At 40.4% G+C, this 1,121,460-nt stretch overlaps 2 protein-coding genes, 1 non-coding gene and 1 pseudogene across 7 annotated transcripts; 3 read left to right on the top strand and 1 right to left on the bottom strand.

Annotated features, from left to right (window-relative positions):
• The first annotated feature begins 57,913 nt into the window (after nucleotides 1-57,913).
• SLC6A5 (solute carrier family 6 member 5) lies at nucleotides 57,914-140,660 on the top strand. Its single transcript, XM_089523484.1, has 13 exons — nucleotides 57,914-58,019; nucleotides 58,858-59,031; nucleotides 66,798-66,942; nucleotides 69,290-69,422; nucleotides 70,662-70,796; nucleotides 72,802-72,905; nucleotides 92,013-92,137; nucleotides 101,597-101,709; nucleotides 103,185-103,316; nucleotides 105,902-106,001; nucleotides 134,063-134,163; nucleotides 137,972-138,139; nucleotides 140,505-140,660. Exons 1-13 carry the CDS (start codon nucleotides 57,914-57,916, stop codon nucleotides 140,658-140,660), a joined length of 1,692 nt encoding a protein of 563 aa, XP_089379610.1.
• A 19,736-nt stretch (nucleotides 140,661-160,396) lies between these two features.
• Nucleotides 160,397-791,110, top strand: NELL1 (neural EGFL like 1). 5 transcript variants are annotated; one of them, XM_089521359.1, is made up of 20 exons: nucleotides 160,397-160,676; nucleotides 171,941-172,069; nucleotides 239,587-239,737; nucleotides 294,886-295,056; nucleotides 323,212-323,308; nucleotides 337,599-337,671; nucleotides 340,654-340,736; nucleotides 353,909-354,043; nucleotides 355,422-355,524; nucleotides 372,189-372,262; nucleotides 375,822-375,921; nucleotides 393,238-393,366; nucleotides 492,814-492,939; nucleotides 575,272-575,394; nucleotides 669,070-669,165; nucleotides 736,566-736,640; nucleotides 762,030-762,223; nucleotides 783,678-783,854; nucleotides 785,306-785,530; nucleotides 790,746-791,110. In XM_089521359.1, exons 1-20 carry the CDS (start codon nucleotides 160,628-160,630, stop codon nucleotides 790,794-790,796), a joined length of 2,361 nt encoding a protein of 786 aa, XP_089377485.1. In that variant the 5' UTR covers nucleotides 160,397-160,627; the 3' UTR covers nucleotides 790,797-791,110. The 5 variants fall into 5 exon arrangements, with proteins under 5 accessions (XP_089377485.1, XP_089377487.1, XP_089377483.1 ...); XM_089521357.1 differs by having other exon boundaries at nucleotides 160,398-160,676; nucleotides 736,500-736,640; XM_089521358.1 differs by lacking the exon at nucleotides 160,397-160,676 and adding an exon at nucleotides 168,808-168,827 and having other exon boundaries at nucleotides 736,500-736,640.
• On the top strand, nucleotides 286,751-286,909 carry LOC149314543 (U1 spliceosomal RNA). Its single transcript, XR_016281194.1, has one exon. It is a non-coding gene; the product is annotated as a U1 spliceosomal RNA (small nuclear RNA).
• Nucleotides 791,111-810,241: 19,131 nt separating the features above from the next.
• LOC149314541 (U1 spliceosomal RNA) lies at nucleotides 810,242-810,391 on the bottom strand (annotated as a pseudogene).
• Nucleotides 810,392-1,121,460: the final 311,069 nt, after the last annotated feature.

The following is a 1,121,460-nucleotide window of genomic DNA, read 5'->3' as shown; positions in this document are numbered from 1 at the left end:
AAAATTGCAATTGTGAAAATTAATCGCATCACTGAATAGTTTACTAATGGCACAAAGCCACATGGGCAATTAAAGCTAAGAGGTTTGTCATTAGGTGGTGTAACTACAGTTTGTACAGAATGTTTTCATACTTAATGATTCCTTTTGACTACTTAACACTTTTTAAACACTTTTGAATTGGAGCTAGATTTTAAAATGCTGTTTATTTTTAATGACTTTAATATCTATTAAATGGTACATTTACTGTATATAGAGAGATGCTGGTATGCTTCCAGACATAGGCCTTCAATACTAAGTAAAGGTATTCCCCATTTACAAGGTTGTCAAGTAGTGTCATAGGAAGTGGTGCTCATCTCTGTTACTAAACCGAAGAGCCAGCGTTGTCAGAAACTATACTGTGATCATGTGGCCAGCATGATTGCACAGAATGCTGTTTACTTTCCCACCAAAGTGGTACCTATTTATCTATTTGCATTTGCATGTTTTCACACTGCTAGGTTGGCAGAAGCTGGGACTAGTGATGGGAGCTCACCCCATCACATGGCACCTGGGCCTCGAACTGCCAACCTCCTGATCTTGCAGTCAACAGAGTCAGCGTCTTAACCACTTGAGCTACCGTTTCCCTTCAGCAATAAAAAAATCTAAAAACATTGTGCAGCTCTGCCATTTCCTCTCTCCCATCTTAACAAATGTTATTTTCTACAAAAACATGATAGAGAAATATGCAAAAACTAATAATGATAGACTGATGTCTGGATGAGAACTTGGAAGGTTACTTTTAAAAGAAATTAGTTATTGTTATTATTTCAAGTTCCCACAAAAGAATTAGTTAATGCTATAGTTGCCAAAATTGTTACTTTTTAAAAAAAAAACCACCTGAATGATGCATGCTGTTGGCCTGTGAAACACCCACCTGCCCGTGTTGCCTCACCCACAACAGAGTATGAGACAGCAGCACGAAGGTACAACACAAGCCAACACTTGGAAGATAATATTCCTCCTCCATCATTTGAAGTCACACTCTATAATAATAACTAAAGATTGCTATCACGCTGCAAAATGAATGATGTTATTCCTCTTTATATTATAACTTTCCTTACTGGGCAAAAGAATTAACTGTAAATTCCCAGTAGCTTGAAACATATTGTGTGCAATTTCACAATTTTACAAACTGGAGCCATCACACATTCAGACAGCTTGTAGAGAGATGGAGATGTTTAAATGTTCCACTATATGGTTTGGTGCCAGTAAACACTGATCTTTTCTAGTTCTGAAAATGTTAACTTCCACTATCAATAATCATGAGTTTATAAAGTATTTTATTTGAAGAAACTTTGTATAATGACTTTCACTACTATAAAGATTTTAATTGTCAAACATGTAGTGTAAGCTTCAGAGACATTCTGGGAGTTTGCAGGACTTTTCTCCCACCGAAATAGTTGTGTATATGTGTTATAGTTGCACATACAAAGTATTTATAGTATCAGAACATGCTGAAACATGGTGTTCTCCAACTGAATGGTTCATCATTTCCAAGCATGTATAAAGCTACCCAATGCTATTTTTGAAACCAAGAAAAGCATGCAAAACCATTTTGTTAATATAACAACTACTTATTTTTCTCTGTTTTCTTGGGATTTGCCTGGAATATATCAAAAGACAGCTGGAAATCTCAAATGCTTACAGACTTTTGGAGGGATTTTTGCCTGCACCAATAAAAACTGTCACACTAATATACATTTTCCCCCTGCTTTCTTTTCCTCCATTTCAACTACAGATACTTGTATTTTTTTGGCTGTATAAACCACCATTTCTTCCCCTTCCCCCATTTTTTGTTTCTGTGTGCATCATGTTTTACTTATAGACTTGTTTTCCCTATTCCTTCTCTTTTAGGAAGAATGTTATTGACTCTGCCCTTTATAGATTTTTCAAATGTCAAATGTGTTGTCAAATGTGCAGTGAACTGGGAGAGTCTGTAGCTAAGTGACAGAACATGCTTTGCATCCATGAAATCCCAGATTCAATCCCTAGTGCCATGCTTGAACCACTGTCAGTGTAGACAGTACTGAGCTGAATTGAATGATCTGGCTCAATATAAGGCGACTTCTTATGAATCACAGAGTTGGAAAATACCACAAGGGCCATCCAGTCCAACCCCCTACCATGCAGGAACACCGAATCAAAGCATGTCTGACAGATGGCCATCCAGCTTCTATTTAAAAACCTCCAAAGAAGGAGACTCCACCACACTGAGAGAGTGTGTTCCACTGTTGAACAGCTGTTTCTTTCAGGAAATTCTTCCGAATGATGTGATATCTCTTTTCCTTAGTTTGAATCCACTGCTCCATATCCTATTCTCTGGAGCAGCAGAAAACAAGCTTGCTCCATTCTTAATATGACACCCCCTCAAATTCTTAAACAGGGCTATCGTATCACCTCTTAACCTTCTCTTCTTCAGTCTAAACACCCCCAGCTCTCCTCATAAGGCATGGTTTCTGCACCCATTTGGGGTACTATGGCCCTGTACACACCAGCCATTAAGGCCAGCTTGGGGGCAGAGTCTGGGCATAGGTTCCCCATGATGTACACCAGACTCCACCACCAGGGTGCCCTGACGCTGTGCGCCACTCTACACGACATGTGGCATGGTGCTTCTCCGGCACTTTCCATTTGGCAGCACCAAAGGAGCACCATATACCCACAGCAACTATGGTGCCCTTTCGAGGGCACAGTGGACCCCTTTTGCGCCCTCAAAACAGATTGGGGATGTGGTGTGAGGTTGCTGTGGCCCCAATACACCTAGGAAAGGGGTGGCATCCTGCCACCCTTTGGGGCTGTATGTACAACCCCAATGCTTTCAAAAAGTTTTGTCTGTTATGCTCTGGAAATACAGGCAGACAATTACAGAGGAGAAGCACGAGAATCGTAGAGTTGGAAGAGACCACAAGGGCCATCCAGTCCAGGCCCCTGCCATGCAGGAACTCTCAAAGCATCCCCGACAGATGGCCATCCAGCCTCTGTTTAAAGACTTCCAAGGAAGGAGACTCCACCTCTCTCCGAGGGTTGAGTGTCACACTAATTTTCTCTCTGAGAAAAATGTTGGAACTAATGTTCCACTCCTTGAGGGACCTATCTTTGTTTTCACTGAGTATAGGTTATTGTATGGGAAGCACTGAGACGTGGTCTCCATGTGTATAAAATCAAGATGTGATGCAAAATCAGCCTTTCTCCCCCCCCCCCCCCAGCAGAGACTTTTTAAACGGGGAAACATACTTTGCTAGATGGTTTTTGAATGTGTCTCCAACTGAGCTGCAAACTGGAGCCTGCTAGTCATCAGAGAAGGGAAAGAAAACCATTAATAAGATGGCTGCACTGGGCTTTTTATTTAGAAGTGAGCTGCCTGCTGCGACCTTAATAGATTTTCAGTTTCTCTCATACACCTTTTGGTTGCCCTTTTTTCTCTGTGCTTGGACATGGGTGTTTGGTTTAATGAGATGCAATACCAGTGATCCAAATGAGGAAAATGTTTAATCTTAAACTAGACAACATCCTAATGATTAAAGGAACTGCAGAGCACTATTGCAGAAAGTTTCATGTGATCTTTATGCTTGCCAACATTTAGTTATTAAGAAGCATTGTGCTAAGTCCTGTACTGTATTCCTATAAGTATTTTTTTTAAAAAAAATAACCTTATAGTCCATCTTTCAACAAATTGAAGATGGCTAACATGTTTCTCCTCCATCTGATCTTTTGGCATTGCCCAAGTGAAAACTGGAGACGACTCCTATGCATTTAATGGTTGTACAGGAAGGCAATAGCAAACCTTCTCTAAACAAACCTTGCAAAGAAAACCCCATGATAGGGTTGCCATAAATCAGAAACAACTTGAAGGCTCACAGCAACAACAACAAAAAGGAGCAATTTCAGCAGCTGTTGCTTGTCATGCAACCAATTCACAAGTAATACTTGCCACAATTCCTCTTCTACCCAACCATTGGAGGTAAAGGAACCATTTCCAGTTTTTATTGTGGCAGCCCTAACTTGTGAATTAGTTTGATCACAGTGATATGACTTTTACGACTTGGTCATGAAGAATCTGAAACTTTTAAGACATTTAAAAAATGCAGAACTACTAAAGCAACATTCAAATACCAGGGACAAGCCAGAGTGAGGCCACCAACTTGAATGGTAAGTGCTTGAGGTCAGCAATAACAGCCATTCCCTTGTACTGGAAGACAGAGCTCCGTGTACTACATAGCCTGACCTTGTTCCCTAAATTAGCCCACTTTCCCTCAGGTATGCTGGGAAACACTGTCCAGTTGTCGATGTTAAAGTAACTTCATCTCAACACCTGGACAAGAAATGAATGTACACCCATCAGATGAAGAATGGATTATCAAAGTCTTCAAAACGACTGAGATGGATAAACTTGCAACACTGATTAAAGAGAAACCTTTGGGTGTTGTTTTTTTTTAAGGTTGAGAATCGTTTTTGTTTGGGAAGATTGTAAGATTTGATTCGTAAAGCTATGTTATATTCTAGGTCAGAAGTAGTCATGAGTATTTTAAATAATGTAGGGAAGTTCATTATTTTTGAGCTTTGTATTCTTAGATTTGGAGGGTAGGAAGTCATTTAAACGGTTTTTTAATTTTTTGTGTTTTAGTATTCAGGTTTTTTGTGTGTATGGGATGGGGTTTGTGTAAGCATTTTAGTGTAGTGCATTTCAGTATTATATGTGTTTACTCTTTATAAGTTAATTAAAAATATTTTTTGTTTTTAAAGGAAAGAATAAGAAAGAAATGGAAGGTGTCACCATTTTGTCTTTTGCCTGAGGTGGACACTGTCCCAATATCTGGAACTGATTCTTCAAATTAAATATTTCAGTCCTATCTAAATGGTAGTGAGTGAAATGGAGAAGTAGGAAAAAAAGCTTAGTCGCTGTCTCTATGAAATCCTAGCAGAGACAAAGCACTACCTGAAGCTGATGTTTGGTCATGTGCCTATATGGCAAAGGATCATATTATCTGAAAAAGTAGTTGTTAGGTTAAGACCTAGATTTAGTGGCTTTATATGAGATAATATGTAAGTATTTGAGTTACTTTGAGTCCCAATTTTGGGGAAAAGCAGGATACAAATATAATGATTAGAAAAGCTGAATGATGAAATACTTGCCAAGTCAGACATGAATCAGAGTGGTTTGTTATGCAAACAAATGAGATACTCTGAAGTCTTTTTGCCTTTACATTTTCAACCATCTAAGATGGAAGCATTGGTCTCACATGAAATGAGCCCTGAAAACCATTAAGCTCTACTCCCATGGAATGATCATGCCATTGCTTTGGACTTTTCATTGCTGCTGTTGCAATGGGTAACCACAACAAAACACAATTCATCTAATGGGGCCAATACAAATTAAAGAGGAATAAAAGTTACTCAACAAGTTAATTTGATTTTCCACTTGGGTACAACAAACTCCCATGGAAATGTGTATAATGTAGTAAAAGTAAGTCCCAGAGAAATAAATGGGATTGGTGCACCCAGATAGCTGTTTTAACATATGCAAAAATGGCTCCCCACAGTTTTTAATGATAGAGCCACTGCTATTCCAACAATGACTTCTGTTTAAATACTTTGACAGCCTTTGTGTTGTCTTGTCTGTGGCTACCTAGATCTCAGATTTTCCTAGTACTGTATTCTGTACTAAGCCTTAAGACTTCAAATCTCGCAATGTAACATTGGCCTGTTACAGACAGCCAAAATAAAGCTGCTTCAGGTCTCTTCGGAGGTATGCTGTTTAAATGATGCATGCATCCTAAGAATCCAGAAACTGCACCAAAGCTGCACTCCAGTCCTTAGGAATGGAGTGTGGCTTTGGCGCGACCTCCGGACTCTTAGGACCCATGCATCATTTAAATAGCATACCTCCAAAGAGACCCGAAGCAGCTTTATTTTGGCAGTTTGTAACAGGCCATTATCTTGTCATTTCAAGCTGTCAAGCAGGAGAGAACAAAATGAAAGGGTTAATCTACTACAGAGGTAGGAAACATGAGTCCCTCCAGATGCTGATGGACTACTACTCTGATCAATTCTTACCATGGGATTTGCTTCCTAGTGCTAATGGGATTTGCAGCTCATCAATGTCTAGCGATGCATTATCCCCTGTCCCACTTGGTTGTTGATACCACCATAACAAAGATGATCAGAGGTCTGAAAGCCAGGCCTTATGAGGGAGCTGGGTATGTTTAGCCTCGAGAAGACTGAGAAGTGACATGGCAGCCTTCAGATGGAAAATGTAAATAGCTGAAGTGATGTAACGCAGAAGATAAGGCAAGCTTGTTTTCTGCTGCTCCAGTGACTGGAACAAGCCTCAATAGATTCAAATTACAAGTAAAGAGATTCCACCTAAACATGAAGAATTTATTTACTGTAAAAACTGACTGTAAAATACACTAACTTGGGTGCTGACTGGACTAAATGACCGTTGTACCCTACTCCAACTTCAAGGTTATGGTCCAAAACACACTGCAGAAATAATCCAGTTTGAGACTGTTTTAACTGTCCTGGCTCAGTGCTGGGGCATCCTGAGAATAGCAGTTTATTGTGGCACTAGAGCGCTCTGACAGAGAAGGCTAAATGTCTCATAATACTACAGTTCCCATAATTCCCTAGCACTGAGCCAGGGCAGTTAAGGAAGTCTCAAACTGGATTATTTATACAGTGTGTTTTGGACCACTGAAGCAGATATGGCAATGGAGAGTAACCATTGGCTTGGGGAGGCATGGAGGGTATCTTGCAGCTACTTAAGTTCAGCTTAACAATATTCAATTGTATCTGCCTCTGAGCTTCTAATAAAGCTCTTAATGAACTATGCAAAGTAGTGGTAATAAGCCATATAGATGAGGGGAGGATCTCTTAATAGAACTGACCTTTGTCACATCACTGGGGAGCTTTGACCCATTGTTCACTCGGCTGGAAAATTGAATTGGGGGAGGGCACAATTCTGTTACTGAGAAACACAGATTTCTGCACTGAAAACAGAAGCAGAAGGGAACAATTCTAGGGCATTCATAGCTCCTAATTTTTTCATTGTGGCTATGAAAACTTGGTTTCACTATCACCTTGTGAGATCAGCTTGTCTTAAAAAAAGAAATCAACATGATGTGCTCCTCAGTAGGAATCTAGAGAAGGTATCCTGGTGCCCTCAAGCTGCATTGAACAGCAGCTCCCACAAATCCCTTACCATATTGGCTGGGGCGTATGGAAGTTATAGTCCAAAACTTCTGAAGGGTTGCAGGTTGCCTATCGCCTGGTCTAGAGTGTTGGGCAAAAATGAAAAGACTTTGGGCACATGAATTGGAGAGTTCCTAGTAAAAGCTGTGGTTCTGAAAAGAATGTCTTGATATTTTTGTCTTTCAAATAACAACTGATGTCATGTCAGATAGAAAATGTGAGGCCCTCCAGATGCTGATTCCAAGCATTTCTCATCATGGGATTGGCTTCCTAGGGCTAATGGGACTTGCAGCCCAGATGCAACCTAATAGCTGTTATCACAGGTATCCCTATTTTCCTGTTACTACATTCCATTATTAATTTTATGTATGCCTCAGCACTGACTGGTGGCTAAGGATGCTAGGACTTGTAGTCCAACAATAGCTGCAGGGCCCTACAGTTCTCACTCCAGCCTTTCATTAATATGGTACAATATATTTTCCCATGGTAAGTACATACATAAGGGCTTTGTGTACAAAGCACTAGGAATGAAAGAGCATTGAACAGAGTACCATCCTCTGTTCTCTCTTGATTAAATACAGGTTGTCCTCATCACTTCTAAAAGCTCATAAGCTTCAAAATGGCTAACTTTTAATTTAGAATTTTACAAGGTAGGTGTCATGATTCAACCAGTTAAAATTAAATCCACCCAAGAAAACCTTAAAGGAACCCTTGTTCTCCTCCCCACCCTGTACACACTATTCTATGCTTTCCTGCCCTCTGAAGAACAGTCAGCGGTGTCATGATTCAGGAGACTGTCAGATTCATTTGCTCCTAACCACCTGAGTACTGCTCTTCTACACCAGTTTCCTGTATTTCTGTTGAAATTTCTACAGTGGTTCTGTGCATCTGGCATAACTCAGCATGGAGAGACTTGAAGGATTTCATTAGGACAATACTATATATACACTTAGAGTGGCAGAAGAAACTCAGCTTGGAGTCAGATAAATCAAGGCATTTAGATAGCAACTATGCTGCCTCAGCCATCAGATTTAGGGTTGCATGAAAGTAAAAGAAATAGAAATTGTTTTTTTTGTTTGGTTGGTTTTTTACTGAAGTATTTTTACCACTAGGCTTGTGTGGGGAGTTTATCAAACAAGGGAAATTGGAAGTATAATCCAATGGCAATCTGAACGCAATCATGGGGTTTCACGTTATTGCATGATAAATTACCACATGCAAATTCGGGCAATGGGAAGTCAGTCCGAATGCAATCATGGCGTTTCACATTATTGCATGATAAACCACCACACACAAATTCAGGCAATGGCAAGCTATTTTGGGGCAATGGGAAGCCAGTTCTAACACATTTCGCATTAATGTAAATTTGCTGAACTAGTGAATTCACATAAATGCATTCTGGCCCCACTTTCTTTTCATTCGAAATTAAGAGAAATTCCTCAGGTGTGATAAAGTCCTGAGTTAGGATATCATTTGCTGCTTGATTTCAGGCTGCAAAATGCCTCAATCTATTCACTCAGGCAACAAAGCTGGTATTTTTGTTTGTTTGGATTTGGACATATAAAGTTGCTTTATGCTGAATCAACCAATGATTTAGGCTTCTGGTCATAGCTAAATTATTTTTGGACTATAATTTCCAGAATCACCAAGGAATTCTTGAGAACTATAGTCTAAAGCTAACTTTTACATGTTCTGCGACACTGAGTGAGAGACCTTCAAGAGCCCTTAACAGCCCTACTTAGGTCTTGCAAGCCATGGGCTGTGGCTTCCTTAATTGAATCAATCCACGTATAGCACAGTCTCACACTTTTCCCACTACCTTCCACTTTACACAGCGTTATGTTTTCCATTGAGTCACAATGTCTCATGATATGACCCAAACACAACAGTCTCATTTTTGTCATCTTTACTTCTAGTCAGAATTCAGGCTTGATTTGCTCTGAAGCCTATTAATTTGTCACTTTAGCAGTCCATGAAATCTATAAAATTGTGGAAGTAACTGAAATAGAACTTCAGAAGTAACTGGAAAAAGTTCTATTTCCTAAACTGGTTTTCCTTTAAAATGGCAGTTTGGGCAATGTCAGCCAGGCCCAAATCCCTCCATATTAGTCCAAGGCAAAGTATCCATCTAGGTGACCAATCAAATTGCCTCCTTTTGTCCTGCTCAGTCTAAATCTGAGAAAGGTTTAGATGTTCCAGGATATCATTGAGGCTTACAGAAAACTAGAGGCAAGTTTCTGTTCTCAGAAGTCCCAAATCAAAACACAAGAATAGCATTCAGTAGCAATAACCAAGCAGCCCAGGTGCTGAACTGAAAAATGCCCCATATCCTCCAATTGTCATATCCTCTGTTGTCCCACTTTTTCAATTGCTTTTTAAAATGTCTCACTTTCTCTCTCCTCACTCCCCCCCACTTTTTCCTAAATTTAGGCCTGCAAACTAAGTTCAGTTGCAAAAGTAGTTTGCCCCTAATTAGCTCAGCTGAAGGGAAAGGAGGAGTGGCATCTTGCCCTTCCCTGTAGACTCAGACAAAAGCAAAATGCTGTGGCCTCTCCTAGCTTTATGTGTTCTTCCTCATTAATCACTTTTGGCATCTAGACCACACTCTGATGTTGCTTGGCTGCATGTATCCTGGGTTTTACCTGTAAAATGAGGAGGGCTATGCTGACCCAATCCTACTGATATGCCCATCGACTCACCACATTAAATGGAGGTATTTTTTTTACAAAGGCATGAAACAGGAAGACAACACTGTATAACAATATTATACAAACATGCTTAATTTAGCAATAAGAAGCTGCCATGAGTCTCACTTGTGAGGAAAAGATGGGATATAAATGAAATGATTGATTATTTGAAATCTGAACATCCTAATATAAACATGTGTATGCCTAGGCAAAGCATAAGCCTCTAAGCAAACAAGAAGGCTTGAAGCCAACACAGAGATATTACATCTTTGTCCAAAGCAAAGACTCAGATGGCCATCTAGCAATCAGGAAGGATTCCTGTAGCGTTAAACGTTCTAGTTATCTTGCTAGTTCTACCAATCTATTTGAAACTTTCACTAACAAGCAAAGCTCAGTTCCTAGAATCCCTAGGACTGACCAGGGAATCAAAAGTAATCTCATACTGGATTATTTCTGCAGTGTGTTTGGGACTCTAGTCCCAGCTTCATGCAACTCTCAGCTTCATTAGGACTGGAGGTGGGGCTTGGTAATAAGCCACCAATGTGTTTAATGAGCTTGGTGTGATAGCTTTCTTTATAATCCCCAGTTTTAGTCACACATGTATTTAATCCTGTTTGCTTTTTTCAATTGAGGGTTAAAACAAGGCACTGGATAACCAATCTGTAAAAGCTTTGCTATTAGCATCAATGATCTCTTAATCTATGTCACCATCATGACAATCTTGTGAACCATCCCATCTCTTGGGAATCTGGCAGTCTATTAAGCATTCTGTCAGCCTGACTTATCTGGATGGCCAAGCAGTAGAAGAATGGAATGAGAAAACTAAGATAAGAGGCCATAACTGGTGAGCTATTGTAAGTATAATGGAGGGGAAAGTCTGCTTTCCTTCATTTGGCTTCTGTAGCTCTATTTGCATCTCTGATATGGATAATCACTTAAAACATGTTTCCAGCTATTTGTTTGTTGCCGCTCTCTCCCTCCCCCTTTTAAGAAGGCAAAGCTCCCGTATCTGAGATTTTGGCTTGTGCTGAGATATGTGGTAATTAATTTAACCATGGGCTGGGTTCACAAGTTCAGATACTCCACTTGATATCCTTCATTGGAGAATATCTAAAATGAAGTCTACCATAAATAATGTAATAAACATACCAAGAATGTAGCTTTCCTGCTTTCAATTTATAGTTTTATTTCATGTGCATGCAGCTTTTCATCTTGAATGTTGGATTATTAAAGTACCTACAAAACAGTGACGGAAATTGCTTTAAACACATATAATTATTTCTTTATGTGGATGTCATGGTTCTCCGAAGGTTTTGCAATTTAATCCATGATTAGTTACAATTTGTGTTGATGTGTTCTTCCCTTTTTATTATGTCTTGATGTGTATTATAAATTTAATATTTCTTCTTAAGGGGGTGTTGTGTTTTGATTTGAAACATGAGGTTGGATCCTTCTTCCACTACTAAGAGGTTTTTGATCAAATTGGTTTTTTTGCTGGCTGAATGTGAAAGCAGGCAACCTTATAATAATCAAGGCTGGAATCATGTTGGTCCTATGTCAGTAAAATTGTGCCAGAGTAGACACTAATAGCAGGAGGGAAAAGGCCATGAGAGCAGTTTCATGAACAAAGCAAAGCTTTGGAGAAATAGGGTGCTCAGAGCCAACATATTTTGTTTGGCATCCTGTTATTGGCATACGGTAGACATAAGTTGGCCTGATGGATGTGTATGTCTGCTTTTGTTTACCGCAAAGGTTGCTATTCCTTCCCTCCCTCCTCAGTGATCAAAGCATCTCCCCAACCTACTGAGAGCCTCTGAAATCTCCCCCATGGCCATTCCATGCCTGATGAGAGCAGATGTAGAAGAAGCATCTAACTATGCCATCATAGGCAGATGTGAAGTGATTACATCATCAGCTGAGACCATGGCATACCTAAATGGAGGATGTAATCCTTTTGAATCTGTCTGTGGAGACATAGCCAGACAAATCAGCCATCCTGCTATCTCTCAGCAAATTATGACATGATCACGAGGAGTAGGCTTTGTTGTTTCTGTAGTAGGTCTGGCTCACAGTAGTATAGTTCCACCTGAACTATTCACCTGAACTATTCTGATTCTCTGAAGATGCCAGCCACAGATGCTGGTGAAATGTCAGAAAGAAACTCTGCTAGAACATGGCCACATAGCCCGAAAAACCCACAAAAAACTACTATGCTACATTTAGCTATCTTACACTTAGCTATTCAAGACTGCTGCCTTAGAGATGCATCTACACTTGTAGAAATAATGCATTTCAACACCATTTTCCATGGGTTCATCCTACAGAATCCTGGGATTTGTTATTTTGTAAGGCACTAACACTCTTTGGCAGAGAAGGCTAAAGACTTTGTAAAATTACAAATCGAAGGATTCCATAGGATGGAGCTACAGCAAAATTTCTAAAATGTAATTGCACTCCTAGTCTGCCTTTCCCTGGCTAGTGTTTCACACCCCTGAAAAAGAAAGTGCGATTCTCAGCAGAATGTACCAAAGAGATTCTGGCCCCAGGCTGCCATTCTATATCATTTTCCTTATTAAATTGGGTAAGGCATACTTATGAACATGCATGTATAGAAGTGGCCTGTAAATAACCGGATCCAAAAAGATACCTTACCTTACCTCAGTCCTTCTCCCTTTCTTCTTCTCCCAAACTGCAACTATCAAAATTTTCCCACTGTTCCCCTACTACCCCCATTCACAAAAAGAGGTCATTATAGAAGTTCCCAGTGTCATATCTCAAATGCTTTTTCCTGAACAAATGTGCTAGTTAATAGTGCTAGCACTAACAGACCCTACACTCAATGACATTAATTGTGTTGGTTGGAGGGCAGGAAAATGGTAGATTAAAAGGAAGATAGGGTATAGAGAAGGATTACTGTTATTCTTTGGCAATGCAAAGCTCCAAACCTCCCATTTTTTCAGTCTGACACGGTTGCAGAGTCAGAAAATACCATCAGTGGAGCTGAACAGAGCCAGTGTCAATTTAAATGGTGTAGTGACTTTCACGAAGAGTCCAAAAAAAAAATAAAAATAAAAATAAAAATGGACAGAGCCATACCAATAAACCATTTCCAGTAGTCTTTACATTTACCAGCTTTATTGTCCTTATTGTCCATTCAAGACCAGCTATCCCAAAATCTTTGCATTAAAACAGGCATTACTTTAAATAGCATATTTTACTGAGAAAATGTTTTTTTTCATCCTACTATGAGGGTTGAAGCTAAATGGAGAAGGAACAGGCAACCAAATGGGGGCAGATTATGCCATAATCTCTGTTTAATTTTTTTTTAAGCTCCATAGGTTTGTGATTCATTGGATCTGCTTCAGATTGACCTACAACTGTTCCAGTATTGAGTCTGTTCCTGGGGTTAAGCTAAGTGCTAACTACCTTCCAAATTTCTACATGGTGGCAATACTGTCGCAGTAAGATGAAGAAATAATGGCTCAGTTCATTTTCAGTTTGAAATCTCTCCTTATCTCATAGCTTTAACCAGTGAAGCAGCAAATAATATGTTTTCCTTTTGGAGAGTGCAGCATTTTCTGTTACAGCAGGAATGAAAAACACAATGTCATATTTCCCCCCCTTTACTTGAATAAGAGGCTAAGCCTGCCCTGTAAATCTGTTGCTTGGCATCTGTGGTTGAGTTTTCTATTGTCAATTTCATATTTGGGAAACATATTCAAGAATAGCCATGTACGGGGCTGGCGGAGGATCCAAAATCCACAAAAAAGCAATATCTTTGTTGGCCAAACAAAATTCATAACACACATGGAAGCATTCAAAGCTCCACTGGCTTCTTCATCTGGCAAAAGATGTTTTTAAAAAACCATACAGAGGAAGAAAAGAAAAGAAATGGTGTTGGAGTCACAGGCCTACATTTTGTGTTGGATGATTGATTGGTTGTTTTATTGATTGAATTTATATCCTGCTTTTCTCTCAAGATGGGACTCAAGTTGTTTCTGTTGTTGTTCAGTTGGTTTGGAGGTATTTCAATGCAGACGGAGGCCGTTCCCCTCTTGGCCATGTGGGGACTGAGACCCCAAGCACAGTTGGTAAGGACATGAAAGAGGGCCTTCTCTGTGGCTGCCTCTAGACTTTGAAACTCTTCCCAGGGAGGCCAGAATGGCTCCCTCCTTCCATCTGCAGTCTAAAGCCTTTTTATTCTGACAGATTTTTAAAACAGAAAGGTTTTAAAGAATGGGTGGGGGTGCTGTACTGTTTCAATAGTACTGTTTTTAATCTTTTCATGCTTTTTAATATTTTTATCTTTTTCATTGCATTTTATTCTTTTAATGTGTGGTGTGTTTTAATACTGTAACAGTTTAATACTATTTTCATGCTCACTTTTTGTATGTTTTTAATTGTATTGTTCTTTTTAGCTGAGAGCTGCTTTGAGTCCCAATTTTAGGGGAAAATCAGGAGATGATGATGATGATGATGATGATGATGATGATGATGCCTGCCTGGGGGCAGTAATGGGCTGGATGAGGAAAAACAAACTCAGATTGAATCCAGAGAAAACAGAGATACTCTTGATAGGCTCCCCTAGCCCGGGCAGGGAAATTTGTCATCCTGTCCTTGATGGGATTAAACTTCCCCTGAAGGATAAAGTACGTAGTTTGGGAGTACTCCTGGATGCATCCCTACATTTATCATCTCAAATAGATGCGATGGCCAGGAGTGCTTGGTATCAGCTTCGGCTGATTCACCAACTACGTCCCTGTCTGGACCGGAGGGACCTAGAAAAGGTAGTACATGCGCTGGTAACCTCTCGTTTGGATTTCTGCAATGCACTCTACATGGGGCTACCTTTGTATCAGGTTCGGAAACTGCAGCTGATTCAAAATGCTGCAGCCAGGTTAATTATGGGGACACCGAGGTCCGACCATATAACACCTATTTTAAAATCTTTACACTGGCTGCCTATACGTTTCCGGTCCCAATACAAAGTGTTGGTTATTACCTTTAAAGCCCTAAATGGCTTGGGCCCGGGTTACTTGAGGGAATGCCTCTCCCTACATAATCCTCCCCACACGCTCAGAACTACAGGAAAATGTTTACTCGACCACCCTAAGGTGAGATTGGTAACAACACAGCAACGGGCATTTTCAGCTGTAGCACCCTCCTTATGGAATGCCCTCCCTGAAGATATCCGCCACAGTGGAACGGTGGAAGCCTTCAAGAAGGCTTTAAAGACTTATCTCTTTCAGCAAGCCTACCCTCCCAATTCCATCTAAGATTCTACCTCCCCTATTGTTTCTGCAGTTTAGTTTTAATAGATTGCTATGTTTTTAACAGTTTTTTATTCGATGCTTTTACTGTCGTTTGAATTTAATTCTATTTTAATATGTATTTTATGATGTAGACTCTTTTTTACTGTTTTTACTGTTTAACGACATGTACACCTCTTTGATCGTTGGAAAAGCGGTTTGTAAATAAACATTTATGATGATGATGATGATGATGATTGGGATGAAGAGAGTTGCAATCCAACAGTCTGATGTATACACCATCATTCCTATTCTTAGCAAACCCCATAGTGTGCACCTTTATGTCTGTAGGCTCTGTTGAAGCCCTGATAAAAAGAAGGGTTCAATACCCAGACAATCAGTCTCAGTAGAGTATATTATGGGGATACGGTCTAGTGGACAAAGAAACTCCTTGGTGGTATGAAGAGGTACATGGCCAGAGGATAATAGCTGTTAGCAACATGACTGCCTGCCCAATGGTGCAGAAAATTTTTCCAGATGCTTATGCTTTTCTGCCACCTGGTCCCCAAAACAGCCAGGGCCCAATGGTTTAAGAGTTTCATCCAAAAGCCAAGTTCTCCTGGAGTATATCTAGACTACAAAGATATAGAACATTGTTGCCGCTTTAACTACCATGCCTGCATCCTTGGGAAGCCTGGTATGTAGTTTAATCAGTAGCGTACTTAGAACTGTCTCAAGTATTGTACTTGTGGGCTAGAGCTCCCTAGATGAGAATTCCAAGTACCTCACTAAACCACAAATCCCAGGATTCCCTATAACAGAGGCATGCCAGCTATATCTGTGGAGTCTTGGAACACTCCTAGTCTAGATCTTATATCTAAGATTCTTGTTATTTGTTAGAATTTAGGATGTCTATTTCGATTGTTCATGCAACTACTTCTTTAACAGATTAAAGCAAATGGTGACAAGAAAAGGAATCCTGTCTGATGAGAAGCATCAGAGAAGCCACCTGTGCAAGCAATTGATGTTTTAAAGATTTACCAGAATCTTAATTATCTGGGTATAATTTCAACTGGAATGAGGGAGAATTTTTATCACAGGGCTCTTACAAGGTAATGATTTCCCTGTCATGGTGACTGGGCTTTTTATTAACTCAAGTGACTCACAGAAACAAATTCTTTACGGTTACATAACAAGCTCACCAAGTCTAGTGGAAGTTTAATGGAGTTTCTTGACAAAGAAAGTTATTTTTCCCACAATCTGATTCACTTACATATCAAACAAATACAGAAATTTTCAAAATAGATGATTTGTCTTTTGGAGCTGGAATTAGTGAAGGAAGTGTAGCTTGTAAAATGTAAGGTGTTTAGGAACATTTTTCATATTCTGTGTCTGTGACTTCCCTAATGTAAAACTCAGACAGATAAGATCTCTGATTACACATTCCACCCCAAGCAACAGTGATCAGCACTTTCATCATCAAAGTGTGTGGAAAATAGCTATTGCATGGTATGAAATATAGCTAAAGATGGACAAAGGCCAATGAGATCTTCCCCTTACCTTGCTAATGTTCATATTGCAGAGGAAGGAATCCCTTGTAAGCTTCTGAGGAGCTGGAAGGAGGTATCTGAGATTGGATCACTCAATAAGACCTTCAATTGAGATTGTGTGACAGGTTTGCCATTAAGTCAGAAACAGCAGAAGTGAAGCCATCCAGATGATGTTGGCTGCAATCTCCAGCATCCCACACTCTTGGCTGTGCTGCTCAGGGCTGAGCTGTAGCCCAGCCTGAGAACCATAACTTGCTCACTTCATTCTGGAGTGCTAGAGCAGGCTTCTAAAGGTGGCTTATTAGAAGCATATTCGGTTATCACTCCCTGACTTCTCAGACTTACCATCTTTAGCTTCATTCCCTCTGTATCTGTAGATCAGGGGTAGGCAACCTTTTTGAGCCGGGGGCCGGGTTGCTGTCCCTCAGAAAACTGGGGGGCCGAAGCCAAAAAATAAATAATTAAATATTTTTTTTAAAAAAATTAAATGTATAAATAAACCAGGACAAATGTAGGACAAAATTTTCAAATGGAAAACACTTTTTTTAAAAAAATGGAGGACACGTGAAAAAATTTGCTGATATTTTTAAAAAATGTTAATATAAATGCATGTTTCTGAGGCTTCTATAGACAATTGCCCCCCAAAGGCCCTGGCGGCAATCGGTGGTAGGACCAGGCTGGGGCCAGTCCCAAGGCCTCGCTGGGCCGCATCTGGCCCACGGGCCGCAGGTTGCCTACCCCTGCTGTAGATAAATGGGAGGGGGGCTTAAAATGACTTTGGGGGGACATCTAACTCAGGGTCACAGTCCCCCTTCTTTCCTCATCTTGACTTGATCATTAATGGGCCTTCTTCTCTTTTCCTCTCTTCTCACCTCTCTTGTATGATTTGCTCCTTGTGTTTGACTTTGGTCAGGAATATCAAGGACAAGCAATATCATTCATGAATATGGAGTATGCTGCTAATCCTGGAAAAATAACAAATAATTAACAAATTCACTCTTACTGGTGTTTTTTTTACTGCTTGGGAGGTGAGGAGGAGGTGCTCAGTGGCCCAAGTAGCATAGTGTGTCAAATTAAAAGTGCTGATTATAACCTATAAATTCCAGACTATCTGACAGAATGCCACTCTCCCCCTGGGCCTCTAACACAGAGATTTGCAGGATTCGCTCTTCTTTCAGTCCTACCAGCTTCATAAGTACAGTTGATGGGAACTTCAGATCTGGCCTCAGAGGCAATCCCTAGAGTTTGGAACTCCCTCTCTAGGGAGGCTAAAATGCTGTTTTCCAGCAGCAGACAAGGACATCATCATCATCATCATCATCATCATCATCATCATCATGCACCTTTAAAACTGATGGGTTTTTAAGAACAGGCTGTAAGAAGGTGTTGTACTGAAAGTAATTGTTTAAAATGGCATCAATATGGTAAATGGCTAAATTCTATTTCATCATTATATTTTAATCTTGTGTTTTTAATCGTATTATAATCTTTTCCCCCTTTTTTAAAACTTTATTTTTCTCATACACATCACAAATCTTAAAACAAATGCTTCAACAAACAAGGATTATCTTCAATGTTTATCCTCCTATTCCAATAGCCATCCTTCTTCTAAACCCTTTATCTCTAAGAGTTCAAAGTCATATCCTGTTATAATCCTTATTCTTCCAATTCCTATTAACTTCGTAAAGTCGTCCCAATAGTTGGTCCTATAGAAACCGATAGCTTCTTGTCTTATTCTCCAACAATATTCAATATTCAGCTAAAATATAAGATCATCTAATAAACTCTCCCTTTATTTCCCTTAATGGAAAAGATCTTGGAGTCTAGAAATTTTATTGTCTTTTTCTATTATTGCTGCTTTCTTTATCCGTTGACCCATTTTTGGGTACATATTCCAATTACAGGGGACCACTCTTCTTCTGTTTGTTTAATATCTTTATTATTTAAAAGAGCTGTCAGCTGGTCCATGTTTCTCATTTCTGTTACCTTTAATAACCAGTTATCCAGGCTCGGAGTATCTTTTTCTTTCCATCTTTGTGCCAGTAGGAGTCTCGCTGCTGTAATCAGGTACAGCAAGATGTGCCAGTGTTTCCTTTCAATCTGTGGTGGTAGTTTATTTAACATATTTAAAAGATACATTTCTGGTCTCAGTTCAAATTTTATCTGGAATGTTTTTTCTATGAATCTGTGTATTTGTTTCCGGAATTTTTTTCAGCTTTGTACATTGCCACCAACTGTGAATCCATGTGCCTACTGCTGCTTGACATTTCCAGCAGTTTTTTGACCTTAAGTTATATATCTTTGCCAGTTTATTTGGAGTCAGGTGCCATCTCTGTTACATTTTAAAGTAGTTTTCTTTAAGTGTCTGTGACTGGGTAAACTTCTTTGTCCTAGTCCTCATGTAATTCCAGCTTTCGAGATCAATGGTCCTCCCACAATCGGTTGCCCACTTAATCATCGCTTCTGAAATTGGCTCTTCTTCTTGTTCCAAATTGAGAAGCGCTTTATAAATTTTTGCTACTTTTTTTTCTTCTCTCAAGGTTAGTATTTCTTCTAATTTAGTCTGTACTTTTCCAACTCCTTGTATTTTAGAGTCCATTTTTAATCTTTCTTTCAATTGTATATATAACAGCCAATGTATCTTAGGGTCAATTTGAGTAAGCTCCTCAATTGGTTTCATTTCATATTTACTTTGAACTGTTCTATATAGAATATCTTTGTATCTAAGCCAGATGTTTAGGGATTTCCATCTGCCTAGAAAAGCTTCATGGGGAGATATCCATAACGGAATTTTCCTGAAGAGTTTCCTCTTAATTTTTGACCAAATTCGCAGCAGGGATCTTTTAATTATATGGTGCTTAAACTCTTTATGGACCATCGCTTTGTCGTACCATAGGTACGCATGCCAACCAATCATATTATAATCTTTTTAATTTGTAGTTTGATTTGTAATTAGTCCCAAACTTGGGGGAAAGGTAAGATAACAATCATAACTGCAAGAGCAAGCTTGATTGGTGTGTTGAGTGCCTTGCAGAAAGATGTGTTGCTCTGCTTCAGGCAGCAAAATACCTTGGTCCAGTCCTAGGACTACAGAGACGGTTCTGCCCAGACTCAGTCAAAACAGTGCTTAATATCTTGAGCCTTTCATCCATTCTCCTGATAGGGTGCAGACTAGGTAAGGAGAACTTATGCAGCTGAGTGATACCACTTATATAATTTGTAGTACTCAGACACACCGCAGCTGGGTAGAACATCAATATAAGGAAGGACCTCTCCCACCCTCATATCTGGTGATCACGTGTTCAATAAATGAAGGCCCTCCCTCCTTGCCAACTGTCATCTTCTGGCCTGGAGGGAGTGAAAGGACAGGCCCAATGCTATCAGGCCCAGCCTAGATTAAGAAGAAGAGTCCATCTGCCTTGGTCCAGGCCACAGAGGGAGAGAAGAACTGCTGGACCTGGGCCCCTTCCCCACCACCATTCCCTTCTCCTTTTGTGTTGTGTCTTTTTACATTGTAAGCCTGAGGGCAGGGAACCGTCTAATTAAAATAAGAATTGTAAGCCGCTCTGAGAGCCATTAGGGCTGAAGGGCGGGATATAAATACCATAAATAAATAAACAAACATGCAAATACAGCAGTAGCTCTGCTAACACTTTACTGTGCCCAGGCTATGGTTTGGAATTGTGTGTGTGTATTAAGTTTAGCTCTTTAATTATGTTCCCATATACATCTGTTTTGATTATGAATGAATGAATGAATGAATGAATGAATGAATGAAATTTTATTTCTAGACCGCTATTCCTTGTAGATCACAGCGGTTTACAAAAACACCATCAAAACCAATACATAGCCCAACAATACAAAAACCCACCCATACAATTTAAAAACAATACAAGGGAGGGCTTGTCTTCTTCAGGCAGGCAGTTGGAGCCAGCCTGCCTCTCTCCCCCCAAGATGGTGGCTGAAGGGAGGGCTTGTCTTCTTCAGGCAGGCAGTTGGATAATATGGATTATGTATGTAGATAATGGATTGTAAACCACAATTGAACACGAACACAATGGCTGAGATCATGAATCCAGGAGACAAATAGGAATTAGACAATACTACTTCATTAGATCTTGGAAGCTAAGCAGGTTCAGCCTTGGTTAATACTTGGATAGGAGACTGCCAATGAATACCAGTTGCAGTAGGTTATATGTCAGAGGAAGGAAATGGTAAAACCACCTCTGAGTATTCATTTCCTAAGAAAATCCTTTGACATTTTATGGACGCACATACTTCATTAGTTAATTGCAACATTAAAAGCACAATGCACATCTGCACAGGCAATGGTCCTGTATCCGCCATTATGCTTCGACAACCTTGAATTGAATAGGCCTGTTCTTCCTTGGTCAAAAATGACCAACCAGGGAAATATACACATGCATAAAACAATGAACAGAATGCCAAACAATATGTATGTAAGCATGTACATACTGGCATTTTAATCCCATTTCTAAAGTTAGATGTAACATAAAATAGTTTTAAAATATATTTAGAGCATGTATAACATATACAGGAATAGCAAAGTGTTTGGAAGCTACTTTGATTGTCCAAGGACCAACACTTGGGAAACTGAGAGGTGTATTTCCAGAGCCAGCGTGGCATAGTGGTTTGAGTGTTGGACTAGGACTCTGGAAGACTAGGCTCTGAATCCCTGTTGAGGCATGGAAAACCCATTGGGTGATCTTGAGCAACGCACCCCAAATCTGGAGTCCTCCTCAGTTATTAACACATCTGCCAGTGGTCCTAAGGGTTACTCAGCCTCTTGCAAAGTTTAAATTAATTCCCCCAATATTTAAAGTGAAGCTGATGGTTGTTGGGGACACACACACCCCCCAGGCACTCCCACCTTTCTTTGAGTAACAGCGTTCTTTCCACATCAGTGTCCCAAGCCAAATTTTAAAGTAGCTAGATTGGGGCAGGATTCAACACCCAGGATAACTCTCCTAAAGTTCAGCTTGCCAGAGCAGATTCACAATCTTTGATGCCGCCCCTTCTGTAACTGAATTCATCTTTCTATCTGAAAGATATTCCCATAGGCTAGATTGCTAGCACTATTTTTTTCTTTCATAGAAAAGTCTTTGGTCATAATAATCCTTCCTTCCTTCCTTCCTTCCTTCCTTCCTTCCTTCCTTCCTTCCAAAAACAAATCATATCTCATTAATCCATTACATTTCTGAATAGGAGCACTGCACGAAAATCAGGTGCTTGTTTTATTTTCAAATTTGAAAAATATGGAATTCTACAGGATTGGTTGGTTGGATGGTTTTCTAAATGCAAAAGAAAAGACAAAGGGATGCCTTACCTCCAGCCAAGACCATTATATCTGCACATGCTTGATGGTTTTGTTCTGCAGTAAAAGGGCTGCTCAAACCTAAGAAACAGTCTTGCGTGACTGATTGCATCCATTTGATTTCCTCCAGACTACGCTGCCTTCCCTTTTTATAATCAAAACCGTAAAACAAGGCAGTCCTTTTAAAGATATCAGTGCCAGTGGAAGAATGGTTCTGCCTCTCCACTCATCTAGCATGCTATGACACAAAGAGATTTAATAATTTTTGTTTGTTTTAAAATATTCAGCTGAGAACTGTTTTGTGAGGATAAGATAGACAACACAAGTGATACTCTGTAAACCATCTCATCTATGAAACATTCTTTGTGGCTGGGATATGCAGTGTACCTTCCAATGGAGCAGTCCTTTGAGCTAACAGTCACAGTGGCAGCTGGTGGATTCAGTGTCAGTTGAGAGTGAAGAAGTCTCTTCCAACTCTATGATTCTATGATTCTAATCCATTTGGGATTTTAATCTAATCCTAGGGCTGAACCCAATCTCTATTTAGTTCACACTGAAACCTGAAGCAAATGGACCCCCTCACTGATGACAAAGCCATCAGCTGCCATTGGGAAGGTACCTTTACTGAGGGGTCCATCTACAATGCAGAATTAATGCAGTTTGATACTGCTTTAACTGCCATGGCTCCATCCTATAGAATCTGGGATTTATTATTTTGATATTAAGCCTTCTCTGTTAAAGAGCTCTGGTGCCACAACAATCTACAAACCCCAGGATTCCACAGAATGGAGCCATGGGAGTTGAAGCAGTGACAAACTGCATTAAATCTGCAGTGTGGCAGCAATCTGAAAACTCATGTTAGTGGTGTGGCATTCCTGCCCTTGGCATAGCGAGAAACAGGGCCAGCTCTAGGTATTTGGCCACCCTAGGCAAGAAATATTTTGGTATCCACTGTCACCCCTCAAAATTATTTTCACCCCTTGATTTCCACTATTTCATTTGTTAAAGCTAAACATTTTAAATGTAAAGGTTAACATACTGCCTTTAAAAGGGCCTGTTTGAGGACACTGATGAAAGGGTAAGATAAAATAACTTACCTTGCAGTCAACTGAAGCTGCCATTCTTGCTTTAAAAACAGAATACAACATTTGGGAATAGTAAAAAATCTGTTGCAATATTATTATGTTCAAATAATTTATTAAAACTGAGGACATAAAGAGATTGTAAACTATACAGATTTAAAAGACATTTTCATATGGGCTTCAATGGAAAACTATTTTTCATTTCCTAGTGTTCAAAGCAGTTCATTCTAATAGGGAAAATATTTGCAAACTTTAAAATCCATTGTGTTTTTCATAATATTAAATAAACGAGGGACTTTAACGAGAGTGGAGATCAAATTTTAATTTGTATTTTTAAAGGTTTGGTTTATTTAATACATCTTTCTGTTAAAGTCTACATGCAATGTACACACTTGAAATATCACTTTTGGATTGTATGTCCAATTGCAAATGCAAAGAACTCAGAATGTATTTACAACCTGTACAGATTTAAATGTATATAATGTTAGTTGAACTATCCTCTTTATTCTATTTTACTTTAAGAGAATTATATACTATCTTTTGTAATGTACAGTAGTATTTTTTCCAAGGTTGATTACAGAACATAATAAAACCAGTTAAAACACATGCTCTTTATTTTGTTGTGCTAATTCAACAGTTTTCTCACAGATGTAAACAATCTGAAGACATGTTTCCTTCATTTTCTTGTTGTTGCTGCTGTGTGCTTTCAGGTCATTTGCAAACAGCAACCCTAAGGCAAACCTGTTATGGGATTTTCTTGGCAAGGTTTGTTGAGAGGAGGTTTGCTGTTGCCTTCTCCTTCTACACTTATCCTATTTTTTGACTTAAAGGACTTAAAGAAGCAGCCACTTCTAGCAAAGATAGGGGTGTCATGAAAGGGCAGCAAATGATTCTTTATTTATTCATTTATTTTGCCATTATGTTTATTTGCAAACTCAGGAGAGGTGCTTATAGGTTTTTCAGTTCATATACCATTATAACTTGACTAACAGTGGGTACTATGCACCATAACTTGGATTGGTTGAAGGGAGGCTTGTCATTTTCTGTTTTGCCCAGGCAACAAAATGTCCTTGGCTAGCTCTGGGACCCCATTTCATCCAGATTACAGTATGCCAAACTCTTTGAGCAGGTGCACTAGCATAAAGTGCTAGAACAGCAGGCAAATCATCCAAGTCATGAAGGGGAGAAATTGTGGTCATGTGTGTGTGGCTCTCTCTGTGTGTATTAAGAGTAATTCCCGATATCTCAAGGCTATTGCTTAACTTCTTCCTACTCTTCCGTCCTGAAGAGGCTAAGGGTATCTTGTGTGGTTTCTCTTTCGACTTCCCAGCATTCACCCACTGGGAATTTGTTTATGGTTATCTCTTTTTCTGAATTTGTTTCTTTCTTAGCTTATCTTAGGAGGACTTGGAATGGGCCAGAGGGAACAACGAGGGGATGAACACCGAGGGAGGGGGGTATGTGAACTGATCCGGGACAAGATCAATTACTATTTTTCATCTTTGACAAAGTAATTAAGGCTGTAGTGACTTGTTAATTCAATCCGAATGGCTGCTACGGTGATAGATGCAGATTTACAATCAGTTCTGCTTCAGTGTAGGGATATGATTATCCCTTGCAAACAGGAGGCCAGAGAGCAAAGAATCACTCCAGGGGGACATGTTTCCTTTTTAAAAGAGACTGCAGGCGCTGCTACAAAAGAAGCTGGGGGTTGGGAGGAAGGGGATAGGTTAGAGGGAGGGAGTCATGAATGCCCCTTATTCTATCTCATTCACTTCACACTTACCCTGACAGTGGATTTAGAACTATATATGCAAACAGGGGAGTTTATCACACGGGAGGAATTTCTCTTAATTTCGAATGAAAAGAAAGTGGGGCCAGAACGTATTCATGTGAATTCGCTAGTTCAGTGAACTTACATGAATTCGAATTGCATTTGAACAGACTTCCCATTGCCCCAAAATAGCTTGCCATTCCCCAAAATTGCATGTGATCATCTTGCACACAATAATGTGAAACCCCATGATTGCGTTCGGACTGACTTCCCATTGCCTGAAATTGCATGTGGTAGTCTATCACGCAATAACGTGAAACCCCATGATTGCGCTTGGATTGCCATTGGATTATACTTCCAATTTCCCTTGTCTGATAAACTCCACTGACTATGATTGTGGGTCCCATTACAGAATTCCTGCAGCCAGGATGTGAGCTGTGTGTACAATACCCAAGGCTGGATCCAGCCATGTATGCAGTGCCAAACAGATGGCTGGCATGATGGCTTTGACAGGAATCATCACTGAATCCTTTCTATTCTCCTTTCCTCAGCTCATTAGTGTTGATGGCACTGAGCATATCTGCAGTACACCGTGGCAGTAATTTCATACTGTAGCCACATGGCTCTCTCCTATGAAATCCTTGCATTTCTAGCTTGGTGGTGAGGTATTTAAGATTCCCTGTTAGGGACCTCTAGCAATGTAGTTCAGGGGAGAGGACTAGAACTTTCCAGGAAACAATAATTCCACACATGTCACCACATTACAAATTCCAGAGCCCTTTGGAGCCATGGCAGATTGAATTGTATCAGCCTGCTATGAACTATGCCATGCAAATATGTTGTTGTTGTGTCTTCAAGTCATTAATGGCTTATGGCAACTCAAAGGCAACCCTATGACAGGGTTTTCTTGGCAGGTTTTGTTCAGAAGGGTTTTCCCTTGCCATCCTCTGGGGCTGAAAGAATGTGACTTGCCAAAGGTCACCCAGTGAGTTTCCATGGCTGAATGCAGATTCAAATCCTGATCTCCAGAGTTGTAGCCCAGTGCTCAAATGACTACAAAATGCCTGGCCTCAGTGCAGATATACAGTGGTCCCTCCACATTCACTGGAGTTAGGGGTGAAGGACCCCCATGAATGTGGAAAAACTGCAATTAAAAAAACACTATTCTTTTTTTCCTAAGAGAACACCTCTCTAGGAATCTCCAGGTCCTCCAGTGCAACTCTATGGTCAACCTCTGAATTGTCCTGGAGGACTTAGAGAATCCTATAGAGAACCTACTAATCAAAACTACAAATAATGAAATCCTCAAAAGTCAGAGCCACAGGTGTGTAGGGCCAACTGTACTCACTGTCTATTCATCAGATAGATACCATTCCTTACAGAATGAAATGGAAGCCTAAATCACAACCGAGCCCACAGTTATATGCCAAACCAGCAGGAATGGAATGAAGCCATTTTGCTATCTGAAGCAAAGGATGAGAAACTTCTCTATTTCAGGTATTGAAGTCCAGTACAAAACTGGACTGGCAGATAACTTTCTTTCAACACTAGCAACACAGTAGGGTCTCCCAACACATATGAAAGCAGCAGGGTAGTTTGGGGAAGTGTGATTCTGTTCTTCAAGAAAAGGGGGATGGCCAGGGCAGGGATGTAGCCAGAATTTTGGGAAGGGGGGGGGGGGTCCAGACTAAGTGCCACCATTATAATGGGGCTTGGGTGCGGCGGCGCGGCAGCACGCACCATTCATTTTATCTAACAGAAGGGGGGGGGGTCTGGACCCCAAGAACCCCCCCCCCCTCTTGGCTACGTCCCTGGCCAGGGGGCTCAGAAGAATGGCAGGGAATCTGTCACTGCTGCTGCACTTCACCCTCCACCCAAGTGCCAGCCTATTTTGCACTCTGCACATACATTGTGAACTTCAGTTTTCAAAAACAGGTGCCTTGTAGGGGGAAAAAATGAAAAGCAGAAAACTTGTAACTGCTGTTTGTTTTAAACTGCAGGAATAACTAATACCAAAAAAATTGATTAACTTTTGTAAATAGAAAAGTAAATGTTTCAGCACACAAATCACTTTGAATAGGCTTCTAAATGTGATGTTAAATTTTACATCTCTTAAAAGATTTCATTTTCAGATATATCACAACATAACTGTGTGTGCTCTTTCCCTTTGCAAATGTTGTTCCCCTCAAAGGATCAGTTCTGCATCCTCCTGAGGTCTGCACCCTAGGTGGCTGCCTAGTTGGCTAAAGATAGTATCAGCTCTGCTCCCACCTGAGGCAGTTGCCTCACTTCTGTCTCATAGTAGGATGGATTAAAATGTTTAAATATTAAAATGCTTAAAATATATTAAAACAATATAACAACACCCCATCACATGCATGAAAAAGTTTCTGCTTTAAAAGCCTGTCTAAACAAGTAGGTGTTAGCCTGCTGGCAGAAGGAAAACAAGGAAGGGGCCATTCTAGACTCCCTGGGCAGGGAGTTCCAGAGTCTAGGGGCAGCCATGGAAAAGGCTCTCTCTCATGTCCCCACCAACCATGTTTGTGATGGTGGTGGGATGGAGAGAAGAGCATCCCCTGAGGATCTAAGAACCCAGGCTGGCTCATATATGGAGATATAGTCTGCTGAATAGACAGGACCTTAGCCATATAGGGCTTTATGGGTCATCACCAGCACTTTGAATTGTGCCTGGAAACAGACTGGCAGCCAGAGGAGCTGTTTCAACAGAGGTGTGTGATCTCTATAACCTGCCCCTGTTAGCAGCTCTTTGAAACAGCTGAAGTTTCTGAACACTCTTTAAAGGCAGCCCCATGTAGAGCATATTCCAGTTGTCCAAATGTGATGTAAACAAGGCATGTACCACCAAGCCCAGATCCAGTGTCCCAAGGAATGGGCACAGTCGGCACACAAGTTTTAAATTCACCGCAGAGACTTGGGCCTCCAGGTTCAAAGCTGAATCCAGGAGTACCCCCAAACTGTGAACCTGCATCTTTATGGGGAGTGTGACCCCATCTAACACAGGCTGGATCCCTATTCCCTGATTTGGTTTCCAACTGACCAAGAGCACCTCTGTCTTATCTGGATTAAGTTTCAATTTGTTTGCCCTCATCCAGTCCATTACTGATGACAGACAATGGTTTAGGACCGACCAGAACAGCCTGATTATATTGGGGTAGAAAGGAGTAGTGGAGTTGAGTGTCATTGGCATATTGATGACACCACACCCCAAAAGTCCAGACAACTTCTCCCAGTGGCTTCATTGATATGTTAAACAGCATAGGGGACAGCACAGAACCCTGAGGAACCCGACATGCCAATGGCCAGGGAGTCAAGCAGGAGTCCTTTACCACCACCTTCTGGGTTCGCCCTTCCAGGAAGGAATGGAACCATTCCCCCCCATTCCCATTCTAGAGAGGCGATCCAGAAGGATCTGATGGTCAATGGTATTGAATGCTGCTGAGAGGTCCAGGAGAACCAACAAGGACACACTTCCCCTGTCCAGTTCCCTGAGTAGGTCATCCACCAAGGTGACCAAAGCTGTCTCTGTTCCATAGTCAGGCCTGAAAGCAAATTGAAATGGATTTAGATAATCCATTTCATCCAGATACCCCTGGACTTGGGAAGCCACCACACATTCTACAACCTTGTCCAAAAATGATAGGTTAGACACTGGCCAATATTCATTATTGTGGGATCCAGGGATGGCTTTTTTAACAGAAGCCTCACAACTGTCTCCTTTAAGAAAGCTAGAACTCTGCCTTGTTGTAGGGAGGCATTAACTACTTCCTTTGCCCACTCAGCCAGTCCCCCTCTGCCCTGTTTAATAAGCCAAGAAGGACAAGGATCCAAGACACATGTGGTGGCTTTTACCTCTCCAAGGATCCACCAGGCTGCACAAGTTGAAAAGTATTTATTACATTGGAAGACAGACTAAATCTTCCAGCTCTGTGCAGCTTATTTCTTCAGTGCTTTCCTTCCGCGATGGTTGCAGTTTTAGTAGCCTTTCCCTCTCTTGTCTCCAACAGGATTCCTCCTGCACACCAAGAGATTTCCAGTTGTAAGCTCTCAGTGGAATACACTCAGAAGAGCATGCAATAGACTTACTTGCAAACAACAGGAGGAAGCTGTATGCATGAGTGTCCCTTAGAGGATTATCCTATAGACAGGTGTACCATGAGATAACAGCTATATTGGCCTCTAGGTAGTTGAAATCTTACCCATTGGCAAATGTCCGTTTCTTCATGACCTGGAGTTAAGAATCTTCCCTTAGTTTACAACTAGTTTTACCAAAGGACAAGAGGTCCTTTCACACTACACCAGTGGTTCCCAACCTTCCTAATGCTGCGACCCTTTAATACAGTTCCTCATGTTGTGGCGACCCAAACCCATGAAATTATTTATGTTGCTACTTCATAATTAAATAGGTATTTTCAAGTTGTCTTAGGCGACCCCCTTGAAAGGATCATTTGACCTCAAAGGGGTCCCAACCCATAGGTTGGGAACCACTGCACTACACAGTTATAGCACTATCATTCAATTTTAATTGCCATGGTTTCATCCTATGAAATCCTGAGATTTTCAATTTAGAGAGAAGAACTGAGTATTCTCAGCCAGAGAGTCCAGTGCTTGAACAGAGCACAAACTCCACGATTCCATAAAATGCAGCCAAGGTAGTTAAAGTGGAATCATAATGCTGTAATTTTGTAGTGTGAAATGGACTGAATTCTCAAGGGACTGAATATTAGCAGACCAAAGTTTTATAATGCCCACCTCAAAAATGGTTCCCTACCAAGATCAGTGTAGTTTCTCCTTCCCCATTGGTTTTAGTAATTTGGGAGTTCAGTTGCTGACCTACAGATAATTGTAACTTAAGATGGTTTGATTCCCTATATTCCAAGGACAGACAGATTTAGTCATTTTAAAGTGTGTAATTCAAAACTTTTTCACCTATAGGAGACCTATCATAACACATTCAGGCTCAGGCTTAGATTAGATCTCCTTGTTATTTATATCCCATAAGCCAAATTTATCACACAGCTTGATGTTCAGCCATACACTTGAAGCAGGAAAAGGGAATATAAATGATTTCTGCTTTTCCTATGGTTTGGAAGGGAAAAAGAGTTTGTGAGAAAGACGAAGTGTCTGAAGAAGCAGTATAAACTTTATTTTAGGAAGAGTGACAGTTAAATTCCATGCAATTAAATCTCCTCATCCAGTGCTAATTCCATTACAGGCTGAATCACCCTTTTCCAGAATTTGAAATATTTCAACATCCAAAAATATTCGCTTGAGTGGCTGAAACAGTGACACCTTTGTTTTCTGATGGTTCAGTATCCACAAATTTTGTTTCATGCACAAACTTATTTTAAAATGTTGTGTATAAATTACCTTGACACTATGTGTACATAAAGGAATTTAATGTGTATATTTGGGTCCTGTCTCCATGATATTTATTTGCAAATATTTCAAAATTGAAAAAACTCCGAAATCCCAAACATTCTGGTTCCAAGCATTTCGGATAAGAGAGACTCAAGCTGCAATTGTCTTTTAAAAAGAAAGTGGTGGGGTGAGGAAGCAGGGAACGTGAACATGCATGCACTTACATCTAAAGTGAGCTGATAGGTACCATCTTAGTTGGGTGGTGAATCCACTCCAGATTTTAGCCTGAACTTTATGGAACTATCCAAGATGGTAGCTTTGATAGCTCCTTTAAAATTTGAACTAAAACCCAGTATGGATTCACCACCCTACTGAGATGGGAGCCACAGCTGACACTGCTTACATCCCAGTCTTACATCAGAGTCATATTGGTTTCTCATTCAGATCAGGTCAACACAGTTTCAGCAGCAAGACTGCAGCATAAAGATTCAAATTGTGGGCCCACATTCTGAGGGGATAAAGCAACAAACACTTGGAAATAAACACCCTAACCAGACATTCATTGTGATGCATGCTTTATTTGGATGAAGACATGGCTACTTCATATTGAAGAGCCTTGCTGGACCACACTAAAGCACCCTCCTTCTCTCATGCCAGCCAGCTTCACCCCTCCAATGCAGTATCATTGAGCAGCTGCTGTTTTTCTTACCAGTCCATAGGGAATTGCATGAAGGGAAGAGGGAATCTGCATGCACCAAGCTTGGCTCTGTGTGCTGCAAGGAGAATGCAGGCACAGGTTTCTTTCTTAGCACTCAACTACAGCTCCTTCAACTGCAGCTTCCCACTCCCTGCTTTCAGACTGTGAAGGAAGGAGGAAACAACAGCAATGCTAGGGAAGATCTGCCATAGGGATCCAAGCTACTCAAAGGGATTTTGTTCCCTGATTAAGAGTGAATGGCTTGATCAGGGAACCCTGTCCTACCCACTAATGCCAAAGTATCTAGTACCCAAATCCAGGACCTTGAAGGTAAAAACAAGACATACACCTCTTCCTTTCTGGTGGTAAAAACCCAAACCACCCCAATGTAAGAAATTATTGATATTTAACTATGCAAAGTGTGCAGCATGTCTCCTGGTGCATCTGAGCTATTGGTATAAAACAGGATACTCTGGTATAGTTAAAAAACAAGATTTACTTTATTGTTACAAAGACATCATCCAAAATAGGAAAGCAGATAGTGGAAAAAATAATACTTTGTATAAGAGTCCCTAAATGCTGACTCTGACGCATGAATGTAGAACAGCCTTCTCTAAGGCAAGGGCCTCATGGTTGCATCCTTCTCTGACATAGGGACAGGAAGGAGAACGAGTTGTAAAACACTGACTCTTAACCTAAAGGAGAGAAGGGGGAGGAGAGAGAAAGTGAACTCTTCAGGAATTACCCAGCAGAAAACATCGTAAGAATAGCAGGCTTAGACTCAAAGGAAAGAGTAAAAATAGTAAAAAGGAACATCAACCATCATAGATATGTGGATGACACCATATTACTAGCAGAAAACATCACAGACTTGGAACAATGACTAAAGAAGGCCAGAGAAGAAAATACAAAGACAGGCTTAATGTTGAACGTAAAGAAAACCAAAATAATGACCATGGAAGAAATACATAAATTCAGCCTAGGCAATGAAGAAATCAAAACAGTTAAAGAGATCACATACCTTGGATCAAACACTGATCAGAATGGAGATTGCAGCCAGGAAATAAGAAAATGACTAGGGATGGGAAGGATAGCAATAAAAGGATTTGAAAAGATCCTAAAGGGTAAAGATATACAACTGAGCACTGAAGTCAGAATAATCCAAGCCATACTATTCCCCATCATCCTGGGTGGATGTGAGAGCTGAAAGTGAGGGGGGGGGGGAAGAGAAGATCATGAACTGGATATTATATTTATGGATGAGGATGAGAGAAAGTTGTTAAGTAAAATTTATAATACCTTACTGAAAAGAACACTAGAGGAAGTGGAAATCAAAGACTCCACAATAAAGTGGGCACAAGAGTTGGGATATAATTTAGAATTGGAAAAATGGGGAAAAGCTAGATTAAAGACAAAAAAATTCTCTGTAGCACAAGCATTAAAAGAAAACTATTTTAAAGTAGTAAACAGATGGTATTTAACACCATTTTCAACAGATAGAATATATAAATTAAATGATAATAGATGTTGGAGATGTCAAAAAGAAATGGGTACATACCTACATATGTGGTGGCTGTGTGTGTGTGTGTGTGTGTGTGTGTGTGTGTGTGTGTGTGTGTATAAAGTCCTACTGGGAAAAGATCCATTTGGAAATTCAGCTAATGTTAAAAATTGTTTTTTATTTTCGACCAGAAATATATTTGTTAAACATGACTTCATTATTGGAAACAGAGGAAGAAAGGAAATTTTGGAAAATATTATTGTATTTAATATCGGCTGCCAGAATGATAATAGCAAAAAACTGGAAATTACCTTTTACTCCACATATAGAGACATGGCAAAATTAAATACTTGCAATGAAAGAACTTGATAGATTAACAGCATTAATAAGCAAACAAGATATGGTTAAATGGAAAAAGGATTGGGAAGCAGTAAAACTTTATTTAACAGCTGCTTAGTAACAGGAAGTATAAAAATGTTTCTTCCATGGGTACAAAAATATTATGATATATGATACTGTTACTATGTTGGAAGAATGTAAGATTTGTAAATAAAATACTCAAAAAATTAAAAAAAAAAAGAAAGTGAGAAGCGGGGGGAAGCATAGGAAAAATAAACAAATTTGAGATGTGGTGCTGGAGAAGATTGCTGAGGATATCATGGACATGGACAAGCAAATGGGTCCAAGAACAGATCAAACCCTAACTTCCCCTGGGAGCCAAGATGATGAAACGGAGGCTTTCATACTTTGGCCACATCATAAGAAAGCAAGACTCACTGGAAAACATTAATACTTGGAAAGGTGGAAGGTGATAGAAAGAGAGGAAGATCACACACCAGATGGTTAGATTCAATTAGGGAGGTCACTGGCATGACTCCATAGGACCTAAGCAGAGCAGAGGAGGATAGGGGGTCTTCGAGATGCCTCATCCACAGGGTTGTCATGAGTCTTCTTGGTTAACGACAACACCAAAGGAGCACAAAGAGAAAAATAAGACAGGCAATTAAGGAAGTCTAATACTTCCTTAAGAAAATTTCCTCTCTAGCCTTAATTGCCAAAAGCTAGCACTGGTGCATTCTTTACTTCCAAAGTCCAAAACCCAATTATTGCAAAAGAATTAATTAATTAATTCATTCATTCATTCATTCATCAATGTATGGCCTATCTTTCCCCCAGCAGCAGATTCAAGGTGACTCACAGCAAGTTAAATAAAACCAAAGGATAGAAAATACAACACACCCCACTAAAAGCTCTATCTGCCACAACAAGTAAAAATCAAGCCTCTTCCTAAATAAAATAAAATAAAATAAAATAAAGTTTCTGCCTGCTGATGGAAAAAGAGAAAGAAGGGGCTAATTAAACTTCCTGCGGTGGAAGGGAGTTCCACAGCCTGGGAGCAGTCCCCCAAAATATTTCCATCATGCTCTGTGACTGAGGATCTCAGGGAGGCCTCTATGCAGAGCAGATTGAATAGAATAATTTTAAAAGGCTAAATTCAAAAATGTAGCAGTCTTAGTCTGGAAAACTAGTCTGCAAAGGGATCTTGCAGTACCTTTGAGGCATAACTAAGGGCCTGAACAGACAGATCAAAATAAAGCTGCTTTGGGTCACTTTGGTGGTATGCTGTTTAAATAACACACGCATCTTAAGAGGCCAGAAGCCGCCAAAGCCTCTTCACACCTAAAACAAGATGGATTCAAAAGTTAATCACAAACAATTTGCTGGCCTAAGGCCATCATTTCTTTCTTCTGCCTAAGGCCAGGGCTGGCCCTGAAAGAGGCCCATAGATAGGTGGAACCTAGAGCAGTGGAGAGGATCTTTTACTGAAGATGTGGAGAGAATACAACCCTTTGTGGGTTTTTATTATTATTATTAACCTTTATTTATAAAGCGCTGTAAATTTACACAGCGCTGTACATACAATCTTTTTAATTAGACGGTTCCCTGCCCTCGGGCTTACAATCTAAAAAGACATGACACAAAAGGAGAAGGGAGTGGTGGAGGGAAAGGGTAAGAGGTCCAGCAGTTCCTCTCTACCTCCAAGGCCTGGACCAAGGCAGATGGACTGGAGGGAGGGCTTGGCTTCATAATGGATGGTTAAACTTAATCCAGGGAGGCAAGCGACAATTTTTCAGGCTATGTTGCCCTGTTCTAAAGGACTTTATTCCTGATGTTTCGCCAGCATCTGTGGCTAGCATCTTCAGAGAATGCTGGCATGAAGAGAGTTGTGTGTGTGTGTGTGTGTGTGTGTGTGACCCTGGGAAGGGAGGAGTGATTTTCATGGTAATCTGTATTGTTCTGAAAAGCCTGAAAAACCCACAAAAAAAACTAAGACTTTGCCATACCAGGCCCCAGCTGGCTCAAGTCAGTGCAGAGATAAAGCCCTGTAGTTAATTAAAAGAGGAAAGGAAGGAAAGGAAGCTTTGTGTTGTTGTTTCCAGAGGCCTCTGTTTCCTTCACTCCCATCCCAAGGCTGTGTCACAAAGCATGTGCAGAGTGCTCTTCCATCTTGCTGAGCAAAGGGCAAAGTGAGGAAGGAGAGGAGGGAAAAAGTGAGAGGGCTTGGATTCTTGGGGAAGGGAGAGGAGCCTGGAAACAAAGTGTGCATCCACTTCAGAAACAATCCAGGTTTTGGCACTGCTTTAAATGCGATGAAATCCTGGGATTTGTAGTTTGCGTTGGCACCAAAACTCTCTGTCAGAGAAGGCTACATGCCTCCCAAAACGGCAAATCCATAACAGTGAGCCAGATTTCCATAACAGTGATCCATGCAGTGAAAGCAGTGTCTGCAGTGCCAGGGTGACTGGACGTGACAACTGCAAAGGAGGGCAAAGCAAACTGTGCATTCATGACAAATGGAAGACTTGGCCAAATAAAAGCTAAAGACCCTCATAGAAATATAAATGCAGACTGCTTAGTCTTGCTCAGAATGGAGGACATTTTGGAATTCCTTCTGGAGAGAAGGCTGAAATGGAGGAAAGGAGGATGTCTGGTGGTCAGCCTGTGCAGTGCGGATCCAGCCAAAGGAGCTCCTTTGCCTCGCTTGCAGCTGTGTCTCAAGTGGCTTCTTCCTACAGGGCCTACGGTTTTGCTCCCTGAAGAAAAAACACATGTCTTGCGTGCAGAGGGGGGTGATCTGGGCTCCTAGCTAGATTGAGCTTGGTTTAAACCGCAGGATTGTGAATCACAGTCCCCCAATTCCTCCTCCCAATGCTCTGCTGCAGAGTAAGTGACCTCCTTGGCTAAGCAGGCCAAGCCAAGGGTGATCAGGGGTCCTCCTTTTCCAGGACATGCCCTCCATTTCCAGAAGAGATGCCAAAAATTTGGAGTGCCACTAAGAAGCATGCATTTATTTGTATAAGAGTGTTTCTTTTAGCTTCCATTTTGCAGTGCCCTCCATTTGGCGGTGCCTTGTGCTCCTTTGCAGCTAGGACACCTGGTCCCCCTGGGCCACCTCAGGCCTTCAAGTCCCCAGGCTGTTCTCCGCAATGGCTGGGCAGGACCTGAGTTCGAGACACCCGCCCCCCTGCAGCCTCCCACCCCTTTGTGCCCTCAAAAGGAATTTTTTGTTGAATAGCAAAGGGAGGGAATAGAGCAGGGAGCTTCGGGGCCAAGGTTGGGGAGAGTATCTTGAGGTTTTTTTAAAAAGCTATTTATAACCACCTTTCCATCAGGGGGAAATAAAAAAAGCCTCTGGCCAAGAAAACACTGCTGCTCCTTGATGCCTCCTTTAATCTCCGTGATGCATGAGGCCATCGCAGAAACTGTAAGAGAGAGGGAAAGAAGCTTCCTTCCTATGACGATTGGACTTTCCTTTGCGTAGAAAGGAATTAAGGGATGAATACTGTGCATCCAATGAAAGTTATAGTTTCCACTGAAATCCTGTTCAAAAGTGCAGTCCTGTACATCCCTCCAAAGCAGAGCCGCATCGAGTTTAATGGGGCTTATTCCCTGAAAAACCTGGGTATAGGATTTCAGGCAAATGGAGTGAAAATGAAAAGAGAGGAAATGCATCAGAAATAATCAGAAATAAATCATCACCATCACCACCATCACCACCACCACCATCATCATCATCATCATCATCATCATCTGTCCTGCTCCTCTATCGACATAGATTTCATAATGGCAGCAATTGTTCACTTTTCGTTTGAAACCCAGTCATAGATAGATAGGGGCTTTGCAAACGGAATACGTCCATTTATGGGACTTTGAGGATATTGATGAAAGAATATGACAGATGGAGAGCCCAGGAGTTTAATGGAAATTAATTGAAATCTTAAAAATTAATTAAAAATCTTAAAAATTCACCCACCCTAAAAACCAATATTCTTTTTTATAGCCGAAAGGAAGAAAGAGCAGATATCTTCTGGGCTGCGGGAGATTTTGTCTCTCTCCTGGTTCAGTTACTGCAGACTCCTACTCAGCTGGGATTTCTAATTTTGATATTCTTCTTTGCGTCTGACAAAAAAGTATTATATCATCTTTTTCCCCACTGGAGACAAACCTGTCTGGCTTTTGGTTTATTCCTATTGTTTTGATGATGATTACTCAAAAATATAATTTCCCTCTTTTGATTAAAAAGAAGTGAGTAGGTTGTTTCGCGTCTCAGTGTTTCTGAAAAGGAAGAGGATATTTGAAATGCCTGATGGGTTTGTTTTAAGGGAAGAGATTTCGACATCGGCCAGACAAAAAAGATAAACGAATATAAGCGTTTTCATGCCATCTCCGCGTCCCAGCAATGAGGCTCTGCTTCTCAGAATTAGTCCTAGAGATTGATGGCGTGTCGCTTTTAATTTACTTGCCGTATTTAATGGGATTTCTCTAACCTTGGTGGAGGCAGGGAAGGAAGGACTAGACGATACTAAGAGCAAAACTATCTCTCTGTCGCCATGGCCTTCTGTTCGGAGGTTAAATAGATCCTTGGTCATGATTCAGCAAAACATCTCCGAGGTTTTTAAATGCTATTGTCGTCAGACTTTGTATTCAAAACAACAGGATTTATTCCCAGAAAACTGCTCTTATGGGACTGCAGCCCAAGACCCTCCTATCAGAGCAATCCCAGTGTACCTCATTTCCCAGCTGTTGTGTATAGGAGTGCGTTGCTGGTTGCTTCCTTTACTTTTTAAAACGCAAGGAAACCTGTAACATTTACGCACAAGATAATGCTTTCCTTCATCTCCTTAAAATTACTTTGTCCAGGATTGTTGGACGTTACCTATGATTCCCTACAGTATCACTTTCTCTGTAGGCACACATTCAACACACACACACACACACACACAGAGTATCATAATATCATTTATTGTTGTTGTGTGCCTTCAAGACATTTCCGATTTAGGCATTGCCTAAGGCAAACCTGTCACAGGGTTTTCTTGAAAAGATGAGTCGGTTTGTACCATTGATTTCCTCTGAGGCTGAGAGAGAATGACTTACCCAAAGTCACCCAGTGGGTTTGCATGATCTAACGGGGATTTGGACCCTGGTCTCTAGAGTCCTAATCCAAGACCCAAACCACTGAGCCAAGAAGGCTGTCACTGTCATACTATATAAAGCTGCACATCTGAAGTTTTCATTTTTTTGAACACCCGAGAAATAAGTCCTACTCTTAATTAATTAATTTAAAAAAAAATAAATCTCCTAGATACCATTTCTCACTCAAGGTGATCCAACAAAATAAACAGAACTAGAATTTTTAAAACGCAATGTCCTGATAAAGAAAAGAAACCATGACACCCAAGTAGCCAGACCTATCTGAACCCAATAAAGACCTATCTGAATGAATGTAGAAGGATAACTGGAGGAGGTGAGTCTCGACTCTCTTTGGGAATGAGTTTTAGAGACTTTAGAAGCCACCAAGGACGCCCTCTTGCATCTCCCCCAAGCCCACCTCCAGTGTTAGGCAGAAGCTAGAGAAGGAAGGACTTCTCCAAAATATCATGATATGGGCAGAAGAAGAATGCAGTCTCCTTTCCAATATGTGTTTTGCTTAGAAATAGGTACAGTGGCAGATGTGCGTGCATTTCATGAATTCAGTATGATTGCCTCTCAAGTAAATATGCAGCGTAGGGTTCCAGTCCTGGATCGTCCATGAAACCCACCGGGCGACCTTGGGCAAGTCACACTCTCTCAGCCTCAGAGCAAGGCGATGGCAAACCTCCTCTTCGGAAATCTCTCGAAGAAAACTCCCGCGGTTGCCACAAGTCGGAAACGACTTGAATGCACACTGCAGAAGCAATATGCCTTAATCCCTTTTTACAAAAGGGCCTAAAGATCCAAAGCTCTCACTTGTAAAAAATGCCTCTGGTTTTAGTGCTCCCAGAGCATGGCTATGGACTTGCTGCCCAGAGGAAATGCTTTGGGCTCTCTCTGATGTCGAGAAGATTAATATTATATTGACTAACGATTGACGATAGCCAGGCAGACTTGAGACAGTGTGGTGTGTAGTTACACAAGGTCCCTGCCTTGAAACCTATGGAGGAGAGGGATTTATTAAACATAGAAACCTTCCAAATTATTGAACTCCTCTGCTCATCTACTGCGATAACAACCTGGATGAATCCAAATTTGCCAGAGCCTTCAAATTTGTGATCTGAAGAAGACCGTTGAACAATGTAAGAAACCTTTTCTACAGAGAGAAATCTGTACTCCATTTCTGTTGTTGTTGTTATTATTATTATTATTATTATTATTATTATTATTATTATTCGTGGGTAACAGTAGCCAACAGTACACTGACCACATATAGATATTGTTCCACTGAAGTTAATGCTCTGCGGTCCCACTTCTCTCCAAGGACAGGCGTGGTTCTTCCCCCCCACCCCACCCCCACATTGAAATCAGTGGAAATCTACTTTGATGCTGATGTCTCCCAGTCCATAAATAAACCCCCCTCCTATAGAAAGCGTGAGGATGGCATATCTGATCAAGCCTCACACTGTGTGGCGTTCATTTCGGAAAAAAGGACCTTTCCATGGTCTTTGGAGGCTGCAGCCTGTCCAGTCCAGAGACTCTGCAGAAGTTATGACTCCTTTCCTCCTCCATCATTGTGCTATAACCAAACCTTTTAGACTGCCCTCCTAAAGGAGATGGGATGCAAGAAAGGAGGGCTGCCGAGCAAAATCGTATAAAGAGCTGCCAATGAGCTTTGTATGCTCTCTCTTGATATCTCTGATAAAGGCACATTTTTTAAAACAGGTTCCCTCCCAATGGATTGAAGGATGAGGACACTTGGGGGGTCCTGATCCCAATGAGTGGGTTCTTTGGGACTCAGTCCCAATGGAGTCAAAGGGGTTTACTCCCGAGTAAGCCTACTTAGGAGGACTTGCTTTGGGCAAGGGAGGTGTCTTTCTCTTCTTACTCTTCCCACCCCAGGGCTCTCAAAATGTCTTCGGGGGGGGGGGGGAATAAATCACCAACATTTCTCTGCTTGATCCTTTTTCTAAATCAGGATGGGTAACGTCGTTCCTGTCAATCCTAAGTCGTTACTTGGCTGGGGGGAAAAAACAGCAGAGGGCTGTGGAGGGCGGTGTGGCTCCTCACTGCGGAGGATTTTTGCGTATAGAAGACACGGGTGTGGAGGGAGGGTTGTTCTTGATGAGAGTTGAGGGGATTGAGGGAGAAGGATGGGAGGGAGGGCTCCTCCTGACCGGGGTTTGGGTGCAATAGGACGTGTCCCTCTCATGTCCTCTCTCTCTCCCTCTTCCTCCCTCCCTCTATTTGTTCTTCTTTTTCTTCTTCCAGTCTCCAGGAAGAAAGTTCTGCTTTGCTTGGGCTGGGCTTAGAAGGAACATCACGAAGAGGACATCCCCCTCCCCCCCCATCTCTCTTTCCTCCCCCAAAATTAAAAAATCTTCCAGGGGCTCCTTAAGTCGCAGGCAGCCCCAGCCACTTCTAGAGTGACAGCGCTGCTGAGCTTTTTTCCTTCTTCTCATTATTATTGTCCCTTTAAAAAAAGAAAACCCACCCACCCCATCTTCTCCGACTCCGAGAGCAATGATTGATCCGATTCTTACGATCAAGGAAATGTCACCCGAAAGGCACCTTGCGAGGCACTGACGCAAAAGCCCCCATCGGCCATCCCCAGCCAGGGATAGAAAGCTTGGCTCTTGCCTGAGCCCAACCCAGTCTCCTGCTCCTCTTCTTTGCGGCTGGCTTTCTCCTCCCAAAAAAGAGCCTTCCTCCCCTCTTCTGCTGCTTCCATCCGATGCTCTTGGAGACATGGTAAGTGAGGGGCTTTGGGGTGTGTGTGTGAATGTACGGAAATGTGCCTCCCTCCCTCTATCCCTCCCTTTCTTTTGTTGGAGGTTTGGAAAAGGGTTCCTTTGCTCCTGATCCCCTTGGCCAGGTCCCATAAGGATATTAAAGACAAGGCACCCATTTGAGGTTGGAAGTGTCTTGTTGGTTGGAGGGAATTGGCTCAAGAGGGAAGAGAGCAAAGGAGGAGTTGTCCAAGGTCCTGAAAAGCCTTCTCTCTCTTCCTCCTGAATGGAAACAGGGACTTAGGCTGCATCCGCATTGCAGGAATGATCCGGTTGGAGGCCACTTTAACTGGAGCTCTGGTGCCACAACACACCGCAGTTCCCAGAATTCCACAGCCTTGAGCCATGGCAGTTAAAGTGGCCTCAAGCCGGATCATTCCTGACACTGTGGATGCAGCCTCGGGGGAGAGATTGAGTTGCGATGGGAGAGCAAGGGTCACTATCTGTTGTTAGTCTGAAGTTACACATTTACTGAGTTTGTGGAAGTTTGTGTCCCTGGCAGCGGGGAAAGCGGGGCGGGTTTGGCACTGCAAAGCCAACGTCCAGAAGAGACCCCTTCTTCTACTACTACTATTACTACCAATCCAAAAAACATCTAGGGGTGGCCGTGTTGGCCATAGAGCAAATCCAATAACATCCTGATCGAAGAAGCCAGTGTGACTTTGAAAGCTCGCCACATGTAATTGTGCGTTTTGGTTGGCCCCATAAAGGCGTCATTGTTCGGATGTTACTGGATTTACTACTACTAATGCTGGGATCTCAAGTCTCTTTCCCCCCGAAAAACGGGGCAAAAAACTGAGTTTTCTGCTCAGAAAAACTGCCTAGTGCTAGCGCTTGTCCTGCTAGGATCGCGAAAGCGTGGGAAAACCTGGAAGAAGGCCATCTCAGCCCCACATATAGACTTCCACACTGTAGAAACCATGCAGCTTGACCCCGCTTTAAGCGCTGTAGCTCCGCTCTGGGCCCCACAACAAACTCCAACTCCCAGAATTCCATAGCACTTGAGCCAGACAATAAGTTAAAGCGCTGCCAAACCGGGTTATTTCTCCACTGAGGATGCAGCCCTATTATTATTATTATTATTATTATTATTATTATTATTATTATTAATAACCTTTATTTATTAAGCGCTGTAAATTTACACAGCACTGTACATACAAACTTAAAGTTAGACGCTGCCAAACCGGGTTATTTCTCCACTGTGGATGAAGGCCTAGAGAAGACAAGCGGGACTTTGCTCGAAGGGATCGATTCTCGCTTCCTGTAGGCTTTAGTTACTGTAGTCCAAGCCATTGTGTGTTTGTGTCGGATCTTATTCCTGGGACCAGAAGAGCCCATGTTCTTGAGTGCCCTGGTACCTCCGCAGCCGCAGGAAAGGCAGCTTGGCTGGTCTTCCCCCGATCCCCCCCAGTGCCCCCCCAGTCCAAAGCCAGTGGGCATTGCTGAATGACAGGAAGGAAATGGGGCGTAAAATTAAAGATGCTGAATGCAACGGTGGCCGCCGGGGAAGGAGGGAGCCTCCTGCAGCCGTGAGGAGCAAGCCAAAGAAGGCTTGTGAACCGAGAGAAGGCTCGGATGGGAGATCTGCTGGAGGGCAGTTGATCCTTTCCAGTACAATTCTGGGGGGAAAGGAAAGGCTCTCTGGCTTAAAAGCCAACCATGGCTGGCGTCCTGTGGCTTAAACCTAGCTAGAGTTGACCCTTCCTATCAATTGCTGAATGGTAAGTCAGCCTGGGGTCAGTGGCTTCCACGTCGGACTAAGGCTGTGTGGCCACACTGCCGAAATAAAGCGGTTGGGCACCACTTGAACTGCCCTGAGGTTCTCCTACTGAATCTTTGGATTTGTACTTTGGTGAGGCACCGGACCTCACTGACAAACCAGGCTGAATGCCTCACCAAACTACAGATCCCTGGATTCCACTGGATGAAGCCATAGACAGTTCGTGTCAAAGTGATTTTAGGAGACCAGGGTTTGAATCCCGGGGCGGAAATGAAAACCCAGTGGGTGACCTTGGACAAGTCACACTCTCTCTGCTTCAGAGGATGGCCAAGAGCAAAGCTCCTCTGGACAATTCTGGCCAAGGAAACCCCAGGATAGCTTTGACTTAAAGCTCGCCATTAGCGGGAAAGGACTTGAAGGGACAGCACAAAATCAAAGCCTAAATAACCCAATTGCTTCTAGGGGCTTGAATTAAGTCTTCTTGTCGCTGTCGCTGCTGTGTGCCTTCCAGTGGTTTCCAATGCCTGGCGACCCTACTACCCTGGGCTTTTCTTGGCAAGGTTTGTTCAAAGGAGGTTTGCCATGGCCTTCCCCTGAGGCTGAGAGAAGGGAGTTTTGTGTGTCTTGTGTGGAAGGCAGTCTCCTGGCGTTGCATGCGGGCAGCCCTTCCTCCTCCTCCTCCTCCTCCTCCTCCTCCTCCTCCTTTCCTTTCCTTTCCTTTCCTTTCCTTTCCTTTCCTTTCCTTTCCTTTCCTTTCCTCCCTGCTAAGACTGGTGCTCTCCTCTTGCAGGACGTGGCCGCTGCCAAGGAGATGAGGGCCCACCTTGCCAACAGCCCAGAGGGCCTGATCCGACAGAGCCCCGAAAGCGACCCGCCGCCGCCTCCGAGGAGCCTCTCCTGCCAGGTGCCCTCGCAGATGGCCCTCGAGGCCGACCCTCCCTCCTGGCCGCCCGAGGACGCCCGCCCCAAGGAGCCCGAGCGGGCCAAGGTGGGCGTCTGCCAAGTGGCCCCCGTGGCCCCCTCCGTCCCCTCCGTCCCCGAGACCCAGCAGCCCTCCTCGCCTGGCAAGGGCGCCCCTCTGCAAAGCCCCGACGGCGGAGGAGGTGGAGGAGGAAGGAAAAGCGCCCTGGAGCAGAACAACGCCAAGCCCGGCTGGGTGAACATGAGCCAGAGCACCGTGGTCCTGGGCACCGATGGCATCACCTCTGTCCTCCCCGGCAGTGGCAGGCTCCCCGAGGTAAGACCCTCGCCCTTCTGGGCAAAGCAGCTTCGACAGCCCTGGCTCAAGGCGGGGCCCACAACAGACTCCAACTCCCAGAATTCCATAGCTGTGAGCCAGGGCAGTTAAAGCGGTGCCAAACCGGGTTATTCCTCCAGTGTGGATGCTGATCTGTCTACTGATTTGCTAGTCCACCAGGGGCATGGCTTTGAGTTGGGGGACGCAAGGGCCATGTAATCCAAGCTGGGCAGGATACATAGCTTTGTGCCTTTCCTCTCTCCTTCTCTGTCACTACCCCCCTCTCTCAAAGCCTCATATGAATAGAAGGGAAAAGCATAGACTCTTAAGGCCCACAAGGGTCACTCAGACCAAGCCCCTGCCCGGCAGGAAGACACAACTACAGCAGCATTAAGGAAGACCCTGAAGAACCTTGGGCCCCGCTGTACTTAATTTAGCATCTTTTTTTGGTTCAAAGACCAGGCTCACCTCCTCCCATCCTCAGGACAGTTCATGGAGGAGGAGGAGGAGCTGGAGGAGGAGGGGGGAGACTGGCCCAAGGTCACCCAGGGACCCGGTCCAGCGCTCTAACCACTGCGCCGCATTGTCCTGAAGGGCTCGCTGCAGCAAGGAAAGGGGAAGACATCTTCTGTGGGTCATAAAAGATGCTTAGCACAGGGACAAAGGACAAGAGTTCGGTCGGTGTTCTGTAATGGAAAGCGGAAAGTATGCCGAAATCCTTCTGGATGTTTTTTGGGTGCTTTCCCCTAGAATTAAACCCATTCAGGAGATCCAGAGTGGCATAATGGTTTGAGCATCGGACTAGGACTCTGATTCCCTGCTCAGCCATGAAACCCACTGGGGGACCTCGGGCAAGTCACACTCTCTCAGCCTCCGAGGAAGACAATGGCAAACCTCCTCTGAACAAATATTGCCAAGAAAACCCCTTGATAGAGTCTTAGCCTTAGGCGCGCCATAAGTCGGAAAGGACTTGAAGGCACACAACAACAACGAAAGTCCATTCAATACACCTAAACTTACTCCCGAGTTAAACGTCTTTGGTAGGCGAGGTACGAATATATAGATATAGGTGCAAAGATATAAACCTGGAGACTTTTCCGCCTGTGTGTATTATGCTACGGTTACTCATGAAAACCTGAAGATATATGGATGGGTAACACTAATGTAACACAACGACAGCACTCCCACTATATTATGTTTACCTACCAAAGCTTGTCTCTCTCTTCCTCTATCACCTATCTATATTCAGGCTTTGATAGATGACTGGGAGTACTGGAGTTGTGTTGTATTATGTAGTTGCGATCTTTCTTTCTTTCTTTCTTTCTTTCTTTCTTTCTTTCTTTCTCTTGGCTTTGATGGGTAACCATAACTGTTGCATTATGTAGTTGTAGTTCTGTTTTATATCTTCTGTCTGTCTATCATGTAACTGATTTAGTTGTGTTATATTATGTAGTTGTGTTTTGTTTTATATATGTGTGCGTGTGTGTATGTGACTCTCTCTCTGTATATATTCAGGCTTTGATAGGTTACCATAATACAATGGAGTACTGTATGTAGTTGTGTTATATTATATAGTTGTGTGTGTGTGTGTGTGTGTGTGTGTGTGTATACATCTCTCTCTCTCTCTCTCTCTCTCTCTATATATATATATATATATATATATATATGCACACATACATAGGCACATATTCAGGCTTTGATGAGTAACCATAATACAATGGGAGTTGTGTTTATATGTGTGTGTGTGTGTGACTCTCTCTCTCTCTCTCTCTACACACACACGCACACACACATTCAGGCTTTGATGGATAACCATCATAATAGGAGTGTGTAGCTGTGTTATATTACATAGTTGTGTCTTGTGTGTGTGTGTGTGTGTGTGTGTGTATTTCTTTCTTTCTTTCTTTCTTTCTTTCTTTCTTTCTTAACACACACATACATATTCAGGCTTTGCTGGGTACCCTCCTCTATCCCTCCCAGGCCCAGAAGTCTCTCCTCCAGCTAGGAAACAATAGAGAAGAGCAGAGCCGGGGAGCCTCCTGCCTCCTTTTTTCCTGGGGCGGGCGATGCTTAGTGCCACCGTGGAGGAGGAATGCCGCTTCTTCTTGCTCTTCCCTTGCCCTCCTTGGCCTGCCCTCTCTGCACCGCTTCTCAACCCCATTGCCCTGCCTGGATGCCGCCCACCCTGGGCCTCGGGCGGGAGGGAAAGGGGGGTCGGGAGAGCTTGGGAGGAAAGTCGGGGCTTTCAGCCTGGCTGGGAGCGCTGGGTTTGGGGATGGAGGGCGAGGGGAGCCTTGGGGAGCCCAAACCCAAGACAAGAGCCCCCCCCCCCGGGTCCGAGGCCATCAATCACTCGCTGGCAGGCAGCTCAAGCCTTCTTCGGGGCCAGTGAGGCGGAGGTGGGGAAGGGGCTCCCGCACCTGATCCCCCCCTAAGCTGACCCCAGGGACAGGACTCCGGCGCCCTCCGATGGCCTACAAGCCTATGGGGGGGGGGGCGATCCCCATCATCCCCAGGCCTTGGCCCTGATGGGAGGGAGGCTGGGGGGGCAGGTCGGCTGGGAAAGGAAGGCCTGCCCCCCTCCAAACGCAGGAGGGCATTTAAAGTCGGGATTTTAAAGGCGGGCTGTCTTTTGAAATGCGTGCGTCTAGTTTGTCCTGGGAAAAATGTCGCGCGTTTTAATGAATGGGTTTTAACTGGTTTACCATTGCTGGTTTGTTGTGGTTCCTCACCTCGGCCCATGGGAAGAGGCGGGTGAGTAATAATAATAATAATAATAATAATAATAATTTATTTATTTATTTCAAGGACTTATATCCCGCTTTTCTGCCACAATGGGATTCAAGACGGGTTACAATATTATTATTATTATTATTATTATTATTATTATTAAGTCGAAGGCTTTCAGGGCCGGCATCTATAGTTTCTTGTGGGTTTTGGGGTTGTGTGGCCATGTTCTAGAAGAGTTTCTTCCTGACTTTTCATCAGCATCTGTGGCTGGCATCTTCAGAACATCTTCTTTAAAGATGCCAGCCACAGCTGCTGGCGAAATGTCAGGAATAAACTCTTCTAGAACATGGCCACACAGCCCCAAAACCCACAAGAAACTACTACTACTACTACTACTACTACTATTATTATTGAATTCTAGCCTCCTTCCCCACAGAATTTGCCTTCTCCTCCCAAATGTCTAGCGCTGCAGAGGGGGCGGGGGGCATTTCGGCCCCTCTGATCGCCCCTTTCCGATTTATGGCGACCTTAAGGTTTTCACGGGTTTCCTTGGCAAGTTGTTTCAGAGAGAGGTTGCCATTGCCTTCCCCTGAGGCTGAGAGAGTATGACTTTCCTTTTGTTGCATTCTGTTCAAAAGGCTTTCAAAGCTTGGTCTTTTCTTTTTTAAAGGCTCGGCCAACATTTGCAGTTACTGCTATGCTAGAAACGTGGGGACTTTTAAGAGAAAATCGCATGGACCTCTTACTGGGGAGCAAGCAGTGTTTTGTCGCGGTTTGAGTGTCAGGCTAGGGCCCGGGTTCCAAGTCACACTCTCTCAGCCTCAGAGGAAAGTCGTGGCAAACCCCCTCTGAATAGATCTGGCCAGGATGGGTTCGCCATGATTTGGAGACAGCTGGAAGGCACACAACAGCAACAACGCTCTCGCTTTGCCCCCAGTTTATCTGGGTCCAAAGTATTTAGAGACACCAGCTTAGGAAAGACTTTGTGTCAAAGACAACACAAACAGCTTGCAGTTTAAGACAAAAGTTTACTAATGGCTTGAATCTACATATGCACAGAGGCTGCATCCTAACCTAGCTAGTGAATAAAAAACCCACCAGTGATAACCTTTATAAAGCTTGCAACAAGTATACTGTGCGTTTCGGTTGGCCAATAAAGGTGCCTCTGATGGATTTTTGTTTATATTTTGTTCAATGGCCAACACAGCTATAGTTACAAAATAGTTCAGGTAAAAGAAAGAAATCTTTCTCTCACCATATTTCCGAAGAAAGTTGAGAGAGGAGGAAGATGGGGGACCTGGAGCACAGGGTTTCTTTACCAATTTACAAAGGTATTTGTTATTGTTCCTGTGATCCAGTAAGGCCAAATGGGATGTTTTAAGGAGAGCGGAGAGCGGAGTTTGCATGCAGGAAAGTCCTATCTATCGGAGGAGGAGGAGGAGAGAGAATGCTTAAATTTCCCCACAATTCCTGTTACTGGTTTTAGTGGCTGCTATTCCTATTAGTTGTCCTTCAAACGGAAATGAGATACACTTCTCAGCCAAAATGGATTTTAACCGATTCAGTTCTCACGTGTGACAAAGTCCAGAGATTAAATACACCGAGGTTGTCTATTGCTCAGAGCCATCACAATTCAATACAGAGAAGAGAAGGGAAAAAAAAAAAAAGCAAACTCAAGGATACAAAACGAATAGGAAGGTACGAGATGATATACATTCTTTCTTCATGGCTCTTAGATTAAATATATAGCATTCCCCTCCACTTTTTAAAAGAAAGCTAACATTCATGTATGTAAATGAGGGTTATCTCGTACTTCGTGGCCGCTTTCAAGGATTTGAAGCGATTTCAAACTCAATAACAGTCTGAAAGAGAACCGATTCGAATCAGATAAGAGAAATAATCCAGATTAAATTAGATTAGGGATAGAGAGGTGCAGTTCTCACTGTACCGTTCATTGCTCCATCTATATGTGGACCATGTAAATTAAATGTCACTCTGCACATTCGTAGTTATAAGACACTAGACACCCTTTCCTTGATATAGCACTTATTTATTTCATTTGTATGCTGCCTTTCTCTCAGAAAGGACCTAAGGCGGCTCACAGATTAAAAAAGCATTTTTAAAAATTACAGTGAAATTAAAAACTGTCAAAGATCATCTAAAATACACACAAGTTAAAAGGCATAACTAAAGCACACATAGTCCAGGCATATATGTTCAGTGCCACTTGGAAGTGATCTCGGGCCTTTTCTCCATCGAGTTCAAGGCACATCCATGGCACTCTTACTTACCCTCGCCACAACCCCGTCAGGCAGGCCAGGCTGAGAGGAAAGGACTGGTCCCGTGGCTCAATGGAGATTTAGGAACACGGATTTCCCAAATCCCAGCCCAGCTTCGTAAAACCTGCTTCACGCAGACTTTCTGGCAGTTTGGATCAAATAACGCAAAGGTCGGTGTTGCTCACTTGGTCCTCACAAGGATATATTTGCCCACTGCAAACAACGGGAGCCCTATATTCCCACTGAGAAAAATAAAGGGCAATAGACCCTCTGTAAACTGCCTGACCAACAAAAGACTAGCCGGAAAGGTCTGGGGCTTGTGAATGCTTGTTTATCATTTCCTGGGTGGTTTCTGCGATTTCTCGATTTCATTGGACGTTGAAATCGTATTCTTGTGGTGAACACATGATGCGGTTTATGAGTTGAATAAGTTTTTGCATTCTTGCTAAATAAGCCTTGGCAAGTTTTCCCAGGGGGAAGTCATGAGATTGGCAAGAGTGCGTCTACACTGTAGAAATCATGCAGTTTGACTCCGCTTTAACGGCCATGGAGCCACCCGACAGACTCCTGGGATTAGTAGTTTGATAAGGCACCAGCCCACTTTGGCAGAGAAGGCTCAAGACCTTGCAAAACTACAAACCCCAGGATTCCCATAGGATGGGGCTACAGCAGGTAAAGTGGTGTCATACTGCGTTATTTCTACAGTGTAGATACAGCCTGCCTGGTAGAGTGGTGTTTGAGTGTTGGATTTTGACTCTGGCTCGGCCATGTAAACCCACTGGTTGACCTTGGGCAAGTCACACTCTCTCAGCCTCAGAGGATGGCAATAGCAACCCCCCTCTGAACAAATCTTGCTAAGAAAACTCCAGGATAGGGTCGCCTTAGGGGTCGCCATAAGTCGGAAACGGCTGGAAGGCCCACCACAAGGAGCTGGGCACTGTCATTTTTTTTACTTAATGAGGTGAACCTATCATAGGGTTTTTTGGCAAGTGCCTTCAACCTCGGAGGCTGAGAGAGTGTGACTTGCCCAAGGTCGCCCAGTGGGTTTGCAAGATCTCTGGAGATTTGAACCCTGGTCTCCAGACTGTCGTAGTCCAATGCTGTGTGGATCCACCTTGAGCAGTATTTGGGTTTCCTCTTGTTCAGTAGAGGTCTTTCCACACGTTTAGAGACTGAGGAGCTTGGAGGTGGAAGACCATCCCTGGGAAAGAGGAGGATGGCCATTGGGTTTGCATGGTGGTAGATCTGAGGCTGCTGTTTGCAACCACAGATTCCCAGGACAATATTCAAGCAAAAACCCATCAAACCGTAGAATTCAAAGATACCGCCATGTTAGTATGTAGAGAAATCTTGTAGCACCTTTGAGACTAACTGAAAGAAATCGGCAGCACGTAGACTTCAGTCTACTTCCTCAGATGCATCTGAGGAAGTAGACTGAAGCCTACGGAAGCTCATGCTACCAATCTCTTTCTTTCAGTTACCACCAAACAGTGATGCTTTTATTGACCAACCGAAATGCACAACATCCTTGTTGCAAGCTTTCGAAGCTCCACTGGCTTCTTCATCAGGCACGATGTTACAAACCAAAGAGGGGAAAAACTGGAAATGTTAGGAAGATGCCTGCATTCTGTTGTTTCTGTCCTTAGTTAAGATGGTATGGGGAGGGTAAATTTTGCAGGCAGGCTCCTCCTCCTCCTTCTGGCCCTGCGGCAATAGGGAGATTTTCAAAGTCCAGGAAATTTAAAGTTCATTCGCATCTCAACAAGGACTCTTCTCTTGCAATCCAATATGCCTTCATTCCAGTGAGGCCACAGGCCTCTTTGTAGGCAGAGGACAACGGATTCCTCGAGAAGTCTATCTCTGTCATTTTTTTAAAAAAACATCATGCAGGGGTAGCTGTGTTGGCCATTTAACAAATCGAAACCAAAATCCACCAGGGATACCTTTTATTGGCCAACCGAAATGCACAATGTTGCAAGCTTTCGGAGCTCCATGGGCTTCTTCATCAGGCAAGATGTCACAAACCAAACAGGAGGGGGGAAAAACCCACAATTGGAGATCCTTAGAGGTCTGGATGGCCATCTGTCGGGAATGCTTTGATTGTGAGTTCCTGCATGGCAGAATGGGGTTGGACTGGATGGCCCTCGTGGTCTCTTCCAGCTCTACGATTCCATGATTCTATGTTAGTCAGATGCCTGCATGTTGTTTCAGTCCTTAGTAAAAATGTTATGCTGGGGAGGATATCTTTTGCAGGCAGGCTCTTCTTCTTTCAATAGGGAGATTTTCAAAGTCCAGGCAATTTAAAGTCCATTTGCATCTCAAGGGGGACCCCTCTTTTGGAATTCAATATGTCTCCATCCCTGTCCTCTTCCCCTTCCCCTTTCCCTCTTGTCTCCCTGCAGCAAACGGAAGAGGAGGAAGGGGACGAAAACAAAGCCCGGGGCAACTGGTCTAGCAAGCTGGACTTCATCCTCTCCATGGTGGGTTATGCCGTAGGGCTGGGCAATGTCTGGAGATTCCCGTACCTGGCCTTTAAGAATGGGGGAGGTATGGCTTTTCCTCTCTTTTTCACATCCTCCTGCTGCTCCAGCGCTAGGCAGCCGATGCGAGGGAAGGTGGGGGGTTGTGGGTCCAGAACACACTGCAGCAAAGATCCAGTTTGAGACCGCTTTAAATGCCCTGGCTCGGTGCTAGGGACACCTGGGAATTGTAGTTTATTGTGGCCCCAGGGCCCTCTAACAGAGAAAGCTAAATGTCTCACAAAAATATAGTTCCCAGAATTCCATAGTAAAGAGCCCTGGCAGTTAAAGCAGTGTCAAAGCGGAATATTTCTGCAGTGTGGATGCAGCCTCTGTCCGAAGGCTATGTTTCAGTGGAAGGAACTACCCCTGAATATTCCTTGCCTGACAAAACCTTATGAAATTCATGGAGTCACCATAAATCGACAGATGAGATGAAGGCACAGACACAGACATCTATGCTAGAGAATAGAAACACAGATATCCTGGCATATGTCTATATGCTATAGAATTATAGCAGTCTTGTAAAATTATAGAAATTCACAAGACTGCTGTTGTTGTGGATTTCTTTTCCTTAGAGAGACCCAGGAGTCATGTTTGAAAAGGAAACATCGTTTATTTAGCTGCAGCATTGTTCCCAGAGGAAATTCATATTCCAAATATCTGGGACCACGAATTCAAAGTGAACCAAGTTTTTTTACAGCATTTTGAACAAAGGAAACTACCAATCACATTTTCATTGGTTACACTGAATTAAACATTTACACCCCTGTTATATTCATTGGATGTTCAAATATTACACCTGACACAGGTCTCTATCCCTCGTGGGTTACCCACCAATCAGTCTTTTATCTATATGCTTTGTTTCAGTGTCCCCAAACTGTATTTTGCAGTACTTCCTTTATTTGCGTTAACATCTTGAGTTAGGAGCCATTCCCAAATCGTTTACATTCCTAAAGAGAGAATTTGTCATGACCCGAATAACAACCTTAGCTCTCAATATGTTGCCAACTCCTGAGCATAGTAAAATTCCGATATAAATCTACCCACCACACTATAATTCTATAACATATGTACATTATAGAATTATATCGGCTTTAACGGCCACGGATCCTTTCCATGGCGTCCTGGGATCTGTAGTCTTGAGAGGTACTTAGAATTCTCTGCTAGAGATCCCTCCTCCAGTGGCTTGAACTACAATAATCAAGCCTTTCAGCAAAGAATCCTAACTCTCTCACAAAGGAGGAAAGGAACCACTTTAACTATCATGGCTCGTTTTAGGAGCTGGTGAGGTATTTAGGAGTCTCTGCTAGAGATCTGTAGTACAATTCCTTGAACTAGTGCTTTGGATTTTTTTTTACCAGCAGAGAATTATAACTACTACAGCAAACTTCAAATCCCAGCATCCCACAGCACTGGAGCCACATTAGTTAAGATTCGTACAAAACTGGCATAACTGTGCAGCAATAGATACACACCTTGATAAACAAGCCCTCCCTTCTGAATAAAGACAACGATTAAAATGGTTCTCACAATGAATTTATTCGCTTGTCTTTGGATATATCACCAGTGGACCAAAGAGCATGAAGATCTTAAGGATGTTTTGCTGATATGTATGGAACTCACTTTGTCCCCCAAATTTCCCTGGTTGGGTTGGGAGGTAGAAGGGTTAAAGGCTATGGTCTTGCATACTTGGAAGCAGACCTCAGTGGGGTGATCATTTCTGAGCAAATTTCCCATTGGAAACGAAATGATCAGGGAGCAAAAGAAATGTGGAAATCGTTTCAATGGAGAAATACAGGAGAGAGCAAATAGAATGAGGATATTGCTGACATCGACCCTTCCAATTCCACTTCCAATTCTACAGACTTCTAATACTCCTCGGAAGGCTTGAGGAATGGCGATCTAGAGACAGGGCTGCCAGATTGCAAACTGGAGAGGACACCTTTACCTCTGATGGTTGTGTAGAGGAGGAAATTTCTGCAAGTGTTGCTTGTCACTCATCCAGACATCAAGTGCTGAAATGTCCTCTTCTACAACCCCCACGAAAGGTCCAACAATCATCTCCAGTTTTTACTCGGCCAAAACTTGGTTGTTCCCTTTCCAGCTGCTGAGTTCTTCCCCTTCCTGCAGCTTGTCTCTTCTCATCTGTCTCTCCCAGGAGGGCCAGGCGTCCTCCTTTTCCAGGACACGCCCTCCATTCCAACCTTCTGTCCAGGAGGAAGTTCAAAACGTCCCCCATTTTGACCATAATTAAGAACCACGCATTTACTGTTTAGCTTTTATTGGGCGATACCTTATATTTTTCTGGAACGTCCTACATTTTGAAGTGCCTTGTCCTCCTTTGAGGTGAGGACATCTGGTCACCCTTGGTCTCTCCAAACCACTTTTTATTTCCCTTGTATTGATGGGGCAAGACAGTGGAAAAATCCAAATAAACACACACTGGGTGGGGTGCCTTTTTTTAAAGAGAGTGAGCATATATCTGGACACATTTGACCAATTATGGAATGGCAAGGCAACATTCCTGTAAATCCCAAAAGGTTTACTCTGGTTGGGACTAAAAATGCAAAAAGAGCATCCCAAGATCCGAGTATAGATACTGCTGACAAACTCATAACATACCATAGGGAAAAAAAAACCCCTCAAATTGGAAAAACGTGTCTGAGAATTTAAGGTTGCAATTGTGTGACCTTATCAGAAATGCAAAACGACAGATTATTTTTTCTTTTAAAAAATCGATATGTAAGAATCAGGCCCAAAATCAAGAGGAATTTCCTTTTAGATACGAAATAAAATCTTCTGTAAGTTACACAAAAAGATCAGAAAAAAAAATTGTGACGGAAGGAGCATTTGTCTGTTCTGATTCTAGAAGGAGGAGTCACCCTCGGCCTCATTTTGGTTCGTTGGAGATATTGTATCACTTCTATTATGTGAACCTCAATGTAATTATGTTCGGATAGTAGACAGAACTAAGCCCTGTGTTAGTGATCTCTTTTCTTGCTTTGGGTGAAACCTTGCGACGTTGTTGATCTAGAATGCAGCATACGGGAAATATTTTCCATCCTTAAAGGATTTGGCTTATGGGCAGCCATGCTGGTAACCAGAAAAAAAAGGATGGCTATTATACTTCATTTGCAGTCCGGGGAAGAGACTCTCCACAGGCTGTAATTCCAGCCACAGTTACCTGGGAGTAAGTACCATGCAATGCAGGGGACTTACTCCTGAGAAGAAGCTTAGGAGTTCACTTGATACTAAACCACAGCGTTTGCATTCGTCGTTAAAGGGGCACAGGCTACACCATTATTATTATTATTATCATTATCATTATTATTATTATTTCCCGTGGATGTTTTTGTGTGGGCCTTTTAGACCACTGCAGATGCTGTTGCTGACTTCGATGTGACGGAATGTATTCCCAATTCAGGATGCAAACGCATTGCAGGAATAAATTCAGTTCGACACCACTTTAACTGCCCTATGGCTCCATGCTATGGAATTCTGGGAGCTCTAATTTGTTGTGGCACCAGATCTCCCAGACAGAGAAGGATGTCTCAGAAAATGACAGTTCCCAGAATCCCATTGCTTTGAGCCATGGCAGCTAGAGTGGTGTCAAACTGGATTATTTCTGCAGTGCAGATACAGCCTTGGAACTTGGCTGCTGACCCAAAGCAGACGGGGTGGTATAGGAAAGGAGTGGACCAGCCTATGTGGCCTCCTGGACCAAACCAGGCCAGAAGATGCTGCTCCTCCCAGCTGAGATTTTGAGCTAGTTTTTCTTCTCACCTGAAGCCTTTGAGATGCAGTTGGAGGTGATAGTGATGATGATGCCCATGATGCTCGTGAGAAAAATGACTTCCAGGGCTAGCTTGCATTGGCCATGTAGCAAAGTACAATAAAAACCAAAATCCACCAAACAATGATACCTTTTTTGGCCAGCCAAAATGCACAAAACATAGGTTGCAAGCTTTCAAAGCCCCAGTGGTTTCTGCATCAGGCAGAAGTGTTAACAATCATGCAGGAGGGGGAAAACACTGATGTTAGTCATAGCCCTGCCTTTTGCCAAGATGTGGAGGTGGTTGTTCTAAGTTTAGCAGGTGTTCATGCAGCAGGCCCCTTCTCCTTCTGGCCAGGCAGGTACTGGGACATTCATAAGGTCCAGGAAATAAAATTTAAATTCTATTAGCAAGTGCCCACATGGCCAGAAGGACGAGGACCATCCTTTCAGCCCTGGTTAGTACTTAGATGGGAAACTGCCAGCCAATACCAGATGCTCTTTATCTTGTAAAGATGAAGGCAGCAGCATTAATGCAGTTTGATACTGCTTGGCTCAATGCTATGGAATGCTGGGATATGTAGTTTTGTGCGATAGCCTGAGCTCTGGGGCCACAACAAACTACAAATCCCAGGATTCCATAGGTTGGAGCCATGGCAGTTAACATGGTGTCAAACTGCATTAATTCTAGTGTGACAGATAAGTATTTTTAAGGTTTTAAACCCCAGTTTCCTCCCACCTCTGCCACAGCAGCCAAGAAATTCTGGTTCACTAAGCTCCAAAAGTGAGGACTGAAATAGGCGAAGGACACCAGATCCTGTCTGATCTTGGTAACTAAGCAGGGTCAGCTTTGGTTAGTACTTGGATGGGAGACTGCCAACAAATACAGGTGCTGTAGGCTATATTTCAGAGGAAGGAACTGGCCAAAGCACCTATGAACATTCCTTGCCTAGGAAAACCCTAATTGCAGGCAACTTGAAGGCACACCACCATACACCAAACATAGGTGCCTGACTTCACCAGAATGGAGTCTCTTGAAGGTTTATGAACAGTGTGTGCCTGGAATACAAATGTGCTCATGAGCCTGTTCACATAGCACTTTGTTTAGATAAAGGGAGCAAAAGGTAGGTCCTGGCACAGATGCTCAGAGCCAACTGGCCACAGACTCCCAAAGGGAGGCAGAGGGGCTCAAGCCTCCCTGTGACTGGGCTTTGGGCTGAAACTCTTGAAATGCTTTTGCAAAGTTGGACCATCAAGACTGCTCTGTACTTGAGCTTCTGCAGGAACCAAACACTAGATGATTACATACTAAGAAATATTATGATAGAAGTCGTGGTGGAGTCCTCCCAAGAGTAATAAAGGGTGTCTGCAATCTGTCCTTGGCTCTCATATTTGGGAGCAAGCTACATACAAAACCTGGAAGATATTTCCAAGTGCACATTGGGCCTGTAAGTGTCTTCATATTTAAGGATTTTTCCATGATAATGGATGGAAAAAAAAATTTGCCCTCCCCTTGAAAGTAGTTCAAGTAAGCAACATTAATAACAATATGCCCATGAAAAACAGTTCCAGAATCCCTGCCACTTGCTAACAGGCTGTCAAACCAGGCTTATATTCTTACAAAACCAGTGGCAGCAGTCGAACAACAAAAGACTAAGATAGTCACACAAACTCACTAATAAGGATCAAAAACTGTTTACAAACATTGTATGCCTAGGGCTGCCAGAGTGAAAACTGGAGATGGTTCTTGAATAATATTTTCTATGAGTAAGCTGACTTTCTCTTCAGCATGGCTGTACCTCACTTAGGCCTCATGGTCACTTTCTAATGTTATCTTTTTAGCCCCTTGATTTTAGTTCACTAGTTTTCAAGTTAGGTTGTATACCTAGGTTGCTCAGTTCAGGACAATCTTCTCTGAGTTCAGTGAGGCTGCTTCTCAAATTGGCTGCAGAAGTTTCACAGATTTGTAGTTTGTTTAATAACCCTTTTATATCTCTGAAAAGATTTCCCAACAGTATACCATAAAAACCATAAATATATTGATAAAATACATAAAGTCATACAAATATCCGTACACACACTCCTACAATGACTATCAGATCAATAAAACTAAATTGGAAAATCTGAGGAGGGTGCATGCCTGTGAAGCTTTTAGCAAGTATCAAACCCTCACAACTATTAATCCAGGCATTAGTTTCAGGAGCAAGGTGTAATCCTGAACCTTCTATAATTTATCTGCTAAATTCTACTGAAATAAGTGGGATTTCCTTTAGACTAATGGAATCCACTGGTTGATCCTGGGCAAATCACATCCTCTCAGCCTCGAAGGATGGCAATGACAACCCCCCCTTAATAAAACTTGCCAAGAAAATCCTGTGATAAAGTTTGCCTTAGGGTTGCCATAAGACAAAATGACTTGAAGGCACACAACAATAACAACAACAACAACAACAACAACAAATGTTTTTAAGACATCATGAAAAGTATTTGTGCTTGATTGCCAGAACTGGGAATTCTATGGGGAGTGACTAATTATCAAAGTTTTTTTTGGGAGATCTCTGTCAATAAAGCAGGTATGGGAATCATGCAACCCTCCAGGTGTTATTGGACTGCAACATCCAGCAGCCCTAGCAAGTATAGCCAATGGTGAGGAGTGCTGAGAGTTGCTGTCCAACAACATCTGGAAGGCCACATGGTTCTCACCTTTATAATCCTAAAGATTCTTCAAGATTGAAGACATGCTAGTTACAAAAGGATTGGTGAAGAGAACCAATATGGGTGTTGTACAAAAAAAATTGTGCTATATGAAATAGGAAGAGTAGTGAGGGTTGGACTATTTCTCCCACACTGTCTCTGAGCTTTATCTTCTCCTTTTCTATTAGGTGCATTTCTTATTCCCTATTTGACCATGTTGGCTTTGGCTGGAGTTCCTATCTTTTTCTTGGAAGTTTCTCTGGGGCAATTTGCTAGCCAGGGCCCCGTGTCTGTTTGGAAAGCCATCCCTGCCTTACAAGGTGAGCCTTGACCAAGGAACCTTATATGGTTTCTCTTCCATTTAAACAAGAGTGGTGAAATGGATCCTTGTTAAATGTGTGGCATTGTTCCTAGTAGGTGAGGCACTGCAGTCTTGCTTTGAACTTGAGATGACCTTGGGAAGACAGAAATAGTGGCAATGCAGCACTTTTTCTGCTTTAGTGACTTCTTACTGCATTTCCCAGCAGGAGAACATTTGATGGCTGTCTCACTTTGACTGTATCTCACATGTGTAATAAGGCAGCAATACTTGTCTTCAAAGCTAAATAACTCATGCACATTAGTTTCCCACTTCCCCTGCAGAGAATGCCTTGGGTACAGCCATTTTAGAGTTCGCTGTGTGTATGTCTAGGATAATGAAGGAGGATCCATGTCAAGATTTCAAGGCCTATTCTTGGGTAGATTAAAATCAAATGGCAAGGAAATCGGGTACTCTAAAAACATTCATTCTGCTTTCTAAAATCTGGCATATTAAGTAATAGCCCCAGATACAGGAATAAATATATGTCATCTCAAATGTGGGATGAAAATGATAATTCCTCTGTTTGTCCTAATGATAGTCTGCTATTGACTGAAATGCAAATATGTTTTCTGCAGCATGGTGGAGGTCACTATCTAATCATTACATCCTCTGATCTTAGTAGGGCTTACTTCTGACCTAGATTTCTTATAAAAGAAAAATCTGAACAAAGTAATCAGTAAACAAGAACAGATTTGTACATTAGTATTTCGGTGTTTTCTTTCAGATCACTGTCTGTTTATTTACTAACTTAAAGTCAAGTGGTGTCTAATTTTCCCTGTTTCTCTTTCCTCCCATAGGCTGTGGCATTGCTATGCTGATTATCTCGGTCCTAATAGCCATATATTATAATATTATATTGTGCTACACACTTTTCTACCTTTTTGCATCTCTTGTAAATGTGTTACCTTGGGCTTCCTGTGACAATCCATGGAACACTCCGGATTGTAGAGATAAAGACAAACTTTTATTAGGTAAGTTGGTCCATGACTTTCTTTTATAGGCTATTATATCTTGGTATTTGTATCTGTCAATAGGTTTACACTATGCTGCCAGTTTAATGTATTTTGTACTCCAGACAGGTCTCTCTTAAAATACAGAACAATAAACATTTCATAAATCTGTTGGTATAAATGTCAAGGTCTTCTTTTCATTATCGGGATTACAGCTTTAAAGGTTACGTTGATCAAATTAAAGATGATAATAGCAAAGTTGTACTGAAAGATGGCAATTCAAAAGGATATTGACAGGCTAGAATGTGTTCAGAAGAGGACAAATAATATGGTAAAAGGTTGGGAAGCAAAGCCTTATGAGGAATGGCATGGAAAACTAGCTATGTTTAGTTTGGGAAGAGAAGGTTGAGAGATGTAATGAGAACAATATTTAAATATCTTGAGGGATGCAATGTTGAAGATGAGGTGAGTTTATTTTCTGCTCTTTGAGAGACTAGAACACATACCAATGCAAGGAAAGAGATTCCTCCTAAATATTAGGATGAATGCTTTGACCATAACAGTTGTATGACAGTGGAGTATGGCTTGGAGGGTGATGTAATTTCCTTTGGAGGTTTTTAAACAGAGGTTGGATGAGTATCTTTTGAGAATACTTCAGTTGCATAGTACAGCATGACAGGGGATTGGACTAAATAGCCCTGACAGTCTCTTCCAACTCTATGAAAATGGCACTTCATTTCACAGGTCCATACTCAAGTTGCAAAATGGAGGTGGCATTTTGTACAAAGTTATCTGTAGTCAGGAGAGATTCTTACCATTTCTACCTATGGAAGATCTTTAAACATGTTTGTGCAGATAACATGTATAGTCTTTCTTGAACCTTGCAACTTGGTGATAAATCCCCACATTTGCCCCATGGTGGTTCATGACTCCTATCTCAATGAGAATCCACTTTGGGTTTTAGTTCAAACTAAAGCTATCCAAAGTTCTGAACCTATTTTGAGTATATGTTTCAATTCAGATGAAAACCCTGAGCAGATTCACCACTTGCAAGTCAGCTGCTACCAGTGTATCTGCATTCTGACAGTCCATGAAATACTAGCCTAGTTCTTCATAAAGGACGCTTCTCAGATTGCAGTACATTTTCAGATCTACTGAAGGATTTTTCAAAAAGTAGTTGTTCCCATTGCCAAATAACATCACTTTCTGGAGCAAGGTATAACACTGAACCAGCCCATGATGTTGAGCAATGCCATTTGGTTGGTCCAGTCATTCTTTTAGGAATGAAAATAAACAAAAGTAGGTCCTTATTATGAGAAGAAGGTGTGCTATAATGCAGACTGAGTGATTTTTCATGGGGTGAACGGCTATTATGCACACTTGAAGTCTCAGACGTATCATGGAGCTCATTACCATGCTGCTTAAATTGCAAGAAATTGAGAAATTTATGAATGATGCTCTGAAACATGTTAACTGAAAAATTAGACAGGCAAATACAGAATAAGATGAGGAACAGATGACAGAATTACCATCAATCCTGCAGTATACATTCCATGTCAAAGGGCAATGTTTACTTAGGTGTGAGTCTCATTGTGTTCAGTAGGGATTAATCTCTACTATGTGCTTAGGACTGTAGCTTGAATCACTACAACATACTGATTTGTAGCATATTTTATATTTAAGACAGGTATTTTAGAATTAAGATGGCTACTATAGTAATTCATCCCTGTGCCATTTAAAAAGTATGCATAGATGGGATTTTGGTAAGCAGACAGGCTATTCTCACACTTTCTGCACTGAAACATAATGAACTACAAGTTTTAAATTTCAGTTCTTCAAGAGATAATAGGAGTCCTATGGCATTTCCATCAGATAGTTATCCTAACTTCTGGTGTGCATTCAAGTTGTTTTCAGGCCTCTCAGAATGCACCTAGTAGACACGAGTCCACACTCCTCAGCATAAACCTCAATAGTTCAGCAGTTCTTGGAAGCACCTCACCCTAACCAAATGCATCTACCAATGCAATGCTCATAACACTCCTTTGGAACCAATAAAACTTTGTGATTTCTGGGCATCTTTGTGGCCTGGTATCAATGGGATGATTATAGGCTGAGTTTAGAGTTTTAGCCTCAATTTAGGGATGATCTGAAGAGGGCTAGATCCTGGCTCTCTTCAAGTGGTTGGACAACCCATTCACTTCCAGTGGAAAATTCATTTTGGATGCAGTGGCTTAGTGGTTAAGAAGGTTGGCAGCTCAAGGCCTGAGTGCTGCATGATGGGGTGAACTCCTGTCACTAGTCCCAGTTTCTGCCAACCTAGCAGTTTGAAAGCATGCAAATGCAAGTAGATAGATAGGTACCACTTCTCAGTGGGACGGTAACAGCATTTGGTGCAGTCATGCTGGCCATATGACCACCAGAGCAATCTTTGGACAATGCTGGTTCTTCAGCTTAGTAACAGAGATGATCACTGCCCCACAGTCAGTTATGACTAGACATTCATATCAAGGGACTATTTTTACCTTTACCTTTACCTAATATTGGAAAAGAATGGTTTCTGTACTGACTGTCAGCTGGAATTATAATTATTGCTACATATATGGTTCCACTGACATTTGTAGGATTTACCTGTGACTTCTTAAGATTATTTCTGCATTACACAGTAGAGAAAGAAGAGGTGGTGTAACACTGCAGCTTGGTCAATCCCTTACCATTGGCTATGCTGGTTAGAAAGATGTAGTTCAGCAACATTTGGAAGACTATATATGCTCTTTAGTCTGGATGCAGAAGTTGTTATTTGTTTGTGATGCTAACATCACTATTCTATTTGTGCATTTTAAGAGACAAATCTCATTAATCTCTGTGGTAGTGAGACCTATATCTTGGTAAAATGCTGAAGATTGCTATCATGTAGTGCAATGTATGTTTGCTAGGAAGTAAGTCCTAGTTCACTCAGCAAGATTAATCCCAGGTAAATGTATATTGGTTTCATAGAACCTTCAGATATGTTAAATATGCAGTGCGACAGGATGCATACATGACACACATCTCATACAACACTTCCAAAGTTCAAACTGTGCAAATTAAAAAGGTAGATGAGAAGTACAAGCTGTTGGAGCAAAAAGCCACAGATTTGGAAAGTTACCTTTTGACTACAACTCCAAGAAACTCCAGCGTAGTATGGTTTTCTGGATATAATCCAAAAAGCCACTTTTCCAGACTCTGGATCCCTCACCCAAGAAATTCCTTCTTAAATATTATACAGGAATCATAGCACTAGGATTTTTTTTTGTACTTTCCCCCAGCTCATGTTTAATCTGTCTGAATGTAATCTACTTTAGACAACAAAGTAGAATCACAAGGGGAATACTGCTAACAATGGCTTTTCTGTAGAGAATGATACTAGGCTAGGCTATGAAGTACTGGTCTACTTATGGTTTGTATCTCCAGTATCATGTTTTTGAATGCCCGCACATTAAGTCTGTATGTTAACATTTGCAGAATAAGAAACTGAATATTTACTTCACAGTGTCCTATGTTATGTTACACTTCTTCTACAAAAGCTAATGCTGATCTTTGTCAGATATTGGAAAAGGGATAGAATACACCAAAAGATGGCTGTTCTTCAGTTAGATGATTCCGCCTCATAGACAGTCTTGGAAGAATAACTAAGGGCTGACAGTATGTTTATACTATAAAGGTGACTCTACAGTCACTAGTACACTTAGCAATTCCTCAGCAAAATATGTGTAGTACTCTTCAAAAAATGTGCAAAACCAGAAGATAAAATAGTTGTAGCCCCTTATGTTTCTATCTGAACATTTTTAGAAGTAGGTAGGGAAAATGCCTTGTCCCTAGGGCAAACCAGAAATCAACAATTCCCATTATTTGATCAGATGTGACCCATAGAGATGTTTCTTGAATTTGGACAGAGCACATCCAGATTCGTCCATGCTTCTGGGTTTTCATATATCTCCTGGTACAAAATCTGATAAAGACATTGCCTTGCGTTTATGCTTGTGAGACCAGCTATTATTCAGTTTTTATAATCTGTTTTCAGATTTTCACCTGAATCCTAAACACGTTGATGGAGAAATACAATCTTGTCTTCCACTGAGTGCAGTGGTATTTCCATCCATTAATGCTTTGGACTGTAGCAATTTTTAATGCTTGGACTGCAGCTCTTTTAATGTTTTCATGCATACTTGAAGGCTAGAAAGAAACCGTGAACACATTTTTTAAAATACAAAAAAAGCACAAAAGACTTTTCCCTTTCCCTTAAGGATCCTCTCCTAAAGAATACTTTCACATATTACTAATTGTCCATGGAAATGTGATTTCATGCTGGTATCTCTCAGCTCAGTGTAGTCATTATTTCCTATCTATCATTCAAGGTTTGATGGATAGCACTGCATGTTTGTCCTCTGCTGCAAAGTGATTGCACCCTCTGCTGTTCTGAACTATGTAGTGCAGTGAAATGAACAGCTCTAGAAAGCTAAGCTGTAAAAAAAAAGCTTGCTGCAGTGCAGCAAAAGTGACCTTACATGTCATAGTGTGATCTCACTCATGCTACACTATGCTCAGGAAAGGGATAAGTCCAGTCCAGTCTGTAATACTGGACATGGTCTGTCCTAGTACAGAGTTTACAGCTGCTTATTTCTGGGAATGCACAGCTACTAATACAAGATCATTCAAGCTGCAATGCTACACTCCCTTATCGGGTTTTCATGAATTCAGTGGGGCTTACTTCTGTTCCTAGGACTGCACGTTTTGTAGATTTTTAAAAAAGAGATGGACAAGTTATGCGCTAATGGTTATGCACAATTTTGCCTTCCAAATACTTTCTTTTGAAGAGACTTGGATTATTTGTGTTGCTGGTATAATTATATTGTATGTTCCTGCCTTTGCATCAGTACAATATAGAACATGGGAATATAAGAAAAGTTTGGGCATTCCATACCTGTAATATTGATTTCTTTGTTTGGTGCCCCATTGTATAGAACAGATATCCACATTTCTACCTAATTTGGTCACACTCCTGAAATTGAATTTAGAGAGATGTTTTTTAAAAAGCAACAATTATTTCATAGGATATATTCCACTTGGAAAAAAACCTCCTCTTTTCTCACATTTACTAATGTTAAATCCTTGCAAAACCCAGTAGAATACAATACAGAATTAGTTACAGTTAAACAGGATTTTAGTGGGGTTTAAAAATATCTGATTCTTTAGTGAGTTGTGATAGCCCCTCTGAATGTAAGTACAATATCCTCCATAAGTGGGAAACATATTTATATGCAAGGCTTGGACAAAAAGACATATAGGCGGGGTACAGACCGCCGCTTTGCGGCGGTCTGCCGCCGCCGCCAGTAGGTCCGCGGGGGAGCTGGAGCCTTCAGACGGCCCGACTCCCGCGCGGACCGAAAAAGAAGCTCCAAAATGGAGCTTCTTTTACCGTCGCGTTTGCGACGTAGCGAGGCGCCAGGGGCGCGCTCGCTATGTCACAAGCGGCGCGACGCGTACGGACGCTCAGCGTCCGATATGCAAAGATGGCGGCGCCCATGTGGAAGGGGCGCCGCCATCTTGTACGTATAGGATACGTACTAGGGTTAGGGGGGTGTGGAAGCACCGCCCCTTCCTAACCCTAGTACGTATTCTATACGTACTAAATGGCGGTATGTATCCCGCCATAGTACCAGGTGTTAAAAGAACTACAGCTTTTTAAATATCCACTCCTCAAATCATATTTTGGAAAATCTAGCCATGTGCAGAAAATAGGAGAGCTGAAGAATAACTCTCTCTGCTGGCTGATTTGAGGTATAACATGTTCTTTTTAAAAGGTTTGCACTTATTTCCATGCAGAATGCTTGAGGTTTCTAACAGCTGGCACTAGTGGGATTGATAAAACAGAGGCCTATGTAAAGGACTGATTTCAGAACAATTAACTAGATTTTTCTTTTTCTTTGATTTTTTTTATAGCTAGTCACCTCTAATGACTTTTAAAATCAAATTTCAAAATGCTTTGGTTGAAAAGTCATTTGTACTGCGTCAGGATGACAGAGAAGATTCATTCATTCCAGCTTATAAATGACTTGTTGTTGTTGTTGTCAATTGCCATCAAGTTGACTTGGACTTCAGCATAAAATTTAAAAATGTTTAAAATTGCATAATTCTGAGATTTCCATTTCATTATCTTAGTTTAATATTTTTGGAATTGTGAAGAGCCCTATTTATCTGGTTTGGGAAAACAAAGGAAGAGTCTCAGGCTGTGTCTACACTGGAGAATTAATGCAGTTTGACCCAGCTTTAACTGTCATGGCTCACTGCTGTGGAGTTCTGGGACTTGCAGTTTTGTGAGATATTTAGCTTTCATATTTAGATGTCAGCAGTTCTAGATTTTGTTGGACAGTACTAGTCAGAAAAATTATTGGTGTTGAGTATTTGGAGCTGCTGTAGTCCTGAAACATATGAAGGACTGCATGATGCCTACCTACCCTGATGTAGTTGTTAGTCTCACATATAGGTAATCTGACTTGACTTGGAAGGTCATTTCACATATTTGTAAATCTGGAATAATAGTTAGAAAATAACCTACATCGTATTTTTTTTTTACTTTGAACACTTTCAAATAGAGAAGCAGGTTATAAAAGTACTAAAACATAGCTTGGGTCCATACTATTTGAAGGATCCTAACTCCCTATATGAGCCTGTATGAGCTTTACCTCAGCACATTTGTTGGTAACGTGAGAGAAATGGCTGCTGAGAAGTGGCTCCGGGATTTTTCCAGGGAAGAGTGACCAAAACTGTAAAAAGTCTGAAGCCATGCCCTGTGAGGGAAAGCTTAGCCTGGAGAAGATAAGGTCAAGAGGTGATATGACAGCCATGTCCCTGGCCCACTGTATTTATGTATTGTTGTGGTTTTATTATGGTTGCTATTTTCAGTGGCCAGAGGAACTAAATACGAAACTAGCTCATTAATGACAATATAAAATAATCAACCATGGAGCCATTGATTAACAGTCCACAGCTCATTTTGCTGTATAGATTGCACACCAAAATATTGAAACTAATGCTGTGAAATTGCTGACAGAGGCTTATACTATAGCAATGACTGCAGAACCTTTTGTGGAGTCATGACTCACAAGCCTGTCTTTCCTGTCTTTAAAATTAAAGCCACGCCAGCCTTTCGGAGTATAGATCCATTTGCATATGTGTTCAGATAGGCACTAGAAACTCGCTGTGGTCCTGCCACATTGTGCTTGTGATTTCTCCTTCATTTGAGCATCAGCTTTGTGACTACTCATCATCCATGGCTAGCAATGGATAGAGAGATAACCCTGGGCTTGTACATATGCAACAAATGCAGGATTAGAAGCAGCCCCACAACCCTATACGTATTTACTTAGGAGAAGCCCTATCAAAGAATAACTCAGGATAGGACTGGGTTTCATTTCATCTTAAATCCAAATATTTCAGTTTTGCTTATTTGTGATTCTTGGTGTGCCTATATTAATCTAGTAACATTCCAAGCACTGAATTAGATACACAGCAGTTTGAGACAAATTAGTCTCGTCAGTAAAAAAAGAAGTCTCCAATGTGATTAATGTTCAGAGCAAAGATCTATCTTTCTGTTCAACAAGATGCTGGTACTTAATTAATTTTTTAGATGCTGAAATAAAACCTACTTGAGATGCAAGATACTGTTTTTCTTTCTTGTTATTCTTCAAGAGTCTTCAGGTATGTATTAGCCAAAATAGTTGATTTTTTTGCTTTGTGTCTTTTGTCAGATTCCTGTATCATTGGTGATCGGCCCAAATTACAAATAAAGAACTCCACTTTCTGTATGAGTGCCTATCCAAACTTGACAATGGTAAATTACACCACCAGCCATGTCAACAAAACTTTTGTCAGTGGCAGTGAAGAGTACTTCAAGTAAGATTTTATTTAAAAAGACTTTTTGAACAGACAATTTAAAAATAAATCGAAGCATCAAAGTTACTGGTTAAATAATCAACCATTTTTACTAATATGTTTGAAGGTTTTTCAGTTACAAATTATGCTAACCATTTCACTAACCAATATTATGTTAACTGCTAAACGTAAACACCAATTTTCACTTATACATTCTCTTTTCAGATTCAGCATAGATCAAATTAATAAAGTACAATATACTGCTAATCAAAGGAAAGCCTGTAATTACATTTTCTATTAGTTCTTTCTCTTCATTGGTTTTGTGCATAGACTTCATTTAGATATGTTTCATAGGCTTGGACTTCAGTAATGAGTTGATTGCTGCTGATATGTAGGCAAATGCAATTTTATGGAATGTTGAAAGATACACCAGAAAAACAACACATAGGTCTGAGATTCAAGAAGCAAAGCCACTCGAGAGCATTTCTGAAGAGTGGGGTATAAGTACAATAAACAAATAAAATAAATATGACATCCAGTGGTTGGGATATGATCTTTGATATTGGGTACATGTGCCATCAAATCAAATTTAAGTCTTGGTTGTCTAAACCTGACACCATCTACTTCACAGGACTCTTGTAAGGACTGAAAGAACTCTTTGCCACAGAAGTGATACTATGGCCTGTTACAGACTGCCAAAATAAAGCTGCTTCGGGTCTCTTTGGAGGTATGCTATTTAAATGATGCATGGGTCCTAAGAGTCTGGAGGTCGCGCCAAAGCCACACTCCATTCCTAAGCACTGGAGTGCAGCTTTGGTACAGCTTCTGGATTCTTAGGACCCAGCATACCTCCAAAGAGACCCAGCATACCTCCAAAGAGACCCGAAGCAGCTTTATTTTGGCAGTCTGTAACAGGCCTGTGTTACTATAGCTTACCTGAGTTTTAGGGACTGGCTGCACTATATAGTTTTGGGGGAAAAATAAATATGGAGAAGGATAATGAAATATCCAGGTAGATTAATAAAAGTTACAACATGATTAAAAAACCCTAGGAAAATAAAAATGTTATTGCCTTGATGCTCATAGGATATTAGATTAGGACCTCTTTGAACATGGTATTTCACACCAGGGGTCCAATTTTTGACAAGGTGCTTTTACTTGTAGACATCTGTCATGCTTCAGTTGAAAGATGGACTTGGATGAATATCATAGGGTCTAAGTAGACATGTATGGGAAGAGGGGATCCTAAGTATTTACTTATTCATTTAATTTATATCCCACCCTTCTCCCAGCACAGGACTCAAGAGGGCTACAATAAATAAAAACAGCTACAAAAATAATATTAGTAAAAAAAAGTTTTAAATACACAGTTCAACAACAATTCTATTAAAACCCCAAAGTTAAAACAATTTGGAACACACTTTAAACATATTAAAAAGATATGGCAGATATGATATGACTAGTGTTACTCTCAAAGCATCTTGCAAATGTGTTACAATATGCTACTGAGGGTTCTACCATGTTTCCTACTTTCAGTAGACTCTGAATCCATAGGAAAAATTCTGTTGGGCAAAATTCTGTGAGGACACAATAGTGGTGGAACAAAATGTTTTGCCACTGTCAAACCTACACAGTGCATTCAATAACAAGCCCTTCTTTTTATTTATTCACCCCGGTCATGGGATATTCTCCAATTACATTCTTCTGGGCTGCCCTCAGGTTGCCCTCACTAAGGTGTGTGTATGTGTGTGTTTATAGACTCTGTGCCTTCAAATTGCCTGTTGACTTATTGTGACACCATCAATTTCATAGCATTTTCTAAGGTAAGGAATCCTCAGAGGCATTTTCCCCCCCCAGTAAATTCAATACAGCAGAAAAGGACAGAAATTATCCAGAGTTCTCTGGGCTCCCTCAGAGTTCATTAAATTTCAAGGGAACAATATTGTTATTAAGTCTAAATAGCAGCTGAAAATGATCTAGCCATGTCAGGGGAAGAGAAAGAAAACCCTTTACTTGTGGACCACTGTCTTCCTGCTGAGAAATAAAATTTAGCAAGGTTACACTCTTTATGCATGTGACACAGTTAGAATTTAAACCCAGATGTCTGAGATTGAAGTAATATCTGTTAACATTCCTATATTGACTGCCAGTGACAATGAATGTAATAAGTTAACTCCCACATATTTCTGGAAGCCATGAAAAATTTCTACTTGACCTCTACTGTGTTTTTTTTTTTAAATCATAATGCCATTGTAAAATATTGATGGTGTAGCGCTGACTGAAAACTACAGCTATATTTAACTTGATAGAAATTACTGTACTTTGGAATTTAGCCTGAAATGACCCATATTGATGATTTGACTATCAGGTACCATGTGTTGAAGATTTCTGCAGGAATTGAATATCCTGGCGAAATCAGGTGGCCTTTGGCACTGTCTCTCTTTCTGGCTTGGGTAATTGTTTATGCGTCCCTGGCTAAAGGAATAAAGACTTCAGGAAAAGTAAGTGAATATCTTCCTTTAAACTATACATACATTTTAAATGCTCACTTAGGACTTACACATTGTACCATATATTCAGTGCTTAATAGCTTATTGAGAAGTGTGGTAACAGCATGACTCTTGTCAGTTTGTATGGAGTTGAAGAAAAGTTGTTAAAGCCAATGTTTTCATTGATACACATATTTGTTAAGTTCTTAAGTGCTCATAGCTCATACATGAATTTTCTCATGGCATGCTTCCTACAATTCCTATGCCTTTAGTTTTAAGGATACATAACTGCATTACAATGATCACCATACAGGTACAAAGTGTATTTATGCCCCATACTTTAGTATGAACTGTGACTAAGTAATGTAGTCAAAATATGCATACCAATTACAGCAGTGTGATGTAGTAGATGACTGTTATCCTTGAGCACTGGAATATATCAAAGGTATTTTATATTCAGTGTTATCCATGCCAACACTGAAGTAGGTATACATCTGAGAAAGTAGGCTCAAGTTTATGAAATTTCATGCGACAAGCTTCTTTCTTTCAGTTAGTCTCAAAGGTGCTACAAGATTCCTTTGCATATTGATTTTCCAGACTAACATGGCTACGTCTTTGAATTTTACTTTGAAATATGTTAATTAAGGTGTACTTTCAAACAAATATATACAATACAGTATAAAGATCACAGTGGGGCTGTGCAGACCACCAGGAAAAGCCAGCATAGGGACAGAGTTGGGGTGTAGCATCATCACGACGCATGGCCGACCTCTGCCCCCCGGGCACTCTGATGCCATGTGCCACTCCACACAGCGCGCAGCATCATGATGTGCCTCCAATGCTGCTTTTTGCAGTTCCTTTTTGTGCCCTCAAAGGACCAGATTGGGGCTGCGGCGTGAGGTTGCTTTGGCCCTGATCCAGCTAGGAAAAAGGCAGCATCCCGCCGCCCCTTAGGGGCTGTCTGCACAGCCCCAGTCTTGGTAGTATTAATGCAAATGGTTGTCTGGTCTGTTAATCCTTTATCAAGATTATACTTTGTAGAGCTTTATCAAGATATAGTTGGTTAAGTATTACACTCATAAAGACCTCTGTAATTAATAATCCTATTATCTCTATAGGTGACTTTGTTTCCCATTGGCCAGTGTCACTGGCTCTATCTATGTAATGACCTGTTGTAGACAATGAGGCAGTAATAATACTTAGAAACTCTACTCCAGTGAGTAATGCTTTGTCTATATATGGTTTCTTTAGGTGGTGTATTTCACTGCTACATTCCCTTATGTTGTGCTTATCATCTTACTCATCAGAGGAGTAACCCTTCCAGGAGCCGGGGCTGGAATCTGGTACTTCATCACACCTAAGTGGGAGAAACTAACTGATGCTATGGTGGGCTTATAATTCCAGTTATAGCACTCTAATAGGGTGAATAATTCACACAGACTTATTATTTGCTGTACATTAGGAAAGCTAACAGAGATGTATGACCAATGCTATGTCAGCTTCATGCTGTCTTTTATGGCTAAATTGATTATGCATAATTGAATTAGATTTTTGTAAAATTCATTTTTTGCTTCCCTTTAGTACATTGCTTTAGTGGTTACATCGATTCTGCATGTAAGGAAGTGAAGCATGGCCATAAAGTTGCTGAATTGTTCTCAAGCTGGTTATGCACCATATTTATGCAGTATGGGAGGAAATTAAGGGTTCCATGCAGTCCGAGAGAAGGGTGTGAAGAAGTCACCTGGTCACTTAACAGTCTGTGATGTCTACATTACACTGGGTGGAATCCAAACTTATGTCTGTCTGCACTGCAGAAATAATGCAGTTTGACACCACATTAACTGCCATGGCTCAATGCTACAGAATTCTGGGATTTGTAGTTTTGTGAGTTATTTAGCATTCTTTGTTAGAGAGTTCTGGTGCCACAACAAACTATAAATCCCAGCGGTGTTAAACTGCATTCTTTCTGCATTTTATCAACATTTTATCTCTTGATGTTCCATTGTTGCTTTCTGCTGTTTTATCTCATCATGTTAAATTTATTTATCTTATCAATTTTTTAATGTTCCATTGTGCTTTTTACTGCATGATTTTTTGAATTATATTTTTGTATGACTTTATATGGAATTAGGGAACTTTTGTTAAATCTGAAAGAAAGGATGTAAATATCTAAACTAAGTAAACACTTCCATTTGGAAGGGAAATTAATTAAGCACAAGGGAAATGGTATTTAATTGTAACTGTACATTAGTGTTGCAGCTTTGAAAAGGAATGAATATAATTAATCATAGGGAATCTTTGATTTAAATAGTATTAATATGGGCAACCCATGTCCAGTGGATCCTTATGCAGACCAAGACCATCACTTAATTTTTTAAAAGACAAAATTATTCTATTAGCAATTAGTGAGAATGCCATTCAGTCTTGATTGTTCTTAGCAGCGAACATGATCATTGCAATTCATGCAGAGATATGTCCATGACTGAAATATAATTGCTAGTAATGCTGAGAGTGGGAATTTGGTAAGTCAATATGTATGTTCCATTGATTCAGTGAGTCTACCAGTTGGAACAAGGTATTGGTTTTGGCCATATATTTCTTAAACATCCCATCCCCTAATTACTAGGACCTGTTATAGGAGTAGGAATCTCGGGCCATCCAGATGTTTTGGATTTCAACTTCCAAAAGATCCACCAGCAGAGACACTGATAGGGGATTCTAATGCAGTGGGAGAATACTTTATGAATCCCTGGGCTAAAAGATCCCCATCCTTTTCCTATTGTTAGACAGTTTATGATAACCAGAGGCCATTCACACTATACAACTGTAGCATTATGATTCTGCTTTAACTGTCATGGCTACATCCTCTGGGTTTATAGTCTGGGGTTTATAGTCCAATGAAATATTAGAGATTTCTGGAAGAGAATGCCAAGTATCCCTCCATAAAACTCAAAGCCCAGGATTTCATAGGATCAAGCCAAGGCACTTAAAGTGGAATCTTGTTATTCTAATAGTGAAGAGTGAAAGGACTCCAGCTATTGATCAGCATGGGCAATTTATCAGTAACTAGATTATCCCAGCATGCTTACATCAGCTGCAGTTAATATTTGCAAAGCTGTAGTGTCAATACTGAAGAACTCCCCTGCTCAGATCAATAATTTCAAAAGCCTCATTTTAATATTCAGACATCACTTTCTGCTTCCAACTATTCCTGTAAATTCTGCTTCCCATAGCAACCTGCTTTGCCCAGATACCTATCAGATTCAGTTTTACATAGAGCATCTTGGATAATCCCATTGAGCCACATGCAAAACCATTAGTGATGTTATTCACTTTTGTAAAGACACTTGTTGAAATTGTCACTAATTATCTCCACTGGACATCTTTTTAGGTGTGGAAAGATGCCGCCACGCAAATCTTTTTCTCTTTGTCTGCTGCATGGGGTGGCCTGATTACTTTGTCTTCCTACAACAAATTTCACAACAACCTATACAGGTAAGCTGCAGTATGTTCAATAAAACCAATGGTTTTAACTGGTTGTTGATTTCAAAAACAAATAGAACTAATTTAGATCCTTATCAATTACTGGAGAGGGGCTGGTACATACTTGATTCTTTTCTATTCGTACTACCAGCGGTCCCAAATTATTTGAGATAATTGTCCTGATTTGTATGGTTTTGAAATGACAAACCAAATAGAACCAGTTTATGTATTCTGAGATATCACATAGGACAAAAAAATTAAAACCATGTGGAGGGAATTACAGACTACTAGCCTAGGGTGTCTAGATATCAGGACCTGGTTCCTCTTTTCCTATGTACAGACAAGGGGAAATATTCTCAGAGCTAGAAACCTTCTTTGAAAAATGTGTACGCATTGATTTCATTTGTTATATAAAGAGTTTTTGACTGAATGGCATAGTCGGAGTAACGAGTTTATGCATATGAATCAAACTTAATGACATCCCCAGGAGCTTCTCTTTGTAACACCAACCTTATAACATCATAAGATCATGGCTCCTGTGACATCACAAGTCCCCAAGTCTCAGGTTTTGTCTCTGAGATCTCAGCCTGGGAAAGTACTGAGTCTGGGATAGTCCTATACATTGGGGGTTCTTGTACCCAGAAAATAAGCTTTCTACAGAAAAGAAATACATGACCACCACAGAGTAAAAAAATACATGACCACCACATCCCATAGTAAAAAAATAGTACAACCCAGAAAAGCTTGTTCCATATGATATTTCTGAACCTCCTGGACTTGAAAGTTCTGGTTTTCCCCACTAAATATTTGTCTGTTCCCATGGCTATGAGAACTGTGGCATCGTTGGCCAGTATCATGCTGGAACTCAATCCTAAAACACATTTTCCTTCAAGTATAAAAACAGTCTATTGCTTATTGGCAAACCCCATTGGACTCATGGGGTTTGTGTGTCCTACTTCCTCTTGAATGTTTGCCCTAATTAAAAAGAGTCCAGGTTGAAGAGCAATCTAGGGAGTTGTCAAGAACCAGGGATAGCAACATGAAATACACTACATGTCTATTTCTCCTGGAGAAGGCCTTGAGATTCAGAAATAGGTCAGAATCCAGCTGTGGTGAGCACTCTGCATCAACAAGGGTAATCTGCCATTTCTATGCTGCTATTACTATCACTAGCAAGATGATTGTTCCTAATGGTGCATTAACACCAAGTTCAGATTAAGAAAGGCTCTCTAAAGTCTTAAAGCTGAAACTTTAAATTAAAGGTAATTGATAAATTGATAACTTCCTACAGAGCTGGGAAGGAGCCAAAATATTTGGCCTCTTTTCCCCTTCCCCTTCTTTATTTATAAACACAGACTCAATATCTATCTATCTATCTATCTATCATCTATCTATCTATCTATCTATCTATCTATCTATCTATTCTACTCTGCATGTTCCACCATTTGAAGAAACTTTAAAAACATTGAAGATATGGTAAAAATTAACAAATTCAACAGTAGTAAGAAATTATATGTACACAAGAAGGCTTGTACAACAGAAGGCTGTTACCAGGATCTGGTTGCCCCCTTCCCTGGCCTTTTTCTGCCAGCAGGTGAAGACCTTTTCATTCACTCAGGGGTTTGAGATTTAAATGATGTAGCAGTAGTACATGTGAAGTGGTGTGTTGTATTTTAAAATCTTATATTAGTCATTACATTTTAAATATGTTTTAACTGTTTTTAACCACATTTTTAAAAAAAATACTATTATTTAATTCTTTTTTAACTTTTGTAAAATAAGTTTTTGATTTAATCTTGTTTTCAATTACTGTACTGTAAACCACCTTGGATCCCATCCTGGTAGAATTGTGAGATGTAAATTCAATGAATGAATAAAGTAATATTTAGAAAGAATGAGATTTGGAACTACAGCGAAAATCAGTTTGAGTCTGAGTTGCTGCTGTTTCTCTTGCTGAAGAGCCATGCCTGTGCATACTTATAAAAATGCATTGACTCTTCAGCAATGGAGACTCCTGCTGTAAATGGCCATAGAACATATTACAATAGAGGAAGGAGAAGGGCTACTTAACTTCTAGTATTGTGAAGATAAAATGAGATCCAGAAACCTGTCTGCCCTTATAGTATTGTAGTACTGTGAAGAGGACAAAGTGGGATCTAGTGTAAACTTGCCAAAGGTTTTTAGAGAGAGATTGGGATACAAATATTACACATAAACAGTTTCCCTCCTGAATTATTAATTCAGCTAAGCTGTTCCTTTTAATGCTCCACATATTGTTGAAACTGCTTGAAACGAGCCTCCAAATTATGGAGAGCCCCTTTCAGACACATATATCAAGACAGACAAATTAAAATGAAAAATGATGTTCACATGCAGAGATGGCTCTTGTGGCATCTTGTGGCTTTGGTAGCCATTACCTGTAGAACATAATTCTATGCAAAGGTCTTTATTGGCCAAATGAGCTGGTCACGGAAGAAGCCAAACAGATATTGTCAAGGTCATTTGTATAACTTCAAAGATGTAGGATCCAAACAGGGAGAGCAACAGAAGTGATATACAATAAAGAAAGCAGGGCAGGTGTCTGGGGAGAGGTGAGGTAGACTGGCTTGTGCCATGAACCAAACACATTAAACCTAAAATATATGAAATATTTCAAGAGTGAGAGCACAAGAACAGGAAAGTATCAGATAAGAAAAATGGGCCATTCTTCCAAGAATGGCTAGTCCCAGCATTCATTAGTTCCTTTGGTATTTTGTCTGAACAAAAGGCAGGAGCAGGAGTTAGTACTGGAGTCAGTGCTGTTGATGGAGCTGAATGACCTTGGAACATATGTGGGGCAAATAAGGTAGGCTTCTGAAATAATTAGGACATTAGATCTCAGGGCAGTGGAAAGTATCTAAATGGCATCTTTTACTCATTTGCAGTTAGCATATGTACCTGCTATAGTTCCATGTAGGAACTATAGAAATCACGACACTATAAATACAAGGAGTTTCAACAAAGTGACCTAATGAAGCAGAAGGAAACCAAACTATTCACTGAGTTTTTCAAACCAGATGAGGTCTTGGCTTGAGGAGTGTGGGCTGTTTGTACTTGATGCTTCAGGCATCTTGCTTCCCAGTCTTACTGAGGTTGTTACAAGTCTGTCTCATGAAGCCAAACACTCATGAGCCTTGCTATGGAATCAGAGTAGTGCATCTCAAGGTAGCTGATGTGAGGGACTGACAGTTTTCTCTGCAATGTTCCAGTGACCTGGAATAGATTTGTGTTCTTTTGCTACAATTGTTTCTGTCCTGGAGGCTTGTCAGGACCAACAGTCATGACTCATGGACTGGGACCACTACATGGACTACCATTTTGAGTAGCAGCAGACTAGAAGACAGGGTATTTTTTCATTCATATGTTTGTCATGGGTGTCCGCAAAGCTGCTTTATACTGAGTAAGACCTTTGGACCTCTTAGCCCAGTACAGCTGATGCTGACTAGCAGTGGTTTTCAGGCTTTCATGAAGATTTTTTCCCTCCAGTCCTAAATGACAATAGCACTGAGAGCTAACTAGCTAGTTTGATGGCTAGATTTAATTATTTATATTTCACACTGTAATAACATCTTTGGGCAGTTTGCAATAAAATAACTTTATACACTTACAAAACAATCTATAGTTTTAAAACAATTAAAAAAACCTTCTAAAGGCTCATTAAACAACTTAAGAATTTAGGACAGGGGTCGGCAACCCTGGCCCGTGGGCTGGATCCGGCCCAGCAAGGCAGCAGGACCGGCCCCAGCCCGGTCCTGCCGCCGCTGCCATCATCAAGGCTGCCGCCGCCGCCGCTTAGGCTAATATGGGCAGCTGGCTGCCAACCCACCTCCTCCTCCTCCCAGCTCTGCCCTCCTCCTCCTGGGCAGCGCTGCCCTCCTCCTCCTCCTCCCCAGTGCTGCTGCTGCCGCCCGTGGCAGGGCTTTCCCGCCCACGCACGGGGCTAGGACGGAGGAGCTTGTCCCCTTTGGCCAGCCAGCCATTGGCCAGCTGGCCAAAGGGGACGGGCTCCTCTTTCCTTGCGTGCAGGCACACGCAGGCCCCACTTCCACATCCATGCACAGGGCTTCCCAAGGAGCCTTTGTGCAGAGGAGGAGGAGGAGGAGGAGGAGGAGGAGGAGTAGGATTAGGAGGAGGAAAGGTGAGTCATTTCAGGTCTGCCTCGGTTTTTTTTTAATTAATTTTTAAAAATGTAAAATACTTATTTTTGGTTTTTTATTTCATTAATTTTTATTATTGCTTTTTATTTTATTTCATTATTTTTATTATTGCTTTTTATTTTATTTCATTAATTGTATTATTAAATATATACACCCCTGCCTTCCCCCCTTTTTTCCATTATTTTTTATTATTAAATATATGCAAGTGCATTTTTTGTGTATTTATGGTGCTTTGAATGCTAACAATCTGCCTTTCTTGGACAGTTATAGTGATGATGATGATAGTGATAGCAGCAAGCCTCTGAGGCACAGCCAATGTAAATTGCTGTGATTTTTACAAACTCATGCGCAGTGAAGAAAAACCACAGTCCCTTGACCAAGTACACACTTCTGAGAAGTACAGTTGAACCCGAGGGCAAATCACTTCTTGTGAGACCACCTTGACATGTTCAAGATGCATAGCCATGTGAACCTTTCTGTCATCTGTCTAGGAATAATGCCCAAATGTCCTCCATTTTGATCATGCCTAAGAAACATGCATTTATATTAACATTTTTAAAAAAGCATCAAATTTTTTCGCATGTCCTCCATTTTAAAAAATGTGTCCTACATTTGAAAATGTTATCCTATATTATTTAATTATTTAATTATTTATTTTTTGGCTTTGACCCCCCAGTTGTCTGAGGGACAGCAACCCGGCCCCCGGCTCAGAAAGGTTGCCTACCCCTGATTTAGGAGATTATCACATTGTATTTAAAGTGTCTTATCCCGGACTGGATACAGTCATGTTTAATTTTAAAACAGGATGTTATTGCATGCAGCTGTGGCCAGATGAGCGCAACCCGTATGCAGCCCAGATCCCTTCTGCACTTATCATATGGCTTTTAAAAACTGGCAAGCTCCTGTTTTTGAAAAGCCCTGGATAAGAACGGTTGGGATCTGGGCTGCATACGAGTTGCATTTGCCTGGCTGCAGCTGTGTGTGACTAGGGACAAGTGAGCTAAAATGGACAGGAATGGGTCATTTTGACTCATAACTACACAGTGTTCTACTCAGAAAATGAAAAGAAACAAAGAAATGGGTGGCTTTCATAATCAGGAGAGATGTAGCAAAAGGAGTCAAGGGATACAACAGAAAATCAGACTAAATCATGACAATAAGAATTCCAGGAAAACTTATAAATAATACTATAATTCAAGTATATGCACCAACCACAAAGGAAGAAGAAGAAAAAAATGAGGGATGGCAGTCCAAGAAGAAATTGGTAATACACTGAATCAGGATTGCTTGATAGTAATAGGTGTCCTGGACTGCAGCCAGCACACACAAACATACTCCAATAAGGATGGTTCAACAAGGTAATTAGCTATGCAGCTGGAAATAGTCCACAAACCTTGCAGGGAGTGAGAGAAAGGGCAAACTGAAAGCCAAAGCTGAAGTCAGGATAACAGGGATCACGATAGTCAGTCCAGTCCAGGGTCAGGTCAGCCAGAGGGTAGCAATAGTTCAGTCCATTCCAAAGTCAAGAGTCAAGGTAACAAGGAGTGAAGATACAGGGTGCCAGTGCAGACAGCAATCACACCAAAGGATCATGCAATAAACTCTGGCATTGAGTTAGCATCTCACAGGTGGTTAAGTAGGAGATTCCCTCCTCGGTACCAGTTGAGGCTTGTTTGCCAATTGTCTCTCAGCAATCCTCCTGGACCTGCGTCTGCCAGCACTTTCAGCCCTGCGCTGCCTAAAGGAGGGAACCTCCAAGCCTGATTCCTCCCCAGAGTCACCACTAGGCTGCTGTACCACCAGAGGAATCCCACCAGCACTAGAACCTGGCTGAGCCTCCTCCTCTGGGGCTGGGAGATCAGGGTTGGCTTCTGGCAGAGCAGGATTAACACCTGGTGTAGCCTCAATTACCTCTTGCACTGGAGGAACCCCATCCTCCTCCTCATCCTTCGATACCTGCTCTTGGCTGGCCATGACAATAGGTGACTGGAATGCTAAAGCAGGAAGCAAAGGAGACTCAAAAACTGTAAGATGTTTTGAACTAGGAACAAGAAATGAAGCAAGAGAATGACTGTTAGAATTTTGTGAGGTCAGCAATCTATTTATTGCAAATACATTCTTCATAGAACCAGAGAGGATACTATACACATGGACATCACCAGATGGCCAATATATATATATAATAGACTACATAATTGGAAGCCAGAAGATGGAAGAGTTTCATTCTCGTGATCAAAACTAGACCAAGCACTGACTGTGGCACAGATCATGGGCTACTCATATAAAAAAATATATGCCATGAAGAAAGTCTCAACAGAATAAAATCACCAGGAATGGACAATATCCTAATTGAATTGTTTCAAGCCACATAAAGTGAATAAATTCCAGTGCTAACCAAAATATGTCAACAAATATGGAAAACAAAACAGTGGCCAACAGATTGGAAAAGATCACTATAGATCCCCATCCACAAAAAAAAAAAAAAAAAAAAAAAAAAAAAAAAAAAAAGAGTTACAAAAGGCTGCAGCAATTACAGGAGCATTAATTTCCCACTCAAGCAACATCGTGCTCAAAATTCTGCAGCATAGACTTCAATCATATATGGAGAGAGAATTGCCAGATGTCCAAGCAGGGTTCAACAAAAAAAGAGGAACTAGGGACCACGTTGCAAACATATCATAGATAATGGAGCAAGTGAATTCTGAAAGAAAATTAGCATGTGCTTTATAGACCATAGCAAGGCCTTTGATTGCATGGTTCACAAAAAGCTGTGGAATGCTCTTAAAGAAATGGGAGTGCCACTGCACCTGATAGTACTGATGAGGAATCTGTACTTGAGACAATGCTACTGTAAGAACAGAATACAAAGAAACAGAATGGGTCCCAACTGGCAATGGGGTCAGACAAGGCTGCATCCTTTCACCCTATCTGTTCAACTTGTGTGAAGAAAATAGCATATAAAGAGCAGGCTTGCACACAGAAGAAAGAGTCAAAACAGGAGGAAAGAATATCAACAACCTAAGATATGCAGATGGCACTATACTGCTAGCAGAAAACATCACAGACTTGGAACAATCACTAAAGAAAGTCAAAGAAGAAAGTGCAAAGGCAGGTCTAATGTTAAACTTAAAGAAAACAAAAATAATGACCACAGATTTAGATAAATTCAACCTAGATAATGACAGAATCAAAATAGTTAAAGATTTCTCATACCTTGGATCAAACATTGAGCAGAACAGAAACTGCAGTCAAGAAATCAAAAGAAGATTAGGAACGGGAAGGGAAGATATGAAAAAACCTGACAAAATCTAAGAGTGTAAAGATATGCAGCTGAACACTATATACAGCTGAAAGTTAGAATTTTTCAAGGCCTTGTATACCTTATTAGCACATATGGCTGTGAGAGCTGGGCAGTGAAGAAAGCAGATAGGAAGAAAATTAATTCATTTGAAGTGTGGTGTTGAGGAAGTGTGCTGAGGATACCATGGACAACTAAAAATAGAAATAAATGGGTCCTAGAACAGATCAAGAAAAAAACTCTAGCTGGAAGCCAAGATGACAAAACTGAGGCTGTCATTCTTCAGCCACATCATGAGAAGGCATGACTCATTGGAAAAGGCGGTGATGCTGGGGAAGGTGTAGGGAAGTAGGAGAGACCACTGGAATGAGCCTGGAGACCTGAGCAGGGAGGTAGAGGAGAGGGGGACTTGGAGATGTCTCATTCACAGGGTTGCCATGAGTTGAAATAGACTTGAAATCAGCAAATAAAAACAACTCCTCATGATTTGACCTTTCAAAGGTTACCAGTCAAGAACTGCATCAATGTCAGACTATATATATATATATATATATATATATATATATATGTGTGTGTGTGACTGGTTAGATGTGTGGATACTAAATATGGCTGTCCCAGTTGTATGTACTTCACCTCCAAATGGGGCTCCTTTTTTTAAAAGGAGCAATTCCTCTAATGCAGGGGCAGGGAAATTTTGACTCTTTGATAATCTGGCTTGCAGATACCATCAGTCCTATGCAGCATAGTCATTTATAAAGGTCTGTGATGGTCTAGTCCAAATATGTAGAGAGCAAAAGATTGAGGGATAACAAGGTTGAGCAAAACAGTACATTATATCTTGAGATTATCCCTCCCCCCAACATAATAAAGTATTATTGTGATTGTTAAGTCAAGCAGGCTCATATTTAGTCCAGAGAGAACACAGAAAGAGTGAGATGAAATCTTTTAAAAGTAATGTTTCAGGGGATTCGTTTGTCCTGACCACTGTAAGAAGCCATTTCCGCCCACCAAGTTGTTCATAGTCCTTTGATGCTATTCTGCTTTTACAGTCAAAATGGCCACAATATTAATATACACTGTATGCATGTTCAAGCAGCTATGGCAGGCCTCCTCTGTCTGATTTGTTTTTAGCCTAAGGGCCAGCCAGCTCAATCTGATATTTTTGCAGTCCTTCATAACACATGCCCCAGTTCTGTCATCTTTCACAGCGGATTTTAAAGATAAGAGTGATGATTTCTCTGAAAAAGTTTATCACTGCATTTAATAACTCTCTGGCTTGTTTCTACCCCTCCCCAAAGCATTTATGTTTATGGAGATATTTACTATTCTGGGTACTTTTCATTTTATTAGAAAGATACTACACTGAACCACTGCAATTAGTCTGGTCTTTACAAATTAATTATACGACAACTGAGATTTTGCAGATGGTTTCCTTAGCATTTGATAACATTTGATTTCCTTTTTGAGATCTCTCTCAGCTGGCATTTTTCTATTATGGAATTGTCAGTTATACTTTCTTTGCTGTTACTTCCCCAGGCTTTTATTTTATTATCCACTTAGCAATAAACACTTCACAGAGAATCATAGAGTTGGAAGGAATTCCAAAGCCCAGCTAGTACAACCCCCTGCCAGTGCAGGAGTTCATAGCTAAAGCATAATCCAAGAGATGGTAATCCATTCTCTGTTTTAAAAAACTCTAACAGAGAAAAATAACCATCTTTCAAGACAGTGGGTACCACCTTTGAACAGCTCTTACCATCAGGAAGTTTTCCTAATTGTCAGTTGGAATCTCCTAATATGAATCCAATGTTTGAGGTACTGCTCTCTGGAGAAAAAAAATGCTTGCTCCATCTTATTTTACACAAATTATAAATAATAGCCAAATAATAAATAAGCTAAAATTTCTGTCTTAATTTCCAAACATTAAATATAATGCTTAATGACATTCCTAGGGCTGTCCTAGGAAAACCTCAGGGCCTGGGACCTAAAGCGATAGTGAAAATGAGGGGGAGATCTCCCAGTATGGGAGCAAGTTTTCCCTGGTGGTCCTCTATACACCACTAGAAAACATTGCAGGCAGCTCTCTTCCAGTGGTGATGTTTCTGATGGCTGTAGACATCCAGAACAGTATATTGCGAGGTTAAACAGAGATAGCTCGACATCTGCTAGAGCCAAGTCCTCTTATGTTTCCTAGGAAGACTGGCAATCAGATTTGTCACTTATACCAGCCTAGAGATGTGCTGAGTATTTTTCTTTCATCGAAATCAATAGGAGGCAAAATAATTACAATGTGAAGTCGAAGACTCCATAGTTTTTTGTGGGTTTTTTGGGGGCTATGTGGCCATGTTCTAGAAGAACTCTTCTAGAACATGGCCACATAGCCTGAAAAACCCACAAAAAACTAAAAATAATTACAGTTTTTAAGCAGTAAGAAAAGGGAGTCAAGACTGCTCTGCTATTCATACCTTGGTTGGTGTGAGGGCTCTGGAAGTAATATACAATCTGCCACTTCACTGCCACCCCCCACAAATACACTGAGGAGTGTTCTGCCTATTATCTTCCTAAAAAACCCACAATGGAACAATCCATACAAAGTTCCCTGGGGTGCAGATAATTAATGCTGTACTTGGGAGTTGTTGAAGTCTCATTAGATTTGTTTTCTAATGACTGTTAACCTTTTTGGTGTGTTGCCACGATCAATAGTTCTTGGTTGCTCCTTGCATGCTGATTAAGCTATCGCCGAGAGTTTTCCTCTCTGCAGATGGGAGGTCTTTACCTTTACTGTTTTATAGCATAAGCAGTTTTCCTCATGACACTAACATTGCAGTCCTAAGCATATTAACTTAGTCCAGATGAGGTCAATGTTTTACTTAGAAGTATATCAGTTTAGAGCTGCACTTAAAAAATCACATTTTAGTTCCTGTTTTCACTGTTTTGGATATTCCCTCTTAATGAAAGACAGAGATCTAGACAAACAATGCATTTTAGGCAGAGAAGGCTATCCTACTTTATTTTATTTAGATCCTGCTTCTCTCTCATGTAGAACTCAGAGCAGTTGCTTTATTGCATAACAGTGACTACTTAAGCTTTATAGGTGAAAAGCAGTAGTAGTATATTTGAGATGATTTCAAATAAATAAATAAATAAATATTTTATTTGTATCCCACTTTTCTCTTGGCACAAGATCCAAGGTAGCTTACAATAACGTTAAAACAAGGTACAGCTAAAAAAAAAACAAAAAAACCCGATGATACAATTTAATTTTTTTTTAAATTGCATACATTTGAAACAGTCTAAAAGAATTCTGAAACACAGCAGACATCATATAAAATGGCTCTTCTGTGCATTCAGTCAGCAAATGCCTGTTTAAATTAAAAAGTCTTCACCCACCAGCAGAAAGAGAGCAGAGAGGGGGCCAGCCTAGCCTTCTGGGAAAGATAATTTGACAGCCTGGCAGCAGCCACAGAAAAAGTCCCCTCATGTGTCCTCATTAAACAGGGCTGTGACAATTCTGGGACTGACAGAAACCTCCCTCCTGAGAATCCTAAAACTAGGGGAGGCTTATATAGGAAGATTTGGTATTTAAGATAGTCTGGACCAAAGCTGTGTAGGCCTTCATGACCAACACTTTGTCAAGAAACAAATAGGTAATTAGTGAAGCTGTTGCAAGAAAGGCGTAATATGTTCCCTGTAATCAGCATTCAGCATTCTGGCTATTTCATTTCACATTTTTGAACAGTTTCCAAAGGCAGCCCTATGAAGAACATGTTGCTGTAGTCCAAATGACATTTTTTATCATGGCAACTGTCTCCAGATTGAACATCTGCAGGAACAGGCATAACCAATACAGTAGTTTTAACTGTGCAAATGCATTCATTGACACCATTGAAATCTAGGCATCCAGGTTCAGAAGTGAGTCTAAGAGTACACCCTAGCTATGAACCAGAGATTGGAGAGGGAGTGTAACTCCATCCAGCACAGGTTGGCTCCCTGACTGTCTTTTGACTCACCAAGAGCAACTCTCTTCTGTGGACTAAGCTTCAATTTGTTCTGTTATCCCATTTTAATTCATCTCTATAACAAACTTGTGAAGTAGATGGTGCTAAAATAAAGGTTTGTCTGAGATGTCTCCATTAACTTCAAATCCACACCTCCCTTTTCTAAGTGCACTATTTATAGTGGATGTCCTAAATTCAGAAAATAGTTGTCTGCAAGCACTGAAACAGAGAATTGTGTGAAATTAGACCACTCACTAGAGATACAGTCTGGAAATCTGGGTCTGTTGTGGCACCTTAGTCAACATGTACATCCAAGGACCAGCACAGGATGAGTGCAAGTAGTGATGTCTTCACATCTGTGTACATAATATGGAAAGGAACCTGTGCAAGTGAAGTACTTTATATGACTTGGCACAACACAAGGCCATATAGCCAAAACAGCTAGTTTATTTTTCATTTATTATGTTGCATGTGGAGCCATTTCTTTTCTCTTTTCTCTTGCAGAAAGAACAAGAATCTAGAATCTTGAACATTTGTATAAAATTATACAAAGGTTAGAAGGAAAACTCAGACTTTTAAGCCAATCTAGAATTCATAGGAAGAGAAACCCATAGCTGCATTTTGGTAGAGATGTGAAGGAAACAATGTGCCCTTCAGAACAGAGATACTTCCAGCATTTAGGATTAGTTGGTGTTTAGATAAACCTGATTTCAGGAGCATGTTCTTGGCTGAGTTCATGTGTCACCCCTAAAGCATAGGACCACTCTCCTAGATCAGGCTCCATATGGTTCTGATCATATATAGAGGATGGTGTAACACATGAGAGGAACAACTGTGATAATTTCTCCACATATTGACAGTATCCTATTAGTGACATACAAAGGCTTAAATCTACTTTATTCAAGTATATGCTTTTTTAAAAACAATTGTGGAAGTGGCTGTTCTCCTCTATCCTCTGCAATGTCCAAATGTGCTCTCTGCTGCCTGGACTGGGGCAGGGCTATTGCAGCACAATGGGGCAGTTCTGGTGGTAGTGACAGGAGAGTCATGGTAGAGTCCCTCATACTGAATTCTTACATTACGCTTAATTGCCTAGAATTGCAACCACTAATTGATTTTGTCCAGGTGCATTAGTGTATGAATTTGGCCATAGTTTATGAAATTGAGGTAGTTACAAAAGGTATTATTTTCTCTTTATCTTCTATCATGCTTGCATGTACACAACTTCAACTGCAGTGCATAGGGAAGTAACAAGATGAGCTACTTTTCCCTCATAATTTATCCCAGCACAGCAAAGACAACATTAATTTTATTTTAAACATTTTATCCTTCAGCACATTTCAGTAGAGGTTCACAAATCAACTTGAAATTCTAACAGTTTATGTTGTAGCACATACCTCAACTTAATATTCTGTGTGAGTGATAAACTTTCTTAGCAAGGGTCTTTTCATCTGAAGTTGATACAGAGCCAAAAAAAAAAAAGTTTCCTTGAGAATAAGATTAGAACACAGCAATCTGCTTCTGTAGTTAACATTATCAAGGCTCAGCAGGAAGGAAAAAAGTGATAATAGACTGTATTATCTTGCTTAAGGGGGCTCCCTTAGAGACTGCGATGAAACTGCAGGGTGCATTTCTTGGCAGGTTTCTCATCTGCTTTTCATCATTTCATATATAAATGTCATTGGAACAGAAACCTTTTGATATTCTATTGGAGAAAATATCTCCATTTACATTTTTGATTATTAATACTTGCATCTGTAGCAATAGCAAGTACATTTCTATACTGCTTATCAGTGCACTTAAGCACTCCCTAAGTGGTTTACAATGTGCAACTAATTGCCCCAACAAGCTGGATACTCATTTTAAGACCCTTGGAAGGATGACAGGTTGAGTTGACCCTGAGGCCCTGGCTAGTACTGAACACACAACCTTGTGGTTAATGAATGAGTGGCTGCAGTACAGGCATGTAACCACTGTGCCACCAGGGCTCTTTATCTGTACACATACAAGTCACACACACAGAGAGAGAGAGCTGCTGTTGCTGCTTATGCTCATTGTTCCCTTTTAGCAATGTTGGCACATTTTACCCATTGGAAAGGGCAGAAAAGTGAATATATATTTCAAGAGTTGTTCTGGAAAAGAGTTATCCTGAAAGGGATTTTAAGAGATACTTTGATGGTATTGACGATGCAGCATTGCTGCTTAAAGTGGCCTAGTCCTCATAGCAGCCTGGGGGGGGGGGTTGCAGAGGTCCCTCATTCAAAGTCTCCAGAGGCCTATTCACACTACAGAATTATACACTATATATACAATATAATATATATATATATATATATATATATATATATACACACATGGTTATTCTATTCTAACTACCACAGTTTTATTCTATGGAATCCTGGGATTTGCAGTTGTGTGTGTGGGAGGCATTTACCTCTAGTGTCTCACCAAACTATAAACCCCAGGATTTCATAGAATTGAACCAGGACAGTAAAACTGAAATAATAACAATATACAGTCCGTCCTCGCCTTACGCGGGGGATCCGTTCCAGATCCCTCCGCGTAAGGTGAATTCTGCCTATGCTCGAGCCCCATTGGAAACAATGGGGCTCGTGCGCGGCTGCGCGCACAGGGCGCAACAGGCACGTGCGCCCATTCAATTGAATGGGATGCGCCGCCCCTTTCCGCCCCGCGCGCGCCCCGTGGCTTGAGCGCGTATGCTCAAGGCCGCGTAAGGCGCGCCCGCGTATGGCGCAGGCACGCTGTAATTCTGTAGTGTGAATGAGCCTTGGGTACCTTTAGCAGCTTTCATTTTTTGATAGCTGCAGGCATCAATTGAAAGTACCCCCCCCCCCCTAAAGTATTAACACTGATCATGATGATTACTCACACAAAGTTGTTTCCTTGCTCTTCTGAGAGGCCAAAAGCCAGGTAGTAATGGGTGGTGAGAGAAGAAACAGTAGCATCACTATTGCTGTGGCTAGAATTGAGTGTGAAATGACTTTTTAGCAACCCCCTCCGTGAGAGGATCTTTTCAGGTGCCTGTCATTTTTGTTGCACCCAGGAGTAAAAATAAATGGTAGAAGTTTTTCTCTTTTTTTGCCCCCAAATGCCCTTGAGTGAGTATGGGGAGTATTTCCACTATGTTTTGGTATCCTTGGGCCATTTTATACTCAGGAGAAACCTTTTTGAAACAGGGTGCTGTCAGGGATGATGGGAGTTGTTGCTCTACACCTCAGGCTGTAACTTACCACCTTGTTAATGAAGCTGAGCTGACCAGCTTTGGTCAGTGGTTATTGCTTTCTCCCAAAGCAGCAGAGTTTTCTGAGAATAGGCTGAAGACCCTGACAATCTTCTCCAAGCCTTCTCACTCTTCTTCTTCAGATGTCTCTAAACACCATCAGGATTCTGCTGGTTCTTGTATCTTCACTCAAGACACCAACACAACTCAGTAGTTTTAGATAAAAGATCTACTTTATTCTACTATATACAGTTACTATCTCTATATGCCCAACAATCCACAATATCTCTACACTCTACCAATACTCCACAGCTACCCACAAGTTACATTAGCAAAACTGGCAATTATTATAGCAAATGTTTGTTACCACCCACTAGACAATTACCACCCAGTGAGTGTGTACATTCACAATGATTGGTTGACTTTTGTTCATCCCATACTCAAGTCCAACCCATGAACATCATCTGATCACCTTGTACATGTAACAAGTCTCAGGTGTTACCAATGTACATTCCTTAATTTTGTCCTTGGCTCCCAAGACTTCTAAATTATATCATCCTTTACACCTGTGTGATTTCTTAATTGTTCATGCTTAGTCATTCTGACTCTCACATACATATTTTATTTCTATAACTGCATGTCCCATGTTGCATTTCCTTGACAGGTGCGACTTCTGATCACTTTCTGTTGTTAAAAAGAAAGTCTCTGCTGGGCCTAAAATGGCCCAGAATGCTCCAATACCTGGTCAGGATACCCCATCAGTAGCATACCTAATATATTTCACATATGGTGTGGATCATTTTTATAACCATCTTGCTCTCTTGAACAGCCTTTTCCAGATCTGGTTGAGCTGCTGGCTGGGTAGAAGGAGACTCTCTTTACCACCTAGCCAGCAGAGTGGCTGGACCTGGAAGGCAGTCATACTAGTTGCTGCTGGTGGGGGTGGGCTGCTCCCTCTGCCTGCAGCCTTTGCTGGATCTGGCGGAGTTGCTGGCCAGGATGGAGAGAGAGGAGATTCACTTTCCCACCTGGCCAGCAGAGTTGCCAGACCCAGAAGGCAGCCCTTTTCCACCAGTACACCATGTGACCTCCCCCAGGTGCCACCCCATGCAGGTTGTATCTCCCACACACCCTAGTGATGACCCTGGACCCCATGCCTCATAGAGTTTGTTTCAGGGTATTTTGGGTCAATTCTTTAGGTTATTTTTTGCAGGAGCATTTTGATAGTGTGGCCCTTCAAGGTCTCCTGGGGGAACAATGCAGCCTGTTAGCTTTCCAGTTACCCACCCCTGACAGAGAAGTGCATTCACAGGCTGCTGAATAACCTGTCCCCCAATTTAACAGAATTAATCATTGCATAATATGAATTGGAATCATTTTCATACGAAGCATTAGAATATTGGCTCAATGCACTTTTTTTAGGTTAAAGGCAATATAAATATTTTTGCTAGGTGTCCATCTGTTAACTGTAATAATAAAAGAGGAAGAAAGAATATCCATGCCCTTGAAACCTAAATCTCTGAAACTTGTTTGCAAACTGGAGAAACTCGGAGGATTTGTATCACAGGTTTATTTTTGTTTTAAAAATTGATTAATTTTAATTAATTCATGTTTGTTTGTAGTTTGCTAAACCACATTGAATCACCTAGTAAGGTGACACAGAGGACTTTATCACATGCAGCTTTTATATCACCATTAAAGGTAGATAATAATGCCTTTGGTGACATCATATAACACTGGACCTTACTGCACAGGACCTCCGTGGTACAGCCTCAGAACAGAATGGAAGGGGCCAGGAACGAGTGGGGGATGCTTTTTACCGCACACAGAAGTCCCTCACTCGTTCCGTTCCTCTCTCTTCCGTTCCCAATCCGTTCCATAGGGGGCGATTTTTGAGAACTGTTCAGACAGTTCTCAAAAATCGCTCCCTCTGGAACAGAAGAGAGGGGAATGGAATGAGTGAGGGACTTCCTTGTGTGCGGTAAAATGCATCCCTCATTCTGTTCCCTTCCTTTCCATTTTGAGGCCGTCCCAGGAGCCCTGTGTGGTAAGGTTCAGAGTCTCCATCTCATTGTTGGCTTGCCCTACAAGTTCTGTGAGAGTGCACCTTGTCTTTGATGGGGGAAACCCATCAATAAGCTCCCAAATGTACTACTGTAGTACTATTCCTCAGGTGTGACAGGCAGTTCTGATATTGGGCAGCCATGTACCGGCAGTGTCTCCCTCCCCCTTCACTATTCCATGTCTACTTTGGTGGACAGAGGGGTGTAGCTGGCTTCTCCCTATCCCCACCCACCTGCCAAAGAAGGAATGACAGTCTTCTGCTCATGATGAGACACTCTCATTTTTTCTTTGGCAGGGGATGGGCTTATCTATGCCCATCCACCAGTGAAAGAAGAAATGGCAGTCTTTTCTTCATGAGAGACTCTCATGTTCTTTTGTGTGTGGAGGGGAGGAGCTGGCTTTTCCCTGCTCACCCACCCCTCTTCCAGCCAGAGACGAAATGGCAGTATCCTGCTCCTGAGGAGAGACTCAAATTTCTTTTTGGCAGAGCACATTCAGAGACCAGAGGGTGGCATTAAGGTGGCAGTGCAGAAATCAGATAGCATGACCATGGATCACCAAAGTAGCACTAAAGTATTAATGCAGAGAACATGTGATTTAAAAAATGATGTAAAACTGGTATGCTTCTGTTAAATTAGTGAGATTATGATGGGACAGAGGGAAGTGTGAAAAAGTCCTGAGTCATTAAAGCCACTAGAAGGAAAGTACCAGGTTTCAGAGCACCAGAGGATGTGGCTATTTAAACCTCTGGCCTTTCTCACTGTTTCCACAGCACAGGTTATATTTCAATGTAACCTAGCTGCCTACTGAACAGATGATATATGTGGGGAAACTGTACAGGCTGAATATGTGCCTCTCCTGCACAAAGCACATGAACTCCATGAAGAGTTAAAAAGAAAAGGGGTTACACATTCATAAAATACCCTAAATTCCTTGCATTATATGAAAAGATGAAAATAAACCCCATCCTTCTGTTTCCTATGTATAAAGCTTCTGAGTGGGAAAATAATGGTATGTGTCAATGGTGATCAGCATTTTTATGATTCACTACATGATTTCCATAAAGAACAAAAAATATGCATTTAGGGGACTAGAAGATGGCAACTCTGAGGGACAGTAACATTGCTGATGCCTGCTAAAGTGGGGAAGAGAGCTAGGAGAGGAAAAGATCGAATGATCATTTAAAGAGGGAGGAATAACTAGCAAGGAAGAAAAATAATGTTGGTAAGGAAGTGAAAGCAGAGAGAAAATGAAAAGGCATGGGGGTGTATGTGTTTCTAACCCAGGTGACGCTGGTTGTATCTGGGCCAGAGAGATAGTACTGGAGGGATAATTCAGATGAAGCAGAGTGCTTTCATTAAATACTGAAGTGCTGTGGAATTACCATCATACTGAGAAGGCACAAAGATGTAACACTTATATAGACAGATTTTTTTGTTCATCCTCTGACTGATTTCTTCAAGGATATTACTTCAGGAGCTTAGTGGTTACTTCAGAATAACTCATAGCTTGTTCTGATGTAATATTGTTCTTTGATACATCTTTCCTCGCTCTTAAAATATTGTAAATCAAAATTGTATGCACATGATACATTTCTTTCAGCTGTTATTTGTTTATTAGGTTTGTATCTCACCCTCCCTCCAGCACTTAGGAGGAGCTGTTTGTCCCTGAAGCAACCCTATGAATAATATGAGAAAGAGAGATTGAGAGATTGACTTAAACTGTGATTTCCATAGCTGACTAGCCTTTTTAACCTGGGATTGTCACATTCAGAAATAACACACTAGCCATTTGACAACTTTGTGCATATTTATAAACCAGTAGGTCTCTTTTCATCAGCTGGCATAAAGCCTTTCATCCTAAGGGCACGTATGAGACTGTAACTGCAATGCGCAATTAAGTATACCAAGGATATATATGGCAATAAACATAGAGTGTGCTAGAATCACAGCTATCATTTTCCACATGGTAAAAGTCTTAGATTATTATGCTGAAAGCATTTTTCATTTTATTGCTGCTATCTTTACAATACTATTTTACAGCTAACACCTCTGTAATAGAAGTTTTACCTAGATTATTTGTTATTTATATGTTGTGTGATAGTAACAGAGTTGGTTAAAATGCAGTTTATCAATCATCTATGAAAGGGCAGAGAGATATAGCTTATTTACTTAAAATAGCTATAGTTTCTTGTACTGTATCTAGTGTGCCTTGTCACTTCACCATCAATAAGTTTTCATTGATACATCTAGTATAAACAGTCATATCCAGTTTGCTTGTTCACACAACTAAAATGTCTATTATTTCCTCCTATTTCTTCAGGGACACCTTGATAGTAACTTGCACCAACAGTGCCACTAGTATATTTGCAGGCTTTGTCATTTTTTCAGTTATTGGATTCATGGCGAATGAGCTTAAAGTTGACATTGAAGATGTTGCAGACCAAGGTATGGCTGCTTGGTTTTTTTTAAAATGCAAATCTAGTTAATCAATTTTTACAAAATTGTATAATTGTATTTGTTTGATGTCTGTGCAAGTCAACTTGAGGATACATAGGTTGCAGCCAAAATGGTACCACTTCCAGGTACTAACAGATAAACTACCACCATACTTTCTTTAAAAACAAGACATCATATGGATTCAGATCATCCTCTAGTGTACTTATGAACATATGAAGTCAGGTTGAGGTTCTTCCTATGTTATCTTCTGCTTCCCAAGTCTAGTAATATTTAACATTATCCTGGTTATGGAGCTTGGCATGAATTGTATTGATAATAACACATAAGTCTGAAATCCTTACTTTCAGTGAGCCATGTCTCATGCTCCTACTTAAAGTAGCTGGAACTAAGCTGTTTGGGTAATACACTGTTCTGCCTGTATTATATTCTGAAGAAGCATTGGTAGCCATAGCTTTGTCATGAATTTGGATTAGTACAATAAATTCCTAGATAATCTGAATACTTTGTATTCAATATTGTATTCTTTGCCATTGCCTTTCTTTCTGCTTTATCCCAACCAGTGTAATATTTTAATCATAACCACCATGGGCAAAACATCTATCTTCTGGCTCACATTATTTTGTAAAGCACTGTGTATCTTGGCAGGGATATTTAGTGCAAGTACAAATGGCCCCGAAGGAGTGGCTTGACACCACCCCTTTGAATGCCAGACTGGGGCTGCAGCAACTGCACACTGCACCCCGATCTGGCTATTTGCTGGCTCAAAAAGAGACAGCAAAATGCCACTCCCTTTTGAGCCAGCAAAAGGGTGCCCTTTCAGCTACCACCACAGCTTTTCTGTGCTCTTGTGGTGTGCTACATATGAATGCTGCACTACCAGAGCACCAAAGAGCTGCCCACCATCTAGTCAGATGGGTGGGATGATGCTGGCTTGGGGGCATTGTCAGGGCATGTGTCTAAATGCCATGCCCCCACTCCACCCCCAAACCAGTGTATTATGCCTGTGTGGTTTGCCCCTTAGTTGTGATGTTGTCCTGACTTTGCCTGATGCCCAGGGAAGGTGACTACAGCAGATTGCACAACTTGCTAGTTGTTCAAAGTAATGTTAGAGAAAGCTGAGTTGTGTCAGGAAAAGCAGAGTATGCTTTCAATAGGAAAATTAGAACAGGGCTGTCATGATTATGGATTATACACTGCAGGAGATAATAATAATGATAATAATAATGGTTTATTTATATTTTCCCACCTCTCCCAAATGGATTGAGGTGGGATTACAACCAGTTAAAAAATACATCAGAATAAAATACATTTAAAATATATTTAAATACATCGATAAAATAGTACAGTTAATATAGAACTAGGTCCATCAAGTGGTAATGCAACAATTTGTCCAGTGATATAATGATGATATTACAACAGGCCAGGTGGATAAGCTCGCTGGAAGAGATCTGTCTTAAGTGCCCTCTTGAAAGTATCTAAGATGCTGCCTGGTTCTTAAGAAGTAGGCATGGTATCTTCAACTGTTGATGTCCTCAGGTCAGAAAAGTAAAGAGGTGGGAATCAAGCACTCTCCTAAAATGGATTGATCAGTGACCCATCTGAATCTGAGTTTTCTTGGAATGCTATAGAATTTCAGAATTAGTGGATAGAATGGGAATGATGTCTGCTACTTGTAGTAGTATGGAAAAGCTTAAAAATAAATTAGAGCTAACCTAAATCTTCCCAAATTAGACCTTGAATTCAAAAAAAGAAACAACATGGCTGGAATCTGCAGTATTATTGCTTGCACCCATTTAATGCTGTCTTTATGTGACTTCAAATTAACTCAGACAAATTAACTCAGACTATATAATGGTGATCCTATCATGGGGTAATCTTGGCAATATTTATTCAGAAGAGATTTCCCATTGCCTTACACTGAGGATGACAGAGTGTGATTTGCCCAAGGTTACCCAGTGGGTTTCCATGGCTGAATAAAGACTCAAACCCTGGTCTCCCAGAGTCCTAGACCCACACTCAGACCACAACATACTCACTCATCTGTTAAATGCCTCATATTTAAAGGATATTTCATTGTTTTTTTCATTTTATATTTGTAAAAAAGGAGAGGAAAAAAGTACAAAGGAAGACCTAATATACCATGATGCCAAAGAAAGCATTTCATCTTTTCAGAGCATTTTACTTTTGGGCTTTCACAAAGGGATTCAAAAGAATGGAATTCAGAAAATGTCATACTGGGAATTGTGCATTTCCAAGCCATCTCAGGACTGTGAGGTGCTTACTTTCAGATATCTGCTGTGGTCCTGAGTGTCTTATTTGATTGATGTTTGATCTTAGGTGTCATAAACAATAGGATCCTTCTATAACTGAACATTCAGTTGAAACACTGCTTGTTCAGTTTAAATTGGAATATCTGAGGACTGTGGGAGACTTGCAAATATCTTCGCTTCCCCTGAGCTTCTTGCCACACAATCCAAAACTGCAAGATATGAACAGCAGGTGCCATCTGAATGTAGTCCAATTGTTTGAGAGCCTGAAATCTGAATCTTGCAGCTGCCATTTGCTCTCAAAACTGCCATAACCCAGAAATTCAGAAGTAGAATAGTCGCTCACACATGGAATCATTGAACTACTAAATCTGTCCATCTCACATCATGACTCTATTTAGCTTAATCATAGAATCATAGAATCGTAGAGTTGGAAGAGACCACAAGGGCCATCCAGTCCAACCCCCTGCCATGCAGGAACTCTCAGTCAAAGCATCCTCGACAGATGGCCATTCAGCCTCTGTTTAAAAACCTCTAAGGAAGGAGACTCCACTGCACTCCGAGGGAGTGTGTTCCACTGTTGAACAGTCCTTACTGTCAGGAAGTTCCTCCTAATGTTGAGGTGGAATCTCTTTTCCTGAAACTTGCATCCATTGTTCCAGGTCATGTTCTCTGGAGCTATAGAAAACAAGCCTGCTCCCTCCTCAATATGACATCCCTTCAGATATTTAAACAGGGCTGTCATATCACCTCTTAACCTTCTTTTTTCCAGGCTAAACATCCCTAGCTCCCTAAGTCGTTCCTCATAGAGCATGGTTTCCAGACTCTTCACCATTTTAGTCACCCTCCTTTGGACACATTCCAGTTTCTCAATGTCCTTTTGAATAATAACATTTTCTATTCAGTAACTGAAAGAGATAAAGGAGATGAAGTCCCATGTGCTGTTGTTGGTCCATAGATTTTATTATCTGAAAAATCCCAATGTGTTTCAGCCTTGTCACAAATTGGCTTTCTTCAGGGGCTATTGTAAAATGAATAAAATTACCTTTACAGCGCGCCTGCGCCATACGCGGGCGTGCCATACGTGGCCTTGAGCATACATGCTCAAGCCGTGGGGCACACGCAAGGCGGAAGGGGCGGCACTTCCCATTCAATTGAATGGGCGCGCGCGCCCGTTGTGCCCCGTGCGCGCCCGCGCCGCCACGCACGAGCCCCATTGTTTCCAATGGGGCTCGAGCATAGGCAGAATTCGCCTTACGCGGAGGGATCCGGAACGGATCCCCCGCGTAAGGCAAGGACGGACTGTATTATGTTGTGGTCTTGGGACCCAGAAGAAGGCCCAGACCCTGAAGAATGCCAATTTGTGACAAGGCCAAATGTTGGGTTTTCTAAGATAATAATGGTTGTGGACCATCAACAGCCTGTGGGACTTCCTTTCCTTTATCTCTTCCACCATGAATATGTGCTTTCCATATTTTTGTTCTATTCGGTAACCGGACCAATTGTTCTTAAGTAGTATTTATATTTTTATTTTACTTAAAACCATTCTCTCTCCCCTTAGCTGCAATCACCTAGACTATTGGAATAGGTACATAATAATAATAATAATAATAATAATAATAATAATAATTTTTATTTGTATTTTCTCGCCTCTCCCTGTGGATCGAGGCCAGATTACATCAACAAATTAACACAGTACAGATATAAAATACAGTCAATAAAACACTGACATTATTATTAATTCAATAAAATAGCTAAAACATTTAGCACATCTAAAACATTTAGAAAACATACATCATAATCAGAAGTGAAGCATTTTATCTTAAAGATCTCCCATAAGAATATGTATCAAGTAAACTGAGGCCCATATGCTCAAGTGTACAGTAGCCTCAGCTTCTTTTATTTCTGCTGCTATGAGCCTTCAAGTTTTATCTGATTTATGACACCCTAAAGTGAATGTATAATGGGGTTTTATTGGCATGTTTCTTCAGAGGGTGTTTGCCATTGCCATCCTCTGAGGCTGGAAGAATGTGACTTGCCCCAGTGGGTTTACAAACCCTGATCTATAGTCACAGTTCAGTGCTCAGACCACACCATGCTGGCTCTCTTTCTGTTCCAACATCTGTGCACTTCTGTTATAACACACTATTGATGTTATTTAAACATGAAAGGCTTAGGCTTGGTAATACACCTTTAGCTTCTCATAAAACACCTTTGGAAAAACACACTGTCTGTGGTTGCAGAGGGAACTGCCTTTGGGGGCATGCTTTGTTTTCCATGACCAACGTGACCTCTGTTGGATGTTTCATAATCTGGGCAATGCAAGTCATGCATTTTCACAGAATGGAAGAATGGGATTAGACAAACACTTTAGACAAACACTTCATCTACTGGCTGCAGATTCTGGCAGTTTCATTTGGTGGAGATATATGGTCTAGTGTTCAACAAAGATACTAAAATTTTGTACAGTTATTGTATAGAAAGTATTTCAGTGTGCTTGTGTTATACATGGGCGCGCCTTATGCAGACTCCAGCATACACTGGAAGTGCGCACTGGACATGTCTGGAAGGGGTAATGGCACATGCACTGCATGCCGTCATGTGGATGAGCCCCATTATTTCCAATGGGGCTCAAGCATACATGGAATTCCACTTATGCGGGGTGTGTGTGTCCAGAATGGATCCCCTGCGTAAGGGAAGGGCAGACTGTATTACACTAAACGGTTTTACAGCATAAATTGGACTGTTTTTGTGTACAATCAGTTATTTCATTCCAAATCATGGAATCATAGAGTTGGAAGAGACCACAAGAGTCATCCAGTCCAATCCCTTCCCATGCAGGAACTCACAACCAAAGCATCCCCGACAGATGGCCATCCAGTCTCTGTTTAAAGACTTCTAAAGAAAAAGACTCTACCACACTCTGAGGGAGTGTGTTCCACTGTCAAACAGCTCTTACTGGATCTTCCTCTTAATGTTTAGGTTGGAATCTCTTTTTCCTGTAGCTTGTATCCATTGGTCCATGTTCTAGTCTCTGGAGCAGCGGAAAAGAAGCTTGCTCCATTCTCAATATGACATCCCTTCAAATACTTAAGCAGAGCTATCATATCACCTCTTAATCATCTTTTCTCCAGGCTAAACATACCCAGCCCTAAGTCTTTCCTCATCAGGCATGGTTTCCAGATTCTTCACCATTTTGCTGGCCCTCCTCTGGACAGGCTCCAACTTGTCAGCATCCTTTTTGAATTGTGGTGCCCAAAATTGGACACAGTATTCCAGGAGAGGCCTGACTAAAGTAAAATAGAGTGGCACTATTCCTTCCCTTGATTTAGACACAATACTTCTGTTGATGCAGCCTATAAAAATCTCATTTGCCTTTTTAGCTGCCAGACCTTTCATCATTTTGGTGGCCCTCCTTATAGAATGTTCATGTTTAACATTCAATATGATAGATATGGATACAGTCACAGAGACAAAGGCGGGTTATAGACCGCCCATTTGGGGCGGTCTGGACCCGTCCCTTTCCCAGGAGTATCGGGGCCTCAGCGGACAGAACAGCAGCCGCTGAGGCCCCGATCCGCCCCTTTCAGGCTGCGGGGAAGCAGCAAAACGCCGCTTCCCCACAGCCTGAAAAGGGGTGTCCCTGGGGCGTCAAGCCCCAAGGACACCCCGCGGCGGCGGGGAGAAGAGAAAGGGGCCGCTTGGCCCCTTTCTCTTTTAGTCTGCTGGGCGCAGTCGTCTGAAGGCTGCGCCCAGCGGACTAAACCAGGAAGGAGCTCCGCAACGGAGCTCCTTCCTGCTCCGTGTTCAGGACGCACTAAGCGCCCTGGCGCGGAGCAAGGACATCATGTCTGCACCGCCCTGTCTAGAGGCGGTGCGGCCGTGACGTCCTCACGGCGGCGGCCGTATGGAAGGGCCACCGCTGTTTAGTGCATGACGAGCACGCACTAGGGTTAGGGCGGTGCAGAAGCACCGCCCTTTTGTAACCCTAGTACGTGCTCGTCACGCACTAAAGTGCCGGTCTGTAACCGGCCATAGATAATTTTGCCCCTTTTCTCCATTTTGTTACATTTTAAATGTAATGTAAGCCACCTTATAGTTTAAATAATGATAATGATATCAATAAATCATGTATAGCCTGCATTTTCCCCAATAATGGGACACAAGGTAACTTACAAATGATCAAAGTCAGAACTGATTAAAAGCATATAAAAATATCAATAAATGCATGCATGCACACACGCACTTACAGACACACACAGTAATTAAAAAACTATTAATCTACAGTTATAACCATTTAAAATTCATATAAGTCAAATATAACAAATCAACAAAACAGCTCTGTTAAAAGCCCATCAGAATGAGTTCCTCAATGCCTGCCAGGGTAGGAAAAAATTTACTTGTCAGCAGAAGGAGAGCAAAAAGGGATCCATCACAGGTTCCTTAAGGAAGGAATTCCAAAGTCTGGGAGCAGCTATCAATAAAGGCCTCCTCTGAAAATCTTAGAGCTTATCACATTGGGATATATGGTTCTTCAATAGACTGGGCCCAAATCATATAAATGAAACAAATGACATTATATATTTATAACTAGCATGACTTTATAGCAATATGGCAAAATAAGAACCACACATTTAAAACAGAAGTATATTGGCATTTCCCTAAGGGCAAGAACTGAAGAAATAAATCAAAATTGGAAGGATAACATCAAAGACAGTGCTCAGAAAGACATTGCTGTGGCTTCATGGGTAAAGGGGAGGGGAGGAAAAAAATACTATGGGTTTCCTTTTTTTAAAGGAGTTAAGTGTTTCTCTCTAATGTGGCCATGAGACAAGGCTGCACAGCCAAAAGACTTCAGCAGTTTGCAGAAGAGAAGTACCACAAAATAGAAGTGGAAAGGACAAATGTGAGATAATGGTTTGTTTTTTTCACATTCTGTTAATGACAAGAGGATTCTGCTTTGTCTCCAAACATGTCAGTGGCCATATGATAACTGTTTCTGTTGCTCAAATGTTGAGTTACTCTGCAGATAGGAAGAGTGTCTGGTTTTACTCACATACGTAGTTATGAATCTAGTAATTGCTCAAATGTATGTCTTACTCTTGATGACCATAACTCTCACCTGCCCATGAGATTAATTTAGAGAATCCCAATCAAGTGAGATTTGCAATTTCATTTTCTGCAATTAATTTTTCCCAGAGGGTAAGATGAATTCTAGGAACTCATTATTTTGATTCCTTAATTTAATTTTCAAATGCAAAACACTAGTGCAAACAGCCTTCTTATCTATAGTAGTCAAGAAGAAATCTTTAATCAAAAGATGAAAGAGCATGCTCATGCATACATAAGGTCCCCTAAGCCTTTTTGCCCAGAAAAACCGCCAGTTAACAGCAGGTTTTAAAGAGAGCTGCTTGCATAACATCACACCAATAAAAATATTTTCCACTAGCAATCTTTTTTAGTGCTTGTCAAGGATATCCCAAACATTTTGCAAAGTACATATTAAAATTAGCTGTCTTGCTGATGAAATGGCTAGCACTGCTACATCATAGCCTAGCACAAAACAAATGGTGGTGGTAGAGAGAGATCTGCATGTAGCAAGTAAGATGTAAAGGGACAGAGAAGAAGAATTATAGATCAGAAAGAAATTGTCTTCTCTCTGAATGGACTTCGAAAGAGACAAGTGGATTGCTTGAGCAGAAGGCAGCTGAGCCTCTACTGAAATGATCTTGAAAAATTGGATTACCGTATTCCTATGTAATTTATTATCCTCAGGAGTTATTAATCAGAAATGTACTAAATGATCACACATAAAGAAATATTAAGACAATTATTGTCATTGAGTCTACCCTGGAATAGCAAAAACTGACTTGAAATCTAGCCCATGCACACCTATTCCAGAGTAAGCTTCTCTGAATACATGGAGGACACTTCTAAGCACACACTGTGCTTGTACATATTTAAGGATATTTGAAGGATAATGGATGGGGGAAATAATTGCAGACACTCTCCTCCTGTGAGTGTCTGCAAGCAGGCAAAATTAATAACAACCTCTCTGCCAATGTTGAGTCCCTCATCTTAAAAACAGTTTCAGGGACCAACTTTCTATGCCAATTTTGGGATAGGGTGGGCAAACTGTTGCCCTATGACTACATGCAGAATCCATGGTTGTTTTTGCAGCCCTTGAACCCCCCCCCCCTTTCTACACTGACTTGTTAGGTTACCCTTTTTCTGGCCAAAGAAAAAAAGATGAATGACTTCTCTTTGAAGCTTCCAAGGAGCCTTCCGCACTACACAATTATAAGGCAAAGGTTCCATCTCATGGAATCCTAGAAATGGCATTTTGGGGAAGGGTATTCAGAATTTTCAGCCATAGAGCCCCTCTAGTGCCTCATCAAACTTCAAATCCCAGGATTCCATAGGATGTTTTCATGGCATTTTAAAATGGAATCGTAGTGCTGTAATTGTGTGCTTGTGAATGGGTCGCAAGAGTGATAGTTCACCCATTAAATAGGTTGTAACTTCCTCCTGCAGTGTTTAGCATTAAAAAAACCCACAGTTTTTCACAATCAGAAATTGGCTTCTAGCACTTCCATGTTAGGGATATTTTGGGCAGTCTGTGTAGCCATTGTAGGATCGTGGGCCAGAAAACTGGCTCCTGAACTCACCACAGTTGCCCACCCTGGTTTAGAACCAATAGAATAGAATTACATAGGCATGATGCTAAGAAGCACTGCAGTATAGCAAGAACACCTCCAAAATATTCTTCTCACCCCTATACTTATCTATTTGCATTTTTAAATTCAATATATGTAGCAAAGTCTTTGTTCCTATAAGAATGGCCTTCATTATCCCTTTGCTGTTTTCCCCCCGAACTAGTTTTCCAAGAGTTATTACTGCAACATTTTGAGCATCATATATTCAGTGGCCATTTGATACAGAGATGAGCCTGGAAAGCAGGAAGTATGTTTCTATTTTTGTCATCCTTAAATCAAAGTGGATACAACTGTATTCTGTTTGACTAAGGAAGACAGAAGCTGGCACTTTCCCAAACTGCTACAGTGTTGACACTATGGATTCCCTTTTCTTATCTGTAGTTCTTTCTTAAGCTAATTTGTAATTATTTAGTATTATTACAGATCAACATAACAATATCTGTTTCTTGTGTTCTCACTTCCAGGTCCTGGAATTGCCTTTGTAGTATATCCTGAAGCTTTAACCCGACTTCCTCTTTCACCGTTTTGGGCTATAATCTTCTTTTTGATGCTCCTAACACTTGGCTTGGACACCATGGTAAATTCTTGTTTTTCATCTACTTCCCTGTAGTTCATTGGAGGACAGTATTCCTTGGATTAAAATTGTAATTCAACAGGTTGCAGGATAGAGTTCTGGATGGGCATTAATGGGAGGGATATGTACATAGGTTTGCTGGAGTCAACATTAATTTTGAGGTTAACACAGTACCAGAATTGGCCTTTGTACACTAATAGGTAGCAGCAGGGCCCATACAGAGTGAAATTACTAAATTCAAGTGAACTGCCTAGCTGACAGTGGGGAAAGAGCTAGAAGTTAATCAGTCAGACCTGTAGGGAAGGTGATTCATATACTGTGACCAGATGTATTCCTGAATTTTCAGTACAGGCTAGGGATAAAGCAATATGGAACTACAAAAATCCCCACCACCAGAAAGCAGTTGGACCAAACGTGCCAGTTTAAGAGAAGCTGGATTTGTTTATTTCATTTGTCTGCTGCTTTTCTCCCAGAATAGGATCCAGGGTGGCTCCCAGAAAGAGTAAATTAAAAATGAGTAGTTAGCCACCTGCTGATGAAGTGAATTACAGTCTTAGAAGCTGAAATCTCCAAGAACAGAGAGGATAGAGGAAAGTAAAGGAGAATCAGTTTTGTAGGGAGAATCAGGGAGTATTCAGTGAACAGTTGATGTTATTGGGATTAGGCTTCACAATTTACAGCAGATATTAAGATCCTGGCGCTTGGAGTCCTGTTGGGTTTTTTAAAAAAATGTAATACATAGATTAATGTTACCTGCAAATGATGTCATTGTTAGGTATGGAGAAAGGCATATTGTTAGGAAGCTGCCTTATACTGAGTTGGACCATGTGCCCCTTATTATCTACTTAAGGTGACTAAGTGGCTCCCCAGGGTTTCAAACACCATATCTTTTGTGTGCAAAGCAGTTTTCCACCACTGAGCTTTGGCCCTCTCCCTTTTTTTGCTTTTTTAGAGATGCTAGTTGGAAAGAAGTAGGGAAAGGAAAGGATATTCTCAGCCAAAAAGCCATGTATTTTTCTACACATATTAATTTCTCCACAACACTTTGGCTTACTATGGAGGAATGCTTCTTTTGTGATAAAGTCCTATGTGTAAAGCTGTTTCAGTCAAACTAATCAATAACTTTTCTTCTTTTCATCCCATTTTTTCACCTTTTAATGAAGTTAATGTACTGACCTATCTGATACTTTTCAAAATGATTTCCTTCTCTTATGTAGACTGGCAAGGTCTTATTCTTGATTGTCTTTTTCACACAAAAATGCATATGTTGAATGGTATGGGGTTACATCTTAAAGACAAGGATGGTTTTGTTAAAGGATGACCCTTTCTTAAGAGTGAACTAGATAATCTCCAAAGGGACTACATACTAAAGCCTCTGTTTTCTGGCTTTAACAAAAGTATTAGAAATGCCATTTCCAAATAAAATTGGTTTTGCTAGATGTATTCTTTATTTATTTGTTGTCTTTGATATTCCTCAGTTTGCCACTATTGAGACAATAGTGACATCAGTTTCAGATGAGTTTCCGAAGTACTTACGTACTCACAAGCCTCTGTTCACTTTTGGATGCTGTATTGCCTTTTTCATCATGGGCTTTCCTATGATCACTCAGGTAAAAGTATTTTCTTAACATAACAATATAATGGGCTATGTTTTCTTCCAATGGATATAGTAAATAGTTATAGCTCCATCAGACTATTCTCTTTTTAAAAAAAGTGTGTAATTTAAAGTGAAATTTCAAAGCAGATTTTCATAGCAATCTAACCTCCTCCTCTACGTACTGGTAGGGTTAGCATGGGGGCAGGGATGTGCTTCTGCAAGTATGAGAACTATGTCCCCCCTGAAGGCCTTAGGTACACTACATTACTGTACTGAGTGCCATGTGTTTGGTGTTTGTCAGTAATCCCTGAAATATGGCACTGGACATTGTCACATGGAGGAAATTGGAAGGTCAGTGCAGTGTGATTGCAGGTGCAATCATGGGGTTTCACATTTTTGCGCAAGAGGTTTTCACACACAATCAAAGGCAATGCTAAGTCAATTCAAACCCAGTCCAGGGTCAACCAAGAGATGTGTAAATTCAGGAAAATATAGAATTTACAAATCCTGCTCCACTCCAAAGTTGCGTTCAATACGAATTTGGCAGATATGGAACACATGTCTCCATCGCCCTTGGATTGCCTTCAAATCAGGCTAGAATTCCCAAGCTCCTTTGCTGGCTGCATTTTTCTCTACTATGTTCCCTGGCTGCTCCCTCTGGGAGCAAAGGGGCAGGAAAAGTGAAGACGATTATGCTGCCCAGAGGGGGGGAAATGATCTGGCCTCCCCCAAAAGTTAAAAGGCCGGCACCAAAGTCTGCCTTTCCTCCGTCTGTCCCTCCTGGAGGGGTGTGAGGGGCTTTTCTCTCAGCCTCGCAAAGTTCTTCTCAGAGTTCTGGAGCTGTTTTGGGGATGAAGCAGCCCTCCCCACAGAGACACACACACACTGCCTCCCTCCTCCTCTCAGCCCTCTCCGTCTCTTTCCCTTTGCAAACTCATCTTCTCCAACTGGAGGGAAGGGATTGGCTAGGGCTCTCTCTTTCTCTCTTACGACCCTGTCACTGGCTTTTCTTGGCAGGTTTATTCAGATGGGGTTTGCCATTGCCATTTTGTGAGGAGGCTGAGAGAGTGTGACTTGCACCAGGTCACCCAGTGGGATTCGATCCCTGCTTTCTAGAGTCTTAATCCAATGTTCAAAACAAGTACAAGGTTGCTTTGGACTGATTTTGACTTGATGAATTGCCTAAATAATGTGAAATAAGGGGTAATGAATGTACAAGTAATGTGAATTGCATAATAATGTGAAATAAAGGGTAACAAATGAACAAATAACGTGAATTGCCTAAATAACGTGAAATAAAGGGTAATGAATGAACAAATAATGTGAAACAAGGCAAAACCATGGGAACCAGAAGCAAGCCCCACTGGAAGTGTAAAAAGCTCACGATCCGATTCTGCCCTTACTGTGCATGTGCAGGGATGCTAATTTGAATTCTAGACTATGAAGGTTACATACTCATATAATTTCCTTTGCATATGCACTACTTTGGCTTTGGAATGTGTGCTGTGTTCTTATGTGGTGTGATAACCATCCACGTACTTACATTCATTTCCGAACTGGCCCTACTTTCCTTTCTTTTGAAGTTGAGAGACATTCCTCCCATGTGATAATGTCCATTCTACCAGTGGTGGCAGGATTGGCTGTGAAGCTCCTCATTCTTCTACTAGACCCAAAATTGGATCCCTCAGTTATGCCAGTTTGTGATTGGTTTACCTAATCCCCCTTGATTTCAAATCTTCAACCCATTCTTCTCACCCTCTCTGGACTTAGGCTAATTGACCACTTTTCTGCCACATACTTAATGCACAAGGATAGTGCACTAGTGAACTCCTCACTTATACATTAGATTTTTAAAAAATTTAGTTGAACTTGCACTGAATCAGTTATGAACTATTTTCTGAGCCCAATAAGAACTGCAGTGTGTTAAGTGTTAGGACTGTTGTAATAACTGAAACTAGGGTTTCATGTACACTTCTTGTATATCCTGACACCAACAAGAATTCCACCTGAATGAGAACAGCCTACTGATAACCAGAGCATATCGCTTCTGTTTCTCTGCATTATGGTTCAAATAAAAATGGAGAGGGATATTTTGGGGGATCAGTAAGTTAGACTGGCTGTGACAAATACACACACACACACACACACACACACACACACACACACACACACACTGGTGATGGGGGCTTTTTGGTTCCACCAGTTTTCACTTTAAAAAAAAATCTGCAAACATTGCTCAGACTTGGGGACATTTATAACAACTCTTTAGGTGACAGTTTCCTCAGTATAGGTCTAGTACTGGGTGGATTCAGCTATGAAACATGACTGTGAGGATCTAAAATGTTCATCCTGCTGTATGGGGACTATGAGCTCTCTCCGCAATGGGTGAAAGTGATATGCAACTGGAAATTGATGAAAAATTCTATAATTCCTGTTCATGGATTCCGAGTCCAGGGGTGGCAGCTATGGGGTCTGTGATGACAAATCAGCAGAAACCTGAATCTGCTTAGAACTGAAACTGTTAGCCTAGTTTCCTTGATAGACCAACTCCTAATAGCTCTGGGCATTTCTGTTAGTAATTCTATGTTTTAATTTTAGGGTGGAATGTACATGTTGCAGCTTGTTGATACCTATGCAGCATCTTACTCTCTGGTTATAATAGCCATTTTTGAACTTGTTGGCATTTCATACATTTATGGTAAGTAAAAGATATATTATGTGTCACACAAATTTTGCATGGTTACCATGTTATCAGTTTATATGAAAATGGGATAAGTAACCCATAAATGTTCCTCGTTTTAGAAACAAAAGGCATTATCACTGACACTGCAGAATAAGCTTAAAGAGCACAACCAATTATTTGGAATTCCACTCAAAAAGCTTAGCTCTGTGCATATCACCACAGCTGGGCTGGTTACATTAGTAAGTCATTTGCAATTGATAGCTGTGCATTATAATTAATGTGAATGTTGAATTAACAGCAATGGGAAATGTACATGTAATGGGGAAGAATATTAGCTAGCATAAATATGTGCACTCAGGCTTTCAAGAATCAAGGTTCAGGTTCTGAGAATGGCTTATATTTATTTGATTTTAAGAATGATTGCACAGTCAAATGCTTATAATTGCATAAATTTCATTTACAAACAATATGAAGTTGTGTGTAACACAGAGGATTGCATCCAATAGGTGGATGTTCAGGCAGGCCTTTTCTCCACAAATATTATTTATTACCAATTAATTACCTGCTGCTCTTACAGTTTTTCATGCATATGGAAGATATGGTAGGGGAAAAATGAGATCTTTTTCAACACCCAGCTTTTGAATCTTAGTAAACACAGGAATGTTCAGAATATAGCATTCTCATTTAAATGCAATACCATTCCTCTTCCACCCTCAAATTTGCTCAGGAGTATTTGAGTTGTTATAACACAAACATATGCCTCAGATGCATTGCAACTGAGGATTGTTCTATTATGCCCAACCATTATCAGAAAAAGTAGGGCTTCAGAGTTCCTGAGCAGGTTAAATCATGGGTACACTGGTGGGTCAGGTTAGCTAACAAAACCCCCACCAAAACAAAACAAAACAAAACAAAACAACACCTCAGTCTATTTAGCTTTCATCATCAAAGGAATTTCTGGAAATATACCACTTATTGAAACTGAAAACATTAGAACAAATACAGTTTTTAAATTCAAATCCAACTCCCCCTCCCCCAACTAGATTAGACCCATTCATAAATGGGAAGCTAATAAATAGTTATTAGATTTTATTGATTCAAAAGGCCTATTCCTGTATAGAGCAACATCTGAACGCAGACCTTAGACTTTTAAACTGAACTATCTTACTTGCCTACCCTCAGACTACTGGAGGTTTGTAGATGGTTTCTGAAATGTACATAATGTGGCTGAAGAGCAGGATATAAATAGTTCAGACAGATAGATAGATAGATAGATAGATAGATAGATAGATAGATAGATAGCAGAGTATTTACCATATCCATAAAAATAGGTAACTTTTGTCTCAAATTAGTATTTCCCCCAGACATGTTCAGTATTTGCCTTCTGACTATCAAGGAAAGTGGGTAATGGGTAAACATGATGTAGAGAATAGGAACTATGACACCTAAATTCCAAAATAGATCCTACTGCCACTTCTCCCATGGCTTCTCTTCATCAGCTCAAAAAACATTTTAAAATATTCTTGAACCATTCAATGCAATAACTATTCTTATTGCTTTTCAGACCCCTTATTTTGCACATCTAGATGTGTCCCCTCAATAAGATTTAAGTTGAATGGATGGAAATTAATTGGATATTCCATGTACCCACTTGAACACAGAGGGGAGAACATTTGGCTGTAATGCATGGTAAGGGCTGAGCGTCTGCACACTCCGAGCCCTTACTGTGCTGCCCGGCCACCATTATGGCATGCCCCTGTCCATACAGCATGCACCATAATGACGCATGCTGGGTGCAGCATCCAAACAGCACTGTGCAGAAGGGGCATCATGACACCATGCCACAGCACTTATGACGCTCTTTCCAGGACGCAAAAAGAAGCCCCTTTTCGGAGCTTCTTTTTGCTCCTTCCAGAGGCCGTGGCATGTGGTTGCCGTGGCCTCCATCTGGGGATCAGAGGGGTGGCATTGAGCCGCCCTTATGTACAGCCTCTTAGCATTATTTACAGGTACAGAGCCCCCATCATCTTTTAAACAGTTGTGTTGGACCAGCCAAAAACCCCCACAACATACTGCTTCTGAACTGAAAGATACTAATAGATGTTATATCTACTAGCCATGGACAGATCTTCTTTAATATAAGCCATTGTACTTTCCCTCCTTTTTTCAATGGCTCTTAACATGGATTCTATTATGATGAGATATTCACAGAGTTGGTTTTGTTGACAACTTCCAGATCATTTTGGTGGTTAGTCACTGCCAATTCAGTTAGAAGCTGTTCTCCCAGTGCGGAAAACTGTTCCTCAAATTTTACACTTAAATATGCCGAGGTATCATTTGCCATTTCCTTGTCTATTCACCTCACTTTGGGTAGAATCTTTTAGAACATTTCCTTAGTTATTTGGGTTTCAATAGACCTGAATAGTTTAGGATAGGTCATGACAGATTGTGCTCTGTGGGTACCTGGGATTCTCTCTTTTTCTAAGCCAGAATGCTTACATGCTTTTACATGGCCATGTTTAATGGGATTCTAGTCATCTAAGAAATAGCTGTTGAGTATACAAGTGTCAGAGTCGGGAGTTCTCAAAGCAAACTAGCAACTAAGCCAGAATACAGAAGGACACTATCTGAGGGTGTTTCAGTCAGTTTCAGATCAACCAGCCAGTCTGACTGGGTACTAAAGTTCCTTTCAGTAGCTGTATAGGTTCATGCCAGGTAGTGCTAACCACTATGGATCTGTAGCTGCAATACAGCTATAGAGTGCAGTCCCTGGCCATTCACAGTAGCTGTGCTCAGGAATAACAGAAGGCAAGGCATTTGGCCTATAGAACTATATTGCTATTATTGAACTTTAACTGTCATAATTCCCTCCTGTATCATTCTAAGATTGGCAGTGTAGTAAGGGGCATTTCCAATCCTCAGCCAGAGTCCCCCAGTACCTCACCAAACTACCAACATCAGAATTCCAGAGGATGGATCCATGCCAGTTAAAGTGCAATAATAGTGCTTTCATTGCATAGTATGAATGGTCCCCTGGACAGCAACTCTTTTCCTTGGCAAGGGCCTACAATGGCATAAAGAAGATGACAACTTTGACAGTCCAAGTGCCTCAAAAGGAAACAACACACAAGAGAGATCTCGGACTGTATCACTTATGGCACTCTCTACAGAACGGCTACAAGATTAACTCACCATTCTTTACAATTAACTACTCAAATTGGCTTAAAAAAAGAAAGAAAAAGTTTGAAAGCAAATGGATGCTCATAGCCTGTTTCCATGGAAACCAGCAAAAGGCATATGTGCTCTCATCCAAGAGAAAGATTTAGCACTAAATAAGCTGCTGACAGATCTGAGTCAGAAGTGGAGAATATCAATACCAAGACCATTGTCTGCAGATCTGTGATGAACTGGGTTCCCCCTCCGGCCTCTGTCTGTGCCTTTTAGCAACAGCAACTGCAATATCCCAAATCACTGCACCAGATGTTGTTTATGAAATGGGTGATTGTGTACTGCTGTATGTCCCAAGAAGGAAGCATTAAAGTGTCAGGCATCTCTCTTTACATCTTCTGGTTTGACTTACTGTAAATGAATTGAATGCTCACTGGATATATTGCAAAGCATTTCAACTTTAAGACCTGCTTATAAGATTTGTATTGCTCCTTTGTGCTATTTTATTGTAATAGAAATGCCTTATAGACCTAGCTGGAAGTGGAAAGAATTCTCATAAAACAGCTTCCTTACAAGCTGTAAGAAACTGGTGCTTAGAGAAAATGCAAAAAGGATTCTGTTCCTTCCTCCAGCAGAGCATTCTAGGCACTCTCTCTTTGCTAGCCATTTTCTCCTTGCTCTGCTATGGGACCACTGAGGATCAGTTATCTGGAGGTAAATCTGATCTGTTTACATGTTGAAGTGGAGGATAAGAAAGTAAAGTAGAAGAAAAGGAGTCAGGAACTCCTATTGCTTTGTCTCTTTTCTCCTTAGAAATAAATTTAAGAAAGATGTAGTAGAGAAAGGGATGGGGGATCAAATTATTTCTTAAAATTATGCACAGATAACCATAATCTGAAAGATACGGGTATGCCTTCTATTCTCAGACAAACAATTTTTGGTTAAGCCAACCTGATCTTACTACCAGTCAATCTTGTCCCCCACAAGAAAACAAGTATCCTTTGCTCTTTAGTAGACTTGACTTTCTCTTTTCAAACTCTTTATGCTGTCAGCCTTCTACCAGCTCTTTTCATCATGCATAAACTGTCTCCCTATGTACTTCTGTTACTGATTTTATGCATCTTTTCTGATACAGTTGTGCCTATGTATGAAAAGATAGCCTGCTAACTATCTTTCAGAGAGTCCTAACTTTAGTTTTACAAAAATGGGGCACATTTTGTGCTGCTTTGATTATACAGTATAAGTACTTAAATAGACATGTAGGTGGGTTACAAACCGCCGCTTTGCGGCAGTATCCCAGCACTGCTGTTTACTCTGCGAGGGAACCGCAGCAGCCAAACCGTGCGACTCCCTCGCGGAGCTTCTTCCTGCGGCGTGGTTATGATGCCGCGAGGTGCCAATGGTGCACTCGCGGCATCATAAGCGCCGCGCGATGTGCGGACGCACAGCGTCCGCTACGTCAATATGGCACCCCCCATGTGGAAGGGGCGCCGCCATATTGTACGTATTGACTACTTATTAGGGTTAGGGGGGTGCGGAAGCACCGCCCCTTCCTAACCCTAATACGTATTCAATACGTATTTTTTGGCGGTTTGTAACCCGCCATAGTTTGAACCATTTCAGGACAAATCATTCTGGGTTAATAGCATTGGCATCTCTGCTGAGATGTCATTATAGTTGTTGTTCAGCTGAATCACCTGCCCAGCTGTAGATTTGCAACATATTCCAACAGATTCCATATGTCAAGCCTTTTCTGGCTGTTGTCAGGGCTATTTGCTCCAGTGATATGAAGAGCTTGGAAACCTGTGATTGATTTGCCATTGTTTTGTGGCAAATGTTTCTGAATTCTTTAGCCTGTAATACATACCTGCCAACTATTCTGAACTGGCAGGACAGTCCCAATAAATCTTCTCTCCTCATACTTTTCAGCTACATTAAAAATGTCCCAGTTTTCTTCTTACTTACCACTATCCCGCTTTGTCCTCTTGTTGCTGTTGCTGTGTGCTTTCAAGTCATTTCCAACTAATGGGTACCTTAAGGTGAACCTATCATGGGATTTTCTTTGTCCTTAGTCCTCAGCTTATTTCAATTGCTGTAAATTGAGTTTAATGTGCAAAAGGAGAGGATGGGGCAAAATCTTGGCCTTCTAAGTAGGCTCAGATAAAAGCAAACTGCTACAGACTCACCTAGCTTGTGCCATCTTCTTCATTTATAACTCCTGTCATCTTGACTACATTCTGATGTTGCTCAGCCACATACATCCCAGTTTTCATTTGTGAAATGTTAAGAAGGTATAGTAACGATTTCAATTTATTAGTACTGGACTTGCTGCCCTAGCAGTTTAACATTTTCAGAATTAGTGCAATGTTTTGTTGTGCAACCACTTTGTGCAACTGCTTGCATGAACTTTTAACCAATCTAAAGAATCAAAGAGTTGGAAGGGATCACAAGGGTCCCATGCCTCCTACCCCCTCATGTAGGAATCCTGGGTTAAAGCATCTCTGGAAGGTGGCCAACCAACTTCTATTTTAAAAGGTTTAGTGAAGGAGGTCTTACAATCAGGAAGTTCTTCCTGGTGTTTAGTTGGAATTTCCTTTCTTGTTAGGAGTGAAATCCTGCATAATTAATTGGAGCGGTTTTCATTTCCCTAGCATTATGTTAGATTTAGGCACTACATCCCTATGCAACTTTGAACTACATTGACATCAGTTATTGACATCATAATCTTTTGAAAGATTTTGTTGATGTTAACTGCCCTCAAGGGCCTCAATTCATGGTGACCCTGCCAATGAGATATCTCCAAGCCACCCATTCTCCACTGCATTGCTTAGGTTCTGCAGGCTCAGGTCTGTGGCCTCTCTGATTGAGTCCAACCATTTGGCATGTGGTCTTCCTCTCATTCTGCTTCCCTCTATCTTTCCTAGTATTATTGTCTTTTCTAATGAGTCATGCCTTCTCATGATGTGGCCAAAAAATCAACAGCCTCAATTTTATCATTTTGACTTCCAGGAAGAGTTCAATTTTGGTCTGTTCTAGGACCCAGCACTCTTCTTCAGCAGCATATCTCAAATGAATGATATTCTTTCTGTTGGATTTCTTCATTGTCCAGCTCTCACATCTGTACATGGTAATGGGGAGTACAAGGGCTTGGATGATTCTAACTTTAGTGCTCAGTTGTATATCTTTACACTTTAGGATCTTGTCTTCTTGTTTCTTGGCTGTAATCTCCGTTTTGATCAATGTTTGATCTAAGATGCTGAAAGTCTTTAATTATTTCAGTCTTCTCACTTCCTAAGTTGAATTTATGTATATCCTTTATGGTCATTATTTTTATTTCTTTATGTTCAACAGTAAGTCTGCTGATGACATTATGGTGCCTTTGGTAGAAGAATAGATGATATACCCTGGTGTTAAAATTATAACAATAATTTTAATAACTGAAAATTAGAGAACCAGAATGGTATAGTAGTTTGAGCGTTGGATAAATCTCTGGAGACCAGGGATCAAATCCTTGCTCAGCCTTGGAAACCCACTGGGTGACTTTGAGCAAATTGCACACTCTCAGTCTCAGAGGAAAAAGTCAAAACCCCTTTGAATAAATTTTCCCAAGAAAATCCTGTGATAGGTTTGCCTTAGGATTGCCATAAGTCAGGAACAACTTGAAGTCCCACAACAACAATTGAATATTATTCCACTTGGGAACATAAGGAGATTTACATTCTGACAGAAAGTTTATCTAAGTCCAGCATCCTTTATCATACCGTTTCCAACAGATAGTTCTAAAGAACATCAGAAGGGTATGATGCAACCATTTTTGTTGTTTGTTCTTTCCAGTTTAGTGCACATGAATGAATATTGATTTTTAAAAGATATATTGCAAGTAAACTCTTTTTTAAAAAAAAATCCATAAAATTACAGAAAAGAACACAAAGGATTAAAAACAAATATTGCTTTTATGAGTTTTCCTTCATCACTTTAGAGGAACATTTCCTTCCTTTAATCTTTGAAAATATTACTAAAGATCCAGTAAAATTATGCTATTCTGTTTTTGGCCACTGAGTGGCAGGATGATAGCAAACTCTACCTCACTATTTGGAGAATTCAGAATAAAGGTTAACATGCTACCAGAATTGAATGATCATAGAATCATAGAATTATAGAATCATAGAATCATAGAGTTGGAAGAGACCGCAAGGGCCATCCAGTCCAACCCCCTGCCATGCAGGAAAATCAGTCTTTAAGATCAACACTGACTTTTAACCATACCTATCAATGATTATCATTGAGATGAATCTATTAATGTATTTATTTATAAGTTGCCTTCTGGCCCAAGGCAGCAATCAATCAATCAATCAATCAATCAATCAATTTTTTTGAAAAAAATGAAACAAACATAAAAAGCAATATGATAATATAACAAAAATAAAAAATTCAAGAATACATACAACAACATTAATACTTGCACTTTAAAATGTAATTTAGCCAATACAAAACCATTCCCAGATGTGCAGCATTAAAGCAGAAGTATGACCAAGAAAAAATGCCAGGTAAAAGACATTTGAAAACCTTTCGGTTATGAAAGTCTTTTTAAGCATTGCAACTCAAGGGATGAACTGAATATCCCTTGTAAAGAAGTTTTGGTAGGGAACAGTGCTAAAAGTCCCTGCTATTTTCATAAAGAACATCTATGCCTGTCTTTTTAAAATAATAATAATAATAATAATAATAATAAATTTTCCCCTAGTTCTGCTTAATATGTTTCAACTTCTAGTTAGCATTTTCTCCATCCTTCTAGGATTCATTGAAGTTATTGTACTTCAAGAACCATAAAGGCTAGGATATTTGTAAAGGGAAGTTGGCATAGCCTCAACTTTATTGACTGCAATACAAGCAGAGATGATAACTGTAGCCCTAAAATTTGTGGACTGTGGCAAGACATCAAGAATAAGCAACCTTTTGTTGTAACGTTATATTTGGGACATAATTCTGGATCTTGCGTTATTTCTCCTCTTCCTTTTACTGAGCAAGATCCCCAAGAAGCCCTTTTCTTTGCAGACCAACTTATTCTTTATGTCCACCTCTCTTACCTTTAAAACTCAGTGGCATTTAGCCATCAGAAGGAGACATATGAGGACAAATGCTCCCCAACTACCTTCGTTCTGTGATTTTTCTTTTTAACAGCTCTTGTCAGAACTCACAAATACTGGCTGCAAGTTTGTACTGTGGTCAGAAACAACCCAGAAGGAAGATTTTTTTTTGGTTTTGTTCTGTAAAGTGTAAAGTTGCATTCCCTTGTGAGGGAATTGAGTTTATTTTATTAGCAACCATATGCTGCATCCTTCATAGTTTTCTTGTCTTTCATCTGGCCTCAACTGGACAACAGCTGTGCAGCTGGTTGCCACAGTAACAGCATTTTTCTGAGGTCAAGATTTACAAGCACAAATGTGTGTAAAAATATTACATCAGACTGAGTCAAGAAAAATTCAATAGTAAATGTGGGTACATATAAATCTAAATCTAAATAATAGTACAAAATGTACAGACCACGATAACCAACAAAAGAAGTAACCAAGCAGCAAATTTCCAAGTCCAATGCTTTTTAAAAACACCTGAGCGTGGTTTGAAAGAGGGATAACTTATAGCAATAGCAATAGTAATAGCAACAGCAAGTACATTTCTATACCACTTATCAGTGCACTTAAGCTCTCTTTAAATAGTTTACAATGTGCAAGCCAGTTGCTCCCACCAAATTGGGTCCTCATTTTAGAACCTCAGAAGGATGCAAGCCTGAGTTGAGCCTGAGCCTTGGCTGGTATTGAACTCACAACCTTATGGCTTGTGAGTGAGTGGCTGCAGTACAGGCATTTAACCAATGTACCCATTTATTAATAAAACCTATTATTATTATTATTATTATTATTATTATTATTCCCTTTCACTGTCTCATCCAGTTAAATGGGTTATTATTGTTGTGTGCCTTCAAGTTGTTTCCGACTTATGGTGATCTTAAGGTGAACCACCTCTCACGGCGTTTCCTTGGCAGGTTTCTTCAGAGGGGGTTTGCCATTGCTATCTTCTGAGGCTGAGAGAGTGTTACCTGCCCTTGGTCAGTCAGTGGGTTTACATTGATGAGCTGGGATTTAGACCCTGGCCTCCAGAGTCATAGTCCCAATGCTCAACCATTACACCATGCTGGCTCTCTAATATTCAACTATTTGTGTTATTGTTATGTTTTTTTTTAACCTTTGGGGGTGTATCATCTATCTTTTTGCTAAAGGCATCACAATGTCATTAGCAGGGTTATGCATTTTATGAATATAAAGGAAACAAAAATAATGACCATAGAGGATCTACATAAATTCATCCTAATTAATAATGAAATTGTGTCTGTGTGTGTGGGAGGAGGGGCATACAAAAACCTGCAACACCTGTTTAGCCAAAGATGAAATTGAGAGGCGCTCACACATCATAACCAAAAACCATTCTTTCACATTCCTGTCAATTCTCTGGGGGGGGGGGATCTCTTTCCTGTCTCAAGCCAGGATGCCAGTCAGTCACAGTAATAGGTGATGCTCTTGCTGATGGCAGTAGTGGTAAATAAGAGTGACGGGGGTGGATAATGACTGTGCTCACCCTTCTATCGATTTCCATTCTAATAGGCTCTCTGTCAATGTCAGAAAGATTGTTTTCAGATGAATAAGGATTTCTGAGCTTCATGCTTCCTAACCATGACTTGGGCTGGCCATTCTTTTCCAACCATCCCCCAAACCCAGGTTTTCTCATTACAACAAAAGAAGCCATGTATCTCCAATGGACAACATTTTCCCTGTATAACTGGCGTCCTCCTTGAAACAAGTTGCCCTTCTTTTGGGCACTTCTCTATTTCAATATATAAATAATAAATTAATACAATAAGGAATATCTAATCTTCGTGTTCTGTAGTGTCCCTTTCTGAAAGTCTTCTGGACATGATAATTTCCCTTTACACTGCACCATATCACAAAGCCACCATTCTCTCTTTTTTTTCTTTAAAGGAGGAAGCAATTGTGGAAATTTGTCTATTGATTTATGTCAAAAGGTTACAGTTCAAAATAAAACATTTTTCCAAGACAACAGACAAATACGGTTTTAAAACACATTCATAGTAGTGTTTAAAATAATAAGACAAGGACTGCATCTACATTGCAGAAATAATGCAGTTTGATAACACCTTAATTTTAGAATGGTTTAGTGCTATGGAATTCTGGAATTGTAGTTTTGGGAAATATTTAGTTTTCTCTGTCAGAGAACTCTGGTACCACAACAAACTATAAATTCCAGAATTTCATAGCATTCAGCCATGGCAGTTAAAGTCGTGTCAAACTGCTTTATTTTTGCAGTGTGGATGCAGCTAAAGAGATCAATAGATAGGTAATTAATCTCAAGCATGTTGCCTCAAACAAATAGTAGTAGTAGGAGACTACTACTAAAGGGGGAATTGTATTAAATACCAGATTTAGTGAGATTAATTGCACTAGGAGTGTGGTGTGAAGGAAGGATTTTGTGTTTCACTTTTTTTCTTTTTTAAAAAGCACATCTCCACTTCATTGTTTCCCCAGTATTGATAAAACCCCTTCATGTGTGCACACATATACACACATATACAAGCACAAATGCCTTTTGGGAACACTTCTAAAGTCCCATATGGGAGAATTGGCTAAGGATGTTTTTGTATATGATATAAGGTTTTGCTCTTTGGATATGTGTTTTTTCCACCACCACCACCACCCCATTGCCCAGTTGAGCAGCATTTCATTTTATATTGGCTAACTTCTCTTTTCAGTAGTACATTAACAATATCTATCTAAAAACATTGTTCATGTTTCATTTTGATTTCTATGTAAAGTGCTGTGCAAATCCTACATTGATCTATAAATAAATAAATAAATAAATAAATAAATAAATAAAGTTGTTTCAGGAAGCACCACAGGTCTTGGAATATTCAACCCAGATGTTCATGTGCCCCCCCCCCCTTTAAAAATAGTTTCACAGACTGAATATCCTCCAATATTTCACATGTGAAAAATGGCAGATGTGGCCAAGCACCATCCAAGTGTGGTCAAGATGGCTTTTTTTTAAAACTGACAAATAACACACAAGCTAGGAGTGGCTGCAATAGCTTGCTTTTCCTGAATCTACTGGGAAGGGCAAGATTTGGCCTGTCCTCTTCCCTCTGCAGAGTTAACAGGGTAGAATTTACTTTTGCACTTTGAACTCACTTTGCAGTAACTGATGCAAGCAGAGCATAAAGTAGTAGTAGGAGAGAGAAACTGGGACACTTTAAAAGCAGCTGAAAAACTGGAAGGACAGAAGATTAAGCAGGACTCCGTCTGCCAAACAGGGATGGTTGAAGTGTATAATTTAGACAACCACTCATTTCAACACTTGACTAACACCTTGCTCTGTATACTTAAAAATAACAATTAACAAATTGTTTTTGTACTTGACAGGGACATTTATGAATAAACAGGTTTTTCTTCACTTCTTGTTACATGCTCTGCGCATTGAGCTTATTGAGAGTTTTAAATGAGAGGCATGTGTGCATGTGAGAGGGGGAAACACCAGTTTTTCCTTTCCAAAGATCATTTCATTAGTTCTGCATTATAATCCTTCCAAAGGCTGGCAAGCATTTTGTGTGGAACACACAAATATTCCTTTGCTAGCTCCCCTGATTAAGAATGAATGATTGCCAAGGCACTATTAAGGCTTCACATTGCCTGTCATAATCACCCTGCATAATCCTCATTTGCTTTATTCCGAAACGCAAAGCAATACACAAAGAATTTCTAAGCTCCTCTGAATATTGAAGAAACAGTGTTTCAGTTTTAAAATAAAATTGCTTTCATCCTTCCTCTTCCATCCTTGACAGAATAATCAAAAATTAGCCTTATTTTTTATGTTTCAGTGAGAGTACAAGATGTTTCTGCAAGAATAGTCACAGGAAAGGAAATATAAGATAGTGCTGTAGCTAATTTACTTTTCTATTTTATATTTTTATGATAGTTTAAATTATCGGCTGTTGAATACCAAGTATTTATAAAAGAGAGGCACTTACTTTTTCACAAATACTTTAGTTTTCCCTATACCTGCTATTACTCTTTAGACAACACTCATATCAAGAAATAATAATAATAATAATAATAATAATAATAATAATAATATTTATTTATATACCACTATTCCAACATTAGATCATAGCGGTTAACAACATTAATACAATAAAAAAGATAATCTCATAATTCATCACACATTGGTCCAAAGAAATTGTTAGTCCCATCTACAGTAGACACATTTGCCAATGGAACTTACATAAATGTAGATTTATGATATAGCCATTAGGTCAGTGGGCCTGCTTTAGTTGAGATATAATTTATTTGGATTTAGGCCATAATATATAATCCTATTTCCTTTTCCATCTACACAGCTAAATGTGGATTGCTTTCAGGGTCTATTATTGGTCTTTCTTTTCTGGTATCTCTGTACTCTTTCCATTAGAGGGAAAGAAAACAGCAATATACCTTCTAACTTTCCCAATTTGGCAAGAACAGTTACAATTAATCCTCACTTACAATTAATTCACCTGCTTTTAAAATGTCCAGTTTCTCTCTCCTCCCACTTTCCCACTTTGTCCTCATATTACTTCAATTGCTAAAAACTGAATTCAAAGTGCAAAAGTAGTTTATTAACTCAGCGAGGAGCAAAGAAGAAGAAGCAGTGAAATTTTGCCCTTTCCAGGAGACTCAGACAAAAGCAAACTGCTGCAGCTTCTGTTAACATGTGTGTTTTTCCTCATTAATAATTTTTCCATCTTGATCACACTTAGGTGTTGTTTGTCTGCACATGCCCTGGCTATCATCTGTGAAAATCTGGATGATATGTAGTAGTCATACTAGTCAAGAAGAGATGGGGCACAAGCAGTCAGAGGATACAATTCAAATTCACACTAAGGCGGGTTACAGAGCGCCTATTTGGGGCGGGCTGTACCCGCCCCTTCCCCCGATGTATCGGGGCCTCAGCTGCCAGAACGGCAGCTGATGAGGCCCCGATCCGCTGCTTTTCAGGCTGCAAGGAAGCGGCAAAACGCCGCTTCCCCGCAGCCTGAAAAGGGGTGTCCTTGGGGCTTCAAGCCCCAAGGGCACCCCGTGGCGGCGGGGAGGGGGAGAAAGGGGCCGCTTGGCCCCTTTCTCCCTTGCTTTGCTGGGCGCAGCCGTCTGAAGGCTGCGCCCAGCAAAGCAAAACGGCGCCGCAAACCAGGAAGGAGCTCCGAAACGGAGCTCCTTCCTGGTCCGCGGAAAGGGCGCACTAAGCACACTGGCACGGACTGACGACATCATGTCCGCACCGCCCCATATAGAGGCGGTGCAGTCGTGACGTCGTCATGGCGGCCCCCATGTGGAAGGGGGGCTGCCATTTTGTATGGACTCAGTCAGTACTAGGGTTAGGGGGGTGCAGAAGCACCGCACCTTCCTAACTCTAGTACGGACTGACTCCGTACTTTAATGGCGGTGTGTAACCTGCCTAAATCATCTCAGTAAGGCTACATGGAAAGCTTATGAATATTACCATAATTGAAGTATATGCACCAACTACAGATTCAAAACAGGAAGAAACTGATAAATTCTATGAAGGAGTACTGGAATAAATTGACAACACACCAGCACAGAGTGTGAAGCTGATCACTGGAGATGGGAACACAAAAGTTGGAAGCAAGGGAGAATCAAAAACAGTAGGCAGATTTGTATTGGGCAAAAGAAACAAAGCAGGCAAGTGTCTGATAGATTTTTGTGAAGCCAACAATCTATTCATTGCAAACACATTTTTCATACAACCAGAAAGAAGGTTATATACATGGACATCACCAGATGGCCAACACAAAAACTAAACCGACTATATAATTGGAATTAAAAGATGGCGAAGCTCCATAGTGGTGGCCAAGACTAGACCAGATGTCAACTGTGATACAGATAATGAATTACTCATATCAAAAATAAGAGTAAAACTCAAGAAGAAAAAACACTCATCATAACAAAATATGATTTAACCACCTCTCCACAGAATTTATTGACAATATAAGGAACACTTTTGCACTATTATGCATAATAGGCTGTGAATAGGAAGAGTGTTGGTTACTAAAGTTTAACAGTTTCTTTCATTTGACTTAACAAACATTCCCTTATAGTCTTAGTTCTCACAGAAATTTTATCTAGCCTCTGTATCTCTTAACCCTTCAGGTTATCTGTTACCCCAACAGCCACTCTAACTGAACTTCCTCAGTTTCCTAATATTTACTTCATCTGTTCTCCAGATGACCTTAATAATTTCCATCACCTCCTAGTGATATATTTATCCTGCAGGATATTAATGCATACACTTTAACTCAGGGGTAGGCAACCTTTTTGAGCCGGGGGCCGGGTTGCTGTCCCTCAGACAACTGGGGGGCCGAAGCCAAAAAATAATTAATTAAATATATATTTTTTAAAAAATTAAATGTATAAATAAAGCAGGACAAATGTAGGACAAAATTTTCAAATGGAAAACACTTTTTTTAAAAAAATGGAGGACACGTGAAAAAATTTGCTGATTAAGTAAAAAGGCTTTGAAGACACAGTGTCTATAACACCTATAGGGAAGCGTCTCAAATGGTGAAGATGATATCGGAAGATTGTTGAAGATAACATATATATAAGGATGTATCTAGATTAAGTTGTATCAGGATTCTTCTTTTATTGGACCGTAATGTATGAAACTTGTAAAATCTAATAAAAAAGAAAAAAAAAGAAAAAATTTGCTGATTTTTTAAAAAATGTTAATATAAATGCATGTTTCTGAGGCTTCTATAGACAATTGCCCCCCCAAAGGCCCTGGCGGCAATCGGTGGTAGGACCGCATCTGGCCCACGGGCCGCAGGTTGCCTACCCCTACTTTAACTCTATACTCCTCTAGTCTTTAACTTGGGTAACTAAACCTCTTCTAACTGCAAATCACAACAGTCTCCCTCAGGATACAATGACACACTCCTCTAACACACAGCTCTCTATTTATACCCACTCCTGGGAGCAGCCCCCACATTTTTAGCTTCACTCCCATTGGCTGCTTCCATAATTCTAAACTGCCTGTGTTCTCCACAGATGATATTCCAATTGAATTGCTGCAATCCACATGGACACAGTCAACTCTAGTGCAAACCAATATATGTCAACAGATATGGAAAACAAAACGGTGGCCAACAAATTGAAAATGACCAATATACATCCACATCCCCCCAAAAGGAGATACTAGAGACTGCAGCAACTATAGGACCATAGCACTGACCTCCCATGCAAGCAAAATTATGCTCAAAATTCTGCAACTTAGGCTCCAACCATACTTGAGGAGAGAAATCCCAGAGGTCCAAGCAGGGTTCAGGAAAGGAAGAGGAACTAAGGACAACATTGCAAACATACAGTGGCTAATGGAGTGCACCAACAAATTTCAAAAGAAAATCAGCATACGTTTTATAGACTGTAGCAAAGCCTTTGACTACACAGATCATGAAAGGCTATGAAATGCCCTTAAAGACATGGGAGTGCCAACACATCTGACAGGCCTGATGATGAATTTGTACTCGGGTTACTGTCAGAACACAACACTGAGAAACAGAATGGTTCCCAAATGGCACAGGGGTCAGACAAGGCTGCATCTTATCACCCTACCTATTCAACTTATATGCAGAACACACTATAAGAAAAGAAGTCTTGAAGACAGAAGAAGAAGGGGTGAAAATAGGAGGAAGGAATATCAACAATCTGAGATATGCCGATGATACCAAAATATTAGCAGAAAGCCTCACAGACCTTCAACAACTAATAAGGAAGATCAGAGAAGAAAGTGCAAAGTCAGGCTTACTGTTGAATATAAAGAAAATAATGACCGCAGAGAACATGCATGAATTCAAACTAGACAATGAGGAAATAGAAATAGTAAAAGAGTTCTTATATCTGGGATCAAACATTGATAGGAATGGGGACTGCAGCCAGGAAATCAGAAGAAGATTAAGAATGGGGAGGGTAGCTATTAAAGAACTAGAAAAGATCCTAAAATGCAAAGATATACAACTCAGCACAGATGTTAGAAACATACAAGCCATTGCATTCCCTATTACCATGTATGGATGTGAGAGCTGGACAGTTAAGAAAGAAGACAGGAAGAAAATCAATTCATTTGAGATGTGGTGATGGAGAAGAGTGCTGAGGATACAGTGGACAGCCAAAAAGACAAACAAAATGGGTCCTAGAGAAGATCACGATTACAATAATCCTATAACGTCTTGTTTTAGATCTCTCTTAGCTTCTTTTGGCCTTCAACCACATTCCAATTCTTCAACTCATTCTCTCAGTCACTGTCATCACCTAGTTCTTGCTGCAAAGTGTGTCATTTCTGACTACTTGGCATTTGACTTTCCACTATCTGATCATCATTTAATTTCTTTTATTCTTACTTATACTCCGCCTCCTCGTAATACTGTTCAATGCTATTTTCGTGATCTTCAGTCTGTTAATTTTAACCATCTCAGTCAGACCTTGGATTCATCTCTCTTCTCTTCTCTAAATCTTGGGGACTCTGATGACTCAGCAATGTCTTTATTTAACTCCACTCTTTCTTCAACTCTTGCCAACTTTGCCCCTCTCTCTGTATGCATGTCTTCCTCTATGACTAGGCCTCAGCCCTGGCTTACCCCCATTGTTAGGTTTCTCCACTCCTGCTCTTGAGCAGCCAAACGTCTTTGGAAAAAGTCCAGGGAGTGGGTTGATTTTATTCATTACAAATTTGTTCTTTCTTCCTATGTTTCTGCCTTTTTTAAAAAATGCTTTTAATGTTTTTAATGTTTTTTATACTATTATTGTTTAATTCTGTTTTAGTACTGGGTATGGGAGGGCGGTAGGTGTAGGGTTTGATTTTTAACTCTATTGTAATTGATGTATTTTATTGTTGTAACCCACCTGGATTCTTCATGATTGGGTGGGCTATAAATAAATCTTTATTATTATATTATTATTATTTTAACGTGCCCTGTCCATGGCAAAACAGAATTATTGCAAATCATTTATCTGTGCCAATGAGAGGCACCTGCAGCATTTGTTCTCCACCTTCAACACTTTGCTTAAACCTCCCTCTCCTCCTGTCTTTTCATCATTCTTTCCTGACGATTTTGCTATTTCATCTCAAAGATCACCACTATTAGCTTTGATATAGTCCCTCCCAATTCTTCTTCTACTCCCAGTCACTCTCACCTAAAAAATGTCTGTGTTTCCTCCTGTTTCTTTGGATGAACTTTGTACACTGCTGAACTCTTCCAAACCTGCAACTTGTTCTCTTGATCCAATTCCTACTCACCTTCTAATTTCCATAGCTCCCTCTTTTCTGCCCTCACTTCTCTATATCTTTAATCTTTCTCTCTCTATGGGTTCTTTCCCTTCAGTCTTTAAACATGCTTTAGTTTCTCCTATTCTGAAAAAAACCTTCTCTTGACCCCTCTTCTTTGTCTAGCTATCGTTTGGAACGGGTTGTTTATTCTCGCTGTCTTGAGTTTCTCGAAGCCAACTCCATTCTCGATCCCTTTCAGTCCAGTGTCTGCCCACGGCACTCTACATAGACAGCTCTCACTAAGATCTTGGATGATCTTTTACAGGCCAAGGCTAATGGCCTTTATTCTGTTCTCATTCTTCTTGATTTGTCTGCAGCCTTTGATACCATTGATCACGGTGGGTTCTCAGACTCTGTTCTTGACTGGTTTAGATCTTTTGCAGTGGTCATGGGTGGTCAGGCTTTATCTTCTGTTCTGTTATCTGTTGGAGTTCCCCAGGGCTCTGTTCTGGGTCCCCTTTTGTTTTCTCTCTACACCTTGTCCCTAGGAAAACTCATTAGTTCTTTTGGCTTTTCCTGTCATTTGTACACCGATGACACTCAGCTGTATTTTTCCACCCCTGAACTTTCTCTGGGTTTTGAACAGCAAGTTTCATCTTGTCTTACAGCTGTCTCTCAGTGGATGCAGCATTGACGCTTGAAGCTCAAGATGTCCAAAACGGAGCTTCTCGTTTTTCTACCTAAGTCTATTCTTTAATACTCCTTTTCTGTTTCTGCTGATGACATTTCTATTCGACCAGTCCAGCAAGCCCATAGTCCTGGTTTTATATTTGATTCTTCTCTGTCGTGTACCCCCCAGATCCAGACCACAGCTAAGGCATGTAGATTCTTTTTATACAATATTGCCAAAATACGACCATTTCTCTCTGCCTCTACTGCCAAGATTCTGGTCCATGCCCTAGTGGTATCACGACTTGATTTCTGTAACATCCTTCTGGCTGGGCTTCCTCTTTCTCACCTTTGTCCTTTCATTTCTGTCCAGCATTCAGCTGCATGCATTATTACATCCGCCCACCGCTCCGACCATATCTCTCCTTTGTTGTCATCCCTTCACTACCTCCTCCTCCCTTTTTGTATTCAGTATAATCTTCTGTTGTTGACTTTTAAAACCCTCCATGGGTTGGCCCCTCCTTATTTATCAGACCTTCTTTCTCCTCATCTTCCCACTCGTGCCCTCCATTCTTGTAGTCAAGGTTTGCTGTCCCAGCCAAAGATTTCCACCGCCCTGTTCCGGATTCACCCCCTTTCACTTGCTGTCCCTCATTCCTAGAATCTCTTTCCCCCACGAACACGGGTCATCACTTCTTTAACCAGTTTCAAAACTGAGTTGAAGACCATCCTGTTCAGAGAATCATTCCCAGGCATTGCGTGACTATTATTTGTTATTTGATGTTTTTAATTTGTTGCCTGCTTTACTTTATTGAACCCTTTCCTGTATTGTTATGTATTATTTATATGTATTATGCTATTATTTCTTAGATTGTACACCATGGGCAGGTTTACTTTATCTATTTTATTGTTTGTATGTACAGCGCTGTGTAAATCTGCAGTGCTATATAAAATAATAACAATAATAATAATAATAATAATAATAATAGCAGAAATCTCCCTGGAAGCCAAGATGGCAAAACCTATGCTGGCATTCTTCAGACATATCATGAGAAGACATGAATCATTGGGAAAAAATAACGCTACGAAAGGTGGAGGGAAGTAGAAAGAGAGGAGGCTGCATGCTCGATGGATGGACTCTATTAAAGAGATCACAAGTATGAGTTTGCAGGCTTTGGGCAGAGCAGTGGAGGACAAGAGGGTCTTGGAGATGTTTCATCAGCAGATTTGCCATGGATTGAGAGTGACATGAAGACAGTTAACAACAACAACAAATGTAGTATATTAACATGATATAAAATATCGTGTTAATAGAATATTAGCATGATATAAAATTTGTAGCACAAGTATTTTAAATAACAAGCCAAGCATATATTCCATTCTATCTGGGTCTTTCTTTGTCCAGTACTACTCAAAGTTGCAGTCCCTGGACTAGTGCTTGTCTGTGAGCTATTGGCTGCTGGTCTGTGACCAAGAAAGCAAGAAACATCTGCACTAGAATCTGGACTATTAGCGGGGAAACAGACTGCCAGTCCTCTACATCAAATAGCCTGAGAAGCACTGATCTGAGACTCTTTCATTCCACACAGTTATAGCATTATGCTACCACTTGCCATGGCTACATGCTGTGTAATCCTGGAGTTAACAATTTGGTAAGGCATTAGAGCTCTCTGGCTCAGACATCTACATGCCCCACTTTAAACTGAAAATCCAAGGATTCCATAGGATGGGCCCATGGTAGTTAAAGCAGAATCATTGTGTTTTCAACATGTAGTATGAAAAGCCCCAATCCAATCTCCTGCTTGATGCAGGAAATCTGGAGAGAGTTGTCCAAGAGGGAGCTGTCCAGAAGAGATCAAAAGAACAGTAAAAAGTAACAAAATGTTTAGATCCCCAAATGGTTCTAAGAAGTCCAGTTCTGGAAACAGAAATGAGGGGGCATACTTCTTTTTTTGAAGTTACTTTTGATGAATTTGTGGCAAAAAGCTGGGGATGATCTTTTTTTTCTGTCATGTCATGTGTTCTTTGTGTAAGCATTTAAGGGAATTTCCACAAGTAAGTCTGATCCTATATCTGCTTAATCTGAGGTAGTCACTATTGTGTGTTGGATTGTTCTGTCACTGTTCAATCCTGTGTATGTTTGCACTTAAGAAAATTCCACTATGTTTAATAGGATTTACTTTAAAATAAGATAAACATATGTAGCCTTGGTTTCTTTAACCTCATTTCAGAATATTAACATAATATTAATTTTATTGCACAAATATTTTAAGTAACAAGCCAAGCATATATTCCATTCTATCTGGGTCTTTAATTTAGAAGCATAGAAATTCAAGTACCATTTTCAGCACTTGTTGTGAAGATGCTGTCAAGTGGTAAATGGGCTACATTTTATAGCTATATTATTACAGTGTGTTTGGTTGTTATTTTTTAAAAAAGAATTATCAGGGAAGTGCTATGATTTTAAGCACACTGGTGGTGTAGTGGTAATTTGTAGCCACTAAATCTGATATAAGATAGGGAATGCCAGAGATCTAATCAATCAATGTTGGTTGACCCACCCTTTAGCTGTGCTTTGAGAATTGATCATCTCTTTTTAGAATAACTTCAACAGTTGTGGTGAGGGCACATTTCTTGTTGTTAACTGCCCTCCAGTTGACTTTGACTCATGATGACCCTGTGGATGAGACATCTCCAAGATCCTCTATCCTTCACTGCTCTGCTTAGGTCTTGTAGATTCAGGCCCATGACCTCCCTAATTGAGTCTAGCCATCAAGTGTGCGGTTTTCCTCTCTTTCAACTATTCTCAACCTTTTGTAGCATTACTGACTTTTCTAACAAAGGTTCAGGCCCATGGCCTCTCTGATTGAGTCTAACCAACTGGCATGTGATCTTCCTCTCTTTCTACTTCCCACTAATTTTCCTAGCATTATTGTATTTTCTAATGAGCCATGCCTAAGTACGACAGCCTCAGTTTCATCTTCTTGGATTTCAGGGAATGTTCAGGCTTGATCTATTCAAGGATCCATTTGTTTGTCTTTTTGGCTGTCCACAGTATCCTCAGCAGTCTTCTCCAGCACCACATCTCAAATGAGTTTATTTGCTTTTTATCCACCTTCTTCACTGTCCAGCTCTCACATCTGTACATGTGATAGGGAATACAATAGACTGGATGATTCTAGCTATAGTGCTCAATTGTATATCTTTATTCTTTAGGATCTTGTCTAGTTCTTTCATCCCTTCCTTTCCTATTACTAGTCTTTTTATTTCTTGACTGCAGTCTCTGTTCTGATCAGTATTTTATCCAAGGTGTCTTTAACTCTTTCAATTTCCTTATTGGCTAGGTTGAATTTATGTTGTTCGTCCATGGTCATTATTTTTGTTTTCTTTATGTTCAGCATTAAGCCTGTCTTTGTATTTTACTCCTTGAGCTTCCTTAGTAATTGTTCCAATTCTGATGTTTTCTGCCAGTAGTACGGTGTCATTCGTATATCTTAGATTGTTAATATTCCTTCCTTCTCGCTTCCCTCCACCTTCCTCTGTGTCTAAACCTGCTCTTCATATGATATTTTCTGCACACAAGTTGAACACGTAGGGTAATAATATGCAGCCATGGCTGACCCCTTTCTTCTGTTATCCCTCTGCTAATAAATTCTGTCAATCAGCAAGTAATGTTCAAACAGCAAAAATGTCCCTGGGAATATATTTGCTAGGAGCCCGTATTTTTTTAAATGCATTTTTATTCACCTGTACTAATTCTCATTGGAAGTACAAAGGGGCATTTAAAATATCTGCAGAAGCAGTTCGCTTTTTAAAAACCCATTGATAGGCAAAATTTTAATAACATAGTTGAGAAAACCTATTTGTTGTGCTTTCAAGTAGTTTCTGACTTGCAACAACCCTAAGGCAAATGCCTCATGGGAGGAGCCCTGGTGGCACAGTGGTTAAATGCCTGTACTGCAGCCACTCACTCAAAACCACAATGTTGCGAGTTCAAGACCAGCAAAAGGGCTCAAGCTCAACTCAGGCTTGCATCTTTTTGAGGTCGCTAAAATGAGTACCCAGATTGTTGGGGCAAATTAGCTTACAGTTGTAAATTGCTTAGATGGTATGAAGTGGTATATAAATGAAGCTTGTTTGTTTTGTTTATTTTTGTTTTTCTGAGGCTGAGAGTGTATAACTTCCCAAAGTTCACGCAGTGGGTTTCCATGGCTGAGCATAAATTTGAACCCTAGTCTCCAGAGTCATAGTCCAGCATTCAAACCACTACACCACACTGGCTCTGAGAGAACCTATAGATACTCGTTAAAAGTCGAGATAATAGACTGAAGATAGAAATGAGTACATGTCGATATAGCTTTTAAAAAGCTAGTATAAAAATTAGGTCTATTACTGTATCTTGTAAATCAGAATAGCAGAAATAAACACAATATCTCAGTTCCAATTTAAAATGCATTGATTCCTATTAATAAGCTGGCTGTTTAGATAATTAGTTCAAAGGAGATTTTGGACACTTGATTCAGTCTCAGGAGGAAAATTGAAGTGCTGATATAAATGCAACATGGCTAGATCAAGCCATTATGAGGGTGTACCTTTCAAAAAATGGGATACAGCAACTGTGCAAATTTACCCAGCAAATTCCCATCAGCATGCATATGCCTGTGTTACATTCCATTCCAGGGGGATTCAAACAAATTGAACTTCATTGTGCAAAAGCTATACTTAGAGATTGGCAGCAGCCTAATAGGGCTGCCACAGTTATTGCAAAACCAAACATGATTACCCAGGGACTTGCCACTTCCTTTCTTTTCCCAGAGTTCTGTTCAACTTCTCTTGAAATGTCAGTGACATATTGACAACAGTAAAGGCAAATGTTCTCAATTGACATAAAGGTAATGCAGATTAACATGCTTTCAATGCTCCCAGCACTCTAAGCTGCTTAAAAAACACACAGAATAACTCTAGCTACTCTGTCTTCTTACTGTCTGCTGAGAAAAGGCGATGGAGGCCATCCTACTCAGAGTTGTCCGTAGTGGGTTTTCAAGAAAAAAAAAGAAACAATGGTACAAAATGAGCATAGATTTAGTGCTGGCCCCTGGAACATTGCACAAAAATAATTCCATGTACCCTACATCTGATAGTAAGAGAAACACTGATGTAGAATGTATTTCAGAGGAAGGCAAAGGCCTTCTTGAGTATGCCTTGCTTAAGAAAACCCTATGTAATTAATGGGATTACTGTAAATCAACATGCAACTTGAAAGCGCGCGTGTGTGCGTGTGCGCACACACACACACACCACAAAGCTTATGGCAATATATTTGTTTCCCAACTTCCTTGCATATTATCCTCAAACCACTATAGCCCACAATGCTGCTTGACCCTAATCCACTCAAAAATGTCTTGCAAACCACATCTCATTGTTTCCTGCTCCTCTGAGCATGTGCCAGCCCATGTGCCTCTGAGTTTGTTTTGGTAGGAACATGCCTCCTTATTTCTGCAAAGACTAGACAAAGAGATCATCAAGTAAAACTGCAAAGCAGTTGAACTTTTACCTGCAACCCCAAAATCTACACTCAACTAATATTTCATCTTACCTGAGTGTAACTGTATTAGAAGTACTGTTGTGAGTTTCAGTGCAAAACTGCAGCAGCCTAACAACCCGCCCAACTCAGACCTCAGTCCATAAGCTCATTGACTTGGGCTAAAGGTCCCTGTTACTCCTGTCTCTGATGGGTCAATTGCCCCATAAGAAGCCATTGCTCAGCGCCATAAAACTTTCTTTCCTACTTTCTTTCGTTCTCCCTGCCTTGCTCAAAAGTGCAGAGGCGAAGCAATGGGAGTCAGGAAGGAAGGACTGGCCAATGAATTCTTGTAAAATAATTGGTCCATCTGGGAATGAGAGGGACAGGAAAGATGTGTGCCACATCCTTGTCTGCTGCAGTCTAGATTGGGTAGCTTCCTGAGATGTTACTTCATGAAGATGTTCCTGTACTTTAAAAAGGAAAGAATTCTATGTGCATCTGAGTCTTTTTTTGGGGCGGCGGGGGAGGATTTCTGATTTCTCCTGATTTCTGCAAAGACATGACAAAGCGATTGAACTGGGGGAAAACAAACCCAACCCAAAGACTGGTAATAATGAGCCACGCAGGAGTGGGATGGCTGAGCATAGCCTGTACATCACAACTGTCATGGTTTGGCAGGGACAGCCCCAGTTAATTCTCTATTACTCCAGTTTCTCAGCTGCTTTCAAATGTCCGCTTTCTCTCCTGTCCTCCCACTTTGTCCCTTCATCCTTGGCTTATTTCATTTGCTAAAAATGGACTTCAAAGTACAGAAGTTTATACTTAATTATACTCAGCAGGAGGGAGAGGAGAGGAGAGGGCAAAATTTGGGTTTTCACTGTAATCTCAGGCAAAAGCAAACTGTTACAGCCCTTCCTAGCTTGTGTATTCTTCCTCTTTAATTACTTTTGCCTTCTTTATGATACTTTGATGTTGTTTGCCACAAGTGTCCCAGGTTTGTCTGTGAAATGTTGGAGGTTAAGCAACCTGTGAAATTATACATAGTTATAATACATACATTCTGGAGGTTTTCTCCTTAAAATATTAGTTTTGTATGTTCTTCCTCATTAATAACTGTTGTCATCTTGTTGCTTGGCCACACTGTTTTGACCATACTATGATGTGGCTCAACCACACATGACCAAGTTTTATATCTGTGATTTTTTTTGAGGGTATGGTAACCTGAGCCATGCCTTACATTCCCAGTTTTAGTGGTGGCATGCCTTATGCTATACAGATTTTTGGTAATGAAATGGAGATCTCCCACTATCCTCTTGAGGTGTATTTACAAGGCAAACATGTATCAGTTTTATGTCAATTTAACCATTATATTTTCATTAAGGGGAGCATTTCAATTGTAGTTTGTCAAGAGATACTTTCTGCTTTGCTAGACATTGCTAAACCATTAAAAAAATTCACAAGAGTCTCAGAAGCCCTATCCAGCTTCTGTCGTCACAGTGTCTTTGCTCTCATAGCTTATAGTTGTTTACCTGGAAGTAATGTAAGTGTGCTTAGGATTGCAGCCTTGAAATCACTGTTATCCCTTCTCTTTTGTATAAGTAGATGTCTTACATGCTGAAGATCCAGTGCCTTAGATAAAAGCCCTTGGTGTGCATTGGGGTTTAGTTCCAGGACCCCTCTGGATATCAAAATCCGTGGATGTGCAAGTCCCATTAAATACAATGGATAGTTAAAAACTTTGTGGATTTTTTAAAAATAAAACACATTTTCAAGACATGGATGCTTGAATCCATGGTTAAAGCATCCCTAGGTACAGAGGGCTTAGGCAGCCATGATGTGGCTTTGGCCCAATCTGGGGGCATGCATCATCTGTACGCCACATTCCCGGATTGGCCTGAAGGTGGCACTTTTGGCCCATCTCAGGTTTCATCTCAGTTGGGTGGTGATTCAGCTTGGATTTGAGTCCAAACTTTACAGGAATATCCAATGTGCGGTACCTACTATGGAAATAGGGTTCAGTACCTTAGACAGCAACTTAGAGTAAAGCCTAGAGTAGAACCCTTGCTTAGATGACTTGATAGCTACCACCTGCTACTGCTGGCTGCATATTAAAATATTCCTTGCGGTATGATTATAGGAGCTGCCTTGGCTGCTTTTCAGAATTTTTTGACAAGATTTATTTGAAGGGAGATTTGCCATTGCTTTACTCTAAGCAGGAATTGGCCAAAGTCACTCAGTGGGTTTCCATGGCTGAATGGGGATGCAAAACTTCATCTCCTGGAGTCATAGTCCAACACTCAACCCACCATACTATGCTGGCTCTGTCTTCCACTTCATCTGGTTGTATAGCTTGAAAGGCTGAGGCTTGGTGTTTTGCTTTTACTTGGAGAGGACCTAAACATTTGAAATGCACACCAGAGCAGCAAATTCAGTGATTTGTGATCAATCACTGTCACCAGAAGAGAAGTTACACCTTCTGTTTTGTTTTGAGGTGGGATGTTTTTGTTCTTTAGGAGTGAATAATTAATGGCTATGACAGTGTTTCAGTGTTGTGTGAGTTGCTGTTAGAAAACATCTGTCACAGAGCAGAGGCAGTTTACTTAGTAGTAAACAAGTATAAAGTATGGCAATGAGAAGGTAAAAAACAAAACAAAAATCACACCATCCAGTATTTGTCTGGTGCTGTGCTAGTGAGTCTGAAAGTCTAAAAAAGGAAGTTGCACCTGATCCCTTTTTAGTCTCTTTTTATTAAGACAAAAGGTGCTGCTGTGTACCTAGAACTGGGGCAATAATGTGGCAGTCTTTTGTTTGATAGGCAATGGGATGAAATAATATTAGAACTGTGGACCTGACTTTATTACTGCCATCAAGGGAAATAATTTTCTTGCTATTGAAGACCACTACCAAAGATAGTTTTGTGGCTGGTTTTATATTTAGTGATTTTTGTTCATATTTAATTGTCTCTAACCTTACTTGCAGGCCTCTATTCTCCATCCTTTTAACAGAAAATTAAATATGTTGTTTCCAATATGAATTTAAAGCACCTTGTTGTCATCTCCTCTTTGACTTCAGGTAGCACTTACAGATAAGGTTTACCTTATAGGGAAAGGTGCTGTAGTGGAGTCAGCCTTACAGGTCCAAAGTACTGGGGTTTTGTGGTTCTTGGGTACAGTGATGTCAGCTAGATCCTGCTTCAGACTTCCTTGTTATTCTGATAAGTTGCTGTCCTCATAATAGATTGGATGAAAATGTTTTCCTCTAGTATAGCTGGAAGAAGCTATGGAAAATCTTGAGCTGGTGTGTGTTTTTATACGTATATAGAGAGAGGTCACCACAATTGCCTTTCTTGGTGGCATGACCATGGGGATTATGGTGGGTAGCTGCACTCAAGATCTACCTGCATACTTTTGGTGCTGGGTATAAATACACAAAATATTAAGACACAACACAGAAATTAGGTACCCTTTATTTTGCTTTTCATAGCATCTGTTTGACTGGATTGATGGGTGAATTATTAAACAGAAGCAGCCCATGATAAAATGAAAGCTTGTCTATTAACATTAATTTCATTGTGCATCTGATGAAGTGGGCTATATTCCATGAAAGCAAGAATTTCAGTTAGTCTCAAAGGTTCTACAAGATCTCTCTACATGCTGATTCTACTGACTAACACGGCTATATGTTTATATTTTATGAAAGTTCTTATTAAAATAGATTTGTAGGGCTACAAGGTGCCATGGGGCTCTTGGCTGTGTTTTCTGTAATGGGCAAACATGGCTACCTCTGGGGAAACTATTTATTTTAGTTTTAACACAGTCACTAACAGACTGATTTGAATAGAGCTATGTATTTTGGAAATATGGGCCAGATTTTTAAAGTTTGCTTTCAAGAGGGCATTTTATCAAACACTGCTGCAACCTCCATTCATTTTCATGAAGTTTCCACAGATCTTCAACACTGCAAAAATAAGTGTGGTTTATTTGGGGAGAAAATGAGGAGAATAAGTATCTGATGTGATAGAACAGCAGTTAGTAAAGTGTTCTTGCCGTAATCCTTTGTATTTCAATACCTTAAGAATACAAAAGCCAGAAATGTGGATAATATTTGCCTATGTACCATATCTTTTTTTATAAAGTAAATAATTTATTAGGATGGCTTTTCATATATAATGACCCACATTCTACCATATGGTTAGAAATGTCTCTTGAAGAGTTGGACTGACAAGTCAGAGTGTCTGTTCCCATAATTGGACACAAGGGAGATTACAATAGCTCTTTTGTAAGCTGCAGCCTGAGTTCTTTGCATTTTGGATTTACATTTGTTTATTTTGCAGGGTTGCAAAGATTTTGTGAAGACATAGAAATGATGATTGGATTCCAGCCAAGCATATTCTGGAGAGTCTGTTGGGCTTTTGTGACCCCAACAATTTTAACAGTAAGGACCAGAGGAGTTGGTGGGGCTGAAGGGGATAAATAACACTGGAAAATCTCTGCTTGCTAACTCTTCCGCCTCTCCACTATTTAAGCAGTAATGGCCTCAACATCTCTTTGATAAACGTGCTGTTTCCTAAAGGCAGCAATCATGAAACTCAAATACTATCTTTAAAAAGACACTTAAATACTATAATTTTATTTACCCAAGCTTCCAAGAGTTGGATGTGGCCCAGCATGATCTGTTTTCCTCTTGTGGATGTTATTTGTCCTTTTAATGATTTCTCTTAGCTTTTGTGATTCTATACTATATATACTATACTATATATATATGCATATATATATATATATATATCTGGATGTCACCTCCTAGAAGGTCAAACTTCTAGAAACTGTGGATTGTAGTCCAAAATATGTGGATATTTTAAAGGTGTTAACAATTTATACAATTCCTATCTGACAATTCCTTGGGGGTGGGGAGAGAAGGATAATCAGGTGCCATGAATTTTCCCCACAAAAGACCTACTTAAATTGCACAGCAGTGAAGTGTCATATATTTTTGTAGTTTCTATTTTTTTACAGTGGGATCCAGGTAAGAGAAATGTTAGTGGACTGCACTCACTCATGAATAAATTATTATATATTATTATACTGTGTGCAAGCATGAATCCAATAAATGCCACAGAGTGAAGGTATAGAGAATGCATATAGATGTTGTTGGACTACATCTTCCAAAACAAAAAAGTCTCATCATTGTCTGTGGTGCTTGCTAGGACACCAACACTGGGTGACACCAAATAATAGGGGTGGCACCCAGTCAGGCCCTCCTCCTGCTATGTTTGGGTGTACAGAGCTGCTGCTCACCCCTTCTTCTTTGCTATTTTGTCTCTCTCCCTGAGGAAGAAGCCAAAGCAGTGGAAGAGGAGGAGAGGATTTGCCTCCCTCCAGCTCCCTTCTCAGAAGGAGCCATGCAGAGGTGAAGGAGGGGAGAGCCTTTCCTTCTTGGCTTTCCCTCTGACCTGTTTCCTCATGAGGAGGAAGGCTTATGGAGGTGAAGTCGGGAGGGGTAAGAATAGGTGGGGAGTGATGGCCAAGTGAATGAATGAGCAAGACCACCATTCCCTGCCAGACTCTCTGCACCGGGTGACCCCAAGACCGAGGATGTCACTGCATACCTCTGCTCTAGGACATCTTCTTACCATAGTGTGGGAATTGCTTCATAGTGGGATCTTGCATATATTTGCCAACACATGAATGCCAGAACTACTTAGGTGAAGATTCGCCTCTATCCCAATGTCACCTGGACAGGAAGGAAGACAATGATCTGGATGTTTGGTTTGGCCCAAAAAACTGTGTTCCAGAATAGAGATGGTGCAACTTCTCCCTTGAGTCAGGTGGCTTCTGCACCTCTTGGATATTCTGCTGAACCTGGAAAAGACTCCCCCTCCTAGACTCTCACAGTCAACATGGCCACCCATTGGGGGAATTCTGGGAGATGTAGTGTACAAAAGTAACATTTCTGATGTGAGAGATTACCTTAGTTCTCTTGATTAGAGTTGGCCCAGAAGGGACAGCTATGGTATTAGCACACAAAACACAACAGTGTGGCATTGGGTGGAATAATCATGAAACAAACGTTGTCTAACTAATGTAAAGTGACAGCTTCTTCTAAACCTAATTTTATTTGGCAGTTTGGAAAGCATTAAATCTGAATGAACAGGTTTGGCAAGGCACTTATATACACAAAAGAGCCTCATGGTGGTTGATATGAAGAGGAGTATATTAAAATAAGCCATATGTTGTAAAACAGAGATGGCATGGAGCCCTTTTTAGTGTATAAGTAGAGCTGCCACCATGCTTAGAAGTGATCCCATATTTGATGTGCAATCTCTTGCCAAGTATTCATTTCTCCCTATAATGTTTGCTCTGTTAATCAATTTCACTTACTGAAGCTAAGCCATTGTGACAAATCGTTCTACTAAACATGGCTTTGCTTTTCTGTGCACAGCTAATGTATTCAATGGCAAAGCACAAGGCTCTCTTTACAAAAAGAACTTCAGAACAAATATAGAGCCATTTAGAAGCAGTTGCTTCCTAGTACCACTAGGTGTCACTCTGTATCAGGACCTTTAGTTCACCAGTGAAACCTGAGAGAAAAGGTGTGTGTGTTTTGGGAGGTACTGGTAGAGATAGGGAAGGAAAACCCATGAAATGTTTCTGTAGCAATCAATGCCAGCATGTAAACTGATTATCAGCATGACATATATGTTTTAATCATGTGGGTGGTAGTGTGGTGGTGTGTAGAATTGCCAAAACCAGCCAGAATTCTATATTCTCTTATGTGTTTTCCTTGTTTCATTGCCTACGTGCCTGGAAGAGTTAAAGACAGGAGGAATCCATTATATTTGGGTCTTTTAAAATAACCAGTTTCAAAATTCTGAAGGAAGAGCAGGAGAACCATATACACTTTGTATGAAATCTGGATTCCTGGGTATCCTGAGCTTCCTTCTCACTGTGATCTTGCCCCTTGTCTTTTCTAAACACCTGTTATTGGCACTCAAACTTTTAAGAAACACTTTCGTCCCCACCTTGTCAGCTGAATGGCTTACTGTCCAGCAGAGCAGCTTTTACCAACTATGTGCAACTACTAGAAATGATGAGATCTAGTTTTCCCCCTAATAGCTTTTCCTAGGTTTATAAAGGTACAATGCAGTTGGCCATTACATCTCTAAATAAAAGCCTGGGGCAAGATCCCAGCACCACACCATATGCATGTAATTGTTTTCCTGATCCAAACTTTGATTTTCTTAATGAAATAGGAATGGCCCATCTCTTATAAAAGCTGATTTTGTTAGAGGAGAAAAACAAGGCAAAATAGAAATAAAGCAGTTGGCTAATCTGAGGTTACTTAAACTAATGAAATGCTATTATTTTGCAGTTGTTTGTATCTTCCTACTAGACTCAAGGCAGCAATGAGAGGTCAAGACATTAAACAAAAAAGATGGGGGGGGGGGGGGCGCCAATGCTGAGCTCCTACACTTCTCTTCCTGCCATTTTTTCTCCAGCTTAAGTTTGCCATTCTATCCACAGTGGGATAGATGTGGGTAAATTTTAGGGTATAGAGCTGGACAATGTATAGAGATTTGGGTATAACAGACATTTTTCTCCCTGTTCATATTTGAAGATGCAGTGTTCTATACAAAACAGACAGAAAGCCAAAAAGCTTTCCACCTTCTTTTGCTGTCTTCATTAACATGAATATTTGATATATTATCATGCTTTAAGGTTATAGTTTAAATTGATCCATATCTCCTGAAATAAAACTAGCTACTTTCATATGTTCCTTTGTGGTAACGCAGCTATAAATCTTAGGCATGAAATTATTGTATGCGTAGGCAGTTCACAGATGTTACTGAATTATGCACTAGCAAAAGCAGAGGCATTGCTCTTTATACAGTAAGTGCAATAGAGTAACAAGATAATTACATTAAGCTATACTGCCAATAGAGTGCGTAATAAGGCTTTTTTACTGGAGGTACAAGTTTCTGGTTTCATTCCCGCTTGTAAATCTAACTTCATTTTGTTGATTGCTGGGGGACTATGCTTGATTTACAGTGGTATCACAGGGCCTCAGATTTGATGACTGTGACACATTTATTGTTGGGTATTGATGTGTACTTGATATGCATGCATATGTACATAAATTTTTATAAAAATAAAATTGAATGCCTACACTCACATTTTATCATAGATGAATAGTTGGTTTTGGAAGATGTTGACGGTTAAAATATGTGTTTGTTTCTTTCTATCAGTTCATCCTTTCCTTTAGCTTCTACCAATGGGAACCAATGACTTACGGCAACTACCACTATCCAGGATGGTCTATGGTACTAGGATGGTTGATGCTGGCTTGCTCTGTTATCTGGATACCCATTATGTTTGTTATAAAAATGCACATAGCTCCTGGAAATTTTATTGAGGTAAATGTTTTATTTCCCCCCACATTATTTTTTAGGGGATTTTTAGAAATGTGATTTTATTATAATTTTTTTATTAATATATCTTTATTTTACAAAGCTTGCGTTTTTACAAGATAAATTTTTACAACAATTTTTTTAAGGAAAAGGGTAGGGGTTTACATGTTTGGGGCATAAAGGGGGAGGGTTAAGGTAATACATGCTTTATTGAGCTGACCACTGGCCATGATGGGTAGGGAATTTTAAAGTTTGAGCCACAGTTAAAAGACAGCAGCACTCCTGCAACACTCCTTTTCTTAATCCATCTCTGCATCATCTTTCCCTCACTCTTCCCTGAGCTCTTTGTCTGTGTAAATGGGCATCCAGGGAAAGAACAGGATGGCTATTGCCAAAGGTCTGAACTCAGCACTTGCTGAGGGCTTTTGAAATTAGAATGAGAATAGCAGCTTGCCTCATCTACATGAAACGCTTAGAGAATACTTTCAGAATAGCTAAAAGCCAGACAATTTCTGGAGAGTACTTGACATGGAAGAGAATTTTAGGGAGCAATTTTTTTGTAGCTCTCTTCTTAAATATTTGAAATAATAATGTTTCAGTGCTTTGGAGTGGTGGTAATACAGCCACTGTCTTGAAATATGTACTCCAAAGGATCTGTGAAATGATGGAATCAAGCCATAGTAGAAGTATTTTTGAAATAATTTGTGTAAAATGTTTTAAAGATTCTAAATACTTCTATGCATCTATTAATAAATGCACTTATTCAGTAATCAATAACTATTTGTTAACAATGCATTCACACATAAATAACATAGTAATACATCCTCAGATGGATTGCCTCCAAAATATAACACTGAATATTAAAGTTAGGATCATTCAAACCATTGTATTCCCCATCACAATGTATGGATATGAGAGCTGGACAGTGAAGAAAGCAGATAAAAATAAAATCAACTCATTTGAAATGTGGTGCTGGAAAAGAGTGCTGAGGATACTGTGGATGGCCATAAAGACAAACAAATGGGTCCTAGAACTGATCAAGCCTGAGGTCTCCCTGGAAGCCAAGATAATCACATTGAGGCTATCATACTTTGGCCACATCATGAGAAGGCATGGACTCATTAGAAAATGCCAGCAGGTTAGACTCAGCCTACAAGATTTGAACAGAGCAGTAGAGGATTGAGGTTTTTGAAGTAATCTCATTTACAGGGTAGCCGTGAGTTGAGATCAAGGGCAGTTAACAACAACAATATTCTTAGTCCTTAGTTGGACAACAAAATTGGAAATAAGCATAATGAACAATCAACACCTCTATTAATAACTTGGAGACGATTATTTTTTAATCAAAATAAGAAAAGAGCAAATACACTTTAGAGATTTTAGAGGTCAGGCATTCACATGGTGATGGAAGGGAAACTGGAATGCTTAGTTTTATTTTGATTCTGCTGAAGTACCTAATTAATTGAATTAATATACATTCTGAAAATTATTACTTTTTCCTGGTTCTCTGCTTCTCTCTTCCTCAGTTACTTTGTTTCTGAACTTCTAATCTTAAGAAGACTGGTTTGGGAATGCATTGTATATGTTGCTTAGTCAAAGCCATGGCATCACTACTTCTTTTAAAGCACATCAGCCAAAGGAGTACCAAAAACACTATGCCTTGCTGAAGGGAATTAGTTTAACTTGCATTTATTCCATTTCATCACAGTGCTTCCTGATTAACCAGTTCATTATGGTTGATTGGGGAGGCAAAGGTTACAAGTTCATAATTAAACAGAAATTGAAATAACTGATATAGAGACATTTTAAAGCACCATAAATATGTTTTCTTTTTCTATATAAAATGAACCCATCAAATGATATCTTCAACAAAGAAGACTCAGTGGCAAGATGAACAAAATTTTCATTGTCTTGATGTACAGAATTAATTAAGCACCCACCTACCCACACTCTCAGTACAGATAGAAGTAAAATAATGTGTGGTATGATAATTAAACTCTTTGTTCATTCCTGGCAATGCTTTACTTTTTTGTCTTTTGTATACTGGAGAGATTTTTTTAATCCAATTATTTTGAGGTAGGAATAAACTATTCAGATGATTAGGCTAAATAACGGAGTTCATTTCCTTTGGTGTGAGAACTTGGTGAGGGGTGATTATGGCTGTGAGTTGCTTTTCTGTGTCTGAGGGACTGAAGGGAAAGAAAATAGTAATGATATAATTTAAATTTGTACCTTCTATCTTTGCTCATTTTACACCAAACACACAGTGATGAACAATGTAATTTGCTGCTGCTGTATAGAGTAATTTATACTAGTAAATTCAGTGAATCCTAATGTATTTTGATAACTGATCTTTTCTCCTTAAATGTAGAGGCTCAAGCTGGTCTGCTCTCCACAACCAGATTGGGGACCATTCTTGGCTAAACATCGTGGTGAACGTTACCAGAATATGATAGACCCACTGGGAACATCTTCTCTTGGACTTAAACTGCCACCAAAAGATATTGAATTGGAGACACCCTGCTAGTAAATCTCCCACTTGTGGCCCTTTGTACAACCCATTGCTTTGATCTTTCTTTCTTTCTTTCTTTCTTTCTTTCTTTCTTTCTTTTTCTCACAGTGCCTGAAAGTGGTTGCTTAGGAAGTATGATTTATTGTTGCATGCATGTAGTAAAGAACTTAATAGACCACTTTAAGTACTGGGGTTTGGTCTTTATATACAGTGGTGCCCAGGAAGGAGTACTTTCACTGTGAAACAGTGACAATCAGACAGTTGCACTTGGAAATTGTTTTTGTGGATGCTGTGATAATTCTGCTCTTGGGAACAATTAATTATCACAACTTGGTTTCATTTGGTGCAGCCAGATGGGTGGAATTCAAGTTTTCTGGCACCATTTGGCCAGTCCATGACCCATGGTTCAGGTTTTCTGATACACAAATGAGTTCGCAACAGTGAGTTCACAATGTGGGGCAGACAACTAGTCCAAAATTATATGTCCCTGCTTGCTTGCCTTCTTCTTCTTGTTGTTGTTGTTTTAAAATAGGTCTCTCACATCACAGAATCAGTCTAGCACAGATGTTTCTATCACCTGTGTTTTAGGACATGTAAAATGCAGGAGTTAAATGCTAGGTTCAAATCTACTGTGTTTAGTGGAGTGTGGAAAAAGCACACCCATTTATTTTCCTTCTCTGTGCTTATTGATTTAAAGGGCATTAAATTAGGGATATCTAATTTGTAAAACTATCTGATGACTAAAGCCAAGTGGGTGGGCTGCCATTTGAGTGAATCTATTTTGTATGTATTTGCTCCAAGTTACTACTACCATAGCATTTTAATGTAATGTCTGGTTGTAATTGGATACATAGACAGAATGGTCAGGCTAATAGCCTATATCCTACTAAATCTGGCTGAAAACCAGTTTTAGGCCAAAGTCTTTTTTGTCCCGAGATCCTTTTACTGAAAATGCTGAGATCTGAATCTGGAACATCATATATGGAAATATCTGCACTCTTGCACAGAGCTGTGGCTTGCTTATTTTGCACCTGAAGTTATAAATATCACATACATACAAAGTAGAAGTTGGGTATATGAAACATGATAAAACATTGTAAGATGCAGCTGAGAATAGCATGTAACATGTGAGACTAGATTCCTACCTCGGTAATGCCAGACACAAATGCAGAAGGGCTCCATGCAGAATTTGAACAGAGGCCTCCAGTTTTTATGCCATAGGAGCCAAACATGGCCCAACATGTCTTCCATTCAGTGGCTGCTAGTTCTATTGGCACTAGCAGAGCTACTTTTAATGCATGCAAGGAGGCAGCCTTTCAATACAGTGCACTAATATAATGTGAGACTTGGCATTGGTGCAGAGAGAGATTAATGAGCCTTTCAGGCTTTTTAAAGGTGTGTTGGGGGGGCAGGGGAAAATAATATTAGAGCAGGAGGATATTTACTGTGTGAGACAAAGCTGCATCTCTGCTCTGAAATCTGATGTAAAATAGTGCGAAGCTGAGGCAGATGGGCACCTCTGTCTTAATTAATTTCATGCAGTTCAGTTAATAATCTACTGGGGGTCCCTCCTTTTTCATTAAAATGCTTTTGTTCTTCTGAATGTATTTACTGATTTAATTTTAGTGGCAAACTGAAGCAGTGTAAGTTCTGCCTTTCAGTGTGTCCCAGGTATGGTTTCTTTGCTTTATTTACTTGTGTTTACAATCCCTCCTTCTCAAGAAGCCATTATATAATTTGTGCCTAATTTTATATTGTTACAGTGGTATCTATATATATAAATATATAATATACCCAAGCTTTCATATACAAAATAGTTGTTAGCATTTAACTGTGTAGTTCAGCAGTGTGGTTTGCCCATGTCATTTTCTTACCAAGTTCTTTATACCGCCTTTTGATGTATTCTCCTCTTTCAGCCTGCAGGGTGAGAAAAACAGTTAAACCCACAAGTTAATCTAAATAAATAAATATATTATTGTTATTATTATTATTATTATTATTATTATTATTTGCAATGCATAATTTCACATTGACAGATTCTTCCTCAAAACAGCAAGTTTGAGGTGTACAGACTTTGCTTTTATTCCCCTGTCCTCACCTCATGGTCATTACAAATTCATAGGCCACAAACCACCATCACAAGTTGAAGTAGTAGAGCGACAGTGAACAAACAAGTATTTAGCTTGTTAGCACACCACCCTTTTTAACAACTCTGTGTTGTGCTACTTCCTGCAGAGGGTAAACTCCATAGCATTTCACGCTATGTACAAGAATGAATCTTACAATACTTTTTCATAATTGAAGTAAGTGACAAATAAAGCTTGTAAGAATATGTTCCATAAACTCCATAGAAATAACCACCCGGTTTATTGTAAATGCACTGTACAATGAGGGAGAAAAATACATCTTCAATAATTGGCAAAACTGTAACCTTTAGTATCCTCTTGTATCCTATACATGCATATATGAGGTTTTAAAAATGTGATCAGTGTTCATGTAGTGTGTACTAGTGCTGTTTTATGTCCTATAAAATATCTTAGCAACCAATGTGTAGAGGTGGCGAGTTTAGAGTAGTTTTGCTTGTTTTTTCCCCCTCCCAGTGTTTGTAGTAGCCAGTCTAACTGTATTTCCTTTCAGGGAATTGTTCTTTATATCATATCCTTTCTTTCATCTTTCTCTTTGTCTTCCCATTACAGGGTCTCAGGTAAATCTTGAGTTTTAAAAACAATATCTCTGTTTTGTAGATTTGCTGTTTTCATCCTGCTAAGGAGAAAAGTTTTAAAAATGGAAACTTAAATGACTGAAACTAAATAGATGTTTTAAAATATTATATCTAAATATTCAAATTATATTTATATGAAATATACAAATTTAGGGGCACATTCCAGTCAAAACAAAAGCTGAGCACTTGCCACAGACAGATTTCAGTGGAAAAGTTTAAAAGTATGCTTAAATCACTTCCATTAAAATAACTGAGAGTTAAATGTGCTTGACTTTGGCTGGACTGTTGCCTGGAATCATTTTGCTGAACTTTCTCTTCTGCAAGGCAAAATAATATTGCCAGTTCTCTGCTGCTATTGGATGACTGTCAGCCCTTGGGCAGCTGTCAGGAAGCACAATCAAATAAATTGCCATCAATTGGAATGGAAAATAGATTTTAAAATGTTCTACCAGCCCCCACCCCGCCCCATTAAGCACAATTTGTTGGGATTGTTCCCTCAGATGTCCCAGCGAACTAAAGAGACATGTACAAAGTCACTTTAATTCCACTGGGCAGATGATGTTTCAGTATGTTGTGTGTGCCTTTGGGGGTCTGTATTGATCCTAATGTAGCTTGAAGAATTAAGAATGTGCACCTTTCATAAGTGTACCAGCCTTAATTTTGAGTGCTGGGAGCACTTTTGCCAGATGATTCAATAGGGAACTACTATTCTTGACTTGGTCTGGATTTTTTGTATTAGTTTGAGCTGTGTTTTAAAGATCCATTTCAGTTTCATAAATCTGACCTGAAAGCTAACGTATGCAAATATAAGTGGCTGGGAAATAATATGTATATGTACATACTGGACAGCAAAATAAATAATTACGTTTGGGGTTTTTGTTGTTAATGGCAACAAAAAGTAAACTTAAGCCAACTTAAATTGTGACTTAAGGCTAATAGTAGTAACCTGGTTATATCAAGATGATTTTATTTTAGCAATGTTTACTTTTCTTCTTCAATTCTGACTTTATTTTATTTTATAAGTCAGTCAAAATTAAGCTACTTTCTAAACACAAGATTATATTTCTTCAGTATTTTATGTACACTTATTTAAAAGTGGCTTTACTAAAACAGCATTCAAAGTAACTACAAATGAAAGCAAAACATTAAAAACATCACTAGATAAAAATATCAATTAATAACTAATTGTCATTTGTCTCCATGTTATGGGAGATTTTAGATTCCAGAAAGAGATTGTGTATTATCACATTCTCTTTCACATACTTTCATGAGAAGCTTGCCTTACCAAGCCTGCTCATGTGGGGTTAACCCCCCCCCCCAGACATATTTGTTTGAACTGAAACAAGCTGCTTACCTCAAAATATGGGAGTCAGAGGTTGGTCTGATTCATATGACCATCTAGACACATACTAGCTTTCCTAAAAAGCATTTGAGAGTTGGTTCTCTGACAGTCATGTATGGCTGTTACCACATGGAGTTCTCATAATCTGGTCAACACTGTCAGCCATTCAAAATAGGCAGAGGATGACAGACTCAGGTCTAAACCCGGTTTTTGTTGTGAGAGCTGAAGAGCACAAGCTCTTCACAAGGAGGGAGCTAATATGCACAAACTGTTTTCAAGAGTAACTGTGACACTGAAGGTCAGAGTCAGTGTCACTTAAATCGGCACCTAATATCCCAGAAACCTATATAGCAACTTCAAGTTGCACAACTGATCTAGAGAACTGCAAAGCATGTAATCTAGAGCAAGTATATGCTATGGGATACAGACATAAATTGACAGCACAGCACTGAGTCACTTAAGGAAGGAATAGTTCTTTAAAAATTCTTATTTTACAAATTGTAGTAATTTTCCATTGAATCTGATGGCAAAACTCCTCTTGACATGAAAGCTTCAGTTGAGGGTGCTCAAAGTGAACAGTCTAATTTCAGTTTCTGTCTAGTGCCTACAGTACAGAATCTATAAATTTTTTAAAATGTAAAATCAATCTTCACTGTTCTGATAGTTTCAGTGGAGGGCAAAACATTTGTTCGTGTTTAACTTAATCAGGCATAATATTTGACTCTAATCTACCCAACAAAAGTATAATAATCAAGCATTTCATAGCTGTTTGGATTATCTACTAGCAATTGCACATGTTTTCAGAGCACTTCCTGAACACCATCGAAGTATTTTAGTAGCTAATTTAAAAATAAAATATAAAATAAAAGCCATATTTACATAAAGGTAACATGTCTGTTTATACTATGTCCTTGAAAATAATAAGAGGGAAAGATTGAGAATCTAATGGTACATTGTCTCTGTGGCATATTTTGTCTCACGAATGAGGCTCTGTTTTGAATAAACCAGATGCACTGTTGTATAAATGTAAAATTATGTTCAATGCAAAATAATCTACCTTCAAATTCTTTAGGGTCATCTTTATGGAGGATCTGTGTTTCTGTTTCACACAGCAGCCCTTTGTTGCCAAAAGGAGGGTTTAACAAAATGAACTTTGATGAAAAAGCCTTAGAATGTCTGTAGGCTAATGTTTCATTTTGGTCAAGTTACTGTTTGAACTGGGTTCTGTTCCACTAATTGGACTGATGTGTCTCTGCACTGGACAATTATAATAATCAGCATCATCCTAATCCCTTCCTTTTTATTATAGTTTCTATTATGCCATAAAATGTTATTTAGCATTAATGAGCCTTTCCTCCATCCCCCCCACACTTATATATATGTGTGCAATTATATGCTTCATAGTGATCTCTTCCTAGAAATATTGCTTATTTCATGCATATGCTACTTTTTCTGTCCTATTATACTGCACCTTTTGCAAGTTCTGTATCTAAAATGAACAAAGATGAGAATGAAATGTCAATACTTTCAGTTGCAGGCTTGACAGGTGTTCCTTTGCTACAGGGAGAGGTTAATCCAACAAACGCTGCTTCTGCTGCTGTACAACCATTAAATGTGACTTAAATGGGATCTCACCACCACCACATAGGAAACTATGGGGGTGAGGTATCCTGGGTTGCTCCCAGGCAACAATCCAGGCAGAAGTCCTTAAATGTTGCCACTGGCCACAATGTGTTTTGTGTGATTCTTGTTTTCCTAGCCTGTAGCTAAATGTCTTGCATATAACACACTCTGCATACTGACCTGCTTGGAACTTAGCATTCTACTTTAGACTTAAAAGGAAGGAAAGCAAAAATACGATTAAAGTATAAATGGTTTCTGCCTTTGCATCATCATCATCAGGCAGCCAATAACCAAAGAAAGAGAGAGTGCGAGTGTGTATCTTAGATGGGCTGAATTTAAAATGTGAAAGCTGGGCTGGACTGTATTGCTTGCAATAGTATGATTTTGTCCGCCATGTTTTAAATACATCTTCAGGTAACCATTTGCCTTATAGGTGTATTTCATTGTTAGAAATAATTAGCGTTTGACTAGAATATATTGTTGTCTGTCATCTAGAATATATAGAGTACTTTGTGTCTTTTAGGCACTTTATTGCAGACCTATCATGGGATAGGTTAATACTTAATTACTTGCGTAATGTCATAAATACTTATAGGCATTCTATAGGGGTACTGCTGCCTATGGATAAAGATATGTACCCTAATCAGGACATTATATTTTCTCCATGTATAAGCTAATGGGAAAAAAAACCACATTATGTTTCAAAGGATGCATATCGTATATATAAATATATATGTATCTTATATAGCACCTATGATGATATATTATACATTATTCATTTAAGAAATCATTATTCTTGAGGCCCTACCTCAAATTTTGTATTTATGTGTACAAATGCAATTTATTGTATTATATATTTGGCTATTATATTCTGATGTTACAAATTAGAATTTATCTTCTACTGTATGGGTTCAGGGGAAAAAAACCTAAATAAACGTTGTGTGTTTAAAAGACATGAACTGTGACTGTGTCTGTTGGATAGTTTAAGAGAAAATAATATGTATTTCATAACAGCTACTATTCTGCTATAAACATCATTATTACTACTTGGCATTCAGCCTGATTTGTGAAAATACATTCATATGCTTGTTAGAAAACCTGATTGGCAACCAAAAAGGAAAAACAAAAGCTCCAGTGCTCTTAGGGGAATGAAATATCAGGCAGATGCAGAAGCAAATATCAATTAGATGGTTGGAGTCTTAACGATTAGCATGCTCTGCAACACACTGAATAATTAATTACTTATCAGAGAACTGATTGGATTTGTTTAAATCCTTTTATTGCATTAAATCAATCACATAGAATATTAAATAAAAACAGAGGAAAGGGAAAACATTTAGGGTGAAATATGATTCATGGAGGAAAAGTCAGAGAAAGGGTACAGTATCAAGCCTGACTCCTAACTTGGGTCACTGACTTGGATCAGTATAATTGAAACCATGGTTATGCTTGCATAACCATGGTTAGGATCATATACAGTTCACCCAGTCCAGGTGCCACAACAAGGCCAAAGCAAATAAATTCAAGCACCCATTTACTTTAATGGGAGACATTAAAGTATGTGCTAAATTAGTATCATACTTAAATCATATAACTTAAAAATGCTTAGTTTTGTCTGGTCCCTTTCCATGCTGCCTCCAGGTTTTCTAGACTGAACTGTAAAGTTGAGCTTTTCTCAACTAGTACAGTACCTGTGATGAAAAGGCATGTACCATTTCATAATAAACATATTATAATGGTATCAGTTACCTGAGCTAGCACTGATACATGCTGAAAAACAAATGCTTCTGACAACCCATCTTTGAGAACTAAAGCAGGGAAATGACACTTAATCATAAGACCACAGCATGACACAGAGACAAACAATATGAATAAGCAACCTAAAGAGGAAATTTGCATTATGTTATGGATGTGAAGATATAGGCCAGACTTCACATTATATGCAAGCTGCAATGTAGTGTTCTTGCTGTAAACACCCTTGAACCTTATAGCAGTGCTCCTGCAGGGGCTGCAGGATGGGGATCTGGGTGGAGTACAGATCTTTAAAAATGTAAGCCAACAACCTTTATTCTTAATGTAACATACAGTTATTAGGGTAGCAAACTATGTTTGGAAGCTTATGCAGAGGAAAAGCGTAGAACAGCCTCCTTAACCTGGTCTCCTCCAGATGTTGGGCTGTAACTTCAGGTGATTGAAGTTCTAGTCGAAGACATCTGGATAACACCACTTTTCAGATGGTTGGGTTGAAACATGTCTTTTGGTCCTAAGACAACAGTAAATTTTGGTTTCTGTAGAACCAAGGAACTGTAAGGGTCAGACTGAGTAATAATGTGTTTTATAGCAGTCTTCCTCATTTTACATAGTATATAAGGAAAGATTCAGTTGGAACAGACAACTTATTATTCATTGTCTTAATCCTATTGGCAGTCCCAGCTAGAGTATATCCATTGAATCAATGCATTTTATCTACATGTTGCTTCATCATTTGGCAATTGATTCACTAGGTTTACGGTAGTTGGAAATGCCAGTAGAACTAAGGCCATAATCTGTCTAATTTATAGGGTGTGAATAAATTCAGACTTGTATCTTTACACTACCAAGCCATGAGAAAGCAATTTGTTATACAGTAATCATGTAGGATCCCTGCACCTTTGAAATCTGACTCTATGCAATAGCATAGCCTCAAAAATCACTTGATTCCCTCCACAATACATACTGTTTCATACTCAAACATCATACCAATTTCATTTAAAAGAAACAAACAGAAAATCAAAACTAGCCATAAAAAGGTTCACCTCCGTATACATTATAAACTGTAATAATAGCACCTTCTACCCCAAATCAGCATGGCAAGTTTTATGTTGAGCAATAAGCTACACACAGAGTGACTTTAAAAAAAATCAATTCGATTGGTTTCATTATAGTTCAGCAAACTGTATCAGACTATCCCTTCTTTGAATATAATAACACCTACAGGTCGAGGCTGGGCAGAGATTCTTGCTGGAAGAAATGAGAGAGGCATTTTTTTTACCAGTTTCCTCATTATGGAAACTGCAAAGTTGCTTAAACTGAAAATAACAAAAGTTGAGATTGTTCAGGAAACCACAGTAAAGCAAAGTCTTGATAACTGTGTAGATTGTCTGGAAGAAGAAAACGAGAACATACTTGTCTGGACCAGCTAGAGTTCAAAATACAAACCTAAATTATGTGTTTGCTTCCTTCCTTCTTTTTTTAAACTCCTAATTTAAACTCTTCCAAAAAGTGCTGATTCTGCACAAAATTACAAATCCCACGATTCTGTAGGATGAACCCATAGCAGTTAAAGTGGTGTCAAACTGAATTATTTATACACTATTGTTTCACCCCATCTGCTGGTCTTTGATCATAATAAAGATTCTAATCTATACTTTTAGCCAAAAATATCTTTCAGTTAAAGATTTCAATGTCTGACTGAGAGAGAAAGCAAAAATGCTGGAAACATTAGCCATTCATACTTTTTTTAAAAAAAATGTAAGGAAATGTTGTCCAGAAGCAAATCTTTGCTTGGATTTTGTATTCATTAGTATGGATTATGAAACTGTATTGAATTAGGAGTGAAAGCCCAATGTCATAGATGTTTATTAATGAGACATATTATAACTAGGTATTGTGCCTCTTCAGCACTAAATTTGATAATGGGTGGTTTTTGGATATTAATTCCAAAATATTTTCATGTTTGGAAAGTGGTATGTTCTAGCTGTCCCCCAATTAACAAAAGAGGATTACAAAACAAACTGATTTCAGGGCAATAAATGTGTTTTATGCCTACTCTTCCCACCCCTTCCATATGAGCCATTCATAATGTCATTCTTAAACTACCAAACAATCTTCTGAGCCATTATTTCACTACAGTTTTTCCAATCCTGCTCTTTCCTCCACTCCATTCTGAGAGCTTATTTACTAGCACAAACAGCTTTCTCTGTCACCTGTTTTAATGAGACCCACTTTCTTATATGAATCATTTACAATGATAAAAGGAAGACAAATAGCAGGTAGGTGAGTGACAGAGAAAAATGAGTCTTTAAACTGTCTAGGACTTTTTTTTAGATCAGAAAAGGGGAGTTGAGAGGGATTAATGGATATTATTATATATGATTAATTTCCTTGTGATATTTTTATAGAGCATTAAGGTGTCCATGGCTAGAGGGATAGGGTTCTAAATATATCAACTAGCAAAAATATACAGCAAGTTGGGAGACAATGGCACATGCATGATTTCTGAAGTGTGTTTGCAGTCCAGGTTAAATTCTTTCATGGAAAGTAAAATAATAACACCTTTATTTTTGTTAGATGTAATAAGGACCAAGGAGAGACATACCACAATGATAATTTACAACATTTTGAAATCTTCATCTATAAAGAGCTCAAAGCAGCATGCTTGTATCTAGGTTCATGAGGATGTTTGCACTGAGAGATAGTGACTGATCCAAGGTCATCCAGTGAACATAATGTTCACGGGTCCAGATTAGACAATTATAGCACTATTATTTTACTTTGATTGCCATGGTTCCAGCCTGTGAAATCCTGAGGTTTGTAATCTGTTGAGCTACCTTTTCCTTTTTCTTGTTAATGTTTATTTATTTCCTGCTCCCCCCCCCCCCCCAAGGTTTGGTGCTTGAAGCAGTTTACCAATAAAAAATACAAAAATTAAAATGAGATTAAACAATAAAAAAGTAAAACCAGATTAAAACATACATCATTAAACACACACCAGCACAACAATTAGCAAGATCCAGCACATTATTTGGGTTGGATGTGCCTTCTTATATAGTCAGTTCTCAAATGCCTGTCTAAAAAGGGCAAAACAAAAACAAAAACAAAAACCCTCTGTTAATAGAAAGTGTGTGTGGGGGGTGCCAGTCTAACTTCTCTGGGAAATTCCAGCGCCTAGGAGCAGCCGCTGAAAAAGCATTCTCCTGTGTTCCCACCAGATGTACTTGTGGGACAGAGAGAAGGGCCTCCTCAGCAGATACCAAAGGACAGGCTGATTTGTCTTGTGTGCTTTCAAATCATTTCAGACTTAGGGCGAGCCTAAGGTGAACCTATCAAAGGGTTTTCTTGGCATGATTTATTCAGAGGTTTGCCTTTAGTTTACTTTCCTCTGAGGCTGAGAGAATGTGACTTGCCCAGGGCCCCCCAGTGGGTTTGCATGGGCAAGCAGGGATTCTTCAGAATGTCAGTCCAATGCTCAATCCACTACACCATGCTGGCTCTCTTAAGGGAAAATATGGTCCTTCCAGTAACCTGGATCAGAGCCATATAGGGCTTTATAGATCAAAATCATTGCACTCAGAAACAGAGCCAGTGAAGCTGTTACAACAAGGAAGTTGTGTTCCCTGCAGCCAGCCCCAGTTAGCAATCTGGCTGTAGCTTGTTGGACCAGTTGAAGTTTCTGAACACTTTCCAAAGGCAGTTCCATGTTGAGTGTACTAGAGTTCTCCAGCTAAGAATTCTAGATGCCCCTCCTTAAATTGCAAATCCTGGGAATCCATTGGACAGAACCATGCCAGGTAAAGTGGAATCATAGTGCTATATTTGTGTAGTGTGAATGGGCCGTAGGTCAGATCTTTTCAGTCTAAATCCAGCACTCTAATAGCTACACCACACAATATGTAAGGGCTGACATCTATCAAATTTCCACCCACAACCATTTTCAGGGTTTAAGGCAGGGTGGGATTGCTGCTCCCATTAGCCCTAACCACATCCAATAATGATGGGGAATTCTGGGAATGGGAGTTTAAGAAGATCTGGAGGCCCATCCCTGAGATAACTAGAGTGTGCACATAAGAATGAATACAAGGCCCATTTACTTGTAACAGTTGTGTGGAAAAAGAAATTCAGCAGATATTATTTGTGTATTGAATTGCCTCCTTCCTCACAACTGTTACAGGTAGAAGATCCATACAGTATAGAACCAATGCAGTTTGACATCATTTTTAAGTGCCGTAGTTTAATCCTATGGAATTCTGGGACCTGTAGTTTCACAAGATCTTTAGCCTTCTCTGCTGACGTGCTGGTGCCTCACCAAACTACAAATCCCAAGATTCTGTAAAATAGAGCCATGGCAGTTAAAGTGGTGCCAAAGTGCATTATTCCTAATGCAAATGTACCCTCAGTGATAAAAGACATGCTTTTCACACAGAAGATTACCAGTTCAATGTCTGCCATCTCCAGGAAGGGCTAGGGAAGTTTTTGTTTAAACTAAATCCTTGAGGGGTGCTCCCCATAGCATGCCCTAACATAACTACTCCCTCCCCCCATTTCCCCTTACAAAATGACAACCAGAAGGAAAACAAAGCATTCTGGGGGACTGGGAGTGGTCATGGTCTTAGCACTAGAAATAAGCTTTCTTTCCTTTTCCCTCCCTCCCTCCCTCCCTCCCTCCCTTCCTTATCTTTTGAAATTGTGTTCAGTTTTTTAAATGAAAACAAAGAGTAACATGAAAAAACTGGAACAATAGAACAAAAACATTGACAATGGTTATATAGGACATGAGTTATGTATTCATAGTCTTGAAATGCAAAGGGAGTCCCATTGTAATTATTTGTACTATTGGATTAATCCTTTCCAGATGGACCCATGGGTCAGTGGATATATGACTTCTTTTGTCATTACTTTAATTTACATAAGAAATAAATGGGAGCCATGTTACCTCAAAGGTATTATTATCTTTCTGTTCTTTTGCTCGTCTTCCTTTCTATGGTAGCTTTCTGATAGTACTAAATTCCAAACCTTTTTATACCATATGTTCTCTAAGCTGCAGGTGCTGCAGGATTCTTCCTGTTGCTGGCAATGACCTGTCTGGCCGCTGATAATAGAAAGGAAAGCAAATCTTTGGAGCTTATCGCTCACCTTTTAAAACCAGCTCTAGCCTCCTGGGCTGGATCTGGGACATGGGATGGAGGCGGGGATTATCGCTTACTAAATCACCACCGAACCGACAGCCGCCATTAGCCCAAGTCCCAGCTGCCCTCCACCAGCACTTTTTGGAAGTTGGAAAGCTTCCGATTTCTAAAAAGTGCTGATGGAGCACAGTTTGGACCCAGCTTGGGCCTGGGCTGATGGTGGTGATTTAGTCAGTAATAATTCCTGCCTCCATCCTGGGTCCCGGGTTCAGCCCAGGAGACGAGACGGTTTAAAAAAGTGAACAATAAGCTCCTTTATGTATTGTCTCCTTATTGGCACCCCTAAATAAATTTAGCAGTGCCAATCCTAGATCAAATAGGTGATGTAGCACTCCATCATCATCATCATCATCATCATCATCATCATCATCATCAAATAAAAGGTAGCTTTCTATCAGGCTAACAGCTAATGCTCACTGGCAGAGAAATGTTTCGCAAGCAAAAGTATAAGGGCCAACTCCTGGCATTGGGGGTGGAGGGGGAGAGTCATATCTGAAGTAGAACCATGTTTGATCAATATAGATAATACTGAGCTAGATGGACCAATGCAACAGTTTCTTCCCCGCTTCACACATTTGCACATTTTGTACATTCCCTTTATGAGTGTTCCTCAATCTGCAGGCACTAATGAATACACCTGACATCCCTCCACAATCCTAGCTGAACTGTTTGTCCTCTCAGATAATAGATTATAGGAGGAGCTGGCTTTATGAACTTGCCTGGTGACTCTTGGAAAGATGGAATTTAGAAAAGGTGAGTCTCTTCACAAATTTCATAGAACGATAGGTGTATCACTCTATTCTGACAGGCTTCCTGGGCTTCCTGACTAGCTGAAATATAATAGGTACAACTGTCACTGCCCTTCATAAACCTAAATCCTAACAAGGATGGAATCATAATATGTCTTCAGTTGTGGACAGGAACCAGGTAGGGATTTTTTCTTCTTCTTCGTGGTCTCTGCAAATCATACAAATGGGTTGTACTGCACCTGCACAGTGCTGCTCTGAAAAAATTCTTCACACTGTTCTTTGTACCCTTAACAACAGATAACAGAAATTAAAAAATGGTGAAGGTTGTCCTAGTGGGTGGGGATTTTTGAAAATTATCAGCCTGTTGTTTAAAAAATAGAGGAATGCCAGGGGTAAAAAGGAGCCTTACAGACAGATTTTGAGGAGTAGAGCTCAGAAAAATTCCTTTTGGGGGCTACAGCTCCCGTAGTCTCCTAGACAGTATGGTCACTTTTTACTCCAGTGGAACTTTCCTCCCAGTAAATGTGAGGGTCAAGGAAATGTACTGTCTAAATAGTAAGGCACTGTTCATACAATAACAATAATAATAAGCAAGCTTTGTCATTAATGCTTGGTAGTGTGTAAGAGCTAATATGTAGTTTAGAAGGAGGCCTTTTTGGGGAAGATGGAATGCAGAAGGGAGCAAGGGATGCCCAAGGTCCCAGACTCCTTGAGAGAACAAAAGAGCCTTAATAACAGACTGATAGGGAAAGTCTGGTTGTTGGAGTGCCAAACTCAGTGTTATCTCCTGCCTTCTGGAATGCTATATAGGACTTCTCCCCGCTTTATTAGTTGCTCAGTTTGGTAGAAACTGATTCCCCTGTGCCGGTGCATGCATTAAAAGTCATCTGAACTGTGGACCTAGTCTGGAGTCTTCTTACTAGTACCTGCGAACCGTAACATAAACATGCATAACTATGTTGAAGATCATTGAAGGAGTGCTATGTGGACATCCCTAATCCAAAAAAGGAACTTTCCCAGCCTGTGCCTAAGTGCCAGCAGCTTTGGTCCAGAAAGTTCTCAGGACACAGTGTTGACAGGGTAAACCATGAAAGGCCTCCTGTCAGCTCTTATCATCACTGTGAACACTATGGTGGGAAAAGCAACATCCACAGGGTTATTTTTTCCCCACACTACACCACTGTAACACTATGATTCCAGTTTAATATCCATGGCTGCATCTTATAAAACACTTGGGCTTGTAGTTTGTAGCGGCTAAAGGCACTCTCTGCCTGAGAATTTTAAATCCCCTTTTTAAAGCTTAAGATCTCAGAATTTTCTTGGGTGTTCCCATAGCAATTAAAGTGTAATCGTAGTCCAATAATTGTGAAAGAGACCACGGTAACATTCATTCTCACTTGTATGCATTATTATTATTATTATTATTATTATTATTATTATTATTATTACACTTATTTCTATCCTGACTCCCCCCCCCCAAAAAAAAAAAAATTGGGACTCAGAGTGGCTTACAACAATTAATAATACATAGTTCAAAATCTACAAGATACAAAGGCTAAAGCAAGATTAAACAATCAAAAAAATTAAAACCAGATTAAAACATGCAGCATCATACACACACAGAATAAAGGCACATAATAAGCTCTTCAACGAACCACAATGACAGTATGTCCAACTTGTTTTCTGATGCTCCTGCGGCCAGAATATGATGGCAGGCTTGCTTATATCCTCCCTGAGGCAGGTGGTGAAGCAAGGGAAGAACAAACACTCACAGGTCTTCAAGCAGCCCTAGTCCAACAGAAAAGCAAAAGGCCGGCCAGAATATGAATCAGTGGAGTTAAATTACAAGAAAAGTGACTCCACCTAAACGCTAGGAAGATTTTTTTTACTGTAAAGAGCTGTTCAATAGTGGAATAGACTGCCTTGGAGAGTGGTGGATTCTTTAAATGAATACAGGAAGGCCATCTCTCACGTAACTGTATATTCCTGCATGTTGGAGTAGATGGCTCTTGTGGTCCTTTTTAACTATAAGTTTCTATGATTCTGTACAATACTGTACTGGCCATATTATCACATTTTTGTTCAATAGGAAGCAATGCCACTATCCAAGAACACAAAACAAGTAAAGTTTTCTTTCTTACAGTCAAGGACCATCGCAACCTGGAGCACAGAACATTTGCAACACTCCTCACATACTCTTGAAGGCATAAAGGAATGTGTCTGCTGCCCATGCTAAGTATTTACTACTTAGTAAACCTTGTGGTCATTCATCCATTTAAGGCCAGAGTTTGGAAAGAAGCTGTTTGTTTCTGTCAGCAGCAGCTAATTGATAGGCATTGAGAGTAGTTGGGAGGTAAAGATCATTGATATGTCTCACACCACACATTTACTGCTCAAACACTATCTCTGTTAGTTCCCAGTGCTCAAAACAGGAACATATTGCCTACAAGTTTAATGAATCTGGCCCTAAGAGAGAATTTCAGGATTACCTGCTATTGCATTACATTAGTAGCATATGCAGGGAAGATCTTAGGATCTGAGGCCCCTCTCCAGGTTTTCTTGTACATTTGAAGTTAGATGTCTGTATCTAGTGAAATAAACTTTTATTTGGTCAGTTGAGGTGTCCTGACTGATAGCTCACCCTTCACTTTTGTATATATTTTAGTGCTAGCTGCTTTCTATCTGCCTGGACCGTTCTGACTTTGCTTTTTTACTTTTCTATTTAGCTGCTCCTTACATTTAAAGTACCCCACCTAGTTGCTTTAATTGTTAAGATAATAATTTTAATTAACATAAGCCCGCTGGAAATGTTTATCATTGAATGAAAGGATACAAATCTTTAAAATAAATTCTGCCCTTGAGAAGACAAGTTTTCCTGTGCTAGTTCTCCTAGGATTAGCTGGACATAATCTACAGAAAATGATAAATTTGACAAATTTCATCCAGAGCATGGTGCAGATACCACTTTGCCAAGTTTACTTCAGAGATCTTTAGGAGTTTTATCACACTGGTGCTGCTGAATTCACAAGTCGTCGTTAGGGAATATATAATGTGCAGCTTGTAAATTGGATTTTCATGTTCCATGATATCTTAGTTTCTTTCCTTTCTTCTCTTTTTGTAGCTCATTTCAGTCATTTGCCTCTGCATTGGAAGGAAACTGTCAGTTTTAGTTAGGGTTGCCAAGCCAATTATTCCAAGTCAACGTGTGTGACGTAGAATTTGAAATATATGCCAAGAAACTAATGCTTCTATCTAATTTGTAAATTTGAAAGGTTCCTCCAAATACAGCCGACTAGAAAAAGACCCAGAGGCACTTATTCTCATGTCCTGTGAACAACCAAAAGGAATTTGTGATCAGCCAGTGGCTATGGCATGCAATTAATAGATAGCTTAAGAACTAGCCTTACTTCATGGCTAATCAGTTTACAAGACTCCCCCAAACTATCTTTTAAGTACTCCAAATTACACACAAGTGCCTGATACAAGAATGGCAAACACTGTCACATCGTATAATAATAATAATAATAATAATAATAATTTTTCTTTCTCACCTCTCCCTGTGGATCATCGTAGGGAACAACAACAAATAATGCATCACATAACATCAGTTAAAAGAGCACATAAAACCAACATACAGTATATTACAATCTATCAATAAACCCATCAAAAACCATAATTTAAAAAAATCTGGAAAGATCTGCCAGAAAAGACTGATCTACAGAAGAAAAGCCGAGGAACATTATGCAGGAACTTCTTCATTCTGTAGCTCCTTTTCAGTGGTGCAATAATGACACCTCTATAACTGCACCCACAATGAGAATCCTCAGGTTCAGGCAGGTGTGTTGATCCAAATCAATAAATGTGTTCTGCCAGTTTTATTCTTTGGTAAAGGTAATGGGGTTTAACTGACCACTGAAGACCGATGAAGCCTTTTACATTAATTGCAATATTTTGTTACAGGAAATATCCCCTCTCCCTTAAGGGTTGTAGCTAACCTAATTTGTTTTGTGTGCCTTCAAGTCATTTTTCCAATTTATGGCAAATCTATGGTGAGGTTTTCTTGGCATGTTTCTTCAGAGGAGGTTTGCCATTGCCATCATCTGAGGCTGAGAGAGTGTGTCTTGCCCAAGGACACCCAAGAGGTTTCCATGGCCAAGCAGGGTTTTAAATCTGCTCTCCAGAGTAACACTCCAATGCTCAAAGCACTACATCACACCAGACAAATGGTGTTATTGTTGCTATCAAACAGCCCTGTGATCTCCAGGGTCCACTACCTCACTGCTGTTTGAGTTTGTGTGCATTGGGGAGGAGCAGTTGGTTTCACTGTGACATTTTTGCTTCCTAGGTTCATAAATATTGAGAGCACATAAGTGCAGTCTTATGCATGCATGCGTGCATGCTAACAGGCTGAATTTGTCAGACCTTATTGGAGTCCTGTTGACCTATTGATCAATTATCGATTATTGATTTTGACAGAATTTTACTTCTGTGCTCATGAATTATTATACTGTATTTACCATCCTCTGTACACTTTTCTAGAAAGCATTATCAAATCTCTCTTTACTGGCAGAGGCTTCCTTCCTATCTTTTACCCTCCCTGACTGCAACCGCTGCACCTCTGCACACCCAGTTCCCATTTTGCTAGAAAGGATTGTGGGAGTGCTAAGCTAATTATGGACTAATTCTAACTAAAACAGTTCAACCCCTTTTGTAGTCCCAGTGCAAATTCAGGCTTCGATCCAGTACATTTTGAACACACTTACTTGGAAGCCAGTCTCATGTCAGAGAGAGAGAGAGAGAGAGAATGTTGCTTAGTGGTCTGAGTGTTGGACTACAACTTGAGAGGCCAAGGACTGATGCCCAGATTACCCTTGAAAACCATTGGGTGACCTTGGGCAGGTCACACTCTCTCAGACTCAGGGGAAGGCAATGACAACAACAACCCCCCCCCCCAACAACTCTTGCCAAGAAAACCACAGGATTGGTTCATTTTAGGGGCATCATAAGTCAGAATGGACTTGAAGGCACCCAACAACACATGCCACCCAATGGAACTTCTTTCTCAATGAAGGTGCCTGTATGAGCAAGATGTTTGAAAGAGGGCTTAAAAGGGGCCTCTTTGAAGTTGTGTCTGTTGTGGGGGGGGGGGCACATGAGGATGGTCAGGTGGCAAAAGGGAGAAGGTTCATCTGCCTTTAGTAGTGTAGCAGAAGTCTGGGCAGGGAGAGTTAGCATCCCTGCTAAATCCCCGCTTTGTGAAAGCAAAGAAGCACTTTTCTCTCTTGGCATCAGTGCCTGCGGAAGCAGGGTTTTTAAACGGGGTCCGTGTTGGACAGCTCCAAGGCCCTGTTTCCCACATGGAAGAGGTTGCTCCTTCCGGGGAAAAGCCTCTTGTGGGGACTCCGGTGGAGGCAGGGCGGGCGGCCAAGGGCCCTCGGCAGCCCTGGAGACCTTGGCTCTTAGCTGCAGCCTCGCCTCAGATTCCCCAAAGGGCAGAGGGAAAGACCCAAGGAGCCGGGTGCACTCTAAAGACTAACATTACCATCATCATCATCATCATCATCATCATCATCATCATCATCATCATCATCATTTTCTTCTTCTTCATCATCATCATTTTCTTCTTCTTCTTCATCATCATCATTTTCTGCTTCTTCTTCTTCTTCATCACCATCATGGGGCAGTTTTCTGGCGGCGCTCGATGCAGGGAGCGTTCTCTTCCTCTTGCAAAGGTATGACAGAGAGCTAAAAATGGATGCTGCTGTTGTTGTTGTTGTTGTTGTGGTCCCTGGAGTCCTTTCCGACTTCTAGGGTGATCCTGAGGCGAACCTGTCAGGGGACTTTCTGGGCAAGGTTCTTCCGAGGGAGTTTGCCATTGAGAGACGAAAAGAAGCTATGTATTCACACAGGAGTCATCACCCGGTTTGGCCCCGCTTTCACTATTGTCTGGCTGAAGGCTATGGAATTCTGGGCTCCACAACAAACTCCAACCCCCAGAATTCCATAGCCGTGAGCCAAAAAGAGTTAAAGCAGCGCAAAAGCGGGTTATTTCTGCAGTGTGGGTGCAGCCTCTCAGACTCTTTATTGGGAGTAACTTGGTGAGAGGTGTGAAGAGCATCCTCCCTCTCCCTCCCTCTCCCTCTCCACGATGCTGCCCTTGCCTCCCTTTTGGGGGGAGGGAGGGGGCGGGGCTTCCTTCTGGTCCCTGAGGCTCCGAGAGGGGGAGGGGCGGGGGCCGGAGCCCAGGCAGGAGGAGCCCCGGGCGAAAGGCGGAGGGGAGGGGGCAGAGGGCGGGGCTGGCTCTGAGGGCGGGGTCTCCGGAGCCTCTCCCTCCTCCCTCCTCCCTCCTTCCCAGGGAAGAAGGGGCTGGCTGGCTCTGGGCATCCCCACCGAGCGCCTGGGCTCTTCCAGGGGAGCGGCGGCGGCGGCGGCGGCGGCGGGGCCTCTCTCTCTCTCTCTGTCTGGGTCTCTGTTCCTGTGTCTCTGGCCAAAGGCGCGCCCGAAGTCCAAGGCTCTGATGCGGAGGAGGAGAGGCGCGGAGGCAGGCGTCGAGCTCCGCGGGGAAGCCACCGCCGCCACTTCCAGCTCCTGCTCCCGCCCAGATGGAGCGCCTCCTCGGCCTCTGGCTCTCCCTGGCCGCCGCCAGCGCAGGTGAGGAGGCAGCCCAGGGCAGGAGGCCCCGGGGGCTTGGGAAAGCGGGCGGGGAAGAAGGCAGAGGGGCTCCGGGGAACGGGGTCGGGGGTCTTGAGTCCATCGCAGAGACAACAGGAGGAAGGCTGGGCGCTGTGCAAGATCCACCTTCCTTTCTTCCCTCTCCCTCCCTCCCTCCCTCCCTTCTTTTCTTCCTTCCTTCCTTCCCTCTTCCTTCTGTCTTTCTTTCTTTCCTTCCTTCCTTCCTTCCTTCCCTCTTCCTTCTGTCTTTCTTTCTTTCCTTCCTTCCTTCCTTCTCTCTCCCTCCCTCCCTCCCTCCCCTCTTCCTTTCTTCTTTCCCTCTCCCTCCCTTTGCTCGGTCTCTTTCTTCGGGGGATCGCTGGCATCGGGGCGAATGCCCGGCTTCCCTCCCGCAAGAGCGGAGAAAAGAGGCTGGTGGGCTGGGGGGGGGTTGCTGGTTCCCCCCTTCCTTCCTTCCTTCCTTCCTTCCTTCCTTCTTTCCTTCCTTGCTTGCTTCCTCTCTTCTCCTCACATGGAGACCTTGGAGGCAGTCGTGCGCCTGTGAATCTACTTCAGAGAAAATGGGGAAAAAAGAAAAGAAAGAAAGAGAGAGAGAGAGAGAGATTTGTTTTAGAAAAAAGAAAGGAGGAGAGCCCTTTGCTCCCGGACCAAGGGCTGCGGGTGGCAGGAGCTCAGCCCCGCGCGTCCTCTGCCTGCCTCGGCCTCTCTCTCTCTCTCTCTCGGAGGCTTCTAGGGCGGGACTCGGAAACTTTGCCTGGCCATGGCCCCAGGAGTGGCCCCTCTCTTAGGACCCAGGAAAGAGAGAGAGGCTGAGACAGTGCGGACCCATCCCCACTGCAGAAACGATCCGATTTGAGAGCCCTTTCACTGCCACGGCGCCGTGCTATGGAATTCTGGGAATGGTCGTTTGTTGTGGCACCAGAGCGAAGGAAGGAAGAAGCGAAGCTCTGGTGCCGCAGCAAACGACCATTCCCAGAATTCCATAGCACGGTGCCTTGGCCGTGAAAGGGCTCTCAAACCGGGTCGTTTCTGCAGTGCGGATGCAGCTATCCCTCGCCTGCTCCGCATGTGCCCCAGAGCTTCCTCCCCTCCCCTGGCAGCCTTTGTGACCATCTCCCCATCCTCCTTCCTCTGTTTTCCTGCCCGAAGGAAGGTGGCTTTCTTCCCGCCAGAGGGAGAGCCTTTCCTTGGAAAGAACCCCAGGGCAACTCAGCAAGAAGGAAGGAAGGAAGGCTGGCTGGCTGGGCGGGCGGGCGGGCGGGCGATGGAGGCTAGAGCCCTCTTCTTCCTCTGGATGGAAGCTCCTGGCACATGGGCGGCACTCCTTCCTCCCTTCCTTCCTCCCTTCCTTGTCTTCCCAGGCAGGGAGGGCCAGGCAGGGAGCGGGGCTTCAGTCGACTTAGCCAGGATCCCCAATAAAAAAGGAGGAGGAGGAGGAGGAGGGAAGAACTAGAGACAGAGGAAAAGCGCCACCAGAGAGATGAAATCCGCTGGAGAGCTTGACCTCCGATGCAGTGCCCCTTGCTCATCCAAACAGCCCTTTCCCCTAATCCCATCCCGTGTGTGAGGAGGACATCCGAGGAGGAGCTGCTTGGCTGGAGCAGCATTTGCTCTTGCCTTTCGCAAGCTTCCCTTGGATGCTTTCGCTATGATCTCGGCAGTCTGTTTCGTTCCCAGCCTTCTCAAGCCAAGTTCTCCTTCCCCTCCTTTTCATGACCTAGAAAGCCTCTTTGGATTTTATTTTATCCCCACATCCCCTTCTCTTCTCCCATTCCTCTAAACCAGGTAGGAAAAGTTTAGGGGATCCTACCAGGCATCTCCTCCCCCCACTTTTTTTTTTTTATAGAAGAGGGAAAGGATTTAAAGTAACCATCTTTGAGAAAAAGCCTTTCACTTGAGAGAAAGGAGAAAGGTCTCTGCGCACTCTTCTCCTCCAGAAGAGAAGAGCAGTAGGGACAGGGCTTTATTTCCCGCATGCCATTCACAAGGCAGTGGACCTTTCCTCTGGCACTTCCCAGTCATCCTCCAGAGGACTCTGAATTGCACCAAGTAATTGTATTATGGAGAGGGGTTTTTGTGTGTGTGTCTCTCTCTCTGTGTGTGAAGGGAGCTCTCTCTCTCTGTGATTTTAGCGGCTAATCTTGGAACCTAATATCAGAACACATTTTAAGCGAGAATTAAATGGAGCACACTATCTTTTTAGGACTGTGATGTTGAAAACCAGCATGGTTAGTTCATGTGAGCATCTCTCCTTATGTTTCCCCTTTGCTCAAGTATTTGCACCAAAAGGGTTTCAGATCCAGAGCGTACAATTCAGAAGAGCCCAAAAAATCGCTGTAAAAATGTTCAGGTTAAAAAAAACACACACAACCCAAACATTAGAGAAAATATATTTGGGAACAGTTTAGATTTTTGTTCACTTCTTTTGTTCTGTTCACACTACTTAAAGTTCTGTGAAGATACACTTAGATTATTTTGAGGGAAGTCAAGACCCACTTACATAGCTTTCCTTGGATATTATTTTCTTTAGTTAAATTTAACATTCCAATGCTCTTATCACCTCTCATTAGATGCTAAAACCGACAGTACTGGACCTACGCTACCTAGGAAGTTGTATCACATGTGGCACTTAGAGCAAAGGACAAGGATGATGTTTGTTCGAGGTGTCTGTCAAGAAAATACTTATGCTGGAGCTTGAGTGTCATTCCTCCCTATGCTCAAAGAGTTCAGTTAAGTTTAAGACTGAAGAGCAGAGGCTTTATAGCATTATATATCCTTGGGGTGGTTTCTGGATTGTTTGGTGCATGTTTGCTCAAGTGGTTAGATATCCAGCTTACATCTGGATTGCTGCAGTTGCTGAAAACTTGTTCTGAGCATGCACAGACCTTCTATGGAGTTTATCAGACAAGGGAAACTGGAAGTAAAATCCAATGGCAATCCAAACGCAATCATGGGGTTTCACGTTATTGCATGATAGACTAACACACACAATTTTGGGCAATGGCATACTATTTTCAGACAATGGGAAGCCAGTTTGAATGCAATTCGAATTCACATAAATTTGCTGAACTAGTGTATTCACATAAATGCGTTCTGGCCCCACTTTCTTTTCATTCGAAATTAAGAGAAATTCCTCAGGTGTGATAAAGTCCTAGGTGAACCTCATACCAGCCGTATTGATGGACTGAGGGGGCCAGTCAGACTACCTTTTGCACCGAATTGCAACCCAGTTTAAAAGTGGGAAGTTCCCAGTGGCACCAGGTTTTGCACACCCGGATTGGGATTTTGCACTCTTGATCTGGGGCAAATTCCCCTCAGAGCGGGTTTTCAGAAAGCGGGATATTCCCTGTTTCTTTTTGGAAAACCCAGTGCAAGTGAATGTGAAGAATAGAGGAAGTTTCTAAAACACTTTGCATTAAATATGTTATGTGAGTGATGAACAAGCTTGTGTGTAACACACACACATATAAAACCACTCTGGGCACAATTTGGCCTACATTAAATAGGTCATAAATCCCATTCATTTCAGTGGAAGAGATGAAAGTGTGAGTAACTCTCATTGTACTCACTGGCACTTGAACAAGCCCTTGAACGGACTGTACCTGTACTTGTTTGAATAGGTCGCCCATATAACTTGGTCACAGTTGGATCATGGGACTGTAGTGGCATAAGCTCATTACAAACTGCAATTAGATAGAATCTTCTCAATTGATAAAATTAATGAAAAATGTTGTCCTTTGAGGCAAGTCATTTTGGGAAATTCTTGTTGAACATCCTTACCTCTGAATTGTGGTCAGGTCAAGATCATAGTAATTCTTAATAGAAAAGTGTTGCATGAAATAGGTTAATTCTGTTAAGTGCCTTTTAAACTTGTACAGCCAGATTGGTTATTTTAAGAGATTTCCTTGTTATGAGTCACGATCCAGCTCAGCCCAGTCAAAAGATCATATTGCCTTTAACATTGATGAATCAAAATCTTTCTTCTTCTTCTTTCTCTCTGAAAAATTAAATTGGGGTGAGTGAAGAAATAACTGAAAGTCAGGATGTGGATTCTCAACTTGAGCTGGAATTAGAACAAGATATCAAATCCCATGGTTTGTACTATTATTAGAGGAAATCGTTTCCCATTTAATGGCTCTCTTTAATTTATAGGAGGAAAATGGATTGCTTCATCCATTCATTCTGCTTAAGACACAAATGCAAATGAAATAGCTGTCTGTGCTCTTCCTTAAAATCTCAGAAAGAGACTTTGAGACTGCAGGGAGGAGAGCAGACCTGATTATACAACAGAAGCTGCTTTTCTGCGTGTTGATTAATTGTTAATTTTTTTTTTGAAAAACACTTCAGTGTTTTGCATGTCTGTATGCAGTACCAAGACCCAGTACAAGAGAACAGAAAAGGGATGACAGGCAGAATATTAGTAGCCTGCTGAAATGCTGCGTCTGTTGCTAATCATAATTGGAGAAAGGCACAGATTGGTGATGGTAGCTCACTAGTTCTGATGTTGTTTGTAAGGAATAGTTTAAACATTAGAATTTCCACATTAGACTTCAAGGAGGGAAAATACACAATATGAATTGTCCTGTGGACGCTTTACTTACTCTGGTTAATATCAGTATAAATAATGTTACAAAGTAGATCTTACAAAGTACTGTGTACAGCTTACTTCTCCTCCCATTGTTTCCTGAGCCATCATTTAAGGCATTGTGGATGGAATTTTGCTTAACTGATTTGGGTGTTATGGACTGCGAGACCTTCAAAAATTACCCTAGTAAGTAGGAAGAGATTTTGGGTCTGAAAGTCCCACATGATTGGGGATATATTAAAGTGAACTGACCATGCTGCTAGATGATGATTGCATCAATACTGTGGAACTAGCACAGTGGACCCTTGTTATATACTGGGGTTTGGTTCCAAGATCCCCCGTGGATAACAAAATCCGTGTATGCTCAAATCCCATTAAATATAATGACATAGCAAAATGGTGTCCCTTATAAAAAATGGAAAATCAAGGTTTGATATTTGAAATTTATACTTTCTTTGAACATTTTCAAACCGTGTATGCTTGAATCCGTGTATAAAAAAAATCTGTGTATAAGAAGGGCCGACTGTATTGACATGGTGCTGATTCTGTGGGAAATGCCCAGTCTCGAACATTAAACATTATTCTCTTCCTCCTTGTGTGCCTTCAAATTGTTTCTGATTTATGATGAGAGTTCCTGCATGGCAGGGGTTTGGACTGGATGGCCCTTGTAGTCTCTTCCAACTCTATGATTGTATGAGCCTAAGATAAACCCATCACAGGGTTTTCTTGGCAAGATTTATTCAGAGAGGGTTTTGCTGTTGCGCTTCTCTGAGGCTGAGAGTGTGTGACTTGCCCAAGGTCGCCCAGTGGGCCTACATGGCCAAGTGGGGATTTGAACCCTGGTCTCCCAGAATCCTAGTCTAACACTCAAACCACTATGCTATGTTGGCTTTACTCACATACAGACAGGTAGCATACAATTCAGTATACATTAAAGGGATTCCCTAAACCCTATCTGGATCACAGGTGATCTCATGCAGATGCATCTAATATCTTTAAAGACTTTCAGTTCACAATGTAGCTGGTGAACTGATAAACACACACACATATAAAATTCAAAAATGAGGGTGAACCAGCTGATAATTTGTCAACCCACTGATTGTCAGGGTTGATTGGGCTGCTCTGGCTGGGTAGACAGGTGTAGCCTTCATTCACCACTCCATATGAGACGCTCCTGAAGTTGCATGCTCAGTGGAAGAGGATGGCCATTGGTCAAGGGAAACCTCCATAATCAGTCTCTCCTTCACCCTGAAAGTCTCCAGTTAGATAGTTTTTTGTGGGCTTTTCCGGCTATGTGGCCATAGAATCATAGAGCTGGAAGCGACCGCAAGGGCCATCCAGTCCAACCCCCTAACATGCAGGAAATCCAGATCAAAGCATCCCCGACAGATGGCCATCCAGCCTCCGTTTGAAGACCTTCAAGGAGGGAGACTCCACTACACTCCGAGGAAGTGTGTTCCACTGTCGAACAGCCCTTACTGTCAGGAAGTTCCTCCTAATGTTGAGGTGGAATCTCTTTTCCTGTAGCTTGCATCCATTGCTCCGGGTCCTGTATCGCCAGCATCTGCGGCTGGCATCTTCAGAAAAAGATGCCAGCTTTTTCTGAAGATGCCAGCCACAGATGCTGGTGAAACATCAGGAATAAACCCTTCTAGAACATGGCCACATAGCCCGAAAAGCCCACAAAAAAACAATGGGTGTCAGCCATGAAAGCCTTCATCTCCAGTTAGATCTTCCTTTTGTAACAAGATTGCACAAACACCTTCTGTCCTTGATCTGAGTTTCCCTTAACTTGCTTTATATATGTATTATTTAAAGCATTGTCATCACACCCATTGGCCATAAAGGTTCCTAAAACAGGCATAGAAGCATCAGCAGTAAATTCCTCAGTCTAAAGGCATCTCAAAGGAAAAAAGCAATAAGGAGGAGGGGAAAAGCAAGATTGGTCATGAACAGCTAAAAATGAGCTCTTCAAGCAGGTTTGGAAACAGTTTAGAAAGGTTGATTCAATGGCTTCCACTGGGTGACAGTTCAAGGAGGGATATAGGTACCTGAGGTCTCAGAAAGGGTGATTTTTAAAATATAAAAATAGCATTTTTATCTTCTCCATTTAGTTTCTTCAACTTCCTGTCTCTTTCTTTCCTGTGTCTTTTCCTCCACCTATTATTTCTTGACATCTTGTCTACTCCCTTGCTTTTAGTGGCTCTGTCTCTGAACTGTCCCTGAACTCCCCATCCTTCATCTTCTTGATAAGGATGGTTTCCTGTGATTGCTCACAGTTAAGGTTTTGCATGATGGTGAGATCTTGTCATGTATTGCTAAGGTAGGAGTTATGTAGCCATTCAGGTATTCTTAAATTAAAACCTGCAGCACTACTCACCTTTCTGTGGTGACCAGGGCTATCTGGAGAGGTGCAGTTTGCCTAGCCCAGATTTATTGTCAATAATGTAATGGCCATCACCCTGTAAGTGCATGTGGTACCTATGTAACCAGTAGTGCTTTAAATTGCCATGAGTTTGCTTAATGGAAATAGACACTTATTTTTACAGTTGCAACATTGTTTGAATGAAGGGGAGAGGGATACCTTGAATGTGAAAGAATCCTTGGCAGGAACCTGCTGCATCCTGGAAATTAGCAACATCTGTGCATTTGTTACATTGTAAACTAACTGAGACTAGCACAAATTGTTGGGTGCCATCATTGGCCTGGCCTGGGGGGGGGGGGGAAATGAAATCTCTAGGTTCATCTAATTCTATGGAACCTGACCGGTTCTCCCCTTTCCTGCCCCACAACATGTGTTCATTGTAGGGCTTAGTTATAGTAACTGATGACTGCAGTGAAATGTCCCAATACCTGATAATTATGTGTGAAGTTAGCAAGATGGCACTCATAGTAATGCAGCTAATCCTTCAAGAGTCTTTCACTGGGCTAATTCTACCATTAAGAAGAGCCAAACAGGCCAGCTCCTTTAGGCAGCAGATTTTGGATGCTTTTATAGTGTTGCAAATTGTTAGTCATTTTATTATTAAATGTGTATGGTCAAGAGAGGAAGAGCAAATTGGATTTTCCATAGTGCTTTGAACCAGCAATGATACAGTGAATGAATTAGATTAAAAGCCTTTCATGTTATCTTTTCCATAAGTTTTAGGATGAATTCAAATGCGAGGATTTTATCTGGGTAATGCAGAAAAGGGAAATTTCAACCAATATATGTGAGCAGGTGACATAAGGTTCTGCATTGATGGCATATGTTTGAAATTTCCAGAATGGATTCTTCCATTTCATTTTTCTTACTCAATATATGTTATGTCTTTATTCTTTTCGTGTGTGATTTGTTTTAATGTAGAATTAATACATTGCTTCACACATTTTTTCTCCTTACATGGAGATAAAGCTGCATGAAAAAATAAGTATAGGTACCCAATGTCCTCATAATGTGAAAACATACATCACACGTGTCTTTCATTTACAAGAGAAAGACTTGTGCAACCATCTGTTTTTCCTGATGCTGAAGTTGATTTCCTTTTTGTAAAAAAAAAAATCATGTGAGTTGGCCTTTATGAACAAACGTTTTGTTGAAATATTCTATAAACTTATATCACATGTAGAAATGCATTTCTTCTTATTGTTCTTATATGTCTTTAAGTAATTTCTGACTTACGGTAACCCTAAGGTGAACTTATCATGGGTTTTTCTTGGCAAGATTTGTTCAGAGGGGCTTTGCCTTTGCTGTTCTCTGAGGCTGAAAGAATTGCCCAAGGTCACCCAGTGGATTTCCATGGCTGAGCAGCGATTCAAATCCTGGTTTCCAGAATTGGAGTCCAGAGCTCAAACCATCTCACTACACAGGCTCTCCTTCTTGTACATATGGATATTTTACTAGGTAATTGAAATAAAATACATTCTGCAGCAGAGCCAGTTTTAGACAAGGTACCTTGTCTAAAGCTCACAATTCAAACAGGAGCAAAGCTTCAAATAGCAAAGGCAAATAATAGAGACCAGCAGTATACATGCTTCTCTTTGTTTCTAGCTAGATTTATCAGATAATGTATTCAAATCAGTTGGGATTTTACTGTATAGTTCATGGGTAGAATTTCCTCAGTGTATTGGATTGGATTGAAATTCTAATGAATTCACTAGAAAAAAATCAGGAGTAGTGTTGATATCCACAATACAGTATATTCTAGACTTATAGAAGTGTGAAATATTACATAGTTAGTGAGTTGATACTAATGTGTAGAGTCAGTTTCAACAATCTATTCTGGCATCTGTTGAATCTGTTGTAGTAATGCATGATATTTAATCATATCCAGAGAAATTTTTATGAGTTTGTCACTATCTCTTTTTCTAGCCATATGGAGAAAGAAGTAGATTTGAGGCTGACTTGTTCTTATTTTCACTGGTTTCTGTTGGGTTAATAAGAATCATCTATCTCTCCCTCCAAAAGATATTAGAATATATGCTGTAATTAATATTACAGAAAATCCTTTTTGATAAAGGTTGGAAAACATGGGTATCAAGATGTTGTTGGGACTGACTTGCATTCTGGCTAGAACTGATGGAAGCTGTAGAAGCAGAACATTACACAGAGAACCAAATGTTCCCCTGCCTTAGACGGAATAGTGTAGCTGAAAGGTACAGTCAGAAATTCTGTGGCTGCATACCACACTGAAGCTAAACTTTAGCACAACTATGAGATGCCGTGAATCCCAGTTTCCTATGCTCTTTCTCCTCCTCACTTAAGGCCAGGAGAAGGAGATTGAATGCTTCTGCTTGGAATAAGCAGGGACTACCATGTTGTTTGGACCACAACTGTGAATAATATTAACTATGGCTAGTTTAAACAAGCTATCTTCAGTAACCATGGTTTGATACTTCCCAAGTGTAGAAAATGTAAAGACTGCTTTTGCATGTTATCAACATACAATGATAAACTTATGCATCTTATACCTGACCACAAAAAGACTGCTTCATACCATTTTGATGTACTAGTATTTTCCCCCCTCTTTGGTGAAAGCTTTAATTAAAGGAGGTGAGGTATGATATTATTTGTACAAATGAAATTCAGAATACTTGAATAATCTAGTAAAGGAGATATGCAGTTAGCCTTACAGGAGCTATTGTAGTGTTTTTGTGGCTTGTAATGGTGTGTATAAGACTTCAGAATCTTTGGTAATAAAGTATTTTCTTAAGCACAGTCACTGTTCGTACATAGCATTCTCTGCTCAATCTGTATCTGTCTTATGTTGTTCATCTTCCAAGTTCTCAAATGTTTATTTAACTACACAGTTGGTTTATTATGCTATACTGTTGCATTAATGCTGGTGTTTTATTTCGTTCAGATTTTGTTCACATTGTTGTTGTGTGCCTACATTTCATTACTGACTTATGGCAACCCTATTTCAGGGTTTTATTGGCAAGATTTGTTTAGAAAGGGTTTGCCTTTGACATCCTCTGGGACTTAGAAAATATGACTTATCCAAGGTCACCTGGTGGGTTTCCATAGTTAAGCAGAGATTCAAATCTTGGTGTGACCTAAATTTCAGGGGGTCCCAATAGGGCACCCACAAATTGAATTCACTGGGGGAATTAGTTTAGCTCAGCTGGAAGCAGAGAGAAGTCTTCAGTAATGGAAAGGCAGGGTTTCAGCCTTTGTATAACAGGTCCAAGAACAACAACATTCAGAGTGAATTCACAGCAAAGGGGAAAAATCACCATTTACACAATCGCATTAACACATGCACACACACAAGAACTAATGGAATTAAAGGTAGTAGCTTGTAGCAAGGTTGAGGTAAGGCAAAACTTTACCAGTCCAGATGTGGAGCTCCAGTCAGGGAATGGAAGTAACAGTTGCTCAACAGTTCTGCCTAAAAGATGTGGGGAGGAGGGGAGCCAGATGGGGGGATGGTCAATATGAAATCTAGCAGTGCTCCTGCCTGATTCCAGATTGAACTAATATGTAAGTGCCAAGGTGGGCTTTTTATAGAGTCTTGAGGCAGTTGGGTAAATTTTCTAGGAATCCCAAAATCAATGGTTGGTGGTTTTAATTTCAGAGTTACAAAAGGATTTTTTTTTTTTTGCTTGATGGCAGTGACATTGATTTAATCAAGCAGTAATAAGATTAGGACAACCCCATGAAGTTTGGATAGGATCAGGTGATGGAAAGCACAGTGGGACTCACAGCAAGATTGGCTTGACAAACCTTTGTCTGTGACCTTCAAATGCACACAACAGGGGGTGGGAAACAGCAATATCCACAGCCATAAAGTTGCAGGGGTTCTTTCCACATGTCTTCAGGTCTGTGACCAATCAGAAGTTCACTTAAAGTTCATCTGACTTTTCCAGGTTTATGCTTATGGCCTCTGTAACTGCTATTATAATGAAAATGTACCCCCAAATAATGCAGGGTATGCAGAATGTGGTAATACTAGTCTCCAGAGTCATACTATACTATGCTCAAGCCACTATACTATAATGGCTCTATCTTACCAAATAGTATTTAAAAAATCTGGCAAGGTGGGGTTTAGCTTCACTTGATGCTTTGTTACTTGTGGAACAATTGCTGTCTGGATATATGATTGCACATAATTTGTAGGCATTGTACTTTATTTAAAAATTAAAATTGACTTTTTCTATCTCCTTTCTTTTAAATCAGTTGTAGGCTTTGGAATGGATCCTGGTTTACAAATTGATATTATCACAGAGCTGGATCTTGTCAACATGACAATTGGAGTTGCACAGGTGTCTGGACTGCATAATGCCAGCAAAGCATTTTTATTTCAAGGTAAGTCTAATATCTTTCTCTATGTATGGATTATTTATTTAGTTATTCAGGAAATTTATATCCCATCTTTGTCCTGGCACAGAATCTAAGGTGCCTTACAGTATAAATTAAAACCAAGTACTGCTAAATATCTAATAATAACAAGGTGTAAAAAAATAAAGCAGCAATTCTTTTAAAACATTATTTTAAAACCGTAAAGATAAAGATATAGCACATCTTGTGAAAAGATCCTTCTGCCTAAGCCAGTTAACTGCCAAACTCCTGCTTAAATAAAAAAAAGTCTTTGCTGCTGTGAAAAAGAGAGCAGAAAGGGGATGAACTGGTAGTGGGATTTCAGAACATAGAAACAGCCATTGGGAAGGTTCTCTCTCATATCTTCACCAAACATGCCTGTGATGATGGGACTAAAAAAAGCCCGTCCCTGATTATTTAAACGCTTGGGAAGATTAATCTAGGGAAATTTGATCATTCAGATAGTCTGAGCCCAAACTGTTTAACAGGAGTATATATGTGGATAGATATAATTTGGATTATTTCACCTATGCAAGTGAAGCATGCAGTGCATCATCTGCTAGGAAAGGGACATGAAACCCACCTTGATTTCTAGAGTATGTGACCTCACACAGCATCACTTGTTCAAAGATGCTTTATTTAATGCCCTAGTACTTGATCTCCCCCCTCCCCACCCGCTTACAGCACTGAAGTTCAGACTGTGCCTCAAGAAGCCTCATTACTGCATGGGCTCTCCACAGGCCTGTGTTTTCCTTTCTCAGATTCAGAGAAAGTCTTCTTCAGTGTCTCCTCCCTGGAGGCCCCGGAGTTCACTGTCAATTACACAGTCCTTCCCTCAAACAGAGATGCTGAAATCTTCCTCCTTACTAAGCCTAAAGAGGCCTGCGCTAATAGCCTGTTACCTTCTCAGGCTTCCACATTAGCTCAGGAATAATCAAAAATAGGAATGATCATTACTACCTGAATCAAGGCAGTGGAAAGGTGGAGGCAAGCATGACATCTTTGAATTTGCCTGGGATGTTCAAGGTTCTGTTGACAGTTGCTTGAAATTTGAGGAGGCTGCCTGGATCTTAGCCTAGCTGGCTATAGCAGCTGCGCAGTGGATAGTGACCTGTCCTGTTCCTTGAAAGGTTTAAGTATGGGGAGTGAGAGAGTTGTTGGACAAGCAGTGACCCTTCCTGGAATGTCTGTTTGCTTGTTCCCTTCTCATGTGCTCAGTGTCACAGGCAGTTCTTAGGGTGGGAGTAGGAATCATGTGGCCCTCCAGATGGTCACACAAGCTGATTTTGTCACAGAAACTGAGTTCCTCATAGTTCGTCATGTGTTTCAATAACACTGGTGCTAAATTGCACAGAATAAAGTATGCACATGCATTCATGCACAACTAAATAATTAGCATTGCATTGTGTGATTTTTTTAAAAAAATATTAGCCAGTTGGACATTATTATGTAAATTAATCTTTAACAGGAATAGATCAGATGGTTGAAAATCTTGTTGCTTTAAGAATCCTGTGATAATCAGAAATAGCTTTGTAGTGGACCTTTGAAGCTCTTATTTTTTTTCTTTCTTTCAACAGCAATGGTTACTTACATATAAACTTTCTGGGAATAAAAGGCAGTTGCATCTGCTAATGTTAGAGAGCTTTTATATTCTTTTCCTGTTTTGTAAACACAGATGGAAGAGTGGTTACTAGGAGCAGAACCCTTTTTCAGCACAGGGGATGAACTCCAGTTTGAGAAGGGACTCGAAGGGACACATTTTAGAGGTGTTTAAGCTTAAGGACACAGGGAAGGACCACAAGAAAATGGTTGGGGCCAGAGGGAGGCTTTACCAGTTTGGACATTTCTTATCAAACATAGGAAGTACAGCTCAATTCTGTGCATGTTTATTCAGAGGTAAATTCCAGGCATGCAAACATAGCTCAGTTATAAAGATGTCAACTTGTAATCAAGACACTGTTTCCAGGCATGCAAAACCCAACTTACCAGTAGTTTAATGCCTTAACTACCCTTTCAGGAGTGGGTCCAATGTAAAGACTTTCACTTCTGCAAAGCATAGCTCAGTTCCATGTAGCAGCTTCTTCAGGTTTTAAATAGCCTCTTATCTCCAATTACTGGTCACATAAAACACCAGAAGAAGCTTGCAGAAGAAGCTTGACAGGGAAATGGCCTGTGAGCCATAGTTTACATTGATGCTACACACAGCACAGCACAAAATTACTTCTGAACACTTTGTGTGAGTAGCCTACCAATTCTATACCATGCAAGCTTAATGAGTTGATAGCTACTGTATTTTGAAGCAGAGGCTGCTGTCACACTGCAGAATAAATGCAGTTTGACCCTGCTTCAACTGCCATGGCTCAGTGCCATGGAATTCAGGAAATTGTAGTTTGTTGTGGCACCAGAGCTCTCTGACAGAGGCAGCTAAATATCTACAAATCCCAGGATTCCCTAGCATTAAGCCATGGCAGTTTAAGTGGTGCCAAACTGTGTTAATTCTGCAGTGTAGATGTAGCCTCCGTTAGCCAAGGCCTGCTGGGTGACAGAATGCATGAGTGAAAAAATGCAAGCGATTATTTGCCTTCAGTTTTCCTTTTCAGCCAGTAATGTGTCTAAAATGGCTCAAATATTTGTTCCGGAAAATATCTCTATACAAATATCTCTGTTTACATAGGGAAATTTATATTTGTTTATGTGGATGTACAAGAAATATTCTGAAATCTCCTGAGTAATCTCATTCTCTGAATGCGAATAAGCTGGGAGAGAGAATGGAGGAAATGACTAATGTAATTTGATGTTGCTTTCCAAATGTCGGCAGTCAAAAGCAGAGTGTGATAAATAGTGTCACAGGGTTGGGGTTTCCCTAGTCATAAAGTTGTGTTTCTGGGGAGATGGGAGGGGGCATAATATTTTCTCTTATGTGCCTGAGTGTGTGAGATAGTATAGTCTCAAAATATTTAGCATTTATATACTGCCTTTTGAGCTTTTAGAACCTTTCACCTATACAAACCCAGTATTCTTTTCAACAGGGCTGGCCCAGGACTTTTAGATACTTGCCTGGGTGTAGGTCCTATTGAACTTGGTGAGACAGATTTCAGAGTAGACATTCATTGAAATGTAATCTCAGTTTTCAAATTGGGATCAAACTGTTTCTCAGCCAGGAAGTCTAAAATGGCCCTGGGCTGGTTATTCTTTTAAAAAGCATACTTGTCGTTGTGTAAAAAGGTCACTATAACTCTACATCAACTGACATAGAGTACTGTTATCCTGAACAATATAAAAGTACATAAAATAATTATAAATACTTTCTGGAGCCATGTGGGAGGTATTTTTTTCTTACTGTAGACATTTTGCTTAGAGTTCAGTGTTAAATTGGATAGCATATGCAAATCAAATGATGAATTTGAGCATGTATGGCATGCCCCCTCACCACATCCTTAACTATAACCTGCTGTTATTTGGGATTAGGCTTTCTGTTTAGCCATTCTTGAATACAGTAGGTTTAACTGTACCTATGCAGATAACAGTTGTGTAGACTGACGTGTGTCCTGGGGCCAATTTCCATTACAGAATTATAGTGCTATTATCCATTTTATCTGCCATGGTTGCCTCATAAGGGATCCTGAGGTTTGTAGTTTGGAGAGGCACTAGAGCACCATGACTGAGAATTCTAAATTCCCCTCCCTAAACTGCAAATTCCAGAATTCTATACAACTTTGGCAGTTAAAGTCAAATTAAAGCACTATACAGTGGTCCCTCCACATTTGCTCGGGTTATGGGTGAAGGCTCCCTGTGAATGTGGAAAAACCACAAATAAAAAAATACACTTCTTCTTGTCTAAGAAAACACTGTTCTAGGAATCTCCAAGTACTGCACTGCAACTCTGTGGTCAACATCTTCTAGAAGTTGATCACATAATCATGCTAGAGGACCTACAAATGCCTAGAAAATGTTTTTTCTAGGAACGTCTAGCTTCTCCAGCATAACTCTATGGTCAACTTCCAGTAGAACTGGAGGACTTAGAGATTCCTAGAGAGAACATATTAATCAAACACACAAGTAATCAGAGATCTGTCATATTATCACCTTAGACAGCAGGCCTTTCCTGAATAGACAACTGGCCATCAAAAATCTGAACCTCCTATACCCCTGACTCTCACCACAGCCACTGCTTTGATCTATTTGTTAATTTTGTTTGTCATTTTAAGGTATGTTTTAAATTATATAGGCCAAACAGCAAAGGAGGAGGAATAGCATTATATGTCAGGGACATTTAAACCAGTGAAGAGATCCAGGACATCAATCCTGGAAGCCAGGTGGAGAGCATCTGGATAAAAATTAAAGGGGAGGGAAACAACAGGGATGTTATTGTGGGACTCTACTACAGACCCCCAAGTCAGACGGAGGAATTGGATGATGTCTTTTTTAGAATAGATGATCACACACTCAGAAAAGAGAGATGTAGTAGTGATGGGTGACTTCAACTATCCTGATATTTGCTGGAAGTCAAACTCAGCAAAATCCTCAAGGTCTAGCAAATTCCTCACTTGCCTTGAAGACAATTTCATTGTTCAAAAGGTGGAAGAGGCAACAAGGGGGTCAGCTATTTTAGATCTGATCCTAACCAACAAGGATGACTTGGTTAATAGGGTGCAAGTGGTGGGATCATTAGGTGGAAGTGACCATGTTCTCCTGAAGTTTGTTATACAGTGGAAAGGAGAAGCCAGGCATAGTCAGACATGCATTCTAGACTTTAGGAAAGCTGATTTTAGTGAACTTAGAGAAATACTGGGGGTGATCCCATGGTCAGGAATACTAAAAAAGAAGGGAGTTCAAGATAGATGGGAGTTTCCTCAAAAGGGAGATACTGAAGGCACAATTCCAAACAGTTCCAATGAGGAAGAAAAATGCGAGATGTCTCAAGAAACCAGGATGGTTGAATAAGGAACTTTCAACTGAGCTAAGTTTTAAACGGAACATGTATAAGAAATGGAAAAATGGGGAAATCACCAAAGAGGAATTCAAACAAATAGGGACCATGTGTAGAGGTAAAGTCAGACAAGCTAAAGCACAGAATGAACTCAGGCTTGCTAGAGAGGTTAAGAACAATAAAAAGGGCTTTTTTGGATATGTCTGCAGCAAAAGGAAGAAGGAGGAAATGGTAGGGCCACTGCATGGAGAAGATGGCAAAATGCTAACAGAAGACAGAGAAAAGGCAGAATCACTCAACACCTTCTTTGCCTCAGTCTTCTCAGAAAAGGAAAAGGGTGGTCAACCTGAGGATAATGGAGCAGAAGACAGAACAGGGGAATTTCAGCATAGAATAAGTAAAGAGATAGTAGAGGAATACCTTGTTAATCCAAATGAATTTAAGTCTTCCGGACCAGATGAACTACATCCAAGGGTATTAAAAGAACTGGCAAATGTAATATTGGAGCCATTGGCAATCATATTTGAAAACTCCTGGAGAACAGGAGAAATCCCAGCAGACTGGAGGAGGGCAAACGTTGTCCCCATCTTCAAAAAGGGGAAAAAAGAGGATCCCAACAATTATCGTCCAGTTAGTCTGACATCAGTTCTAGGAAAGATTCTGGAGCAGATCATTAAACAGAGAGTCTGTGAACATCTAGAAGGCAATGCCATAATCACAAAAAGTCAACATGGGTTTCAGAGAAACAAGTCATGCCAGACAAACCTTATCTCTTTCTTTGATAAAATTACCAGCTTGGTAGATGAAGGGAATGCTGTGGATATAGTATATCTTGATTTCAGTAAGGCCTTTGACAAGGTTTCCCATGACATTCTTGCAAACAAGCTTGTAAAATGTGGGCTAGACAAAGGAACTGTTAAATGGATCTGTAATTGGTTGACCGGCCGAACCCAAAGGGTGCTCAACAATGGCTCCTTTTCATCCTGGAGAGAAGTGACCAGTGGGGTCCCACAGGGCTCTGTTCTGGGCCCAGTGCTATTTAACATCTTTATCAATGACTTTGATGACAGAACTGGGGAATACTTGTCAAATTTGCAGATGACACCAAATTAGGAGGAATAGCTAATACTCCAGAGGACAGGATCAAAATTCAAAATGACCTGAATAGATTAGAAAGCTGGACCAAAGCTAACAAAATGAATTTCAACACTGAGAAATGTAATGTACTTCACTTAGGATAGAAAAATGAAATGATCAGATATAGGATGGGTGACACTTGGCTGAATGAGACTACATGCGAAAGGGATCTGGAAGTCCAAGTAGACCACAAGTTGAACATGAGTCAACAGTGCAATGCGGCAGCTCACAAGGCCAATGCAATTTTAGGCTGCATCAGCAGAAGTATAGTGTCTAGATCAAGGGAAGTAATAGTGCCACACTCTTCTGCTTTGGTCAGGCCCCACCTGGAATACTGTATCCAGTTCTGGGCACCACAATTTAAAAAGGATGTTGAGAAACTAGAGCGTATCCAAAGGAGGGCGACTAAAATGGTGAAAGGTCTGGAAACCATGCCCTATGAGGAACGACATAGGAAGCTGGGAATGTTTAGCCTGGAGAAAGGCAAGTTAAGAGGTGGTATGATAGCCCTATTGAGGAGAGAGCTACACTTGTTTTCTGCTGCTCCAGAGACTAGGACCTGGAGCAATGGATGCAAGCTACGGGAAAAGAGATTTCACCTCAACATTAGGAGGAACTTCCTGACAGTAAGGGCTGTTCGACAGTGGAACAAACTCCCTCAGAGTGTAGTGGAGTCTCCTTCCTTGGAGGTCTTTAAACAGAGGCTGGATGGCCAGCTATTGGGGATGTTTTGATTTAGATTTCCTGCATGGAAGGGGGTTGACTGGATGGCCCTTGATTCTTTGATTTTATGATTCTAATGTGTAAGCCGCCCCAGTTGTGTTGCATAGAGAGGAGAGATATAAATACTTTTTTAATAATAATAATAATAATAATAATCACCAAATCTTCAAAAGTCAAAGCCACAAATGTGGAGGGCCAACTGTAATTCAGTAGTGTGAATAAGCTCAATTTCGGGGTTTCTGAGAATTTACAATATTCCTAGAAAAATTAGGGTTTGAATCTACTGAGACCACTATGATTGGTTCAGCCTTTCCCAGGCAGGTACTCCCAACTAGTATGGGCTTGCTGAGTTGAAACAATGGGAGTTGCAGTCAAATTGAAAAAGGTGCTCTAGGAAAATTTAGTTGTGTGAATTCATCTGGTGACTCATTTCCTCTGTGAAATGAAAACGTATTCATGGAATGAGATTCACATTTTATTCTGATTAAACGTAACTTAACCTTACTAGAAAGTAATTTCTGACTAAATGTCAAATTTTGTTCTATAACAACAGGAACATCAAAATGAGAAAGTATATAAAATATAATAAGTGTCATAATGCATGCTCAACCAGCAGCCATTGATTAATTTTTTAATAAATTAAGACTAACAAAAGAGAAGATGAACTGATATTGTCATGCCTTGGCACACTAGGACATGTATAGATGCTGCATAGACCATGAGTTAAATTAGAAAACTGTATACACTTCTGATGTGGAATTGTTGCTCTACAGCTGAAAAGAGAGATGCCCAAATGTTTATACATTGATTTCTCTTAACCTTTGGTATTTGACCAGGGTTGGTTAATGTTTATGTAAACACAAACTTACAGTTTTTAAAATTATCTTATATCTTGTTTTTCTCCAAATATGCCATTGCTTCAGTGTACGATCTCATGATGCTTCACATTGTTAATCAGCAGAAAGTTTTGCTGCAGGCAGCCTTTTCACAATTGATTTCTTGATTTGAAAATAGGACTTCCTTCCACCCACTTCCCATCCACCAGTCAATAACAAAAACAGAGAATCCATGGGAACTGAATTGCTAGAATCCGAACAGTCCTTTATGATTTTCTGCCATTTTTTAAGGACTAGTAGAGAAAAATATATGTGCCTAATTGCCTTGCAACTTTGCAATTCGATTTAGCTCTAGTACCATCATTTAGAAAGCTGTAATGTATGGGGAAAGCTCCTGAGAAGTTAGGAGAAGCATAAAAGTGATAGATATGGAGATAGGATAGCCAGATAGGATGGCAAAAGAGGACTGGCTTTCTGCACACTTAAAAGATGTTCAGCAGGGAATTTTAGCAGAGATTGCATGTCATGCAATTTCTTCTTTCTGATATTCTTTCTTCTGTACATTAAAGATACAGGAGCATCTTGCACCTTGCATCTGGTCAGTGAGGCCAATCTATGCAGAAAGGGTTAATAACAGCCATCCACTGTTCTTCTGCTGTCAATCCTCCTCACCAGAAATTGCTTTTCCTTGGCCAAACTGGATGGGGGGGAGGGCATATTGTGAATTTGTGTAGTAAAGTTGAACTCTGGGTGTGCACTGGATAGTAAGGGACAGAAATCTTCGTCTAATGTATCTCTAGGATGCTTGTTTTCTATCACAATTCCATTTACATTTTCCATGCACATGGTGACCCTTATAAGAATTTAAAGAATACTTGTAAATTTTCTCAATATCCAAAAGAAAATAGTGAATCCATACAGGGTGTGTGTGCTTCAGGATTTTAAAAGGACAACATGTGTTTTTTCCAAAATCAGTATGCTTGTGCAAATCAATCAATCAGTCAAATCATAGCCATTTTTAAACAAGGTACAAAATGTCAGATTTGTTTTGAAAAACACAGATACAAAATGTTGACTTCTTAAATCATTTTGGTTTCTGCACAAATAATTCTTTTACAAGGAAGTTCCAAAGTGCAGTCACTGATTTTTTTTTTAAGAGCAACCTTTAATCTTTTGCAGCAGAGAACACTTTGAAATTATTTGTTTTGGTGAGAAAAATTTATATAGACAAGCACCTTATAGTCACACTTTAAAAGGAAAGATGTGATTGTCCTTTCCATTTGCCACTGCCACGATACATGTATCTATTGTACTCTGATTTGTAAAGCAATTTAGACAGAATAAAATATTACATCATGGAATTAATACTTAAACAGGAGACTTCTACATAGGGCTTGTTGTATGCCTTCAAGTTGTTTCCCACTTATCATGTTCTTAAAGTTGAACCTCTCAGAGGGTTTTCTTGGTAAGATTTGGTGAGAAGGGATTTGCTATTGCCTTCCTCTGAGGCCGAGAGAGAGTTACCCATGGTCACCCAGTGGGTTTTCAAGGTGAAGTGGAGATTTGAAACCTGGTCTTCTGGAGTCCTAGTGTAATGTTCAAACCACTACATCATGCTGGCTCTCATAAGGCTTTTACTCTAGTACAGGATGTGGAGATAGCCAGTAATTTGGGTATCTTTAAAATAAGATTACATACATTCATAGAGGATAAGGGACTATCAATGTCTATTAGTCATGAGAGCTGTTTATTGTCTACAGGATCACTGGCAGCGTGACTCTGCATGCTATTCTAGGAAATAGTGAAGCTGACATTAAGAACATAAGAAGAGGAAGACATACTGGATTAGACTAAAAGCCTATCTGAAGTCTAGCAACGTAGTGGCAAATATGAGGCCAATTGTTAAACCCACAAACAGGGTATGGATATAAAAAACACTCATGCTTGGGGATGCAAGTGAAAACTGATTTTGAAAGAGAGGTTTTAATATAAATTGTGTGCTTCACAGCCTAAAGCGATGGAAGAAATGAGTTGTTTTAGTAGTGTGCAATCATATTGCAAACATACGCTGAATAATGGAACATACCAACAAATTTCAAAAGAAAATCAGCCTGCTGTTTATACACTACAGCAAATCCTTTGATTGTACAGATCACAAAAAGCTATGGATCACTCTTAAAGAAATGGGTGTGCCACAACATTTCATTATCCTGATGTACTCAGGATAAGAATATGGAGAAGGACAGAATATGGAGAAACTGAATGGTTTCCTCTGGCAAGGAGTTCAAGCAAGGCTACATTTTATCACCCTATTTATTTAACTTGTATGTCAAAAATATAAAATGTATAGCAGGATTAGATTTGGAGGAAGGAGGCATGGAAATTGGAGTAAGGAAATACTACTAGCAGAAAATAGTAAAGACTTTGAACAATTCTTGAAAAAAGTCAAGGAATAAAGTGCAAAGGTAGGTGTACAGTTTAACATTCCCATTTCTATGTTTGGCTGAGGAAGCTGAACAGTGAAGAAATCTGAAAAGAAGAAAATTAACTCATTTGAAATGTGGTGTAGGAGCTGAGTTCTGAGAATACTGTGGGCTGCTAAAAAGACCAATAAATGGGTCCTAGAACAAATCAGGTCTAAACTCTCCCTAGAAGCCAGGATGACTAAACTGAGGCTGTAGTACTTTGGCCATATCATACTAAGCAATAAATAAATAAAACTGTTATTTATATCCCGCCCTTTGTGAAAAAGTGTCGTACAACATTTAAAATCATACAAACATACCCCCCTAAAAAGAATTAAACAATCAGAGAAGACATGACTCACTAGAAAAAAAATCAATAATGCTTGGTAGGGTGGAAGGCAATAGGAAAAGAGGAAGATTGAATTCCTGATGGATATACTCAACAGAGGAAGCCACGAGCCTGAGCCTGCAAGACTGAGCAAGGCTATTGAGAATAGGGTAATTTGGAGGTCTCTCATTAATGGGGTTGACATACACCAATGTTGACTTAAAGACAGCTGAAAACAACAGCAGTATGGAATTAAGATAATCAAGGACAATTTTTCATCCACGTTAGGCTGGTTTCTTTAACAGGAGTGATTTTTATATTAGCTGTGTGGCTCTTTCTAACAATTTCTAAAGTCACATGTACTATGTCTTTTTCTCCAAGGCTGTTCCATAGTTTGCAAGTGCCTACACGTGAATATTGAGCAAGTAAAAGAGAATGTCCCTGTGTATAAATCAATTAATGGCTAAAGTACTATGGACTGAATTTGGGTTCTAGTCTTAACTGTGGTGTTACCTTGGGCATATTTTGCTTCATGTGTAACAGGAGGTGGCAGCACTCTATAGTATTTTTCCCAGTGGTAAAGTGAAGCTTGGTCAAAACTGCAATGTCAAAAACAAGGATTTGGCAGAAGCAGTTTCTGTTCTTTAGTGAACTGAGAGGGGGAAATGGTCTAAAGTAGGAGGTATCTGATGTATTCACTACACAGGCTTAATGACTTTGTTGAACTATATAAAACCACTTGCAATATTCATGGCTTTTTACTTTCCTACCATTTTAAGGTTTTTTTTTGGTCTTTTAGGTTATTTCTAACCAGCAGAATTTTGCCCCTGTGATTTTAGGAGATCCAGACATGCTATGAATGTCAACACATATGTACATATATAGGATGAGTCCCTTATCTGGAATTCCGAATTCTAAAATACTCCAAAAACTAAAACTTTTTTCATGGGTGTCAGAGATAGTGACACTTGTTTTCTGATGGTTCAACACACACCAACTTTGTTTCCTGCTCAAAATTATTAAAAATATTGTATAAAATAACCTTCAGGTTATTTGTATAAGATTATGTGACACATAAAGAAATTTTGTACTTAGACCTGGTTCCTGTCTCTAAGATATTTCATTATGTATGCCTATGCAAACACAGGTATTTCAAAATCCAGAAACAATCCAAAATCCGAGACACATCTGGTCCCAAACATTTTGAATAAGGAAAACTCAGCCTGTATATAGTATGCGTTTATATACTCAAGTATTCCATGAAGACTGTGACTCTGGTTGAAGTGATCCCACACATGCTGCAAGCCACACTCTGGACCTCATTTTCTGGGCTGGGCATAAGCATGGTGATCAAGGTGTGGAGGAAATTCCTATAGTTTTGTTGTTGTGCTAGATCACGACTGGATGAGGTTTAGACTTGCCTGAAATTGGAGCCTCTGTATTGTGGGGTAGGACAATTAAGATTGTCCACCTTAAGAGGTTGATGGATCTGTATGGTTTTCTCCATGTTGCTTAAGAAATTTCCTGTTTCCTTTAGTGATGATTCTGCTGAAGCTCTCGTTGACCTCTGGAATGGAAAATTTGGCCAAGACAGTTTGCGCTAAAGCATCTCCTCTCATGGAGTGGTGCGAGGGTCTCAACGGGACTTGAGGGCATTTTCGGGTGGTTCTGCTCAATCATATTTATCTATTTAATCAAGACAGCTCAGAAGATAAAAACACTTTAAAAATCGTTACAACAAACATGTAAAATCAATTAGAATAATCCAGTAATAACAGTATAAAATTAACATGAAAACATATCAAAGAAAAAAACACAACCAAAACACACACTCATATAAAAGCCAGCCTGTCAGGATTTTAAAAAACCTGCCTGAAGAAAAACATTCTACTTGCCAACAAAAGGACAGCAGGGAAGGAACCAGCCTAGCTCCTTGTGGAAGGGAGTTCCAGAGGGTGGGAGCAACCACCGAGAAGGTTCTCTCTCGTGTTCTAACCAAGTGAGCCTGTGGTGGTGGTGGGACCAAGGCAAAGACTTCTCCTGAAGATCTCAGGGTTCTACCAGGTTCATATGGGGAGATTTGTCTGGACATAAGCCATATAGGAGTTTATAGGTCATGACTGCACTTTGAATTGTGCCTGGAAATGAACCAGTAGCCAGTGAAGCTGTTTCAACAAGAGATTTATATGCTCCCTATAACTGGCCCTGGTCAGCATTCTAGCTGTTGAAGTTTCTGAACATTTTCCAAAGGCAGCCCCACAGAGAGTGCATTACAGTAGCCCAAATAGGATGTAATCAAGGCATATGTCACCATAGCCAGGTGATCCAGGTGATCAAAGGCAGATTAGGGAACAAAGATTCAACATAGGCTGGATGAGGTTACCTGATTCCCTAAATACTTTGGTTCAGAGGTTGGGTATGTTCCAAAATTCAACCCTGAGTCTGAATAATCAGTTTTGGCAGTGGTCATGAGTGAATTTGCAAAGTTAAAACTAGTGTGCCAGTGGCACCTGTTCCTGGAGAGGTCATATCTGGTGCCCCATGGTGACAGAGTTATACCCTCTTTGCATTACTGTAATGTACTCTGTTGGCCTGACTTTGGAAAGAGTTTTGAATATCCAGTGGGTCCAAGAAGGCTGTGGCCAGATTGCTTATTGGAGTTCATTATGGGTTTTTAGCTGGATTCTGTTTTAATTCATGTTGTAAACCACCGTGGGTCCTGCACTGGGAGAAAGGTGGGATATAAAACAAAGAAGATAGAAAGCAGAGGATCCAGTTTGTGCTGGTATTGTTGCTAATAGCATTTATTTAGTACTGTATTTAGGACATTTCAGATACATTATCACTGGAAACTTAACAACATCTCTGTAACCTAGGCCTGAAAAAGGCAGGCAACAAAACAAAACAAAACAACCCCCCATCTGTGTGGTTTGGGTGTGTGCATGATGATTAGATGATGCATGGCCCCAACCACATGGAAGCTGTGCTGGAGCTGCACCAGGGCTGCCTAAGGTGGTCCAAACCTGATTGCAAAAGGAGTTGATTTTGTCTGCTTCTTGCCATGGTCCATTTTGGACCACGGCAGCAGCCAGTATCTGGACTGTGGCATCTGGTTGCTGTGGTTCTTCAGCAACCAGGGTGTGAGCAGCCTCTGGCTACTCCTTTTGCCCTATCTGCTCAAGGTGCTAGACCAGGCCTGCTGAACGTATGGCCCCATTCACATGCGGCCCACCAAAGGATTTCAGATGGCCCACGAGGATGTGGAACAACTTCAAGGGTCCTCCTGAGCTTTCTCCTGAGGAGAAGGCCAGGTAGAGGAGTAGGAGGACAGGCAAATGCTTTCCCTGCAAGACTCCTCCACCGCCCTACTTTCTCCTAAAGAGAAGCCTGGGTAGTGGAGGGGGAGGATGAATGAACACTGCCCTGCTGCAAGGCTCCTCTGCTGCTCAGCTTTCTTCCAAGGAGAAGGATGGGTAGAAGAGGAAGATGGGCAAACACTTGCCCTACAAGGCTCATCCATTACTTGGTTCTCCCGAGGAGAGATCCAGGCAGAGGAAGAGAAAGACAGACAAGGCTCCTCCGATGCTTGGCTTTCTCCTGAGAAGAGGGCTGGACAGAGGAGGACAAAATATTAATTAATTCTAATTAATATAATGAATTATTATTAATTAATAAATATTTAATTGAAACCTATCTGCTGCCCTAAGAAGTTTAGCCCATTTTAATTTGTGCAGGCCTTCCCTAGACCATGATTATGCATATGGGGATCAGGGGCTTAGAGTCATCTTGCTGCCTAGTGAGTTCTAATAGGGTATCCATGTGTCATAATTAGAGAGAACAACCCTCTGTTTGAAGGTTTTAAAGACCCATTAAAAAGTAGACTGGGGTATTGAAGTTGCTCATCTGCATCTATAGTGAAATGGGGAAACACATTGTCTCCTGGTTATAGTTTTTCCCACTTTGCCAAATTACATTGTATTTATGTTAACATCAAGGCGAGTCTTTCTAAATTGGCATTTATAGGCAGGTTCACTGTAAATCCATATCCTTTCTTTTTGGCAATATACATGAATATACATGTCCTTTCCTTTCCTTTTTTTACATGGGTGAAATTAGGAGCATGGGTTTGTTGGTGTACAGCTCAGTTTCTTATGTTAGCTACTATGTATATTAATTTTTTGGTTCACTTGATTAAGTGAAAGTGATGATACCTGAACTGGCTTTCAGTGGACAGCCCTAACTGAGCAAGAGAATAAACTTACTTGTTCTCTATTACTCCTGCCTTTCCTTGCTCTTCCTTTAGCTGTGTGTGCTGTTTTTACATTTCAGCTGCATAATGTGTGCTGCATGTTTGGGATGTACTGGGCAATAGACAAGACATCCTTTACTTCAGTGGCAACTGAAAGCTGCCATGTCAGTGGGGACATGACTCCACTTGAGGTTTTTGTGTTGAACTGTACAACCTCAAATAGGGCCTCCTTTCAAGTTCAAGCTAAAACCCTAAGTGGATTCACACTCATTTACGTGGGAGCCATCAACCACCACTATTCTACTGAATTGTGAGACCCCAGTTTAATTCTCTGATCTTGATGTTAAACTTTCCTCTATGTCATTTTTTGGAGGTAGAAGAAGACATTGAGCAAAGCAGCCCAGCTTTTTCCTGTTTCCTCCAGTCCATGATGCTACCTGAAACAGGACAAGGTATCTGCATTTCAAATGTTCTGACAATGAAGAACAATGGCTCGTCTCATTTTAATAGGAGCCCTACATAGGGAATGCCATTACTCCATTTTCTCTTTAGAGGCAGTCTGTGATAATTAGACTTCATCAGCAGCCTATCCCATGCTATTTCATGCTTAGCCAGTGGTTCTCAAGAATCTGCCAACACTTCTAGGAAACATAGGCTGATCTATGCTAATAGGTTTTTACAAATAAGAGACAAACTTTGGACTAATACTGGAGAGTTCACATTTACATAGCCTGCCTTGGATGGACTTGGATGTGCATGTATTATATATATGTAGCAGAACTAAGACTCTACTGTCTGTCCCTGTAGCTTTTACCAAAATAATAAAGAGGGGCTATGGAAACATTATTTTGAGCTCCTTCTTAGGAAAATGAAAACAAAGCTTTGACACATCTACAAAAATACTATGTTTGAATTTTGGTATGTCAACTTTTTCTTTATAACAGGAAAACAATTGGCATGTTATGTTGAATATATGACTCTTCATTCTTTCAGTTACTGATTTTCACACTCTCACACACATAAACACACTTGAGATCTTTTTTCTCTTCAAATACTTTGTAGTACCTCACAATCTTTGGCCTTAATGCAATATTTTTTGTCCTTGTCTCTGACCAAGTTCTCATTGAGCTGTTCTATGTTTGATTTCACCCTCTTAAGACTTCAGATGGGAGACAATGTTTCTGAGTTCTCCCCCCATTCTTTCTCCCCCAAAGCCTAGCCTTTTCTGTGGCAGGATGGCTTTCTGCATATTGCCATTTTTGGTGGATAGATGGGCATGAAACAGCATTTTAATGTGAGCCCCCATCCAAAGTCATTTGGTTGGGAGACAATTCACTGTCTTGATAGTCTTCTTTCCCTTCAGGGTGTCCCTGTCTTGGCTGTGCCTCTGTGCACGTCTGAACGTGGCCAGAGAGACTTGTGCCACTGTGGGGTTGAAGAGCTTGTTTGATGGAGGGGGAAGAAGAAGAAGAAAAAGCCCCTCCATCCCAGTTTTCTCTCCCAACAATGGGAGGGAAGCCTTCGGGTTGAGATGCTGATGCATGTGTGTGATTGTGTGTCTGTGTGTAGAGGAATACACAAGGGCCAATCCCATTGCAGTGAGTCTCCTCCCTTGACTAGAAACTGCATTTCTCCCCCTTCAAGCAGGACATCCCCACACAAAGCTCCAAAAACACTAGAAATCTCTGCTTCTTAATCCTGCTCCAAAGGAAGGGTATTTTTTGCAATCCCCCCTGGACAGAAGGTGGACATGAAGGACACGTCCTGGAAAAGGAGGACGTGTCAGCACAAAAATGGGGAGAATCCTGTGAATAAAGTGCAAATAGCTTTTAAACTAATAATTTTCCCCTCGTGATAAATGTCCTATGACTCTGGAGTCCAGGGTTCAAATCCCCACTGGGGAGTATAAAAACCCACTCCGTGACCTTGGACAACTCACACTCTCTCAGCTTCAGAGGATAGCAGTAGCAAACACCCTTTGAAGTAACTTGTCAAGAAAACCTGTGATAGGTTTGCCATAAGTGAAAGATCACTTGGAGGCCCAGAACAATAGCAACATCAAGAGCAACAACAACAACAAAAACACACACACATACATTACACCTTACCTGATAAAACCTAGTGTTATTATCAGTTCAAAAGTGTCTGTGCAGCCTTTCCCCTGCATCATTCACCAATCATTATTCAAATTTTGAGTTGAAGCATATGGGGAAAAGAAGCCATTTGGAAGCAATCAAAATTTAGGAGAGTCAGTGCATCAGAAAGGATAATTGCATCTAAGTAAAAGAGTTCACCTCCTCCTTTGTCATTCTTCCCCCCCCCCCCTCAAAATTCTTATATATGCACTCAGCTCTGACTTTTACTAGCACATTTTTCCCCTTGGAGAGGTCTTTTGTCTCTGTGTTGAAAGGAGAAATTTCCTAATGTGTTTCATATCTACATTTTTGAAGATGTTTTTAACTGATCTGATTGCGTGTAGGGTTACCAAGTTACTCAGCCAACTAGGTTTTATTGGAGATCTAGGGCATGATGTCCAATGCCTATTTGCACCATCAGATGGAAAAAGATTGGAGCTGCTTATACAGGAGCTTGTTAGCAGCTGCTTTGATGACAATGAAGTAATTAGTATTAGCCACACTAATCATATGATCACATGTTCAGTAGAATGTGGGAATGCTGGGAAAGCATTTATTTCAATTTCAGCAAAGCATTTGATAAGGAACCCCATAGTATTTTGATTAATAAACTTATTAAATATGGAATAGATGAAAACCATGTCAGATAGATCTGTTTTTGGTGGAAGACCATGTTTAAAGAGTTTTCATCAATGGCTGCATTTCACACTGGAAGGAAGTCTTGAGTGGAGTAATGCAAGGATCTGTCCTGGGACCATTATCTTTCAACTTTTGTATTGAATGACTTAGATGATGGGGTAGAGGGAATCCATATCAAGTTTGCAGATGATGAAAAACTAGGAAGGTTAGCTAGCACATTGGTAGATAGGAACAGAATTCAAAAGGACCTTGATAAACTGGGAAATTGAGCAGAAATCAATAAAATGAAATTCAGAGACGAATGCAAAATTCAACATTTAGGCCATAAAAACAAAATGAACTGATTTAGGATGGGGAATACTTAGTTTGGCAGTACTACATGTGGAAAAGACCTTGGGATTAATGCTAATGAAAACCTGAACATGACACAGCAGAGATATGCTGCAGTAAAGAAAGCAAACACTACTTTATCCTGCATTAATACAAAGAGTTTCCAAGTAATAGTAACACTATATCTTGTGCTGGTCAGGCCTCATCTTGAGTACTGAGTTAAGTTCTGGGTAAGAAGGATATAGGCAAATTGAAGTGTGTTCTGAGAGGGTCAGAAAGGGTGTTACAAGGTATAGCAGTTTATGGAGATGGGCATGTCCAGCTTGGTGAAGACAAGACTGAAGATGTTGGACAGCTACCTTCTGGGGATGCTTCAACTGGAGATCCTGCATTAAGCAGTGGGTTAGAATTGATGAACCATGGAGCTCCATCCGACTCAATGGTTCTAATTCTTTCCTTACCCTACCTTCCCTCTGACAGTATCCCTTTCTTCCTTCTGGCATATTTTTATACCTTGGCTATTACCCTTTTGCTGAAATTGGAAAGAGAGGAATTAGTTTAAATATATGACACTGTTGTATTAATTTTGAAGAAGATACTTGAGAGCACCAATTCAAGGATAAGATGAATTGTCTGTTCAGTTCCAGGCAAATCGTGCATTGTACCAACAACATACACAACCACTTTATACATTTCTATTCTCTCCATTTATCTCCACAGCAACCCAGTACTGTTTGAGAGGTAATGACTGACTAAAGATCACCAAGTAAGCTTTCTGCTGGGGAAAATGTCAGCTGTGGTCTCCCTGTTCTAGATCCAGCACTCTAATACAAAATAATCACTATCTGTGATGAGTGCTTATTATATAAAGTTTACCAGACAGACAAGCAATCACACAATTAATTTGTGTAATTTGCATATTATGCAAAATAGGCTGCCTTGATCTGGAGAACTAAAATAAGCCAGCCCCTGGTGTTTTTGACTCCTAAACTGCTTGAGTAATTACAGACTTCTAGTGGTCTACATTTCCTTTTCCTTTTTGCTTTTTGGCCTGGTAAGGCCAAGGTTTTGCTATTTATTTTTGAACTAATGTAGGAACCTGCTGCTGGTGATGTTGGCCTCTGCAAGCAGCAGATGAATTCTGGAGTCCTTGTTAGCCTCATGACCAAATACTAACAACAGTCCAGTGGCACAGAAAGGTTTAATTTGAATTTAGCTTGGAAATTTCAGACATGAAGAGCTGGGAATGAGCTTTCCCTTTTAGCAACCTGCCTATTTCTTCTCATAGATATGGGACAGGGGAGATGGCCACTTCCTTTTTATTTATTTGTTTTAAAATTATTTATTGCTTCTCCACTGTATAACCCTTGTGGGTCCATCTTCCATCAGCCTTACCCTGGGAAGGTGGAATCAAGCCCAGTTATTCTCTCATAACCAGGCATAGTGGATTTGGATTGGATTGCTAGCTGGAACAGTCTGGATAGATTTAATTATTTATGGACCAGTTCTGCCATTGGCTATAGTATGTGAGGATGCAGGACCCCATCAGCATCCTTGTGTTTACCATCTCCTTACCACTTACCACCAATAAATACTGTATAAGACAGTTTATAATAGTAGCAGTAATGTGTGTCAGTGTTTAGCACCAAATAAAGTCTTGGTGTGGCCAATTCTAGAATAGGACACTGTCCTTTGGATCTCTGTTGTGGACTAGATATCTACAAGATTTTTATTCTGACCTTTGAGGCTATATTACTGTAAAGCAGGGCATTTTAGGAATGTTATTTAGTTAATTGGGCTAATAGAAATGTATAGAGTAAGTAGTGTTCGCATTTGATTGTTGATAGTTTTGCCTAGCATATTGTTTGTGTGGTTTTAGCTATTGTAAGGTTCTAGCTGTATTAAACCTGATGCTTTACTATTATATAATTGTTTCATAATATTTTATATAATAGATTTCAGAAATGTACTGTTTACATATCACAGCTTTCCCATCTCATGGTTCATGATCAGCCACTAAACTTTCTTTGTAGTCATTTAATGCTTCACATTTTATGACACATACAGTATATAGGTTCTTGCTTTTTTTCTTCTCTGTAACTCATTTTTTAATTCTGATGTTTCTTTGGATAATTTTTTTTGTTTTTCATATATTAGAAAGTATGACCTTTCAAATTTTTGCTCTTCCCGTAATCATCTTTAGTTTCACACATGTAATTGTCATAGGCTCTGTACAGACGGGCCCTTTGCGGCCTGCCCATGACGTGCTAGGGTTGCTTCAAGGCAGTGCGTGCACACCCCCTGCAACCCTAGCATGTGATGAGGGCATTGATGCTGCACAGCACCACCCACATGGGGTGCACAGCTATGATGTCGCAGCTCCGCAGCGTCCAAACAGCGCTGTGCAGCTGCGACGCCATCAGGACATCTTTGTAGGTTTGCAGTGGCACAACTGCGCAGCAAAAAGGAGTTGCTTTTTAATGCTCCTTTGTTGCTGCACAGCAGCGTTGCACAGTTTGGTTGCTGCGGCGATGCTGCGGAGCAAGGAGAGGTGCCTCCCTGGCACCTCTTTCGGGCAGTCTGTACCCCACCAAAGTGTGGGTAAGGTGTTGCCATTCATTGGAAATGCAGGCTTTACTGATACCTATACATAAGGTTTGTTTGTCAGCAGATTCCAGTGGAATGTGGTCTTACTGACCTTAATGTTTGTCTAAACATGACCTTCTTATCTAACTTTTACTGAAAGGCAGATCCACATGTTATACTGCCCTTTTGCAAAGAAATGGGTTACCAAGGTGGTTACTGAACCTGCTCTGTCCATTAAATCATAACTATTTGCAGCATTGATTACCCATGGTGGGCGGATATCTCATAGCAAAGCTGGGGAAGTAAATGTTACATAACACAATGGAACTTGCTTTTGAAATATTGAGCATCATTATGTTCACATTCCACTGTGACACAGTTTGCATCAGTACAGGCTTGATCTGAAGCAAATAATGTTTGCTGCCTAGACTAGTCCTTTCTTTGACCTCTCTGCTAATTTTCTCTCTTTACAGTGAGACAAGAAAAATATGTGGGTCACATTATTGATGTACACTGCAATACAGTATAAGATAGTTTATAATAATACTTAAACTCTTCCTGAAAGCTGGGGGACTTTTAGAATGTCATAAAAGTGGCAATACTATGCTTCCCTTTATATATGTATTGCAGCAGAGAATTCTGAGCTATAAGGCTTCTTAGCCTCTGAATATATTTTATTAACACAAACAGCAACAACACAGACAAGCCCCAAATAAAGGGTAGAAGCCAAGGACATGGCATCAAATGAAATCAAATTTTGCTTGCTTCTCTGAGTATTAGTGCTTCCACACAGTGGAGATTATTACATGGGGTAAGGAGGGATCACTCCCATCCTTACCCCATCCTGAAACTGTTCTTATTGTGTTTGTACTTATCCTGTCCTTCTCCCTTCACTGGCACCTGTTATTGTATTAACAGGAGTTTCCATTACAATATGCCCATCCTTTACACGGGGGATCCATTCTGCCCCCCCCCCCCGGCCTGCATAAAGGAAGAAACGTGTATGCTTGATCCTCATTAGCAGTAATGGGGCTCATGCCCATGGTGCAGTGCAAGGTGTGCACCATGGATGTGCACCCCATTACTTTTTCCTGCGCTGAGGCTTCTTCCGGCATGGGCTTCCAGCATATGCTGGGAGCCGCTTAAGGCAAGCGTATATAACGTGGATGCACTGTAATACAAAGTGATGGGGCCATGCCATTTCAGTGATGAGAGAAGGAAGGGATAAGTACAATATCATCTGAAAATCTTATTGCGATCATGCTATAAGAACAGCTTCAGGAAGGGATAATGACAAATGTCATCTGAAAATCTTTGTGTGGTCGCATCATAAGGATGGGATAAGGACAGGGGTGTCCTGTCCTTTACCCTGTGTGATAATCTCCAATGCTAATTTGCCAAAAACAAGGGCTGGGGGGAGCAGCACTTGCAGAAGATTAAACTGAAAATGAGAAACAAGAGTTTAGAAACTGCACTGTATTACAGCACGTGTCATGAATCCAATGCAAAATCTCCCTCCTGTTCTCTTCTCTTCTCTACAAGTGCTGATCCTGCAAAGCAGTGCTTTGATCACTTGCTGTTGTTCATCACTGTTAAAACTCTCCTTTTCTCTGCTTTTCCTGCTATCTACACATAATTCTAATGCCTAATATTTTCCACTCAGCCTTCAACACGAGTAGTACATATTCTGTCATTAACTCCTGATTGTCTGTAGGGCTGGTTGGATTTATTGTGTCAGAATACCCATTGATTCCTTTTTGTATTTTTCAACCAGCTCCTTTTTAAACTGTACCATCTGTTTAGCCTGAAGAAAGGCTGTATTTCATGAGTGGCCTGCCTAAATATATATCTCTGGAACATGTTGCCTTTACTTGGTCCACAAAAGGTGCATGTATGTTCTAGTTAGAGAAATGCAACATATAGTTGGTAGTAACTATGTGAATGAAACCAACAAAAGAGAAGAACCTTTATCTTTAAGTAAAAATCAAATTGCATAGAATTGCTGTGGACAATTACAATTTATATTCTCTGATTGGACACCTTTACTAAGCAATCCTGATTTTTGGCACTGGGTGTTAGTAAGAAAATGGCTTCTCCAAACAGTCACTTGAAGGGAAAAAATATTAATAGTTGGAATGCTGGCGCTCTTAATAAAAGCTAGAGATTTTTATAGATGAATCAACAAAGAATCATCCCCCTTAGGTTTAGTAAGTTCTGCAATATAAAACAACTAGCAGAAAGGAGCAGGACACTCCCTACAAGCCTACAGGGTTTTTCCCCTAGTGAAACTGATGGTGATATGTGATGTGTACAATACATACATTTTCTCCATAAAAGTGTTTTCTTTATGGACAGGAAAATCTTGCACGGTATGCTATTAGGCTGTGCATAAAAGCATTGTTCAATTGTTTCTTGATTAGATTGGTTGTTTAAACCTGAAAGTAGTGTGTCTTGGGAGAACTTTTACATTCATAATGCACTTTGGTTTTTGGTTAACTATATTGTCCGGTCAAGCATTCTAATCTGAAAATAGTGTTTTTTAATGTCCAAAACTACATACATTACAATTCAGTGTCAGATATATGTTCCATTCTGTTGCAAACTCAATGACACTCTTTGTTACAGTTTAGTTACATTTATATTGATATTTGACCTATTCACCCACTACTTAGATAAATGAAGCTACAGAGAGTACACATTCAGTTTTTCAAATAATGATTTTGTAGCTGGCCCATTTGACTCCACATTTTCTACCTATCACATACACTGCTTTGAAGCTGGCTCATTTGAACAATTTCAATGAGGAAAGTAGCTTCATGAATCCTTACCTAAATTGTAGCCAGTCATTTATGTCAGTAGTTTACAGTCTTTGATCCTCCAGATGTTTTTGAACATCAGCTTCCAGAATCTTTAGCCAGAATAGCCAATGGTTAGGGATTCTAAGAAATGCAAGTCCAAACTGACTGAGTTCAAAGGCTGAGAACCACCATCTTATATAACTAGTTACAGTAGTTAATATAGAGCCCTGGTTGGTGCATTGGTTAAATTTCTGTACTGCAGCCACTCACTCAAAACCATAAGGTTGTTAGTTTAATACCAGTGAAAAGGCTCAAGACTGACTCAGGTTTGCATCCTTCCAAGGTCGCTAAAATGAGTACCCAGCTTTTTTGGGGGTGGGTGGTGGGTGGTGGGTGGGAATTAGCTAACCACTTAGGCACTGTTAGTTCAATATGAAGTGGTATATAAATTAAGCTGTTTGTTTTTTGTTTGTTAAGATGTAGAACACAGAAGTTGTGTGACTGATTATGAGAAAATTCAATCCTCAGTCCTGAGAGGAAAGCAGGATATAATTCAGATAGACATAGTAAAATATCAGGATGAGATAAACATGGACCCCAAATGTGCCCGCAAACTTTTTTAAAAAATTGGGTAATTTTTTTTAAAATAAATAACTTTTAAAAAATATCCCCAAACTACCCAAAATGTGCCCCAAACCACAGCACTTCACCCCCCTATCCCTCCAGTGCCCCTCAAACTCCCCCAAATCACAAAACAAATCTTTAAAAAAGACAGCCAAAAAGTGGCCACATTGGTGGCTGGAAGTGATGTCAAATTAATTTAGGTATGTTAAAGTAATGCTGGTGTGGCACACTGGGCAAGCACAGGGTGGAAAGATGGCTCCCACTTTAAGCACAGTTGTCCATCCCTGCTGTATATAGACAGAATATGACAGGGAATTTTCTTTACTCCCATCACTTATCCTAATCATAAGTTTTGTACTGAATGAATCAAAGCTACTGGCACCAAAGTGGGGATACTTTTTATGATTTCTGTGCAGTGGATTCCCCTAAAATACGAGTATGATACAGCCATAGAAGCAACTAGTAGTTGTAGTACAACAGAAAGCTCCCCAGTTGAAGTACCAGCAAAAGTTAGAGAAGAACTGAGGTCTTACGCCTCCCTACTTTCATCCCACTCTTGAAGTTACCAGACACTTTCTGAAGAGTGTGAATCCTTGGCCTGAAAGCAAGTGCTTCTGTGATGTCCTACCTGATTCTTCTCCTCTACCTTGAGCAGGTATTTTACTTCTGAGATAACTTGTGAGGAGGAATCCACGAGGCCCTAATTTGGATACTGCAAGCTCCTATCTTCTAGCCTCTAGTAAAGTATCAGGAAGCAAGCCAGCTGAACTACAACCTTGGCCAGCACTTCATCTGCTAAGCTTAAGGCCAAAGCAGAGTAGTATACTTAAAATTGCTGTTCAAATTTGGACATAAAATTTAATTACATTTCTTTACATTATGAAATCCTCCAATACTATATATTTTAATGTTGATTTTGTTTCAAATAACAGAGCTAAGAATCTAGACTGTGATTCTTCCTGGTATGATCTTCTGCATAGCACTGGAAATACTCATCAAGCACCTACTGTTTTCCTTTTTAAACAAAGTAAACATGGCACATTTACCCTCCCCCCCCCCCCCCCCCGGTAAACTTATATTTGGTAGAAACTGATGTCTTGATTTCCAAAAGCTATTGTTATCTTTGGACCCTTGGTCTAAGTGTGATGTCAAAAGTAGTCCTGACTTCTTTTTTTGCTGGTCTCTTGAGAGTATAGGTTGGGTAGTGTCAATGTTTGCACACAGTCACTCTGATACTATGGACCAAAAGACACTGCAGAAATAATCCAGTTTGACATTGGTTTTAGTGCCCTGGTTCAGTGCTAGGGAATCCTGGGAACTGTAGTTTATTGTGGCACCAAAGCTTTCTGACAGGGAAGGCTAAATGTCAAAACTACAGTTTCCAGAAATCCCTAGCATTGAGCCAGGGCGGTCTCAAACTGAATTATTTCTGCAGTGTATATTGGACCTATGGGTTCTTGCTCTGGTCTGGAAACATCTGTTCTCTTATGTGCCTGTCCTTCCATGGTCTGGAAGGACCTGATATCACCTGTTTCTGGACTTAATCTACCATTGAGGACTGTCACCTTCCCCTCTTATATGTCCCCACAATCAAGTGATATGTAAGTAGAACCCCTCTTGCCCTCCCATTTTCCCTGTTCTTCAGCTCTCTTTTTCTCTCATGTTACATTCCTTTCCTTTTGGTATGATGCTCTGCAACACACATCATAACTGAAGAATCATAAGGTCATTTTGTTTCTTGTTTTTTAAAAAAGTTTTTTTCTCTTGTAATTCCTGGGGAGATGTTTTCCTATCTTAAACCAAAGCTCATACTGTAGTATCCTGTTTGTTGGAGAAACCTGCTTTGGTGCCTTCTTTGTCTTTAAATGTCATAAAAAACTCATCTTTTTTCTGGGATTTCAGTCGTCCTTTGAGGCATGTAGCCTTTTAAAAATTGATTGCTGTTTTATTCTGGCTTTTAATTATTATTATATTTATTTATATCCTGTCCTTCCCTAAAACTGGGACTCAGGGTGGCTCACAACTTTAAAAAACAGCACAATTAAAAGGATACAAAAATAGTACAATAAAACAGAATTAAATTATTACAATATTGAAACAAGTTAAATGTTTGAATAATAAAATACAATTAAAAAGATAAAAATGTTAAAAATACTTTAAAACAATACAACACCACCCTTTCCCGTGCTTTAAAAACTGTCTATTTTAAATGCCTGTCTAAACAGGTAGGTCTTAGCCTGCTAGTGGAAGGATAAGAAGAAAGGGGCCATTCTGGCATCCCTGGGCAGGGAGTTGCACAATTTAAGTCCCCAGTCTAAGATTTATATAAGATTTATAACCTATAAGATAACCAATTTTAGACTACTGGCTCTGTCCTCAACTGCTTTTATTGTATAATTTAGCAATACTGTATTGCTAATTTTTGTAAAGTGCTTTAAGGGAATGGCAAAATGGGGCACAAGCACTTTGCACACTTTTTTTTAAATGAACATCTGTTTTCTTGTATTAATGTATTATCTAAAGTTGAACGTGTGGGTGTTTTGTACAGATCAGGCTGCCCAAAGTAAACTGTGCATGTTTCAGTAATATATTACCGTATATACCTACCACCACCATTTATGTGATGCATCTTTTCTTTGCTGGTTTACAGGTGTGTGTGTGTGTGTGTGTGTGTGTGTGTGTGTGTGCGTGTGTGTAACAGTAATATACAAGCAGAGACAGAAACACATGCGAACAGAGGCAATGTGAATTATAGGGCTGTGATTCTATTGAGTGATTCTAATGATGCCATAAATCAAGAGAATGAAGTTTGAATTGCTGGAATCCCAAGATGGAATGGAAGCGCTGTTATTTAGTATGTGTTTGTTTATGTGTTTAAATAAGAATACATAAGTCTGCATTGCAAATAAATCCAATACATTGTCTTGAAAATGTTGTTTCTCTACTAGCTGTCAAAATGAGCTTTGGACTCCTTGTGCTTCCTTTGCTTTTTCTTGAATAGCTAGAAGTATAGTGAGGTATGAATTAGAATTTATGAGAGCATTCTTAGAAATATTTATGCCCTAATTTTGTTCGGCCTGTAAAGTGTCATGAATTACAATGCTAGATTAGTTTTAGAGAGATGTTATATTGTCACAGGTTTAATGTATCCATCACAGACATCAGACTTTTCTTGAGAGGTGTTGTGATGACTGCTTATCACAATGGTTTAATTGAGACTTTGATACTTTGGGTCACTGGAGAATAGCAGTCCTTCCATTATTTTCTGATTTTATTGTCTTGTTTTGGAGCTTAATTTGGCAGTTGGGGTCTTGCATCCAAAGCCACCCCCCCAATATGTAGCCGTACCAGGGCAGTTCTGAGGCCATGTTACCTGTTGTCTCTCCTAAGCCTTACATGCCTCAGCAACAGACTGCCCTGCCTGTCTTGAAAGTAGAAATGGTTGGTCTTGTTATCCAACACTCCTTAGGTGCTAGCTTGGTGCTGAAGTGGGAGAGAGATCAGTCACCTGTGCTCCAGTACATAGCATACTGGTTTGCTTGTTTTCTGATTCCTTAATGAGAAAATAAGAACAGTTATGTTGGGCCCATTGTCTGTCTCCTAGTAGTAATTTGCCCTGAGTACCGCTAGTGGTGGCTGATGGCTTCTCAGAGAAATGCTGAATCTACTTTAGGTTTTGAATACAAAGTTTAAAGGAACTGTCCAATGTGCTGAATCTATTTTCAATATAGTTTCATCACCTGGATAGTTCATTTAAAGCTAAACTAAGGCCCTATACAGACCGGCACTTTGTGCCGGCCTGTGGGTGCAGTTAGGGTGCAGTGTCTGCATGCTGGACACCCTAACCCTGCCCCCAGGGTGCCATTTTAGCATGCCCTGGTCCACATGGCGTGTGCCATCATGATGCCCCTCTGGTGCTGCATCCACATGATGCAGCACCGAAGGGGCATAATAGAGCCACACTGCCATGGCTATGGCGCTTCTTGGAGAGCACAAAAAGTAGCTGCTTTTTGTGGCTGCTTTTGGCACTCTCCAGAGGCCAGATTGGGGCCATGGCATGAAGTGGCAACAACAACAACAACAACAACAACAACAATTTATTTCTATCCCGCTTTTCCACGGTGATCAAAGCTGCGACCTGACCTGGCCAGTAAAGGGGCGGCTGCAGATTGCCCTTTGGGATGGTCTGCATAGCCCTAAGGCCTGCCAACTCCTTCAGGCCTGGCCTAAAGTAAGAAGAAGAGCCCTCCCTCTTTGCCATTTGACATCATCTGGCCTCAGAGGGAGAGAAAGGCTGGCCAGCTCCATCAGGCCTGGCTTAAAATAAGAAGAAGAGCCCTCACTCCAGTCCATCTGCCATGATCCAGGCTTCAGAGGGAGAGAAGAACTGCTGGACTTATTCCCCTTCCCACTGCCAATTCCTTCTCACTTTGTGCCATGGATTATTATTTTTTAGATTGAGGATAGGGAAATGTCTAATTAACTATCTGTAAGCCACTCTGAGAGCCTTTCTGGCTGAAGAATGGGGTATAAATACAATCAGTAAATAAATAAATAAATAAATAAATAAATAAATAAATAAAGAGGCACCCTGTGGGTGATATACATGCATGTAAGTGTGGTTTATTTGCACAGTCTCCTTGAACCCCATTTTGAGAAAAAGGCAGGATATAAATCTATTGAATAAATAAATCTCTTTTTGGATGGGGCGCAATTCAAAGATATAGCCGTGTTAGTCTGTAGAATCAGTATGTAGAGAGATCTTGTAGCACCTGTTGGACTAACTGAAAAAAAAAGTTGGTAGCATGAAATTTCATAGACTTCAGACTACTTTGTCAGATGCATTTAGTGGAGGGACTGTAGTTTATGGATGGATTCCAATACTGCAGTTTCTCTTTCCAGTCTACCTTTGTAGTTCTTTTGTTCAATGACTGCTGTTCTGAGCTGTGAGATGGAATGCCCAGGGAGACTGAAATGTCCTGCCACTGGTTTTTGTGTATTCCCATTCCTAATGTCTGATTTATGTCCATTTATCCTCTGGCGCAGAGACTGGCCTGTTTGCCCGATTTAGAATGCTGATGGGCATTGAGGACATAGTATGGCATAAATCACATTGGAGGATGAGCATGTGAAGATTTCCCTAATACTGTGGGTGATGCTATTAGGTCTTGTGATGACATTTTCTGGATAAATATGCAGGCAGAGTTGGCATCTTGGTTTGTGGCAAGGCTTGGTACCTGTGTCCCCCTCTTGTCATGTGTCTTCCTGTGGGTAAGTGCCTGTTTGAGATTTGGAGACTGTCTGCCACCAAGAGCCCTTGAAAGAGTGGCATTATTGTCCAGAATGAGAGGTCCCTGTTGGGAGCTGTATGTGACCACTAGTGGCGTTCTGTCATTTTCTCTCTTCAATCTGTTCTATAATATATCAGTCCTGGGTACAAGTCTTGCTTTGTTTATTTGTTTTGTTTTTAATTCATGTGGTGGGTACTGCAGTTTGAGGAATACTTGCTGTAATTCCTTGAGTTTGGCATCCCTGTGTTTTGCATCTGAGCAGATATGATAGTATCAGAGGTCTTGGTTGTAGATTGGATCTGGTGGTGTGTTCAGGGTGAAAACTGGAGGCATGTAAGTACGTGTGGCATTCCGTGGGTTTGTGACATAGTATGGTGCTTAGATGTCAATTTTGTAGTTGTACTGTGGTTAGGGTTGCCATAAATCAGGACCTCGAAACCGGGAAAAAATGTAGGACAAAATTATGAAATGTAGGACACTTTTTTTAAAATGGAGGCTCCATTTTAAAAAAAGTGTCCTACATTTCAAAATTAAATCGCTGGCGGCCCCACACGCTCCTTCCCAGCCTCTGCGGAGGCCTCGGTCTCCAGAGAGGCCGGGAAAGAGGGCGCGGGGCCTCTGGCGATCGCCAGGGCCTCCCCTCCTTCTTGGTCTCCGGAGAGGCTGGGAAAGAGGGCGTGGGGCCTCTGGCGATCGCCAGGGCCTCCCCTCCTTTTCGGTCTCCGGAGAAGCCGGGAAAAAGGGCGCGGGGCCTCTGGCGATCGCCAGGGCCTCCCCTCCTTCTCGGTCTCCGGAGAGGCCGGGAAAGAGGGCGCGGGGCCTCTGGCGATCGCCAAGGCCTCCCCTCCTTCTCGGTCTCCGGAGAGGCCGGGAAAGAGGGCAAGGAGCCTCTGGCGATCCCCAGGGCCTGCCCTCCTTCTCAGTCTCTGGAGAGGCTGGGAAAGAGGGCCCTGGGCCTCTCGTGATCGCCAGGGCCTGCCCTCCTTCTCGGTCTCCGGAGAGGCTGGGAAAGAGGGAGCGGGGCCTCTGGCGATCACCAGGGCCTCCCTTCCTTCTCGGTCTCCGGAGAGGCCGGGAAAGAGGGCGAGGAGCCGCTGGCGATTGCCAGGGCCTCCCCTCCTTCTCGGTCTCCAGAGGCCGGGAAAGAGGGTGCTGGGCCTCTGGCAATCGCCAGGGCCTGCCCTCCTTCTCGGTCTCCGGAGAGGCCGGGAAAGAGGGCGAGGAGCCGCTGGCGATCGCCAGGGCCTCCCCTCCTTCTCGGTTTCCGGAGAGGCCGGGAAAGAGGGCGAGGAGCTGCTGGCATTTGCCAGGGCCTGCCCTCCTTCTTGGTCTCCAGAGAGGCCGGGAAAGAGGGCGAGGAGCTGCTGGCGATCGCCAGGGCCTCCCCTCCTTCTCGGTCTCCGGAGAGGCCGGGAAAGAGGGCGAGGAGCCGCAGGGAGGCGGGGAGGGTGGTGCGGCCGTGCGCAGGAGGCACCGCCTCCCCCTTCGCCTCCTCCGCCCCAGGCCTTGCTGCCCTCCTCTTCCTCCGCGTGGCCAAGCGAGGTGGAGGAGGAGGAGGGCAGTGAGGCCCAGCGGGTTGCAGCGCAACCCCACTGCAACTGGGGTTGTCCCGGTTTTTGGCAGCACCCATGACGGGAGTGGGCAGGTGCCGCCAAAACCGGGAAAATCCCGGTTGCAGCCGGGTTATGGCAACCTTAACTGTGGTGTCCAGAAAGTGAACTTGTTCTGTAGATAGTTCCAGGCTGTGGCTGATGATGGGGTGGAAGTTGTTGAAACTAATGGAGCACAGAGAGCTATTCTCTAGCTCTTTATTCTCCATCCAAAATGTCCTCTTGGTAGTTGATAAGCTATGGCAGGGCTGCTGCCTAATGTTTGTGTTGGGTAATTAAGACAATGAAGAGTAGTTATTCTTGGCTCCCAGGATATACTTTATCTGTGAGCATTCCCTTATTTCATTCTCCCTCTGAGTTGAGACCAGCTGCTTCTTTACCTTGTGAATGTTTCCCCTCCTCTGTTGCCATCTTATCTGTAAGCGGCAGAAACAGGGAATTTGGCAAGTGCTGAGATGGGAGTAGGGAGGACACGAAATAGAGTGGGTGGATCTGTTATGTTTAGTCTGCTCAATGTAGGATCTTGACCAATACACCAAAGGAGATTCATTGCCACAGTAAGATGGGAACCACAAGCTGCTACTGAGCGCAGTAGCCTTTTTGGCTAAGATCAAGTGTAGTGTAGTACTGAGTGCAGCAGAGCATCAATATTTGCATTTTTTGTCTATTGTTAAAAACTACGGTGGCAGCTGTGCTTATGGATATAATATGGCTTTATCACTATTCTCTGCCATTCTGCATACTCCTTTTTTCTTGTTTTATAACACATTTATGTAGTGAGCTAGTATAAACTTCCAGGATACACCATGTTCCACAGTGATAATTGACCATATTGAGATAAGGTTCATTGCATGTTTGCCAGGTAAAGCCCTGATTATTTTTCTCTTTAAAACCCTTAGATTTCATTATTTATTTTATTATTACATTTTTATGCCACCTTTCTCCCAGAAAGGGACCCAAGGCAGCTCACACTTTAAAAATTTAGCAATAAAAAATTAAAAACAAAACAATCCAATTAAAACGGCATAAAAATAACGTAGAATACATATAGTACAAAAGTTAAAAACATTAGGCTCTTTTTTTGAAGGAAAAACAAAAAACACATACAGAGCGCAGTGTGTTGTTTGAGTGATACAATAAAGTATAAATTCAGCTTACCTAAATGCTATTAAGGCATCTCACCTTTTTTGCTTGAAAACTGGATCCATTAACTGCACAAAGAAACCTGAACAACCTTTGTCAGTTTGTGAACTTGTGTTGCTTAGAATAGCAATAGCAAGTACATTTCTATACCGTTTATCAATGCACTTAAGCACTCCTTAAGCAGTTTACAATACAGTATGTAAGCTAATTGCCCTCAACAAGCTGGGTACTGATTTTAGCAACCTCAGAAGGATGCCAGGCTGAGAAATTCTGGGATAAATTATCAGGCAATATGAGTGAAGTTATTAAATGTAACTTGTGGTTTGTTTTTACTACTAATAATAGTTACCTATTAGGTTTCCAAGTCTGAGCAGGGATTTGAACCCTGGTCTCCTGGAGTCTTAGTTCAACACTCAAACCACTATACTGTGATGATTTTTGAATTACAAAAGTTATCTCAGTAGTACCAAGATGTTACAATTTTATAATTTGTGTAATGCTCTGGGAATGCTGGCATAATAACTATACTGAACATCAGCCAATACTAAGTTGTATTTTCTTTCACAGTCTAGAAGATCCAACTAAAACATATCATTTGATTATTTCACAAACCTTGGCTCACTTTCTGTGGGAAGCAGTGTACCTAAAGTCAATTTTTCATTCACGTTCAGGGGCTGAAGCAAATAAAAGAGTATACTTACTTCGCTGCAGGCACATCCGGAGAGAGGAAATATGCAGTTTAGCACTAGTTAGTTCAATTAGATAATTTGATTTTTCAGTATCTACCAGTAGGTGGAAGGACACTGAATATAGGTATACTCTTACTGAGCCTGGAATGGTAATGAGAGAGATTTCACTATAATAATAATAATAATAATAATAATAATAATAATAATAATAATAAGATATAAAAATGAATAGAAATTTGCAAATCAATATAATAGGCTGGTGGCTGCTATGTGTGAAGTTTGTCTTTGTCCCTGGATACATTATGATATATAAAATATTATGGCCAGTATTCTACACTAGCTGTTTAGTTAGGTATACTTAACTAAGGGCCAAAACATATGACCCTGAAGGGGTGGCTTCAAGCCACCCCTGAGAAAGCTGGGTGGAGGCTGTGGCAAACGCACACCGCGACCTCAATCTCGCTGACTTCAGCCCCAAATACGAGCAAAAATCAGTCAATCAATCAATCCACTCCTATTTGGAGTGGAAAAAATCTCCCCCTCCCCCCTTTGCTGCTGGAGTCCACTTTTTTGCTAAACTCCCTGAGTTGCCCGGAAGCCAGCTGGTGTGGCTTCCGGGCGACTTGGGGGTGTAGTGTGTCTAAATGCCATGCCCCCAAGCTGGCTTTACTGGGTCATCTGTTTCGGCTCTAAGTAACCACTCCTGGCCTAAACCCCCTCAAACTTGACAGAAGGTAATTGATGCACTCTGATCATCCTCAGAATAGATTTCTTTCTCCTCATACAACTGATGTGCAGTAAATTAGGGAATTACCCATGTGAAGCATCCCTTGATTCCCACTTCTGCTTCTGTCTGAGCTGGATGGAGCTTCTTGAACCATCTAACAAACAAAGCTTTCACCACTTACTGAACTCACTGTCCTTTCCCTAGTAACTCAGTAGGAAGTTACTTTGGGGTTGCTTTTCATCTGACTCTGCAGAGACTTTACCTCCCCTCCTGCCCACAACCCTGGTGAGGGGGCAAGACTGAACAAAAGCATGTGAAAGAGAAGTGTTAGATACAGAGGTAGTTTGAAAGGAAAAGGCTCTATTCTAAGTAAGAAATCTCCATTGTAAAAGGATGTTTTTTACATGAAGGGCCACCTTTTCTTCAGGCAGATTTGAGAGTTAAAAGTAATAGACAGATTAGGTCATTTCAGCCAAGCCAAACAACAATAACAACACCCTGAAATGAGTATCTATTATGTTATCCTATTCTGCTTGTAGATCAGATGGTATTTGTAGTCCTTGATATTCATAGAAATAGCCATAATCCTGGAGGCTTTTTTCCAGCCTTGACCAGTTTCCCCAGGTGGGATGGGAGCCTCTGCCCTGTGTCCCTTTGTTAGAATCCCTTAGAGTCTGCTACATGGTCTTTTTTCAGGATATTTATGATCATGGCAATAGTACCAAAATTATGACTCACTAATGACCATGAATAGTTAATGGAACAGTTGCAGATGAGTAAAGTTTGGTGACTGTTCTGTATTCATGATTTAGAATCGTAGAGTTGGAAGAGACCACAAGGGCCATCCAGTCCAACCCCCAACCCCCTGCCATTTCTACTTAGTCATTATTGTGACATTGCTACCATGATTATAACTCACTCCTAGCCTATTTTATTGGCATCAGCTGCATGAGAGAAGGCGGTTCTGCTGGTGATTGGAGCACAGGTGAATTATATTTTCAGTTGGTTTGGTGAAGCAGTTGAGTCTCTTGTATTCCTGTTGAAACATAGGAGCTGGCAATGTGTTTTGGATGTTGAGAAACCCAGATTGAAATAGCCACTCAGTTTCAAGACTCAGTAGGTGGGTGGTTTTATACCAGTCTTTGTCTCTCAGCTAACTTATGGTAGTTGTGATAATGAAATAAAGGGAAGAGAAGAAGTATATATGCTGCTGTAAGCAACTTGGAGTAGGAGCAAGATAACAGCAGAATAAATAAAATAAACAAAACAATGACTATAAGTAGACTGTGAAAATAAACAATGAATATTGATTAACTGTGTTTGGGAAACAAAATTTCACTGTGATTGTTTAGTAATTTGTAACCTCTCTGGGATAAAATGCTATAATAAGAAAACAAAAATTAAATAATGGGTTAAATCAATGAGTGCTCTATATGGGAAACATGGAACCTTGGGTCTGGCCTCAAAAAGGGCTCAGTACATCATAAGAGTCTCAGGGGCTAAACAGCCTACTGCTGCCTCTTTCAGCACCAGATCGGAGCTGCGGCATGTAGTTATTGTGGCCCCGATCTGGCATTTCCGTGGTGCAAAAAGGACCTGCAAAAAGCAGCTCCTTCTGGTGTGCTTTTTGGTGCTGCATTATGCAGTGCCAAAAGAGATCTTTGATGCCACCCACTATGTGGTCAAACACACAGCATCAAGGCAGCATCAGGGCATGCGTCGTGTGGACACCACACCCCTACCCTGAGGCAGGTGTATAATGCCAATCTATATAACCTCTCAATCTTCTCTCTAGTCCAGATAGTGCATCTACACACATTGAATGCATGGAAGGAAAAGCAGGAGTACACATTTGATCTCCATGTGCTGAACTGGACATCTGTACAAGTCCTGCACAGGATCTCTGTAGGCAGCATTGGAGCTGTCACTTGCATGTATTTATTCTACATAGATATGTGGCCTGCACAAGTTTTCTTATTTAATTTTAAATGCATCCATAATCCCTTTGGGGGGGGGGGGGAAGCTCTGATGGTTTCTAAATTCATCAATCAAATTATCCAAATTTCTCATTTTGGGAATGATCAACTGATTCAGCAGAAGCATGTTACTGTACTGGAAGGGTGAGCAACTGCAGCAGCTCTGGGGAACAGTTTTTTATCCTTTGGATTGACAAGCCTCACAACAATGCCAGCCACTAAACATGCAAAATCCCTTTCAGTAATGTTCAAAAGTATGGTGGGTGGCAGGCAGGCTGAAACTTGTTTAAATGGTGAATTGCTGTTCCTGGAGTCTTCCAGAAAATGGGTGAGCTGTAGATTGTGAAGGGGTCAAGTGCCATGGAAAGAACCTTGTAGGCTACATTCAGCCCCAGGGACTGCACTTTGCTGTTCCTATTGTGGTATGCCCAAAAGCTCCTATTGTGGTATGTTCAATAGAATATAATAAAAACATCATGCAGGGTACATTTGAATTCCAGAAATCTAAGGCTGAAAGGCTCTATGAGTTCAGTCACTTGCCATGAAACAAAATTATGGCTCCCAACTCATTCTGTTTGGATCTACACTGGACCATAAGTGCTGTGTTGGTGGGATTTTGGGAGCTGTAATATAAGTACAATTTTCAAGCATTGAAGAAACAAAACATTCATGTTTATTTTAGCTTTCCAGTTCATATTTCAGATATGAACTGAAATATTCATATATTTCATATTTCATATGACAGTTCATATTTCAGATATGAATGAAGCATTTACTCAAGAACTAAAAACAAACATCTTGGCAATCTTTGTTCAGAATGTACCTGAACCAATGTTGTGGTTTACTCATAATCTCTTATGCCAAAATTTCTCTCCAAATATTTGTTGTTGGCATCTTGAGAATCTAGCTCTAAAGGAAATGTGTACATGGCAATTCCCTCTCTGCCTTCCTTGCACAAGAGAATGTGTTTTTTTTTGTCATATGCCTTCAAATTGTTTCAAACTTATGGTAACACTAAGGCAACCCTACCAGAAGGTTTTCTGGAGCTGATAGTATGGTATTTGCTCAGGGTCACCCAGTGGGTTTCCATGGCCAAGCAGGGAATCAAAACCTGGTGTCCAGAGTTGTAGTTCAACATTCAGACCATTATATCATGCTGGCTACTTAATCAAGGGAATGATTAGTTAGATAATCATAATAAAAGTGGCACTTCCTATATTTTTCTAATAAGAATGATTAACTTGCCTACTTTCTGTTATACAAGTTGCAGTTCAAGTGTCCAAGTATTTAGGGGGAAAGGTGGGGAAAAAGAGTTCATGATTTTGTAGAACCTTCTGGATTAATGAGGAAAGTGTTCTTTCTGAACTGAATGATCATGTTGCCTGTCATTCAGTATCACAAGATAAAAGATGAAATGAATAATAGATCTGCTTAGGATCAACTACTGAGTGATCCCTTTCTCTCCATAATTACATGTAGGAAGATACTGAAACCCTTTTTGCCTAGTCACATTGGAATAACTTTTCCTGGAAATGAAGCAAAATGCTTGTTAATAACTGCACTGTAGAACCCTCCCAAGTAATCTTGGACTCTTGCATGAGTGACAGCAGTACAGAAAGAAATGGTTTTAGAGCAGAACCACTGTCATTGCATCTAATGTTAAAACGATCCTGGATTACCTCAACTGAATGCTATCAAACTAAAATTATGATGGGGGTGATTATCACAACAGTAATAATCATAATAAATGTTCCTTGGGCTCCTATCAGAGTAGCATGAGAAAATCCATTACTGCCACTGAATATGTCTTTTGAGGAATTTAAAATGTGCAAATCTTTGGCAGTAATTTCTTTCTACACAAGCATTTCTTCACCGTGTACTTGCTTGTTCACACTAAGCTAGTCATTCTTAAAGGAAGCTGAGTCTTGAATATGTCACAGCTGACAGCATCCCCTTTAAATAATATGAACAAAAATAGTTAGATGCTGTTATTCAGTATTACAAGTAGAAGACATATATAATCAAGGCATAATGTCATAACCAAAGCCTGGCAATTTCCTGTGGTGAAAATAAAGTACTGGCTTGAACTTCTCAAAGAGAATAAAAATTAATGCTTCTTATGAGGCTTCAACCTGCTTCTTATCTGCTAGAAATTCAGATTAATTTGCCACCTGAAGCGCTATCTGTAGTACAGAAGGAAATGGCCTTTTCTGTTTTTCACTTCTGCTATGCACTTACTTCTTATGTTATATGAACTTGTGAGTTTGTATGGTAGTATGTGCTGTAAGATATAGTTCAGTGGGGTGTAGGAAAAGTTGGGTCTGGAATGTGAACATAGGAAGCAGCCTTATACAACATATCACATCATTGGTTTCTCTAGATCTCTCTGTACTGGCTAGTAGCAACTCTGCAGGGTTTCAAATAGATCTTCCCTACCTGTAGATACTGGTGATTGAACTCAGAACCTTCTGTACGCAAGATGTGTGGGCTGTCATAATGTATGTGCTTTGTCAAAGGCAATGTATTTCATATGTGACAAATTCCCCAGCACACTTGAACTCAGGGTTCCCAATCATCCAGCAAGAACTGATTTATTGATTGTGGATTGTGCATAAATACTGCAGGAAAGGTATGATAGGGGGTGCTTTTTCACAATCATCTCATGTTCATAATCTCATGTTCTGTATGCGGATGTGCTTGAGTGTGTACATGTGTCTATAATAATGCAATAAATAAAGTAAAATAGCTGGTGAAATGAATAGTAGTGCATCTTTCATCCTACAACAGATGAAACAGCCACAGTATTTCTAAATTTCTTACAGCTATATAAATGTGTTCACTTTTTTGCTTGGCCAGACTCTAAATCTGCAACATAGGACCAAACATAGTCATTAGTCAGTTTAATCTCTCAGTGTAACTTTTCAGGATACCTTATTTTCCCCCTTACCTTACACTGTCCCAGTGAAGCTTTATCCTCTACGCCGATCAGATGGTACTCAACCAAGCCATCTGTTCTGATTCCTTTTACAGTACTGAAACATTCAGCTGTGTCAGCCTTAATTTCCTGAGTGTCTTCTTTGACAAACCCTCAAAGACTGAATTATGATCATGCCATTTGTATAGTATATTATTTGGAATGTAGCTTGGATTGTTTGGATCTGTAGCCCTGTTCATGTGCTGTCTTCTTCTACACAAACAGAGGAAGCAAAGAAAACTGAAGACATGCACTCCAGCCCTCGGCACCCACTCTCTCCTTGTGGGGAAGGTGTAGACTGAAAGGGACCTACAGCCATGTTTGTCTGAATATAATTACAGACCTCCATTCAACTGGAAACCCTGTTAAGGCAGGCCTTGTGTTGGTGCAGACCCCTGTGTTTACTTGAATATGATTACAACTTCTAATACCTTTCTCACCAGTACGCAAAGGTCAAAGTAAAGGGAAGGGGCTTGAATACACATACCTGGCTTCTTATATTTAGGTAAAGAAACAAATGTCTGAGTATCACTAATGGATTCTAGAAATTTGGTACATGTTTATCTAGATTTCTGCTTGCTTGGTTTATACTTCCTATAAAGTTGACAGAAATGTTTTAGCAACAGGACCTGTTGAAGTCATGCTCTTGTATTTATTATTTGTTGATTTGAATGAAAGTGGTAGGATTCTAGATTGCTTTTTTTCCCCTAGCAAGTATGGATTATCCAATGAGACAGACTATATTATGGTCTTTTAACACAGTTTGGGAATGCATTTATTGAGAAGGAAATGAAATGTAAATATTTTTGTATGTGTTACCACTCAAGGGAAGACATTAAAAAATGATGGTAGGGCACATGTGGTGGTCTTATTTAAATGAGAGACTGTATTCAGAAACAAAGGCTTCTTTAAAGAAAGGGATCTGTTGACATACAGATCACGTTTATTGTTACGGATGAACCTACAACAGTGGAGACTATCAAACTTGTCATGTTTTATTCATGTGTTGGTGGTGGGCTTAGGTTAAATAAGAAAAATAACTCTCCAAATCATAATTATGGTGTTTATATTGAAACACTTAAAAACAAAAATGCTTGGGATTACCAGATATTTAAACAGAAATTGTAAATGGCCAAATTATTTTGATTTGATTTTTGTCTTTCAGTAAAACTCTCCACAAATGCAGTTATGAAACAGGAAAGAGAAACAACATGCATCTTTGTGTTTCCTAGTCAGTGCTTTCCAGATGTATCTGAGAAACTATCTTAAAATAAAAACAGTAATATATGATATTAAATGTTCAATAGAAGACATCATAAGGTGACCAAAAGCAATAATTTCATAGTTTTAAAGTACAGTATGATTCAATAATAAAATGAATTTGTCTATGACTTTATTTATTAATATTTGCAACTGTTATGGCTTATAATGTACTCCAATTTTTCAAGTGTAAAGACCATTGGCAAGAACAGTATTTATGCTATATGTTTTGCAGTAAATTCATGGCAAGGAAAGAAAATCCATACCCATTTCTGTGAATATAAGTATCTCACCCTGACATCCATTTTCCTTCTCCTTCTCATACTCATTGCAACCAGAAGCAGGTATCAGTGAAATGTAAGTAAAGTCAGTGAAATTAGGTCAGGCTATCCAATGTTTTTATTAATTTAGGATATGTCTATCCATTTAAGTCATTTCCCTCAATATATATCCAAACAAAATGCTGACACAATTTAGCCTGCTCTAAATACTCTAAAGGCACTTCTGATCTTGGAAGCTAAACAGAGACAGCCCTGGTTTGTACTTGGGTGGGAGACTGCCAACAAATAACAGGTGCTGTAGACTATATTCCAGAGGAAGGAACTGGTAAAACCACCTCTCTTTGCTTAAGGAAACTTTATGAAGGCATGTATATAACACAGAGAGAGTACATTTATCTTCTTACTACAGCTGTTTGTGGATTTATAATCTGAACTGACTTGCAGATTAGCTTTTTTCAAAGTAATGATGTTTATATAGTGATCCAGAGACCTAGCAATGATTTGATATAGCAGCTTGGGTGCTGCAAAATGTATCAGGTTAATAAAAACTGCTGCTAATGATCTTGCTGGATTCTTTGCAAAGAAATAATCACTTTGTATTTCTTTGAAATAAATTATCAAGGGGAAAAGCATAGCCTTTTTTGTTAGTGCCAAATAAGTGGGTCTCTGTGTCAGGTGCAACTTCAGCTATTGCATATGTCTGCAGGATTATCTTCCAGTATTTCAGTGATAGAAACTGGGACACGTAGCTCAGCCACATCAGTATGTGGTCAAAAGATGTTGCCAGGCAACAAGAGGTAAAATTAATGCTATAGAACATCTAGGAGAAGTTGTATCAGTTTGCTTTTGCCTACGTTTACAGGGGCAGGCACTGTGCCACAACTTTTGGGATCAGAAATGGGGATTTTTATATGACCTGTGGATAAGTCGAGGGTAAGACTTAAGGGGGCAGCTCCAGGACTGTCAGCATCTCTCTAGCTGGCCTCCCTTCTCAGGAGGAGGGAGGCCGGCTGGAGAGAAGGCTGAGCGCCCTTCCCTGCCTTCTCTCTTGCCGGCTTCCTTTCTCGGGAGGAGGGAGGCTGGCTGGAGAGGAGGCTGAGCGCCCTTCCCTGCCTTCTCTCTAGCTAGCTTCCCTTCTTGGTAGGATGGAGGCCGGCTGGAGAGAAAGCTGAGCACCCTTCCCTGCCTTCTCTCTAGCCAGCTTCCCTTCTCGGGAGGAGGGAGGCCAGCTGGAGAGAAGGCTGCAGGGCGAATGCGTGCCCTTCCCATCGTCGCCTCAGGTGGCCTTTCTCTTGTGGAGGGAGCCCGATTGGGGAGATGCTTGGTCGGAGGACCCCACTGACCCTTGTATACATCTACCCCAGGATTTTGGGGACCATTTGGGGGCAAAAATTTCTCGACTTATTGTCAAGTATATACGGTAAATCTAGGGTTACACCAGTAGCCATCTAACAGTACAGGTTGATTCCAAAATGTGTAGGACCAGAAGTGTTTTAGATTTTGGAATACCTGTATTTGCATATACAGTCGGTCCTTCACATTTGCAGACTTGGCATTTGCGAATTTGGTTATTTGCGATCGGAGGGGTAAGGGGAGCCTGCACGTGAGCCTCTCCCACCTCAATCTCGGATGCCTGGGACAGGTTGCCAGAGCTGTCCCAGGCATCGGAGGAGGAGGAGGCGGAGGCGGGCAGGGCTTCCCTTATTCATGAATTTTTCATATTCGTGTCTTGTTCTCCTAACCTAGTGAATGTGGATATACATAATGAGATATTGTGGAGATGGGACCCAAGTCTAAACACATAATTTATATATATATATATACCTTATACATATGTTGCAGAGAAAGCTTTCTTTCTTGTTTACTCAGCTATCTAACTTCTCAGGATGATGGGATATATAGTAGAATCTGCCTAGACCAGTGCTTCTCAATTATTTTCTGTCATGCCCCCCCCCCTAGGAAGAAGAAAACATTTCGCGCCCCCCGCACGACTGTAAATAGTATCATTTGTCTATAAAATTGTTACAAGTACACCTCTGCATAACACTGTATCCTGAGCCTTGTGCCCCCCTTTACCGAGCCTCGCGCCCCCCCCTGGGGGGCCCGCCCCACTATTTGAGAAGTACTGGCCTAGACTAATGTAGGAGGAGGCAACTACTTGTCTTCCCAGAGCTTGAGGCATTCCAGCACTTTATATCAGATTTTGTAAGTAAAGGTTTTGAGAGAACCAAGCCCTGCCACTGCATAGTTCAGCCTTGGAGGGTTTTATTTCCAAAAATGGATCCAATTTTGTTTTTGTCCCAGAAATCCTGAGGGTGTCAGTTAAAACTTGCATAGCAACTGCTAGAGATGAATCTGTGACTTGCAGCTGCTGTGCAGTTTGAGCAGCAAGGTAATTTTTTTGTTCATTTAGTCTCCATTGCTTTTCTTAACATCCAGTCTGATAAAGCATCCAGGAGAACTTGGAAGCTTACTCTTCACATGTTTTGTGACATACTGATTAGTCCTAATAATTCAGATCGTAAGATGATCAGAGGAAGGCTTTCTCTTGGTCCCACCACCATCACAGGCTTGTTTGGTGAGGACATGAGATAAACCTTTCTCAGTGGCTGCTCTCAAACTCTGAAAACTCCCTTCCATGGATGGTTAGGCTGGTCCTTTCTTGATTTCCTTTCACTGGCAGACAAAAGACTGTTTTACATGATGAAAATTGGAAGGTTATCTGAGGGTGAATCCGAGGGCAACCCTGTGATTTAGCTAATTTCACAAGATAATATCAAATGACGCCACAACCAATCAACATGGAATCACAAGTCATTCCGCGAATAGGTAAATGTGGTGAAACAGCAAACTTATAAAATCTTTTCCTCAGCAAATTTGCAGTCAATTTGAATTTGACTTGGTGTGAAATACTTATGTACATCAGCCTTGGATTCCCTTCATTACTCATGATCCTCTGGCTTCCTCTCCTCTGGGGGTCTCTTTCTGGCTCCTCTCCATCCCTCCCTCCATCCCAGCCACCTTCCTCTTCCTCCTCCTCCTCTTCTTCCTTGCTGAAGAGTGCTGAAGCGGGGCTATAGGAGGAGGAGGAAGGAAGTGGGGATGGAGAAGAGCCAGGAAGAGACCCCTGGAGTACCTTCCTGTCTTCTCTCCTCCCTCCTTCCCTCCATCCCCACCACCCTCCTCCTCCTCTTCCTTACCAACGCCATTGGGCCTGAAGAGGAAGAGACCTCCCCTCCCTCCTTCCAACTGTCATCTTCTGGCCTGAGAGGGAGTGAAAGGACAGGCCCAACGCCATCGGGCCTGAAGAGGAAGAGCCCTCTCCTCCCTCCTTTCAACTGTCATCTTCTGGCCTGGGAGGGAGTGAAAGGACAGGCCCAACGCCATCGGGCCTGAAGAGGAAGAGCCCTCTCCTCCCTCCTTTCAACTGTCATCTTCTGGCCTGGGAGGGAGTGAAAGGACAGGCCCAAAGCCATCGGGCCTGAAGAGGAAGAGCCCTCCCCTTCCTCCTTTCAACTGTCATCTTCTGGCCTGGGAGGGAGTGAAAGGACAGGCCTCGATTAAGAAAAAGAGCCCTCCCTCCAGTCCATCTGCCTTGGTCCAGGCCTCAGAGGGAGAGAAGAATGCTGGACCTGATCCCCTCCCCCCACCATTCCCTTCTCCTTTTGTGTCATGTCTTTTTAGATTGTAAGCCTGACGGCAGGGAACCGTCTATTTCCCTTCTGTTGTAAGCCGCCCGGATTCCCAGTGATTGGGAGGCATATAAATAAATCCTATTATTATTATTATTATTATTATTATTACCCAGCATCTAGTGCTGAAGCAGGGCCAGGGCAAGCTGGCAGGGGGAGGAGGCGAAGGAGAGGGACACGAGCCCCACTGCGCTGCTGCAAGTCACACTCTCTCAGCTGGAGGAAAGAGGAGGAGGAGGTGGTAGAAGAGGGTGCAGGAGCGCTCTTGCCAAGCTCCCCACCGGTGGATTGGGGAAGACAAGAGGAGAGGGAGAGCACCGCAGCCTTGGCAAGGTTTGTTCAGCAGCCCCAAGACAGCCATCCTTCCCTCCCTGGGACATGGGGGGGGGGGGGCTTGTGGAAATGACAGTTTGGAGCATGCACATAACAGCTATTTCCCAAGCTGGCAATGGGGATTTGTCCTGACTCATTTGATACCCAAATTCACATTGGAACCTAATGTGTACTGCTTGTACTGCTCTGTGTGTGATGAGCATTAGCAAATGGGCTTGCTTTTCTGGGATGCCAGCACTTTAACCACTTTCAGGATGGAAGCACATAGGTCCCTGTGTGAAAAAGTCCAAAGACATTGTTATTCAAGCTGCCTTTTAATACATATTCATGTCAGGGAGGCTTTTATTTTGGGATGTGTGCCTTAGGCCTGTTACAGACTGCCAGAATAAAGCTGCTTCGGGTCTCTTTGGAGATATGCTGTTTAAATGATGCATGCATCCTAAGAATCCGGAAGCTGCACCAAAGCTGCACTCCAGTGCTTAGGAATGGAGTGTGGCTTTGGCGCGACCTCCGGACTCGTAGGACCCATGCATCATTTAAACAGCATATCTCCAAAGAGACCCGAAGCAGCTTTATTTTGGCAGTCTGTAACAGGCCTAAGTTAGGTTTTTAAGGTTTGTATGTTTTTTGTAATTTTCTACTATTTTTAGCTAGATAAATTTTAATTGTTTTTTAAATTTTATTATATAATTTTTAATCAATTTTATTTGTGAGCTGCCTTGAGTTCCTTTTCTGGGAGAAAGGCAGCATATAAAACAAACAAACACAAAAATGGTCACGTAAATTGTGGCCCTGGGGCTTTGTGCAGTCTGCGCCCAAGCTATTCTTTTGGCAGTTGAACATGCCAGACTCCACTAGCAAACCTTTTCTTGTCCCAAAATGGAGAATTGACTCACCTGGAAATCTACTTCTGGTTGTGAAATATATATACTCTGTGTGTGTGTGTGCGCGCGCACGTGTGTGTGTAGAAAAGAAACCATGAACCACCCCACTTGCAACCTGGTTGCACTTTTTCCTCTTGCACTTTTTAAACAATAAAAATACCTGTTTTTCAAATCTGAAAGCAAACCTTTGGTCCACTTCTGGTTTTGACTGGGGGTTTCATTTGTTTCTGGTAGTGAAAAATAATTTCTGGCAGTTCCTGTGGCCCCTGGAGGATTCCGCAAGCAGAAAATTATCTCCTGGACCTGTCAGAGTTGCCCACTTCTGTAACAAAGATTTGCCTGGCAGAGTATGCTTCTCCTTACATAACAACACAACTTCCTTTCCTGTGATTTATGTTATGAAAGCAAATGGTAGAATGTACCCTTGCATGGTAAAAATGATTGTTTAATTGAGACGTGTAAATCTAGTTTTCAGTATTTCATGCAAATAGAATAAGCAATGCTCAACTTGTGAAAGGCCATTCAAAAACACATTCACTTTTCATTTTCAAAAAGGCTAAATTCCATGTGAATTAGTGTGCCTATTTAAAGTACATCTTTCATTATGAGCATATATTTGGGAAGTTTATAATTCAGTAGTAAGTCTGAGTATTTCCACTGTACAGGTGCTTTTTAAAAGGCATAAGCCATCAGTAATGCTCAAATTGCAACAGCTTTATCTTGGAGTTCCTCATAAATGTACTTATAAATGCAATATATTGAATCAGATTTTTTAGGGAGGATAATCTTGAAATCTTTAGTTTTATGGACTTGTAACTTTAGATTTATCTGAAAATGCCCTGCACAGAAGAAAATTCCTGTTAGGGAGTTTTGGCAAAAACTTCAATGTCTTGTTATTTAGTGTGACATTAATGTTTATCATAATCGAAATTAGATCTCTAAAATGGACTGTAGTTCTATGGAAAGGATAGTAAATCTGTAACAAGCCTTACAAACCATTTTCTCCTCCCAGTGCTTGCTGCCTATTATCATTGGCTTAGCTGACTTCTTTTCATTGCTTTGTGCTACTATGAAATGCTGTTGTTTAACCATTCTTGCAAAAAGTTGAAAACAAGGGCTGTAGCATTTAGAGAGTGTTCAAATTGCAACTCCTTGTGGGCAATAACAATAAAATGTGGGGAAAGACCTTGTAATCAGTGACTCCTGAACTAATTAGTTAACAAGGCATGTAATTTGATTACCTCACATGATTTAAGAGCAGATGATGTGCTTTTAGTGGTACTGTGACTCCTCAAGCATTTCAGTTAGCAAAGGAGTAAACATCTAATTTAAAAGATCAACAGATTGCTTTCCTTTGAGATCATCTTAATTTCACTGTTCAGTGTGCAAAGCCACTACCAAGGCCATAGCACTACATGAAGTCGCATTGTAACACATGTGAGAATCCCATACCAAATGCTATTTTAAAAAGGATTTTAATAAATAAAAATGCTTATTTAATACCATAAAAACCCCACACAATTCTATGGATGTAATATTAATTGTTCACAGTAATAATTTTAAAGTGGAGGCCAAAATCCTTTCAGTGAGTATTTTGCTGCAATAAGAGGGGTGTACCAATTTCCAATACTGAGTAAAGAAATATCCAGTAGCTTTGTATGTAATAAATTTAGTAAACCCTCATTCACTTTTGGAGCATCTGGGCCAGACGAAACCTTAGTGGAATTTGCTTGGAGGTAACTCACCATGGAGGCAACTGGACTTAAATAGAGTTGAATTACTTCTATTTTTGGAGCTGGAGGCTGCCTCTAATATCAGAGGCTGCAGCGATAGATAATGGGTAAAATCTCCAGCAGAGCAGTGTTATGCTCTGTCTTGTAGACCAGGCAGAGGCAACAGGCCAGGCGTTATGTATTTATATCAGACCTGACCAATCCAATGGCTTTGTCCCAGTGACTTTGGTATCTTAGTAGAAAGAAAAGAAAAGAAAAACACAATAGCAAGTACATTTCTATACTGCTTATCAGTAAATTAACTGTCCCTAAGCCCTGGATAGATTGTTAAACCAGTTACCAGTCTAAACCAAGAGGTTCCATTCCAGATGGTTCCTTGTCACCATTCTTTTTTGGTACAAAGGGTAAGGATATGGCCTCAGTAGAGCAAAAACACACATATATGATTTGGAGCAGATGGCCAATGTGCTATAATCAGTACAACAGAATTAAGTGGCACACATTGACTGAATCAGCAAGCAGCACACATAGGTACTTGCTGAGAGAAAAATAAAACTTTTTTTCTAAATTAAAAAGTCTAGACACATTCAAATGACAAAAATAGACCAAGTACTTTCAGATGCATACTGAAGCTGAAAATGTTGATCAAAGTGTCATGCTGTACTTAAACTCCTTGCCACAGGTTTGTCATTTGTTGTTATTGCAGTAAGATTAGTTTGCAGCTTACTTTTCTGATTTGCACAAGAGAGTAAGCTCAAACAAGCAATTCCATGTGACAAACAATATAAAGACAAATTTATATATTGTATGTGTGTTGCCTACCCTTAGCTATAAGAAATCTATTCTGTGATTTTAGGGGCTTGTCAGTTAGGCTATATAAATCCAGATGCTTGATCACAGTCATTAAACTTGATGTATTTTCTAATGGTCCTAAAACAAGGCCTGTAATAAAATTTTGGAACCAATCTGTGAGCTATTTCAGGGGCTTCCCAAGTGTTTGGTTTTTTTTTTGTTGTTGTTGTTTTTTTTGGTTCATGCACATTTTTGTCCAAACTTGATTTACACTTATGTTGACATACCAAATATTTTTGTGCAAGCTTAGAACTGATTGGCAACTTTAGCTATTTTCAGAAATTTGCTGCTTTTTAGTCCATTTTACAGGGAATATGGTATGAAAAGAAATTTAATGATTTTAGATGCTACCAGTCAAAATACTTTTTCATTCGAGTATCAAGTTAATCATGAACGTCAACTCAGCAAGTGCTGGATCAAGTTCCAAAAATAGTGGGAAAATTCATCTCCAGATATTTACTATTGAATATCAAACCTTAACATTATGTAAAAGTTAAATGTAAATATGACTCTGAGGACAGTGACTATTCAGTTGAAAATATTGAATAAAGTTTGTTTGGTTTTGCTTTGCTTTTTTTATTTATGAAGAGCATGGCTCTAATACTTTCTAAAGATATCTTTCTAATTCTTGGCAAAGCAGATTACTGTTAACAGACCAACTAGATAAACTTTAATTTGTGCCAATCATAATTTGCCTGAAAGCAAAACTGGATGCCAGGCCAGATAGCTAAAAATGGCTATGGACTGATTAAAATGAGGAACCAATGTAATGTAGTGGTTTGGGCACTGGACTATGACTCTAGATATCAGGGTTTGTTTTCCCACTTGGACATAAAAACCCATTGGGTGACCTAGGGTGGAGTCAGACATCCTCAGCCCCAGAACACTCTGTGACAGGGTCTCCTTAGGTTGGAAATTGCCATAAGTTGGAAATTACTTGAAGGCATACAAGAAGATGAAGAAGAAGAGAAGGAGTGTTCTGTGTCATAAACAACTCTTGCAATCTCTTAGGCTGCATCTGCACTACAGAAATAATCCAGTTTGACACCACTGTAATTGCCATGGCTCAATGCTATGGAATTTTGGGAATTGTAATTCGTTGTGACACTGAGCCCTGGCAATTAAAGTGGTGTCCAATGAGTTTATTTCTCCAGTGTGGATGTAGCCTTAGTCCCAGATTTGTCCCTCCTCCAGTATTTTGAGTGTGTGTGTGTGTGTGTGTGTGTGTGTGTATATATGCATGCCTGCATGCACACTTGTACATGGAAGTGTGCCTTCAAGTTGCCTGTCAGTTGATGGCGAGCCAATGATTTTCTTAGGCAAGGAATATTCAGAGGTAGTTTTGCCAGTTCCTTGTTCTAAATTATAGCCTACAGCAACTGTTATTCATTGGTGGCCACCCATCCAAGTACTAACAAGGGCTGATCCTGCTTAGTTTCCAATATTAGATGAAATCTGGTTCTTATGTACAGAATGCTTATTCTGAGTTGCATGATGAGTTAAAATGGTCCTATTTTCAATGAGAGGTTAGTTTTTCAAAAGATTACCAGTGATAAATTACCCTAGTTTGACAATTGGGATAAAATGTTTGAGGAAATTTTGTATGGTTTTGCAAGGTAAACATGTAAATTGCAGTATGCTTCTTGCTTGCTACTGTTGCAGCTCTGTCTTTGTTGCAGAGCAATGAGATCTTACCTTGGAAACATTAGCTGTTCATCCTGGTAATTGCTCTATCCTCTAATTTAATGAAAACCCATTAAACCGAAACAATAATTAAAATGAGACATCATCTCAGTAGGAGGTTTGCATATTAAAATCACAGAGCATTTCAGCACTGACAGATCTTATAGTTGAAATTCAGTGTTTGAAGTAACATATAAAAAGTGATTTATTACAAATAATCATAAATTGTAAAGCAGTGCTGTTCAACATGATGCCCCACATTTGTTATTGGATGAATCTTTGCAGAAATAGCAATGCCAAACCCATAAAGCATTTGAAGGATCTGTGGAGAGAGAAGACTGCCAGCATAGAGCTACTTCAGCAATACCTCATCAACATTAGTACAAAGTATGTCAGAGGCTGCACAGTGTAGTGGTTTGAGCATTAGACTACAACTTTGGAGACCAGCGTTCAGTTCCCTGCTTGGCCATGGAAACCCACTGGGTGACCTTGGGTGAGTCACACACTCTAAGCCCCAGAAACAACTTGAAGGTACACAACAACAAAAACACAGTATTTTCATTGCAGTTCTCATTTAAAATGTACACATGTATATTTGCAGATGATGATCTTTTGGAAATTCAGGGACTGATAAGAACCATGCTCCTGTGTATTCCAAAACAATTAGCACTAATTATGACCATAATTCCTGAAAATGCCAGATTAGGAGCACATGCTTTTGTTAACTTTTTTCAGGTTGCTATCAAAAGAGAGTTACATAAGGCTGACTGTGGTAAGTGTGAAACATCACCTATGTGCAAAACACATTGCAGAAATAATCCAGTTTGAGAGCACTTTAACTGCCCTGGCTCAGTGCTAGTTCTGGGATAGGTAGTTTTATGAGACATTTAGTCTTCTCTGTCAGAGAGCTCTAGTGCCATAATAAGCTACAATTCTCAGGATTCCCTAGTGCTGAGCCAGGACAGTTAAAGCGGTCTCAAAAAGGATTATTTCTGCAGTATGTTTTGGACCCCAGCCAGTACAACTCTTTTGTTATGGCCACTAGTCTGGTCATTTCTGGGTACACCCTATACAGCTTGGGTCTAAGGCAGTTGATAGATATATAAACCTGCTTGTACTTTGTGGTCTTCTGGGGAAGGCCCTTCTTTCTGACTCATTATTTCCTGTGGCATGTTTGTAGAGGACACAACAGAATTGTTTCTCAGACTTTCAGCCTGTGTAGTTCCCATCAAGTGAATTCTAAGATGCTCCTTCCCTGTTGTCCTTCTTATTCTTATTCACGAAATGCTAGGAAAGTTAAACTGGGTTGCTATGGGGAAATGCTGTGGGGGGTAGCTGTTCTTTCTTCTGTTGGTCCTTTCAGAATTGTGTCTTTAAATTTTTATGTTTTAATTGTATTTGATGTTATAATTTCTGGCTGCCTTGGGTACCATTGGAGAAAAGCAGGGTATAAATCCAGTAATTAAATTAGTGATAATAATGTATGTACACTTCAAATGAGACCTGTATCACAACTGTTTTGTAATTAGGAAACTATCAGTGCAGATATGGGGAGCCCTTATTCCCCAAGAGTCTTGACTCTTGACAAAGTCTCCTCCCCTTCTATAGGGGAGGAGATTTGGAGTTCAGTCAAGATCCATTAGAATCATGCACAGTTTTACCATAGCCTTCAGTGGGGATTGCACTACATCTTTTTCCCCATCCCCAACTCTTGACCTGTCTCTGAAGAAACTTAAATACAAAGAAGACCTGGGCATATTGCCAGAAAATTTAGGCAGAAAACAGTGAGGTGACAAACTCCACGTGCTCTGAGATGGTCAACTGTTTATTCAGTATTTTTTTATCCCAAATGTCCACTGCATTTCAGCCTTAATGAGAAAAGGCCTTCTTCAGGGGTTGGAAACAAAGCAGTTAGACCACCAATGAAGGCTATATTTCAAAGGAAGGAACTGGGAAAACCACCTCTGGCTATTCCTCACTTTTAAAAAGCCTTATGAAATTCATGGGGTCATCATACTTGAAGCATTCACACACCCTCTTATTTACATATCATTGAATCCATGAATGGTTTGAGATCATGGTATTTGATAAACAGTCTGCAGCCATAAGAACCTTGCCTGGTCATTAAAATCAGTGGCAGAGACCCTGATCTTGCACCCACCATTAAGGTTGATATATTATGGAACCCCCTCCCTACAAATTCTGTGTGGTTTCTTCTTATGAAGTGGATACTAAAGGCTTTTTGACCTCAAACTTTTCAGTGACCTTTGATAGTTTTTAGTTCATTAAGGGCTTCCAGATTTCCTACCTGCTTGGTGGTGGTGCTAAGGAAAGTTTGGGGCCTACAGCTGCCTCTTTCTTCGTCAGATTGGGGCCACGGCAACCCCATACCATGGTCCCAATTTGGCCTTTCTGCAGCATAAAAAGGAGCCGCAAAAAGCGGCTACTTTCTGTGCTGTGGAAAGGATGCAGTAGTTGCTGGTGCTGTGGTTTTTTGGTGCTCCTTTGACACTGCATCATCTGGACACAGTGCCAGAGAAGCACCATGATGCTGCCTGCTGTGTGGTGTGGTGTGCGGCATCACACCAGCATGAGGGTGGAGATGGGGCATGTGTCGTATGGGTGTCATGCCCCCACTCTGCCCTAGGCCGGTATTTCTGGCCAGTCTGTACACTTCCATTGTTGGCTTGCTGCTGTACATAGTTCTGTGGGTGACAAAATAGTGACTGAATTATAGTTAGGGGTGTCATGTATTCCATAGAAGATCTAAAATCTGAATTAAATCTAATTTGAAGATATTTTGATTGATTGATGCCTGTCATTGTGCAAAATGCCTGTCATTATAACTGTATGTGAGTGGAAAAGAAAGATGAATTAGATAGGAGTTCCTAAGGAATCTATGTCTGTAGCAGCCAGGATGCAGGAAGATCTTGCCCTTGCCACAAGAAGTGCAGGTCTTCATTATGTACCACAGTAGTTATTCTTTCTGTACATTCTCATTCTGAGTTTAATTTCTTGATGGGAAGTTGGTGCTCTGGTTTCAGTGGGGCTGCTAAAGCCTGACCACTTCAGGCTTTAGTCATGATCTCTAAAAGCTCAATACAAAGTGCTGAAACTATTTGGAGGCTGGAGTTCAGCACTTTGGATAGCTCTGCTAAAGCCTGGACTAAGTTCCAAAACACACTGCAGAAATAATCCAGTTTGAGACCACTTTAACTGCCCTGGCTCAATGCTAGGGAATTCTAGGAACTGGAGTTTTGTGAGACATTTAGCTTTCTCTGTGAGAGAGGTCTGGTGCCACAATAAACTTCCCTAGCACTGAGCCTGGGTGCTTAAAGTGGTCTCAAACTGGATTATTTCTGCGGTATGTTTTGGACCTAAAATGGTTCTTTTGGAGATCAGACTAAACACAGAGCCACTCACCTCTCCCGGGTGGTAGGAAAGTATAGAAGTGTATCAATACTATTTATAAACAAAAAGTCAGAAACCAGAGCTGAGCCAACCATACAGTGAATAATTAACACATCTGTGTACCTGTGCATATAGGTTATAATACAGACAGAAACATACTGTGAGTGAGTAATAAAGGAAAGGGAGAAGGGGATTGTGGAGCAGGCAACATAAAAGTTCAAGTATTCTCACCCCCCCCCCCCCATGGCTGAATGGTACAGTAAGCTTTCTATATGTTAGACATGGGCAAATGAGAGCCATCACCCTCTGCTTCTCCAGATGGGCCAAAGCATCATTTTTGGCACAACTAGAAATGGCATAACATTGCTTCTGATTTCATTTTCCAGCTGAAAAGGTTTTGTGGTATTTATGATCTTTTTTGAGGTAGTGGGAGGCAGGGGGATTCAGGCCACCATTTGTTTGTGGTAATTTGTCCACGTTGACATTTTTGGCTGAAAAATCCTCAAAAAAACAAATAAAACTCACATACTGTAATAGTGATCTGGACATGAGGGAGAATCACAAGCATGGACTCAATAACATCCCAGTTTTGCGGTGCACTTCTTTTGCAGGGTTGCTGTCCCTTCTTTTTCCTACTTCCACATGCATTCATTAATGCTGAATAAATCTAAAGTTAATTGTTTTCAAAGATTTTCTTAAGACATTTGCCCCCAGCCATTTTGCCTGTTGAACATTACATGCAGCTGGAAGAATCTATCTCTGTTTATCAGTGCATGCTTTACTTTCTACCTAAACGTGTGTGTGCTAGTATGTGTGTTAGAGAAAACTGCTTTTTTCTCATGGATTCTGAATTCCAGGTTCTGCTGGAATTCAGCCAAACACTAGCAAAATACCTCCATTAAAAGAAAAATAATTTTCTATATTTTTGGAAACTCACATGGAGGTAGCATTGTGTAAAGTTTCAGGGCAGCTATAATTGATCTATCATGCTGATGCAGACAGAAAATGGTAGCAAGATTATATTTTCAACTACAATTTGCCCCATGAATGTTTTTGCTGAGGTAACTATAAACCTCTGTTAAATTGTACTATTCAGAATAACCCCTTTTGATGTGGAGAATGAGACTCCACTACTTGTTCAAATGAATACACTAAGCTACTTAGTACTCACATGATTCTGATTTCAGGAGCATAGTGATTTCACTAAAATAATCTCTGGTGTTTCAGATTAAAGGGTAGAAAACAGCCACCTTAGTGGAGCTTCTTCTGAATGTCATTTTTATTTCTTTGTGTATTGTGCTGAGCTGGCATTATCATTCAGGTGAGAAAGTAATATTTTACTGAAGATGACTGGATAAAGTAATACTCCATATTACCTATGAAAGTGGGATTTTATTGCAAGGAGTCAACTGTTTTCAACAGATAACAGACACTGTTTCTTGCAGCATGCTACTGTTTTTATTTTTTTATTTTATTCTTGACACTTCTGAGGCTTATGGCACTTACAAAGTATGAAGTATTATTCAAGTGCTACTTCAGGCACACCAAGTGCTTTTAGTTTAGAATGACTAGCAACTTAACCAGAAATCCCAAGATTCTGTACATGTGCACATTCCCTTGTCATGTATTGGCCATGAACTGCTTTAACAAGTTAGACACATTTACTTAGGTATTTCTTCAAGCAAGCACCTTTCTCTTATAGCCTTTCCTGTCATTCTTGCAAACATGGAGCATTCAGAGACAGTGGCATCATAGAAGGGATGTGGCGGGTTCAGACCAAAATGGGTGACACCCCAGAGGACAGGTGACACTCAGTTGGGCCCTCCTCCCTTTTCTGTGCAGGAGGGATGAACATGTGCCATTCCCAGATGACACCTTTGCACTGGCTGACAGCCCAGATAGTGACGCTGCTGCTCAAAGGGCTGCTTACTCTGTCAATGGTAGCTGTATGATAGCTGTTGCTGCTGCCTGTGGTTGTTTCTCATGCCACTTTGGCAATTTTGACACCACATTGGAGGGTCCAAAACTGTAGTTAATTCTTATGTCTGCATTGTTTGCTTTTGGACCATAAGAAATAAGTATGTAAATAGGCAATTCAGAGGGGGACTGATGTATGAAAGCCCCTTCATTTTAATGCCTTAGAGACATAGCTATTCTGATGAGATAAACAAATCCCCATGTCATTAGATGCCTGAATTGCCTCTGCTCCACCAATAAGCCTGAGGGCAGGGAACCGTCCAATTAAAAAGATTGTATGTACAGCGCTGTGTAAATTTACAGCGCTCTATAAATAAAGGTTAATAATAATAATATTAGGTGGTCAAAATTAGATGCATGAATTAAATATCCATGAATTGAATATGCACCACCAACAATGGGACATGGATTAGCATAAGATCTACATATGCTAATTTATATTGATAATTGTTATGAATGAAACAAGAATAAAACCATTGAGATACAATGCAACACATCCCTTGCCAGGGATAACTAGCCTTTCTTTCTGCTTAGTCTGCTGTCTAAGCGCCAGCAATTAATGATCAGCTTCAAGCCTCTATCCTTTCTTCTGGTAGTTCATTATCTTTCAACTGGACCTTTGCAATTGGCAACCCTATAGAGAGAGGACTGTGTCTGTAAAGTAAGATAGATGGCCACCCTAATTGTGGTTTTAGCTTGCTTGAATCATTCAAGCTATTTGGTCAGCAGAACCTGTGGAGTTTGCAGTGATGCTGTGCAGTCTGGTGGTAATAAGGAGGTTGAGTAGATAGTCCTGACATTTTAGGGGAGAAAGGGAGACTAGATATCCTGCTAAACATTATACAGCATTGTATTTGTGCCTACTCATTGATTTTTTTAAAAAGTTGGAACAGTTCTGAGTGTGTAAACAGCAACAACTGTAAATTGTTTTAGGGAACCAAAGATTATTAGCTGTAGAGGGGGCCAAGCTTGCATTTTCAAAATGATTAACTAAATGGAAAGATTGCACAACCCTGTCAAACTTTAAAAAGGTTTTAATTTTCATTATTTGGGAAACAAAAGGCATGTGTTTAACGGTCTCTTGAAATAATTAGACTTTTAAAAAATCAACCTTGTTTGGATTGTATCTTAAATTAAAGTGCATTCAATAATATTGAGGGAATATTCCTGCAGTCCAGGAGCTCTTTTGCGTAGCTTATTTGTCTCTGTGTGTGTTTGTGTATTTTAAAAGTAGCTTTGATTTTCATTTTGCTCAGAATGAAAGTGATATAGTCCTTGTGCTCTAGTAAGTTAGAATTCTAATCCATTATATTGTAATATTATATTACTGTGCTTTATGTATAGAATTTAAAAATGTATATCGTATATACTCAACTACAAGTTGACCCCGTGTATAAGTCGTTGGCAGCTTTTGGGGCCAAAATCAGGGAATTTGACCAGTGGATAAATTGAGGGCAAAACCTAGGGGCATAAGGGGATTAATAAAAGAGACTCACTGGAGGAAGGTTGACCAGGCAGAGCCCTCCTCTGAAAGCTCTCCAACTACTGGGATCGAGGATCTGGTTTAAAGCAGCCCATCTTCTTTTTTTCTCTTTGGCGGTCCCCCTCCTCCCACCTTGGATGCCTCTTGGGATACATCCAAGGTGGGGAGAAGGCTCAGGGAGCCAGAGCTAAACCTCCTCTCTCCCCTCCAACATAGATACCTCTTGGGATACATCCAAGGTGGGGAGGAGGCTCAGTGAGCCAGAGTTAACCCTCCACTCTGCCCTTCACCTGGCTCCACTCTGGCTCCCTGGGCTTCCTCCTCACCATGGATGTATCCTGAGAGGCATCCAAGGTGGAGGGAAGAGTGGAGGGTTAGCTCTTGCTTCCTGAGCCTCCTCCCCACCTTGGATGTACCTCGAGTGGCATCCAAGGTGGGGGGAGGGGGCCGCCATGGAGAAAAAGAAGAAGGGGTTGCTTTAAACCAGATCCCAGTAATTGCCTCCGGTCTTAGTTTTTATGGAACCCCAGAGGCCAAATGGCCATCCCTGGGCTCTCAAATGGAAGCCCCGCCTGGGAGAAGGAGAAGCCTTGGTGACAGGAAAGGGCTCTCAGTAACATTTGGAGCAATTGGGGCCAGGCTTGCATGTGGAGCCTGGAAGGAGGGCTTTCAGGGGAGGACTCTGCCTGGCCAACCTTCCACCAGTGAGTCTCTTTTACTCCTATTTACTTAATATTTTATCATATTGCCCCATGTATAAGTCTGTCTAGGATTTTGGAGTCCATTTTAGGGTGTATATTTCTTGACTTATAGTTGAATATATAAGGTAGCCTAAAATGGCACAAACATGCATTGCCAAAATGTTGCTTTACTGAAAAGCTTTTCTGCACAAGTCCTGTTCAGAATTAATGGGATCATTGAAAAAGCACAGGAAATCATTCAGTGCTGAGGAGAATGCTCTGATAGGTCCAGAGCCCAGTCATCATACAGATTTGTAAAAGGGACCTTATTAACACCACAATCCCTTCATATGTATGTGTATATGCTTTTAAGCTACCTATTGATTTAGGGCAACCCTGTGAGTTTCATAAGGTTTCTTGGGAAAAGAATACTCAGGTTGTTTCACCAGTTCCTTCCTCTGAAATATAGCCAACAGCACCTGGTATTTTATGATGTCCAAGGACTAATTAGGGCTGACCCTGCTTATCTTCCAAGATCAGATGGGATCTAGTGCCTTCAGAGTATGTAAACATGAAAAAAAATGCTTTAATTCGGAAATTACTTATCCATATTCTACAAGTTTGAAAAATACCTGGCTTTTCTACACCCAGTCTGAGATTTCAAAACGTTTGCTAAGTGTTCTACAACTTTTTAGTTCTTAAATGAAAAGTTTATTTTATCAAGGGATGTGGTGGCTCAAGTGGCTAAGACACTGACTCTGTTGTTTGCAAGATCAGCAGGTTGGCAGTTCAAGGCCTGGGTGCTGTATGATGGAGTAAGCTTCTGCCAGTCTAGCAGTTCGAAAGCATTCAAATGCAAGTAGATAAATAGGTACCACTTTGGTGGGAAGGTAAACAGCGTTCTGTGCAATCATGCTGGCCACATGATCACAGAGTAGACTCTGACAACACTGGCTATTCGCCTTAGTACCTGAGATGAACACCGCCCCCTATGGTTGGAAACCACTTGACACAATTGTTGATGGGGAATACCTTTACCTTTTTTATCTTATCAGTTTTTTAAAAGTTATTCCAATGATATGACATTGCTGCCAACACTAGACCAATTAGGTCTGAAGCATTTTTTTTCTAGCAAAATCTTTTTTTTTTTTTTTTGTCTCTACCCACACCAATTTCCCTTGGAAGTTCTCATTCAGTAAACAGGATGGCTAGATGGCTTAACCATTCTTGCTTCACTGTAAAAAAGCCTACAGTTTTTGATGTGTGATAAAGTTCTGAATTTTTAAAAGCTTTCACAGTCAACTCCAAATTTTTATAGAGAGCTGCCTTTTCCCAGTTGTTGCCTTATCTGACTACAAATGATCTCCTTGACTCATTTCCATCAAGGTTTTGTATAGGTCACTCGAATGAAGCAGTCTGGACTCATATAGTAAATGATATTCTAGTGACTAAGAGTTAATATCAAACATCTGTGCTGACTGTTGAATCTTTTTGCAACCTTTGGATCATCAGATTTGCTGTAATTGGGAACAATGGGGAACACCTTTTCCTGGTTTACATCTTTTTTTGTTTGATTGTTCCTGCTCTTTTTCATTTTGGGCATCCAATGCCACAAGGACCAGTTTTGGATCCTCTTCTTTCTTCCTCTTGGATTTTTTTATTTCATATTTTGGTTTTCAATATCATATTTATGTGGATGTCACACAGATTTTTCAGTGTTTTAAATCAGTCAATGCCCATGATGGATTGTTTGTCAAGAATTTCTTTGTGGATGACCACCCACTGTCTTAAGTTGAATATGGAAAAAACAGAGATCTTGGTGCTTCAGCCTGCCCATTCAGTAGCTCCTCTTTCATTCACTCCACTGTGTTTTTAGGGCTGTTTTGGATGTCAGGAACTTCTAATTCCTGTTGGATGATCATTTGTCCTTGAGCTCCCTTATTGGGGTGACACACAGGCATGCAATTCATCTGTAGGATTTTGACCATCGAGACGGACCATTTGATTGTCATACTTGAATTATTTTAATAGTCTACTGCTGGGTTTGCCTTCTCACTATCTTCTTCAACTGGCCTTGATTCAGAACAGTACCATCTAAGTTTGTTTTAAATCACCCCAAATATTCACATGTTTCTTCCCCCTGTAGATCCCTTCACTGATTCAGACCAGGCTCCTTTTCAAACTTTTGGTTTTTGTATTAAGGGCTTTGGATTTGTCCCCTAGTACCTGGCAGTTCAGTTAGCATGGTATGATGTATCTAGGAATTTAAGGCAAAAAATTATTGTCTCTTACAACAACATGCGCAGCCTTGTCAAGGCTGAGAGCCTTTAAAAATTTGGCACCACATTTGTGGAATAGTCTTCCTTTGGACCACTGGCTGGAGGAGGATCTCACACTTTTTCATAAGGGGTTGAAGACCTTCCTCTTTGATTCACTGGATTAAGCTGCTTGCTAAGATATGCCTGAAGTTGCTTTGGTGGCTCATGGGATGTTGTGTTTTATTTATATTTATAGTGTTCTGTTTTATCGTCTGACTGCACATGTTTGATGTTTCACTCTTTGGTGAAAAGGGTTTTTATAAATAAACATTACTAACTGACAACCTGCAAACAAACAAAATAAGTAGGACTGTGTCCCATATCACTGAAATTTAGTTACAGTTGTTTCTTATATAACATATTTAATAATACCCCCCCCAAAGTAGACTTGAAGTTTTTTTTAAAAATGAATAAATAAAAATATTCAATTTTTCATAAGGAAAAGTCTCAGAAAGGTCTGTCAGCTAGTTGTGGAGCAGACATAAAGAAGCTTCTTTCAGTTCCACACATCCTAGTATTGTATATTTTAGGATGCAACAGAATGCAAATAAATGTTATTTGTTGCTTTGAATCTTTGCTCCAGTGCACAGATGTGTAGCATTTTGTCAAAACTCTGACTGTAAGTGAATTGGACACTTAGGGGCAAAACAGACTGACCCAAACGGCTTACCACCCCTGAGAGAGCCTTATTGGGTCTGTGGCAACTGCACATTGCAGTTCCAATCTGGCTTTTTGCCAGCCCCAAAAGAGGTGACAAAATGCCACTCCTTTTCAAGCTGGCAAAAAAGCTGGCTTTTCCTGTCCTGGCGCGGCTTTATGGTGCTCCTGTGGTGTGCATTGTGTAAATGACACACCGCCAGAGCGCCCTGAAGCTGGCTGCCATACGGGCAGCTAGGCAGTGTGAAGCCAGCTTCCAGCTGGCTTGGGGGCATGCATTGTGCATATGCCACGTTCCCAAGCTGGCTGGAAGCTGGCTTTTCATGGCGGTCTATACCGGCTCTTACTCTGGAGCTTGTACATTCTTTTTTTTAATTAATATTTTTAAGTTTTACAATACAAAATGTTACAGTTTCTTCATATCCAAATATGCTTTAACACTTTATTTTATACTAAAAACACCTCAGTGCACCCCTTCCCCGGAGCCATTCTCATCCATATAATCCAACCAAAATTTTAATTCATCTCATGAAGGTAATTTTCCATCTTCTTTTCTTAATACTTTTTCAATAATTTTCCCCCATATTTCATCAAAATCATTTCTTTTCCATAATCCTTTTTTCACTTTCAGTTTACATGTTAATTTATCATTAATTGCTATTCGCCAGACTTCTTTATACCAATCCTCCAGTTCCACATTTATTTTCATTTTCCGACTTCTCGCTATGATTAATCTCGCTGCTGTAAGTAAATTTGTTATAAGACTTCTTTCTTCTTTTTTCAATTTTACATCATTATATAGTGATAGCAATACTATACTTGGTTTTCTATCTATTATAACCATAATATTTTCCATTTCTAATACTACTAAATTCTACCAGAAAAGACAGAAGCATTTCCTCTCATTGTCTTATGATGCATTGCACAAGTACATTCTTTCTATTCTGGACAAGGGATTTAAGGTGAAGCAAGCCAACGTGATCCAGTAGCTCAGTATGTTGCTTAAAATTGCTTGGCAACTGCTTCCAATGGACTTCAGCAAATACTCTGTACAACAGATACAAGGAAATATAGTTATATAAACATCTATCATTAGTTATCCTCATAGCGATGGAGACTGAAGACTGGGCTGAATACCTGAGACCTGATAAAGGGATCCTTTTCTCCTGTCTGTATGGGGACCCTGTTTGGATTGTGTCCCTAAGAGTTATAATGGCTTGGAAGTAGCTGCAGCTGAAGTACCCAGAAGGTGATAGCTTTGAGAGCATGTAATTGGAAAACACTGCATAGAAGATCCTAAATTATGCAAGAATCCAGATCGCTTTTGCTTGGTGTGTCTGTGCACCAAGTGGTTGCCTATATAAATGGTGTTTTATTGCCCTTGTTCATTGGTTTGGGAAGTTTTGAAGTGTCTATTGCAAATCTTTTATTAGTTTTCCTTTTCAGAGTCTTTCGACAGATTGCTAGCAGGATTTGACATTGACTTATAGTTGAATCCTCAAGTCAGGTTAAAGAGATTCACCCTCCGCATTGTACACCAATCTTTCATTTTGCTAGTTGTTGTTGCACTCCACTCCTGCAATGGAATTACTTAGGCATGTTGTTATGTGCATTCAAGTTGTTTCCTACCTGTGGCAACCCTAAGGGAACCCTATTACAGGGTTGGCTTTTTTTTCCTTTTTTTGGCCAGATTTGTTTAGAGTGGGTTTGCCTTTGCCTTCCACTGAAGGTGAGAGAGTGTGACTTGCCCAAGGTCAGCCAGTGTGTTTATTTGGCTACAAGGGAATTCAAAGCCTGGTCTCCAGAGTAATAATCCAGTGCTCAAACATCTACACCATACTGGATCTTAGGTACCACTTAGGTATAGTTCCAAAATGTTCCAGCAAACCATGAATGGAAAATTTTCATAAACCTATGCTTTTTAAAATGGGGTTGCTGCGGACAATATTTTACAAAGCAAGGGTTGTGTTTTAACAAATAATTTGAGCATGAATGAGACCAATGTATTGATGAAATGAGTGTGAAAACTTCATAAGGCTTTGGCTCACAGTTTCTTGGACAATAAACACAAATTAGTTTCTCATCTGTCACCCAAGACCACACTTCTGTCAAAGCTGTGCTTCAGTTGAGGATGCAACTAACTTTTGAAGTAAGCAAACAAAATAGTTTTTTAAAGTTCAGTTTTTGAAGGGCTCATTTGTCTGAAACAATAACTGAATTTATAATAACATCGTTGTTTTCCCAATCCACAAATTTTGGGGAGGTGACATTGGTTGCTTTAGCAATGGTTGTTAGGATTGCCAGTGCTAGCTGAGGAGATATATCTCACAAAATGAGATGAAAATTCTACATGTTACATTACCTCTCTAAAGTCACTGATCCAATTTCACCTCTTTATTGTTTAAATGCAGATGTAGAAACAGGACCTTTAGAGGCTAGAGAGCACAACCCCCTTTATAGATTTTGTTTAGTTTATATCTCTTTTTTGGAATATCCTGAAAAGGAGAATCCTCTTCAAGGCTCTTTATTGTTCTCCTCCCCAGTCTTTGAATAGACTTGAGAACTACTCTTCCACTCCTTCCCTGGAATCACCTATGTTTTGTTCCCATAAACTGAGAAGGGAGGCAGCTCAGGAAGGAGAATCATCATTGCCACCTGTTCTCTGATAGCTGGTGCATGAGTATGTCAACTAACAGAACAATGGTGCTGGTGAAGCTACATCTGAAACTCACTTGCCTCCCCCTCCCTCTTTTGATATCATGTGAGGTACACAGTGATGTGGGAAACTCTTGACAGTATTCCTGTAGAGGATCCTTGCTGCCACAGGTTCTCTTTCTCCTCCTCCTCAAGATGTCTTTGAAAATATGGCAGGGGGTTGGACTGGATGGCCCTAGTGGTCTCTTCCAACTCTACGATTCTATGATTCTATGATTCTATGTGGTGAGAACACGTGATAGAGCCTTCCCAGTGGCTGCTCCCAAGTTATGGAACTCCCTTCTCCAGGAGAACTCATTGGCTTCCTCACTAACTTGTGTTTTTAAAATAGAATTTTAAAAATAATATTTAATTGTGTTTTAACTTGTGTACTATGAGGTTTCTTTTTTATTGTATTGTGCTTTAAAATGTTGTATGCTACCTTGGATGCCACAGAGGGAGAAAGGTGGGGTATAAATTAAGTAAATAAAATAATAAATAGATTTCTAAAATGTCTGGTAGTGGGGAGAAAATTGATTAAGTTTTTCAATCTTCTTTATGAAAATGAATAATTTAACATAGCACATATCTACTTTTTCAGCATACAGTTGTTTTTGTTTTGTAAAAAAAGAAAGAAGAAAATCCTTTAAAATAATTTATATAATTATGAACCACTAGGTCCTGAGGAGTTTCCAAAGACAACCCACACATGAAGGCCATTTCTGTCAACCTCTCAAGTTCATCCTTTCCTCTGTCTCTGCAGCTATGGGGCCAACATGACACTTTCATACAAAAATACTCATAATGTAATGTATTTTGTTTACCTGAAAATAGTACTATTTAAATGTTTTATCCCCCACTTGATGGAGTATGTGAATAAATTTTTTATGCAGTGTGCATATTTTCATTCACACCTTCATGTATATTTATATTTTAATATTTTACTTATTTGAGTGTTGGACTAAAACTCTGGAGACCAGGGTTCGATTCCCAGCTTGGTCATGAAACCCACTGGGTGACTTTGGGTAAGTCATATGCTCTCAGCCTTAGAGAAAGGCTATGGAAAACCTCCTCTAAAGAAATCTTGCCAATAAAACCCCATGATAAGTTTGGCTTAGCGTTGCCATAAGTTGGAAATGACTTGAAGGCACCCAACAACCACTCTTGATCAACTCTCACATCCCCCTGGGCATCATGCCCCACCATTTGAGAATCATTGTCTTAAAAGATCAACCCTTTCCCTTTAGTATGAAAAAAGCAACTTGAAAAACACACAACAGCCATTTTAAAAAGTATCATTTGAAATAAAAAGCATATTTTAGAAAACATAAATTAAATAATTTTATTTATTTATTTATTTATATTTTTTATGATTTATTTTTTATAGAAACTTCAAGAATAGTACAATGTTATAATACAAAAGTCTTATTACCCACATTTGCTACAGAAGAAAAAAATTGATATCTCTTGAAGTTAACTTATTATAATCTTTAGTTATGCACACAAACAGATCTCTTCAGTCTTGTTTCATTTTCACTTTATATGAGTATTCTGAATTACATGTCTTATAACTTACAATCATGACCTTCTAGAACTTGTCAGCTTTTTTTTCCCTGGATCTAGTGTTTATTCACACATTATATTCTTTCAGAGATGTCAAACCTAAGTTTACTTCTCGGTCTTGATCTTTTGGGCTGTAACGGTCCATTTATTTTTACAATAAGCTAGCAGACAGTCCCAGTCCTCTTCTATATTCTCCAAGGATTTCCCATTGGTTGCTTGTGTTAATTTATGCATGTCAATGACTTCTAAAATTTTTTAGAAGCCATGTATGTACATCTGGAATTACCTTTTCTTTCCATTTCTGCGCAAGAACTATTCTTGCCATGGACATCATATATAGTAACTGTCTCTATTTCTTACCTATATTTACATTAGCAGCTTTGTTCACCATGTTTAATAAATATATTTTTGGAAGCATTTGAAATTTAGTTCCCAGGGTTGTACTTGTTGCTTTGTGTATGCCTTTCCAGTAATTTCTTACATGGAGTCATTCCCACCATCAATGAAACCATGATCCTGTAGCTTTTCCGCACTTCCAAAAATTTTTTTTGTCCAGTTTGTATATTGTGTTTATTTTTACAGGAGTTAAGTACCAGCGTGTTTCCATCTTAATGAAATTTTCTTTTATATTTATATTTTTATTTATTTATTTTTGAAAAAGTAATGAAATTATCACAGATGAATGTGGAAATAGGTCAGAAGCCATTTTCAAAATGGCAGAAAACATTTCCTCCAATTTTTTAAAAAAACTTCTAATGCAAACAAATGAGTATGAAGCCAGGGTGTGGTTTAGGGAAAGCATACAATTGCAACACCTTTCTTTTTTGTTCTTGTTTTTTCTGCAATAGTTACCACCTCCACCACACCATAGCTGTAACAATACTATCTGTGGTATAATATGGATTAACTTTCACTGTTGTGAATTTCAGTATACCAATCTCTGTGCCTTACAAAGAAGTGGCATCCTGCCTATCAAGTTCTATGATTCCCTTCTCCTTGCTCCCATTCTCATGGCTTTGGCAAAATGTTTAAAAAAATCAACATCCTGTACTACTGATTTTTGGCTCTTAGTAGTACGATTAGTTTAATCTTTCTCTGAGATATAAGACTTTTCAGAAGCCTAGCTAAATTAAAGGTAGGTGGCACCTAACAAGAATCAAATGCCAGCCCCACCTGAGCTCCTTGAGGCAATTATAAAACCTGGCATTACACTTGATAGATCCTGGACTGCTCCAGGACTTGCAAGTACAGTTTCCAGTGTAGAATTTGTACTTCTTGGCTAGTGTAAACCATTTTAAGCAGAAGGAGGTGTAAAATTAGATTAGGTCTTGTTTCATAGTGCTTTTACTTATGACCAAAAAATATGTGAAGTTAAATGTGTCCTTGAACATAGTGTACATTTTATAAAAATCAAAGAATAGCTAGCAGTAATAATTATGAGGATTAAACCAAGTGGTTAGGGGAATTAACTCCTTCTTTTGCTGTGATCCTGATAAAAATAATTCCTTTGAAGAGTTGCCTTGAGAGGAATATTGCCAAATCTCCCATTTAATATCAGTCTAATTAGGCCAGGGATGACAATTATGTGGCCCTCTAGATGTTGCTGAACCATAATCCCCAATATTTATTACTATTGGATTTTAGACTCCTGGAAGATGCAGTTAAGCAGCATTTGGAAGGCTATACAACTCCTACCCTCATCTGGCCCTTACTCTACCTTTTAAACCATACTGTCTTACAACATTTGTATTAAACTTAGAGGCATGTCATATATCTAAGTAAAGTCTAGGGTATCTAAGATAAAATCTCTCATTATATGCTGCACATTCAATTATAGATCTAAGCTGAAAATGGAGCACTGTTATAAAAGCAAGTTCTTCCATTTACAAGCTAAAAAAAGATTGAAGCTATTGCTGCAAAGATGTGGTGGTGGGGATGTCACTTGGAATCTCTGGATCATGCTTGGAGATATGAGGGTCTTAGCCTAATTGTTTTGTCTTCTGCAAAATGGGTCTTGTAGCAGCAAATGTGTGGTCCAGCACTCTGTTTGAAACAGTGGACATCCAAATGTTTCTAGAAGCTTATAAGCAAAGAATAAAAGCAATAGGATTCTGCTTGCCCACAGTGAATAATATTAGTTTGCTTGCATTGCCTTCTGTCAATGTTTGATATCACCTTCATCATATAGAAAGAACATTTAAATTACTATTCTAGACTCTCATTTACAAATCAATAAGTGTTCTCCTGAAAAGTATTCCCCCTGTTTAATTCCTTGATAATATAATGCACGTGGATGTGCAGACTGATTGCAACATGTGACTCTGCTACTCATGGTTACCTGCTATGTGTGCAAATTATTGCCAGCTTTTGATTGCACACATTGTGTAATCTCTGGGTGGTTTACAAAGGAATTACTGATATGTATGGTAGGTCTTTCTTTGAAGAACTGAGGTTCGTGCAGTAAGTATAGAGAACAAAGCACTTGCTCTATTCTTTTGTTTTCTGATCCACAGGTCTGGGGAGAGAGAGAGAGAGACCTGTGAAACTGTAGCACATTCACTTTTTCGTACATCAGTGATTGTGGACCATGCTAAGGAAAGGGCTGTGCTCAGCTTGGAATCTAGTCTTGGCTGAAATATAAATATTTATATGATGGGATTTCCCTACCTTAACTCCAGCCTCCAGCCTCTGATTCTACTGTCATTCTTCAATTTATTCCTGAGCTCCCGAATAATCTGTGCAGCTTTTAAGGATACATAGGGCAGAATGGAAATAAAGGGATTGCACACAGAAGGAAAGGAATCCGATCTTGATTCTATTTACCAAATCTGTTCCATCACAGAAGGAATTAATTAGATGCTAGCCTTGAAATTCTGTTCTTAAAAACCTTCACAAAAAGAGAATGCACAGTAGTTGTTTTTTTTAAACTAGTAATGGAATACAGGGAGAGAACCTGACACAAATCCCCAAACTATGTGACAGACCTGGTGTTTTGAAAAGTAGCAGAACAGAAATGTAGGTTGAAAGGTGGGTGATTCATTCTCTTTAATGTAGTTGTCATCTGTTGATTTCATTTTTTTTTTCTTATCCTCCGTGGCAACGGCAGTCTAAGCTAACAAGACCTACAGGAAACATGACTTGGTGGAGATGGTGCCTCTTCCTTCTTCACCAGGGAGTGGTATGCATCTCTAAACAACAGGTTGTGATCTAATAAATATTTCATGGAAGCCGTGAGTTGTTTGTTGAACCGAGACGTCCCAGAAATGATGCTTGTTCCCATCACACACTGTGTGGCAGTATATTAAAATAAATAGATCTGAGAGGCAAAGGTATATAGAAAGAGGATGTGGCAATAATGTATCTCTGCCTGCACATAAAATAAAGGCTAAGGACATATTCTCCAGGCATATTAAGGAAGAATAATAATGGAGACAGTGGTAAAACTGAAATGTGAGTTTACCAAGTGATTCAGGAGCAGTCAGACCTTCTGAATTTGGGAGCCTATTATCTTCTTTCAGCTCATCTCATGAATCAGCAATGTAATCTGCTCACAGCTTGAATGCCTCAGCATCCCCTGTCAGAAATGCTGTCAGAAAATCAGTGAATGCCTGATTGTGAACTTGTCAATGTGACAGATAGGGCACACAGATAAAACTGATGTTTTTTGTGTTCACGTTGCATGAGAGAAGCAGTAGCACGTGGTGGGCAGTGAATAAAATATTTGCAAAAGACAAAAGTGAGAAATATTTTCTTAAAACGTTTTTACAGTGTGCTTCTTCCCCTCTTCTTCTTCCTCCCTATTACTTTTTTTTAGCTGTAGACAGAGAAATCCATGCTGCGCCCCACACAAGTGAGAAGCTAATCCAGCTATTTAGGAATAAAAGTGAGTTTACATTTCTGGCCACACTACAGCAGCGGGCATCAACTTCTGGTGTCATTCTCTCAATCCGAGAGTTGGAGCACAGGTAAGAGAAAACTGGTTCCTTGTGTAAATCATTACTGGTGCAAATTACATAATCATACACTGCATGCATAATGCTTTGTATCATAGGATTGAATTAAAGTTGTGCACTTAGGCTCTGAAGAAACAGATGCCTGAATACCATTGGTTAGTCCAATCTTGAATAGACCTATCAAATGAATTGCTGCATAGTGAGTCAACACATAGGTTATTCCCATTGGTTCAGTGAGTCTGTGCTAGCTGAAAACAGGATTCTGTCTCTGTTTCAATAGATTTTAGGGTTTTTGTTTTGTTTTTCTTTTATGTTGAGCAAAGAGGCAGGGATGCTATGCTTCAGAACTGACTCCACATAACCTGTGGTGCAACTCAGAAAAGACAGTGGCTGAACACATTTTTAAAACAGGTAGCATATATGACAGGAATAGTCTAGGGGAGTGTAGAAGTTCTTATCAGCAAAGATGGTACAATGGTACAAATTGGTTATGCTAACATTAAAAATCATCATGACAACTGTGTTAATAGCCATTTTTCTTTCAGATATATGGGGAAAATCCATCCGTAGTAAGTGTAGAGATGAACTGTGTAGAGAAGTGTAGAGAAGAAGTGTAGAGAAGAAGGAGCTATAGAGATTAGAAGACGAGTAGGAATTGGATCAAGAGAACAAGTTGTAGATTTGCAAGAGTTCAGAAGTGTAGAGATGAACTCTTTACTTGTTTTTCTTATCCTCCGTGGCAACGGCAGTCTAAGCTAACAAGACCTACAGGAAACATGAATTGGTGGAGATGGTGCCTCTTCATACAGAGACAGCCCTCACCAAGATCTCATACGATCTTTTACTGGCCAAGGCAAATGGCCTTTACTCTGTTGTCATCCTTCTTGATCTGTCTGCAGCCTTTGACACTATTGATCACTCTCTTCTAGTTAATATACTTTCTGACCTTGGGTTCTCAGACTCTGTTCTCGACTGGTTTCGATCTTATTTGTCTGGCAGATCTTTTGCAGTGGTCACAGGTGGTCAGACTTCTTCTCCTGTTCCCTTATCTGTTGGAGTTCCCCAAGGCTCTGTTCTGAGTCCCCTTCTGTTTTCTCTCTACACACAGTCCTTAGGTAAACTCATTAGCTCTTTTGGTTTTTCCTACCATCTGTATGCCGATGACACCCAGTTGTATCTTTCCACCCCTGACCTTTCTCCAAGGCTTGAACAGCAAGTTTCATCATGTCTCACAGCTGTCTCGCAGTGGATGCGCCATCGGCGTTTGAAGCTCAACATGTCCAAGATGGAGCTTCTTGTCTTTCCTCCTAAGCCCACCCTTCAACGCTCCTTTTCTGTCTCTGTGGACAACATTTCTATTCAACCAGTCCAGCAAGCCCGCAGTCTTTGTTGTATCTTTGACTCTTCTCTGTCGTGTATCCCTCAGATCCAGACCACAGCCAAGGCTTGTTGATTCTTTTTGTACAATATTGCTAAAATCCGACCATATCTCTCTGCCTCTACTGCCAAGATCCTGGTCCATGCCCTAGTGGTCTCATGACTTGATTACTGTAACGTCCTCCTGGCTGGGCTTCCTCTTTCTCACCTCCGTCCTTTAATCTCTGTCCAGCATTCAGCTGCACGCATTATCACCTCCACCCACCGCTCTGACCACATCTCTCCTGTGTTGGCATCCCTTCACTGGCTCCCCCTCCCTTTCCGTATTCTGTACAAGCTCCTGCTGTCGACGTTTAAAGCCCTCCATGGACTGGCCCCTCCTTACTTATCAGACCTTCTTTTTCCTCACCTTCCCACCAGGGCCCTCCGTTCTGGTAGTCAAGGTCTGCTGTCCCAGCCCAGGATTTCCTCTGCCCCATCTCGGATTCACCCCTTTTCACTTGCTGCCCCTCACTCCTGGAACCTTCTTCCCCCGCGAGCAAGGGCCATCACTTCTTTAACCAGCTTCAAAACAGAGTTGAAGACCATCCTGTTCAGAGAAGCGTTCCCAGGCATTGCATAATTGTCGCTTGCTATTTGATGTTCTTTTGATGCCTGTTTTATCGAACCATTTCCTGTATTGCTATGTACTTTATATGTATTAGCCTACTAGCCCCACCACCTTTCCCTTCTCCTTTTATGTCATGTCTTTTTAGATTGTAAGCCTGAGGGCAGGGAACCGTCTAATTAAAAAGATTGTATGTACAGCGCTGTGTAAATTTACAGCGCTTTATAAATAAAGGTTAATAATAATAATAATAATAATAATAATAATAATAATAAAGACTTTGATTAGTTTTGATTATCTTAGACAGGAGTCACATTTCTTGTGCATGACTACCATTATCATCATGATGCATTTGTGCCTTGTGGCTTAATTTACAAGCGTGGAAGTGTCCTCTACTTCCTGCTTTAAACTCATTTCAGAATAGAATAATAGAATCATAGAGTTAAAAGAGCCCACAAGGGCCATTCAATCCAACCCACTGCCATGCAGGAAACCCACTGATATGGAGGAATAGATTTCCATCCCATAGTGGCTTTGCTCTACTGGAACTGGCAGTCAACAAGTTTTCATGGAACACCTTCCCTATATTCCAGAAATTGTGCCATAGCCATATTGGCCCAAGAATCACTTTAGCTGAATTCGTGCAAAATGCTTGTGGAAATTTACATGAAAGGGGTTTAGTGAATGGAGATCTGTCCTTGTGATGACTGTGCACCTTTGCAAGTGTGAAATCAATTTGTGGTGTCAACAGTACAGATGTTTATGAACAGTAAAGCATTTGAAATGGATTTTTATGTATACAGTTCAAGGTGAAAGGGGAAAAAAGTGAACCACAATTTCCATAGGGCATAGTTTATGAAGAAGATAAGTCACATGCGATAGATTGCACTTGTGGTGGTTTCTTCATCACACATGCCTCTGTAAATTGTTTCTGTATCTGATCTTTGAAAGTGATACCAACTGATTTTTGGCAAGTAGTGACCTACCAGCGCAATCTGAGGACAAACCAACTCAGACGTTGCCAAATAATTCTCTAGCAGAGTAGAAGAGTTGTAAAAAACAAAAAATACCCAGCTATCAGTATTGGCAGTGCTCTGATCTCCTTTTCACAAACAGAATAAGACTCACAGATGTGGTGCTTCTTCCAAGAGACCTGGAAGCTTTATCTTTAGTTATCTTGTATACATAAAGCAAGTATATACACATAACACACTCCAGCTTTTCTCTCCATACCATCAGCTATGCCACACCTACGCCACAACATTACTCCACAACTAACCCACAGTTCACCTTTATAGATAGTTGGCTCATAATCATCAGCCAAATCACACAGCACGATGCAAACACACTACACCTTTGCCTCATGCCATATGCTCATGACTCAGCTATTCTGTGGATATCCCACAAAATGCCGGTGATCACATGTTGCCTGTCAATCAATTTTTTTTTTTATTTGCTAGGTTTACAGCAAACTTGTTAAACTCGATTTCTAATTTGTATTGAAAATGTTCAGATGTGTCAATGGTTAACTAAGGTTTAAAATGGTTCCTGTTGCAGGCTAGAAAGCCTAGGCCTGGAAGAACAAGTCTTCAAGGACATTTGCTGAGACATAATATAAACAAATGTATTATTGTTATGGTCTTGTGTAGTATGGTGACTTCATGAGAAAGAGGTGTGTCCACTTGGTGGGAAAGTTGATCTTGTGTGAGAACAAAGACTGATGTCACATTCGAGCTTCCAGCATGGACTCTGAAAGAGTATAGATGTACAGTAGCCTGCTGTGAAAGTGTAAATAGCAACAAAGTCAATAAACCCTCATTTGAGTGAAAATCTGTGTTGAAGTTACTTTGTTCCTGAGTAGCAGAGAAGACTGCATCTGTTCCAGTTGGTACCAGTTCAAACCACCGGCAGCACGAGACATCACCCATAACAAAGAGTTTTTTCTAACAAAACTCACTCTAGCACTGATGGCTACGCTCTTGAACTCCTGCTCCCAATTACATAATGCATCCTTTTCTGTTTCTTCTCAGCTGCCTCAAAATCCTGAAGCCCAGTATTTGATTAGCATGTGGCTGCTCTTCCATTTGGAAGAGGTTATTTTAATAATTTGAATACCATGAACCACTGTAGAGAGATCTATTGGATTTATGACAAGATGATATAATAAGGGTCTGGTTCTCTTTTGTTTATGCCTCCTCCCCCCCCCCCCAGCTCTGCTGTTCCTCTCTTTTCTGATATTGCTTTGTGTGCCATCTTTCATGCATTTGCATTGATTGCCTAGTACAAAACGCCAAATTACTTGTTGAGGGTCACTTGGTTGCTTGTTTTTGGTGGATTAGGATTTTAGTTTCTAAAAATTAATGATGATAATATCTTTAGGCTATTTTATTAAACTACAGAGGCTGAAAGTTACAACTGAAATGCAGTAAATTCAGTAACTGTGGTTTTAATAAATACACAGATCCCCTGAGAACAGGCAAATCTAATTTTTGCCTTTCTTGAGCAACCATGTGTGCCCTATTTAGTAGTGAGTGCAGCAATTTAGGTAAATGTACATTTCGAATTTTGACTTCAGTGGGATTTACCTTCCTAGTAAGTGTCATTATGAATACAGACGTAATAAGCACTTACTCCAGAGCCAAGTAATTGTGCAATGACATAATAATTTTTCTTGAACAAAAACAACAACAACAACCTGTTTAAAATGGTGAAAGTTGCATGCTTGGTTGTACAATCTTTGTAACTTGCATGTACAGAAATAAAGAACCAGAAACAAATGTCTGAGATAATAAGGAGGAAACTAGAATTTTTCAGAAAACAAATAGCATTGGGAAAAGGACCAAAGAAAAAGATAGTCAATTACCGACCCCCCCCCCCCCCCAAACACACACACTGGAGATTATCGCACTGGGTTCTGAGAACGTTCTCATCACGTGATGAGAACAGAACGCATTTGAGTATACCGCATGTATGTGTTCCAATCGGGTTCTCAGAACGTTTAAATGTGTTCCAGGAGGGTACAGATTGAATGTGTTCCCAGAGAGCTGAAACGTGATGAGAACGTTCCAACAGAAGTGTGTGCGGTATTCATATCCGTTCTCAAATCCGTTCTCTCATTCCCCCGTCTCCTGATTGGCTGAAAGAATGACAGGCAGGGAGGCAGGGAGACATGGAGGCAGGCAGGCGAGCGTCTGCAGTGAGGGAAGGTGTGTGTGTGTGTGTGAGAGAGAGAGAGAGAGAGGGAGAGGGGGGGGGAAGAAGGAGGGAGGGAAGGAAGGAAAAAGGGAGGAAAGGTGGGACAAGGAAGAGAAGAGGAAAGCAGGGAAAGAGAGAGAAAGAGAGAGAAAGAGAGAGGGGAAGAAGAGACCAGAGCAGAGAGCAAGAGGGAGAGGGTCTGGCTGCTTCTGCGGGGGCCTCTAGTGTCATGTCCAGTGGGGCTCCTGTGCTGTCACAATGCAGGAGGCAGGGATGCCCAGGACCTTCTCCTCCTTCCCTCCAGGAGGGAACTCACAAAAGCTCCTCTGTTTGGAGCACCACAGAAAAGCAAGCCAACAACTCCCAGAATTCCATAGCAAAGAGCCAGACAAGAGTTAAAGCGGGGAGGGAAGCTCACAACCTGAAGGCACACATTACATGCACACACACAGGAGGAAATGGGATGACAGCAGAGGACTCTTCTTTTCTAACCGGTTTAAAGAGCTGCAATGGCTGCAGGGGCTCTCCCCTTGGTCCAGTCCCCTCCGCTTGAAGGGACCTCCGTGGAGCTCCCTTAAAGCCCAGGCTGCCAAGGAGGGGACTCTGCCCTTGGCCCATCAAGTTACATAAGTTTTATCCTATTTTCTTCAAACATATGCCAGCATATGAAGCCCCAGCGTTTTATAGGGGCTTGCCTTCCTTCCCTCCCAAGAGAATCCTCGGACTCCCTTCGGAGGGAAGACAAGCTGGGGAGGGGGGCTGGCCTTCCTTCCCTCCCAAGGGAATCTTCGGAGGGAAGACTTCTCAGTGAGGCTGAGAAGCACTCTCCCGGCCAGAGTCCCTAGGCTTACTGAAATCCCCCACCTCCCTTCCCCATAGAAATCAATCCAAAAACTGAGTTTAAAAGGAGCAGAGGCAAGCCCTTTGGGTCTGCATCTGGGAGAGATTTTAAACTCCGTTTTTGGATTGATTTCTATGGGGAAAGAGGGCAGAGAGAGAGATGGCAGGACATCCCCATAGCCAAGCAAGCTCTGCCTCCCCAGATGAAGACCCATAGGGCTCACTGCTCTTTAAGCTCCGTTTTTGGATTGATTTCTATGGGGAAAGAGGGGAGAGGGAGAGATGGCAGGACATCCCCATAGCCAAGCAAGCTCTGCCTCCCCAGATGAAGACCCATAGGGCTCACTGCTCTTTAAGCTCCGTTTTTGGATTGATTTCTATGGGGAAAGAGGGGAGAGGGAAAGATGGCAGGACATCCCCATAGCCAAGCAAGCTCTGCCTCCTCAGATGAAGACCCATAGGGCTCTCTGCTCTTTAAGCTCCGTTTTTGGATTGATTTCTATGGGGAAAGAGGGGAGAGGGAGAGATGGCAGGACATCCCCATAGCCAAGCAACCTCTGCCTCCTCAGATGAAGACCCATAAGGGCTCTCTGCTCTTTATGCTCCGTTTTTGGATTGATTTCTATGGGGAAAGAGGGGAGAGGGAGAGACGGCAGGACATCCCCATAGCCAAGCAAGCTCTGCCTCCCCAGATGAAGACCCATAGGGCTCACTGCTCTTTAAGCTCCGTTTTTGGATTGATTTCTATGGGGAAAGAGGGCAGAGAGAGAGATGGCAGGACATCCCCATAGCCAAGTAACCTCTGCCTCCCCAGATGAAGACCCATAGGGCTCACTGCTCTTTAAGCTCCGTTTTTGGATTGATTTCTATGGGGAAAGAGGGGAGAGGGAGAGATGGCAGGACATCCCCATAGCCAAGCAACCTCTGCCTCCCCAGATGAAGACCCATAGGGCTCACTGCTCTTTAAGCTCCGTTTTTGGATTGATTTCTATGGGGAAAGAGGGGAGAGGGAGAGATGGCAGGACATCCCCATAGCCAAGCAACCTCTGCCTCCTCAGATGAAGACCCATAAGGGCTCTCTGCTCTTTAAGCTCCGTTTTTGGATTGATTTCTATGGGGAAAGAGGGGAGAGGGAGAGATGGCAGGACATCCCCATAGCCAAGCAACCTCTGCCTCCTCAGATGAAGACCCATAAGGGCTCTCTGCTCTTTTTTAACCTCCGTTTTTGGATTGAATCCTATGGGGAAGGGAGGTGAGGGATTTCAGTAAGCCAAGCCTCCCTTTTTCCTCTTTCCTGGGAGCAGCGCCTCTCCCAAGCCGTCCAACCTCTGAGTGGCGACGTCATCAGAACACAGCCCACAAAACGTAATACAGCAAACCGTTCTGAGAACGGTTTCAAGAAAAAGGAATCGCTGTGCGGTAAAATGCAGTTCTGATCACGTTCTGATCACGTTCTAGTTTACTAATGCAGTAATATCTGTTCCAGGAACGTTCTCATCACGTGATGATACGGAACGTTCTCAGAACGCAGTGCGATAATCTTCACTGTTGAAATTTTGCAAAAGAAGGAAAAACGTATATACAGATGGCTCTTCTTATACACGGATTTTTTTATACATGGATTCAAGGATCCCGGTTTGAAAATGTTCAAAGAAAGTATACATTTCAAATATCAAACCTTGATTTTCCATGTTTCATAAGGGACACCATTTTGCTATGTCATTATATTTAATGGGACTTGAGCATCCACAAATTTTGTTATCACGAGGGTTCTTGGAACCAAACCCCAGCAGATACCAAGGGTCCACTGTACATTAGATGATTTAGTCAGATATGTTGGACATATAATTGATCAGAATTTAGTGTTGGAGATCATTAACTCTTCCTTCACTGAGCTAGAGTTCCCTGGGCTCATGGAACAAGTGTTAAGGCAGTTTAAGCCATAGTATTGTACAATTGTCCATAGTGTTGTACAATTTGTTAGTGGTTTTTGATATATTTTTGCAGAGCTGCTTATGACATCAACAAGGATGGAAGAATTTTACTTTTCTTGTTGTTCTTTGGACAAAAGTAATGTTTACAGCTACATAAAACAAAGTTATCTTATTTTTATGGGTTAAACTTCAGATAATAGAAACCACTGTTTCCTGAGCATAGCATTTTTTTTTCCATGGGGCAGTGGGAGAATAGATTCTCATAATACTTGATTCTCTTAACAAGATGGAACTTGATTCACTTATCAAAAATAGGTTACCAATATCAAAAGTATACAAATAACTGATTGTATAAGATGCTGTAGAGGAAATATGTTATGGGGGGGGGGGGGGGGACTAAAAGATACAAAAATGTTCCATTAATTATAAGATTAAGGATGTTGTGAAGTTGAAGACTTTCACAGCTGGCATCCATAGTCTTTTGTGGGTTTTTTGGACTCTGAACTCATGTTCTAGAAGATTTTATTCCTGATGTTTCACCAGCAGCTGTGGCTGGCATCTGGAGGTTGCTTTTCCTCACCAGTTATCCTATTCTGTCTGCGACTCCTTTGGGTGGTTGTTTGTCTTCACAGACAGAATAGGGAAATTGGTGAGGAAACACAACCTCCAGACAATCTACAAACACACCAAGAAAATCCAGCAAATGCTGTGCTCAACGAAAGACAGGCAAGACCCTCTCACGGCTGCAGGAATTTACTGCATACCGTACAGCTGAAGACAAGTCTGCATAGGGACCACCAAACACAGTGTTCAAACACGAATCAAGAAACACAAGAGACCCTGCAGACTAGGTCAGCTAGAAAAACCAGTGGTAGCAGAACACATTGTAAACCATCCTGCACATAAAATGTTGTTTGAAGACACTGAAATTCTGCACCATGTCAACAACTATCAGGTCAGAATGCACAGGGAAGCCATCGAAACACCTGGACAATCTCAACATGAAAGAAGAAACTCTGAAAGTAAACAGAGTTTGGCTACCAGTCCTAAAAAACAACAAAATCAAGACCCAGCAAAATTAAAACCACCCAGGGTGAAGGGGATTTCCCAGAAGACAATGGATCATTAAGTAAATGGACACCCTCTGGGCTTTGCCATTCAACAACAGAACAATACACAGATTAACATGCAAATCACCTCCTCTCAACCAACAGTATATATATCCCACTCTCTTCCATGCTAGCATTCTCTGAAGATGCTAGCCACGGCTTCATAACCCACAAAAACAATAAGAATGTTATTATTTCATTATTATTATTATTATTATTAACCTTTATTTATAAAGCGCTGTAAATTTACACAGCGCTGTACATTTCATTTGTGAATTCTTAATGGAATGATGTTAAAAATTGACAGTCTGCATTCCACTGAGGTTTAAGAGATGCATTGTAGAGGTAGCTTACTGTCATTACCTATTAACCAACATATAAGCCAATGCTGCGATATTGTAAGGTGATTATGTGCTATATGAAGTTTGTATTATGTCAGTTCACATTACCAGAGGAAGGAATCCCAGAAGAGTTCAAAAATCAACTTCTGAGGTACTTTATTGCATATTTCTTTTGAATCCATTGGTTCTGTTTACAAACCAATCAGAAGTCAAGGTTTCAAAATATAACTTTTGATTGGTTAGAAGATTCTGGCAAAAGGGTATTAAAAGACAATCACAGAACAATAAGTTGGTTATTTGGTGTCAATAGGTCCAAAATCAATAGCTCAAGCCAGAATTAAAATGTGAAGCTGGAGTAGGGCCAATATCTTAATGGCAGAAAGTACAAGAAAGAAGAAAAGCAGAGCCAGGGTTTACTGGAATCACAGTTGTGAAATGAAATCACAAGTCAAAAAGACTCAAGTAACAGTACTACAGAAGAGCTGAAACCAGGTTGTCATCTGTTGGCATTTCTCAAGAAGCTCAGGGAATAGCAAACACAAGACTTTGGTGTTGTATCCTTACTAGTGCACCATCTTTAAAAACTTTATTGTGACAACTTAAGAGAAAATAAATCCAATTGTCTACTGACTTGGAAGAATGAAAAGAACTAATGCAAGGGAATAGATTTCTTTAATGTAGATACAATATTTTAAAGCAAATATAAAGCAAAATTTGGCTCAACATAATTTGTAAGCCACCTTGAATCCCAATCTTAGGAAAATGGTGAAGTATAAATAAAGTTTAATCTTCCCCATTCTCCCTCTGTGGATACAGAGAGCTGACTGTATATGAATTTTAGGTGTAAAAACCCATCTTTATATTAATTCAGACATGTTCCCACTGATTCTGTGATTTTATGATTTTCAAAAAGTGTAGGGAGATTATCACATGGAGGCTTACCATCACTAAAACGTGGCTAAATCATCCTTAAAGCACAAAAGTGTGATCGCCAGTGGCACTTGTTCCCCATCATTAAATGTTCAGGGAGGCATCCCTCTCCTCTGCTGTCACCAAAGCGGTCATGCAGCAGCCATTTCTCCAATAACAGGAACTTCCGTTATTGGAGAAATGGCTGCTGCATGAACATTTTGATAACAAGAGAGGAGCGGGACACCTCCCTGACCATTTAATCACGGGGGACAAGCACAACTGGCAATCACATCAACAGGCTTTAGGGACGATTTAGCCATGTTTGAGCGATGGTAAGCCTCCATGTGATAATCCTCTAGGTGTCAGCAGGGTCAGTCTAGTTAACTCCTAGCATAAACCAGTCTGACTTCAGTGTGGCTGCCAACTCCTTTAAGCTTTACGATAAACACATACGCAACTGAATATACCCCATTTGAGCATTGTTATCTTCAGTTCATGTAGTCAGCACCTCCATATCCAGGTTAAGACCCACACCACGACCAACACTGCCAACTGGATTGCTGATGGAGTTAAGGGTTATGACAGAGGTACAGGGAAGGGAAGGTTTTTCAGGACTTGGCAGCAGGAAGCAGGGAGGTGACTTTGGAACCCACGATTTTTGCAAGTGTGTAATTTCCAAGTACGGGTCCCAAATGTGGCAAGTTGTTTCAGGAGCATATACCTGCTGCTGGTGCAGGCTCAATGAGTTCAGCCTCTAATCTCAATAACTTCTCCCTGGACTAGGCCCCTCTCACAGGTCAATCTGGCTGTAGGACCCAAGGCCCACAGGTTCAGTGAGGCAGAATTGGCTTCTTCTGTAGGTGAAGGCCCACACTCACCCGCCCAGGCAAGAGAGCCATGTAGGACTGGGGTCTATTCTAGGGCCAAGGCTAGGCATTGGCATAGTACTCAGTTTGAGACACTGTGAGCAGCTGTGATGGTCTCAAGCATTGCTGAGGTGTCACTAGAGTGGTTCAGAGAGTGCAGGCAGCACAAGGTGACAACATTGCTCCCCGAACTTCTGCCCTTTGGTAGAAATGGTCTGTGGCATTTACTTGTGTCCCTTTAAAATGATGACGAGATGGTGTAAGTGGGGTGAGGCACAGGGGTTATCAACATGAGCCAAAGGCCTGTATTCCCCCCTAGATATGTGTTATTTTGTTTGGACAATGCAGGGTAAAACCCTGGGGACAGGATTGGGCTGGATCCTAGCAGACCAGACATGGGTCTGGTTGTTCAGGCCTGATCCCAAGGTAAAATGGCATTAACGTGGGTCAAATTGATCTCCATTTGCTGCAGAGTTTTGTGGAAACTCCATAGCAAACCCAATTAGATCAGAAGGTCCCATTCGCCATGTACCTCTGTCCGTTGCTACTGCTAATGAGTAGACCACCCCCCCCCCCCATCGCTGTGGCTGACATGAAAACAGAGTGACTTGCCATGTGGTTGGGGCACCATGTTTATGCATCAGATGCGGAGACAGTGGGCTACTCAGTATTGGCATCAATAGATAGAGCTAAGGGGTGCGTGGCCATGCCAAACCTGTGGCACACATATTGGTGGGCATGTAAACATATGCATGTCACTCACACCACTCCAGGGACCAATCTGGGTTAGCACCCAGGTCAGGAAATCATGGGCTGAGCCTGTGCTTTCCTGGCCCACCTGCTCAGCCCCTCAGTGGAGAGAGAAAGGGGGAGATCCCAGCTTTAAAAAAACAACAACCTCTTCCTCTATGTTAGCATGGCCACTGGCATGAGTGTTTTTAATTCCTTTTCTGTGTAATTGTTGGTTTTAGTGGAATGTTTTTATTGTATTTTGATATATGTTGTTAACCGCCCTGATGTATGAAGGGCGGTATATAAATAAACTTTTTATTTATTATTTATTTATAAAATAAATTTATAAATGTATAAATTTATTTTTTTAAAAAAATGATTAATTAAATTAATTTTTTTTACCATTTTCTTTCAAAAATCACATTCACCAAATTTTTACTTTAATGACATGAAACTATGTACACATAAATACATTTAGGCTGTGCATATATTGCCATTTAAAGGTATACAGTGTGCCCGCGTTATAGGCAGGCGGGCTATATGTGGCTTAATGGGCACACGCCTGTGGTGCACGCGTGCCGTCGCACCGCCGCATACACAAGCCCCATTCATTTCAATGGGGCTTGAGCATACGTGCAATTTGGTTTATGCAGGGGGGTCCAGAACAGATCCCCGCGTAAGCCAAGGGTGCACTGTAGTTTCAGTTTTGCTAGGTGTTTATGTCACAATAATTCCCATTCCATTCAGTGATGCACAGGAATTATAATTCATGTGTAACAAAAACATTATATATTACTAAGAATTCTGTATGGTGTGGTACGGGAGGAGGTCAAGGGGGTGGTGGTGACACCATGAGTTCCTGCACTGAGTGACACCAACCCTCATGATGCCACTATGCATTGCCAGCCAATATTCCTTCCTTGGGCTTGTACCTCTTTTTCAGGAGAGAAGGTGTGCAACCTTGTTCATTGCCTCTTTAGCAGCTAGCTCTCCTTGGTTTCACCTTGATTATAGAAAGAAGGGCTAGTGGCTTCTCCTGACTTGGTCCTGGTTACTGGTCCTCTCAGTCTTCTTCCTGGAAAGTTGTCTCAATCCTCTTGGGGAGACTCTTGGGGCTGCAACAGAAGTTTTTTAGTCTAGCGAAGAAACTCTTACAGCTTCCTCTGAGCTTTTATCTTTCCTTGGAATTTATCGCACACATTTTCCACTTGATCCATGGACTGAACGTGATTGGGCTGGAATGGAGAAAACAGGTTTTACTGCACACAAAATTGCTGCTGCCCTGCCATCTGACCACGATCCATCTCCAAGCAGTGCTCTGGCGGCTGATTTTGGTAAGACAGAAAGCTTCCATAGTACCAAAATCAGACACCAGAGCACTGCTTGGGAATGGATCATGGTCAGATGGCAGTGCAGCAGCAGTTTTGTGTACAGTAAAACCCGTTTTCCACTGTTCCAACCCGATCCCATCCAGTGCATGGATAGGCCTGGAAAATGCATGCAGTAAACTCCCATGTTGTCTTTACCTGAGGCCCTGAGGTGTTTCCAGGCAGTCAGCTGCTTGGCATCCCTCCTGTGGATATCTTCCTGTCTGAAGAGGCTGGAGCACCTGTAGTGATCTGTAATACCCTGCTACAGTTGAGTTGTGTTCCCCTCCATTCATGTGTTGGCTATATTTCAATGCATTTTAAATACTTTTACAGCTGTTAAAAGTATGAGAGCCTTTCTCTACTTTTAACTAGTTTTGAGGCAAGTCTACTCTGACCAGAATATTCCAGGCTGCTCCTGGAGTATTCTGGCTCCAGACCTGCCCCAAGTTCCCCCGTTCCCTCTAGAGTCTGGAATGATACCAGACAGCTGTCCACACATGTTTTACTGTGACACCTAGTACCACTATTGGTGTGAGTGGCTCTCTATGAGGTCAAAACAGGAGCTTAGCATTGATCATAAGGCTGGGAATCTCACTGTGATTTCAGAGAGAGTGACTTGCACCATTTGTGGTACTGGGCAGTACAGTGGGTGATATGTGTGAGCAGCTGCCCAGCATCACTCTGGAGTGAGTCAGATTTTCCATGAAAAATCAGAGCAAAGGGTATGTCTTTTTAATCTGGTTTAAGGGAAGAATGATCTGGATTTGATGCAGAACTGTCTTTGCATTGTGAAGACAGTCCACAGTGGAAGGACTATTGCAAGCATTTGGCCCTATAATGAAGCACAGTTGCTTCAAGCACAGTAAGCTCTTCATCATGAAGACAAAGCAGTGTGAGGGTGGGGGACCTCTTTATTTGGTCCATGTAGACATGCCCTTGGGCATCCCTAGCATCACTACTTGCTCATGTATTCATTTTTTATTTAATAGCCCACCTTTTTCTCAGCATGCGACTCAGGATTGCATTGTAAAGACTGCACTTTAAATCCGTACAAGTTTATTCATTATTCATGATCATGATAAATATTCTTCACCATTTCAACTGTTTTCATTGCTGCTGTACAATTATTTCACAAATTCATGACACAGATAACTGTGCTTCTCTTGAAATGTACTGTTTGCAAATAGATACTCTCTTCATGCTCTGAATCTTGAATGGTAGGTGAATTTTATTATTCTTTTTGTAAATTTTGGATGGAGGTACAAGAAATGCTTGCAGTGGAGCATAAATAAGGGCCATTCAGATCATACTGGTAGCCTGTTGCTTTGCAGGCAAACTAATCTGATACATGTTTATTGAGCCAAATATTAGACCCTGATATTCCAAAGGGTTTTTGGCTTAAAGTGCCACTTTTTTCTGAACTCAAATCATTATTATTGTGGTTCTGTTTTGATTGCCTATAGATTTTTGTAGCATATTGGAGTTGCTCCTCTTTCTTTCCTTTCTTCCTGTCTTTCTTCACAAAAAAGTCAAAATGAAAAGTACACTGCTTTAAAGGTGTAAAATGACCTTGTTAATCTTGATTTCTTCAGTAGCTGGATGTCAATTTAGGGAAGGAGAATTTAATTGACTTTCATTCAACCAGACATGTGTCTATTTTTTTTCCCAAACTGAGTGAAAAAGTGCCTTGATATCTGTCACTTCTGGGTTTCCTTTCCTTTTCTTTTTTTAAAAGCATTGGCCAGCACAGCAGAAAGCTAATGGATTTGTTGTATCATGTCAGCTAGATGGCACAGGATGAAATTCGGGACATCTTTGACTAATAGGAATTAACTAGTAGCTGTCTAGTAATCATATTCCCTCTTTTATGCACTTTGTTGCAACATTTATAACACTGTTCTGTATGTTTTTCCACCCCTCTGCAGTGGGCATTGGTGGTACAATGAGGGGTGAGGTGGAATGGTGGTGTTTGTGTGCAGAATTGCTTCTCTCCTGCTTCTGTTCATAGATGATTCTGTCAGTAGAAGAATCTCATTGAACTCATGACTTAGTTGGATATTGTTCATTGCTAGGAAAAAAAAAACTGCCTCCCATATTGAGGTGATTTTTGCATGTAGCTGTGTACTCCTTCCTCTTCACTTTAAACAACAGTTTTCATCCATGCTGAGTTGGGCAATGTCATTCAACATCTTTATTATTCAACATCTTTATCAATGACTTGGATGACAGAATTGGGGGCAATGACACAGCACCAGCAACAGGGAAACAGCAGCTGCTATATCATTATGCTATCTGTAGGCTTATGTGAGAGCCAGTATGATGTAATGGTTTGGGCATTAAACTACCCGTCTGGAGACCAGGGTTTCAAATTCCTACTTGACCATGGAAACCCATTGGGTGACACTCTCTCAGCTTCAGAGAAGGACAAAGGCAACCTCCCTCTTGAACAAATCTAGTCAAGCAATGTCAGGGATGATGGGAGTTGTTGCTCTTCACCTCAGGCTGTAACTCACCACCTTGTTAATGAAGCTGAGCTGACCAGCTTTGGTCAGTGATTATTGCTTTCTCCCAAAGCAGCAGAGTTTTCTGAGAATAGGCTGAAGACCCTGACAATCTTCTCCAAGCCTTCTCACTCTTCTTCTTCAGATGTCTCCAAACACCATCAGGATTCTGCTGGTTCTTGTATCTTCACTCAAGACACCAACACAACTCAGTAGTCTTAGATAAAAGATCTACTTTATTCTACTATATACAGTTACTATCTCTATATGCCCAACAATCCACAATATCTCTACACTCTACCAATACTCCACAGCTACCCACAAGTTACATTAGCAAAACTGGCAATTATTATAGCAAATGTTTGTTACCACCCACTAGACAATTACCACCCAGTGGGTGTGTACATTCACAATGATTGGTTGACTTTTGTTCATCCCATACTCAAGTCCAACCCATGAACATCATCTGATCACCTTGTACATGTAACAAGTCTCAGGTGTTACCAATGTACATTCCTTAATTTTGTCCTTGGCTCCCAAGACTTCTAAATTATATCATCCTTTACACCTGTGTGATTTCTTAATTGTTCATGCTTAGTCATTCTGACTCTCACATACATATTTTATTTCTATAACTGCATGTCCCATGTTGCATTTCCTTGACAAGCAAACCCATGATACATTCTCCTTAGGGTCATCATAAGTTGGAAATGACTCGAACACACACAACAAAAACAACAAAGCTTATGTAGCTGGCTCTTCCCAGCCTGGAAGAGAATGAGTACTTATTTGATCAAAGCTGCTAAAAATAACTTTAATCATTGTTAGATTGAATGTCTCAAGTTCCCTATCACTTTAAAAATATTTGCAGGCACATAGGTCCAATGCTTATTATAAATACATTGCCCAAAAATGCACCTTGTAGTATCATGTGTGACTGAGTGACTGACTAACTGACCATTCTTTTTGTTAGATATATTATCCAAGAATTTAGCGACTTGTAATCTCTCTGATTTTTAAGTGAATTGTTGCTCAGAGCAGTAGATGGCCTGACCACCCAGTAACAGTAGGCTCAAAAGAGACAGAAAGCCCAGTTATACATTATATTAAGTGGTTATTTTGCCACAAGGATTTGTAATTGGTTGACTGACTGAAGCCAAAGGGTGCTCCACAATGGCTCCTTTTCATCCTGGAGAGAAGTGACCAGTGGGGTCCCACAGGGTTCTGTCCTGAGCCCAGTGCTATTCAATATCTTTATCAGTGACTTGGATGACAGAATTGGGGGTATACTTATCAAATTTGCAGATGACACCAAACTAGAAGGAGTAGCTTATACTCCAGAGGAGAGGATCAAAAATCAAAATGACCTTAATAGATTAGAAAGCTGGGCCAAAGCTAACAAAATGAATTTCAACACGGAGAAATGTAAGATACTGCACTTAGGATGGAAAAATGAAATGAACAGATATAGGATGGGTGACACCTGGCAGAACGAGACTACGTGTGAAAGGGATCTGGGAGTCCCAGTAGACCACAACTTGAACATGAGTCAACAGTGCGATGCGGCAGCTAACAAGGCCAATGCAATTTTAAGCTGCATCAATAGAAGTATAGTGTCTAGATCAAGGGAAGTAATAGTGCCACTTTATTCTGCTCTGGTCAGGCCCCACCTGGAATACTGTGTCCAGTTCTGGGCACCACAATTTAAAAAGGATGAAACTGGAATGTGTCCAAAGGAGGGCAACTAAAATAGTGAAGGGTCTGGAAACCATGTCCTATGAGGACGACTTAGGGAGCTGGGGATGTTTAGCCTGGAGAAGAGAAGGTTAAGAGGTGATATGATAGCCCTGTTTAAATATTTGAAGGGATGTCATATTGAGGAGGGAGCAAGCTTGTTTTCTTCTGCTCCAGAGAACAGGACCCAGAGCAATGGATGCAAACTACAGGAAAAGAAATTCCACGTCAACATTAGGAGGAACTTCCTGACAGTAAGGGCTGTTTGATAGTGGAACATACTCCCTCGCAGTGTAGTGGAATCTCCCTCCTTGACGGTCTTCAAGCAGAGGCTGGATGGCCATCTGTCAGGGATGCTTTGATTTGGATTTCCTGCATGGCAGGGGGTTGTACTGGATGGCCCTTGTGGTCTCATCCAACTCTATTATTCTATGATTCTATGATTCTATTCTTTTTAGAAAGTTTAAATAGATGCCAATGGGTGGACTTGAGCAGGATTGCTACTTTAATGGATTTTTTTTTCTTGACAAATATCCATACTGTTTCTGTTTGTATTAGGGCAGGGGTAGGCAACCTGTGGCCTGCAGGCCGGATGCGGCCCAGCGAGGCCTTGGGACCGGCCCCAGCCCGGTCCTGCCGCCGATTGCTGCCGGGGCCTTTGGGGGGCAATTGTCTATAGAAGCCTCAGAAACATGCATTTATATTAACATTTTTTAAAAAATCAGCAATTTTTTTCGCGTGTCCTCCATTTTTTTAAAAAAAGTGTCTTCCATTTGAAAATTTTGTCCTACATTTGTCCTGGTTTATTTATATATTTAATTTTTTTTTTAAAAAAATATTTAATTATTTATTTTTTGGCTTCGCCCCCCCCCAGTTGTCTGAGGGATAGCAACCCGGCCCCCAGCTCAAAAAGATTGCCTACCCCTGTATTAGGGTATGATGGCAATTTCTCTATCAGTGGAAATGATACCTTCGGTGGTGTTTATGGGGAGTTTTACTGGGATGTATAGTTTGTTGTAAAGCAGAGTCACATAGCACCCCCACACAAAGGAGCTGTAAAGGTCCTTCAAGGTTATCTAGTGCTGGCTTATTGAAGAATTGATCTTGTCTAGTTGGGATGCAATAAGATCTAAGCCAGATATTTCTTGTGGGTAAATTCCATCTTAGAAATTATTTTATTGTAAATGTTCATCCAAAATTGGTTTGAATATTGTTTGGAAGTTTATTACACATTTTATTTTTGTCAGGAGTAAGTGGCAGTGGAAATTTTACTACATTATAAATTATATTTTGTTTGCTATTATATTTACATAAATGCTATTTTTTCTAAATCTTTGTGTATATTGTACATTATAAATTTATATAATTGTGCCTTCAGCTGAATTCAGATATATATTACTGAGCAAGAAGTATGTTTTGGCAAATTTGCATGACAGATTGCCCATAGTGTATTTTGTATAATTCCTTTCACACTTTGTGTAAGTGTGCATATGTAATTTTTTTAAAAAATGTGGGAAAGGTCTTCTTGTCCCTAGAGTAATAAGTTCTTCAGTGCTCCACACCTCTGGATATTTGTGATTGAATACTCCATGGTACATCAGTGCATTGGATATCTGTGACATAAGGCTACTGCCACTATCTGAATAGCCTTAAAACATTAATAAACCCAATGAAGTTGACAAAAGGGCATGAGTAGGCTTTCTGTATTTCTCTTCTGCAAGGTGAAGGTAAAGCTAGTCACTATTTGAAACTGCAGTGTCTGATTTTCCACTCCTAGAACCTTCCCTGGGTTGCATAGATCACTGCTTCAATATATATAAAAACCCTCTAAATGACCAAAAATAAAGTGGTCTGCAGAAGGTGAAAAATAAGTAATTTTTTAAAGAAAATGTTTAACAGGAGCAGGCAGGAATTACTGCAACCTATTCAGTAGGCAAATTGATGGTTCTAGGAGATTCTGGGGAAAGTGATGCATCTTGTCCCTTGTTTGGGTAAGACAAAAGGTAATCTATATAGTTGGAGAGGTTGAAAGCATCATGTGGCTCCCAGTTTGCAGTTTGCCAGACCCTGGTTGAAGCAGTTTATTATCTAGAGGCTGAACACTGTGAACATCCTCCAAAAGTGGTTCCATGCAGAGTGTGTTACAATAATCAAAATGGGATATAACCAAGGCATGAGTCACAGGCTGCATCTACACTGCAGAATTAATGCAGTTTGACACTGCTTTTACTGCTGTGGCTCAATGCTAAGGAATTCCAGGATTTGCAGTTTTTAAAGATATTTAGCCTTCTCTCTCAGAGGCCTCTGGTGACATAATAGACTACAAATCCCAGGATTCCATAGGATGGAGCCATGAAGGTTAAAGCAATGTCAAACTACATTAATTCTGCAGTGGTAGTAGCCAGTGTGGTAAGATTAAACATCCCAAGGATTGGATGCAGCTGGCCCACTAGTTTTAACTGTATCCTAGTTTATTGCTGAAACCTGGGTAACCTTTACAATTTGCATCATGGCATACTTATTTTGTTTTCCATCAAAATTGTATGGTCATGCAGATTTTGGCTGCAATTATCACTTCATGTAAAATCTCATCCATGCTACCTTCATGGACTAACATGATGGAGATAGATTACTGTGTTTTTGATCTGTGAGCACTGATTTATTTTCTGCCCTGCATAGCTCCAGTAATGTCTGATAGAAGAAGTATGTGAGATGATGTATATCCAGCATTTCCCACCTTCTACAAGTGGCAGCAAATGAATAGTAGCAACAGTGGATGCAACACTGCATGTAATTACTTTGTATTGGATTTTTAATGTGATTTTATAAGACATATGGTAGACCTAGCTATGGGAGAACAGTTTGTACTACACCTCTGCAAAACAAGAGGCTGTCTCTCTGAAACACTGTTTATACGGTTGGCTGCTGTCCTAGTCTTGCCACTGTGGTCACCACCAATTGACAGCATCATATACATATAATTCCTTGTAAGAACTAGCAGCAGGGCCCCCAAAAACACATCTGCCCTAGGTCTTATAAGACCAATAAAACTGCGTCACTCTCATGGAGATAAATTGTGGGTTTGAGGATCTGCAATTCTCTATATCTTTTATTAGGGCCTTTGTGTCAACAATCTAAAATGACCAGGACACTAGCATTCAAAGGGCCAGGTCACATACAGTAGACCCTTGGTATCCACCAAACTTTGTTTCCGCCCCCCCCCCCAAAAAAAAACCCCACAATTATATACAATGACATAATAAAATTATGTCTCTTATGTAAAATGGCAAAATCAAGCTTTGCTTTTTGAATTATTTTATTTTCAGGCTGCAGATGGTTGAACCATGGATGCAGAATCCATGGATATGGAGAGCCAGCTGTGTTATGCATGAGATTTAAGACCCTCTGGATGTTTTAATTTTAACTTGAGATCAGCTCCTTCACTCCCAGATTAACTGTAATAATTGTTTATGGGAAAGGACAGTTAACCAGGATCCAGTCCCATTTTGCTGAATTTTTTTTTTTTTTTTGCTCTGCTGTGAAAAAGTAAGATCTAGACCAGGGGTAGGCAACCTTTTTGAGCTGGGGGCCGGGTTGCTGTCCCTCAGACAATTGGGGGGCCGAAGCAGGGGGTGGAGCTTCCACCCTCTGGAGGTGGAGCCTCATGCCAGGGGTGGAGCTTCCACCCTCCAGGGGCGGAGCCACACACAAGGGGCGGGGCTTCCACCAAAGCCCTGGAGGAGGAGGAGGGGTGTGCTGACTGATATCATCATCATCATCATCATCATCATCATCATCATCATCATCATCACCACTATCATTGTTAAAGCAGACCTTTCAGCAATAAATGCATTGAAAATACACAGAAATGCACTTTGGAAAGTCACACTGTCTCACCTTCAGAAATAATAAAAATACTGAAATAAAATAAAAAAGCAATAATAAAAATAATGAAATGAAATAAAAAGCAGTAATAAAATACTGAAATAAAATAAAAAGCAATAATAAACATAATGAAATAAAATAAAAAGCAGGAATAAAATAGTGAAATAAAATAAAAAGCAATAATAAAATACTGAAATAAATTAAAAAGCAATCATAAAAATAATGAAATAAAAAAAGCAATAATAAATTACTGGATAAAATTAAAAAGCAATAATAAAATAATGAAATAAAATAAAAAAGCAGTAATAAAAATACTGAAATAAAATAAAAAAGCAATAATATAATACTGAAATAAAATAAAAAAGCAATAATAAAAATACTGAAATAAAATAAAAAGCAAGAATAAAATACTGAAATAAAATAAAAAAGAAATAAAAATACTGAAATAAAATAAAAAAGCAATAATAAAATACTGGATAAAATAAAAAAGCAGTAATAAAAATACTGAAATAAAATAAAAAAGCAATAATATAATACTGAAATAAAATAAAAAAGCAATAATATAAATACTGAAATAAAATAAAAAGCAAGAATAAAATACTGAAATAAAATAAAAAAAGAAATAAAAATACTGAAATAAAATAAAAAAGCAATAATAAAATACTGGATAAAATTAAAAAGCAATAATAAAATAATGAAATAAAATAAAAAAGCAGTAATAACAATACTGAAATAAAATAAAAAAGAAATAAAAATACTGAAATAAAATAAAAAAGCAATAATAAAATACTGGATAAAATTAAAAAGCAATACTAAAATAATGAAATAAAATAAAAAAGCAATAATAAAAATACTGAAATAAAATAAGAAGCAAGAATAAAATACTGAAATAAAATAAGAAGCAAGAATAAAATACTGAAATAAAATTAAAAAGCAATAATAAAATAATGAAATAAAATAAAAAAGAACTAATAAAAATACTGAAATAAAATAAGAAGCAAGAATAAAATACTGAAATAAAATTAAAAAGCAATAATAAAATAATGAAATAAAATAAAAAAGAACTAATAAAAATACTGAAATAAAATAAGAAGCAAGAATAAAATACTGAAATAAAATTAAAAAGCAATAATAAAATAATGAAATAAAATAAAAAAGAACTAATAAAAATACTGAAATAAAATAAGAAGCAAGAATAAAAATACTGAAATAAAAAAAACAAAAATAAGTATTGTATATTTTAAAAAATTAATAACCCCCCCCCCCCCCCAAGGCAGACCTGAAAAGTCTCACCTTTCCAATTCCTCCTCCTCCGCTTTCTCATCCTCCTCCTCTTGCTCCTTCCTGGTCTGAGCGGAGCCTAGGCCCCAGGCAGGTCAGGGGGGGAAAGCCAGCGAGGCTGCTGGCTTCTCTCTCGGCCTCAGTGGAGCCTAAGCCCCAGGCAGGCCGGGGGGGGGGGGGAAGCCAGCGGCCCCGCTGGCTTCTCCCTCGGCCTGAATGGAGCCAGGGCCCCATCCAGGCCGAGAGGGAAGCCAGGGGCGACGCCGGCTTCTCCCTCGGCCTGAGTGGAGCCTAAGCCCCAGGCAGGCCGGGGGGGGAAAGCCAGCGGCCCCGCTGGCTTCTCCCTCGGCCTGAACGGAGCCAGGGCCCCATCCAGGCCGAGAGGGAAGCCAGCGGCGACGCCTGCTTCTCCCTCGGCCTGAGTGGAGCCTAAGCCCCAGGCAGGCTGGGGGGGAAAGCCAGCGGCCCCGCTGGCTTCTCCCTCAGCCTGAACGGAGCCAGGGCCCCATCCAGGCCGAGAGGGAAGCCAGCGGCAGCGGGGAGGCGGGGAAGGTGGCGCGGCTGCGTGCAGGAGGCACCGCCTCCACCTTCGCCTCTTCCGCCCCAGACCTCGCTGCCCTCCTCTTCCTTCGCCTCCTCCGCACGGCCATGCGTGGTGGAGGAGGAGGATGGCAGCGAGGCACCAGCGGGCGCCCGGAGCGGCGCCCAAGCTGCGGCGGGGTGGCAATCGGCGGCGGCAATCAGCGGCAGGACCAGGCTGGGGCCAGTCCCGCTGTCTTGGCGGGCTGATTTCGGCGGCGATTTCGGCGGCAGGAAGGACTGGGGGCCGGCGGAAAGGCGCCCGCGGGCCGGAGGTTGCCGACCCCTGATCTAGACTGTGAAAATGATAACCTTCCTTCACTTCAATGCCTCTGATCTGGTTCAGTTTGGATCCCTGTCTGCTATTCAGATGTCATAATTAAAACATTCAGGGACCACACCAAAAGCCTTCTGCAGACACATTGTCCCCGAGTATTGTGGCTGTCTCATAGATGATGATGATGATTATATTTATTTGTATCTTGCTTTGCCTTCAAAATTGGGACTGAAAGCATCTTACAGTCTAAAAACACAGTGCAATTAAAAAACAGATGATAGAATAGATTTTAAATAAAACAGATAATGATATTGTGAAGTAGGTTTCTTTCTCTTGAAATAAGCTGGAAGAGTGCTAACAGTTAAATATAGGTGTGCATCTTCCACTGCCAAATTTAGAAGTGGCTGTTTGGTTCCCCCAAGATGTGATTGTGCATGTGTGCCATACGGCATTGCTTTCCCCCTGTTTCTACAGAGGAACAAATGACAAAATGTACTGAATCAGAGGCAGTGTGCATTAGCGTGCCAGATTCTACATGTTACAAGGTAATGTAATAAAAATGGAAATCTAATTAAGGAAGAAAAAAAATGTATCTTCACAAATTGCTTCTGACCGTAATGGGAAAGCTGAAGGATTGCAGGGACTAAGTAGAGTCCTTTGACGACTTTCTAAAATGTGTACATATGCAGATCAGATTTCAGATTGTACAGTATTCGAGAAATGGGAAAACAGCAAATGCACCCATTAACCTTTATGCTGTAGGCCAGAAGTCACAAGCTTCATTAATATTTATATGCTAAATTGCTTAAGCTATATAGTGTACACAGTAGCCTGGGGGGGATCAAAACACTGCATTGTTCTGAGAGCCTCTGTATCAGGTAGTGTACAACAGGGATAAGGTTACATACCTGCCTGCAGGAACAAAGCATAATGTTGTTTGTACCAGCATTTCTGGCTGCAGTTGTTTAATTTCATTTCACTTTCCCTAACCCCTGAGCGAATTTCAGATTCACCCACAAAGACTTCCTCCTTTTTAGTGTATGAGTGTGTGTGTTCCTAAAAATGCTCAGTCATTTAAATAACAATGACAGTGGTCTAATAATTATTAAAAATAATGGAAAAATAATGGAAATTTCTCCAATGATTCAAGAACACAATATTTGTACCAAATCTGTACCAAAATAAAATTAGCACTGTTGTTTATGCACATATATACAGCTCGTTCCTCCCTGGAACTTATATGACAGTGGCAACAAATTTGTACACAATCAATTTTTTTTAGATTATTTAGTAGTGAGTTAGCAGATGATCTAAGGATAAGATAAGGGAGCCGTGTTCCCTTATTATGGAGAATGTCCCTCTGTGGTAAAAAGAGTACCTCTATTTTTAAAAGCTCCAGATGTGTCAAATCTTCTGGAGGATATATGTCTGTCTGTGTTCATTCCTTGACCTTTAGGAAATGGATGGAAAAATTTCTGGGAGTTTGAACTGATTTCTTGAATGTTTTCTGATTCTGATTGCATGAACAAATTAAATCTTATGTTATGTGAAGTGACCTTGGGGGAAAAAGAAACAATAATTTCTAATCACTAATGTCAGGTTTTGTGCACTGAGAGATCATTTGAATAATAATAATAATAATAATAATAATGTATTTATACCCCGCTCTTCGGCCAAGACTATCAGAGCAGCTTACAATTTGTAAATCAGACATTTCCCTGCCCTCAGGCTTACAATCTAAAAAACCCATTAGAAATTACACAAGGCTACCTGTTGACTTCAGCAGACTTTAATCACTCCCTGTTCTCTACTTTGAAGTAATGAGAAGTATGTTGATAAAAACTTTTCCCTTTTTTCATAGCAACTATTGATATAAGTATTGTGAAAGAAGATCTACTGCCAAAGCAGAATCTTGAGTCTTCCCACTGAGAACAGATGTTTTATGTACGATCATTTGACAATTGTCTGCTTAGAGCATTAATGTGATGGCAGTAACCAGCTGTTGAAACTCAATGGCTGGACAGTATGAGGAAATGGAACAGAACAGATGACAGCTTAGGTACTTAAATGGAAGTCGGATGGCATAGGTATGTCAAGATTATCTAGGAGTTGAGTGTATAAGTTTCTTTTTCATGCTGTGCTTTTTCTATGAACATAAATGCCTCTGTACTGTTTTTTGTACTTTATACTGAAAATTATCTTTTTCAGATAAGTTATCTTGTATTCAATATATAGACTCAACAGGCCATAAAAACACTTCTTGCAGTACTTGATAATTTTGCACTGACCATTTTCTGGTGCCTATTGTAGCCAAAGGATAGAAAAAGAGGTCTCTGCCTAGAAGCAAACAATTTTTAAGAGGTAAAACTCTTTGGTAGATATAGTTCAGCTATTCCTTATTAGAACTGCCAGTGAGATTTATGAAGTTGGAATTGTTGCTGTTTGGAGGTGCCTTTTCTGTCTCTTCAAGGACTTTCACATAGTTCACAGTGCTGAAAGGATAGGGCTTTAGCTTCCACTTTTGTTTGTGCTTAGAAGATCAAGAGGTTAATCAGAAGCTGAAGCAAGCTGAAAGTGAAGGAAAGAATCCCTAGATAACTAGAGTCTATTGATTTCTTTCTGTTGTGTCATATAAAACAACATTCCTTACTTGTTGTCTGCAATATGAAGAGCTGGACGCTGTTGTGATTTTACAGCAGGGATATTATGGCCTGCAAGACTGAACAAGTTGGTATGGCATCAAGCACCTTAAGCCTCCCTCAGTCAGTATTTTAAAATCTCTTTCTTTGTGTCTATGAGCAGCTAGCAGTCAAATGAGGAATTCTTGTCCATCATGTAGGAATCCATTTAACAAAAAATATAACCAAAAGCAGGGGTGAGAGTTGTATGGCTTTTCAGATATTACTGAATTGCAGTTCCCATTATTCTTCATCTTTGGCTATGCCAGCTAGAACTAAAGTCCTGTGACATCTGAAGGGCTCTGCAGTTCCCCACCCAAAGACTTGCTAATATTCAATGCTTTTTAAACAGTTTTCACTTTGGAAACAAAGTTCCACATCATCTGTTCAGCATTCATCTTCACTCTGTCAATTATCATCAGTTATGTGCTGGGAGCACAGGTAGCCTATATGGACTATGAAGCATTAATGAAGTTCCTCTAATAGTGCACACAAATATAAGTGACTCTTGGGAGGAAGGGCAGGTCATAGCACTGCTTGGCAGTAATTAGCATATCAGAGTAAAAAAAAATAACAATAAGGCTCACTGAGCAGAATTTTAGAATAATAAATTATGTTTCCTTATGACATGCAAACTAAAATTTTAATGTGTACATGGACATCAGTATTCAGACATGGTCAATGCACAGCTAGTACTGAAACTTGACTTGCAGTATCCTGTTTGAAATATAGAGAAAATGGGGTAGGAAAGGAAAAAAAGTCTATGAGACTGAGTAGCATGGGAACAAAGCAGAGGAGGAGGAATAATTTTATTCCACATTGGGAATGGGAAGTTGCCAATGAAATGGATGGATAGACAGAAGAAGACCCAATTATGGTGTGGGAAGATCTGGGATAAAGAGATTTTGATTGATGCAGGTTGAGAGACAGAATAGAGTGCAAGTCAGATAAAAGGAGGAGTTTACCCTTAAGAAGAAAAATGAAAAAGAGGGATCTAAGGCCAGGATTCTGTTGGGACCTTGTACTCATTCAGTCCTCAGTCGAATGAACAGATGGAATCTTCTTAACTTCATGCAAGGAGGAATCCTCATGCCAAAATTAGGCATGCCTTGTTTCTTGAACTGCACCATCCACAATACCACTGCTGACAAGGTACTCTCAGGCACCATGCTGTGCCATTGCCTCATCCTCATCACACCTGGCAAACATGTTGGATTCCCTGAAATGGTAATAATGAGTGTGGAATCCCTTTCAGATCTAAGCTGTAAAATAAAAAAAAAAATGTAGAAAAGTCAAAGCTGGGCTGAGGGTGAGGGGAGTGACTGTTTCTGCAAGATACTGAATATGGAACCAACAGACTGCAGTTTGTCCATTCCTGTGCTGATTATATTCTTGAAATGACAGCAACACTGAGATCAGCAGTAACTAGTCCTGGATCTCATTCACTGGAACACATGAGCTTTGGAGTTAAAGGATTTCTGGGCATGTTGTAGGCACCAAGTACCCTTGGCAGTGGGCCCTTATCATTCAAGGAACTCCAGGGACTGAGGGGCTGTGCAGACTGGCATCTTTGGTCAGTCTGAGGGCAGAGTCAGGGCATGGCATCTACACAATGCATGCCCTGACTCAATCCCCAGGTTGGTGTCATGCCACGCACCGCACCACACAGTGCACAGCATCATGGTGCTCCTCTAGATGACACAGCGCCAAAGGAGCAACATAAAGCTGCAGCACCAATGACTTTGGTGCCCTTTCCAGGGTGCAAAAAGGAGCCACTTTTTGTGGCTCCTTTTTGTGCTGCGGAAAGGCCAGATTGGGGCCACAATGTACAGTTGCCGTGGCCCCAATCTGGTGAAGGTGGAGGCGGCTACAGGCTGCCCCTTCAGAGTCCCATAATTGCACTAAATTGATTGTAATTGTCTAAGGGCAGCATTCTTTCCTTCCTTCTTTTTTTTCTTTGTAGGAAGGGTGAGAGGAAAGAAGCAATGGCACTGCAACTACCTAGCATAAATCTCTGATTGTGATATGCAGTGTCTCTCCTCTTGAACTATGAACCACATCTGATTAAAGATAGAAAGAATATTAGAAAATATTAGAAAATGTTTAAAAATGGTCATAAAACAGCCTTTTAAAGTGTTGAGAAGCCCTGACAAGAAGAATCTTGAAGAAGAATCCTCTCAGTTTGGGACTTATTCCATGCTTATTCAATTTGTACATCCTTGTTTTACACAGAAAGCAATATTTTATGCATTCAGAAATATTAATTCATGTCCAAAAAATGTGGTTTTCTGCACAGAAACTTCTATAATTTGGGACATATTCTTCCTAAAATTCAAATATGGTTGATCTGAATAGAAAACAGCATTCCATGCAAAAATGCTGTTTTCTGTGCAAAAAAACAAAACAAAACAAAATAAAACCATTATGCAGAATAAGTCCCAAATTGCAAATAGCCTTCAAAAACTGTATGGTTTTTAAAGATTTTCTCACAGTGGGAAGAAAATTGCTGAAATTACTTATTGCTATATTCAAGAAGAGATTTAGGGGGTAGACAAATGGCCCCAAAGGAGTGGCTTGCTGTTGCCCCTTTGAGCACCAGATCAGGGCTGCAGCAACCGCATGCCACAGTCCTGATCCAGCAATTTGCTGGCTCCAAAGAAGCAGCAGAAAGACACTCCTTTTAGAGATGGCAAAAAAGCTGCCGGTGGTGACATTTTTACTGCATTTCTTTGGTGCAGCATATCTAAACACTGTGCCAAAGAAACACCGTGGATCTGCCTGCTGTCTGGTTGGCTTGGCGGCTTCCTTGTGGCTTGAGGGTGGAGTCGGGGTGTGTGGCATGTGGTCACACCCTGATTACCACCTTTTTGGTCAGTCTGTTTAGCCTCTTAGCAAAGAATTACATCCCTATATCATCATCATCATCATCATCATCATCATCATCATCATCATCTGACATGGTCCATCTTTGAAGCACAAACTATACTTTTCATTTAATGTTCAGTGCTGGCTCATTTGAAATTGTTTTTTTTTTAAGCCACAAAGTTACATAAAGCAGAAATGTACAAATTTAAAGACAGAGACGATTATCTTTGTCCACAGCCATCTTTGTTGGTCCAAAAGAGGAGAAGTGCCTAGTACAGCAAGGATTATTACTTTTAGGCAGAGTAATACTTAGTAAACCTATGTTAATAACTATGAATTAAACCATGGATGCTGATGTGAGGTAGAATGACTTTGTGTATTCATTGGTAGATTGTGTTTAGATTGGTAGTCTCAGTTGAATAGTTAATGCAGAGATAAGTGTATAGTACTATTTCCTCAAAAATGATTGCAACACACAATTGCTAAGTTTCCCAAAATGATGCTTACTGTGATTGCTAGGTAGAAATACCTTGTACATCCATACTGACAGAGTGAGTGACACTGGGTGGAATGGAGTAATCTGGGAGGGTTCTGTTGGACACAGATGTTGTTGCAGTCCTATTATCCTATTGTCTGTAGTTGATTGTTGTAATCCAATGCAAAGGCAACTGTTTTTCAAAAGAAAATAGATTGAATGTGCTGAAGCCTTTCTGCTACATATAGTGAAAACACGTAGGTACCTTGCATGCTAGATCTTGCATTTTAGTATTTACTGCAGTCTGTTATATAATCATTAAAGAACCACAAAAATACCAACTTTATTCAGGCAGTGCTTCTCTTTTGAGTGTTATTAAGTCATGCCCTACAACATCTCATTCCTTGTTTCAAGCAGAAAAGCTGCTGTATCAAAGGTGTATATTTAGCACAATACACTATAGAGTTGTGTGTGTGTGTGTGTGTGTGGGGGAGAGAGAGAGAGAGAGAGAGAGAGAGAGAATATGAATTGTACAAACCCCACTTGCAGTTTTTGAAAACAGTACGATTGATAAGAGAAAGGAAGGCACCACCATTCTGTATTAATATTCCTTTTCACCCTAAAATCCTGTAGTCAAGTCAAGAGTATTGATTATGGCCAATGGCCTTTGCATAAAACAACAATACATACAAAATGCATACAAAATTCAAACATCATATTTATATCAAAAATACAAAACTTTATAGATTTAAAATTTAAAATAATAGTTATACCCAGTGTAAGTTTTCAAATTTTGTCATCACCTTTACAACTTATGGCTAACTTTGTTATGTATTTCTTCCTCATTTTTTTTGGCTGCTAGTGCATGCAACGCTACTCTTCAAGTCATGTATTTGTCAGAGTCCACAAGGTGGGGGAAGACTACATCTTGTGGGCTCTGACTATAGCTAGATTCAATTAAGGGTGTCACAAAACGTTCTCTTGGTTCTCTATAAAGTGGGGAGAGCAATATGTAGTGGACAATCCATATATGCATATACGATCCTTTATTGGGATGCCTCTGTGCCTCCCATCTCTGTATGCTGTGTCTATCATATTCAGTGTTAGTTCCATGAAGGCTTGCCACAGTTGTACAAATGTTAAATTATTTAAATTGTTTTTATTAAACATAGTAGACCTGATTCAAGTTAAATTGACCCCAAATATGATTAGTGTAATCCTATATATGATATAAGCTGCATGTATGGCACTAGCTAAATGTTGGAGATCCAGGGTAATCCCTTCTATGGAAGATTGGAAAATAAGGATACATGATTTTTTTCATTATGGATAGTCTGACTATGTACTCAGCAGAGAAAACTACACAAAAATTTGAAAACAAATGGAAAAATGTTAAAAGATTATGGTATCAGATATGACATAGAAGTCACAAGGACAAATTAGACTAAAGGTGAAACAAGGAAGAATATAACCAATGTTGGTTCTTTGGAATATATGTGTATAAATATAGACATATAATATACTAAAATATATACGTGTGTGTGTGTGTGTGTGTGTGTGTGTGTGTAAAATTTTCTTTATTTTTGGTTAGGAATACATAGAATCATAGAATCATAGAATCATAGAATCGTAGAGTTGGAAGAGACCGCAAGGGCCATCCAGTCCAACCCCCTGCCATGCAGGAAATCCCAGTCAAAGCATCCCCGACAGATGGCCATCCAGCCTCTGTTTAAAGACCTCCAAGGAAGGAGACTCTATCACCCTCCAAGGGAGTTTGTTCCACTGTTGAACAGCCCTTACTGTCAGGAAGTTCCTCCTAATGTTCAGGTGGAATCTCTTTTCCTGTAGCTTGCATCCATTGTTCCGGGTCCTGTTCTCTGGAGCAGCAGAAAACATACATTATAGATTATAAATATGTATTAATGTACAATCTTATTTTTTTCTTTGTTTTTTCTCCTTTTTTCTCATTTGTATGGAGTTGCCTTTTTTCTTTTTTTCTTATTTAAAATTTTTATTGGTTTAAAAAAGAGACACGAAGGGTGCTCTGCCGCCGCTGCCGGTTGCTACGTCCGGGAACCGCAGCGGCCAAACTGCACGGTTACTGGGCGCAACAAGAAAGAAGCGCCGAAATGATGCTTCTTTCTGGGCCCCGGAAGTGGCGCTGTGAGGCGCTAGTCACGCACTCGTGGTGTCACTTCCGCTGTGCGACGTCCGGACGCTATGCATCCGCGACGTCAAAATGGCGGCCCCCGTGTGGACGGGCGCTGCCATTTTGTACAGACTCGGTCCGTATTAGGGTTGGGGGCCATCCGGAAGGGACACACCTTCTCAACCCTAACGCACCCCTTCCTAACCCTAGTATGCCCCTTTGGCGCGTCTGTAACGCGCCATTAATTAATATCAATATAGCATACAATATATAGTAGAAAGCATCTTCATTTACACGTTTTGATTTTTACATTTTATCTCAGCATCTGATGTACATTTTTCGATCCTATTTCTAGTCACTATTCTTGTTTTCAACATAAAAAAACCAGGGAATAAAAGTTACTTCCTTCGAATATCATTCGTCTTGTATGTTTGTTCTTGTTGTATTATATATTTTCTCCATACATATAATTTTTTAACTTAGTAACTTCAGTGTAACAATTGCTCTAATATTTTACTTTTCCCTCTTAATCTTCATCCAAACATAGATTTGCTTTTAAGTATAGATTCTTCGTTGTATTCAAACATAAATTATTTCCATCGTGTACCACAATATACCTTTACCCTCTCTCACTCTTTTTCCGTTTCTTCTTCCACTTTCCCAGTCAATAATAAGGCAAGTTGAGCTTGCCTACTACTATTGAACAGTCCGGCCAGAGAGAGGAGAAGGAGAGGAGCTGCTTGGCAGCCATTTTGAGACCGTGTGCTCGTTGCTGAAGGGGCGGAGCTTCTGTGAGTCACATCTGTGAGTCACAAGGGGGCGGAGCTAGCAGACTAGCTTTATATACCAACTTCATTTTCTTTAACTCAACAACTCTGCTCAAGTGGCATCAGGTTAGAATCAGATATTGAAACAGAACCTTCCCTTTAAGTGTAAGATAGCAGCTAGTACTTACCTTTAAAGAAGTATTCCCAATAGATTGACTGTTATATTTATTACTAAAGACTTTGCAGTATGGACAACGAGGGATCTGCCGCAGTCACCTGCAACTCTTGTGGGATGTTTCTCTTCTTGCCTACAGAAGTGGAGAACTTCACATGCACCAAGTGCAAGTTGGTAGCACTCTTGGAGGAGAAAGTGCAGCAGCTGGAGTCCAGAGTAGCTACACTTCAGCATATTAGGGAACAAGAGGATTTCCTGGACTCAATAGAACTAACCATCTTGGATGAGTACCACGCAGAGGAAGATGCTAGGGTGGAAGAGGTCACTTGCCAAACAGAGGAGGCAGACAGCTGGAGGAATGTCACAAAGAGAAGTAAGCCAAGAAGGAATTGTTCGGGGAGCTTGCAGCTAGAGAATCGATTCGAAGCTCTTTCCCTTATCAAGGAGGATGAAGAAGAGCAGCATGGACAGACTTCTGGGACAGAGCAGAGGAGCCTGAGAGTCCCACCTGAGGGAACAGTCGCTGCTAAGCCTCGGAGGAGGCGTGTGGTCGTAGTGGGGGACTCCTTGCTGAGGGGTACAGAAGCAGTGATTTGTAGGCCTGACAAGATGTCTCGAGAGGTGTGTTGTCTTCCAGGTGCAAAGATCCGTGATGTGACAGAGAGGCTGACAAGACTGGTCAAGCCTACTGGTCCACGTGGGAACTAATGATACTGCAAGACACAGCATTCAGAACATCAAAAGGGATTACGAGGCGCTTGGTAGGAAGCTGAAAGGAATGGATGTACAGGTTGTCATCTCGTCTCTTCTGCCAACAGTCTCAAGAACTTGATCAGGAGAGCTTTAAACTGAGTTCCGAGGGGAAGGGAGACAATATTATGGAAGGCGAAAGGGATGGCGAAAATAGTCAAACTGACATAGAGGAAACAAGGCAAACAGTGCAAGGACCCAGCAGTGGGAGGCAAAAAAACTTGCACAGGCAGCAAGTAAAAGGGAACCATGGTCTGCGATGTCTCTACACTAATGCACAGAGCATGGGAAATAAGCAAGATGAACTCGAACTCCTAGTACAACAAAGCAAATATGATATAATAGGCATCACTGAAACCTGGTGGGATGAGTCTCATGATTGGAATGTGGAAATAGAGGGGTATAACCTTATTAAGAGAAATAGGCCAAACAGGAAAGGAGGAGGAATAGCACTATATGTCAGAGATATTTACACCAGTGAAGAGATCCTGGACATCAATCATGGAAGCCAGGTGGAGAGCATCTGGATAAGAATCAAAGGGGAGGGAAACAACAAAGGTGTTACGGTGGGAGTCTACTACAGACCCCCAAGTCAGACTGAGGAATTGGATGATATCTTTCTAGAACAGATGACCACACAGTCAGAAAAGAGAGATGTAGTAGTGATGGGGGACTTCAACTATCCTGATATTTGCTGGAAGTCAAACTCAGCAAAATCCTCAAGGTCTAGCAAATTCCTCACTTGCCTGGAAGACAATTTCATGGTCCAAAAGGTGGAAGAGGCAACAAGGGGGTCAGCTATTTTAGATCTGATCCTAACCAACAAGGATGACTTGGTTAATGGGGTGCAAGTGGTGGGATCCTTAGGTGGAAGCGACCATGTTCTCCTGGAGTTTGTTATACAATGGAGAGGAGAAGCCAGGCAGAGTCAGACACGCATCCTAGACTTTAGGAGAGCGGATTTCAGTAAACTTAGAGAAGTACTGAGGGCGATTCCATGGTCAGAAATACTAAAAGATAAAGGAGTTCAGGACGGATGGGACTTTCTCAAAAGGGAGATACTGAAGGCACAATTTCAAACAGTTCCAGTGAGAAAGAAAAACGGGAGGTGTCTCAAGAAACCAGGATGGATGACTAAGGAACTTTCAACCGAGCTAAGTTTGAAACGGAACATGTATAAGAAATGGAAAAAGGGGGCAATCACGAAAAAGGAATTCAAAGAAATAGCAGGCATGTGTAGGGGTAAAGTCAGAAAAGCTAAAGCGCAGAATGAACTCAGGCTTGCTAGAGAGGTTAAGAACAATAAAAAGGGCTTTTTTGGATATGTCCGCAGCAAGAGGAAGAAGAAGGAAACGGTAGGGCCACTGCGTGGAGAAGATGGCAAAATGCTAACAGGAGATAGAGAAAAGGCAGAATTACTCAACACCTTCTTTGCCTCAGTCTTCTCAGAAAAGGCAAAGGGTGCTCAACCTGAGGATAATGGAGCAGAGGACAGAATAGGGGAATTTCAGCACAGAATAAGTAAAGAGATAGTAGAGGAACACCTTGTTAATCTAAATGAATTTAAGTCTCCGGGACCAGATGAACTCCATCCAAGGGTATTAAAAGAACTGGCAAAAGTAATATCGGAGCCATTGGCAATAATCTTTGAAAACTCCTGGAGAACAGGAGAGATCCCAGCCGACTGGAGGAGGGCAAACGTTGTCCGCATCTTCAAAAAGGGGAAAAAAGAGGATCCCAACAATTATCGTCCAGTTAGTCTGACATCAGTTCTAGGAAAGATTCTGGAGCAGATCATTAAACAGAGAGTCTGTGAACATCTAGAAGGCAATGCCATAATTACAAAAAGTCAACATGGGTTTCAGAGAAACAAGTCATGCCAGACAAATCTCATCTCTTTCTTTGACAAAATTACCAGCTTGGTAGATGAAGGGAATGCTGTGGCTATAGTATATCTTGATTTCAGTAAGGCCTTTGACAAGGTTTCCCATGACATTCTTGCAAACAAGCTTGTAAAATGTGGGCTAGACAAAGGAACTGTTAAATGGATCTGTAATTGGTTGACCGGCCGAACCCAAAGGGTGCTCAACAATGGCTCCTTTTCATCCTGGAGAGAAGTGACCAGTGGGGTCCCACAGGGCTCTGTCCTGGGCCCAGTGCTATTCAACATCTTTATCAATGACCTGGATGACAGAATTGGGAGCATACTTATCAAATTTGCAGATGACACCAAATTAGGGGGAATAGCTAATACCCTAGAGGACAGGATCAAGATTCAAAATGACCTGAATAGACTAGAAAGCTGGGCCAAAGCTAACAAAATGAAATTCAACACAGAGAAATGTAAGGTATTGCACTTAGGGCGGAAAAATAAAATGCACAGATATAGGATGGGTGACACCTGGCTGAATGAAACTATGTGTGAAAGGGATCTGGGAGTCCAAGTAGACCACAAGTTGAACATGAGTGAACAGTGTGATGCGGCGGCTAAAACAGCCAATGCTATTTTAGGCTGCATCAATAGAAGTATAGTGTCTAGATCAAGAGAAGTAATAGTGCCACTGTATTCTGCTTTGGTCAGGCCCCACCTAGAATATTGTGTCCAGTTCTGGGCGCCACAATTCATAAAGGACATTGAGAAACTGGAGCGTGTCCAAAGGAGGGCGACAAAAATGGTGAAGGGTCTGGAGACCATGCACTATGAGGAACGACTTAGGGAGCTGGGGATGTTTAGCCTGGAGAAAAGAAGGTTAAGAGGTGATATGATAGCCCTGTTTAAATATTTGCAAGGATGTCATATTGAGGAGGGAGCAAGCTTGTTTTCTGCTGCTCCAGAGAACAGGACCCGGTACAATGGATGCAAGCTACAGGAAAAGAGATTCTACCTGAACATTAGGAGGAACTTCCTGACAGTAAGGGCTGTTCGGCAGTGGAATGCACTTCCTCGGAAGGTGATAGAGTCTCCTTCCTTGGAGGTCTTTAAACAGAGGCTGGATGGCCATCTGTCAGGGATGCTTTGATTTGGATTTCCTGCATGGCAGGGGGTTGGACTGGATGGCCCTAGTGGTCTCTTCCAACTCTACGATTCTATGATTCTATGATTCTATAGCACTTTCTCCTTTGGGTGTTGCCTTGATTCTATTCTCTTTTTCAATATCACCCTGAATATTTTGATTAGGGGAGGGTAGCATAGCATGAGTATTAAATTTCCTATGGTACCTGGTATTGTTTCCGAAGCTTTTTATGTAAAGCTGATTATGTAAAGGAAGCAGCCCCTTTCAAAGTTTGATGCCTTATTTAACTTATAGAGTAACACCACCTCCAATTCCCCTTTCTGGGTTTTCATTATCTGGAGATAACTGTATCCTGATGGTTCTCTGACTGCTGCCAGATTTCTGACGTTCCCGGTATATCCATGTTTTCTCTTAAAACTAAACACTCTTCCATATGGGCTCACATTCTTCTAGAGTTGGCTTAGAATACAAGGTGTCACTTTCCAGGTGTTTCTGGAATGTTTTTCACTGTGATTCTTAAACCTCATTGACTAGATACTATGTTTTACCATATGGCTTCATCTGGCTATTGGAGAGATTTTCACCTCATCCCATAGGGAAGATCAAGCCTGAACCAGATGCTTTCTAGCTTCTCTCATAGTTGCATTTCACCTTTTTGATGTGTCAAGCTTGTGTGATCTTGGCTGATTTTTAATAGCATTTTAGTATTGTGTAATATAGTAAAGGTTTTTTTTAAAAAAATCTATACATCCAGCATAAGCAGTTTCTGACTTTGTCATGTATCACATGACAAGAGTTTTCAAAATTTTACAAGGGCCTTGTCTTCATGGGCCAAAAGATCCATCCCCTTATTGTTCTGGTGTCATCCAAACAGCCCAAATCCTGGTTCTGGTGTGGGCAGCCTGGATGCAGTCGGGCACATTCATCACCAGAACTGATGTACAACAATGTTATCACAGAGTAAAAAAAAATCTTACCGGTTGCTCTGAATCTTCTGAGAAGATATGAAGGTCACCATTTCTGTGCCATGACAGCTATTTGCATGGGCATCACACATGTGACTGTCACTAGGTGCCTCATTCTGAGGTCAGAAGTGACCCACAATAATGGCAGATGAGCTGAGCGGCTCAATGGGATGCCTGTGCAGACAGTTGCAGTGGCACAGAAATGGAGGATGAAGTAATAGAGGCAGGTTAGGGCAACTATGGGGCTGCCTCTGGAGTATCCAGGCTAGTGCAGACAAGGCTAGGGTTTCAAAAACCATTTGTGATTTCACAGTAGCATTAGGCTATGTAAAGATTTTATACATTTTACAGCATTTGTTCACATCTATAAACTATTTGTCATGACCCTCCTTGAGAGTTTGGCTTTTGAGGATCCACCCAGCAGCCCACCCCTCTGGAAGTTCAAACTTTGCAGATGAAGCTGAGTTACCACAGCCAGACTCTCCTCCAGCTCAGTCTGATCCACAGGAGGAGGAGGTAGGAGAAATAAGACCCCACGAAAAGGGAGGATGCCTAGAACAGACTCTGCACCTCCCCCACAGGTGAAGTGAGAGGCTATGTGCGTGCAGTAGAGAAATCCCATCCTGAAATACAGGCTGCAGGCAGGGTGGAGCTGAGTCAGTGTGCTTTATAAAGCATAGTGTTTTCCTCTACTGATTGTTGGAAACAATTGAATTTCTTTCTGATGCCTGTGTTTACAGCAAGACCTGATTTTATGATTTATGATCCTTGACTTTGGTTTCTCTGAACTGTGCATAGGATTTACAGCTTCTCACCTTTGCTGATTGACCTGGATTTTGTTTTGGCTTGTCCTTTGATTTCTCTTTTGGTTTTTGAACTCCTGGCACCCTGCCTGTTAATACAGGACACTATTGCTAAACTGTGCTCCTCTCTCTCTCTCTCTCTTGGTTCATTGTTGCCTCTTTAAGTAACTGTTTTTATGTAGCTGCATGTTGTTGAGCAGCCAAACTGGATTATCTTGACAGAAATGAATGAGATGCATTGGTGCCTCATTTTGTATAAATATGCTTTGAATGGGCGAGGACTTAAATAACAAATTACAGTAGGCAATTGTTATTTTCATGCTACAATACTTATATGTGATGTATAGAAGAGTTCTGCATGGCACTGAAGAAGCTGAAATTGATAGCAGGATGATGATTATATCTATCTACATAACATATAACCGTGTGCTTTAGATTTTGATTTATTCCAACAGTCCAGGCTGAATTTAACAGCTTTTCTTTTGCCTTTGTTCAGTTTAGCATATTAGAAGTTGAGTAGGAAACTGATCTAAACTGAATACATGTTTAGTAGGTTAATTACATAGAAGTAAAACATATATTGAAGAATTATCAGTCTTTCTTTGCCTCCTATTGCTAGAACTACATTACAGTGGTACCCCGGGATACGAATGCGCCGGGATACGAAATTTCCGGGTTACAAAAAAAATGTATTTAAAAAAACTGTTCCGCGTTACGAATGTTTTTTCGGGTTACGAAAAAACTTTTGGTGCTTTTCGGCGCTATTTCGCACCAAATCGCGGCTTTTCCCCATTAGCGCCTATGGGTTTTTCGGCTTACGAAGCCTTTCGGGTTACGAAAGCGGCGGCGGAACGAATTACTTTCGTAACCCGGGGTACCACTGTATAAGCTAACAAGGCCAATAATGTTACTTTGGAGCATTATTATGTTTTTGTAATGTATTGTTACAGCAATTATAATAATGATTACTGCCTGCTTCTAGCAGCTGGGCTCACATCTTCTGGTTGTTACTCTGAGCTGTAGTTGTTTCTTCCACTAGTCATTGTGACGACCACTTTAATTACCACTACTTAGTTTCCTTTAATGACAGCATCCTGGGCCTTTTTATCCCACTGCTGCCACCAAATTATGTCACGTCGCTTTACTTCTGATCACTGTTCTATTTTACTTGTGATCTTGCCACCGTGTGTAACTATCACTTTACTCTTAAAATCTGGTTGACATTCTACTAGCGTGGTAAATATTCAAGCTCCAGACGAGGCTTTCTTGAACAATAATAAAAACTTTATTTGAATAACAGTTTGACAATGTTTCAGTTGTTGGGATGTTTTATACACTTGCTACTTCCAGGTCTTATTTTTTGGTTCTACTTTTTATAGTTACAGTTATGATTTCTTATACTTATACCTGGTAGATACTTTAACTCCACAACAAAGCCAACTCTTTATGATACTATGTTTTCATACACTCTCTTATTGCCCTGTGTTTCACTTTTTTCTTTAAACACTTCTCTTCAGAGGACACTCCTTAGTTACCCCAGGACCCTCTCAGTCCTCCCTTGGATACTTTGTGTAACCTATTCCTAAACCAGCCACCAAGGCGCTATCTAGCCCTCAGGATACTTTATAACTCCCCCTTGGAGTCCTGCTCTTTACAGAGTCCCCCATGAACATTTTCTAAGAAGACTTCCACACCTGGCAGCATCGCTGCTAAAATGTCTGTCAAACATCCTTAAAATGTGGAGGAAGTGCACATGTGTGGAAGCCAGGCATGCTTCCTCAATTGTCAGGGAATCATCACTCCCTCTAGTGTGCCTGAATCATCGCAAGGGGAGCAGAGGAAGAGTGCCTGGAGGAAGAGCGCCTCGCTTCCAGACACGTGTGCTTCCTCCACCTTTTAAGGACATTTGATGGACGTTTTAGCAGCGATGAGCCAGGTGTGGAAATCTTCTAACACTAACTGTCCCCCACTGGACATGACAGAACCTTCTTGGTTTGACACCAAATTCCCAACTCCATTCTAGCCCTCAGGCTAAACCTATCCCTCATGATATCAAACCAGCAACTTCCTCACTTGGAGTGCTATATTGGAACCAAGTCCCTCACTCCTGAACTTGTTCCTTGATGCAGGGCTAAGTTGTTTCCTTCTCAACTTTAGCTCCCACAGTCCCTAACCTCTGGACTGTCAGTCAGACACTAAATGTCTGAAAACAAAACCCTATCTGGTTTCAGCCGTCACTAACGGAATTCTTTATCTCCACCCAGCCAATATTCTATTGGCTGCTGCCAGCTAACTTCTGATTGGCTATCACTAGCCTGGCCTGAATCTGCCTATTCGTCATAGTCATTAGTCAATCTTAATGTGGATGGACTTCATAATATTTTATTTCCCTCTTTTCTTGATTAGGCTTTTGGAAAGGTGACAAAAGAGAACTGTAGCAACATTTGGCAATGTTTTCAACTGATCTGTTAAGTTTCAACACCACTGTAGTGGTAGAAAGCATGGCTGTGATGGAGAGTTTCTGTTTAGTCTTACTGAAACTGTTCAGGAATGAGAAATTCCTTTTCAGCAAACCTTGAAGGCCTCAAGACCTAAGTTGTTTTCTTTTTTGTTTTTGTCCCTGTAGAAAACCTCAAAACCTTGTTTCTTCTCTTGCCTAAAATAACTATAAGAACATCAAAGAAGAAATGAAGGTTAGAGATAAAGGTTTTGCTTCCCTTTGTGCTTTATCAGTTTGGTGACTTCTGCTCCCCTTGCCTCATGCATGGTTGACAACTGAGACATAACAGGGCAAGGAATTATACAAGTCAAACCAGATAGGTGTGTTTCTAATGAACAAACCCCCAGTGACGTTAGCTTCAAAATGTGCTGCTTTGTCAAGTGTATGAAATATTTGAAACACTTTTAGAAGTGGTCAAATAACAAGGCGGTGGTGGTGGTGGGGACACATAATGATGTGTTAGCCCATCCCTGTCCAGAACTGCAAGAATCAAAAGAAGGTAGGAGTCTCATTGCTGCTTGGGTACAATCACCTCCATTCCATGCCCAACTAAATTGCCCCTGCAACACACTGGACATGGAATATCACCCCATGCAGTTGCTAAGGTCAGAAGGCTTAGTTTGCAGGATGGATGGTAGAGTAAATGCATACCCTCCAACTGTCCTGATTTGTCAGAAATAGCCTGATCAATCCTTTGTTATCCAACTTTTCAGCTGCTTTCAAAATAACCCAGTTTCCTGCTCCTCCCCATTTTCTGACTTCGTCCTCAGCTTATTTCAATTGTTGCAAACTGAGTTCAAAGAGCCTAAGTAGTTTGCATTCAATTAATGTAGCAGGAGAAGAGGACAGGAACAGTAGAATTTTGTCCTTCCTCGTAGGCTCAAAAAAAGCAAACTGCTGTATTCTCTCCTAGTTTGTGCCTTTTTCCTCATTAATAACTTTTGCCATTGTGACTACGTTCTAGTGTTTGTTTAGACATGTTTCACTTTTCATCTATGAAATGTTGTAGGGTACATAAATTATAGGCACAGCCATATCCTCTTCTCTGCTACCAAAGTACATAATGTGAAGCAGATGCATGAGTCTATCAGTGCAGGGTCATGAACTGTTTTCTACTACACCCTTGTCAGTATTTTACTAATGGCCATGCTGGCTGGTCTTTTGGGAGTACACTCTTATGCATGGTTATTCACAAGGAAGGCCCACAGTGTTCAGTGGGTCTTAGCTGCTGGTAAAGAGGCTAAAGAGTATAATCTGTAAGGAAAGAGTACAAAGGGCAGTAGCATCACGGGGGGATGGGGTGGGATGCGACAGTGCAGGTAAACTGGGTGACACCCCAGGAGTGTGTGTGTGACTCCTCAGTCAGCCTCCCCCCCATCCCCCATGCTCTGTCTCCTGCATACACTGCTATATTCCCCCCTGCACACTGCTTCATATCCCTGCGCGCACTTCACCCTCTGCACCCTCCATCTTGTATGCACCGTCCCATCCTTTTCTAGGGGACAGAGCAGCATGCACTCCTTCTCCTCAGGCTGCCCCCTATGTGTGCTGTTCCATGGCTGCCATGTGCGCCCCACACCAGTGTGCGCTCTGTCTCCTGTGCACCATTCCCTCCTTTTCCAGACCAGTGCACATGTGGTGGGATGGAGTGGCATGTGCCTCCCAGAAACCCTGTCCACCTGAAGCCCCTGGGAGTCTCGCCCCAGAAGTCCCGCCCCCCGCTATCCCTGCCTCTGGGGGACACCCAGTGCAGGAACGCCACTGACAAATGGTACAGTCTGCAGCCCATGTTAAAAATTGTCTTAAGACTGAAAACACAATATATTATGCAGAATGTAGGAGTCACCAGTATCTCTATACACCTGTATAAGGCAGAAGTGTGTTAAAAGAAATGGAGTATCAGGGTGTGGAGAGTTGGGAGCTTTCTGATTTGGAAAAAACAGCCTCTGAAGCACACCTGGGACCTGGGATGCAGCTGGGTTGCAATCGCCCGGTGGAATTGATGGCAAATTACATGTGATAATTCCCAGTAGCAACCCACATCTGACTGTATCCTGTTTGGGAGAAGTCAAGTTTTTTGTCAGTGTGATAAGGTCCTAAGAGGCCATTTTTAAATACCTGAATGAATGTCATGTAGAAGATAGAGCAAGCTTGGTTTCTGCTGTTCTGGAGACTCATAACATGAACCAATGGATTTAAATTACATGAACCAATGGATTTAAATTACAAGAAAGGAGTACTTCTAAACATTAGGACAAACCTCTTTAATGTAAAATTATTTAACAGTGAAATAGGTTGATCTTCCAGGAGTGCTGCAGTTCTTTATTCCTGCATAGCAAGGGATTAATCTATATGGCTCTTGCAGCCCCTTCCAACTATAAGATTCTGACTCTTTCGTTTCTGCTTGTGTTAGAAGTTACAAATGGTTGTTCCACACATCACAGTACATATTTCAGTTTTGCTTTACTTTTCCCACATGGTATTCTAGCAGGAATTGTAATACAGTAATTCTGTCTGGGAAAGACACACCTCCTTTTTATAGAAAGATGCTTAGATCTAATCAATATTATGGGCTTCCTATCGATCAGGGGAATAGCAGGTTTGCAATTGTGCAAGAACTTGTTAGGTACAATCATTTATCACTATCACCATCTATATTGGAGATCCTATAGTCTCCTTTTATTTCCAACAAATATCTGAGATCTGTAATTGCTCATTCTTCAAAGTGTGGTTCGTATTTGTTTTCGCTAACTACTAACCAAGTATGGAAAATGTGTGACCTTTAAGATGTTATTGAGCAACATGAGTAGCATAGCCACTTATGAGAGGTACTGGAGGTACAACAATATATTGAGGGCCACACAGTCCCCACCTTTGGAATCAACTTTTATTTTTCATTTTATTAAAAAAAACCCACTGTTTTGCTGTTAAATACCTTCAATTGAAACATGTGCATTTTTTATTAAGAAGTTAAATCCCACCATCTTCAAAAGAACTTAATTGGAATAAGTAGCCATGGTATTATAGTTTAATCTTCAAGGAAATGATCCTCTTCAGCACTTTTGAATTTCATTGTTAGCATAAATGCAGAGTATAAATAAAATAATAAATGAATTAATAGTATCTTTGCATATGTCTGAGCAAAGGACCAAACAGAAATCTTTAATATGGTATAAATGTGGCTTCTGTTTCAAGGTACCCCATTTTGTATATTTTGTATAGTTCATTCTCTTCCTATGTGGTATCTTAGAAAAACCCAGTTTATTATCTCTGCTTGTTCAGGAAATGTTATGGTTGTATGTCTGTCAATTCATTTCTGACTTATGACAGAGTTTTCTTGGCAATACTTGCTCAGTGGGCCTTGCTCAGAGGGTTGAGAGAGTGTAACTTGCTCAAGGTCACCCAGTGGGCATTCGTGGAGGAATAGGGATTTGAACACTGGTCTCCAAAGTCAGGATCCAGTGCTTAAACCACTAGACCATGATGCATTTATGGTAAAAATGAGATGTTCGGGTAATTTATTAACTTTAAAATGTCAAAGTTGAATTTTTTTACTCTCAATGATTTAAATTGCCTTTGTTTTGTTCTTTGATGACTTAAGTCCACCCCATTTTGTACTGAGTTTCTTGTAGACTGTACCATATTCCTCAAAGCAAAGATGGTATCAACTTATTTGCTTGTACCACCATTAAGAGTACTTACAAACTAGAAGTGAAGTATCAACAGGGCATACTCTTTATGAGTGAAACTTCATTAGGTACCCTTTAGTGTTCTTTTATTTGTAGCTTTTACTGTTTTGTTGTTATTTGCCTTTGAGTCAACTTGGCTGTATTCCCACCCTACATCAGTTTTCTTGGTAAGATTATTCAGAAGAGATTTGTCATTGCTTTTCCTTCAGGCTGGGAGGATTTGGCTTGCCCAAGGTCATGTAGTAGGTTTCCATGGCTGAGCAGGGATTTGAACCCTGGTCTTCTGGTGTCCTAGTCCAGCACTAAAACCACTATATCATTTTGGGGCTCAAAATTCACAATAGATTACAGTTTACACTTGCCTTGGTCTCTTTTGCCACACTGTTCATTGTTACTCTTCTTTGTATATAATATTCAGATAGGTAAATAGATAGACAGGTTAATGGATTATGAATATCCATATGTATTCATAAACAGTATATAATCCTCCCTTCCGATTCGCAGGGGATCAATTCCAGACCTGCCCCCCCCCCTGCAAATTGGAAAAATTGCTGATATTGGGGTCTCATTGATTTCTGTGGCCATGGGCATGCACCATTTTGTTCCCTCTCCGCTTACCGTCCAACAGTAATCAAGACCATGGATGCCAAGTCCACAAATGGGGGAATGGGATGACTGTATATGAATATGTGAGTGGGTGAAGTGGGTGGATATGTACAGAAATACAGTTGCCTGCTGTGAAGACTTCATATATGCAACACTCGCTTGCTCTCGAGGAGCAAACGGAGGGGATTAACATGGAGCGTGCCTAGGATTGCCATAATTTTTTTTGCACAAAACCGGGAAAATGTAGGACAAAGTCTAGGCCGAAATGTAGGACATTCAAGAAAAATGGAGGACATGACAAAATTAAAACCCAAAAATATTAGTAAAATTAATACACACACACACACACACACATTATATATTGTGCCTCACCTACAGCACTACTAGATCCTTAGGGCCTTCGCCTTGCATGGCTGCACCTCAGGCCGAGGGAGGCCTCCTGCCTCCTCGCCGGCTGTAGCTCAGGCCCAGGGAGGCCTCCTCGCTGGGGCACACGGCCTCCAGTCAGGGAGAGGCCTAGTCTTCCACTGCACCCACGCTGCATCTCCTGGGGCCTCGGCCAAGGCCCCGAGCATGGCACTGCTCCTCCAGTCCCGGGGAGACCTAGCTGGGTGCGCTAGTTGAGGCTGGAGGCAGCAGCGCTGCGCTCACGGCCTTGGCCTCAGTCCCAGTGTGGCTGGCTAGGCCTCTCTGGCCGGGACAGGAGAAGGCCGAGGCTCTGAGCAGAGTGCCACTTCCTCCCGTCTCACGGAGACCTAGCCAGCTGCACTGGTTGGGGCTGGAAGAGGTGGCGCTGCCCTCTGCCTCGGCCTCAGCCTCGGCCTCAGTCCCAGCATGGCTGGCTAGGTGGCACCGCCTCTTCCTGTCCTGGGGCAGGGAAGACCATCCTGGAGGGAGGAGGAGGAGCCGGGCCTGCAAGAGGTTTTCTGCCTTGTTCCAGCATATTTTCTCCAGTAGACTGGAGATTTACAAAATGTGGCCTGGAGTAAAGCAGAAATCTGGGACTGGAGGGTCAAAAATGCCCATCCGGGATGGGACTTTTTTGGACCCTCCAATCCAGGATTGTCCCACCCAAACTCGGGATATGGCAACCCTAGGTGTACCCCCAAGTTGCTCACGGGCAGCACCCCCATTCAAGCCTATGGGGCTTGAATATGTGTGAAAATGGAGGGCTGACTGTATACTTATTGCAGCTATTTTAGAAGCTAGAGTTAAAGTCCTTACGATGCTGCAGATGCTAAGCCCCATGGACTGCATTTCTCTTCCTCACACTCTCCTTGCAGAAAACCACACTGAGAGAAAAATGGGGAATCATCTCTCCAGATAGAATACTTATTAGTATAGTTGTTTGTCTCTGTTGCTGACTTAATTTAGACCACTTTCACATTTGAAAAAAATGCAGAGGTGGGTGTCTACTCCTAAACACTCAGTAGCTGACCACGTCTGGTGGTTCCAATCTCCCAGTGTTAACCTTGGTACAACCGCAAGTATGACAGATGCAGGATAGGGGCCACTTCATTGGTGATCCTCTCAAATTATACCCTATCCTGAATCAGAGTCAGAAGGGATCAAAAAGCCACTTAAGCCTCATTGTGTCACCCCCAAAAGAGAGCAGATGCACTACAGATGTACTTTATATGTATTATCCTACTAGAGAGGCAGGCTAGCTCCAACAGGCCTCCCTGGAAGAAGATTAACCATCCATTATGAAGCCAAGCCCTCCCTCCAGTCCATCTGCCTTGGTCCAGGCCTTGGAGATAGAGAGGAACTGCTGGACCTCATCCCCTTCCCCACCACCTTTCCCTTCTCCTTTTGTGTCATGTCTGTTTAGATTGTAAGCCTGAGGGCAGGGAACCATCTAATTAAAAAGACTGTATGTACAGCGCTGTGTAAATTTACAGCGCTTTATAAATAAAGGTTAATAATAATAATAATAATAATAATAATAATAATAATACAGATTTTTGCTTTGTTGCTTACAGAGATTCTGCTTCTGTTTCTTCTACAGGGCAATTACATCTCTACTGTACAGTTTTTGATGCTGCACTATTACATCATGGGTCAGGGAAGGATGGGGAAATAACTTTTTCCCAGGGTGAAGCTCATCCATTGCACTCCGGGTGTGCTGACCCCTGCAATTTCCCCAAATGTGGGAAACTCAACTGCATAATTTGTGGTTGTCAGTATTATTGTAGTCAGTATTATTATGTGGTAGTATTATTTTAGATCCATTATAATAATGGTAAAGGTCTTTATTCCTTCATTAGAAGTATGCAACATCTGCAAGGCCTGAAGCCAGTTTTCAGATCGGGCAAATACTCAAGGGCTGCATGCCCAAGGACTGGAGCTTAGCAGACTTCTTTGCATAGGAAAGAGAGAGAAAAAATGGCTTTTTTTTCCCTCAACACACACATACAAGTATTTTATACATTTTTGTATGTGATAAGAATGTTAATGTTTGACTTTTTAGTTATCACAACTGAGGATGAGTAATCTTCACAGCTTTCTTCATGCTGTGGAGAAAACACACATTTTTGCCCAGTTTTTATGCACCTACCCACAATTATTTTGTAAAATTATTCACTGCAAAAATACATGTGGGGATTTTTTTTATAGGAATTGTGAAGTTTTAGACAAAAAACACTGTTTTTGCAGGCAGCCATGTGTGCAAGATTTTTGTTTTCTATGTATAACCCCTCCATCTTTCATAATAAAAATCTTGCACTGATAACAGCAACCTATCCCCCCAAAAAAACCTCATGTGTTCTTTTTGTGCAAAATTTCAGTTGTGCAAGATTGCTGTTTGTATTCATAGATAGCTTAATATACAATCAATTTCAAAGGAGATTAATTTTATAATATATAATACTATTGAGTATCATATTTATTATCATATTATCCATTCCATTGACTACAGTCAGTGCCATTGACTATGAGATAATGTCTTTAGAAGTACAGTTAGAACTAAAGTTAGAATCATCCAAGCCATTATATTCCCCATCCCTATGTATGGATGTGAGAGATGGACAGTGAAAAAAGCAAATAAAAAAAAATCAACTCATTTGAGATGTGGTGCTGGAGAAGCGTGCTGAGGATACTGTGGACAGCCAAAAAGACAAACAAAATGGGTTCTTGAACAGTTCATGCCTGAAATACCCCTAGAAGTCAAGATGATCAAATTGAGGCTGTCATGCTTTGGCCACATGATGAGAAGGCATGACTCATTAGAAAAGACAATATTGCTGGGAAAAGCCGAGAGTAGTAGAAAGAGAGGAAGATTGCAGGCCAGATGGCTAGACTCAATTAAGGAGGTAACAGGCCTGAATCTACAAGAAATAAGCAGAGCAGGGGCGCTTGGGGAAGTCTTATCCATAGGGTCGCCATGAGTCAAGGTTGACTTGAGGGCAATTAACAAGAACAATAATGGATAAAGTGCTTTTGGTGATTTAACACTAAATTTTTGCCCTAGATTATGTGGTCTTGTTCTTTAACATCTGTGGGTCATTGGAGAAGGACTTAGGCCGACATGCAATGCCCTCATGGCCCTTGTGCTATCGTCTAACTCTATGGTTCTATGGTAACACTTCCATGATCACTTGGCCCACCCTTGTTCTAGAAGCTTGAATTGTGATCTGTTGCAGCTATAGCATACAAACAGGGTGTGACTCTCTGATGGTAGCAGGTTGATATTCAAAGTAGCATCTTTTTAGGTATATGAGGCTACAAAGAAAAATAAACAATATGTGGAACTTCAGCTTTATTAAAACTAGGAATGTTTTTCTCTGTGCCATGCAGCTCTGCTTATTTCATATTTTCCTTTCCACAAAATCATATCTTCTATACAGTTTATCTGAAGAAGAAGGAGAAAGAACCTAACAAGTGATTTCTTTTTGTGCCTTGACAAGGAAAGGCAATTATAAAACATTTAAGTTTCTAAATGGAGCTTCATTGACAGTACTCTTCTCACTACTTTCTTTGATGAGGTATGCTAGGAGCAGCTTGTAGCTTCTTAAGACTGACAGGGCTTCTCACTGAGCTGACAGCAAAAGTGAAATAAATGGCAATCATAAAATCATTCTTAGGTGCACATGTAGAACTCCCTTTAGCAAAGCTTCTTCCCCTTTTATTAAAAGCCTGATTTCTTCTTACCTGTTGGTTAAAAAAGAAAGAAAGAAAAGCTACATTCTGTATGCAGGTCAGTTTATTGATGCATGCATTTCAAATCCCTTCAAAGAACTGGTGTGTGTGTGTTTAAAAATATGTTTCAGGGTTATGCTCACCATTTCCTCAAAGACTGCTACAGGCTAAAATATTTTGTTTAAATATTAAATGGGTGGGATTTTACTTATTTATTTTTTGCTGTTTTGACAATGTTAGTGGCTATTTAAATTAAATAGAAGTGTGGCACATTCAGTGATCCAAACTCATTTTGAATCATGCATTTGTGCAAAAATTATTAGTTATTTATTGCATGAGCAAGCCTGTCAGAATTTTCTATTTCACAGCGCAGGCATTACTCTCTCTCTCTCTCTCTCTCCTATTGTTAACTGCTGTCAAGATAACCTCAGATTATTGCAACCCTGTGAATGAGAGATGTTCAAGTCACCCTGTCATCAACACCCTCCTCAGGTCTTGCAGACTTAGGGCCATGGTTTCACCAATTGAATCTATCCATGTGTATGTTGTATTCTTCTTTTCCTACTACCTTACTTAGCATTATTGTCTTTTCTAGTGAGTAATGTCTTCTCACAATATGTCCAAAATATGACAGTCTCAGTTTAGTAATCTTGGCATTAAGGGAGAGTTCAGACCTGATTTGTTCTAGGACCCATTTATTGGTCTTTTTAGAGGTGCATGGACTTTTACAACCATAAATAGTAATGGAAAACATGATGGCATGGACAGTCCTAGCTTTTGGGGGCATTCACACTTACTTTTTTGCATCGAGGAGATGTAGATCTCTGCAGTGATGTGATAATGAATTGATGTTCCCACTATGTTTACCACAATCGAATCTCTGCAAGGCATTTTAACCCAGTCTGGCATTCACACTGGCATGGTTTCGCATCAGCATAGTGGCACCTCATGGCCGGTGATTTGGATAAATTTGGTACTGCCTTCACATTATCAAAGATTAAGATTGCTCCAACCCCTAAAAAAAAAAAGGGGGAAAAAAAGGACATGGTTAAGTATTTGGTGGAAAAAGAACCAGGTTAGGCGTTTTTTTCATCCCCGCCCCCAAACCACACTTGTGAAAATAACCCAATTTCACACTGGGTTATTTCTGTAGTGTGAATGGGCCCTTAGTATTCAATGATATATCTTTACACTTCAGGATCCTATCTAATTCCTTCATAGCTTTTCATAAAGCTTTTATTTGATTATTATTATTATAGCTGCCCTTCCAAGTCCTAATCTTCTTCTAATTTCTTAACTGACATTTCCATTCTGATTATCAACTGAGCCAAACTATGGAAAATCTTTAACAAGTTCAATGTGTTTATTGTATACTTTAAAGTTAAGCAAATTAATTGTGGTTATTGTTCTTGTTTTCTTAATGTTCAGCTGTAAACCTACCTTTGCACTTTCTTCCTTGACTTTCTTCAGTATTAGTTATAGTCTTTGCTATTTTCTTCTTGTAGTATAGTGTAACATGCATATCTTAAGTTGTTGATGTTCCTTATTCCAGTTTTCATTCCTCCTTCCTCTAAGTCTACCGTATATATTCGTGTACAAGTCAACCTCATGTTTAAGTCGAGGGAAGGTTTCAGGGTCAAAATCATGGATTTTGATATGACCTGTGGATAACTTGAGGGTAAAACAAAGAGGTTTGTAATGAAGGATGGAAAGGGGGAAAATACCATTTCCATATCTCCTTCTCTACCTCTGGACTTTTCCTGACCACTTAGCACTGATTCCCAGGTGCTGGAGGAGAGGTTTTAGTATAGGATTGAAAAGGGAAGCAAGTGGTGTTAAATGAAGTGCTTCTCCCATGGGAAGGGGGGGGGGCTTGCAAATCAGACCATAGAGGGAAGCAAGTGGAGTTAAATGGGGAGTTCCTTCCATGCAAATCAGACTGGGAACATGTTACACACACACACACACACACACACACACACACACACACACACAGAGAGAGAAACACATGCCTCGAGGCACCAAGAGTAGAGCAGTACCAGTTATTGACACTTATATAAGTTGATCCAGGATTGTAAGGTCAATTTTAGGGCATAAATTTATCGACTTATAGTCGAGTACATATGGTAATTCTTTACTATTTGAAGAATTTCATCTGTCATCTACTGAGGCTCCTCTTTCTTTTTGGCTGCAGATAGTGTCTTTTTGTAGTCTTTCCTGAAATGCCCCTGGCTTCAGCCCAGTGTTTCCGTCAATTACACCCAATAGTACAATTTTTGTATATATATCTATAAATTCTATGGGGATGTTCTTGAGGTTGTATTTTTGCACAATGGCTGGGTTAGTATTCTTCTTTAGCTTTATTCTGCTTTTTGGTAATAGCAGTTCATAGTCTGTGCATGATCTGCTCTTGCTCCTGTTTTTGCAGAGAGACTGGTGTTTCTCCATTTTTTGCTTCCAGTTATGAAGCCTAATTTCTGTATTGGGCATCAGGTGATCTCCATGTATACAGCCTCTTTTTTAGTTGTTTGAAGAATGTGTTTGTGATGAACAAACTGTTGGCCTTGCAAAATCCAATCTGTTGATCTCCTGCTTAATTTCTTAATCCTACGCCAAATTTTCCTACAAGCTTTGATCCTGCTTTGTTTCCTACTTTTGCATATATATTGCCAAGCTTTCCATATATTGCTTTTCCCTGTCAAATATTTACTAACCTTTCTTAATACAGAAAGCAGGCGAGGATCATAAAGATATGAAAACACAAAAGCACCTCTCTTGAGAATTGCCAGTCTCACACTCCTCAATTTGATCCAATTTTTATTATTTTCACAAAATCACAGGATTATGGGTGACAATAATAGCATCATGTTCAACTCACTGCTGTTTTTGAATGAATCATATGTCAGTAGTTGCTGGGACAATTATCAGTACCAAGCAACCCGAGATTCCTGTCAGAGCCAATAAATGACAATTGCCCTGGTTTCTCCCTCCCCTTAATATTTTTTAATTGGATGAACACTCCTAAAATGCTAGATTGCAGTGGAAGCTGATGGTCTGATGTCAGTGGGATAATGAATCCAATCCATATTTTAGTCCAAAGTTTAAAAGGAGCATTCAAGGTGTGGATAGCTCCTTTAAAGTTCTAACTGATACCTAGAATGGATTGATAATCCCACTAAAGTTGGAGCCACCAGCCTTCATTGCTAGGAAGCATGGTGTGCTTTGGTTCCCATGGTGATATCATCTTGATGTTGTTTTGTTGTATTGTGGGAAATTTAAAAAACTAGCTACATAGAGAAATCCAGTGCAGCCTAAAGCATAGCTGTCATGTCAGCGCAACTGCTGGGGTCCAACAACCACTGTCAGCAACTCAAACGAGTCCTGGGGTTAAATCAGACCTTTGTAGCAGAGCTAGCAATTTTAGAAGCTGAAGCGTGGCTCCAAAGTCAATTGGGATAACAGCAACTGGATGTCTTCCAGGAACTGAAGCAATGCAGGAACCTCCGGGGACACTCAGCAAAGCGATGCAAGACTTCTTCTGATAAACCACCAGAGAAGCAAAGTCCCCGAAATGCTCTTTATTCACAGTGCTATAATACAAATACAGATCTCCAAAACTCCAAACCATACCAAACCAACTCCTACTACAAACCCACAAGCTATCACTTGCAACCCCTGGGTTTATATAGACTCCAGACCATGTGGTCTCCCAAACCCAGTGAGTTCCTGTGTGTAACCATGACAAATGTCCCCTGTGCAATCCAGCTAGGTGGTTTCATCATCCATGGCTACGTGCACCTAGACACTAAAGTGTCCTTGAGCCAATGAGCATCAGCTGTGCTAATCAACCTTGTCCTTCTGCTGAATGCTCATGGCCAAACACACACACATCAAGCATTTCCCTGGATGCTGTGTTTTAACCCTTCAAATCCCTGACATGTCAGGCCCTCCTTGCAGGGCTGGCTCTAGATATTTGGCCACCCTAGGCGAGAAATATTTTTGCGCCCCCCTCCCATAGCCACTCAAAGTGTAGGAAAAATGTAGGACATGATGTAGGATAAAATGTAGGGCAAATTGTAGGATGTTCAAATATGGAGGACATGACCAACTAAAAGCCAAAAACATTAATAAAAATATAAATTCATGTTTCTCAGTCATGCTAAAAATGGAAGACATTTTGACATTCTTCCTGGATAGAAGGTTGGGATGTAGCTTTGTGTCGTTTGTGTGTTGGACTAGGACTCTGGAGACCAGGATTCGATTCCCTTCCTATTGGGTGACCTCAAGCAAGTCACACTCTCACAGCCTCCTCAGAGGAAGGCCATGGCAAACCTCCTCTGAACAAATCTTGCCAAGCAAACCCCAGGATAGGTTTGCTTTAAGGTCTCCATAAGGTGGAAAATAACTTGAAGGTACACAACAACAAAGAATAACTGAGTACTGTACCTTGAAGTGCAGTGGATGGATGGTACAGTATGGTGTAGTGGCCTGAGTATGGTTCAAATCCCAGCTTGGCCAAGGAAACCCACTGGGTGACCTTGGGCAAGTCACACTCTCTCAGCCTCTCAGAGCTTCCCTTTCCTCCCTTTCTCCTTCTTTCTTGTTTCTCCTTCACCCTGCCTTTTTCTTTCTTCCCACCTTCCTTCCTTCCTTCCTTCCTTCCTTCCTTCCTTCCTTCCTTCCTTCCTTCCTTCCTCCCTCCCTCTCTCTTCCTCTTCCCTTCCTTTCCTTCCTCTTTCCCTTCATTCTCTAGTTCTCCCTGCCTTCTTCACCTTCCCCCTCCCTCCCTCCCTCCCTCCCTCCCTCCCTCCCTCTTGTCTTGGTCCAGGGCTGCCCACCCGATACTCTCCACATGCTCAGAGGCCCTCTTGATCACTCCTTCCATGGCTGAGGAGGAGGGTAAATCTCTTGGGGTGGGGAGGGGGGACCCCAAAGGAGGCCCCTGTGGCAATGCGTCAGGTGGGCAGCCCTGGACCAAGGCAGAAAGGAAGGGAAAAGAGGAGGAAGGGAGGAGAGGAGAGAGGAAAGGGCTGCCCACCCGCTGCATTGCCACAGGGGCCTCCTCTGTGGTCCACCCTCCCCTCCCCAAGAGACTTACCCTCCTCCTCAGCCATGGAAGGAGCGAGCAAGAGGAAAAAGGGAAGGGAAGGGAGACAGAAGAGAGAGAGAGAGGAGGGAAGTAAATAGAAAGGAAAGAGCTGCTGCTCCGCTCGCCTTGTCCTCCGCTCCGGGCACTTTCTCTCTCTCTCTGGCTTCCGAGCTCTCTTGCCACTGCCTCGCCAGCGCCCCCTACTGTTTGCCGCCCCTAGGTGACTGCGTAGCTGGCCTATATGGACGGGCCGGCCCTGCCTTTCTGGAGGGTACTTAATTCAACACTCTCTTAGATCTATTGTTCAGAAAAGTTACTTTTTGGAATACAGCTTCCCTGGCCTGTTACAGACAGGCCAAAATAAAGCTGCTTCGAGTCACTTTGGAGGTATGGTATTTCAATTATGCATGCATCCTAAGAGGCCAAAAGCCGCACCAAAGCCATGCACCAGTTCTAAGGACTGGAGTGCAGCTTTGGTGCGGCTTTTGGACTCTTAGGACGCATGCATCATTGAAATACCATATCTCCAAAGTGACTCGAAGCAGCTTTATTTTGGCCTGTCTGTAACAGGCCCCAGAATTATCCAGCAAGCATGGTCATTGGACTTACTAGCTGGGCATTTTGGAGCTTGTATCAAAGAAGTAACTTCTCCAAGCTTTGCTTAAATCTGCCAATTGGATTTCATTGTTTATTTATATATATCTTTATTGTATATAGAGGGAATTGTGAATTACTAACTCCTAGCCACAACTATAAGGGCAGTTCTAACTACCCATGGCAGTATTGGAGAGGCTCTTTGGAAGCAGCACTTTACATTTTTGGTTAATTTCTTCATGTAGATAATTTTGGAAATTATTTTGTTATTTCAATGTATGCAGTTTTTATTCAGTCTTGGAACGCATGATTTCACAATGTCCAGTTCACAAAGTGTAACTGATTTTCTTTGTTTTAAATGCAGTTATTTTGAACTGGAAAGCAGTGGCTTGAGAGATGAAATAAGATACCACTACAGATTTAATGGAAAGTCAAGAACGGAAGTATTTCCATATCGGCTAGCAGATGGACAGTGGCACAAAATTGCATTGTCACTTAGTGCATCCCATCTCCTGCTTCATGTTGACTGCAATAGGTAGGTATTTTGCTTATTTGTATAGGGTTTTGTGGGGAATAACTGCAATTGAACAGACTAACATCATTCTGAAGCAAAGTTTTACATGCTGCAGTCTGTACAGGGAAAGTGAGTGAAAAAGAAAACAATGTTAGAACAAAATGCTAAGCCTGTGATTATGAACAAAAGGCTGATTGCTGATTTGGGGGATGATGGAAATGTATTAAATATATCTCCAGGTCCTGTAGGTATGAGATGAAGTTGTGTTTCCGTTGATTACATTTAAGTGCTATGCATTGTGCTGTTTTGTTCTGGGAAATGCTTCTCTCAGCATGCTTGTCTCTAAAACCCAGAGGTGTAATTGTAGCTTCTAATTTTTTTAATCAGTACATTTTTAAAAATCTTGAAAAAATGTTTGAAAAAGAAACTAGCAGAATATGTGCTTTAATTGCTTACGATTTACACAACTGGTACTCTAAATCAGACTGCTTTGTACATGTATAAGAAGTTATGAGCAACTACTACACATCCACATTTTTGGAAAAAAGAAATAGTTGGGTACTTATGTGGTTTTTTAAACATTTATTTATAAATGTATAGGTTAAACACATGTCATGAGAATAGATAAGCAATCCTAAAAACAATATGGCCAATCATTCACAGTGACATGTAGTAGATTTCTCCAAATTATTTCCAGAAACCTTCTTAGCTTGCAAAAGTGTTTAATAGAATGTTTAATAATGGTCCAAAACACACTGCAGAAATAAACCATTTTGAAACTGCTTTAACTGCTCTGGCTCAGTGCTAGGGAATCCTGGTAATTGTAGTTTATTGCGGCACCACAGCTATCTGACAGAGAAAGGTAAATGCCTCACAAAACTGCAGGTCCCAGAATTCCCTACCATTGAGCCAGGAGAGTTAAAGAGGTCTTAAACTGGATTATTTCTGCAATGTGTTTTGGACCATTATTAAACATTCTATTAAACACTTTTGCAAGCTAAGAATGTTAGATATCACACCTACATCCTTCTAGACTCTCCAGATTAGACACTTTTTAACTCACCTGAAACCATTTTGGTCTATCAAAAAGAGGACATAAGTTTGAAGAAATTAGCTACTATTTTTGTTTTTGAAATATAAATCAGCATCTCCATTTATTTGAACTGACATAAAATGAATATAGTGCAAAATGATCTCCAGTATAAAAAACACAGTGATGTTTGGCAACTTTTATCTTTTGAAATCTGGCATTTTTCAGATGACTGGTTATCCAAAAGAACTACTTTAAGATGACTATACAGGACATTTATCATCCTTGATGCATAGATATAGTATGGTGTTAGCTGTACAAGTCCCAAAATTTATTTTATCCACATGGAGTAGTTATATCTCTGAGCTGAATCTTTTTGGAGGATGATGGAAAAAATAGTTGCTGAAATGTCAGATGTTCATATACTTATCTTTGTATATGTTTGTTAATTCTGCTGTTTGTTCATTGAACTATGTAAAAATAGGTCCCTTGATGTATATATGAATTGGCACTGGCTGCATCCAAAATAGTTATTGCAAAACAGTGGAGAAGAGTTTCTGTACCAAGGATAATGTAGTGGTTTATTACAAGGAAATTACAGCATTTGTTTATTTGAGTCACATATGAGCAGCTTATCAGTGATCACCAATCCAGAAAAACATAAGTGATGTCTGGAGTTTCAGCTACTCATTGCATAGCAAGAGAACTGCAGTGTACACAGTAGCAAGCATACCATATTTTAATGCAACATGACTATTTTTCTCTTTATAAAATTGGTATATTCATCTATAGGTTTATATTGATTTTTTCTCAGAGAATAATTAACAAAATAGTAAGTATGCACATGGAACTTCCTGCAACTTTCTTCTTTAGCAAAATTGATCTACAGGCAAATTTGTTTTAGCCATTAACCCCAGAGAAGGCTATGACACAAGTTATACTTTAAAACAGAATAGCAATAAACAGGTGCCTGTTAACGATCAGCAAATCAATTTTCACATTAACATTTCAGACTACAGTCCACTTAGGGCTAAACTTGACATGTTTGTCACATAGTGCCAATCTGCTTGCTTTTAAAAAATGTATAAATAGCTAATGTGTGGTAGTGGGGGCAAGTGTCTTGGTTGGGTAAATCGGAATGGCAACTTCAGCCATGGAAATTCTTAATAAATGTGAGGAAAGTCACAATTAGAACAGTGTCCTGTTCAATGAATGAAGAAAGCATGACTGAACTTGAACAGACCTTCCATATACTTGCAAAATTATTTCATCTCATTCTTGTCACCTAAAAAGCAAAAAATTTCTGTGCAATACTTTCATGGCCTTATTTAGAAGAAAATAAATGGTTAATGTATTATAGCTGCAAATTATTTATGTATATGCTAAATCAGTGTTCTTGAATATTGGGAAATTTAATTTAAGTTTATGAGATGTTGTAATAATTTTAATCTCCAGCTACACAACTTCCCTTTTGATTGATCATTAGACTGTATAAAGAGAGTGTACACTTCATTCTGCTTTTTAAATTGTATTCTATTGCTGCATCATTGTAACTGTACTATTTTCAATTTTAATTATTATTTTAATGGTATGTTTTAATTTTTTAATATTGTGAATAGTTTATTCTAGTTTAATGTTGTTTTTTATATGTTTTGGCTATACTGTACTTGTTTTAATTTGTAAGACATCTTGAGTCCCAGTTTTGGGGAAAAGGCATGGTGTAAATAGTAGTAGTAGTAGTAGTAGTACACTACTACTACTACTTTTATTTCAGGGATTTCAGTGCTTCCTCATAGACATTTTAAAGCATAAATTTATTGACATTCATCAATTCACCCTAATTTCTAACACCGAATATAGTATCTAAGACATCTACATTTCTGGAATGCAAAATTCTATATGGATGAATAAGCTCTGGGGAGTCCAGGGACATCCAGAATCAGAACACTCTGGGAGACACAGGGGCTGTACAGACCAGCTTGAAGCGTTGGTGTAGGAGTGTGGCACTTGGATCTGACACCACCTCCACACCAGCGTCACACTACCCCCCCCCCCCCCGACCACATGGCGAGTGGTGTCATGGCACTCCTTTGGCACAGCATTTCTATGATACATGCCAAAAGGAATGCCTAAAAGTGCCACCGTGGCAGCAAGGGCCTTGTCAGAGTGTGGGACCAGAATCCTGGACAATCAACCAGTCAGCTTGTTTAATGAAACAACAGAACTTTATTGAAGGTTCCAAGATCAGCCATTCCTCATCACCTGGCTTCTAACTGGCTTCTAACTGACCCCTCCCAGCCACAGCAATGCATAAACTCCCCTAAGCCAAAGTACTCCACCCCCAGCAAAAGCCCGCGCAGCAGGACCCCTCCTTCCTATCACTGGTTCCCATCCTCCATCCCTATCCCCTGAGCTGCTCTTCCCACAGAAACGAAACTACATTCCAAGTCTCTGCAAGCCAGCCTCTCAAGGACACTAGATAACTCACACCTGGTCCAGCCCAGCACTACATATCACCATCTCTACAAGCTATGCTAAGCGCAACCCATCCCCCAGCATCCACAGCTTGAATATATCTGGTAGAATACTTCAGGATTCTAACAGGCCTTTTTTGCTGGCTCTAGAAGGAGTGCTATTTTCTTTTAGAACTGGCAAAGCACCAGATTTGGGCAACGGTGTGCAGTTACTGCAGCCCTGATCTGGTGCTGAAAGAGACTGCACAGAGCCACTCCTTTGGACCAGTCTGTTTTGCCCTTCACTTGTTAAAATAAGTTTTGTTGTTACCCACCTCGGTCCAATGCAGGGAGAGGCAGGATACAAATAAATGATTATTATTATTATTATTATTATTATTATTATTATTATTGAAGAGTATTGCCTCCCCCCAGCTACTATTCTCCCATTTTTGCTGGGAAAATGAATTTTGTGTGTGTGTGTGTAAGTTGTTCTTTGTGCTGGAAGATTCTTTAGGGAACCTGCATGTGACCCTTGCTCCACATTAGTGGTGTGATTAGGGTTGGTGTCACCCAGAATGATAACTTATGGTGTCACCCCCCCCCCCCCACACAATGTACCTCCTCCCATACAACACCATATAGAATCCTTAATACAGTTTTTGTACTAATATTACACATAAATTGTAATATTACTCATAAATTGTACATCATCGAATGTAATAGCAATAACTGTGATATAAACAACTAGTAAAATCAAAATTATACCTTTAAATTACAGTATCATTGAGACACAGCCTGAATGTATTTACATGGTTTCATGTGGTTAAAGTGGCAAACTTTTTTTAATTCCTGAAGCCTCTCCTTTCTCCTCTCACTGAGCATTGTTCCATTCACACCATCTCTTCAGCTGAACTCTGGCATTTTAAAGGGCAAATTCCACAGCCCATTTCTGCCAAAAGGCAGGTGTTTGTGGAGAAGTGGTGTCATCTCCCCTTCCTAGGGTGTTCTCTGATGTGGTCAGAACCCCCTTGTGACACCCTTTGTCTGCATGGATCCCATCTATGTTCAAAAGTGGAATTTAATAATCATTTACATTGGTGATGATGATAGCATCTGAGCTGTTACTGGACGAAGACCCAGTTAATTGGTAGTTTCACCATTTCCCCAAGAATTACACATTACACAACATTTGTGGGTACTGCATGGGGCACATCCCATTCTCCCAGCAGGCTGCACCCCCTCCATCAGCCAACAAACAAACAAAAACTGGAAGTCATTTCTGTTTTCCAATTTCTGCTGTTTGGGCTAATTTTATGGGATTTGGAGAGAGATTCCCAGATCAAAGCTGGGTGATTTTCACATCTTAAAAAAGAAAAGAAAAAGAAAAAGAAAAACAAGGGGTGGATTTGAGTCCCCATTTATGCAGTTAAACAGAACTGAAAGGAAATTTTTGAATAACAAAGGCTTTTAGCCCTGGAAAATCAGTCACTCTACTCTCATATTTGGAGGTGTGCTAAGAACTCACATTGATCTCTATTATAATTTCAGAATCAATCAATCATTTGGTCAGTACACACAAAAGGATGAACTTCTTTATGCAGTGCATCATCTCTGATGCACAAGGTGAAGTTATGGCCACTAGTTTAGATGGCTTTTAAAAGGAAAGAGACAAATTTATGGAAGATAAGCTAGTCTAAATATCAGTCATAATGGTAATAACATCCAGATACAGGGGCAGGAAGATTCTGGATAGCCAACCACTTTTCTGTAAGATCCTGTCCATCCTGGCTGATTAGGAGTGCCAGGGGATGGCTGGACAATTTGTTGATGGATATTGTAAATGCTTCCTTGAAAGAGGTCTGTGTTCCAACCCAATTTAGTGCTCTTTTAACAACCAGAAGTATCCCATCCATCTGGTTTCAACATCAGGGAAGGGGATGTGCATGCCACTGAGTAGTTCTAAGAAGAAAGAGCCATCTCATCCTAGAGTTAATAGATAAGGCTTACCTTCTTGAGGTAGCAAGGCTGTATGTGTTAAGCACACAAGAGTGTGCTTATTTAAGGGAACTGGATTGTGAAACATCAGTTTGACATTGGCAGAGTGCTGTATTTTGTCCTTAGTCCTGTCCTAGTGTCTTAGAAGTTTTCTTCCAAGAAAATAAAAATCTTTCTTGCTAACATGTAGGAGAGGCTGACAAAAACACACTCCACCTGATGCTTTATCACATTCTTTTTCATGTCCAAAACATGAACTGGTTGGCGTTTTGTCCAGTGTCCTTAGATGACACTGGATCCTCCATGGATGGAAAGAAGCATGCTTACCTTGTGGCATCTCCACACTATTGTCTCATCTTTTGAATAGGAGTACTTTCATTCCTGATTTAATTTCCCTCTTTTCTTTGTGTTTTTTTCTGAATGCAGCTGTGGAAGCCTTCAAGGCAAATTCAGACAGATCCTGACATCTTGTAAACACTGCTTGAAAGGTTGTATGGGAAGCAGTGAAAAAAGATAATTAACTTGATCCCATTCTCCTTAGAGTCTTGACTATAATTAACTGAACTGTTCCTTTCCTAATGCTGATTGATAGCTCAGTTGTATTAGCCTCTTTGACATGCTGATGTCCAGTAGTGTTTTTTGGTGTCTTTGCTCTGTATGATAGAATAGCTTTCTGCAGTTTTCTCACTGATGGCATTTTTTAAATTCAAAACTTGTACATCCCAATAAGAAGGTCCAATAAAACAAGTTTAAATAACTTTTTCTATTTTGTGTTGAATTACCACCATATTATGCCTCCAGCTACAGATAACTGTGATTTGCTAAGAGGCTGCAGAACTTCAAGAGCCCTGGTGGCGCAGTGGTTAAATGCCTGTACTGCAGCCATTCACTCAAAACCACAAGGTTGCGAGTTCAAGACCAGAAAAAGGGCCCAAGCTCGACTCAGGCTTGCATCCTTCCGAGGTCGCTAAAACGAGTACCCAGACTGTTGGGGGCAAATTAGCTTACTTGCTAATTAGCTTACTTGCTGTTCACCGCTATTTGGAATAGCGGTATATATATAAAAAAAGTTTCCTACCAGATTAATAGTATAGAGTTCACACAGCACACACAGGTCTAATAGAAAAGAAATAGGAGCCCTTGGTATAAACCTATATTTTGCACTCCTTTATCTTCTTCTGCACAAATAATTTGAAGGCAATTCTGATTTTTCCCCAGGTAAATTCCATTTAAATTCTTGAGTGGCACTCTGGCTTCAGCCAGCAAATAATCAGTAAATAAAGCAAACTACAGTTGGCCCTCCATATTCACAGACTTGAGACTCAAGGTTTTGATTATTCACAAGGTCAAGGCCACTAATGTGGGCATTCCTCCTCCCTTTCCCTGCCTTCCTTTCCCTGCCTCTTCAGGGAGGTGAAGGCAGGAGGTGCCATGCCCCCCCCCCCAAGACGCTTGTCCTCCCCAATCCTCTTCTTGGGCTGCCCAGGGAAAGGATCAGGGAGGCAAAGCATCTTGGAGGGGCCAAGGCACCTCTTGCCTTCTCCTCCCCAGTCCTCTCCTTGGGTTTCCCAGGGAAAGGATCAGGGAGGCAAAGGGTCTTGGAGGGGCCAAGGCACCTCTTGCCTTCTTCTCCCCGTTCGTCTCTTTGGATTTCCCAGGGAAAGGATTGGGGAGGCAAAAAGTCATGGGAGTCAAAGCACCTCTTGCTTCTCCTTCCTGATCCTCTTCTTGGGCTGCCCAGGGAAAGGATTGGGGAGGAGAAGGTGTGGGGAGCCAGCTAAAGGGATAGGAGGGTGGGGAAAAGTGCCGATCCTCTTCCCCCACTCACCCTTCCCTTTAACTAGCTTATAAGATTGGGGTGGTGTTATTCACAATTTTTTCATATTCATGGAGGTCTCATTCCCTTAACCGCTGCGAATATGGAGGGAGGACTGTAAATTGGTGAGACAATGGGAAAGGTGAGAGAGTAGGCGAAACAATAGCCAATCTTCAGTCAGTTCCTAGAATATTTGCATAATGACATATTAGATAGCACACGTTGTTTTAGTTGATGGGCTAACAGGGAAGAGCAACCGTCTGATAAAATACTGCATTTTTTTTCATATTGAGAAAGTCTGTTGTCCCAGGAGCAACATTAACTTTCAGAAGAGATTCTAAGTTTAAATCTCATGTAACAAATTTGTCATAGATGTGCAGAGGTGTGCAGGTATTGTCTGAGAAGCTAATTGTTGGCAAGGCCAAAATAAAATTCAAATGTAAGCAGGCGAAAGTAGTGCTTAGTGGTGCAGTGGTTAAATGCCTGTACTACATCCACTCACCCATAAAACCACAAGGCTGTGAGTTCAATACCAGCCAGGGGCTCATGTTCAATTCGGCCTGGTATCCTTCTGCGGTTGCTAAAATGAGTACTCATCTTGTTGGGGGCAATTAGCTTACACATGGTAAACCACTTAGGGATTGCTTAAGTGCACTGATGAACAGTATAGAAATGTACTTGCTATTGCTGTTTTTGCACAGAAGAAAGTGGAGAGTGGCTGGAACAGTAGCTATAAGAGAAATGTTATGTATGTATATAAATAATCCATTCCCTAACAAATATTACCTTTCCTTTTCTATGTATAGCATGTGTCTTGTAACTCCATTACTTTTACAGTGAGAAAAAAATGTATACTAAATCTGGTTAAATGGCCATGCAAATTCTAGTGTTTTTTCTTTTTCTTTAGAGGAACTCTTTGAAATTTAATCTATAACAGTTCTTTCAGAAAATTATTTGAGGTAAAACCAGGTTTAGAGGGTGGTTGTAGAACTGCTAAGGCACATCCAATCTGGAGAAAGCACATCAGGTCAAAATCGATGAGTTTGGCAGTTCTGACCCATTATCTGAATTTAGAGATACAGAATTAAATTGACTTAGAAGTGAAAAATGAAAAGTTTTCAGATACCATGTAGCTTGCTCAGTAAATAATCCAGGAAGGCCTGAAGTAGTGGAGTTGGTGCACTAGATCAATCCAATTATGACCTTAGCAACACCATGCCATTTAAATGGTTCTTTTTTCTCCCTAGTATACAGATTTCACTATAACAACCTATTGTTGAAACATTTCTATTGAGAGGACAAATGGAAATTTTCTTGATTTTCTTTGTTCATCTTTTGATGGTACTTCAGTGAATTGCTTGACCTTGACAAAGAGTGTTGCAACAAACAGTACTGTGAAGAGCTGACAAAGTATCTGTGCCTTCCTAATTGTTTGTGGGTAGGAAACTGCACTTAGAAAATCTCCAAGATATCCCATTATGTATGTATATGCAAACACCAGTATTCCAAAATCCAAGTAAAATAAAATCCAAAATACAGAAACATTTCTGGTCCCAAACATCAGGGAGACACAGCCTTCAATTCATTATGCTTTAAATGGCAATGTTCTTTTTGAAAGACCATTTTTCACTTTGTGAGACTTAGGTCCAAAACGAAGTGCAGAAATAATCCAGTCTGAGAATACTTTAACTGCCCTGGTTTAGTGCTAGGGAATTCTAGGAGCGGTGAGACATTTAGCCTTCTCTATTAGGGAGTTTGGGTGCCACAGTAAACTACAGTTACCAAGATTCTCTAGCACTGAGCCAAGGCAGTAAAAGCGGTCTCAAACTGGATTATTTCTGCAGTGTGTTTGGGACCTTAAACCTCCTATCTATTTTTGTTGTTATTGCCTTCTGTTGGGATTAGATTATATCTTTATTAGCCCCCACTACATATGAAGATGTTCAGGTCATCAATGTATATTCTGCCAAGATACATTTCTACTTGAGGTATAGCAACAAAGCAGTTCCCTTTCCACGTCCTTCCACCTCAGTGCCCCAAGTTAAGGTCGCTAGTATCTAAGGCCAGTCAGATCATTTTGTTATTGGTCATACAAGATCCCAAAAGAAGATAGCCCTTTTCTGTCCTTCAGAAATGAGATAGACTCTGATGTTGTTTAGAATTATATGCAGCCTCTAAGGCAGCAGACTAAAGTCTGACAACTTTGAATTCTGTTATTGAAGACTTAAAAGTATTTCTGATTGTGCTGGAAATAGAAACTGGAATTTGGGCTATTATATGCCTTTCATGTGCAAAGTGCCATGGAATTCTGGTATATACATTACCTAAGCTTTCTATGTGCACTGCTGATTGAACTCACAAGAAGATGTAGCCATGGATATATTAGATCAGTTGTCTGTTGCTCTTTGGAAATACGAAAGCAGCTTGTGTGTTTGCAGAGATAAAATCAGTTTAAATATATAGATTCCAGAGCAGCAACAGACCCAGTGAAAGGGGACAACTTGCCATACAATCCTCTAGAGTCATCCCACCCCAGTGCTCAGTCTGAGCAACAAAGCTCCCTGATGTGAACCCAGCTTTTGCCATGCTACCTGTCTGCTTTACTTCTGTTCCCTGCAGGCCATTTCTTTGACTCACAGGAGCATGCCGTCTTGATATTGCTCTGGATTACATTTTAGTCATCACCCTTCTGTTTTCCATTGCTTTCTTGTGTGTCTCATCTTGCTTTATACAGCCAAGGCTTTGTAGTTAACCATTAAGCCAAAAAAAAAAAAAAAAAGTTGTTCTTTATTTATCTGTTAATCACAAAAGTAATGGTCTCATTAGGCCTGGACTCAAAGCTAGTACTGCTGATATAGGCTGATTATGTTGGTCAGGAGCAGGTGGGAGAACAGTGCAGAGATTTTAATTGCTCTTTAACCATAACTTTAAATTTTTAACCTATGTCTCTGTAAGTACATGCTGCCTTGAGTCCCTGCATTGGGGAAAATAGCATCTACATGAACTCTCTTTTTTTGATAAAATTACCAGCTTGATAGATGAAGGGAATCCCATAGATATAGTATATCTTGATTTCAGTAAGGCCTTTGACAAAGTTCCCCATGACATTCTTGCAAACAAGGTGATAAAATGTGGGCTAGACAAAGTAACTGTTACATGGGTTAGTAATTGGTTGACTGGTCGAACCCAAAGGGTGCTCCACAATGGCTCCTCTTCATCCTGTATCAATAAAAGTATAGTGTCTAGATCAAGGGAAGTAATAGTGCCACTATATTCTGTTTTGGTCAGGCCTCATCTGGAATACTGTGTCCAGTTCTGGGCACCACAATTCAAAAAGGACATTGAGAAACTGGGGAGTGTCCAAAGGAGGGCGGCTAAAATGGTGAAGGGTCTTGAAACCATGCCCTATGAGGAACATCTTTGGGAACTGGGGATATTTAGTCTGGAGAAGAGAAGGTTAAGAGGTGATATGATAGCCCTGTTTAAATACTTGAAGGGATGTCATATTGAGGAGGGAGCAAGCTTGTTTTCTGCTGCTCCAGAGAATAGGATATGGAGCAATGGATGCAAACTGCAAGAAAAGAGATTCCACCTCAACATTAGGAGGAACTTCCTGACAGTAAGGGCTGTTCAGCAGTGGAACACACTCCTTTGGAGAGTGGTGGAATCTCCCTCCTTGGAAGTCTTTAAACAGAGGCTTGATGGCCATCTGTCAGAGATGCTTTGATTGAGATTTCCTGCATGGCAGGGGGTTGGACTGGTTGGCCCTTATGGTCTCTTCCAACTCTATGATTCTATCATTCTAATAAAATAATAATGATGATAGTATTGATATTATCAACAGTAACAAAGTCTTGAGAAGTCCAGTTATTCACATCTTTTATGTTCTGGAAGGGAGACACAAGTTATACCAGTTATAGTTTTGCTTTCAGTTCCTCTCTCTATCTTGAAATTGTTTATCAAACTTGGCAAAGACATTTCTACTCATTCTGCATTTTTAAGATTGAACTTTTTCAACCAAGTTTAGAAAAGGGCATTCATTTGATTGTTTGGGTTTGAAGCTGAATATCTCCAAGGATGTCCTTAGGTAGCTTGATGCAACATTATAAAATGTTCAGTCTTCTCCTGTGGCACTTGGTATTTTAAAAGTATGGGGAACAGGGTTATTAATGGAACATTGCAAAAACATTAGTGAAGTTTTGCAAAGGAGCTTGTAATTTCTATATTATTACCAGTTCTCAAAGGCATAGGTTAATGTCAGATTTACATTGTTTTCTGTTCAATGGAGGCTTTGTTTGCTTCTTTGTTTGCAGAAACAATTTTTAGCAAAAGGTCCCAAAATATGAAAAATAAATTGCGGTAGGTGATTATTTTCTCCATGGAGTGTTTCAATATATTGATATATCTTTTCTTGTTTAAGACAAGAACTTTTGTTAATATTCTTTATATTGCTATTGTCAGGTTAAGTTTTGGAAAGGGCATCAGTGATGCAGATGGGAAGTCTTGATGGCATGTTATGTAAGATGTAATCCAGGCATGAGCTTCAGGTGGCTGTCAGTTTGTTTTACAATGGTTTATCATTTTCTGAATTGGAAGAATTCACATCTCAGTTCTTCCAGTTTCAAGTTATGGCATCGTACCTGATTCAGTCATTGCTTTTATTATTCTTAACCTTTATTTACACAGCTCGGGCTTACAATCTAAAAAGACATGACACAAAAGGAGAAGGGAGTGGTGGAGGGAAAGGGGATGAGGTCCAGCAGTTCATCTCTACCTCTGAGGCCTGGACCAAGGCAGATTGACTGGAGGGAGGGCTTGACTTCATAATGGATGGTTAATCTTCTTCCAGGGAAAATACATACTCTCAAGTAGGATAATACATATACAGTACATAGCAATACAGGAAATGGTTCGATAAACAGGCACCAAAAGAACCTCAAATAGTAAGCGACAATAGTAAGCTTTTCTCTATTCTTCTCCAACACTATAGCATTATACATGAATTCTAAAAATAAGGGATAGACATGTAATGAGGTGTGAGCACCAAACTCATGTGTTACATCTGTCCTTAAATGGGGAGGAAAGCTTTCTGAATCAGAGAAGCTCCTTGATTTGTGGAAGCGCTCCATGTGATTTTGTAGAAATAGCATTAAAATAACATGAAGACCCTTTACGAATGCAGGAAGCTCTCTGGTTCAGAACATTGCCTGCTACATGTAGAGGGGTGATGAAAGCAGAGATAGAGAGGTTGGTGTCTAGCTTGCTTCCTTTTCACATGGATTTATTTAACTAAATTTAAGACTAGCTGAATAATTTTGTAAATATTTAAATATTTATATCCCTCCTTTTATGTTGAGAGATCTCAGGCTGGAATATAGCTATTAAAAACAAGATAAAACAATTCAACATCATAAAATTGTAGCAGAAGACAGAAATTCAGAACTCCACTGAGCCACGCTATTGGTGCTGGACATCCAATGCTTTGGTAAAAGATCCATGTTTAAACTTGGTACTGTATAAGTCCAACATAGGTGCCAATTAAGCCTCCAAAGGATGGCAGTGTAGAACCACAGCACATATCACAGCAGACATGGCCTTTTCCTACATCACCAAATAACATATTGCTCCCAATGAGGAGACACTGAAGAGGGCCTTCTCAAAAGATATTCAGCATGCATGGAAAGTTACTGTATATCACAAAACAGGATCTATGTATGCTCTGTGAATTAGAATGTGGTGCATTCTAAATTTATGGGGGCCTTACTGTGCTGTTCTGCACCCCTTGAAGTTCTATTCTGCCTCCCCCAGTGCTATTCTGCACCACTGCATCCCATTGCCAACACTGACGAAAGATAAGTCATATAGGGTGAGTCAGCATGGCATAATGGTTTGAGCATTGGACTGGGACTCTGGAGACCAGGGTACAATTCCCAATTTTACCATGAAACCCACTGGGAGACCTTGGCCAAGTTGCATGCTATTAGCTTTAGGGAAAAGCAATGCCAAACCTCCTTTGAACAGATCTGATCAGATCCAACCATAAACCCCTCTAGGGGTTCTTGGAACCTTTTGGGTTCCATCAGCCTTCGAGGGTGGACCATTCTAATAGGCCCTCCACCCCCGGAGAGGACTTGGGTAGTTGCCTTAAGTTGCACCTCGACTAGGAAATGATCCGTCCATGACAGAGCAGAGGTACTGCAAACCTTTGCCCACGGATTCTCCCAATCCGTACTAAAGACGACATCGAGCGTATTACCTGCACAATGCGTCAGACCTGAGACTACTTGGGACAGGCCCATGGCCATCATGGAAGCCATGAACTCCTGAGCTGCACTGGTCAAATCTTGTGAGCCGGCCTAGAAAGGGACGTTGAGGTCCCCTGGACGTTGGATGCTGTTGGATTGTTGTATTTTACTAATGTTTGTATAGATGTACCATTTTGGGTTTTTATAGTGTATTGTATTGCATTGTATGTATTGATTTTAGTAGTCTGTAACCCCGCTTCGATCCTTTGGGAGAGGCGGGAAAACACAAATAAATTATTATTATTATTATTATTATTATTATTATTTAGTTCAGATAGGTAGCTTAGTTGTATTGTTACTGATAACAGGGTTGGAGTGATCAAGAAGGCAGTGTCCTTCTAACTGCAGATGGTCTTGGATGACAAACACTTCCTCAACCCATTTCAAACTGGCTTCAGAACAGGATATGGAGTTGAGACTGCAGTGGTTGCCTTAGTGGACAATCTTTGCCAGGGGAGTATATACCTGTTGGTGTTTCTAGACCTCTCAGCGGTGTTCAGTAGCATCGATTGTGGTATTCTTCTGTAACGCTTGAGGGAGTTAAGAATTGGAGGCACTGTGCTTTCTACCTCTCAGGCAGGATCCAGATGATGGTGCTTGGGGATAGCTCCCCCTCAAAAGAGGAGCTGTTATATAGTGCACCACAAGGTGCCATTCTGTCCACAATGCTATTGAACATTTACATGAAACTGCTGGAAGAAGTCATGCAGAGGTATGGAATGGGATTCTATCAGTATGCTGATAACACCAAAATATAATTCTCCATGCCTTTAGAAATAGCCTCAGCTAAGGATAGTATGTCTCTTCTGAATGAATACTTGGATGAGGTAATGGGTTGGATGAAGGTCCTCCACATTTGCAGAGGTTAGCAAAAAAAAAAGCATTCACATGAAAGGACAATGAAAAATAAATAGAACTTTACATATGCTTTACATATGGATAAAGGTTACATGATTTTAGCCATGTGCTAAATTTTTGAGATGCAAGAGATATAAGCTTATGCTAAGGTGGACTAGTTTCTATAGTTTTCAAGAAGTAGTCATGATAGTCTCTTGCAGCATGCAAAGGAGGAAATAAAACAGGAAAGAAGGAAGAGAAAAATGTGTCATAAGCCTACATGGATATAAATCCAATTCTTTAGATGCAGTGCAGAGTGATATTAAGGCTTCAGGTATAAAGCATCTTTATATAGTTGTTGGATAGAATGTAATAGGATGCAGAATGATGCAAATCATTTTTTTGCTGTAAATTTTGAAAGGCTACATACAGTAGTGATATAGATCTTTCAGATCCTTATAGTAGTCAACATTGATGTGTGAAAGCAATAAATCTGTTTGGAAAAAGTAAGTTTCACTGGGTTCACAATATTTTCTGAGAAGATTCCTTTTGTTATATGTCTAGTAGCGAGGACTATTGTATTAATATATGTACTGTGCCATGAAGCTATTGTCTTTGCTCAAACGTCTACTAATGGACTGGAATTTGTGAATATAAATCAGTCCAGCAGTTTCTAGTTTTCTGTTGTAATTTCCTTGCTCAAGGATTTCAACATCCCTTACTGTGTGTCCAGGAAGGTCAAAATGTTTTGCAACTGGTTTCGGGTATTGCCATTTCTAATGTCATATTTGTGTCCCTTTTAGGGTTGCCATATCCCCCTTCTTAAAATCCAGGCACATAACTGACGTATTATTAATATATTCTAATTATGCAAGCAACATCATTATTATTATTATTATTATTATTATTATGCAAATTCAGCACATTAATTGTTGCATTTTTTATTCTTCCACTATGTTTAACATTTGTACTGTTTTAAAAGTTAGAACTGGTCTGACAGAAAAAGTACAAACCAATGTTTAAAATGCTGGACTTGGAACAGACAGATCCAAGCCCTGAAGGAGAACCTATCATAAGGTTATCTTGGCAAGTTTCTCCAGAGAGGGATTGCAATTACCATCCTCTGCTAATCCTAGCAAATAAATTTTGCTTCTGAGTAGACCTATTTCGGATTGTGGTGTGTTTATTCATTTGTTCATTCGGGAGGCAGGGAGGGAGCGAGAGAAGCAGTATAAAAAGTCAGATCCTGCAGCATTTCCCCACATTCTTGTCTCTATCCTCTTCTTCTTTATGCTTACCATATATACTTGACTATAAGTCGACCTCATGTATAAGTTGAGGGCAAGTTTTGGGACCAAAATTATGGATTTTGATATGATCCATGGGTATGTTGAGGGTAAAACTTAGGGGCATCTAACAAAGGATGTAAAGGATGAAAAAAGGAAAAAATTCCAAAGAACTTAGAAAATTCCAGGAGGCGTAACTGTTTATGCTCATACTAAAGGCTGGATGGATGAGAAAATAGAGGGGGTTCAGTGCTTCCAGGGGCAATGACATTCTTGACTTTCACCAGGGGATGATTCCTGTTTTGATGAGCGTTAAAGTACAGTACCTACATTGATCCATTTCTAGATTAATATATGAGTACCATATTTTCCGGTGTATAAGGCGACGGGGTGTATAAGACGACCCCCCAACTATTTAAATAAAAATATAGAGTTTACCATATACTCGCCGTACAAGACCACCCGAGGCTTCGGAAGGCCGGCGCTGGGCGCACGCCCGCCACCCCATAGGGCCGGCCTCCAACACCTCAGAAGGCTGGCGCTGGGCGCGCTCGCGCTGCCCCTTCAAGCCGGCCTCCCTATGGGGCTGGCCTCCGGCCTCCGAGGCCTCGGAAGGCCGGCGCTGGGCGGGGTCGCGCCGGCCCATGGAGCTGGCCTCTGGCCTCCAAGGCCTCGGAAGGCCAGCACTGGGCGGGGTCGCGCCGGTCCATGGAACCGGCCTCTGGCCTCCTCCGAGGCTTTGGAGAGCTGATGTTGGGCCGGCCCATAAAGTTTCCCTCCGGCCTCCTTATACGGGGCGTATAAGATGACCCCCAACTTTTCAGAAGATTTAAAGGGGTTCAAAAGTCATCTTATATGCCGGAAAATATGGTATAGATACAGTAAGTATATATACAGCTGGCAAGAGCATTTTTAGACCCTCCAATCCATGATTGTCCAGGTTTCTTATCATAGATTTCTAAGGCACACATATTGATATGCTTGCATCTGTGTATGTGTGTACAGAAACATACTTTGAACCAATGATTTCTGTTACCACATGAAAAATATTTTGTTCTTTCAGATGTGATTAATTTGGATGTTTCTTTAAAAACTTTAAAATAAGTGAACATTTTAAAGCTTTTAAAGTCCCTGAGCCAAACAATAACTTTTTGATTAAATAGTTGATAGGCATTGTTATGCTCTGCAAATTCAATAAGCAAAGATTACTTTCAAGATCTGAAATGTTCATCTAAAGTGCCTTTCTTGTTATGTGATTAGGAACTCCTGCAGTATGTCAGGCATGGGGCATATGAAGATTTTTTTTGACTAGTTAGATGATTCTTTTGAGACAGAAGCTGAAAACCACATTAATAATTCAAGTAGAATAAAACTGATTTTTTAAAAAATACTGTCTGTAAACACCATTTTATATAAATCAGTCATGTTGTTATTAACATGCTTTTGTTTGGCAAGAAGATAAATGGGGTGATTGAAAGAAGCAGAACATTGACAGTAATCTTACATTGATTGTGGGAGTTGTTAGTCAGAACTGTTTTGTTTTATTTATTTAAAAAATAGTCCAACTTTTCTTTTGTATGAAACTGAAGAGGTCTGATCATACATATCATGCAGTGAGCCCTTGTTATCTGCTAAGGTTTGGTTGCAGGACACTCCCCACCTCCGTGGACACCAAAATCCATGGATGCACAAGTTCAATAATATACAATGGCATAGTAAAATGGTGGCCCTTATACAAAATGGCAATATCAAGGTTTGGTTTTTGAATTTTTTAAAAAAAATGTTTTCCTATTCCATTCTGTGAATGGAAGAATCTTTGGTTGCAAAATATGTTGATCCTGTCCAGTGTAATGCTCCAGATATCCCTTATTGCATTTATTAATTCAGATATTATTTGATACATTAAAACTATATGATGACCCACAGAGTACCAGACATAGGAGGTGTGAACTGTACATAGCTGGAGCCATGCACAACACGTGGGGGAGAAGCTTACAAGAAAAGCACAGCTGCGTGCACGCACATACACATGCGTGCATACACACACACACACACACACACACACACACACACACACCTTTCTCTCAATTTCTGACAGGAAACTGACAACCAAAGGATGGGTTCAGCCAGATCAAAGAAAACCAAAATCCACTTTTATCTTTTATGATTTCAGAATGACCTCAATAGAACATGAATATGAGTCAGCAATGTGATGCAGCAGCTATGAAAGCTAATGCCATTCTTGGCTGCATCAGTAGGAGTACAGTTGGCCCTCCATTTTCATGGGGGATCCGTTCCGGACCCCTCCCCCATGAAAATGGAGGATTGTGCTTATTCAAACTCCATAGGCTTGATTGGAGCGTGCCCTGTATGCATGGCAAGGGTGTGCGGAGCCTTGCAAATAGAGGAGGTCACCACTCCATCTATTTCAAGGGTGTAGATCTCTCTGATACATGCATTAGGTGGGGCAATTGCATAGTGTCTAGATTGAGGGAAGCAATATTACCATTGTATTCTGCTTTGGTCAGATGTCACATGGAATATTGTGCCCAGTTCTGGGCACCACAATTAAAGAAGGATGTTGCCAAGCTGGAGCATGTTCAGAGGAGTGTGACAAAAATAGTGAAAGGTCTGGAAACCATGCCCTATGAGAAGTGACTTAGGGAGCTGGGTATGTTTAGCTTGGAGAAGAAAAGGTTAAAGGGTGACTTGACAGCCCTGATTAAATAGTCGAAGGGATGTCATATCGAGGATAGAACAAGCATGTCATCTGCTGCTCCAGAGGATAGGAGCCAGAGCAATGCATTCAAGCTACAGGAAAAGAGATTCCACCTCAGAATTAGGAATAACATCCTGACAGTAAGAGCTGTTTGACAGTGGAACAGACTCTCTCAGAGAGTGGTGCTGTCTCCTTCTTTGGAGGTATTTTAACAGAGGCTGGATGGCCATCTGTTGGGAATGTTTTGATTCAGTATTCATACATGACAGGGGGTTGGTCTGGATGGTCCTTGCAGTCTCCTCCAAATCTATGATTGCTTTAATCAGTTAAATGCAAACTCAGAAATCTTGAAGGAATCAAATTGTTATTTCAGAGCTACAGTTTCAAGTTTTGAGAAAATACTATTTCTGTTGAAAATCAAGCTAATAAGAAGTAAGTACAGGACAGGGCAGCTTGGATGTCAAGGGAGGTTACTTTTATGTTGCTAAATGAAAGTGAAGTTTTATTAATTGTCTTTTATTACCTGTCTTTGTCCCTGGTTGCCACTTGGTCATGAAGGGGAGCGACCTCTGTTTGCTTTGATATCCCTCTGGACCATTTTAACTGACAAGAGAAATAATACCTGAGACAAAATGTAGGCCTGTGACTCTAACATTGTCATTATTCTTGTCCTATATGATTTTAAACATCTTTGCCTGATGAAGAAATCAGTGAAGCTTTGAAAGCTTGCATGATGTATTTTCTGCATTTTGGTTGGCCAATAAATGTGTCACTCTTGTGGATTTTAGGTTTTGTTGCATATCATATTTAACAATACAGTACTTGGAGTACAAGTTCCTTTTGTTTAATACAGGGGTAGGCAACCTTTTTGAGCCGGGGGCCGGGTTGCTGTCCCTCAGACAACTGGGGGGGGCGAAGCCAGGGGGGGTGGAGTTTCCACCCTCGGGGGGGGCGGGGCTACATGCTGGGGGTGGAGCTTCCACACTCCAGGGGCAGGGACACATGCGCCGCCCCCGGAGTGATAACAATAATAATAATAGTTCCAAGCATGGAAACTACTACAAAGCAATTCAAAAAAAAAAAAAAAAAAAAAAAAAAAGAAGAAAGCATGCACACTGTCTCAACCCAGAAAGGCACAAGGTGCTGAGAGGGGATTTTGCATACACACACACACACACACACACACACACAATGCCTGTCTCTCACACACACAACCTCCCCCTGTCTCTCACATACACCCTCCCTCACACAACTTGCTCTCTCACACACACAACCCACTTCTCTCTCTCTCACACACACACCAAACCCTGTCTAACACACACAACCACCCCCTCTCTCACATACACAACCCACTTCTCTCTCTCTGTGTGTCTCACACATACACACACACAAAACCCATCTCTCTCACACACACAACCTCCTTCTCTCTCACACAACCCACTCTCTCTCTCACACACAACCCACTTTTATCTCTCCCTCTCACACACAACTCACTTTTCTCTCACACAACACATCTCTCCCTCACATACAACCTTGCCTTCTCACACACCCTCTCACACAACCCACTCTCACACACACAACCCACTTCCCCCCTCTCTCTCTCTCACACACACATACACACAACTCGTTCTCTCTCACACACACACAAAACACACTTCTCTCTCTTACATACACACTGCTCTTACACATACATACACACAACTCCTCTCTCTCTCTCTGCCCCTCCTGCTGTAAAATGAGGGGAGGCCCCTCAGAGGCCAGGAAGGAGGCAGGGGACACCCGCGCTGGCATCCTCGCCGGCTCTTTCCCGGCTTCTGAGGGGCCTCCGAGCCCCTCAGAGGCCGGGAAGGAGGCGGAGGACGCCCGCGCTGGGGTCCTCGCCGGCTCTTTCCCGGCTTCTGAGGGGCCTCCGAGCCCCTCAGAGGCCGGGAAGGAGGCGGAGGACGCCCGCGCTGGCGTCCTGGCCGGCTCTTTCCCGGCTTCTGAGGGGCCTCCGAGCCCCTCAGAGGCCGGGAAGGAGGCGGAGGACGCCCGCGCTGGCGTCCTGGCCGGCTCTTTCCCGGCTTCTGAGGGGCCTCCGAGCCCCTCAGAGGCCGGGAAGGAGACGGAAGACGCCCACGCTGGCATCCTGGCCGGCTCTTTCCCGGCTTCTGAGGGGCCTCCAAGCCCCTCAGAGGCAGAGAAGGAGGCGGAAGACGCCCGCGCACGCGTCCTTGCAGGCTCCTTCCCGGCTTCTGAGGGGCCTGCGCGAGAGGCTCAAGGCCCCACGCGGCTGCCCTGTGGGGCCTTTGGCGGCAGCAATCGGCAGCAGGACCGAGCAGGAGCTGGTCCCAACGGCTCGGCGGGCCGCATGCGGCCCGCGGGTCGTACGTTGCCTACCCCTGGTTTAATACAATTGTCTCTATTAAATTCTGTTTTTTATTGGATTATTTGGCAAAATTATGTTCTTTAAATTTTGCTGCTGGGTCTTGTATCCTGTTTATAGCTTGCATCCGGTTCTTTCAATCTGTCTGTCTTTCTTTTTTTACATTTCACTGCAACTTATGCTAGATTCTATTTTTTAATGTTTATTTTAAATCTTTCAAATACATTGACAACAGTCAAAGCAGAAAGTCAAATACATGGGATAAATTAAGAATGGAAAACTAGAGGCTTATGTTTAAGGTGGTACACACTCCTATTTATTTTAGTTTCTTATGTCAGCTTCTTTTTAGCTTAGGAAAATGTTTAGAGCTAGTTTATATAATGTAATATTTTGCACACTTGGCCAGTCCTAAATCTCTAAATAATGCATTTATGTGCTGAAATACATGCAAAGCTATTTTGTAATGACAGAGCTGACAGGGCTACACTGGCCTCTCCCTAGCCTCAGGAAGAGGTCTTTCTTAGGCTTGTTGTCACCTCAAACTATTATGCTAGACATCCCAGTAACTGAATTTTAGATCAATTGCATGGACACAACATACTATCTTTAACTTAACTTTAGCTGCCTTCTACAAAGTATAATGGATGAATTGAGTGATCACAGATTGTCAGCAGTGACCACAGCATCTGAAAGGGTATGCTTCATTCACATGAGGGATAATAAATTTTCAATATCATCTGATGCATATGAATACATACATTTTACATAGAGTGGGGTCTCGCCATCCACGGATTTGCCATCCATGGATCTGAGCAAGTGTGTGTATGTGTCCATGCTAGTGGGTACATACACATTGCATTGTCATTGGGGACAATGGGATTTGAAGTTCTACTTTTTCCCCTTATCCCTATGGGGAATGGATCTCTTGAGGATGCAGAGGGCCGACTGTTATTTTTACATACATCATTTACTAGATCAGTACAGTCATCAAAATATTGTATATAAGAGTCACTAACTGGTTAATTTTGATTGCCAGTGTTCAGCTTTGTTCTGTTGGCCTTAAAGGGTTAACAATAGGATGATTAAGGAAAAATGCCACATTCATCACCTATGATATCTTAAATGCCATTTATGTGAAGAAAGGAACAAAAAACTTTTAAAAAATTCATATGAATGCTTCTTTGCAGGAAAAATGGGTAGATACTTGAAAGGTGATTAAATATCACTCAGAAAAATGAAGAGCCCTTTGCTGCTTTCCACCTAACCTACCTTACGAATGGGATTTTTCTCAAAGGATGCCAGGGAGACAGTGTAGTACTCATTCTCCATAAAGGTAAAAGTCTTTTGTTAGATTCCCAACAAAGGCTGAGAAAAACCATTTGGGCCTCTGCCCAATTTGTCTTCCTTATATTGTACTATTGAGCTGCAGCATAATACATGTCGATTTGTGTGCTTTTATATTGAAAAATTCATCCTTCTTATGTCATTGGAGCCAGATATTGTGCAGTCTCTTTAGAGCCTCACTTGGCCAAATAAATAAAAATCCAATACTCTTGTAAGTAGTGTTATGGAGAGCAGAATGTTCCTTTGTTTTAGCTTTGGGGCTTTTAGCTTTTAACAGAAGATGGAATTCCTCATGGAATATTGGCCAGTAGCTTGAAAATGTTCAACACCTTCTAGAAAGAATACTGACGTTATTAATAAAATTATATGCACCATTGAGCTACAAACAATTGCCTGAGTGTGTTATTCAGGAACTTACTTTTTCCATGAGTGTGCCAAAGGTCTTATTCAGACTCTTAAAGTAGTACTTTATTTGAATAATATTTAATCATGCTTTTGTTGCTGAAGAAATGAGGTGTCAGCAGTTGAAAATGTTGATGGAGATAATAAATACTTTTGCCATTTTTTGATCTCCAAAATATAGGGCCAGAGATTGGAAATGTGTTTTACTGCTCAAAAAAGTAAATTAGTTCAAGGGGAAATACTGCACGTTATTATGGAGCAAGGGGGAAAACATCACAGCAACAATGATTGCAGCTTTGAATGTATTTTTCTGTTGCAGTATTCTGAGGAATTACAGTTGATTATAATTGCAGTGTAGGTACAGTGGGCCCTTGTCATACACTGGGGGTTGTTCCAGGACCCCCCATGGATAACAAAATCCGTGGATGCTCAAGTCCCATTAATTACAATGGCATAGTAAAATGTGTCCTTATGTTGAATAGAAAAATCAAGGTTTGCTATTTGGAATTTATATTTATAAATATTTTCAAGCCGTGGATGCTTGAATCTGTGGATAAAAAATCCGCGGATAAGGAGGGCTGACTGTAATCAGTTACTCTACATAATTAAATGATATGCTCTTTTGATCTCAGTTAATGTGTCTAAACTATAGGCTTTAAATAAAAACTATTCCTTTAAATTTTCTCATTTCTTAGTACTTTTTAAAACAAAATAATCTATATTGTTATTTCTATTTTCCTTTCTAGTCAGAATCACTTTGGAAGCATATATTGTTTTTTGTGGCTTTTTGGGGCTATGTGGCCATGTTCTAGAAGAGTTTATCCTGATGTTTCGCCAGCATCTGTGGCTGGCATCTTCAGAGAATGCTGACCTAGAAGAGAGCTGGATACACACACACACACACACACACACACACACACACACACACACACACACACAGAGGTGTGACCCTGGGTCTGGAGGAATTCCATGTTAATCTGTGTATTGTTCTGTTGTTGGTGGCAGGGCCTCAGGGTGGGAGGATATGCAAAGAGGATTAGTGTAATAAAGCCCTCAGTTTTACTCTGTCCTATGTGAAGGGTGCCTGATCTTTCCTGAATCACTTACCATTGAGCTTCAGTTGATGATTCTTGTTTCTAGCTACTTCCTATTCACTCTGTTCTGCTGTGGAAGGGGGGCTTCTTGAGTTAGGATTATCACATCACCAATTAGTTAGGACTATGTAAAATGGATTAACCCCCCCCCCCACCACCACCACACATTCTGGTTTCACCTAAAAGAGAACACAGGATTTTTCACAGCTCCAGATCCTCATGACTGTGGCCTATTCTGCTCTCCCTACACACAGAAATAAAGAGATAATGAGAGAGAGAGAGAGAGAGAGAGAGATATTTTGGGGGGTGGGTGGAGAGAGAAGGAGAGAGAAGAAAAATCTCAATCTTATGTTTGTGAGCATGGCTTTTAGAGTTGGGGAACCATTCATCTTCCCCCCCCCCTCCCTGTGACTGATGCCCAGATCTTCACCCTGGCTTTTGCAACTGGATTAATAAATTAGTGAGAATGTGTGGTTCTGGATGGTGAGTACCCTTTTGAGAATTCTGGGATAGGTCATAGGGCATTATAGTTCCTTCCCTTCCCAATTCTTTTCACAAGTGAGACTAGCTTTCCTCTGCAAAAGCATGAACATATGTGCCTTTTCTCTTTGGATGGAAGAAAAAATCCTCCCCTTCAGTGGGTAGATCTGGAGGCAATCTATTTTTGCCATAAGAACACATGTTCTTCCTGTGATTCCTCTGTCTCTTCTCTAATATACACAAATCTGATTGCTCATCTCAGTGGCAATTTGAATAGATTTCCATCACCTGCCTCCAAATCATTTTATGCTGTATCTCATAAGCCACAATTTTACAATATCTCAGAAACAGAATTTAAAAAAACAAGTTATATATCATCTATGAGAAATAAAAGTCATAGGCCTGGTACATACCGCCAATAAGTGGCATACCAGGGCCGATACTAGGGTTAAGGACTGCATGGCAACTGCACTGTCCCTAACCCTAGTATGTACTGGTGCCGTTACAATGGTGTGCGTTGCTTATGTCAGGAGTGTGCCAGTGGCGCACTCATGACATCATTGGCGCTGCAGCAAGAACCCAGAAATACCAGTTTCTTTTTGCTCTGCAGGACGGCACACTGTTTGGGGGTTGTGCCATCCCTGTGGAGCAAAAACAGGTGGCCGCAGGCCCGCATTTCTCAGTGGTCTGTCCCGGGCCATAGCTAGTCATGGGTATGCAGGTCCCCTCAATTTGCTATGAAGGTTTCCCTAGTGGCTAAAATGAATGGGAATTTTTGAGTTATCCTGGACCTCAAACAAGTGAATGATTTGTGAGAAGAAAGACGTTTCAAATGAAGACACTAAAATCTATTTTTGAAGCTATTCAAGTGGGTGATTTCACTAGCTCTCTGGATTTGACATAGGCTAATTTCACATCCGCATTCACCCATTTCACAGTCTTCTCTGACCCCCACCAGATTTGCTTACAAGAAGTTTGTTACCAATGCAGATCACTTCTGTTTCATTTCTCAGCATCATCAAGAATGTTCACAAAGATGCTTTTAAACTAATTGTCCATTTGCAGATGCCCAAAGTGTACCTTAGGTCCAAAACACACTACAGAAATAATCTAGTTTGAGACCACTTTAACTGCCTGACTCAGTGCTAGGAAATCATGGGAATCGTAGTTTATTGTGGAACCAGAGCTCTCGCACAGGAAAGGCTAAATATCTCACAGAATTACAGTTCCCGAAATTCACTAGCATTGATCCAGGGCAGTTAAAACAGTCTCAAACTGGATTATTTCTGCAGTGTGTTTTGGACCTAATTTGGACAATCTGTTGGTCCACTCTAGCATGCTGCCTTGTGCTGTTGTGGATGTACAAAAGCCTTTGAACTGTTTCACATTTCATAGTTTGCCAACCAAGATAAGTCAACTCTCCCCAAACCAATGTCTCCATGTAGGTACCTGTGTAAATAAAAGACAGGGGATCTTGTTCCTTTCAGCAGACAAACTTCTCAAGTTGTAGTGCATGAGTGCATGGTTCAGACAGTCCTGTTAACTCACAAGGTGGACTTTATGTTTCTCGCAAAGCTGTTGGGATCAATAGTGACCTGTACATTATTCTTACTTTTTAATTATTCATATTATTCCTATCCTATTCTTCCCCAAGTTCTCAAAAATTGCCTCCTCTGGGAATGGAAGGGAACGGAACAAGTGAAGGACTTCCTCTGTGCAGTAAAATGCATCCTCCTTTTGTTCTGTTACCTTCCTGGCTCCTTTTGGACTGTTCTTGTCCCGTGACATAAGCCCTGTGTGGTAAGATCCATAGTATCGTAGAGTTGGAAGAGACCATGAGGAACATCCAGTGCAACACCCTGCCATGCAGGAACTTTCAATCAATGCACACCCGACAGATAGCCATCCAGCCTTTGTTTAAAGACCTCCAGGGAAGGAGATTCCACCACTCTCCGAGGGAGTGTGTTCCACTGTCAAACAGCCCTTACTGTCAGGAAGTTCCTCCTAATGTTGAGGTGGAATCTCTTTTCCCGTAGCTTGCATCCATTGTTCTGAGTCCTGTTCTCTGGAGCAGTAGAAAACAAGCTTGTTCCCTCCTCAATATGATATCCCTTCAAATATTAGCATTTGGCCATCTTCTGCATGCAGTGGCCCTACCATTTCCTTATTCTTCCTTTTGCTGCAGACATATCAAAATAGCCCCTTTTTATTGTTCTTAACCTCCCTAGCAAGCCTGAGTTCATTCTGTGCTTTAGCTTTTCTGACTTTACCTCTACATGTGCTTGTTTGCTATTTCTTTGAATTCCTTTTTTTAATTTCCTTTTTCCATTTCTTATATATGTTCCATTTAAAACTTAGCTCACTTGAATGTTCCTTAATTATCTATCCTGGTTTCTTGAGAAACCTCCCATTTTTCTTCCTCATTGGAAATGTCTGAAATTGTGCCTTCAGTATCTCCCTTTTGAGAAACTCCCATCCATCGTGAACTCCCTTCTTTTTTAGTATTCCTGACCATGGTATCACCCTCAGTACTTCTCTGTGTTTACTGAAATCTGCTCTCCTAAAGTCTAGAATGTGTGTTCCCTCTATGCCTTGTTCCACCTAGTGCTCAATGACTTCTTTCTTTCTTTTTCAATGAGCTTTAGAATTTGCTCTGTTTTTACCATTCTTTGCCTAAGCGCCTCAGACACTTCTGAAACATTTCAGGCATGGGTATCTGCTGGATATTTTCAGATGTGAAAACAGATGAAAAATATTCATTTAGCTTCTCTGTAATCCCCTAATCATCTTCTAGTGTTATGTTAATTTTGGTATCATCCAACACCCAAGTGCTTCCCTAGTTTGTCAGTATTGCTGTGTGCTTTCAAGTCATTTCTGACTTATAGGGCCTGAACAGACAGGCCCAAATAAAGCTGCTTCGGATCACTTTGGAGGTATGCTGTTTAAATGATGCATGTGTCCTAAGAGTCTGGAAGCCACACCAAAGCCTCGCTCCAGTCCTAAGGACTGGAGTGCAACTTTGGCACAACTTCTGACCGCTTAAGATGCATGTGTCATTTAAACAGCATACCTCCAAAGTGACCCAAAGCAGCTTTATTTTGGCCTGTCTGTTCAGGCCCACAGAAACCCTATCATGGGGTTTTCTTGGTAAGATTTGTTCAGAGGAGGTTTTCCATTGCCTTTCTTCCCCTAAGGCTGAGAGCATGACATGCCCAAGGTCACCCAATGGGTTTCATGGATGAGCGGAGATTCAAATCCTGGTGACCAAAGTTGTAGTTCAATACTGAAACCACTATGCCACATAGGCTCATTAGGTATTAATTATTTTTATTGTAATTCATCATGATATTAGTGATATAATAATCAGAATCCTATTTTAGAACCTTAACTGTCACAGGACAGTGGGTTGGATCTAGGCTTCTGAACTGGGAGAGGAATCCTGTTGGTTGAATGAATGTATGGTAGTAACAGTACTGTCTACTTTGCCCCATTTCCCCCCACAGGAGAGTTGTGACTTCTATTCTGCCCAATGTTAAAGAAATTGGATCATATGCTATTATTGCAGTCATTGTTTCTTGACTAAGAGTTACTTTTTCAAGAACCAGTTTTTACAATCACTATGAATGTTTTGTTATCACTCTTACAATCTAAATTTTATCTCAGGTGGACCAATATGTTATGAAATGTCTCTTTCCAAAAGCTCTTCTTATTGGTATCTAAGTGATCTGCAGTCCTCCTTGGTTTTTATTTAATTATTTATTGGATTTATATCCTGTTTTTCAAAGTGGGGTTGAAGGCAGAAATGGGATTCAAGGTGGTTGTCTGTGTAGTACTCTATTTTATCTATATCTGAAAGTTTGTTTTTTCTTGTTCTTGTTTTTCAGTTGCAAAGTTAGCAGGAAAAGGTATAAGTGATTATATTTAGCCTTAAGCTGAAGCTTCTATCTCTGTTTTTAATAAATGAATTTTGTATTTTAAATTTACAGAGATTCTAAGGTGAAATAAAATGACAGTTTTTTTTGGCTAACATGGCACTTTATTCCATAGGATTTATGAACGTGTTATAGACCCCCCAGAAACAAATTTGACTCCAGGAATCAATTTATGGCTAGGACAACGTAACCGGAAACATGGCTTCTTTAAGGTAATTATGCAAGATAGAAACAAATGAATAAAGAGAAATGTGGCAATGCATTCTTCTCCGAATACCAATTCATTTGTATTTATAACTGGTATTTCATAGTTAAAATTTTGTTTGAATCACATTTATGTATGAAATTTGCTGAACAAGAAGCTTAGTTTGTACTGATTCTGTGCAGTGTTTCCTACACAACATCATGAAGATCATTTATGAGCAGAATGATAAACATATATATTTAGGTCAGAACATGAAACCAATTGTCTATAGCATTTTATACCATTCTGCCCCAACATGGTACCTTTCAGATGCATTACAATCCCCACGGTTTATGACTGGGGATGATAAGAATTATACTTTATCACTTATGTAGGATGCCAGGGGGAAGAATATTGTTTAATCCACTCTATAGATAATGGTTTCTTACAGATACTCTAAAGCACATAGGCTATGAATCATTTGAAATTTACCGTCAACTCTCAAGTCAGACTTATGTTATTCAGTAATTCATTTCTATGAGATTTTGCAAGGACTGCTTACTGAAAGATGCTGGAGGTCTTTGGTTTGGCTTATGCATAGAAAATCCACCTCCGATCCCAATATGCTGCACACAAAGCAACCCCATGCCTGCAGCTGCATCAACATAAGCAAACATGACCACACAGTTTCATGGCAGTGATCCATGTGAGAGTTTTTTAAAATCTGCTACACTTCTGTGAACCACATTGTCTCATCCATGTATCCCCCACCCCTGAATGTGGCTCTAGCCACAGGGCTGCACTTTATGGGGATTTTAGCAGTATGAACTGGTTTGATCTCTGTAATCCAACCTAAGAATTAAGTTGCCCGTGATGCTGCAGTCCTGAAGGGAAGACATTCTGCTATTTTCAAAATTCATTTCAAGTCTGGTAAAAAGTCTGGCTCTTCTACAATCTTACCTACAAACGATTTTTAGAAGTTTCCACACAGTTAATTTCCATAATTTTTATAATTGTGAGATCCATCCAGAACGATGGAACTTCCATTTTAATATTGGTGATAAGGGAAGAGATTATCTTGAAGATAAAACCTCAGGTGTGCCTGGCTTAGTTTTTCATGTTGCAGTCAGTAGAGGGCAGAGGTTCTCATGTAAGTACTACTAGTCTCTTGATCTCCCTATGAGCTTGTTTTTACAAGGGAAACCCCCTCCCACAAGTTGGTACAGTCAGGATACATGATGTAGAGTATTTTCCTTGAATCTGGTGCAATCAGGACACATAACACATAATCCTCTCAGCAGCAAAATCAAAGTACAATGTCTTAAACTGAATTTTAAAAACTCACATTTTGCTTTGGAGTTTGCTGGAAACTCCAGTATTTCCTGTAGTCTGAGCAATGGATTCATGATGGATATGGGGGGTTGGGGAAGCAAGACAGATTGCTGCCTGGCATGCACCACCATTTTCCTCCATCAGCTCCCACTGCAGCTAATTTTCTTCCAAATCGATTGCTGGCAGGTTCCACTATTTACCAATGTCTAGTCCAAATCCCCTCCCAGAATGTCATATACAAAGATTTTCCCCACTTGTGAAGCTAGTGACTTACTCTGAGGCCTAAATGAGGCATTGGTACCTCACAAGCAGGAAAAACCTTTGTAAATGAAAAATAATATTATCTGCAAGGCACACCAGGAATTTGTCAGAGATCCAGTGCTTAGCCTTACCTGTTCAACCTGTATGCAGAAAATATCATACGAAGAGCAGGTTTGAACTCAGAAGAAGGAGAAGTGAAATTAGGAGGAATAAAATCAACAGTCTAAGACAGTGATGGGAAACTTATGGCACTCATGCCAGAGGTGGCACTCAGAGCCTTCTCTGTGGGCACATGTGCCATCGTCCCAGCACAGAGTTTGCCAGAGTTTGTTACTAGAAAGCCATAGAGACATGGCACTTTGCAATAAATAAGTGGATTTTGGGTTGCAGTTTGGGCACTCAGCCTCAAAAAGGTTCACCATCACTGATCTAAGATATACTGATCACACCTTATGACTAGCAGAACATATCATAGACTTGGAACAATTATTAAGGGAGAGCAAGGAAGAAAATGCATAGGCAGTTTTACTTGTGAACATAAAGAAAACAAAAGTAATGACCATGGGGAATCTACATAAATTGAAACTAGATAATTTAAATAGTCCTAGATTTCCCACACTTTGGAACAAACATTGAGAAGAATGGAGACTTCAGCCAAGAAATAAGAAGAAGATTAGAATGAGAAGAGCAGCCATGAAAGAACTAGACAAAATCCTAAAGTGTAAAGATACACAATTGAGCACTAGTTCAGTTCATCTTTATTACATACCAGCACAGGTAAAAGGGGAATATAAAATAAAAACAAGATAAAAACCAGGTAAAAACAGGTTTTAAAAGTATTTAAAATTTCCTTTTAAAACCCAGTGTGGCAAGGCAAGATTAATACTAACCTACTGTAGAGGTCATTGCCTGATGGATTTTAATTGCAGCTGCACAGAATCTGGCAACATTATATGTTATATCTGCAGACTGCAGGATGCTGTTTTTGATATGTTGCCAAAGCGCTGTAGGAGAAGAGTCTATAGGGTGGTCTTCAAGTTTTGTTTGCAGATTTGCCTGAAAGTTGTCTCTCATGGCAGTCTGCGGAAGAATCCTTAGGGTTCTCCCTCAAGAAAAACCAAGACTGGTTTGATGAAAACAACCAAGAGATCCAGTATATATAGACCCACTTTTTCCAGGTAAGCATTCTCTGAAGATGCCAGCCACAGATGCTGGCGAAACGTCAGGAAGAAAATCTTCTAGAACATGGCCACATAGTCCAAAAACCCCACAAAAAAGCATTTTAAGTTGTTTGGATGTGATGAGGCCAGATAATGTTGGGAGGCTAATTCAGAAGCTGTTAGTCTGTCACCATCTTCCCTCGCCTCCTCCAACTGAACACTACATTTAGAATCAGCCAAACCATTGTATTCTACATCATCATTTACGAATGTGAGAGCTTGACCATGAAGAAAGCTGACCGAAAGAAAATAAACTGATTTGAGATGTAGTGCTGTGGAAGAGCTCTGAGGATACCGTGGACAGCCAAAAGGACAAACAAATGGGACCTTGAACATTAATGTTGAACACTCCTCATTATGCCTGAACTTTCCCTGGAAGCCAAGATGGCAAAATTGAGGCTGTCATACTCATATATCATGAGAAGGCATGACTCACTAGAAAAGCGAGGAATGCTAGAGAAGGTAAAAGGCAGTAGGAAGAGGGCAATATCACATGACAGATGGATAGAATCAATCAGGGGTGTCATAGGTCTGAATTTACAGGAACTTAGTATAGGAGTGGAGGATAGGGGATCTTGCAGATGTCTCATCCACCGGGTTGCTATAAGTTAGGGTCAACTCAAGGACAGTTAACAGCAACTATGCTTAGCAGAGCTAGGAGATTATCACACCCGAGTTTACCATGGTTAAAACATTGTCAAAATGTTCCAGAAGCATGAAGGGGTGATAGCTGGTTGCAGTTCTGAAGCATCACTTCTCCTCTTTTGTCAGCAAAGCGTTCGCGGAGCAGACATTTCTTCATAATGCCAACTCAAGGGCAATTAACAACAACTATGCTTAGCAGAGCTAGTTTCTTAGCAGATATTATGGATAACTGAAGTCCCCCATAACATCTAGTTCTTACTACTTGGAGATTTCACCTCATCTTGGTTTGGTGGCCTGTAGTAAACTCCTATTACAGTGTTCTTTTTATTTCTTCACTTATTTTTACCCATATGCTTGCCCACTGGTCCACCCTGATCACTTGAGAGGATTTCTGTACAAGTGAATTTATCTTTGGCTGCATCTGCACTGCAGAAATAATTCACGTTGGCGGGATACAGACGGGCAAAAAGGGGTGTGTTCATGACGTCATGAAGGTATAGCCTTAAGACGGCCCTTACCTGAATGCCGCCATGAACACGCCGCCCGCACGCCCCAAGTGGGAAGAAGCGGCATTAAAAAGGTGCTGCTTTCCCCCGCTTCTTTTCTATATACTGCGCAACTGCGCAGCTCCGTCTATAAGCTGCTGCACCGGTACGCCAGAATTGTTACGCTGCTAATTTAAGTTGCCCATTTAAAAGCTCCGTGTCTGCTGCGTCGCATAATGAGTCGGGGTCCTGGAACATGCACAGTTTGCACCGAGGCTCTAATTAGAGCGTCAGATGCCATGCAGATGTGGAAGCTGCAGTACAGCTGCACTCTATTTTAATGCTCGTAACCCTAACCCTAACCCTAACCCTAACCCTAGAGCAACATGTACGCATGCGCTGCTAGAATTGGGGAAAGTTTGGAATTTAAAGTGAACCCCTACACACATTCCTGTGCCATTTTCACCTAACAATAAAAAACCCCTAAAACTTTAAATATTTACATATGTACAAGGGAGGTGATGGGGGATGGCAGGGGGACAGCGGTGGCAGCGGCGACAGCTGTGGCTGTGCATTGCAGATTCAGCAAGAGCGTGGGGACCAAAGGAGAGGAGGCATCCATGATGCTGGTGACACTACCAACGTGCAAGCGGACAAGGATGCCAACACCAGCTGATTTACCAGCTGGCAGGAGACCACCATTGTTCTTGGGCAGGGTGAGGGAAAAAGTTTAAAGGGGCCTGGGTGCTTTAAATGTGCACATAGGTTTTCTGCTGCCGGTGCTGAGAGCCGCAGCTGCGCAGCTGCGCATCCGCCAGCCAGCAAAAGAAAAAAAAAAGCCCTGTTTTTGGCCGCCCGTGCAGAAGCTGCCTCTCTCTTTGCAGCGTCCTCCGAGGTGGCGGTATGGAAACTGCGGGTCAGAAACGGCCCCAGGTGAGGCGTCTTCACTGCCCCCCATGTGGAAGCCCCATACACCTGAGCCATGCCCCCGGGGCGGGCGGTCTGGAGGCTCCGTATTCAGCAGAATACACCTCCAAGACGTCTTCCCCTGCCCGTCTGTACCCCGCCATTGACACTGCTTTATCTATCGTGGCTCAGTTCTATGGAATTCTGGGATTTGTATTTTCTCTGGACACTTAGCTTTCTCTGGTAACACATCAAACTATAAATCCCAGAATACCATAGCAATGAGCCATGCCAGTTAAAGTGATGTTAAACTGGATTATTTCTACAGTGCTGATGCAGTCTTTGATATATAACAATAAATATAATAAATAAAACTTTTATTTATATACCACCTTTCCTCCAGATCAAAGCAGTTTACATATCGAATTATAACATATTACAATAAAATACAATACAATATATCAAAATTTCATACAGATTAAAAACCTTAAAAGCAATATATCAACAGTCACACTATCAGTTTTGGTTAGGCACACTGGTCTTATCGGGGTGTAATATCTCTATATAGAGTTGGAAGGCTATGCTAATTGAAAAAGATGGGTTTTCAGTGCCTTTTTAAAGGCTTCCAATGTAGGGCTAAGTCTAATCCCTTCTGGGAGTGCATTCCAATAAGTTGGAGCTATTGCCGTATAGGCTCTCTGGTGAGTTGTTGACAATCTCACTCTGGGGTATTCGAGTAAGTGTTTCCCCGTTGTTCTGATATAATGCTAACCCCTCATTTTATTCCCCATGTACTCCCCCCCCCCCCAACAACATATTATATCTTTCAATTGTTATATTCCAGTCATGGCAGCCATCCCATAAAGTCTCTGTTATACCTATATAGTTGTATGTACCTTTCTGCTCTAATACTTCAAACTCTTATTGTTTGTTTACCAAACTCTGTGCATTGGTATATAGACATCTAAAGCATTGCTTGTTCTAATTTTTTATTCTATTACAAATTTTATTGTGACTTTCTTTCTCTCCCTCAGTTTTTTCTCTAAAATTTATATCCTTCTTTTTAGAGTTTTCTTTTGGATTGATGTTTACACTGTCACCGCAAACCCACAAAGGGCTTAGTTTAAATCTCTCTTAATCAAATTCACGATACTTTTTCTAAAGACATTCTTCCCTTCTGTAGCCAGTAGTTCTTCATCTAGAAAGGGAAGACCATGGTCCCAGAAGCCAAACCTCTCCTATCGACACCATCTGCATAGTCAGCCAAATACCTGCAGTATCTTTCTTTCCCTATGTGGTTCTCTATCTTTCACTGCTAGAGCTGGTGAAAATACTATCTGTACCTCTCAACACTTCACTTTCCTGCCCAGGACTTCATAGTCCAAGGTAATCTGCTCAAATGTATTCTTTGAATGTTGTTGATGCCCACATGAATCAAAAGAAAGGGGCATTGCTCTGTTTTGTTGATGAGCTTCAGCAACTTGTTAGTGACTTCCTGGATACAAATGGCAGGAAGACAGCACACTTCTTGATGCATCTTGTCTGACTAGCACACAGTTCCTTCAAAAATCCTTAGCAATGAATCCCCTAATACCAGCACCCTTCTTTTCTTCTTGCTACATTTGGTGTTTAGGTTGGCAGTGTTTCGTGCTGCTGGTTTCCTGTTTGTGCCTCTTCACCATTGTTATTTTCAGGAAGATATAGGTAGTATTTGCTTAATTGGAGCTGTTCCGAATCCCTTGTGCATAGTCTGCTTCTGATAGTGAATGTCCTCCAGGGTGTCCCCTCAGTTTTACAGTCCTCTTTGTTTCCATTGGCAGGTTCTTCTTGTTGGTTCTGTAGGATCAATTGTTCCCCACTAGTTTAAGTGAAGTAGAATAAAAACCTTCTTACCTGGTCTTTATTTCTTTATCTAACAACTGAGCTGTCACTGAGAAGTGAAATTGATGGCATTATTTTATTCTACAGATGTTGGATTTTTGAACCTCAGCTGCTTCTCATAATCTTGCAGATGGTAAACATATGTTTATGGTCCCATAGCACAAACATAGCAGTAGTAGTAGCCACACTGGTTTTGCCCATCTTTAATTCTTGCTTGATAAAGACAGGTAGAATCTAAGGACTGAGGGATATTATACATTTATAAATTAATATTTCTGCACATTAACACTTTGGAAACAGCAGGGTAGCTAATGATATGATAATAAGCTGACAGTTTTTGTTGATCATAATGAAAGTCGACAAGTGCCTTTCTTTGGTGTACGAATGCCTGAAAATTTTACTTAATGTCTCCAGGGCAGACACATATAATTGATTGCATTTTTGAGCCTCTTTGTAAGTTTCACAACTCTCACTTTTTGTTGTTAACCAGAGCAAAAGCTGACTATTTTGATAGTCTATAAACTTTGTATCCTTCTATTTGAATGCTCAGCAGGATCTCATTTTTTCCATTTACCGAAAATTTGTTTCAGTGTTTTAACTGAAAACCTTGTTTTCCTCAATGTAAACATAGATTACTGGGGAAGTAAAAGTGTTTATAAGAAGGAGTTGGTATTTTTCTTTTGTGTCCACAGAGAAGTCATGCTGGAAATTGTATCTTTAAAAGGTATGAATATTATTATAAATATTATACTAATAATAGTTATTTCAGATCTATTAGGAGTGTAATGGCATAATTCAGTAGCTTGTTCTCTGTGCATCCTATTATTTAGGTTTGAACAGGAAATTCTAAAAAGAGAAGCTAGTATGCACATTTGGTAATATAATCTACTTTTGCCCTTTTGCTATTAGTGGGAAAATTCCCATTGTTTCCCCTTTAATAGGTTGGTTACCTCTTCCTTGGAACTTGAAAAGTTTTGTTCTGTTTGGGAGAATTTCAGCTGTTGAGTTTGGAATTTGGTGTCATCATTGTTAATTGTGCTGGCATAGTGGTTTGAGTGTTGGACTACAACTCTGGAGACAGGATTCAATTCACACAGCAAAGCAGCAACAACTGAAATCAAGTAAGGTATCTTGTTCTCGGAGATAATGGAAGCAGAAGGGAGAGAGCAGCAGAAGACTCCTATCTCTGATATCACAGATTCTTGTAACTGCTTAGAATAAAACACAAACATATCCCCTCCTCCATGGAAAACATTCATGGCAGCTAGTTGCTATTTATTTATTTGTTTGTTTGTTTATAGTATTGATCTGCCTTGTCTAACATAGTGGCAATAAGGAAGTCAGTAGAAAAAAACATATTTGTATTTGTAGTTTGCCATTTCATTGCTTCTATCGGTAGCTTTGTGGTGTTGTGAGTCTTTGAGTTATGTCCAACAAATGGTGACCCTTAAGGTGATCCCATCACAAGGTTTTCTTGGCAAGATTTGTTCAGAGACAGTTTTCTCTGAGGCTGACAGAATGTGATTTGCCCAAAGTGACCCAGTGGGTTTCCATGGCCAAGAACTCTAGTGTACTTGTCTAAACTACAGTTCCTAGATACTTTGACATTCAGATACCTTGAGAAGAGGACTGTTGTTTTATTGTTGTGTGCCTTCAAATCATTTCCGAGTTATGGCAACCCTAAGGTGAACCTATCATGGGGTTTCTTGAGACTGAGAGTGTGTGACTTGTTCAGGATCACACAGTGGGTTTCCATAGCTGAGTGGGGATTTGAACTCCAGAGTTGTAGTCCAGCAATCAAATCACTACACCATGCTGGCTCTCCCCTATTGGCAAGCTATGATCCCCTACGAGAGTGGCAAATCATGCTTTTGTAATAAAGTACACAGGTGAGGAAAGCAGACATTGCTTCCTATGGGGAGGGCCAGACATCCCCCCCCCCACATTCATCAATGGCTTCTCTGATGTATTTATTCTCCCAGATTAACTAGGGTTCCCATATCTTAGGGTCTATTCCTGAGCCTCAGGACATGTACTCGAGTACATGTGCTTAGGGAGATAGGGAGGAACCTCAAAGCAAAACCCCTGCTTTTAAAAGTATGTATATATTCTCCTTTGTGAGATGATTTTTTTAAAAAAAAAATGAATAACATACTCTGAGCAACAGGTGCTGATGCTTAATATGTCATGCTTAATTACAAGGGCCATGCCATGGTTTTAGGTTTTACCCTAAACATCTGAGGACCTGGGATGTTAATAACCTGTCAACTCTAATATGAACAGTTGTATGGTTGTATCTATACAACTCTGTGCTAGATTCTGAAAATGCAAGCATTTTGTGGTGAAGAATTTCCATAAGGATTGATTCAGTGGCAGTTGTGGTTGGTGGTGATGATGATGATGGTGATGTGGTTGTGTAATATAACAAATCAGTTTGAACATAACTCATAATGTGTGGAGTGAGATCTTCAGCACAGGGCCCTGATGTAGCTTGACTTGTTTCACAAAATGCTTGCTCATAGTGTCAGTCAATGTATAGCTGGAGTTACTGCTGTAGCTGCTGCTGCTGCTGCTGCAATGATCTATTGAAGTCAGAGCGCAGACTGCAGCTTGACATTCTTTGTCACAAAAGGCTCATACTGTTTTTTGACTAGCCCTTCCTGAAGAGCTGCTTTTTATAGTTGCACGCCCACCATCTAAAACCTGGCATCTAAAGCCTGCATCTAAAACCTGGCAGGGAATGAAAATGAACTGTCTATTAAATAACTAATTAACCTGCATAACAAGAAAAGCACACAGTTAAAGTTATATAGTTCAAGGTATAGAAGCAGTGAGCAGTTAAATGACCTGCTGATGGCACACAGAGCTGGGCTAAGTGCTGCCATCACTCTTTTCCAGCTCAGAATACTAAACATATTCAAAATAGGGGATATAGGGGAATAACCAAAATTTTGAGGGAGTAGGGATTTTTTTTTGTACCAGTCACTGTTCTGTATACATTTAATGCTGGAATAGAGAATATGTATACAATATATAGACTATCTAAACATTTTTTTTCTTCAGCCTGTAAGTCAGCACAGCCAATGTACAAGAGTTTAATCTTAAATATAGGCTGCAGAAATTTTATTAAAGTGACATGATTTTGATTGCAGTGTATGCTCAGAGTCTTTTTTTAAATTCATGATTATTGTAGCTGAGAGTGTGTCATGTGCTGATGTGGATCCCTCTGAATATAACCAGTTGAATGTAGTCTTAATGCCTGTTGTAGTGCTGAGTGGAATGCATATCATCATGGATATCTGCATCATTGATGTGCACAGGTATACATTGCTAGACTCCTTGATTTTATTCATGCTTATTTAAAATATTTGAAAGCTTTCCTCAGGCAGCTCTCTCCTTCTCTCTCTCCCTCTGTGTGTGTGTGTGTGTGCATGTGGTTTTAACAGGTTGATTGATTGTTCACCAGGCATCCTTTTCAAAATCATATTAATGATTGTTTTGGAGGTTACCCTTACCCAACAACAGTGTAATCTCTCATATTTCAGATGGCTTCATTATTCCCACAGATGGAAAGGTTAATAGATGTTCTGTGAGATGCATAGTGATTTGGTTATCGACATTAATATTTTCAATTAATATTTTATCTTGAAATAATTAATAACAAGCAGGAAGTGGTACTTGCTGATTACCTTCTGCTGCTTGAGAAAACAAATGCATATGTTTGCTGCATTTGCAAAGCTTGAAGCACTAAGCCCTATATTTTATTGATGGCACAAGTTCAGTATTTTGAGTAAGATATGAGATCCTCCATCTGCTCTGTAGCAACTCTGTTGCACTCTAACGGCAACTAGCTGCTGTAATCTATGATCAAGCCATTTTTTTTATTGTCAAAAAGTAATCTTGATAATACACTTTGCTTTTCAATCACAGTTTGCCCATCCTATAACAATACATAAAATGCGCGCGCGTGTGTGTGTGTGTTATGTGAGGCACTTTCTGAACATGATTGTTCTAAATGCAACTACAAAACAAAACCAAACAAAACAGAATTCAGCTGGACTGTATGCAAGCATTTTCTGTTTATTTGGAAGCCCAAACACTTATCTGGTTGTCTTCTCCTGCTGACAAATGATGACGTTTAACCAGAACTTCTTCAGAGGAGAAGTCATTAGCCACGTTATGCAATTTTATATTTCCTTGCACAGAGGGCAATAGGGTAGTCAAATCTTTCTAGAGAGTCATGGTGTTATAATGGAGTCATTTGACAGAATTAGCTTCAGACCAGAAAGGTTGCAGAAAATGTGAGATTTGCTTTGTTGAAGGCTTGCAATTATTTTTCTTCCAAATTACCTGTAGAGTGTTTTTAAAAAAGCATGAACACAATCTACTACATAGTTCAGGGGCATCAGTTACATTGAAAATAGTACAGTGGCATTTAAAGCATTAATGGCCATGCTGTGGACTGAGCTTTGGAGACAGGGAAGATTTTTTTGAAGAGTGGGATAGAAATATTTAAAGCTTTCCATTAAAAAGAGAAAAAGACCCCCACGGCAGCTCAGTTATGATCTGAATTTATCCTCTGAAAGAAGCACATTGATATTATCTGTGCTTGTAAAATCTAACACTATTTTGTCAATTTTGTTACATAAGCAAAAATATACAGTGTTACTTCATGTGATCATTTTAAAAAGGGAGTTGATAAATGATGAGTGGAAACCTAATGAGCTGGCATTGCTCAGTGTTTCATAACAGTCATTCATTGTTACACATGAGCAACAGATCTGCATGATTTATGGAATAATGCACATTTTTTTAAACATATGGCGGCACTGGGAAACTTTCATATGGTAATCCTAAAGAAGGAGCCAAGAGGTGGAAATGAGGTTTTTAGCTACAACAAAGGTAAATCTTTTTTTTTAAATGGGACTGTATTTGGCATGTTATACCTAAACAGCATGTAAAAGTTCTCCAAATGCAACAACACAGAGACTTCTTGAGAAATCAGTATTTTCTGTTAAAGGGGGCAGGTGGGCTCAAGAAGACATAGATAATCTGGATCTCAAGGAGGTTTCTTTTTGTGTTGCAAATGGAGTTTAAATTTTATTTCCTGGATTTTATGTGTCTGCCTCTAGACAATGAGGAAATAGAAATAGTAAAAGATTTTTCATACCTGGGATCAAATATTGATCAGAGTGGGGACTGCACTCAAGAAACCATAAGAATACTAAGAATGGGGAGGGCAGCTATGAAAGAACTAGAAAATATCCTAAAATGTGAAGACATACAACTGAGTACCGACGTTAGAATCATACAAGCCACTGTATTCCCTGTTACCATGTATGGATGTGAGAGCTGGACTGTTAAGAAAGTGGATAGGAAGAGAATTAATTTATTTGAGATGTGGTGCTGGGGAAGAGTGCTGAGGTTAGCATGGACAGCCAAGAAGTCAAACAAATGGGTCATAGAGCAGATCAAACCAGAAATCTCTCGGGAAGCCAAGATGACTAGACTAAGGTTGCCGTACTTTGGCCAAATCATGAGAAGGCACAACTAACTGGAAAAAAGAAACAATAATGCTACAAAGTAGAAAGAGAGGAAGGCCATATGCAAGACCTGAGCAGAGCAGCGGAGCTTAGGGAGTCTTGGAGATGTCTCATCTACAGGGTTGTCATGGATAGAGATCGACTTGAGGGTGGATAACAACAAACATAATTGTTATCTTATGCTTATTTTAATTTGTTTGTTTGCTACAAGTTATTGCTTTGAACTGTAAATATGTATCAATATACATTACTTTTAACTGCTTTTCCTAGAAAATAAAATAAATAAAATAAAATTTTTATTTCTATCCCGCTTTTTGCCAGGCAATCAAAGCGGTGTACAACAGGTTGTACAATATACATCACTGGCAGGTTTTTACTGTTTATCCGTTTTTAATTGATTGTATGTATCGCACTGTGTAAATTTATAGTGCTTTATAAATAAAATTTAATGATAATAATAATAATAATAAGTCTATTTTAACATCAATGACTAGAACATATTGCCATTGCATTCCTCTCCCTCTTTGTAATATTTTATATATAACATCCATTCTTTCAAGAAACCATTTATAGATTTCCCTCTAATCAGATACATCAGTTTCTCCATCTCCACAATTTCAGTCATTTTGTTCCATCATTCATCAATTTTTGGAATTTTGGGACTCTTTCAGTATTTTAGATAGACTAACCTAGCTGCCAATACCATATACCAGAAATCTTTCCATGTTGTTTTTCCATTTTTGAATTTACATCAAAGTTTCCTAACCAAAAGAATTTCAGATGCTTTGACGATTTTAATTTCAATGTTTTCAGCATTTGTAATTTAATACAGCTCTCTATCTATCTATCTATCTATCTATCTATCTATCTATCTTGTTTACAGTTCCACCCTATGTGGGAAAATGACTCTAGTTCTTTATGACATTTCCAACACTTGTTATTGGCTCATTTATATGTTTTGGCCACTTTCTTTGGAGATGGGTGCTACTGGTACATCATTTAAAAAATATTTTTCTTTAAACATAATGTTGAGCATTTAAGACCCCTTTTCCACATGTTTTCACATTGTGTCATATCTATACCATCTTAACTGAGAACAATAACATCTTGACAAAATGTAGGCCTATTACTCCAATATCATCATGTTTTCTTCCTCTTGTATGATTTTTAACACCTTTGCCTGATGAAGAAGCCAGAGGAGCTTCGAAAGCTTGCATCATATATTTTGTGCATTTTGGTTGTCCGAATAAAAGTGTAGCTGTTTTGTGGATTTTGGATGTTGTTATACTTTGCTGTCTGGCCAACACGGCTACCCCTGGATAGTAGTCTTTGTTACAACATTCCATGTAGATCAGCCTGTGATCTTTTTATGTGCATGAAACACTTTAGGTGTAGGGAACACTGGAGCAGCCCAGGATTTATCAGGCATAAAATCAGGCAAATATTTAATGAGCAATTGGGGAATACATTCTAAAAGGCAATGATATCTGGTTTTTAAAAGCCATATAGTACATCATTGGCTGGAAATGTGTCACTATCACCATTACAGCAAGCACTGCAGCATAAATGTCAAATGTAGGTTTTAGTATGCTATAAGGAATGTGTTCCCTGGCATGCACAATAAAAAGTAACGAACAGCAAATGTCTTCTTATGGTGGCATGCTTCTGAAATATGTGAAACATGGAGGTTTGAATTTAGATTGAGGTGTGTGGAAATGTGTTGCTGAGCTGGTGGAGCTTCAGAAGCAGATCTCCTTTTTTGTATATGTTTTACTTGTTATTGTTTTGTACATGTTTAACTTGAAATTGCTAAGAGGTTACAATATTTCTATGTCTAGCAGACATTTTCTTCAGCATGGCTGTACTTTAGGTCCAAAATACACTGCAGAAATAATCCAGTTTGAGAGCTGTTTAACTATCTTGGCTCAGGGCTAGGGAATCCTAGTTGTATTTTTGTACCTGTTAGCAGATAAATTGTAAATTTAACATTTTGTACAATTTGAATTATATGACTGTATATTACCAGCATTTTTTCTATTACAAAGGGTATCCTTCAAGATGTGAAAATCATCTTTATGCCTAATGGATATATAAATCAGTGTCCCAATCTGAATCGCAGTAAGTAGTAAATTTTATATACCTATGTTTATATTTACAGTATTTACAGTAATTATGTATGTATTGCCTTAATTGTTCAAAGTTCTTTGCAGTTCCTATTTATCACTGTTGCATAAGTGTGCAATGTTTGCCTTTATTAGTCATATTTTGGGGGTCAAGATTTATGATTTTTCAACTCTTCCCTATAAATGCAAGCCAGGGGTTTTTAGATGTCTTAGGAGTAGTTCTTACAAGCCTGTTTTACTCCACTGTCAAATGCTAAAATTGTTATTGGTATTAATTTTATTTATCCTGACTTTTCCCATGAAAAAGGGGTTCGATTCATGTTCATACTTATTTTCAGTTTGAGCTGATCTTATAAGTCTATGACTGTTCTGTCCCTGTCCTCTCCCCCTTTTATTCTGAGCATAAAGAAACAATTCAAATTTGCATGTTAAGAATTCTGATTATGGGATTCTAATCAGATCTGCCAACAAACCAGTGAAAAGCTGGATAAACTGCACTCTCTCCCCCACCCTCCATCCTAACATACCCACACATGAATGGGACACCAAACTTTTTCCTCATCTGCTGTTTCTTTCCCCTTATAGCTGGAGTCTGTTTAAGCTTATGTCAAATAAAATGTGTGAATCTTTAATTATTTTTTTTTGTTCTTGCCATAACAGACTGGATACAGTTATGTTACATCAGAAGTTTTGGGGAAAAGAGAAAAGTAGGTGTGAAAGACTGCCTCTGCACTGCAGAAATAATGCAGTTTGACACCACGTTAACTGCATGGCTCCATGCTATGAAATCCTGGAATTTATAGTTTGTTGTGACACAGGAGCTCTCTTACAAAGAAGGCTAAATATCTGACAATGCTACAATCCCAGAATTCTATAGCATTGAGTCATAGCAGTTAAAGTGGTGTCAAACTGCATTATTTCTGCAGTGTAGTTGCAGCCAAAGAGATGAGTGTACTGAGTGTATAAATCAGTAGAATATCTGTCTGATAGATTAAAAACAATGATTGAAAATACTTCACTATTAATGGTCTCCTTGTTAATTCTGGTGTGTTCTATCAATCACACTGTTGTGTAGCAAACAACAACAGTTATTTAATAGAATACAGTATCTACTCAACTGTAAGTTGACCTCATGTATAAGTCCAGGACAGGTTTGGGGGCCAAAATTATGGATTTTGATATGACCCATGGATAAGTCAAGGGTAAAATTTATGCTCACCTTAAAGGATGGCTGGATAAGAGAGTAAGGGGGGAACAGTCAGTGCATTTAGAACAGATTACACTCTTGCCTTTTGCCAGTGGGTGGTTCCTTTTTTATATAAGTCAAGTATAGTGCTTACATTGGCCTGTGATTAAGTCAACTCAGGTTTTTTGGGGTCAGTTTTTTTCTTAAATTCATTTCTTACATTTTTTTAAAAAAAATGTTTTTACTTGGTGCCAGAAATGACAGCAGTGTTGACACCAACCAAATCTGCATGGGGTATTCCATAATGGGGTGCCACCATTGAGAAGGTCCTTTCCCATGCTCTACAATGTATTGCCTCTATCTGTGGGACATAGACATCAAGTCTTGGTCAGGCACATATAGGGACTACAATGACAAAATAAAATGTAAATACATCTTTGGAGCCATGGAAATCAAATTATATCACTTGAAGAACTTGTTTAACAATTTAAACATAAAAATGTGACACTTTGTTGTATTGTATTCTCTTCATCTTCTATAAATGTTTTTCACCCTTTGTATAAAAGTCTTCTGATTTGCATTGAACATTTGAATGCCTAAACAGATTTGTTAGTTTTTCCATGATCAAATAACTACAAAATGCAGTGGTCCATAGTATTTGAAATGATCTTGGTTAGGAGCAGTTTATCTATTTAAATAGTTCCTATTTAATATATAGCCTTGTTCTGAAACATTTGGATTTATGAATAAGTACATTTGGATTTATGAATGAAGTGCTGAGTAAGTGCTAGGAACCATCAATTCCTGATCTGTTGTGGTGAAAAAGATTCTTCCTATGGATGTGGGAGAATTCGGACTGTGCTTTCCTGAGGTTCCTTGCTTATACTGTGATTCCAGCCACGTCTCCTGCAAAAACCTCTATTTTCTACTTTCTTGGAAGAAAAAAGAACTAAAATTAAGGGTTATAAAATGTCACTCAATCTTTAAAAATTAATATTAAAATTATTTATATATGTATATAAGTATATATGTATCTTAAAAAAACCCTCCTAAATAAACCAAATAATTCAATCAAATAAATAAAACAATGAATAAAGGCCCTGTTCAAATTGGCCAATAAGGCTGACCTTATGGCAGAGTAGGGGCATTGCGTCCACATGATGCATACCCCAACTCTGCCCCCCAGGGCGCCATGCTGCTATGCACTGCTCCACACGGTGCATGGCATCATGGCTCTCCTCCAGCGCTGCATCCATACAGTGCTGTGCTGAAGAAGTGCTGTATAATCATGGCAACGCGGATATGACACCCTTTCCAGGGCACAAAAAGGAGCCGCTTTCTGCAGTTCCTTTTTGGGCCCTGGAAAGGCTGGATAGAGCCACAGCATGCAGTTGCCACGGCCCTGATCTGGCTGAAGAAGGGGCAGCTCCTTGCCATCCCTTTGGGGCTCTTTGTACAGCCCCAAAGTCTACAGTAAAAAGAGCCAAAGTCATGTGGGGAGACCTCTAGTCTTTTGAAATTCACCAGTCCTTTTGAGAACCAAACATGAATTCAGTCTCAGATGAATTCAGTCTCAGTGACTGTAGTGAAAAACCTCATAGGGAAGAATGAAGTTGACTGGTTTCTGTCAATGATAATTCACCATTATTTATAATATTCACATTTGTATTGTGTATATTTACCTTACACTAAAATGTGTAGGATCTTGACTTATAAGTTAGGCATGTGGTATTTTGTTTGTTATGATATGGTATTTATTTATACATTATTTCTCTTTCTTCCTTTATTGAGCCTGTCCAACCTGCAGTGACTTCTTAAGCCTGGTGCAAGGAATTATGGATTTGCAAGAACTTTTGGCTAAAATGACAGCAAAAGTAAGTACCTGAGCACTAGTCTCAACATTCAGTCCAAGTTATCATTTATTTCATGTATTTGAACTAATGCTGAGTTGAAAACTTTCTGTTATCATCTTAATAATATTAACTCATCAAAAATGAAGGGTTCCTCTTGGGGGATTTCTTAGTAATATTTTTTCAGGGAAAGTGTTTCCCTTAAGCATACAAGGTGGCCAAGGGTTTTGTGGAATATTTCTTTTTTACTTTAAAACAAGGTGGTAACATGTCACTTCCAAGCAACTCCAGCATGGGCATCATTAGAGAGGTGCGGGGGATATGGGTCGCACCAGGTGACACTGTAAGGGGGTTGACACCATTGCTTCCCAAATATTTGCCTTCTGGAAGAAACAAAATGTGGTGTTCACCTGCATGTGCTGCCTCTCAGCAGAAGAGTTGATGTGAGCGTGGAGAGGCTCAGTGGGAGGAGAAATGACAGGCCTCAGGTTTTTTTTTAAAATTAAATTATTTAAAACTTTTTTGCGACTGTATCCCATCAGGAATAAGTCACTTTAATTACAATGCGATAATCCAAGGTCACAACTGTTGCCATTACATTCAATGATATATGGGAATTATATTGTATGAGTAACATTAGTATGAAAAACATTACTAAGGTTTCTGTATGGTGTGGTATAGGAGGAGGTCAATGTGGGGAGTGAGATAATGTGTTACTGAACTGGGTGATGCCAGTCCTAGTGATGTCACTGCACTCCAGTAAATGCCCTTGGTGGCTTCTTGATGGTGACATTTCCTAGAGTAACCTGTGATGAAACAACGTTGTGCAGTACCACTCTGCTAGGAAAGTATTCACCAAAGTAAATCTGCTAGGATTGTATCCTTGGCACTGTTAATGGAAGGAAATTGCAGTTGTTCAGTACAAAGATGGGCAACTATTAAGGGTTGGAGGGGCTGCATAGAACTGAAAACTCTGCCACACCTGCACTCCATTCTCCAATTACAAAAGCATTTTGCATCCCGTACCACTACATCACCCAGGGACATAAGTTAGAATTACCCTATTCTCTCCACCAAATCATAGAATCATAGAATCATAGAGTTGGAAGAGACCACTAGGGCCATCCAGTCCAACCCCCTGCCATGCAGGAAATCCAATTCAAAGCATCCCTGACAGATGGCCATCCAGCCTCTGTTTAAAGACCTCCAAGGAAGGAGACTCTATCACCCTCCGAGGGAGTGCATTCCACTGTCGAACAGCCCTTACTGTCAGGAAGTTCCTCCTAATGTTCAGGTGGAATCTCTTTTCCTGTAGCTTGCATCCATTGTTCCGGGTCCTGTTCTCTGGAGCAGCAGAGAACAAGCTTGCTCCCTCTTCAATATGACATCCTTTCAAATATTTAAACAGGGCTATCATATCACCTCTTAACCTTCTTTTCTCCAGGCTAAACATCCCCAGCTCCCTAAGTCGTTCCTCATAGGGCATGGTTTCCAGACCCTTCACCATTTTAGTCGCCCTCCTTTGGACACGCTCCAGTTTCTCAATGTCCTTTCTGAATTGTGGTGCCCAGAACTGGACACAATATTCTAGGTGGGGCCTGACCAGAGCAGAATACAGTGGCACTATTACTTCTCTTGATCTAGACACTATACTTCTATTGATGCAGCCTAAAATAGCATTGGCCTTTTTAGCTGCCGCATCACACTGTTCACTCATGTTCAACTTGTGGTCTACTTGGACTCCTAGATCCCTTTCACACGTAGTTTCATTCAGCCAGGTGTCACCCATCCTATATCTGTGCATTTTATTTTTCCGCCCTAAGTGCAATACCTTACATTTCTCTGTGTTGAATTTCATTTTGTTAGCTTTGGCCCAGCTTTCTAGTCTATTCAGGTCATTTTGAATCTTGATCCTGTCCTCTGGGGTATTAGCTATTCCTCCTAATTTGGTGTCATCTGCAAATTTGATAAGTATGCTCCCAATTCTGTCATCCAGGTCATTGATAAAGATGTTGAATAGCACTGGGCCCAGGACAGAGCCCTGTGGGACCCCACTGGTCACTTCTCTCCAGGATGAAAAGGAGCCATTGTTGAGCACCCTTTGGCTTCGGCCGGTCAACCAATTACAGATCCACTTAACAGTTCCTTTGTCTAGCCCACATTTTACAAGCTTGTTTGCAAGAATGTCATGGGAAACCTTGTCAAAGGCCTTACTGAAATCAAGATATACTATATCCACAGCATTCCCTTCATCTACCAAGCTGGTAATTTTATCAAAGAAAGAGATTAGGTTTGTCTGGCATGACTTGTTTCTCTGAAACCCATGTTGAGTTTTTGTGATTATGGCATTGCCTTCTAGATGTTCACAGACTCTCTGTTTAATGATCTGCTCCAGAATCTTTCCTGGTATTGATGTCAGACTAACTGGACGATAATTGTTGGGATCCTCTTTTTTCCCCTTTTTGAAGATGGGGACAACGTTTGCCCTTCGCCAGTCTGCTGGGATCTCTCCTGTTCTCCAGGAGTTTTCAAAGATTATTGCCAATGGCTCCGATATTACATTTGTCAGTTCTTTTAATACCCTTGGATGGAGTTCATCTGGTCCCGGAGACTTAAATTCATTTAGATTAATAAGGTGTTCCTCTACTATCTCTTTACTTATTCTGTGCTGAAATTCCCCTATTCTGTCCTCTGCTCCATTATCTTCAGGTTGAGCACCCTTTGCCTTTTCTGAGAAGACTGAGGCAAAGAAGGTGTTGAGTAATTCTGCCTTTTCTCTGTCTTCTGTTAGCATTTTGCCATCTTCTCCACGCAGTGACCCTACCGTTTCCTTCTTCTTCCTTTTGCTGCGGACATATCCAAAAAAGCCCTTTTTATTGTTCTTAACCTCTCTAGCAAGCCTGAGTTCATTCTGCGCTTTAGCTTTTCTGACTTTACCCCTACACATGCCTGCTATTTCTTTGAATTCCTTTTTTGTGATTACCCCCTTTTTCCATTTCTTATACATGTTCCGTTTCAAACTTAGCTCAGTTGAAAGTTTCTTAGTCATCCATCCTGGTTTCTTGAGACACCTCCCGTTTTTCTTTCTCACTGGAACTGTTTGAAATTGTGCCTTCAGTATCTCTCTTTCGAGAAACTCCCATCCATCCTGAACTCCTTTATCTTTTAGTATTTCTGACCATGGAATCGCCCTCAATACTTCTCTAAGTTTACTGAAATTCGCTCTCCTAAAGTCTAGGATGTGTGTCTGACTATGCCTGGCTTCTCCTTTCCACTGTATTACAAACTCCAGGAGAACATGGTCACTTCCACCTAATGATCCCACCACTTGCACCCCATTAACCAAGTCATCCTTGTTGGTTAGGATCAGATCTAAAATAGCTGACCCCCTTGTTGCCTCTTCCAACTTTTGGACCATGAAATTGTCTTCCAGGCAGGTGAGGAATTTGCTAGACCTTGAGGATTTTGCTGAGTTTGACTTCCAGCAAATATCAGGGTAGTTGAAGTCGCCCATCACTACTACATCTCTCCTTTCTGAGTGTGTGGTCATCTGTTCTAGAAAGGCATCATCCAATTCCTCAGTCTGACTTGGGGGTCTGTAGTAGACTCCCACTGTAACATCCTTGTTGTTTCCCTCCCCTTTGATTCTTATCCAGATGCTCTCCACCTGGCTTTCCATGATTGATGTCCAGGATCTCTTCACTGGTGTAAATATCTCTGACATATAGTGCTATTCCTCCTCCTGTCTTGTTTGGCCTATTTCTCTTAAAAAGGTTATACCCCTCTATTTCCACATTCCAATCATGAGACTCATCCCACCAGGTTTCAGTGATGCCTATTATATCATATTTGCTTTGTTGTACTAGGAGTTCGAGTTCATCCTGCTTATTTCCCATGCTCTGTGCATTAGTGTAGAGACATCGCAGACCATGGTTCCCTTTTACTTGCTGCCTGTGCAAGTTTTTTTGCCTCCCAGTGTTGGGTCCTTGCACTGTTTGCCTTGTTTCCTCTGTGTCAGTTTGACTATTTTCGCCATCCCTTTCGCCTTCCTTAAATGTTTTAAGTCCCCCCTCCTTTTTTGCACAACAGAAGACCAGCTGGAAGTCACTTGGGGGGTGGTAATCCTAGGGCTGCAGTTAGCCCATATTTGGCTGTTTCCTCCCGTCATTTTGATAATCCTTCCATCTCCCAAAAATATAGGCACATTCACACTCCAACATTTGATAGATGAGTAACTAATGGGATGGGTCCCATGCCTGGGTTGGCACGAAAATTACATGTGATAAACACCTAGAACAAAAACAGATTCATGGACTCACAGCTGTGTGGAGGAGTGGAGAGCTGTAAAGAGGGCATTGCTGTGCTCCTGCCTTGCTGTGCTATTTGCTTTCACTTGTATTATTTAATCCCAACAATCCATGTGCTTTAGCAGTTAATTATAATATACAAGCACCTTATTAAAATGCTAGTTATTAAATAAAACATTCTGTGAGAAAACAACAAAAGCTGGATTGGATATATACAAAGCCCAAACGTATAAAGCCTGAAACACATTATCATTGTCAGCAGTACAGTATCATTACCGCCTTGATGTTCTGCAGACCAAATCTACCTTTTCAGCCACTTTCTCTTTTAAGTATTTGTAAGTAATTATTTTAATATTATCTTTTGATACAAAATCTTCATGAACCTGAGAACATGATATTGCCAAAGTTAAGCACTCTTTTTGATTTCCTTGGTACAGCTATTTAAATAAGAACTAAGAATAGTGGTGGTAGGTAATGCCTTCCATGTCAGTACACTGATGAAACTTCTCTGAACTTTAAAGGCTCTCCAGGCTTCTCAACCCTCTTTCCAAAGTAGCTTTGCACCTTGTATATTTCCTTTAAAGTTCAGATTAAAACCCAGAATGGATTCATCACCTCACTGACATTGGAGGCATCAGCTGCTACTGCTTGAGAATAAGCACTGTTGAGCACTGTGGGAGTTGTTACTGAGTAAGAATGCATATGGTTGATCCCTTCCGTTGAAAGCAATAAAAGTACATTAAAGGTACTCTTTCTTCTCTCTCTCTGTCTCTCTTTTGGAGGGTGGTAGCTTTTGGTTTTAAAGAAAAACTGTACTAGGTAGGGCTGCATCTGCATTGCAGAAATAATCCAGTTTGACACTGCTTTAACTAGCTTGGTTCAAAATTATGAAATGCTGGCATTGGCAGTTTTATGAGCTAATTAGCCTTTTCTATCAGAAAGCTCTGGTGCCACAAGAAACTACAAATCCCAGGATTCCATAGCATTTAGTCATGGCAGTTAAAGAGGTGGCAAATTGTATTATTTCTCCAGTGAAGATTCAGCCTAGGTGGCAATTTCTACATTTAACAAGATCTCTTTGCAGGAAGAAAAATGTTAAATTTCAGCTCATTCTACTGCAGGAAAGTGAGATAATTATTCTGAGACATGCTGGTGGTCTTAGTAGGTGCCAATTAAGTAGTGTATTGAGTGACTTGTCCTTGCTGCAGTTAATTATATTTTCTTGCTTTTTAAAATGTCTGGATAATACATGATTAACATTCTGAAGGTTATACGCATCCTTCAAAGTGGAGTACTCTTTACCTTCTTGTTTCTAATTCTCAGTGATGTTGTTTTGTTGTCCTTTACAATGCATAAATTGAGTGTTTTGTTGCATTAATGGCCAAGTGAGAGAACATGGTCACAGTGGATAGTTTAATTGTTAGAGAAAAGCAAATGGAATGTAAAATTACTCATACTATTTAGTGATTAAATAAACCCGGGAGGTAACCTTTAAATGTAAGCCTTTGCAAAACCCAGACACATTGAAATAGAAGCCTTCTTCTTTATTCTCAATTCTGTGAGTGAAATGAACTCATCATATTCTTAGAAGATTGTTCTTTAATTAGTAGTAAAAATGTTGCAGGCCTGAGACCTCACACCAAAAAGTGATTTTAGAGTTCAGTCATGGCACAAACAAATATTACAGGATTATCTTATTAGGTGGAGTACTTAATTCTTGAGACTCACAGTGGCATAGTGGTTTGATCATCAGGCTACGTCTCTGAAGACCAGGATTTAATTCCAGTTTGACTGTAAAACCTAGCAGGTGACCTTGAGCAAGTCACTCTCTCTCAGCCTCAGGGGAAGGTAATGACAAACTTCCTCAGAACAAATCTTGCCATGAAAACTCAATGATGGGTTTGCCATAGGTTCACCATAATTTAGAAATGACTTGAAGGCACACAGCACACACACACAGCACACACACTTAATTCTTATTTAATACAATGATCAAAAAAGGAGAAGTCAAACCAGTTAGCATTCACCAAGCTGTACACCTTTTATTGTTACTAAAATGTTGAATGTAGCTATAAAATGATGTGGGATGAGGACTTTCCCTGATTTTGATGATCCAGCAACTAAGGGGCGAAACAGACTGCCCTAAAGGAGCAGTTTCCCATCACTTCTTTGAGCACTGGATCAGGGCTGTGGCAACCGCACGCTACGGCTCTGATCTGGCTATTTGCCAGCTCTGAAAGAAGCAGCAGAAATTTGCTCCTTTATGAGCCGGCAAAAAGCTGGCTTTTCTGCCACTGTGGTTTTTTCTCATTTCTGCGGTGCAGCACGGTGTGTATAAAAACCACACCAAAGAAATGCCATGACGGCACCTGCCATGTGGTCAGTGGGGTGGCATAACACTGGCTTGGGGGCGGTGTTGGGGCATGAGGTGTGTGTACACCACACCCCCATGCCACCCTGAAGCTGGTGTATTGTGCTGGTCTGTTCTGACTCTAAGTTACTCGGTCCACTTATTAGGTGGAGTGCTTCTGACTTTTTTTTAGTGTAGTAGAGTTTTGTGCCTTTGACAGGCGTATTGGAAGTAGCAGGTGTCATCTGCCCCATGGATCCATCTACTTGATGGCTATGTCTCCATATGGTATATATTAGTCATATGTCATGGAGTTTGAACAGGTGTAGGAACCTGTCTAGAACAAAAAGTTTGACAACTCAACTCACTCCCCCCCCCCCACCAAAGAACATCAGAAATACTAATATCATAGACATATGTAATCCACATAGAGGTGTCTATGCGGAAGTTCCTGTCCTTTGCACCTTTTGAAGAGGTGCTCTTTAAGAACAAATATGACATGAAGGTAAAGATGGTAAGCAATCAGTAGCTGTAGCACATAGCCTTAGTACCTGGATGCACTATACATATTTGTGATTAAGTGACTAGAGGTGATCTTCTTTTCTTAGTCTCCATCTCTAGGGGACTTTTCACTCAGTTGAAAGGGTGGGAACCTCTCTTCTGCCATCGGTGGTAGACTGCAACTCTATCATCCCTGACCATTGTCTGTGGTGCCTACACCTGGTAAGAGGTGCTGCAGTCCAACAATAGCCAAAGAGCCACATAGCTGTGTGATCTGCCTCAGATTCTGAAAGGCAAAGGCATTTAGGAACATAATATCTGGCATTTACTAACATAAATTACCTGTATTTAAGTATGTGTGCTTAACATGATGGCTCCTGTATAAGATAACATACCTGACAGCTATTGACAATGCAAGGATTGTTTCAGTATGGAAGAAATTTTCAAATGTTGGAGAATAAGTGGAAGTAGCAGTATATGGAAAATGCAAGAGACTATTACAGCAGGTAAATTTTGTAGCATAGATCCCACCCCCTTATTTAGTAGTGTGATCTAATAGCATAGTCTAGTCAGAGGAACATCCCACTGTATTTGTACAGGTTTCTCCTGGCTACCTGTTTAAAGGACTGTAGCAGTAACGATTTATTCTACATAATTTCCCCCTGTAAGAGTATTGGATATCTATATTAAGCAGGACTAGTGTAGTATGGAGCCAGTGTGGCATAGTGATTTGAGTGTTGGACTATGACTCTTGAGACAAGGGTTAGAATCCCAGCTTGGCCATATCACTTCACTGAGTGACCTTGGGCCTCTCTCAGCTTCAGAGGAAGGCAGTGACAACCCCTCTGCCTCCTCGAGCAAGCTGTGCCAAGAAAACCCTATCACAACCTTAGGGTTGTGATAAACCAGAAATGACTTGAAGGCACACAGTAACAACAAAAGTTGACACAGAGTAATATTCAGGATGCTCTTGTTAGAGAAAAAATGTATATTTTTTGTATCAGGAAAAATGTCTGAAATAGGAAGGAGACAGACAAAAGAAGTTGACCTGCACTTGGTTACAAGAGACCCTAAAAGCTGGCTGTCATGTGTAACTTAACAACCATTATGGGGGTTGGAGCCCAACATATATTCCCTTTCCAGACAGCAGGTGAGAAGGAAGCAAAGGGCCTGAGTACATAGACCTAAGGGAAATACAGAAATGCGAAACAAGGGACAGGTGTTATCTAGACCCCTTTCTCTCACTAATTATTTTATAGAAGTGTTAATGTCTCTTTGCTTCCAACAACACAACTTAAAAATAAAATAAAAGAAAATATTTGCTTAAAAATAAAAGAAAATAATATATTTTAGAGTTCATGAAAGTTAACTTGATTTGAAATTAAAATTTTAATATAAAGCAAAAGTGCTGAAGTAACTCAAAATACAATTACAGTTAAATAAAAAGTATATAGTATTTCAGTATTGTGAGTATAAGAGCTTTTTTTGCGGGGGGTTCACTACTAAAAATGGGAAGAATTATTAGTTCACCAAGCAAGGACAGCATTTTGAATTTTAAAGTGTGAAAAACATTTTTGAAATTGAGTGGAATGGAAAAATGAAATGAACAGATATAGGATGGGTGACACCTAGCTGAACGAGACTATGTGTGATAGGGATCTGGGAGTCAAAGTAGACCACAAATTGAACATGGGTCAACAGTGCGATGCAGCAGCTAACAAGGCCAATGCGATTTTAGGCTGCATCAGTAGAAGTATAGGCCCCGTATAGACTGACAAAATAAAGCTGCTTTGGGTCACCTTGTAGATATGCTGTTTAAATGATGCATGTGTTCTAAGAGTCCAGAAACTGCGCCAAAGCTGTGCTCCAGTCCTTAGGACTAGAGTATGGCTTTGGCGTGGCTTCCAGACTCTTAGGATGCATTCAGCATTTAAATGACATACATCCAAAGTGACCCGAAGCAGATTTATTTTGGCTTGTCTGTATGGGGCCATAGTCTCTAGATCAAGGGAAGTAATAGTGCCACTCTTTTCTGCTTTGGTCAGGCCCCACCTGGAATATTGTGTCCAGTTCAGGGCACCACAATTTAAAGAGGATGTTGAGAAACTGGAGTGTGTCCAAAGGAGGGCGACTAAAATGGTGAAGGAACGACTTAGGGAGTTGGGTATGTTTAGCCTGGAGAAGAGACGGTTAAGAGGTGATAAGATAGCCCTTAAATACTTGAAGGGATGTCATATTAAGGAGGGAGCTAACTTGTTTTCTGCTGCTCCAGAGATTAGGACCCAGAGCAATGGATGCAAGCTACAGGAAAAGAGATTCCACCGCAACATTAGGAGGAACTTCCTGACAGTAAGGGCTGTTTGACAGTGGAACAAACTCCCTTGGAGTGTAGTGGAGGCTGGATGGCCATCTGTTGGGGATGCTTTGATTGAGATTTCCTGCATGGCAGGGGGTTGGACTGGATGGCCCTTGCGGTCTCTTTCAACTCTATGATTTTATGATTCTGTGATGATACTGGACCATGCATTGCTTTAATTAAATCATTTTTCCAACCCTGGAGTAGAAAAGAAGGCTAAAAAAAACCCCACACAGAATTTAAGAAGAACATCTTGCCCTTTGTCTTTCTGAATCTGGAGGTATTTGGCTAGATATGAGAGAAAATACAATAGTTTACTGATTCCTATAAAATACCCCGCACATGGGTGTTTTGTGAGAAGTAGCAGAAAAACTGTAAAATGCAAGTAGATACTAGTTCAATAAAGGATTGCACTTTTTAAGTCATCTGGTAAGTACTGAAAATTACTGCTGTAAATTTTCTATTTTCCATGTAAGGCATACATGATTTGGGAGCATGTGCTCTAACTTTTACTCATTCTGGAATACTACTTAGCTTCAAAATAATCCCTTTGGGTTCAAATACAGAAATGACACAGTATGATTCTTTGAAAAATGCTTTACCCTCTTGAGCACTATACATTTTTGGAAGAAATCCAAGGTGAACTGTGACTCACTCTAAAAAATTAGGTAGAGCCTGGAGCTTTCAGTGAAGTATGAGGTGGTGGTCTTATCAAATGTGCCATTATTTCAATGACAATATAATTTAAATGGGACACATTCACCACTTTGTAGAACTTAAAGTTTCTCAGTTGTGCTACCATGTACAGTTTTTAACATATAAGCCAAAGACATTACTCTTTTACAATCCATGATGGTTACAGAAGTGATTGTACCATTAGTTTTTTCTGATTCCATCTTTTATATTTACACATTCTACAGCTAAATTATTCTGCACATGTACTAACAAATATACATTTGAAAGAGTTACAAATACTTTCTATTAAATAGCTCAGAATCATACAGGATGGACCAAAGATGTGTAATCTGTGGCCATTCAGCTGTTATTGAATTGGAACTCTTGCCATTTCTAACTACTGACCATGCTTAGTAGGGCTGATGTTTTTTGCAGCCCAAAAGCATCTGGATAGCTACATCTCCCCACTGCTGGTACAGGGAATGAAGGCTGAGAATTTTTGGCTGCCTGAGACACCCCCCCCCCCCCCCCAGAGTTCATAGCTACCAGAGTGATGAACCAAAAACCTGTAGTTTGGTGGCATTTGTTTGAACCACTGCGCTTCATCACCTCAAATGTAATTTCCACCTGACTAAGGGCCCGTACAGACAGTCCAAAATAAAGCTGTTTTGCGTCAGTTTGGAGGTATGCTGTTTCAATGTTGCATGCGTCTTAAGAGGTCAGATGCTGAAAATATTAAAATGTATTAAAAACTAGACCAGATCAAGTCTGAACTCTCACTGGAAGCAAAAATGACAACACTGAGGTTGTCATACCTTGGTCAAATCATGAAAAGGAATGACACACTAGAAAAGATTACAATAATAGGGAAGGTAGAAGGCAGTAGAAATAGAGGAAGACCACATGTGAGATGGATAGACTCAATCAGGGAGGTCAGGGGCCTGAATTTGCAAGATCTAAGTAGAGCAGAGGGGGACAGGGAGCTTGGAGATATCACATTCAAAGGGCTGTTATGGGTCGGGGCTCATAACTTTAAAGCAGTAAACAACAAACAACAACAAATTAAAAACTATATACAGGAATTGCACAGCATTTAAAAGCTTAACCCTTGTCCATTTAAAACCCAGTAAACCCATGGGCATTGCTGAGGGAGAGTAGCTGAAAGTCCAACGAGCCTCCAGAGAGCCATTGGAAATATTCCTCCAGAGACATGTTATCTGTGCCTGCAGAATGATCAAGAATGCACAGAGTGACACAGGGAGGAGGGGAAGACTGAAAGCCAGGTGTTGCCTTGTGACATGACAAGGCTTAATGTGGAGTGGATGGGCAGATCAGACAGAATGCTTGCACCCTTAGGTGCATCTTGTAGGTCTTGTTGCTGACCAGGTCAAACAGCAAGCTGATTGATATAGCTGATCTAATATCCCCATACTGGTGGATGGTGGTGGTGGTGCTGATTATGATATAATAATAATAATAATAATAATAATAATAATAATGTTCTTTTAAAAACTTTAAAAGCAAACAAACAAATATAATAATAATAATAATGTTCTTTTAAAAACTTTAAAAGCAAACAAACAAATATAAAAATAAAGGGTGTGCTTTATCTTTGTATTATATTTTTATTCATTATAGCCTGTTTTAAATGTTTTAAGTATTTATTGTAATTATTTTAAAATATTTAAATCCTGTATTTAGCAGGGATTTTTTATTTAAAAATGTGTAGAACGTATTGTTTTCACAGTATTTTGTTTTAATTCAGATCTGTAAGTCGCTTTGGGAGAAAGACACAGCCACCATATGTGGAACTAAGGAAAAGAAAGTGGGACTTAAGTTTCATAAAAGGGTATTCATTTTGTATATCTGAAGTTTCAAGCTTGGTCTTTGGATTTTCAGAGCCTTATCACATGACATGCTAGAAAAAGGCAAACTTTTACAACCTTTTCCCTCAGGAAGGAGAACAGAAGTGCTACGACAGCTTGCAGAGAGGCACAGTGAAAGTGGCTTCTCTTTCCCTCCACTTCAGCTTTCTTTTGTCATGAAATAAAGCTCTCAGTTCTAAGAAGATCTCAAGAAGCAAAGATAAACATACCAAAGGGTGCATCTACATTGTAAAAATAATACCATTTGACACCTTTCTAAGTGCTGTTCTTCCATCCTATGGAATCCTGGGATTTGTAGCTTTGTAAGATACCAGTATGCTTTGGTAGAGAAGACTAAACTACAAATTGCAGGAAAAACTACAAATTCCAGGATTCCATAGGATGGAACTGCAACGTGTCAAATGGTGGCAAAAGACGTTATTTCTACAGTGTAGATGCAACCTAAGACTTTAAACAGCCAGTGGTCTTCAATGCGATTTAAGGTAGATGCATGTGTTTATATATTCAGAGAACTGAACTATAACTCTGATTGGAGATCCACAAACTGCAAGAAATCAGATAGAAATAGGTGAAAGACTTGATTTATCCTACATGTCACAGGTTCATGCTTTGGGATTGACTGTTGGATTTAGAATAGGAAATGTGGCCTTTGCTCTTTTCCAGTTCAGTCATTTCCTTAAAGTTTTTATGTTTTGCTTTTAAATAAATATGCAAACATGTTTAAAACAGTTAAGAAATAATTATATTTTTCCAGAAAATGTGTATTATTTTGTTTGCAAGTTTATTGATCAGATGATTGTCATGAGGCTTGTCTCTCTGTCCCCACCATGAAATAGTTTATGATTTCAGCTTGTCTTATTCAACTTGAAGACCCAATGACATGCATATGGAGTAGTGTATGTGTGGTGTAAATTAGTTGTGCTTCATTGCTGTTGGTTCATCTGAGCTGATGATAACATGAGCTTAAAATTCTGCTGTTTTAAAGTGAGTTCTGCTGATATGATAAAATACAAATCTGCTGAAAATCAGTTTACTACTTCTTTGTTTTGGTTTATATAAAGGTTTATATAAAGCTACGTGCATGAATTCCAGAAATTAAATCAAGAAACTTTCATTTATAGCTAAACTATGCAGAAATGAGGCTTAGTCAGTTGGAAAACTGTCACTGTGAGAAGACTTGTCAAGTAAATGGAGTGATCTATCGAGACAAAGACTCATGGGTAGAAGATGATTACTGCAGGAATTGCACATGCAAAGTAAGACGCTTCTAACTTATATCTGGGAGTAGGGTATCTCATTACAATTTTTCCACATAGGTTCTTGAATACATAACACTGGCTTTGAGAGCTACCTTATTAGCTCTTGGTTGTATGTTTAGAGTAGGATGAAGGAACACAAACACTATGCATCCATAATATTTTCTTTCTTGTATCTCAGATGGGCTTTTGTACAAGTGTTTTCTGTGTACAGTATATAATGGTATCATCCTAGGATGAGCGAAAGGAAGACATTACCTTAATTTATGCATAAGGTGCACCTTCCATGACAACAATGTGTATATCCAATTTATGGTATTTATCATTTTCAACATTGTGGGAACAAAAGCTGAATTAGTATGTAAATATATTTGGGCCGAAATTATATTGTAACTATCAGAAGAGAGGTTTTGTTTGCAGAAGTAAATAGATGTTTTGTTGTTGTTGTCAAAATGTAAAACCAGGTAGATTCCCCCCCCCCTCCCAGCATAAGAATGTAGTCACAGTACAGAAATGAAACAGTTTGACACTGTTTTGTCATGTCTCTATTCTGTGGAATCCTGGGATTTGTGGTTTGGTGAGGTATTCAGCCTGGTCTGTCAAAGAACTTTGGTGCCCTACCAAACTACAAAGTACACAAGATAGAGTAATGGCAGTTAAAGTGATTTCAGATTGCTTTATTTCTGCAATATGGGCCAGAAACTTATGGGCCAACAGTGCCGCATTCAGGCCAATCCAGGTGCATGACCATCAGATGTTGCACACTTCCAGATTGGGTCAAAGTCATGCTGTGGTCTCCAAAGGCGGCCCAAACCTAGCTACAAAAGCAGTGCAAAAAACACTCCTTGCTGATGGTCCATAGCAGACTACACAGATGGCTGACCTCAGGACCACCGCATCTGGTTGCCGCAGTTCTGTGCCACCCATGGTGCCCTCACTGGAGTGGTAAGAGGCTGCTTCAAGTTGCCCAATTCCTTGAGGCCATGGTTACACAACTTACTTTAGCAGCTTTTGTCAGGTGAACAACAGGAAGTTATTTATATCTCAAATGCAATAGTTGTATTATGTATTTATTATTTAGCTTGCAGATGTGGGCAGCAGCCCTGTTGGTTAGTCCTAATTAGAGTAGACCCATTCAATGAATGGTAACAACACAGAGATAAATCTCTTTGATTCAAATGTTCTGCTTTATGTAGGACTAGAAACATAATTCAGGTTGTGATACATCTCTGCTCATTTAAAAAATGGGCACATCATGGTTGGCAATGTTGCTATGGTTTATCAAGTGATTTCTCATATGTTAGACTATGCTTTTTCCTAAATATTAATTATGTTGAACATACATACGTCTGAATTTCATTTTTCTGTTGTTGCATAGAGTGGAGTAGTGGAATGCTGGCGAATGGCCTGCCCACCACTGAACTGTTCTCCTGATGGCCTTCCAGTCCATATAGCAGGACAGTGCTGCAAAGTATGCAAGTGTAAGTATTAGCATTGTGCCTCTTTTTCACCCCTCATTCTGCATATTTCTGTAATGGAGTCATAAAACTGGAAACAGATGCTTTTCATTTACATATTTACAGATCTTTTACATAACACTGAAAACATTGGAGAAAAGTGTGATTTTATAAAAGTTTTATCCAAAAAAGGAAAGAAAATAAAGCTATTTCAGAAAATTCCCCCGGGGGGGGGGGGGGAACCTGCTTCAAATTAATGCTGTATTAAATAGGATAGTTTATTTAATTCTTTTTTTTTTTAAAGTATTCTGAATTATATTTTTTTTAAGTAGTTTGTTTAATCTGTGTAGTGACTTGCACTGGTTTCTATGTCAGTGGAAAGTAGGATATTAAACACCTTTCAACATTTCACAGATGAAAAGTAGGACAAGTGTGGCCAAGGAACATCAGAGTGTGGTTAAGATAGCAAAGGTTATTAATGAAGAACAGTGCACCAGCTAGGAGAAACTGCAGCAGTTTGCTTTTTTCTGAAACTACTGGGAGGGACAAGATTTTGTCTCCTCTATCCCCCCCCCCTCGCAACTACAGCAACTGCAGTCATCTGGGAACAAAAGGGGAATGTGGAAAGAAGAGAGAGAAACTGGGACATTTTAAAAGCTGCTGAAAATGTGGAATGATAGATGATTGATCAGGATTGGTAAAACCAATTTGTGAGTGTGCTGTGTTATACTTCTGAAGCCATTGGTTCAAGTGTGTTGTCTTGCCTTTCTATACTCTATAGTTGGTGCTGTAGCTTGGTGACACACCTCTTCCTTTCATGTAACAGGTTTAGCCTCCATGTCATGGCTTTAGCACCCCGGGAAGACTGATCTATTGATAATTTTGTTGTGAGTCACCTAAAGTGCCATGAGGAGAGAAACAAGGCAAAAATCTTATAAACAAGTAAATAATGTTTCAAAAGACTATTTTGATTGATCTATTGGTTAGTCACCCAAGGCCTATTGTCTTATTCCCTGTTCATTTCCCATAATACTCAGTTGAAGTAATAGTGAACACATTCTGGGAAACTGAAATAGCCCACTTAAGATAAGGATACAGCTGTGAGCCCACCAACAGAAAGGGGATTTGCCCAAGGTTTTCTCAAACACAGAACTGACCTCGAGGAGGTCTTTAGTTCATGGTATCTCCAGTTAAAATATCTGAAGATCAATGTTGGAAAAGAAATCAACTTTCTGTTATTTTACACATGCTGTAGGAGATTATCGGTTGTGCTGAGAATGGGCTGAGCATGTTAGGAATTTTTTTGAAAATTTCCTAAGATCGGGTGTTATTGCATACCTCTGTGCTGAGACTGGAGGCGTTGCGTCCCAATTTTAGCGATCCAGACCCCAATCTGCCTTCTCCCATCCTTTGCAATGAACAGTTAACTCAAGTCTCATTAGGAGAAAAAAGCGGGACAGAAAACTTATAAACAAATAAATAATGCTTCTAAAGGCTGCTGTCAGTTTAAGTTGGCAACACTAGGTTAGAAGAACCAGTGGTTGATCTGTATAAGGTGACTAGCTATAGAATATGAAATGGAACTATACAGCCTGTAGCTGTACCCCTTTTTGCATACACAGCAGCTGAATTTCAATGATTTAATCCCACAGTAACACAGTTCACAGATAATTTACTGAAAGCATCCTAGTTCCATTGAAGAGTATGTAGTGGGCATCAGCTTTAGATTTCCTCCCTTTCCCCAGGCCACTCAGTTCAAATTTGATGAGATAAAAGTAAACAACATAACCCCATTTGTTCTATTAACTGTGAGTTAATAGTACCTGGTAGAATCGTAGAATCATAGAACTTTATCGCATTGGCCCTGGAATGGGCCTATAGTGTTCCAAAACGGAATGTTCTGGGAATGGGAGGCAGCGGGGAACACATTTTACTGCACAGCGAGAATGCTGCCACCGCTGAGTGTCCCCATCCTGTTCCAGATGTGTCCCAGAGGGGGTGATTTTTGGGAATGCTTGAGAAGCGTTCCAGGAAATCGCCCCCTGGGGAACACATCCGGAATGGGATGGGGATACTCGGTGGCGGTGTTCTCGCTGTGCGGTAAAATGCATTCCCCGTGCCTCCCATCCCCAGAAAGTTCCATTTTGGAACGCTACAGGCCCGTTCCAGGACCAGTGTGATAAAGTTCATAGAGCTGGAAGAGACACAAGCATCATCCAGTCCAATAACCTGCCATGCAGGAACACAGAATCAAAACACCCCTGGCAGATGGTCATCCAATCTCTGTTTGAAAACCTCCAAAGAAGGAGATTCCGCCACACTCCCAGGGAATGTCTTCCACTGTCAAACAGCTCTTACTGTCAGGAGGTTCCTCCTAATGTTTAGGTGTAGTTTGAATCCATTGCACCAGGTCCTATTCTCTGGAGCAGCAGAAAACAAGCTTGATCCATCCTCAGTATGACACCCCTTCAAAAATGTAAGGGCTATCATATTACCTCTTAACCATCTCTTCTCCAGACTAAACATCCCCAGCTCCCTAAGTTTCTCCTCATAGGGCATGGTTTCCAGACCTTTAATATCACCCTCTTCTGGATACGCTCCAGCTTGTCAACATTCTCTTTGAATTGTGGTATTCAGAATTGGATGTAGTATTCCAGTCAAGGCCTGACCAAAGCAGAATAGAGGGGCACTATTACTACCCTTGATCTAGGCCAATGATGGCAAACCTTTTCAGGTTCGTGTCCTGGCGGCGGAGCTTCTGCCCTCTAGGGAGGGGCTTTCCAGGCGGGGCTTCTAACCCGCACTTTCCTCGCCCCCTTTCCTGGTCACTGAAGGGGCAGTTATGGGTCACCAAAGGCCCCTGGGGGGCAGAGCCATGGGCACAAGCTCAGTCTTCCACTCCAGGGGCCTTTTGTGATCCACAACTGTTCCTGGGGGAACAGCTATGGGTGAGGAAGGGCCTGTGGGCAGGGGGGGGGGGGGCGGCAGCAGAGCCGGTATGCGGCTGTTTCTGCTCCCCACGGACCTTTCCCTGCCCCCAGCTGTCCCTCCGGAGCCAGCTGGAGGCCAGGAAAGGGCTCTGGGTACGAGCAAATGGCACGCCTCTCCCTCACCCTTTTCCTGGCCTCTTGAAGAGGCAGCTGAAGGCCGGGAGAGGGCTAGGAGGAGGAGCCAGTGGTGCATGCCTCTGGCTCCTTCTCCCCAGCTCCATTTTCTCACTTCTAGCTGTCTTGGAGAGACAGCTGGAGGCCAGAAAAAGGCAGGGAGGAGGAGGAATGGGCACACACATGCCTTTTCCTCCTTCTTCTGACCCGTGCCTGGCGAAATGGCATTGTGTGCCACCCATAGCACACGTGCCATAGGTTTGCCATCATGGATCTAGACACTACTATTATTGCAGCCTAGAATCACACTGGCTTTTTTATCTGCCACATGACACTGTGATGAAAGGCTGAAAGGAAGGAGGCTTTCTCACATTCCTTCAGAATTCAGCACCAAAAAGTCAAAGGGCATGCCTATTACACCATAGGAATACCACCTTCTTGTTATTTGTGGAAATGTAATAGCAACTATAACTTAAGTTGATAAGGCAGGAAATTTGTAATGGAAACCGGAAGAAAAAAGAATATGTAAACCTGTAGGATGCTTGTAGTCCTCTTAACCATGGTTAAGAGACCAGAAAATTTTAAACCTGCAGACAGCCACTGAAGCTAATTTTCAGACACCATTTCCTCATTGAGAGCTTTTGTTTTGTTTCATGTCATCTGATTAAAATCTGAATGATCAGACTTTGCCCTAGTGCTTTGATTGGCACAAAATATAAATTGTTGGTACAGTATGGACTTGGAATTTATTGGACTTGTAATGTCTTTTATTTAAGAGAAATAGGCCAATTGTAGTTGATTGAAAATGATTGCATATGCCAGTGCCTTGACAAAATGGCACACTTGGGATACTGTTCTTTTTGGGCATACAGTACCAATCACTGTAACTGCCCATACTGATAATACTGTAGGGATTGGTTTCTCTACAATTTGTACATTTAGTCATGGATAATATCATCAACTGTAGTTCTGTTTCTTTAGGGCTTATTGAGCAGCATGATTATATTATTTTTTTGTCCAGAGGTTAAAGTAGCAAACATTTCACACTTTAAAAATGTATGGAGATGTTTCTCCTCCCCCACCCCCTTTCTTATGTTTAGTTAATCCCTGAAATACAGAATGTGCTCTTGAGCTCAGAGCTGTCTTTAAGGCAAAGTCTGACTATTCACAAGGTTTTTTGTTCTTGTCTACATGCAGCCCTGGAATGCAATCATTTTTCTTTGGAGCTGGAATATACAGCTCTATCCCCCACCCTTCCTTGTCCTTCTTTAGGCCAGGTAGGCACCAAGGGCAAGCTTCCTTAAATGCCAACTTGAAAGAAAGGTGGGATAGAAATTTAATCAATCAATATAGTCAGCAAGTGAATCTGGCAAGCCAAACCGGAGGCAGGATCTAATTAATCATGGTTAGATCTGCACCACAAAAATAATCCAGTTTGACACCACTTAAAATGCTGTATCTCAATGGACGATATCACATGACTGAAATTAGAAGTATAATCCAGTGTTATCCTGAACGGAATCATGCGTATTCATGTTATTGCGCAAAAGGTTAGCACACGTGACCGCTGGCAGTCCGAACGCACTCCGAATGCAATCACGCATCAATCCACAGTTAAGTAAATTCAGTGAACTAGCGAAGTCTCAAACCCTGTTCCTAGGCAACTTTGACTCAGTGTGCTGCTGTTTGGTGTGATGTGCTTGTCTCCTTTACTCCTGGTTCACCCCCCCCCCAATCTGGAGGGGGGGTTCCCATGAAGCCACCCTGCAATTCTGCTTCAATTTTGCTTCCACTTGTCCTTCAGCATTGCTGAAGGGGGGGGGGGGGGGCTGCTGCCTGCTAATTAAGAGGGATGGACCGGGAGCTATTGGATAACCATTTTATTCATGTTTTAACGTGACAAGAGTGAATATATGCTCATTTTAATGTGAATAGAGCATGTTTTTTCAACCATTCTTCTCCCCCCCCAACCTCTTTTGTAAACTGTGGGGTCCCTTTGTTCCTCTCTCTCACTCGCCTAAATATGCTATGCTCCAGTGATCTGGAGTTTCACTGAGCATGCAGAAGAGTGCCAATTTGCAATTAAGAACCCATCGATGTGATGGCTTACTTTGCACAGAATCTGGGTTTGGGGAGGCCATTACAGCGAATTTAAGGTGTGATAAGTAATCACATAATTGCGTGAATTTTTGAATTGCCCGCACTTCTCTTTCAAAATTGAGAGCCTCCCGTCCCGTTGGATAAACTCCAATGCTTTGGAATTCTAGGGATTATAATTTGTTGTGGCATTGGAGCTCCAGTCAGTGTCTCACCATGGCACAAAGGGGTCTTGGGAGGGGCAGTTCGGAGGCAGACTCCAAAGCAGTTCACCAGCCACAGGGAGGTGTGACAAGGCAAAAGCTCAGTGGTTCTACTTGCAAGGTTATTGGTGAGTACTAACGTAAGACAGATTGTCACACTCAGACAGGATAGGGACAGGATCATTCTTCTATCCTTATCCCATTTGTGTGTGTGTGTGGGGGGGTGTCATGCAAAAGCCTTTCATATCATAGTGCTTATCCTGTCATTGAAGCAGCATTGAATTAATGTGAACTCTCATTAATGCAAAATGCCAGGGCAATGACACTTCAATGATGGGACAATGACAGAATCCGTGCAACGTCATTTGAAAGGCTTCCACATGATCACTGTCACTTGCACATTCCGGATGGGGCAATTTCCAGATAAGCTCAATGACATAAGGAACTCCTTCCCACGACTGCACAGGAAGGACGGGACAGGGATGGGACAGTGACATCCCATCCCCCATGTGATAATCTCCATTTTTTCAAGCACCCTTCCCTAGAATGAAATGTATAAAGCTAAGCTGTAGGTACTTCATTAAACATTGCCCACAGGAAACAAGTTCTGAAGTGTCATTCACTGCAGATTGTATGAGCTATGCTTTTACCTGCAAACTCTTTATTCCTTTAGTCTCATGGGAGTAGTGCAATCTTCTATATCCACTGGTCCAGGATAACATTGGTCCAGAAGACTTGGAAATGTCTTCATTGGAGGACTCTTCCCCTTATAGCAGCGGTTCTCAACCTGTGGGATGCAACCCCTTCAGGAGTCGAACAACCGTTTCACAGGGGTTGCCTAAGACTGCCTCCCCTGCTCCCCCTCCCTCCTTTCCATCCCCTCCCTCCCTCCCCTCCTTACCTCCAAGCATGGCCTTGGGGGCTTGGAGGGGGCCTTCCCTCAGCCTGGGAGAAGTGAGCCAGGGTGCGGGGCTGCCAGGGCCTGTAAACAAGATCCTATCTGTTATTGAAAGCTAAGCAGGGTTAGCTCTGGTTAGTACTTGCATGGGAGACCTCCAACAAATATTAGGTGCTGTAGGCTATATTTCAGAGGAAGGACCTAGAAAACAACCCGTGAATGTTCTAAGTTTTTAAAAAATTAAATTAAAAATCTTTAGGCAATTTTTTACACCCAGAAGTCACACAATCAGTCTATAAACCCGACTTTTCTTATTCTTCAAAGATTAAATTTCAAGATCTACAGTTAGGTTGTGAACAATTGAGCTGCAAAGTGATGGATTTCAAAGTAGATCTTTATAAGGTTGGGATGATATACTGCTGTGATATAAATTTCAGAACTTCCTAGGCAGTGTGGATCACTTTTATAGAAGTTAAGAAAATGTAACTGTTTGCTTCTGCCTATCTTCTACCCTACCAACAACTTGCAAAACAGAGCTGACTGTGATCCCATACAGGAAGTGTAAGTGATGTGACATCACTTCCAGGTCAGTGCTGTTACATGAATACCTGGTGCAAGAATACTCCAGCCAGTGGGCATATACCAGGGTTAAACTTTCCAGCTGTCATCCATGTAGTTGCCCACCACTGCTTTTTGATCTTGAGATGTTTATATGGTGGTCCCACAGTGCTGTTGTCTTGTAGAAATTGGGTATCTTTCTTTTGGAAATAAACAATTCTAAGACAGTGTCATATTGTGGTTAAAATGTGTGACTTAAACCTGTGAGGATCCTGCATTTGGTGTCACCTAATGCAGGGGGCAAGACTACTGGGAGGTGGGACATCCAGGTGGGACTTCCAGGGTCGGGGAAATGCTGCATGGGTGGCACAAATGGCTGTGTGGGCTGGGGAAATGCTGTGCGGGCTGCAGAAACGGCTGCCAGCCCAGGCTGGAGACCCCCCCCCCCCGGCATGGAGATCCCTCCAAGGCCCAGAGTGGCATCCATGTGGGCACAAGGAGCACCTGTGGAAGATCGGGGGCCAACAGGGTGTCAATGCCCTCTTCTGGAGTGTCACCCATGAGGTCCACACCCCTGCACCCTCCCAGTGTTGCCACTGATTTGAACTTGTGTAGATCCAAATCTCCAGTGAGCCATGCAGCTTACTGGGTGATCATGGGCTGGTCACTATTTGTCAGCTTGATCTACCTCACAGGGGAACAATTATGTATACTATAAAAAATATGCACTGAAGGGCAGTGTCATCACTGTGAGGTGTGTGTGGGGATACAGATTGCACCAGGTGACACCCTAAGGAGGATGACACCACTGCTCCTCAAACATCTGCTTTTGGGCAGAAATTGGCTGTGTCCCTTTAAAGTGCTGAAAAGATGGTGTGACTGGAATGAGGCTCAGTGTGTGTGTGTGTGTGTGTGTGTGAAAGGAAGAGCCCCAGTTTTTTTTAAACAACTTTCAAATTTCAAAACTAATTTTTAAAAAATTAACAATTTTTAAATAAAATGTAAAATCTTTTAAAATTTTGTTTAAAAACATTGCCTTTTACCAAATATTCACTTCAACCACATGGAACTATGTATATATAAACACATGGAGGCTGTGCATATGATACTGTAATTTAAAGATATAATATTAATTTTGGTAGTTGTTTATGTCACAACTATTACCATGACATTTAGTAATATGCAGGAGTTACGATTAATGAGTAATATTAGCACACAAACACACACACAAACACAAAAATACCAAGGATTCTGTATAGTGTGGTGTGGGAGAAGGCCAATGGGTGTGTGTGTGTGACGACCAGCCTTCCCTTCAGCCACCATCTTGAAGGGGAGAGAGGCAGGCTAGCTCCACCAGGCCTGCCTGAAAGAAGCAGAGCCCTCCCTCCGGTCCATCTGCCTTGGTCCAGGCCTCAGAGGGAGAGAAGAATGCTGGACCTGATCCCCTCCCCCCTCACCATTCCCTTCTCCTTTTGTGTCGTGTCTTTTAGATTGTAAGCCTGCGGGCAGGGAACTGTCTGGTTAAAAATAATAATAAATGTAAGCCGCCCTGATAGCCATTAGGGCTGAAGGGCGGGATATAAATACCTAAATAAAAATAAATAAATAAATAAACTAATATACTGTAAGTTTCCAAGACCAAATGAACTACATCCAAGAGTTTTAAAATGAATGAATGAATGAATCTTTATTTGTATACCGCTATTCCAATGATCACAGCGGTTTACAATCAGTTAAAAATATGACAACAACAAATCCAATAAAAGAAATCCCCCCACATTAAGCAATAAAATACAAACAATAAAAAATATCCATCATTCAATCACCTTTTAAAACCATTAAAAACAATAACCAATAACACCAAGGACATCCATTACATTACATTACTACAACATAAAAGGAGAAGAGTGGAATTAAGGGACATGGGGGGAAGCAAGGCGAAAAAAGTGAGTCTTTAGGTTTTTCCTAAAAGACTCCAGGGAGGGGGCTGAGCGGAGCTCGACAGGGAGAGAGTTCCAAGCCTGCGGGGCTGAAGCAGAAAAAGCCCTATGTGCAGACATCACATATCTCATGTCAGGGACTCTCAAAAGCTGTTTCCCACCCGACCGGAGAGTGCGGGGCGGATTGTATGGGGAGAGGCGGTCCCCCAAGTACCCTGGGCCCAAGCCATTTAGGGCTTTATAGGTCATAACCAACACCTTGTATTGCGCCTGGAAGCAAATTGGCAGCCAGTGTAGGTCCTCCAGTACCGGTGTTATATGACTGGCTCTGGAGGTACCCGTAACCAATCTAGCCGCCATGTTCTGAACCAATTGAAGCTTCCGAGTTTGGTACAAGGGTTGCCCCATGTAGAGCGCATTACAGAAATCGAGTCGAGAGGTTACCAGTGCGTGTACCACTGTTTCAAGGTCCCTCCGGCCCAGGTAGGGTCGCAGCTGGCGTATCAGCCGAAGCTGATAACAGGCGCCTCTGACTGTCGCATCCACCTGAGAAGTTAGGTGGAGCGACGAGTCCAGAAGCACCCCCAGACTGCGAACAGTGTTCTTTACAGGGAGCATGACCCCGTTCAGGACAGGTGGAAAAATTTCCATCCCTGGACTAGGGGAACCTATCACAAGTACTTCCGTTTTCTCTGGATTCAGGCTGAGTCTATTTTCCCTCATCCAGCCCATTACTGACTCCAAGCAGGCGTTGAGCGGAGAGATGCCATCCCTCGTCACTGCATCAGAGAAGACTATTTGGGTGTCATCAGCGTACTGATAACACCACGCCCCGTGTCTCCGGATGATCTCTCCCAGCAGCTTCATGTAAATGTTAAATAGCATAGGTGACAAAATCGCTCCCTGAGGGACCCCAGATGTGAGGGCCCTCTTGTCGGAGCGACAGTCCCCCAGCTCCACCATCTGGAATCTACCCGAGAGGTAGGAACGAAACCACTGCAAAGCAGTGCCCCCGATACCCAACTCCCCCAGGCGCTCCAGAAGGATACCATGGTCGATGGTATCGAAGGCCGCAGAGATGTCCAAGAGCACTAACAGGGACACGCTACCCCTGTCCATGCCCAGAGGGAGATCATCGACTAAGGCGACCATGGCAGTCTCAACCCCATAGCCCGCCCGGAAGCCAGTTTGAAATGAGTCCAGATAATCCGTATTCTCCAAGACCCTCTGTAGCTGGGAGGCAACCGCCCTCTCGATCACCTTCCCTAAAAATGGCAGCAGTGACACAGGCCGATAATTATTTCGAATTAGGGGATCAAGGGAGGGCTTCTTTAATAAAGGTTTTACAATGGCCGTCTTTAAATTAGATGGAAAAAGGCCCTCCCTGAATGATGAATTGACAATGCGACGCAACATTTCTGTTGACGCCGTTCCCCCTTGAACTGCCAGCCATGAAGGACAGGGATCGAGAGAGCAGGTCGTCTTCCTAACGCTGTCGAGGATCCTGTCCACATCCTCGGTACTAACAGACTCAAACTGATCCAGTATAACTGAGTCCACGGAAGCTCTGGACGCCTCTACTCTCGATTCTGAACCAATAACAGCGTCAAGATCAGCCCTTAGCCGAGAGATTTTATCCGCGAAGAAGTTGTTAAACTCGTCACAGCAGGCTTTAGATGGCTCCAATAGTGGGTTCAGGGGGGGAGCCAGTTGAGTAAGCTCTCTCACCACCCTGAACAGCTCTGCTGGACGCGACTCCGCGGACGCAATTCGTGCAGCATAGAACGAATTCTTAGCTGCACCAATTGCCACTCCGTAGGCCTTCAAAAGAGACTCTAGGAGTGTCTTGTCGGATAAGTGCTGGTGTTTCCGCCATTTACGCTCTAGTCGTTGCGCAGTCCGCTTCCTTGCCCTGAGATCTTCCGTATACCAGGGCTTTTTATTGGAAGCAGGCCGGAAAGGACACTTGGGAGCAATACTGTGTATAGCCCTGGAGAGGTCAATATCCCAGGTGTTGGTCAGGGCATCAACAGAATCGCCGTCAGTTCCAACCAGATAGCCCTCTAGGGCTTCCTGGAACCTTTTGGGTTCCATCAGCCTTCGAGGGTGGACCATTCTAATAGGTCCGCCACCCCCGGGGGGGATCTGGGTTGTCACCTTGATACTAGCCTCGACCAGAAAATGATCCGTCCATGACAGGGCAGAGATATTCGTTACCTCTGCCCACGGAGACTCCATGTCTGTACAGAAAACGACATCTAGTGTATTACCAGCAGAATGTGTGGGCCCTGAGACCAATTGGGACAGGCCCATGGCAGTCATGGTAGCCATGAACTCCCGAGCCGCACCAGTTGAAGCATGACTAGCCTCGAAGGGGATGTTGAGGTCCCCCAGGACAAGAAGCCTAGGGGACTCCAGGACAACCTCCGAGACCAGCTGTGTCAGCTCAGCCAGGGAATCTGTTAGCGCACGGGGTGGCCTGCAGACTAACAGAATCCCTAAACTGTCCCTAGCCTTCAGGGTCAGGTAAATACACTCAATGTAATTAGTCTGTCGAACATGGTTCCTGGACAAGGAAAATGTGTTTTTATAGATCAAGGCAACTCCCCCCCCCCGCCCACTTACCCTGATCTGGTCCTTAACCGAGTACCCGGCAGGGAGGGCCTGTGCCCACACCGCTTCACTCTCAGGCCCAAGCCAGGTCTCGGTAATGCAAGCCAGGTCACAGTTCTTATCTTCCACAAGATCATGTATTATGTGGGTCTTATTCCTAACCGACCTGGCATTGCACAGGAGCAGAGACAGGGTTTGTGGTACAGCTGGACTGACCCACAGGCCTCGTTGGCTAGGAGAGTGGATGGAAGGAGAGATGGATATTATGCATCGATCCCGCCTTCCCCTACGATATGTCTCCACCCTCCTACCGCTATATCTCCCCCTGCCCCACACTACTCCAATGGGAGCCCCCCTTAACACAGCCACACCTCCCATTTCATCACCATACCCAGTACACACCATGTCCACAATCTCCTAACAAAACAATATTACAGCACACTCTCTACTCCTAACAAAGGACACCTTCCCAGTGGCTTGGGGGCGTGGCAGCATCTCCTTCGGGGGCCTGGTGAGCCGGCTTTATGGAGGCCGCTCTCACCGGCCTCCCTCCTTCCCTCCAGAAACGCTGCAGCGGCGGCAGCAGGCAGCAGTCCCTTGGCCGCTCTTCCCCGGTGGCTTGGGGGCATGGCAGCGTCTCCTTCGGGGGCCCGGTGAGCCGGCTTTATGGAGGCCGCTCTCACCGGCCTCCCTCCCTCCAGAAACGCCAGAACTGGCAAATGCAACATTGGAGTCACTGGCAATAATTTTTGAGAACTCCTGGAGAATAGGAGAAGCCTTAGCAGACTGGAGGAGTTCAAACATTGTCCGCATCTTCAAAAAGTGGAAAAAAGAGGATCCCAACAATTATCGTCCAGTTAGTCTGACATCAATACCAGGAAAGATTCTGGAGCAGATCATTAAACAGAGAGTCTGTGAGCATCTAGAAGGCAATGTCATAATCACAAAAAGTCAACATGGATTTGAGAGAAAGAACTCATGCCAGACAAATCTGATCTCTCTTTTTTGATAAAATTACCAGCTTGATAGATGAAGGAAATGCCATAGATATAGTATGTCTTGATTTCAGTAAGGCCTTTGACAAGGTTCCCCATGATATTCTTGCAAACAAGCTGGTAAATGGGGGCTAGACAAAGTAACTGTTACCTGGATTTGTAATTGGTTGACTGGCCAAACCCAAAGGGTGCTCACTAATGGCTCCTTTTCATCCTGGAAAGAAGTGACCAGTGAGGTCCAAAGAGTTCTGTCTTGGGCCCAGTGCTATTCAGCATCTTTATCAATGACTTGGATGACAGAATTCTGGGCATACTTATCAAATTTGCAGATGACACCAAATTAGGCGGAGTAGCTAATACCCCTGAGGACAGGATTAAAATTCAAAATGACCTGAATAGACTAGAAAGCTGGGACAAAGCTAACAAAATGAAATTCAACACAGAGAAATGTAAGTTACTGCACTTAGGAGGGAAAAACGAAATGCATACATATAGAATGGGTGACACCTGGCTGAACGAGACCACATGTGAAAGGGATCTGGGAGTCCAAGTAGACCACAAATTGAACATGAGGCAACAGTGTGATGCAGCAGCTAACAAGGCCAATGCAATTTTAGGCTGCATCAATAGAAGTATAGTGTTTAGATCAAGGGAAATAATAGTGCCACTCTGGAATATTGTGTCCAGTTCTGGGCAGCACAATTCAAAAAGGATGTTGAAAAACAGGAGCATATCCAAAGGAGGGCGGCTAAAATGGTGAAAGGTCTGGAAATCATGCCCTATAAGGAACAACTTAGGGAGGTGGGTATGTTTAGCCTGGAGAAGAGAAGGTTAAGAGATGATATGATAGCCCTGTTTAAATACTTGAAGGGATGTCACATTGAGGTGGGAGCTAGCTTGTTTTTTGATGCTTCAGAGACTAGGACCCGGAGCAATGGATGCAAACTACAGGACAAAAAATTCCACTTCGACATTAGGAAGAACATCCTGACAGTAAGAGCTGTTTGACAGTGGAACACACTTCCTCAGAGTGTAGTGGAGTCTCCTTCCTTGGAGGTCTTTAAACAGAGGCTGGAAGGTCTTCTGTCACTGATGCTTTGATTGAGAGTTCCTCCATGTCAGGGGCTTGGACTGGATGGCCCTTGTGGTCTCGTCTGACTGTATGATTCTATGATTCTAGGTGATGTCACTGCTGAAGGAAAGATGGCATTCAAATGCAAGTAATAAATGGGGAAAAAAGAGAGATTCATTTGATGTCATATGGATAAAGGTGTCTTGGGTCCAGCTTACCTGAGGGAACTCCAAGAATCTCTTGCAATCTAAGAAAACCAGACTGGTAATGACTTCCCACAGGACGTTTTCTGTTGCCACTCCAAAAATCTGGAATGACCTGCCAGAGGAGATCCGCCATATAACATCTTTGGAGCCCTTTAAGAAGGCAATAAAAACGGATCTCTTCCGGCAGGCCTTCCCAAATTGACCTCTGCAGAATGTTCACTCTCCCATGGCATAGCTGTTCCCACCAGACTGTGATTGCGATTGATTTTATTGGGAGCATTTTATTTGGAATTGCTGTTTTAACTCTGTTTTAGGGTGGGAGGGAGTTTTAGGATGTTTTGCTATGTTTTTACTTGAGGGTTGTTGTGTAGCATTTTTATTGTTCTCTTGTTTGTTGTTACCCGCCTCGATCCAATACAGGGAGAGGCAGGATACAAAATAATAATAATAATAATAATAATAATAATAATAATAATAATGTGACAGATGGGTGGATGGAATTTCTCACACTTTTTTGTGGGGCAGGGCAAAGCTAAAGAGTAGAAACTATGATCAGGTTTGTTGCTCTACAATTGTCCTATATGCAGTGTTTATGCAAAAGATGCTAGCAGTGCATGATGAAGTACTAGTGACATTGGCTTCTTCCCTGTGGCAGAGTGTCTCTCAAGCTATCCATTCATTCTTCCAAATGCTAGACAATTTGTAATTCTAATAGATTGAAACAGAATCTACTGTATATAAAAGAGTGAGAAGCTAAATCTAAAATCTAAAAGGCAACCAATATATGCATTAGAAGAGTATACAAGACATCTAGAAGCCACATATTAAGAAGATTGTGTGGCAAACCCAATATATATAGCCATGGTACTTTAATATAGAAATCCCTGAATATGCTCTAAGGAAAAAAAAATCCTGAAAATACAGTATTACAGTATTTAAAAGCCTAATGATTTCTGCATAGCTTGACACTGCAGTAGAGGAAATGTGCTAAAATAGTTTGAAATATCATACTATGGAGCTCTTTTTCTTATTGTGCTTAAAAGAATGCACAGCTGTCAATAATACAGGTGTGTGAGGAGGCCAGAAATGAGGTTTGTTTCACATTGGGAAACAACATGTGGGAACAACATTTGGTTATTGAAAGCTTATAGTTTAGCTCTACAAATGACACATCTTGGGGGAATTATTCTTTCTGGCTTTAATAATATGTCAAATCACAAAGCATCTTGTTAGGATTGCATCTAGTGAAAGAGGAAAATCCATGACAGTTTTCCCCCTTGTTCAAGCCAAGCGTGTAACTAAGGAGTTGTAAGCATGTAACATTCAAGTTCATGTCACTTCTGGCAATGGAGTGGATATCTCAAGAACCAGTAACCTCAAGGATATTGAGAGTCTTTTTAAGAACTGAGGGTCAATCATTCTGAGCATGGACTTGTGCTGTGCTCACATTGCATTTATATATTTTTGCTCCAGGACCAATGCTAGCCCATCAAAACAGAGATCAGGCAGAAAAACCTCTTTCCTCTTCTTGTTTGGAACGAACTATAAATATGCTGACAAGAGCAGTGTCACCGCAGGCACAACATGATGAAGGAATATCTGTGGGTCACTAACTCTGTATAATGACTTTGGAAATAAATGCAGTCTTTTTGGAAGCCCTTGGGTGAAAGAAAGAATCAAGAGATATGAAATCAGAAGCAATGTGGTCTGGATGGTATAGGGAACTCAGAACTCTTGATGGCAGTTAAATAACGGAGTTCATAGAAATATAGCTAGAACGTTGCATGGAATTATGCCCTTCTTCAATGGCTTTACAACAGTTTTATTTATTTATTTATTTGATTTCTATCCCACCTTTCTCCCTGAAGGGACCCAAGACAACTCACAAATAAAATCTAAAAATATAATCCAATAAAACAATTAAAATATCATCTAAAAACAGTATAAAATTACAGACATGAAAACCCGACTGAAACCATGGTATCCACCCTATATAACAAGCACCTAAACTGAGGCCTTCAGAAATATCTCAATGAACTGGGAAATAAATATTCTATTAACTACATTTTAAAAACAGGTATTTCTGTGTTTGTGAAGATACCTGGCATAGTGCAAGTTGCTATTGTTTGGGCAAAAATATAGTAGGGTTTTGTAAAGGTAAGGACAGGTGTTCTTTTATGTAAAAATTAATAGCAAAATTAATGGAAATTAAGGAGTAAAATATGTGAGGTTTAGATTATTCATTTAATTCATTTAGTTGCCAAAAGGCAACAGTCAGAGGAAATAGATCCATAATAAGCCTTTGTAACAAATCCATAATTCAGGCTACAATTCACTTACCTAGGAATAAGCGTGACTGATATCAACTCCCTGGAGAGAATGAAGCAGTGACTCCAAAGCAGCCTATAGACTATTTTAAAACCAATTCTGACAATCCTCCCTGAAGAGGCCCCAGACTTTGAGATATAGCGACAAGCCTGAGATGGACATCTTGGGTGGGAATAACATAAAATTCCTAATGCTGCTAAACTGCAGCTCCTGGCATTGCTCATTATTGGTTCAGCTGGCTAGGGACGTTGGAGATAACATGACTCCTACCTCTGATCTACTTCTTCAGTACTTCTTGTAAGCTTTACAGACACACTTTAATATAAATGAGCTGTTGCTGATCTACAGAATGTCACTGCCATGAGTAATTCTGTTAATGAATTGAGTTCAATATCTGTTTTGCTTCTGCTATTATTTCAGATCACTAAGTAGGCTAATTTGTCAGGGTGAGTGCTGAAAGGCTTCAAGATAATAGTTTTTGTAATGAATTTACTATTATGGTCAGACTAAATGAGAGCAATTAACACTGACTGCTACTAAATGCAAAATGACTACACCATATTTACAATAATATATCTATATTTACTTAAGTGGTGTTGGTTTTACTGAACAGTATAATTTATATGCACTTACAACTAAATACATCTCTGTATATTTATTTTCAAAAATTCTAGCCAAATGCATCTATGGAGGAAAAGTCTTGGCAGAAGGTCAGAAGATTGTAACAAAGAGCTGTAGAGAATGTCGGGTAAGTTTTAGAACATTTTTTTAAATTAAAAAAACTTCTATGGCTGCAGTCTGTACATAATTACTTGGGCATAAAAACATCAGGACTTTTTTCCAAGTTGACATGATATGTTGCAAATATCTTAATTCTTTCATTACTGAAGGCATATAGAATTTTCATATGTGACAGTAAGTGGCATTTGTCATACTCACATAGGAATCTAGCTTTAGTGGAAGCAATATATATTGCCTAACTAGTACCACAATAGACCGTCTTTTAATTTGGTAAGTAATTTCACCTTCTTACCATCAGATGAGGCATGAGAAATACTTTTAACAAATGATATATTTTTAAGAGTAGAATCAGACATTTTAATATATTCTCAATCACTCATTCACAGAGTGACATTATGCAGAAATTCTACAAAAATGCTAAGGTGGGGTCTGGGAGGACATGCAAGTAAATAATGCCCTCCACATCCCTGCACACCTGTAAGCTTTTTACATCTTTGCATGTTCACTCTTTAGTTTGAAAATGTATCTGGCTAAATGCAGTTTCAGCTTCTATGTTTAGAGGTCTGGATAGAATAGGGTGCATGGCCATGCCCCAGCCCCACATTATCCTTCAGAATGTTCACATTGGGCTCTAGAGTCATACAGAACGTATGTGTGATTGTTTTTCAGATGATGAAGGGGAAATTTGCCTGTTGGAGTTATAGAAATATCATGTAGTTTTATGCCCATATCTGTTGTCAAAAACACACCATAATATTTGTAGTGACCTTTTCTTATCTACAGATATTTGCATGGTGTGTACATGTTTATTGGCCCTTTTACCTACCATGGTTTTGGCAGTCACATGATGACTTTGAGATGTGAATTTGATTAGTTCATAATTCCAGGCTACATTTGAAATCATAAGTCATCATTCTACCACATCTTGGATCATAATCAGATTGCTCTCGAGCAATTTTTTTTCATTACAGTTTCAGAACACCTGTGTCCGTGAAGATGTCATTAAGAGCATAGCAGTGTTTCTAAGTCTGGAACTGGGGTCAGATAAATTAAACTAATTTTTCCTGTCTTTGAGGAAATACCTCAAAGTACAGAGGCCTGGTGGTTCAGTGGTTAAATGCTGATACTGCAGCCACAACATTGTAAGTTTGATCCTAGAGGAAAGCTCCAAGATATACTCAGCCTTCCATCCTTTCGTAGGTCAGGAAAATGAGTAGCCAGCTTGTTGGAAACAATTGGCTTACATATTATAAATTGCTTAGGGAGTGGTAGTTCACTGATAAGCTGTATAGAAATGTACTAGCTATTGCTATTGCTACCTTTGTTTAATCTGTAACTGAGCCCATCATGGTGTTTCAACTTTCCAGGCCATGTTAAGTTCATAATTTACATGAGTAAAAAAATAGATCAATTTGTGTTTTTAGATAGGCCACCAGTTCCCAGTCTTTGTCTTCCACATGATTTGGACTTCAGTTCCCATAATTCCTGTATGTTCACCCAATTGGCTAGTGCTTCTGGGAGATGAAGCCTGAAACAAATGGAGGACCAAAGGTTGAGAATCACTGAGATAGGCCAATTTGCTACTATAAACTCAGTTAAAAAAACATCACAAAGGCATGCGGTGTGGTATGGGAGGAGGTTAATGGGAAGCTGATACCATGAGTTACCACACCAGGTGATGCCAAACTTAGTGATGCCACTATTATTAGTGCTATTATAAAACATTGTGTGAGCAAAACATGGAGGCAATGAGCTTTTAGACTGTGCACAAAAACTTATTATTCTGTGCCACATGGTTGGCATAAGATGCAATTTTGAATGTGCTCAGACAGCATATCATGTAAGGATCAGGCTGACCATCAAAACATTGATTGTATTGCATTACATCTTATGTTGATTGCACTGCATTATATCTAAGCATCTTATGCACTCTTTGTAGTCAGGAGTACTCTATAGTTCTTAAAATGTCTTATTCCCATGGGCCCTCAAATGAGAGTGGCTTAGCCCCCTAAGACTAAACTTAGGGGTGAGATTGAAACCCTATAAGCTGATCTGAAAAAATTGGACTACCAAGATGCCTGTTTAGTTGAACTTTCTCAGGAAGTATCATACAGAAGTTTACTAAGTGACCAAACGTTTAGAAATATTTAGATAACCATTGTTATTGAGCCCTCTCAGGAAATAACCAAGACTTCCTGAAATCTAGGCTGTACACATTTAATTGGGAGTAAGCTACACTGAATACATAGAGGGCATGTCTAAGTAAACATTCTGCTTGTAAGAAACTTGATATTTAATGAATGAATGATAGTTTTTTTAAAAAAATTATTTATAATGGATGGAAAAAGTAATTTGCTCTCTGTCTGCAACCACCATTAGTATGCTACGTTGATATGACTCTTGGCCACAGGGAAATCATTGCCCACTGTCCCTCTGCTGGTTTCCTTTCTCTTCCTCTAATACTCATTTCTGATAAAGATGCAATCCAAGTTGCCATATTATGATTTTACAACACATATGAGAACATTGTATCCAAAGCTTTGATGGTGGTGGTCATAAAGCAAAGCAGTATATGGAAATGGTTCTCTCTGGAATAGAAATTTTGTCATAATTGGAGCAGGTAGAAATGGTAACTCGGAAGACTTGGGATGGCCTGCTTTTTCCTTATGTTTTAAGATTTATTTATTTATTTATTTATTAAAATCCTGACATGTGATTTGACTACATCTGTATTCCAAAACCAAAAGAAACCTAGTCTTAAATTAGCAAGGTTTAAGCATATGTGACAGTCATTTGCATTGTAGAACACTGTGTATTGGTTCACCGTGGAATAGAGTCTGGGTGCATTCCTACAGCCTGTTGTTTTTCTGTATGCCTATTTTTACCTCTATAGGTTAAATCCCTCTTATCCAGAATACTACAATACTCCAAAATCCCAAAATGTCCACATGCGTGGCTGAGATAATGACACCTTTGCTTTCTGATGGCTCATCATACATAAATGTTGTTTCATGTAAAAAATTATTTAAAATATTATAAATAGAAATATGTTCAGTCTGTGAGTATATAGTATATACAAAATATAAATGACTTTCAAGTTTAGACTTGGATCCCATTTCTAAGATATCTCATTATGTATATGCAAATATTCCAATATCCATAGAAATCTGAAACCCAAAGAAATTCTGGTCCCAAGTGTTTTGGATAAAGGAAACCCAAAATGTAGTCTGTTTGTGATGTTTGGATCAAATAAAGTAATACACCACCACCATCATCACCATCAAGAAACAGAAGAGAAAAGAAAAGCAATGATTGGAAGACCTTGATTCTAGCACATGGTTCAACAAATTGCAGAAAGTACTATGTAAACAGTTTTGAATTTAAAATACTCTACATTTTATTTCAAATTGTAGAAGTAAAATTCTTTAAGTCAGTATTTGATGTCATGTATCTATCTTTCTGCCTGCAGTTGTCAGAAATTGTTGCTGTAAACTTGAAAACAATATGATTCCCCTGTCACTTTCAATTTCATCAGTGTCACACTCTAAAACATTATTTATTTCCAGAATGGGATATTAGTAAAAGTATCAGAGACTTGTCCTCTATTGAACTGCTCGGAAAAAGATTACATCCTCCCAGAGAATCAGTGCTGCAGTGTTTGTAAAGGTAAGTAGGAGAGTAGTAGTTTTTCTCACACATTAATGTGGCTAGATTTGGATCTATAAGATGTTGGTTTGGATTTTATGTCTAACTGGAATTTGTCACCTAGTTTATATTGTCACCTATCATCTGAGTCAAAACCAGATCCACTGTTACAGAGTTATCATTTGATTTAGGATAAGGAATGACATTAATATCTTGCAGTTTATTTTATTTATTGAAAGAGGTATGAATTTTCTTTAAAAATAACAACACAGAAATATGGATCCCCCACCTGAACTCTAGTGGTTTACTGATAGCAGCTTTAAATTAACATAAAACAATCATAGTGTAAATGTGGCATAAAACACAAACTATAAAGAAATCATTTTTAAATGAAGATGACCAAATTCTAGAGCAGTGAAGGCGAAGCTTTTAGAGACCAAGTGCCCAAACTCAGTGGAGTTCCTGCATTGGGTGTCACCTGGTGCTGGGGGCAGGACTTCCATTTTCCAGGGGCAGGACTTCTGGGAGTTGGACTTCTGGGGGAAAACCCAAGGCACACACTCTCAGCCTCGGGCTACTAATAGCAAAACCCCCTCTGATGAAACTTGCCAAGAAAACTCCATGATAGTTTCACCTTAGGGTCACCATAAGTTGGAAATGACTTGAAGGCACAACACACACTTCAGGCTCTCTCAGCTTCAAAGGAAGGCAAAGGCAAACCCCCTGAGGATACATGTCATGGGAAAGAAAACCCATGGGTCAACATAAGCCGTAAATGACTAGAAGGTATGCAACACATGCACGTGCACGATGGTTTAGGCACTGGACTAGAGAAACAAGTCATGCCAGACAAATCTGATCTCTTTTTTTGATAAAATTATCAGCTTGGTAGATGAAGGGAATGCTGTGGATATAGTATATCTTGATTTCAGTAAGGCCTTTGAAAATGTTCCCCATAACATTCTTGCAAACAAGCTGGTAAAATGTGGGCTAAACAAGGCAACTGTTACATGGATTTGTAATTGGTTGTCCAGCCAAACCCAAAGGTTCCATTTTATCTTGAAGAGAAGTGACCAGTGGGGTCCCACAGGGCTCTGTCCTGGGCCCAGTGCTATTCAACATTTTTATCAATGACTTAGATGACAGAATTAGGGTCATAGTTATCAAATTTGCAGATGACATCAAATTAGGAGTAGTAGCTACACCCCATAGGACAGGATCAAAATTCAAGATGACCAGAATAAATTGAGACCCCTCAAACCCCTGGGCCATCACCACCACCACCCTTGAGCAGGAGAGATGTTGGTAAGAGGGTGGTGACACCCAGCTCCACAGTGAAAAACCAGGGACTCCGTTCATGTCTGGCTTGGAGATTGGGGCCAGCCAGCCTTGGGCCGCTGCTCCCTTTCACCATTGTCCCAGCAAACCCCACTTGGCAGGTGCCGGGATCAATGGAGATCAGGACGGCTGGATGCCTCTTTCCCAGGACAGAAGTGTGATGCTGAGGATCATTTCTGTGATTATGTCCTCGTGCCCCCCACCTAAATTCACAGTGGCTCCTTACAAAGGGAGATGAGACTCACTTGGGCCAAGTGCTGGGGACCTGGGGCCACTGCTTGGCAGGATTTGAAAGCATGAATACAGGTGACACCTCCCAACATCCTTGGTGCCCATTGGTTGCCACTCAGCCTGTCTCCTCCTTCAATCTACATCATGACTGGGCAGTTTGAATCTGGCCATGCAGTCAAGCTCCTAAGAGATGGAGGGTAACGGTGGTGGCTACCAAGGCCTCCTCAGTCAGTTCCTCAAGCACCCCTAGAAGAAACGTCCTTCTCTTCCTCCACCTTTCCCACAGATTGCCCCGCTTGTGAACCTCCTGCCCCTTTTCCAGCTCCAGGTGATGGCAGTGCCCTGCACTCTCCTTCTGGTCTGGCCTCTCTCCCTTCAGCCAGTCACAGGGGAGCGAGCATTCTGGCTGACAAAGTCAATTGGTTCTGCTCCCTCCCAGGCTTGTCGCTGTTTTCCTCCTCTTCCTTGGCAGAGGAAAACAAAGGAAGAGAAGAAAACGGTTGCCGTTTTCTCCCACCCACCCCCATCCAAGTCCCCATCCAGCCTGGAAATCTGCCCCAGGGGGATGCCTGTCTACCTCCACTACAAGGGCTGAGCTTGGGAGGGGAAGTGATTCTGGATGATGGCAGACCTGTACAGACAGCAATTGTGGCAGCAGTGAAAGAATTCTCCAGGCGGGAAAAGGAGGAAGAAGGCTCAGCTGCCTCCAGCTCCCCAACCTGGGCCTCCCTTGCGCATGCCCTCCAAAATGGCTTGGCCTGCCAGAGTGGGCATGCAAGCCACAGGTTTACTACCACAGTTCTAGCTGAACCATATTTTAGCCAAATGCAGACTGGAACAAATAGCTATAAAGGGAATAAAATGTCTGGAAGGAAAGCTACAGACAGTAAGTGAAGCATAAAACTGTTTCAAAATTTTATAATTTGATTCTTAATTGGGAAATTGAAGAAGAAACAGTAAAAGATTATATGATTAAGTGGGCTAAAGATTTGAACCAAACAATTGAAATGAGACAATGGGAAAAAACCTGGAAAATTAGAATTAAATACACAAGTAGTGTAGAAATGAGAGAGAATTTATATAAATCTATATATAGGTGGTACCTTACACCATATAGAATCTCTAAAATGTTTAAAAATGTGAATGGAAATTGTTGGAAGTGTGGGGAGAAATTGGGAACATATTTGCATGTTTGGTGGAATTGTGAGGTGGCAAATAAATTCTGGAAAACTATACACAAATAAATGAAAAAGATGTTTCATATAAAAGAGTGTGTGAGCCCTAAAATGTATTTATTAAATATTGTTGAAGATGAAGATTTAGAGAAAAAAGGAGGTAAAGTGATATTCTTTGCAATAATAGCCACCAGAATGATCTATGCGAAAAATTGGTAAAAGAAAGAGGCCCCACTAATAGAAGATTGAAAACTTAAATTGTACGATATATTTGTTATGGAAAAACTATCATGTATTATGAAAAATCAATCTTTACAAAGGTTTTACAAAGAATGGGATCCGTGGCTTGAATATGTAAAATCAGAAGGAGTTAAGAGTCGCTGGATAGCTTTAACAAATTAGATAGCTGAGAGGATAATAGAAAATAAGAAGATAAGAAAAGAAAGAATAGGTGAAATATTAAGATAGTAACTCCGCTGGAAGAGTCAAGGTTTATATCGAAGTAATTTTTGGTGAATAAGATATATGATGTTTTTCAGGTTATTTGATTTCTTTTAGGATGAATTATAGATAGAATTGATAAGAAAGAAATTATTGGATGAGACACAGACATAATGACGTAAACTTGACACATGAAGGGAGGGTTAAAAGAGGACACTCTAGATAATAGTGAAAGATATTTAAAAGAGATAGTAATTAAGGTAAAATGCATTAACGCGTTCATAGCCACAGCTAGGAAGTAAGCTTTGTTTTTGTTTTTGTTTGTTTTGTTTTTTGTTTGTTTAGTTTTATTTTGTTTTGTTTTTTGTTTGTTTTTTATATGTTTGTATATGTCAATTGTAAATGTCTTTTTGTCTATGTATGTTTTTAATTTTGAGTTTTATACAATAAAATTTACTAAAAAAAGAAAAAAAAGAAAAAAAAGAAAGAAATCCATAGACACACCTTGACAATTTTAACAGGAAAGAAGAAACAAAGTTTGGCTACCAATCCTGAAAAACACCAAAATCAAGACCCAGAAAATGCAAATGAAAACCCACCCATGGTGAGGGGTGTTCCCCAGCAGGCAATGGATCTTTAATTAAATGGACACCCTAAGCCTTGCCATTCAACAACAGAACAATACACAGATTAACATGCAAATTACCTCCTCTCAACCAGCAGTATATATAAAACCCACTCTCTTCCGTGCCAGCATTCTGTGAAGATGCCAGCCACAGTTGCTGACGAAACTTCAGGAATAAACTTTGCTAGAACACGACCTCATAGCCCAAAAAACCTACAAAAAATATGGATGTTGGACGTTTCAACTTCGACTTTCTTTTCAGTGTGTTTCTACTGTCACCCAGTAGCTTTCTATTCCCAATTATCCCTTAAAAGCAGAGATGCTCTGTTCTCCTTCACAGTTAGGTAGGCACATAAACAATGGTGTATAATGATCATGAGCAAGCAAATTCACAGGTAATGATGGCTGCAGTTAAAGAATTCTTTTAGTTTAAAATGTAATCATCAAAACACTACTGAGTAGCGGAACAATTTCTTGATTGCAGCTTAATCATATTTTTTTTTTGTAATTTGTCATCCATAGTTAAATTAATGGCCATATTATGGATGATGATTATGTTACTGGGAGAGACAGATGTGATTGTTCATTTTCTTTTGCTGGGTGTCCAAATGTTCATAAAACCATTTTATAGGGCTGCTATTAGGTTTCTTGAACACATTGCCAGTGCTGGCATACAGAAGTTAATGAATAAGTTTTTTACATGAGGAAGAATGAGTAAACTGTATTTGTAAAGTATTCCTGAATAATACATTTTTTACTCATTGTATACTGAATTAAGTTGTCTGGTTAAAAATTCAATTTCACTAAGGTGAAATTCATGTGTTTACAGGGCAGTCTTATACAAATCTTAGTTAGAGGTATACTATATTCATTTCAGTAACACTCCCGATTAAGTAGATGTAGAATTATAACCTTACTTACTCACCTGCAATTCACTCCATTTAATTTCATGGAACTTTTACATAGGCATTCAAATAATTGTGTATGAATCTTGTGGGAAGGGAAGAGCACTGTAGTAGTGTCACGTTAAAAATGCAGTTCTGCTAACTATTACATTTACTACTTATGTAAAAGAAGTTTCTGATTTAATTTACTGACATCTTCAGGAGGCACTTCAATTAGCATATTTCTCATTTGTTCTTACGTAGCCCCAAGATGGACTTCAGACTTTTCGGAAAGAAATGTAAGGAGTTCTGTTTATTCAGATGTAAAATCAAACATTTTTCATGCATTGCAGTGGGACTTTGAATTATTTCTAGAATTTATTTTTATTAAGTCCCACCTAGATGTTGAGAAGTATGAAAGCACAGTTGGCCCTCCATTTTCATGGGGATCTGTGTCAGACACACCCCCCCTGCGAAAATGGAGGCTCGCGCTTATTCAAGCCCCATAGGTTGCCCCTCCATGCATATTCAGGAATGCAGATCTCAGATACGTGAGTTAGGGGGGGTGACTGTAATAGGTCTGGTGCATGAAAAATGAATATATATATATTAGTAAACAAGGACTTGATCTTTACAAAGGTTTTTCCTCCCTAACCATTTTGTACCTTGGAACAGTGCTTGAGCAGAAAATGATGTGTGTTGTATCACTTTTGAATTGTGTAAATACATAAATAGAGCATATTCCTCAGAAAATATATTGAATATAGGATCCACTTCTTAGCTCACATGTCCAATGGGCCCTATGCATCCGTGTTAAAATCTGCAGATGCTCAAGTCCCATTGGTGGTCAATGGCACTTTGCTACACCTGCTGCCTCCTCCCCTGTCTCTCCTCACCACCCACCCCACACAAAACCCATCAGAGTTGCTGCATCGTCCAGCCTGGCCCCATCCCCCATGAAGCAGAGCCCTATCAGCTCATTGCCAGCCACCTTCTCCATGATCAGGGAGGTAATGGCCCTGAGGGCCAGGAGGCCCCAGGCCACAAGGTGAAAGTAGTCACTCTGGGCCTCAATGGCCTCATGGCCCTACTTCCTTCCTTCCGGCCGCCAGGAACCAGGCCAGTGTCAGCACCGTCCTTTCTCTTCTTCCTCCTGGCGAAGGAGGTTCCAGCTGGGAGGAAGAGGAAGATGGAGGAAGGGGGGAGGGGAGGACAAAGAAAGAAGGCGATAGAGAAAGAGGAGGATGGAGGTACAGACGGGGAGGGTGAGGAGGCAGCCTCTTAACACCCATTGCAGTGCATGGTGAGGCCTGAAGGGCAGGAGGTGGAGCAGGGGAGCTTCAGCGGGGCCAGAGCCAAAATGGACCACAAGGTTATCCAACTGGGCCCCAGAGCACTCTCCCCCCAGGAATGCAATCCGGAGCATTGCCCTCAGACCTTCCTTCCATCCAGGTCTTCCTTCCAGCCAAGGGATGCCCAAGCCTCGTGGTTCCTGCCGCTCCCATCAGGCCTGGACAAGCCCCTCCAACTGCCCCAGTGGTCATGCACTCATCCAGGCCTGACGAGGGTGACAGGAACTGTGAGGCTTGGGCATCTTTAAGTTGGAAGGAAGACTTGGATGGAAGGAAGGTCCGAGCGCGGTGCTCCAGAGTGCCCATTCCTGGGGGTGCTCTGGGGCTCAGCTCGATGACCTTGCAGCCCGTTTCAGCTCCAGGCCCACTGAGACTCTACTGCTATGCTTCCTGCTCTCCAGGCCTCGCCATGCCCCCGACTGACAGAAGGAGAAAGAGTTGGAGAAAGAGGAAAGGAAGGCAAGGTAGGCTTCGGATGGCTGGGGAGGTAAAGTCCCATTGTTGCCATTGGTCACGCAGCCATGTGGCCACGCCACCATTGAGGTCAATGGGACTTCAGCATACGTGGGTTTTGCAATATGCTGGGGGATCCAGAACGTATCCCCCATGTATACTGAGGGCCCAGTGTACTTTAGCTGAAGGCCCCTTTCTGCCCCCTTTTCACTCACTGCCCCCTGCCCCCTCCTTTCCCTTCCTACTCCCAGGTCACTTCCTTTTCCCTCACTGATCACCTCTGGGGTAGGGCATAGTTCCCATTTTATAGATCACTGATCAATAGAAATGAATACCTTTTCTAAGACGTCCTGATTTTTGTAATCACTTGTATTTGTTTCAGAAAGAAAACTGTTGCATCTTTTAAAGTTAGCTTAAATCTTTTTCACAATACATGTCTACTTAGAAATAATTTCCTTTGAATTTGGTGATATTTCTTCCCAGATTAGCAAGTGTAGGATTGCATCCTGAATCTGCTGCTGTACTGAGTCCATGTCTATATTGGGAATATTTTATTGTTGCTTTTCATTTGTTTTGAGAGGTTTATTACCTTAATATTTGATTCAGCATAATAGTTGAGTCAGCATAATGGTTTCCTCAAATTCCTATATGTTTAGCAAAACAGTTTTGAACTTCACTCAGGTTGAAAAGTTGAAGAAGGTATCTCTTTTGAACACTTTAGTAGTAAATGTTGCATAGCATTACTTTTCGTGCTGTCTGATCTGTCTGACTGACAGTTACCCTCCCCCCCCAACCCAGTGTATCAGGGACCAAGACTATATTTGTGTCCATTGGGTATAATTGTTTCTTTGTGTCCTGGAAACTTTCCAGGGACCAGCAGTGGTTCATAGACCCTCACTGATTTGTTTCCTTCTGTCTGAGGAAGGGGTAGGCAATCTGTGGTGTTCCTGATAGGGCTGGACTACTAATTTCATTGGCTATCATCCTTGCCCATCCAGGTCTCAGGCTTATTTCACACAAAGAAGCTACCTACAGAAATTTTTCCATTAAAAAATATCCTGTTTGTTGCCAGGAATGGAATCATAACGAATGTTACATGCTAGCCAGAAGTATACCTAATATATTGTACTGTGATTATGATGCCAATGCTTGAAGTTGTAGTGATCAAGCAAACTACTGTGTCATGCTTTATGGAGGATGGGATCTCTAATGACAATATATCCAGTCTGGGTTTTACTCTGAACTGTAAAGGAGATATTGATAGTATGTAACACATTTTTGGGAGAGGATTTAGCAAGCTAGATAGCGCTTTTAAAGTGAAGACTAAAATATGACCTCCAGACATTACACCCACCAACTTCCACTGATAATGGGTCATTATCATTATCAGGTCATACATACAGGTAATACATACATTTCTTCTCTCATCTGAATATTTCAAATGTCAATGAAGTCATATGTTAATAGAATAATAATAATAATAATAATAATAATAGCCCACCTCTCCCTAAAGGATCAAAGGTGGGTAATAGTCAAACTGTGAAGTCGAAGGCTTTCATGGCCGGCATCCATAGTTTTTTGTGGCTTTTTCGGGCTATGTGGCCATGTTCTAGTTTATTCCTGATGTTTTGCCGGCATCTGTGGCTGGCATCTTACCAAGTACTATTATCTTTTCTAGCAAGCCATGTCTTCTTGTGCTATGGCCAAAGTATGGCAGTCTCAGTCTCAAGGAGAACTATTTGGAGGAACACATTTGGAAAGACATGGATGTAGCCAATTGCATTATTCTTCACCAAATTGAAATGGTCTTGTCTACCTATTCCCTGAAGCGTGGAATTTGATTACTGTTATAATTAGCTTAAAATGATAAATGGACTGTTGCGCAGTCAAATAACTTAAAGCAAAACTTAATCTAGTGGAAGCTGTTGTAATAAAGGCATAAGGATGCCCCAATCAAAGGAAAACCAAGTGTAGAAAAAATACACTACTAACCTTGATGAAATTAGCAAAGTATTCAGCTGTGATGAGTGAAGAAGAAATAGAGGTTACCCTGTCTGTCAAGAAATTTAGCATACATCCCACCCCCATGGAACACTGTAATTGTATTTCAGATGTTTTGAACTGTGTTGTAAAGTTATTTCACACATTTATGACCCTCTATCTGGGGGAAAATTGTTCTGGACATCTGTGCTGAATTGTTTGTTATTATAGTTCATGATCATTAGCCCTGCCATCAGTGATGGCCTGACATTAGATGTAAAGTAGTGATGTAAAGATTTTAAGCTATTCTACAGAAATCTTGCATTGTTATTTGCCTAAATTTATATTGAACAAATCGGTCTATTCAAAATTGAACATATTAAATTTTTCAGTCAATATGATGCAATATAGCTAAAGTAACAAGGGCAAAAAATGTAGAGGAGAGGAATCTGGCAGCCATTTAAGCCTAACTGATCTAAGGATGGAAGGAGGCAGAATAGAGTAAGTAAGAGGAGTATGAGTATTTCATCATCTTTTGCCAGGAGAGGAAGCCCCAAGAAGATCTACTCAGAAGAATCAATGAAGGGCAAGCACCTTTTTTCATCCAGCTACTAAGGCTGCTGCTATCAGGGCCTGGTTATGCTCTATCTGGAGAACTGTCAGGGAAAGATCCATCTGTCCTATCTCCTTGCAGACTCAGGCCCATCATTAGCATTACTCACCAGGTTGTGTCGGCTTGTTCTGTCTTCACCAGCTGGGGAATTTGGGAGCTGGCAGATAAAAACAGGAGTACAGGAGGGGCAGGCCCATCACTAGTGGCACAAAGAAAAGAACCTGTTCTGCTGTTGCTCTGTAGGAATAGAAACCACACCTGACGACAGATAAAAGCCTTGTATGAGAAACAACAGGTCATTGCTGTGGGTAGGGAAATGTGCTGCCAAGAAAGGGAGGTAGGTAATAGTACTCCCATCCATATTATATAGGTTAGAGGGAGATGTGGAAATGGGAGACAGCTGCACTATCTTGGGGGCAGAATTTACAATATGGTGTTAGGAGATTATTGCACCCAAAAATCCTGCTGGGATAGATGCAGGATTGAAATGTCAAAACCAGGTATTATTTATTTATTTATTATTGTATTTATTTGTATCCCACTCTTTTCCCAGGACTGGGACTCATTATGTGTTATTGCACATAGCCATGGCCTGGCAAGTGCAGTCCATATGCAGCTTGGTCTCCAGCCGCATTTATCGAGCTGTTTTCAAAAATGGGAGCTTGCCGTTCTTAAAAAGTGGCTGGATAAGTACAGCTGAAGTCCGGGCTGAATATGGGTTGCACTTGCTTGGCCATGGCTGCATGCAATAACACCCAGCTTTGATTTTTCAGCCCCGCATCAATCCCAGAAGGATTTCCAGGTGTGATAATCTCCCTAGTCACATCCCATCCCAAATAATCTGGATAGCCATGGTAGAAGCCCCACTGGGTTGAAAATGCTGCTGTTTCGTGCCAGTTTGGGGAATAGTAAGATAGATGACATCCAGGACTTGATCTTGGATGAACATGCTAACCTGGCCTGTATTACAGAAACCTGGTTGGAGAAGGCTGAGGGAGGGGGGTTAATCTCTCAGTTTTGCCCACCAGGATTCTCTGGAGGAGTGGACAGGTGGAGTAGCAGTGGTCTGTTGGGATAATATCCCCCTGAACTGGCACCCTGTCTCTTAATCTGCAGGTTTTGAGTGGGTTTATTTAAAGGTGGGTAGGCAGGACCGATTAGGGATTCTCTTGGTGTACCACTCACCCTGCTGCTCAACAGGCTTTCTTCCTGAGATTGCCATTGTCAGGAACAGATAATTTCTTGGTCATGTATGATCATATAATAGATAAAGCAAGTTTAGACTTGCTGGGACTTTGCAGGGATGGGGGTGCCATTAAGATGGTCTGCCCCAGGAGGCTTATGGATCCTGATGGTTCCATATTGATAAAACTCTGGAAGAAGCAGAAAGATATTAAGAATGACATAGTATATACTTACTGTACCTGATATTGTTTGATGTTGGGATGTTTGAATATATATCCAATTGAATGTTTTTTGCTCAATGTGCTAAGTGAGGAGGATATTTCTATTTATGTTTCAATGAAAAATTTTGAATGAATTTTTTTTTAAAAAATGATCTATTTTACTGTGAGATTTCATGTATATCAATCCACTTTTTCAGATGTCCTGACATAGTGATATTAAGCTATAGGTCTAATACTTACAGGGTTGCAGGAGTATGATAAACATAATAGGATAGAAAAAGAATGTAGGAAATTTTGGCCTGGAAATAAAGAAATTAAGCAGGAGGGTGACTGACTGAATTTTGCAAGGCCAACAGTTTGTTCATCAAAAACACATTCTTCAAACAGCCAAAGAACTGACTGTATGTGTGGACAGCACCTGATGGTCAGTATAGAAATCAAATAGACTACATCACTGAAAGCAGAAGATGGAGAAGCTCCATTTTCTCTGCAAAAACAAGACTAGGAGAAAATTGTGCAACAGAAAATGAACTTCTTACACACACACACACACACACACACACACTGAATAAAGCTAAAGAATGACACTAAATCAACCATTGTGCAAAAATTCAATTTGAAGAACATCCCCATAGAATTCAAAGATAATGTAAAAATTAATTTGCACCATTAAGCTTAATTGACCCAGAGCCAGAAGAACTCTGGGCTGAAGCCAGGGGCATTTTCAGTGAAGAATGCAAAAAGAAACTAACCACAGCCAAAAAGAAAGAGAGCCTCACTGGACTACAGATGAAATTCTTCAAGCAGTCAAGGGCAGACAAGAAGCAAAAGGTGTCAGAAATAGGGTCAGAATCATGATTGTAACTGATGAGTTACTTGTGTGCAAGGACTGTTTGACCATTTGTGAACAACAACAGAGAGAACTACTATAATAATCCATAAAATAGATGACAGTGAAATAGATGAAAACATAAAAGGAGGAATAAGAGACTTCTTCCACAGAATCAGAGAAATCCAAGGGAAATATAAACCTAAAGTAGAAATGCTATACAAGCAAGGGAGCACATTACATCACTAAATAAATAAATAAATGAAACAATACTGAAGAAGTATTTAAATGGGATGAAAGGATGACAGATTTGAACCTACAATTTTAGAACATGAAGTGGAAACTGCACTCAGGAGACCAGAGTTAAATCTATCACTAGGAACAAATGTTGCACCAACAGAACTGTTTCAAGCTAGGGAGACAGAATCTGAAATAGTTCTAACTAAAATCTATTGACAAATATGGAAACTAAAAGAGTGATCCACAGATTGGAAATGGTCAATATACATTCCAATCCCCAAGAAAGGGGACACAAAGTAACCACAGAACCATTGTATTAATTTCCCATGCAAAGTGATGCCCAGATTCTACAACAAAGGTTTTTACCACATGCAGAGTGAGAAATGCTAGATGTCCGGGAAAGGAAGATGCACTAGGCGTCATATTGTAAACATAGATTGGATAATGGTGCACACCAAAGAATTTAGGAAAAAAAGCAGCCTCTGCTTTATAGATTATACCAAAGCTTTTGATTGTGTAGATCATGAAAAACTATAGGTTGATTGTTTTGATAAATTACCTGTACTTAGGACAGGAGGCTAGTGTCATGAAATAGAATGGTCAGGCAAGGAGGTCAGGCAAGGCTACATTTTATCACCCTGTCTGTTTAAGCTGTATGCTGAATATACCATACATAAAGCAGGATTAGACTCAGAGGAAGGGGGCGTGAAAATTGGAGGAAGGAACATCAACAATTTAAAATATGGTGATGACAGCATACTACTAGCAGAAAAGAGCTGTTGGGATGATTACCGAAGAAAGTCAAGGAAGAAAGTGCAAAGGCAGGTTTACAGTTGAACATTAAGAAAACAAAATAATGACTACAGATGATTTACAAAACATTAAAGTAGATAGTAAAAACATTGAAATAGCTCAAGACTTTCCATACCTTGCAATGGTCATTAATCAGACTGCAGCAAGAAGTCAGAAGAAGGCTAGGACTTGGAAGGACCTGAGGGAACCAGAGATCCTCATGATATATCATTGAATACTAAAGCTAGAAGATCAAGCATGCTGTATCATCATCATCATCATCATCATCATCATCATCATCATCATCATCATCATCTTATATCCAACCTTTCTCCAAATACAATTTAAGAACAGTACAACACTATTAAAATATATAAATATAAAATTTTAAAAAACAATTACCCAATTTTAAGAGTTAATAAAGTTGTAAGTTAATATATAAATTGTTAAAAATGCAAACCATTAAAATTTATATAGCACAACATTAAAACCCCAGTCTTTATCAGCTTAAAAGGCCTGACTACACAAAAACGTCTTTACCTGACATTGGAAGGGCAGCAGGGATGAAGCCATCCTGGCCTCTCTAGGGAGGGAGTTCCAAAGCTTGGGAGCTGTCACTGAGAAAGCCCCCTCTCTTGTTCCCACCAAATGTGCCTGAGAGGGTGGTGGAATAGAGAAAAGGGCCTCTCCCAATGATCTTCATACTTTGGTGGGCTTGTACAGGTAGTGGTTTGAGTGTAAGGCTATGACTTAGAAGACCAGGGCTTGAATCCCACTTTAGTCATGTAAACCTACTGGGTGACCTCAAGCAAGTCACACACTCTCAGCCTCAAAAGATGGCAATTGCAAACTCCCTCTGAAGAAGCTTACCAAGAAAGCCCCATGATAGGTTCACTTTAGGGTTGCCATAAGTCAACCTTAAAGGCACACCACCACCACAACAACTGAAGTTAGGATTGTCTGTGTCATTGTATTTCTCATTTCTATGTATTATTGTGAAAGTTGGACAGCAAAGAAAGCTGATAGAGGAAAATCAACTCATTTGAAATGTGGGGCTGGAGAAGAATTTTATAGATACTGTTGACTGCTAAAAAGATAAATCAATGGATTCTAGAGCAAATCAAGCCTGAACTCTCCATAGAAGAAAGATGACTAAACTGAGACTGCCATACAATGGACATATCGTGAGAAAATATGACTCACTAGAAAATAATGCCTAAGTTAGAAGGCAGTAGGAAAAAAAGAGAAAGACAGTGTTCCATACCGCAGAGTCAATCAAGAAAGTCACAACTCTGACCCTGCTAGATCTGAGTAGAGTTGTTGGTCATTGGGTGATTTGTGGGAATCTCTCATTCATAGGGATGCCATAAGTTGAAGTTGACCTGACACAGTTAACAACACCATATGCCTAACAGCCTACCATCATACTTGTTTCACGAAATTAAAGCAGGTGGTAGGGAAAGAGTTTCCGACTTTACATAAAGGAGAAGGATGAAAGATATCCTTTCCATAAAGAAAAAGGATGAAAGATTTCCAAACACCCAAAATCATTTTAAAACTGTCTGTAATATCTGTCACAGATGGTTTTAAAATGATTTGGGGGTGTTATTTTCAAAATGACTTGCAGGTGACTAAAAGTGGAACACATGGCCCTGAATAACTTTTATTTCTTAGTGCATTTTGTTTTGATGCCGAGTCCCTTTCTTCTCCCTGTTATCTAAATAAGATTTTGATAAGCTATTGCCATTAATATGTTATTTGAGAAACCTGCATGCATCTATCAGTATTTCTTTTTGAGGTTTGCTTAGAGGAAATGGGAAGCAGATATGACAGCAAAAAAGCGGCTGTTGGCATATGATTGTAAGGTCAGTTAGTAACTTTGTAGGCTAAGTTCAGGCAAACAATTACCTCAGTTTACCAAACATGCATAGATTATTTGCTGCTCACATTTTAAAAAGGGATGAAGAAAGGAATAGAAGCATGGGCTTCCATTTTTGGAAGAGAAATAGTCTGTACAGTTTGAGAGAAATTTACAAAAGTAAAGGCTGTCTCAGATATTTTTGTGCCTGAGGTAGACCATTACATAACGAAAAGTAAATGCACTCTAAGGCTGTATCCACACTGCAGAACTAATCCAGTTTGATATCACTAACTGCCATGGCTCAGTGCTATGGAATTCTGGGAATTGTAATTTTGTGAGACATTCAGCCTCTTTCAGGAAGCTCTGTTGCCACAACAAACAATAGTGCTCAGAATTCCATAGCACTGAGCCATGGCAGTTAATGTGGTTTCAAACTGGATTATTTATTCAGTTTGGATGCAGCCAGAATTTTTCTGCCCAGGAAGAGCATTACATAAGGAAAAGTAAATGTAGTTGCAGATATTTTTCTGCCTCTGTTAGAATAATAAATGACCATCCCACCCCCATTCTGTCATTCTAATCAAGGTGTATCATACCCAAAGCCAATGACTGTGATATATAAGGTATAAAATCCCACACTTCTTCTCAGCCTGGCAGTTAAAACACAATAACAAAGTGAACAACCATTTGCTACACTTTCAAAACCCTCAAAAATCACTGGCTGAGACTTTACTCTACCTAATGGTAAGGGAAATTGCTTTTTCTGCCACAGAGGGTATGGATGCTGGAAACAGGAGATGGAAGTTGAAGAGTAGAAGATGGAAGCTGTTTTATTGCTCTGAATATATGTCACCAGATGTGGCTCAGAAATTGCCACTGAGACAGAAACCAACAGTTTGATTGTTGTCAGGGGACAATTCTTGAGAGACCTACATTGCTTACCTATTCATTTCAAATTAAGTCCACACACTTACCTTTGAGAAAGTGTTATTGAACTACATGAGACTGACTTTTCAGTAGATGTAGCATTACATTATAAAGGTTCTTAGTTAGGCTTTTCTTTTAAAGCTGTGAATGTTTTCAGGTTTGCTTACCTGAGGGAATGCCTCCTGTAAGCTTCTGATCCTCATAGATCTGTGAGGGAAGCCTATGTCAATCAATTTCTTTGGCTAGCAAGTACAAAGGAAAGAATAGCACCACAACATTGACCTTCTTTCCATGCAAGGCATGGTGTATTTTGCCTTTGGGCACAGTTAGGAAGAAAGCAAAAATTTACCTCCTTTGGCAAGTGGCAAGAGTGGCATAAATTTAGTTTTGAAACTACTGTCTGATTTTATGTCATATCTAGACTATATTCCAGTTTTTTAAATACAGTGGAGTCTTGGTATCCACTGAGGTTTTGTTCCAGGATTCCTGATGGATATCAAAATCTGTGGATGCTCAAGTCTCATTATATACAGTGAGGCAGTAAGTGTCCCTTATACAATCTAGACACAGATCCCAATCTGTGTATCCTCAAGTCACATTATATACAATAGTGTAGTAAGTATCCCTTATACAGTCGGCCCTTCTTATACACAGATTTTTTATACATGGATTCAAGCATTCACGGTTTGAAAATGTTCAAAAAAAGTATAAATTTCAAATATCAAACCTTGACTTTCCATTTTTTATAACGGACACCATTTTGCTATGTCATTATATTTAATGGGACTTGAGCATCCATGGATTTTGATATCCATGGGGGATCTTGGAACCAAACCCCAGCATATAACAAGGGTTCACTGTATAAAATGGCAACATCAAAGGGGTGGGTTTTGTTTTTTGGTTGTGTGTGTGATTGTGTCTGAAAGAGGGGGAGAAATACTTTCAAGCCATGGATAGTTGAATCTGTGGATACACAATCCATAGATATGGAGGACTAACTGTATGTTTATTGGAGTTCTTATGTGTGTTGGGTTGATTCTTGTGAATGGAAACCTCAAAACTGAATAAATAATAATTGTATGTTGGAATGAATAAATAATAATCATCTAAAGTGCTGTGGTATGTTATGACCCTGTTCTTTCAAAAGGTATAATTACTACTTGAGCAAACAGTAGAACTGAGAAAACATTGTATTAGTGGAAACAAAGGCCCTGTGCAGACGGGCCTTAAAGGCCTGGCTGGGGGCAGAGTTGGGGCATAGTGTCCATATGATGCATGCTCCAGCTCTGCCCTCAGGGTGGCATGATGCGCACCACACTGCATGGTTCGCGGTGTCATGCCACTCTTCTCATGCTGCATCTGCATGACGCAGTGCCAAAGGAATGCTGCAAAACCGTGGTGCTGCAGCTATCATGCCCTTTCATGGCACAAAAAGGAGCCACATTTTGCGGCTCCTTTTTATGCCCTGGAAAGGCCAAATCCATGTGGTTGCCACGGACCTAATCTGGCTGTAAAAGGGGCGACTGGAGGGTGCTCCTTTAGGGCTGTCTGCACAGCCCCATAGATAATATAGGACCATACATAAAAGAGCAGATGGGGTTTTAGTCTATTTTTAACTTGTGTATATTTTATGTGATTTTATATTATATTTTATATTGTATATATTTTATGTGATTTTATATACAGTGGAACCTCGGGATACGAAATACCCGGGTTACGAATTTTTCGGGACCCGAAAAAATCCAATTGGAAATAATTGTTCCGGGTTACGAACGTTTTTTCGGGTCCCGAAAAAACTTTTGGTGCTTTTTGCCGCGATTTTACACCAAATCGCGGCTTTTCCCCATTAGCGGCTATGGGGATTCGGCTTGCGAAAGCCGTTCGGGTTACGAAAGCGGCCGCGGAACGAATTATTTTCGTAACCCGAGGCTCCACTGTATAGATGTTTGAATTGTTTGAATTTTATAACAGTTTTAAAGATTTTACCTGTGAGCTGCCTTGGGTCCTTCTGGGGAGAAAGGCAGGATATAAATGAAATAAATAAATAATACTGTGTTAATGAGTTGGGTAAATAGCTCTTTCAGGAAAAAAATGTAGAAGTATAAAATGATATAACTACAAATTTAGGATTTCTTGGTCTGTACAGTTTCTTATTGATTTTATATCAATGCAATGTACTTCACATTTCAGGTCACAATTTTTGTGCACAAGGACACACATGTGGTGAAAATTCAGAGTGCAGAAATTGGAATACACGAGCAACTTGTGAATGCAAAAGTGGTTATGTCTCTGTCCAAGGAGATTCTGCCTATTGTGAAGGTAAATAATGTTTTCCACAATGTGACTGGACCATAATCTATTAACACAAATGAGAATATCTTCATTTGATTTTAGTTGTAGAAAGTTCAGATGACCTAGACAGATGGAAATTTCATTTGTGCAATTCCCAAGTGACTACCTTATTTCTTGGCATGATAAAATAAAATGTTATGCTTTTGGCTTTGATTGTGTATGTAATATAGATTTCAGTAATGCTGGTGCCTAGGCTGACAACAAGCATGATATGCTGGTATTTAATGATATTTGTGAACAGACACCAAAATGATAACTGTTGACAATTGTATCATTGATATTTATGACTGTAATTGACATCTCAGGAAATGTGAGGGTATACAAAAACTGGTGCTTTCTCAATAGCAACATGGTGGAAAACCTGTCTCAGGGGCTCATATGAATATTCACTGAAAAGCATTTCTGTGTTTATAATCCAACCCTGTTGGGTTTCATATTAATGGATTTAATCATCAATTTTAGCCTGATTGTCCAACTGGCTTTTTAAAAAAAGCTAGATACCTGTCATTCAGAAAGTGTGTGTGTGTGTGTGTGTGTGCGCGTGCGTGGTTGTATTAGGGCATGCATAGGTTTACTATGAATCACGTCCCCTAACTCTGAGATATAAAACTTGGTTTTATACTCAGTTTAACAATTTTATTTATTTTTAACTTCACTGTAATACTGCTAAGTACTTTAAATGGCTCTTTGGGTTGTGTTGTTGGTAAGAGGATGAAAAGCCCTCATATTCTTCCTAGTGAAGTTTTATCGTATGGATGTGTGTCTCTACCATGTTTTCCCGCTGCTTTTTCTATCTTTCTTTTTATTGAAAATGTATGTTGAGGAAAAGATGGAAATGCCTGTTGATTGTACTAAGAGCTTTCCTGGGTGACAGTATATTATGTTTACACAAGTTGAACACAGTTAGAATGACTTCATCATGTTTGTGACTTTGGTTTGGCTGAAGTGCCCAGGAAAGTAAAATTTTCCAGAGGGAATTTTTCTTTCATTGTGACTGGTAAAACAGAGAATTTCTGAATATCTTACCTTGCAAATTAAAAGCAACAATCAAGTTTCCTAAGTAGCTCTAAATGCTTTAGAGCTGTGACACATTCAAAAGCTTGCATTAATCACATAACTTGCCAAGTGTTTCTTGCTTTCCATTTTGGACAAAAAGAAGAATGAATAAAGAAGGGAGGAGACCTCAAAGAACAGTAGTTTTAAACCTTAACATGCTGTTCTTGGTGCACTGTTGAGGTCCAAGAACTACATTCTTTCTCGCTATTGATTGTTCCAGCCATTCTCTGGAAGTTCATGGGAAAGAAATATGAGTGAATGTTGTTTTCATAGCCCCTTGGGGAGTACACTGATACAAGCCATAGTAGTGCTGGAGTTTTTCGGTAGGTGAGGGACTTGCTCTCAAGTCCTCACATGGCCATGGTGTCTTGAGGGACAATATTGTGTGAAAGAACTGGCCCTCCTTACATGATGTGCAGAAAAACTATCCATTTCCAGACAAGGCAGTGCACAAAATGTGAATGTTATTAAGTTCTGGACCAGAGGGCTGGTACTTCCAGACACTCTGCTCTTACAGGGTGGCAAAATGGGGTGGAGCCCAAGAGAAAGGTTTATCCCCAAAAGGATATAAAGCCTTTGTTGACTTTTATATCTAGTAAAGCAGCTCATCTACTTGGAAGTATCCAGGATTCTTCAGCCTGATCTGTCTGACAGATTTGAGTATGGCTGACTCCTCCCTTCTGCTATGATAGTATCTTTCTCCATGGGGAGGGGCACGTGCTTGCTCTGTTCTTCTTGTTTAAATCTTGAGGTGGTGACCTTTTACATCCTTTATGAGGCACAAACAGGCTGTCTGATAACAGACCTGTCCATGTCTTATCAATGTGTATATGATAGGGAAATATGGGGTCTACTTTTTCTTCTGTTGCACTTGAAAAAAAGGTTTAAAAGGTCCCAGTTGAATATCTTATATGTGTTCTTTAGCACTATCTCTATAAAGCATGGTGCCTTCTAATGGTACACACATTATAATATGTGTTCTTATACGTGTTCTTTAGCACTTTCTCTATAAAGCATGGTGCCTTGTACACACATTAAGGTGATAAACTGACATAAAAGGAATTCATTTTGTCTTGCATAATTTTCTCTCTCTATTTATGGCACTAGTGGCTATTAGCACAGCAGCATGGGTATTTTACTTTTTTTAAAAAATGCTGCCTTCACAGTTAATCTTGAGCTCTGATTCCTCTATTGGCATCTGAGATGGAGAAGAAGCAACATACTTAACAAACTGTTAAAATATACAGCAGGGAAAGAAGACTAGAGTACAATTAGTAGAGAGACGTTTGTGGGTATTTGTTCTGCTTGGCTACTCTGAAGATATATTGTTTCCTTATACATATTATGAACTGAGTGGGTAATATTGTGCTAGTCTTGATGATCAGATTACTACAATCATAGAAGTTACAGTATTGCTGGCCTATTGCTTTCATCGACCCTTATGAGGGAATATTAGTCCTTCATATGATAGGACCCTGGCAGAGGAGAGTATATTAAGAAAGCTCTTTGTACTGCAGAGATTGTGAGCCTCAAATTGCTCTATAGATGCCCCTTACAAATCAATGGAAGATAATAAGGCTTTTTGGCAGCAAAAGTTCAGAATATCATCTATTCTATGTATTTCTTCTCTCCATCTACTCCCACTTTTTTAATTTAATGCAAGCATCTTCCCTTGAGCATGCAAAGTAAGGCTAGAGCAACATTTTGAAAACCTCTTTCCCTGGAGTTTCTTTAACCTGATGGCAACTTGTTTAATGTGTTTTTCCCACAGCAGCATTTTGGTTCAAAGTCAAATTGGCTGGAAAATATCATCTTGGATGGAAAGAGAGTGTTATAATTTTAACTATACAGATTAGCTGAAATTGTAACTAAATACTAAACCAGTGGGGGGGGGGGGGAGAAGAGACTTTTAAAAATATATTTTCTTCAGAAAATTATTTATTTAGTTGTGTGTGTGTGTGTGTGTGGGGGGGTGGAAATGGTCATAGGGATGATTCCGGTCAAATTACTAGGAAAATCCTATGGAGGCCAAATTGAATAGGATGCTATAGATCAATTGGATGTAAATTTGGTCTCTGTTCAGTGAAAATGGGCACTTTTCAATTTCTACAGCCATGAGATTTTAGTAGGATTCTGGTAGAGGTAAGCACCACTGCATGTGTATTAGATCCCTGCCTTTTCTAGAGTATTAAAAAAGCCAGAGGGAGGCTGGCTGAGTAAGTAGAGGGAGTGGTCAATGTCTTGATAAAACAATGCAGTGTTTCAACATACGGAAAGGAGGTAGTTATAAGACAATTGTTGAAAAAGCCCTCCCTGGATTCAACCATGTTGTGAAGTCAAAGGCTTTCACAGCTGGAATCCATACTATTTTGTGGGGTTTTCATGCTATATGGCTGTCTTCTGGAAGAGTTTATTCCTGACGTTTTGCCAGCCCAAAGGGATTTGTGAACCCCACTTCCTGGAAGGTGAAATAAATCACCTGGACTGCATGTTAATGGTTACTCCAGCTCAGACATCAGAAGGGTTGCTAGACTCAGAAAAAAACCCATAATAGTGAAGACAAACAACCACCCAAAGGGAAGGCATTTTTACCATACAGTGGGCCCTTGGTATACACGGGAGATCTGTTCTGGACCCCCCCACACACATACCAAAATCCGTGTGTGCTCAAGTCCCATTGTCCCCAATGATGGTGCGGGTGCACGCGCACCACCATTGGGGACAAAATCCCCTCTCCTCCCCTCCTCTTTCCCTCCATCCTTCCTTCCTCCCTCCCTCCCTCCCTCCCTGCTTACCTGCTCGTCACTGCCGCCGCCGCCTCAGCCTCTTCATCGCCACTGCTGCCGGAAAGGCCAGGTGGTGGTGTTGGAGGCCAAGAGGCCTCCAAGCCGGCCACCTGGCCCTTCTGTGGTGGGCTTGAGCACAGCCTCACAGCCTCACAGCCTCCTCCCCACCTCGACCTCCTTGCCACCGCCACCATCATGGAAAGGCCAGGTGGTGGTGTTAGAGGCCAAGATGCCTCTAGGCCACCACCCATCCCTTCTGTGGTGGCGGTGGTGCGGAAGCCATGACTGCGAGGAGGTCGGGAGGCCATGCTGGAGGCCAAGCCTAGTCCTCCTCACCACCACCGCCTCTGCCACTGCCACGGTAGAGCTGGGTGGTGGCCTGGAGGCCTCTTGGCCTCCAACGCCACCACCCGGCCTTTCCCGTGGCAGCTGCAATGAGAAGGCCTAGGTGGTGGCGGTGGTGATGAGGAGGTTCCGTGGTGGCAGCGGCAACCAAGAAGGTAAGCAGGGAGGGAAGGAAGGAGGGGAGGGAAAGAGGAGGGGAGGAGAGATGGGGAGGAGAGGGAATTTTGTCCCCAATGGCGGCGCACGGGCATGTGCGCTGTCATTGGGGACAATATGAGTTTGCCATCTGTGGATTTTCAAATCCGCACTTGGCAAATCCGTGTAAAAGAAGGTCCCACTGTACATGAAAGGGGTCACAGATAGAGTAGGGAAACTAATGAGGAAACATCATCTCCAGACAATCTACAAACTGACCAATAAAATCCAGCAAATGCTGCACTCAGTGAAGGACAGAGAGACCCTCTTATGGCCGCAGGAGTTTACCGCATAGCAGGCAGCTGCGAACAAGTCTGCATAGGGATGTCCAAACATGAATCAAGGAACCTGAGAGACACTGCAGATTGGGTCAGCCAGAAAAATCAGCAGTAGCAGAAAATGTTATAAACCATCCGAGGCATAAAATGCTATTTGAAAACTCTGAAATTCTGGACCATGCTAACAACTATCAGGTCAGAATGTACAGGGAAGCGATTGAAATCCACAAACACCTGGACAACTTCAACAGGAAAGAAGAAACCCTTAAAGTAAACTACCAGTCCTGAAAAACACTAAAGTTGAATGAACCTTTTCATGCAAATGAAAACCACTCAGGGTGAGGGGGATTTTTCAGCCGACAATGGATCATTAATTAAATGGACACCTTGAGGTCTTGCCATTCAGCAACAGAACAATACACAGATTAACATGTAAATCATTTCCTCTCAACACGCACACACACGCGCACACACACACTACTCATTCCCATGCCAGCCTTCTCTAAAGATGCCAGCCACAGATGTTGGAGAAACATCAGGTATAAACTCTTCCAGAACCTGGTCACATAGCCCAAAACCCCCACAAAAAACTATCAGACATGAAGTCGAAGGCTTTTATGGCCGGCATCCATAGTTTTTTGTGGGCTTTTCAGGCTATGTGGCCATGTTCTAGAAGAGTTACCTCCTGATGTTCGCTACAGATGCAGGCAAAACCTCAGGAAGAAACTCTTCTAGAACATGGCCACATAGCCTGAAAAACCCACAAAAAACTAACTATCAGACAGTTTCCAACATTCAAATTTTGGGCAAGGTACTAGAGTATGTGGTAGCTTCCCAGCTCTGGTGAGGGGAATTAGAGGAGATGGATTACCTAGACCAGGGGTAGGCAACCTACAGCCCGTGGGCCGAATCCGGTCCGGCGAGGCCTTGGGACCGGCCCCAGCCCGGTCCTGCTGGCGATTGGCGCTGGGGCCTTTGGCCTCTCTCGCAAGGGGGCAAGGGGGGGCAATTGTCTATAGAAGCCTCAGAAACATGCATTTATATTAACATTTTTTAAAAAATCAACAATTTTTTTCGCATGTCCTCCATTTTTATAAAAGTGTCCTCCATTCGAAAATTTTGTCCTACATTTGTCCTGGTTTATTTATTTAATTTTTTTTAAAAAATATTTAATTATTTATTTTTTGCCTTCGGCCCCCCCCCCCAGTTGTCTGAGGGACAGCAACCCGGCCCCCGGCTCAGAAAGGTTGCCTACCCCTGACCTAGACCCTTTGCAGCCTGGTTTTCAGACCTCACCATGGGAAAGAAATAACTTTGGTCACCTTGGTGGATGACTTAAGCTGGGAACTGGGTGTGGGAAAGTGTCCCTGTTGGTTCTGGTGGACATCTCTGTTTTCTGATGCTCTGGTGAATAGGGCTCAGAGTAATGGATTCCAACTACAGGAAAAGAGATTCCACCTCAACATTAGGAAGAACTTTCTGGCAGTAAGAGCTGTTCGACAGTGGAACGTGCTCCCTTGGTGTCCTGTGGTGGAGTCTGCTTCTTTGAAGGGTTTTAAATAGAGTCTGGATGGCCACCTGTCTGGAGTGCTGTGATTGTGAGTTCCTGCATGGCAGGGGGTTGGACTGGATGGCCTTTGTGGTATCTTCCAACTGTGATTCTATGATTCTCTGCAGCTTTCAATACCATTGACCAAGTTATCCTTCAGGACCACTTTGCTACATAGAACCTGTTGTTTTTAAAAAGAAATGTGAACAGGAGGCACGGTCTGAATCAGATTGCTATGTTCTCAGGCCAAGGCTTAGAAAATTACCTTTTTAAAAGTAAATAGTAATGCTTATAGTTCCTGGGAACTATAATTGGTTGTTCCTATACATAACAGTTTTTAGAAGTAACTCTTATTCAGGGGTAACTAGAATAGTTTTATTGAGTTATATTTTTAGAAGGGCATTGTAATGATATAAAACACCTTAATGTGTAAGGCAATGCCCCTTTAAATCTACAAGTAACTAAATCAATTACAGTTATGGTAGAAAGGCGACGTTATTTCTTGTTATTTTAATTATTCACACACACACACACACACACACACACACACACATCCTGACAAGTAACTTATTATTTGTAATTAGTTTCTTCCATGTTCTACCTCTGATGACTCCTTGTGCTATTTCACCACTATTTTCCAGTAAATGCACATGAATCATTATGTATCATTTTCTCATATGCATGGTTGTAGTGCATTCAGGAAGACTGTTCACTTTCACAGCAGACAGATGCAGGGAGGGAGGCAGAGAGCAGACTGAAATACATGGGGCATTGGGCATCACACATAAATTTTCTATTATCTCTCCTGCCATGCTATTGTTAAAAGTAGGATTAGATGCCATTTCACCAGGTGCTATAGGTCCTCATATAAATATGCTTAGAAATTTCCTTTCCACATGGAACAAAAAACATAGTACTCCCTTTATGACCATTTTTTTAGGGATTAATTTTATGACAATGTTATCTTAATAACTGCTGTATGTTGGCTTATATCATAGAATTTCACACAGGCATAATCAATGTCTTTGTAAACAAAAAATAAACATTTCTATAAGCGTTATAGAGGCAACTAAAGCCAGGGTATAAACCAAGGTGTGATAATTTCAGATTTCTATAAGTGTTATAGAGGCAACTAAAGCCAGGGTATAAATCAAGGTGTGATAATTTCAGATTTGTTCCACTTGCTTTAAAAGGATTGAAAAAGAAATTATATTTCTTATAGATTGTTTTTGAGATATGTGTTTTCATGGATTTTACAAGTTATCTGAGAGCAATGGCATCATGGTGCAGTAATAACCTACTATGTTCATTAAGTCTAAACTTGCACATTATGAATCTCCTTTCCCTTATAATTTTAACAAAGAGTATCTCTAAAAAGAGATACTTGGCCTCCTGGTTTCAAGATATTGTTAGTACTGAAACTGAGGGCTTGTCTACACCGGTGAAAAATGTTTCACTCACCCTGAAGCCAATGCTGGCAGTTGTTACAAAGTATGACTGCTTCTAGAAAGGATCTGTGTATTTTTGCCCTTATCCTGACTTTACGCCTATGATCTTGGGTTCATTGCACATATCAGATTTGGCCCAGTCCAGTTGTCCACATGCCAAAAGCCACACCATTCCCCTTTCTCTGCTCAGGAGCCACCACTACTGCTTCCTTTGGAACAGGAGCTCCATGTAATGGCTGGCTGGCATGCTGTTGCTTCTGCTAAATTCAGAATGGGATGCTCATAAGATTAATTGGGGGGGGGGGGGATAGAACAACCCCCTACTTGTTGATCCCATGGTGGGGTGTACCAGTCTGACCTCAGCAGAAACAACAGGAATGGGCAGTCTCTCACATGGAGGTGCTTGGATGGTGACACTGTACTGGCAGTGACAGTGAGCGCCACCAAGGGGGACTGGCCAGCAGGGCCAATGCGGTGTTGGCCCAGCTGGCCCATGTGCACAACGATATGGTGTCACACTAGATTTGGCCAAGTCCTCACCCTGAATGCACATTCAATAGAGTGTGGCTTTTACCTTTCCACTCAGCTCCTAACAGGCTCTACAGCACAGAGAAAGAACAGAACAAAGCAAACAACTATAATGTGTATCACCAAAGTCACTGTTTTCCAGGTGTAAGCACAGTTTTAAAGCCATGTGTAGTAATGTCCTTTCTCTTTTGCTGTAAAAGGAACACATTGTATGTTACATGCAGATGGATTTCCTTCTGTGTTTTTGTAAGCTTCCTTTAACTGAAATCAGCCCGGGAGACTATGCTAGGGAACACTTTTTACTTTGTTCCCAGGTGCTGTTTGTCTTGCAGGTAAAAATATGTATTATATTTCCCAGGCCAAATGTTGGCAATTGGTGGAAGGAAGGGAAGGGACTTTGCACCTGTATGGGAAATGGTTAGGCAGCAGAAATGATTGGGCAATAGGAAGGGGAGTATTTACGCCAGGGAAAATTATGGGGAAAGTGTTAGAGATCCCTTCTACAGTATCTTCATTTCAAGTAAACTGGCATATCTCTATAGCTGCATTACACTTTGCACTGATGATTTTCAGAGTTGCAATATCTAGTCATAGATCTGCTTATTGTGTAGTTTAATATTGCAAGCTTCTGATTTCTACAACTTTATGCATACAAACAAAGGTGGCAAATTTTTATTTCCCTTGAGTTCACAGTACAAGCTTTCTGAAATACGGCTTTTGATAGTTGCCTGTTCTCAGAACATGCATTTTGGTAGATTTCCCTTCTCAAGCTATGGAAAATGCATGCTATAATCTTTCCAGACACTGCTGTTTCTGTTTCATGAACAGTGGGCATCTGCTCTCCTTGACACAAGTTACTACTGCTGCTGTTGTTTTACAGATCTGTGTACAAATGGTGTGGTTGCCTCTGATACACACCCCTTCCTTCAAGGATCAAAGAGTTTCAGACTGCACCACAGGTACCTTTGAAAGTACCAGCAGTTCAGGTGGATTTTTGTTCTGTCCATTCCCTCTAATTATGTATTTCCCCTTTGCAGTAGCTGCTGGATGTTGCAGCCATGTCTTCTGAGCCAATTGATTTGAAACTACTGTCTATTTTGCTACATAGTTTGTTTGTCTTAATTCTCTCTTTTCACTTCTAAGGGACTCATTCCCTGTTTCTATTCAGCTGTCTGTTTCCATCTCAGTATGCACAATGAAACACCTGTAGTATTCAGACATGCTGATCATAAAGTAAACATGAACAAAGCTAGCCTTACATATGTAATTCTTCAGAATTGTGCAGAATTTTCCCACCAAAGGTGCAGAAATCAATACTGGGAGAGATCAGGGAGAAGAAGAAAGAAGTGGCTTAAAATACACCCCACTCTTCTACTTTTTCATTCATGTTATTTTGGCTGTTCTTCCTGGGACTGTAAATCAGGAAAATGTGTATGTATGTGATACTTTATCTGCAGATTACCATCACCTATGTATCATAGGAACAACATTCCAACTACGCATCCTGTGAGAATAATTCTTCCTTTTTAAAAAAAATTATCTTTCATTTTGTTCATTTGTAAATGTTTTTGAATATAATTTGCTACAGAAAGCCAAGGAAAGTATGGAGGCCTACTCCCTCCTCTTCTTAAGACTTTTAACCTTAATGGTTTAGAGCAGCATTTCCTAACCTGTGCTCTGAGGAGTTCTTATGGAACTGCATACACTTCCCAGGTGCTCCGCAGCTGCTTCAGGAAAATGAAAGAAGTAAAAATTAAATGAAATTAAAGAATAAGAAACAAAAAAGTAGCACTACTCCTAAACACTATTAACTTGTAAGACATAGGGTAGGCCTCTTAGGGGCTCTGCCATAGAAATCGGTTCTAAAAAGGGCTCTACCAGTCAAAAATGTTGGGAACTCCTGCTTTAGAGACTTTGGGCTAAAACTAATGGCTATAGCATTAGTCCTTCCTAGAATACACCCATTAAAATCAGTTGGGTTAGTTGTAATATATACACCTTGAATCTCATTTCTGGAGAAAGGTGGGATATAAACCTAATAAATAACTTCCATTCATTTCAGATGTATACTCAAAGGAGGGCTAATGTTGGATTTAGCCTTCATACACACTCCCTCCCAGTATCTAATTTCCTTTCAGTAGGCTTTTACAGTTTTGTAGTTATTGATGGAGTACTGAGTGCCTAGCTTAATATATCCAAGAATGTTGTTGTTTTTTGTTGTGTGCCTTCAAGTTGTTTTCAACTTATGGCGACCCTAAGGGGCTTTTCTGGGCAAGATTTGTTCAGAGGAGGTTTGCCATTGCTTCTTCCTGAGGCTGAAAGCATGTGACTTGCCCAAGATAACCCAGGGAATCAAATCCTGGTCTCCAGAGTCATAGTCCAACGTTCAAACCACTATGGCATGCTGTTCCTATGAATGTTAGCTCTGTAGTATTCATATTTTCATTCCCATTCCAGCTTTTCTCTGCCTTAATATAAAAGAAAGAAAAGAAGAAAATAAAAGTAGGTGTCAAAGAGACTTTTTTGTGTGATTGACCTTTAGTTCCTAATAAGGAGGCTGCTTTCTGGTTCGTATCTGAAGAGAGTGCTACTTGGCTGAAATGGCTTTTTGCTTCTTTTATCCACATTTGATAGAGAAGAAGACACAGGACTTAAATTGGTGGATTAATTTGAAACCACTTAGTTGTACTTGGTTTCTGGATGACTGGATCAGAGTCTTTGTCTTGAAAGGTCAATTAGTTATCCAATATTCTCTGTTGTTGTGGAAAAGGGAAAAACAACATTTACAGTTTATTTATTCCTTTTGTTTACTTTTCTTTAAATAAAGTGCTGGAGTATGGCTATAACAATGTATTCAATAGCTCATCACTTGATAAGAAGATCTTGGACAGAAATGTCTAATTATCATTTAGTAAAATACTTTAGCATTAAGTAATGCAAAATTAATGGTGTTCTGTACTATTTGTATTCTAAATAGTAATGTTCCATTCTGCTTAGTTGCACGTTTAATTGATAATATGTTTAATGATGTTCTTGGCTGGGAACTGATTGTAGAAAAAAAGCATGGCATTAACTGTGAACTCTTCACCTCTGGATTAATCTTTTCAACTGAAAAATGTTTTCCTCTGGTTGTAGGTCAAAATGAGCATGTTAAAAGATTCTTTAGCTTTCAGCCAGGTTTACAGCTCACAGTCAAATCTTACTTGTCTCTTTTTGTTGGCACTTGGTACAAATTGACAGGCAACTTATCAAAAGACCTGTGGAAGTCTTGTATGCGACATCACACTCCTTTTCACACCAATGATGTTGTCTAATCCTATCAGTTTTGAAATGGTCTTTAATATAAAATGGCATAATTATTTTATTATTTTCTTTACTCTCCATTTTCTTCCTCCTGCTCCTTTTTGTTCAAGGGACTGCTAGCTTTAAATTGTGTGAAATGATTGACTCATCCAGCCAAGTACAGTTCTCCCTCCATTTTCGCGGACTTGGGATATGCACCCCTTGATTATCTGTGAGGAGTGAACAGAGGAAGTTAAAATGGGGCACCCCCATGGGGGCATGCCTCTATTCAAGCCAATAGGGCTTGAATATGCGTGGCTTTCCATTTTCATGGTGGTGGTGGTGGTGGTGGGATCTGGAAAGGATCCCCCGTGAAAATCGAAGGAGGACTATATTATCTATTTTAACATTATCCAGATTCTTAAACAGAGAATTTACAAACCTGTTATCTGAGATACTTTGATCCTTTGATGGTGATACAAAGCAACTGATGTACCACTAAGCTACAAGCCTTCTTGTAGATGCTGTAGTCTAAAAGCATTAACCATCACATAAGCTCTGTTGGTGACCAGAGTATGTGGTTTTCCCCATACTAACAAATTCTAGCCACCATGGTTGGTCAGAAAGCACTAGCAATGCAATATCTCTAGGGCAGCAATGTCCAGACTCTCGTCCTCCAGGTGTTTTGGACTTCAGCTCCCAGAAGCCTCAGCCACCTTGGCCAATGGTCTGGTATGCTGGAAGCTGAAATCCAAAACACCTGGAAGACCAGAGTTTGGGTATCACTGCTCTAGGGAATACTTGGCTTAGCAGTAATACATGTGAAAAAAGATTTTGGGATCACTGTTAATCATAAATTGAACATGATGCAGCTGTGTGATTCTGCAGCAAAGAAGGCAAATGCTATTTTAGCCTGCAGTAATAGAAACATAGGGATTCGACAGACAGGTGGTGAAATGCCGCCCCTATTTGGCTCAGATCATTGCCGCAGTAACCAAACGGCACAGCAACGATCCACTCCCTCTCAGGAGCAAAAAGAAGCTGCTGAAAGCAGCTTCCTGGAAGGGGTGCAATTGACGCATTTGCACACTGTGACTGTGCCCCTTATGGCCAGTGCCGTTTGAGTTCCGTGCCATGCTCACATAATCATGGCACCCTCGTGCCAGTGGACTAGGACTTCTGGGCATGTAAATGCCCAGTCCCATCTAGCACTACTTCGCCATCAGGATAGCGCAAATCGCCTGTCTGTACTGACCCATAGTTTCCAAGTAATAAGGAAGTAATAGTCCCATTATATTTTGCACTAGTCAAGCTTCTTCTGGATTATTGCATTCACTTCTGGGTACTTTATTTTAACAAAGATATAGAGAAGCTGAAGTAGGTTCAGAAAAGGGCAACAAGGATGGTAAGAGATATGGAGAACAAAACATATGTTAAGACTGAGGGATCTGGGCCTGGTGAAAAGAAAATTGGGGAACAGAAATTGTACCCTTTAAATGTCTAAAGAGGTGTCACAAAGAGGAGAATACATATTTGTTCTGTATTGCCTCAGAGGATAAGACCAAGTCTAATGGTTTTACATGGAATTGCATTTTGGTTGAACATTGGAAGAAACTTCTTGACAGCAAGAGCAATTCATCAATGGAATCAGTTCTCTGGATGTCATGAAAAAGAGACTGACAGATACCTGTTGAGATTACTTCAGCTGGAAGTCCTTCACTAAACAGGGGGTTGGACTTGATCACCCATGAAGTCCCTTCCACCTCTATTCTGAGCTGTGTTGTGAAAATGGGAGACATTTTGCAGAATAGATTTTCCTGTTCCTCTTCACTGCAGTCACCTTGTGCACCTTAGAAAGCCTCTCTAGAGCACTGTGAGATGTATCTTTCCACCCTGCAGTTGGAGAGGAGAATTGCTGAAAATCAGGAAAAGGGAGTGTGGGCGGGGCCGGGGTCCCATAGTTGGCAATACCCTCTGGGGATCCATGGCAGCAGAGAACCGACCTTCCCAATAAGTCACCAGTCAGTCTAGAGGAACAGGCAACGAATGTTCAACTTTATTTCCAACAACTATGAAAGTCTCCACCTTCTAACGAGTTCCCCCTTTTACACCCCAGTTACTTCACTAGGGTGTGAGGCAGCTGTTAACCGCACAGCTCTCTCTCCCTCCACTGGGCTCTTCGTACGCTCACTCTCTTCCGGGTCCTCCGGAGCGGGCCGGGCGGTATGCTAGCCCGGCTGGTGGCTGTTCCTCCCCCCGGTCCTCGAGCTTGAGTTGCAGTCACCCCTGGGTTGCTCCAACTCCTCCACTCCCACCAAGTGGGTTCTAATCCCCCTACGGTACCCTCGCCACGCCCGGCGTCAGGGTTAAAAGGCTCACCCTTCTCTGTTCCCTGGTGTCTTGGGCTGACCGGCACGGACATGTGACAGGGTCCGGCCCTTATCCTCCCACTCCTTGTTGGAGAGTTAAGGTTGGCGCTCGGCGCCTCCGGCAGTGGGCCCCTGCTTCCCTCTCTCCGTCCCCTGATGCCTCCTCGAGCCCCTCTTCTGCATGCCCCACTCCTCCCCTCTTCTTTCTCCCTTGGCCCTATATCGGCTTCCTCCTGAGGCCCCTCCTCCAGCCGCCTTCCTGGCGCCAGCTGCAACTCTTTCCTCCCTGGGCTCAGCTGAGGCTCCATCCATCCTGCCTCTTCCCCTGGGTCCTTTCTTCCCCCTCTTTCCTCCTCCTCTGCCCATCCAACCCTCCCCTGCTCTCCCTCTTCACAGGGAGTTTTTATAGTTTGTCTAAGGGTTTGTTGCACAGACCAAAAAGTTCATGTTCCCTTAGCCTCATGTTGTCCTGTTTAGATGACAGAGGCCAAAATCCTGGGGCCAGGACTGGGCCTGATCCTGGAAGTGTGGAAATTCATATGGTGGATCCAGCCCATGCCAGGTTTTCGCATGACATGGATGCTGTTTTATTTTTGTTTTAAAGAGTTTTAAACTTTAAATTTTAATAATGTAATGTTTTTAATTGTTTTAATTGTTTAATTATTTTAAAAACTTGTATTTTGCATGTTTTATAGTGTTTTAACCTGGACTGTTTTATATTTGTTAGCTTCCTTGAGTTCCTGTACTGGGAGGAAGGTGGGATGTAAATAAACACCATAATCATCATCATCTTATATTCCAGGTCAATTTGGCCCCTGTTTTCTTGGAAACTCTGTGGTAAACCCTGGCTTTTTAAAACAGCTCCCTGCACTCCTTACCTTACAGTGCTGTCACTCCTACTATGAAGCCATGTTTGATGTGGTAACAAGATGCATGACCATGTGGGTATGATCCATGAGGATCGACACAGCAATGGAGGGCTTCACAGTAGGAATGATGGTGTGGCAAGGTAAGGAATGCACACTAGTAGTGGTTACCAGGGTGGTGTGGGGATGGGTGTGTAAACACCCACCTGTTCCCATGCCAACCCAGGGGCTTAGCCCATGCTATTCTGGCCTGTCTGTTCAGCCCCTTTGTTTCCTGACTTTGGTAATTTCTCGTGTGCTGTAGCTTTATAATATAACATTCTGTAGGTCCCCAATCCTTTGGAGAGCCTTCAGGTGCTACAGTAGGGCAGAAGGGGACATTTATTGCATAATCTTATCTTCTGCTTTTGTACATTTAGGCTTCACCTATACACTATAATGATTGAATGGTTGAATAACCACAGATCAGTACTGCTTGTGGCTACTTGACATGCCTCCTTCGCTGACAGTGAGTCTAGTATAAAGATAAATTTTAGATCGAATTTTAGTAGGTGCTTCTTTTCTAAAAACCATCTAGTGTGAACAATACTCAAAACATTTGAGAAATTATGAGTCAGAAAATTAGGAATGCTGTTTTAGTTGCTGCATGTATGTATCTCTTTCTATATCCTTTCCTATAATTAGACAGTGTATAAAGATTTACAAAAGTTAGAAATGTGAGGCTAAAATGTATGATACAAACTGGAAGATACTAAATATTAATAATATATTAATACTGTTGTTGAGATATATGTAAAACTACCAAAGAAAAATGATCCAACCAAGAAAATAGTTAATGCACACGACTTAATAAAATAAACATGAATTATAATATTTGTTAGGAAATTTATCAGTGTGATTATAACAAAATTATAAACCAGTTTATAGTGGTTACAGGAAGTGTTACAAAATGTATCCTATAAAAACTGAAGCAGAATATCAAGCAGTTCTATCTAAACATTAAGACACATGATAGGAATGTAAGATTAAATACTGAAAGGTACTAACAAAATGAGAAAGGAAGGAAGAATCAGACATGGCTGATTACTGATACATTCATATCATATTAAATGAGTTATAGAAATGAAATATGTAGATTATTTATGGTCCTCGTAAAATCTATATAATGAAGTCATTCATTGCAAAAAAATAAAAATAAAAAAGCTTTTTCCCTTCATGCCATTGAATGTACTTTGAACAATTCTTCTATGTGCCATAATTTGTTCAGGAGCATTGCCCTTCTACCAATACTTTCAGCAAGGATTTTTGCTATAGATAATAAATTTCAAAATAGTTTATACTGGTGGTGGGCAAAGTGCAGTCCATGGGCTTTATGTGACCCCTGGCGGCTTTGTTCCAGCCCATCAGTTAATGAAGGATAGTCCAATTGCTGTTCCTATAACTACTTCCAATTGCTAAAGTATTATTTTGGTTGAGTAAACTTACAGCTGTTAGCTTTTAGAATTGACTGACCCCTAAGATGGTTATTTTTACTAAAACTAAATGTGAATTCTTCCTACTTTCCAAGCCTCCATGGGTCCCATCCTGGAAGGAATAATAATAATAATATTTATTTATATTCCTCTTAGGTAGGGCTGCCATAATTGTCCACTTTTACCAGGGACAAAATGTAGGACAAATTCAAGACCAAACTGTAGGGCAACTGCAGGACAAAACTCAGCTCAAAATGTAGGACATTTAAGGTCCACCATTTTTCTTCAATGTCCTACATTTTGGGCTGAGTTTTGTCCTGCAGTTGTCCTACAGTTTGGTCTTGAATTTGTTCCACATTTTGTCCCTGGTAAAAGTGGACAATTATGGCAACCCTACTAGGGAATCTGAGCAGATTATGGCAGTAAAATATGGTACAATTAAAAGAGATAGATTAAAAATTCCAAAAAACCCCACCCTCCCCCATACATAAAAACATAATCAAGTCCTAAAAAGAGATTAAACTGAAAAAAGAGTTAAAAAATAATATGCAATACGCTAAAATGAGATAAAAATTTCAAGCAGAGTCCAGGTTGGGTACATAAAGATATGAGATGGAAGATGAAAGGGGGAAGGGGAGTGGGAAGGCAGGTTAGCAAGGGTGTTCTAGTCTGGAAAGGCCTGCCGGAAGGTGGGGCATAGATTTAGTCCATCCAATCATCTATATACCCACTAGACAAATATATAAATTCTAGTGATACAGTATAATCTTGTCAATTGATACCTTTTCCAAATATCTATTAAATATAAATTAGACTTACCTTTTCAGTCCATGGATATTGTTCTCTAAAAAAAATTATAGTTGCCTACAGACTTGTATAGGGCGCAAAGGAAACAGCATCGTTTTTAATCTACTGATTTTTTTCCTTCTGGGAGTATTTAGACTTATAAACATCTTACATCTGCAAAGACAAAAAAGTACTCTACAGATAATTAAGTAATTATAATTCAGTTTGCTGAATATAATCGGAACATTTTTGCAAGTCCCATCTAGTTTAAATCCATTGAATCTGTGCCATTTACATCAATATTGGCTCACCATTCAAAAATTGACTCAATGTGTTTATTCTGCTTGGGACTTGCAATGGATTTAGGCTGTGTGATATTATCCTAGTGAAATATCTACACTGTCCTTGAGACCATCACTATTGTCTAATTAACACTCCAGAAACAATTTTAAAAAGCTGTTAAGATGGATCTCTTCTGGCAGGTCTTTCCTGAATAGTTACCGGCCACCAATAAAGTTGAACCTGTTATATCTATGATTTTTGCCACAGCCACTGCCTATCCTGTTTACTTGTTGTTATTTTAAAGTATGCTTTTAAATTATGAATTGTTTAATTGCATTTTAGGGGTGGGGGTAGGATATTGGGGTCAGGGATTGTATGTTGTAACATGTAAGCCACCCCGGTTGTGCTACACAGAGAGGCGGGTATATTATTATTATTATTATTATTATTATTAATTCAGTTTGACACCCCTTTAACTGTGGAATCCAGAAATTTGTAGTTTGTTATGGCAGCAGAGCTCTCTCTGACTGCAAATGTTACACCAATATTTGTGGCAGCAGTTTGTGATTGTGGCAAACAAACACACACTAAGTACCATTTTGGAATGCTCCATTAAAGGCATATTATATTCAAAACATGGCTCAAAACAGACGGGCAAAAATTGCTGCCTTTGGGCCGATCCAGGGATGTGTCATGCAGATAATGCCAAACCTGGCTGCAAAAGGGGTGGAAAATAAATGCTTCTTGCTGGCCATCCATTCCTGACCATGGCAGTGGCTGGCCTTGGTGCCATCTGGTTGCTGCTGCCCCATGCCACTCAGAGCTTGATTAGGGCTGGAGCAGCTAGAGGTCACTCCAATCCACCAGTCTGTTTGACCCCAGAGTTAGCAATCAGGTAAATGTGCCCTACTTAGCACTGCTTAAATGTCAACTGATATTCTGTCTTCAGTAAAAAGGGTGCAAGTGAGTGTAAAACGGTCATATCATAGTACTGTATAAGGACAAAAAGTATTTGGAAGGTAAGGTATTAGAAGATGAAATAAAAAAAACATTTCATTTCCTTAACCAAAAAAATTTGAATGAAAATAAAGATTAAAATAAAGATTATGGGAGGAGTGAGCTCATATTAATAGTGAGCCAAAACATACTGCAAAAATTATCCAGTTTAAGACTGCTTTAATGGTCCTGGCCCAGTGCTAGGGAATCCTGGGATTTGTAGTTTATTGTGGCACCAGAGTTCTCTGACAGAGAAGGCTAAATATCTCACAAAACTACAGTTTTCAGAATTCCCTAGTATTGAGCCAGGACATTTAAAGCAGTTTCAAAAGACATTATTTCTGCAGTCTGTTTTGCCTCTCGTACTAATGGCAGATGCTCATGTTGCAGTATGATTTCTTTTAGTTCTTTTTGTTGTTGTTGTTTCATACCAGCAAATTAAATTATTTTGGAAGTCTCTTATAAGACTTTAATCCTTTTCTCACTCTTTTCAGAATAATTCTTTGCAGGATCATTTCATTCAGTGATATATTACAATATAGGAACATCAGTGTTAAAACTACATGATGGAGCAAATCTGAGTTTGTTTTTGTATTTAAAAGACTAGATCCCTATAAAACCAGCATACATTTTTAAAATGCATTCATAACCCTCAATTTTTTAGGCTTGTGTCATCAGCAAGTTGAGGAAAATGTTTTTAATTGTCATGAAAGAAAGAAAATTCAGACTCTACACAAATTTAAATTTAAACACACAGAAATGTTTATGCTACAGAGAATGTACAGATACAAATTTAATCCTTTGGATTTTAAAATATATTTTCTATCCTTAAATGAGATAGTTGCTTCAAATTTTCATTTGGAAAATCTGAAATAATATTGGTTTAAGGAGGGACATTTAAAATTATATGCCTTTTTCTCTTTCAGAATGCACAGCCAGTATACTTAGAGCCTAAAACATACTGTCTTAACTAGGAAGGAAGAAAATTGGTACAGAAGAGATACTGTATGTTCTAATTACTGAGGCAATAATACAATCAATGGGGAACTAAATCAAATACAGCTTAGAAAACTATTAAAATGTCTACTTACATTTCTGTTTAAAAAGTGGTTCAGTAATTACATTTCAATTGGAAATGTTGAAACAGACACCAGTGCAAAAATTGTTTCTGTTACCAAGCAGTTCAAAAATGAGAGCAAAATGGTCTGCTTTTAAAATTAAATTATGAGAGAGTTATGTGTATTCTCTTATAATTTAGGAAGAGCAAAGCCACAGATACTGGGATGGAAGCTCAGAAATCCATGGCCTAACCTTAAATAGGAACACTTCCAGGTGGACAGAGATAGCAAGGCTATACAAAAATCAGTTCTCTTGCTTGCCTAAACTTCTTTCTCCTTCCTTTTTTGATACAATAGTTTCATTGTTACCCAGGCAGTATTATAGTTCCAGCTTTAAAAATGAAAGTTGTGTGGCACTACTTAAAACTTTCTCTGCATCAGTGATGTATGACTGTACTCTTGGTCGGTCTCCCTTGTGGAGTCTTTTGAATCAATTTTTAATGATCGTCCTTCTGTTTGTCTGCTCTTTCTTTCTTTCTTTCTTTCTTAAAGTACTTAACAAGAGAAATTGATATTTCTGGCACCTAATTTACAATTTATTACATAGTAAACCACTCCAAGAGGTATCACCTCCAACACAATGGTTCTCGGGGCCCATTGGCCAAGCGAGAAGGCTTTGCTGGCCTCTCATTGGAGAGACAGTATATTTAAACAAAAATGGTGCACTATGCGCAGCTGTTGGACAGGGAGAGGGTGGGGTTAAGCCTATTTAAGGCTTGCCCACCCTTGACTCCCTGTCAGTTTGAAAGATCTGGCCCACCCTCCCACCTCGATGACAGTGTAAGATTCATTCTGGTTGCTTTGTGGCCGGGTAGGAATTTTTGCCCTTGTTTTCCCAAGGGTTTTTTGCCTAACCTACACTGTTGGATGGGGAATTGGACGATTGGCTTAAGGTGTGGCCATAAATAGGCCTCAGGCATAGGCGGGGGGAGATAGTGGGTTCGGTGAGCACCTCGGCACCCTCCTAAAGGGTGAAGGTGGGTCTCTGGAACGGAGGTTTACGTCTTCAGAGTAAACACGAAGAGAAAGAGACTTGCCTTGGGGCTGGCTTGAGATTCAAACCCTCACTTAAGTCTTGAGAGTTAAGTGGGGAAGTCTTGGGTTGGCCTTCCAGATGAGGGCCAGCCAGGGGCAACCCAAATTATGGATTGCCCTTGGGGCTCAGGTGTTTTCACCCTTTTTGGAAGCTGGGGATTTGGTCTTGGAGCAGACCATCCGCCAGCTGTTCCTACATAAGGTTCTCCCCCCGGGCTTGCAGTTCTCAAGAAATAAAGTTAAATAGGTTGAATTTTAATAAAGTTGCCCATTTTATAACCCAGTTCTCTGTGTCTGGTCTCTTTATTTAATGAGTTGGTCAGCAATGTGTTTTATGAAACTAGCATGGTATAATGGTTGGAGCATTGGACTACAACACTGGAGACCAGGATTTGATTCCTCACTCTGCCATGGAAACCCACTGGGTGACCTTGGGTGAGTCACACACTCTCAGCCCCCAAAACCCAGTGATAGGTTTACCTTAGGGTTGACATAAGTTAGAAATGATTTGAAGGCACACAACAACAACAATAATGACAACATCTGACATGTGGTGTCAGTGTCTCCTCCTCTCCCCCATCCTATTCACTATTTCCAATCACCCTGATTCTGATTCCCTTTATTTTTTTTCTTTTCTTTTAAAAAACACTATCTATCTATCTATCTATCTATCTATCTATCTATCTATCTCCCCACTTCCAAAAGGCATGCTGAGGCATGGAGCAGGCTAAGAGTATGTGTGGAAAAGAGCATGATGGCAGAAGCAGCTCCAGTTGTGCAATTGCTAAGATGTGTGATAATAGCTGCTTTTAAATTGACATGTTTCCATTTTTATTAACTAGGATGATTGCAACAAACCAGGATTTGTGTGGTAATGTCCAGAGTCAGTTTGAACAACAATTACAACGGGTGCTCAAAGCAATTTTACACAGATAAAAATAATTAAAACATCAGGTTCACACATAAAAATATTCAAAAATACACTGACATAGTTTCTTAAAATAGTTTAAAAACCACAGAAGGTTAAAACAGCTGTCACACTCATACAAAAGAGGCTATACAAAATAATAGCAGGAACAACAAGTTTTTATTGCTTGTTGTTTCTGCCTTGCAGAATACACAGATTGTTTGGCCCTCCACATCTTGTTGGATTGCAACTTCCAGTAGCCCTAGACAGTTTAGATGGTAGTTAGGAATGCTGGGAAATGTAGTTCAAGAAGGCCACACTTTGCTTGCTTCTAAAATAAAGTCGTTCAAATTAAGGTGAAGTTGAAAGCTTTCATGGCCAGCATCTATAAATTTTTTAGTTTTTCAGGCTATGAGGCCGTGTTCTGGAAGAGTTTATTCCTGACATTTTGCCAGCATCAGAGAATGCTGGCATGGAAGTCAGTGGGGTATATATATTGTGTGATCCTTGGTTGAGAGGAAGTGATTTACATGTTAATCTGTGGGTTGGTCTGTTGGACCATGGACCATGTCAACAACTATCAGGTCAGAATGCACAGGGAAGCCCTTGAAATCCACAAACACCTGAACAACTTCAACGGAAAAGAAGAAACCCTTGAAAGCAAACAGACTTTGTCCACCAGTCCTGAAAAAAACACCAAAATCAAGAGTCAGCGCATGCAAATGGAAACCATCTAGCGCCAGGGGTTTTCTCAGCATACAATGGATCAGTAATTAAATAGACACAAATCCTCCTCACATATCCTCCCATCCTGAGGCCTTGCCATTCAACAACAGGCCAGCACACAGATTAACATGTAAATCACTTTCTCTCAACCAAGGGTCACACAGTATATATACCCCATTTACTTCCATGCCAGCATTCTCTGAAGATGCCAGCCACAGATGCTGGCAAAACAGCAGGAATAAACTCTTCCAGAACACGGCACCATAACCTGAAAGACCCACAAATTTTTCTTCAAATTAAATTTAGCAAACAGTTAAAACAAACAACAAATAGACATTTAACAATTAATTAATCAAACACTGGTTTCAAACCCCAAAGTCCATTCAACAATGCCCCCTAGCTCAAAATAAATTGAGTTTAACTTCCTTTGGTGGAGAGTTCTGCAGTGAAGGTACTCTTACCACTATCCTGTCACAAGTGCACACCATCCTGGCCTCTTGCGGTGCCAGGACATGCAAGGGGATCTCAGCTGGAGAGCTCACATTTTGGGTAGGCTCATATGGGCACTTTCCCCACAATCTGTCTCTGGAAGGAATAACCTATTGGGCTGATAAGGTCAGGAAGATCTCATTGAAATAAACATTTTATAGCTGTGATCAGATGCCACCATTTCCCACACTGATATATGTGTGTGTGTGTGTGGGGGGGGGCATAGCACTGATATTTCTCCCAAAGAAAAAGAAGTGTTTGACCTAATGAGCCCAATAAATTCTTAATAGAAAAACAATCCCTTCATCATAAAATTAATTTTGTTAGACAAATCTAAATAGATTTACACTTGGCCCTCCACATTTGTGGCTTTGATGTTTGCAGATTTGATTATTTGCATATTTTTTATTAATATATTTTCTCTAGGAATCTCTAAGTCTTCCAGCACAATTCTGCTGGAGGTTTACCATAGAGTTCTGCTAGAGAACCTAGAAGTTCCTATAGAAAATATTTCCCTAGGCATTCATAGGTCCTTCAGTATGATTCTGTGATAAATGTCTGGCAGATATTAACCATAGAGTTGCACTGGAGGACATGGAGATTCCTAGAAAGGTGTTCTCCTAGATAAAAAGAATAGTGGGTTTTAATGGTTTTTCCACATTCATGGGGGTCCTTCACCCCTACCCCAGAGAATGTGGAAGGACCACTGTACAGATTTAAATAAATAAATGTAAATATGTATAAATAAATTTATCTAGCAAAAAGTTAGTTAACTGTGGTCAACTGAATTTCGATGAGATTGCAACCCTTGTGCAATTTGATTTTCTGAAGAAGATTATCACAATGTGTGGTGGTGCCCTAGCAGACTTTATAGTTCACATATTTTATTACAAGGAGCCTCTATTCTCCACATTATTAAGCATGTCACTTATAGTTTAGAAATCAAAATGATTGCCCCACAAGGTGTACTTAAATATCTGAAAGTGGACCTGAACATATATCTTTAAGACAACGTTTGTGTGCATACACATACACACATACAAATGTTTTGAAAAACAAAAGTTTGACAAATTAATGGCACTTCAAATCTGGTAAGTAAATTACACAATTTCCAAAGCTTATATGAAAATAACTTTTATGTCTGTACTTGCCTATAGATAGCTTTCTGTCACCAAAACCTGCCTATGCATTTACAAGAAATTATTTTACTTTGCATATTGCAACTGCCAAACCCTGAAACTGTTGAACTGGAAATATTTGTTGTCCCCAGGAGTTACTTCAGCTATGTTGGTGTAATATCATGCTGAGATTTATATGGAAATGAATGTTTGTTTCTAATAAGGTGACCATATGTTTAAGAGTTATGCTGTAGTTTAGGAGTTATACTGTAATAAAGTGTCACAAATAATTATTGTTCCAAACAAATTCAACCTTGCCGTCAGCTCTTGTGTTTAACAGCTCGCTTGTGAAGCAAATTGTAACCAATTTATATTTTTAAAATATTTAGAATTGCAATTAAAGGAGAATTGAACTGTGCAGTCATTGTCATTCATTCAGTAAATGTACCTGAGCTTTAGGATTTATGTGCTGCCAAGAGTATTTGCGTGTCCTGAAGATCCACTATTACTTTGTATGTGTTAATAATTAGTGTCTGGGAATTTATCCCTTGTTTGGCTCTAGGTGAATGAATATATTAATCTACTCACCATTAAATTCAAGTGAATCTTTGATGCTGACTTTAGTTTTTATCACCTAATTCTAATGCTACCTGTAGCAATGAATAAATGTTGAGAGGAGATTGTAATTCTTGTGCCAGCACTTCCAAAGTCATACATTGTGGTAAGCTTTGCACTTGGAGGCTGGAAGGGTAGACAGGGTTGTTTGATTAATAATTGAACCCTGTCCCATCTGTAACACATCTTTATGGAAAAAGTGCTTTCCCCCTGAAGTTTTAGTTCATGTATAAAATCAATGAAGGTAAAATCTCTTGTTTACAGCAAATACAGTTCAGTTCTGTGACACTTGAAAATGTATTATAGGATTATATATATGTATATGTGTGTATATATTTGTTGTTTTTGTGTGCATTAAAGTAATTTCCAACATGGTGACCTTAAGGCACAGAGTGTTCTTGGTAAGATTTGCTCAGAGAGGATTTGCCTTTGACTTTCTCTGAGGCTGAGAGAGTGTGATTGCCCATGGCCACCCAATGGGTTTCTATGGTCAAGTGGGAATTTGAAACCTGGTCTCCAGAGTTTCCAGTGCTCAGACCACTATACTTCTGCCTGTTCTGCCTGTACATTACAGAAGGATGTTGTCGCTGTTATTTGATGCCAAGTCAAGTTCAACTAATGAGACAGCTCCAAGAGTCCCAATCAGCAATTGCCCTACTTAGATATTACAAACTGAGGGCTGTGACATTCTTGATTGAATCAATCCAACTTTAGTGTGGTTTTCCTCTTTTCCTACTACCTTCTACTTTACTATGCATTATCATCTTTTCCAATGAGTCACATCATATCATGACATGTGCAAAGTAAGAGAGCCTTAGTTTTGTCATCTTGACTTCTAGTGAGAATTCAGAACCATTTTTTTCTTCTAGAGTCCATTCATCTATTTTTGTAGCTGCTCATGGTATCTGTAGAACTTTCCTCCAGAACCATATTTGTAATGAGTTGAATTTCTTTCTGTCAACTTTCTTCACTGTCCAGCTTTCAGAACCACAGAAGGTTGTGTAGAGTGGAATACATAGTTCCATGTTGCAAATAACCCTTTGTTGTCTTTATTGAGGGAAAAAAACCCCACATTATTTTCTCTTTGTATAGCATATGTAAAACATAGAGGTAAAATCTTACTCTGTTGATTATGCTGCAGTCTCGTTTATAGCTAGGCTACTTCAATTCCATTGAAGTCAGTAGGACATCAGCAGACACACTGTTCACAGAAGTGTAACCTGACTAAACTGGAAATAACTACAAATATAATTTATTATATTTTCAATATAAGATATCCATTGTGGGGGAAGGAAGTTGGGGAGATCAGAGGAGGCCATGGATAGGGGACAAGAGAGGAAGGGAAAAGCAGAGAAACATTTCTTTCTATTACTCTGCTCAAAGTACTGCAATATTTATTTCTTTGCTTTTATATTTTCACGATAACTAAAGAGATGTGCAAGTTTATACATTTTGCTGAAACAAGAATTCCATGTCTTGTATTCACAGAATCCTAGAGGTGGAAGACACCACAAGGGTCAACTCTCTCTCTAGTTGGCCAATCCTACCCTGAGCAGCCCTTTTTTTAGGAAGGCAGACTAGATCTTCATATATTTAGCTGCAGTTGGCTGCATTCCATCCTCTCTCCTTATTGTCTGTTGTTCTAGAAACATCTTCAACAATTAGTGTCACTTTCTATGGATAGTGCCATATGTCCCTCATGGAAGAGGAAAATAGAAGATGATTCATATGGTCATACAAAGTGCTACATTGCCTCAGTTGTTTATCTCAGTGCCACCTCCCAATTGCTTTTTGAAATCTTGGGCAGAAAGAAATAGAAAGTGTTATTGTTTTAACTGAAAGATATGGCACTACCTTTTACTGATTCAAACCACTGGGACTGTTATCCTCTGTGGAGTATATACATATCACACAATTATAGTTATTAAATACGACTTTAAATAATTTATTCCGTGAAAGGATGGGTCTTAAAATTGTTGTTGTTATACTTAGATGTTTCTGCTAGACGAAACGTTAATCCTTTGACTACCACATTAGAGAGCTGCTTTGAATCTCATCTTGGGAGAAAATGGGATATTGAATGAATGAATGAATGAATGAATGAATATTTCTAGCAAAGAATTCTGCTTCATCAAACTACAGATCACAGGATTCCATAGGAGTGAAGCCATGACAGTTAAAATGGTATCAGAGTGCTACAGGAATGTAGTGTTGATACACTTAGGCGGGTTACAGACCACCGAAAAGTGGTGGTCTGCTGCTGCCGCCGGTTGCAGTGTCCGGGAACCGCAGCAGCCAAACGGCGCGGTTCCCGGACGCTGCACAGAAGGAGCGCGAAAATTGCGCTCCTTCCTGCGACCCGGAAGAGACGCTGCAAGTGCCGAAGCGCGCACTCATGGCATCATTTCTGGGGTGCGACGTGCAGATGCAGCGCGTCCGCTACGTCAAGATGGCGGCGGCCGTGTGGAACGTAGTAGGGTTAGGGGCGTCTGGACTGAGTCTGTCCTAGGGTGCCCGGCTGTAACGGGCCTTACAGTCTATAACAGCTGTGTAAAGTTTCAGTGACAGAGCCTTCACTGCTTTGCTACCCAATATGTTTTTGCTGAAGATTACCAGAACTGAACCAGGATGTTTTAGCTTCAAATCATGTGTTCAGTCCTGATGTCTAGTCATTTTCCCTGCAGTTCCATTTGTTCCATTCATTAATTCTTATAATTTCAGTGTTTGCAGATGTGCCTGGAAATTTATATATATGCTTTCTTCAGGCATGGGACCAACACATGCTTATACGCCATTCAGCCAATCATTTTTAAATTACACACAAGACAGTGTGGGTGTCTTCCTTCTTTCATACATACCCTTTTATATTTGCAGGTGTAAATTCATATTTAAAGATTTTTTCCATTTTATATCTAGATTAATTTTTCAGTTGATGTGTTGCATTTCTTCACTGCTATTATTTTCATCCTATGGGAATTAAATAAATTTGATACAATTTATTATTCTCCACCTATCATGAAATTATGAATCGGCATGCAGGCTTGCCTGTGTTATTTCCAAACTCTTTCTGTGCATCACTAATGACCCACATTAAGTTGAGAGCTTCAGGCAGGTTTAAACTACGTTAGCCCTCACTTGGCTAATTTTGGAGGCATTTCCTGTTTTACTAATAGATAACTAGAACATTTTGCTTTTTTCATTTTCCTTTCATGCTGGGGCTATATAGGCAAATTGTTATGGTTTATAAATGAGACTGGGAAAGAGAGGGAAGAAGAGCAATCTGTTCTTCAAGAGTCTGATTCACTAAAAGTTGATGCAGTGACTGATGGCTTTTCTTCTGAGTTTCACCAGTTCTCACTTGTCTGAAATTCTTGTTTTGTTCTTTATTGTTAACTGGATTTTTGTCTTATATAGGTGTTCTTTATCACCACCACCATTTATTATTATTATTATTATTATTATTATTATTATTATTATGATCAGTGGTGTCATGGGGGGGTCTGCACTGGGTGACACCCCAGAGGAAGGGTCACACCTGGTTGGATCCTCCTCCCCCTTTGATGTAGGAGGGACAAACACTTGTCCTTTCTAGATTCTCTGTCATTGGGTTTCCTCCCCGGGGAAGAAGCCTGTTGATGGAGCAGGAGGAGGGGCAAACTAACACCTTTCCTAGGTGACACCCTATGCACCGGGTGACACCGTAGCTAGTGATGTCATTGCCATTGATGTACATGGTGCTTTACAAGTAAAAACAATGGTTCCTGCCAAAGGTATACAATCTAAAATAGATGTTTACACACAGAGAGAAAAGGAGTGAATAATACATATAAAACTATGCGATGCACGTGTAAAACAAATAACTCAGATACAGTATGAAAATAGAATATAATATTAAGCAAACTGGCAAATACATATAATCAAAATAAACAAGATTACAAATCAATATCACATTAAAATTCCAAGAGTAATTCTAATCCTCTCTGTATATAGAAGCAATCTTGCTTTCTTCCTGTTTAAAAAAGAAGTTTAGATGGATATTTGGGAAGGCTATAAACAAACAAAGATAGTATTTAAATCTGATTTCAGTAGAACTGAGCTCCCCCGGTGACACTGTGAGGGAAACAGTTCTTTCAATCCTATTTTGCAGCCATGTGAAACCTGATCAACATCTGTTGGAAGAGAAACAACAAATATTTACATTTCTTTGACTTAAATTTTGAGACTTGGCATTTTTTCATTGTTGTATTTAGATGGCATACTTTTGTCTAGCTTCTACTGACATTGGTTAAATGTTATACATTTTTCATGTACTATATAAGCAATATGCAGTTATGCAAAATCAGTCTAATTTAAAACCAGTGTTGTTCCCTTATTTCCTGACTGTATCTCCCCCTCCCCATTCAGTTTTCTTTTTCTGATTGTGAACAAGGGTTGACAGAAAGCTCTGCATGATTTTCAAACTTGCATTTAAGCATTTTCCAATTGTGCTGACATAATTTATCTATAAAATTGGTCAGTGGAACAAAACCAATATATATATGAGACAAAGTGCTATTGGTTTTGTTCCACTCTTTCATAGAGGAAAAAAAGATATATTTCCTTCATGAATGTAATAAAGAAGGCTGTAGTGTCTAATCCTAACAAACATCTGAAAGGTAAAATTCTTATTCCTCTGGTGGCATGGAAGTACTGCTGTTGATGATACTTAAAACTCAAATTGTCTTGGGATTATAATATATATCGGGTCATTTATTCTTGATATCTTGCATTTTTTGAAGCCAACTCCATTCTCGGTCCCTTTCAGTCCGGTTTTTACACCTAAGTCTACTCTTCAATACTCCTTTTTCTGTTTCTGTTGATGATATTTCTATTCGACCAGTCCAGGGAGCCCACAGTCTTGGTTTTATTTTTGACTCTTCTGTGTTGTGTATCCCCCAGATCCAGACCACAGCTAAGGCATATAGATTCTTTTTATACAATATTGCCAAAATCCGACCATTTCTCTCTGCCTCTACTGCCAAGATTCTGGTCCATGCCCTAGTGGTATCACGACTTGATTTCTGTAACATCCTTCTGGCTGGGCTTCCTCTTTCTCACCTCCGTCCTTTAATTTCTGTACAGCATTCAGCTGCAGGCATTATTACATCCGCCCATCACTCCGACCATATCTTTCCTTTATTTTCATCCCTTTAGTGGCTCCCCCTCCCCTTCCATATTCAGTATAAGCTCCTGTTGTTGACTTTTAAAGCCCTCCATGGGCTGGCCCCTCCTTATTTATCTAACCTTCTTTCTCCTCAACTTCCCACTCGTGCCCTCCATTCTAGTAGTCAAGTTCTGCCGCCTCAGTCCAGGATTTTTTCTGCCCCTTCCCGGATTTGTCCCCTCTCACTTGCTGCCCCTCCCTCCTAGAATCTCCTTCCCCCACGAACATAGGTCATCACTTCTTTAACCAGTTTCAAAACTGAGTTGAAGACCATCCTGTTCAGAGAAGCATTCCCAGGCATTGCATGACTGTTATTTGTTATTTGACATTTTTAAATTTGTTGTCTGCTTTACTTTATTGAACTCTTTCCTGTATTGTTATGTATTATTTATATGTATTATGCTATTATTTCTTAGATTGTATGCCATGGGCAGGTTTACTTTATCTATTTTATTGTTTGTATGTACAGCGCTGTGTAAATCTACAGTGCTATATAAATAAACCATAATAATAATAATAATAATAATAATAATGATGATGTAAAAAGCATGGCTGCCTGATAAACCCAGTTGACATATGGGATTTATTCCAAAATGTCCATACCTACATTTTAAATTCTGACCTTTCCCAATTACCGATATTTTAACTTGTCAAATTGTTTAGTATGTTTTTAATTTGTTTATTTTTATCTAAAGGTATTTGAACTGCTTAAATAGATTTTAATGGTACAATTTAATGAGATCTCATTATATGGGGTGGTATCGATATATTTAAATAGATCCTGTTTCCTACACTGGATCAAAACAGTGACTATGCTGCAATACATCATGCTTAGTAACTGAACACCTTTTTCCACCGTCCATACAAATGATAATAGAGAGCATACATTTCCTCCCAGTACTTGAAATTCCAGTTGTGGAAATTCTCTGTATTTTATCAGAGGTTGAGATGCATAGCCTCTGATAATATATAGAGAATTTCCACAAATGGAAGTTGGTAATCATTGCTGCCACTTTGGCAAAGTGAGCTCATTTTGGAGAAGAAATCACAAAGGTTGTCAGTACATCAAATGTTTTAGTATCCTAGGAGTCCCAGTCTTTACATTTGCCACACTCAAGTGTACTCAGAACTTTATCATGTGAGAAGCAGCTTTTTACACTGTCAGGCTTATTCTTACACCCAGATATGGTCAGCAAAAGTGAAATGTGTCAAATGAGAAGAAGACAGGAGAGTTTTCACCACTGGCACACTGCACAAAAGCAAGTACAGAAAAACCCTGAAAGGCTGTAGGATGATGGGGAGGAAAGCATCATCATCATCATCATCATCAGCAGCAGCAGCAACAACAACAACAAATAGCTGAGTAGTACATCTAATGGGTCACAAGAAGGAGCAACAATCAAAAGTAAAGTCCCAAGAGACAAAAGATAATGCTTAGGAGGCCAAGATGCAAGTAAGCACTGCCCAACAAGCAGCTGATCAGTAATCAGAATGAAGCTGTCCATCATCATCAGTAAAATTTACAGAAGAGGAAGCTGAGAATTATGCTGAAGCAGTGCACTGCAGGTTTCCTCTTCCTGCCCTTGCTCCCTCCCTCCCTTCCTATTCTGTCCATTATACTTTGAGCCACTTGCAGCCATTGCTTCTTCCCACCATAGATTGAAAAACTTTATCTAGATTACCACATTACACTCTTACAGTGCTGCCATTCCACTTTAACTGCTCTGGCTGCCTCCTGTTGCATTCTGGGATTTGCAGTTTAGGGAAAGGCATTTAGAATTCTCAGCCATTGAGCTCTTAGGCCTCACTGAAGTACAAACCTCAGAATGCAGCAGGTGGCAACCAGAGCAGTAAAAATGGAATAGCAACACTATAAGAGTGTGGTGCAGTAATGTGGTATGAGGATAAAAAGAAGAGGTGGTGAGGCGAGTGAGACGACATAATAAACAGAAACATTATTGCTCCATTTCATGAGGAAATTCCATAAAATTACACTAAATAATGTCTTAACTCCCCCCTCCAGTACTTTAAGGTTTAAAGCTTTTTTTTTTAAATCTTAATGGAAATAAATAGTATCAACATATTAGTTTCAATCGCTGAGTATATTTGGCTTAGCAATGGGTTATATATCTTACCAACACATTGATTGCAATCTCTGACTATGTCTGACTCACCTAGACAAAGCTATAGCGTGTGCACAAGCATAATGCATGTGGACTCTCCTTGCATTTAAAGATGAAGATTGTGATGAATCATTCCTAGAGGAAAGGCTAAAAATTTGACCTAAACAAAGCTTACCCATGAAAGACAATGAAAGACATGAAAGACAAAGAGGAAATAGCATTGCTCCTTTCCTTAGCCTTTACTCTTCTATGGTGTGGTACACCCAACAGGGAAAGAGAAATTTTAACTCTATTGATTTTTGTGAGTTTTTTAGGCTATGTGGCCATGTTCTAGAAGAGTTTATTCCTGATGTTTCACCAGCATCTGTGGCTGGCATCTTCAGATGCTGGTAAAATGTCAGGAATAAACTCTTCTAGAACATGGCCACATAGCCCACCCCACCCCCCACCCCCCACACACAAAAAAAAACTATGGATGCCAGCCATGAAAGCCTTCAATGATAGCTTTATTGTGGTTCAAATTAGCAAAAACCTTTAATCAATTTTTTTCAATAGGGCTCTGCATGATTAAATAATATTTTGCCATATGGGTCTATGCATGTGTCTTTGTAAATATGAAGATCCCGCTTGAAAATGTTGATACATTGTTGCTAATCTGAACAACAATGGATTGTTACCACTTGTTATTTGGTTTGGTACAATGAGCTACACAAGCTATACAAGCATCCATCTCCAAGCATCCATCTCCACGACACCATTAAGTTCCATTGTCCCCAACGGCAGTGTGGCTGCATGCATGCACCACCATGGCACAGTGGGGGCTGTCCCTAATAGTGGCGTGGCCATGTGCATGTGCCACCATCGGGGACAATGCAGGCTTGAGCATCCATGGGTTTTGGTATCCTTGGGTGGTGGAGGAGGATCCAGAACAGATTCCCATGGATACCAAGGGCCTACTGTACTTGATTAAAAATAATATAATCATATTCTAATTCTGTTTTGTCTCTGTCTTCTTCCTAGAGGAGAACTGTGCATGCTTTTGCATTAGTCCTTTTCAGAAGTGGACCTCAAAATTTAGGTTCAGTAAGGTTAAAATTACTAAAAAAGTAGTGTGTAATAAACTACATAAAATGAAGACTTTGATAGTAAGCACTCTCTTACTAAGGTGTAAACCACAATGAATACCCAGCATATTAATTCTGAGAACTTGCTTGAAGGATTGTGCTGTAAATATATATAGCTCCTCCCAACTGCAATACAGGAGTAATACATTTAAAACATATGTATCCTGTTCATATGTTTTCATTTCATTTAGATGGAAAGCCCATTTGATGTTGTGTTTGGTTTGGTAGCGATGGCAAGATATCCAAATAAAATATCAAAATGATTATGGTAGAAGAGCAGGGTTGGGGGTTAAACAAGTCATATTTGTAACAGTGGAAGCTGAAAGAGACTGATTATGTTTTCCCACATGAAACATAAAGCACTTCCTGCTGTAATGAATTTATGACATCAATGTAAAATTGATACTATCCAGAATGCTCATTTCCATTACAAATCCCTTTTCTAAATTAACAATCATTAGGCATTCACATAGATAATGAACAGAAGACTAAAAGCTAATTTATGCTTCATGTTCAAATGATTTAGAGGGATAATTCCTAAGCATCATAAACCCTCTGCAGATATTCATGTGCAGATGGGTCAATCTTAATCCCTAGGTGGAGGCATCTGTATTAATTACTCCTTAGTATAATTTGTTGTCTGTCTTGAAAGGGACTCTCCATATGTATGTATGTGCATATGTTCAAGTACCTATGGAGCCCCCTCAGTGTGCATCACTGTGTGTAAATGACCTCCTTCAGACTTATGCTGATTGTGCATCATTATCTCAAGGAAAGGGGTAAGACCACTCATGTATTAGAAAGCCATTCCTATGTTCACCGAAATGCCTGAAGATGTCTAGCTTTATTGGAATAACAGTAAAAAAAAGCCAGTGGTTCACTGCATTGGGCCTGATGGCATGAAACAGACATCATGACAGTGACAAGAACTAATGGAATGAAGTGAGCAAAGTCTGGGTTCCGGTGGGAAAAACAGAAATCTTGAAGGTAAGATGGTATATAAGAGCCCATATGTTAAAAGGTCTAAAGATAAAGTGATAAAGCAGTGCGGGAGAACCCATTTTTAAGACAATTTTTTTTCCAGACAAAATGAACATTTTCTTTCATTTTTCTACTTTATTCTTACTCTAGTTGCAAAGTTTAGAGCTTTGTGATTATATTCAGTAGTGTGATGAAGTGGTAGCCACAATCATCCTACTACTAGTTCCCTTCTCTTTTGTCTTAAATGAAATAATAATAATAATTTTAGAGTTACTGGCCATCAGTTGAGACTCACTGCCCAATAGCTATCAAGATTGTTCTTCCTTGGTGGTTGATGATCACTACATCAAAACTTTATCCATTGGTAAAGCAAAATCCTCACAGTGTTAATTGGTGCCAAGGACAACAAATAGATATTTTGAAATTATTTGTTATAGATTGGGAAATCGATGTGTCAATCAACACAATGCAGTATTTCCTCAAGTTGTCCTTTCTTTCATTATGGTATCAAAGTTTCAGCTCTTAGTCTACCACCTGTTTGCAAAGGACATTGTTACTCCAGAGTGCAATGCTAATTGCATTTCACCGCTTGAAAGGTCATTCCTTATGAAAAGCTAAGGTTCTGTGGCTGTTTAAATTGACAAGGTGATATACAGCATAAGGGAACAAGCAAGCACAAACTGAGCTACTGTGCATTCTTCTCTTCCTGGAAGCCCATGGCTTGTGAAGGTTACCTGTGGCAGACTTTTTAAAGAACAAAGGCCTGTTAAGTGAGGAAGAACATGAAGTCTGAGAATATATACTGATAAAGAACAGTAATTTCAGGCTAGTAAAACACAGGCATCCTTGTTTATCTGAAGGTGATATTCCTCTAGCTTATATGTCATTACATATACGTCAATTCACAAGTGCCTGGTGAGGAAATACTTAATTTTGTTTTTGTGTGCTTTCGAGTTGTGTCCAATTTCCAAGCCAGACCTATTATGGAATTTACTTGCAATTTTCTGAGTCATAGACCAATAGTCAAGTCACTACAAGCTGGCTTTCAACATCTGATTACAGTAAATGAATTTATACAGTAATTTCTTCAAGTATACACATACAGAGAGAGAGAGATTTTGTTGCAATCTGGAACTGAAGTGATTTAATTAGCATTTGCACTTGGTGTACACAAGATACACAACACTGTGAAGATGAAAAATATTTTTATTACGGCACAGAAGTTAAGTAAATGAAACGTATTCTGGCACTTGCTGGTTATTTAAGTATTCACTTTGTGTAGAATCCTAGAGGTTCCTTGTGGTGATGGAAGAAGCTTATCACAGAAGATGTAAATGAAGGTGAGCTTCACCTCCAGTGCTGCCACAAATAGTCATCCTCCTCCCCACCAGTCCTATGTGCCACTCAAAACTCTACTTTGGTTGGTTTCCCAGTCCTCCAGAGCAGATAGAGCGGACAACATCCTTGTTCCAACATTGTCAGAACCATTGCCAGAGTTCCTGAACCTTATTTTTCTGACAGGCTTTTGGTATTTGCAAAGATGTTAGTGTAGCCTTCTCCAGAGTCTGATAATTCTAGGCACATCTACATGGAAGGAAGAGCATTATACACCTACCTAGGTTTTTTTGTTTATCACTGTTTATAGACCATAGTCATGATAGACGAGGTGGACACCCATGTACTGGAGAGGATCAAATTTGGATGTGGTGTAGTAACTGAATCCTTGCTGATGCACTGTGCACTTGAGTTAAAAATGGGTTACCCAGGTTGCCATCATTTTCTTCTTCTATGTGAAGCTGCAGAATCAAGGGTTCTTGCTACCAAGCTGTTCAAGAGCTCTACTCATCAAGGAGAATCCAGTCACACTCAAAGGAGTGAGAAACATCATTTTATGTAGTCTGTTAGAGTGACTTCATCATATTTAAGACTGCTATAATTTATAATATATATAAATAATGGTATAGTTTATAATTGGAGCTATTAATTTCTGCTCCTGTGTTTGTGTCATTTAAGACCCTCGCTGAGATGACTAATGGTGTGTTTTTAGTGAGTAATTCTGTTTCTTAAATTTTTGTATCTTGACATCTTATTGTTTTATGCCACCTTCAGGGCCCTTGAGGCATATCAAATTTAAATAATATTTTGCTTTGGTTCTTTCCCTTACAAATATCTAATTTTCACTTCATTTACATCATCCTTGGTTTTGTTACCCTGAGGTTAAAAGGCTTTTTGATGTCTCATTAACTACCAGTGATGTTTCCATTTTTAACACACTGCACCTCTGATTCAATTAGCACAGTTCCAATGTATTTTCTTTGCAAGAGCATCATTTAATTAACAGTGATAGATACTTCCTATGACACATGTCCTGAAAGTACCAAAGATGGAATTTTCATAGTTGACATTAAATATTAATTTAATTAAATGCTATTAAATATTCAGTATATACCAAATATACTATATGCTATGATTCAGTATCTTTCTGTAGCATGTCTGAATTTGGAACTGCAAAGGATGTAAAGATCATAAGACATGACTGTAGCCATGCAGATAGAGAATGAGGGAACCACCCTCATTAATGAGCAGGAAGGAATGAGGGGAGAGGGAGACTGATGGAGAGTATTGCTACAAGGGAAGCTTCACACTAGTGATGAAAAAATGAAAGATCAGAGTAGGGGTCATTATTTCTTTTCCAGTTTGTTTTCAAATCTGACTTTAAGAAAACATTTGAACCATAATGTTTGCCCTTGCATCAAAAACTAGAATAATATGTTCATTAAGACCATATTTTAGGTTAAGTTTAATTAAATCAAGAACTATGTGAATGGCTATATTTAAATTATGAAATTAAATTATGATTTTTTGACAAACCTATTCATTCTTTAATGATTCTTGGAGGCATTTTCTTTGGACCTCAGCTTTGCTAATTTAAAGTAATCTGTGGTGATATGCTTGTTTGATATTCAAAAGTCTGTTTCCATTCAAAAAAATGTTGGTGTGTGTGTGTGTAGTTTTACATCTTTGCTGTGCAACATCATCCTTGGTTTGTTTCAAGCTTTTGATATCAATAAACCTCCTCCTCCTCTCCTCTTCCCCCCTCCTGTCTCTCTGTGATACAGGCAGACTGAGAAATATTTCCTCTCTGTTTTATCTTGTATTGTAATCAGCTAATGTTAGTTTGCATATTTTGGTTTTTCTCATTTAGATATGACTTTTCATATTTAAAATGAAGTCTGTTGCCCTTTATGGGTTCCTTAACTCTGCAAGCTGACTTTGCTGGCATCCTGTGAGACTTAAATTGTGTCTTTTATAATCATCCATAAACAGGCTTCTCAAGAATTATGGGAACTGTAATTTTGTGACATTTAGCCTTCTCTGACAGAGAGCTGGTTCTATAATAAACTACAGTTCCCAAATTTTCCTAGCACTGAGCCTGGGCAGTTAAAGCATAACTTTTTGGATAATTTTTTGCAGTGTGTTTTGCACCCTAGTTGATCTTCCTGAATTTGACGTTTCTTTCTCTCCCTCATTTATGAAAAGTTTTTTGTTTTGAAATTAAATTGATTACATTGGATTCTGGGCAACTTTCTCCTTGTACATATATTGCTTTTTACTCCATTATAGTAATGATTTCTAGGTAGTTCCAACTATGCTAAGACTAGATCCTGAGTACTCAGCATGATTAAATCACAGATTGCCTAGATAATGAGCTTCATGCCTGGCTTTTCTAATGTCCTGTCATTAAAGATTATCTCTGTTATGATCTAATCCTATATTTATGCAGTTAGTAAGGGAAAATTAAAATTAATACTCACTACATTTTCCCTGTTTAGCTATGTTTCCAATTTCTCTCTCTCATGTTCACTGTCTGAATTGTATGTATGTATATTCACTCAAACTAAAGAGGAAAACAAAACCAATCATCATTCCAAAATAAAATCTAAACAGTATCTCTACCGAATTCATAGAGAATGTAAGGAACAGATTTGCACAACTGGAACAACTGGAAGAGCTTAGGTCTGAAGCCAAGGACATAATAAAAGAGGAATGCAGACAAACACTTTAAGTAGGCAAAAAGAAAGAGAAGAAACCATGGATGACAGATAAAACATTACAAGCAATAAAGGAAAGAAGAGAAGCAAAACAAAAAGGAGATAGGAACAAGCTAAGAACCATGAACATAACAGTACAGTGGCTAGTGCATAAAGATAAAGAAAAGTACTACAGTGATCAGTGCAGAGAAACAGAAGACAAGACAACAACAAAAAGGGAAGAATGAGAGATCTATTCCACAAGATTAGGGAAATCAAAGGAAAATTCAAACCAAGGAAGGAATATCAACAATTTAAGATATGCAAACGAAACCATAATACTAGCAGAAAACCTCAAAGACCCGGAACAACTAATAAAAAAGGACAAGTACTTTGGACACATCATGAGAAGCCATGCATCATTGGAAAAAACAATAATGCTAGGAAAGGTAGAAGGAAGTCAAAAGAGAGGAAAGCCACATGTAGATGGATGGACTCTATTAAAGAGATCACGAGTATGATTTTGCAGGAGTTGGGCAGAGTAGTGGAGAACAAGGGGCCTTGGAGATATCTCATCAGCAGGATCACCATACGTCGAAATCAATTTGAGGGCAGTTAATAACAACAATTACTTTTAGAGCCCAATGTACCCACACACATTTATTTTGTTTAAATTTGGATTTCATCTCCAAGATACCTCATTATGTATATGGAAGTATTCCAAAATCTGAAAAAAATCTGAAATTCAAAACACTTCTGGTCGCAAACATTTCAGATAAGAGAGACCCAACCTGTATAGTGTGTGTGTGTGTGTGTACGTGTATTACTGCATATAAAGATTTTTTTTTTTTGCTTTACATTACTTCTGGTAATGATGTTGGTTTCATGTTTTAAGTTGTCTCAATCCAATGAAGTGTCAGGATAAAATTCGATACACTAAAACAGAGAATTCATGAAAGTATACAGCCTGTTTTAACTTACTTTCATTCTTGTAATCCTTCAGATACGTATTCAGTTGCCTTGAAGCTGAACCCTGGCAGTTCAGTAAGAATCACATGCTTGTTTACATGAATGGCACAAATAAGCAGATCTTGGGGCAATTTTTTTTTTGGGGGGGGGAGGGGAACTGGTAGACTACCATTTTCAGAATCCCTTACTTAATGGCCATGTGGGGTGGGTGATTTGGGGATTTGTCCAGAAAATTTCCACATTCTGTAAAAGATCTGAATGCACCATTATTTTATTTTATTTTATCTCCCCTCCTCAAATTTTTGTTGCTGAACCTACTTCAAATGTTAACTGCCTGAAGTAGTGTCAGCTATGGCACCACCTTAGATTTTAAGTGGCATTTGTTTTTACAGCACCATCCTGTAGTGTTTTGTCCATCAGAGCAGAGGTCTCAAATGATAATCTTCTCACTAAGATGGCAGAGTGTTGCTGTGAATGAGGTATTTATATGGAAGTATTTTAACAAAAGTTGAAAAAGCAGATCCTGTGAGAGAGTTAGGCATGCTGAGGAATGTAATATTTCGATTTCTTCTGAGACAGGAAGTTCATATGTTCCCGTTATCATTCAGTGAGTGCAGGATCCAGTGATGAAGTACATGTGCAAAAAATCCATAAAGGAGCAAACATTATAGCCAGTGCTTCTATATCACTGATGACATCTTATAGCAGTGCTGCCAGATCAGAAGCACCCCAGTCCCATAGACAGCCTCTGGTAATGTTATGGGGGCCAGCCCCTGGTGAGGTAATTAAGCAGTATACTTCATGCACATCACCCCCTCTGATTCAGAGCATGTTATTCAAACTACAAAATAACCCCTCATAAAAATCTGACATATGAGAAAATATTTCTTTGGTTGGAAATTAATGATTCCAAGGTCAGCACTGAGATAACCCAAACTTTCCAGCTTATGTTTGGAAGCACTGAATTTTGACAACACATAGGAACTGTAGTTCAAAAGATTTTCTAATCTCTTCTTTGAACATAAAAAATATCTCAGCTCTGTTTTTGAGATATTTGCAAGCACTATGGTTTACATGGGCATCATAGTCCAAGGTTTTCCAGGCTGTGCTTTCAACAGAAACAAAACAAACCCAAATTTTCCCAGTTCTGTTTTTAAGTCTTTTCAAACACTGCTTTTAACCATATACTACAGCTAGATTTAAAGTCTATGAAAGCTCATGCTGCCAACTCCTTTCTTTCCCTTAGTCTCAAAGATGCTACACAATGTCTCTACATATTGATCATTCGAGCAGAAAACCCCTAATTTTTCTCAACTCTATTAAACATTTTTTTGTAACCACTGATTTTAGGACACGAGAGCTACAGTCCTATGAATTCAATTGTTCCAAACAGAATGAACTTTTTTCAGATTGTATTTTAATGGGTTTACTCCCCTTTGACCAGTGCCTCTCACTGGTCTCATTTTCACTTTTGAAAAATTATATTGTGGAATCCTCACTTATTCCCAAAATGATAGCTATCATAATCATAATAATGCTATTAATAACAAAAAAATATTTGGTGTAGGAGAGATGGAGGTGTTGGTGTTGGACCAATAGGTAGTAGAATGTAAACAAGGATGATCCTGTCTAAACATCTGTATTCAGAAGTAAATCCTACTGAGTTTATTGGGACTTATAACTCCATAATGCTTAAAATCTAATATGCCCCAACCATGGTTTTGGGTAAGATTAGAAAGAGTTGCAAAGATGTAGAATGACAGAATGTAGAGAAGGGAAATAATGACTGTGAAAAGTGGACATAGAAGATATGGCTAAGTGAGACTGGAAGGGATTCTGGAAGTTATAAATAAATAATAAAAATAATAAAACTTTTATTTGTATCCCGCTTTTCTGTGACGAGACAATCAAAGTGGCTCACAACACAAGAAAATCCACCTTTACAAAATTATTTCCCAAATTCCCCCCCTTAAAACAGGATTAAACATGTTACAATTAAAATATCTATTAAAAACACAATAAAAAATATGACGAGGACAGAGCGATGGGCTAATACATGATGTGGGGGGCAGTCATTCTGTGGCCGGGCACTTTTATTCAGGAAAGGCCTGCCAGAAGAGATCTGTCTAAGTTGGCAATTTGACAGATCTTGTCTGGCAGGCCGTTCCATAGTTTGGGAGTGCAAACAAGTAACATTTCCAAACTCTGGTCAAAAATAACAAGATAAAAATTAACAGAAATATATGTAAGGACTAAACTACAAAATAACTGGGTGCACAACCACAGCTATGAATCCTGGGCTGCAGGATCATTTCTGTTGTTCCAGAGGGCAATACTAATAGGTGGAAATGAATATGAAGGGCAACAAATTTAGCTAAACATTAGGATTAATTTCTAAATGTAAAAAAAAAAAAAGTGAGGTTTCTTTTGATAGAGGTATTCAAGCAGAGCCTAGGCACCCATGTGTCAGGGATGTTGCATTTTGCATCCTGCACCAAGCAATAGGTTGGTGTAATGGTGTAGTGGTTTGAGAATTGGACTATGATTCTGCAGACCAGGGTTCGGATCCCTGCACAGCCATGGGAACCCACTAGGTGACCTTGAGTATGTAGATAGATCATGTAGCACCTTTGCTCCTTGATGATATATGACTCCCCCCTATATGTACAGCATTATTGAGCACATTTAGCTGGCCTGGATTTGATGTATGGTTTTAATCTATATTTTGAAATTTTTTATTGAAGTTTTATTTATGTATTGCAATTTTTATCCTGTATTTTGTATTTGATATTGCAATTTTTACCTGTATACCGCTATGATCAACACGGAATAGCGGTTTATAAATAAAACTTATTATTATTAAGTGAAAGAAAGAAGTTGGCACCATGAGCTTTTGTAGACTTAAGTCTACTTCCTCAGATGCATTTCATACACTTAAGTTTATGAAACCTCATTCTGCCAACTCCTTTCTTTCACTTAGACTCAAAGGTGCTACACAATGTCTCTACATATTGATTCTACAGACTAATGTGCAAAACAGTCCATCCCAAAGGTGTGGCTTAAAGCAAAAAGCCAGCTTTTCCAGCCCCACCATATCGTCCAGATGTTCTGGAGGCAGCTGGGTGGCTTCTGGGCAGCTTTGGGGGGGGGCGTGTGTCATCTGCACATCATGCCCCCAAGCCAGCTGGAAGTCAGCTTTTTAGGTCGATCTATTTCCAACCTAATACCGCTGTAGTTTTTTAATTTCTATCACTATAGATGACCATGATCAAGTCACATTCTCATGCTCAGAGGTAGTCAGAAGCAAAACTCCTCTGAACAAATTTGTCCAAGAAAACTCTGGGACAGGTTCGCCTTAGAGTCACCATGTCAGAAACAATTTGAAGTCACACAACAACAACAAAACCAACTCTCTAAGATTAGTAGGAGTACATTAGCAGAAAAAAAGGAAAATCACTGATTCTGACCACAAAAACTAAGCGAAGAAGGAAAGAAGATATAGAAAAAGATATTTGCTATACAAGTTAATCTGTGGGTAAACTAGACTGCCTTGAAAACTCTAGGCCTTTGGGTAATGACAGAAATAGCTGCAGGGCAATACTGTGCTAAGGCATGATCACTCAGAGGCTGTGCAGATCAGCATCTTTGTCTGGCCTGGGGGCGGACGACACACACTCTGACTCCGCCCCCAAATCAGCATGACTTGCACTGTACCACATGGTGTGCAGCATCATGGTACTCTTCTGGCACTGCATCTACATACAGAAAGGAGAAATTGGGCCAGAGGCATACGGTTGCTGTGGCCCCGGTTTGTTGCAGAAAGAGGCAGCTGCACAGCCCCTCAGTCTTTTCCTTTTGTAATGCTAGAGACCACATACAGTAGGTTCATTAATTTATTAGAGTACTCCATAACTTACATTCCGACCATCCCGATTTGGCAGGGACAGTCCTGATTAATCCTGTCATCTCAGTTTTTCAGCTGTTTTTAAAATGTTGAGTTTTTATCTCGCCTTCTTACTTTCTCCCTTTGTCCTCAACTTACTTAAGTTGAAACAGAGTTCAAAGTCCAAAGGTAATTGTCACTCATTTGACTCAGCAGGATGAGAGGAGGGAAAAATAGAAAAGGTGACAATGTCTTACCCTTCCCTGTAGACTCAGGCAAAAATAAACTCCTCCTGCCATTCTTTGTTTGTGTGTTCTCCCTCATTATTAACTGCCAGCTTGCCCATACTCTGATATTGCTTGGCCACATGTGTCCCAGTTTTTCAGTTGTGACACATTGGCAGGTATGTTGTAAAAGTGTACAAACATTAAGAATACAGAATGGTTCTGTCAAGATATCACTGTGATCCACAACAGCTTCACCATGCTTCTCATATGAATAACTTTTCTAGCAGCTCAATAGACGGTCCCTAAGGGGTGGTTCTGTGCTGCTTCTTTCCTTGTGGGATCAGGGCCATGGCAACCATACACTGCAGGCCCAATCTGGCCATTCTGTGGCACAAAAAAGTCACCAAAAAAAGCTGAAAATCAATTGAAGGGTCAGCAAGCAGGAGTACTATCTTCCTTTTCTTATCTAATAAATCTTGCGGTTCTACTATTGATGTTATCTAATTGCGTTTTGGCATTTCAAAGGCCACTCCCTATCAGTGATTGTGAGAAAATTTATATTTTTGTAAATGTTGTAATTAGTTTCACCAAAAAAGGGTGCACAGATGGGAGGTGCCTATGATTCCATTACTTGAATGCTTATTCTGGTTTATATGATGCCTTGAAATAGTGGTATTTTCCTTACTTTTTGAAGACATTTGTCCTTTTATGAAAAACATCCCCAAATGTCCTTACATTTGCCAATTTTTCTTCATATTTTCATTTTTATTACTTTGTCTGTTGCATTCATCTGTGTCGGTTTTGTTCCCTTAGGGTTTATCAGTTTGATGCCTTCATTGTATTTATTGCTGAAACAGGAGGTATAAGGCATGAATATGCATCAGAATCTGCAGGTATAAACATAAGGAGAATATTTGTCAGGGTAATCTCTTAATTCATGAGCAGACAAATGCTTGCACCTTAGACCTGTTGCTACGCCTCTTCTGCATTTAGCTCCATGAGAGAGGAAATGAAAAGTATTGGCTGGCTGTTTGTGCCTTGGGAAAGAGGACCCAATAGCAGATTGCAGTGCATCAGGTAGTTAGTGCTGCAGAACACCTCAGCTTTCCCTCAGCTCTTCAAAGCCACTAATCTTTCCACTCCTTCGTAAGGTTCAGCATGCACTTTGGGGCAGAACAGATGGGCATGAAGGGGCAGCCTGAAGCCACTCTACCTAAGACATCTTGGGACCACAGCAAGCACACACTGTAGCCCCAATCTACCCAGAATCTGGCCCAAATAGGAGCAGGAAAGATCCACTTCGATTTAGGCTGGGTTTAAGGCACCCCTTTGCAGCTGCAGGGTGGCATCTGGGTGTTGGCATCTAAATGCCACACCATCAAGATGTCTTGAAGCCACCACCATTTGATTGACAGGACAACTTCAAAACGTCTTGTGGTGTGTGGCATCTAAACACTACACCCCCAAGCTGCCGGGAAGCCAGCTTTTAGAGCTGGTCTGTGCCAGCCCTTTATCAGTTACCATATTTAGGACTAAATAAGGAATTTTGAGAGGGCTGGGTGACCTTGAGCAAGTCACACTCTCTCAGCCTCAGAGGACAGCAATGGCAAACCACCTCTGAAGAAATCTTGCCGAGAAAACCCCATGATATGGTCACCTTATGGCCTCCATAAATGACTTGAAGGCACACAACAACAACAAACTAGGATTTACTTGCTTTCCTCCTTTCTTCACTTATTTCATGTTTGAGAGGGAGTACACTTGACCTTTACAATCAGTACTTGGACTATTTAGACCAGGGGTAGGCAACCTTTTTGAGCTGGGGGCCGGGTTGCTGTCCCTCCGACAACTGGGGGGCCGAAGCCAAAAAATAAACAATTAAATAATTAAATAATTAATTAAATAAATAAGCCAGGACAAATATAGGACAAAATTTTCAAATGGTTGACACTTTTTTAAAAAAAGTGGAGGACACATGAAATTTTTTTTAAAAAATGTTAATATAAATGCATGTTTCTGAGGCTTCTATAGACAATTGCCCCTGCATGCGAGAGGCCAAAGGCCCCGGTGGCAATCAGTGGCAGGACCGGGCTGGGGCCGGTCCCAAGGCCTCGCCGGGCCACATCCGGCCCGCGGGCCGCAGGTTGCCTACCCCTGATTTAGACTGTTGTATAATTGGCATTGTATTTCTTACAGTATTTATACTTGGCTAATTGGCTAATTATCTCATGGTAGTCTGTAGTATGTTCCCCACGGAGAGATAATACAAATGCAGATTCCTCAGTGATAATCCTTGAGGCATCATGTTATGAAGTATTTGGTACTCAGCAGTGTCTTCATAGCTGTAGAGCAAGAGGGCTTCTGGAGGGGACACATCCTTGGAGCCTATCAACCTTGCTGTGGATCACCTGATACCCTCCCATTTTCCCATTTGAGAAATGAATGAGTTAAGATTGAGCTGTCACATTTGCACCTTGGAGATGAACTGTTTTTGCCACTAATTCTATGCACTAATTGGATGACCATTATTTGTGATTAACTTTGTTGGTTGCACATCATGTAACTTAAAGAAAGTTAAGCCTTTTTTGATATCCAGCTTTGGTGTCTTATCTTCCTTCCCTAGTTTTTTTTTTTTGTAAGGGGGGGCAGAAAGGGGGGAGATTCTAATGCTGAAATAATGCAAAGAGTGACTTAAATACAAAGACATCCTGCATGTTAAGTGTAGGTTGAGTTAATTTGTTGTAATTTTTACATAATTTAGTGTATCTGGAGACAGGTAGAAAATAGAAGAATACAGTTTGCCATATGCTGGATAAAATGAGTTTAGCGTAGCAGGTTACATTCCAGCTATAAATTTTAATCATGATTCACACATCTTTTTCTTTCTTTTTAATAATTCCACAATGTGGTATCTGTCAATGGTGAAATAATTGTACATTGCAGTTGTGACTAACCCTCAGTGCTTGGCACTAAGGTGATGACCCAGGTGAATTTTCACTGATGCTGCTACAGAATCAGTTGTAAGGTATTGTCAAGCGGTAATAGAACTAGACTATATAATGAATCCAAATATTTCTAAGACACTAGTGTCTCTGTGCTCCCCCCCCCCCCCCCGGTTCTACTAGCTGACATTCTTTTGCTGAAGAACATAAAGGGAGATAAAATTATCTTATGTTTGGTATTTTTAAAAATGAGCTTTTTTTTTTTTTTTAACAATGAGCTATGCTTCACTATAGAAGTGTTTTCAAAGCCATCAGACTGCCAGTTCTTTTCCCAATGTGCTAGGGACCAGTACCATTGGGGTGCCATATCATTGTCATATTCACATAGCTTCCTGAAAACTAACTACAGACTAGCAGCCACTGGCTCACAGTTGGTACTGGTCCAGGGACTATTGCTGTGTGTAGCATTGCACTACAAAGTAAGAATAGATCTAGTTACTATAGAGGAGCAGTATGTCAAACCAGCCATTGCAGTTCAATCTGTATTATGTGCCAAAAGCAAAAATTAGTGCAGTGTAGTAGTTTTGTAGATTAGTACTGAATTACTTATGTGATTGTGATGCTGCAGTGTATCTGCCTGCATTATCCCAAGCTTCTTTACTTACAGAGTGTTTTCCCGAGATGCTTTCAACATAGCGGATTTTGGAAATAAATGCAAAATTTAGTTATTTGGTTATTAATGGGTGTGAGTTTCTTTTGACCAGAACCTTTGAATCTTTGCCAGGTATGGTTAGGAGAGCTAGACCAGTTATAGAAACTAGAAATCTGAAACTTTGATACTGAGCCTCCTTATTGTTTTGACAGAGCCATTCTGTTTTCTTAATGCCTCCTTTGATGCATTGCATTATCTTTTCGGTGTTTTTGCAATTATGAAGTTGAGAAACTAGCATCTTGAAATCTTACAGTATTTGGAGATTGCTCTTGATGTAAGAAGGTAACTTCATTTTATTGTAGTATGGATATTCCAATATATGTTTGTTGAAGGACAGTAACTGTCAGTTAGTTTTGTATTTCACAGATTTTCAGAGCAGAGTTTGTATTATTAGTTCTCATTGTTTTATACCTCAAAACAAAAGAAAATGAAGTAAAAGAGAACCTTCTGAAATGTAACATGACACAGGATACAGATAAATGCTTCAGCTGACAATGGTAAACCATGTCCAGTATTCAGGGATATGTAGCATCCTGGCATACCATTAAGACCTTGGACATATGGAATTAAGGAAGGAAAAATGACTGAGAAATATAGAATTAACCTATTATTCCCTAATGTTATCTGCTAACAAGAAAAATGAAAGAAAAACATTATAGTTTGTCTTCAGACCTTGTTTCTCTTTTAAAGTGTTCCAATGGCTGCATTTGAGGCAAATGGTACTTCTTTCTGACTTGCCCTTCATAGAAAACCTTTAGAAATGGTTCCAGTCGATCAGCAATAATTTGGACAAAATCCACTGAAGTTACTGTGGGCAATGCATCCCCTTCCCTATTTGATTTGTGGTGGGAGACTTCATGACACATCAGCTTTTGAAGGTCAGCTATGCTATACTGTTGTGCAACTTACTTTCACCTGTTACCCTTTAGGTAACTTCATTTGTTTCTTTGTTTTGCAACCTCACTGGCTAAAGCACTGCTACTGTGAAAAGGTCAGGCAGCATTATGAAGAGCCTTCTATTTGTAATGGAATGTAAAGCACATTTTGCAAGCTTTATTTCACACAAGAATCAATTGAAAGCCCTTTGCTGACATTGAAGTTGTAGTTTTCCTGTTAATATTATATTTGTGTAAACCATGACACATTTTCCGCCAGTAAGGAAATCCTTGAGACCGTCAAGGAGAGTGTTTGAATTTACCATTCAGAGCAAACAGAATGTTGCTACATAATACTATGTATATACAATATCTCTGAATGAAGTTTCTGAAGAAAATGTGTAGCTTTGGATAGACACGATTTTGTAGGGGTTGGCTGGAGATTATTTTCCTGCTCTGTTGAACTTGGAGTGGTAAAGCACCAGCATATTTTTTATCACTGTCAGATGATGAGAGATTTTGTCAGATGGCTTATAGTTGCCATTAGCAATTACTGGGCATCCGTTAATTATCATGGGATAATGACTATGAAGTAAGAAATATCCTCTCATATTATCATTTCAAGTACACAGGAATTTGAGGTAAGGCAATCAGAATGGCTTTTACATTTAGCCACTTTGATTGTTTTATTACAGAAAAATGGGATAAAAATAAAAGTTTTATTTTATTATTATTTATTTAACACATTAAATTTATCAATCTAGAATGTATGTGTTGGCATATCTGCATGTACAGAATACTTATGAGCCAGTATAGTGTAGTGGTTTGAGTGTTGGACTACAACTCTTGACACCAGGGTTTGATTGCCAGCTCAGGCATGAAACCCACTGGGTGACTTTGGACAAATCACAAGCTCTCAACCTCAGAGGAAGGCAATGGCAAATCCCTTTTGAACAAATCTTGGAAGAAAAAACATGATAGGTTTGCCTCAAACAACTTAAAGGTACACAAGGACAACAACATATTCCTCATCTTTTTCTACCCATGAATAGGATGTCACTCATATGATTATGTTTAGTTTATTCCCCCCCACTTCACTCAAATCAATTCATTTAAGACGTGGTGCTGGAGGAGAGTGCTTAGGATACTGTGGACAGCCAAAAAGACAGATGAGTCTTGTAACAGATCAAAATGGATCTCTGGATCTCTGGATCTCATTAGAAGCAAAGATGATAAAACACATTGGCCATATAATGAGAAGGCATGGATCACTGGAAAAGACAATAATGCTCAGAAAGGTATAGGGCAGAAGAAGGAAAGGAAGACCACATGGCAGATGGATTGACTCAGTCAGGGGGAATATGGGCATGGGATTGCAGGAATTAAACAAGGAAGTGGAAGATAGGGGTTCTTGAAGGTATCTCATCCATATTGTTGAGGCTGACTTGGGGGCAGTTAACAACAACAAAGTGATAAATTATGAGGAATTTTTTTTCTACTCTTGGCAATGGACGTTCACAAGGGAGAATGATTTAATCCTGGTCATCTTTGGGAAAGTAAGATATATTCAAATGATATTTTATATTAGGATAGAAAGTGGCAAGTTTCTGGAGTCTGGAATCATCCCCCACTCCCAAGGCAATGAACAAGGGATTCATGGGGGGGGGGGGGAGGGATTACTTTGCCTTGTTGAACCACATCACACATTGTATGGGAGGAAGTATTGGTTGGCACTGTGCCTACCACACACAGAAGTAGCAGAATACTGCTCAGAAAAATAATTCCATGGTGTACAAATTATGTATAATACACTTCGTCTATTTGATGGAGTGTGCTATGTACAGAACGATTTATGCCATAATAAACTGGTTAGTCTCTAAGGTGCTGCAAACACTTTTTAGTTTTTCATAATAAAATTAATAATACCTATTTCGTGCTGCAGCTCCACTTATTAGGTTTGTTTCTTATAGGATTTAACTACACATTACATGAGCACAAGTGTAACCAATCCAGACTTTGGCAATAAAAAAAGAAAACAGTGAGAGAGGGGTTGTTAGAAGACATAGGTTGGAGCAGAGATGCAGTGGCGAAGATCTCTTAACCCTCCCTTACTGCCATTTTGCCACTCCATGTCCCTCCCACTAGTGGTGTAGTTTAATTTTAGATTGAATGGTTTGGGGGGACCTGTTTTCAATAGTAATGTGCAGATGGCCCCTCGGTATACACAGATTCTTTATTCATGGATTCAGTAATCCACATCTTGAAAATATTCCAAACAAATATGTATTGTGAAGTCGAAGGTTTTCACAGCCGGCATCCATAGTTTTTTGTGGGTTTTTCAGGCTGTGTGGCCATGTTCTAGAAGAGTTTATTCCGGCTGTTTCACCAGCATCTGTGACTGGCATATTCAGAGAATGCATATTCGGAGAAAGGTGTGATATAAATTAACAAGAACAACAACAATATAAACGAATATGAAAGGGTCTTTTCTGTGGCTATCTGAACACTTTGGACTTTTCTCTTTAAGGAGGCTAGAATTGCTCCTTCTTGCTCTTCTGTCAGCAAGTGAATACTCCCCCCCCCCCCCCCTTCAGACAGGCTTTTGGACCTGAAGGCTTTTAAGAAAAAGGTTGTAAAAGGGTGCTATTTGGTTTTAAATTGTATGGTTTTAACATTAAAAAATCTTTTAAAAGTGGCAGGAGGTTGGACTGGATGGCGCTTGTGGTCTCTTCCAACTCTATTATTCTATTATTCTATGATTCTGTGTTTAAAATAGCTTACTTTTAGCATGTTTTAATTAGTTATATTGTAATAATTTTAATTTATAAGAATCTTATAAATGGAATAGTGGAGCCAGCATGACATAGTGGTTGAGTGTTGGACTGTGATGACTCTGGAGACCAGGGTTCGATTTCCAACTCAGCAGTGAAACCTTGGGCAAGTCACATGCTCTCAACCTCAGGGGAATGCAATGGCAAACCTCCTTTGAACAAGTCATGCCAAGTAAACCCCATGATAGGTTCACCTTAGAGTCATCATAACTCAGGCTGCATCCACACTGCTATGGTGCCACAGCAAACTACAGTTCCCAGAATTCCATAGCACTGAGTCATGAAAGTTGTGTCAAACCAGACTATTTCTGCAGTGTGGATGGAACCTCAGAAACAACAACAAATGTGGTCTATAAATAAAGTTGTTCATCATCATTACCATCACCAGTAGCCAAGCATATCCCATTGCAACACAATGACAAGGCTTTTGTGTAGAAGAACCTCTGATTCTTGTTTCTCAAGTGCTTCTTATTTATCCATCTTCTGCAGTATGCAAAGGAACAGGTCTGGTTCAGAATCCATACCATTTTTGTTTTGATGGCATCTTTCCTTTCCACCTTTTTTCTTGGTCCTCATAAACTGGCAAGAACTAATACATACTAGATTTATTGGAGAAGGGCAATTTACAGTTCCACTGATAATAAAAATATTACAAAGAAATTTCCCTGCTGGGGAAATTCAATGTGTACATTTGTAATTATTTTTGAATAAACTATGCTCTTAAATTCAATGGTTCAAACATGATAATTTTATGAACATTCAAGTGATATATGATAATTTTAAGTACCTGCCGTAACAAAATTCCTTGATATTTGTACAGGTCACTAAAAATAAATATTTCACATCACATTTTTCAACAACAGGAAGGGCAAGGGATAAATTTTACAAAATTTTCACATTTCTACATAAGAGATAAATCTTTCATACTTACCCTGTTTCCTCCAAAAATCTTTCAGTCTGTATCCTTGATTTAACTGGACAGTGGAAGCAAAAGAATCCTACACAAGACCTGCACAATTTGTTCCCACCAGCCATGTAGCTGATCACATGTTCAATAAACCTTCAGCCTCTACAAACATTAATAAAAACAGCTCAGGATTATTAAATGTGGAATATAACCAAAACAAGAATAAAGGATTTTTAAAAATGAGATTTGTTCAAATTGGTATCTCACAAGTTGTGTCAGTAAAACTTAAGACATTCTCAATTCCTCAACATCTTCATTACCATTTCAGTCTTTGGTTAGCCTAACAGATACTATTTTGGCTTTCTGATATTCTACACCAGAGAGACATGAGGCTGGTATTTATTCAGGGTCTCATTATGCTTTGCTTCCCCAAATTTTTGTGAGATTCTGTTCCACTATATTTCTGTAAAATACAGTGTGACCATCACTATCCCTACTAGAATTCAGGAGTAAAGTTCATGATTTCAATAAAAAATGAATAAATGAACAAAGTTATTAGATTAGCGTGATGATAAAAAACAAATGATTCATATATATGAAAGGTTTGTTCTAGTTGCAAATGGGTGATCTGTTAAACCCTATCTGTGAAAGCAAGACATGTAGTGACTCTCTGAAAACAGATTGTATTCTTGGTTTTCTATTTACTTAATTTAGATGTATAGGTTGCCAACTTTAATCAGATTTGTAGCCCATGGAAGTTAGCATCACTTGGTGTATAAAAGCTGGTTGACTTCTTATTTGAAAAGTCTCACATTCTGCATAGATCTGTGAGTTTCCCTTCCTCCTTATTCAGAAATCAGAAGGAAAAAAAGAGAAAGCATTAAAGAACTGAAAATTTTAGTCTATTTTTATTTATAGCTTCCCTGTTCTCCAGCAAAGGACCCAGCTGAGTTGCATCTGAACCAGACTATTTATATGAAATATGGTTCCCCTGCATCTTCTGTATAAACAAACAGGTTGGAGGGATTGGCCCTCATATTATCAAACATACCTGCTTGGAAAGTTACAGTTATCTGACTTACGTCAGTCATGGTAAAATCTATATTACTGGGTTGTTGGTTTTTTTTAGCTATCCCCATTACCTTATCTGTATTGGTTGAATGATTTCTTATCCAAGCTGGTTTTTGTTTTGTTTTTGTTTTTGTTTTTGTTTTTTTTGTCATTTTGAAAAATAGATATGCATACTTTGGTAAGGTGTACAAAAGAAACCATTCCAACATTCTGTCATTTACTCAGTTCCTGTATTCTTATCCCTACCAGAATCTTTACTTATTTTGCCTTCACTGTAGAAGTGAACTGATGGAACCTGAAGGATTAAGATTACTGGTAATTCCGGGTTAGATGTTCTATTCACTTCTTATGATCGTATGCATTCTACTTTTAGTCTTCAGTTTATTAAAACATATATTTGACCTTTACAGCACTCTGGGAGCTCAAGGGAATAAGGATGACTTCACTATTACCTTAATGTTTAGCAGGATATTGTGGGAAAGGTACTAGGAATCATACAGTGTCACATAAGCAGCCTGCCATGCAGCTTCTTAGTCCATCACTTATCTGGATTTGTGCCTTGTACACATTGAGTCTCCCTTATCTGGAATTCTGAAATAGTCTGAAATCCAAAACCTTTTACTTTATGATGGTTCAGTGTACACACACTGTGTTTCATGCACAAAATCATTAAAACTATTGTGTATAAGATTATTTTCAGGCTATGTGTTTAAGATGTACACAAAACATAAATGAATTTCATGTTTAGAACTGGGTCTCATCTCCAAATTATCTCTTTATATATATGCAAATATTCTAAATTTAAAAAAAAAAACACTCTGAAATTCAAAACACTTCTGGCCCTAAGCATTTCTGATAAGGGAGACTCAACCTGTATTTTACTGAAAAGACTCCTTGCAGTCTTGTTGGTTAGATTATTCTACAAAGCACCAGAAGATATTGGATTCTAACACTGATCTCCTCCTCATTGGCTATATTGGTTAGAACCACGCACAGGGCAGTCCACAACCACATGACACTGAATTGCTCCTGTCACCTTTATCCCCAAAGACACCAATCATCTTGTTTCCATGGAGGGGAGGGACACCTGACTTTCAGATCTTAGATGTGTGACAGTTTGACAGGGCTCTGGTTGCTTGATGTTCTTGATCTCCTGATTAGCAAACAAATCATGTTTCTCACCTAACACCCATTCCATTTCAAGACAGGGCAGTATTGGCGAGCACCTCAAGAAACCCCCCCCCACACACCCGTTTACCACAAAGTGATACTGTTGTTGTTAACTGCCATTGAGTCATCCTCAATTCATGGTGACTCCATGGATGAGACATCTCCAACATCCCCTGTCCTCCACTGCTCTGCTTTAGGTCCTGCAGGCTCAGGCATGTGGCCTCTGATTGAATCCAACCATTTGGTATGTGGTCTTCTTCTTCTACTGTCTGCTATCTTCCCTGGCATTATTGTTTTTTCCAGTGATTCATGCCTTCTCATGATGTGGCCAAAGTATGACAACTTCAGTTTAGTCACCCTGGCTTTGAGGGAGAGCTTTGGCTTACTCTGTTCTTGAATCCACTTGTTTGTCTTCTTGGCTGTCTATGTTATTCTCAGCACTCTTCACCAACACCACAACTCAAATGAGTCAATTTTCTTTCTAACTGCTTTCTTTATTGTCAGCTGTCACATCCATACATGATGATGGAGAATACAATGGCTTGAATAATTCTCACTTTGGTGTTCAGTGTCTTCACTTTACTCTTTAGGATCCTGTCCAGTTCCTTCATAGCTGCCTTTCCCATTTCTATTCTGCTTCTAATTTCTTGGCTGCAGTCTCCGTTTTGATCAATATTTTATACACGATATGAGATTTACTTGATTATTTCCATTTCCTTCTTATCTACGTTTAATTATTGTAAATTATCTGTGACCATTATTTTTGTTTTCTTAATGTTCAGCATTAATTCTACCTTGGCACTGTTTTCCTTGACCTTTTTCAGAATTGTTCCAGATCTTTCCTGGTTTCTTCTAGTAGTAATGTATCATCTGCATATCTTAGGTTGTTAATGTTCCTTCCTCTGATTTACACTTCTCCTGCCTCTTAGTCTAAGCCTGCTCCATGTACAATATTTTCTGCATACATGTTGAACAGATAGGATGAGAGTATACAGCCTTTGCCTCTATATTCCTTCATTTTCTCCCCCCTCCTTTTTATATGTAAAAGTGAGAAATACTGGTTGTACTAGATGAGAGTATCATCATCAGTGTTTGTTCATTGCAAAATATAAACACACAGACCATAGCAATATGTACACCATTACATATTTGCAATTAAGCATAATGTTGGATCTGAGATACATGAATTATACCTTCAGGCTGTTGTTTTGCCTGTTGTAATTTTGTTGCAATGATTAAATGATCAGTGAAACAAAACAGAATTATCAAAACCCAACACATTTTAGCCTAATGCATTTTATGGTACATGGTTTATTTATGAGTATGTGAGGAGAAATGCAAATTAAAAGTTGAATAACTGTCTGCTTCCAAAAAGTAATGCATAAAGGTCTCAATCCAGTTTAAGAAGGTTGTGTTGACAACAGTTGGGGATGGTCCATATTGAGACTGGATGTTGTTCATCTTGCAATGAGGAGAGCTATGTGATATGGCCAGGGGATATGAGAAAAATATTCCAGATTTCACTAACCTGCATCAATACCAAGCCAGTTTACTGGTTGGACAGTCTTAAACTCAAGGTTGGTGGCATGACATTAGACCAATCATTGACACTCACTGTGACCAAACTGGATTTAGACCTTATGCTTTGGCAATTTGATTTCTAGGTCGGTGAATCATAGAGCCTGTACAGACAGGCCAAAATAAAGCTGCTTTGGGTCACTTTGGAGGTATCCTGTTTAAATGATACATATGTCCTAAGAGGCCAGAAGCCATGCCAAAGCCACACTCCAGTCCTAAGGACTGGAGCACTGCTTTAGCATGGCTTCTGGCCTCTTAAGATGCCAGAAGATGCCACTGTTGAACAGCCCTTTTGTGAACGAATCATAATTTGCCTTGGATAAATGTTAATTCTTTCCCAGTGAAGTCAAAGGCACTTCCATGCCTTCCATGCGGTAGATTATACATTATATAATTCGTTTTACACACACACATACACACAGAACTTTAAAAAAACCCCCACACAAATAGATAAAATAGCTGTTTCGGAACAGGGAGGTTTGCTTCTCTAAATGAACTGAATTATTTCCCCCTCCCTTTGTTGTTTGCTCTGTGTCTGGGATTACAGGTCTGCCATAGGAGACATTTATTTAAATGGTCTGGGCTTCAATCCAATTGTATCAATACTAGAGATGTGAAGAATACACACTTGTCTTTAATAAGAAAATGTGCCTCAACTAAATGGTGCACCCTATAAAGAAAATTGTAAACTAATAGGAGACTATTTTCTGAATATTGATGCTTTTTTTCAAGATCATTTACACAAAAAACCCACCTTTACTATATTATTTATTTATTTATGAAAAAAATGTTTCTCCCTGCTTTGTGAGTGTACTAGAGATTCTGAGCCTTTTAAAATGATATTTGAACTCTGGGGAATGAAAAAGAATTGGTTTGCACAGAATTGCCCTCCTTTCTGCCTTCTGCCAGAAAGTGAAAACCTTTCAATTTCAGCAAACTTCTGCAGCTTGTCTTCAGTGGGTTTTTAATGCTGTTCTCTCTCTTTGATGTTTATCTTCCATTTTTAATGGGCTTTGAAATGGTTTTAATTCTATAAATTATTTAATTGCATTTTAATATACATTTTATATATTTTAATGATGTTTTTGCAAATAATACATAAGACACTGTTTTAATCAATATTCATTCTAATACTTTGTCGCAGTATTGGGAAAACTGGGTGGATGTAAATGTAGAAAAATAACAACAACAACAGACAGACAGACAGACAGACAGACACAAACTAAGAGAAAAAGATGTATTGAAGTGAAATGAGAAGTGCAGTCATTGATTTTGCCCTAACTTTCCATTCTTGTAGTCCTTTCAGGACATCTGGATTTAGTTAATACCAGCATATCATCCAACACTACACAGATGAAAATGTGGGCATATGTGGCCAAGCAACATCAATGTTTTCAAGATGGAAAAAGTTAATGAGGATGAATACAGAATGGAGCATCTAGGAGGGGCTGTAGCAGTTTTCTCCAAAATGAGTTCAAAGAGTGAAATTAGTTTTCACCTAATTATTTCAATGGGAAAGCATTGAATTTTGCCCTCCCCAGTAGTCTCAAGCAAAAGCAAACTGCTACAGCCTTTCCTAGCATCCTGAGGGAAAAAGGTAAATGGTGTGGTGCGTGCGTGACACCTGGCTGTGGTGGAGGAAGGAGCTCCTTTTTGCAACACTTTTTGCAAAATTCCGAAACGGAGCTCCTTTTCACTGCGTGTATCGTTCCTGCGGTAACCAGTCAGCCATGGAAACAATGGCAAGGAGAAAGGAGCTCTGGCTCCTGGGCTGTCTGGGGGCATGAAGCCCCAAGGACACCCCTTTGCCGCGCCAAGGGTGGTCTGTACCGCACCATAGTCTTGGTAAACAGAATTAGATCATAGAATCATAGAATCATAGAAATCCATTGTTCCAGGTCCTATTCGCTGGACTAGCAGAAAACAAGCTTGCTCCCTCCTCAATATGACATCCATTTATTTAAACAGGGCTATCATATGACCTCTTAACCTTCTCTTCTCCAGGCTAAACATCCCCAGCTCCTTAAGGCATTCCTCATAGGGCATGGTTTCCAGACCCTTCACCATTTTAGTCACCCTCCTTTGGACATGCTCTAGTTTCTCAACATCCTTTTTGAATTGTGGTGCCCAGAACTGGAATAATAATCCAGGTGGGGCCTGACCAAATCAGAATATAGTGGCACTATTACTTCCCTTGATCTCTAGACACTATACTTTTATTGATGCAGCCTAAAATTGCATTGGCCTTTTTAGCTGCCTCATCACACTGTTGACTCATGTTTGACCTGTGGTCTACTTGGAATCCTAGATCCCTTTCACATGTAGTTCCTTAAGCCAGGTGTTCCCCATCCTATATCTGTGCATTACATTTTTCTGCCCTAAGTGCAGTACCTTACATTTTGCTGTGTTGGATATCATTTTGTTAGCTTTTGTTGGCCCAGCTTTGCAGTTTTTCTGGTCATTTTGAATTTTGATCCTGTCCTCTGGGGTGTTAGCTACTCCTCCTAATTTGGTGTCATCTGCAAATTTGATTCTGTCCCTAATTCTGTCATCCAATAAGATTATTCTTTGACTCCATAATTCTATATTTTCTATTGTGTACATCTTTAGGGATGGGAATGTGAAATGTTTTATGAAGATGTTGTATGAAAGTCTGACCAAAGTTCCACTATTTTCTCAAAAGCTTTCCCTCATTTGATGTATGTAGTTATATTTTATCACATGGAAACATAAACAACTACATGTATGAAACTAGTATTATAACTAAAGCACAAAGCACTGAAAAATGGGTTTTGCATGGAATGAGGTAGCACTAACTATAGGAGCTAGTGGTTCTTAAGAAGTGCTTTTCAAATGTATACTGTTCAAAATGTTTACATCTATCCTGTGCATTGTACAAAAAGCAGATAACTATTTGAAATATCTTAGGTGGGGTACAGACGGGCAGGGGAAGACGTCTTGGAGGTGTATTCTGCTGAATACGGAGCCTCCAGACCACCTGCCCCGGGGGCGTGGCTCAGGTGTATGGGGCTTCCACATGGGGGGCAGTGAAGACGCCTCACCTGGGGCCGTTTCTGACCCGCAGTTTCCATACCGCCACCTCGGAGGACGCTGCAAAGAGAGAGGCAGCTTCTGCACGGGTGGCCAAAAACGGGGCTTTTTTGTTCTTTTGCCGGCTGGCGGATGCGCAGCTGCGGCGCTCAGCACCGGCGGCAGAAAGCCTATGTGCACATTTAAAGCACCCAGGCCCCTTTAAACTTTTTCCCTCGCCCTGCCCAAGAACAATGGTGGTCTTCTCCTGCCAGCTGGTGATCAGCTGGTGTTGGCATCCTTGTCCGCTTGCACGTTGGTAGTGTCACCAGCATCATGGATGCCTCCTCTCCTTTGGTCCCCACGCTCTTGCTGAATCTGCAATGCACAGCCACAGCTGTCGCCGCAGCCACCGCTGTCCCCCTGCCATCCCCCATCACCTCCCTTGTACATATGTAAATATTTAAAGTTTTAGGGGTTTTTTATTGTTAGGTGAAAATGGCACAGGAATGTGTGTAGGGGTTCACTTTAAATTCCAAACTTTCCCCAATTCTAGCAGCGCATGCGTACATGTTGCTCTAGGGTTAGGGTTAGGGTTAGGGTTATGAGCATTAAAATAGAGTGCAGCTGTGCTGCAGCTTCCACATCTGCATGGCATCTGACGCTCTAATTAGAGCCTTGGTGCAAACTGCGCATGTTCCAGGACTCCGACTCATTATGCGACGCAGCAGACACGGAGCTTTTAAATGGGCAACTTAAATTAGCGGCGTAACAATTCTGGCGTACCGGTGCAGCAGCTTATAGACGGAGATGCACAGTTGCGCAGTATATAGAAAAGAAGCGGGGAAAAGCAGCACCTTTTTAATGCCGCTTCTTCCCACTTGGGGCGTGTGGGCGACGTGTTCATGGCGGCATTCAGGTAAGGGCCGTCTGAAGGCTATACCTTCATGAGGTCATGAACACACCCCTTTTTGCCCGTCTGTATCCCGCCTTATTTAACTCAGTGGGATTATTCACATGTTTAATGACTGTTATCAACTGAAGTAAAAGGTAAAAGTATTTCCTGTAGACAAGGTTCTCAAGATGTGTCTGACCATAGGGAATGGTGCTCATCTCCATTACTAAGCTGAAGAGCCAGTGTTGTCAGAGACTACTCTGTGATCTTGTGGCCAGCATGATTGCACAGAACGCTGTTCACCTTCCCACCAGAGTGGTACCTATTTATCTACTTGCATTTGCATGCTTTGAACTGCTAGGTTGGCAGAAGCTGGGACTAGTGATGGGAGCTCACCCCATCATGCAGCACCGAGGCTGCAAACTGCCAATTTGCCGATCTTGCAATCAACAGAGTCAGCATCTTAACCATTTGAGACACCACATCCCTATCCATCCTTCTATGTGGCCTGTGATTCCACAGGATGCAGTCATGGCAGTTAAATTAGAATGATAGCACTATGGTTGTACAGTGTGAATGGGTCCATAGGGTCATGTTGGATTTAGCCCTTTACACTGAAAATTAAAAGTTTAAATTAAACAGATAATCTCTGGTACACTAAAGACAAGTAAATGGCTACAAAGCAGGTTTGTGGGGTGCTCAAACCAGTTGATTCTAGACATAAGTGATTATTCATTAATTAATTTGTTTAAAGTATTTCTGTATTGCAATATTTAAATTACATTTGAGTTATATTTTTCATTTATTATAGCAATATCTTCTGTTTTGGAAGTGGTATTACATTTTCTCCTGCTATCAATAATAAAATGCTCTTCAAGGTATGCAAGTAAGCATCTTCTTCCTCTCCTCTTCATTTAAGTCATACAGTTGTACTGAAAAGTCCATGATTCTTATCCATCTTCAGATCAAATCCCTAGCCAGAGAAGGATTTAGTAGACAATGATATATATCAAAGTCCTATGAGCTGCATGGATGAATTTAATTTAAATGGCTTGTTCTGTACTTATCTTCGGTCTACCATTATTACACTAAATGCATTTGCTTCCTTCCTTTTTTATTAACAAAAAATTATTCTACAAATCGTATAGCACCAAATAGCACAGTATATGTTACCATTCTTAACAGCAAAGACTTGGAGATCACATATGCGGAAATCAAATATGTTTTCATTTGTGTGACCCCAGATGAAGACATGGTAAAAAACTAAAATATGAATATGCAATGTTTCTATTTTTAGATTGCTTCATATTACATATGAAATGTATTTGGTAGAGAGAATGGCCATATTTGCCATTCCTGTAGAATGTTGTTGTTGTTGTTGGGTGCCTTCATTTCTGACTTAGGTGATTCTAAGGCAAACCTCACCTTTCTGAGGTTTTCTGAGGCTGTGAGTGTATGACTTGTCCAAGGTGACCCATGGCTGAGTGGGTATTCAATTGATTATACTGAATATAAGAGTTGACTGTTTTCAGTACTGCAAAATCTGCTGCAAGCAAAAGAAAGTCTCACGAAGGAATATATTTAAAATCTAATTGGCCACTGAAGAATACACTTTCCCACACAAAACATTAAATGCAAACTGTAGGCTCGAATTGAACTGGGAAGATGTTAAATTCAAGATGTAGCACTGAGTCACTATGGTATAACGTGCTTTAACAAAGTTATCTAAGACTTATTATGATACCTTCAGTGAAAAAACCCTGCAGTACTGAGAAAGGTGGTAGTTCAGATCATTGAATATTAGCTTGTGGATTGAACTTCAAAATTGCTTTAGGTTTTTTGTTTAGGGTCAGGAGACATAGTGCTTTGGAGTAGCATGAGTAGGATAGCATCAAAAATCAAACTGTGGCTGTCCTTTTATGTCAGTAGAAAACTGTCACTGGAATCTCCCAAGTAATTCCTTAGTTTGCTAGCCTCCATAGTATTATGAAATGCTGTGTGTGTGTGTGTGCGCGTGCGCGCTGGTTGTTTACATCCTGTGATGCCTTTTGCTATCAAATTGAATCTAGGTTAAATCATTCAGTTTAAAATTGAAATGTGGAACATTTATTCAATTATCTGTTCGTTCAAGCTGTGCTAGCAGCATTTCACTGAATGAGGTTTGGGTCAGCTGAGGCACAGAAATGAAATGTGACTGAACTTTGCTTCCTCGATTAGCAACCTGAAATATCTTTCAATATTATTTTTCTTCAGCTTTCACTTTATCGCAATAGTAAATAAATATGGAATTTAAAATTCAGAGGGATTTTTTCATTACTGTATTTTCAGTTTGTCAGCCTAGTGTAAAAATAATAGAAATAACATCAATTAAAATTAGAAAACACCCTTATCAGATATGGGAGCTTTACCTCTATCTGGAACGAACTACAAGTAAGCAAAGATTCCTGGTGGAGCAACTGGGAGTTTTTTCTGCCATTCTGTGGTCTGGCATAACACCCCAGCCCATACTCGAATGTATCCCAGTCACTGAAGCAAAGGTGGAAATCAGGAGGGCAAAAATAACTGAACGCTGTATTTTACAGTTCCTCCAATTAGAGTGTCTTGCCAGTGAGAACTCTAGATCTAGGCCATTAAGGTGGCAAAAACAAATTAAAGTTCATTTGCACAATAATCTCTCTTCTTCAAAACTATACAGGTACAGGTCTAAATCCAATTACTAGCTTCAACTAAAGTAGCATTACATCAATGGTATTTACACAAGACTTGACCATTTTTCAGTAATTTAATCAATGGGTTTATTCTAGTAGGTCTAGCATTTGGACTTAGGGGCATATTTAAATGATTAATAGCAGCCTACCACATTCAGAACCTGCCATTTGCCTCAGATGTTGCTGTCAAATAACCACAGTACAACATATTGGAAGTAAGGCCACAACTTTATTTGCAAACAATTGGTAGGGTTGGCCCAAGCATAAGGTCAGGATCTGTGCAATCAAACCACCCGATGTAGTCTGATTATCCAAACCGGGCACCCACCCGGTGCTTGGAATGACCTAGGGGCTAAGGAACACAACTTGACCGCAAACCTTGTCTTGCGTTCACCAATTCACAAAGCCCCTAGTCACCGGGAGGCGCTCCTGCATTCTGGCCCCCGCAATGGCCAAACGCCTGCCCTATTTGCCCCCGGGTACCTATTGACTCCCAAACCAGAGCTCCATAGCCCTGGTACCACAACGTGCAGATCCTGGCCTATGCTGCCGCCAAGTTGTGACTAAAAACCACCTAACAACAGTGGTGGGTGGGCGGGAGAAGCACCAAGACTTGCTCCCTTCCACAGCTTGGTTCCGCTCTGCTCGAAGCCAAGCAACCGACTGAGGGAAAGGGCCAGCAACACGGCCTTATATAGGCCTAGGCCCCTCCCTCCCTGCGTGCTGTGCGGGGCCCCGCCTCCAAGGCCCAGCCCACCAATGGGCAGCCTTGGAGGACCGGAAGCCCCGCACCAACGAAACCATCTCCCAGAGCGCACCAATAGGGAGCCGGGCAAGCCCCAGAGCACTCTGGGGCTTCTAGTCCAGCCGCGTCTAGCGGCAAAACGGTCTGCCCGGCGAGGCGGGCAACCATTGCTTAATGTCACAGTCATATTTTAACAAGGTTGTTATAAATACAAAGGTAGGATGTGTGTTCCATATAAAGAGAGGAGCTGTTTGTAAGCAATATGTGGATATAGGCTAACATTAATTTGAATAACACTTACTTCACTACAAAACTTTTATTTTGGATTGGGACATTATGATTTCAGCATCTATTGATCTGCTGTTACTACTATCCATGAGAGCTCCTTCACACTTTATATGGCAATCATGTCTTGTACAGGTTCACTAATATCCCAGCTCTATTATGCACAGCAAACAGGTAAACAGTGAAGGACAGACACAGGTGACTGAACAATGGAAACATGGCAACTTTATCAGCCACAACCCCCAGTGGAAGTCCACTGATTGTGTAAGCATGGTGTGTTTGCCTTTCACATCATGAGGAGGAATGCAGATGACATGGACAGAATGTTATACTCCAGCCATACAGCAAGCTTGTTTTCTGCTGCTCCAAAGATAGGACATGGAGCAATGGATTCAAGCTACAGGAAAAGAGATTCCATCTAAACATTAGGAAGAACTTCCTGATGGCAAGAGCTGTTCGATATGCTGGGACATGCTGCTTTGAATAATGGTTGAGTCTCCTTTTTGGAGGTTTTTAAAAGAGAGGCTGGATGGCCATCTGACCTTTGATTGTGTATTCCTGTATGGCAGGAGATTGAACTGGATGGCCCTTGTGGTCTCTTCCAACTCTATGATTCTGTAACATAGCTATTATAACTCCAGATTACTTAAGTGTATTAACAGGTTTCTGTCATGGGAACACCAGAGTAATTGTGGCAAGCATGATTGCTCTTTAATATTTGAAGTGGCTCTTATTCTAAGCATTGGGTCTGATTATCTAAATGGGAAACTATGGACTTAAGGTGAGGACTTCCTTTTTCATGTATTTTTAGGCAGTACTCTCAGATTTTCAATGAAAGTTAAGTAACAGATTTACATTAACCTGAATTTACTTTACTAATCAGAGCAATAGTTTGTTGACTCCTGAGCAGGGAGAAAATGCTACAACTTCATTTTTTTAAAAAATTAATATTTCTGACAGCATTTCTTGAAAGAAAAATAACTCCATTTTAAAATTTGTTTCCCTCTCCTTTCTTCATAAAAGGTCAGGTATTTGAATGTGATATTTTATGTGAATGAAGAATTGTACATGAACAGTATTAAGACTAAACATGCCTTGAATGGACTTTTTAAAAAATACATCCTGCTTAAATATTATTTTCCTCCCCATGCTGGCATCTGAGTTATTGTGAACAAGTGCCTGATAGGAAACAAACCTTTTTTCCTTCTTAAAATGTTTGCTATCTTGGAAGCCAAGTCACCAGAGAAATAGGATTACAGTCTGCAAAAGAGGCGATATAGTGGTAGATTATACCTTTAGGTACAATGCTGAACAAGTGACAGAATGCTGGAAGAAGAATCCAAGAAGGTGCCCTTGCTTTAAAGTAGTTCTTTCAGAAAACATACCCTCCCTCCCTCTCTCTTTAGCCATCTTTTCTGGAGTGGTCAAAATTTCTGGATTGCTGGCATTAGCTAGAAACACCACTTCTAATCTGATTAATGGAGCCTTGCCAATGTCCAAGTTGTGTCAGTATAGGTGGAACTAAGTAGGAAGGTTAAGACAGGAGGCAAAAGGAGAAACTACACTACAGAATTAATGCAGTTTGACACCACTAACTACCATAGCTCAATGCGAGATAACCTGCTCTGTCAGAGAGCTCTGGTGCCACAACAAACTACAAATCCCAGGAATCAATACAGTGGAGCCATTACACTTAAAGTGGTGTAAAATGGCACTATTTCTGCAATGTGGCAGAAGCCCTAGTGATAGAGAAGGAAGCCACAGGATAAGGAGCATTTTCTAGGAAGTGACTCAGGTCCTTATCACACTCAGCTTTTTAACAGCAGTTACAGATGGAAAAAACAGATTTGGCAATGTTACTTGCATGCTGCCACCTCTGACCTGTGGCTGCAGCATCCTTGAAGCACAGTTATGGTGTTCTTTTTTATTGACAGGAAACTCATCCATGAGCTCTCAGTTGTGCTAGAGCTTTGAGGTTGAGACTGCCATGGTTGCCTTGGGGTTGAGACTGCCATGGTTGCCTTGACCGACGATCTGCGTCTGAGCATCGACAGGGGTAGTGTGACCCTGTTGGTGCTCCTAGACCTCTCAGCGGCTTTCGATACTATAGATCACGGCATCCTCTTGGACCGCCTGAGGGGGTTAGGTATCGGGGGCACTGCTTTGCAGTGGTTCCGGTCCTTCCTCTCGGGTCGGTCCCAGAGGGTGCTGCTCGGGGACTGTAGCTCCAGTAAGAGGAACCTCATTTGTGGGGTTCCTCAGGGGGCTATTCTGTCCCCGATGCTATTCAACATCTATATGAAGCCGCTGGGTGAGATAATACGGAGTTATGGTGCTGGGTGTTATCAGTACGCTGATGACACCCAAATATATTTCTCCATGTCTCGTTCGTCGGCCTCGAATTCCAATGGCATCTCTTCTCTCAATGAATGTCTTCAAGCGGTAATGGGCTGGATGAGGAAGAACAAATTGAAACTGAATCCAGATAAGACGGAGGTGCTCACGGTAGCGGCCCCGAAACCAAGAATTGGGTTGCAACCTCCAGTCCTGGATGGGGTCACACTCTCCTCCAGCGACTGTGTTCGCAGTCTGGGGGTGCTCCTTGACTCGTCGCTCCTGATGACAAATCAGGTAAATGCGACGGTCAGGAGCGCCTGCTATCAGCTTTGGCTGATACGCCAGCTGTGCCCTTTTCTGGAAGTAAGGGATCTCGAAACTGTTGTGCACGCACTGGTAACCTCACAGCTGGACTTCTGTAATGCACTCTACTTGGGGCTACCCTTGTGCTTGGTTCAGAAGCTTCAGCTGGTACAAAATATGGCAGCCAGGCTTGTTTCTGGTACATCTAGGAGGGACCACATTACTCATATCAACTGTCACTGCTGCATTTGTTGAGGGAGACACCAGCACCCAGCCACAGTGCCTGTTAAAGTATCTGCTATGGCACTGAGAGCTACACAGAAAGGGGGTAAAAACTGCCTCCTCCTTTTCTTCCTGGCTGTCTTGTTGGTTTTCTATAGGCAACTTATTGGCTACTGTGGGAAGTGGACTAAATAGGTCTTCTTTAGTTTTATCAGGTAGAGCTCTTATTTTGAGCAGCGACCTTCATTGGATTCAGTTACTGAATGAATGAAAGGAAAAGGAAATTATATCCTACAACATTTCAAAAGATGAAACCCAGGACAAGAGTGGCCAAACAGCATCAAATTATGATTAAGATGGCAAATTAATCTTAATTAATGAGGAGGGACACAGAAGTTAGGAGAGGTTGCAGCAATTTGATTTTTCCTGAGCCAGCTCAAAGGGCAAGATTTTGTCCCCTTCTCTGCACCCTGCTGAGGGGTCATTCCCACTATGAAAAGCTCCAAATCCTGATTCGAGCTTTATGCCCCTAGTTTCCACTGGAAATCGATCCTGATCCTCATTTCATCGATTCCAAGGGAAATAAGGCAGAGCAAATGCAAAAAGCCTTTGATTTTTTGGTAGCAGTTATTTTGAGGTTCTTTCGAGAAGAATAGGTTCTTCTGCGATTCCTAACAGTGGGAACGCCAGATCAGGATCAATTTTTTTCTGAGGGGAGGGACAAATGGCAGAGGGGTGACGTTTTGACAGATCCACCATTTCCTCCCCCTTTCAATGCTGCCTGTGTACTTGTGTTTTTTTAAAATTAAATTGATAGATTATGTGATTGTTTGATTTTGTAACTACTTGCAAGGCAAGGAGGGACAAATGGCAGAGGGGCGACATTGTGACAGAGCCACCATTCCCCTCCTTGCAGCACTGCCTTGTGTACCTGTGTTTTTTTTAAAATTAAATTGATAGAATATGTGATTAATAGAATATGTGATTGTTTGATTTTGTAACTACTTGCAAGGCAAGTAGTTGCAAAATCAATCAATTGAATATTCTATATTTAATTTTTTAAATAAAAAACATTGTCCTCCTCCTCTGTCCCCCCGGTGCCTTCCTTGGCTTTCTCGTTTGCCTCCCTGGTGCCTTCGTTCCTTCCCCTCTTGGCTTCCTTGCTTGCCTCGGCGGTGCCTTCCTTCCTTCCCTGCTTGGCTTCCCCCGCTTTGCTCCCCAGTGCCTGTTCTCTGTCCCTGGCCTTGGCTCTCTCCTCCCACTGGCTTGTGCTCCATCGCTGGCTTCTTCCATCCCTAGCTTGAAGCAGCACCTATGGGGATGAAAAAAAGAAAACCAATTAAAGTGGCAAAAAAGAGATCCTCTTTTATAGTGAGAATGAGGGATCTTTTGAAATCGGTTACAAACATGGAGTGGATCCAAATCACAACCTGTGTTATTCTGCCAGTGCGAATGAATCCTGAGTTAACTGAGCACAAAATACTCTTGAACTCAGTTTGCAGCAACTGAAATATGCTGAGGACGAAGAGGGAAAGTGGGAAGAGGAGAGAGCAGCTGAATAAGTGGGATGATAGAGAATAAACAGGACTGTCCCTGACAAATTAGGATAGTTGGGGGTATGAGAAATACAGAATCCAAGTCACTGTTGTTCCTTTTCCTTTTTGAATTTTTTTTTTAAAATCAGAGGCAGAATTCTAGTTCTTATCCTAGCAGGTAAAATGGCGCACTTGTGATGTCATTATGGGGGCGTGACGTGAGGATGCTAAGCGTCCATCACGTCAAAATGGCAGCACCCGTGTGTACAGGACACTACCATTTTGACGCCCTCGTCACGTGCTAGGGGTGAGGCAAATATGGGCAGTGCGCCCTCGGCCAACCCCTAGCACATGACAAGGGCGCATTATACGCCTGTCTGGACTGGGCCATTGTTATCTCCATTTCAGTTTATAATTAAAAATGACCTGTATTTATCGGTTAAGTTTACAGAAAATAATAATAATGCTGGAGGTATGTTTAAAGACAAAAAATGAAATAAAAACAGCAGTAAAAAAAGGATAATTGCTATGACTGCAGGGGAAAAAAAAGCATTTGGCATTGAATTGCTATGGGAAGAATGTAGTAATTTTAAAAGACTGAAAATATATTGGAACCACCTGAATCGTACTTATTCCTGAAGAAGGAATCAGATTGATGTGTTTTCCTTCTTTATTTCCCATATAAGTATTTGTATTTTTCATCTAGAAATACTTGGTGCATCATTTCTCCCAGCTATTTATATATTTCAATGGAATGTGCTATTTTATTACAATTTGTAGGGGTTTTTCTATTTTTATGTCACTGTTGGGCATTTGTGTATTTGTGTATTTGTGTATTTATAATTGCATAATCAATCATTTCCATGAATATTGCCTGCTAGATAGTATATTTGCATCTGATTGTTTTCTGGCTACTTTTTGGGTTTCATTTGTTTAGTTGTGCAGCACAGCTATCGTCCATGATATTAAGTGTTCATACAAACAAAATTAATAACAAAAACTGAATCAAGATGCAGGCATTCACAGACATGATTCTTAGAAATGGGTCTTCACCAAAGTCAGTAGTCATATGAGTATTCTTGAATTTGGAGTGCTCAGATGTTATTCTAAGCCTCAATAGGAAGAAGACCTAGTTTGAGCCACCTCATACAGAACCCTTTACAAAGACATGCTGGAGGTTGTAAGGAATCTGTATAAGATAAGTGGCATTTAGTGTCATGAAATGGTAGCAAATTTTTAGTTATTTCCAATATAATATTATGGCCACTGGGGGACACTAGCAGGGAACATAGGACTGAGATTTCTGCATCAAGGTTAGCTCCAGTCTTGGATTTGAAGAAATCCAGTCTCTGATACCCCTCCTTGCCCCTGGAAAAACATATGTGAACCTAATACAAACATCTAGTACAATGTCTGCTTGACCTCTGCTTCTTTTAACTTGGAAGTTTAAAGCTGAAATATATCATGTGATCATGTGCATGGTCTTCAGTTTTTCAATTCAGAATTGCCAATCAGTACAAACATTTTCACTGCTGACCTAGCAAGTTCTTGAAAATGACATGAAAATATCTCAAAATAAATTAAATAAACTAAACAATTCTGTAAAAGTACAATGCCATACCATGATTGTTCTTGTTTATATTTTAGTAATTCCAATTTAATTATGGTATCTTGGCAACAACTATCAGGTCAGAATGCACATTAAAATCCACAAACACTTAGAAAACTTCAACAAGAAAGAAAAATCCCTTAAAGCAATCCTTAAAGTAAACACAGGGCCAAAACAGATGGCTCCAATTGGGGCAGCTTGGAACTGCCCCATTTAGGCTGGGTCGGGGCTGCAAGAAACAGATGCATGATCTCAATCCAGCTTCCCCTTTGTCTCTAGAGCTGGCTTTTCACCGGCTCCAGGGCAAGTAGTATCTAAACACCATGCCCTTGAGTCGCCTGGTGTAGCTTCTGGATGACTCGGGGGCATGGCACATCTAAACACCATGACCCCAAGCTGGCTAGAAGCCGGCTTTACCAGGCTATCTGTTTCAGCCCATAGTTTGGCTACCAGTCCTGAAAAACACCAAAATCAAGACCCAGAAAGTGGAAATGAAAACCACTTTTCCAGCAGACAATGGATCACTAATTAAATAGACACCCCGAGACCTTGCCATTCAACAACAGATCAACACAGATTAATATGTAAATCACTTCCTCTCAACCAAGAGTCACACAGTATATATACCCCACTCACTTCCATGACACCATTTTCTGAAGATGCCAGCTACAGATGCTGGTGAATCATCAGAAATAAACTCTTACAGAACATGACCACACAGACCAAAAACCTCTTGGATCTTTATTCTGTGAAGTGTCGTAATCCCCAACTGTTCCTTCTTTCAGAAAATCATTATGGCAACTCTGCATGTATACCAGTATGAGTCAATTGACAACCTGCTTGATTGGTTCCTTTGCTCTTCAAAAGATAGTACTTGTAGACGTGCTTATCCTTGAGAAAGACTGACAGTTTGACACCTGCCTGGAATTGCTCAGGCTGATCCATGTTTTTGTTATTTTGTATTGTGTTTAGCTCAGAGAACCTTGCTTAGAATAAAGATAACATGGGCTTTCCTCTAGTGAAGGACCCATCAATTCAAGAGTATTTATTCTGTGCAATAGCATTTACATTTTGGAATACAGTTGACTATTCACATTTTCAGCTTTGACTTTGGCTGCTTTGATTATTCATGGATTTGATTAATATGTTCTCTCTAGAAATCTCTAGGTCCTCCCACATATAGTCAGCTTCTGCAAGAGGTTACACTGGAGAAATTACAGATTCCTAGAGAGAACTCTATGCATTTGTAAATCCTCCAGTATAGGAGATTATATCATTACTCTTTAATAGTGGGATAGAAGTGCGATGTTCAATCTAATGGTGTGATCCTGTTGCACAGCCTTGTAGCTGGGCAGTAGCTATCCTGTAGTCTACTATCATTTAGTTAAGTCTACTAAAGAGTTTATCACACAGGGAGAAATGGTACATTAAACAATAATTAACCCATGAAAATTGCACAGTTGACATTAAAATGTGCTTAAAATGACATTATCCCATGAAGAACCAGGTAATAACCAAGCAAGAAATGGCAAAAAGTCATTCAGGGAAAATTCCATGAATGAGTTATTGTTGTTTCTTGCCTGGTTATTCACAGGATAATGGCATTTGAATCACATTTTGTCTCAACTTCATATGAAAGATATTCATGCAATTGTGTGCAATTGTGGGTTAATCATGGGTTAGTCATGGGATAACAGTGCTTTGCACGCAACATCCTTTGAAAACCATTTATGCAATTGCAGGTTAATCACTGGTCAATCATCATTTATACTTCCAATTTTCCCCCGTGTGATAAACTCCCAAGAGTCCTTGACCTATGTTAATTTTCTTAGTGGAATACTCTGAGTACTTACCTCAGTTGGTCCTGCATTTAGTGCATTTTCTTTTATAGTAAAGATACCAACACTGTCTTGTATCCAGTAGATTATTAGCTAGAATTGTGAGACTTAGTGAAGATAGATCATTGCAGCTTGTCTCTTTTACACCTTATGAGTCTAGCCCTCCTAAACAATGCCAAGAGCAGAAAATAGGAGGATTGTACTGGGATGCCAAATGGTATCAATAATACTCAGTTAGAGCCTTACTTATTCCCAAGTAAGTGAACACACATCACTTTCAGCACTCCACTTAATGTAATTCAAAGTGCTGAACCTGTTCCTAAGTTTACACTTTATTTTATGCATTTGAACTCACTTTGACACCCACTAAATCTCAGGTCCAGTTTCTTTTCTACAAAACTGTTTATGTTCTATAAAATATAATTGTTGACTAACACAACCCACAATATGAATATTTGATGAAATATTTTTTTAGGATCACTATATATGTTGCACCTTACATGCACTGAAGTCTTAGAAGAATACTTTTGCAGGTGACATTTTCTACAAACTCTGAAATCACCACATATTGGGTCATATTTCCATCTGGTCTTTCAGAGCTGTCTTCTGCTAATGCCATTTATCCCATCTGACAGCACTGCAGTGTGTTGACATGACATGTTATTTTGTTCCCCCTAGGTCACATTAGCTGGTGCTAGTGCTTAAAAAAGCCACTGCTATTGGAAGTCATAGTACCTCAATTACAACAGGAATGCAATTGCAGTGCACCCGCGTCATACATGGGTGCGTCATATGTGGCTTCCAGCATATGCTGAAAGCTGCGCCGGAAATAAGCTTTGCGCACCCCGTAAAAAGTCATGGGGTTGGCTGATTGTGGCATGTGCGTGGCACCGCACAGCAAGCACAAGCCCCATTACTTCCAATGGGGCTCAAGCTTACACGTTTTTCTTTTACGCGGGGTGTGTGTGTGTCCAGAATGGATCCCCACGTAAGAGAAGGGCTGCTTGTACAACATGAAATTAATTGCTGAGATGCAGGGAGATTAATTTAAGTTTTTTATCATGCAAACTTCATACATTTGTCATTCATTGCACTAGGTATCTTAGCACTTTTAGCAATCAAAGAAATGGATTGGTTGACCTGAGATGCACTGTTTAAATTGTACTATTTAGACTAGATGGTACAATACGATTATATGATTTAATGATAATTAATTTTTTTTAAAAAATATATATTACCAGATGTTCTGCTTCAAATCTTCTTCTTCAATTACATTGGCTGGTGTGTACAAACAAATCTGAAATCTCAGCATTGCATAACAGGTTCTATATTTGTTGAAAGACTGATGGGATTCACACACAAATTTAGGTGCCTTTTTAGGACAAATGTGGTAACACCAAAGCTTAACTGTCAAGGGCACTTTATTGTTTAGAGGTAACAATCTGCTGTATTGAACACTTTCCTACATATTAAACATTGACTTGCAACAGCCTATTGTGAATCATATTTTATGCCTGAAGGAGTTTGAGGCTCTCCGTATGGAAAGGAATGGAAAGCATGAGCAGTTCATATGGACATTTTTTTAAAGTGATAGGTTATGCACCAGCATACACACATAACTGCTGAGTAGATTTATACTGAAAAGAACCATTTCTTTTCCCATCAGAATACAAAAACAAAAGGGCACAGAATAGTTGAATGGGTGTATGGATGCCTTCAGGAGTGTGAAAACAGAAGGGAAAATATTTGTTTCAAGATGGGATGAGGTGACTGTGCTTAAGGGAAATTGAGCACATAATAACGCTTCTTATTTGATTGCAAAAAAAGCAAAATATTTTTCTGCCAATAATTGTGCAAAAAAACTTTATTTCATGAGAAGTAAGGAATTTGTGCCTGAATGTTTTTCATGGAAGGAAACTCACGAACACTTAGATCTGAAAATTAATTCAGTAATGTGAACCATTAGAAACTATAAAAATAATTCACTACTATAAACACTAATAACTGAAAATGTTTCATTAGTTAGGATATCATAAGTTAATTGGTTATTTAAACTGTTATTTTGAAAACATATTGTGAAATTTATAAAGAATGGCATGGGAATTGTCATTATTGATCTTAAGAGCAATGCCATAATCACAGAAAGTCAACACGGGTTTCAAAGAAACAAGTCAAGCCAGAAAAATCTTATCTCTTTGTTTGATAATATTAGCAGCTTGATAGATAAAGGGAATGCTGTGGATATAGTATTTCTTGATTTCAGTAAGGCTTTTGACAAGGTTTCCCATGACATTCTTGCAAACAAGCTTGTAAAATGTGGGTTAGATAAGGTAACTGTTACATGGATTTGTAATTGGTTGACCGGCCGAAGCCAAAGGGTGCTCAACAATGGCTCCATTTCATCCTGGAGAGAAGTGACCAGTGGGATCCCACAGGGCTCTGTCCTGGGCCCAGTGCTATTCAACATCTTTATCAATGACTTGGATGACAGAATTCTGGGCATACTTATCAAATTTGCAGATGACACCAAATTAGGTGGAGTAGCTAATACCCCAGAGGACAGGATTAAAATTCAAAATGACCTGAATAGACTAGAAAGCTGGGCCAAAGCTAACAAAATGAATTTCAACATGGAGAAATGTAAGGTGCTGCACTTAGGGAGGAAAAATGAAATACACAAATATAGGATGGGGGACACCTGGCTGAATGAAACTACATGTGAAAGGGATCTAGGAGTCCAAGTACACCACAAGTTGAACATGAGTCAACAATGTGATGAGGCAGCTAAAAAGGCCAATGCTATTTTAGGCTGTCCAGTTCTGGACACCATAACCCAAAAAGGACATTGAGAAACTGGAGCATATCCAAAGGAGGGTGACTAAAATGCTGAAGGGTCTGGAAACCATGTCCTATGAGGAACGACTTAGGGAGCTGGGGATGTTTAGCCTGGAGAAGAGAAGGTTAAGAGGTGATATGATAGCCCTGTTTAAATATTTGAAGGGATGTCATATTGAGGAGGGAGCAAGCTTGTTTTCTGCTGCTCCAGAGAACAGGACCCGGAGCAATGGATGCAAGCTACAGGAAAAGAAATTCCACATCAACATTAGGAGGAACTTCCTGACAGTAAGAGCTGTTTGATAGTGGAACATACTCCCTCGCAGTGTAGTGGAATCTCCCTCCTTGAATGTCTTCAAGCAGAGGCTGGATGGCCATCTGTCGGGGATGCTTTGATTTGGATTTCCTGCATGGCAGGGTGTTGGACTGCATGGCCCTTGTGGTCTCTTCCAACTCTATGATTTTTTTTTTTTTTTTAGATATTTCCATTTTGGCACCTTCAAAATGTGATTTTGGTATTTTTATGTTTCTCTTTCTCTTTCTTTCATAGACTACAAAGTCCATAATATATTAGTGTTGTGTGGGAATGGTAGAAGTCCATCCTGTCTCATAACTGTCAGGGTGGGAAAGACTTTCCTAAAGTATGGGATCTCATCATACAATGTCTTTGGCAGTTGCCACTCTGCAAAACTAAAGCTGTTTGATACCACTTCAACTGCCATGACTCACTGCTATGGAACTTTGGGATCTGTAGTTATGTGAGATATTTAGCCTCTCCCAGAAAGCTCTGATGCCCCAGCAAACTATAAATCCTAGAACTCCATAGCGTTGTGTCATGGAGGTTAAAGTGCTGTCAAACTACTTTATTTTTACAGTGTGGCAGCAGCTATCGATTCAGTTTGCCATTGATCTGTATCTCTTCCTTCCTTCTACTCCCACTGACATGTATGTAGACTTTACTCAAATACCTTGTTTGTTAAGTGGTAATAAAGAACTAATAAGGATTTGTGTATTTTGGTTACAGGACACTGATCCATCATAAGTGCAGTACTTGGTGAATACTTACAAAGATCAGTCAGTGCATCAAGGCTTTGAGAGCCTCTGGTCATAAATAGAACATTTTTCTGGGCAAGTGAATGATTTCATCTTTTCTATTTCCCCACTTCCAGTAAGAAGTGTGGTTTGCAGCAGTCAGTGGTAGAACATATGTTTTCTATTTAGGAGTCAAGGGATTCAAATTGAATCTGTTGCATCTTCAGTTTAAATGATGTGATATATAAGAAGCCCATTATTCTCTCCATCCATATTTCCTTAACTGTGCAATTTAAAAAGAGTGGAAAGGAGAGAGGAGAAAGAGGCAGTTGTGTATATAAAAGTAGAGAGAGAATGAATGAATGTATCCAAGACCAAGAGAAAAGGGAATGATGTGGAGGTGGGAGAAGGATATTTTTCACTTGATATTCAGTTGTGTAGCATAGTATGAACAGCAATAAGAGTACAAAGGGATTTATTGCTGTTCATTTCAGTGGTGTATTTTGGATGCCCAGGGGTGGGGGTGGGTGGGCCACACTGGGTGACACCACAGAAAAGGGGTGATACCCTGTTGGGCTCTTCTTCCACTGCGGGTTGAGGAGGAGCAAGTTCATCCCTCAATGTTCTGTGCAGCAACAGCGGCCTCCTCTACACCCCTCCCAACCCAACTGCAGTGGTGTCGCTCTAATCCTGAAGAGAACAATGGCCTGGCAGTGAAGGAGAGGGCCATACACAGCCCTCCCAACCCTGCTACCATGGCATTGCTGTGCTCCTGAGGATAATGACAGTTTTGCAGTGAAGGAAAGAGCTGAGAAGAATGATGCCGCAGCAGCAGCAGAGAAGGTGTGGGTGCACCCTTTTGGCCAACATTCCTGGTAGCCCGGCCCCTCACGCTGGGTGACACCAGGGGCAGGGACAAACTCAATTTAGTCATCTTTTCATCTAAGGAAAGCTGAGGTCCTACATGCTCTTATAACCATCTTTTTAGCCATCTAGGATATCTGTGGAACTATTCTCCAGCACCACATCTCAAATGAGTTGATTTTCTTTCTATCAGTTTTCTTCACTGTCCTGCTCTCACACCCATATACAGTGATGGGAAATACAGTGGCATGCACAAACCTCACTTTAGTGTTCTGTTGCAAGTTTTTGCAGTTTGGAATCTTGTCTAGCTCTTTCATAGCTGTGCTTCCTAGTCCTCATCTTGTCCTGATTTCTTTATTTCAGTTTCCATTCTGGTCTATTATTGATACAAGATATGGAAAGTCTTTCTCTATTTCAGTGAATTTTGAAATTCTCAGAGAGAACCATATTCTGATCATACTCTTTGAGCGAAAAAAGTCGAGAGGTGATGATGGTGCATACCCAGGAAAAGTTCTGTCATGACCCCAGTAAATATACATATTTCACAAATGCTCCACAGACATTGCATTTGGGATCCACTTGAAACAGCAGAGTATTTGGGGTATGAGCATCTGTGACATTCCATTTTGAAATGAATTTTAGTTCAGCATGGATGCTTACTAGTAGATATGGTGTGTAAAATGTGCAACCTGTGTGCAGCATGCAAACCCAAGACTGTTTGTGTGGCCTTAAAGCCACCCCTCCCTCACTCTTAAAAATTCCAACTGCTTCCCCTAACGTCTAACAGTTTGGGGATATTTTTTTAACGATGGTTTTGTCCCCAAACTGGAAATGACTTCTAGTCATATCTGTTCTTGAAAGAATGATGATGATGATGATGATGATGATGATGATGATGATGATATTTAATTATATCTCGCCTCTCTGTGCAACACAACCGGAACAGCTTACACAACTGGGGTGGCTTATTCTGGACCACTAACAGCCAAGAGAGGCCAAACATGAGGGAAAATTCCCTCCATGCCACGTACAGCAGAGCAGAGTGGACATTTTGAGTAGTTCTTATAAAAATAAAATGAATTTGGGGTTTGAGGCACAAAGGCCCTAGGAAGTCTGGTGCTGGGCATCTGTAGCCCCTTGATTGATAAGCAGCATTGGAATCTGGAATGGTTTGTGGTTTGCCTTCTTGTACTGGGAAGTATATTACATAAACATATGCAGGTTTACAATGTCTTATAAAAAGTTATTTATTCATTTGAAAATCTATATCTCTAAAGTTGCTGCTAATATTGACTTTAAGATAATTTTCTCTAATTAGGTTATTATGGAATGTTTTTAACCTCATTCTGTACAGGCAAAAGATTTTTTTATGACCTGAGATCAGCAGGTGGTAGGAAATTACACATTATATAATTTTAATTATGAGGAATTTAAATCAGCTTTCCTTTGATTAAGAGATTATATGCCTTCATGTGAACTTCAGAGTGCTCCCAACAATCTGATTTTATTATCTATGCTTATGGGATTGAAAAAAGAAAAAGAAAATTAAATAAATTAAAAATGATATAGCTCTTTAGAATTAAGTGTATATACTGTTAGCTTTTGTTGTGTTTATGTTTGCAGTATTTTACTTTTAAAGGGATGGATTTGGGATGACTTTCATCAGGTGTCATTTTCCTAAATTATTTTTTAATGAGAAGTGGGGAGTAAATAACAGAAAGGGAAATGCAAATCTGAAAACTGAAACGTCATATAATGAAAGATATGCTGAGGAAGATTATCAAATTATTAAGCAAATGGAATGCTGATTTAGAAAGGATTTAAGTTAAAGATAAAAATACATAATATTTCAATTTATTTGAAAGCTATAAGCCTCCAGAGCAACCTTTGGCTAATCAAACAAAAAAGGTAGGGATATGCTGTGTCACATGGGTGAGACCTCAGCTACATATGTAGAGTATGTAGGCCTGGGCTGTTGTTCTTCACTCTTTGCATGATTTAGATGCCTACTAAAGTTGACATAGTTGAAATAGTTGAAGATTTTTCTTCTTTCTTACTGTACCGAACTATTATGTCACATTTTAACTGCTGTTGCATTATTGCTGATTACTGGCTAGTTTACTGTTTTATATTTGTCCCTTATTGTATGCTATTTAGCCATGTTGTGAGCCACATTGAACATGAAGATGAAACATTTTATTTTTTTCTTTAAAGGACAGCTTTATTTATTTACGTATTTATTTAATATCCTGCTTTTCTCCAAGGCAACCTACAACATGAATTAAAAGATAATAATAAAAAGCTGAGCCAGTGTGGTTTAGTAGTTTGAATGTTGGACTGAGAGTCTGTGAGACCTGGACTCAAATACCCGCTCAATCATGGAAATCCACTGGCTGGCCTTAGAATCATAGAGTTGGAAGAGACCACAAGGGCCAGCTTTACCCACCCACCTCCCAGTGACACACAGAAGTGACTCACAATTTGTTTTTGTTTTTTTAAATTGGCCACCCAGAAATAGCTTTCATTCTTCTCCCTGTGCAGGGACTGGCCTGGAAAACCTCTGGTAGCAGTTAAATAGTACTAGGCTGCTGGCTCCACACACACACACAGTGACTCACAGAAGTGTCACAGAAGTGACTCAATTTAAAAAAAAATGAAAAACTCACCCAGTCAAAATGGCTGCCCAGAAAGAGTTTCAAGTGGATCCCAAATGCATCCTCAGAGGATGGCAAAGGCAAACCCCTTCTGAAAAAATCTAGCCAAGAAAATCTTGATAGGTTTGCCTTAGGGTTGTCTTAAAGGCATACAAGACACACACACAATAAAAGTTTTTTTTTTAAAAAAAACACACAATTAAATGAACTACTATTAAAACATCAAAACTTTTAAACAATATAAAACCATTTAAAATGACAATAATAAAAGTTCAGTACGCCCATTGAGTGAAAGACCTTTCTGTGCAGCCACATAGGGGCGAAGCAGACTCTGTGAAAGGTCTATGCCAGGACTGTGCTGCTGCCATTGGCCACAGGGTTGCAGCTGCTGCCATGGTCCTGAACTAGGTGCCAAAAAGGAGCAGTATTTTACCTTTCCATTTTGGGTTGGTTCTTTTAAAAAAGCCATGCCCAGGGTGGCTTCTGGCTATGTTCGGGGCACACATCATCTGAATGCCTCACCACCAATGCGGCTTTTGGGGGCTGTCTGTTTAAGGCCATATTCTCCCATTCAAGTGCAAATAGAAAGGTCTTGACCTCTCAGTGAAAGGAGAAAGGGAGATGGCTATCCTAGAGCTTCATCACACTAGAAAACAAAGCCAAATCAGAGCCAGAGAGAGCAGCTTTCTTTGTGCCTTTCTGCATGATGTCATAGTGCTTCATTTCTCTTTCCCTGGAAGACTGTTGTCAAAGTGAGTCTTTTATCTAATGGATTTTTCTGGCTAAAACAACAACAACAAAAACTTGCTTTGACTACTGTTTCCTGCTGGAAGAGAACTGAAGCACTACAACATCATTCAGTAAGGCACAGAGAAAGCCACTACTTTCCGGTTCTCTTTCTGTTTAGAAGTAGAAAATGAGGAAAAGTGCATGCCTAATGGCTAGACTCAATCAGGTAGGTCAGTGGCCTGAACCTGCAGGATCTGAGCAGAGGAGTTGAGGACAGGGTGACTTGGAGGTATCTCATTCATGGCATCAACTTGAAGGCAGCTAATAATAACAACAACACATCTTATTCTGATATAATGTCATCTTGTAGAAAGTTTGGTCACAGTCACACTTAGATCTTCTCTTCTCCCCTTTTTCTCCCTGCAGCGTACATGGAATGGAATGTCAATACCTGCTTCCCATATATCCATCCATCCAAAAATTGGGTGTTATAGTTGAAAGTAGTAACTTTTCCAGCTGTTTTTTATTGTTTCTCTGTATTGGAGTTTTGGCAAGTCTATGAGTATAGCTAATATAAGTGTGCAAAAGAGACTGGAGATGGAATTGAAATTCATTGGGGGTCACTATTTGATGAAAAGTTACCTGTATCATTCAATATGTACCCCAAAATATAGTTCTGGTTCGATGTTCATTCTCCTCTCAGTTTTGAGATGCAGTTCATTAAATAAAAAAGATATAGAAAATGTATATATTAGAAAGGACTGTACACAAAAAGATGTATCTTAGCTAGTGTGTGTGTATGTGGGAACTATGCAAAATAGCATCATGTTAAGGAAAGCAAAGGCCCTAGTTGTGGGCAAAACCTGGGATATCAGTCAATCAAACAAACAAACTGAGAAGAACATATGATGCGTATGCAGTGTATTTTGTAGTATAAAATGCATTTATTAGGAAAAATGTCTGTGGTGATAGATACACTTTTGCATGCTGATTTCAAAAAGCAAATGTAATAAACTGATATGGAAACAGGCAAGAATAAGCTTAAGACTGATCAGCTGAGAGAAGCTGGCAGATTTGTCCATCCCTAGCTGTGATACCCTTATTCTGAAATGAGATTTTGTGCTACTCTTTGATTTGTAGACCTCATGGTACACTCTAAAGTATTGTCTGGAACATCTGTCATATTTCCATGGCCCTTTAGTATCCTGATTTAATTGTAATTGAAAATAGAAAAACAGAAGATATATATGATATTAGATGAGGCAGAATGAGAGAGGTTTTGTAAAGTCTCAAAAGAAAGAAAGATACACATTTATTGCCAGTTTCTGAGATACTTATTGTACCGTTCGATTCTAATTGTAAAGACTTTTCTTTCAAATTGATGTTGAGATATTGAAACTTTTTTTTATTGAACAGCTGGGACAATTATTGGTTTTCAGAGCTAGAATCAGATATTTTGGTCAGGATACATTGGCCAAATGCTGTAGTGCAGTTCCAAATACATAACCTATAGTTACACATTTCAAACTGCTACATATTCACTATCCCTATATAACCCTTAGTTTAGGGACTACCCAATTTCACTTACTGGTAAGCAAACTTTGAGATCAGTCAGTTTGTTTCCCATCAGATGAGAAGTGACTGCCTGATGTTACCACTCCCATCTCGTGCAAGAAAACTCCAGTGCTTGGGGGATTTTCAACAGGGGCCTTTTTTCTGCCTGTTCTGCTAGACATCGCCCATGGGAGGGGGTAGGAATATCAGTCTTCTCAGTCGACAGAGAAATGGACCCACGTTGATTCCAATGGCTGCTTACTGGTAAATAAGATTTGGGGAATCTGCTGGACTCCACTACATAGCTCTGGGCAATGGCATGGGACTGCCTTGAGGAGAGCATGGCATGTGATAAATATATTCAGCTTCCTTGAGATTACTGTTATGAATTAAAATAAAATGTAAAGGTATTCCCCGTTGACAAGGTTGTCAAGTTGTGTCCAACCATAGGGGGCGGTGCTCATCTCCATTTTTAAGCCAAAGAGCCAGCGTTGTCAGAGACTACTCTGCAATCATGTGGCCAGCATTATTATTATTATTATTATTATTATTATTATTATTATTATTGCACAGAATGCTGTTTACCTTCCCACTGGAGTGGTATCACATTAACCCCCTCAGGGTTCTGCTTTGGCTCTTATACTATTTAACATCTACATGAAAGCACTAGGAGAGGTCATCTATTATTATTATTATTATTATTATTATTATTATTTAGTTTTATTTATATAGCACTGTAAATTTACACAGCTTTGTACATACAATCTTTTTAAGAAAACTGTTCCCTGCCCTCAGGCTTATAATCTAAAAAGACATGACACAAAAAGAGAAAGAAATGGTGGTGAGGAAGGGGATCAGGCCCAGCAGTTCTTCTTCTTCCCTCTGAGGCCTGGACCAAGGTAGATGGACTGGAGGGAAGACTTTTCTTCTTCTTGAGGTTAGGCCCAATGGCACTGGGCCTGTCTTTTCTCTCCCTCCAGGCTGGATAGTGTCAAATGCCATGGAGGGGGAAGCTCTTCTGTTTGCGTGTAGGCCTGATGGCGCTGGGTCTGTCTAGAGCTCAGGATGTGGTGTCACTAATATACTGGTGACACTGAACCCTACCTCTACTTCTCATCTGATTCTAAGCAAACTCTCAATACTGAACCAATGTTTGTTGTCAGTAATGGACTGGATGGAGCAAACAAATTGAGCCTTAATCCAGGCAAGACAGAGGTGCTCCTGATCAGTTGAAAGGCAGATCATAGAATAGTAACTCTGCCTGTGCTAGCAGGGGTTATTTTGCACTCTCCCCCCGAAATCTCATGCTCCAGCTTAGTGTTCTCCAGAATTCAACTTTGAGGCTGGATGCCCAGGTTTCAGAAGGAGTGCATTTGTAGATAGGGTTGCCATAAGTCCAGACCTCCAAAACGGGATAAATGTAGGACAACATTTTAAAATGTAGGGCACACTTTTAAAAAATGGAGGACACGCGAAAAAAATTGATGATTTTTTAAAAAATGTTACTATAAATGCATGTTTCTTAGGCATGATCAAAATGGAGGACATTTTGGCATTATTCCTAGACAGATGGTAGAAATGTTCTTCCTTTTCTGGCCAACCCCCCCTCCCCTATTCCAAAACACACACAAAGCACATTTGGGCATTTGCAAACTGACTCCCCCGCTTGCCACCCATTGCCTCCGCTTCCTCACCGCTTGCCTCTGCTTGCCCCCCCCATGCCCCCGCTTCCTCACCGCTTGCCTCCGCTTGCCCCCCCATGCCCCCGCTTCCTCGCCGCTTGCCTCCGCTTGACGTCCCCTGCCCCCGGTTGCTTGCCGCTGCCCTCTGACCGCCGGCCCACAGGGAGTAAACAGAGGAGAGCTCCTCCTCTTTAAGATGGCCGGCCAGTGGGGGCAGAGAACTGGAACAGCCCCGCCCCCTGCCAGGAATCACATACTCCTGAAGCAGGGGGCGGGCTGTTCCCCTATTGGCCAACCCAGCCAGCCAGCCAGCCAACCAGAGGAGCTCCAGGCTCCCACCAAGCCCTGTGCGTGCCCACGCAGATGTCTTTGGGCTCGTGGGCTTGCAGCGAACGCCGCCGCGGTGGCCGCAAAAGGGGCCGCAGGGATGGAACAGCCACTTTGGTGCCAGTGGCAGCGGTGGTGGCAAGGATGAGCAGCTGCAAGTAAGAGTGGCTAAAGACGCCGCGGCGGCGGCGCCCTAACAAAACCCGGGGGGGCGCCGGGACAGACCCAAAACCGGACTGGGACCGTCCAGAACGGTCCAAAAGCGGGAATGTCCCACCCCCCCCCCCCCCCGGGACATGCCAACCCTATTTGTAGAGCTAAAATTAGTGTGACAGCTGCTTCTGTTCCTTGAGATGTCTGAATTGGCTTCAGTGACACATACCTGGATTACGTCCCATTTGGACTACTGTAACTGTGTGGTGGTGCCTTTGGAAACTATTTGTAATTTCAGTGGGTCCAAAATGCTGCTGCTAGAATGTTGACCAAGGCCAGTTATGGGCAGCATATAACTCCCTTATTAAAACACTTCTCTGGCTGTTAGTTCATTTTTGGACAGAATTCAAAGTGCTTGTCATGAAATACATAGCCATGTATGGGTTATGTACAGAGTATTTGAAAGCCTGTATCTCCATATATGAATCTGCCAGATCTTCTCTAAGAAAAGGAAGGCTTCCTTTTGGTACCACCACCATCCCTGGCTCACTTAGTGAGGGCATGGAAGAGGGCCTTCTCAATGGCTGTTCCTACTCTCTTGAACTCCCTTCAGTGAGTGGCTAGGCTGCCCCCTTCCTGCTTTTCTTTCAATGCCAAATACTTTTCAGTTTAAGCAGGCTTTTAATAGGTAAGCAGGAGAGCTTCTGACTACAATGTGTATTTTATTTTTATTGTTAATTTTTGTATGTTTTTAAAATTATTCTACAGTGGAGCCTTGCCTTACGTGGGTATCCATTCCACCACCACCAAGGAAAATACCGTGTAAGCTCAAGTCCCATTCAATAGAATGGGGCTTATGTTTGCGGCAGCGTGGTGCGTGTGCACCATGGGTGCGCATGCCATTCAATTGATGGCAGTGCGGCTTCCGCATAAACTGGAAGCCATGTGTGGCGTGCCCGCATATGGAGCGAATGCACTGTATATTGTTAATGTGGACTTTTTTAAAAAAAATATTGGGTTTTTAAAAATTGACTTTCTTTGGGAGTCCCTTGGGTCCTGCTCTGGGAGAAAGGTGACATATAAATAAACAAATAAATAAATAAATGGATGATTTGCACTTAATGTAGAATCACTATGAAATTAGAGCTATAATTTTATTTTGTATTAATATATGTTAGGGGAAAATTTCAGATATATATGCCACATAGTTCTAGCATATTTGAGCATTGGACTATGAATCTGGAGACTGAAGCCCAGGGTTTGAATCTCCATTTAGCCATAGAAACCCACTGAGTGACTTTGGGCAAGCCACAGTCTTGCATCCTCAAAGAAAAGTAAAGACAAAACCCCTATAAACAGATCTTGTAAAGAAAATAACTTAATAGGTTTGTCTTTGATTGGTATAATTTAAAAACAACTTGAAGGCACACAAAAACATGTAAGGAAATGTCCACAAACCCATGGTACTACAAGTTTTTTCTGTTTTCATATGGATTCTTCCTTAGGGAGTGATCATACCTGTCTTCTGTCAATAAATGCATTAATTACAATTTTCCTTTTAGATAAACCTTACTTGAGAATCTGAAAAGAAACTTCACTGAAAAGTAAAGTGTGTGTTAGAACTGAAGGATTATTCTGAACAAGACATACTGTCTTTTCTATTTCACATAGGCTTGGCAGCTTGTGTAAATATTCTAATTGTCACCTCAACCTGTATAATAAATATACATTATTTATGTGGACTGATAAGTATGTTTCCATTATCCAGAACTGTTTGAAGTCAAAGCCTCAAGACATGAGGTTTTAGTTCTGCTACATTTCTTTTTACAATTTAGTGCCACATTATACAGGTAATTCTGTTGATCCTCATGGAATACATTTCATGGAGTGAAACACTTGCATCATTATAATTGTTTATTTTAGTTCATTTCTGTCAGTCAAACCATTTTACATAGGAAAGTAGTACAAGAGTCAATGAGAAAATTACTACTCTTCCCCAAAGTTCTAATGAATGCAGACTGTTACTCCTCATATAATATCTGATACAGTGGTCTTAAAGAAAGGCATTCCCCCCCCCCTTTTTTTTTGGCTGTTGCGTACCAGAAGTTTTTGTCAAGGCAGTGGCATTACTAATGGGGTGCGGTGTGTGTATGTGTGCAGACTGCACTGGGTGGTACACCTGGCATGGCTGCTAGGTTATTGAGGAAGGACATCATGTCCCTTTCTGGCTTGTCCAGCAACCACGACAGTCCCTTCCATTTGGGCTTCAGCATGTCTGCAGCCATACTGGAGCCCAAATAGCAAATGGACCTCCAGGGGCTGTGGCTGCTGAGGGTGGGCAGTTCCTTCCATTTGGGATTCAGCACAGCTGCAGCCATGCTGGAGCCCAAACGAACCTCTGGGAGCTGAGGCAGTCTGCCCCCCCCCCCCACCCTCTTACACCAGGTAACACCAACTCTTGGTATACCACTGAACCAAGGGACATTAAACCATGCTAATATTAATGTCATTGCCATATAATATCAAATAATAAATACTAACAAGCTCAGTATTAAAAGCAAGTTCCACCTTTCCCCCCACTCCTTAACTGATCATATCATTTGTCCTCAATCCCTTCTGCTCATATGGGTTCTGTCTTCATATCATGAAGAGAGGGCTAGATTGACCAGTCTTCAGAAGGCATCCCAGAACTGTGGCATCTTGCTTGTCATGAGGGGAAAAGCCAAATCTTGTGTGCCCACTTGCTTCTCTTGGGTAGCAGCAGTGAGCACGGAAAGGCATTTGATGTTGATTCAAATGACTGAGTAAGTATGCATTAGTGGCAAAGTTATGTCCTCAAAGTGTCTGAGCCAAAGACCACTGAAAGCTTTTAAAGTCAAAGACAGAAAGCTGAACCCAGAAATTAATTAATGAGGATAGCATAGAATTAGAATAAAGTACTCTCCTCGCTTCACTCCAGTCCATTCTCTCGTAGTTACATAATACATCAACTGATGTTTCTTTGCTCGTTTCCAATGTTGCTGTTATTTTAGTCGTCCTATTTCTGTAGTCCAGCCTGGTTGCTACTGATGCATGCGTAGCCTCAATCAGTTCTGTTTCTCTTGAAAAAGAAGTGGGTAAAAGGTCCTTGTAGACTAGCTGTTAAACATATGAGTCATGTGAGCCAGAGTAAGAAGTAAGGTAGTAGAATTAGCTTCCAGGCAAATGTTTAAGTCTTGGGTTAATGACATTTCCCAGTTCTGCATTTTGCTATAACAGAAAATGAAGCAGTGTTCTTGGGAACAACACTAGGATTGCATGATAGTCAGAATGATTGTCATCATTATCAGTGAGCAACTAGTTGGGATACGCTTGACTGCATATCAAAACTATGTCTCTGTTGGCATCTATTTGCCATGGAATATGTTACTAAATTAATGCTAGCATGTGCCATACAAGGTCTTAATAGTAAGCATTTTGGCAGTCATGGGAGAGAGTTTGTTGGTGAGGAGAAAAGGTGACTGCCTTTTCTAGGCTAATTTTTCATGCTTTTACTTGTGCACTGCAGCATCAGACTGATAGTCTATCATTGACTGAAGAATCAACCACTGCTACACATGATTGACCATCCCCTGCCAAAATGTAAAATGTATAACAATTCTTTCTCAAGCTAGTATAAATAAAAGTCCCTGTATTTTTGTTGCAGATTGAATACATAATTCTAACACTGTTCTAACAACATTCTATCCCTTGTTGTCGGGACAACAAGGTATCTGAAAACACGGTAAACACATCTCATATGAATAGTGACTGGTTGGTGGCGTTGATATAAGACTTATTACATATCTAAATGCTAAGGCTTATTACCTTTAGAATTAGGTAACCATTCAAAACCCTGCAAACAATTACACACAAGGGGCTGTTTGCTCCTTTGACTTGGAGCAGCTCTAAAAGTAGACTTCTTCTTTTGTAGCAAACAAAATTATATTTCAATGACTGGAAAACACAATGAATTTGAGAGCGTGCAGTATCATATATAACTAGAGCATACATTGACAGTATTATTGAAGAGAAAAGTGTTTCTGGTTCAGTTTCATAGCCAAAAGCAAAGCAATTAAAATAAAAATTTCTTGCTGAGTGCTGAGAATGAGCAAGAGAAAGAGAAAAACATCTTTTATACTCATTGGTTGGATGGCTGGGTGTTTGTTTTTCCTCTTGAGTTGTATAATTCTTCCAGTTTAGCTCATTTCACGTTAGGCCTAAGGACTACATTATGACCTAAAAAGTAAAATGCCTCTTGTAGTATATGTTATTGTAAATCATTGTTGATTAGGCTTGGGATAGAATGTAGCTTCCTTTTTAAAGTCTGAGTGGTCAAGTACATTAATTTTGTATGATGAGTTGCTGTAATTTGTCATACCTCTTGTTCATATTCAGAACTATAGACACTACAAATTACCATGGTGATTCTTTCAGGACAGTAATACGTTAAGTGTAGCATACAAGTAAACAGAACTCAGGCTTCGTCTTCATAGAATTTTTGGAGGGGGAAGGGAGCCCTTAATATGCTACATAAAATTTGCTGAGGGCACAGGGATCCAGGATCAATTAAATGAGTAGCTAGCTACAATTTATCATTTGAAGATTGTATCAGTGTGGATCTGAAAGAGTAAGCTAGTTAATGATGTAGGGCATAGATAGGACAAAGTCAGGATACAAATATTGGACATAAAAAATAGAACAGGAGTGTAAAAATTCTTAAGATAAAAACAAGCACTTTAACATAATTGCTTTGAGTACTGAAATGGCAGGAACAAATAATTCATTTTGATCCATTACTAAAGAACAGAGATGTTGAAGTAGCATAGAAATGTGTATCACTGACAGAGTTAAGAAAAAAAGTTGAAGAAAAGAAGTTGAAATGATGATCAGGGACAGTGGTCTTTGGAATCCCACGGGCAATTTTGACTTAGGTTTGTTTCTATTTCTAGTACTCACCTCTAGTGTTTGTTTTGAATCATAGTTGGTGGAGGAACCCCTTCAACAGAGTAATATGCCCCAGATATTATGCAATAAATGATTAAAGCTTAATTATGCTACATATTTATGTTAGTTTGGCTATCTCCAAAAATAAAGCTGTATAACTCTGCAGGAAAGTACTCAAGATGGGATTTCCATAAATGTTTATGTTGTAGAATTTACACAAAGGGAACGTTACTTCGAAAAACATATACAGCAATTTCCCACAAGAATATCCATGAATGTTCTTGCTGTTCATCCATTTTGTCATGTGTATGCATTCTCTGAGCATGTATGTTTTGCCTCCTTTATGTTTATACATATGTTGTATAGTAAAAGAGAGAGGAGAGTTTTAAGCGACTGCAAAGTTTCTAGACAGAAGTAGAATGGAATGGTGTTAAAGAACTGATAACAGATTATACTTATAATAGTAATAGTAATAATAATAATAATAATAATAAAGAATCGAGGTGAGGCATTAAGGCATCCTCTATGAGCAGCTTTTAGCAGCCTTAAAAATAATTCCAGTGAATAGTTACAGTAGTTTACTGCAGTAAAAACAACAGTGTTTGAATGTGTATGGATGTATTTGTTTTTCTTTCAAAATATAACATTACTCTTTCTCCAAATGGTCCCTTATGTATATAATAAAGATTCATACTTACAGAGATCCATATGGACTGTAGATTTGTAATTAGTTAATTTAAATGTGTCCTAGGGCAAGACATTTACAAAGCAATTCTTCATTCTTCATTGGACACCTCCCACAAACCAAATAAACACTACCAATGCTGTTCTCCTTGTATCAGTAGCAGTTTCTCCAGAGGAGTCAGCAATTGTTAACTTAAGAATCTCCCTTAGTTTATTAATTAACAAGCTCATGCACCAGTGTAAATCCCAACTCAGTGACACTTTCACCAGTACAAGTACCATTCTTGTTGCCTTACCAAATTTGTGCTGCCAGAATTGGTACTTCTCCAAAATAGGCTTCTCCTGTTTTTCACCTGGATGCCTGATACACAGCTCAGTTGACAGTATTGAATTATTACATTTTACTCTATTTTACATTTTACATTGGCTCGGGAGGCAGTCTGTGGCAGTAATATCAATAGAATACGGCTGAACTCTCAAGACCTTATTGAGAGAAATAGTGCAGTCAGTAGCAAACGTGAAAAGGAGGAGGTTGTGGTAAAAATGAGAAAAGTATTTTAACAATAATGGTAGGGTGGTGTGTTTTGAAAGTGAATGCTTCATTGTATGTATATTGTCATTTAAATGCTTAATAAGCCTAATGTCGCTATTTTTCCTCCAGTTTTTCCAGCTTTGTTTTATCAGTTTTTCAACTGTATGTTGTTGCTTAACTGCACATCTTCTGTCTAATTTAAAAAAATTAAATTTAAAAAAACCCTGTTTTGGGGAAGTAATTTATTATGCTTGTAAGCTCACCTTTCTTTAAGAATCTTAAGAGAGTGTACATTCCTATTCCTTAAGGTAAATTAGGCTGAAAGGTGATGACATTGGCCTGTTACAGACTGCCAAAATAAAGCTGCTTCGGGTTTCTTTGGAGGTATGCTGTTTAAATGATGCATGCAGCCTAAGAATCCGGAAGCTGCACCAAAGCTGCACTCCAGTGCTTAGGAATGGAGTGTGGCTTTGGTGCGACCTCCGGACTCTTAGGACCCATGCATCATTTAAATAGCATACCTCCAAAGAGACCCGAAGCAGCTTTATTTTGGCAGTCTGTAACAGGCCATTGAAAGTTTTTTACAAGCCACCTGACTCATGTGGAGTTTGAATCTAGACAGTTTTGATCCATATCTGACATTCTATTGATTGCCCTTCACAAGTAATGCTAAGAAGACTCTTAATTTATCTCAAGGAGTTAATAGATTCTGGAAGCAAAGCAAAATATTAAGTAAGGCCAGGGGAACTAATGAGGATTTCATGATTACAAACCTCAGACAGATTCCTGTTATATTCCATTCAAAATAAATAGAGCTTTGAAAATCAGTATGCAAAGGGATCTTGTAGCACTTTAGATATGAACTGAAAGAAAGAAACGGGTAGCACGAGCTTTCATAGACTTGAGCCTATTTCCTCAGATGCATGGGGTGGAGTGGAGAGTCCAGAGACAGCCCTATATAAGCAATTGTGTGTGAGAATGTCAATTGTAATTCAAAACCTTGTGAGTATGGAGATGAGGTAACAGGTTAAGTTTTAAAGATGCTTGTTGGGAGACAAAGGCAAGAGGAAGGATGTTGCCTAAAGCCAAGGAGGGTAGACAACCATGTGAATTACTATTGGAATGTAGTGCAAAAGTCAGAGAGGAGATGTGGTTAACTGGTCAAGGGTACCCTCATGAGGACCAGGGGTTAGATCATGTTGGAAAGTGCGTAGTGTGCCAGGAAATCATTGGGGCTCTCCAGTTCGTTTGTTCAAGGACCAATGTTCTGAGGTCTGAGATGGCATGCCCAGGAAGACTGAAGTGTTTTTGTGTATTTCCATTCCTAATGTCTGATATATGTCAATTTATCCTCGGGCATGGGGACCAGCCTGTTTGACCAATGTAAAGTGCTGAAGGGAATTGCTGACATAGTATGGCACAAATCACATGCTACCAGCTTCTTTCTTTCAACTAGTCTCAAAGATGCTGCAAGATTGCCTTGCATGCTGATTTTCCAGATTAACACAGCTATGTTTTTGAAGAACATTGAAAAAAGTGTGTGCTGATTCATATCACACAGTAGAATTTGGCCATATGGTATCCAAACCAGCTTTGTCTGCTGACATTTATACTTGATGAATTGAGTTGTCTTTTAGAATACATGATCATTGACAGTATCATTATAATGATAGACATCCATACTTGGATATACATTCTGTTGTTTAGTTAGTCTTTTTCAGCTTTTCCTCAACCCCCCGCCCCCGGCCGATACTTGTGCAAGTGTGTACATTGAGCTGCCAGTGTATTTACTCCCCAAATGTAATCTCAATAGAATGGTACAAAAGAAAAAAATATGATAATTGTCTGTGGGTTATTCACATTAGTAATCTGACCTAATAGATTACCTCATCCTCTTTAGCTAATGTGGTATGTTTGAGCCCATGAGTGAAATGCTGCCTTTAGGCAAAACTTGCTCTCACAACATATTTATATTCCAATGGTTTTCATATTGTTTATGTACTCTGATCTCTAAAAAGCTTTATCATATGTGAATTCTAAATGTTGTTTTTAAAAATAATTTGTTTTTAACTGTCAAATGCCTTTTGAATATGTTATCAGGAATTCCCGTGAAAGCAAACATGGCAAATATTTAGAAATATTTATAAGGCTATAATTTTTTTCCATTAATGCATTTATCAGACTTCTACAGCTGTTCACTTAGGGTTAAGGGAAAAAATCTTCTCTCTTGAAAAAACAAAGTATATTTTAACTTGATATGGCATCATTCCAACAAATTTTAATTATTTGATTGTGTCTATCTACGTCTAATGCTAAGAGCACTTTTTATATATAAAAGGCATTGAATAAGCAAAGACCTGCAGCCAAAGATTTATGCCAAAAATAGAATATATGAAATTCAGTTTCCTAGTCCCATGTTTCCACAAAAGATTACAGTTGTTTCTTTTCAAAGTTTTTTCCCTAATCTTTCTGCCAATGGCATAAAGTCTGTCTTTCTCAAATGACTGCTGAGAGTTTATCTCTCCAATCCGCCTTACTCATCCTACCCTACATTGTCCTTCATGGCATTTTTGTGGTCTTTCCTTTAATCACTCTGCCCCTGGGCATCTGCTGAGCTCTTAAGCAACCTTGTTTCTTGGGGCTCTTTCCAGTTCTCCTTCCAATACCCTCTTCCTTCCTACCAATAATGTAATGGCTTGGATTCAGAATTGCTAAGAACATAAATTGATTTTCCATGAAGAGAAGGGCACACTGCAGAGCAATGTGGGAAAGCCATCAAAGATCTGTCTATTCTATACCACAAATATCTCACAGTTTTGTGTCACTTCTGGCAGAAAGAGCTCTTCTGTTCATGGAATAGCAAGTCTGGATCCAACCCATTATTTCTGAGCTTTGTATAAGGATTTTCCATTTAGCCTTCAGGGGATTATTAAACAAGAGATTATAACTGTCAGAAAGCAAGGTTTGTATGGAAAGAAATTTTCTCTTTTAGAATGTAGAAATCCCACTCTTCCTCCTTAATTTCAGCTGCAAGATGTTTTTTTTTAAATTGGAATCTGAATGTCCAATGTCATTTCCTAGATGGGATTTTAGTTATTTGCCTATAGGATTATTTCTCTTAGTGGGACACATAAAACGCCTGTATACAGATCTCCTTTCCATCACTAATGACCTTGCATACATTGCACAGACAGATCCCATCAGTCTTCAAAGGGTAATAAGTAAGGTTTTCAGGATGGTGTAAACTGTGGGACCTCTTATTTTCCAGCTGGCTCTAGGGCTGCACATTTTTCTTTACTGCTTTGCATCCTTCTGTGGGACACATGATGTCTTAAAGTGCATAGTTTAAGAATGAACTGTTTCTCCCCTGGTGAATTTATTGGTAGGCCTGCTTGAAGTAGCTGTCTCCTAAGTTTAAATTTACTCCTTGTCTACACTCTGTTTGTCAATCCAAGTGACATGTATTTAGATGCTAGCAAAACCAGGAGGTGCCCCCTAGTCGAAAATTCTGAAAATTGTAGCTTTCATAGAAATAAATTTATTTTTAGCCTTCAGATAAAAGCTTGATGAAAATATGTTTTGAAAGCCTATGCAGAATGATAGTAGTCCTTTCTGTAAAGAGGATTAAAATTATGCCAATGTACGTGGCAGCCAGAAAGCTGCAAACTTCAAGCAAAACTGAGGTCATCATCAAGCCATCTGTAAAAAGAAGCAGGAAATAACTAGAGTCAGGAACTGGGGAATACATAATTAAGGCAGATATATACCATTTATACTCAACTATAAATTGACCTCATGTATAAGTCAAGGGCAGGTTTTGGGGCCAAAATTATGGATTTGGGTTCAATTCCTCACTCAGCCAAGGAAACCCACTGCATGGTCTTGGGTGAGTCACACCCTCTTAGCCTCCGCCCCAGCCATGTTAGTGTTATTTTAGGGTCACCATAAGTCAGAAATGATTTGAAGACACATAACAACAACAACAACAACAACAACAACAACATAAATATTCACCAATAAGGTTATATTACACCTGCATTGTTCAATGCACATTTGTGCAATATGTTTGGTATTTTATTGCCAAGTGTTACCACATGTGGAACTCTACTTGTGCCACCTTCAGCTGGATGCATCCATTTCACACTGCCCACAAAATTTCCTTTTTATACAATATATGCCTTATGCCTATGCATGTCATTTATAGGATGTGGCTGTTGATTGTAGTGGCCATTTTAATTCAGCAATACTGGACAAGTTGAAAGAGGAAGTATTATCAGTAGTATTAGCTTGTTTCTGGTATGCTCTTGTCATTTTGTGATGCTGATACTAATGCCATAGCATTGTCTTTTCCTTCTTCTTTTCTAAACGTTGTTTTCATTTTATACGAAGGTCAGGTTTATCTGAGTGATAGCTATCAAGTGATAAGGTTATCACTTGATAAGCATTCTTTCACTGATGTACTGATAAGGTTCTCAGTGACAGCAGAGCCATGATAGCTATTTCATTTAGCAAGATACCCAGTGATAAACATGTTGTTGCTGTTTTAATTGACCCTACCATAGTTTAAATAATCTTATTTGGACTGTTGGTTTGCAGTTATTGTTGCAGTTAAGAACAAAATGTCAAGAGATTGAAAGTTGCCAACATGCATATTAATGAAGTGCCTTTGAACTCATCAGAAGAATGCATATGTGCATCATTTCAGACTAAACTATGCACTGTGATGCAGTGATTGTCGCTGAATAGCTTTAGCCCTAGTGACTTCTTGTCATTATGGTAAGCTAGTTTATGCAGATGGAAGTTAGTGATATGTGAAGGATCATTATGCTGTGTCAAGTTTAATTTTAAAGACCATAAGTACACCTTTTTATAAGAAAAGCAAACTACTTGAGAGTCCTAGGGAAAAACATAAATCATGCATTTTATCACCTCAATACACCACCAGAAGACAAGCTCTAATATTTCAAATACGACAAGCAATCTACACATATGAATCACAATTTGAGTCCCATTATGGCCAAACTGATGTGTACCACTCTGTGGTTTATGGATAGCACAGTAGCAAAGTTAAATAGATGATTTTTTTTTTTTTTTTGCCATGGGCATCTAATCTTGCACATTTTTACAAAGAAATGACATCAGAATCAGTAGTTCTTTTCCACTGACCTGAAAGTTTTCTTAGAAAAAATATTTACCGAAAAGAAAGCCTCATATCATTGCATTTAGAAAACGGCATGACAGTGCTGAAGAAGAGACGTATGTGAAGAACAGACACGGAAATTTCAGATGCAGGGTGTTGATTCATATGATTGTATTTCATATAGCTCAATTCTAGGCCAATCAACTCACTGAAAATTGTACTCAATTAAATGGAAATTACTTCATAGTACATATATGTGGGATTAAATCAAAATGGAAGCTTCTAGCCCCTTGCATACCATTTGCAGAAGTAAAACTCTGCAGATAATAAGAATAATTGCTTCTGTGGGGTGGAAACGTTACTAGTTCAAAAAAAGAAACCTAAGATGTTAGTGAAGTTTTATTATAAACCCAACTTGTTTAGATTAAAAAAAGAGACAACAATGTATGTGTGTTTGTGCATGTTGTTATGTGCCTTCAAGTCACTTCTTATGGTGACTTTCAGGTGATTCTGTTATGGGGTTTTCTTGATTGAATTTATTTAGAGAGAGTTTGCCCTTGACTTTCCCCTGAGGCTGAGAGAGTGTGACTTGCCCAAGGTCACCCAGTGGATTTCCATGATAAATAGGAATTTGAATCCTGGTTTTCCAGTGTCCTAATCCAACACTCAAACTGCTATACCATGCTGCTTCTCTCTCATATGAGTGCGTATGTGTGTAACATGGAGCACGGAACACAACATGTAGCAGATTATCTCTCCCCCTCCCCCTTCTCTCTCTCTCTCTCAAAATATTTTCCAAAACAGAGAGCCAGTGTGGCATAGTTGTTTGAGTGCTGGATTACAACTATTGAGACCCAGGTTCAATTCCTGCTCTGCCATGAAACCCACTGGGTGACCTTGGGCCAGTCACATGTTCTCAGCCTCAAGGAAAGGCAATGACAAACCTTCTCTAAATAAATCTTACCAAGAAAACTCTATGATAGGTTCACCATGAGTTGGAAATGGCTTGAAGGCACCCAACACACACACACACACGTTTTGGGGACCAAATACTTTAGCCTTGCAATAAAACTGTATTCAGTAGCTCAGGATATGGTCTTCTTTTTTTTTGGTAGTGTGATGCATTCTTTCTCATTTGTAATGTTTGGAACTTTATCAGCAGTTAACATCTGACTCTTACTTGCATTTCACTTCATTCTACCTTCATTACTTGGAGTAGAGGGGAGGATGACATTTATACTATGTCAACTACAACTAAGGTCCCAAAAAGTCTACCTACCTTTTGGGATACTTGTATGTTCTGACATTTTTAATTCTAGCCAGCCTCTGATACAACCTACATCTCCATCTGCCTCCTTTCTAGGTAGGAAAAAGCCTATAACCAAGAATTTTAAAGAAACTACTCTGATGAAAGTGTAATATGCAGTCTAATTAATTTCACAGGTATCATAAAATCATAGAATTAGAAGGGACCCATGGGCCCAATCCCCCCACCAGTGCAGAAATCCACTAGTAAAGTATCTCTGAGTGATAGACTTTCAATCTCTGTTTTAAAAAGAATGCTTGTGAAGGAGACTAGGAGAGTCCACTACCTTCTGTGAGTGTCTATTCCACTGTCAAACAGTTCTTCCCATCAGGAAGTTCTTAACATTTAGCTGGAATCTCCTTTCTGGTGATCTGAACCCATTGCATCAGATCTTATCCCCTATAGTAGCTCACTCAGTCTACCAAATGATAGCCTTTCAGATAATGAAAGATTTTAATATTTAATCATTCCTTCTAATATCCAAAGAACAAGGAATAGTTACCCTGGATTTAACCATTGTGAAAGTGGGACCATAAATGGCATAGATCATCCCTTGTGCAATGAGTTGTACGGTACAAAATACTGCAGGCTCACTCTCTTGTTCCAACTGGGAAAATTTATTTCTAAACAGGCCTACTGTTACTTCAGAGACAGCATCAGAGTCAGGATTTTATGTTTGCATTCAAACTGTTGGGTAGCTTAGGTTGAAAAACCAGACTATGTATAATACACTACTTCCAGAAACTTTTTAGAGCAGCATTTCCCCCCCTAATGCTACCAGAAACTAGAAATGGTTTTATTTTTTTATTACAGTAGAAGCAATTAAATCCTTCACTTTCAAGGTTTTTCAGTATGCTCAACCTTTTTCTTGGTATGGTTTGCATCTTTCAAATTTATTATGAGAGCATCAGAGGGGCATTTTTAGACAAATGTTTCACTTGTTTTGACATCTTTCGTTTCTTTCCCATTCCTTTCACACTTTAAAATTATTCTTTAAATTGAACACAGCCATTTCAAAGCAAGAAACTAAAGCTTGTATTTTTTCTAAATGAGGAAATGGAGTAGTGTAAGTGCAGATGCACTCAAAGGCATTCTGTGTGGCCCTAGAGCTGAACAATGTGATAGAAAAACATTTCCTTACCATTTGTCTTTCAAAACTATGATATATTTTGAACTCTTTTTTAAAAAAGGGCCCATCACTCAAAAACCACCAAGATAAGGAGATTTGATGGCTCATGGTATCTGTAATTCGATATTATATTTTGCCTCTAAGCTATTATTTCATATTCAGCCCAAGCTGCTCAGTGATCAAAACTCACTATCAGCTGACAGCAGCTTGGTGGTTAGTAAAAAGTGATTTTATTAGTAGCCTTTGCTTCTTCCTCACTGGATTGATGTTCCCAAAGTAGAAGTGTTCATAACAGCCAGTATACTTTTCACATTAAAATAAGTACAGGATTGCCTCAGTATTGAGGCAAAACTTCTCCCTCCCCCATTCCTACTGGTTCATAGAAGGGAACTTATTATGGAACTCAGGCCTGGTACAGACCACCCAAAAAGGGCGGTCTGCTGACACCTTGTTTTGCTCCACGAGGAAGCTGCAGCGGACAAACCGTGCAGCTTTCTCGCGGAGCAAAAGGAACCCGTAAAAAGCGGGTTCTTTTTGTGGCGCAATACTCGTGCCGCAGTGTGCCAATGGCACACTTGCGATATCAGTATCACGGCGCTACATGTGGATGCTAAGCGTCCATCACGTCAAAATGGTAGCACCCACAGGGCACCGCCATTTTGACGTATGGAATACGTGCTAGGGTTGCAGGACGTTTGTAAGCAACGCTCCGAGGCAACCCTAGAACGTCATCAAGATGTGCCACGAGGCCTGTCTGTACTGGGCCTCAGTTCTGCTGTTTTTATTTTACTTGTTTAGTCTGATGTGTGTCAAGGTTCTTTGAACAACTGTGTTCAGTTCAACTGAACAAGTAGTGAGGATGAATTTCAAAAAATTCACTCTTGGCTAATGAGGAAATATAAGATTGAGATAAGCAAAGATGTATGATGTGTACACAGTTTATGTACAAGGAAAGTTAAGCACAGCTGGACAATAAACTCATTTCTAAAGCAAAAGCCATCTGTACTACTAAAGATTGCCTTCAGATAAATTCTGAAGTAGGCGTTCTTAAACTTCATCACCTCCTGTCTAAATATGCCCCTAGTGTAACTAAACTAAAACAGAGACAGATGGTTCACCTGGCAAAGATTGTTTTTGTCACTGCCCTGGCGAGGGATGAACAGATCAAAAGAAAATTGAGGGAAGTGGTCCACTCACAATATGTTTTCAAACACCTGTGGGAAAGAAACCCAAAAAAGAAAAGGTAAAAATTTACTTGTCATTAAATCAATGGCCTACTGTCTTGCTAGAGTTTGCAAAACCGTTGATCATATGAAAACTTCAACCTACTTCAAATATTTAGTTTATTCCCCCTTACATGGCAAATTTTAAAGAGTTCACATTTGTGTGTTCACTCTATGACTCAAGTAGTGATATGCATGTGATGACAAGGCCTGTCCCACCATAATAATACATGTTTTAACCTGCTTTTAAATTTTTGATTGTTTGATCTTGTTTTAACTTTTGTATCTTGTGGATACAAAAACTTCTTTTTAAAAAAATTGTAAGCTGCTTTGAGTCCTAACTGTGGAAAAGGCAGGATAGAAATGATGATGGTGATGGCGATGATGGTACGTACAGCAGCAATCTTAGAAATTCATATTGATTTCCATATTTCCTCAAACCCAACTTTTGACTGAAAGCAATTGACACATTCAAAGATGGTGACGTAATGGGTCAGTTTTGAGGGGAACATCAATCAGCCTATTTGCCAATGATATTTTTGGTGAATTATTTGTTTCATCCTCTCAGAGACAGTTCATCATCATCATCAGTTATCATCACCATCGTAACTATTTTCTTCATCCTACCTTTTTTCCAGTTTAGCACTCAAGAAGATTGTCAACAGTTAAAAAGTAGCTTAATAATCGTAACATACAAAAGATGATGATGATGAAGTTGATGATGTTGATTGTGATGTATATGTTGAGTCCAAGGAGTCAGTTTCTTAAGAATGCAGGCTCCGAATGTTGCCAGTACACAGTTACCAATTAATTATGGTGATGTTGTTGAACATCTGATGTTTCTGTGTAGTTGTCTTTCCAAAACCACATTTCATAAACAAATCTGCACCTATGGTACTTGTTGTGTTGGAAGTATGAGTTGTAATAGTGTGCTAAATCAAAAGCTCAGTTTTCTAAATTTTCAATGGCAAGTTGATTATCTTCAGTAACTGGATCTTTGTTATGGTCAGCAGATTTAAGGTGAATGTGATGTACTTTTTAGCATTCTTCTGCTTCTTTATTATTAGAGTGGCATTTTAAAATTGTGGCATTTTATTTAGTGTGTTAACAGGCTAATTAGTTTAATTTGAATTTTAAAATGTATATTTGATTGTATTTTGAATGGGACCTTTTTAATTTTGTTGGATACTGTTTGGTGTAATACAAATCAAATAAATAAATACGAAAAAAAGGAATAGGAAGGTGAGGGTAAAAGATCATTATCATCACCACCACCACCATCATCATAATTTACTATCCATGTGCTCTTTTAGACTGACAATTGTAACTAGTCATATGGTATTTTCTATTTCTTATCTGGCTATGATATTTGGAATGCAACCCAAAGGCTGGACTATAAAAAAATATTTGGACTCAGCTCAAAACTATTTCATGTTTTATCTGACCAGGAATCTCCATATTGGTCTCATATTTTGCTCTAGGTGAAATTTCTTTGGCAAATCAAAATTAAAATATTATAAGTAAGCTATTTTCTTGTGCAAAATGAATCCTCACAGGGTTTTGTACAATCTGATGACTAACCACAAAAAATAGATATTTGCTTAATGGGAACTGAATGGAATGAATAGAGATAGATATTTGGTAGCCATTGTGAACTTGTATTGCCTTAAAATTGTTTCAATGCCCCAATTATCCTTGTTCAACCAGCATTTACAACCAGCTGCTGCGTAAGAACCCCAGCTGTTCATGTTTTGTATTTTTCACATAAATGTTTCCAAATTTGATAAGAGATCTAGGAAGCTAGGACAAAATGCACATGGCATTTCCTAATGAAGCCTTTTTCAAATGGTTAAAAGAATCTCCATACCCTCTGTATCAGGGTATGAGACTTTTAACCCTCCAGATATTTTAGACTTGAGCTTCCAGAATTTTATAGCCATGATAATTGATAAAGATTTGTAAGACCTCTGAAGAGTCAAAATCATTAAAGCTATTTTCTGCTTTAATCACTTTTTTATCTATTGGCTAGCTTTTCAAGTGTTGTCACAAGAAGTTTATTTTACCTAAATTATTTACAAAGTTGCTGATGAATGTGAATTTATGCAAAGGTAGCAGTAAGTTCATAATGTGCATATCTGTATGTAGAATTGCTCATATTGCAATATTGTGTTTGTGAAATAATATGCAGCTAACTGCAGTCTCACGGGGTGTTTTTCTCTCCTCAGATATTGATGAATGTGCGGCTAAGATGCATTATTGCCATGCCAACACAATTTGTGTTAACCTGCCTGGATCATATCGCTGTGACTGTGTCCCAGGATATATTCGTGTTGATGATTTCTCATGTACAGGTAAGGTCTTAATATAATAGTAATCACACCATGATTTCTTTTTAATCAGTTAATGGTAATCAGTTGGGAGAAACTTCATACTGTATGCCAGGTAAAAATTCTTTCTTGAAGAAAGATAAATCACCATTGAAAGTGGAAGAAAATGTTTATTTCATATTCATTTTTGGATCCCTAGATGTATTATGTAATCCATTCATGGTGAATACATGTTAGAGAAGTGTACTGTAAACTTCATAGGTTAATTATACATTATCAATAATACTAATTTCATGCACACAACAAGCATTTATACCAACATATTGTGACTCCCTAATATGGATTGTTCTACTCTGAATACAGAGTTACAGAGTTTCTTGGGACAATGAACATAATACTAGGAATGCTTCTATAATTTAGAAATCTAGGCCCCCCAAAAGAAGTGTAAGAAGCATATATTTGCTTATTTTCAATACAAATATAGTAATCTTCTGAAAAATACAAAATTTTCATTTCCATAAAGGTAAATACTGAAAGAAGTTGAAATGTGTTTGTGAAATCTGTCAACAGTAGGATTTCACAATCTGTTTTGTGTACACATATTTGTGTGGGAGGGGTAGAAAGAATATTCCGAAATGATTGAAAAACATGTTTTGGAGTGTTGGGTATGTCAGGGATGATGGGAGTTGTGCCTCTTCACCTCTGGCTCAAACTCACCACCTGGTTACGCACCGGCGCTGACCAGTTTTGGCCAGTGGTTAAAGCTTTGCTCTAAAGCAGCAGAGTTACAGAGAATAGGCTGAAGACCCTGACAAACTCTCCAAGCCTTCTCACTCTTGCTTCCACAGAAGTCTTCCCACTTCTTCAGGATCCAGCTGGCTCTTGTATCTTCACTCAAGACACCAGACAACTCAGTAGTCTTATATAAAAGATCTACTTTATTCTACTATATACAGCTCCAAAACTATCCAACACAACTCCAATACAACACTACTCCACTACTACCCACAACTACTACCCACAAAATACATTGTGATTCATAGCCATTATTATAGCCCTTGGAAAACACCACCCACTCTTGTCAGTTTCCACCCAGTGGGCGTGTACAACCATTTTCATTGATTCTCTTGGTTCATCCTACAATTAATGATTTCATCATTTCACCTTGTCCACTTAACAATTCTCAGGTGTGTTCAATTATCCACTTTGCATCTCTGTCCTTGGCATTTAGGACTTGCTAATTACATTACCTTTTACACCTGTGTGGCTCCTAATTGCTTTTGCTGAGTCATCCTGACTCTCACATACATGTTTTATTTCTTTCACTGTATATCCCATGTTGCTTTTTCCTTAACAGGGTAACCCTGTTGAGAAGAATTCTTGACTAATTACAATCATTGTTGTTTGGTACTTGTGCATAATATGTACCAATTTTGCACAGAAAACATCTTTTTCTGAGCAGTAAACAGTTTTTCACAAAAATATTTTCTTCATACAAAAAAGCTTTTCTAAAAAAAGGTATTTAATTTTCATATATTTAAAAACACACCACAAAAACTACAAAAATTGAGAAGAAAAAAGAAAGAAAAAATAGAGAGCAAAAAGAAAAATAGAGAAAAAGAAAAGAAGATACATTAATAATGGGGCATGCGGGGGGAAGAAAAGGATAAAATTGACCTTTTTTTATTCTGAGGACACCCAACTCTGTTGGACTGGGTGGCCCTTGTGGTCTCTTCCAACTCTATGATTCTATGATCCAAGGACTTTGTCCTAATTCTGAACCAATGTCTATTGTCATTACTGGACTGAATGAAGGCAAACAAATTGAAAGTTAATCCCGACAAGACAGAAGGGGTCCTGGTCATTCAAATGGCAGATCAGGAATAAGGACCCTGCCTATGCTGGGCAGAGTGACCCCCCCACCCTGAAATCTTAGGCTCAAAGCTTGGGTGTTCTCCTAGATTCAGCTCTGAGCCTGGGAGCTCAGATTTCAATGGTGGCCTGGAAAGCATTTGCACAATTAAAACTAGTGTGCAGATGCATCTGTTTCATGAGAGTCAGATTTGGCTATGCTAACATATGTCTTAATTATATGCCATGTGGATTATTGCAACATTTGGATTACTGCTGCCTTTGGAAACTGTACAGAAACTTTATCAGGTCCAAAATGCTGTGGCCAGAGTGCTGACCAGGGCCATTATAGGGAGCATATAGTTCACTTGTTAAAACAACTTCACTGGCCACCATTTCTGGTGACAATTCAAAGTGCTGGTTATGATCTGCCCTATATGAGTTAGGTTTAGACCTGCCAGGTTGTCTCTAAGATCTACAATGGAAGGCTTTCTCTCAGTCTCACCATAATAATAGATTCGCTTGGTTAGGACATGACAGAGAGCCTTCTCGGTGGCTGCTCCCTAGACATATGAAAGTTGAACTTCTTTAAAAAAAAATGTTTTCTGTACAGTGCTTTCAATTATTCATAATTTTACCATTTATACATTTATAGAACTCCTATTTTGAGCTTTATAAAAATGATTTAAACAGTTTAGAACATGTTTAAACCTTTTTTTGTGTGTGTATTTCTTTAATAGTGCAAAGCAGGGTCACACATTAAGAGTTACAATACCATACAGAAGAACAAACATACTTGGAACAAAAATCTTGTTCAATTTCAGCAGTCACATAAAAAGAAGTAATGTTAGAGAACTATGATGAAATGAAAACAGTTTGTTAATGGTACAGATAAAAACGTAGATATATCAGGATGGAGAGACAGTATGAGGTTTTTTTTTTTCATTAAACACAGGTTTTTCAATTCTAGAAAGAAAAAAAATTTTCATCAACTTTCACAATATCCCAAAGATCAGTGATGCATTTATTTTAATACCATCAACAAGACCTACTTTGCAGAAAGTTTTCAGATTTACCTCTCATTCCATTGTCTTTCCTGTCTTTAATGTTGTAATCTCTCAGGTCAGGATCTTCATAGTGTTCCCCCCTTACCAAGGAGAAGGGTACAGACCAGAATTTATCTCCAAACCTGTGCCTAATTGCCACTGCTAGAAGTCTCTCCATAGAGCTTCTGTGGAGGTGTCAACTTGCCATTTTCCACACTGACTTCCAGAAAAAACATCTGTTTCCTGAATAGAAAATATTGTTTTCTGTGCAAAACAACCACATGCAACTCTTTTTTTTTTTTGCAGAGTAAGGCCCCATTCACATTCACCTATTTGCCCTGGATGGAACTGGGTAGAATCGCCCCCCCCCCCCCCCCGAATCAGTCCGGAAGCAAGTGCCCACTATCATTTACCTTATTCGGGGTTATTTACCCCTGAATGCCCTTGCAGCTCTTTGTAGAGAGTTCACATTTGCGGTACTGGTTTAAAAGAAGGCTCCTTTGCTGTCAAATCAAATTCTCTTCCGCTTTTGTCAAAGGTGATGTTTCCTACAGCAATTGGCCAATAGAATGGGTGCTTTCCCCCCTCCTTTTTAAAAAAAAAACAGGCAGCAGAGTGCACATATTCTGTCAGATTTAAAAACCTCCAGGTGTGTGTGTGCGTGTGTGTGTGCTGTGTGTAGCAAAAGCATTCACTCTTGTATCAGTTTGCCAGATTGAAAGGGAAACATTTGTAACATTCCCATTGTAGCATTTGCATATTAAAATAATAATAATAATAATAATAATAATAATAATAATAAAGCCTCTTAAGGTGCCATTCCCGGAGAAAGAGGAAATGAAAGGAAAATGTAGCACAAGCATTCTAATTGTAGCATCCGCATATTACAAATAATAATAATAATAATAATAATAAAAAGCCTCTTGCAAAGTAAGGCTGCCGTTCCAGGAGCAAGAGGAAATGAAAGGGAAATGTAGCACAAGCATACACACACATTCAATCTATATGTTTCAGCCAAAAACCATTCACATACTCTGTCAAAAATAATAATAAAAAAAAAAAAAAGAGAGAGAGAGAAAGCTGCCTGCAAGAGCGGAGGCTTGTTCCATTCTCTGTCCTCCCTATGACCTACCCTGAACTTGACTCTTTCTCCAGCTCCTTCCTTCACCTCTCCTGCTCCCCTGTTACCCTGATTCTGCCCTTGGCACCCCTGGCTCCATCCTCCTTCTCCTCCTCCTGCTCCATCTCTCAATTCTGCCCTTGGCACCCCAGCTCCATCCTCCTCCTCCTGCTCCCCCGTTACCCCGATTCTGCCCTTGGCACCCCCGGTTCCATCCATCAATTCCCTTGGCACCCTTCCTCTGGCTCCTTCCTCCTCCTCCTCCTCCGTCACAATGAAGGGGAGGTATGTTCCGCCCTCTGCTCTCCCTCTGACCTAAATCCGTCCCCTGAACTTGACCCGATCATGATCAGGGACAAGTTCATATTCACCGAACCAGTTCACCCCCCCAAAAGATACAGCTTAAAGTCTGCTTTCAAAAGACCCACACCAAGGGGCATTTGCCACTCAACGGGTGTGGAAGCCTCGGATTTGATTGTGAAAGGATTGGGGCCAATATGAACTTCCCGTGGTTAATCCGGGTTCTGATCCGGGGTAAAAGGTATCTGAATGGCCCCTCAGTCTCAAAATGTGAATCAGCACTGGAAACCATGTGATTTTTGGAGACTTTCTTACATCAGTTGCTTATTTCAAGAAGGAAATTAGAAAATAATTGCATCACTAGTGTGGAAGCACCTCACTTTGTCATTTGGTGATATATGTATATGCAGTCTGAGCTCATTTCTTCTGTTTGATTCTAATTCAGAAGTTACTCCACAGTGGTTCCTATGTTTTAAAAAGGCTTCTCTTTATCTCTTGTTACATGCAGCCTCGGTCATCTGAAAGGTAGACTGGAGTGAGGCTAGAGGTTGGACTGAATTTAGTATATATAGCTGGTGATGTTCTACCCAAATCTGTAGCAGAAAAATCTGTTGTGCAATACTAGCTCCCTATGTGGAACTAAACTGGACTACTTTGGATGCAGAAAGTGCCTTTGGGCATTACATGGCTTATGGACTGCATTTCTCTAGCAAACAAATAAACACCCCCCCTAAAAAAACCCCAAAATAATAATGCACCTATATGCCACACCTTTGTCCCCATATATAATAAAAGTACTTTAAGCACTTTGTACTTTGAGTACTTTGTTTGAACCAACGTCAAACTTGGTTGTTCTTTTTGACGACTGAGAGTTAACATTCATTTATGTCTTAATAAAGAACAAATGCAATTGCTTTAAACATCAAAGTCAGTAAAACTTAAATAACTGTCAGCAACTATCAGTAATTAGTAGTCTTGGGGGGAAATGAATGTTTTCAGGTAAGATCTGCAGGTGGCTTTTTTGAAGATTAGGGAGGGAAAATAATATGTTTTTGTTTCTACTAGAATTTATGAGAAGTTCCATCTCATCACTAGTTGACTAGTTATGTTGTAGCACCTGTTTTAGAGAGATATTCTTCAAAATTTATTGGCAGAGAAACAGTGTTGGGCAGTGGGGGATTTTGATGCTGATTTTTTTTTCCATGCTGAATGTAAAATGCAGCCTGGAAAGAATAAATATTCCAGGTATTTTTTTTAAAAAAAAGGTGGGGTTGGTACATGGCTAAAACAACAACAGACCTGTTTTTGTGTGTTTACATGAGTGCATGTCCATGCATGGGTCGAGGCCATAGAGAAAGATTAAGATTCACAAGAAGGCTAAAAGCCCTGTTTTGTGATCTATTCAATATTAAGCTGCGAAAATATTAAGCTGCAAAAAATATTTTGTGCTTTACAGTAAGCAGAGATATAGGTACCCATGAGGAAAAATTGTATGGTGTTAAGGTCTTATTTTCACCCTTCTTAGGCCCTGTACAGATGGGCCAAAAAGCATGTACTCAGTATGTGCTAGGGTTGCCTGGGAGCGTCCTTTTCAGACGATCCCTAACCCTAGTACGTACTCAATATGTCAAAATGGCGGCGCCCTGTCTACATGGGCACCGCCATTTTGACATAATGGCCATGTCGCGTCCAAACAGCGCGGCGTGGCCATTACATGCTGGCACCGCTGAAGGGCACTTGTGGCCGTGTATCGCTGGTGTGGCCTTTACACGGCCGCACCAGCGATGCTGAAGAGAAAGGGGCCAAGTGGCCCCTTTCTCCCTTTCCCCGCAACTGTTGGGGTGTCTTTGGGGCATGAAGCCCCAAGACACCCCTTTCTAGGCAGCATGGAAGTGGCGTTTTGCCACTTCCACGAGGCCTGGAAAAGTGGCGGATCGGGGCCTCCAGGGCTGCCGCTGTGGCAGCTCAGGCCCCAATCCATCAGGGAAAGGGGCAGGTGCAGGCCACCCCAAAGGAGCAGTCTGTATCCCACCTTAGATTCTGCTTACGGTCACAATCACAATATGCCATGGTGTAGAGAAAGGTAGAGTCTATAAGAGCTAGGGAAAAGTTCTCCATATAAGCTATATGTTCCTCTATAATATAACATAATGCCTATACAGTGCTTCACATTTTATTTGATGTAGGACACAGGTAATTTCCCCTGCAATGTGCCAAAAACTGGCACTATATTTGTGTCATATTATTATTGTATTCACACTGTTTGGAACTCATCCCAGAGCAGCAACTCATACCTCATGGACCAGCACTGACCAACAAACCATTACTTCAGTAGCACTGGTCTAAAGTGACTGGCGACAGCTGTCCAGGATTTCAGAAAGGATTCTCTCTCTCTCTCTCTCTCTCTCTCTCTCTCTTTTGGAAAATGCCAGGGACTGGAACATTTAGCATGCAAATTCAGTATACTAGATACATGCCAATTTACATTCTATCTTCTTAATTTGCTCTGGAGTTCATGCGGTTGTATAAACCTGATGCTAGAAGATTTTCATATATTATTTTTATTCTGATACTACTAATAGTGCATACAGGTTGGTTTTGGTGTTTTTTTTTGGGGGGGGGGGAACTGTTTTGTTCTACTAATTTTCTATTGCTTCTCTTCTTCCAAGAAGACAATGGGTGGGTTCAAAGGTAATGGAAAACATGGTTAGCAATGCAAGAAAGAGCATTGTGCTCCTGCTTTCTTTTGTATATACTACTTTGCTTAATTATATTCTCTTTCTTACTATTTGTAATTTGTCAGAATGGATGAGCTTTGGTTTGTGCTTATCTTCCCATTTTGGCTTGAAATCCTTTGTTGGAAATCAAATATGAATAATTGTTTCCTGATAGGGCATAATGGCAACCACTGGTTCTTATGAAAGATAAAATAACTCAGGAGCTTGTGAGGAAGCATCTGAGCACAACACTCATTCACATAATAGTTGTCACAGGTCCATTCATAAAGATATTAGATAACAAAAGGCACAATACAGACTCCAGGAATATTTAACTTCCATCCCTTGTTAAAACATCCCAAATATTTCTATTCTCTCCTTTATAAGATGGTATGTCCCTTGACTCTTTTTCACAGCAAGCTTTGATGGGGGCATCCTTAAATATTATAGTGTATATTATTCTTTTTCATTCTACTATACTGGCATTTTAGTTTCCCTGTATATGCATGTCTTCAGTCCAAAAATCTTTTTTAGCTTCTGGTTGTTTTTTTAAAAATCTTGAATAATGACATTTGTCTTTAGAGATTAGTTTCATAGCTCATTACTCATGTATATTTCAAGTGAACTGCTTCTAATGTTCATTTCTCCATTGCATCTGTTACCTGAATTGGCTAGATGATCTTTTGTAGACAATAAAGAAGTCTCCAGATTCCCATATCTATAAAACAACAAGATTCATATGGAAAGAAGAACAAGTGTGGACTCACCTGGCACAATTTTAACAAATGATCTGTGAAAAAATACACAACGATTTGCTGAAGGTCTCAGTTGGGGCACCAAAGAAATACAAAAGCTTTATGTAACTGCAGTTTTCAGAGCAGATGCAACAGTGGACATTAAAAGCCTTTCATGCTTTTGTGAACTGGCTTTTTATAAGTCAAAAGGGGGTTAGTATGTTCATGCTATCATCACATAAAAAGGGATTGTGGTTTTCCCCCCCTAAGGTTAAAGTATGTACAACTTTTCATCTCGAATTGCAAAGTAACCTAGGATGCAAACAGATAGATTTATTATAAAGAGCTCATTATGGATCTGTAGTCACCCTTTTATGGTTGCAACATTCTTATATGTTTTGCCTTTTTCCAGGAGATGCCACCTCTGCAGTCTACTCATATGACAATTTCAAGCAATTCTTATTCATTTCTTTCCAGTTTGCTGTGCATAGTCCTAATTGTCTGGTACCACTAAACCACCCCAAACCACATTCTTTCACTACTTCCCCAGATGGCTGGGACATGCTGATTTGCTGGCTATTATATGATTATATAACAATCATAGAATCTTAGAGTTGGAAAAAGTTTCAAGGGCCATGTAGTCCAACCTCCTGAAAGAAGCCCACCTAAGTCAAAGAAGAAAAGTCCACCTGCTGCCCCAAGACAGTCTAATCTGTGTTCTTACATGTAGAGAGATCTTGTAGCACCTTTGAGATTAACTGAAAGAAGTTGGCAGCATAAGTGTTCTGCCAACTTCTTTCTTTCAGTTAGTCTCAAAGGTGCTTCAAGATCTCTCTTCATACTGATTCTACAAACTAACACGGCTATATCTTTGAATTCTACCACTGTTCTTACAGTGTTTAAGTGCAATCTCTTTTATTTTAATTTGAATCCTTTGCTTCGTATTCTAGTGTCTGGAGCAGCAGAAACAAACTAGCTACATGGTATCCCATTTAGATATTTAAAGACAGGTATCACTCTTCAGAAAACCATTCCTTGCAGAAAGAAAGCAATTTGATACTTCATGGGATTCCTAGCTTGTTGTGACACCATATTTCTCAGAGAAAGCTAAATATTTCATAAAACTCCAAATCCTAGAATTCCAAACTTTTGAGCCATAGCAGTTAAAATGGTGTCAAACTGCATTATTTCTGTAGTTCAGATGCAGCCCTTGTCTTTTGCCTGGAACAGTTTTTCCACTAAAAGCAATATTTTTGCCTTTTTTTGTGTGTGTGTGGTGATGGTGGGGCTATTTGCCATCATGTCAGCTTTGACTCATGACCACTTCATGAATGAAAGACCTCGAACAGTTGTGGTCATCCTGATGTTTTGAAAAACTCGGGGCTATAGCTTCTTTGATTCAATAATTCCACATTCTTCTTTTCCTACTGCCTTCCACTTTACTGAACATTATCATGTTTTCTAGTGAGAGTAATTAAACATTGCTTTTGCATGGTAAAGGTAAAGGTAATAGTAAAAGAAAAGGTAGGGGGCAGTGCTCATCTCTGTTACTAAGGCAAAGAGCCAGTGTTGTCTGAGGACTACTCTGGTGGTCATGTGGCCAGCATGACTGTACCAAACGCTGTTACCTTCCCACCAAAATGGAACCTATCTATCTACTTGTATTTGCATGTTTTCGAACTGCTAGGTTGGCAGAAGCTGGGACTAGTGACAGGAGCTCACCCCATCATGCAGCACTCGGGCCTTGAATTGTCAACCTTCTGATCTGATCTTCTGATTATTAGAATGGGTGTCTTAACCACTAAGCCACCACATCCTCTTGCATGGTATGGTAGCTGAATAAATGTTCACATGGGTTAACAGGGGTTTGTGGCTAAGAACCACTGGATATGGAGATGGATAATGCAGATATAAATATGTATTTTTGTGGTAGTGGGAAAACAGAGCTTACTTCATGGTGAATGCAAATGTAGGTACATTACTTTTTTTTAAATAACTCCCATATTTTAAAACAAGACTTGGGTCTCCAGATACTTCTGCTCCCCCTCCTCCAGGTTTGGCAATCCATGCAGCCAAGGCTCAGGAAATTAGTCCTCTGATCCTGCCAAAGTTCCCCTCTACAAACATGGATTGGTAGATCAGGGTTGGGAATAGTGTGCTGTTCTAGTCACATACAGCCCCTGGATCTGATCCAAAACACACTGAAGAAACAAATCCAGTTTGAAACTGCCTTAACTGCCCTGGTTGAATGGTAGAAAATTCTGAGAACTGTAGGTTTGTGAGACATTTACCTTCTCTTTCAGAGAGCTCTGATGCCACAATAAACTATAGTTCCCAGAAATCTCTAGCACTGGGCCAGAGCAGTTAAAGCAGTCTCAAACTGGATTAGTTCTGCAGTGTGTTTTAGACCCCTGAAGCCCTACATCATTCCACCGATGCTACAAACCCCTAAATTAAAAAAGGGTGATTTTTGGATATTTTTTTGCCCCCAAACAATACAGAACAGCCCCCCCAACCAGAGCCCCAGATGTCACCTACATGCTTCAGTAAACACTCCTCCTATCCTGCCTCCATTTTCTACTTAAAAGAACCTTCACCCTCTAGTGTAAGTATGCTGGTGTGGCGGGGCTGGCCTAGCAGACTCCATCTTGCAAGGAAACAGACTCCTCCCCTTATGTTCTCTCCCACATGCACAACAAACTTACTCAGGCAAGTGTGGTACAACTGTACCTTTAATAAGAAAATAGCTTCGTATCAAGTAGATGATAACTCAAAACATAAAGTCCAGTCTTCAAGTCAGACATTCCCACTTCCCATTATGACATGGCTTGTTTCTCAGAGCTTCTCATGTGGACTCCACCACTCATCCTCCAAATCCTCAAGGTCTCTGGTTGTCCATTCCCCAGAGCCCGCAAAAGCCCAGGCTCCCTCCTCTTGAGGGTTCTGTAGCCTCTCCTCCTCTTGGGGTCTCTGCTTTGGCCGTAGGGCCCTTCTTGGAAGAGGCACAGGGACTCTGTCCCTCTCTGGCCTCCTTAAACCCTGTTCTTTCCCTTCCCCGGCCGCTGCTGCCCGAACAGCTCTTCCGCATCCATCCTCCCTTCCTCGCACGCCTCAGCCCTTCTGCTTTTATAGTCCTTCCAGCTCCTCCTCCTTCCTCCACTGTCTCCACCTCTGGGTTAACTTCCTCCTTCCCCTCAACCTCCACCACCTGGCTGCCCTTAGCCCCTTCAGCTCTCTCCACCTGGGTGAGTACCTTACTACATAACCCCCCCCCCCTAAGAGAGATGACGGGCGTGAGGGCGTCCAGGTGGCCTGTCGAGAAAAGAAATCAGCATTAGAATGGAGAAGACCCTGTCGATGACAAATTGAGAACGCATATGGCTGTAAGGCCATGTACCAACGCGTAATTCGGGGATTCGTGTCCTTCATAGAAGCTATCCATGTCAAAGGTGTATGGTCTGTCACTAACTGAAAGGGTGCCCCCCACAAGTAATACCGGAGCGCTGTGATAGCCCACTTGATCGCTAGGGCTTCCCTTTCTATTGCTGCATACTTCTCCTCTGCCGGTTTCAACTTCTTACTTAAATATAAAACCGGATGTTCACCATCCTCCCACACTTGAGACAGAACTGCTCCTAGGCCCTTATCTGAAGCGTCCGTTTGTAGGACGAAGGGTTTAGAAAAATCGGGGGCCCTCAAAACTGGAAAACTGCACAAATGTGCCTTCAACCCCTCAAAGGCCTTCTGTTCGACTGCTCCCCACCTGAGCCGTCGAGGCTGACCCTTCCGAGTCAGATCTGTCAGCGGACTGGCAAGATGCGCAAAATGGGGAATGAACCTTCTGTAATAGCCCGCCAAACCTAGGAACTGTCGTACTTGCTTTTTTGTTTGCGGGATCCCCCAATCTTGCACTTTTACTATTTTATCATTTAAGGGCTTTATCTTCCCATGCCCTACTATATGGCCCAAGTACTTCACCTCCCGGCATGCAATTGCACATTTTTTTGGATTTGCGGTAAGGCCAGCTGCCCTCAATGCTTCCAGAACTAGAGACAAATGTCTTAAATGCTCCTCCCACGAGTCACTAAAAATAATAATATCATCAATATATGCTGCAGCACAAAAGGATAAATCCTTCAAAATTATGTCCATAAGGCGTTGAAAGGTGGCTGCTGCCCCATGCAGGCCGAAAGGCATTCGAGTAAATTGGAACAGTCCTTTGGGTGTGGCAAAAGCTGTCTTCTCCCTATCCTCTGGCCTTAACTTAATCTGCCAATACCCTTTTGTTAGATCTATGGAGGACAAGAACTGGGCCTGCCCCAGTCGGTCCAACAAGTTTAGTGCCCCTGGCATTGGATAGGCATCAAACTTCGAAATCTTATTTAACTGGCGGAAATCCACACAAAACCTTACTGATCCATCTGGTTTGGGGACCAGAACTGGCAAACTACGCCATGGACTAACGGAAGGTTCAATCACCCCCAGCTCCAACATTGCAGCTACCTCTTTGTTAATCACCTCCTGTAGTCTCCAAGGCCAGGGTCTAATGGGTAACCTGACTATAGCACCCGGCTCAGTTTGAATAGCATGTTCCCAAAGATCGGTACAACCTGGCTTTCCCTGAAAAACATCGCCGAAATTCTGCTGCAACTCTCTCACCTGTGATAGCTGCCCTTCATTTAAAGCTGATAAGACAGGTATATCCCCGGTCTCTTGGAAATCCTTGGCCTGTGGCCCTACTAACTCCTCATCTTCCTCCTCTAATTCTTCCTCCCCATCTCCGAAGAGGGCTTCTCGGACCCTCCATGCCTTTAGAAGATTAATATGGAAAATTTTCTTCTTAGGAGGGTCTCCCTCCATTCTGACCTCATAATCCACCGGTCCCACCCTTCTGATTACCTCATAGGGCCCTTGCCACTTTGCAAATAATTTTGCTTTTTGGGCTGGTAGAAGAACCAAGACTTGTTGCCCTATTTGCAACTCCCTTTCTTTTACTCGCCTATCAAAATCTCGTTTCTGATCGGCTTGTGCCTTGGCCAGATTTTCCCGGGCCACTTGTCCTATTTCCTTTAAATGCTGTCTCATCTGCAAGATAAACTGCAGCTCCGACTGCGAATTTTGAGGTTCCTCCTCCCACCCCTCCTTAACGATATCCAAGATCCCTCTAGGTTTCCGTCCAAAGACCAACTCAAAAGGGGAAAATCCCAATGATGATTGCGGCACCTCTCTAAAGGCGAACAAAAGGGGCTCCACTAGCTGCGGCCACTTCTTGGGATTCTTTTCTATGAATTTCTTTAACATACTCTTTAAAGTCCTATTAAATCTTTCCACCATGCCATTAGCTTGGGGATGATAAATTGAGGTCCTCAAGGGACGTACATCCAATATCTCCCACATTTTCTTTAGGGTCTGACTCATGAAGCTTGTTCCTTGATCCGTCAGGATTTCCCTGGGGAATCCCACTCGTGAAAAGATTTTCACCAACTCCTGAGCAATCCGTGAAGCCTGCATTGATCTCAAGGGGACTGCTTCTGGATAACGGGTCGCACAGTCTACCACTACTAACAAATACTTGAAACCTCCAACCGCTTGTTCTAGCGGTCCAACAATATCCATTGCTATCCGGGAAAAAGGCTCTTCTATAATAGGTAGAGGTATCAGCTTCCCACCTGGAGGTTCCTTCCCTTGGAACAATTGGCATTGGGGACATGAATTACAAAAAGCCTTTACTTCTGCAAACACCCCCGGCCAATAAAAACGTTGGATTACCCGCTGCGTAGTCTTTTCTGTCCCCAGGTGACCTGCCATGGGAATCTCATGGGCCAACCTCATCACCTCCCCTCTCAGGGCCAGCGGTACCACTAACTGTGCTTCTGGGTCTTCCGTGTCCTTTTTTGGAGGAACTCGATATAACAGGTCTCCTTTTAATTCGAACCGAGGCCCTTCCCCGCTGGCCTCCTCTTGCACCTGTCTAAAGGCTTCTTTTAAAGAGGGATCATCCTGCTGCCAGGCAACCACCTGGGCTCTTCTTACTCCCGCCAAATCGACAACCACAGGCCCTACAGCCTCCCCTTCCAAACTCTCTGCCTCCCTTAACAACTCACGCCAACCGGGCCAATCCCGCCCCAAAAGGGCTTCTCCTCTCAAGGAGGGTACAACTCCCACCTTCAACCTTTGTTTCTTCTCTCCTACTTCCACTTGGGCCCATACCGCCTTATAGGGCTTTATGTCCCCATGTATGCATCGTACATTTACCCATTGGGCCCCTGTGGCTTCGGGTACCTCTCGCACCAAGGTCTGGTTACACCCCGAGTCTACTAAAGCCTCCACCTTCCTTCCATTTATTCTCGCCTCCACCACCCGCGGTGGCGAGGGTTTTCCACTTACCTGGGTAGCTTTCCCCGCGTCCACCCAGGAACATTCTATACCGGGACAATGTCGACGAATATGGCCCTCCATCCCACATGCGTAACAGACCACCGAACGATGAGCCGTCACCTTAGGGTTCGCTTTCGTTGTCCTTTGGGGTTCGGCATGCTTCGTATCCGCGAGTGCCTCTTCCTCCAATCCACGATGCATCCCCGCTAGGGTTGGCTCAAGTCCTCTTCCCTGGCCAGGTAGAATCCGGCTTTCTCCTGGCGGCATAACCTCTGGACATGGTCGGGGCTGTACCAACTCACTCTCCTCCGCTGCGGTAAAGGCCTCCATTAAAGTTATCGCCATCTCCAAATCCTTGGGATGATGGCAACGCACCCACTTACGTGCTGGAAGTGGCAGAGCTCCCACGAATTGTTCCACTAGGACCAACTCGGCTACCTCTCCTGCTGACCTCTCTGTAGGTTTTAACCACCGCAAGCCACAGGCACGCACCTTCTGTCCCAAGGTCCTCGGGTGCAGGTCCGGCTTCCACTGTAGGTCTCTCAGTCTTAAGCGATATGTCTCCTCCGAGATGTTAAGTGTTTGTAAAATTGTCCCTTTTACTTTTTGGTAATCCTTTGCCTCCTCGAAGGACATTGTGTCTACGGCTTCTTGTGCCGGTCCGGTTAGGCACGGAGTCAAAATCAGGGCCCACTGTTCCTGTGGCCATTGGGCCGCGGCTGCCACTCTCTCAAACTTATTTAGAAATGCTTCTACATCATCTTGGGGCCCCATCTTCATGAGTCTCAGGGGATTTAACCTCTCCGTCCCCATCAACGCCCTCTCCTGTTCTTCTGGTGACCCCAGCCGCTGAGCTCGCCACAGACCGGCCAACTTCGTGACCAATTGTTCTTGGGCTTGCTGCTGGGCACTGCAGACCTGCTCTAAGAACCTGGCTTGTTGGGAGGACATATGTTGGAGGAGAATTTGCTGCTGTTCAGCAAGCCAACGGAATAACTGCTCCTGTTTAACCCTTGGCCCCGCCTTAGGGTCGCTGCCCGCATTCTCCACCAATGTGGGCGGGGCTGGCCTAGCAGACTCCATCTTGCAAGGAAACAGACTCCTCCCCTTATGTTCTCTCCCACATGCACAACAAACTTACTCAGGCAAGTGTGGTACAACTGTACCTTTAATAAGAAAATAGCTTCGTATCAAGTAGATGATAACTCAAAACATAAAGTCCAGTCTTCAAGTCAGACATTCCCACTTCCCATTATGACATGGCTTGTTTCTCAGAGCTTCTCATGTGGACTCCACCACTCATCCTCCAAATCCTCAAGGTCTCTGGTTGTCCATTCCCCAGAGCCCGCAAAAGCCCAGGCTCCCTCCTCTTGAGGGTTCTGTAGCCTCTCCTCCTCTTGGGGTCTCTGCTTTGGCCGTAGGGCCCTTCTTGGAAGAGGCACAGGGACTCTGTCCCTCTCTGGCCTCCTTAAACCCTGTTCTTTCCCTTCCCCGGCCACTGCTGCCCGAACAGCTCTTCCGCATCCTTCCTCGCACGCCTCAGCCCTTCTGCTTTTATAGTCCTTCCAGCTCCTCCTCCTTCCTCCACTGTCTCCACCTCTGGGTTAACTTCCTCCTTCCCCTCAACCTCCACCACCTGGCTGCCCTTAGCCCCTTCAGCTCTCTCCACCTGGGTGAGTACCTTACTACAGCTGGTAAGTTTTATATGATGCCAGTAGTTCAGTACCACCTCAGCCATGGCCGCAGTGCAAATGGATTATGACATTGTCTGGACAAAAAAGGATGGGCATTGTATAATAACAATTTTCCTTGGAAGCAGGAAGAAGTGTGTGTGTAAACCATGAATATTTATATATTTTATTGATATTTCAGACTACACACTCAGGGGCTTTTTGTTTTGTTCAATGAAAAATTCTGTAGAGATGCTTTGTGTTTTAACAGTATTACACTATCCATAATAAAGCAAACAGATAGGACTCTACATACATGGGACTTATGAGCATTTCTGATTTTTTTTTCTTGTTCATAACAGAGGCAATGTAATCCACAATCAATGCACACAGTTGAGAATTGTGTGCATGGTTGTAAAACAAAAGCATTGTTTCAAACATAGTTCCAAATTATGACTTGTTCTGTCATATTACTTAATATTTCTGAAAGTGATTCTTTCAGTGGACAAATTTTATATTTTTTCTAGAAAAAATTTCTTAGGCATTGTCTATGAAGATTTTCATACCAGCACTTAAGCGCTGGTAAATTGTTGCTGAAACATTGAGGAAATACACGTGTGTGAAAGTCTGGAGTGCTTCCTCAACATCAGGGAATTGTTGGTTCCCCTCCAGTGTCACTGAATCATTTGGGGAGAGGGAATTTCCTCTGAACAGAAACTCGGAGGAAATGCCCTCTCCCTGAACGATTCAGTGATGCTGGAGGGGAGCCAACAGTTCCCTAACATTGAGGAAGTGCATCAGGCTTTCACACACACATTCTTCCTCAATGTTTCAGCAACGATTTACCAGCGCTTTCCCCACAAGTAAGCACTGGTGTGATAACCTTCTATGCTAGATTATTTTCCTAAAGTACCATAATAGGTATTGTGTTTTATTCTACAAAACTCTAGATTCATCAAGAAACAGCCATTGGAATTCAAATAATATTTTAAGACAGTCTATGTTGTTATTAGGACCAATAGTTCATGCAGCTAATGGTGCCTAACAGTTATGTGTGCTACTCTTTTTGATCTGACATTCACCTCTTCAGAAAGATAACTATATACTTAGTATTCCATATCACTACCTATAAATAGGAAAAGGAAAAGAATACAGTAGGAAAATAGCATGTGGAAATTGTGATCTAAATCAAGATGCATTCCTTGATCTAGTCAGAGGCTTATGTACTTATATTGGCTTATAGAAAACTTCCACATGTATAATACCACCTGGATTCTAAATTAAGCATCTTTTATATCCTGATGAAGTACCATCAGATTAGTGTCATTTGGGACCTATCAAATTTTTGTTGAGGCAGTGAAGGAGGAAAGGTAGAAGACAAGGTTGTATTTATTACCACTTGAACCACCAATCAATGCTATTGCCTGTTTACCTGGTCTTTGTTTTGCATCAGTTGTCACAGATGGCCCACATGTAACTGCCTTGGGGAATATATGTTTTGGTAATTACAGTCGTCCCTTCCCTTACATGGAGGATCCGTTCTGGACCCCCCCTCCGCGTAAGAGGAAAATGCGGATGCTCAAGCCCCATTCAAATGGCGGGGCAGTGGTGTGCAGGGTGCACACCAAAGGAGCGCATGCCATTGTTTTCTTCCGGTGCGCAGCTCCCTTCCTTCGGTGCAGCTTCCAGCATATGCTGGAAGCTGTGTAAAACGTGCCTGTGTATGACGCAAGTGCACTGTACTTCATTAGGGGATGTTTACCTTCTGGAGATACTGTGATCCCTGATAGTGGTTTTTTTAATTTGCAGTCATGATTTTAGTCATATTGGGAATTGCAAATTAGATTGTTTCCAAGCTCTCTGGGTACAGCTGCCGCCACCCCCACTTTCTATCCTGAACTTAATCTTCTCTTGACTAATGGGCTCAAAAGATTGGCACCACCCATCTTCGCCCGGAGATGGTGCTATAGCAGCTGCATGCTGCAGCACCGATGTGCTGCCAAAAATAAGCTGCCTAGAGTGGCTTCTTTTTTGCAGCGCTGCAAATAGGAAAGGGCGCTGCCATGATGCCACTTCCTGCCAGCAGTGTCTGGATGCTGTGCAGCACTTACATAATCATGGCGGCACCCATGTGGATGAGAGGCAGCCATGATGGTGCTGCCACTGCATGCTAGGGTTTGGCAGTGTGCAGTTGCTGCGCACTCCCAGCCCTAATTTTGGCCTGAGGACGGTGCTTTCCACCCATCTGTATCGGGCCTAAATTTCTATATGTTGGGTAGCAAATTTACTATTCAAAACATTAAAGTAACCATATACGTATTAACACTTTTGTAGTCACCCCTGTTGTAGAAACCCACTGGGTGACCTTGGACAATGCTCACTCTGGGTGCATCCATGCCATAGAAATAATGCAGTTTGACAGCGCTTTAAGTCTTGTAGATCCATCCTATGGATGGGTCATCATAAGTCAGAAATAACATGAAGGCACACAAGTCACTCCTCATCATTAAGCAGCATAAACCATTGGCTTCCCTTACCAATCTGCAACTGAAGAAAAAAGCTTTCTGGTCAGGGTGCCCAGGTATGGTTAAGATGTGTGGTCCATTCACATAACACAATGATAGCACTATTATTTCATTTTAACTGCCATAGTTCAACCCTATGGAACTATGGGATTTGTAGTTTAGGGAGGAGTATTTAGAATTATTAGTCAGAATGATCTAGTGGCTTAAGTGATAATAAAACCCCAGAATTCAATTGGATGGACCCATGGTAGTTAAAATGGGGAATACTTGTGGTCCAACTGTATGGTGTGCATGGGCCCCATGTATTTTATGTATTTTACTTTTTTAAAAAAGGTTTTAACTATGTTGTATATCTTAGGCCCTCTACAAATGGGCCCGAAAGGGTGGGCTGGGGCTGCCTTTCATTGCTGCACAGCAGCGCCACAGCAAACAAATTGTGTGGTGATGCTGTGCACCAAAAAAGGAGTGCTAAAAAGTGGCTCCTTTTTGCACTGCTGCAAGCAGCCTGCGGTGGCATGAACACATAACTGCTGCACTGTTCCATTTGGTCACAGCGCAGCAGCGACATCATCACTATGCGCGCCATCTATACGACACTGTGCAGTGATGATGCCCTACTCACATGCTAGGTTTTTGGGGTGTGTGGGCGCTCCACCCTGAGGCAACCCTAGTACATGATGAGGGCATCATTTAGGGTCCGTTTGTACCAGGCCTTATTTATGTTTTAATATTATTTTAATTAATTTTCAACTTTTGTAATTAATGGTTTAGAGTTTTATCCTTTTCAAATTAATGTGTCAAACTGAATCTCATTTTGGGAGAAAGGTGAGAAATAAATTAAATATGTTAATAAATAAAACTTTCTTCTTTGAGCTGGAGCAGAATAAGCCAAGATGTCAAACCATATGTTGAAGTCAGTTTAATATTCTGACTTGCACCAAAACTAGTAACCTTGCTTTCCAATTAAACTTGACAACATTAACAGTTACCAAACAAAGATGAAAAGGAGTGGGGAAAGAAGCCAAGAGAACAGTCCAAGGTGACCAATCACTATGATATCCTGCCCATTGAGCAGAACACCATTTGCACAGCTAGACACACAGAATCATGTTTAATATGCAGCTATCCTGAACTTAATGGAAACAGACCAAGGTGAAATCATGTGTTTTCCTAGCAGGAATCATACATTGGGTTAACAGTGTTGAGGCAAGGGACATAACTAAGCCACCAGTGATAAAACTCAGGATGCCAGGAGAGCACAATGAGGACACTGTGTTACTATGTTATGTCTTAACCTATACAGCAGATAGGAAGCTCAACTGAATAATAGTGGCATAAATAGAATATGTTCCCCAAGTGGAACCTTTTAGCCGAGGGATTTAAAGCAGCTGGCATTATGTAACTTGACAAGTATCAACAGAGGGATAACCTATTTGGCATGGCCATTTGGTATTAGAATTGGCCAAATGCAGATGACTAGGGATGAAAACAGATGGACAGGAAAAAGTGGCTTGATCCTGGGTTATCTGAAAGCAGACCAAAACTCTGCTGTATGCAAGGCCTGCTCCCAAGGCGGACTGTACATCCATGGGCTGTCTGCACAATAAGTTGTCAAGCCGTGCCATTGGTTAGGTTTTTTTTGTTGCCTCCCCACCATGTATGTACACAATCACACAAATGCACTGCCAGTGACCCTCCCCGATTAACCCATTTTCCCACCTAGATGCCATTTCATTGATGCTCACCCATATGACCATCCAGATAGTTCACCCATATGACCATCCAGATAGTTGCACATAAGATGCAGCACCTGTACAGTGCATTGTGTCGTGACCTGCCCAGTGATATATTGGCAAAGCACAATCATGGAGGGTCCCCTATTTATAAATAATGATAATAATAATAAAATAAATAAAACTTTTTTTATATCGTTCTCTTCTGCAGCAAGACAATCAGAGCGGATCACACTAAAACGTCCACATACAACATAATACATAAAATTACAATATCCCCCCCCCCCTTAAAAAGAATTAAATATATTACAATTAAAAGAATTTTAAAATCAATTTATAATAAAGATAACATAGGCAGAGTGGTAGTAAATACATGGAGTGAGAGGGTAATCAATTTGTGGCCAAGGAATTTATTTGGGAAAGGCCTTCCAGAAGAGATCCATCTTGACAGCTGTCTGATTTGTACATGTTGCCATTATACCCTTGCATTATTGGCAATTGTGTGTTTACTTTTCTGTAGTCCCATACTGGCACCAGGCAGTTTATATGCAGGTGCGATGATGCACATTTTCTGCCTTGAGTCAGAGTATTCCAGCTTGTTTTTTTTGCTCTGGTTTTTAGCTCTGGAGCATGGCTTCCTTTTGCTTTCCACCTAGTTTCGCCTCATGCATAATCTAAACAGCCCACTCTCAAAGAGGTTAAAAGCCACTTTATTTGGCCAGTGTGGACTACCCCTAGGTCTTCTTTTCCCCTGGTCTCTTATTTTGTAGCAAATTGATAGTAACTAAAAATTTAGCAGTAACTCTACTGAGAAGTTTGGGGAAAGTATAATTAGTATCTCTTGCTGCTACTTTATATTCATTGGTGATTGGTAATAGAGTTGCTACACTTTATAATTTGCTCTCCCCTGTATGTTTTTAAATCATGAAAAATGTAGATAGAAGAGCATAAGATAATTAAGATGTACAGCTGTTCTACTTTAGCTGTCATGGCTCCATCCTGTGGACTCCTGTAGTTTGGTGAGGTATTCAGGCTGGTCTGTATGAAAATTTTGGGCCCTCATCAAATTACAAATCCCGGGATTTTGTAGCATAGGTCATGGAAATTAAAGTGGTGTGAAATTGATTCATTTCTGTAGTGAGCATACACCCATATTTAAGCATAACAAAAAATAGGGAAGTGAAGATATTGAACATTGGATATTTTTTTAAAAAAAAATTGAGGAAAAAAAATGAAATATTTGGTCAGTTAAGTTACATAGGGTGGAAGAAATACTTGGGCATAACGTTCCAGCTATTACAAACAATCTAAAGTTTCAAACAAAAGAAAGATGTATAGAAGCATTTTAAAAAAAGCCAAGAGGCTGAACTAATAAAGAAAATTTGGGAATAGTTAGAGCTGGTAAAATTGACTGTATAATGAAAAGCCTATAGCAAAATAAACCAAAATATGCAGAAGTAGGATTGGGTGATTGTATATATAGCAAGGAAACTAGAAAGCATTGCAAATGAATTTATCACTGTCTGATAAGAAGAACTAGTTGAAGACACAAATATTTACATTTAGTTTTCTGACATGTTGGAAATAGCTTCTGTTGAACAGTATAATAATATACCATAATGTAAAGCTTTCAGGAGAGTGGGGACAACAGATATGGAAGAGAGGAAACCATGTTGCCCAAATCTTTGACTAAATGATGTTGCTACAATCTGGAGGCCCTGTTGTTTGTCTTCTGCTTGTAGAGATCCTGTCTATGGAATCAAGAAAATCAAAGTATTAGCTATTCACTTACCCACACATCTACACACATACACAGAGTGCAAAAGAAAGACAGCGTCACCATAAGCGAGAGTATTAAACTTGTAAATATTCTGAATCCTGTTGCTTTTTGCCATTTACCTGTAAGTCAAAGCTAAAATAAATTAGGGAAGTCACTGATTATAGAAGGTTGATATTTAAAGTCTGAATTAAGACTTAAATTAAACAGATTAGCATAAAATGTCATAGGTGAATAGAAGTATTATTAGTTTAAATGCAATCTTTTCCCAATCAGTGAAGGAAAATCCAGTTTGTTGTAGCATGTTCTAGATTTAACATGAGACTTACTGGATTTAGCCAATACATTTTCTAGCTCAGTTTTGAGGGGGAGTTGGAACACTTCTATGAAGATGTTGCATATGGTGTATAGATGGTATTAAGGTTTACAGGCTTTCAACCTTTCTGTTTTACTAAAAGAGCCTATTGAAGCATTTTTAAAATGGAACTCTGTTTTTCCAATTAATATTGACTTCTTTAGAGCATGTAAATGTTACATTTTGTATTCCAGCATCCAGAATCCCACAGCCAATGCCATTCTAGCTGGGAAATTCTAGGAGTTGAAGTGTAAAAACCAAAGTTTTCCAAGCTCTGAATTTTGCTATGTGGGGCTGAAAATTTCATGGAAGATAGATTGACTGAGCAGTATTGATATTTTTTAAAATCTTCATAGACTTTTGAGTATTGATTACTGTACAGTTTAAATTACAGTACAGTACACGTCAATTACAACATCAATTACAACATCAATTAAAATGTGTTTCAGAAGGTCATATCGCATGTCAAAGGAAATGCATATTTCCTCTCAGTGCAATACTTTCCTTCCACAGCAGTAATTCCATCAAAACACTGCGTGAGAGCAATCAGATTTGCAAATAAAGCTCATACCTACCTGGCTAATGACCAGTTACAAAACAAAAGCAACCTAATTGCTAACATGTGGAGTGAAGCCAGCTCATGCTTTTTCCTTAAGGAAGGTCTGATAATATGTGAAATATATTTTGTAGCATAAATTTCTTTGGATTGTTGTGTTACTACTACTACTAAAAATAATAATATCACTATTACAGCATGAACACACATGAGTTTTCACTGAGATATTGTAGTGTTTGGCATGCAATTTCCTATGGACATATTGGCCACAAGGGCCAACAGAATGGAAATAGCCTTGGTGTCCCCAAAATGTTCTGGCATACATAGCAATAACACTAGAGGCACTTTCCCTTCTTGCATTTGCAACCTGACGAGTTCCTAAATGATGCACTTCCTCCAGGTACAATTTTTTAAGATAACCCAGAAAACCTCTTGAAAGGTTCAATTTAGGGCTGTTGTACGTAGGAAACAACTTGAGGATACACAACAACAACAGCAAATGTGTAATAGAACACAATTTGGTTGTGGTTTATGAAATAAAGATCAGCATGTGCATTTCTTACCACCATATATTTTTATGCTACAAAATATATTTCACATATTATCAGAAAGTAGGCCATCTCCCAGATACTCTGGACTAGAGATGGTATTTTAAAGACATAGCTCGAAAACACACTGCAGAAAATAGTCCTGTTTGAGACTGCTTTAACTGTCCTGGCTCAGTGCTAGGGAACTATGGGAATTGTAATGTATTGTGGCACCAGAGCTCTCTGAAAAAGAAGGGCTAAATGCATCACAAAACTACAGTTCCAGGAATTCCCCAGCACTGAGCCAGGGCAGTTAAAGTGGTCTCAAACTGGATTAGTTCTGCAGTGTGTTTTGGATGATACTTAGCAACAAAGGCATTGCAGCATGTACTGTGAGCTGGTTTTAATGAGATGTTATCCATAGTGTTGAATTCTTATGCTGTTCTTTGGTGATGCTTTTGTTTTAACACAGTAGTCTTTTACTTGGTTTGAAGTATGTGCACAATCCCAAAAGGATTTATCCCCTTCCACTGAAAAGCTGACCTAAAAATCTTTTAAGTAAATAAATAAAATGTATGGCACACTGCATTAACCTGAGGGTCAAATCTTTTTCTCATGAAAAGGTCAGAGATATCCAGTGTGTAGGCTTATAAAAATGCAAAGAAAAAAATCTATAGTCATTTCAGTCATCACCAGCAGCATGCTATAAATTAAAGAAATTGCAAACCTTTTTGAACTTGCCATGCCCCCCCCCCCCCAAAAAAAAAATGATCCAAGAAATGCTAGCCTGGTAAAGTTCAATATCATACATCCTGGAGAGTGCATGTAAGAGTTATTTCAAGAAATTACCCAGACCTGCACAATGCATCCAATGGGTGGTGGATTATGGAAATGCCAAAGGACCAGCTTTAGTTATATGAGAAAAAGTCAGTGATGATATGTCTTGATGCATCTCCTTTGGCACTTTCCACTTTGCACCTTCTTTTCTAAACCTGCAAATAATAAATTCCATTTTTTGATTGTAGTAGTTGTATTGGTGTCATAATGACATTGTGTCACAATCACATCAAAATCTGCTTCAAACTTCACATTCCTATAACTAGCAAAGCTGTTTTTGAAGTTGTGCTTGGAAACACATAAAAGCTATAATAGTGGTCCATGAAACCCAGTGTAAAATTTGACATGATCTTCACATGTGCTGGTAGTATCCAAGGCCCAGATTTCCAATGGAGCAGTGAAAACAATGTTATGCAACTCTTTTGCAGGCAAGGGGCACAATTTACAGGCTAGAGATCAAATCAACCAACAGGATGAAGATGGCACCCCTGCATAGACTACAGACAATTTAAAGGAGGTGTGTTTTGATGTTGTTTACAGCTCTGGGACCTTCTGTAGGCCACACAAACTATCCTCAATGGCCAACAAACAAATAATCGAACAACATGAAAGTCAGTAACTGTTTTTGAAAAATAGTTTTTTTTAAATAATGCAAAGGCGTCATCTGCACATCCACCCCACCCCTTGTTTTGCACTCTAGGTGCATCAGGGGCTGCAAAAACATGAAAGGTGTACTTTACTTGCCCCTAGTAAAAAGAAAAATCACATTAGCTTTTTATTTACTTCAATATATAGTTATAAAGTTTCTGTGTGACCTTGGGACAATGAACCGTTTCACCAAATGACTGGCTTTTGCTCATCATGAGCCATTTTCCCTTACAAAGTGCACTAGGCCAAGCAAATATATGACAACAGGTTGTTCAAGCTGGGCTGGATGTGTACTGATTCTAGTCAAGATTTAGAAAACAATAAGCCCAATACATACTGCTGGTTTGCAGCAGTCTGTACTGGGGCCAATTCTAGGATTCTGGAGTATGCAGCATCCGCACGCTCCGGAACCCTAGAATGTATGGATGGTGCCATCTTTACGTAGCACCGTCCATACGGGGCGCACGTGCATGACACAAGCATGACGCCGTGTCTGCACCTTCAGGCTCCATTGCACCAATGATGGCGTCCCTGCGTGCTAAGAAGAACCTAGTTTTCCAGGGTTCTTTTTGGTCCGAAGGGACACCGCGCGGTTTGACCAATGCGGCATCCCTCTGGAGGAAAACTAGGCACCTCCAACTCGCCTCTTTGAGGCAGTCTGGAGAGCCCCATAGTCTCCTATGCTGTTATGTCGGTACCTCTAACACCTTCCTGTCTATGCCAGATTTGTTTGTATTTATTGCTTTATTACTGGTGAGGATTGATCGGTTTGTAGTTTAAGTACATTTATTGTTCCAACTAAAGGCAGCTGGTAAAGTAAAATCTTTTTAAAACTCATCTGTGCTCTCTTTAAATCCAGAAATGATTTAACTAACAGGCGTGCTTGTTTGGGGCTCAACCAAGTAAACTGCTTTAGGCAAGAAATATAGAAGGAAAGGATATTGCTATGCTGTAGATATACTATTCCTAGTTTGGGGATGTCATACTCTTATCACTACTTGAGGAATGAGGCTAATCATGAAGGCTGAGAAGGAATTTTCTCAATAAGTATTATTATTGTTATAGATAATTGTACGTACGAATGTTTTTCCCTAGTTTAATCCACATCTACAAACTACTACTCAGAACAGCCACATGGCTGCTGCCCTCTCTGTCCTAGAAAATGTTCCACCAACCATTTTCCAGATGCAAACACTTGATTACTGTTTCTTTGCTTTAAGCTGTAGAGTAATGGTAACTCCTTTTGAACTACTCCAACACAGCACAAGTCTCTTTCTCTCTATCTTTCTGTCTATATAAATATATAAAGAAAGAGATTTGAAATGCCACAAACTCATCTGTCTGCATACAATGTTGCTCCCATGCCCCCAAAATCTTGCTCTTCAAGATGTGAAGTCCTCAGGAGCCTTTGATAAGAAACAAATGGCTGTTACCAGAGCAAAACATTGTCCGCTCTGTGTGAGTGTACAAATGTGATCTGAGTGTGGTGATGGATTTGGTGGATTCCAGACAAATTTCCTATTATTTATGTTACCTCCTCTAAAAGTTTCAGATAATATTTGATTCTGAACTGTGAATTTTTGCTGCAGGCTCTTGTGTCTGTTGTGTGGCAATCTTATTTTTCTTCCTTCACTACCGCAACAAGTAGCTGATTAGAATTGTTGTGTATGTTTTGTGGTTTATTGGTATCTGCCATGTGGTTGGGGAAACAAAAGATTTGATTAAAAAAACCTAAAACCACCAAAGATTCGATGTTCCATTGTGTCAAGTGTGCTGAGCACTTTGAAGGAAAAAATTGTTTACCTCTGTGCTGACAGGCACTAGTGGGTGTTAACTACAGTATCTGTACCATTTTGGGAGAAATTTGTTTCAGTTGCTCCTGCCCAAAGACATGAATCAACAATCTGTAGCTGTGAGGCCAACCACTTGCCTTTCCAAGCCAAACTCATCATGGCTAATTAAATCTTGTTGGGTCATGTGTTGGATCTATTCTGGTCATGTGAGTCCTGGGGATGGTTGAATACATTTTTGTAACAGATAATACTGCTAACTTGTCTTTTGCGTTACTGTGTAAATAATGCTGATTTCTGGGAAAACAAGTACTAGATCTCTTTCCATACCTCTTTTAGATTAAGGTGCCTGAAATGGGGTGGGAGGCAGGTCCAGGCAGGGGAGTACACCCTTGTTACACTTGTTAATCTCCTAGATATGAGAGCTAGTGGGGACAATTGGGGTCAACTGTAGAGGTGATGAGGAATTTTGATGTGTAACTGATGTTCAATCTTTTGTTTTATGTACTATAATTTTAAAGACGTATTTTCCCCTCTCTCTTTTTTACCCATTTTTGTATTTTGAATCTTTTATATAGTTTTTTATAATCAAGTTTTATAATTTTGTTTCATTTGTGGGTTTTGTACTTAAATTGTATGGCATTCACATGGTATTTGTACAGTATTTTATTCATATTTTAGATGTATTATATTTAGCTTTTTATAATTTCTATAGAATTTCTATGGAATTTTTATAGCTTGTTTTATCTGCTTTTGAGTTATTTTGATATGGCCTAAGGGCTAATAAATAAACATTGATTGATTAATCTCCTACTAGCATTTGATACTGTTGACCACAGTATATTACCAAACTTCTGCATAAAATAGAAGTAGGGGGCACTGATTTATGGTGGTTCTGCAAAATTACAGAATTGCAGGATCAGTTTAAGCAATATGTGATTATTTTTAGTCTTGTGGCATTTGGATCATGAAATGCCCCAAGGTTCAATACACCCTTCAATTTCACGGTGGTCCAGTTCCAGGTTCGTTTGTGAATGGAAAAAAAATACAGACAGTCATGCCCCGTATTATTCAATGAGTGGTGACAGGCATGCTTCCGTGTCTGTTTCCTGGGTCCAGATATGAAGCAATTTGCCTCTTCATTTAGGAATGCACCCCCTCCAAAGAAACAAGTACATAGCCTATAGGCACTCATAGAACAATCTCTGTAACTGGAGGTCTAAATGGCTACCATTACGAGAGCTCCTTGCAGAAAGTGTAGCTGGTACACTAGCTCTGACTATTCTTGGGAGTTTATCACACTAGTGAGATCCTGTGGAAAATGGGAGTTAAACGAGATTTCAAGTACATGTCAATTTAAACAAAACTTGCAGATTTGAGGAGTTTATCGCACTAGGGGACTGCCCAAGTGAAATAACGCAAAGTTAATCCAGACGCAAAGCCGAGAAAAATGGCAACCTTTTTACTTTCGAGTTGTTCCGAAAGTAAAAAGCTGCTGGTTTTCTCTGCTTTGCGTTCAGATTACCTTCACATTAACCGCGACGTCATGGGCATTTCTGGGTTTTCTTTGCTTTAAATCTCGTTTAACTCCCATTTTCCCGTGGGATCTCGCTAGTGTGATAAACTCCTTGGACAGGGAAAAAGTAGCCACAATAACCCATAGGTTATTAACCTCATGTGTCTTTTCACACTAGACACTGTAATTTCACTATAATTCCACTCTACCAGTGGCACTGTAATTCCACTCTACTGGCCGTTGTTGCATTCTATGGATCTTGAGATTTGCAGCACAGGGAGGATCATTTAGAAACCTCAGCCAGAAAACTTGAAGACTTCACCACACTCAAATATCATGATTCCACAATATGCACTTATGGCAGTTAAAATCTGAAAAGGGCTCTGGTTTCAATTATTCTAATATGCTCAAGATGGGCCTGCACTTATTTGTGATTAAGATGTTGCATCTAGTGCAAATTCAGTGGTGAAGTTATTGTGTGAGGCACCTAGCTGCTTCTGACTTTAGTAAAGAATAATGGCTGTCAGTTTGCTCCTGGGCCAAATTTAATAATAATAATAATAATAATAATAATAATAATAATAATAATGTTTATTTGTATCCCACTTATCCTTTTCAGATCAAAGCGGGTTACAGCAGCACGGCAGTGCACAAAACATCCCAAACAGCATACACATGTAAAAGACGCGAGCGGTACAACCAGATTAAAAACAGCTAAAAAACTACTGATTAAAACCATAACAATAGCTAGCGAAAGTGCAGGTGCATCAATACATCGGGGGGAGAGCAGATGTTACATTGTCTGGGGGAAAGCCTGTTTGAAGAGGAAGGTTTTTAACCTCTTCCTGAATATGTCGAGGGAGGTAGCCGAGCGGAGCTCATCGGGAAGAGAGTTCCAGAGCTGCGGGGCTGAGCTGGAAAATGCCCTTTGTGCAGACACAGAATGTTTCATATTTGGAACTCTTAACAGTTGCTTCCTGGCCGACCTGAGCGTGTGGGCTGGATTATATGGGGAGAGGTGGTCCTCCAAGTACCCTGGGCCCAAGCCATTTAGGGCTTTATAGGTGATAATCAACACCTTGTATTGCGCCCGGAAGCGAATGGGCAGCCAATGTAGATCTTGTAAAACAGGTGTTATATGGCTGGTCCTGGGGCATCCAGTGACCAGCCTGGCTGCCATGTTCTGCACCAGTTGAAGATTCCGGGTTTGGTACAAGGGTTGCCCCATGTAGAGCGCATTACAGAAATCCAACCGAGAGGTTACCAGAGCATGTACCACCGTTTCAAGGTCCCCTCGGCCCAGGTAGGGTCGCAGCTGGCGTATCAGCCAAAGCTGATAACAAGTGCTCCTGACTGTTGCATCCACCTGAGATGTAAGGTGGAGCGACGAGTCCAGGAACACCCCCAGGCTGCGAACAGAGTCCTTCAGGGGGAGCGTGACCCCGTTCAGGACAGGTGGACATATTTCCATCCCTGGGCCTGGGGAACCTATCACGAGTACTTCCGTTTTCTCTGGATTCAAACTGAGTCTGTTTTCCCTCATCCAGCCCATTACTGACTCCAGACAGGCATCTAGAGGAGAGATGCCATCCCTGGTCACTGCATCAGTTGGAGACACAGAGAAGCATATTTGGGTGTCATCAGCGTACTGATAACACCACGCCCCATGTCTCCAGATGATCTCTCCCAGCGGTTTCATGTAAATGTTAAATAGCATGGGGGACAGAATGGCTCCTTGAGGGACGCCAGATGTAAGTGCCCTGTTATCAGAGCACACGTCCCCCAGCTGCACCATCTGGAATCTACCCGAGAGGTAGGAACGGAACCACTGGAGCGCAGAGGCCCCGATACCCAACTTCCTCAGGCGTTCCAGAAGGATACCATGGTCAATGGTATCGAAAGCCACTGAGATGTCTAAGAGCACTAACATGCCCAGACGGAGATCATCGACCAAGGCGACCATGGCTGTCTCAACTCCATAGCCTGCCCGGAAGCCAGTTTGAAATGGGTCTAGAAAATCAGTATCATCCAAGATCGATTGAAGCTGAATGGCAACCGCCCTCTCGATCACCTTCCCCAGAAAAGGCAGCAGTGAGACAGGCCGATAATTATTATGAATCAGGGGGTCTAGGGAGGGCTTTTTTAGCAGCGGTTTTACAATGGCCAATTTCAAGCTCGATGGAAAACGCCCTTCCCTGAAAGATGAATTAATTATGCGACGTAACATATTAGTTACAGCCGTGCCCCCCTGAGCCGCTAGCCAAGAGGGACAGGGATTAAGAGAGCATGTCGTCTTCCTAACACTTCTAAGGATCTTGTCCACTTCCTCAGTACTCACAGACTCAAAATGATCCAGTACAATTGAGTCCATGGAAGCTCTGGAGACCTCTATTCTGGATCCTGAAGAAATACTGGCGTCAAGATCAGCCCTTATCCGAGAGGTTTTAACCGTGAAGAAGTTATTAAACTCGTCACAGCAGGCTTTGAATGCTTCCAGAATAGAGTTTAGGGAGGAGGGTAGCTGAGTAAGCTCCCTCACTACCCTGAACACCTCTGCCGGACGCGACTCCACGGACGCGATACGTGCAGCACAGAATGAATTCTTTGCTGCACTTATCGCCACTCCATAGGCCTTCAAAAGGGAGTATAGGAGTGCCTTGTCAGCTAAGTCCCAATGTCTTCGCCAGTCACGCTCTAGTCGTCGCAGAACCCGCTTCCTTTCCCTGAGATCTTCTGTGTACCAGGGCTGTTTTTTGGAAGCAGGCCTGAGAGGATGCTTGGCAGCGATACTGTGTATAGCCCTGGAGAGGTCAATGTCCCAGATGTTTGTCATGGCATCAACAGAATCGCCGTCAGTGCCAATCATATAGCCCTCTAGGGCCTCTTGGAACCTTTTGGGTTCCATCAGCCTTCGAGGATGGACCATTCTAATAGGTCCGCCACCCCCGGGAGGGATCTGGGTAGAAGCCTTGAATTTAGCCTCAACCAGGAAATGGTCCATCCATGACAAAGCGGAGATATTGGTTACCTCCGCCCACGGATTCTCCATGTCCGTACAAAAGACCACATCAAGTGTATTACCAGCAGAATGTGTAGGCCCTGAGACCAATTGGGATAGGCCCAAGGCAGTAATGGTAACCATGAACTCTCGAGCCGCACCAGATGGACCTTGGCTGGCCCTGAAGGGGATGTTGAGGTCCCCCAGGACAAGAAGCCTATGGGACTCCAACATCAGCTCTGAGACCAGCTGTGTCAGCTCGGCTAGGGAGTCTGTTAGCGCACGGGGTGGCCGGTAAACCAACAGAATCCCTAAACTATCTCTGGCCTTCAGGGTCAGGTAAATACACACGATATAGGTAGTTTGTCGGACATGGTTCCTGGCTAAGGAAAGGGTGTTCTTATGAATCAAGGCAACACCCCCCCCCCCCGCCCACCTAACCTGGTCTGGTCCTTAACTGAGTACCCGGCAGGAAGGGCCTGTGCCCACACAGCTTCACTTTCAGGCCCAAGCCAGGTCTCAGTAATGCAAGCCAGGTCACAGCTCTTATCATCTATTAGATCATAGATTATGTGGGTCTTGTTTTTTACGGACCTGGCATTGCACAGGAGCAGAGACAGGGTTTGTGGTACAAGCTTCCCACAGCTGTAAACTCTCCCCCCCCCCCCCCGTACAACACTGCAGCAGAGAATAGATACCACTCAATCATTCCTCTGCTGCGACCCAGCTAGCAAAGGTCCTCCCCTATCGCCCTCTATAAGGTTGTGCAAGTGTGCAGTTGCACTGTTGTGAAGATGGAAGTCCGTAGGCGGCTTCTCTAGGTCGGTGCGCAGATGCGCAGACTTACACCCGAACCTAGAGAGCCGCCCGGTCACAGCAACTGCAGCAGCAGCAGTCCTTCGGAGGGCACACAAACGGGGGTGGGACGAAGGAGGAGTCCAGCAGGCTGACTTTGAGCGTGTCCCTGCCACCGACACGCCCCTCTGTCCGCCTTCCCCCAGCTGTTACCGGGCTCTCGTCAGTCCTGGCTGAAGACGCTGTTGCAAAGATGGAAGTCCGTATTAAAGTTTTAATATTAATTTATAAGTCACTAAATAACTTGAAGTCAAGATACTGAGATAATTCCTTTTCTTATATAGGTCTGCTTGGCTGCTATCATAATAATTACTGTCATTGTTATCACCCTGGCTGGGTTCATCATCATGACCATTATCATTGTCGTCGCCATCATGACCATTATCATTGTTGTCGCCATCATCATCATCATCATCCCTAGTTGTGTGTCACATCTTATATCAGTAACGTTTCCTGTGGTGAGGAAGAGGATTCTTTCTGTCATGGCACCCACTCCTTGAATATCCTCTCTCGCAAGAATAAAGTATGTGTCAATTTTGCTATGTTGAATGCATATGTTGCTATGTGTATATTGAGCATCTTTTTTGTTTCATGTCAGCATTTGATAATTCATATCACCTGTCATTGATTTTTATCTTGTGGTCTCTGGTTATGTTTGTAGTTATTTTGATTTTAACAGTGATTTATATTACTGGTTTTACTCTTGTACATCACCTAGATATGTTGTATAGGACAAGTGGTGCAGAAATACTTACAAATAAATGTCCAGGTTGTCCAAAAAAGAAAATTGCAGTGCAAAGTTTGATAGAAAGTCATATCCATTCCTCAACAGCACTATGCAGAAAAGGTGATGGGTAATACTTCAGCCTGAATTGCTGATGCCACTTAGAATTGATAATACTGAGGTTGACAGACAGTCAAACCCGATCTGGTGAAGGGAAGATTCATATGCTAAAGTAACACTCCATAAAAAATATAGTCAAACGTAAGAAAGGAACTGAAACAAAGCCAAAGTGTGAGAAAGCTCCCGTTGCTTAGCAGGAGCTGTTGAATCAGTGATGGCATTTCCAGGTGGCTCATATTTTTAGAAGGTCCCCTTTTTGCTTAAAATATGATATGGAGCTTCATTAATTGTGACATAAGGCAGAGATGGGTATCATGTGGCCCTCCAGATGCTATTGGACTGCAGTTCCTAGCATTCTTCACTATCATCTATGTTGAGCATTGCTGCTGGACTTGCATTCATAGAATCACAGAATCATAGAGTCGCAAGAGTCCACAAGGGCTATCCAGTCCAACCCCCTGTCATACAAGAACTCACAATTAACAATACCTGCAGGGCTGCATGATTTATATCCCAAGCAAAAGAGTTTTAATGTTGATTCATAAAGAATTAGTTAGGATCAGCCTACTAGAATAATGAGTACATTGATGTACAGTTGGTCCTCTGTATCCATGGATTTTTCATCCATGGATTCAGCCATCTACAACTTGAAAATACTTTTAAAAATCCAAAAAACAAACCCCGGTTTTGCCATTTTATATAAGGGACACCTTTCCTATGGCATTGTCTATAATGGGCATCTGAGGATTTGAGTATCCCCCATAGCAGATACCAAGGACACACTGTACTTGTTGCCAAGCAGATGGGTGCTTTTAAAAATCTTTTTGAAATGTTACCGTATTTAGAAAATTATTTCATTACAAGGTTATCAGAACTTTGCAGACTGGATTATAGCTCAATGGCAGAGCACAATGACACACAATCATTCCCTGACATTTCTAGTTAAAAGGTCTTGTGGAAAAACTTCTGTCCAGGAACAGGATACTAGTTCTAGAATGTAAATTAGTGGTTCCCAACCTTTTCTATGCTCCACAAACCAAGAGCACATTTGATTAATTTTCACATCCCCTGCAAAAGTAATATCACATTTGAAGATGAAGAAGTCTAATTTTTTTTTAAAAAAAAAATTAACCACAAATTGAACCACATACAATACTGCGGATGAACAAATTGAACTTTGAAAATAAATAATAAGAGACAATTCTAAATTGAATTATTAGATTCTAAATTATTCAGAAAAAATGTAAACAGAAAAATCAATCCCAATTGTGAACATAAAATCCAATGACTTCTTTGCTCTTGCTTCTCATTCATGATTTTCTCAAAATGTGGAACTTCCTTGCTGATTGTGATTGACTCAAGGACACAAGCGACTCTTTGTCACATTCTCTGAAATTGCATCTCGTACCCCATGGAGGTATAGGCACCCCAGGTTGGGAACCCCTGATCTAGATGCTAGATTTGATGGTTAGAACAGCGTGAACTGGTGTAACATATCTCTGTATGAATAAAGATAAAGCAGTACTTTGTTTGTTTGTTGCTGTTGTTCTACAACTCCCAAAATGACCCTAGGAGTGAGGAATTTTAATTGTCCAAAAGAAGTATCATTCTTAAGCTCTGAAAAGAATTTGAATACTGATATGGGCACAGATAATTTATCAGGATGTTTGCTTGGTTCCTGTCTTTGTATAAGTGGGGTGCCATCAGTGAATTTGTGCCTAGGATTTTGTTTTTGATTTTTCATATATGTAAGTAGATATTAACAAGCCTGACTGGAATCAGAATAAAAAATTACCTCCCTTCTTAGTGAATAATGCACTGTACATGTTCCTACTTCTTCTTTACTGATCTGTTGAATTTCTCAAGAAAAGAAGAATAGACAAGGCCTGAATTTTAATGTACAAATCAAGCAGTGCCAAAAATAACCTTTACAAAAATCCTTTAACTCACGAAAAAGCTTAACAGAGTGTGCTACTTTCCTTTAGGCCCTCTATAGCACATTACACTTGAATCGGTATATTTCATCATAGATATTTGTCTTTTGCTTCCTCTGTTCAGAACTAAATCATCATTTTGATGTTCCACTTCTGATTGCAAACACATATTTCTAAAAAATTGGAAGATGCAAAGCATTATAAAAGGAGATAGAGTGGAATGCACTTTAAAGTTATAAATCTTTTATTGCCTAACCTACAAATATTTTTATTTAAACTTTCTCTCACACATACACAAGCATACAGACATACATTCAGTGAATAATGCCTAATCTGACTTCCTAATGAAATCACTTAATTTTGTTAAATAACCAAAATGCAAAAGACAAAGAGGATTTTAAGTACATTCACAGTGGTGTAGCTATTTATTAGAAATCTCATCATAATATAAAATTTCATTATTTATAGCACAAAGAAAATTTGTTGACTACCAAAATAACAAATGGCTTTTTTATTAGTTCTTCAAGGCCTCTGTGCTTTTATATACTCTAAGAATCCTAATGCTTCAACAGTTGGCTTCCTGAAAAAAATCACCAGATGCAGGTAGTTGTTTGGATAATATTTAATTTGTTTGTTTGTTTGTTTGCCAATATCCCGAGGCCCTTAGCCCACAAAAACCTATTAAAAAGTCAGATCATATTAAAACAATAAACAAACAGGCAACAATAAAATAAAGTACAAATTCCTGAGCACTGTATAATAATGCCAAACAGCACACCCATTAAAGAAAGAAAATAATGCAATTTTTAAAATAAAATGTGCACTTGAATCAGACTGCTTTCATTTGTCATTGCACTTCCTCAGCCACCCATGGCCCAGGGGAACCCCCAAAAGCCATTTCTTCTAACTGCTGTTATGAGAGATTAGAAAGGAGTGGTACAGTGGCACCTTGGTATCCACTAGGGTTTGGTTCTAGGAACCCCCATGGATGCCAAAATCCAAGGAAGCCCAAGTTCCATTATGTAAAATGGCATAGTTGGTGTCCCTTATTTTTAAAAATGGCAAAATCAAGGTTTGCCTTTTGGAATTTATACAGTTTTGGAATATTTTCAAGCTATGGATAGTTGAATCTGTGTATAAAGAATCCATTAATATGGAGGCTGACTGTGTTAATTACATTAGTTGCATCTGAAAAACAAAGAGAACCTAAACCAGAATTTAACGTCATTTTTAAGGCATTTCCCCCTAAGTAATATTTTTTTCCCTATGTTCTTGACTTTGACACTTCCTCTGCTGTTTTTACAAGAGCTTTTTACTCTGTGAGCTCTGGGACTGTGACTGACATAAAGTCTGAGAGGAACAGGCAGTAAGGGGAACAGGCAGGCATAGCTCCATTATGCTTACAACCAACAGTTGTGGAAAGGCCCTCCATCCATCCCAAATGCTATTGGCAGTCTCTGATGGACTTCACACCCTCTCCCTTGCCATCACCTTTTCCTTGTATGCCTTGTCTTTTTAGATTTAGATTGTAAACCTAAGGGCAGGGAACCAATTGTTCAGATTGTGTACATTGATGGTGCTAAATATGAATGAATGAATGAATGAATGAATGAATGAATGAATGACAGTTTTTGGCTCTACCACCTGTAAATATTATTATTCAACTGTTTCATTCTGACTTCCAATCAGTTGTATCAGTTTTTCCTTTTCTTCAGCTGTTCTTTGATTTATTCCCTAGCAATTTCTGATTTTTTTTTTTGTCTAGCCTTTGCTTTCGATCTGTGCTCCATCCTACTCTCCCCTAGCTCTTTCATTTTGCCTGTGATTGTCAGCTAATCCCCTTTCCTCCTTTCTTTTCCATTTTTCTACACACTGATCTTACACTACATGCTCACTTGCATTTTCAGGGATTTTTTCCTCCCCTTTCTGAGAAAAATAGTGTTTGAGGCTTGGACTTCTTCCTCCTCAGGGTAGCATTTTGCTGTGAGGAACAGTTTGAGATAGATGTTACCCTCATACTCTGCTTCTGAGCTTCTAATCGGCAATTGGTTGCACATGATAATAAACAGGATATTGGAAATTATAGGCTTTAAAGGGTTGATCTTATATTCTTATATTGAAATAATAATATTTTGTGTGAGCTGATTTTTATGCCTTCCACATCCCAAATTTAGATGAAAGTTTATACATTCTAAACTTCTAGCTCTAGTTTAGTATCTCTCTGTGTGTGTCCTCCATTATTAAGAATTTGAATCATTATTCCAAAAGAGTTGTCCATATTCCTAGTTATATTCGTTCTATTTTAGAAAATTACTACAATTTGTATATGTGTGTACTTCCCTCAATTATTAGCTATTTCATAAGAAAAGAATTGCAAGAACCATAGACTATGTAGCTGAACACATGGGCAGGATAAGATGGGCCAGCCCATTCCCATCCCCAGCATTTTCTTGCTCCTGCATGGTGATGGCCAATGTTGAATTGCCCACCTGCCATTGCCCCCTCACCCATCCTGGCCACTGCCATTTTTCACGAAAGCCCCCACCAGGACAGAAATGGGGTGCCTGGCCACCCCATGACTGGCTGTCATAGCAGAATTTCTGGGAAACTCTGCTACAAACAGCCATATAAATATATGGCTTTATTTATAAAGCGCTGTAAATTTACACACATACATACACATATATAAATGGGCTAAGGGCCAGTTCGGAGTCAGGGCAGATTTCCAAAACAGTGTTGAAGGTTAAGAGGTGATATGATAGCCCTGTTTAAATACTTGAAGGGATGTCATAGTGAGGAGGGAGCTAGCTTGTTTTCTGCTGCTCTAGAGACTAGAACCCGGAGCAGTGGATGCAAGCTACAGGAAAAGGGATTCCATCACAACATTAGGAGGAACTTCCTGACAGAAAGGGCTGTTCAACAGTGGAACAAACTCCCTTGGAGTGTAATGGAGTCTCCTTCCTTAGAGGTTTTTAAACAGAGGCCGGATGGACATCTGTTGGGTATGTTTTGATTTAGATTTCCTGCATGGCAGGGGGTTGGACTGGATGACCCTTGCGGAATCTTCCAACTCTATGATTCTATGATTCTATGTTCTGTCTAGCTGTTCCCAGCCTGGGACTGTTGGCCTGCATTGTCTAAACAGGATGATACCAGGTGGGGAATGGGAGGTGGTGCTTTTGCCTATGCATATGGCCCCCGTAGCTATTTGTGTGGCTGAATCAATGGCATTAAATTAATAAGTGAAATGAGGGAGTGAGAAATGAATAGAGAAATATAAGAGATGAAATAGCAGACAAGACAAAATAGTAGTAGAAATAAGTTTCCAAGGAAAGATGCTGGAACAAACTATGAAGAAAATATAGACAAGTGCACCCACTAGTTAGTAAGTCCATGGTTTTATCTATGATATTTAAGAGTTTATTTTTTAAGAGCCCACTTTTGTTTCTTACTGTAAATGGAAAATGTTCAAGTATAATGTCATCCCATAACATCAATTAAAGCAACAATGAAATCCTAGCAATTTAATGATAGCCTACCAATTAATTTATTTTAAAAGAAGCCTGATTCTTAAATTTTATGTATTTCCCACCCTTAAAAGTCAGCACAGAGTTATGTTTATAGGTTACCTCACCCAAATGTTAATGCTGTGGACTTGAACTAACCATAGAAAGGACTCTGTTCTGTTCTATACATTGTTATTTATTTATAGATGGGATTCTGAGGAAGACTTTCTTAAGAATGAGACTTTTGAGTTGATACTTATTGGTCTAAGTCATATTGTTACTACTAACGAAAGTAGGATTTCTTACCATTGGATATACACTCTTACCTCGGGATACGAATGCGCCGGGATACGAAATTTTCGGGTTACGAAAAAAAAAATAAATAAAAAATATTTCCGGGTTACGAAGGTTATTCCGGGTTACGAATAACCTTTTGGTGCTTTTCGGCGCTATTTCGCACCAAATCGCGGCTTCTCTCCATTAGCGCCTATGGCTTTCTCGGCTTACGAAGACTTCCGGGTTACGAAAATGGCGGCGGAACGGATTAATTTCGTAACCCGAGGTAAGAGTGTACCTATGTTTTGACTCACAATTCAACAATGGATTCAATAGGTCTACTCTAGTTCGAATTAACAGAGTAATTTCTGTGTGTTACTGAAATTATGACATATAATTTTAAGGAAATAAAATTTGGCTTGATATTACTAGTAATGTGAGTTGCATATACTCATTTCACTTTTTGGCTTATTTGATGCCTTGGCCTAAGATCTTCTAAATTATGCTTTATAGAATCATAGAATTGGAAGAGACCACAAGGGCCATCCAGTCCAACCCCCTGCCATGCAGGAAATCCAGATCAAAGCATCCCCGACAGATGGCCATCCAGCCTCTGTTTGAAGACCTCCAAGGAGGGAGACTCCACTACACTCCGAGGAAGTGTGTTCCACTGTCAAACAGCCCTTACTGTCAGGAAGTTCCTCCTAATGTTGAGGTGGAATCTCTTTTCCTGCAGCTTGCATCCATTGTTCCGGGTCTTGTTCTCTGGAGCAGCAGAAAACAAGCCCGCTCCCTCCTCAACATGATTTTATATTTTATTTGCTGCAATGAGATCTTCTATTATTCAAAAAAATGGCTTCTCCATGAACGGGAGAGAAGCGGGACACCTCAATGCCATTTTAGAAGAATGACAGACTATCACAGCTTTGCATTTCAAAAACATTTCAGAAACGGTTTGCCCATGGTAAGGGCTCCGTGTGATAAGGTCCTAAGGCCATTATTACACTTTCAGCACTTGTTTTTTTGTGAAAAGAAGACATCCATTAATTTGCTGATAAAATTATTTTGAGGCTAGTTTGAGTATGAAAATTGCAGTCTTACATACAGATTGTTAAATGACATTGAATTAAGTGGAATCTAAGCAACTGAACTATATACATGAATATATCTACCTTTATTTTGTTTTTTCAGAAACAAACAGAAACAGAAGCATCAATAATTGGTTTCTGCTCGTAGTATTGTGCCATTTGCATATCATAGGTTGTTAATCCTGCCTCCAATCTACACTCCTCCTGCCTTCGTCTAACCACATTACCACATTACACTCTTATAGTGCCTCTATTCCACTTTTACTGCTCTGGCTGCCTCCTGTTGCATTCTGGGATCTGTAGGTCAGTGAGGCCTGAGAGCCCTCTGGCTGAGAATTCTAAATGCAACTCCTTAAACTGCAAATACAGAATGTAACAGGAGGCAGCAAGAGTAGAATAGTGGTGCTATAAGAGTTTAGTGCAGTAATCTAGCAGAAGTCTGCTCTGTGTACAATATTTTCAACATACAGGTTGAATAAATAGATATTTATTAGCTTAGTTAGAGCCAGTGTGATGTAGTGCTTTGAGTGTTGTCTTATGGCCTATGTTGGAATCTCCTCTTGGTCATTGAAACCACTGGGTGACAGGTCACACAGTCTCAGCCTCAGAGGAAGGCAAAGGCAAACCCCTTCTGACCAAATCTTGCCAGGAATAAGTTCACCTCAGAGTTGCCATAAGTCAGAAACAACTGGAAGGCACACAACAACAACAACAACAACAACAACAACAACAACTAGCCTATTTTTTTCATAATTTATTTGATAGAGTCTGCGGCCTTCCAAGTTCCAAGACTTAAGTTAACTTTTGAACCAAAAGGTAGCATTTGCATTGAAGATACATCATTTCAGTTTATTTGAGAGATACGTTAAATTTGATATAGGCTTAACAAGCACAGCAAAGTATACAAACTAATGTTTCATGAAGGTTAAGTGCTTATTCCATGGCTTTGACATATCATTCTGCTTAGATAGCACTTGAAGGACTCTTGTAAAACAATTTTGAAAGCTCTACAATAAACCTTTGTAATTTTGCATGGTGTTTTAAAAAGTCAGAAAGGAACTCACATATTGCCTCAGAATATGTATATATTTGTATTCATATGTGTATATGTGTCTTCAGGTTGTCTGTCAAGTTATTACAACCCCATGTTTCATAGGATATTCTTAGACAAGGAATACTCAGAGGTGGTTTTGCCAGTTCATCTGAAATCTAGTCTACAGCACTGATATTCATTGGTGGTCTCCCCTGCAATTAATAACCAGGACTGATCCTGCTTGGCTTCCAAAATCAGACAGGATCTGGTGCCTTTATGGTATTTGAACAATTTATATACATACATACTATAAATTAAAATATATATCACATGCAATAATATGGTTGCCATATAGAGATAAAGGTGGTATCTAAATAAATAAACAGCACAGTTTTAGAATAAGAACTTCAGTGTGAAGAATAAGAACCTCAGTGTGGAGATACTTTGTACCCAAACCCAATGCCTAAAATAAAAATAGTATTTATAATAACCTGAGGAAGTGATTGAGTGGTAAGCATTATCTCAGCATGCATTTCCTCTTCATTGTCCTCTTTACTTAAAATGTCCTGCGGCTTCAGTGATTTAGACTTCTGTGAATGAGCTCTTTTGTCAATGGATTGTTGCCATGTCTCTACTTTCAATTTTGCTCCTTTAATTTACACTTAAATCTTTTCCAACTGGGAAGTTAGATGGTGTGATCTAAACCATTTATGTTGCATGTATTAATTAACTGGAAACTTACTGAAACCATTTCTTTAAAAAAAAACAGTCTTGGCAAGTGGAAGCTTGATGTTCTCTAATTTTAATTATATGATCCATTTGATACTCTCAGTATACCCTTTCCAAAATGTCATGTGGAATTTTGTATATAAATTTCATGCTTTATACTTTAGGGGCAGCATCTTTGTTACAGTGGTAAGCAGAATCAGTTTTATGGATGGGTGAGGATCTGATGAAATGAGAAAGAGGAATACAACAGAAACAAATCAGGGGAGAGTAGACAAGAGCTTCTGCCAGCTTAATACTGAATGTCCTGTTTAGGAGTGTACATATTAAAATGTGGGTCTTCTGTTTATGGGAAAAAGAGAGACTTTAAGGCCTAAATTGACTTGCTGGGGCCAGCTATAGTAGATATTTTGACTCAGTCACAGAGGCCCCATACAGACAGGCCAAAATAAAGCTGCTTCGGGCCACTTTGGAGGTACGCTGTTTAAATGATGCATGCGTCCTAAGAGTCTGGAAGCTGCGCCAAAGCTGTGCTCCAGTCCTTAGGACTGGATCATGGTTTTTGTGCAGCTTCCAGACACTTAGGATGCATACATCATTTAAACAGCGTACCTCCAAAGTGACCCGAAGCAGCTTTATTTTGGCCTGTCTGTATGAGGCCAGAGTACTTCAACACCTATGTAAATCCTATTTATTCAGTGGATTTTCTCTAATCAGGACTAGCAATAGGATTTTAGGCCTAAATGATTAATGTTTGTGTCTAGTATTTTTCAGTTCCTAACAAGCCATAGAGATGTGGTTTATGAGACGTGGAGTATGTGGTTTTAAATAATTATATTAGGGGGTTTGAAATACATTAAGAATTACAAAGAAGAAGGAAGGAAAAGAAAGACTGTATGGTTTTAATATTTTCCCCCAGCATATCAAAGTTGCTAAGATTTGACCCTGATTTTTTTAATTGACAATACGGTAAAACATCAGATGTAAAACATCTGATGTTACAAGGTGTTTAACAAAATCACAATGACCAGTATGTATCATTAAAAATGCCAAGCAAGCACCCCAGCTTGACAGGTACTAGAGGTAATAGAAGTTATGTGGCAGATGGAAGGGGAAAGAGGACTTTTGAATTATTATTTTTTTAACATTTGGAGAGATTTGCAACATTATCTGCTTGTTACTCATTCCCTTAGCCAGTGGTCACTCCCAGGAAAATTTGTTCTTGTACTTAGGGGAAAATTATTCAACTAGAATCAAATATCCATGTCTGGTAATATCTCCTATGGTCTGTAATACAACTGTTGAGCACAAATGTAACACTTTGAGCATAGACGTCTAATGCCATTTACTGTACTCATTTGAACATAAAAAGGGGCTATCATAATCAGTGGCCACACTTAGGATAACAAAGAACTTTGGTCAGGCATTACTTTGTGCCTTTAATAGTATAATATATCATTTTTCTGATATTATTCAAAAAGAGAGCAAATGCTGCTTGATTCTTTTATTTAAAGTACCTAGGTCACATATCTTATTAATCTATTTTTAAAAACCTAAACAATCATAATCTTTTGAAATCTTTTTACCCATGTGTTCAAAGGAAACAAATGAAACCATCAGAAGCAGGCTGTTAAGCAGATACATGAATATTGCAGTGATGTTGGAGCCATAATCATTTTTCTGATTTTCGTTCTGCTCAGCTGAGAAAATGGATAATTGCTGCTATCTGTGTAAATCCTTCTCATTGTGTGTGTTGATGTAATTTCAATACAACACAATGCCGCATTTCAAACATCCTTGGTTTTAATCACTTTACATGAAAGTGTGATCACTTTACAGATCATTTTTTAAAAAGAAACTCCATCTGAATTATAGTCAGAACAATAGGAAAGATTTAATTAGCTGAAAGGAGGTAGGTTTGATTATTAATTGGAATTTTTGAACCAACTGTGAGAGTATAATGCCAACACAAAGAGGCTGCATCTACAATGCAGAATTAATGCAGTTTCACAACAGTTTACCTTCCAAGGCTCACTGTTATAAAATTCTGGGATTTGTAGTTTTGTGTAATATTTAGCCCTCTCTGACAGAGGGCTCTGGTGCCCCAACAAACTACAATTCCCAGGATTCCTCACGATGGAACCATGACAGTTACAGTGGTGTCAAACTGCATTAATGTTGCAACTGTGGAAGCAGCCAGAGAGAGGGAGATTGCTTATGGTGATAATAAATTTGGGTGGGGAAAATCCAAGGGTTTGGACATCTAGTAGTCATACTCAAATGTAATGGAACAGTAGCATTTCTGGACTTTCTTCTAACTGTCCAAATTGAAAAAGAAGAAAAAAATTGATTAGCAGAACAAGAGCATTTAGATCAGGGGTAGGCAACCTGCGGCCCGCGGGCCGGATGCGGCCCGGTGAGGCCTTGGGACCGGCCCCAGCCCGGTCCTGCCGCGGATTGCCGCCGGGGCCTTTGGCCTCTCGCACGCAGGGGCAAGGGGGGCAATTGTCTATAGACGCCTCAGAAACATGCATTTATATTAGCATTTTTTAAAAAATCAGCAAATTTTTTTGCGTGTCCTCCACTTTTTTAAAAAAAGTGTCCACCATTTGAAAATGTTGTCCTACATTTGTCCCGGTTTATTTATTTATTTAATTTTTTGAATTATTTAATTATTTATTTTTTGGCTTCGGCCCCCCAATTGTCTGAGGGACAGCAACCTGGCCCCCGGCTCAAAAAGGTTGCCTACCCCTGATTTAGATCTTCAGATCGAGACATTCACACAATGGGTCTGCTCTGGCACAATGATACTTTATTGTGCTAGAGTCCAGCACCACCACACTTGGTCCCTTAGCCTTTCAGTCAGAGATGGGCAGTTTTGCTGAGCTAGGACCCAATGTTTACTGCCCCATGTCAATTCTGTTTTGGAGAGGTAATTTTTTTAAAGTGTTTGGGTTTTATTTTGGGGGGTCAATAAAGTGGGGTGTTTTTTTTAAAAAAGAATTGGATGGGTTTGGTGCAAAAACTCAACGGAAATATTTTAAGACTTATTTTGTGGTTGGAAGGCTCTCAGTGGGGCCTGGGGGTCAAGAAGAAGAAGAAGAAGAAGCCACCTGTATTGCCTTCACCACTTGTTTCCGAGGTCTACTACACCTGTGCTGGGCTCTGGGTCAAGATAGTAGAGTGGGACCATGCTATCCACTGAGATTTAGTTCCAGGACCCCACCCCCCATAGATACAAAACTCTATGAATGCTCAAGTCCCATTAAATACAGTAGTATCAAATAAAATGATGTCCCGTATATAAAATTGCAAAATCAAGATTTGCTTTTTTGCTTTTTTTTTTTTTTTTTTGGGGGGGGGGTATTTTCAAGCTGTGGATGGTGAATGTTACCCAGAAGATCAAGTAGAATTATTCCCCTTCCTTGTTGAATCCAACCCATTGTAATCAGCTGAATTCTTGAGTATTGTGTATAGTGGTAGCAGCAGCTCTCTAGTTTTTGGGAAAAACTTTTAAAACTCTACCGGAGGATTTCAGGATCTGAATCTTCTCCTTAGCCATGCTTCTTTGCTTATGTTCCAAGACTATTATTGTAGTGAACTGTGAATTTGAAGGTTCTTCCTCAGCAAACTCACTTGAGGAATTTGAAGAGAGCTCAATAGAATCCAAATAAAGCAAATTCAGGTTAAATTGAAACACAGGTATTTCATGTCTGATACAACCAAACTGTAAATGGTAATCTGTTATCTTCCTTTTTTGTTATTGTGAAAGGTGGACTGAGTTCTGTCTTTAAAAGGGAAAATGCCTGTGTTCCAGGAATGTGTTAGATTTACTTAAGAAGAGTGCACTCCTGGGCTCTCTTAACAGGTTGAGCATACATCATCTCATAGAATGATAGAATCATAGAGTTGGAAGAGACCACAAGGGCCATCCAGTCCAACCCCCTGCCATGCAGGAAATCCAAATCAAAGCATCCCCGACAGATGGCCATCCAGCCTCTGTTTGAAGACCTCCAGGGAAGGAGACTCCACTATACTCGGAGGGAGTGTGTTCCACTGTTGAACAGCCCTTACTGTCAGAATTTCTTCCTAATGTTGAGGTGGAATCTCTTTTCCTTCAGCTTGCATCCATTGTTCCGGGTGTTGTTCTCTGGAGCAGCAGAAAACAAGCTTGCTCCCTCCTCAATATGACTTCCTTTCAAATATTTAAACAGGGCTATCATATCACCTCTTAACCTTCTCTTCTCCAGGCTAAACATCCCCAGCTCCCTAAGTCGTTCCTCATAGGGCATGGTTTCCAGACCTTTCACCATTTTAGTTCCCCTCCTTTGGACACGCTCCAGTTTCTCAATGTCCTTTTTGAATTGTGGTGCCCAGAATTGGACACAGTATTCCAGGTGGGGCCTGACCAAAGCAGAATACAGTGGCACTATTACTTTTCTTGATCTAGACACTATACTTTTATTGATGCAGCCTAAAATTGCATTAGCCTTTTTAGTTGCAGCATCACACTGTTGACTCATGTTCAACTTATGGTCTACTTGGACTCCCAGATCCCTTTCACATGTAGTTTCATTCAGCCAGGTGTCCCCCATCCTATATCTGTGCATTTTATTTGTCTGCCCTAAGTGCAGTACCTTACATTTCTCCCTGTTGAATTTCATTTTGTTAGCTTTGGCCCAGCTTTCTAGTCTATTCAGGTTATTTTGAATTTTGATCCTGTCCTCTGGAGTATTAGCTATTCCTCCTAATTTGATGTCATTTGCAAATTTGATAAGTATGCTCCCAATCCTGTCATCCAGGTCATTGATAAAGATGTTGAATAACACTGGCCCCAGTACAGAGCCCTGTGGGACCCCACTGGTCACTTCTCTCCAGGATGAAAAGGAGCCATTGTTGAGCACCCTTTGGGTTCGGCCGGTCAACCAATTACAGATCCATTTAACAGTTACTTTGTCTAGCCCACCTTTTACAAGCTTGTTTGCAAGAATGTCATGGGAAACTTTGTCAAAGGCCTTACTGAAATCAAGATGCACTACATCCACAGCATTCCCTTCATCTACCAAGCTCATAATTTTATCAAAGAAAGAGATTAGATTTGTCTGGCATGACATGTTTCTCTGAAACCCATGTTGACCTTTTGTGATTATGGCATTGCCTTCTAGATGTTCACAGACCCTCTGTTTAATGATCTGCTCTAGAATCTTTCCTGGTATTGATGTCAGACTAACTGGATGATAATTGTTTGGATCCTCTTTTTTCCCCGTTTTGAAGATGGGGACAACGTTTGCCCTCCTCCAGTCTGCTGGGACTTCTCCTGTTTTCCAGGAGTTCTCAAAGATTATTGCCAATGGCTACGATATTACATTTGCCAGTTCTTTTAATACCCTTGGATGTAGTTCATCTGGTCCTGGAGACTTAAATTCATTTAGATTAACAAGGTATTCCTCTACTATCTCTTTACTTATTCTGTGCTGAAATTCCCCTATTCTGTCCTCTGCTCCATTATCCTCAGGTTGAGCACCTTTTTCCTTTTCTGAGAAGACTGAGGCAAAGAAGGTGTTGAATAATTCTGCCTTTTCTCTGTCTTCTGTTAGCATTTTGCCATCTTCTCCATGCAGTGGCCCTACCATTTCCTTCTTCTTCCTTTTGCTGCGGACATATCCAAAAAAGCCCTTTTTGTTGTTTTTAACCTCTCTAGCAAGCCTGAGCTCATTCTGCGCTTTAGCTTTTCTGACTTTACCCCTACACATGCCTGCTATTTCTTTGAATTCCTCTTTGGTGATTTCCCCCTTTTTCCATTTCTTATACATGTTCCATTTAAAAGTCAGCTCAGTTGAAAGTTCCTTAGTCATCCATCCTGGTTTCTTGAGACACCTCCCGTTTTTCTTTCTCACTGGAACTGTTTGAAATTGTGCTTTCAGTATCTCCCTTTTGAGAAACTCCCATCCATCCTGAACTCCCTTCTCTGTTAGTATTTCTGACCATGGGATCACCCTCAATACTTCTCTAAGTTTACTGAAATCCGCTCTCCTAAATTCTAGAATGCATGTCTGACTATGCCTGGCTTCTCCTTTCCATTGCATAACAAACTCCAGGAGAACATGGTCACTTCCACCTAATGATCCCACCACTTGCATCCCATTAACCAAGTCATCCTTGTCGGTTAGGATCAGATCTAAAATAGCTGACCCCCTTGTTGCCTCTTCCACCTTTTGGACCATGAAATTGTCTTCCAGGCAAGTGAGGAATTTGCTAGACCTTGAGGATTTTGCTGAATTTGACTTCCAGCAAATATCAGCATAGTTGAAGTCACCCATCACTACTACATCTCTCCTTTCTGAGTGTGTGGTCATCTGTTCTAGAAAGATATCATTCAATTCCTCAGTCTGACTTGGGGGTCTGTAGTAGACTCCCATCATAACATCCTTGTTGTTTCACTCCACTTTAATTTTTATCCAGATCCTCTCCACCTGGCTTCCAGGATTGATGTCCTGGATCTCTTCACTGGTGTAAATATCTCTGACACATAGTGCTATTCCTCTTCCTTTCCTGTTTGGCCTATTTCTCGTAAAAAGGTTATACCCCTCGATTTCCACATTCCAATTATGAGACTCATCCCACCAGGTTTCAGTGATGCCTATTATATCATATTTGTTTTGTTGTACTAGGAGTTCGAGTTCATCTTGCTTATTTCCCATGCTCTGTGCATTAGTGTAAAGACATTGCAGACCATGGTTCCCTTTTACTTGCTGCCTGTGCAAGTTTTTTTGCCTCCTACTGTTGGGTCCTTGCACTTTTTTTCTTGTTTCCTCTATGTCTGTTTGACTATTTTCTCCAGCCCTTTCACCTTCCTTAATATTGTCTCCCTTCCCCACGGAACTCAGTATAAAGCCCTCCTGATCAAGTTCTTGAGACTGTTGGCAAAAACATTTCTTCCAACTGGCATGAGATGCAACCCGTCTGTTGCAAGAAGTCCCTCCCCATGGAACCGCAGCCCATGATCGAAGAATCCAAATCATTCTTGGCAGCACCATCTGCAAAACCAGTTGATCACATCCACTATTTTCCTCTCCCTTCCTGGACCGTGCCCTTCAACTGGCAGAAGAGACGAGATGACAACCTGTGCATCCATTCCTTTCAGCTTCCTACCAAGCACCTCGTAATCCCTTTTGATATTCTGAAGGCTGTGTCTTGCAGTATAATTGGTTCCCACGTGGACCAAAAGGAAGGGGTATTGGTCAATAGGCTTGACCAGTCTTGTCAGCCTCTCTGTCACATCACGGATCTTTGCCCCGGGGAGACAACACACCTCTCGAGATATCTTGTCAGGCCTACAAATCACTGCTTCTGTACCCCTCAGCAAGGACTGTTCCCTTGGGTGGGACTCTCAGGCTCTCCTGCTCTGTCCCTGAAGTCTGTCCATGCTGCTCTTCTTTGTCCTCTTTGATAAGGGAAAGAGCTTCAAATCTATTCTCTAGCTGCAAGCTCCCCGAACAATCCCTTCTTGGCCTACTTCTCTGTGTGACATTCCTCCAGCTGTCTGCCTCCTGTGTATGTGAAGTGACCTCCTCGGCTCCAGCATCTTCCTCTGTATGGTATTCGTCCAGGATTGTTAGTTCTGTTGTGTCCAGGAAATCCTCCTGCTCCCTAATATGCTGAAGTGTAGCTACTCTGGACTCCAACTGCTGCACTTTCTCCTCCAAGAGGGCCAACAACTTGCACTTGAGGCATGTGAAGTTCTCCACTTCTGTAGGCAAGAAGACAAACATCCCACAAGTGTTGCAGGTGACTGCCATAGTTCCGTCAGTGTCCATACTGAAAAGTCTTAGGAAATTACTGGAACAAGACTGTGGGCTTCCTCCTGAAAAAAAAAAATCCTCCAGAAAACACCAAAGTTAAAGCCCCTGATGTTTCAACAATTTGTGGCATGGTGCTCAGTCAACTCCACCTGTGCTGTAGATCTCCTTGGATCAAAAAAAAAATTTTTTTTTTGCGTGCCATTAGGTGCATGGCTCTGGGAGGAGTGGTATAGAGCTAGTCTGCTAGCTCCGCCCCCTAGTGACTCACAGATGTGACTCACTGAAGCTCCACCCCCTCTGCAACAAGCACACTCTCCCTAGAGTTTTTTTAAAAAATTGAAACAGTCACCACTTAAAGCTAGGTGATCCTAAATATGTGATTTTGGTGGATTAAACTATTGTCTATAGTCTTCAGTGTTTTCCAGAAGAGTCTTAACAACCAGGCCCTGGGCTGCTTGTTACTAAGTGCTCCACAATACATCTTATGCCTCCCCTCCTATGACTACAGTGCTTGTTTATCCACCTTTTGTTTAAAAATGCCATAGTAAGGAGCTTGCACCATTTTTATTATAAGATTTGTAACCTAATAGTTTTAACTCATCTGAACTAGAACAAGAGTTGAACCATAGCTCTTTGCATCACAACCTGTTTCTCTCTGTTCAACAGCATTCCCAACAGGTACAGTTATTTAATAACTTGTCCTCATACTGTGGCCCAGAACAGATGGGCCTAATGTGCCGTGCTGGCACAGATACTAGGGTTAGGGACCACACATCAACAGCACAGTCCCTAACCATAGCATGGTGTGGTGGAGGAATAATGGTGGCATCCTGTCCATATGGGCGCCACCATTTTGACCTAAGCGACGCACAGTGTCCGCACTTCACTGCATGTCGCTTACATTGCAAGTGCACCAGTGGCACACTTGCAGTGTCACTCCAGCACCATGAAAAGAACCTGGAAACACTGGGTTCTTTTTACTCTGGAGGGACGATGTGCAGTTTGGGGGCTGTGCCTTCCCTCTAGAGTTAAAATGGGCAAATGCAGACTGCCATTTCTCCTTCCTTTTGTCATGGGTCATTGGTTAAACTGTGAATACTTTGTTCTTATGCATAATCAAAACTGCTGTTCAGTTCGGATTTCTTAGTTCAGTGAGAGTGCTTACATAGGACCTTCATGTTCTCCTGTATTCCTAAGCCTTCAGCCACTCACTGTTCCTTTCAGATCTAAACACATTGTAACATCATTTTGTGTATAATTCCAGAAGCTGTTATAACCTGACCTCTAATACAGAATACAGATTGCTCATTCACCTTTAGACAGTGGTCCCCAAACTGTGCCCTTTAAGAAGTTTTTGACTTCAGGTCCCAGAAACCTCAGCCATGTTGGCCAAAAGTCAGGGATTCTGGGAGCTGAAACCCAAAATCTCTTAAAGAGTGCAGTTTAGAGAGCACTCCTTGCTAAGGATTGTTACTTTCTGCTACCTTTAAAAACACAATTTCCTGAATTTTAAACCTACAGTAAAACAGTTAGATCATGTTGTCTTGGTTGCTGGAACAATGTTCTGTTCATATTATGGATGGAGAGCTAATGAAAATAAGATAATCAAACTAAAGATGACTTTCATAATAGCAATTAGCCCCTGGGGTGCTCACCCCATTCAAGTCTATGGGGCTTGAATATTGGCGAGTCTCTGTTTTCACAGAGGGGTCCGGAATGGATCCCCCACAAAAATGGAGAGCTGACTGTATAAAGCAAAATAATAATAATAATAATAATAATAATAATAATAATAATAATAATAATATGCATGTATTTTTTATAATCTTTGCAATTTGTCTTAAAAATCATCATCCATATTCCAATACTGGTCTGCTTCTCAGTCTTTAAAGACAACAGTGGTGTCTTTAAATTGTCATATCCAGTACGTTTTGGTAATTTCAGGCCAGTATCTAATGTTCTGCATTTGGGCAAGAGAACAGACTGGTTTGCAGCTATTAAGCTGCAGGCACATTTGGATGAAATGGGCTGTTATTATTTCAGCTCATATCAGTCCAATTTCAGAAATTTCTTTGGGATCCAAAATGCCAGGAATTTGTGTTAGAGAATAGCAGAGGTAGTGGAAACTGTTAATTCTTCTAGTTCTATCAATAACTGTTGTTACCATTTGTTGTGGAATCCATTTGCCCCTTGGCTGGTCAATACTGGAGTTGAGCCCTGATGGTGCAGTGGTTAAATGCCTGTACTGCAGCCACTCACTCAAAACCATAAGGTTGCGAGTTCAATACCAGCGAAAGGGCTCAAGCTTGACTCAAGCTTGCATCCTTCTGAGGTTGCTAAAATAAGTACCGAGCTTGTTGGGGGCAATTAGCTTACAGTTGTAAACCACTTAGACACTGTTAGTTCAGTATGAAGCAGTATATATAGTAAATGAAGCTGTTTGTTTTGGATACTACAATACAATAACTCTAACCTATCAAAAGGTTATTCCCAGTGACACTGTTAGAAATACCAGCCTCAGTCAGGTGTTCTTTGTACTTGGTTATCTACTCCCATGGTGACTTGTTCACTAGTATACTCTTTGGACTGGTTTGGAAGCACCCTTAATTTTTCTCTCTTTTGATCAGTACAAGATACATATTATTTTACTGACAAAAACATGTTACTTGTTTTGCTTGATTATTGCTTCTTTGTTTATGTTGATCATACTGGGTTTAACTTTCAGTTCTTGGATCCTGTTTAATATTGAGTGCTTCAGGATGGATGCAGACAAATGAATAATAGTCCACATGGCTGATACTTTCTTTCCCCATTCTTTCCATTCCTGTGTTTCTGTAACATTCACAGCTGAATTTGTGTGTTTCAGTGAGTTCTGCTTTAGAAGCTATGTAGGAAATTAAAAAATTGAGTCATTAATCTGTCCGTTGGATGTGAACTGCAGTCACTCACATGTACGGGTTGAATTTACATACAGTTCTACATTAATCCCTGATGTTACTTTATAGAAGATAATTTTAAGGGCATTGGCCTAGTTATACAGCCGGCATCAACATTTCCTTTTAATTTGGTTTATATATCAATACTTTCTGCAATCAAAGTAAAATTTATTTATTTATTTATTTAGACTTGGGCAATATTAATGGGTAGGACACTCAGTCTTTGACATAGGAATCTTTGGAATGCAATTCTGTACATATCTTTTGGGGTAAGCCCCAGTGGATTCAATGGGAGTCACACATAGAAACATAGAATCATAGAGATGGCAAGGGACATCCAGTCCAACCCCCTGCCATGCAGGAAATCCAGATCAAAGCATCCCCGACAGATGGCCATCCAGCCTCCATTTGAAGACCTCCAAGGAGGGAGACTCCACTACACTCCTAGGAAGTGTGTTCCACTGTTGAACAGCCCTTACTGTCAGGAAGTTCCTCCTAATGTTAATCCTTGGCTTAATTCAACAGTATTTATAGTAGGTCGGCATGACATGTGGCCCATGTCAGTGCCAAAGTCCCTCTTCCCTTGGTGATGCTTGTTGCCAGTATCACTGCTATTAATAGTGCATGTGAGTCTCAGGGTTAAAAAGGTGATACATATATAACTGCTGCATAGGATTATGATGTGAATGTAATAGCATTTAGTTTAACTTGTTAATGCAGCAGCAACATTCATGTTTAGAAAATTTTAAAGAAAAGATATTTTAAAGAATTTCAGTAAGGCCTTTGACAAAGATTCCTATGACATTCTTGCAAATAAGCTTGTAAAAAGTGGGCTAGACAAGGTAACTGTTACATGGATTTGTAATTGGTTGACTTGCCGAACCCAAAGGGTGCTCAACAATGGCTCCTTTTCATCCTGGAGAGAAGTGACCAGTGGGGTCCCTCAGGGCTCTGTCTTGGGCCCAGTGCTATTTAACGACTTGGATGACAGAATTGGGGCATGCTCATCAAATTTGCAGATGACACCAAATTAGGAGGAATAGCTAGAGGACAGGATCAAAATTCAAAACGACCTAAATAGACTAAAAAGCTGGGCCAAAGCTAATAAAATGAAATTCAACACAGAGAAATGTAAAGTACTGCACTCAGGGCGGAAATTGAAACGCACAGATATAGGATGGGGGACACCTGGATGAACGAAACTATGTGTGAAAGGGATCTAGGAGTCCAAGAAGACCACAAGTTGAACAGTCAACAGTGTGATGCGGCAGCTAAAAAGGCCAATGCAATTTTAGGCTGCATCAATAGAAGTATAGTGTCTAGATCAAGAGAAGTAATAGTGCCACTGTATTCTGCTTTGGTCAGGCCCCACCTGGAATATTGTGTCCAGTTCTGGACACCACAACTCAAAAGGGACATTGAGAAACTGGAGCATGTCCAAAGGAGGGCAAGTAAAATGGTGAAGGGTCTGGAAAGCATGTTCTATGAGGATCAACTTAGGGAGCTGGGGATGTTTAGCCTGGAGAAGAGAAGGTTAAGAGGTGATATGATAGCCCTGTTTAAATATTTGAAAGGAAGTCATATTGAGGAGGGAGCAAGCTTGTTTTCTGCTGCTCCAGAGAACAAGACCCGGAACAATGGATGCAAACTACAGGAAAAGAGATTCCACCTAAACATTAGGAAGAACTTCCTGACAGTAAGGGCTGTTAGACAGTGGAACAAACTCCCTCGGAGTGTAGTGGAATCTCCTCCTTTGGAGGTCATTAAGCAGAGGCTGGATGGCCATCTGTTGGGAATGCTTTGATTGAGATTTCCTGCATGGCAGGGGTTGGACTGGATGGCCCTTGTGGTCTCTTCCAACTCTAAGATTCTATGATTCGGCTTCCGGTTGGTCAGGCAAGCCGAAAGGACACACTTGCGGGAGGCTCCGCATTGTGTCCGCAAAACGCGGGTAAAGCTGCTTCAAATCTCCACCTGAAGCAGCAGAATATTCCACAAGGAGTGGTCTTCGGAGGGGGCTTCCATCCCTTTATTCTACCTTCAGATGATACAGTGCTGTTAGAAGGTAAAGGGTAAGCCAAACACAACTGCGTTTGGTGCTGCGGGTTTTTTCCGTGAAGGCTTGCCACCAATTTTATTTTTGTTATTGCTCAGAGAAGATTTACAACCCCGAACAGCGGGAGTTCCAATACCTCTGACACAATCAATTTTTCATTTAGAATGGCTTTTTGTAAAATTATATGGAAAAAGTAAGAAGCTAGTAAAAATACAACAAAGACTGAGACTCTTTTGTGCCTTTTGCATTGAGAAGTGAAGAATTCAAAAGAGCTGAAAGAACAACAAACCTTTCCTTGGCTAAAATCTTGTTTCTTGTATAGATTTCTTCAGATTTGTAAGAAAAATATAACCAGAATACTACCTTGGTAAAGAGAAACCACATAATTTAAACAGAGCTTCTCCGGTGTAGCGCGTCCTGCATCACTGAGCAGGCGCAACGTCCCTGCTTGCAGAAGCCTCACCTGGACAGGAAACCAAGGATTTCTGGGAATTGTAGTCTGTTGCCTACAAAACAAAGAAAGAAAAATCGCCACTCATATATATCCTTGACTTTTAAACCCAGAATTCTCCTTTGTAATATCTACCTAAGGAAAGTATTATCTTGGCCCTCTTTTTTATAAAAAAAAAAAGAGAGAGAGAGAGAGAAGCTATTTGCCTTTAAAGAAGCAACTGCAGCACTCCTGCCCTTGTTGGAATAGTACAATTTGTATCCTACAGCGCCTCATCCTGGTGAACTCAATAATATCCGTATAACAAACCAGGGTTTTTGTCTTTTTCTTTTCTTTTTGGACTTACAATCCTCATTTTCCCAGTTGAAAGATAAAATCAAATCAAATAATAATAATAAATACTCTTCATCTGCAAAAATCACTGGTACTGTGCTGTTGTGCCATTGTGCTATGGACATTAGGAAAAAAACACAACAACAACAAAATGCCAAAATGGCACAACAATTGGCACAACAAGCTCAAAGAAGAACTTCAGTGGACCAACAAGCACACCCAGAAAAATTACCACACATCTTAGCAAACAAATGGACAATCTAAACAGAGAGATGAAATCTTTTAAAGTTGAAATTAAAAAAGAACTACGGGAAGATATGAATGATAAAATAAATTGCACTGTTGAAAAAATTGCATCAGATCTCAACAACATGAAGGAAAAATAGTTAAATTGGAAGAAAAACAAGAAGATGTACAAGGAGAAGTTGAAGAAATTAAAGTGAGACAAAACTACTATGAAATCGATCACCTGATATGGGAAGCGAAACTGAGAGAAAAATGTATTAAAATCAAAGGATTACCAGAATTAGAAAGTGAGGACCTATTCACAAGAATAATACCAGATCTGGCAAAATTCCTAGGAATAGAAGAACAAATGTGCTTTAATGGAAACGGGCAGGATGTTCAGATTAAATACAAAATTTGCAAAACAAAAGAAAATTGATAGAGACATTGTCATATATTTCTTGAGGAAAGAACTAAGAGACAGAATCTTGCGTTTACACAATACAACCCCACTTAAGATTGACGGCCAGGAGGTACAACTTTTTAAGGACATCCCTGCTCAAATTTTGAAACGTCGTAAAGAATATAAATTCTTAACGGCAGAATTACGGCAAGATGATAGCTCATACAGATGGCTGATGCCGGAGGGTATTGTATTTTGGCATAAAAAGAAGAAAATTGAACTACGTTCTGTACAACAGGCTAAAAATTTTTGGGACAAATATATGAAGGATAAGAAAAGAACAAGCAAGCCTGAAAACAACAACTCATCTACAACAGCACAACTGCATAATCAAAATTCCCAAAAAAGCTTGCTTCCTTTCTCTAATTTTACCCCTGATCAGGGAAAGAAAAAACCTAAGGAGAAAGGTAATACAGTCACAAATCTGACATCTAACCATCAAACATCTGCTGCAATGTCAAACTCTACTGGACAAACTAATTTGAATATCGCACCAACACCTTCTATCAACATTACCTCTCAAGATGTAGGAGCAGTGGCAAGCGAAAATGATGTAAACGAAAACACAGATACAGATTCAGACTCGGATTTGGAAGATCACATCCTAGACAATGACGTGGACCAACAAATTTAAATTTCTCACCTGGAACGTAAAAGGTATCAACAGAACAATCAAATGTAAAAAAGTTTTTCTGTATCTCCAAAAGCAAAAGAGCGATGTTTATTGTATCCAGGAAACACATATATGCAAAAATGAATTGAAATTTCTTGAGAATAAGAAACTGGGTCATTGTTTTGCATCAGGTAACAACAAAAGAAAAAAGGGTGTAGCTTTATATCTTAAACATGATCTAGAAGGCAAAGAAGTATTAAATGATCCAAAAGGACATTATATTGGTGTATCAACAAAAATACAAAACCAAGACACTTTAATCTTAGGAGTGTATGCCCCGAACGAAAAAAGAGATATATTCTACTCCAAATTATTGGGTAAAATTAAAAATATTTGTTTTGATTACATTGTGGGACTAGGAGATTGGGATGGCGTAATAGATCCTTTAACAGATAGATATTCAGAAAAAAAGATCAAAAATAATCAAGGAAAGCTTCCTAAGGCATTCTTTGATTTGCTGGATTACTGCTCTATGTTAGATTGCTGGCGTATAAAATATAACAATGCCAAAAGCTACACTTTTTTTTCTTCGGTCCACCAATCTTGGGCAAGGCTAGACATGTTTTTTCTTTCGGTTGGCTTGAGCACCAGAATTGGTGAGATTGAGGTCCTCCCCATGGTTATGTCTGACCACAATCTGGTTACTATGTCTTTGTTTTTGGGTCAAAAGGAATGGTCTTGGAAACTAAATGTCTCATTACTAAAAAATGATAAAATAACATCAGGAGCCAGACAAATGTTGTTAATCTATTTTAAAGAAAATACAAATGGTTATAAAGATACAAACAACATTTGGGATGCCTCAAAAGCGATAACGAGGGGCTTTTTCATACAAAAAAGTGCAGAACAAAGGAAAAAATATCAAAGGAAAATTAAGGAATTACAAAACAACCTTACCCAACAAGAGGCTTTGTTATTAAAATCCCCACATAACAGATTAATTAGGCAAGAAATCCAAATGATCCAAAAGCAAATATCGATCCTATTAACAGAAGAAATTAATAATAAAATGAAAAGAGTCAGACAAATATATTTTGAGCACTCCGGCAAACCCGGTAAATTTTTAGCATACAAACTCAGGGGAAAAAAGAAAAAAAATACTATTATGGCCATTAAAAAAGAAAATAGATATATTAACAATCAAAAAGAAATTAAAAATGCATTTAGTAATTATTTCACATCTTTATTCAAAGAAAATTCTTCCTTAAAAACAAATCCCCAAAATTATTTGATAAATAGACCGATTCAAACTTTGACGAAAGATCAAAAAACATTTTTAGATCAAGATATCACTTCAACTGAGTTAACAGAAGCGATAACAGCAAGTAAAAATGGGAAAGCAACGGGTCCTGACGGTTTTCCGTCAGAATACTATAAGACCTTTAAAGACCAATTAGAAAACCATCTGTTAAAAGTAATTAATAATATATGGAGGAACGGTGTTCCTAGATCCTGGATTCAATCAGATACGATCCTAATCCCTAAACCAGATAAAGACCCATTAGACCTTGCAAATTACAGACCAATAGCACTTCTTAATGCTGATTACAAACTCTTCACCCACATATTAGCATCCAGATTGAAATCTATTCTCAAAGACATAATTAATGAAAACCAATGCGGGTTTTTACCAGATAGGAAAATAAAAGACAATATTAGACATATATTAAATTTAATAGAATTACATGATAGAATGATTGACAAAAAAACTGGCCTTGATCTTCTGTGATTTTCAAAAAGCCTTCGACAATGTGGATTGGGGATTTTTGAAAGAAGTAATAAAAGAAATGAATTTTGGTGTAAAATTCCAAGAATGGATTAACAAAATATATGAAAAACAAACCACAAAAATAATAGTTAATGGGGAAAAAACTACAGAAATTAATATCTCAAAAGGCACCAGACAAGGCTGCCCACTGTCCCCCCTACTGTTTATAATTGTACTGGAGATCCTTAACAACACAATTAGAGAAGATGATAAAATCTCAGGGGTCAAAATAAAAAAAACACAATACAAACTCAGAGCATATGCTGATGATCTAATGATCTCTCTGGCAAACCCAATTGAAGATCTATCACATTTAAATGTAATTTTAGACGAATTTGGCATGTTTTCCGGGCTGAAACTTAACAAAGACAAAACATCGATGTTAGTAATGAATATGTCAGAAAGGGAGAAAGAAGAACTACAATCGAAGGTTACCTATCAAATTAAAAACAAAATTAAATATCTAGGCATTGTAATCACATCTAACAATAGAGATCTTTTCCAAAATAATTACGAAAGTACCTGGAAAAGCATTAAAAAAGATATGGATAAATGGGATAAAATAGGCCTCACATGGATGAATAGAACGGCCACGATAAAAATGAATATTCTACCTGGTATTCTGTATCTGTTTCAAAACATCCCTATTCTAACTAATGAAAAACCCTTTAAAATCTGGCATAAGGACCTATCTAAATTCATCTGGGGAGGGAAAAAGGCAAGAGTTAGACTTAAGGAAATGCAGGATAGCGGAGAGAACGGAGGCCTGGCAATTCCCAATCTAAAACTCTATTTTTTCGCGTGCTGTTTAGAATGGCTACGAGACTGGTGTACACTTTATAATAAGCCCTTATTACAATTGGAAGTATACAACAACGTCTTCGGCTGGCACGCTTATCTTTTTTATGAGAAATTAAAAGCAAATCAGGACTTTAAAAACCATTGTATAAGAAAAGCCTTAATAACAACTTGGCAATAACTTAAGTCTAGACTATTCCCTAAAATCCCTCTCTGGGTTTCAGTTATTGAAGCATTCCATTTAAATTATGATTTCAGACCAAAAGGTTGGGCTAACTACCACCACCTTTTGACAATAGATAAATCAACAAACAATATAAGCTTGAAAACTCTGGAAACACTAACTAAAGAAGGGTTGAATATAGACTGGTTCACCTATAGACAAATAAAAGAAAGATTTTGTATAGATAAAACTAATCCGGGTTTGGACATTGGTAAAACTGAACTAGATGACATTCTTTTGTCGAATAAACCTAAAAAAATAGCTAAATTTTATAAACTATTACTGGCCCAAGAGATGGAAGAAGAACACATTAAAGTTGCGATGTCTAAATGGGCCCAGGATTTTCAACACACACTGCCTCTAGCCCAATGGGAGAAAAACTGGAGAACAAGAATTAAGTATACAACTAGCTATACCCTAAGAGAAAACTACTATAAGATGCAATTTCGTTGGTACCTGACCCCTACGAAATTGGCAAAAATTTACAAAGGTGCTGACTCAAATTGCTGGAAATGTAGAAAAGCGCCTGGCTCCTTGTTCCATCTTTGGTGGAATTGTGTTTATGCAAAAGAATTCTGGAAACAGATTCACCAATGGATTCAACTAATACTGGATCATAAATTTAAGCAAGAACCAGAAATCTACCTTTTGGGTATGATAATAGATGATAGTTTAGACAAAAAGTACGGGAGATTATTATTTCATTTAATAATAGCAGCTAGATTAATTTTTGCAGCAAACTGGAAAAATCAAGAGAAAATTGACTGTAATCAGTGGATATTAAAGGTATTAGACCTAATAGAAATGGATAAATTTACCTGTTTGGTGCATGGAGATTCATGGGAAAATTGTAGGAAAATTTGGAATCCTTTCCTTGAGTTCCTAGAAAAGAAGAAAAATATTAAATGTGACATAGACTAATGCGATTGAGAATTTTAACAATCATTTATCATCATAAAGGGTATTATCTATGCTCTTGATATGAATTCTATGTTTCTTTACTTTATACTAGAAGATCTATCAACTGTACAAGGAAACGGAAGAAATTTGGATTAAATTATACAATGTTATGCATATATATATATATATATATATATATAATTAAAAATAATAATTGGGATTTCATTTTTATTGCATTATCATATTATATATACCAGTAGATATGTTTCAGGGCAGAGTTTCAGTTTGTATAAATTTATATGTTAACCTGATGTAAAAGGAAAAGCTAATTCCTTTATTAATCAAAAAAGTAGTAGAAAAATTATCTTTAAATACCTGCAAACTAATAAGAATGAGTGTATTGGTAAACTCCAGGAAGTCAATTTTTATGTTAATTGTTGTTTGATTTTAAATTGTTGTCTAAGGAACAAGTGCACTGTTTGTTATTTACGGATATATGTATATCATTTGTACTGTATGTGTGTATTATGTGTAATTTACGGCTTGTATGGTATGTAGATTGTTTTTTTTAATTCAATAAAATTTATTATATCAAAAAAAAATAAGATTCTATGATTCTAAGAACTTAGCAAACATTTTAATATTTTGTTTGGAAAGTAATGTTCAAATTATTCCCTTTTCTGCAAGCCAACTGATCAGTAAATGAGATAAGGCAGCTTGATGATAACTTTGGCTTGGTTCAGATGGGCCTCCTGGCACGTCTTGATGACGTGCTAGGGTTGCCTCAGGGCGTTTCTTACAGACACCCCACAACCCTAGCACATCTTCCGTACGTCAAAATGGTGGCACCCTATACAGATGGGCATCACCATTTTGACGTGAAGGTCGCCTAGCGTCCACATGACATGGCACCATAATGACGTCACGAGTGCACCATTGGCGCACTGTGGCATCATTATAGTGCCACAAAAAGAACCCGCTTTTTGTGGGTTCTTTTTGCTCCGCAAGGAAGGTGCGCGGTTTGTCTGCTGCAGCTTCCTTGTGGAGCAAACCAGGGCACTGGCAGACCACCCTTTTTGGGCTGTCTGTACTGGGCCTTTGTGTCAAAAATGAGTCCTCCATATTTAAGCTGGGAAACTTTGCAACAGGCCAGTTTCTATCATGGAAGAAAGCAGTTACCTTGGTAAAAAGAAAAAAGAAACAAGCCAACCCTACACCACATTTTAAATAGTAATCAAACTCAGCTGCTACATCCTATGCAAAAACACAATTTTAAAACCTCCCAGATATTTTCCTACTCACTGCTTTATTCACCGTTTTCAGAAACAACAACTCATTGCAATTATATTAGAAACAGACATTTTGTGTTTACCTCTGTTATTTTAAAAGCCAATTGGTGAAGAACTCAATAGTCTTGGTGCAGAAGTAAAAGGATAAACCAATGTGTTAGATTAAGATGTCATGACATGCAAACTACAAATAGAACATGTATGTGGCATATTTTCCTGCCCAAGCAGTATGCACCAGCACATTTCCAATCACTGGAATTCAGGCTCATTGTAAAACCACAAACTTAGCCATTAGGCATTATAGAGTAGAAAACTGTGGGGATGGGCCTCATTTTCCCTCTCTCACAAGCTCAGCTGCACTGGTGTTACATCATGTATTTACTGTTTCCTGCCTTGGCTAGTTCATGGATGATTTTAAAGGATATGATGGGGTTGTGCAGGAAAAGTGACAAAGTACATTTTTTGGCATTTTAGGCATGGGGGGCCATAAATATCATCTGAAAATAACCCCCCCCCTAAAAAAATGAGATGGGGTCTGGGAACACTGGGAGTGTGTTAAAGGGCTTTGGTAGCACAACAGTGGGGTTCAGGGCTTCCTTCCTCCACTGTGTTTTATGTGAATTGTGTAATTGCTAGATTCATAGTTAGAGGACTAGTTTCTATTTATGCTGCTAGGTACTACATCATTTGGACTCCATGCCAGCTAATCAGTACTACAGTTCATAAAACCATTTCAAAATGTAATAAATACCTAAATATGTGACCTTTTAGGTTAAAAAACATGGTTGCATCATTTTAAGTCTAACAGGTAACTCATTTCTAAAGAATTTTTATTCTGAATGCATGAAAGAGTTGCAGGGAACTGGTAAACCATATTACTATCCAAGAAAAATAAAAATTTAAGCACAGGATTATGCAAGGTAGGGTAAAATAAACTGTCTTCTCAGCAAGGCACAGAGCTTAGGAGGGATAGAGGAAATAGCTTCATGCAGCAAAAAGAAAGACAACTGAAAACTAAAATATTGCTTTAGAAACTGATCAGACATTCAAGGAAGGACTTTTCTGGATAGCTAAGTGGGTCAATTGATGGCTTTTTGTGCAACTCCAAAATATCATTTCTTTCACAAAGCACTGCATGAATTTATTGCTCTAATCAGGATAATAAATATGGAAGATTTTAGAGTAGAAGAATGTTAATTATACAGAATGCTGCAAAGAAAACAGTGTGGCAGAAACCGGAAACAACAACTTGTAAAATAAAAATGCCAAGTTTCTCTTAGCAGCAACATTGCTAAATTCACACTAAATTTTCAAAAGAGCGCAACACACACTGCAAATATGTTAGCTGAAAGAAGGCTAATAATAAATAATAATAAACAAAAGCTTTATTTCTAGCCCGCCTTTCCAGAGATCAAGGCGGGTTACAATGGTGGATTTTGCAATCCAACAACATACAATTTACAATAAAAACATTGTCAGAAATTTACAATTACATTATATAAAACATTATATAAAACAACAACAACAATTCCAAGCTAGCAGCAATTGTAACAACGGTGAGGGGGAGAGGGATCACAACAGGGCTATATTGGGGGTATGCCTGTTTGAAAAGATACGTTTTCAGCCCTTTTTTAAATTGGGCTAGGGAGGGGGTCGAGCGGAGCTCGTTGGGGATCGAGTTCCAGAGCTTAGGGGCCGAGGTGGAAAAGGCCCTTTGTGTAGTGATGGCTCCTCTAGCATCTGGAACTCTTAGGAGACTTGAAGCAAAAAAAAAAAAAAATCTAAGAAAGGAACATCGGGGAAAGTAATAGAGTCAAGTAAAGGTAGGACTCCAAAAACAAAGGAATGAAATATATCAAAAACCTATAGTGTTTCCTAATGGACATGTGTGTGTAGATAGTGAACTGCCATGTTTTTCATAGTCTAAGATCTCAGATGGACAAATGAAAGTTCAAAGAGGATACAGGATTCTGCTTCAAGCACAGTTCTCCATAAGCAAGGTCTAGCACTTCAGTAGAGGATGCTCCTAAGATTTCTAGCCTTTGATAGATACTGTATGTGGATGATATCATAAACACAGAGACATTCATTATATAATAAAGGGTTTTTCTAGATCAGTACAAAGAAGCAAGAGCTCTTGCAACTTAACTCCTTGCTTATTGCTGGTTGGTGCTTATTGGTGCTGTGTTCACATTGACTTGCAGCCTCACAGGAAAAAGGAAGCTGTATGACATTGTAGATAATGTTGCCAAACACCATTCACTTTGTGGACATTGTAGGCATTGTTCTTTTTGCAGAAAACAGTATTTTCTTTGCAGAAAACTATGTTTCTATGCAAAACTATTTCCTGCATAGAAAAAGCAGTACAGCACATGGGGACCTATTCAGCACAGAATTTGTACATGGATGCTTTCTCTCACTATTGGGTCTAGACGTTTTGAGACCCAGGACTTTATTACACCATCACACTAGGTTGTTATTCTGCAAAAACTGTGTTCTTTTCAAAAGTACTATGTAGTTAGAACTATTCTCATCTTTATCACATCTTTGTAATCTTTTTCTGTGTGTGTGTGAGGGAGACTTCCTGATTCAGGAAAGACTCATCAATGGCAGATGAAAGAGATTAACCTGTCAGTGAGTAATCTTATCTGCTGAACTCAGGAACTCCTTTGTCCCTCATCACTGGCAAGCAAAGGGCAAGCAATACCTAAAGCCCACCCACTGACCACCCAATCTGTCCGGGATTAAAGAAGAATTGATTTATTGCACTGCAAATGCTAGCACCACAGAAGAGGGAAAGGAGGTAATTCTTTTATTGTTGTGAATGAAAATAAATGCCTGCCAAAAGGTACTGCATGATAAGGACCCAATAACAAATGCTATTACTGAGATGTCATTGTGGTTTATTGCCTCATGTGATAAAAGTCTCAGTATGGACATGGTTGTTGTTCTTGTTTTTAATAAGGACACTAATCCAAAATCCTTTTATGTAGACTGCAAGGGAATATCTCTGCTGCTAGTTGCCCCCTTTTCCCACTCTACAGTAACACCAAGGCTGGAGAACCCATGGGAATATTTGTCCCGATATATGCCAGAATTGAGGGGAGAACCCCTTGAGAGGGAATAAAATGTTGATGCTGGTGCCAGGAATTTTTTTTTTCTGAATATTTGGGTGTCTTTTTTCAAATTTATTTTTTAAAAACAGAGAACTGCAGCAACAAATACAACAGCCATCAACAACATTCATTTTGTCTAGAGGCCCCTCTCTTAGAAATATTGCTTGTGAGTTAAGGTAAACATTCAGACAGGGGAATGATGTGTAAGAACGTCATTGATAACTCCCCACAGTGGCATAAGGACAATTATGAAGGCAGCATCAAGGTTGTTGGTTGGTCAAAGAGGGGGCGGGTTTTGTTTTCATTTGATTTGGGATTCATTCAGCAAAGCAACAGACCAACAGCTCTGAGTGTAGATCATAGAGACAGGACTACTTTAATGTTGATTATGGAGTTAGAGACCTTAGGTTTTCTTATCACAAAGAGAGAATGGGTCTTAACTTTTATTTTTCTTTAAATGAAGCCTACATGTTCAGTTCCATCTCCACCCACTGACAAATCAGATAGTTAGTGATGTGAAGGACCCCTGCTTTGAACCATGAACAGTGGCTGCATATCACTTGTAGACCTTGCTGCACTTGGTAATGAATTGACTGACCTGTGATGAGACTGTTTCTATGAACCAATTCAATCTTACCAGGCATATTTTCTCATGATGTGTGCAAAATATGAAAGCCTCAGTTTTGTCATCTTGGTTTCAAGATGTTCAGATTTGATTTGCTCAGGGACCCATTTATTTGTCCTTTTGGCAGCCCATGGTGTATTCTTATCCAGCATCACATTTCAAATTAGTTGATTCTCATCGTATCAGATTTCACAATTATTTGGTATTTATTTCATGGTAGCTATATGTATAGCCTTTGGATATTAGTTTGTTTATCCTTTAGTACATGAAGGGCATACTGTATACTACCTCCTCTTGACTTTGCTCAGACCAAAATAGCATTTGACCTTGTCTGTAAAATTTCTGTAATTGCCCCTTCCCCCATATTTAAGAAATACTTCAGGGCACTTTGTCTATTTCAGCAGAACCTGAAGTATAAAATTGTGTGTATACCTCTTCTGTTTCAACTGTGTGTCCAATATAGATGGAAGAATAAATGTTTTATTCATTGTAGATCTTGTAACAGAAGGTTTGCTATCTGCTAAAATACCATTTAGAATGCAATTAAATATACCTCTACTTGTGGTGCAATTCCATATCGATAATGTACATGGAATTATGGGCAAAGGAAGAAACCCTGAATAGCAATGCTGAGGGAGTAAAGTATAGATATGAAGTAATTTTATCATCAGATAAAGCCAGGCAAATAAAGAGAGAGAAATTGTTTTATCAAAGTGGGGAAATAGTTGAACGCGTTACTAAATCCATAATAATAACTTTAAAAGTCTGACATCTGATAATAAACTTGGTTGGAACAAGAGTGTTGGCTGAAATATCTGATGAAAATAAAAGCAGCATATTTGTGCTACAGTGTGGTGTAGTTGTTTGAGCATTGTGTTATAAGTCTGGAGGCCAAGGTTTGAATCCTCACTCAGCGATAGAAACCCATAGGGTGACCTCGGGCAAGTCGCACTATCTCAGCCTCAGAGGGAGGCAAAGACAAATCCCCTCTGAACAAATTTTGCCAAGAAAACCCCATGATAAGTTCACCTTTGGTTTGCCATGAGTTGCAGGTACACAACAACTGTAGTTTTTATTTTTATTGGTCAGAAGATCAACAGTGGCCTCTGTGCATGTTTTGTACAGTTTTTGCACAAAACTCTGATGAAAAGAATAATTTAATTGCATGATCAAGAGGCAATCCACTTTTTGGTTTAAATTAAAGTAGAAAACAACTTGCCTCTTCAGCAAGAGCTACTGTTGTAGAAATAAGCATATAGACATCTGGGCATGACTACAGTTGTGTAGCTTGTTATAGTTTTGTTGAATCTCTGCTAAAAGATAATTAGAACAACCCAAAAGTCTTTCAGATGTACTCACTAATTTTCATTACAAGAAAGATGAGAAATGGTGATTAGAAACCTACTGTCCTAAAGGAGGAGGAACAGGAGGAAGGAAAGAAAGGGGGATGGCAAGGAAAGAACGCAGCTGCCCGACTGCACAGGTTGGCCGCTTTGCTTTAGGGAGCCGGTGCGGCTCCCTGGCCCCAACTTCCGGGTTGGGGCTGCCCTCCACCCTGATTGGTGGCGCTGGGCGGAAAGGCCCTCCCCTTCCACTCGCGCCGCTCTGGTAGAGGCGGAGGAAGTGTCTATGGTGAGGCTTTGGTCCTCCAGGGCAGCCCATTGGCTGGTCTGCCCTGGAGGAGGAGCCTCACCATTAGGTGAGGAGGCGGGGCCTTGGCCTATTTAAGGGCCATGCGGCCAGGCCCCGCAGCCATTTGCCACTTGGCTCTGCATTGAGCAGAGCAAAGCCTTTTCTTTGGGAGGCTGGCATAAGGATCGTGCCTGCTCCTCCCATCTGGGGCTTGCCCCCAGCTACAGCGGAGTGCAGGTGGTGGGTGTCTGCTCCCCCCTTCTCTTCCCCCATTTATGGCATCAGGGTCGCACCCGCCATTTTGTTTTCCCCCCTCAACCTCCGGTGAGTTTTCGGGGTTATTTTGCAGCTTTGCTGCTCCTGCCAGCCCTTCCCCCCACTCTTTCTGGGGGCTTGTAAGGGTCCCTATCCCTCACCCCACGTCCCCTTTGGCCTTCTTTTCAATTTCTGGACTCTTTTTGTGGGCTGTGAGGGATAGTGGTGAGAGCTCCTATGTTCTAGTCTCTGGAGGCTCTTTTCTTTTCCTTTGGGTTTGCCTTCCTTTTAGGTTGGCTCTTTTGCCTCCCACATTTTAGGCTGCTGTGGACATTTTTGTTTTGGTTCTGTTCACTGTTTTGGCATTAACATGCCACCCAAGCCTCCTAATCCTGCATCCTCCACTCGCCCTTCCACCAGGGGCCAGATGGGTGCTCCCAGAAAATCCTGGTCATCGTTATCCCCGGTCTCCAGGTCTCCCCCAGCTGCCAGTACATCTGTGGCAGGGATGAATACCTCTTCTGCAGCTTCTCTGGAGTCATCTGTGGTTCCACCTTCACTGCCAAGTGGCTTGTCCCCAGAAGCAGCTGCCAGCTTGTCATGCTCGATTGCAGACCTGATTCAACAGGCAGCTACATCCTCCCAAGCCTGTTCTTCTGTTGCGTCTGCTGCGCCATCTTCTCAACCTGTGAGGACTCCAGTTCTGAGCAGCTCCTCTAGCATCAGTTCCAGCTCTTCCTCCTCATTGTCTTCAGATGAAGATGACCCACTCGGTGGCATCTCTTTGTCGGAAAGGCATAAGAAGAGGAAGAAGAAGCATAAAGCCAAGAAGAGGTGCCAACGTGCTCGACTAGCTGGTGCTTCATAGGTTGCCGTTGCAGGTGGTGCAACATCTGAAGTTCCTTGCGGGAGGGATGGGTTTTGGGTGGAACATGCTTTGGTTCCTGGCCTGCCTAGGTGGGCCATAAAACGCCGGTCCTGGTGCCCTGGTCTCCAGGGTGTCTGGGTCGACCCTCAAGCGGCGGATTTCCCAGTTTGTGCCCCTGGTGAGAGGCCCCCTGGCTCTCACCTGCCCAAAAAAGTCAGAAAACTCATTCTTCGAGGCTGTTATGTCGACGTTTTCACCCTCCTGCAGCCGAAAGGTCAAGAGGCGGTGACGGTGACATCTACAAGAAAGGCCAAAAGGGAACCCATATTGGCTCCGGCTGAACACACCTTTGCCAATTGGCTCAAAGGCTTCACTGTGTACAAAGCAGTGGTGGCCATGGCATTTCCTGAGGGAGCTTGGCATCTAGATAGTCATTTGTTAAATGTTTTGCAAGCTAAGTCCTTTGCAGGTGACTTAGCTGCTATTGCATATGATGCTGCGTTCCGCCAGACCGCCTCTCAGAACTCTAGGGCATGATGGGACACTTTACATAATGAAATCTGGTTGTTAGAAGTTGGTACATTGGCCAAGCCAAAAGGTCCTACCAAAGGACCTGTAAAAAAGGAATTTCGCTGCTTTTCTTGCTGGGATTTTAATGCTGGCAGGTGCACGCGCCAGCAATGCAAATATGAACACTCTTGTAATATCTGTAAAGGTTCTCATCCTAAGTTTTCATGCTCACGTACTAACCTTTCTTCTCAGCCCTTTCGTTTAGGGTGCCCTGTCCAAGCAGCAACCGGCAGAAAAGATGGTTCTTCGTCCTCAGACGCCAGCGTGCCGGGGGGCCCAAATAGTGCTGAAGTTGTTTTACCTTCTTCTTTTCAGTTGGCTCCCACCCCTGTAAGGTCTGCTGCTCTTATTCCTCTCCTGGCTGCTTATCCTAACAGGGAGGCAGCTGCAGTATTTGCTGATGGTTTTTCCTTTGGTTTCCTCATTCCAGTTGCTTCCTTCCCGTCCCACTCTAACCCTCGCAACCTCAAGTCTGCCAGAGATCAGCCAGATATCCTACGAGTGAAAATCATTAAGGAAATTGAAGCAGGCAGAGTTGAGGGCCCCTCCCCTCCCCGCCTTTTGTTAACTTTCATGTCTCTCCTCTAGGTGTTGTTCCTAAGAAGGCGCCTGGTGAATACAGGATCATTCACCATTTATCTCACCCTCCTGGTTCTTCAGTTAATGATGCTATTCCCCCTGAATTGTGTTCCATTAAATATGCTTCCTTTGACCATGCCATTCGTTTGGTTAAGGCTTGTGATATAGGTGCCCTTATGGTAAAATGTGATATCCAATCTGCCTTTCGCTTGTTGCCAGTTCACCCTGAAGATTTCCCCCTCCTGGGTTTTAAGTTCTCTGACAACTGGTACTTTGATAAGGCCATGCACATGGGCTGCTCCATCAGCTGTTCAGCCTTTGAAATGTTTAGCACATTTCTAGAGTGGGAATTGAAGCGACGGGCTTCATCTCCTTTGGTCACCTTGACAATTTTCTTTTTGTTGGGCGTGCTCATACTGACGAATGTTCCAGGCTCCTTGCTATGTTTTCGGACCTCGCAAAGGAAATTGGTGTTCCTTTGGTCACAGACAAAACTGAAGGGCCCTCCACGTCCCTTACCTATCTAGGGATTAGATTGGATTCTGTGGCAGGTCTCTCCTGCCTCCCTGCTGATAAACCTGCGACCCTTAGGTCCCTACTCCAAGAGGCCCTGCTGGCTAAAAAAGCCACCCTTAAGCAGATTCAGTCCATCCTTGGGCATTTAAACTTTGCTTGCAAGGTCATTTCACCTGGTCGCGCCTCTGCGCTAGTATTGCTAGCTCCATGGCTGGTTCACGCCTCCCCCATCACCACATTCGTTATACCAGAGCTATGAAGGAAGATCTCAGTGTTTGGCTCCAATTCCTTCAGGATTTTAATGGTATTGCCATCTGGCAAAGGTCCTGGTCCCTCCAGGACCTTTTACAGGTTCATTCGGATGCTGCAGGGAGTGTGGGGTTTGGAATTTATTTTCAAGGACATTGGTGTGGCCTTCTGAGTGGTTGGGTTGTGACATAGTGAGAGATATGACCTTTTTGGAACTGTTTCCCTATTGTTGCTGCTGTTCACATATGGTGCCAAAGTTTCAGTAACAAAAAAAGTTTGTTTTTGGTGCGACAATCAAGTGGTTGTCTCTGTGGTCAATTGTCATTCTTCCAAGTCTGAAAGGGTTATGTCTTTAGTAAGAAAGCTTGTTCTTTGCTGCCTGCATAATAATATTACATTTACAGCTCGTTTTGTCCCAGGTATACAAAATAATGTTGCCGACACCCTTTCTCATTTTCAGAAAGACAGGTTTTGCCAGCTGGCACCCGAGGCAGATCCATTGCCGACCCCTTTCCCAGAATACCTTTGGGAGGTTGGCTGCCAGAAATAATGCAGGGAGTTCTGGCGTCTGTGACTCCTTCTACTTTCAAAGTTTACAAGCGTGCCATTACCAAACTGTGGGAATTTTTTCATTCTATGGGCAGGCAGCCTAGATGGCCTGTTGACTCTGACACTGTTATGCAGTTTCTTGTGTGGTTGAAGCATGCCAACAGCGCACCTAAGACTATGGCCATTCATTTAGCTGGCATTACCTTCTTCTCCAAAGCTGGTGGTTTTGCTGATCCATGTTCGTCCTTTCTTATTCGAAAGGCGATCGAAGGCTGGAAGCGTTTATATAGCAAGGCCAAAGATGCCAGACGGCCAATATGTTTCCAGCTGCTTTCTAATATCTGCTCCTTATTACCTTCAGTTTACTCCTCTAATTACGAATATGCTTTGTTTTTTGCTGCATTCATGGTGGCACTTTTTGGGGCTTTCAGATTAGGAGAACTGGTTGCTTCTTCCAAGGTTGATGTATCATTTCGGGTGATGAAAGTGAGTGATTTGTCCTTCTTTAAACATGCTGTTTCTTTGGTTGTCCGCAGGTCCAAGTGCGATCAACTTGGCCATGGTCAAACCATTGTAATTAGGAGGTTAAAAGGGTCTACTATTTGTGCTGTAAAGGCCCTTCAAAAATTTTGGTCTATCTGCTCTGGCTTTGATTCTTATCTGTTTGTTCACTTGGATGGGATGCCTCTCACTTGTTTTCAGTTTGTTTCAGTGTTACGCTTGGCTGTCAAGCGATTGGGTCTTCCTCCTGCTGATTTTGGAGGACATTCATTGAGGATTGGAGCGGCCGCCTTGGTGTCTCAAGTCGGCCTAGCTGCTGATTCCATCAAAAAACTGGCAGATGGAAATCTAAGGCCTATGCAGGTTATGTTCGTCTGCACTTGGACACTTGTGCTGGACATTGACAACCTGAGGCTGGGTTGGCGGTTGGTCATCCCAACGCCTGGTGGTCACCAGGCATGCTGCTTATCGATTAACCATGGGGTTATTCGATGCTTCAGATCCTGACCTTATGCTTTGTGCCAACCCTTCTGTTCTGGTTTGCTGGTGTTAATAAAAGTTGTGGTCTTTTCTTTCAACTTGATTTCTTGTGGTTTTTAGCACCGGCCTCACAGGCAAAAGGCCAGACAGACAGACAGACCCAAGATCCAAGTGCTCTCCATACAAAAAGTTTAAGAGGGGGTACTTTCATGTTTTGCAGAGACTCCAGACTGTTTTCAGAGGCCAAGGAAGTCATCCAAATGCTGTGGTAGCAATTTTGTGAATTTGGCAATTTCACAGACCCTTTCAATATATCTAAATTAAATAGAGCAAACAGAATGAGCAGATCAGAAAACAAGAGAAAAACCTGAGTAAGCAGCAGCTATGCTGCCCTTCAGTTGCACTTGGGTCTGTACTGAGAAGCAAAAAGTCAAAGTTGTGTCCCTTTGTGAGACAGTTGAAACAAAGCTTGAACAGGTAAAAGTGATAAGCCTTTCAGTTTCTCTTCCATACTGGCTGAGAGTCAATATGGCAGATGAGTAGGTACAGAACCAAAGCCTCTATAAAATTCTTATTGTTATCTTTCGTTATTCTTGTTCACTGGATGTGTAGGGTAGTCATACCTAGCATTTTTTCAACATGACACCAGTCAGAAGGTCATCATTTGATTTACAATAATGCCAATGTTGAGGTTGTCATCGTGTTGCACACCTCTTCTGAAGCGAGAAATGCAAATAACCACTGGGTGGGGGAAGAAGCTACAGTGAATGATACAGTAGGTATTGCAAAAATAGATGAAGACTTGGGATGAAGATTCAGCTAGAATACTGACCTTTACTGATCTTTAAAAAACAGTGCATCAGAACAAATCCAAAATTAAAGAGTAATTTATCCCCCCCCCCCCCTTCATAGTGAGGGTAAGAAGATGGCTACCATTCCATTGCTATTTCAAGCCAAGTCTGAGGAAGAGTCCTGTCAAAAATAGTGTAAGCTACTTGTGGTGGTGATGATGATGGTGGTGGTGATGATTCTTTTATTCATCTGGCATAACTTGAATAGGAAAACAAAAATTGTAAGATTTCTTTAAACCAAGCATTTTTAATACTTTATTTTTTAATCTGTGATTGATCTTATGGGTTTGCTCTGAACAAAAGCAAAGAAAAAAAGCATTTATTTTTGCAGGGGCAGAAATGGTAACAATAATTATCACTGCACTGAATAATATAATGGCATATTATGGAAATATAAAAGTAAACATGCTTTGCTATTGGCTTTTTTATCTTTCTTTTAAAATTAAATTTTAAATTGGAATACCTCCAGACCAAATCAAGGTACAGAGTCCCCTGGAGAGTGTTAGAAGGAACATTTTTGGGGAAAACATAGACTGTAGCAATTATCTAAATAATTGCATGCAGAGCTTTGCTATCTACAGTGTTGTTTATATTTTTGGTCAGGCAGCCTCTTGACACCTGACCTCCAAAGTGCTTCTATGCTCTCTTTGTAAGAAAGTTTCTAAGTAAGAGGAAATCAAGCCAACGTAATGCTTCTAAGGCCAGATTATTTAATGGTATGAGGTAAACATGTACAGTCATCCCTCCATATTAGATTAATGTGTCGTGAAAATAAAATAGTTTGGGCATTTGTGTCCATAGTCTGGAGGTCTAGTAAAAAGTATTTAAAAGTGCAATTAGAGAGGTGATTGCATGAGGGGAAGCACTTTTATTTTTTTCTTCTAAAACACCTGAACCTTGATGGTGCTGAGCAAGCACCAAGCAGGTTGCATGGAGGGAAGCTCTCCACTTGAAAATCCATAAACTATATTCACTATGCATGGTGATGTCATATGAATTTTGCAGACTTACAGAATGTAACTAGATGTCCAAAGTTAACAAAGATGAATTGAAACCTATTTTTCAACATGGTACTTCTTTTTGAATCAGTGGAGATGAACCTGTCCAGTGTGTAGCAATGAGAATGCCACACCTGGGGCTATATATGCATTTAAACAGATGTTGCTTTCAGCTCCGACAGCATCAGTAATCCCTTTTGATGGGCAGGAGTACTGACTCCAGGGACTCCCTTTCTTTGATGGGTAATCAGCTGTCAACAGTGACAGTACCAACAATCTGTTCAGCAAGGGATATCTTTGCACTCAGCAGTACTTGTGCTATTCTCTGCAGATCTCAAGATTGGGGCAGTGCATTTTGATACAGTATATTGGTTCATAAGTGTTACTCATTGCTGCCAAGCTTAGATAGTTAACATGTCCTTTCTGGACTGCAGGGTTTTTTTTTCTTTGTGTGTGTGTTACTCCTACTGTAGATTATGTTGGTTTGTATTATTAGTTTGAGGCTTTGTTACAGTTTCATGAGATGTATTGATTTTAAATAACTTTTAAAGGTTTTTTTGTCATTTTGCTACTGATGAAAATAGAGTTATACCTGAGTGTGCTATATGGATTATGTAGGGGAAGCTGACAGTACACCTTCAGGCAAATCTTCTGAAACATATATCACAAACTGAATAGAGTAGGTCTCTTCTGATGCAACAGCAACACTTGGCTATGTAAAATATTATGTATGCCTTTTCCCTCCCACTGGTGATAATTTTAGTGGTGCTGAAAGTTGATAAATACTGGTGTCAGTGTAAAATAGATTATTCGTATAAGACTTGCCAATGATTTAAGGCATCAGCAACATGGGTTTTTTGAATTTGTTGTCTCAATGCAGTTTTAAAATTTCATTGGCCTAATTTCAATGGCAAAAAATGGCTCTGTTTTATCACTGGAATAAATACAGTCTCTCTCTCTCTCTCTCTCTCTCTCTCTCTATATATATATATATATATATATATATATATATAATACATACTGCATTTTAAAATTATTCATTTGAGAGGAAGCTATGAAATTCTGTACAAAGAGTGATGTCTACTCACAAACAGTACATTAATGCTATCAGTGCTTGGAAGATATAGGCACCCCCCTCCCTCTGGCTACTTATTCTATGCAAAACTCACACTTGGTTTTACTCATATTTCTTTTGTAGCTATTTGGCTGAAAGAAAGTCAAATGTATTTTAGTTGTTGTGTCCCTTCAAGACATTTCCAGTGGTGACCCTAACTGTACTGCTAGTTATTTATGTCACAACAATTACCTTGATAAACACAAAAAGGTGTTTCCCTAAACCAAAAAGGTCAAACAGAAAAGTTTAGGGAAAAGTGAAAGTAGAACAAATTATAAAAAGGCTTTATTAACCAATGTAATGGCAAAATAATAATATAAGAAATAAGTTTTGCCAATAGGCATAAAATACTGGAAACTGGAAGTCCCAGGTGACATACAAATGTACAAATACAGATAAAACCAAGCGCGTTTCGACAATTGTCTTCCTCAGTGGAAAAAATATTATCTAGAAAGATAAAATTATAACCTCATTAGTATGTCAATAAAGAATGATAATGAAGAACATATTGAAAAATAATAGTTTACACATATACCTGTTATATCATCATTATTAGCTTGGAGTCATCCAGTATAAGTATGAGGAAAATTATATAATATATTATTATTTTGCCATTACATTAGTTAATAAAGCCTTTTAATAATTTGTTCTACTACAACAATTACGTTTACATTCAGTGATATATGGGAATTACGATTCATGAGTAACATTAGTACAAAAACCATTGCTAAGGATTCTGTATAGTGTGCTATGGGAGGAGGTCAATGGGGGGGGGGTGACACTATGAGTTATTGCACTGGGTGACACCAACCCCAGTGATGACACTGCTGGCAGCAGTGATAACTCTGAGCCATGTGTCTAAACCACCACCACCTTCCTGTATTCTGTAAACCAGTCTGCTGCCCTCAAGTATGATGGAAGACCAGTGCTGAACAAAGAACTATGTGCAATTGTGGTGGGCTTCTGTGCCTGGAATGTGCAGAGAAGGGAAAATCTTCTCCTTTGCTTCAAGAATAAAATAACTGGCTGACCCTGAATACCACTTTCCAATTAACAGTCTCAGGCACTTAGCAGAGGAAAGCATGTCATTGGTTCCCTTTCTTTAATATTTGATATATTAGTGATGGAAAGAATTTTTGAAAATATTAGAAATATGGTTGAAAAACATGTAGAGAGTTCCTGCTCTTCCCATCTACATGGTTTAGGAAAAATGCAGGAGCCCATGTTAGTCAATAAGTGGCAATATGGACATGCTCAAGTTGTGTGGCTGCATGCATGTGCCACTACTGATGAATTAATATGGGACAGGGCAATCTATAGATGGCTAGCATGGCACTATGGCAGGCCCACAGCACTTCAGGTGTTGAGAAATCTTCATATGAAGAATCTTAACTGCATGAAAGTCTATGTACTTATTTTCTGCACAGAGAATGTAGTAACTGGGATTTATTCTGTGTAAAATATGTCAATAGTTGATTATCATAGAACAACACCACTTTCTATGCATAAAAGCAGCACTTTCTGTGCATAAAAACAGCATTTTCATTTGTTGTTTTCTGTACAAAACAGCCAAGTATGACTTTTGCACAAAATATATCCTGAATTGTGAAACTGCATGGGTTTTGAAGACTTTCTTAGCGAGAAGAAAATTGCTGAAATTACTCATTGCTACATTCAAGAAGAAACTTAAAAGAATTACATCCCTAACTAGTAGCCCTTTTAAGAAAAATGAGAATGTCAGAGAGAGCTGAAGATCTCTTTCTCTCTCTCTCTCTCTCTCTCTCTCACACACACACACAATGTGTTTGCGCACTTCAGACAGCAGGAACTCTTTAAGTCCCTCTTCATGTCCCTCTTCATAAGATGATACAAGAGCCAGGTAGGAATGGGATGAAATTTGCTCCTTAAGATTTCATTAAAATGTTCATAAAAATAGCAAGTTTAATAACCTTGTACAGAGAGCTTGGCATTAAAGGTTTGAAAATAAATGTACTTGCTATCTCAAAAGCAGCCCTCTAAGTTTCCTTCTTGACTGAACCATAGTAATACACATTTGGAAAGCATCTGATTAGACATCTGCTCCTGTGCTTTAATGCAAGGCTGAAACCCTTACCTAAAGCATCCATGGCAGATGTATCTCCAGTCTCTCTTCAATAATCTCTGGTGATTAAGGTTGCATAATTTCCTACAGCCACTTGATGCTTGGTCCATCTGGTGCTGTTCCAAGGCTTGTTATTTCATATTGAGCCTGTTTGCGTACTGCTGATGCTCAGTTTAGTCGTGTCATGCATTTTCTCACAATGATGCAGGAGAAGGATCCCATTTTCTCCACTATAGGGGCTTGATGTACGTAGTTTTAAACCAGTTCTACTAAGTTTTCTTAGGCTTATTTTCCTGATGAAAGTCAGAGCAATGTGATGCTCTAGAGGAAGTCTTCACTTTTCTGAATAGCAAGTCAGTAATAACTATCTGTAGTGTGGAGATATGATTTTTCTACAGATGCATTAAAATAGTAGCAGTCTTCATTACAGAAACATTTAGAGTGTAACTTTTGATCAGTGCAGTAAGCTCTATTCACTTTTTGTAGTTTTTTAAAGCAGTAAAACTAAGTAATCAAAACTATGAATAGCAGGAGGAATGTGAAAAGCTGGGGAGATTCTCTCTGAATCTCAATTTGAAGATTTCCTCCAGTTGTAAATAAATTCTGTAATCCTTGAACTATGATGATTAAAGGCCAGCATGTTGTGCTAATAGTGTGCTCAGTTTGTACTGCTGAAATTCATGGTCAAACTACGTATTACTTTAAAGCTGAGCTTAGGAAGCTACTTTTCAGAAGAATGAATATGATGACATCATATTCAGACCATCTTTCTATTCAGGACATCATTCTATTCATCCTTCTGAAAAACAAGTTTCTAAAATTTCCTTCTAAGACATAGTGATTGGTGATTTTCTTTAAAAGTAAGTGCAATGACCTGAGTGTGAGAGGTGGAGATGTTAACTCTTTGCTCTCTTTTGTGCACCTGATTTGAATCAAACACCTACTTTGTTTTGCTTTTCCACAAAGGAAAAGAATGAATAATTATTGGTGTAGTGATCCATATCAGGAATTAAAAGGAAGGAAGACAAATGAACACACCCTTACCCTCTGTACTAGGAACTTTATCACATGAGCCCTGTTGTCATGTCAATGATGTCACTTAATAAAAATGGAAACACATTGGGGCTGCTTCTGCCACCACATTCTCCATGACTCCCACTTGACCCTGCCTCCCTGCCCTATGTCCTAACCAGCTTTCCTTGTTTTTTTATTATTATTTTTATTTTCACTTTTCCAGGCAATTCCAGAGTTTTGATAATGCAATTGAAAGCTTTTTAAAAAATAAATAAATAAATAAATAGAAAACAAGTAAATGCCTGCATGGGAATAGTGAGGAGGGGTGACGATAGGGGAAAAGAGAAGACACTGACACCACATGACTGACCCAGCAGTGATGTTTCGCATCTGAGGGTTAGCCTTACCATAAGTACTTATAATTTTGATCTCATTGATGAGTTTCCCTCATTGATGAAAAGGAATGCCCTAACCACGCTTCTGGGACTCAGCAGTTATGGGTCAGAGGCAGCTTCACGTTATAAGTATCATTCCTACTATAACCACAGTTTAAAAGCCTGTGAGTAATCTCCTTGGTGTCCCATGCTCACCTTTAAGTAAGGGGGACAAACTCACATAGCTGTTAGCTGTGTCTTTGTAGTTTTTAGCCTGTTAGTAACCAACATGTGATTCAACTTTTACTTCCTTTGTTCTCATATTCAAAGATAACAACTCTTCAGTTCAGATGCCAGAAACAAAAAAGTGGATATTTCTCAACCAGCTAGGATGAGAAAGGGGTGACTTGGAATGGAACAGGATGATGAACCTCCAGCTCATTCACACTCACCCTGTCTCAGTTTTATTCCCACCTTTGTTCTTGTTCTCTTCTTTTTGAACTGTATATAATGAATGCATTTACATGTTACAGTTATTTAAAACACTATTCAACCACCACAGGTTACTTCACACCTTCTGCCAGCAAAGGTAAACTAATCAACCAATAGACCTCACAACTCTACCAGTATAAATAAGGGGCCATATATACTCTAAAGTGATGTTCTTAGAGCAGCAATTGTAAATGAATTTCATTACTTTAGTGAGAAACATGTAACAGAGCTAAGATTCAAGTAAAATGTTATTAACAGAGTGAGGGCTTGTTACAAAGGAAGGCAGAATCAATGTCTGAGAGCTATCCCGCCTTTAGTTCACTCTGTTTCCCAGAATGGATTGGAGAACGCACCAAGCAATACCACAGAACCTTACCTTGCTCCTTTCCAATGCTAGGTTGGTCAAAAATAAAACCCATATCATCTATGACCTCCTCTTAGATGGGGATGCCAACCTGGCCTGCCTTACAGAGACCTGGCTAACACTATAACCTGGATGCAGGCCCTTCCAGCTAGGTACTCTGTCAGTGAGCTGGTAAGGGGAAGTGGGCAAGTGGCCAGAGTGGTTCTGGTTCATAAGAACAATCTCACCTTGACCAGGATACCTGTCCGGAAAACAAACCACTTCGAGTGTATGTACCTGAGCCTGAGGACTAAGGATAGTTTGGGGATTACTGTCCACCCCCTTGTCTAATGAGCTCCCTAACCAAGCTGACACAGCTGTCTCAGAGTTGCTGTTGGAGTCACCCAGACTGTTAGTCCTAGGCGACTTCAACATTCCACTCGAGACCAGTTTATCAAATCTTACTGGTGCAGCTTGGGAGTTCATGGAGTCCATGACAAACATGGGCTTAACCCAACTTGTTGTCAAGCCTACTCACTGTGCAGGTCATACTTCAATGTGGTCTTTAGTAAGAGCAGGAATATTCATGGGCAGAGGTAATCAAAACCACCACATTGTCATGGACGGATCATTTCCTGATCAAGGTTGAACTAAGAGCCACTGTCTGTCCTGTCGGGGGTGGAAGACCCATTAGAATGGTCTGCCCTCAAAGGCTAATGGAATCAACTAGAGTGTGTATGATAGCCCTGTTTAAATATTTGAAGGGATGTCATATTGAGGAGGGAGCAAGCTTGTTTTCTGCTGCTCCAGAGACTAGGACCCGGAGCAATGGATGCAAGCTGCAGGAAAAGAGATTCCACCTCAACATTAGGAGGAATTTCCTGACAGTAAGGGCTGTTCGAATGTGGAACACACTACCTCGGAGTGTAGTGGAGTCTCCCTCCTTGGAGGTCTTCAGACAGAGGCTGGATGGCCATCTGTCGGGGATGCTTTGATTTGGATTTTCTGCATGGCAGGGGTTGGACTGGATGGCCCTTGCGGTCTCTTCCAACTCTGTGATTCTATGATTCTATGTGTCTAGTGAAAAACTTGACTCTTATCTGAGAGAACTTGCCATAGGAAATTTCTTTGTTCCTATGGAGAGGCAGTACGTGCACCGAAGAAATCTTTCTCCTCTACATGTATTGCGTCTGCAGAGTCCTGTCCAGCAGAGCTGTTTAGGGTGATAAGGGAACTGTCACAGATTCCATCTGTGCAGAACCCATTACTTAATCTGACAACAGCCTGCTGTGATGGGTTTTAACAACTTTTTCGCAGATAAAATCTCTCATATAAGAGTCAACTTGGACGCCAGTGTTTCAGCAGAGTTGACTGATGAGGTGTTCAGCAACTCCGTAGATGAGATTACACTGGGTCAGTTTCAATCTGTGAGTACTGATGATGTGGACAAGCTTCTTGGTAGAGTGAAGAAGACAACTTGTCCTCTTGATCCTTGCACTTCATGGCTAGCCATCCGGGGGGGGGGGGGGGGGGGAGAAGCCTTGAGGATGTTCTTGAGAGACATCATCAGTGCATCCCTTGGGGAAGGTCATGTTTCATTATGTTTGAAGTAAGAGGCGGTTAGGCCATTTCTGAAAAGACCTTTGCTCAACCCTCTGGTCATGAATAGCTATAGGCCAGTTTCCTATCTACCTTTTTTGAGCAAAGTGATCGAGAGGGCTGTTGCCATTCAGTTCCAGGTTGTCTTGGAAGAAACCAATTATCTAGATCCATTTCAAACTGGCTTCAGGGCAGGATATGGAGTTGAGACTGCCATGGTTGCCTTAGTTCATGTCCTTCATCTGGGCATCGACGGGGGGGGGGGGGGGTGTGTGGTGGTGGTGGTAGGGTAGTGTGACCCTGTTGGTGCTGTTGGACAGCTTTTAACACAATCGATAATGACATCCTCTTGGAATGGGGGCATTGCATTGCAATTGTTCCGTTCCTTCCTCTCGGGCAGATTCCAGAGGGTGAGGCTCGGGGAAAGTTGCTCAGCAAAAAAAAGAGCTTAATTGTGGCATCCCTTAAGGCACCATCCTGTCCCTGATGCTATTGAATACAGTCGCCCCTCCATATTTGCGGCTTTGATATTTTCGGATTTGATTATTCACAGATTTCATTAATATGTTCTCTCTAGGACTGTCTAGGTCCTCCAGTGCAACTCTGTAGTCAACTTTAACTAAAAGTTGCACTGAAAGACCATTTGTAGCTACTCCAATGCCATTCTATGGTCAGTGTATGTTGGACATTGACCACAGAGTTGCACTGGAGGACCTAGAGATTCCTAGAGAGGTGTCCTCTCAGGTAAAAACAGTGTTTTTGTTATTTGCGGTTTTTCCATATTCATGGGGGTCTTGTTCCCCTAACCCTAGCGAATATGGAGGGACAACTGTATATATATGAAGCCACTGGGAGAGATCATCTGGAGACATGGGGCGACGTGTTATCAGTACACTGATACCCAGATATATTTCTCTATGTCTCAGTCTACAGCTTTGACTTCAGATGGTGTCTCTGCTCTCAATTAATGTCTTAAAGTGGTAATGGACTGGATGAGGAAAAACAGATTGAAACTGAATCCAAACAAAACAGAGGTACTTACGGTTGGGGCCCATAACCCAGGTATTGTAGTACAGCCTCTAGTCCTAGATGGGGTCACACTCTCCTCAAGGGACTGTGTTCACAGTCTGGGGGTCCTCCTAGACCCGTCACTCCAGATGACAAATTAGGTAAATGCGACAGTCAGGAGTGCCTGTTTTCAGCTTCGGCTGATATGCCAGCTGCACCCTTTCCTAGAAGAGAGGGAACTAAAAACTGGTAACTGCACATGCTGATAACCCCACAACTCAATTTCTGCAATGCACTCTGCTCTTTTGCTTAGTTTGGAAATTTCATTTAGTGCAGAACATGACAGCCAGGTTGGTTTCTCGCAAAGCAAGAAGCGATCACGTTAACACCTATATTAAAATCGCTCCACTGGCTGCCTATTAGTTTCTGGGCACAGTATAAGGTGTTGGTTATGTCTTTTAAAGCCCTAAATGGCTTGGGTCCAACCTATCTTCAGGAAAGCCTCCTTCAATATAATCCACCCTGCACACTCAGGTCCTCTGGGAGGAATTTATTGAAGCCTATGAAAACTAGACTGTCTGCAACCACCCAGAGGACCTTTCGGCAACTGCTCCCAGATTATGGAATGGCCTGCTGGAGGAGATCCATCACATTACTAGTTTAAACAGTTTTTAAAAAGCTGTTAAGATAGCTTGCTTCCAGCAGGCCTTTCCTGAATAGATAACCGGCCACCAAAATCACAACCCGTTACCCCTCTGAATCAGCTATAGCCATTGTTAGAACTATTTTTCTTGTTTATTTTAAAAATATGTTTTAAATTGTGAATTGTTTAATTGTTATTTTAGAGGGGGGCAGAATTCTGGTATATGGAATTGTACTGTTTTAACTAGTAAGCCTCCCCAGTTGTCCCGGACAGAGAAGCGGGATATTTATTTATTTATTTATTTATTTATTTACTTACTTTTCTGCAGAAAACTTTCAATGTTTATCACTAGGTAGTATTTCCTTGTAGTAATTCTCTGTGCTATTGAGTAGCATTCTTTCTCCATCTAAAATTCATGAGCTGATCTGCCATGAGTCAATACCTGAAATGGAAGGAGTGCATGTCAAGTTCTTCTGTCTAATGTCCCTTCTACTGGGTTCAGCCATTGTAACAATCCAGTCATTAGTTATAGCTGGTTTTTCAAATGTCAGAGCATCAGGCTGGAAATTTATTCCCCCCTCCTGCCTTTTCCTTTATTTTCTCTTTCATTGTTTTCTTGTAGAGCGTGATGAATGTGACAGTGGACAGCACAACTGTGATGAGAACGCAATCTGTACTAACACCGTCAGGGGACATAGTTGCACCTGCAAACCTGGATATGTTGGGAATGGGACCATCTGCCGAGGTAGGTCTGTTCCTCCAACATATTGATAAAAGGAGTAGACACTATTAATATTTCTTGACAGTTGCCTAAGTTTAGTAAGCATATGATTCTGGGCTCTATTAGGGTTAACCACTCTGATTTATCTCTGGCAGTTCTAGCAAGCAAAGACATTATGAGAATTGATTTATACATAATTTACTACTGTGAAAAGGTATTCATGGGCATCTAAAACACTTTTCAGTTTATTACTCATCAATATGGCTTTTTTGCATACTTTATTAACTTTTCATTGGTTTTCTACACTGTCATTTTGAGCATAATTACACAGTGAATCCCACTGTTATCTACTGTCTTAGGTGCATGCAGTTCTTAAGCTAGAATAACTGCCATCTAAACAAGATCCATGTGGCTTTTAAACTGCAGCTGTAATTTTCTTTTATAGTAGAGTAAGCTGCCAGGAGCCACTGAATATGAGGAGTGGCAGACAGAAATTATTTTTGTTTTTGATGCAGTTTGCTTTATGGTGCATTAATAAACTAGTTGTCTGCATTTCAGAGATATCATTGCTGTTGTAGGCTTTGAGTAGACCATAAAGTGTGTGTGTCATAATATCACTGGTATTTTATGGGGGGATTTTTTTTCTCAAAGAAAAAAAGGAGATGAAAGAGAAAATACATACCACTTTCTGATCTGGTAACTGCTGTTATTCAAGACGGGATTTTCTGTACTGCCCTCCTCCTCCCCCCTTTCATTAAACATGCTTCCAAAATCTCAAGCTACTGTCCTCTACTCTGCAATTGTTATTGGTATGGACCTCTGGGTAGTTACATGTAAGTCTCTGTTGTTAAATGCCCTTTAGGTTCTTGGCTATCTAAACAGTGTTATAATTTAGTTTTGATTTCCTATGAGCCTTTAGGACACAAGTTGCCAGTTAAGATTGTAGGCTGAAAGGTATACTTAGAATGTTGTAAAATGGCTTTAATTTTTTTTTAAATTAAATCCTCCTTGGGTAGGATTTTTATTGTGCTCATTTGTGCAAAATCTAGTTTTATTTCAAAACAAGTTCTCACACATAACTCTATTTTGTCTCAAAATCTAACCACATTCAATAGCTAGAAATGAAAGGAATGCAATTATTTAATTGCCATCATCAGTGGTTGCAAATTCGTGTGCCATAAATTTAAAATGATCTCTTGTATGTTTATTGAGCTCCAACCAAAATTGTCTTGTAAGCAAATGGAAATTAAGTTTGGATGGCAATTTTTGTCTATCGTAATCACTGAAGAACCATTCTTTTAGATGGGCTTAGCTATGACACAAGTCCCACTGAATACAGTGAAGTTTGTTTCATCTATCTTGAGCTGGAATGGAATCTACCGGAATCTAGCTAGAATAGTGAAATACTTTTGAAATACTTTGATAACATTTAGATTAAAAAAATAAAGATACCATTAAAGAAACATAGAAGCTACTGTAAATACATGAAAATAAATTGTCAAGTACTGCAGGATATCAAGTTCAGAAATCCAGGCTTCAGTAGTTAAAAAAAACCTATAGATTTAGTCCAGTTACATTCATTTTCAGGACTGATCAGCAAGCACTATCATTGTCTAATTAAACTGCCCACAATTTAAAAATCCTGACAGGTTTAATTCTTATTTGTTAATAAACAAATCCCCTCTTGTTCGTGTTACTGCCTTTCTATATTATTAAAACCTAGAATCATAGAATCATAGAACCGTAGAGTTGGAAGAGACCACAAAGGCCAACCCCTGCCATGCAGGAAATCCAAATCAAAGCATCCCCGACAGATGGACATCCAGCCTCTGCTTAAAGATTTCCAAAGAAGGAGACGCCACTACACTCCAAGGGAGTTTGTTCCACTGTCTAACAGCCCTTACTGTCAGGAAGTTCCTCCTAATGTTGAGGTGGAATCTCTTTTCCTGTAGCTTGGATCCATTGTTCCTGGTCCTGTTCTCTGGAGCAGCAGAAAACAAGCTTGCTCCCTCCTCTATGTGACACCCCTTCATATATTTAAATAGGGCTATCATAACACCTCTTAATCTTCTTTTCTCCAGGCTAAACATCCCCAGCTCCCTAAGTCATTCCTCATAGGGCATGGTTTCCAGACCCTTCACCATTTTAGTCACCCTCCTTTGGACATGCTCCAATTTCTCAACATCCTTTTTAAATTGTGGTGCCCAGAACTGGACACAATATTCCAGGTGGGGCCTGACCAAAGCAGAATACAGTGGCACTATTACTTCTCTTGATCTAGACACTATACCTGACTCTTTTTACAGGAACAACCTTAAACAAACTTGTCTCATGCTTCCTTCTGTTGCTATCTCAACATCTGTCTGAGATCACCATGTCTCTGAAATAGCCTTTTCTACCGTATATGCCATCACACCAACTTCCCAGCCTTTTGTGGCTGACAAAGTACATGCTTGCAAGACATTGCGGAACACTGGTAATTGTGCATTTAGGAGATTCCTTCTCATAATGCAAACTTACAGTTATTTCAACAGGGAGCTTTACTGAATACATGGGAATTAAAATATACACAGCAATTGCATTGGGAAATAGCTAATACCATGAAACAGTTTCATATTTATACAAATAGTCAGCGAATAAAGCACTTATGGGGAAACTGGCAATGTTCAGGGAAGGTAATTATATGTATATCAGAGCTGGCAATCATTAACTTCTGGGATTTCTTTGGATCAGTCAATGGTAACTGTGTGTCCCTGTAGTTCTTCTTGTACTACAAGTCTCATCATTCCTGTCGTAGTCTGCATTGCTGGGAGTTGCTGGCTAACAGCATCTGAAGAGCTGCATACTGTACTTCCTTCTCCTTTTTTTAAAATACAAAACAACAATAAAGAAAGACAATAACCCAGATAAGGCCCTGAAAATTATAGATAAAAGGTATATTCAGGGATCCTGAAAGACATCTCTCCATAAAAAAATTAGTTAAAATTGGGGGATGTCTAGAGACTAAATCTTGCTGGATGTATTCAATAAATGGGTGCCAAATCTTATGAAAGGTCAATCTAGAGTGTAGGCCTCTCACTCTGTCGTTATTATCTGCCATTTTCTCCATTAACCACAAGTCCCAGAGTCTAGTCCACCATCCTGCAATATTCAACTTTCCAGTTGTCCAGTTCTTGGCTATCTCAAGCCTGGCAACAGCCAGAAGCAAACTAATAAGTTCTTTATGCTGCAGGGCTTTATTTTCATTCATAAAAATGGAGAACAGGAGCAGATGTGGGGATAATTGTATACTTTGTTTAGTGATCTTGGAGATCATTTGTAAAATTTCTGTCCAGTACTCATGAACTAAGGGACAATCTAGCCACATATGTACAAAGGTTCCTCTACCTTCACAACCCCTCCAGCATTTCGGATTAGCATTGGTAGACATATGAACCAATTTGACTGGGGTGAGGTACCATTGATGGACCAGTTTGATAGTATTCTCTTTAATGGCAATGGACCTAGTTTTAAATGGTAAACGAGTCCATATATTTTCCAGGTCTTACTATCAATTGAAAGGGAAAGTTCTGCTTCCCATCCTGCCTTATGAAGCATTGAGTTCCCAAATGTTTCTTCTAGCAGACAATTATATATGTATGCTATTTGGCCTTTCCTTCTCCTAGTTTAAATTATCTTCCAGAATTTCTGGAGAGCATTGAGAATCTAGCTGAATCAGCTGAAATATCCCTTAAATTATTGAGACCCAGGATAGAGAGAAAGAGAGACTTTTAGTTGTCCATTTGGTTTGGCTTACAACTCCTATCAGCGTCACATAACATGGTCAAAGATAAATAATAGTTGGCATCAGAATACAAATTATCTCTAGACAATGAAAGGTTAAACATTTTTTTGAATAGTCCTCTGCATATTTTATAAGGCTTATTGTAGTTTAAGCATACATATAACTCCATCCTTCAAATCAATAGAACCTTAAAGTGTTTAGCTTTGTTTCGTTGTTCCCTAGGCATTAGTAATACCACTGTAATTAATTTTTTTAAAAGTTAAAGCTGAAAATAGAACTGTTTAGGAAAGTAAACTGTTACAAGGCATGAGGTTTCTCCAGTGTATATGTGTGTTTGTGGGAAGGGGGGAGCATGTATAATTTAACATAAATACTGTGCACAAAAGTATTTCAGTCTGTGTTTAAGAAAAAAACTGTGAACATGAACATATAAATCATCAGTAAAAAGAATGGTTTAAAATAAAGAGGAAATCTGGCAAGCAAGCAACAATGCTTGAAATACTCAACAGATATAAAAATAGCATGTAGTAGAACAAAAGTGTTCCTTATCACATAAAAAAAAAACAAATCACTTGGGGTGTATCCATATTGCAGATATAAAGCCTTTTGGCACTAGTTTAGTTGCCGTAACTCTTATCCTACAGAATCCTGGGATTTGTAGTTTGATGAGGCATCAGGCCTCTCTGACAGATCAGGCTGAATACCTAACCAAACTATAAATCCTAGGTTTCCACAGGATGACCCACGACAGTTAAAAAAGTGTCAAATGGCTTTATTTCTGAAATGTGTAAGAGCTGTAAGGCCAATGGGAAGCTCACTGTTTGTTATTTTGTGCATGGCAGGTGAAAGGTGCTGATACTTTATAGAAAATATATCCAGAGGTAGCTGTGTTGTACATACAGCAAAATACAGTAACAATAAAAATCCATAAAACAGTGATATCTTTATTAGGGCAACCAAAAATGCACATAATAAATCATGCAAGCTTTCAAAACTCCACTGGCTTCTTCATCAGGCAGAAGTGTTAAAAACTCACAGGAGGTGAAGAAAAATGCAGATGTTAGAATTATAGGCCTCCATTTTGTCAAGATATGTTTTTGTTGGTGTCAGTTAAGATGGTACAGAGGAATATATCCATACAGACAGAGGCCACTCTTCCTTTGGCCATGTGGGCTCTGCCAGACAAAGCCATAAAACCCAGGCAATACAATTTCAACTCCATTGACACTAGGGTGAAAAAAAAGCCAAAACTCCAACAACAACCCCAAACTTCCCTTGAAATACAGGACAGAAACAACCTGGATCTTAAAGGGAGTTACTTTTTCTGTTGCTAATAAAGTTGAAATTTTATTGCCTAGATTTTGTAATTCTATGCCTGCTGCTACACTGCAGAATTATGTATATACTCGATTATAAGTCAACCTCATGTATAAATCAAGGACAGGTTTTGAGGCCAAAATTATGGATTTTGATATGACCTGTGGATAAGTCGAAGGTAAAACATAGGGGCATGTGACAGAGGCTCTAAAGAATGAAGCAAAGGAAAATGATGCCAAAGAACTTACAAAATTCCAGCAGGCATAACTGGAAATAGGGGGTCAGTGCCTCTAGGACAGATTACATTCTTGCCTTTCCCCTTTTTAAAAAATGGTTCCTTAAAAAAAAAGATGGTTCCTTTTTTAAAATAAGAGTTAAAGTACAGTACTTACACTGAGTGTGAATAGATTGACAGGGTTTTTGGGTCAATTTTTTGACTAAAACTTTTAGACTTACACATGAGTATTTACAGTAATGCCATTTGACACCGCAGAATTAATGCAGTTCAACAGTCACTGTCATGGCTCCATCCTATGAAATCCTGGGATTTCTAGTTTGTTGTGGCACCCAAGCTTGCACACAGATAAGGCTAAATATGTCACAAAATACAAATCTCAGAATCCCAGTCTACCTCCCTCAACCTAAAGTAACCCCTTTCCATAGATGAGCAGGGATGTGAACTCTGGTCTTTCAGTGTCCTTCACCAATGATCAGGTAAATACACCACAATGGCTCTACACAATGGACATAGCCAGTTTTTATTATTGTTTTTGATTTTGTTTTGTTTTGTACACTGGAAGACCTGGTGATTGTAGGAAATGGCAGTTGCATGGAAAGCAGGCAAAAGGAAGCACATGACAGGATGCAAAATGTCACAAAAAGATATATATCTGCCTCCTTTTCACTTTTAGTTCATATCCACATTGTTTTGTACTATTTAGATTGTTACCATGACAACATTAGCATGACGGTTCTTGCCTTGTACTGTTGTATTTTAGATATTTTTAAGTAAGGAATAACAAAAAGGTCCTAAAAAACATTATCAACATGTTCTAAAAATTGTCATCTTTACTAGGGAAGCTGTTTGTTTAGCATCTAATTAATAACAGGGCAATTGAAATAAGACTTCTAGTATAATTCAGAAAAGGCTATGCCAACTGTATTACATTCAGCAAAAACACAGATAGTGCTAGAGAACTTGTTCTCTCTGTATCCTTTCTAAGACCAAGAGCAATGATCAGATTACCATCTTTTAGACTAAGAATCATTACTGAAGCACATGAAAGTGCTTCTGTATTATTGAATTAAGTCAGAAGGGACCTTTCAAATCTACCATAATTCTCCCACATTTGTGGGGCTTAGACCTAAGTAAAAAAACTGAGAAGTCATCCCTCCCCCACCCCCCAAACATGCATGCTACAGATTCCTGTAACCAGGACCAGCCTGTCACTTGCTTTCCCAGCTTCCCACCACAATGTTTCCAGATTTTAAACTCCTTTGTAACCTATGAGTCTCCTCGCACCACTCCTCTTCTTCTCAGTCTCCTGTCTCTCCAACAGCACTGGCCCATCATTTGTTTTCCAGTTTGCCAAAAGGAGACCTCAGCCAGAATTTAAACCACTTCCTAACCTTTTGACTACCTTGCCATCTTGCTACCGCTACACACACCTCATCCAGGTTTTGATTGATTTGGAGGAGGGAAAGCAAGTGATGGGCTGGTGCTGTTGGAAAGACAGAATTGAGAGGAGGAGGATTGGGAGGAATCAGAATGGGGTTGAGGTTGTTGATGGGCTAGGAGGGGTTTAGACTCTGAATGAGGCATTGCGCTGGCAAGGAATGTATGGGTGGTTTTGGCAGGAAAAGAGATGGAGAGGAGGAGGAGGAGGAGGAGGAGGAGGAGGAGGAGAATGTGATGAGGAGTTTGAGCTAGTTAAGCAGCAGCTAAAAAGTCACAAATAATCAAACCTGTAAAAGAGAAACCCATGAGTGTGGAGGGCCAACTGTAAATTTAAATGAAATCAATGTAAATGAATTATCAGTTTCACTGCAGAGGATATATTTAATTATCTAAAAAAATTTCTAAGGGAGAAGTCACAAGTGACAAGAAGGTCAAAGTAGAACAGAAATGGAATACCTGATTGACAGTCAGATGTTAGTCATAGGCCTGCATTTTCTGTTTCTGGTCTTAGTTCAGATAGTAGGGAGGGCTATCTGCAGGCTGGCTCCTCCCCCTTTGGCCATATGTTCACTGGTAGATTTTCAAAGTCAAAGAAATTTAATGTCTATTTGCAATTCAAAGATGTTTCCTTGGAATCCAACATGTCTCCTTCCTTTGTGAAGCCACAGGTTCCTATGTAGGTAGAGAACACTGAATTTCTTAAGAAGTCTTCATGTCTTGCATCAGGAAAACTTTAGATGATGTAGAGGTAAAGCATACCAATCAGTCCCAATATTAGAAAAAAATGCTTTACCTTTGTTGGAGGCAGAAGCTTCAGATGGCAAGGTCCCAGTACACTGGCTCTCTCTTTAGGATTCCCCTGTGACGGCTAAAATGTGGTCTCTTGAAATCCAAAAGACTTCTAGAGGTACTGGTTTTCATAATACTTTATAATAGTTTATAATGCTCTGTTACTATACTATAATATTCTCCCATATAATAATTTATAATACTCTGTTCACTAGAATACCTGAACTCTCCTTACTGTGTATGTATTTTCAAGCCACTTTTGAAAACAGTATTTTTCTCCCAAGGTGGCTTACAGTATAAATCAATATGACACAGTGGCACAGTGGTTAAATGCCTGTACTGCAGCCACTCACTCACAAACCATAAGGTTGCAAGTTCAATACCAGCCCAGGGGCTCAAGCTTGGCTCAAACTTGAATCATTCCAAGATCACTAAAATGAGTACCCAGATTGTTGGGGGCAATTAACTTACACTTTGTAAACCACTAGGGAGTGCTTAAGTGCGCTGGTAAGTAGCCTGGAAATGTACTTGCTATTGCTATTATTATTGCTATTGCTATTGCTATCTTAAATTGAAACTATTTTTAAACAAGACATTTAAGCTTTGTACAAAACTTCACAGTGCAAAGATGTAGCAGTGGCAAATGCAATGATAGGAAAAAGGAAAAAAATATGTACATTTTCAAAGCCTTCTTTAATGCAGGGCTCTCACATCACTCTCACAAGTAGCTCTGCTGACCAGAATTTGTTTATGAGATGGTAGCTTAGGAAAATATTTCTTCTCTAGCATGACCACTGCAAAGGAGGCCCAATAATAAGTTTTCCTCAGTGTTTGGCTCTTTTTAAAACAAACAAACAAACAAACAAAACAAATACCCCATCACTTATGGCCCAGTCATTGAATTGGTCATCTGTCCAACAAAACCAGTCATCACTTGTGCTCCTACAGCTATCAATTCCTCAGAGTGAACATTTTTTAAAAAGAAACAAACAAGCATATGTGTGAAAATACAAATTTATGCACATGTTTGCACAGAACTTTGCTTCCTAGTAATTCCTGCCCATTACCACGTCAATGTGAAATAAATATTAGAAAGTCTTGCATGCCATTTAGATATTAGATATGGATATCTTTCTCACATGTAGGTCAATATGCATCATTTTACTGTTTTACATACATGTCGTTTTAATTTTTCAGGGGTAAACCTACTAATGGATTAAATATAAGCCACATGATTTATACTGAATGGAGAGTAATGGATACATATGTGTTTAGGGTTTTTTTTTAAATGCATACTTGCTCATTACATAACATGACTTCATTTTAGCTCATAACAGAACTTGTTTAAATCTATGCAAGGTTGTAGTTAATAATTGTGCATAACATTTTAAAATGCACAAATTTGTGACATTAAAAACACCAAACTAAATCCAGTTACTACACTGAACTATAGTAGATTCATTAAACCAAGGAGACTTACCAAAATATTTATTTTATGATTCAGTAATTGATTCAGTGGCTTTATTATTGTATTTATTTGTATCCTGTTTTTCTTCACAAAATTGGGACTCACAATTTAAAAGGACAATGCAGTTGTGAATCTCAAAAACTATTTATAGTATTAAACAATTCAGCCTCAAGTTAAAACAATAAAATGCAATTTAAAAATTAAATGCTCTTAATAATTAAAAATACAGATGTGGAATGCTGGTATTCTTGTTACTCTTTTCATGTGACGAGATAAAAATCAGCACAGCATCTATAATCTCATTAGTCTAATTGACATCATCACAGAGGTCTATGCTAAATTAGTTTTAAACAAGCTGGATGGAGGTAAGCAATAATTATGAAGTAAAATGGATAGGTTTCAGGGCCAGCTTCTTGATTCAAATAATTTGTTTGTTCTTCATTAATTTATTCTTAAATATTCTAATCCAAAGAATGGACAATGGTTTGCACCCTTGGTAAAATCTGAAATGACATTTGATTCAACCATTTGGGTGGAGAAGGATTTATAAGAAATCTTTTTTTACTAATATTGAACGTGGAGTTTGCTACTTAATCAATACATCACACAGTATCATAATAATAAAAATGACAATGACCTGGACAGAAAAATCTGCAGAGAGCATTACAGGACCAGAGAGCATTACAGGACCAGAGTTGTTAAAAAGGGAAAATAAGGTGCAAGTTACCTAATGGGAATCTCCATTGCTGTCACTCCAGTGGTGGATCCAAAGAAATTGTCCATATTTCTTTTTTTTTTTTTTTATAAAGTTTATTGGTTAAAAGGCTCAAACACAAACATATACCTTCCAATACAATATATCACAATACATTCATACTGCTTTCTTCTTTCTTCTTTCGTTTTCCTTCTATCTTTCTTCCACTTCTCATTCATCCTACATGACTTCCTTCCTACCATCCCGTATCTATGTAGAATATTGACTATCCAATACAACTATTAATCTTTGTACAATAACCTGACAAATCATAATATATAATACATATCCGATTATTATCCTGTTAGATCCTCTTCATAGAGGTCGACATCCATCTAACACCTATTCCATAGATTTACCACTGCTATTTTCCCCCACAACTCTTCAAAATATGTTATAACCCTTTTCCATTCTATTAGTACGCTTTCATCATATTCATTTCTAATCATCTTCGTTAAGATATCCATTGACATACCATCATATAGCCTCAGTAACCAATCTTCCCTTGTTGGAATTTGCTTTTCTTTCCATTTCTGCACCAAACAAATTCTTGCTAGCGATATCATGTAAAATAAAACTTTCTCGTCCTCCTTCTTTATGTCCTTATTCATCAGACCCAAAAGGTAAAGATCGGGATTCAAGGTAAGATTCGTACTTAAAATAGAATTAATTGTATTATTAATCATTCTCCAAAATTCTTTTACTAGTTTGCAGCCCCACCAACAGTGGAAAAAAGTGCCTTTTTCTTTTTGGCATTTCCAACATAAATCTTTGTTTGTCTTATATATTTTGGCTATTTTGTATGGGGAAAGATACCAAAAATAAAACATTTTATAAAAATTTTCTCTTATGTTTTGGGCAACCGTCAATCTGTTTACATCTTTCCATAACTTTTCCCATTGTGACATTTGTATAGGATGTCCCAGGCATTTGGCCCATTTAATCATTTGATCTTTGACTTCTTCGTCTTTCAATTCTATTTCTAAGAGTGCCACATAGAATTTCCTGACCAGTTTTTCGTTCTCTTTTAGTAAGATCCTAGGTAGATCCGAATATTTGTCTTCTTGGTCCATTTCAAAACCATACATTTTACCGTCCATTTTAAATCTCTCCACTAACTGTCTATACATAAACCAGTTGATATCCCATCCTTCTTTATTTAGTTGTTCTCTAGATTTTAGCTTAATAACCTCCTCCTCCTTCATCCACACATCTTCATATTTAAACCATTTTGTATCCCCTCTCGTTTCTTTCCTATGGAATGCTTCTAAGGGAGAGATCCACCCACAAATCTTAGGGATGATGTATCTTTTATATTTATCCCAAACCCTGATCAGGGGCTTTCTCACGCGGTGATTTAAAAAAGATTTATTTTGTTTTGCTTTTCCATATGCCAAGTACGCATGCCACCCCAAATTATTTCCTTCATTTTCTAATTCTAAGAGCTTTCTGTTTTCCATTGTTGCCCAGTCTTTTAACCACATCAGACAGCATGCCTCGAAGTACAGCTTAAGATTCGGCAAATTTAAGCCCCCTCTCTCTTTGGTATCCTGCAAACTTTTTAGTTTTATTCTCGGTTTTCTTCCTCTCCAAATAAAATTAGTTATATCTTTATTCCAGGTAGTAAATATTTTATCTGTGGTTATTATAGGAATTGTCTGGAAAAGAAATAGAATCCTTGGTAATATATTCATTTTTATTGTAGAAATCCTTCCTGTAATTGAGAGACCTAATTTGTTCCAACCTATCAGATCCTCCTTAATTTTACTCCAAACTTTCTTATAGTTGTTTTCAAACAGATCTGTCGTCTTTTTTGTAATTTGAATACCCAAATATTTTACTTTTTTGACAATGCTAATCCCTGAGATATTATGTAATAGTAGTTCTTCCTCTTTCTTCAGGTTTTTTGTCAGCAAGTTAGATTTACTTTTATTAATGTTACAGCCTGATATACTGCCAAACAGTTCTATTTCCTCCAGAATACTATTAATGCTGTCCATTGGGTCATCTACAATTATCGCCACATCGTCCGCAAATGCTCTTATTTTGAAGTTGGATTTTCTAATTTTGATTCCTTGAATTTTTTCATTCCTTTTTATTCTTTTAATAAATAATTCTATAATGAGTAAAAACAAAATTGGGGACAAAGGGCATCCCTGGCATGTGCCTCTATTTATTGAAATAAAATCTGAATTAACACCATTAATTTTGATTTGGGCTTTCTGGGAATTATAAATCTTCTCCATCCAAGTTGAAAAATTTTTGCCAATATTAATTTCTTGCATCAATTTTTGCAGCGTTTTCCAATTAACTGAGTCAAAAGCTTTTTCAAAATCTATAAACAATAACCCTAATTTTTTATCGTTATGTATTTCGTAAAATTCTAATGTGTCCAAAATAATTCTAATATTGTCCCTTATATGTCTATTTGGCATAAAGCCTCTCTGATCTTCTCCAATTAGGTCTGGTAAACATTTTTTCAATCTTTTAGCCAAAATTGATGCAAAAATTTTATAATCATTATTTAATAATGATATCGGTCAATAATTTACTATGTCCAAAGGGTCCTTTCCTTCTTTGTGAATAACAACTATTTCTGCTTGTTTCCAAGAGCTAGGAATATCTCCAGTTAATGCCTCATTTATTACTTGTTGAAGAGGAGATGTTAGTTCTTCCATAAACGTTTTATAGAACATTGCTGTCAGTCCGTCATTACCTGGGGCTTTGTCAGTTTTTAGTTGGGAGATAGCCTCCCATACTTCCATTTTTGTAACGGATTGATTCAGTTGTTGTCTCATGTCCTCCGACAGGCTGTCTAGCTGCAATTCCTTAACGTATTTATCCCATAGCTCCTCGTCTACTTCTTTTTCTGAATACAGTTTCTCAAAGAAAAATTGAAATTCTTTTCTGATATCTTCTTGTTTGGTAATTATTGTGTCCTTTCTTTTGATTTTGTTTATAGCTTTTTTAGCTTTATCTTTTCTTAATTTATTTGCCAGCCATTTACCAGTTTTATTCGCATGCTCAAAGTATTTTTGTTTTGCCTGTTTTAATCTTTTCTCCAATTCAGATGTTGCTTCTATTTCTATCTGTTTTTGAATTAATTTATCTCATTTTGGATAGCTTTACTTTTTGGATTATGTTTTAATTGTTCTTCTTTATCTTTTAAGATATTGTTCAGAATTATTCTTCCTTGCTTCTTGTTTTTTTGCCATATTATATTCTGCTGCGTGAGAAAACCTCTAATCACGGCCTTCCCTGCATCCCAAACCGTAGCTAAATTTACTTCGCCATTTTGGTTTTCTTCAAAGAAAAATCTAATCACCTCCTTCCCTTTGCTAACTATCTTCTTATCTCTTAACAATTCCTCGTTCAAGTACCATCTCGATTTTTTATCTGATTCTTTAAATGAGATTTTAATTGGATTATGGTCGGATATAACCCTGTTTAGTGTTTCCATACCATCCACATCCCTTACCAACGAGTTTGATACAAGACATAAATCAATTCTCGAAAGGGAATCGTGCCTGGGTGAAAAGAAAGTAAAACAGCTCTCATTGTTGTGGAGGAACCTCCATACATCTACCAGTGTTAAATTTTTTACCAAATCAAAAAATTTCTGTGGTAGTTTCCCTTGATTGTTTTTTATCTTGTTGCTTGATCTCCTGTCCAATTTTGGCTCTATAACTCCATTAAAATCCCCAATCATAATGGTGTGTTCATAGTCATATTCTAAGATTTTTTCCTGCAATTTTTTATAGAAAAGACCTTTATTTTCTTGTGGACTGTAAATTCCTATTAATAAGATTTTCTTTTCTTTCCAGCATATTTCTACTCCTACATAGTAACCATCTTTATCATTAAATACTTCCTTTGAATCAATATGATTTTTAATGTACAGTACTACTCCTCTCTTACTTTTATCTAAAGAGGATACATATTCTTTCCCCATTTTTTGGTTTTGGAGTAGTCTAGTATCTTTGGTTTTTATGTGGGTTTCCTGCAAACAAATCACATCTGTGTAATTTCTTTCTAGGAACAGAAAAACTTTTTTTCTTTTCTGGGGGGAGTTCATTCCTTTGATATTCCACGATAAAATCTTCATGTTGTAATCTAAATAGAGAAGGCCTCACCAAAGACAATTTTTTTTTAAAAAAAAACAAACCCAAAAAGAATATCAAAAACAAAACAAAAAAATTACTTTATTAAAGATGGATTTTAAATCAATTCCATTAATAGGTTATTAGGTCAATAATTGATTTGGCTTTGTAAAATTTAACTTAAGTTCCGAACTAGTGTACAGTTGTTTCTACTTATTTATCCAGTTGCTTATTCTCCCCCTCCCTCTCCCTCTTTCTCCCTCCCATCTCTCACATCCAGTTCTTTCTTCAAGCCTTTTAAAAATAGTTTTGCCTTTTCAATGGAGTTCAATCTCACTTTCTTCTGTTTCCAAGTGACCGTCAGGCCTTCAATTTCCTCCCATCTGAACAGAATGTTATGCTTTTTTAACTCCTCCGTAAAAAAGCTGTATTCTTTCCGTTTCTTCAGCACTTTTCCGGGGATATCTTTCAAAATTCCGATTTCGGTATCCTCGATTATCAGTTTCGTGGTGTAACTACGATTTAAGATGATATCCCTGGTCTGTTTCCTGACAAAACAAGCCACTACGTCCCTTGGGAGGCCTTTCAATTTTGCTATTCGAGAGTTGATTCTATAAGCCCGGTCTATCTCCCATGGGAATTGTTCTTCAGGTTCGTCAATATATTTTGCCAGTATCGGACTTAAATAGACGTACAGATTTTCGTTTACATTTTCTGGAAGTCCTCTTAATTTTAGACAATTCTCTCTTTGTTTTATCATCATTCTCAGCATTAACTCTTGTTTGTCTTCGTGTTCCCTTTCTAGTGCTTCTACTTTAGCTTCTAGTTTATCAGTTGCCAGTTCTAAATTTTTCACCCTTCCATTCATCTCATTTAAGTCTAATTCAATTTTGTCCAAGCTTGTTGTTATATCTATTCTTGATGCCATGATCTCTTGGTTTGTCTCTTTTTGAAGTTTCCGCATTTCCTCCATTAAGAGTGCATTCTGATCCGTTCCTTTCGTAGACATTTCTATGGAAGGTCTTCTTACAGCACCCGTCCCCAATTGATTGGTCTGCTTCCTTGTTAACATCTTTGGGAAAGTTGGAGAGAACACAGGAAGACAGCACCAATTTATCAAGAATCTAATGATGTAAATTGGGTGTTCTAATCGTAACTCTAATCAATTAAATGCCTGCACAATGATAAACCCAATTCTATGCAGCACTCTTATCCAAAATTGGATTATTTTTTGGAACTCTAAGCCACCAAGCTAAATTACCAGCTTCAGCTTTTATTTAAGCAGATGGGCTTTAAAGAAGAAAATAATAATAATAATAATAATAATAATAATAATAATAATAATTGAGATCTTAAAGGGAGTTGGGGAGGTAGAGAGCCTCTTTAAACAGTCATCTTTCTCCCAATTATCCCAGAGAAAGATTAAAGCCAAAAACTTACTTAAAAGAAAAACTTTTAAATCACAAGTTGCCACTCTCTGTTACAGTAGTATCTCTTCAACCAAACAGTAGACTCTAAAAAGTAAATAACAAGAAACTGTATATTTTACTAATGTTACCTAATGGGTCTGATGCTTTAAAATATATATTAAGCTGTTTTACTTGTTTTCTAATGCTTCTTCCCCCCCCCCCTCCTTTTCTTTTGGCAAGTATTCTATGCTAAGTGTATATAAATATTTTAATCTACTTCCCTCCCCTTTCAAACTAATCACTAAATTATTGTTTTTAGCAATTTCCAACAATAAAAAATTAATTCCTAGTCAGGTAGGGCACCATTGCATATGAAGAGCAAACCAACGAAGACAAACTAAGTTTTTAGTCAATCAGAGCCCACTGTATGAATTCACTTTCTTTCTTCCCCACCTTCCCCACCAAATGAGGGGAAAGCCAACCTTGTAAATAGTGTTTTTTACTTACAAAATAACAATACTTACACTAATCTCAACAGTTGCCCACTTGTCTCAAAGTTTCTTTCCAATCCAACAATGTAACTTTCCTCTAGCAATACTCCTAATCTCTTGCTAAACCAGCTGCGTCCAATTTAGAGTAGCAATATTACTATTCCCTCCAAGTGAACTCAGCTGTGCAAGATTAACTGCAAATAGTTATGTTGTCAACTATAGACTGTTAACCCTCAAGACACCCTCCCAGCACTTAGATCAACCTTCTCAAGTTTCCACTTGACGCTGCTTTTTCCTTCTCAGCCAAGTTTCTTTTAACTCTTTACCAGGTTTTGTTGACTCCCCTCTCCTCTTCCTTCCCCTCTTCCCTCCCTCCTCCTCCCCCCTTTCCGCTTTCTCCGCGCTCTCCAAGTCCAAAGGCAAAGTTCCACAAGCAGAGCAAACTGAGGAGAACGACCCAAGGTCCAAATCTCCAAATTCAAACGTTCAAAGGTTGCAGTCAAGATCCAACCAAGTGTCCCAGTCACCCAAAATCAGCCTTAATATATTATTTAGTCTGCTAAAGTCACCTCCAAATAGTCCCAATGATGATAAGGACAAGCAGCCGATGTTTAGTTGTATCCGTGGGAAAGAGGAGAGTGAAAGTTTTTCTCTTTTGTGTCTCCCAGTCTGATATTGCTATGGTAATCCAGTCCTCACACAAACAAGTGAGGGGAAAGGGAGAAGCAAATAGAGCAAGCAAGGGGAGTCGGAGAGAGGGAGCGGAGAGAGATCAAAGGAAAAAACAAAACAAGATCAGCAAAAGAAAACCCAAAGGGGAAAGGGGGGGAAGAAGAAAACTCCCAGGAGAGAAAGGAAAAAGGTGAAAATATAAAACTATAAAGATGTAACTCCACAGAGGAAAGTGTAGGGGAAAACAATAAAAGGTAAATAAGATACGCTGAGTTGGGGGGAAATGCTCCAGATCCAGAAAGAGCCGCTCCTCATTTAGACTTTTTGGTGATCTGGAACCGTTGCTTTCTCGCCGCCATGTCAGCCCCTTACTCCAGTTCCTGACATGTCTCGCCTCTCTTCCGTGCTCCTTTGTATCTCTACTCCAGCCAAGGATCTGTTATGTGGAAGTTTCCTTTGGTAGGGTTTGAGAAAAATATACTGTCTTTTTCCTTCAGTTTAAAAAGTGGTGGCGTCGCGATCGCACCCAAGCCGCGGCTTGGGGCTGCGCGCTTGCGGCCGTGGTAGCTCTAGGTGCCTTAGACTCCCGCTTGCCCACATCAATATTCGCTGTTTTTTCCTTTAGGTACAGGAGTTAAGGCCCTTTTTTTGAGCCCCTCTGCCTCTCCCTTTGCCTGGGAGATACTTTTGAGTGAGTGGTACCTTACCCCACTCCTCCCGTCGCCGCAAATCGCGATCCCCTTCAGGAGCCCGTCCTGTAAGGATGATCAGGGCTCTGCCATACCACCGGAAGTCCATCAGAAATTGTCCATATTTCTTATGCAGAAAATATGCTTCCTTTATCACATACACACCATAGTCCTGAGACATCTGCTTTCAGCTTTGGGAAATTATCAAATAAATTCCATTAATCACAAATTCTTACAAGACCAAACTCACGTTACTTTTTCTTTTGTTTTTATACAGGAGGGGGACAGACAAAAAGTGTCAAGGATTTATTGTTGGATAGTGAAATAAGTATATCTTACTATTTCCTGGGGAATTTCTTTTCTGAAACAAACAGATGGCATGAACATTTTCCTACAGTTAGCCTGGAAGCAGAACAATGAATTAATGCCATTTTAATGTTATAGGGGTGAGATAATTCAATGGAAGATTTTCCTTTAAAAAAAAAAACACCCTTGTAATCAAATTGCATTCACAAATCTCCAATGGCAATGAAATTTGGGTACTCTAGTGATACTCAACTAGTGTCTTCCTTTACATACCAATATTTATAATTGGAACAGATTGTCCCTCTTGTGCCCTACTGGTAAGCTACTTCAGAGGGTTGGAAGAATTTGAGCATATTTGGGGGCTGGCATGAAGGGAGGTTTCCGTGTCATATTCTCAGACCATGAAGTTTATCGCACTTACCTTAGAACGGCCCCTGAGCATTCTTACAGGGGCCATTCCTGGAACGAGAGGCAGCGGGGAACACTGTATATCACACAGCGAGAACGCTGCCACCGCTGAGCATTCCCCTTCCGTTCTGGGAGCATTCCCCAGGGCCAATTTTTGGGAATGCTTTCTCAAGTGTTCTCAAAAATTGGCCCTCTAGAACAGAACAGAAGGCTCCCAGAACAGAAAGGGAATGCTCGGCGGCGCTGGCATTCTTTCTGTACGATATACAGCATTCCCTGCCACTTCCCATTCCAGGAAAGGCCCCTTTAAGAATGCTTAGGGGCCGTTCTAAGGTAAGTGTGATAAACTCCCATATGTCATCAATATTCCAAGCTACAATGAAAGATTCAACTGATTTCCCGAGGAAATGCAATCCTGTCTAGAACCTCCCAGAGAACACCATCCTAGCCACTGTGGATTTGGAATCCCTATACACCAACATCTCACAACAGGATGGACTACAAGCCATCAAAACTACAATTTTGAATGAAGCTACAGCACACCTAGCCACTGAACCCATTGAGTTCACTCATAACTACTTCATGTAGACATGTGTTCCAAGTGAATGGCAATGCTATGGACACCCATATGACACCACAGTATGCAGGCATATTCATGACTCACCTGGCAAAATGCTGTCTTAGACATGTACCCAGAAACTTCTCATCTACCTATGATTTCTTGATGACATTTTTTTTTAAATCTGCACGCATACTAGGGTTGCCTCGGGGTGTCCTTTCCAGACGCCCCGCAACCCTAGTATGTTGTAATGGCGGCACCCATTCTACATGGGCACCGCCATTACAACGTCACGGCCGCACCACCTCCAAATGGAGCAGCGTGGATGTGACGTCCTGGTGCCACAGAAGGACGCCTGTGGTGCCTTTTCCGCAGCTCCGGAAGGAGCTCCATTTTGAAGCTCCTTCCTGGGTTTGTGTTGCTGGTGCAGCCTTTACACGGCTGCATGTAAAATAAGTGGCCCCTTTCTCCCTTTCCCCGCCGCTGTTGAGGTGTCCTTGGGGATTGAAAACCCAAGGACACCCCTTTCCAGGCCTCAGGGAAGCAGCCTGGGAAAGCGGCGGATTGGAGCTTCAGGGCTGCCGCTGTGGCAGCTGAGGCCTCGATCCGTCAGGGAAAGGGGCAGGTGCAGGCCGCCCCAAAGGGGCGTTCTGTACACCGTCATAGATATTCTTTTCAGGCTTATTTATTGATGTCAGTTCCAAAATAAGCCTCATATTAAAAATCTATTGATTTCATGTTGTTTTATGTTGCCATTGCTTAATGTTGGCAAGGAATGATTATATTTCTCAACAGTAGAAATTTATAAGCAGCACTTATAAATTTCACCTACACTGCCCAAAGGATGTAATAACCTGCCCGCATTCCTAGTAGACACTGCAGATTTGTCCCTGACATTTATTCATAGTTTGGTACTTAAAATGAAAATTTTTTAAAAAAATGATTCTATTCTATGAACATAAAAAAGACAGAGGATATATTGTCAATATTTATGGCCTATGACAGAGCTCTTTCTTGTGATTAAACAAACACCTTACAAACTGAATAAAAATGCAAGGTTTCATTGCTGATAAAATTTTCTCAAGAATATGACTACATGTAATTTCAGGACATCTGTTATGTTGCTATAACTGCACCCAAATAGTATCACCCAAATATATTTCAGGGTTTTTCCCCCCACATAATTTTCGGGTGACATTTTAACCACCGTGAACACAAATAATAGTTAATGATGCCTCATTAGTCTTCACCTTTCACTTTTCTACATGTTATACTTTATTTAAAGACAGGAGAGAGAAAGAGAGAGAGAAAATGGTACTTCATTTAGATATATAAAAGAATATACTCCCTGGCATCACCTGACTGGTATCCTGAAAGTAACACACACACACACACACACACTCTTCCTGTATGCCTGTGGATGCCCTTTTTACAGGCACTATGAAGGTTGGTATATCTTCTTCCCCTCCTTCTGACTTCCTGAACAGTTTCTGAAGCCCCCACCTTCCAAAGCCATTCTATGCCTTATGGAAAGCACAGACAGGATTGGAGAATAATATGATTATGTCCCTATGTCCAGATTTGAAATGATTACAGCAGTATTGAGAGAACTTCAGAAGACCTCTGTTGCTGTAATAATTTTGCATCTGGCTATGGGACATAGCCAAATAGTTCATTGTTCCTACTTGCTTCCCACAAGGCATGAAATGGCAATATAAGATGGAGGGAGCTTCAACAGTTGAATGGTGCTCAACCTGACATAGGTCCACATGTGGAACTACTGTGCTATACTGAGCAAAACAAAATTGCAGCCCCTGTTTGTTTATATTCCCACTGTTATTGTGCATTCTGCAACTGAACTGTGTCATAAAACTCAGCTCCCTGCAGTTTTTTTGATTTGTCCCAAAGACTCCAGACCTATTCCCACCCCTGGGCAGACATAAACAGAGAGCACAGCCATTATTTATCTTCACTTAGTAGAGCCATTTAAGTGCTTTCTTTTATCCATGAATATAATTTGTGATGGCTGCATAAAGTTGAGGAAAAGTTCCTAATTTAAATGAAATTATGTGCACCTCATAAACCAAGTAGCATAGCAGTTAAAAAAAATTCTCACCAGTCATCTAAATATTTGTAGCCATAGTTCATTTTGAAACATTTGTTCTATTAGCTGACTGAAGTTCTGACTCATGATTTTATATGTTTCGTCAGCATATCTAATGAGCTTCAAAGCTGTAGAAGTTTCTTAAAACTGGAAAAGCATATTGGAGTGCAAAACAAAATAGGAAAGCCACCCATTATGTGTTATGCAGTTGCCCCTCCATTTGTGCAGAATTCATATCCGCAACCCTCGCTTATTCTCAAGGAGAAAATGGAGGGAAATAAATTGGGGGGGGGTGCCCAAGGTGCACACCCGCAGCTACTCACAGCCATGCACCCCTATTCAAGACTATGGGGCTTGAATATGTGCAAAATTCTGTTTTTGCAGGCTTGATGGTGGTCCAGAATGGGCATACATACACACACACAAAGACACACCACTTTCTGTTTGATTTATAAACTAAAAAACCTTGTAAATGTGAATATTCCTTATGGCTGCTGAAATCACTAATTTTTTACTTTTAATGATCAGGGTTAGAGGCTGTAAATGTTATGTAATCAGAGAAGTTATTGAAATCCTGCATTACCATCTCTTCATTATGAGTCCATAGTTTGCTAATCAGATATATTTAGTCATGTAGATGTTTCTCATTAAACTTTTAGTAATTATACATTTTGGCATGTCTGCCAGTGTTTTCAGTGAGAAATCTTTACAAATCAAAAGTAGCTACATTAGAGATGCCATTTATCTTCAGCTATGATGTGGTGGGATATTTTCTCTCTTTTGCTTTCTTTTTTCAGCTGTCATGTAGGGAGTCATGATACTATATGCCTCATTTAGTGAGGAACAAAGATGTGCTCTATCTAGTGGCCTGAGTACAGATCCAGACAAATCTTAAGAGGAAAGTGAACAACAATAAACCAAGGATTGTCTTCCAGGGGCTGCTCCATGTTTTCAGACACTGTATTCTATTTTTAATCTCATTTGCTTTTTGTACATGTAAAGCCTGGAGCCTGTGCACAAACTCCCTTTCAATCGCCTTGATAATAAGTATCGGTGACATTGATAATAATAGTATCAAACTAAAGGATCAGTTCAGATCACTCAATTATGTCAGTACTGTAAGAGTAATAACAGGACATATGAAGAAAAAGCATACTTTACATGAGCTCTATTGTTCAAATCACCTATTCAAGGAATAGAGTGCATGTCATCAATCTGGATTTCAAGGACTAAGATTTTACTATTGGTGTCATATACATAAAGGGCACCCAGTCCCAGAGATGTGAAAATAACAGAGGTTAAAGAACATTCACATAGCATTTGAAAGCCAAATTGACAGTGTTCTGCCCCAGGATCACACAAGCTGGCATGCATGGTGCCTCAAGGAGCAAGCTCTGCAAATCTGGAAAAAGCAAACAAGGAAGCTCAGAAAGAAAATGTTGAAATACAGAAGTAGGGGTTCAGGGGCACCACTCTGAGTCCCTATATGCTGCCTTGAGTCCCTGTGTTGGGAGAAAGGTGGGATATAAGAAAATAAAATAAAATAAAATAAAATAAAATAAATAAATAAATAAATAAATAAATAAAGGAAACAGAAGGGGATATATAACCAGAAAAAGAAAGATCATGTCCATAGAGATGTCAATTGTCTTCTCTGCAGCCATAGCATCAAAAACTTTATGGTTTTCCTTCCTTCTTAAATCAATCATTTCCCCAACTTTCACATACAATGCATGAAGTAGAGGGCGTAAGATTAGAATAATGCCAGATCTTCTGATGCTGACCAGAGCTGTAAATGTGATTTTAAAAAGGAACATATTAGGCTTTACTTGTTTTTTACAAGTTTTTCCCTCCTCCTCCCCCCCACACTTCCCTCCTTTGTCCTCATCTTACTTCAGTTGCTGCAAACTGAAGTACTCCAGGCTTATTTGCTCTTCTTCACTAATTATGTTAGTCATCTAGACCTCACTCTGATGTTGTTTGACAAAACATATCCTAGTTTTCATTTTCATCTATGAAATATTAGAGGATTGAATGGGGATGTGTACAGGCAACTACTACTACTATTACTTCTTTTTTTCTTCTTCTTCTTTTTCTTCTTCTTCTTCTCCTCTGTCTGTCTGTCTGTCTCTCTCTCTCACACACACTCACACTCACACACACGCACACACACACACACACACACACATTTGAAATTGATCACATTGTGGCTTTTATTCACATCCAAGAGAAGAAGCACCCTTAAGATTTCTCAGTTTTATCCAGTGATCTCAGGGATGTTGGCGTCATCCTTTTTACTTGTGTCCTTATTTAATATTCCAGAATAATGCATAAATATATCCTGAATAGGTCTGCCATCACAGATTCGTCAGGAGGTAACAATAAGGATACTGCAGTGTTCCCAGCCTTTCTTCTAGTGAGACTCTGACTTATAATAGTCCTTTGATTTTGATTTATTTTTTATTACCTGGTTTATATTCCACCTTTTAGGGCACTCTTGTCCCTTCAAGGTGGTTTACAAGCTGTCATAAAATGCAATAACAAGAAATAAAGTAATTGTCTATTAAAACCACATTTTATCTTCTGGACACTGTTCAGTACCAGCTAAAACATCAGTAGCAATTAATAAAGGCAGAAGCAGTTAATAAAAAGCAGTCTGAATTTTTAAAAATTGGTTTTCCAAAGGTTACCAGCATTTCCAGTCAATGTAAAGGAATGCTCTTGTAACAGAGATTTCTGTCATTTTTGTATTCCAGCATTTCCCCAGGACACTAGGGTGACTTTCGTGGGCATTATCAGTTTATCCTTGCAAGATCTTCCATGATATATTACACAAAGATGTGCGGTGGGGGCATCCAATGGCATTCAAACAACTTCTGTGTGTGTGTGTGTGTGTGTGTGTGTGTATTGTGGTGGTGGGGGGTTGGATTCAGATCTGCTCCATCTATGTCCAGCCCTTTGTCTGCCATATACCATGCAGATACTAATAATGCTTCATAAACAGCTGGAAGATCTCAGTTTTCCAGTGTCAATGCATACTTTGAATAACTAAAATACTGGAAAGGAATTCATTCTCTTTCTTCTAAACATTGAGTAGTCTAAAACTAAAGTTAAGTACAGGTTGAGTCTCCCTTATTTGAAATTCTGAAATCTGAACTACTCCAAAACCCATAACTTTTTTTGTAGGTGGCTGATGGTTTTGCTGATGGTTCCATGTACACAAAATTTGTTATGTGCACAAAATTATTACAAATATTGTATAAAATTACCATCAGATTATGTATGTAAGGTGTATATGAAACATAATTTTTTTTTTGTTTAAACTTGGCTCCCATCTCATTATGTATATACAGTGGGCCCTTAGTATCTCCTGGGGTTTGGTTCCAGGACCTCCGATGTATACCAAAATCCATAGATGCTCAAGTCCCATTAAATACAATATCATAGTAAAATGGTGACTCTTATATAAAATGACAAAATCAAGGTTTGCTTTTAGGATTTATTTATTTATTTTAAAAAAATTCAAGCCATGGATGATTGATACACAGGTTGAGAATCTCCCTTATCAGAAATGTGTGGGACCCGAATATCTGTATTGCTAGATTATGGGGTTTTTTTTCTGCAAGGAGAAGGTTTGTACCATCTCCCAGGAACATTATGAGTCCTGAGTCATAGAGAAGTCAAATTACAGTGCGCCTGCATCATACACAGGTGTGCCTTATATGACTTCCAGCATATGCTGGAAGCTGCACCAGAAGGAACAGCACCGCATGCTGGAAAAGGCAATGGTGTGTGTGCCTATGGTGCTCACGCCGTGGGCCGGCACAGGCATGAGCCCCATTCTCTTGAATGGGGCTTGAGCATTCACATTTTCCCCCTTAGATAGGGGGGTCTGGAACGTATCCCCTGTGTAGAGGAAGGGAAGACTATAATTGGATTGACATCCCCATTTCTGGCATCTCTTTACTGGCTACCCATTTTAGGATTCAGTACAAGCCTCTTCTCTTAATATTTAAAGCTTTACACAACCTAACTCCCCCTTATCTGTCAGTCCTTATTTTTGCGGGTTCTTTTTGCTGTGCGAGGAAGCCACATGGTTTGTTCGCTGCAGCTGCCTCGTGCAGCAAAACAAGGTGTGGGCAGATTGCCCTTTTTGGCAGTCACATACTGTGCATTTACAGTAGTTTAATTGAGAGGTAACTAAAGCATGAACCACTGTAGCCAGATCTGCCTTCCCCAAGAAAGGGGTACAGCTGGCACATGAGCAGGAGTGCCTCTACCCATGTGCCAGCCATCTCCTTTCTTGGTTTTCCAGGAGCAGTTGTGGGTCCAAGAGCACTCCAAGGCTACAAACCTGATCTTTCAGAGGAAGAGCATCCTCAGCTATGAACCTTGTCCTGGTTTGATTTTCTCTCTGGCCAGAAGCACTTCCATCTTGTCTAGATGAAACTTCCATCTATTCCCCAACATCAAGTCCTTTACAGCATCCAGACAATGATTCAGTACTACCACAGTCTCCTTGGCATCAGTTATAAAGGAGAATTAGAGCTCGGTATTATCAGCATATTGATGATACTTGTTCACATGCTGCTTATCCATTATGTTTAGAGAACCCATTGTCTTATAGATTGTTTATAAATGCAACCTGAATGCATTGTAGCCATCTGAAATCTGTATGCATGGCAGCTTTGTGCTTGTAGCCATTCTGCCATGTGCAGCCTTTACTACAAAGAACTGACATCCGTTAAAGATTCTTGAGATGATGGAGTTTGTTGAATTCACATTTCCTTACCAATAAATAAATAGATAAATAAAATTCTCTAAAACTGTCAATGGTAGGCCTAAATACCCTGAAGATGACTGATGTGGTCTCATCTTGGAAATTAAACAGAATCAGGACTGCAGGGAATATAAGGTATTGCAGTCTACATTTCAGAGGAAGGCAATGGCAAACCATGTCAAAGTTGACTTGATGGCAATTAACAATACAACAAAAGAAAGCCCTATGAAATTCATGGGGTCAAGAGAGGTCAACAGGTGACTTGAAGGCACATATATTTGCACATAAGACTAGCAATGGGAGACAGCATATTGTGCCTTGGAATTCTGTACCTGTGGAGTATAGTATGTCTGGATAAAGAAAATATATGTGCGGTAAATAATTTTTCATGTTAACTAACTCATTATCTTACACAAAAATGAAAGATGATACAGTAGCCATCTTTCCATTCCTGAAGGGATGCCCTGTGGAGAATAGAGAAAGCTCTGCTGGTCCTTAGACTGGAGCATAAACCAGTGGATTCAAAGGGCAAGAAAAGTTATTCTGTCTAAACATTAGGAAAACCACCTTGACTGTAAGAGCTATTCAAGAGTGAAATAGATTGCTTCATGGGGTGCTGGACTCTCTTTCTGTGTTGGTTTTTAAAGAGGGGTTGGATGTTCCATCTTATAAGACTGATTTAGTTGTGTATTCCTTCATGGCAGAGGATGGTACTAGGTGGATATTTTTTTTTTCCAGCTCTATCATTCTCTGTGATTCAAAAATGTGTGTGACTAAAATTATACATATTTGAAAAAGGTGTAGAAACAAAAGTAAGTGGGAGAATGTGTAAATTATTACATACTTCAGGAAAAACAATGCAAGAAGGGAGTTGTTTTTGAGAAACACGGACAAAATGATACAGACAGCTTTTCACATCCCCAGAACACTCTTCTTCTGGACAAGTTGTAGAATAGCCTAATCATAGAAAAATCTCATATCTCACCTCTGCTGTAAATTTTTCTCTTTCACATTGTATTCTAATCCTGCTGCTCTCACTTCTGCAATATACAGTAGTACAACAATAACAGGACACCTTAAAGGGCTTTGGTTATGTCTACTGTGATGGGTATGTGAAGCACTCTGGATATAAACATGCTAAGGGTGATGATGAGATGCATAACCCAGAGCCTTATGTTGCACATGGTGGAATCACATCTAACCAGCTGTCCTGGGTTGGGACAACTACATACAGCAGGTTCATGTGTGAATCAGTCCTAATGTGTTCCTGATTGAAGATTTGATCTCTGCTGATCATTGTCAACTGAGCCAGATATGTGTCTGTCTGTTTGACATACATTTTTTTCTTTCAAGCTAGGGAAAAAAAGACTGGAAATTTGCCTTGTCCACTTGCCTCTATAATTGCTATCCCAGTGACCTTTCCTCCCCTACCTAGTGTTCCTGCAGACTAGCCCTTGCCAAATATGAGTGTAATGTGTCAAACAAATTGAACAGGAAATTAATCTATAAATGAGCACTTCCCATGACATCCCTGAAATGTCAGCTTTGTACAGTGAAAATGAATCTTATTTTCCTTTGTGATAATTAATGTCTTTCTCACCACTAAAAGCTTTGGTGAATGTGAAATTTAAATATAAGTAGCTACATGGGTACTTTATATTTAAGGAAATATTTGATTTCCAATTAAGGATCAGGAATGAGATGCCTACAGGGGAACCTTTTGGTTACAGTTGCTGACTGGGTGATTATTAGCAATAGGAGATACTGAGAAGTTAATTATAGCTTATAATCTGGAACTGTATATTATGATTAATTGTGTCTGGAAAGCTGGTAGTTCACATTTTTTCTTTTAATTAAAACATTCACAATTAAAGGGGTAGAATTTTATAAATTTTAAAAGCATGAAAATGAGAAGCAAAAGAAGAAAATGCATTTCATCTATTGACTGTTTCTAAATTCAGAAACTATTTAATATATATTTTAATATTTTTAAAAATGTTTGTAATTAATTATTCTTTTACGTTATTTTATTGTAAGCCACCTGGAGATCTACGAATAAGGAGTGGGAACTAAATAAATAGTTCTGATGATAAAGAATATCTAACAGGGCAACTGAGAAGGAAAAAAAAAGGAAAAAAAAGAAGCAGAAAATCAGAAAATGAATTTGTGAACTGATTAGAAGTTGCAGCCTATATTATTCATGAAGAATAATATAGGTCCCACAGCAATCAGGGTGGGAGCTGCCTCTGGCTGCTCCTTTTGCCCCATCTGCTTGACTCACAAGTCTATAAAAGCTTATGCTACAACTTGTGTTTTAACATTGACATTGGGCAATAATTGCTTCTGATGAGTATACTTATGTCAATACATTGCTGTAACAAAATCTTAAGGCCAAGTTCTTCACATCACCAACTTTCCTGTGTCTGTGAGTTTCTGTTTTGCACTTATCACAATATGAATTTTGGAGACTGGGAAGAAGAAGCAGTGAAAGAGGCAAGTAGTTGTGGCACAAGATTTCAAGAAAACTATCAAAAGTTTGATCTTCCTTCATTTCCTTGGAGTGATTTTGTGAAGATCCCAAGCTTTCTCAGAATTGACTAAGAAAGGTCAAGAGGCTAAAATCACTTTGAGGATGGGGGGTGAGGGGGTGGAGAATGACCCATCATGGTAGAAACTTTTCAGTATAGCATTTTTCATTTACACCATATAAATCTGAAAAATATTAGCATGCACAGCAAAAACTGTTACATTTGCAATTTGTAATTCCTAGCATTGTGTAGATAGAAGTGAATTAATAAAGACGTTACTAAAATGCTTATACCAGCATGATTGGCTCTAGCACAGTTAATTATGTTCTGCCATGGTTTTTATACAGCTTAAGTCAAGGTTGAAGACCTGTCCTTTGTATTATCCATACATCAGCTTTCCTAGGATTCTACAGTATCATTAAATCTTTTCTCCTTGATTCATGTTTTCTGGATATCTTCTTTCATGTTTTATGTCATTCTCACTCTGTTCATCTTATCAGAAACTTAGACCGCTGATAAACAAAAATGTATTGAAGATGTTCATTATTTAACATTGTGAAAAAAGAACAAATGAACTGTTTAATTTTTACAAAAATACTAGAATACATTTGCATAATTGAGCTATTTTATTGATCCTGCTGGAATGCTAAAATTTGCAACTTAAATCCCTCTTCTCACTAGAATGAGTGATACATTACTTAGCGGATCTTATTTCAAAATAGGTATAAAGGAAAGAGATTATTCTGTACACCCTTGGCAAAAAACTATTAAGCCCACTTTAGGAGCCCCCATTTCTATGGGAAAACCACATGGACATGCTGGCAATGGCTTTCATCTTCTTCTACTCAAGTAGGAATGGAAAGAATATTCTGTTTTTTAAAGAAAAAACAACATGTATCTTGAGTGTCTAGAAACACTGAAAAGAAAAAAAACCCTGGACTACAAGAATGTTCAAAGTTCAGGATCTAATTTGACCAAAATTCAAATGTGGTTGTTTTCTGAAGAAAATATCATTTGGGGACAGAAAGTAATTTCAACAAAGAAATATATTCTACATAGAAAATGTGGTCAGCTGCACTGAAAATACTATTTTCTGTGCAAAATCACCACACAGAAACGTTTTGCAGGATAAGTTCCAAATTCTGAATAAGCTCTGAAAACTGTGATTTTCAAACATTTTTGCAGCAATGAAATTACTTCTTATTTCAAGAAGAAAATCAGTGAAGCATTACAAACAGTATCCAAGGCTACTGCTGCTGCTTTTTCTGCCTCTAATTCTATAATTGTCACTGCTGCCACCAGCTCCTGCTCCCACCTGCCCATTTGAAGACTTGATTTCAGTAAGGCCTTTGACAAGGTTCTCCATGACATTCTTACAAACAATGTAAAATGTGGGCTAGACAAGACAATTGTTACATGGATTTGTAATTGATTGTCCGGCCGAACCCCAAGGGTGCTCAACACTGGTTCCCTTTCATCCTGGAGAGAAGTAACCAGTGGGGTCCCACAGGGTTCTGTCCTGGGCCCAGTACTATTCAACATCTTTATCAATGAATTAGGTGACAGAATTAGGGGCATACGTATCAAATTTGCAGATGAAACCAAATTAGGAGGAGTAGCTAACACCCCAAAGGACAAGATCAAAATTCAAAAGACCTGAATAAACTGGAAAGCTGGGCTAAAGATAACAAAATGATTCTCAACACAGAAAAATGTAAGGTACTGCACTTAGAGCGGAAAAATGAAATGCATAGGTATAGGATGGGGGACACCTGGATTAAGGAGACTACATGTGAAAGGGATCTAGCAGTCCAAGTAGACCACAAGTTGAACATGAGTCAACAGTGCAATGAGGCAGCTAAAAAGGCCAATGCAATTTTAGGCTGCATTAGTAGAAATATAGTGTCTAGCTCAAGGGAAATAATAGTGTCACTCTATTCTGCTTCGGTCAGGCCCCAACTGGAATACTGTGTCCAGTTCTGGGCCCCACAATTCAAAAAAGAATGTTCAGAAACTGGAGCGTGTCCAAAGGAGTGCGACTAAAATGATGAAGGTTCCTTGAAACCATACCCTATGAGGAATGACTTAGGGAACTGGGGATGTTTAGCCTGGAGAAGAGAAGGTTAATAGGTGATATGATAGCCCTATTTAAAGATTTGAAGGGATGTCATATTGAGAAGGGAGCAAGCTTGTTTTCTGCTGCTCCAGAGAACAGGACACATAACAATGGATGCAAGCTACGGGAAAAGAGATTCCACCTCAACATTAGGAGAAACTTCCTACAGTACAGGCTGTTCAACAGTGGAATAGTGGTGAAGTCTCATTCTTTGGAGGTCTTTAAACAGATGGCCATCTGTCAGGGATGCATTGATTGAGAATGCCTGCATGGCAGGGGATTGAACTGGATGGTCCTTGTGGTCTCTTCCAACTCTACAATTCTATGATTCTATGATCAGTTGATTCTTAAATTAAAATCTGGTTAATCCCCTGGATATGATGGCTTCCTTGCAGAAATTTTAAAATTCCATCCCGAGCAATGAACAAAGGCATTGGCTAATTTATTTACTCTTGTAAATAACTCTGGCGAGATTCCAGCCAATTGGAAGGATTCTATCATAATTCCAATCTTTAAAAAGGGGGATAGACAGGACCCTGGAAATTATTGCCCAATAAGTCTTTTATAGGTAGTGGGCAAACTGTATGCCAGCTATTTGGATTTAAAATTAGAGTTGGATGAATGCCCAAGCTTTGATAGGTCCAGAACAAATGGGTTTTAAAAGACATATGTCCACTGTGAATCACACAACTGTGCTTTCATTCCTTGTAAATAAATATCTGTCACAACCTAAAGGTAAACTATGTGCAGCTTTTATTGATCTGTAGGCTGGTTTTGATTAAATTCACCGGCCTTTACTATGGGATAAGCTGGGTAGGCTTAATATAGATCCTCAATTATTGTTTCTTTTAAGCCAACTCCATACAAACAATCAATGTAGAGTGAAATTTCTGAAACAGGCCTATTAACAGACCCTATCTACTCTGGCTCCTCATCTGTTTAACCTATTTGTGGCTGATGTAGCTGCCTTTATGACCACAGTAGATTCACACCCACCTTCGATGGGAAATCATCTGCTTTTTGTACTCCAATATGCCGACGATACTTTATTACTCTCTCTATCTTAGGTGGGTATGGCAAAAGCCCTGAAAAGATTCTCTGAATATTGTGATAAATCTCACCTACTGGTAAACTTGGAGAAATCCAAAATACTGGTATTTTCTAAGAGATTTACACCGAGAACATGGAAGGTTGGTAATCAGACAATATAGCAGGTAAAATAGTATATTTACCTTGGTGTCCTTTTTCATTTTAACGGGCAGTGGAGTAAATAGAGATAAAGTAATACAAACATGGAAAAGATCGTTGGCTGTTACACAATCTTTTTATTATAAAAAGGGCAACCAGGACATCCTAGCGGCCTTAAAAATTTATAAAGCCAGATTGAGACTGCAATTACTTTATAGTATATTCACCTGGATTCCTGCCTTTAAGAAGGAGATTGAACATTTGCAGACACATTTTTTCAGGAGATTATTATCTGTATCCCCATGTGTACACCATCTGACTCTCTATGCGGAACTGGGATTGAATGCTCTTGAAACTGAAGCCTGATTGATGACTTCTAGGTTTTGGTTGAAGATACATTTCAGGCCTAATAGATCTGGTCTTTTATGGTTCCTACTATCTGATGTTTATTATGTCAGATGGGCTAAATTTTATGAAAGAAAAGTAATTTCTATGGGTTTAAATTTTGATTCCCTCCTTTTACTAACAGAAAAGGAGTATCTTAAATCTATCAGGGTCCGCCTTGCAGAGAAAGAATATCAATTGTCATCTCCAACACCTCCTAGAGTGTGTTCTCCAGAGATGCTCAGTATCCCCCCCTTGCAGGGTAGGATTCCGGATTATTTTCAAACCCTTACACTGCTGGTGTAGAGGAAGGCCTTTTTATTAGCAAGGCTGAATGTACACTCCTCAAATGTGACCAGGGACAGATATTTACAGACCCCATTTTTTAATCTTATATGTCACTGTGATCAAGCTCCGAATGTTCTCTATTATATTGTATTGCTTTTTCCATTGTATATTATTCCTAGGAGAAAATTGTTAAGGAGGTTATTGGAAAAGAATATCTGTCTGGATGGGTTGTCAGTGGAATACCTATTGGAAGATTGGAACCCACACATTACCAGGCTAATGGCCAATTTTCTGGTGGAGGCAACAAGATTATGGCTTAAATTTTATAATAACGATCCCAAAAGTTTTAATTGCAAATGTATGTTGTTGTATGCCTAATAAAGGTTGAATGAATGAATGAGTGTGATATCCTGTAAACTGAAAATTGATGTTGGCTTACCCTGCTAGTAACGAATTACATGCTGATAAGAAAAAATGTGGGAAACAAAAATGGTGGTGGGTATTGTGAAAAGAATCAAATTAGTTCTAGCTGTTTAAAAAGGAACAAATAGAAAGAGGGCAGAGATTAGGAGTCTTGTAAAAAATTGAATAGGCTACTATTGTTGATTGGGATTGTATGGAGAAGTGTATAACAAAAAGAAACAAGCACTGAGCAGGCAAAAGCTACAATGAAATGGAAGGCAAGGCGTATGGTGACAAAAGAAGTACATGTTGCAAGGAAGCAAATAGGCTTATCTGAGACTAGGGATGCAGACAATATTCAAAGATATTCCAAAAATAGTAAAAAAAGGGGAAAAAACCATGGTTAGAAAACCTTGACAAAGAGAATTCTACATTAATCAGAATCTTCACAATTTGGGACTTATTCTGCACAAATCTCACACATTTTTGTGTGTTCTGTTCCTTGTACAAAAAATGCTAATTTTCTTCACAAAACTCCCCCAATGCCAATTCTGCATAGCATAAATCCCCAGCTGTAGCATCTTTTGAGCAGAAAATAATAATTTTATGCACATAAAATGCAGTGTTCTGTGGAAAATAGGCATGTGTAAATTTTGCACAGAATAATTCCTGAACTGCAAATGTCTCTGAAAACTGTGCCACAATTTTTGAAGACTTTGCTCAGAGGGGGTTTGCCTTTGCCCCTCTCTGAGGCTGAGAGAGTGTGACCTGGCCAAGGTCACCTAGTCAGTTTCCACGGCCTAGCAAGGATTTGAATTCTGGTCTCTATACCATGCTGGCTCTCTGTGTATCCACCTCCCCCCCCCCAAAAAAAAAAACACCATTCTTTAGCATAGTTTTATAAGCCAGGATTAAAAGGCCAGAGAGCACACAACTCTCCAAATACTCTTAGACTTCATGTCTAAGAGTTCACCTGACTGTTGTCTCATCGGTACTGGTCCAACATCTGTATCATCCTACTCCTGGTTTTTGTCTGCTTTTGGTTATTTAGATCTCACCTCACTCATTGCTACAGCTGCAGGTGCAAGCAAATATACACTGAATGAGATCAGTTGATTACCTAGATGAGTAGTGGCAGCCATGACTAGCAATTTGATTCCAATCAATCTCATATTAAGCAGAGATCGTTCCCCACTTCTGGCACTTAGTAATCCTCAATTGGCAAAGGAGGGAGTTGAACTTGAAGCTTCCTGCTTTCAAGGCATATGTTCCACCATTGACCTCTCATGCCACAGTTACTCTGTTTATTATGACAAATAGCTTCACTGTATATGAATATTAAGTGCAATGCACACATTTTCATTCTCAAATGAAACAAATAATTCTTCAGGTTAAGACCATTTCGGGGGGGGGGGGGGGATAGACCAAGAATAGACAAAGACAAGCATTGTTTTCAAGATCTAATTAAGAGTTCCCTTCTTTCTAGAGGAGTATTTCTCAACAGTGTATTTTCCTAATGTGTTTCCTAATGTAGGAGGAACTAAGTCTATGTAAATCTTTAGCATCTTCAGAACAAATGCTTGTATTTTTAAAAAGTTGCAGTGAAACTTACAAAGAGTCTCTAACTGTTCTCATTACACAGGAATCAGTATCCTTTGCCGATTGCATTTCTTACTTAGAATCAGGCAATATGATACAGTTTTTACTCACATTGATGAAATTTGACACACTATCACTAACATCCTGGCAGTCGTTTATGCACATGTACTGTATATTCATTTTTGAATGGATGTAGTGGGCTATTTTGTTGCCCTTGTGCTCTGTCTCAAAACTTCCCTGGATACTCTCAATCCCCAGAGGGGCTGCTGCTTCTCCTTCTTACCAGAGGGTATAGAAAGGAAGCAGTTCAGATCAAGAAGATCTGGGTGCACTGAGCTCCTAAAACGGGAAAGCTGGATGTACTCAATTTGAGTGGAGAGAATGAGCTGATACCAGCTGAATTTCTATGGTCTGAATTGCCCCCACCCTGCCTCCCTTTCCCAGCAGAAAATAATAATAGCTGTTGAATGTGGCAGGGTGTGCAACTGTGTAAGTCTGGATCTATGTGTACATGTAGAATCTTCACCAATGTGTTCTTTTTCTTTCCTTTCCTTTTTTATTAATAGATCCTGAATATGGTTTGCTGTACAGTAGTCCCCCACTTATTTGATACGTTCAGGATCAAAGCACTGTCAAAAACCAGAAATTGCTCAAAAGCAGATCCCATTATTATATTACTATGTAAGCACAAATTTAAGTACAAATACCTGTACAGTGCTGTATTACAGACACACAATGCCACCATGAACAATTTATACAGTATAAAGTATTCAGACTGAACAAAAAGATAGTGTGTTTTTTTAAAAAGAAAAAGAAAAGAAAAAAGCAGTGCATGGTTTCAAAAGCATCACAAAATATAATCTTTTTGTCCACTTTGTGTACTGTATACAGTTTGCTTACAGATATTCATACTTTTATTTGTTCTTAAACTGGTCCCAAAAAGTGCACGACACATAGAAAAAATGGGTGCTGGTATTAATTTAATATCGCTGAAAGAGCAGATTGTCAAAACATGATACATTTGAAAAGTGGGGAACATATGTGATCTCTCAAAAATTTGGGTAAAACAGAGAAGTGTATATATATATATATATATATATATATATATATATATGAGAGAAGTGGTGATATATATAACACCAATAAAATATGTATCTCTGTGTGTGTGTGTGTGTGTATTGTACCCAAAATAGTTTAAATGGTATTTCTCATGTTCTTTTAAAACATTCCTGGAAAATGCTTGAAGTATAAAACAAGATGTGATATTACAGCTGATTAGCACTTCTATAATATTGTGAAGGTGTGCGCACATTCTTTTCAGTTATACATCTGAAATTTGCCAACTGCTAAAAGAAAAAACAGGAAGGAAAAGTTTGCCATATTGTTCAGTGAAAACGCAGGAAAGGGAAAGGTGAAGAGAGAGAGCGAGAGAGAGAGAAGTGAACTTAATATAGACACACAGACATCACTATAAGAGAGATGTTGCTATAGTTACAAGATTCATACCTCATCAAATTACTGTCAATGTCTTCCTTTGTGAACCACATAGAGAACTTTAAAAGAGATTTAAACACAGAGCAATCAAAGTGCAATAAACTACAGACATATCTCAGTTAACAAAGGCGCAGTACAGACCGCCCAAAAAGGCCAGCCTGCCGGCGCCTGTTTTTTCGCCAGAGGGAAGCCTCAGCTGCCAAACCGCGAGACTTCACACAGGCAGAAAAAGAACCTGCAAAAAGAGGCTGGAGAAACAGAGACTTTTGGTGTCAGGTCACAGCAATGTGTTTGCAGTAAACAGTGCATAGTAGGATTCTGTTCTAATTGGTTCTGCTGTAGCTGTGTGTGCCAGCCTATGACTGGCAAGACCAGTAGCAGCTGCCTCCAAAATCCCTTCATGATCAAGTCTATATAACCAACCAGCTACCTCAAGAGTTACCCATGGCATGTCCAAGAAGGATAGTTTCGGTAGGTTGGCCACCCAAATAGAAATCATAGCAAGGTTGAAGGCCGGTGAAAGAAAATGTATGCATTCTTGGATGCATTTTGGAAGATGACTTTGAACTTGGTTTTTAGAAGGTTCAAAATGTTTTCATTTAGTTATACAAAGCTTATCTGACCTGGATATTTCATTTCATATGATCATATTGTTAGGTTTGGATAAAAATTTTGCTAAAACATGTTGTACTGCTCTTTTTATTAAGGTTTTAGGAGGTTATCTCTATTCTTTCCATGTTATTTCTACCTCTGTTACATTTTTATTATAAAATAATGTCCAAGAACACTGTTAACTGAGGTATATCTATATTTTCATTTTAAGTATTGCACTGATATTAGGGAAACTAATGGGTTACAGGTTTTCAGCTTTGAACTGAAACAGTTGTTTCCTTTACTGTGTTATTTCCCAAGAAGTGAAGCCCAGAACAGTGGGACACTCATAAGATACTATTTTTACGTTGCCTCCATCACCTGCTCTACTATTTGTCATCCCCATCACTTGCACTTAGGAGGCAAGTTAGCAGGAAAGAGTGAAGATGTGTCTCTTATAGTTAAAGGGCTGCCGACACACAGTGAATCCATTATGAAGCTTGATACACTTTTAGCTTCCTCGAGGAAAGGAACAATAGTCAAAAGTCCAGAGCCATTTTAAAAACAGCAGTAGCCTTCCTGAAAAAAGCTCCCTCCTTCTGATCATATTACAAAAACGAACTGTGTATTTCACCATAGGATGATCATCATAGGCCACAGAATATTTCAGATGCAGTTCCTTAATCCGTGGAGCATTTTGTTTGTTGAGGTTTTCTCCTTTAAAGAAAACTTAAATGAGGGCCAGTGACTAAATATAACCCTTAACTTGTTTTATCTTCACACAGTGAAGATCTCTGTCTGTCTGTCTTCTATCTATCTATCTATCTATCTATCTATCTATCTATCTATCTATCTATCTATTATAAATGTAGTACAATTAATTAAATGGTGCACTTACTGAATATTAATTATTCAATTACTCAGATTAATTATTTGATTACCTAAATAAAACCGTAAGAGAAAAGGTACAAATATATTCTTCCAAATGGGAGAGGTATGCATTTGAGAAGAATAAGTCAGTTTTGTTTTCTTCAGTGTGAGCTATTATTAGATGATGGCCTTTTTAAAAAGTATCTCTCTGGTAGAATGTGTGCCTTTTTGTGAGTGGCTTTTGTGCATTTATGTTAATAAAGAGTATTAGAAAATAAAAGAATTGTTATCTTGCAGTAGAAGCAGTACCAATAAGTGTTTTTTTTTTCCTTGCAGTAAAAGTAATGCCACTAAGTGGGGGATGTTGGTTTGGTATCCGTGTGTTCAGTCTGCCTACCCTGTTGTTTTAGCTGTGTGTATGTGCATATATATGTCTGTGTGCACACTTAAGAAATAGACAGGACTGAATATTTACATAGAGAGCCAGTGTGATGTAATGGTTTGAGCGCTGGTCTCTGGAGCATTGGACTCTGGAGATCAGGATTCAATTTGCCACTTGGCCATGGAACCCACTGAGTGACATTGGATCAATTACATACTCCCAGAAATCTCATGATAGGTTTGCCTCTGGATTGCCATAAATCAGAAATAACTTGAATGCACACAACAACAACAACAACAACAACAACAACAACACAACAATCAATATCTAGGGAACACTAAATAGGACTTTTATACAACATTTATAAGGCACAAATTGCAGAACCCTCAGTGAAAAAATTACACTATACAGGGGATTATAGAATCTTCAAAATGTTTCCTCACTGTGATGAAGTGACCAGTCTTGATAGAAATCTCAGCAATGATGAGATTTCTTCACATCTCTAATCTCCCAAACTGTATTATAAATGGTATAATTGTGGCAAATGCAGCAGGGCCTTCTGTAGCTAGAGGCCTCTTGCTAAGGGTTTCAAGAACTCAGGCCTGACCCTCCTCATTAATTCTTACAGCAATGGAGAGCGTTGACTTGAAAAATGAGTGAATATATATTTTCCTCATCTGTTTGACTTGGTCTTTTTTATTGGTTCATTTGAATGATGCACGTATGGCTAATGTTTAATGTATCCTGCTTAATTACATCAAAAGGATCACCCCTTCTGACATTATAAAGAATCCCTGATTTAGATGCTGAAATGTCAGAGCCAAGGATAGTCCTAATCTAGCATGCTGGCCAAGCAACTCTGCATAAATACCATGGCATCACTAGGGTTGTTCCAGGAATGTGAACTGCATTGGGTGACACCTCAGGGGATGAATATCACCTGGCTGAGCCTTCCGTCTGGCCCTCCTGCTTTCTATGGTACCATGGCTCTCTTGGAAGCGGGATCCAAGGCATTGGAGAAGGAAGGGCCAGAGCATGTGTGCCACCTCCCACATTCTCCAGTGCCAGGAATGTCTTGGACAAAGGAGCCAAGGCATTGGAGAAGGAGGGGAGTGAACACCCCTTCTGCTTCACTTGAATGGTTGCCTGCCCACCCCCTGGCATTCCTCAGTGGAACTCTGAGCAGGTGCCCATTTGAACTAAGGAGGCAGCGGGAAGGGAGGGCGGGGAGCACAGGGTAGCCTGCTGGCACTGCTTCCTGACAGCTCTTTCTGGGTCTGCCTGGGAGGTGGGCAAGCAAGAAAATGGGAGGGGAGGGGGCGGGGCAGGGTAGCATCCCCCCAGCATCCCCTTCCAAGCACCCACACTAATGCTAGAGATGCCACTGCATAAATACACATGTTTCTTGTACTGTGTGTGAGAGAAGAATGCTCACGGGGAGAGAAGGTCTGCAGATCTTTCTGCCCTGGTCCTCCCCAAGTGTTGGAAGCATTTACAGTGTGCCTGCTTATGCAGAAGCCACATGATGGGGAAATAAATGGCACGCGCACCCATGGTGCGCGTGCTCTCCTGCGCCACGAGCATGAGCCTCATTCAATTGAATGGGACCTGAGCTTACACATTATTTGGCTTACGCAGGGAGGAGGTCTGGAACAGATCCCCCACATAAGCCAAGGGGCCATTGTACTAACATTGGTCCATTTTCCAGTGAAAATATATGTACTTTATTAGTAAAGTAGAGCTTTTGATTCCTCTGAGATTTTACTCTTAACAATGCCAGTTGGGGCAGGACCTGCCTCCTCTCTCAGGCCTAAAGGGGGCTAGTTGTTGCCCCAGGGAGGCCTCTTCTTGCCCTAGCAACACTGCTAAGCTTCATCCACCACAATGCAAAGCCAGTCCTCCAATGGTGCACTTCATATATGTGCACAAAGGGGGGCTTATTTTGGCCACATTTTCCCCACCCTGTCCTACAATGCTTGTTAGAAATCATTGGTCTTAACCATAACTTACACATTGCTAGTAGCTGTTGTTGCTTGGGGCAAAGGACAAGATGGCATCACTCCTATTCCATGTACAGCAGAAGCTGGCCAGATTGGCAGTGGAACCTTACTTCAACAGTCAGGCATCTTCCACTGTCACTGAGGATATCCTATTTTCTTTTTGGCTGAAAGGCAGCCTACATAGCCCATACAACTCTAGCCCGTAAAAACTTCCTAGTCCCTAACACCTGCAGCTTGAGGTGGTTATCTCACTTTTGCTAATTATAGGGCAGATCCCAATCAGAAGAAACAAATAAAATAAAATAAAATAAAATTAGCCCACAAACATCCCAGTAGAATCTCATTGCCTGAACCTTCTGTGTAGTACACTTCTGGATGGAGGCATTTCATACCACTCCCTCTTCAGAAGACAATGCCATAACTAGGGGCAATATTCAGAAATCACATGTTACTAATTAGACTGAACTAGATATTTTTTAAGACCATGTAGATACATGTGGGCACTGTAGTTACATAAGCAATGTGGATGCTTCATTCTTTACTTGAAAGCATGTTTGACAGGTACAATTTAGGACAATGGAATAAGAACAATGCTCTCCCTTTAAATAATATGGAATACAAGGCTGTGATCTTGTGATTGGCACAAATTGGATTCTCTTAAGGGTACAATTTCAGGTGTTTTTGTTTCTATGAAAATGAATAGCTAAAGGCCATGTATATGCATCTTTGCTCGCTTTGATGACAAATAATCAGTGAGTGAGCTTTAATGCATCCAGGCATTAGATGTATAGTCTATAGTGGAAAGATAACAGAAGAAGATTCCTTTCTTTAATTTAGTGGCTATCATAAGTCATTGCTGTGCGGTCTGAATCACTCATATATAAATGAATGCAGGTGGGAACAGATCTGGCTTTGAAAGAATTGTGTATTCATAAAAATAAGAAGCAACTTGTCTTAACAGGAAAAAATCAGATAGGCAAACCGTGAACGTTACAGAGGATTATGTACTTTAATAAACTCATGAATGAAAAAAAACTATGTTGTTGTTTAAATGCTATTCAATGCTATTGAATCAGAAACATGCAAGGGGAAAGTGAAAATGTAAAAACGAATTTGTAAATGCATATTTATTTATGTAATACATATGTCAATTCCCCCCCCCCCCCCGCCTAACAAAGGAGTGGACAAAGTACAGCCTGCCAAAGCTGTTTTGGTGGCTTTTGACCCACAGAGAGACCCAGACTCTTTGGACTACCCTTTCTCTGGTCAAGAAAAGGGTGATTGGCCGCTCCCTGCAGGTTTCTGCATGGTTCAGTGTTGGAACAAATAGATTTTTTGCCAAAACAGAAGTGGGGTTCTGGCTATGAATCTGTCCCCCCTCCTTTGCACATTTTTGGCAGTTTCATTCCTGGGGGCTTTCAGAGGCAGAAAAAAATATCCTTGGACCACTGTTTGCCCTCCACCTGGTCTAGCCAATGCAGGGAGTAATCAGTTATAGAAATATAACAAATATAAAGCAAGAACTGTACCTCTGGAGTCTATTCAGAGTAAAGTCTCAAATCTTCCTAGCCATAACTATTTTAGAACTTATTCAAAAACTTCCTTTATAAATGGTTTTATTATTCTTTGGAAAGTAGTAGTATTCCTTTCTAAGTATTTATCAAATAGAGTGTGAAGCTATAATTCCTATTTATTTAAAAGTAAAGGTGACCTTGACATGAATGTCTAGTTGTAACCAACTGTTCATCTCCGTTTCTAAGCCAAGGAGCCAGCATTGTCCAAGGACTGCTCTGGTGGTCATGTGGCCAGCATGATCCCACTGAAAGCTGTTACCTTCCCACTAAGAAGTGGTACCTATTTATATACAGCGCGCCCGCGCCATACGCAGCTTGAGCATATGTGCTCAAGCCACGGGGCGCACACACGGGGCAGAAGGGGCAGCACATCCCATTCAATTGAATGGGCGCGCGCGCCCGTTGCGCCCCACGCGCCGCCACGGCCGCCGTGCACGAGCCCCATTGGAAACAATGGGGCTCAAGCATAGGCGGAATTTGCCTTACGCGGCGGGATCCGGAATTGATCCCTGCGTAAGGCAAGGACACACTGTACTTGCATTTGCATACTTTTGTACTGCTAGATTGGCAGAAGCTGGGACTGGTGACGGGAGCTCACCCCATCATATAGCACTTGGACCTCGAACTTGCAATCAACAGAGTCAATGTCTTAACCACTTGAGCCATTATTTACTTAATAGATTAACAGATTTAACAGATATTCACCCTCTTAAATGCAATGAGATAAAATGCTATAGGATCTAGCTGTGCTTCTTGCTAACTGCTGTAGTCTCAGGTCCTGGGAAGTTTGAGGGAAGGAAATTCCCCATTCACAATACAGAATTATAACATTGTAATTCCACTTGAAAAAGCTGTGGTTTCATTCTGTGGAATGCTGAGCTATGCAGAGTAGGGAGGGACAATTAGAATTCTCACCCAGTGCTCCAGGCCTTACCAAACTACAAACCTCAGGATTCCATAGACTGGAACCATGGCAGTTAAAGTAGACTAATAGCACAACAACTGTGTAGTGTAAATGGGCCCTTGATCCCACAAAGGCCAACCATGTCTTTATCCCCTACAGTGCAATTGTGTCATGCCCTCCCTGCACATTGTTATGAGGAGTTCACATATTGCTCCTCCAGAGAATGTGACCATTAACTTTTGACTAAATTTGACTGTATTTTAAGGTGTCACTGTGTCTATGATCTTGATTTGTGCTTACAGTAGAATAAAGGAGGAGGTGGTATAATGGCTCTGCCACATCAGACTAATGATGACATACTTTTATAAATGCCTTTCCGTAGGCAAGGTTGGACAGTTGTCATCAACTGGATGGCCACATTTGCCCTTTAGAGGTTCTCAGAGGGCCAGTCTACCCTACTGTGACCACCTAGATGTCAGAAACATTTCTGACTTTTTTGTTGTTTTAACTTGTTCCTGAAAGCTTTCTACAGTCCATGGGCCATAAAAATATTTCAATATTTCAGAGCTTCTGTGTAAAGGCAAGAGCCTCAGAAATCATCCTGGGGGTTACATGTGGCACTCTGCACCTCTGCTGTGTGTAGTTAACAGGGAGAAAAGGATATTGGGTTGTGAATTATTTATTTTTCCAGGCAAATCTTTATCTCAGGAGTACAGTGGGCCCTTGATATCTGCTGGGGTTTGGTTGCAGAGCCTCCTGTGAATACTAACATCTGTGGATGCTGAAGTCCCATTATATACAGTGGGGTAGTAAAATGGTGTCCCTTATGCAAAATGGCAAAATCAAGGTTTGCTTTTTTGGATTTTTTTTTTTTTTTTAAATTTTAACCTGTGCATGATTGATTCCATGGATGCAGAATCCATGGATACACGGGGCTAACTGTATTCAGGAAAGTATACCAAACATTCAGTCTGCCTCATGTATAGAACACAGGGATGTCATGGTTCATTAAGAGTAGGGATAAAACTCACTGATGGAATTAGGGTTGTAGGTATGGGGTTGGTGGGTAAACTGAGGGCATTGCCCCCAATTGAATTTTTCTTCAGTCCCCAAATTTCTAGTATTGCAGTAACTTAAAATGTTGGTTGAGCATTTAAAAATACAGTTCAGGCTTCTAAAGAAAAGGAGCAGGCAAAGTGACCCAGGGAATATGATAATACCAGATGCAAGTGTTCTGGATGTGAAAGATTTCCAGTGTCTTGCTCTCTGCGATGCCAAATGGAGTTTCTAGCATTTTTAGTTATAAAGAATAAGGGAAAGCTCTTGGTTTGAGACCTTTGATAGCTGTGGCCAGTCTGCGTAGTAGACAATATTTGGCTACATGGGACAATGGCCTGACCTTGTCTCAGAGCCTTCCTGAGCTAGGCCTTTTCTTTGCATTTTTCTCATCTCTGTGTGGTAATATCATAAATACCTCAGCATAACATACAGCAGCTTTTTCATTTCAAAGTACCCAAACCCCTTTATAGACTATCTGTAACATGTTCGCTTTATATGGCAGTGAAATATGTCACAGCCAGCAGCAGAGTAATAACACCAATGGCTTTTTGATTAGGCACGAAGAACAATGCTGTGTGTGGTTGAAATTTCAGGAGGAGAATAAAACAGAACAATAATTCTGACCCACCCTAAAAACTTGCTGGCCCAGCATAACAAAACTAGTATTTCCTGAGAAACGCAGCTTTCCAGTATAAGACTTATCATGTGCTCATTTTGGATCACACCATAATGACAACAGCTAGACTTGAGAGAAGAAACATGAAAATTAACAGGTTCCAAATGTATAATCCCTTTCATGAATGTGTAAAAAACAAGAACATCACGTAAACCAGAGCATAATTTAGAAGAAGCACTGTCATCAGATTTGGAATGTTTAAGCATCTGTTCTCTTACAGTTAATGCTAGCTTCTGCTTTTGCAGAAATAAATACAAATGAATGTGTGTTACAAAGAATAAAAATACAGGTGGAAGGTGCTAAATGGTAAAGGACTGTGTTTGTGAAATATCAGAAGAGTTTTGACTGCAATCTTATGCATACTTTATCTGTGAATCCTTCCCATTGAATTCATTGGGAACTGATATTTGAGTAAACATGGGAAGAACTACATTGGGAGTTATTGGACAGACATCCCCAAAGCTAGCAAAGCTATGTTTGCCTGCTGAGTGAGGACAGCAATAGAAATCCCTAGATGTAAAGAAATGTAAACAAACCTTACAGAGAATTATATTCTTTGGATTTATGGTGCTAAAAAATCTATAGCACTAGAAAAATAAAACATTCTGAATTAAAAAATAAAAACAATCTAGACTAAATTATGGGTATGACATGCAGATATAACTACATAGATGTGTACATGTTAATATATACCACAGAAAATACCATTGGTTAGTATTTTTAACATGCTGTATTTTAATTCTGGGGACTATCCATAGCCAGTCAGCATGCACCGCTCAATCTCCAAGCATGTAGCTGAAGCCAAGCCAGATCCAGGTAGTATACTTGGCCCTGGGATAGCAGGTCTGGTCTGACTGCAATAGGGAAGCAACTTGCTGACAGCTCTAGGATCTCTGAGAACCAGGGCCTTCTGGGCCATGCTAGTGTTACCTTGTTTCTCCGAACCCTCCCTAGCACCTTTGTCAGGAGGGGGATGGGTGGAAAGGCATATAGCAGGCCCGGTGACTATCCACAATTCAGTGCATCCATGTTGTCTGCACCCTCCATCTGCAACCTCGTAATGAATCAGAGTATCTTGGCATTTGTCGGGGAGGTGAACAAGTCCACCAGCGGTCGACTGAGTGACCTTGTGATCTCTCAGAATACCTCCGGATGTAAGCTCCACTCCCCCTGGTGTATGTCGGTCCTGCTTAATCAGTCTGCCTTTGAATTTAATTCCCCCAGAAGGTGCTCAGCCTCCAGGGATAACAGGTTGGATTCCGCCCAGGACAGTAAGCTCTGAGCATCCTGCATCAAGGAACAAGATCTGGTTCCCCCTTGTGCCTTGGTGGTGCTGTTGTCTGTTCTTATTAGGACAGCCTTGTGTTGAATCAGTTCCTTGAAGGCCAGTAGTGCCAGTTGGACTGTATGTAGCTCCAGCCAGTTGATGCTGTGAGTCTGTTCTTGTGGACTCCATCGACGCTGTGCAAGGTGGGTCCTGATGCTGACATGTGTGGTGATATGGACCTTCTTTGGACTCCAGATAGGATGCCCCTATAGGATCACCGGTGAGAGCCACCACAAGGGAGACTGACAGACATGGCTGGGCATGAGATCCTCTTTGGAATTCTCAAAGTGATGGCTTCCTGGTGATGTAGGAGAAGCCATTGTAGTGGTCTGGCATGGAATTGTGCCCAAGGGAGGCAGTCAGTGGGCCAAGGGAGGCAGTCCCATGAGCCCCTAGAGGTGTGCCAGTTGAGTAAGGCTGGGTTGCGGGGAGTCTAGAACCCTCTGCACTGCCTTCCTTATGGACTCTACCCATTCCTGGGGTAGAGAGACTGAGCCCAATCACGTGTATATTCTAGCTCTCAGATGTCAGATTTTCTGAGCTGGGAAGAGTGTGCTCTTCTCAATGTTGACGAGGAAGGTGTGCCTCTCCAGTGATTTGCGGACCTTGTATGTGTCCTGGATTCCTTGCTTTTCCAATGCTGAGAATACCAGGAGATCGCCTAGTTATGGGTAAATATGGAGGCAGTGAGACCTCCAGTGAGTGACCAGTGCCACCATTATCTTGGTGAAGACTGTGAGTGCGGATGTAAGACCAAAGGGGAGCACCCTGTATTGGGAATGTTGCTTGTCGTATTTGAATTGAAGAAAGCACCAATGAGAGGGGTGAATAGGAATATGCAAATAGGCATCCTGAAAATACATGGAAGACAGGAAGTCCCCAGGCTGTAAGGCGTTGAGGATATTTTCAGGGTTTCCATCTGGAACCTCTTTTTGCGAACAAAACGGTTGACATCTCAAGTTTAGAATTGCTCTCCAGGCTCCATTCTTCTTGGGGACAAGGAAGAAGGTTGAGTAACATCCTTGTAGTCTTTGGCTCACTGGAACAGTTTCAATAGCCTTCATGATCAACAGCCTGTCAATGGCTTCTAGTAGGAGGCGATGTTTCTCTGGAGTCCTGGATTGGGGACATGGGATGAACATGCTGCATGGGGGTGGGTCTGAGAACTCTGTCTTGTAGCCCTGTTGAATATTGTCCACCATCTGAGATGGATTTCTCCCAAATGTGCCCAAATCCTTGGAGTCTCTCCCCCACCAGAAGCATCCTGTCATGCCTGTTTGTTTCTTTCGGATGACTTGGCACCAGCCTTCAAAGAGAGGGGGTGGGTCTGTTTGGAGTGGAACTTGGATAGACCCCAGCAAGGCCTGCTGGGTTTGGATTCCCTGGCTTTAAAGGAACTGGGGTTAGAGGGAAAGAAAGATTTGGAGGAGTGAAAGGAAGAGCGGTTCTGTCTAAACTGCTTCCTATCCCCCCCTCTTCTTGCCTGAAGGTAAAGCCTTCTTTTTGTCCTTGCCCTCAACTAGAACTGGTTCAAGGGACTCCCCAAACAATTTAGCTCCCAGGAATGGAGTGACTGCCAGATTTTGTTTGGATTTTGTATCAGCATTCCAGGTTTTAGCCAGAATTGACACCTAACCACTACCGTTGCTGCCTGAGCCCTAGCACAGGGCTGAACTGCATCAAGAGTGCTTGTTGAGGGTCTCTCTCAACTTGGCATAAGATGTGGGAATGTGTTTCAATAGGTTCATGGTCCACTGCAGGGTGGCACATATTACCATGGAAACAGTGGCTGCCGCCCAGACATTGTGGACTGATGGTGCAGTCACTGGAAACAGTTCCTCCGCCACCCTGGGAAGGTCGGTGTCCTGGGCAGGGGTCTATCTTGCATGCATACTGATGCCCAGTGTCTTTCTTGTCTTTTTAAGGAGGAGAGAAAGTCCTCCACCCTGAAGAGGCAGAAAGAATTGGGGACAGACCTGTCACCCTCCCCTTTCTCCTCAGAAAGCTCACCCTCCCCCATCTCAGAGGCCACTGTCTCATAATTCCATTCAGTGTAATCCTCGTCTGAGGAATGGGATGAGGTGGTGTGCTTTCATTTGGTCGTGAACTTGAACAATTTTGAGATCTTGGCAGGGGGACGGTACGACTGCTCCAGGTCAAACTCAGAGGGAGAGCCCTCCTCGCCTTCTCCTCCCCATCAGCCACAGTGTTGGTTGGGGTTTGATTCTTGGCTCCCTGGTTGCCGCATAGGACCTCTTCCCCCTGTCCTGTTGAGCTGAATTTAACTCTTTCTCCTGGGGTTGTAAGGCTCCCCTCCCATCCCTGGGTTGTTGGGGGTTGCTGCTGCTCATTCCAGCAAGATGGCAGTGGCCATAATCAACTCCAACCCCATCTGGGTTGCCAAGATGGCCGCCCCCATTGGTGACTGCATTGCCAAAATGGTCTTTCCCATTGGGGACCACATGGCCAAGACGGCCACACCCATTGGGGGACTGCATGGCCAAGATGGCTATCCCATAGTTAAAACCAAAATGGCCACTATACCATGGGCTCCCCAACTATATGGGAGGACAGTCTCCTGGCCACTACTGAGGCTGTACGGAACAGGCTCACACAAGACTGGGGCCGACTGTAGGAAGGGCCCTGACCAGACAAGGGGGGCTCCATAGGGTTAAACTGCCCCAGTCCCCTCGGTTGGGCTCCACTAGTCCCTGCTGTCCCTGGGCCTTCTCCCCCGGTGATGCCCAGACAATGTCTGGAGCTTCCTCGACCAAAAAGGCCCTAAACCAATCTATCTCGAGGGGTGGCGGATTACGTACAACAGCCTCCAGTTAGTGTGGGACCAGCTCTCCATCGTCAGACCCTAACTGGCTCGATTGGGAGGCCCTCAGCACTGCAGCAGCTTGGAGGGGGAACCCCTCCCCTAGCTGCGGCCGAGCTTCCCCTTCCATGAGTCTTGTGGCCTCTGTCCACACCCAGAAAAGCCAGGGCTGGCCCCGGCTGGGGGGAAGTTAATTCTCTGGCTGCCCTGGTTTCCTCCTTCCCTGACATCCCCAGGGAGAAGAGGGTAAGGGGTGAGGGAAAAGGAGGATCACACATGCACACACGCACACACGCACACACGCACACACACACACACACACACTGGTTAAAGCTGGGACCCAGGAAGGCAAAGAGTATTGAAGGGCAAGCCAGATAAATCCACTAGGTAAATCCAAGTGAAGTTAGCTGAGAGAAAAGCTCCTCCGGTCCTATTAGAAGTGTATGCAGAAAGAAGACTGTCCTTGGTAAGGGTCGCTCCTTCCATGTGAGATCAGGTACTCTTCTCTTTTGTTTTTCGCCCTACCTATTAAGAGTAAAGTAGGCAGAGCTACCCATTGTTTAGGATGTTCAGGCCCTTCTCTGCTGGGAAATGATTGTTGATTTAATTGGTTCATTTGGAATTTAATTGGTTATAACTGGAATTTACTGTTCAGTTCTTAGGAAAGAATTCCCAGTTCACAGGAAATGTGATCCTCCTGATGAGTACCCATGGGACCTTTTGATAAAAGGGGGTCCTCGTGGCCTCTGGGTTCTGGAACCTGGCAGTGTGAAAGGGAACAGCATTTGGGGCTGGACATGACTAGCTTTCTAATGTACAGCTCAGGGTTTGTGTGGGTGAGTAGTTCAGTTTGAACAGATTTCCTAGGGGTAGAGCAGCCAGAACAAAATAAGTGCATTGGCTGGACTCTGAGGTCTAGGTTGCTTTGACTAGATAGCTGCTGTGGAAGTAGCGATATATGTGCTTCAGTATACAGCTTACTATGTAGCCCTGGCATAAATAAAGTTTCAATAATTAGTAAAGTTTACCCATACATTTGTGAGTTTGTCTCTTTCTTCCTAGTGGGTGGGTAATTGGTCTCTAAGGATGTGCATTCTAACTGTAAATCCAATTGCCAGAGAGAAGATTTGTGAAATCCATTGAGTAATAGTAAGTCAGCACTTAAATGAATCATATTGATCTACTCTACTGTAACTAGTTTTAGTTTGGACCAGCAGTTGAATTTAGGTCTAAGAAGCCAAGTGAATGGCACAATTACCCGGGTAAAAGTGAACACCTCTGTGGCTTGGTTCCACTCTCAGCTGTGGCCTTCACTGAACAGGAATAATTTTGTCACAAAAGTTCATGCACTGGTAACTTCCTGTTTAGATTGCTACAATCTACATGGGGCAGCTAATGCAGCAAGTACAAAAAACTATAGGTAGTGCAACATGCAGTAGGGAGAGTGCTGACCGGAATATCATACAAACCATAGAACACTAGTTTTTAAAGGATTTTCATTGGCTACTAGTATGCATCCAGTTAGAATTCATGGTGCTGGTAATGACATTTAAAGCCCTAAACAGCTTGGGACATCTATACTTTTCCATATATATACTTTTCCATATATATATCCACTTGAGGACAGAGTCCTGCTGGAGGTAACCTCCTTTGTGTCCCATTAGTCAGGGCAATACACTATGGGAGGATATGGGAGAGAGAGACAGAGCTTTCTTTGTGATGGCACCCCAGCTATGGAATACCCCCCCCCCGAGACCCAATTAATGCCAGGGTTGCCACCATTCTGGCACCAAGTCAAAATGTAGCTGTTCAATAAAGTCATTGGGGCTTAACTGGCTTTACACACTCATGTTTGCATGGTTTAAAATTGTTTAAAACCTTTTAAATCAGTGTCAGCTTGTCAAATTTGTTTTTAGCCTTTCAAATAATTTCATGTTTACATTATTTAAATTAATCAGTTTGATTTTATTTTATATTATTTAAAGTAAAGTAAAGTTAATCAATGATACACTATAATCATGATTATGATTGTGTAAATTGAATGAAATTTTGATTTTGCATTCTGCTGCCCTAAAGTAGGTCAGGATGCATGTGAAGGAATCATAAGTCAGTGCATAGCATATGTTTTATAGGAATAAATTACCAGGTTCAATCTTTGCCATATGATCTCTGAAGAACTGCTACCAGCCAGTGTTGACAATATGAGCTAAAAACAACAGTGGTTTTGTTCTTGTGTATTTCAAAATTCTTGTGTATTTCAAGAGAGGGAATTGTATTATATTGCAGTGTCACTTTATCATCTTCACAATGGGAATAACAACAACATACTTTACAGTGGTTATTACTAAGCATCAAGTTTTGTAAACTAGTTCATATATTTGACATAAAATATTATATATTAAATGGTTTACACATTTCAATGTTCAACAGCAAATCCTATTAACAATTTTCTTTTACACATTATACAAAGCATTGCATATTTTGCACCTTTAATAAATGTTGCTATTAAATGGATTATTCTCACTTCAGCACTAATTAAGACTTAGGTGCAGACCACTTAAAATTATTTATCCTGTTCAGTATTCTGAAACAGAGTAGTTTCTCTTTGTGGTTTTATTCTATTTTGTGATTCTATTTGATAGAACCATATAGATGGTACATGAACCCTCTCAAAATTAACAAAATGTATAATACTGCTAACATTAAATGTTGGAAATGTGGTAAACAGGATGGCACTTTCTTCTACCTTTGGTGGAAATGTGACAAAGCCAAGGAATTTTGGAGTAACATTCATAAATTAATGACAAATATATTCCACACGGATATTCCTTTAGATCCCCGTATTTTTCTATTAAACATGACATGTATATTGGAGGATGTCTATGCTAAGAAATTGTCACATCTAATTCCCTATATGGTAACGCTGGCTAGGATTCTCTGTGCTCAGTATTGGAAAAACAATGTGGTACCAACTGAAGAGGAATGGTTAAGTAAGATGTGGGAAGCTAAGTAATTGGATATTCTGACAGAAAGCCTGAGGAGTAAAGATATAAATAAATTAAGGATTGGAAATACTTAGATAGATACTGTGGACTTAAGGTATCTTAAGGTATCTTAAGGTATTATAATTTCTGCTGCTTAACTTTGTTTAATTTGCTTAATTTTCCTTGTTATAACTTTTTTGAATAACATAAATATATTTGTGATATTCATATATTTTCATAGAAGCTGATGATTTAATATCAATTTGGAGGAATACAAACGGTGTTATAAAAGCAGGGTACCATGTGTTATGTTGGAAGTGTATGAAAACTAATGTGGATTATCATATAATCATTTATGTATTTTGGTGTTTTTTTGTTTTGTTTTGTCTTGTATGTTTTGTATTATATCCTTTTTATATGTTTTGTTAATAATTTTTTTTAAAAAATATTAGAGATTCTTATATGAGGAAGAGAGGGTATGTTTGTGTGCCTACTATAGCTTTCATTAGCACTTAGATCCTTTCCATATCCATTTCTCTTCACCACAGGAAACTACACACAACTTTCACAACACTGCTTGCCAGAATGAATCAGCTCATAGTTCAGCTATCGAAACTGAAATATGTACACTGCTACTGCTAAAAGATCTGCTGCTAGGGAAAGAGTGCCCTTTCATACTATAACATTTTAGCAGTATGATTCCACTTTAATTGTATGGTTCCATGCTATGAAATCCTAGGATTTTCAGGCTACTGAAGGATATTTTGAATTACCAGAAAGTTCTAGTACCTTATCAAACTACAAACCTCAGGATTCCATGTGATACAGCCATGGCAGTTAAAGTTTTCAAAGAAATAGCCATGCCAGGCTGTTGAAGCACAAAAAGGAAAAGGAGAGGGGAAGAGGGGGAAATCTAGTAGCACATTTTAGACTACTTTAGCATGAACTTTGGTAGATACCACTCCACTTATCCAGATGCAATACAAAATGATATTAAAGCCTCATACAGTTGTATAAGTGAAATGGAATGTAACAGGATCCAGAAAGATGTAAAGCATGACCAGCACCCTAAACTTTTAAAGGGCTATCTGAGATGAGACATGTTTTTCACATCTTTATGAAAGCAATTAATTTGCTTACAAAAAGTCAGTTCCCTTGAGATATTTGAGAAGATTCCTTTTGTTATATGTGCAAATGTGAGGACTCGTGTATTGATATATGTAGTGCACCATGGAATCATTATCTTTGTTCATACTTCCGCTAATGGAGTGGAATTTGTGAATATAATTCAGTTCAGTTGTTTCAGTTTCCAATCTTCCTTTGTAATTTCCTTGTTAAAGAATTATGATTTGTAAATCCTGTGTTGTATGTCCAAAAAGGTCAAAATCCTCCACAAGTGGTTTTGGGGTATTGACATTTTTAATGTCAAATTTACGTCCATTTGTATTCTTGTGTAGAATTCATCTAAAGCAAAGTGTAGAGGGGTATTGCTTACATAAGATGGTATACATTTGAAGACCAGAGGATCACCTCTGACAGTGTGAGTGATCGTGTGCAGTGTGAAAAGGCCTGGAGACTTTCCCACAGAAAATTGCCTACTTTTGGGATGATAGAACGAAAATTCCATCCTCTGTCCTGTCAGTCATCAGGGCTAGCAACTTGTGATCTTGCTTGAGAACAGTGACTGGAAATGATACTGTCTTATCTTCCCTGAATTAATTGGCACCAAAGCTGAATGTACTAAGCAAGGCTAGATGTATTTATTGTAATTTCTTTGGTTTCTACATGAGCATAAAGGCCTCATATGGAGGCCTTTATTCTGCTGCATATATGAAGAGTCACACACATCTGATAGGTCAAAGACATGGAAACTTTGATGTATCCAAACTGCAAAATTAAAGCAGTCTGACACCATTTTAACTGCCATTACGCTATCCTACAGAATCCTAGGATTTGTAGTTTGTTGAAGCACCACAACTCTCTAACAGTCCAGGCTAAATACCTCACCAAACTACAAATCCCAATTTGTTAGAATAGAGTCAAAGCAGTTAAACTGCTTTAATTCTGCAATGTGGATGCACCCTTCTTTTGTTATGGACCCTGAAAGGCTGGCCGGGGGCAGAGTCGGGGCGTAGCATCCTAATGATGCACACCCCAAACACCCCCCCCCCCAGTGAGCCCTGATGCCACACGCTGCTCCAGATGGCATGTGACATCATGACATGCCTCTGGTGCTGTGTCCAGATGATGCAGCACTGAAGGGGCACCATATCACCGTGCCACTGTGGCTATGACGCCCTTTCAAGGGCACAAAAAGGAGCCACTTTTTGTGGCTCCTTTTTGCGCCTTTGGAAGCCTGGATTGGGGCTGCAGTGTGAGATTTCTGCGGTCCTGATCTGGCTGAAGAAGGAGCGGCTGTCTGTACAGCCCCTATGAAAGTCATTCGGTTTTCTTAACTTATACAGTTAAAAACTTTCCCTTTTTGCCACTCCCACACTAAATGCACTAACTACTTTTAAAGTAAATGTGGGAAGAAATGTTAAGTTATTTCTGTACGAGAGGGAAAGAAAAAAGAAAAGAAAACTTAATGCATTTGCAGGTTGTGCATGTCTATGTGTTTGGATCAAAGCCCATATCTTTGGCTATAGTCAGATTTGTAAAATGATACCATCATTAAAGCAGCGATTAAAGTATCCTAACTGTGCTGCTGTTTATTGGTTGCATTATAATTTGAGAACATTGTTCTCAATGTTATATCTTAACTTCTGGGAGATGCTTTTAATATCCTTTGAAGAATGTTTAAAGTATGATCATCTTATTTTCATCTCTTGTACCTTCTTTTCTTTTAAGGATTAAAAAAATCCAGGCATAAGAAAAATTTTCCTTCCATATTGAGTTGGATTGTTAGCAGAGCCTGCAAATTTATTTCCACTGCACATTAATGCCAATAGGAATTATATTGCAATGTGATTGTTGATTGTTGATATTCCTTCCTCCTGTTTTCACACTTTCTACTTCTCTGTACAAGCCTGCTTTTCTTATAATATTTTCTGCATATAAGTTGATCACATAGAGGGAAAGGATGTAGTCTTGCCTTAACCCTTTGTCAAATTGGAACCATTCTCTCTCTGTGTGTTTTGTTCTGATAGTAGCCTCTTGTCCTAAGTACAGATTCCTCATCAGTACTATCAGATGTACTGTATTAGCACTCCCATGTCTTTAAGGGTGTTCCATAGCCTTTCATGATTTATGCAGTCAAAGGCTTAGCTATAGTCAATAAAACACATGCTGATATTCTTTCGGAATTCCTTGGTGTGCTCCATTAGCCATTGTAGATTTGCAATGTGTTCCCTAGTGCCTCTACCTTTTCTGAATTATTCTTGCACCTTTGGGATTTCCTTTTCCACATATGGTTGGAATCTATGTTGCAGAAGTTTGAGCATAATTTTGCTTGTATGAGAGATTAGTGCTATGGCCCTGTAGTTGCTGCAATCTTTTGTGTCTCCTTTTTTGTGGATGGGGATGTATATCTATTGTTTCCAGTCTGTTGGCCACAGTTTTGTTTTCCATGCCTGTTGACATATATTGGTTAGGATTTTGATAAAGCCTCATACCAAATCTCCTTATGACATCAACCAACCATTTCATATGGATATTTTTAATGTGCAGGTTGGCAAAAAAGTGGGTGATTTTCTCCCATTTTGGTGACAGTGTAGGGATATTGATAAAGTTCTGATCCACCATGGTATAAATCCCAAATGTCCTCTGAATTAATCTTGCAAAGAAAACTTTATGAAACAGTCATCATAAATCAGTGTTGAGTTGAGTTGAAGGCACATAGAAACAACAAAAATATGCATGAGCTGTTCACTCAATCTTTCAATAAAGAATTCTACAGTTCTATTGTTTTCTTTGGAAGATTTTTGAGAGTCTGTAGATGAATAAGATGAAAAAGAAATTGCTCTACTGTGCCTACAATTACAGTGTTTGCCTTATTGACTGCTTTGGCATAATAATCTCTCTGCCTCAGATTAAAAAGATGAGGTACATATGAACATTTCAACCACACACATAATGCAACTGTTTCACCCCTTCCTACATAGCTTAAGAAAACAAATGAGGAACACTTCAGTTATGCTTAGTTTTCTGCCTGTCAGGATGAAGTAACTATAATTCAGATGTCTGAAGTGTCGAGGGTTAAAGTCAGCACACTGGGAAATGCTTAGATGTGAGTGTGTGTGTCTGACCATGAGCATCCAGCAGCAGAAGGACAAGGCTGATCAAGCACAGTTGATGCTCATAGCCTCAAGGACACTCTGGTGCCTGCATGCACTAAGCCCTGAATGATGAAACATCTAGCTGGATTGCACAGACTGTAACACAGGAAGTCACTGGGTTTGGGAGACCGCATGATCTGAAGGCTATATAAGCACAGAGGCTTCCAGTGATTGCTTTGTGGGTTGTAGTAGGAAAGTTGGTATTCGTTTGTGATCTGTATTATAGCACTGTAAATAAAGCACTTCGGGAGACTTGGCTTGTCTGATAGTTAATCAGCTGAAGCCTGGCATCAGTTGCTGAGAGTCCCCGGAGGTTCCTGCATTTCTTCAGTTCCTGGAAGACATCCAGCTGCTGTTATCTCAACTGAGGACTGAGAACCACGTTTCTGAATTTGCAGTTTACTCTGCTGTATGCCAGCATTGGCTACAGGGCTCAGATGAGTTGCTGACATGAAGTACTATCTCAGTAGACCAGTGATAGGAAGGTGGGAGAGGTGTGGAATATGGCCCTATACAGACAGGTCAAATTAAAGCTGCTTCGAGTCACTTTGGAGGTATGTTGTTTAAATGATGCATACGTCCTAAGAGTCTGGAAGCTGCACCAAAGCCACAATCCAGTCCTAACGAATGGAGCACAGCTTTGGCTCAGCTTCTGGCCTCATAGGACACATGCATCATTTAAACAGCATACCTCCAAAGTGACCTGAAGCAGCTTTATTTTGGCCTGTTTGTATGGAACCATTGGCGCATTCCCAACGGGCCCTATTGGGTCCCATCGTTACGTGTGACGGGCGGTGCTTCCTGACGCGCCTTGCCCCTCGCACGTAACGAAGGAATCAAAATGGCAGCACCCTATACAGATGGGTGCCCCCATTTTGACGTGACAGATGCTTAGCGTCCGCACGTCTTGGCACCCTTGTGATGTTGCAAGGGCTCTGGAAAAAGAAGCCGCTTTTTGTGGCTTCTTTTTGCTGCATCGGGGAACCGTGCGGTTTGTCTGCTGTGGTTCTCTTGCACAGCAAAGAAGGGCGGCGGCGGCAGACCACCCTTTCGGGCGGTCTGTAAAACGCCATAGATACCCAAAATGTTGTCCTAGTAACCTCATACCCCGTTGGGCCAGTTGTGATGATGAGTGACATGTACTGATCTTAATGTTGTCTTCAAGAGTTGTTGAACAAAAGTTGATGACAAGAACACAAAGGTTAGGGACGGGAATGATATTTGAAGACTTAGGGGTGGAGTGAGGCAAAAAAGGGAGGCTTCTCAAATGTGGAGAATCCCTGATAAGATGAATTCCCATGAAGCCCTCTTTTTTCTTTTCCTTGAGTCTCCAAACAGAGTTGAGGATGTATTTCTTGCCCACCAGCCCATATTCACCTTTTTTCTTGCCTCCTCATGGTCCATGTAGTAACAGGGGGAGGGCAAGGGTAGTCAAGGACATCATCATCCAGGACCTCTAGTGCACTCCAGAATTCTTCAGCTGCCCCATCCTCCCTCTAACCACTACATGGCTACCAGACAGGAAAATATCATAACCAGCTTTGTTCTCTTAGCTGGTGCATAATTTCACCTTCTGGAAGAACTGAATGATGATGTTGTAATTGTTTGCCAGCTATAAAAACATAACAACCTTTTGCTGCCCCCCCCCTCTAATATATGACCATATAGAGATGGTCAGTTAAGTCAGGCAATGGGACTTTTACCCCCTGCAAGACCATCTTTGAAAACTGCAATAGTTTTTCTGCAATAGCTGTTCTTCCATATCGATTCAGCATCTGGTAGAGATCACAGATGATGGAAGAAGCATCTGGCTATGCAGATCAATGACATCATCCACCAAGATCTACCAGAGGCCTTAGAGGATGATGCAATCCTCTGGCGATGAGGACATAGCCATTTGCAGAAAGACTGCATCATGTTTTGACACTAGCTTTTCTGGATTACTGTTTACACTGTCAGATTTATGCCTGTTTGTTCTCTTGCACAGAGACTGTAAGAATATTATTCCTTACTAATTCCATTATTGGCAGAAGCAACAAGTAATTGTAGCAATTTTCTTCCTGCTGTGAGAAATTCTTCAAAAACTATGCAGTTTTCAAAGACTGTTCTCAGTATGGGACTTGTGCAAAACTCACACATTTTCTTTTCTTTTTGCACAGAAAACTGCATTGTCAACAAAGAAAGCAACATTTTCCATGCAGGAAACAATATTACTGTGGAGAAATGTTTTCTGCGTGGAAAATACTGGTAGATGGGGAGTTATTCTGTGTAAACAATATATATAATGCACACTACACAGCATTATTTTCTATTTAGATAATGCTGTTTCCTGTACAGAAAAAACATGTTCAAATTTTGCCTGAAATTCATTTCAAACTGTGAAGATTCTCATTAGTACATGGTTCTCCTTTCAGGGTATCCAGACACTTGAGAATCATAGTTCTTTCCATAAAAAAAAAAGATTGTCAATAATAATAATAATAATAATAATAATAATAATACAAAACCCTGCTTGTTTGTATAAATGCTTGTTTAGCTGGACTATACACTGGACATCTGAAGAAGCGGATTGTAGTCAACAAAAGCTTATGCTGAAATAAACTGGTCACCCTAGACTACTTTCCTTTTCCATGTCACAGTGATTCTGGAGTTTGTTGGGACTGCTGGAATTGTTGGATTACCATTTTCATGAGAGCCAGCATGGTGTAGTGGTTTGAATTTTGAATGGATTATCACATGGAGGATAACGACGAGAACAAAGTGAATTGCTCCCATCCTTATCCCATCCTATTTGTGTGATCAGGGGAAAGATTATCACACACTATGGTCTTAATCCCATTCTTCTCCCATCCTTGAAGTGTAATTGACCCATCATTTGGTATTAATCGAAATTCCCAGGTCCATTACACTTCCCAGATGGGAGAAGAATAGGATAAGTGCACAGTGTGCGATAATCTTTCCCCCAATCATGCAAGTAGGATGGGATAAGCATGGGAGCAATCTGCTTTCCTCCTGTCTTTATAATCTATGATTTTTAATCTGGAGCCATGTAAACCCATTTAATTACTTTAGGCAAGTCACACTCTCTCAGCCTCAGAGGATGGCAATGGCAAACCTCCTCTGAAGAAATTTGCCAAGAAAGCCCTATGAAAGGTTCATTTTAGGGTCATCATATGTCAGAAATGACTCGAAGGCACACAACAACAGCAACAAAACTATTTGCATGCTCAATGGCAGCTGCATGGCAGGCTGAGCACTGCTGAGGTCCAGATTCCACTTAATCTAGTAGTCTCCCATGCATGGGTTACCTGCAATAGCACTAGAGAAATAAAGTATCAGCATAGTATAGCCATTTGTGGTTATGCCCAGGGTAAGTATTTAAAGTCCACTTGGATTTTAAATGCAGAAATAACAAATTGGTCATTTGTTAATCAGATGCAAGAAGTGTTCATTATGAAATTTCAGTTGTCATGTTCTTGTCATTCTAACATCATGTAGTTCCAGAGGTAATGCATAAACATTAGAAACAACCATATGTATTTACATACCCTGTTATATGTTTATTTAGTTTTGCATTTAATCACATGGGTAATTATTCTATTTGTGGGGCTAAAGGATGATGCTTATTGTACAACAGTGTGTGGGAAACATCATATTACAAGCTGCTACTTAATCTGCATCGTCCAATAACAAAAAATAAACACTGTAGCTTTGTTTGTTACCCATGTAGTACTTAATGGCGCTGAAGTAGTTTATTGATGTTATCAGTGTACTGATACATTTGTTAATAGAATGCATTATCTATGCCATAAAACTAAATGTACCATTGCAAAGCAATACTCTAAACATGTTTTTAGTCATTTTTTGCAAACTAAATGTTGCAAAAGTATATTGAAACAGTTAACGAATGTAAATGTTGATAGGAAACTTATTTCTTTAGAAATGTTCACACATCTAACATAGAATAAACCTGATGGGTTGGGTTTTTTTATTGTCATTTAGGAGATGAACATGTATTGCTTGTTTTAGTAAGTGAGCATTGCATTGCATAAGAAGTTGATCTTGATATAAGACTTTGTTATAGAAAAGAAATACTGTACAAACTACAACCCAGATTGCTCCTTTAGGCATCCCAAAAGATTTGGGAATGATCTGTAGACCTCTGGTTTGAGCAGTAATTCTTCATATTGTAGTGTTACAAGTTTCAAATGCAGCTTGCCACAATGGGGATGTGTTGTTAAAAACAATAAAAAAATAACCATACATCAAATATTTCATTGAATATGTAGTGTTTGCCATGCAGTTGTTTAGATTATGTAGCTATAGTAGTTATCAGAGCTTAGAAAAGGGTGTGGGTTTTTTTTGGGGGGGGGGAGTGGACTACTGGAGTGGACCCTGTTGGCTGGAAGAATCTAGACGTAATTTAAAAGTAACTTTTTCTATGATCTGATTTTCATTCAGTTCACCAATTCAATATTGGTGTTACTGACAGGACCCCAAAGAACCAGGCTCAAAGAAAGCTTTACCTCAGAATTGTGAAAGCTATTTGTGAAACACTGATCCAGTTCATACATAATGAACTCTGTTTAGTGACTTATTGGACCAATAAAAATATTGTGCCCTTTTGCTCCTCATTCCATTCTGTTTTGTATAATAAAATAATACTTGTGTTAAACCAGCATTTTCCATGAAACTATTTTCCATTTTCTTTACATCCCACCAGGAAACTATAGTTTATAGTATAGCAAAGTGATTAACAAGTGAGGATGGTAAACAGACCTAGAAACTAGAGTTTAGGAATTTTTACATACTGTAATAGTAGCATAGCATAGTATAGTGGTTTGAACATTGAATCAGAACTCTGGGGACCAAGGTGTGAATCCCTGCTCAGCCATAGAAACTCACTGGGTGACCTTGGGGATCACTCTCTCAGCCTCAGAAGAAGACAAAGGCAAACCCCTTCTGAAGAAATCTTGCCAAGAAAACCCCATGACATTCTTTCTCTTAAGGTTGCCATAAGTCAAAAACAACAAGGGACGTCATCTTTACAAAAACCCAACCAAAAAACAAAAACAAAACAAAACAAACAAAAAAAACCTCCTATATCAAGGTACAAGAGAGAAAATAGTGGAGAAAATAGGCAAGCATAATGCTTATTCTCAGTCCAGTTTATGAAACAGAGTTTGCGATGTCTCCAAGAGCCTAGCATAGTTCAATTTTTTATACAGAAACTCTCATTAGCTATACCCAGTTTCTTGGAGCACCTAAAGTAGCTCTTTGGATCCTGGCCATTGTACCTTCTCATCTTTTTGTGAGGCCAAGAATCCTGGAGTATCATATATAAGGCTTTTCCATTTTATTCTCACAACACCTCTGTGAGACTAAGAAAATGTGACTGGCACAAAACAGAAATTTTCATGCTTTAGTGAAAATATGAATACACATTTTCTGTGCCTACTCTAACACTGCAGTACAACACAGTTTCCAGCAAATGTCCATATTGATCAAAGATCCTAGGATAAAAATAGCTCCAGGACAAGCTTCCGGATGACTGACAGTAGTTGTGTGCACTTACACTTAACAGAATTGCCTTGAAAGGAAATGTTTCCATTTATTTTTATATGCTTGTATAACTCCATGCTATCTACGTTTAAGAGTTTATGAAGATAGAAGAGATGGTTAGATGCATATGGAGTAATGTATTTTCATAAGAGGATTAATTTTCCATTTTATGAGGTCAACTTGTTCTCATTCTTCTGCAAGATTTTATAACTGTATAGATAGTGTTATACTGTCCTTTTTATTGCACAATTATGGGATAAAACTAGATAATTAAAAGTTCAAGTATCCAAATTTTGCTTATTTTGCAAAATACAGTTTCTCCAAAAAAACATTCAGAACTGGACTGTAAGGACAGAGGTATGTTTCAGTCAGAACCACTTCAGAAAATTTTCCCTAAATAAAGAATATCAACCCTTAATTTCCCTGACTGTATTATTTGTGTTTCAGTCGTTTGCCCTAGTTCACTGAGGTCTTGAGCAGATTGGAATTTTGTTATTCACATTGCCAACAGAGATTGACCTGTTTAGTTCAGTAGTGCTAGGAAAGGTGGATGTGGTATTTCTGCTAAATCACATAGATTATTAATATATAGACTCTTGAGACTCATTTCTGGTTGTGATTTGACTGTAATCAAGTTTTCAAGCCACTTAGTTTTCAGGACACCTCTGTGCTATAATAAATGCTATCATATTCATCTGGATGCCATTACAGAGGAATGACTTACTGGTGATGTGAGGCTGAAGTATTTGTGTGAGGACTGTACATCAATAAGGGCATATATAAATTGGTTTGTGATACTAATTGACCAAAATATAAATCTGAATACTGAAGATGTGAAATACATTACCTGCTTTTAAAAAATCAAGTTTGGGACTCAGCCAGATTTCTCAGGTTTTAGCTTTTATACTGTCAAATGATAAAAGCAAGAAATCTGGGGAGAAGATGATGCTGGCACAATGGTATCTTTTTAAAAACTGTTTAGAGAAAAGCACATTTTTTGTTTTTTAAAATATTGTATGTAAATTGCAGCCAAAAATATGCATATGAAGAAGGCAGCAACAAAAATTATGTATAAAAATAATGTAATCCCCACACCAACAAATTAATTTAGAATGTAGTCTGAATACACTTACAACTGAATATGCATATAATTGACAAAGCGACACTGTGCTAACATCCAGGTGCAGGATCCATTCACTGGGATAACCACACCGACAGTAAGAAAATTGGTTCTCAGTGACTGGGAGCCTAATATTTTGCACAATCAAATGTAGCAGCAGCTTCCACTCATGGAAAGACCTCTTCCTGAATTATAGGTAAAGCTAAAATACAAGCCAAGTCTTCTAACTGCCTGACTGGTAGAGCTTTGCTTTTGTTAAGCAGTTTGCAGTCTGAGGCACATAGTAACCTATCTTGCCCTGTACAACAAGGTACAGCCTTTCTTACAAGTGGAGTAAGAAATCTTTTGTTATTCACAGCAAATCATACAGCTATCCACTTTCTGTATAAATAATTTGCAGTAGAGCATATGCACCAACAGGTTGTTGTTGTTGTTAACTGCCCTTGAGTCAACTCTGACTCATGGCAACCCTGTGGATAAAACATCTCCAAGACATCCTGTCCTCCACTGTTCCTCCGCTGTTCTATGGGACCTGAACAGACAGGCCAAAATAAAGCTGCTTCGGGTCACTTTGGAGGTATGCTGTTTAAATGGCACCAAAGCTGTGCTCCAGTCCTTTGGCATGGCTTCTGGCCTCTTAGGACGCATGCAGCATTTAAACAGCATGCCTCCAAAGTGACCTGAAGCAACTTTATTTTGGCCTGTCTGTTCAGGCCCGTAATTTCATACCCATGACCTCTCTGATTGAATCTATCCATTTGAGTATGGCCTTCCTCTCTTTCTATTGCCCCCTAACTTTCCTAGCATTATTGTCATTTCTAATTATTCATGCTTTCTCATGATATGTCCAAAGTATGAGAGCTTCAATTTGATCATCTTGGCTTCCAGGTAGATTTCAGGCTTGATCAGTTCAAAGACAAATTTGTTTGTCTTTTTGGCTGTCCACAGTATTCTCAGCACTCTTCAGTACACTCCAGTATCACATTTCAAATGAGTTGATTTTTCCCCCCTTATCCACTTTTTTCACTGTTCTCATATCTGTACATGGTGATGGGTAATACCAAGGGTTGTACAATTCTAACTCTAGTGCTCAGTTATATATCTTTATTCTTTAGGTTGCTGACTAGTTCTTTCATTGCTGTCCTTCCCATTCCTAGTCATCTTCTGATTTCTTGATTGCTATCTCCATTCTGATCAATGTTTGATCCAAGGTATGGGAATGCTAACTATTTTGGTTTTCTCTTTGTCTAGATTGAATTTATATAGATCCTCCAAGGTCATTTTTTTTTTGTTTTCTTCCTGTTCAGCAGTAAGCCTGCCTTTGCATTTTCTTCTTTGACCTTCCTTAGTAATTGTTTCAAGTCTGTGATGTTTTTCGTTAGTCATATGGTATCATCTATACATCTTAGAGTGTTGATCTTCCTTCTTTCCTCCAATCTTTACTGCTCCTTCTTCTGAGTCTAAACCGGCTTTTCATATGTTATTTTCTTCATGCATGTGCATACACAACAAATAAGGTGATAGAATGCAGCCTTGCCTGAACCCTTTGTCAATTGGGAATCATTCTGATTCTCCATAGTCTGTTCTAATGGTAGCCTCTTGTCCTAAGTACAGATTTTTCATTGGGACTATCAGATATAGTGGCACTCCCATGTCTTTAAGAGCCATCCATAGTTCTTTGTAATATAGGCAGTCAAATGCTTTGCTATAGTCTATAAAGCACATGCTGCCTTTTTCCCCTGGAATTCCTTGGTCTGCTCCATTAGCTATCTTATGTTTGCAATTGTCTCTTCCTTTCTTGAACCCAGCTTGCACCTCTGAAATTTCTCTCTCCATGTATGACTGGAGTCTGTGTTGAAGAATTCTAAGCATAATATTGCTGGAATGGGGAATTAATTCTTTGGTCCTATAGTTGCTGCAGTCTTTTGTGTCAACAGTACATGTCAGAAAATTAATATTATTATATCATTGTATTAATTACATTTATATTTCTATATATGTGAATGTAAGGGAGATTTTTTCACATATTCCCACTTTGCAGAAGAACTATTTCAAAATTCATTGTTTGCACTATGACTCAGTGTTCAGAGATGAGAGTAGTTGTGTAAGTGATACTTGAATATCATATTTCTGCTTATAATAGATTGAACAAAGTCATACCAGCCTTCTGACTACAGATTCCACCTGTTCTCTGTTTTTCCTTTCCTAATACTGCAGAATTGTTTCCTGTACAGACATAGATAGTACCACTGATATCATTAAGGGATGCAAAAAGGATTCTATAAAAGGTGATCATTTTCTCTTTCCTTTCTCTCCCTACTGATAGATATATAAGACTGGATACCTGGATTAAGTTCAAGTCTAGAGTCAGATGAAGTACTTTGAAATGAAACATCATCCATCTTGATAAATTTATTTGGGCAGATGGAATCTGTGTATGATTATCATCATAATAGGCCGTCTGTGAGGATGTACAATTTTAAATTATTCGTTGGTGACAGCTTCAGCTTTTCAGTGTTTTGCAGTTTAGGGACTACCATGGAAATAAATAGCTATGGAACAGACACAAAATGCTTTTATATCAGTTCTGAGTAAACTGAAAACACATTTAGCCTTCTGCTGCCTGCAGAAACAAGACTTTAGCATGTCAAACCAAGGCAGTATTGATTTATCACTCTAACTAAAATACATACTGCAACTTCCTAATAAATGTGAATGCAATAGTGGGAAATTTATGAATGCATGAAGTTTAATTGACAAGTTAGTACTTAACATTTTGGAGTGTGTGTGTGTTCTACTCTTTACATTCAAACCATCTGACCAAAAAATTGCCAGCCTCACTTCTTTGGTTGCTCTAAAGAAGCGAACTTATCATTTGCCCTGCAGCTTTGATGATGAAAATGTGAAAGACAACACTGAAGAAGGGTATTTTAAAAGCATCCTTCCTGTTTTCATTATCTTCAGTACACTTGAATCTATCTGCCTTTATTTGCCTGTATGTTAATTATTAATAAGAAATGGCAACAGTCATAACTGTGTTAGCTGGCGGGAACAGACTCTCACAATGTGATAGCAAAGTCTGACAACTTGGCTATAGTGGCCAGGTTCTGTGGATGGAAACGATTAACACTTGCTACTACTGCATGGAGATGGACAAAGAGAGTGCCCTAGGCTGAGATGAGCCAGTGACAGCTGACAGTGGCACAGGAAAGGTGAGAATCATAAATTGTAGACATGCAAGCACATTTACATTTTAAATATGGCATTCTGTCACATCACTCTATGCTAATATTAACATTCAGTATCCAATAATTATGCACATTTGCAGGCCTGAGAAAAGAATGATATTACATTATTGTTGAAGGGATTAGGTTGTTGTTGTTTGTACTACTCCTGAAGGCCATTGAGAATGCTCACATTTTGTCTCCCTGTATTTCAGAAGACATGTGACTGATGGATAAGGTTGCACAGAGTCTTTGGCATTGTAATGTATAGTATGGATTGCTTTAGCAATTTAATTGAACTACTGAAATACTTAATTCTGGGTTTGGACAGGATGGGCTTGAATTATATATATTTATATAATGAAAGGTGCAGCCTTCTGTCAGTTCCAGAAATCTGAATGTAGCCCCTTGTGTCACCACATTTACCTACCCCTGCTTGAGCCCCGTGGTCGGAGGACTAGAAAACATCACTTTGTGGGATCAGTTGCTAACATAAGAAAGAATGGCTAGTTCAGGTAACACCATTTTATATATTCCCAAGATGAGCTACTTGCAAAGAGCAAAGTCTCCTGCCAAATTAAAGTGTTAATTAGCACAAAAATATTTTAAATAATTCAGACATATTTCATTACCCAGCAGCTGTGGGCTGGTTTTAATGAACAGACTGCACCAATTGCAGCTTCAGATGGGCCTGCCAGCATGGGCTCACCATGTTACCAAATAGATATCCTATCAATTAGAAAGGGAACAGAATCTAAATTCATATTTTTTAAAAATGTTTTGACTACTCTTTCTAATCAAATGGTCAAATCAGAATTACAAACATTGCTGACTAAATAAACCAAACTTAAACATGAACAAACTCAAATACAGCACAATGGCGGGTTACAGACGGGCAGGGGAAGACGTCTTGAAGGTGTCTTCCCCTGAATACGGAGCGTCCAGACCGCCCGCACCGGGGGCGTGGCTAAGGTGTATGGGGCTTCCACACTGGGGGTAGTGAAGACACCTCACTTGGGGCCGTTTCTTACCCGCAGCTTCCATACCACCGCCTTGCAGGACGCTGCAAAGAGAGAGGCAGCTTCCGCACAGGCGGCCAAAAACGCGGCTTTTTTTTCTTTTGCCGGCTGGCAGATGCGCAGCTGCAGTGGTCAGCACCGGCGGCAGAAAGCGTATGTGCACATTTAAAGCGCCCAGACCCCTTTAAACTTTTTCCCCTGCCCTACCCAAGAACAAAGGTGGCCTCCTGCCAGCTGGTGATCAGCTGGTGTTGGCATCCTTGTCTGCTTGCACGTTGCCAGTGTCACCAGCATCATGGATGCCTCCTCTCCTTTGGTCCCCGCGCTCTTGCTGAATCTGCAATGCACAGCCACAGCTGTCGCTGCTGCCACCGCTGCCACCGCTGTCCCCCTGCCATCCCCCATCACCTCCCTTGTACATATGTAAATATTTAAAGTTTTAGCGTTTTTTTATTGTTAGGTGAAAATGGTGCAGGAATGTGTGTAGGGGTTCACTTTAAATTCCAAACTTTCCACAATTCTAGCAGCGCATGCGTACATGTTGCTCTAGGGTTAGGGTTACAAGCATTAAAATAGAGTGCAGCTGTGCTGCAGCTTCCACATCTGCATGGCATCTGACGCTCTAATTAGAGCCTCGGTGCAAACTGTGCATGTTCCAGGACCCCGACTCATTATGCGATGCAGCTGACTCAGAGCCTTTAAATGGGTAACTTAAATTAGCAGCGTAACAATTCTGGCGTACCGGTGCAGCAGCTTACAGACGGAGATGCGCAGCTGCGCAGTATATAGAAAAGAAGCAGAAAAAAGCGGCACCTTTTTAATGCCACTTCTTCCCGCTTGGGGTGTGCAGGCGGCGTGTTCATGGCGGCATTCAGGTAAGGGCCGTCTAAAGGCTATACCTTCATGACGTCATGAGCACACCCCTTTTTGCCCATCTGTAACCCGCCTATGTCAATATTATTTTAAAATTAAAGTGCCTTCAAAACCACCTTTGGTGAGTTTAAGCATCATTATGAGGAAGAAGCCATGTCTGGTTTAAATAAAATACCATATTCAGCCAGATCTCCAAAATGCCATGTGATGCACAAAAAAGGGCCACTTCCAATAATCATTTGTTTCATATTCTTAAGAATACAAGAGCCATATTCGATATCAGTAGTTACCAACCTTTTGTCATCCATTTGTTTTGGACTTAAGATCCCAGAACCCCAGCCAACTTGGCCAACAGCCAGGAATTATGGAAGCTGAAGTCAAAAACATCTGGAGGACCAAAGGTTGATAACCACTGCATTAGATCAAAAGTCTGTTTGTTCCAATGATTATTTTCACACAATGGTGATTCAATGGCATTCAAGCCACCAGCATGATATCTACACCCTCTATCTTTCTCTCCCTGGTGAGTGATAGAGGCATAGTGAATCTCATACTGTCAGTCATATATACCCACCCTGAGTAATAGCCATTGATGACCACGTCTTTTATCAATTTATCAAGTCCCCATTTAACACCATCCAAGATGGCAGTCACTGATCTTCTGTCCAAGTGTTCATTTGCAAACCTAAAAATTAGGAGAAAAAAATACTAAACACAAATAAAACCACATTATATGGCAGTAACTTACAAGTAATTTGCCTTATCTGTATATTTAAGTTCTTGCCTGTGGTTGGAAATACCTTATGGAATTGATCAAGCAAGGAAGCAACCTCATGGAACTGTCTAGAGAATTCTAGGAAGCCTGTCTTCAATCAGTACACAATAGTGAGTGTAGGAATGTAGTTCAAAGGAGCAGTCATTCAAGACAGTCACAACACAACACAACTTTAACTAAGAGATCAGTAGCCTAGTGGGTTATCATGAAAAGCATGGAGTACCCAGAACAGACATGAGTGGTACATGTAAAGATCAAGTTGCATTGGTATCAATCAAACAAAAGAATGTCCTAGCACATTGTGTGTGTGTGTGTGTGGGGGGGTATTTGCCACATCCGATAATTTGAGAGACACTAGTCTACCACAGTGATGCAGCTCACAGCACAGAAGGTCTTGCAATGTTGTGAATAGCATAGGACTCTTGTTGAGAAGTATGTAGAAAATGTTGAATATATTTAGAAGACTATGGCGCTGTACAGACAGGCCCTACGGGGCGCCGTCGTTACGTGCAAGGGGCGGCGCTTCCAGATGCGACTCGCCCCTCGCATGTGACGAGGGCGTCAAAATGACGGCACCCTGTACATATGGGTGCGCCATTTTGACGTGAGGATGCCTAACGTCCACACATCCCAGTGCCTTTGTGATGCCGCAAGTGCACCATTGGTGCCTTGCGGCATCACTACCGTGCCGCAGAAAGAACCCACTTTTTGTGGGTTCTTTTTGTTCCACAATGGAGCTGCACGGTTTGTCTGCTGCGGCTCCCTCGCGGAGCAAACCAGGGCAGCGGGACACCACCCTTTTTGGGCAGTCTCTATCCTGCCTATGTTAGTTACCTTGAGTCCCATTATTGGGAGAAAGTCAGGATATAAAATAGCAGTAACAACAACAACAACAATAGGAGTAATAGATAGAGATGGGGGAACCTCACAACACCTCATGTTAAGATCATAGAATCATAGAATCATAGAATCTTAGAGTTGGAAGAGACCACAAGGGCCATCCAGTCCAACCCCCTGCCATGCAGGAAATCCAAATCAAAGCATCCCCAACAGATGGCCATCTAGCCTCTGCTTAAAGACCTCCAAGGAAGGAGACTCCACTACACTCCGGGGGAGTTTGTTCCACTGTCGAACAGCCCTTACTGTCAGGAAGTTCTTCCTAATGTTGAGGTGGAATCTCTTTTCCTGTAGCTGGCATCCATTGTTCCAGGTCCTGTTCTCTGGAGCAGCAGAAAACAAGCTTGCTCCCTCCTCAATGTGACATCCTTTCAAATATTTAAACAGGGCTATCATATCACCTCTTAACCTTCTCTTCTCCAGGCTAAACATCACAGATAACTGTGAGTGACACACACCCATACTCCAAAATGAGTGACAGTAAGAAAGGAAACTTGTTTGTACCAGGGAGGAGTGCAATTGCATTACACTTCAAATATAATGACATGTCCACCCCTATTATCTCTGGAAAGTAAAGTTACTTATAGGCTCTAGCCTTTCCTTGGAAGGGCTGACAGATCTTTTGTATGCCTTCCCCAAAGTGTGGGAATTAAATGTAAAAAAAAACCCACATTCTGAAATCATAGGAAGATTATAAACCCGGTATGGGAGCAGTATGACCCCCCAGATGTTGAGCTGTAATTCCCAGCATTCCTCCTATGCTGATGAAGGAGGCTGGGAGATGCATTTCAAGAAGATATGGAGGGTTGAACTATTTCCACCCCTTCTTTAAAAGCTGTAGTTTATAAAGAAGAAGGAGAATTCCTGGGTGCTTCTATAGATCTTTCACCCCACTCCCCAATTTCACCTTAAAATGACTTCTCATTGTTATAAACAAAAGCAAGCTATGAAATGGATTCTCATTATCTTAATTTCTTGTGTAAAGAATATCTCTGTATTCTTTCCTTCAAATTGCTTAACACTTAGACATTCCTTTCCCAACAGTCTTTCTGATGTTGAAATGGTCATGCTGTATATAAGAGCAATTACCAATTTGCCATAAAAAAAATTTTTTTATGGAAATCCTGGGCATATCTTTTAAGTGCGGAGGCTGTTCAGAAATGTTTATGCTGTTTAATAAAACATTATTATTTGAGAATGCTCTGAAGTTTACATTAGGCAATAATATAGTAAATCTCTCAGAGGATGTGTTGTCTCTAAGTGAGCAGCTATATTATGTAGCAGCAAAACATCATGTGCTCATGGCTACGTGACATTTAATGGAAATTACCTTAGTAGTGTAATATAATTCTTGTATATAACTCTCTCACGACAGTTTCTGACCATGTTGACATAATTTTAAGATTTCATTTAATCTTTCATTAACCACCATTTGTGTGTTAACATGATGTGCATGAAATACCTTTACTGGGCATTCTGAAGTAGTCACAATTTGATGTGATAATGACAGAATAATCAGGAATAGCTTCCACATTTTAGAAGAACTGATGACATTTTAAATATTAATTTTAATTAATAAGATAAAAACTTAAAAGACCTGATGCACTGAATACATCTAACATTGTGCTGGTGCTGCTGTACCAAAGCAATATGACTTTCTTCCCCTCTTTCCCCCCTACATTTCTCTGTACCATCCAAAACCTGACTCTAGATGCTTTCTCAGACCTCTGGATCAGGTTTTGAGGGTGTGTGGAGAGCTGCTATGAAGTGATGAGATGTCTCCCATCCCAATTCACCAGAGAGATTTAGACCTATGAATGGATTTAGGCCAGATCGGATTTGTCTATGTCAAATATCTCGACCATGAAATTGATGTGTTTAAAAAGACATGTGCTTTTAGGTTAGTGAACCAATTATGCACATATGTGCTGTTAGTTTCAAGTAGGCAGTGTGCATTTCTACCACCTAAAGTTAAAGAATAATGTAAGTGTAAACACCACAATAAACTGAATGTGACACAGCATTAGGCTGCATTTATTGAAAAATGTAGAAGAGAGGTACATTTCAAAATAGAAACGCATCATACTATATCCTTTAATGGGCTATTTTTGTCCTTTATTGTTTCAATTAATTTTATTTATACTTATAAACATTTTAGCAAATTGATGTAATATGCTGTTTGCAAGGGATATAAAATAACCTAGATGGTGAAAGGCATAATTTCATCCATATATTTTGCCCATGATTTAAACCTGTGTGGGATCATGAATATTTACACATTTCCTCTCTATATGAACTTAAAGAATTTATACAATAAAATATGATTAGCTATTTTCTTCTCTACAGCAATAAAAAAAAGTGGGATTGCTGCTTGAAGAACAAAAAAAAAAAAAAAAAAAAAAAATGAAAGAGGTAACTCCAGACTTCAGATATTAGCTCCCTTGTTGGAATCCAAGCAAAACAATTAGTTTGCATTACTGTGGAAAACTAAATCATCTATGATCTCCATCATTATTGTTGGGATTTTTTTCACATTTCTACGTTTGCAAAGGCATAATTCCTAGCCAAAAGTGCTTGGGCATGGTTTTTAAAAAACATTTAGCAGATAATGTTTGCTGTGCAGTGGAGATCACACTACAGTGTCACAGAAGTATAAGTATAAAATTACAACCAAGATCCTGACCTTGAAGAGACACCAATACTCTGTCTTTTTGATCAAGGGGGGTATCTGAAAACAAAAACCACCAAACAGCATCTAGCCTCAAGGGGACTCCCAGAAAGTTAGACAGTTGGCCTGTGCTTGATCTGATGGATATGGTCTCAAGGTCAATTCTGTCTCCATTGGGCTCGAAGTGAAACTGTCCAGAACTATCTCAAGTTCAAGAGAAAGTAACATGATCTGAGACAAAAATAATTCAATATTTTATTAAAATTAGCCAGCAATACAATGTACCAAACATTAATGTAGCATATCAAATCATAATTATTGGAATATTCTGTACATTGTGATGCCCTTCAAAAACATATAGAAATAGCAATTGTTTGCAAAAACCTGCACCAAAAGTGACTGTGGAACTTGGCATCTTATGCTGCTTTTAATTGAGTTGCACTGATCTCTGATCTGTTTTAAACCTTATTTTGCAATACAGATGTTAACACTGGGATGAAACAGACTACCCCAAAGGGGCGGTGTCATGCCACCCCTGAAAAAGCTGGGTGGGCACTGTTGTAACCGCACACTATGGCCCCACTCTGGCTTTTTTCCAGCACAAAAAGAAGCAGCGAAATGCCGCTCTTTTTTGATCAGAAAAAAAAGATGTGTTTCTGCCACCACTGTGGCTTTGCGGTGCTCCTGTGATATGTGGCATATAAACGTCGTACCACCAGAGTGCTACAAAACTGCCCAATGTGGTTGGGTGGGTGGTGTGACACCAGCCTGAGGGCAGCGTCAGAGTGTGTGGTGTCTAAATGCTATGCTCACACGCCGCCACCAAGCCAGTGCAAAGGGGCGGTCTGCTTCACCCCTTATAGAACCTTAAATTGCTCAGGACTCATTTCTGTACTTTTTTCATCTTACAATGTATGGATCTATTCCATATCAGAAATATCTAGGATTTGATCTTCCAGTCTCTGCCACTGGAACTGACCACCCAGTTCTAAGGCAGTGCTGAAGCTGGAAATGACCGCAGCCCAAAATGCCTTACTGTATGCATAAGGCTCATCTGCAGTTTCTCAGAATTTTGGATCTTGTGGAAACCTTTTATCAAAATATGTTACATGGCTATGCACAATACACATGTTCAGTCAGAAACAGTTTTGTTAACTGATACTTCAATAAATAAAATTGGCAGACAGTGGCTTTTATGAGGTGTTCTCCACTTTGATCATTTGAAACCATGATTCATTGCTATATCTAACTTTTCTTTCTTAATACAGATTGAGCATTTGCCTAATCTGGAAATCTCAATCTGAGAATTTCCCAATCTGGAAAGTCAAAATCCAAATATTTCCACAAACCAAAAGTTTTTGCCACCACTCACCTACTACAGTTTTCAAGGCAGTGCCCTTGTTTGTCTCTCTCCAGCCTTGCATCTCATACTCAACACAAGTAGGAAACAAATGAGACACAAGGCTGGAGAGAGATGAATGAGCAAAGGCACCATTACTGCCCAAGAAGACAGAAGTGGGTGGCTGGTGGCAAAAAAGATGAGAGGCTGGAGAGAGACGAAGGATCTGTGAAACAGTGGGAATCCAAGCATAGTGCTCAGTGCATATCCACTCCTCCTGCCATTTCACAGATCCCTTTGTTTCTTCCCAGCCTCAAAAATACAAAAATATGTAATATGCTGCTTGGGTATTTTAAGCTAAAATTTAAAAACAAGTTCAAAATGCTTTTTTAATAATGAATACCCAACCTGTATTTATGGATAGCTGTCCTGTTTAAAATATCCATGGTTCTAAAATAGAGATTTCAGATATGAAATGTATAGGATTCATAGAGGTCGTGAGACAGGTTGTGCCCTTTCTACCAGTTAAGGTAGAATGTCCAGAGGTCTATCATTATGCTGATTGAATTTCTGGACATGACTGCACCCATTATAAAGTATATTTATCCAACATAAATCTGCTCTGGAGCTCTCCCAATCCTCTGTAACCATATTTGGTTGTACTGGGGCTGGCAGTCGATGGAACAAACCATTCCATCAGAGGCATCCATTCTGTTGTCAAGCAAATACAGCTAGATACAACTCTGTGCTTCCTTCACTATGGCATTTGAAGAAGTGTCTGAGGTATCCTTTTATTCTCTTCTTTTATGTTAGTATAGGGTTACTTATCCTGGAGGAATTGTTAGGATGGTGTGCTAATTAACGGATTAGCTAGTTTTAAACCCCCCCCCCCCTGCCCATTACTACTTCCAAGCTTTTTGCTTCATATTCTCAATCTCCATTGTATCTCATCTGCTTCAAATTTTATTGAAACTTTTTTTTCCAGTTGGGATTTTCTTTTCTACCTTATATTTTACTAAATTTCAGTGAAACATACTCCTTATATTAAAACAGGAGGGAAGAGAGCTTCTGGCTTCATGGCTGATGACACTTTTTTTTTTAAAGTCTTGTGATATTGTTCAAACGTATAAAGCGTAGCATTATAAGTAAATTGCTTCTGTTTCTGATCAAATTGCTTCCCCTAACCCTACAGATATACCCCAGCAGATGGAAGAGTGTGAAGGGCATGCAATCACTCCAATGGCCTCCTAGGATACATTTTCACTGCACGATGGAATTAGCTGCTGGTGTTGGAAGAGGAATGTCCTTCCAAATACCTGTAATATTTTAAAGTCATGGTTGGAACTCCTACAGTTTCAAAGTTTCTGTGTAGCATTTCGGTAGAAAAGATGCTGCTGAGCAAAAAGAAAGTGGCAGATTTGGGCCCGTTTGAATTCTTGTTTCCCAGGCAACCAGAGCAGTATTAATTGCGCCTGTAGGAATAGTACAGCCTTGACTGCTGATATTTAATTTCTTCCAACTTTCTTTCTTTTCTTTTTTTTTCACCCCTGGTCTACCAAGTTGTGGTGCAAAGTCTTCTGAATTGCTTCCAAAAGCAATGTAGAAAGAAGGCATCACCAGAGCAGAAATGCTTTTATTTGCTTTTCAAAATTGCAGAATTTAATCTGATAATAGAACAAAGTAATACAGGTTTCATCCAGAAGTACATCACCTCTCAGATACTACCCATTTAGTTTTAATGAGAAATTAGTTGATACTGACAGTAGCAAACAGTCCCTTTGGTTTTGGATCAAAATATAAACTGAAACTTTACCTATGACAGCCAAGTCTTGTATTGAATGAACAGGTTACAGCCCATTCAAATTACTAGCAGATGTGCAGTGGTATTTGAATGTGTCTCTGTTACAACAATGCTGGTAGGGCAGTTTTGTAAATAGCTGTGCCCTCCCAACTTGATTGCAGATCTCCATGAGGGAAGCAGGAAGCAGCAAGTTTCTTGTGGGTTTTTTGGGCTTTCTAGAAGAGTTTATTCCTGATGTTTCACCAGCAGCTGTGGCTGGCATCTTCAGAGAAGGCTGACATGGGGTATATATACTGTTGGTTGAGAGGAAGTGATTTACATGTTAATTTGTGTATTGTTCTGTTGTTGAACGGCAAGGCCTCAGGGTGTCTATTTAATTTAAAAAAAAAAATTCACCCTGAGTGGTTTTCATTGGCATTTGCTGGATCTTGATTTTGTTGTTTTTCAGGACCGGTAGCAAAACTTTGTTTACTTTAATGGTTTCTTCTTACCTGTTGAAATAGTCCAGGTGTTTATGGATTTCAATGGCTTCCCTGTGCATTCTGACCTGATAGTTGTTGGCATGGTCCATAATTTCAGTGTTTTCAAACAGCATTTTATGTCCAGGATGGTTTATTCTGCTATTGCTGATTTTTCTGGCTGATCCAGTCTGCAGTCTCTCTTGTCTGCATTTGGTGGTCCCTATGTAGACTTGTCTGCAGCTGCACGGTATATGGTAAACTCCTACGGCTGTGAGAGGTTCTTTCCTCTACTTTGCTGAGCACAGTATTTGATACCCAACCATGAAATAAAGAGACCATACACCTAAATTGGATGAATAAAGGGCCATTTATTTGACCTATATCCTATTTAATGCTAAGCTCTTGAACTTCAACCTTAAACTTCAAAACTCTTGAGAAAATTGATTAAAGTGAAAAGCCTGGTGTGGGTCCAGCTGAAGCCAGGTGTCATTTCTAGACCACCTCTTCAACCTTCCCTTTGGGCACAAACACTGGGTCCTGTGGTGAATCCAATGATTTGAACTGCATCCTCATCCAGTCCTAGGAAGGCAAACATAAGGCACTCCAAACTCAAACCCTCACACTCCCTCGAGTTTGTAAGGTTGAGCAAACCTCCATGTGTACAACAAAGGTAGGTTCTTTCATAATTCCAGGTCCCTTGACCTGTCTAAGCTGTTCCAGAGCCTAACCTTTCACCATAAGGGGGTACCACTGGTGTGCATCAAATAGTTCTTTAACCCCGTATGGGCCAGTGAAACCTATTTCACAGCCACTAAAGCCAATTATGAGTCCCTGCACACAGTATGGGGTAGGCAAAAAAACCAGGGAAAAGAGGATAAAATTCCTACCCAGTTCCAAAGTGACAAACCAAGTTCACACTGCATTTAGGGCAAGAGGGTGGGCTGCTTTGGAGAAAAGAGGCCCAATTTGGGGGGAGGGGCAGTTTGCCCTTAAATACTGGCTCCGTCCCCATCACATGCCCAAGCTCGGTCCATTAGGCCTTGCTTATTTTTAAATTGTCTGGTCTCATATCATGGAGGGTATCAAAGCCACACCCTTCCACCAAGGCTCTGCCTATTATCCTGGTGTGAATTACTGGATTTTCTTGATCGGTTTGTAAATCGTCTGGAGGTTGTGTTTCCTCACCAGTTTCTCTATTCTGTCTGTGATTCCTTTGATGTATGGTAAAAACAAACAAACAAGATTCATTTATATACCGCTTCATACCGCCTAAGCAGTGTCTAAGCAGTTTATAATTGTAAGCTAATTTCCCCCAACAATCTGGGTACTCATTTTAGCAACCTCGGAAGGATGCAAGCCTGAGTCAAGCTCGAGCCCTTTTGCTGGTCTTGAACTTGCAACCTTGTGGTTTTGAGTGAGTGGCTGCAGTACAGGCATTTAACCACTGTGCCACCAGGAAATATCTTCCCTTTGGGTGGTTGTTTGTCCTCACTCCTATGGGATTTTCTGGGTCTGGCAGCCCTTCTGATATCTGAGCTGGAATAGCTATTAACCTGTGGAGCTCAGTCCAGGTGCTTCAACTCATCTTCCAGGAAGTGGGGTTCACAGTCCTTTTTGCCTAGCCTGCCTGTGTTTTTATTGTGCTTCTTTTTTGTCCTGGGTGATGGTTGAAGTTCTTGTGTAGGTTTTATGTATACTTTGTGGCCCAACCATTGGTTCAGTTTGCAGATGATCAGGACATCCAAGAATGGCAATGTTCTTTCACTTTCTTTTTCCGCTTTGAATTGGATGTTTGGGTGGATGTTGTTCAGATGGTTCAAAAACATGGTCATATCTTTTACATGGAACACTTTGAAAAACAAGCCCTGGAAACAGCACGGAAAAAGCCTACAACGTGGTTCCTATATGTGGATGACACTTTCACTATCTGGAGCCACGAAAAAGAAGTTTTTGAACTACCTGAACAACATCAGGAATAAACTATTCTAGAACACAATGTCATAGACCGAAAAACCCATTAAAAATTATGGATGCTGGCTGTGAAAGCCTTCGACTTCACGCAGGAAGACATTATTGGAAATTTGGTCATCTGTTCTGTTTCACCTAGATTTTGACTACAGCTGACCCTGATCTAAATGATTAGTTACTGGGTCAGGTAAGGTATTTTGATCCTGCCTATTCTGCTAAACCTGGCCAGAATAAATCCAGATTGAGATCTGTTTTGGTATGTTCCAATTTTAATGGGTATACTTTTGTTTTCAGGTGTCAAAGATTAAACTCAAAACTCTAGTGGATTCAAGCAACCTCACATTGGGCTTTTATTAATGAAGTGGTGACCTATAAATGGTTAATCAGATTGGGAATTGCTGAGTACAAGAACATTAATGAATTATCAGTTCATGAAATTAAAAACCTTTTATGTAAGCTTCTGCCTCAGGGTCCTCAAAACTTAGCACATCTATTTGTTAGAATGTTAGGCTTGAGAGTTATCACTGAGTTCAAAGAAATAAAATTTCAGAGTGACTTACCTTTTGTGGACGGGCTTACACAGGAAGAACTGTGATATTCATTTATCACACTATATCCTCTTTTCTGATAAAATTGGATCCTAAAGTCAATTAGAACTGAAGTCCAAATAAATGTATGATCTAAAATGAATTTTGTGAGGTGTATCTTAGAAGCTAAGTCGATTCAGCTCTGGTTAGTACTTGAATGGGAGACAGCCAATGAAAACTGGGTGCTGTAGGCTATAAATCAGAGGAAGGAACTGGCAGACCACCTCTCAGCAGTCCTTGCCTAAGAAAACTCTATGAAATTCATGGGGTCACCATAAATCAGTGGGCGACTTGAAGACACATATGAACATACATGTACTAGATTTTTTTCCCAGCTGTCGGCAGTTGGTGGACTGGTCCAGGTTCTGTTCTCTCCCATCTAGAAGGAAGGTATAGTAGGATTTGCAGATGAGGATTTAGTAGTGTTATAAATACCAGTTCACAGAAGCGGTTTAATATATCCACTAGTACCTAGCAGTCTCTCTAGTAGAGATTTCTAAATACTCCCTTGCTGCCAGCTCACAAGACATAACCAGCTGTATCTCAGTGCAACATTCATATGCTAAGAGTGCTCATAGCAGGACTGAGCCATACATTCTTGTTTGTATATGGTGGAAGTAGTGAATTTCCAAAGTGGCTGTTGTGCTTATTAATGTGTTTTCTATATATTTTAAAATATCTCTAACATTCTTTTTTGTAATTTTGAATGTACTTGCATTTAGTTTTATTTCAAAGGGTCATGGGAGATTGTATTTCAAGGTACATTTGGTTTCACTTCACATTACAGACACTTGGGATTTATTTAGTATTTATTAATTAAAATATTTGAGTACTGTCTTATAGCAAAAGATCTTATGGTAGGACACTGATTAAAGCATAAAATTACTATTTGCAGGGTTTTTTTTAAATGTAAGACCATGCAACAATTTGGAAAAAAAGCTAAAAGCCCTTTTAAATAATTCTAAATGTGTTAAAGTTAATTGAGGGTTCTTTCAGATTGGCCTTTTAAGCCACTTGTGATCCTATTTCTGACCACACAGTGTTAGCTTCTGCTGTCGTTTTGGATTTTATCGTGAAAGCAGTTGTTTCTTTTGCCCTCAGAAATAAATCAGTATTCTTCCTCTCTCCTGATTTCATTGTGTTCTTCTGTCTGGCATGGAAAGAGGTTTGTTGCTAATATATGTCAGTCATTGTCACTGACTCTAAGGACATACTCCTGCCGTTTCCTCTGAAACTGAAATGATCATCAATTACTACTTCTGCCAAGAATTCTGGGAGATTTTAATGTTGGCAGGGGCTTTTGGTCATTACTACATATTTCTGTCTTCTTATAAAGGGAAATCCAGCTAATTATCCTTTGAAAGGGTTTATAAATTAGTTTGTCTTCAAGACAGCAGCTGTATTATTATTATTATTATTATTATTATTATTATTATTATTTACTAGTGGTTTTTAACACCAGCAAGTATCACCCTCTGTTACAGTGTCGTATTAGTTACTGGGGTGAGGCATAAGAAGGAGTTGTATAGTATAGTTGATGTGTAGAATGCTTTTCATTATGAAAAATATGGGAAACATGGATCTGTGATGTTGGTCTTTCCAAGTGACAAGAGATCACAAAACTTCATTGGGACAAGAACAAGCATGCGAACTATCTGGAAGTAAATTCTCACTCTTGCCAACAAACGTCCACAAAAGCAAACAGCACTAGAGCCTTAGAATTATAGAATCATAGAGTCAAAAGAGATTACAAAGTCATCCAGTCCAACCCCCTGCCACACAGGAATGCTCAGTCATAGCACTCCCGACAGATGGCCATTTGTTTGAAAACCTTCAAAGAAGGAGACTTCACCACACCACAAAGCAATGTGGTGGACACCTCTTAGTGTCAGGATGCTCTTCCTTACTAATGTGAAAAATTGATTGCAACCTTGTACTAAATTCACCCTGTAAATATGGAAAAAATAATGGGGGGGGGGGAGGGCACTCCATATCCAAATGGGTCCCTGGTCAAGCCACGATCATTAAGTTCCAAAAACTTGAAAAGAGGAAATGTTCACCGTTAAGAGGTAAGGATATACTGCAATATTAGCTATAAATAATAAGTGGCAGCTTACCTAATTATTAATCAGTCTCTTCAAGAATGTAGGTACATGCAATTTGATCTCTCATGTATGGGATAGTGAATTTAATTAAATATGATTTATTGATATTTGTGGCTCAAGATAGCTTGTATTTTTGACAAGGGCACAGAGGGAAGTGAATTCAATTTCACTATCAAACACATGGACATAATGGACTGGTTTTCAAAGGCTTGATAATATGTAGCATTTTGTACAAATATAAATATAACATAACATGTTCAAGGAGGTTAGTTTCTGCCCATATATTTTAGACGTTAAGTACTCCCAGGCTGCCTGCTGCTCATTTTGAGGTAGAGACAGTATAATGATGCATTTCTTCATAATCTACTATTCTTTTATTATATTCATTGAAGCATTTTATGACTTATTATTTTCATTAAATTTTGAGCATGTGAAATATTCTTAGTTTATATGTGGTTTCACCAGACAAGTACCATGCTTTTGCTTTTTGTATTTGTGAAGTATTACTGCATTCATTTATTGACTACTTTTTTGTACCACCCAGAAGTCTACAAGATAAGAGATAAAACAAATCTGCAGCTATAAGCATTTGCAAAACATGGGGGGAAACCAACATGTCACCCAAAACACTGAACAATACCATTTTCTACAATATACTTAAGGTTACTCTCAAAATCCTGAACATATATTTTGTACTCTGACATGTATAATGATAAAATGGGGAAAATAAAATAAAAATAAGGCATGACTGCTACCATGACTTTGAATAATGTTTCAATTCTGTTTGTTTCTTGGCCAAGTGCAGAGCCAAAAAGGGTCCCCACAGGAAGGATCAGCCAAAACTGTAATTTTATTAGACAAAGAATCAGAAGAAAAACTTGCTTGGCTGAGAGACAGAGAGAAAGGAGGGTGCACAATAACCTCAGAGATAAGGCAGAAAAATCAGTATGTGCCATTAAGCAGAACTGATATTGTAATTCCAGATAGTGGAGGACTATAAAATCAATGTTCCTTTTCTGATTTTGACCCTGTGGTAGTTCTTTGCATTCTTATCATTGTAAGAGGCCAGTTCAGCTTTTCCTTGAAAGTCTCATGAAGCCCATTTGTGCATATACCCGCATGGTTTTGCAAGGACAGGTCGATGCTTGCATTATGAGGATGGTATGGCTTTGAGGCTGGGGATGTGCTGCCAGGGGAAATTTCAACTGGAGCAACTTTTAAAGTAAACTGTAAACTGAAAGATCACTATAGTCATCATTTTGTTCTTATGAAAAAGTTGCACAAAATTCTTTTGTTTCATACTTCATTGTCTAGATACATAATTTAATAACTTTGGAAACAAGTTTGCATACGGTATAACTGTCCCAGTTTGGTAAGAGCAGTCTTGATTAACCTTCTTTTGTCCTACATTTTTAGCTGCTTTTGAAATGTCTCACTTTCCCCCCTTTGTACTCAGCTTATTTCAGTCGCTGCAAGCTGAGTTCAAGTAGTTTGCACGCTCAATTGATTCAGTAGTGGGAGAAGAGAGAAGGGGCCAGAATCTTTCTCAGGGAATTCAGACAAAATCAAACTGCTGCATCCTCTCCGAGCTTATGTGTTCTTCCTCATTAAAACATTTTGCCACCTTTACCACATTCTGATGTTGCTTGGCCACAGATGCCCCCTTTATTTATTTATTTACATCCCACACTTTTCTCAGAACATTCACTTGTTTTCACCAGTTTTCACCTGTGAAATGTTGGAGAGTAGGAAATGGTTGAAAGAACGGACTGGATATGGAATACCTTTAACACTATGGATGAAGTAGAAGTTAACAGCAGATGCAGCTTTTCTGATTACTAGTTGATCCTGTTAAAATTCATACTTCTATACAGCAGTTTAGAGCCTAGGACTACTGTTCTCCTTTGTATCAAGTCATCCTACATAGAACAGTAGTTAAAGGTGTAATATCCTGAACAAATTATGCCTTTGGACCTTGGCAATCTGTCAATTAAACAGAAAGCCAAAGAAGAAACATTTTCCTCTCCAATCTTAAAAGAAACAAATGAGAAAGGCATATTGCTGTGGACTGCATCACTACTTAACTCCCACTGAAAACAAAGGGTATTGTTAAGTCGAAGGCTTTCATGGCCGGCATCCATGGTTTTTTGTGGGTTTTTCGGTCTATGTGGCCATGTTCTAGAAGAGTTTCTTCCTGATGTTTCGCCAGCATCTCTGGCTGGCATCTTCAGATGTCACAGATGCTGGTGAAACGTCAGGAAGAAACTCTTCTAGAACATGGCCACATAGACCAAAAAACCCACAAAAAACCAAAGGGTATTTTTTGTTTGTTTCTAACTGGGATTCTGGAAATTACTTTTCAGCTTGTAGTTTTGTATCACTGAAATGTATGGTATCCCTTGAGATTTTATTCTAGCAAGTTTCACATTTAATTTTCTCAATAAAGACTTCTGTTGCAGATTCAGTAAGTACTTTTCTAACAAGTCATTTTTACCTGTAAACAGGCAGAGGGATAAAATATATTAATGATACCAGCCTCTATAGGGATTTGTCATGTTTACACTTAGCAGTCTGAGACTACCAGGAACCTGCTATGTGGGACTCATACTGAAGTATTATGTTGTCCCCTGACAAAATTGTGATGCTGAAGGGTCTGAAACACAGCACAGGTCTTTTCACAGAAATGACTATACGACTTAATAAGAAGTGGAAGTTCAAAGACAGGCTACTGCATGAGAAATCTGCAGTTATGCTACATGAACACATTTTACCATATTAACTGTATGGCTAGGAAGCTGATTTCTGTCCCACCATCCCATCCCTCAGTACCAGCAGAAGGTACTTTCTGTGATTACTGCACAGCTAACCTGCATACAACACTGGAAATACCTTCAAACACAGCAGATATAAATCCACTTATGTAGCCAAAACTGAGGTTTTGAGGGATTTGTGATTTGTCACTGCTTTGCTTCTAATCTGTTAAAAGGTTACAATACTCGCCTGATATAATAGCATAACATGATAATGATGTGACTGCATAATCCCAAACCACTGTCTTTGCAGTCAGTGAAAATCCTGTACTATCACAATGTATACTGTGCCTGATAGTAGTTATACCCTGAAAAGTGTCTTTCTTATTTGACAGGATCACATGACTTTTTACTGCATTTAGATGAAATAACAGAGGGGGAGGAAAAAGCATATTTCTAACATAGAGAACGACAGACCCAAACTGAAACATTTTCCAGTAAAGATCATATCTTGGCATTGAATGATGAGTTGTGTTTAGTGCTGACTATTTGTTCTTGAAACCCATTGAATCAGTGGAGGTTTCTTTGAAAAGAGACAGAAGAAAGGCAGATTTTAAGTTCTGCTTTCTAGTTGCAGCCTACTGTACCACTCACATGCTGTTCAAGAGCAGCTCCCCTAATCCTGTAGAGCTCAGTTTCAGGGCTACATGGGGCTGCAGAAGAGAAAGAGACAATCAGCAAAAATTGCTTCTCTCCTTCCATTCATGGAAGTTTCTGCTATGTCCCAGAGCCTTCAATAGAAGATAATTTTTCAAACTTCTATAACTTTTCGTAGACCTAGTAAGTATTTTGATAAAATACATGATAACAAACTTGCACATGTGTTGTTCTCTTTGTTTTCCCCTTGTTTCACTGAATAAAGTCATATAACCCCTTTTCGCTCAAAAGGAGAACTTCAAGGTACAAACATTTATATCTGGGATTACTTCCCTTAAAATCAGGTCACATCCTATGTGATACAGGATTTATTCCAGTCCAATAGAAGAAACAATGTATCCATACTACACAGTTAGTGTTGTGAATCCACTTTAACTGACATGGTGCCATTTTGGGACATGTAGCTTTGTGAAAAACTTAGAATCTTGTGGCAGAAAACCCCAGTGCTATAGGTCAAGGAAGTGCAATGGATAATTCTAAGTACCTCATCAAACAATACATTCCAGGATGAAGCTGGGCAGCTGCAGTGGTATCAATCTGCTATAATTATGCAATATCTAAAATATAAAACAAGACTCAAGATGAAGCCATACCAAAATACTTTAGATTATAGCAGGGATGACACATAAAATACTGGCTTGCTAGCAAAATCAGTTTCTCCAAGAGTTACAGTGGGCATAGCAGCTAAATTTAAAGGAAATATTGACGGGGTACAGACCTCCCAAAAGGGGCGGCCTGCCGGCGCCTGGTTTTCCACCGGAGGGAAGCCTCAGCTGCCAAAGGATGAGGCTTCCCGCCGGCGGAAAAAGAACCCGCAAAAAGTGGGTTCTTTCTATGCCGTAGTGGCAGCATAACGAGTGCGCCACAGTGCGAGGAACGTGTGGGTGGGGTGCCCCTCGCATGTGATAAGGGCATCCTTCAGAACCAGTCTGTACTGGGCCATAGGGCCGAAACAGATAGCCCTAAGGGGGGAAGCTTGAAGCTGCCCCTGAGAAAGCCAGATTGGAGCCACAACAACCACATGCCACAGTTTGCTGGCCCAAAAAGAAGCAGCAGAAAGCTGCCACAGAGATACTATCTGTTTTGCCCCATAGAAGCTGCAGGAAAGTTCAAGAGATGTGGTAAGTGATGTTATAGTCATGCCTAGTAAAAAAAAAAAAGTCCCAAATCTTTGACTCTGGTTCTCTTAAACCAGTTTGTTTGTTTGTTTACACACACACACATGCAACCAAGCATACGATGTAGTTTTATAGAATTAACACCCCAACAGATTCCTTTTTCCTGTCAGATTTCTATGGGAACCATCCCACTACAGCAGCATTCTGCTGCTCCTTTCAGTGCTGGATCAGAGCCAAGACAACTTCATGCCATGGCCCTGATCTGCTGGTTCTAAAAAAAATGGCAAAATGCTTTTCCTTTTAGAGCTCGCAAAAAGCTGCCCTTGCCACCGCCGTGGCACTTTTCAGCGCTCCTTCCAGTGTGCAGCATATAAACGCCACACTAAAGGAGTGCCATGATGCTGCCCACCATATGAGTGTGCAGGCAGTGTGATGCCAACATAGGAGCATCATTGGGGCATGCGTCTGAACACCCCCACCCCCACATACTGAATTTTACTGTATAATGTAGTATAATACAAATTTGTTATATACAGTGCACCTGAGCCATATGCGGGCGCACTATATATGGCTTCCAGCATAAGCGAAAGCCGCGCAGTGAGAAAAACAATGGCTCACACACTGCTCCACCGTGTGCATGTGACCCATTGTTTCCAATGGGATGCGAGCATATGCAGATTTCCCCTTATGTAGGGGAATCCGGAACAGATCCTTCATGTAATTATAATAGAATATAATAGAATAATTGAACTAAATCACTGCTTATAAACCTATCAGAAAGAAGGCATTTAAAGAGTGAGTGAATGAAGTATATGGCGCGTTATAGACAGGCCTTTAATACGTCCCCGTCACGTGCTAGGGATTGGCCGAGGACCTAGCATCCACACCGGCCTCACCCCTAGCACGTGATGAGGGCGTAAAGATGGCGGTGCCCCATACACACGGGCGCCGCCATCTTCACGTGCTGCATGCGTTGCGTCCGCATGTGTTGCCCTGGAAATGAGGCCACAAATGCGCCCCTTGCGCTTTGCGGCGCCTCTTCCGGAGCCTCAGAAGGAGCGTGATTTCCACGCTCCTTCTCGGCAGCGTCCGGGAGCCGCGCCGTTTAAAGGCTGTGGCTCTCGGATGGTGCAAGCGGCGGCAGCAGCAGACCGCTGCAATCTGGCGGTCTGTAATGCGCCTATATGTTGCTGAAGATGGAAAGATGCAAACAACTGACAAAATAGTCAAACAGTCGAAAAGATCCCATAACTTCTGTTACCTTGAAACAATAGAAGCACAAGAGATGAAATCATCATAATTTTGTAAAAAGACTGGTAATTCCTTTTGTGCACTTCTTTCTACAGAAGAGCTGATCTCAGTAACTTGTGCTATGAATACTAATTCCCTTCATACTGTATTGCATCTTAATGTTAATTCGATCTCATTTCTACTTAGTGATCTCTCTAAGGCTAATAAAGATTTAGTTGTTTCAAATTTTTCTCAAGTACTAAGCAATTTAATTTCCCAAGAAAGGATGAAATGTGAACTGAATTAGTTATGCTCTGTTGTGTGAGTGAGTATGTGTGTGAGAGAGTAAATTCTGTAATATCACTTAGCAATCAGTATAATTTCCCCCTGTTTTTCCAGTCATGTTGGATATAATTTTATAATATTTAAGCAGACAAATAACCATTTGCATTTCTGCTGATAAGGTATCTTTCTGCTTTGTATTTAAAGCCACATTTTTTGCATTGTTTTACTCTCCAACTGCCATATCATATTTCTGATTTAAGGCAGATTGCTTCAACACCAGTGCTATATTTTTAGGGAATAAAAAGCAAAGTAAAATAATAGACATCTAAACCTGTCAAGTCTCTGCCTCATTGGTGTCCCTCAGATCCAGGAACACAGGAAAATTAAATGGTAAATACTTCAATGTTTCCCAAATATTTCCTTGCATATTTCTGTCCCATTCTTCTCTTCTGATTTCCTCTCTTCCCTTTATTAAAGTCCTTTCCTATTCACTTCTATTTTAGGCCAATTTGTCATGAGCAAATGCAGTTTACAATCTTTTCTCTCTGTACATCTGTCTAGAAAAAAGATAGGGTGGAAGGACATTTAATCTGAATGGTGTGGTTACACAGATGAAATTGTGTGCTGCTTTTCTTTATTGCTTGTAGAAACTGAGGAGATTATCACATGAAGCTTCTATAGTGCAACAATTCCATTTTTGGAGCAGATGGAAACATGCTTGTATTAAAGCAGTCTTTATCACACCTCTGATTCAATATCAGTATTGTGATCCACTGTATGGTGCACCAACATCCATATTGCCCTGCTCCCTCTCCACTGTTGCCCTATTTAGGTCCTGTAGATGGTGGGGAGACAAATCAGGCAGCGTGGGAGGCAGCAGGTGGCACAGGGAAGGAGGTTCAGGTGGTTGGGGGCAGCTGGTGGTGTGAGGAAGGAAGATCAGGTGGAGAGGGTGGAAGGCGGCATGGGGAAGGAAAATCAAGCAGTGTGGATGGCAAATGACAGGGGAAAGGGAGATCAGCCAGTGGGGGGCAGCTGGTAGTGTGTGGAAAAGAGATCAAGCAGTGGGGAGCAGCAGGTTGTGTGGAGATGGGAGATCAGGTGGTGCACGCAACAGATGGCATAGAGAAGGGAGATCAGGCAGTGGTTGGTAGCAAGTGACAGGGAAAGGAAGATCAGACAACAGGGGAGGCAGATGGTAGTGTGGGGAAAGGAGATCAAGCGGTGGGGAACTGTAAGTGGTGCAGGGAAGGAGATCAGGTGGTGGGGAGGCAGGTGGCATGGAGAAGGAGGGATCAGGCAGTGGAAGGCAGCAACTGGCAGGAGATGAGGCAAAGGGAGGTAGAAAGTGGTGTGAGGAAGGGAGATCAGGCAGTAACATGGGTAGCAGGAGCAACAGGGAGCAAGGGATGCAGGGATGGTGGGGGAGGAGAAGAAGCAAGGAACAAGCTATCCCTACTGTCAATACCTTCCAAACAGCAAACAATAATTGGCTTTGGTAAGGTGTCGGCAACCAGGATCACTGTCAGGAGCAGGGGGAGAGGGAAACAGAAGCAGAACCACATGACTACCTGGGAAGCAGAAGTGCCCTGAAGGAAGCTACTGCGACAAAGCAATCAACCAATATCAGAAAGATTGAAGGCTTATTGACAGGTTTTGCCAATCAGTTAAAAGGTACACAAGAGAAATGAATTAAATGGAAGGTAACAGCAGGACAGACAAAACGTCATACGTTGAGTGCCAGCCAAAATACTTTTATCTTTTTAAAATTCTGCTTTTTAGCCTCGTGTGATAATCTCCTATGCTAGTAAAGACTGTAAGTACCGTAAATTTATTGTTGTAACCATAGTGCATAACACAAGAAATCGTATTGAGTTCCAGTTATGGAAAAAAGTCAGAATATGACATGAACATCAACAAACACATAAAATATAAATAAAACTGTACATTCTACTATGTCTTATAGTTGTTACAAAGCCAGTAAAATATATCAAATGCTAATGCTAATTCTAAAACTGCAATTTGGACAGGTCTCTAAAATAAATAATAAAATAAAATTTTTATTTATACCCCGCCCTTCCAAACGATCAGGGCGGCTTACAAGAGCACCAAGGTGCAAACATCATACAAGGTTAAAAACAGCCAAAACCATAAACATAATAACAATCCTTAAAAACAATAAAAAGCCCCTTAGCCCAACCTCACGGCGACGAGAGAGGAGGGAGGCCCATAGGATATTTAGTCGGGGAATGCCTGATTAAATAGGAAGGTTTTAAGACCCTTCCTGAATTGGGCCAGGGTGGTAGATGAGCGGAGCTCGATGGGCAGCATATTCCAAAGGGCTGGGGCAGCTGTGGAAAAGGATCTTCTGGCAGTAACAGCCAACCTGGCCCCAGGCACCTTCAGGAGTTGCTGCCCAGATGTTCTGAGGGTGCGAGGCGGAATGTACGGGGAGAGGCGGTCCTTCAGGAAACCTGGGCCCAAGCCATTTAGGGCTTTATAGGTAATAACCAATGCCTTATATTGAGCTCGGAAGCGGACGGGCAGCCAATGGAGATCTTTAAGCACAGGTGTTATATGGCTGGTCCTGGGGACACCAGTGACCAGCCGCGCTGCCATGTTCTGCGCCATTTGCAGCTTCCGAGTTTGGTATAAGGGTTGCCCCATGTACAGTACATTGCAGAAATCCAGTCTCGAAGTTACCAGAGCATGTACGATAGTTTCAAGGTCCCTCTGGGCCAGGTATGGGCGCAGCTGGCGAATCAGCTGAAGCTGATAACAGGTACTCCTGACCGTCGCATTCACCTGAGCAGTCAGGTGAAGGGACGAGTCAAGAAGCACCCCCAGACTGCGCACTGAGTCCTTCACGGGGAGCGTGACCCCGTTCAGGACAGGTGGAACCACCGCCATTCCTGGACCAGGGGAACCTATCACCAGTACCTCCGTTTTCTCTGGATTAAGTTTGAGTCGGTTTTCCCTCATCCAGCCCATTACTGACTCTAGACAGGCCACGAGAGGAGAGACGCCATCCCCGGTCACTGCATCAGTCGGAGACATAGAGAAAATAATTTGGGTGTCATCAGTGTACTGATAACCCCGCGCCCCATGTCTCCGGATGATCTCTCCCAGCGGTTTCATGTAAATGTTAAATAGCATGGGAGACAGAATGGCTCCTTGAGGGACCCCGGTTTTAAGGGCCCGCTCGCTGGAGCACACGTCTCCCAGCTGCACCATCTGGGACCTCCCAGAGAGGTAGGAGCGGAACCACTGGAGCGCAGTGCCCCCGATTCCCACCTCAGCCAGGCGCCCCAGAAGGATACCATGGTCTATGGTATCGAAAGCCGCTGAGATGTCCAAGAGCACCAACAGGGACACGCTTCCCCCGTCAATGCTCAGACGGAGATCATCGACCAAGGCGACCATGGCCGTCTCAACCCCGTGACCCGCCCGGAAGCCAGTTTGAAATGGGTCCAGATAATCCGTTTCATCCAAGACCGCCTGAAGCTGGATCGCAACCGCCCTCTCGATCACCTTTCCCAAAAATGGTAGCAGCGAAACAGGCCGATAATTATTATGAACCAGGGGGTCAAGGGAGGGCTTTTTTAGGATCGGTCTTACTATGGCCAATTTAAGATCCGATGGAAATCGCCCATCCCTGAGAGATGTATTAATTATCCGGCGTAGCAAGGACGTTACCGCCGGTCCCCCTTGGGCCGCTAACCATGAGGGACAGGGATCGAGGGAGCAGGTCGTCTTCTGAACACTTCCGAGGATCTTGTCCACATCCTCGGTACTCACCAACTCAAACTGATCCAGTGTAAGATAGTCCACAGAGGCTCTGGACACTTCTACCCTAGGTTCTGCCAAAACGTCGGCGTTCAGACCTTCGCTTATACGAGAAGTTTTATCCACGAAAAAGTCATTAAACAAGTCACAGCAGGCCTTAGAAGGTTCAAGGATCTGGTTCAGGGCGGGAGGGAGCTGAGTTAGCTCCCTGACCACCCTGAACAACTCTGCCGGACGCGACTCCGCGGACGCAATACGAGCACCATAGAACGAATTCTTTGTTGCTCGTATTGCCTCTCCATAGTCCTTTAATAGTCGGTCTAGGAGAGTCTTGTCGTCGAAGCAAAGGTGTTTCCGCCAACGGTACTCTAGCCGTCGCAGGACCCGCTTCCTGGCCCGGAGATCTTCCGTATACCAGGGCTTACGTTTGGAAGCGGGCCTGAGAGGGCGCTTGGGAGCGATTCTGTGTATAGCCCCCGAAAGACCGGTATTCCAGATACCGGTAAGGGCATCAACAGAGTCGCCGTCATTTCCAACCGTGAGCCCCTCTAAGGCTTCTTGGAACCTCTCAGGTTCCATCAGCCTTCGAGGGTGGACCATCCGAATAGGTCCACCACCCCCGGGGGGGATCTGGGTAGAGGCCTTGATTTTCGCCTCTACCAGGAAATGATCCGTCCATGACAAGGGGGAAATATTGGCTATTTCCACCCACGGATTTTCCGCCTCCGAACAGAAGACCAAATCGAGAGTATTACCCGCACAATGCGTAGGACCCTGTATCAGCTGGGACAGGCCCATGGCCGCCATGGTCTCCATGAATTCCCGAGCCGCACCAGATGGAACAGAGCTGGCCGTGAGGGAGATGTTGAAGTCACCCAGGACAAGAAGCCTGGGCGTCTCCAACATCAGCTCAGCAACCAGCTGTGTCAGCTCGTTAAGGGAGTCCGCTAATGCACGGGGTGGCCGGTACACTAACAGAATCCCTAGACTGTCCCTAGCCTTTAGGGTCAGGTAAATACACTCAATATAGGTGGTCTGTCGGAGGTGGTTCCTGGTGAGGGACACGGTGTTCCTATGTACCAAGGCGACACCCCCCCCCCCGCCCACCTAACCTGCGCTGGTCTCTACTTTAGTTGATAGAGGTTTTTCTCCTAATTTTAAAAGACAGCAAAGTAAATATGGCCCCTTGATAACTGGTATCTGCCAGCAAGTAGTTAATATGCTTCTGGCCATACGACACTATCAATATTGTTACCCAGTGCCATTCTTCTTATTGCTTCATAAAAGGGGCAGTGTGGGACATAATGTTTAATGTCCTCCACTTGTCCCTTGCAAGGACAAAGATACTACTTCACAAGGATTTTCTGAGTATGCCAGAGACATTGTTTGAAAATGTAAGCTGGTAAATGTCTTCCTTAAAGGTGTGTTGGTGTGACTGATCAGATACTATGAAGTAAACAGATTTTTCTTGAGCACCACAGAAAGAAGAATGACTTAGAGTATATCCACACCACAGAAATAAAGCAATATGACACTATTTAGTACATTTTCACTGGGATTTGTAGTTTTGTAAGATATTGAGCCTTTCCTTTCAGAGTGCTCTGGTGCCCCTATAAGCTACAAATCCCATATTTCTACAGTATTGAGCCATTAAAATTAAAGTGGTGTCGAACTGCTTTATTTCTTCAGTGTGGTAGCAGGCTTAGTATTGCACTTGATTTTTTTTTCTTCCTGAATGCTCTGGAATTGGTTTCAAAGCACATTTCAACTTCTATTTGTTTGTTTGTTTGTTTGTTTTTCAAGGATAAGGTATTTTGTATTATTCTGCATCTTCTAACTTTGCATTTGAAAATGGGTGTCATGTTAATATTTGTACCTGAAAAACTGAAATATACTTCATACATGTGGGCCAAATGCCATTCTCCTATGTCATATTACATATTCATATTCATAAAAGTTATCACATTACAAACAGTTAAATGTGTGTCACAGTGAAATGAAAGGCCTTACTTTGGTCAGCTGCATCAGCAAGAGATGCCCAAATGTGTTCCCACATAAAATAGCAATGTGATTTAGTACAGTGGTTTTCGAGGCAGCTTGAATCTAGATGCAAAAGCGTAGATGACAATATGAATTTTGAAACACTGCAGGGCCTTGCTATCCTGAAGCATCAAAAAGATGGGTAGTTTTCGAAAAGAGCTGCTATTTCTCATAGCTTAGCTGGGACCTTTTGCTGGTATAATTTGTCTACAAAACCACCATGGTGTCTCATGTAATTTTATTGAAAGATGTATGGCTAGTTGGCATGTCTGCTGTGACATCGGTTTCTGTCAGGATGATGATGTTGAGTTTTCAGAAGATGGTTGCTTCCTTCTCTTTCTCTGCTGTAGCTTTAGCTCTGCCCGTTGCCATGCCAACTCTGGTCCACTGTTGTTTGTTCATGTGGAGCATGCAGAAGAACATTATTGTCTAATGGTTGTTCTCTTTGAGATATGTTTGCAATACAAAATAAGAGCTAGAATGACATGAAAAGCTCTTTTAAGGGGTTTCATCTTGAGATAATTATTGTCTATGTCTTCACTCTCACTTCCCTGTCACATGCATCATTTCCACACAAAGGCCTAAAAGGTGTACCACAGAGTGCCACAGGCTGCTCAAGCAGCCTAACAAAATCCCGGTAGTGTCATTTTCTCTGCTCACCTAAATTAGGATTTAAACCCTAATGCCATGTTTTTGTCCACTTTGTTATGGGCAAAAATGATGGATGAGTACATGCACCCATTCTGTCTCATGTCATTTTAAGTCCTGTTTAAAACAATTTCCTGTTTCTCTTTGCCATCTGTGATTGCAGTTTGCAGGCTGGTTTGTTGGCTTTGCTCTTAACTCTGATGCAGAAGGTACTCTTTAAATATTCATTGTAGTTTCTCTTCTGTAGCCTACTGGGTACCTTGGGAAATGCAGTGCACAAGACTTGATTAATATTCCTTTTGAGCATGTAGCACTCAGGGTGCCTCTACCAAAATCTTTCACAAAACTCCAGTGACATCTATGGGGGCCAAAAGAAATAGTTCTGCATACATATCTATGATTTTTGCTCATTTCCCCTTTGCAGTGTAGCTGAATGCATGCCTAAGGCCTAATTCAAATATTTTCTGTTCAGCATGGTTGCTGCATCTTCATGGGCTGGACATTGTATCATTCTGAATATTGACATCATATCATTTTTCCTTAAGTGGAAAAATACACATGGTGGTAGGTGTTGACAATAGAAACAGTGGCTCACCAAATATTTGGTAGCTAAATGTGCTGAAAGCACTGAGGCCAGCTCTGTGGTCTGAACCACATGGCTCATACATGGGCTGACCCTGGACCTTTGTGAGGTTTTCAAATGGAGTTCTGAGGTTCTTTGAATAGCTATGATGCCAGCAATTTTTAAATTTCAAATTAATCTATGGCCTGGGACAGACTGCCCAAAAAGGTGCCCTGCCAGTGGCCTATTTCCCTCCAGAGGTAAGCCGCAGCCACCAAACTGCGCAGCTTCCCTCTGGAGTAAAAAGAACCTGGTATTTCTGGGTTCTTTTTAGGGTGCCGCAGTGACGTCATGAGTGGGCCACTGGCACACTTGTGGCATAAGCAACGCACAGCACCTACATCACAATGGCTGGACCCATGTACATGGGACGCCACCATTAGTATGCCGCCACTCTGTACTAGGGTTAGGGACCATGCGGTTGGTGCGTGGTCCTTAACCCTAGTATCGCTGCCACCACGCCACAGAGTACCTGTCTATATTGGGCCTATGACAATAATATTGCAGTTTGCTCAATTGCAGTCCATGATCATGTAGTTTTCTTGGACATGTCTATCAAACTCTTCAAGATCCTATGTATATAGACAACATCAGAGTCTGAGATGGCAAAAGTTATTAAAGAAGAATAACATACAAGCTAGGAGAGGCTGCAGAAGCTTACTTTTTCCTAAGCCTACTCCATCTCCTCCTCTTCTCTTTCACCTGGTTAGTGACCCAAGTGCAAACTACTTTTCAGTTTTGAATTCAGTTTGCAATTGAAGTAGCCAGTGACAAAGGGTGAAAGTGGGAGGATGAGAAAGCAATTGGAACATTTTAAAAGCAGCTAAAAAGTGGGATGACAGAAGATTAATTGGGACTGTCCCTGTCAAATCAGGACACTTGGAGGACATTTACTGCTAATTAATTGCTACATGGAAGATCAGGTATTACAACTGAAGCTACTTCTCAAATCATTAAAATGAAGTATGGAACTTAACACAATTCATTTATTCAATATGCTCATTGCTACTCTAAAAGTTATTAATAGTATTCACTTGAAAATATATCTTTGGGCTTACTGTGGCTAGGCTTGGTTCCAAAATGTTCTATACCATGTCCATATTCTTTACATTCTGTATTTGTCCATGTCAAATATTTGTTAACAGTTTGTTGTAATTTTTCCTTGAGGCTTTTTGCATCTTCTTATAACCATTCTCCAGATTTTAACAAATTATATTTGCTAGAATTTATTTACCTTTATTATTTTACAATTACATGAAAATATTAAAGTTATTACACAGACATATATGAAATAAATGTTCATTGGTTGCTTTGTTTTGTTTTGTTTTCCAGCATTTTGTGAAGAAGGATGTAGGTACGGTGGGACATGCATAGCCCCTAACAAGTGTGCATGTCCTTCTGGATTCACAGGAAGTCATTGTGAGAAAGGTAAAATTTCAAATGGCTATCAGTGACTTGTTTTGGATTACAGATTGCTGCTATGCATTATTTATATTGTTTCAATAACTATGGCCATTCTTTTCTTTTTCTTTCTTCTTCTTCTTCTTCTTCTTCTTCTTCTTCTTCTTCTTTTTTTTTTTTTTTGTATTGTATGACTGATTATTCCAAATAATAAAATTGTTATATAGAAAATCTGGGAATGATTTGCATGCCTAGCATTAGTGTAGTACTCTTCTAGGTATGATTTCCAACATAGATAATTGTGGTTTCACAGGTGTGGTCCAGTACTACACATAGCCTTGTCTTCTGTGTGTCCACTTCTGTCCGTTAGAAATTCAGTCAAAGAAGTAGGGATGATCAGAGGCTACACATTTGTATATGTTTGATGAGAAAGTGAAATTAGATGCAGCTGATACACAGTGTATTGCATAAGTTTGAAGAATTATATGCGAAGGCTGCAAGGAGCAGCTATGACACTGCTAATCAGATTCTCTACAGTGAAGGGGCTTTTCTAGACACTGCACAAGAAGTGATCAAATACTAAATTGACCATGATACCATTAGGAGTTTTTCCCTTCTCCCTCTTCCCTATAGATCCCCATGTCACTGAAAACATATTCAGGAAGATTTCCCAGCCCTCTAAGGAAGGTTTTTGGAGTGTTCAAGGGGCTTCAGGGGGTGAAGTTATTTTTAACATTTGAGCCTTTTTGGACCCTGAGTTTCACAGGAGAGACTCTTCTCTCAGTCTCATCACCTTCACAGGTATGATAAGTAGGAACATGAGAGAGGGCCTTCTAAGTGACTGCTCCTCCTTTTTTTTTTTTTACAAACATACAAACTCTATTCAATAGAATACAAATTTTATAAAAATAATGAAAATTAGTAACATTTTCTATCCTATTTTACCTTTCCTACTTTACATACACGTACTGGTATTAATAGCATAATAATAAGTGTTAATTTTCTTCTGCATCCTTCCTTCCCTTCCCCTTCTAACTGCCTTTTTTTCCTTCTACTTCTCTTAGTTCACTTACTAATTTCTCTCTTCACCTTTCCCTCTCTTCTCACTTCTGCACCCCTTCTTTTCTTCTCCTCCTCCTTCCAACATCTCTCTCTCTCTTCCTTTCTCACCTGCTCTTACCTTCCATCTACATACTATTTCCCTCTTCTTTCCCTTACTACCCTCTCTCTACTGTCTTTTGGATTAACTTTGTCCAACTTTGCCCTTGCATTCTTTGCTTAGGTTAAACAAATACAAAAACATAAACAATATCCACATTATAAAACAACATTTCTAAATCTATAGTTACTTCCTTTCTTACAGATTTCATTGGCTTCAACTCTAACTTGTAGTCCTCATTTCACTATTTTTTGTAGCTAAAATATTGCATGTTTCATGTATTATATTTCTATATTTCTCTTTCTCTACATTGCTTTTTAATACTTGTACTATTTTACTCTAAGTGGCTTCCCCTTTGCCTGATTGTGAAACTCCCTTCCTAGGATGTCTAGAATGGCCCCCTTCTTGCTCTCTTTTCATCAGCGGAAACCTACTTTTTATTATTATTCAGACAGGATTTTAAAACTGAAAGCTTTTAACAAAAGGACTGTAACTGCTCTATTCTTTTGAATTTATATTGTTTAACTTTTCAAAAATCTTTTCAGGGTGTATGTTTTAACCTGGTTAATAGTTTAATTTGGTTTTCATGTTGACTTTTTGTTTGTTTTTAATTGTAATCTTTTTAATGTTTTAAGCACCTGAGGGAACAAGTCTAGGGAAAAATCTGAGATAATGATGGTGGTGGTGATAGTACAGCTATTCCATTGCATACTTGCTCCAGGTTGATTTGTTTGTTCCATAAAAGCTATGCTCAAACACTCTAAACCTAGAATTGAACAACACATCCATATAACAGAGGCTTATTTAAATTAATGGAATACTTTAAGCACAACAATATTTTGTCAAGAGACAGATGAAAGGTCTTCCCTCCATTCCAGCTGCCACCACTCTGGCCTTAGAGGGAGAGAAGAACTGTCTGTATCTGCTGGGCTTGATCTCCTTCTCCACTGCCATTCCCTTCTCCTTTTGTGTAATGTCTTAACAATTTGTAAGCCACTCTGAGAGCCTTTGTGACAGAAGAGAGGTGTATAAATACTCTAAATAAATAAAATATAATAGCAATACCTTCAATAGATTCAATATAAACAAGAAGGAAACTAGAAAAGAAATTAACTGCATCAGCTGAACTAGAGACTGAAAACTGCAGCCCAAACTCATCAGCCCCACAGACATGCAGAGGCCAGAAAAATAAATAATGTATATTATTATTATTATTATTATTGTTATACTTTATTTATATAGTGCTGTAGATTTACACAGCGCTATACATACAGACAATAAAATTGATAAAAATGAAATGGCGTACGTTCTACAAAATACATATAAAACAATAGATAATAATACAAGATAGAATTAGATAAAATAAGGAGGCAACAGACTGAGAACACCAGAGATCAAATAAAATAAAATATCAGATAACAATCGGATAAACAGTGACACAATGCCTGGGAACGCTTCCCTGAACAATATAGTCTTCAGCTCAGTTTTGAAACTGGTTAAAGAAGTGATGACCCGTGCTTGTGGGGACAGCAAGTGAAAAGGGACGAATTCGGGACGGGGCAGTGGAGAGCCTGGGCTGGGACAGCAGACCTTGACTACCAGAATGGGGAGTCCAAGTGGGAATGTGGGGAGAAAGAAGTTCAGATAAATAAGGAGGGGAAGCCCATGCAGAGCTTTAAAAGTTAACAACAAAACCTTATACTCAATACAGAAGGGGAAGAGGAGCCAGTGAAGGGATGATAATAGAGGAGAAACATGCTCAGAGCGGCGAGCAAATATAATAATGTGTGCAGCTGAATGCTGGGTTGAAATTAAAGGATGGAGGTGAGAGAGAGGAAGCCCTGCCAGAAGAAGGTTGCAATAATCTAGTTGCGAGATGACCAGAGCGTGAACTAGAGTCTTGGCAGAAGAGGCTGAGAGAAATGGATGGATTTTAGCAATATTGTAGAGAAAGAATCTACAGGCTTTGGCTGTGGCCTGGATCTGGGGGATACATGACAGAGAAGAATCAATAATGAAGCCAAGACTACAGACTTCCTGGACCGGTCAAATACAGATGTCATCAACAGAAACAGTAAAGGAGTATTGAAGGGTGGAAAGACAAGAAGCTCCGTCTTGGATATGTTGAGCTTCAAATGCCGATGGCGCATCCAGTGAGAGACAGCTGTGTGACAAGATGAAACTTGCTGTTCAAGTCCTGGAGAAAGGTCAGGGGTGGAAAAATACAGCTGAGGGTCATCAGCATACATATGATAGGAAAAACCAAAAGAACTGATAAGTTTTCCTAGGGACAATGTGTAAAGAGAGAGCAGTAGGGGACCCAAAACAGAGTCCAACAGATAAGGGAACAGAGGATGAGGTCTGACCACCCGTGACCACTGCAAAAGATCTATCTGACAAATAAGATTTAAACCAATCAAGAACACAGTCCAAGAACCTGAGGTCAGAAAGTATATCAACTAGGAGACAGTGATCCATGTCGAAGGCCGCAGACAAATCAAGAAGAACAAGGACAGAGTAAAGGCCATTCGCCTTGGCCCGCAAAAGATCATTCGAGATCTTTGTGAGGGTTGTCTCTGTAGAGTGCCATGGGCGGAAACTGGACTGAAAGGGATCTAGAATGGAGTTGAGTTCAAGAAACTCAAGACAACGAGAATAAATGACCCATTCCAAAACCTTAGAATGAAAAGGAAGAAGAGAAATTGGATAATAGCTAGACAAAGAAGAGGGGTTAAGAAAAGGTTTTTTCAGAATTGGGGAAATGAGAGCATGTTTAAAGTCTGAAGGGAAGGAGCCTGTATATATATAGAGATTAAAGATATAGAGAAGTGAGGGTAGAAAAGAAGGAGCTATAGAGATTAGAAGATGAGAGGGAATTGGATCAAGAGAACAGGTTGCAGGTTTGGAAGAGTTCAGCAGCATGGAGAGTTGTCCAAAGAAACAGGAGGAAACATAGTATTTGGTTGAAGATGCCAGAAGATTAGTGATAGAAGACAAATCAGGAAGAACTATCTCAGATTGAATAGTGGTGATCTTTGTGATGAAATAGTTGGCAAAATCGGTAGGGGAAAATAATGAAGAGACGGGGAGAGGAAGGTTTTATATATTATAAAAAGATAAAGCCAATTTCCAGTAGATCTAGGAAGTCAAAAATCTAAATATTGTCCATACATGTACTGAAGGGTGGAGAATGCAAGAAGCACTTCCATTCGTATTCTGTGAGGGTTTTGACATTGGTCCAAAGCACACAGGCCAAAACCTGCAGCTTTTGGCTGGTCCAGGGGCATGCCGTGCAGATGTCACATGCCCCCATGCCCCAAGTTTGGCTGGAAGCTGCTCCGTGGCCACCTAAGGTGGCCCTTATCTGGGCCTAAAAGGAGAGGCAAAAAGCCACTCCTTGCTGGCACCCCGTTGACAACCATGGCTGGCTTTGGAACCATGGTGTCCAGTCACCACTGTCCTGGGACGATCAGGGGCAGACTGGAGCTGGAGTGGCCAGAGGCCATGGTAAGCTGCCAGTCTGCTTCACCCTCTGATATGTTTAGCTCAGACTGGCAGGAAGAATAAGACTCTGAAAAGGACTTTAATATTTACTACTAAGGAAGATAGCATGAAAATGCATCTGACCTTTCCTCTACTCATGCCCAATATACTTTGGCATCTGTTCTGCCTTTAGTGCTACAAAACTGAATAGACTATCCATTTATTGTACAGGTTAAGAATTTCTTAGAGCTAGCATAGTATAGTGGTTTGAGCATTAGACTATGACTTTTGAGACCTGGGGTTGAATTCCTGCTTGTCCATATAAACCCAGTGGGTGACCTTGGGCAAGTCACAATCTCTTAGCCTCAGGTAAAGGCAATAGCAAATCTCGTCTGAACAAATCATGCCAAGAAAACCTTGTGATAGGTTCACCTTAGGGTCTGCATAAGTCAGAAATGACTTCAAGGCACATAGCAATAACAGCAACTACTAACTATCTCTTAACCAGAATTCCAAAATGTGAAATACTCTAAAATCCAAAATTGTCCTTATGGGTAGCTGAGATAGTGACACCTCTGCTTTCTGATGGTTCAGTGTACATAAATGTTTCATGCACAAAATTATTAAAAACCCTTCAGGGTACATGTACAACCTGTATATGCAACATAAATTAATCCTCATGTTAAGAAATGGATCCCATTCCCCTGATATCTCATTATACATATGCAAATATTCCAATATCTGGAAAAAATCTGAAATCAAAAACGCCTTTGATCCCAAGCATTTCAGATAGAGATTTTGCCTCTATATAGATTACTGGTTGTTTCTTTATACCTCCCAGAAACTAGCTTTATATTTATATTTATATATAATTTTAGTTATGAATTTCCTGACTCCATTTTTGGCTATTTGCACATTTTGTGAGTTAGATCCTGTAAACATCTTTTTCCTCTCATGTAAAGAGGCCAAAGGAGGAAAGGATGAGCTACCACTACTTTTTAAAGCAGTATTCTCATTTTCTAGAAGCTCTGCTACTTACAACATGTCACAGAAAAATTACTCTGCAAGACTATATTGCCTAGAACTCTGCAGGATTACCATTAGCCATTCTGGCTGGTAGAATCTGGGAGTTGCAGTGCCAAAAAAAAAAAAAAAAAAACACCTGTGGTTGATTCCAGGGAAGTAGTTGTGATACTTTTATGAGCTTCCAGGTAGAACTGGGAGTGGCAGAGTGAGATTATGATATATGTATATGGGTGTGGGTGTGTGTATGTGAGAGGGAAGACCCTGGAGGGAGAAAAGAATTGCCTCCCAGATCTGCCAGTTCCAATTTACCTCTCTGGTGAGAAACTTCTGTTGGTTGCTTGGCAGCTGCTGCAGGCATTTTTGAAAATCAATGCAAATAACCGCAACAGTTGCAAGAAAACAGAAAGTTTACCCCTAAAGGCAAATGGTTATTTTTTGTGAATTGCCAGGCAGCAGCAGCAGAAGTAGCAGGGCTCTCTTGACTTAATATGTGGCCCGTTCAATTAAAATTAGTTTTTTATACTGGTACAGATGAGTGTGGAACAGTTTTGGTGACTTATTTTATCACCTGTACATAATACTACTGGACTAGGATAATATAGGACTCTTTTTTCTTTTTTTCCTTTTTTTTTTTTTGCAGTGTCTTATAATGGCAATAGAACAAGAACTATATATTTTGAAAGGGTATTGTATGATACAGAGTTAGAATGGTTCCTTTTAATCAAAATAGCTCAGTTTTAAGATTTAATTGTGGACACATGTTGGGCCTCTGCGGCATCTCTGCTACAGGTAGTTAATGATAATCAGGTTTATATTGTATTAATGTCACTGCAGCACTTCTGGAACAATTCCAAAGTGTAAATAGGAATTTGGACTTACCGATCTTCCTAAAAGCATTCTCTTGTCTTTTGTCATTTCTGTTATTCAAATGAATATCTTTGGCTTGGGTCATGAAAGAATGCAGGCTTGAACTAAGCACAATTTTCATTCCACTATGATTTGTTTTCACAGTGCATCTCAGGTGAAATCTGTTGGCTTTGTATAAAGTTAAGAATAGATGCCTGACACATGTTAACATATTCTCTGTGACTAGCTGTAGTATAATTAGTGGAGGAAAAGTAAATGTTTTTCACCACTACTCCAAATCATGGCTAGATTGTACCTAATCATCTATTGTTCTACAGAAATGCATTATGAATGGATGTATAGCTGTAACAAGACTATTAGTTATCAGTGACATCTGTTCGCTGCACTGCACTCAGAGATGTCTTTACACTGACACAGGACAATTCTTTATGCATTATTTGCAACAATGGAAGACTTTCTATTGGCTCAGTTTCTAATGACCTAAATCTGTTTTAGCAAACAGAAAAGGGTGACCTAAGCTTCTGGCAGTTAAAAATGATAACCAAAAAGCAAGTGGCTTTGTTTTCTAGCATGACTGATCCATAATTCACAAGACTCCACTATAGAAATGATGATATTAGACTCAATGAGAATTTAGTGGTCATTGAATACTCAGGATTTATGGTGGTGACATGTGCTGGATACAAAGTAGAGATGATAGTGGAGGCTTAGGTCAATTGTGCAAATGCATTATGCAGCATTCTATTAAGAAGAATTTACCATTGGTGGTGGCCTTTGCAAATTAGACCTGAATTAATGGAACATTACTTTTAGCTGTAGGCCTGTCTTTCTTTAATGCAACTGAGGTAGGCTTACAAAATTTTAATCAGAGACAACTACTTTCTTAGACTTTACAATGCCAAACACAGGCATTTCATGCAGATACGCCTTTTCTGGGGCATCATTCAGCTCTCTGCCATAAAAAAAAAAGCAGTCAACAATAGACATGAACTTGTGCGCCCCCCCCCCCCCCAGGCCAGAGAACAAAACTTTTTATAAAACTCTTGTTGCTTTGTAGAGCATAAAAATACTCTGGAGGAGAAAAAACACACCTCACTGCCAGTTTCTCATGCACTTCTTCCAACCTACATCCAGTGGCTATTTTCTCATTTTCCTGTGGCTTCATCCCTGTTTTGGGGCTGCCTTTCCCCCCCTAGTCAGCTCAGCCTAATCCCAACCAATTAGAAATTAAGGCGGGTTATAGACCGCCGAAAAGCGGCGGTCTGGCTCCACCGCCGCTTGCAGCGTCCGGGAGATGCAGCCTTTAAACGGCGCGACTCCTGGATGCTGCAGAGAAGGAGCGCGGAAATTGCGCTCCTTCTCAGGCCCCGGAAGAGGCGCCGCAAGTGCCAAAGGGTGCACTCACGGCGTCACTTCTGGTGCGCCACGTGCGGACGCAGAGCGTCGGTTACGTCAATATGGCGGCCCCCATGTGGAAGGGGCGCTGCCATATTGTACGTATTCCATACGTACTAGGGTTAGGGGGGTGCGGAAGCACCGCCCCTTCCTAACCCTAATACGTATGGAATACGTATTTTTTGGCGGTGTGTAACCCGCCTAAGACTGTCATTGTCAAATGTCAGGGCACGAGCTGAAGCCTCAGGGAATATCTGTGCTTCTCTGGATCTGAAGAAAGAGGGAAAAATATCAAGATGAGCAGCACTGGAGGAAGGGGGAAAATCTAATTTTTGTGTGTGAGGTGGCTTCAAATGGTGTTGAGCTTGTGTAGCATCAGCACACCAAAAAGAAGTGAGGAGTGGGAAGGGATTGTGTGGTGGCATGTAGCCTATCATAGCATTTGAAGCAAGGCAGTGCTTGAAGTGCCACTGCTGCAATATATGAGTTTTCTTTTTGTACAGCAGGAAACATAGTTGGAGTGAGCTTTCCACAATCCCCAGCAGCAGAATAGAATCTGAAAAACCCTCCCCACATGCCATGTGCACTGCAGGTAAGGCTGCAGATGCAAGCCCCAGCAGGCAACTGTTGAAGCTATTGGTCATCCAGACTTGAAATCCCATTCCACTCCTTTAAACCCTACGAACTGGAGCGGGAAAAGACCTTTCAGAGTGTAACATAAACATTATACTGGAAAATGTATTCACTGCATATAATGGCTCTATGTGGCATATTATAATGGTTGATTGAGACAGCTGTTCAATGACCATCAACATAAAAGGTAATAGAATAATAAATCTTCATTTGTACCTCTCTGGCTTTGGCAAACTCAAAATCTGAAAAAATCATTTAGTTCTTGTTAACTAAAACCTTTTCTTAAATATTAAACTGCTAATTTTCTGGTGTAATTATGTCAGAGACAAGTTAATTATCATTACAGCTGATTCTTAAACTAGCCAACTCATTTAGCATTTGATATAACATAATATGATCAACTTCTTTATCACCAGGAAGTGAGCATCAAAGACATTTCTGAGATTTTTTTTTAGTGATGCAAAATTTCTCCAGACCTTGATCTTTAGAAAAGAGAGCTCTCTAAGTACAGCAAGTTCAGATAAAACTAATCATTTAGTCTTTTGAAAATGGAGTATCTAATTTAGTAACTTGAATAGTCAAATATCTGGAGTTCTTCACTATTTAAGAAGTGTAACATCTGAATTATTCCTTTCAGCATGAAATATCTATTAAATGGATCAGACATCTCAATGTATAACATGAATTGGAGGGGCTTTCATGTGAAGGAGTGAAATTCCCTTTCTTATTTGATTTTTCTGAAGAACATTTCTCTATACTCTGCCAGTCTAGTCTTTGTGGACTTTGGGAATGATGCTCATCCATCTTTTGAAAGAGACATAAAATGGAGGCCCTGAACACTTGTGGTCATTAAAGAGCCAATGGAACGTAGATCCAATTCCAGCTTTGGTAATTACTTTGTCTGCCTTCCTCACAAGTTCAGTATTCACTTTTCCTCTTCTAGTGTTGTATACTGCTGCTGGCATAGAATGATAGAAACAATTTCACCCCAGCGGTAACTGCATTTCACTCACTGGTGAATGATTGGTTCTTATTCTGAATCAATTTACAATGCTTTAACGGGAAGGTAGTTCCACTGACCTCAGTGAAACATTAGCACACAATTCTGAATACATTTATTTGGTACATGATAGCATTGATTTCAGTTGGTTGGGTTTTGGTTTTTTTTGTTTTTTTGTTTTTTTTTTTGCTATTACTATTTTTGTTATAAAAATATTAGCATGTACTCCTGTAATCATGTTTGAGTGATCGGTTGATTATATAAAGAGTTCTACTTTACCTTTTATAACACTATAATTCAGGTGGCTTTTAGCATTTCAACAAAACCTCTATAATAATAAAAGAGTCCTGTGGGGCATTAAGGTATAACAAATAGAGTTTGACATAAAGTTTTTTTAAAGAAGTCTTTAAAGTGACACAAGATTATTTTGCTTTTTTTGTTGTACAGAACCATACTGCGACCCTTAAGTAAATAAAATGAATCAACAAAAATTTAAAATGGGCTAAAACAATAAAAGACCATTGGCATTAAGAGAGTGGTATGCTGCTGCTACTTTAAAAGGCAAAGTAGTCATTAAAATGCCTACTGGGATGAACCTATTTCCACTTCCCAGTTAAAAGCTAGAAATAAAAGAGTTAGCCAGATATTCCTTAAGAGACTCATTCTGTCTTCTTCCTGTCATAATTTAAAAAGTCATCATGCTCTGATCATGATGGGACTTGCATGCAGATAGGACAGAGCATGAGGACTTTTTCAGAATAACGATGGCCTCATGCACAAAATGGTGATTCTTATGTTTCTCTAGACCGAGACATTTAAGAATTTAAAGGTTCTAACCTGTACTTTGCAATGAAGCTGAAAAGGAGCTGGTAAACAGTGACAGTGGCAAACATAAAACATAATATGATCTTACTTGCTGGCATCAGAATACACTGTGCCAACTACAGTGTGAACCAGATGAAGTGGATCAGGTTATATTTCAATGAATCAGCCTTGACCATGGCAATGTGCAATTTCTCTAGCAGAAGGTACAGTTAGCATATTGGGTGAGATCTGCAAAAAGGCATTCCTAGTCACCTACAACATACCTAGGCATCCAAGAGCAGGTCTGAATCCAGGACTGCAGCAACTTGTAAACTCACTGCTTTAGGGGGGAGACAAAAATAGAATCATAGAATCATAGAATCATAGAATCGTAGAGTTGGAAGAGACCCCTAGGGCCATCCAGTCCAACTCCAAATAAAGAGTTCATACCTTTTCATAGAGTTACCAGATCTATCAACCAACAATTTTATGCAGATTACAGTAAATTTTAAGATTAAGGTTACATTTCCATTTACACATATTGATCAAGTTACAAATTTCATCTAGAGACCAATTTCATCTAGAAACCTTTTGGGGATATGGCTTATGATAGCTCCTCTGCTATGCAGCATCCAGTTCCAGATTTATTGATAAAATATTTCCTACAATACAAATTGGAACCAGGAATAACTGGGCTAGGGACATCTAGTGGAACACAATAGCTGATCCATGAAGCCAAAGGTTGGTGAGGAAAATACTCATGCCACAGACATTTTGAGATGGACATAATGTATGGGTGTTTATGTGCTATTGCTAGAGGTTTCAATGTCATGAAGGGGGGATGAATTTCTTGGTTTTAGTGGGGTGTATTAGTTCTAATCGACATAACAGAAATGGAAGTGGATAAAATCAGTAGAATACCATTTTCTCTGAATAATGATATGAAGGGTCCCATGGCAAACTTACAGTAAGTCATCTGTCCAGAAGCTAGACGGCAAAGAGATGTAGAAAGCAGGCAACATAGTTGCCAAAATTTTCTATCTTGTTATTGCTTTTCCATATATGACAAACATGAAGATTTGGTGACAAGCAGGTCTAAGTTCTGATCACAAGGAACATGTGGAGTGCAGCAGTCGGAAGGAAAGTTCTTCTCTCTGTGAAGTCTATAAGTGTGACAGGGAACACTGAAAAACTAGTGTAGATAACCTCCATGCCTAGGAAAGTCTTACTTTAGAGAGTTGACTCCCTTGTGTGGCATAAATGGCAGTGAAGTGATGCATTCTCCTCTAAAATGTTTTACCATATTAAGAATGCCTGAATCAGATTCATTGTGGATAAAGCTATCAATACCTACTAATTATCATGGCTGTCTAGTAAGAACTAAGATCGGATGTCTTTTAATAATATTTGTTTTGAAAATAATTGTAGGAGAAAAATCAAAATAGCCTTTGATTTGATCTAGTAGAATTTCACTGATATTGACAGAAAACACTATAGTTAAAAGAAAACAGTTTTGTAATCAATGTGGAGTCGAAGGCTTTCATAGCCAGCATCCATAGTTTTTTGTGGGGTTTTCAGGCTATGTGGCCATGTTCTAGAAGAGTTTCTAGAAGAGTTTTGTAATCAATTGCTAGAAACAAAAAGAAACTTGAAATTAATTTTGTTTGATTGATTGATTTATACTCTGCCTTTATTTTAGAAAGGATTCAAAGATTTCCATTCTGTCTGTAAAAGAACATCTGGCTATTCATATTTTTCCAGCGAAGCAATTCCATATTAGTGAATTGCTACAGAAAAGTTACTGCTCTTAATACGATTTCTCAGAAACAGAATCTGGAGGAGGTTGTTGTCAGCAGGTCTTACGCACTAGAGAATGAGGAGTAGGGGAGTTCATACAGTTAAGTCACCATGAACTATCTGTTTTGCAGGTTTTTCTTCTCCCTAAATGACATTCAAACAATGTACCATGTGAAATGAATTCAGTCTACTAGTGTGTTTGACCTGACATGGACACTGTATTGGTCAAACTTTTTCACATAAATGCTTCCTGAAGCAAGTGAGAGCTCAAGAGAGAACAGCTTCATACTCTTATGTTTCTTCTGCTGTTATTTTTTGTTAGAGAACTAAGATGGTCCCAATGGATTTTACAATTATGTTATAGTTTCTTTGTTCCACAGTTGTATATTCTAAGCTAAACCCATGAATCTGTGATAGGTGATCATTGCCAGCATCTCTATTATGACTTATTGCATTGTTGAATTTAGTTAATTATTCACTTGTATTCAGACATAAACAATTTCAGAATGACAAGACTCCTATCTCACGTGGACTGATACAGAGATTTCTGACTTTAGATACTAGTTGTGGTCTGTAAATATTGGCCTCAAACAGATGGGCTGAAAAGACTAGGACACAGCTGCTCCAGTGCCAATCATGCCAAGGCCGCATCAACTACACATTTCTGGCCCCAATTCAGGCTGCCACTGCAGTCCTGAACCAAGCCCCCAGAAGGAGCAGATCCTATTTGCTCCTTCTTGGCCCAGTTTTTTCTAGCTGGGCAAGACTTGCCCTTGCTTGCATCTGTGTTCAGGATATGTGTCATCTGAACACTATGCCCTGAAAGTAAGCCAGAATCCTCATCATTTGGCCCATGTGTTTGGGTCATTATTTTAGAACAGAGACAAGCATTTATGGATACAAAAACTACATTACAGGCTAAAGGGGCTTACAAATGGACACAGATTTTATTAGTTACAGTTCATAGAGCTGTACCAAGTTTTGCATAGCATAGTATAGGAAGTATAGGATCCTGTCATTGGGCAGTTTGACATCCTGACCAGTAGCACAAATCCAGCTCACATGCTGGGATAATGTTGAGAGTGGTGGCAGGAACTGAACATTCACCATATCACAAAACAATTCCATGAACCCATTCTGTGATTTGGGAGAATGACATGTAGACCAGTTCCTGAGCTAGTTTGGGGTCTTGACATATCTGTCCAAAATCCATTATGGGGACCAACAATGGGAACTAGAGAGCTCATCCCAATTTACCCCTATATAGATCTAGCCTGTGGAACAATACAGTTAATTGAAAATTAAGAATCACTGCTCAAACAAATTGCAGGTAATACTTCCCAGCCTTGTCATGCAGCAGTTAACCTGTGTCAACAACACTGGTGGTTTTCATGAAAGTTGTTGGACTGCATCACTCAGCAAATCTAGCCAGCATAGACAGTGTTTAAAAAAAAATTGCTGCAAACTGCATTCCAACAACATCTAGAGGGCCTCATGATTCCCACCCCTGATCTATACTAAGGTAAGTAGTGTTAAGACTAGGTGATCAGAGATGTTGGTGAGGCAATGCCTAAACTATGGGCTAGACGCCTCGTTTTATGGCCTAGGAGATTACTAGAATGAGAAGGTCCTCTCTCTGGCCTACTCCAAAACCAACCCCCAGGGATAATTCAACACAAATGGCTGTCTTCTGGGGCATGGTCTAGCCCAGAGCACAGGTTGGCAATGGTCAAGAGAGCAAAACACAGAGACATAGTAGCAGACTGGCTTGCTTCCTCCTTCTTCAACCCAAAATGAGAGGCACAAAGAGAGTCTCCATTAGGTCAGTGCACAGGTTTTGGCTGTGAATGTGCTAAATATCCTACCATTATACTGTAACCAGCTGTTGACGGGATAGGCTAGAAGTCAGAACAGCAAAATAGAACATGAATCAAAATGAAAAGTGGATTCTTTCTTGCCTTTTATGTTAAGGATGACTCCTTTTAAGGAAATCTGAGGGTGCTAAAAGACATATATCTTTATATCTGTCTTCTCAAAAATGAATAGTTTAGCACCACCTATTTGGAAGAGGCAGTATGTTATAACTTAAAATTAACCTCTCTCACAGGCAGATGACTAAAAATGTGCACATCTGGTAGCAATGAAATATCCTCAGTTAGAAAAATACAGTGAATGAATGAGTTATTGGTAATTTCCAGACTCAAGACTTCCGTGATAAATATACATGACTGTTTTACTGATGTTTTTATGAAGAGGTTTGAAAAGTGAATGGAGCTATGGCACAAATTGTACAATACCTGCTACCAGCAGGCCATCATGTTAGTCTTGTATTTCTCTCCTGGGTTATCACTTTCTTTGGAATGAGTGGGTCTTAGGTGAAAATGCTAAGATTACTACCAGGAAGCAAATCCCTTTGAACTCAGTAGACTAGATTACTCAATAAGCAGAGACAGGAAGATTGAACTATTATTATTATTATGCTTTATTTATAGAGCACCGTTGGAATCAAGCGTATACATTATTATTATTATTATTATTATTATTATTATTGAACAGTTTTCTTGTCTTCTGTGGTCTTTTCTTTTAATTGCAAAATATTAGTGATCTCAAGATTTATCACTATAACCCCCCACAAATTCCTGTCCAGTTTCTCAGATAAGTGATGCTGAAAGAATATCTTATTTGGAGGAATGGGGGGGGGGGGCATAACATTTAAAATTTGCTTGGATTTTGCATTCCAATAGGTTGTTCATGTTTACTCATTCAGGAATACTCTGCGGTTCAGAATATAGGTATTTTACAATTGATCCAAAAATATGTGTTTACTTTTCACTTTTGATTAGAAAAAAATAGTAGAAAAATGCATTAATTTTGTTCCAGTTTTCTCTAGCTACTGAAATGTAACAGTAGGTGCTGCCAACTGGGATAGATAAGTGGGTGGGTATAGTTGTTGTGGCTGGAGCCAAGGAAACAGGACTCTACCCAGCCTCATTCTTAGCAGTTATGGGAACAAGGTTCACAGGGTAGGCAACAAAACTTGGCTCTGAATGTGAGCATCGTTATCTTGGCTTCCCTTAATCTATGTCTTCTCAGATGTAAGTAAGGAGTAAATAAGGACTGGATTGCTCAGTATTAAGCCTGGACAGCACATTCTGAGACCATCAAAAATCAACCCATTTGGTGGTGGTGGTAATATCCTCAGAGCAACACAGAAAAGTAATCCTTGGCTGCATTCCACTCTGAAGTGAATTTGTCCTGCAGAGCTCACATGGCTGGAGCTAGATGCAAACAAGTGTCAGTCTAGAATAGTCAGTTAGCAGTGGGTCTGAGATACTGAAATAGGATGTGTTAAAAGCATATGTTAAAGGCAGGTTGTCATGGCCAGCCAAGATCAGCTCTCGGAGGATGAGGAGGAGGATGAGCCTCCTCCAGAGCAAGGGCTGATTGAGGCAACGCCAGGTGCTGTTCCTGCCCTGCCAGGTCCCAGCTGTGATCCTCCAGCCCCAGAGGAGGAGATTCAACCAGGTCCTAGTGCCGAAGAGAGGCCTTCTTTGGTACCACTGCCTAGTGGGGACTCTGGGGACGAAGCTTGCATGCAGGTGCCTTCTTTCAAAGAGAGAAGAGCCGAGAGTGCTTGCAGGCGCAGATCACAGAGAATTGCCGAGAGGCAATTAGCCAACCAGCCTCAGGTGGCACGAGGGAGAGTTTCCCTTACTTAAGTGGGAGAGAGACTAATGCTGGTTGCTAGAGTTTATTGCATGATCTCTCGGCGTGATTGCTGCTAGCACTAGCTCCTAGTGTTTGGATTCTTTGTTACCTTGACCTTGGACCGGACTTCGTTAACTCTTGGCTGTTTGATCTTGGACTGTTTGATCAACGTTGTTTCTCGGTATCCTGACTTCGGCTTGACTCTCGGAACGTTTGGACTTCTGGAATACTGAACTCGGCTTGTTTTCTCGGACTGCTCTCAGACTGATTCCTTGCAAGGTCTGCTTTACTTTCACTTCCACTGTGCTAAGGCTCTGTTATCAGCTACTGTCAAGTGTCTGCTGGCAGCATTCCCGGACAGAATAAACTCTAGCCTTAATCCAGCTGATAACAGAATGGCAGACCCAGTGTTAATTAAGGAGCTCCTACAGCAAAATCAACATTTGGCTTCTGAAATAGCTGTGTTAACACAGACGCTGGAAAACCTTCAGAAGCAAGCTCTTCAGTCTTCCCAGCCACCAGTCAGGACAAAATGCCTTACTGTCTTGCCTGAAAAATTTGCAGGAGACCGGACTTTATTGGACAGCTTTTTGGCAAGCTGTAAGCTGCATTTCAGAGTAAGAGAGGCTGACTTCCCTACAGACTCACATAAAGTAGCTTTTATTATCAGCTTGCTGTCGGGGCCTGCGAGCAAATGGGCTACCCCTTACCTCAACCAAGATAGCCCTATTCTAAGCAGCTTGCAGGACTTCTTGAAGGAACTCCAAGATACTTGGGGAGACCCAGTCAAGGCAGAGACTGCAGAGCATCAACTTTTGAACCTGCAGCAGGGCCAGGGCTCGGTGGCCGACTACTCGGTGGCTTTTCGCCTCCTAGCACAGGATGTTACCTGGAATGATAGTGCTTTGCGAGCAGTATTTCATCATGGTTTGGCCCCTGACATCTTGGACGAACTGGCCCGCTCCGAGCCTCCTGAAACCTTGTCGGCACTGATAACCCAGGCCATCCGCATGGACTATCGGCTTGCTGCTCGCCGACAGGTCCGACAGGCTGGCTCTCCACTCCTTCCGTCGCCCACACCATTGACCCCTGGTGCAGTTTCGGAGGCTGCTTCTTCCAGGCCAGTAGCGGAGCCGATGCAGCTGGGAGGAGTGCGGCCTCGGCTCACTGGAACCGAGAAGGAACGGCGGAGGAGAGAGGGCCTCTGTTTCTATTGTGGACTGTTGGGACATTTTGCCACAGTTTGCCCTGCCAAGGGCTGCCAAGTTCACCATCTAAGGGCGTCTTTGGAACCAGTCTCCTCCACTTCGGCATCGCGGAGGGACCCCTTACTGGTGGCTGCCACCCTGCGACTCCAGTCCATGGAACTTTTGCCAGTAGGGGCCATGCTGGATTCAGGGGCCTCCAGCTGCTTCATGGACTTGGCATTTGCTCGTCAGCATGGGATCCCCATGGAAGCGCTGCTGGAGCCCCGGCCGGTGGAGACCATCGACGGACGGCTTCTCCGATCGGGCCCTGTGACCCACCAGACACCAGTGCTTCACTTGGAGATCCAGGGCCATGTTGAAGAGCTTCGTTTTCTGTTGGCAGCGGTCCCTCACTTCCCGCTGGTGTTGGGCATGTCGTGGCTCTCGCGGCATGACCCACATATTTCCTGGTCCCGGCGGGAGGTGCTCTTTGGTTCCGAGTACTGTCAGGAGCACTGCTGGCCGGAGCGGATCCCAGCGGCAGTGGTGGCTGAGGCTCAGGACGGTAAGGTGACACTGCCAGAGAAGTACCAGGACTTCGCGGACGTCTTCGATAAGAAGGAGGCGGACCGGCTTCCCCCACACCGGCCCTATGACTGTGCCATTGATCTGGTGCCGGGAGCCCCTATTCCGGCGGGGCGTCTCTATTCTCTCTCGGAGCCTGAGCTGGCGGCTCTGAGGGACTTTTTAGAGAAAAACCTGCAGCGGGGCTTCATCCGTCCCTCCAAGTCTCCTGCGGGTGCCCCGGTCCTATTTGTCCGGAAAAAGTGTGGGGAGCTGCGTCTCTGCAATGACTACCGGGCCTTGAATAGAATCACCGTCCGTAACCGCTACCCCCTGCCGTTGATTCCAGAGTTGTTGGAGAGACTCCGCCATGCCAAGGTCTTCACCAAGCTGGATCTTCGCGGGGCCTACAACTTGGTGAGGATCCGCGCAGGGGATGAGTGGAAAACGGCCTTCCAGACTCGGTATGGGCATTATGAGTACATGGTGATGCCCTTTGGTCTCTGTAACGCTCCCGCCGTGTTCCAGCACTTTGTAAATGATGTGTTCAGGGACTATTTGGATCGTTTTGTCATCATTTACCTGGATGATTTTTTGATTTATTCACCAAGCCAGGCAGCCCATGACGCCCATGTGCGGGCTGTACTCCAGCGCCTGAGGGAACATCGCCTATATGCCAAGCTCGAGAAGTGCGCCTTTGACCTTCAGGAGGTAGACTTTTTGGGTTACCGGGTCTCGGCGAAGGGAGTGGCCATGGACCAATCCAAGGTCGAGTCGGTGTTGTCCTGGCAGCCCCCTCGCAACAGGAAGGATGTGCAGCGGTTCCTGGGGTTCGCAAACTTTTACCGGAAGTTTATTGCGGACTATGCGGCCCTCACCAGCCCCATCTCCCAACTGCTACGGGGGAAGGGCCGGTTCCAATGGACGGCGGCGGCGCAAACATCCTTTGAGGCCCTGAAGGCACAGTTCACATCGGCCCCGATCCTGCAGCACCCGGATCCGCGCACGCCCTTTGTTGTGGAGGCAGATGCCTCGGACATGGCCATCGGGGCTGTACTGCTTCAGCCCACGGGGTCCCAGGGACATCTGCTGCCTTGTGCCTTCTACTCCCGGCAGCTCTCTCCTCCGGAGCTGAATTACACCATTTGGGAGAAGGAGTTGTTGGCAATCAAGGCAGCCTTCGAGACCTGGCGGCATCTGCTGGAGGGGGCAGCGCACCCAGTGGTGGTCCACACTGACCACAGGAATTTGGAGCACCTGCAGACGGCCAGGAAGCTATCTCAGCGGCAACAGCGCTGGTCATCTTTTTTCGCCCGCTTCCGCTTTCAGCTCCAGTACATTCCCCAGTCCCGGAACCGGCAGGCAGACGCGCTTTCCTGCAAGCCGGAGTACGCCACAAACCCAGAGAGGGAGTTGCAGTCCACCATTCTTCGGCCGGAGAATTTTGCTGCGGCACCGAGGGAGGCCGCATTGGTGGACCAGATTCGGGAACTCCAGGGCCAGGATCCGTTGGTGGCACGGCACTCGGAGGAAGGGGACGCCTCACCCTTTGCCATGCGGGACGGTCTGCTTTACCACCGGGGCCGCCTGTATGTGCCGGCAGGGCCATGTCGGGAAGCGGTCTTGCGTCTGTGCCATGACTCCAAGCCGGCGGGGCACTTCGGTTTCTGTAAGACTCTGCACCTCCTCACCCGAGAGTTTTGGTGGCCTCGAGTTCGGGCGGAGGTGGCCAAATATGTGGACACATGCTCAGTGTGCCATCGGGCGAAGGACCATCCGGGTCGGCCGGCGGGATTGTTGATGCCGCTGCCGACGCCGTCGGGCCCCTGGAAGATGGTGTCCATGGACTTTATCACAGATCTGCCCCTCTCTGCTGGCTGCACCACCATTTGGGTGGTGGTGGACCTCTTTTCAAAGATGGCGCACTTTGTGCCGTGCGCTGGTCTGCCCACTGCGAAAGAGACGGCCCGGCTGTTTGTACAGCATGTGTTCAGGCTCCATGGACTGCCCGAAGGGGTAATTTCGGACCGCGGCAGCCAGTTCACCGCCCGGTTCTGGACCAGCTTGCTCCGGCTCCTAGACGTCACGCCTCATCTGTCCTCGGCACATCATCCAGAGTCTGATGGTCAGACAGAGAGGACCAACGGGACCCTGGAGCAGTACCTCCGTTGCTATGCCAGTTACCGCCAGGACAATTGGGTCGAGTTGCTCCCGCTTGCTGAGTTCGCATATAACAACTCGGTCCATGCTTCGACTCAGCAGACGCCTTTCTTCGCCACAGGGGGCTTCCATCCACGAGGGTTTCCAGCGGTGGTTCCAGTCTCCGAGGTCCCTGCGGCGGATCAGTGGCTCCAGGAGCTCAAGGCGGCGCAGTCCTTGCTGCAAGAGCAGCTCGAGGTGGCGAAGGAGGCTTATAAGAGAGGAGCAGATCGGCACCGCCAGGAGGGTCCTCCTTTGCAGGTGGGGGACTCGGTCTGGCTCTCAACGCGGCACCTGCCCCTGCAGCGGCCCTGCCGGAAGTTGGACGCCCGGTTTGTGGGGCCATACAAGATAGTGGCCCAGGTGAATCCGGTGGCATTTCGGCTCCAACTTCCCCGGACTTGGCGGATTCATCCGGTGTTCCATCGCTCCCTGCTGCTCCCAGCCTCCGATGTTCGGCCTGACGCTGGTAGGACGCCACCGCCTGATCCAGTCTTGGTGGATGGGGAGCAAGAGTTTGAGGTGGCCCAGATCCTGGACTCTCGTCGACGTCGGGGACGCCTCCAGTACCTGGTCGACTGGGTCGGCTACGGGCCAGAGGAGCGTTCTTGGGAGAACGCCTCGGACGTTCATGCTCCACGGCTCGTTCGGGCTTTCCACCGCCGCTGCTCCGACAGACCTCGTCCTCCACAGTTGGAGGGAGAGCATTATGGGAGGGGGAATGATGTCATGGCCAGCCAAGATCAGCTCTCGGAGGATGAGGAGGAGGATGAGCCTCCTCCAGAGCAAGGGCTGATTGAGGCAACGCCAGGTGCTGTTCCTGCCCTGCCAGGTCCCAGCTGTGATCCTCCAGCCCCAGAGGAGGAGATTCAACCAGGTCCTAGTGCCGAAGAGAGGCCTTCTTTGGTACCACTGCCTAGTGGGGACTCTGGGGACGAAGCTTGCATGCAGGTGCCTTCTTTCAAAGAGAGAAGAGCCGAGAGTGCTTGCAGGCGCAGATCACAGAGAATTGCCGAGAGGCAATTAGCCAACCAGCCTCAGGTGGCACGAGGGAGAGTTTCCCTTACTTAAGTGGGAGAGAGACTAATGCTGGTTGCTAGAGTTTATTGCATGATCTCTCGGCGTGATTGCTGCTAGCACTAGCTCCTAGTGTTTGGATTCTTTGTTACCTTGACCTTGGACCGGACTTCGTTAACTCTTGGCTGTTTGACCTTGGACTGTTTGATCAACGTTGTTTCTCGGTATCCTGACTTCGGCTTGACTCTCGGAACGTTTGGACTTCTGGAATACTGAACTCGGCTTGTTTTCTCGGACTGCTCTCAGACTGATTCCTTGCAAGGTCTGCTTTACTTTCACTTCCACTGTGCTAAGGCTCTGTTATCAGCTACTGTCAAGTGTCTGCTGGCAGCATTCCCGGACACAGGTCAAGGTCTATTGCTTGATAATCAATCTGTGCCTGAAGATGCAAAGCCTTGGGCAAAGAACAATGTTGTACAGCAGTCCAAGTCATAAACAGGGTGAAGACTCTGCAACAGAGAGGCATGATGCTGCAGAGCAAGGAACAACATTGCTTTGAACACAAGGTCAGACAAGTGGAATGCTTCTGAAACTGAAGGCTCTGAGTCCCTCTCCCCCTAGCTTTCTTCCTGACACAGTCAATAAGAATGTGTTTTTTTCAAAAATATTCAAAAAAAATGGTCAAAAATATTTTTTGTGAGTGTCAAGAAACTCAGACAAGAAGGATCCCAGAGTAATGTGAATCTTCACAGTTTGGGATTTAATCCTGCAGAAAATCCACACACTGTTGTAATGGGCAGAGTACAGCATTTTCTGCAGCAGCAGCAACTTTTTCTATGTATAAAATAATATTTCTATGCAGAATGATATACAAAAATATTATTTTCTGTGCAATACAAGCTGTTATTTGTGCAGAAAATTGTGCATTTGTAGGCTTAATTCTGCACAATAACAGCATGTGGTTGTTTTGCACAAGAAACAGAATTTTCTGGGATGGAAACGGTTTTTTCTGTACAGAAAATAATATTGTTGCTCAGTGGTTTTCAAATACTTTTTCACAGTAGGAAGAAAATTGCTAAAGTTATATGTTGGTTCCCTTGAGAAGAAAAATAATGGAGATTAACATCCCTTCTTGTCAGGGTCTTGCAGACCCCTTCTTCCTTAGGAATCCAAGAAGGCTTCTGAGCATGACATCTGGGGGTGGGGGTTGAACTTCCCTTTCTGAGGGCCAATGCAAGTTTCTTGGTCTTGCTCCAACCCCACACTCTCTTGCAGAACATGAGAAGGACCTGAGTTCATGTCTGGGCGATTGATGGAGCTCCTCTTGCCCCTTAGTCTCTTGCAGGATAAATATATTCCTTGCAAGATGAGGGCTCTTTGAAGATCCTAGCAGCAACTAATTGCAAAACATTGAAAGAACATGAGAGGGACACAGAAAGAGAGAGAGAGTGAGAGAGAGAGTGTGAGAAATGGGCCTCCAAATCTACCCCGGTGTCATAGAGTCATAGAATCCATCCATCACATCAATTTGTGTGTAGCACATATCCAACCAGCTCCCCATTCTTACAGGCACAGATGACCCACCCCACTCCAGTTGTCACAGTCACATAAACACATGCACACAAACATATACCACACTGAGCTGTCTTTCAGTTCTCACATGCTAGATAAACAGTGAAAGAGATATATCAACTGATAACCTTTCTGCCACCCTAACAGGCTGATTTAACTATAAACTGCTTCATACTGAACTAACAGTGTCTAAGCAGTTTACAACTGTAAGCTAATTGCCCCCAACAAGCTGGATACTCATTTTGGTGACCTGGGAAGGATGCAAGCCTGAGTCAAGCTTGAGCCCCCTTAGCTGGGATTGAACTCACAATCTTATGGTTTTGAGTGAGTTGCTGCAGTACAGACATTTAACCACTGCATGCATGCACACATAACCATTACTGGATGTGAATAAGCATGGGAAATCTAAGCTAAAGACATTGAAACTGAAGCCCTGCTTTGTCAGTGCTCTTTTCAATTCTGGAACACAAGACAACCGGCTACAACATGAAATAAGAAACACAGGTGGGTTACAGACCGCCCGTTTGGGGCAGTCTGCACCCAGCCCTTTCCCCGGTGTATCGGGGCCTCAGTGGCTAGACTGGCAGCCGCTGAGGCCCCAATCCGCCGCTTTCCGGGCTGCGGGGAAGCGGCAAAAGGCCGCTTTCCTGCAGCCTGGAAAAGGGTGTCCTTGGGGCTTCAAGCCCCAAGGACACCCTGCTGCAGCGGAGAGGAGAAAGGGGCTGCTTGGCCCCTTTCTCCTTTGCGCCGCTGGGCGCAGCCGTGTGAAAGCTGCGCCCAGTGGCGCAAACCAGGAAGGAGCTCTGAAACGGAGCTCCTTCCTGCTCCATGCTAAGGGCACACTAAGCACCCTGGCACGGAGCAACGATGTCACGTCCGCGCCGCCCCGTATAGGGGCGGCGTGGTCGTGACGTTGTCATGGCGGTGGCCGTGTGGAACGGCCGCCGCCATTTTGTGTGCACAGAGCACACACTAGGGTTAGGGGGTGCGGAAGCACCGCCCCTTCCTAACCCTAGTGTGCACTCCGTGCGTACTATATGGCCCATCTGTAACTGGCCACAGTTCATTCCAGAATAAGGCCTGTAGAGCACCCAGTTTTGAACCAATTCAGTGGATTTGTGGGGAAGCTGAATTATAGCCATAATTGACACTGAGAGAGGATGTTCTGCCTTGCTGCCACTTTCCCTGGGAGAGGTTTGGAACCGCTGAACACATATGACTACCATGTGGTACTGCTACTTCTGTTTCAAACAAAAATGGAAAGGAAGAGTCAATCCAAGAGTCAGAGTACTGGGTAGAAACAAGTGGTGGTAGTGTGTGCATACCTTATTTTATTTGATCTATTTATCTGATATATTACTGCTAGTTGGGAGTGGGATGTGGTGGACTGCTACATTCAATGCTCCTTTTGACTACAAGTAAGTCTGATCTTAGAAATAAAATTAGACTATACAGGGTAATAAGACAATGTGATCTGTCTGGTTTACTTTAAGTATTGTTTAAGAAGAATGAGAAAGCCAGCATAACAGGAAGAAACATAGCTCCCTGACTTATGGGGGAAATAACACTTGGCTGTAATACTATACCAATTCACCTTGAAGTTATTTTTAAGTAAATAGTTTTCATTTTGAATGTTTTCATTGTAAGGTTATGAACAAGGCCTTTCTTATTTTAATGGATACCATGACGGCCATGGGCCTGTCCCAGCTGATCTCGGGTCCAACGCATTTTGCGGGTAACACACTCGATTTGGTTTTTTGTATGGATGCGGAAAATCCGTGGGCGGAAATAACCAATATTTCCCCCCTGTCATGGACAGATCATTTCCTCGTGGAGGCAAAAATCAAGGCCTCTACCCAGATCCCCCCCGGGGGTGGTGGACCTATTAGGATGGTCCACCCTCGAAGGCTGATGGAACCCAAAAGGTTCCAGGAAGCCTTAGAGGGGAACATGGTTGGAAATGACGGCGACTCTGTTGATGCCCTGACTGGTATCTGGAATACCGGTCTCTTTAGGGCTATACACAGCATCGCTCCCAAGTGCCCTCTCAGGCCTGCTTCCAAATGTAAGCCCTGGTATACGGAAGACCTCCGGGCGAGGAAGCAGGTCCTGCGACGGCTAGAGCACCGCTGGCGGAAACACCAACGCTTAGCCGACAAGGCTCTCCTGGACCACCTTTTGGAGGACTACGGAGAGGCGATACGAGCAGCTAAGAACTCGTTCTATGGTGCTCGTGTCGCGTCCGCGGAGTCGCGTCCAGCAGAGTTGTTCAGGGTGGTCAGGGAGCTAACTCAGCTCCCTCCGGCCCCGGACCAGATCCTTGAACCTACTAAGGCCTGCTGTGACCAATTTAACAACTTCTTCGCGGATAAAACCTCTCGAATAAGCGAAGGTCTTAACGCCGGCATTAAGGCAGAACCTAGAGCAGAGGTATCCAGAGCCTCCGTGGACTCCATTAAACTGGATCAGTTTGAGTCGGTCAGTACCGATGATGTGGACAAGATCCTTGGAAGCGTTCGGAAGACAACCTGCTCCCTCGATCCCTGTCCCTCATGGCTAGCGGCTCAGGGGGGACCGGTGGTAACTTCGATGTTACACCGGATTATTAATACATCTTTGAGGGATGGGCAATTTCCATCCAGCTTGAAATTGGCCACTATAAAACCGCTGTTAAAAAAGCCCTCCCTCGACCCTCTGATACATAGTAATTATCGGCCAGTCTCGCTGCTGCCATTTTTGGGGAAGGTGATCGAGAAGGCGGTTGCAATCCAGCTTTGATCGATCTTGGATGAAACGGATTATCTGGACCCATTTCAAACTGGCTTTCGGGCGGGTTACGGGGTTGAGACGGCCATGGTCGCCTTGGTCGATGATCTCCGTCTGGGCATCGACAGGGGAAACGTGTCCCTGTTGGTGCTCTTGGACATCTCAGCGGCTTTCGATACCATAGACCATGGTATCCTTCTGGAGCGCCTGGCAGAGGTGGGAATCGGGGGCACTGCGCTCCAGTGGTTCCGGTCCTACCTCTCTGGGAGGTTCCAGATGGTGCAGCTGGGAGACGTGTGCTCCGATAAGAGGGCCCTCACAACTGGGGTCCCTCAAGGAGCCATTCTTTCTCCCATGCTATTTAACATTTACATGAAACCGCTGGGAGAGATCATCCGGAGACATGGGGCGCGGGGTTATCAGTACGCTGATGACACCCAAATAGTTTTCTCTATGTCTCCGACTGATGCAGTGACTGGGGATGGCGTCTCTCCTCTCGTGGCGTGCCTGGAGTCAGTAATGGGCTGGATGAGGGAAAACCGACTCAGTCTGAATTCAGAGAAAACGGAGGTGCTCGTGATAGGTTCACCTGGTCCAGGGATGGCAGTGGTTCCACCTGTCCTGAACGGTATCACGCTTCCCGTAAAGGACTCGGTATGCAGCTTGGGGGTGCTCCTTGACTCGTCGCTCCACCTAACATCTCAGGTGGATGCGACGGTCAGGAGCACCTGTTATCAGCTTCAGCTGATCCGCCAACTGCGTCCCTACCTGGGCCAGAGGGACCTTGAAACGGTGGTACATGCTCTGGTAACCTCTCGTTTGGATTTCTGCAACGTGCTCTACATGGGGCAACCCTTGTACCAAACCCGGAAGCTACAATTGGTACAGAACATGGCAGCCAGACTGGTCACTGGTATATCCAGGACCAGTCATATAACACCTGTACTTAAAGATCTGCATTGGCTGCCTATTCGCTTCCGGGCGCAATACAAGGTGTTGGTTATAACCTATAAAGCCCTACATGGCTTGGGCCCAGGATACCTTGAGGACCGCCTCTCCCCATATGATCCGCCCCACACACTCAGAACATCCGGGCAGCAATTATTGAGGGTCCCAGGGGCAAGACTATCCTCTACTGCAAGGATGACATTCGCCATCTCGGCCCCGACCCTCTGGAATACGCTGCCCATAGAGCTCCGCTCGGCCACCTCCCTGGCACAGTTCAGGAAGGATCTAAAAACCTTCCTGTTCAAGCAAGCATTCCCCGAATAAGTCCTAGTTAGCCCCCTCCCTTTTTTTTTTTTTTATGGCAATGGTGAACTGGCTAGAAGGTATTTTAATGTAATTTTAATGTATTTTTATTGTACTGTATTTTGTATTATGTTGTACACCGACCTGATTGATAGAAGGGCGGTATAAAAATAAAGCTATTATTATTATTATTATTATTATTATTATTATTATTATTATTGTTTATACACTTTAAATCTAACAATTTAGAATTGCCACTGAACCTGCAAGAATCTAGATTAAAAGTATCACAGTAATTATCTTGTATTGATCCTTAATATCATGGTTTGGCTCTTTCTTAGGATGTTTGAATGGTTTTCTTCTTTTTGTTTGCGTGCTTTATACTGCATTCATGCTGTTGTGGATTCCTTTTTTCATTTCCTGTGGACTCTTATAGAATTTTTAATCCTTGTTGTGCTGGCCAAATGGCCGTAATAAAGGTATTATTATTAATCCTTGTGGCCAAATGTAAGCACCTTATGAAATTATCAGTGGCATTTTTGTTACAAGTAGAGACAAAAAGGGAAAGTGGCTTTAAAGTTAGGACAATGTAAACAGGAAGCCAAAACTGAAGGCTCATTATTGCCTTGAATATTTAAGTAATACATAGCTCAGTTCTTGAGTTGCTCATTAGACATAACACTATGATGCTTGTTGGTTTAAATGTAGTTCTTCCACAATATTTGTTGAATTATGCTGAAAAAAGTAAGTGTGTATTTTTGGGGCAACTACCTTCTGATGCTTTGTGATCAAAATATATTTATAAAACAATGGTCATTGGAATTTATTTCCTAGTAAGTGTGTATAGGATTTCAATTTGAAATGCTGTAAGGTGGGGAAGGAAATCTTTGACCAGTCAGTCAAATCTACCCTATCAAGTGGACAAATTTGGTCCACGAAGTTTCGGTCTCACCTCTCCACAGCTCTTGTGGTCATATTTTCAGGGTGTAAATGTCTATAGTCTTATGTGGCACTTTCAAATATATGGCTCTTATATGCCTTGCTCTTGGATCATCGAACTTTGGATCCTGCTGAATGGGCAAAGAGAGACCTCCACCAGAAATAGTTCATCACTATTAGGATGTGAGTTATTCCTTATTTTGTTTTTCCATGGGAATAACATTGTTCAGGCATACTAGGTAACAAATCCATTTATCCAGTAAGAAAATAATGCTTGGTAGTTAATCTCATGGAAGGATATTTTTTATTTTCTAGTGAAAAAAAGATTGTTTGCCTAGGAGGGGCGCTGCCACAATAAACACAACACCATAGTTGGAGGAATGGCCACAACTTTATTAACTCAACATTAAAACAGTGTAGGGTTGGCCCAAAGCATGAGGTCGTGATCTGTAAAATGGAACAACACCCTGGTTGATCGATGACCGCAATTTCGGGATGACCTATGGGCTAGGGAACGCAATCTCGCAGCTATGTGAAGTTCTGATTGCCTCTTATCCCTTAAGCCCCTAGTTACCGGGTAACGTAATAACGTAATGGCCCCGCAATGGCCATAACGTATGCCTTCAATATACCCGGGTCCAAAGGACTCCCTCTCCAGTGCTCCATAGCCCTGGAAACCACTCTCAGCAGATCATGGCCTATGCTGCCGCCCCTCAGTTGTGACAAAAACACACCAACCCTAACTGGAGGGAGGGAGGGGAGCCGAGCAAAAATGGCCCCAAACGTTGGGCAACAAGGCCTTATATAGACCACTGCAAAGAGGGAGGGGCTGAGAGCACACTCCTCCCCTCCAGGGCAGCCGACCAATCAGCTCTCTGGAGGACCGGAAACCAGGACCATAGAGAGGTCCTTGGAGCCTCCTAGAGTGGCCAAAACAGGAAATTCCTCCCCGGCCCCTCAGCCAGCCAATCAGATTTTTTTGGCCCCAGCAAAGCATGCTGGGCTTCCTGACGCCCCCAGCAAAGCATGTGGGGGGCGTACCAGGCCCAGCAGGGCCTATTCGGTCAGCACAACCTCCCGGTGGCAAGGCAGCTCATCAGGAGAGTCTGCCAGCTGTTCTTTGTTTCCTGGACTTTCTGAGGTCAGTCTCTGAGATTTCCCAATCTGTTTTGAGAGCATGTTTTGGAAAGAATGAATGAAAATTGAATGTAAGAAAGAAAAGGGACCGTTTGTGATGCTCTATTTTAGGATTAAAAATGTTTACACTAGAAGTGAGAGCACTAAACATAAATCAATTTTCCTTTCTATTCTTTATCTCTATGTACTCAGCTTTATACGGAAGTTATTTTATTCTAAGTTGTCTTCTTTTAAACAGATTGAGATGCAAAGAACTGTTTTGCACGCCTGGAAGGAGCTTGCACTAGTACAATTTTTCATTCCTCTGCCTTTAAACAACAGAACACCAACATTCCATGCTGTATTGCAAATTGTTCCTGAAAGCAATTTCCATTTCAAAAGCTGTTAGTCATGCAACATGACAGGGGGCAGATAAGTTGCTTTGCAAGGGAAAAAATGAGCCCAGTACTCTCCCATGGCCTTAAGATGGACACAGTATTCCAAATATAAGAAAGGCATGTGTAAGCCCTACACATATATGATGTATGTGATATCTATATTAACAGCACTCCCATAATATAGCTGTAAGCTAAAAGTTGATGAGGTGTTTTTGTGCACATACCACACACTTGCTTTCCCTGTCTAGCCGCTATCGGTGTGTTTCTTTGTCTGTTGTTTAAAGTTGTAGCATATCTTTCTGCATTTGGTGCCAAAGCTAGTTAACAATATATAATAGAAATACATAGTAATCATAAGAAATAATAAAAAGGCACAAGTAAAAAGAAGAGCACATAAAAACTCCAGTTGCAGCTACATAAAGGCATCAGTAGACAGCAACCATCAGAACAAAAGTCTCTATAAAGAAATAGGTCTTTATATGTAAACCCAAATGGTGCTCAGCAATGGTTCCTCTTCATCCTGGAGAGAAGTGAGGTGTCACAGTTTTCTGACCTGGGGCCAGTGCTGTTCAACATCTTTATCAATGACTTGGATGAAGGAATAGAGGGCATGCTGATCAAATTTGCAGATGATATGAAATTGGGAGTAGCTAATACCCTAGAGGACAGGATCAAAATTAAAAATTACTTTAATATATTAGAAAGCTGGGCCAAAACTAACAACAGAAAAACTAACTACAGGAAATTAAAACTAACTATAGGAAAAGAGATTCCCCCTAAGCTTTAGGAGGAAATTCTTGACAGAGCTGTTTGATCGTTGAACACACGCCCTTGGAAGGTGGCAGACTCTCTCCTTCTTTTCAGGTTCTTAAACAGAACTTTGCAAGTTCTATGATTCTATGTTAGTTAAAGTTGAATAATAAGTCATGCGGGTAGTAAAAGTGTCTGTGAAACTTATGGATGGGTTCTTTAATTGCATCCAAGTGTTAGTTACTGTTGCCATGCAGCTACAATTAGGAGGGACAGCATTTAGGAGTTGGAAGAGACCATAAGGGCCATTCAGTCCAACCCCTGCTGTGCAGGAATTCAAAATCAAAGCACCCCTGACATCTGGCCATCCAGGCTCTGTTTAAAATGTTTATATATTATAATCCATTATTTATACATATAACATTATTATAATATTGTTATATGTATAAATTATAATCCCTTATTTATACATATTAAAAACCTCCACAGCCGCCAAACAAAGAGACTCCACCACACTCTGAGGCACTTCAAAACTTTTCTTCAGAACTAGAAAGGAGAATGCAAAGTATATGTCAGTGAGTGCATCTACGTTGTAGAAATAATGTAGTTTGACACCATATTAAGTGCTGTAGCTCCATCCAGTGGAATCCTGGGATTCCTAGTTTTACAAAATCTTTAGCCTTCTCTGCCAAAAAGTGCTGATGCCTCACAAAACTACAAATCCCAAGATTCTGTAGTGGTGTCAAACTGCATTATTTTTCACAGTGTAGATGCACCCTTGCCTGAATTTTTTTACAGAATTGGAGAAGGAATTCATTACAATTATAAGCTCTGAGAATGGCAAGTTAGGCCCGGTTTAGATGGGCCGGAAAGGACGCCCTCATCACGTGTGATGGGTGTCTCAAGGCGGCATTTCCAGACGCCCCGCAACCCTCGCACGTGATGAGGGCATCAAAATGGTGGCACCCTGTTCACACGGGTGCCACCATTGTTACACAAGAGCCACATGGCACTTGCGTAACAAGTGTGCCAGTGGCACACTGTGGCACATTCATTACACCGCCACCGCAGCGTAGAAAGAATCCTGGGACTTTTTGCGGGTTCTTTTTCTGCCAGCAGGAAGACTCGCCATTTGGCGGCTGAGGTTTCCCTCCAGCGGAAAAACAGGTGCCGGCAGGCTGCCCTTTTGGGGCAGTCTGTACCCCACCTTAGCTACTGTTAGTGGTGCTTCTTTAAAAAGTAACTTTATTTTTCCACATTCCAAAAGTTACTAGAATAGTTATTATTAGTTACATTGAAAAACTGAGATATTTGGTTTTTGTTTTTGTTTTTCATTTCAAAGCATGAGGCAAAGCAAAAAGCAGCACTTGAACAATGTACTGGGATTCTAAATAACAATATATCTTCTATAAAGGTGAATGTGTTCCTTGTTATACTACAATCATAATGTGATGTCAGTTACAGATGTTAGAGACATGTAAAGAGATTAATTGGAGGCAACCAGTTTCATACGAAACTCTTGAATTTTATTTCATTTTGCACTGAGAAGCTTCCAAGATTCAGGTCTGACATAGGTACTGAAAAGCTTGTTCCCTGGTTGTCAAAGCTTAGGAGCTTTATGAGCTGTTCTCCAGGGTCTGCTTTCAGAGAGAGTTCAAGGACAGTGTACAGTTCCCTGAAGCATTAAAAATCAGCATTTAGTGCTTTTACATGGCCATTTCTAAGCACAGATTGGTTATCTAGGAAATTGTAGAACTTGCTTAACTGTAGAGTAAAAGTTAACCCAGCAATAAAAATCCATGAAAATTCATCATGGTTCTGCTCTAAAACCCAGAAATCGAATGTATAAGGGGAAGTTTAGTGTTAGGAATACTCAAACATCTGAATAAAATGTATCTTTATTGTGCTACCTATGTCTTTTTTATATCTTGATATAAATAACATATATAGTATTTACATAAATCATTTCTATATAGTTATTTATATAAAATGTTTATGTATTATGATCCATTATTTATACATATAACATAGTATATATCATTTATTTATATAAACATATTATTCATACAAACATTTATATATATTTATGTACATTGCTCAAAATAGTTTAAATTTGATAAAATGTGACTGGTGCTTACTGTGCTAGTGTCCTTGCTGGAATAAATAAAAGATACAGCAAAGGTGGAAAAAAAAGTTGATACCTGCTTTTGTGTTAACTGTTATTACTAAGGCCTGTTACAGACTGCCAAAATAAAGCTGCTTCGGGTCTCTTTGGAGGTATGCTGTTTAAATGATGCATGGGTCCTAAGAGTCTGGAGGTCGCACCAAAGCCACACTCCATTCCTAAGCACTGGAGTGAAGCTTTGGTGCAGCTTCCGGATTCTTAGGATGCATGCATCATTTAAACAGCATACCTCCAAAGAGACCCGAAGCAGCTTTATTTTGGCAGTCTGTAACAGGCCTAAGGAGCTTTTCACACAGCTAAAAAATCTGACTTACCTTGCCCGGTTTGAATCCTCTTCTGGAATGTAGCTGGATATTATCATTTACATTTTGCCACCAATGCTGCCTCCTGCCTAAAACCTGGCTAGAAGTCGCACTCAGATGGCCGATTTGCAAGGTTGGGAGTTTCTAGGCGGGTTTTAGGCAGGAGGTGGCATCAGCAGCAAAATGTAAGTGATAATATCCGGCTGAATTCTGGAAGAGGATTCAAATCAGGTAAGGTAAGTCACATTTTTTAGCTGTGTGAAAAACTCCTAAAACAACTACCCAGGTCAGCTTTCAGCCTCCCTTTCACAGTTTCTCCTAAATTAAGGAGTGCTAGATTGGACCCACTTCCAGCTGCTATAATATTCAAATGTCATTACATGTGCCCTCCATTAGAAAAGGTATCCACATTGCTTTTTTCTTGTTTTTAATGTATGCAAATGTTTCAATTTTTTCCATAGAAAATAATTTCTTGCAAAATGCTTCACAAATGAAAAGCATTATTATCTTTCTTTGTGCTAGAGAGTATCTGCAACGGTATATGTGTTCTTGTTTATGATGTATCTGAGTTGTTAGTATTCTGTTATCTTGAAGGAATCATGACTGCCTTTCATAGCAGATTTGACACAGAAGATTATCAGACCAGCACTTAAGCGCTGGTAAATCACCTCTAAAATGTTAGGGAAGTGTGCATGTGTGAAAGCCCTGTGCACTTCTTCAACATCAGGGAATCGTCAGCTCCCCTTCAGTGTAACTGAATTGTTCGGGGACACGAAATTCCCTCTGAACGGAAACTTTGCAATCAGAGGAAATTCCCTCTCCCCGAAAGATTCAGTGATGCTGGAGGGGAGCCGAAAATTCCCTGATGTTGAGGAAGCGTGCAAGGCTGTCACACACACATGCTGCTTCCTCAAAGTTTTAGAGGCGATTTACCAGCACTTACCCCACAGTAAGTGCTGGTCTGATAATCTTCACAGTTTGCAGGACTAGATAATGGGTATTAGCTTTCAAAGAAAAAAATTATGTCCAATTTCTAAATGTGTCCATGACCCTGTTTGCTCTAGTCATAATTCCAGGTCACTTTGTAGCATTGTGTTCTGGAAGTAGCCCCAGACTGGTCACAGTGGTTGCTGCATTCATTAGGCCAGTTTGCATGGATCAGCCAAGCCTATATCACATCAGCATAACTGGCCCATCCTGCCATTGAAGCTTCAGATGCTGCTTCTATGGACAGGATGGCCTGCACATTGCCACTTCAATGAGATGAAAGGATAGAGGAACTCCCTGATCATATGGCTGGGACCTCTCTGATCACATGGCTGGGGTTTCTGGAATTCCTAGGAGATTTAGGGGTTTCTGGTACTCTCTCTTTTCATTGGTTGCACGGGTGAACCCACTGTCAGAAGAAGCATGGGCAGCCTTTCCATGTAGCAACTGTAAGTATAGAAGCAGCAGCTAGTGGCTCTGGGAACGGCGTCAGAATATGCAGCATCTGAACGCCATGCTTTTGTGATGCCCCCAAGCCAGCACAAAGGAACAGTCTGTTTTGCCCCTTTATTAAGATTAGCAACATATAAAACTATTGAGTGTATACGTTCTTGATTTTCTTTTTCATGAGAACATGAAAGAGCATGGATGAAAATAGTATGGCCCTCCATACGTCAGTGAACTGCAACTCCCAGTATTTCTCATGTTTGATATATTGGCTAGGGCTGCTTGGAGTTCCAGTTCAAAACATTTAGAGAATCAGGTAATTCTGATCCCCACCTTACTGAAACAGAGGTTCAGTAGTAACTCCTACACTGTAATCCTATAATCCTACCACCACCTGGGCACAGGTTAAGTGAGCAATACAGAATTTTCAGTATGTGAAACAATTTAGCACAAATTATTATAAACCTTTTTATAATCTGCAGGAAATGTGTTTTTGTGCCAAGATAAACTCTCCAGGACCCTTTGGGATGCTGATATACAGGAACATTACTGTGTAAAAATGTTTATATTTATCATTGTGGGGGCAATATTACACCATCTATCCTTGCATATGAAAATGAAATAATTGAGGATTTATATCCTCATTCAATAAGAATCAAGAAATATATGTACAAACACACCACACACACACACACACACTCACATCTGCTTGTGATTTATATGTATTTGTTAATACATTTTAAAGGATTGTTGTTCATTCAGTAGTAGGGTTCAATGCATGAAAGAACTCCTTTAAAATTGAGGCTAAAACTCAGAACAGACTGCCCCACTGACATGGAAGTCACCAGCTATCACTTTATGTACTGTTTCATTCTGTGGCCTTTATCACCTGTCTTGAAGGCTATTTTTAATGGAAGGACCACTTCTATAATAAATAAATAGATTCTAATACAAATGAGAAAAACCACTACTTATTTTCCCAGTACAAAGCGGCCTTAGTTTTTAGTTTTTTTTTTTTTTTTTTTTTTTTGGGGCTATGTGGCCATGTTCTAGAAGAGTTTCTTCCTGACATGTGTGTGTGTGTGTGTATAGCGCCTGGGAATGCAGGAGTGATTTGCATGTGCATTGTTCTGTGTTGATGGCAGGCCTCAGGCTGGGAGGCTAATGCAAACGAGGATTAGTGTCTGCTAATTGGTGATCATTCTCTTCTGGGAAAGCCCCTGACTCTGAATGGTTTCCAATTTGCATTTGCTGAGTCCTCATTTTGCTATTCCTCAGGACTGGTAGCCAAATTTTGTTCACTTTAAGGATTTCTTCTTTCCAGTTGAAATTATCCAGATGTTTGTGGATTTCAATGGCTTCCCTGTGCATCTTGACATGATAGTGGTTGGAATGGTCCAGAATTTCAGTGTTTTCAAACAGTATTTTATGCCCAGGATGGTTTGTGGCATGTTCTGATACTGCTGATTTTTCTGGCTGGCCTGAAAAAGCAGCCTGTTGTCCATTTTCCTCACGGTACCTGAGTTTAGAATCAGGAAAGTCTGCAGCCCTCACTTTCTGTTGTTTTTGTATTGCCTTACAAAAATGATAAAGCTGTAATGCTATTGCACTGTACTTAGAAGGTCAAAACCTCTGTCATAGAACCAACAGGTAGGCAGAAAGTGTCAGGTTTCAGCAGTTTCCTGGCTATTATTTTCTCCACATATCGTTGCTTAAACTGTAGATTGTACTAGTTTTCGCCTTTTAAGAGAATACTAAAGTCCTTTAAATACATATATTGATTTGCAGAATGGAGAACAAAGAAGAGACTAGTAGTGACCAGTGTCTTGGATTGTCTCTTCATAGGGTTTTTGTGGTAGAAGATACTCAAAAGGAGTTTACTGTGCTTTCTTCTGTGCAGTACTAACAAGTGTTAGCTATAGCCCCATTGCTTTTGTCTCTGAGAATCTTTCCCAGTATCACTTCCCATACATTGCTGCTGCTTCTGCCTGGCTGCTTAGTGAAAGAGTGTCTCAGCAAAAGCCTATCAATCAAATAGATCTTTGGGATGTGGGAGATCCTTCCATGCTTCACAGCAACACAGAATCCCACCATCATGGAAAGTTGGAGCCATTGTGTCCAATTAACTTCATATTATATAGAAATGGAAACTGCTAGACCTTGTAAATAGAGTACTTTCAGTCATATGACCTTTCCAGATGATGTTTTATTGATGTGGATATTTTTCCTGTAGGAAGCCTAGTCTTGAAGGGTAATTTCCATATTGGTTACTTGACTATGGCTGTTTCAATCCCAATTGCCTCAGATGTTGCTGTCAAATAACCACAGTACAACATGTTGGAAGTAAGGCCACAACTTTATTTGCAAACAATTGGTAGGGTTGGCATAAAGCATAAGGTCAGGATCTGTGCAATCAAACCACCCGATGTAGTCTGATTATCCAAACCGGGCACCCACCCGGTGCTTGGAATGACCTAGGGGCTAAGGAACACAACTTGACCGCAAACCTTGTCTTGCGTTCACCAATTCACAAAGCCCCTAGTCACTGGGAGGCGCTCCTGCGTTCTGGCCCCCTCAATGGCCAAACGCCTGCCCTATTCGCCCCCGGGTACCTATTGACTCCCAAACCAGAGCTCCATAGCCCTGGTACCACAACGTGCAGATCCTGGCCTATGCTGCCGTTTTTAACAACAGTGGTGGGCGGGCGGGAGAAGCACCAAGACTTGCTCCCTTCCACAGCTTGGCTCCGCTCTGCTCGAAGCCAAGCAACCGACTGAGGGAAAGGGCCAGCAACATGGCCTTATATAGGCCTAGGCCCCTCCCTCCCTGCGTGCTGTGCTGGGCCCCGCCTCCAAGGCCCAGCCCACCAATGGGCAGCCTTGGAGGACCAGAAGCCCCGCACCAACGAAACCGTCTCCCAGAGCGTCGCGGAGCGGAAGGGCCGCCCCTTCCGCCCCTGCGCACCAATAGGGAGCCAGGCAAGCCCCAGAGCACTCTGGGGCTTGTAGTCCAGCCACGTCTAGCAGCAAAACGGTCTGCCCAGCGAGGTGGGCGACCGTTGCCTACCATGGAAGTAGTGTCAGTGTAGTTTTTTTTTAATCTACACTGACACTACTTCCATGATTTTATTTCTTTTTGGTGACTAGTGGTTGTTCTGTTTTTGCAAGCAGATTGTTTTCTATTGGTTGAAAAGGAATTTTTATAAGGCACACATCAAAACTAGCCAAAAAGCAGCATCCTCATTATCTGTTATCAGGTCCTGAACAAATCTTTCTCTGTTTTCAAACAACAGTTTAAAAAACAAAAACATGCAGTGACATTACTTGGGTATGCATCAAGATATATTAGTATACCTCTAAAATCTTTGTGCTTATACTAGAGGCTTAAGAATGTATTCCATTGAAATGGCTGAATTGTGGTTGCCCCTGAAGGAAGTGTGCATTATCATGTATGTGACAAATAGAAATGCCACCACTATCCACTAGTATCATCATCAGCTCATGTGACAGATCCACACACAATACTGATGATCCTAAAATGGTCTTATACATGAACCAATTTTTTTCAAGTGATACTCTTTATTCAGAGAAATGCACAAAATTAGACTAATTATTTGACTGCTAGTCAGCATATGGTGTAGTGTTTTGTTCTGCCAAGTGAATCTTTGCTTATTGTTTCCTTGTGCATGGGCAGCCAAGTACATTCCATGAAGAAGGATTTTGAAAAGATAGAGACTTTAATAGCATGTCAAAAGCTCTCTTGTCAACATTCCAACAACTGGCATTTTGGCAGGTACTTGGCCATTTGATATATCTGTCTGTTTGAATGTTTAAATCAGGGATTTGTACCTCTTAGTGAGAAGACCTTATTTAGAAATTTAACCCATGGTGTATTTGCCAGCAAAGATAAATAAAAAGAAAATGAATTGCCTGGGCATTTATTAAACAGAAATGAATGTTCAGAGAAAAGTCATTTTGCTTCATCTCCCATAACCATTTCTCTTATCAAGATACATCATTAATTTCCAGCCTTTTCCTTTGAGAAATGTAAGCGCTTTTTGCTTTAGCAATCTTGTTATAGTAAAAACTGTCCTTAAGGAACTCAGTCATTTCCTAGGGTTTCCCCCCCCCCCCCTTTTCCTCTTTATCCTAGTCACAGAACCTTCAATCTCTTCTCAGTAAATAATAGTGGGGAAGAATTTTGATATGGTATCACATCTACAGAGTATTTGTCTTTTTAATCTTCAAGATGTTATAATAAAGATGTGTGTGTATGTGTGTGCACGCGCGCACATGTGCATGCCTTCAAGTTGCCTGTCAACTTATGGTGAACCCACAACTTTCATAAGGTTTTCTTAGGCAAGGAAGACTCAGAGGTGGTTTTGCCAGTTCCTTCCTCTGTGGAAATGTTTTATTTCTCCCCATCCCCCAAAGCAAGGACTGTAAAGGAAAAAAGAAAATGGCTTTGTAAAGTATTAATGAGATTGATGCCATGCATGACTAACTTTAATTCTGATGCTTACTTGTACAGTGATAGTAAATTTTTTATTTTAAAGAGCATGTTGGAAGCTGAACAAAGCAAGGAGATCATAAGAAAAGCCTAGTTCTAATGATCAAGATACATTTTATTGGTCTGCAGTTTTGTTTTTCCTGGACAAACTGAACATATAGATAGGGGATGGATGGATACATAGATATGTATAGCTCACACAGATTGGATATAACACCCAGTGCATACTACTAGCAGTAAAATGAACATTCTTGATTATGCAACTGTTCATTTCTGTCCCTTTCTCTATCTTTGACTTATGCATATTTAAAGCTTCTTTTTTATTTATCACTTTAAGCCCTGAATTTCTTCAAATTTTAGACAGAAATAGGAAAGTTACTAAAGTTAGACAAATTTTAAATTATAATAAAAATAATAAATATGTTCCAAATGGTTAACTGCACATATAAATTGCACAGCTTGTCTTGAAATGATAAACACTGATTCCAATTAAAACTAACAGCCTACACCATGTGCCATTGTTCTGGGCATCAGGGGCATGGCTGTTGTTATAAAACTAAGCCAATTATGTACACTACCCTGCTATTCTGCTTCTCTTACTGATGCTCTTAAACTTTAAAGAAACAAAAAACCATGAAAGAGATTACCACACAAGATGGTTTCAAAACTAAATTACCAAGAAATGCAGGCTTTCATGGGACTATAAGTGGCTTTTCAGATGCTGCATATGAAAATAATAAGTTGGTTAAGGTGTTACACAAATGAATATTTAGCATATATAAGATAATTTCCTTAAAAATTGAATAAAATTAATCTCCTAAAGGATTCCCATACTCTTTGTAAGACATTTCCTGCAGAGAAACACAGACTCACAGTGCGCCATGCAAACAGTATAGGAGAGACAGCTTGTGTTGTTTATTTGGTCATTTCAAGAGGCTAATCACATTCAGTACCATCAGCTTCTGACAAAAAGTTATAAATTCATATGTTGAAGAATTGATACTAAATTTTATTCACTGAGAAGACTTGAAGTCTGATGAAAAATGACTGGCTTAAAAAAATATATAGCTAGCCTTTCAGAAATTCATATTGCTTTTTTTGTTATTTTATGCTTTTTACAAGAAACTGTTTTCAGTGATATATTAATTTTCCAAACCATATCCTGCAATCTCACCCAATTTTATAATATCTCCTTTTCACATTATCATTCCATTATCTCTAGTAGGTGGTATTCTTTATGCCATTTAGCAGCTTTGGAGTAGTTAGAATTCTCATAATGTGGAGTGCAAAAGAGAGGACTCAGTTGCATTCAGGTCCTGCTGGTAGGCTTTGGATAATCTGCTAGTTAGACACTGTGTGGGGGAAAATGCTAGACTAGATAGATCTTTGGTTTGAACACTATTGGCCTTCATCCAATGTCTTGCTATTTCCAATGAAATACACATGTGGGATTGGCCAAGTATTTATGCTGCTTTCAGGCTTCAAAATCAATGCCTTCCTATAACTACACTTAAACAAAACAAAAAGCATGCAGATCCTTGCATTAAAATTTAACTATTTAGGAAGTAATGAGACGTGAAAGCCTACATAAAAATGTGTGTATTATTTCTATAAACACACTTCTTGAAGAGAGCACCAGGTTATTGGATATAGTAAATCCAAAACATATCCTTTGCCTCTCAATTTACCATAACATGGTGCCCAACAGATATCTTGAAGTACAGTTGCCATCATCTGTAGTCAGCCTGGCCAGTCAGATGCATTTGGATGCATTTGGAGGGCATCACATTTGGAAAGGCTCTTGTAAATCAATGATACTCACTGGTGGTCCCTGCATTGGTGCCAGTCTCTGAGCCATCAGCTGTTAGTGATCCCTGGAGAGCTTCAAGAAAGGAAAGAAAGCTTCAAGGAAAGAAAGGAACAATTGTACTAAATTGATACAAATACAGTGGGCCCTTCACATTTGCTGATGTCAGGGGCACAGGGCCCACATGAAAGTGGAATTCCTACAGGTAAAAAAACACTATTTTTTTTTTAAATTGTGAGAACACCTCTCTCACAATTTTTAGGTCTTCTGGCACAACTCTGTAGTCAACATCTTCCAGAGGTTGACCAGAGAATCATGACCTACAAATGTCTAGAGAAATGTTCCTCTAGCAATCTCTAGGTCCTGCTGTGTGATTATATGGTCAACTTCCAGAAGAGTTGTGCTGGAGGACCTAGAGATTCCTAGAGATAACATATTAATCAATTCAGCGATAATCAAATCCACAAAGTGAAAGCCGCAAATGTGGAGGGTCAACTGTGTATTACCAGTCCCTAGCTCACTAGGGAAAGAAATTGCTGATCCTCCAGAGAAGCCTGCTATAAATCTTAGAGTTGTTCCTCTGCCCAAAAATTCATTGTTGTTGTGCACCTTCAAGTCCTTTCTGACTTATGGTGACCCTCAGGCAAAAACATTGTGGGGCTTTTGGGGGCTAGGAGTGTGTGACTTGCCCAAGGTCATTCAGGGGGTTTCAACGGCCAAATGAGGAACTGATGCCTGGTCTTCAGAGTTGTAGTCCAATGCTCAAACCACACTGGCTCTCACCAAAAGTATGCTGGTCATACATCATTCTGCATTATGAGGATAAAGCGTGTATGAGCTCTTTTTATGGCTTTAATTCTTTACTTGTTTTTGATTTAAAAAGAATCTCTGTTGTTTGTTTGGTTTCTGTAGCCTAAGACATTATCTCAAAGATTGTTCTAACATGGTGTGAGGAACCAATAACTCCAACAATTAATGGGAATTGTTTGTCAAACATCAGGATAGCTAAAATTTTGTCACCCCTGTTTCAACAAATTTTCAGACATTTCTCTGAAGTGTATACAAGGAGCTGTGAATTACCAAAGACCATGTAGTGGTTTGGCAATAGACAAGATTTACTGAAAGTTGTGTGGTTCACGTCTTAATTTCTTAATTGCTGTCCTGCACCAGAAACTGCAGTGGTTTCATATGGGAAGAGGTATTCCCTCAGGTACAGGACTTAACTGTCCTCCACAGGATGTAATTCTCATTGCTGCCCAACTTGAAATAAGAGACCAGACACAAATATGTGTTGTAAAATGGGCCACTTTATTGAAATAACCTATTTAACTGTCTTCTTGAAAACCTGTAAAATTTTAAGGGAACAACCTGGTGTGGGAGCAGCTGTGGCAGGTGGTCTATTCCTCAGACCGCCTCCTCACCTTCCCCTGGGCGAAACACCTGAGCTCCATGGAAAAACCCATGACTGGTTTGCTCCACAGCCAGCTCGCATCTGGAACGCCAACCTGAGATTTCCTCACTCAACTCACAGGACTTGATTGAGGGTTATATCCCAGGCCAGTCCTAAGGAGGGTCTCTTTCCCTCTCTCCTTAGTCACAAGACCTAAAGAGAAAGTTTCAGAGGCCTAACCTTCACCCCAAGCGGGTGCCATAGGTGTTCACCCGACAACTAATTCTCCCCCTATCAACAGCCAGTGATCACCTATTTAAGTCCACACCTAAGCCAATTTTCCAAGTCCCCAAACAACAGTGTGAGATAGGCGAAAAACCCTTGGAAAGGGGAGAAAATTCCTACCCAGCCCTTAACGCGACCAACACAGCCACACTGAAGTCAAGGCTGGAGGTTGGGACAACAATTGCAAAGAGGATAAGGAAGGGTGGTGCTGGCTTAAATAGCCTCACCTGCACCCCCAACCCTTCCCTGATGTGCTGTAGATACACCACATCTAATTGGCTGCTGGCCTCATTCAAGAGGGCAGCAAATGCACGTCTCCGGCCATGGTGGACCGGGGGATATGGATAAATATTTAACTCCTCAGAGTTATGTTTTATTATAGAATCCAGAGAGAACTACATCTACAATATCCAATCCTGCAGCACTGTCACTCCCATAGTTGTAAACACTTGGCCCTTATTTAAAACACTTGCCATGTGTACATTTTGTGATTTTCTACGCAAAAGCCAAAAAAATTAAAACAGTCCTTCCTCAAAAAAAGAACCATATTCTCTTTTGCTGTTGGGGCATTTTATAAATCCTAGCCAATGTAATACATGTATGTCCCTTCAAGTCACCTGTTGACTTATGGAAACCCCATGAATTCATGAGGTTTTCATAGGCAAGAAATGCTCAGTTTCCAAAATCAGGCTTGATTTGGTGCTTTTATATTGAGATTAAAAATCACACACACACACACACACACACATTGTTCAATCACGGTGCAGTAAAGGAGAACTGGCAGACTTTATCAGTAGGTTGGTCCCATTGGGAGGAAAATAGAAATTTCTATGGAATACTGGCATTCACATCGTGAAAATCTTAAACCAAGATCCAAACCACATCCTTAGCCTGAACCATAGCCCTAATCCTCACCCTGCCAAGAAATGTATTGGACTTTTCATTGGGGTTAGATAAAATTACACAACTCACACAGTGCAAAGTTTTGTGGTTTTTGTTTTTTGTTTTGCTTTGGTTGTTTTTTTTTTTTGTTGTTGTTGTTGTTTTGTTTTGTCTGTTTTTGTTTTAAACACCATGGTGCATGAGATTTAAACAGAATAATTATCACCTTTGGTTGTATACAGACTGTTTGAGCAATGACATTGTATTTAATCAAAAGTATACTTCAGAAATGAAGTGGGTCTTGTTTTGTTTTTGTTTTGTCGTTTTATACAAGTTTGATCTTTCCAAAAGTCTGTAAAAGAATATCCCATAGAGTGCATTTTTGTCATTAGTCCTCTAAGTCAGGGGTTCCCAACCTGTGCTCTGAGGAGTCCGTAAGGCTCGGCATGCACTTCCCAGGTGTTCCACAACCACTCAAGGAAAATGAAAGAAATAAAAATTGAATGAAATTAAAGAATAATAATATGTTCTTATATAAACTCCTAAACACCATTAACTTGTAAGTCATAGGCGATTATCACACGGAGGCTTACCATGGTTAAAACATGGCTAAATCATTCCTGAAGTGCACAGGTATGATAGCCAATCACACTTGAGTCCCATGATTTAATCATCATTGAGGGATCCCACTCCTCTCCTGTCATCAAAGCGTTCGTGGAGCAGCCATTTTTCAACAACAGGGAACTTCTGCTATTAGAGAAATGGCTGCTCCGCAAATACTTTGATGACCAGAGAGGAGTGGGACACCTGAATGATGATTAAATCACGGGAGGCAAGTGCGATTTGCTATCACACCCATGTGTTTTGGGAATGATTTAGCCATGTTTTAGCCTTGGTAAGCCTCAGTGTGATAATCACCGTAGGGTAGGCCTCTTAGGGGCTCCACCATAGAAATAAAGGCTCCGCAAGTTGAAAAGGTTGGGTATCCCTGTTCTAAGTTACCAAAACAGTTGTTATGACAGTTGCACAGTCTCATTTTCCAATCTCTTTTTATCTGTATGTTAACATTACTGTCTGGAAAAATAAGTGGTGAGGTATAGCTTTTTAGGAAATAAAAGATGTAAAAGGGTAAAGCAGCTGCCACAGTTCCTGTGCTCAATCTTGGCTAAGACTGCTTTTTACTGGAACATAAAAAAACCCAACCCATATAGCTGTGTGTAAAGTGTTGTGACAGTTATTCATCATCCCTTACTTGCATGTGATCCCACATAAATAATTAACTAGCTTGTCTAGAGTGGTAGTTTGTAGTAGCTATTCAGACTTTTGTTGTTGTTATTAACTGCCCTCAAATCATACCTGAACCATGGTAACCTTGTGGATAAGACACTGCCAAGCCCCTCTGTCCTTCATTCCTCTGCTCAGGTCATGCAGATTCAGGCCTGTGACCTCCCTTACTGAGTCCAGCCATCAGACATATGATCTTCCTCTCTTTTCTACTACCTTCCTAGCATTATTGTCTTTTCTAATGAGTCATGCCTTATTATGATGTGGCCAAAATACAACAACCTCAGTTTTGTCATCTTGGCTTCCAGGGAAAGTTCAGGCTTGATTTGTTCTAAGACTCATTTGTTTGCCTTTTTGGCAATCCATGGTATGCTCAACACTCTTCCCCAGCTCAATAACTCAAATGAGTTGATTTTCTTCCTGTCCACTTTCTCCACTGTCCAGCTCTCACATCTGTACAGCTGGTGTTAAATTCAGTTTTTGTACCCTTTTACTCCATTGTCACTTCAAGGAACCCTCTTGAATCAAAGTGTCCTTCTTGCAGACAATTCTTTGCTTTTGGAAAGGCTTTTTATAACTTCCTGTGGTGCTTGGATCAAGGCCACTGACACTAAGCCTACATCTGTCTGGGATGTAAAAGAGAAAAAGAAAAGAAAAGAATGCTGAAGTGAGGATATGGCACTGACACCACACTCTGAATTCTTTCATGTTGCCCTGATTGCAAAATCATGATTTTCCAGATTAATAAATAGGGAAGGAAACTATTTATTACTCTAATACCTTCCTTGTAGCTTTGACTCCCAGTGAAGGAGCATAGGAGGTGAACTGGTTGACTTTGGGGCAAATTGATAACTACTGCTGCTTATAAATGGAGATAGCTTGTTTTCTTCATTCCTTCCAGTAGTTTTCCCTCCAAAATATCCAAGGCATCATCTTTGTTTCCCCTCATAGACTGATGGCGTCACCGGCATGCGGCATGGCTTGGGAGCATGTGGGCGTTCTGCACTCCTGAGCCCTAAAATCAACCCCAGAACTCTGCTTTTGGGCAGTCTGTACCGGGCCCATATCTCCTAATATAAACCAACATGTGCTTTAAGATTTGCAGGGCAAAGTTTTCTCTCAGTCCCATCACCTTCACAGGTGCAGTTGGTGAGGACTCAGGAGACAGCCTTCTCTGTGTTTGCTCTCATGTTGTGGAATTCCCTTTCATCAGAAGTTCGGTTGGCTCCTCCCTGCTGTCTTTCTGCTGAAAAGTGAAAAGTATTTTTTATTTAAGGAGGTGTTTGGTGATGGTAGATGGAGATTTTTAATCTGGAGGGAGTTCCTATTTTAATTTGTTTAATTACCTTTTAATGCTGTTAGCTTGTGTTTTAAACATGTTTTCAATCAAAATTACTTTAATTCTGTTTTAACTTTTGTATTGAGAGTTTATTTTAATTGTGTTTTTAAGGTATATACACCGCCTTTGGTCCTGCACTCTGAAAAAGGTGGGATATAAAAAATATCAGAGTGTACCCCACTCTGAGAGAGATGGAGTACAAATTAATTATAAATAAACAAAAGATCTTGCACCAGAAGATGGAACTATTGTGACTATCAGAGCTTTGATATCATAAATATAGTGGATGATGCTACCCCCCCCCCCCAAAAAAAAAAAACCCACCCTTCCTTTTTCAGCCTGGCAGTGCCCCAACAAAATCCATCACATTGCCACCTTAAACAGCTTTTAAAAGACTGTTAAGACAGATCTCTTCCAGCAGGCATTTCCAAAAGATAGCCCAACCTGTTTATCCCTAACGCTACTGCAGTTAGTGTTTGTGTTATTATTTTAAGTATGTTTTAAACTGTTAACTGTTTAATAGTATTTTAAGGGGGTGGGGTTTTGGGATATGGATTGTATATTTTCATGGTGTATGCTGCCCCAATTGCATAACACAGAGGGGCAGGATAAAAATAAAATTTATTATTATTATTATTATTATTATTATTAAAATGTTTTCTGAGGAGCTGCAGATTTGGGTACTAAAAGTGAAATTTGCACCAGTCTTCTTATCACAGGCTACATTGTGAATAGGTAGCTGGAGAGTCCTGCTGCAACTAGAGGCCACTTCAGACATCATTTCCCAGTGCCCTTATTTGCAGGGCACTGGGAAATTCACTCAGAACCCCTTTAGTTGGAATGTTATTAGGATGAAAAGATTTTTCTTTGTCATTTGGTCACTAACAACTTTAAATGTGAATCCCCAGCAGTTATTAGATTGTAATCCTGTTTACTATTTTATAAATACTGTATAGAATGTCTAGTTTAACTAGAAAAGCACTGTGCCTTGTTAGTAGGAGCAGTGCTATTTGTAACTAGGAAAACCTGTGATAAAAGCATAAGCTTATTGGAAAAGCATGAGACTTTTTGATACAGGGGTGGGGGGATGAAAACCCAACTCCCAATTAATAGTTTTAATCAACTCTAACCAAATGGTATTCATTTTTTGATTTTCATCTTTGTTTTAAGTGATGGCATAATTTCAGCAGCAAGACTGAAATGGCTTTGCCACTTTTTGAAGCAGAATTCTAAGCAGTTTTTAACTATTTAGCAGTACCTTGAATTAAGCTTTGAAACATATAGCCAGTAAACAGACTCAGGTCTCTTTCAAATTACACAGTGATAGCACTTGGATTATTGCCTTGCCAAACCACAAGTCCCAGGATTCCATAGGATGCTGCCATGGCAACTGAAGTACCATTAAAATGTTATAACTGGCCGGTGTGAAAGAGATCTTAGCAGAAGCACAAAATGGATTCTATTTTGGTTAGTGGCATTGTGCTCCTTCTTCCCCCTTAGAAATTTGCTACTATTTTCTTCTTACTTATTTTTCACCAATATGTCAAAGGAGTTACTTTATTTTGAGGGGATTGGAATAAAGGATAGGTGCCCATTGGTATATAACAAGAGACAGCTTGTTTGCTACAAGCTTTAGAAATGGGGTTTACATGCTGATCTTTGAATTTGAATCTTAAGGACAAAACATTAAAAAAAACCTATTGAAACATCAGGCATTTGTTTTCAGAGACATGCTCTTTTTCTGTACATATAAACTAGCCTATTCATTTTTATTTTTACTGGCATCCACATTTGCAACAGTGTGGCACAAAGGGGGAGTAGGATGGGCGAGGGAAAACCAGAACAGGAAACTATAAAAATGGGTAAATGAGCTATAAAACCAGGCAAAGGCTTATTGTGAAATATATCTCCCTTAAAGCGTTGTTAGAAGCAGGCTTGTTCATATCCTTCCTACTGCTTCCTTGATCCAATATCCCACATCAGCACATTAAAGAGGCCAAACCAGCCCCAGTAGCTTACTTGTAGGTAAGCCTGCCAAACAATGCCTCCCTGAAGATGCACTCTCCTCGTTCATCTCCAGCATTTCTGAGCAAATAACCTCACATAAGCACTGCAGAATCCTTCATCATATCTGATGCGGAGCATTAAGATTATTATTGCTGCCAGCACAACGGAAGCCCATCAGCTGACAGGCTCACAACATGGTGGCTCCAAAGTGCTCATCTGAGCCTCCCACATGAACTCATCATCTATAGTGTAACAAGCAGAAGGGAAAACAAAGGGAGCGTGAAACAGGCCTTTAAAACACCAGCAGTGGTAACCAGGGAGTAGGCAACCACCTGGACAAAATCAATCAATTGGAGACAACAGAAGCAGTATAGTCAAGCATAGGAAACAAAAGATGAGCTTCATGGTCTGTTGGAAAGCTTAGCTGTAGCTGGAACAGGTTGCTGAGCAAAATCATCACTGTCAGCCTGTCTTATCCTCCCTTCTTTCTTTGTGTGTCTCTCATATCACAGCAGGGTTAGGAACCTTCCAGGTTCACTCCATATGGAACAGGCAGAAACAATGGCCTGTGGTTAGATATCTCAGTCTGACCAGTAACCTGACCATTGTTAAAAAGTTACTTTTACTGACAAATGAGCAAATGACTTTCTGTATGTGACACTTGACATTACTAATTTGTCCTGCTAGGCTTTTTGTATGTTTGCACATTAGCAGTACCACCACACACAATATAGATTTGTTTTCCTAGAGTGGTGACCCATGAAGCAAAGATGTATCTGAGGAAAGAAGATAAAGACCAGATGATGTTCTATATAAGTTTTCATAAACACATGATTTCTGGTATTCTTAACAACTTCGTGTTGTGTACTTAAATTCAAGTGAATTTGTGTGGAATTCATGAACAAAAATGCTTCTTTCTAACATGTTGTAATCACCTTCCACTTTAATGGCTGTGTAGTTAAGCTAGACTGATAGTCAGTATGATGTAGTTGTTTGAGCATTGGACTGTGACATCGGAGAGAAGGATTTGAATCCCTACTCAATCATGGAAACTCAGAGGCTGTACAGACTGGTGATAAACACTGGCCTCAGGGCAGAGTGAGGGTGTGGCATCTGTATGATGCATGTTCCAATACTGCCTTGACACCAGCATCCCCTCCCTAGAAGCATTTACCCAGGCCAGTTTATAGAAGTAAGGCAACATAATTTGTGCAACCTCTAGTGAGGAAAGTAGTGGGTTTGCTGCTTCCTCACTTGAGCATTTGTTGTTGGTTGTTACATTTTGTCATCAACTTTGACTCATGGCAATCTTATGAGAAACTTCCAAGAGGCTCAGCCGTCATCATCCCTACAGTCTCTATTCTAGTTTATCACCGAGCCAAACTATTGAAAATACCCACCATGTTACTACCTTTCCATGGTGGTGGGATTGCATGTTCCTGTAAGGAAAAAGACTATGCTTATGGTAACACCACTGCTGTTAGGGGTTTTCATGTCAGGCATGTTTTTGCTGAAGAGATTGACTAAATGTCCTAAACTGTTAATAGGTAGCAACAGTTGTGCTGAGTAACATTAACAGAAGATCTCTTGGAAACAATGGCAGTGGCAAGATAGCTAAAATGTGTTAATATTGCACAAAAGGAAGCATGGGTTTTAATAAGTTTTACCATGAAAACCCTATGATGAGACCATCTGAAATGAAACATAGTAATAATTAAAATTTATGATTTAAACTGAAATTATTTGGGTATCATAACATATTTATTTCCTTTACCCTTGTAACACTATAGAATTTCCTTAGCCACCAATAAGAGTAGCCATAAAAGCACTTGAAAGCTGGTTTAAAGAGAAGCTTATTAAATTGCAGGGAGACATCACTGATTTATTCTTAGTTGAAGGCAAACTCTTAATGTCTGTGACCTTTTCTCAGTAGCCATGGATCAGTGACATTGAACCTATCTATATAATTAAGATGTGTGTTTTTATTTATTGCCAGGTGATTGTACTTCCACTGTAGTTTTCAGGTTTCAAAATGTTTTCAGCTTAAGGCCTTTAGGCCTGGAGCCAAACTTACACTTTCATAAATGTATTGAACTCTGTTAAGCAAATAGTATTGCATCTATTCCAGCAACTCACTTTTATTACCCTGAAAGATTCAAGTTGATACATAAATTTTAAATTCTGGATATTGGAGCTTTTGAAAGCATAAAGGCCTGGAATTGATAATCATGACATTTTAGAGAGGTATGTTAACCTATAAGAGAGCTGTAGTCAAGGAAAGCTTATGCTGACATGAAATGTTTTGTCCGGGGGATAGGTGGCATATAAATGAAATTTAAAAATATATAAAAATATTATTTAAGGTATGAAATAGAATTTTATTCAACAAATGAGGAATGTAAAATAATGTATCACTTTAATTAGATTGTCATATTTATTTCAACCTCAGAATGAATGAAGGATTTGTTTTGTACAGTGCAGGTGCCACAGTAGATTCTATTCCCTATTTATTTGCTGAAAGTTAACAAGAGTAATGTAATGAAAATATTACATTTGTTTTCCTAACTGCAAATGTGGATGAGGTGAGATGGATGGTTCAAACCCTGGTACCACAGTAGTTAAATGCCTGTACTGCAGCCTTGCAGGCTCAAATTTGTGAGTTCGATCTCCGGGAATCCAAGGTCCACTCAGCCTGGCATCCTTCCATAGGTCACTAAAATGAGTACCCAGCATGTTGGAGGCAATTAGCTTACACACTGTAAATTTCTTAGGGAGTGCTTAAGTACACTGATAAACAGTATAGAAATGTACTTGCTATTGCTATGGTTGGTTTGTGCATACTACTTAGCTTTGCCATATCCCGCTTTTAGGTGGGACTTTCCTGGGTTTTAAGACCCTTGGGAAAGTCCCATTCCGGCTCCCCGGGTTTCCTGGGATTTGGCCCCCTTCTGCCAGTCCAAGGGAGAAGGAAACCTTGCCACGCCGGCGAGGCTTCCTTCTCCTTTGGCTACCTGGCCAGGACCAAGCTGAGGGGGGAAGAAGCCTCATTGCCACGGCAAGGCCTCCTCCTCCTTTTGCTCGGGGCTGCCCAGGATGGGGCCAAGCGGAGGGAGAAATGAGCCTTGACGCCACGGCAAGGCCTCCTTCTCCCTCAGCTCCGCAATGCGCCGAGGGGCCTGGCCAGTCAGCTAGGCCCCAGGGAAGGCCACTGCCACAGCAACAGCCTTCTCCGGCGGCAGGGAAGCCATGCAGGGTCCTAGCCGGCTGGCTAGGCCCCCAAAAAGGAGGCCGCCATGGGTGGCAAGGCCTCCTCCACTGGCTGCAGGGCCACCGCAGCAACTAACATGAGCTTTCTTAATTAAAGTCTGCTTCCTCAGATGCATCAGTCTCACAGGTACGATCTTCTACTGTTGTGTGCCTTTTATTTTAAATAATTAATGTTTTTGGTTTGTAGTTGGTTATGTCCTCCATTTTTCTTGAATGTCCTACATTTTCAGGCAAATTTTGCCCTACATTTTCTCCTACATTTTTTTTTTTTTACATTTCCCCCCGGTTTAGTGGTAGCAAATTATGGCAACCCTAATACTACTGCTTCTGTTGTAATGATGTATTTTGTTCTGAACTCATTTTAAACATGTTTTATTTCAACTTTGTTACAGATTTTTTTTTTTAAAAAAATGTTTGCCAGCGATTCTGATCCTTTAGCCCAGTGGTCCCCAAGCTGTGCCCTTTAAGAAATTTTGGACTTCAGTTCCCAGAAGCTTCAGCCATGGTGGCCACTGTAAAGGTTATAGTTAGTCACTCTTTCAGTTGTGAAAAGAAATGGAGCAAATTTTGCTGTACTGAAGTCCATATTATGCATAGTTCATAGGTGTGGGTGTGGCTTCTTAAAATAAGTCAATGCACTTTGCCTTTCTCTTTGTAAGCCTTCCCTCTCTCAATATATTTATACATTACTTCATCATTGCTTTTGAAGATTGTGAGATTAAATAATGTTGTGGCTATATGGCACAGATATCTTAGATTCAGGAACAAATGTGATTATCAGCCCAGACACAACCCTTGAAGACCCAGCAGTTCAGATAGTCATTCGCAAGTGTGTTAAGTTATTGAGATATAAGTTAAGTTATTGATATAGGAATCTGCATGTGTAGCTGTGCATCTCAGGCCTCGGTTTTAGCAGAGTATCCAGGATTTGTTATACAGCGGTGAAAAGGTAGAGATTTGACAATAAGATGAATAAAAGCTAGCTGCATCTTTAAGCAGCTTCAGAATGGTATGGCCTATATGTAATTCTTTTGAATGTATCTTTATATGCTTTGGACAAAAGTGCCACTTAATTAGAAACATTTACATTTTAAAAAATCAACAGTTCCCTTGGCTTTTTCTTCCAGGATTGTTTCACTTATTTCAGTTGTCAATTTTAAAATTGCTTCACAAAGTGATGTGGTCATATCTCGACATTGGCTTAATTGGAATTATTGATGTCTGAAACAGCAGCCGGTCTGGAGAATTGCTTTCTGATCAAAGTTGCCCAACTCTAAATGGATTAATGAAATTGAAAAAATAATGACTCCACATTTTAAAAAAAAGAGAAAAGAAAAAGAAGAAGGTGCAGGAGGGACCCAGCACTTTTCTAGAACCAAATTATCATACAATTTTTCTTAAACCCATACACATTTCTAATATAACCAAATTCAATGCAAGTCCCACCTATTGGTGCAACCAGAAATAATGCTCCCATTTTGGTAGGGTGGGATTATCTTTTTAAAGTGGGGTGTACATTATGTGGCTGTACAAATGCTGTTGGACTCCAGCTCCCAGAAGTCCTTGCCAATACAGCCAATTGCTTGGGGTGTTGAGAACTGCAGTTCATGAACATCTGGAGGGACATCAGAATCCCACCTCCTGTCTTGGATGACCACCTTGCTCCACGTTGGGAAGGCTTTCAGGTTTTGTGAAGTCAAAGGCTTTCATGGCTGGCATCCATAGTTTTTTGTGGGTTTTGGGGGCTATGTGGCCATGTTCTAGAAGAGTTTCTTCCTGATGTTTTGCCAACATCTTCTAGAACATGGCCACATAGCCCGATTAAATCAACAAAAAACACTTTCAGGTTTTGCTTAACTGACTGTTTTCTTCATGAGAAACTTTCCCCTGAAAACCTCAATGAGAATATATAAACCTTTGGTAGGAAGGATCTACCTCCCTTTCTTCATTAATTTTAGCTTTTTAAAGTAGTACAAGTGTTTTCTATATTAAAAAAAGAAAATGAAAGAGAAAACTATAGGGATTCTTCAATTAAATACAATATCTACCACTCCCCACTGCCTTTTATCTCTGTCTTCATTGAAAAATGCAGAAATAATCAATAGAAATTTAAAAGAATAGGAATGGGAAAACAAGACAGAATCTTTGTTGTTCTTTGATTGTTGTTCTGTAATTGTGTGTTATTCTATAATTGCTAATTATAGCAAGATAAGAAACAAAGAATATCCCTGGTCTCAAGCACCAAGCTTCTCCCTAATGACCACAAAAGGCACCAGATGAGAGAAAATCTTTCAGTGAATCGCTAAAATAAAGGTTGCCTTGATAGTCAAGCCTTTCTAATATTACTACATCCAGACCTAAATAAATTTCTACTGTTCATTGTCCATTTAGATTCATATTATAGAGCAAAGGAATCACTGTTATATTATTGCTGATTTTGTGCATGTTTGCTGAGTAAACAAATCATTAAAATTAATTTCCATTTTATCTCTTCATTAGATTATCTATTATTATTATTATTATTATTACATCTGATCATTAGTTCAATTAATCATGAAGCATCTCCATAGCAATAATAATGATAATATTGATAATAATAATAATAATAATAATAATAATAGAAGCATCTGCTGCTCCTAAGGATACAAGAGAGAATCTAGTTTGCTTTTATGCCCATAAGATTGGTAATAACAGTGATCTTGGTGATAGCAGGAGCAAGTATGCTTTACTCCAGTAAAACATATAAGGACTCAGGGTAATTAAAGTGCAAACAAGTCTCTTTCCATTATTAGGAGGCCTCTGTTTGAGCCAGAAAACCAGAGGTAGGCAGGAAGCAGCGACAAAGGCAGCACCATGACAATGCCTGATGAAAACTTGGACATGTGTGGGCAAACAACATCTGAGAGTGGTCAAGATAGTACAATTTACTCATGAGGAATAGTGGACAGGCTAGGAACACCTGTAGCAGTTTGCCTTTGCTTGAGTCTACAAGGAAGGGCACGATTCTGGCCCTCTCTCCTCCCCGCACTGAGCTAATTGAGTTGCATTTTAAAAACAGTTTATACCAAGTGAAGTAAATCAAGGGTGGAGGGGGAAAGTGGGGGCAGGGGGAAGGAGTAGGAGGAGAAAATAGGATATTTTAAAAGTCTCTGAAAAAGTGGGATGACAGATGATTAATTGGGACTATCCCTTCCAAAGTGGGATAGTTGTAGGGAATTGACCTCAACTATGGAGGAGGGGAAATTGTAGAAGGAAAGCATATACAGTACCCGTGCACATGGTTCAGACTATTACCCTATTGCAATGTGAGAAAAAATTTAGCTGAAAAAAAACTTCATCCCCAGTAAAGGATATTTATTTCCCTGCGCCTTTGTACCAATGCTTGATACAATCAGAAGCAATAATGGAACACAAGAACCAGTAAAGCTGAAGCTCAGATCCATTTCTAGAACACAAAGAACATTTAGCTGAAACAACGATCAGACTGCACATTATATTAGCTATGTAGGATGTAGGTGTGCATTTGTTCTTAAGCTTGTAGGACTCAATCCAGGTCAAAACCATCAACCCATTCTAAACTTCCTAGCATCAGTCACCATAAGTGGATTATGTTTCTGCTGGAAGTCTAGAATGATAGAAGGATGGAGGTTAGAGAGTAAGCAAGAAAGAATGAAGAAGAGAAGAGGAAGAATTAAAGAATAAATAAGTATGGATGGAAAACAAATTTTAAAATATGGAATTCTTTATTCTTTATTGTAAAATTTTGTGTTAAGACTTATACGATTTAAATGACTGGTATGTATGTATTATAAATTCAATAAGATTCAATTAAAAAAAATCATTGATGCAAAAGAATGTGAGGATGCAAACTTTACTGAAGTCATTTCCCAAAATTTGTATCTCTACTTCCATGGATACATAAATGCTAGTGGATTCCCCCCCCCCCGCCGCCTTTTACCTCCCACTACCATTATGCCAGAAGATGCTTTTGTTTTAGAAGATGGATGATTTTGTTTTCCTTTTGAGAGGGGAGATGAGAAAAGAAGCACCTGTGAGGGGGATTCAAACTCTGCCTCCAGTCTGAATCTGGGCATGATAAACAGAATTATTTATTATTTTTAATTTTTAATTTATTTAGAACATTTACATCTTGCCCTTCAGCCAGATTGGGTCCCAAAGCAGCTTACAAATTGTTAATTTGACAGTTCCCTGCTCTCAGGTTTACAATCTAATAAAAGAAAAATACATGAAATACGGGAAGAAAGGAATGGCAGTGAGGAAGGGGATTACGTCCAGGGAATTCTTATTACACTTCTGTCCTTCTGAGGCCACAGTAGCAGCATGGTTTTGTTATGGAGGGAGTGCTTTATATCAGTCACCGAGACCAAGGCACAATAGTGCTTTCAACTTTATCTCCTAACAGTCCTAGTCACCATGAACAGTAGTTATGAATGATGGGAGTTACAGTCAAATAGCATTTAGAAGGCTTTATGTCAGGAGTGAAAGTCCTCCAGTTGTTGTTGTTGGATTACAACTCACAGCATTCATAATCATTGGTCATGATGGCTAGTAATGCTGGGAGTTACATCCAACAACAACTGGAGGACTGAAGGATTCTCACTCCTGAAATAAAAGGTTGTACGTAAGTACGTAAGTACGTACACACACACACACACACACACACAGTGCCTCCTCCTGAAAGTAAGGAAAGTCAATTATGATTTCACACAACTGCAACAGATAGTGATGGGAACCTTCCAATATACAAGTTCTTTAAGTACACAAGAATGTGAGTTATCACAAGAAATATTTTGAAAGTTTACAAGTCTCCCTTTGTTCTCTATACCCTTCCTCCAAAAGTTCTGCTAGACTTATTATGGAACTTGGAAGTCCATCTTTTGAGGAATGATGCTGGTAGGAGTCTGTACTGATCTAGCAATGGGATCTAATTCTGTGCTACCGCCCTTCTAGGCTATTCAACCTTATTATACTTCAATTAATAATTCAACTAAAAACCAAAGAGAAATGACTTAGAATTATGTTAATATGAGTAGTAACAATCCTTAAGATTGTGATGAAGAAAGGTCTTTATTTTGAAACACCCACTTCTGTCTCATTAAAAGTGAGTATTGTCTTTTTGTTGCACAACATAAAAGGGATTTCCTTCAGCATAATCATTTCATGGAGAAAGATGATGAAGCATTTTGAAAGAATGACTTATTTTAATTCTTCTTTTTTCCCCCACTGGTTTCTGAAACCATTGTGTTGTATTTTTGAGGTAAATTATTCTATTCATCATGTCAGCATAAATACCTTTATGAATAATGCAGAGTGCTATGAGTGTTAAGCTTATGTTAAAAATGGACCTTCTCTCAATTGACAAGATTAGCATCCTGCTGCAGCTTTTTCAAATTCAAAGGATGCCTATCTGAATTATATATATATATATATATATATATATATATATATATATATAAAAACACTCACCACAGTGTAAAAAGCCATCATAGTATAGTGTTGTCAGACTTGTGAGCAAATCCATATTAATAACAGCTAATCTGATGCCCATAACCTCTGAAGCTATGTATAACTTGAGAACAGGTTATTTGAAAGATTGTGTACTTCCTTAAAAATCTACACAAGTCTTAATTTTTAAAGGGGGTCTTTTATTTGGTCTCATGATCAGAGGCATGTTTGTGGGGCACAAGAGATGAGGCTATCAGTCACTGCTCTTTGGGTTTGAAACTTTCTGTCAAGGAAGGATGGGGGGGCCTCTTCCTTTTCTTCCCTCAGAAGGCAAAGATCAGGCAGAGCTTTCTCTGGTTGTGCAGTGGTGTCTTCTTTCTTGTTATTAATGCATTTTAATTGTGCTTTCGATTTTCCCTTAATGCATTAATTGCATTTATTGATATTTGACTAATATTTGATATTCATTCATGCTGGGTTGGAGTCGGAGTGAAGTAGTGGCTTGAGTGTTGGACTAAGACTCCAAGACTCCAAATTCTTCTTTGTCCATGGAATCCCACTAGGTGACCTTGGGCAAGACATATTCATTCACCTGCCATGGAAGGCAGTGAGAAATCCCATCTGAACAAAGCTTGCCAAGTAAACTCTGTAACAGGTTCACTTTATGTTTTCCATTTATCTGAAAATACTTGAAGTCACACAACATGTATTAATCCACATAAAGTGCACAAGTGGAACTAAAGCAGCTATAAATACATTCAATCCAGAGTGGTACTGGAGTACATGATACATTTTACAGAACAACTATCTCCTTCAAAAGGGAGGCATTTAAACAGGAATTGATGGTAAGAAGCATGGACAAAATCTGAAACCTGCATTATAACATTTGAAATTGATGGAATGTGCAAGAATTGCCTTAGTGCAGGTTCCACAAAGATGTCAAAAGCACAAGAAACATAAATACAAGACTAAGCCCTTGTATCTTTTGCAGCAGGATATAACATAAAAGATTCCTTAAAGGCTATACTTAACAGTTGTGGGCAGGCCAGCTGGGTACCATGCTGATCGAAACAGGCCAAGTTAATACAAAAGAAAATCACGTTTTGTACTTAAAAAATCCAAATCAATTTGAATGCAAGAATATTAATCATATTATACTACATAATGTAGATTTTTATGCAAGATTTTTAAAAACCTTATTTTGATTGATGGGGAATTTTATATTTTGATATTCATAGATTGCCAAGCTGTGTCCTTTTTAAAAAAATTCCGTTGTCAATCATTTTTAAAAACACATATTTTTTGGAAAGTAACAGGTAGTAATGGGCAAGCTGCTTCTTACTTTAATCAGAAATAGGAAGCAAGATCCAAATGTTAAGGGTCTGGGGAGAGGGATGCTTATTTTTCTCAAGAGGTCTAAATTGTCTCACCATTAAATATTAGATCTACCAGTATTTAAAATTTCCTTTATATTTTGTCCAAACCCTGAATATTAAAACCTAATCTGTTTGTTATTTCATGTAAAGGGGCTTCACAAAATTAGAAGATAGCAATTAGAGTCTAGTAAGATTCTACTGATGTATATGTGCCTTCACATTGCTAGTTTAAGAATGACTCCATGAATTTCATAGGATTTTCTAAGCCAAGAAATACTCAGTAGCTTGCTATTGCCTTCCTCGGAAATTTAACCTACAGCACCTGGCATTTCTCTATGGTCTCCCTTTCACGTACTAACCATATCGGACTATGCTTAGCTTCCAAGATCAGACAGGATCTGATGCCTTCGGGGTATTTAGGTCTATATTCTGCTGATAATATTCCCAATATACCTCCTGCACACCTAGATCTTCCCTATTCTGCCAGCCTGCCCTGCAGGCTGCCGCATGTTGAGAAAATGGCTGAAGCGAGAAATTGATGTACTTTCTGTGAACTGATGCACAAAAGATGTTTAATGCCAAGAACCTTTATACACATTTCTGACAATGTGAATATATGCCACCATAGTTACATTAGATACCACAGTTGTGCATTTCAATGCAAATTGGATATGGTGCCCTTGAACTCACTTGTTGCATAGTCAGTGTCTAGCTCCCCACCCATTATGTCAAAAGAAAACTCTCTCTCTCTCTCTCTCTCTCTCTCTCTCTCTCTCTCTCTCTCTGTGTGTGTGTGTGTGTGTGAGAGAGAGAAGTATGGACTGCACCAAGGCTACACTTAAACTACCTCTGAGAAAGCACAAACTTTTTTGCCACTGTACTTACATTAGCAACAGAGAGTTCCTGCCATTATATTAGTCCAGTCAAAACAACTGATGCTGGACCATCTGAGAGTAACTCATTTATTCTTTATTGGTCTCTAGTAAGAGAAAATAGAGATTTGTGGGATAAATAGCAGCCACATAGTTTATGTTTTTGCATATGCACACTCTGACCAGATAGCAGCAGGCAAACTTGGGACAGTCAAGCATAGAGTGTGGCAGCTAAAACATTTAGACATGCTCTAGCCACTGTTCTCTACTGTAGTGCATGTGTTAGCCCTGTATCTCCTAGTCTGTGTCTCTGCCTCTTAGAAGAAAGAAAGGAATATTTTGTTTCCAGATCTAAAATCCAGGTAGATGTATTGATCTATACCAGAAAGATACTTCTAGCAGTTTTCATCTCCACAAGGAGCAGGATTTTTGTAAAGCTAATAGGCCTTAATCATCCATTCAAGACCAAGACACTCAAAATGTTTTTCATAATAGCAAGGATAGCTCAGGTCAGTGACAGCAAACCTTTTAGAGACCAAGTACTCAAACTCAAAGGCATCCCTGCACAGGATGTTACCCAATGCCAGGGGGCAGGATTTCTCAAGGGATGGTATTTTCCAGGCAGCTAAAGGCACGGGAGGGTTGGGGAAGAGGAGGAACATGTGTGTGCCTGTTCCTACTCTTCTCTCGCCCTTCCATCTCTCCACCCTCAGAAATGGCTTCGCGTGCCAGAGAGGGCATGTGCGCCATAGGTTCGCCACTTCAGGCTTGGGGCAATACCCTGTAGCTGGGGAAAAAATCAATTCCCATCATCCAAACTACTGTGAGGCAGTGGCATCACTAGGAGGGGGTGAGGGGTTCAGATCGCACTGGGTGAAACCCAAGAATAAGGTGTCACTCAGTGAGTAGAACACAGCACAGCTGCTGGGCAAGTGAGACAGGGTGTCTCATCCCTTTCTCATTTGCCCAACATCCAACTTAGTCCTTTCCATTTGGGCTTCAACATAACTTTAAAGAAGACATGAAATAATCAAAGTTTTCCTATACTTTGGCTCAGTCAAGACATGACTCATTAGAAAAAACAGTGATGCTTGGTAGGATAGATGACAGTAAGAAAAGAGGAAAACTTCATTACAGTTGGGTGGAGAAAGCCATGGTCCTGAGTTTGCAAGACCTGAGAAGAGCTGCTGAAAATATACTTAATGGATTATCCAGATGCATTTCAGTCTGGCTTCAGGCCTGGCTATGGTAATGACCCTGCATTGGTCACCTTGGTGGATGACTTACGTGGGGAACTAGACAGGGGGAGTGTGTCCCTGGGGTGAAGCAGATAGTGCATTAGGCTGCTCCCACCCCAAGTGCTCTGGGACTGCTGCAGGACCATGGCAACCAGGCACCTGCTGCTGCGGTCCTGAATGGGCTGTGAAAAGGAGCAGTAAGAAACTGTTGGATTAATGTTCCCTTAAACTGTGTGGAAAATATTTTGACTGACAGGGTGCATCATATCATGTGAGACTGTTCTCAAAATACTGAGTCAGAGCACGTGGGATGATGCAAACTTACTGCAAAGTTTGCATCATGCTGTGAGGCACAGAATGATGACTCATAGCCATCACAGTATATAAGTGTACTGGAAGACAGGTCATATGTAGTTTGGATTGGATTGGAGGTGGATTGGTGATGGTGGCTTGTGGAGCTGTACACTAAGTTACAACAGACATCAAAGCTAATGGAAGCCAGTGACACAAGTTTGCAAATATTTGTACATATTGTAACTCAAGATAAAGAACCTCCAAGGACTTAGAAGATATCAGCTGTGTCTGTGAGTTTAAGTGTGGAATGTGATCCATGCACTGCCAATACCTTCATCTGGGCCATACCCTGCAAAATTGTTATTAAGCTGCATGTGAGTGCATGACATCTGATTGCTCTATAAGCTGGCATCTGAAGTGGAGTAGACATTTTCATTTCTTTTGTGTGTTTTTTTGCAAATTCAGAGTCAACAGAAACGGCTCCTTTTGTGGCCAGTTTTGGGCCATGTTTGGTGGCCCCAGCATGGCCTCTGAGAGATCTGGGGGCAGGCATGATGTGCATGCTCCACCCCCAGATTGGCATGATGGTGGCACTTTTGGGCCATTTGTTTGATGCCCCTGTTGGCCATGCTGGATTTTTCAGTTGTTTTCTATATCAACAACAATTGTATCCTTCTGAGCTTTCTCTCTGGAACAGGACTTGGAGATACTGTTCGGCAGTAGTCCCAGTCCTACTTGAAGGGACAAGCTCAGAAAGTGATGTTGAGGGATTCCTGCTTAACTTCATGACCTTGGCCTATGGGACTCCTCTGTTTAACATCTACAGGAAACTAGTGGAAGGGCTTATCTGGAGTTCTGGAGCCGATTATCATCAGTATGCTGATACAGCCAACTCTATCTCTCCTTTCCACCCAATTCCAAAGATGTTGCCGGTGTACTAAACCAATGTGTGCTGTCATTAAAGGGCTAGATGAGGGCATTTGAAACAGTTTCACTGGCTATCAGTCAGTTTCTGGAAAGAATTCAAGTGCTAGTTTTGACCTTTAAAACCCTACATGGCTTGAGTCCAGACTTCTGAAAAACTGTATCTCCATAATGGAGTAGAATTCAAAGATTCAAGTGTTTTAGGCTGCATCTGCACTACAGAATTATTGCAGTTTAACACCTCTTTAATTGCCATGGCTCACTGTTGTGGTATTCTGGGATTTGTAGTTTTGTGACATATCTAGCTCTGTCAGAGAGCTCTGATGCCACAACAAACTACAAATCCCAGGATTCTATAGGACTGAGTCATGACAGTTAAAGTGCCATCAAACTGTATTAATTCTTCAGTGTGGCAGGAGCCTTAGTCTGGAGTATCAGTATGCCAAGGGATCTTGGAGCATCTTGGAGACTATAATTGAGTGAAATAAGTTGTAGCATAAACTTTTGTAGACTTGGTCTACTTTCTCAGATGCATCTCCTTATATGAGCCAGTTCAAGTTTTAAGATCTGTAGAGGAGGGCTTTCTTTCAGTCCCACTTCTTTGCATCCATGTTTTACGAGGAAACAGGGAGAGCCTTCTTTGTGGCTGCTCCCAGGCTCAGCAACTCCCTTCCACTAGAGATCTGGCTGCCCTGTCCCCTGCTCTCTTTCTGCAGGCAGTTGAAGATTTAAAAAAAAATAAAAAAAAGGTTCAGGCATTTAATTTTAACTATTGAGCACCAGTGTGTGTGCGTAAAGTGGTGTGCTTTATTTCTAATCTACTGGTAATTAAATTTTAAATGTGTTTTTAACTGTTTGTAAATGTGCTTTTAAATAATGTTGCTAACCTTTGTACACTAATATTTTACTTTAACATTTTTTTTTCAAAAATATATTGTAAGCCTCTTTGAATCTCAACCCAGGAGAAAGGCAGGATATAAATTCAATCAGTCAGTCAATCAACAAAATTTCCTTCCTGCATAAAGGAGTACTACTTTTCTTTTCTTTTTTTTAAACAAAATATTTCTGTACTCCATGTAAAATACAATATATTCTGGTAATGTACAATATTAAAAAATACTACTGTGGATATATGTTATAGCTATCAGTAGGCAAGAAACTAAAAATTACAAGGACATGCATAATATATCATCAGATGCTGAGGCAAAAAAGTATGCTGAGGTGATTTTTATGGTTGTTGTTGTTGTTGTTGTTTGAATGGACAACATAGAAGAAAAGACCCTTTCCCTCATTTGTACAAGATAGGCATTTGCAAAAAGGCACAGACAGGCAGGTCTTTGATGATGATCACACTAGATTGGCAAATCTGCACATTAGAAAATGATCTGCTGTACATATCGGATGCTCCCTTTCCATACCTTCCACGTGTGGAGAGATCAGGAATATGTTGCTGTATCTGAGGGCATGACACAGCTAGCCCCATTGCCCCTCAGAGTTGATAGCTTTAGCTTCTCTATTTTAATTATTTTTATGGAATATAACATTTCTGTTCAGATACCATTGGTTTCCCCCACTGCTGCCCCATTGTTATCTCCGATTCACTCTTGAACTCTATTTGACAAGGCCAAACTCCCATTCATTTTGCCACTTCCTTGTCAGTTCAGCAGTACTGTTCCATCTGTTTTTGGCTTAGTAAGAGTGACAATAGCCTAGCTTGGGGCTTTTTTATTGATTTTTTTCCCCTTTTGCTTTTGTATGTACTGCAGTTTGACTCTGAGGGTGCATTAACTGCTCTTCCATTTGTCTAATGCTTTTTATGGTATCTTCTGGTGTCTTGTAAAGTTTCTATTTCTCTTTTCAATTCTTTTGTACAGATTGATAAATGTGGCAATTCTGACTCAGCAGTTATTTGTTGTAAAATCAATCCATTACCATACCTCACCTTTCTAACATAATTTCTGTAACATCACACCACTTGCCCTCTTTCCTCATAACTCAAAGATGGTAATAAGGACTTGAAATTCCTCACATTTTGAATGCTTTGGGAGTAAGGTACTAATCAGTCAACATCCAGCTACATAAATCTGAATCAAATATGCTTTCAATGGTATTGTGTCATAGAAATGAATTAAAAGAAACCTCTGTTCCTTTTTTACAAGTGAAAGAAGGAAAATGAAATTAGATGGGTCATATAAAGGCTCACCCAAGGAAACCATCAACACCAGAATACTAGGGATTTATAATACCAATGAAGTAGAGGAAAGTAGAAGAGGGATTCCTGCATGAATAACCTGAAGTTGTATTTACTCAATTAAGGGGCTTGGCAGACCGCCGTTAAGAGGCAGTGGCCCCTCGCCCCTGGAAGCCCTGGGTTGGGGATGCGACAACTGCACACTACAGCCCCAACCTGGCAGGTCTGCAGTGCAAAAAGAAGCTGCAAAAAGCGGCTTCTACCATAGCCACTGCCACCCCAGCTTTTCCGCAGCTCTTTGGCACAGTGCGTCTAAATGCTGCAGCAGAGACACAGTGTGATGCCACCCACCACGCGGTTGGTCAGGCAACATGACACTAGCATGACACTGGTGTGGGGGTGGCCAGTGGGCAGCCCCCACGCCTCCACTCTGTCCTCACACCAATGTATTTTGCCAGTCTGTTGAGGGCCAAAGTCTTATTTCACCTTTGAGACTTTGGACTTTACCACAGGTGAAACATACTTAGTTCAGTTAAGACTTTACTGCATGAGATAAAAAATGCAAAATGGGTCAGGAGAGTAGCATGTTGCTTTGCCGCTCTGCATGATGTTGTAGCACTTCTGTTCTTTTCCTGAGAGGAGACAGTCATCAAAGTGTGCCATTTGTTGCTCTGGAAAAATAGAAGAGCTATGATGGCATGCAGAATTGAGCAAATAAAGCCACATCTCGCTCAATCCATTTCACCATCTGTAGGTTCTTTGGCATCATTTCCCTTGGCTTCATTATTTAGATGTTTTGTTGTATACCCATAAGTTTTACCCTCAACTTATCCATGGGTCATATCAAAATTCATAATTTTGGCCCCCAAACCTACCCTCAACTTATACATGAGGTCGGCTTATAGTCGAGTATATAAAGTAAGACTGAACATTGAATGTCAGAATAACATTGACTAGCCCTTCTTTCTGAGATTTCCAATCCTTTATGATACTGTGAAGGCTGTGCCTTGCAGTGTCATTGGCATCTATATGGACCCAAAGGAAAGATGATGATGCAGTACAGTCTATGAATTCAAGTCTTGGTTTCCATTGTAATTAGGTATAAAGTCTACCATAAGGTATAAATGCACTTGAGTCTAAGATTCATTCTGACATTGTGTCATTTGGATAAAACAACACGTGAACAAAATCCTATGGCAACACCCTATGTAAATAGTTATCACATTTTCAGAGATAAGAAATATATTTTTAGTCTGCTTTAATTCTTGCCTTCTTGGATAGAAATAATTCTCAATGAATGAAAACAATTCATCCTTTTTATGAAAGGCACTCATTTATTATTAGTGATATCCCCTGCAGTGATACTGAAAACCATCCAAGTGGGCATTTTTAATGGTTCTCTCTAAGCAGAAGATTCAACCATTTTTCTCCATAAACTGCCTGAAAAAATATTACAGCCTCTTAATTACTTAAGGCTAACATAAAATTAATCTGATCATTTTAATCATAATCTTTCAAAATACATTGTACAAAGGAGATTACCTTCCAGCTAAAAGTAATAGCCAGCTAAGGTTATTACATATTGTAAGGTCTGTATTGGCAACACTTTGGAGAAGAGCTTGGGGATTTTTTGGGGGGAAACCCTTTGGAAAAACAGCATATTTTTATTGGCTTTCTCTAGGGAATGTATAACTATTTAAAAATGTATATGTATTCATTCACTTCATTCCATCTATGCCTGAAGGTATGCCTACACTGTCAGTTAAAACAGTGTCTCCGAGTTTTCACAGAGAGCTGTCCGAACACTGTACAGGATAATTTGGGATGAATCTGGACACTTTCATCGCCTCAGGGCTTTAACCCTGATGAAAAAAAAAAATGAGGGATTTATCCTGGTTTTGAGTGGAAAATCCAGATGTTTGCATTTGTGTGTGGACTGTGCTCCACATCCATGACATTGGTGTGGGGATGGGGGGAAGGAATTCAAAAATATGCAAATTCACATGCATGCGGGGGGGGGGGGAGGAAAAAATGGAGTGACTATGGCCATGTGGCTACACATACTATGATTTATGTGACTGGGGTTGTGTTTGTAAGGGAGAATTGTGTGGACCGTTTTCCTGAAATTGTCTCAGTGTGTGTAGATAAGGCTATGGCTTGTAGCTCAGGCTAACCTGAAAGTAAGCTGTATTTTCCTGTTAGTGCAGATGAGCCCTGAATCTAACTTCTGAAATAGGGTTAGATTTTTCTGCTATTATCGGTTGTACTATTGCACTGTATAGTACCCTGCAAAAGTATTTTGCTCCTTTGATTTTTCTGTATTTTTTGTATTACAACATGGTACTGAAATGGATTCAAATGGGATTGTAAGCACTGGAAGTGTACAAGATGCCCAGAACTTTGGAGGTACAAAATACTTCTGCTGTGGCACTAAGGTTAAGTAAACAAGAGCAAGATGACACTTGATGGCTACATACAGTATATTGCTGTGGAGGGGAGTCGCCAATAAATACCAAGAAGCCAGTTTTGGAAGAAAGGCCACCACTTTATTATAGCCAAACAAAACAGTGCTAGGGTTGGCCCAAAGCATGAGGTCCAGATCTGCAATCAATCAACTCCTGGTTGGTTGATGAACCATATTGCTTGCTCACAGCCAAGCTTCAGGATGACATAGGGACAACAGAAACACCCTATCAATGACATGCAAGTGGACGATCACATGCTGCTGTTAACCCCCTAGTCACTGGGATATGCTGAATCGGTGCATCCCCTGCAATGGCCACACCACATGCCCTCAGTGCTCCCGAGTCCTGAAGGACTCCCAATCCAGTGCTACACAGCCCTAGAAACCATGCCCAACAGATTCAGGACCTATGCTACTGCCACCAAAAAGTTGTGACAATATAGCACCCTGAATTAAGAGAGGGACAGTGGGAGAGCCGAGCACAAAATGGTGTCCACCAAGAGGCCTTATATAGGTCCCTTGTCTAATAGGGAGCTGGGAGAGGGGGAGGCACTGTCCCTCCCAGCCCCACAGCCTGTAACCAGGAACCTGGCTCAGCCAATCCAGGATGGCATCTTCCCCGCAGCACACTGGGAGATGTAATCCCAGCTCCATGAGGCAAATCGCGGGCCTGCTCAGCCCAGGAAAGAATGCTGGGATCCCAGGCAGGCCCCACAGAGCCACAGAAATGATGGCTCCCCACCAGCCGCAACCTGACCAGCCATGGTAAGTTGGGGCGGTCCCATTTATCACAAAAACACACACACAGAAAATACTTGGCAGATTCATCTTTGTAGAAGCATCAGAAATGAAATCAAAATGCTACTAATTTGAATTTGCTGCCACATGATTTACTAGAACAGCTGAGCTTCAGTCATAAGTGTGCTATTTCCCTGACCTTGCCAAGATACATTCATTGTGCTGAAGTTATTAAATGTAGCATACCAACTACTCATTGTAGAAATGCCAGCATAACCAAGCTCAGGTTAAGATTTCAACTTCAGAATCTCATAATGGTTGCTTCAAAAGAGAAATACAATCTGAGCCTTACTCCCCTCTCAAAATTGTAACTCTTATTTGTTTGCTTATTTATTATTGTTTTGAAATTCCCCAAATGTCAATTTTGGCCTGGCAAAGAAAAGACTCACTGAAATATCCCAGACTGTACAGAGCTGTGAAAGATAGTAAGGGACCAAGGGCTATTGCAAATCTCCCATGGACCTTCATTGATTTTGTCTATTGCAAATAGAAGTGGAAAAACCATTGGGAACAAGCCATAGATCCACTGAAGGTAGTAGGAAAGCCTCCCTGCAGTTTTTATGGGGACAGTCTCTTTTAATCCCATTTTAAAATTAGAGCACACCACATTGCATCTGGGAACTGAATGGGGTGGTGGCGGCGGCAGAGGTAAATGAATGCACCTATGAAAACCAGTGATGGGAGAAAAAGACTCATCCTGCAGAGGAAGAGTCCTCTGTGGAAGACAGCTCCCCATGATCTTTCCCTCCTTTAAATCAGGAAATTTGAACAAATGACAGATTCAGAATTTAGAAAGTTTTCACATTAATTTTAATTGGTGTCATATTCATAGTCTGGGTATAAATTTAATACAAAATTTAACATTTGACTGGATCATATAGTTTCAGAATTAAGGAGCTAGAATTGTGTGTGTGTGTGTGTGTGTGGGGGGGTATTTCTTTAAAAGTCCCACTTAAACATTCACCGACACATTTATGTTGGTAATTCACATGCCATGTAGATTAGGTAAATAAGTACTTATACATTGGAAAGATGTTTATTTTGATTAAATTTACTGTCACCAAAGGTCATTTGTGTGTGCTTGGTTTCTTACAAGAACACTCATTGACCATAGGGCTAAAAAGTGCCCTATGTTCTAGTCCAAAAAAAAAAAAAGATCTTTTGCCAGCAATGCATATAAATCTGATGCTGCCTTTGCATATTTTATTGTAAATAATGCAACCTTAATATTGCCAAGAGTAAATCTGTATGAGATGGCAACTTTCTGATATGGTTCAGACAGACTGCCAACCCTTCCATCAAAATATATATTATGTTTTGTTCTAGAAGGTTGTGGTGGTGTTGTTTTAAGTATCTGAAATGTTGGTGTTGAAGGAAATTAATATCCTGGCTGGCTTGTGTTTTTCTCTGAGGCAGATATTGATGAATGTGCTGAGGGGATCATTGAATGTCACAACCATTCACGCTGTGTTAACCTCCCAGGGTGGTACCACTGTGAGTGCAGAAGCGGTTTCTATGACAATGGAACTTATTCACTTTCCGGGGAGTCCTGTGTTGGTAAGCAAAGATCAGCAGAGAAGTTATCTTTTTGTTCTGCATTGTGTTATATCCAAACTACAGTCCTCACCAAATGCAATGTTTAATGATAAACCTAGAATGTAACCAACTGTTTATTTGGCCTCAGCCCTTTTCTACACAATGTAATTTAGATATTGCTACCAAGTACTACATCAAAAGAAGTAGGTTTATAGCTATGAAAGCTGATGCTAAAATAAAAACCAGTTAGACTCAAAAATGCTGCCACATTACCTGTTTTTCTCTCCCCGTTCCTTCCTCCTTTTCATCCGATATCTTAATGTGATATAGATAACAGACATTCAGAGGCCATGTTTGGAATTGGTTGCTCTTAATCATATTCAGTGGGTCACTTGAGACAAAACATACCTTGTCTATATTACTATATGCTGCATATAACTATAGGCTGTAATACATAACAATTCAAGCCTTCCAATTTTTCATTTTTAAATTCCGGCAAAAGCATTTATCAATGCATTAAAAAACAAGATAGCATTTTATCCTCACTAAGTGAATTTTCTTTCATTTGCATTGTGTTAAGTTTCAACTGTTCATGTATTTCTCAACAAGTAGTTCAGTTTATTTTCAAGTGGTAAAAATCCTCACAGTAACCTTTTGCTTCACTGGAAAAGGAGTATGAATGTTAATGTTTGACTATTTTATACTCAAATAATATGTGCAGTTTTTCCCCCACTGGAGGAGAGGACAAATATTTCTGTGCACCTTGCTCAGTATTCATGTATCCCAAAGAGCCTGGGAAAATTGTTCTGTGTGGAAATACTTGCGGGTTTTGCATGAAAATTGTGGGGAGGGTGTACAAAAAATTTTTTCAGGCACACAAAACATTTTTCCCCAGATTGCTACAAGAGTTTTCAGATTGCTATAAGTGATCTTGCTCAAAAGTTAATTTTTGTTGAAGGGACTATTTGTGTATGTGTATGCAAGTACAGATGTGTATGTGCATGAAAAATCTGCACTCATCAGTATGAAACTGATCTGGGGCTGAGGCTGTTCAAAATTTTCTCATCTAGTTTTCACAAAGAGCTTTCCAAACAATGTACAGGGTAATTGGGGCTGAATCTGGGCACTTTCATCACCTCAGGTATTTAATCATGAAGAAAAAAAGGAGGGATTTATCATGTTTTTTAGTGGAAAATTTGTGCGTTTTTAGTGAAAATCCAGATGACACTCAGAACCACTTTGAGATGGCTGATGCTACTGGAAATTTGTAGTGGTTGGGTGGAGGTGGCTGCTGGTGGTACTAGGAGAACGGTCAAGATTAAAGGTGAAGGCTTACCACTATGGGTGCAAAACACATTGCTGAAATATTCCAGTTTGAGACCACTTTAGCTGCCCTGGCTCAATGCTAGGGGATTTTGGGAACTATAGTTTTGTGAGACATTTAACCTTCTCTATCAGAGAGCTCTGATACCACAATAAACTACAATTTCCATGATTCCCTAGCACTGAGCCAGGACAGTTCAAGCGGTCTCAGACTGGATTATTTCTGCGTTTTGGACCATAGTTAGTATATTTCCCTTCTATGGGTATATGCGAAAGAAAAAGGGTTGTTCTTGTTGTATGTATTGTATACTGTGAGTGTGTGTGTTGATTATGTTTTATGTGCTTCATTTTGTGTTGTGTTGTATTATGAGTGTGTGTGTTGATTATTTTTGTATGCTCTATTTTGTGTATGAAAAAGAGGGACTGCTATGCATTATGTATTATGGCTGGAAATCACTGTTTCAATTACAATCATGCAATTGTAACTGTTCATACTCATAATCCCTACGTATTCAGTACAGGTTGAGAGTCCCTTATCTGAAATGCTTGGGACTAGATGTTATTTGGATTTTGGATTTGTTTTGGATTTTGAAATCTCTGTATTTGCCTATATATGGGACTCAAGTGTAGGCACAACATTTATTTGTCTTTCATATACACCTTATACACATAGCCTGACGGTAATTTTATACACTATTTTTAATAGTTTTGTGCATGAAACAGAGTATGAACCATCAAAAAGCAAAGTATCACTATCTCCACCACCCATGAAAAAAGTTTGGGGTTTTGGAGCATTTCAGATTTCTGAATTCTGGATGACAGAGACTCAACCTGACGTTCAGGGAATACATAAAGATATTAAAAGTCCCCAGTTCTGAATTACTGGGCAGCAGACTCTAAAAGGCATGAGAGTCTGTTCTCATGTCAGTCAGGCACAGTATACCTCTCACATGAGTGATCTCGAGTACAAGAAGGAACCGTGACAGGAATCCTGCTTCTGACTATTGCATTAGGGATTGCTTGTAGGAGGAGAGTGGAAACCTCAGTCTGCTGCACCTCAGTCAACAGGAGAGTAATGCCAATTGCTTGCAGAAACATCTATCCAGTTAGTCAGGTTGGGACAGAAAACATCACTTAAGTAAGGTCCAAAACACACTGCTGAAATAATCCAGTTTGAATTTGCTTTAACTGCCCTGAGTCAATGCTAGGGAATTCTGGGAAATGTAGTTTTGTGAGGTATTTAGTCTTCTATGTCAGAGAGCTCTGGTGACACAATAAACTAAAATTCCCAGGATTCCCCAGCACTGAGCCAGAACACTTAAAGTGGTTTCAAACTGGATTATTTCCATAGTGTGTTTTGGAGCTAAGTATACTTAACTAAGTGGCTGATGTAGAATCTCAGCCTATGTATTATGTGCATGTGTGGAAAGTGGTAAAAGAGGAGGGGAAGGCATTTTCTGTTTTCTCTCACACCATTACCTGTGATAGTCTGTTTAGAAAAGAAAGAAGCACCTTTGTGTCTGTCTGTTCTTTGTATGTGTGTCATGATCTTCAGACTGTCATTTCTTAACTGTACGTACAGCTGTCTTCTGAGTAGCAAAATGTTCACTAAATCTATGTGCTACCTGTTTTTTGTGAAGTGTATGGAGATTATCACATGGGTAGAAGTTATGGAAAAGTGATGGGAGAGAAGCAGGATGCTCCCATTACTATCACACAATTGGAGAACAATTATCACACACGTTTTGCAACATCATGCTCATCCCATCCTTTTCCTGTCACCCATTTCAGAGAGTACAATTAATGTGTATTCATTACCTTCCCTCGTGTATTCACTCTGTACATGTGAAACCATTTGCAGAAAACTAACATGTGGATTTTCTCCTAAGAACAAGTGTTTCACAAAATGAGTGATTCACTGAGTATTATAAATCAGGGATATGTGGTAAATTTTCTCCATCACATATTTATTAATGGATATACTGATCACAGTACTGGATATATAATTCATGCTTTTCTGGACATAAATAAAAGAGAGGAAAATACATTTGACAACCCATGAACATTTGAAAAATGCATAAAACATTTTGTACATTCATCACTTGAAACAAGCCTCAGACTACTGAAACCACTAAATATCAGTTAGGAGTGTGTGTGTGCGTGTGCGTGTATGCGCGCGGGGCACAATGAACTCATTATAGAGAGGGAAAGGGTAGCTGTAAAATGTGATAGACTATGTTAGTCCTGTAGAAATGTCTGCGATTGATATGGCAAATACAACATCAAAGGCAAGTACAGGCTTTAAAATTTAGCAGTGCCATATACACTGACAGCCAATAGTTCCATGAGTGCTGCTATTTATGTAGTCAAATATATATAAGGAAAAAAATACTCTAAGTCTAGGGAGGATTAAAGCCAAAATGGAATGCTAGCTGACTGTTGTGAGAGAAGGGTGGTAGGCATCAGGAGAAACAGAATGGAATATCCTGGAAGACAGTATAGATCACCCCTCAAACAAGCAACACTCGCACAATACAATATTTTTTGCAAGTGCTACTAGTTATTATTATTTTATTATTTTTCAAAATACAGTGCCCTCACTTTGACCCACATAGTGATGTGACAGTTCAAGAGATTATACACTGTTATCACCAGGTGTAAGCCATACACTGAATATGAAATGAATGGGGTTATTTTAATTAAATAGCATTGCTGAGCCATCTGCTGCTACAGTCCAATGCCAGAGAGATTGAACCAGTTTTTACTCTCTATTTATATTGGTGTCCAACAGGCTTTAATTTTGAGAAATAGTTATCCCCATGCAATATGAAGCCGACTATAATGTTTTAAAAGTACTTGAATCAATTTGTTTTTAAATGTGACTAAAGGGAGAACTCTCTGTTTGCTTATGATAGTTCCACTTGTGTTAGAAATAACTATAGAGCAAACTAAAATGTGAACATTGCACACAGATTTCTGCTAATCAGATATAACTTTAAAGTTCTTAAAATTTGCAGCTGATCATTAAAGGGATGTTACCACTCAAGTGGTTGGAAGGCTGACAGAAACACTCCATAATGCAAGGGGAAATACTTTATAGACTGAAATCACAATGACTGTCACCAATTTTCTACTTAGAATAGTTGTTTGCTGTGATCCAGTGTTGATCTGAATGGTACACATGCCCTGAAAGTACAGTACAGTATTTCTATACAGTAAACAAGTGGGGTATTCGACATATTTTCCCACTTTTTGTCTATATTTAGGCAGAACTACTAGACTGTACTACTACAATATAGGCAGATATCAGAATAAAATAATTCCACTCAATTCAAAACTACAAAGTGGATTGGGATATCCATGCTGTGATACAGAACACAGTTCTGGGTCACATGTGAGAACTGGCCTAGCCTTGAAAAACAGCTAAAAAGCAATAGATTGCACTGTGTGTTTGTGTGACAAACGCCAGCACATTCAGAGATCAGTGGCATTGTTCATGCTGTAAATAGCAGAGCTAATGACATGCTAGGCCTTGCCTTTTAACTCCAAAACAACATGGGGTTGATGGTCTAGATGATGAACTAATCAGCCAGAAGAAAAATGATCTAGACAAATGATCTAGTTTTGTTTTTTTCGCTGGGCATCAGAAAACAAAGGACAAGTGGCAAACATTTCTCCCATCCTGTCTCATGGCCCCATCCCATTCCTGATCTGGTACTAGATTATTACTTCTTCTTCTTCTTAAGGGTTGGTAACTGATGACCTCTTCCATTTGGTGCCATCCATATGTTCCTAATGTCTCTGGTCAGCTTTGATCTTAGAAACAAAACAGATGCAATATTTATAGAGAGATGAAGGTGGTTGGCAAGTGCTGTCAGTGTTTAATTTGCATATAAATCTCTCTCCAGGGTCATGCTCCACAAACAAAACACACCAAACGAAAACAGCAGCTGTAGGCAGTTGTGCACCACAGCCTTAGCTATAAATTTTCTTATCTTTATTATCTTTTAAATATTATCTTATGAATATTACAAAACAATATGCAAATACAAACACTAAATCCAATTGCTAGCCCAAATAGAGTAGACCCATTGAATCAATCATTGAATGCTAAATCAGCTTTTTTGAAAATCCTGTGGGTTCAATATGTGTATTTTACATATTTCAGTCTAACTCTGCTAGATTGTGTGTTTCAAGCTAATAAAAGTATGTTTGAGAAGCTACCTAAATAGCCACCAAAGGGAGCAGGAAAGATAGATATTCATCTTTCTACCTGATGTACAGGAAGAAAGTAGAAAAGGCAAGAAAGCCAGTGTGGTATAGTAGTTTGAGCATCAGGCTGTGACTCTGGTTTGATTCCCTGCTCAGCCCTGGAAACCCATTGTGTGACCTTGAGCAAGTCATACACTTCTAACCCTAGGAAACCCCATGATAGGGTTGCCAAAAGTTGGAAATTACTTGAAGGCACACAATAACAAGAAGAAAGGGAGATATGTTGCCATTTTGAATCAGGTACCTTGGCACCAATAGAAATGTCATCACAAGAACAAAGAAAGAAGAAAATAAGCAGTGTAAGCAATACAAACCAATACTGTCTGATACAGGAGAAGATGCCTTGCAGTCCAGATATATTCTAAGAATGAGTTCAGTCTACAACCTTCTGGTATTTCAGGAAGAATCTGTTGCATGAACATTTTATGATCATTAATGAGAGCATTTGCAGAATAGTTCAGCCTTTACACTTCTTTTGCCTTAGGGCAGTCAAAAATAACAAAGTACTAAGAAAGTCAGATGTGTGTAGCCTGGTGGTATAGCTAACAGTGGAATATAACAATGGAGGCCAGTTGTGAATGTCTATTCCTTTTTTGAAAATGTGATTTGTTGGTCAGCCATGAATAGTGAATCTATATAGTCAATCTGTTGCTTGATTTAATCCACTGAAATTGAAAAGTTCCTTACCTCCATAGTAAGAGGGGATAGTCATGATGCTGTTTGAAGTTCTTTTTTAAAAGCATAATTATATGCAAAAATGTGCTGTAGGGTGTTAAGAAGAGTCCAAAGTCTCTTACATCAGGTGAAATAGTCTTTTGCTAGCCAAACTGCCTTTATGTTGGCATAACCCGCTTCTGCTAGAGACCAGCTGACAATAGGGATCTGCTGGTATAACTGCTCATCCAGCTGGGATTGGCTGGTAGAAGATTTCACTCCAGTCACCCAACTACTGACAGTTGCCCTTCTTGCCTTAACTGCATCCCTAAAGTTTAGCGTTGTAGTACAACTGAACTGAACACCAGAGCTAAAGACTAGAAGACATCTTCAAAAATGGAGTACTGTTTTGAGAAGCTCAACAAAAATATTGCACAGAAAGCAGAAATCTTGCATAACAGAACTATGTGGCTATATATTTGTTTTGTACAAGATTGCTTTTTATGGAAGATTTTTTTAACTTAAGATTTTTATTATGCAAGATTGCTGGAGGGTATTTTTCATAGAAAACAGCAGTCTTGCATAACCTTCCTCCCCCTATGGTGGTTTGGAAACAGTGATTTTTCCACTAAACGCCACAGTACTAATGTAGAAAATTATCTATATTTCTGTGCAGAATAATTTCTCAAAACTCTCCAGAGTAGGTGAATACCAGGTAAAAACTGCAAAATTCCCACAACTGTAGTATTCTTCCCAACTGAATTTTGCAAATGTTGAGAAGCCCATTTTTTAGCAAGGAGATGAATAATGAATAAATGGATGGATGGATGGATGGATGGATGGATGGATGGATGGATGGAGAATATTCTTTCCGTTCCTACCATAGTATCATATAGTGCAGACAAGTGAGCAAATAGATTAAAATAATTTTATTTTTCATTACATACGGAATGCTACTTTTACTGTTTATGTTTTTGTTTATTTATATTCTTTATTTCTGTATGTCACCATATCAGAAGTGGAAGAACCGAACACAATTTGCCAGCTTTTGAAGGTTTTTTTTTTCTTTTAGCTTTAGTCTCCATCTTTAATGTACTGCAAACCATCAACTGTAACTTAACAGAGAAAGGGGACAATTAGAGCAGTATCCTGTTCTTTTAAAGAACATAAAACTGACATTTTAAAAAGTTTTTATTTATAGTGAATCAGTATTAAAAGAAAAAATAACCTAGCACTGACAGTATTTTAAAAAAATTGTTATGGCTGACGGTATTTCAAACACAGCAGCTTTAAAAGTTTCCTAAGTAGCACTGTAGATATTCTACAGCTTCTTTCAAAACTGTAATAGTGGTTTTAAACTATGCTCCTAGCTCTTAGTTTATAAAACTAGGAAATAAATTGCTTGTAAATGACAAGTTGCATGTGAAAAAAGATTTGTCAAAGCATTGTTTATAGCTTTAACTTGTACATACTTTGGTTGCAAGCCTGACGTGCATTTGTCACATCTGATTACACTGTAATAGTTTAATGTACCGTTGAAGTTGAAATTAGAACTCTTGCAAGGTTATTTTCTTCTTCTTCTCTTTGACAGTTTATCTTGTTTTCTAACCCAGGCATGATACCACTTTGAAATGCATATTCATGTAAGAACTGCAAAGGTAGATATATTGCTAACTGTAGATTAGCACTGAATGTTTCATGTGAAAAGATCAACTGGGTGTCAGGAAAACAATGGAAACGAGCCTACTGTAATTCAGAACTCTTGCTTTCATTGTGGCTATGCCTTATATCACTATGGTGATGAAGCATATATCATGATGAAGTCCTGTCTCATCTCAATGTTAAGAGTTAAGTAGAATATTAATAAGTATAATGTTAAAAAGTATAATGAACTGGCCCCCAAAACCACCACCCTAGGTTTGCTCACAAGGCCCCACCAACCTCTGAAGTAGGTAGAAATCTATCTATCTATCTATCTATCTATCTATCTATCTATCTATCTATCTATCTATCTTCTATCTATTATGCTGCTTTTCTCCTAAATTGGGCCCAAGGTGACTCACAAAAGATATTTTAAAAACAGTTATGAACAGTGTTGGCTCACTGTAACCTAAATAGATGCTTTCCTCTAAGGAACAGTCTTCAACTGAAGCAAAATCCAAAATCTTTCTGGTCGAATCGGAACAAGACTTCACTGAGTGACCAAGCATAGGTCTGGGATCCTTTGATAAGGGAGGAATTTTCTTTAAAAAGGAACCTTGTTTTAAATAAACACAATTGGAGATAATTGTGTTTAATAGTTCTAACATAAATGTGATCCTATGCTATACTATTTTCAGGAAAGCTGGTATGCAGACACTGAAATAGTAATTTGAATATTTGGTGATGTCAGAATACCCATCCAGTGATGCTAGCAAACCAAGATAGCAAATTCAGAAGAGCAGGGTATGGACACATCTCAATAATAATTCACAAAAGTTTAGAATCATGTCCTGTGATTGCAGTTCCACTGAGATCTTAAGACCTGAAGCAATCTCTCTATCTTCATAAATATTTTGTACCGCTTACCTGTGGACTATCTTTTTCATCCCTTCCCTTCACATTCATGTCTCTGCACCCCTGCTAATATTATCATTGTATATCTTACTACATCAGAAGATGTCCATCCCTATGCAAGCTTTGATATGGTCACAAATGTTAATTTCCAATTGTTGTTAACTGGCTTTGAGTTGACCTCAGCTCATGATAACCCTGTGGATGAGACATCTCCAAGCTCTCCCTTCCCTCCACTGCTCTGCTTAGGCCGTGTAAATTCAGGCCCTCCCTAATTGAGGCTAGCTATCTCGTGTGTGGTCTGCCTCTTTCTGCTGCCTTCTACTTTTCCTAGCTTTTTCAGTAATGTATTTTCCTGTGATACATGCCTTCTCATGATTTGGCCAAAGTATGACAGTTTCAAATTGATCATCTTGGCTTCCAGGGAGATTTCAATCTTGATCTGTTCAAGGACCCATTTGTTTGTCCTCTTTCTATCCATTGTATTCTCAGCACCCTTCCCCAGTGCCATGTCTCAAATGAGGTGATTTTCATTCTACTCACTTTCTTAAGGATTCAGCTCTTGCATCCATACATCTTACAATACAATGGCCTGTAGAAATCTAAATTTGGTGCTTATTTGTATAACTTTACTATTTATTATCTTTTCTAGCACTTTCATGGTTGCCCTTCCCATTCCTAGTCTTCTTCTTATTTCTTGACTGCGGCCTCCATTTTGATCAATATTTGATCCAAGATACAGGAAATTTTTAAGTATTTCAATTTCTTCCTTGTCTAGCTTGAATTTATGTAGATCCTCCATGGTCATTATTTTTGCCTTTCCACTTTCTCCTTTAGAAATTCAAACCAAAGATGGGATGTTTTATGATAAGAACAAGAACATACAGTGGACCCTCTCCTGACGCGGGGGATCCGTTCTGCCCCCCCCCCCGCATAAGGCAAATTCCACGTAAGCACAAGCCCCATTCAATAGAATGAGGCTTCTGCTTGCACGCCTCATTCATTCGATTGCAGCACGGCTTCTGCATAAAATGGAAGCCGCGTATGGTGAGCACATGTATGGATCAGGTGCACTGTATTGCAAGGTCAAGAAGAAATAAAAAGTTGAATTGGAAAAGCTATATAAAAGAGGTGAAAAAAAAATTGCTGTATGGAATGAAAAATTATATGAAGGTGAACCCCAAATTCTAGAAAATGAGGTAGAAGCTGCAGTAAGAGAAACTGGGAATAATAAATCCCCAGGAACTGATGATTTTCCTGTTGAATTGCTATAATCCACACAGACAGAATCAGCTCTAGTGTTAACTAAAATTTGCCAACTAATATGGAAAACAAAATTGTGGCCAACAGACTAGAAAGATTAAATATACATCCACAAAAAGGAGTGGCAAAAGACTGCAACAACTATAGGGCCATATCATTAATCTCTGTGGCAAGCAAAATTATGCTTAAAATTCTGCAACATAAATTCCAATCATAAATGGAGAGAGAAATTGCAGAGATGCAAGTGAGCTTTAAGAAAGGTAAAGCCACTGGGAGCCTCATTGCAAACATACAGTGGCTAATGGAGTGCACCAAGGAATTCCAAAAGAAAATCAGCATGTGCTTTATAGCCTATAGCAAAGACTTTGACTGCACAGATCACAAAAAGCTATGGAAGACATAGAAGTGCCACTACATTTGATAGTTCTGATGAGTAATCTGTACTTAACACAAAAAGCAACAATAAGAACAGAATATGGAGAAATAGAATGGTTCCAAAGGGGTCAAGAAAGTTTGCATCCTGTGACCCTATCTGTTTAATTTGCTTACTGAATATATAATACATGAAGGTGAGTTAGACTCAGAATAAAGAGGTCTGAGAATTAGAGGAAGGAAGATCAACAATCTAAGGCCCAGAATAGACCACCAGTTTGTGGCAGCCTGGGGCCAATTTTAGGGTTCCGGAGCACATAGCATCCGCACGCTCCAGAACCCAAACACATAGGGACAGTGCCATCTTTATGTGGTGCCATCCATATGTGGTACGCATACATGACGCAAGCACAGCACCATGTCCACACCTCTAGATGCTGTGCTTGCATTGTGGACGCGTCACAGTGCACCAGTGGTTCACTAATGACGTTGTCCCTGCACACCAAAAAGAACCCATTTTTTCCAGGTTCTTTTTGGTCCGGAGGGATGCTGCGTGGTTTGGCTGCCACAGAGTCCCTCCGGAGGGAAACTGGGCACCTCCAGCCCAGACTTAAAGAGAGGTATGTACTGGGCCTAAGATATGCTGATGATACTAAATTACTAGCAGATAACATTGTAGACTTGGGACAAGTACTTGCCACACCATGAGTACAAAGAGCATTCACTAAGGAAACTGACCTTCACACAGAGGTAAATTAAGCAGAAGGTAATTAAACCAGTGATGAAAGGGAAGAAAATAACTTCTCCCTAAAAATTGTGCTCTTGTTCTGAGATAGTATAGTCATGTGCCAATCTTACAATGTAGTACAATTAAAACAAAAGCATATGAATAAGAGTTATGGATCAATGGACAAGATTCTGTTTTGAAGTTAGCAAATTTCTGTTTTGAACTTTGTTGAATTGGGAATTTTGTAATATTTGCTTTTGTTGATAAGGTGATTATAGGTCCTTATAAAGTGAAATAATGTTTCTGTGCTATCCTTATGGCCCAACTACAAATTTTATTTTCTAACATTCACCCTTGCCCCTCCTTACTTCTGCCTGCTCTAGTTTCTCTCCTTTGCCCACTCTTTGTTGTTGTTCTTGGTGTTGCAAAATGCCACACTCAGTACCTGGCATGTTTGTATACCAGCTAGAACAACTGACTGGAAGGACAACACATAAATAATTTAAATGAATACATGAAATCTAAAGTGTTGGGACTAATATATAACAGCTAATGCACACACACAAACACACACACACAGACAGACAGACAGACAGAATAAATGTTATCAGGAAATGTTTGCCAAAGACAACCTAAGAATATTAATATAACTAACTCTAGAGAGCTTTCCATAAATGGATAGACATATTTGTTTCTCAGTGAAGAAAAGAGAGAGCTATTTTATCATGCTGTTTTCAAAGGGTTTCATAGAATTAATATAGTTAAACTTGGTGTCAAAATACAATGCACTTATTTCTGGTTGGCTGGAATGCTGTTTACTGCTGAATGACAAGGCATCAATTAAGAAGGAATTGAGCACAGTATGTACACAATAAGTGACATGGTATTCATGTGGTGATGTATTTGTGCAGACAGATTTCTCAGCTCTTAGGACTGTAAAGGTCATTCCTTGATATAATCAACTGAAGCTCATGCTTGGTTCAAAGAATTGTTTTGTCAAAACCAAATATAATTTGAGAAGGGCAATCACTTTTTACCAGATTAATATTGATCATATGTGCCATGCTAAATGACATATAACTCATATGCCTATTATTGTGGGATTACTAAGCAGAGAATGTTCATCACTCTCTGATGGTCTACCAAGTTCTGCTTGACCTGTGGAGGTGGGTGTGGAGAGGAAAATGGTTGTGACTCCATCCTGTGTTGAGGTCATCATGGTGCAAGGCGTGAATTTGGGCAAGTTGAAATCCAAAAGTGTCTGCCTCTTTCTTTCTTTCTTTCTTTCTTTCTTTCTTTCTTTCTGCCACTGTCTCACCAATGTTTTAATTAGTCTGTCAAAAGTTAGCTTTCTTCTAGTTTAATAAGGAGTAGAGCAATGAACTCTACTCATTGTGCTTACCAATGCACAAACAGATTTTTATGCATTGTGCTCATCTAGACACAATAATATTTTTATTAAGCAGAACATAACTGGATTGTAGTTCTACCATTTTAATGTTCTCTCCCAGTACATTTGCACTTGATTATGATTTCCAAGGTGGGAGAATGATTCCTTTTCATAGGCAAAGAGATTCCTTGGGATCAATGCCATTATCCAGGATTGAAAAGTATTTGCATTGCCAAGCTGCCATCTTCTTCTGATTGACAGGAGTTAACAGAAATCTGGCAAATGTGTTTCTTGCACTAATACAATGAGTTTCTTAATGTTCTAATGACAAAATACACTGTTTATAGGTTTTAAATGCACTATAAAGTTGTGTGTTGTTTTATAGCTGATAATGAAGAAACATTGGGAGGTAGCTTCAGATTATGCTTTAGTAACCTGCACTCAAGGAGAGTCACCTTATTAGACTTGGAAAGAATTAGATATGGCTGGTAATTATAGGGCAGCAAGATAAATAGGGGCTACAATGCAATATCCCCTTGGTGTAATGTAAATATTCACATGTGGATATACCGTAGAGACACTACACATCCTTCATAAAGAATAGCAACATTGTGTAAGCCGTGCCAATGACTGGGTATCGTTGTGAAATTCCCTGTCAAAATAAATTGGCTAGCTTTCATTAGTATGCAACTACTTAGAAGGGAAGGGTACTATTAATGATCCACCCTGTGGCAGTAAAATGTCTTAGGCTGGCCTTGAGTACTGTACAAGATACTAGTGCTCTTCCCATCCCATATGGTTACCACTGAAGTTGTATCGATACCTATTTGGGGGTATGTCTCATTGAACTCAAGACATTAAAGTCAGCCCTTCTTATCCATGGATTTTTTATCCATGGATTCAAGCATCCACTGCTTGAAAATATTCAGAAAAAGCATACATTCCAAACAGAAAACCTTGATTTTCCATTTTACATAAGAGACACCATCTCATTATGCCATTGGATTGACTTGAGCATCCATGACTTTTGTTATCCATGGGGTGTCCTGGAACCAAACCCCAGTGGATAACAAGGGCCCACTGTACCTGTTGTAACTAATGCCCAAAACAGACAGGCCTAAAAAGCAGGCTTCTGCATGGTTTGGGGACATGGTGTTTACATGACACATGCCCTCAAATCCATGCAGAAGCTGTGCTGGGGTTGCTTCTGGGCAGCCTAAGGAGGCCCAAACGTGGCACCAGAAGGAACAGATCTTTTCCACTTCTTGCCGTGGTCTATTTGAGATCACAGCAGGGGCCAGCATTGGGACCATGGTGTGGTCATCCCGGTTGCAGGGGCTCCAGGTGGAAGTGGCCTCTCCACTCCTTCCTGCCCATCTGTTCTCCCCCTAGGTTTCATGGAAATCAAGGCAACTCCCCCCCCCCCGAGCACACTTAATTTTTAATTTTCATGCGGAGTTTTGCATGAAGTTTTTGTTGCGCACCAAAACAATTCACATTAAAATTAAATGTGTTTTACTGCTTTTCATCCTAGTTCTGGTCACAATTTTAAGCAAGCTATGTGTGAGCAGAAATTATCCATTGTCATACCAAACTCAGTTTGCTGGTTCAAGCAATTTAACTAGAGCTTTGCTCATAAATAAATATATTAAAAAGTCATGCCAGGGAGAGGAGAAAAATATGTAATTTACTAGGAAAGATGCTTATATCAATTTTTCTAATTACAAGTGCAATTAACATCATATCTATTTTTTAAAAAATTTCTCACTCCCTTGTAGTGAGTTAACATTCTGAAGAATTATTTCTTCAGAGGATTAGTTCTCCAAATACCTAGTTTACTGTAAACCAGACTGTGTTTTCCTTGTCCTTACTTTACAACAACAGCTACAACTGTGTGTACTTTTATTTGGAAGTAACCTCAAATGATCACAGTGGGGCTTGGCATTCAGTTAAAACAGTGACAAAGGTTTCAGGGGAGACCACGAGACCTCTTTTATTTCAGTGTGAGGTTATTTTTGACATACATTATACCTACTTTTGTAAAAATAACTTTGCAAAGATAAGTGGAAACATAATATACCTCTTTGTCCAGTGAAATATTAATTTTGGAAACTAGAAAATAGTTAAGCTTATAATGTGTCCCTAGAAAGTTTTGAACAGAGTGTACATATATCTTTGAATATATATAGGCGGGTTACACACCACCACTTCTGACACACTCCATGCGTGCTAGCGTTACAAAGGGGCATCCTAGGGTTAGGAAGAGTTGCCCCTTCCTAACCCACCCCAGCCCCAACACGCACGGAGCGCATTGTAAATGGCGGCGCCCATCCACATGGGCGCTGCTATTTTGACGTCTTGGACGCTGTGCGTCCAGACGTGTCGTGGCGGAAGTGACACCACGAGGGCGCGCTCCGCCCCTCGCGGCGCCACTTCCATGTTTTGAAAAGGAGCGCCATTTCGGTGCTCCTTTTTCGCTGCGGAGAGAAGCCTCGCGGTCTGGCTGCTGGGCCTTCCCTCCGCAGCGAATGGCGGTGGCGGGAAAATGGCCCCTAGAGGGCCATCTGTAACCCGCCATAGATACTTGAAGCTGTGATAGATTAGTACTATAGAACATGGACCCATGGTGTGAACTAGGGATCTTCTTTTGTCTGAGTGCCTTGACTAGCATTGGCTGGAGAATTTTGTTCAGCTTGATTTTTTATTAGAACTTAACAAAATTTACAAATTTATTTTGGAATGGAAATAACAGATTGGATATAATGAACTAGCGATCTTTTAAAAATGAATTTGGGGAAAAAGGGAAGCACAGAGCTGTCAGTGCTTAGGTCTTAAAAACCTGGCACTGAATGTCTGTGTATTTGGCCATGATTGTTAACTTGAGCTGCCAGTTCTTTTCTTTTCTTTATTTCCCCCTAACAGGCTCTTAATCCTTAACAGCTACATGACAGGCAGAGACATTATGGTCCTTTTTTTTTTTTTGTTAGGAATAGCTCTGCCAACTGAATTTGGCAGAGGCATAAGAATTTCATTTCATTCATGTTTTTTATATGAAATTACCAAAATTTGCAAAGTTCTTCATAAAGAGGATGGAAATAATGTGATATCTTTAAAAAAATTAAATGTGAGATGTACTACCTGTGCATCAACAGCACTGCTGATCCAGAATTCCAAAAGATTGTTTCTAGATCTACAGAGTAAGTAATCTTTCATGGGCAAATCATGGAGTCTAATAATTAGGTATGTTTTCCCTAGTAGGGTTGGAAATAACATTTTAAGATTTGGGTAGGCTTTGAGTGAAAAGAGGGTTTCTTGAGTGCTAGGAAACCTTGATCAAGAGAATTCTAGAATAGTAGAGTCCTAGACTTGGACCTGACCACAAGAACCATCTAGTCCAATCCCCCTGTCATGCAGGAATACACAGATAAAGTAATCCTGAAAGATGCCCATCCAACTTCTGTTTAAAGATTTCCAAAAAATATAAAGTCCACCATACTGAAGCAATATATTCTACTATTGAACAGCTCTTACAGAAAAACAGTTCTTTGTAATGTTTGGTTGAATCTTTTTCTTGCAATCTGAACCCATTGGTTTGCCTTCTAGTCTCTGGAACAAGAGAAAACAAACTGGCTCTATCTTCCACATGACAACCCTTCAGATATTTAAAGATAACTGTCAGGTCACCTCTCAGCATTCTCTTCTCCAAGATAAACATACAGTATCTTGAAAAAGAAGTTGTTCCTTGAAAGCCAACATGATGTAGTGTTTTGAGCGCTGGACTAGGACTTTGGGTTTGAATTTATTTTGGAATGGAAATAACAGATTGGATATAATTAGTGATCTTTTAAATATGAATGTGGGGAGAAAGGGAAGCAGAGTCAGTGCTTAGGTCTTAAAAACCTGGCACTGGATGTCTGTGTATTTGGCCATGATTGTTAACTTGGATTGTTAATCCCCACTCAGTAATGGAAACCCACTGTTTGACCCTGAACAAGTCATACTCTCAGCCTCAAATGATGGCAAAGGCAAACTGAACAAATCTTGCCTAGAAAACCCCATGATAGTGTTGCCTTGGAGTCATCATGAATTGGAAATGACTCAAATCATTGGCGGGATACAAACCGCCATATAGTATGTCTTCTATACGTACTAGGGTTAGGAAGGGGCGGTGCTTCCGCACCCCCCTAACCCTAGTACGTATAGAATACGTACAAGATGGCGGCGCCCCTTCCACATGGGCGCCGCCATCTTTACGTATCAGATGCTGAGCGTCCGTACGTGTCATGGGGGTTGTGACGTAGCGAGTGCGCCCCTGGCGCCTCGCTACGTCGCAAACGCGACTCAAGAAGAAGCTCCATTTTGGAGCTTCTTTTTCGCTCCGTGCGGGAGCCGCGCCGTCTGGAGGCTCCGGCTCCCCCGCGGATCTACCGGCGGCGGCGGCAGACCGCCGCAAAGCGGCGGTTTGTACCCCGCCATTGTTAGCTATGATTCTTGGCTGCTTCCTGCCTCCCCTGTAACCACTACATACCTATTTTGAAAGATTGGTGAGCAACCTAAATTCTGATAATCAGCACACAATGATGGAGTCATCCTCTGGGAAATTCCAAAGGTCCTGCTGAGGTCCTTGTGATGATGTTACTGACATCTTCTGATTGCCCCTGCTCTTGTCACATCCACTGCATGAGGGAAAGGGAAAATAAATTTCAGTCATTGAGAACATTTCCTGATGCTATCAACTATACTTCCCATGAGAAAATTGGACTTATGAATATGTGCTAAATCATTGTTCCACTTAAACAACTGGGCATGGAGTAGGGATATAATTCTTTACCACTCTTATTCTCAAAGGAAGCAATGAGTGATTTTTAGCAGTTTTCTTCCAAATGTGAAAAAGACTTTAAAAACTATGCAATTTTCAAAGGCTATTCACAATTTTGGATTTATTCTATGCAAAATTCACATAAGTGTGTTTTGCACAGACAATAGGGTGTTGTTGTTTTTCTATGTGTACACAGAATTTTTTACATAGAAAATAATATTTGCCTGTTGAAATACTATTTTCTGTGCTTAAAATACTGTTTGGTGCACAGACCATGTTTTCCATGTAAATCAACTACATGCAAATTTTACATAAAAGAAATCCCCAATTACAGTATGTGCATCAAATAGCATTTTAGACAGCAAATATTTCAATGCAGAAATCTTATTTCATGAATAGAAAATGCTGCTTTCTGCACAAAGTAACTACATGTGTATTTTGCACAGAATAAGTCTCAAATGGTGAAGATTCTCATAAGCCCAGGATTCTTCTCTCAGGGGTTGTTCAGCAATTGAAAAACTTGTTGTTGTTATTGTTGTTTTTACCATTTTCCAAATATTTTTGAATATTCTCTCTATTCTTACCAGGCAAGGAGGAAGTTAGGTGGGCAAATGAAATGGGATTCTTCTCGCCTTCATCCTCTCCTCTCTTGTTACTTCACTTAAAAGAGGTGGGAAATTAGGAAGGTGCAAGAGCAGGATCCTGCAAGGTATATCCAATGCACATTGCCAGTGGAAGAAGATTCATCAGCAGATACATGAGTAGGCAGTTTTCTTTCTTGTACACAGACTGTCTGCCCTCAGAAGGATATTTTCATTCTTTTCCTTTTTCCACAGATCTCTGCATCACCCGAACATGTACAGTGTTAGGTTTACCAGTCCTTCAGGGCAGATATTGCTGCTATATGGAAACTTCATACAGATTAATCACTTTTTTCTTGGTTTTCTACTGTCGAAAATGGACTCTAGACAAAACAAGGGGATCAAGGGATGCTCACGCATCCTTAATGTGCCCCAGATGATACCTCCTAACAAATGAAAACTTAAAGCAGGACCTCATATAAAATCTGCAAGGAAAGAGAAAGAACCCTCACAAAAGAAAATACATTTCTTCATGTAGACCAATGTATAAATTGTGCTTTTAAGCCATTGTGGGAGTCATATAGATGTCTAGATGTTGCTAGACTGCAGTTCCCAGTAGCCCTAACCAGTAAGAGGTGCAGCCTGATAATATATGGCATGCTTCATTTTTATCTGTGCCTTCAGGTAACTTGTAATCATTGGAAACATAGGGCAGGTTAATGTATTTGTCATGTATAGTAGTTGTTTTACAAGCAGAATGTGGAAAGGAAGACACTTCTGTACCTCGTGCTTAAATGATGACCAATGTATTAAATGAAATAATGTTGGAGAATTTGCATTAAGGAGGACAGGAATCTAAAGACAGTCATGATAAAGTGTTGGGTCTTTGCTTGCCTATGTGTCATTTGACTGGTTCGCTGATTTTATCATCTACTCAGTGGGAAATGGCATTTTATGAGCTCTCAGCAGGAAGTATTTGAAGAGTATGTAAATAGGTTGCCTGTTCGCCTTTGAAGATTACACACACACACACACACACACACACACACATGATTAAGTTGGGTTTTGCAGTGCAAACAGGTCTGTTGTACTGGAAATATGAATAATGTTAGTTTCCATAATTGCTAACATCTGGCTTCTCATAAATCTGTTAAATTGCACAGAAGCAGGATTAGAGTGTCTGTCACAAGTGAAGCAATTGCATGGAACTTTGTATGCAGTGTGGCCCTATGTTCATCTGTGAATTATTTTAATTTTGGATTGGGTGATGTGCTAATCTATATATTAGTTCTGCTGCATATGTTATTCCGAGACAGAGTAAAATCTTAATGTAGGAAGAAGAAGGGTAGCCAGAGCAGCAGCGTACCATACCCTGAGATTTCAGGCCCAAAATCTAAGATGAGGTGACAGGCTTTTTTGCTATCACAGGGCAGAGTGACAGTTGCAGAATAATAAGGCTGTGTTAGTGACTAAATGAACATGTAAGAGTGACAGAGGCAATGTGTATTTTCTGTAGAACTTCTTAAACAAAGATTATATAATATTTAGTTTGCCAGAGGACTGGAGCCTACGTAAGCTAATTCTACTAATACTAAGGTTGTTTGCACAATATTTTTATAATAGTGTGGAGTTGGATTAGGATTGGCAAGCGGGGGGGGGGGGGGGTCCTTTTGCACATTATTGCTGCTGCTCTGTTTCCCTCTATGTGCTTCCAGTTTATTAAAAATAAAAAATGAACCATTTATAAGCCCATAGTGATGGTATTGTTCTGGGTTGTTTACTAGTATGAAAGATCCCTTTTCTCAGTAACCTGATTTAGGGATCAAGTAGGTATGTAGTAAGTAGCATGTGCTTTGTTGATTATACCAAGGCCTTTGACTGTCTAGATTATGAAAAGTCAAAGATTGCTCTTAAATACATGGGAGTGCCACTACATTTGTTAGTACTGATGAGAAATATGTACTTAGGACAAGAGGGTACTGTTAGAAAAATATATGGAAAAACAGAATGGTTCACAGTTTTTTGTGGGTTTTTTGGGCTATGTAGCCATGTTCTGGAAGATTTTCTTCCTGATGTTTTGCCAGCATCTCTGGCATCTTCAGAGAAATGGTTCACAATTGGAAAAGGGATCAGGTAAGTCTGCACTCTGTTACCCTACTTGTTCAACCTCTATGCAGAAAATATCATATGATGAGTAGGTTTAGACTCAGAAGGAGGAGTCAAGACAGGAGGAATCTAAAATATGCAGATTACACCATACTACTAGCAGAAAAACTTGCAGACCTCAAACAACCACTAAGGAATGTCAATGAAGAAAGTGCAAAGCAGGATTACTCCTGAACATAAAGAAAGTAAAAAGTAACAACGACAAAGGATCTATATAAATTCATTCTAGACAGTGAAGAAATGAAATAATGAAACATTTCCCATAAGTTGGATCAAACACTGATCAAATGGAAGACTGTGATCAAGAAGTAAAAAGATGACTAGGAATGGGTAGGGCAGCCATTAAAGAACTAAGCAAGATGCTAAAGTGTAAAGATATACAACTGTATGCTAAAGTTAGAATCACCCAAACCATTGTACTCCCTATCACTATGTATGGATGTGAGAGCTAGACAATTAAGAAAGCGGATAAGAAGAGGATCAACTCATATGAGATGTAATGCTGGAGAAGAGTGCTGCGGATACTGTGGATGGCCAAAAAGACAAACAATGAGTCCTTGAACAGCCCAAACCTGAACTCTCCCTGGAAGCCAGGACGATCAAATTGAGGCTGGTGTACTTTGGTCAACTTATGAGAAGGCATGAATCACTATAAAAGAAAATAATGCTAGGAAAGGTAGAAGGTGGTAGAAAGAGAGGAGGACCCCATGCCAGATGGATAAACTCAGTTAAGCAGGCCACAGGCCTGAATTTACATAACTTAAGCAGAGCATCAGAGGACATGAGTTCTTGGAGGTGATCTCTTACATAAGGTGCCATGAGTGTCAATTCAAGGGCAGTTAACAACAACAACAATAATATATCTTTTAAATATTTAGTAGGTGTGGCTACCAAAGGTTTGCTGTGCTCCCCTCATCTTTATTTCCAGTAGGGCAACTGAAAAAGCTCTCAAATATAAATGCTGCCACTCAACATACTGCCTTCGTACAACGAGAGACAGTTTACATCTTATGAATGCAAACACACCAAAGCACAGTTATAGTGACATTTTTACTGAATGACTATGGGGGATACAGATGGGCAGAAAGGGGTGGCGAGACACTGCTTGTTTCTGCCGTGGATGGAGGTCGCAGCAGACAAACACTGTGGCCTCTTCTTCCAGTGGGTTCTTTTTAGGTCGCATGCAGGGCGCCATTGCCGCCCTCGCACACAACAATGATGTCTGTGTGGTGCCACACTGTTTAGGCACTGTACTGCATGAACGTCATCATTGCACACCCCATATAAACAGCGGGGCACCAAAATGGCACCTGTGGCATATGAAGTAGGGCTTGGGAGCATACAGATGCTCCCCTCTCCCAAGCTCTACTTTTGGACCCAAGCTGGGCAAAGCGCTGGGCTGTACTAGGACTATGTTAAAAGGGTAAGTGTAAACACTGGAGAGAAAAGGGATAACAAGATATTTTTTAAAGGAATTCCATATTCTCCATGAACATGTGCATGGCTATAAATTTATTGCCATCTCATAGTTTTCCTTTTTGTTGTTCCCTTCCACCTGACACACAGGATGTGTTGAGATTTGATATTAAAGTATTGGGCCTTTTCATTGCCAAGAGTGACTCTTTCAAGTTTCATACTTTATTAAATGGAAAATCAAAAGAAACGTAATCAGACTAAATTAAGCATCCATTGACATGCCTCTAAAATATGGGCAAATTAATGTCTATTTCCATTGTCAGAAGTGAAGTGACAAAAAAAAAGTCTTTCCAGGGTGGTCTTTCCAGGGAACAAGAAGGTTCTAATTGGAATGTCATGACAAACTGAGTCTCAAACTGCATATTAAATAGAGAGTTTCATGGGGTACATATTCATTTTGAACACAAAGCAGCCTAAGGCATGTTGTACTTAAAGGACAGGCAGCAGAAGGCTGTTTAATATCCCCCCCCCCTTGCCATTTTCCAACTCCAAATGGATCTCCCCAATTTGATTTTTGTTTTTATCCACTGGATAAATCACTCCTTCATGGGTAGGCAAGCATTTATGGAACTTGCAAGATAAGAGAGGGGCCAATCCATTTCCTGGCAAGTGTGCAAAAGTGATTCATTCTTGTGCAGTTGATTGTCACTTCTGTGCCTATACTGTATATGTTATATTGTGTATCCTCAACAAAGTGAGATATATCAGGGATGGGCAAAGTGGATCCCTGGGGCTGCATGTGACCCCCTCCCAAGTCTGGAAACTGTTCTAAAGGGTGGTGGAGTTCAACATTGGTAGGCAGGTCATTCTGGATTTTGCATACTTCTGTGTAAGTTTTACAAATCGATAAAAATACAGAATATATCATCATAATAGTAGTAGTAGGACAGCTAAAGCAGCTAATAATATGACTACCATAAAGATAATGATAACATAGTAAATGAAATACTGTAACGTTGTGAAGTCAAAGGCTTTCATGGTTGGCATCCATAGTTTTTTATGGGTTTTCTGGGCTATGTGGCTGCATTCTGGAAGAATTTATTCCTGATATGTTACTTGCACCTGTGGCTGACATCTTCAGAGGGTGGTGACATGAAAGTGAGTGGAGTATATATATACTTGTGTGACCCTTGGTTGGGAGGAAATGATTTGCAGGTTAATCTGTGTGTTGATCTGTTGTTGAATGGCAAGGTCTCAGGGTGAGAGGATATGCGGGAGGATATGCATGTCTATTTAATTAGCAATCCCTTGTCTGTGGGGAAACTCCCTGACCCTGGGAGGTATATATTTGCATTTGTTGAATCTTGATTTTGGTGTTTGTCAGGACTTTTTTGGAATCCACAATCCCAACAGACTCCCTGGATTGCATTTTTTTTTTGCCACCTTCCAAAGGTGAAGTTGCCTCTCCTGATAGCTACCCAGAGTGATAATTTATCTTTTCAATAGGTTTCAGAGCTCTCCCCCACTGTTTAAAAACATTTCAAAACCAGAAGTGGACCTTCTGCAGCTGCTGTTGCTCACTGCTGGTGAACATGTGTCTCGGCTTCTGTTGAAATGCAAATCTTAGCAATATAATGCAATCTAAAGAAGTAATTCCGCCCCCCTCCCCCATGAACATGTAGAAAGGAAAGTCTGATTATGTGATTTGCACTGTAGCTAGAAATAGGTATGTGTAAATGGGGCTCTTAAGCTCTGCTGAGAAAGCACACCTCTTTTTCATTCAGTGTTTAATTAGGGTTGCCACCTCTTTCAGAACAAGTGAACCAGTTATTTTCATTTGCTTGCTTAGTTTAAACTTGCACATGCTGATTTTAAGGTTCTCATTCATTATTACTGAAACTGAGTTAAAGGAACTATAAGGTAAAAATATATATATACAAAAAAGGTGAGATAGTTGAACCTCTGATTAACCATCCCCAGAGAATAATTTTCCTTTTCCACCTCCAGTCAGCAACTGTGGGTTCAATTATAATTCCATTTTCTAGCTTCCAGTCAATTGTTTTATGTCTTGCTGCACTTTCCTCACTACTGATGGTGCAGTTGTGCTTCCTAAGTGGATAGGGAGGGGTGAATCAAAGGGTGTCAGAGCAGGTTTTTTACTGCTTTTAAAGGAAGGAGAAACTGCAGATATCTGGATTATTTCATGATGTACAATTAACTGGTATCCTCTCTGTTCGTTCCCCCAATTTTCATGAAAAGTGTAGTGGGAAGCTGTAAACAGGGCTGCAGAATTACTTTGGTGAGTGGCTCTTGTCTCAAGAGCAAGTGCTACTTCACTAATGCTCTGTAATTGGATCCACAGTAGTTAGTCTATGTCACTTGGGGCATAAAGAAGACATTAGAAATATTTTTTGCTAAACAAAATGTTTAAGATGTGTACTAAATTTGAAAGTGGATGTTCATTCTCTCTCTGAATTTATTACTGCTAATGTAAGTTTAGCAAATTCCGGCTTTAGGGGATTGTCTTCTTTTTGCAAAAGATATATAGAAAAACAAAGAAGTTATGCATCGTTTCATTTCACCTGTAGTAAGTGAAGGTTAATGCAATATTGTACCTTCCTCTTTTGGAGTGTTAACTGCTCACACAAATGGATTACCTATATCAACAACACAACACCAAAAAAAGCTACTCATGAAAGACCACCTTTTATGAGCAGTGCTTTCTAGTCATGGAACACCTTTTCAAAGGTTTCCCTCTTTTATCAGCTAAATCACTTTGAGCATGAGCAGTTCAATACACAACAGTGCAAGCAGACGTGTTTGTGTGAATTGTTCATGTGACTGATTAGTTGTTTAAGCAGTGCTACAATGGAGGAAGGTAGGCCCTGAAAATAAAACATCTCTCTGTGATAGCGTAATGTCCTTCTGTGTGCTGTTATAGAATAATGTAATTCAAGATACAAAAAACTTTTATTATAAAACAGTCTCTACAAATTCCTCAAAGTCTATCATCATTGTTTTTATTGTTGTTCTTGTTGGTTGTATGTGCACTGCAGAAATAATCCAGGTTGACACCATTTTAACTACCATGATTTATTGCTATGGAATTCTGGGGATTATAGTTTGTTGTGACACCAGAGCTTTCTGTCAAAGAGGGCAAAATATCTCACAAAACTAGAATTCCCAGAATTTTATAGCATTGAGCCATAGCTGTTAAAGTGGTGTCAAACTGGATTATTTCTGTGGTGCAGATGCAGCCTATTGTACCGAAACACCATTATTATTATTATTTTTTATCACCTTATGAACTGAAAAGATAGCTTTTCCATTACGTTGTAGGCCTGGTTTCTTTCTGTTTGTTCCTTGCTTCCAAAATGGGAACATTCTATGAATTGGCATTAAGCCTCGAGGTCACTTGGTTCATGCAAATCTTCCATGCTGTTTCTGTTTCTGTGCAAGACTAAGAATAATATGTGGCTTGCCAGAGTAATTTTCTCCTACTCACGTCTTTTTTTTTAATGGGGGTTTTATTCTTAAATAATAATCATCCTTCTTTCGTGTCTCTGGCAAATCATTTTTTAACCATTAAGTGTCCATACAGTTCTCTGATAAAGTCTTGTGGAATATGATAAATCTATTTAAAAAAACACACAAAAAAACCCCTGTTACGTAGTTATAATTTGACTTGAGGAATACCTTCAAAAACTCATTTCCTTTCAAATCAACAGTATGCTTGTAGAAAAAGGTATATCCTCCTCCTGAGGATAGTAAATGTAGACATTATTTTTACAGTCCCAATCTCCAGTAACTATTAATTCTCCAAGGGAAAATGTTCAGGTTTGCTGAAGCCAAATAAACTCTCTCTATTGTGCAGATATTGATGAATGTGCCTTAAGGACTCACACTTGTTGGAATGACTCAGCCTGTGTGAACCTGGAAGGGGGGTTTGATTGCCTCTGTCCCTCTGGACCATCCTGTACTGGTGACTGTGCACATGAAGGAAGCCTGAAAAGGAATGGCCAGGTATGGACACTGAAGAAAGACAGATGCTCTGTTTGCTCCTGTAAGGTAAGTTCCTACATGATTTGCTCAGTTGTAAAATATCTCTTAATTTGATTTGCTCAGTTGTAAAATATCTCTTAATTTACTTTGTAAAGAGACTGATCTGCTCTTTGATTTACATACCCTTTTTGTACTAGGGATCCCTTGTCCTGCATTCCATCTAGAGATTCCATCTAGGGATGCAATTAATATTCAAATTCTTGAAGGGGAAAATGAGAAAGGGACTTTTCAAGTGTCTACAAACTCCAATGAGGAGAATCCTTCTCGTGTCGCTTCCTTAGTCCTCCTTCCTCCCCGGTCCTCAAACAGGCATGAGAACAACTCACATACATGTAGACTCACTTATTTCCTGTCCCTACAATCTGAGAGAACTAAGAATACAGGGGAAGTGGGGTGACTCAGCAAGGAGAACCTCATTGCAGGTTATGTTACAATAGCTGGCTCACGGCAACAATGTATGTACCATAATGAAACAGCTATCAGAACACAGATGGTAAGAAAATAGCATCCTGATCTGCACCTGGCTCTCCCCTCACAGTGCTGCATGATACTGCAAAGCTGTAATTTCCCTGATCACCACCTGCTTTTCCTCCAGTTTCCTACTATCTTGCAGGGGCAGATGGGTAGCCTGGCCAGGATCATGAAAGGCTATAGCCTCCCAGTCCTCACAGGTTTGCCCATATGCAAATCTGGTGTGACCAAACCAACCTATTTCTGGATCTGTCCTTTTCTTCTGAAAGGGGATGTGAGCAAATCTTACTATTACTGAGATTTTAATCAAGACTGACTCTTTGAGACAGAATCTTGCAGATATTCCAACCCGCTTAAGAGTCTGTAGTTCCACTGCAAAACCAAGATACTGAACGGTGGTGAAGTGGGGTTGTCATGTTCTCTGCAATTTGCATAGAAGAAGCTTTGTATTTAATTCTTGGATTTGTGTAATTTGTGGTTGTGTTGTATGCCAACTCATTTCTGATTTATAGCAACCATATGGCAAATCTTAGCAACATTTGTTCAGAATAAGGTTTGCCTTTGCCTTGCTCTGGGGCAGAGAGAGTGTGATTTGCCTAAGGTCACTAAGCACACACAAGCACAGCAAGCACAACAGGATAGGTGGATTGCACAGGCACAAAGAACCCTTTCAGTGATAGTTCTTTTTATAGAAAGCAATAGTTAATCACATCTTCCACTACTGCACATTTTACAGAAATGGAGAAAATCACTTGTGAAAATACAAACATTTTTGCTGAGAGCAACCTCTCTTTGTAAAACATTTATGGTTGTCTCATTTGCCCCACAAGGACAGTGCAAGTCCAGATTTGCACCCCCAATCTGATGTCAAAGGCGGGGGGGGTGTGTGTGTCTGTTTTCTCACTGTTAAATAAAACAGTGCTGAAGAACAGTTTTAGGTAACTCAAATCTTACACTATATATTTGCTAAAACATACAGTTTGATAAGATGTTCTTTCATATACAACACCTCCTTCCCCATACTTTAGAACCTCAAATGCAGTTCTCCTCTGAGTGCACTGACCATTTCACATTTGGGCTCTGCTGAGAATGATTAGTGCATTGTCTATTATGGAGCCTTCCTTCACTGTAATTAGCTATTTAGCCATATTGCAGTGAGGGAAGGTGTCATAATAGACAATGTATTAATTATTCTCAGCAGTGCCACAATCTGAAATTTTGTGACAATTTTGTGAACAATTCAGAAGAGCAGGAAAGGGCATGGTGCTGCTCCTGATGAAGCTTATAGTGTGCCTTCACCCTGCCTTATTCATAGAATCATAGTCATAGAGTTGAAAGAGACCACAAGCCCATCCAGTCCAACCCCTGCCATGCAGGAACTCTCAGTCAAAGCATCCCTGACAGATGGCTATCCAGCCTCTGTTTAAAGACCTCCAAAGAATTTTATGAGAGTTCCAGACTTACAAACCTCTTGCTTTCTCCCCTGCCCCTAAACAAATAAATTAAAGAGGGAAAAAATAAAATTTTAGAACAATATCTTTCATCTCTTAACATTGATACCCCCACCCTCCAATTGTGGGAAGCCCCCAGTCTTTGCTGAAATTAGAAAGTATGATCTAATGTCTGACAGTCAATTTATTACCAATTTAAACTCTAGAACAGATTGGTCTTTTGTTTATAGCTGAAATATATGGCTTGTTTTACTTTCATGAACATTGATTGAAATGGGTGAAATGTGTTTCAACTGGTATTTATTTACTACTGTTCAACTGTATTTCTAAAAGCTCAGCTGAAGTTCCTGCAATGCTAGAAATTTTAGGACTGAAGGAAAATTTCATTTGGGGTGTCACAAATCTTTGGGGGGCAATATCCTGATTTTGGGGAGCCAGCATGGTGTAGTGAGTGCTGGACTATGACTGGAGATCAGGGTTCAGTTCCCCACTCGAGCATAACAACCCACTGAGTGACCTTGGACAAGTCACATTCTCTCAGCTTCAGAGGAAGAAATTTGCCCAACCCCCCCCCCCCCCCATGATAGGTTTGCCTGAGGATCTTGATAAATTAAAACATTACCTGGAGGTACACAACAACAGCAACATCTTCATTTTGTTTTCCATCTACACCCTTGTGCATTGTGCATGTATTATTTCAGTGATTCTCAGAGGCCATTAAAGTAAATCATTATAATCACTAAGTCCATTCAGTGAAGTAAGATCATACCAAAGATGGACTGGGAATTTACCCATTCACTCCTGCGCTACCCAGTATCCTTCACACAATATTCCATGTACCAGAGGGACAAGAGGTAGCCCATTCCATGCTTAATGTTAATTATTTCTAGTCTGTATGCCTGGGATTTAGCCATGTGAATATATGTTTAAAAGAATGTTAGATAAAAAAATACAAGTGATTTCTGCAGCTCTTTACTGGACATAATATTTCAGCTAATCCTCTGTAAACATACTGGGTATCTGTTCCTATGAATGAACACAAAATTTACTGAAACATAAACATTCTGACAGCTTAATTAATTCAGTTCATTCATTACTGAAGTAGCACGCAGTAGATTTTTTCCTGCTTTCTCAAAGCACACCCCTCAAGCCTTATGAGAAGAATTACAGCATGGTCCAAGAGCTTCTGTCTGTGGTCCTATTTTGTTGCAATTTTTCCTTGAGCTTTGTGTAGAATCTAGTGTATGGAATCTAGTGTTTGGAACTGATGTCCTGTGTATCCAGGGATAGGGGACAGTGATTCTCAAGATAAGTGATACATTATTGAATTAATGTATGGTTAAAAGATGGTTACAATTTGGCTTAGCAAACCAAAATCTTTGGCTCTCTTGAGTCTGCTTGTGCACACAGGACGTAAGTTCCTAATAGCATAAACATTTTTAAAACAAATCTGTTTTTTTTCTATGACTGATTCCAAATTCAGACATGCATCGTATTTGCTGCTATTTGTTGTTGTTGATGTTGTTGTTATGTGCTTTCAAGTCATTTCAGACTTATGCCAACCCTAAGGTGAATCTATCACCAGATTATCTTGGGAAGAATTATTCAAGAGGGGCACCCTTGCCTCCTTCTTTTCCTGAGAGAGTGACTTGCCCAAAGACACCCAGTGGGTTTCCATGGGTCAGTGGGAATTCAAACCCTGGTCTTCAGTATCATAGTCCATTCTCAAACTACTACACCATGCTGGCTCTCTTCCCATTGATACCTCTTCTCAAGAACATAAAATTTAATCTAACTCACTGTTCCTTCCTTGCTACTAACCTGAAAACAGAAGTGATAGAAAGGTCTTACTGAACCCTCTCTGTTCTTCCTTTTCTCCCATCTCTTGTGCTGAATGTAGTGTCCCACATACTAGTGACTGTGAATATTTCAGTTTCTTAGGGTACTTGCATCCAATATACAAATATTCATTATTTCTCAAACTACATCTTCCAGTACTATTTACCCCAGTACACTGCTGTTTCCAGGGCTGAACTGTAGGAAGTGTCCTTAAAATTCAGTAAGAAGTTGCATGAGCCTTTCACTGGCTCCAGTGGCCCAAAGAAAAAGGAACATTTTCTGACCCATTTTCAACAGGTTGGAAAAAAATATATCTATCCAGAACTCACTTGCATGCAAACTAAATTACTCCATTTGATCATCTGTGCATGGGAGGGTAGTATTAAAAGAACTGAAGGTGGAAAAGAAGTGACTGCTCCATAGAGTATCTTTATGGCATGTTAGTTTCCTCCCCACATCTGTTTATGTGCCTATATCTCTTTATTGAGTATGATAATAGCTTCAACACTGAATGAGGCAAGAATAAATAGCTGAAGGGGGGATTTTGAGCCAAAGGAGAGAATCCATGTCCCACAGCTAACTCATAGAGGTAAATTCCTTCCCTCATTTCCCAACTTAGTTCCCAGCACATCTTTTAAGAACCTCCCACACAAAAGTAATGAGATGACAAAAGAACCGGGGAGGGGGGGGGAATAAAAGATGGGTTGAGAACCCCATGCCTCATGTGTCCTCTGAGCAAGATAAGGCTTTTTTCTCATCCTTAGTCCCCCTCCCCCTTTACAGGACAAATCTCAATTGGATTTGATAGAAGGGTACAACTCCATTGATTTCAATAGGAAGAAATTGAGTGGTCAATTGTTTCTTTGGTTTTTTTTTTTTTTTTTTTTTTGCTTTTGAAAGAGAATTTAATGAGCCCTAAAGTACCACTCCTCCTCCTCCTCCTCCTCCTCCTCCTCCTTCTCTTTCCTCTCTGGATTTTTACCACCCTCTCTATAGTTCTGTAGGGTTTTGGTACTTAGATCTTTACTGTGGCTGAAGTCAAAATGCCAGGAATAGAGCCCTTGCAGAGAGCCACCTTCACCAACTTCCTGTTGCCAACCACAGGAAAGGGAATAGCTGTGGTAGTAAACACTCTTATGAGGATGGCACTAAAAAACTAATTAGGTGTTGGAATTAAACCTGTCCTTCAGGCAACTGGGGAATTGACATGGGACTTGTAAAGCTCACCATTACTAGCCTCATCAATCTTGATGAATGTACATGCATAAACACAAATGTATGTACATTGGGCCCTTACCTTATGCAGGGGTTCCGTTTTGGAGCCCCCCCTCCCTGCATAAGGCAAAAAAATGTATATGCTTGAGCCCCATTGAATACAATGGGGCGCATGCCCACAGTATGGGACAGCGCGCGCACTGTGGGTGCTTGCACCATTCATTTTATTACAGTGCAGCTTCAGCATAAACTGAAAGCCGTATATGGTGTTACAAAAATCAAGCATTAATAACGACATGAAATAAAGTAAGTTCAATATATTGTAACAAAAGAAAACAAAAATTAGTGGATATGAATGGTGTAGCTGGTATTTTGACGTAGTTGGACTTAGTCATCTTTCTAACACAGGATTGGACATTCTTGTACTATACATTTTTTATTTTCTGTAATATTCTAAGTTGCTGCAGAATGGTTCTATTTACACTTTGCAGCGAGCAATTTAACCTCAGTATTTCAGTGTCACAAATGTGTAACCTTTCATATTACACCAAGCTTCTTAATGATGATGATGATGATGACACTGAAAAGCTAATTATATTTTTTCCATCTTCTTGCTATTATCATTCTTGCAGCAGTTATCATGTAAAATATTATTTTCCCATAATCCTTTTCTAATTCTTTATCGTTTATCATGCCCAACAAAAATTTTTTTGGTAAAGTAAAGATAATCTGCAGGTAAAAGATTGGTATGTGAAAATACTTGATATGACAGAATCCGATAGACTCACAGATTTATTAAGAAATGGAGATGAAACAAGATGGGAAGGTATGTGGGCACCCATTATAGATCATTGTATAGAACAAATAAAGAAACACCGGAATAGAACATAAAAAGGGTAAAATGTTAGGAACACAAAAGAAAATAGTTTGTTCATGTAGTACAAAGCAGTGTTCAACAATATTGACTTAAGAGTCACCTGTAATAACAAGAAGGTAAAGTGATGATTACATAAGGGGAACAATAACACTAAGAAGATGCAGGAGTGTACAAAAAGAAAAAAGTGGTTGTTCGAACATTGAATAGAATATGACCTGAAGGTGATATTGACTATATAATGTATCAATCTTAGAATTTACAAAAATGTATAATAGGAAATGATAATAGATACACTCTGATATAACATGTAACACTATAATAGGGAAATGTTCGAAGTAACGTAACAAAGTAAGGGATAAGACTAATAGAGAAAGTTCATAGTAATCAGTTGTCTTCAACTTGGAGGAAGGGAAGGGATTTTAAATGTCTATTGTTATTTGTTGGCATTTAGTTTAGAACGTAAAGGAATAGAGATGGGTTATTGTTAGAATGATTTTTTTTTTTTGTATTTTGTTTTATTTTGTTTTGTCTACTGTTTAGTATCTGTTGTTGCTGTTTTGTCTTTTTTAACAAATAAAATCTATTAAAAAAAAAGAAAAGAAAAGAAAAGAAAAGCTAATTATAAACTGGGATTGAATTTAATTACCCTTCAGGCCTGGGTTGCATTCAAGTAAGGGACACACTTGTATGTTCAACATTGTCATCCCCAGTTTCTAAATGTTGGCATTATCTTAGATGTAACATATTTTTCAGTGAAACAAATTGTAAAGTACAAGCAAATAATTAAAGACTGCAAGTCTTTTATTAATAAAAACTTAATCCTGATAAAATATAAAAATGAATAGATTGTGACTGTTTTTTTTTAATTGATGCATGGTATTTGTGGCAGTGTTTGTATAAAAGTTTAAACATACTGGGCTGGATCCTGGTTAAGAGTAAACCTACTCAGATCAATGCTATTTAAATGAATTACGTCTAACTTTGGTCCCACTGATTCCTTTTTTAAAAATTATTTATTGTTTTACCATCACAAAATTAAAAATAACAACACAAAATATGAATAAGATAACATGCAGTGATTTTCTCCTTGACATTTTCTGCTACATGTTTACACAATTGCTATATGTTCCCAGCTGTATCCCCAACCAAAATTTCCCTTGTTTTTTCTTCCTTTAACCCTCCACCCCACTTTTATGTACTATATATCTTGTTTGGAATTTTCCTTGGAGCATATCCCCTATCATAATATTCTTTAAATTAACTTAATTTCTCTGTCCAATCCATTCCTCCTTTGATCTGTTTTCTAGGTTTTTTTTTAATAAGACTGTGCATCTTTAAAATAAAGTTCAATACATAATTTAATTCTCCTATTTTTCTTCTAGTATTGTAGAACAGATTCTTTCTCTTTCTGGTGTCTCACTGTTGCTGAGTTTAGGCTTCTATATGTTTTGACTGTTTTATCTGTTCAGTATTTTATTATTTGATATTTATCTTTCATTTTTTATTAAATACTTTATTGGTATAGTTTTCAGTTCATTGCTCAGTTTCTAGATCTACAGTGGCCCTTCCCTTACATTCCAGATCCCCCCGCATAAGGGGAATTCCGTATATGCTTGCACTCCATTGAAAACAATGGGACACATGCTTGTGGTGCTGCGCAATGCATGTGCCATTGGCACACATGCCATATGTTCTATTGTTGCATGGCTTTAGCATCAGCTTGAAGCTGCGCATAGTGCATCCACATACAGAGCGGGTGCACTTTATATTTACTTAGCCATTTCACAGAACTTGGCAGTGGTTTCAATTCTTCTTAGAGTTTCTATTTGTTAGCACCATCATCCTATCCATCTGCATCATGTCTAGGCACTTTCTTTCACCTTCCATTTTTGGGCATATACCAGTGTTGCAGCTTAACTGAATATAGGATATATTTTAATTGTTTATTTTTAATAGGAAACATTCTGGTCTCGCTTTAATTGGTTTTTTAATTATTAGTTGTAGCATCTTATTAATTTCCATCTAGAAATTTCTTCATTATGGGACATGTCCACCAAATATGGCATTATGTCCCTTCATTTTTTCTGCGTTTCCAGCACCTTCATTTTTCATATTATTCGATTTTTGCCAATTTATTCAGAGTCATGTATCATTTTATATACATTTTCTTTCACATCCATGCTAAGCATGAATTTAAATCTTGGCCCCAGCCTTTCCCCCAACTTTCCATTTGTATAGGGTGACCAATATTTCATGCCCACTTGATGGCACTTTCTTTAACTGTTTCTGATTCCATTTCTATATTCAACACTAATTTATATAATTTAGATACAATAGATGTTTGGGTTACAAACAAGTTCACATCTAGGGTTTGTTTGTTTTGTTGTTGTTGTAGTTGCTAATACCTTCTAGTTTAAGGTCCATTTTCAGTCTTTCATTTAATTGGTAGTATGTGAACCAGTGGCATGTAAACCCATCTTCATCTATTTGTTTTTAGTCTGGAAATCTCTCCTTCTGAGTTCAGCAAGTTTTGGTATTTTAAACAATTCTTTTGATGTTTCACCTGGCCTATCATCAGTGGTCCCACTGATTTCAATGAATGTATTCAGATTACCTGATTAAGGAATTTATCACACCAGCCTGCTCTCTCATCTGAATCGTGTTATTTTAAGGATATGGAAACATACCAGTTTGACAATGTTCATTATCACACTTATTGCAATAGACTGAAGGCACTACTTTGGTACTCTATGGTCCTGCACTGTCTCTTATACACAGGCTCTATCACCCACCTTCTTGTCTGTGCCCTAACTAGCCTGCCTTTTGGTTTTTTATTATTTTTGTTTTTGTTTTTACCACAATTGCACAATTATGCCAATGCAATGAAATTAAATAAAGAAATAGAAATGGGGGGGGGGGGAACAACCTGCTAGGGAGTGGCAAGGGAGAGAAGGGAAGAGGTACAGAACTATGTCCACTCACACTATGTGACTGTCTGAGAAGCAAAACTGCAGACGGTGGCACTTATCACACAGAAATCCATAATGCAAAAGTAGTGTGATTGGGGGGGTATTGATGGATTTTACCCATCAATGGAAAGGAGCACTCTAGGAAATGATGGGATTCAAAGCAGCAGCAGGATGGACATGATATTGTGTGATGAATACTGGCCAAAGACACTTTTATCCTGTTGAAATTCTCCTTTATGACCATTTTGTGATAAATTCTTAAGTGTGGAGCCAGGTTGTTGTTGTTGTTGTTGTTATTTGGAATAGTATAGAGAATCTATTATATTTTCTCAACATGGCATGTCTGAGCATTTTGCCTTTTCCCCTATATGACAGTTATTATTGAACACATTCTCCATGTCCACTTTCCCATGTCCACTTTTAAAAGCTGAAAATCCTTGTTAAACTATTTTATTGTATGCTTTTACTTTCAAAATGTGGCCAGTTGTGGCCCTGAGGCTCAAGGATTTTTTCCCTGTGGGTCCCTGCCCTATTTATAGCAGAAAAAAAGAAAAGTATATTTCCTGGACCCTTTTACAGCACATAATTTTAGTACCATGATTCTGCTTCAGCTACTGTGGATGGATCCTATTGAATCCTGATATTTGTAGTTTGGTGAAGGCCTTGAATAATCTGAATAAGAATGCTAAATATCCCTTTCTCAACTACAAATTCCAGAATTCACCAGATGAAACCATGGCAATTAAAGTGGAACCATCATGGTATCACTGTGTAGTGTGAAAGGGTCTCTGGAAGCCTTCAAAGGCAGCAAATTATTGTTCTTGTTAACTTTTTTATATTCTGCCTTTTCTCTAAGCCAAGTCACCAAGGGCAGCTTACACACGAAATCAAAGCCAGTACAGTTAAAACATACAAACGGTCAACTTTAGAATGGAAATAAATTATCAGTCTTATTAAAAACAATTTAAAATATACAATTATGAACAATAAAAAGCTGTTTAAAAATACTGGACAGAATCCTTTAGGGCAGTTACAAGTGCCTAACCTAGAGTTGTGCTTTCATAACTGTTTTGTATTCACAGTCCCTCTATATGTTCTAGTTCAGGGGATACACTGGGACTGTGAAAACCACCCAGTCATCATTTACCAGGAAGCAACCACTGCAGTTGACTGGGATCAGTTACCCTGTCACTTAGAAAGCAGCTGACTGATGTTTCCACCTCCATACTTTGCATGAGCAACCTCTGGTGAGAGGAGGCATTGTTATAGGGACCCTGCTTCTGCCTGTCACAAGGGAGATTGCTTATGGGAGAGGTGGGAACACCAATTCCAGACTGACAGGGGAATGGATCCCCATCAATTGCAGCAGCTGCTGCCCAGTAATTGGGGACTCGGAGAATCAGGTTGGGAATCACAGTGTAACTTTGCAACCACAGTGGGTATGCATTCATAAGTGGCCAAGATAATTCTAGCCAGTACAACTAAAAATAGGCAATCATTTTGTAACTTGGTTACAGGGCTTTCCCTGTAGGTTTTCATTGTTATTATTGTGTGCCTCCTCTCCATTGACGCCTCCTTGTCGTGGGGGAGAGGCTTGCACACCCTAATGATGTTGTGAGCTATGCTGGAGGTGGTATAATAGCCACCGGCAGGGCCTCCCATGCCAGACAGGTCACAACCAAAGGGTCTGACCAAGAGCGCCAAAGGGCAGGATGGGCTCTCTAGCCTTATGGCAACCATCCTAGGAGAAGGAAAACTCTAATCCCAAACCCGGGCAAATGGTGCTCGTCTAACTCTGTAAGGTCAACCATCTAAGAGAAGGAAACTCTAATCAAACCCAAGGACCTCGCTGCTACCGTCCATGCTTGTCAAGGCCTCAGCAGACGAACCTCTGGTTTAAAGGGTGAGGCTAGTTCTGTGCACGCTGTGCTCCACCAGAAAAATCCATTGCACAGGCTCGAAGGATACATCCAATCTCTGAAAAAGCCCTGTAGCGATAGGCAAGGGATGAAATGGCAGGTGTAAAGATGCACAGGAAGCCGCAGACCCAACCCTGCATGTAGGCGGTTCAGGACTTTGGTTGCTTGAGACTGACCAGGGATGACAGTCTTGTTTGGCAGCATCCTGAATGACCAAGCAGCCTTTTTAAAGGAGAGCACTGCTTGCTCCATATGGAGAGGGGCCTAGAAAAGGTGGCCTAATGAAAGCTCATCCCCAACAACCCGGTTGGCTAGCTGTGGCCAACGGGCATCTTCTGATGCGGTCAAACAAAGATGAAGAGACAAAGGCACACACCAGCCTCCAAAGGTGCAAACGCTTGCATGCTGGAACATCAGAACCATGCAAGATTCTGCAGATAGTGGACGTCCTGAGCGTCGTTCTGCCCTAATAGCCCATGAACTGTCACAACTTAACATCGACATCGCTGCTCTTAGTGAAGTTCGTCTCCACGAGGAAGGCAGCCTTAAAGAACACAGTGCTGGATACACACTCTAATGGTCTGGCAAACCCAAAACTGAACAACATTTTTCAGGTATAGGCTTTATGATCAAAAACTCCATTGCCTCCAAACTCGAAACCTTGCCAACAGGACACTCTGATCGTATTATCTCCTTATGCCTCCCACATGTTGTTCTCTTCAGTATATATGCCCCAACTATGCAAGCCGACCCTGCGGAGAAAGACAAATTCTACTCAGACCTACGCCACCTTATACAGAAAGTCCCTGCAGAAGACAAAATCATTATCCTTGGTGACTTCAATGCCAGAGTAGGAAAGAACTTCAAAGCCTAGAAAGGTGTTTTAGGCAAGCATGGTGTGGGAAACTGTAATGATAATGGACGCCTCCTGCTACAGTTTTGTGCAGAACAGCAGCTGACTATTACAAACACCATCTTTCAGCAGAAAGATAGCCTGAAGACAACCTGGATGTATCCCTGATCCAAACACTGGCACCTCATTGACTATATCCTAGTGTGCCAGAGAAATATTTGTGATGTCCGTCATACCCGAGTGATGCCCAGTGCAGAATGTCAAACAGATCATCGCCTCGTAAGATGCAAACTAAATCTTCATTTTCAGTTCAAACCTAAGAGGGGTGGCATCCTAAAGAGGAGACTCCAAGTCAACAATTTTCAACAAGCTGCCATGAGAGACAACTTCCAGGCAAATTTGCAAACCAAACTTGAAGACCATCCTGTAGACTCTTCTCCTACAGGGCTTTGGCAGCATATCAAAAACAGCATCCTGCAATCTGCGGAAGAATCCTTAGGGTTCTCCCTCAAGAAAAACCAAGACTGGTTTGATGAAAACAACCAAGAGATCCAGGAGCTGTTGGCAAAGAAGAGAACTGCTCACCAGGCACACCTTGCCCAGCCATCCTGCCATGTAAAAAAAGCAGCCTTTCGCCGTGCATGTAATCAACTCCAACAAAAACTCCGAGACATTCAGAACAAGTGGTGGATCAATTTAGCAGAAAAGACACAATGTTGTGCAGATCTGGGTGGTTCCAGAGGATTTTATGAGGCTCTTAAAGGAGTGTTTGGACCTACATATCAGATCCAAAGCTCCCTATACAGTACAGATGGTCAAACACTAATCACAGATAAAGCTTCCATTCTGAACCGATGGGCTGAACATTTCCAAATCCTCTTTAGTGCCACATCTTAGTCCAAGACTCAGCTATTCAACATATGACACAACAACCAATGAAGAAGGAATTGGACATAGCTCCCACTTTGGAAGAAACCGTTAAGGCCATACAGCAGATGAAAACTGGCAAGGCTGCCAAGATCAATGGAATTCCACCTGAAGCTTGGAAACATGGAGGTTATGTACTCCATGCTAAACTCCACGAGCTCCTTGTGAGTTGCTGGGGAAAAGGCGAACTGCCATCAGATCTCCGAGATGCAGTCATCATCACCCTGTACAAGAAAAAAGGAGCAAAATCGGATTGCTCAAACTATCGAGGTATAACACTGCTCTCCATTGCTGGAAAAATCCTTGCAAGGATACTGCAGAACAGATTAGTCCCTGCTATTGCAGAAGAACTTCTCCCTGAAAGCCAATGAGGTTTTAGAGCTAATAGGAGCACTACAGACATAGTATTTGCCCTTAGACAACTGCAAGAGAAATGTAGAGAGCAGAACAAAAGACTCTTATGTAACATTTGTCGACCTCACCAAAGCCTTCGACACTGTGAGTAGAAAAGGTCTGTGGCAGATCCTGGAATGACTAGGATGCCCCCCCAAATTCCTCAAAATGATCATCGTGCTATATGAAGGCCAGCAAGGTGAAGTCAGATATGGCGATGCTCTCTCAGAGCCTTTTCTAACAACTAATGGTGTGAAACAAGGTTGTGTTCTCGCTCCAACTCTATTTACAGTCTTCTTCAGCATGATGCTCCAAAGGGCTACGGCAGATCTCAAAGAAGAAGACGGCATTTATATACGCTACCGTACTGATGGTAGCCTGTTTAACTTAAGCCGCCTGAGGGCCTGCACTAAGACTCTAAACTATCTAGTCCGTGAGCTGCTTTTTGCTGACGATGTTGCCCTCGTTGCCCATATGGACGCAGCTCAGCAGCGCCTAACATCTTGTTTTGCAACAGCTGCAGAGCTCTTTGGACTGGAAGTCAGTCTGAAGAAAATAGAAGTTTGCTACCAGCCGGCACCTCAGGAAGAACACTACCATCCCCACATGACCATAGGCGCATCTGTGCTTAAGTCCGTCCAACAGTTCACCTACCTGGGAAGTATCATCTCCTCAGACACCAAGACTGATAAAGAGATCGATCACAGACTGGCAAAGTCATATAGTGCATTTGGAAGGTTTCACAAAAGAGTCTGGAGTAACGAACACTTGAGGCGAAGCACAAAAATCAGTGTGTATAGAGCCATTGTACTGTCTATTCTCCTCTATGGGTCTGAAACATGGGTCACCTATCGCCAGCAGTTACAACTCCTTGAACGCTTTCATCAGCGCTGTTTACACACAATTCTAAATTTACACTGGACTGACTATGTGACGAATGTTGCTGTCCTTGAGCAAGCAGGGATCACCAGCCTTGAGGCCATGCTATTGAGGACGCAGCTGCGCTGGGCAGGACACGTTTCTAGGATGAAGGACCATCGCCTGTCAAAAATAGTATTCTACCTTGAACTTGCCATGGGTCAGTGTAAGAGGGGTGCCTCAAAGAAGAGATACAAGGACTCCCTGAAACAACATCTCAGACTTGGCCAAATTGATCACCAACAATGGTCCGCCCTGGCCTCACATCAGGAGGCATGGAGACGCACTATCCACGAGGCTGCAGCCTTTTTCGAAAGCTCACGGCAAACGAGTCTCGAAGAGAAACAATGCAGAAAGAACCACAACCCGGAAACATCACCCAAGGAGACATTTCGCTATGCTTTCTGCAACCGGACCTGTTTGTCCTGGATTGTCCTTTTTAGTCACCAACGCGCTTGTACAAAGCACGGGATGAGTCCTTCCTGAATCTTCGTTCGCGAAGCAAAGCCAGAGAGAGAGAGATTGTGTGCCTTTAAGTTGTTTCCAACTTTTGGCAACCCTAAGGTGAACCTATCGTGGAATTTTCTGGAGCTGAGAATTTTCTATAACTCACCTAAGGTCATCCAGTAGATTTCAATGGCTGAGTGGAGAATTAAACCGTGATTTCCAGAGTTGTAGTCCAGTGCTCAAATTACTACATCACACTGACACTGTTTGATATTACGTAAAAAAAAGCCTTGTTTTTTCAAAATCAGAAATAGATTTCCATTTATTATTTATTGTCTGTACATCCTCAAAAGATCCCAGGGGTAGAAAATGGACCTCTGGATCCATCCCTGAACCCATCTATGTTGTCCACCTTTAACACAGACCTCTAATTATTCAAATGTATTTCACAACCTCTTGCCATTGGACAAAGATCACATCTTCTCCTTGTACATTTTTTTTAAAATGCGGAAAAGTTGAAAGTCCCCACTCCATCATGATTTGGAATTAGTAATAACCATTATTGTCATTTTTATTCCTTTTTCAACATGAGACGAAAGCAGATTCTCTACTTGTTTATTCTGTGGATATGGTGCAAAGATTATATAGAAGTGGCTGATATTATTTAGAGATAGATTTTTGACACTGAGCAACAAGAGACTTGGTATAGTATAAAAGGCTACATATTTGTGACACAGCAATATTGGGGCCGAATTGCTCTCTGCAGAGAGCAAAGAGAGCAGGTCAGTGTACATAATACAAAATACTTTGAGAATAAGAAGTGTATGAGGGCAAAGAAGTCTAATAGTGTGTTAGAAAGATAACATTCAAATTAAGTTCAAATAACAGAAGCATGCTGTGTTGTTGTTGTTGTTGTTGTTGTTGTTGTGTGCTTCCAAGTCATTTCTGATTTATAACGACCCTAAGGTTAACCTATCATGGGGTTTTCTTGGCACAATTTGTTCAGAGGAGATTTGCCATTCCTTTCCCTTGAGGCTAAGAGTGTGTGAATTGCCCAAGGTCACCCGGTGGGTTTTATGGCCAAGCTGGGACTTGAAGCCTGGTTTCCAGAGCCATAGTCCCACACTCAAACACTGTGCCACACTGAGTCTCTCTCTCTCTCTCACACACACACACACACACACTATATCTATTTACAGTGCACCCGCGCCATACGCGGGCGCGTCATACGCGGCCTTGAGCATACGCACTCAAGCCCCACGCGCGCCTGCGCTGCCGCGCCACCGCACATGAGCCCCATTGTTTCCAATGGGGCTCGAGCATAGGCAGAATTCGCCTTACGCGGAGGGATCTGGAACGGATCCCCCGCGTAAGGCGAGGATGGACTGTAATTACAAATTTTATGTGATTGCCATTGTTGGATATTTATTACAGTTTATTTTTAAAACTGACACACAAGTGTATGCCCATTGTACAATATAGTGGTGGAGTAGAAGTTGACAAGGGATAATAAGGTTGATTAAGTATTACAGTGGAAACTAGGATGCAAGTGAAAGGATAAAGCAAGCTTTTGTCGTCGTCGTCGTCATCACCATCATTTGAAACAAATCCAAGGCTGGTTTTAAATTTCTTTTTAGCAATGAGAGCTTTCCACCTTTTTGTTTTGCTTTGTGAGTTTGTTTTCCTTGAACCCAACTCATCTTTTATTCTATTTTAAACAAGAGAGTCTTTCTAATATTCTCTGATTGGACTCATACACAGTATGCTTATGTTTTCTCTCCCTTCACTTCCATTCTCCACTACAGATGCTCATATATTCAGACAGATAATATACTATGGCTTTTATGCTTTGACATTAATCAAATCAGAGTTGGAAGAGACCACAAGGGCCATCCAGCCCATCCCCCTGCCATGCAGGAATACACAATCAAAGCATTCTCAACAGATGGCCTTCCAGCCTCCTTAGTGAGGGAGTTGCTGGTCTGATAACCTGAGGGATAGGGTTAGCCTGAGGGTTAGTATTGAAATAAGGTCAGAAGGATAACAGTAAATGAGGATGGTGTGAGGGTCCTAAGTGACAGTAACAGGAGTTCTCTAGAAAGAGAGAGAGAGAGAAGTAACAAAGTGTAACTAAGTACAACAAAGTGAAACAATAACAAGTGTATGTTCCAATTGAACAAGTGAAACATTGTTAACTGTTTTTCAAATAGTTTTATTATTATTTACTTGTTTTTTTAAAAATAAAAGCCTCCAAAGAAGGAGACTCCAGTTTTCCTCTTTCAAACAGCTGTGTTGAACAGCTCTCTGTGGACATTGTCTTTGGGCAGTGTTTTGCAGATTAGATATGCATCTTTGGTAAAAGCACCAGGCAAAAGCAAAAATATCAAGATTGTTTTTTATAGTATTCATGCAGTGTCTGCAAGTAGAGGTAGAAATCATGAAAATGCAACAGAAAGGGATCTTGATGCAGTTATAAATATAATCACATTGAAGTTGCATTTTGCCACACTTCAGGAAAGATATTTTAAAAATAAGAAGATGAAAATATCAGATGTCCATTCTTTCTTTGGGTTGTATGGAAAACTGCATGAGTCAACTCACTTCAATTTTCATTTCTTTCTCTGTGGATACAGAGAGGTTCTAATAGGATCCTAATTCAAAACTCCCATTTGTTCTTTTGTGGCATTTGGAGCTGAGAAAGTACAGGGGGTCCTTTCACAAGGCATAATTATAGTGCTATGATTTCACTTTAACTGCCATGGTAACATTTTGTTGAATACTGAGACTTGTAATTTGGAATCCTGGGGCTTGTAAAATAATAATAATAATAATAATAATAATAATAATAATAATAATAAAAACTTTAATTTATATCCCATTTTTTGTTACCACAATCAAAGCAGCGTGCAACCTTTAAAAATACAATATATACAACCCCCTCCCCTTAAAAAAGGATTAAACTATACTATCCATTAGAGTTACAAATGATAAAATCTAAAAACAATAATACAATAATAAAATAATGGTGGGCAGAGTCTTTGCTTATATATGTATGTGGGGGGGAGTTACATGGCCGGGTTCTGTTCCGGAAGAGATCCATCTTGACAGCTGTCTTGAAGCTCCCTAGGTTGGTAATTTGACAGATCTGGTGACACACTATTGCTCTCTGGCTTCAAATTCTAAGTACCACTCACTAAACTGCAAATCTCAGGATCCAACCATGGCAGTTAAAGCTGAAAATAAAGCAGTATAATTGTGTGATATGAAAGGCCCCAGGAGTAGAAAAGTCTGCTGGTAGCTTGGGATATGAAAAAAGTTTTGCCATTGATAGAAATCTGGTCAAGATGAGCTGTCTGTGTATGGCAGGGCAGCAGTGTCAAGGATTTTCCAATATTTTGAGATATCTTCCCTCCAGCATGAGACTGAGATGCCAAATATGTTTCCCCTGTTACATTTTCTGCGAGTTGTCCCAAATTGCTGGCCAGGATCATATTTGGGTATTAAGCTTGTGTGTGTGTGTGTGTGTGTGTGTGTATTATTGCCATTTGATCTCACTGTTTCCATTTCAACCTTTGGATATGTTTATATGCATCAGCTGAGAAGAACATTTTGTGGATCTGATGCACCTTGGATCGTGACATTTGGTTTAGGAATTTGAAAACCTAACCACCACCCCCCCCCCAAAAAAAAACCCTCAAACCCAAAATAAAACAAATTCACTTAGCACAAAACATTAGCCTACACTACAAAAGCTTTGAGAAGAATAAAGTTGAAAATACAGAAGCCCCCTGTTTAAATTTCTGTATTTTTTCCAAAGTTTATAATATTTATTCTACTTTGAACATTGACTATGGCAAATAGATTAATACCTAACAACAACCCCCAAAAGTTAACCAGAGAGAGAGAGAGAGAATAAGAGAGAAAGAAAGTAAATAGAATAACTCGAAACCCTTGAGCAGATAAAAATGTTTTACTGTGGCACTCAAATGAATATACGGAATGTATTATCAGATGTCACTAAGGTGGGCATTCTTTAGAGATAGTGAAGGCATAACAAGATTGGCCTTCTCTTTCATACAAACACAACATACTTCTTATAAAGATGAAATGGGGACAAGAATCCTGATATGCTGTAATGTGTTAGGTTGCTTATACTGAGTGGGACTTGTAGTCCAGCACATCTGAGGGCCTTTGTTTTGGGACAGGATCAAGACTCTCAGTTGTTCTACTTTTGTGAATGAGATCCCAATTTGAAACTCGAAACCATTAACTTGAACCACAATCTAAGTGCTTAACTGTGCTTCTACCTTCCTTTCTCTTATCACTGCTTTGTTCTACTATCAATCCCACCTTTATTAATTGATGTGGCTTACTATTCATTGGTACAGGTGAAACAGCATAAAGAGGGGAGAGGACAATAATGTTTTGGATGGGATGGAGTAGAGGAATAAACTAACACCTTACTCCCCCATTTTTAAATGCAGCTGCCTTCCCTCTACCCCCCCCCCTTCAATTAATTGTTCAGGACACTGTTATGATTTCTGTGGGCTCAGAGCCAAATGCTGCTATCCTGTTATGACTCTCTACCCACAGAGGTCATTATTAAAAGTCTTCTGGATCTCCTTTCCACTCCTGCTGAGCTAGATGGACCCCTTGAGACCACCTTTTTTGAACAGCTGCCACCAGCTGATGAATTAAGCTGAGTTCTCTTAGCAACACACCAGGACTTTGCTGAGTGATTTATAGGGAGTTTCCTTGTCAACATAGGCAAGAACTTGCAGAGCCAAAGACACATGAAAAGGAATGTGAGAGAGGCAAGGTACTTTAAATGAAAGCTTTATTCTAACTCCAGAATTCTAGAGCAAAGGCTATCATTACATGTAGGATTTCTTGTCCTACAGGCACAGAGAAATGGAAGTTACAGAATACAATCATTTCAGCCAAGCCAGTAAAATAACCAAAAATCATAACACTACTAACTAGTACATGTTCCTAATCTTCGGCCCAAGACAGATGGGCCGAAAGGGGTGTGGCGGCGGTGATACTAGGGTTCCGGACTGTGCAGCAATCGCAAGATCTGGAACCTTAGCATGTAATGGTGGCAGCCTGATGGTGGCATCCCGTCTACACGGCCATCACCATTTTCACATAATGGACGCATAGTGTCCACACGTCACGGTGTGTCCGTTACGTCAAGTGAGCCATTGGTGCACTCGTGACATAACCCAGGCACCAATAAAAGAACCTGGAAAAACTGGGTTCTTTTAACTCCAGAGGGATGTTGCACGGTCTAGCGGCTGTGGTGTCCCTCTGGAGTTAAGATGGGTGCCTGCAGACTACCGTTTTTGGGCAGTCTGTACCGGGCCTAACTTACAGCCCAGATGGAATTTGTAGTCCTTAATGTTTCTGGACAGCTGGAAGCCTGGACTCCTTTGTCCCACTCTACCAGCTCCTTAAGGTCAGCTTCAGTGCACACAGCCCCAAAAGGTAGACAAAGGCAGAACTCAAGCCTCATGTTGTAGAGAGATTTTTTAAAACCTTCCCTTGGAAGTCTCTTGAAGATTCCCAGTTCTACCCAACTGCTCCCACCTCATTGGCCAGATGCCATCCCATCATCTCTGATGTAAACCTTCATTATAATACACCTCACCCAACATTTAACCCTTTGTTGTCTGGTAGAAGTCCTCTGAGAAATGGGGGACCCCATTTATCATAGACCCCAATGTTATTGCTTTTTTAACTGCTCATTAATATTCTTGGTTTCCCTCCCCCCCCCCCCTTTGCATGTAAGAGTGCTGGAACTGTTTATTTTTATCTATATGAACAGGTAGAATTTCCAGCACAATAATCCCTATAATTATCATCGCCACACTTTAAATAAACTGATTTTCCCTTTTTCATCAAAACCTGCATATAGTGGTTTTTTATATATTTGATAATAATCTCAATGTATTACTTATCAGAAGGATTCTAATTTAGCGAGTAGCCATTCATACCCATCCAAATAGTAAATATTGAGCAACTGTGATAGAAAAGTCTCATTTCAAAGACTTCTACCACCCACTGCTTTCAGTAAAAGAAGAATGTGTATATGTGCTCAGAGTTATTAGACAGGGCAGTACTTACTCACCTACTCTTTCATTTGATAAGCTGAAGGCCAACATGTTTTAAAAAGTATAGCTGGGTATAAAGGTAGGCAAAGGGATAATTTCCTCCATTTGCTTGCTTTATGAAATTCTGACAGTCCTGATTTTGTACCATAGTGCATTTGTGTTAAAGTAATGGGACCACCTGTTCAGCTGCAATTTATTATAAATACCCTCTCCATAACTGCGTAGTGATTCAAAAGACTGTGAAGAAAACTACTGTATAGTGATGTTATAAACCTTTCTTTATTTAATGTACCCCAAAGATGTTGTTCAGAATACAATTGTTTCACAGGGGCGTTTTGGGAGAGCAAAAGTGTTGAAATGAAGAACTTTTTGGTTAATGAATCTTGTGTGAGTGGGGTGTGTGTGTTGTATTCCTTGCAAAGTGGAAACCTTTTTCACAATCTCAGTTTGATTTTTAAAAATTGCAAGATATGAAGCCCTCAATATCTGCAAGGGATTGGGTACAGGATCCTCCACAGACACAAAAATATGTGGATGCTCAAGTCCCTTATATACAAGCAAGAAAGAAGCTCGAGCACCACACAATCCCTTTCAACATCACCCCATGTGCATCCCAAAGGGAAATGCTACTCATGCGTACAAATCCCCCACTCCCCACCTGACCCCATCTGACAACCAGTTCTCTCCCTTCCTTCCTCTCAGTCTTTCCTCCATCCACCTTGGTGGCTTAGAATCATAGAATCATAGAATCGTTTGAGTAGCAACTAGTACACTATTCAGAAGTAAAAGCATAACTGCTATAGAATTGATTTTATAATATGTTCCCCTCTTTCATTAACTCATGACATAATCCCATTTATCTTCTCTTCACTGCCCTTTGAAACTAGCCTATAAACAAATACTTAATTAAACTGATGTGTAGGAATGAAAAGTGGTTGTTTGGCTTCACAGTCAGTTGTACTTTTAGAGTGTCAAATATTATTAATAACTTAAAATATACAATGATTTCTAGGCATGATTCATTATATCCCATTTTGTTAATACTAGTGATTTTATTTTTCTTGATAGGATGGCAAGATATTCTGTCGACGGACTGCTTGTGATTGTCAGAATCCCAGTGTTGATTTCTTCTGTTGCCCAGAATGTGATACCAGAGTAACCAGTCAGTGTTTAGACCAGAATGGAAACAAGCTGTACCGAAGTGGTGATAACTGGACATATAGCTGTCAACAGTGCCGTTGTCTGGTATGGAAATCAGCACAATGTTTCACGAGATCCCCAAGTAGTAAATATTTAAGACAACCAAACCAAATTTAAAAATCAAGGGTACATATTACTACTGTTCTGTCTTTTCATATGACACATACCCAAGCACTTTTGCCCCTTCCAGATCTCCCCTAACATGGGCATTTTTCATCCTTAATATATACATTACATTGCATGTATTTACAGCACTAGTTCTGGTTTGTAGCTGATAATTCTAAAGAAAATTATATCCTTACTTATTTAAAATATTGTATCAGCATTTTTTAAACCTAGTTGTTTAAAGTAGTATTTTTAACATAATGTCTAGTAGGCTATTGTAAAGTAATTGTTACACAGCATAAAGTGCCAATTAGTCATGGAAAAACAAAGCTTTGTGGTACAATTGATCAATTGAACTAGAAGTAGTACCATGCAAGCTTCATTGAAAGAGTGTGATTCATGTCAGCAGTGTTGGTATAGAAGCATCAAGGAAAATGTGCTTTAAAACCCCTTTATAACAAATAGGTTTTTATATGTAGCACTTAATACTGAATATATTATTATGCAATTTGGCAATCCAGCTAAATTAACATTCTAAAATCAGCATCAGTGTGCATGTTCCATGAAATAAAGCAGAGATGTGCATTAGCTTTTGTATATTGTATATATACATCATCTGTTCAGTGTTCACAATGAATTCTGAATCCACAGCCCCTAATATCCATATGTTAAGTAGGCATTTGAAAAGGAACACTTATGAGGTGTCCCTTGAGATAGGAGCTCCAGTCTTGTGGCTCATCTATGGTTGTGTATAGATGCACTGGTCAACACCTTGATATTAGGATATTAGGATTCACTCCTACTACTCTGCTATATGATTATTACACTCATGAAAAGGGCTTTTAAATGGGGTGCTTTTATACATAATTATAAAATATCATTTACAGACAGACATGTTATGCATGCAATGTAGTATAGTGTTCTTAAATACCTGGAGACTATCAGATTACAGTCTCTTTGGACACTTTCACACGAGACACTTCAGAAGCACAGAAGTGGGATAGTAAGTTATGCTTCTGAAGCGTCATTGAGGCATCCTGCTCTTCTCTCCACAAATGATTTGTTGATGGGTGAAGAGCGGAATGCGCTTCAGTGACGCTTCAGAAGTGTGACCGGCTATCCCATCTCTGCACTTCTGAAGCATTTGGGCAATGATTCCAGTGCGTAAAGTGCCTCGCGTGATAATCCTCATAGAACTCTCTGACAGTTGCCACAACATGTTGTTCCAATACCTGTTAGGTAATTGTGTTGTAATTTAAGAAGTTATGTTGTAACTTAACTTAATTTATCATTAAAACCAAGGTCAAACAATGTCAGATATTGATATTTTATTTCATAGATGGGTACAATATTTTGCCTTAACTTTCTATTTATCTTTTTCATGTTCATAGGAAGGTGAAGTGGATTGTTGGCCACTTGCATGCCCCACTCTGAACTGTGACTACACATCCATATCAGAAGGAGAGTGTTGTCCTCGTTGTGTTAGTGACCCTTGTTTGGCTGACAACATCACTTATGATATCAGAAAAACATGTCTAGATAACCATGGAATAACACGACTCAGTGGCTCTGTGTGGACAATGCTTGGATCTCCTTGTACAACTTGCAAATGCAAGGTATTTAGTCATAAAATGGCAGGGAATACTATACAGAATTTGTAAGATGACAGGTATTCTTAATGTGCATGTAGAAGAGTGACGTTAATAATTGATAAGAATTTTAGAAATGTATAAATATGGAGGGGTTTTTTGTATGTTTTTGTTTGTTTGTTTGTTTTAAAACCTACCCTGAAAGCAATTATAGTAGTACAAACTACAGGATGCCATACACTCATGTTTCATTTGTTTAGACTAATTTATGAATCTTGTTATATTTCTTTACATAGATTAGGGGAAAATTGAGATTAAAGGAAGGGGTAAAATATCTTATAAACACAAGTCTAATTTTGTAATCTGCCCCCCCCCCCTTTTTGTGGTTATGATTTTTTTAAAAATCACAGCCAAGTTCCTTTGTGTACATTTGTCATAATACAGTCAGCCCTCCATGTTCACAGGTTCTGCATCCATCAATTCAACCACCTATGGCTTCAAAATATTGGGGCGGGGGGGGGGGGGGAGATTTCAAAAAGCAAATCTTTATTTTTCCATTGCATATAAGGGTCACCATTTTACTATGCCATTCTATATAATGGGATTTGAGCGTCCATGGATTTGGGGATCAACGGGAGGGGCCCTGGAACAAAACCCCAGCAGATTCCAAGGATTCATTGTATATTATAGAATGAACAAAATTGATGATTATTAGTATAGAGACTATGGTTTGTTCATTTATTTATAGGATTTATATTCCACCTTTCTCCACAATGGGATTCAAGGTGGGCATAATTTATAGATTAATTTACCAACAGCTCCATAAAAGAAGTTTGAAAAGAAGCTCATAATAATGAAAACTGTGATTGCCATCTAGGATTACTCAGAATTCATTGTGTGTGTGCATGTGTGTGCGCATGTGCGTACTCCTTCAAGTCACTTGTTGGCTTTTTATGACCCATGAGTTTCATAGGGTTTTCTTGGGCAAGGAGTAATCAGAGGTGGGTTTTGCCAGTACAGTGTCCAAAAGACCCCCCCCCCCGCCCCAGTCTAAATATTCCTTCTGATTCTGACAATTTTTCATAATCAATCCAGAAATCCTTCCCAGATCTTTGTGGACATATGATTGTACACTAGGCTTAGCTCCAGTTAAAGATCTCCGTAGGACCTCTACTAATAGCTTTCAAGCCTCATATAATATTGTTGTGATGTTTTTATGTATGTATGTATGTATGTATTTATTTGTTGTGACATTGCTCTATACTTAGCCTGGTTAAAAAAGAGATTGAAATAGTCAGATAGACAGACTGGGAGGGAGAAAGAATATTTGATACCAACTTTGAAAAACAAACTGAGCAGGATTTTTTTTTTGTAAAAATGACTTTACATTATTATTAGTAAACTTTATTTATAAAGTGCTGTAAATTTGCACAGCACTGTACATACTGAGTATACAAAAATTAAAACAAAAATTAAAAGCATGCCTACGGCATACAGTCTAAAAAAACAAAATAATAATATTAAAACATATCTTAAAATACAGCAAACACAGATACATAATAATAATAATAATAATAATAATAATAATAATAACCTCATGTTATTTTCACCGCATTTTAGGGCTCCCTCTTTTGCTCTCTTTTATTAGAAGTTTTCCAAATGCAAGAAAAGTTACAAATATTTAATAGTGGAGGAAAAAAGGAAAAATAGAGAAAAGTGAAAAAAAGAGAAATAAGATATAAAAAGAGATATGAAAAAATAGAAATGTAGCTTTTGACTTTCTTTTTGTTGGTTATACATGCATAGATATAATATAATCATACCTCTCTCACTAAAATTGCATCATCCACTTCTTCCTATAAAGAAAACTTACAAATTCCAAAACCAAGTTATCATAACATACTCCTTTTTTTTCTTTTTCTCTTCACTTTTCTTTTTTTTAAGTCAATGGTTTCCAGTCTTTTAGAAATGCCATTAATAATTTTCTCTAATTAAACCCTACAAATTCAATTAATTGTATTAACAGTCTTCCTTATTAGGTAATATTGAATTCTTCCATCTTTGTCCATACAACCATCTTGCTGCCATGGTCATATACTAGAGGAGTTTTCCATGGCTCTTTTCCAATTATTTATCGACAAACCAAAAATAAAAAGTTCTGGTTTTAATTTATTATTAACCTTTAAGATCCTCTGCCTCAAAGTATGTATTTGCACCCAGAACTTTTTAGCCTTTTCACATGTCCACCACATATGGGAAAGTATCCCTTCCTGTTGTTCATATTTCCATATACATTCAAGACCTCCTTGTACATTCTAGATAATTTCCCTGGTGTCAAATACCACTGGTGAATCATTTTATAAAACAAGTCTTTAAGATCTTAACATAATGTAAATTTCAGCCCCTTTGGCCACATCCTTTCCCATTGTTCCATCTGCATATTATGACCACTTTATTAGCCCATTTAATCATATGGCCTTTCACTTGTTCTTCTTCCATGTAAAATTTTAACAGAAGTGTATACATATTACCAATCACAAATTCATCATCTGTCCAGAGTTGTAATTCAAATACATGTGGATTAAAAAAAACATCATAAGCTTCTTTGGATTTAATGTTATATTCTCCTTGACAATTATCCAATATATACTGGTGCATTAGCCATCTTTCTTTGCATGTTATTTTTTTCTCCTATAAAAAAGCATATTGTGCTTAGATCCTTAAAAGCATTTTCAGATAGATCCTTGCTTTATATATATATTCCATATTCTCAGAAAGCCACATCTCAAGATGATTATTAAGATCCATATTCACTCTATCTTACCATCATATTGATGCCACCCAAACCTCAAGGCATTCCCTTCCTATTCTAGTAATATTTTATTTTGCAACTCCATCCATTCTTTCAACCAAATCAAACAAGCAGCAAAGTACATTTCAAAACAGGTAAACTCAGTCCTCCTCTTTGGTTTGCATCTTGCAACACCTTACATTTAACTCTTGGTTTTTTCCCCCCCTTGGTTTCTTTCCTTAAACTAACAAACAAGCAAAATATTCACTTTAGCTCTCAGTGTAATGTACTTAGGCACTTAACATCAGTTATCCAAAGACATACCTTTCATTTAAAATGAAAAAAAAATGAATGTGTCCTGAAATAGTAGCTTTTTACAACTATTAATATGCAGTATTTGAACCATGCTTGACAGGCAGATCACAATGTCTTGCTCTTATAACACCATTCTCATGAATAGGATTGTTTTCTCTTTCTCTTTTTTGATCACAGAGAGTACCAAATACTGTTTTATGGAACATTTTATAAAGTAGTCTAAGGACATTTTTTTTCTTCTCAAATTATTCTTGTCTATTACAACAAATAAGATACAGCTATACCAGCTGAATGCTAATTCTCTATGATTAGCATTCTTCGTTTTTGGGACTGTTTCCCAGGGAACTGGGAATTGCTTCCATTTTTATATCCCTAAAGTTCAATTGTACTTGCTCAGATGTTCCAGATGCAGATCATATGATAGAAGAAATAGGATTAGCACAATATTACAATGGTTCTGTTTGTTGTGTAGAGTAAGAGGTGTTCACCTCACTTGGTATTGACCAAACTGTACATGAAAGAGAGGAAGCTATTCCTTAAATTGTACCTTTCAGAACACATTTGTTCATTTCTGAACAAAATACTTTGTCTTAGCTTTTTATTGTTTTTTCAGTTTCTTAGGCAGTGTGTGTGTGTCTGTCTGTGCGTGTACAAATAAAACAAAAATGACAATAACAATAACTGAAGATAGACCATAATAAAACCAATATAAAACTAGCAGCAAAGAACAAAAGCAATTCAGCATACAAAAGAAAAAAAATCCACAGAAAAAGAAGTGGTTGCTAAGTACTAGAGGCCCCAATAAATTCAAATCAGTCAACTAATTTCAATTTAGATATTTGTACATTTAAACTGCAGTCATGTCAATGCTTGCTTCAGTTTCATTTGATTTAACAGAAATAGAATCATAGAGTTGGAAGAGACCGCAAGGGCCATCCAGTCCAACCCCCTGCCATGCAGGAACTCTCAATCAAAGCATCCCCGACACATGGCCATCCAGCCTCTGCTTAAAGACCTCCAGGGAAGGAGACTCCACTACACTCTGAGGGAGTGTGTTCCACTGTTGAACAGCCCTAACTGTCAGGAAGTTCTTACTAATGTTTAGGTGGAATCTCTTTTCCTGTAGCTTGCATCCATTGTTCTCGGTCTTGTTCTCTGGAGCAGCACAAAACAAGCTTGCCCCCTCCTTAATATTTAAACAGGGCAATCATATCACCTCTTAACCTTCTCTTCTCCAGGCTAAACATCCCCAGCTCTTATCAGTAGTTTTTGGGATGAAGGTTGATTTTCAAGGTTTCTGAAGATCAGTAGGTAGCAATTGCCACCATTCCCAAATATTCCTGAAAAGTGTTTCAGTCTTCTAGATATTCTTGTACTGTACTGTTGGAAGGATATAATCACATGGCTCTTTTGGGAAAGCAGATAACACTGTGTCCTTATTCCTCAATCTCATTGACCTTTTGTACAATCCTGTTTCCAGTCTGATTGAGAAAACATCCATTATACCTCAGATAAAGCAAGAAAAAAAGGGGGGGTGTATAGCTGCTTGTCCTTCATTTTCCTAGTTAAAGACATCATTGCTCTGTATCCACATCCATCACAATCTGAATTGAACATTCACCATCCTTTGAATATATAATTATATTCTCACTTTATCAGGACATAGTATATAAAGTGGACAAATATTTCCAATGTGTCCATTAACTTTTCTGTAAGACATACTGCCATGTGAATGAACAATTGCACAGAGGCTCCTTCATAGGATTGGATTTCTCACCTTTCCTTTACCTTGAATGGGATACATTGTGTGAACAGAACTTCTGTGTGACTGGATATTTACATGTGGGTTCTAAGTCTTGGGAGGGGGGTATCTGTTTGCTGAAGGAAAGGGTTTTTGTAGTTCTACAACCAAGACTCTGCAGTAATGGCTTCTAGAGAATGTATACAGCAGGACTATGAAAATCAGAAACAGACTATTAGGCTGTTGTCTCTTATATTGAAATCAGAACCACAAAATACTCTTTCCCCATGTCTAGATCACTAGAAGCTATATCAGAAGTTCTATTTATTTTTCTCTTTGTACTAACAGTATTTCTTTTCTTTTCTTTTCTGCCTTTCCACATCCATGCCATACAGAATGGAAATGTCTGTTGCTCGGTGGATTTAGATTGTCTTCACAATAACTGAAGTATAAAACTTGGGACTATTCTCTCTGTGAGGAAAACTGATGCAATTTCCAACTTTCCAAATGAATGCAATTGTAAGAGATGGGAGTTTTATACAACAGACAATTACCAAAGTCTCCGCCTGAGGAAGATATTTGGGAGTTGCCTTTGGGACCTACCACTATGCGTTCATTCTTGCTAGGCTTCTCTCGGGTGACTTTTACAGTACAATGCATATAAATCAATGGTTGTTAAAAGTTTTAGAGTGTTGTAAATTACACCCTTTTTCTGTCAAATCATTTGCAATGCATTAAACTTATTCCATTGGTAAAATGATGAATTTATTTATTTAATTTATTTACTGTACCCACATTATAATGGAAATTCCCATTTTATTTTTTGATTATCTCAAAGTTTGACAAAATAAGTCTGCCTGTTGTACTTTTGTCTCATACAATTCCCTATTTAGTTCTGAGGTCCCTGTCAGATGTATTTATGAAAATATGTATGTATGTACAGTCAAATTGCATAGTACTTATATTTCATAGCTGTTCAACATTGTAAAACATTCCAAGGTACATTTGAGTTGTACAGACAGGAAGTAATCAAACCTCAGCCAGACTTTATGGAAAATAATTTAATAAATAAAAAGAATAATGTCACAAATTTAATGAAGTGGCAAAACACACTTTCTTTTGCAGACAAATGAGCTAACAGCAAAAATTCCCTGGTGGAGGTAAGAGAGAAAGTATGGCACCTTTTCATCAGTACCGCTTCAGAAAGTACCCAGAAAACCATGCAACTTATCTATCTTAAGCTTAGCAGAGTGTTCTAGTTTGCAAATCAAACAACAGATACTGAATGTGGGTGTAATACAGTCAGGGTTGTGCAGCATTCAATAAAGCAATCAAAGGGCTTTACAATTGCAGACTGTAAGGGAATAGGTAACATTTTGATATCAGTTACACTGGTATACATGAGTTTATAATCTCTCCCCCGTGTCATTTCTTCAACATAATAAAGATTGCCATCCTCCATTATGTATGCCATAAATGGCTAAGTCTCTATTTGTACCATGTTAGAGCTTACAAGGAATGATATAAATGTCACTGTATTTAACTATAATTTCACTCTACATCACTACTGGCCCTGGAAGAAAGATGGTACCATCTATGTTCCAATTTTCATTACATGTAATGAACTCACCAAACAACCTTGTCCTCATTTTTCTCTTCTCCAGACATTCAAAAAGACCTAATTTATTAGGTAACTCATCTGTAAAATGCTGTTTAAATGCCCCAAGTTAGGAAGAAATTATAATTAAAACTTTGAAATGTGCACAAAAGTTAAGTTTGAATGCTAGGTAATTGCTTTGATTTTGCAAGGTTAAGACATTGGCTGTAATCCGTCTTAGCCTAAAAATCAATATACCCATTCTTGCCTAACTGGTTTCCATGTGTAGATTATTTGGTTCCCACAGAATGGCCTGGACATCAGATTGCTGTGTGGAAATGGGGAAGGTGAAATACCTAGACCCAGAATAGACAGTTGCATGCAGATGTATCACATCTAGAAATTCAACAAACTATTCATTTATCTTTTTTTAAAAAATGTATTGCTTTTTGCTATACCTGCTGAAGCCAGAATAAGTAGGCCTACAAGCAGTACTGCACCCATGGATCTTTGAATGATGTCACTTTGTTTTTAATGTGTTTGATGTATTCATTCTGTTTTCTTATATGATGTACTCTTCTTAGCTTTTGTCATTTTCATTTAATTGAGCTTAATGTGTGTTCAGAATCAGGCAAGATTAGCAAGTGCACATTATATTTGTGAAACATTCATTGTTCTAGCAAAGAAATATAAAACTTGACTTCTAAGCACTGTGGTTGGGTATCTACAATGGAAGATAGGAGCAACATGCACAGATTATTCTACTACAGAGACATTATACGAGAATATGGAATGTCTGGAGTCAAACTTTTTTTTAGCTTAGTCTTAGCATTGATATTTTTTCTTGACATATTTAACTAGAATTCTATCTAAAAATGAAACCTTCAGTGTTGTAGTTTCTGGTACACATACAGAGGTTTTAGTGTGTAGATGGAATGTCATACAAGGAAAGAGTGCTTTATCTTAGGCAATGCCACACACAGTGGAAATGCATGTGTCCAAAGGATTATTGAACACTGAAGAAAAAGACAAAGGTTGCTCTGTTTGTGTATGACTCCATGCCAGCAAAGTTTCTCTCTCTTTTTTTCATTTTAAATCTACCCCTTTTAAGCATTCTCTATGTGTTAATTATATTTGCGTTTGTTTTAACAATAGTGTTACAATGTTGTGTTTTATAGGCTCTTCAAAAGACATTTGTAAATCACATCATTAATCCATCTGGTAAATCATGTTGTAAACCCAATGGTAATTCAACTGGAGAAAATGATACAGTGGTATGGGATGTAAAGGGGAGTGATTTAAAATGTGTGTCATCTAAATAAACTCCTGTGTACAGTTCTCTTTGCTTCTAACATCTTTTTTTTTAATCTGCATTCATGGGAACCACAGTCCATCTAAAACTTTAGTGCATACTAGAGGTATAGGTGGGATTTATATTTCCTCACTTTGATTTTTCTTTTTACTCTATTTTGCATCCAGGAGGCAGAAACCACAAAATTACAAAATCCTAGAGTTGGAAGAGACCACAAGGGTCAACCAGTCCAACTCTCTGCCATGCGGGAACTCACAATCAAAGCACGCCAGACAGATGGCCATCCAGCCTCTGTTTAAAAACCTCCAAAGAAGGAGACTCTAACACATTCATGCAGTGCATCCCACTGTCAAACAGTGCTTATTGTCAGAATGTTCTTCCTAATGTTTGGAGGGTTCTCTTTTCTTGTAGCTTGAATCCATTGCACTGTGTCCTAGTCTTTGGAGCAGCAGAAAACAAGCTTGTTCCATCTTCAATATAACATCCTTTCAAATATTTAAACATAGCTATCATGTCACCTCTTAACCTTCTCACAGAATTCTATCTTTGAAACAATAAGACATTGGTAAGCCCAAACACCACTCATGAATGTGGTAGGAAAGTCCAAAACTGCCATCCTGTTTGTAAATTACAAATGCCTAAGTTGGAATTACACTATTGCAATTAACGTTTTGGCCTATTGCAGAGATCATAATTGTGACTAAATGCATTGACTAAACCTCACTCCCCCACATTCACCTTGGAAACAACACAGCTCCCACAAAAAGGTATGGTAATTTCCATGTTGTCAAAGAGCAAGGGATGAATAGGGATATGTTCAGCTATTTTCCTATAGCTGGATGTGCTTTAAGGACATCATCTGCAGAGACTTCCTGAGGCTCCTCTGAAGTCTCTGCAAATGTCTTGTAGTGTGTACAAGCTACATAAAAATATCTGACTGTATCCTCACTCATAATCTCATTCTCAGTGTCATGGAAATAACCATGTTAAGAAGAGTCTGCATTGCTTACAAGGTGTGTTTTGTGGACTAGCATCAGGATATCTAATTTCAAAGATGTAGCTATGTGATATAAATAAATCTTGGCCAGTGTTGATAATTCTTTGTTATGTATATGCCATATTTAACACAGATAATACCATATATCCATACATTGGTGAATTAATTATAACTACTAACACATTGCCTAAGACATGTTTATCATTATCACATATTAACCTTAGTATTTCAAGGTACACATTTAATTGGACTATCATTTCTGAAAAGACCACAGGTTCCTCCTAATCTCAAATGTCCTTCATAGATTTTTCATTGTCCTTCTGCTGAGAAGACACCAGTTTATAGTTGGATGTCTTCCATTTTACTCTGATGAGACAACAATTTATTTGCTTCTTGGTGTTTCTGAGAGTTCCTTCTGCCCTTGAGATTTCAAGTAGCTGAGTTGTTTGAAGTGATCTCTCTTGAAAGCATAATGCCTTTTAATAGCAAAGGCACTTTTACTTATAAAATTAAAACTGAAAAGGTGCCTTGTGACACCCATCCATCCATCCATCTCAGGTATTCGGCTTATCAGAAGGAAATTTCAAAAGGTTAAAAACATAAGAATAATCAATAGCAATAAAACAAAAAGAAGCAGCATTAAAGAAGCCAGAAATCACCCAAAAAGATAAGAGAAATGTGGCATAAATGTGCCATTCTTTGTCCTATCCCAGAAAATCCCTCCATAACAGAAATGTGTTTTAGTAGAAAAACAAAAGACCAATAAGGGAAAGGACAAAAATACCACAGGGGAAAGGATATTTCTTCTTCGTGGTCTCTGCGAATCATACAAATGGGTTTTACTGCGCCTGCGCAGTGCTGTTCGGAAACTTCTGGAATCACTGGGCAAAGTTTACTTTGCAACATATAGAAACTTTTTGGCGGTAACTCCGCCCACCCGTTATAAGGCCCCTGCCTTCCCGCTCTTTCCCCAGTTCCTTTTTTCCGCCGCGCTAGCTGCTTCAGGGAACTTCGCTCGCTTTAGCTTGCATTTGGAATCACTTTCGTTTTTGACCTCGGACCGTCTCTTGACCATTCTTTGTCTCTCGCCCCTGGTAACTTCGAACTCTCAGACTGCTGACCTCGTTTCTGGACTTTCCCTTTCAACTTGTCGACTTCGGAAAATGCCTGCTCCATTTAAGAAGTGTGATGTTTGCGGGGGCAAGGTGCCCATCCAGGATCCTCACTCCTCCTGCCTTCTCTGCTTGGGCAAAGAACATGACACAAAGGCTTGCCCACTCTGCAAGTCCCTCTCCTCCTAGGCTCGCAAGAACCGTGAGTCCCGGCTGACTTCGGCCATTGCTCTGGGCAAGGTTCAGGAGGGAGGCCCCCGTCTATCATCGGCTTCTTCAGCTCCGCCGGCTGCCTCATCTTCCCGGGCGAGTGTCTCCAGCGTGGTGTCTGCCCCACCGATGGCAGGTTCGTCCACCACCACCGATGTGGCCCGTGGTTCACGAAAACCCAGTGCCACCGACAAGCCCTCCAAACACCCCCACAAACAGTCGGGGTCTGAGGGTACCGAGCCCAAGGAAAAGCCCGGGAGAAAGCTGTCCCCGGAGGGCTCGCGCGTGAAGGAGTCTGCGGAGGCCTCGTCGGTCCCGACTCCGTCCTCCAAGGCCTCTTCGAAGCCATCTCGACACGCCTCCGAGCGGCCCAAGACGGGTGCATCCTCGTCAGGAAAGACTGCACCAGTGGAAAAGGCTAAGACATCTAAGCCTCAATCCACAAGAGCTGCCGTCCTGCTGGACCTGCCGGACAACCCGTTCTTCCCCCCCGAGGATCGGGTCGAGACACCACGGTCGTCCAAGAAGAGGCACCACAAGGACACAATGGAGGGCTCTGCACCAAAGAGGCCTAAGTCTTCGAAGGACCACGCCGGGTCGGAGGTCTCCTCCAAGGGAAAGGAGCACGCTTCCCACAAGCAGCGCTCTCCGGTGAACAAGGTTCCAACACCAACCTCTTCGCGCCCTGATGGCTCGTCCACCTCGCATGCAGCCACTGTCCTGGACACCCCGCTACTGTCGATGGTCGACTTTGTCCGCGCCGATGAGTTGCCAACTGAGCTCCCTCGGAGATTGTCACCTTCGCCTTCCATCCACTCGGAGGTCGACGAACTGATGGAGAGGGACACTGACATGTTTTTCGACCCCGATTCCGGGAGATACTACATGTCAGTACCGAGGGAGACTGCCTTCAGGGAGTTCACCCGGCTCAACCTACGCCCGGTGGCCCCCCAAGATGACGAGCTTGCCCCTTCCCATGCGACGGCCTCAGCCTCTGCACCGCGTCGCTCTCCCACAGAGCTACCGCCCTTGCAGATCCCGGCGTGCTCGGCGACTCGAGTCAGGGTCCCGGACATCCTGCTCACCTCTGACACCGACTCTGAGGGGGAACCCTTGCTGCCGTCGGGAGAGCCTTCCGACGACGATGACACCTCCATCCAGGCATCTCCACAGCGGATGCACCACCCGGAGCCTTCCTCCCCCACGGATGATGTGCGCTCTTTTAATGAGCACATCATTAAGATGGCAAGGGCCCTGGACATTGAGCTCTCCTACCCCGAGGAGGAGGCTCGAGATCCTGTGGAACGTCAGGTGCATGGCCGGGTGCCCACACCTCCCTCCATCCCGTTGCTGCCCTCCATTGAGTCCATTGTCCGGAGGTCATGGGATGCGCCAGCTTCGCTCGTCGGATCCTCAAGGAAGATCGAGTCCCTCTACCGGATCTCCCCTTCGAGCTGCTCTTGGTTGGCCGATCACCCCAAGCAGAACTCGGCAATTGTAGAAGGGGCGCAGCAGGGCTTCGTCCCCAAGCAGGCAACTTCCCCAGTCGACCGGGAAGCGAAGAAGGTAGATGGTCTGGCCAAGAAGGCCTACTCGGCGGCAGCCCTTGCAGTCAAGGCCATCAACTATAATGCCTGCATGGGGGCGTACATCTAGACACTCATGGAAGGGATCTCGCCACTCGTCCCGGACGTCCCAGACGAGACCCAGCGACGCCTGGTAGAGATCCGTGATGAGGCCCATTCAATCGACAGCTGGCTCATCACTGCCTCCAGGAATGTGGCTGACTCTGCAGGACGGGCGATGTCGGCTTCGTTGGCTCTGCGCCGGCATGCGTGGCTGAGGGGTTCGGACCTCAATGCCAACGTCAAGTCAGCCATAGAGGACATGCCCCTGGATGGTAGCGGCCTCTTCCACGCCGAGGCCGACGAGCGCCTGAACCGCAAGTTCAGAATGAAGGCGGCGGCGAAGAAGCACGGGATGTCATCGGCTCCCATCTCGCCCTTCAGAAAGAGGCAGCGCCCGTGGCAGCCGCAAGGTCAGTCACAGGCGACCTTTCAACAAGACCGTCAACCCCAGCATCAGGGCTCCCAGAGACGCCGGTACCCCTCTCAGTCCTCCTCCTCCTCTGGCCGTCGCAACTTTCCTTCCCGGTACCGAAAGTCCCGCCGGCAGGACACCGACCAGGGGAAGAAGAGAGCCTGAAGGGTTGCAGCGCGCTTGGTCTCTCCTTCCTTTTTCTTTTTGGACATTTTGAGGCCCTTTGTTAACACCAAGGCCTCTATAACATCGGACTCGTGGGTCCTCAACATCGTCCGTAGGGGTTATGCCCTCGAGTTCCAAGAGCTCCCCCCAACTGGAGCCTTCATGTCCACTCCCCCCTCGGACACCCTTCTCGACGAAGTGCGCACTTTGCTGGACAAGGGAGCAATCTCCTCTTTATCACCTGACCAGTCCTCCAGGGCCTTTTTCTCCAGGTACTTCACGGTACCGAAGGCGGATGGGGGCATCAGACCAATCTTGGATCTGAGGGAACTCAACCTTTTTCTTGAATACCGTCGGTTCCGGATGGTCACCTTGGCTTCTATTCTGCCGCTTCTCCACCAGGGCCTGTGGTTCGCGACGGTCGACTTGAAGGATGCCTACTTCCACATTGGAATTCGGGAGTCCCACCGGAGATTCCTCGCCTTCGCCGTCGGCTCCACCGCGTACCACTACAACGTGCTCCCCTTTGGCCTTGCCACGGCCCCGAGGGTCTTCACGAAGTGTATGGCCCTGGTGGTGGCATACCTTCATCAGAGGGGCTACAGAGTCTTCCCGTACCTGGATGACTGGTTGTTTGCCGCCGATTCACAGCACGAGCTCCGAGAGGCGGTCTCATTCGCCTTGCACCTTTTGGACTCTCTCGGACTGGTCGTCAACGAAGAGAAGTCCCACTTCACTCCGACCAGACAGGCCAAGTTCATCGGAGCCATCCTCGACTCCGACAGATGCTCCGCCTCTCTCCCTCTGGACCGTTTCCAGGCGTTGGTAGCATCGTTGACGCCATGCACCTCTCACAGAAGAGTGAGGGCCAGAGACGTCCAGGTGGCGCTGGGCCACATGGCGTCGACGACGTTCGTGACGCCGTGGGCAAGGCTTCGCCTCCGACCACTGCAGTCCTGGTTCCTCTCAGTCTTCTCTCCGATGGAGGACCCTCCTTCCAAGTGGCTCACGGTACCGAGACCAGTGGCCGCCTCGCTGAGATGGTGGCTGGACGGCCACAATGTCTGCATCGGGATGCCCTTCCATCAACCTCAGCCGCAATTGACTTTGACGACCAATGCTTCTCTGGAGGGTTGGGGCGCCCATCTGCTCGACCTGGTTGTCAAGGACAAGTGGTCGGCCCAGGACAAGCTTCTCCATATCAATGCTTTGGAGATGCTCGCAGTCGAGAAGGCCCTGAGGGCATTCGAGCTCACTGTCACAGGCAAGTTGGTCCTCCTCAAGACAGACAACACTACCGTGATGTATTACATCAACAAGCAAGGAGGCACCAAGTCCAGGACTCTGCTCGAGATCACTCTTTGCATCTGGGACTGGTGCATCCAGAGACAGGTGCTCCTCCAGGCGATGCACCTCCCAGGAGAGGACAACGAGTTGGCAGATCGCCTAAGCAGGTCCTCTTCGGTGTGCCACGAGTGGAGGCTCCATCCGGAGACGGTCAGCGACCTGTTCGAGCGGTGGGGAACCCCCCGGATCGACCTCTTCGCGACCGAGTGGAACAGCCACTGTCCCCAGTTCTGCTCCAGAAGGCAAATGGACGGATCCCTCGGAGACGCGTTTGCCTTCCTTTGGACGGGAGAGCTGCTTTACGCCTTTCCTCCCTTCCCTCTCATCATCAGGGTGGTGTCCAAGATGACAACGGACCATTCGCATGTGATCCTGATCACCCCGTGGTGGCCGAGACAGCCTTGGTTCGCATCCCTTCTCCACCTCTCCAGGAGATGCTTCCTCCGCCTCGACTTCTGTCCCGACCTGTTGTCGGTCCAGGACGGCCAGATCCTGCACCCGGACATCGAGAGCCTGCCGCTGGTGGCCTGGAGGATACAGCCCTAACCGACCTGCCGGAGGCGGTGAGGACGGTGATCCTGGCTGTAAGGAAACCTTCCACCCAGCGGTCCTATGCCCTGAAATGGAAGAGGTTTAGCCTCTTCCTTGACCGAAAGGGCTTGTCTCCTGCTCAAGTGTCCACTCCAGTGGTGCTGGAGTTTTTGATGGCGCTTTTGGATGAGGGGCTGTGCCTCGCATCCATCAAGTGTTATCTATCTGCCATTTGTGCCAAGTACCAATTCGGGGGGAGGGCTTCCTTTTTCAGGGATCCCTTAGTGAAAGGGTTCCTCAAGGGATGTGCCAACTTGCATCCTCCTGTGTCGGTACCGGCGCCGGCTTGGAGCTTGGAGGCGGTACTGTCCGCGCTCCAGTCCAAGCCCTTCGAGCCGATGGCCACAGCGGACTTGAGACTACTGACTTGGAAAACCGCTTTTCTTGTGGCCATCACCTCTGCCCGCTGTGCGGGCGAACTCTGTGCCTTGCGGAGGGACCAACCCTTCCTGAGGTTTCACAGGGACAAGGTGGTCCTTCGGACAGACATTACTTTCTTGCCTAAGGTTGTGTCTGCTTTCCACATGTGCCAGGACATTGTGTTGCCTACTCTCACATCCAACCCGACTTCGGATGCGGAGCGAAGCCTGCACTCTCTTGATGTCAGGAGAGCACTGGCTTTTTACTTGGACAGAACTGCTGCCTCCAGTCGCTCCGAAAGACTCTTCCAGTGCTACTCGGAGCCGAAAAAGGAGTTGCCTGTGTCTCCGCAGAGGTTTTCCAAATGGGTGGCTGGTACCATCCACCTCTGCTATGAACTTTTGGGCAAACCTCTCCCGGGCAGGGTTCGGTCTCATTCCACAAGGGCAATGTCAGCATCCTCTGCATTCCTGTCGGGGATTTCCTTGGAGGATGTCTGCAAGGCTGCTGTCTGGTCCCAACCTCTGACTTTTATTAAGCATTATAGGTTGGACACCAGAGCCATCCGAGACGCAGCTTTCGGGAGGGCTGTGCTGGTTTCAGGGTTGCATTGATTGCACTACTGATGGTTGTGTTTCAGCATTTGTGTATATAATGCCTTTGCGTTTACATTCTGTTGAATGTTGGTTTGCACAATTTCAATGGGATGGGTCTTGCACCTTCTCAGGTTTAGCAATGTTGTTGCTATGTTTGGTTTGTGCAGTAACAAAAAGACTGACTCCTTTTATGGTTCAAGGTGTTTATTCTTGTAATAAATGTACCTTTGGTTTACCATAGCTTTGGTCTCAGGACACTCCCTCCGCCGCATACCTAAGCTTGTCAGTCTAAACCAGGGGTAGGCAACCTGCGGCCCGTGGGCCGGATGCGGCCCGGCAAGGCCTTGGGACCGGCCCCAGCCCGGTCCTGCCACCGATTGCCGCCGGGGCCTTTGGCGTCTCGCGCAAGGGGCATGGTGGGGCAATTGTCTATAGAAGCCTGAGAAACATGCATTTATCTTAACATTTTTTTAAAAATCAGCAAATTTTTTTGCGTGTCCTCCATTTTTTATTTAAAAAGTGCCCTCCATTTGAAAATTTTGTCCTACATTTGTCCTGGTTTATTTATTTATTTAATTTTTTTTAAAAAAATTAATTATTTATTTTTTTGGCTTCGGCCCCCCAGTTGTCTGAGGGACAGCAACCTGGCCCCCGGCTCAAAAGGGTTGCCTACCCCTGGTCTAAACCCATTTGTATGATTCGCAGAGACCACGAAGAAGAAGGACAGGTTGCTTACCTGTAACAGTATTTCTTCGAGTGGTCATCTGCGAATACATACAAATCCCACCCGTCCATCCCCTCAGTGTCCTGCTCTTATTGGCTCTTTCCATCGCCTGCTTGGCGGAAAAAATTGCGGAACTGGGGAAAGAGCGGGAAGGCAGGGGCCTTATAACGGGTGGGCGGAGTTACCGCCAAAAAGTTTCTATATGTTGCAAAGTAAACTTTGCCCAGTGATTCCAGAAGTTTCCGAACAGCACTGCGCAGGCGCAGTAAAACCCATTTGTATGTATTCGCAGATGACCACTCGAAGAAATACTGTTACAGGTAAGCAACCTGTCCATACCCTAGTATTTTCACACTGACTAGCATGAGTGCAATTGCTAGGAAGCCGCTGTCCCTGCCTAAATTTGAAAACATGGAGAAGGAAACACAGGAAATCCTGCTCCCAGGTCACCCGTAAAGAGAGCCTGTACGCTCTTAGTGAGGACTGGATTAATTGCACCATTTCTGTTGTTGCTGGGCTGCAAACCCCATAATCTATTACTATTGGCTGTAATTAGGACTAATGGGATTTTAAATAAAATCATAGACTCATAGAACCATAGAATCGTAGAGTTGGAAGAGACCACAAGAGCCATCCAGTCCAACCCCCTGCCATGCAGGAAATCACAATCAAAGCATCCCCGACAGATGGCCATCCAGCCTCTGTTTGAAGACCTCCAAGGAAGGAGACTCCACTACACTCCGAGGGAGTTTGTTCCACTGTCGAACAGCCCTTACTGTCAGGAAGTTCCTCCTAATGTTGAGGTGGAATCTCTTTTCCTGCAGTTTGCATCTATTGCTCTGGGTCCTAGTCTCTGGAGCAGCAGAAAACAAGCTTGCTCCCTCTGCAATATGACATCCCTTCAAATATTTGAACAGGGCTATCATATCACCTCTTAACCTTCTCTTCTCCAGGCTAAACATCCCCAGCTCCCTAAGTCGTTCCTCGTAGGGCATGGTTTCCAGACCTTTCACCATTTTAGTTACTCTCCTTTGGACACGCTCCAGTTTCTCAATGTCCTTTTTAAATTGTGGTGCCCAGAACTGGACACAATATTCCAGGTGGGGCCTGACCAGAGCAGAATATCTGGATGACATAAATTTCCAGTTCCTGATGTAGGTGTTTAAGAGATGGAGTTGAAGCATAGTTTAGAAGTAGTGCATTACTTGTAATAAAGGTAGCAAGGTTGGCCAAGGTCTTATATTAGGAGATGTAATATTCCACATGGGTACATCTCTCTCTCACCTCCCAAGACCACTTTTTAAGCTACTGCATCCCCCTATGCCCAACCATTTACTAGCAGGTGGAGAGCAGGCTGGCTGGGTGGAGAAGTATACAGCCATGTTCCTGTACCTGAATGTGCAGCAGCTGGTATAATTCAGGACCTCCTGGAGGTCTTCCAATGGGCCAGAGGGTGGTGTCATTCCTTGTATTAACTATAGGAATATAGCAGGACACTTCACTGCTCTCCTCCACCCAACCAGCAAATGGCCATTATGCAAACGTGGTCCTTGGGAACTGGGGTCCTCTCAAGAGCAACTCCAATTTGCTCATGATAATTCAGGAAAATCTGAACCAGTTATCTGAGAATTATGTCTCAACATTCTTGATAATTAAAAAAGTATTTGTCTGTCTACAAAGAACAGAAATAGGATTCTAGGCAAAGCTTTCATTAGAAAACATTTCACAATTTCTTTGTATCTGTCTGGATAACCTCAGGGATGCAGACAGACAGGGACCTCTGTCAGAGGCCATCTAATAAAATCTTAACATGTGGCTGGATATGGGGGTGCAGCTATGGGGGATGAGGGTATTGCCCCTCCATAAGAAATCTGCACCCACAATTAAATTTTCCTTCAGACCCCAAATGACTGGCATTAGAGTAACTTAAAATTTGAGACAGCTGAATGTTTAGAAATATGAGTTTAGGCACCCAAAGCAAACAAGCAGGAAAAATAACCAAGGTAATTCAAACACAGAAAATATAAAAGTTGTAGATGAGTATAGTTTTTGGCGTCTCATTCTCTATGATGCTAGAAATTTGGGGACACAAGAAAAATTTCATATTGGGGATCAGAATTCTTTTTGGCAGACAATATTGTATTTTCCCTCCTGTTCATATACCCATGGCTAGACATGTGCTTCTTCATATGGTCATAATAAAGAAATATTTTTAACCACAAGGACTAATATTTTGAATTGACTTGAGAACCTGAGAAGGTGCTAGTGCAACTGGCTTTGGGGGGGGGGGGTAATATGATTATAAGGGTCATACTTTTTAGCAAATATGCCTTCACATTTTTTCACACTGCAATCACTTAACTATCTTCACTATCCTATCTGTTTACATGAAGCCAGACTATTTCTAAATAGTTGCTGTTGACTCATATAAGTTGTTAAAAAACACTTTGTGACAGGAAAACAACCTGTGCCTCCAGTGAAAAAATATGGTGTCCCCCAATCAATTTCAAATTTCAAGGGAGCAAAAAATCCCACAATGGGATTTTCCTAATCATTTTCCAACTTTCCATGTAGTCAACACTTACCTCAAATTGAGATAATGTAGTCCATATATATATATATATATATATATATATAATCTTTCTTCTAGTCCAGGTTCAAAGACTCAATCCATTTCACATGCTATAGTCAGAAAGTGATTTTCATAGGGCAGAAGGGTTGACAACAGCACCAAAAGTGTTCTAAGAACAGAGAAAACATACAAATCACCTGCAATACACATAACATTGAAGGACTGGAATGTTTCTTGCAGAATTCATTAACAACTTTCCTGTTCTTAGGAATCAATCTGAAAGCACTCCTTGATTAAATTTTAATAGGATCTCTGGAGAGTATCAAAAATGCTTTGCAAATCACATTTGATTCCCATTGCACATCCCTAGATATATGTCATCTTGATCAACCTAAATCATAATATACCACAGGGAGGGAGCTGTGGAAAACCAGATGTATTAGTGGAAGAGTAAGTCAAGTTTAATAAGATACTCAATTAGCCATTCATTAACTAAAATTTGACTTAATATTTTAAAATATTATAGATACTGCTAAAATATTGCTAAATATTGTTGAAATATTAATATGTTAGAAATTGCTAAAGTAACAGTTATGTTTATATTCAGGATTTAATGATGATTAAACTGAAAGTGATGTTTAAACTGGAGCAAAGGAAGCAACAACATTTAACAGCCTGTGGGGTGATCAGAGTAATCAGTAAAGTAACACGTAATTTAAAAGCAGTGCACAAGATTCAGTGTAGAATCTGATTTGGCAGTTCAGAAAACAACCCAACTTTGCATGGAACAGTTCACAGGTTGTCCCATTCAACTATGTTTTAATACTTGATATGGAAATCAGATTGTTCATGCCTTCAATTGATTATCAGTAAAAATTTACAAATGCCTATAACTCCTTTAACATCTATAAAAGATCCCAGGTTAAATATGGTTAAATGCTGGTACTGCAGCCACAGCATTGTGAGTTTGACCCCGTAGAGCTCCAGGCTGACTCAGCCTTCCATCTTTTCATAAGTCAGTAAAATGAGTACCCTCTTGTTGGGGGCAACTGGCTTACAGATTGTAAAGCACTTAGAGAGTGCTTAGTTCACTGTGAAGTGGTATAGCAACGTAAACTGCTGTTGCTATTGCTATTGTTTCCTCCTGTCCCTCATTTGTTAGGATTAGATGAAGACTGCAAGTATCATTGCAAATTATGATGTAATAACAACTGCCAAACTCCAGAAATGTTTGTAGTATGCCAGGTAAAAATAAGTTAGAATGACAAATATTTTGGGTCATGATTTCTTCATTTGCACTTGCATATAAACAGAGCTGAACAGTTACCAAAAGCCAGTGGAATATAGAGCAGCATTTCCTGGCCTCATTATTTCTGAAATGCAGAAGTTCTGAAATGGGAGGAGGGAGAGATTTTAAGCATAATATTTGAAAACATCCACAAAAATCCTCTCACCCATCTTAACAATATACAGAGAGAGCAAGAGAGAGAGAGAGAGAGAGAATTCTAGTAGGGGAAAGCCAAAATTCCAATTTACAAGATGTTTTTAGCAATCAGATACATCCAATTTAATGAGTATCCTATCTGTATTATTGGATTTGGAAAATAAGACATCCCCCCCTTTTTTTTTCACTTCTTGGAGTTATATATGCAAATGCCTTGTGGTATACATGCAAACACTCGTATGAATATGTATACCTGGTTCACACTGAGTGCTCGGAAGCACAACATATTATGCTGCTGTCTAGTCTTCTGAGCTAGGGTGAGCATTTGCTTACAGAACACATCTCTTCAGAAAACCTGCTTGATTAGGACAGAACTGCCACACCATGAGAGTTTTTGTATAATGAAGTATGAATTATTCTTCACATAGACTTTCCTATTTCTAGGCATTCAAATCCAAACTATATCCTTCAGGCTTGACCATAACCATCGTAAAGGAGAATGTGTTTTGACTCTCTTTACAAGAACTGAACACTGTTATCCCGATGGAGCATTATGAATTATCCAAGACACTATGTTGAGGCTTCCACTTGTTATAACCTATTGCTTGCTCCAGTTCATTTTTAGATCATGGCAAAGTCCACCAGGTTTCAGGAAAACCTTGCAATGTGATCACTTGTGCCTTTCACATTCTGTATAACCCCAACAGATGTGATATACAAAGACCTGCAGTGTGTGAACTGAAAGTGTGTGAACTGAAAGTATGGTTTGATCCACACAGTAAAGATTGGCTCCCATTCCAACTTTATCCCACTGTTCAGCTCCAGGGTTTCCATCACAGATATGGGGGCCAGCTGTGAAGTTCAGAGCAATTTTTCAAAATGAAAGCACTGCAGAAATTACATGATGTTGCTCTGTGCCATAGATAATATCAGTCATGAAAACATAAATTAAGTATAAGACACTTCTCACCCCATGTGTTAAGAAGTTGTTAGCCCTTGGAAATGTAAAGCAAATTCAGTGCAAGTTTATTCTGTTCATGAGCAGAATTCAGGGAAGGAAAGTATGTTTTACAGAATGTATTTGAACAGGCAGCCAGTTTATATAAAGTTTCACTCAGTGTAAAAGGCCTTATACCCATTTACACCAAATAAGGTTCGATTTTGAACTAAGTGAGATTACACCTCATACTTATTCTAATGGATAAACAAAATGGTTCATATCCTCAAGGGAAGCTATGAGTAAGCTTAGCAATTTTGTTCCTGCTCCAAGAAAGACTTTGAAATCACAATTTGGGATATATTCTTTGCAAAATTTGCACACGGTAGATTTGCAAAATCAAACGAACAAACAAAAAAATTGCACAGAAAACCATAGCTATTTAGCTTTCCCTGTCAGATACAGTAGCTCAGATGCCCACCAAGCTACAAATCCCAGAATTCCATACATTGGGCCATGGAAGTTAAAGAGGGACAAAAACTGCTTTATTTCTGCTGTGTGACAGCAGCCAAGGAGATCTTCCATCAGGAAACATTACAGAGTTATGGCTATGGAGAAGTTGTCAAGTCTCTATGGCTATGTCTCCTAATGCTAGCCCCCAATCTACATTTTGAAGCAAAGCCTCCCAGTATGGCCATTTCTGTGTTGCCAGAGAACGGGAATAATAATAATAATAATAATAATAATAATAATAATAATAATTTTTATTTGTATTTTCCCTCCTCTCCCTGCAGATTGAGGTGAGATTACATCAACAAATTAACACAGTACAGATATAAAATACAATCGATAAAACACTGACATTATTATTAATTCAATAAAACAGCTAAAACATTTAGAAAGCATACATTTTTCTAAGATGGGCAGAGATATATTCAGCTCTCTTCCTGCAGCTGGATGTGCTGCAACAGACATCTGTAGATGTACACTGCAGCAAGTCAAACTACTGTAAGAAGTGTCTCAGACCCTTGTTTGCAAAAGGCACAAAGTACCATGTGGGGTGAAGCGGGGCTGTGCTGCTGAAAAGGTAGCTTTTGGCGGGACCTTTCATGTCTGCATAAGACTGAAGTGTGAAGTAATAAGGCAGATTTAAGAAATTGTTATTACTGAATAGAGTAGAAATTGTTGTTGTTATTCATTATTCATTTTGTTTATATCCCATGTTTCCTACCACATTGAAATTCATGTGGCTTACAAATTTAAATTACACATATAAAGCAAATCCTGTTGACATGAGAGTGGACCTACTTCTCCCCATTCAGCTGACATTCAGGAGAGGAGGTTACACTAATGGCAATAGTGACACAAACAATCATGACTAAGGCTGCATCCACTTGGCAGAAATAATACAGTTTGATACCACATAAATTCCCATGCCTCATTGCTATGGAATTCTGGAACCTGTAGTGTGTTGTGGCACCACAGCTCTCTTAAAGAGAAAGCTAAATGTCTCACAAAACTATAATTTCCATAATTCCATAGCACTGAGTAGTTAAAGTCATGTCAGACTGGATTATTTCTACAGTATGAATGCAGCCAAACTAGCAGTCATGAATATAAGAACATTTATGGATGAGTAAATCTAGGTAGCTGTTCCATATTCATGACTGCTACTCAGTTATGATTGTGATTGGAGCATGGTGAACAACGTTCTCTCAGACTTTGGAGGATCAGGCCAAGAGAGGTTACTAATGTGGAATACTGTCTGATATTTTAAAATGCAATTCCATCATTTAAAAATTCAGTAAAATACAGAAAATAAAAATAAACTATATTTAAACACCCATTGAGATCAATTCTAGAAATCCTGTTGCAACAGAAACATATTTACTTGCTGTCAAAAGAAAAATGCAGGGACCATCCTAGCCCCTGAGGTGTGAGGGTGGAGGGTGGAGATCCAAAACAGGTTTCAGTCACCAAGAAGGCCATTTTGGTGGGCTTTCAGTATTTAACCTACTATATTTGCTGAACAGAAAACAATATTTAAAAATTCATAAAAACATACATTTCAAAATTGTAACTTAAAGGTTACACACATGTATGCATAATTTAAAATATGAGAAAACCAGATTTTACATGGTATCACACATTTTTAAAACAAAAAATGCATTTGATTCAAAACTGCAGTTTTCATTCTACCTCCCAAAGTGTAGCATTATTTCCCCCCACAAATATTGGCTCTTCCTTTAAAATTTTTATTGTTGTATATGTAATAGAATAAATTTATGAAAAAGTAAGAACATTTAAGAGAAATAGAAGAAAGAAGATTTCAATCTGCAACTAAAAATTTCACTTGAATAAACCTAAAACAGCATCTTGAGCACATTTTTCCAGAGGGTCATAAACCTATTACTTGAGAATTTAATTACATTTGTGGCCAATTTTTCATCTAACATTGAGATACTGAGTAACTAACAGAGAGGAACCTATAATGGGCAGCCGTGTTAGAAAGACAGAACAAAAAGTCAGCATGTCTGCCACTAGTTGAAAACCTTTAGCATGTGTCATCTATTGTCCAGTGTAAAATGCACACAGTCACAACACAGTGGGAAATCAGCTCCCTCTAAAACCTTCATTTTCTTTCCATATATAATTGTTGAAAACTCCAAGCCAAACCACTTTGCAGATTCAGTAGCAATGTCTTTTTCTTCCCAGACTAATGTTGCCCACTTTAGCATCTCTTTACTTCTTCAATAAACTTTGTTTAGAGGATACATTTAAAGACAACAGTTAGTTCTAACCACAAATCTTCTAGCTATAATGCTAGTAATTTGATATAGTGTACTGCAGCCTCAACTGCTCTTATTATTAATTTCTGTAGGCAATGCAATTTACAACATTTATACTGGTTTTTCTTTACAGCAACAGTCTTGTTTGGTGGACCATTGGATTCCTATTAGCAGAAGATAAAAAGTGAAAAGCACATCCTGGTAGTTCTAATTTCAAATTCCCAGCCTTGCATGTCTCTACAAGTGAATATTGGGATGCCTAAAGGGAAAAAAATCTTGCTTTTCCCTAGCATATTACAGTAACTAATGAGGGCATGGCAAGTGTATATAGCTTTCAATATAAATTTTTATACAGATTTAAAGCAGTTATCATCTAAGGGGCTGTATAGATGACAAGAATGGGGATGCCAGAGGCCACCCCTTTCTCCCCTGGATCATTGCCATGGCAACTGCATGGGTGCGGCAACTATCTGCTCCAAAAAAAGTTGCAAAACGCAGCTCCTTTCTGCACTGCTGCCAAAGCACCATTAGCGCCCTGGAGTGGCGCGGTAACATCTCTTTCATTTGGATGCAGGGTAGAAGGCATGTCGTCGGCATGCGCATCATCTGAACCCACACATGCTCAAAATGGTACCGGGAGAGAGCAGAGCATGTGGATGCTCTGCTCTCCCAAGCCCTAATTTTGGCACCAGGCCACCACAAAGTGGTGGTCTGTACCGACCCTCCATTTGCACAAGTGAACCCAAGTTCCGATCCACACTAATGCTGATACAAAATTTCTCTTCCAGCTTGTAAATCCATGTAAGCTAAAGGAAGAGGGAGGAAAAGACTTCTGGTGGCACAGTTGAGCAATGCAAAATGAAGTCACATCCTTCTACATGTAAGGAGAGTTGTGATTAATATACTGATATCCTAGCCTCAAAGGCCCTGGACTGCCAATTTTACAAGAGGGTAGTAGTCATATGGAACAAATAGCTAAATTATCACCATGTCTCATTGCACCAGCCAGTCCATCAACCCTTGCCTCTGGGTTTGCAATTGGGGAGTAGGTGCAGGGAAGAGAGCTGATAGCCAAATTTTGCTCACTCCTGAGGCTCCTGCATTAACCTCGAATGCAGTACCACAAATTATGTAGTCGAATTTACCACATTTGGGGAAATCATAGGGGTCAGCACACCTAGAGTGCAATGGTTAAGCCTCACCCTGGGAAAACCACCTTCATGATCATGGTGTCTCCCCTGCCATTATCATCCATTAATTTCAACAGGCTAATTTCTATAACATATTCTGTCTTTCAAAATGAATGAGAAAGCCTGCGGGCCACAGAAGCTCAGTGTACACTTTGGAAACCATATTCATGACTGCAGACCTGACAACAAATCATTTAGTAAAGTGATGGAGTCTATCAACAAAGATTCCCATCAAACAAATTCCATTCCACACTTTCTTCTATAAGGCTTGAAAACAATCACGTCAGACAATCTCTATCAACTATAAAACATTTGCAATGTATCTGTTTGTCCAAAGTTCCAATCCTTTAACCATTAGGTTTAATTTGGAAGAAAAGTAATTAAAAATACATTCGATCGTCTATCAGCCTTGTCTGTTGGAAAATAATCAGTTTGCTGGCCTGGCAGTAAGGGCTGTACAGAAATGGGAACAAGCTTCACAATGATGGAAGCTGATGGTTTACAAAGTTACTGAATGAGAACTGCTTATTGATTTGCTATCCTCTTAACAACATCAGTGTCGAGTGATAATGTACTGTACCACTTGTTTCAGAGTAAATAGTAATTTTTATATTACCGCCTTTCTTGCAAATTGGATGCTTGCAGGGAAAGCAAAATATACGGTCATCTAGCATCTTGCAGCAGTACACAAACTGCTCTGAGAGATTTTTGGTAAAACCCAGCAGAACTGTTGTTGGCATTTAAAACCTGTTCTCTTCCCCATGAGCTGCAAGTCAAAAATTCACAAATTAAAATCCTTCCTTTGCACAGTGTAGCCAATATCCTCTTGACTTCCAATTTGCTTCTGTATGCTGTTGTCTTGCTGTAGAGTATCCAATTTGTTATAATCAAATTCAGAATTACTACTATTAGCATTGCTCAGGGATGCTCTGTTCTGGAAAAAAATCCATGTAGTGATTCAAACAAACAAAACACCTTGACTAGGATGAAAGAGAATTGGATCACCCAATAAGGCTAGGTTGAAAAAGAAATCTTCATGGCTAAATTGAGATTTTAATCTGGACCTTTTTTTAATTAATTAAACTTTATTAGTATTGTAACTACTTACAATAATATATGAAAACATTTACAAAATATTCCCCTTATATATGATATATCACATTATATCCCATTCTTTAGTACTTTATCTACATCTAATTCATATTGCTTTTCACCATATACTTTTCATAATTACACAAAGGTATAATACCATTAATTATATCACTAATTCATTTTTCAATTATTTTTCTCCCCCCCCCCCCACTTCCCCCAAGTGCTCCCCATCACTAGAGCCTAGTATTTTCTTATTACTCTACCCTCCGAAATTGTAACTCTTCCTCTGGGTGAAAAACACTTCCTTCTTTTACTAAAGCCTTTTGTACAAATATTTTCCACATCACTTCAAGATCATTTCTCTTCATTATTCCTTTTTTTACCTCAATTCCACAAGTTAATTTATCATTAACTGCTATTTGCGATATTTCTTTATACCAATCTTGCATTTGTAGATCTCCCTGATCTTTCCACTTTTTTGCTATCATTAATCGTGCCACTGTTAATCAATTTGTAATTAAATCTTTTATAGCCTGGGTGCAATTAGTCTTGTCATATATAGATAACAATGCTATCTTTAGACTAATTTCTAGATCAATTTCTATTATTTCTTTTATTTCTTTAAATATTATTTGCCAAAATTTCTTTACAATTCTACAGCACCACCACATATGAATATAGCCTTGAATAATTCTTATTTACTGTATATGGCTTAACCTTACTGGCGTTAAATACCATCTCCAAATTATTTTATAATAATTCTCCTTTATTCATATGGATAATTTTTTTAAATTACATTGATTCCAAATTTTTCCCCATTCATAAACATTTATTGTTTGTGCTAAATCCTCCTCCCATATTGTCTTAAGATATTCTTCTTTCTCATTATATTTTAATAATAATTTATATATTTCACTTGTAACACCTTTCAAAGTTTCATTTGCCTCTATACTGTCTCTTTGCCTAATCAATTGTTCAAATTTCATATATTCTCTAAACTCTATAATTTTTCTCTACCAGTTTTTTGTCCATTGTTCCAACTGAATACAATTAAACCAAGTTAATTTAAATCTTTGCAATTTCTCCTTTATCTTTCCTTTCTCCTTCATTATCTTCATCCATTCTTTTATCCTATATATTTCTTAATCTCTTAGCTCTTTCCCTAGTTCTTCCTTTAAATTTATTGGGAAATTTTTTAACATTATAACTGGTGTTAATGGTGAGATAGCAGGCATTAATTTTTCTTTATGTTTTTTCCAAATCTCTAATATATTCTTTGAAAAGGGGTTTTCTATTTATTTTATTTCTTTCATAGTAAAATCTTTGAAAAACATATTTTCCATTTTTTCTCTATTTCTATTGTTTCCATCTCCAACCAGTCTAATTCCCCTTTCTCTATAATTCCATCTATAATATATCTCAATTGATTTGCATTATAATACAGTTTTAAATTTGGGAGACCCAATCCTCCATCCTTTTGGGGTTTATACCTATATATTTTATTAATCCTTACTTTTTTATTCCCGTTACTATCATTATTCACTAATACTTGTCAGTTTTTTTATTTCAGCATCTGATATTTGTATTGGCAACATCCTAAAACAAAAAATTTATCTTAGGCAGAATTTTCATTTTTACTAATGCAATTCTACTAAACCATGATAGTTTTATATTTTTTATATTTTTCTAATTTCCTTTTAATTTCTATTCTTATTTTTTTATCATTTTGTTCTTCTAATTTTTATAATTTTGTTGTAATTTTTATACCTAAACATTTAATTGTATCTTTTAATTTTATATCTACCTTTTTATCTTTTAAAAATTCCAGTTCTTCTGTTTTTGTATAATTAAACAACATTAACTGATTTACTCCAATTTACTCCTAAACCTGACATTTCTCGAAAAACTTTTAAATGCCCTTTTACTTTATTCATTTTTTAAAGTCAATAGGGTATCATCTGCAAATAAACTGGTTATTTTTCTGTATAATTATTGTATTGCATTTTAACTCTTAATGTGTATATTGATTGTATTTTAATCCATGCTGTAAGCCGCCCTGATTTCTAGAAGGGCGGGATATAAATAAAAATTTTATTTATTTATTTATTTTATTATTCAATTTTCTAATCCCAATTCCTTCCAGATTTGCATCCTCCCTAATAGCATTTGTTAAAATTTCAATAATTATTGCAAATAAAATCGGGGGTAGAAGACAGCCTTGCTTTGTACCTCTTGAAACTGGAATTTGTTCTGTTAATCCATAATTTACTGTTACTACTGCTGTGTTATTTGAATATATATGATCTACCAATAAACTTTTCCCCCATACCTAATTTCTTTAACATTATTTTTAATGCTGGTCATTCCACACAATCAAAAGCTTTATAAATTTCTAATGCCATTACACCTGCTTTTTTTTTACTCTTCCCTATTATGTTTATTTTATTCAATACTCTTCCTATTAAATTTGACATTTGTCTTCCTTGCACAAATCCAAATTGATCATTTTGAACTTATTTATATATAAACTTATTCATTCTTTTTGCCATTATTGCTGTTAATATTTTAGCATCTTGTTTTAGAAGGGATATGGGTCTATATGATCCTGGATCTGTCAAATCTTTTTCTGGTTTTGGAATCAATATTATCATTGAATGATCCCATGATGGCAGGATCCTTTCTCCATTTAAAATTTTATTATATAGTACCTCCAATTTAGGTATTAAAATCTTTTTTTAAGTTTTATAATATTCTGGTCCCAATCCATCCATTCCTGGTGATTTCCTCTTTTTAACTCATCTATCTCTTCTTCTATTTCTTTTTTCAAAACCGGTTGCTCCATGATTTCTTTGTCCTCTTCCTCTATTTTTATTTTCCAGTGTTTCTCAATATATTCCTCAATTTTATCCATTGGCTTATCCCCTGTTGTATATAATTCTTTATAATATTCTTCAAATATCTTTATCTTTTCTTTCATCAACATACATATTCTCCCTGTTTTATCCATTATAACCCCAATCATGTTTTTCTCTTTCTTCTTTTGTGTTGATAAAATAATATAATAATAAAAATAAATTAAAAACTTTATTTGTATACCGCCTTTCCACAATGATCAAGGCGGTTCACAACACCATCAGATACAATTTATACAATACAAATATATAATACATCAACTGCAAAGTACATGAAAACCATAGATACATATAATTAAGAAACAGCCTTAAAATCACATGTAAGAACATAGCTGAATACTCTCCTGCAGTCCTTCCACTCTCTGCCTTGCAGTAAATACTGCAACAGGTAAAAGATGGTTTTCAGGATAGGAGAGGAGATATGGTGTAGAGTCACCTAGCAGAATTTTATACTACGGCTGGGTCTGTACAGCAGAAATAATCCAGTTTGACACCACTTTATCATGTGGTTTTCTTGGCATGATTTGTTCAGAAGGGATTTCCCTTTGAGGCTGAGAGAGTGTGACTTATCCAAGGTCACCCAGTGGGTTTCCATGGCCAAGTGGAGATTTTTACCCTGGTCTCTAGAGTTGTAGTCCAGTGCTCCAACCACTACCCCATGCTGGCTCCATTCAACTGCAGCATTAGGACTCCCTAAACAGAGAATTCTAAGGACCTCGCCAAATGACAGTTCCCAGAATTCCATGGGATGGAGTCATGACAGTTAAAGGAGCATCAAAGTGCTGTTATGGTGTTGTGTGGACACACAGTTCTCATCAACTGGTTCTCATGTTCCTGAACTGTACTTGGATTTTTATCCTTCAGTGTTGTTGGATTTCTTATGCCATCTCCTGATTGCTCCTTTGCTGAACTAAATTGCATGTATCACTTACATGCCAAGTAAAATCTATAAACCTTTCTTCACATACATCATTTCTTGCTAGAACAAAAAAGTACATGATTTAATGAAGGCATCTATTAAACAAGTTTGAAAAATAAAGCCTTGGAGCTATATCCAATGGTGGACATTGACCTGCATAACAGCAGAATCCAATATTGGAGCGAGGGATGAGGATTTGAGGTTTCTATTGTAGTGCCCCCCCTCCTCAGACTACTTCAATCATCTCCAGAGAGTTAAGACCCTCTGGGGCCAGCTTTCACATGTTTCCTAAGATTAGAAGTAGGAGAAGAAAGTGAAGAAGTTCAGTGAGGTATACAAGTACAATATTTCCAATTTTTATCATACAAATTTATTACAGACAGTTTCCTAAAGTGAATAAAAGCCATAACTATTTAACGTATACCATATTAACTCATTCTGACCTAAGCATATCCCAATGCAATGACATGAATATATCAGATTGCAGAGACTAGCCTATTACAATAATCTTCTGCACACTGTAGGAATTATTGCAGGTCAGATAAATCTACATATAATTCCCGTTCCCATGGGGTTACCTCTGTGTAATGTCTGATAATATGGGCCTGAGGAATTGTTATCTGGACAGAATGCAGCAGCACAACTGTGCCTTAAAAGGTGCCCTTGGTTCAATAATAATTTAAATTCACTATATGACATACTAAGCTTTTCTCTTGACTGTTCTTATTTGTTAAGGATCCTGCATAATCAAATGTTGAGTGGATTATCTGCATGTTGCTTATTGCTGTTAAATGTTTAAAACTACTCTCTGTTCTTAGCCAAAACCTTTCCTTTCTCTCTGGCCGTTATGGGCAGTCAGAAAGCTAAGCACAGTCCCATGAAATGTTATACTGACAGTCTTGGCCTCCAGGTATTTCACAGTGTGTGATCTACATGCGGCATGCAAATCTTGTTTAATTAAGCCATTGACTCTCAGTGCTAGAAACACATACTACACTGCTGAATGTCATTCATGCTGTGACATATGATTCTAAGAGGTTAATGGTTTGTCCCTAGCAGTGTGTACATTTCAAAGTATTAATATGGCACTGAAGGGACTCTGGAGCAAAAAGTAAATTTTTATTTGATAAAGTGAAAATGAAAAGGAAAGTGAGATATGCTTTTTTTGATTACAAACTTTGATAAAAACATCCCCAAATTTTATTTGACTGTTGCAATTGTACAGTTATAAAATTCTAAAAACAGAGATGGAAGCTGCAATTAGAAAAATGGGGAAAATAAATCACCAGGAACAGATGATATTCCAGTTGAATTGCTTCAATTCACATTTACAGAATGAACACTAGTGCTAACCAACATATATCAACAGATATGGAAAACAAAACAATGGCCAACATATTGGAAATATACATCCCCATCCACAAAAAAATGAGATACAAAAGACTGCAGCAACTATAGGACCATAGCTCTAATCTATCATGCAAGCAAAATCATGCTCACAATTCTGCAGCATAGACTCCAACCATATATGGAGAGAGAAATCCCAGAGGTGTAAGCAGGATTCAGGAAAGGAAGAGGTACTATGGACCACATTGCAAACATACGGTGGCTAATGGAGTGCACCAAAGAATTTCAAAAGAAGATCATCATGTGCTTTATAGACTATAGCAAGGCCTTTGACTGCATAGATCACAAAAGACTATAGAACGCCCTTAAAGACATGGGAGTGCCAACACACCTGATAATCCTAATGAGGAATCTTTACTCAGGATAGGAGGCCACTGTCAGGACAGAATACAGAGAAACAGAATGGTTCCCAATTGGCAAAGTGGTCAGACAAGGCTGCATCCTCTCACCCTATCTGTTCAACTTGTATGCAGAACACATTATATGAAAAGAAATATTGGACACAGAAGAAGGAGGAGTGAAAATAGGAAGAAGGAACATCAACAATCAAAGGTGCGGTACAGACCACCCAAAAAGGATGGCCTCCCAGTGCCTGTTTTTCTGCCGGACGGAAGCTGCAGCTGCCAAACCGCACGGCTTCCCACTGGCAGAAAAAGAACCCACGAAAAGTGGGTTCTTTTCAAGCTATGGTGGTGGTATAACCAGTGCACCACTGGTGCACTGGTTATGCAAGCACCATGTGGCGTTGTGCGGGTGCCATGCAGCGCTTGTGTAACAATGACAGCACCCATGTATACAGAGCACCACCATTTTTACACCCTCATCACGTGCTAGGGTTGAGGGGCGTGTGGGCGGAGCGCCCCGAGGCAACCCTAGCACATGACAAGAACATTGCAAAGGGCTGGTATGTACCAGCCCTAAGATACACAAATGACACTATACTACTAACCAAAAACATCACAGACTTGGAACAACTACTAAGGAAGATCAAGGAGGAAAGACAGCCTTATTGTTGAAAAAAAAATGACCACAGAAAATTTACACAGACTCAACCTAGACAATGAAGACATAGAAATAGTAAAAGAATTTTCATACCTAGGATCAAATATTGATCAGAGTTGGGACTGTAATCAAGAAATCATAAGAAGACTAAGAATGGGGAAGGCAGCTATGAGAGAACTAGAAACTATCCTAAAATGTAAAGGCATACAGCTGAGCATGGAAGTTAGAATCATTCAAGCCATTGTATTCCCTATTACCTTGATGGATGTGAGAGCTGAACCATTAAGAAAGCAGATAGAAAAAGAATTCATTTGTTTGAGATGTGGTGTTGGAGAAGAGTGCTGAAGAGATAGCACATGCATGGACAGCCAAGAAGTCAAACAAATGGGTCCTAGAACAGATCAAACTAGAAATCTCTCTGCAAGTCAAGATGCTAAGACTGAGGCTGTCATACTTTGGCCACATCATGAGTAAGCATGGCTCACTGGAAAAAACAACAATGCTAGGAAAAGTGGCAGAAAACAGAAAGAGGAAGGCCACATGCTAGATGGATGGACTCTATTAAAGAAGCTTTGGGTATGAATTTTCAGGGCCAGAGCAGATCAGTGGAGGATAGGGAGTCGTGGAGATGTCTCATGTACAGGTCACCATGGGTCAAGATTGACTCAAGGGTAGATAACAACAACAACAATTGTACAGATTATTTACTGATATAAAATGGCATATTTTAAAATGAAGCTTGGTTAAGTTTCATTTAAAAAGCTAGTTGCCTGCACTATGCTCATCTAGGTTATTAATGCATAATATACTTACTGATTAGGTAATAAGAGAGCAGGGAAAATAAAAGACTTTGATGAGAATTTAAATAGCAGTGGATTACAGTTTAGGATGTATGAAGCTTCCTCCCCAACCTTGCCTTCTGAAATGGACTTCATCTGGTCACAGTAGTGATTTAGTGCTCCACTCATATTAGGACTGCATTTTGTGTAGATGAATCTTTAGTTTTCCAATAAACAAAAAAACAAACAATCACACATACCCTGTGACAAGGTCTCTCAGAACCACACCTCTTCACAATTCAAGTGGCCTTACCTTACTCCAGTTACTGATTCAGTCATGAAAAATATGACTTAATTGAAATAGATTGTGCATGCCATTTCAAATCAGCAGCATAGCTAAATTCAATTACACTGGAGAGATAGCACATGCAATCTCAGCAGGAGTGTTTATTGTCATCTGCATTGTCCATTGTGCTTTTGGCCTGTTTCAGGGGAGAGCTGAAAAACCAATTGAAAATGTCAGTTTAAGAATAAAGGTAGCAAATCATATCAGCCTAAATCCAATTCCCAGTGCCAACCAGAGTAGATTCATTGAATAAACAGAATTTACATCACTGTTGCTTACCATTCAACACTTGATTCAATTGTCTCCTGTACTGGGATAAACAATTGGATTTAGATCCTTGTGTTTGTATATCCTTTCTCTTGCATTTGAAACAATTTTGAATATGCTCATCTAGAAAACATCTAACTATGTTAATTAGTATGCCACTAATACATGGGAAAAAGAACTCCTTTTGTACTGATAGTGCTTTGATAAATCCCCATGCAATTAATTTTTTTTAATTCCTCTCTTTAAAATAGCTTTTTAAGTTATGATATTTTTTTAAAATACATATTGGGATTTAATTTTTTTTAATTACAACTAGCTTTTATAAACACATCAGAAATGTCTTCAGCTACATTCCTACAAATGATTTATTTTTATACAAATTCTTTATTTTTTATTCTCCTTATTACTCTAGGAGCATGAAACAATAAGTGCTGTTCCACATATATCTCTAAAAGCCCACAAATGTTCTGTGGTATCACATAGTTTAGTAATCAGGTAGAACATACATTTTTTTTAAAAAAGAAAATACACCTTTGGTGTGTCATATTCACTTTGATCCAAAGGACAACTACCACTCTGCTGACAATCACAATAACATACATACCACACACATGTGAAGAAAAACAAGACCACAAATTTATTGATTACAGTGGCACACAAAGCTGGCATCATCAGACAGGATTCAGGCAACAGTCTACCTGCCTGTTGGTCGATGAACCAATGCCCAGATCTCTGATGGGTGGCACCAAGGATGACAATGCAGGAATTCTATCTGGGCAGATGTCACTATGTGGTTTACCTTATCACCTGGGTATTACTCCTAATGCATGCACAGTCATCTAAGAGGATCCCTCTACTGTTTGTTGAACCCACCAACTTTCAAACTATCATTTTGGAAGCAGTAGTACAACCACTTCTACAAAAGTCCTGTCTGGACCCCTAGACTTAAACAACTACCTACCAATATCAAATCCCTTTTTTCTGGACAAATTGATTGAGAGAGCAGTTGCCTCCCAATTCTGGGAGTCTTGGATGATACATATTAAATAGCCCCATTTTAAGCTGGCTTCAGAGCAGAATATATGGCCATTGCTATGGTGGATGATCTTCACAAAAGCATTGACAAGGCAGTATGTCCCTGCTGGTGCTTTTGGACTTCTCAGCAGCATCCAATACCATCATCCATAGTATCATTTTGGAATGCCTGAGGGGTTTGGAAATTGGAGGCACTACGCTTCAATGTTTCCTGTCCTCTCTCTCATGTAGATTTCAGATGTTGCTGCTTGGTTATGGTGGTTATCAGGAAAGAAAGAAAGAAAGAAAGAAAGAAAGAAAGAAAGAAAGAAAGAAATTGTATGGTATACTACAAAGTGCCATTCTATCACCAATGCTATTCAACGTCTACATGAAGCCACTGAGAGAGATCATCCAGAGGCATGAAGAAAGGTGCTATCACTATGCTGATGACACCCAAATGTATTTCTTCATGCCTTCAAAAACAGCCTCAGCTAAGGATGGTGTGTCAATGAATGCTTGGAGGAGGTAATGGGTTGGATAAGGATAAACAAATTGAAGCTGAATCTAGAGAAGACAGAGGAACCTTCTGTCGAGGGTCTTAACCTGGGTTTGGAAATGTGTCAACCAGTCCTAGTGTAGGCTCAAGTCTCCGTGAGCTCATGCTACTAGCTTTTTTCCCCAAGTAGTGTCAAATGTGCTACTATATCCCTTTGGATACTGATTTTCCAGACTTAACACAGCAATGTCTTTGAGTCGTAGATGGGGTTCCACTCCACCTTAAGGGCTGGGAGTGCTTCTTGTATGGTCATTTCAATTGACAGCTCAGATAAAATGGAATGGTCAGGAGTAGTTACTATCAGCACACACTGGTAACTTCAAGGCTGGACTTTTGCAATGCACTCTACATTGGGCAATCTCTGTACCATCTTCAGAAATTTCAATAAGTTCAAAATACAACAGCCAGATGGATTAAATCTAGGAGTAAGCATATCACATTAATAATAAAATCACTTCATTGGTTGCCGATTCATTTCTGGGCAAGGTACAAAGTGTTGCTTACCTTTAAAGCCCTACATGATTTTGATCGCTTCGCCCCATATAATCTGACCTGTACACTCAGTTCCTCTTGGAGGCATTTATGTCAGTCAGCTAGGACTAAATTGCTATCTGCCACCTAGATTTTTTCCCCAGCTGCCCCTAGAATGTGGAATGACCTGCTGGAAGAGATTCTACACTTACATATGCTGTCCAAGTTTAAAACAGCATTAAAGGTCAGTATCTTCCAGTAGATCTGTCCAGATGATTTTTAAATTGTGAATTTTAAATTAAGCATTTTAAATAAGGATTCATTGTTTCAATATGTATTTGTCTCATTAGTTTTTAGTGTTTTTAAGCTGATGTATTTTTTAACAGATGTTGTTGTTCCCTCACAGATAAGAAAGAATGATGATGATGATAATGATGATGATATTCCAAACTCAGGGTACGTGGGCTGAAACTCCCCAATCAGATTGAGTGCTGGGAAGATTGTTTAAATATTCTATCCCTGGACCTAAGTGAAAAATCCTAGCAATTCATCTCAGGTCCCATCCACCAACCAATAGCTTTGACTCTATTGGCTGGTATTTCACATGTTTATCAGAGCCTGCACCAAAGTGCTTAGGCTTCTGGGAAGAAGAAGCCTAACCAGTACCATGCCCAACATGGTGCCAACCACCACAATGTGTCCCACAGACTACAAACTCTCTTCTTATTAAGTCAGGAAGCACTCTGATGCACAGTAGTCTTATGTATATCTCACATTCTCCATTAAAATCCAAACATCTAGTTAAAGGTCAAGCCACATGTCCCCGTGGAACCCCTGGAAATTGCAAACTACTGCAAATTCCCGAATCATACCCACAAAAGGAATGTTGGAGATTGGCAAATATTTGTCTATTAAGGTAGAGGTCAGAGTGAGGTTCTTATCTTTATGTTAAAGGTCTCATCTCAGTCACTTTTGAGAAGATGGAATCTTGCCTTGCTGTGGTCAGGCATTCACTGCTTTCTATGTTTATTTTCTCCATAACAAATGTGCAAGAGTTCATTAGTAAACAAATTGATATGAAGAAGTTGTTAAAAAATGAAAAATACTAATTTAGTCTACAGGGAAGAAAAAGATTGGATGAATAACAATTTGCAAGTGTTTCAAATGGTATCAAAAGGAAGGTAATTATTGAGAAGGAAGGGCAAGACAAAAAAGAATGGAAATTGACTGTATATAGGCAATGTTACACTCAAAAACATCCAGATTGTAAGAGAAGTTAGAGAATGTAGTCTTTGGGTGACAGTACTGCACTTCTCCCAACATAAAAAGGGATCCACTATGGTGCACTGGTTTTTACTGTTAGACTAGGACTTCAGGAAACCTGGTGGTCAGACTGGCAGCTTGGAGCATCTGGAGGCTGCACTAGCTCTGATCAACCCCTGATTGGTATGGAATCATGGCGACCAGGCACTGTGTGATCCCAAGGCCTGCTGCTGCCACAGTCTGGAATGGACATCTGACAAAAAGTGGTTTTCCCTGCTCCTTTTACCTCTGGCTTTGGGCTGCGTTAGCTGGTCATGTACAGCTTCCAGATAATCTGAGGGTGTGTGTCATCTGCATTCCATGCCCCCAGATCAACCTGTAGTCAATAGTTTCTGCCCATCTGTTTCGGGCCCAGGGCTTGATTCTCTGCTCAGCCATGGAAAGCCATTGGATGGCTTTGGGCAAATCACACTTCCTCAGCCTGAAAACAGGCAATGGCAAACCTTCTCTGAATAAATGTTGCCAAGAAAACCTTATGATAGGGTCACCATAAGTCAGAGTGGGCTTGAAGTCACATAACATCAAGAACATTAAAGGACTATTTATCATTGGAAACAACAGCCAAACAAAAACAATACAAGTTCTTGCAACAAATATAAATGTCAATTTTGTCCCATATCTATTCTGACAACACTATTTCTTGCTGTTGTGTGCCTTTCAGTCATTTCCAATTTATGATGGTCCTAAGTTTATCATGTGATTTACTTGCTCAGAAGGGGTTTGCCATTGACAACTATGTTACAGGACCTAATAATATTACCGAGAACAACATCAGGTGGTCATTCCATTTTTCATCATCCAATATGATATAGTGTTTCCTCCATTAGCAGTCTCATTGTGCACTTTGTATAAATGAAAGCACTCTCTCTCTCTCTCTCTCTTTGAGTATAGGCCACATATCTGACTTTTAAAACTGATCCAGTATTACAATCTAGTGAATGACCTTAATATGGCTGTTGTGGAACAAAGGCACTTCAAAATTAGATTACAGCGGGAGATTGCTGACTAAAAACTCACCAAGAGGTTCAGTTCTATCTTCAGAGGCCTCAGAAAGGTTCAGTCTCATGCCACCTTTGTTAATTGGTTTGCCTAGTACTATATATGTGTGATAATCTCCAACTGTTTTGCAAATGGCTACTGTTAATCATTGTCATTATTGGTACTTTGTCCATTTCAATTTCCCTCTGACATTAATCTAAAGTTTATTTTCCCTTTCCTTTTCCCAACAAGGTGTGTTATATCTTGAAAACATTGAACAGTTCATGCATCTGATGAGCTGGGCTGGAGGCAACAAATGTCTACATCCTGATTATTTTTTAAGCTTCCACAATATTAATTTATCATTTTTGCTGGAAATGATTTAGCATGTCTACTGCTCTGAATTGGAAGAATAATAGTAAGTGTGAGCTACCCTTATAAGCCAGTCTTACAAAGTGCTATAGATGTGAGCTATTCCCTTTTCTGTCCTTTGATAAAGAGCAAATTGCTCAAAAGGTGTTCAGATTTATATCAATTAAGTTAACACATTTGTCTCATGCATCTGTCATATTTCTCTTTGCTTCTCCTTTATGGTGCTGTCCTTTTGGTGTGTTCTTTAAGTAGAAACTAATGTAGACCTTGGCTTAAATGTTTTATTGAAGCTCTCTAGATGTCCATCGATTAATCCAAACTTTATATGGCTAAATAGTTTCTCTGATAGAAAATGTGTGGAATAACCATTTTTGAAAGAACTGTCACATTATTAGCTTTTTAAAACAACACGGTTCTTTGATTTATGAACCTACCAGGAATCCTTGAGCCATTAATGACATCCAGCTAATACTTGTCAGGCACTCTCTGATGTACAAAAATCATTATTTCTATTAATATTTCCACTCTTTAGTGGAAAGGGCTATTTGTAAATGAATGCAAACATCTGTAAATTGCATAGTATTAAATAAAGAGCAAACTAACAGGCAAGAGAAGAAGTTAGGTAATAAAACACTGCCCAGTTTTGAGATGCACCTTTTCTACTTATCTAAAAAAAGTACTTGAAAGGGAAGTTATACTGTTGACATTGTGGCAAAATTCCTATTTATTAATTGATTTGGATCACAGTTGTACTAACAAAACAAAGAAGGACAGGTCTTACTAAATGTGTGTATTTATTTCAAGGTGTGAAGCTTTGCATGCTAGATTTAGGTAATATCCTCTGGGATATTAGTTATCCCTCCTAATTTGGTGTCATCTGCAAATTTGCATGCCCTCTATCCCATTATCTAAGTAATTTATAAAGATATTGTACAGCACTAGGCCCAGGATAGAACAATGTGGCACCACTCTAGTCACTTCTCGGGATGAAGAAGAGCCATTGGGGAATGGTGTCTAATAGAAGAAAGTGTCTAATAGCAATACCATGTACATTTCTATATGACCTACCAGTGAACTCAGCACTCTCTGGTTTACAATCTGTAAGCAAATTGTCCCCAACAAGCTGGGTGTTCATTTTACCCACCCAGAAAAGGATGAAAAGCTGAGTGAACCCTGGGGCTTCTGGGACTGAACTCACAACCTTGTGGCTGCAATACTGGCATTTAACCACTGTGCCACCAGAGCTCTCTAAGAAGTTGTCTTTCTCCAGAGGAAAGCATACCAAGTAAATAGGGGTAGTTTGTAAAAGAGAAAAGGGATGTGTTGGCTTAACAGTTAAGACACTGACTCTGAAGACCGCAAGACCCAAGCGCTGCATGACAGAGTGAGCTCCCATCACTAATCCTAGCTTCTGCCAACCTAACAGTTTGAAAGCATGCAAAAGTACAAGTAGATAAATAGGTAGCACTTGGTGGGAAGGCAACAGCATTCTGTGCACCGTAGCATTTAGTCATGCTGGCCACATGACTACAGAGTCATCTTTGACAACACTGACTCCCTCAGCTTAGTAATGGAGATGAGCACCATCCCCTACAGTTGGACACAACGATACAAACTTGTCAGAGGGGGAACATTTACCTTTTTTTCACCTGTAAAAGTGGCACTCCAAGTTCCCTATTCTTCACTTGCTGCAGCTCTCAATCTTGCTGAGCTGAAGGCAAACTTTAAAATTTTAAAATTGGGGACAGGGGAGTGGCAAGGCCTAAACATCCCTACCTTACCTTCCTAAACCTGGCATCTTCATTTTTAAAAAATTAGTGTCTCTCCAGTGCCTTTCTTTTTTGGCCCTAAGAAGAAGATTACAAGGCTCTGCTCTGTTTTACAAGCCTCTTTCTCTGCCGATAGCACATCTGTTTGTGTCAGAACCCTTTTGCCTTGTATGTGCTTGTCAAAATAACCACATAACACCGATATGGGAGAAAGGCCACAACTTTATTAAACCATTGGTAGGGTTGGCACAAAGCATAAGGTCAGGATCTGTGCAATCAAACAACCACCCTGTTGTTTGATTATCCAAAGCCGGGTCCCTACCCGGTGCTTGGGATGACCTAGGGGCTAAGGAACACCGCTTGAGCGCAAACCATGCCTTGCGTTCCCCAATTCACAAAGCCCCTAGTCACCGGGAGGCGCACCTGCGTTCTGGCCCCCGCAATGGCCAGACGCCTTCGCTCATCGCCCCCGGGTACCTTGTGACTCCCAAACCAGAACTCCATAGCCCTGGTACCACCAACGTTCAGATCCTGGCCTATGCTGCCGAACAGTTGTGACAAAAAACCACCTGAAACAGTGGTGGGCGGGCGGGAGAAGCTCGAGGCTAGCTCCCTTCCAAGCTTGGCTCCGCTCTCCTCGGAGCCAAGCGCCGACTGAGGCGGAGAGGCCTCCGAGCAGCAATATATACTGCTCGGCCCCTCCCCTCTGCGTCCTTTGCGGGGCCCCGCCCCCAAGGCCGAGCCCACCAATGGGCAGCCTTGGAGGACCGGAAGCCCCGCACCAACAAGCCCGGCTCCCAGAGCGACCCCGGGCCGGAAGGGCCGCCCCTTCCGGCCCCACCGGCCAATCAGGAGCCGAGGCAAGCCCCAGAGCACTCTGGGGCTTGTAGTTTTTTGCCGCGCTGCAGCGGCAAAGCAGTCTGCCCCGCGATCGGGGCGACTGCATTTTGCCTTGTATGTGCTTGTCAAAATAACCACATAACACCGATATGGGAGAAAGGCCACAACTTTATTAAACCATTGGTAGGGTTGGCACAAAGCATAAGGTCAGGATCTGTGCAATCAAACAACCACCCTGTTGTTTGATTATCCAAAGCCGGGTCCCTACCCGGTGCTTGGGATGACCTAGGGGCTAAGGAACACCGCTTGAGCGCAAACCATGCCTTGCGTTCCCCAATTCACAAAGCCCCTAGTCACCGGGAGGCGCACCTGCGTTCTGGCCCCCGCAATGGCCAGACGCCTTCGCTCATCGCCCCCGGGTACCTTGTGACTCCCAAACCAGAACTCCATAGCCCTGGTACCACCAACGTTCAGATCCTGGCCTATGCTGCCGCCACAAAAGGCCTACACGGAGGCCTGCCGCCAACCCTGCCAAGAGCGATTTAATGTCCGCCACATTGATCCAAATGTGGGCGAACATAGCCAGCAAAGGCCTTGGATCTCCAGCGTCCCACTTGCTTGATATCTCTGGCAAGCATGCCAGCCCCAGAGGCCGCAGTGGCCGCACCAATACGAAAAGAATGTCCACCGAACTCCCTGGCAGGGAGTCCCAAACTTGAAATGACCATTCTGAGCACAGAAACAAACTGGTATCTTGTAAGGGGAGAACCATCTACATGTATGAAAAGAAAATCGGCCAACGAAGGCCTAACATCCCAGAAGAGTCGAAGAGCTTTAACTGGGCAAACAGGGGAGCCACGAAAGCGACGTAGCACCACATTCTGACCAACCCCTAACTGGTCGCACTTGGAGCGACGCAAAGTTAAAGAGACACCGTGCTTTATAAAAGTTAAGTCAGAAGCACACAGTGCCCTGTCAGACAAATCGCTCTTGGACCCAGCAACTAATTCGCCTAAACGAAAGGCGCCAAAAAATGCCACTGCGAAAGCAGCACAAAACAGCTGAACTTCGTATATTGAAGAACAAATGACAGGAAGAGTAGCACAAATTTTACAGAGCAATTGTAAACATATTGGTCGTCTTGTGTCCTTATTACAAGCATAAGCACGTTTCCAACCTTCAACCGCCCTTTTAACCAGAAAGGAGGCACATGGATCAGCAAATCCCCCAGCCTTAGAGAAAAAAGAAATACCAGCCAAATGGATGGACATTGTCTTAGGAGCCACATTATTGTGGTGTAGCCAAACTAAAAAACGCAAAACCACCTCTGTGGGCAAAGGCCAAACATGCCGAGTTCTAGAGTCATTAAAATAATCTGCCAGCTTTCTTATGGCATTTTTGTAAGTCTTTAAAGTGGAAGGAGCAATGGATCCCAAAATCCCGTCCATTATTTCAGACAGCCAACCTCCCACATTGAAGCAGGACATTGGGTAGGTTGAAGGTCTGCCTCCGGGGCTAATTGTCGAAATCGCTGAAACTGAAAACGAGAAATTGCATCAGCAATGCCGTTATCTAAACCAGGAACATGTTTAGCTAGGAAGGAAATATTGTTAATCAAACAACACAATACAAACTTCCTTAACAAACTCACTACCCTCGGGGATTTTGCTGACTGCTTGTTGATAATTGACACCACAGCTTGGTTGTCGCACCAGAAAAGGACTCTCTTATTAGAAAATTGCGAGCACCAAATGAGAATGGCCACAACAATGGGAAAAAATTCCAAAAATGTCAGATCCCTGAGAATGTCTGACCCTTGCCAGGCCACAGGCCAGCGCTCGGCACACCAGTGGCCATTGAAAAATAAACCAAAACCGATGCTCCCAGCTGCATCTGAATGAACCTGCAAAGAATCATTAATGTGCCAGGTTCTCTGCCAAATGGCAATACCGTTGAAACCCTTGAGAAATTGGAGCCAAATGCGAAGGTCATCCCTAACACCTTTTGTGATCCTAATGTGATGGTGCGGCAGCCGAGGACCTGCTAAAGATCTGGCTAATCTGGCGCAAAAAGCTCTGCCAGGAGTCACCACCTTGCATGCAAAATTAAGATGTCCCAGCAGGGACTGAACCTGCTTAAGCGTAAGCTTGGGAGCCTGGAGAGCATGCTCCAAAAGTTCACACAGCACAACAATTTTTGAATGAGGTAAAGAAGAAAAACCATTGACCGAATCTAACTGAATCCCTAGAAAGGACATGGCCTTAGCTGGACCCTCTGTCTTGTCAGCCGCAAGCGGAACCCCAATTTCCGCAGCTAGGGAAGAAAAGGCAGTTAATAAATCCAGACACATGTTAGAATTAGCAGGGCCAACAAACATAAAATCATCCAGATAATGAGTAACCAAAGATGAAGAAGCCCTACGCTTTAACTCCCACTCCAAAAAGGTGCTAAAGGTCTCAAAGGCTGAGCAGCTGATGGAGCAGCCCATAGGCATAGCCTTGTCAAAGTAAAATTGACCTTCAAATTGGAAACCAAGGAAATGAAAATCGTCCGGATGAACCGGAAGGAGTCTAAAAGCTGACTGAATGTCACACTTGGCCATAAGAGCACCTGTGCCGCAGGACCTAACCAAGCGAACTGCGTGATCAAATGAAGCGTATTTTACTGAGCAAAGCTCATCGGGGATAGCATCATTGACAGAAGACCCTGGAGGGTGAGAAAGGTGATGAATTATCCTGAATTCCCCAGGCGCTTTTTTGGGTACAACACCCAAAGGGGAGATATGAAAATTAACAAAAGGAGGTGAAGGGAATGGGCCAGCAACCCGCCCAGCCTGGATCTCTTTCTTAATCTTTAAACGGAGTACATCAGGCATAGATCTGGCAGATAACAAGTTCTTGGGAAACTGATGTGACAAAAGACCAGAAACGGGAATCCTGAACCCAAATACAAAACCATTGGCCAAATAGGAGGCAGCTTGTTTATCAGGATAAGCTTCCAACAGTGGAATAAGAGCCTTGGGATTTACCGGAGAAAAGGCTAACGAAAATTCTGGAGTGGTGACAACCGAATTATTTTTGGCTCCCTGCTTGACCGGCACTTGGCCCCCCGGCCCCTTCGCCTTTTCCGGTGGTTGAAGAAGCAGAGCGCCCCCCCCCGAAAGGGCTGGGATGCTTGAGCAGGACGGGAACAGGAAATTTTTGGATGGGACCCTCTACAATTAGAACAACAATGCTCATATTTACATTGAACACGGGTACAACGACTAGAATTATAATCCCAACAAGACAGAAACTTAGAGTCCTTTTTAGCGGGCCCTTTTTGAGAGCCCTTGAACCTAGCAGACGTGCCCACTTCCAAGAGCCAAATCTCGTGATGAAGAAGGTCCCAACGTTCACGAGAGTTCTGTGAGGCATGTTGTCGAAAAGCGGCATCATAGGCAATAGCGGCTGCATCTCCAGCGTAAACCCTGGCACGCTGGACGTTCAAAAGATGGCTAAGCAAATGCCAAGCACGCTCAGGGAACGCCATGGAGACTACAGCCGAAAAGATGGTGAAGCCCTCCAACCAATTAGAAAAAGTAGGCTCAGCTGCAGCCACCCTGGGCTCATGTCTGCTCTTTTTGGTTGAAGTGACAGCAACCGCCTCCTTTCCTTTAGGTTGCAGTAAGGTAAAAACATCTACGTAGCAACCTCTAAGAATGTTGTTACGTATCTTCTTAGACAGATGAGCTCCAGGAGGGCGCTCTCCAGGAGAGCAAACTGGGAATTGAGCTGCAAGAGGATCAACCCAAACTCCTTGCACCCCGGGTCGCCAAGCTCGCTTCTTAATGGCCCACCGCGGCAAACCCGGGACCATGGCATGGTCGACCCAAAAGCCATCCCTCCCCACTGGCACATCAGGTTGAAAACCACCTGTAGAAGCTGATTGTACAGAACCAGCCTTCCGCACTCTCCGTCGTTTCCTCTTAGCCTTGTGCTTTCTCTTCCTCTCCCGGCGCCGTTGTGTCGCTGAAACTCCGGAAAGGTCGTCCTCATCCGATGACGACGATGAAGAGCTGGAACTAGAAGAGCTGGATGAGCTGGAAAGCTGAACTTCCTGACGACGTGAAGCAGCGCCGTACGACTGAGAGCCTTGAATAGCTGAAGAAGTGGATGGCTGTGCAGACACGCTGGCATCCTGATGTCTTGGCTGACTCACCGGAACTGCAGGCGTAGAAGTGTAGGGCATCTGACCAGCCTCCACAGCATGCTGAATGAATTCAGTGATGGATCTAGATAGGTTGGCAATAGCGGCCGAGTTCATCCCAGCAGGAACAGCTGGCTGTGCAAAGTCTGCCACAGGAGGAATGCTCACACTCTGCAAGCCAGCATGCGCAGATGGAATAATAGGAGACCCCTGTCTGGAGGCCTGAGACCGACTCGGCACAACATGAGGATTTATAACCAACCGAGCCCTGCGAGACTCAATCCTCTTAGACCTTTTGGGAGACATCTCAAATCAGATGTAAAACAAGCAACTGCTGATAAGGCAGTAGACAGTCAAAGGCACTAGCAAGCAGAAATTGATCAAAGTGTGGGAAAACCCCACACAGCAATTGACCAACAAACTAGCACTAAATAACAGTGTCAAAGCACTGCAACATTAACCCAAAGGGTTAAAAAGGGGAGAAAATACAAATTGAAGCCCCTGAATAAACAAAATTGGCGATTCCCGCCAAAATCTACATCCAAAATGGCGCTCCCGCCAAAAAGGAAAAAACAAAATGGCGCTCCCGCCAAAAACAGAGGCTAAAATGGCGGCTCCCGCCAAAACTGAGGCCCAAGCTACAGGCCTGGTGCCTGTAGCCGCCCCTTAATGGAGCCTCCAACCCCCGAACTGCACCCCAGGGGGTGGGGAGGACTTACCCAATGGCCGCCGGGCCGCGGAAAAGCCGGCAAAATGGAGGCCGCGGACCAAGGCAGAATGCGCCCGGTGGAATGGGGATCCGGGGAGGGAGCCTCCCCGAACCACACCACCCCACCAACCTTGGCCCAGTCGGCCCCCGATGGAAGGGAGAAGCTCGAGGCTAGCTCCCTTCCAAGCTTGGCTCCGCTCTCCTCGGAGCCAAGCGCCGACTGAGGCGGAGAGGCCTCCGAGCAGCAATATATACTGCTCGGCCCCTCCCCTCTGCGTCCTTTGCGGGGCCCCGCCCCCAAGGCCGAGCCCACCAATGGGCAGCCTTGGAGGACCGGAAGCCCCGCACCAACAAGCCCGGCTCCCAGAGCGACCCCGGGCCGGAAGGGCCGCCCCTTCCGGCCCCACCGGCCAATCAGGAGCCGAGGCAAGCCCCAGAGCACTCTGGGGCTTGTAGTTTTTTGCCGCGCTGCAGCGGCAAAGCAGTCTGCCCCGCGATCGGGGCGACTGCATTATAGTATACTTATGCAGCTAGTTTAGCAACTTTTGTTGTATTTTGTTTATTTATAAAATGATCAACATCATCCATTTATAGGATTAGCACAAATGGGGGTCCTGGACCCTTTCACATCACACTGATAAAGTGCTGTGATCTCACTATATTCCATGGGTAGATCCTATGGAATCCTGGAATTTGTAGCTGAGGGAGAGGCATTTAGAATTCTAAGCCAAAGAGCTCTTGTGACTCACCAAAGCCCTAGGATTCCACATATCTTACCATGGCAGTTAAAGTTGAATCATAATGCTCTAATTGTACAAGGTGAAAGCTGGCCCAGTTTAAACACTTCAAAGGTTAGACAAATGCCCTCCATCACCTTTCAGCAAAGAAGCAAGAAGTCTCCCAGAATTTCCTTGCATTCTCCTTGTCTTTTCTGTGTCTTTCTCACTGATGTCTCCTTTGTTCCCTTCATAGAGACATCCAGATTACCTCTATGACAGGCTTGTTTCCCCTTTCAGGACATTCCAGGTATTTTCCAACCATTCAGAAAGCACCATTTAGCCAGTAACAAAAGATGTGCTGGCAACTTTGAAACCCACTGTTAAAAAAAGCTTCCAGCAGTGTTTCCAGCATCATTATTCCTTTCTTATCAAATGTCTATTCTTACACTATGGACTGAATTAACACAAATATTCCATGGCGGCAACTTCTGTGATCTCAGTGACACTTTGTCCAGTTACCACAACTATAAAAAGTTGTTCCTGGCTGATATACATAAATTTGTCTCATATGTACAATAGAGTCATATATCAGAGACCATGTTAAGTGAGGCCTGGAAGAGAACTTTTCTAACTTTCCATATTTATTTATAATGATAATTATTTTTCTTTTCTCTAGGAGGGCTGAGCAGTCAGTGAGTAACCATTCTTTTCCCTATTAAATATCTATGCCTATGCCAGAGATGGGCAGTTATTCTAATGGAAACTACTTTATGATAAAGAATTTTAAAATCTTCTCTATTATCTGCAATGTAGTTATAAAATCACTATGATATTCCGCATCATAAAGCATGATACAGTTGTGATTATTGTAATTTACTCTTTTTTAAGCATACAGATTAGGCCTCTTCTGAGCCAGGTTAGCCACAGGCATTCCTGAAAGAGCCATGGATTGTCGAGCCTCTTTGGTGTATGAAAGGTGGGTCAGATTTCAGGTATCTGAACCAATTACATGGAAATGACTGCCTGAGTTTTGGAAGAGGTCTGTTATTAGCATTCACAGACACTACTTGGGTGAGATGGAGAAATGAAACAAACAGAAGCAGTAGAGAAGATAAAAGGGAAGCAGGGAGCAAAATTCTTTTTGGCTGCCCTATAGGCTTCACCTCTCTAATGAATCCTCCTTTGAAAGCACTTTAAATTAAGCCACTGGCTTGCAGAATGTTTGATGAGGAGAAGGGAAGATGCTCAACAGAGGCATGCATACAGATGAATATATCTGGAAAATTAATATGGCTAAACAGCTACTCTATGATTGACTAATCATGATTTGGAAAGGTGGTTTTTCCTCCCTCAGTCCAAACCCAAATCCAGCTTCAGGAGACTAATTTAAGTCATTTGCCCAGAGTATTCTTAAAATATTTTTAAAGTTATTATCCAGATATATGTGTTGTACATTGATTTGCAACACTTAATTCACAAATTAGCCCAGAGTGTATTGTAGGATGCGGTTATATGCCAAACATAGTTGTAGTACGGATGTAAATCCTTAGTCATTTTGTCCTTCAGTGCAAAAGGTATAATTACTCAAGTTTTCTCCCTGCTGTGGAGGAAAACAAATATTTTTCTACAATATTCACAACCACATAGGTAAACAAAGTTGCATAGGTGTACAGTGCCCACTGTATTACAGTTATAGTTATAGAAGAGTATTCTGAAGCAATTTCTCAGGTTTTAGAGAGAATTCAAAGGATGTTTCCAGTGTCCTTACTGAAGAACATTGCTTTTTAATACCTAACAACATGTATATGGAGTTATCATTGTAGCTGCTCTGATGATGCCATCCTCAAAAAACTTTACACTTGAATGCCACAACAAGCAAAGGGTTTCCAAGGTGCTGCAGATTAGGCCAACTTCTTTCTTTAGTTAATCTCAAAAGTGCTACAGGATCTCTCTACATACAGATTAGGGCTGTGGGAAATGATGTCTGCAGCATTCTCTCAGTCGAAAGCATGTGAGAACAAGCAGCTGGAGAGATCCCTTGAAGTCCTGCTGCAATTGCTTCTCTCAATGAACTGCAAAACCAAAAAAGCTCTGCAGGGATCATTTCGTAGCACCCTGATCTGCAACACCTTGGAAACCCTTCAGCTGGGGCATGGCATGGTTACAAGGTAGGTTTAGGGTGGAGGTGGGGTCATGTTCAGTTCGTAACAACCATAAACAGGACTCCCAAAAGTTACAATATCATAAGTGCTGCTTACCATCTTATAACTACTGAACAGGATGCCAGCCACAAATTTAAAAAAAAGATGAAAGCATATTATTGTTTTATAAGTATTTCAATATTTTAGTAAAAATGATGGAATGATTTTATTATTTTATAATAAAGGTAACCATCATAAAAACACATGGGCAAACAAACGACAGCCAAAACATTTAGCTCTGTCTCATTGCCTTTATGTTCAACAATATGCTAAATTTTTTACTGTCTATAAGAAGTATGCTTGTCAAGAAAAGTCTATAGATCTTTCCACCCTTATGGTCATCTGCTAGATTTGAGGGATCATCAGGGTGCATTTCCTCCATCTGCTATATGAAACTCTCCAGATTGTGCTACAAATCATTATTTTTTAAAGAAAAAAAATGAAGCCTTAGAGGGAATAATAAGTATTAACAAAAGTCAAAGAGGTGATGTCAATCACCCAAACAGGGACTGTGCACCATCTAATTATTTAATTAGTGTTTGCTACTAAAGAACAATTAAAACACTTCTGAGGCTGGGCTGGTGAGATTTGGAGCAACATTAAACCACCAAGGTGAACTGCTAGATCAGAATCCTGTTGGCTTGTGTAACTAACCAGTAATGCAAGTATTTGGAATTTTACCTCCTTACTCAGCCAGTTTAGCCATATTCATAGTTCAGACAGTATTTCAAGAGCACATTTCACATCTCTGTGTGCAGATCCTTTGGCTGCATTTGCAGGGGAGGGTTTGTGCCAGGCACTAAAGCCTTTTCCTTTTCCAGGGACTTGGAGGCCTTTCATTCCACTTCCCTTCCTTCCATGAATCCTATGGACCTAGAGGAGAACTTGATCAGCTATCAGGCATCTGCACTGGCTGCAGTATGTCTACTTCATCTTTTAAGGACAAACTCTCAAGGGGTGTGTGGCATGACAGTTATGCCTGCAGCTGCATGGACAATACAGAGCCAACAACCAATCAGAGCACTTAGCCTACAACACAAAGTAGCTCTTTCAAATGGCTACCAAAAAGTAGACATCTGTTTGGTGCCTGTTTGACTGCTGAGCCTTTTCACTTTTATGTCCTCAGTCTGTTTTAAGTTAACTTATGGATAGGTAAAGGTAGTCCATTGACATGAATATCTAGTCATGTCCAACCGTAGGGGGTGGTGCTCATCTCCATTACTAAGCCAAAGAGCCAGTGTTATCGAAGACAAATCTGGTAGTCATGTGGCCAACATGACTTCAATGAATACTGTTATCTTTCTACTGAAGTGGTACCTATCTATCTACTTGCATTTGCATGCTTTCAAACTGCTAGGCTGGCAGAAGCTGGGACTAGTTTCAGGAGCTCACCCCATCATGCAGCATTCAGTCTTCAAACTGCCAACCTTCTGATCTTCCAATAGTCAGAACTGGCATCTTAACGACTAAGCTGCCACATCCCGATTTATGGATACTGGACTTTAAAGGTTCATTATTCACAGTGTTCCCACAAAATGTGAAGAATATCCCATTATGTTTAAAAAAATAATTGCCCTTTAGCAGACAAACCCAGGAGGCATTTGGAAAGAGTTACATTATTCTTTGTGGTGCCTTGATCTAACTGATTCAGACTATAGGTTTAGACTATAAATGATAATCTGAAAAATAATGTGAAACCATTCCCCCTTTAGGATACCTGACTATAGGATATGCAAAGTATACACTCTACCACTAAATAGGACATGGTCAAAATTTGGACAGATGGACTTATTGGGGTAATTTCCAGCCATCACTTTATCATTGGAAGGAGTTATTCAGATGGTGAAAATAATCTAGGTAGAATCTAGGTAGAATTAAGAGCCCTGGTGGAGCAGTGGTTAAATGTCTGTACTGCAGCCACTCACTAACAAACAACAAGGTTGTCAGTTCAGTACCAGCCAAGGGCTCAAGCTCGACTCATGCTTGCATCCTTCCAAGCTTGCTAAAATGAATACCCAGCTTGTTGGGGACAATTGGCTTACACATTGTAAACCACTTAGGGAATGCTTAAGTGCACCGAGAAGTGGTATAGAAATGCTATTGCTATTGAATCTTTGTTGAAGATTTCAAATGTATCTGATTAAGTTTTGGTGAGGGGCTGCCTGAAAAACCACTTAACTCAGGATAACTGATCTCTGGTATTTTTGTGATTTTTGCTAAAAGATTTGCATTACTGGCTGTGTGAATAACTGATGTGAATAGAGCCAGGATGAACTGGGATAAAACTGCATTCATTGAACGTGCTTCAAATACATTGACTCCATCTTAATTTGAGTGCTGGCACATGTGAGCCACCAAACTCACAGAGATGTGCATAGATGCGGTTTCATAATGTGAACAACAAAACTGGAATGCATGAGTGTGATTATTTGCATCATCATGCTAAAACACCACATCCGAATAACCCTGAAATATCAGGGACTGAAGCCAGGCATTACTATGCCACTAAACTATAGAATTTGTGTATATGAAATGTCAGTGTTTATTTTATGTTGTGTTTCTGTAGTCATCACCTCTAGGTGAGAAATTACAACATAAATCAACACAATTCCATAGGCCCACCATTGCACATTTTAAATAATAAAAAAGGTTATGCAAAAGCAGATAAGACAAGGTACCTTACCAGACCTTCACAGCATCTGTAGCTATCTTACTTAGCCAACTGTTTCTGTTCTTTCTATAATTAAAACAACAAGAACAACACAGTATTACCTGACATATAGCTGAAGCTTTACCAGAACACTGGCAGCAAAGCTATTGACAGTGATTTGTCATTATTTATTAATCATATTTCTAGGCCATTCACTAACAAAAGTGCTGTGCACAGTAAAATGGGTTAAAATAATATATAAACAATAACAATAAATGACTGTTTAAAATACAGTATAGATTAAGAATATGGGCAAACTCCAGTATCATGTACTTGAAACAGAGTTTCCACCTCCTCCCCTCATTAATCTCTAACATCTGTTATGAAGGGTTTCTCATTCAAGAGCACATTAGGAGGTTGATGGACTGGACTGGACTTGCAATCTTTGGCTTCTGTATGCAAAACATAGGCTGTACCATTGATCTTTGCCAATCATGTTTCTTTAGTGGGAACAGGGAGACTGAACAGATGCAGTGATTCAGTTGGGCAGAAAAATGTTTTGCATATATTCAGAGGCGCTCAAACTATTTCTGATTCAGGATTCTTTACCTCTGCTTCACTCACTGATTTTCTTAGCCAGCTCCTTATTACTGTACTGGCTATAGATCAGTATCCTCAAGCCAAAAAAAAAAAGCACATAATTACAAACTAACCTTTCATACCACCTAACATTTTTGCTGTCTCTACTATTGTTTGGGGGAGTGCATTAGACTAGAGTTCTCTAGCAGAGAATGGTAAGAAACACATCAAACTGCAAATCCCAGGATTCCATAGGATGAAGTCATGACAAATTGCTATAACTGTCTGCTGTTGATACACTCTAAATTGAAGGCCATATTTGAAGATGGTTATGCATGCCTGTTTTCTTGTACTCTGTATGACACATCTAGATCTTAAGATTTGTTGGAGCCAATCAGAAGCATAGTTAAAAGAGAACAATCCTGAACAGTGAACAGCCCATCTTCTAGAAGGAGGCAGGAGTTGAAGGACACAGATAGGGAACTGCATACCTCCAGATATCTTTCAACTGAAACTCCCATAATTACTCACTATCAGCACTAGTGATAGATCTGCACAACTAACTCATTGTATTTGTTCTGCCTCCCCATTTCCAATCAGGAAGCATAACTGGGAGAAAAAAAACCCAAACAAACAAAACTAATGGTACAACACATGTTTTGTATACAAGAGCTAGGGTGTTCAGCCCATGCCCACTGTAGCTTAAAAGATCATGTATCTAAAAGAAACATCTGGAGGACTAATGTTTCCTACATTTGTTGTAGGTCTGGATAAGGTATTCTATATGAGACTTTTTTTTCTAGAACTACAAAATCCAAGGTTCTTTGGTTCATGTACAGGTAGGAAAAACCAACAAGTCATGGGATTTGACTGATAGTGAGAAGGGGGACAGGCAGCCAAGAAATCAGGCATACCAAAATATCAATTACAGTTTGAATTTAAAACTCTAGAATTGTGCCAATAAGGGACTCAAGATTCAGGTCCCCAGAATCAATACAAGAGATGCTGAGGCTTCTGCTACACTGCAGAATTCATGCAATTTGACACTGCTTTAATTGTTATGGCTCCATTCTGGGATTTTTAGTTTGAGGCGGCACCAGAATGAGCTGATAGAAAAGCCTAAATATCTGACAAAACTACAAAATCCAAAATTCCATAGTATTGAGCCATGAAAGCTGAAGTGTTTTCAACTGTTCCAACTCTACAATTCTATAATTCTATGTGTTACCGTATATACTTGTGTCCAAGTCAACCTCATGTATAAGTTGAAAGAAGGTTTCAGGGTCAAAATAATTGATTTTTATATGACCCATGGTTACATCGGGGGTAAAACCTAGGGGGCTATAAGAAAGGATGGAAAGGGCAAAACACCACTTCTGTCTGTCCTTCTCCTTCTCTGGTCCTCTCCTGACTACCTCACGCTACATCCCGGGTGCTGGAGGAGAGGTTTTAACATCGGATTGAGAAGGGAAGAAAGTGGAGTTAAATGGGGTGTTTCTTTGATGGACAGAGAAGGCTTTCACACTGGACTGGGAAAGGAAGGAAATGAAGCTAAAAGGAGTGTTTCCTTGATGGGAAAAGAAGACATTCGCCCTGGACTGGGAAAGAAAAGAAATGGAGCTAAATGGGGTGTTTCCTTGATGGGCACAGAAGGCTTTTACATCAGACTGGGGAGGGAAAGAAATAGAGCTAAAAGAGGTGTTTCTTTGATGGCTAGAGAAGGCTTCCACATTGAACTGGGAACCTGTTTCACACAGAGAGACACACATAACCGCCTGCCTCAAGGCAAGAAGCATGGGGCATCAGGCAGTGCTTGTTTCAGGACTTTTCTCAGCAGTATTAGTGCATTGATCCATATGTAAGTCGATCTAGAATTTTAGGGTTAAATTTGTGGCACAAATTTCTTGACTTTTAGTTGAGTATATATGGTAATTCTGCAGTGTAGATGAAGCATCAATCTCAGAGAAGTAGTTGTTAGTGTCAAATAAATCAGGCACACAAGGAGCTTTAGAATGAGAGACTAAAGAAACTGAAGATCAACAAGCAATCCGATTATTGAGAAGAGACATGGTGTGGAGACCACAAGAAGATTAGAACATTGGCAACAACCAATGGGAGCTAAGCCAGGGAAAAGTGGGGACTACTTCCATGAGTGAGTATAAATACAGAAGCAGAGACATGTTAGAAGTTAGATAGGAAGAGATGTTGATTGTACCCTGAGGTGTTAAGAGCTGCTGAGGCTAGGATAGGCTGCTGTGAGGGACAGTTGGAAAGGGTTTTTAGGTACTCAAGATAGGGATGAGGAAAATTCTTAATTAGTTGTTGTAATATCCTGGGGGGGGGGGGGGGGACATTAGTGAAGTCACAGATAACCAGAAGGGTTAAAAGTTCCAGAAGATAGATAAAGGTTCTATGAGAACTTAGACCAGTGGTCCCCAAACTGTGTCCTTTAAGAGATTTTGGACTTCATCTCCTAGAAGCCTCAGCCATGTTGGCCAATAGTCTAGGATTCTGGGAACTGACACTAAATATTATCACACATGCACTTACCATCAGGGAAACGCTGGGGAAAGTTTAGGGAAGTGTGTGTGTGTAACCCTGAAGCGATTCCCCTGTGTCAGGGAATTGTGAGCTCCCTCTAGTGACCTGGAATCGTTAATTTTCCTATTAATGCAAAATTTCCATTAGTAGGAAAATCACTCTCCCTTAATGATTCCAAGACGCTAGAGGAAGCTTATGATTTCCTGACGCTGGGGAATCGCTTCAGGGTTACACACACATGTGCTTCCCTAACCTTTCCCCAGCATTTCCCTGATGGTAAGAAAGGAACATTTATAATGCTATAAAGAAACAATTACAAAGATAAGCAAAGGAAACTGTTAAACTGTGTAACTATTAAAGTATTTATATATTATATCCATCTAGAATGCCATCCACTGAGAAAGATACTGTATTCAACCTGATTTATAAATAAAGTTGTTTGGTTTTTTTGGATCAACAAGCAGTTGTCTGAAGTGCTTAAAGAAACATATTCAAAATGCTACCAATAGAAACAAAAGTCTTTTAGGTTTGGGATAGTCGGTAAGTGGTTGTCAATGAGTAATTGGTGCCAAGATGGTGTTGGTGAGGATTTGAAGACCCAGAGGGCACGCATGTAGAGAAACTTCTAGTGTAGATGGCACTAGAGGTGAGAACTGAGTTCGAGTGTTACGTCCAAATTAGGCAGCAAACGGGTGGGATAGTTGCCATCCTGTGACATACTTATGGCAGAGGTGGTATCAAAAAGACCCATTGGGCTGCCATCTGAGAAAACAAGTTGGGTGGGTGTGAGACATGGTGTTTCAGGAAGTGGGGCCATGTGGGAAGGGGACCCATGTTCTAGTTTACTCAAAGCCAAGAGATGTCATGGTGAGACAGTTATATATCAGATCATACTTGACATGTATGTTATTTAATTACAGTGGGTCCTCGCCTTACGCGGGGATCCGTTCCAGATCCCTCCGCATAAGGCGAATTCTGCCTATGCTCAAGCCCCACTGGAAACAATGGGGCTCGTGTGTGGTGGCGCGGCGGTGCGTGGGGCGCAACGGGCGCGCGTGCCCATTCAATTGAATGGGATGCGCCACCCCTTCCACCCCCCATGCGCCCGGTGGCTTGAGCGCGCCCGCGTATGATGCGGGCGCGCAGTATACTGATTTCCTTGTGCCCACAGTGATATATAACAACACATTCCACATAGGCCAGGATTCCTAACCTTGTCCAATTGGCCAGACTACCACATGGCTTGGGGATGGTGTTGGTCCATGGACCACCATTTTGAGTTGTGCTAATATATAAGTACTAAACAAATCCTGTTCAGTTTCATTGCAAGTGCAGACAGAAAGAACAAAGTCTCTTGCACATTATTAAATGCCATTTTTCACATGAGTGACTATATGTATATAAATTTTTTGAAAGTAGTCAATTAAATCTTAACTTTACTGTGTCAATATGAAATCCATGGTCTACCCCAGCTAAATATTTGCTATTGATTGAATTAAAAAATAAAATCAACGCTGTTTCTGATTTGTGTCTAATTACACACATTCCTTTTCATAGCTTATTTGCTTAGCATGAAGTCAGTGGCTGGTTTAAATCAGCTATACATAAATTCAAAGAGAGGGCTGTTCATTTCAGAATGTTAAGATTTAATTGGATTTACATCAGATTAAAAAGTGGTGTCTGAGTGGGGGGGGGGGAATACCCTCAAGCATAAAGGCATGACTAATTTAATAACAGTAGTAATAATAATGATAAAACTTAATCATTTAAATGGCCATAGAGATTTCTGACGCCTAACATTTTTTTGCCTCTTACAAACTTTAAGACTGTTAAACATTTGGACTGCCCCTAGACAATTTATGACCCAGTAAAATGGACATAACCCTGTGAGTATCTGCTGGGGCCTTTTGACAACCTGTTGTGTTTAACAATCTGTAGTAGACAGGTAAACTAGAAAGCTTATGAAGTCCTCTGTTGGCTGATGGACTATGAATGATGCAGTAGGTCAGAAGTGTTCAGGCAGTCCTGATAGAGACATTAAAATTGCATATATATCAAGTGAGCAATTAAATGCTGAAAAAAACATAACACTTGTCTTTTTCAAAGTATATATATCATGTGTCCATATTGTTAAAATATCTCAAACCCTAGGGCTTGATCTTAAACACTTTTAACGCAGTCTAACTGTGTATGTATGAACAAAATGAAGTTCATTTTGCAGACAGATTCTCCCTGCCGTTTCTCTTGCCTTTCCATCTAAGTGTTATGTATAAAATGCTGTGCTTGGACTTTGGTCTCTTTCTTCTGTTTCTGAGGCTACATTGACCTTCTTCAAGGAAGCCGGTCAGCCTCTGGGCTCCCTGTGTTAGAATAAGTGCATCATCATGAGGTCCAATTTCCATAATGCCTGCCATTCTACCTCCATGTATAGAAATCCAGTGCAGGAGCTTCTGTAGCTAAACAATGGGCTTTCAATCCTGTCCTGTCTTTCATTGGTTTCCTGAAACAACAACTGTAAGTATAAAAATCAGCAGAGGAAGGATGGACTGCCTTAAAGGGGTCCAGGAAAGTAGCATGAAGCAGCTAATTAACACTTCCCCTGTTCACACTTTCTCATTTGTCATCCCTATCAGCCATTTCTGATTCTAGGCTAGCTGTTTGATTTATATTGTAAGACTCTACACACACGTACACTTATGTGCAATTGGACAAGTTTTGGCTTACAAAATATGCTGTTGGTATTATAAAGTGGTTTTCTGCTACAATCTGATGCTTTGTTACTTTGTGACCAATAGGTCTTAAATATTCCCAGGAAAAGGACATTTTGGATTAGAAATGTAAATGTTGTTTATAGTTGTTAACACAGTAATCATCACCATCACATTATTCCTTTGTTTGGGTAAAGTATTTTTATTAAAACAACCACAAGCATACAAACAAATAATCACCAATTTTCTACACCTAAACAAGAAAAGACACATCTAACAAAAACAAAACAACCCCCCCCCCCCAAAAAAAAGTAAAAATACATAAACACACTAAACAGGGAAACAGTGGCTTCCAGCATATGTGGCTATGGTTCCTTCACATTACTTATCTAATTCCCCTCTAGTTTATTCAACAATAATATAATGATTAAAATAATCTTAAAATCATGTTATCCTACTACAAATAAAAGTCATTACCAAGGATTTAGCAGATTTTTAAACAAATCCTCTACTTATATATCACTCTTCTAAAATGCTAAAACCATAACCGAACCTCTCTTATTTTTCATGGTAGTCAAACATCTTCCATTCTTTCTTAAAATAATCCAGAGTTTTCTCATGTATCAAAATAGTCCACTTTCCTATTTCTGTAAAATCATATAGTTTTAGCAAGTAACCATCTCATGAAGGCATCATTGCTTGTTTCCATCTTTGACTATCCCACCATTCAAGGAATGAGGCCATCTTTCGAAGATGCTTTGATTGAGATTTCCTGCTTGGCAAGGGGTTGGACTGGATGGCCCTTGCGGTCTCTTCCAACTCTATGATTCTATTATTCCTTCAGTCCAAAACCCACAATGAGTAAAAGAAAATAAATCCTTAGATTTCTGCAGGCATCCCTTGGAAAGGGATACATTTTTTTTTCAGAGAATAGACTTTTGAGTCTGAGGGGAAAGTAAATACACATAAACGTACATTGCCTAAGCAGTGGCTAATAGAAGTTAACATAGGCACTGAGCATGCTATAGGGAGGATAGCACAGGCCAACCCCATGGTATCTTGCCTGACGATCTGGCTTAATCCCATCCTGGTACTTTCTTAGCTGACATTGAGAGGGATGGGTGTTTAGATGCCAGAGTACCACTGCACCATGGAGCCACCACTTCATCTCCTTACCCGCCACTGCTTTTAAAGGTGGAATTGGGGGCTGTCACAGCCTGTAAAGGTGAAGGTGGGAGCCTGGCCTCATCCATGTAACCAGGCACACACTTCCAACATAACAGGCTGCAGAAAGGGCTTTAACAATGATTGACAGCAGCAGTGGCAAGTAAGGGGGCATGGTAGTAATCTGATCTGCTGGTTGCCATGATGGAGTTTCTGAGAAACTCCGCCACAAACAGCAAGTTTTTTGGACTAGGATTATGGCCTGTTGGGAAGGAGTAGAGTCAGATCTGCTGGAATGGCAAAGGATCTGCTCAATCCCAACCCAGGGCTGTTGGCCTGTGTCATGTAAATAGAACATGGGTCTTTGAGAATCATGCATAGAGCCCAACAATCTTTTCCCTCTTTAAACCATGTCACAGGTCATACTCTGAGTAGCAGGCTGCAAATGACACCTCTGTTTTGGAATATATGAAAATGGGAATGAAGGAGAGAAGAAAAGTGTTTTTTTAATGCTTCTGTTTACCAAAGGGAAGTGCATCTCAAAACAACAACCGTCAATCTCACTGAGAATTCCAAGGGAGCCATTGGAATCTGGGAACTATACCCCATTGGCTGTATTTATCAATCTTCCCCTCCCTGTTTCTTGTTCCTACCTTTCCTTGGTTATTTTGATATCCCTGAGTGAATGGGTAAGTAGACATGAGGACAGAGAAGAAGACTGCAGAAACACTGAAATAAAAATAAAACTTGCAAAAATGCAATGCTGAGAGCAGGGCTGAGAGAACAGTTGGATCTTGGTATTCATGGGAGATCCATTCTAGACACACACACCCAGTGGATACCAAAAGCACAGGATGTCAAGTCCTATTGTCTTCAATAGCAGCATAATGTGCTCATGCCCACTAGTGCAGCCATGTGCATGTGCTGCCATTGAGGACAACAGGGCTTGTCATCCATGGATGCTTACATCTGTGTATGGCAAGTTTATGGATAGTAAGGCTTTGCTGTAGCAGCTGCTGTACATGGTGATAGGCCCTTCTGAGTTGCTGGGTCACTGTGAGTGGCACCACTACTATGGCCGCCTCATGAGCTCTCAACTAAAGGACAAAACTGTGTGGAAGTTAAAAACTCTAAACTTAATACCATACAGCAAATAAAGCCATACATTTTATTGTGTGTTTTCTTAAAAGGCAGCAAAATTATTTTCTGCTATCTGGAAAATAATGTTTTCTCTTTCCTGAAGAGTGATTGCATGATAAGACCTTGGTATCAACATCCTTATAGACCTTTCTTGAGCTTCAAGGAAGTGGGTGCTTTTTACTAGATCCAGGATGTAAAATGGGATGAATTTCTAAGTTGAACATTAACTGTATGTACTCATGGATAAGTCTAGAAAGTTTAGTAAAAAAAAATGAATTTCTCTGGCATTGTTTTTCTTTGCTTCATCATTTACATCCTTTGTTACATGCCCCTAAGTTTTACCCTTGGCTTATCCATGGGTCATATCAAAATCCATACATCTGGCCCCCAAATCTGCCTTTGACATATACATGAGGTTGACTTATAGTTGAGTATATATGGTATTTATTTATGTTATATTTTGCCTTTCTTCCAGAGTGGGACCCAAAGTAGCTCACATAAGGAATCAATTAAATTCTAATAGTGCAGTTTTAAAAACAATTAAAATCATATGGAATTATTTAAAAACATACATTTTAAAAAGGTACAATTTCCCCCAACACACTCACAAAAAGGTAAAACAAAGTGGAGACTTATGACCAGAAAAGGCTTGAGTTACAATGACAGGAGGTTGAAAAATTCAAAATATTTCCAAACTTAATATATGTTTCCCTTCTGGAATTAAGCAATGAGTATAACTACAAAGATATGAGCAGACAGAAGGACTAATAGCCACTGACTCAGTATGTCTACCATCCTTTCCCCCATCAATTATTCAGATAAGAAAGATCTACATTAAAATTAATCATATAATTCGGAATTGCACTTTGTATCAATAACAAAATAGCTGCACTGAATACAAACAGATAGAGAATGGAATAAGAAACTGCCCTTACCACATGAGAGAGGGAAAATGCAATTTTAACTACAAGGCTAATTATTGATTCCTAGCCACGGGCCAGTTTCACTGACCTTGAACATGAATCTATCTGATAATCAGGACTGTTCCTATAAGTGTTTGCGTTCAACAACTCAAAAACCAACCAGCCAAAGAAATTGGATTGCTGCTGTTTTTTTTGTTTGTTTGTTACAGTCCAGAGCAATATATTCAATGGCTGAATAAGCAACATATTTGCCACAGCACTTGCTATGGTAGAGTTCAGCTTGTTTGGAAATATTATGGTAAAGACTTTCATAAGCACACTGCAGTGATACAAATGAACCAATTTTAAAATAGTTTGCTGGAAATTTTCTAATGAAAAGGGGTAATTAAATGTATGTCCAGTGTAACTGATTGACTTCAACTGGACTTTCAGCATGAACATAACTCCAGAATTAATTTATTGGTTAAATTATTAATTAATTAAATAAGAGACTGTGCGAAAGTGCCCACAGTATTGACATTTCCCAGCTAGATCTTTAATCAATCCAAATAGGTGTTGTAATCTATGGCCAAGATGCTATATCACACATGGAGATCATGACATTTAATCAGGCATGGCTACATGTCTTCTCTTCTCTCTGCATGATTGAGTGATTTGCTTCCAGGCTGGGTGGCCCCAGGGCCATTCAGCATCTAGAAGTGTATGGAAAGAGAATGAGGTGCAGCTAACCAGCCAATAATCAACAAGGAGACGACCATCATAATAAAAATAATATAATAATAAAATTTTATTTCTATCCCACCTCTCCAATAAGATCGAGGCAGCTTACAACAATAATAACATTCAAACAGTATAAAAATAGATCCCACTATCCCCTTCACATTCATGGGCCCCCTTGGAGGTCCACTCTGCAGGTGGCTGCCCCTTATTTCCCCCTGTCCATAACTGACCAGGAGATATTTGTGGTAAGGGGTGCCCAGGCAGGAAACCAATAGGTGGCTTGGAGTTGTAGTAGATGGAAGTGCTGAATTCTTCCATCAAAAGAAGTTTCATATGCAGGGGTAAATAACTGGAAATGATTTTTGAATATATCACTAATAACCTTCTTTTACTTTTGTTCTGTGATTAGTATATGATAGTTTCTTTAACTGCAAAATTAAAGTTTTTAAAGGAACAAGTAGTCAGGACAACTTGGAAGGTGTTCTGCATCACACATTGCATAGAGACACCTTATCTATCCAGGAACTGAATGCTGCAACTTTCACCCTTGATACATGTGGAAATTAGCAAGTTAAAGAAAAGAGAAAGTTAAGAAAAGAATACTATAAGAGAGGGAGAAAAGTTGAGCAAATGAGAGGTGACTGATAGGTTTTTTGAAAATTCATGTAGCTATTTCCTGTTCTCCCAGGCTCTCTGCAAAGCTGGTGTGGGGGTATAAAATCACCAATGGTATTTTTCACCTTCATTCTGGTAAGGGCTTTTTATTAAAGACTTTTAAATCAAATTTAAATGGCAATGAAAAATAAATGCAAAAGTTACTGTAAATTTAATAGGTGTAGTCTCTAGGTATTTCCTTAAAATATATATTAACAATTATATCTTTAAAAAGAACACAAACAAATGTACAATGAGATAGAAGTGAAAACAGACAATAAATGAAAACTGACAAGTAAATGAACAAAGATTAATTATAACCAATAAACAAAGAAATAAATACAATAACACAAATGGGAAGAAAGAAAAAGGACTTCTCTGCTTTTGGATACATTGTTCAACTTTTATATTTCACATTTTTTTCTATTATTCAACTATCAATGTACTCTATTCTATTCTCTTAAAATCTTATTTAACCTATAAATAATTTCATATGTTATTATAGGCCTCCAATTCAACTTTAAATAATCTAGCATTACTTAAATTATTCCTTGAAGAGAGAACCAACAATTTATTTAATCTTCTCCCCACTACATGATGTTTCTGAAAACTATGTAGTTTTTGAAGAGGTCTTGTGAGGGGAGAAAGGTTCTGGCAGAGGTAAAGAAAGGTGACCTCCCCAGTTTGTCTCTGGGTGACACTGGGTTGGGAAGAAAGCAGATGATGATGGTGATGATGAGGCAGATTTTGTCACTGTGTGCTGGCTATTGGAATACAGCCTGCAATAAAAATCTTCCATGCTGGGCTCCATCTCCCCCTTTACCATGGGGGGCAAGAAATAGGTGACTCTGGGGGGAGTAGGTCTCAAGAACATTCAAGCATGGGGGTGTGTGAAAAAAGGGCTTGGGAAGGATTCTCCTAATTAGGCTTTTCATCACTCAAAAACACCTTTCTCATTATTTTTTTCTCCTCGAGCATTCAAATAGTTTTCCTTTCGCTATGGATGAGTAGTTTGAGCAATTCATAACATCTTCACATATTTCATGCAACTGTTGCTGACTAACCATTTTATTCAGTTGCCAACACCAAGCTGTTTTTTTATTAACAGCTAGTCCTTGATTCTGCCCCCACCCCTCGTTATCTTGATTTATCACAGTAGTCAAACAAACTAAACTGTTTTCTTCCTAGAGAAAGTGCTAGAGAAGTAACTGTCTATTGTTACTTAAGTATGAAACCAATGAGCTGCATCCTTCACTCCCTTTCCATTTCAGGAATGACTTTTGATGTGGGAAAGGCCTCTGCTAATGGGTGAGGAGATTAGCACTGATTCTTTGTTCACTCCTGCAGCCCACTGAAACCTGCTCTGAAGCATCAGGGGGTTGTAAGGCAAAAGAAACTTCATGAAAATCACACATTCTGCTCTCTGTTGGTAAAGGCCTTCACTGAATCAAAAGTCCTTCCAGGTATAGATGAGGAGCACACCAAAACCAACAGTTACCGGGCCCAGTACAAGGTGTTGGTTATCACCTTTAAAGCCCTAAATGGCTTGGGTCCAAACTATCTTTGGGACTGCCTTCTCCCCTACAATCCTCCCCGTACACTCCGCTCCTCTGGGAGAGGCCTACTTCAGCCACAAAAATCTAGGCTCTCGGCTACCTCCCAGAGGGCATTTTCCATCGTCGCCCCCAGACTGTGGAACGGCCTGCCAGATGAGATCCGTCTGCTTACATCCTTAGACAGCTTTAAAAAGGCTGTTAAGACGGATCTCTTCCGGCAGGCCTTTCCAGAATAGCCAACCCGGCCTCAGGAAACTCCCATAAAGAGATACTGCTGCTCCCATTGATCACTGTTGTATTGATTATTGTTCTGTTGTTCTGTTGTATTGTTTTGTTGTTTGACCCTTCGGTCAGTTTTAAACTGTATGGTTTTAATTCTTTGTTAGATTTAATACCTTTTTAAGAGGGGGAGGGTACCAGGGATTTGATATGTTGTATATTTTTAACTTGTTAGCTGCCCTGATTGTTCTGAGAGGGGCGGGATACAAATAAATAATATTATTATTATTATTATTATTATTATTATTATTATTATTATTACAACAGGAAAGTAGTCTGCAAAGAAGAAGCAATCCAAAAAGAAACATTAGGAGCTCATTCCCACTATGATTTAAAGCAAATTACTGATCTGTCTATATGAGCATCCCTATATGAGCTATATGACTGTTGTTCCCATTTGAAACCAGTTCTGATCCCACTTTGATCGATTTCTGTCACAATAAATTGAAGCAATCAGAAAACCCCCCAGTTTTTTTTTCAGACACTAGTTTTCTAGCAGTTCTTTTGGAAAGAATCAATTCTGGAGTGTGTTCATCAAGTGGGAACGATGTTTGGATCTGAATCACATCATTCTGGAGGTGAGAGACAATAGCAGAGAGGCTAGCCAAGGGATGTCAGCCATCCAGCCTTCTGGGTGTTTGAAATCAACAATTGTTTTGAGTGCTGGCTTTTGTCTACCAATTGCGTGCCTCTGCTTCAATTTTCTCGTCAGATCAGTTTTAAACTAATCAATTCTTCCTGTGAATCTGGGTGTGAATATTTCTCCACTGTGTGTCAAGAGGTAAGACAACAGTGTGATTCTCTTGGGGGGGGGGGCGGTATGGTGATCATTTTTAGTTTTAAAAAAATTATAATTGAATGTGCAGTTTCTTGCTGTACAACATAACCGCTCAAGCGATGAAGGGCTCTGAGATTCCTCACTCTTTTGGCAAGCATTAACCTAGGGTGCCTACAGTAGAAGTTGGGGATGGGGTGTGAGGGAGTGATCTTTGGAGTACTTTTTTTTAATGACTGTATATGTGATCAATTTTGTTTGCATGTATTTTATTTAGTGATCCATTGGTTCCATACCAGGACAGAAGTGAAGGCTGTTCTACCAGTTGAGAGAAGATGTCCATACCTTTAGGGTACCTTGTGGGGGGGGGGGGCTAATGGGGGATGAGGAATTCCACAGGTGACATTTGATCAAACATTTGGTTATCCCTGGCGTACAAAAAGAGAGGGTGTTACCAGCTAGGTAACCACCTCAATTAAAAAAAAAAGGTGGGAGGGGATATCATGAAAGATGGATGAGACCAAAGATTTGATAGCAATTTGAGGTGAGGAGGCGGTGCAGATGCAACCAAATAAAAACCACTGCAATATATAAGTGCATGAAAAAAAAACGCAGCTAGGTTGAAAGCAAAAGGACGTAATAGGACAGGATCAGAATGTCAAACAAAAGCCAAGGCGATGAAGTGGAAATTTAAGGAGGCAAACCAGCTAGCAAACAGGAGTGGGAGTGGAGCAATAACCACCACCCCTTTTTTTGAGCTGAAGGAGATATTTGCTGGCGATCCAGTATAGAGGAAACGGAGGTAAATTCTGAAATGGAAGTTGTGATAGTGTTGGGAGGTGCTGCTCATCAAGACCCCCAACATGGTGACCCATCAACATCTGCAACCAGCTGAGGGCTCTGAGGAGCTCTTTTCACAAGGTATGTTTCCCCAAAATAAACATGTTCGATAAGTGGAATAGATTCATGGCTGTTTGGTGGATTGTTTTTGGGCTTGTCTTTGCATCTCCAATTGCACAAGTATAATATGGAGGAGACCTAAATTGCAATGCTTATTATTTCAAGTGTACATGAGTAATGGTGGTGGTTTCACTGCATGTACATTTTAAGTACCCATCTGCAATCCAAATTTTTTGATTAAAAATAAAAAAAAAAGTATTCTGTTCCCTAGATCACAGAAGCAATGCAGGGAGCCTTTACTTTACAGTAGTGGTATGGTCTACTCTTCACTACTCCTTTTCTGTTTTTGTTGATGACATTTCTATTTGACCAGTCCAGCAAGGCCATAGTCTTGGTTTTATTTTTGATTCTTCTCTGTCATGTATCCCCCAGATCCAGACCACAGCTAAGGCATGTAGATTCTTTTTATACAATATTGCCAAAATCCGACCATATCTCTTCGCCTCTACTGCCAAGATTCTGGTCCATGCCCTAGCGGTCTCACGACTTGATTTCTGTAACAACCATCTGGCTGGGCTTCCTCTTTCTCACCTCCATCCTTTAATTTCTGTCCAGCATTCAGCTGCACGCCTTGTTACATCTGCCCACCTCTCTGACCATATCTCTCCTTTGTTGTCATCCCTTCACTGGCTCCCCTTCCCTTTTCATATTCAGTACAGGCTTCTGTTGATTTTTAAAGCCCTCCATGGGCTGGCCCCTCCTTATTTATCAGACCTTCTTTCTCCTCACCTTCCCACTCATGCCCTCTGTTCTAGTAGTCAAGGTTTGCTGTCCCAGCCTAGGATCTCCACTGCCCCGTTCTGGATTCGTCCCTTTTCACTTGCTGCCCCTCACTCCTGGAACCTCTTTCCCCCATGAACACGGGTCATCACTTCTTTAACCAGTTTCAAAACTGAGTTGAAGACCATCCTGTTCAGAGAAACATTCCCAGGCATTGTGTGACTATTATTTGCTATTTGACATTTTTAATTTTTTGCCTGTTTTATTGAACCCTTTTCTGTATTGTTATGTATTATTTATGAGTATTATGCTATTATTTCTTAGATTGCATGCCATGGACAGATTTACTCTTTACTCTTATCTATTTTATTGTTTGTATGTACAACACTGTGCAAATCTACAGTGCTATATAAATAAAGCATAATAATAATACCCCCCCACACACCCCCTTTTTTTTCCTCTGTTCCTGTCTGCAGATCTCTGAGTAGAGGAAGAGGAACCATGTGTGTGCACACTTACCCCAGTGGAGGAAGATGAAGACAATACACAGGAAGATTTACAAGAGGGGGTTACTCCTTAGCTGGATGAAACCAGTGCTGGCCACAGTGAAGAAGACTCACCTGAACCTACATCATTTGTGACAATCAAACTGAATGTTTGGTCATTATACCTTCAATTTGTACAGGAGGGCTTCTGCAATGGATGACCGTGGGATATGTGCTGGCCTGTTTAGCAATTCAATGTTCAAATATTTTTTTTCCCCTTATTAACTCTTATCTTCCTCAGAGACCAACACTTCAAGACAAATGGCTACACTGTCCCCTGCTGAGTGGCTTGCAGTTATAAGATAAAAGTCATGTGATATATATATCATATATCCCATATATATCCATATATATATATATACACACACACACACACACACACACACACATATATATATATGCTCACAATGGTGTGTGTGTTTGAGCTAAACACAGGCATATGCAGTCAACTATAGCAGAATGTTTGTGCTTGTGTATGTGCATGTGCAAATACACACACACACACACACAAATATATGCAAGGAAACACAATCAAACACAGAACTAAATGAATATTTATGTACATATATATGTGTGTGTCTGTGTGTCTGTGTTTGTATATCTACCAATCTATCTATATATCTACATATTTACATATTGTAGGAGACAGAGCACCTGCAACAGATCCTCGTGTCCCTTCCTCCTGGACTGTCCCTCCTGGAGCTGTTTGGGGAAGCAAATAATAATGTTCACGTTCAATGTGTTTTTCAAGCATGTGTGTATGAGCGTGCATGCATGCATGCGTATGTATATGTATCCGTGAATATATGATATGCATACATATATGTACATGAATGTGCATACAGGTGTGTGTGTGTGTGTGTATACTTTGCAAAGAACAAAATCATATGTATGAGGAAAAAATTCTGTATGTATGTGTACATAAGGACCAAAATACGTACACTCACTCACCCACTCACGCACAAAGAAACACACGCACATGTATATCTTTATATCTACACACATACATTTACAAATAGTCACATATATACACGTAATGACATTTGTGTCCTCCTACTCCTATCAGTACACTTACATATTCCATGAGGTGTGTGTATACTCTCTCTCTCTCTCTCTCTCTCTCTCTCTCTCACACACACACACATATATACATATATATGAGAAATGCTACATACCTTCCTGTGGAGGAACATGTATTCCAGCTGGGGAGGCATCTGGTGAGCCTTCAGAGGAGGAGGAGGAGGAAGTCTCTTCCACCTTCCTCCTCTTCCTCCTCCTAGCACCTAGAAATGGCATAAGGGACAAGTTAGTAACTTTGGCCCTTTCACTCATCTTTGACACCAAATGATGAAAGTGTTTTACTTGCCTACTGGTCACCTCTCCCTCCAACTGAGTTTCTCAGCTGCCTCCCACAGCTGCTTCATCCTCCTAAAATGAATTGGCTTCTTGTCAGGTGGAGGGTTCCCATTAAAGAACTCTATTACTTTATAAAATATCCTCTTAACGGTTTTGAACTTCGTACGACACTGTTCAGCCATACGAGCGTACAGTTTGTGGGCTACCGCACAATAAAAGTTGATGTTCCTCCTATTAGAGGATCTCATCAGCCTCCCCACATCTACATGCTGCTCAGCAATGCCAACCAGCCTGAGAGAGAAAGGAAGGAAGGTAGCATACTGTCCAATTGTTCCAATGTGGCAGAGACAATCCTATTTAATATTTTGTTATTCCACTTTTGCAGTTGTTTTGAAATGTCCCAGATTCATTCTCCTCTGACCTACTCCCACTTCTTCTTTTGTACTCAGCTTACTTCAATTGCAGCAAATTCCTAATTTGCAAAGTCCAAAAGTAGTTTTCACTCATTTAATTTAGCAGGGGGGAGAGGACAGGATGGGGTGAAAGCTTGCCCTTCCCAGTAGGTTCAGACAAAAACAAACTGCTGCAAGTTGCAAACAAGCTTGTAGGTTCTTCCTCATTAATAACATTTGTCATCTTGACTACACTCTGAGGTTGCTTGTCCCAGTTTTCATCAGAGAACTGTTGGCGAGTATGAAGAAGTGTTCTTCAATTGTTACATCTGTTCTCTACATCCACAGCTGTGCCTGTGGGATGAATAGACAGATGTTTTCTTAATAAGAAAATAGCTGCTGTCTGTATATTTGCTATTCTTAGAGTGAAAAATAGCCTTGAAATACAAAAAACTGTTGAGAACTTTTGAAAGTCCAATAATTAGACTGGGCTGTTGTTATCATGCATCTCTGAGATGTGAAGCTGTCATGATAAAGACACTATTAAAGCCTTGTGTGCCACATACAGTAAATTACTTCATTGCTTCAGGCATTTGGTGGCATATAGACAATGCAAGATTATAGGGTGTGTGTACAGTTTAAAAGAATAATAGCATTAAGAGCTACCTTTTTAATGAGAAAGCTATAACATAATTCAAAAACAGAATGCAATTTGAGGAAAAATAATTGGAACAAATTAGAAAATTTCCAGTTGTGCTTACATTGGTAGGATTGTGGAAAAGATATAATTATAAAAGGTCCCAAGAGTGTCAAAGGTATAATAAAAATAACTTTATTAAGGCAATCAGTATATACAATTGATGCCTACTTACTATTATTAAAACATTCAGCTACACTTTTCTTTTGTATCAAAAGAAGTTTAATGGTGGTAATTGCGAGGCTAATTTTAAGGGAGTGACAGAACAATCAGTGGAATGAATTATAAAATCCAATGAAGCTTGATTTGCATTTTTGCATATATATTCAAATTTTATAAAATAAATCACCCCTTCAAGCAGTAGTGCAAATTGCTTTTCTGCCAAAAGTTCTTGTAACCCATAACCCACTTAATTTTAATAGCACTGCTCAGACCAAAGCAAGTACTTCCAAAAGATAAAACACATGCTCCCAAAACTAGAGCTGCACATGAATTTTAGTGCATACACAGAGGATTGAAATTTGATGCACACATGGAGGTTTCCCCGTTCATTTCAATCAAGATGTAAAAATCTGTACTAATGTGCCTCACTACTGAAACAACAAGGAAACCCCTTGCAATCAAGTGTGTTTGGGGTGTCTATCAGGGCATATGTTTTGTCAAGGCATGAACATTACCTCATCAATTGATATCATTATTTTAAAAAAGCACTGGAAGTCATTGGCACTATAGCCCCAATTTCCATGTTACTAAGTTTTCAGTGTTGATATGTGGCCTATATCAATACAGAAAACATCTCAGATCAGGATTGTGATGGTACCATAACTGTGGGAAACACTGGATATTTTGGTGAATGGGGGGAAAAGGATGAAGATGTCTTGGCTCTAATCAAGCTAAATTCATGGGTATGTTAAACTGCAATAACAGTATTTGACTGAGTTCTGACTAATTTGTTCCATTCATTTCAATGACATTTAGTTACATCTGATAAACTCATAGTTTTATAGCTTCATGTGCTGCATCCGCAGTGCAGAAACCATGCAGCTTGATATCACTGTAACTGCCATGGCTCCATCATATGGAATCCTGGGATTTGTAGTTTTTTGTGGCACCAGTTTATATTATCCCCTCTATTGTAAGCCGCCCGGATTCCCAGTGATTGGGCGGCATATAAATAAATCCTATTATTATTATTATTATTATTGATGTTTAAATATCCCAGAAAAATGCAAATCCCAGAATCCCCATAGTATAGAGTCATGGCAATTAAAGTGGTGTCAGACTTAGGGTTGCCATAACTGTCAACCTCCAAACCAGGACAAACGTAATAAATGTAGGAGAAATGTAGGAGAAATTTTCGCCCCCAAATGTAGGACATATTTTTTAAATGGAGGACATGCAAAAAATTAATAATTTAAAAAAGCATTAATATAAGCGCATGTTTCTTAGGCATGATCAAAATGGAGGACATTTGGGCATTATTCCTAGACAGATGGCAGAAATGTACTTCCCTTTGTGGCCAACCCCCTCCCCCATTCCAAAACACACAACAGCACATTTGGCCATTGAACATGGCTTTATTTAACATGGCCTCTTGCATATTTCAGAGGCTTATTGCATAGCCACACCCTTTGGGTTTAACATTTAACATGGATTCACATGGCTATGCATATTGAACATGTCAAGGTGGTTTAACAAGAAGTGGGTTTCAGGTTTCTTGCACCAAGTGTACTTCTCAGAAGTGTGTACTTGGTCAAGGCACTTTGATTTTTCTTCACTGCACATGAGTTTGTAAAAACCAGAGCAACTTACTTTGGCCATGCCTCAGAGGCTTGCTGATATCAATATCATCATCATCACCACCACCACCATTATCATTGTCACAACAAGGCCAACTTTTTAGCATTAAAAGCACAAAAATACACAGAAAAGTCACACTGTCTCGCCTTCAGAAAGAGTGGGCCCACATCTCAGAGGCTTGCTGATATCAATATCACCACCACCACCACCATCATCACCACCATCATTGTCACAACAAGGCAGACTTGTTAGCATTAAGAGCACAAAAAACACACCAATCTAGGTATCATTCATTGGAAATAAATGTCTACAGAACATTAGCATTGAACCAAAGGCAGTCTCTTGTGCCAGTGCAAACTATATGTCCCACTTCTCCTTGCCCCCTTCAACCCCCCCAAAAAACCCTCACTCCCTCTTTTCCCCCTGCTAGGTTTCAACTTACTGTAAGGGGGGATTTGTGGGTCAGATCTCTTGCAAAGTCTTTTTTTTTTTTTTTTTTGTCTCATGGGGGCAAAGCCCTGAGAAGCCCTGGATCCCTAAGAAGAAGACGGGGGGCTTAGAGAGGGGGGTAAATAGATAGAGGGTTAGATAGAAAGGGGGTTAAATAAGGGGGTTAGAGAAAGGGGGGCTAGAGGCAGGGTTGCCATAAATCAGAAATAACTTGAAGGCACACAACAACAACAACAACAACAACAACAACAACCAGTGAGGGCAAGACAGATCATCTAAAGAGAGGGAGACTCAGTGTCAGGGTACCATGCAGAACATTTTTCCATGTCTGGAGATTTGGGTAAAAGGATGAGAGAGCAGGTAAAGATAAAGCCAGAAAGGAAGGAAAGAGCATTCTCCCCCCCCCCCCCCAATAAGTCAGAAAGGAGTTGGGCACACAACAACAACAACAACAACAGCAGCAGCAGCAGCAGCAGCAGCAGCAGAGGAGGAAGGGGGAGGAGGAGAAAAAAGAAGGGGAAGGAGAAAGAAGAAGAGGAGGAGAAAGAAGAAGAATAGGAAAAAAGATAAAAAGAAGAAGAAGAGGAGGAGGAGGAGGAGAAAAAGAAGAAGAAGAGAAGAAAAGAGAAAGAGAAAGAGAAAGAGGGGAAGAAAAAGAAGAAGATGAGGAGGAGGAGGAGAAGGAGGAAGAAAAAGAGGTGGGAAGAAGAGGAGGAGGAGGGAAAAGAGGAAGAAAAAAGAGGGGGGGGGGAAGAAGAGGAGGAGGAGGGAAAAGAGGAAGAAAAAGACAAGAGAAAGGAGAGGAAGGAACTTGCCGGCAAAGCCCTCTCCAGCCTTGGACCAGTGGGAGGGACAAAAGAGGAGAAGCTCCTCCTCTTGTGGCTGGCTGACCAATGGGGGAGACTGGAGCTGGAACAGCTCCGCCCCCTGCTCCTGCAGCAGGGATGGGCTGTCCAGCCATTGGCCAGGCAGCATGAAAAGGAAGAGCTCCTGTGCAGGGGTTTTTGAGGGAGAGAGAGAGGCAGGCCAGCTCCACCAGGCCTGCCTGGAAGAAGACAAGCCCTCCCTTCATCCACCATCTTGAGGGAGAGAGAGGCAGGCTAGCTCCAGCTGTCTGCCTGGAAGAAGAAAAGCACTCCCTTCATCCACCATCATGAGGGAGAGAGAGGCAGGCTAGCTCCACGACGGGGCCTGCTTGGAAGAAGACAAGCCCTCCCTCCGGTCCATCTGCCTTGGTCCAGGCCTCAGAGGGAGAGAAGAATGCTGGACCTGATCCCCTCCCCCCCCCCACCATTCCCTTCTCCTTTTGTGTCGTGTCTTTTAGATTGTAAGCCTGCGGGCAGGGAACCGTCTATTATCCCCTCTGTTGTAAACCGCTTGGATTCCCAGTGATTGGGTGGTATATAAATAAATCCTATTATTATTATTATTATTATTTTCCCACAGTCAATGGATTGCTAATTAAATAGACACATATCCACCTCACATATCCTCCCACCCAGAGGCCTTGCCATTCAACAACAAACCAACATACAGATTAACATGTAAATCACTTTCTCCCATCCAAGGGTCACACAAGTATATATATACTCCACACACTTCCATGCCACCACCCTCTGAAGATGCCAATCACAGATGCAAGTGAAATGTGAGAAAGAAATTCTTCTAGAATGTGGCCACATAGCAATAGCAATAGCTAGTACATTTCTATACTGCTTATTAGCACACCTAAGCCACCCCTAAGAGTTTTTTGTGGGTTTTTTGGGCTATGTGGCCAAAACTCTTCTAGAACATGGCCACATAGCCCCCCACAAAAAATTACAAAAAACTATGGATGCCAGCCATGAAAGCCTTCGACTCCACTCCCTAAGAGGTTTACAATGTGTAAGCCAGTTGCCCCCAACAAGTTAGGTACTCATTTTAGCGACCTCACAAAGATGCAAAGCTGAGTCGACCCTGAGCCCTTGGCTGGTATTGAACTCGCAACTTTGTGGTTTGTGAGTGAGTGGCTGCAGTACAGGCATTTAACCACTGTGCCACCAGTGGCACAGTGGTTAAATGCCTGGAAAACCCATAGAAAATTATGGATGCTGGTTGTGAAAGCCTTCGACTTTGCAATAATGTCACCATTTCTACTCATAAAGAAATAATTCATCTCATTAATAATGAATCTATATTAGGGACTGTCCTCACGTATCATATTACTGCAATCCCTAACAGTAGCTTGCATCAAGGCACATTCAAAAAAGCTGTCTTTTTATGAATACTTCAGGTTTCACAAGGATATGCATATGCATATATATATATATATATATATATTCTAAATTATTATTCCTTACAGATTAATGGGGAAATGAGAGGATGGAAGCTTTAATTGTTATGTGGTCAGGGACTGGATGCTTTATTTTATTAGAGTATAGTAGACTGCATTCTATAAACTCTATTTTCATATTTGCTTTCTATTGGGTAATGAATCTGAATAAAAAAGGTGGGAGAGAATTGAAATGTACCAAATGAAATGGGATAGCAAAATCAGAAGAACTGCCACCTTCACCCCACTATGTGCTACAAAGATACAAGAGGATCTCAAGCATGCATTAAAGGGACTCACAGCTCATACACAGAGGAAAAATGAAACAGAGCAAGCAAAATAATATCTTGCTGAAGTGACTTCTATTATTGCCTGCAAAGAGACAAGGGACAATGTCTGGAAATTGTCTTCCACTCTGCTTTATCTTTTCTCACTAAAGAGACTGTGGGTTTCTCTTCAGGATCACTGAAAGCATGCCACAAATTGTGTGATAATCCAAGTCAGTCTAGCTAGATGCATATAGCTGGAACTTGTATAGGAGTGGGAGGGGGTGGAGAAAGAAAAAATAAAATAAAAAGTTGGAGTGTGGCAGGCAGCCATTAAATCTGTTAAAAGAAAATGATTTCTGGCACCTCGATAAAGAGAATTTTAAAAGTAGGTATTCATAGACTAGCGATACTAGTATAATTTTGCATGCTAATAAAAGTGACTTTGAATAAAAAAAATCTATAAAATGGTTCCTTATTTTGGCTCCCAAGAATTTTCATTGTCACTGAAGTGAACCACCTGAAATGTAAGTCATGCCAAAAGGGGGGAAAAAAACAAAAACAAACCACTGGCTGGCCACTTCACATCTGGCAAATATGAAGTATTTGGATGGTACTAATCAGTGAATACCTCATGTATTCCCTGACAGGATAGATACACTGTTAAAAGCAACTTTTTCACAGAATTTTCTCCTTAATCTGCCAAAATAGAATCATATCATAGAGCTGGAAGAGACCTCCAAAGCTGAAAAAGATGGGGCCATCCAAATCAACCCCATCATATAGAAATACACACTCAAAGTGCCCCTGACAGATGGCCATCCATCCTCTCAGGATATAATCACAGCTTCAATGTGTGCGGTTCCAAATTATATTTGTAACTAATTCCTTTTAAACATAATTAAGGCACAAATAAATTACATCATGATTTTAAGAAGAACATCATTATTTTATAAGGGTAACTGTAACAATTACAGTCGGCCTTCCTTATCCATAGATTTTTAATCCCCGAATTCAAGCACCCACGGCTTAAAAATATTCCAAAACAGTATAAATTCCAAACAGAAAACCTTGATTTTTCATTTTGTATAAGGGACACCATTTTGTTATGCCACTTGAGCATCTACATGTCATTTGGGAGGCAGATCAGGGAACTGGGCTTCTGGTTTCCCTTAAATATCAGGTTCCCAGGTTGAGTGTATCCCTGGATTTACATCTGAGCCTGGATGCCCAGGTTTCAGCAATGGCCAGGAGTGCATCTGCACATTTAAAACTGGTGTGCCAGCTGCACCTGTTCCTTGAGAAATCAGATCAGGCTACAGTGACACCTGCCTTGACTTCATCTTGTTTGGACAAAATGGGGCTGCCTTTGGAAACTTCAGCAAGTCTTAAAATCTGTGGCTGATTGGAGCTGGTTATAGGGATCCTCTGTATCCCCTGTTGAAACAGCTTCCCTGGCAACTGGTGTGTGTTTTGACCTTTTGCTATATCCCAGTTTTTCCCAAGACAATCCCGGTTTTTTTGAGGGATTGGAATGTCCTGGCGAGTTTTAAGATCATATCCTGGCTGCCCAAGCCCCCAGGAGATCCAGGTCTATTTCTTCTTCTTCTTTTTCTTCCTCAGCCCTAGCTGGGCTCCCTTCCCTCCCTCTGGTAGCCTGGGCTTTCTTACACTTGAGCCCACTTCCTCAGGCACAAGGAGGCACAAGTCCAGGGAAGCTCATGCAACCAGCTTCTCTCTTTCAATAAGTTCTTTCAAACCCCTTTGCACACCCGTTTTCCAGGCTAACACAGCTAGGCCTTTGAATTCTGTAAATAAACTAATGGCTCTCAGCCTGCCGCACAAATGCAATGTCAGGGAAGCCCTGCTTCCATCTTCAAAAGAGCTGGCCACTTTCCCTGCTGGGAATTGTAGTCTGGTGGCCTAGAAGAGAGCACACTTTGGGCTTACTGGAGCCAGCTACTGCCAGGACCTTAACAACAGCAGCATTGTGAGGAGAGCTGTGCACCTGCTTTCCCTGGAAGAACCGCCCGAGGAAGAGCAGGAGCAAGAGGCAAAGGAGGGCGGTAATTATGTTTTAAATGTTTTAACTATTTTTAATCATGTTTTTTAAAGTTAAATTATTATTTAATTCTTTCTTAACTTTTCTAAACTAGTGTTTTAATGTAAGCTTTTTAGAATTAGTATATGAGAAAAGAAAGCAGAAACAGAGCCAGAGAATAGCACCTTTCTCTGAGTAGCACTTCTCTTCTCTTCCTACAGGAGATGGTTTTAAAAGTGCATCCTTTGTCTATCTGGAATAATTTGTTCTACAAAAGAGATGCTTTTATGACCATCTCCCACAGGAAGAAAACTGAAGCATGACAACAGCATGTAGTAAGGCATGGAGAAAGGCACTACTCCCCAGCTGTTACTCCTTTCTTATCTCATGCAAAAAGGCTGCCAGCTTCAGAGAAATGCAGTATATCAATTCAATAAACAAAACAAAATAAACTGTCTCCACAGGGTTCCTAGTCCTCTATATCAGTTTTATTTGTAATGCATTGGTAATGCTGGGGCATGTCTATCAGGTTATCATCTTGTCCAGGGTTTACATAAATAGATGACATCTGATGGATTTTGACCATAAGTGGTAACAAATTAAACATCAGAGGGTGGTCAAAATGGCAAAAGTTATTAATGAGGAAAAACACACAAGCCAAGAGATGCTGCCACAGTTTTATTTTGCCTGAGCCTATTGGGAAGGGCAAGAGTTTACTCTCTCCTCTCCTCTCCTTCTTGCTGAATGAATGGAGTGCAATTTACTTTTTCACTTTGAACTCAGTTTGCAGCAAAAGAAATAAGGTGAGGACAAATAAACTGGGAAGAGGAGAGAGAAAATGTGACTTTTTTTTTTTTAAAAAAAAATCCAAACCTAGACTTTTCATTTTCTAAAGTGGATGAAAAATCAAAGTTATTCTTCTTTAGCACACATCTACCAAGTTAAGGTATATAACAATAGTGTTTTGCTAACAATTAGTACAAAGCTATTTTGCCCCAGTCAATCGTATAATGCATTACATTCAAAGATCATCATAATGTACTCCAAAATTACTGTGTGTGGTATTACTGAAATCCAACAAAAGATGTCATAAATTTTAAAAACTTGATTCAGTCCAGAATATTTCTTCTGACATTATTATTACTTTTTTTTCTATGAGGCAATTATAAATAGCTTACTGCTCAGCAAGAGGTCAATAAATATTAATGATTATTATGAACAGCAATTATAGTTGAAGACTGGCAGAGACATCTGAATGTTAATATTATGTAAGGAAACAATACACTGAAATCCAAAAGCATAGCTCAACAAAATGAACATATTCTAAACAGCATATCTATATTGTTATGGACAATGGATAACTAGAATTTGTTTAGGTAGGGTCACCACTAACATACCAGCCCAAGCTATAAAAAGCATTCAATGAAATAGGAACAATTAATGTCTCCAGTAATAATGACAGCTACAGAAGTGTCTCCAACCTGCCAATCTGGTCCTTAGTGTTGTCAAATTCCATAGAATCATAGAACAATAGAGTTGGAAGAGACCACAAGGGCCATCCAGTCCAACCCCCTGCCATGCAGGAAATCCAAATCAAAGCATTTGTTCAAACCACTTGTTGAAATATTTTGTAGTTTAGTCTCAGTTGTTCAAATGTCTTGTTTGGTACAAGCTTCAATATGTTTATTACTTCTCATTAACCCCTTTCTCATGGTTGAGGATTGATTCTATTATCTTATCTGAATTAGATAAAAGGAGAAGTAGAGCTGGGTGTCATCTCCATGCTGAGGATATCTTATTCCAGATCTAGCACAATTCAAGTCTTACATCTTCTATTAGACATATAGAAAGATTCTATAAGACAAATATTCTTTCATAGGTGTAAGAATAAATGTTTAGCCAAACAAATGTTTAACCCAACAAAGCAACTGTTAGTACTATGTTTTATACAATGCCTTGATCCTTTACAAGAAGTATGTTATAGGACTAAATGGAATCTGCATACCCAAGAAATGTGTCATTGCACATAAACAGGGAGAAATCAACCATAAGTCTGCTTCTCATTTGGCATTTCTACCATGATCCACATTTTTCTGTAGTCAGAATATATTTTTTTCATTCCTTAGTCAATTCTTTTATGTTAACGTAGCTCAATTATTTTTCTGTCTCCTGATGTTATCAAATATGAACATCAGTTTTTACTGTTATTTTAGATTTCTTATAAGAACAGAATTATTCAACTTGTTCAAGGTGTTCCACTGGAGTTCCATTAGAGGTTTTTTTTTTAACATTTTGCTTTATAGCAGTTCCTTCTGTTTGCCTTTTTGACTGCTGTCTTGTCTTGTGATTATTTTAATAACCTTTCTATAATAAGTTCTCTTTTTCAAATATTAACAGCACCAAGCTGTTCTTATAATGTTGAGATATTTGCTGTTCATTTGCTCACACTTATCATTGATTGCCCCCATCTAAGGAATTACCACAAGAGGTTTGATATACATATGACATACTTATATTTTCAAAGAGTTTATTCATTTCTGTGATGGAATGTAATCTACTTTCATAATAATTCCTTCCTTTTGATGACCAGATCGGATGCCTCCATAGAAATTGATACCAAATTTATTCACATGATGAGAAGCAAGTATCTACTGTAGAATGAATAAATTCTATCCAACATCTTTAACATAATTTTTGGTACTTTAATCCCCTAATATTCAGTTAGTGTGGGCCATTTTTCTTCTTCGTATTTCAATTTCTATCCCATGTCAAGGAACATTTCAAAGTAGTGTACACCACATAAAATAAATATTAGATGAAAAATTAAAAGAAAATAAAAAGAATAAAATGTCAGTTAAAATGTTTACAAAGGCAGAGAACACAGTTTTCATACTTGACTTACACTACAGGGGGCACACCTTCACATATTATTAACAAGTGAAATGTAGTGCCAAAATATTGTAATAGTCACTAGCATAGTTGAACACATCCTCCAAGAAGTTGAGATGAGTTCTCTGCTACATTCTTCCTTTTCATTTATATGCAAGATAAATGAGGAACAAAATACATACAAATATATTAAGAATCAGACAAATTAATGGTATAGCAATGAAGTGGGAATGCTTTCCCCTGCCCAGCTTTGTTTGAGAACTTGAAAACCATTTATCTGGTCACTGCTGGAAACAGAATGCAGGAGCTGATGGGCTTTAGACTAGTCCAGCAAAACTATCCTTTTATTTTGTTGTACTTTAAGGAAAGATCATAGGGCTGATCTGAGAGTCCTGACTGTTCATCTTCTTTGGCTGACATGCCAGCTGCACTCTTTTCTAGAATTGGAAAATCTAAAGATGGCAGTGCACATGCTGATAATCTCAAGGGTGGACTTTTCCAATGTGCTCTACATTGTGCTACCTTTGCATCAAGTTCAGAAACTTCACTTAGTTCAAAATATGGCAGCCAGACTGATCGTTGGTACATCTAGGAGTGAACATGTTACACCAATATTAAAACTGACTGCCAGATGGTTTCTGTGCAAAGTACAAAAGGTTGGTTAATACTCTTAAAGCCCTGCATGGTTTGGGTCCAGGTTACTGATGAGATTGCCTTCTTCCATATAAACTGTTCCATACACTCAGGTCCTCAGGGGATATTTACTTCAATCAGCCAGGACTAGACTGACAACTGTCAGCCATTTTCATTGGTTGCCTTTAGATTTGTTAGGGGCTCAGCAGATGGCCCCAAAGGAGCAGCTTCCACAGCCCCTTTCAATGCCAGATTGAGGCTGCAGCAACTGCATGCCATGGTGCCACTTCAGCAATTTGCCATCCCAAAAAGGGCCGGCAAAATGCAACTCCTTTTTAGAGTGGCAAAAAGCCACCCTTGACACTGCAGCAGTGGCTTTCAGTGTTTCTTTATGCAGTGTGTCTAAATGCTGCACCAAAGAAATGGCAAAATGCTGTTCACTGTGTTGTTAGGCACACGGCATGATGCCAGCATCGGTGCAGAGTCAGGGCATGCGCCGTGCATTCGCCACATCCCCACTCCACTCTGATACCACCATTTTATGCTGGTCTGTAGAAGCTTGTAGAACGATCTGCCAGAAGAGATTTGGCAGCTAAATATGCTGTCTGAATTTAAAACAGTATTAAGCCCTGTTTCTTCCAGAAGGCCTACCCAGTCAATTTTAAAGTATGAATTTGAAATCACTATAATTTAATCTGTATGATTTTAATGTGAAATTGTCATATGAATCTTAATGTGTTTTATGTTCTTAATGGTTAATTATATATTGTATTTTCATGTTTGTTGTACCCTGTCTTGAGCTTTGGAGAGAGGTGGGTAAGAAATAAATTTATTGTTGTTGCTGTTATTGTTGTTGTTGTTAAATGTGGATTTTTTAAAAAAATATGTGTGATCTTATTTGTCCTTCTAAATTGATGTCTGTTTTAATTTATGTCTTTTTAACTGATCTTGTTTGTCTTTTAATTGTTCTGGTTCCCCACTTCAATCCATAGGGAGAGGAAGGTAAGAAATAACAACATCATCATCATCATCAACAACAACAACAACAACTGCTCAAATAATACTATCCTGTAGTAGTGTTGGTGGCTGCAACCATTTCTAAGCACTTAGAAAAATTACCATTGTCCAAGTAAGCTTTAGAGGTGGCTGAATATACCATCCCCTCATCCTCCCCTGTGTATGTTGCCTTGTTGGAAAGACTTTTGTCTATAATCTGCGTATATGTATTTGCATAGTCACATGATATAAGGCCAAAGAAGAAGCTGCTGTTCCAGTGTTTGCTTGCCCCTTCCCTCCTCATTTCATTTCCTTTTCTGTTATGAGGATTATATTATGAGACAAGACTATGGTCTGACTCCTTTTGGTTGGTTCCAATTAAAGAAGACCCATTAAATGAGTTGGTGCATGGTGAATTAACACAAAGTAAAATACCACTAATTGAACAGGTCTACTTTAGATAGGATGAAGAGTAGATTTGGGCTTCTTTTTTTGTTTTGTTTTGAACTATCTAGACAGCTCTTAGAAAAGTCTGTATCTTTTGTAAGTGCAATAAATATATCAACGGGATTCTTCTCATGGCTCATTGGCCAAGCGAGAAGGCTTTGCTGGCCTCTCATTGGAGAGACCAGAATATTTAAATGAAAACGTGCACTTTCACGGATGTTAGACAGGGAGGGGGCGGGGCTAAGCCTATTTAAGGCTCGCCTGCCCTTGACTCCCTGTCAGTTTGAAAGATCTGGCCCACCCTCCCACCTCGATGACGGTGTAAGATTCATTCTGGTTGCTTTGGGGCCGGGTAGGAATTTTTGCCCTTGTTTCCCAAGGGTTTTTTGCCTACCCTACACTGTTGGATGGGGAATTGGATGATTGGCTTAGGGTGTGGCCATAAATAGGCCTCAGGCATAGGCGGGGGGGGGGGCTATAGACTGTTCGGTGAGCACCTCGGCACCCTCCTAAAGGGTGAAGGTATGTCTCTGGAACGGAGGTTTACATCTTGAGACTAAACATGAAGGGAAAGAGACTTGCCTTGGGGCTGGCTTGAGATTTAAACCCTCACTTAAGTCTTGAGAGTTAAGTGGGGGAGTCTTGGGTTGGCCTTCCGGATGAAGGCCAGCTGAGGAGCAACCCAAAGTATGGATTGCCCTTGGGGCTCAGGTGTTTTTGCCCTTTTCGAAGCTGGGGAATTGGTCTTGGAGCAGACCATCCGCCAGCTGTTCTTACACAAGGTTCTCCGCCCTGGGCTTGCAGTTCTCAAGAAATAAAGTTAAATAGGTTGAATTTTAATAAAGTTGCCCATTTTATAACCCAGTTCTCTGTGTCTGGTCTCGTTATTTAATGAGTTCCTATCTGCAGAAATTTCTTGTTCACACTACTGAGTGCACATGTGTTACCTGTATCTGAGACGTTTTGATGTATATGTATGTGTCATGAGCTGAGGTGGTGATCTTCATAATTTAGCATGGACTGACTTCCACATGTAGGGCATATTAGTGAATTGAGCTATTACTGCTTGCTGCCGTAGATTCTGAAGGTCTTATGTTCATCTCTTATTAAATGTAACATAAACCCCTCCCTCCTTGTGTTGCTGGTACTGAAAAGAATCGTAACTTTATTCCACTGGTGTTAGAGGATAGCCAGTATAGGTGAGCTTAGGATTGCACTACCTGTGTGGCAGTCTGCGTTTCTATCCATCTGCCTCTTACCTTGTCTGACATGTACAACTGCTTCTCTTTAAAAGTAGCTGTGTACCATCACTTTATCAAATGGCCACTACGAACCCTCCCTCCATATCTACTGTCAACATCAGACCTGGGAGGGAGTGAAAAAACCAGGCCCAGTTCCATTAGGTCTAACTGTGAATTCTATGACTTATGTCACTCTCTTTTATATTATTTTATTGTATTTTATTGTATTATCTGTATTTTTATTGCTGTAACCCACACAGATTCCTTGTGATTGGGTGGGCTATAAATAAATAATAATAATAATAATAATAATAATTATTATTATTATTATTATTATTATTATTATTATTATTATTATTATTATTATTATGAAGAGACCCTATGTGGAGCAGTGAAGCTTATCATATTTTCATATTTTTGAATTCTCTTTCTTTCCAAATCTAACTCATAAATTCTAACCAACTAAATCTAACTAATGAGAAAGCCAGCAGATACCAAGAGCCCACTGTACAAATCATTTGAGATTTTAAAAAATGAATACACCTTCCTTTAGTTTTAAAAGCTTCCAAGGCACCTGCCTTTGTAAATTCTCTTATATTGAGATGATATCCAGACACTGGCACTATGACATAAGACCGCAGTGCCCCAGTTCTGCCTAATCCTATCTTTTTACTATCATGAAATAACATATGGTTCAGACATTAGATGTGCAGCTCCCTTCCGACCCATAGTGTATGCTAACAGTAGATAGTAGTGTTCAATGGAAAAAATGATGTCATAGCCCAGACTGCATTAGCCTGATCAATGAAACAGAGGTTGGTAAATACTGTTGAAGACTGCAGTCTGACTCTGCCCACAGACTAGCAGGAGTAAATTTGGTAAAACTCCAGTAATTCTCACAATGTTCCTCCTGACTCCAAAATTTGAAAACAGACTGTATTTAAAGCAGTATCTCATTTTTCATTTACATTGCAGGTGACTTCTCATTACCATTCCAAGCATCTAATCAAAGATGTTGCTCTTGCTGTTAATAACTTTAAAGTTATTCTGTTTTTTCCTTCAAGCAACATTATTATTTACACTTGAAATGTTAATTATCTTTCTACAGCTTCTAGTTTTATATTGTCTCCTAAAATATTATTAAAAGCATTATTGAGAACGTTGTTGGGCCCCTCCCATGCAAACGTAATACAATTGTAACTAAATATTCATTTATTCAACTTAGGATAATAAGTAATTGATTAATTTCAACTTCATAAATCCAAATGAACTGAACAGATCTCACGCCTGAACAGGAATGCATAGTACTGTGTTGACATTGTTGCCTATGCTGCCCCAAAGTCTCAATGGTGTTGTAAGCAGGCACATATAGATAGCTATATCAGGGTGGAATTAGCATTTGGCATTCTTTGGCATCTGCCTGAGCTACAGTGCTCTGGTAGGAGTTGCTGTGATCTTTTCTCCTTTTCTGGCACGGTGATCCAACTATCTTTAGATGACTTATTGTCATCTGATGACAGGTTGTTGGTTCTGCCAGTGCTCCCAGTGCAGCATCGTTCTGAAATATCATGGGAAAATAGATTGTAGAAGGTGGATCCAACTTCCTGGGATTATTTAGAGTATTACTTTTGCTGCCCACCATCTCTGGGATAAATCAGCCACAGTCAAAATTTGCCCAGATACCCCTCAATCCTTGAGCTGGAATGAAATGAACAGATGTAGGGTGGTAGTGGAAGGTCAAGAAATGTGAGACAAAGCCAACAAGAAAGAAAACTAGGACTGACACTAGGACTTGCTCACCCACAAGAAGTGGGAAGAAATTCATTGGATTTGCACGTCCATCTGTAAACACTCATTTTGATTTCTTGAGACTGCCTATGGAACACAACTTATTTTAAAAGGAGGCATGGACCTTAATATGAATGATCATCTATGTACAATATTATCTCGGAAATCCACACATTTACAAGGCTTACTTTGTGTTTGTACTCACATAAAATCATGGGTACATTTTTAAAAATGTGAATAGCTAAAATGTATAATATAGTAAAAATGTCTTAAAATGTATACAAAAATGTATACATTTTGGAAAAATAAATAAAGGAGATATATGTTCCATACAGGAGAAAAAGTGAAAAATATTACAATATCAGTGGAAACTGAGAGACTCAGAAAAAAAAAATAAGAGTGGCAGATTTTCCACTTCTTATACAGGGACTCAACATAATCTACCTTTTAATGGGAACCCTTGTTTTCTTCCCAATAAGATTTTTTTCCGCCAAATCTAAGTATGATTAAATAGCAAGTTGGTTAAAACCTGACACTGATTTTGAATTATAGTAATAAATTCTCAGAATATGCAACACATTATATAAAGTAATTTCAGTACATATTAAGAATTATATCTAGGTGCCTCATGGATGCCATTGATTTATGACTCATTGAAATTTAATTAACAGATTGGTTGTAATTTTGCAATTGTCTGAGACAACCGTATTCAGCACATTGTCACTGGAAATGATGTATGTAGTGCATATCTTGCCAAAGGAGATATATCTGTTTGTATGGGAGGTGGGACACTTGAAAATGAAGGGACCCCTTGTAGCATGATTGGCTGAGGACAAGGTTCTTATGCTACCACAGGGCTTTGGAAATGTGTGACAGAGAGGAATAAAGATTGTCAATCTTGGCTGAATTATCAAGCAAAACTGCAGGCCATTCTTCTCTCAGTTCAGAGACATTTATCAGCACAGAAAGGTCACAGGGACGGAAATGCAATTCTCCCTTCTTCTTCCACTCCTTTTCCTTCTCTCTGTTGGGAAATGGCCTCTCAGCAGTATGACTTGAGACCACTTGTTTTGCATTGGCAAGAGATTTTGAAGGAAAATGAAAAATAACCCAGGAAGATGGTTGGCAGTGTTATCATAAACACTGATATTATTTCCCTGGAGAGCAAGGCACAGAAACCATTTATAATGTGTTACCAAAGTAGCAAATACTTGACACGGACAGCCAAGACAGCAAAGGCATGAATCCTTAGAAAGATAATGTAATAATCATACATTCTGGACCCATAGCTGTGTGGATTTCCCAGGCACTTGACAATGGCACATCTCTATGAAGAAACTGCCCCCTCTCTTCTTGAAATGCCACTGCCTTTGCAAATGAAACATCAGCAAGCAAAAGGATGCTCTGCTCTTCTGCAATGGCTTTTCTATGGTTTCATGATAAGATTAATGTCTAAGATGATTCTCAGAGAGAGAGAAAAGAATGCTAGTAATGTCCATGGCAGATACGGAAATCATGTGCATACTATATTTGCAAGAGTCATAAAAGTACTGATTTTGTACTGAATGAAAGCAGTGACCTCAAGATAAGAAAATGAAAAAAAAGTTAGTGTCTATCTATGATCTCCTGGGCTTTATAGAGAAAAGGGTGATGCACAAATGTGGAGGGTTAAGTAGTAAGAGTATCCTCACATGGGTTCTGGTAGAAGTGGCCCACAGAATGAGGACAGGGCCAGGTAGGAAAGCCAGCTCCCTACCTAGCAACTGAATATGTTAATAATATCCACCAGCATGAATATCATGGTTTCTACAACATTTATCAGAAATTAGTTGAGAAAAAAGTGTGCCCCTCCCAAAATTTCCAACCTCTTCCAAACATCTGTGAGAAGATTCTGACAAAGAAGGAAATTGTTAATGATATTCCCCTACTTTGTCCCAGTCTTGATTTCTCCACCACCACCAGCAATTGCTGTTTGCATTGAAAGCAAATCACTTGCTCAATGTCACATATAGAGTGGTAAAAATTAATATATAGGATGCTTTTTCCATCTCTAAATTTCAGAATGCAGAACATGTATTTAGGAAATTTCTGCATGATCCAAAATGAGCTCTTGTATTGAAGGGTGGTAAGTCTCCATACTAACCATTTCCTCATCTTCTTTCTGTGACTTCATTGGTAAAACAACCATCTTGGAGCAGAATGTTAATCTGTTTACTTTGGAGTTCCATCTGCAGATTTCTTTGACAGGATAAATGTGTACTGTCCTTGATCAACTGGAGCAATTAAAGAAACAAACTATACTAGATTTTTAAAATTTAATTTAATGTTTTGTTTTGCTTTTGGAAGCAAGGCTTTTTGCCCCCATCCCGACCTTCAAACTGACATTGGGATAGACAATGCATGGCCATCCAAATGATGGCCATATACAATTCCCATTATCCCTCATTATTGGCTATCCAGACTAAGGGCTACAGGGAGTAGAAGCCCAGTAACACTGGGAAGACCATACTTTCCTCATTCTTGTCAGAAGCACAAATTATTTTTCCCCAGTGGGTTCAAATTTAGTCCCTTCAGAAAACTACTGCAATTTGCTATAATCTTACTACTGTTGGAACTATAGTGGGTTTTCTTGGCAGTCATGAAGATTCTGATTCAAGGCCCATTCCCTTTTTTTAATTTCAAGATGGTTAGCCCTACCACTGTTGTCAAACAAATTAACATTCCCTCTCCATTTCACTTTTCTGATTTCTTACATTATTATTTGCATGCTCCACAAGGGTAGCCTGAAGGAGGAGACTCCTCCCTCCTTAACTGTCATCTTCCGGCCTGAGAGAGAGTAATCAGGCAGACCCAGCTCCATCAGGGCTAGCCTGAAGAAAGGGGCTCCTCTCTCCTTGGCTGTCATCTTCTGGCCTAGGAGGGAGTGATCGGGCAGACCCAGCTCCATCAGGGATAGCTTGAAGAAAGAGGCTCCTCCCTCCTTAACTGTCATCTTCCGGCCTCCTATTCCCCTCCAGCTATGCTCTGACTGTGTGGGGGAGAGGCTTGCGTACCCTAATGAAGTTGTGAACTATGCTGGTGGTGGTATAATAGCCACTGGTAGGGCCTCCCATGCCAGACACGTCACAACCGAAAGGTCTGACCAAGAGCGCCAAAGGGCAGGATGGGCTCTCTAGCCTTATGGCATCCATCCTAGGAGAAGGAAAACTCTAATCCCAAACCCGGACAGATGGTGCTTGTCTAACCCTGTAAGGTCAACCATCTAAGAGAAGGAAACTCTAATCAAACCTATGACCTGAAGACCTCTCTGCCACCGTCCATGCTTGTCAAGGCCTCAGCAGTCAAACCTCTGGTTTAAAGGGTGAGGCCAGTTCTGTGCACGCTGCGTTCCACCAGAAAAATCCATTGCACAGACTCGAAGGATACATCCAACATCATCAATGCACTTGTAGAAAGCACGGATGAGTCCTTCCTGAATCTTCGTTCATGAAGTAAAGCCAAGAAGAAGATTTGCATGCTAGAATCTCACAATAAACCTGTACATTTAAAGAGACACTTAGTTATATACTGGGGAGGTCATTCACTCCACTCAATATATTGCTTGTCTCCTTATGGTATGCATAATAAATAGGTTTTGATTGATGCACATTGTTCTATGAATGCCATTATTTTAACACAGCTCTTAACATGGTTTTTAGAAAAGCAATGCTTAAAGTAATGATTATGAAAGACAGATTCTAAATAATGAAGTCTTTTTATTCTCTCTCTCTCTCTCTCTCTCACACACACACACACACACACTGACTCTTCCCCATTCTTAGCAAACATCCATTATCATTTCGATATATGGCAGTAACTCTCAGCCATGGAAAGCATACTTTTACAGGAAATTTCCTTTGACTTTCCCATCCTTTCCACCCAATACCTCATAAAATTCTTCAAGGTGGCAACCATTATCAAAATGATTATTTGGTCGGATAGATCAGCCATTATCTGAATTGCTCATCCAGCCCTGTTGCCGACTCCACAACCTTCATTGTTGTCTCACCTTCCTGTTTTCAGTCTTTGGAGGGCCGGAGAGGGACAGGGGAGGGAAGAAAAGAAAAAAGGGGTTTAACCTTGGAGGAGAGAAGGCAAGATAAGAATACATTGCTTCAGAGACCCTTGCAGACATGTCTGAATACACATAGGGACAAGGAGGAGAAAAACCTAAGGAAAATGAAGGAGTTATTAGTGAGCTCATTTCTATTTCTTTTAGAGTTGAGTGAACAAATATAATGTACTTTGAGATATATATGTTATTAACCTGAAGTGGCATCATTTCTTTTGCGAGATTCATATCCAAAGCTATTGAAAGAGGTACCTCTACCAGTTCTTGATGATTGATAAAACCATCATTTCTAAAAGAGATGTGATGGAATAATATGTCTAGTGCTCTTGACAATTTCTCAGCTGTGAATTAGTGCCACGTACCTCTTTGACAGAAATACCTAAGCTTGCCAAGTTTTGAATAACAAGCACTAATAGCAGTGGGCAGGCATACAGTGTCCATTATGATAGTTATTGAACTGCCTGGGAAAAGACAGGGAAAGCAGGAAGTACAGATTCAAAAATAACCCACTGGTATAACCTTTATCACATCGCTGGGTTGTACATGGCATAATTACAGCAGCACTGAATTTTCAAAGCCAAATTTTTTTAATGCGTTTTCCAGACAGTGTATAGATTTAAATACGTAGGGAAAGCTTTGTATGAAGACTTCTCCATGGCCTTTGCCACTTTGTCTAGCACAAAATATGACATATCTTGTAGTTGTTTATAAGTTTATGCACTATTATAAGGAAGCTTCCAAAAAGAAATGTATAGTAAAACACTGAGAACTAGGGTTAAAACATATTATTAAAATATTTAGATATTTAAACATATTTAAAAATCTCAGCCCATAAAATATTAAAAATCAGTTTTCATAGAAAGCTAAAACCAACTAATAGCAGTCTACAAATCTGGTTTTATAAGTAGATATAACACAAATTGGTCTTTTAAGTTCTTTCAAAAAACCTATAACAACGGGGTCTGGGTTACCCAAGTCAGAAATGTATAGCATAAATGTGGAACCACTATTGGAAAAACATGTTTCCTCATGTCCTCTACCCTGATTGGATTTACTGGAGTGAATATGAAAAGTGCCTCAAAGACAGAAATCTTTCAGCTTTGTCCTTAGCTATCTTCAGTACAGCTTATCATGATGGCATAGTTTTTGGATGGATAATGGAATATGTCATATATAGTTGTTTTGGACAATGACATTGTATATTATTTATTTATTTATTTATTTATTTATTTATTTATTTATTTATATATATAGTGCTGTAAATGTACACAGCACTGTACATACAAATGATCAAATCAATAAAAATAAAACCTGCCAATGGTGTACAATCTACAAAGCTTCTTTGAATGTTTTGGATATTTAAAAGGAAATAAGCAGGCAGGATGATTAGCATCAGCTATCATCAGCATCTATGAAGAAGGTGGGGAAGAAGATGGACAAGGAAGATAAGAAACTGCTACCAGTGTCATCAATGTCTGCCTTGGCAACACCTACAAACAAGTTTACCAGAGACCATTTTTGTTGAGGTTCCCACTAACCATGAGTGAACTAGACTTATTGACCTCCCTTGAAGCAACTTTGATATTGCTAGCTTCCTTGAGCATTCTAATAGAAAGGCAACGTATCTGTAAAATTAATAAATACATCCAACGAACCCCCAAATTTGGTGCATGTACTTACTTAGAATATTATGGTAAATGCTAGGTTTGTTGTTTTAGCTCAGATGGAAAGGTGTAGGCAAAATGTTGCTGCCAGGGCAGTTGCAATATTGGTAGTCTCCACTCCCCCATCCTCTCTCCCCCTTGCTATTCCCAAGCAGGCAGATTTTCTTTAATTTGTTTCTATTTCTTCTTTCTTTAAAACTTAATTTGCAGTAGCAGAACTCTGGAATTGTGTGGAAAAGTTTCAAAAATAAATATAAAATAAAAAACAAAAAGTATTCTGGGTAAGGCAGGGAGGTGGGCTTAAGGGGGAGTCAGGAAAAGAGTGTGATGGCAGCAGCCGCCCCAGTCATGCAGTTGCAAAGACATGTGATGATGACAGCTCTGAAAGTGGTATATTTCATTTCTGTGAGAATGAGGCTTGTGTGGTAATGCCCTATGACTGGAGACCAGGACTTGAACCCCAATTCACTCATGGAAGCCCACTGGGGCTGCATCCACACTGCAGTAATAATACATTTTGACACCATTTTAACTTCTGTGACTCAGTGCTATAGAATTCTGGGAATTATAGTTTGTTGTGGCACTAGAGCTTTCTGACAGAGAAGGCTAAATGTCTCACAAAACTACAATTACCCATAATTTCATAGCACTGAGCTATGGCAGTAAAAGTAGTGCCAAACCGGATCATTTCTGCACTGTGGGTGCAGCCTGAGTGACCTTGCCCAATTCAATCTCTCTCTTCCTTAAGGGAAGGCAGAGGCAAACCCTCTTCTAAACGAAGTTTGCAAAGAAGACCCCCTTGATAGGGTCACCTTAGGGTTCTTATAAGTTGGAAAGAATTTGAAATCACACAACAAATTGATATATTATACTTGTTTTTAACACAATATTTTGAATAAGTACTGACTGAGACCTGCACCACAAGAAGTAGCTACAACTGTGCTCCATCATGTTAGTTACTTCTACTGATGCTACATCCCCAAAATCTGCCTTTTAAGCCAGACAGGCAAAAAGGTTTCTGAGGTGCTACGAACTGGGACTGTGGGAAATTATGACTGCAGAGCCTTCCCATTTGTGGGACATGTCAACATCAGGTAACAAGAGAAACACCTTAGGCTTCTGCCACGCCTGCTTCTTGCAATGCCACTGGGGAAGTCCTGCAGTCATCATTTCCCAGCATCCTGATTGGCAGTGCCCGGAAACCTTGCCTGGTTTAAGAGGTAGGGTTTCTTGGGGGGGTTGGGGGGGTTGAGGGGATTGGGGGGTCATGTTTTGTCATTAATGAGGACAATCATGAATCTGAAAAGTTACAAGAGTGTAAGTCTGGCTTTAACATGGAAGCTGTCATGGGAGCTCCTTTGAGGACTAAATGTGGTGGAGAAATGTTAAAAGTAAAATCAAGAAACACTACTATTAGAGAGGCCGAATCCAATTGAGAATCCCCACTAGATTGAATCAAAGGGACTTTGCTAACTCAACCATATATAAATGCCTTTAATTCAATGGGTCTATTGTAATTGGGACTAAATTTGGATGTAAATAGGCCTGAATTTATATCTTGTATATTCTGACACCAGGAATTCAGCAGTCCTTTCTGTATTAAGGATACTAACTTGTTTATATTCTACATTTCTTTACTACCCTTGCCTTATAATTTACCACCCTCCCCCATAACTACTCAGAAAAATAATTTTCACTTGTTTTGTTTCCTGTCTTACTCCAAACCCCACTCGCCATATCTTCTTTCCTTCTCTCAACCCACACAACCCATCTTTATAATTGCATTCCCCCATCACTTTTTTCCCTTGATGTCTTGATGAAAAGTTTGCAAAGACTCTATCTTTTGATAAAGCACTTTGAGATTTTCTATTTTCTTCCACGAGGCTCTGACTTTCTTGACAGTTCCACTGCTAGTGACAGACTCTGCTCTGTTGAATATTAACCAAAATGCATTGTATACTTGACAAACACAATCCATTTGTTTTATTAGTCAAAACTATCTTAATGATATTGTTTATTTGCTACATGGTCACTGTTAGAACAGGAATTTCTGTTTTCAGCCAATAAACTTTTGGGAAACTGGCAGAGTACAAACCCCTTGTGGTCTGAGCAGCACAAAGGTGGCCAGATGGGCAGCAGTGTGAGGGAGCTTTCCTGTTCTACAAGCGTGAGAGAATGTCAGGGACCACCACACCATTGTCTTCCTCCACTGTTGCTTCTCACAAGCTGGGGAAGCTACCAATTGCTAGGTTGACTAGTGATGAGGAGAAGGCAGGCACTGTGCAGATCAATCAGGCAGACGCTTTGGGTCACCTAGAACCATGGAGGCATTAGAAACTCAGCAGACAAGATGGTGGTGCAACCCAGTTATAAAAACTAGCACTGGCGTAGGATGTAATAGTAAGAAAAAGAAGCCAGAGTACATAAGGGGTACTGCTTGTCTCTGGCTGGAAAGACTGCCACAGACAGAGACAAAGCCATAAGGAAATTCTCTTGCATCTCCCAGTGTGCTAGGTTCTTGCACAGGGAGAGTGTGAGGAAACCACACTCTCCCTGTGGGGCCCAAGAGCAGGATCTTCACATGGATTTGGCTCCTCCCCTCAAAGGCTACCACTGAGCCAGCTTTTCCATCCTCCAGAACAGCTCTCCAGGTCCAAAGAGCTCCAACAAGCTTGGGCAAACTTCCTCTGTGCTTCAAGGAGCTTGCTTAATTTGCCTGTTGACACAGTGTAAATTATTTAAATTTTACATATCTAAAGTTTGGGAGGAGGAGAAGGAGGAGGAGGAGGAGAAGGAGGAGGAGGGATTAGGGTCTCCAAGTCTTGCACTGTCTGGGAAAGTGGCAAGCAGCTGATAACAAAAACCAAAATAATATAATACAGTGTATGCAATACAGCAAGTCTTCAATTTAAGACTTCCAAAAGTGAAAGCAAAATGTAGAGTTCCAAAAGCAAGGTCTGTAGTCAGTCCAGGTTCAAGCCAAAGGGTCAAACAATCAGCGTAGTCAAGAAGTATGTTGACATGAGGATCTACTTGTTACTGCTATATTTTCCATCAAATTTTCCCTGTAAAAAACTACTTAAGGGTAAATTGTCTTGATACACCTGTTTATGATATTTTATGAAATAGCACACTAGCACGTCTTGAGTGAGAGGCCTCACCTTAGCAGAATTTGGAAAATAACCCACCTGTCCTGCTAGAACAGTCTGGGGCTGTAGTTACATTGAAGAATTAGTTCAGTCTGACAATAGTTTAACCACCATGGCTCATTGCCATGAAATTTTGAGATTTGTCATTTTGAGAGATACCTAGACCTCTCTGGTTGAGAGCTTTGGTGCCACAAAAAACTACAACTCCCAGGAATCCATAGTATGAAGCCATGATAGCTAAAGTGATATCAAACTGTATTAATTCTTCAGTGTGAGCAACCTGGGAGTTGTAATCCAGAAAGTAGCTTTTCTGAGCTTTGTCCTTGAATTGTGCATCAGTACAGGTTTTTGAAAAAAAATAAGAGAGCTTTCCAGCAGATCATGTGAGAGATATCTGTCTTGAAATGCTGTGAAGTGGCCTTGCATTTTCAGGTGACCTGGGCATACTAATCATTACATTTGTCTATAATACATAGGTGCACAGGATGTTACAGTCTCTCCCATCTTGGCCCAGTTTAGTTATAACCTGAAGGAAAGCCCTACATTCAGACAAAAGCTATGTAACAATTATTCGGTGTTCTGCATTTTAAAACAAAAAAGTGTCAGAAGATACTCTAGGAGGATGCTGATGCAAAGACAAAGGCATTTTCCAATACAACACCCTCCAAATGTTTTGGACTATAGTTCCTATCAACCCAGCAGGTAAGAACCACAATCATTCCCAAGTTAGGAGTACATTCAAATCTAATATGACAACAGCACAACATTTTGGAATGCCTGATAGACTAAAGACATCTAATTACTTGTTTTCCTATTATATACTCAGAGACGTCAGTGTGCATTGCTGTGGAGATTTTTTCTCTTCCTATTCATCTGCAGGGTAGCATAGCTGGCTATTTAAGTCACTTTCATGTTCCTTTTCATCTTACCTAAATCATTAGTGTTTTTGAGATTTTGAGTTCTGTGCGAAGAAAGACGATGGCATCCATGTAGCGCAGTAGGGGGCCTCAGTAAATGGAAGACTCCCTTAAAATGGTTCTTGATTAAACCTTGATACAATGAAAGAAAGAAAAAATATATGAAAGATCAGACAGATGGCAAGACATGCACACATTTTTGGGGAGACCCTGATTTGTTGCATGATACATTTATTTTAACCCTTAATAATATTCTCCTGGATGCCTACTTCCGTGCAATGGGGAGATATAATTAACTATATGAAATAGCCTTTTGCTAGTTTTAAATAGAAGCATCTGGTTTTGTTGTTCACTGCCAATGCTATTCTTGCAACCAGAGGCAATAATTGCTTGTTGTGATGTGTAGCCATGAATAATTGAATGAACCTGCCTTCCTCTAGCCTTACACTGGCTCCTGAGCTCAAAGGAACACAGGTTTTTCATTTATTACTTGGATTCAATCTTGTTTTATTTAATTTCCATTTTTATTGTGTTCTGTTCTCATGATGTTTGGAATACTCCTCCCAACACACTGCCCTAGGTATGTGCACTACTGTTTATGTAACAATGATGCCAAAGCAGAATGAGCTTGGATAGCTTTAAAGAGGTGCTTTTCCAGGAGCCGTGGGCTTCACGGCTGTTTATATCACTTTGCTTTTTTATCACTGATAGCTGTGGACTGGGATTTTATTATCTTTCACCGTTTTCCCAAATGTATTTGAGTTAAAGTTTCCCCTCTTCTGCTGAAATCCTACATCAGAACAAAACTGGAGCAAGTTACCTTTTTTCCACTACATCCCCTAGAATTCCCCAGCCTGTAAGGCTATCCACCAGTATGGTAACTCCCATGCTCTGGACCAGAATGTCCTGATTCTGCTGTAATGGGAACTAATCTTCTACCAGACATGCTAAATTGCCAAAGATGAGGTTGTCAAAACATGTGTTGCTTTCTGACTTCTCGTGATGAAGAAGGTCAGCAAGCAAAACTTCTTGGAGTAGACCTACCTCTGGGAAGAGAGGATGCAAATAATTAGTTAGCATTTCTTGGCAGAATGGCAAAAGAAAACATAGCTGACCCTTCCTTCCTTCCTTCCTTCCTTCCTTCCTTCCTTCCTTCCTTCCTTCCTTCTTGTCTTTTCCTCCAAACAAGAAAATATATGTTGCCCAAAAGGTAATGCTCTTGAGACAGCTGAATGCTGAATGATACCACAAATTTTATAATAGAAATAATTTTAAAAAATTCACAAGTAAAACCAAATAAACCAGGGAAAACAGATAAAGGACTTGGTGCCTCCTAAAACAGGACAGTCTTACTTCGTGTTGTCAATGACCATATTATATTTCTCTAGGGAGGGTGTTCCACAGGTGACGTGCCACTGCTCAGAAGAAAATTTCTCTGGAAGGTACTCATTGCACAATTGACAGTGGTTGTACCTAGGCAAAGTAGCTGCAATAGCTGCTCTCAGGCATTCCTCTCAAGTTCCCTGGCCATTCCCTTCTTTTCTGGGATAGATTTTTGATGGTTGCACAGCCTGTCCTGTACTTCCTCAACTAGGCTGCTCCTCTCATGAGGAAGGATGTTATATGGAAGATGTGAGTACTAAAAAAAAAAAGACTGAACTACTAGCTCAGTTAGGCTTTGTAGAAAGAAATTTGACAAGGATGCTATCATTTTCCTTTTCTCTCATGTAGCTGAACACCTTGGACCAAACCTTTATAATTCAGAGAACATTTAATTGTCTACATAGTAATGATCTATATATCCCCATGTTCTACAACTTCATGTGGGAGTTCTGCCATCTACTACCTGGCAGGCCTACAATTGGAGAGCCCATGTTGGTTATTGAACCAGTTTCTCAGATTTTGCCTAAAACCTTTTGTTTCAGTTCTATAGATGAATGTAAATGGTTCTGTAGATTTTATAAACATAATTGAAAATTTGAGCAGGTGGAGGACACAATTGTCTTTGTTACACTCAATGAATGTTTATTGTGTACAAACATTCTCCAAGGAGACTCATTGGAAGTGACTACCATTGTATTAAAAAACAAACAAACCTGAGAGCTTTGAGTTACAATTATTTTTGCTTTCTAGGGGTCATTTTATTCATAGAGAAAGTTGAGAGCAATGAAATGTGCAATGATGACAGAAAATTTTATTTTTTGCAACTGATAATCCATTTGTGTGTGATATTTTCAAAGAGTAACATTACACCGATTATGATTTTTGTTGTTGCTATAAGGATGGTGGAATACACTGATACAAAGTAGATTGCATTGCTTCTTTGAGATGCTTAATCTTAGAGATCCAAATAACAAATTTGAAATGTTTTTCAGTGAAATTAACAGTAATTATTTGGATATTATGATTACAAAATATCAGAGAAATTACAAACTGTAATTATAGAAAATCTGTAGCTTTTAATATCTGTTTGCCTTTTTGAAGTTCACATGTCAGCCATGTGAAAGAAAGTTTTCCCATAAATATGCAGAAATTGTGGGAAAGTGAGAAAACATGAAAGAGAATCCATAAAATTCAAGGAAGTAAAATTTAGAAGTAGAGGTTAATCAAATAGAGCCAATATATGGTATAACAGGAAGCTCTTTTTGTCTCATGTAATGAGATATTTATTTCTAAAGATAAATGGATAAGGATACAAGAGCAGTTCAAGGTTAGGAAAATGCACTGCTTAAATTTAAATAAAGCTATTGTATCCATTAAAGGGTATCTAAAATGCTGGGATACTGGAATCATTTGACATACATAACCTGTGTTTGTTCATTGAAAGACCTGAACTATCACAGATATGTGGATGCACAGTGAGACTAATTTGGAAAATAGAAGGGAAACAATACCTAGAATTTTGCCAGGTGCAACCCATACCATGAAGCACAGGGCAGGAGCCTATGTGTTTACAGGTTAAGTAAAGAAACACATAGGCTCCTGACAATGTGTCACCTATGTGAACTTTTTCTGTCTTTGTGTATCAGAACATATGGTTCAGAGTACTTTTGGGGGGCTGTGGTTTTATATCTCCAAGTAAACAGATTTTTATTGTAGGATGAGGGTTTATATCTAAAATGGCAGTGTGAGATGATATGTAATGTCTACAGAGAACTACCAGCATCTCCATGTGTAGAAACAGCTCATACATTACACTGCAAGGAAATGCTTGTGTTCTGCAGTTGAGCATTTTCCTGAAATGCATACAAAAATCAGAGCATGGATCAGTGGTGCTTCTTCTGCTTCTGCTAATTGTATAAGACACAAATTCAGCTTTTGACCTAATTTGTAAATTACTTTTTAAATATAAATATGTATTCTTAATTAAATTTGTAATCTTGAATTCAAATGAAGAAATTAAAAAAAAACCCATATAATTCTTCAAACAACTTCTCTGACAGAAAGTGGGATCAGCTTCCACATTAAATGCTCCCACTCTGCATGTTTCACTTTTGCAAACAAAAGAACTACAGGACTGATGGTAAAAACAGTGGAATCATCTGCTCATGCCATTTGGTTTCTGTATAAAGACATTATGCATAGAAGTGAGTCCCATAACACACTGACTACATCTGCATTGCCAATATAATGCAGTTTGACACTGTTTTAATTGTCATGGCTCCATCCTAAGGAATTCTGGGATTTGCAGTGTCTTGAGAAGGCGAAATGTCTTATAAAACACTAAATCCCAGAATCCCAAAGCATCAACCCATGACACTTAAAATAGTGTCAAAGTGCTTGAATTCTACAGTGCAGATGCAGCCCATTAGCACTGGACATTTGTTTCCAAAGCCATAGCTGCCAAATTTGTAAGCTAGAGTTACTGATCCATAACTTCTCTATATTCAGTAAGAGTACATAGTCACAACTGTGAGACTATTGCCATGATTTTAAATGTCCTTATTGCCCACTTTAACTGAGAGCAGCCACACTGAGCAAAAGAGGTTGATTAACTGAGGCACAAGGATGATGACATTAGCTACCCACTCCCACCAGTGATACAAGGCCCCTGTTGCAATTCCTCATCACATTCTTGCTTGCTGGTAGGAGGGCACTGGAATAATTATCTTCCTTATGCCCCAGTCAGTGACTGAACAGATCTCCATCATTCGATGAGGCTGCTCGCTGCTACACTGGTCTGGGTGAGAATAAAGGACATACATGATATATCCATAATTAAGTTGCCTGCATAGTAAACCAGCAAACATTCTTAAAGAGATAAGCAATTGGAATGTGATGATAGTAAACTTTTGAATAATGACCATAAATTATTTGTTGTTGTTTATTTATTTATTTTTATTTAGTTATTTATTTTATTTCAAGGATTTATATCCTGCCTTTCTCCCACAATGGGATTCAAGGCAGGTTACAATAATTTGAAAAGAAAATTAAAAAAAATAACATTATTAATATTAAAACATGAGTTGAAACACATAGTTTAAACCAGTAAAACCATAAAAAGGATTTACAACACATGGCTCAACACAAGTACAATTATAGTTTTTTGTGGGTTTTGGGGGCTATGTGGTTATTTTCTAGAAGAGTTTTTTCCTGGTGTTTTGCCAGCATCTGTGGCCAGCCACAGATGCTGGTGAAATGTCACAAAAACCTCTTCTAGAACACACCCACATAGCCCCCCAAACCCACAAAAAACTATGGATCCTGGCCATGAAAGCCTTTGACTTCACGTAAGTAAAATTCATCCACCAAATGCATGTTTGAATAAAAATGTCTTCAGCTGCCAGCAAAAAGAGAGCAGGGAGGGGGATGATCTGACCTCCCATGGAAAAGAGTTCCACAGTTGGGGAGCTGTCTCCCAAGTTCTCACTAACCACACCTTTGAAGGTGGTGAGATTGAGAGAAAGTCCTCCCCTGCCAACCTTAGCACTTGTTGTGTGCCTTGGAGTTGTTTCTCTATTATGATGACCCTAAGGCAAATCTATCATGGGGTGTTCTTGGCAATATTTGTTTATACGATGTTTGCCATTACCTTCCCCTGACACTGCCCAAGGTCATCCAGTGGGTTTCATGGCAGAGCTGGGAATCAAATCTTAGTCTCTAAAGTTGTAGTCCAACACTCAAACCATTATGCCACACTGGCAAGTGGAATATGATAATAGAAAGCTTTTGATTAATGACCATGGATGATTTACATAACTTTAAACTTTGAAGTAGATGGTGAAGTCATTGAAAGAATTCAGGACTTTCTATACCTTGGCTCAATCATTAGAGAATGGAGGCTTCAGTCACGAAATCATGCTGTCATATTTCCCCATATGTATGGATGTGAAAACTGGACAGTGGAGAAAGCTGAGAGGAAGAAAATCAACTAATCCGAAATGTGGTGCTGGCGAACAGTTCTATGGATACTGAGAGCTGCTAAAAAGATAAATCAATGGGTCCTAGAGCTAATCAAGCCTGAACTCTCTCTAGAAACCCAAGAGTGTTGTGCTTTGGCCATATCATAAGACATGGCTTATTTGAAAAGACAATAATGCTTTTTAAGGTAGAAGGAAAAGAGGAATACCCCATGCCAGATGGATAAACTCCATCATGTAAGCCACTTTCCTGAATCTGCCAGACCTGAGTAGGACTGTTGCTGACAGGGAGACTTGGAGGTCTTTTGTTAATGGGGCTGCCATAAATTGAAGTTGACTTGATGGCAGTTAACAACACAACAACAAAGCTTTGGAAGCTTTCAGTGGAATGTCGTATTGGACTTTTGTACTAAAAAATGTTAAATGGATTTCATTAAAAAGAAAGAAAGGCAGACATAAGGATGGATGAACAGAAGATGGATGCAGTGTGACACATTATACGACTTGCTGTTGTTGTCCTCATCATCCAAAATTCCCATGTTACATTTTATCGCACTATTTTCATTTTATATCCAGCAAATGATACTTAGGAAGATAGATTAGTCATACACAACAGTATTTCTCTTTTATGTATTAAATGCAGGAACCAAAAAGATGTATTCTTCTGTAGTGAAGGTATGAAAAGGCCAAGACAGCTATTTTTAAGGTGCTATACAACATTTAAATATTCACACTTAAGTCAGTACTTGAGGTTTTTTTCTTTAATTATTGAATTAGTAATAATACCAATACCCATGTATGAGTCTGTAATCATGTTCCATATTTAAGATTAGAAAAAGTGTGAAGGATATTTATCTTGGGTGTTTGCTAAAGTAGTGGAAGCACCAGAAAACCCTGGGGTGACAACTTGACCTGTGGATTTGTGGTGCTGTTTGTAAAATTATTTATTATTATTATTAAGCTTTATTTATAAAGCGCTGTAAATTTACACAGCGCTGTACATACAATCTTTTTAATTGGACGGTTCCCTGCCCTCGGGCTTACAATCTAAAAAGACATGACACAAAAGGAGAAGGGAAAGATGGTGGGGAGAGGGCCTCTCTAGTCGGATAATACATATAAAATACATAGCAATACAGGAAGTGATTCAATAAAACAGACAACAAAAGAACATCAAATAGCAAGTGACAATTATGCAATGCCTGGGATCCAAATTAAACAAGCAAACAATACTTAAGCATTGGGCCAACGTAGCATGTATAACTGAGACATGAGATAAAGTGGATGTTGGTTTATTTCAGTGGTGGACATCTTTGGCAAGTCCGGGGACTATTTTCTCCATTATTTTCTATTTTGGGAGCTGCTGCAGGCTTCATTCTCTCAAAGATGGACAGATGTGATAGGTTCCCCCAATCAGAAAGTTCCCTTTCACTGCTTGTGGATGAGGACCCTTGGAAAGCCTAATCCTCATGCACAAACACATACACAGTACAGCAAGAAATGCTAAACTGTCCATCTTTGGAGATCTGTAAACAGAGATTGGATGACATCTTTCAGGAATACTTTTGATGTATATTCCTGAATAGCAGGGGGCTGACCTAGATGGGCCTTGTGCTCCATTCAAACTCTTAAGATCCTATATTTCTAAGACTCTGCTTGCGTTAGAGGAAAATTACTGCTTTGCAGTCTTCCAAGAGTGGCAGTTATTTTTGAATGGAAAACAACTACCACACAATTTATGCACTAACTATTTATTTATTTATTTATTTATTTATTTATTTCATATTCCACCATTCTGCCTACACAGAATTTGAAGCATTGGGGTAGGATTGCCATGTTCCAGAATTATGCATCTAATCTGCATATCAAAGTAGTGTGTGCTTGGGGGACTGGTCTTTGTGGAGATTATGGATGCTAGCCAGCCATTTTATTTTATTTTATTTTAATATGAGACATCTATGTTAGTTTGGTGCAACACCAAGGAAGGCAGAGATGTAGCTAAGTGGGGCTGGGGGGTTTCATGGGGTCCGGACCTCCCCCTTCCATTAGATACAATGAATAGTGTGTGCCGTCACACCCAAGCCCCATTATAATGGTGGCACTTAGTCTGGACCCTTCCCTTCCCAAAATCCTGGCTATGTCCCTGAGGAAGGAATGAGTTGTTGTATATGTTGTATGTTGTTGTAAGGATGATTGGGACAAAAGACAGTGGGATTAATCAGTTTCAGAAAGAGAGACAGGGAGAGAGACTTTGGAATCAGTCCTGTTCTCTCAGCTGTCACACTACTAAAATAAAATGGGAACATACCACTCTCATCGCTCTTCTTCTCGTTCACATTACTGGGCTGCTGCCACCATCATGCTCTCTTCCTGACCTCTCCCTTCACCCACCTCCCTGCCTTATGCCCTACCCAGCATGCCTTTAGGGTTGTGTGTGTGTGTGTGTGTGTGTGTGTGTGTGTGTGTATTCACCTTTTTGTGTAATTTCAGAGATCTGCTACCATGATTGAAAACAAAACAAAGAAAGAAAATACTTCAGGGGAAAACATTAAAGGAACTAAAGTTCATTTGAAATAGAGAAGGAGAGGGTGGAAAGGGGGAAGAGGGGACACTGATATCATGTGACTTGCAATCAGCCAACTGCCCTGAGAGTGACATTTCACACCTGAGGACTTGTGCACTTGCCAGGTCATTCCTGGGTTCACCCTGTCAATGAATAGGGATGGGTTGGGGACAGTGTAGTTATGAATGGGAGCCATTATCATGCAATGACTATGACCAATGCTGCTTCTTTCCTTGTGTAATTGCAGTTTAAAAGCCACATGTAGTAATGTCCTTAGTCACTGAAACGTAGGCATGTGGCCTGCTGGGCTCTCTTTTGAAGCCCATAAAGCTCCCAGATCAGAAATGAGAGAGAGAGAAAATTCTTCATTCCTAAACAACAAAATGGCTCAAAACCACTACAAAATTCAGCAGTTTTGTCCCCACATCCCCATCTAAGACTTTCACATATTTGACATTTCACCCAGCCCCCTCCCAGAAAATTAGCTGAAAATTTGAAAACTATTAAATTGGAAGGGATGTGACATGATTTCTGGTTGGATCAGATGTATCAGTGCAGTCTATGGGGCTTAGCTGAGAAAAAAATGCCCTACCCCTTTGCAATTGTCCATTCCTGTTTTAAATACTAAGGTACATTTCCTACACCTTTTCAAAAATTTACACCAACACATTTGTGCTGGCTCCCACACTTGTATAAATAAATCCCCACCCAGAGAGTCAAAACTGCAAGTTAAATATCTGTATATGTGGAACATTTCTTGCAATAGGAAAGTACAAGTGCTTAAACAGTAGTCTTTCCACTACTGTAGTGCTCTGCAAGTATTACAACCTAAAAAGTTTTATTTTACAGAAATGTTCATGAAACCCAGCCCACTTCATCATTATGCCAGATAAAACCTGCTAGTCTTTCAGGTACCACAAAGTCTTTGTTGCCCATCCAGTAGAAGTCTGTTGTACACAGCCATATTCCTCATCCACCCACATAGTTATGTTGACATGGGAGAGAGGTCTCTCTAATGATTATAGAACCTATCTACTAGGAATCTGGTACACAAAACCAAGTTCCAGACATGTCCAAAATAGCTGAGCAAAGAAATTCATCTTTCTTGTGACAAAATACTGCTATCTGGGTGCTAGAAATATATAAAAAAGAAAGGACTGTTTGAAGGTTAAAGAACATAGTGTTACAAATTGTTAACTATCACACATTAATTCTGTTTAAGGTGATTAAAGACCTCAAGTGCTGATACACATCTCTGTATCACAATTTTTGCTATCCAGAAGTCTACAAATTTTGTTACTATCCCAATGTAAGTGGGGAGAAAATCTGTGGAAAGGTGATAGTTTCATATAGACAATCATTTAAAACAGGGGTAGGCAATCTTTTTGAGCTGGGGGCCGGGTTGCTGTCCCTCAGACAACTGGGGGGCCGAAGCCAAAAAATAAATAATTAAATATTTTTTTAAAAAATGAAATATATAAATAAACTAGGACAAATGTAGGACAAAATTTTCAAATGGAAGACACTTTTTAAAAAAAAAATGGAGGACACGCGAAAAAAAATTGCTGATTTTTAAAAAAATGTTAATATAAATGCATCTTTCTGAGGCTTCTATAGATAATTGCCCTCCAAAGGCCCCGGCGGCAATTGGCGGCAGGACTGGGCTGGGGCCGGTCCCAAGGCCTCGCCGGGCCGCATCTGGCCCGCGGGCCGCAGGTTGCCTACCCCTGATTTAAAATTTCCTAAACTTTGTTAAAGTATCTTGCTTCTTCCTTCATAAACTGACATAAGCATGAAAATCCTCACTTCTTTTATGCCAGAATTTCCCCTTTTGTTCAAACTGGGGAACTCTGGTTCAATACCTTTTAACAAACCAAGAAAGCAAACCACATTTCTTAGTTTTATCAACTGATATCAAGCAAAAGTTTCATAGGTTGGATGTAAATTTAAAGTTTGGCTTAATACAAATGATAGTTATGTGCTAATGCAAGTGCACAATGGGAAGAAGTTTGAAGTGGGGATGCTAGGCCCTGATGCTCAATAAACCATGATACATGAAGCTTTGAAACTACTGCACAAACTGGGACATTTCTTGAATTAGACCTAAAACTTTTTTATTTGGGCAAGGATTTAGCAAATAAGGGGAAGGAAGATTTATATTAGCAGCATATTCTACTTATAGCAAAATGAATCTTTATATTTACCACACTGAAGCCCTCTTTTTCACACATACATGCACACATACAACCCAAAGTTACACCATGTTCTTAGTATATGCAGCTCTGGGACCAATTAACAAATACTATTGAAATGTTCCTAGGCACTTACCCTATGGCAACACCATTCCTTGCAGGAATCTTCAGTGCCTGGTTAGAAAAACACACTGAACTGCCCCATGAAATAAAATATTTTCCTGATTGGATTTTCAAGGATAAATTTAGGAGGGATCATTTAGGGCACAGTTAGAAGACATAATAAAATATTTGCTAATTTTTAGTTGAGGAAAATGTTGATTAAAGAGGTATCGGATTTATAAAATGATACACAGTATAAAGAAAATGGATAAGGGGTTTCAACCTCTTTCACGTTGTTGTTGTTGTTGTTGTTGTTTCTATCCCACCGTTTTCTCAATTCAGAATTCAAAGCTGCATACAAAAAGGTAAAAAATTCACAAGATAAACACATCTTAAAATAAAATTTAAAAATTAAAAACCCACACACACAACACACACACACACACACCAGCACAATTAGAAGGATCCAGAACATTCTTTTAGTGAGATAAACCTTATACAGTCACTCATCAAATGTCTTTCAAAACTAAAGGAAGTAAGGAGGGTCCCAGTCTACCTTCTCTGAAAAGGGAGTTCCAGAGCCTGGGGGCAACCACTGAGAAGGTTCTCTTCTGTGTTCCTGCCTGATGTACCTGTGATGGTGGTGAGAAAGAGAGAATATCCCCAGAAGATCTCAAAGCATTAGCTGGTTTGTATACATATTAAAAAGGATATTCATCACATGATTTTAAAAAGCATCATGACTGTAACAACAAAGAATATTCAAGCAATACATAATTAATTTATGAAATTTGCTGCAAAGAAATGTGGTTATGGCTTTTAAAAGGGATTAGACATATTGGTGGAAGATAAATAATAGAAGAGTAGAACTAAAAGTCTCCTACATCTTATATGGCTTCTTCTGCTACAGGAATCCCATGATTATAACATTCACAGTGAGCAGTCATCCAACCTGTGCTTAAGAACTTTTAACAAAGGAAGGAGAGTTCATTATGATCCAAGGCAGTAGTTTCTTCCAGTGCTGAACAATTTGTAACATGAGGAAGTTCTTCCTAGCATTTACTTGAAATCCCTTTTTCTTGCAAACCATTAGTTTGGATACTCTACCCTGGATTTGAAGTGGGAAACATGGCCCACCTGATGTTGATGGAATGCAATTCCCATTATCCCTCACCATTGGCTATGGTGGTTAGGGCTGATGAGAATCACAGTCCAACTGCATCTGGAGGAGCACAAGTTCCTCACTCCTGTTTTGGTACAACAGAGAAGATGAGTGCTCCGTAAGGGGCATAGTAACTGGTCAGAAATTTGAAGATGTTCTTCCATTGATATGCATCTTATACAGTCAGTAGTCATTCTTCTTAATCTTTAGTAAGATTAGACTCATCCAGGTTGCAATATTAGATTCAGTAGCATCTCCACTGAATGCCATTTACTGGGGAACAGCTATAATAACAGCAACAGCAGTAACAAGCTTTCAAGCCTTTCTTGTGATCCTCCCAGGCCACCTCACTTTACAAAGCAAGATAATGGACTAGATGAAACCGGATGAGAACCAAAGATATTCTTCCTTTGTGTTTCTGGTAAAAAGCAGATCATAGGTACGGTACAGACCACCCCAACGGGGCAGCCTGTACCTGCCCATTTTTGCGCTAGATTGGGGCCTGGGGAAACCTCACTGGCAGCCCTGTAGCCCTAATCTGGCATTTTTCCAGGCAAAATGCTGCTTCTCTTTGGCCTGGAAAGAGGATGCCCTTGCGCCTTAGGCACCAACAGCACCCCAGCATTAAAGAAGAGACAGAAGCACCTGCCGCAGCCCCTTTCTCCCCTGCATCGTTGGCACGGCCCTTTGGTTGCTACACCAATGATGCAGGGGTCCAAACAGCGTGGTGCGCATGTGACGTCTCTGTGCCGCCTCCTAAATGGAGCTCCTTTCCGCACCTCTGCCAGGCCACCATAAGCAGCCTGGGGCAGCACGGAGACGTCACAAGTGCGCCATGCTGTTAGGATGCAGCACATGCATGACATCATTGTTACACATATCATGTGGATGCTGCCACGTAACGATGGCACCCCCCACATGTACTAGGGTTAGGGACTGTGCGGTTGGTGCGTGGTCCCTAACTCTAGTATCATTGGGAGCACACTGCATTTGGACGGTCTGTACTGCGCCATAGTGGGTTTTATGAAACAATATAAGGCAGTTCATAGTGGGTTTTATGGAGCAGTAACAGGAAGACCTTGGGCTTACATGATCAATCAATTGGTCTGTCTGTCTGTCTGTCTATCTATCTATCTATCTATCTATCTATCTATCTATCTATCTATCCCAGTAATACCCCAACTGAAGTCCAGAACAACAGATACATAGTTAGAATAAAATAATTCTGAGCGCAGAAATTTGTTTTGAGTATTAGAATGGAGCCAGTATGGAGTAGTTGGACTATGACTGCTATTACTCTGGAGACCAAGGTTTGACTCCTCCACTCAGCCATGAAAACTCACTAAGTGACCTTGGACAAGTCACACTTTCTTGGCTTCAGAAGAAGACATAGACAAACCCACTCTGAACAAATCTTACAAAGCAAGTACTGATTTACCTTAGGGGCACTATTAGTCAGAAACAACTTGAAGGCATGCAACAACAATAACAACTGGAAAGGAGGGACCTGGTTACCCCATCTAGTCTCAGAGGACATGCATGACTTCATACATGTAGCTCATACCTGTAAGGGATCTTTTAATCTTAGCAGTTATACATGTGAGACAGACTGGAACTACAGTGGTAACCCACATCTGCATAGAGCTACGTATCTAAAGACAAATTGTATTGAACATAAGAATCCAAATATGCATAATGATTATATTGGGAAAAGAAGCTATTACTGTCAAGCTTCATAAGTGGCAAATAATAAATTGATAACACGAATAACTAGCTAATAAAATTTAATTGCTTTAGAATGGGATAGTCCTACACATCATGGATTCATTATCTACAGATTCAACCATCCACATCTTGAAAATATTTTTAACAATATAAATTCCAAAAGGCAAACCTTGATTTTGTCATTTTATATCAGGGACACCATTTTACTACACCACTGTATTTAATGGGTCTTGATCATTCACAGATTTTTATATTTGTGGAAGGTCCTAGAACCAAACTCCTGTGGATACCAGGGACCCAAAGAATATAACAGCTGTTTCTGCACTTTCAAAGAGTTCCAAGTCAACTAGCAATTTCCATGTAGAACACACATAGTCTTAGGAGTTTATTGTACTGCCCTTCCCCATCCTTTCCTCCCAAGCTAGGTGTGGGATGAAAACTTTTAAATGTGGATGTTATTACACACCTCCATGCTTAGGCAAGAGGCATCCCATACCTGATCCAGACTTCTCCCACACGTTGCAAAGAATGGGAAAATCCTGTTCTTTCAAAAAATGTTGGAGAAGTCCAGACTGGGTACAGAATGCCTCTTGTCTGAGCATGGAGGTGTGTGATAACATCCACATTTAAACATTTTAAATAGGATATGGGATGCCTTCTGAGTGGGCGTGCAATAATATCTGTGTTTAAAAGTTTTCATTCTGCACCTAGCTCGGGAGGCAAGGATGGGAAAGGGCAGTTCAATAAACTCCTTAGAAGGCATGTTGGATCTACATTGGTAATTTGGCCATAGTTTACAATCTTTCAGTACATAATTCCAACTCACATTACCACAAGCTTAGTTTATTCCAGTAGCAGTTTTTAGTGTGTGTGTGTCTGTGTAGAGTTTTGTTCTTATTGAACTGTTGGATGTCAGATACTGTTGCTAATCTGTTGTAAATCACCCAGAGACATATCTTCTGTCCACATTCCTGTTATATAAAGAGTAAATAGATAAGTACAGACAGAGGGTTTCCCCCCCATTTTTCCCCTAAAATATCTCATGGGAATGAAGCCCAAGAAGCATATTAGAATGTTTGCCAATTTGGATCATTTTAGGCAGTATTCTTAGCTAACAAAACAGAACTGAGATTAATATTTTGGTCTTGATATGTTAATAAATAAAAAATTCCCTTTGCTTTTGTGGAGGAATATGTTTTCTGTAATTAGAGGATCTGGTAGGATAATAGCTTTTTCAGTTGTTTTTAAAGGTTTGTATTTCAACACTGATATTTTTATTGTTATTGACATCATAGTTAATCCAATGCATTAGAATTAGAATGTTTAAAATAGCAAGGTCTGGTGACTAATATCATACTGCAAACAAGACATGGATGTGATTCCAGTATCTCAGCTTAAACTAGAGATACCAAGACAAAATCAGGAAGCAGGACCAGATTGCTCACAGTGAAGATATTTATTTACAGGTAAAAAAGAGATACTATTTATAGTAGAAGGACCTGAACAAACAGACAGACTTCCTCTCAGTACTCACAGTAGCTCTCAGCAACTCCCACTAACTCCAACCAACTCTACACACCAACACAGCGATAACCCACACTATGATAACCCACAAATGGCTTACATTAGGTACAGCTGTATATATCCTAGGGTGATGCAACTCTCCACTCCAGGACATAATACATTACCTGAGTTGCTTATCACGGGTGCAGAATACAATACACATCTTGGTGTCTGGCCACCTCAAGGACACACACACTACACACACATTATGACTGTGCAGCTTACTAGATCTTAATTTTACATTGCCAAAGGCTGACAGACTAATAGCTATCAATTCCATTCTATTTCTAAACTGTTAATGACATATTGGAATATAATTCTTCTGTGAAGTTCCTTCTCAAAGGAAGCAATGAGTAATTTTACAAATTTTCTTCCTGCAGATAGAAAGACTTTGAAAACCACACTGTTTTCTAATCCTGTTCACAATTTGGGATATATTCAGTGTAAAATTTACATGTGGATATTTTGCACAGAAAATGCTGTTTTCTATGCAAATCACCGATGTGCAAATTTTGTGTGGAGTAAGCCCCCAATATTTAGCAATAGCAATAACAAGTACATTTCCATACCACTTATCAGTGAACTAAGCCCTCTCTTTACAATGTGTAAGCTAATTGCCCCCAACAAGCTAGGTACTAATTTAAACAACACATGAAATGATGGAAGGTTGGGTGGACCTTGGAGCCCCTGGAATTGAACTCCCAACCTTAACCAGGGCTCCCAGGTGTATAAAATATGTACAAATTTTTTTTTTTTCTGTGTAGAAAATTCTGTTCCATGCACTGAAAATGCTGTTTTCTATGAAAATCAATTTGCAGGAATCTTCTTATCAGGATGTCTCAACAGTTGAAAACCACAAATAGTTTTGAATATTCTTTCCATCCATAATAGCAGACTAAGAGTTGTCTTCCCCAGATGGTGAGAAGTTCCTGTGGCAGTGATATCTGAGGAAGTCCAAATAAACCAAACAGTCCAGTACAAAAATACCACACCACACAATGTCATACACATTTCCTATTTCCTAAATAATGCATCTCTTAAGGAATTTTTGTTCAACTGCCAGCATTTTGAAGTATGACACATCTTATATATAACATGTCTAATAGAAAAAGGGAGTTTAGTGTGTGGGGGGGAGATTAATTAAATTATTCTATAATTTGCTGTACCATTCTTAATTTGATAAGTGTTATTTGCCCTGATTACTCATCCTCATTAGATATGGTTGGTTATAAAATGTAAAAAAATAAAAAAATGGATTACCCTGACTACCCCAAGATGTCTCGCACAAATTATGATGTTTTAGTGATTTTAATATGATTTTATAATGTTGATGTTGTATGTATGTATTTTATTATTGTAATTTTTTACTGTTGTAACCCACCTCGATCCATTAGAAAGGCAGGATAAAAATACAATTTATTCTTATTTATTATTATAAAAAAAAAAAAAGAAAAAAGGAGGGGAAAACAACTGCAATCCCCAAATACTGAACATTAAATATACTTGTTTTGCACTTTTTGAGATACTTTGTTTTACTTTGTATTAAATGTTCAGGAAATGAAAGACTTGTGCTTGAGACTAATATAACCAGCTTTTGGAGATGTGGAATATTAAATTTCAGCTCCTGGAGCTGACAGATGTTCATAATTGTATAATAGTAATAACATTAACAGCTATATAAGCCAAGATGTGGGCCATTAAAATTCATGCTTCAGGGGACCTTTGGGGGTCCATATTGGAGGATCTTCAATCCTCCTTGCCCTAAATAGGTAGATGTATGAAACTGAATTGACATTATAAGCCTAAGCACGTGTGCAATTCAGTAGCAAAATATAATAAAAATAATAAAGCTTTGGCAGAACTCAAGTTGCAGCAATTTAAGATGAATTTAATGAATATTCATTGTTCATATTTTAATATCACTGTTATGGCAAGAAACCAATCTGTCCCTTATTAATTTTTTAAACAATCTGCAGTACCACCCTCAGGATCCTTTTCACTGATGAGCATGAAAACTGGACTCCAGCATCTGGAGGGCTAGAAATCCCCCACCCATTATAGATATAAACCACTGATCTAAACAATGGGATCTTGGTATCACTTCTGAAATATATCCATTGATTCAATGGGTCTGCTCAATTTGGGTCTAACACTTGAATTTAGATCTTAGTATAAATGTGACAAACTATGGCCTGTTACAGACAGCCAAAATAAAGCTGCTTCGAGTCACAGTGGAGGTATGGTGTTTCAATAATGCATGCGTCCTAAGAGTCCAGAAGTCGCACCAAAGCCATGCTCCAGCCCTAAAGACTGGAGCGTGGCTTTGGTGTGGCTTCTGGACTCTTCGGATGCATGCATCATTGAAACACCATACCTCCACTGTGACTCGAAACAGCTTTATTTGGGCTGTCTGTAACAGGCCAATGCTTGCAAAGACAGTTACACTCTTATGGAGCAGTAGTTAGCCAAAATTCTATGTTTTGCATTTACTCAATTCAAAATGTGTGTTCACCTCTGTAATATGTATGGAATGGCTCTTATATTTTTTCTATTGAAATAGTCTGCTCTCTCATGTTTATTCCTACCAATGAAAACATATGTGATTTGTAAGCACAGGAAGTATATTAGTGGTCTGAGAATTTTAGTTTGCTGTAGAAGCAAATCTCAAAGTGATAGTAGTATCACAACCTATTTTATTCATCACTGATTTTGAATTTTGAAATCCAAACAGAAAGTACCGTATTTTCCGGTGTATAAGATGACTGGGCATATAAGACGACCCCCAACTTTTCTTGTTAAAATATAGAGTTTGGGATATATTCGCCATATAAGACTACCCTTCTTCCAACGCATGTTAAGACTAAGAGATGCCTCAGAGAGGGGTGTCTTTTTCCCCTCAGCACACTCCCTTTCCTCCCCTTTTAATGCAAAATCCTCATTACTATTTCGCACCACTGAGGTGAGTCCTTGCAGCACCACAAAACCCACTCTGGGATTTAAAAATAAAAGGTCCACCCTTTCCCCCTCCTTTCCCCTCTTTTCCTATCTCTTGGCTTTCCTTCTATATGAGTGAGTGAAAGCAGGGCCAGAGGAGTATACTTAAAAAAAAAAGAAAAAGCCAGGCCTCTTTTTTTTTACCCTCCTTCCAGGACTTGGCAGGGAAAAAAAAGGAGGCTCCCCTCCAGCTCCAGCCCCATGCGTTCCATTTGGAGAGGCTTTGGCTCCTCTTTCCCCATTGCCTTGCATTGCTTTCCCTTTGCTTTGGCTGCAAAATGGTGCAGCTGCGAGCTTTGATTTCCTCCGCTGCTGCTGTGAACCCGAGGAGCATAGGAGCATGAAATGGAGGATGGGATCCAGGGGGAGAAAGAGGAGTAGGAGAACTGTGGTTGCATCCACACTGGAGAAATAACCCGGTTTGGCAGTGCGTTAACTCTAGGTCTGGCTCTTTGCTATGGAATTCTGGGAGTTGGAGTTTGTTGTGGGGTCCAGAGCAGAGCTCCCTGGCCATTTTTTAGCCCCCCCACCATATGCGGTGACCAGTCCAGCTCTGAAGTTTCTGCACCCAGCATATAAGACGACCCCCAACTTTTGAGAAGATTTTCCCGGGTTAGAAAGTTGTCTTATACACCAGAAAATATGGTAATGGAAAGGCATTTGGTCAAGGTGGCAATGAACTGAAACCCCTCTCAAGAGCTGAAGAGAACAGGATTGCGTGAAAGGTAGTAGCAGTGACACACAAACTGTTTTTAAGAAAGGGTTCTCAACACTGGCAACTAACTGCTTAAACAATGCAGTCCTCATCACAGACAAATTGTGAGATCCAACCTAAAAAAAAAAATCAGTACTGGAGCATTGTTTGAGTGAGGTAGTGAGTGAGCAGACATATGCCATCTTCATTTAGAACTACTCTTTTGCATATGTTCTTTGGAGTTTACTGCTGTGTCAGTTTCTGTTTGTCTCTGATACTGATGCTTGTATTGCTTGATATAATATATATGATTTATACAAGAGTGTTCGACTTTGGCATAAAAACAGAACAACAGCTGTAGCACCTGAAAACCATATCAGGTTTAGCATGACACAATCTTCTGCAGAGAGCTTTCATGCCTCATTCAACACACAATGTTGGGATATATTTAGTTAGAATGGAACATCTGTTCCTCTGAAATGGTTGTTTTCACATGATCACTGAGAGACAACTGCTCCTTTTCCTTAGACTCTGATTTTTCTTTTGCTTTGTTTAACATAGACATTCTCATAGACAACTTGATTGAAACCAAAATGGAGGAAAGCTAGGAGAGAATTTTGGAAGTAGACCCCAGTGAACGTTCATCAAATAATTTATGTAGAATACCAATCTATTCTTAAGTTGTACCTGTGCTCCATCTGGAGTACATTATTGAAGATTCAGGGTTCTTAGGCACAAAACCTATTCATTTTGGTGGGGAATAAAGCTGCACCAGTATGTATACATGGTGATCTGGGAGGGCAATGGCTGTTTGCTTGCTGATAGCATGATGCAGTTCTCCCACTCAGCTCTCTTGATCTATTCAGAAGTAAACAGGCTTGAATTAAATGGAACTTACTCCAAGATAAGTGGCTACAGGACCATGAATTCCAGGATGGGAAACAGGGTGAGCTTCGCCTCTTCATGTTCAGGAAAATTGGATCACCAAGACTTCTATGTAGTTGTAGCAGAAATTATTAATCAGAAGTGTTTGACATACTCCTTTCTTCTTCTTCTTCTTCTTCTTCTTCTTCTTCTTCTTCTTCTTCTTCTCTCTCTCTCTCTCTCTCTCTCACACACACACACACACAGAGAGAGAGAGAGAACAGGAAAGCTATTGAAACTGAGCCTTCCCATTAATAACAACAGTTACATGTAATCTATCCTTTACACATATGCTTGGGATTAAGTGACACTGAACCTTTGGAGGGGGACTTTTAAGTACATGTTACATTTGTAACAGTCTTTATTTTAAAGGATGACTGATGAATCATGGGAGAAGAAATTTGTGCCCCCCCCCCCCCCAGCTATGCTCTATACCTGATTCCCTATAGCTCAAGCTTGGTAGATATACATGTTTTTACATTTTCCTTAGAGAGTATTATGTGTGCAGGTCTATCTTCTCCAGCATATCTCCACAGATTTTGATTTTAAAGTAGTATGGCAGATGTAATAGGAGGTCTTATAGGCACATTGGTTATCACTTAATAGGGTCTCACATATGCACACACGTTTTGCTTGCTATGTTAACTGTGGTTTTTAATTTACATTTATAAATATGGCTGAACCACCTGTTAGGAGAGATCAATTATACTTCATAGCAAGAGTCAGGTTTATGTTTTTTTCTTAGGGAAATATCATTGTGTGCTTGGATGCAGTACCAAGAATCTGAAATGGCTATTGTGAAATCACCTTGAGATCAAGGTTTCTCCTTTGACAAGTTTGTATAGTCATTTCTGACTGTAGGGGGCAGTGCTCAACTCTGTTACTAAGCTGAAGGGAGCCAGTATTGTCAAAGATGGTTCTGTGGTCATGTGGCCAGCAGGACTGCACAGAACACTCTTACCTTCCTACTGAAGTGGTACCTATTTGTCTACTTGCACTTTTACATGCTTTCAAACTGCTAGGTTGCCAGAAGCTGGGACTAGTGATGGGAGCTCACTCCATCACATTGCACTTGGGTCTCGAACTGCCAACCTGCTGACATTGTGATTGTCAGTCTGCACCTTAATTGCTAAGCCCCTGTGTCCCTCAAAATCACCTTGTCAGTATATAAACATGGTTTTATGGAGGGCTGTTTCACTGCTGAGCCCCATAAAGCTGGCACAATCCCCTTGTTTATGCCATTTTCTAATGTGGAAGAGAATCCAACTTTCAGTTCATTTCAACAGAGCACATAATCATCTCTTCTGAAGAATGGGCTGGCAAAGTTGTTTACTTCACCATATCCATCACAATCAGAGACATTATCACCACCTGTCCTTCCTTTCAATTACAAATGAGCATGAAATATATATACAATGTCATTTTTTAAAGGCTTTATTTTCTTTCTTTCATAGAGCAATCCATGGTGGTTGAGTATTTTTGTGACACATGCTCAAATGAGGAGTATGGGGAAGAGCGTGGACGCTATATTAATTTATTGATAATACCATTGTATTTTGGAGCAAGGATGGCATTTACTGTGTGTGTGAAATACATTCTTTGTGTTCATTTTCTATGACAGCACCAAATCTGCTTCCATCTGCGCTTTGGTCTCCTTTCTGTGCTTGCATCTCAAGTAAATCACTGATCTTGCTCCTGAGAAATATGTTCCTAATATAAAAATACCCCATAGGTGTATTGTGATATATTTGCCCGACTGACTCTAATGGTATGAAATTGCCCTAAAGAATGTAAAATGAGTAATGCCTAGTGCACCTAGCTGAGGGGTAAAGATAAATCTCATATGTTTTTAGGCCCCAGCTTCCCTTGGAGGCTTCATTTCAACAGGCAGGTGCAATAAGAACTCAGCCAATATGCCAAAGAGCTGCTGCATCTGAGCCAGGGTTTCCATGAATCATCAGGCTGGCTATTTCCAGCCCCTCTTCAAATCTCAGGAGCAGCTCCAATAATGAAGTCATTGGTTCCCCTTCTCTTTTAGTATGGAATGGAGCAACATCTATTTTGAGCCTATTGTGGTTGCTAAATAGAGGTATTGAAGATGCTAAGGTTAAGGTGCACAGCCATTTCATTTACTTGATTGTCAATACTGGATTTCTAATTTGTCAGCAAAGTGATGCTCTTTGGCTGCCTGACAACATTTCAACAAAAGAAATTTGTGTGTAGCAATATTTTTGCCAGCTTTGATTTCTTCAGTATGACTAGACTGGAGCTACAAAATACATTATTGCTTTCAGTTTTATGTCCTTGTGTCCCTTTCCCCCCTTTTCCATTTTTCCCTCCCTGCTTCTACAACTCTGTTCTGTTTCTTTGGAATTGGGTAGAAATTCCTTTGCAAGATAGTGACATTGCATTTCAACTCAATATGGTTCTGCCTGGAACAGTCATATCTGTAACAGCTGCAAAGTGGTTTGTGCATTCATTATATAAACATTTATAGTGACTAACCCAAATTCACACTGGGCCAAAAATGGGTGTGTGTGTGTGGGGGGAGGTTCCTACGACTGATGCCAGTCTTAAAAGAAATGCCAAGGATTAAGTCAAGTCTGTAAATGTGAATTCCTTTCCCACCTATAATGGCTGATCCATTTGGGCATACATCTTGTTGGAGCTTGTTCTGTTGCTGCTGTCTCCATCTTGGAAATGCCAGTGGCATCCATATATATGTCTATAATTCTTCCCATGTTACACATATTTAAAAGTGTTTTAGAAAGACTGGACTTAGTCTTAAATTGAATATGCTACTTTCAACTACTCCTGATTCTCCTGCTTAAAATGGTTAACCTTTTCGTAACAATCTAGGGGGAAACAAAGCTTGCAAAGCAGTTTGAAAAAACATTGCAGAAAAATCCACATCCACATGAAAATTACAGTGCTATCGGTCTAAAAGGAGTAACTGGGATGGTCAGCTGGCAAGTCATGGTCTATATCCAGTAGCCAAAACAATTTTAACTGTACTCTAGAGAGTAACAGTTTTAACTTAGTTTTTTCTTTTTAAATTATACTGACAATTACAAATGTATTATTAAAATAGCCAATACAACAGGAACTATATGCTTAAATAAAAGAGAAGAAAATACATCAGAAATAGTCTTAAAATTAGTAATTTTCTAAAAATTGACCATAACCAAGGTATAAACCACAATATGTCTTGCTTTTTTCATATGGACTCAAAGAGTATACCACTCCACAAACTTGCTTGGTATCTCAGATGACAAATAACATCAGAATTATTGTTTCCAAAGTCAGACTATGGAAACCAAATAATAATAACAACAACAACAACAATAATAATGTTTATTTATATTTCCTGCCTCTCCCAAGGATCAAGGCGGGATTACATCAGTAAAAATGATACAATAATACAAAATACGATCAATAAAATACTAATACTGAATTAACCAACATTCCTATTAGTTCTCTAAAATAACAATTCATCAATTCATCAATAGCCAGAAATCATAGTCAGGAGTGGAGCAATCGTCATAACCTTTTAAATGGAGTCCAGTGGATAAGCCCACCGGAAAAGATCCATTTTGAGTGCCTTCTTAAAGACCTCTAAGGTAGTGATAAGACGGATCTCTTCCAATAGGCTATTCCACAATTTTGGAACCAAAGCAGTAAATGCCCTATGGGAGGTTGTCATTAACTTAATGTTATGATGTTCCAATAAATACTTCCCAGATGTTCTAAATGTGTGGGGCGGATTGTGTAAACATTTTAAAGTATGTTTTATGTTTTAAATTCTACATTGTTTAATTGTATTTTAAGAGGGGGTGGATTGAGGGTTTGGATTGTATATTTTTAATCTTGTAAACCGCCTCGATTGCATTTTGTAGAGAGGCAGGATATAAATAATAATAATAATGTAGGGCTTTAAAGGTAATAACAAACACTTTATTCTGCGCCCAGAAGCTAATTGGCAGCCAGTGTACAGTTGGTCCTCTGACAGATTTTATATCTATGGATTCTAGCATCCACGCAGTGAGAATATTCAAAACAAATAGAAATTCCAAAAATCAAACCTTGATTTTGCCATTTTATACAAGGGACACCAATTTATTATGCCACTGTATTTAACAGGTTTTGAGCATCCACAGATTTTGGTATCTATAGGGGGTCCTGGAACCAAACTCCAGTGGATAGCAAGTGCTCACTGTACCATTAAAATTGTCTAATAAATCTATGTTTTTGAGAACTTGTGCTGTTAATTTTTCCATAAGTGCAATACTGCAGATGCATGAATGCCACTGTTGTAATGACAATTACAAAACGGAGTTAAAGACCATCCTGTTCAGGGCAGCATTTCCAGGCATTGCATAATTGTCACTTGCTATTTGATGTTCTTTTGTTGTCTGTTTTATTGAATCATTTCCTGTACTGCGATGTATTTTATATGTATTATCCTACTAGAGAGGCCCCTTCCCCACCACCACTCCCTTTGTGTCGTGTCTTTTTAGATTGTAAGCCTGAGGGCAGGGAACCGCCCAATTAAAAAGATTGTATGTACAGCGCTGTGTAAATTTACAGCGCTTTATAAATAAAGGTTAATAATAATAATAATAATAATAATGACAATCCTTTAAGATTTTTCCATACCAAGACAATTTCTAGTCTTGCTGCCAGACAGGAATATAAGATTTTGCGTGACAATTGTTTTTGATCTTTGGGAAAGAGGGATAAAAGAGCAATTGCTGGTGATACAAGAACTGGCCCATGATTTTACTGATTTCAGAGAATACATGTGACCAAAATTTTGCTACATCTGGACATTTCTAACAAAGATGAATATATGTACCATCCTCTTTGAACTCTTGCCAACAGGTGCCCTTCAAATTAGGATCAATGTACCTTAAATATATAGGTGCAAGGTACCATTTGTCAATGGTTTTTAAACATCGTTCATGATGAATGGAAGATACAGATTTAAATGGAGCTTTAGGCCAGATGGAGCCCAAACATATTTTTCTATATATATATTTTCCTAAATCTTTTCCCCAAGCTTGTTTAACTTCTATGAAAGTTCCAAATGGGTTGTCAAGTAAAATGCAATATAGCTTGGAGGTAACAGATTTTTTTCTTTCTTTCAAAATTCAATATAAGTTCTTCAAAGCCTCAGAGGGGCTCTTGTGCTTGTGTCTTGATATGGAGGGCTGTAAAATAAAGAATCTGGCAAATAGATAACCAAGGGTATGTTGAAGGGAGGCAATTTCTCCTTATACTGGATACTTGTTTTAGGTTCTATATTTAAAACAATTTTTCACTATATTAAAAACAAGATGGAGAAATAAAATAGAGATAGAAGGAAAAGCTTCAGTGTGTATGTTCTTTAGCAGGGATGTACGTTTTTGTAATTTTGTTTTCATGGACAATAAGGAATAATTCAACCATTTTCCTTCTAGTGTATTATTATTATTATTATTATTATTATCATGCTTTATTTATATAGTGCTGTAGATTTTAACAAAGTTCTCAAAAACTTCTCACTTCAGGATTTAGTCTGTGAAAAATCTGCCTGTATTTTTGTGTGTGCAGAAAATGTCATTTTCTGTGCAAAAATTACACAATGCTCAGAGACCGAAAAACCATATGCAATTTTCAATCAGAATGAACCCCACATTGCAAATAGTGGGGTTCATCCAGAATTCTCCTCTTCAGGGGTTCCTCACATTCAGGAAATCACTTTTTCATCTGAGACTTGCGTATTTGGGAATATTCTTTACATCTCACTTTTTAGCTGTGAAATCATCATTAGTAAATTCTGTAAACTTTATTATAGAGCACGATCCATTAGGAGATCAGGTTGAAAAGCCACATCTAAGTTTTTGTCAGACTGGAATAACCACCAACACTGTAGATCCCTTGTAGATATGAACTTTGGAAGAGATGGCAAAAATAAAAAGTATCTAGGGCTATATATTAGATGTGTGAAGAACATTATATTCTCCATGTACCCAGTATGATTCCATGCTAAAAAAAAAAAGAAAGAAAGAAAGAGAGAGAGAGAGAGAGAGAGAGAGAGAGAGAAAGAAAGAAACATTGAGTAGCAATAGGACAAGGAGAACTACTGAGGAGCTATTGCCCAAGGTTAAGTCAGAAAGAAAAGTTTTATTTTGCTGAAACGTTGTTGTGTGCCTTCAAGACATTTCTATGGTGGCCATAAAACAACCCTATCACGGGCTTTTCTTGGTAAGATTTATTCAAATGAGATTTGCCTTTGCCTTCCTCTGAAGCTGAGAGAGTGTGACTTTCCTATTCAATAATAAAAATAAAAGTTTTCAATGTCACTAGAAAGATACAGGGCTCAGTTCAGATAAGCCTCTCTGAAAGATCACTCCAAATATCAGAGTCCACATTAAGAATTCCTGTTCACATTTATTATGGCTGGAGACTAGAGAAAGGGTCTCAGAAGTCACTTAGGATTGGTTCATATCAGTAGAGCACTCTCCATAGGCACTTGGGAATTGTGTAATTTAGGATTTTAAAGGTTAATGCCAATTGTTCAATCATGCTTGGAAATGGACTGGCTGCCTCATAACAGGAATAGTCAGGGATATAAGATCTCCAGTTTAGTTTAATCAATCACAGCACTGAGGTGAACCTTTCAATAAATGAGGATCAAAGCAAAAATGTTCATCGAGTCATTAAAAGTAAAGCAGTTTATTAGTTTGGCACTGGAAATATGAAACTATGTAACTTGGTTAACCCCTATTACCATATTAGAGTATAAAATAAAAAAGCAATAAACTCTTCATGAAGATTACATTTTACTACCCTTGTTCTTGTGTTTTTGATGAGTATTTAAAATATGCTCTTTAGATGACCCCTGACTTCTTGATACAGAAAACAATAAAAACCTTGGCCAGGGAAAATTAATTATTGACTTGGCGGTTGGGGGTCTCTCTGATTCTGTGCAGCTATCTATCAGTCTGGTTGTATGCCAGCTACTTATGACCCATCTGAGATAATGTTGTCTAATGACTGTGAAGCTCCAAAGTCTTATTACAAATGAGGAAGAAGAAAGAAAAATATATTCCCAGCCAATAAGTCTTGTTGAAAAGATGCTCTAAATCAAAGCAATAATGTGGCAGTGCAAGAGACACCAGGACTGCAGTGATCACATGTGTTAAGAGTCCTTATGCTTGCCTTTAAAACATAGCGGTACTGCATGGATTGTGTGTTCATTCATCTGGGAAATGTATGATCTAGATTAAACATGCATGTGCATCCCTTGATTCACTTCAGTGATCCAGACTTGATAACTTTGAATCTATTTGAAACCATTGGTTTTGAGGTCATATAAAGGAAACCAGTTGGGCTGTGGCTCTAGAAACAAGGGTTTGATTCCCAGCTTTGCCATGAAATCCACTGGATGACCTTGTGCAAGTCACACTCTCTCAGCATCAGGGGAAAACAATGGCAAACCTCCTCTGAACAACTCTTGCCAAGAAACCCCTGGATGGTTACCATAAGTCAGAAATGACTTGAAGGCACAACAACAACAAAGCTTACTCAAATGTCCAGAAGAAGCATAAAATGAAGTGTGTCCAGTAAAATCCACAGATGAAACTATAAACACATCTTAAGGTGCCCAAGATATAGTTTTTGTAATTAGTTAAAAAAAGAAAGTCTAATGTGTTTCAGTCTGTGTGTATCTTAAGGTCTTCTTCAGAAATTTGCTTCAGACTGATCCAGAAATTTTAGATTGTAAGCCTGAGGGCAGGGAACCGTCCAATTAATAAGATTGTATGTACAGCGCTGTGTAAATTTACAGCACTTTATAAATAAAGGTTAATAATAATAATAATAATAATAAAGTTTGATTCTAAATAATCTCTTAAATAAAGCCTGAAGAGTAAAATACTTTTTAAACTTACAAAAAAGCACATTCTTATCCACGTGTGTGTCACAATTTGCTATATTTGAGTCACTGATAAGCAGCTATATCAGGTGTCCTACATCCACAAAATTGGAGATTACCAGTTTTGCCTCTAGAATCTGCCAGCCATTCCCTCCGTTACTGTGTTGCTCAGTTTTGGGGTTCACATTTCCCTGTAAGGCGCTTATGGATCATGGATCTTGTTTGAAAGTACAATTGTAAGTCTGTGGTGGCTAGCAACATCAATGTCAGTGAAGCCAGTTTTCATCTGAACTTCAAAGGAGTTATCAAAGCTGTTGAATCTGATCCCTACAATAGGTACAGAATAGCTTCTATAAAGTCTGGACTAAACCCAGAGTGGATTCACCATCCTTCTCCATGGAAGACTCCAGCCACTGCTGAATTTTATTGGTAGCAAAAAGGGCAATGGGACCTAAAACAGAAGAGTAATCTTTTGTCCACCTTGGGTCTGTAGCAACATAGGCACCTACCATATCCCTTAGTAGTATTCAACTTGTATGTGCACCTTCTGGAATTTTATCTACTCTTCATAATGGCTAATGTGTTATAGATGAGTTTATTATGGCATCTATTGTCTTTTCAAGAAACAATTAAAAACTGATGGCTGTATGAATAACTTCTTTATGTCTTGGGTGTCTTGCACAATCTGTAGTTTCTGCAACTATAGTTTCAGTCTACCTCAGTGCACCCTTCATTTCTCCGTGGATGCAGTTCTTGACCTTCTGGAAAACTCTGAGATGATGACTGTGTGCCATTGATAAGCTACTGCCAGTTTCTCAGGAGATGAGCACCACCCAGAAATGGATAAAATGACCTTTCACAACTATATGCTCATTTGTCTTCCTGTCTTTCACGATGAATGGTGATCATTAAAAAGTCACTATTTATTGAAAGTTATAATGCAGTATGATCCAAGACCATGACCCTGAAAGGGCAGTAGTAGGACAATGCTTTTAGCACAGTTCTGACTGAACCAGTACTTTCTGGATTGCAACTTGAGCATTAATACAGGATAATCATGGATTCTTCTTCCTAGTCCATAAAAACCCTGGTAGGATTTGTTTTTGGTGTATCCAAGGAGCAAACATAGACAACACAATGGTAGGACAACAGGTAGCTAAACACATTCTCAGCTAGCCTATTTAATCCATCATTTTTGGCTTGAACATCAAAGCCAGGTGTCAGCATGTTTCATACTCCACCAAAGAGATACAGGTCCTTAGTATCCGGCCTCCCTATGCTGTTGAGTCCTACCTATGATAGATTTGCAAAGCAAAGGGAGAACGTGAAGGCTCAAATAAGTGTATGGCTGTGGTGAAAGGAAGCTGCCCAGTTAATCCTTCTCTATCTCTCGTCTGCATCATATAGTCAGCAAAGGAGAAGGACCACTTGGTTTAGTACAGACAGTTGGCCTGTCTTGAACCAGGTGGGCCCTTTTGAGATTTTTCTAATCTTTTCCTTCCAGGCTGCCAGCATTGCTAAAACTGTGCAGCTGCAACATGCGAGCAGCAATTTTAATTCCTTTTCAGTGTCCCTGATGTAGCATTGGTTAGAGGCACTGGGGAAAGATTTAAAGGATGGCTTCGGTTCATTTGCTTGTTTGTTACAGCTGCTCCCTAGCTTTTACTGAAGGATGTCATGCAGTGATGCCAGGTCAGGAGGTATGTATTCTGCATATTAGGTTCAGTCCCTATATCTTGGCATCTTCCATTATGGAAAAGAGGATGCACATTGGCAATAATATATGATTATCTAAAGGGACTTAATATCAGAAGATTTGCTTCACAGCATGCAAGATCCTTCCATGATATGCTTCCATCTCATTCTGGTGTGTGACAATAGCAACTGGTGATTTCTATGTCAGTGGGAAATTGATCCCACTTTGTGGTTTCAGTCCAGAATTAAAATGAGTTGAATTTTATCCCCCAAACAGATTCAGCATCTTGGATAGCACCTTTAAAATTCTGAGTAAACCAGATTCACAAGCCCAGGTGTGGTAAGGATACCACATCACAGGATATTTTCAAATTGTTTATACAGTGAGCTGGTATAGGTGTCACAGCAATACTGCTAAGGGGTCTTAACCACCCACACACTCTTGTGTATAACATAGTCTTGTTTCTTCCTTTATGTATCTCAGGTCTTGTCTGTATGAGCCAAAAGGCCTGTTCCCCCACTCCCCCATTCTGATGTTGTCTTGTTTGGATGATGTACATCCTAAACCCTGGTTCAGGTGTAAGCAGTCCAGTCGATGGCCGGCATCCTCGACACAAGGACCAGGCTATACCCTGCTTGGCACACATTTTAAAAAGCTATTTATTACTCTGGATCTTCTGGGAAGATCTGGAACTATCCTTTCCCATGGCACAATGGCTATCTGTATGGGTGTTCTGCTGAGCCACATATTGTGTCTGCTACCACTGTGGGGTGCTGACTCTGAGGTCAAAAATAGGTGTCCAGCCAGGTGATCATCACTCAGCGCCTTGTTCTCACTTCAGAAGCCAAGTGGTTTGATGAGACACCCATGAAGACAGCTGTGGTTTCACTGGTATGGAGGGCCAGGTAATGGGGGCAGGCAGCTGTGAGCCCGTCACAGTATCCTGGCTGGTTGATATTCATAAATATTGTTGTTAGTCACTGGATGACACTTTCATTTTCTTTCTTGCACAGGAGTTAGGGTAGCACCCTGAAATCTTAATAGTACTGTGTAACCCTTGCAGCACAAAACCCTAACTTGGGCACACTGCTTTGCTGGTTCAGAGCATGAGTCAGGTGAAATGGCTACACAGTCTTGGTCTCGAGAAAGGCTCTTTATATGAAAAAGTAAAGAAAAAGAAAGACAACAATGCATCCACCCTCTAGCTTAAAACAGTTGAAAACCATCCTGTTCAGAGAAGCCTTCCCAGGCATTGCATAATTGTCGCTTACTATCTGATGTTCTTTTGTTGCCTGTTTATCGATCCATTTCCTGTATTGCTATGTACTGTATATGTATTATCTTACTTGAGAGTATGTATTTTCCCTGGAAGAAGATTAACCACCCATTATGAAGCCAAGCCCTCCCTCCAGTCCATCTGCCTTGGTCCAGGCCATGGAGGTAGAGAAGAACTGCTGGACCTCTTACCCTTTCCCTCCACCACTCCCTTCTCCTTCTGTGTCATGTCTTTTTAGATTGTAAGCCCGAGGGCAGGGAACCATCTAACTAAAAAGATTGCATGTACAGCGCTGTGTAAATTTACAGCGCTTCATAAATAAAGGTTAATAATAATAATAATAAGATATGCATGTAGAAAGGAAAGAAAATTAAGCATATATATATCCTTGCCTATGCAGAGCTGCAAACAACTGTGAAAGAAAAGCCTTTGTTTAACAGCACCTTATATATCATTTCTCTTCTACAGAAGCTTCTAGAAAACATCACATCCTACAGAATGTGGACTGGGCAAAGGGGAGACATTCCAATGCCAATTAGCAAGCTGTTTACCAGGTGCCGATTTGAGATGGAACACCTTATCTTTTGGCATTTGGATGGCATTTCTCTACCTCCCTGCACTATCCAGATGCAGGAAGAACTTTCCTGGATCCATTCTCTAACACGGTAAGCAAGGCCTACAAGTCTATAATGCAAAATGCAGCCTGAGCCATATTTTTTGCTGAAGCCATAAGCTCCAAGACTAACATACTGAGATCTGTACATAAATAAAAATCAAAGCATCATGTGTGAAAAGTAGATTTAATTCCACACTGTGAAGTGGTATGTGCTTTGCTATTCATAACAGTGCAGGACAGAAATTTTCAATACAAAGGAATTTGATCTATTTTTAAAATTAAAAAAATAATAATGTAGAAACATTTCCCAGGAAAAGAAGTCAAGACCCTGCATGCTAAAGAAATAATAGAACTGAAAGCTACAATTTGCGAGCAAAAGCAAATAGCAGGCACAGAGACTACTCTGCAACTTCTGTACCCTTAGCAGACTTTGTAAAGCATGAATGGATTACAATTATTGGACAGACAACCATCAGCGTCCATTTGGCGTACTTTGTAACATAGCGAGAATCACTACTAACATTTCACATTTATTCTCTTGGCCAGCCAATTGTCCAGTCTTTCCAAATGCTAATTCTTTGTATTTTTTAAAAAATAGTACTGTACTTTAATATCAAGTAGTTTCTTATCCTGCCAACAATCTCCTCTCAAATCCAGATTTCATTATATACTAATTGGGTGTGCATATTGTAAAATATATTTTAATGTGTGAAAATGAAAAGCTATTAACAAAAATGGAAAGCATGTCATTTTAAGTACTTAAAAATAACTGAAACTGAAGTTTTGTTTTTTTTTAATCCCTCTTACCTCACATTATTGTATCGGGTAATGTTTGTACATTCATATTTTCTCTTTACAATTAAGAAATGCTGGTATATTTTGAAACCTGGGTTAATGTTATTTGCTGGAGATTAAGAAGAAAAATGCCACACAGATTACATACATAGCAGCTATAGTTCTAGTTATTAATGCAAGAATGCAGATGAATGGGCAGGAAAGTCTAATCATATTTTCATGTGTTTTTTTATAAAGGGCCATCTAGAATTCTGTAGCCGATAAGTATTTCAAAGTAGGCAGACCAAAAGCTAATGCATCATCCTGACAAACACAGAAATTTACTTATGGTTCATCCTCTTAGACCTTTGAAATAGTTGCTTCTAGAAACAGCACAAAATCTAATTGTCAGTTTCAGCCAGAGTAAACACAATGAATCAATGAGATTTTCAGAAGTATAGAATTAGAATTCAGGAACTGACTCATTTGGTCCACTCTGGCTGGGACTAGTGAAGAGCATTTGAGAAGTTCTCAACTATTATTCATAGCCTATTATTCATAGTTTCTAGTCAATGTATTGCTCAGTGCAGGAGGTGTGTTTCAAGGATAGCTTTTTGCTTGTGGAATCAATATGCATCTGGGGGGGGATTGCCAATTAATGGGTCCATCCCTAACAACTAGACTTTGTGGTGGCATCTTTCAGTCACATAAGGTCACCAGGGCCTTGGTAGTTGCACATAACTAGTTACTTTTGTACTGCAATTGCAACATTTAAAGTTATTTTCTATATTTATAGAGATGCACAGTCACAACATGGTGGGAGAAAAAAATCATGTGGTTCAAGTGGTTTGTGGAAAGGCATGTCCTGTTTTTCATAAGGGTGTTCTGCTGAGGGTGTGGAAAGGGGTCAAGAGGAGGGGGTCAAGAGGAGTGTGTTTTATACCACTTGTAGTATTTGGATTTTTTTAAAAAAACAACAACCTAAAAGCAACTTTGAGGTTCGACAGACTGCCCCAAAAAGGTGGACTGGAGCCACCTGTTTTTATTCCTGATGGAGGCTGCACCAACCAAGCACCATACCTCCATCAAGACTAAAAAGAACCTGCTGAAAGTGGGTTCTTTTTAGTCTGCACAGCGGGTGCCATGAGTGTGCCAATGGCGCACTGGTGTGCAGCAATGATGCATGTGCGGCACCATGATGTTTAGACACTGTGCCGTGCTTGTGTCATCATGGTGGCCCCCATGTGGACAGGACCACACCATGATGGCACCACCACCAAATGGTAGGGCTGTGGAGCATGCGGTTGCTCCGCAATCCCGAGCCCTAAAATTGTCCCCAGATTGCCCCTTTCCGGCAGTCTGTACTGGGCCTATGTTAGTTATGTTTGCAAAATGGAAAAGTAGTTTTGCTTTTAGCAAATAGTAAATACAACTTTAACTAACTTCCTTTCACTCCTATGTGTATGTTCAAACTGTAAGCAAGTACATTTTAAAATTAACTTTCCAAATTCTGAAGAAGAATGACTTTTGCATGTACAGTCATCCCTCCATATTTGCGGATTTGATATTTGCGGATTTGATTATTCACGGATTTTATTAATATGTTCTCTCTAGGACTGTCTAGGTCCTCCAGTGCAACTCTGTGGTCAGCTTTAACTAAAAGTTGCACTGAAAGACCATTTGTAGCTACTCCAGTGCCATTCTATGGTCAGTGTATGTTGGACATTGACCACAGAGTTGCACTGGAGGACCTAGAGATTCCAAGAGAGGTGTCTTCTCAGGTAAAAACAGTGTTTTTGTTATTTGCAGTTTTTCCATATTCATGGGGGTCTTATGTCCCTAACACTAGCGAATATGGAGGGACAACTGTATAGTGATACATAAAAAGAATAACTTTGCTCATTAAGTAGGAAGACAAATTAGTCCTGCTGAATTTCTATTGAAATCATCTTCGATCCCAGTTCCTTAATTTGTAGTGCATCTGGTTGCCTGTCTCTTCACTTTCTGGTAAGAATTCCCAACCTTCTATTAAAAGAATAATATATTTTCTTAACTGAGGGTTAGGGATAAAGTCAAGATGAAGCATGTGAAGACTAACTGAAAACAATACTTTGAGTTGATTGATAATATAGAAAATTTCTACTAGTTTTCAGGTAGGTCTCAATCCATATGCCGAATAAAACACATCTAACTTACCTGAAGATAAACTATGGGATAATGAACAAGGCAAATTTTATAACACAGGCTTAAGGGTTGCAGTTGACCCACTCTGAAAAATGTTGCACCATTGGCTCTGAGATCTGTTAAGGTGGCTTGTGTGTTACTAATTCTAATTTTACCATATTCTGTTCTAAATGCAATTCCCGGTCTGGTGTCAAGGTGACAGCTGTCATTGCATAGATCAGGGCTAGGAAACCTAAGCACTTCAGATGTTAATGTACTCCTGTTCTTCTTATCTTACCTTTGCTGAGCATTTTTAGAGATAAAAACAGGAGAGCACAAAAATATCTGGAGATGCACAGTTTCCCAGCCCTGGTGGAGACAGAAAACCCTCAAACATTCAGGAATTGGAAGGAAGAAATTAAAAACTGGGCCACCAATTCCAGTTATATGATCTGAGGGGGGGGGATGTATTCCTCAACCAAGTCATAGGTGACTTTGGTTTGGAGTAAAAATAATTCCCTTGGCTCTACTGCCTAACCTCTTGTACCTCATCCAAAACCTTCTTCCCAGGCAGCTTTAAACCCCAGGGGGCACTGCTAATGCTATTCCTCTGTGGTGAGGTGAAAGGGTGTGTGTGTGACTCAGAGGAGCAAGTAGTTTATCTCAGATGTGGGGAAATAAGGATACTCTCTCAGATGGAGTGTGCCTTGTTAATTTTCCTGTCACTGTGCCAGTATCCAAGCAGCAATAGCAGCAGCATTCCCCTGGGGCTTGATAGCTAATTGGATTGGGGAGAGCACAGAACTGTCCTTCATCCATATATTTAGAGGGTGGGTAGGCAAGTAGACAGTGGGTAGGTAGCTAGCCAGTGTGGATACACTTTCTTTTGCAGATCAGTGACGAATAAGGAAAGATTGTCTCTCCAGTTTTCCCTCAACCACAAACTTCCCTAAGGCCAATCAAACTTGCTGAAGCTAGCCAAGGGATGGGATGCTGCCAGTTAATCTTCCTGTCTTCTGCAACAGGTATAGCAGAAACATCTGTTTGGAGATAGCATCTGGTCTCTTTTTAGCATAAGGTTACAAGACAGAATTAATACAGAAATTCACTTTATAAATAACCATGGAAATTGATTTTCCATTAATGAATTGCACACTTTTTTATGTAAGATGGATTCATAAATGTAATGTTGCTCCCTTTAATTTTGCCAGATAAAATAAGCATGCTTTTCATTAAATGCAACAAGTGTGCTTTCTCATTATTAGTTAGACCTAAAGGCCATATATCAAGTCATATTCAGCCTAAATCAACTCCCTGCTTTTTTCAACTTTACTTGTTTCCTCTATAGGAAGTAATGAATAATTTCACTAGTGTGGTATCTTTGTCTGTGGGTCAAAGCACCCATGAAAGGCAGTGAATGTCATGCCACACTTGGAGTGCTAGGATATGATTTAAATTGTGTTGTATTGTTCTTTTAGTAGTTCTGGGGAAAGAGCAGGATACTACTACTAGTAGTAATAATAATAATAATAATATCCTCACTCAAGCCATTGACTGAATGTCCATGGGTCAATCATTATGTCTGAACCTAACCTAGGTTATAGTGCAATTGGGGAGCACCTTAAATGCCTCAGTGGAATAACATAATGTGCTGATAAATGGGATCCTGGACCAAAGCTTTGGAACTCTTTGCCCAATGAGCTCCGCACTGTCACCTCCCTAGATGCATTTAAGAGGAACTTGAAGACCTTCCTCTTTCGCCAGGCTTTCCTCCCATGAGCACCAATGTTACTCTAATCCCCTTCGATGATGTATATTGTCAATCCAGCTATTGCATGGTTTTTATGGTTTTAATCTTTCGTAGCTCTGTATAGTCTTGGTATGTTCATGTTGGTTTCTTGTTTGTATGGAGGGTGGGTTTGCACTTTGTTGAGATATTATTGTAACCATTGTTTTGAGGAATTTTAATGTTGGAAACCGCTGTGATCTGTATTGGAATAGCGGTATACAAATAAATTTTATTATTATTATTTATTAAAAGTTACTTTTATGGCTACAAGCCCCTGAATCCTTCAACAAACATGGTCAGTGGCCATGTTAAAGAGTTGGCCCTCCATATCCATGGATTCTGCACCCAAAGATTCAACCATTCAAATCTTTAAAACATTCAAAAATAAATAAATTCCAAAAAGCAAACCTTAATTTTGCCATTTTATATAAGGGGCATCATTTTACTACCCTATTGTATATAGTGAGACTTGAGCATCCATGAATTTTGGTACCCATGGGAGATCATGAAACCAAACCCCAGCAGATACCAAAGACCTAATATACTTCAAAACAGATCTAGTTCCAAATGGCTACTTTTAAGTTGTTCTGCATGCCATGGACAACAATATTCTGGCTGAAGTTTTCAATATTTATACCATCCACATTTCATGGTAAAATATTACTGGCTCATCTGCTGGTGTTGGAGTAAGTGGGAAAGGGGCATAGGTGCAAGTTACTTTTTCAGTGTATGTGTAGTATATTTACTTTTAAAGATTTTCCAACAATGTTTTTCACTCCTGCATGAGAAGAGTGTCATATCCTTTTCTATGCAACTGGTATAGTGTACTAAATACTCCATGATGGAATGTATATAGTGCAGAAGAAAGGGAATGTAAATGGCAAAGGAAATAGAATCTGTATGTTTGCCACTTACTTCAAATTTCACTTATTGATAATTTTAATGGTAAACACTTCTTTGGTGATTTTGTCTGTTATAAAGGCACTGGTAACATTTCTGCTCTTTTCTAGCTGGGTAGTAAACTTGAGGCTTTGGCTGTCATGACCTCAACATTGCTTCCTTATTTCCACCACTTACAAAAGAAAGAAAAAAAATGAAATACCAAAGTCCCCTAGAAGAATATATATATATATATATATATATATATATATATACACACACACACACACACACACACACACACACACACACACACACACACATCACAGGTAATTGTGTGAGCTTTAAAAGTGGAAGTAAGCTGTACAGATAGAAGACATGTCTACTGATGCCCTGCAGGACACAAGTGTCTTTTGCCCCTGAGAAAGATTCAGCTGTTTTTTACCAGACATTTTCAGACTGTGTGCCACTATTGGAACATCAATGTCAATTTGAAAAGAATGAATCAGTAGTCATCTTTGCTAGGCACTGAAAGATCTTCAAAAGGTCAAGGGCTTTTTTCAGGCTGGCTCTGAGCCTAATGAAAGTCTGACTACATATCTGCTGTGTGATAATTTATAATGAAAATTAGCTGAACTCAACGGAACCGACATTTTACTTGCTTCATCCCTGGCATGGAATGGTAACCTGTGAGGACTCTATGAGGAACACAAAATACCAAGGAAAGGCTATAGGATGAAAGGAACCAAGTAAGAGTAACAGGTCGACTAACAGTCTTACAGTAATATATGATTCAGGGGAAACCGATCTGGCTTCAATAAATAATCTTAAAAAGAGGAGAAGCTACATGATCAGCAGTTTCCTTGGTCAAGAGAGACCAGTAATCATGGCTTAAATCTAATATTGAAGAGTTCATTAACAATAGCATCATTGTTGCTCCTTCTTCAATCAAAGGGGGGAAATTATCACGGCTCCTTTTCACAGTAGCTTCATAATAATAAGCCTGGGATGGTGGTGGAACTGAGAGAAAGTCTTGTCTTGAGGATCTTAGGGCTCTAGGTGGTTCATATGGAGAGATATGGTCTCTCAAATAGTCTGGACCTAAGCTGTGTAGGGCTTTATAGGTCATGATCAGCACTTTGAATTGTTTGGAAATGAACCAGTAGCCAGTAAAGTTGTTTCAATATAGAACTTATACGCTCCTTGTAACTGGCTCTGATTAGTATTCTAGCTGTGGCATTTTGGACTATCTGAGGTTTCCGGACAGTTTCCAAAGGCAGCCCCACATAGAGCACATTACAGTAGTCCAAATGCAATGTAACCAAAGCATGTGTCACTGTAGCCAGAACAGACATCTCAAGGAACCAGAGAACAGGACCCAGAACAATGGATGCAAGCTTCAGGAACATAGATTCCACCTCAATTTCTGACAGTAAGAGTGTTCAACAGTGGAACACACTCCCTCAGAGTGTGGTAGGGTCTCCTTCCTTGGAGGTCTTTAAACAGAGGCTGGATGGCCATCCTTCGGGGATGCTTTGATTGTGAGTTCCTGCATGGTAGGGGGTTGGACTGGATGGCCCTTGTGATCTCTTCCAACTCTATGATTCCATGAATGGGCACAGCTGGCTCACAAGTTTTGATTGTGCAAATGCACTCCTGGCCACTGCTGAGACCTGGGCATCCAGGCTCAGACTGGAGTCCAGGAGCACACTCAAGCTGCGAGCTTCAGATTTCAGGGGGAGTGTAACCCCATCCAGCCCAGGCATAGCCTCAGTTCCCTGATCTGCCTTACGACTGACCAGGAGCACCTCTATATTTTCTGGATTAAGCCTCAATTTGTTTGCCCTCATCCAGTCCATTACTGACAGCAGACACTGGTTCAGCACAGGGACAGCTTCCTTGGAGTCAGGTGGAAAGGAGAGATAGAGTTGTGTGTCATCCGCATACAGATAACACTGCACCAAAAAAACTCTGGATGACCTCTCCCAGGGTTTCATGTAGATGTTAAACAACATGGGGAACAAAACAAGACCCTGTGGGACCCCGCAGGTCAGCGACCAAGAAGTCAAACAGGACTCCCCAAACAGCACCTTCTGGGTCCACCCCTCCAAGAAAGACCAGAACCACTGCATAACAGTGCCCCCAAGTCCCATGCCAGAGAGGTGGCTCAGAAGGATACCATAGTCAATGGTATCGAAAGCCACTAAGAGATCTAACAGGACCAACAGGGACACACTTCCCCTGTCCAGTTCCCTGTGAAGGTCATCCACCAAGGTGACCAAAGCCATCTTTGTGCCATAGCCAAGCCTGAAACCAGATTGAAATGGATCTATATAATCTAGGAGAGCTGTACCTTTAAAATGCAGGCTCCATGCCCAGGAGCATCACCCCACTGGCACAGAAACACCTGAGCCCTCCTGACTGAACCAGGATATTAGGCTGGACTTTTTTGTTTGTTTGTTTTTTAAAATTATTATTAGTGTATTAACTATGGAGAGAGATGGCAACAGACTGAGGGAGATTACTGTTAATATAACTATTTTGAGCATGTAATCTGTACTTGTTTGTTATTTTGTTGTTGAGGGAGAGTTGGGGATTGTTATATTGCCTATTATGTTATGTTATATTTGATTATTATGTCATGTGATGTTGTTTTAACATATATGATTTGATATTGATAGTTATTCTGCTGCCATGGAAGTGCTGGGGATTGCCATTTAAATTATTATGCTATGCTATGCCTCCATTATTATGCTATGTATTGTGCTATGTATTTTGGATCTTGTACTCTGTAGTCTCAGAGAGCCAGCATGTTGTAGTGGTTTGAGTGTTGGACTCTGACTCTGAAGACTAGGGTTTGAAACCCTGCTCAGCCATGGAAATTCACTGGATGACACTGAGCAAGTAACACTACCTCAGCCTCAGGAGAAGGCAAAGGAAAACCTCCTCTGAACAAATCTTGCTGAGAAAACACCATGATAGGGTTGCCATAAGTTGGAATGACCTCAAGGGACACAACAACAACATCAACAACAATAACAACTTGTAACAATGATCATGGAACTATTGCCATGAATGTGATTGCCTCATCCCGACCTACTTTACTCGGCTTTAGCTGAAGGAGAGAAGGGAATCCATTCTGCTGATGGGTGGGTGGATTACATTTCCACTGTTTTCCTGCCAGCCAGTGAGGCTGCAATGGGGGAGGGGGGGATCTGCTTATGATCATTGCAGCTTATCTGACTTGTGTTGGGGGTGGGGGAGTGGAACATTATTTGCCCCTATCTCAGGCTGCATCTACACTACAGAATTAAAACAGCTTTACACTGCTTTAACTGACATAGGTCTATGCTATGGGATTCTGGGATTTGTAGTTTTGTGAGACATTTAGACTTCTCTGTCAGAGAGCTCTGGTGCCACAACAAATTACAAAATCCAGGATTCCATAGCATTGTGCCGTGGCAGTCAAAGTGGTGTCCAACTGCATTAATTCTGCAGTGTGGCATCAGCTCAGATCACCAGCAGAATGGACCCACTTCTCTCCACACAAATGATGCCCAGTAAAATAGGTGGTGGTGGTGGTGGTAGTGGTGATGGGGTTTCAGGCCAGCAGGCACTACTTACATCGTTCAGATTTTTTAAACAAACAAGCAAACCCAAGAACTACAGCAACAAATACTGCAACTTCCTCATAATATGCTCCATTTGGAGGAGCCTTTAACATTTGGTAGCATAGAAAATCTGCACTTTCATAGCTCTTACAACACTGCTTATATAAAATGTGTGACAGGAACACAAGTAATTTGAGGCAAGCCCCATACCAGGTGACACCAAACCCTGGGATGCAACTGCCTGTAGGGACAAGCTTTTTGAATAGATATGCTGGACTTTTAAAATTTAAATTTTATTCATTATTATTGAGGACAGTGGCTTGAGTCCTATTGGGAAGTTACACTTGTGTCAGGGACCCTGTTCTGCTCATCACAATGGAAATGACTTACCTGCAAGGGTGGAAATGTTAGTCAGCCACTTCCTGAGCAACAGGGGAATAGATCTTCCCAGTGGTTGAAGTGACACTTGATCACTAAGTGGGGATGGAAGGGGAGGAGAGATGAGATTCAATAAATAGCCATGTAACTACCATGATTATGAGCAATGTAGAGCTTGAACAGACCGTCATAAAGAGCCAGCCTCAGGGCAGAGTGGGCGTGTGGTGTCCATATGCTGGCCATCCGGATGCTGCCCCCACGCCATCCGCCAGACCAGATGGCGGGTGGGAACATGCTGTGCCTTCAAAAAGCCGCCGTCACTGTAGCTAGGGGGCCCTTTCTGCATTTTTCAGTTCCTTCTTGCACTGCGGAAATGCCTGACCAGGCCTGCGGCATGTAGTTGTTGCAGCCCCAATCCAGCCAGAAAGAGGCTGCTGCAGGCCACCCCTTAGGGGCAGTCTATTCGGCCCCATAATACATAGAGGATTCTGGCCTTCAAAACCTGTACTTAAGGTAATTTAAAGGCAAATATTTTCTTAATAAGATTTATTCAGAGGGGTTTGCCTTTGCCATTACCTGAAATTGAGTGTGACCTGCTCATGGTCCCCCAGTGGGCTTCCAAATGTTAATTATCTTCCCAAACCCTAATCTCCAGTGTTGTATTTCAGCACTCAAATCACTGCACCACACTGGCTATACCTTCAATATTTTAATCGAATCTATATTTTAATACTATAACTAATTTAATGGTATTTTTGTATTTTATTGTATTTTACTATGTAGAATGTATGGTGTTTTTACTGATATTTGTTTTTAGGTATTTTGGGAGTGGCCTTGGATACCAATTCTGGGAGAAAGCTAAGAGAAAAATTGAATAAATGAATTTTAAAAAGTAACTTTGATTAAGGCAGGATGCATTTTCTTTGATAAATAATCAATACTGGCAGTTTTTTAAAAAATTCTATTTCTAAAGAGTCCCAACATGGAATTTGCCTTCTGTACAGAAAAACTTATTGGAAATAAATTTTCATCATGGTAACTATGGCCCGGAACAGATGGACCTTTGCGGCGCCCTCGTCACGTGCGAGGGTTGCCTGGTGGATGTAGTGCCCACACGCCCGGCAACCCTCGCACATGATGAGGGTGCCACAGCTGCAGCGTGCCCACTAGATGGGGCGCATAATGGTGACATCGCAGCTCCGCCACTTCCAAACGGGGTGGCACAGCTGCAACATCACCGCGCCGGCTCTGGCACTTTGTGGCATTGCAGAGCCGCCGCAAAAAGGAGCCACTTCCGGGTGCTTCTTTTTTGCTCTGCAGCAGCACAATGCAGTTTGGTTGCTGTGGCACTCTTGCGGAGCAAAGAGAGGAATTGGGGAGGTGTCTCTTTTTGGTGCTCTGTACCCCTCCCTGCAGCAGTGCCATGCAATTTGGTTGCTGCGGCACTCCTGCAGAGCAAAGAGAGGCGCTGGGGAGGCGCCTCTTTTTGGTGCTCTGTACCATGCCAACCATACCCCAAGGCCCTTTCCTGGTCAGTCACAAGTGTGTGTGTGTGTGTGTGTGTGTGTGTGTGTGTGTGTGTATCGTCTTGGGGCAAACATGACCAGAAGAAAATACACACGTTTTAGTATTTTTGAGAGCTGCTCTTTGGTCTGGAGAGATTCGCCCCCCCCCCCCACCACCCCCATTGCAGAAATTCGATTATTTGCTTACTTCTCTTGAAGCATTGGTCCAGTGAAGGGTACTATAAAAATATAGACAACCTTTTAAGCCCTTTTACTTCTATGATGGTTTTTCATCATGCTCTTTGCATTTGTTTCTGGAAACAAGTAAATTCAAAAATAATAGAAGTACCTATCCAATGAACCAGAAATCTGAGGCTTACTGAACAAAATAGAAATCCGAGCATGTTGATTAAGGAGATAGGATGCATCCAATCTGATATATCACAGCATATTAAAAATATTCAAATAACATCAGAGTGAGGCATGCTATAAATTCAGCCAAGGAGATGAAATAATTTGGTTGCTGTAGCAGCAGTTTGCTAGTATTATTGTTCCCATGCACTGGATTTTACACATATCTGAAGAGCTATATCCAGTGTAGATATGGGTGTATCTCATTTTGTAAGATTTAATACTAGTCATGAACTGCATGCATACAGGAGGTTTGCAAATGCTATTTGGGCTGGCACACATTTTTATATATAACTGATCAATATATAGTCCATCCTAGTAATCATCCCAGGGTGAGCGTGTAGAACCAGCTCTGCTGTCTATAGGAATGCTATGGGATGATGCATGTCTATATCGAAACTAAAATGTGATGATATTCAAGCAGCTGTAATGTCAGCAGCAGAGTGGCCATGTATAATCACTTCCATTATAGCCATTTCAAAAAAGCAGTAACACATTGGGATTGTATACTTCAGATCTCAGTATACACTATACACAGTAGAAATAATACCATTTAACATCACATGATATACCTCCATCCTATGGAATTCTGGGATTTGTAGTTTTATAAGGTCTTTAGCCTTCTCTGTCAAATAGTGCTAGTACCTTAGAAAACTACAAATCCCAGGATTCTGTAAGATGGAGTCATGGTAATTAAAGTAGGGTCAAACTGCCTTATTTCTACAGTGTAGATGCATCCCTCAGTCCCCAGTCTCTGATTAATATCTGACTGTTTATTATTACTCCTTTGCTTTTTATTATTGACATGATTCTCAGTATTGATGATTGACGTGATCAGGGAGGGTGTTTCACTGTATATTCTTTCACACAGCCATTTAACCTGCCCCCCGCACCCCCCTCTGAAGGCATTCTGTTGTCCAGGGCAATGAGAAGAGATTGAAAAACTCAAGGACTTGATGCAGAGCTGCAATTCAACACACACTTACCAGGAAGCACCTTTTTGTTGGGCACAATATTCTATGTAAGCATTGCTACGATCTTATCTACCTTCTTTTAAATTTGAAATGATTTACTCTTAAAATGATTTTCATATTGTTTTAATTGCTATATTCATTGTTTTCCCTTTGAGGATTTGGGTTTGTTGTCTTTTTCTGCTTTAGAATTTATTCTATTATTGACATAGCTAGCTGACAAGCTTAATGGACTGCTTATGTGAAGCTGTGAATAGAACAGGAAATGAATGAATCCATTTTCTTTGATATAAATTTTTTTTGTAAAGAAATCAAAAGTTTTAGTATTTCTAATGAATTTATGTAGAAATCTGCTAATATTTGTAAAGTGTCATTAAAAGATAATTCAGATGAAATTCTCCACCATTTCTATATCTACTACAGAAGAGTAATATAGAAGAAATGTTGTTGTTGTTGTTGTTGTGTGCCTTCAAGTAGTTTCTGACTTATGGTGACCCTAAAGCTATTGTATCATTGGGTTTTCTTGGTAAGATTTGTTCAGAGGAGATTTGCCATTGCCTTCAACTGAAACTGAGAATATGTTACTTGTGAAAATTTTGTGGAAACTAGAAGTACATATTGTGTAATTTTTCATGAGACTTTCCACAAAAACAAAAAATGAAATAATATAACAACAATAGCAACAAAAAAGTCTCATTGTTCATCAGCCGAAGGAACAACAAAAATACTGGGTTTGGTACAAAAAAGTGCTTTGTACAAACAAAGGTTTTTACACCAAATATATATACAGTTGATCCTTCCGATTCGCGGAGAATCCATTCCAAACCCCTCCTGCAAATCAGAAAAATCGCCAACATTGGAGTCCCATTGATTACAATGGGAGCATGCACTCACCTTGGTCACACACCATTATGTCTGTCCCAGCTTGCCATTCATGGAAGACCCAGGGATGCAGATGGCAAGACCGTGAACCAGGAGGGATGACTCTGTGTGTGTGTGTGTGTGTGTGTGTGTGTGTGTGTGTGTATAGGTTACATTTTCATCAAAAGTGGGAAATAACACTGAATAATGTGCAAACCCTCTTGTAATCTCAACCATTGGGCAAATTTTTGAATAAGTCAAAATTTACATTACTTGTATGATATATCTCATGTATCATACTTATAGGTGTACACAAGCTTCATGAAACAAAATCAGGTTTTTTTTAATTCAGAAAAGGGACATTGACTCAGAAAAGGGACTATCAGCTCAGAAAAGGGATGCAAATGGCAGAGCAGTTCTCTGAAGATGCCAGCCACAGATGCTGGCGGAACATCAGGAATAAACTCTTCTAGAACATGGCCACATAGCTTGAAAAACCCACAAAAAACTACAGATGCTGGCGATGAAAACCTTTGACTTCACATTAGAAAAGGGACTTTGCAAAAAACAAAGCAAAACCACACAACAAAATGAACAACAAAATCACTGGTTCTGTTTCAAAAAGCTTGAGTAAGCCCATCTTCCCATCTTCAGTTTTTAAAAAATGTTCTTGTTGAATGTAATTTTTTGTTAATGTATTTCATTTGTAGATAAAGATAACTCATCATGCATGAGATTAATGTATATTCATGAGTGGAATTATGGTTGTACATGAAAGCACTACATTAGTGATTGGTAATCAACATCTACTTTATTTTCTTAAAGTTGGCATAGTCGTTAATCAAAGATAATTACAACACTGTCATTTACCATGTTTATCACTCATTCTTTGGGGGAAAGAACAAACAGTGCAATTTACGCTTTGAGGCAAGCAGCACCATAACGAAAGAATAACCATGGTTTCACAGTCCCAAAAAATCCAATATATGATGGAATCTGCATTATAAAAAGCCCTTTGCTTTCAGGATAGGGCTCTGTGAAGAAACATGAATGGCACAATTTCTTTCAGATGTGAATTCATATAATAAATAGTTCAAAATCCACAATGGACAATATTACATCAGAAAGTTAGTTACTTAGTCAGAAGCCAAACTAGACAAAGGCAGTCTGTTCAGCTGTCAGTCAATGCACAAAAAGAAGGATGTTTCTGGCCCTAGCTCATCAGTTAGAGAATCTGCAACAATTAGAAATAAGACCCCCTGCTGCAATTCCTTGTGGCAGCTTTGTTTGCTGGTAAAATGTCACCCTCCTTTCACCCAACTAACAAACTTCCTTCACTCAATTTGGCTGCTGGTTATTAAGGTGTGCCAGGGGTTCTTTATATAGTCTTGCAATAAGACTATGTAGTTTTACTGAATACAGAGGAATTATGGATATATAACTCTACAGAGTAACTCTAGCCAGCATGGTTTAGTGCAGGGGTAGGCAACCTGCGGCCCGCAGGCCAGATGCGGCCCGGCGAGGCCTTGGGACCGGCCCCAGCCCAGTCCTGCCGCCAATTGCCGCCGGGGCCTTTGGAGGGCAATTATCTATAGAAGCCTCAGAAAGATGTATTTATATTAACATTTTTTAAAAAATCAGCAATTTTTTTTCGCGTGTCCTCCATTTTTTTTAAAAAAAGTGTCTTCCATTTGAAAATTTTGTCCTACATTTGTCCTAGTTTATTTATATATTTCATTTTTTAAAAAAATATTTAATTATTTATTTTTTGGCTTCGGCCCCCCAGTTGTCTGAGGGACAGCAACCCGGCCCCCAGCTCAAAAAGATTGCCTACCCCTGGTTTAGTGGATTAAATGCTGGACTAAGGCTCTGGAGATCAGGGTTTGATTCCCCTCTCAACCATGGAAAGCCCACCTAAATCACCCCCTCTCAGCCCCAGAAAACTCCATGATATGTTTGTCTAAGAGTCACCGTAAGGCAGAAATTACTTGATGGCAAACAATAACAACAACAAGAAGAAACTTTATGAATCTGTAACTGCAATACAGAGTGCCAGTATATACAGTACCTTTTTTTAAAGAGCAACAATAGATCCACAAGAATGTTGCAAGCCTTTCAGCTCAGCAAATGTCCTCATCAAGGCTAAATAATGAAAAACTGGAGCACGGTAAGCAATGCATGGGAGTCTATAAATCTGGGTAGATATTTTAGCCATGATATCTACAATTAAATTCATTTCCAAGATGGAGAACGTAGGCTTGAAAAGTCCCTTTGGAAGAAAAAAGGCTGTGCGTGCTAGGGAGAGAAAATGGTGGCCTGTCATTCAGTGAAAACATATCAAACAAAGTATCATTTTTTTTTGTGGAAGATCTGAAAATTAGTGGTTCAAAGGGTAAATTAGAAATATACCAAAGAATGTAGTGGAAATACTCTATGCCCCAAGGAGAAACCTTTTAAAAATGCTTTAAAAGGCTTTATTATGGCTACGCATTAATGCAATCTTCATCAAGATATTATCTAATGATACTCTTCCTTCAAAGGTGATTCAATGTCTTTAGAAATAACTTTAATTAAAACATAAAACATTAACCTGGAACAGTGGATCTAATTCATTATCTATTAGGCAGAGCAATCTTCTGGAGGTCAGGTGAGGGATAAAGTGTGTGGTAAATGCATCACTACTTCCTAAACCCTGCTAATCTTTTGCTGGTCAAGGCACCAGGAATGGGCACATGGAGCCCAGAACATGGAGGATGGGGGCTCAAGCTCCCTGTAAGACTAGGCTGTGGTGGGGACTGAGTTCTTCCCTCAAAATGCTGTAGCAAAATTAAACTACCAAATCCCTATGTAGTTGAGCCTCTTCAGGAATTATCAATCAGAGTTCCCTAAGTAATCAAATATTGTATGCCATGGGCAGGTTTACTTTATCCATTTTATTGTTTGTATGTACAGCACTGTGTAAATCTACAGCGCTATATAAATAAAGCATAATAATAATAATAATAACAACAACAATATATTAAGACCATTGTTGTTTTTAGCCCTCCCAAGAATAATAAAAACTGTGCACAATCTATTCTAGGACTTGTCAACACTGGCAGGAATACTCCAGGATGCTCTCAAGGTATTCTGGTCCTGGAACTGGTCCAGATTTCCCAAGTTAACTCCACCCTTTGTAGCAATGCTGGGCTATGTTCTCCACTGCCTCATCTACTGGCACGAATCACTCCCTCTGAGGTAAGTAATGAGGCACCCAGCATCAATCACATGGCTGGGCACCTTGTTGTGACTTTAGAGGAATCAACTGGTGCCTGTGGTGGCAGAGCCAGGCAACAAAGTGGGACGTTTGTGTTGACAGCCACCCAGTGTTGCTACAGAGTGCTCCAGGTTGTCCTTCAAAATCTGGAGCTAAGGACAAATCATTTTAATCTGATTTAAGGCTTGTATGGAACAGATTTGGAGCAGAATTGGCCTTATGTCATGAAGATACTGCACGCTCAAGTCTGGGATTTGTCCCTGACTTATATACACGGGTTGCTGTAAAGATAATGGTGTGGGTGGAGGAACTGCTTTATTCGGCTTATGTAGATATGGGCCTAGGCACACTTAGGGGTGAAACAGGCTGCTCCGAAGTGACTGACAAAGCCAGATTGGGGCCGTGGCAACCACACGCTGCAGCCCCAATCCAGCAAGAATCCAGCCCAAATAGGAGTGACAGAAAGTTGCTCCTATTTGTGGCAGATTGAAGCTGTCCCATTGCAACTTCAGCCGGCTTCCAGCTGGCTTGTGGGCATGTGGCATCTAAACACTATGCCCCCAAGTTGCCCAAAGCCACCTGGCATGTAATTGCCAGCACAGCTTCTGGGTGATTTGGGGGTGTGGCACATGTCAATGCCACACCCGCAAGATGGTTTGAAGCCGGCTGAAGCTGCCAGTCTGTTTTGGCTACTACTTGGGATGAAGATACACTGGCCACAAGGAAGGCACATCTAAGTACACTTTGTGCTTATGAGAATATTTATATTTAACGATATTTAAGTGACAAGGGATATGGAAAATAATTTGCCATTTCCCTGTATATATCTGCAAGTAGGAACAATTAATAACAACTTGTCTGCCAATGTTGAGCCTTCCCCACTGTAAAAATAGTTCTGCACTCACTGAATGGGTATGCACTTTGTTTTAATTTTCTCCTTTGTTCTGAGTTGTTGTCTCTTTCCTTCTTTCTTTCTTTCTTTCTTTCTTTCTTTCTTTCTTTTTTTCTTTCTCTTTTTCTTTTTCTTTTTGGCTACCATGAAGAGCCTTGGTGGTGCAATGGTTAAATGCCTATACTGCAGCCATTCACTCACAGTCCACAAGGCTGTGAGTTTAATACCAGCCAGGGGCTCAGGGTTGTATCCTTTTGAGGTTACTAAAATAATTACCCAGCTTGTTGGGGGCAATGAGTTTATATGCTGGAAACTGCTTAGGGACTGCTTAAGTGCACTAAGTGGTATAGAAATGTACTTTCTATTGCTACCATGGTAGGGAAAGTAACAACCACAGCTCCAGGATGGATATCATTTTCCCTCCCATGTCCAAGGAGCAAGAGCACTTTGGCTTCATCACATCCTTCCACAATCTCTCCCTAATGCACTCTCAGAACAACTTTCCCCCAGAACAACAACAACAATAGCAATAAATTAAATAACATCAAGTTTAGTACATACACAGCATATAAACGAACATGTAAAATACATTATAACATACACACACACACACACGCGCACACACACACAACTTTCACAATTTACCCATAATCACACTGGGTATACTGTCAGTGATAATGAAGGCATCATTTTGCATGACTGAAAGGGAGTTGTTGCTGTGTGCCTTCATTTGAACCTTGGTCATAGTCAAATGCTCAAACCACTACATCATGCTGTGTCATGAACAAAAGGGTTAACAGGAGAATTTTAGACCAAGCAAAGAGTAAGCACAATGAAGAAAGCATGATATGTTGGATAAATATAACAGGTAACTTCTAGAACAACACTTAGGCTGCATCCACACAGTAAAAATAATCCAGTTTGACAACACTTTCACTGCCATTATAGTTTGTTCCCAGCTCCAAGAATTCCATAGCATTGAGCCATGGTAGTTAAAGTGATATTAGACCAGATTATCTCTGCAGTGTGGATGCAGCCTTTGTCATCAACTCTTGGAAAGTCTTCTACATGCCCAAAATGCATGGATATCCTGTTAGTATCCACACACTTTAAAGTTTTCCCTGGCTCAGTGTTATAAGCAAAAGCAACATTAGGTATCACAACTCATTTTAATATGACACAAAATAATGACACACAAAATGTATGCTATAAAATCTTAACACAGACAGATATATGGTATAAATTTTGCATATATTTGAATGAGCTCAAAATGCAAATGATACTGAACTCTTACCCGAGGGCACTATCAATTGTCATCTGAAGTAATCCTAATCTGAAGATATCTCCTCCCCCCCCCCCTGCATTTTAGTTCATTTGGGTCTGTCTCTGAAATGAGCTGTATGCTATGGGGCTGATGTTCACATATACTTAATGGCTATATCTCCAGCTGTTTTTAATCAGGATTAAGAGTGAGTAGTGCCTCCAAAAGATATGTTTCCCCTGTGCAGAGCAATCACTTGTCAGTGATCACAAAACACATGAAAAGACACCCTACTGGTAACAACACTGGCCCATTCAGTGCTCCTGAATGGCCAAAGTGATGTAACATTCCAATTCCTATCACTCACTCTGAGCCTCCAGCAGTCAAATGTCTAGGAACACCATGGGTAGAGTACATTTCCACATATTAATATCCTTATATTAAAGTGTTCTCTCTTTTTTCTTTTCCTTCAAAATCTAACTTTATTAATGAGCAAGTATACATTTCCAACTGTGTATGCTACAAGTCATTGAACTCTTGTGAAAGAATCCCCACTTTGCTTTTGAACTCACCAAAGTATCCTTGAAATGCCAGATAAACTTTCAGATTGTTTGAATTTAAAGATAGCATGCCATGTTAGGGATTCAGGTTTAAAGATTATATGCCACTTTAGGGCTTTCAGGTATGAGTATTTTTTGAAAGCAAACCCCTTTCTCCAGATGACTGACAATGGGGAAAACGAGTACTGAATCTGCAGCAAAGGAGATGGTAGCATGTCCAGTTGAACAAAGGCCAAGATTGTATTGCATTGCACTAGCAGATCAAAAGTTCAACTCTCTATAGTTACATTAATTTCCTGCCATGTACTTGACTTACCAATCTGTAGGTTGGCCACCCCCATAGCTATTCAATGGTCAGGGGACCATGATGAAGAAGGGCTAGTCAGGCAGGAGCTGGGAAGCAACCAGTTCCATTCCTGCATTCCTCCTTACCGACAGACAAAAGCATTGGCAAGGACATCTTGGAGATCCTCTGGAGTCCAAGAGAATGATGCCATGTGGTCCTTGGGTGTGGTTCCAGGAAGGAATGCAGGTGCTACCTGGCTGCCCTCTCCTGTCATTTCCTTTTGCTGTCTGCTCCATTACTGAGCATTAAGGGCTCTTTTTAGATTCACAGTGGGCACTTGGGAGCCACTGGGATTTGGTTCCAGCCCTATTCCCTGATAACAGAATCTGTGAATACTCAAATCCCATTATATACAATGGTCTAGTAAAATGATGTCCCTTATATAAAATGGTAAAATGAAGATTTGTTCTTGGAATTAAAAAATAAATTCAAGCCATGGGTGGTTGATTTCATAGATGCAGAATCCATGGATATGGAAGGCTGACCATACGAGCAACATATATAATAAATCTATAATATAAGACAGTGGTTCCTAAACTTTGGTCCACCAGATGTTTAGGCCTTCAGATCCCAGAATTCCTGACTGTTGGCCAAGCTTGCTAAAGATTTTAGGGGTTGAAGTCCAAAAATCCGGAGGTGCAAGGTTTGGGAACCACTGATACAAAATATAATGTGGTTCTCATTGGGAGGTTGTCCTGTCTTGTGGAAATAATTTGCTAATATAAAGCTATCTTTAAATGCCAAATATTAATTAACAATAAAATATAACTTGATGTGAATGGACAGCTTTTCCTCCAGATGTGGCAACTCTGCAACATTCCTCGGCATTAGCTATATGGCTTAAGGGTGCAAAACATCTAGAGAGTTACATTATCCCCACCCCTGTAATAAGGAAATGGAGTAAGAGGGGAAACCCATTTATGAACATTAGTTCATAAATTATTGTAGATGGAGGTAGGTAGCACAGCATGGCTTATACAGTTGGCCCTCCGTTTTCACGGGGATCCGTTTTGGAACACACACACCCCCCCAGAAACAGAGGCTTGCACATATTCAAGCCTCATAGGCCTGAATGGGGTGCACCCCTGTGCATGCGGCCCATGAGCACACACAATTGGAAATAGTGCAGGTTGTCCCTCCACTGATATTCGAGGTCATGGATCTCAGATCCGCGAGTTAGAGGGGTGACTGTACTTATGAGCAATGATGAAATCTTTATGTCATTATCTTTCTGTGCTTAGTTAACACAAGATTCTGTTTATAAGTGGTGGATCTTAGAAAGTGTATATCTGGAAAAAGCCAAAGTGTTCTGTTTCCATTCTGAGCTCAACATCATGATATAGAAGCCACCATTACCACAGATTCAAATAGTATGACTTTTATTATTATTATTTCAGTAAATGCTAATGTAGTCACTTGCAAATGCCAGAAAAAGCAACAAAGACAATCCTGGGATTTGATTTCTCAATCTAGAACATGCTGTAGATTGGTCCTGAGTGGGTTGGCTCACAAGCAGCCCTGAGGTAGTATTAGACTGTGGAGAACTGTTATATGTCACCATGCATTTTACACTCTTTCCTCCTATTGAATTATGAATCAATAGGATGGCGTGTTTGTGACAAAGGCAGCAGTGAACAGGCATAGCAGTAAGGAGTGACAAATGGGAATGCACATTACACCAGTCTGTTGAAAATACAGCTTAATCTTCTTGCTTTTCCATTGGCTCACCAGGGAAATGGGATTACAACAACCTCATTTGTAACTCTGGAATCTTTATCAGTGAAAGGCAATTCTGAAGTGTGAGATCTAAAGAACAGTCAGATTCAGTCAAAATCAGCACATGTGCCACCACTTCATTTCTCAAAAGCTCAACTTTCAAATAGCTGTGGACTTGAAAGAATATTTGTTGCTTGCATAAACAGAAGAAAGAGAAAAAAGGAGGGGGGAGAACAGCTCCTCCCTCATTTCTTGCTGTCAGGATGAGTGCACTAGGATTTCAGATGTCTTGGAAGCTCCAATGCTGGTGTTTTTCAAGATAAGGTCAGTCTGTCTAGCTTCAAAAGTGGGGTAAACATGGGGGTATGTGTAAAGAAGCATGCATAAGACTGGGCTGCGTTTGATATCTCTTTCACTAATAAAAATCAAGCAGACTGACCACTGATTCTTTTAATGCTAAATCAAATAATGAAACACTGTAACAAGCCCATCTCTCTGGTATTAAGCTGTGAGTGGCTTCACCCTCCCTTCGGAAGACCAGAATAAAGTCTCATTAAACATAACCTATGTGCAACTTTTGTCTTAAGCTGACACTGCAGACATTTACAGAGCCATTTACAGAGCCTCTTTTAGCTCTATGTGGCAACTCATCCCTACACTCCTTGTTGCTTTGGGGTTCTAGAGAGCAAATTTTGCTGTAACCCATATCAGTGATGAGAATGTCATTTGGTGGCTTTCATGCACATTTTTATGGTATGGAAAAAGAGAGAGGCTTATGGGTTAGGCTCACCTGGCACAGTAGGCCCTTCGTATATTCTGGGGTTTGGTTCCAAGACATCCCATGGATACCAAAATCCACAGATGGTCAAGTCCCATTATATACAGTGGCACAGTAAAATTGTGTCCCTCTTTGCTTTTGGCGTGTGTGTGTGTGTGTGTGTGTGTGTGTGAATATTTTTGAAACTGTGGATGATTGAATACATGGAAGCAGAATCTGCAGATATAGAGGGGTGAGTGTATTCACACAGAAGTATCTTATTTGCCAGAAAATTGCACCCCCCTGATTTGAGCTGGGAGAGTAGGGAATGATCTCTTGTGCCCATTCAGATTTCTTGCTTTTGAATTCCCAGTGTGGATTGGGAGAGCAGGCTGATCCCCTTCTCAGTCTCCCTTAGTGGCAGGTAGCCTATGTTAAACATATTGCAGAATTGCGTCATCCTGTTAGGAAGCCACTACTATTATATAACCTCATTGTAGTTGCCCTATAGAGTTTAATTATGTTGTGGCCTGTTCAATCCAATTACTGGTCTTAAATGTTTATTTTGGGCTGTACGCATGATTCTGGATTTGTTGGGCAAGGCTATTTATGAAGATAACAACAACTGCAACAGAACTGCAAGGCATTCCTTGAATTATTGTTGAATGACTGGCTTACTTGGTACTAAGGTTTTGTATGTCACTGAAACAAGAACTCACCAGTAATACTGCTAGCAAATTAAGCAGCTCTTTATTGTTTCAGTTTTAGTACTTTGAACTTAAATGGGTTCATTCTTTCATTATTCTGCTTGCTCCATGCATGAAATGACAATAAAAACTACTATTATAAGGTGTAGTAATAGATACATATCAATTGCTTTAAAATGATTTATAGTTACCATGTCCTCCAACTCTCCCAGTTTTACAGGACAGTCCTGATTAATCCTTAAAATTTACATTTGAATAGTTCCCTGCCTGCTTCTATCACTGACTTTTGGCTTCTCTACTTTCAGTTCCCGCCTGCTACCTATGTACCATTTTGCATTTCATTGGCGGTATACAGACGGGCAAAAAGGGGTGTGTTCATGACGTCATGAAGGTATAGCCTTCAGACGGCCCTTACCTGAATGCCGCCATGAACACGCCGCCCGCACGCCCCAAGCGGGAAGAAGCGGCATTAAAAAGGTGCTGCTTTTCCCCGCTTCTTTTCTATATACTGCGCAGCTGCGCATCCGCCAGCCGGCAAAAGAAAAAAAAAAGCCCCGTTTTTGGCCGCCCGTACAGAAGTTGCCTCTCTCTTTGCAGCGTCCTGCGAGGCGGCGGTATGGAAACTGCGGGTCAGAAACGGCCCCAGGTGAGGCGTCTTCACTGCCCCCCATGTGGAAGCCCCATCCACCTGAGCCACGCCCCCGGGGCGGGCGGTCTGGAGGCTCCGTATTCAGCAGAATACACCTCCAAGACGTCTTCCCCTGCCCGTCTGTACCCCGGCATTGTTTTTTAATTTCTGCCCTCTGCCACCTCTGTCAAATTATTCAGCCTAGTAGTAAGTGTGGAGAGAAGACAGAATAGGGTGAGCCTTAGCAAGAGCCAATAGAATGTATGCTGGAAGCAGACAATCAAATAAAAAATTGGACAGGATAAATAGTTATAGGTTTATCGCACGGGACTTGAAGGATGGGAACGGAGTGGAATGGAAGGGAATGTTATCACATGGGAGAATGCTGCTGATGCTGCTGGGAGTCCCCAACCATTCCACAGCAGCTGATTTTGAAGAATGATTCTGAACAGTTCTTCAAAATTGGTTGCTGTGGAACAGTTGGGGAATTGATTGGCGGACTCCCAGCGGCATCAGCGCTTTTCTCCTGTGTGATAGAATACATTTCCCCCACTTTCCGTTCTGTTCCATTCCCATTCTCCAAGTCCTGTGCAACTAACTTATTAGTGACAGTTGGAAGTCAGATAGGGTTTCAGTTAAGTCCAGAGAGGGACAGTTGTAGTGAGGATTCCAGAGAGAAATGGGGTTAAAGTCCAGAAGTGAGGGACTTAAAACCCATACAGAATTCCAAGTGAGGGAGTGAATGTAGAAAAATATCCTGCGAAATAGAAATAACCAGAGGGGCTGATTTATTAATAGGGTTTTAACAAAAGTAACCCAAAAGGACAGTTTGTGAGTCCTTAGTAACAGCAGCCATTGTTCTCTGAGGAGAGGAGAGTAAGAGCAACTGTAACTGAAACAAAATAAAGACTAAGGCCTGTTACAGACTGCCAAAATAAAGCTGCTTCGGGTCTCTTTGGAGGTATGCTATTTAAATGATGCATGGGTCCTAAGAGTCCGGAGTTCGCGCCAAAGCCACACTCCATTCCTAAGCACTGGAGTGCAGCTTTGGTGCAGCTTCTGGATTCTTAGGACCCAGCATACCTCCAAAGAGACCCAGCATACCTCCAAAGAGACCCGAAGCAGCTTTATTTTGGCAGTCTGTAACAGGCCTAAGAAAGTAACATCAAAAAGTGAAACAAGTAACACCATTATAGGAAGTAACAATTATGTAATCCATCACCTACTAGTGAAATATTGTTTAAGTCATCTTGTAAATAAAATTCTATTTTCATTTTAACAAAAGTTTGTCAGCAGTTTGGGTATATATCCACACTACTAATATAAAGCATTTTAAAACAAAGTCTAGAGAATTTTTTAAAAAGGATCAGTGACTAAATGGTGGCAGCAAGGGGATAGAAAAAAACCTTTGGCCTGCCACAATAGGAAAATAGTTGAGTGAGTGGGACTCATCTTGACATTAAGTGAATCTTGAAAGTACCTTGCCTTTTGCATGATTGCTAGCTTTACTAAAATAATGATGGTATACTTTCAAATAGGTTGTCTTTCTGTGAATCTTGGCTTGAAGGAGCAAAGTAGAAGAATTTATTCATTCTTCTCTTGCAAAGCTGGAATTGCTGTGGAAGTATCAACATAATAGTTATGTAGTGTAGGACAAGACAGTATTATCAATGATAACATGCTGATAATTTATTGAATACAGTGGTAATGAAATCAACAAGAATAGAACCATGGCATGCAGATGCCAGATGTTTATTCCAGTGCTATTATTGTAACACTTTTTTAATAGCCATATCAGACAGCCTCTAAATCAGTCAAAGCCAAATAAGGCTGTTTCAGACTGTAAACCAGATATTGTAGTTAGTTGTTGTTGTTCTGTGCCTTCAAGTAGTTTCCAATTATAGAGACCCTAAGATGAAGCTACCACAGGGCTTGCTTGGCAGCCTATCGCAGAATTTTCTTTGTTCAGAGGAGGTTTCCTCTTGCCTTCCTCTGAGGTGAAGAGAATGTGACTTACTCAAGGTCACCCAGTGAGTTTCCATGGATGAGCAGGGGTTCAAACTCTTGTCTTCATAGTCCTAGCCCAACAACAAAACCACTACACCATTCTAGTTCTTCACATCCCTAACCGAATATTTGAAGAGGTGTCATAATGATGATGGAGCAAGCTTGTCTTCTTCTGCTCCAGAGAATAGGACCCAGATCAATGGATTAAAGCTACAGAAAAAGAGATTCCACCTCAACATTAGGAAGAACTTCCTGACAGCAAGAGATGTTTGGCAGTGGAACACACTCCCTTGGAGTGTGGTGGAATCTCCTTCTTTGTAGGTTTTTAAATAGAGGCTAGATGAATATCTCTAGGGTGTGCTTTGATTCAGGAAGGACTTAAAAACCTTCCTGTTTCAACAGGCATTCCCCGATTAGTTATCCTGCGGGCCTCCCTCCTCTTTTCGTGGCCATGAGGTTGGGTCATGGGGTTTTCTTTTGATTTTTTATTTGTTGGATTTAAGCTGTTTATGGGGTATTGGATGTTTTTATTGTATTTTTATGGTAATTTTTATCGATTTGTATTTTAAAATTGTCTGTTTTTACTGTTGTGAGCCGCCCTGATCGAAGGAAGGGCGGCATACAAATAAAATTTATTATTATTATTATTATTATTATTATTATTATTATTATTATGTGTTCCTGCATGACAGGACATTGGAGTGGGTGGCCCTTGTGGTCCCTTCCAACTCTATGATTCTATGAACTTCTACCACTACTGGATTTTCTATCTAAACCAGCAAAGTGTCTTGATCTGTCTCCATATCTGTCAAATGAGCTTTTTTTCCCCTTTTCATGGAGATACATGTGTGTCACAGAAGTTGACATACCTTTGTTGAAGCATATTATTCCTTTGCCAATTTATCCTATAAAACACATAGGAGGGAGGGGGTCCTTCTTGGGCAAAGGATGCATTTCACCATGCAGTGAACTGTGAAACATGTCCATTTTAATTATGCAAGACCATAAATGACTTCATGAATTACATTACAAAAAGGCATTTTAATTCCTGAGTTGCAATTATACAGCAAATGAAAAATCTAATGAGGAAAATGAAGTTCAAAGACAGGCCAGAAGAGATGTCAACATATGTATATATTGTATAAGGATACAATCAATATTTAATCACTCCAAATGGTCACAAATGTGTGCAGATGCATGATGTTTTTGAGGCTGAATTAACCACCTTACTAAGTACGTATCTAATAGCGCAAGATTCTATCTAGATTGGGACATCTGATCCATGTTATTTGGGGCTTTCTATAAAATAAAAATGCAGCTATATCTACCCTCATTGAAGAAAGAGTAATATCCATTAGAGTATTTAAACTGCAAACAACACTAAAATGGCTTGGGAAAAGGATTACATTTTTTGAGCAAGCAAGACATAACAAACCTATCCTAGCCCCATACAGAGATATTACAAGCAACTGTGGACAAAATATGTTTTAAAGAAGTATCTTTGTCCTCGAGTACTGATAAATTTTACTTTAGATTGATGAATGACTTGATAGTAATAAAATAATTAAGATGGTTAATCCAAAACTCAACCAAACGTATCCCTGAAAAACAGATATCCAAAGTACATGCTACTTATTATATCAAAATGTTTAAAATGGAGATCACTTTGAAGAAAGACTAGACTAATTTAATTTACCCAATTCCTTTAATTTACCCATATAAGCCAACCGCAAACTTTAGATATCCATGCTCTGTTACCTGTATTTGGAGTCATAGCATTGTTTTGGTATGTTGCCAAAAAGCAAAAAGTTTGCTGCAGCTAATAAATTAACCAAGATGCTGGTTTCTATTAGTAACATACTGTATCTAATTAAATAATACCAATAAGGGCCCTAGTCTCAATCTAGCATCTGTTATGTGTTCAATAATGCTTTAAATATGAACCCAATATAAGTGTATCTTGGGGTAGATTCACAAATATGAGCTAATCCCACATCTAACTGAATGGAAAAAAATAGTTGGACTTTGTCAAATTCTTTTTTTTCAGTCACCAAGCCTGAACTGCTTCCCAAAATATTTTGTTCATTTTCTTCAACTTTTGGAGAAGTATAGTCAAGAATAGAATATAGCTTTTTATTTGTATAAAGGAATACCAGACAATGGCTTCTCAGAGTTTCTTGTTAAAAGATTTGTAGCTGGTTCTATGCTCACACAGCTTTTAACACTCACCACCATAGAAAAGTATCCTGTACTCAAATATGAATACATAAGTACACAAAGCAGAAAACTAGCCCTAGGTTGAAGAGCTGAAAATATATATATATGGTGTTCTTCTCTCTGACTGAAAGATCTTTTTGTGTTGCAGTCTATGCTTTAAAGAGATGCTGCGTGCTTGTAAATGTTATTATGGCCTAAATTAGCATATTTAACATTGACTTTCAAATTGAAATGCTGTTTAAAAAATGGGTTTTTTTCCTTCCAAAGATACTTCTGCACACCTGGTCTTTCTGACTCAAAACAGGGGGGGGGGATGATTAAAGCACTATGAATATGTAAAGAAATTTCTGAAAGGCATTAGTGTTTGAAAGTCATGTGTTGTTTAAATAATTAAGTTTAAATGCTAAATGAAGTATCTGTAAAATGTAAATGTTATAAAATATTTCTCGCATTATTGATTGATTGATTGATTGAAATTTTATTTCTATACCGCCGTTCCCACGATCACGGCGGTTTACAAGCAATACAAATGCAGTATAATACAAGTTAAAAAACAAACTTCACAATAAAAACACCCCAATTAAAACCAGCATAACTATACATCATTAAAATCCACATAGAATCAATCAAAATTTCTAATCAATCTAAAAATCCATACAATACAACACACAGTACATAGGGGAAATACAGTCAGGACATGTGAGGGAAAGCTTGACGGAATAAATGAGTCTTCAGGTTCTTCTTAAACGACTCCAGGGAGGGGGCTAAGCGGAGCTCCTCAGGGAGAGCGTTCCAAGATTGCGGGGCTGCCACAGAGAATGCCCTTTGCGCTGTTGATACATATTTAGTCTTAGGGACGCTCAAGAGATTTTTCCCCCCTGACCTGAGTGTGCGGGGCGGATTGTATGGGGAGACGCGGTCCTCCAAGTACTCTGGGCCCAAGCCATTTAGGGCTTTATAGGTCACAACCAACACCTTGTATTGGGCCTGGAAGCGAATTGGCAGCCAGTGAAGATCTTTCAGTATCGGTGTTATGTGGCTGGCCCTGGAGCTACCAGTGACCAGCCTAGCAGCCATATTTTGAACCAACTGCAGCTTCCGAGCTTGGTACAAGGGTTGCCCCATGTAGAGCACATTGCAGAAATCAAGTCGAGAGGTTACCAGTGCATGCACCACTGTTTCAAGGTCCCCCCGGTCAAGGTAGGGACGCAGCTGGCGTATCAGCCGAAGCTGATAACAGGTGCTCCTAACTGTCGCATCCACCTGAGGAGTCAGGTGAAGCGACGAGTCAAGGAGCACCCCCAAACTGCGAACTGAGTCCTTTACGGGGAGCGTGACCCCGTTCAGGACAGGTGGACAGACCTCCTTCCCAAGACCAGGAGAACCTATCACAAGCACTTCCGTTTTCTCTGGATTCAGGCTGAGTCTGTTTTCCCTCATCCAGCCCATTACCGACTCCAGACAGGCATTGAGTGGAGAGATGCCATCCCTAGTCACTGCATCAGTACTTCACATCTCAGAAATGCATGATTTATCTGAACCTACCATGTATCTCCCACATAATTATCCTGAGTAAATAGTACTGCTCTCTAAAGCTCTAGAGAGAGTTTCATAAACACATAGCTCAGAGTTTCACTGACACATAGATAATATGATCATTAAAAAAAAATCAGAAGAATGCCAAAACTGAAGTATCTTTAAAACTGAAGCCACTTTAAGAAGTACAACCCATGTAAGGCAACACAGAGCTCAGTGTAGATACTTATGCAATTTTGGGGGGGAAATTACTAAAAAAAAAAACCATTAAAAGTATGCATATTAATTTATAAGAAAACTCATCTAAGATACAACTCATTTATTATACTTGTCTTGCTACCTTGGGCCTAATCATTGATGTAAAATGTCATTAACAGAGGAGGCACTGTTCTCAAGTTGTCCCTGGAATAGTGTTTCTCCACTTGGCTCTTTTCATAGCTGTTCCAGGAAAGGTCTGGTTGTTTTGGTATAACATATCTGGATGGCACCAAGTTGAGAAAGGCTGGTATAGAAGACATCCCACTAGTGCCAAGCAAGCATATTTTAATGAGATCCAACACAGCCACAATTAATAGGGAATTTGTTTAGGAAATCTACAATAACCATTTCCTTGTGTCTGCTGTATTTGGCAATTTATTATTTGTACACAACTCTTTCTAGCATTCTTCTTTTGAGCATTTTGAGATGGAAGCAAAAAGCACAATATTTTTGCTTGCAGAATTCTTTCCATTTTGTATGGAACAGAGACCTCTGTGTTAAAAACAGAGCTTTGGAAAACCTCCTTTTGGATCTGAGCTTCCAGAATTCTACAGCTGGCTGTGGCATTCTGTGTGTTGTAATACAAATGTAGTCACTACTTCAAACACCAATGAGAAGTTACATTATTAAAAAGATACATTGGCTTTTCTGTATTTTACTGTCTCTTTTTACTATTTCTACTTTTTGTTAAGGATACATGGTACTATTCAAACTTGGCGTCACATATATTTTTGATGGGAAAATAGTGGCAACCTGTAGGAAGACTTGTTTAAGTAAAACATACAGAAAATGGGTAATAGGATTAGATGAAAATAACTAAGGCCTGGTCCAGATGGGCAAAATACGGTGTACTTGCATGGCAACCGCACGATCCCTAGCCCTATTACAGTGCCGTGCCATAACAATTGTGGTGCCCTGTACAGATGGGTGCTGCCATTGCACAGCACCACGTGGTGCTTACACAACTAGTGTTCCATGGTGAGCCATGGCACACTAGTTACATTGCAGCCGCAGCTTAAGAAGAACCTGCTTTTTGCGAGTTCTTTTTTTGCTGGCGGGAAGCTGCACGGTTTGTCCACTGCAGTTTCTCACTAGAGGGAAAATAGGCACCGGCAGACCACCCTTTTTGGGCGGTCTGTCCCATGCCTAAGATACATACTACTTGTTAACAGTAGGCCAGTGGCAACTGCTGCCTTCCATATTAGTTGGGCAGCAAACCTGTTCTAATCTTTTAATTTGAGTTTTAAAGGAATTATCCAAGATGTTGCTTTATAGCCACAAACCAGTATCTTTGCATTCTTGGTGGAAAATCCGCCTTCCCAGTCATATTGCTTGGGCTACTAAGTTTCTCATGCAAAGATCCTATATATTTTCACCTGGGATAGTAAATGTAATTGAAGTAGCAGTGAAAAAAAATTCTGAAAAATGTCTTTCCAAAATGAAAAATTGTGCTGCATCTACCTTGTGGAATTAATGCAGTTTGATACTGCTTTAACTGCCATGGCTCAATGCTGTGGGATTCTGGGATTTGTAACTTTGTGAGATATTTAACCTTCTCTGTCAGTGAGCTCTGGTGCCACAACAAACTACAAATCCCAGGCATCCACAGGATGGATCCATGGAGCTATTAACATCCGGGCGCAATATAAGGTGTTGGTTATCACCTATAAAGCCCTACATGGCCTGGGCCCAAGTTACTTAAAGGAACGCCTTTCCCTGTATAAACTGCCCCACACTCTCAGAACTTCTGGGAAAAATCTGTTGGAAGTACATCCAACCAGATTGGTTTCAACTTCTCAAAGAACCTTTACTTTAGTGGCTCCTAAACTATGGCACAACCTCCCAGAAATAGCTCCATCTTATTTCCTTCTTGGAGGGTTTCAAGAGGGCAGTTAAGATGGATTTCTTCCGGCAAGCCTATCCATCTTATCTTTTCATTTACTCTTCTATTCAGGCATCAGAATATTATATCTTATAATTGGTGTACTGTTTTTAACTGTTTTAATGCTTGAAAATTATATGTTTTATTCTTGTATCTTATTGTTATTGTTGGGTTGTAATCCTGCCTTGATCCACCTGGAAGGGGCAGGGAAATATAAATAGATTTTATTATTATTATGGCAGTTAAAGTGATTTCAAACTGCATTAATTCTGCAGTGTTCCAGTTTTCCAAATGTCAGTACATTTGGGGAAAGAATAATACATTAATGAGAGTTTTGTGGACCTGTATCTCTACTGAAATTATTTCCTGAAGTACCTGAAGAAGATTTGGTGTGCAAATGACTTCCTTTAGTCCAGCACACCCTATTGCACACCAGCCCAGTCATGTCTGGTTGGCAACACCTGATGGGTCTATAAAGCTGTCTTGTGAGATTAGGGTCACTTGTAAGATCTCTTGGTGCCCACAGAATATCATATCTTGTGGGGAAACCCAAACCCATGCACATTTCATAATGATAGGGCAGACATAATCAGATAAAAACTTTACTAATGGAGTACACTGCTTGGCTTGGTCTGTGAGGAAGAAGAGTGGGTGCAAACCACAATCACAATGAATGGATACCCAACATTTGATACATTAAAGACCAGTTTCTTCTGCTCAAGTAAGTCTGTGGTGAATGTGCTTGGTCCTCATTTTGTCTGGTGAGGCTGAGCAGTGTGCTCCCTGAGTAAATCAAATCAGAAATTACTACTCTGTAGAAAATCCCCGCTCAACACTTTTGGACTTTCAAATATAGTAGAATTTTGTGTGGGTTTAACGGTTTTCTTCTGAAGTGGGAGAAAACTATCTCTACTCTTTGCCCTTGCTTCTGAGGGTGAAACAGTCAAAAATGTATATCTCTAAACTGAACTTTGGCACGGTACAGACCACCCAAATGCTTCATGCTCCTGGAGCGCTCACCAACCGCACACTCCCTAACCCTAGTACATGTGGTGTGTGCCATGATTGCATGGCCCCTCCCACACATCACACGCATTGGTGACGTCACAGCTGCACAGTGTCCAAATGGTGCTGTGCAGCTGTGATGTAACCATGCCGTCCTATGGCATTTTGCTGCATCGCAGCTGCGCAACAAACAGCAGCTGCTTCTAAGCGCACCTTTTTTGCTGTGGAGTAGTACCGCATCATTTGGTTGCTGTGGTAACGCTGCACAGCTAAGAGAGGCGGCTCCAGTGTACTTTGTGAATCCTCATGCTTAGGATTGTGTTGTTGAGGCTCATCAATGGCACCTCTAAGGAAACTATTGTCTGCTTTTGTAATCCCTAAATTGTGGAGGATATTGCCCATTTTGTTTTAGAGTGTAGTGGTTATTCTGATATTATTCTCCCTGTTGCTGATTATGGTGACAAAGTTGTCACCCCTGGAAAAGCTGTGGTTTTTATTCGATAATTATGACAAATATATAATTTTCAGAATTGCCCAATTCCTGGCTTTCACCTTATTCTTGAGTGCAAAGACCCAAGGTGATGTTTGTAATGTATTATATAATGGGTGTTGGCTAATTACAATACAGTTTTGACTGACTGACCATGTTGTTTGAAAATTTCTATTTGTATGTTTGAATCCCTGATTGGTCATGGAAACCCACTGGGTGACCTTAGGCACGTCTCAACCTTAGAAAACCCCATGATACATACATTCACCTTAGGGTTGCCATAGCAGGAAACAATTTGAAGGCACACATCCACAAGTTACAAATGTGAGACTGGGTTATCTGGGGAATATGTGTTTCCCAAATTTTTGTTATCAACTTTTAAATCTCATTTTTTTCAAAGTATTAACCAAAAGTAGCTTAGATCATGAACTTTGAACAAAAACAGCAACAAAATATGATCAGAAATGCAAAAACAAAAAATAAACACAGCAAAAAACATTTTTTAAAAAAACTACAATGATATTTTGTTGGCAAAAAACAGGAAAGGGAAAAAATGTCACCTGCCCATAGTAAGGACATAAATATTTGACTCCTTTAACATCTTGACGATATATATTTTTCCACAGTTTTCTTCTGAAGTGGAAGAAAACAAATGTTTTTCTGCAGTTCTTCCCTGGAATCCACACATCCCAAAGTATTTCGGGGAATTATTTTACACAAAAATATGTCTTTTTTACACACTCACACAAAATACTGTTTCAAAATAACAAGATGAGCATGTTTGCCTTTTTTGCCCAAATGCTTGGGGGGGGGGGTATTGCATGAAAAATCTGTTTTTCATACAAAAAGTACATTGATTCAAGAAATCCACATGGGTGTGTGTGAGTGTGTGTGTGCAAAACCCATTTATGTTTTGCCTGAAGATAGAAAATTGTGCGTGCACGCACACACACACAAAAACATGCATGCTTTTGGAAAGTGTTGGTTTTTGTTTTTTTATTTTTTGCACATTTTCTTTCTTTCTTTCTTTCTTTCTTTTTTTTTTGCACAAAAATCACTGGCCAAAAACATCTTGAACAGTTATGAATGTGTAATCACTGTAGTCAAATAGAATTGCTATGACCCTCCCCCTGACCCATCCAATCCCCTTTTACCAGACAGCAGCTACTGTGTTCAATAAAGGTATGTTTTCTGATGATCAGGAAGTAGCTGAATTACATTCCCATCCCATCTCATGAGTGATTTCCATTGCAACAGGCAGAAGCAGGGCCTGCATGGTAGGTGGGTTCAAGGTCCCAATGTATCCCTCAACTAGGGCACACAAAGTCATCATGGATATGAAGCAGTCACTAATGCATAACTAGGCTACACATTTGTAATTGTCCAAGAGTCCACTGTTTCTGGACAGCTACATTTTTTTTTTGTTCAAGATTGTTGGGGTTTAGGTTTTTTTTGTCTTGTTTTGGTTGTTTTTCTTTTTCTTTTTCTTTTATTTCTTTCAAAAATAGCAGTTTTACACAGAGGGAAAGAGGTTATCTGGAAATAGTGGGGGTTTTGCACTAAAACTTTTGAATTTTTTTCTCCATAAATTACAATTTTCATGGAACAAAACTATAAGTATTTCTATGAAAACTTTGCAAAATTTTGATTTGTAAATACCAAGCAAAATCTACAAAACATTCTCACTATGGTGCCTGTTCAATAAGGATGGTAAAATGCTCACAGAACACAATGAAAAGACAGAACTACTCAATACTTATTTTATCTCAGTTTTCTCCATAAAAGAGAACTATGTGCTTCCATGCAAAAGACAAGATCTTAGCAAGGGATATGGATTACAAATCAAGATTCGTAAGGAGTTAGTCGACAATCACCTAGCTAGCCTAAATGAGTTCAAATCTGCAGGGCCAGATGAAATGCATTCCAAAGTACTGTAATACTTGCTGGCATAATCCCAGAACCACTTGCCATCATTTTTGAGTAAGCTTGTAGAGCAGGAGAGGTGCCAAAGGACTGGAGAAGAACAAAACATCATCATCCTCTCCAAAAAAAAGGACAAAAAAAAAAAAAAAAGAAGTTCCAGGAATCTACAGACCAGTCAGCCTGACCAGGAAAAAGATTAGAAGGGATTATAAATGAGTCTGTCAGCAAGTATCTTGATGACTATGCAGTGATCAGGAAGCACCAACATGGAACAAATCTTGCCAAACTGATCTTATATCTTTTTTTCAGTCAGGTCACTAGTTTAGCAGATGGTGGGAATGCTGTGGATGTCATTTATGTTCATGTCAGCAAATTATTTGATAACGTCCTTCATAATATTTTGCTTAGAAAACTCATTAAATTGATGGAAACATTGTCAGATGGATCCATAAATTGTTGGAAAACCATGTTGAAAGAGTCATCATCAATGGTCACACTTCAAGCTGGAAGAACATCTTGAGTGAAGTCCCTCAGGGTTCTATCCAAGGGCCAGTACAGTTAAACCTTCTCATAAACAGATTACATGATGAAGTGTAGGGAGTTTGCAGATGACACTGTGAAAGGTGGCTCACATACTGGAACATAGAAACAGAATTCCAAAGGAACTAGGCAAACTATAAAACTGGGCAGAATCAATAGAATGAAATAGAGACCGGTTTAGGCCACAAAAACCAAAAGAACACATGTAGGATGTGGGGTACATGGCTCAGCAGTACTATTTGTGAAAAGGACTTTGGGGTTATTGTTGATCATAAATTGAATATAAACCAACAATATGATGCTGCAGCAAAAAGGACCCTCATTAATAGAAGCATAGTTTCCAAGCCACAGGAAATAATAGTCCCACTATATTCTGTGCTGGTAATTACTATGCTCAGTTCTGGGCACCTCATTTAACAGAGGATATGAAAAGTTGGAACAAGTTCAGAGAAGGGGAGTGGAGATCAGAAGAGGTATGGTGAACAAAACATATGCAGAAAGGTTTAAGGAGCTGGGCCTGTTCAACTTGATGAAGAGAAGACTGAGGGGTGACATGATCACACTCTTTAAATAAATCAAGGGCTGTCAGAGAGAGGAGGGGGCAGGCCTGTTCTCTAATGCCCCAGAGAGTAGAACAAGGTCTAATGGTTCAAAGTTACAAAAGAGAAGACTTCAGTTTAGCATTACAAAGAACTTCTTGACATTAAGAGTGCTTTAGGAATGAAATCAATTTCCTAGAGAGGTGGTGCAGTCTCCTCTGGACATCTTCAGATGTGATTGGATAGCTACATGCTGGGTATGCTTTAGCTGGATGTTGAGTAGGGGGTTGGTATTGATGGCCCATGAGCCTCCTTTCAGCATTATAATATTTTGTTTCTAAAAGATATGAGCTTTCTGACAACCTTGCAATAGTTTATATTGAAGCGGAAGCACTGGTGCTAGGATACTTCCACTTTTCAGCAAGCACTAAGATAAATTTTCAGGCCAGACAACTACAATGGCTTTCTCCTGCTCCTGCACACCTTCCTACTTATTTAATAGAATGGTAGCCTCAAAGAAAAATGAAGCAAATAGTATATTCCATCATGCTAACATGCCTCCATAAGCAGCTGCCATGCTAATCGGTTCTCTTGCATTGACCTTTCTGGAATGGCCTTATTTTGCTACAGAATTTATCATTGGGCCAAAATGTCAGTGGAGACTAGGGTAGCAGCACTTAGAGCAGTTTGCATATATTTCTGGAAATATCGCCTCTGCTGATGTTCCCATAAAATTCTTTTTGGACAGGGACAAATAGAAATAGGCTAGGAATTGATTTCCAAGCTATTGTTCTGCCTGTATAAAAGGAGACAACCTGATTAGAAAATGTAAAAAAAAAAAAAAAAAAAAAAAGCAAAACCCAAACATATCTCAAATTATATTATTATGTTTTTATAAAGGCAATAAAAAGTGAGAGGAAAAGATAAAATAAGTTCCATATTGAAGCAATTGCAAAAGTCACTGAATGGGTGTGATATTTTCGCTGTTTGTTCCTGTTCTGCAAGAGGAAAGAGTTAGTTTAACAATTATAAACACTTGAGTAAACACTTGATTGTAATCTGCTAAAATAGCACCATGGCATTTAGGGGATTTTTCACAGAAGGATACCCAGTTCTATACACATTTACTTGCAAGTATGTGCTCTGTGAAACCTATTTCAGTACACAGGTCAGGAAAATAAAAACAGAATGAGAAAATGTAGATGATGGTACTTTTGGTGATACTGCAGTTCTTTCTCTTTCCTTTTCTTTTATGATGTAAATAAGACCACAATATGGCATATTTACTAAGTAAATATGGCTGTGTTTTATTAAGGGAGAGTGGATTCAGTTTCGCTCAGGTGACCACATTTTAATTGCCCTTGCTCCCATTTTTAGTAGCAGCTTGCTACACACATAGGGTAGTTTTACCTCAAATTTTAGGTTGAGTCCAAGGGTGCTCCTGACAGTCACCAGCTCCAGAGCCATGCTACTGCCATCATTATAAAACATCATTCATAACAGGTGTTATGATGGAGTGACAGTTTAAACAGTCTTAAATATGTACTGCACAGTTCCCTTTTGAATAAACTTGGGAGATAAAACGGGGGTGGGGCTGAGCGACTGCTTGCTAAGAATGCAGAAACATTCTCCCTATGATTATCTATCCAATAGAAAATGCCACAGTTTAGAATCATTTCCAGAAAAAAGTGAATCTTTCATCTATAAAAAGTCACAAAAAGAACTTGTCAACAGATATACCTTTTCATTTTATGCCACCATTGATCGGCTGCTGTTATGAAACAACCACAAATGGCATTTTGATTGACTAAACAATTATTAGTTCAAACTTAGCTAGTAAAATGCTATGCTTCATGTACCGCAAAATATGCTCTCTGCATTATAAACACATAATAACAAATTCAATTCAAACTCCATAAAATGTATAAGAGACATTTATGTGACCACTGTGGTCCAGATGTGTCCTGAAGATGGATAACTAGTTCTTCTAAGTAATCAAAACACAGATAAATGCAGTTAATATGTGTATCCATTCATCTATAATATATTATTCACTTTTAATTGGATGTTTTACGGAATTACTATGGAAAACATGGCTAAGCTGAAATGTTTGCTTCACCCTTGCTACACATCTAGCCTCTCTAACATGAGAGATCTGCTGCCATCAGCATAGCCTATTGCCTTACAGGAGCACACAATCCTTGCGGAAAGGTAGTACCACTGTTGTACCAAAGATAGTACACTGCTGAAAGGTAGTACCATTCAGATTACTTTACTTTCTATTGGCTACATTATTAGTTCATGATACCTGCTAGGAGCCTACAGTGACCACTGATGTCTTTCATGTCTGTGCACATGATGGTATCTGCTCTGAGTTTAAGCTTGGATTTTAAAAGAGCTTTCCAAGGAGCTGAACCACACCTGCCAGTGAAAGCTCATTTAAAGTACAAACTAAAATCAGGAGTGGATTCACAAACCCACTGACACAGAAGCGACCAGCTATCACTTTGGAAGCATACATAAAATGATCTGTTATCCTCACAATAACTGTACGAGGCACAGTAGGTAAAGAGATTGTAACTAGCTTGTGGTCACCCAAGGCTTTGAGCCTTGCTTTTTTAAAGCTACTTTCTTTACCATCAGCTTGATTGGAGTCACCTCTTTGGATGTTTATGGGTTAGGTTCCCCAATAAAAAAGGAAAACAATTCAGTTACTAATTCATTTATCAGATCCTGATCTTTTGATGTTTCAATAAATCCATCATAGGAGGGGAAATGGGAAGACTAGTTTGTGGGATTTGATGTTTAATGCTATGCTGTTAAATTTTACAGTTAGAAGTATTAATGAGTAGTACTAGGAATATTTTTAAAAAGCCCATTATAACAATTGTCTGTTGTTGTTTTCTTGGATTTGAAGGGTGGGAAATCAATCATACATTTCTTTATTTTCTTTTTGTATTATGTTTGTTTTGTGGTAGATTGGATAGGGAAAATGAGTGTTGTATGTATTAGTATTTGCATTTTAGTGTAGTGTATTGTTTATACTTATAATGTGTTCAGTATATGTTACAAATCTGTTTATTTACACATACACACTGAGATACATTGATACACTTAAATATAGGATAGGTTTGTTCCAAAGAATTGATGACATGCATAGCTGTCCCCATGAGCCATAGCCTTGTGTAATCAGCGTTCTAGACTACGTAAAGGTATCTCCCTTCCACGCATTTGCCCCAAACATCTGAAGAACATGGATGTGATGACCTTGGATGGAACTGTGATAGTGGGTGCTTTAATGGCAGGATGGCCCAGGTCTCTCCCTGTGCAATGTTAGTGCAGGCACAGTCTACCATCATTAGCTATCATTTATAGCTACCAGAAAGTAGACAGCTAATTTCAAAATTTTATGTCAGAATCAGGATGAAATATTATTGTATCAGCTCATTTTCAGATAAAGCTGTAGATAGGTGCCGAGATGGCATCAAAAAAAGGAAGGGATGACATTCAAATCTGAAAGTCATGGCTTAACTTAGCAATATTACTAAAACTGTCATGTTTTGTTTACACCAGTTTATTTATTTATTTTCTTTTTGCCCCGCCTTTCTCCTTAGTTGGGACCCAGTTGTGTGGATACAATTATACCACTTACCAATTATTCCATTTTAGTCTGGGTTATATGTTAGACTCATAGCAGGAACAAAGCTTTTAAATAACTGAAGCTCAGCTTTTTCTTTTTTTCTTCCTTACTTAAAAAACAAACAAACAAACAAAAATTCTAGAGTGTTTTCCATGCTTCTGTGAAGATGTTATGTAAAAGGTTTTAAGTAGTTGTTATGTTGACAAGGTATCCCCTCCCTTTTTCCTACTCTGTGAAGGCTGTATATTAAGTATTTTTAAATGTCATGAAGAGGCTTAAATGAAGCTCAGTACTGAAGAGAAGGAAAGGGATATCAGCTCTGAAAAGTTAATGTTTCCAATCATGCGTGGTAATGGCTCTTAGTAAATTGATATGTTGTTATTGCCTAATTTTAGTAAACATTCTTGCTTGAAAGTATATTCTCCATCACAGCCTATCTAAAATAAGCTCATTTATGCTAATGCCTTTCTCCTTGACATTCGGTAAATTCTTCCTAATGCATTAATTATGACTCCAGATAGACCAATGATTATTTCATATATGCTAATTAGGAATCATTCCATTCAGTCTGCCACACACATCAGTAAACAAGTGGAATCAATTCCCCACAGAGAGGATAAAAAGACAATGATTTCCTTTCCACGGCAGCTAAGAGAATTTACCCCACAATCAAGAAGTAATTAGAGAAGAAAATGAGGAGTTGGAAAATACTCTTACAGGTGTGAGAGTCAGTGAATACATGTTTCTTCCCAACAACGGGGATAAAAGCAGGAGGGTTTAGAGTTAATGAGTTTTCACCATATATGATTAGGAGCCATAAACTCCATTCAACAAAAGTAAATAAAAAATAACAATCAAATTACTTCAATTTCTAGCAGAATGGATTGATGCAAAAGAGACTGGTTTTCAGAGCTGGGTTTGTAAAAGGCATGATGTTTAAACAAAATAGGAAGCTCGTTTTTTAAAAACGTGGATCTTTGAATGCTGAGGAAGGATAATTTACTATGTCTACTGACAAGACCCTTATTAAAAGTCCTACAGAAATTATTGGAGGTATATTGTTATGAGGGCCCAATGGAACATTATAAAGGTGTGAGGAATCCCTTGTTCCAAGAAAATTTCATCCTTTGTTCTCAAAGGCCAAGTAGAAAGTGGTCCAAGATATTACTGGGTCTTAGGCTGCATCTGCACTGCAGAAATGATGCAGTTTGACACCACTTTAACTGTCACAGCTCAATACTATGGAATAATGGTATTTATAGTTTTGTGAGATATCACAAATCCCAGGATTCCATAGCACTGAGCCATGGCAGTTAAAGCAATGTTTAACTGCATCATTTCTGCAGTGCAGATGCAGCTTTATAAAGCAGAGCATGGGAAAAGCTATATTTTGGACTATAGTTCCCAGAATCTCCCAGCCATTATAAACTTAATAATAATAATAATAATAATAATAATAATAAATAAAATTTTTATTTATATACTGCCCTTCTAAAACCAGGGCGGTGTACAGCATTCATAAAACCCATACAATTATTAAATACATAAACAAATACAATAAAAACATAAGAAGGTCTTCAGCCCCTTTTTGAACTGGGCCAGGGAGGTGGCCGAGTGGAGCTCGATGGGCAGGGAATTCCAGAGGGTAGGGGCCGAGATGGAGAAGGTCCTCTTTGAAGTAGAGGCTAGTCTGGTCCCTGGAACCCTCAATAGCTGCTGCAATAACTTACCTATGAAGTATGCTCATGTTAGAGTATTTGAAATAACTTCCATTCTGTTAAATATATATTTATTTCTATTGCTGGGGACACAGTATTTGGCACAGCTAGAAATGATGAGAGGGATATTTGACAGTTGACACATATTGATTGCATATGGGCATTTATAAAGAGCATGCATAAAACTGCAAGGGTTCATTCAAACCTTGGGACAAAGGCAACTTCTTCATTCACTCCCATTCAGTTCTGCTGCAGTAGAATTTCAGCATAATCACTGTTATTAAGAATTTTATAATATTGTCAGACCTGCTTAAATGCTATTAGTGCAGCATAATTAAGTTGTGCATTGAAAAAGATCTCGGCTTTTAGCCCCTAAATTAATCTGGTATCAATACACTTTCCATGTAGAATGTACCTTATCTTTGCATTCATTTAGAAAAACAAACAAACCAAGAAAGCAAATTTGTTAGTAATATTACGATATCATTACTCTATTATGTTAGTTTATTATTACTCCACTGAAAAAGAACATTGGGCTGAGAGACTTAAGGCTATCCTAACATTTCAACCCAGGGATTTTAAAGTCGACCATCCAGATTCAAGGCCAAGTAAAAACAAGAATAAGAATAAGAATAAGAATAAGAATAAGAATAAGAATAAGAATAAGAAGTGATAGCAAAAATTGTGCTTGAAAAATTTGTTGGAATTTGAGGAATTTGAATAATTTTTTATTCCAAAGGCGGTCCACCTGACTCACTTCTCAACAAATGTGCAGATTAGAATGCATAGCAGATTTATTTATTTATTTATTTATTTATTTATTTTTAATAATTTTTATTGAAAAGCTAAAAATACACATATATATTTACATTTTCGCATTACAATATTATCACATTTCTTCACTTCCATCCCCCCCTTTCCCTCACATATCATTCTTTACCATCTAGATGTCTCTTACACACATCTTCTCACATAACTTATTCAGCTCTCTTCTTTGTTCCTCCTTAGTTATCTATTCCTTAGAACCATCTCGGTCTTTTCTATTTCTTTGAGAGTGTACATCTAATTTTTTTCCACACCTTTTTTTATTCATCATGTGTTTGGAGATATTATGCAACAATATAAGAGAAAACAGCCAAATTAAAGGGGCTAAAATAAGGGGGCATGAATTTAGAATCTGGGCCTATGCAGATGACATAGTTCTGATAATTGGAGATCCTATACAGGGAATACCAAGAATTTATGAAATAATAGGTGAATATGGCTCATGCGCAGGGTTAGAGATTAATAAAAATAAGTCTGCACTCATGACGTTCAAAATGACAAAACGACAAGAACAATTTCAACAAATATCAGAAACACGAATAGAGAAAAAAAATTAAATATTTAGGCATAACATTAACAAAAAGAACAGTTGACTTATTTAAAAACAATTATGAAATGAGTTGGAGAGAAATAAAAATGAAATTAAATAAGTGGGCAAATTTAAGGCTTTCCTTCCTAGGGAAGATAGCATTAATCAAGATGAATATAATACCAAAGATCCTCTTTATTTTTCAAAATTTACCGATTATCTTAAATGACTCAAACTTTGTAAAATGGAGACAGGATTTGGCCAAATTTATATAGGGAGGAAGGAAAGCAAGGATAAACTGGAATTCCTTAATCGATAGTAAGGAAAGAGGCAGATTAGCGATGCCAGATTTAAAAACATACTATCATGCATGTTGTATGGAATGGATTTGAGAATGGGTGAAATTGGAGAACAAACAATTGTTAGATCTGGAGGGCTCCAACAACGTCCATGGGTGGCATGGGTACTTTTGGTATGGAAAAATAGAAAAAAACAGAAAATTCAACGAAAATATAATTAGAAGATCTTTGTTGAGAGTGTGGAAACTATACAAAAAGAAAATATATACACAGATACCGGATTGGGTATTACCTCAAGAAGCTTTTTCCATTAGAACTGAAATTCACGAAAAGAAAAGGTTGAAATATCAGGAGATAAACTATATGGAAAATCAAAAAATATGCATGAAAAGTCAGGAGGAATTAAGGGCGGAAGGAATAAACATAAATTGGTGTCCATACTATCAACTCAAAAGTAGATTTAAGATAGATATGAAACAAGAGGGAATAAAAACGGAATTGAATATACTTTGGGAAAAAGGGGGAAAGGGACTAATCTCAAAATTTAACAAGGTTTGTTTGAAGTTACAACTAGAGGCTACAGAGACAATTAAAGGTAATATGATCCAATGGGAAAGAAATAGAACACGACATATTTCATTAACAAATTGGGAAAGGGCATGGGGAAAAGATTTGAGATTTACATCTTGTGTGGATATCAAAGAAAAAAATGTGAAAATGTTTTATAGATGGCACCTATCCCCCCAAAAATTAGCAAAAATGAGTAAAGGTAAAAACGACAGATGTTGGAAATGTAATGATGGTATAGGATCTTATTATCATATGTGGTGGACCTGTCCATGGGTTAAAAATTTTTGGATAGAAGTCCACAAAATAATACAAGATATATTGGAAATTAAGATGGAATTAAGGCCAGAATTGTGCTTGTTTAATATAATAGAGGAAGTGAACGCAAGAAAGAAACTGAAACAAATATTATATTTAATTTCTACAGTGAGAATAATGATTGCAAAGAGATGGAAAGATAATGAAGTTCCGACAATAGACGAATGGTTAATAAAATCCGCCAAGGTTATAGATATGAACAAACTGACAAAATTGCTGAAAGAAGAAATATATGAGGAAGATAACTTAAGTTGGAAACCCTTTATTGAATTTTGTGAAAAGAGATGGAAAGCATAAACATAAGCAAAACTATAGTTAAAAATTAAATTAAAAATACGATAGTGAAAGGGATATAAGGCAATTAGTATAAAGAGAAAACTATAGATACAAGGTTGACGTATGTACGGTTATTATGTTTGAAAATCCTCTCCATTGATGCCCCCTTGTCGTGGGGGAGAGGCTTGCGCACCCTAATGATGTTGTGAGCTATGCTGGCGGTAGTATAATAGCCACCAGCAGGGACTCCCATGCCAGACAGGTAACAACCGAAGGGTCTGACCAAGAGCGCCAAAGGGCAGGATGGGCTCTCTAGCCTTATGGCAACCATCCTAGGAGAAGGAAAACTCTAATCCCAAACCTGGGCAGATGGGGCTTGTCTAACCCTGTAAGGTCAACCATCTAAGAGAAGGAAACTCTAACCAAACCTACGACCCGAGGACCTCGCTGCTACCGTCCATGCTTGTCAAGGCCTCAGCAGATGAACCTCTGGTTTAAAGGGTGAGGCCAGTTCTGTGCACGCTGCGCTCCACCAGAAAAATTCATTGCACATGCTCAAAGGATACATCCAATCTCTGAAAAAGCCCTGTAGCGATAGGCAAGGGACGAAACGGCAGGTGTAAAGATGCACTGGAAGCCGCAGACCCAATTCTGCATGCCGGCGGTTCAGGACTTCGGTCGCTTGAGACTGACTGGGGATAACAGTCTTGTTCGGCAGCATCCTGAATGACCAAGCAGCCTTTTTAAAGGAGAGCACTGCTTGCTCCATATGGAGAGGGGCCTAGAAAAGGTGGCCGAAAGAAAGCTCATCCCCAACAATCCGGTTGGCTAGCCGCGGCCAACTGACATCTTCTGATGCGGTCAAACAAAGACAAAGAGACAAAGGCACACACCAGCCTCCAAAGGTGCAAATAGACTAACACTTGCATGCTGGAACATCAGAACCATGCAAGATTCTGCAGATAGTGGACGTCCTGAGCATCGGTCTACCCTAATAGCCCATGAACGGTCACGACTTAACATCGTCATCGCTGCTCTTAGTGAAGTTCGTCTCCACGAGGAAGGCAGCCTTAAAGAACACAGTGCCGGATACACACTCTACTGGTCTGGCAAACCCAAAACTGAAAAACATCTTTCAGGTGTAGGCTTTATGATCAAAAACTCCATTGCCTCCAAACTCGAAACCGTGCCAACACTCTGATCGCATTATCTCCTTACGCCTCCCACATGTTGTTCTCTTCAGTATATATGCCCCAACTATGCAAGCCAACCCTGCGGAGAAAGACAAATTCTACTCAGACCTACGCCACCTTATACAGAAAGTCCCTGCAGAAGACAAAATCATTATCCTTGGTGACTTCAATGCCAGAGTAGGAAAGAACCTCGAAGCCTGGAAAGGTGTTTTAGGCAAGCATGGTGTTGGAAACTGTAATGATAGTGGATAATGCTAGAGTTTTGTGCAGAACAGCAGCTGACTATTACAAACACCATCTTTCAGCAGAAAGATAGCCTGAAGACAACCTGGATGCATCCCTGATCCAAACACTGGCACCTCATTGACTATATCCTAGTGCGCCAGAGAAATATTTGTGATGTCCGTCATATCCGAGTGATGCTCAGTGCAGAATGTCAAACAGAACATCGCCTTGTAAGATGTAAACTAAATCTTCATTTTATGTTTAAACCTAAGAGGGGTGGCATCCTAAAGTGGAGACTCCAAGTCAACAAGCTGCCATGAGAGACAACTTCCAGGCAAATTTGCAAACAAAACTTGAAGACCATCCTGTGGACTCTTCTCCTACAGGGCTTTGGCAACATATCAAAAACAGCATCCTGCAATCTGCGGAAGAATCCTTAGGGTTCTCCCTCAAGAAAAACCAAGACTGGTTTGATGAAAACAACCAAGAGATCCAGGAGCTGTTGGCAAAGAAGAAAACTGCCCACCAGGCACACCTCGCCCAGCCATCCTGCCATGTAAGAAAAGCAGCCTTTCGCCTTTCATGTAGTCAACTCCAACAAAAACTCAGAGACATTCAGAACAAGTGGCGGATCAATTTAGCAGAAAAGACACAATGTTGTGCAGATCTGGGTGATTCCAGAGGATTTATGAGGCTCTTAAAACAGTGTTTGGACCTACATATCAGATCCAAAGCTATACAGTACAGATGGCCAAACTATACAGTACAGATGGCCAAACACTAATCACAGATAAAGCTTTCATTCTGAACCGATGGGCTGAACATTTCCAAAGCCTCTTTAGTGCCAACCGAGTAGTCCAAGACTCAGCTATTCGACACATGACACAACAACCGATGAAGAAGGAATTGGACATAGCTCCCACCTTGGAAGAAACCGTAAAGGCGATACGGCAGATGAAAAATGGCAAGGCTGCCAGGATTGATGGAATTCCACCTGAAGCTTGAAAACATGGAGGTCATGTACTCCATGCTAAACTCCATGAGCTCCTTGTGAGTTGCTGGGAAAAAGGCAAACTGCCATCAGATCTCCGAGATGCAGTCATCATCACCCTGTACAAGAAAAAAGGAGCAAAATTGGATTGCTCAAACTATCGAGGTATAACACTGCTCTCCATTGCTGGAAAAATCCTTGCAAGGATACTGCAGAACAGATTAGTCCCTGCTATTGCAGAAGAACTTCTCCCTGAAAGCCAATGCGGCTTTACAGCTAATAGGAGCACTACAGACATGGTATTTGCCCTTAGACGACTGCAAGAGAAATGTAGAGAGCAGAATAAACATTTGTCGACCTCACCAAAGCCTTCGACACTGTGAGTAGAAAAGGTTTGTGGCAGATCCTGGAACGACTAGGATGCCCCCCCCAAATTCCTCAAAATGATCATCCTGCTACATGAAGGCCAGCAAGGTCAAGTCAGATATGGCAATGCTCTCTTGGAGCCCTTTCTAATAACTAATGGTGTGAAACAAGGTTGTGTTCTCACTCCAAGTCTATTTACAATCTTCTTCAGCATGATGCTCCAAAGGGCTACGGCAGATCTCACAGAAGAAGATGGCATTTATATATGCTACTGTACTGATGGTAGCCTGTTTAACTTAAGCCGCCTGAGGGCCCGCACTAAGACTCTAAACTATCTTGTCTGTGAGCTGCTTTTTGCTGACAATGCTGCCCTCATTGCCCATATGGAAGCAGCTCTGCAGCGCCTAACATCCTGCTTTGCAACAGCTGCAGAGTTCTTTGGACTGGAAGTCAGCCTGCAGAAAACGGAAGTTCTCTACCAGCCGGCACCTCAGGAAGAACACTACCATCCCCACATCACTGTAGGTGCATCTGTGCTTAAGTCCATCTAGCAGTTCACCTACCTGGGAAGCATCATCTCCTCAGACGCCAAGACTGATAAAGAGATCGATCACAGACTGGCAAAGGCATATAGTGCATTCGGAAGGCTTCACAAAAGAGTCTGGAGTAACAAACACTTGAGGCGAAGCACAAAAATCAGTGTGTATAGAGCCATTGTACTGTCTATTCTCCTCTACGGGTCTGAAACATGGGTCACCTATCTCCAACACCTACGACTCCTTGAACGCTTTCATCAGCGCTGTTTACGCACAATTCTAAATATACACTGGACTGACTATGTGATGAATGTTGCTGTCCTTGAGCAAGCAGGGATCACCAGCATTGAGGCCATGCTATTGAGGACGCAGCTGCGCTGGGCAGGACACGTTTCTAGGATGAAGGACCATCGTCTCCCAAAAATAGTATTCTACGATGAACTCGCCACGGGTCAGCGTAAGAGGGGCGCCCCAAAGAAGAGATACAAGGACTCCCTGAAACAACATCTCAGGCTTGGCCAAATTGATCACCAACAATGGTCTGCCATGGCCTCGCATCGGGAGTCATGGAGATGCACTATCCACGATGCTGCAGCCTTTTTCGAAAGCTCACAGCAAACGAGTCTTGAAGAGAAACGACAGCACAGAAAGAACCACAACCCGGAAACATCACCCAAGGAGATTTTCCGCTGTGCATTCTGCAACTGGACTTGTTTGTCCCAGATTGGCCTTTTTAGTCACCAACGCGCTTGTACAAAGCACGGGATGTGTCTTTCCTGCATCTTCGTTCGCGTAGCAAAGCCAGAGAGAGAGATGTTTGAAAATGTAAATGGAAAAATATGTTCAGGTGCATAGCGGATTTACATTTGAAAAGTAATGCAAGTGGGAGTCAAGCTTCTTTATGAGTACAAACAGATGTTGCAGCCAGATCGCCTCCCTCCCCATCACTGGCTGTTGGTTTGGAGTGTGATGACTTCCATTCTCGGTCTGGCACAGCAGCTGGGCAAGCAGTTGCACCAGACCCAGAATAGGCCATCAGGAGGCTGCCTCACTCCCCCCCCCCCCACCATTAGCAGCCATTGCTGGCAGATGTAGTGCCTTCCATTCCAGGTCTGGTGTGGCTGCTGGGTGAGCCATACCCCAAAGATTGTGTCAGAAGATTACTATATGACACCTTGGGTTTTGGTATATGGTAACCCTCAGGGTTCTAGCTTGTTATCTATATAATTGAATATCTCCATGAAGTTGCTTGGGGAACTGCACTGACGTTTTGGATGAGATTTATATTGCTGGTATCATGAAAGCAGCTGAAATGCGGAATACTTTGAAAATTGTTTGGATTTGATAATAGGTTGTATAGTTTGGTGGGAACAAATTTCACTAAAACGTGACAAAATGTCAGTGCTGATAATTAGTTGACAATGTGGCTCACAGAATAGGATTCAGCCTATTTTGGAACAGGCTGTACTTCCCCCTATCAAAAGCGTACTCCTTGGCTATGCAGTGTCTGGGAGTTGTACTCCAAAAAAGCAACTTTTCAAAACACTGAAGCAATCTAGAAATTTTAAGTATGGCCATATGGGCAGTCTCTGAACTGAAGCAGGAATATTTAATTTTTTGATGCTTAGCTGAGTTAATAAGTTTACCAGAAGGATAGGCAAAAGGTGTTAGAAAATTGGTGTGGTCAAAAAATGGTAAACTTGATTTAGCAGCAGTAGCAAGTGTGTACTCCGCCGGTATATAGTAAAAGGCTAGACCTGAACTTCTAGTAAATAAACAGGATACATGGGTAGGTTAAAAGAAACTTACTTTATTGTTACATCTAGGTTCTACAAAATAACTGATCAGCAGAGAAAACTTATACTTGGTCGAAGAGTCCCTATAGCTGACTTTCATGAGGGTAAGTAAGAAAAAAACATGTTTAAGAAAGAGAGCCTTGTAGCTAGTCCATGCTGGCTGAAAGGAGAGAGAGGAAGAGAGAGAACAAAGGATCATAAACTTTCTTAACTCCCAGAGAAAGGAGAGTGATGGGAAGTGACCTCCTCACAGAGTCACACTGACCAAATGACCATAGATATAATCAGTGCATCCTGTGAGAAAGATAGCACCCTTCTCCAAAACAAACAAACCAAACATAGAGCTACAAACATTGATCCAACAAAAGGCAGCCCTCTAGATGTTGCTGAACTGCAACTCATAGCATTTCTACCCATTAACTATGATGGCTAGGGCTGATGGGAGTTGCAGTCTCACAGCATCTGGAGGACCACACTTTACCCATCCCCACTTTAGACTGAATACCATGAGTAACTGTTGCCTAATTACCAACCACTTAAGCAGGCATTTATTTCTGTATGTAACAATTATGTATAAGGTAGAGCTGGGCAAATGAGGTTTTATTGTATACTCATTTTACAGATTTCCATGCATACCTTGGGAGCTGACGTGCATAAAAATGCACAAGCTATCATGAGCTAACCTGGATTCCTGTAAAATTCAATGATTCGCTGGTTTATAGCCCAGGGAGATGGAAGAACACTTTGATTAAGTATAAAATAGGCATTATGTTCACAGACACTAAAATAAAGGCACATTTTAAATATTTTATACTTCCCTCCATTTGCGCTTGGTGTTCCCATTAAAAAATAGTTCCCTCCCTTGCCTCATTTGGTTCTTATCAAGTTGAGCAGGTGCATTCAGTTTTTCCTTTGGGAAGAATAAAGAGACCAATCTGCTAACTACTATACGAAGCAATCCATTTAGACAGGAAGTCAATAACTGTCCACTTAGATTGTTGAGTCAACCACCCTGCCAAGAAATAACAGTTGCTTACATTCAGATGCAGTTGATGCCATACTTGTAACAGATACAAAATGCGTAATTGTGGAAAGTGCTTGGAAAATGAATGAACTACAAAGTCAAGAGTTTTTGATCTATGCCTGTTCTCCCTCTGTGTGTATGTGTGTCTCAAAGTATAGGGATTCTCTGTGAGCAGGTGCTCATTGAGGCAATGATAATGAAAAAGGTGAAAGATGTTGCTTGAGAGCATTAAACCCCATGGTGCTAATAATCCATGCAATCAGCAATTTTATTATTTAAAAACAGAGAGCAAGTGATTTATACTAGAACACAGGCATGATCCTATCACTTTCAAAGGAGAGTACTTTGCTCTGATTGCTCCTGTTTAGCCTCTTGGGATCTGCAAATACTGGCTGAGTCTCCCTTATGCAAAATGCTTGGGATCAGAAATGTTTTGGGATTTCAGAATTTTTCAGATTTCAGAATATTTGTGTATACATAAGGATATATCTTGGAGATGGGACCCAAGTACCAATCATGAAATTCATTTATGTTTTATATACACCTTATGTACATAGCTGGAATGTAATTTCATATGCAATATTTTTTTTACAATTTTGTTTCTGAAAAAAGTTTGGGTACACTGAAACATCAGAAAGCAAAAGTGTCACTATCTCAACCAGCCACATGGACAATTTTGGATTTTGGAATATGGATTTCAGAATTCTAGATAAGGCAAACTTGACCTGTAGCAACTTACTTCATTTTGTGGTCTCTTCCAACTCTACGATTCTATGATTCTATGATTCTATGATCATGTCCTTAGTATTATCCTAAGTTTTAAAGATGTGGTACATGCTGCTGGACCTATTTGGAGGATAGGTTTCAGTGTCTTGGATAGCTCCTTTAAAGGTATAATTAAAACCTGGAGAAGATTCACTGCCCATCTGACATGAGAGCCACCAACAACCACTTGGGGGCAAAATCACGCATGCTTAGCTATAGGAAACTCATTGTTTAGTTTCTATAAAACAATTCAAAACCATGCTTCATGTTTCCTGGTTACTATAAAGTTTACAAATGGACCCGTTCCTTTAACATTTCTTTCAACAAAAATGAAAGAAAACATGATGGGATAAATTCAATTAGTTTGCGAGAAAATGTATAAAAATGATTATATTTTAATTTCATTAAAAACAATTTAATAGTTTAATTTAATAATAAAAATTTAATAATAAATCTGCAATAAAGCTCCAGAATGAGAAGATCTTTTATAAGTGAATTGATCTTAATTTCCCAATATGGACCAAGCTACCCCTATGAACTTCACAGGACAATATAAGTCATTCACCACAATCTATAGTTGCTGGGGGGAGGGGGATTCTGTTGTCATGCCCAGCTACAGTAAATATTTCTGTTAAATACTAAGGTAACAAGAAAGCCTTCTGGGTGTGGCACTCAGTAATCAAAAAACTGTGTGCCGTGATCTCAATACATCTCCAATACATTACTGGAAAGTATTTAAATACATTTTTATCTCTTTAAAAATAATGATATCCACATGGATATCTGAGCTGCACATTATCTCAGAAATAAATCAGAATGATAACTCTATGAGATGAAGTATGAAAAGATGAAATGTAAACCCAATAGATCAACCATTTCATTCTTATAAACAACACTCATTTGGTTTCAAAGATTGCCTGTCCTGAAGACACAATTTGGAGCAGACGTTTCATTTCAGAGAATTTGTTTGTGAAGTATCAAAAAGTTGATATTACACTAGAAGACTGATTTATAAAGTCCATGCACTATTCACAAGCCATGAACCTCTACTGAATCTTAGAGTGGATGTGATTGGTACTGAGTACCTTTGTGCCTAAGCTTTTCACTGAGAGAAAACCAGCAGAGAAGAAAATGGGTCTGTTAGTCATTTATATTTATTGTCTTTTTATTTATAGGCTGATAATCCAATGTAGACTCTTTCATTTGCTCTTTGAGATTTTTATTCCCTGTTGCTTTTCTTCCCTAAATGTCTAGCATATGTGTTTCAGTGGCAATATTTTAGACAATGCAAATTGTTTGGGAAGGATATTATAGAGCTAAACTGATGCTCTAACAAATCACCTCTTTTTTTGTTGGCTTCCTCTGGTTTGCAGGGGGAGCTTGTCTTTGTTAAATAAGCAGCACTTTCCTTACAGCCAATTAAGTGGATACAGAATGACAGTTTATATGTGTCTTAATTGTAAAGGGTCTTTGACATTTCAGAAAAAGGTCCATTTTCCAGATGTATAAGAGAGGAAAGACGTGTTCACCACATATTGAGATGGATAATTAGAATAATAGAATCATAAAAATTAAAAGCATAGAGCTGAAAGGTACTGCAAGGGCCATCTACTCCATCTTGTGCCTTGCAAGGATACACAGCTAAAACACTTGCTAGAGTTGACCATCCAACATTTGTTTAAAGACCTCCAGAGGAGGAGAATCCACTAACCTTCAAGGTAGTCTATTCCACTGTTGAACAGCTGAATGGAATAGCTGAAAACAAGCTTGCTCAATATTTGGCATGGCATCCCTGCAAATATTTGCAGAGGACTATCATATCAGCTTTCAGTGTTCTCTTTTCCAGGCTAAACATAACCAGTTCTTTAACCTGTTGTGCATAAAGCTTTGGTTTCCAGAGCTTTGATCATCTTGGTTGCCCTCCTCTGGACATGTTCCAGCTTCTCAATAATCTTCTCAAACTAGAGTGGCACTACTACACCCCCTGATCAGGGCACTGTATTACAACTACGGCATGTAGTTGCTGAGGTCCCAATACAGCGCTAAAAGGGATGGCCTATTGAGCCCATAAGTCCCCTGGCCTTACTTATGACAATGTTTGTAGTGATCAGCTAGATTTCGTTTCTACTGTGATTGTTTTTTTTATTTTATTCATATCTGAAACTCAACAAAATAAATATTTAAGAAAGACATGAGGAAATCTTGCACCTCCCAGCAATTCATACGCAGAGGAACATGACCTCTGATACTGGTGATGACATACTGTGATTCTGATTAGCAAACTCTGTTGACCCCTATCCTCCATGAATTTGTGGAATCCTCCATTAAAACCATCTAAGTTGGCAGTCAAATTTAGAGAAGATAGTTGGAATTATCTCAAGACTATAGGATAAATGGCTATCCGTTTGTACCATAACTACCTGATTATACCATATGCTGCTTTTGTAAGCCTGAAGTATTGAAAAAGAGAGCCAAGAAATACATTAGAATGAATAAATAATATAGGATTTTTCAGAAAATGTTAATCAGTCTGCCTCATAAGAAGATCCCAAAATGTGCCCCTCCAGGCAAAGCTGGTGTACCTCTATAGGCAACAGGGTACCTTTTTAGGAAATTAGCAAATGAAAATTTTTCTTGGTATGTTATAACATTGCCACCCACATGGCCTTCTATACTTTAGATTAAAACTTTCTCCACAAGGAATATTTGTCAGAATTGAAGAATAGTATTCCAGTACTGGGAAAAACTTTATGTACACTGTTGATTTCCTGACCAGGAAAATTCAGTTTGGGGGATGGTACAACAGTGTGGTCTTAGCAAAACACATTAAAAGAGCAGGAGAGAGTTTTAGATCAAAGTTCCTTTATACATCTAGTAAATGTTAATGGACACAAGGAGTTATGCTCCTCAGAGCATAAACATATAAATTTCACTAAGCCTTTTCAATATGTTTATGCCTTTTTGCATTGTTACAGACAGTTTCTCTACAAAGTTAGGAATCACTGTCCCTGAAATTGTACATTAAAGGTTTAAAGCCAAACACAAACTTCCATATTTTATAGATCAATAAGGAAATAAAAGTTAATGAACTGTTGCTGAGGCTGAATACAACATTATAAGGGCATTAAAAATAGGAACCCAATATTCTGGGCAACATTCTGGTCTAGAGTTAAGCTTCACTTGACACAATTGGGTATAGAAATGGTATTAATGACTTGGCTATAAGTAACTATCTCCTTGAGAAGATAGTTGCTGATTATATAGAAGCTCTAATTTATGCTTCTGCTTTGTGTCTCCTGAGATCTTTTATGACAGCTTTCTGGTTCACTTGTCTTCATGATTCCAAACTCGGCATGAGGGATGGAAAGAATATACATAATTATTCATTTCCAAGTTGAAAATGGTATTTCCGACAGCTGGAAAACCCTGTCAGTAACAATAATAGAACAGAGATGACTCTGTGCACTTGTCTTCTAGTATCTTCTTGTTCCAATTTACTACAGAGAAATTGTTTGGTTGAGAAAAACACATGGTTATTTATTTATTTATTTATTTATTTATTTATTTATTTATTTCATTGCCCCCACATGCACAATCACTACAGAAAACAGGCTTTCTATACTGTCTTCAGCAGAGAAAACATTTTGTTTGTTTAAGATATCAACATGATTTGACCTGCAAAATAATTCTTCCACAACACTTTGAGACATTTGAATAAAGGGATAATATTGTGGAAGAATAGCTATTTTCCCCTGCAGTGGGGAGAAAACTACTATAATTATTTGCTGAGTCTCATCAAGTAATAAAATTATAATTCCATATAATGATTAGGAAATTAAGTTTTGAATCAGGAAGCCCTCAGTTGAGATCTTATCTCCAGTATGAACTCGGTATGTACCTTTAGGCAAGCCACTCCAATCTTTTTCAATCACACTTATCAACTTTTTGTCAATAGGTGAAGGATTAACTATGCAAGATTGGAGACTTCAAGTGTGTGAATCTTGAAATTTCAAAGTCTGCTTTAAAAATCTGGTTCCATTTTGAGAGAGATACAGAGCTCTTTAGGCTTGATGCAAAATATTTTTTGCACCCATCCTGTTGCTGTCCAGCCTTTGTATTGTCCCCCCCCCCCCATTCCATAGTCAAACAAAAACACTTAGAAATGATACTTGAGGTGTCTTGAGCTAGAGACCTCAAGATCTCTCGCTCAAGAAAAGGGGTTCACATTATTACTTCTAAGTAAGAAAAGGTCTTCCAAGTCCTCTCCTGTCTGAAAGCTACTTTTACTGAGTGTTATTCTCCCCACTCCCACCCCAAGTTAAAGTTGGAGGTTTTTTTTTCTTTCTGAGTGTGGGAAAAATATTCAGCAATTTACAGGGAATCTAGTGTCTATTTCTGAAGTTTTCAAAAATTAATCAGGAATGCTCAGAAAGTCAATTTTGCTTTAATTTATTACCAAACTACATTTAAATGCTGATTTTCAAACAAATTCTCAAAGTAGGGGATGAGGAGTTTACTTGTGTCCTACTTTAGATTCATCTTCTCTGCTTCCTCTCCTAATAATAATAATAATAATAACATGCTAAACAGTAAACTAATGCAGAATTGAGGAATTGGTTTCAAGCCTGGCATCCCCTAGTATGGGGAAAATACTACCATATATCATTCTTGGAATCACTAGGAAACCTTTTGGCTGCTGCAATTATCTGACAAACTTAACTGTTCCTAAGTTTAGGAAAGCTTTTGTATCAGCACAATTTAATATGGTACTACCTGCTATATTAGAGGAAAAATATAAGAGGATACTTTTTCATGAGTGTATGTGTCCTTGTGCAAATAAAATGGCAGAAAACTCTGCCATGTCCTTTTATATTGTCCTTTTTACCAAGGGAGTTGTCTTGTTTTAATTACACCTGTTCTACAAAATATCACTGGCAGGACAGAAGAATACTATCTTTCTTTTAGTTCATGGTGCAATTGTGATCCATAGATAGGTGGTAAATTAACAGTAGATAACAATATTATAGAGCTTGCTTGGAAGTTTTCTGGTAGCTATATGAGGCATGCAGATTTGGTGGGATCATATACAAACCTAGGCCTTAGATAGAATGCTGTGACGACTTGTAAATTTTACATATTTATTACATTGTATACAACAAGATCTTGTAACACCTTTAAGACTAAATGAAAAATAAAAGTTGGTAGCATGAGCATTCATAGAGTCTCAGATGCATGGGCTAGAGTACCTGGACTTTCCTAACAAGACTATATCTTTGATTTGTATTGTATGGTGTTTGTATTTATACTACTTGGTTTTCTATATTATATGTCAAAATTGTCCTTTATCTTTTTGATGCTGGTCTATGACCATAAAGATTGATTGATTAGGAAAAGGCTCCTAAAACCCTGAAGAACCACTAACAGTCATTGCTGAGAAGACTCTAAGTTAGATAGCCAGCGAGTGTTTTGATGTAATGCAGTTCATTTGGCTGAATGTACAATCTGTCTTAAGCATTATAACTACATTTCAGAAATGTGATATTTGTTTAAACCAATAGGCTTCAGTTCCCCAATTGCAGTGTCAAATTATATCTTCATGGAGAACCAATCCTTAAATAGGATTGATACATGGTTGGATGGATGGATGGATGGATGAAACATGCATGCCAAAAATCCACTTTTCTGCCAGCAAGGCTCCCGAAACTGTGTACATCCTTATTAAAATTAAACAAACCAAAGTTTATAAGCTGGGTAACACAAAGGTCTCTTATGAGTCAAAATCATAAAAGATTTATTTTTTTACAAAAGAAATGTTCCAGGAAAATAGGGAAAAAACAGGTCCAAACTGAAAGCTAAGTAAGATTTTGGCAACTTTGGGGGTGGGGTCCAGAACAGAACATACACACACCCTTGGATACAAAGGGCCAATTGTATTTCTTGCTTAAGAAAACCCTATTAAATTCAATGGATCACAGTAAGTCCACAGGTAATGTGAAGGTACTTGGGCACACACACAGGAGACATGACTGCATACAAGGCTCCCAAGTAAGGCTGTGCCAGAGTTTATGTAACACACCGAGAGGGCTTTCATGGTAATGCCCTATATATTCATCAACTCTGCTTAAGATGGTGGAGCAAAGAATAAAATCACCGCAATTGACTGCAGATATTTTGTTTCAGATTTGAACCATGTATGACGCTGTAGATATCCTGCATTACCATTGCCCACTACTTTCCAACCATGAGCTGTACACCTATTCACATCCATATAGACCCTTGCTTTACTTGGCATAGAAGTTCATTTTTATGGTAACCTGATAAGATTTAATGGATGAACATATAATTGGATCTTTAGAATATGTAGCATAAATTGATACTATCCAAGACAGTCATATAACTTAGTTATATGACTGTAGTTGAAGAACACTGTATGAGGACAAGTGCTATGACATGTGTTAATTGTCCCATCATACTAACCTGCTTGTGCTGCTATGCTAACTTTCTTGGTTTAGTTCTCCCAGACATCTTTGCAGCTTCAACTGATGCTACATTTTGTCTACTGCTGATATAATCATAGCTACGGATGGCTATACTACTTATATAATCATAGCATCTGGCTATGATTATCATTAGTCCAGGTTTGGCACAGCCTTAGAACATAAAGAGGAACTTGTACCAACTACCTGCTAGAGGCGTGCCCTTAATGTGAAGGAACTGTCATCTGTCAAAATGATTGCACAACACATTGATAGAAGTTGCAGTCTAACAGTGACCGCAGGGCCAGAGTTGTACAATGTAAAGTTTAGATGAACAAAAATTCCTCCCTGAAATGCAAAATATTGTTGTAAATTACATGCATGTTGCTTTTGAAAGGGCATTGCAGTGTTCTCTGAACTAAGGGTTTTTCTTTTTTGTTTAGTTTTTCCTTGTTTTTGCCCTCCTCCACTGCAATTGCATTTTTATTCCCATTCATAATATTAGTTAGCACTGGCAAGGATATTGCACAGATAAAAGGATCTTTGTTCACCTGTTTATGAACTGAACTCCACAGTAATTCTCTACTTTGCTTAATCAGAATTTCAAAGTGCATAGTTAAAAATTGGTCTGTATCAACACGTTGCCCCAAGCACTGTTTGTCAAACAAATAGTTTGAGCTCCAGAAGGAATGACCAGTATAAATCTTCCTTCTTCATTCATCAGCAGCAAGGTCCCAAAGGCAAAAAAGAAATCAAAGAGGCACAGCTTTCAGAGAGGATGCCAGCCACATCTTCTTTTCCATGCATGGCCAAAAACTATTCCCTGTGCTCACGTTGGCTTTTATAGCAATCATAGATTTGGAATGAAACATCTGACCTGGCTCGTATGGTGATTAGTGGATAATTACATTTCATTCATTGCTAATGATAATATTTTGAAAAAATAAGAATGGGTGGATGGTGTAGAAAGCTTTAATCCTTTCAAGCATGGTTTTTAGAAAGCCCACTCTTTTATGAAGATAGAGTCTATATTTCTAGTTACATTATACTCCTGTTCATAGAGCATAAATCTTTCACGGGTAGTCTAGTCTATTCCTAATGAAAGTCTTAAACCTTAGAATAAGCATTCAGCTGAGGTGCTTTAGAAAGAGTATCTCATTCCAACTGCATAGGAGGCTGGCTAAGTACCTCTCTGTCGAAATGACTTAGGAAAATTAATGGCCCAAATTAAAGTAAAAATCCTTTCTTGCCACAAAATTAGGGCAAGTAAAATGTAGAAAATTGCCAGAAAGATTATATAAGCAATCAGCTGTTAAAAATGCTTTTCTAAGTGAGCTAATATATCAACATTATGTGAAATTCCAAGAGATCCATGGGAACCCACAATTATACCAGTTTAAAGTTATTTAGGCTCTTTAAGACTTCAAGAACTTGGATTTTTTTTTTTTTGTTATAACTTTTTTTTATTATTCAAGAGTCACTGCTACAAGGCAACTGAATTATTTAGTTGGAAGTACTGACACTTTCCAAACGATGCAAAAAAGCCTGACCCAGTTACTCATTATTTCATCATTTGGAAAAGTTCAGTTAGTTCAGAACATTTTAAACAATAACAAAAAACCCAACATGTGCAATTTAGTGTCAGAGACCAATTTTGTCACCCAGTTTGTTCTTCTTGGTGAAAGCTTTTATTTTGATATATACTAAACTAATGAAAAAAAATAAATCTGTAAACATAGATATAGTTTGTTAGAACATCTTCAGTTTCTCCTCTAACCACGTTAAATACTTTTACCCTGATAATATCAGAAACAGAAAGAACATTTACTTATTTATGGTAATTATTTGGTTTGTTGACATCTAGGTATTATGGTGGAAAGGAGACACTAAGGTACACAAAGAAGTATTAATCCAACATACTATACATAAAAATAATAAAAAAGTTCATTTTGTACTGTAAAGTATTCCCTGAAAGGTATTATGTTGTCAAATATACCAGTAACCTAGGCATTACCATGCAGTAACCTTGGCATTACCATTCAGAATTTGAAATGTTGCTCTGCAAAAGGAACTTGTTCTGTTCCTAATTCCAAAATCTCTAGGCTGGTATTACTGGGTTGAGGGATTCAACTCATTTACAACATTATCATCAAGATTGAGTCTACCACAGTTAACATTTTTTTTAAAAAAAAATTCTAGGGACTGTTTCAGCTGTGTCCAACAGGGATTTTAGCGAGTTGCTGAAAGTGACCTTCCCCCCTTCCCTGCTATGTCTCTCTTTAAAGCTGTGCTTGTCCAGTGTGGTAATGAGTGATGTGTAATGAGTGACAGGGGAAATAGGAGCTTATTCTGTGGGGACGGCAGATGATATGTTGGCATTGTAGGGCAATTTAAGTTTCATAAGGCTTCAGCCTTTGTTTAGGAAACAAAAATACTGAAAGATCAAAAATGTCAAAGCTAAGCCTATTAGGCTCTAGCTTTACATCAATAGAGTAGTAGAAATGTGTCCTTGTCTAACTATACTTCCCTAAGAACTGAGACTGACTCAAAACAACACAAGTAGCTTGTAGTTCAAACAAAAGTTTACTAATGGCTTTAATCTATATATACATAGAGGCTATATCCTAATCTAGATAGTGAATAGTTCAGGTTAAGAAGAAATACTGTATTTATCTCACCATCTTTCCAAAGAACGTTGAGAGGGGAGAAAGATGGAGGGCAAACAGTTCAGGAGAAAATTGTTTTGTGTGTGTGAGTCCCAAAAGAGGGAGTGACCTAAGTCACATGGTTAGTTTGAATGAGAGGAGAGTGAGAGGGTTTGCATGCAGGGAATCCCTATCTATATTAGGAGGGGGAAAGAGAATGCAAAAATCTTCCAACAGGCATTTCGTATTTGCATACTCTCAAACACTTCACATATGAAAAATGGGGCACATTGGCTAAGCAACACCAGGGTGTGGTCAAGATGTCAAATGTTATTAAAGAGGATGGAAATAAAAGCTAAGAGAGGCTGCCAGATTTTGCTTTTGCCCAAGTCTGCTTGGAAAGGTAAGATTCAGCCCTCTGCTCTCCTTCCTACTCTGCTGAGTGTAAACTACTCTTGCATTTGAACTCTGCTTTCAGCAACTGAAGTAAGCCAAGGATGAAGGAAGAACTGGGGGAAGGAAAGAAAAACTGGGACATTCCAAAGCCTGCTGAGAGGTAGGTTGACAGAAGAGGGATCATGATTCCCCCTGAAAAATTGTAACAGTTGGAGGATATGTATTTGGACTATAAATATTTTCATTGTTGTTGTTTTTATTATTAATTGCAAGAGGGGGTGTAGTGAGAGGTGTATTCCTGCTAATGCACCCTGCATCTTAGGAAGTTAGAAGGGAGCTACACTGGGTGATGGCTCGGGAGAGATGAACACCTTGTGGGACTGTCTGGGGTAAGATTTCATGCAACTTCCTCCACCACTCATGGATGGGGCGCTTCACTTTAAGATGCAAAATTCTAAAGATTACTTTTGAATCAGCCATAAGGAAAAGTATTCTAAGTGGCAGACTTGAAAGAATTGATCTGCATTCCATTGGAAACAAACAAACAAACTGCAGACATGGATTACTTAACTTTTTATTCCATCATTCTTTCATCCTTCCTGGAAGGAAAATACAGTAACAATTGGTGTCTACTTTGTCAATGTGCATGGTGAACCTATTCTGGATTTTAGTTTGAATTTTATAGGAGTTATCCAAAATGATGATTCATACCAGTTTCTGACAGCTCATTTAAAGGCCAGACTAAAATATGGAGTGGATTCACAAGTCTACAGACATGGAATCCACCAGTTCTCATGAAGAGCATACATGGTAGAATCCCAGTTAACCTTACAATGAGTTTATAACTAGTCTATGGTCACCTACTGAGCATGGAAAAGTGCAGTGTATGAGTAAGGAGCTGAACTGAGTTTTCTCCCAGTCCATGCCTACCATTCTTGCCACAAGATCAGATTATGGTAACTGGGAAACCTGGGAAATTGTTTTGTTACATGAAGGGGGGGGGGATTTCCTACCTTCTACTGTTTTGCAGTCAAATCTTTTGCACATAATTACTGGCATGTTCAGTTGCTTTTGCTACACCAATGATTTCTGCTGTTATTCAGTGGTCCCTATCCAGACAAACGTGTATCTGAATAGATTCCATTAGAACATTTTATCTGCCACCATCTTAACATTCATTAACTTTTATAGGGAATCCACAGTTTACAATGTATTTATTCAGTTATTTATTTATTTCAAATTCAATTCAACAAATAAACAATTTACTGGAACAATGAGTCTAGCATATAAGTAAATGTTTGAACTTTGGCAGCTCTCTGTATCTTTGGGCCTTCTTTTGACCTTGACTTCCATCTTCTTTGTTGATCCTGCCTCTTCTTTTTGTCCTTCAGTCAGTTTTGATTATTGGATTTGTCTTACAGCTACTGGTTCCAGTTAAGTTCAGACTACTTCCCATGGATAAGCTTTCCCAACTGGTGACTTTTGGTCCAATTCCTCAGTCTGTTACCTACTACAGTATAATCTCCCCCACCACACACACACACTTGCACTCTCTGTTTTTCTGTCTCTTTCTAGATATCTCAACATCACCTCCTCTCTATATAGCCATGGGTGTTATTAACCAGACAAAATTAGAGTGATAAAGTCCCAAATCCTTAGCATATGCTTCTTTTGAAAAGGAGCAAACAATTTTAGAAGATTTCCTGGAAGTCTGAAAGTCCCACTGGGAGTTTTAGCAAATGGGCATAGGGAATTCCATCAGTTAAATGGTAGAATTTGAATCAGCCAAGAGAATTAGCTTGTTTCAAATGTTTTGCAAGTTAATCCAGGCAGCTGTGAAGAAATCTGTCAAAGGAGATATCACCAACCATGAATCCCTTGATAACCATTAGAAGCAATTAAGCTTTATTGGGAATTCAAATTTGCCAGTAGTAAGCAAGCCGCTTCTGTCAAGAGCACAAGGAACCAATCCAAACTTTGAACCAAAATAAGCATGATGATTGGAAAGAGAACAGAAGACAGACTTAATTAATTCCACATGAAAAGCTTGGTAAAGACTTGAAAGGCTTTTCAGGAGATTCCACCCTTGTCGAAAGCAAAATGTCCAATTATTATTACTATCATTGCCTCAGAGTTACTGATTTATGAATACTTCCCAAGCTTTTAAGCCAGGTAGTCAAAATAAGGCGTGTCTCTTTTGTGTAGAGAAAATTATGAAGCAGCCCAAAGACATTTCCAAAATGAGAAAAATCTCTAGATCAGAATAGTGTGCATATATTAAATACCCACAACATTTGAAAAGGAGTTTTAGAGTACTCAAAACACAATCCTTACACAAAACTTTAGAGATGACAAAGGGCCAGAGCAGATGGGCAGGAAAAAGCAGCTCGATCCTGGGTTTTCTGAAAGTAGATTGAAATGTTGCTGTCTGAACCACCTGCTTTCAAAGGGGGTTGAACACCCATGGGCTGTCTGCACCACACAGCATCAAGCCCTGTTACACAGTTCTTATTTTTTGTTACCTTCCCATCACGCTTGTGCACCATTGTACAAACACACTGCCTGTGACCCAATTAACTCTCTCTTCTGGTCCAAATGTCATTCCATTGTATGTCCACCCATATGACCAGCCGCATAATCGTATGTGTGATGCACTGTCTGTACAGTGCATCACTGCATTGGTGTGCCCAGTGATACTTTGGCAAAGCATAATCATGGACACCCTCCCATACATGCCCCCTTCACCCATTTCCACCCCATGCCCCTGTTGAACTGTCTGATTTATGGATGTTGTAATCACATCCATTGCATTATTGTCAATCACATTTTTGCTTTGCTGCAATCTTGTACTGGTGCTGCACTATTTAATTGCCGATGCTATCATGAGCATTTTTCACTTTGAGTCAGAGCATCACAGCTTCTTTTTGCTCTGTTTTTTCCACCCACTTTTGCCTCATGTGTTCTCTAACCACCTCTTATTGAAAGCAGTTGGAAGCTGTTTTATTTAGCCAGTGTGCACTACCCCAAGACAGGAGTTCAGGTTAAACAGTACAAAACCTGTACAGCACCAGTTCTAAACAATAATAAATAATAAATAATAAATAATAAGCCCTCCTCCCGACCACCATCTTGAGGGGGAAAGAAGCAGGCCAGCAACAACAGGCCTATGCCTGCAAAGAAGACAAGCCCTCCTCCTGACCACCATCTTGCTTGTCTTTATTGCATGTTGTTTGGTTTTTATTGGTTTTTGTGAGGTTGTTTTTATGATGTGTAAGTTTTTAAATGATTCTGTGAACCGCTTTGATCACCTCGGAAAAGCGGTATAAAAATAAAACATATGATGATGATGATGATGATGATGATAATTATTATTATCAGATAGGGAGAATCATATGGCAGGATGAGGGTCATACAAAGCATTTAACAGGGACCAGAGGTTGCAAGCAGGAGGTGTCAAAGGTTCACACACTGGGTGCATTTACACAATAGATATACAGTGGACCCTTGTGTATAACAAAATCCGTGTATGCTCAAGTCCCATTAAATATAATGACATAGCAAAATGGTGTCCCTTATAAAAATGGAAAATCAAGGTTTGATATTTGAAATTTATACTTTTTTTGATCATTTTCAAACTGTGTATGCTTGAATCCGTGTATAAAAAATCTTTGTATAAGAAGGGCCGACTGTAATACAGTTTGACATCACTTTAAGTGCCATAGCTCCATCCTATGCAATCCTGAGATGTGCAGTTTTACAAGGTCTTACATAGTCTTTAGCCTTCTTTGCCAAAAAGTGCTAGTGTCTCACAACATGACAAATACCATAATTCTGTAGGATGGAGCCATGGCAGTTAAAGTGGTGCCAAGCTTTTTCAACAGTGCAGATGCAGCCAAAAGCACTACTGTCATTTGCATCCTGCCCATCCTTCCCATCATATTGTTACTGTTACCATTGTGGTGGTGAGGGGAGCAGCTATGAACTCATTGAAACAGATTGGCAGATGGAGGTAGCTTCTGGACACTCTGGGGACATGGCATTTAGACAACATCCCCCCCCCCCCAGAGTACCCCCCAGAGTACCCAGAAACTGTCCCAGGGCTGCCTAAGGCTGCCCAAAAGAAGCCTCAAAAGGAGCAGATCTTTTCTGCTCCTTGCCGCTGTCCATTTGGGACTGTGGCAGGAGGTACCCTTGGGGCTGCGGTATGTGTTTGCCATGGCCCCGGGGCTACCGGGCTGGGAGTGGCTTCTGGCCACTCCTGGATGCTCATCTGCTTCACCCCTCTATCACCACTATCCAACCTCTTTTAATGTCTCTGCAGCTATCTTTAAGTCTGAGTTTGAATGTGTGTAGTCAGGAAGCCTTTAGTAAACAAATTAGTCTCCATGCATGCTTTAGAAACCTGACATTCCAAATTTCTAAACACACATTAGAATAGAAAAGCCTCTCTTCTATAGAGGTGCAGGCACCAACATATATAACACTGAGAATATAGTGATGGGTGTTCCAGTGGTCATTCACACAATAGTAATCTGGCAGGGGAGGAAGGAATGATTGTATAGATTTTAATATAAAGCCTCCAGTCCAGTCTATGAACCTGACAATTGAGACAGTTTTCATGACATCTGCTGTCTGATCTCACCATCTAGTAATTTGTCTCTAATTTTCCTCTCCAAGGAAGCAACATTATTATTATGTGCTCTTTTGTTCCTCGAAGAGGACCAGCCCTCCCTTCAGCCACCATCCGGGAGAGAGAGGCAGGCGAGCTCCAACTGCCTTCCTCGAAGAGGACCAGCCCTTCCTTCAGCCACCATCCGGGAGAGAGAGGCAGACGAGCTCCAACTGCCTTCCTCGAAGAGGACCAGCCCTCCCTTCAGCCACCATCTTGAAGGGGAGAGAGGCAGGCGAGCTCCAACTGCCTTCCTCGAAGAGGACCAGCCCTCCCTTCAGCCACCATCTTGAAGGGGAGAGAGGCAGGCGAGCTCCACCAGTCCTGCCTGGAAGAAGCAGAGCCCTCCCTCTGGTCCATCTGCCTTGGTCCAGGCCTCAGAGGGAGAGAAGAATGCTGGACCTGATCCCCTCCCCCCTCATCATTCCCTTCTCCTTTTGTGTCGTGTCTTTTAGATTGTAAGCCTGCGGGCAGGGAACTGTCTGGTTAAAAATAATAATAAATGTAAACCGCCCGATAGCCATTAGGGCTGAAGGGCGGGATATAAATACCTAAATAAAATAAATAAAAATAAACATTTTTTTCAGTTTTTCCCACTGTGAGAAGGACTTCAAAACCCACCATTTTCAAAGTCTATCCAAGTTTATCCTCTATTCAAAACCATGTTTTTTAAAAAATATTATTTCAAATGTTCTTTCCACCTCTCTTATCTAGCATGCATTCTTTTGGATCATTTTCTCTCTCTCTCTTATGCAGCAGGAGTCCAAGACAGAAAAGAACATATGGTTCCGTGCTAAACTGGCCCTCTGGAGTGAAGCTGGGTGGCTGTTTATGTGTCCCACTCTGCCACCTGCCACCACCACTGGCAGTATGAGTCACTTTCTCTGAGGTCAGAATGTTTTGCTTGTCATTAGTGTCCAGATCATGTCCTTAATATCTGCATCACGAAATCTACCATATATAATTAACAGAAATCACATCGTTAACTAATCACTTTTCACTTCACTCTGTGTGGAAATTAGAAAATATTGATAAGACGGTATGTAACTGGGTTTTTCATACACGTTCTTAAAAATTAATTCTATGCATGAAAAAAGAACTCATTGCAGTGAAGAGCCAGGACGATGTTCAAAGCTGTCAAATTCCAGATATATATGTGCCATAAAAATGTTGTGATTTATATTACCTGGAAGAATTCAATGCAACTGAGACAGATCATGCTCTTTTTTCCCCTGCAAGTACTCCATTTCCTAGGTACTCTTAACAATTCAAATATGAAAAGTGAACACTTTAAAATACATTTTTGTGTAGCAAAGTATGTGATAGAGAACATACTAAACCATAGGAACCTGCCAACACTCACAGGTCAACATCAGCAGGCCTACTTTTTGACAACTTGTAAGAACAATTAGACAGAAATGATAAGACTTCCTGGGAAAATGCTGTACCTGAACCATATATGCAAATGTCCTTGGGCCAATTTCCATGACCCTCTAAATACTACGACCTGCAATTTCTTTTCTTTAAAAAACAAACCCAGAAAAGGGGGCTGGGTTCTTTACTACTTTTTTGGCATGAGGGAGCCAAGAGGAGACCCATCATCTTGAGAAACTGCAATATCACATTGTCTTGGAAGTCTTTGCAAATGGCAAAATAACTTTTGTTCCATGGGAATTTTTGTTTCAGGTGAATGGTGGGGGGAGTAACAAGGGCTGCAGGCTGCTAATAAGAACCGTCACTTTGCCCATCCTTGTCATGAAGGCTTGCCTTTCCACCTTGGCCTATAAGTGAGTGAATTTATCAAGTGCCCTTGTGTAGATAATGCTAGCTAGTTGGGACTGTTACTTTCTGACTCTGTCTTATTGTTGTTGTTTTTGCTATTTTGCCTTATGAATCTAATTTCATATGACACCTTCAAAAGGCTGGCTATACATCTTTTGAATAATATTAAATGAATAAATAGTTCTATAAATTGTTGTTACTGTGTTCCTTCAAGTCATTTCTGATTTATGGTGGCCTTAAAACGAATCTATTACAGTATTTTCTGGGCAAGATTTGTTCAGAGAGAGGATTGTCTTTGTCTTCCCCTGAAGATGAGAGAGTGTGACCCAGTTGAAACCAGTGGCTTTCCATGACTGAATGGGAATTTGAACCCTGGTCCTCAGAGTCATAGTCCAAGGCTTAAGCTATTACTCCACACAGGCTCTCGGTTCTATAAATAAATAACAGAGAAGGATTTAGAAAAGAAAAGAAAGGATTTCCTTTATACTTAAACTTCAAAATTCCACTACTTTAAAGGCATCAGTGTAACATGCACTTCTCCTTCAGATACTCTTGATGAAGCTCAAGATGCCTCCTCAACCAGGATAGATTGACATTTAGAATAACTCATTATTCAGCATATAGTTTATTTTTTCTCTATAATCTCAGGTGAGCACTTTACAGTTTCATTATCTTGGTGAACATGCAAATTTTAATATGAAAAATAAAATTTGTGGAGAATTTGGTAGGGATCTAAGATACACGCCAAATGGAAAGGCAGGTGATTTGAATCACTAGATGTGTATTTCATCATAAGAACATTTTCCCCAAGAATTGGGGGGGGGGGGGTTATGCCCTGAATATTGTTATGAATTCCAACTAGAACAGATTAATTGAATAATGGGATTTACTAAACAACTGATCCAATGGTTATATTCTAGTTGGAACATAACAAGTACCTCTCTCTCTCCCTCCTTTCTCTCTGTGTCTGCCCTAAAACAAATGAATTGTTTATCTATAAAGTGGTATAGTCTGTCTCTCTGTATATGTATTCCAACTGTATGCAGATATATCTCCATTAACAAAATAGATGTGTTTCCCACAGAAAATTTGGTAGCAGAGGAAGAAGTAACTTGGAAAGAATAGGGAATAGACACTAGAACAATTTAACATGTTTCAGCAAATGATTTATTCAAAACTAACAATATGCAGTTATGAAACAAAACAATCTGGTGAGGTAAATCCTTATTTATTAATAAATAAACAGACAAACTTTTTGAACATTTTAGAATGCAGCTGAAAGCTTCTTCCAGAATCTACTCTATACTGTAAGCAAGTGTATTTTAGTTCTAGTAAACCTTTGTCAGTGACTTAAAGTGTTAGTCTTTTATCCAATCCTGTGCTACAGCTATTTCATTGCTATAACATCAAGCTAGGTGTGTGACGTGGTACAATTGGAGGGCTATTTCTCTTCTACTGAGTGGAAAGGAGCCTGCTTGTTGCCATGTGTGCCCCAAAAACCTTCATAAAAAGGAGCTATGTTTTTTGAAACTTTGTTAACTGCATATGGCTGTGTACTTCAGTAATACGTGTGTGTGTGTGTGTGTGTGTGTGTGTGTGTGTAAATTTTAATTTCCAGCATCCCATATTATGGACCTGAAATATTAAAAATGCTATCTTATATGTGTAGAAGGGTCTGAAGAAAAGGAGAAAACACACACAAGAATATCATATATTATAATCAGCAGTGAATTCAGCCAAGAAATAGAATCATATTACACCAGCTTTGACTTCTAGATTTTAGTATCAGAGCTTTGAATAAACTAGTTACAAATAACAAATGTGTGTGCTTTCAAGTCGTTTCTGACTTGGTGTCTCTAAGCATAACCTATCATGGGGCTTTTTAGGCAAAATTGTTCAGAGGAGGTTTGCTATTGCCCTCTTCTGAAGCTATAAGAGTGTGAGTTGCCCAAGGTTTCATGGTGGAGCAGGGAATTGAACCCTGGTCTCCAGAGTCATAGTCCAACATTCAAACCATTATGCCACCCTGGCTCTCAGTAGCAAACTACCTGTAATTAATTTGTTTTTTTTTTCTGGGAACTAGATGTGGCAAAATTACATTATAAATGCAACTTAATCACTCCTTTTAAAATTACATCTATAGTATGCAAGGGCAAATTTCACTTTTTAAAAGTAACTTTTCAAGTTTGGTATGAGCAAAGTGGGACAGCCATCTTGATAAATTTTAGATCACATTAACAGATTGCAAAATTGCTCCACTCATGTGCAAACTGAAATGACAGATGTAATCTGAAATGAAATAACAGACAATTATGTGCAGGCTGTGGTGACTGCAGACTATTTCCCAGCATTATTTATTTAGATCAAAGGAGGAGAGTCTTTGGCCCTGCAAAAGCTGTTGGAATATATTTCCCATAATCTCTGATGTGGCAGGTGGGACTTGGAGTCCAAGAAGCTGTATGGGGATACAGGCTGTCTGCCCCTGATTAGGAAAATATGTAAACTGCGTATTAGTCATAGTTTCTCAGGCTGACAAGTAGATCACTCTGAGTAAATTATTTTCTGAAAGTATTTATAAAAACAATGCATTTTGTGGTGACTCAATTTATTAAATACACCTGTATGATTAATGATGATTGGTTGTGTGGCTTCATATGTCAAACAGTTACATCTTTCATCCATTTTGTGAAAATGATACCATCACTCCCCCAGTTCTTCTTTCAGTGTAGGGCTTATTTTACAGTTAAATTTTTAAGTGAAAATGTCTTGGAAGATTTTAAGATTTAATTTCATTGAACAAATGCTGTATCACAGTTATTGATGTTCTCATTCTTTTCACTGTAAAGTTCTGTGCAGCTGCTTCCAGTTTCATGCTGCTCTCAAAGATGTTTTCTCTGGCTATTACTATGCATCACTAAGATGAAATATTTTTCTTAATGCAAATAATACATGCACTATATACATGCACTTAGTGAAAAATAATACATGCACTATATACATGCAATGTATAAAACTATATTTCTAGGTTCAGGATAATCAAGCCATATATTTCTTGTTTATGTCCTTAATCTGACAGATTTCTTCATATTTCATTATGGAAGGCACTGATGGCTTCAAATGCTTCTTTAGGGTTTATCAGGTTATACTGTCACAAATGCTTTGTTGGAAGCATTTCTGTGAATAATTTGTTAAAATATCCATAAGACGTCAAAGAATTTTCCAACTGCAAAGTGATCTCAGTGAATGGCTATTTCCTTTTTCTTTAGATTAAAAGATACTACATGGACAAACATCTCTGATGAAGGACCAACAGTGCCCAGACTGTGGAGACACTCTTCTTGCTTCTTGCTTAAGACATCCTTGCCTTTGTCTGCTGCCAACTAATTTCAGATAGTCAGGTTCTTTAATTCTACAATAAGAGCCACTGATTTCAATATAGAGTGTTAAAGAGCCTGCCGCACTGTGAACACCAAGTACAAGGCAAAAAGAAACCCAATGCTGAAAGCCTTGAGGGGCAAGCAGGTTTTCAACCTTTTGCCTTGGGGTTTTGTTTTTGTTTTTTGTTTTTTTGAAGATGGAGTCCAAGTTAATAATGTCAGGGATGATGGGAGTTGTAGCTCTTCACCTCTGGTTCGAACTCACCACCTTGTTGCGCACCGACGCTGACCAGTTTTGGCCAGTGGATAAAGCTTTGCTCTAAAGCAGCAGAGTTACAGAGAACAGGCTGAAGACCCTGACAAACTCTCCAAGCCTTCTCACTCTTGCTTCCACAGAAGTCTTCCCACTTCTTCAGGATCCAGCTGGCTCTTGTATCTTCACTCAAGACACCAGACAACTCAGTAGTCTTATATAGAAGATCTACTTTATTCTACTATATACAGCTCCAAAACTATCCAACACAACAATACTCCTCACTACTCCAATACTACCCAACTACTACCCACAAAACACATTGGGAATCATAGTCATTATTATAGTCCTTGGATCATACCACCCACTTTTGTCAGTATCCACCCAGTGGGCGTGTACATCCACTCTCATTGGTTCTCTTGTTTCTATCCAGAATTGATGATTTCATCATCTCAGCCTTGATCACTTAACAATTCTCAGGTGTTTTCAATTATCCACTTTACATTTCTGTCCTTGGCATTCAGGACTTACTAATTGTATTACCATGTACACCTGTGTGGCTCTTAATTTGCTTCTGCTGAGTCACCCTGACTCTCACATACATGTTTTATTTCAATCACTGTATGTCCCATGTTGCTTTTTCCTTAACAAATAAGTGCTGATAGCCATGTTGCTACAGAATGTCTGAGGTGAGCTGTGTGTATCACAGTCATGTGAGTAGGTGTGCTTTTGTAGAGAACATAGAAAAGTCCACTGAGTCCACTCACCCACTAGTGTAGATACAGTTCATCTTTAAGGCACATGCTTCCAAAAATACTCTTTTTCTAGAAGCGCGGCACAAGTGTGAGAAGGTTACAGTTTTGTGAAAAAAAGTATATCCAGTTCCTAGAAATGTCCTTCCCTCATGAAAGATGCTTCAATTTTTCTGTCTGCTCCTCAAGGCCCTTTGGAAAATCTTTTGGGGTTGTTTTTGAGCTTTCCTTGTCACTGTGGAATGGCTGCAGTCAATGTGTGTCAAATTTTGTCTTCTGTTATCACATCATTCATACAACTAGGGAAACCTGCCTTGCTCAGAGACAACAGAGCATTGGTCCATCTAGCTCAGTTATTGACAACTCCGACATACAGCAGTCTTTCCTAGCTCTGCCAGGAAAATACCAGGGATCGAACCCGTGCCCTTTTAGACATTAAGAAGGTATTCTTCCACTAAGTTTTGGACTGTCCTCATCTTTGAATACTTCTGCCTTAAATGGCTTATTCCATCCCTATTCATATCTCTTGGCTTCTCTGTTACTCCTTTATTTATTTGTTTTTATTCATATTGCTGTGTATACTTGACTTTTTCCTTCCAAAAAGGAGTTGCTTAAGACAACATTCAAATTATATAAGCCAGTATCCTGCTAGGGAGTTATGAATGTGTAATCACCATAGTTACATGACTAAGCATCAAGACCTGACTCCCCAGTCCTTACTTACTGGGGAGCAACCATTGTGATTGACAGTGATCCATTCCCATTTTTCAGCAAGCTAATGACTGATGTTACCATCACCTCCCATGTGCAATCTACTTTGCGACATGCAGAAGTGGGGTTCCTCTTGCAATTCCTCTTGCACCAGAGATCGTTCATGCAAGCAGAGGTAAGAAAATTTGGTAACTGCTTCCCAAGAGAGAGGGAATGGACCCTCATTGTTCCCTAAACTAGGAAGATGTAGATATCGTGAATAAAAAAAAGGTAAAGGTAGTCCCTTGACATGAATGTCTAGTCATAATCTACCATAGGGGGCGATGGTCTTCTCTGTTTCTAAGCTAAAGAGCCAGTGTTGTCCAAAGACTGCAGCGAATGTGGTTACCTTTCCCCCAAAGTGGTACCTATGTATCTACTTGCATTCACATGTTTTTGAACTGCTAGGTTGGCAGAAGCTGGGACCAGTGATGGGAGCTCAGCCCATCATGCAGCACTCAAGCCGCGAAATGCCAACCTTCCGATCACCAGAACCAGTGTCTTAATCATTAAGCCACCACATCCCATGGGACCATGAATACCAAAAAGTTATTAATACATAACTCTTGGTTACACAGTCATAACTCCCAAGATTCAGTCTCTCTCTCTCTCTATCTGTATATATGAAAACCCATCATTAAAGCATATATACCAAATGAAAAACAGCACCAAGACAAACATTATCAGTTAGTAAACTCAAAGAGGCAACAATATATGTGAGCATTTGTTTACAGATATTTCTGCTTCAGTGCCTGATGTTTCTTGTACGCATTCAGGCAGAATATGCTGTACATTTCTTTTCAAGCATGCCTGTTACCAGTGAGGTCCCTCTGTCATCACTGCTGGAATAAAGTGGCTGCAAAGAAGAGGGTGAATGGCAGGTGTTGATGGATATTAGATAGATGGATAAAGGTTCATTTTTCATCTTTTGTGAAGCTTTGGAAAAGACTGATGGTGCTGTCATGAACTTTCAATAAGAGACAACATGATATCTTGTGTTTTCAGCTGCACCATCAATGAGCTTGATTGTAGAATATTTTGACTTCATCTGCAGCCTTTGCAAAGAAGACTTTGAACATGTTTGCAGAGATTTTTTGCAGCAGTCATAAATTATTTATCAGAATCATTTCCTATAAGTAGGGCACACTGCCTTGTTTCATTCCTTGTGATGCTCCAAAGCTACAGGGTTTCACTACTTATACCATACTTATATGTTTATCCATCACTTTGTTTTCTATTGACAATAGCATATGAATCTATAACATTCCCAAAACAACCACCAACCATGTCACATTATGACTAAAAGCTGTATTTAATTCAGCATGAAATCGGAAGAAAACTAAAACTTGGAAGGGCAGCTATGAAGGATTAAGATCCTGAAGTATAAAAATATATAATTGAATAATAAACTAAAAATCATTCATGCCATTGCATTTCCAATTTGTATGTATGGTTATGAAAGCTAGACAGGGAAAAAAGCTGATAGGAAGAAAATCAGCCCATATGAAGTGTGGTGCTGGGACTGCTAAAAGGACAAACAAATGGGCCTGCACTTTCCCTAGTTTAGCCATATCATACGAATACATTACTCACTAGAAAAGACAATAATACTTGGTAAGTTAGAAGGAAGAGCAGAGGAATACTGCATTTTAGACTCAATCAAGGAAGCCACAGCGCTGAATTCTGCTCACTAAACTATTATTTTAAAAAGGCCGCTCCTGGGCCCTAAATTGGCTGAGGGGAATGGCTCAAAATGTTCTCACAACCCCTAGAGGGTGTTTGAGGGAAAAACCTGGCTCCCCACCCCCCACCCCCAGGTAATGACCTCAAACATGTGCTAAGGGACTAATGTGCCTCCTGCCCTTGCATTCTTTGTTCTGCTGGGAAGAATCTGCTTCAACCGAAGAAAACTAGACTTTCTGCAGTGACCCAGTGATCCTTTTCAGCAGCTGCTCCTAGACTCTGGAGAGACCTGCCAGACGAGATCCATCAGATTACTATCTTGGAAACCTTTAAGAAGGTCATTAAGACACATCCCTTCTGGCAGGCCTTTCCAGATTAGAGCATCCTTGTTGACCTGCCTCCCCCTCTCATTAGCCTCCATCTTTATCATTTACTCTACCTGGACTCCACTTGAATTTTTTTTTACTTCATTTTAATTTTTATTGTAGACGAATGTGTGCTTTAAAAAATACTTTTCTTATTGTTTTAATCTCTTTTTAGTGTTTAATTATATTTTTATGTCAGGGGGGAGGGATGGGGATCTTGGAATTTTTAATGCATTTCTCTTTTAACTGTATCTTGTTTTACTGCTGTAATCCGCTTGGATTCCTCAAGATTAAGTGGAATACAAATAAATATTATCATTATCATTACTATTATTATCTCTCTTCAGAATTATCATTCTTTATCTGCACCACTGAAGGTGGTGAGAAGACTATAGCCGTCACTCTTCCTCCCACTGAGTTGTCTGTCTGTTCCGCTATCTGACATAGGTTATTATAGTATGGGAAAGTCAAGCTGTGTTTGATGCCCAGTACAGCCCCCTGTCCCCTCCAGCTCTAGTTCCTTTGTCTTGGTTGCATAAGGTAATGTCATTACAGAGGGAAACTTCTTCAGATGGTCATGAACCAGCCAAACATGCAGAGAAATGGCTGTCTTAACTTTTGAGATTGGAAAATGCTAATAAACTGGAAAAAGTATATTGTCCCCCAATCTGGGGGGGGGGGGGAGCAACTCACTACTCTTATTATACAGAGAAGCTCTTTAAATGACCTAATGCACTCACATGCAGATTATAAGGAATCTGTTGAGGCATCTTCTGTAATGATGAAAGTTTTTCAACACTTTACAATTTTGTTGAATTTGAGATTGTATTGAAGACATATTTAACATTAGACAGGTTATTGCTAGCCCAAGTAATGGAAGACTCTCCTGGGTTCTTATTTGCCCTAGATAATGCAATGGACAGATATTTTCAATTACCTCCTGACTGGTAACCTAAACATTTCTTTCGTGAAGAGGCATGTCTGCTGTTCATGTCCTCCACCTATATCTTCCTGTTTTGTTTTGTTTTTTGAAAGACAATAGTTTAGAAAAGTTTAAAACTACAATAATAACCCGATATACACTGTAAATCTTTCCTGTGGATTTGGTTGTCAAAAGACTAATTAATTCATATTGTGTTGAAGCATTTAACCCCTGTACAGTTTAACCCATCTAATGGTAGCCATACATAATTTATAGTTAAAGAAATTGATTAGTGGACTCCTAAAAGAAAGGAGAAAAACTTCTGATATATGGCATGAAGAATTAAAATAGTGCTCTAGCACTGCTCAAAAGTAACATCTGGTCTGGATATATTTTTCCCCCAAATTAAGTCCTCACGTCCTCTGAGGGAGCAAGTGCATGGTTCCTGTTCTAGTAGGCACACACAGGTGCAATGATTAGTGCAGCACCAGTACTTGTTGACAAACCACTGTTCAGGAAATAAGACTAACAGGCTGTACAGACTGACATTATACACCAGCCTCAGGGCAAAGTGCGGGCATGGCATCCGCCCACCACCCACCCTGACTCTACCCCCACACTGCACCCATGCCACATACCTGAACAGGGTGGATGGTGTCACGCTGCGTCTTTGGCACAGCGTGTACATACACTGTGCCAAAGAAGTGGCAAAAAGCCATCACTGCCATGGCTAGGGTGCTCTTTCCTCAACTGAAAATGGAGCTGCTTTTTGCATCTTCTTTTTGCACCATGGAAAGGCCAGATTGGGGCCGTGACATGTAGTTGCTTCAGCCCCAATCTGGTGAGGAAAGGAACAGATGCAGGCTGCTCCAAAGGGGCAGTCTGTTGAGCCCCGAAGTTAGACGTCCAAGATGATCCAATGAACAAGTCCATCTGGGGCCTTCACTGAGAATCAACCACTTGCACTTTATTGGTTGACCACACGGAATATTCGTCTGCAAATTCCAGCAGCTCTCATCTTTAATTTTTGAACAGGGTTTATGCAATTATTAACAAATAAATATTATTATTATTATTATTATTATTAATCTCTCTTCAGAATTATCATTCTTTATCTACTCCTTAGAAAGTATGATTGTTTCTTCTCATAAAGTATGGAATTGGCTGTGCTATGAAACATATGCATATTGGATTGTTCATCTCTGTAACTGATCCATGCAGAGGTCCTTGTGGGGATATAATAACAGACAATTCAGATACTGATTCCTGCCTCACCAAAAAGTAAACAGTGCATGCAATGTGTTCAAAGCAGACCCAAAGCATTGTTCATTTGCAGTGGAAGCTGCTCAGGGATACAGGGCATGATATTGGGGATATGAATCTGCCCTGGACCTGTCCAAGGTGCTCAACCTCTCCCACTAAAATATGTTCAGCACCTCAGTGAGCTCCTTTAAAGTTCAGACTTCCATCTCATCTACACTGTAGAAATAATGCAGATGACACTACTTTAAATACTGTGGAAGTCTGGGATTTGAACACCTCGGTGTTTATTGATAGTTCTTATTTGTATCAAATTCTACACCATAACAGATGGGCAACAGTAATTTCTATAACAGCATTTCATTATGTGTGTGATGGCTAAAAATACACCTGGATATGCAGGCTGATCATGGTTGTTGATAGCTGAGGGGAAATCTTTTGTTTTATCTCACCAGCTAAAGCAGTACTAATGTTCACCGTCACCCTACATTTCTCAGGATGGATGAAATCATGGCAATGGAGAAAGATCATAACCACTTCCTTAAAAAACTAGACAAAACAGAAACAGAACAGACAGGCAGATACTGTCAAACAATTGTGAAAAACCTTTGAAAAGTAACCGTACATTTGGAACCTTAAGCATATTGCTATATTTGTGTGAAAAACTCAAAGCATTTTGTAGCACTTGGCTAGAGATCTTAATACTGTTCATGTTGAATTAGTGTCATGGAACTACTAATGGGAAAACCTTTGGTTCATATAAATGGATACAGAATAAAACAATCACTGAATCAGGTAGCAACAAAGGCAAGGAGGAGTGATGTCTGTCTATAAATTAAGCTGAGAAATCAATGTTAGCAGCCATCATATGTTGCAATGGCTGTTCTCTCCAGCAGATAGAAAACAAGCTTACTTTTGTGAATCTTCTGAGAGACCAGTAATGGATGGGTCTTCTCCTAGAAATAATTCTCTTGCAGATACAAAAGAGTGGCGGTGGTTGAGAAAGCACTGCGATGTCAATAGTGGCAAAATGGCCATTAGAAAATTAGATACTTACTCCAAAACAGAAGGAAATAAGAGCTCTAAATAAAGTATTTAAAAACTAGGCAAACATGTCTCCACTCAGAGCTTGGAAATGTATCTTTGGAATGAAGCTCCCATAGCCACCTGCCATGCTGGCTGGAGGATTCTGGGAATGATAATCCAATAAATGTAATTTTCACAAGCTCTGCTCCACTTCTGCTCAGCCTACACATTTTTAAGTAAGGCCCTGTACAGACCAGCGAAAAGCACTGGCCTGTGGATGGGGTAAGGGCCGAGCTCCAAGCCCTAACCACACTGGTAGGGTGCCATTTTGGTGCATGCCCATTCAAACGGGGTGCACCATGATGACCCACCTATGGCACAGTGCCCAAACAGTGCAGCGCCAAAGGGGCATCATCATGGTGTGCCAGCATGACTATGACACCCCTTGGAGGGAGCAAAAAGAAGCTGTTTTACGTGGCTTCTTTTTGCTTCCTCCAGAGTCCAGATCAGTGCTGTGGTGTGTGTTGCCATAGCATTGATCCAGGGTGGAAAGGGGTTGCATCTCTCTGCCGCTTCTTGCCAATCTGTACAGCCCCTAAATTAGAATATTACAATATATAAATCGTGTAATCTTCTTTCTTCCAAAGGAAAATAAACTCTAATTTGTAAGGACTTTAACTCTGGAACTTTGTGGAGTGGTGGCTTGTGGCTTCTGTATCAGTGTGGTGGCAAATCCACTTTGAATTTTAGTCCAAACTTTAAAGGAGCTGTCCAAGATGCTTAGGAATAAAATTTAGAAACCTGGACTAACACCCAAAGCAGATTCACCAATCACATGGAAACCACAGACTGACAATATTGTAATACAAGGAGCCCTGCTTAATGCTTAGACATTTTTGTTTTCAATAAGTCTTATTTTCTAATATCAGAGTTTTAACAGAATGAAAATAAATGTATTTGTATAGACCCTTAATCAAACATCCATGCACTGAGGTCTGTTAATGTACTATGGCATAAAAACATTTGACACGATTACAAATTTAATATCAGTTTCTTCAATACTTGTGGAGAACAATTCTATAGTTATAACTCTTTGATCAAGCTACTGAGCTGCTCCATGGAAATTAATGGCAGTTTTGTAATGATATTAAATGCATTAAAATTATTGCTTCCATTCATTTGCAATTAGTCTGCTTTTTACAGCAATAAAATAACCATCCACAATTGCATTTTTATTGATGCAAATTTTTAATTACAGCTTGTGCAAGAGAATATTAATCTACAGATGATTATCTAGTTAGTAAATATTTATGGCAATTAGAAGGGCTGAGACATTTCGAGGGCCATTGAGGAAGCAAAGCTGTGATTAAAAAACTGGTGGCATACTTGCATTGTAAGTATACTTTCACTTAACATTTTTTATGGTCTCTGGTGTGATTCTTTCCAGTACCTATGGAGGTTAAGAGTCTCCCTTTATTTCTACTCTAAATACTGTTTTTAAAAGCACAATTATTATACTTGCTCAGAAATCATTATCAAAGGTAAAACTAACACTTTCATTCTCAGTGGAGGAGAAAAGGCTTTTTTATGTTATGAAAAGGAACATGGAGTCAGCATAAAATCAAGTCTTTGATAACCACACCACTATTTAGGCTTTCCTGGGTCTTGCAATAACAATACATGAAAGGGAGAAAGGGGTTAACAACACTCGTTGGCCCCCATCTCCTGTGGTGTGACCTTGTTCTTTTAGCTGAACCTCCTGCAGCATCCAGACATTGGGCTATGAGAAGGTATGAAGTGAGCTGTAAATTCAGAGCATTTTTTAAAAAATTGAACAAAATGAAAATAGTGTGTTTTTGTAGAAAACTCTGTTTGAATATAGAAAGTTATATAGGACTGTTCACATAGCAATTATATGTAACAGTACCATAAACAACAACAACAATACTTTCTTAACTTCCTCTCCCCATTGATTAATGTAGCGAACAACAACAGACTAACAGATACATAACATCAGTTAAAAGACACAACAGTTTAAAAGGACAAAAAAGAAACATACATATTAAAACAACCCATTAAATTCATCATTTAAAATTTACAACTTTAAAATAACCTGGATAAACTAATCTTTAATGCTATCTGAGGTTCAGATAATGTATTCAGCTGTTGGATCTTTTCTGGCAAGTTGCTCCACAGTCCAGGGTCATTTGAAGAAAATGTCCTCTGGTTTACCGTAGTCAACCTAGTCTTGGCTAGTAAATGTCACCCAGAGGACATGAGTATACGATGCACATTATATAGCAGTATGTGATCCCTTAGATCACCTGGACCCAAGCCATGCAGGGCATTAAAGGTAATAACCAACATTTTATATTTTGCCTGGAAAATAATTGACAACCAGTACAGTAATTTTAATATTGCTGTGATATGATCACTCCTAGATGTCCCAGTAGCCAATCTGGTTGCTGTGTTTTGAAGTAACTGAAGTTTCTGAACTTGGGACAGAGTTAGCCCAACGTACAGCACATTGCAAAAGTTCAACCTTGAGGTTACCAGTGCATACACTATCATCTTTAGATCCTCCAGCTCTAGAGGCACAGCTGGTATATGGCGCTCTCTCTGTGAGTGTGTGCTGGTTGCTGTCTGAATCTCCTTTTCCTGACTCTAGCAAGAAACCAGCTGAATGAGATTTATTGACTTCAATGTTGTTGGTAGTAGTGACTAGAGTAGTGCTGTTGAATCAATGGCATTTACACCATTCAGTTTAATGGGCTTACTCAACTGGATTTCTCTCCTTGACAGAGGAGACAAAGCTCCTCCACTGTTACCTATTTCTTTGTGTATATTTCTATTATCTATATCTTCTTTGTTATCTCTCATGTTTCTAAACATGTTTGATTCATCCTTTCCACTACTAGAAGGTATAATAAACCATAAAAGAGAACAGCAGGACAGGGAAATTGTTTTAATGTATTTTAAACATTTTTATCTTTTTAAAGTTTTTGATATTTTAATATATACAGTTGGCCCTCCGTTTTCATAGTGGATCTGTTCTGGGACACACACACACACACACACACACACGAAAATGGAGGCTTATTCAAGCCCCAAATGAATGAAAGCAATAATTTTAATGCATTTAATATCATTACATTCCATACAGGAGGATATTCTGGAAGAACTGTGTCTGTTTTGGGTTTTTGTTCTTCTGCTAAGAAAGCTTCTTACGCTCCATCTGTATTTTGTTCCAATACTAACTTTTTCTTTTTCTAATTCTTCCTTTTCTTTCTTTTCCAAACATAGCTTATCTGATCCAGCTATCCCAACTATTTAAACTGGGCCCCACAAATTCTCTTTCTACTCCTTGCTCTTGTCTCCTCAAAGAAAACAAAGATGAACCAATCTAAGAAGAACAACATATCCTCCAGTTTCCTCCCATTTTCCTCCATTTCCTTAATACTCCAATTTTTTAATACTCCAGTGCCCCAAGTCTTAATATTTCTTCTTCTGAGGTAGCAAACCCTCAAGTTTTCCTAAATGTTAGAGACACCCACACTGATGAATTCTAATGAATTATAATGACCTAATTCTTTACAGTATATTTTAAACTTCACTTTTAATTGGGAAATCTGAAAAGGTAGGCAAAATCACAAGACAGTTTTAATGAATAATTTAATGGGTTAATCAATGAATTAATTCCAAGCTCTGACCATGCCAGGGACGGACAACCATATAAGTGCCAATTGATTGCCACTGTTCCTTTCCTCCCTAGGAACTCTTTATGGACCAGCCCCAGCCCATGGACCATCAGTGCAAGTAGCATTCATTTAAAACATCTGAAGGGGCCCAAGATGTCTACCTTTGCTTTTGGATGTATAAAAGATCCCTCTACAAAGATTATAGTGTCTCCATTTAGCATCAATGTGCTGAATCAAACAGAAGGTGTGATTTGAAGTACCACATCAAAACATGCTTGTAAGTGAGAAGAGCAACTCCACATAGGTACCAGCAAATCATTTTTACCTCTTTGATTTTCTCAGACTTCATTGGAATGTTTCAAGTTTTCTGCTCAGAGAGATTGAAAAATCTATTTTTTAAAAAACATATTGAGAGAGAGGGAGAGATTGACAGAAAAGCTGATGTTTCTTTCTTCTATGTTTCTTCCAAAGCCTTTTTTTGGGGGGGAAACAAATTCTTTAAAATAATCCCATTTAAGTTCTTACACATTTTCATTTATTTTAGTAAAATCAATTATGTGATTTATTTTAGTAAAACCAATTATGTGATAATACAGTGGGTCTTCCCCCCTTTGCTTCTAAAAACAATTTTAACTTTCTTCAATCACTTCAGTGCTTTCTGAAACAAATTACTGTGTTTAATTAATTTTACCCCATCTTTCTTCCTTTTTTCCTTCTGTCTCACACTTCCCAGAGTGTTAATAATGAGGACAAATGCCAAGATGCAACCATATATAAAATATTCAAAGCAATGCTCAATTTTACAGGAAAAGATTCAGTAAGACACATAGGAATGTGATCAGTTTAAACAGGCAGGAAATCCAATTAAACTTGGTAGGATTACCCCCATCTCAAAGTAGTGGAGTGTGCAGCTATATAGAACTTTTCTTCTGACTGTAATAGTGATTTATGATGTCTGAAGTCTACTGGAATCCACAGTACAGTGTAGGCTGCCATCCAGAAACTAAATACTTTCCAAATAGTTTTATTAGACTGCTACTGAAGTGAATTGGACTTACAGACACAGATTTTGAGAATACAGTCAAAACTATGGTACCCTCTTTTTCTCTGGAATTCTTTGGAACATTTCAACCAGATGTTAAGGTTGAGTCTCCCATATCTGAAATGCTTGGGACCAGAAGTGTTTTGAAAATTTCATTTTTCCCCAGATTTTAGAATATATATATATATATATATATATATATATATATTGAGATATCTTGAAGACTGAACTCGAGTCTAAACATGAAATTCATTTAGGTTTTGCATACACCTTATACACGTAGCCTGAAGATAATTTTATATATAATATTTTAAAGAATGTTGTGTATGAAACAAGTTTGGTGTACACTGAATTATCAGAAAGCAAAGTTGTCACTGTCAGAGCCATCCATATGGACAATTTTGGATTTTGGAGCATTTCAAATTTTGGAATTACAGATAAGGGATACTCAATCTGTAATTACAGGGGTGAAAGATGAGTTTAATTATTCAATTAGTTTCAGTTAATATAGCCTATCTATAAAAAAAAGACATTTATTTAATATAGGAAGTCAATAGCTAAACTTAGATAAGATTCCAAATGGACTTGTGCCTGCTCTTGTGATTCTTATATAGGAAAAACAGTAAATTTATTCCCATTTAAATATGTCAGTCATTTTGACACCCTCTTCAACACATTTCTCAGTGTGGACAGTCCCACCCCCCACCCCCACTTTTCCAAATGCTCTGGGAAATAATAATGATTAGTGATTGTTATCTATCACAAATCATTGTGATGTTCTAAAGAATTGACAATAATTAAGCTCTTCCAGGGAAGAGGAGTGTGACATTAAGTATTATTCTTCCAACTCAGCTCCAAGGGATTTCTCCTAGTAAATCCCATATAGGAGAGCAATTTCCTTTGTCTCTTTTTGTATTCAGGTTCACATAGGAGTTTTGCAAAGGGATAAAATTTGAAAAGTGTCCTGCTAAAAGTGACAAAAAAGAAGAAGAAAAGAACACACATCTCAGGGGGTTGTACCTGAAGGCAGCTGCCAGATCCAATGGCTTTTAAAAAAGATGAACATTTTTATGGAAACACAAACTTCTTCCAGAAGTTGACAGGTGTCAGATCCACATTCATACTTCAAATAAGATTGTTTTTATCCTTCCAAATATAAATGAAACACAGAGTCTAGGCTATCCCAAGTCATTTCAGGCTCAGGGCTATCAGAGCTCCACCTTTTTAATAACAACACATCAACTCTACTTTGGATAAAACCAGTTACAACTTTTTGTTTGTTACAGTTGCAGGTAGACTTGGCATTGCAAGCCATTGAACCATCACTAACTGCAGCACATTTGCTGGAGTGAAATCTCAGAAGGAAGCAATGGTGCGTTACATACGCGCCGAAAGTACGTGCCGAGCATGTACTAGAGTTAGAAAAGGGCATCCTTTCTGGACGCCCCTAACCCTAGTACGCGCTCGGCACGTACAAAATGACGGCGCCCGTTCTACACGGGCACTACCATCTTGACATTGCAGACGCCTAGCATCTGCAGGTCGCACAGCAATAATGACACTGTAAGTGCACCATTGGCACCTTGTGGCGCCATTAGTGCGCCGCAAGAAGAAGCTGCATTTTGCAGCTTCTTTTTGCTGTGTGGAGGAGCTGCGCAGTTTGGCCGCTGAGGCTCCTCCACGCAGCAAATGAAGGCGCTTTTCAGACCACCCTTTTGGGTGGTCTGTAAAGCGCCAATGGAAGTTCAAATGGGCCAGTGCCAACAAGTTGTTCCCTTTCCACCTGAGAGTGAGGCACTGGCACACTCCTCCCTCAGCAGTAGAGTGTTCCTCACTGCCTTATTCCCTAGGTCCCTTAAAGCAACTTTTTTCTAATCCTAATGGGCATCCAAGTCTTTTTTCCAACTAACTGGATCTGGGTCCCATGCCAGATAGCCTCCCAAAAGTTGTGACAATAATCAACTTGTTTATCTCTTAGCCACAAAGAGGGAGGGTCAGAGGTTGGGAACAAAGTCTTCTGCAGACTGAAGTAAGAGTGTTGGGATGTAGGCTCATATAGCCCAGCCTCTGACCAGTGGGGAAATGTCAACACATTTCCTCTGGTCCCACTCACCAGCTGGCCTCACCACAAACACATAGCTGGTTTCTCCTTTGCTTTTCCAAAGTGCATGTAACTGTGCAGGCTTAGGGGATAGAGAAACCCAGTACACCACTAAAATTCTATCCCAACTAGCTCTACTTCTCTGCCCAAGCTGCAAAAGAGAGCTGCCCAGTAAGTCCAGTAAGTTACTGGCTACTTGAGATGAAGTGTCAGGTGGTGTCTTGTCTTATCCACATACAAAATTTGACCAATCTGGAAACTTATTTCCAAGCTAGCACTGAGGTGGTATTCTCCATTAATCAATACCACACCTCTCCTTTCTCCAAGCTGGCTTACAATGAGTTTAAAAACTGGGTACAGATAAAAAATAATTTGTACATGAGCTAAAAAACAATTAAAGAAAAACTGTTAAAAACAAGAAATTAAAACAATATTATATGAAAAGATAGAAATACAACTCCACTGAATACCCTTTCTGCCACATGTATAATTTTATTCAGACAGAATAAAAAGATCTTTTCCTACTCGCTGAAGGAGAAATCAGATGTACCTATGAAGTTGGTGGGACTGAGAGAAAGCTTTCCCTCAATGATCTTAAAACCCAGGCAGGAACATATAGGGAAATATAGTCTTTCAGATGGTGTGGACCTAGCTTAATACTACTACTACTACTACTACTACTACTAATAATAATAATAATAATTTATTTATACCCTGCTCTTCAGCCAAGGCTATCAGAGTGGCTTACAGTTTGTTAATTAGACATTTCCCTGCCCTCAGGCTTACAAACTAAAAAAAAGACAAGACACAAAAAGAAAAGGGAATGGCAGTAGGGAAGGGGGAAAGTCCAGCAGATCTGCTCTCCCTCAGAGGCCTATTGGAGCTGGCTTGTCTTTCTCTTCTTCCAGATGGTGGATAGAAGAAGGGCTTTTCTTCTTTTCAGGCTTTAAGGGTTTTGAATGTTGGAACCAGCATTTTTAATTCTGCCTGGAAACAGATCAGTAACCAGTGGAGCTGTTTCAACAGGAGAGTTGCATATTTCCCATAACTGGCTGCAGTTAGCAACCTGGCTGCATCATTTTTGACCTGCTGAAGTTTCTGAACAGTTTCCAAAGGCAGTCTCATGTTGAGTTTGTTGGAGAAACATGCCTTTAACCAAATGATAAAATATTTTGAGTGACATGTGACATATATTCTATGAGACAGTAATAGAATTCTCAGTCAGGGCACATGGCATGATGTAAACTTACTGCAAAGGTTGCATCATGCTCTGTGACACCAGTCAATGACTCATAGACTAAACACTATATAAGTGGACCAGAAGACAGGTCACTTGTGGGTTGGTTGTGTGGGTTGCTGTGATTTGGAGCTGTGAGTTGATGCAAAGCAGATAGAGAAGTTGATAAGAAGTCAGAGACGAGAGTTTGTATATATTTGTATCATATTGCAACTGAAGATAAAGCCTCAAAGGACTTTGGATGAATCAACTGTGTCTGTAAGTTCTTCTTTAAAGGGTGAAAAGTGGTCAGTGCATTGTCAATACCAACAGAGATTTTGTTTTCATACTCTGTTGTAATAATGTTTTGGCTGTGTCTAAGTGCATCACCCTCATTCTGCACTGTAAATTGGCTTGGTAAAGTCAGCCAACAGAGTATATTAAACTAATCCAACCAGTATGTAATCAAGACATGTGTTGTCAAAGCCAAATCTGTCTTCTCAAGGAACAGGCATAGATGGCACCCTAGTTTTAACTGTGCAAACACACTCCTGGCCACCACTGAAAACTGAGCATCCAGGCTCGTGGATGAATCCAAGAAGGCAGCCAATTTATGAACCTAAGATTTCACGGAGAGTAAACCCCATTCAGCACAGGTTGAATGTTTCATTTTGCACAATAAATAGATTTCCTGCACACTGACCAGCATTTTCTACACAGAAAAATAACATTTCTGCATGATTCCCACCCAGAAAATGTTGTTTTCTGCACATAAGTGCACAGCATAAGTTCTGAATTGCAAATAGTCTTGAAAAAGTGCAGTTTTCAATTACTTTCTCATACAGAAAAAAACAAAATGTAACATTTAGGTTTATCACATGGGACTTGGAGAATGGGAACAAAGTGGAACAGAAGGGAATGGAACGGAAAGGAGGGGAAACGTATGTTATCGCACGGGAGAACACTGCCAATGCCTCTGGGAGTCTCCAATCCATTGCCCAACCATTCCACAGCAGCTAATTTTGAATCATAGAATCATAGAATCATAGAATCGTAGAGTTGGAAGAGACCACTAGGGCCATCCAGTCCAACCCCCTGCCATGCAGGAAATCCAATTCAAAGCATCCCTGACAGATGGCCATCCAACCTCTGTTTAAAGACCTCCAAGGAAGGAGACTCTATCACCCTCCGAGGGAGTGCATTCCACTGCCGAACAGCCCTTACTGTCAGGAAGTTCCTCCTAATGTTCAGGTGGAATCTCTTTTCCTGTAGCTTGCATCCATTGTTCCGGGTCCTGTTCTCTGGAGCAGCAGAAAACAAGCTTGCTCCCTCTTCAATATGACATCCTTTCAAATATTTAAACAGGGCTATCATATCACCTCTTAACCTTCTTTTCTCCAGGCTAAACATCCCCAGCTCCCTAAGTCGTTCCTCATAGGGCATGGTTTCCAGACCCTTCACCATTTTTGTCGCCCTCCTTTGGACACGCTCCAGTTTCTCAATGTCCTTTTTGAATTGTGGCGCCCAGAACTGGACACAATATTCCAGGTGGGGCCTGACCAGAGCAGAATACAGTGGCACTATTACTTCTCTTGATCTAGACACTATACTTCTATTGATGCAGCCTAAAATAGCATTGGCCTTTTTAGCTGCCGCATCACACTGTTCACTCATGTTCAACTTGTGGTCTACTTGGACTCCTAGATCCCTTTCACACGTAGTTTCATTCAGCCAGGTGTCACCCATCCTATATCTGTGCATTTTATTTTTCCGCCCTAAGTGCAATACCTTACATTTCTCTGTGTTGAATTTCATTTTGTTAGCTTTGGCCCAGCTTTCTAGTCTATTCAGGTCATTTTGAATCTTGATCCTGTCCTCTGGGGTATTAGCTATTCCCCCTAATTTGGTGTCATCTGCAAATTTGATAAGTATGCTCCCAATTCTGTCATCCAGGTCATTGATAAAGATGTTGAATAGCACTGGGCCCAGGACAGAGCCCTGTGGGACCCCACTGGTCACTTCTCTCCAGGATGAAAAGGAGCCATTGTTGAGCACCCTTTGGGTTCGGCCGATCAACCAATTACAGATCCATGTAACAGTTCCTTTGTCTAGCCCACATTTTACAAGCTTGTTTGCAAGTATGTCGTGGGAAACCTTGTCAAAGGCCTTAGTGAAATCAAGATATACTATATCCACAGCATTCCCTTCATCTACCAAGCTGGTAATTTTATCAAAGAAAGAGATTAGGTTTGTCTGGCATGACTTGTTTCTCTGAAACCCATGTTGACTTTTTGTGATTATGGCATTGCCTTCTAGATGTTCACAGACTCTCTGTTTAATGATCTGCTCCAGAATCTTTCCTAGAACTGATGTCAGACTAACTGGACGATAATTGTTGGGATCCTCTTTTTTCCCCTTTTTGAAGATGGGGACAACGTTTGCCCTCCTCCAGTCTGCTGGGATCTCTCCTGTTCTCCAGGAGTTTTCAAATATGATTGCCAATGGCTCCGATATTACTTTTGCCAGTTCTTTTAATACCCTTGGATGGAGTTCATCTGGTCCCGGAGACTTAAATTCATTTAGATTAATAAGGTGTTCCTCTACTATCTCTTTACTTATTCTGTGCTGAAATTCCCCTATTCTGTCCTCTGCTCCATTATCCTCAGGTTGAGCACCCTTTGCCTTTTCTGAGAAGACTGAGGCAAAGAAAGTGTTGAGTAATTCTGCCTTTTCTCTATCTCCTGTTAGCATTTTGCCATCTTCTCCACACAGTGGCCCTACCGTTTCCTTCTTCTTCCTCTTGCTGCGGACATATCCGAAAAAGCCCTTTTTATTGTTCTTAACCTCTCTAGCAAGTCTGAGTTCACTCTGCGCTTTAGCTTTTCTGACTTTACCCCTACACATGCCTGCTATTTCTTTGAATTCCTTTTTTGTGATTTCCCCCTTTTTCCATTTCTTATACATGTTCCGTTTCAAACTCAGCTCAGTTGAAAGTTCGTTAGTCATCCATCCTGGTTTCTTGAGACACCTCCCGTTTTTCTTTCTCACTGGAACTGTTTGAAATTGTGCCTTCAGTATCTCTCTTTTGAGAAACTCCCATCCATCCTGAACTCCTTTATCTTTTAGTATTTCTGACCATGGAATCGCCCTCAATACTTCTCTAAGTTTACTGAAATTCGCTCTCCTAAAGTCTAGGATGCGTGTCTGACTCTGCCTGGCTTCTCCTTTCCACTGTATTACAAACTCCAGGAGAACATGGTCACTTCCACCTAATGATCCCACCACTTGCACCCCATTAACCAAGTCATCCTTGTTGGTTAGGATCAAATCTAAAATAGCTGACCCCCTTGTTGCCTCTTCCACCTTTTGGACCATGAAATTGTCTTCCAGGCAAGTGAGGAATTTGCTAGGCCTTGAGGATTTTGCTGAGTTTGACTTCCAGCAAATATCAGGATAGTTGAAGTCGCCCATCACTACTACATCTCTCTTTTTTGACTGTGTGGTCATCTGTTCTAGAAAGATATCATCCAATTCCTCAGTCTGACTTGGGGGTCTGTAGTAGACTCCCACCGTAACATCCTTGTTGTTTCCCTCCCCTTTAATTCTTATCCAGATGCTCTCCACCTGGCTTCCAGGATTGATGTCCTGGATCTCTTCACTGGTGTAAATATCTCTGACATATAGTGCTATTCCTCCACCTTTCCTGTTTGGCCTATTTCTCTTAACAAGGTTATACCCCTCTATTTCCACATTCCAATCATGAGACTCATCCCACCAGGTTTCAGTGATGCCTATTATATCATATTTGCTTTCTTGTACTAGGTGTTCGAGTTCATCTTGCTTATTTCCCATGCTCTGTGCATTAGTGTAGAGACATCGCAGACCATGGTTCCCTTTTACTTGCTGCCTGTGCAAGTTTTTTTGCCTCCCACTGTTGGGCCCTTGCACTGTTTGCCTTGTTTCCTCTGTGTCATTTTGACTATTTTCGCCATCCCTTTCGCCTTCCTTAATATTGTCTCCCTTCCCCTCGGAACTCAGTTTAAAGCTCTCCTGATCAAGTTCTTGAGACTGTTGGCAAAAACATTTCTTCCAACTGGCGTGAGATGCAACCCGTCTGTTGCAAGAAGTCCCTCCTCATGGAACCGCAGGCCATGATTGAAGAATCCAAATCCTTCTTGGCGGCACCATCTGTTCAGAATCGTTTTTCAAAATTGGCTGCTGTGGAAGAGTTGATGAATGGATTGGGGACTCCCGGTGGCATTCTCCTGTGCAATAACATACATCCCCCCCTTTCTGTTCCGTTCCATTCCCTTCCCTTCCACTCCGTTCCCATTCTCCAAGTCCCATGTGATAAACTTGATTGTTTCTTCTTTCTTTCAAGAATGAAATGGTTGAAATTTATCTTTCTAAAACATTGCATGCTACTTTAGGGGATGTGGGGTAGGCTGCAGTTTGTGCATACTGTCCTGTCTTTCTTTAACTGTTCTTGCCTACCACTCTCTAGAGTAGATTCATCCCTCTGCCTAATAACAGGGCTGTCCCTGAACAGACCACATAGAAAGAAATGCTTACATTCAAAGGATTATAAGAAGCTGTTTTATATGAAGTCAGATTATTTGTCTGCTTAGCCAAGTATTGTCTACTCCAACTGGAGGCAGAATTTCAAGCTCTCAGATAGCTTTTTCACATCAGGGGAGATGGAAGGTAGCCTGGGATCTGTGAACTTCTGAGAACTGTAGTCTTAAAAAGTAATTTTTCACAATTCTGTATGAATTTGTTGGGCAGTTCAGTGCAAAGAAAGTGAATATTTAAATCCCAAGAGCATTTTCAGCTCGATGTTTCTCCTCATTAGATGAATGAGGACACCATTTCTGAGGGCAGGTTATAAAACCCAAACAGAGAAAAGCTTGATTAAATATCTCTTGTGCTCAATTAAAACAAGCACTTAAGTTGCCCATGTTAGGTTACATGCATGATACTGCAGGGAGAGTGGAGTCTCTCTCATCCCTCCAAAGTAAAAGGTGATTAAATTTAAATTAAATTTAAGTTACTATTTCAATTGGCTTGGGACTCGAATAAAAGCATTTCCCTCCCAAACAGAAATAGCAACATGCTTAATTTTTAATGTGTTGAATTTTCTTAGCAAGAGAAGAGCTTTCGCAGTTAACAGTTGCTTTCCAGATAATAATGATTTTGAGTATATGAGTAGGAGACACCTAATTTGCTTGCTTCTGATAAGAGAGTACATACCAGGTCTTGGACATGCTACTTCCTGTAATAACCTCTGGTGAGAAAATATTTTTACAGGGGGGAAAAATCCCTCACATGTAGCGTCACACATGTAACAAGCTTCTCCCTCTCTTTCTGTCCACCCTTCAAAGTCTTTCCTTGCCCATAAGATCCAGGGCTGAATTCTTCACTTTTCAGCAAAATATAACGGTGTTTCCCCCTATTACTGATTTTTCATTCTGAGTAGTGGGAGGAGAAGGAGAAAGGGTTACATGACCCTGCTAAACCTCAGAAACACCAACAGCAATGCTCTTCCAATTGTTTTGGCCCAGTTGTCACAGGGCCAGCTGTCTCAAACACACTTTCTTAAGATGCTAGCCAGAGGGGCATGTGCTGCCTCTTTATGAGATATGGTACAGCTAGCCAGGAGCTGGAGCCAGCAAAAAAGAAGGGGAGCCTAGGGAGGATGTTTGTTGTTGTTGTTGTTGTTGTTGTCGGGTACAAGATTTTTTTAAAAGGTTAGCTTGCCTTTCCTAACTTCCTACATCTTGTCCAAATGAGAGAAACTACTGCTACTGCCAGAAACAGAAAAAGAGACTGAGTGTGCATGTATGAGGGCAAGGGGTGTGGGAGCAGGAGGGATGCCTTGCTGGGCTAGCTGCTCTACACAGTGGAACAGACTGTACACCTGAACTGGCTGGATTGGTGGGAACCATGCACTAACAGAAGAAAAAAAAACAGACGAATGAAGTAACTAGTTCCTTTAGTCATTTACTGATATGTTTTTGGACCCTGTAAATCTTATCAACAACAGTGGCACCCAATCTCCCTGAGACCTCAGTGCACCTGATGCTTTCTTTTCCCTTTTGGTAATAATAATAATAATAATAATAATAATAATAATAATAATAATAATATTTAATTGTATTCTGCTTTTTCACCAAGGAATCAAAGCACATTCCAACAGTATTTATACATTCCAACAGTATAAATAAAACATCAAACAATTAAAAATTACAATTTAAAACCCCCCAAACCCCAACCCTCCCCCTAATAATAAAAACAGTGATCAACCCATAAAAAGAGATTAAACATCCAAAAATTTAAAACTATACAATAGAAATACATTGAACTTTCAGGCAGATTAGCGCAAGAAATGAGTATTCTTCCAGAGGAAGACAGTGATGGTATCAATTAATTTTGGTATCGGTATCAATAGAGGTATCAATAAAGGGGGGAGGCAAGTCTAATGAATCTAATGGATCTAACCTAGTCCTGCCAGAAGAGATCCATCTTAATAGCTTTTTTAAAGGCTTCCAAGGTGGTAAAATGGTGAATCTCATCTGGCAGGTCATTCCAGAGCCTGGGAGCGGCTGATGAGAAGGTCCTCTGGGTCACCGATGAAAGTCTGGACTTCTTATTTGTAGCAGATTCTTCCCAGAAGATGGAAGTGTATGGGGAGGATTATATGGAAGTAGGCAGTCCCGCAAGTAGTCAGGAACCAGGGCCGAATTAAGACAGGCATTCAGAGAAGAGATGCCATCCTTAGTCACTGCATCAGTCTGAGACATAGAGAAATATATTTGGGTGTCATCAGCGTACTGATAACACCCCGCCCCATGTCTCCAGATGATCTCGCCCATCGGTTTCATGTAAATGTTAAACAGCATTGGGGACAGAATCGTGCCTTGAGGGATGCTCACTTGAGCTCCCTTTTGGCTGAACAATTATCCCCAAGAGACACCATCTGGAATCTGCCCGAGAGGTAGGACCGGAACCACTGGAGTACAGTGCCCCTGATTCCCAACTCTCTCAGGTGTTCCAACAGGATACCATGGTCAATGGTATTGAAGGCAACCAAGAGGTCCAAGAACACCAGCAGGGTCACACTAGTTGCATGCTACACTTCCTACACATAGGGAAAAAAAATGTCAGCAGGAAATCTGGGACTTGTAGTTCATGGAAGACATGCCTTGTGCAATGGCTTTCTTCTAGAGAGAGAGGAGTCCACCCCAAGTTTTTGATTAGAAGGCTGGGAAGGCTAGTTACTCTGTAATTTTGGTCAGGGAAGAAATAATTGAACAATAAAGCAAAACACCAATTGGTGTACCAAAGTGGCAAATGCAGAAAGAGCTGGGAAAGAATGTGAATGTAATAATACATGCCTCAGATGTGAAGTGAGCATTAAGAATACTTAAAAACTTGTTTTCTTAAGTCTTGAAAGGTGTTGTGTCAGCACCACGTTGGTGGCTACTTCATTGATTTGCCTGGTGCAGTGCCCAATTTCATTGCAATTTTGGGGAAGTGGTGTGGCAAAAGAAAAGACACTGCCTCATATCCTCTGCCCAATGAATTCACATTTTATTAAAGCTAATGGGGAAAGGGGCTTGAAATTACTTTTAAGATTTTGCTCGATTAATCTGTTGATTTAACTTGTATTAATTTGCACATGCTTCATTTCCATTGAAAAATGACTTTATACTTATAAACTTCCTTGCAGTACCTCCATATTGCAGGCTGGGACAATGCCAAGAATGGATTAGAAGAATGCTGTGGTGTAGTTTATTGTTAACTTATACACAGTGCACACTGCAGCGAAGTCTATAACCAGTGCTTTGTGAGGTCTGCATTTTAGATGGGGAATGAGATTGAAGGGCAGGAGCTTACAATGCTCTAATGAAGGGTTTAAGAGCTGTCACCTCTTCAGTCTTTATTAGTATAATTTTACTGCAACAGGTCTATACTGCAGAACTACACATTATAGTCACTTTATCAGATTTTAAACAAGATGTTGAATTCTCTTCTTCCTGGCAGTGGAGTCCACAAAAGCATGAGCCATAATAAAGATTTGATTTTTAAAGCACTAGGATACTCTGCTATTTTCTCATTTTTTAAAGAAGTAGTGAATAAAACTAATATGAAAAGGGTCAGTTGTGGTTTTGAACCATGTTTATTTTCCCGTTTGTCTCATGGAATGGGAAATGAGCTGAAGCTAGATGGTACCAGTTGGCAAGTTAATACAGATACATTTGCAAGATCATTAGGACCTTAGAATTGCAAGGTGTTTTTCAAATAAAAGCCATTTGGAGAACACTAGGGGGAAATGGAAGAAATGGAAGGATGAAAGAATTCCATTTCACTGACTTTAAATATTTTTCTTTCTTTCTTAATAATATATCTTTATTAACTCTGCACGTTTATGGTCTCCTGCAGAGTAAGAGATTTTACAGATCTCCCCCACTGATAGAGGAGAGAGAAACCTATCCTTGGAAAGGAATCTCCAGCTACAAATGTCCCTTGGATGCCAAACAGAAATTTGCAGAGGCCTAATATCTCTGACACAGAGCTTCAAAATAAAACAACAGATGTCAAGCCAGAGTGGGGATGGGGATACTGGGAGAGGCTTTGGATCTACAGTATTCGGATCACTTTTGACACCTAAAGGTGCCTCCACCTCACTTCTTGAATTATACCAGCCCTGTAACTGGTTTCAATAAGAAAGTGTTTGCTTTTTAAAGAGGCAGCCCCATGATGGGGAGCGGGGTAACAGGAGCACAAATAATGCTTTGCCTTCTCTTCTCTTCTCTTCTTTTCTCTTCTCTTCTCTTCTGCCCCAATGGTCTCATGACAAAAAAGTATTTGGATTTCTTGGAAGCTCAGCTGTCAGAAATCTCAGAAATACAAGGTAGGATTACTCTGACATATTTCTTATCTGAATTCCTCCTTTACTACCCAATATTCCTCCTGCCAAGTTCCACCATGGAAAGCCAAGAATTCTCACAATGCACTGGTGATGCCTGTCAGCAAAATGTAATATCCCTCTATTAATCTGATTGAATTTATTTTCTCACACATTGCTGGGACTTTTTAAAAATTCTTAAAAGGCAGAATTTGAATCAGGATTAAGGCTCACTCCATTTTAATAGGGACTTGTGCTGTAGTGTCAGACTCAAGATTGTTGTGTGAAAAGTAACATGGTATCAGACTGAATTAAATAAGCATTCTCTGTTTTTTATTAGGGATAGTTGTAATGCAGATGCCCACCAATGGTGGGCATCTGCATGTGATAGAATTGAATGCTCCTGTGAGGCAAGACAAGAGGCTATGATAACAGCAGTAGTGGAGGGTGACACTGGTGGAAGATCTCTCAGAGCAAGAACAGTGGCACCATCTCTAATACTTATTAGTACTGCACAGAGGGAGGCATAGTAAACCCATTTTTAATGTCTCTTGCCACAAAAACCCTGTGATGAGACAATCCAAAATGAAACAAGAGATAGTGCCAGAAGATGAGCCAGGTTAGATGGCATTCAACGAGTTACTGAGATACAGCAGAAAGCAACTATGAGTAGTACTGAGGTTAATGTTACAACTGGACTCAAGTTGAAATGATGTTCAGCTGTTGATGTGCTTGGAAATGAAGGGAAATATCTGAATCTGTATATCACGTATTGTCAGGCCAAGCCTGGCTGAGGACTCAGGAGAGGACTCTGAGGTTGAGCTGGAGCCTCAGCCACAACCTGAGCCTCAGCCTGGCCCTAGCTCTGCCCTGAGAACTCCAGCAGAGGCTGTAGCTTTAAAAGACAGCCATCAGCAGGGACTTCTAGTACTGTAGACATGAAGGAGTAGGACGAGCATACACCTAGCATTACCCAGAGAAGATCTGAAAGGGCATGCCTCCGATGCTCGAGGAGGCTTTATGCAAAACGCCAGCTCATCAAAGACCACCTGCACTCATGAGGGCTGATGATAAAAGCCTGGGAAACATGCCAAAGCTTTTGTCAGCAGCTATCTGAAGCGCGTTACAGATGCGCCAAAGGGGCATGCTAGGGTTAGGAAGGGACATGTTACGGTTGAGAAGGGGTATCCCTTCCTGACGCCCCTCAACCCTAATACCGACCGAGTCCGTACAAAATGGCAGTGCCCGTCCACATGAGGGCCACCATTTTGACGTCGCGGACGCATAGCGTCTGGACATCACATGGCGGAAGTGACGCCACGAGTGACTAGCGCCTCGTGGCACCACTTCCGGGTCGCAGAAAGAAGCGCGATTTCGGCACTTTTTTCTTGCTGTGCCTGGGAACCGCGCGGTTTGGCCGCTGTGGTTCCCGGATGTAGCAAACGGCAGCGGCGGCAGAGCACCCTTCTTGAGTGCTCTGTAACACGCCTGTGTTCCCTTGTGAAAGCACCTTGTTTCCTGACTCTTAGTATTGATTTCTCGGCTTGAACCTTTGAATTATGGGCTGACCTGACCCTCCTGCTTTTCTGGAATGCTTGACTTTCTTGGACTGCCTGATTACGGTCTTGGTTTGACCCTTTGGCTTCCACTCTGACTGACTACTGACTTCATTTCTAGACTCTGCTTTTTGCCTGTAAGACTGCTTTTCAAGACTTGTGTTGCTCCACAAACTCTGTGTACAGACCTTGGGTCTGTTATCAGCTGTTGACTGCTTTCCCAAACACATATTAAAGGAACATGGAATGTGAGAGGCATGAACCAGGAGAACCTAGGCATAGTAAAACAAGAAACTGAATGTATAAATATTGAAATACTTGGGGTGAGTGAGCTAAAGTGGACAGGAATGGGACATTTTTGACTTGTCACACTAGGCTCTTCTCCTGGTAAAATGGTGTTCTTTTCAAAAGTGCGATGCAAAAGAACTACAGTCCTCCCTCCATATTCACAGGGGTTAGGGAAATGAGACCCTTGCAAATATAGAAAAAATGCAAATAACTCCACCCCCCCCCCCACTCAGAAGCCAGTTAAAGGGAAGGGTGGGTAGGGGAAGAGGAGCAGGGGTGCACACTCCTTTTTTCCCCACCCTCCCATCCCTTTAATTGACTCCCTGCCCCCTTTTCTCCCTGATCCTCTCCTTGGGTAGCCCAGAAGAGAATTGGGGAAGAGAAGGCAGGAGATACCTTGGCCCCTACGAGACCTTTCTCCTCCCCAATCCTCTCCTTGGGCAGCCCAGGAGGAAGGAGGAGAAAGGTCTTTGGGGGCCAAGGCACCTCCTGCCTTCACCTCTCCAATCTCTCCCTGGGTTGCCCAAGGAGATTTCAGGCAGGGAAAGGGAGGAGGAATGCCCACATTAGTGGCCTTGACCTCACAAATAATCAAAACCCTCAGTCTCAAGGCCATGAATATGGAGGACCAACTGTACTCTCTTCTTTATCTCACCTTTGTAATCTTGTGGCATTTCAGCCACAAGGGCCATCTGATCCAACCTCCTGCCATGCAGGAATACACAATCAAATAACTTCCAACAGATGGCCATCTAGTCTTTGTTTAAAAGCCTACAAAGAAGGAGAGTTCACTATTCTCCAAAACAGATTGTTCCATTGTCAAACAGCTCGTACTATCAGGAAGTTCTTCCCAATGTTTAAATGGAATTTCTTTTCATGTAGCTTTAATCCACTGCTCTGTGTCCTAGTCTCTAGAGCCACATAAAACTATCTTGTCTCATTCTCAATATGACATTCCTTAGAATCATAGAATCATGGAGTTGGAAGAGACCACAAGGGCCATCCAGTCCAACCCCCTGCCATGCAGGAAATCCAAATCAAAGCATCCCCGACAGATGGCCATCCAGCCTCCGTTTGAAGACCTCCAAGGAGGGAGACTCCACTACACTCCAAGGAAGTGTGTTCCACTGTCGAACAGCCCTTACTGTCAGGAAGTTCCTCCTAATGTTGAGGTGGAATCTCTTTTCCTGCAGCTTGCATCCATTGCTCTGGGTCCTAGTCTCTGGAGCAGCAGAAAACAAGCTTGCTCCCTCCTCAATATGACATCCCTTCAAATATTCAAATATTTAAACTTGGCTATCATGTCACCCCTTAACCTTCTCTTCTCCAGACTAAACATACCTAGCTCCCTAAGCTTCTTCTCATAGGGAATGGTTTCTGGTGCATTCACCATTTTGGTTGCCCTCTTCTGGACACCCTTCAGCTTGTCAGCATCCTTCTGGAATTGTGGTGCCCAGAACTGGACACAATATTCCAGCTGAGATCTGACCAAAGCAGAATAGAATGGTACTATTATTTCCCTGAGTCTAGACACTATACTCCTATTGATGCAGCCTAGAATTGCATTTACTTTCTTAACTGCCTCATCACAATGCTGACTCATGTTCAGTGTGTGGTCCACTAAGTTTCTTAGATCTCTTTCACTTGTACTGCCACCGAGGAAGATATCACCCATGCTATATATGAGCCTTTCTTTTTTTACTGCCCAAGTGTAGTATCCTACATGTCTCCCTGTTGAAATTTATTTTGTTAGCTTTGGCCCAACTCTTTAACTTATTAAAGTCATTTTGAATTTTGTTCTGTCCTCTGGGGTATTAGCTACCCCTCCTAATTTGGTGTAATCTGCAAATTTCATAAACATGCATTTTATTCCTTCATCCAGGTCAATAAGATGTTGAGTAGCACTGGGCCCAGTATAGAACCCTGTGGCACTCCACTACTTACTTCTCTCCAGGATGAGGAGGAGCCATTGTTTGTTTCAGTTTGATTTCAATTGATCAACCCTTTGTTGATCAACTAATTACAAATCCACCTAATAGTTACCTTGATCAACTAATTACAGTTGATCAACTAATTACAAATCCACCTAATAGTTACCTTGTCTAGCCCACATTTTACTAGCTTTTTTGCAAGGATATCATGGGAGACTTTTTCAAAAGCCTTAATGAAATCAAGATACACTACATCGACAGGATTCCCTTCATATACCAATCTTGCAATTCTATAAACCTGGTTCATTTCCTTCAAGGAGGAAGGGGCTGGTTTTCTTTTCCATGTGCTTTTGGTGAGATCTAACCTTATACTTTGAATTATTGCATTCTGGGAGTCACTGCTGGCAGGAGTCTCAACTTTAAATTCTACAGAAGGCTAGCAGAGGTGCACGCCATTAGGCGCACAAATTTTAATTTTTCTATATAATCAGGGAGGGTTTGGAGAATAGAGGAGAAGCTGACCTGAAAACATTGTTGGAGAGGGGCTCTTTAGTTTTTCTTTTCCCTTTTTTCCTTAAGGGGCTGTGGGGACTTTTCCTCAGAGGAAGCAAGTCAGAGACTTTCCTCTGGAAGGAGCTAGTAGCCAGGAGCTCTACATAACTATAGGCCCAGTGACTTGAACTCAGTGCCAGAGTTTGGGGACAAAGGCCAAGTTTAGTAGGGGAAGCCCACAGCCTTATTTCAGTGTCTCCTTTAGACTTCTCAATATGGACACTGAAGGCCCTGTTGCAGTCACCTGCAACACCTGTGGGATGTTTGTCTTCTTGCCTAGGGATATGGGGAATTTCACCTGCACTAAGTGCAAGTTGGTAGCCCTCTTAGAAGAGAAGGTACGGCAGCTGGAGGCCCAGGTCACTACACTTCAGCATCATAGGGAGGAAGAGGTTCTCCTGACCAGAACGGACCAGATGGTCCTGGACAGGAAACACACAGAGGAAGTTGCTGGGGAGGAGGAGGTCACTTCACACACAACAGAAGTAGATAGTTGGAGGAAGGTCACACACAGAAGAAGCGAAACCAGGAAACATTCTGTAAGCTTACAGCTACAGAATCAATTTCAATCTCTCTCTGCTATCAGGGATGATGAGGAACAGCAGCAGGAACAGACCTCAGGGACAGAGCAGGGGACCCAGAGAGCTCCACCAAAGGGAACAGCCGCTGCTAAGCCTCAGCGGAGGTGAGTGGTGGTCGTGGGGGACTCTTTGCTGAAAGGGGACTCTTTGCTGAGAGGCACTGAAGCAGTGATTTGTGGACCTGATAAGATGTCTCGGGAGGTGTGCTGTCTCCCTGGGGCAAAGATCCGTGATGTGACAGAGAGGCTGACAAGACTTGTCAAGCCTACTGACCATTACCCCTTTCTTTTGGTTCATGTGGGAACCAATGATACTGCAAGGCACAGCCTTCAGCATATCATAAGGGATTATGAGGCTTTAGGTAGGAAGTTGAAAGAGGTGGATGCACAGGTTGTCATCTCCTCTCTTCTCCCAGTCGAAGGGCATGGGCCAGGAAGGGAGAAGAAAATAGCGGATGTAAACAACTGGCTCCGTAGATGGTGCCGCCAAGAACGATTTGGATTCTTGGATCATGGGCTGCGGTTCCATGAGGAGGGACTTCTGGCAAGGGATGGGTTGCATCTCACGCCAGTTGGCAAAAACATTTTTGCCAATAGCCTCAAGAATTTGATCAGGAGGGCTTTAAACTGAATTATGTGGGGGAGGGAGACAGTATTCTGGAAGGCAAAAGGGCTGGAGAAGATAGTCAAACTGACAGAGAGGGAACAAGGCAAACAGTGCAAGGACCCAACAGTGGGAGGAAAAAAGAACACAGGCAGCAAGTAAAGGGAACACATGGTCTTAGATGCCTCTACACTAATGCACAGAGCATGGGAAATAAGCAAGATGAACTTCAACTCCTAGAACAACAAAGTAAATATGATATAATAGGCATCACTGAAACCTGGTGGGATGAGTCTCATAATTGGAATGTACAAATAGAGGGGTATAACCTTTTTAAGAGAAATAAGCCAAACAGGAAAGGAGGAAGAATTGCCTTATATGTCAGGGACATTTACATCAGTGAAGAGATTCAGGACATCAATCCTGGAAGCCAGGTGGAGAGCATCTGGATAAAAATTAAAGGGCAGGGAAACAACAAGGATGTTATGGTGGGCGTCTACTACAGACCCCCAAGTCAGACTGAGGAATTGGATGATGTCTTTCTAGAACAGATAACCACACACTCAGAAAGGAGAGATGTAGTAGTGATGGGCGACTTCAACTATCCTGATATTTGCTGGAAGTCAAACTCAGCAAAATCCTCAAGGTCTAGTAAATTCCTCACTTGCCTCGAAGACAATTTCATTGTCCAAAAGGTGGAAGAGGCAACAAGGGGTTCAACTATTCTAGATCTGATCTTAACCAACAAGGATGACTTGGTTAACGGGGTGCAAGTGGTGGGATCCTTAGGTGGAAGTGACCATGTTCTCCTGGAGTTTGTTATACAATGGAAAGGAGAAGCCAGGCAGAGTCAGACACGCATTCTAGACTTTAAGAAAGCCGATTTTAGTAAACTTAAAGAAATACTGGGTGTGATCCCATGGTCAACAATAGTAAAAGAGAAGGGAGCTCAAGATGGATGGGAGTTTCTTAAAAGGGAGATTCTGAAGGCACAATTTCAAACAGTTCCAATGAGGAAGAAAAATGGGAGATGTGATGTCTCAAGAAACCAGGATGGGTGACTAAAGAACTTTCAACTGAGCTAAGATTAAAAAGGGACATGTATAAGAAATGGAAAAATGGGGAAATCACCAAAGAGGAATTCAAACAAATAACAAGCCTGTTTAGGGGTAAAGTCAGAAAAGCCAAAGCACAGAATGAACTCAGGCTTGCTAGAGAGGTTAAGAACAACAAAAAGGGCTTTTTTGGATATGTCCACAGCAAAAGGAAGAAGAAGGAAACGGTAGGGCCACTGCGTGCAGAAGATGGCAAAATGCTAACAGAGGACAGAGAAAAGGCAGAATTACTCAACACTTTCTTTGCCTCAGTCTTCTCAAAAAAGGCAAAGGGAACTCAACCTGACGATAATGGAGCAGAGGACAGAAAAGAGGAATTTCAGCACAGAATAAGTAAAGAGATAGTACAGGAATACCTGTTTAACCTAAACGAATATAAGTCTCCAGGACCAGATGAACTACATCCAAGGGTATTAAAAGAACTGGCAAATGTAATATCGGAGCCATTAGCAATAATCTTTGAAAACTCCTGGAAAACAGGAGAAATCCCAGCAGACTGGAGGAGGGCAAACGTTGTCCCCATCTTCAAAAAGGGGAAGAAAGAGGATCCAAACAATTATCGGCCAGTTAGTCTGACATCGATACCAGGAAAGATTCTAGAGCAGATAATTAAACAAAAAGTCTGTGAACATCTAGAAAGCAATTCCATAATCACAAAAGTCAACACGGGTTTCAGAGAAAGAAATCATGCCAGACAAACCTGATCTCTTTTTTTGATAAAATTACCAACTTGTTAGATGAAGGGAATGCTGTGGATGTAGTATATCTTGACTTCAGTAAGGCCTTTGACAAAGTTCCCCATGATATTCTTGCAAACAAGCTTGTAAAATGTGGGCTAGACAAAGTAACTGTTACATGGATTTGTAATTGGTTGACTGGCCGAAGCCAAAGAGTGCTCAACAATGGCTCCTTTTCATCCTGGAAAGAAGTGACCAGTGGGGTCCCACAGGGCTCTGTCCTGGGCCCAGTGCTATTCAACATCTTTATCAATGACTTGGAGGACAAAATTGGGGGTATACTTATCAAATTTGCAGATGACACCAAATTAGGGGGAATAGCTAATACCCTAGAGGACAGGATCAAGATTCAAAATGACCTGAACAGACTAGAAAACTGGGCCATAGCTAACAAAATGAAATTCAACACAGAGAAATGTAAGGTACTGCACTTAGGGCAGAAAAACAAAAAAGCACAGATATAGGATGGAGGACACCTGGCGGAATGAAACTACATGTGAAAGGGATCTAGGAGTCCAAGTAGACCACAAGTTGAACATGAGTCAACAGTGCAATGCGGTAGCTAACAAGGCCAATGCGATTTTAGGCTGCATCAATAGAAGTATAGTGTCTAGATCAAGGCAAGTCATAGTGCCACTATATTCTGCTCTGGTCAGGCCCCACCTGGAATATTGTGTCCAGTTCTGGGCACCACAATTCAAAAAGGACATTGAGAAACTGGAGAGTGTCCAAAGGAGGGCGACTAAAATGGGGAAAGGTCTGGAAACCATGCCCTACGAGGAACGACTTAGGGAGCTGGGGATGTTTAGCCTGGAGAAGAGAAGATTAAGAGGTGATATGATAGCCCTGTTCAAATATTTGAAGGGATGTCATATTGAGGAGGGAGCAAGCTTGTTTTTTGCTGCTCCAGAGACTAGGACCCAAAGGAATGGATGCAAACTGCAGGAAAAGAGATTCCACCTCAACATTAGGAGGAACTTCCTGACAGTAAGGGCTGTTCTACAGTGGAACAAACTCCCTGGGAGTGTAATGGAGTCTCCTTCCTTGGAGGTCTTCAAGCAGAGGCTGGATGGCCATCTGTCGGGGATGCTTTGATATGGATTTCCTGCATGGCAGGGGGTTGGATTGGATGGCCCCTGTGGTCTCTTCCAACTCTATGATTCTATGATTCTATGATTCTACACCAAAAGAGATAAGATTAGTCTGGCATGACTTGTTTTTTAGAAACAAAATTTTGCTGAATTTTAGTAATGATGACAGTTCTTTCTAAGAGCGTACAGATTGTCTATTTAATGATCTGCTCAAGAAATGGGATTTTCCCCATTTGTCAAAAGGCCTTCTCCCCTTGGGAAGAGAATAGAAGTCCTATGAGGGCATGCAGAGCAGCATAGAGAAAGCTGCTACTTTCCCAATCAGTTTTGTCTTTCTTTAGTTATGCAGTAAAGTTCCAAGTGAGCAGTTTTGGGAAGCTGAGATGTGTAGGAAAAGCACCCCTAAAAGACAGATTTAAGAAATTGAAAGTGTCTTTTATTAGCCCCTTTGGGTTTGTGAGAAGCTAGGGTGCCCTCCTGCCTGAAAAAGTGTAAGGAAAGCAAGACAAGCTAACTAAAATTCTTTTAAACCAGATTAGGACTTTCAGAAACAGAAATAACTATATATTCTCTTACTAAAATCCCAGATTCATGTGTGTGTGAGGGGGGTTGAAAGAGTGATTTTAGTTCAGCAAAGGGCACCCAGAAGGAGGCAGGCAGCTTTGCTTCTTTCCCTGGTAGGTCGAACCCTAGAATGGATTGCCCAAAATCTGAAATCTTTTTAAGGCATTTCATCCAGGGGAAGTAGAGGATGGCATCAGAATTTCTCTAAAACAAAGGGACTTTTTCCTATGAGTGTCCACCAGAATTTACTGACACATGTACCCAGTATTTAAGTTAGCAATAAAGTGGTAATGACTTAAACAAGTACTCACTTAAGAAACTTAGAGAAATCAGTATGCAAAGGGGCACTTTTGAGACTGTGTGAAACAAGTTGCAGCATGAGCTTTTGTACTCTCATTCTATTTCCCTGCATCTGAAGAGATAGACCAAGTCTATGAAAACTTATGCTATAACTTCTGTTACACAGTTGGGAGTTCAATAGATGACCACTAAGGGGTAGTTCCATGCCACCCCTTTGCTTGCTGGATTGGGGCCACGGCAATTCCATGCCATGGTCCCAATCTGCTCTTTCCATGGTGCAAAAAGAAGCCGCAACAAGTGGGTCCTTTTTCACCATGGAAAGGGCACCATAGCTGCTGCTGCTGCAGCAGCAGCAGCAGCAGCAGCAGCAGCAGCAGCAGCTTTTTGCTGCTTCTTTGGCACAGCAGATGTAAGCGCTACTCCCAAGATGCAGCGTGATGCTGCTCACCATCTGGTCAGGTGGGCAGCATGGGGGTGGCATGGGGTGGAGTCAAGGTGGCTGGCATGTGTACACTACGCCACCCCCACACTGCTCCCATGCTGGTGTGTAACACTGGTCTGTACAGCCCTTTAGTCTCAAAGATGCTGCAAGATCTCTTTCCATACTGATACTCCAGACTAACACAGCTATATTTTCTAATATTGGAGAAATGATGTCACTCACCCTTGCTCCAAAGATGTCATTTTCTATTTGTACCATCTGCTGTTTGTAATGCATTGTTTGCCATCTGCAGGACCACATGCTGGAAGAACCAGAACTTTGCCTGTAAGATATTCAGTTTGTCAATTATTTAACCAATTGTTCAACTTAAGTACACTAGACGATGGTAGACAATGGAGTTCAGCATAAGTGTTGCCTATGAGACTTGAACAGGAAAACACTCTTCCAAGCTAACCTTTAGCTCTCAGAAAGTCAAGAATGCTTCCAATTTTAAAAAATAATGTACATCTAGGAAGGGGTGTTGCCATATCCTAAAACAGGTACTCTTCCCTATTGCCATTTAGTGCTTGGGCCATGGAAGACTGGGTTTCTGGGAAGTAGCTGACCACGTTGCATCAGCAAGCGAACCAAAACAACACCATTTTCCTGGATGTCCAGATGAGCACCAAGTAGTTCAGGTGCCTTTTCCACTCTGTGGATCACTGCTGAAATGTCATCAGGCCTACCCATCATCTTCCTCCAGCTTTTAACCTGTAGTGAGGAGTGCCCTGGCAGCACATAGGTAGGTTGGGAGAGCAGAGGATCACTGTGGGTACAGATGCTGAATACTCCAACCTGCAAGAATTGTAAAAACAAAACAAAACAAAACAAACAAAAAAAACCAACAACAAAAACAATGCAGTGTAACATTATTCCTGAGCCAATGTATTTCAGACAATGTTTATAACACATAATTTTCTTTACATCTCATATTTAATGTGCTTTGCTTTATGGTGGATCCATGAAGGAAAACACAAGCTTATTTTGCAAGTCTTATTAGTGACGCATCTACTAAAACTCAGGAATACTGATTTTCTCAGGGCATTCTTTTGTGGGTCATAAAACATATTAATCAGAGGTTACATGCCCTTCCTTTAATGTCTACTTTGATCCTCAGTTGGAAAGAGTAATGCAGAAAGTGCGACATCATGCTTCAAAATCTTACCTGGCTGCCAAGAACCATGAACAGGACCATTCCTGATAGGAGGTGAAGCCATTTTGTTACATATCCCATTTGTATTCTTAATATGTATATTGTATTGTTGAATTACAATTAATATGATTTTATAAGATGAAATAGCAGATGCTACTTCTGTTTTGAGGAGGATGTTAAAGGCGGACATAAATTCATTTCCTCTGGTTATTTTAGAAAATGAATTGGGTATTTTGTTTCCTTTGCGAAAAGGTCATCTTTGGGTAACTTGGATGTCATTAGAAATGCTGTGATTTCTTCACACTTAAAACTGGTTTCTTCAAGTAAGGATACTGAGGTTTTAGTGAAATGAGATAATCTTTTGCTGTTTAATTAAATGTCTCTGAACTCATCAGAATCCTTAGATGGGAACATGCAACTATATCCATATTCTAAACTCTTCTGTTGCATATATTTCACAGATTAAGCATAAACGTTTTGCTTAAAATTTGTGGTCTCCTTGAAAAAATGGTATATTTTTGTCCATTGCAATGGTTCTATAATCTGCTGTGATAAATGGTGTAAATTTAATCAACAGATAAATATGTCTAGTGCATCTCCATCTTACATATAGTTTAAGATCAGTTTCTTCCAATAGCCATAAGTGGTAACTGAAATCCTTTTTACAGTTAGAGATACTAAGATTCTTGCTTTTTATTCCTTTCTGATAAGAAGTAAGAAAATCAACAAAAGAAATGTCTCAGTGCTCCCCAAAATAGATGTGGCTCCACCATCTGCCAGTGAAAGAAACATCAGTGCATTGGTGTGCATCATTTTAGAGCCAGAGGTGCCAATGTTTATGTGAAGTTAGTACAGTAGGAGTGCTGGCAGAAATCCTAAACTAGGGATGAAATCATCACAGCCAAGGTAGAGAGAATCCATCTCCATCCAGATTAGAGATATTTGACATGTCAAAAGGTAGATCATTCACTAGAATGTTCACTTTGTTAATCTGAATTCATATGATACACACTTATTGATGATTTATTTACTCTTCATTCCTATTAAAACAGATTTCCAATGGATTGTCTTTATTCCTGCAATATTCCAGTACAACTCTGAATTTTAAATTACACCAGGTTGCTTCAATTCTTTTTTTCTTAATGCATTTTTTTGTTCAGATTCAGAATATCTGAGGGACACTGTCTCCCAATATTATTTCTAATAGTGATGTAAATTTCTCTCTTTATGCTTCCCATATGTGAAGGGGGAATTAAAAAAAATACAGTGGACCCTTGTTATACGCTGGGGTTTGGTTCCAAGATCCCCCATGTATAACAAAATCCGTGTATGCTCAAGTCCCATTAAATATAATGACATAGCAAAATGGTGTCCCTAATAAAAAATGGAACATCAAGGTAAATTTATACTTTTTTGGAACATTTTCAAACCGTGTATGCTTGAATCCGTGTATAAAAAATCCGTGTATAAGAAGGGCCGACTGTACTATTCTTGCTTCTCTGTGGAGACTGAGATATTTCAACTTGGTCATCCCTCACAGAGAAGTGAACCATTCCTGACAAATTCCAAAGAATGAGGGAAATAAAATGCTCCGTTGGCTTTCCTTATCTAAGTTTTATAACACTTAGAGGTGTGAATCATATAGCTCTGTTGGTAGTGCCTAACACTAAAGCATAGCCTATATTTATCATTACAATGGAAGTCTCTCTCCACCTCTCCTCCTGCAGCCCAGTGAAGTTATTCAAATTGCCTTGACTGAGACAAGCACAATTAAAATGGGAAGTATCTAGGAGATCCTACTATAGCTGTGTATGCTTATTTACAATGTCAGATGCATGTGAAACACACATGCATGCATATACTTTTGTGATCTGAAGTTATAATGGAGTTTTTGGTGGTGACTAGAGAGCTTCATAAAACCTTTCCACAGTGTCTAACAAGAAAGAATGGCCTATGTTTTTCTTCCAAATTGAATTCCTTTCTCCCTCTCTCTCTCCCTCTCCCAAGTTGAGAAATTCAGCCCATAAATCCCTCATGCTTAATTATCATAAATCTATACGAACTTTGAGACAGTCCCTTCTCTCATTCCTTCATTCCCATTCCCTTCCTAGGCATGTTTGGTGGATACAAGGGAGATGACCTTCTTGGCTGTTGTTTCCAAAGTCCCTTTCCACTGAGACTAAAAAGCCCACCCATTGCTCTCTTTCCACTGCCAAGTGCAAACTTTTCTATTCCAACAGGATTTCAGGAACTGATTGCTGTAGGCTTTCAATAGTGTGCTGTTTTGTTGTTTTTCATATCCTGTCTTTGAACAAATTTTAAATAATTTTAATACTATTGTCCAGTTGCTTTTAAAATAAAAAACACACACATTTTTGTATGCTCTTAATTTGTTCTTGTTTTAATATTCCGCAAACTGTCAATATCAGGGGAGGTGGAATAAAAATAAAGACAACAACAACAACAACAACAACAACAACAATAATGTTCAAATCCCACATGAATCGGATGTGCTGTTTTTGTTGTTTTACTTATCACTGAAGTTAGGCACATCCACCTTCCTTAGCTTCTCCCCAACCCCCTCACTTTTCTTTTTTCAAACTATTCTTCCTTTCATTGGTTTGATTTCTGTCTTCTAACATGAACTATTAGATTACCATCCTTGGAGCAAGTGAAAGAATAACATGTACTGGCTCATTCTACATGTTAAAAATTACTGAAAAATTGTTTGCATTGATGGTGAAATTTAGTGTGCTAAGCATCACTATGGAAATCAAATCCTGTAGGAACAATGTACCATTATAAAGAAACTGCACTAAGCAGTGGTGAACCTTTGCATACTAATGGCAGTTACACATTCCAATGGCATTCACTTTCTGAAAATCCAATTCCAATATTTGACACAGAGCACACAACATTTTATTTGAAGATGAGGCAATATTTTATCATTCTTTTCTGTTGTGCTTGCACAGCATCATAGTAGTATCCTTTCCTTCACACCAAATTACATATTTCTCTGTATGTTATTTCTTACTTGTTTGGAAAGAAAGTGGAGAGGCAATGGTATTATCCACAATTTGTGTATTTCTATGCACACAGATATGTGCATTTGTGTGTGTGTGCATTCTAGCTTCCTAAAGACAGAGAAGAGATAAATGTTATATTCTTCAATAAGCAAGATTTGCAAGGGGGAGGGGGGATCCTGTGAAGCCATCAGACATTCACTTTCCACTTTTCCCTTCCTCTCCAACAGATCCACTTAGCAACATGTGGCTAAATAATTCGGGTTTCTCACTGGTCAAAACAGCTTCCCTTTCTTCCTTTAGTATTACTCTTTACCTCCACGTCTTCTTAACACTACCCCAACTTCTTAAAGAAGTTGTAGCTGTTTCCACATCTCTTCTGATCAAGACACGCAAACTGTTCCAAATTCTGCCCTCCCCTCACCTTCTTAGCAGTGAAATTTCACTACTCACCACAATGCAGTATAGTATTATGCATACAGCTGTACCATAAAAGTTGTTTAAGAGTGCATTTCAATGTTGTTTGGTGTAAACTCCACTGGAATAAGCCTAGGCCAGATAACAGGCAAGGCATATATATGTTTTCTAAGTTAGAAATACTGACTTTTCCTCATCTAAATGGATGGAAAGCAATTATTGCCTATGTGGATGTGAAAAGGGAAGGGTGGTGAGGGCATGAATTTATGTGTGACAGCTAAAATATGAGGGAATGGGAAAGGAGTAGGCCTGTCCAGATGGGAAAAGGTCTACCCTTCCCCACAAAAAAGCTAATAAAAGCAAGTGACTGATGATGAATGCACATTGCTGATACAGGAGTATATTAATAGCAAAGGGAGCACTTGGAAAAGTTAGTCTGGTAAGAAAAGACAAAATGATATATAACAGGGCTGCAGAAATATAAAATATGCACTGGAACAATGAAGAAACAGACATTTTAATATGACCTATTTGGAATCCCTCTTAGCCTCAACTCTGTTCATGCTCAAATCTTTTTTTGAAATAATGTATTTCTAGCAGTATTTACTTCAGAGACACTTAGCATTCATTTCTTTAATTCCAAGTTATTAAAAAATGAAAAACAACAACATTCTGTCTTGACATAATGGACCCTTAGGAAATCTCTATCTTGATATTAGAAGAGAAGGAGAAGCTTTCATGGTGGTATTCCCAGGTGCCCTTCCTATAATCTAGCGATCATGAGTATATGGTACTTCAGATGTTTTTGACTGCAACTCTTCAAAGCTCCAGCAAGATTGACCAATAGGAGGCAATTCTGTGAGTTGTACTCCACAAAATCTGAAGATAGAGACAAGACCTCTAAAGTCATTCATCTGCTGTCCTAGGGAAAAGGAGACCTTCAAGCTTTCAGTTTTTACATATTTTATTAGCAGTCTGAGGTCCACTAGGTGTAGTCAACAAGTACAGAGAAGCAGCTCAGTAAACAGAGCTGGTTAGCAACTGAATCCCATGACGCTTACAGATGCATGCACAAATACAAACGATTCTAATAGTCAAATTAGACCTAAAATGCTACTGTTAAACAATTAAAAGTTGGAGGGGCATTGTTGATCTTCAAATTACCCAGAGATCTATCAGCAGTTTCCACCCTGTGACCTATATAATATAGAGCTGGCCAGTTCAGTGGCTGGAAGAAAAGGTGGTAGGTGATGATTGAAACTAAAGGCCTTATCTCATTTCAAAGAAAAGATGAGATGCAGTGAGATAGAAATAGCTTTCCCTCCTGCACACCTACAAAGCACGTCCATTCTACTGCTGAGGGAAATGATTGTACCTGTGTGGCATTGCCCTGCTGGGAAAACCCATTTGGTAAAAGCCACATATTTACAATGGGCTCACTCTGGAGGAAGAATGGAAATACTACAGCATCATGTGGGAAGATGCCAGAAGCTGCTTCTGTTCCTCTTTCGCCTTTCTTTTTAAATGTGATAAGGATCTAAATCATGTTCAGCCAGAAAGATAGGTCTTTTAATGTTCAGATTAATACCTAGACTCACCATTCCCCTGACATGGAAAGCACTGGCTGCCATTGATCAGCAGTATCACAGACAGGATTGGGAGTGGAGTTTTCCCCTCCATTTATAATGGATCCTAATAAGCAACCCAGATGACCAGCAACACTGGATTGTTCCCCCCCACCCACCCTCAGCATCACCCAATGAATATAAATTAACACTAATGGTACCCACAGTTTCATATGATGGTAAGAGGTCCAAATAAAAGGTGAATGTAAAGGCAGCAAAATAAGCATTCATGTGACAGGTTCATATGAAGATATGCAAATCAGGGTAGATTAGATTTTGGAAGGTAAGGCAAGATGCAAACAAGCACGATGAATGGTGCCAGATGTACCATAAGAAAAGAAGACACAGCAACAGCAAAATAAAAATAAAAGAAGAAAACTAAAGGAGTCAGATGAATAGAAGATGCATGCAAATGTACACAATGGTTAGGATTTCAATTACATTGCTGCTTGGTTTAAACAGCTGGGATGCATCCTCAAACAGTTTACTCTGCAGTCATCTAATAGTCATCAACAGGATTTAGATAACTCTGTATTGATGTGCTTCCCTAATAGGAGAATGCTAAATTATGTTTTTAAACTCTTATGTAAATGAAAAGACTGTACTGTCAAGCTTGTAAGTTGTGAACACTTTACAGTCTGCTGCTGAGAACACTTTTCAGCTCCTTGGAGAATTAAACTATATAAGCAGTAATCTTGGAAATGCCAAACAATGGGTGACAAACCAGTTTTGTTACCTTTTGGACAAGGGGTAATTTTGTTAATGTTATTTTGCTAACCATCCTTCTGTAGAATGCTGCTGCTGGTTAACAGTATGGAGAGAAGGAGGGAGTTATTTCAGATAATAATAATATATTATTATTATTATTTTCTTATATCCTGCCTTTCTCCCAATACAGGGACTCAAAGTGGCGAACAAGTATAAAACAATACAATTTAAAAGCAGTACAACAATATAAAAATATATAAATATATAAAAAACAACCATTAAACAGTTTTAAGAATTAAAACAGTTATAAATTTAAATATAACATGTTAAAATACAAACCATTAAAATTTGTATAGTCCAGCATTAAAAAAAACAGTCCTTCTCAGCTTAAAAGGTCTGTATAAATTGTCCTTCCTCTCACTCCTCTTTCCACTAGTAACCAGCAAGAGCCCCACTCAGGACCTGATAACTACTGATGGATGACTGGGTGTGAGACAGCATGCAAAGGTTAAAGAATAACACCATGTAACACATGCTCCTATCCCAAAGACTTATGTGCATAATCTACACTTACATATGTGTTTGTCATCTTCCTATTTGTTGATATGATCAAGAGACAAGAAAAATACATGCACAGTTAAAAACTGCAAGCTATTTTTCATTTCCACTCTGGTGTGATGTAGATTTTTTAAAATTCCATTTGAAATAAATACCTATTCAGACATGCACCTTATTTGTGTAGTAGTGACATTTGGATGAGCACATCAGCTCCATCCCCTTCCATCATCACTCTCTTTGCTCTCCATGTCTTGAAAGTAGGTGTCTCTAGGATAACCTTTTTTCTAATCATAGAGGTTCCCTGTACAATTTAGCACTCTGTAAAATCTGAATTCAAAATAACAATGAGTCTTTTCTATGGCCAATCTGTCACTTTCTCTCACATTTCAGGTTTGTCATTTTTGATCAAGGCTGAGCAGAATAGAACTGGGAATGGGCGAAACTGTCAGTTTTGTCTTTCCCATACATTCATATTTTGTAAATTTCAGTAAATTGTGATCACATTTTTTACCAATTCATACTGAAATTCAATGAGGACAATTTGAAGGTTGATGATATACCTCCTTGGACTCAAATGACAATGAATACCAGAAAGCAGAAGGAAGGAAGAAAATGTTTTCCCTTATAAATCCAGTCACATTGAGAAACTGTAGTCCAAAACATACTGCAGAAATACTCCAGTTTGAAACAATTTTAACTGCCCTGGCTCAGTGCTATGGACTCCTGGGAACTGTAGTCTATTGTGGCACCAGAACTCTCTGACAGAGAAGGGTAAATGTCTCACAAAACTACAATTCCCAGAATTCCCTAGCATTGAGCCTGGGTAGTTAAAGCAGTCTGGATTATTTCTGCAGTGTGTTTTGGCCCTATGAGTATAAACTTCTCTGCCATGGTCTGCTGCTCAATGTCTCAGTACAATGAGCTCCAAAATTAGCACAGAAATTGGTAATTTGAAGTCCATTGATTTCAGTGGTCCTAACTGTGCCTTCATCTAATAATAATAATAATAATAATAATAATAATAATTTTCCCCTAATCTTCTCCAGTGTATTACCACATATTAGCAGGAATGTACTACTAACGAGAAACACATGTTTTTAGACTAATAAAAAAGATGTCAAGACAAGAAGAGCTGTGCTGGATCTGACAAAAGACTTGTTCAGTCCAGCATTGTATGCACACACACTGGGCAGCTAGTTCAGGTAGTTCTATGGGCCTTATGCTTTCTGTAGATAAAACAGCTTCTCTGGTTTCCTTATCCTTCTTTAGTAGTAATTCTTTACAATCCATCAGTTCAACTCATGCTTAGCCGGTTCCCTGCTTCTGATATATTTAATGAATTCTTTATTCTCAGTCTTGAAGTTATTAGTGGTTTTGAAAGGTACCATTCAGGTAAATATAAAGGATATTTAAAAAATGGCCAAAAGAGGTTTACTGAATGTAAAACAAACAAACAAACTAACAAAATAAACAAAAATGGATGAGGTGAATTCTAGACAGGTGAGAATCTTCACAGTTTGGGGTGTATTCTGTGTTTTAAAAAAAAGCTGTATAGTGGTTTCTCCCTCAGAAAATGGTATTTTCTGCACATAAAATCACATATTTTTTTTTGAAAAAATGTTTCTGGCATAGAAAACTCTGCAGAAACAAGTTTTTTGTACATTTGTTTCATATGCATATACATTTTCTGCCTATGCACACACAAAAACCCATGTGCATTATTTTGCACTGAATAAATCCAGAACAGCAAATAGTCTTCAAAAATTGTAGTTTTCAGTGACTTTCTTCTAGTGATGAGCAATATCATATTACTCATTTTTGCCCATGAGATACTATGATTCACATCTCTTTGCTGCTGTTGTGTTCCTTCATTTTATTTTTGACTTATGACTACACCAATGAAAATTTATCATGCTATTTTGGGTTTGAGAGTATGTGACTCATCCAAGACCACCCAGTGGATTTACATGGCTGAATAGGGAATCAAATCCTGTTCTCCAGAGTTGTAGCCCAAAGCTGAAGGCACTACAAACCACTGGCTCACATCTCTAATCAGGATTAAGTCCATGATCACTTCTCTGGTGGTTCTCTTGGCTTCTCCATATCAGCAACCTTGGTTTCAAGGAAACTAACTGGTTTCCTAGGGCCAAAGATCAATTGCACTGAATATCAATCAAAGATAGGCCAACTGGATTGTCCCGTTCCCCCCCCCCCCCCGACATCTATTCTGTGAGCAGTGATTCACCATTTTATTTTATTTTATTTTATTAAAAAATATTGTGACATGGCAGCTGATGACAGCCTCCATGTAAAGAATGATAACTTGTTTCAAGAATTTCAGAAAGACCTAGTGAATAAGACAGAGTGACACAACAAAACTTCATATGGAAGAGACATGTCAAGGTTTGCTCAGAACATTTTGTAACAGAGGGTGGATTTGAATAAAAATAAAATAAAATAATAAAAGTTTATTTCTATCCCGCTTTTCCAATTCAGATCAAAGCGGCGTACAAATGCAGATAAAATTACAATAATCAATAAAACAGATAAAACAAGATATAAAACAGCATATAAAACTAATACTCGAGTAGCTGAGTAGGGGAATGCAGAAAAACATAGCCAGAGTCGTTACCAAAAAGAGGGGGAAACCAAAGTCACATCTCATGGGGGGAAAGCTTTGGAAAAGAAGAAGGTCTTGAGATTCTTCTTAAACAAGTCCAAAGATGTGGTGGAGCGGAGCTCATCAGGGAGATTATTCCATATTCTCGGGGCCGAGATTGAAAAGGCCCATTGCGAGGTCCTCACATAACGTGCAGTTGGGACCTCCAGCAAGTTTTTCCCTGCAGACCTGAGTGTGTGGGGTGGATTATATGGGGAGAGGCGGTCCTCCAAGTACCCTGGGCCCAAGCCATTTAGGGCTTTATAGGTAATAACCAACACTTTGTATTGTGCCTGGAAGCAAATAGGCAGCCAATGGAGATTTTTCAAAATAGGTGTTATATGGTCTGACCTGGAACCACCAGCAACCAATGTCGCTGCCATGTTTTGCACTATCTGCAGCTTCTGGGTTTGGTACAAGGGTTGCCCATGTAGAGCGCATTACAGAAATCCAATCGAGAGGTTACCAGAGCGTGTACTACAGTTTCAAGGTCCCTTCGATCCAGGTAGGGTCGCAGCTGGCGTATCAACCGAAGCTGATAACAAGCGCTTCTGACCGTCGCATCCCGTTGAGATGTCAATTGGAGCGGCGAGTCCAGGAGCACCCCCAGACTGCGAACTGAGTCCTTCAGGGGGAGCGTGTCCCCATTCAGGACAGGTGGACAAATTCCACTACCCTGGTGATGAACCTATCACCAGTACTTCCGTTTTCTCTGGATTCAGGCTGAGTTTGTTTCCCCCCATCCAGCCCATTACCGACTCCAAGCAAGCATTTAGAGGAGAGATGCCATCCCTAGTCACTGCATCAGTCGGAGACACAGAGAAGTATATTTGGGTGTCATCAGCGTACTGATAACACTGTGCCCCATGACTCCGGATGATCTCTTCCAGCGGTTTCATGTAAATGTTGAATAGCATGGGGGACAGAATAGCTCCTTGAGGGACACCAGATGTAAGCGCCATCTTATCGGAGCAAACGTCCCCCAGCCGCACCATCTGGAATCTACCCGAGAGGTAGGAACGGAACCACTGGAGTGCAGTGCCCCTGATACCTAACTCCCTCAGGCGTTCCAGAAGGATACCATGGTCAATGGTATCGAAAGCCGCTGAGATGTCCAAAAGCACTAACAGGGACATGCTTCCCCTGTCTATGCCCAGAGGGAGATCATCGACTAAGGCGACCATGGCAGTCTCAACTCCATAGCCCGCCCGGAAGCTGGTTTGAAATGGGTCTAGAAAATCCGTTTCATCCAAGAGTGCCTGGAGCTGGAAGGCAACTGCTCTCTCCATCACCTTCCCCAAAAAAGTTATTATGAATCAGGGGGTCTAAGGAGGGTTTTTTCAGCAGAGGTTTTACAACTGCTAATTTCAGTGAAGATGGAAACTGTCCCTCTCTTAGAGATTTATTAATTATGCGGTGCAACAAGGTTGTCACCGCAGACCCCCCCTGAGCTGCTAGCCATGAGGGGCAGGGATCGAGAGAGCATGTCGTCTTCCTAACGCTTCCAAGGATCTTGTCCACTTCCTCGGTACTAACAAACTCAAAATGATCCAGTTTAACAGAGTCCACGGAAGCTCTGGACACCTCTCTTCTTGGTTCTGAATAAACACTGGCATCGAGATCAACCCTTATCCGAGAGATTTTATCCGCGAAGAAGTTGTTAAATTTGTCACAGCAGGCTTTTGTTGGCTCTAAAATAGGGTTCAGGGGTGGGGGCAGATGAGTTAGCTCCCTCACTACCCTGAACAGCTCTGCCGGACGCGACTCCGCGGACACAATACGTGCAGCATAAAACGAATGTTTAGCTGCACTTATTGCCACTCCATAGGCCTTCAAAAGAGACTCTAGGAGTGCCTTGTCGGCTAAGTGCTGATGTCTTCGCCAGTTGCCCCTAATTCTGTTAGTGATATTGGAAAAATAAAACCCATTCTGTATAGCAGCATGACCTTTGAAGAATTATGTCTTGGAACTTCACCCCTTATTTGCTATGTTTTTCCAGTTTTAACCCTCTACTCAATCCATAGGACCATTACGCTTGGTGTCACCTGATGTGGTAACTGCAAGCAAGGAGGGCCTGTCTCTGCCACCTTCCAGACAGGCTCAGGGGTCAGAGAGACACTCTTCTCACTCACATTCAGCAAGAGGGAGGACATCTCTCTGCTGAGCAGATTTGGGGAACAGTGGATCCACCACACATAACGTGTCAGTCCATTTCCTACACACACTGTTATGATGCCTCTATACCCAACCAGTAACAAAGAAGCATGTTTGCTTCCCTACAGTAGGATGTAGGGCTTTAAATTCTCAATCACTGTTTCCTTACATATAAGGACAAATAATTACTGTGGTTTTCTCTCTGCTATAGGGGAAAAATAATATTTTTGTTTTGTCTTCTCCCCATATTCAAGCATCCAAGCATGTTCCAGAGGATTTTTCTATGCAGACAATATGTGGTGAGTTTGCACAATTCTTGGCAGACTTTCTTGACAGTGGAGAAAACCATTTTTTAACCAGGAAACAAAAAATAAATGATATTCTTTCCATCTCTACTAAGGGTAACGACTTGTTTATTCTGGAGTTATGATAAGTAGAGCACGACTGGGTGCTTATTATTAAATGGTAAAATAAAGAAATACATTGATCTGGGGCAAGGGGAATCTGACTGAGCTAACCTTGTACTCTTTTAAAGCACACCTAATCTTACTGGCTATTTTATCTTCTTTTTCTTCAACACTTCACAGCAATGAATAAAACAGCCCTGGAGGAATGGAAAAATTGCTGTGCACACTGTAGTCAACTAGCTTGCCAGCTTCCTATGCTGTAACTCAAGTGTAATTTTTTTTTATTTTCCCAATGTGTATAGCTCTTCATTGGGTCTTTTCAGGGTTTGGGAGGAGAACAATCATCTAAGAAACCATTAAAACAAATTCTAATGGCTTGCCACAATTACTGTGTTCACCCTTGAGCAACCTCTTGTTTATTGTATCCTGATCATCCCTATTTTTGGTTAGCAAACAAGCAAAAGCATGCTGTCTAAATCTTGGCATTCATACAGTGGGCCCTTGTTATCCTCTGAGGTTTGGTTCAAGGACCTCCTGTGGTTAACAAAATCTGTGGATGCTCAAGTCCCATTAAATACAGTGGCATAGTAAAATGGTGTCCCTTACATAAAATGGAAAAAATCAAGGCTTGCTATTTGGAATTTATACTTTTGGGGAATATTTTCAAGCCATGGATGCTTGAATCCCTGGATAAAAAAATCTGTGGATAAGGAGGGGTGACTACTATATTTTCTTCCCATGGAGGTTAGGGTTCCCAGAAATCTTGTTTTCTACAGAACATCCTATATTTGGACTCCAGTCTCATATAAGAACTCTCAGGCCTCCCTCCAAAGTTATTTTGCTGTACACCAAATGATCTGCAGTTAGTCTATTGCAAACACAGCTCACCTTCACTCTTTTAAAAAGCATGCCTTGGCTGTGATCACAACAGGGCAACCCCAGATCATTTGGTATTCAGCAAAATGGCCTCAAAGAGGAATCCATCTTTTGTGAGAGTGACTGGGGCTTGAGATTTCTGCTTTCCACTTTGCAGACTATTGAATATGGATGCATGAGCCAGGACTAAATAAGGCATGTCCAAATCTCACAAGATGAGTACCTCTTGTGAGACTTCCAGACTCCCGAAATATTAAAGATCTTGCAGGTGTGTGGAACTTTCACAGGAGCCCCTCTTCTTACAAGATTTGAGGCATGCGTTATTTAGGCCTGCCCCACATGTGTTTCCTGGGCAAGCAAGAGGGTTGCTGCATGCTTATATCTGAAAAACCTGGCAACCTTAATTGAGTAGGATGGCTACCAACTTCCCCTTCCCCTGACTTAGACATTAATCATATCCTCCACTGACTAGCTCATGTTGTGTCTTCCTCCATCCCTGTTCTACCTGAGAATGTGGCTACTTTTCTCCAAACAAGGAAAGGCTTCTGAAAAATACACCCACAATATCTGCATATAGCAGATAGTCATATATGTGGCATCTGTAGTTTTATTTGCTGCCAAGTATGAATGAGAGAACTCCAAGATACCCTGTAGTACACACACACACACACACACACACACACACATTAATTATAGATAGTGTATCTATAATTAATGTGTGCATGTATAAGTGTGTGTGTGTGTGTTACTAAGATATATATATACATCATTATCATGGTGCTTTACAAGTTATCACTTATCTTGTTCAGAGCTTGCAAACTCAGGACTGTGGCTTCTTTGACTGGTTCAGTCCCACTGTAGGTCTCCCTCTTTTCCTGTATGCAAGACAATAAATAGCATCACTCTTACACTTGAGCTGGCTGTGTATCTGCCCAACAAATTTATTACTAGTCTTGCTGCTGCTGTGATTGTTTACCATAAAACCAAGGTTGATTACTAGTGGACTGCCCACTTCCTCTCCCTGTAAGTATTCTGGTACAGAAGCATAATTCATGCCTTTGTCCCTTCTCAATATCTTGATGCTTTATCTCTGAGACTCCTTATACTTGGGAAACTGGACTTTTCCCCTAGTACTGTCCCATTTTTACAGTCCTAGCAGCCAATTAAACAGCCTCATTTATAAAGCAAAGGTTGGGCTTAACTACTGACCTCCATTTCCCATCAATGGATAGAAAGCTAGAGGGAAGAACAATAAACATTGGGTTATCAAGTGACATTATTGAGCTCTTCTGGGTATACAAGTGGCTGAACTTGTTTCCATGAGCCTTTTAATAGCATTGAATGATGTTTTATTTTGAGCTGAATAAAAAGTTGAACTTGGATTGAGGTCTATATAATATTTGAGAGGCTATATATCTTAACACATCAGATCAATCTCAATGAGGCCAAAATATGACAACACAACATCCTTGTGAAGGAATAGATGTCTTATTATTGAAGAAGTCTTTTGAAGTTGCCCATTTTTCTGACCAACTCTAGATGTTATCCTATATTTTAATATCAGTAACGGTGTTCCTTTGCAAATGATTCAGCCTCAGATTGAAGAATTCTGTTAGTTAAACAGAACATGGAATTGTTACTCTGGGGAATTATAAAACTGAACACTAAATGAACCATTTTATCTATAATTCTGAAAGTAGCACTCAGGATTAAAAACCTAATCATTAACTTTTTTATTAGATCAGTATATTTCTTAATATACTTTGAAGAGTGTTGAATAAACTGACTAATGCTTTGGCAAGAAAAGGATTTATCACAAACTTAGTCACTTCTAATGGTTTCCCATTTGGATTACTCCCTGCAGAGCTAATCAGATCTCAATAAAAGTTCACGGGAAGCCCAGCCACTAAAGTGACAGATGGGCATGTTCTATTCTGCCCTTCTAATTTTGTGACCTATATTTCCTCAGAGTTGTCTTTCTGTTGCAGGTTTTTTGCCTCTCTTCACATCTCCTCAGCAGTTTGCATCTTCTGAACCAAGAAGGGTGGAGTTGTTTCTAGATGCCACATTATTTTAGTAACTTGTATAATATTAATTGCAACCACAGCTTGATTTGTTTTTGTAATATTGTAGTTTATTGTTTATTCATTGATTTTTGTTACTATTTTTTGGATTTCTGTAAAATAGACAAAAAAGCAACAACAATAACCAAACCTGTAACTACAGCATACCAAGAAAGCTTAAAATGCTAATAGCAACAATCCATCTTTCCTAAATCACATGCAAATACATTTTGTGGAGGGTTTTAAAATATATTAAACAGGTGTTCCAGGCTGCAACTGAACTGCAGAAATAATCCAGTTTGATGCTACTTTAACTGTCATGGATCAATGCTATGGAATGCTGGGAACTGTAGTTTGCCGTGGCACCAGAGCTCTCTGACAAAGAAGGCTAAATATCTCACCAAAAAAACCACCAACTCCTAGAATTGCAAAGCACCGAGCAGTGACAATTAAAGTGGTATCTGAATTATTTCTGTAGTGTGGATGCAGCCACAAAGAAGTCACTCTGGGCTCTACCTTTCTATTACTTTAGTGATTTTATTTGTAGAGCTACTTATGAACTCCCCTCACTCACAAGGGATTCTATGAAGCATACATAAAAATACAGGGGAACAGTCATACAAACTGTTCTGGCAATCCAGTGTTCAATGCTTTCGTCTTTAATGCTTTGACAAGTCAAAGAGATGGGCTTCCATACAAAGCTGAAAAGAAAGAGTCTATTTATTATTTATTTAAGGCATTTATTTGTCACCTCTCAGCTTGCTAGGCCCCCAAGGCGATGTCCAATAGATAAAATCATCTTGAAAACTTTCAGGAAATAACTAGAAACCAAATTAAAATAGTCAAAATAACCCTAAAAGCCTTTAAAAAGCAACTTTTATGAAAGAAATAATTCTAAAAACAGCTTTGGAAAATATTTAAAGTGCTGTGTGCTTTCAAGTCGTTTCCAATTTATGATGACCCTAGGGCAAACCTATCATAGGGTTTTCTTGGCAAGTTTCTTTAGAAGGGGTTTGCCATTGCCATTTACTGAGACTGAGAGAGTATGGTTTTCCCAAGGTCACCCAGTGGGTTTACATGGCTGAGCCAGGATTGGAACACTGGCCTCTGGAGTCATAGTCCAATGCTCAAACCACTTTACCTTTAAGACTCAAAGGCCAGTCAAAGTAGTACAGTTTTCACCACCATCCTGAAACTTAAAATGGATGGTTCCAGTCTGACCTGCCACAGGAAGGGATTTCACAAGAGTGGAAGAAGGGGTGAAATATGTCATACTGAATTAAGAAGAGGTTCATTCTTTTGTTATGTATATTAATACATTTTTGGCTTCAACACATTTCAAGTGTTTCCTGAAGAGCACTCTTACTCACAGCCAATTATGTAGTTGGCCTTCCAATTCTATTGGAAGTACAAGCTGGTTGTGCCTAAGAGAGGTGGTATCTAGTAGCTCCCTCATTGGCAGGGCAGTGAATCTGCATTACTCCATACTGCACTGGAACTATCCAGGGTGCTTAACCTGATGTCCCCAAAGGTTGGAAATCTCCTTTACAGCTTGGACTAAAAGCTTGGAGTGGATTGACCATCTCATTCATATAGGAGCCAGCAGGTCTTATTGCTTAAAGGTGTCACTGAAGAAGATATTTCTGAATATCTTTATAGTCTTTTTTAATAAAAAATTATATATATACACACACACACACACACACACACACACAATAATACCATATCCACGATAGCCTACAATGCAATCAACTTATTTACATCCTTAAAAACAAATAAGGAAATACATTTTCATTATATAATACTTCCTGCTTTTCAGATATTTGACATGCCCTGTGCACAGTAAACATTGTATTCTACCTGTATTGACATTGCCACTGTTTCTCACGTATTTTTTCTCTCATACATATACTACTGTTAATTCAAAACTCAGAGCATAATAACCATGAGATGTTCTGCCCTCTGATGTCAATGCTAAACCCACTCCAATATCCAACCCTTACCTACAGCCTTCATTACAGGCCTCATCAAGGTATCAGAATGTCTGATATTTCTGGAAGATTTATGGCTGTTAATAGGATATGAGTGGGTTATGCCTACAAATACAGAATGATTTTTTGTTCCCACCATTTGAACAGCTGCTAAAATAGTATATACCAAAGACAGAATCCCAAGAATAAAACTGTAAATAATATATACACTTGTTTTCTAAAAGTTATTTTGTAAAGTACTTCATCAGAAGACTGCTAATATGAAACACCCACACATAGTTTGTTGTTGTGTGCCTTCAAGTTGTTTCCGATTTATGGTGACCCTAATGCTCCCATGTTGGTAAGGCTATCATGGTCTTTTCTTGGCATAATTTGTTCAGATGAAGTTTGCCATTGCCTTCCCATGAGTCTTGTGATTTGCTAAGGTCACCCAGTGGATTTTTATGGCCAAGTTGGGAAATGAACTCTGATCTTGACAGTTGTAGTTCAACATTCAAATCACTATGCTATGCTGACTTTCCACACACAGAGTACTTAATCAGAATACTCAATCCCTTTTCAGATATTACCTCTATGTGCATGGAAAATGCATGGAAAGAGAAAGAAGACTACACCACCACTGTATGTTGAATGTGTGGAATGTGTGGGCTGAGACCAGTGGACACAATCCTGCTCCTTCCTCCATGGCTAACATAGTATGAACACTCAAATAGGGTTTCAATAGAATATTATTATTACAATCCTTTAGAACTGAGGGCCTTGGCCATATTTTTTAGATCCCCCTTTGGACATGGGGTAGATAGGGGCCAACTGTAACTTTAAAAGGAAGATGATTCTGACTAAATATGAGGATGAACTTACAAGGAGTAATAACTGTTCAACAGTGGACTAAATTGCCTGAAAAGGTGGTGGTGGGTCTCTTTTGTGGAGACTTTCACACAGAAGTTGGATTACTGTCAGTCAGGGAAGCATTATCTGTGGATTCTTTAAATAGTAAAGGATTCGACTAGATGACTCTTGGGGTTTGTTCCAACTCTACATATCCATAAGTTTGTGAATGGGTATCAGATCTAGATCAAGGGAAGTAATAGTGCCACTATATTCTGCTCTGGTCAGGCCCCACCTGGAATATTGTGTCCAGTTCTGGGCGCCACAATTCAAAAAGGACATTGAGAAACTGGAGCGTGTCCAAAGGAGGGCAACTAAAATGGTGAAGGGTCTGGAAACCAAGCCCTATGAGGAACGCCTTAGGGAGCTGGGTATGTTTAGCCTGGAGAAAAGAAAGTTAAGAGGTGATATGATAGCCCTGTTTAAATATTTGAAGGGATGTCATGTTGAGGAGGGAGCAAGCTTGTTTTCTGCTGCTCCAGAGACTAGGACCCAGAGCAATGGATGCAAACTGCAGGAAAAGAGATTCCACCTCAACATTAGGAGGAACTTCCTGACAGTAAGGGCTGTTTGACAGTGGAACACACTCCCTCGGAGTGTAGTGGAGTCTCCCTCCTTGGAGGTCTTCAAATGGAGACTGGATGGCCATCTGTCGGGGATGCTTTGATCTGGATTTCCTGCATGGCAGGGGGTTGGACTGGATGGCCCTTGCGGTCTCTTCCAACTCTATGATTGAGTTTTTAAAGATAAAGACTTTTTAAAAATTTACCCAGTCCTTTTAGTTTCCATTTTAACAACTTTTGTTAAGCTTGTTTAGCTATGTTTTTTAAACATCTATGGTTGATGTTTGGCTGTTTACAAGTTATTCTTTAGGGCCTTTTTATTTCACTTGTTTTTTAAAAGCAACATTATGAATTATTTGCCTCTCTGGAAACTCTTTCGGGTTGAAGAGTGGGATCGAAACATATAAAACAAATCAATCTTCTTATTTATGTCTTAACATATAAGAAAAACAATTCTACCAAATCAAGAGAGCATGTAATGCCAGTTCTGATAACATTAAGAAAATGGATAATTCCAAATAAAGACAACTTTCTCCTTAGCTTCCTAGATTTGCATATGTAGTGATCCATTTCAAAGCTGAACCATCAAACACTAGGAGGCTAATTTAGCCTGCAAAATGTTATAATCAACGTTATGAAATGCATTGCAAGATCCTTAAGGACAGTGGGAGGGAAAAAAATGCTACAACAGCTTTTTCTTTTTTCTTGCAGAGAAACTTGTAGAAGACTTGTAGAGAAACTTCTAAGGGCCAATTTATGCAAGATGCCTCAAGGAGGCTAACTGAGCACAACTACTAAGGCTAAGTAAGATTTCACACAGCCTAACTTCTCATTTAAAATATTTCTTTACTTAAACATTGGCCCCTTCATATTTCTAACCCTCTTTCCAGTGTAAGCTATGGACTGCTATACATACCAATGGTAAATATGACTGTGTCAGTATGTGTGAAGGAGCAAGGGACCATGTGAAATAAGGTATGGGTAGCTGCTTTGTCCACTCCTTGGATCTGATATTGGCTTTGATATCAGAATTGGCTCTTGTTTGCAGAGGAGTGGATCATGGTGAGACTTTAGGGTGGGAGGTCCAAGGTCAATACAGTTAGGGTTTTAAGTACAATTAGAGAGTGAGGTCAAGACAGAAGTAATTCCCTCTTTGCATATCCTTGGTCTCAACATCAACAACAGAACAATACACAGATTAACATGGGAATCACTCCTCCCTACACACACACACACACACACACACACACACACACACACACCTCTCTTCCATGCCAACATTCTCTGAAGATGCTAGCCACAGATGTTGGTGAAACGTCAAGAATAAACTCTTCTAGAACATGGTCACATAGACAGAAAAAACCCACAAAAAACTATGGATGCCAGCCAGGAAAGCCTTCAACTTCACATGACAATTTTATGCTTATTTTACTGGCTTTTATCAGTTTGCCAGTAAAATTCAACAAAATAGCTTTGAGACCCACTTATTGCCCATCCTGGCATACTGGGTCTAGAGGTATAGCAGATACATTGTCCCAGTAATTGCTTCAGTCTGAAATGAAAGGTTTTAACCAGGAACAGCAGAAACACTTCCAGTCTCAGCTACAGCTTATCAAAAACTTCTGGACATTTTCTTCATGAGGAGAACTCCAATACAAAATAAGCCCACTGTTCCTAAGGAGACCTTTCCTGCAGGGAAAAGCTCCTTCAGGAACTAACTCTTTGCATGCCTTTGCAGGCTGAAGTTTTTAAAAATGGACAATTAACCAAAATGACTCCAAGCAAAAATGTGATTGGGCCTTGTCAGATGGGCAAGGATGGGCTGAGCCCATGCTATCCTGGCCACAGTTCTCGCCCAAGTTATTTCCTAGGTTGGTGTGGGAATAGACACACCTGTCCCCTCACTGACCCAGGACCGGAGCACTGGTTTTTACCTTTCTGGTGGGTGATCCATCTGAAATGCCCCCCTGCAGTGGCCCCATCTGGAGTGGAAATGGGGCATCTGGTTGCACCCATGTGGTCAGGTACCCCTTTTCTGTGTCAGACAGGGCAACTGGAGGGGGGGCTTCTCAGAAGCATCACCCACTGGAAGAGTAAGGATCATGGGAAGGGGGAGTACCTGTATGAACAGGCTCTTTATCCCAGGGTCAGACTGGATCCTCCAGCCTGCAGTCTGATCCTGCCATAGGAGTTTCTGCCTGTGTCATCTAATCTAGATGACATGAGCCAGAGGGAAGTGGGCCATTTAGTTCATGTGTACAACCATACTTCTGATTTTGGAGCAAAAATAATTATTTCTGTATTAAAAAGATTAAAAAATAGCAGCAGAAATCAACAGAAGAGTCTTTATTCAATGCAAGCTGCTTCTCAAAGTAAAAGAGGGCAAAGACCATTGTTATTGTTGTTGTTAATCATCCTCAAGTCAATGTTGACCCATGCATCCCTGCTCATGAAACATCTTGAAGACTCCCTGTCCTCTATTGTTCTGCTTAGTTCCTGTAAATTCATATCTGTGACCTATTTAATAGAGTCAGGACTATGTGGCACATTTGGCCTGGAAATGACATGGATGTGGCCACTAGGTGGAACTGCAGCAAAGGTAACTACAGTTCAAGTGACAGGTGTGCATGAGTCAGCATTTGGAAGCTGTCCATCATGGGACGTCTGATGCAACATGCAAGTAGGTGAAGTCAGCCAGAGGTGCATCATGGGATACAGTATGAGGCAACCTACACTGGGGATGAAACCAGCAAGGTTTCATTGGTGGCAAGACATCACATGACTTCACACAAGACCACCAATAAAAGGGAGAAGATGTTTATCTCCGTTGTTGGGTTGTTGTGGTCAGTGACTGGCAAAGCACTGTGTCTGTTTGTATATAGATCTGTGAGTATCCAGACGGCTGTCTGGTAGTCTGTGCGATCCTGTAAATAGTTTGCAACACGTGAATTAAAGCCCTCCTGTTTGAGTGAGCGCTTTGCTGTCCAGTAGTGTTATTTCTGCAAGCCGGGAGCTCAAGGCTGAATCCTGCATGGGAGGAATTTTTACTTCTCTGCCTGAAGCCTTTGCAGACATCTCTCCAAGAGCCTTTCTGTGGCATCCTGCCTGCGTGGATCAACTCTGCACGTGGTCGTAGTGGACACAGCACATATCTCTACACTCCAACAAGTCCATCTAGCATGAGGCCATCCTCTCTTTCTACTTGCCTTTACCTTTCCTTTACAGTAAATCATGCCTTCTTATGATGTGGCTGAAGTACAACAGCCTTGGTTTTGTCATCTTGGCTTCCAGGAAGATTTCCTGCTTGATCTGCTCTAGGACCCATTTGTCTTTTTGGCTGTTCATGGAATCCTCAGTGCTCTTCTCCAGCATCACATCTCAAATGAATTGATTTTCTTCCTATCTTCTTTCTTAACTGTCCAGCTCACATCCATACATGGTAATATGGAATACAGTGGTTTGTATTATTCTAACTTTTGTGCTCAGTTGTATATCTTTGCTTTTTAGGATCTTTTCTAGTTCTTTTATAGCTGTCCTCCCCATTCTTAATCTTCTTCTGATTTCCTGGCTGCAATTCCCTTTCCTATCAATCTTTGATTCTAGGTACAATAATTGTTTTACTATTTCTATTTCTTCATGGTCTAGGTTGAATTTGTGTAGATTCTCTATGGTCATTATTTTTGTTTTCTTTATGTTCAACAGTAAGCCTTTGCACTTTCTTCCTTGATCTTCCTTAATAGCTGTTCCCGGTCTGTGAGGTTTTCTGCTAGTATTATGATGCCATCTGCATGACTTAGATTGTTGATATTCCTATTTTCACTTACTGTGTCAAAGCTTGCATTTCTTACAATATGTTCTGCATATAAGTTGAACAGATAATAATAATAATAATAATAATAATAATAATAATAATAATAATTTCTATCCCACCTCTTCAGTAAGATTGAGGCTGCTTACATCCATAAAAACCATACAGCAGTATAAAATAAGTCACAATATCCCCCCTCCTTAAAATGACTTTTCAATACAACAAACTATAATAAATACAATTAAAATCATCAAAACAGTAGCAACAAGGACATCATGGGCAGTTATTAAACAATCCATATCAGTGGGGACAACTGGGTCAGTTATTCAGGGAAGGCCTGTCAGGAAATATCCATCTTGACAGGCTTTTTAAAGCTGTCAAGGTTAGTGATATGTTGGATCTCCTCTGGCAGGCCATTCCATAATTTGGGAGCAGCAGATGAAAAGGTCCTCTGGGTGACCATAGCCCGCCTGGTTTTTATTGGCTGTAATAAGGTTTTCCCAGAGGACCTAAGTGTGTGAGGTGGATTATATGGAAGAAGGAGATCCCACAAGTAGGCTGGACCCAAGCCATAAAGGGCTTTAAAGCTCATCACTAACATCTTGTACTATGCCTGGAATCTAATAGGCAGCCAGTGAAGAGATTTTGAAATCGGCATTATATGGTCACCTCTAGATTTTCCAGTGACTCGTAATCTGGTTGCCATATTTTGGACTAGTTGAAGTTTCCAAACTAGGCACAAGGGTAGCCCCATGTAGAGGACATTACAGAAGTCAAGTCGTGAGGTTACTAGCACATGTACTACAGTTTTCAGGTCCCTTGGCTCCAGGAACAGTTGCAGCTGGCATAGCAGGCAAAGCTGATAACATGCACTCCTGGCCATCACATCTATCTGACTTGACATTTGAAGGGACAAATCCAGGAGCACTCCCAAGCTGCGATCACCGGCAGGGTGATAAGATGCAGCCTTGCCTGATCCCTTTGTCAATTGGGAACCATTCTGTTTCTATATGTTCTGTTCTGACAGTAGCCTCTTGTCTTGAGTACAGATGTCTCATCAGGACTATCCTTTTTGTAACCAGTCTAAGGCTTGAGCGAAGTTTAAGGTATTACAGGCTAAAACACACATATTGATTTTTTTTTTTTTTTTAATTTTACTCTTTGACATGAAGATGATGACTGGAGTGTGGAACATGGAAGAAGGTAAAAATTAGAGGGGCACAGATCAAATAAGAGATGGAGTCTCTCTGTGTGTTTGATTATAACCTCTTCCTAATTTTTTTTTTGGGGGGGGGCAACCTCCTAAGAATTAACAGCTCTGAGTGTGGCAAAACATGACCTAAACTAATGCTGCAAATGACTTTCAAGTGGTCTGAACAGCTGAGACAATGGAGTTGTGTACATCAGACAAAACCAATCCAATATAGTTATTTATGCTCTTTGAAATCTAGACAGGTTTCTCAACTTCTCTACAAACTGCCTAATACCTCAAAAAGGGGGTTGGGTATCAATCTGAGCAACTTTGGCAGGTCTTCAACCTCTCTGAAAGCATAATAATACCTCAAAATGGAGGTGGTGGTGATGGCAGCGGTGGTGGTGGTGTGTCAGTCTGAGCCAGTTTAGCAGGTCTCTATTCTCTTGAGTTAAACAAGTCAGTTAAACCTTGATTAGTCTCAATAAATAGAAGCATGTCCTTGTTAGCAGGAGGGGAAATGAGGCAATTCCCAGTTTAGAATAAGGCTTGGCTTTTTTCCCAAGATGAAGAGGGCCAAGGCCATCACTCTACTTGTCCATTGAGTTTTCTTAACAATTTGTGCAGATTTTGGCAACATACAACTTTCCTGTCTTATGCACTGAAGTCTAATATTCATTTTTATTTAATATAACATGTAACAAAACATCTGTATCATCTTATGCAGGCCTTTGATAATGTGAGGCAAGAGTCATGATTTGGACCATTTTGGATCCTATTATATTCCATCCCACTCCCATATTGTGTAAGTATGCTTTAGACCTAAACGTTTATTATAATTCTGTACTACATCTGAAGAAGTAGTTTTATAGTCATAAAAGTTCATGCAAAAAATAAAACCAATTTAGTCCTAAAGGTGCTGCTAGATTCTTTTTTTCCCCCTTCTTGACCAAACAAAAATTTTTCACATGGGAAAAAGTGCTTTTTTTGGATTCATGGGAACCAGAATATAAGCAATTTTTGAAAGTCAAAACAACCTTGAAATGAGATAAGGCAAAAAGGAATTTTATGTTAACACCATCCTGTATCTGTTGACAGATTGCCAGTAGCATTTGATAGGCCCTGAAGAGCCAGCAAGAGTATCCATATATAGAGTGGTAGTCTGCCCTGGAAGTTAACAAGGCAGGAGTGATGATTGCTGGATGGTTGTAGATTTCCATGGGGTGGGAGTGTTAAATGTGAAAGGCAATTTGTCTCTATAATGAAATATTTCTTATTGCCTCTCTGAACTCAAGACTATCCAACTGGCTAGTCTATAGGTGTCACCCATATGTATCATAACTGTTTTTATTAAGACAAGTGACTTTGTTTAAAAGCTTTGTTTTATTATTCAAATCATAATATGGATATGTATGTCTGTGAATGGAATAAAAAATGAATCACACAGCTGTTGTTAATACCATTATTATATTACAATGGATTCTGTGACAACCAACCATACTAGATACAAACAGATCATCCTGTGGCACTGAAATGGACACTAGTCTTCTTCACTTAATAGAACAAAGCAACCATTACTTGGTCCTATTGATAACACTACAAATTAGATTCTGGAAAACAAATAGAAGTTGGCAGTATGAAGAGGAAGTGCTGCATTTGCAGCATTAGTGGGCAAATTACTATGGCTGTTGTTGTTGTTTAAAAAAAATCTTTATTAGTATACAGATTTAGATTGCTGTTATTTAAACAACATCATGTCTTCTAATACCTATGCTTCCTAGCTCATAATAAAGGTCCACATAAACGTATATTTAAGGGGATAACATGAAATTTAAAATCACAGGGAACAAGCTTGCTGAAAGGTTATCTCAGAGACAAAATGAATGTGACCTCAACATATGTAAGCCTTCCAAAGTAGGTTTTCAGTCCCTCCTAAGAACATATTCAAAGACTATTCCACATACAAAGGATTGGTGGTTTATGTATGTGCATGATGACTGGGGTAAAGGGAAATAGCTGTACTTGATAAATAAATTTAAAAGGCAGATGCTTGGTCTCTTAGGTAATAAGTGGACGTACATAACATCCATCTCTCTCTGTTTTTTAACAAGTCAGTGCCAGGACACTAAGTCATGCACTGCAGTGAGGTAAGAAGTGGTGTTAATAAAGTTATGTTTTATTATCATGCACAAGCTTTTGATGGACTCAAAAGGAGTGCAAAATGACAAAATGGAAGTGTATAATGAAGGATAAGCATTATCACTGCACACCATTTTGAATGGTATTGTAGTGGGCATGGCTTCTCCTATCATGGAGATACAGTTTAGAGTCTTTGTTAGTTTCACAGCAAAATGCCCTCCTTTCACTTTTGCTTGGCTCTTCAAGTCTAGGAAGTGATAAAAGGCTGGGAATGAAGGGAGCAGGAGAGACAAAAATCTCCTGTTAGCAACCTACATGTACTGTTTTATGATGAATTTTATCTAGAAATGGAAAGTATTTTGAAAAATATTTGCAAAATAATCAAAAACATGTTTTTGCATGTGGAAAAACACACATGAATTTATTTATTTATTTATTTATTTATTTATTTATTTTCCTTTGTCACTTTCCCCAAATTTGACCCAAGGCGGCTCGTAAAAAAATCCTTCAAAACAACAACGATGATAAAACAGTACACTAGAATTTTAAAATATAATTAAAATTAAAAGAATTTTAGATTGATGAGATTCTTCACAATTCAGGACTTAGGCCGGTTACAGACCGGCACTTGGGACGTCCGCAGGACGTCCCATTTTAAAAAAGGGGCGTCTCTTCTAGACGCCCCTGGCTCTAATACGGACTCTGTCTGTACAATATGGCGCCGGCCATTCCACACGGCCGGCGCCATCTTTACGTATCAGACGCTGTGCATCCGAACGTGTTGCGGTGCTAATGACGTCGCGAGTGCGCCAGCGGCGCCTCACGACGTCATTAGGGCACCGCAGAAAGAAGCTCCATTTTGGAGCTTCTTTTTTGCTCCACAAGGGAGCCGCGCAGTGTGGCTGCGACGGCTCCCTTACGGAGCAAGAGGCGGCGGCGGCAGACCACCTCAAAGCGGCGGTCTATAACCCGCCATAGTCTGCAAATTTGCATGTAGTTGCTCTTTTGGAAGAAAACAGAATTTTATGCATAGAACATAGTATTTCTATACAGAAATATTGGGTCCGCTAAAGAAAGCACTGTTTCCTGTATAGAAAATGCTGTAATAGCTGATTTATTTTGGGCAAAATTTAAACATGGTAGATTTGCCTAGAAAACAAAATTTTGTCTGCAGGAAACAGCATTTTCTACACAGAAAATATTATTTCTGGATAAAAAATATTATTTTATGTTTTAAAAAATCTGCTCTCTGTACAGAAAATGCAAAACAACTGTATATGAATTTTGTGCAGAAAACATCTGGAATTGCAAATTGGGTTTTAAAGACTTTGGCTTTTAAAGACTTTTCTACAGCAGGAAGAAAATTGTAAAAATTACTGATTGCTTCTTAGTAAATATTTAGTAAAGAATTACATTCCTAGTCACATCTATGCACTTCAGTTTTCTTAGTTTAGCTATGTCAACCTTGGATGTCAATCTTCCATTGGATTTCCTTGGGGCAGGGTGCAGCCTAGCCCAAAAAAACTCATAGCTGGCCATGTTTGTCTGGAGCGTTGGCCATGGAAAGTATCAGAATTTCTTGTTTAGAGACCCATTTCTACCATTTGCTGCAAGGGGATGCTAGAATCCCTCAGCTAAAGGCTTTGGGATTCCTCCTTTGCTTTAAATCTTCCTTAGCATCCTTTACTGCCTACCAAGCTTATGTTATAGCAGCGATATGTGCCGGTTTCCAGTACTGAGGCCTTGGAAAACCTGGACCTGCAGCCAGTTCCATCTCAGAAGAGATGTAACACTTGTGAAGCCCCATTCTACACACTTGTTCTACACCAAGTCCTATAATATCTTGTAGAAGATCTAACCATAATGACTAGAATTAGGCCATAAGTATAAGGAATTTTATTAAAATAAATATTGTAGTCAGATCTGTCCATGATATTAAATGCTGTGCTAGATTGCTAAGCACAATTAATGTGTATTACTATGTTAATGGCATGGATACAGAGATATTCATCCAGTAAAACTTCCATATGACTACATCCTTTTCTGAATGCAATATTGAGACTAAGTGTTTGTCCATACTATACAATTATAGCAGTTTGATCTATTTTAACTGCAAAGGTTCCATCCTACAGAATCCTAGGACTTACAATTTGCTGGCATACTTAGATCCCCACCCTGTGCCATCACCTGAACTATAACAGTAGAGCTCTTGTGGCACAGAATTCCAGGTACTTCCAAAATGATGAGTCCTGGATTCTGTAGATTGGAGAAATAGCAGTTAAAATGGTATCAAACTGAAAGCAGATGGAGAGGAAAATCCAACTCAACCCCCATTCTTCATCCACAGGAAGAATCCTCTGACCACACTGTCAGCTCCCACAATGGACCAACGACTGATGCATAGTTTGCATTGCCATCCTCCCACTAGGGGAGCAGACCCACCATATCAGAGCAATCATGACTACAAACCAAGCAGCATCATTATTATTTTTTCTGTTCCATGGCACATGCATCACACAAGTGCATGGGTGCTTCAGCAGTTATTTGGTTCCCTCATTCTGCCCAGCCATCAGACCACTCAATGTCCCAACTGACCATCTGCATGATCAGTCAACTGCTTACATGATGCATTGGTGCAATCAGTGACACATTGAAACAACATGATCATGGAATCCCACCGTAAAAAAACCCAACCTTTCCCCCATGCCTCCTGTTAGACTGGCTAGTTTGTCAACTTTTGTATTGGACTGGATGAGGGCAAACAATTTGAAACTTAATCCAGATAGATGTACTCCTGGTCAGTTGGAAGGCAGATCAGAGTATAGGGATCCATCCTGTGTTAGATCGGTCACATTCCTCCTGAAGATGCAGATTCACAGTTTGGGGGGCCTCCTGTACTCAGCTTTGAACCTGGAGGCCCAGGTCTCTGCTGTGGCCAGGAGTTCTTTTGGACACTTAAAACATGTGCACCAACTTCCTTGAGATGCCAGATCTGGCCTCAGTGGTACATACCTTGATTACATTCCATTTAGACTACTCTAATGCACTACTTGGGCTGCCCTTGAAGTGTGTTCGGAAACTTCAGTTGGTACAAAGAGCTGAAGCCAGGCTGCTAACAGGGGCAGGTTGCAGAGATCATGCAACACACCTGTTGAAACTGCTCCACTGGCTATATACAGTGCTGTGTAAATTTACAGCGCTATATAAATAAAGGTTAATAATAATAATAATATATGATTGATTCATGGGCAGATGACAAAAATTAGGGCCAGAAATGGTGCCAGTGGTGGCCTGGTCCCTCCCCCTTTCTCTGCACCCGCATGAAGTCCACACACCAGTGAAATAGTTTGCTCTTTCCAGATTGAACTGGAGCAATGAGAGGTATTTTGCTCTGGTGTCAAGTCCCAGAGCATGACTTGGGTCTGTTTCCCTGCCATTTCAGCCACATATCTGAACATGTTAGTTCAGATACAAGGAGGTGGGCATTTCTTTCAGCCTGTGTGGTAAATCCCTTAGTGGGAATATACCCTAATATGAGTGGTTAATTTCAATGACCTCAGGCTATTGTTAAGTAAGAGTGAATCTATTTTTGGACCATTTCTCCACCAAATTTTATGACATAATAATTCCAACCCACTCCCACATTTAATATGTTAAATTAAAACATATTCTCTCAAAATAAGAGCTAAGCATTTAAATGTCTATTTTCTTTCAAAATGCATGTATTTAAACTACTTACTTTTCAGAGAAATGCACAATGTAATCAGTAACTTAGTTCTGATGCATATATTTATTTGAGAGCTGTGTTATAGACAATTTGTATAGGCACACACATTAATTCATCAAGCATCCCTAGCCATGACTATATTTAACAGACTTAGAGCCAGAAAAGAGTGAGAGAATTTAGTGATACCATCACCCATACCTCCCCTACACCAAATATAAAATGAATGTAGTGGATCATTGTTCAAATCTTCTCAAAAATTAAGCTGTCTTTCAGACATTAAAATAGCTTATTTTAGTTCTTAATCCAGCAACAACATGACACAACAGCTTAACATGGGCAGAACCTGTGAACTAAAATAAAACAAACAAACAAATACCTAATAGGTTTGTGATGGTAAAATCAATGAATTCTTAAATTATTTTTAAAAATACTTGGATTGGTCCCTAGGTTTCCAAGGCTCACATCATATGGATGGAGATTCAGTTAACACAGTGCATTTTCAAGTAAAAAAAAAAACAGAACAGCGTGGTTGCATTGCAACTTTCAGTGTGCTAAAGTGTGCGTGTGTGCATGCTGGAGAGGAGGATTCCCAATCCAGGAGTACTAATCCTTCTCTTTTTTGGGTGCAGCTCCAGAAATATTATCAGCATTATTCCTTGGATCTGAGCTCTGCTTACCACCCCCCTCTGTAACACTTCCTTAACAAATAGGTATTTGACAGGTGGCTGCATTGGATGGTTTGTTTGGATTCTATATTTAAACACTGTGCTATCAATTTTGGTCCTTTAAAAAGGGGGTTATGCTTAAAATGTATTTTTTTAATTTAATATTCATTATTTTATCCCTCAAACCATTACACTGCCTTAGCAATCAGGACTAGTAAAACTGAGGAGCTTATCGCACAGCTGCCTTGGATGCTCCCAACGCGGAACAAAAGCAGGCGGGATGGAAACAGAATGGGGGCTATCACACATTTTATCACATGCTGGGATGCCACTGATGCTGCCAGAAGTTCCCATTCCATTCTTGATCCACCCCAGAGGATGCAATTTTCAGGAAACCTTCTGAACAGTTTCTGAAAATTGCCTCCTCTGGGATGGATTGGTAATGGAATGGAACTTCCAACAGCATTGGCGGTGTTCTGGCATGTGATAAAATGTGTGATAGCCCCCATTCTGTTCCCATCCCACCCCCTTTTGTTCCATGCTGGGAGCATCCCAGGGGGCTGTGCGATAAGCTCCTGAGGTGGAGAAGGGGATGATACAAGTGTGGGCGGGGCGTTTCCTCCCTGCGACATATTCCCAGTCCACTTGCAATGAGTTAGGTTTCAATTTCCCAAACACCACGCTGAACACAGGAAGATGCTTCAAACTACTAAATGTAAACAACAAAAGTAACAAACTGTCCAAGGCCCGGGTTATTGCAGCACGAGTCCTAACTTCACAGGTCTCTGCCCCAGTCTTCTTCTTCAGAGTTGTTCCCCGCCGGGCGTCCTCCAAGTCCCTTCTTACAGGGTTCCCAGTCCGCCTTTTCTCTCAATTCAGGCCCTGGTCTTTGCTCCCAATGTTCCCCTTTCAGGTCCCACCATTCGCCCTCCAAGTTTTCCCTAGCCTGTCATCTTCATTCCCCTTCGTGTGGGTACTGGAAATCCCCTTCCCGTCGGGCATCCAGTAAGGTTACCATAGCATGTGGTCCTACCCTTATCAGGCCGTGTCGCCCCTCCAAAGTTACCGGGCGTCCTGCTCTTCCCGGACTCCTAAGTACACATGCTCTCCCTCTCGCGACCGCCTCAGCCCATCCACCTCTTCTGCGTTCTCCTCCTCCCCGGTTCACCTGTCCCTCTCTACTTATACCCCCCTCCAGGGGTGTCGTCTCCTCTCCAACCTCTCCCTCTGGATCCTTCTGCCCCTTCTCCCCCTGCATTGCCCGATCAACCCTAACTTCCCCCTCCCTCACCTGGCTACAACAAGCTACTTTGAATCCACACATACTACATCATCATCATCACCACCACCACCACCATCCTCACCATCCTCACCAATTATATTTATTTTTATCCTACTTTGCCCCTCAAAATTGGGACTCAAAGTAACTCACAATTTAGAAGAACAATACAATACAAACATCCACAGAGAGAGTGTTTTTCTACTTGTTTAACATTATATAGCTCTATCCAGAGACTGATGTGGCGTGCTTATAGTTTTCAGAATTCATTGTTAGCATTACAGAATGATAGAATTACACTGATAGCCTTACAAAACTACAGATCTCGGGGCTTACTCAAATGGCAATTAAACCTATTTAAACCTGTGCTGTAGATCCGCCTTTAGCTGAAGGATTCATCAGAGTCAATAAAAGTGGGGATGCTTGACTTCTGGCTGCTGTATTATTAGCTCCCTTGACCATATAACAGAATTACAGGTGACTAGAACTGATGTTTCATGCATGAGCATATTTTTAATCTTACTATGGTGTTGGCTTATTGTTGCCACAGAAACAAGCTCTGGAAAGCTTCCGAAAGGACACAGGTCTTGCTGGAACATAGATGCATGCTGGTTTCTTGTCACTTTGTCAGCTTCGGCTCCAGTTCCCTAAAGGAGTCATTCTTTGTTTTACTCAATTAACCTCTATGATTAGACAACTACTGAATATAAACAGCAGGTTCATTCACATTAATGACTGAGAACTGTCATGAATTTACAGGTTAGAGAACAATTCCTGAAGCTGTTTTTGTCACTTAACTCTATTTCCTCTAAGGTAACTATTTCCTTCTGTGTCCCTTTTTCACAAAATCACAGAACTATAGAGTTGAAAAGGATCCCAAGTGTAATCAAATGCTTGAGCTTGTTTGTAGTTTCTAGCAGAGGAGTGCAGTTATCATATACCCTTGATCAAAGAATGGTACACTCCTTCTACCTGAGATGGTTGTCCTCTTCCACTGAGTGTGCAGCTTTGGGAGGGATGCACATGGAGTGGTGAGGGAGGAAGGGGACATCCACTTAGCCAGCCAGATCAGCCAAATCAACCCTGATGAACAATAGGGGGACAGATGTCACAGTCAGATCACCCTCACATCTATTTAAAAACCTCCAAAGGAAGAACATTCACCATTATTCAAGTAGTTAAATCCATTGTCAAACAGCTCTTACCTTCAGGACATTTCTCCTAATGTTTAGTTGGAATACCATTTCTTACCGTTTGAGTCTAAAGAAGAGAGTAGTCCCAATTGTATAGTGCTTTTGAAAAGAACATGATTTTCATGGTAGAACAGCCTGGTGTGATAAAGTTCCTGATAAGGACTCCCTCTGCTCCATCATCTAAGTCACTGATTAAAATGTTGAAGAGTCATGGGCCTAGGATAGAACCTAAAGGCATTCCATGTGAGACCTCCTTCCAGTTTGAAGCACAGCCATTGATGACAAATTTTTAAGCATGGTTTTTCAACCAGTTATGGATCTATCTGACAGTGTACCTATCTGTTCCGCATTTAATCAGTTCACTTATCAAAATATTATTACTGACATCAAATGCTTTGCTGAAATACAGATAAATGACATAAATAATAAATGATTCCCACCATCTACTAAACTTGTTCCCTGTTCAAAAAACAATATGATTACTTTGGCAAGATTTCTTCACAAACCTATGGTGATTCCTCCTGATCACTACATTGCTATCAAGAAACATGCAAACAGACACCTGTATAATCCCTTCTAATATATTTCCTGTTACTAAGGCTGAGGGGTCTTTTGTTTCCTGAATCTTCTTTTTTGCCTTTTTTGAAGAGAATGACAATGTTTGCTCTTTCCCAGTCCTCTGGCACTCATCTGTTCTCCAGGATTTCTCAAAAATGATGGCAATGGGTTCAAGGAGTGTATCAGAAAGTTCCCTCATTATTTTGGGATGCAGTTCATCTGGCCTGGCAGAGCTAAACTCATCTGGGTTAGCTAGGGGCCCATACAGACAGGCCAAAATGAAGCTGCTTTGGGTCACTTTGGAGGTATACTATTTCAATGATACATGCATCCTAAGAGGCCAAAAGCCATGCCAAAGCCACGCTCCAGTCCTAAAGACTGGACCACAGCTTTGTAACAGCTTCTGGCCTCTTAGGAAACATGCATAATTTAAACAGCATACCTCCAAAGTGACCCAAAGCAACTTTATTTTGGCCTGTATGTACAGCCCTAGGTGATTCCTGATTAACTCCCTATCAATCTTGGTTTGCAATCCAGATCCCTTGCCAAGGTCTCTACTGATGCATGGGAGCACACAGTCCTCTTTTGGGAGACAAACTGAAGCAAAATAGGTATTGAATACTTCTACCATTTCTTTGTCATCTGTTACCATTTAGCAACCTTATTGAACAGTGGCCCCACAGTCTCCTTAGTCATTCTCCTGCCTCAAATGCATAAGAAAAACTCTTTGTTGCTCTTTGCTTTCTTAGGCAGCCTTTTCTCTTTTTGACCTATAGCTTTCCTTATACTATTCCTGCAAACTTGGACTACACATCTGTATTCTTTCTTGGTGATTTGTCCTTCTTTCCATTCTATATACATACTTTTTTCCCACTTACTCCTTAAATTTTGCATTCTGCAGCCATATTGGCTTTTTCATATGTTTTCTATGGCGGGTTACACACCGCCAAAAAATACGTATTCCATACGTATTAGGGTTAGGAAGGGGCGGTGCTTCCGCACCCCCCTAACCCTGGTACATATGGAATATGTACAATATGGCAGCGCCCCTTCCACATGGGGGCCACCATATTGACGTAACGGACACTCTGCGTCCGCACGTGGCGCACCGGAAGTGACACCGCGAGTGTGCCCTTTGGCACTTGCAGTGCCTCTTCCGGGGCCCGAGAAGGAGCGCGATTTCCGCGCTCCTTCTCTGCAGCGTCCGGAAGTCGCGCCGTTTAAAGGCTGCATCTCCCGGACGCTGCAAGGGGCGGCGGAGCCAGACCGCTGCTTTTCGGCGGTCTATAACCTGCCTATATTTTCCCCTTGTGATTGTTTGTGATCACAGGGTTTTTTTTTAACTCTTCTTCAAGATTTTCCACTCTTGCTGGGTGTCTTTTTCTTTTAGCATGCCTAGCCATGGGATTCCTCCCAGTAATTCACTGAACTTGTTAAAATCATATTTTCTGAAATCCAAGGTCTGTGTTTTGACTATATTCTTCTTTGCCCTGCCCCACAACTGCAAATTCTAACATTACATGGTCACTTCCCTCTAAAGTACTAAGTGCTTTGATTCCTAAGGTCCTGAGCAGACTGGAGATTAAGGCCAGCCAGGGGAAGGAGTTGGGGTGTCACATCCACATGATGCATGTCCTGACTCCACCCTCAGGGCACCATGGTACTGTGCGCCGCTCCACATAGCAGACAGCATCATGTCGCTCCTCTGGCACAGTGTCCACACAACGCAGTGCCAAAGGAGCACCTTCAAGCTTCAGTGCCACAGCAATCGCACCCTTTTCAGGATGCAAAAACGAGCCACTTTTTGCTGCTCCTTTTTGTGCCCTGGAAAGGCCAGATCAGGGCTACGCCCTGCGGTTGCCACGACCCCAATCTGGCATATCTGAAGACAGCTGTAGACCACCTCTTAGGGGGTCTCACTCAGTATTGTGAAGTTGAAGGCTTTCATGGCCGGCATCCATAGTTTATTTGTGGGTTTTTCGGGCTATGTGGCCATGTTCTAGAAGAGTTTCTTCCTGATGTTTCACCAGCATCTGGGGCTGGCATCTTCAGAGAATGATTCTCTGAAGATGCCAGCCACAGATGCTGGTGAAACATCAGGAAGAAATTCTTCTAGAACATGGCCACATAGCCCGAAAAACCCACAAAAACCTATCACTCAGTATTCTTTTCTTAAATCAATTTTCTAAAGTCCAGAGTAGCACTCATAGAATTTAGCTTTTTCCTATCACTAGTATAATAAAAACCAAGAGGTTTTACAGCCAAATTAAATTTCAGTTAAAGGTAATGGAAAATTGTTTGCCATCCCTTGTTTCTAGTCAGGAATCTAACCACAGGTGCAGTCTTTTTGCTCTAATCTTTTTAAATAGATCTTAATAATAATTAATAATAATTTGTTTTATTTATATACCGCTATTCCAAAGATCATAGCGGTGAACAGCAAGTAAGCTAATTAGCAAGAAAGCTAATTTGCCCCCAACAGTCTGGGTACTCATTTTAGCGACCTCGGAAGGATGCAAGCCTGAGTCGAGCTTGGGCCCTTTTGCTGGTCTTGAACTCGCAACCTTGTGGTTTCGAGTGAATGGCTGCAGTACAGGCATTTAACCACTGCGCCACCAGGGCTCCTTGCCCTTCAATTACTCCTCTCGCCAGATTTTTGCAATGCCTATTAAATCATATTTGCCTTCCTGTGTTAAGAGTTCAAGTTCAGTTCCTTTGTTTCCCATGCTTTGTGTGTTGATGTATATATCAGAAACTACAGGTCGTCCCAGCTCTTCCCTTGTTTTTCCCCCTTGTCTAATGTTGGGTTCTCAATCTATAGTTATGAGCCATTTCCCTGATGCTATTATCCTCAGTGCTTGGTGTCCTTGTGAAATATCACTTTGTGTTTCTGGAAATATCATCTCTTTCTCCTGCATTCAGTTTACAACCCTCTTGTTCAAGTTGGCAAGATGCTTAGTCAGTGGTGGCTAGCAGTTTCCATGTCAGCGGGGCAGCGAATCCATTCTGTATTTCAGTCTGAACTTTAAAGAACTATCCAAAGTGCTGAACCCAGACCCCCATACTGCTTTACAATTTGGACTAAAATGTGCTTTACTGACATAAGAGACATGAGATGCCAATACTCCTTGCAAGCACATGCTTTTGCAAAAAAGGGTGCTTGACCTGAATTAACAAGGACTTTCTAGATACTATAAGTGATAGGGTTTTTTTTTTGTGAAAAGAGATAGGAGTAGTCTGTGCTCAAGAGAATGAGAGTGCTCTGATGTAACTTCAGAGAAGCTGAGTGCTATCTCAAGATAAGCCTTTCATGTTAACAAGCCAGTGAATGTCAGCTCCTTTAGATTAAGTAGTTACATCTTGACAGGCTAATGTGGTACTGTAAGACTCCTGAATGTGAAGGCATACAAGCAGGGAAGAAAGATAGAGAGAGGAAATCATGGCTACTTTAGGGCCTGCATGTTTTCCCCTGTCATTTTACTTTAGATTTATTTCTTTTCCCAGTGAAAAAAGAAATATGCCTTGAATCATCTTCCCACTCAACCCTGTATATACCTTACTTTCTTGGTATTAAAAGGAAAAGCAGGGACTCCAACCGTCTCAGGACTCCTGCTGCTATCTTGAAATAATTCTAACACTCATGTTAATAGTAGGTATGTGAATCCCTGACAATTTTGTCCTTGCATGTGAGGTTGAATAATTTTTGTAGCTTTCTCCCTGTTGCAGGGGGAAAATAAAAATTCTTCTACAGTATTCAAATAGCTTGAAGGGTTGTGCAGGAATTCTTCTGTGAGGAAAAACATGTATTTTTGTGCAAAAATCCTGTTTTCTTCATAGAAAAAAAGATTTCCTGCACAGGAATCAGTATTTTCTCCACAACAAGCTAATTTTTATGTATGCATGCAACCAGTCTTGTACAAAATCACATTTTCTACACAGAATAATTCCTCCACAACATTCAAGATATTCAAATACAGAGAAAAACTTGTACACAATTCTTGTTTATTATTTTCCAAATAGGATTTCCTAACTGTGGGGAAACTCACTTTTTGAAAAAATAAAATAAAAATCACATGTAACGATGATCCCTTCAATTTATAGTCAATAGTAATAATGTGTTGGATTTTGACTAAGGCCTGAAACAGAATGGCAGACAGGAGCAGCTTCCAGCTACTCTGGAGGCATGGTGTGTAGATGATACATTCCCCTGGAGCAGCTGGAAGCCACTCTATGGTTGCATTGGTCCACGGAAAGCAGCCCCAAACCAGTCCCAAAAGGTGCAGATATTTTCCACTACTTTCCATGGTCCATTTGGGATCCTGTGGTCACCGTGATCCTGGGGCGACTGGGTTGGGAGTGGCCTCTGGCCTCTCCTTCTTGCCCATCTGTTTCACCCCTATAATAATTGCATATAGGTCCAATGTGGAGAGATAACCATGGCTACAACACACATTTCAATGACAATTAATTTTAACTAGATTAATCTGTAGAAATCACAACCATCTTCATTACCACCAGCAGCACCACCAGCATCATTTTAAGGCTACAATATTAAATGTTCTAACTAGAAAGTGATAGGGCTTAGAAAAAATATTATTTTGGACTTCATTTCCTAGAAACCCCCAGTCACTGATCAAGCTTCTGAAATATATAAACCCCCAAAGTAACTATTCCAAATACAAATGTAAGGTTCTTTGCCTATAGTGGGATTTAATTCTACATGTGTCCAGGAAAGCAACCAAATGGCTGATAAGGCCAGCCTAGTTCCCAAACAAACTCTTAGCTAGCAGAGTCAATGCAAGCAATACAGTCTTTGAGTTTAAAGGCAGTATCAGAAGATGGATTACCAAGAGTTGTCAAACAGTTCGATATTCAAGGTATCAGATAGGCAGGTTGATAAAGTAGTCCAAGGTCAAGGGTTCCAAATAATCAAGATAGGTCAGTAGTCTAAGAAGCAAGGGTTTGTTGCAAAAAGCCACAAGAGCCAGAGACACAGTCTTTCCTCCAACAAGGTCAGATAATAATTGGCAACCAAACAAACATGCTCCATCTGCCTAAATAGACAGACAGCAGGCATGCAGGTGTGTGTGATTGCCAACTCGTTTCTGATAAAGCCTCCGTGACTTTCGAAGGCCCTTTCTTTTGGCTCGATGCTCCCTGAAGGTAGGCACAGTTCCTTGATCTTCCTCTATGTCTACAGCCTCAGCCCCAGGCAGACTTGGCTGCTGAACCTCTGGAGAGGCCAGAGACTCAGCTACAGCAGAACTAGGGTTGGCCTCACGCTCCCCAATTGCAAGGTCAGGTCTTAAAGGCTCTGGGTCATCCTCTGAGTCCTCTAAGTCGTCCTCCAAGCTGGGCATGACAACATGGATGTGCATTCTACTGTGAGCTGTAACAAGGATATATACAAAAATAAAATCAAAAATTGTCTTTGCTCATAGGTATAAAACCTGCATAAAGCAGACATAAAGGAACATGGAAGCAGAAGGGAGAAAGAACAGGCATATCCTTCCATCTGTTGTTCATGTCTTTCAGCTTTTTTGTATGAAGACTGAATGGGGCACTACAGGGCTACAAAAAGGCAGCCTGGTATTCTAGAATACACTTTATGATGTCCTTTATTTTTGCTTATTTATTTGTTTGAACATTTAAAAAATCATATGGGGACCTCAATCCACCAATCAATCTATCATTAGGGGGGAAATGTTTATGAAAAGAGGGAGAGGAAGAAGGGGAGGTGGAGAAGGAGAAAAATAAGAGGGCTATAATTGGTCATTACAAACTGGAAAGTTCCAGTACAATTGGACAAAATGGTACTTCTCACCCAGTCTCAAAATGCCAAATGGGGAGGTGGAAAATTTTTTGACCACATTAACAAATGTAAAAATACAGGCTTGTATTTTTATGAAATCTAATGTATCCACATATCCATTCAAATACTCCTATAATGTTAGAGGGACTTTTACTTGCTAATCCTTCAACATTATTTATGCCATACTATGTCACCAATGCGCTTCCTCATTCTACATTAGGCAAACAGACCACTCCCTATGCCTGAAGATAAATGGACATAAATCAGTCATTAATAATAGGAATACACAAAAATCAGTTGCAGAAATCTCCAGTCTTACTGGACATTCCATCTTAGACATCAAAACAGCAGTTCTTGAGCAAAAGAACTATGCTCGTCCTCTACATTTGCAGTTTTCACTTTTGCGGATTTGATTAAGATGTTCTTTATAGGAATAGCCAAGTCCTCCAGCATAACTCTGTGGTCAACTTTAACCAAAAGTTGCACTGAACAACCAAAAGTTGCACTGAACAATCTAAAGATTCATAGAGAGAACACTCCACTAGGCACTTGTAGCTCCTCCAGTGCAATTTTGTGGTCAATGTCTGGCAGATATTGACCACAGAGTTGTACTGGAGGACCTAGAGATTCCTAGATAGGTGTTCTCTCAGGTGAAAACATGATGTTTTTGTTATTTGTGTTTTTTTCACATTCATGGGTGTCCTGTGCCCCTAACCCTAGTGAATGTGGAAGGACAAGGGTACAAAAAAAGCCTGGAAAAAGAAACAGCAGAATTGGAATGTGTCCACAGATTACAGTCCATCAGCAGTGGGTTGAACGGAGATAATGGATTCCGGGCACACTACACACATTCCAATACTATCTACCCCCCCACCAAACCTCATGAAGGTGCCCGTGAACCTCTAATCACCTAGGAAATACTGAACAAAAACAGATATACAATATCACATGAAAAAAATGACAATGCACTCATATATAACAATTATGGCCATAAGCATCCAATATACATAGCTGGAACAATAGTGAAAAATACATGGAACTAATACAGCAAAGAGTTCATAGGGAAGTTCCCAGCAGAAATACAAAATTATAAAGTTCCCCACTCCAGAAAAACTTCAAATTCCTGGACTTTTCATATAGAAGTTAAGAAGTGTGGATTGAGTGAATAATAAATCATTTTTTTCTGGAGTGCATTGTCATCCTGTTTATGTAACATTACACTATCCTATATTGTTTAATATTGTATACTTGTTTTTGTTCAGTACTTGACTAGTTCATCACATCTCCTGTCTGGTTCCCACACTATATTCCAATACTCATGCTGTCATTGGCTTTAGGTAAAATCCTTTCTCCTTTCTTTGTCCCCCAATGACAATTGTTAAGACTGAACTTGCCACCTCATCTCCATACCCATAAGGTTTTAAATTTCAGTTGGCATTCTCATACACAACCAACCTATATAGGTCTGTCTTTGGACTCTCTACTCCAAATATGCAGCTGAGGAAGTGAGCTCAAGTTGGTAAAACCTCATGCTACCAGTTTCTTTCTTACAGAGAGGGCCGAAAGATGGTTTGATGCTGGCCTTTTGAATGCTGGGTTGGGGCTGTGGTAGCTCATGCCACACCCCCAACCTGGCCTTTTGCCAGCACAAAAAGAAGCAGCAAAAAGCCGGCTTTTCTGCCAATGCTGCTGCTTTGTGGTGCTCCTGCAGCATGTGGGGTATAAATGCCATGCCATGAGCATGCTACAAAGCTGCCTGCCATGTGTGACGAACTGACTTACAAACCAGCCAATCAGAAGCCAGAGACCCTAAGCCAATCAGGTGCTGGCTGAGGAGTTTGAAGATTCCACTTGGCAGTTGGGTTGAGTCAGTTAGGGTTTGGAATCCTGAGGGATGAAGCTGGAGTTCAGTGGGGGAGATAGTTAGGATTAGAGACTGAGGGAACAGTATTTTGATGATAGACCAAGGAAGGCTCTGTTAGGTCCAGAGAGAAACAGTATTAATTCTGGAGAGTCTAGAGAGGAGAGACTCAGTGTAGCCAGACTCAGAAAGAGGGGTTTGGGTTACATAATTTCTTGAGTGATAGTATAGCCTGTGCGGCTGAGTTATTATTAGACAGTTAAAACCAGACTTGTATATATGCAACAAAAGAAGACATAGTAACAACTTCATGTCAAAGTTACCTGATGTTTCGAAGGGCGGTATACAAATAAAGTTTATTTATTTTTATTTTTACCTTTGCCTATTCTGTGTTAAAATAAACGTTTATTCTTGTTTAACTTTCCACTTGGCTTGTGATTTAACATCCATCCACACTACTGACCTTTTAAAACCCACAGGGGTGTTGGGTCACAAAGAAGGAAAGAATTGGGAGGTGGTGGGGAAGCGTGACAGCCAGCTTGAGAGCGGTGTCAGAGAATGCAGTGTCTAAATGCCACACTTTGATGCTTCCCCCAAGTGGTTGCAAAGGGGCAGTCTGTTTTGCACTTTAGTCTCAAAGGTATTACAAGATTCCTTTGTATACTGATTTTTCCAGACTAACATGGCTATGTTTTTGACAAAGGCCTGTTTGTTCTCTTGTTCTCTGGCATTTTTCCCATGTGCTTGAATAAGATACTGAAAGCATTTGTCTATTTTAACATGTACTTCTAAAAATTAAAACTTTGATCAAACACAAAAAGCAAATAACAAAATGGCTGTATTTATTTTTATTTTATTTATTTAGGTATTTATATCCCGCCCTTCAGCCCTAATGGCTTTCAAGGCAGCTTACAATTATTATTTTTAATCAGACAGTTCCCTGCCCTCAGGCTTACAATCTAAAAGACACAAAACAAAAGGAAAAGGGAATGGTGGAGGGAAAGGGAATGAGGTCCAGTGGTTTTTCTCTCCCTCTGAGGCCTGGACCAAGGCAGATGGATTGGAGGGAGAGCTCTTCCTTCTTCCAGGCTGGCCCTGATGGAGCTGGACCTGCCTGGTGAACTCCCTCTCAGGCCGGTGGATGGCAGATATGGAGGGCGGAGTCTCCTTCCCTTCAGGCCGGTGGATGGCAGTTATGGAGGGCATGAGTGGGAGGATTCCTCCCAATACAAACAGCAGCTTCTGAAAAAGCCATTTTCATCAGGACTTCAGTGCCCTTTCACACAGTCAGTTATAATACAACAAGCCTACTTTATTAGCCATGGTTTTAACCTCTGGAATTTTGGGATTTTCTGTTTAGGGAGAAGCAGGTAAAATTCACAACCACAGAGTTCCTCTAGTGCCTCCCCAAACTACAGAATCGAGGATACCACTGGATGTTGTCATGGCAATTAAAGAGGAATCACAGTGCTCTAATTAGTTAGTGTGAAAGGATCCCTAGTAAAGGGATGAACCAGATAATTAAAAGGAAAGAAACACTGCAGTGTCATATTTCTGTTTTGGCTCTCAGGAATAGTTCTTTGTGGAGGCTGCACTACGTAAGCATATCTTATTTAGCTATTGTGTATGTTATGTGTTTTTTATGCATTTGTCTTTTTGTTAAGTCCCCTGCTTTGAGCTCACAATTACTTCTTTTAGTAAAGAGCCTGTCAAGAGCTATCATCTGTGGGCAGCTGCACCATGTTATGAATCACTGATATGTAGGCAGGAGTTTCTCAAGTTTTCTTTAAAGTACCTTCAGGCCTTCAACTGTTGCATACCCTCCTACTGTTCTGATTTGGCAGGGACAGACTTAATTAATCCTCTGCTGTTCCCTTTTTTCAGCTACTTCTAAAATGTCCCTATTTCTCTTTTTCCCACTTTTCCCCTTTGTTATCACCATCAGAGAGAAGAGGAAGGGACAGAATATTTGTGTGCCTTTGATCTAAGGTGGAACATTCATGACAATTTTCCCAGTTTGGAAGAGGGAGTCCTGATTAATCTTCTGTTGTCCCACTTTTCCAGCTGATATTAAAATTTCCCAGTTTCTCTTCTTATTCCCCCCCACCCCCCACCCCTTTTTCCTTGGCTTACTTCAGTTGCTTCAAACTGAATGCAAATGCAAGAGTAGTTTGCACTCAATTAACTCAGCAGATGAAAAAGGAGACAAGGGGCAGAAACTTGTCCTTCCCAATAAGGACAGGCAAAAACAAACTTCTCCATCTCCTTCTCGTTTGTGTGTTGTTCTTCATTGTTACTATCTTGACCACACTCCAATGTTGTTTGGTGACATGTCCTGGGTTTTATGTATGAAATGTTGGAAAAGATATCCATGCCTACCAGATACTGACCACTGGATCAGTCTGAGCAGAAAGGAGTATGAGAAGCCCTACTTGAGCTACTTTTCTCTTTTCAGTTTTGGTGCATTTTTGTTTTTTGCATCAAGTTTGTAAGGCTCCACAATTACATTAGTCTAGGAAAGGGAAACATGAGGTTGGGAATGGTTGTTATCATATAACTCTTTCAAATTGCTGTGGTGCTGTTTCTGTCCCAACTTCTGTCTTCTGCACACTGACCTCAATAACCCCACCTCCTTGCCCTATGCTCTTTGCAGCATGCCTTTGGGTCTGTATTTCTTTTTATTTATTCTTATTTTCAGCACAACTGTGCAATTGTGACAATCCATGAAGTAAAAAATAAAGTAAATGAACAAATTGAAACAAGAAAATAGCTTTTGGGGGAATAGAGAGGAGGAGAAGGGAGATGCAGAATCACATCTGTCCACACCATATGACTGCTTACATGTCAGAATTGCTTTGGGAGGATCTTATTACATGTGCATCAACAGTGGAAAAGCAGGACACATGGGAGGCAGTGACAGTTTTTGGCCAACAGTGAGAGGGAGTGCTCCAGTAACAGATGGACTACAAATCAGCTTCTGGAAAGACACAGCATTGTGTGATAAGGTATGGCTACAAATGCTACTATCCTGCTCTAACTGCACTTTTCATTCCTCATGTGATGAAGTCCTTTTCCCTCAATCCTCAAGTTATTTTGCTCCTTAGGAGATTATCACACCTGCAGATCCTGCCAGATGTGGGACTGAAAAGTCAAAACCAGGTGTTATCACACACACAGCCAAGGCCAGCTGAGTGCAACCCATCTGCTGCCCAGACCCCAGCCACACTTATCCAGGAGCTTTTCAAAAACTGGAGCTTGTAGTTTTTGAAAAGCAGCTGAATAAGTGCAGCTGGGGTCTGGCTGCTGATGGGTTGCACTCACCTGGCCTTGGCTGTGTGTGTGATAACACCTGGTTTTGACTTTTCAATCCTGTGTCTATCCTGGTGAGATTTGCAGTTGCAATAATCTCCTTAATATTGCCTCCTACTTTCTTTTTTGAATCTGATTTGTGCTTTAGCTTTGATAACTGTCTTGTTTCCTGGCTTCTGATTCCCAACTCCAGGTTTACCTTGTCAAAAGGAGCAACCTTAGCACGCTCAGCTCATACTTGATAGCTGCTAATCTGTGAATCTACAAGTTTTCATGTATTGATTTCATTTTCTGTTTGGTGAATTCTAGGTCCGGTACATGCCTCTTGGAAACTCCGGGTTGGTGGCTGCCTGTTTTCCCACAGAGGGACGTCACAGCCGCCAAGCTGCCCAGCGTCCCTCCGCCCCCCCCCCCAAAAAAAAAAAACCTGGAAAAAACAGATTCTTTTTGGGTTGCCAGGTGGGCGTCATGAGTGGCACACTCGTGATGCACCTGTGACATAAATTACATGCATCAACACTATCCGTCGCTTACGCCAAGATGGCAGTGCCCATGTAGATGGCACGCCACCATTAGGCCATCACTGTGCTAGGATTAGGGACCGTGCAGTTGGTGCGCGGTCCCTAACCCTAGTATCGCCGGCAGCAAGGCGCTTCGGGACCATCTGTCCCGGGTCTTAGTTACTCTTCTTTCCTTGCATCTGTTAATCTGCAGTTAGTCTGAGTTTGATCATTCTCCATTTTTACAACCTGCAGTTCTTTTCCTCTCTTCACATCTGAAGATGTTTTACAGTGTCTCACCATGAGATGTAATGAAACCTTTAGTATTTGTAGATAAACATACTTCATATATTTTTACAAGGCACATTAAGAAAAAGTTTATTTCCTTACTAGATATTGTTTGTGGTGCACTGATGTGGGACTGCTTGTGAATCCTAATCTTTCCACTTGTGAGATGTACCACTATTTCTCTCATTCCAAAACAACCTTATATTGAAGCCCTTAGCTAAATTCTTACACAGGCTGCATCTACACCACAAAATTAATCCACTTTAACTGTCATAGCACAATGCTATGTAGGGTTACCATAATTCTCTACTAAAAACCAGGACAAAATGTAGGACAAAATTTAGACCAAAATGTAGGACATTTAAGAAAAATGGCTGAGCTTAAATGTCCTACATTGTGGGCTAAATTTTATCCTACAATTGTCTTATATTTTGGTCTAAATTTTGTCCTGTATTTTGTCCCGAGTTTTAGTAGAGAATTATGGCAACCTTAATGCTATGGAATTTTGGGTTTTCTAGTTTTGTGAGATATTTACCCTTCTCTGTCAGAGAGCTCTGGTGTCACAACAAATTACAAATCCCAGGATTCCCTAACCCTGAGTCATTGCATTTCAAGGAGTGTCAAACTGTATTCATTCTGTAGTCTCACAGAAGCCACAGAGTCCAGTTATGGACTGAAACCTGGAATCATGGATAAGTTCTGATTAAAATCAACATGTCAATATGTCATGATATGACCCCTCTCTTTCTACTAGAGATATGTGCAAGGTCTTGCTTTGATCTTCTGCAGGATGTGGGTATTTTGTTTAATCACTGGCATAAGGTGAAAGTATATGCATTTTTGTTAAAGTAAGATGGCATGCCTTTTATCCCACTCACTGTAGGACAGTCAGTGGGGTTATTGAGTTGCTACTATTCATTTGCAAATGATTTGTCTCATCAAGTGGAAAAAACTGTATAAGCTAGTACAATATAAAGATTACATGTCTTCCTGTGAACTTGAGACCCTGTTCTTCCTTCACAGGAAGGGCATCTGTAGTAGTCAGTGAGTGCATTGATTCCAGAGATCTGATAAGTAAGGAAGAATAGTATCAGGTCCTCTGTAGACAAACATTTGTTCTTTTTCTTAATGAGAAAACTGTATCTTACTGTGTCGATTAAGAGAGTGAGGAGCTGCCCTGAGCCAAGTGAAAAGTGCAATAGAGGATTTGAATCAATGCTAGAGAAACCAAGGCACCAAGGGACAATGAGGAAGTCAAACATTCAATCAGCAGGATGAGAAATTGAAAATTGCATGGTTCCTTCGTTCATTACTTCCAAAGATCCCAAGTTTCGAAAACATTTTTCCCATCAAAATTTTATCCTGCCTTTTTGCCAAACTCAAGGGAAGTTGCAATTTAAAACAAGTCATTCTGGCTTTTCTTCGCAAATGAAGATTCAGGAAGGACTCATCCCACGCTTTCTACAAGCGCGTTGATGACTAAAAAGGCCAATCCGAGATAAACAAGTCTGGATGCAGAAAGCACGGCAGAATGTCTGCAGCATCCTGGATAGTGCGTCTCCATGCCTCCCGATGAGTGGCCAGGGAGGACCATTGTTGGTGATCGATTTGGTCAAGCCTGAGATGTTGTTTCAGGGAGTCCTTGTATCTCTTCTTTGGGGTGCCCCTCTTATGCTGACCCGTGGTGAGTTCATTGTAGAGTATTATTTTTCGGAGGCAATGGTCCTCCATCCTAGAAACGTTTCCTGCCCAGCGCAGCTGAGTTCTCAATACCATGGCCTCAATGCTGGTGATCCCTGCATGCTCAAGGACAGCAACATTCATCACATAGTCCAGGGTATATTTAGAATTGTGCGTAAATAGCACTGATGGAAGCATTCGAGGAGTCATGGGTGTTGGTGATAGATTACCCATGTTTCAGACCTATAAAGGAGAATAGACAGCACAATGGCTCTATACACACTGATTTTTGTGCTTCACCTCAAGTGTTTCTTATTCCAGACTCTTATGAAGCCTTCCGAATGCACTATATGCCTTTGTTAATCTGTGATTGATCTCTTTATCAATCTTGGCATCTGAGGAGATGATACTTCCCAGGTAGGTGAACTGCTGAATGGATTTAAGCACAGATTTGCCTACAGTGACGCGAGGATGGTACTGTTCTTCCTGTGGTGCCAGCTGGTGGAGAACTTATGTTTTCTTCAGACTGACTTCCAGTCTAAAGAGCTCTGCAGCTGTAGCAAAGCAGGATGTTAGGCACTGCAGAGCTGCTTCTGTATGGGCAATGAGGGCAGCATTGTAAGCAAAAAGCAGCTCACGGACTAGATAGTTTAGAGTCTTAGTGCAAGCCCACAGATGGCTTAGGTTAAACAAGCTACCATCGGTATGGTAGCGTATATAAATGCCATCATCATCTTTGAGATCTGCCGTAGCCCTTTGAAGCATCATGCTGAAGAAGACTGTAAATAGAGTTGGAGTGAGAATACAACCTTGTTTCACTCTGTTAGTTATTAGAAAGTGCTCTGAAAGAGCATCGCCATATCTGACTTGACCGTGCTGGCCTTCATGTAGCAAGATAATCATTTTGAGGAATTTAGGGGGACATCCTAGTCATTCCAAGGATCTGCCACAGACTTTATCTACTCACAGTGTCGATGGCTTTGGTGAGGTCGACAAATGTTACATAGAGTCCTTTGTTCTGCTCTCTACATTTCTCTTGCAGTTGTCTAAGGGCAAATACCATATATGTAGTGCTCCTATTAGCTCTAAAGCCGCATTGGCTTTCAGGGAGAAGTTCTTCTGCAACAGCAGGAACTAATCTGTTCAGGAGTATCCTTGCAAGGATTTTTCCAGCAGTGGAGAACAATGTTATATCTCGATAGTTTGAGCAATTGGATTTTGCTCCTTTTTTCTTATACAGGGTGATGATGACTGCATCTTGGAGATCTGATGGCAGTTCACCCTTTTCCCAGCAACTCACAAGGAGCTCGTGGAGTTTAGCATGGAGTACATGACCTCCATGTTTCCAAGCTTCAGGTGGAATTCCATCAATCTCAGCTGCCTTGCCATTTTTCATCTGCTGTATGGCCTTAAGGGTCTCTTCCAAAGTGGGAGCTATGTCCAATTCATTTTTCACAGAACAGGCCTCACCCTTTAAACCAAATCTTTGTCTGCTGTGGCCTAGCAAGCTTGGATGGTGGCAGTGAGGTCCTCGGGTTGTAGGTTTGATTAGAGTTTCCTTCTCTTAGATGGTTGACCTTACAGGGTTAGACGAGCACCATCTTCTGCCCAGGTTTGGGATTAGAGTTTTCCTTCTCCTAGGATGATTGCTGTAGGCTAGAGAGCTCATCCTGCCCTTTGATGCTCTTAGTCAGACCCTTTGGTTGTGACCTGTCTGACATGGGAGACCCTATTGGTGGTTATTATACCACTGCCAGCATAGCTCACAACTTCATTAGAGCCAATGGAGAGGTAAAACAAGTACAGTATAGATAAAACATACAAATGGGAATGGGAGAGAGCTGAGGGGAATGTTTTGTTTGGAGACCAAGAGCCTTATCACATGATAAAAGTAAGACAAGAAGGAGAGAGATAGAAGTGGCTTTCTGTTTACCCCCACATGACATTGCAGTACTTCCATTCTCCCTCTGGTCATAAAAGTGTGGCTTTTGCCAAATGGATTTTTCCAGCAGGACCAAAGGCACACTTTTACAATAGTTTCCTTCAGGAACAGAACAGAAGTGCTTCCAGGGCAAGTGGAAATGTAAACATAGAGAGGCTTCTATCTCACTGCCTCTTGTCTTAGTTTGTAACGAGATAAGACTGCCACAAGAAAATTTCAGAATGCCGGGGCCTTTATGCCTGAAAGGCAGGTGCACCTTTCAGGACTTTCCCAGACTTAGAATCTTTCTGAGGTTGGGGATAAATTGTGATTCTTTTCAGTAACTTCTATCAAATATATTGCTGACTAGTTTCTGTTGTAAATTATTTTATAATATAAAATCATGTGGAATATTAACTGGAGTGATTTGCAATCAATTCCTTTGTAATCTTATTTTGCTCATGTATGTGGCTAATTAATTGAAAGATTTTCCTCTAACCCATCTTCAATTTTCTCTCTCTCTTTTGGCTTTTGCATCTTTCCTCCCCCTCCCCATTTTGCTTTTTATCTCTTCTTCCCCATGCCACTTTAATTATACAATTAAGTTAAGCTGGATGCAAGAACTCTGGGCTTGTTAGACACCTGATTATTTAAAGTGAAGTTGCCACAAACTGATGTTGAGATCCATGCTTGCTGTATGCAAAACATGTGCTTTGCTATCTGATCTCTTTTTCTCATTGTTCAGTAGTCGTTGTGATAGCATAGCCAATTAAGATAGAAGCAGTTTTTAACTGGGATGGATTCCTAATAGCATCAATAGGAGACAACCAAAGAGGTTGTAGGAAAAGAATGGATATTTTTGATACTTTGAATTAAAAAGGAAACCAACATAGAAGGTCATTCTTCCCTTCTTTCCCCCTTTAGCTGCTGACAGAAAGCCTGCTAACTGGATGTGGGTCCAATTGCACCCACATCCTTTCATTCTCTGGCAAAAGATAAACAGAGGCATACTGCCTATTATAATGGACGTGGCATAAAGCCATCCTGACCAGTAGCCATTTATAGAACCATCTTCCATGATTTCATCTAGTCCCCCTTATAGCCATCCATGTTGACAACCATCACTGCATCCTGTGGCAATAATTCCATATTTTAACTACGTTTTGTATATATAGGCCTGTTACAGACTGCCAAAATAAAGCTGCTTCAGGTCTCTTTGGAGGTATGCTGTTTAAATGATGCATGGGTCCTAAGAATCTGGAAGCTGCACCAAAGCTGCACTCCAGTGCTTAGGAATGGAGTGTGGCTTTGGCGCGACCTCCGGACTCTTAGGATGCATGCATCATTTAAACAGCATACCTCCAAAGAGACCCCAAGCAGCTTTATTTTGGCAGTCTGTAACAGGCCTTAGTTTCATTTATTCAATCTCCCACCACTCAGCTTCATTATATGACCTTGTGTTCTAAGGATTATGAAACATGCATAACTTTACTTGTATTTTTCCTATGTTAAACAGCTCAAAATATTGCACAAAACTGTGCAGAAAATGTTATTTCCTGCACAAAACAATCATGTGTAAACTTTCTCATCAGTTTTTGGCAGGCTTTCATATCACATGTTTTTAAACCATTTCCCCAATATTTTTGAATATCTTTCCCTTCTCTAGTACAGCCCTAACTTCAGGTTTTGCATTAGCAAAATTTTCTTTTCAGAGTACTTTGTCTCCAGTCCTGTCACCACTGCTTTAGCTCTTAAAATAGTTTATCAGAGAGACAAGTGAGTTAGGAGACTTCATAGGCACAATTGCATTTACTTAATAGGATCTTACATATTTTGTCCTTTTTGCTTGCTATATTCATTGTATCTGTTTTATATTTTCAATTTGGTGAAAAATTCATTTATTTTGCCATTGCTTTGACAGTAGTCAGACTTTTACCTACTTCAGTTCATTTACTGTCGTGACGTTTATTTTAATGAAATGTATTCTGTTTTTCAAAATGTATTGAACATATTTTGTGTTGCAAATAGGCAAAATTAATAATGGCCTGCTTGCTATTTTTGAAACACATCTTAAAGCTACTGCTTTAATTAGAAAGCATTGAGGGGGAAAAAACCAGTCTATTCCTTTCCATCACTGTGGGGATGATCCTGTGCTTGTGTGTCTGCTTATGCTTATTTACCTTACATGTATGGTTAATGTAGGCCTCAGCCTGAGGATATCTGTATAATTTCCAACATGTCACAATTGAAAATAGAGATACTGGTGTAAATTTGTAAGATGGTCAAAAGAGTATGGTGGAGTACAAAAGTTATGTGGAGGAACACCTAAAACTGTTAATATTTTAAGCAGAGAAACTTTTGAACCGATGTATTCAATTCAGGAAAATAAAAATAAAACCCCCATATCAATAAACATATGTACTGAATGTTCAATCACCTTCTGAAACAGGACATACTGAGCCTGCTCACCAATTTCTAATTAGTTTTTAGAGTATTTCTCCTCTCTAAGGCTGTCTGGTTTTCATGTTTTGATGTACTGATTGATAGGTTGCCCAATAGAAAACATTCAGTGGTTTAATGTTGATATGCAGTATAAGGGGATGGCAGTAGGTTCCCTAGGACACTCCATGATTTTAAGACCTTTGGAGGATATGTACTTGAATGCAGACTCACATGCCCAAAGGGAGAATAATTTAAGTTCCCTCACTTTATTATTATTATTATTAACCTTTATTTATGAAGCGCTGTAAATTTACACAGCGCTGTACATACAATCTTTTAGTTAGATGATTCCCTGCCCTCGGGCTTACAATCTAAAAAGACATGACACAGAAGGAGAAGGGAGTGGTGGAGGGAAAGGGTAAAAGGTCCAGCAGTTCCTCTCTACCTCCAAGGCCTGGACCAAGGCAGATGGACTGGAGGGAGGGCGAGGCTTCATAATGGATGGTTAATCATTTTCCAGGGAAAATACATACTCTCAAGTAGGATAATACATATACAGTACATAGCAATACAGGAAATGGTTCAATAAACAGGCACCACAAGAACATCAAATAGTAAGCGACAATTATGCAATGCCTGGGAAGGCTACTCTGAACAGGATGGTTTTCAACTCCGTTTTGAAGCTGGTAAAAGAAGTGATGGCTCTTGCTTGTGGGGGAAGAAGGTTCCAGGAGTGAGGGGCAGCAAGTGAAAGGGGGTGAATCCAAGATGGGGCAGAGGAAATCCTGGGCTGAGACAGCAGACCTTGACTACTAGAATGGAGGGCCCGAGTGGAAAGGTGAGGAGAAAGAAGGTCTGATAAGTAGGGAGGGGCCAGTCCATGGAGGGCTTTAAACGTGGACAGCAGGAGCTTATACTGAATGCGGAAAGGGAGTGGGAGCCAGTGAAGGGATGCCAACACAGGAGAAATATCCTATTCAGTCACAAAATGAGGCAAATGACACACTCAGGGATGAAAGTATAAAATCCTATCACAAGAACAAGAAGATTCTGTCTTATTATCAGGATAAGATACATTTTGATATGCAGAATGGCCTTCTGTTATGGCTGTTACCACATCTCCATCTGCTCAGTCAATGACATTCATCTCTCAATACTACAGTTTGCAAATTGGCTCCAGTACAGGGAGAGGGGAGATAAGAAAGGAGTCAGAGCCATAAATGAGGAAATGACTTTTCCTTGCTGCACTAACCAGTTTTATTTTTGTTTTATTTTTAATTGTTCCATGTTTACTTGATGTTCTCTTGAATTTTATTCACCACTCTTCATTAATTAGGGAGGTTCTTGGGGAAATTGTTGATATGATTCTACAGATTTTCTTTTCCAGACAGCCATGCCTTTAATATAGCCTAGAAACTTTGTAAACAAAGACATGAATCATATATTCATAAGGGGTCCTAATGCTTTGGTATCCTGTTCAAGGAACTTTTCCACTGTTTCTTGTACTTTGCTTCTCTTCTAAGAAAGGATCTTGCAGACCTTCTGGGAACAGTCTTTTCTTGCCAAATGCTGGAATACTCCAGAAAGTTCAAATGTGAGTTCAAGATGTAAAGTAACAGAGGCAAAGCAGGAATAATGCTCATAAACTAATGGCTTTTTCGAATGAAGCTTTTGTTTTATCTATTCAGCAAATCTCATATAACTCAATACTACAATAATATCCAATGTCTACAAAATAGCATACATTTATAGATCAACCCAAAGTATCACTGTTTTGTGGGTTTTGGACATTATTGTACTTTGCTGGTCAACATGGATATCCCTTCATATTCTTTCTAGTTTTGAGGATATCACATTTTAGCCACAACAGGGGAATCCTAAACAAGAGGGAACTAAGGACTGGGGCTTAATTTTGAGGTTTTTATCTCCAACAAAGGCAGTGGCATTACCAGCCCAAGTGTCACCTGGTGTGTTGGGGAACATGACTGCTGGGTGACATGCCCATAAGGCTCCACTTACATCTTCCTCTTTTCTGTTGTGGCAGCAGGCTCCTCACAAGGAGACCACTGCCACTGCAGGGAAGCAAGCCTGGGTGCCGTCAACCTTGTTCTTTCCCATGACGGTGGTGGCCTCCTCAAGAGGAGACTATCACCGTTGCAGAGAAAAAGATCTTGACCTTCCCCATGGTGGTGGTGGCAGTGTCTTGTAAGGAACCACCACTGCCATGGGGATGCAGGGCTGGGGTTGCTTATCTTTGTCTTTCAATGTTGTATCTGTGGCTCTTGTCGGGAAGCAGAGCCAGGGGGAGGGGCTGATCAGCTGTCACCCTTCTTCTGGGGTGTCACTCAGTGAGGGCCGCACCACCACACCCACCCTAGTGATGCCACTGAACAAAGGAAAAGCTATTTTTTTTAAAAAAATGGGACTGTATTTGGCATATTTTACCTAAATGGCATCTAAAAGTGTTCCAAATACAACAACACAGAGGCTTCTTGAGAAATTCAGTGTTCTCTGCCCAAGATAGCCTTTTCTTTTGTGAAAGAACACATTCTGTAGGCCATATTCACATGTGCTTAGAAGCCAGGGCACCTGAACAAAAAAGAATTTTGCCTCCACAAATGATATTTCCCTGCAGCTCCCAAATTTCTAAGATTGCCAACATTGAGACACTGAAAATCATTTACATCTAGAAGTTGATAGTTACTGCAGCCACATTCACTTGGTAACTTTTCCTACCTCTCTTTCAATGATGCCTAAAGAACAGTATTTCTAAATATTCAACTGAAGTTTCAGATTACTGCAATTTTAGAGATTTGGGAACAGAAGAAAGAGTTTATTTGACAGGCAGAATTCTTATGTGAGTGAGAGAATGTCCTCATTTTGTCCTAAAATGCCCCTCATAACTACTTTCCTACTACACAGATTCCAGAACACTATTCATCTACAAAAGAGACTGATAACTTCATATCTAAAACTGATAAACTGTATGAGGTCTCTGCATTGGAATCAGTGTTCTATTCGTACCTCATCATAACAGCAGAACATCATCCTTGCCTTGACCCAGTCCCATTTCCATTAACTGAATGTAGGGAGCAAACCTAGAGACTAGCAATGTTCATAAAGGATAGAACAACCAATGGCCTGTTACAGACAGCCAAAATAAAGCTGCTTCGAGTCACAGTGGAGGTATGATGTTTCAATGATGCATGCGTCCTAAGAGTCCAGAAGTCGCACCAAAGCCACGTTCCAGACTGGAGCATGGCTTTGGTGTGGCTTCTGGACTTTTAGGATGCATGCATCATTGAAACACCATACCTCCATTGTGACTCGAAGCAGCTTTATTTTGACTGTCTGTAACAGGCCAATGACAATATGACTTCTGTTTACAGAAATTGAAGTAAGCAGTGGAGAAATAAGGAAAGTGAGAGTAGGGAAGAGAAATGGGACATTTTTAAAGCAACTGAATGGGATGACAGAGGACTGTAGTTACAGCAAAAACAAATCTATTTTATATAAAATATCAGGCTATAACTGAAGGCATTTGTTGCCTTCATGCAGGATGTCCATCTGAATTCCACTCTAATTCCATTTCAAGCAATGCACGAAAGGATTAAAGCACCTATTCCAGTACAAACATGTAGCTGGATATAAGCTATTGAAATATCCAGCCCTCCTAGTCAAATACATTATTTCCTATGATTTATTTGTTCAGCTGTGTTCATTTTAAAGCAAATCCACAGTGAAATGAAGGGTCTCTGAGATGTTTTAATGTATTTTTTCATGGTTAATTCTCCTGATGCAGTTCAAAGATCACAGGCATTATTCTTAATCATGATTCCCTGTTTCATCTTACATCTCCAGCTTCTCCTTTTTAATTTTTTTTAAAAGCTTCTTTTAGCTATAGAATTATCTTCTTAACGCCAGGTGCTTACAAAATTGGGAATAACAGCTTGCTTCCTGGTCCTTTTTTCTTTTTACTCAAGTTTTCAGAGAATGCTCATAATAACAGAGTAGCCAAAATAATATCTAATATTATACTTACCACACAGAGCAAGTTCCTTAGATTTACTCTGAGCCTCACACCCTGTTGTTTGTTGCTATGTGCACAATCTCTGAGATTTATTTCTGATGATGAAAAGACTGAGTGACACAAAGCAGTCCTGGATCTCGCTAGCCTAAAGTGAGATTAGTTGGATCAACATCTTCCTACCTTCCAAATCCTAGAGGAACACCGCCATCCATAATTCCATTTGCTGGCATTAAGCATCACTCCCCACGGAGTGCTCAGGACATCACATATACAAATACTTTCTTATAAATAAAAGTAAATATTCAGTTGCTGAGAATGAAGGGGAGGCAATATCCCACTATACTCTTCTGTTTCTGCAGTCAAAATAGTTATTCAATTTATGAGATGTTCTTTCTAGCAATATTGTTCAATTTCAACTTTGTGCCAATATGAGGAGCAAATACAATAATAAAACCATTGGTGTTGTAATTATTATTACAGTGAATGGCACTCTTGTATGCCTGACTATGTACTTTGTGCCTAGCACATTCAGCTCTAGAAACAGTAGGCATAACACTAGGACTTTATAGGTCATAACAAACACTTGGAATTGTGTCTGAAAATAGACCAGTAGCCAGTAGGGATGTAAAGAATATTCTCCAAAATTCGAAAATTAGTAGAAATATGCCTAATTCAAAAATTTCGAAAGCATTTTATAGAGAAGAAATTCTGATCACTTCTCAATCATGAGTAAGAATTTTGATTTTTAATCATTTCCAAATGAAGTGAAGAGACGAAACTTTCAGCTGCCAATTGGATGGCCAGAATTTGGGTATTTTGCGTAAGAAAAGCTACCATTCATCCTGGGTTTTACCAGAGGCTATTTCCTTTGTTAGGGTGCTTCCCCCCCCCCCCTAACTTTGCTCACTCACAGCTTTGCTTTGAAAAACAAAAGAGAACAAAAGGGGAGGCCTTCTGCCCTTTATGCCATGCTCTGCCATTCAAATTCTCTCAGAAGAGAAGAAGGGTGAAATCTTAGCATTGGATCATCTCATCCAACCCCATTTTTGGATACATCACATTCTCTTATTCATGGATATTTTGAACTCTCCTTGCCATATATATATATATATATATATATATATTGTAAAATAAAAGTAGGTTTGCCTTAGCATCACCTTGAGAGAGCTGGAGAGAGAGGTTTGTCATGCCCTGCCTCTGAGGCTGAGAGAATGTGCACTCTCCTTGCCAATTATTATTATTAATATTATTGCATGACCTTAGCATCACCATGGGAGAGGTGCAGAGAGAGAGGGCAGGGAAATGTCTAACAATTTGTAAGCTGCTCTGATAGCCTTTTGGCTGAAGAGCTGGGCAATAATAATAATAATAATAATAATAGTGCTAATCCCAGCTCAGCCACGTAAATCCCTGGGTAAGTCATATTGTCTCAGCCTCAGGGACATTCTTAACCATCCTTGCCCCAAATCAAACCAATCATAGAATAAATAAATAAATAAATAAATAAATTGTAACTTTATTATTTAAAGAGACTTTCTTGAAATGAAACAAAACCAAAGGGCAGAACCATAAGCATTTACATGGCTGAGCTGGGATCAGGACTCTAGCCTCCCAGTTCACCATAGAAATTCACTGGCTGACCTTGGACAAGTCACATGCTCTCAGCTTCAACTCCAACTCCTAGGTATTCCTTCATGGTAGAAGAGGGGTGGTGGTTGGATGACCTCTTGGAATCCTTTCAAATGCTAGGTTTTATCCATCATGGCAGAATTCCTGCCATTGCACCTCACCCTGCCCCTTCTTCTCTTGTGAGGGTCACACTCTCTCAGCCTCAGAGGCAGGGCATGACCAACTCTCTCTCTCTGCACCTCTCCCATGGCGATGCTAAGGTCATGCAATAATAATAATAATAATAATAATAATAATTGGCAAGGAAAGTGCAGAATATCCATGAATGTGAGAGTGTGACTTACCCAATGTCATCCTGTGGAGTTAGATGGCTGAGCTGGGATTACACTCTAGCCTCCCAGTTCACCATAGAAATTCACTGGCTGACCTTGGTCAAGTCATAGGCTCTCAGCTTCAACTCCAACTCCTAGGTATTCCTTCATGGTAGAAGGAGGGGTTGGATGACCCCTGGCAATCCCTTTGAATGCTAGGTTTTATCCATGGCAGAATTCCTGCCATTGCACCCCACTCCGCTCCTTTTTGAGGATTCCTGCTTGGCAGAAGAGCATTGCCATTTGACACACCACCCTCCCCTTCTCATCTGTGAGGGTCACACTGTCTCAGCATCAGGGGCAGCCCATGGCAAAACTCCTCTTTATGCCAAGAAAACCCTTGGTTTGTCCCATCTTCCAGTGCCATCCTGATGTTGAACAGGGGTCAGACTCCATGTCCTCTAGGATCCCATGTATTCCTATGTATTACTTCATAGCAGAAGGGGGTTGGACTGGATGGTCCTTGAGGGTCCCCTCAACTCTACCATTTCTTGTTGGGGCTTCAATCACAGTTTATTTGTTGAGACTGGGCTTTTCCCCCCTTTTGTGTGTGTGCCTTCAGGTTTTTTTAAGCATAGGAATGTTCTTTAAACATCTGCCAAACTTCCTTTTGACATGGTAATTGAGTTTGAAATGCAAAGTAATTAGCATAATTATTCGACTTGTCTTTTATTGTCATTCGAGAAATCTGTGAAAAATATTTCGCTAGCTGCTGAAAGGGAGAGAAGAAATCACCTTTTGAAAGGGAGATTTGTGGAACGAATAAGAAGAAAAACATGGGTTTCTCAAATCACTAGTAGCCAGTAACACTGTTTTATCAGGGGAGCTGTATGCAGTTATTTCTTCACATTTGTGGGTTTGTTTGTTTGTTTGTTTGTTTTTATGGTATTTATACCCCGCCCTTCAGCCCTAAAGGCTATTTAATTAACAATCCACAGATTTATTTTTGGGGGGATTGCTGCATTTGCCCCTGTCACTGAAAAATATGTTCTTTCTTGGCATCTGTAAGTTCTTCAGCATGATTCTATGGTCAACATCTGTTGGAAGCAGACCAGAGAGATGCATTAGAGGACCTACATTAAAAGTCTTTTCTTAGGTAAACAACAAACAAACAATAGCTGACCTATATTTGTGGGTTTTTTACTTTTGTGGGGGAACTGTTTCCCTAACCCTTTCAAAGAAGGGTGTGTGAGAGACTTCTTTCCCTGTAACCAGTGCTGATTGGCAGTCTAGCCTACTAAACCTACTAAAGTTTCTGGAGTTTACAATAATCTAAATGGGATTCAATCAAAACAAGGGCTGCTGTGGCCAGATCTGACATCTCCAGGGACTGTCTCAGCTGGTGCACTGGTATTAGCTATGCAAATACATTCCTGGGTTAATTCAGCCTTAGAACTGAAAAGGGACATCTATGTCATGTTCAGTTTAAACTTCAATTTACCACATTATCATTAACAGATATTGGCTTGGTACTGAAAATTTTTGTTGGAGTTTGGTAGAAAGAAGAGTGTTGATTAACATCAGCTTGAGATTACAATACATTAATTATTGTATCATACACAAAGGTGAATATTTATTTTTTCCACAGTATGCTCCCTGTATTTAAGAGTCCAAAAATGGTCTAGAGATTCTTTTTTTCCTGAACAGAAAAACATAGTTTCAAAAAAACACAAAAATGATTTTCCTGCACAAAAACATGTTTCCTGTGCAGCAAACACTGTTTCCTGCACAGGAAACATATTTTTGCATAGAAAAAAATGTAATTCTATCACTTCTTACAGAGTCTGAGCAGATGCAATGATGGCAGAAGTATATCGTTTCTTTGCTGCCATCATTGCCACAGAATAGGGCTTCTTAGCCCTATCCTGTGTTCAGTCAGATCTTTTCCAGGTTTCCTACCATCAGCATTTTAGATCCCATAGGCCCGTTACAGACGGGCCTTAAAGTGTGCGCTCCGCATGTGCTAGGGTTAGAAAGGGGCATCCTTTCTGGACGCCCAAACCCTAGCACGCATGGAGCGCACACAAAATGGCGACGGCCATTCCACACAGCCGTCGCCATTACGACATCACAACCGCGCTGCCTCTATACAGGCTGCGCGGACGTGACGTCATCATGCCGCGCCAGGGTGCATAGTGCGCCTTTTCCCGGCCGCAAAAGGAGCTCCGAAACGGAGCTCCTTTTGCTGTTTGCATTGCTGGGCGCAGCGTTCATATGGCTGCGCCTAGCGACGCAGAGGAGAAAGGGGCCAAGCGGCCCCTTTCGCCTCCTCCCCACCGCCACGGGGTGTCCTTGGAGCTTGAAGCCCCAAGGACACCCCTTTCTAGGCCTCGGGGAAGGGACCTTTTGCCGCTTCCCCATGGCCTGGAAAGTGGCGGATCGGGGCCTCAGTGGCTGCCGCTCTGGCCGCCAAGGCCCCGATCCGGCGGGGAAAGGGGCAGGTGCAGGACGCTGCTTTTCAGCGGTCTGTAACCCGCCTAACTTTCATTTTTGCTAGCTCTCTAGCACACCAATGGGCTTGCTTTCTTATTCATTCATTCATTCATGTCAATTCCCACTTTTCTTTACCACAGGATTCCATATGTTCCACTCTGTGGGAGAAGATGCTGAAATACAATTTTATCTATTTCCCCACCTGTTTTTCCATTTCAGATATCCAAAAAACAAAAATAAACAGCTTAATTTATATCGCTTCATATGGAACTAACAGTGTCTATCTAAGTGGTTTACAAGTGTAAGCTAATTGCCCCCCCAAAAGCTGGGTACTCATTTTAACGACCTCAGAAGGATGGAAGCCTGAGTCAAGCTTGAGCCCTTTTGCTGGTATTGAACTTGCAACCTTGTGGTTTTGAGTGAGTGGCTGCAGTACAGGCATTTAACCACTGCGCCACCAACTGGGGCGTTGACAGGATTGTCTTCCATGGTAACAGGAAATTCTCCAAGATTAACCAAAAATCAATTCAGGTCCAAAAAACCCTAGGGTAGACCATCTTAATGCAAAGGCTTAGAGCCTTAAGTAATCTAAACCCCACTAGTTAACTGTCCATGAGAACATAATTATAGAAATTTCTTCCACACCCATGTCACTATCAGCCCATCCAACACAGAAAACTAGGTCTAGAGTGTAACCTGCAACAGATACCACTTGGGACAGACCCATGGACTTCCTGGAAGACATTAAGTCCAGAGCACTTCCTGACAGAGTGGTCTCAACACAAATGTTGAACATTCCCGCCACAATAAGTTAGAGAAAAACTCCAACAATACCCCATGAGCAATTCCAGCTACCCAGGAACAGAAATTGTCAATCAGTAAAATGGTGGTGTGTCCACTGCCTCCCTCTGTCTGCTTCAAGAAGCCAGATTATATCCTCTTTCAATAGGGCACATGTGTTTGGTTGATTAGCTATCAGCTGGCTCAGTGCCTTTGAACCTGGTTTTTATAGGACTGGGTTTGCAGGAGGTTACCCTCTAGAGATTTATAATCTTTTAAAAAGTGTACATGAAATCTCAGGATTCCTCCAAAGTCTCTTGGTGACTCCATACCTCCCCCTTTCCCATAGCCAATGCTCCTGTGAAGTTTGGAAAACAAATATATTATTTGTGATGAAAAAGAGATTCAGTGATTCTGGACAGCTGTTGTGGAATGGATAGCAGCAGCCAGCAAGTATTTTCTAGACTAGAGCTGAAAGCAGTCTGCCTCAAATGTTAACTAGCACAGAATTACTTTAACATGATGTAGTGCAGGAATCTGGCTTGTGGGTGTCCCTAACTCATTCTGTTAGCTTTTTCAGCACAGACTACTCCTTATTCCAGAGCTGTGCTTATCTCTGGGAAATAACAGCTGGAATTTTCATGCTCAAGGCTAAGGAAAATCAGCCTTTCTTCAACACTAAGTAAGAATCCTCACTATTCTCTGTGATCAGTGATTGGCTATAAGAGGCCATTTAAAGACATTTAAATCCTACACTGCTTTTTAAATGCTTCTGAAATTTGAAGAGTTGGTTATTTAAACCTTTTGAATAGACATACATAGCTGTGTTTGGAGGAAAATATCCAGACTGGATAGAATTACATTTCATCCTGCCTGGTTTGGCCTTTGCCTACTACGTATTTGGTCCACCCCATTCTGCTGTTGAATCCTCCAACCAAAGGGTCCTGAGACCCTTTCAAAATGGGAATCCCTGCCACAGAGCTGAAATAGGTTCTTCACTTCTGGTGTAGTGGTTGTGAATATTTAATTAGAACTGGGAACACCTGGCTTCAAATCCCTACACAAGCATGAAACTTGCTAGGAGATCTTGTGCCATTCAGTCTAATTAATCTAGCTTCTTAATATAGTGAAGGCAATTCCAATTCCACCCATTCCAACTTATCTGTTCCCTTTCCCTCAGACCAAAGATGGAAGGAGAAGCCCAGCAAGGAGAATCATTATGGGCTGTATTCTGATAGCCAGCTATCAGAACACAGGTGGAAAGCATATTATCTACTCAAGCCTCACTTGCTCTCCTCCCCCTCCCAAAGCCACACAAGAGTAGAGCCAAGAGAGGATCATGGAAGGTTATGAGCTTTTTCCTGAACTCTCACGGAACCAATAGAGGATATCTTCACCCACTATTATAGGAAAGATCCTCATTCATATCCACTCTACCCTCATGATGTGACATAGGGTTTCGCTGGGGGAGCTGCACCCTACCCTAGCACCTTATAAACCTCCTTTGAAAACTGTAATGAGGGGATGTTGTTGTTGTTGTTCCGTGTGGGAAATAATAATTTAAGACAGGAGGAATTATACGTGGAAATATGAGGGTGTAAATATCTTACCAGTCATAACCTTCAAGAATCAATTGAGGTTTATCTCCTTAATCTCTGAAACTATGAAGTGAAACAGACAGGCAAAATACAGTGTTTTCCAACCACTTTGAAGGCGGGGAGTTCAAATAACACACACCTTCAAAGTGGGTAGAAACTGGACTGAAGCTGCATTCCAGGGTTAAAAACTGGAGCAAAGGGAATCCAGGATAGTTTAGCTTTAGTACAGAAGATGTGCATTTTCGCCCCTGCACCCCAATACGAGTGCAGGGCTGCAGCAAAGCAAAGAAATTAAAGTGTGACAACTTTAATGGATATGATCACAACATACACAAACCAAACAGTCCAACAGGGAGGCATGAAGTGAAAGAGGGTGACATGTAGGGAGCCCCTTCGTTATTGTGCTTTGTCAATGTATCACTTGCACACCAATTCACTGATGCCCTGAACTGGCAGTGAATCACACATGTTACTGTGCGGCCAATCAAAAGGGTGGCCATCCAATGGGATGGCATCTGGGCAGATGTGGGAGGTAATGAGGGTGTGTTTGCACAATGATGCACATGTACAGTGGGGACGCAACAACAACAAAAAAAATTAACCAGTGACACAGCTTGATTCCATGCCATGTAGTTGGACCATAAGCATTTGGTCTGTCTTGTGAATGGGCCTTGTGGGCAGCAATGTTTTGACCTGCTTTACAAAAAAGCAGGCTTGGGCTGCTTTTTCCTGCTTGTCTATTCCAGGCCTATATGATACTCCTTCAGAGTTTTGTTGTGCTCAGATCTGGGTAGGGAGTGAATTTTCATGAATATAGAGATGACTAACTGCAGAACTGAAAAATAGAGCAAACATATGTCAACTTAGTATGTTCAAATGTATGGTGGACAATTATTTAAGTACAGTTTCAGCCAAAAAATTGGAAAAAAACCCACAAAGACAGGTGATGGATTTGTCCAAGAAACAAACCACATTGAACAGAGGCTGTGTTTTCTGCTCATTTTTTTTTTAAACTGAAGCTTATGAAAATTAGTTCTTGAAATCAAATTAAGTTCAGTGTCACATCTAAGAGCTACTGGGAATTGGATGCTTTCATCTTAATCCCTTTGCTTATATTGCTGCCTCCTGCTTGAGCTAGGAAGATTGTTGACACCAATCCAAATTTTACCTGCAGTAGAATTCTGGTAGTTTTCTCTGTTGTTCCAACAACATATTCTGGCAGTTGATATTTTTTTCTTCCATGTTAGTTCCACCCTTGGGGAATCTGTGTTCATGAGGCTGACAAGTATACTACAGCTGAGATAGCTGGATTGTATCCCCCCCTCCCACACAGACACACACTTCTGCCTTTTTTAAACCCCTCTCCCCATTCAATCTTCCTTCTTGCCTGTGGAAAAAATGTGTTAGAAAGCCAAAGAAATTTGGTGAATACTGTTAAGTCAAGGACTGTCAAGAGCATCTTGATAGACAGATGAGCTGTCACTTGCATTGGGAGTTCAACTCAGAGAAAGATATCATTGTTTGGCCTAGACAGAACCTTGATATATCTCCTTGGAACTTGTATATTAAGTTCTTCCCCTCACATTCACTTTGCTCATATGTATTGTTTAATCTTGTGTGAACTGACTTGATGTTTTACTGACATTTTATTTTATTTTTTGCAACATACACATATGTAAAGATAGTCTTGCTATTATCACACTTTTTAAAAATTCATTTCATTTGAGAAACTTCCAGTGAATTTCATTTTTGAGGTAGGGCTCCAGACATATAGGAGCTTAGCTGATGAACTGCTAATATCAGCTCAGAAGCATTAGCAATCTAAGTATACTCCATAAAGAGAGAAGCATCGTTCCTAAACTGAAAAGACACTTATAATACTTGAATAGGTAATGTTATGATCAACCCATTTCCCATGGATCTGCCTGTTGCCCATTGTAAACTGTTTTTCTAGGGGTTTTTTTTGAAGTAATGGAACTTTTATTTTTCTAAACTGTATTTTTCTTATAAAAATGTAATATGAAACTTGTATGAATAATGTATGAAAGAATATAACTGCCAATGAATAATTTTCTCTTTCAGCAAATCTCTCACACTATGTTTATATATTAAAACCTGCACTACTGTATGTGAATATTAATATTGATTACTGTAATAGGACTGACAAATGAACCTCTTAAAATTATATAAAGTTTAAAAGCCAACACTGCTATATTTGAGCACATCTCTGCTAAAGTGTATTTATTGTAAAACCAGAGATTAGGATATTATGAATCTTTTTATTCACACATATATTTTTAAAGGAAAAGAAGTAAACAAGCACCAGGCAAAACTATTTCTAAGAAACTCCGACAAAGTTCTCCAGGACACAGAGCCAGAGGGAAAAGTCCCAATCCCCATTTTCAGCTTACAGTAATTGAAGTAAGTTGAAGACTGAAGGGCTCTACATATCACCCCTAAGAGATGGTGGGAGGCTGCCCCTTTCCTGGCCAGATCACCCTCATGCCACAGCCCCTATCTGCCCTTTGGAGGGTGCAAAAAGGAGCCGCAAAAGACAGCTCCTTTTTGCACCCTCCAAAGGATGCCATAGCTGCAGCAGTGTGGCTTTATGGTGCCCCCTTCAGTGCTGTATCTTCTAGATGCAGCGGTGGAGGATGCCATGATTCCGTGCACCATCTGGAATGGCACATGGCATCATGATACCCTGGGGGCAGAGTCAGTGTGTCCATCATCAGGACGCTGTATTCTGACTCCTCTCATAGGCTCACCTTACCGGCCCATTTTAGAGAGAAAGTGGAGGGAGGAGAGGGGAACTGGCACATTTTAAAAGCAGCTGAAAAGTGGAATGGCAGAGGATTAACTGGTATTGTCTTTGCAAAATTGGGACAGGTGGAAAGTATTTAACAGGGCAGGGAAAAGTGTTGACATCCTCTTGGGAAATAGTCAAATAAGGATGAAGACAGAGGAAATGTGTGGGGGAGTCACTGGGCAGCCCTAAAATAACTGCTCTCTGTAGGGAAATGCTGTAGTGTGAATGATCACTACAATCACAGAAAACAGAAGTTGAAAGACAGAATTACAATGCCAGTAGCATATTGAAGCCACTTGAGGGTTAAAGGAGCTATTCTTTATGGTGCAGGGCATGGCAACTCATTTATATTTTCAACCAGTGGTTCTCAACTTTTAGTCTTCAAAATATCTTGGAGTTCCACTTTCAGAAATCCCATCCATATTGCCAATGATCAGGAATTTTAGTATTTGAAGTCCAAAAACATCTGAAAGGCCAATTGTTTGGACTAAGAAATCAAGCAGATTCACCATCCCATTGACAAGAAGAACATGAGCCACCACTTATCCTAAGGAATTCTGGGATTTGTAGTTTAGTGAGGTACCAGATTGAATCTTGAGTCCAGTATGGTGAAGTGGTTTGAGCATTAGACTACAACTCTAGAGATCGGGAAATGATTTCCAGCTTGGCAATGGAAACTAACTGGGTGACCTTGGGTGAAAACCTTATTATGAGGTTACCTTAAAGTTGTCATAAGTTGGAAACTACTCAAGGCACATGATAACAACAAAATCAACAATCCTTTTCTCAAGGTACCTGAATCTCAAAATATCTAAGAATAGTAGTTCAGACAAGTACACTAGTGTTCATTAATAAATAAAATAAATAAATTGTTTATTTATTAACCGCTTTTCCCAGGATCAAAGCGGTGTACAAGTGTCAGTAAAGACAGTCAGTAAAAACAATACCACAATTCACATATTAAAAATACACATTAAAGTACAGTAATAATATTAAAATCATGAATATCAATACATCAAAGTCAATAGGGGAAAGATAATCTTAGAAGGAGTTGGGAGGGTAGGCTTGTAGGAAGAGGTGGGTTTTTAATGCCTTTTTAAAGGCTTCTACTGTTCCACTAAGGTGGATCCCTTCAGGTAAGGCATTCCACAGAGAAGGCGCTACTGCCGTGAAGGCCCTTTGTTGAGTAGTCGCCAATCTCACCTTAGGGTGATTGAATAACAGTTTTCCTGTAGTCCTGAGAGTGCAGGGAGGATTATGCAGGGAGAGGCGTTCCCTAAGTAACCCGGGCCCAAGCCATTTAGGGCTTTAAAGGTGATAACCAACACTTTGTACTGGGGCCGGAAACGAATTGGCAGCCATTGTAAAGATTTTAAAACAGGTGTTATATGGTCGGACCTCGCTGTCCCCATGATTAACCTGGCTGCTGCATTTTGAATAAGTTGAAGTTTCCGAACCTGATACAAAGGTAGCCCTATGTAGATCGCATTGCAGAAATCCAAACGAGAGGTTACCAGTGCATGTACTACCTTTTCTAGGTCCCCCCCAGTCCAGACAGGGACGTAGATGGCGTATCAGCCGAAGCTGATACCAAGCACTCCTGGCCATCGCATCTACTTGAGATGATAAATGTAGGGATGGATGCAGGAGTACTCCCAAACTATGCACTTTGTCCTTTAGGGGAAGTTTAATCCCGTCATTAGAAGAGAATTCTAAATTTCTTGCTAGACTAAAAATCCCCTTAGAATGGAGCCATTACAGTTGAAATCATATCAAATTCAAATATTGTGCAGTGTAAATATATTTGTAGATTCTGTCTCCACACAAGATAGGTCTTGTGCCTGGCACCATGAAAGATCTAGTTAGTTTCAACTAAAATCATTGTTTATATTCAACAAATTGTTGTATTCAAGTTGTTGCAATAAAATTACATTATCCTTAAACTATTTTTCTGCATTTGACTGGGTTTCTGAAGAGTCTCATATTTGCCCAGTTCTGTTTCTTGGGCATGTTACAGACCGCCCAAAACGGGCGGTCTGCTGCTGCCGCCGGTTGCTGCGTCCGGGAACCACAGAGGCCAAACTATGCGGTTCCCTGGCGCAGGCAGAAAGAAGCGCTGAAATGGCGCGTCTTCCTGGGCCCCGGAAGTGGCGCCACATGGCGCGAGGCGTGCACTTGCAGCGCCACTTCCAGTGTGCGATGTCCAGACGCTGTGCATCCGCGACGTCAAAATGACGGCATCCATCTGTATGCGGCGCCGCCATTTTGACATAGTCGTTACGCGCAAGGGGCAAGGCACGTCAGGAAGTGCCACCCCTTGCGCGTAACGACGGCGCCCCATAGAGCCCGTCCGGAACGCGCCCTAGTGTGAAGTTTCTTTTTAGTTATTATGGCTTACACCCCCTTGGATATACTCCCATTAATAAATTATGCAAGGCCTATCTGCCTTAGTCTTCCATGAGAATGAACTTTGCACTGATTTTTCAGAATTGTTTTCTGACTGAATTTTACTGTACTTAGTTATATTCTGACCTAGAGAGAAGACCAGTGTTTTACTCAGTAAGCACATTTCCAGATAATTTGGTTTGATTAATATTCTAATGAGCTGGACTATTGCATCACATAATGAAAAATATAACAGCATTGCTTGCTGTTGTGCAGGCTATTTCTGGTGGCTGAAACAAGGTTGAAAACAGGGATAAATAAAATGCACGTAATTACTGATGGGCAAATCTAACAGAAATGGGATTTGTTTTTGAGATCACTGTGCATAGGTTACAACTAAAATGCTTGCTTTTGCAAGGGGGAAATTGTCTGCAGATGAAAATATTAATTTGGAAAGCTCTCAATAAGTTATAAGAGGCCATTCAGCAATCTACTAGGTCAATTGAGTATTAGAATTCACAGGCTGACGTACTAGAGCAGCGTACCAATTTTTCCCAATAAAGCAAACAAGATTTCTTCCTCAAGAGGGTAGTGGACATGAAGTCTTGCCAGGTGGTCTGCAACCACCATTAATATACTCTGCTCTTTTTGTGGACCAATGATGAATAAATCACCAAATGTAAACCCACCTCAGTTTACTCAGAATGTCATGCTTTTAAGCTCTAATGTCAAAGGAGTGCAAGTTGCCATCACCTTACCTATACACATATACTTTCAAATGGGAAAATTAATTGCATTGTATGCTAACATAATAGCAATAGAGAAAATTACAGGTAACAATAATAAGCTGTGTTTGCATAGTTTTGTTCGTGAAGGCAGTTAGCTCATAACATCCACGTGCCATCAGTAAAATAAATTGCTTTTCTCACTTTTGCTTCCCGAGTGATACTTCTGTAACAATTTAGCTAAAATGAGGCTTTTAATTACAGCACCTGTGCAATGCTAAGGTATTAATGTTGATGAAAGCCTTGGCAGATTACAAGAGAAATTCAATAGAATGAAAAGTTTAATCACCAGTGAAATGTGAATGCAATAGATTCCTCACATGATGGAGCTGTCACAGGCAAAAGGTTATTAACTTGATAGTTAAAGTGGATGCTTGTCCTTGTGTTCTTACTAAACCAATGACAAATAGAATACTGGAAAACACCCACCAGCCTCTGAGAATGCAAAGCAAGGAGGGAAAATGTTACATTCTACTGTTCATTTCCAACCGCATAAGCTTCAGCCCCAAATAAAACACTGTTGTTCTCATTGCTGTCTGCCTTCAAGTTGTTTCTGACTTATGGAAGCCCTAAAATGGGTTTTTCTTGCCAATATTTTTGAGGGGGTTTGTCTTTGCCTTCCTATGAAGCTGAGAGAGTATACTTGCACAAGGTAACCCAGTAGGTTTCCATGAATGAGTGGGGATTTGAACCCTGGTCTCATTGGATCATTAGAGGAAAGCAATGTAGATTTCCTCCCATTTTCTTATCTTGCCTTGGGATCCTGACATTTCTTTTTCAGCAATCACTTGTTATGAACATATTTCTCAATTTATCTAACAAAGACTGCTAACAAAGACAAATTCTTTCAATCAGCTACTTGATCTAAAGAAATAAAATGTTTTTTAATATTTATATATACACTAGGTATATCTTATAATATTCATTTTTCTTCACCAGTACACCACCTTCAGTGAAGGTAAAAAAGAAAAGAAAAGCAGGATTACAACAGTATGTGGTTGCTCCAGCCCCGATCCAGTGCAGCTAAAGGCAATTGTAGGCCACGCCTTAGGGGTGGACTGCACAGTCCCTAAGACACCTTGGGGAATGGCATGCTTGTCTACTTGATGGGTGAAGGCATTAGCACATTTGAGAAAACCTATGTATTTATATGTAACTTCCAGTAGCCTGTCAACTTATAGCACCTCATGAATTTTCATAGGGCTTTCATAGGCTGTGTCTGCACTGCAGAAATAGTGCAGTTTGACACCACTTCAACTACCATGGTTCTGGTGCTGCAAAAAACTACAAATACAAGGATTCAATTACTTTGAACCATGGCTGATAAAGCAATGTCAAACTGTATTATTTCTGCAGTGCAGATGCAGCCCCAGGCAAGAAATCTCAGAGGTGGTTTTGTCAGTTCCTTTTTGTGAAATTTAGGCGGGGTACTGACCGCCCAAAAAGGGTGGCCTGCCGGCGCCTGGTTTTCTGCCAGAGGGAAGCCTCAGGCGACAAATGGTGAGGCTTCCCGCTGGTGGAAAAAGAACCTGCAAAAAGCGGGTTCTTTCTACACCATGGTGGCGGTGTAATGAGTGCGCCATTGGCATACTCATTACACAAGTACCATGTGGCACCGTGTGGATGCAGCATGGTGCTTGCGTAACAATGGCGGCGCCTGTGTGTACAGGGCACCGCCATTTTGACACCCTCGTCACGTGCAAGGGTTGTGGGGCATCTGGAAGCGCCGACCCAAGACACCCCTCAAATGTGATGAGGGCTTCTTTTCCAGCCCATCTGGACTGGGCCATAGTCTATAGAACCCAATATTGAAGGGCAGTATCCTATTCAAGTTCTAACCAGGACGGACCCTCCTTCACATCCAAGATCAAATGGGATCTGGTGCTTTTAGGATATTTAGGCCTGCCTAATGGAATAGAATGTAGGCTGATGAAAAAATGAGTGATTGTAAATATAGTTTAACAAGAGTCATTATAAAAATTAGTTCTATTGTCTTGTAATCAGCATAGCACAAATCAAACCAATCTCTTTGCTCCAGTTTAAAATGCACTGATTTCTATTCATAGGATGGTTGTTTAGATAATTAATTCAAAGTGTGTTTTGATATTTGAGGTGGAAACCTGAATTCCTGATTGAAAATGGAATGGTGAAATATCTAGCCAACATGTAATACTGAAGGTGCAACAGAATGGCAAAAAACCTTCCCCTCAGGACGTTGCTTTAAAAAGATTGAATGCAGCAGAGCTGAACAGTTTTGTCCTCACTCTGAGCTGCTCTTTGGATGAACAAGGAAGTTAATTTAGAAGACTCATCTGCTGCTCAGCTCCTTTTCAAAATAGTCACTTAAAGAACTTCATACCACCCAAAATGCTGTTGGCAAAAAGAGGCAGAGCAGGAGCCCAGTTCTATGCAAATTTATTCAGAAGTAAGTTTATTTCCCCTTACTCTCCAACATTTTACAGATGAAACCAGGACACATGAGGCCAAGCAACAACAAAGTGTGGTAAACGTGACAAATTGTTCCTTTTATTTTAATATAGTTGGGAAAGTGGGACAAGAAAAAATTAATCAGGACTCTCCTTGCCAAATGAGGATAGCTGGACTGTATCATATAAGTTTATATATAAGTCAACCTCATGTATAAGTTGAAAGCAGTTTTAACGGCCCAAAATATGGATTTTGCTATGATCTGTGGATAGGTTGAGGGTACCAAGGCCAATATCACCATGTCCTCCCTGCTTCCCTTGCCTCTTGCCCCTCCTTTGGGGGGAAGTCCCACAGAGCTACCACTGTCCTTTAGTCTTATCTCATTGCTCTGCTGCTTTGTTGATCAGTCCCCTCTCCACATTGGACAATCTCCATGAGTGAAGGCTGCTCAGACTCCCATTTCTTATCATTGTCAGGAGCACCTCAAATTACCAGCTGCGATGCAGAGCCTGCCCAAGAGACATCCTTCCCTTTCCCCCTCTTCCTTCCCCTTCCCTCTCAGTTTGGGCTCTCTTCAGCTCGAGGAACAAGTGTTAGGTTTCTGCCACGATGACTGCAAAGAGCTGCCATTGCAGGAGGGAGAATGGAGGGGATTGGTGCTCATTTTAGGATCTCTGGACCTGGAGAGGGCCTAAAAGAAATACCAAACTCCTCTACTCTCTCCCACCATGGAGGGGAAGTGCCAAAGAGGTGCCTTCACAATGGGATGAATGGAGGTGGTCAGTGCTTTTTTTAAGCCTCCAGGGAGACCCTTAAAAAATTACTGACCAACTTTACTCTCCCCACTGTGGCAGGTAAGCAACAAAGAACTGCTGACATAGTGAGGAGAGTGGAGGGGCATAGTGCTTTATTTAAGGTTCTCACAGGACAGACTACAGCAAGAGCTTAGTATATCCAGGGAGACCCTTAAAGAAGCACTGAGCTCCTCTGCTCTCTCCACCCCAGCAGGGAAGCACAAAAGAGCTACCAGCACCACCATTTTTAATGTTTTAAATTAATTTTATTATTTTAGTTTAATTTTATTTTATTCTTGAGCAGGCATTACAGAATAATAATAATAATAATAATAATAATAATAATAATAAATTTATTTGTATCCCGCCCCTCTGAGAACAATCAGGGTGGCTAACAAAGTTAAAATACAGAACATATAAAATCCCTGGTTCCCTCCCCTCGTTAAAAGAGTATTAAATCCAATACAGAATTTAAAAAAAAACAAGATAAAAACTGACCAAAGGTCAACAACATCACATCAGAAGAAGTAGCACTGTGGCAAACAGAGGTTTTGGGGATTCTTTTCCTTTCCTTTTTTTTAACCTACAGTTGCAGATATACAATATGTTTCTCTTGCAGCTAATGCTTGATGTCTGATCAAGTGCACAAACATCTGTATTCATTCTTTCTTTCTCCTGCTGTTCCACCCCCAAACAAGCAACAGAATGACCACTGGATTACACAGGATTCTTCTACTGTCCTATAATAAATAGTTTGAGCCTTTTCTTTCTTCAGAACTATCCTTTTAACTCTTGGTCCTCCTACTGACTTCAGTTCCTTTCTATTTAGTGTTTTAATGTTCTTGGTAGTGTGCTGTTGATGTTGTTATTTATAAATCACTTCAAGCCACTCTTTTATAAACAAGAAGAAAAATAACTTTTATTTACAAACAGAAGTTAAATTATTATCTGTTTGCAGTTGACTCTCAGGGCTTGTTGTTACAACGTGTACATCACTTCACTTGTTACAGATTGACTTTGTCCCAGTCCACTCACTGACTTGGTTTCACCTTAATCTGTGTTTTATTTCTCTTACACAAGTTCCAATAAAGCCTCTTCATTAGGAGTATAAATTCTATGAGAGTTTAGCTCAATTCACAAATATCATTCCCCTAACTGGCTCTTCACTTCTTAAAGAACATAAAACTCTCAATTAATTTTACTGGACTAATTTTGTCCCTTCTACACATTTTTCCTTACATGGGAGTCTGAATCCTTTTAAGGCCAGTCTCTTCACTTCTAACTGCACCCCTATCAGTACATGACCCACTCATCCTTCTTAATGGATGAATGGGTCCTTCCCCTTTTTATAGCTGTTCATCAGGCAAGCCCCCACATTTTTGGCAACCTGTCTCTGATTGGCTGTTGTGAACATTCCATTTTGCCAGTGTCTCTCCACAGAGTCACAGTGCAGTATCATCTGGTCACCACACACCAGATAGGCTGAACCAAACTGAAACAAAACAGAAATAAATCTTGCAGGCAGCTTTCCATCTGTCTGCAGTCCTGGGTCTCACAATAAAACAAAATGTTCTTTCTTTCATCTTAGCAAAATGGAACTTGAGTACAATGACTTGTAAGCATAGGTTCAAAACTGAAAATAAAGAAGAAGCAGTTGGCAATCAGCCATGCTAGAGAAAAACAAAGGCCTGGGGTGCAAGCCCTTCTGACTCCCCGGCTGGTCATTTGTTCCATTAGAATCCATTGGCAAGACTTGCTGATCCACACATTGCTCTCACCTTTTCATTGCTTCCTAAAAACCTACTTGGTAAGAAGGAAACATTGGCCCAGTAAATACCTTTTCTTCTGGTCCGGGCTGGCGGTGGCCTTTTTTCCGCCAGAGGGAAGCTGCAGCCGCCAAACCATGTGGCTTCTGACCAGTGGAAAAAGAACCCGCAAAAAGAACTCGCAAAAATTATTATGAGTTGTGTACTGGATTAATTGTGTATAATGTTACTAATCCAAAAAATAGTATAAGATAATGATGATCTGAATAACTGGCTTACTTAGCATACTCAATTAATTGCTGTTCCAACAACTTGAAGAATTTAGGCTGTAATCCTACAAAGGGGATTATTTCATTAAAAATGCATGGTATTGTGCTGCCCCGTGTGTACCGGGCCACTGACTATGAAAAGAAGTATGTTATGTGTAACACTGGTGGGGTACAGACCTCCCAAAAAGGGAGGCCTGCCGGTGCCTTTTTCCCCCTGCAGGAAAGCCACAGCTGCCAAACCGTGTGGCTTCCCTGTAGAGGAAAAAGAACTTACGAAAAGTGGGTTCTTTTTGCTCTGCCTTTGTGACGTCCGAGTGCACCAATGGTGCACTCGTGCCATCACAAGCATGGCGCAACGTGCGGATGCTATGCATCCGTCACATAACAATGGTGGCGCACATATACATGGGGCATCGCCATTGTTATAGCGCCATGCTGTACTAGGGTTAGGGACTGTGCAGTTGCTGCACAGTCCCTTAACCCTAGTACGCCACCAGCATGGCGCTTTAGCACCGTGTGTACCGGGCCACTGACTATGAAAAGAAGTAGCTGAGGCCCATTCTACACTGGCCTATAGTACGCGCACCGTGCATACTAGGGTTAGAAAGGGGCGTCACTTCCTGACGCCCCTAACCCTAATACGCACAGAGCGCACATAAAATGGTGGTGCCCATTCCACATGGGCATCGCCATCGACGTAGCGGACGCATTGTGTCCGCACGTCACACAGCACAAATGACACCACGAGTGCGCCATTGGCGCCTCACGGCGCCATAACCGCACCATGAAAATAAGTGCCATTTTGGCACTTCTTTTTTGCGGCACTGGGGAGCCCCACGGTTTGGAGGCTGGGGCTTCTCCGCACCGCAAATGGCGCCGGCGGCAGACCGCCCGTTTTGGGCGGTCTGTAACGCGCCCATGTTAGTATCTTGTAGCATAAAAAGGAGGAAGGAAGGGGAGACGAAATGTGGCAGTACCTTTAAGACTAACTGGTTTTTGTTTTTGATGAGCTTTCATGGATACAAATCTACTTCTTTGGATGCAGTATCGAGTGGTTTCCAAACTGACTATGCATTTTTCACTCTGAGAGAAGGAACTCAGATATTCTTTAATTTAGACCTACTGCATGTACAATGCCATAAAGATGATTTCAAGAAAGAAGGAACATAATACTGAACATGGATTCTTTAATGCACATATTCAGTTCCTGGTAAAATCTAAAATGGAAGAGTGGTGCCCGAAGACAGGGATAGGAAATCTCTGGCCTTCTAGGTGTTCAGCAACATCCAAAAGGCCATAGATGCCCCATCTCTGCCTTGGGGTACACCCTTCCATTCTAGATTTATCAGGAACTGGGAAAATATCGTGTACATTAATCAATCCGAGAACCATCAGCTCTAGACAGCATGTTCAAGATTCAAGGGTGATCAGATCCCTAGTCAGAGAGGTGTGTTCATGGGGGGGGGGGGGGGGGTATAGACCAAACAAGGTGACATCCTAAGAGGGGGGTGACACCACTGCTCCTCAAACATCTATCTTTTTGCGGAAACAGGCTGTGACATTTACCTGTGTTCCATTAAAATGCTTAAGAGATGGTGTGAGTGGGAAGAGAAAGTACAGGCCCCAGTTGTGTTTTGTTTTGTATTAAAAAAAGTTTTCAAATTTCATTTTTTTAAAAAAAATTAAAGACATGTTTTAAAAATTATTTTTATTGATTATTTTTATTATTGTTATAAAACATACCACAGTACCAAACAGTACAAACCTTGAACCAAAAATGCACACAAACAAAAACAACTGGCATAAACAAACAATGCTGTACTTCCTTCCCTTCCTTGTTTGCTCTATTTCTGAAACTTTAAATAAATTCCTTCTTCTAAACAACAACAAAAAAGATAGATAGATTTTGGCTTTATTCCCACCCACCCCTTTTTCCCCTCTTCAAACGTTTTCATTCTGTCTTTTTAGGTAACTTCTGTTGTCATCATAGGCCTCTTCTGTCTGGGCTAACACTTTTCCATGGCATCACAGATATTATGACCTCGAGATATAGCTCTATATACTCTGTTTTGCATTCTCTTTTTCCTTTTTTTAATTGGGTGACCTCCTTTGGGGTCCTTAGACCTATAACAACTATAATATATCAGCTTGGGATAAATTATTTTTTTAACAAAAACTTTTTTTAAAAAATCATTTTACCAAATTTTCACTTTAAGCACAGATAGCTATGTATATGTAAATACAATTGGACTGTATGTATCATAATGTAATTTAAAAGTATACTTTAATTGTGGTAGTTGTTTATATCACAACTATTGCCATTACATTCAGTGACATATAGATGAGTAACTTTAGTACAAAAACATAACTAAGGATTCTGTATGGTGTGGGATGGGTGGAGGTCAATGCATGGGGTGATACCATGCGTTACCACATCAGGTAACACCAATCCTAGTGACACCACAGTCCATAGTCCAAACCTCTGGAGGGCCACAGGTGTCTGGAGGATGAGGGGAGGCACTTGTATAATGGATTAAGTATTCTTTCCCTTGTTCAAATTTCTGTTTCTTGCATCTGAGCCTATGAATGTGATGCAGTGGTGCAAAAGTCACATGCAAGGGGCAGCTGCTTCACTACCATTCACATTTCATTTTAATCTTTAAATTTTTACTTTTTAAAAAGTGTTTTGTAGATAAGGACACTATTGAGCAAAAGATTTATATGCGCACAACTATTTATAGAACAGTCATGCACATACTCAGAATATTACACTATTGATCTACAATACAGGAATAACACGCCTATTCCAACATGATAAGGCACAAAAGGAAGGCAATGATATCAAAGAACTGACAGGGTAATGGGATTGAGATTGTTACTTAGAGGATTTTCTTTAAAGAACAAATAAAACTGAACCTGTCTATTAAAATTCAGGTCCATCTACTTTTAAACATCACAAGTTTCCTAGCCTTGCAAGAGACTGTTGAGCACTGGAAATTCAGTTTCTAGACATTGTATAGTAAATGTAGTGAACCAATAATCTTTTAATCACTACCAAAGTCACAGTCAAAGAAAGAAAGAAAGAAAGAAAGAAAGAAAGAAAGAAAGAAAGAACAGTTGGACAAATAGGGAAATGTAGAATTGAAGCAAACTGTATCAGACATAGAAATGATCCTTAACATCTTGACCTTACATATATTAATGAGAGCTTGGACCAGGTGTTACCATTTGTATCAGTTTTTGGACTTTGTCCTGGAGGTAGGCATTTTCTATGTCCAAAACAAGAAAAAAAAAGAGGGGGGGGGGGACTGGAAAACCATACAATGAAATTCACAGAAGAAGAAAAAGAAAAGTAGCATGTCTCAGGATGCTAAAGAGAGGATTTTTTAAATTGGCTAAGAAATCCCAACATGTTTTGGTTTCTAGAGCCTCTTATGTCTTTCTTCAACGTCCAAAGGCATTCTACAAGGAAAATATGAACATGGCTTCTGTTGCTGTCCTTTTAGAGCTTCACAGTATTTTAATCCATTTGCAAATATATTCAGGATGTTCCATCTGTTGTGCCACAGTATTCTTATCAACATGTTCCATGGCTGCATACCAGGTATGAGAAGAATATCTGAAAGTGTTTTTTGAAATGGTCGAAAATGAGTTTCTTGAGTATTGGGAAAATTGTACAAGAAGAATTCTAGATGAGTAAGAATATTTGCAGTTTGTTACTTAACACATAAGCAGAATCTTCTTCTTCTTCTTTTGCAGAAAAAAAGTTTCTGGCATGTCTGTGCAGAAACCAAGTTAAACAAGATGCTCACTATACCAAACTCTGTTTTCTCTGTGATTTGGTTGCATTCATTTGATATTAATGTTCATTGCCATCAAACTGGCTTTGGTTTATGGTATCCCTCTGAATAGGAAACTGCTAAGATAATCTATTATAAAGAGCCATGCTACTTTCTTGTAAACTTGGGACCATGACTTCCCTATTCTGTCTTCCACTTTTCTTCTGTCATCTTCAAAAGCAGTTTTATTATCGCTTGTTTTAAATTAGATGGAACTATTCCCTCCCAAAATGATGCATTTATTAAGAGTTGCAATGATGTTTTTATTGCATCCCCTCCCTGGACGGTCAACCATGATGGGCAAGGATCGAGGGGGCATGTTGTCTTCCTCACACTTCCAAGGAGCTTGTCCATTTCATTGGTATTTACAAACTCAAGGTGATCCAGTTTAATGCAGTCTGCAAAGTCACTGGATATCTCTCTTTTTGTTTCTGTTCTAATTCCGGCATCAAGATCAGCCCTTATCTGAGAGATTTTATCTGCAAAGAAGTTGTTTAAAGCATCACAGAAGGCTTTAGTTGGTTCTAATAGGGGGTTCAGGGTTGGAGGAAACTGGGTTAGCTCTTTAACCATCCTGAACAGCTCTGCTGGACAGACTTTGCAGATGCAATACGTGCAGCATAGAAAGAATTCTTTGCTGTATCTATTGTCACTCCATAAGAAGCTAATGAGTTCATATGGAGTGTCTTGTCAGATAAACGCTGATGTTTCTGCCAGCTAGTCATTGTGCAGCCGGCTTCATTTGGCGAAGATCTTCTGTGTACCAAGGTTTTTTATTTGAAGCAGGCTGGAAAGGACTCTCAGGAGCAATAGTGTTGATGGCCCTGGTAAGACCATTATTCCAGGAATCAACCAGGGCTTTGACAGAATCACCATCATTCCCAACGATAAACCCCTCTAGGGCTTTCTGGAACCTTTTGGGTTCCATCAGCTTTCAAGGGCAGACCATTCTAATGGGTCCTCCACCCCCGAGGGGGATATGTGTGGTAACCTTGAGTACCACCTTGACCAGAAAATGATCCGTCCATGACAGGGCAGAGGTATGAGCTACCTCTGCCCACGGATGTTCCTGTTCCTTACTAAAAACACATACATCAATTATATTACCAGCACAATGTGTAGGACCCAAGACTAATTGGGAAAGGCCCATGGTACTCATGGTATTCATGAACTCCCGAGCTGGACCTGTCAGATCTAATGAGCTAGACTCGAAGGGGATGTTGAGGTCCCCCAGGACCAAAAGCCTGGGAGACTCCAAGACCAGCTCCAAGACCTGCTGTGTCAGCTCGGTCAGGGAGTTTGTTAGGCAACAGGGTGGATGGTAGACCAACAGAATTCCCAAACTGTCCCTAGCCTTCAGAGTCAGGTAAATACACTTGATGTGATTTATTTTCCAGATAGGTCTCCTGGTCAGGGTGAAGATGGATTTATGGACCAAGGCTTGCCCATTTTCTCTCATTTGCTCCTTAATGGTATACCCAGCTGGGAGGGCCATAGCTCAGGTCACAATGTTATCATCTCCCAGCCAGGTGTCCATAAGGCAAGCCAGGTCAGCATTTTCATCCTCCAAAAGATTGTAAGATTATGTGGGATTTATTTCTGACCAACCTGGCATTGCAAAGGAGAATGTGTGGGTTTGTGGTATGGCTGGGTTGACCCTCAGCTCTTTTGGGATAACAGGGTGAATGGAAGGCGAGATAGATTTTAAGCATCAATCTTGTCTTCCCTTATACCTCATATTCACCCTGTTAACACTGTATCTGGAATCTATTCTCTTATGATTCTTCCCATCCATAATTACAATTTCCTTCCCTTTTCCTCCTTCCCTCATTAGAAACTGTAACAATAATAATATCAATGTGTGGAAGATCAGACTTGATAGTTGGTTCCCGAACAGATTTCTGGTTCTTAACCAAACCATTTCAAGGGAGAAACACAATTAGTAATAGATTTCACAGTAATTGTTTGACTGTCTTCCTACAAAATAAACTATTAGATGTCATTCAATATATTAAAACTAATTGTCTCGGGGAAAGAGGGATGGGCAGGGGCAGATGTTCCACTTGATTTCGTATTTATTTCAATAACCCACCCACTATTATCCAACCCATTTCGACAAATTGACTAGAATTAACTACAAAATATGCTGCGCTGTTTAGCTGTTTCAGCACTGGGGCTTGGCTCCTTGGGTGGAGGGAAAAGTCTGGCAGGCCAGCGTAAGAAGACATCGCTCCCACTGGCATCCCTCCCTTTTCCTGGCTCCACAGCTGCTGCATCATGTGGATGCAGTACCAAATAAGTGCTGTGATGCTGCCCGCCTTGTGGTCAGGCGCACAGTGTGATGGCAGTGTTGGGGCATGCATTGTGTGGGTGTCACACCCCCACTCTTCCTTGAGCTGGTGTATAATGCCGGTCTGTAGAGGCTGTCAGACACATTTGTCTTTTTGGAAGTCCATGTTATCCATAAAACTCTCCTCTAGCACCATGTTTCAAATGAATTGATTCCTGTCAGCTTTCCTCACTATCCAGCTATCACAACCATATTTAGAAATTGGAAATACTATGGCATGGATGATTCTGGTTTTGGTGTTTAAACTAAAGTCTATCTGACTTGGGAGACTCTACCATCTTCAGTGCTACTATGAGTTCAATCTCTTGCATTAGCCTAATCACAGGAACACACAATATCACTACCATAGAAAAGTAGTGCCACTGTCGGAGAATTTACTTAGCATTCCAAATTAGCTCAGTGTATACTTTAGCCAAACATGATGAGTGGGGCAACTAATATTCCAAACCAGGTAATTGTAGATTGCACTCCCATCATTAATCACACCTGACAGCTATATAATAAACTGTATTTCTTATCATGGAGGATCCAGAAACAGCTTCTTGAAGGCACAACACATTGGCTGAACTATACAAGAGATAAATGAAGAAGATGGAGTCACTGTAGTGACATATTTCCTTATAAACAACTATGCGTAGGATATCTAAAGAGAGGATTTTATGTTTCTTAATGGAGACAAATAAGCCTATTTTTTCTTCCATTTCTCCAAACTTTCCACCTATCTAATTATCGGATGGGAGCACATTGTAGACAGTTAATCCATTCTTTTATTCCTTTATGTGAAATATCAGAAGAGACCATTAGTTCTTTCACTGCCTCCAGAATTCATCAGCAACTTGTACATTATTCTCCCTCCCTCCCTCCCTCCCTGTGTGTGTGTGTGTGTGTGTGTGTGTGTGTGTGTGTTTAGGGGGAAGACACGTGAGAGTGGTTCTAATAGAATAACAATCTGCACCTCAGCTTCTTTGGCTTGTAAGGTACAAGGAAGATTGGTGAAAGTGGTTATATGAAACAAGTGTTTTTTACAGGTTTTAGATTTGGAGAGGAAGTTTTTAATTTACTGAGTTAATTACTGGACACTCATCCCTTCTACAGTGGGTTAGACAAATTCCAGGAGTTGGGTGTCATATCCCAGAAATCTCAGAGGGACACAACCCCTCACTTTCTGTTCCTGTTCAAATCTCCACTGCAAGAAGAAGAAGAGGAGGAGGAAGAAGAAAGGAAGGGGAAGAAAGAAAAAGGGAAAAAAAGCTAATAACATCCCAGGCATGATTGGTCATTTGGCCCCATTTTTGGTCTCCCATGACATTAGGCATGAAGAGGATCTATGGATAGAAAGGCTTGACATACCAAAGTAGATTTTCTTGTTTTTAAAATATGCAAATATATGCAGCACTAAATACAAGCTGGACACAGGTATGTGTACCTAAAGGCACATTTATTTGAACATGTCATCCACATTTAATGAAATTTCCAGTTATTTGTCCCTGGCTTAGTCATTTGCCTAGGAGGGGCGCCGAAATAAACCACAGAAACTTGTCTTGGAGGAAAGGCCACAACTTTATTAAAATGGCAACATTAACAACAACAGCAATCATATAGGGTTGGCCCATAGCATAAGGTCATGATCTGGACAATCGGACAACACCCCGGTTGTTCAATGACAGCAACAGCCACCCTCGGCCGAACATCGGGATGACCTAGGGGCCATGGTATGCCATAACCAGCCATCTGGATGTATTTCTCGATAGCCCCTAGTCACCGGGCAACGCCAAATGTTATGGCCCCCGCAATGGCTGCAATGTATGCCCTCAGCGTATCCGTGTCCACAAGGACTCCCACTCCAGTGCTCCGCAGCCCTGGAGACCACTCACCCCAGATCATGGCCTATGCTCTGTCCAAAGTTGTGACAAGCAACACCAACCCAAGGGAGGAAGGGTGGGGAGCCAAGCAAAACGGCCCCCAACATCAGACCATGCAGCCTATAGAGGCCTAGCAAGGGGGAGGGGCCAGGAAGAGGTTGCTCCTCCCCCTCCAGGCTGCACCAATCAGCAGCCTAGAGGACAGGAAGGAACAACCATAGAGAGGCCCTCTCAGGGTAGAGAGGCCTCTCCCCACCAAAGCTCCTCCCTGCCCCTCCCAACCAGCTCAGCCGGCCTCAGATGCCCAGCAAGGCATGCTGGGACGCTCTGCGGCATGCACACAGCAGCGGCAAGGCGCAGCCTCCCCGCGGCAACGCGGCTGGGGGGTGAGCCCGCCTGCTATCCTTTTAGCATACAGAATTAATTCTTAGCAAACACACACCAAGATGCGTACTACACCACATTTTTATAGGGTTTTTTTGTGGGGTTTTGTGCTATGTGGCCATGTTTTAGAATAGTTTATTGCTAATGTTTCACCAGCATCAGTGGCTGGCATCTTCAGGGAGTGCTGGCATGGAAGTGAATGGTCTTGGTTGGAAGAAAGTGATTACATGTTAATCTCTGTGTTGGTCTGTGTTGAACGGAAAGGTCTCAGGGTTTCTATTTAATTAGTGATCCATTGTCTGCTGGGAAATCCCCTAACCCTGAGTGTTCATTTGCATACTTTGAGTTTTGATTGTGGTGTTTTTGAGGACTGGTAACCAAACCTTGTTTACTTTAAGGGTTTCTTTTTTGCTGTTGAAATTGTCCAGGTGTTTGTGGATTTCAATGGATTCCCTGTGCATTTTGGCCAAATAATTGTTGGCATGGTCCAGAATTTCAGTATTTTCAAATTGCATTATATGCCCAGGATGGTTTACCATGCATTCTGCTATTGCTGATCTTTCTAGCTGGCCTAATCTGCAGTGTCTCTGATATTCCTTGATTTGTGTTTGAACACTGCATTTGGTGGTCCCTATGTAAACTTGTCCACAGCTAGTAAACTCCTGTGTCCATGAGAAGGTCAGGATGCTAACAATTATTGGGTCAGGGTGCACAGGGAAGCCATTGAAACCCACAAACACTTGGATAACCTTAACAGGAAAGAAGAAAATCTTGAAGTAAACAAGGTTACTTGTCATACTTTCTTGAACACAGGGGCAATGCAGCAGCTGGTCTCTCCCTTCCACCCTTTGTTTTCTTCATGTGAATTCATTAGGGGGCTGAGCAGACAGGCCAGGAAAGGATAGGCAGGTGTTCATACCCCTGTCCCTATGCTGTCCCAGGACCCATAACTGGTGCGTGCTCTTCATCTTGCCATGCTGTCATGCCCATTGCTGTGACTCATGCAGAAACAGAGCACCTGGCCATGTGGATGAAGAAAAGTACCCTGTTTCCACACCAGACATAGTGATGGGGAAGTTCTGAATGAAGATTCTGATTGAAAGCCAGCAATACAGAGGAGTGGAGTAAACAGCCAGATTTCACTGCCAAGTTTCCAGGAAACTCTGCACAAAACCAGGGATATTTTACCCCCGGGAAAGGCTGTTTATCCTGGGATTGGGCTGGGTCCTCCAGATCCATGTCTGGTCTGGCAGGATCAGGCCTGATCCTACCCCTTGAATTTTTATATGTATCATATGAATTAGAAAACACGAGACTGGGTGGAATCCGAGCCTTTTGGACCATGTGGACAACCCCAGGATTCTTGATCACATGGAGATCCAACAGGGAACTTTTCTCTTGTTCTCCATGGAAGAAATGTGAAGTGAGTAAGGGGTGAAACAGATAGTCAAAATAAGGAGGTTTCTGGCTGACTTCCAGGTAGGGTGCTTACATAATGTAAGCCTCGAAGCCAGCTGGAAACCACTATGGGGAGAAAAGCCAGACTAGAAGGGTGCTGAATATTTTTTATTCTTCCCTGAAAATGTGCACCTTCACTGGTACATCTAAATGCAGTGCCACAAATGCGACACTAAAGGGGTGCTCTATCCTAACCATAACCCTAATTGTGCATATAAATGCCCCATTGCAAGAGCACATTTAAAAGGAACAGAGCTGCCATACCCAAGCTGTGGGAGTTGCAATACCCAAAAGAGGGAGAATAATACTTCTCATGGAGATGAATACAATATTCACAAAACAGACTGTCAAAGAGGGGGCATGGGCTGAAGGGGGGTGAAGGAGAAATTACTGTATCTTGCCAGCATCTGCATGGGCACACATCTGGCCTGATACCCTGTCTGGTGAGTGCTGCATATGTGAATATGTGCAGGTTCACAGGAATGGCCATCTAATAGGATGGCAGTTGCTGGTGGTTTGCTACTGCACAGAGATGGGGGTGACAATAAAAAAAAGTACCCAGCGATGCAGCTTGAAGCCATACCATATAGTCATGACATGCACACATCAGTCACCTTGAGAGTGAGCAGTGGGGTTGGTGAATGAATGAATGAATGAAATGAAATGAATGAAATTTTATTTCTAGACCGCTATTCCTTGTAGATCACAGCGGTTTACAAAAACACCATCAAAACCAATACATAGCCCAACAATACAAAAACCCACCCATACAATTTAGAAACAATACAAGGGAGGGCTTGTCTTCTTCAGGCAGGCAGTTGGAGCCAGCCTGCCTCTCTCCCCCCAAGATGGTGGCTGAAGGGAGGGATTGTCTTCTTTAGGCAGGCAGTTGGAGCCAGCCTGCCTCTCTCCCCCTTGGTGGGGTTTCAATGTGGCTTCAGAAAAGGCAGCTACAAGCCACTTTTTCCTGCCTGTCTGTTTCCCCCAAAGAACTGAACAGGCATCTTAAAAAAATTAATTACAAGCATTACAAGTTTTAAAAACAAGTTATTTCTGAGTTCTAACTTATGTGTAGCTCTATTTTTACATTCTGGTAGGAAGAAAGCAAAGAGAAATATGTTATTAAAATCTGATATCATAGCCATCAAGGAATAAAGAAAAAGTCTGACATATATCTCAGCCTCTAGGCCAAACCCTCACAAGTAACTGAATATTCCCATAGGAAAGTAGAGTTCTATATTTCCAGATGATGCTGTGCTAGATATATGTAAATTTCTTCTGTTGGAGGAAACCATATTGGTATGACTTTTGGTAAAGATATCTTGCCAAGTGAAGTACCAACCACACAACTTACATGATTTCTTTTTGGTGTCTTAACTTCTTGACCATACATTTAGCTTTGCAGTTATTAATCGCATAAGGTGGAGAATTGCAAGAAAGAATTTCAACAAAGTTAAGCAAAAACAAGAAGCCTGACACTGCTAATAAAAAAACAAATGCTATAAAAGGATATTGAAGCAAGTGAAATTGTAAGATTCTGCACAATTTCTTCTTATGGAATTGTGCAGCCTTCTTACATTAGAATGATTATGAAAAGAAGTAGCATTACCTTGTCCATAACCTATGAATTAATGGGTTCTGTTCTTGTAACAGAATAAAGGAGGCAGAATACAAAAGAGCAGTAAAAATATAGGCCTGTTACAGACAGCCAAAATAAAGCTGCTTCAAGTCACAGTGGAGGTATGGTGTTTCAATGATGCATGCATCCTAAGAGTCCAGAAGCCACACCAAAGCCACGCTCCAGTCCTTAGGGCTGGAGCATGGCTTTGGTGTGACTTCTGGACTCTTAGGACTCATGCATCATTGAAACACCATACCTCCACTGTGACTCGAAGCAGCTTTATTTTGGCTGTCTGTAACAGGCCATAATGTGGAAATACCAACTATACCATTCTGTGACCATTGCTTATTAATACTATAGTTTTTACCAGCTGTCAGCCTGTATACTCTGGTGTGTGGACTGCCTGACATTATGAAAGTAAAGAGGTAATGCTAGCAAATCTTGAATGAAGTCATACACTTACCACAATCCTAATAGACTAAAACACAGACTGGGTAGCAAAAAGTCCATGTGTGACTGATATGAGACTGAAGGGCTGCAAACAGAGTGTTTGTGGAAGGATTAGGAACCTAAAGTACACCTTTGATGTGGCAAGCCTCTTTTCTTCCCCTGATGGATGAATCTTTTCACAGCTTTATTTCATCCCTTTATACAAATCAAAAATTTGATCAGGGGGGCTTTAAACTGAATTATGTGGGGTAGGGATACAGTACTTTGTAAGGCAGGAGTTCATCAAGAGCTGGAGATAATAGTCAAACTGTTACAGAGGGAACTAGGCAAATAGTGCAGGGACCCAATGGTGGGAGGGGAAAAAACTATACACAGGCAGCTAGCGAGGAGGACCCATGGTCTTAGATATCTCTATACCAATGCACAGAGCTGGGAAATAAATATGATGAACTTGAATTCCCAGCACAACAAGCAAATATGATATAATAGGCATCACTGAAACCTGGTGGGATAACTCTCATAATTGGAATGTAGGAATAGAGGGGTACAATCTTTTTAAGAGAAATAGGCCAAACAGGAAAGGAAGAAGAATAACATATGTCAGGGATACTTACACCTGTGAAGAAATCCAGGACTTAAATCCTGGAAATCAGGTGGAGAGCATCTGGATAAAAATTAAAGGGGAAGGAAGCAACAGTGATGTTATTTTGGGAGTCTACTACAGACTCCCATGTTAGACTAAGGAACTGTATATTGCCTTTCAAGAACAGATGACCACACATCCAGAAAGGAGAGAAATAGTAGTGATGGATGACTTCAACTAATCTGATATTTGCTGGAAGTCAAAATGAGCCAAAACCTCAAGGTCTAGCAAATTCCTTACTTACATAGAAGTAGGGTTGCCATAATTGTCCACTAAACCCTGGGACAAAATGTAGGACAAATTCTAGACCAAACTGTAGGACAAATGCAGGACAAAACTCAGCCCAAAATGTAGGACATTTACAGTCCTCCATTTTTCTTAAATGTCCTACATTTTGGGCTGAGTTTTGTCCTACAGTTTGGTCTAGATTTTGTTCCACATTTTGCTCCAGGTTTTAGTGGACAATTATGGCAACCCTACCTAGAAGACAATTTATTTGTCCAAAAGGTGGAAGAGGCAAGAAGGGGATCAGCTATTTTAAATCTGATTCTAACCAACAGGATGACTTGGTTATGGGGTGCAAGTGGAGGGATTCTTAGAGTGGGGATAATCATGTTGGTTATATAGTGGAGTTGGTTATATAGTGGAAAGAAGCCAGACTATGGCCCAGTACAGACTGGCACAAAGCGCCAGCCTGGGGTTGATTTTAGGGCTTGGAAGAGCAGAGCGTCCGCAAGCTCCTGAGCCCTACCATGCTGCCTGGGCACCATACGTCTCTCCCTTGTCATGGACGGATCATTTCCTGGTTGAGGCTAGAATCAAGGCTCCTACCATTAACCCTCCCGGGGGTGGCGGACCTATTAGGATGGTCCACCCTCGAAGGCTGATGGAACCCATAAGGTTCCAAGAAGCCCTAGGGGGGTATACGACTGGCTCTGACGGCGATTCTGTTGATGCCCTAGTTGACATCTGGGATACTAATCTCTCTAGGGCTATACACAGCATCGCTCCCAAGCGTCCTTTCCGGCCTGCTTCCAATAAACAACCCTGGTATACGGAAGATCTCAGGGCAAGGAAGCGGGTCGTGCAACGACTAGAGCACAAATGGCGAAGACATCAGCGCTTGTCTGACAGGACACTCCTTCGCTCTCATTTAAGAGCCTATGGAGTGGCAATACGTGCAGCGAAGAATTCTTTCTATGCTACACGTATTGCGTCCGCAGAGTCGCGTCCGGCAGAGCTGTTCAGGGTTGTGAGGGAGCTAACTCGGCTCCCTCCAACCTTGAGCCCTATCCTGGAGCCATCTAAAGCCTGCTGCGACGATTTTAACAACTTCTTTGCGGATAAAATCTCTCGGGTAAGGGCTGATCTCGACGCCAGTCTTTGTGCAGATCCTATAGGAGAGGTGTCCGAAGCGTCCGTGGTCCCTGTTATACTGGATCACTTTGAGTTTGTCAGTACCGATGAAGTGGACAAGATCCTCCGAAGTGTTAGGAGGACGACTTGCTCTCTTGATCCCTGTCCCTCATGGTTGGCAGCTCAGGGGGGAGATGTGGTGCGACTAATGTTGCATCACATAATCAATACATCTCTAAGTGAGGGCCAGTTTCCATCTAAATTAAAATTAGCAGTGGTTAAACCCCTGCTAAAGAAGCCCTCCTTAGACCCCCTGCTTTACAATAATTATAGACCTATCTCACTGCTACCTTTCTTAGGGAAGGTGATCGAGAGAGCAGTCGCCTTCCAGCTTCAGTCGATCTTGGACGACACCGATTTTCTGGACCCATTTCAAACTGGCTTCCGGGCGGGCTATGGAGTTGAGACTGCCATGGTCGCCTTAGTTGATGATCTCCGTCTGGGCATGGACAGGGGGAGCGTGTCCCTGTTAGTGCTCTTGGACATCTCAGCGGCCTTCGATACCATTGACCATGGTATCCTTCTGGGACGCCTGAGGGAGTTGGGAATTGGGGGCACTGCTTTGCAGTGGTTCCGTTCCTACCTTTCGGGCAGGTCTCAGATGGTGGAGCTGGGGGACTGTCACTCCGATAGGAGGGCCCTGACATCTGGTGTCCCTCAGGGAGCGATTCTGTCCCCTATGCTATTCAACATTTACATGAAGCCGCTGGGAGAGATCATCCGGAGACATGGGGCGCGGTGTTATCAGTACGCTGATGACACCCAGATAATTTTCTCTATGTCTCCGACTGATGCAGTAACTAAGGATGGCATCTCTCCTCTAGATGCCTGCTTGGCGTCAGTAATGGGCTGGATGAGGGAGAACAAACTCAGTGTGAATCCAGGGAAAACGGAAGTACTGGTGATAGGCTCCCCGGTTCCTGGTGGTGAGATCTGTCACCCGGCCCTGAACGGGGTCACGCTCCCCCTGAAGGACTCGGTGCGCAGCTTGGGAGTACTCCTTGATTCGTCGCTCCAGCTGACTTCTCAGGTGGATGCGACGGTCAGGAGTGCCTGTTATCAGCTTCGGCTGATACGCCAGCTGCGTCCCTACCTGGACCGAAAGGACCTAGAATCTGTTGTACATGCTTTGGTAACCTCTCGATTGGACTTCTGCAATGCGCTCTACATGGGGCAACCCTTGTACCAAACTCGGAAGCTGCAATTAGTGCAGAATATGGCAGCCAGATTGGTCGCTGGTAGCTCCAGGTCGGACCATATAACACCTATCTTAAAAGATCTTCACTGGCTGCCTATTCGCTTCCGAGCTCAATACAAGGTGTTGGTTTTGACCTATAAAGCCCTAAATGGCTTGGGCCCAGGGTACTTGGAGGACCGTCTCTCCCCACATAATCCACCCCGCACACTCAGAACATCTGCGACTAAATTGTTGGAGGTCCCTAGGTCTAATCTTACTCGGACCTCACAGAGGGCTTTTACCACTGCTGCCCCTTTACTCTGGAATAAGCTCCCTGCAGAGCTTCGCTCCGCCGCCTCATTAGATGTTTTTAAAAAACAGCTGAAAACATATCTATTCCGGCTGGCCTTCCCAACTTAATTTGCTTGTTTGTTTTTCCTGCCCCCTTTTCCTTTCTGACCCTGGATCGATGAACATTTTGCATTTTTCTTCTGCCCCTGATATATGTATTTTTTATTTTATCGTTTCCTGTTCCTGTCTTTGTAATAATGGTTTTAATTGTTTATTGAATTTTTAACCTGTATTGTAATGTTTTTATAACTTTGTAAGCCGCCCTGATCATTTTTTGGAAGGGCGGGGTAGAAATAAAATTTATTATTATTATTTATTATTTTGGCATGCCCACATTCACATGGCAGATGCAATGATTACATGCCTTGTGTGCTGCATCCAAATGGCATAGTGCACAAGGGATGTCACCGTGTCATTTCAGGAGATTTTGTGGCTCCTTTTTCATGATGTATCCATTATCACAACATACAGTCACCGCAGCAATGATCTGCAGGAGAAAGGGGCGGTGTCTCACCACTCCTTTCTGCCTGTCTGTATCCGCACCACCACCACCACCACCACCACCACCACCACCACCACCACCCCCCATAGTCAGAAACACATTCTAGACTTTAGGAGAGCTGACTTCAATAAACTAAGGGAAATACTGGGGGTCATCCTGTAGTCAGGAATACTAAAAGAGAAGGGAGTTCAGGATGGATGGGAGCTTCTCAGAAGGGAGCTACTGAAGGTGTAATTTCACACTATTCCAATAAGGAGGAAAAATGGGAGGTGTCTCAAGAAACTGGGTTAGATGACTAAAGAACTTTCAATTGAACTAGGTTTTAAACAGGAGATATATAAGAAATGGAAAAGGGGGGAGATCACTAAAGAGGAATTAAAAAAAATAGCTAGCACATGTAGGGGTAAACTCAGGAAAGCTAAAGAACAGAATGAGCTCTGGCTTGCTAGAGAGGTTATGAAAAATAAAAAGGGCTTTTGGGGATATGTCTGTAGCAAAACAAAGAAGGAAATGGTAGGGCCACTATGTGGTGAAGATGGAGAAATTCTAACAGGGGACAGAGAAAAGGCAGAACTACTCAACTCCTTCTTTGCCTCAGTCCTCTCACAAAAGGAAAAGTGTTCTCAACCTTAGGAAAATGGAGCAGAGGACACAAGAGGGGAAATGCAGCACAGAAAGTAAAGGGGTAGTACAGGGATACCTGGTTAATCTGAATTAATTTAAGTCTCCAGGATCTGGTGAACTACATCCAAGGGTATTAAAAGAACTGACAAATGTAATATTGGAGCCATTGGTAATAATATTTGAAAACTCCTGGAGAACAGGAGAAATCCCAGCAGACTGTAGGAGGGTAAACGTTGTTCCCATCTTCAAAAAGGGGGTAAAAGAGGATCACAACAACTATCGTCCAGTTAGTCTCACATCAATACCAGGAAAGATTCTAGAGCAGATCATTAAACAGAGAGCTTGTGAACATTTAGAAAGCAATTCCATAATCATAAAGAGTCAGCATGGATTTCTGAAAAAGAACTCATGCCATACTAATATGATCTCTTTTTCTGATAAAATTACAAGTTTGGTAGATGAAGGGAATGAGGTAAACATAGCATATCTTGATTTCATTAAGGCTTTTGACAAAGTCCCCCATAATATTCTTACAAACAAGATAGTAAAATGTGGGCTAGATAATACAACAGTTAGGTGGATTAGTAATTGGTTGACTGTATGAACTCAAAGGGTGCTCAGCAATGGATCCTCTTCATCCTGGAGAGAAGTGACCAGTGAGGTCCCACAGGGTTCTGTCCTGGGCCTAATGCTATTCAACATCTTTATCAATGTCTTGGATGAAAGAATAGGGGGCATGCTTATCAAATTTGCAGATGACACCAAATTGAGAGGAATAGCTAATACCCCAGAGGACAGGAAGGAAATTCAGAATGGCTTTAATAGATTGGAAAGCTGGGTCAAGGCTAACAAAATGAATTTCAACACAGAGAAATGTAAGGTACTCCACTTAGGGCAAAAAACAAATTGAATTGCATAGATATAGGATGGGGGACACCTGGTTTAATGAGACTACTGTATATACTCGACTATATCAATCTCATATAAATCGAGGGCAGGTTTTGGGGCCAGAATTATGGATTTTGATATGACCCGTGGATAAGTTGAGGGTAAAACTTAGGGGCATGCCATGAAAGATGTAAAGGATGAAGCAAAGGAAAACAAGGCAAAGAACTTACAAATTTCCAGCAGGCATAACTATATGTGCTCATACTAAAGGCTGGATGGATGAGAAAGTAGAAGGAGATTAGTGCTTCCAGGGCACACTAAACTTTTGCCTTTCATCTATAGATATATATGTGTGTGTGTGTGTGATTATGTGATATATATAATATGTATGATACAAATGATTAAAATACAGTACTTACATTGACCTGTGGATAAGTTGACTCAGGGTTTTTGGGCCAATTTTTAAACCAAAATTTCTAAACTGATACATGAGTACATACAGTATGTGTAAAAGGGAAGTAGGAGTCCTAGTAGACCACAAGTTAAACATGAGTCAACAGTGTGATGTGGCAGCTAAAAAGGACAATATAATTCTAGGCTGAATCAACAGAAGTATAGTGTCTTGATTAAGGGAAGTAATAGTGCCACTGTATTCTGCTTTGGCCTCAACTGAAATACTGTGTTCAGTTCTGGGCACCACAATTCAAAAAGGATGTTGAGAAGCTGGAGCGTGTCCAAAGGAGGGCGACAAAAATGGCGAAGGCTCTGGAAATCCTGCCCTAGGGACCTGGGTATTTTTAGCCTGGAGAAGAGATGGTTAAGAGGTGATATGATAGCCCTCTTTAGGTATTTGAAGGAGTGTCATATTGAGGATGGTGCAAGCTTGTTTTCTGTTGCTGCAGAAAATAGGACATGGAGCAATGGATGCAAACTGCAGGAAAAGAGATTCCACCTAAATATTCCTGACAGTGAGAGTTGTTCAACAGTGGAACACACTCCCTCAGAGTGTGGTGGACTCTCCTTCTTTGGAGGTTTTTAAACGGAGGCCAGAGAACAGCTGGCAGACTCCCCTGATGAGCTGTGTTGCCACCGGGAGGTCGTGCTGACCAAAGAGGCCCTGTCGGGCCTGGTACGCCCCCACATGCTTTGCTGGGGGTGTCAGCAAAAAATCATCATTGGCTGGCTGAAGGGCCGGGGAGCAACTTCCTGTTTTGGCCGCTTTAGGAGGCTCGGAGGACCTCTCTGTGGTCCTGGTTTCCGGTCCTCCAGAGAGCTGATTGGTCGGCTGCCCTGGAGGGGAGGAGTGTGCTCTCAGCCCCTCCCTCTTTGCAGTGGCCTATATAAGGCCTTGTTGCCCGGTGTTTGGGGCCATTTTTGCTCGGCTCCCCACCCTCCCTCCCTCCCTCCCTCCCTCCCTCCAGTTAGGGTTGGTGTGTTTTTGTCACAACTGAGGGGCGGCAGCATAGGCCATGATCTGCTGAAAATGGTTTCCAGAGCTATGGAGCACTGGAGAGGGAGTCCTTTGGACCCGGGTATATTGAGGGCATACGTTATGGCCATTGCGGGGGCCATTACGTTATTATGTTACCCGGTGACTAGGGGCTTAAGGGATAAGAGGCAATCAGAACCTCACATAGCAGCGAGATTGCACTCCCTAGCCCATAGGTCATCCCGAAATTGCGTTCATCGATCAACCGGGGTGTTGTTCGATTTTACAGATCATGACCTCATGCTTTGGGCCAACCCTACACTGTTTTAATCTTGAGTTAATAAAGTTGTGGCCATTCCTCCAATTATGGTGTTGTGTTTATTGTGGCGGCGCCCCTCCTAGGCAAATGGCCATCTGTCAGATATGCTTTGATTTTGAGTTCCTGCATGGCAGAGGGTTGGACTGGATGGTCCTTGAGGTCTCTTCTAACTCTGTGATTCTGTGATTTTATGTATTATATATGTGATATATAAGCCTAACCTTTTAAAACCATTGTATGATATGATTGTGCTTTGCCAGCATTTTACTGGGCACACTTATGCTCCGATACCCTGTATCAGTGGAGGATTGCAGATGCGACTGTGTGGCCAGTCAAAGAGGCAGCCATCCAATGGGATGGTATCTAGGCAGGACGAAGTCAACAGCAGTGTGTTTATGTGACAGTGTGCATGCTTGGTGGGGAGGTGACCAAAAAAACATTATCCAGCATCATGGCTTCATGGTGTGCCATGTGGTTAGGCCACATGCATTCGGGCCACCTTGGGAGTGGCTGGTGCATACAGTGGAGTTTTGATTTACTTAGACAAACTGCAGGTTCAAACTGCTTTTTCCTGCCCATCTGTTCTTTCCCTATGACCTGGGAAATGTAAGGCTGGTATTTCCATATTAAAATGTGAAGGCAATGATTTTCTTTCCCATCTCTACTCATGACATCTCTTCTGAAGATGCCATAATTTTCAAAACCATAGGAACTAGGAATAACCATATAGATGAGTAACAACTATTCAGTTACATGCTCTTTCATTTGTATGAATGGGGACAGATGTGTATAACATTTGGCTGTTTAAAATCAACCAAAGACTCAGTTCTTCTAATCTAGAGAACATAACCCCTAGCCTTTAAAATGTGTGTTTGGGAATATTGCTTTACATGAAAAAGAAACAATTAGACATTCTAGTTAGAAAGTTCAGAAGTTAATTCTAATAAGACCACAAATAATTTATTTGCGTTAACTTCAAACTTTCTAACAATTAAGCCCCAGGACAACATTAACTTTTCAGCACTCACTTGTTATTGTTACTCTTTTAATTAATATGCAGATTTCTTGCCCTGGTGGAGCAAACACATTTGTTTCACAAACAATTCGGAGACTAGAATTAGGGCACTATGTGAACTCAAATGCCTTTCATACCTGGAGAAATATAGGCAGATGGTTACAGACAGGAGCAAACTCTTTCAGTTGGAAAAACACAACTGCACCTTCTACTTCTATGTATGAATGGCTTCCACTATTGTGATTATATTATATAAAGAGAGAGAAGTGGAGGTTTGTATGTGAAAGAAATAAAACCATAATGTTTTCTAATTAGTAAACATACATAATTTAAGAACTAATTGACCAACAAGTGTTATGTGCAACCCTGCTTAACGCAATTACCCAAGTCATTTATAAAATGAGAAGATAGCTACTACCAGAACTATAAATAGTAATTAAGTGCAGCTAAATGTTTGCCTACTTTTATATCACCTCTGGCTCTTTGCTCATCTGTTCTCATAAGCTAAGCAAGTTAGGACTGCTTGGCTTAAAATAGTTGTGATTCTAAAATTATTTCAATGCTATGATCTTAAAAATTATTTCTATAAGCTGATATATTGTTGGTACATGACACCAGAGAAATTGTCTCGGATATATAAAGGATAATTGATTATGTACTGAATATGTAAAAAATCAGGAAGGGACTTGGTGGATATTAAAAAAAACCTAAAAGATATTGGACTCAAAAACAAGATGTGATGTAAAAAAATATAATAATTAATATTTAATTGAAACTTGAACTTTTTCTGTTGGGAATGATGAATGAACAACTGGAGAGAAGACACAGAAGAATCATTCAATATATGGTGACTGCAGTCAGATTTTCAATGCTCAGAAATGGGAAAAATTATTTAATTCATATGAAAGAATGATTCAGAAATCATTTAATTTAATCATTTAATCTCCTCGCTCTCACAGAAACCTGGCTCCCAGCCCATGATACTACAATCTCCGCTGCCCTTTCTTTTGGTGGTCTCTTCTTCACCCACTCCAGCCGCCATGAGGGTCGAGGAGGAGGGGTTGGTATCTTGCTATCTAACTCCTGCCAGTTTCAAGTTCTATCTTTTCCCCCCAGCTATCATTTCTCTCCTTTTGAGTTTCATCCTATTAGACTCTTCTCTCCTCTACAGCTCCGTGTTGCAGTTATCTATCTCCCTCCTGGTTCTGCCACCCAGTTCCTCTCAGACTTCGAATCATGGCTGACATTCTTTCTTTCAGAATCATTCCCTACTTTGATCCTAGGTGACTTTAATATCCACGTTGATGATTCCAATAACCCAACAACATCTCGCTTTAACTCTCTCCTGGCTTCTTTTGGCCTCCAACCACATTCCAACTCTTCAACTCATTCTCTCGGTCACTGTCTTGACCTAGTTCTTGCTGCAAACTGCGCCATTTCTGACTACCTGGCACTTGACTTTCCACTTTCTGACCATCATTTAATCTCCTTTGCTCTTACCTATACTCCTCCTCGTCGTCACACTATTCAACGCCATTTTTGTGATCTTCAGTCTGTTGACTCTAACCATCTTGGTCAGACCCTGGATTCATCTCTCTCTTCCCTAAATCTTGGGGACTCTGCTGACTCAGCAATGTCTCTATTTAACTCCACTCTTTCCTAGACTCTTGACCGCTTTGCCCCTGTCTCTGTACGCACTTCTTCCTCTAAGACTAGGCCTCAGCCCTGGCTTACTCCCATCATTAAGTTTCTCCGGTCCTGCTCTAGAGCGGCCGAACGTCTTTGGAGAAAGTCCAAACAGTGGGCTGACTTTATCCATTTCAAGTTTGTTCTTTCTTCCTTCTCACGCGCCCTGTCTATAGCAAAACAGAATTATTACAAATCATTGATCTGCGTTTGTTCTCCACCTTCAACACTTTGCTTAAACCTCCCTCTTCTCCTGTCTCTTCATCATTCTCTCCCAATGACTTCACTAATTACTTCATCTCAAAGATTACCACCATTCGCTTTGAGATAGTCCCTCCCGCTTCTTCTTCTGCTCATAATCTTCTGTCACCCTCGCCTAATAAATTTTCTGTGTTTCCTCTTGCTTCTCTGGATGAACTCTCTACACTTCTGAACTCTTCCAAACCTGCAACTTGTTCTCTTGATCCAATTCCTACTCGTCTTCTAATTTCCATAGCTCCCTCTCTTCTGCCCTCACTTCTCCATATCTTCAATCTCTCTCTCTCTCTCTACAGGCTCCTTCCCATCGGACTTAAAACATGCTCTCATTTCCCCAATTCTGAAAAAAACCTTCTCTTGACCCCTCCTCTCTGTCTAGCTATCATCCAATTTCTCTTCTCCCTTTTCTTTCTAAGGTTTTGGAACGGGTTGTTTATTCTCGCTGTCTTGAGTTTCTTGAAGCCAACTCCATCCTCGATCACTTTCAGTCTGGTTTCCGCCCAAGGCATTCCACAGAGACAGCTCTCACTAAGATCTCCAATGACCTTTTACAGGCCAAGGCTAATGGCCTTTACTCTGTTCTCATCCTTCTTGATCTGTATGCAGCCTTTGACACCGTTGATCACTGTCTTCTAGTGGATATACTTTCTGACCTTGGGTTCTCAGACTCTGTCCTCGACTGGTTTCGATCGTATTTGTCCGGCAGATCTTTAGCAGTGGTTGCAGGAGGTTAGACTTCATCTCCCGTTCCCTTATCTGTTCGAGTTCCCCAGGGCTCTGTTCTGGCTCCCCTTCTGTTTTCTCTCTACACACTGTCCTTAGGTAAACTCATTAGCTCTTTTGGTTTTTCCTACCATCTGTATGCCGATGACACCCAGCTGTATCTTTCCACCCCCGACCTTTCTCCAAGGCTTGAACAGCATATTTCATCATGTCTCACAGCTGTCTCGCAGTGGATGCACCATCGGCGTTTGAAGCTCAACATGTCCAAGACGGAGCTTCTTGTCTTTCCTCCTAAGCCCACCCTTCAACACTCCTTTTTTGTCTCTGTGGATAACATTTCTATTCAACCAGTCCAGCAAGCCCGCAGTCTTGGTTTTATCTTTGATTCTTCTCTGTCATGTATCCCTCAGATCCAGACCACAGCCAAGGCTTGTAGATTCTTTTTATACAATATTTCCAAAATCCGACCATATCTCTCCGCCTCTACTGCCAAGATCCTGGTCCATGCCCTAGTGGTCTCACGACTCGATTACTGCAACATCCTCCTGGCTGGGCTTCCTCTCTCTCACCTCCGTCCTTTAATCTCTGTCCAGCATTCAGCTGCACACATTATCACATCCACCCACCGCTCTGACCACATCTCTCCTGTGTTGGCATCCCTTCACTGGCTCCCATTCCCTTTCCGCATTCAATATAAGCTCCTGCTGTCAACATTTAAAGCCCTTCATGGGCTGGCCCCTCCTTACTTATCAGACCTTATTTCCCCTCACCTTCCCACTAGGGCCCTCCATTCTGGTAGTCAAGGTCTGCTGTCCCAGCCCAGGATTTCCTCTGCCCCATCTCGGATTCGCCCCTTTTCACTTGCTGCCCCTCACTCCTGGAACCTTCTTCCCCCGCGAGCAAGAGCCATCACTTCCTTAACCAGCTTCAAAATGGAGCTGAAGACCATCCTGTTCAGAGAAGCGTTCCCAGGCATTGCATAATTGTCACTTGCTATTTGATGTTCTTTTGTTGTCTGTTTTATTGAATCATTTCCTGTATTGCTATGTATTTTATATGTATTATCTTTCTAGAAAGGCCCCTTCCCCTCCACCACTCCCTTCTCCTTCTGTGTTGTGTCTTTTTAGATTGTAAGCCTGAGGGCAGGGAACCGTCCATTTAAAAAGATTGTATGTACAGCGCTGTGTAAATTTACAGCGTTTTATAAATAAAGGTTAATAATAATAATAATAAAGAAGCTTGATTATTTAAACTGAAGGATTTAGTGGAGATGGACAAATCACCTATTTTGAAAATTCATTGGGAAAGTTTTGGAAAGACTGTAAATTGTTAAATGACATTTTGGAGACAAATAAGGGTGATTTGATGGTTGTTTGTTTTATCCATTAAAATGAGTTAAATATATAGATGAAGTGTTATTAATATGTAAGATTGAGAGGGTTTGAAATTAAGGGTGAAAGATGCCTGTTGAAGAGAGAATTCATGAAGATAGCATTATATGGAAAGTAATGTTAGAAAACAATTTGGAAGTTAGAAAGAATGAGAATGTGTAATGGAAATGAAGGGGTAAATACTTTGGAAGGTAAGAGAAGTATAAGGGGAAAAGGAATAGAGGTAACTGAGGCTGTAAATAGATTGAGGGTAAGTGAAGAGTATGGAGAGGGGAAGCAGAAGTGGAGAGGGGAAGCAGAAGTAGGGATGGATAGTCAAGGGGGATAGAAGGAAAGGGAGGAGAAGGAATGGAGATGAAATCGAGAAAGAAGGGAAGATAGATGGCAAATGTAGAAAGGAAGGAGGAGAAGATAAAGGAAGAGGAAGAGAAGGGAGAAGAGAAAAGAAAGGGGGAGACAGAAAGTTAGGGAAGGAGGGGGAAAGAATATGAAAAAAGGAAAAGGAAATGAATTGAGGGAGGGAGAGAAGGAGTTATGAAGAAGGTGAAATCGCTGTTGACCATGGATAAATTTACACCAGAAATATATATTTTCAAGATTGTGTTTAAATGTGTTATATTTGAAATGTTTTTTTAGAGATCTAAGTTTATATGTGAAAATAATCAATAAAAATATTATTCAAACAAAGAAGAGAGAGTTAGAAGTCATATTTTTCTTTTGTATTTTGTTATTTGTGGTATGCATTTTATTGCAGAGATAGTGAAGGGTCCCAAGTCAGGCTCAGTCATCTGCATATTATGCAAATGATATATGCTGATTTGATAAATAAGATTCACCCTGTTTAATTTTCATGAATTTATCTGAGCCCACAGTATACCAGAGGAAGAAAACAAAGAGGACAACAGAAGCCCTATTGCACTAATAATAATAATAATAACAGTAGTAGTAGTAATAATAATATAATTTATTTATATTCCGCTTAATCTCAAGGAATCCAAATGGATTACAACTGTAAAAATAGCAAAATACAGTTAAAAGAAAGATGCTTAAAAATACAAAAACCCAATCTTAAAAGTAGTTAACACTAAAAAGAAATTAAACCTAGAAAGAAATCAAACCTATAAAACCATTAATATACAATCAGAATTAAAATAGAAAGAGATATCAATGAGAGTTCCATGAAAAAAAGTGGGGAGAGAGGCAGAAAGATGTTCTAATCTGGAAAGGCCTGCCAGAAGAGGTCCATCTTAATGGCCTTCTTAAAGGACTCCAAAGTGGTAATTTGACAGATCTCATCCAGCAGGTTGTTCCAGAGTCTAGGAGCAGCTGCTGAAAAGGTATGCTGGGTCACTGCAGAGAATTTAGTCCTCTTTGGTTGGAGCAGATTCTTCCCAGCGGAATGGAGAGTGCGGGGAGGATGATATGGGAGAAGGCACTCCTGCAAGAAGTCAGGACCCAGGCCATGTAGGGCTTTAAAGGTTAAAACCAACACTGTATCTTGTCCAGAATAGGCAGCCAGTGGAGGGATTTTAAGATTGGCGTGATATGAACAAATCTTGAAGTGCCAGTGACCAACCTGGCTGCCATGTTCTGAACCAGCTGAAGTTTCCGAACTTGACACAAAAGTCGAGCTGAGAGGTTAACAGTGCATGTGCCAGTGTTTCAAGGTCTTCCCACTCCAGGAATGGGCGCAGCTGGCATATCAGCCAAAGCTAATAACAAGCAGTCCTGACCGTTGCATCCACCTGAGCCATCAGGTGGAGAAGCGAGTCAAAGAACACCCCCAGACTAAGGGGCAGTCTGTCACATCTTCTCTCATAAGCATAGTTTGTCTTTTCCATGATAATGGAGAAAGAGGCAAGGGTTTGGACAGGCAATAAATGTATAAATATAATTGTTTCTCCATTTCATTTGATTGACAGTATGAGGCCTATAATGTTTTTCCATTAACTAATATAAAAGAAGGTATTATCGATCTTTCACCTACATCCCTGGGTAGTATTATACCTGCTTTGTTCTTTCATCATAAATTTCAAGCACCATATGATTTCTACCCTACCTTAATCTAATTGCAAATTCCAATAACAGTAAAATGATGGAATCAACAGAACTTACCAAAATTCCTACTGAAGCACTGGATATATTCTTGTTGGGACTAACATTTGGATTTAGGCCCATAATCTTGTATATATTTAATTTGGCTGTGCAACGGTCTGGATTTTAAAATATTGGTGAATAGTTTAATAATCAGACTTCCATCCATCTTTACACATTATAAGCACAATATTAATATAGTATATTATAATAATATAACACTGCTGCAATATACAGTGGGCCCTCCCCATATGCGGGGGATCCATTCCAGACCTCCTGCATATGGGGAAAAGCACGTACGCTCAAACCCCATTTGTTTTAATGGGGGAGCATTCCAGCATGTGCCACAAGCATGCACATCATTATATATATATATATATATATATATATATATATATATATATATATATAAAAAATCTCCCACAGCTTCACCTTTAGTGTAAGGTTAAAGCTGTGTATGGTGCATCCGCGTATGGTGCGAGCGCACTGTATATGCATTCCACAGCTTTACTGCATTCAACTTGGATTTTGTAGATTTCAGAAGGAGACCTCAATTATAACTGTAAATAGAGATGTATGAGCATGCTGGTCTCAGCACTAATAATGAAAGTCTCTGAAACATCAAACTTCTTTTAATCTGGGATGAGAAGTTGAGGGAAAATGTCTATTCTGAATAAAATCACAACTGACTTCAGTAGAACGTACCCCCAGTTGAAGGTGTATAATCTTTCAATATCTACCTTACTTTTGGCTGGCAAGAGTGCCTATTTTGAAGTAAACTCCAATGACTTTAGTGGTACCTTCCTCCAAATTGAAATTTATGCAGTGGCAGTTTCAGTCTTAGGACATTACCCCATGAGCCCCATTCTTGCAGCAATCATGTTAGTTTTTTTAAAAAAGGAAACATACCAGTTTTAGAGCAGTCAGCATCACAGATTTTCACAATTGTGTGCATGGAGTGGTTTCTGCCACCACACTCTTTTCCTGACTCCCCCTAAATCCTGCTTTTCTGCCCTATGCTATACTCGGCATGCTACAGTGATTGAAATTTTAAAACAAACAAACAAAAAAAATAGAATACACACACATATGGTCCATCAGCAAGAGAGAGGAAGAATAGAAAAGGGAAAGAGAGAAAGAAGAAGACACTGACACCACATAACTGCCAATATTGCAACTGCCCCAGCAGCAACATTTCGCACTTGGAGAGACGAACGTGATTGCAAGCTCATTGATAGGTTTCCCCTGTCAATAAAAAGGAATGCAGCAGCTACCGTTTGGAAGTGCCATTATGAAATAAGTAAGTATTGCCCAAGCTGCTTTTTTTGCAGGTCTAAGCATGGTTTAAACGTAATGTATTGTAATCTCCTTAATCTTGGTGGTAGTGCCCACTTGGAAGTAAGCCCTGCTGCTTTTGTGAGAATTATGGGCTCTACAGATGGGCAGGAATGGACAGTGAGACGCTGCCCCTTTCTGTCTTGGATCGGTGCCATGGCAATCGCACACCACGGCACTGATCTGGCCTCCATAGAGACAAAAAGGAGCCAGAAGAAAAACGGCTCCTTTGTGTGCCCTCGAAAGGGTGCCACAGCTGCCGACACGTGGCTTGATGACACCCCTTTGGCACAGTGCTGTTTGGGTAGTGCACCAAGGAGGTGTCATCATGGTGCATGCTGTCTGAACAGGCGTGCACCAAGATGGTTCCCGAGCAGCTCAGTGAGGGCTTTGAAGAGTGGGGATGCTCAGCCCTCACCCTGCCCACAGGTCAGTGCTTTTTGCCAGTCTGTAAAGGCCTTACTTCCAGGAGCTGTACAGACTTGCAAGATCAGCGTTAATCATGGGGAAGTTCCTATTTGGAAGTACCCTCCCCCCACACACACACATACTGATTTCAATGAGACTTACCTTCAGGTTAAAGTACATGGTACATTGTTTCAGCCTTAATCTTTGTGGGAATACCCATTCAGAAGTAAGCCCTGCTGCTTCAGTGGGCTTTACACACAGGTTGAGTTAGATATTTCTAAGTAGCCAGTGTCAGACTAGACACAATCTAATCTCAGTAAGCATGAAGGTGGGATGTAGGGAAGGAAAGTTCAGCTGCCTGAAATAGTGGGTTGGAAAACAAACAAACAAACAAAAACCTTGGTTTGGTGAGTCTCTTCCATCCTCCATATCATGCATACTTCTGGAGGGATAATACATGTCTACTCAGAAGTAATGCCAATTGAACTCAGTGGAACTAAGGTACTAAACAGACCAGCATTTAATGCTGGCCTTGAGGCAGAGTGGGCATGGCATCTGCATGCTGCATGCCCCGACGCTGCCCCGACGCTGGCATCACACTGCTCCCGACCATATGACAGGGGGTTGGGGCAGTGTCATGCAGCTGCTTTGACACAGCACTTGAACACACTGTGCCAAAGGAGGGATGAAAAGCCACCACAGTGGTGTCAAGGGCACCTTTTTGCTGGTGCTAAAAGGAGTGGCATTTTGCATTCTTTTTAGCTCCAGCACAGCACCGGATTGGGACTGCAGAGTGTAGCTGCTACAGCCCCAATTCAGTGCTGAAAGGAGCAGCGGGAAACCACTCCTTTGAAGCCATCTGTTCAGACCCTTTGTGCCTTTTTCACTCAGAAAATATCCCTCTTTCCTTAGTCCTCACTAGACAGGAAGGAAGGGAAAACTGGCAGGCATTTCATATAAGGACATGTGGCTTTCTTCTGAGAGATGGGAAGAAAATTTAGGAAAGGAGTGGGTGAGGGGATTACAGTGAGAAGGCACACATGATGCTTTTGCTTCTGCATGACAACTCCAGTGTTGTGGAGGGCTGTGCATACGTTAGCCATGAAATGGAGCTGAATATAGCCATGGGGGTAAGGAGGGTGAGCCTGGACTTTGCTAAAGAGGCAGATATTACAAATATGGGTAGGAAGCAAAAAAAGAGGGACAACGAAACACATGCCTCAAACTGCAGTCAAAACAAATCACAATTATATTTGTTTTATCTTTTTTAGTTGTATTTATTTTATTTGTTTTTCACTTTTAACCCACAAGGGAAAAGGTGCTGCTGTTGTCTCAGGAACATGGGAACAGTTACCAATGCCAACAGCATCATGTTGATTGCAAATTTAGACCTGGGGATTTGCAGTATAGCATCAAGCACAGATATCACAATTTTTGCATAATTTGGATTCACCCACAGTCTTACTAATAATAGAAATGTTGTCTTCAGAGGCTTTATCTAGATCTTGTGCAATGAATAAGTAACTTGGTTTATTGTCCAAAGGGGAAAAATCATTTCTAAACAAAGATCCTCCATTTAGTAGTCACAAAATAAAGCTGGTGGTGCACAGTTCTGTGATAGTTTGAGGTGCTTAGATGAAAAACAGTCTGTACATTTTTCAATCCTGCAATTTCAGGTGGCATTTGTTAAGGTAAGCTATGCCATATCTGATATAACAGCTGTTCTGTAGCATTAGATGTGGTGGTTTTGTGTAATTGAGAAACTTTGCTCATTTGAGCCTTGTGCACTCTTTTATTATCTGGCCCTGTCAGTGGACTGAGGGTTCTTTAGGGGGCTATGGTGAGTTACTTACATCTGCACAGGGAAAAAAAAGAATTTGAATACCAAAACCTGCAGGGCCGATTCATCTTTCTGTCCTTAGAACTGTTATTATTAGAAAGTTCTCCAGAATACAGACACTATTATAACATGGCCCATATCTAGACAGTTTATTTAGGATCACATTCTAGGAGGAAGCCAGACCTACAAAAGCTCTGTATAATGAACCACATCATTTGTTTTAACACTTCTCCCAAACCACAGCCCTGCAAAACACAAACAATAACAACAAAAACCCTTCATCAAGGAAACATCTTAGTGTAGCATCTTCTGAGCTTCCTGAAAAAATATTCCAGCTCTCATGTTGTAGATGCTGGTTTCATAGAAAATGCATGTAATAAGCACTATACTTGCATTTTGAAAAGAACAAAGCAAGTGCATTTCTAGAGAAGAAAAAGGTCAGGGCACAGTCAACTGTGTTGAAACCTTTACATAAATGCAGCTGCCAGTTGACTCACTTTGAGAATAAACTGTGAACTAGTTAGATCAGTTTAAAAATTGCCAGATCACAGTTCTTTATCACAACAAAGCATTCAGAATGTCATCATAGAACCCCAGATGACTGTGGTAACCGTCTCATAATAGTTAAAGCCAGAGTTTGGGGTATTTATTTCTGGATATAAAGAGTATCACTGTAATGGGTTCTCAGGCCAATCAATGACTAAAAAAATAGGAGATGATAAAGGTGGAAACTCTATGCTGAGTTTCATGGGATGGATATTATTAATGTAAAGTTGACAGCATTTCAGTTTCATTATACAATATACAATTAGAATGAGGGGAAATAAAAGAACCAAGCAACATCTTTGAGATGGACTGATTTGTTTTAGCACAAGCTTCCTCCTCCTCCTTCTTTGTGTAGATATCAAGATGTCCTTCAGACATGGAGTTAGAAGTACAGTCACAGTATATTGGAGTGTGGGAATCAACCAGTAATAGGTTACGGAAAAATGCAAATTGTGGCCCATGTAATAAACCTTCAAAGAGTTGTATGAGGTGATATAGCAGATGGAAGGATATGCTTTCCCCACTACATCTCCTCTCACTCCATATTTTTGACAAGGTTGCTATTATTTTCTGCAGCCTGTGGCCCTGTGCCTTTGACAACACTTGATCTGCAGATATTGGCCTGTAATGTAACATTATCACTGTGCCATGGAAAGCTGCAACTATCGCCTTTTTTCAGGAACATATATCAGGCAACAGATGGTATCTTCCTCAGTCTGCTGGCAGTCTTATTAAGAGTTGTGAGCTTTAATTTGCAAATTACCTGAAGGTAATTTTGATCAGTAGGGCTGTGAAGTAAGGATACACTGATCTTATTTCTGAAATAATTTATCACAAATTTATCTACTATATTATTATAATAGGTGTATTATAGTAAATCTAGGAATGGTTGTGCCTGTCCCTTTTGGTTTCTATCAGCTTCCCATTTTCCCAGTTGTTGTTGTTTCTGAATTATGACAACCCTAAGGTGAACTTATCATGGAGTTTCCATGGCAAGATTCATTCAGAGGAAGCTTGTAATTGCCTTCCTCAGAGGCTAAAAGAATGTGACTTGCCCAAGGTCACCCTCTGGGTTTCCACGGTTGAGTAGAGATTGAAATCCGGCAGGCCTGATCCAGGGACAACTTACAGAGATGGGAGGCTTAAAGCAGGGGATTTGCCTCAATTGCAGGACTGCGATCCTACAGTGACTTGCTACATTTGAGAGGCATACCCAGGAACTACATACTGGCAAGAACAATGGGTTCCAGATCTACCTCCCTGTCCACAGGGGCCAAATCCTGAACAGTCATTCTTTCATTGGTACTCAGTCCCACTGATAGTAATCCTTAGCTATGGAAGTGATCCAGTTAACAGTGTTGGTCACAGTGTGGGTCTTTACAAGGAAAATCTAGCTACATGAATTGAAAGTGGGAGTCCTCAAAGGGGACAAAGATAGTCACCTCTCTGTTGCTTATAAAGCTTAAAGGCTGGCACCCACATGGGAGTCAGACTGCCTTATGCCAGGAGTCAATTACAATGGGCATATCCCTGGGGAGAGAGTAGTGGGACTGATGTGTGCATGTCAAAAGTGGAACATCCCTGGCACTGAGGAAGGAACCGGAAATACTATCCCTTTCCCACTGGATTCCCCCTGCATGCAAGTAATGCGTGAAAAGGGCTTCTGTTTAGTTAAGTGGAAGGCTTGTGAGAGTTAATGCTTCCAGTTTAGAAAAGGATGAGGCAGAAAAATAATGAAAAGTGGGGGTGAGGAGTCTTAACTGACAGTTCCTGTCTAAGATAATGCTCTTCATTTAATAGCATCTCCTGGAAATATTTAACTGTAGTGTGCCCTTGTGTCATTTACATAGAAACCATTGAACAACTCAAAGTGTGTCAGTGGCAAAAACATCATTAATCACAGGGTGAAGCATTAGGTTGCAGCAGAAATGCAATGTCAAGCTAGAGTTTGCCTTTGGCATATAAATAGCCTATCACCACAATGCTACACATCTCTACTCAGAAGTCCCAAAGTGTCTGATGGGCCTTAATCCCAGATGTATGTAATGAGAATGGCAACCTATTTCTTATCATGGTCTTTAACCTATTCCTTTTAAAAAAAAACTACTTTGGCAATTAAACTTGATCAAGATGGTAATCCCTTCTCTCCCAGCTTCTCAGAAAGTTTTCAAATCATTTATTAGCCCCAATGAACTGGGCCTGAACAAAACACAGCCTGAATACAAGGCCAGACATCTAAGATAAACGAACAGTTTGCTTCTATTGCACAAGGTTAGGCAAAGTAATTCCATTTGAAAAATTACTTTGTACTCAGCATGGTAGCATGTGCTAACTTGATTCTGAAAATGTTATTTATCTTTGCTTTGTCCAAGAGACATGAACGGTGTTCAGGCATTTCTCTTGTTTGCCAATGCATATCCCTCAGAGGGCAATATATTTTGTTGAGATGTGAACGCCAATTCAGCAGCAAGAAAAAAGAAAGAAAGAAAGAAATTAAGTAGCTTACATAGTCCTTTGAATAACTAAGGTAACATTTAAAATGTAATTGGTTTTGCAAACTGACAACTAATTATTGAATTGCAAAAAGGATGTTAGGCATTTAGATAATGAAGTGTCAATCAGTGTAACAAATGTGTCACTTTCCTTAATATATTTTAGCTTGTGAAATTGTTTCACCTTTCTTCCTTATCATTCTGACCAATGTATATGTGCAGATAACAGAGATGTAAGAAATCTAAAAGATGCTTAAGTATACTCATGATCAATCTTAATTTCATAAGCATTAATAAATGTGGACAAAATATATGGGGACTGTTTTGCATGTGCATTTTTGTATTCTATTTGTTCCTGAGGCTGCCTTTGAATTCCGAATCCATTGTTATAACAGGACCAAGGCAGATAAACATTAAACAGGAAGAACCACTTCTGTGCTTGAGTTGGTTATTCTTCCACTAGCTTTGCACTCATGTAGAACTTTGCTTCAGCTCAATCAGGTTAAAAAAAATGAGGATTCTATCCAGGTCAGAATGCAATACAAAGTAAGATCATAATATTAAAACAAACAAGCAAACAAACAAAAGCAGAGTCTGAATCTATACCTGCAAAATAATTCAGTTTAATTGCACAGTATCCAGCTCCAGTTTTGCTTTGTTAGTGCCATACTCCCCCTTTAAATTCAAATTGATCTTAGAGCCACACATTTCCCCCAATCAAACTCAT

This window comes from Sceloporus occidentalis, unplaced genomic scaffold (assembly GCF_023333645.1).
Source record: "Sceloporus occidentalis isolate IW3139 unplaced genomic scaffold, rSceOcc1.0.p SCAF_4, whole genome shotgun sequence".
In the NCBI taxonomy this organism is placed as follows: domain Eukaryota; kingdom Metazoa; phylum Chordata; class Lepidosauria; order Squamata; family Phrynosomatidae; genus Sceloporus; species Sceloporus occidentalis.
Note: the sequence above shows the minus strand (reverse complement) of the source record. Positions and strands in the feature narration are given on the sequence as shown.

Bases quoted from the DNA above. Each gene is read 5' to 3' on its own strand.
- SLC6A5 (XM_089523484.1), top strand. From the start codon at position 57,914: ATGTTGGCTTTGGCTGGAGTTCCTATCTTTTTCTTGGAAGTTTCTCTG. The intron at 59,032-66,797 runs GTAAGTTGGTCC...GTCTTTTGTCAG, and splicing joins TAAAGACAAACTTTTATTAG to ATTCCTGTATCATTGGTGAT. The intron at 134,164-137,971 runs GTAAGGACCAGA...TCTTTCTATCAG, and splicing joins TGACCCCAACAATTTTAACA to TTCATCCTTTCCTTTAGCTT.
- NELL1 (XM_089521357.1), top strand. From the start codon at position 160,628: ATGGAGCGCCTCCTCGGCCTCTGGCTCTCCCTGGCCGCCGCCAGCGCA. The intron at 375,922-393,237 runs GTAAGTAGGAGA...TTCACATTTCAG, and splicing joins GTGCTGCAGTGTTTGTAAAG to GTCACAATTTTTGTGCACAA. The intron at 669,166-736,499 runs GTAAAATTTCAA...TCTCTGAGGCAG, and splicing joins AGGAAGTCATTGTGAGAAAG to ATATTGATGAATGTGCTGAG.